The 1,153,433-nt window shown below is 42.0% G+C and overlaps 2 protein-coding genes, 1 long non-coding RNA gene and 3 other non-coding genes across 9 annotated transcripts; 2 read left to right on the plus strand and 4 right to left on the minus strand.

Moving 5' to 3' along the window:
- The first annotated feature begins 89,246 nt into the window (after window positions 1-89,246).
- Window positions 89,247-90,137, plus strand: TAS2R1 (taste 2 receptor member 1). Its single transcript, XM_004017090.5, has one exon. It carries the CDS (start codon window positions 89,247-89,249, stop codon window positions 90,135-90,137), a length of 891 nt encoding a protein of 296 aa, XP_004017139.3.
- Window positions 90,138-186,783: 96,646 nt separating this feature from the next.
- LOC114118756 (uncharacterized) lies at window positions 186,784-191,654 on the minus strand. Its single transcript, XR_003591931.3, has 2 exons — window positions 191,351-191,654; window positions 186,784-188,179 (listed from the first exon to the last, which is right to left on the minus strand). It is a non-coding gene; the product is annotated as an uncharacterized LOC114118756 (long non-coding RNA).
- Window positions 188,279-188,348, minus strand: LOC114118772 (small nucleolar RNA SNORD123). Its single transcript, XR_003591942.1, has one exon. It is a non-coding gene; the product is annotated as a small nucleolar RNA SNORD123 (small nucleolar RNA).
- A 215-nt stretch (window positions 191,655-191,869) lies between the features above and the next one.
- Window positions 191,870-749,017, plus strand: SEMA5A (semaphorin 5A). 4 transcript variants are annotated; one of them, XM_060400273.1, is made up of 24 exons: window positions 191,870-192,385; window positions 313,689-313,825; window positions 318,848-318,940; window positions 384,381-384,575; window positions 437,059-437,158; window positions 456,231-456,276; window positions 537,032-537,094; window positions 547,252-547,350; window positions 549,166-549,379; window positions 571,545-571,830; window positions 577,337-577,472; window positions 586,477-586,681; window positions 622,836-623,043; window positions 644,362-644,479; window positions 654,466-654,647; window positions 661,014-661,157; window positions 671,300-671,447; window positions 720,145-720,370; window positions 723,498-723,716; window positions 727,543-727,713; window positions 729,782-729,937; window positions 732,235-732,282; window positions 739,484-739,695; window positions 742,124-749,017. In XM_060400273.1, the coding sequence occupies exons 4-24, from the start codon at window positions 384,455-384,457 to the stop codon at window positions 742,241-742,243; spliced, it is 3,222 nt and encodes a 1,073-aa protein (XP_060256256.1). In that variant the 5' UTR covers window positions 191,870-192,385; window positions 313,689-313,825; window positions 318,848-318,940; window positions 384,381-384,454; the 3' UTR covers window positions 742,244-749,017. The 4 variants fall into 4 exon arrangements, with proteins under 4 accessions (XP_060256256.1, XP_060256257.1, XP_027835971.1 ...); XM_060400274.1 differs by lacking the exon at window positions 313,689-313,825 and adding an exon at window positions 339,348-347,824; XM_027980170.2 differs by lacking the exon at window positions 313,689-313,825.
- Window positions 214,957-215,029, minus strand: TRNAR-GCG (transfer RNA arginine (anticodon GCG)). Its single transcript has one exon. It is a non-coding gene; the product is annotated as a tRNA-Arg (tRNA).
- A 157,883-nt stretch (window positions 749,018-906,900) lies between the features above and the next one.
- On the minus strand, window positions 906,901-907,005 carry LOC114118808 (U6 spliceosomal RNA). Its single transcript, XR_003591968.1, has one exon. It is a non-coding gene; the product is annotated as a U6 spliceosomal RNA (small nuclear RNA).
- Between the last annotated feature and the right edge of the window lie 246,428 nt (window positions 907,006-1,153,433).

The following is a 1,153,433-nucleotide window of genomic DNA, read 5'->3' on the forward strand; positions in this document are numbered from 1 at the left end:
CTCTTTGTGACCCCATGGGCTGCTCAAATTCATGTCCATTGAGTTGGTGATGCCATCCAACCATCTCATCCTCTGTCATCCCCTTCTCCTCCTGCCCTCAATCTTTCCCAGCATCAGGGTCTTTTCTAATGAGTCAGTTCTTTGCATCAGGTTGCAAAAGTACTGGAGCTTCAGCTTCAGAATCAATCCTTTCAATGGGTATTCAGAACTGATTTCTTTTAGGATGGACTAGTTTGATCTCCTTGCAGTCCAAGGGACTCTCAAGAGTCTTCTCCAACACCACAGTTCAAAAGCATCAATTCTTCGGCGCTCAGCCTTCTTCACAGTCCAACTCTCACTGTACTTAATTACTTTGGTGCTCTATATGAATCTGCCTGCAGTGCAGGAGATGTAGGAGATGCAGGTTCAATCCTGGGTTGGAGAGATTCCCTGGCAACCCACTCTAGTATTCCTGCCTGGAAAATCCCACAGACAGGGGAGTCTAGTGTGTTATAGTCCAAAGGGTCACAAGAGCCAGACAAGACTGATCAGCTAAGCACATACACATAGTCCATATGAGGACAGTTAGCGCTCCTTCAACTGGGCCTTGTGTCCTAGGACAGATGCCAACTTTTTTTAACTTGTGAAACAAAGCAAAATGTTTCAAGTTCATTTTGTACCTACCCTGCCACAGACCCGAAACTAGCCATTTCTGTAAGGTGACCTGGCTGCTTTTAATGGGAAACAGAGACCAAGATCTAGGCATTAGGTGTGCTCCTTGATACTAGGGTGTCTTTACTTCTTGACTCTTTCAGAGGACAAAACTGATAAGTAAATATATGTATCTATTTATGCATATAAATACGCATATACACACACATGCCTTCATATATTTACGTGCACATAAGCATGCATATACACATACATAAACACATTTTTGAAAACACGAGTCCACAGTCACACTGATACTTTCAACTCCAGTCCATTCCCATAAGGTTATTTCTTGCCTTCTCATTTCCCCATATATACATGTCCTTTCTTCCATAGTGAGAACCCTGGCTTCCAAAAATATTAATATATCACTAAATTGCTCAATCCTGTAACACATCTAAAATAGTGTCAGAATTGCTTTGTCCATATCACTATGGTAAATAAACCTAATGTCCTATATTTGACTTATTTCACTTTCCTGTTTATATTTATTCTTGTTGTCACAAATGATAGAATTTCCTTCCTTTTTTAAGGCTGAATAATTAAAAGACGCTTACTCCTTGGAAGAAAAGTTATGACCAACCTAGACAGCATATCCAAAAGCAGAGACATTAGTTTGCCGACTAAGGTCCGCCTAGTCAAGGCTATGGTTTTTCCAGTGGTCATGTATGGATGTGAGAGTTAGACTGTGAAGAAAGCTGAGCACCAAAGAATTGATGCTTTTGAACTGTGGTGCTGGAGAAGACCCTTGAGAGTCCCTTGGACTGCAAGGAGATCCAACCAGTCCATTCTGAAGGAGATCAGCCCTGGGTGTTCTTTGGAAGGAATGATGCTAAAGCTGAAACTCCAGTACTTTGGCCACCTCATGTGGAGTTGACTCACTGGAAAAGACTCTGATGCTGGGAGGAATTGGGGGCAGGAGGAGAAGGGGACGACAGAGGATGAGATGGCTGGATGGCATCACTGACTCGATGGACGTGAGTCTGAGTGAACTCCGGGAGATGGTGATGGACAGGGAGGCCTGGCATGCTGCAATTCATGGGGTCGCAGAGTCGGACATGACTGAGTGATTGAACTGAACTGAACTGAAATATAAATATAGAATATGTTTTCTTTATTCATCTATCTGTGAACATTTCAATTGCTTCCATGTGTTGACTATTGTGGATAATACTGCAATGAATACGGTCGGGAGGCGGGGGAGAGCGGGTGCAGATTTCTCTTAGAGATCCTGATTGCATCGGATATACACCCAGAAATGGGACTGCAGCATCATATTTAAGTTCTAGTTTTAGTATTCTGAGAAAATTCCACATTGTTTTCTATGTGCTCTGCTGTGCTCAGTCGCTCAGTCATGTCCGACTCTTTGCAACCCCATGGACTGTAGCCTGCCAGGCTCCTCTGTCCAAGGGATTCTCCAAGCAAGAATACTGGAGTGGGTTGCCATTTCCTCCTCTAGGGGATCTTCCCAGCCCAGGGACTGAACCCAGGTTTCCCACATTGCAGGCGGATTCTTTGCCAGCTGAGCTACCAGGGAAGCCCGGCTTTCCATAGAACTGCACAAGTTTACATGCACATCAGCAGTATCCAAGGGTTCCCTTTTCTCCACATTCTTGTCAGTAGTTGTTTTCTTTTGTCTTTCTGATACTAACCATTGTAACAGTTGTTACTCAATATCTTACTGTGGTTTTGAATCGCATTTCTCTGATGATTAGTGTTGTTGAGCCCTTTTTCTTATACCTGTTGGCCATTGGTACGTCTTCTTTGGAGAATTATGTTTATTTTCTTTACCTGTTTTAAAATGAGTTATGGGGGGGTTGTGGGTTTTTGTTTGTTTTGTTGCTAGTGAGTCATAGGAGTTTCTTATATATTTTGGATATTAAAACTTTACTATATAAGAATTTGCCTGCCAGTGCAAGAGGTGCAAGAGATGCAGGTTTGATCTCTGAGACTGAAGATTCCCTGGAGTACAAAAGGTCAAGCCACTCCAGTATTCTTGCCTGGAAAATTCCATGGACAGAAGAGCCTGGTCAGCTACAGTCATTGGGGTTGCAAAGAGTCAGACATGACTGAGCACACACACATCAAGCCTTTCCTACACTCAGGTTATAGGAGAATTACCTCTGTTTCCTTCTAGTATGTGTATAGGTTTATTTTTTTTAGCACTTAGGTACCGTATCTACTGTGTATTAATTTTTATGTATGGTTAGAGGAATAGATCTGATTTTATCTTTTTCCAAATGACTAACCAATTCTCTCAACATCATTTGTTAAAGAGATTATTGTTATACCTGTGATCTGAGATACCTGTTTGCATGTTTTTCTTAACCATGTATGCAGTCCAGTATTTTTTCTATTCTTGAGCCTTGCCACTCTATTTTAATTGTGTAGGAATTGTGTTACTTTTCAATATCTGATAAGTTTATTCCTCCCCTAACCTCCTCCACCCACTCAGCTCTTCCTTGTCAGTGTTTTCGTAGCTATTCTTTCGTGGTTTTTTTCCTAACTCATCTGGCTCCATTAAGAAGCTCCTTAGGATTTTATTGGGATTGCATTACACTTATAAACTAACTTAGGAAGAACTGACATCTGGATAACATTGAGACATCTGAACCGAGAACAAGGGACATTGTTCTTTCTGTTTAGCTATTCGCAGGACACATTGCTCCCTGTTATTTCCTTCTTTTCCTTCACAGACTCATCTCTCAGAGGTACCATGCCTTTCTACACAGCAGTGTCTCTGCCACAAATAATGCTTCTTTGAGGCTGTCCTTTCTGGTCCCACCCACTTCCAAACTCCTTTTCCATAGCAGTGATATGACTCTCCAGCTCCTGACTGGTGTTGAGTAATTTTCTACTTATAATTTCACTTCCTCTTTCTGAGGACCATTTCGTCTATACTTCTTATAAGCCCGCTATCCCTCCTGCTCTTTTTCACACCTCTTTCCAGTCTCCCTTCTCCATCCGCAAGCTCTTAGAAATTCAGTGTGAGCAGAGGAGCCCCAGTGGGATTTATTTATTTGGCTGTGCTGGGTGGTAACACAAGTGTTCTGCATTGCGGTGTGCAGGATTCTGTAGTTGTGACACAAGGGATTAGTTGCCCCATAGCATGTGTGGTCTTAGTTCCCCGACCAGAGATGGAACTTGTGTTCCCTACATTGGAAGGTGGATTCTTCACCACTGGACCACTAGGCAAGTCCTCATCACTGGAACTTGTTGCTGTCTTTATCTACCCTCTGGTGATTTATGGGCTTCCCTTGGAAGAAAAGTTATGACCAACCTAGACAGCATATTCAAAAGCAGAGACATTACTTTGCCAATGAAGGTCCGTCTAGTCAAGGCTATGGTTTTTCCAGTGGTGATGTATGGATGTGAGAGTTGGACTGTGAAGAAGGCTGAGTGCCGAAGAATTGATGCTTTTGAACTGTGGTGTTGGAGAAGACTCTTGAGAGTCCCTTGGACTGAAAGGAGATCCAACCAGTCCATTCTAAAGGAGATCAGCCCTGGGATTTCTTTGGAAGGAATGATCCTAAAGCTGAAACTCCAGTACTTTGGCCACCTCATGTGAAGAGTTGACTCACTGGAAAAGACTCTGATGCTGGGAGGGATTTGGGGGCAGGAGGAGAAGGGGGCGACAGAGGATGAGATGGCTAGATGGCATCACTGACTCGATGGGCGAGTCTGAGTGAACTCTGGGAGGGGGTGATGGACAGGGAGACCTGGAGTGCTGCGATTCATGGGGTCGCAAAGAGTCGGACATGACTGAGCGCCTGAACTGAACTGAACTGAACTGGTGGTTCAGATAGTAAAGAGCCCACCTGCAATGGAGGAGACCTGGGTTCGATCCCTGGGCCAGAAATATCCCCTGGAGAAGGGCATGGCAACCCACTCCAGTATTCTTGCCTGGAGAACCCCATGGACAGAGGAGCCTGGCGGGCTACAGTCCATGGGGTTGCAAAGAGTCAGACATGACTGAGTGAGTCATCTCATTCTCAGATAATGTAAGTGTTGCGGCTTTCTCTGGCTTCTGGCAGTGCCGAAAGGGTGAGTTCCTTCTTATCTCCTTTGTTTGCCTTCTGGGTTTCAGGGTTGTTTGGGGAGGGAGGCCAAGGTTCAGAACCCTCCCATCATTGTTCTCCCAACCCTGAACACTATTTTAACAGGCTTGATTATCAAGGCAAAACTAGAGGTAAATTTCAAATCAAAATTTTCTCCCCCACCAATCCCAGAGAAAGACTTGAGGACTTAGGTTCATAGACTATGGAGTTAAGAGAGGGGGCAATTTCAACTGATGAAGTTCTGTGCCTCTACACAAAAGGGGCTTGTTCAGGGAAACTTTTAAAGTCAAAGCTAAGGAATCCAGTTAGCTCATGTTTGGTTGATTATGAGGAGAGAGTTTCAGGAGAAAGTGTAGGTAAAACTATAAATCATAGACTTGAAGTGAACCTGGATTTGACTTAATTTGATTGCCATCCCTGGGGCTTTTCCCCACCATAGTAACAGGCACTCTAAATTAGGTTGTGGGGCTTCCCTGGTGGCTCAGTAGTAAAGAATCCAGTGGTAAAGGAGATGGGGGTTTTATCCCTGGGTTGGGAAGATCCCCTGGAGAAAGAAATGCAACCCAATCCAGTATTCTTGCCTGGGAAATCCCATGGACAGAGGAGCCTGGGGGGCTACAGTCCCTAGGGTCGCAAAAGAGTCAGACGTGACTGAGTGACTGAACAACCAGATGTTAGATTGTGTCTAGAATGATTCACAAATCAGTGGCACCACAAATAGCTCCCCACCCTCCCCCGATCATGTCCTGCTATTTGGCAATGAAAAAGTATATGACCTGTGAAACTGAGTGGGCACCTGTTTGGGGGACACCAATAATAACATGAGAGTATGGTTCACTGTGAGCTCTAAACTCTGAGATATACACACAGGGAACAACTTCATTGTTTTCTCTCTGATGTCTTCAATCTTGCTCTGTTGGAGTGTCCCTCCCCGCTCATTGAAGACACCTTAGGCAGATTCATATAGTTTTCTTGATGCTTTGGCTCATTTTTAGAGAAGATTCACTGTTAGGTGATCACGGATCTAGGTAGATGAAAAGCTTTATTCTTACTTTCACTGCAAAGCTCCTCCCTTCCCCCAGCTCAGGGTCCTGCACTGGGAAAGGGAGTCATGGTCTGCTCCATCCCTCCTCTCCTGCCTTTTCCTTCTCCTCCTCTCTCCAGGACAGCTGAAGGGGAAAACTGAATGGAAGAAAGTGTCTGACGCTGTAATCCACCTGCCTCCTCTCTGTGATTGGCTCCCCAGAGCTGGGACTTCTTTGGGAGGTGGCTCAGCAGCCATCTGAAGCCCCATAGAGGTCTCTGCAAAAATATAAGTGAGTTCTATGGGGAACCTTTTGAAAATTCTGCTTTTGTTCTGATGTTATTCCCACCGCCTCCTGGTGATGACTCAGTAGGCTGCCCTGTTGAGTGGTGCTTCCAAAATGCTTGGCTTGGCCAGCATGGGTAGTATCCTTGTCATTCAGGGTGGTCATGAATGATGGTCGTCACACAGGGCCCTAAGAGGGCCCTCTCTCCCTAGCTCTTATACTGCACCGCTCCAGCCAGTCTCTCATCTTCCAAGTTCTCCGGGAGAGAAACAGGAGATATGTCTGTTGTTGCCTATGACTTCCTACGTGAACCCACCCAATTCCAAGAAACACACGCCCAGCTCTCCCAGGAGCCACCTTTCTTGTTTCACTCAGCATGCAGGGCCTTGGGTCTGATGGGTAGTAAGATGTTGGTCTCTCCCTCCTAAAATATGTATAGTTTCTTCTGATACCTCTTCCTGGAGCTTCCTTTTCCACTCTTTCAAGAGTGCTTCCCTCTCTTCTAGAAGAACAATCCACAGCAATCTCCTCCCTGGTTGGCAAATCTTGTTTGGCTCATCCCATTCAATGAACTCATTTATTCACATATATTTATGTGTGTATGCAGATATTTTTTGAACGTATGTATGGTGTATAGACATATGACATATATATAATTTGCATACTGCACGCAGAGTGCATATATCATGCTAGACATTCAGTTTCATCCCCACACTGGCTCTTCAGTTTTAATAAGTCCAGAAGGAATGTGTTAAGCACTTGACTTTGGAACACAAGGGGCTTTCTCACTCTTTGTTTGAAGCTTCAGCCAGAATCCTGAACCAAAGGGAATGGTGTCAACCATATTCTGTTACAAACACTTTCTACCATTTTGGATCAACTCTTACATGCCAATCTCTATTTCAAAAGCTTGAACTAATTTTCATATTGCTCCTGTAAGGTGATTTTTATGTACCTCCTTTTAGAGTAGGGCGCTGGGATTCAGGGAAGCCAAACATCTTGCCCAGGATCACGCATCTGGTGAGGCCAAACCTGGAGTGCCGTCTGATTACAGAGCCTGGGTTCTGTGCTTCATCACAGCGTCAGATGGCTTGATAGCATCAAATGGGGCTGCTAAACGGAAACAGACTTCATTCTCCTGAAAGTGCTGATTAAAAAGTTCAGTTGGGATATTATGTTTGTTATCATGAACGCTGGTATGGATAACACCAGGTTCCCTGGAAACCATGAAGATATTATCTACGTCCCATTTACAGATGAAATACCAAGTAAAGACTGCAGACGACTACCCCTCGGGGAGGAAAGTCAGCCAACCCATCATTAGGGACCCGTTCAAATTTCTGGCTTCTCAGTGAATGCTGATTTTTGACAGAAAGCTACTTGTGCATATGGCATATTCTGTGTGCAAGGCTCTGTAAGAAAAAGTGAGAAAAAGTGAATGTGTGTGTCATTCAAAGAGCAGAGCCAGTCTCACCATTGCTTCTATATGTTGACATGAAGATCCTACTCTACTGGCCTTAAGTGAAATCATTTTTAAACAAACAGTTATAATTACAGTAGGGGAGCAAAAGGAATTCTGACTCTGAATTTGTTAATTGTTCTACCCTTTTGTGGACATAAGCCAATGTTTGGTCTTTCGCTGAAATAGACATTTAGCTAAAAAGCGTTGGTCAGAAAGATCCATTTCCCCTGTTATTTTAACTCCCTCTCTCCTAACTGTACCTCCCCTCACTGACCTTCCAGCACATTCCCAGCTTTCATGAGCTTTGTACTTCAGTTATTAAATTACAAAAGAAATGGAGCAAAAGGACTGAAATATATTTCTCAGAAATACAGCTGTGCTCACAATGGGCACCGCGTGTGAAGTATGTCTCTGAACCCCCTTCTCCTCATCACATTTCAGCAAATAAATCTGACTCTCTGTGGAACAATTTTGGTGTTAGCACAAAGTAATTCAAAACAGTGGGGGGTAGGGGGGACGCATAATTATGACCAGCAGAAGACGCATTTGCAAAAGCTGTGCGTGAAATGATTTAGTTAGGAAAAAAGGCTCTGCCTGGAGCCCAGAAAATCCTTCTGTTTCCCCCTAAATTATGAAGCTTCATTCTATTCTATACTGATTTACATGTTAATTCCATAAAACTACATTTGTCTAAAATCATTCTGTTTGTCCTCTTTGGTGATCATGTGTTAGGATTCATCCATTTATATCTTCATTCTCTGGACAGAATAAGAGCCTGTTCCTGTTCTGGTGGCCATGTAAAGGAGGTCATTAGAGTCTGATTTGACATGTGGAGGGAGGGGATACTTCAAAGTGAGCGTCATCAGGGAGGACCACGTGTCCCAGGTGGCTTGGCCATGGGAAGCTTCCTGGGCAAGGTTATGGCTGAGCTGAGCCTTAGAAGAGAGGCCAGGGAGAGGGTATCCTGGGTGGGAGCAGTGGTGTGACCAAGAATATGGAAGACAGAATCAAGAAGGATGAGGAAGGCATGTGTCTTCCTCATCTCAGGCTGTCTTAATAAAACACCACATACTAGATGGCTTAAACAACAGCAATGTTTTTGTCCACAGTTGTGGATGCTGGGTATTCATGACCAAGGTGCCATCAGGGTTGGTATCTGATGAGGGCTCTTACCTTGTATTGCTGACAGTTGCCTTCTTACTGCCTCTCACAAGGACTCTCCTCTGTGTTCCTGTGGAGGGACAGAAGGAAGACAGGACAGAGAGACAGAGACAGAAATGACTCTTCCTCCTCTTATAAGGACACTCATCCTTTCATGAGGGGCTCACCCTTATGACCTCATGTCATTCTAATTACATCATGAAAGCTCCATCTCAAAAGCCATCACACTAAGGGTTAGTGCTTCAACAATATGAATTTTGGGAGACACAGTTCAGCCAAAAGTGGTGTGTGTATAAGTTAAGATATTCCCAAGAAGCAGAACTATATATGTATGAAAGGGAAGAAATAGGATTGGCTCACAGTTTGGGGGGGTGGGGTTGGCAAGTCCAAAAATCTGTTGGACAACCCAGCAGGCAGGAAATTCAGATAAGGGTTGATGTTATAGTCTTGAGTCTGAATTCTACACAGAAGGCCAGGTAGGCTGGATACCTGGGCAGGGCTTCTATATTGTTGTCTTGAGGCCAAATTCCTTCTCATTCCAATTTCCTTCTTTTTCTGAAAGCATCAGTCTCTGCCCTTAAGTTCCTCAACTGATTGTATAAAGCCCAAACACATTATGGAGAACGATCTTCATTACTCAAAGTCCACCAATGGAAATGTTAAGAACATCTAAAAAAAACCTCCCTGGCAACATTTAGACTAGTGTTTGACCAAACAGCTGGATCCCACAGCCTAGCCAAATTGACACATAAAGCCTCAAGGTGGGTGATGCGTCAGGAGAAGTGAATATGATGAACCAGTAGTCTTGGGCTGGATTCCGATGAAGCTGGACTGTGCTAATGAACTACCACTGCCCTGCAGACCTGGGCTCATGAACACAGATGTCTAAGGGGGCCAGGCAGGGAAAACGTACAAGAGACTTGAGACCCACTTATATTCTTACACTTCATTTATATATTAAACACATGAACACATTCTTTTTTATGAAGGTGTTCTCCCAGCTGCTTTTTCAACAGAGACCTTTTGATCTATTTTTTCCCCATTTTGGATAGGACATGCATACACAAGAGTATGTCTCCACTATGCTACAAATAATGGTACAAGCAGGGATTGTGTGTGTGTGTATGCCAAGTTGTTTCAGTTGTGTCCGACTCTGTGCAACCCCATGGACCAAAGCCCCCCAGGTTCCCCTGTCCATGGGATTCTCCAGGCAAGAATACTGGAGTGGGTTGCTATGTGCTCCTCCAGAGGATCTTCCCGACGCAGGGACTGAACCCACATCGCTTGTGTTTCTTGCATTGTCAGGCGGGTTCTTTACCACCAGTGCCACCTGGGAGGCCCACAAGCAGGGATTTTTAAAAATGGCCAAGTCCCCGCTATTGTTGAAGTAATAATAGCGGAGGACACTCAATTAATTGGAACTGAATTGAATTTTTGCAGGAAGCAGCTGATCCACTGGCTCGCCTCATGGTGCTCTGTGGACAATGTGGCTCGAGTGTGGCCAGATGCTCTACTGCTTTGACATCTCCCAGTTTGAAATATCAGTTCCACATCTTTAAATCTGCAAATCCAAATTCATCTGCTGGCAAGACTAAGTCATCTGCTCTGAGGCATGGGGACTAGTTACAGGTTTTAGGCAGGACAATTTTCCCTTAAGTCAATTCATTACCTATCACTGCACAACAAACAGTTCCTCAAATTAGTCGCTCAAAACAGCAAGCGTTTATTGTCTCACAGTCTCTGTGGGTCAAGAATAGGGGAACAGCTTACTTGGATGTTCCTGGCACAGGGCTTTTCATGAGTTGTTAGTCAAGATGTCAGCTAAGGGCTCAACTGAGGATGGAATCCACTTCCAAACCCACCATGAGCTGTTGGCAGGAAGCCTCAGTCCTCACTGTATGGATCACTCCATAGAGCTGCTGAGCATCACCAGGACACGGCTGTTGCCCTCCCCAGAGCAACAGATGAGAGAACTGAAGATGAAGTCACAGCACCTTTTGTAATCTTACATCGGAAGTAAAATCCCGTCAAGTCTGCCATCTTCTGTTGGCCACCCAGACCACCCCTGGAGCAGCGTGGGATAGACTGCACAGGGAGTGAGTGACAAGATGTGTGAGTCATTGGTGGCCATCTTTAAGTACAGCTACCACATTAAATACTGGGCTAGCATCTATGTAGAAGATAGATTTGAGGTGGGGACCTTTTAGGAGAATATTGAATCAGTAGAATGCTGATGAGGGGAGGGGATATTGCAATCAGAAAAAAGAAAGAGAAAAATCATTGAAACTCTGTGGCCGAGTCAATAATTCATTTCTAATCAAAAACGAAGTCTGATGAAGGGAACTTCTGGGAAAATTTTTCTGTCCTAATAAAAAAATTGAAGAATGAACATGCTCCCATTTCTCTGGCTTCTCCATGAATTTTTCTGCCTTTGAATATTACCGTGTGGGAATACGATGTATGGAACTGTTGCAGCTGTTTTGTGACAGTGAAGGGAAAATCATTATGTCTGATGTGGTTGAGTGGGAATATGGGCAGATTCTGAGCGATATTGCTGAGTCATCAGTCAGTCATAGCTCTTGTTATGTTAACAATAAATATCTTAAGAATTTAAGTCACCGTGAGTTGGCCATACTGTTATGTGCTGCTAAAAGCCTTCCTGACATACAAGAGGAGAGAAAAAGGCATTTCCAGCCTTTTTGGTTAATTGATTGCTTTAAGGCTAGATGAAATAAAAGCTATGCAAAGTTTTGCTTCATAAATAGTGTAGATGATGGTGATGTTAGATAAAATGAAGACAGAAGAGGGAGCAGGGTCCAGTCTATTGAAGTTGACCTGCTTGTGGGACATGCACATGAGAAAGACCAGCAGGTGATGGTTAAAGGAGAGGCCCGTCTCCATATTCCCATGTCCATCATGATGTCCACATTCTGAGGAAGTCAACAGATGAACGCAGGGAAGGATGCTGAAAGCTTACAACTGAGTAGCAGATATGGGACTAAATAACAAAGATTGCTTTGTGACAAAGCTTCAATGTAAATGGTTTGTGACAGATTCTAGTGAAGCTTTTAATCTATGTGTGTGAAAGTTAGACTGTACAAAAAGAAAGACATCACTGTGTATGAAAACGCATTGTTTTAGGAGGGTCTGCGTTTTCTGTTCTCTATGTGTATTTCTTTGAATGGTAAGTTACCTTTGAAGACAGCAGCGTCTTCATTTTTTTTTTTTTTTGGCAGAAGAAAACTATGTTGGAGAGATGAAAATTAAGTGAGCAAAATTGAATCTGCCATGTGGCACAGCATCACAAGGATTCTTATTTGAGAACCGAAAGGAAGTGACAGTCTGCACCCAGGCAGGGTCTGTCATCCATATTACACGCTTGCTCTCATTTGAGTTGAGTAGTAGCCTGAAAGCCTCAAAGCGCCTGTTGGTCAGTTAATTTCATTTGAAGAATATTCTATGGGATTGTCTTTTTCCCCCCTTTGGACTTTGAAGTTTATTCCCATTTTCTAGGCTACCCTCAAATGATGACATATCCTAGTGGGTGCTTGCACTATAAAGACAGAATATTTACGGCTGAGTCCTTTCTGTTCGCTCACTTTCCGTAGACACTAGAGATAGAGTGTCAGATGGAGCCCATTTGACTGAGCTCAGCCAGCAGCTCTGGGTGGAACCAGCCCCAGGTAGAGTCCCGTGTCTGTAATGAGAAGCAGGGGGTAAATAGTGCGGCTTAGACCAGTGAGTGTCATGGGGAATCTCGGCGAGGTCTTCATAGCTCTGGTACAATAGCTAATCTGAGTTATTTTGCATCATTGCCCCCCAACAATCAGTGCCCTGGTTCTAGAACATTGCACAGTGCCAAAACCCAGGGAGAGCTGGGCTGAGAGTTCCAAGGTGGCTGTTGGAGCATCGCTTAGCCCTTATAAGTGGTCACTTCAGGTGGGCGGGCTCTCTGGTCTTCTAAGCCTGTTTGGGATGTGGAAAGGTTGGTGAGGCTGTCAGGATCCTGAGGGAGGAGGACCAGACATGCCCCACCCTAGCATCCTCTGGGGGTCTGGTAGCTCGACCTGGGATTTGGGGTACAATTAGGAGCTCTTGCTCTTCTTCTCAAACTCTTGCTTCCTCCTCTCCCCAACTCTACCACCAGGTGAGGAGTTCCTTCCTGAGTCTTTTTCTTTTTTTAATTATTTATTTCTTTGGCTCCATCGGGTCTCAGTTGCAGCACGCGGAACTTTTGTTGTGGTGCATGGACTCTCTCTGGTTGTGGCAGGCAGCCTTAGTTGCTCTGTGTCAAGTGGAATCGTAGTTCCCTGACCAGGGAACGAGCCTGAGTCTCCTGAATTAGAAGGTAGATTCTTAACCATCGTGAGGCAGGAGATAGATGGGCCCTCGGCTGAACATTTTCCTGCTGAGGAGAGAAACTTCATAAGCAGGATGATGGCAGAAGCTAAGCCCTGTCAAGATAAGAGATAAAAGATCACATATTCCTCATTCTCAAAGTTAAAGAGACCTCCCTGACTACACATGTGCAGAAAGGCTCCTTGGAGCTCAAAAAGGGAGGAGGCATCACCCCATAGTAAGTGATGTCAACTACCCATAAGCCTCTTTGCTAGAATCCATCTTGGCTAAGAAAGGAGAAATCACATGTGGGAGGATTCTGAAATAAACCAAATATGGACCAGGATCAGGCAAATCAAAATGATTGGTCAAAGGACTCCTGGAAGAAATGCCCCATAAAAGTAATTCAAACTGCCACGTAGGTGCAACTCAACGACTCTGAGTCTGCCTGTGTGTCTATCCCACACACTGGCCTCTTTCCCCACCTAATAAACACTCGACTTGTTTCACTACTTTCCATCTTTGCGTGAATTCTTTTCTGCAAAACCGAGAAGCCAGCGCCTCATCACTGGATCACTAGGATCAGGTATCCTCACCGCTGGGACTCAACCTCAGGCTCTGGCCAGAAACTGAAGCCCTGCTTCAAGTCTCTGCAGGCTAAGGCCACCTGAGATCAACCAGACCACCAAGGAAATGTCCCCTTCCCTAGTCTTGAGAATACCCTTCTCTCAAGGATTTGAATGTTTTGTCTCTCTTGGAGACAGACAAACAGAATTCTTCAGAATGCTCTCTCAGTTTCAGAGCAGCTGTAAAGGTCTTGGCATCCTTCTGTCCTTTACCCTGTCACACCCCACCCTGGAGGCAATAAATCAGCCAAGTAACTCATAAGGATCTTGCATGGGAAGACTTGGGGAAAGAGAGAAATTAAAGTGAAGGAAAACACCCCCATATGAGAAAAACAGCATCATTTATTGTCTCAAAATATCCCTTTAATATCAGGGTCTGCCTTCACCAGTCCTGCTCAAGGAAGGTTCAAATTTTCACTGCCTTATTCATAAACCAGGCCTTGCCAAACCTGAAGCCCCCTCCCCACCAGAAGCCAGCACGTGGGACTAGCCCTGATGCTCCCTGCTGACTTCGTCAGTAGCATGGTGAATTCTGAGCACACAAATATCCTCTGAGCTCTATTTTTCTGCCTGCCCTCCTCAGCTACTCAAATACCCCTGAGTCTGCAGGACTGTACAACCCAACTTCTGTTTTGGTTTCCAGAAGGGGCACTAGTGGTAAAGAACCAATTTGCCAATGCAGGAGACATAAGAGATGTGGGTTCAAGCCCTGGGTTGGGAAGATCCCCTGGAGAAGGACATGGCAACCCAGTTCAATATTCTTGCCTGGAGAATCCCATGGACAGAGGAGCCTGGCAGGCTACAGTCTGCAGGGTCTCAAGGAGTCAGACGTGCTAGGGCAGTTGGTCACCCAAGAGCCCTAGGCTCTCCAGGACTCAGGACTAGGTTGATCAAAATTATGATTATGATTTGGGTTATATATGTTTAGATAAAATCAATAGGAACAGAGTTTCAATTTTAGTTTACTTCTCTGAAGAAGAATGCCTTCTTTTCACTAAATAGTAATTAGAAAAGCAATGTGAGCATACTCAAAGGAAATAATTCAAACTAAGCAAAAGAGCACAGTGTGAAAATCAAAAGTCATTCTCCATTCCCATCCCCCATCCTTTTGCTTTTCTAGCTGTTAGCCCCCAGGGCGCTCTTAAGTTTCTTGATGTTAGTCTATTAACATTCAATGCTCTTTATACACAGGTATATATGCATTACAAACAATTTCCTCCTGTTTTCCTTGGGTAACTCTATTTTGAAGCTCCATCCCAAAGAACACTTCTGCCTGTGCCTGCCTGCTCTGTCACTAAGTCTTGTCTCCTCTTTGTGACCCCAGGGACCGTAACAGTCAGGTCCTCTGTCCGTGGGATTCTTCAGGCAGGAATACAGGAGCAGACTGCCATTTCCTCCTCCAGAGGATCTCCCACCCAGGAATCAAACCCACATCTTCTGTGTCTCCTTCATTGGCAGATGGATTCTTTACAACTAAGCAGCCCAAGAACACATACAGATTTCTTTAAATTAAGGGGAAAAAAAAAAACTATAGTTTTCTTCCCATCAAAAAGCAATGTCAAACTGGCCACCTGTAGATATTTGTCCTGGGCTTTGCCTTCTGCTATTATGAACAATTTGCAATGAATAAATTTGTAAGCGCATTTGTGCCCATGGATCTCTGGGATAAACTGCTGGCAGACAATTGGCAATACCAGCAGATATGTCCATTGTACATTCTGACAGTTTAGAAACATGCACAGATACACTGTGCCAATTTACTTTCCTGTTAACAATGTATGAGAAGGTCTGTTCAAACTCTCTTATCATCTCTGGGTATTATCAAACTTCTTCATCTCTGGCAGTCTGATAGAAGAAAATAATCTATAATTATATTTGCGTTATTTTAGTTATAAATTAGGCTGAATATCAGTTCACATGTTGGCCTGAATAAACAGATCACAAACTAGCCATTTGCTTGATTTGTGTTTGGGGGGCTTTCCAGGTGGCACTGAAGAAGGAATTCATAGGGCCTGGACTCCATCTTAGGCCTGTTCATCCTGATCATGCTCAGCCACCTTTCCGATGGACTCTGAGCTCTATGTTTAGTGCCTATGAAAACAACAGAAGGATTAGACCCCCTCCAGACAGGGGAATCTTGAAGGTCGTATCTAGGTTACTCATCGCCTAAGAGAAGACATACACTAATCACCCCTTCCTCCAGATGCGATAAATTTTTCTGTATCAATCGGAGTGTACCTCGGGTTTATTGATTATTGGCTGTTTGACTGTTTGAGCACATGAGCACATAGCACGTGAATGATGGGGTTATTGGGATTGTATTTTCCTTGGTTTATGTAAGCCTCAAGGAATTTGGAGTGGTGGGTTCAGACACGTACACACGGGGTATAAAAGATTTTCACAAATGCTGGTCGGAGTCCTTGGCTAAGAGGAGACTCTGGCTTGGGCCCGCCGGTGTAATAAACTGCACTCCACTATCTGCCTTGTCCTTCTGAGTTTGTTTCCCGGAACGCATGGCTACACCAGCACTAGTGGTGAATAACCTGCTTGACAATGCAGGAGACATAAGAGACACGGGTTCGACCCCTCAGTTGGGAAGATCCCCTGGAGAAGGTCATGGCAACCCACTCCATTATTCTTGCCTGGAGAATCCCCATGGACAGAGGAGCCTGGAGGGCAACAATCCATAGGGTCACAAAGAATTGGACACGACTGAAGCGACTTAGCATGCACGTATGTGTATGTGTGGATTAATTTTTCATATCCATTCCCCCCCTCATCTGTATGTTTCTGCCTCTTAAAAAGATCTATAGTTTTGGGATGATTTTATTGGATTTCTTCAACGTGAATTGCCTTTTGTTGTTCTTTGAGGGTATTAACTATTTACATTTGAATACTTAAATCTCACTGTAGCTCATGAACAGTCAGCCTGCAGCTCGTGGGATCTATTTCACTTACCAAATTAGATTTATAATATCTGAGTTTTGTTCTCAGTGGAACTGTTGCTGCAGGAAGTAAATAAAGAACATGGGTCAATAAAAAAAAAAAAAGATACTCTAGGGAGGGGTAGCTTTTTGAGGGAAGAAATGGTGATACAGAAAATTGAGATGAACATAAAACGAAAAGCTAAGGAATTCTTAAGCTCATGGGGTCCAACATGAGGTTGTGAATTCAAATTTCATCCTAAGCTTTCTAGTTGTAGGGAGATTGCTACAGTTGTTTTTGTCCCATAATTTTTTCATCTGTCCATTAGAGTGTCAATTAATATTTCCTGCTTAACTGAAATAGAATGTGCATGCTAAGTCACTTCAGTCATGTCTGACTCTTTGCAGCCCCGTGGACTGTACCTCCCAGGCTCTTCTGTCCATGGAATTCTCCAGACAAGAATACTGAAGTGGGTTGCTCTTTTCTTCTCCAGGTGATCTTCCCTGACCCAGGGATCAAACCCATATCTCTTGTGTCTCCTGCATTGGCAGGTGGGTTCTTTACCACTGGCATCACCTGGGAAGCCCTAAATAGAACGTAGTAAACTTAAAAATTTTCTAGACTAGGCATTCAGGGTAAATGACAATTTTTATGATCTTACCACAACCCAGCTTTACAACTTTGACCACTCTGAAATCAGTTTCCATTATTTTCAAGTTGAATCTCTCAGCCCTAAAATCTGGGATCATGTTCTTACAGCATGAATTTGATCTAGTGGCTAAGACACTTCACCTTATAAAAATATGAACACAATTTCTTTCTAATAGTCAGTCATGCTTCTTCACCCGCTCAATTGAGCAACTGTGGGCACAGATGCCATGTCAGCCGGGCTCTGAGTTCTTACCTAGAAAATGATGGAATTGCCGAGTTTCCCAAAATCTTTTGGCTTTCATGTTCTAAGGACAGTTACATGGTTTCTTGGTAGCCACTTGGGCCACAGAGGTGACTTTCTTTGGGGCTTCTCAGGTGGCACTAATGGTAAAGAACCCACCTGCCAGTGCAGGAGAACTAAGTGACTTGGGTTTGATCCTTATCCCCTGGAGGAGGGCATGGCAACTTACTCCAGTATTCTTGCCTGGAAAATCCCATGGAGAGGGGAGCCTGGCGAGCTACAGTCCATGAAGTCACAACGAGTGGGACACAACTGAAGCAACTTAGCATTTAAGCTCACCCAGTGACTGGCCATCCTAGCTCACCAAGGACTGATACACCGCATTCCTCACAGGTGCTTCTACTGAGCGGGATGAACTTTTGTGTATTTATGGCTGGATCCCTTCTGCCTGGGTGTCCGCCCTCTTGTCTCCATGTTATCCTTATTGTTTCCCACAAATGGATGCTCTCATACATGCTCTACAACATGAGGGTTGCAAACATGAGGGCTGCCTGGAGTGACTGCCCTTCTATTGGATGCCCAGGCTGACCAGTCTGATGAGTTCCATGTCACTGCTGTAGACTTATTTATTCATTTTTTCCCCCAGTCATCTCTTTGGAGGATGTTGGTCTGAAAATTGTTAGAGTCTATAACCCTAACTCCAGTACTTTGGCTACCTCATGTGAAGAGTTGACTCATTGGAAAAGACTCTGATGTTGGGAGGGATTGGGGGCAGGGGGAAAAGGGGACGACAGAGGATAAGATGGCTGGATGGCATCACTGACTCGATGGATGTGAGTTTGAGTGAACTCCAGGAGATGGTGATGGACAGGGAGGCCTGGTATGCTGTGATTCATGGGGTCGCAAAGAGTTGGACACGACTGAGCGACTGAACTGAACTGAACTGAACTGAACTGAATGCCTCTACTGAACATTGTCACATGTAAAGCACCCTAGCCACAGAGCAGACATGGCCCCTGATGGGAAGCAGATGTCTCTTCCCTCTCCTTCTCCCCTCCCCCTCTTTTCCCTCCTTCCCTCCCCCCCTTCTCCCTCCTTCCCTCCTCCCTCCCTCCTCCCCCTCCTCCTCCTCTTCTTGACATTTTCTCCACCCAATAAAAACTGTCTTCTAGCTGCTGACAGAGAGGGGATACCTTGAATTCTGGTTTTATGAGTATTCTGGCATTAGAGAATCTCTATTTAACTTTCCTCTAAGGAGACCAATCCAGCCTCCAAGCCTATTGTGTATATAAGGCTAGAGACCATCTAGTGGGGTTTAGCTTTGTTTTCACTTTAAGGCGATGATATTAAAGAAGATATTGCTTAACTAGCCCTTTCCAATGCTTCTCTTACTGTCCCCTCCTTTTCATCTGATTTTATTTTCCCCTCCTTTCTTGAAACTTTCCTTTCCTTTTCCTTTTTTTATGTCACTCTTGGCTCCTTTATCTTTTCTCTCTTGTTGATTTTTCCCCTCTCTGACGCCTCCCTCACTTTTGTTGTCTCTCTTCCTCACTCCACCATCCCTTAAAAATGTGCCTTTCTCCAGTACTTCATCCTTCTCTCATCTCTTCTAGCTTGACAAGATCATTCTGGGTGCTCTCATCTAGGTCAAGTTTTTAAATGACCAGTTTAGGTCAATTCTCTATTTCCATGTAACAAATCACTCCCAAACATGGTGGCTTGAAGCAATAATTATTTATTTCATAGTTCTTCTGATTGGCAATTTAAGCTGGGCTCAGCTGAGTGAGCTTCTGTGTGATTAAGTTTCCACTTTATGAGTTTTTGTTTCCAAGAACCTATCACATGGTTTTTCACCCTAGGCACTATTGGCTTTGGGCCAGACAACTCTTTGTTCTGCATTGTAGGATGTATAGTAGCATCTCTGATCTCTACCTGTTTGATGCTGGTGGCAGACCCCTTCCTCTGTGTGACAACTCCTAATCTCTCCAGATGTTGCAAATGTTCCTTGGGGTTAGGTTGGGGGAATTACCCTTGGTTGAGAAGCACTAACCTATCATAGTACCTGGAAGAGTGAGAACAAGAAATATACACCAAGAAATTGGTGTATATTTAATAAGGAAATGCAGTTTTTTATTCCCACAGACAGAAAGCTGCTAGAAGTATTTGCAAAGACTTTTGATAGGTCCTTACCAGGAGGAGTATGTCAACGTTAAAAGGAAAGAGAAAGGAAATAGTCTTGCAGCTAGCTGGGGGACTTGGAGAAAGTTTTCTTGAGATGGGATACCTAAATTTCATTTTGTTCTACATAAAGTGACCTTTAAGCAAGTTTTGTCCCCTGCAAGTCATATTCATTTCATTCTAACAGAGACTTTAGTTATATTAAATTTTAAATCAGTCTGCTCTTAAAAAGACTCTCTTTAATTTTTAAGAAATGTTTTCTCCTGAATGGTAGCAGTGTGACTGCAAGAAAGAAGAGCTATTTGTGTAAATTTGATTTGGGAAATGTTTAATAATCTTTCAAGACATTTGGAACATGTGAAAGCCTGTTGTAATAAGAATTGGAAAAAATTTTTTTTCAATATATGAAGAAACAACTTTACAAAAGTTTGGAGTTAATCCACATACAGGTATGCTCCAAAATTAGTTGTCAAATTGTTGTTAGTTCTAATTTTCAGCATTTAAATTTCCTTCAGTTTATGTCTACTGATCATTGGTTTCTTGCTTCTCAGAGACACAGGCATCTTTCCCTTTTGTCATTGTACCAGGTTCTAATCATATGCACTATTAATCAGATATTGAGGAGGACTTCCGAAACACCTCAAGTCACCCCATCACATTTATTTTTCTTGTCAGAAAAGTAGTTTGCCCTATGCAATAACTCAGTTATTCAACCTCATCCCAGAAAAGTTGCTGTTCATCTTGCCAGACATACCAAGAGAAGGAATTTCAGTGAAAGAAAAAAATCAGGGAAAAAAGGGATGAATACCGTTACAAGACTATCTGGGTGATGCATATTGCAAGCGAAGGAGTCACCTCTTTCAACAAGAATCGCATGTGCAGAAATATCATTTGTTTCTACCACTTCTACTTCTGAGAAATTTGTTGGCCAGTGTTGTGCTCCTGTATCAGAAATGCTGAATGGTCCCATAATTCCTTTGAGAAATGTGTGGTAATGCTGGTGCTTTCTGTATGTTATAAACTGAATTGTCCCCTCACTCACCCAGCATCCACGTGCTGACATCCTAATCGCCAGTGTTGCAGAATGTGACTATATTTGGAAATGGGGTCTTTAAAGAGATAATTAAGTTAAAATGAGGTTACAAGGGTATGCCCTAATCCAACAGACTGGTGTCCTAACAAGAAGAAGAAATTAGGATACAGACATGCACAGAGGGACAGCCATGTGAAAACTTAAGGAGAAGACAGCTGTCTGCAAGCCAAGGAGGAGGCCCCAGGAGAAACCAACCCAGTTGACATCTTCATCCTAAACTTCTAGCCTCCAGAATTTTGAGAATATAAATTTATGTAGGTGAAGATACGCAGTCTGTTGTACTCTGTGATGGTAGTCTTAGAAAATTGCACACACTATATTCTAAGTCTCTTGTGCAGTTGTGTAATATAGATTCCTTATATTCCTTAGAATGACTCCGCAGCAAACCCAGTCAGTCTTTTTCACTGCTTCCTGATCAACCATTCTTGTTTAAATAAGGGCAAAAATCAAGAAGATCATCTCCATGGAACTGTGTGTGTATATATATATATATATATATGTATATATGTGTGTGTGTGTGTGTGTGTGTGTGTGTGTATCCTTACATCTATGGCTAACCTGTAACTGAATTCTGCATAGCCTAAGATCACAATTTTCATGATCTGTTACACTGGCCCTAGACATAGACACATAAAATGAGTTTCTGGTCCAGAAACCTCATTTTTTCAAAAATTGTGAACTTGATGAATGATTTAATTTCAGTGTTAAGAGACAGTCTGGATTCTGAACCAGAGTCATTTTTTAAAATCCACTTACTAAGAATCTTGATGAGAAGACAGTAATGAAAAAGACGGGGGAAAATATTTCATTGAGTTGAGAATTTTATGAATTAGTTTCACTTTCCTGGTGGCTCAGATGGTAAAGAATCTGCCTGCAATCCAGGAGATCCAGATTCAATCCATGGGTCAGGAAGATCCCTTGGAGAAGGAAATGGCAACCTGCTCCAGTATTCTTGCCTGGAGAATTCCATGGACAGAGGAGCCTGGCAGGCTACAGTCTGAAGTCACAAAGAGTCAGACACAAATGAGAGACTTAACACTGCAACTTTCTTTGTTTAAGCAGAGGAAAGCTCTGCTTTTCACACATTGGATTAGATTAAACTCCAGAATTTCTTTGTGGTTTAAAAGATGCTAAAATAATTTATCAGAGAAATGATAGGCTATCTTTCTTGGAAGAATGATGAAGAAATAGGCTCAATTCTTTTCCATCAAATATGCATAGTTGCAGTTCTCCCTTGGGTTGATGATGGCACAGAGACCCTGCTAACTTTATGCTGATAAAAGAAAAAAGTAAATTATTAGTTCAAAGATATTATAGGTCTTTGACAAAGTCTTTGTAGAGGTCAAAGTAGTCCAGAATCGGAAACAGCATGTCACAATTGAAAGAATAGAGGCTTGTAGAGAGAAGACAGGGGAGGTGGCTAAGAAGCATCAAGGTTCCATCATGTTGCCCACAAGTATGGCCAAACATCAGAGCACTTGGTTTTCCGATGAGTCATATAGGTCCACAGGGGTAGTATGTTTAGCGACAGACTTGTAGATGCTAGAAAAGACAGTCCCAGAATCCCTGAGACGATGTGAGCTTTGGTGATATTTAGAATCTATGGCTTTTGATGTGAATCTCTGTTATAATATTTGGTAGTGGCTCAAGGCATTTGGTACAAGTAACGAAACAGGATTATATCATTTCAACTCATATAAATCTTCCCCAGAGGAACAAACCATTCTTAGAAGTCAGAAAGCTGCATGAGCTACATACTAATAGGAGCATGAAAGCTTTGGAGGGAACCGATTTGTTTCATGGATATTCAGCTTCATCACTTTGACTTTGGTTCATGGAGTTAATTACACCTCTGATTGGATTTACATTGCAGATCATTTAGTATGTTTACATGAACTAGCTGCTCTAATCATTATGTTTATTCTATAGTTAGAGGCTGACTGTGAGAACAAGTTTATTTTTATGTGTCTTGGTCTATTCTCACTGACTTATGGTTTGCCTATATCATTTTCTTTTAAATAGCTTGTTGAGATATAGCTGATACACAAAAGCTGCATATATTTAATGCTTACAATTTGATGAGTTTAGATATACGTGTATAGCTATGACACCATCACCACAATCAAGGTAATAAACATATCCATCACCTCCAAGAGTTTCCTCTCCCCTATTTTTTTATAGCACTTCCCTGGTGATTCAGACAATAAAGAATCTGCCTGCAATGCAGGAGACCCAGGTTTAATCCCTGGGTCAGGAAGATCCCTTGAAGAAGGAAATGGCAACACACTCCAGTTTTCTTGATTCTGGATCATCTTGAATCCCATGGACAGAGGAGCCTGACAGGCTACAGTCCATGGGATCGCTAAGAGATGGACATGACTGAGCAACTAACCCTACAACTGCTACTATATATATATATATATTTTTTTTTTTTGGTGATAAGAATACTTAACATGAAATTACTCTCTTAACCAACTTTTAAAGTCTAAAATACAGCATCGTTAACTGTTGGCACTATGTTATATATTAGGGCTGTAGAAATTACTCATCTTGTATACCTAAAGATTTATACGCAGGAGCAAACACTTCCTCTTTTCCTCTCCCCCCTGTCCCTGGCAGTCACCATTTTACTTGCTGCTGCTCTGAACTGAATTATTTTAGTTGCTACCTATTAGTGACTTCATGCAGTAATCTTCTTTCTGTATCTGAATCATTTCACTTAGCACAACATCCTCCAGGTTTATCCATGTTGTCTATTAAGACGGGATTCCCTTATATTTACATATTGAATAATATGCCATTGTAAGCATATATTCTCCATCCATTCTCTTTATCTATGCATTCCTGATGGACACTTGGGTTGTTTCTATATCTTGGCTATTGTGAATAATGCTGCCTGAGCGCACACTATTCTTTTGTATTATACCACCTGACATTTGTCTTGAAATCCGTCCAGTTGGGTGTTTCACACATGAGGTAAGCTTAGTTTTTAAATGGGAAAGTCTCCCTTGTTATAGAACTTGCTTCTTGTATAAAGAATAACAGGATGTCACTCCATTTTTCACTGTATCTTCTAAAATATGGGCAGCTCCCCAGGGGGCTCAGTGGTAAAGAATCCACTTGCAAATGCAAGAGACGCAGGAGAGCCAGGTCCCATCCTTGGGTCTGGAAGACGACCTGGAATAGGAAATGGCAACCCACTCCAGTATTCTTGCCTGCAAAATTCTATGAACATAGGAGCCTGGCATGCTATAGTCAATGAGGTTTTAAAGAGTCTTACATGACTGAGCACACACACGCAAACACTCACAATAATATATGGAGGAACAGGACAAACAAACTGGAATATAAACACCAAGAAAGGACATACACAAAGTCATTTTCTTTGAAAACTTAAAACTAAAAATTACATTCTTTCAAGAAATCTATGATGTCTGGCTGTATATGGTTTTTCCAGTAGTCATGTATGGATGTGAGAGTTGGACTGTGAAGAAGGCTGAGCGCCGAAGAATTGATGCTTTTGAACTGTGGTGTTGGAGAAGACTCTTGAGAGTCCCTTGGACTGCAAGGAGATCCAGTCAGTCCATTCTGAAGGAAATCAGCCCTGGGATTTCTTTGGAAGGAATGATGCTAAAGCTGAAACTCCAGTACTTTGGCCACTTCATGTGAAGAGTTGACTCATTGGAAAAGACTCTGATGCTGGGAGGGATTGGGTACAGGAAGAGAAGGGAATGACCGAGGATGAGATGGCTGGATGGCATCACTGACTTGATGGACGTGAGTCTGTGTGAACTCCGGGAGTTGGTGATGGACAGGGAGGCTTGGAGTGCTGCGATTCATGGGGTCGAAAGAGTCAGACACGACTGAACGACTGAACTGAATTGAACTAAAGTCACTTAACTCTGGTGTTCACAAGAATTATACTAACTACAGAGGGTGGAGTTTCCAGAATATTCTGTGCCTTAGGTGTAATTACTAAAAATTGGTTGTAGTTAAAATAAAGTCTGCTGATTTTATTCTCAAGTGTGTTTGTATTTGTGAGAATATCCACCTCCTTCCTTTTATGCTTTCCTGCACATTTTTAAACTTTCAAAGTCAATGGAAAAACTTGTCTTAAGTTTACTAAAAACAAATCAAAATACTACAACTTTACAGAAAAGGAAACAATTTTTATACCACCAACTAAATAGATTAATCAGGACTTTAGGATTTCAATTTTGATGTCATGTTGGCAACACTTAAGGGTGGTATGCATCTTATTTTATAATATTTCTGTAGCAATCAAAATAAATATTAATTGCTCATTTTAAAACTATTGGCACAGACTCTCTAAGCTATTTGTATGATTTTAAAAGTCTTTCAAGATATTTTGAATCATATTTTTCAAGTTTCCTAAAAAATTCTACTTGGATTTTGATTAGAATTCCATTGGAACCATTCACTGAGGAAAATGGATATATTAAAATATTCATCATGCTTTTATCTGATAACATGTTGCTCCTTTGGCTTTTTAAAAAATTTTATAAAGTAACATTATCTTTTCTTATGAGGTTATTTCTTGATGCTTTATGTTGGAATGTGCTAAGAACAAGCTGTCAGAATACTAAGACATATATCTGGGGCAAAGGCTAAGACTAATTTTTGCCATCTTTATTGAGTTTTTCCTAATTCTGAGAGGTTTTTAAATTTATTTTTCTTGGACTTTTAAATCTCCTTTTTCGCACTTGATAATTGTTGTTGTTCAGTCACTAAGTCGTGTCTGACTCTTTGCAACCCCATGAACTGCAGCAGGCCAGGCTTCCTTGTCCTTCACTATCACCCTGAGTTTGCTGAAACTCATGTGCATTGAGTCAGTGATGCCATCCAGCACTTATAATATGTGCCATGCCTAGTCGCTCAGTGGTGGCTGACTCTTTGTGACCCACTTGATGATAACTTTGCCTTATTATTCCTTAGTCAGTTCAGTTCAGTTCAATTCAGTCACTCAGTCATATCTGACTCTTTGTGACCCCATGGATTGCAGCACGCCAGGCTTCCCTGTCCATCACCGACTCCTGGAGCTTGCTCAAACTCAGGCCCGTTGAGTTGGTAATGTCATCCAACTATCTCATCCTCTGTCATCCCCTTCTCCTCCTGCCTTCGATCTTTCCCAACATCAGGATCTTTTCCAATGAGATAGTTCTTTGAATCAGGTGGCCAAAGTATTGGAGTTTCAGCTTCAGCATCAGTCCTTCCAATAAATAGTCAGGATTGATTTCCTTTATGAATGACTGGTTTGATCTCCTTGGTCCAAGGGACTCTCAAGAGTCTTCTCCAACACTCAATTCTTCTGCACTCAGCTTTCTTTACAGTCCAACTCTCACATTCATATATGACTACTGGAAAAACCACAGCTTTGACTAGATGGACCTTTGTTGGCAAAGTGATATCTCTGCTTTGCAATATGCTGTCTAGGTTGGTCATACATTTTCTTCCAAGGAGCAAGTGTCTTTTAATTTCATGACTGCAATCACCATCTGCAGTGATTTTGGAGCCCAAGAAAACAAAGTCTGTCACTGTTCCCATAGTTTCACCATCTATTTGTCATGAAGTGATGGGAGCCGATGCCATGATCTTAGTTTTTTGAATGTTGAATTTTAAGCCAAGTTTTTCTCTTTCTTCTTTCATTTTCATCAAGAGGCTCTTTAGTTCTTCTTCACTTTTTGCCATAAGGGTGGTGTCATCTACATATTTGAGGTTATGGATATTTCTCCCAGAAATCTTGATTCCAGCTTGTGCTTCATCCAGTCTGGCATTTTGCATGATAAATTCAAGGGATTAGATCTGATAGACAAAGTGTCTGAAGAACTATGGACAGAGGTTCATGACATTGTACAGGATACAGTGATCAAGACCATCCCCAAGAAAAAGAAATGCAGAAAGTCAAAATGGTCGTCTGAGGAGGCCTTACAAAAAGCTGAGAAAAGAAGAGAAGCCAAAGGAAAAGAAAGGGAAAGATACACCTATCTGAATGCAGTGTTCCAAAGAATAGCATGGCGAGATAAGAAAGCCTTCCTCAGTGATCAATACAAAGTAATAGAGTAAAACAATAGAATGGGAAAGACTAGAGATTTCTTCAAGAAAATTATAAATACCAAGGGAACATTTCATGCAAAGATGGGCTCAATAAAGGACAGAAGTGGTATGGACCTAACAGAAGCAGAAGATATTAAGAAGAGGTGGCAAGATTACACAGAAGAACTGCACAAAAAAGATGTTCATGACCCAGACAACCATGATGGTGTGATCACTCACCCAGAGCCAGACATCCTGGAAGGCAAAGTCAAGTGGGCCTTAGGAAGCATCACTCAAACAAAGCTAGTGCAGGTGATGGAACTCCAGTTGAAATATTTCAAATCCTTATTCTTCCTAATGGTTATATTTTAATGTTTGTTCCATACCTTATTGCATAAATAAGGCTTTCAGAATTATAAAGAATAATAACAGCAATGATTATCTTACTCTTGATTTTAACCAGAATGTGTTGCTGCTGCTAAGTTGCTTCAGTCGTGTCCGACTCTGTGTGACCCCATAGACGGCAGCCCACCAGACTCCGCCGTCCCTGGGATTCTCCAGGCAAGAACACTGGAGTGGGTTAAGTATTTTAATATTAAATGTAGTAGTTGTTCTGGTTTTCCCTGGTGGCTTGAATGGTAAAGAATTTGCCTGCAAACCAGGAGACCTAGGTTTGATTCTTGGGTCAGGAAGGTTCCCTGGAGAAGGAAATGTCTACCCACTCCAGTATTCTTGCCTGGAGAATTCCATGGATGGAGGAGCCTGTTGGGTTTAGTTCATGGGGTTGCAAAGAGCCAGACATGACTGAACGACTAACATGGTGATTAGTTGTTGATTTGAGTCTTGTCATATTTTTATGACAGTATTATTTGTAGTTACCTGAGATTTTCTTTTTAAATACCTGATAGTTTTAAAATTCCATGAACTTTTTTTCTTATTGGCAAAAGCAGGATTCCTTATTTTTCATACTGGTTCTTAATGTATAAAATCATATTAACAGATTTCCTAATATTAAACCAGTTTGTATTAGTGGGATCAACTTTCTTTTCTGTGGTGGATACTATTTTTTTTTTTTACATATAAATGAATTGTATTTAGCATCCATGTTTCCAAATGGAATTAGATTTTAATTTTCATTTATTTTGTGGTATATTTGTTACACATAGTCTAATGTTCTCCTAGCTTAATAAAATGAACTGAACAGCTTTGTCTACTTTTCTATTCTGTAAATAATTTGCATATTACATGGACTACTTCTTTATTTGAAATTTTGAAGCACTCAAGTATAAAATAGATCTAATGATTTTATGGTAGTGTTTTGCTTTATAGAATACATGCACATATATACTGTATTTTCTTGGAAATAATTTATTTATTACAAAGCAATCAAACTCTGTTGAAGGATTTTATATGCGGTATTCTGTGTCCAGCTTTATTGAGATGTAACTGACATATGACATGGTGTAAATCATGTTGGTTTGGTACATTTATATGATTAGCAACATTATCATCAATTGCCAATGTATAATAATCATGTCATAAATATTATTTCATTTTGTGATGATAACATTTAAAACCTATTCTCTTAGCAGCTTTCAAGCACATGATACAGTGTTGTTAACTCTAACCACCACACTGTGTTTTAGATCCCCAGAACTTATTAACCTTTTAATTGGCAGTTTATACTTTTGAGGAAAATCTCCCCATTTACCCCATGCCCATCCTATGGAACCAACCTTCTACATTCTGTTTCTGTGAGTTTGTCTTTTTTAGATTCCACATGTAAGTGATATCATATAGCATGCTGTCCTTCTCTGTCTGATTTAGTTCAGTGCCCTCAAGATCCATCCATGTTATCAGAAATGACAGGATTTGTGTTTTTCTTAGTTTTACTACCTATGGTAGTAGATATAATGATCATCTAAATTAAAATCTCCCATTCCTATCCATTTTAGTTCACTGATTCCTAAGATGCTGATATTCAATCTTGCCATCTCCTGCTTGACCACATCCAACTCACCTTGATTAATAGACTTAACATTCCAGGTTCCTATGCAATATTGTTCCTTACAGCATCAGACTACTTTCACCACCAGACACATCCACAACTGAACATCATTTCTGCATTGGCCCAGCCACTTCATTCTTGCTGGAGCTATTAGTAATTGCCTTTTTCTCTTCCCCATTAGCCTATTGGACACTATCCAACTTGGGGGGCTCATCTTCAGTGTCAATTCTTTTTGCCTTTTCATACTGTTCCTGGATGTTCTTAAAGCAAGCATACTAAAGTGATTTGCCATCTCCTTCTCCAGTGGACCACGTTTTGTCAGAACTCTCCACAATGACTTGTCCGTCTTGGGTGGCCCTACACGGCATGGCTCATAGCTTCATTGAAGTAGGCAAGCCTCTTCACCAAGACAAGGCTGTGATTCATGAAGGGGAAAGCAATATTGAAAGGCTATTTTCAAATTTTGGTGTGTTTCCAAAGTTGTTTAACCTCCTATTTCAAAGGTAAGACTAAATCTCTCCTTTACCTTGACTTTGCCAGGTAATAGAAAAAAATTGCAAAAGTTCTACTCTTCCCTTGCCTTTAGTAATATATCCTGAGGCTTTTAGAATAAATTAATCATTAAATTATTATTTTTGATCTTGCATTTGCTTTCTTCTGCACTGTCAGCAGCCCACTTAAATCCATCCATTATATAATTACTTTCCTTTCTACCCCATTATTATGGCTCATGACTTATCTTTAGTGTATATTTTATTAAGTACACTTAAAAGCTTTTCAGGTAATCTCTTCTTACTTCACCCAGTGTATTTTTCACCCAAGCTTTTCCCTTCATTATTCCCTCCTTGCTGTCTCTCAGAGGAGATGTCTCCTGGCTCTCTACCTGTTTGGTCTCCTAACGCTCTATTTCCTGAAAGTTTTAGTCACTCAGTCATGTCCAACTCTCAGCAACCTTATGGATTGACTGCAGCCGCCAGGCTCCTCTGTCCATGGAATTCTCCAGGGAAGAATACTAGAATGGACTGCCATTCCCTTCTCCAGGAGATCTTCCTAACCCAGGGTTTGAACCTGTGTCTCCTGCATTGCAGGCAGATTCTTTACCATCTGAGCCACTTGGGAAGCCCCCACTTCCTGAATCAGGCTCCAGATGCTATGGTGAATATTTGACTGAGCCAGGGTCCCTGCTGTGTCTTCAAGATGATGTTGCCCCTGCTTATCCTGAGAGGCTTTCTCGCAGGTGCTATTTGGGTATGAGAATCTTTTCTTCCTGTGGTCATTGTCCAGTGCAGCCGTGGAGACCCACAGTTGCTCTACGTTTAGTCTCTGGTTTCCACATGGCCTTATTCTCCATCCCCTTCGGCACCCTCCCAGCTTTTTATGTAGTAGGAGGGTTCTGCCAATCTTTACAGCTTCGCTATCTAGCGTATAGGCTGATCATGCCCCACCCTCCTTAGATCGTTCTGCAGGGAATATGAGAGACCATCCAAACTTTCCCTTGGCCCGGATTTATCTCAAACCAGTTCCATATGCCTTAGGGTTGATGCAAACTTTTTCCAAATGCTGGAAAGCGGCAAGTCACTGTCAGATGGAGGATAGTTGATGCGTTTTCAAGTTCCCCTGTATCTTCAAAGAAAGGAATTGAGGCTTTCTCAGGGCTACCGTGAGATGGCAAACTGACGCAAGAGTGGTGATGTCGTTACTAGTTACAGTAACAGCAGCAGTGAGAGAACTGATTTTCTTAAGAGCTTGCTTAAGCAGCAACATGAATTGCTCTGTCGCTTTGTTTAATACACACCATGTAATAGGGCTTCCCAGGTTGCACTAATGGTAAAGAACCCTCCTGCCAATGCAGGAAATGTAAGAGATGTGGGTTTGATCCCCTGGAGGAGGGCATGGCAACCCACTCCAGTATTCTTGCCTGGAGAATCCCATGGACAGAGGAGCCTGGAGGGCTACAGTCCATAGTGTCCAAAGGAGTTAGGCAGGACAGAAGGGACTCAGCACGCACACAACCTGTGTAATAGATAATACTATTCCCTCTTCTTTACAGATGAGGAAAGGGTCACAGGGAGATGAATCGACCCTCCCCCTCAAGCCACATAGCAGGCAAACAGTGAAGTAAGCAGGTAATCACATCCAGACAAATTAACTCTAAAATCAGCCCTACTGACCATGTATTGGAACTAGAAAATGTCTTAGTACTCAGTCTACCCATAGAGCACAAGATTAAAACTCTACAGTGTCATGAAATTGAGAAAAGTCCTTTAATTGTGAACTAATGAAGTAATGATGGAAAACTGAAAATTCAGTGAATTCTGGAGACAGATACTAAAAGGCAAATTTCTGAAAAGACTCCCATGAGGTATAAATGATCAAAATTAACCCAACTAATCAATATGTGAGAAAGAGTTCAAGAGTAATTGTTTTACTGGTTTTCAAGTTTTTACGCACCAACCTCTCCAGTGCTTATGCTGGAACTAACATAACTTTCCACCAAAACATCATCACTTAAAAACTGGATTTAAAATGAGATAATAGAAAAAGATGTAAAATTAAGATACAGCAATGTAAACCCATTAGGAAGAAACTGGCTCTTTTAACATTTTCCTTTTAGAGATTTACAGGTGGCAAGAAGAGGTGATATACTTCAAACACGAAATGACACATCAAAATGTTGAAAGACAAAATTAATAAAATTTTTATTTTATAAGCAGGTAACACAATCCCCTCTTCTTATTCTTTTAACTTTTATTTTGGAAGAAAATACTAGTTTCAAGGTCTCAGTTTAGTGGCCCTGAAACTAAAGAAGTCACTTTGAGTTCATCTCTTGTTTGATTTGCAACTACTTAGATTTCCTTTGATCTTAACTTAACTTTTTCCATATTTTTGTGAATTAAAACTTATTTAACTTTGTTTGTTCCACTTGTTGCAATTTGTCATCTGCTTTCTTGTTGTCAACAGCTGCAAACATCTTAGATGCTACACTTAAAAGGGTTGATTTTATGATTCATTTGTGTCTTAATTTTGGCAAAGGGGACCTAATTAGTTGTAAATCTTCCCTTGTGAATTATGATGAAGCCATTTCCCTTTGTGGTAAGACTAGGACTGGAATAGCTTTGTTAAAGTGGATACCTCACAGGAGAAAACATTAAAAGCTAGTAATTTCTTTGATGGTAGACTAAGGAATCATGGAGGTGAGGGTTATTGAGTTATCAGAGCTGGTTTAATTCTATCAAAATGTATTACATTTTAAATTGTTCTATAACATAAGAACAGGCTCATTATTTAAACTGCTGTGTGACAGCTAACACTATACACACAGAAAATCCAAATGGACCCAAGTGTTGGTTAACTCCTTTTTGGAAAAAAAAAAAAAAATTTAAAGGCAGCGCAGTAGGCAAACTCAGTTTGGGAACAAAAAGCATTAGAACAGAGATCGTGCTATAACTGAGTAAGGGATACAGGTAAGATAAAATTTAAGAAAAGTATTTGTCTCCTTTGTTGTGTTTCTCTATTGAAAAATATTTGAGGAAGCTTTGTAAAATGCCTAAAGAAGCCGAGTGTTCTAAATAGTCACTGTGCAGTGCATCTATCTGTATTTCTGTGTGTGTGTGTATATATATATATATATATATATTTAATTTTTATTTTGTGGACTGAAGGCAGACAGCCATCTCCAATTTATCACCAACTTATGAGTGTTTTGTTCAAGCCCAGGGGCTTGTCCACTGATGGGGAGCAGTCTTTAAAAGCTTTTCTTCTGGAAATAGTTGGGTGGGGAGAAAAATGACTTCTGAATTCAAGTCCCTATGGACAAGAGAAATGATTTACTCTTCCTTTAACGTAGGTTTCACTCATCCTCAGTGAATATCACCTTTCTTGGTAATTAGTTTTTAAAAACAAGTGAGAAAATTAGAATGAAGGAAAAAAAAAAATAAGATGTGGCCAGAATGAGGCTTGTGGACAAAAAGGAGAGCTGCAAAACCAGCTCTGTGTCACACAGAGCAAAACACACTTTGTCATATAATCCTTGGTGTCCATACAATATAAACGCTTGTTCACAAGGGAGACACACAACTTTTTTCAGTCCTCTCGTAGTTTCATGGAGACAATGCCCTGTGATGTCATAAGCTACAGGGCCACTATAGGTGGGCCACAAATTAGGCAAAAATGCACTTTGGTTCAGTATCCCTTACAGGAAGCAGACGGCAGTGTGAGGGTCTAAATCAGTAACCATATGTGACCAGGTTCTCTGATAGTCTGGGTCAATTCAAGAATAAAAGCTTAATATTTAGACTTATTGAGTTTTACATGGACTATGTAGCCCCCATAATTGAGTGTGTAACCAACAAAAGTCCTTAACTTCAGCAGGTCTGACCTAGTGACCTCCCCCCCCGGCTCCTTTTTAAGAATCACCAATCAGGAGGAAGGGTGGTCTGTGACTCTCATGCAGTCTTATGTTTATTTTTCCTCTGACTTGAGGTGTACTGGTAACCCTTGGCTGGAGGTGGGGTCCAAGTATGCTCTGGCTGGTACCTAGACACAAGTGTCATTGACACCAACCAAAGAAGAAACCCAAGCTCTGAGAATTACTGGAGCTGGGCTCAGTGTGATGTGGAAGAATCAAGACACAAGCCCAGGCTCAAGGCCACTGCTCCTCTTCTTGAGGCTGAGAGAATAGCTGAGGACAGAGCCTAGACTGCTTCTTTTTTTTTTTTTTTTTTTTTGTAATTGAAGTATTAGTTGATTTACAATGCCATGTTAATTACTGCTGTACAGCAAAGTGATTCAGTTGTACACATACACGCATATATATAATCCATTCTTTATTATATTATTTTCTGCTCTAGTTTATCATCAGCAAGGATGGGTGTGCAGTGCTTTCTGGCTACAATTTGGTGGAACACGTGATGTGAAATCTTTAATTAGCACTGAAAAGTGAAAGTGAAGTCACTCAGCCATGCCTGACTCTTTGTGACCTGGTGGACTATAGCCTACCAAGCTCCTCCATCCATGGGATTCTCTAGGCAAGAATACTGGAGTGGGTTGCCATTTCCTTCTCCAGGGGATCTTCCTGACTCAGGGATCAAACCCAACTCTCCCGCACTTTGGGCAGACTCTTTACCCTCTGAGCCATCAGGGAAGCCCTAATTAGCAGTAATGAGTCTCTTTGGAAGGACTGATGCTAAAGCTGAAACTCCAGTACTCTGGCCACCTCATGAGAAGAGTTGACTCATTGGAAAAGACCCTGATGCTGGGAGGGATTGGGGGCAGGAGGAGAAGGGGACGACAGAGGATGAGATGGCTGGATGGCATTACCGACTCGATGGACGTGAGTCTGAGTGAACTCTGGGAATTGGTGATGGACAGGGAGGCCTGGCGTACTGCGATTCATGGGGTCCCAAAGAGTCGGATACGACTGAGCGACTGAACTGAACTGAGTCTCATTCCTTTCAGACAGGGAGCATCCACCAGGTGACTGAGGGCCCTGTCTTCCAGGAGGGCCCTTCAGGAACACCAGTTGCTCCGGTCAGATGTAGGATGAACAGACAATAGACACTGCAGGAACTTTGCTCAGGGTTGGTGGTTGGTGGTTTCAGTCGCTAAGTCATGTCCAACTCGTGTGACCCCACGGACTGTAGCCCGCAGGCTCCTCTGTTCATGGGATTCTTCAGGCAAGAATACTGAAGTGGGTTTCCATTCTCTTCTCCAGGAGATCTTCCCAACCCAGGGATTGAACCCAGGTCCCCCGCATTGCAGGTGGATTCTTTACCAGCTGAACCACAAGGGAAGCCCCAAATAGAGCACTAGAGATGCCATTTTGTTTCACCAAGTAATCATCACCACAGGGCTCCATCTGTCCATCCTGTTCCCTGATTGGGATATTGTCCCACGCCTGCTGACTCTAGAAAGTGCTTTTGCTTACCTCTTCTATAGTCATGCCAGCATTACTTTCCATTCCCTTTCTGTAATGACCTGTAAAACAGACCAAAGGCACCTTGTTCACCCTTCTGGAATTTTCACAGAAGCTTGGAGGCAGCAAGCTCTGCACACTGAGCACAGAAGCATTGACAAACCTCATTCAATTAAAGTGTGTGTGTATTCGTTTCCCGAGGCTGTTGGAACAAATCTACAACAACTGGGGTTCTTACAGCCACGGACATTATTCTCTACAGTTCTAGAAACCTAGAGTGAGAAATCAAGACTCAGCGAGATCCCACTGCCCCTGAAGGCTCTAGGAGAGAACGCTTCGTGCCTGTTCCGGGTCCTGGTGGCTCCAGGTGTTCCTCAGCTTGTGGCTGCGTCAGTCCTGTCTCTGCCTCCACCAACATCATGTGGCATCTCCTCTGCTTCCTGTGTGTCTGTCTCCTTCTGCTTGTCTCTTCAAAGACATGTGAGAATCTAGGGGCCACCAGCATATTCCAGGATGAGCTCATCTTGAGATCTATAACATAATTACAAATTAGGTCCTGTTCCAGGGCTCCAGAGTTTGGGAAGTGGGCATATGTCTTTAGGGGCCACCATTCAACCCACTGCCATGCACAACACCCTCCCCTCCACAGGACTGGATTATCTCCTGGGATACACACATTCCTGGGAAGGATGAAGCCTGGTATTACAGGGAGGGGTTTTGGCCTGGTTTTGAAGGATATGAGTTCAGCTGTATGGTAGGATGGGTAATGATAAGAGTATTGCTTGTTTATATTTTCATGACTTCCCTTTCATTCCTTGAGTATTGGCAGAGAATGGCTTTCTCATGGGGAAAAATCCCAGGATGAGGAGGCAAAGGTGTTGGAACTGAAGGCAGCTGCCTCTTCTTTCATGCACTCAGCAACTTCAGCAGGCAGCTCTGCCTTATTCATCTCTTTCTCCACCTTCACTTTAGAATTCAGAAGTAAGACAGTTGGTCAAGGGAGGCATCAACACTTTTAATTGAAAATGAAGTCAGACTTGTTTTTTCTCTCTGATAGAAATTAAGGTTGACTTGATTGGGTTGACAATGACTCATCTGACTAATAGATAATATGAAGGCTGTTTTCCAGTTATGTCCTTAATTTTAATGAGAATAGATTTAAAGCATCTGATAATATAAAAGCACTTGAGGGCCACTAGTTTGTGTCCATCCAGGTCTGCCCCTTGTGCTAGAGTTTTTGAAAATATCATCCTTTAAGCTGGATGGTGCACAAGCTACATAGTCAGACTCCCAGACCTGGACATTTTCTTTTAAAATTATTATGCAATGATGTAGTTCACAGAATCTTATTTTCCCAAATGTTTATGAATATATCAACTTAAAGTACTTCTTCAGGAAAGTTATTTGATAACTATTGGCCAAATTTTGGGGGAACGTGTATTCTAGAAATTACAAAAACGGTATTAACAGAAGAGCAAAGTCTTTTACCAGTTAGAAGGGCTCTAATTCTTTTATTTCAACATGAAAAAGGGTCCTGTTATTAAAGATAATTTTTGATGACATATTACTATATAGTTCTGACCCCATAATTTAGACAAATTTCAATGAATTTAGTGAAATGTTTTAAGAAAACTTTTCTATTCCCGTCTACTTACAAACATAGTTTTCAATGTTTGACATTAAATAAGAATAGAATTTATGAGGACTCCTGACTCATTTTCTATGTGAGAATTTAAAAAGACCTCACTCACCAATTTAGGAGATGAATTTGTTAAGATACTGTTTCTTGTGAAAAACATCAAAGTTGATATAATGTCATTTTAATCAATTATTTACTGTAATATGAAATGATAATAACAAAAGAAATTTTTAATATTTGGAAACTCTAGACTGAGGAAATTTTAAATGATAATTTATATACATATATAAAATTTTTCTATCTATCTATCTATTTTTGTTCCAGAGAAGTATGATAGAGTAACCTATAAAAGACTCTCTAGCTTAAAAAATGTGTTAAACTACAATATAAATCTATGGGGAAAGAGCCCAAGGAGCAAAAAGAATGAAAGAAACTTTCCAACTGTTAAAAAAGAGCTTATTATTATATAGATATATTTAAATGGATGATGGTAGGTGTTAACTCCCTATGGCAATAATTTTCAAACTTGAAAACGCATCAGAATCATCTGGATGGTTTCTTAAACACTCCTAGAGTTTCAAATTCAGTAGGTCTTGGATGGAACTTACAAAATTGCATTTCTGACATGTTCCTAGGTAATTCTGATACTGCTGGTCCAGGCATACACTTTGAGAAGGATCTCCCCTATCTCGGGGCTTCCCTGGTGGTTCAGACAGTAAAGAATCTGCCTGGAATGTGGGAGACCCAGGTTTCATCCCTGGGTCAGAAAGCTTCCCTGGAGAAAGAAATGGCTACCCACTCCAGTGTTCTTGCCTGGAGAATCCCATGGACAGAGGAGTTTGCTGGGCTACAGTCCATAGGTTTGCAGAGAGTCAGACAGGGACTAAGTGACTAAAACTTTCACTTTAAGTGTCTGGAGTCCATCAGCTAATTGGATATTTTCACAGGAGAGTTTAATTGAGTAAATGGGCAAAAGCATTAAAGGCCACAGGATAGATAGAGAGATGATAGACAGGGCCCTAGCCAGGCCAGAACAGAGCAATAGAGTAGATAAAAGTAAGTAAATGGGTAGAAATCAGTCTTCTGTTGAGAACAGTCTGGGAACAGCTTGCATGCACCTTAGTTTATTCAAGCTTTTACAGACCCTGTATTCACAGATGCTGGTGGTACCCATGTAATGATGGTCAGGGCCATCTTTGCTGAGCACTTTCTCCCAGCACCCAGTTCTAAATGATTGGTGACCAGTACCGAAGCAGCCAGTCCCCAAGCATGAAGCTTCTAACATGAGAGAAGCCCTTAACTTCTCTATTTTTGGCCCCGAGTGGGCCCACAGAGTGGGCTTCTGGAACTGGGGGCGATGATAACCTGCGGAGCATCCGCTGGGCAAGGGTCTTCACATTCTCAGCATCTCATGGCGGTTGACGTGATTCCCATCATAAAGATGCAGATAATGCACCTTCCAGAACCCAGGGGACTCACCCCTGATCCCCGAAGTGTGGGGAGCGGGGCACCTACCTGACACCAAAGTCTGCCTTCCCTTTCCTCTGTCTGCACTGTTCAGCGTTCATCAGAAATAGCTGCATCCACGTGTAAGCAATACTATATGACGTGTGATCTTTAAAAATGGTCCAAATGAACTTATTTGCAAAACAGAGTCACAGATGTAGAAAACAATGAATTTATTACTACCGAGGAGGAAAGGGGGAAAGGAATAAATTGGGAGATTAAGTATACTAACACATATATATGGAATTTAGAAAGATGGCAATGACGACCTTGTATGCAAGACAGGAAAAAAGACACAGCTGTGTATAATGGACTTTTGGACTCAGAGGGAGAGGGAGAGGGTGGGATGATTTGGGAGAATGGCATTCTATCATGTATACTATCATGTAAGAATTGAATCGCCAGTCTATGTCTGACGCAGGATACAGCATGCTTGGGGCTGGTGCATGGGGATGACCCACAGAGATGTTATGGGGAGGGAGGTGGGAGGGGGGTTCATGTTTGGGAACACGTGTAAGAATTAAAGATTTTAAAATTAAAAAAAATAAAAAACTAAAAAAAAAGATTGACACATACACATTTCTATATATAAAACAGATAATCAGTAAGAACCTACTGTTTGGCACAGGGAACTCGACTCAATTCTCTGCAATGATATATGGGAAAAGAAACTGAAAACACGAGGATACATATATGCGTATAGCTGATTCACTTTGCTGTACAGCAGTAACTAGCCCAGCGTTGTGAAACAACTCTACTCCTATAGGAATCAATGTAAAAAGAAATAACTGCATTTGACACACCTACACCCCAGGCTCGTCTCATATTTATTTAGTCAAAATCTCTGAGGGATATTTGAGAATCTTTATTTTTAAACGCAATCCTATTCTTTATTATGTAGACTTCCAGAATTCCTCTGTTTCTGAAAAAGACACATTTTCACGTAACCACATAAGACTTCATTTAACCTGCCCAAGTGATAAATCAACCTTCCGTCCATGGAAGAATACTGAAGCTTTCTAAAGGTCACTCCATTAATGGTTTAAAGGGGTCCCAGATTTCTATTGATAGCTAATTAATATCACTTAGCATAGTTATGTAAGCATAGGTTGAAAAATTACATCTTTGTTCTGAGGTTTCGGTTACTCAGATCTCCCAAGCATGGGGCAATGCTTAATATGCTGCTGTATTCTGAAATAAAGTCTTTGGTTATTTTTTTCTCTGTGCAGGAGTCTGTTCTCCTGCAGCAGTGACTCTGTGAATTTCTTCCAGGGCCTCTTTTGATAGGACCTTGGTATATCCAGCGTCAAGCTACCCACGAAGTTCCCCATCAATTCTCATTGATAGATGGGCTCTCACCTTCTGTTCATCAATGCTTCATTCAATTAGAATAAACAGAGCAAATGCTTACTGAAGAACTGCTGCAGGTAAGCCATGTCTGCAGGCGCTTCAGAGAGCCCTAAGGAACATGAGGCACCATCTCTGCCTCTTGAAGCTTTAGCGAAAGCGCATGGATGGAGCTGGCAGGATGGCAGTTTATTGTCGTTGGACAACAGTTTCTGCCCTGCTCTGTGCCTGGCCCTTGGAGATGCTGAGGAGTATGCTGTGGGCACAGATGACTCTTTGTTGGCTAAAGGGGGTACACAATATAGAGTAGAAAAAGAAGCTCCATGTTGGGGTCCCTAAATCTTTAACTGAGCCCAGAGCATGCTTTGTCGGGCCCTTCTATTCCTCACTACAGCCCGTCAATTTCATCAAGCAATTCTCATGGGATTCTCAATTGCAGGAGGATCATAAGAGAGAACTGTATACAGTCCTGGGCATATACCCAGAGGAAACCATAATTCAAAAAGATACATGCACCTCAGTGTTCATAGCAGCATTATTTATAATAGCCAGGATATAGAAACAATATAAATGTCCATCAATAGATGAATGGATAAAGATGTGTTACATATATATGATACAATAGAATATTACTCAGCCATAAACAGGAACAAAACTGGGTCATTTGTGGAGATGTGGATGGACCTGGAGTCTGTCTTACAGAGTGAAGTGAGTCAGAAAGAGAAAAACAAATATCATATATTAACGCATATACAAGGAAATTAGAAAAATGGTATAGATGATCGAATCTGCAAAGGAGAAATAAAGAAACAGACATAGAAAACAAATGTATGGACACCAAGGGGGAAACAGTGAAAGAAAGAGGAATTGGGATTGACGTGCGTGCACCATTGCTATGATGTATAAACTAATGAAAGCCTACTGTAGAGCACAGAGCAGCCTACTAAATGCACTGCGGTGAACTGAATGGGAAGGGAGTCGAAAAGGGAGAGGGAATATGTATGCGTATTGTATGTGTATGATTGGTTCTGGGAAGGATTCAAGGCTAAGTGAGAAGGGGGCGGCAGAGGATGAAGTGGTTAGAAGAGCATCACCGACTCAATGGTCGTGAATTTGAGCAAATTGTGGGAGACAGTGAAGGACAGGGAAGCCTGGCGTGCTGCAGTCCATGAGGCTACAAAAAGTGGAACACAACTTAGCAACTAAACAGCAACAAGGAGGGTTGATTCATTTTGCTGTTTAGAGGAAGCAAACTCAACCTCATGAAAAAACTATACTTGAATAAAAATTAATTAAAAAAAAAAAGAACTGCATCCATATGCCATTGCCACCTAAAAGTCAAATCTATCCCAAGTAGGTGGAAGCTTTCATGTTTCCCCTTTCACTGGTGGCTCATATTACATCTGGCAACAGTTTAGTATAAGCAACAAAACCATGGATAGAATTCTCTGGGGCCTCTGAATATTTACGCTTTTAAGACTCATTTCCAGTGATGTACTGTTGAGAGTTCCTTGGACTGCAAGGAGACCCAACCAGTCCATTCTGAAGGAGATCAGCCCTGGGATTTCTTTGGAAGGAATGATGCTAAAGCTGAAACCCCAGTACTTTGGCCACCTCATGTGAAGAGTTGACTCATTGGAAAAGATTTTGATGCTGGGAGGGATTGGGGCAGGAGGAGAAGGGGGCAACAGAGGATGAGATGGCTGGATGGCATCACTGACTCGATGGGCGTGAATCTGAGTGATCTCCGGGAGTTGGTGATGGACAGGGAGGCCTGGCGTGCTGCAATTCATGGGGTCGCAAAGAGTTGGACACGACTGAGTGACTGAACTGAACTGTTATGTCATAACACACTGACTTCTAAAAGATCATTAGATATGCTGGACTCTGTAAACAGACACACCAAAGCAAGTTCCCTTTTTTCTGTGCTTTTTATTTAAAAGAGATCTTAAGTTAATGACTCCTAATAGAGTCCATCATATATTAGTACATATATTTGGATTATATATTAATAACTCAAGTTATCTTTCTGTTGTCTATCCAGGAAACATTACAATTTGAAAATTTTGTTGAATATTTTACATGTTTAAAACAGGCAAAAGGTAACTAGATACTTTTAAAAACATACCATGTCTCACTGTATTTTTTTAAAGCATGTTAGTCGAAAGAGTAATACAGAATATTATCAAATACAGAAAAACACATGGAAGAAAATAAAAATAATCCAATAAACCGCTACCAAGATATAATTACTATTAATATGTAGTTTCATTTTCACAGTAATACATATTTTTAATGAAATTGTAATTTTTTGGTATTGTGCTACTTTAAATTCTGCTTTTAAAAATGTAACATTTTGTTAGGAGGATTTCTCGATAAAAAAGAAATTTTCCCAGGCCTACAGTTTCTAGTGCATGGATGCAGTGCTATTTGTCCATTTCACCATACATTGGACCTCTGGGTAATTCCTTCCCTCCTGTTTTCTCCCTGCCTCCCACGTTCCCTCCTCCCTTCCCTTTGTCCCGCCCCCCACTTTCTTTCTTCTTTCCTCCCTCCCCTCCTTCTCTCTTCTTTCCTCCTACTCTTCTAAATAAAGTTACATTGAACATCATCCTGCAGGTCTTCTGTGTGATTAATTACGAAGCAAAGTCCCAAGGCATTTCTCAGGATGAATGGCCCCCAGGAGACGGTTCCCCATCTGGTGATCTAGTCTCTGGGAAATGCCTAGAGACAACAGTCAGGACTGCTGGATCAACATTTTCTTTCCAAGAGTAAGTTGTTTTTTTTTTAAGATTTTTCCCAGTGGCAACAGCTTTGTCTTCCTGATGACACTCTGGCATTCAGGACAGTTATCTGTTTTTGAGGTGCTGATAAATAAAATCTGGGGATTGAAGATTTTAATGAAGAGAGGCATCCCATTACAGTTTAAAATATATAACCAAAATGGCATTATCTGTGTACAGTTTGCCACACTACTTCACAATATTTAATTCTGTCTCTAGTACAACACACTATGCTTTTCTTTAAAAATAATTTGTAGAAATAATTAGTCTTCTTCCTTGGCACCATGTAGTGTGAAGTATACTGGAATTTGTCATTTATTGACAGCCATCGGCTCTGCCTACTGGAATCTGTCATTTATTGAGAGCCATCAGCTCTGGCTGGGTGGTTTGCATGGACACTGCACACAGTCCTGTACAATCTTACACTAATGTATAACATTTCTAAAATGCCCAGACTGCAGCCCAGTTGTTAAATATAGAACTAGTCCCACTGGGCTTGTGTTTCCAGGGTACTTGATTTCCAAGGGACATTTTGTCCAGTTTCATTTTTATAAGTAAATTTATGGTATAACATAATACAATCAACTGAGCTATGAGGGAAGTTTCCCTGGTGGCTCAGATGGTAAAGCGTCTGCCTACAATGCGGGAGATGTGGGTTTGATGCCTGGGTTGGGAAGATCCCCTGAAGAAGGAAATGGCAGCTCACTCCAGTACCCTTGCCTGGAAAATCCCACAAACAGAGGAGCCTGGTGGGCTCCATGGAGTCGCAAAGAGTTGGACACGACTGAGCAACTTCACTCTCACTTTCATAACACAACACTATATAATGTGATGCTGTAGTGGAGATGACTATAAATACATAAAAGTACCGTAAAAATCATATACAATTATTAATTAGTATATATTAGCACTTCAAAAGTGTTTTTTCTTGACTTATTTTAGTCGAGATGAGGCGCTTTCTATGCTTCTATAAGATTGTCTTCTGTGGTCAATTAATCCACTTCAAAGAGCAACAGGCCACTTTTTTCTTATAGTCTCCCCTCTGGTTGCTTAAATGGACAAGTGCCCTCTAGGGCTTTCGTCGGGAGAGAATATTACCAGCTTGTGTTATCAGCCCCACTCCCTGTAGATCTGCCTGTGAATTTGACCTTGAGGTCTCATAACCCGGTGCAGGTCCAGCATGCCTTTGCTCTCGAGACACATGCAGAGGCCTCATGGATGTGCCCTGTGAATTCACCGTCCACTTAGCAAGTATGACCTGAGCATGTCTGAGCTGCAGAGCCAGTTCTGAACCCTCCAAAGTCTCTGTTGTCCGGGGTCTGGATTTTAGCAGAGAAAGGTGACGGGGGATGTCCTACCAAAACCTCAGACTCCCTCAGTTCAAACTGAACTTGTTCGGGGCTTTGCCCAGACCTGCTCTTCTCTCCTAGTCCCTGTTTCAGTTTAGGGCACCACCCATCACCTCTTCTTATAATCTTGTAACAAAAATGTGCCACACACTTGGCTGGAAGCTGCCAACCTGACAATAAAGCATATAGACCTTGAGTTGACATTCTGAAAAGATCACAGCAAAAGTGGAGGCTGCTGAGGCACGTAAATGCAGATCTGTGTTTAGCGGGGAGAAGCGATGAGACAGGAAGGTCCCAGCTCTGCAGAGAGCTTTCATTTTACATGCAATCTCCAATCAATTAATCGTGACTGCCTTGAGCTCTGGGTTGAGAAGGCTCCATCTAGGTTGAAGCAAAAGACTGCTGTGATCAATTAGTAATGTCTACCAGGGGCAGCAGCTGGTGGTGCATGGCCATGAATTCTAAGCATTTGCATCCTATATTCCTAACATCAGTTTCTTTCCGCAAGAACCACGGGAAACCACCCCTGGATGTTTGCCTGAGCATCAGAATGGTTTGTTGAGTTGTGTTCAAAGCCCCTTGTGCCTCAGGAGGACTCGGCTCTCCCAGGGAGATTATATCAGTACTAAACCTTCCAAAAATTGTGACTGTCAAACTGCACTGTGTATTTTTAAATGTACATGACTAGTGAGTATCATTGTTTTAATTTTTTTTAGGATACCATACACATCAGTCTTAAATCATTGTGTAAAAGGCTTTCCGAAAAGGCTTGGAGGCTTACTGACTATGGTATTCTGCCTGATTAAGGATGATCATAATATGATATTATAATGTTGCATTTTTATAATCCATATTATGGGCTTCCCTAGTGGCTCAGATAGTAAAGAATCCACTTGCAATTCAGGAGACATGGGTTCAACCCCTGGGTCAGGAAGATCCCCTGGAGAAGGAAATGGCTACCCATTCCAGTAATCTCACCTGGAGAACTCCATGGACAAAGGAGCCTGGTGGTCTATATAGTCCACAGGGTCACAAAGAGTTGGATATAACCTATATACCATAATACATATTACCCAAAGAGTTTAGGGAAAAGCTCAAATTTTGTGAGTTCAGTGGTGTAAAAGGCAATAAATAAATAATATTTCAAACGACACAGCTATGAGACTCGTGGTTTTGTAGTAGACTACATTCATTGCAGCCATGAAATTAAAAGACGCTTACTCCTTGGAAGGAAAGTTATGACCAACCTAGATAGCATATTAAAGAGCAGAGACATTACTTTGTCAACAAAGGTCCATCTAGTCAAGGCTATGGTTTTTCCTGTGGTCATGTATGGATGTGAGAGTTGGACTGTGAAGAAGGTTGAACGCCAAAGAATTGATGCTTTTGAATTGTGGTGTTGGAGAAGACTCTTGAGAGTCCCTTGGACTGCAAGGAGATGCAACCAGTCCTTCCTAAAGGAGATCAGCCCTGGGATTTCTTTGGAAGGAATGATGCTGAAGCTGAAACTCCAGTACTTTGGCCACCTCGTGTGAAGAGTTGACTCATTGGAAAAGACTTTGAAGCTGGGAGGGATTGGGGGCAGGAGGAGAAGGGGATGACAGAGGATGAGACGGCTGCATGGACGTGAGTCTGAGTGAACTCTGGGAGTTGGTGATGGACAGGGAACCCTGGCGTGCTGCGATTCATGGGATCGCCAAGAGTCGGACACGACTGAGCGACTGAACTGAACTGAACTGAACTGACAGTCATGGATCTTTGAACACTGCTGGTCTTCTCAAAACTCAGTTTATTATTGTTGGTTAGAGCACATCCTTATTTTGAATGGATTAAAGATGCCATTTTATGTCATATTAGGTAATTTTCTGGCCAATAGATGTTGGAAGGTAGCCCCTGGAAGAGTGGAACACAATGGCAGGTCCCAGACCCGTCAGTCTGATGTGGCCAGTGCGGGCTGGACCCTGAACCAGGCCTTTCAGAGCACCCTTGGCTCATCTGGAGACCAGAGGAGACAGCTCAGGTCTAGTCTGGCTCACAGTTGAGACGGCCTGAGGTTTCATCCTAAAGGAGGCAAGATGCAACCAAGTCAAGCCCTTCAGATCTCTGAGTGTCAGCTGGATGATCTTCGCCCTGAGATAGTTTTTCAATAATATTCTTCATCTTTTTTTATAATTTTATTTCTTTTTGGCCATACTGGGTACTCATTACTGCAGGGGGTTTTCTCTAGTTGCAGCGAGCAGGGGCTACTCTCTGGTTGTGGGGCACGAGTTTCTCATTGCGGGGGGTTCTCTTGTTGCAGAGCATGAGCTCTAGGCCTGCAGGCTCCGTAGTTGCAGTTCCTGCGCTCTAGAGCACAGGCTCAGTAGCTGTGACATGTGGGCTCCATTGCTTCGTAGGATACGGGATCTTCCCGGACCAGGAATCAAACCTGTGTCCCCTGCATTCTTTACCACTGAGCGAGCGGGGAAGCCCCGCCCTGAAATAATAGCTCATGCATTATATTTCCATTTCCTCTCCCTTAATCCGTGTTTATTCCTTTTTCCCTCTGAATTGTCCACTGTGGGTAGCAGTGTTCACTTCATCAGAGTAACCTACTAATTATCCACTACAAGAGGGAGGGAGCGGTTTTGCTGAGAATTAAAGAAAAGACCCTGAACAAGCACCTCTGTTTCCGCTCTTTGGACTCTGCCTGGAGAGAGAGCAACACACGTCTGTGCCTCCATGCCTTATGTCTTATAAGAGCAGATCCCCATTCCCCACAGGGAAGCGGGGATAAGCTTTATGTCTGCTTAATTCTGGGTAAGGCATAAAGAAGCTGCCCAGCTGTGGAGTAAAGCCATGGTCTCCCAAATCAGCTTCATCAGCAAAAATAAACTTGATGCTTTGTACATCATCTGCCTGACCCTTTGCCTCTCTGTCAGTTGTTTCTAAATTTTGGCAAGAATAAATGGAGTGTTAGGTATTAACCTATAAAACTTCTATAACTTTCCAATACAGCCTCTCATTTAATGTGTCCTTGAGCCAGTCATTAATTTGGTTCTGTTCCCATGAATGTCCCAGATGCGGTGATAATATGGGAGATAAAGAAAAAAACAAATGAAACATGACCCCTGTCCTCAATGAGTTCATAACTTGGCAAAGATACAGACAATTAAAAAAATTCAGAGAACCACATGCAAAGAGCTTGGGGAGAACTACATTCTGGATGCTCAAAGCATTTCCAACTATAATATGGCTACAAATCATCTGGAGATCTTGTTAAAATGTAGATTCTGATTTTGTAGGCACAGGATGAGGTGAGATTCTGCATTTTCAATGAGCCCTCATGTGATGCCTATGCTGTTGATCTGTGGACCACACTGAGTTCAGTTCAGTTCAGTTCAGTTCAGTTCAATCACTTAGTTGTGTCCAACTCTTTGCCACTCCATGGACTGCAGCACCCCAGGCTTCCCTTTCCGTCACTAACTCCCGGAGCTTGCTCAAACTCATGTCCATCGAGTCAGTGATGCCACCCAACCATCTCATCCTCTGTCATCCCCTTCTCCTCCTGCCTCCAATCTTTCCCAGCATCAGGGTCTTTTCTAATGAGTCAGTTCTACAGGTGACCAAATTTGGATCATGGAGTAGCAAGTAGCAAGCTGATAGAATTTATTGCACTCTTTTGGAGCCAAATGGCACAGTCAAAGTGCATCTAATCAGTCCATTTTGGAAAGGCCAGGGAAGACTTCTCTGAGGAGGGGACGACTAAGCTGAGTCATCAAAGATGAGCCATTTTTTAGGAAAAATCTGGAGTAATGGATGCTTTGTTATTGTTGTTAGGTCAATAAGTCATATCTGACTCTTTCATGGACTATAGCCCTCCAGGCTCCTCTGTCCATGGGATTTTCCAGGCAAAAATACTGGCGTGAGTGGCCATTTTCATCTCCAGGGGATTTTCCCAGCCCAGGGACTGAACCCACGTCTCCTACATTGGCAGATGAATTCTTTACCATTGAGCAACCTGTAAAGGCCAATGGATGCATGATATCTTTCCAAAGACATGGAATTGTGGAAAGGAGTGACAGTTTTTTGTGGCTATTGTTTGAAAATCCATGAGAAGTTCCCACAAGTGTGAACTGGAGTGTGAGCTGGCAAGTGGAGAAAATAAGGCTTGGAATTCACTGTTAAGGCTGGAGTTTGGATTTAATCCTGCAAGTATAATTAGGGATATTAAAGAACCTAAGTGGAATTTTTGTGATCTAATTAAAATTTTAATATACTTTTTTAGAACAATTTTATATTTACAGAAATACTGAGGACATATTGCAGAAGATTGCTATATATCCCATTCTCAACCTTTCCCTATTATTAACCTCTCACATTAGTACATTGTTTGCAATTAATTAACCAACATTATTGGTTGGTATTGTATTGTTATTTATTAAAATTCATACTTTATTCATATTTCCTTCATTTGCACCTAATGTTTTGGTGGTGTTGTTCCAAGATCCTATCCAGGATATCACATTAGATTTAGTTGGCTTGTCTTCTTGGATTTCTCTTGGCTCTGGCTGTTTCTGTGTGTGTGTGTGCCTGCTTGCTCAGTTGTGTTCAGCTCTTTGCCACCCCATGGATGGTAGCCCCAACAAGCCCCTCTGTACATGGAATTTTCAAAGCAAGAATACTGGAATGGGTTGCTGTTTCCAACTCCAAGGGATCTTCCCAACCCAGAGTTCGAACCCACGTCTTCTGCACTGGCAGGCAGATTCTTCACCACTGTGCCACCTTTCCTGATGACTTTGACAGTTTTGAGGAGTACTGGTCAGATATTTTGTAGGATGTCTCTATATTGGGACTTATTTGAAATTTTTATCCTGGTAAAACTGGGATTATGGATTGTGAGAGAAAGACCACACAGGGAAAGTGCCATTTTCATCCCATTATACAAAGGGTAGATACCATGAACATGACTTAGAACTGTTGTTGTTGACCTTGATCCTCTGGCTGAGGTAGTATTTGCCACATTTCTCTGCAGTAATGCCACTTTCCCCCCACCGACCTTTCCATACTGTGCTCTTTGGAAGGTAGTTGCTATGCACTATTCACATGTAAGGAGTATGAGTTATGCTCCTCCTCCTTGGGAACATAATATCCACATAGCTATTTGGAAATACTCTGCATGAAAGATTGGTCTTTTCTTCCCACCTACAAATTTATTCAATCATTTATATCAGTGTGGACTCATGATATTTATTTTATGCTTCAGATTCTGTCTAATGCTAACTTATTACTTTGTTGTTCACATTGTCCAGCTTTGTTTATTGGGAGCTCTTCAAGAGGCACCTGTCATATTGACACAACCCATCACATGGGGTTTTCATTGTGGCACCTTCTTATTATCTGGGACTAAAAGCTCCAGGCTTATCTGTAATTTCCCTGCCCCACTTCTAGAACGAACCGTTTTTCCAAGGATCCTCGATTCCTTCTGTTGGAAGAATGATATCAGATAACCAAGCTGCTAGGGCATTCATTGCTCCTGCGGTGGTGTTTCCTTCTGGGTCTCTCAGCTGATGCAACAAGGGCATAAATGGGCACATTCTAATCCTCATGTATACATACACCTGTAAATACTCCTGTATATAACAAGTGACATCTGTGTTTGGCTAAACATAAGTTCATATTCATGTCTCCATCTCTAACCCAGTACCACATACATCATTCTAGTCTCCTCCTGGGCTTGCCTGTAAATTCTCAGTGGGTTTCCATGCACTCCTCCAGGGGAGAAGCCTGGTGGCTGCAGTCCATATGTTCACAAAGAGTCAGACACAACTGAAGCAACTTAGCATGCGTGCATGCACAGTGAGACGCCTGCCTTCCACCACTTGCAATTCATTTACTTATTTTTTCAATTCCAGTAATATCAACATTGTTAGCCCACATCCCATGGGAAATAACTTTATCCACTAGAGTACAATGTCTGTGGGCAGTTTCTTTGGCCTTTAGTCTTTGAGACTCTGCTCATTTCCAGAGTCACTTGGGTCAGCAGCTTTTCTCCTCACCCCTTTTAATGAGGATATTGGATACATCAACATTCCAGATGATGTTTTTAATACTCATACACTAAAGTTCATCTTTTGTAAAATTCTACAGATTTTGACAAAGGCAGAACATCATATATTCACCATTATACTATCATAAAGAATAGCTTTATTGTCCTAAAAACCTCCTATATTTCATCCACTCATTTACTTCTCTCCCTTTCTCTGAGCTCCTGGCAACCATTGTTTATTTTATAGTCTTTAGAATTATACGTTTGCCAGAATGTCATCGTTGGAATAATATAATAGGATCCCTTTTCAGATTGGCTTCTTTCATTTATCAACATGCATTTTAAATCACTGCTTGTTCTTTCTTAGTTTGATAGTGCCTTTGTTTTTATTGCTGAATAACGTTTCCCTGTGTGGACATACCACAGTTTACTTGTCCATTCACCTATTGAAGGAATCTTGGTTGCTTCCAACCTTTGGTGATTATCAGTAAAGTTGCTCTAAATATTCATATACACATTTTTGTGTGGGCATAAGTTTTCAAGTCAGTTGGGTAAGTGCCTCAGAGCACAGTTGCTGGATCATATGGCAAGATGATGGTTGGCATTTAACTTTGTGAGAAACTGCCAGTCTTGTTTCCAAAGTGACAATATCACTTTGCATTTCCATCAGCGATAAATGAGAGTTCCTATTGTTCTGCACACTTGTCAGAACTCAGTATTGTTAGTTTTTGGATATTGGAGGTTATGATAAATGTGTAGTGATATCTTCTTGGTTTAATTTCCACTCCCCTAATGAGAAATGATAGTGAACATCTTTACAAAAGCTTATTTTCCATCCGTATATCCTCTTTGATGGGGTGTCTGTTCATATCTTTATCCATTTTTTAATTGGGTTGTTCCTTCTGTCATGGTTGAGTTTTAAGAGTTCTTTATATATTTCAGATAACAGTTCTTCATCAAATATGTCTTTTGTAAATATTTCCTTCCAATCTGTGACTTGTCTGTTAATGCTCTTAACCATGTCCTTCATAAACCCCAAATTTTGATTACAATAAAGTCTGATTTATCAATTTTTCTCTCATATATTATACTGTTGACATTCTATCTGAAACTCCCCTGCTAAGCTCAGTATTTTCTCCCATGTTTCCTTCTAGAATGCCCAGTCGTACCAGCATCCTGTGTGGAAAATGCTATTCTTTCCCTGATAAGCTGCCTTTGCTCCTTTGTAAAAAACCAGTTAGTGAAATTTGCATGGTCCAATTTCTAGGTCCTCCTTACTGCTCTGTTGTCTGTGTGTCCATTCTTTCACTGCTCTGTCTTGATTCCTATAGCTTTATAGTAAGTGCTATAGTAAGTATAGCTTTATAGTAAGTGCTATAGTAAGTATAGCTTTATAGTATAGTCAGGTAGGGTCAGCTCTCCAACTTTTTTCTTCTTCAGTATATTGCTCTGGACTTTAGCCTTTTCTATAATCTTTGAAATCAATTGGTTGATATCCACTAAACAGCTTTCTGGGATTTTGACTGGGAATGTGCTGGGCAGAGAGGCTGGAGGCAAGGGCAAGCCATGAGCAGTTCCTGGGAGCACAAGTTTCAAATGATGATTTTATACTACCTGTTGGTGTAGAAAAATTGTAAATTAGATAAAAGCATAAACAAACACATAAGTAAAAAAAGAAATCATAATGCCCACACACTTAAAATTTTCTGTATCTCCTTCCAATCTCTTTTCCCTACATATGTATTTAAATTATTAATACATTAATTTACTTTTATTAAGCTTAAACTTTTAAGGCAGAGACTATACTCACAGCTGTTAAAATGTGTGTTTCCAATTTCTAACATAATGCCAGGCACATTATAGACATGCATTAAATAGACATATAGAAAAAAATTGGTTCTAGAAATCAACATAAATGTTTCATGTCTCACAGATTTTTATTTTGGAACATATCAATTAACTACATACGATGACCAGTTTTAATCACTTTTTAAGAAAATTTTGCCTTGAAATTGATTTTTTAATTATTGATAAGTTATTCCCACTCTGTTTAATTTCATTTGCCTTACATATTTTCCCATCATTTTATTTTTTAAGCCAAATATTTTTTAAGGGTGTCTCTTTTTGAATAGTATTTAATAGAATTTGCTTTGTGATTTTGTGAATCTTTTGTTTCATAACTCACATTTTTATAACAACACATTTATCAACTCACATTTATTATTGTAACTGATATGTTAATTTTTAACTTCTGCTTTCTGTAGTTTTGCTTCCTGTTCATTTTTGTTGTTGTTCTCTCTCATCTGCTGACCTAGATATTGCTTACATTTTTTCACTCTTTAGTGAGTTGCAGACATGCAATACATTTTTATTCTATTATTATTTAGTGTTAAGATTTTACCAGTATACTTATACTGTAAATATGTCAATATGCAAATATAATATATAATTTCACTGGGAAAAATCTGCTTTTTTTCCCTAAGCATCAGTGCCAGGAAAATAATAGTTTTTTTTTTTTCTTCTCTCAATCATCTGAAAAGTAGCAGATGCCATTTCACTGATGAAGAATCTTATCCCTCTCAGATATCATGAGTTTTAACAAGGATATTTTGTTTGACATTAAGAGCAGTTTCCGGAGCTGTGGTCAGCCAGGGGCATGGCGATTTAGGGCAGACGCAAGCTTTGTAGATAGCTTCATATTACACCTCACAGTTGACCGTGGAGGACGTCTGATGCAGCGGCAGCTGAAAAGGTGAAAGTAAGTCACTAGATTGTGTTCAGCTCTTTGCGACCCCATGGACTGTAGCACCCAGGCTTCTTTGTCCATGGAATTTTCCAGGCAAGAATACTGGAGTGGGTCACCATTCCCTTTTCCAGGGGGTCTTCCTGACCCAGGAATCAAATCTGAGTCTCCTGCATTGCACACAGATTTTTTACTGTCTAAACCACCAGGGAAGCTGCAATGTTAGCTATATCACCATAGTTATAACAAGGGTTTTTCAATCACAGAGATTCGTTATGTTGTGATTTTGCTCTCAGTCAGAACAGCTGTTTCAATAAACAAAACTCTCTCCAAATCCTTCTTAAAATGAAACTTTTTTAAGAACAGAAAAATATCTTTTTGCAATTATTTTCCTACTTAATAACCTGTCTGGAAATAAGCAACATCAAAAAAAAAAAAATCATGATGTCCCATTTATATAATTTTCCTGAATCCATTTCAACTCCTCAATTGATTAGTGAGCATCTAATGCATACAAATCATATTCTCTACCCCAAAAGTAGGTTTTGGTACAGATACACCTTACAGTGTTAGCTGGAAACTAGGGCAGGATTAGAGTCGCAAGCACTTCATGGTGTAATAAAATAAGAAAAATCACTTCTCAACTGCTGTCCTCTTTTGCCTCGTTCTCCCTGGTACATTATGATCATTTATTTTTATTTATTTAAAATCACTTCTACCATGATTTCCATATGCCAGGCAATGTTCTCAGCTTTTACCAATATTAAGTCACTTAATTCTCACAACTCTAGAGGTGGATATTGATATTGCACCCATTCTACAGATGAGGGGACTGAGGATTTGACCTCAGACAGGACTGCCTACAGTCTGTGATTTCAGGCATGACACTCTACCATCTCACCAGCATCCTCAGATTTTACTGTTTGTGCTTCCACAGCTCAGGTTTAGGTTACAGTGAGATTAAGGAGGAAGAAGGCTATAAGTCAAAATGAATAAAAATAGATTTGGGTTTACAGCCCTGGTCTGTTCCTTACAACTTGTGAAAAATATGGATAGGCAGAATTATGGACCTATAAACATTCCAGTTCTAATCCCCAGGACAGAAAATGATGAGATACCACAACTTTGGATATGTTACCATACACAGCAAGAGGACTTTGAAATGTAATTAAGATTACTTATCAGTTGATCTTAAAATAGATTTTCCTGGATTATCTAGGAGGGCCCAATGTAATTTCAGGAGGCCTTAAAAGCAGAAGTAGGAGAGGAAACTGAAGTGATTCAAAGTATGAAGTATTCAAAGTGTTCGATGTACTGTTGCTGGCATGAAGATGGAGGAGGCTGGGAGTCAAGGGAAGGGGGCGCTCAGTCCCACAACTACAAGGAACTGAATTCTGCCAACAATGGGCATAAGCTTGGAAGCAGATTCTTTCAAAGAGCCTCCAGAAAGAAACACAGCCAACACCTTGACTTTAACCTTGTAGGATTCTGAACAAAGTAACCAGCTCTGCTGTGCTGGACTTCTGACTGAAGAGCAATGGAAATAAATCAGTGTTTCAAGCTACTAAGTTTGTGGAATTTGTTACACAGCAATAGCATACTGATACAATGAACTCAGACAAGTTCCTGAATCCTGATGGGTTTGTTTCCTCATCTGTAAAGAGGGGCTTTTGGTAGCTGTTTATTTTGAAGAATAAATGTAATCACTTCATGACCATCTGGTATAGCACTTGATATTTAGTAAGATTTCAATAAATATGACTACATTCACAAGTATTAAAACAAAATTGTAAGAGTGAAGGGTGAGACAGAGAAACTGAATGAAGAAAGTGGCACTTTAATTGAACTTTGAGAAATAGGCTGAGTTTTGATAGTCAATTCAGATTGAAATTAAGCCAGTAAAGAATTGAGAGGAGAAAACTCTACAGCTTACCCGAGTCTATCACTTGTTGTGCAGAAGTATGAATTTGCATTTTAATAGAGAGAAGAAAATTAACTGAACTCAGACCGTGGCATCTTTTGAAGGGAACTTTCAATCCTGGAGAGTAAAATAGAAACCAAACAAATGGGAATCGTATAGAATACACACAGTGTATTATAGTCCATATGTTCATACAGCCGACTGTTAGGGGAAGGACCAAAACTGGGCTCATTTTTATTTCAACTCTGTCGCATTTGCTCTGTATGTGCAAACAAAAGCAAAAATGTTTCCATGTCAAGCACAAGATGCATGTTCACATCTGTGATTGACACCTGGTGTATGGGGTGTGACAACAGCCGCTTTTCTACGGAACCTGAAGGAAATCTTGTGAAGTGAAATCACTGAGATTTTTAACAGTGGTAACTCAAAGATTATGGTTCTTCTGCCTTGTCGAAAAATGCCAAAAAAATTTTAAAAAAAAGAAAAAGATGGAGGAGAGGTGGAAATCCTGAGCGACATGGAGGGTCTTACTAGGTGCCCAGGATTGCCCCAACAAATCACCTAAACTGGGTGGCTTACAACCCTGGAAATTTATTCTCCCGTGGTTCTGAAGGTAAGCTGTCTGAAGTCAAAGGGTTGGCAATATTGGTCTCTTGGGGGCTCCAATGGAGAGTATTTCCTCACCCTTCTCCTGGCTTCTGGTGCAGCCGGCCGTCCTTGTAGATACATCACCTCAATCTCTGCCTCCAGCTTTACCTGGCCTCTCCTCTTCCCTTCTCTCTCTTATCAGGATGCTAGTTGTCGGACTTGGGACCCAGCTGAACAATGCAGAAGTTGTCTCATCTCAGAATCCTCAACTTAATTACATTTGCAAAGACTCTTGATCCAAATACTCAGATTCACAAGTCCCAGGGGGTAGGACTTGGACATATGCTTTTTGGGGTTGGACATTCAAATCATTATGGGGACTATTAGCTAGAGAGTCTATGAGGGGCTTCTCTTGTAGCTTAGTCACTGAAAGATCTGCCTGCAACGCAGAAGACCCAGGTTCAATTCCTGGGTTGGGAAGATTCCTGGAGAAGGAAATAGCAACTGACTTGCATGGATAGAGGAGCCTGCCGAGCTACAATCCATGGGGTCGCAAGAGTCAGACAGGACTTAGTGACTAAACCATCATTAGCTAAAACATACTGATAAATAGCATTTGTTGCTTTTGTTCAATTGCTAAGCCATGTTCAACTCTTTTCAACCCCCTGGACTGAAGTACTCCAGGCTTCTCTGTCCTTCACCATCTCCTGAAGTTTGCTCAAACTCATGTCCATTGAGTCAGTGATGACAGCCAACCATCTCATCCTCAGCCACCCTCTTCTCCTCCTGTCTTCAATCTTTCCCAGCATCAGGGTCTTTTCAAATTAGTCAGTTCTTTGCATCAGGTGACCAAAGTATTAGAGATTCAACTTCAGCATCAGTCCTTCCAGTGGATAATTCAGGACTGATTTCTTTTAGGATTGACTAGCTTGATCTCCTTGCTGTCCAAGGGACTCTCTAGAGTCTTCTCATTTGAAAGCATTTCAGCATTCTTCATGCATACATGCATGCTAAGTTGCTTCAATCATGTCAGACTCTTCACAACCCCATGGACTGTAGCCTGCCAGGCTCCTCTGTCCACGGGATTCTCCAGGCAAAAATACTGGAGTGGGTTGCTATGCCCTCCTTCAGGAATCTTCCCAACCCAGGGATCGAACCTCCATCTATGTCTCCTGCATTGGCAGGTAGTTTCCTTATCACTAATGACACCTCTTCATGCAAACACCTTCTTAAATAAATGCGGAATTATATGAGAAAAAAGGAAAGCAAGACCCATGTGGCTAATTTATGTCCAATTTAAGTTAAAAAAATATCTAATTTGGATTTCAGGTAAATATTAGTATAATCTTCTACGTGAAAAGAAAAATCCATTCTTAGAAGAAGAAGAAAAGAGATTAGGTGCCTGAAAAAAGTTTGAGCCAGTATCAGTTCAGTTCAGTTTAGTCGCTCAGTTTTGTCCAACTCTTTGCAACTCCATGAATCACAGCACACCAGGCCTCCCTGTCCATCACCAACTCCTGAAGTTTATCCAAACTCATGTCCATCGAGTTGATGATACCATTCAGCCATCTCATGCTCTGTTGTCCCGTTCTCCTCCTGCCCTCAATCCCTCCCAGCATCAGGGTCTTTTCCAATGAGTCAACTCTTCGCATGAAGTGGCCAAAGTATTGGAGTTTCAGCTTTAGCATCATTCCTTCCAATGAACACCCAGTACTGATCTACTTTAGGGTAGACTGGTTGGATTTCCTTGCAATCCAAGGGACTCTCAATAGTCTTCTCCAACACCACAGTTCAAAAGCATCAATTCTTCAGTGCTCAGCTTTCTTCACAGTCCAACTCTCACATCCATACATGACCACTGGAAAAACCATAGCCTTGACTAGATGGACCTTAGTCGGCAAAGTAATGTCTCGGCTTTTGAATATGCTGTCTAGGTTGGGCATAACTTTCCTTCCAAGGAGTAAGCATCTTTTAATTTCATGGCTGCAGTCACTATCTGCAGTGATTTTGGAGCCCAAAACAATAAAGTCTGACACTGTTTCCAGTACAGGCAACCAAAATTCATAAACCTTTCCTTCTACTTCATTACAGACCTGTAAATATTTTACTTCATTACAGACCTGAAAAATAATTTAAAAATTATTAAGAAAAATAAAATTTAAAAAACATAAACTATTTTCTATCTTCATTTCAATGTTTTAAAATAATAACCATTAGCTGAGTCCAACAATTCCAACTGGTAGCTGTGGTGATTCAATACTATTTGTTTTGCCTTTTGTTAATAGCACATATGTTATTTGAAGAATCATCTTTATTTAGCAAAGTTTGCATGAAAGCACCTAATAGCTTTGTTATGATTTAATATTTGCCATAATGCTTTGAAATGGAGAATTGTATGCCAACATGAATAGCGGAATTTCATTAGCCAAATCAAGTCACATGACAACATTTAAGTTTAAGCGGATGGCAGACTGACCAGCCCTCAGAAAGAGAAAGAGCCTGAACACCTGTGATCACCTGAACTATCGCAGCCTGGAATCCTAACTTTTATGTCCAAAGACATTACAGAATGGCAAAACATCTTTTTAGTCAGACTGGGGAGAAAAATCCTTCCATGTCTGATCAAAGGCAGATGGGTCTTAACAAGTCAATTCCTTTTACATCATTTCTGGAAGAAATGAGAGAATTAGTTTTCTTATCAAAATTTCTTACAAAAATGACAAAAATACTACTGATTGTGTTGTTTTTCTTTCTTAACTGATATATAGTTACAGGGTATAATTTCCAGAACACTGATAGCATTCTGGGTACTTCCAAATATTTGAGATATGTGTGTGGAACTGGCAGATTGATGGGGTGAGTGTGTGTGTGTGTGTGTGTGTGTGAGCGCGTGCGTGCGTGCGTGCATGTTGTGATGCCTACTAGCATATATGTTTGCTCATATTTGACCTCTCCTCTTTATAGGTGCATGATGAAGACACTGCCTCCCACTCCTCTAAGGTCAGGTGTGACCTTATCACTTACTTTGGACGGTGACTGGTTGACTGATTCCTGTCACTCCTGGACAGAAGCATCTCATTTCCTACAAGACTCGTCACTGCTATCTTTCCCTCAGCAAGGAAAACCAACCCAGCATATTCTGGGTGGAGGAAGAAATCCCTCATCCCACATTTCCTCATGAGGAATAATGTGGAGAAGAACCCCACAGCGGACTTGCAGCATTAGTGAAAAATAAACCTTTCAGATTTGAAGGTAATGATAGATTATGAAAATAGCCATAAATTCCTCCATCGTGTTCACAATGGAATTATTGCTCTTCTCACGAGAGTGTACATCTTCTTTCTCGACCCCCCCCCCCCAAAAAAAGACTGGGCTGAGCTTGTGACTTGCTTTGATCAACAGACTGAGAAGTGACTTTGAAAGAATTCCCAGCAAAGGCCTCTTGAGGCCTTGTAACTTCTGCTCGAACTCCCTGCTGCCTTCAGACCACCCTGTGTAGCCAGCATCCATAGGGAGGGACCGTATTCAGAGAGAGACCTGGTAGATGGCCAACATCCGCCTCCAGGCATGAACTACATGGGGGACCCCAGGAAAAACTCACAGAAGAACTGCCAACTGAGCCTCAGTGCAAACCACTGGCCCGTAGGACTGCAAGCGAATACAGTTCTGCTGTCCTGGGCCACTAAGTCTGTGTGATTTGTATGTAGCAATGGATAGCTGGTGCAGCTTGAACTAGCTTATCCTCATTGATATGTGTGTGTGTGCATGTAGCTAGGTATGTGGTGGTGGTGCATGCGTCTTTGACCCTTGCAGTCCCACAGACTGAAGCCCAACAGAGTCTTCTGTCCATGTACTACTCCGGGCAAGAATACTAGAGTAGGTTGCCTTTTTCTCCTTCAGGGGATCTTCCTGACCCAGACATCAAACTCATATCTTCTGTGTCTCCTGCACTGGCAGGCAGATTCTTTACCACTGAGCCATCTGGGGGAGATAGATAGTTATGTGTATGCATATAATATAACTATGTGTATATCATATATACATATAATATCAAAGCATGTACATAGTTGTGTGTGTAGTATAAATCTGTGTATACATTACATATATACACATGTACTGATGTGTATATGTCAAAATAATTTTTAGCAGCAGACTGGGTTAAGAAGGTGATTCAGTTTTTATTTTATTAACTAAGAAATTCATGTTCATTGAAATTTCCCTTATTCCTATCAAGATAATCTCAGCAGATGGCTGGATTAGAGGGGTCTTAAAATTTGGACTTGAAGAAATCATCCTCTAAGAGTGGATTCTTCTGCAGACAAATGATATTAAAACCAGATTGTGAGGTCAGAAGATCAATGTCTTTGCTTTTCCCTTTTCACGCTGATGCATTCCAGAATACACTATGCAGTCACTGCCAGACATGATTGAGACCACCTTCAGGGTCAGGAGGGATAGCATCCATTCTCCTTTTGGAGTTCAGTATTACATCAGTCCTAACTGACACTGCTGTGATTAGTCAAGCCATTTGGGCCAAAATGCAGCATGGAAATCCACTGATGCTAAAGACCTTTCTAAATTATCTCATCTGAGGAAGAGGGTTGCTTTATGAGACTGAACCAGAGTTCATGCTGCTTAGAGTCTTCAGCTGGAAGAAATGTGACTGGTTAAAGTGGGAAGGTTTTAATTAAGAAGGAAACTGACATGAAAACTATGTATTCCTTTTCTATTGCCGCCATAACTATTAATGATAAACAGAAACAACACATATTAAAATTGCACACATCTATGATCTTCCAGTTCCAGAGGTCAGAAGTCCAATGTGGGTCTCTAGGGGCCACAATCCAAGTGTTAGCTGGCTGAGCCCCATTCTGGAGGCTTTAGGGAAGAACCGTTCCCTTGCCCGTTCAGGCGTTGGCATAACTCATTTCCTAGAGGTTGTAGAACGAAAGTCCCGTTTCCTTACTGGCTGTCAGTGGGGAGCCACCCTTACCTGCTAGAGGCTTCTCTCAGATCTTCCCACACTGCCCATACCTCTGGATCCTTCTCAAGCTCCCATCTCTCTGATTCACACCCCTCCTGTCCTCTTCTGCTTTCAGGAACTCATGTAATTAGATGAAACTCAGATAATCAGAGTGATTTTCCCACCTCCGGGTATGCCCAGTAACCAAATCTGTAAAGTCCTTTTTGCCGTGTAAGGAGATATATTCAGGGGTTCCAGGGATCAGGACGTGGGCATTGTTGCCAAGGGTGGGACATCACACTGCCCTCCACAGCCTACAGAGTGTCATAGAGGGCTTAGAGGTGTGGGTTTAAAGGACCTCACCAGCACTGGGTCTCACTTCCCAGGCTGGGCAGTTTGGGGAATGGATTAGGGGATCTGGGGACCTCACTGAACGCCAGGGTGTGCTCTGTGCAAGGAAGAATGAAGTCATATGGAGGCCTTGGTTTTTGACCATTTGTTTAGAGTATTTCTGACTTTTTCGCAGTGCCTTTTATCTATTATTAAAAAGCATGTTTAACTACCTCATGGCTCAGACAGTAAAGAATCTGCCTGCAATGCAAGATACCTGGGTTCGATCCCTGGATCAGGAAGATCTCCTGGGGAAGGGAATGGCAACCCACTCCAGTATTCCTGCCTGGAGAATCCCACGGACAGAGGAGCCTGGCGGGTTATAATCCATGGGGTCGCAAAGAATCCGACACGACTGAGCGACTAACACTTTCACTTTCCTCTTCAGGAACTCCTTCATAGGCGAACACTTAGTGTTTCCAGTCCCCAGTCTTCAGAGACTTGCTGATGCGCTTGGGGGCTCAGGGTGAATCTGAGTCTTCACTGCGGAGTGAAACCAACCAAACAACTTCCCGCAACCTCCTCTCCTGATGCTGCAGGAACTGATTCTGACCCGGTAAGCACAGGTGATTGGAGAGCGTGAACCAGTTCATTTGGAGCCCGTTGTTTGAATTTCGTTCCCAGGCAGGGTGATACAGAAGGGAATCCAGTAGTAAAATGAAAATATTTTATTGGGCCTAATCCCTAATAAACACGGTCATGTCGTGTGTCTTCTCGTCCAGTAGCTTTGGATGGCTGTGCCAAGGAGCCATCCCTAGGTATGTGCCCACCTACCCAGTTCTTAGAGGTCAGATAGGCCTGATGGGGTGGGGGGCAGCAAGCGATGTCCCGTGGTTCTGTCCACTGGCCACCAGCCTGGTAGCTCTCCAGGGAGAAATGGAAGACCTGGGGCAGGAGGAAAGCAGTAGCATGCTGCTGGCTGCTTGTTCTAAACAGCAGAAGGTTAAGCCTGTGATCGTTATTAAAAGCAGTATGGTCCTCCATCGCAGAGGGCAGCTGGTCTAGGTCTTGAGTATTAGACGTAATTGCGGAAGTCCAGCTGGGCCCTCGGCAGCCAATCGCACCCACCGCACTCACCCGTGTCTATAGTGAGAGGGATGCTCTGTTTCCTCCAAGGTGGGTTCGGGGACATCCCTGTGTCCCCCTGAGGTGACCACTGGCCTGGATTCAGCTGTCCAGCTGGACAGTCCAGGGCCTGGTTTGGTCGGTTTTCATGGAGATCATCAAACTTGGGCGGTTTGAGCCATGCAGGAAAATTAATACCAAGCAGATTTATTAAATCCGAATTTGCCACAGGGGACAGACTTTGCAGGCGTGAGGCTGTAGCCAAGGTAACCTGTTCCGGAAAGACAGATGTAGACAGAGGCAGAGGGAGCGTGAGGGCTTGTGGGATGCTCTCTTTAGCCACAGAGGGTCTTCCGTGACTTCTGAAAACGAGGCTCTAGTGACCAGAAGACCGTGTGAGCTGTTCTGCTGGTTTTACCACAAATGATACCCCCTTGGTTTCGCATTGCTGTAGCCCCCCAGCAGGCTTGTCCTGAGGGTTTATCGCCTCATTACTTGCTGCCATGAAGTGGAAAAAGTAAGTTTTTAAATTGGATTATCAACCAACTTTGCTACCAATTCCTGCTATATCAATAGGAAGTCATTTGGGGTAAATTAATTTGATCCACGGGCAACTCATCCATTATTGATTGTTTACTAGATTTAATTCCAGAACGTAGCTGGTGCACTTTGTTGCAACCCTTCGTGTCTGCAGAGCCGCGCAGCGTGTGGGTCTTAGACCATCAGCGTTGGCGCCGCTGGGGAGCTTGAAGGACATGCGCGTTCACCACCTACTAAATCCGGCTCTCTAAGGACGGAGTCCAGGAAATGGTTTTCACGAACATTTCAAATCATTCTTCTGTGCATTAAATGGCTAAGAGGATGGATTCTAGGGCCAGAGTGACCGGGTTTATATTTTGCCATTCTTCTGCAGGCTGGTATCCTTGGCAAATTAACCTCTCTGAGACTCAGGTTTCTTATCTGTGAAACGGGCTCACTCAATGGTTCTTACCTCCCAGGGTTGCTGTGGGGATTAACTGAGTCAGCATAGGTAGAGCGCATTCTGAACAGCACCTGGCAAATAGGAAGCACATATCAAGTGTTTGCTATTACTATTGCTTTCCTTCCCAGCAGGATGGCCTTCCCAGGCGGTGCTAGTGGTAAAGACCCTGCCTGCCAAGGCAAGAGACATCAGAGACTTGGGTTCAATCCCTGGATTGGGAAGATCCCCTGGAGGAGGGCATGGCAACCCACTCCAGTATTCTTGCCTGGAGAATCACCATGGACAGAGAAGCCTGGTGAGCTAAGGTCCACAGGGCTGCAAAGAGTGGGACATGACTGAAGTGACTTAGCATGCAGGCACCGGGCAGATAGAAGGAGCACGTGTCTCACTGGCTCCCATTCGCTGAGAGCTCAGCATCTGATTGGTGGTGAATGAAGGCCAGGTGCCCAGATGCATACCAGGAAGAAGGTTCTGGCATCACCAAGGCCTGGACCACATCATTTAATGTATCTGACCCTGGTTTCCTTACCACCCCAGGCCTGTTGGTTTTTAAGGTCCACTTTTGTCTTTGAAATTTCATTCCTAAACATCTTCCCAGTCTCTTTTCCTTCTGGGGCCATATCAGACACAGTGTAGGCAGGTGTTCAAACTGATCAGAGCAGGGATGTTTGCAGTCGAAGAAATGAAACTTTTAAGAAGAGCGTGGGTCTCAGTCACCTGCTTTTGATTTCAATCCTGAGAGGCTGAACTTCAAGGTGAAGCCCATCTCTGTAAAGATAACAGAGCTTCCAAAACAAATGTTTGATGTTTTTGTTCCTTAAAACTACAGAAATAATGCTAGTTGAAATAAAAATTAGAAACCAAATCAGCAAAAGGAAAAATTTCTGGAGAAAATACCAATTAATTTTTTAGATGCACAGTTCTGCAGGTTTATCTGGATATATATTTTAAATTGAAATTAGATTATAATTCTCTTTTTAACTGGCTTTTAAAACTTAACATACTGTGAATGAGTTTTTAACATCAATAATTGTAGGTTATCATATAAGCCCTATTAATTATTGAATAATATTTTATTATAACTCATAACTTATTTAATTACTCCCTTTAGATGCTTAAATTTTTTCATGTTATTACCAATAAGCAATGAAATCTCATGTCCCAATATTCATGGAAATTATCTGATAATTTCCTTAGAACACATTTTTAAATGCTGAATTCCTAGATTCAGCCTTTAACATGCAAAGCATTTTAAGGGCTTATAGTAAATGTTGCCAAATTACCTTTCTCCCCACAAAATTATACCTGTTTATACTTTCACTGGTAGTGGGTAAAGTGCCATAATTCAAAATTTTGCCAACATTGTATATTTTGCTTCGTTTTAACCCTTCCCAAATTAAAAAGACACAGTTGATGATGCATTCAAGAAATGTTGATTAAAAACTAGTATGTCCCAGACACTCAGACTCTAGTATTTTCCTTAGAGAACTTATTATTGTGATGATTGTCATAAGAAAGGTGGACAGTGAGTACAGTGGGGTGAATACTCTGCAAGGGGGCATGTATGGCCCAGCATTGCAGAGCGGGGCCTTCATTAGAACTGGGAGTCAGGAGCAACTATCAAGGAAGTGACATCTGAACTGCAGCCTTGAGGACTCATAGGAGTCCTACAGGAGCTGCAGGAGATAGGAGTTTGATCCCTGGGTCAGGAAGATCCCCTGGAGAAGGAAATGGCAACCACTCCAGTATTCTAGCCTGGAGAATGCCATAGACAGAGGAGCCTGGTGGGCTACAGTCCAAAGGGTCGCAAAGAGTCAGACACGACTGAGCGACTGAGCATGCAGACATTGAATTGGGAAATGTTGGTCCTGGAGAAATAATGGAAGCCCAGTGGCAGGAAGAAGCCGAGAAAAGTCAGGGCAAGGCATGCATTTTCTTGATATCTAGGCAGGTCAAACATTTTAATACTTATTGGTTGTATATGTGTAGCTTTCTCATATCTTTTGCTTTTTATCATATCTTTTGCTTAAATATTCAAGTGTTGGGTGAATTTTGTTTCTCTAAGAACCTTTATAGAAGTACTTTAACCTTTGGTCAGTTACACACTTAAAGCAGTTACTATACTGTTACTTCTTTAATAAATTATCTAATTTTTATTCATTATTCAGTAAGTTTGTGTGTGTGTGTGTCTAGCTTTAAGATTCCCTTCTAAAATATTGATTCAATCTCACATACATAATGATTTTTTTTTTTCTGATTGTTACATACCCGACCTGCCTCTTGAGTAATCTGTATGCAGGTCAGGAAGCAACAGTTAGAACTGGACATGGAACAACAGACTGGTTCCAAATAGGAAAAGGAGTACGTGAAGTCTGTATATTGTCATCCTGCTTATTTACAGTACATCATGAGAAAGGTTGGGCTGGATAAAGCACAAGTTGGAATCAAGGTTGCTTGGAGAAATATCAATAACCTCAGATATGCAGATGACACCACCCTTATGGCAGAAAGTGAAGAAGAACTAAAGAGCCTCTTGATGAAAGTGAAAGAGGAGAGTGAAACAGTTGGCTTAAAGCTCAACATTCAGAAAACGAAGATCATGGCATCCAGTCCCATCACTTCATGGCAAATGGATGGAGAAACAGTGGAAACAATGGCAGACTTTATTTTGGGGGGCTCCAAAATCACTGCAGATGGTGACTGCAGCCATGAAATTAAAAGACGCTTACTCTTTGGAAGGAAAGTTATGACCAACCTAGATAGCATATTCAAAAGCAGAAACATTACTTGGCCAACAAAGGTCCATCTAGTCAAGGCTATGGTCTTTCCAGTAGTCATGTATGGATGTGAGAGTTGGATTATAAAGAAAGTTGAGTGCAGAAGAACTGATGCTTTTGAACTGTGGTGTTGGAGGAGACTCTTGAGAGTCCCTTGGACTGCAAGGAGATCCAACCAGTCTATCCTAAAGGAAATCAGTCCTGAATATTCGTTGGAAGGACTGGTGTTGAAGCTGAAACTCCAATACTTTGGCCACCTAATGTGAAGAGCTGACTCATTTGAAAAGACCCTGATGCTGGGAAAGATTGAGGGCAGGAGGAGAAGGGGACAACAGAGGATGATATGGTTGGATTGGCACCACCAACTCAACGGATATGAGTCTGAGTAAACTCCGGGAGTTGGTGATGGATAGGGAGGCCTGGCGTGCTGTGGTCCATGGGGTCGCAAAGAGTTGGACACAACTGAGCGACTGAACTGAACTGAGCATTTCTTTTAATACTATGTGTGCTTTTTGATTCTATAGAAGTTTAAACTAAGCAGTTGTATTTGTCAACCTCTCCTTTCGATAGTAAACCCTTCTCTACTTAATAATTGTATTAAGAGATAATTGTCATATGATGAGGTTTGCAGTTGGATGAGTTTTGACAAATCGATGTAGCACATAACCACCACTATGGAATGGATGTGGAATATTTTTCTTATTCCAGAAAGTGCCTTCCTGTTCTGTACCAGTCATTTTTTCCATGCACCATGCCCTGACCTCAGACCACCACAGCTCTGATTTCTAGCACCAGAGACTCATTTTGCTTATTCTAGAACTTCAGGCAAATACAGTCACAGTATGGACTCTTTCCACCCAACATAATGTTTTTGGTACTCATTCATGTGATTGCATGGGCAGGAATTTGTTCATTTTAATTCTAAACAGTAATCTTCGCATGACCGTTTACTTCTATATATCTCACGGTAGTTTTTCACTTATCCAAATCTTTCTTGGTGGATGTTGATTTCTTTCATTTTTCAGCTGTTATAAAAAAGCTGCTATGGACATTCTTCATACAAGTCTTTCTGGGGTATATGCTCTGTTTATTTCGGTACATAAAGAGATAGGAGTGAAATTGCTGGATCACTGACAATGTGCCTGTCCAACTTTATAATAAGCTGACAAACTGTCTTCCAGGGTAGCCATATCATTTTCACTCCCATCAACAAGATGTGTTGTTCCGCGTTTTCACCATTTGTTTCATGTTTAATTAATTTCAATTTCTATGAAAATTCTGAGACAACAGGAATCTACCTTTGTGTCTCCCAGGGACTTAGCCACTTATCTCAGCAACACTCATCAAATAATCCGTAATCTCTCCATTGCTTTAAACACCAAGATGGTTTTATATACATGTTTCTTTTTCTGGACTACCTACTTATTCTCTGGTTTTCTGAAGCCAGTGTTGCCTCATTATCATCACTGTCACTTTGTAACAGGGTTTAATATCTGGTAGTGAAAGACACTCATCTTTAGTCTTCTGTATCCTCATTGTTCCAAAAGGTTTTTTGCTCATATATATACACACATATATATGTATATATGTGTGTATATATATATATATATATATACACACACACACACACACACATATGCATTTAAGCGGAGAAGGCGATGGCACTCCACTCCAGTACTCTTGCCTGGAAAATCTTATGGACGGAGGAGCCTGGTAGGCTGCAGTCCATGGGGTCACAAAGAGTCGGACACGACTGAGTGACGTCACTTTCACTTTTCACTTTCATGCTTTGAAGAAGGAACTGGCAACCCACTCCAGTGTTCTTGCCTGGAGAATCCCAGGGATGGTGGAGCCTGGTGGGCTGCTGTCTATGGGGTTGCACAGAGTCAGACACAACTGAAGCGACTTAGCAGCAGCATACATTTAAGCTTCCTTGAAGTTTCGAACTATTTCCCTAAAAGTTTGAGTTTTGTAAGTCAAGAGTATTGGAGAGAGAGAGAGAGTAAAATTAGGAGATTGTTCCAGTTCTGTAAATTTTTGCCCAAGGGAATAACTCAAAATATTATTATGATTTTAGCACTCATTTTTTTTAAAATGCTCAGTCTCACTAGCAGTCATCTAAATGCAAAATAAAGCCATCATTATCATCTGTCAGACTGAGGTTAAATCAAAAGAAAAAAGACAATATTTGTCCAGTAGAGGTGAGGATGAATGGAAATAAATATTTTTACACATTGGTGTTTGGAATGTAAATGAAGTAAGCATTTTGGGAGAATACTTTGGCAACAACAATAAAATTGTTTCCAGTTCATACACTTTTTGCTGGTAATTCCATTTCTCAAGATTCCTCTGGCGTGCCTCTGACTTCTAGCACTTGGTGTTATTGGTGCCAGTCTAGTTTTCATCAGTCCCTTCACCTAAGAATTCTCTTGGAGTTTCAGTTTATCTGGTTCCAAATTTCATGGTGATGTGTCACACTGCAGGGTCTTTTCCCATTCATCCCAGTTACGATGCAACAGGTCATCTCAATTTTGGCCATTTGTACAATGGGAAACTCTCCGTAATTTCCCTGATAATTGCCTTTGCTTTGGTTTTCCTATTCTTCTTTCTGGAACTCCTATAAGGTAGAGGTTGGCCATCTTTTCTTTTAATTTTCATTTTATGTTGGAGTATAGTTAATTTACAATGTGGTATTAGTTTCAGGTATACAGTGAAGTGGTTTACATATACATATACATGTATCTGGGTTTCCCTGGTGGCTCAGACAGTAAAGAATATGCCTGCAATGCAGGAGACCTGGGTTCGATCCCTGGGTTGGAAAGATCCCCTGGAGGAGGGCATAGCAACCCCTTTAGTATTCCTGCCTGGAGAATTCCATGGACAGAGGAGCCTGGCAGGCTACCGTCTGTGGGGTCACAAAGAGTCAGACACAACTGAGTGGCTTTTACTCCACTAAACATATATCTATTCTTTTTCAGATTCGTTTCCCTTGTAAGCCGTTACAGAGTACTGAGTAGAATTCCCTGTGTTCTACAGTAGGTTCCTGTTGAGTATCTGTTGTATACAGCAGTGTGTATATGGGTATGATAAAATACTATTTTTTAAAGAAGCTTTAGCTGTTGTTTCTACACAGCAAATGTAAGAAGGATTTTTGGTTTTATTTTGAATTTCACACCAATTTGAACTTCAGGAGTCCTTTTAAGTAGAACTTTGGGCACTATGGAAATTCCTATGGAAAGTAATTTTAAAAGTTCTCGATTTCCTGAAATCTATTTTTGGAAGGGAATTTACAGTTCTTGTTGATTTGCTCCAGATAAAGGCAAAGACAGTGAAGCCTGCCGTGCTGCAGTCCATAGGGTTGCACAAAGTCGGACAAGACCTAGTGACTGAACGACAACAAGGTTACAGTACTCTCACACAAACAAAACTGTCTAGCTGAGCTGTCAGATCCATACCTCGCTGAACATCGCCCACTGATGAGGCAAGTCGTTATCTGGAGGTCACTGACTAACCACAAAGCTAACTACAACCTGACTTCATGCTCAGAAGTCACCAAGCGACCTTGAAGTTTGGTTTGGGGTGAAAGAGTGGTTGTGTTTCGCATCAAGGAAAGAACAGTGGACTTTGACTATTTAGGAATAGTTCTAATTTGGGGACTGATTTCCACAGATAGTGAATAAAGTTTCAGACAGTAATTGATGCAGTCACATGTTTCTTTTCTTCATATGTGGTGGATGTTAAGATCCTAGGAAATCCAAATAGAAAAAAAGAATTAGTGAGGATGCAGAGAAATCAAAACCCTTGCGCTGGGGGGGAATTGGGTGCAGCTGCCTTGGAGAACAGTCTGGCAATTCTTCAAACACTGAATAATAGACCAACCACATGATCCAGCAATTCCATTTCTGGGTATATATACCCCCAAAGAATGGAAAGTGAGGACAAGGAAATATATCTGTACACTCAAGTGTACAGCAATATTATTCGCAACGGCTAAATGGTGGAAGCAACAGAGGAAGAGATAAACAAAATGTGGTCTATTCACGCAACAACCTTAAACAGGAAGATAACTCTGACACATGTTACAATAAGCCTGGAAGAAGACATTCCGCTTTGTGAAATATGCTACTTAAACAGGACAAATACTACATGATTCCTCTCAGATGAGGAACATAGAGACAGAAAGTGCTTGCTAGGGCTGAACCAGGGAGGGGAAGGTTAGTGGGTGCAAGCTTCAGTTTTGCAAGATGAAAAGAGTTGTGACGATGGATGGTGGTGATGGTTGCACAAAAATGTGAACATCCTTAGGATTACCCAACTATAAGCTTAAAAAAGTTAAGATCGTAACTTGTATATTACCTATATTTTAGCACAATTTAAATAAATTTTAGGAGTCAATAAAACATAAAAAGATCCTAGGAATTCCAGATTCTAAAAAACCTTTCAGGGTCATTGTATTAGTTATGTTAACTAGGGAAAAAACAGTCCCCACATTTGGATGGCTCAGTGCAACAAAGGCTTATTTCTTACTCGTATTTCCACCCATTGTGGGTCTGAAGGGGGCAGGCAGCAGTGGGAGTAATCACCCCATGCAGTCATTCGAGGAACCCCATCCTGGCTTCATGTTACCCCACCTTCCTTTGGCTTTTTTTTTTTTTTTTCAGTATTTAGCCAGGGAAAGAAGGTGAGGATAGTCTTGGGCAGTTTTTACAGGCCAGACCTCAGAGGGGCCCACATCCATCCTGGTCATATTCCACTGGCCTGAGCTCCCTCACAGGGAGACCCCTCACCTGAGGGACGCTGGGAAATGTAGTCCAGTTGTCTGTCAGCGGAAGTGGGCTAAGGGAAGCAGGAAGGGGTCTCAGACATTCATGGGAACTGCAGGTCTCTGCTACAGACATTAGGCAGGGCATAGCAGTATGATAAGAAGATCAGGAACAATCCTAGCTGTCAGAATTTTGCAGGAAAGATAGTTCTTATAGGAACAGAGAAATACTCTGTCTACATGATCTGCCCCACCTCACTGCTTTAGCATGATGAAGCAGTCATGTGACTCTACAGATAGTTATTTCAATTAAGCCACATTTTGATATGAAGATCAGTTGCTTCTGCAACTGACCTCAAAACTTTCTCCTGACAGTCATGTAGAGTGACTCTATTCTGCTAGTCACTACTAGGATCAGAGTAGGTTCATAGAAAGGATGGTCCAGAAACTTGATCAGCATCACAAGTACAGATGGGAATATGGAAACTAAATAACTAGAGAACTCCACTGCTGTGTTCTAGACAAATTTCCCATCTGAAGTGTAAGCTCGGACTGTGGTCTTTTCCATTTTTGTAATGCAAGTGCCTGACTTAAGCTTTGGTGCTGAGGCAACCCCTTCAAAGAAGGCTGATTGGAATAAACACAATCACAGCCGCAGGACTAGAGGTAAATCAGACCGCCTCCTCATTCTGAGGCTCCTTTGTTTTAGAGAGACTGGCTGATCTAGATAACTGGCTATTGGCGCTACTTCCCCCGCCCCCTTCTGTTCTTTAAATTCCCTGCCTTATCTTTTAAATTACCTAATAAATAATGAGCCCTTGAAACCCTAGACCCCTACCTCAACCCCCAAAAAAGCAGAACCTCAAGCTCATGTGCTTTATCTGTCTCCTTTGACCCTATTATGTGGTTCCAGGTGTATTGTGTGATTTCCAGGTCTTGTAAGTAATTTGTCGTCGTTGTCCAGTCGCCAAATTGTGTCTGACTCTTCGCAACCCCAGGGACTGCAGCACGCCAGGCCTCCCTGACCATCACCATCTCCCAGCGTTTGCCCAAGTTCCTGTCCATTGAGTGGGGGATGTCATCCAACCATTTCATCCTCTGTCACCCTCTTCTCTTTCTGCCTTCAATCTTTCCCAGCATCAGGGTCTTTTCCAGTGAGTGAGCTGTTTGCATCAGGTGGCCAAAGGATTGGAGCTTCAGCTTGTAAGTAACAAAGCCTCTGTTTTTTCAGTGTATCCTGATGGTTGTTGCTGAAGGATATCTTGCAATCATAAGAACCACAAGGGCTGGTCCTACCCAACGTTTGTCATCAATAAGCCGAAGCTAGCTGCATCACCATCCTAGATGCAGCTGAGACGGAGGGGAGTGGATGAGGGGTGAGGGAGGTTGCCGAGCCCCATCCATAGCTTCATTGGAGCCTGAGTTGACTCTTGGCCTCTGGAGTGTTCTTAATTCCCGAACCCTCACCAGGGCTGCTTAAGAAAGACCTGTGTTTGACAATGAGGTACCATCTCACTCCAGTCAGAATGGCTGCTATCAAAAAGTCTACAAACAGTAAGTGCTGGAGAGGGTGAGGAGAAAAGGGAACCCTCTTACCCTGTTGGCGGGAATGCAAACTAGTACAGCCACTATGGAGAACAGTGTGGAGATTCCTTAAAAAACTGGAAATAGAACTGCCATATGACCCAGCAATCCCACTGCTGGGCATACACACTGAAGAAACCAGAATTGAAAGAGACACATATACCCCAATGTTCATCACAGCACTGTTTACAATAGCCAGGACATGGAAGCAACCTAGATGTCCATCAGCAGATGAATGGGTAAGAAAGCTGTGGTACATATACACAGTGGAGTATTACTCAGCCATTAAAAAGAATGCATTTGAATCAGTTCTAATAAGGTGGATGAAACTGGAGCCTATTATACAGAGTGAAGTAAGTCAGAAAGAAAAATACCAATACAGTATATTAACGCTTATATATGGAATTTAGAAAGATGGTAATGAATGTGAGACAGCAGAAGAGACACAGATATAAAGAACAGATTTTTGGACTCTGTGGGAGAAGGCAAGGGTGGGATGGATGATTTGAGAGAATAGCATTGAAACATGTATATTATCATATGTGAGGCGGATTGCCAGTCCAGGTTCGATGCATGAGACAGGGTGCTCAGGGCTGGTGCACTGGGATGACCCTGAGGGATGGGATGGGGAGTGAGGTGGGAGGGGGGTTCTGGATGAGGAACACATGTACACACATGGCGGATTCATGTCAATGTATGGCAAAAACCACTACAATATTGTAAAGTAATTAGCTTCCAATTAAAGTAAATAAATTAATTTCTTAAAAAAGAAAGAAAGACCGGTATTTAAGGCAGGAAGTAGACACCACCCCCTCCTAAGAGTAAAGCGATTGGAGATTCATTCTCTATCAATGGAAACTTCAAGAAGGGAATAGCAGAGCAATTAAGGGAGGAGACTGGGCCCTGCCTAGGCCTCCTATTTCTTGTTCCCAAAGTCAGAAGACTTCCCTAACACACATGTGCAGGAAAGCTCCTTCTAAGTCCAAGGGGGGGATTGTCAAGGAATGCTCTACCCACATGCCTCTTTGGTAGAATCCATCTTGGCTCAGAGATGCCAGTGCACACACGAGGATCCTGCGATATACCTAATGTGGACTGTGAATCAGGCAAATCGAAATGATTGGCCAAAGGATACCCGGGAGAGATGCCCAATAAAAATAATTCAACCTGACTTGCAGGCATAGCTCAGGGCCTGGCCCTCTGAGTCTGCCTTGGAAGCCTATCCACACATACTGTACTCTTTTTCCTCTAAATAAATACCTTACTGGCTTCACTACTTTCCGTCTTCATGGAAAATCTTTTCTGCAAAGCCTAAGGGCCAGGGCCCTTGTCACTGTCCGCTGGTCTAGAGGCTGGGATCCGGGGCTTTCATGGCCTCGACAGGTCTCTGGCTGGGAACCCAAGTCCTGGTCTAAGCGATTGCAGGCTGAAGGCACCCGAGATCATGTCTACACAGAGTAGAGCTATACTCACTCGGAAGGAGCTGTAAATTCACTTGTACCTATATTATACATATATTCACAGAATTTTGGGTTTGTATCATAAACTTTATAAACTGGAAATCTTTAGTACTTGTAACAGATTTCTCCATTAAATATGCCTCCATGAAGATGAAAAGTCTTCACAAATGTGAATCACTTCTCAATTTATCTTGTTTATCTGGTCAGAATTTAGCATGTTGGGGGATTTTGAGCAACATGTTAGGGAATCACTTCACATTTTTTTTTCTGGAAATTTTCACTTCCTGTTTCAGGATTGGCTTTCTTTCTCCAAACCAAGACCTTATTCTCTTTCATACCAGTACCTGTATGAACAATTATTTAAAACAGAAGACTCTGCACAGATTTCTGTTAATTAAATTAAATGGCTACGTTGAGGATCAATTCAGAGATGTATGTATGAAACTCAAGAAAAACCCATGCAAAACCGGAAGCATAAAGTTGCCGTATCCCCAACATGGTTAGTCTGGAGCTTCACAGAGGAACCAGGCAAAGCTGTAGAAATGCCGTCTTGGATCCATCCACTCCGCACAGCCAAGAGTACAGGGGAAGCGCACTGCACACACGCAATTGTTGTTTTGCTTTTTCCCGCATTTCATGTCCGGTGTTTCCAGGAGCACACACTGTTGTTGATTTTTTTTCCTTTAAATCCAATTTCTTTCACTTGAAAAAATGGTTCCTATGATGAAGCAGTCGTAAGTACAGTCAAGCATGTACATAATAAGATGATAATTCTTTAGCTATGTTACGGCAGGTTTTTTTTTTTCTATCAGCTTAGAAAATACAAAATTTCTTACAGATGTAATCTTTATTTGTAGATCTTGGGTAAGAATTACCTCAGTCTAAAACTCCTTCTTAGAAATCACTAAATGTCTTTTATCCGTCTATCACTAATTTTATTTTTCATATGAAAATTTCCAGAGCCAATCTCAGACTGTACAACTCTGTCCAGTTGGGCTGTAAACTGCTTATAATTAAGTTTGTTTTTTAGTTGCATATTTATATGCAGACTCTCATACCTGGTTTAAAACAGGCATATTTGTTAAGTATTCTCAGTTTTAGGTAAAAAAAATGATGCCGATTTTTTTTTTTAAAGCAGACTTTTCTCCACTCCAGTATTCTTGCCTGGAGAAGTCCATGGACAAGCCTGGTGGGCTACAGTCCGTGGGGTCACAAAGAGTTGGATACGACTAAGTGACTAACTTTCACTTTTTTCCAAAATTAGGGATGTTGGCTGTTCTGTTGGTCGTGAATCTAACTTTAATAAAATTTTCTTTTGCTAGAAGAAAACTGTACCCACATGAGTACAGTTTGCATATTTTGACCTCTTCAATCACAAAAACAAAACAAATGTAAATGTGGCTCCACTTTTAACACGCTTTTGCATAATGCAGAATAGCTTGCTTGAAGATGCACGTGTGTGTTTGTGTTTCATTCAGTTCAGTTCAGTTCAGCCTCTCAGTCGTGTCTGACTCTCTGTGACCCCATGAATCGCAGCACACCAGGCCTCCCTGTCCATCACCAACTCCCGGAGTTCACTCAGACTCACGTCCATCGAGTCAGTGATGCCATCCAGCCATCTCATCTTCTGTCATCCCCTTCTCCTCCTGCCCCCAATCCCTCCCAGCATCAGTCTTTTCCAATGAGTCAACCCTTTGCATGAGGTGGCCAAAGTACTGGAGTTTCAGCTTTAGCATCATTCCTTCCAAAGAACACCTGATCTCCTTCAGAATGGACTGGTTGGATCTCCTTGCAGTCCAAGGGACTCTCAAGAGTCTTCTCCAAAACTGTATTTGAGAGAGAACTTTCCTTAGGACATGTGACCACTGACTTTTGATTGAAGTATAGGAAACTGGGGAAATGGGAGTTGAAAAAGTTACATTCCAGAGAGGTATCAGCCAAGAGTATTTTGGAAAGCTACCACGTGGCGTGATTTTCCTTGAGATGCCACAGCCTTGGAGTCAGTGAGCTTGTGCACAGATGTTTTGCAAATATTCCCAACTCTTGTTATCTGTAATACTTCTCTACTTAACATTTGTTGTTGATGATGGCCTCCAAAAGAAAATATTGGCAAGAAACTTATTTCAAATGCATTGTGAACAGTTTTTGTTCGTTTGTTTCGTCTAAATTCATTTTATTGAACTATCGATTTAAAATGTGTTAATTTCTGCTATACAGCAGAGTGATGCAGTTATATGCATATTTATTCTTTTTCATATTCTTTTCCATTATGGGTTATCACAGAATATTGAATGTGATTCCCTGGGCTAATCAGTTGGACTTTGTTGTTTATACATCCTAGAGGTAACAGTGAATATTCATTACAAGGACTGATGCTAAAGCTGAAGCTACAATACTTTGGCCCCCTGATGTGAAGAGCTGACCCATTGGAAAAGACTCTGATGCTGCAAAAGACTGAGAGCAAGAGGCGACAGAAGAGGAGATGGTTGGATGGCATTATCGACTCAATGGACTTGAGTTTGAGCAAACTCTGGGAGATGGTGAAGGACAGGGAATCCTAGTGTGCTGCAGTGCATGGGGTCACAAGGAGTCAGATAGGAATTAGTGACTGAGCAACAATAGGTAACAGTTTATCCATTCTATAGGTAACAGTTTGCATCTGTTAATCCCAGACTCCCAGTCTATCCCTCCCCTACCCGCCCTCCCCTTGACAACTACAAGACTGTTCTCCGTCTATGAGTCTGTATCCATGAACAGTTTTTTGAGTAGATACATTAACTGCTGCTTCTAGACATTGCTAATGATGTACATGAATAAATGCATCACACAGTAGGGGCCCAGGAAGTATTTGTTCAATGGACGAATTAAGAAGTGCTGTGTCAAAGATGAGTGTGCAAGATGCTTGGCGGTTCTTCGTTGTTCAGTTGCTAAATCATTTCCTAGTCTTTTCGACCTTGTGGACTGCAACACGCCACGCTCCTCTGTTCTACACCATCTCCTGGAATTTGCTCCAGTTCATGTTCATTGAGTTGGTGATGCTATCCAACCATCTCATCCTCTGCACCCCCTTCTTCTTTTGCTTTCAATCTTTCCCAGTATCAGGGTCTTTTCAAATGAGTCAGTTCTTGGCATCAGGTGGCCAAAGTATTGGAGCTTCAGCTTCAGCATCATCCTTCCAATGAATATTCAGGGTTGATTTCCTTTAGAACTGACAATTTGATCTTGTAATCCAAGGGACTCTCAAGAGTCTTCTTCAGCATCTCAGTTCAAAAGCATCAATTCTTTGGTGCTCAGCCTTCATCATGGGCCAACTCTCACATCCAAAAATAACTACTGGAAAAAACACAGCTTTGACTATGTGGACCTTTGTTGACAAAGTGATATCTCTGCTTTTCACTATGCTATCTAGCTTTGTCATAGCTTTTCTTCCAAGGACCAAGCATCTTTTAAATTTCACGGCTACAGTCACCATCTGAAGTGATTCTGGAGCCCAAGAGAATAAAATCTGTCACTGTGCTTGGTACACCTGTTAAATGATGTTGTGGACTTAAGTAAGCTTTCAGTTGACACTGCTTTGGTCAAGTCCATTTTTGACGATGACTCTCAGAATTAAAGAGGTGATTCTAGCTCTCTTTTAGCAATGAGAAATTGTGGACCTCACAACAAGCTCAGTATCTGAACCACAAGATAAAAATGTTTTAAGTCAGAGTCTGGAGTGAGCTGTTGGAGAAGGGGTTCCCAAAGGAGAAAGGCTGGAGAGGAGGACCTTCAAGGATGGGTTATTGCTGATGCTGCTCCCTCCCTCTACGTGAGTGGATGGCCTTGCTAGGACTGAACTGGTTTTAAGGTCCAAATGTCCGCATAGATGTCACTGGGCACAGATTGTTAGTATAGATTCCTCTTACACGATGCTGCCAGTCCCTAGCGAAAAAAAACAAAAAGCAGAGGTGTCAAAAGAAATTGAGGTCTTCATTTTAGCAGGACCTTGCTCTGCACAGAAGGTGTCATTCCTCACTTCTGAGTCCTCAGTAGTAGCGATTATGGAGACCTAGTGAAGGTAGGTGGCTTCTGTTTCTGCTTGGGGTGACCCATCATGTCCCCCCAGGCCCAGTGCCCAAGACCTCCATCTAACCTTACAGATTGTGTGGTTCCGGCCTCTTCCCATCACACTTGAACTCCCTTGAAATGGTGAGGAATGAAGCAGGCCGCCTCTAGTAGATCTGATCGATTATTTGGGTTGGGGAGGCTGCAAAATAAGCTTCACAAATCAGTTTTAAAAGTGGTTGGAAGCTAAAATGGGCTCCCCTGGTAGCTCACCTGGTAAAGAATCCACCTACAATGCAGGAGACCCCAGTTCAATTCCTGGGTCAGGAAGATCCCCCTGGAGAAGGGATAGGCCACCTACTCCAGGATTCTTGGGCTTCGCTGGTGGCTCAGACAGTAAAGAATCCACTAGCAATGTGGAAGACCTGGGTTGGATCCCTAATTTGGGAAGATCCCCTGGAGGAGGGCGTGGCAACCCACTCCAGTATTCTTGCCTGGAGAATCTCCATGGACAGAGGAGCCTGGCGGGCTCCATGGGGTCACAGAGTCTGACAAGCCTGAGTGACTAAGCACAACAGAGCACAGAAACTAAAGTGAGGTCTGAATGTCTGTTCCCAGCAAACCGGGTCAACAAATGAGATCTGACCTGCGTAAATTAACCGCTCATATAATTAAGACCATGTTTTTCTCTCACGTGTTGTGTTATTCTCTGCTCCTCCCCTGTGCCTTGACACTGCGTATCTATGATCATATTTATGCTCTTTCTCCATTTAAGAGCAAAGCATGATGCGTTCTGAATATCTATGATGACAATTACTTCTGGAGTATGTTTGATCCTTATCCCATTTTTTACAACCAAAATGGCTTTACTCATTATTGCATAAATTCTTAGGAGGAAGTAAATCTGATAAATCACTGTGTTGTCACAACTAGGAAAAAAAAGAAAAAGGGACATCTAAACCTAACAAAAACCCGACTCCCAATTGCATAATTGTGAGCATTACCCAAATCTCCCCTAACAGTAGAATCTATGATTATCTAAAATGTGTTTCATGTCAGGCAGGAAGAGGAGATTTTAAAAATTGGTATTATCAATTTAACTTTAATAAGACAACATTCAGGTTGGTGGGTAATTGAAGAAAGATAGTATTTCATAAAATGAAAATTCTCTATCCTCATTTATTATGTATGTAGGGAGTCTCAAATGTACAAGGATAAGTATTAATGACTACAGAAAATTATAATGAAATGTTGGCTTTGCGTTTCCATTTCTAATGCATTATCTTTGCAATTTATATTGGACCAACTGTACTCTATGAATGGCTGAGAAGCCCTGAATACCATTGTTAAATGTTCTTTTTTTTTTCACTTTTGAGAAAGGATTGTAAATCCCTGTGTCTATACTTTGCAGTCCACATTAGTGGGCTACAGGTGCATATATGTGGGGTTTCCACATCTCTCCCCGGAAACACGGTCCTTAGGCATGCCTTGGGAGATCATAGGTACCATGTCCTGTCTGCCAGTGTTCCACCCATCAGTGGTGGTGGTGGGTTAGTCACTAAGTCATGCCTGACTCTTGTGACCCCACGGACTGTAGCCCGATAGGCTCTTCTCTCCATGGGATTCTCCAGGCAAGAATACTGGAGTGGGTTGCCACTTCCTTCTCCAAGGGATCTTCCTGACCCGGGAACCGAACCTGGGTCTCCTGCATTGCAGGTGGATTCTTTACTGACTGAGCCTTGAGGGAAGCCCTACCAATGTCCCACCATTGTTCTATCCGTGAAGGCTTCACCAGTCGTAACTAAGAAAAACACATCCGCGGCACCCACTCTTCTAGAATACATCTGACTATTTCCCTGAACAAGTTACAGAGAATTGCATTTCTTTTCTGGGATTCTGCTTTCTCTTTCTTGAAAAAGTTCTTTTCTGGGATTCTGCTTTCTCCTTCTTGATAACATAAGAAGTTGGCGCTAAATTGCACTAACATCCTTTGCAGATCTGATGTGATGTGGTTCTGTATTGTTTATTGTATTGAATCCAGACAGTCAAGTTAATGGTTTTCTCACTCCCTCCGTGTCACAGATCTCATCCTTCATCCCTCATTTGTCCCACAAATATTCACAAAAGATGGATGCTGGTCAATGGTAGGTAGAAGGAATAACACTCTGCCAGAGGAAAAACATTACAAGGATGACGTAATACTAAAGTTTGGCTAGCAACACCTTTCTAAAGCTGAGACGGTTCATTCATTTTTTTTTTCTTCATTGTTGTTCTCTCGGCAGATGTTTCTAGAGCATCACTGCATATATCCACACATATATGTCTCTTTTTGGATGCTGGAGGTTGGATAAGAGTCCCCAAATTCCCACAGGAGGTGGGAGACCATGAAACCTGCTCCCAGTTACCAGTGAAATAAAGCAAGAAACAACCATCTTGGTCTTCTGTAAGTTGACAAAATTATATCTGCAGAAGCCTGTTTGGAGGGGGAGAAGGAGAAACAAGCATTTATGCATGAAAACCCGGAATGTCCTTTCCTATTATCTCATTGTAATTCCTAAGTAAAATCCTTTCTTTGTGGGGCAAGAAAAAGAGTCCCAGGTACGAGGTTAAAAGGGAACCACTCAAGATAGTACCAGGGCAGAAGTGGTGCTATGGGTTTCAAGACCACACATCCACTATCTTCATTCTCGTGTCCAGTCTGATGAATGCAACCAACATATACACCAACGCATGTTATAAAGTCCACTGAACATCCTTTAGACAAACTATAGCCATTCGGCATACTGGCAGTCTATACAGCGTGGAGTGAACAAAACTTCTGATGTCCATATGCGAACCTCAGGCTTTGCAAACTCTTCCTATATGTGGTGTGTGTGTATGCTCAGGAGTGTCTCACTCTTTGTGACCCTGTGGACTGTAGCCCACTAAGCTCCTCTGTCCGTGGGATTTCCCAGGCCAGAATACTGGGGTGGGTTGCCATTTCCTACTTCAGAGGATTTTCCTGACCCAGGGATCAAACCTGTATCTCCTGCATTGGCAGGTAGATTCTTTACCACTGACCCACTAGAAACTCTTCCTATGACACAGTAAACTTCTGAGCTGTTTAAGTGAGTTTGTGATGGGAAAGAAAGCATTAAATGCATAGGGAAACCCCAGAAAAGAATACCATAACTTTTAAAAACAAATTTCCTATGAACATATTTGAAAAAACTGTGAATCTAGTTGAATACAACACTCAACTCTTATTTAGAGATCACAGGTTTGGGCTCTTAGGAGTATCACTGAATGACTAGCTATAGGAAAGTCTGGCTCCAATTCCTAAATGTGAACAATGAAAAGCGCATTTCTGCTTTTCTATATAGCCTGCAGCTATTATATTATAGTATACCCAGTATGCAAAAAAACCTAGCTCGAGCTTGCTTCAGCAAAATCTGGAAATGTAAAGGTTCATTTAAATATCAAAGCCAATGGTATATAAGGGCTGACTCTGGGTGCTGACAAGTTCTGAGCACTGGTCTTCCTCTCTCTTCTCTGAGCACTGATGTTGTTGCATAGAATCCATTCTCAGGCAGGTTCAGGTCCCTCCTCATGGTGGCAAGATGGTTGCCAGCAGCTTCTGAGAAGCATCCCATCTCTGATGGAAAAGCTCATTTTACCCAGCCTGCTATACAAAAAATTCTGGGATTATGTCTGACTTGATGAATTTGGACCTCATACTCATCCTTGAACAGATCTCCACTGTTCAGATGTGTGGTTATGTTAACTGTTATACTTGGTCAAATGTTTCTTCCTGGGCTCAGAAATGAGGACAGCCCCAAACAAGAGAAATTAACAAGGATGGAGTGGGGGGGGGGGCCGGGGGCGGGGAGGAGGGGAGGGAGGGGGGGAGGAGTAATTCTTCCAAAGAAAGTCAGGGTAAAGAGGAGGGAATGAATACCAGAAAGGCCAGAAATGGCAGTTGTTCAACCTTCAAGCCTAAACCCCTCAAAGACATTTTCACTGTGACCAAGCTTTAACATGGGATGTAGTCGTGGTGAATGTTTAAAGACAGACACAGGTAGTAGTTAATATCAGATCTTGGTCCATATCTTGGAAATCCTACTTTTAAACTACGTGTCTTTAGGCAATTTCCAATCCTCTGTGTGCCTCAATTTAATACTCTGTAAAGTGGAGATAATACTGATTTCACACAGTTGTCAAGAAGGCAAATTGATACCATGTCTGTCAATTGTTAAGCATTTTAAGTGCTAAATAACTGGTAAGGATTGTGCCCTTTCCCAAAAGCCTCTGGCCTCAGATTCTTTCATTGTGAATTCTTTCCATTTCCCAAGAAACACATAACTCCCATGCAATTTAAATCGCTCCAGTGCATAGAAAATAAGAGAAGCTTAATGATCTTTTGATAAATCTAGCATAACATGGATAATCAAACAGATCAAATATAGCACTAGAAAAATCTCCAGACTAATCTTCTTTGTGAACAAAAGAGTGATATTTCTAAATTAAACAACACATAGAATCAGCCATATATAATGAGATTAGGCTCTCCCATGACTGGCAGGGTCAGTTTCAAAGATGCAAGTGGTAACTCATGTACTTTGTTCCCATCATACTCATTTCCCCAGAGAGATGGCTTCGGAAAGGACAGTTGGGATGATGTGAGTGCGCAAAGTAGTTTCTTATCTACAGTGCTCAGACACTCCACTTGGCAACCTCTTCACTACATAATCTTGTCCAACCTCATGGACACTCAAGTAAATTCCAAGTGCATATTTCTAGCCCTTGTGGTTCCCCTCAAACCCTAAATTTATCACCAACTGTTTAGTAACAGTTCTTCCTGGAGCAGGCACCTCTGACCAAAAATAGAGCTCTTTTAACTTTCCTCCAATCGTCTCTTCTTGAAAAATGGCACCATCGCTCACCAGCGGGGCATGTCAACCACTCTGAAAGTGTTCTTAATTTCTCTCTTTCCCTCACTCTCCCTGCTAAAGCCATCTGAAATTCCTGCTGAGGTTTCAAATCAACAAAGAAATGTCAACAGACATTTCTTTCCACCTTCTTCCATTAAGCTGATTTGGGGAACAGCATCCCTGGCCTAGGGCTTCCCAGATGGTGATAGTGATGAAGAACCTGTCTGCCGATGCAGGAGATGTAAGAGACAAAGGTTTGATCCCTGGATTGGGAAGATCCCTGGATTGGGAAGATCCCCTGGAGGAGGGCATGGCAACCCACACAGTCATACATGGCAACTCCAGCATTCTTGTCTGGAGAATCCCACAGACAGAGGCAGACACGACTGAAGTGACTTAGCGCTCACACATGCATCCCTTTTCTAATGGACCTCAACAGTCTTCAGACTGGTCTTTCTGCTCCTACTCTCTCCTTCCTGACCCGCAAGGCTGTCTTCCAGAGTAAAATCTTTCATTTTCTTTTTTCTTCAAGCAGTCAGCGTAAATATTTTCGAACGTAGATCTCATTATGAAAAACCCCTTCCCTCCCTGCCACAAACGCATTTTGTGGTGGTTGTTGTTCAGTTGCTCAGTCATGTCTGACTCTTTGTGACCCCGTGGACTGCAGCATGCCAGGCTTCCCTGTCCTTCTCTGTCTTGCAGAGTTTGCTCAAATTTGGTCATGCTATCTAACCATCTAATCTTCTGCCTTCTGCTTCTCCTTTTGCCTTCAGTTTCTGCCTGCATCAGAATCCTTTCCAATGAGCAGGCTCTTCACATCAGGTGGCCAAGGTACTGGAGCTTTAGCATCAATCCTTCCAATGAATAGTCAGGGGTTGATTTCCTTTAGGATCGACTGATTGATCTCCTTGCTGTCCAAGGGACTCAAGAGTCTTCTCCAGAACCAAAATTCAAAAGCATCAATTCTCTTCTGTCCATGGGATTTCCCAGGCAAGAATACTGGAGTGGGTTGCCATTTCCTTCTCCAGGGGATCTTTCCAACGCAGGGATCAAACCTACATCTCCTGCATTGGCAGGCAGATTCTTTCAGCCCCCAGGGAAATGCCCACAAACACATAAACTCACACAAACTTTGAACCAGTTTCCCATCACAGTGAGGATGTAACCTAGTCCTTACCATGACCAGAAGCTCTCTCTGATTGGGCCATGCCTGCTTCTCTATTCTCGTCTCCTTGGGCCCTTCGCTTTGCTCGTGTTGCTAGGCACCGCAAAGTTTAGGTCTTTTGTTTTTCCTGAAACACTTCAGGCTCTTTCTTTGATTCAAGGAGGCACTGCTTTCTCCTGCCCTCTCCCCTGGGATGTTCATCCCCTCAGTGTCCATAGATTCCATATCCATCAGTTCTCTTTGCAGTTATCACCTCCTCCTGGAAGAGTCTACTTTCCTGACCACTCTCTCTAAAAGTGCACCTCTGTTACCAGGAAGTACTTATTTCTTTAATTGCTCAATTCTAATCTTCCCCACTGAGAAGTAATATCCAAGATGGCAGAGACTTTGTCTGTCTTGCTCATTGCAACACACTCCATGCTTAGAATAGTACTTAGTCCATGACCTACAATATGTATGGAGACACATACAGAGAAAGAAGGAGAGAGGAAGGAAGAAGGGGGGTGAGAGGCAAGAAAGGATTTGAAATTTCCCAGCTCGGTTCAGAGCTGAAGACAAAACTGTGAGAACCAACTCAAGTGGTGTAAGTGCCTCCCTTTTCTCATTGTAACTAACAAGGGATTCTTGCTTGTAAAGCACTTTGAATTCTTACATGTAAGACTTAAATCCAATGCATTACATGACTCCATTATTCTATTTGGTACAATGAGAGTAAATTTCACAACACTGAGAGGAGTGAGGAAAAGCACAGAAATATATTACCAGGATAAATAGAACAGAGAAGGGACAAGCACTGGGGAGTGACCTGAATATTAAAGACGAAAATTTTAGTTGAAAAGATCAACTGCAAATTCAAGCGGAAAGAAGCAAATGAATGGAATGAAAGAATTATTAATCTGAAAGGGTCTGGAGGTTTTCAACCAAAATGTGAATTTTAGATGGAATAAATTCCACCTGGGCTTGGAATAAATTCCAAGGGCTGAGTTATTCTACAGGGAAGATTCAGAATGGATACCTGCCTTGGTTTACCCAGAGTCTGTATTTTCTTATTTGAACATTCTTATTAAATATACAATAATGTTACTACAGATGTACCTTCCTTAAAGCAGGGATGGTTCCCCAGGAATTGTTCCCTTGGTAATGAAGTGGGAAGATCCACTTGGGAAAGGTATTAAAACTATGGCTCACTTTCATGATGGCTCTAATCCCGAAATAAATGTCCATGTTCTGCTGAAAAGCAGAAAGATGATCATCACAGACTCCTACCTGGTGAGAAGCTTGCCAATGTCAATCTAACAGCATGTGAAAAAAAAAAAAATCACACTTTCTTTGGAGGGACTGAATGGTTTGAATATAAATAAGCAACCCTTTCCGCCTGTCAGTTACCTCAAGAATATTTAGTATTGTCTCTTTTAATGACTGCTCATTACCGATGAGTGCCAGTGAGCAGATTTAAATCAGGGTAATGTGGGGTAATCACTATGTGAATTTCTCCACATCAGGATTTGTTCTATCTGTTCCGAGCCATTTGTCCATGTAAAACTGTCACCATTCCGAGCTGATGACTGACAGGTGAAGCCAGGCTTGTTCGTTTGCCATCTCAGAGTCAGAAATTCTCCGATGTGTCCTTCTCACTAAAACAAATGGCTTCAAAGATACAAAGCAGTTCTGTATTCAGAACCGTTTTCCTCTATTTGGCTTGCTGCGTGGCTCATTAAAATACTTAGCTCACCCTCACTTAGCACAAGAGCGTGATCAACATCATGGTTTTCTTGATGAATGTGGTGGAATCTAAGGTGGGGGGAGATGCTGGACCAGGCAACCCTGGAGGTCTTCCCATCAGTACTGAGATGCAGTGGCCTGCACGACTGAATGGGTATCAGTTTCTCCACGGCCACAGGAAGGCTGGGTGCCCAGGGCAGACGTCTCTTATTCTGCCATCCTTCGATGGAATCCAGTTCACGTCCCAGGTGAGTTGATGTGCCTTCAACAGCTTTGTGTTTGTTCACTGAAGAGACTGGTGGTGGGAATTATTGAATGAAAAAATAATGTAGCTTAAGCCTCATGAATTTTTATTTTTTACTCCATAGGATTCCAGCACCAGAAGACCTATTCTATATGAAATAAAGTTTCCTATGAAGAATTACCTCTGCTCTCCAAGTTAGTTCTCACAAAAGTCATCATAGAATATTTGAGACCCAAATACCCTCTCCAGATGCATGAATTCAAAAGACAAACTGTGTGTTAATAAGTAGAATAGGGCAAAGTTATTTCCTTAAAGGAGTTGGTGTTCCAGGCATTATCTCTGCTAGTTCGAGTGCCATATAGGAAAAACTATATTGTGATTCTAGACTCAGAACAGAATTTTTTTCTCTCTTTAATGTTACCATGACTTTTTTGTGATACTGAAGTGTGCAGACCATGCTGAAGGGCTCAGGAGGTCAATGTCATGGCTAAACTGGGTCGACAGGGAAGAGGCATGAGCTGGCTGTTCCTCTGACCTGATGCCTTTAGGAACAGAGAGCTGGAAAACAAAAGCTCTCTTTCTGTGATTTTGTAATATTTTTTCCTCTTTCTTTTGCTATGAACACCCTCTGTAATGGAGTTTGGTTCTTGATGCAAGGAGTCGACTTATTGGAGAAAACCCTGATACTGTGAAAGTTTGAGGGCAAGAGCAGAAGGCCACAGCAGAGGATGAGATGGTTGGATAACATCACTGAGTCAATGAACATGAGTTTGAGCAAACTCCGGGAGAGAGTGAAGGACAGGGAAGCCTGGCGTGCTACAGTCTATGGGGTCACAAAGAGTCAGACACAACTTAGTGACTGAACGACAACTATCTAAAAAGATTTTACTTCGCTGTTTGCATGCTCAGTCATGTCTGACTCTTTGCAACACCATGGACTGTAGCCCACCAGACTCTGCTGTCCATGGGATTTCCCAGGCGAAAATACTGGAGTGGGTAGCCATTTCCTCCTCCAGGAAAAAGTACCATCTGTCAAACATGGAAAAGGCAAATGGGTCCTGGGGATGATAGGAAAATCCAGACATGCCCTTCGTAGGGCAGAATCTGCAGGATCCAGGCAAGGACCCAATATTTGCAGGCAGTGGCAGGCACAATGATGGAGGTTGGATAGAGAAACCACGGCAGCAGTAGTCTCTTGTTTCATAGGAGGAGGCCCTCCCGTTTTCACTTTTCCAGCCTGCAGAATGTGAAATCAGGGAGTTTTTAAAAAATATTTCTCTTTCCACATAGGAGAGAAGAAGGCTTATTCTCATCGTCATGCTTGAATCTGGATCAGTTTTGATAGGGCCCACTCGTGAACTTCCTTGGTGGCTCAGATGATAATGAATCTGCCTGACGTGCAGGAGACGCAGGTTTGAGTCCTCAGTGGGGAAGATCCTCTGGAGAAGGGAATGGCTACCCATTCCAATATTCTTGCCTGGCGAATTCCATGGACAGAGGAGGCTGATGGGCGACAGTCCATAAGGTCGTAAAGAATCAGACATGACTCAGTGTCTCACTTTCTTCCACTTCACTCATGAGCTGCCTCCCTCAACACCTCATTGAAGATGCTCCTGGCTGTTTCCTACATTGCACTGAAGTTGTGACACAAAGAACAGAGTAGAGATACCGTGTGTCTACACGACACAGTCCAGTTCAGTCGCTCAGTCTTCCGTGGCTTCCCTGTCCATCACCAACTCCCAGTGTTTACTCAAACTCATGTCCATTGAGTCAGTGATGCCATCCAACCATCCCATCCTCTGTCATCCCCTTCTCCTCTTGCCTTCAATCTTTCCCAGCATTAAGGGTTTTCCAATGAGTTAGTTCTTCACATCAGGTGGCCAAAGTATTGGCGCTTCAGTTTCAGCATCAGTCCTTCCAACGAATATTCAGGAGTGATTTCCTTTAGGATGGACTGGTTGGTTCTCCTTGCAGGCCAAGGGACTCTCAAGAGTCTTCTCCAACACCACAGTTCAAAAGCAGCAATTCTTTTGGCACTCAACTTTCTTTATAGTCCAATTCTCACATCCATACATGACCACTGGAAAAACCATAGCCTTGACTAGATGGACCTTTGTTGACAAAGTAATGTCTCTGCTTTTGAATATGCTATCTAGGTTGGTCATAACTTTCCTTCCAAGGAGTAAGCGTCTTTTAATTTCATGGCTGCGTCACCATCTGCAGTGATTTTGGAGCCCAAGAAAATAATGTCTCTCACGATTTCCATTGTTTCCCCATCTATTTGCCATGAAGTGATGGGACCGGATGCCATGATCTTAGTTTTCTGAATGTTGAGTTTTAAGCCAACTTTTTCCCTCTCCTCTTTCACTTTCATCAAGAGGCTCTTTAGTTCTTCTTCACTTTCTGCCATAAGGGTGGTGTCATCTGCATATCTGAGGTTATTGATATTTCTCCCAGCAATCTTGATTCCAGCCTGTGCTTCATCCAGCCCAGCATTTCTCATAATGTACTCTGCATATAAGTTAAATAAGCAGGGTGACAATATACAGCCTTGATGTATTCCTTTCCTGATTTGGAACCAGTCTCTTGTTCTATGTCCAGTTCTAAGTGTTGCTTCTTGACCTGCATACAGATTTCTCAAGAGGCAGGTCAGATGGTCCAGTATTCCCATCTCTTTCAGAATTTTCCACAGTTTATTGTGATCCACACAGTCAAAGCCTTTGGCATAGTCAATAAAGCAGAAGTAGATGTTTTTCTGGAATGTTCTTGCTTTTTTGATGATTCAGTAGATGTTGGCAATTTGATCTCTGATTCTTCTGCCTTTTCTAAATCCAGCTTGAAGTACATGGTTCACATACTGTTGAAGCCTGATTTGGAGAATTTTGAGCATTACTTTGCCAGTGTATGAGATGGGTGCAATTGTGTGGTAGTTTGAGCATTCTTTGGCATTGCCTTTCTTTGAGATTGGAATGAAAACTGACCTTTTCCAGTCCTGTGGCCACTGCTGAGTTTTCCAAATTTGGAAACAGATACTGCATATTCAGAGAAGAATCATAAGATAACCTAGGTTCCTACTTTCAACATGAAGGATTTCATATGGGTTGCCTTCCACCTTTCTAAAAGTGAGCTTCACCCTAAGAGCCCTTTAGGATACCTTCAGACAAAGTACAACCCATGTCCATAGGGACACATGCTTCAAGGGAGGCTCTGCTGGGTTCATTGTGATTAACCACACAATGCTTCATTCCACAAAGACTTAATAGATCACTCCCCACTTTGTGCTCTGGTGATGAATTGTCCAAATAATGAATTTAGTTTTATGTCACATTCTACAAGGTGGCTTGCTCTGCCTTTAGTTTTCAAGTGCCTTGAGGACAGAAACTATTGTATCCACCTTTGTCCCCACAGTCATAAGACAGTGATGTTCAGTGGAGGCCTGATTTTGCCACTCAGGAAACACTCAGCAAAGGGCAGAATCATTTTTTTGTTGTAGCACCTTGGGCAGGGGGTGCCCTGCTGGCATTCGATGCTTAGAAGCTGGGAGACTTGCTAAACTACCCAGGACGACACTACCACCACCCTTCAACTATCCAGCCCTGAATGTCAACAGTGTCAAGGTTGAGCGCAAACGCTCATGCAGAATAAATTTTAATAATCGCTCATTTACTTTTTCCAAAAATAATCCATTAGAGAGTTAAAACAACAAATCGAAGCATGTGCTCTTTTATCATTACATTTCCCCTGGAACAATCAGCTCATGTCATAAAATTCTCACAGTCTTGGAAAACTAACAGGGAAAAAATTTCGAGACCTGTATTATCTTGAAGATGTTTGGTTATTGATGAGAATAGTGCTGAAGGGTTCTCTACTACCTTCCTTTCAGCTTTTGACCTACTGTGCACACGGACATGTAAGCTTACTTACTTTGCCGTTATAATTTGTCACGCTCTGTGTTTTATCACATATGACATCACATAACTGTTTTAAATTTTAGGTGTATTAAGTTGTTCAATAATTGCATTATGAAGAACTGCTACTTAGGAGTCTCACGTTGCTGATTATACTATGTCATTATAATAGCACAGGTATTTTTTTTAAAGAGTTTTCTGTAAAGAAAGCCTTGCAAATGTTAAATAGAATCACACCTATAGGCATAATTAAACAATTCATGGTAGAGATGAGGATTGAGAAGCTTCCACTGCTTAGGTACTGGAAGAGACCTTCTCCAGCCCCGGAGGTATCTGGTTCCACCATTTGCTTGTGATAAAGCTGAAAGCCAAATAGACCAGGGAAATGCAAATACCATCATTAAGAGGCAAATCATTGCTCAAGCATCTCTTTCTTATTTGACTGCCTTGGGACTAAATAGAGGAAACAGTGATAGAAACAAATGTCCGCCACATTCCTACTTCATTGCTTTTGTTGTAAACAGCTGTATTCTCTAAAGGAATTCTAGTTGAAGAATAAAGAAAACTCGAATAATCCAAAACTATCTGAAAATCCATAGCTACATCATTTTTTAAAGTAAGTGATTCATTTTGTTTTTTTTTTTTTTTCTTCTCAGAATGCTGGAGTGTCACCTTGTCAGCCACCTTGTTTTGACAGTGATACAATCTCTCTTTGGGATTTTAGTAAATGGCATCATTTTGATTGTGAACGGTACTGACTTGATCAAGCAGAGAAAGTTGATTCCACTGGATCTCCTTGTTTCCTGCTTGGCGATTTCCAGGATGGGAATTCAGCTGGCCTTCTTCTACATTAACCTGGCTCTTCTTTCCTTGGTCAAATTCCCTCAGGTTACTGAGAAGCTTGTAGTTTTCACATTTGTAAATGATTTGGGACTTTGGTTTGCCACCTGGCTCAGTGTCTACTACTGCACCAAGATTGCTACCATCGCTCACCCTCTCTTATTCTGGTTGAAGATGAAGATCTCCAAGCTGGTTCCTTGGCTGATTCTTGGGTCCCTGCTGTATGCATGTAGTACTTCTGCTGTGCATGTCAAATATAAGTGGGCATTTTATGGAGAAGGCTTCCTGGACCTTTTCTTCCCAAATGTAACAACTCACATCAAAGTAACCCCTACTTTACAGTCTGCCTTTCTGCTTGCTGAGTTTGCATTGCCGTTTTTCATCTTCCTGATTTCTTCTCTGCTCTTGATATTTTCCTTGGGGAGACACACCTGGCAGGTGAGAAACACATGGACAGGCCCCAGAAACTCTCACACACGTGCATACATCAGGGCCTTTCACTCCATCCTGTCCTTCCTGGCCCTCTATCTCTGCCACTACCTGATCGTTGCTTTGATCTTTTTTCAAATTTTTAACCTTAGAAGCTTCCTATTTCTGTTCTGCACCTTCATGGTTGGTTCATACCACTCCATCCACTCTATTACTTTAATTTTAGGAAACCCAAAAATGAAACAAAATGCAAAGGCATTGCTCCTTCTCAGAAAGTGAGGTCAGTGAGAGAGAACTTTGATCCAGTCAAAAAATCGGCAGTTCAGTGAATTAACGGAAGCTGCTCAGCCTCCCTGAGCCAAACGAAGTCTGTTCACAAATTTACAAAGCATCATCTAAAGACTATTTGTTCAACTTGAGACATTTTTGTGGATGCTCTCCTTTTTCAAAGGGTTACACTGATTTTCAAAGCGTAAAATGTGTTGCTGGATTATGTCAATGTCAGTATCCCTGCCAGGTTCTACCTCACTGGAGAAGCCTGGGTAAGTGGTACAGGGATTTTTCTGTATTATTTGTTACACACATCCATGCTAAGTAACTTCAGTCATGTCCAACTCTTTGTGACCCTATGGACTATAGCCCACCAGGCTCCTACATCCATGGGATTCTCCAGGCAAGAATACTGGAGTGGGTTGCCATGCCCTCCTCCAGGGGATCTTCCCTACCCAGAGATCGAACTCACATCTCTTATGTCTCCTATATTGCTAGGTGGGTTCTTTACTGCTACTGCCATCTGGGAGACCCTTTTAATGTTTCTTATGACTGCTTACAAATCTGCAGTTATCTCAAAATAAAAAACTTAAAGGGAAGCACCTGTTGGAACTCGTGATGGCAGAAGGATGCATGAATGTCCTGGGGACCCTGTGTATCTAACGCTGGTTTTAGATGATTTATCCTGACTGAAAGCATTGATTGGTCATTCCTTATCTACCTGGATATTATTTCTGCACTTTTTTTTAGAGTCGCAGACAACAGAACCATTTTTTCCTCACCAGATCAGAGAGTAAGCCGAGGACAGGCTGGATTTCTCTGGCCCTGTAAGTAGGTCCACCTACTCCATGCTGCCAAGAACCTAAGTGCCATGGTGACATGATAGAAAAGCAGACAGGTGCTAGAGGAAGAGGAAACAAGGGTTGAACTCTCATTTTCCATTTCACCTAACTGGACACACTGAACAGACAATAGCTTGCAAAGACATTTCATTTTGCACTTGTGTGCTCAGCTTTGGGGCCCTCTCACCTGATGGAGGCAGTGTGGACCTCCCACCATGCTGCATGTCTTCTCAATGAGGCAACATCAGTAGGTGGGTGGGCTGGGGGCTTCTCCCTCTGCTTGAAGTCACAGATGCAATTTCAAACTAGCCGATGACGTCAGATGCTAAGAAACGTGTATATTCCTAAAACACCTTCAGAACCCTTTTTTCTCAGTGGAAGCAAAAGATATTCCTTATTTTCGCCAGCTTGCAGCTTATGTGTAATGATAGAAAATGTGTTAGGTTTGGATTTGCCAGTCATCAACAACATGGATTCAAATGCTGGTTTATAAACCTAAGATATACAGATCTCTTTGCATTAAACTGAGGTCTTCGCTTCAGAAGATCCTTGGTGTAGGAAAGCTCTGAGGTTACTTTTGCTCTTCCTCTGGAGGAAGGAACAAAGCAACAAACTTTGTCTTCTTGGAATTTCCTTCCCCCACGCCCTGGTGGGTGGGAAGGTTTATAGCTAACTGTGTACTCAGGGGGCCAGCTCTGGAAAGAGTGGTTGTGCCCTGGTGATAATGATCACAGTTTCCTTTGGAGGGGACAGTGAGGAATCACATTTTCTGGACATGTCAAGTTCAGATGACTTCTCCTTGAAATATGGTGAGAAAAGCAGAAGAGATTTCAAATATTTGGGGGGATGGGAAATCTGTAACTATACAAGTCTCATCTGATTGTTTTACTCAGATGCCAAGTTCTCATTCAATTACATGCAAATCTTGCTTTAATAATGCTGGTTAATGAGATGAATATGAAAGTATGATTGTTTGTATGCTTAAAAGTTACCAAGAGTTATATATATAAAGAGAATTCATGCTAATGCAAACTCTTCCAGAAACACGTTCTCAGTCTACTTTCCTAGAAATGTTGCCCAGCTCTCACGCTGATGGAGATTGTGAAGGACACTAATTGCCCCATCGCTGCTGGAAGCAAAACAGACTCAGTCTTTTGGTTGCTTCAGTTCAGTTCAGTTCAGTCGCTCAGTCGTGTCTGACTCTTTGCGACCCCATGAATCGCAGCACGCCAGGCCTCCCTGTCCATCACCAGCTCCCGGAGTTCATTCAGACTCACGGCCATCGAGTCCGTGATGCCATCCAGCCATCTCATCCTCTGTCGTCCCCTTCTCCTCCTGCCCCCAATCACTCCCAGCATCAGAATCTTTTCCAGTGAGTCAACTCTTCACATGAGGTGGCCAAAGTACTGGAGCTTCAGCTTTAGCATCATTCCTTCCAAGGAAATCCCAGGGTTGATCTCCTTCAGAATGGACTGGTTGGATCTCCTTGCAGTCCAAGGGGCTCTGAAGAGTCTTCTCCAACACCACAGTTCAAAAGCATCAATTTTTCAGCACTCAACTTTCTTCACAGTCCAACTCTTAGATCCATGCATGACTACTGGAAAAACCATAGCCTTGACTAAGCGGACTTTGTTGGCAAAGTAATGTCTCTGCTTTTAAATATGCTATCTAGTTTGGTCATAACTTCCTTCCAAGGAGTAAGCATCTTTTAATTTCATGGCTGCAATCACCATCTGCAGTGATTTTGGAGCCCAGAAAGATAAAGTCAGCCACTGTTTCCACTGTTTCTCCATCTATTTGCCATGAAGTGATGGGACCGGATGCCATGATCTTCATTTTCGAGTTTTAAGGCAACATTTTCACTCTCCTCTTTCACTTTCATCAAGAGGCTCTTAGTTCTTCTTCACTTTCTGCCATAAGGGTGGTGTCATCTGCATATCTGAGGTTATTGCTATTTCTCCCGGCAATCTTGATTCTAGCCTGTGCTTCTTCCAGCCCAGCATTTCTCATGATGTACTCTGCATATAAGTTAAATAAGCAGGGTGACAGTATACAGCCTTGACGTTTGGAGCTGCCTTTATGTGGACAAAGTGTTCTAGTCCTGCTCACTTTGCATGGGATTACCCTGTCGTGGTACAGCATTGTCCTCTACCCAGTCCCTGAGATGGGGCTGGACACGGTCACCCCAGGAGCCTTGCTGTGGGAGCGCTCGCCCATGGGTCAGGCCAGAGGACTGCTGACCACACAGGACAAGGCACTGTCCACTCTTCCTTCGTGTCCTGTGGTTCCCCTGCTCAGTCAGTAGCAGAGGAGATGGGCAGGGAGACAGGCTCTTACAGTGAGGCCGGGGGCAGTAAGAGTATTCCATTCCATCTCAGTAAGAGGTTGGATGAGCACCTCCAAACCAGGACACACACGTCACCACACTGCCACCCATTCTCTATTCAGAGGTTGACCCGTTTGGTGCTCAAGCTTCAGGGATTCTCCATGGTTTCAGTGACCACAAGACAGTGACTCCAACCAAGAAGACTAAACCTGTGTGCTTATATCAACAGTTTTCTCAAAATACAAACGCTGTAACAATTTGGATATGAGGAAAGAAATGCAACAGTTCTAAAGCTCTCCCAAAGTAAGAATGCCTTTTAAATCCTCAGTCACTAATTCAAATGTAGTAACTGCTTGTAGTTAGAATAATCCAGACCCAGAAGTGGAAGGGAGACATTAAATTTAATGTGTACTCATCTTCGTTAGGGCTTCCCAGGTGGCGCTAGTTCTAAAGAATCTGCCTGTTAATAAGGAGATGAAAGAGATGCGGGTTTGATCCCTGGGTTGGGAAGAACCCGTGCAGAAGGAAATAAATGGCAACCCACTCCAACATTCTTACCTGGAAAATTCCGTGAACTGAGGAACCTGGCAGGCTATAGTCCACAGGGTCTGAAAAAGTCAGACCCAAGTGACAGACTGACACACACATCTTCTTCAGGCTAAGGACCACCCATTCCGGACACTTCAGATAGTTTCAACATTATGCCCCATTGCATGCTTAAGTACAGTCATTCATGTCAAACTAGGCTGTGATTTTAGGCTTGGGAAACACGATTTCCATAGCTTTAGGGGATGTAGACCTACATCTTTTGGGGCAAGAGGAGGGATAGGTAGACATATCCGAGAAAGGAAGAAACTAAACAGATCATTCAAACCAGCATTGGCAATCAGTGGGATAACAGATGCTGCAGACAGATGGAGCCCATGTTGGAGAAAAATCCAAATGGCGGGGGCAGGAGACCCACCTGTTTCAAAAGGGTCTTGCTACAGTGTGAATTTGGAATCAAGTTAGTGACTGTATTAGTACAAACAATATCAGCACTGCATAAGCTTAGTTGCTCAGTCACGTCCTACTCTTCGTGACCCTTTGGACTGTAATCTGCCAGGCTCCTCTGTCCATGGGATTTTTCAGGCGAGAATACTGGAACGGGGTGCCCTTTCCTTCTCCAGGGGATCCTCCCAACCCAGAGAGTGAACTCCTGTGTCTCCTGCATTGCAGGTGGATCCTCATCCTCTGAGCCACCGGGGAAGCCCCAGTGCCAGCGGTATGTTCCTTTAAAAAGAATTATTCTCTTGCTGCCTATTGATGGTCAACTGTCATCAGAAACCTTTATGCCGGGAAAAAGGGTAGGGGCTGAGAAAATCGGTCCCAAAGAACTGAGAAGATTAAGCTTTGGGGGAAGAGTCATCATAAATGCAGGCCACACGTGGGCCTTTGCTTCACTGCCCTCTTACAAAAGCGAGCATCTTTCTCTGTCTCCTTGTACATTAGACCCCTTGATGCACCACTCTCTACCTTTGCGAGAAGAAATAGTGATTTCTTTTGACATTTGGATTCACATTTGTGACATGTGGGTCTGCTTAATCATTCTGCCTGGGGGTCAGGTTGGTGATTTTATCCTGTAGCTTAAAACATTCCAATCAACACATCGTGGGTTTCCGTTTTTCTCTCTGGTGCTCTATTTGTTTCTATTTTGACTCTTTGTCCATAAGATCATTGGTGTAACTCAGTTTAGAATAAAATTATCTACTGAAACTTCTGAAAACATGTCGGCTTTAAAAGTGAAGTTAAAAGTGAAGATTTAGGGGTGGAAGAAATCAGGAGATTAGGACTGACACATACTATTGATACTATGTATAAAATTGGTAACTATCAAGACCTTACTGTACACACAGAGAGCTCTGCTTACTGCACTGTGCTGACCTGAATGGGAAGGAAGTCCAAAATGGAGGGCTTCCCTGGTGGCTTAGAGGGTAAGGTGTCTGCCTGCAATGTGAGAGACCCAGGTTCGATCCGAGACCCAGGTTTTGATCCCTGGGTCGGGAAGATCCCCTGGAGAAGGAAATGGCAACCCACTCCAGTACTCTTGCCTGAAAAATCCCATGGATGGAGGAGCCTGGTAGGCTATAGTCCATGGGGTCGCAAAGAGTCGGACACGACTGAGCGATTTCACTTACGGCTGATTCATCCTGTTGTACAGTAGAAACTAATAAAATATTGTAAAGCAACGATAGACCAATAAAAATTGCTGTAAAAAAGAAATAAAAATTATGCCTGAGGATTCATTTTATTTCAATCTCAACATTCCTGAGGAAAACAACACATTTCAACTCTTTCTCAATTGTTGAGGTTGGTGTGAATGTTCTTAAGTGAAATCTTGAGTTTTTGTTAAACAAACTCTCTCCTTCCTACAAATGTGTTTAAGTAATATAATATAAACACAGGCTAATGTGTAACTGGGTAAAATTTGAATTTAGTAGTATATCTAAGTCCCCATAGCTAGACTGGGCTCAACACTTGGAAAGCATCTCTGAATGACCTAGATTCCAGAACCAATCGGAACACTTCAGATTCTTCTGAAGATAAGCAGGTGACAAAGGATGGGATAAAAAGTAAGTTGAGCTAGGATATTGTATTGCTAAACAGATGGAAGGTCCTCTCGCGGAGAGTTCACTCATTTGGACAGCAAATGCTATGCTGGTGATTGAAGATTATGAACTTTACTTCACTTGAGGTGGCGTTAGTGGTAAAGAACCGACTTATCAATGCAGGAGACAAAAGAGACACAGGTTCGATCCCTGGGTCTGGAAGATCCCCTGGAGAAGTAAATGGCAACCCACTCCAGTATTCTAGCCTAGAGAATCCCAAGACTGAGAAGTCTAGAGGGCTACAGTCCATGGTGTCGCAGAGAGTCGGACACAACTGAAGCGACTTAGCATGCGACTTCACTTGAAACCTAGGAAACTGGCTTCTAGAAAGCGCTACCAGATACAGTCAAAAAGCTTTGTTTCATGATAAATATTCTCTAGCATATGCATCATTGCACGTCTGCTGTAATACTTGAAATTCTTGAGACAGGGACTTGTGCCTTTGATCATAGAGGCATGATGTCCTTCATAACTCTGGTTGGAGATGGATGTGGTGAACAAGCTCTGTAGGAGGAGAGAGGAAGTTTTGAGCATAATATTCTAGATGGGGAGGCTCAACAGATTTGTGTCATTCCTTATAGAGATCAGAAGCCAGTCCATACACTGTCCTCCAAAGCCAGTCTCCTGATCTCAGTTGTTGCTAGAACTGTACCTGCTTACCTGGGTCTTTTAAGCCGCATCTGTGCAATTCTATAAGCACAGTAATGAGCTGAGACTCTGTTCCTTGATCTATAAAATGGGGATGATAATGATAGATGCCCTGTGCTTAACAGAGTTCTGGGTACATAATGGCGAGCACTAATGAAAGCAACTCCCAAGTAAAGGAAGTGAAAATTGCTCAGTGGTATCCAACTCTTTGCAGACCCCATGGACTGTACAGTCCAGGCCAGAATACTGGAATGAGTAGCTGTTCCCTTCTGCAGGGGATCTTCCGAACCCAGGGATCGAACTCAGGTCTCCCACATCGCAGGCAGATTCTTTACAAGCTGAGCCACCAGGGAAGCCCAAGAATACTGAAGTGGGTAGCCAATCCCTTCTCCAGTGGATCTTCCCGACCCAGGAATCAAACTAGGGTCTCCTGCATTGCAGGTGGATTCTTTACCAGCTGAGCTACCACAGAACCCTCACCATCCCCCCCCCCCTCGAATAAAGGGGCTGATATAAATATGGTTACTGGGAGTCTCCAACAGCACCATGGGGGCAAGGGCATTGGTAAGGATCATCCTGAATAATAGAGGGTCATAATTACAGGCTGACTTGGAATCTATGAGCTGGGTGACTTGACAAGCCTGAATCTCACATTTCCCCATCTTTGAAATGGACACATGGTTCATTCCAGGTCTAATGAGCTATGTTGATGAGTCAGTGGGATCCACACCAGGTTGCTGCCAGTGTTGTTTTCTGTTGTTGTTAAATCATATGAAACTCCTTAAATGGAATCATTTTTGACCTGCCAAGATGTCAGTTTGGTAAGCTTAGCCCCCAGTACCAAACCAAACAGTCATAGAGTTTATAGGAGGACACATTCCAGATAAAGTAAACATTGTGTGTAGAGGGATCCGGCAGAGAAAAGAAATAAAGACACAGAAAAGTAAAAGAGTGAAAGGAGGAATGAAGGGTGTATCCGACTGCTTTGCTATAGTATCACGGTGGTGGTTTAATTGCTCAGTCGTGTCCAACCCTTTGCTACCCCATGCACTGTAGTCCACCAGGCTCCTCTGTCCATGGAACTTTCCAGGCAAGAATACTAGGGTGAGTTGCCACTTCCTTCTCCAGGGGATCTTCCCGATCCAGAGATCCAAACTGCAACTCCTGTATTTTAGGCTGTCTCCTTCATTGCAGGCAGATTCTTTTACTGCAGAGCGACTAGGGATTCCCACTGCAGCCAACAACTCAATCCTCGAGTCATGAGTTCATTCTCACACACATTGCCTGACGCCTGTGAATTTACAAGAGTCTTCCTGCTACTCCAAGTCCCAAAGGAGCAGCACCTGTTTGGGTTGGTAAATTTTATGTTATGGATGTGTTAACACAATAAACAGATTCTACCAGAAAAGGAAAGAGGCAAGGGCTGGGGCGGGTGGGTGGGTTGGGGGGATGGTTTTTTAATTTAATTTTTATTTCATATTGGAATATAGCTGATTTACAATGTTCCATTACTTTCAAGTGTGAAAGTGAAAGTCATTCAGTCCTGCCTGACTCTTTGTGACCCCATGGACTTTACAGTTCATGGAATTCTCCAGGCTAGAACACTGGAGTGGGTAGCCTTTCCCTTCTCCAGGGGATCTTCCCAACCCAGGGACCAAACCCAGGTCTCCCACATTGCACGTGGATTCTTTACAAGCTGAGCCACAGGGAAGCCCAAGAATACTGGAGTGGGTAGCCTACCCCTTCTCCAGTGGATCCTGCCCACCCAGGAATCGAACCAAGGTCTCCTGCATTGCAGGTGGATTCTTTACCAACTGAGCTCTAAGGGAAGCCTTTCAAGTGTACAGCAAAGTAATTAAATTATATGTATATCCATCTTTTTCAGGTTCTTTTCCCCTATAGGTTGTTACAGAACACTGAGTAGGGCTCCCCGTGCTACACAGTAGGTCCTTGCTGATTATTTTATGTATGCTGCTAAGTGTATATGTGTATATCCTGAACTCCCAATGTGTTGTTGTATATGGTTCATGGGCAAAACAAGTGACAGGTAATATTCCATGGTGAATTAATTCACTTCTTGTTATTCAGTAGCCAAGTCGTGTCCAGCTCTTTGTGACCCCACGGACTGCAGTATGCCAGGCTGCTCTGTCTTCCACTATCTCCCAGAGTTTGCTCAAATTCATGTCCATTGAGTCGGTGATGAGTAGGTGAATTAACTCACTGTTAAATCCTAAATCAGCCTTCCCCATTAGAATCAGTTTGCATTTCAGTGAACAGATACATATTGCAAACCCAGATACTTTTAGAATCTAAATAGATAATTACCATTCAAACACAAGCTTCTGCTCCTCCAAGTACACAGGTTTTTACACGCCATTGACCCTAAGAATGTGCAGTGGCTGTTTAGAATAAAGAGAGAAGAGTCGAGTCTTCTGATATCATCTTTAAAAAGCTCATCTCAGGGATCAAACACAAATAAACCTTCTAAATTTCTTTCTGTTTTTCCTTTCTTTCTTTTAATGGGCAGAAAATGCTTGGGGCCAATTGTCAGGGGATGGAAATTCTTACCCCTCAGGATATTGAGGTTGTATTTGACTGTCTGGAGTGGAGAATTTTAAAGGCTACTTCAGTCACTGGTAGCTAATTCGGAAAGAACAAACTGATTGTTCTCTCTGAACAGACATACAGATGACACGCTTCCCGAACCTTCAAAATAAAAACACTCCCCCAGAGAGAACCAGCGTCGATCAACGTGAGCCCTGAAGGGAGTAGGCTGAGAGTGTGTCTTGGGGATCGTTGACCTTGTCGAGTTATGAGTGTGACCAGAGTTCAGTTCAGCCAGCTCGGCTGGCTGACTCCAGTTTGAAAATGTAGTCCTTGTCTTTCTTTCCCTGCTTTGTGCTCCATGACACTCCAGCTTGCTGCCCCCGCAGATCGCAGCTGCTTCGTCATCCCTTGCCCCCAGATCTGCTGGAATGTGCTTATCAGTTGCAGGCGGAGTGCCATGCCTAGAGCATTCCCCGAGGGATCCCAAGTATGAATAGCTCTCGGTCTCCCTGTTTTTACAGGAAGAGAATGAACGGACCTCTTGTGAAATAACTCTCCAATGTGTTCTCTTTGAGGCTTTAAATCATGCTGCAGAGAACAAAAATAAAATAAAGCAAAGCAGGGAAGACAAGCCGGCCTAGACTAACTGAGAAAGGAGCCTTGGGCCCAGGGGCTGAGGCTTTTGTTGTTGTTCAGATGCCGAGTCGTGTCTGACTCTGCTACCCCATGGACTGCAGCACACCAGCTCCTCTGTCCTCCACCATCTCCCAGAATTTGGGAGATATTCATGTCCATTAAGTCGGTGATGCTATCTAACCATCTCATCCTCTCCCGCCCCCGTCTTCTTTTGCCTTCAACCTTCCCCAGCATCAGGGGCTTTTCCAATAAGTCGGCTCTTCACATCAGATGGTCAAAGTATTGGAGCTTCAGCTTCAGTATCATTCCTTCCAATGAATATTCAGGGTTTATTTCCCTTAGGATGGACTGGTCTGGTCTCCTTGCAGTCCAAGGGACTCTCAAGAGTCCTCCAGCACAACAATTCGAAGGTGTCAATTCTTCGGTGCTCAGCCTTCTCTATGATCCAACTCACACGTCCATACATGATTATTGGAAATAATGTAATAACGAATAACAAATAGTAAAGAAGAAATTCATCCTGAATTTGCATCCTAATAAACCAGCCATTTGGATCTGCCCATGTTCCCATTAAATGCTGGGAATCTTATTATCATCATGGCAAAGATATATTTTTAGAAATTTCATTTCCCTTATTAAGTATTTTCTTGCTGATCACTTTAATGATGACAGAATATTCTCTTGGGCTGGCATATAACACAGTGCCTGGAAATGGAGGTAATCAATATATATTTGTTGAAAAGATGAATAAATGTATTTAACTTATCTACATCAAAGGTCCATCTAGTCAAAGCTATGGTTTTTCCCATATGTATGGATGTGAGAGTTGGACTATAAAGAAAGCTGAGCACAGAAGAATTGATGCTTTTGAACTGTAGTGTGGGAGAAGACTCTTGAAAGTCCCTTGGACTACAAGGAGATCCAACCAGTCCATCCTAAAGGAAATCAGTCCTCAATATTCGTTGGAAGGACTGATGCTGAAGCTGAAACTCCAATATTTTGGCCACCTGATATGAAGAACTGACTCATTGGAAAAGACCCTGATTCTGGGAAAGATTGAAGGCAGGAGGAGAAGGGGACAACAGAGGATGAGATGGTTGGCTGGCATCACCAACTCAATGGACGTGAGTTTGAGTAAACTCCGGGAGTTGGTGTTGGACAGGGAGACCTGGAGTGCTGCAGTCCACGGGGTCACAAAGAGTCGGACATGACTGAGAGACTAATCTGAACATCCTTATTTGGACGCATTGAGTGTGCTTCCATTTTTATGAAAATAAATAATGTCTAATGGCTCTTATTTTTCCTATTTTTTTTTGTGCAATTTTGTCAGGAAAAGTTCTTAGAAATAGGGTTCCTATATCAGTGATTATTAAATGCACCAACAAATTCCTTTTTAAGGAGACTGTGTAGGTTCACTGGATTGTCAACCATCAATGCACAAAATTGCTAGGTTGCTTATCATTTGCTAATTTCCTAGATGCAGAGAGAGACTTCTATTGGCAAATCTCTCTTTTTTAAAATAATTACTGAACAGTTTTGGGGCTTCATCTTCATTTTAGAAGCCTTGTCTTATGGTCTGACACAAAACCTGATCAACTTTGAAGGTTTCTCAAGAAACTTTGTTTCCAGTGAGCTGGAGATGTTCAAAGTGAACGTCCCGCACCAGATCTGTCCAGCAAAGAGGACAGGTTTGAGTCACTGGACGGTCTCTAACCACCCGCAGCACAGAGCCTGTTCCGTGGTGGCTGTCATTGTGCTCTGTGCTGTCACTTAACTCTCCCAAGGCAGAAGCCAAAGGCTCCGGGCGGCTCCCGGGTGGCATAAAACGCTTTCAGGCAGGCTGTGTATGGAAGACTGTGAGGTCCTTACTGACAGTCCCCTCGAAAGCCCTCATGGGGTTGGCAAGCACCTAGGGCTTCCTGTGAGCCAGTCTGTCTCTACGTGGTCACAAAGGTTATGGCACTAGTGGTTAAGAATTCAGCTGCCAAATTCAGGAGACGCTGGAGATGTGAGTTCAGACCCTGGGTTGAAAAGATCCCCTGGAGAAGGAAATGGCAACCCACTCCAGTATTCTTGCCCAGAAAATTCCATGAGCACCGGACCCTGGCGGTCCACAGTCCTTGGAGTCACAAAGAGTCGGACACGACTGAGCGAGTGACACTGCTCCACTACGCCTGGGTGTGGATGGCAGTTTCACTTTCACCCACTTTCCAGATTCAGAAACAGGGCCCTCGGGAACGTTGTTTTCCCAGGATGCTTCGGCCATGAGGACCTAGGCTCAGGTGATCTGACTCGACGGCCCCAGCTCAGAGGCCCTGCCCTGCCTTGGAACACCTTGGGCTGGGTGACAATCCTTCAAAGTCTTACCACGAAAGAAATTTACCCAGAAGGAAGGTCACAAGTGTGTTAAATGATTATAATTTGTCTTTTTTATTGTTTTATAAATTATTATTAAAAAGATAATATTGAATCAATCAATCAAATTAATATTGAGTCAAATCAATAAAATTGAATCCATCAATAATTATAATCAATAATAACAATAATTACTTCCAACATGAAAGTGACAATGATGGTGATAATGATGGGCACTAAGAAAAGGAAAGATATAAGCATCTGAATGCAGAGTTCCAGAGACTAGCAAGAAGAGATAAGAAAGCCTCCTTCAGCGATCAATGCAAAGAAATAGAGGAAAACAACAGAATGGGAAAGACTAGAGATCTCTTCAAGAAAATTAGAGATACCAAGGCAACATTTCATGCAAAGATGGGCTCGATAAAGGACAAAAATGGTATGGACCTAACAGAAGCAAAAGATATTAAGAAGAGGTGGCAAGAATACACGGAAGAACTGTACAAAAAAGATCTTCATGACCAAGATAATCATGATGGTGTGATCTCTAATCTAGAGCCAGACATCCTGGCATGTGAAGTCAAGTGGGCCTTAGAAAGCATCACTACAAACAAAGCTAGTGGAGGTGATGGAACTCCAGTGGAGCTGTTTCAAATCCTGAAAGATGATGCTGTGAAAGTGCTGCACTCAATATGCCAGCAAGTTTGGAAAACTCAGCAGTGGCCACAGGACTGGAAAAGGTCAGTTTTCATTCCAATCCCAAAGAAAGGCAATGCCAAATAATGCTCAAACTACCACACAATTGCACTCATCTCACACGCTAGTAAAGTAATGCTCAAAATTCTCCAAGCCAGGCTTCAGCAATACATGAACCGTGAACTTCCTGATGTTCAAGCTGGTTTTAGAAAAAGCAGAGGAACCAGAGATCAAATTGCCAACATCCGCTGGATCATGGAAAAGCAAGAGAGTTCCAGAAAAACATCTATTTCTGCTTTATTGACTATGCCAAAGCCTTTGACTGTGTGGATCACAATAAACTGTGGAAAATTCTGAAAGAGATGGGAATACCAGACCACCTGACCTGCCTCTTGAGAAATCTGTATGCAGGTCAAGAAGCAACACTTAGAACTGGACATGGAACAACAGACTGGTTCCAAATAGGAAAAGGAGTACGTCAAGGCTACATATTGTCACCCTGCTTATTTAACTTCTATGCAGAGTACATCATGAGAAATGCTTGACTGGAAGAAACACAAGCTGAAATCAAGATTGCTGGGAGAAATATCAATAACCTCAGATATGCAGATGACACCACCCTTATGGCAGAAAGTGAAGAGGAACTAAAGAGCCTCTTGATGAAAGTGAAAGACGAGAGTGAAAATGTTGGCTTAAAACTCAACATTCAGAAAACGAAGATCATGGCATCTGTCCCATCACTTCATGGGAAATAGATGGGAAACAGTGGAAACAGTGTCAGACTTTATTATTTGGGCTCCAAAATCACTGCAGATGGTGATTGCAGCCATGAAATTAAAAGATGCTTACTCCTTGGAAGAAAAGTTATGACCAACCTAGATAGCATATTCAAAAGCAGAGACATTACTTTGCCGACTAAGGTCCGTCTAGTCAAGGCTATGGTTTTTCCTGTGGTCATGTGTGGATGTGAGAGTTGGACTGTGAAAAAGGCTGAGCGCCGACGAATTGCTGCTTTTGAACTGTGGTGTTGGAGAAGACTCTTGAGAGTCCCTTGGACTGCAAGGAGACCCAACCAGTCCATTCTGAAGGAGATCAACCCTGGGATTTCCTTGGAAGGAATGATGCTAAAGCTGAAACTCCAGTCCTTTGGCCACCTCATGCGAAGAGTTGACTCATTGGAAACGACTCTGATGCTGAGGGTGATTGGGGCAGGAGGTGAAGGGGACGACAGAGGATGAGATGGCTGGATGGCATCATGGACTCGATGGCCGTGAGTCTGAGTGAACTCCAGGTCATGGTGATGGACAGGGAGGCCTGGTGTGCTGAGATTCATGGGGTCGCAAAGAGTCAGACACGACTGAGCGACTGAACTGAACTGAACTGAACTTAATGGTCCTGATTTAGTATTTTAAAAACCTGTTATTGACCCCGCTACAAACGAAGGGACTGAGCCTCGGAGATGGAGTGGCTGGTGGAGCCAGGACTCCCATAGTAGTAGTAATAATGTTAGTCACTCAGTCGTGTCCGACTCTTTGCAACTCCACAGACTGTAGCCCATCAGGCTCCTCTGTCCATGGGATTCTCCAAGCAAGAAGACTGGGGTAGATTGCCATTCCCTTCTCCAGGGGATCTTCCCAACCTAAGGATCGAGCCCAGGTCTCCCGCATTACAGGCAGATTCTTTACCGTCTGAGCTACAGGGAAGGACTCCCATGGTGTCTCCTGACTCATCTGCCCAAGAGACAGGACGGTGACGCTGGCCATGAGGGGAAGCTGAGAGCAAGATGCTCGGCAGTGGGTGTGGCGCACACAGCTATGGACACTGGAGAAGACGGATGGAGGTGGTGGCAAGCGGAAGCCATGTGCGCAAGAAGATGGCGGCGGAGGTCAGCAGGGAGGCTGGTACCTAGGCTCAGGGGAAACCCTTGCTTCACAGGAGATGGGGGGCAGGGGAACGGGTGGTGGGCCATATGTCAATGAACATTTTTTATAATTGAAAAGTAATGTGTGACTATGGTGCTACTTATGCAGTTAAATAATAAAGCTCAGTGCTCTGTTAACATCAACTTCCAGAGAAAACTAGGAACTGTGTCCTTTGAACCAGATTCAAATTCTGTGTGTTTCTGTCTTTGTTTCCCCTGGGCAGAGTCTCGTTTCCGGTTTCAAACCACTGTTTATGGCCTCTGAGAAACAGCTGTTGTGGCCCAGAGTGAGGACATTGCCGTGGTGTAGGTAGGGACTTCATCAACTAATGGGTGCAGAATTCAGTGACACTGGGACAGAAGTCTCAGGAGCAAAGTTCTATATGGATTCAGACGTCTGCGTCAATAGCCTCGTCCTTCTGTTTGGAGCTCCTCTTAAGGAGGATGCTGTCCTTAAAGTTCATATAAGAGCGTCTGATGCTCTGTGTGGGCTTTAGGGAGCAGAGTCCAAATGGGGGTGACAAGGCCAGATGCCCCTCTTCCACAGCATCGGCTGTCTGCTTCTGGTCACTGGGGGTGCAGACAAGCCTCTGCAGAGAGTTCAAGGGTGTCTGCACCGTCATTCATTGCTTCTTTAGATGCCTGGAGGGAGAGGTCAAGTTAAGCAGGCAGGCTGTTCAGCCAGCAGTGTTACTGCTCTTCACCTCCTTCCTGAGATGCCACGTGTGGTCACTCTCAGAGCTGGGGACAGCCTTGCTCCCCCAGGAGGGACAGTGCCTTACCAGATGGGAGCTCGTGGAGACCTCCCTGCAAACAGTCACCCAGTGATTGCTCTCTGCAGACTCAGGCGAGAAGGAGGGAACATTCACAAGGAATGTTAGTGTAACAGCATGGAGCCGCGGTGTAACAGAGTGACTTTGTTTCAATTTTTTGTTTTACTCACCAGAATGCTAGTGGGACCAAGACAGACAGCTGGGTTAACATCTGAATATAAATCTTTACCAACAGACAGAGAAACTGCATTCTGATAGAACTGGGGGTGGAAGAAGTCTGACTTAAAGGCAAAAAAATCACAAATCTGATGACAGAAACATTTCAAATAACTGTACAGGAAAAAAAAAAAAGCAACCTCAGAGATACTCATGAGAACACTGGGAAACCATCACAGCTTATACAACAGAATTAATATAAACACAGCAAGAACTCTCAAAAGCAACAAGAAAAGATTAAGTGTGCCCAAAAGAATTGGAATTGGCAAAAGATAAGAAGTGGGTGATTCAACAAAGGTTGGAAAGTACAGGAGAAATTTGTAACCAAAATGCAAACTGGACCAGCAGCTTGGTAGAACCACAATATAGCTGGCAAGTGGACAAAGATGGAAAAGAATGCAGTGGCCAGAGCTGGTGATCCTGAGGGTGGAGGGTGTGGTGTGCAGGCAAGTTTGGAATCAGCATAGAGCTTTATGAGAGTCATTGGTCACTGTACCTTGATACTGGAAACTTTGAATACTGTAACCTGGCAATTCCATATCTAAATACTTACTATCAAGAAACAATAAATACTCCAAACAAAAATTTAGAAAGCTTCATGACATGGTTTTCTATGAAGGCAAAAATGTGGAAAACTTTAAATGACCAGAAGAGAATTTAAATAAACCCCAGTTGAGCTCTACAATGAAATATTCTTGGATCAATTACAAACACCTATGTTGACCTACACTTACAGAGATGAGGTTTATAAAACAGTAAATGCAAAAAATAGATTATAAGACAATGTACATGATTTTATGTGAAATGTTAAGTATGCTTATACAAACATACATAAATATATAGAAATATTAGAATGATATAAATCAAAATATTATACAATATTATTTTCCTTGCACAGTGAGGAGGTCAAACCAATCAATTTCAAAGGAAATTAACCCTGAATACTCATTGGAAGGACTGATGTTTAAGCTGAAGCTCCAATACTTCAGCCACCTGATGCAAAGAGTCGACTCGTTGGAAAAGACTCTGATGCTGGAAAATTTGAGGGCAAGAGGAGAAGGGGGTAATGGAAAATGAGATGGTTGGATGGCATCACCGATTCAATGTACATGAGCAAACTGTGGAAGATAGTGAAGGACAGGGAAGCCTGGCATGTTGCAGTCCATGGGGTCGCAAAGTCAGACAAGACTTAGTGACTGAACAACAATAATTATTCAGTAGCTATCTCTAGATTTGGGCTTCCCTAATAACTCAGTTGGTAAAGAATTCACCTGCAATGCAGGAGACCCTGGTTCGATTCCTGGGTTGGGAAGATCCCTGGAGAAGGGAAAGGCTACCCACTCCAGTATTCTTGGGCTTCCCTTGTGGCTCAGCTGGTAAAGAATCCTCCTGCAATGCGGGAGACCTGGGTTCGATCCCTGGGTTGGGAAGATTCCTGGAGAAGGGAAAGGCTACCCTCTCCAGTATTCTGGCTTGGAGAATTCCATGGACTGTAAAATCCATGGGGTTGCAAAGAGTCGGACACGACTGAGTGACTTACTCACTCATCTCTAGATTTACACATTAGAATGATTTTATTTCTTCTTCTCGTATCTATAGCTCCTAAGATTTTCACAAGTAGCATGTAGTGTTTGTATAACCAATGAATAATAAAAGCAAAATAATAAAAATGAAAAGAGGCCCTCCTCTTGAGCAGCCTTTTTGCTACCTGCTCTGATTCTTGGCACTTGTCCCAGGTGGATATTTCTTTCTGACTTCTCACTCTCTGCCTTGCATCAAAGCTGAGCCTTGGTCTGAATCCTCCAGACTCCCCTGCAACTCTTTGTCATTTTTATCAGACCTGTTTACTCCTGCCCAGCTGTTACCCTTGGGATCCAGCTCCTTCAGGCTTTTGGTATCACACCAGGAACAAGTTCCTAGTAGCAGAATTGAAAGCAAAGGAGGTCTGTGGACACCTGCGGCTGCTTTAAAATATGTAAATCTGGTTTATCACTCTGCTGCTCAAAACCCTCCATCCTCTCTCCTTCATGTTCAAAATTAAAACCATGCTTTCCCTGTCATTTATTTATAAGAGCTCATGAACTCTGAGCCCTAGCATCTCTCTGATTTTTCCCTCTGTCTTTACCTTATCTGCTCTGCGTAGGACCCAATGGCCTCCATGCCATTCTAGTTAATGAGTCAAGTCTGTTTCTACCCCAGGGCCTTTGCACTTCCTTAACTCAGCCCAGAAAAATGCAGTCTGTGCCTCTCTTCCTCACTTATTCAGGTCTCTACTAGAGTGTCACCTTTGTGAAGAAACTTTTCCTGGCCATCTAACTGTGAAATGAAAATATCTCTTGCCATATCAATAAACAAGGAATGTCATAGCCATCAGCGATTTCTGGCCTCCAGATGTGAATGAGACCTCCCAAAACTGCCAGCCCCTGCAGAGACTGCTGAGGAGCTGGGGGAATGCAAGAAGCAGCCATCTGCCACCCCTTAAGGTGAGCAAGGAAACATGATTTGGCCCCAGATAGCTGAGATGCATATGAAAGGAATGAATTCAATAAGCCCAGAGGCTTGCATCCTCCCATTCGTAGAATGCTAAGTTCCTTAACTTGATACCTGAACTTGGATGTTCATACTGCCTCCTCCCTTTGTTACAACATGGCATATAGCCTGACTCCCCCTACTGCCTCCTTGAAGCAATCTCTCAGAACTGAGGTGCCCTCTCTCTGGTTGCAGTCCTCACTTTGCCCCCATTAAAGCCTAACTCACAACTCTCCAGTGGTGCATGTTGTCTAGTCAACATACTCTCACACAGAACCTTCTCCATTGTCTCGTTTCCCTGACTTATCTTTATTTTTCCTCAAAGCACCTCAGACACCCTCTGATGACAAAATATGCCTTAAGTTGTCCCTTGTTTGTTTATTCCTCTTCTGCCGACAACAAAAGCTACAGGATGGGGAGATTTTGGCTTGTTCTTTGCTGTATCCAAAATTTCTAAAAAAAAAAATTGCTAGTTCATATTTATCCGCAGAAAGAAAGAGAGGGAACAATGGCAGAAATTAATGAGCTAGAAGACAAAGAAACAAAATCACAAAAGCAAAAGCTGTTTTTAGAAAATAGAAAATAAACTACTGACAAAGCAGATTAAACTTCGAGAAAGAGGAGGACACAAAGAAATTATATTAGTGATGACAAAGGAAGCAAAATAGATGAAAAGTTTTAAAAATTGTGAGCAACTCCCCTGGTGGACTTCATGACAATACATGGAAAATTGCACTGAAGTGGGGGTCCTGCTCACTTGAAGCCCCCTGAAGGCCACCTGCACACAGTGGGGACAGGACCAGCCCAGGTGCCATGGGGGTTAAAGCTCACATAGAATATGACGATGATGCTTGAGAAAAATCACACAAATTTATATACTAAAAAGCTGACAAATATCACAAGCATCATAACATCCAGAAAAATCGGATGACATCGTTGTTATTAGTCCTTGCAGTAACTGACTTTCTGCCACACGTCTGCAAGGCTCACTTCTCTGGGTTTTCCCTTCACAATTTTATTGCCTCCTCCTAGGATAATAATTTAGAAATACCATTTTCTGTAGAGAGAACAGAAAGCTAATTCCATCTTTCCTCCAGCAAGGCTGACAGAAATTTGTTTTTTATTATTGATAGTTTGGAAAAACTGCTCTCAGCACCACACCTCGTAATTGGCAATGTCACAATGGTGACTGTCTGTGCAGTCTCTTGCTCAGCGGGTCCTCCCAGTGGAAATAGGGAGGGATGCAGAGTCAAAGGAAGCTTTGAGGGGCCTTGGGTCTTTCCTGGAGGTGGGGGTGTTGTAGCCATGCGTTCCGGGAAACAAACTCACTGAGAAGGACAATGCAGATAGTGGAGTGCAGTTTATTACACTGGTGGGCCCAAGGCAGAGTCTCCTCTTAGCCAAGGATCCCGACTAGTTTTTGTGAAAACCTTATATACCCTAAGTGTACGTGCCCAAACCCACCTCCCTGAATTCCCTGAAACTAGTCTGAACAAAGGAAAGGAAAGATACCATCAAAGGTAACCCATGATTCATATGCCTTAAGCCTAGGTAGTTAAGAGTGGACAATTATCAATAGGCCTGTCATCATACCCCAATAAGCATAATAGAATGTATGATTCTATTTGGTTACACAGATAATTAGGGTACTCTTTTAGGCAATAGAGAGTCTAGGTACAAGCCCTGGGGCTCTTCCATCCGGGGGTCCTGCTTTTCCAATTGGTATGTCGTTTCCATAAATACTGGGCATAGAGCTCAAAGTCCACAGTCGGGCCCAAGATGGAGTCCTGCTTTCGGGATGGAGCCTGCTCTGTCTGTTTCCCCCTTTGGGGGTGGATTCGGGGTCAGGTCAGGGCCTCAGAGGTCCACAGCCTTCATCTGCCCGGCTCTCTGGGTCAGAACTCCTGCAGTTCCTGCCTCAGTGGCAGGTCTAGCCTCCCATGCCCTGGTCTGTTTCCCTTCCGAGTCTCCAGGCTATGGCAGGGCTGGTCCACTGCAAGCAGAGGACAGAGCAGCACTTTCAGTTCCCTCTCCTTGAGGTCAAGGGTAGAGTCAGGATGCTCCATGAACCCACCAAGGACTGGGACCACAGGGTAGAACACAGTGGCAATTTTTTGTCCTTTCCTATAGCCTCCATGAGTACAGCACAAAGGTGACCCTAGCCTGGGGCGGTGCTCCATGCATCTGGCCAGCAGCTGCTGAGCCTGCATCTCTGGAGGAGAGCAGAGCTGGAGTAAGCTTCACTCCCTTCATGGCAAGCCCACTGCTGAGCATGAGCCAACCTGGGAGAAGGTGGGGATGTCTCTCAAGCCTGCGGAGGGGCAGAGGGACTGGGGCGGAGGAGGACTTACTGCCATGGTGATGCTTCCCAGCGTTCTCCTACTTTATCTCAAGTTCCTGTCCTGGTCCTTCCTCACTCCTGCCAAGTCCTCATACTGGTCATCAATTCCCTCCCACTCCTTGTATCCTAGACAAGAATTCTCACCTTGCTTTCATAGCTGATGTTTCATTATTTGTTTTCTATATGTTTCATGTCTTTTTTATTCCTCTGTTTCTCTATCACTTCTGTGGTTTTTTTTTTTTTAATGTCAGATACATATATTCCAGTGTGCCATTGCAATTCTCTTTCCATTTCTTTTACTATATATATTTGGAGTTATTTTCATAGTGGTTGCCCTGGGGATGATAATTAATGTCTTATTGTGTAACAATCTACATCAGATTATATCAGGTTAATTTCAATATTCTGCAAAGACTTTGTCCTTATATGACTCCATTTCCTCCCACTCTGGTGCTTTTTTATTGTCACAAATTACATCTTTGTACACTGTATGCCCATCAACACTTTTTATAATTACTTCTTGAAGCTGTTGTCTTTTAAACTAGAAAGGAGGAAAAAAGTTACAAATGAAACAGTTGTTTATACTGTCTTTTATACTGACCTATGTTCTTTTCTTTATTTATGCTTTTGATTTCTTTATGTGGATTCAAGTTACTGTCCAGCGTCCCTTCATTTCAGCCTGAAAGATTCCCTTTGCTACTTCTTGTAGGGTAGTTCTGTTAAGAGACAAATTATCTCAGTTTTTTACAAATATGAGATGATATTTATTTCTCCTTCATTTCTGATGGATAGTTTTGCAGATATAGAATTTATGGTTGATAGTTTTTTCTTTCAGTGCCTTGAATAAGTCATGCCCTAGATATATGGTCTTCATGGTTTCTGACGAGTCAGCCATTGTACAAAATCTGTCCCTTCTCTCTCCCTGCTTTCAAGATTCTCCCTGAGTCTGTGGCTTTTGGCAGTTTGATGCTGATGTGTATATGTGGATCTCTTGAGTTTATTTATTTGGAATTCATTGAGCTAATTGGAGGAACAGATTGTTTTTCATCAAACTTGAGAGGTTTTCAGCCATTATTTCTTCAGATATTCTGTCTCTTCCTTTCTCTGCACTACTTCTGAGATTCCCATCATTCATATGTTGAGACTTTCGCTTGTACTTTACAGGTCTCTGAGGCTCTGCTCATTTTTCTTTCTGTTTCTCAAAATTGATCATCTCAATGAACTGTTTTCAAGTTCACTTAGTGTTTCTTCTGCCTTTTCAAGTCTGTCATTGAGACTGGCCACGAATTTTTCATATTAATTACCGTACTTTTCAACTGCAGGGTTTCTATATGATTTTTAATTACTTCCATTTCTTTATAGGTATCCTCTATTTGATGAGATCTCTTATTTTTCTTTTGTTCTTTAGACATTGTTGTGTTTTATTTTTACCAGTTTTGTTATATTTGAATACCTTATTTAAAGTTTTTGTCCAGTAAATCAAATGTTTGATCTTCCTCAGAGACAGTCTCTATTGATTGCTTACACATTGTCCACTTGCTGTATATAGACCATGCTTTCCTATTTATTTGAATGTCCCATAATTTTCCATAGGAAATCAGAATTTTAAAATAATATAATGTAGTAATTCTGAGGGCTTCCAGGGTAGCTCAGTTGACAAAGAATCTACCTGCAATGCAGGAGACCCTGGTTCAATTTCTGGGTCAGGAAGTTCTCCTGGAGAAGGGATAGGCTACCCACTCCAGTATTCTCAGGCTTCCCTGGTGGGTCAGATGGTAAAAAAAAAAAAAAAAACAAAAAAAAAATCCACCTACAGTGCAGGAGATCTGGGTTCGATCCCTGAGTTGGGACGATCCCCTGGAGGAGGACATGGCTACCCACTCCAGTATTCTTGCCTAGAGGATCCCCATGGACAGAGGAACTTGGAGGGCTACAGTCCATGGGGTCGCAAAGAGTTGGACATGACTCAGTGACTAAGCATGGCACAGCACAGCACAGTAATTCTAAAAATCAGATTTGCCTCTGTCCCCACCTCTGTTCCGACAAGACTGAGCGACTTCACTTTCACTTTTCACTTTCATGCGTTGGAGAAGGAAATGGCAACCCACTCCAGTGTTCCTGCCTGGAGAATCCCAGGGACAGTGGAGCCTGGTGGGCTGCTGTCTAGGGGGTCGCACAGAGTCGGACATGACTGAAGCGACTTAGCAGCAGCAGCAGCCACATCTGTTCCACCCTGGATTATTGTTATTATTGTTGTTCATCTGGTGACTTTCTGAACTAATTCTACAAAGTCTGTATCTTCTTCTTGTGTGACCACTGCAGCTCTACTCAGTTAGCTTGGTGGTCAGCTAGTGATTAGACAGAGGTTTCCTTAAAGGCCTGGGCGTCAATGCCTCCCAGTTTTTGCAAAGAGGCTGCATATGTGTTTTGAGGTGCTCCTTCAACTCAATGTTGCCTTTGCCTTCCTTTCCTGCTTGCACAGAGCTTCAAGGTCAGCTAAAGCTGAGAGCTTAGAACCTTCACAAAGCTTTCCTGAGTAAGCTCACAGCCGAGGATATATGCACAGTATTTCTAGATTCCCAGGAATATGTCAGAGCTTTTCTAATCCCCTTCAGATTTCTCTTTCTCCAGCTTTTCCTTTTAAGCTTGTTGCTTAGCCTGGTGTTTGTCAAAACTGTTATCCATCACTTCGGGCAGCTACAAAGTTAAACATGTGTCTGTAATTGTTTTCAACAAGCACCCCTTGGGGAGAAGTCTTTTTGCACTGCGCAAGCTCTAAGTCAAGTCAAATGCAGATAACCCTGCAAGTGAGATCGTCCAGGGAACCCTGAGATATTCAAACAGTAACAGTTATCTGGGGTTGGGTCTTTGCAAAGGGTTCCAGCTCCATTCTGTTACCTGTGGTGGCTGCCAGGTTGCAACAGGAAAATAAGCTTTGATTTTACATGGTTCTTATAGATCTGGAGACCAGGGAGTGAGACTAGGGCAAGTTGGATGCCAGGACTTCACTGGTGGTCCAGCGGTTAGGACTCCACGTTTTACCTGTGGGGCGGCAGGTTCCATCGCTGGTCAGGGAACTAAGATTCCACATGCCCTGTGGTGTGGCAACCTCCCTCCCCCAACAAATGCAGTGAAGCTCGTTGGTCTTACCGAGAATTGGCTAGTTGTTCTCTAACAAATGCCCCTCCGATTACACCATGCCTTTGGTTAATTTTCCAGAGTTCTGAAAATATCAAGTCTGACAATATTTACCAGTTGTCTCATTGCTCTTATGGAGAATTTTTGGTTTGGAAAAAAGAATTTTCTACCTTTTTCACTGACGTCAACTTTCTTTTGATGAATGAAACATCTTAATCAGGCTGTTTTTGTATAACCCCAGCCTTACCTGATAGATCTGTTCGTGAAGGAATTTGACTGATTCTTGGTACTTGTTTGTCCCTCTAGGCCCACGTTTTCACTGTCCTATAACATGGGTTCAGTTCAGTTCATAACAGGGGTTCCCCCTTAAAATGTGTATTTATTGATAATTCAAACTAGTATGTCTAATAGCACCCTTAATATTTATTTAAGGGAATTTCATAGTGAAATATTACTTCAATATTATTACTTCAAATAAGGTCGCAACCAGTTAAGTGAACATCACCTGTGAGCTGGTTCGATGCAAATTCTCAGGCCCTAATCTGATCTATTAAATCAGAAGCTGGGGTTGGAGGCCAGGTAACTTTTAACAAATAGTGTTTTACTGTTTATTAAAGTTTAAGAACTACTGGAAAAGAGAAAAGCTAGATATTTTACACCAGTTAAATATTCTAATCACCTGAGTAGTCATTTATTCCCCTATCTTCACTGAACTGAGTTATGTTAGATGAGTTACTTATTCCCATCTATAGGCTTTAGATCCAAACCTATAAAATGATGGAGTTAATATATAAACAAAGTGATGAGGAGTTCATTTTGTTTTGGTTTTTAAATGTTATCTGAATCCCCAGTCTTGCTTAGAAGTACCTTCTCTTCTTAATAATTATTTTTTTTTAAACAGCATAACTTCCATATTGTATTATATTATTAAATGGACTGTACCTTTCATTCAGGTCTTTATTCAATCTAGAAATAAATTTTAAATTTTGTATAGATGCATATATAATTTTTTTCTTTTATAAAGTATAGGCTATTTGTCCTCACGTCATTTATCATATATTAGAAACCCAAGTGCTTCCAGTTTGGTTTCTGGACTGTGTTCTGTTTTGCTCATCAATCTGTCTATTCCTGTGCCAGTCTTCCCAAACTATATTGTTTTGATTAGAGTCGTTTTAACATATGTTCAAATATCTGGAAAATAAGTCCCTTATAATTTCTTTTCTGAACTATTCTCAGAAATGATCAAGTTTGTTGTTTATATGAAATGGATAGTCAATTTGTCTAATTTAAGAAGCTGGATTAGAATACAGAAACAACTATTAGGATGCGAATTGGAGCTGTATTAACTGTACACACTGATTGGAAACACGCTTATAATGTTCCCATTTGGAGATATGTCATGTCTTCATTTACTGAAGCTTCCTTTTGTGTCCTCTGTGAAATATTAATACTAAAATATATATTCTAAGTCTCATAACTGCCTTGAAAATTCACTTCAGTCCTTTTGAAGTGTTAGTCGTTGTCGTGAATGGACTCTTTTCCCATTTCAGTTTCTAAATGGTTATTACTAGTACAGAGAAAGACTGTTGGGTTTTTCAAATATTTAAGTCGCATATGGTGATATCTTCATATGTTGGTGTTTTAAAAAATTGGCTCTAAGACGTTTTCTCTCAGTTAAGACTCCTGAATTTTCTGGATATAGATTTGCATTCGCTGCAAAAAGTGATGCTGTTTTCACCTCTTCCCTAGTATTCACATTGCATTAGCGGATGCTGCTGCTGCTTAATCACTTCAATCATGTCCGATTCTGTGCAACCCGATGGACTGCAGCCTGCCAGACTCCTCTGTCTGTGGGATTTTCCAGGTTGGCTTGCCATGCTCTCCTCCAGACGATCATCTCTACCCAGGGATAAAACCCAGGTATTCCACGTTGCTGGCAGATTCTTGACAGCTGAGCCACCAGGGAGGCCCAGTGCGTTAACTAATTCTCTTAAATGAGTCTGAATTTTAGTGGGCGATTCCCTGACTGTTCTGTTTCCAAGTGCAGTAGGAAAGCATGTAGGATTTTACTATTTAATATTAATGCTTGATAATAACTTCTGGTATCATTAAAAAAATCTTTTTAAAAAGTTTTTGTTGTATCTGAGGAACTGTTGTTTTATTTAAAGTCTTTAATCACAAAATTTTCTTCTTGATTATATTTTTCTCAGGATATAAATTTTTACTCAAATTTGTATTAATATAATTAATAATATTTTTAGATTCCTTAAAGTTGAACCATTTCAGTGAGTCTGGAATAAAACTTTTGTATAATGGGTATAGAAGAAGATGCCATAAATAAAATTAAAGATGAGTGGGAGGCTTAGAGAAATCATTTTCAATTCAATGGATACAAATTGCATACTATATAACATAAATGTTCTGTATTTACAATACATAGATAACATATACATTGTATATTTTATATATTTAGAATACATAATCTGATGTTATCTCTATTAATAAAAAATAGAAAACAGACCAAGGGTATAAATAGACAAAACAAAGATTAAAAAATACAAAAGACCCATAAATATATGAAAATATACTTAATCTCACTAATTTTTAAAATTTATATTAAAATGAGATGCAGTTTTGCCTTTCAAAATGACATCATTTAAAAACACTTAAAAAGACTAACAGCATCAAGTGTTAGACCAAAGGTAGGAAATAGATTTCTTCATGCATCTGTAGTGGGAGTACAAATTAGCATAGTCTTTGAAAATATAATTCATGTATTAAATATTTTAATATGTATCTATGATAATCCAGCAATCTTACTGCTAGGAATCTATGCAAAAACTCTACTGGGTGAGTTGATAAACATAACTATTTCTGTTTTCGCTGCTATATTTTATATGACAATTAAAAATAGGAAAATCTCTCCAATGTAAATTGACAGGGAACTCGATAAGCCAATTATGGTGTAGGAGTCAGTACCAGGGCACATGACGGCTGTTGACAAGGAAGGAGGGGTCTAAGCTAACTGGTATTGTACAGTGAGTGTGTACTTAGCTGTTTAGTCAGGTCTGACTCTTTGTGACCGTGTGGACTGCAGCCCACCAGACTTCTCTGTTCACAGGATTTCCCAGGCAAGAATCCTGGAGTGGGATTTCCCAGGCAAGAATCCTGGAGTGGGATTTCCCAGGCAAGAATCCTGGAGTGGGTTGCCACTTCCTGTTCCAGAGAATGAGACTGGGTCACGTCTCCTGCATGTCCACGTTGGCAGGTGCCACCAGAGAAGCCCAGTGTGTACAGTAGACTTCACTTTCCAATGAAAGTATACTGTTGCTTACATGTATGTGGATTCTGGGGAGATGTTTTCACAAGGCAAGGACAGCCAGGATCAGACTAAGTTAGCAGTTACCAGTAACAATAGCTAACTATGGTGGATTCAGCAGAAGAGTGGACCAAGGAGCAGGTGATATTCTCAAGACATCTGAGAAATAAGCTGCCTGCTACCAGGAACTGGGTCCCAAACCATGGACATGACAGTGATTGTGGGACCTCCGCTGTCACTAAGCCTGGGATGCCATGGTATGCACTGCCTCCTGGCTTGACCACCGAGGCTGCTGCCCCAAGTCCCAGGCCCCTTGTGCTCCAGGCACTAGGTATGCAAGTGCACAGCCCTCCAGGAGCCAAATGCCTCCACCAAAAGTGGATTCCACTGAAGCCTCTTTTCTCAGGCTGCTCCTTCCCAGAGCAGGGCTTCTATGTGAGAATCAGCTTGGTGGGGCTTGGAAACATGTGGGGGCCAGTTTCTAAGAGCCGGGACCCCATGTCCTCTGGGTATGTGAGACTCACATGGCTAGAATTTCCCAGACATCCCAAGAGTGTTCAAATCTGCTGTGAAGCCAGAAAATGCAACATGTCCAATAGAGAAAGGATCCAAATTAATCTTGACAGTGGTCATCTCTGGAGGGTAGAATCAGAGGAGCCGCTGAAGCTGGAACTCTGTGACAGAATTCTAGGGATGCCAATCACATTGGGCTGGAACTTACAACATGGAAGCACTTCTTCTGGGTGGAAGGATGTGTGTGCGTGTGAGTGAGTATGTGTGTGAAATATATACACATATGCAATGGAGTTATTTTAAATTATTTGTGCCTTTCATTATTTTTCACATTCAAAGCTAAAAATTAATTAAATAAGCTATTTGAGATCAAACCTGTCAATCCTAAAGGAAACCAACCCTGAATATTCATTGGAAGGACAGATGCTGAGACTGACAATACGTTGGCCACCTGATATGAGGAGCCCACTCATTGGAAAAGACACTGATGCTGGGAAAGATGGAACGCAAAAGAAGAAAGGGTGGTGAGGATAATATGGTTAGGTAGCATTACCAACTCAGTGAACGGGAATTTGGGCAAACTCCCAGAGATAGTGGAGGGCAGGGGAACCTGGTGTGCTGCAATCCATGATATCAAAGAGCTGGACATGACTTAGCAAGTGAACAACAACAACAAAGGGCCCTTTGAATACTACAACTTTTAAAATAAAAATCATATTTAAAGCATCATAAAATTGAGTATTAAAGCTTTTAATATCACTATATATCACTTATACATTATTCGGATCACTGTGAGCAAAATATCACTGGGAGTCTTCAAGTTCAGCAACAGTTTTTGCAAAACACCAGATGGATTTAAACGGCTTGCATTGGCCAATGAGTGGACACGTGACAGAATCCGTTCTGGGATTTCATGCTCTTTTTCTATTTTATATTTCTATTTCTATTTCTATCTACTCCAGTGTACTACGGTGATGGCCTGTGAGAACAATGGTGGGACTGGATCTCTTCCTAATTCTTTCTAACTATGAAAATCCCCAGTGGCTTCTTATCCCATGAAGGATGGAATTCTGATTCCTTAAAGGGCCCCACACACCTGGCCACAGACTGTCTGAGTCTGTCATTTCCCTTGTCATACCTGCCCTAGCCCCACGGACCTCTTGTTTCTGGAGCTTGCCGACCACATTGTCACCAGAGGCTCTTTGCACAGTCTCTTTTCCTGGAATGTTCCCTCCTCCCCTGACCCCAGGATCTCCACAGTGACCCACTTCTTCATTCCATTCCACTACTGTTGAAAGACCTCCTGCTCAGGGAGGCTTATATAAACACAGGATAGAAAACCCTATTCCCTACCCCCATTCACCAGCCCTCACCTGCGTTACAGCAGGGTCATCTAGTCTCTGCTGGGAATGTTAGCTCCGTGCAGGAAGAGATGGCTATGGTCTGAGTTTTGTGTCTCCACCAAGCTCATCATGTTGAAATCCTAACCCTCTGAGATGATGGTAAGAGGTGGGGCCTTTGGAAGGTGCTTAGGTCATGAGGGTAAAGTCCTCAGGAGTGGGGTTAGTGCCCTTATAAAAGAACCTCTGTAGGGATCCCCAGCCCCATTGATTAATACTGTGTGAGGACACCAAGAAGGAGCCAGCTATGAACCAGGAGGAGGGCTCTCATCAGAACTTGTCCATGCTGGCACTTTGATTGTGGACACCTCAACCTCTGGAACTGTGAGAAATAATCTTTTTTTGTTTATAAGGCATCCAGTCTGTGGTGTTTTCTTACAGCAGCCTGGAGACTGCCCAGTTCACTTCCAGTATCGACCAAGTCACTACATGTCACAGAGCATCAGTAAACTGTGATTGGAGGGCTTACCCGTGGCATTGGTTAAGGCAACCAGCAGCTGGTTTGAAGTATTGAATAGACTTTCTTCCTTTGTAGTTCTTTTGCAGGTTTCTTACTCCTGGAAACCCCTTCCTGTTGAGCTACTGTCAACTAAAAACACAGAGGGCTGATTTCTGTACCAGTGAATGACAAACTCTCTTATTCACACCCACCTCTTTCATTGAGCTCCCAGTCCCCATGTCCTCACCCCATTCACGAATCCCCTGAGGACAACCAGCCATGCACCTCATCCTACATGCTCTGAGCATCTTTGCACAGAATTGCTGGTGGCTCCAAATCTTTTTATCTGGCTACTTGGGATCAGCTTGTCCGCTGACATTGTGCCAATAGCCCCTAATAGTTCCCAATGATTCTGCCGTTTGGGCTACACTTTTCATTGCAATCACTTCTGAATGCACCAGTCCTCAGATTAGCAACAAAGAAAGATCCTGACTTCATCTGTTTTATTTTCTCCCATCCTTTCTATGAATGTCCATTCAATTTATATGCATTTCAGTATCTGAAAACTATTAATAAATTCAACAGACAGTGTAGTCATAGTTTTCTTACAGAGAAATTGCTCATGGGCTCACAGACCTCTTCCTGACCACACCAAGACTTCTGGCTAAGAAAACACCCTAAACTTTTCCAGCTTTGATTGCAACAAAAATCCCCAAATATTTGTGTTTCTTTGTCTGTGTCCTATGTAACAGAAAATGTGTAGGCTGCTTAAAAAAAACATATCCTGAGTCACTGTTGGATTATACCACTGTGTAAATATTAGCCCACAGGCTGGCATTCCATCTTGTTTAAAGTGACCTCTTTGATTACAAAATCGAATGTCTTATTGTACCTTCACCTTTTGATGCCATCTGCTACAAGCCTCTGCAGTTCTATCAAGCATGAAGAATAAAGGTGACCTTTGTTTCCATTTTTCATGCTGCACTACTCACAGGGTAGAACCCTGCAAGAGAAATGAGAAACAAGAATCTATGCCACAAAGAATCTGTGGTCGGGGGGATCAAGAGTAGAGGTGGATGCCACGGTTTATACCAGAGCATCAAGGGGAAGCATTTCTGCAGGACAGAACTTTACAAAAGAAAGAGAAGGACAGTGCTCTGTTTTCCCTGCCAGTGACAGGAGCACTGAGGTGGAAAATAGGAAACCAGGGAAAACCCACCCATTTGTTGTGGAGTGAATAATAGGATGAGAAGATGAAGGGACAAAGAAAACGGGATATCTTGTAGGTGGACAGGTTCTACTCTGACAAGCATCCAGGTAGAGGGGAAGGAAAAGACGACCTGCCTCTCCATTCTCCTTTAGGAATTCAACAGCTTTTCTAGGCCATACACTGGGCAAAGGGTGCGTGAAACCGAAGTCAACCCAGAGGGGAGCAGTAGCCCATCAGGACAAAGCAAGGCAGGTTCAGGTGTTGTTCTGCCTTATCATGGGTGCTATTTGTTTTTATTGTTGTTATTGTTCAGTCTCCAAGTCATGTCCAACTCTGTGCAACCCCGTGGACTGCCGCCTGCCAGGTTCCTCTGTCCTTCACTATCTCCCAGAGTTCACTCAAACTCATGTCCATTGAGTCGGTGATACTATCTAACCACTTCCTTCTCTGTTGCCCCCATCTCCTTTTTCCTTCAATCTTTCCCAGCATCAGGGTCTTTTCCAGTGAGTCGGCTCTTCATATCAGGTGGCCAAAGTATTGGAGCTTCAGCTTCAGCATCAGTCATCCAATAAATATTCCGGGTTGATTTCCTTTAGGACTTCCTGGTTTGATCTTGCAGTCCAAGGGACTCTCAGGAGTCTTCTCCAGCACCACAGTTCAAAAGAATCAATTTTTTGATACTCACCCTTCTTTATGGTCCAATTCTAACATCTGTACATGACTACTGAAAAAACCATAGCTTTAACTGTATAGATCTTTGTCGGCAAAGTGATGTCTGCTTTTTAATATGCTTTCTAGGTTTGTCATAACTTTCCTTCCAAGGAACAAGTGTCTTAATTTCACAGCTGAAGTCGTCATTCACAACGATTTTGGAACCCAAGAAAATAAAATCTGTCAACACTTTCCCTTTTCCCCCTTCTATTTGCGTGAAGTGACGGGACTGGATGCCATGATCTTAGGTTTTTGAATGTTGAGTTTTAAGCCAGCTTTTTCACTCTCCTCTTCACCCTCATTAAGAGGCTCTTTGGCTCCTCTTTGCTTTCTGCCATAAAAGTGGTATCATCTGCCTATCTGAGGTTGTTATTTTTCCTGGCAATCTTGATTCCAGCTTGTGATTCATCCAGCCCAGGATTTCACATGATGTACTGTGCATAGAGGTTTAAAAAGCATGATGACAATATACAGCTTTGATGTACTCCTTTCTCAATTTTGAACCAGTTTGTTGTTCCATGCCTGGTTCTAACTGTTGCGTCTTGACCACATAAGTTTCTCACGAGACAGGTAAGGTGGTCTGGTATTCCCATCTCTTAAAGAATTTTTCACAGTTTGTTGTGATTAAGGCAAGCATATTCTGCCTAGAAGGAGACTTCAAACTCCAACTTCTAGTGTGCAACAGTTAGAAGTTCCTGATGGTGATAATTTTGAGTTCAGAGCTCAGAGCAGTGAACAGCTCTTCCTTTGGGACTCCCCAGCATCTGCCTTCTCTTCTTATGCCTAGACCTTGCCTGCTGCGGTGGATGCTGTTTTTGGTGGTCGACCTAGAAGCCCATCCAGGGCCAGCACTCCCAGCTCCTGGGAGCATTTGTTGCTAAAGATTCACTGATTTTCTCACTTTTCAGAGCTTTCATACCTGGACTCTGTATTGGTTCTTGAGAAGCCACAGTAGAGTATTGGAGACTGGGTGACTAAACAATAGAAATTTATTTCTCATGGTTCCTGTTAAGGCTAGAAACCCACGGTAAAGGTGCTGGCAGTGCTGGTTTCTCCTGAGGCCTCTCCCCATGGCTTGCAGATGGCCGCCTACTTCCTGTGTCCTCATGTGGCTTTTCCCTATCCTAATCTCCCCTTCTTATAGGGACACCAGTCATATTGAATTAAGACTGGTGCATGTGAGCTCATTTGACCTTAATTACCTCTTCAAAGGCCCTGTCTCCAAAAGCAGTCATGTTCTAAGGTCCTAAGAATTAGGATTTTAACACATGAATTTGTAGGAAACACAATTCAGCCCATGGAAATCTTTCCTTTCTTTCCATCTTTCCCCCCTTTTTTCTTTCTCATTTCTTCCTTTCTTTCAAGAAAATTTTATTTAAAGCTATTTGGAGTCTTGTCATTAACAGCCTCTGAATATTTGACCTCCCTAGAGAGATTCCTGGCTCCTATATCTGCAGCTGCAAGAACTTTTCTAATAATACTCTGACCACTTTTCCCAGAAAGGAGCATCCTTCCCAAAGTCCACCTAAGATGTGGCCAAGGAGGAATGCGACACAGACAGTGAAGGGCCCCCCACCCCACCCTGAGAGCAGAGCAGAAGTCAGGGAGGAGAGGATGGGGGAGCCCCTTGCAGAACCAGTAAGTCTAAAAGCTCATTCCATCCCCCTGTTCTCATCCTGCAAGGGGTGATGACACACGCCACCAAGAAGGGACCAGCTGTGTTATTACCACTCACTCCTTTCCTGAATGACAGCCATTGATGGTCAGCCTCTACGTTGTGTCCAATTCTTTGCAGCCCCTTAGATTGCAGCACACCAGGCTTCCCTGTCCTTCACTATCTCCCGGGGCTTGCTCAAACTCATGTCCATTGAGTCAGTGATGCCGTCCAACTGTCTCATCCTCTGTCATCCCCTTCTTCTGCCTTCAGTCTTTCCCAGCAGCAAGGCTTTTTCCAATGAGTTGGCTCTTCACATCAGGTGGCCAAAATATTGGAGCTTCAGCATCAGTCCTTGCAGTGAATGAGACCTGCAGATGAATAAAAAGTAGAGATGCTGGATGGGACCAGGACAAACCCATCTCCTGTGGTCTTCCATGGCTGTTCAGCAGTGCCTCACATGTTGAAGATAGCATCACAGACTCGTTAGGCTGAATATGACCCCCAGAGATGCCGTGTCCTAACTTCTCTTACCTGTGATTATGTTACTTCACCTGACAAAAAGGACTTTGCAGATGTGGCTAAGTTAAGGATTTTACTGACGAGATTATCTTGGATTACCTAATGGGCCCAATGTAATCACAGGATTCTTACAAGGGGGAAATTGGGGTGAGGAGCATCAAAGAAGACGTGACAATAGAAGCAGAGATCAGAGAGCAGGGACAATGACGTCCTGCTGGCTTTGTAGACAGAAGAAGGGGCCACAAGCCAAAGACTGCAGGGATCTCTAGAAGGAAAGGGGCCAAGTCTTCTCTCTGAGCCCCTGATGGAACACAGCCCTGCCAAACCCTTGAATTTAGCCCAGTGAGGCTGATTCAGGACTTCTTAACTCACACTGTGAGATAATCCACTTATGTGGTTTTAAGTCACTGTTTGTGGTCATTTGCTACAGCAGCCATGAGAAGCTCATGCAATATATGAAGGACCTGGATGCATGCTACAGTGCTTTACTCCAGGAAACTCATGCGAGTTTCTGTCATCCTAGAAATATAGAATAGCATCTCATATTTAAATCTAGAACTGATCTGGCTAGAACTGGGATGATAGGGAAAGGTATCCATCCATCTCAGGATCTTACCAGTATCCTTGAGGATCTAAGTGATGGAGAAAATTTATAAGGGATCTCCTGATGTCAAGCTCAGACAAGAACAGCTGAGATGGTCATCGTTTAAACCCACATCCCAAGCTAACAGTTCAGGGGTCATACTGTTATTTGGTAAAGAGCCAGATAGTGAATACTCTAGACTTTGTGGTCTCTGACACAACTACTCAGCTCTGCTCTGGTAGTGTGAAAGCTGCCGTACATCGAACGGAAGCAAAAGGGACACGGTCACACACCAGTGAAACCCTGTTTACCAAAACGGGCTGCAGCCTGGATGTAGTCACAGTTTGCAGACTTTTCCTTGGGCTGCTCAAAAGTCGGCAAATTTCCACTCCCTTGTGGTAAATCTGGTGACTTGAATCTTCCATGCAGCCTCAAAGGGCACAGCTCTTAGGGGTCCATCTCCAATCCATCAGGCTTCCCAGGGGGCTCAGTCATAAAGAATCCACCTGCCAATGAGGAGATGTGGGTTCAATCCCTGAGAAGAGTCCCTGGAGGAGGAAATGGCAACCCAGACCAGTATTCTTGTCTGGAAAATCCTATGGCCTGGTGGGTTACAGTCTATGGGATTGCAGAAGAGTCAGACACAACCTAGCTACTAAACAACAGCAACAATTTCAAGCCATCACAAAATACCTGAATAGGAGTCCTTTAGCTGAGATGATCCCTTGAGGCCAAGTGTCCCCAGCAGAACTTCTGATCAATATCCTGAGCCCCAGTGATTCCTGCTGTGAGGGCTGGTCCAGTCTCCTGTCCCTGTGCCTTTCCACGTCTCTTCTGCAAGGATCCAGCTCTTTTCCTTTTTTCATTTCAGACCCCCTTTTTTCATTTGAGAAAAGAAACGGAAAGAAGCTTCTTTTTTTTCACAACCACAGGAAAAATATTAACGTTCTCCATCGAGTTATCCTGCACTTCATGTTGTTTATAGCCCGTTGGATGTATGTGCAGACTTCAGCGGACAGCTCAGTAGACCCTAGGTTGTTTTCCTTCTATGTGAACATCATTATTCGTCCGTCCTTCTGTGCCTTAAAAAGTCACAGATAGCCCTGCAGATAAGCATCTAGACAGCATGCAATGTTATTGAAAACAGTCCAGGTTCTAACGTCCAGCCGTGGGAAGCTGGGTGACCAGCTTTCCTTATATAACAGCCCATTAACCAGGTCTATTCCCATCTGGGTGTCCCACTCAGGCTGCCCCTGACCTTTCTGTAGCTGTCTGCTCTCCTCCACAGGCCCCGTGTCTGGTTTAAGACTCCCCTTCATTCCTGGTCCAGGAATGATTGCATTTGTGGACTTGAACAAAGCTGAGGTGAATAGGCTTATCCTGAGGAGACAAAGCGAGTGTCCTGGGTTTCGGCCACCTGCCTTTCCTTCCGTCAAGTCAAAACAAAACAAGCTCTTCAGGGCTTAGTAAATACACATCTGTTCTTTGGCTTCCCAGCTCTCACTAAGCTGATAGCTAATCTCTCAGCACGTGGACAAATGTTTCCGATTGCTGAGTGTCGAACTTAATTATATGAAAGAAAATGTTTAATGGGTTCATCTTGAACAAAGTGGTGTGCTTAATGGCAATTTTAAGAATATTTTTATTCAACAAAGCTTCTTATGTAAAAGAAGTGAATTTATAGCCTCAAAAGAAAAATTTTAGCAAAGATTATAGAAATGGCAAATTATGATATTTTCTTCCCATTTTGTTCTCTTGCCTTCCTTCACCCACCCACACTTACTGGAGAAGAGTCTTTTGCCTACTGACAGGCTAGCTTACCTCCCCTGGCAAGAGCTTAGGAATCAACAGGAGGGGAACAAAGGCGTCTGGAAATCACAGGTAGGCTAATCATCCAGTCATATTTCTTGACTTTGCCTCCAGAAGCAGGGGGAGCACTGTGCCAAGGCAGGTATAAGCTGAATGAATGGGAAAACTGCAGAGACCCACAGTGGAGGCAAATTAATCCACTGACTAAGAAAACAAGCCAGTAATTGCTTCTTCTACATGTTGCAAGATGAAAGAGTTCAAAGGGACATGATGCGAGCAGGAGAAGATTTTCTTACATAATGTGAGACACTCTGTTTCATTTAACATATCTGGAGAACTTGAAGACTCCGGTGTTTGAAACTGGGAAAGACGAACCATCTTGTTTTCTTTCCCAATCCTCCAATTTTATATCATTTTTGAAAATGAAATCAGAACAGTGTGATGTGTTATGATGACATTGCTGATTAACTTTTGTCAGTTATTCCTTTAACCTAAGAAGACAAATATATGAGAAGTAAGTATTGATTGTCCTACAGAAAATATTAGAAGTAACTCTCATGCTTATTTTCGTTAAGTTAAGGAATAGCCCGTAGGCTTTACTTCTTCCAGGAATTTAGGAATTGCACCCTGCTGAACGCATGGACACTCCTCAATTTAACGTATGTCATACCAGCCTTAACTGGAAGCTGTAAACAGGAAGGGACGCTGTGGATAATGATACTCATTCCTTACAAGGCATCTACCTCGTCCCCTAATAAGGTGACCCATCACCTAAGGCACCCCAATTTAAATAGCACCTTTATTCTTTAACTCCAAGCATTCTTTTTTCCCCGTAAGAATGTGCTCTGTTTCCTTCATAATGTGGGCATAATGGGCAACAGGATAACTTATTTCTATCATATGGGAAGCAGGCAACTTTCTGGAACAATGCTGTACTTGCCTTCATGGAAACAACCTTTTTTTCTTTTTTTGCCAAAGACAAGTGCAAAATAGTTCACTCTTGGTTGCAATGTGTGCGCATGCTCAGTCACTAAGTCTTGTCCAAACTCTTTACAACCCCATGGACTGTGTAGTGTACCCAGGTTCTCTGTCTATGGGATTCTCCAGGCCAGAATACTGGAGTGCTTCTCCAGGAGGGGATCTTCCTGACCTAGGGATCAAACCCAGGTCTCCTGCATTGCAGGTGGATTCTTCACCATCTGAACCACCAGGGAAGCCCCTTGTTGCAATGTAGATGCCTACAAAATGTTCCTGAAAAAAAGTAAAGAATTGTGAGACAAATTAAATAAATCAGAATGCCAATTTAAAGTACAGCTTAGTTCCAAGTATGTACTGAAAAGGGAGAAGATGGACAGGAGAGAGGAATCAAAATGGAAAAATGAGAGAAAGAGAAATCCATGAAATGAAAAGTGGGAATTAAATAGAAGGAGAGAAGCAGGTGTCAGGCTGCTCAAGCTGCAACAAAAATCCTTTAACAACACAGTGCTGGAGGCTAAGAAGTCCATCCTCCAGGCCCTGGCAGATCTGGTGTCTGGTGAGGTTCTGAGGATTCATAGCCAGCCAACTTCTCGCCGCATCCTCACCTGAGAGGGAGCTCTGGGTCCTCTTTCATCAGGGCACTAACTCTTTTCATCAGGGCCCCACTCTTATGACCTAATCATGTCCTAAGGACTCCATACCCAAATAGTATCACACTGAGGATGAACTTTCAATGTACAAACTCTGGAGAGACACAAGCCTTCAGTCTAGGGCAAGATACAAAGGCAGTGGTGGGAAGGAGGCAAGGAAAGTGGAGAAGAAACAGAGAGAAACCAGAGCAGGCAGGGAGGAGGAGAGCCAGGGAACACGGGGAAGGAGTGTAAGGAGAGACAGGGAGAGAAGGCAGTGGGGCTGTCCTGCCAGGGACCCTGCTCGCCCTGCCCTCTCCCCCAGCCCCAGAAGTCATCTTTGGAGTAAGTCATACCAGGTTGTCACAAGGCACCACAACACTGATTTCCACAGAGAGTTATTTATCCAGCCAATATTCACAGTGAATCTTCCTGGGCAGGCTGTGTTCTAGGAGCTGGAATACATCAGTGAGGTTTATACATTTGTGAGATTCAGTTTAGTTCAGTTCAGTCACTCAGTCGTGACTCTTTGTGACCCCGTGGACTGCAGCACACCAGGCCTCCCTGTACATCACCAACTCCCGGAGTTTACCCAAACTCATGTCCATTGAGTCGGTGATGCCATCCAACCATCTCATCCTCTGTCCTTTGTGAGGTTACCCTACTGAAAAGCACGCTTTGTTTTCATTATAAAATTCTAGAGTTTATGTTTTAAAGAAGGATTATTTTACCCCAGATTACTTGAGCCTTTGCATTCATAGCAATGATTAAGGGTTTAAAGCTGTAGTTTAGAACTTTTGAAAAGTCTGCATTTTTGGTATGAATTAAAAGCCTGTTTCATATTTGAAAGCAGCCAGATGTGTTTGAGATTTGATGAGGAGTTTGCATGGGGAGGGGCGGGGAGAGGGAGCGGAGGAATAGGATGAAATTATTTCATGAACCTAAAGGTTACCTTTGATAAGGCGCTCATTTCATTGTCTTGGCTCTCTTTTTTTGCCTCTGAAATCAAATCCATATGCCTCCTTAGTCCAACCGAGTCTCAGAAAACCAAGTTCTTGGCACTGTTATGCAGGAAATTAAGAGAACTTTCAGGTTAAATAAAGGAATGAAGCTCAGTTCTTACTTTTGCAATTGCTCTTATCAAAATGTCAAGCTTCTCGATTCTGAAAGGCATCCGCCTTGGCATACCCCCCTGCTTGTGACGGATGAGCCTGCAAGCGAGTTGTTATGCAAGGAGCCGTTGCACAGTACATCAACACAGACTGTTCCTCTGATTTAACTGTGTCTGTGGCAGGTCACTCTGAGGCCGTCCCTCTGGGGCTGGTGTAGGGCCAGGGTGACGGTTCTATGGGGAGGATGGAGTCATCGCAGAGACACCTAGATGGAGCAGAACTTGGGAGGGTGGGACTTCCAAAAGAAAAGGCCTTATGACTACCTGTTGTCATGTTCAAGAAATTATTTTGGTAAAAAGTACTCCTTGATAAAATCATTTGGCAACAGATATTCATTTTCCATGGGAAGAGAGATTACTTTGAACTATTAGGCATATTTATTTATTTTTGTTTGTTTGTATTTTATTTTTTAAATTTTAAAATCTTTAATTCTTACATGCATTCCCAAACATGAACCCCCTCCCACCTCCCTCCCCAGAACATCTTTCTCATATGCACCAGCCCCAAGCATGCTGCATCCTGCGTCAGGCATAGACTGGCGATTCAATTCACATGATAGTATACATGTTAGAATGTCATTCTCCCAAATCATCCCACCCTCTCCCTCTCCCTCTGAGTCCAAAAGTCCGTTATACACATCTGTGTCTCTTTCCCTATCTTGCATACAGGGTCGTCATTGCCATCTTCCTAAATTCCATATATATGTGTTAGTATACTGTATTGGTGTTTTTCTTTCTGGCTTACTTCACTCTGTATAATCGGCTCCAGTTTCATCCATCTCATCAGAACTGATTCAAATGAATTCTTTTTAACGGCTGAGTAATACTCCATTGTGTATATGTACCACAGCTTTCTTATCCATTCATCTGCTGATGGACATCTAGGTTGTTTCCAAACAAGTGGTGCTGGGAAAACTGGTCAACCACTTGTAAAAGAATGAAACTAGATCACTTTCTAACACCGCACACAAAAATAAACTCAAAATGGATTAAAGATCTAAATGTAAGATCAGAAACTATAAAACTCCTAGAGGAGAACATAGGCAAAACACTCTCAGACATAAATCACAGCAGGATCCTCTATGATCCACCTCCCAGAATGCTGGAAATAAAAGCAAAAATAAACAAATGGGATCTAATTAAAATTAAAAGCTTCTGCACAACAAAGGAAAATATAAGCAAGGTGAAAAGACAGCCTTCTGAATGGGAGAAAATAATAGCAAATGAAGCAACTGCAGCTCAACTCCAGAAAATAAACGACCCAATCAAAAAATGGGCCAAAGAACTAAATAGACATTTCTCCAAAGAAGACATACGGATGGCTAACAAACACATGAAAAGGTGCTCAACATCACTCATTATTAGAGAAATGCAAATCAAAACCACAATGAGGTACCACTTCACACCAGTCAGAATGGCTTCGATCCAAAATCTGCAAGCAATAAATGCTGGAGAGGGTGTAGCAAAGAGACACATGTACCCCAATGTTCATCGCAGCACTGTTTATTAGGCATATTTAATTTTAGTCAGTGAAATTCTGGATCCACCTCTGGATCGAGGTGATGGTTGGTACAACATTGCGGATGAGATCAATACCACTGAATTGTAGGCTTAAAACGGTCAATTCTGTGGGGTTGGCATACACACACTTGTTGTTCAGTCATTAAGGCATGTCCTACTCTTTATGACCCCATGGACTGCAGCACACCAGGCTTCCCTGTCCTTCAGTACCCCCAGAATTTGCTCAAACTCATGTCCATTGAATCGGTGATGCCATCCAACCATCTCATTGTTACACCCTTCTCCTTCTGCCCTCAATCTTTCCCAGCATCAGGGTCTTTTCAATACATATGCCTCTATATATAAAATAGATAATTAATAAGGACCTACTGTATAGCACAGACAACTCTACTCAATACTCTGTAATGGTCTTTCTGGGAAAAGAGCATTAAAAAAGAGAGGATATATGTATCTGAATAACTGATTCACTTTGCTGTACATCTGAAACTGACACAACACTGTAAATCAATTATACGCCAATAAAAAATAAGTAAATAAATAAAATTGTCAGTTCTGTGCTGTTGCTCTTGTTAAGTCGCTAAGTCAAGTCCATCTCTTTCGTGACCCTATGAACTGTATGTAGCCCACCAAGCTCCTCTGTCCATGGGATTTCCCAGACAAGAATACTAGAGTGGGTAGCCATTTCCTTCTCCACAATTCTATGTTACCTATATCTTATCACAGTAAAAAATTAGTTGGTTGAGTTTACTATGAAACAAGTTGCAAGAAATAATTAGGCATCAATATAATAAATCAATGGGAAGCATGAAATGACATTCACTAAATTTGACACAATGTTCTTACAGGCTCATAATTTAGTATGATTTGATAATAAAGAAAGTTCATAGTGGACGTAAATTTCTTCTATTCATAGCTTCCGAGTTTGTCTTCAGATGTGGGAATATTAAAACAAAGAAACAAAAGTGACCAGAAAAATCCAGAGCTAGTCATTTTATCAAGAACTAAGAAGCAAGTAACCAGGCTCCTATGAGATAAATCACACCATTTGGCATATAATCACTTTGTTTAGGAAATACTACATTCAGAGGGAATGATATCTGGTAAGAAAAGCGTCTTTTTAATCTTATCAGAAACAGCTCTGCACCTGGCATTTGGAGCCAGCGTCTTCTCCCTTCATTAGAGGCTGAGCTTCAAAGCCTGAAAGGACTCCGTGTGAGGAGAAGCAAAGCTGTTTACCATCATTTTCCTCCCTTTGCAAGCTGAGCTGTGTGAGTATTGAAAAGTAGCTCTATCAGGTCCCCAGGCAGAAAGAGGGTTTCTAGAAAGTGCAAAAACTTACCCTTATGGCAAAATAATTCATCCGATAAAATTAACAACTTATACCAAGCCCCTATCTTTCTGCAGTATACAATTCATTTTTATTTCGTTTTCTTTTAAACTTTATGGAACTGCAGAGACCATGCATATGCTCAGCCAACTTCTCCGGTAAAGAAGAGGTTGACTTATTATTTAAGGATCAAAGCCTTAGTACATTTCCAAATATGATCTGGGGGAAGGGGTGGATCCAGAATTTAATTCAGTGATACTCACAGGATCTGAACACCTCACAACCTCCTTAGACACTGAAACGCAGAGTCAGCCCCTTCTAATGTTTAATCTAAGGTGACTCTGCTGTTAAAGAAACACTTTCTTTTTGTCTCCTCTCTAGGAAGAATGAGGAAATCTATTTACACATTATCAGTTCATCTACTTAGGGTCTGATGACTGTGTCCCTCTGTTCCTTATCAGTAAACCAATAAATACAGAACCTTTCATATCCTCATAAAGAGATTATCTCAACATTTTGATGACGTGATACCTTTTCTTTAGGCGTTCTTTAGGGTAATCCATTGAACAAACAGAACAAAATGGCACTAAGTTATTGCTGATCACGCAGGAGCCCCGCTGATCATGCAGAGTTAATACGCATGCCATTGTCTGGATGGAATGTTAGTCAATATGACTACAGTTGCCCTTTGAGGACCAGGGTGGATTCCGTCTGATGACCTGGCTGACTCAGGTGGGGCCTCCCCCTCATTACAGAAAGTGCTTCTCTTTCAAAATTACACCTGGAAAGACAAACAGGTAATGATTACCAGCATCTCATGTCCTTGGTTCCTCCAAAGATCCCCGGTGGGAGAATGGGTCAGCACCCACACTTATTCAGTGCCCATCTCCGTGGAGGACAGAGCATCCTTGAAGGGGGTACCATATGACTTGCCTTTGCCAGTGAAATTGAGTGTGTTTGAATGGATGCTTTAAGAGCCATCCCCTGCACCTTTTTTCCTCCCCTGAGATGATAAAAGCATGGAGCCCCTGCAAGCCTGGGTCCCTGAATGATTTAAGATGAGAAGAGCCTAAAACACAGAGTGTGAGCAAGAAATAGACTCTGTTATCTAGCCGCTGAGATTTTTCTACACCATTATCCACTCCATCATATCTGATACTTCACCAATCACAGCTAGAAATTTTTTTAAATTTAATTTTTATTTTATGTTAAAGTTTAGTTGACTTACAATGTTGTGTTAGTTTTCAAGTGTACAGCAAAAGTGATTCAGCTATACATGCACAAATATCCATTCTTTTTCAGAATCTTTTTCTATATAGGTTATTATGGAACATTGAGTAGATTTTGCTGTGCTGTATAGTAGGTCCTTGTTGATTATCTATTTTATAGATAGTAGTGTGTATATGTTAACCCCATACTCCCAGTTTATCTCTCCTCCCTTTGGTAACCACATCCTCAGTGGCTCAGGAGGTAAAGAATCCTCCTGCAGTGCAGGAGACATAGAAGATGCAGGTACAATCCTTGAATCAGGAAGATCCCCTGAAGGAGGAAAATGGCAACTCACTCTAGTATTCTTGCCTGAAAAATCCAACGGACAGAGAAGCTTGGTTGGCTACAGTCCAAAGGTTCAAAAAGAATTGGATGTGACTGAGCGACTACACTTTGGTAACCATTAAGTTTGTTTTCAACATCTATGGGTCTGTTTCTGTTTGATAAATACATTTGTATCATTTTTTTTAAGATTCCTCATATAAGTGATATCATATGATATCTGTCTTTGTCTGAACAACTAGAAATGTTGATGAGTTTGTCTCCTCAAATTTCCAGTGGAACAGTAATGATTATCAGTCATGTTCAAATTCAGTTGGTATCAACAGCCCTTTGATACCTAATGCTGGGGAAAAGACCCTGATGCTGGGAAAGACTGAAGGCAGGAGGAGAAGGGGATGACCAAGGATGAGATGGTTGGATGGCATTGCTGACTCAATGGGCATGAGTTTCAGCAAGGTCTGAGAGTTGGTGAGACAGGAAAGCCTGGCGTGCTGCAGTCCATGGAGTTGCAAAGAATCAGACATGACTGAGCGACTGAACTGAACGGAACTGAGTAGCTCTTTGAGACCTGTTAATTCAATAGAATGAAGAGCTGGACTATCTGGGATCCACTGAGTTGACAATACCTACAGATACAAAGCAGTGGATTTGTGGGAAGCAAATAGGTATAAAGAGGTTTAATAGATGTCTCATTTCAGGAGACAATGAAGAAACTGCAAAGCAGAGTGGGACAGAAGGCATCCAAAATTGTCTTGGGTGGGACACAGCTAGAATGCTGCAAGAAGTCCTAGAGCAGAAGTGCTATTCTGAACTCACCGAAATATAATGTGGAACAGTATTAGCCAAGGTTGTCCAGAGAAGCAAAAAATGGAACCAAGAGGATACAGATAGAGATTTTTTATTGGAGTATAATTGCTTTACAATGTTGGGTTAGTTTCTGCTGTACAAGGAAGTGAATCAGCTGTACGTATACACATATCCCATCTCTCTTGCGTCTCCCTTCCACTGTCTCATTCTGCCCCTCTAGGTCACCACAGAGCCCTGGGCTGAGCCCCCTCTGCTGTACAGCAGGCCCCCGCTAGCTCTTTCGTTGACATGTGGTGGTGCACATACGTCCACCTTGAACCTCAGTTCATGCCACCCTCTCCTTCTCCACCCACCTGCTATGTTCACGTGTCCAGTCTCTACCTGTGTCTCTGCTCCTGCCCTGTAAATGTGTGCACATGTACCATTTTACTAGATTTCACATGTATTTCTTAGTAGACAACATTTGTTTCCCCTTTCTGACTTCTCTCTAGGTCCATCCACATCTCTGCAAAAGACCCAGTTTCATTCCTTTTGATGGCTGAATAGCATTCAATTCTGTTTATGTACCACGTCTCCTTTACCCACTCATCTGTCCGTGGACATATATAAAGAATTAGCTCATGTGATTATGAAGGCTGACAAATCCACGATCTGCTATTTGCATGAAAGCTGGTCCTGTAGCTCCAGGCTGAATCCAAAGGCTGGAGAAGCAAGAGAATTGATGGTGTAAGTCCCAGTGTGAGGGCAGGAGAAGGCCAATGTCACAGCCCAAGCCTTAAGGCAGAGCATTCTCCCCTCCTCTGCCTTTCTGTTCTATTCAGGACCTCAACAGATGAGATGATGCCCATTCTCACCGGCAAGGGCCGTCTCCATGATTCCGTTTACTATCTGAAAGCTAATCTCTTCCAGAAATACAGACAAACTCAGAAAAAATGTTAAACTAGAAACCTGAACATCCCATGACCCAGACAATCTGGCATGTAAAATGAGTCATCACAGGGACCTTAGGTCTGGTGTTAATGAAACTGGGCGTGCACGTGTGCATGTATGTCTTCATCCAAGCTGCAAATTAGAGAGGAAACTGTTTACGGAGGCACAGTATACATCCAGGAATACACACAAATCATAAGGATACAGATCAGTGAGTTTTCACAAAATAAACACACCGTGGATCTAGTACACCACGTAACATGAGAATTCCTCTCATGTCTCCTTCCCCCTATTCAAGAGTAGTTACTTTCCAGATTTCAAAAACAGGTGACTTTTTTATGGTTAAGTAATATTTCATTTTATATATGTACCATGTCTTCTCTATGCATTCACCTATCATTGAACACTTAGGTTGCTTCCATGTCCTGGCTCTCGTAAATAGTGCTTCAGTGAACATTGGGGTACATGTCTCCTTTTTAATTATGCTTTTCTCAGAGTATATGCCTAGATCATATGGTAGCTCTATTTTTAGTTTTTAAAGAACCTCCATACTGTACTCCATAGTGGCTGTACGAATTTACTTTCCCACCAACAGTGCAAGAGGGTTCCTTTTCTCCACACCCTCTCCAGCATTGATTGATTGTAGATTTTTTTAATGATGGAAATTCTGAGCAGTGACATCTCATTGTAGGTTTGATTTTCATTTTTCTAATAATATGGAAAACTCGGCAGTGGCCACAGGGCTGGAAGAGGTCTTCATTCCAATCCCAAAGAAGGGCAATGCCAAAGAATGTTCAAACCTACTGCACAATTATGCTCATTTCACATGCTAGTAAAGTAATGCTCAAAATTCTCCAAGTTAGGTTTCAACAATACATGAACCAAGAACTTCCAGATGTTCAAGCTATATTTAGAAAAGGCAGAGGAACCAGAAGTCAAATTGCCTAGATCATACGAAAAGCAAGAGAATTCCAGAAGAACAGCTACTTCTGCTTCACTGACCACACTAAAGCCTTTGACTATGTCAGTTCAGTTCAGTTCAGTTGCTCAGTCATCTCTGACTCTTTGGGACTCCATGGAGTGCAGCACGCCAGGCTTCTCTGTCCATCACCAACTCCCGGAGCTTGCTCAAACTCACGTCCACCGAGTCAGTGAGGCCATCCAACCATCTCATCCTCTGTTGTCCCCTTCTCCTCCAGCCTTCAATCTTGCCCAGCATCAGGGTCTTTTACAAGGAGCCAGTTCTTCACATCAGGTGGCTAAAGTATTGGAGTTTCAGCTTTAGCATCAGCCCTTACAATGAATATTCAGGACGTCCAATGAATATCCTTCAGGACTGACTGGTTGGATCTCCTTGCAGTCCAAGGGACTCTCAACAGTCTTCTCCAACACCACAGTTCAAAAGCATCAATTTTTCAGTGCTCAATTTTCTTTATGGTCCAACTCTCACATCCATACATGACTACTGGAAAAACCACAGCTCTGACTAGACGGACCTTTGTTGGCAAAGTAATGTTGCTGCTTTTCAATATGCTGTCTAGGTTGGGCATAGCTTTTCTTCCAAGGAGCAAGCGACTTTCAACTTCATGGCTGCGATCAGCTTCTGCAGTGAATTTGGAGCCCTCAAAAAAAAAGTCACTCACTGTTTCCTTTGTTTCCCCATCTATTTGCCACGAACTGATGGGACCGGATGCCATGATCTTAGTTTTCTGAATGTTGAGTTCTAAACCAGCTTTTATTTTTATTTTCCAGGTCTGATTGTTGTTTTTATTTAGATATTTACTTATTTTTCCTTATTCATTTACAATAAGCTTCAACTTTATTTTTTAAGATGTCCTCTTTATTCAGGTTTGCAGGAAACCAGAGTATGTGAATCAGTTTTTTTTTTTTTTTTTGAGTTAGTTTTAGTCATTTGCATTTTTCTAGAAAATTTTCCATCTCATTTACAATTTCAAGTTCAGAGGCACGAAGTTACAACTAGTATTACCTTATAGTGTTTGCTTTTCTCTGAAACTATACCCTCTTTTCATTTTTTTTTATTTATTAATTTTTTTAATTTTTATTTTTACTTTATTTTGCTTTACAATACTGTAATGGTTTTGCCATACATTGACATGAATCTGCCATGGGTGTACATGAATCCCCAATCCTGAATACCCCTCCCACCTCCCACCCCACACCATCCCTCTGGATCATCCCCGTGCACCAGCCCCAAGCATCCTGTATCCTGTATCGAACATAGATTGGCACTTCGTTTCTTACATGATAGTATACATGTTTCAATGCCATTCTCCTAAATCATCCCACCCTGTCCCTCTCCCACAGAGTCCAAAAGTCCATTCTATATATCTGTGTCTCTTTTGCTGTCTCGCATACAGGGTTATCATTACCATCTTTCTAAATTCCATATATATGTGTTAGCATACTGTATTGGTGTTTTTCTTTCTGGCTTACTTCACTCTGTATAATAGGCTCCAGTTTCATCCACCTCATTAGAACTGATTCAAATGTATTCTTTTTAATGGCTGAGTAATACTCCATTGTGTATATGTATCACTGCTTTCTTATCCACTCATCTGCTGATGGACATCTAGGTTGCTTCCATGTCCTGGCTATTATAAACAGTGCTGTGATGAACATTGGGGTACACGTGTCTCTTTCAATTCTGGTTTCCTTGGTGTGTATGCCCAGCAGTGGGATTGCTGGGTCATAATGCAGCTCTATTTGCAATTTTTTAAGGAATCTCCACACTGTTCTCCATAAACCAGCTTTTAAACTCTCCTCTTTCACTTTCATCAAGATGCTCTTTAGTTCTTCACTTTCTGCTATAAGGATGGTGTCATCTGCATATCTGAGGTTATTGATGTTTCTTCTGGCAATCTTGATTCCAGCTTGTGCTTCATCCTGCCCAGCATTTCACATGATGTATGCTTCATATAAGCTAAATAAGCAGGGTGACAATATATAGCCTTGACATATTCCTTTCCTGATTTGGAACCAGTCTGTCATTTCATGTCCAGTTCTAACTGTTGATTCTTGACCTGCATACAGATTCCTTAGGAGGCAGATAAGTTGGTATGGCATTTCCATTTCTTTAAGTACCTCCCATTTTTTGACTGTGTGGATCACAACAAACTAAAAGGTTGCTGGTGCAAGCTGTGTGTTATGCTGGGACTCGTGACCTCCAGAGGAGAGGATTTCGATCCGGGGTCAGATATGAGCCTTGACTACTTGGAGCATTTAGTGTAACAAAATTTTATTAAAGTATATTATAGATAAGGAAAACTTCTGACACAGACATCAGAAGGGGACAGAAAGAGTGCCTCCTTGGTAGTTTTTTAGCCAGGCGTTTTATGTCTGTTAGAAAGCCATTAATCAAATAAGAGAGACACCTCAAGGCTGATGGAGTTTCACCAGGCCCCTCTCCCACAATAGATAGGATGGCAGGAGGTGAGTCATCCAGCCATAAAACAATTGACAGGAATACTGGTTTGTTGAGCAGTTATCAGCCCAAGGTTTGAGAAAAGAAAAAAAGTTAGTCTTAGGTGGAAGTATTTTGAAGAAAGGCAAATTCGAAAGCAAATACATAGTTTCATTAACATAGCCTAAGAAAAATATTTCCATAAGAAAAACACATTGGTTAGCTCAAGTCAGGACCTCTGCCACTTGCAGTTTATTTCTTCCTGCCACTTGGGGACCTCTGGCCTTCCTGCCTGTTACCTTCTCAAAACTGGAAAATTCTTCAAGGGATGGGAATACGAGACTACCTTACCTGCCTCCTGAGAAACCTGCATGCAGGTCAAGAAGCAACAATGAGAACAAGACATGAAACAATGGACTGGTTCCAAATTGGAAAAGGAGGACATCAAGGCCATATATTGTCACCCTGCTTATTTAACTTACATGCAGAGCACATCATGCAAAACGCTGGGCTGGATGAAGCACAAGCTGGAATCAAGATTGCAAGGAGAGATATCAATAACCTCAGATATGCAGGTGACACCATCCTTATGGCAGAAAGCAAAGAGGAACTAAAGAGCTTCTTGATGAAGGTGAAAGAGGAGAGTGAAAAAGGTGGCTTAAAACGCAACATTCAAAAACGAAGATCATGGCCTTGGTCCCATCAGTTCATGGCAAATAGATGGGGAAACAATGGAAACAGTGACAGATTTTGCCTTTTTGGGCTCCAAGATCACTACAATGGTGACTGCAGCCATGAAATTAAAAGATGCTTGCTCCTTGGAAGGAAGGCTATGCCCAACCTAGACAGCACATCAAAAAGCAGAGACATCACTTTATTATTTTACTGTGTGCATTTATATCTGTACTCGGTCTGTAATTGATTTCTGGGTTTGGTGTGATGCAGGGATTAAGAATCATTTTTTCCGTATGGATATCCAGCTGGCACAGCACCATCAGTCAAAAAGGCCCTCTTTCCCCTTGACTAGCAGTGTCACTTTTGGTCAAATTCAGGGTGACTGCCTAAGTGTGCGTCTAGTGTCTAGACTTTCCATTCTGATGCCTTGCTCTGCTCATCTAACCATGCACTGTCTTAACTGCCATAATTTTACAACGACAAAACACACTGTATTTTTTAAAAAAGAATGTTAGTATTACTATTTGGCTGCACTGCAGTCCTGAATATTCATTGGAAGGACTGATGCTGAAGCTGAAACTCCAAGACTTTGGCCACTTGATGGAAAGACCTGACTCATTAGAAAAGACCCTGATGCTGGGAAAGATTGAAGGCAGGAAGAGAAGCAGATGACAGAGCATGAGCTGGAAACTCGATGGACATGAGTTTGAGCAAGCTCCAGAAGTTGATGATGGACAGAGAAAGAGGAGAGTGAAAAAGTTGGCTTAAAGCTCAACATTCAGAAAACTAAGATCATGGCATCTGGTCCCATCACTTCATGGCAAATAGATGGAGAAACAGTGGACACAGTGGCTGACTTTATTTTTCTGGGCTCCAAAATCACTGCAGATGGTGATTGCAGCCATGAAATTAAAAGACGCTTACTCCCTGGAAGGAAAGTTATGACCAACCTAGACAACATATTGAAAAGCAGAGACATTACTTTGTCACCAAAGTCCGTCTAGTCAAGGCTATGGTTTTCCAGTAGTCATGTATGGATGTGAGAGTTAGACTATAAAGAAAGCTGAATGCTGAAGAATTGATGCTTTTGAACTGTGGTGTTGGAGAAGACTGTTGAGAGTCCCTTGGACTGCAAGGAGATCCAACCAGTCCATCCTAAAGGAGATCGGTCCTGGGTGTTCATTGGAAGGACTGATGTTGAAGCTGAAACTCCAATACTTTGGCCACCTGATGGGAAGAACTGATTCATTGGAAAAGCCCCTGATGCTGGGAAAGATTGAGGGCAGGAAGAGAAGGGGACAACAGGGGATGAGATGGTTGGATGGCATCACTGACTCAGTGGACATGAGTTTGGGTGAATTCCAGAAGTTGGTGATGGGCAGGGAGGCCTGGCACGCTGCACTCCATGGGGTTGCAAAGAGTCAGACACGACTGAGCAACTGAGCTGAACTGGGTCCTCACTGCAGTTCATGGGAACGTTTCTCCAGTTGCGGTACACACACTTCTCTTGTTGCAGATCCCAGGCTCCAGAGTGCTCCAGCTCAGCACTTGCAGTTCACAGACTTCGTTGCCGTGCTGCATGTGGTATCTTAGTTCCCTGACTAGTGATTGAACCCACATCACCTGCATTGGAAGGCAGATTTTTAACCACCGGACCACCAGGGAAGCCCTCATATTGCACTTTTAAGGTATTTTCTTAACACAAATTCATAAGAAAAGAAGCAATGGTTCAAATGATATGGATCATATTCTGGAAGCTCTTGGCTTATACAGTAGAATGCCTTCCAAAGGTGTCACATTTTCAAATAATGTACATAATTATTATTTTACTTCTTTGGCCTTAATGTTGCCAACTTTTAGTTCTTGTATTAAAAAAGATTGCACCAAATGCACCCAACACTGGTGATATTGACAACCACCACTTGGGCCATTACACTTCAGGTGTTGTGCTAACATTTGTCTCAAAAGATCTGCAGGATTGGTTATATGCTTCCCATTTCCCATGTTAGGAACCCAAGGCTCTGGAAGGTCACCTGACTCTTGCAAATCAGGGCAGCAAGTGCCAGAGATGCAAGTCCAGTCTCTAACCCCCTCTCTCCAGAGCAGAGTCCTTCCTTCCCTCACCCTGCTGGTACTTTAACTTGCAAATCTTTCATAACAAGGTAGGTGGAATTGCTTTCTCTTTGCGGGCAGAGGTGTCCCAGCCCCCGATCCTGATGTCTTTAATCCTTATACCCTTCTCAGAAGGAATGACAGTTGGCAAGGCTTCTTCCTGGCTGGAGGAACTCTGCATATTTGATCTTTCACCCGAAAGAAAGACTGGAGTGATGTCCTTTTCATGGGTGCCCCTTCCACAGGGCCCAGTGGTCTACGGGAGCTGGTTAAGCAGTTTCAGAAAATGTATTAGTGGTTACATTGCCACTCCTCATGCGTAGGTGAGAGAGAAAGATGTGTGGGGGCCAGATTTTAAGGAGAAACAACACATCAAGAGGATGGGAGCTGCAAAGGCTTCTAGGAGTAACCTTGATGCCTGTGCTGGTTGACCTTGGAGGGAATTCACAACGGACAGCATTTGAAGGAGAAGGCCAGCAGAATGAGCTGGGAGGTGATGTGTGGGTTGCTCACCTTAGAAACAGGCTCCAAACTGACATGCGGACCAGATTCTTCATCTAACACACATGTATCTCTTTCTCTCACACATGTGCACCATTGCTCCCCTACACACTGACAGTTCAGATCTTTGCCAATATGCTAGAAGGAATTTTGGCAAAAGAAGGCTCCCGTTCCTTCCACGGCCCCTGACCATGTGCCTTGTTCTGAGCTGAGCTGGGGGAGGAGGGAGAAGGATGGAATGAGTGGAAGGAGATTTGCAGAGGTGCCGTGCCCTCTCTCACCAGCTGGTTTTTTAAGTTCAGTCCAGTCGCTCAATTGTGTCCGACTCTGCAAACCCATGGACTGTAGCACAACAGGCCTCCTTGTTCATCACCAACTCCTAGAGCTTGCTCAAACTCATGTCCATCAAGTCAGTGATGCCATCCAACCATCTCATCCTCTGTTGTCCCCTTCTCCTCCTACCTTTTATCTTTCTCAGCATCAGGGTCTTTTCCAATAAGTCAGTTCTTCCATCAGGTGGCCAAAGTATTGGAGCTTCAGCTTTAGCATCAGTCCTTCCAATGAATATTCAGGACTGTTTTCCTTTAGGATTGACTGGTGGGATCTCCTTGCAGTCCAAGGGACTCACACCGCAGTTCAAAAACATCTATTCTTCAGCATTCAGCTTTCTTTATGGTCCAACTCTCACATCCATACAAGACTACTGGAAAAACTACAGCCTTGACTAGATGGACCTCTGTTGGCAAAGTAATGTCTCTGCTTTTTAATATGCTGTCTAGGTTGGTCATAGCTTTTCTTCCAAGGAGCAAGCGTCTTTTAATTTCATGGCTGCAGTCACCATCTGCTGTTTTAAGTAATGACCAGGTATTTGTAGGTTTCCCCCAGCAAAATTAATGTCATTTGTAGCAGCAGAGTGTGATGTGTAGCTAGAAATAAGGAAAGCACGGGGCTTAGATCTGGGAAGGACAATATTTGGATAAGCGCAGAATTCAAGGACTCTTCTGCTGTATTTTTGTGTGATGTGTGTATGTGTGCTTAGTCACTCAGTTGTGTCCGACTCTCTGTGGCTCCATGGACTGTAGCTCACCAGGCTCCTCTGTCCATGGGATTTTTCCAGGCAAGAATACTGGAGTGGGTTACCATTTCCTTCTCCAGGGGATCTTCCTGACCAGGGATCTAACTCATGTCTCCTGCTTTGGCAGCCAGATTCTTTACCATGCAGTCACCTGAGACTGAGGATAGTGCTTTCCTCAAAACCAAATCATTAATCCTAGAGTCCCTGAGATCTGCCAGCCTGCCGAGGGACAGCAAAGAAGGCCAAGGCACCCAGGGGCTCCTCCTGCTCCAAGACAGCAGAGCTCCCATGTTCCTGACACCTGATGCTCACATCTGCGGATCAGCAAAGGCAGAAGCTGGGGGCTGCTAGGGAGGGTGGCTGTCCAGGGAGCCTGCTGAGTCCTGCGTGCCAAACTGAAGCTCCATGAATGCAGGGACGGGTGATGCTGATCAAGGGGTCAGAACTAAGCCAAGGGCAGAGCAGAATCTTTGCTTCCCTTGTACAGGGTCCTGTGTCCCCTGCAACAGCCACGGGTGCTTTTACATATCCTGTTTTGTTTTTTTTTTTCCATTTATTTTCTAATAATGATTTTATTTTGTTATTTCTTCTTATTATTAAAATATATTTGATTTACAATGTTGTGTGTGTTTCTGGTATACAGCAAAGTGGTTCAGCTATATATATATATATACATATATATATATATAATCTTCTCAGATTATACTGTATGGTTGATGTTACTAATATAGATATCCTCAAATTATGTAGAATTCATATATAGCTGATATGTCCTGATAAAATGTGGTCAATTATAATTCTAGTTATCATGTTAAAGGGTTACAAGTCATAGCAATGACCAGGCTACATTGTCATTTGCAGTTTAATCAGATTTTAAACATGCCTGGGTTGGGAAGATCACCTGGAGAAGGGCATGCAACCCACTCCAGTATTCTTGCCTAGAGAATTCCATGGAGACAGGAGCCTGGTGGGCTATAGTTCATGGGGTTGCAAAGAGTTGGACATGATTAAGCAACTTGAGTAGAGTCCCCTGTGCTATAGAGTCGGCCCTTGTTGGATATCTACTTTATATAGAGTAGTGTGTGTATGTTACTTCCATCTTTACATTTTCTTTAAATGTCCACAGGATAGATGTTCCTCCAAGCAAGCTGGAAGAGAAAACACAGAGAGACACAGAAGCTCCATCTGGGCTTGATGAGACTTTGAACTAATTATGGGACTGACTCCAGTTTTTATGTTATTACTTATTTGTTTTACAGAAACTGGAAGAAGGGAGTCAACATTGTTTAGGCAAGAACATAAAATCCTGCCTCCTGCCTGGGACATGCCTCCTGCTTCCACTGAGACAACTTCTAAACAAAAAGAAATAACCTTTTGGATATTTGATGACTTTGAAGCCTTGTTGCAGTCTCATGCGTTAAGTTCTTTAAACTTCATAGCCCTGAAAGGCAGATATTGTTTCCATTTTGCAGATGATGAAACTGAGGCTCAGAGGGAGTATTTGCTGATTTTTTTTTTTATTGGTTTTGCCATACATTGACATGAATCCACCACGGGTGTACATGCGTTCCCAAACATGAAAAAAAAAAAAAAAAGTAGATAGTGAAGGTAAAATTTACTCCAGGTCTGTCCAGCTCTAAAGTCAATGATATAAGGTAATATTAATTTTGGTCTCAAATATCATAATTGTCCTCAGGACATAATTTTTGTTAACTCTGTTGTATTTTTATTGAATTGACCCTGTCATGGCTCAGCAGTAAAGAATCCACCTGCCAATGAAGGAGATGCAAGAGATGGGACTTTGAACCATGAGACAGGAAGATTCCCTGGATTAGGAAATGGCAAGTCACTCCATTATTCCTGTCTGGAAGATTCCATGGACAGAGGATCCTGGTGGGCTACAGTCAATGGGGTCGCAAAAGAGCTGGATACAACTAAGGGACTGAGCACATGTATTTTTACTAACATTTTATGATTTCTTTCCCAATTCTGCACGATTCTGTAGAATTCTGCACATGGTACTTATCACACTCCTTCACTTATTTTTCACAAACCTTTTAAAGGGTTGGTTTTCTCATTCTGAACATGTAGTATAAGTTTTTAGTGAACCAAAGCTTCTTAGTGGACTTGTTTATTTTGACATGAGTAGTTTTATCTCTGAATTCCATAGTAAAAGAGCAACTGACCATCTCACTGTATGCTTCAGTGTGGCAGGAAACCATTCAGAAGGAAAAGAAACAACTCTTGGGCGCATTTGTGTGGCAGACGAGAATGCCTGTCTTGTTCCAGAAATAGATAATCCCGGGTGTGCCTCGTTCAGAGCTCCCCCTAGATCTGAGACTTGGCATTGAACTTCCCAGAGGTTTGGTTGAATTCTCTTCGTGCAGAGACACTTGCTTCCTCATGCCTTGGCTGCAAGTGGTTGTAAATGAGTTTCATATAATTTGAGTCTATCAGAATCCACTCGAGTTTTGAAGCTGCTGCACCTGCAGTTCCTCAGATGTCTAGAGTGAGGATGGCATGCCCAGAAAGCATTCCAAATGCATCAGCTGCATGAACTATGCTTGGCTGGGTGAGAGGCGTTACCTACGCAGGGAAATTAGGATGAGCAGTACTCAGAAGGTGAGGAGCTAAGGGTTTTCATGGTAGATTCCACAATGAATAATTCCCATCTTTAAGGGGTAGTTATCACATGGAAGTAGCTAAGCTTTGGAGAAAGTAGCTATAAAACCAAAAACTTTAAGTAACTAGCCTGTGGCCACACAAATCAATGCTAGGAGCTGAGAATAGAAGCCGGCCTTCCGACCCCTTGTCTGAGACTCTATCCATCATCCCTGTCTCCCTGAGACTAAAATACACCCTTCCCTTTAGAAACAAATGAAACCAGTGTGACCCAGTGGAACTGCGTGTTGTTACTGTAACTGTCATAGCAACGAGATTCAGAGTTCAAAATCTAAGCTTTGGGTTTACATTTCGGGAGGACACTGGGGAGACTGTGGTAAGAAAACTCTCTCCAAATAAATAAATAAAGTTTAATTTTTCTATGACTTAAATCCAAATGCAGGTATAGAAAGCTTTTGTGTTTGGAGCTTTAGAACTTCCAGGTGAGGAAATAGAGTTTTTTTCTCATAGTTTTTTTTCTTTTTTTTTTTTTCTTTTTTTTGCTGTTTTTTTTTTTAATAAAATTAGAATCCTATTTTCATTCTATAGTTATCTTTATAGCATTCAAAATTCTTTAGAATACTTGATAAGTCAATATATAATTAGTATATTTTATAGGATTTCAAATAATTTCTGGGGCTTCCCAAATAGCTCAGTGGTAAAGAATCTACCTGCCTATGTAAGAGACACAGGAGACGCAGGTTCAATCCCTGGGTTGGGAAGATCCCCTGAAAGAGGAAATGATAACCACTCCAGTATTCTTGTCTAGAGAATCCCATGGACAGAGGAGCCTGGCAGGGTACAGTCTATAGAATAGAAAAGAGTCGAACATGACTGAGCAACTGAGCAAACATGCATGAAAAGAATTTCCAGTTGGGAAGCAATTCTAAATATCATCATAATGAATAGGCAAATGTTCTTCACTTATTTTGTTTCTAGGGTTACATGCTGGTGCTGCTAAGTCACTTCAGTCGTGTCCAACTCTCTGCGACCCCATAGACGGCAGCCCACCAGGCTCCCTCGTCCCTGGGATTCTCCAGGCAAGAACACTGAAGTGGGTTGCCATTTCCTTCTCTAAGGGTTACATGACTGATTTTTAAAAATCAAATTAGTCTCCAACAGTAGCCCCTAATGAAAATGCTTTATGTGTTAAGAGGTTATAATTATATGTAGCAGAAACTCCAGTTGCTCTTCAGTTCAGCCTCCTCCTTTCTCTAAATTTGTTTTCTAATCTTTTGCAACTAAGCCAAATGACTGCCTACTCACATTAATCAAAGTTAAATATGGCCATTTGTTTTGGTCAAAGAAATGTAAGTCAGAGTGTTTTGTGCAAGTCACAGGAAGTGTCTCTAAAAGGATGAGGACGACTTTCTTCCTCCCTGGACCATGGTGGTGATGGCTGGAGCTCTGGCATCTAGTTGGGACCCTGAGGTCCTGAGACATACACTGGGGATAGCAGAGGTGTTGGCTGGACAAATTCTGTGTCCTGAAGACTTAGGGGAGCAGGTTCATAGATGTTCTCGCTGTTGCTTCTGAAGTGCTTTTACAAGGCAAGAAAAGTAACATATCTAATTGGGTTTTCTGTCCCACATAGCAGAACTTAGTCCCAACTGATATAAGTGATGCAAAATGGTATTATTATTATTTGGATTATTCTATCAAAATTTAACTTTCTAGGATCAACAGAGGGAAACAACCCATTTGGTCTTTTCTTACCTCTAATTCCTTCCACCCAGATCATAGACAGTGACAAATTTCCCCGTATTATGCCTGACATTCACACCAGCCTCTGCCGGGAACATTTCCTCTTGGCATGGGTAAGAGAAATTTGCAGTCCTCTCTGCAGACAGCAAACAGCCTTTGATGACAAGGATGTACTCCTAATAAGCTGGTTGTCCAGGAAGTGTGGGGATGGCCAGCTACTTCATCAAGGAGCAATCTCCAGTCTGTGAAGTGCCCTGAGGAAGGCACCTTGCTGCAATTAATTTATGATCATTACTGACCTGGGGTTTAGAACAACCACAGAACAGCCACTTAATGGGAGTAGGCGATTTGCTGTGAGCACAGGCGTGATGCCCTTGTCTGCTTCATCAGTGATGTGTGCCCAGTGTACACTCCCAGAACGGGGCTGGGCGAAGCCCAGTGCTGGTTAAATAGTCATGTTAAGTCGCTTCAGTCCTGTCCGACTCTGTGCGACACCATAGACAGCAGCCCACCAGGCTCCCCCGTCCCCGGGATTCTCCCAGCAAGAACACTGGAGTGGGTTGCCATTTCCTTCTCCAGTGCATGAAAGTGAAAAGTGAAAGGGAAGCCGCTCAGTCGTGTCCGACTCTTAGTGACCCCATGGACTGCAGCCCACCAGGCTCCTCCATCCATGGGATTTTCCAGGCAAGAGTACTGGAGTGGGGTGCCATTGCCTTCTCCAGTCATGTTAACCAGCCCTTTAATAGCTGACTATTTTGCAGAAATGCAGGCAGCTGTATTGATCAGATGACTAGTTACAAAAGGCCCTGAATTTTTGGAGTAACTTAATACTGCGTCTCTCATACACGTGCTTTATCTTGTAAGTTGAGGCCTGGCTGAGACTTGACCTGGGGCAGAGGAGGCGGTAGCAGCCCAGGTGTGGACAATTGTTATTAACCTCCCAGGTGCTCTTTGAGTCAGGATCTCACGTGAGTGACGTGGACCACTGGGCAGACACGCCACCCTCCCCCATGTTGAAAGTTCAGATCCACAGCAAGGCTGGTTTTTACTGTCAACACAATTTAAGAGGAAGAAATCTAAAAGCAAGTAGCCTTTCAGGTGGTTTTTGGAACAATATGAGTAAGCAGCAAATAGGCAAATATTTGCATTTCTTTCGAAATGTGAAAACTTCTCTTATTTCAGAAAGTCTTTTAGGACAAAAAAATCATTTATCAACAGTTCTACCTAAGTATATGATCTCTGCATGAACCTCAGTATGCATTTATACACAATGCTCTAGATGTCAACAATTTAAATGGCAAAATGTGCATTTATATATGTTACAAATACAAATATTAACCTTGTTTATTTTCATTTTATTAACATTAAGCCATCAACTTAAAAGTACAGTCTCTAACAACTTTGATCTAAATAGTGAGAGACTGCTATTCTAATTCCATGATCAGGTTCTCCAATTCTTGAAATCCTCAAATGATGATTTAATTGAATCTTCTTCTCTTCCACCTTGTTTTACGTGATTTAGCAAGTGAAGTGGCACCCCACTCCAATACTCTTGCCTGGAAAATCCCATGGATGGAGGAGCATGGTAGGCTGCAGTCCATCGGGTCTCGAAGAGTCGGACAGGACTGAGCGACTTCACTTTCACTTTTCACTTTCAGGCATTGGAGAAGGAAATGGCAACCCACTCCAGTGTTCTTGCCTGGAGAATTCCAGCGATGGGGGAGCCTGGTGGGCTGCTGTCTATGGGGTTGCAGAGAGTCGGACACGACTGAAGCGACTTAGCAGCAGCAGCAGCAGCAGCAGCAGCAAGTGAAGTGCTGGTTCTCTCCAAAAGCGCTTGCTCCCAAAATAAGGAGGCCAATTATTTGCTGGTTCCAAATCTGCTAAGTTTGGAAAAGTTGCCAAGTCGCGCATTCTTCCCATGTGCTATGTCATAATCTCAGCACGTTGCAAATCAGATACCCTCGTTCAGCTGCACCTCTAGGGAATCCACTGACACGTCGTTTTCAATGTGTTTGGTTGTTTCTGCTGACTTATAAATGTTCCGAAGAAAAAGAGTCTGGCTTCTGTAGAAGACAGTTATAAAATCGGTAACTAACCAGCAGGGGGAGGTTTCTGAATCAGTTTCAAAGAAGAGGACAAAGGGTCAATTGCCAGTGCAGGCTGAAGAATCTTGGTGCTACAAAATACGAAGAGCAGAAAGAATTAGAAGGGACAGAGAGAAACCTTGGAGTGAAACGGACTTGGCATTGGAAGCAATGGGAGCATCGAGAAGGTCTGTGATGTCTTGGAAAGGAGGACGGGTAAGAGCAAAGTGTAAAGAAAAAATACTTTGGTCTAGCTTACGTCTGGTAAGCATTATTCATTATTTAGGCACACTTTGGTTGTTGGTAAAGCTTTTATTTCTTTTAAATACGTGCTCTTGTTGGACTGTGCTGCTTTTAACAAGAGCGTCGACTTTGACGGATCCGCGATTTATCTTCTTAATGAAGGGGATTGTGAGCTCCTTGACAGATGACCAGGGAAATCAAACTGGTAGCTTCTTCATTCAGTGATTCAACAAAATTAATTGAGCAGTATGCATTTTTATATCCGTATATTTACTTGTGAGTGATTTCCATCAATAGTCAGTCATCTTCTCATCGCTTTGGGTAATTAATACAGTATTTGGTTGCTTTATAAAGATCTGTGAATTGTATCAAGTTTTTGTAGGGAAAAAATTGCAGGTTCATATATAACCCCCTCTCGTTTGAGAAATGCCTACCCTTTGGGTTGGCCGGCTCAGGTGGTGGTTCTCTAGAATGCCGGCTGCATTTGTGGTGTTCCTAATCTCACCTGCCCAAGTTCAAATCTAGACATCATGGTCTATTATTAGCTGTGTGACTTGGGAAGCTCACTTAATTTCTCTGGGCCTCAGTTTCTTCATCTAAAAAATGGGGATAATTCTACACATACATAATAAAGGTGAGACATTGGAATAGTGAAAATGGCAAGTTTCTACCTTTGGGTATAAAACAAAATGCTCGAAATTACAAGAAACATAGGGAACAGAAGGATATTTCCTCACCTCATGGGAGCATACAACCTAGTATGGCAGCAAGAAAAGATACAAAATTATGAGGAATGGGATCTCTGAATGTACCATGACGTCTATCAGGTTATAGGGAACTTGTGATAGGTGTTATTAGTTATAGTGTTTTAGACAAAAACTATAGAGGATTTCAGGGACTTCCCAGGTGGCTCAGATGGTAAAGCGTCTGCCTACAATGTGGGAGACCTGGGTTCAATCCCTGGGTTGGGAAGATCCCCTGGAGAAGGAAATAGCTACCCACTCCAGGATTCTTGCCTGGAAAATCCCATGGACAGAGGCGCCTGCTAGGCTACAGTCCATGGCGTCGCAAAGAGTCGGACGACTGAGCAATTTCACTTCACTCACTGTGCAGGATTTCAGCTGGGTTTTAAACTACATATCCACAATCTCAATCCTGTATCCACAATGCTAAAATTCAAAATTCTTCAGGAACCATGTTATTCATAACTCATGTGGCTACAAGAAATGACCTAGTAAACTTTTTAGTGAAATCTTGACCTGAGTTGATGTGAGGCTATTTATGATGATGACTACCCACATTGTGACTATTCTGGATTTCTCTATACTGATGTATATGTTACCTTAGTGCAGCGCAAGGAGGGACCCCAAAACTTATGGCTTAAAGCAACAGTCGCCATTTATAGTTTTTTCTTTAAAAAAAAAACTTTATTTTTAATTGAAGGATAATTGCTTGACAATGCTGTGTGGGTTTCTGCCATCCATCATCATGAATCAGCCATAGGTATACATATGTCCCCTCCCTCTTAAACCTCCCTCCCATCTCCCACCCTATCCTACCCATCTGGGTTGTCACAGAGCCCCTTGTTCAAGAGTTCCCTGAGTTGTACAGCAAATGCCCACAGCTAACTATTTTACATATGGTAATGTGGTCAGGTATGGATGTGAGAGTTGGACTGTGAAGAAGGCTGAGCGCCGAAGAATTGATGCTTTTGAACTGTGGTGTTGGAGAAGGCTCTTGAGAGTCTCTTGGACTGCAAGGAGATCCAACCAGTCCATTCTGAAGGAGATCAACCCTGGGCTTTCTTTAGAAGGAATGATGCTGAAGCTGAAACTCCAGTACTTTGGCCACCTCATGAGAAGAGTTGACTCATTGGAAAAGACTCTGATGCTGGGTGGGATTGAGGGCAGGAGGAGAAGAGGACAACAGAGGATGAGATGGCTGGATGGCATCACGGACTCGATGGACGTGAGTCTGAGTGAACTCCGGGAGATGGTGATGGACAGGGAGGTCTGGTGTGCTGCGATTCATGGGGTCGCAAGAGTTGGACACGACTGAGCGACTGAACTGAACTGAATGTGCAACTTTCTCCATCCATCCCACCTTCTCCTCCCCCCATTCCCCGTGCCTGTATGTCTGTGCTCTGTGTCCACTGCTGTCCTGTAAAAAGGTTCATCAGAACCCTCTTTCTGGATTCCATATATATGTGTTAAAATACGATATTTGTTTTCTCATTCTGACTTACTTCCCTCTGTATAATAGGCTCTAGGTTTATCTACCTCATTAGCTCTGGATCAAATGCTTCCTTTTACGGCTAACCCTAACCCTAACCCTAACCTGAATATCCCATCATATATATGTACCGCAGTTCTTTATGCACTCATCTGTTGATGGGCATCTAGGTTGCATCCATGTCCCAGCTATCATAAATAGTGCTGCAGTGAGCATCTGGGTACATGCGTCTTTTCCAGTTATGGCTTTCTCGGGGTATATGCCCAGCAGCGGGATTGCTGGGTCATATGGTAGTGTGATCCCTAGCTTTTTAAGGAATCCCCACACTGTCTTCCATAGCGGCTGTATCTGTTTGCGCTCCCACTGACTGTAAGGAGGATTCTCTTTTCTCCCGTCTCTCTCCAGCATGTATCTTCGTAGATTTCTTGATAATGGCGATTCTGACCGGTGTCAGGTGAACAGTCGAGTCAGTGATGCTATCTAACCATCTCTGTTGTCCCCTTCTCTCCCCTTCTCTCCACCCACAAATTTTCCTAGCATCAGAATGTTTTTCAGTGAGTTGGCACTTTACATTATGTGACCAGAGTATTGGAGCTTCAGCTTCAACATCAGTCCTTCCAATGAATATTGAGGGTTGATTCCCTTTAGGATGGACTGGTTGGATGTCCTTGCAGTCTGAGGGACTCTTCAGAGTCTTCTCCAGTGCCACAGTTCAAAAGCATCAATTCTTCGGTGCTCAGCTTTCTTTATGATCAAATTCTCACATCCTTACAGTTTTTCCAGTGGTCATGTATGGATGTGAGAGTTGGACCATATACACACTTATAAAATGGGTAACTAATAACAAGCTACTCTATAGCACAGGGACCTCTACTCTGTAATGATTGCTGTGGGAAAAGAACCTTACAAAAGAGTGGGTGTATGTATAACTAACTCACTTTGCTGTATAGCAGAGACGAACACAACATTGTAAATCAACTATACTCCGATAAACATTGATTTTAAAAAAGAGAATTGGTAACGACCCTTAACCCGCCACGGGATGCTATGTACTCTATGATATAGGTACCCCATACCTTTGTAAAGACACAGCTCCAGCCCCGGGGACTTTGGGTAGAGATGAGAAGATTCGCACATGCTCCAGCTCTGTGCTCTTGGTCCAACCTCGTGCTGATACAGAAGTGTACCGACACCAGGGCTGGCATCTTCAAATATCTTTCTCAACAGAATGCTGAATGTGTGAATGTTTCCCTTCACACATGTTTGAGTTAATATCCAAAATTTCTTATCATAAATTTAAATACTTGCAAGGTTAGAATTTCAAATGTTCTGTCCACACTGGAAACTTAGAGTAAAACCTTAATGTTTTCTCCTTTAAATGTAATCTATGGAATCTCAATCACAAAGTGATTTGACCTCTACCACCAACTATTTTTAATACTACAAGAACAAACTCTTACAGGAGAACTTTTACTTTATTTCTTTTTCTCATTAAATTTGCATTTCCATTTTACTTCTCTACAATATAAATATGGGTCTATATTTAAATTTAATTTTCTAAAATATCATGTGATATTTTAAATACCCTACTCTACATTTTGAATAATTACTTCTGGATTTAGTTATCATTCCAGTAATTACTATTGCATAATGGGAAAAAATGAAAGTGTCTCACAAACTTTGATAATTGTGAGAAAGAACATAAGATTTTATTGAAAAAATGCATCATTAGCAAAATGGGTGATTTTTTTTTCCCCTTCTTTTTCTTTTCTTTTTTGTTCTTTTCCTCTTTTAGTTCATATGTCTCTGGATAAATATTACCTATTGCTGAAATGAAAAATGATTCAGTATCAATTCTATTTCTATTTTGCACTTTCATAAATGTAAGTACTTAGAAAATTCATCCATATAAATAGATGGAAATAGAAGAAAATTGTTTAACAATGTTGCACAATTCTTTGAACTCCTCCAAGCTACACTGTAGAAATCATATTACAATTTATTATCAAAAATTACTTTTAATGTTCTATGGGCTGATAATTCAATTAAACTCTCCTTTAATATGGTTGAAAAAAATTGGAAACCAATCTGACTTATCAACAAGTCATTAGTATGGAAAAATTTCCCCTTTTCTTGAGCTGTGCATCTCTGAGACAGCTACTTTTGGAAGATAAAGAAACAGGCAGGGAGTGCTTTTGTTCAATAAATTGACTGTTTGCCCCTTAGAAAGCTAAGGAACTGCTGGGTCCCCTGAGTGAGCACCAGAAGTGGTTAGAGTTGGGGAAGGGGAGAGTGTGGTCTTTGGGGCTGAGTCAGGGCTCCCCACCAGGAAAGCCAGCTCAGTTTTTCCACTTTCACAGGCAGGACACTGCTTGGAGAATGGCTCCCTTATTGACCAATAAACCAGAGCATTTTGAGAAAATGAACAACAAGGTCAACATGTTAGAGAAGCATGGAGAATCAGTTAACATGATTTATTTCCCTTTGGAAAATCCTTAACAAATTTACACTAACAATTATAGATAAGTAAATATTTTACACTGGCAGAAGAATGATGGATTCCAAATTCCTTCTGAGGGAATAAGTTGCTGGCATCAGCAGATTTAGTAATTTTATAGTATCTGAGAAGAGGAGTGTGGGATTTCCATGGCACTGTTTGTCCTCAAGCCCAAATCGTGAGTATAGACAGAAACTCTCCAAATGGGCCCAGTCATATTATCGGATGAGCCTTAATTGGCGAGTGTTTATACAACAGGTTTTGAGAACTGGGATGCAAACTATTTGTATGGAAAGATGGGGTCAGATCATGAATAATTCAGTGCCATGCGCAGACGTTATTGCTTGAATTTCAAAATAGATTTGAAGTAACACTGACATAGAAGGTCAGTGCTTATAAATGTATGGAAGAAAAATATAAAATATATTACATCACCAGGTGATTGTGGCAGAAAAACTAGCTATAAACCCAAAACTGTGCTCTTTCTTCCACAATATAGATACATATTTGGCAGGTGGTTGCCCAACTCAGGACATTTTTCAGCTCAGCTTTCTATCCAGGTCTGGCCACAACCACTTCTCTCCAATGAGATATGAGCAGAAGTGAGGTATATCACGTTGTCACTGGGGTAATTAGGAAGCAGAGGAGCCCTGCCCAATGTCTTTTTGCGTTTCTACTGGTTGAAAGGGCTTTTCAGGTGGTTCTGCGGTAAAGAATCCACCTGCCAATGTTGGAAACACAGGAGACATGAGTTCAGTCCCTGGGTCAGGAAGATACCCTGGAGGAGGGCATGGCAACCCACTCTAGTATTCGTGCCTGGAGAATTCCATGGACAGAGGAGTATGGTGGGCTACAGTCCCCAGGGCCGCAAAGAGTCAAACACGGCTTAGCATCTAAAACAGCAATAACAGCTGGTTGAAAACAATGTTTGAGGCCCACTACAGCAGCAGGAACAGTGGTGCCACAAGGTGGAAAGTGGCAGGGCCTTTGATTCACAAGTTAAATGGAAACTGCCTACTCGCCAGGAATTACTCATTGGACAGTAACGTGAACAAGAAAAAAAAAATCGTCTTAACCCAATTGCAAGGTTTGTTATAGTACTGCCCTAATAAAAGAGACACAGATTGAAAATATATATAAATAAAAACCACTTAAGTAAATTAATGGATGGTAGAGTGACATTTTATATTTAAGGAAATGTAAAGTGTTTAGAATTAAGGACTTCCCTGGTAGCTCAGATGGTTAAGAATCCACCTGCAATGCAGGAGATCCTGGTTCAATCCCTGGGTCAGGAAGATCCCCTGGAGGGGGGAATGGCTATCTACTCCAGTATTCTTGCCTTGAGAATTTCATGGAAAGAGGAGTCTGGTGAGCTACAGTCCATGGGGTCACAGAATCGGGCATGACTGAACGACTAACACTATATTTAAGAAAACATAAGGTGCAAGTGTGGTTATATTTTCCTCTTGACTGGGAGAGTCTAAAGTGTCTCTTTTATTGCCAGAACTCCACTCAACCATGTGCATTTCCCTGCAATTAGAAATGCTGAAAACTTGCACAAGTGAACTATGAATTTTTTTTAAATCACATTATGGATAATTCTTTGGGAAATATTGTCACTCTCAGATGTGTCAAACAAACGAAAATAGCAGCATGTCACATTATTAAAATGATTCAGAGTTAGCAGCAAAGTCAGAGTGGTGGCAGAGAGTGAGACGAACAGTTGTTCTGGCCGTGGCATCTGTTAATTGCACTTGGGTAGCATTGCCGCTGGCAGTGTGTCGGCATCCACAATTGGCAGAGGAAGAGCCTGCCGGGCCGTAGCCGCCACCCATCCGTCTTCATTCAGCCTCCCTCCTAAAGGCCAAGGTTATTGATGCTCTAACAAGCGCACTGACAGGCTTTATCAAACTTCTGTTTAGAGCCCACTGATCACAGGAGGGCAACAGATTTGCTGGAAATTTATACAAATGACATTGAATATGTGAGTTTGAATACTGATTTTTTTTTTAAAGGAATCTGTTGAGTCTTCATAGTTTTATCTGGGGTAAAAAAGAGAGGAAAAGGACAAAATACCAGAGTGTCAATTCTGCTCTAAAATTAACTTCTACAAAAGAGGAGAAAAATTAAGTCACAGTTGAATCCGTTATGAGTGGACATCCCATTCTAAATTTACAGATATCCAGCTAAAAGAACTTCTGAATTTTGCTTCCTCTTTGAAGAAGTCGGTTTTGATTATTTCTGAGAAAAGCACATACGACACATTACAGTTACACAGAGAGTAAGTTCTAATTGTTAAGTAAGTGAGTAAGTAAGTAAGCAAATGAGTAAAGTCGCTCGTGTCTGACTCTTTGCAACCCCATGGACGGTAGCCTACCAGGTTCCTCTGTCCATGGGGTTTTCCAGGCAAGAATACTGGAGTGGGTTGCCATTTCCTTCTCCATCTAATTGCTAGGATACTCCTAAATTCAAAAGCATTAAGGCTTCTAATAATGTGGTTTAGAAATGGAATATTTCCTGCCATTTTGGTAAACAAAGGATCTCACAGTTGTCATTGATTGCAGCCCTCAGTGTGAACTAGTGAGCCCTGAGGAAACTCAGGAAGGAAAAGAATACTTGCCAGCTAGCAGCCATCAGACTGCAGCCACTCCCTATGGTGAGCACCAAGGAAGCTAGGGATGTGAAAACACAGGATACTGGCTGCAGATAGCCGAGGTGTCTATCAGAGGAAAAGTTTCAGTGAGCCCAGACTCTTGTGTCCTCCCACACATAGAAAAGCCCTAAATTCATTAACTTGAGATATCTGATTTTCTTCCATCAACAATAACCTTTTGATGTTCAGACTACCTACTCTTTGATACAAAATTTTTGCATTAACCTGGCTCCCCTTCCCTTGTCTCCTTGGAGCAGTTGTCTCAGTATTACTTTAGATGCTGTTTCCTAGGCTTGTTGCTGTTGTTGTTTAGTCGCTAAGTCATATCTGTCTCTTCTGCGGCCCCTTTAGGCTACTCTGTCTGTGGGATTTTCCCGGCAAGAATACTGGAGCAGGTGGCCATTTCCTTCTCCAGGAGATCTTTCCAACTCAGGGATCGAACCTGGGTCTCCTGCATTGGCAGGCAGATTCTTTACCACTGAGCTACTTGGGAAGCCCCTCCTGGGCTTGAAGCCCTAAACATTCTTGCCGAATGAAACATAGCCCTCAACTTTTAGGTCATGCGTATGTTTTAAGTCAATATGATGATTGTAGGCAAACAATAGTTGAGCAGGGAACATCTTCACTTCAGTCCATTTGCAGTTTATGGTCCAGATGTGTTGTTTACCTGCTGCCAGCCCTTCATCTTCAGATTCTTTAAACTTTAATTGACAAAAGCTTTTGGCCACTGCCCGTGATGCTTCATAGGCAGAGAGCATTGCTTTCCTCTCCTTATGGGACTCATCAGCTGAACAAAAAGCTCAGTTGTTCCAGAATCCATCCATCAGTTTTCAGAATTTGCTGCAGAAACTGCCCCTGAAACTCTGGTTTATTTTTTACTCACCCTTGATGTCCTTGGCAGGTCAGTTTCAGAGCTGGAGGAATGGCCGCTGGTGGGGACAGGCCATAGGTGTGGCTACAGGAGAAGAACCAGAGAGATGGGGCAGACACCCAGAGGCTCTTGGAGGTCTTGCTCACTTGTAGCCCACATGGTGTCAGCTCACACCTGTCAGCCACAGCAAGCCACATGGAAGCCCTGATAGTAGGTGTGGAGGAAGACATTCCTCTATAGTAAGAAGGGGCCGACGGCTGACAACACAAGCTATCCCAGTGCACTCTCTTGATCACTGACCTTGGCACACAACAGATGTCACCCTGTTGCAGAGGAAAATATCCACTAGACCCCATTCAATCAAAGATTCTCCATCAAGTCTCATCTGGAGACGCGTGAACAAGAGCAGCAACAAAAAAGAACAAATAGCCAAGAAGTTACCTTAGAAGAAAAAGGATACAGTAATCACTCCATTTGCAAAGAAGTGGGGGCACACGTCGGTCACGTCTCCTCCCCCTGGGGTAGGGTCCTGTGATTCTTGAACTCTTTTTGAGAGTTACTAATAGAGTTGCTATGTTGGAATTTTACCATTGTTTCCTCTCAATGCTACTGAAATACACAAGGTTCCTTAGGAAGTGTTCCAACCATCTAAGAAAACCCCTGAGTTTGACTGTGGGATGTTTCCCCAGCTTTGGCTGAGTAGGGTGTGTAGATTTTCTTCTCTTGCTAACCGAAGTGAATTGTTAGTTGCTCAGTTGCATATGACTCTTTGCGACCCCATGGACTGTAGCCTGCCAGGCTCCTCTGTCCATGGAATTCTACAGGCAAGAATACTGGAGTGGGTTGCGTTCCCTTCTCCAGGGGATCTTCCTGACCCAGCGATCGAGCTGCAACCGTCTGCATTGCAGGCGGATTATTTACCATCCGAGCCACCAGGGAGGCCTTCTCTTGCTAAGTTATGACCAATTCAGAAGCCTGAAGATTGATGTATCATGTATGGTACCCTTTTATCTAATCAAGTAACCATATATGTCTGGGCTAAAACTTGTGCTTATTTCCAGATAGTGATTAATGAGTTTTTGCTTTTTGTTTTAACACGTTTATGTCTCAACGGTAGGCATGATAATTTCTCTGTGTGCCTCCTTTTTCATTCTGTATGAAGACTGAGGTACGGCCTTGTCCCTAATCCACAGAGATGGCTGGCAAAATGGAGAAAATGACCCAGGGCAGGGGATGAAAGACTGCAGGCTTTCCTCAGGGCTGGAGCAAATCCAAATTCCAGACTCAGGACCATCCACTGGAGAGATGGACATGTACTCTCTAGGGTACTGGTGAGTGCCGGGTTGGATCAGATGAACTCACTTCATTTCCTCTTCTCCTTTATCCAACTGCATTTTACTGTCTTAGCTTGCTCCAGTAAGCAACTGTGAGAAGGTCCATAAACCAGACTTAATCGTGAATCAGAACCTAAAGACTAAAGAAATGCAGGGGGTTCAGTCCCATGGAAGTGTAAGTTGAGCTTACCCTGGTAGATCATGTGGCAGAGATACAGTAACATGTGGGTGTCCTGGAAGAAGCTTTTGTTTGTTTCTTTATCTTAGACAGTGCTGGGTCTCTGCTGTGGGAGGACTGCTGTCTAGATGCAGTGCTCGGACTTCTTGTTGCGGTGGCTTCTCTTGATTAGGTGGATGGGCCCTAGGGTGCAAAAACTCAGTAAGTTGCTGAATACAGGCTTAGTTGCCCCACTGCATGTGAAATCTTCTCAGACCAGGGGTCAAACCTGTGTCCTCTGTATCAACAGGCAGATTCTAAACCACTGGACCACCAGAGAAGTCCCCTGGAAGGAATACTTCATTTAGCTCTTCCCCCAGTGGCTCAGATGGTAAAGCATCTGGCTGCAATGTGGGATCCCTGGGTTGGGAAGATCTCCTGGAGAAGGAAATGGCAACCCATTCCAGTACTCTTGCCTGGAAAATCCCATGCATGGAGGAGTCTGGTAGGCTACAGTCCGTGGGGTTCCAAGAGTCAGACACGACTGATCGACTTCACTTTCTTTCTATTTCTGGAGCTCAATAAACGTGAACACTAGAAGAAAGATGGATTGACATGAGACATTTCATCCATTCTCCTGAAGTGAGATCCAAAGTCTGTGCTTTCCAATTAGACTCAGGTGATGCATGCTGGTGCTGATGGAACCTGGGAAAAAGATGTTTTCGCTTTAGCAGCCCTCCTCTTTCCCACACCCTCCCCCCATTATTCTACAAGTACCCTGGTCCCTCCATACCATCCAGGAGTCTCAGGTTCCCTGGAGGAATAAATTCTCTTACAGCCAATCATTCTCCCACTTTAACAATCAGAGTGAGAGCTGCTTGAGCATCTTGCGTTAAAATCACACCACGGTGCCTGATGACTGCTTTTGTGAAATCACCTCTCACAGTATTGCCTACTCTCCTGCCCAGTAACACTCCAACTTGTGCTGTTTTCAGTTTTCAACTTTAAAGATGACATTTCCACCCTTCCTGGCTTTGTGAGTCTTTCTACCATCTGGGACCAAAAGCAGTAAAACGCTGACATGACGTCAGTGTTAAATACTGTTCAACCCTTGCAATGTTTACATTTTAAAGTGGACCACAAGGAGGGGCAGGAGCCAGGCCCCACTAGTGTAATTTAAGACTCTCAAGATGCGTACTCAAGAGGAGACTAGCTGTCCTGGGTCAGGGGCTTTTGCGGGGCTTCCCTGGTGGCTCAGACAGTAAAGAATCTGCCTGCAATGCAGGAGACCTGGGTTCGATCCCTGGGTCAGGAAGATCCCCTGGAGAAGGAAATGGCAACGCACTCCAGTAATCTTGCCTGGAGTAGCTCACAGACAGAAGATCCTGGTGGGCCCCAGTCCATGGGGTAGCAAAGAGTCGGACATGACTGACCAACTAACACTCTCGTTAAGACCAATTTATTAGACCCTATATTTATCCATCCATCCACTCATTCAAAAACAAATCCTACGGAGTGCCAAATATTGGCTTGGTGCTGTTTTCAGGACGAAACAGCTGAAAATGTCCTTATGGAGCTTATCTTCTAGTGAAAATATTATTTTACTAATAAAAATGGAAAGTACAGTTTTTTATAAGGCGATACATGCTCTGGGGCTGGGGTGAGGATGGAGGAACTAGGTGCGTGGCTGTGTGCTCAGTTGCTCAGTTGTGTCTGACCCTCTGCGACCCCATGGACTGTAGCCCACCAGGCTCCTCTGTCCAGGGGATTCTCCAGGCAAGAATACTGGAGTGGGTCACCTCTTCCTACTCCAGGGGATCTTCCTGACCCAGGGATCGAACCTGGGTCTCCTGCATTGGCAGGCAGGTTCTTTACCATTGAGCCATCTGGGAAGTGAGTCCACGGTGTATGAGGCGTGTGACATTTTAAATGGATCCATCAGGTGGGCATCACTGAGAAGCTAATGTGGACAAGCGCTTGGAGGAGGTGAGAGCATGGAATAAAAAGTCTGACCATTTTTGAAGTGGGGCTGCTGACAGCTGGCAAGCCCACCACTGCTGTTCCCTCCCCTTCTGCCCCACATGTGGGCAAAGCGTTGGTGCCCTGGGAAGCCCACCCCCACAGCCCCAGTCCTGCCGGAAGGGGCCGTACAAGCAGGCAGCCACGCAGCCACCCTTGGGTTAATGCTCTGCTGGCCACATCGTGAGATTCTTAATCATTCTTGAACCCGAGGCCCTAAATTTTCATTTGCACTTCACCCTGCAAATGATATTGGTAGTCCTTTCTCCCCCACCTGAATCAGAGCTTGAAGGAGTTCTAATATTAGATTCAAACCTGGCCTTTTCTTATCAAAAGGGTCACTTTTTAACTTTTTTGAGATCCTTGTAATGTTAACTTTTGAGATACATTTTGATAAAACTGCAGATTCACATGCAGTTATAAGAAAATCTCCAAAAAGATGCCAGACATGCTTTACTTGGTTTTTTCCTTACTGGTAACATCTTGCATTAAAAGTATCTCTCTCTCTCTTTTTTTTTTTTTTCCCAGTGTGAGGATTGAGTATCTTTTTTGTAACAGCTTGTTGGTTATAATGATATTTTTAAATATTTAGTAAAGTGAGCCTGTTTTTCCTCTTCCTCCTGGCTGGATGGCATCACTGACTCCACGGACCTGAGTCTGAGTGAACTCCGGGAGTTGGTGATGGACATGGAGGCCTGGCGTGCTGCAATTCATGGGGTCGCAGAGTGAGACATGACCGAGTGACTGAACTGAACTGAGCGACTGAACTGAACTGAACTGAACTGTCTATAATATTGAGTTAGTTGCAAGAAAACTTTGAAAAGTGGTCTGCAGTCCTCCACTTCTCTCACCATTTCTCAGATTTCTGTCCCTCTATTCTCAGTAACTGCTTTTATTGATTCACATGGTTAAATCCAGTGGGTGTTTGTTTCTCTGTTTAACTGGCCTCTCAGCAGCATCGATGGAGCACCAAATGGCAACCCCCTCCAGTATTCTTGCCTGGAAAATTCCATGGACAGCGGAGCCTGGTATACTGCAGTCCATGGGGTCCAAAGAGTTGAACACGACTGGACTGCTCACACAGCAGCATATATGGATTTGATTTCTGTCTTTTCCTGGACCTGGCTTCCAGGACACTGAGCCATCTGGGTTTCCTCCTATCTCATCAGGCACTCCAGAGTCCTTTGCTGGCTCCACCTCCCCCACCTCTGAATTCTGAGTTCTGGGGTTCACTTTGTGTGCTTTGATCTTCATTCATCCCTGCAACCCTGTTCTTAGCCTGTGCAGTCACGTCTGAACTGAAGACTCCCTAACCCCTCTTTCTGATTTCAGACTTGACATCCCCACTGCCTGCCCAGGAATACTTTGTATCATCACTTTGCACCAAGACAATCTCATTCTTTAAACCAAGATTAAATGCAATACAATATATTAGAAAGAGGATACAGATTATTTTAAGGACTAATTGCTTGACTCATTTGCTAATTGTTGCCCAAGAATTGGTAATATCTCTCTGCTTTTGTTTCTAGGTTACATTTTATTTTATCCTTCTTTGAAAAAATTCAAGAATAATTTGAGATGCATATTTATTTTACTCCAACATGAACTATGTATTTTAAAATTGGGCTTTCTGCTTTTACATTATTTCCAGTCATCTGTAGCCTTTAACATTTGAATTAAAATTTATTTTGAAATACCTAGCAAATCTAATCAATGTATAAAACATTGTAAATGTTTTTTTTTTTTTTCTTTTAGGCATATTCCTTTAAACTGAAGGCAGGTGGAAACTGTTCTTTTATATACGTATATATATACATATATATGTATATATATATGAAAACCCATTTATTATATATATATATATATATATATGTATATATATATATATGAAAGCTGATTTCAATGTCAATACTCCAACCTGACCCTCTAAGCTGATGGTTTAGATTAGTGGGAAAGCATTATTCTAAAAATACTAATTAAACACCAACCAAACTGTGCTCCTGTGAAAGTGCTGCTCAGACCCCATGTAGCTCTGCCCAGCATCACTGCTTATGTGGGGCAGCCAGCTAACAAGAACGTTTAATCAATCAGGAGAAAGATTTTTCCAGTAAATGAGGAACAGATACAATTGAAGTAGGTTAAGCCAGTTGAAAGAGCTTTCTATAAAAGCAAAAAACTGTTAAATATTGGCACTTTCATCTGGTTGAACTTGTACGGGCACCTCGGTAGGAAGAGAGATGAAACTGCTAACTAGCAGAGCAACTCAGAAAGAGATGATTCAGAACAAATGAAAACGAAAAAGAAGCCACAGTGGAGACACAGACACAGAGAACAGACTTATGGACAAGGGCAAGGGGTGGGGAGGAAGGAGAGGGTGAGGTGAATGGAGAGAGCAGCGTGGACGCCCGATACACTGCCATGTGCAAAATAGGGAGCCAAAGGAAACTCGCTGTGTGACTCAAGGAACTCGCACTGGGGCTCCGTGACAACCGGGAGGGGTGGGGAGGGAAGGGAGGTGGGAGGGACTACAGGAGGGAGGGGGCTTGTGTACACCTGGGACTGATTCACGTTGATATGTGGCAGTGATCACACCAATACTGTAACGCAAGCATCGTTCAATTAAAAATAAATCTAAAAAATAAGAACAAGTGAAAAAGAAAGAAAGAAAAAAAAAGAAATATGAAACAAGTCTTCAATAATGAGGAGCAACTCAGGGAGCCCCAACTGCGAGTGGGGCCTCTCCAAGCCCAGAGCCCACGTGATCCCCAAGGATTGTCCTTGCAGTGGGCAGTGACCAGGAAGGGCCAGCCCTGGTCAGAGGAACACAGAGCCGTCCTCCCTGTGAGGGACTCTCCAGACACATGCAGTGGGGGAATTGGGAGTGAAATCTCTAGAGGCATGGAAACCCCACTGATCGCAACTATATAATCATAATGATAGCTTTTATTGTCCTTTCCACTGACAATGACTATAACCCATGTTCACTGTGAAAAATTGAGAAAATGGAGAAATTCATGATGGGGAAAGTCACAATCACTCATGTGTCTACATACTTCTAGGTGTCACCAATACTTGTATAAATACAAAATTAGGACTATATATTTTACATATTGCTTTACAACCTGTGTATTTCTCGATGTCATTGCATAATTAGGTTGTAAATAATTTTCATAAGAATGTCATAAGCTTTTTTGCATCAGTTGAAATAGGCTTTGAGAAGAGAGTGAGATTCAAATGTATTAGCTATGTAATGGGTGAAAAACATGGATTTGCTTATACTTCTTTTGTGATATATTCCAGTTGTTTCCTTTCATTGTGTATGTTAGTGCTGCAGTGACAATCTCTGTTCCCAACTTTTTTTGCCTTTTGCTTCCTTTATTTTTTTCACTATGTGTTAATTTTTTAATAGAAGGATAATTGCTTTAGAGAATTTTGTTGCTTTCCATCAGACCTCAACATGAATCAGCCAGAGGTATACATATATCCCCTTCCTTTTGTTTTTTTTTTTTTTTAGTTTTTTATTTTTAAATTTTAAAATCTTTAATTCTTACATGCATTCCCAAACATGAACCCCCCTCCCTATCCCCTTCCTTTTGAACCTCCCTTCCATCTGCCTCCCCACCCCACCCCTCTAGATTGATTCAGAGCCCCTGTTTGAGTTTCCTGAGCCACACAGCAAATTCCCACTGGCTATCTACTGTATATATGGTAACATAAGTAACTTTTGTCCCTAACTTTTATAAATCTCTTATTATTTCTTTAAATTAATTTGGAGGAAAATGGAGTGTTCATTTTAAAAGCTCTTGCTAAATATTTCCCTTCATAACATTTATATATATATACATGCTCATCAGTCAGAAAATAAGAGGGTAAAACATACATTATAATCCTTGTTAATTTGGTAGATGAAAATGACACCTCGCTGTCATTTAATTTTTCAGCAAAATTAATATATATGTTTAATATTTATTGGATTGGCCAAAACATTCATTTGGGATTTTCCATAACATCTTATGGAAAAACCCGAATGAATGTTTTCAGTTCGGTTCAGTCATTCAGTCATTCAATCATGTCTGACTCTTTGCAACCCCATGGACTGCAGCACCCCCTGGCTGTCACCAACTCTGGGAGCTTGCTCAAACTCATGTCTGTTGAGTCGGTAATGCCATCCAGCCATCTCATCCTCTGTCATCCCCTTCTCCTCCTGCCTTCATTCTTGCCCTGATGCTGTCAGGGTCTTTTCCAAGGAGTCAGTTCTTCACATCAGGTGGCCAAAGTATTGGAAATTGAGCTTCAGCATCAGTCCTTCCAATGAGTATTCAGGACTGATTTCCTTTAGGATTGACTGGTTTGATCTCCTTGCAGTCCAAGGGACTCTCAAGAGTCTTTTCCAACACCACAGTTCAAAAGCATAAGTTCTTCACTGCTCAGCTTTCTGTATGGTCCAACTCTCACATCCATACATGTCTACTGGAAAAACCACAGCCTTGACTAGATGGAACTTTGTTGGCAAAGTAATGTCTCTGCTTTTTAATATGCTGTCTAGGTTGGTCATAGAATTTTGGCCAACCCATTATTTTCTTGCTCCTTTTAAGAATTATCCTTCACTCATTTTATTTGGGAATTTCTTTTTTAAGGACTCTGTATATTTAGCATCACCTAGATAGATGGTTCAAATCTTGGCAGTATAAAATCCCTTTCACTTTAGGGACCCAATCAATTACAGGAGCTTAGTGTCCCCCATGCTGATTGCCAGGAATCAGCTCATTGCAAAGCTTTCACTGTGTATTACTTCTGGGAGACCCCAGTGTAATTCCACCACATGCTAATAAGCCTGTGATAAGCTAATAGCTAGTGGCTTGCCATCACTTCCTGCTCTCTGACTGCCTCTGTCCATCTTGGTATGGCTCCCATATGTCCATGTGTACCATCAAAACGCCATATCAGGAAGCCTTACAGCTGCCATCAATGATCACGAATACTCTTAGGAGTAAACAGAGAAACTGTGTTCCCTAGGGTTAGAAAACAGTAGTGCCAATCCTGTAACCTCTGCGGATGGCTGTCCTTAGGATGCATGAGCTTGCCAGGCTTCAGTGAGGAGATGAGTAGTCTGCATAGGAGAGCTAGAACCACTGTCCATATCCAGGAGCATCTGGGATCCAGCTCAGAGAGCCAGATGTGCCCTGATACACAAAGACACTAAGCCTTTGTCTGTGACAAATGTTGCAAATATTTTCTTTTGTGTTGTTGTTTTTCAGTCACTAAGCTGTCTCCAACTCTTTGCAACCCCATGGACTGCAGCAAGTCAGGCTTCCCTGTCCTTCAATTCAGATTCATGTCCATTGAGTTGGTGATGCCACACAACCATCTCATCCTGTCATCCCCTTCTTCTGTCCTCAATTTTTCTTCATCAGGGTCTTTTCCAATGAGTCAGCTCTTCACATCATGTGGCCAAAGTATTGGAGCTTCACCTTCAGCCTCAGTCCTTCCAATGAATATTCAGGGTTGATTTCCTTCAGGATTGAGTGGTTCGATCTCCCTGCAGTCCAAGAGACTCTCAAGAGCATTTTCCAGCACCACAATGACAAGGCATCAGTTCTTTGGTGCTCAGCCTTCTTTAAGGCCCAAATCTCATATTCATACCTGACTACTGGAAAAACCATAGCTTTGACTCTATGGAGCTTTGTCAGCAAAGTGATGTCTTTGCATTTTTAACACACTATCTAGGTTTGTCATAGTTTCCTTCCAAGGAGCAAACTCAAATTCATGTCTATCAAGTCGATGATGTTATCTAACCATTTCGTCCTCTGTCGTCCCCTTCTCTACCTGCCCTCAATCTTTCCCAGCATCAGGGTCTTTTCCAATGAGCTGGCTCTTTGCATCAGGTGGCCAAAGTATTGTAGCTTTGGCTTCAGCCACAGTCCTTCTAAGGAGTGCACTAAGGCTTTGTCTGTGACAAATGTTGCAAACATTTTCTCTTAGTTCTGTTGTAACTTATTTTTTTCTTTATTTTAAATTTCTGTTTCAATTTATTGGGTTGAAGCACCTAAATTCTTCTGCCTGAACTGAAATGAGGAGCTGATTTCTTTTTATGGAAGCATGGTCCACTAGGTATTCTGAAACTCCTCCCACTGCAGAACACCAGGAAAGTCTGGATAAAAATAAACCCAACTGCTTGAAAATGCAGAGCTGTGCTCACAACAAAGCAAGAAACTCCCAAGGGTTAAAAATAAAAGAGAGAATAGAAATTCACCTGGTTGCTTTGTGGGGACCAGGGCAGGAAGCAGGTGAGGCACACCTATCCTGATGAGCAATATCCAAGGGGGTTAGAGTTCAAGGTCACAGGAAATAAGGCCTTAGGGCATGCAGGAGGATGTGAAGACACTTTCCCCCCTTCCTCCCTCCCCAAAGGCCTTGATTGGCTATATCAAGGGAAAGGCAAATGTGAAAGGGAAGGTGAAGCGTTCACTCATCAGCAAAGAGATAATCAGTGATTTCTCCTGGGCTCATGGTGAGAAAAACTCTTCTCTTAAAAATAATAACCCTGAGATTTATTTCATGAAGATTTGGAGTTTGATTTTATTATGCATGAGATCCCCAAAGGAGAAAATTAGCAACAACAGAAACAGCCCCAGTCTGATAGCACTCCTGGGATTTCTAAAACTTTCTGCAAGGGACATATTTTAATTCAGGACACTCAGGGTTTTCATAGCTAAAGACCCACTGAGCACAAACTCACAATCTAAATTTTAAAAAAATCACAAAAGAACAATCTATAATACCATGTGCACAAGTCAGCAGAAAATATAGGTTCAGAACCTAGAAAAATAGGATACTGAGGACAGAATTAGCATACTTGGGATGACTAATGCCACAAGAGAAAGCAGAAAGTAAGCGCAGTATTGCTACAAAAAGACTATGTACATTCTAATAATGAAAACCACGCCTGTTGGAAAGAAATGCTTCAGGGGCAAGTTAAAATAAGGAGTTAACCAAAGAAGACATATGGATGGCTAACAAACACATGAAAAGATGCTCAACATCACTCATTATTAGAGAAATGCAAATCAAAACCACAATGAGGTACCACTTCACACCAGTCAGAATGGCTGCGATCCAAAAATCTGCAAGCAATAAATGCTGGAGAGGGTGTGGAGAAAGGGAACCCTCCTACACTGTTGGTGGGAATGCAAACTAGTACAGCCACTATGGAGAACAGTGTGGAGATTCCTTAAAAAATTGCAAATAGAACTACCTTATGACCCAGCAATCCCACTTCTGGGCATACACACCGAGGAAACCAGAATTGAAAGAGACACATGTACCCCAATGTTCATCGCAGCACTGTTTATAATAGCCAGGACATGGAAACAACCTAGATGTCCATCAGCAGATGAATGGATAAGAAAGCTGTGGTACATATACACAATGGAGTATTACTCAGCCGTTAAAAAGAATTCATCTGAATCAGTTCTGATGAGATGGATGACACTGGAGCCGATTATACAGAGTGAAGTAAGCCAGAAAGAAAACACCAATACAGTATACTAACGCATATATATGGAATTTAGGAAGATGGCAATGACGACCCTGTATGCAAGACAGGGAAAGAGACACAGATATGTATAACGGACTTTTGGACACAGAGGGAGAGGGAGAGGGTGGGATGATTTGGGAGAATGACATTCTAACATGTATACTATCATGTGAATTGAATCGCCAGTCTATGTCTGACGCAGGATGCAGCATGCTTGGGGCTGGTGCATGGGGATGACCCAGAAAGATGTTATGGGGAGGGAGGCGGGAGGGGGTTCATGTTTGGGAATGCATGTAAGAATTAAAGATTTTAAAATTTAAAAATAAAAACTAAAAAAAAAAAAAAATAAGGAGTTAAGCAGGATGTATTCAAAATTGAGAACTTTGAGCAGTGACTAAACACAAGTTCACTTGATTTAATATCATTTCCCACAGAAGAAGTGCCTGTCCCAGCATCACCCAAGGAGGATGCCCCCTCTCTGGGCACAGAGTGAAGATCAAATCACAGCGGAGGATGAGATGATCCTAACACTTCACATAAGGGGTTTCCTACAATTCCTTCATTGGCAGTATTGCCAATACTCTAGAGGAGAGAGACTTAGAGGTAAAAAAAAAAAAAAATTATAGGTGTCCTGCAATTATAGCTATAAAGTAATTGCAGGTTGTTTTATAAATATTTATGTTGCACATTAAAAAGATTCCGTAGTGTGGCAGAGGCCACTCAAGTTCCACAGTATCAACTTCCTTTCCTTCTCAAGCAATAAAAATCCTTGAGTTTTGTCTGGGCACTAAGCCATGCTGAAAAATGAGTTTATTCTTGAGATATAATTCTGAATAATAGGATTGCACAGAAATGATGTGTGAAATCTCCAGGGAGGTAGCATCCTCGTTCTGCCTCCTCACGGGTGGTAAGAAATGTTGGGTCATGAAGACCAGAGAATTAACAAGGCGCGATGCAGGGGATCAGGAGAAAGGGGCCTGGGGCTAGTAACCTTGTGGAACAGACACAGCAGGTCAGATTTTATGCGAGAAAGAAGCTGACGTCTAAATCATCCCACGTTTGGATGAATCTATAGAGCAGGATTCTATTCCTGGAAGTGCAAGTTTGCCTTTGTTAGAACCTAAACTTGATGCCATTGTCTTAGGGGAAACATTCTGATGGAGGTGGTAAAGACACAGATCACGGCGGCGGGAAAGCTAGCGAATCCGGTCGTGCACCGACGAGGCATCCGGTGACACGTCTTCCGCAGGATCCCACTCGCAGAATGCATGCCATCACTGCCGTCACCACCATTCAGGGAAACGGTCAGAGAACCCGGGATGCCGGTGTGTTCTGGCAGCCGCCTGAGATGGAAGAGAGGCCAGTGACGACGAGAGCCATCAGGCGTTAAGCAAAACTGGAAGGACCTCAGCTCTGCCACGCCACATTCTGTCTTGAAGAAGACACTCACTTATTTGTAGACAACAGAGTTGATTAAGGGTCCTCCTGGGGCTTTGTAAGGCTGATAAATACAGCCTCTACCCCAAACTGAGACAGTGACCAGAGGCAGCTCAGAGAAGGCTGCAAACACAAGAGGTCATAGGTTGTTCTTACGCTCCTTAAATAAGGCGTTTCCTGTTAGGTACCACTAATGGTAAAGAACCTCCCTACCGATGCAGGAGACCTAACAGATATGAGTTCAATCCCTGGCTCGGGAAGATCCCTGGAGGAGGAAATGCCAACCCACTCCAGTATTCTTTCCTGTAGAATGCTACGGGCAGAGGAGCCTGGAGGGCTACAGCACATAGGATCGCAAAGAGTTGAACATAACTGAAGCAACTCAGCATGCAGCATGCATGTCAGACAATGGGAGACCAGAATAAGGGGATTGCCTTATGTTGTTTAATCACTTGGTTGTGTCTGACTCTTTGAGAGCCTATGGACTGTAGTCCACAAGGCTCCTCTGTCCATGGGATTCTCTAGGCTAGCATACGAAGTGGGTTGCCATTTCCTTCTCCAGGGGATCTTCCTGACCCAGGGATCAAACCTGTGTCTCTTGCATTAGCAGGCAGATTCTTAACCAACTGTGCCACCTTGGAAGCTTCTTTCCTTAAGATACCCTCAAAGTAGTCACCATTTATTTGAAAAGAATTTTGGCAGAGCACAGAGGTAAGGAAATAAAAATGCTGAATTTTAAGGTCAAAAAGGGTGTCGTCAAGGCAGCCACAAGATGATCCTGCATACTTAGGTGATCAGTGACCCACTGTCAACCTGCTGGGGGCTGGGCTTGCCCCACCTGGATGGCACAGGCTAAGAGACCAGCAAGGCTCTCCCAGGAAACAAAGCCGTGGAAGACATGGACCAGGATCTCCTTCCAGAGACCCTCTGCCCAGGGAGACCAGACAAAGGGACAAAGGCGCTGACTCCACTACCTGGCCAGGGACTCTTCAGAGGGATTTGCTTACCAGTAACAAACGGCTTTCCTCCCTTATGCAGAAAGTGAAGAGGAACTAAAGCGTCTTGATGAAGGCGAAAGAGGAAAGTTTTAAAAAAGCTGGCTTAACAGGCAACATTCAAAAATCTAAGGTAATGGCATCCGGTTCCATCATTTCATGGCAAATAGATGGGGAAACAATGGAAACAGTGACAGATTTTATTTTCTTTGGCTCCGAAATCACTGCAGATGGTGACTGCAGCCATGAAATGAAAAGATGCTTGATCCTTGGAAGAAAAGCTATCACAAACCTGGACAGCATATTAAAAAGTAGAGACATTACTTTACTGACAAGGGTGCTTGTAATCAAAGCTATGGTTTTTCCAGTAGTCATGTATGGATGTGACAGTTGGAACATAAAGAAGGCTGAGTTGATGCTTTTGAACTGTGGTGTTGGAGAAGATTCTTGAGAGTCCTTTGGACTACAAAAAGATCAAACCAGTCAGTCCTAAAGGAAATCAATCCTGAATACTCATTGGAAGAACTGATGCTGAAGCTCCAACACTTTGGCCTCCTGATGTGAAGAGCTGACTAAATGGAAAAGATCCTGATGCTGGGAAAGATTGAAGGCAGGAGGAGAAGGGGACGACAGAGGATGAGATGGTTGGATGGCACCACTGACTCAATGGACATGAGTTTGAGCGAGCCCTGGGAGACAGTGAAGAAAAGGGAAGCCTGGCGTGCTGCCGTCCATGGGGTCAAGAAGAGTCAGACATGACCGAGCGAGTGAACAGCAACAAGAAAGAACCAGTAGCTGCTGCTTGCCTTCCATTGAGAGATTCTTTTTCTCACTGAAGTTTTCTGTTTCTACTTTACCATTGCATACTGAATGCAATGGATGGGCAGAAATTTATCTTTTAATTTATACTTGCTAGACTGAGGGGCCCATGCCTGGACCTGGTGGAGGTAGCACATGTTTGGAGGCAAAAGCGAAGTGAAAGTGAAAGTCACTTAGTCGTGTCCGACTCTTTGTGACCCCATGGACTATACAGTCCACGGAATTCTCCAGGCCAGAATACTAGAGTGGGTAGCCTTTCCCTTCTCCAGGGGATCTTCCCAACCCAGGGATCGAACTCAGGTCTCCTGCATTGCAGGAAGATTCTTTACCAGCTGAGCCGCAAGAGAAGCCCAAGAATATTTGGAGGTGAACACAGTGACAATATGGGATCGCCCACCTGGGGTAGGGGTTGGGTGTATCCTCACATGAGATGATTGCGTGTGTGTGCTGAATCGCTTCAGTTGTTTTTGACTCTTCGTGGCCCCATGGACTGTAGCCCACCAGGCTCCTCTGCCCATGGAGATTCTCCAGGCAAGAATACTGGAGTGGGTTGCTCTGCCCTCCTCCAGGGGATCTTCCCAAACCAGGGATCAAACCCACATCTTTTGCATCTCCTGCATTGGTAGGTGGGTTCTTTTTCCCCTAGTACCACCTGGAAATCCTGAGAAGTTGATTAGACATAAATGTTTGGATGGCCATAAAGGCCAAGCAAGGCAAAGCTAAGACAAAAAGCAAGAGTCATTGTTTCATCAACAGTATATAATTCCATACACTATATAGCTCGGCACATGGATCCCCAGAATCAAGATCCGACCTTGTTACGAAGTTCCAGCCAAGGTCATGTGTGTGTGGGCTCCCGGGCGTGTCCCCATGGGAAACAGTCTGCCTTCCCTTTCTCTTCCCCTCCTTTGTTTCATGGCTAGATTTTGGGGTGATGGTTAATCATGCTGGTTCATGAAGACATAGGAAGCCCACCAGGGATGGCCCCAGAGAGAAGCCAGGTCCCAAGAGGAATTTAGGAAGCACTGTATCATCATCGCCTTGACTTTTCCTTTGCCTCCAGTGTTTAAGCCCCTGTTATTTTGGGTCTCTGTCATCTGAAGGTCAATTAAATCCTCATTACCACACATGACTAGGTTAAGTCTTTCTTGACTAATTCTTTCATGGTGTTTGTACAATGTGTTGTTAACAGATCCAAGTAAACTATGAAATATCTGAAAATGGAGGACTGAGTGCAAATGGATAGCCAAACAATTATTATGGACGTGTGTGCGCCTGTGCGCACCTATGCACATACAAGTCCATTGGAAGGCGAAGCAGCGAGGGGTAAACTACAGCCCCTTTCTTGTAAGGAATTAAAGGGAAGAGTGGAGCACAGGAGCAGGGCAGTGGGGACTGGTTTATGGGCCAGGAGGCTGAGCATCAGCTGTTGCTGTGTCCCCAGCTGGCTCTGCAAATCCGAGAGGGACATATAATCACTCCATCCCTCAGTGTCTTCGTCTGTGCGATGAAGTTCAAGATCAACGATCTCGAAAATCCCTTTTGGCTCTCAAATCTTATCTTGACATTAACAAAGTCATATTAATTTTGCAGTTGCCTAATCTGCAATTATACATTCTCGCCTTCGACTCCATCTGTTTGCCGACCTCGGGAATGGCAGCCATTAAACAGGGAACAAAAATGCTTAGAAGTGAAGTTTGCTGCTTTTGTTATGAAATAAAATGAAAGTGCTGAGCATGTTCTGTCAGTTCAAATTAACATTTTGGATGCAGGAAGACCGTGATGCTTGTGTGCCAAAGACTGGGAGCAATCTCTTCGCTCTACTGCATTCAGTTGTTTTTCCCCCCCAAGAATTGCCGAGGGGTGGAGACGGAGAAAGAAAAGTCATGCTTTGAAACCAAAGGAGAAGCTTTTTCCTTTTAATTAAAATATTGGGGTGGCCAAAAAGTTTGTTCCGGTTGGTGCTTAAGCTGTTACCAAAAACTGGAATGAACACACTCCTTTGCGGCCAACACACTACTTCAGAAAACATCTAGATTTCCCACGTGTTTTTCTAAATAAGGGGAACTGGGAGACCCTGATGCCCTTAAGGTTTGGCCAGGGCACTGAGATCTGTAAGTGACTTGCTCCTTGTCATACTTATCTAGCTACTTACCCCGAGGGAGAGTCACCTGGGTAGGTATGCTGTGCTCGAGTTATTTCAAGACAGGTCCAGTCAGCCTCATCCCAGTCTTGGAGCTATAAGATCTGTTGCTGCCTAAATTGCTAATGCCTTTCATGAAATAAGTAACCTACGACTCTTTGGTCTCCAATCTCTAAGGACTACCTTGACAGGCAAGGGCTTCTTATGGAGAATCACAACTCAGAGTAAGCTACATCTTTTGTGACTTGGATAAAACTCAGGACTTGTCTTAAAATGTAGATTTTACTTAAATTTGCAAAGTGGGCAAAATAAGCTCCACTACCATACACATGATTTCCTTACATTAGGTCAAGTCATGCTCTGAGTTTGAGCAGTTGATCCAAATCCTTAGTATTTTTGTCACATTCAAAAATTGTTGGCGATAATCTAACGCAGCACTGGGCTCACTCATTCTGCTTTCATTCTACAAGAAAATAGTTTCAAACTCCTTGTAACATGAGCCACTACACTGGGCACTGTGAATACCAAGAAGATAAAATCTGGTTCAGGTTTGAAGAGCTGATGTTGCTGAAAACAAAATTCCTGAGAATAAAGACTGCAAGGGGAAGGAGTTGATAGGAGTTTAGTCGTAAGAATGGTAAGATTTTACAGCAAATCTGATTTACCCACAGAAGATAACATGTATGCTGTGCGATGCTAAGATTCCTGCAGGCCATCATTCTCAAGGGGTGGTACCTAGACGAACAGCATCAGTATCACCTGGAAACAGATTAAAGATGCCGTCTTGGACCTCGCCCAGGACCTACTGAATAAGACACTTGGAAGGGTGTTGATCACCAGTTAGATTTTTAACAAATTCTCCCAATGATTCTGAGGCATGTTCAAATTTGAGCAACACTAGGATCAACCACATGGGAACCAAAGATGGGTCTACATTTGCTTTTGTAAATGATGTGCTGGAATTCAGTTGCTAATTGTGCCCCACCTTTTGCAACCCAAAGAATTGCGGCACACCAGGATTCCTTGTCCTTCATTACCTCCTGGAGTTTGTTCAAACTCAATGTCCATTGAGTTGATGACGCCATCCAACCATCTCATCTATTTCCTCCCTTCCCCACTTGCTCTCAAATTTCTCAGCATCAGGGTCTTTTCCAACAAGTAGACTCTTTGCATCAGGTGGCTGAAGGAACTGGAGCTTCAGCTTCAGCATCAGTCCTTCCAATGAATATTCAGGGTTGACTTTGTTTAGGACTGCCAGGTTTGATCTCCTTGCTGTTCAAGGGACTCTCAAGAGACATCTCCAGCACCACAGTCCAAAAGCATCAGTTCTTTGGTGCTGCGAGAAGGTCCACTTCTCACATCAGTACATGACTACTGAAAAAACCATAACTTTGACTATATGGACCTTTGTTGGCAAAGCGATGTTTCTGCTTTTTAATAAGTGTTCAGTTCAGTTCAGTCACTCAGTTGTGTCCGACTCTTTGTGACCCTATGAACCGCAGTACTCCAGGCCTCCCTGTCCATCACCAACTCCCGGAGTCCACCCAAACCCATGTCCATCAAGTCGGTGATGCCATTCAACCATCTCATCCTCTGTCGTCCCCTTCTCCTCCTGCCCTCAATCTTTCCCAGCATCAGGGTCTTTTCAAATGAGTCAGTTCTTCACATCAGGTGGCCAAAGTACTGGAGTTTCAGCTTCAACACCAGTCCTTCCAATGAACACCCAGGACTGATCTCCTTTAGCATGGACTGGTTGGATCTCCTTGCTGTCCAAGGGACTCTCAAGAGTCTTCTCCAGCACCACAGTTTGAAAGCATCAATTCTTTGGTGCTCAGCCTTCTTTATGGTCCAACTCTCACATCCATACATGACTACTGGAAAAACCAGGGCCTTGACTAGACGGAACTTTGTTGGCAAAGTAATGTCTCTGCTTTTGAATACGTTGTCTAGGTTAGTAATAACTTTCCTTCCAAGGAGTAAGCATCTTTTAATTTCATGGCTGCAATCACCATCTGCAGTGATTTGGGAGCCCAGAAAAATAAAGTCAGCCACTGTGTCCACTGTTTCCCCATCTATTTACCATGAAGTGATGGGACTGGATGCCATAATTTTTGTTTTCTCAATATTGAGCTTTAAGCCAAATTTTTCACTCTCCTCTTTCACTTTCATCAAGAGGCTCTTTAGTTCTTCCTCACTTTCTGCCATAAGGGTGGTGTCATCTGCATATCTGAGGTTACTGATATTTCTCCCGGCAATCTTGATTCCAGCTTGTGCTTCATCCAGCCCAGCATTTCTCATGATGTACTCTGTATATAAGTTAAATAAGCAGGGTGACAATATACAGCCTTGACGTACTCCTTTTCCTATTTGGAACCAGTCTGTTGTTCTACGTCCAGTTTTAACTGTTGCCTCCTGACCTGCATATAGGTTTCTCAAGAGGCAGGTCAGGTGGTCTGGTATTCCCATCTCTTTCAGAATTTTCCACAGTTTATTGTGATCCACACAGTCAAAGGCTTTGGCATAGTCAATAAAGCAGAAATAGATGCTTTTTTCTGGAACTCTCTTGCTTTTTCCATGATCCAGAAGATGTTGGCAATTTGACCTCTGGTTCCTCTGCCTTTTCTAAAACCAGCTTGAACATCTGGAAGTTCACGGTTCACCTATTGCTGAAGCCTGGCTTGGAGAATTTTGAGCATTACTTTAGTAGCGTGTGAGATGAGTGCAATTGTGTGGTAGTCTGAGCATTATTTGGCATTGCCTTTCTTTGGGATTGGAATGAAAACTGACCTTTTCCAGTCCTGTGGCCACTGCTGAGTTTTCCAAATCTGCTGGCATATTGAGTGCAGCACTTTTAAAGTGTCATCTTTCAGGATTTGAAGTAGCTCAACTGGAATTCCACCGCCTCTACTAACTTTGTTCATAGTGATGCTTCCTAATTCCCAATTGACTTCACATTCCAGAATGTCTGGCTCTAGGTGAGTGATCACACCATGGTGATTATCTGGGTTGTGAAGATCTTTTTGTACAGTTCTTCTGCGTATTCTTGGCACCTCTTCTTGGCTTCTGTTAGGTCCCTACCATTTCTGTCTTTTATTGAGCCCATCTTTGCATGAAATGTTCCCTTGGTATCTCTAATTTTCTTGAAGAGATCTCTAGTCTTTCCCATTCTATTGTTTTCCTCTATTTCTTTGCATTGATCTCTGAGGAAGGCTTTCTTCTCTCTCCTTGCTATTCTTTTGAACTTTGCATTCAAATGGGTATATCTTTCCTTTTCTCCTTTGCTTTTCACTTCCCTTCTTTTCACAGCTATTTGTAACAAGTGTTACTAGAACACAATTCATTTATCTTTTGTCTAGAGTTACAACAGAGACTCCATGGCTCACAAAGCCTAAATATTTACTACTGGGCCTTTACAGGAAAAACTCACCAACTTCTGGTCTGGTACCTAGTAGAGGTGGGGAGAGGAACTGGCCTCTGAGGACAGCCATCTGAACCCCATCTCTGCCTCCTTCTTATCTGATGTCAGGGGAGATTACTTCACCTCTCTGTCGCTCAGTGTTCTCATCCATAAAGTGGTTGTAATAGTTTCTAATAATAAGAGCTTTTGTGAGGGCTCAACAGGTCAGTGTGCTTCTCTTGGGGCTCAGGGATTAAGAACCTGCTTGTCAATGCAGGAGACAAGAGTTCGATCCCTGGGTTGGGAAGATGCCCTGGAGAAGGAAATGGCAGCTCACTCCAGTATTCTTGCCTGGGAAATCCTATGAACAGAGGAGCCTGGCAAACTATAGTCCATGGGGTAGAAAAGAGTCGAACGTGACTTAGCAGCTCAACAGCAAAAACAACAGAGTAATCATTTAAACCTTTTAGACCAGAGCCTGGGAAGTAGGAAATACTCTATATATGCCAGCTATTGATACGTGAGAGACACGTTGCATTAATAATACTCTTGGCTGGGGACTTCTTGAGCCTCTGATGTCCTTGACTTTACCTGTGCAGACATCATGGATGGGTGAATCATGAGCCATGCACGAGGCTCTGGGGAACAGAAGAGAAGGCAATCCTGCCTATGCAAGGGAGCAGCAGGAGCTTGGTGGATGCTGGCAGGGGTGGTATCATTTTCTGGGATTGAGGTACCTGCAGGCCATTTCCTCACCCACCCTAGAGCCTGACGTGTCTCCCTGTGGTGAGCAGGCATGATATCATCTCCTGGGGGGCAGGGAAAGGCGAAATGAATATTATTGCAGCTCCTGCGCTTGTGTGATTAAAGAATCATGTCTGTGCTGGTTGAGCTGAGAAGTTAGGCTAGAGGGAGGGTAAACAAGGGTCAGAGGGATCTTGGTGCTACTCAGCGGGGAATCCTGTCTCATTTCATGTCCCTAAGAAGTTGCTTTCACTCATGCACAAAGCTGCAAAATCTGATCCTCATGGAAGAGAAAAGTACGTATATGTGTGTGTGAGAGAGACAGAGAGAGAGACAGAGACTGGGAGAGATAGGACAGAGGCTCCCATAATATAAGCAATCTCTAAAGTAATAAGCAACAAACATTTTGCAGGATATATTATGGATGAGAAAATATTTTATAGCTGATATTTTAATGAATCTTTTGGGCAAGATGAGCAAATTTAAGAATCCGCTCTGATTATATAAGATTCTAAACAGAAAAACATGTTCTTGATACAGTTTAGTATGGAAGGAGTTGCTATACAGGCTGCTCAGTGCAAGAATTCTAGAAGCTTAGGGATGGACAGAAAAACACTCCCAATAGGTGCACTCCAGCCTTTGTTCCAGATGATCATTTCTTCCTCGGAACAATCACAACCACTCATGCTTTAGAGATACGTGAGCTTTTGTACTGGCAATAACCCAAGTCAGTACAGATTGTGTTTCAGATTCACCCAGGGAGATTTTTCAAAAATCACAGGTCTGGACTCAGCCCCTAGAGACTTATTCACTGGGTTGATGGTCAGCCTGGGCTTGTGCTTGTTTGTAGACTTCCTGGTTATTTCTCATTAGTCACACGGGTTAAGGGTGGTGATGACCAGTTCTTTCTAGAAGAGATACTGGAGATTAACATCAAATTCCATTGTATGTGGTTATTCAGGTTTACTGTGTTGAAACTTGCTTGAGAAGTTTAGTGGAAAAAGGATGGCATTTGGGGGCCAACCATTCTGGGTTCCTCGGCTATTAGTCTGTGAGTGTCTTCTTAGAGGTTCATTCTTGCTGGACCACATTTTCAGACCCTGTAAAATGAAGAAGATGGTGCCCTTTCCTCCTGGCTGCTGTCTGCCGACCCGCCTGCGTCACCCTGCCTCATTCACTGAGGACTCCTCTGGGAGATTCAACATTTACACTGGTCACACATCTAAGATGCTGGCCTTCCATTCTATGACCCATCTGTCTTCCCCCCGCCTTCAACAACCACTAATTTTTCCACCTGGGCTCCCCATTGCCATGGAAACAGCGTGATGCAATGCACGCCCTCATCCTACTCTTCCCCCACAACAACTTCTGCTCCCCTTTCATGGGGGCCCCTTGCCATGATTCCCTGACTGTATCTCATCCTCGAGTCCGTGGATACCACGACTTTTGTCTACACGTCCTCCTTAGTTGGCTTCCATTGCAGGATCATGCTGAAAGCCACTTCTTGTAAACATCTTCAGTGTTCCTGCTTTTCCCTTTTTCTATTGCTTGGAGAAACTGTTTCCTGGTTGGATCCAATCGTTGGCCTTCCTCATGCCAGCGCCTGAGCTGCTGAACTTTGCAGGACAAAATCCCACTGGCCTGGGGATGGGGTTCGCGTTAGGATGATGACCACCAGCTTCGGTTGTCTTTCAAGGCAGCGTGGAGATACTAGCAAGTGTGTCTTCCTGATTTCCAAGATGTCGATTTCACAGCTTCTCTTTTCTAAACTACATGCCTTCTTTCTCCCCTCAACCCGAACCTGCCATTATACTTCGTTAGGAAAAAAAGTTATCAGAAGGGCAGGCCTGCCTCTGTACAACAAAACTTCCACTCCAGCTGTGTCTGCTCTCTCCCTGGACCTCTCTGCTATGACAATGTGGAGACAAACTCCGGCTCTCTCCAAACAAATTCTATTGTCTCTTGTCTTTCCAAGACCTTCATTCCTGGGATTATCTTGTTTCCTCTACTGCATAGGCAATATCTCTCTGGCTATGAAGGTATTTCAAACAATATATAAACATGCTTCGAATGACCCACTTTAAAAAAATAGCCCTCTGTGCTCATCTCTCACCAGCTGCTACCAGTCCTTTTGTTCCTCTCCAGGACAAAACCGCTCTAATGAGCTCTCTTTGCCTACTTTCTGCACTTCCTTACTTCCCGTTAACCTTCTTTACTGAATGATGAAATCTTCTGAGCGTACAGAAAAAGACAGTAATCTAATGAACACCCACCCAACCAGCTTTATACAATCTTAACCTTTCTCAATATTTGCCTTGTATCTTATTTTCTTAACAGAAAACAGATTCACAGGTAAACGCAGTGTCCTGTGTTTATCTTTCCACCATCATGCATTTCATCATAAATGTAGTGTTTAGCATTTCTGTTGCTATTATACGTACTGTGTATGTATCCATACATTTTACAGATATTTGAGGTTTGAATACTTTATATAACCTGGCAGTATGTGGCCTGTTCTCTGCAACTTTGCCAAGTGGGCTGCACAGAATGTACATTTTCAGCTTTATAAGAGTGGCCAGAATGCTTTCCCAAGTGATTGCACCAATTTACACCTCTCAAGTTCCCCTTGTCAATATGTGGTAACAGTTGGTATTGCCAGACTTTTTCATTATTGCCAATCTGATCCGTTTTCCATGGTGCCATGTTGCTTTAAATAAATTTCCATGATTATTAAGGAGGTTATTAGTCTACTCTTAGGTTTATTGGTCAGTGAACTTCCTGTTTCATTTGTACATTTTTCCTTTGCTTCCTCCTTCTCCATTGGCTGGTTAGGAGTTAGAGAATATATATATCCTATCTACCCTCTTTCCTCATTTGTATGAACTGAAAGTCCTCTCAGGCTGTGGCTTGCTTTTAAGTTGTATTTTGTCATTCGGAAGTTCCAAACTTTAACGTTGTTTGCTGTATTGACTTTTTTTTTTTTCTTTAAGACTGATCTTTGTATCTTATTTTGAAAACTGCCTTCCCTACTCAGAGGTCATATAGATAGATAGATATATGTTTTCCTAAACATTTTAATGTTTTGTTTCTCAGTTTGGCTTTAATCTACTTTGAAGTTCTTGGTATGAATGGCTTGAGGGAAGTATCTGATTCAGTGTTTTTTGCATCAAAGTAGTCAATTGTCTTAAACACACTTGAGCTCTACCTCTGCCCAGGGAGCCCCTCGGTCACAGTCATGGATGGTATATGTTGGGTCTGTTTATGGGCCCTCTGTTTCACTGTTCTCTGTCTCTCTGACAATGTATCAATGCTGTAACTGTCACAACTTTATGAACAAGATTGGTAGTTTATAATCTCACCTGTTTCGTCCATTTTTTACAGAAATTTCTTAACCACTCCTAAACGTTTGCTCTTGCCTTGGAAGATCCATTGTAAGGTCTACCCAAGTTCCATACAGCCAGCCTCACTGGACCTCCACTGTATTTAAGGATAAATTTGGGGAGCATGGATATTTTGAAACAAATATATCATGTTCAAGATATTATTACTAAATCAGTATATTATAAATGTGATATAGAAATACTTTATTTAAGACTTCTTTGGGTGCTAAGTCACTTCAGTCGTGTTTGACTCTGTGCGATCCCATGGACTGTAGCCCACCAGGCTCCTCCATCCATGGCATTCTCCAGGCAAGAATACTGGAGTGGATTGCCATTTCCTTCTCCATAGGACTTCTTTAGGACCTTTAAATTTAGTTTTATAAGTTTTCCACAAAAGCCCAACATATCGTTTGCTGACATGATTCTTAGGCAACAAATCAATGTTTTTGATCATTGTTATCTTTTCTAAATTATATTTTCTCATATCTGCTGCTGGCTAATTGGAACACAATGATTTGTGTGTTGAGACTCTATCTAGCAACCTTTCAGAACTTTCTTTTCATTCTAATTATTTATCTGCAGATGTTCTTAAGTGGTTTTACTGGAGACACTTGTATGGTCTGCAATTTAGAGTTTGTTCCTCCCTTTTCAACCATTGTTTCTGCATTGAATACAAGTGTTGATACATGCACACTTGTCTTGATCTTCTCTTTCAAGTAAATAGTTCTAACTTTTCACAATGAAGCGTCAAGTATTTTGTTAACTTATTTTGTGGACAGTCTATTAGGTTAGGTGAATTCCTTTTTCAGTTCAGTTCAGTTCAGTCGCTCAGTTGTGTCCGATTCTTTGCGACCCCATGAATTGCAGCACGCCAGGGCTCCCTGTCCATCACCATCTCCTGGAGTTCACTCAGACTCACGTCCATCCAGTCGGTGATGCCATCCAGCCATCTCATCTTCTGTCGTCCCCTTCTCCTCCTGTCCCCAATCCCTCCCAGCATCAGAGTCTTTCCCAATGAATCAACTCTTCACATGAGGTGGCCAAAGGACTGGAGTTTCAGCTTTAGCATCATTCCTTCCAAAGAACACCCAGGGCTGATCTCCTCTAGAATGGACTGGTTGGGTCTCCTTGCAGTCCAAGGGACTCTCAAGAGTCTTCTCCAACACCACAGTTCAAAAGCATCAGTTCTTCGGTGCTCAGCTTTCTTCACAGTCCAACTCTCACATCCATACATGACTACTGGAAAAACCATACACTTGACCAGATGGAACTTTGTTGTTAAAGTAATGTCTCTGCTTTTGAATATGCTATCTAGGTTGGTCATAACTTTCCTTCCAAGGAGTAAGTGTCTTTTAATTTCCTGGCTGCAGTCACCATCTGCAGTGATTTTGGAGCCCCAAAACACTGTTTCCCCATCTAATAGCTAACAGGTTTTGTGCTTTTTTTAAAATGAAAATACATGTTGGATTTTGTCAAAGCATATTATGTGGTTACTGAAACTGTTACCCCATCCAAGCTTACTCTACTGTCTCCTTTCCTGCCATCCACAGGTGGACAGGATTCTGAAAAAAGGCCCTTTGGCTTAACAGTCAGGCAGAGGGACAGGATTCTCTGAAGCAGGTTATTTAGGTATGATTATAATAACAAAAGCAATGGAAAGCAAGTCAAGGAAATAGTTCGAGCATGGAGTCACAATTGGCTTTTCCCTGCAATAAAATGATCATATGGTTTTTCTTTTTTATTTAGTTGCTGCTGCTGCTGCTGCTGCTAAGTCACTTCAGTCGTGTCCAGCTCTGTGCGACCCCACAGATGGCAGCCCACCAGGCTCCCCTGTCCTTGGGATTCTCCAGGCAAGAGCACTGGAGTGGGTTGCCATTTCCTTCTCCAATGCATGAAAGTGAAAAGTGAAAATGAAGTCCGCTCAGTCGTGTCTGACTCTTCACTACCCCAGGGACTGTAGCCTACCAGGCTCCTCCATCCATGGGATTTTCCAGGCAAGAGTACTGGAGTGGGGTGCCACTGCCTTCTCTATTTAGTTGCTGAGGTGATTTATATTAGTATATTTTCTAATGATAAAACATTCTTGAATTTTGAGGGGGTTGGGCTAAACTTTTCATATTCACCAGGATCACTTTCACAGAATGCGGTAAACTGTGCCTTGAATATTCAGTAGAGTTCTCCTGTTTGCTCTTCTTGTCGAAGAGCTTTCTTTAATGGTCATAAGTCTTATTGGATTTTCATTTCTTCTTTAGTTTTCTAAAGCCAAATTTCCCTAGTGAGTTACATATCTTTTCAGAGGATCGTCTGTTTTGTTAATCTTTTATGATTTTTTTAACAGCTTTGGAATTTCCCATTCTCTCCACTGTATCTTTACAGCATATTTCATTAAAATGTGATATTAATTACATTATTTCACTTGCTTTGTTCTTTTTCTGGGTTTTTGAGTTAGAAATCTAGCTTGTTAGGAACTCTTTCTTAGAGTTCTCATCACAAAGAAGTACTTTTTTCTATTTCTTTAATTTTGTATCTGTATGAAATGATGGCTGTTCACTAAACTTATTGGGAAAATCTTTTTATGATACAAGTCAAATCATTATGTTATGCCCCTTAAACTTATATAGTGCATCTCAATAAAGTTGGAAAAAAGATTTTTACTACTTCCTTCTTAATATAAGTACTTAAGGCTAAATTTCCCTGTAAATATAACTTTAATTAAATCACATTATATATGTTGAATCTTTTATACAACATATAAGTTTCTCTGATTTCCATTATTCTTCGTTACGTTACTAAAAATATGGCTTAAAGCCAACAAATGTGAGGTTTTCTAAATTCTTTTTTAAATTATTCATTTGTACCCCAGTTATGGTACTAATTATTCAGAATTAATTGAGGCTTGCTTTGTGGCCCCAGACTTGATTAATTTTTGTAATTCTTGGATGAGCGTTTGATATATCCATACCATATCAGAATAACCTTGATAATTGCTTTTCTCAGAATATCTAAATTCATACTATTTTTCCTCCTGTGAATTCATCAATTAGTGAGATAAATATGCACTATCAATGACTGGGGATCTGTCAGTTTTCCTTACAATTCTGATTTTTACTTTTTCTATTTTGAAACTGTTTTGTTAGTTATATATGTATTTCTATTTCCTAATGAACTGAACTTTCTTTAGATGGTGAATATTTTTACCAAAAAAGATTTTAATCTAAAAATTTGTTTCTAATATTAGTATTTGTAAACTAGCTTTATTCTGACTGATGTTTGCCTGGTGTGTATTTTCCCCCTTGTTGTTATGTGCTTTATGATATAATTAGATTTTATGTATTTACTCAATTTCTTCCAGTTTTTCTCTTGCACAATTTTTTTCTTTCCATTTGTCTGACTGACCAAGCTGTCTTTATTTCATCTTTTTTCCTCTCTACTGTTTCAGAAGATTCTGTCTGTGGCTATTCTTCTGCAATTACTATCTTTGATATTTTAACAAGTGTTAACTTCTAAAGTTAAATATTTCTGCCTTTTTCCTGGATTCTCTCTTCCCTTATTTTTTTGTTACTTATCCTTCCAAAGTTAGGCCAAAGGCCACCTCCTCAACGATGCCTGTTCTGACTCCCCAGACTAAATCAGACACCCCTACACTTGTCTTTCATAGCACTTACCAGGGCCTATGCCAACATACGTGTGAAATCAGTCATTGACCCCTACCTTCCTTAATTCCTGTAAGGGCTGTAATGCCTGAAAGGGTAGGCATTGGCTGTGCTGCTCTCTATTCTCCTCCTAAGGTGCAGCCCAGTGCCAGAACATGCCAGGCAACAAACTACATTGAAGGCAGGAAGGCAACAGAGGGAGGGAGAGAGAGAAGGTGGCGTGGGTGGTGATGCTGAGATGAACCCACAGGGATGCTGACTCTGGGAGAGTTGCACACTTCTGTCAGTTAGGAATCACATTCTCCTGTGAAAACCAAAACAGAGACAATGATGGACAAAAATGGGAAATATACTTCTTTTTCATTTTATGAAGTCTGGAGGCAGAAGTCCTGGCTTAATAAGGGGGCTCCATAAAGTCAAGAAGGACTCAGGTATTTTTCCCTCCTCCACCTCTATTATCCTTGCCTGCTGCATGCTAAGTTGCTGCAGTCATTTTTGATTCTTTGTGACCCTGTAGACTACATCCTGCCAGGCTCCTCTGTCCATGGGATTCTCCAGGCAAGAATACTGGAGTGGGTTGCCATTCCTGTCTCCAGGGGATCTTCCTGACCCAGGGGTCAAACTCTGGTCTCCTGCATTACTGATGGATTCTTTATCGTCTGAGCCACCAGGGACACCCTTACTACCCTTAGCTCATGGCTCAGATCCTGAGATTATGAGTCCAAGATGGTAGCTGGAATTTCAACCATTACAATCAAGTTCCAGGCAGGAATCTGGAAATGGGAGGGAAGGGCAAGAAAGAGCATGCCCAGTTAGTTGTTGCCTCTCTTAGGAAGCCTTTCTTGGAATTTCACAGACTTATATCTTATTCATCATGGCTAAGTTCCATGGTTAAACCTAGATGCAAGAAAAACAATTTTTTTTCAAAGCCAAGATGATTGTAATTTAAATATAATTGTGGGGGGTGTCCTGTGTTATTAAGGCTGATGGGAGTAGGGGTGGTGTTTGTAGGTGATCATTGCGGTACAGTGATGTAGACTAGGGGTGACAGGGAGACTGGTAAGAGGAGGGAAAGAAACTGACATTCTGAATTAAGGCAACAACACGGGAACAGAAAGGAGGGTCTGAAATGAGATTTGACAGACGGTGCAACAGGGTTCTTAACAGCTCATCTTCTCACTGCGTTGCTCCAGGAGACACTTTGCCTACTGGTATAATTTCACTTAGTAGAGAGGCTTTTCACTGAACTCAAGGTCATTATGAGTTGATCTCCCTGGTAAATGCTGGAATAAACGAAGACTGATTTGTGCACGATGAGTACTCTCTTCGAAAATGTTTTTTGAAATGTACTTAGTTCTTCTGAAAGCTCTATTTCCAAAGACAGATGAATATAGAGGACAATGATTAATAAGTACAAACATAACTTTTTAAAAAATATAGTCATTCTTTGCATATAGATACTCAACATATATATAAGGTTCAATGTCAGAAAATGACACACAGGAGTGCTTTATCTCCACGTTGCAAACAAATTGCATTTCCTCTAGGTAGTCCCAAAATCTTTGAAATTTTGCATTTTTTCCCTTTCTCCATATGATACTTATAAAAAGATGACTTGAGGTATTTTGAGCACACTGATTTTATTTTAAGGAAACTGGGATGCTAGAAAAATACATACATCTAGACATTTAACCATCAACACCAGGAAAAATACTTTCAGATTTCCAGAATACGGTTCTTCTGGATACACAGTTGAAGTAAAGACACATCTTTCATTAATAGGCCCTTATTAAAAGTGAGATTAATTGCTAAGATTATGTGAGATTAATTTTCCTAAGTAAAAAATAAGGGCGCATTTCTTACTGAATATGCGCTCGGGTTGCTGTACCCTTGAGTTCTTGCTAAAAGTTCTTGGTGGGTAGGATTTAGGCAGGCTGCTCCTTCGAAAGTGGCTGTGAGGGGTGGGAAGGTGGTTTTCACCTGTGAAGTGAGTTTAAGAGAGATCACAGGTGAATCAAGCTCACCTGGATGGAGCAAGGCCACGTTGCTCTGTGCTGACCTGCACTGAACAATCGGCAGTGGCGAAGCATACTCCCTTGACCAGACATGGAAAGCTCAGAGCAGTCCCTGGATGCAGCGGGTGGAAACTGAGACACAAGGAAGGGGCCAGGATGGAATGTTCAGGAGACTTACAGAGCCCTGGTGCCTACCTGGTGGGCCAGGTCCTCCCATTTAAGGTCCAGGAACCTGCACTTTGTCCCACGCTCATTCCTCAGATGTGCCATAACTATTCTTTCTATTCTGTCCTAGTTTGGGAGCTGCTTTTTAGAATAAAGTGGGTCTGCTTACCTCTGCCAGGGGAGTGGGCTGCTGTACTAAAAGGGGAGTGAGCGTTTCTTGGAGTTAAAAAAAAAAAGAAAGAAAGAAAGAAAAAAAAAAAGCCAAAGATTTTCTGGTGAAGCTCAAGGGATGTGATTAGGAGCTGATGGCTCCCTGAGCTCTCCTTTCTCGGGAATTCCGTCACCTGCAACTGTAACCATGAGGCTTCCAAATATTTAAAATTGCTGAACAAAAAACAGCACCAGGTAACTTCAGTGATGCATAAAACTCCCTATCTTTCTCTCAATGTTTGGCCATTTTAAGAAAACAAAACAAAACAAAACAAAACAAACTTATGGGTTTGATTAGATGATCTAGTCTTCCAATTTCTCAATGCCATGGATCCAAAGGAAGCAAAATGGGGTGAAAAGAGAACACTTGTGGTTGGTGACTGTAACATGCTCCCTGTTCATCGGTAGGAAAATCCAGTTATGATGGAAACGTCTAGAACCACAATTTCTGTGCTGAGGTTTTTCATGATCTGGATACAATCTCATTGCATTGTTAGGATCACAGACAGCAAGGTTTCCTGTTAAGGTCACTTCTGACCCACAGCAGCATGGCAGTCTCCTCTGGGTGACGTTCTCTGCCACCCTCTCCTGGCTCCTTTTAGGTGAGGTGGCAGTTTAACCATGAGGCTGAAATCCAAACACAAGGGAGGAAGGTAAAGACAAGACAAAATCAGTTATTTGTTTCAGGGATATAAGACAGTCCTCTCATTTCCACCCAGAAACTGAGGTGAATCAGGAAATGGATGGCGTTTTTCAAATCACATGAATCAGCGCCCCAGAATTCATCATTTTCACCAAGTGTTTGGTTGGTCTTTTCATTCCTTTACATTATGGTTCACCTAATACAGCTTAAAATCACTGCAGATGGTGACTGCAGCCATGAAATTAAAAGATGCTGACTCCTTGGAAGGAAAGTTATGACCAACCTAGGTAGCATATTCAAAAGCAGAGACATTACTTTGCCAACAAAGGTCCATCTAGTCAACGCTATGGTTTTTCCAGTGGTCATGTATGGATGTGAGAGTTGGATTGTGAAGAAAGCTGTGGGCCGAAAAATTGATGCTTTTGAACTGCGGTGCTGGAAAAGACTCTTGAGAGTCCCTTGGGCTGCAAGGAGATCCAACCAGTCCATCCTAAAGGAGATCAGCCCTGCCTGGGTGTTCATTGGAAGGACTAATGCTAAAGCTGAAGCTCCAAGACTTTGGCCACCTCATGCGAAGAGTCGACTCATTGGAAAAGACCCTGATGCTGGGAGGGATTGGGGGCAGGAGGAGAAGGGGATGACAGAAGGTGAGATGGCTGGATGGCATCACTGACTCGACGGACATGAGTTTGAGTGAACTCTGGGAGTTGGTGATGGACAGGGAGGCCTGGCGTGCTGCGATTCATGGGGTTGCAAAGAGTCGGACACGACTGAGAGACAGAACTGAACTGATTACAGTTTAGGGAGAGCTCCAATTTTATGTTTAAAAGAAGATAACTAAACACTTTCATTTTGAAATGATTTCCTCTAGTTTTGACTGTGATGAGAAGCAGCTTAATGTCACATGGGCTTCAGCTAAGACTTATCAAAGAAAAAAAAACTCACAAATTGCATTTGGGAAAAGAACACACCTGTGGATTGTTTTAAACGAGTTTTGTTGTAGAGAGCCTATTTCCGTGCAGGGCCTTGGGTGAATATTTCACTTGTACCAGTTTCTTTTTCTGTTAATGTTTACAAAGGATGTATGTGCCTGCAGGTTTGTTTAAGCTCCTGACAAGACTATAGCTCAGAAAAGTTCAAGAACTCTCTCCAGGTTGCAAGGTAAATCATGACTTCAGTTTAGTTCAGACTTAGCTTTAAAGGTGCATCTGAAATTATTATTTGGTTTCTCCCATTCCTCATTTTTATTATTCATTTATTTATAATTCATTATCACTAAAAATACATATTTTAACAACGCTTTGGTGTTGTCTGTAAGTACCTGTCAAATTGACCTCCCCCCCCAGCCCCCCTCCAGGACACCACGCACACATACACATGGGCCTCCCTTGTAGCTCAGCTGGTAAAGAATCTGCCTGCAATGCAGGAGACCTGAGTTCGATCCCTGGGTTGGGAAGATCCCCTGGAGAAGGGAATGGCTACCCACCCCAGTATTCTTGCCTGGAGAATCCCATGGAGAGCCTGGTGGGCTACATACAGTCCCCGGGGTCTCAAAGAGTCGGAAACAACTGAGTGAGTAACACTTTCACTCTTTCCACAGACACATAAAGTTACGTAATTTATCGAGTTAAATGTTATCAGCCCTCTTTGGGTGATACTTCCTTCTCTCTGCTTAGCCCTCTATATGCTGAGATTTATTTATTTATTTATTTTTTAATGCCTTTAACTGTAGTGTTGAGGGGCAAAGGACAGGAGCAGCTAAACACGTTGGATTCTAGTTTCTGTCTCCCTTTGCCCCAGCAGCTGGAGAATCCAAGGTCCACAGAGCCACCCTTGGATGGTGTCAGGTGTGAGGCTGGGTTCTCCTTCCCTCTCCCTCCGGCCAGAAGCAGAGCAGCCTGGCTTGACCTTGGCCAGCCTCTGCCCTCCCCAGGAAGCGCTCTTGGGTCTCCCTGCCACGTTGGCAGGAGAATCAGAATGTCGGGAATGGAGCTGGTGCCCCACGTGCCCAGCACAGAAGGAGACCTGTTAAGCTTTTCCTGAAGGCCCCAGGAGTCCAGCAGCTGTCAGGCACCTGGCTGAGTGGCCCGGGCATAACCCCGGGGAAGAAAGCATCTCAAAAGCCCGCCCAGCTACTGATATTTCCTCCGGACATCTTAAGGAAATCCGAGTGAGGCCCTGAGTTGTATTTCCAACTGCTCCATCACTGGTGGCCCTACAGAGAGACTGGAGATTTCAGCTGGGCTGGGCTTCCACGGAAACCCGCAGGATTGCTTTCATTTAATTCTTTTATTTAAAAAAAAAATAAAGATAAATCAATGTCAGTTTGTTTCTCTGTTGTCTGTCTCCTAGATCTATGTGGCTACTCCGGGAGCTGTGACACTTCCAGCCACCGATGGATTCTTTGTCTTTACAGATGAACGCAGGGGCACAGATCACGGCCCATGCGGCCACCTGGCCATTGTCACTGCAGAACAAGGGCCACGGTGGGGCGTTCAAGAATTTTCTCACCCCAGGGAAGCTTGAAAGCCAGGCTCTGAAGCCCAGCTGGAGAGAAAAGGGCCCAGAGAGACTGTCCTCCACCCCCATCCAGCAAGGTTAGGCGCAGCCCTTCAGCGTTCCCTCCCAAAGTTTTGCAACCAAGTACCAGCACACATTACCCGGCCCCCCCCCCCCCCCCCCGCCAACAAATTCCAGAAGTCTTGAAAGGTATTCTGCTTTTCAACTACGAATCTTTTTCGCCTGAGTACTCGCTCAATAAAGGCGAAAGAACCGGCCGAAGTGCAACAAGTAACATTTGCCCCAAAACTGGACGAGAAGACTGTCCATCTGGGACATTATCCTCTCTTAACACGCAGCCCGGCCACTTGGGGATCCCCTGACCTGCTTCCCTGGTTCGCCGGATATGTCCGCTTCTCTAATTCAACGCTGCAAAAACTGACCCCATCTAGCCGGGAGGCGCACCCCCCCGCCCCCCACATGCTCTTCCAAGAACCCGCAGCAACTTCCCTCGGTCTTTGGCGAAGTTTCCAGCGCTGAGCACACGAGAGGAACAAAATCACACACTCGGAGTCCAGAGGATCCCCGCGGCCGCTGCCCACCCTCAGCCCCCATGCCCCGGCCGGATTAGCCGGAGAGTGGGGGCCGCCACGTACCTGGAACTGAGGTCGCTGGAGTGGACGCGCCACGTCCCGGGGCTCGGCCCGCGCAGCCTGCGGCCCTTTATACCGCCCCCCCCCCCCACCCAACCCCCAGCAGCCACGTCGGAGCGGCGGGACAGGGGACAGGGGGCGGGGGAGCGACCGAAAGTTGCGAGGCGGGGGTGGGGGGCTCCCTGAAAGTCAATGCTCGGGCGCGCTCGCCCTGGGCGGGCAGGAGTAGGGGCCTGCCCGGAGTCCAGGGGGCGCCCGGGGAGCAGAGGAGGGGGTCCAGTCCCGGGAAGGGGCGGTGTCGGGGGAGGGGCCCGGGAGGTCAGGCGCGGGGTGGGGCTCTCGGGTTTCACCCGCGCCGGGAGGGGCAGGAGGCGGGGCGGAGGTGGGCAGGGCTGGGGCGGGGCTAACCGGGCCGGGGCGGGGTTATGGGCAGGGCTAACCGGGCAGGGGCGGGTTCAGAGGCGGGCCGGGGGCGGGGCGAAGCGGCCCCGCGCTCCCCACCCCGGCTCCCCGCGCCGCTCTACTCGCCGGGAAGGCAGCGCCGGCGGCGGCTGCTCTCCTTGCGCTGGCTCCCGCGCGCTTTGCTCCAGCTGCGCGTGGGCTCCGAAGCACCCTGCCGTCCGCGGCCCCGAGCCCAGCGGCGGCCCTCCACCACCCTCCACTTCCTTTCGGCGGGGGGACGCCCCGGTCCTTGTGGCTCATCCCAGGGGCTCCCTTCTCCCCGCTCCACCCGGCGACTTCCCTGCGGAGCTTGCTGGAGCACCCAACTTTGCCTCCTCGCCCGTCGTTCCCGCTGGGCGCGAACCTGCTCACCTCAGGTCCGGCCGTGAGCCCGGGGACGGTGCGCACTGGGCTCGAGCTGGCGCACCCCCGCTCCAGCCTGGAGCTCAGCGAGTTGGGGGTAACTCTAGGGAAGTGGCGGGGGGCGGCGGCGGCTGCTGCCTGGACTTCCTTCGCGGGCGCTGAAGAAGACCCTCGCAGACACTCTTGACCCCCCGGGCGCCGGATGACTGGCACGGGGAACGCGCCTTGCACCTGGTGAGCGACCCCCCCACCCCGCCCCGTCCTCGCGTGGTCGTAGCTGCAGCCGCGAGCCAGCCGCGTTGGGGGGCCAGGACTCGGGGGCGGCAGTTGTCGGCGCGTGGGTCGTGTGGATCTCGGGAAGGTCGCTCTGTAGGCTCGTGGGACACAGTCCGGGGGTTGCACTTGCGGGATCGGACTACCCAATGCGGGGCGGCGGGGGGAGGTAACCACAGTTGAGCAGGTTCGCGGGCTGGAAGTTTGAGTCTCCGCCTTTGCCGAGGTTTGAGCGTGCAGAGGGAAAGATGGGGAGCTACCCGGTGGGCCCCCGGGCGGGGGGGAGAGAGGGCACCCCTCCTAACACCTCCTTAAGGTGCGCAGCGGAGGTAGCTGCACGCACCCAGCGCGTGTCCGGGCTCGCGCCGTAAGGAGCTGAGGGCAGGGTCCCGGTGGCCGTCACTTCGCAGTGCCTGCCTGGCGCAAGGTTTTCTGGTCGAGTTGACTGGGGCTCTACGACGCCCGCGAGAAACCAGGAGGCGGTGGCCTTAACTCCTCTGAGCGCTGTCGATAAGCAGGGAGGGAGACTGAGGCTGGCGGCTGCCCCAATCGTCGCGGCCGGGGAGGTATAGAGGCCCCGGGAGCCGCCGGCCCGATGGGGGCGGCATCTCTCCCGCCGCCCCACCACTTCGCATCCCCTCCTGGCTCGGGATTTCGGGTTTGAGAGGCGGATCCGGCCGCCGAAGGGAGGATGCGCGGGGGAGCAGCGGCCGAAGAGGGGTCTCCCGGGATCGCTCGCCGCCGCGGCGCCGGGTGCCAGGCCTAGCGCGGTCAGATCCCGGCTCCCCGGGCTTTGGCGGGAAGCGCGTTCACCTCGCCCTCCCCTCGCTTTGTACCTGGATGCGGCTGGCTGTTTAGAGTTGGGGTTGAACTTTTCCTGCACTTGCGACGTCCCGGGGACCCCCGGTAGGGGGCGCCGAGAGCGAGCGCTGGAAGAGGGCCTGAGGATGCTGGCTGGTTGGGAAGGCTTCCTCTGTGCCCGGTGAGTGGATGGGGGTCCCGGTGAGCAAAGCACAGGACCAGGCGGATCTTGCTATCATTTCCTAGAGGCGGAGGGTGGCTGGGTAGGTGATCTGTAGACCAGGGAAGGAGCTGTCAGCCTTGTTAGAAGGGATAGGAAAGGTGGTCAACAAACTCAGGTCCTTTAAATAGAAAGACTCCTTCCAGAGACAAATGCATCCCTGTAAACTCTTCCTGTTTGTGCGTCTGCCTTCCTCCCCCCCGACCTTTGTATTTACCCAGAAAGAAATGGGAATCGGGTGAAGAGAATGTGAGTTATGTTTAATATTGACATGAAGTTCTCCTCCAGGAGCAGATTAGTGAAAACGCCAGGAGTTACAAATGATTGTTGCATCTTTTTTTTTTTTTTTTTAAAATTAAGGTTTATGTTGAATCTTGTTTTTAAGAAAAGCAATTGTATATCACAATCAGCTTATCCGGAAGGGCCCTGATGGCCAAGTTTACAATCAACAGATATGTTATTAATTACAGAATTAGTCTTTCCTAAGGAGACCCAGAAAGACAAAATCAGACTTTACCAGGGAAGATTTTAACACCTAATTAGGATTGCTAAATTAATTGCTGGTTAATGCCACTTCCATTACAGAAGAGAGGGCAGAGTTTATCCTGCACTTTTTTGAGTGACCAAGTTCAAGCAGATAATAGCTTAACTTGTGTACCATTTAAATAACTTTTCCTCTATGTCTGTGTTTACCCTAGAGGAAACAGTGATTTTGTACACCCAAAGATTTTTTTCCTTGTTTGTCTTAAATGAAAATAGCAGACTGAAGTGCAACTGCTTGGGCCACTTGAAATAGATTTCTTTTTCCTTAAGTTTCTTTCTTGTGGAAACTTTGCCATGATATAGCAGCTCATCCATAGTGCTATACTGGTCATGCTAATTCTCTGCATACTCATGGAACCCTTGGGGTGATGAGCTGGTACCCACTTTTCCATGCTTTTACATACTTTTCTTAACAGGGAGAAGATAGATGATACTAATCATTTTATGTCTTTTACAAATTACACTAACTTAATTGGTTGTTTTAATGTCAAGCAGCTGTGAGATTCCTGCTGCAAGCAAAGCCTTTGGTCTCCTGGGTGGTAAAGCTTGTTTTTGTCCAAAACTTGATAAAAATAAACCTGTGCTCTTCACTGCTGGTCTCCTTTTAAGATGATTCTTCTCCATTTCTGGATAGGATGAAACATAGAAATGTGTAGTGTAGTGGCTGTTAAAAGACGTTGGCCAGTGCATGATAAATGGGTGCATATTCCCGTAAACTTTTGCTTCTGTTTTAGAGTTTGTAGACCTTCTGAATCCCCAGCCACGGCTTTGCAGCAAGAAATCTTGTTCACATTAGACTCTTGATAGGAAATATTAAAACCCACAGACTCGTCTATGTGTTGTATGCTAATTGCTCAAGAGATGCCAGCTCCTTGGAACTCTGTCCTTTGCTCCTGATACTAGAGAGAACTGTTTAGCTGAACCATTACATAGTTTTTATTAACTTGGTGATTATTTTTGATGATTCCAAATGTCTGTTTTTGTTGTTATAAAGTCACTGAAATGGAGGCGTTCCTTCTGATACACATGCCGGAAAGTGGGGGAGGGCAAATTCCCCTCCTTCATTAAATGTCCAGCAGAGGTCTAAAGGCATCCCATTATATAAACAAGTAATCAACAACTCCAGAGTTAACTAAGAGTAGGACCTAATCCATAAGAAGAGGTTTGGATTACAAATCCTACAGTTTGTGAGACAGAACAAATTAATTAGTTTATACTATGTCAGAGTCAAGGAATCCATTTTTGGAGTACTCTGTGTACAAGTGTTTGAGCAAAGTTCCACATCCTGCAATAAATCCTCCATAATTCTTGATTCTAAAATTATACTATATTTGTGTTTTAAAATGCTTCTGAACTTGTTGCTATAGTTACAGAGACAAGTTGCTTAGGGTATAATTTTAACACCAAGGTGATACATTTTTACGTTTGGAATGAAATAATTTTTAAAAGGTAAGCTACAGTGTCTAACAAATTTCAGTTACACCCACGTGCAAAACATGTGTGTGGAACCTTGTCCATTTCTGCCCACCGGCATCTTTGTACCTTTATACAGAGAAAGTCAACTCTTTTCTTGAGTCTTAAGATGAGAACAAGTAATTACTTTGAAGTTGTTTGTACTTGACTCTGTGTACTGTTGTTAACATAGACATTTTCACATACGCCCCTGGCAGCCTTTTAAAATTGAGATGCCGAAGTTTTGTTGAAAATTACTGGTTTTTATCGCTCTATTTGCTGCCTTGTAGAAATGATCAGTCGTAGATAGGTGGCAACCTGAGGTTTCTAATTCCTGCATATATTGGTAGCATCTTAAAGGTTAAATTCAAAAAGTGAGGAGTGGCCAGCTCATTGGGAAGCTGTTTGAAGAAGCAGCTTTTGGTGTGCTTGATAAAGATGTCACTGACTTCTGTGATGAATTCATCAGGTACTGGTTATCCAGATTACACAGAATCAATTTCTAATGGCAAGAAAAAGAGAAAAATTAAAGCAAACTGGAATATATATAGACAAACTTGTTTTGATTCAGAATTTATACCAAACAGAACAAAGCAAAGGAAAACTTGATCCAAGAGAAGGTCCAGTATAACAATTAAGTTATTGTTATGTACTGGCATTGACACAATCTTTTTCATCTAAAGGTTCTAGATCTAGGGAAACTTGGCTCTGAATTTCACAGAGTATTCTGAAGCAACTTCAAAGCCAAGCTATAGGTCCCTGGGGCATGACATTTAAAATAGGATTAGCCCAATGGTGGGCTCAAGGAAACAGAAAATTTTCTCAGAGGAATTGCTGTTGTCTTTTTCTTTACTTTCTTTTATTGCCCAAGATTAATGGCTGTTTGACAAGAGCAAAGTTGAGCACTTTACTTCTCTTTCCTAAGTTTTAAAATGTATTAGTGTGGTACTGTTGCATTTGGGAAAAATGAAATCATTCCATTCTTTACTCTTCCCCCCCCCCCCCCCCCCGCCACATACACTCGAATTGGTTTCCTGATTAATACTGAAGAACACTAAATTTTTAAAAGAGAATAAATTTTTAGAGGGTAATTTCTTTGCTTTCTGGAAGGCCATGAACTCGCTAATCTTTATCTTCCCATCTGTCATTCTTTACTCACCATCTCTCTGGGAAATCGGCTACCCTAGGGTTCATATAGAATGATGAGGAGGTGCATATTGGAACAATTTTATTTTATGTTGCGTTTTTATGTCCATTTGCGAGTAGATCACATTACTGCAATAGGTAATTCAATTACAGATATGTATGATAAATAACCAGGAGATGGATGCTATCAGAAGGCAATTCTCCTGGAGAAAATAATACTGTATTTGCTGAAATGTGAAATTAAATAAGTTCTAGGCAAGTGACAGTCAGGATTGAGCATGGCCAAATTATTCACAGGAAAAAGAGCCTCTTTCAATCAGTTCAAATTCACCCAACATTTGGCAGTGATACATGATATACTTATGCAAAGAAAAAGCAGAGTCAAAGAAAAGAAAATAAAGCAATAAGAAAAATTCTGCTAAGCTGTGTCCTGTGAATTGTCTGCAGAAACATAGGATGATTAGTGTCTGGCTGTTAACTTCCTAGAACAGATGTGTTCCTCACCAACTGACCCCCAGTACAATTCCTTACAAAGAGCTTCCCTTTCTGTAAAGAAAACTGGAGATGTGACCTGTCTCAGGGAGCTGAACTCAGTCAGCCACCAAGGATGAAGCTGCCCGCTGCCAGGATTTCACCGGGACCCGGTGCCAAGCTAGCGCTCCGGATGGAGGCCAGGGACATTTATGGCTGGACAGGCTGCAGCCAAATGAGCTGTAGCATCAGAACTGGCTGCTGTGATTTCCTTTTGCAGTTACAGGGCCCAGATTTAGATCTGCCGTGAAACTTTACCGATTGTAAAGCTGAGAACATTGTTTGTAACTGGTGCGGCATAAAGCAAAAATAATCCCTTGGGATGCTAACCTCCTTTTGTTCAACGGACGTTTCCATGAAGCCATTGTTCATGCCAGTTGACGTGCAAGTCGGAACGGGAGGAGAAGTTACTTCTGAGACACCCATCAAGTCAGTTCCTCAGTATGTGCTAGCTGTGAACTTGACTTTCAGAGCCTTAGTTCTGGGAAAGCTGGGAGGAATAGTTACCAGGAGTCTGGGCTCTGATAGACTGCTTGCTTAACTGGGCAGGGCACTTAGGATGGCAGCAGAGAGGTCCCCAGGGGACAACCCGCCCGCTGGGCTGGAGTAATGGTGATGGTAGCTGGCTTCCAGGCCATCTGGCGAGGGGTGGTGAGGGCAGACCCCAAGTTTGGGCCTGGAGGACAGGTCGAGGGGACAGTCTCGATGCAATGAGAGAAGCAAGCCAGCCAGACTGGCTGCCCACCAGGTGTGGGTACCATGCTGGCAGGTGGCTGCTGCTAACGTGCAGGAAGAGCCAGGGGGCCTGGGCCCTGCAGTGGGCTGGAACCTGTTCCTGGTTGGGGGCATGAGCGCCTGAGCTCATCCAAGCACCTTGTGTGATCCTGGTCCTGCCGACATGACTCAGTCCCACCACTGTCTCCTCCTCCTGACCCCAGCCCCTTTGGCCTCTGTGTATTCTATTCCTTCTGCTTGGAAAGCTTCCCCCACCGCCCCACCCACCACTTGCCTGGGCAGCTCATGGCTTCCAGATCTGGCCTCTTGGAGAGCTTTCACTCAAGTGTCCCATCTTCAGAAAGGCATCTTCACATCATACTAGTTAGGACACCATCCCCTCCCTCTTTCCTCTCTTCAGCCTCCTCTTTCTCTTTGTAGCTTTTTGCTCCAACCCAACATACTGTATTGGCTTAAAGTCTTTAACCAACTTTGGAGCTTCAGAGCAAGACAATACTGCCCCTAGTGAATCTGTGTTTAGAAGAGCACCTGGCACACAGGCTGCCCTGGGTTCAGGTATGTGGTGAGTGAGTGAATGGGAAAATGCCTTTATGTGGTATGTAAATAGTACCGTCTGCGATAGTGTCCTGGATAAAAGCTATGGGTTAAAACTTTGGGGGCCAACCGTGGAAGCTAAAAACTATTTAGGGGGAGAAAAGTGTTTTGGATACTCCCAAACTGATTTATTGACATCGTCTTGAAATATAGATGTCTTTGTGAGCCAAGGACCGTGAGCTTCGTATTTCCTATACAGGGCTGTTTGCCCAGTTGTAAATGCTTGTTCAATGAATCCGTGACCTTGCTGGACTGGGAGATTAGCATAAAACACTTTGTGTGTATTCTAATAGTTTATGTATATTAAAACATAAAAAAGTGTAATTCAGGGCTGTTTATTTACTGAGAATAGCAGTCCTTCCCACTGCCACCCACAGGCACAAAAATTCCAGGCACTGTATTGTATCCTCATGACATTTTCACACATTGCAGAGACTTTTCGAAATTCCAGAAAAAGTTTAGAACTGTGGAAGCCTTTCTTCTTGTATTGCTGAGATGAGGCCCATGAGCCCTGTCATTTAGTTGGATTTATAGATTTAATAAGCTGAAACAGATGAGTGGATAAACAGAGTGTGGTCCAGCCATACAATGGGCTACTATTTGGCAATCAAATGAATGAACTTTTGATATGGGCCGCACTGAGTGTGAACTTTAAAACATTATGCTTTGTGAAAGAAGTCAGTCCCAAAAGACTGCGTGCTGTGATTCCTTTAAAGTGAAATGTCTAGAGCAGGTAAACGTGTGAAAACAGAAAGCAGATTTGAAGTTATCTGGGATTGGGGCCGGGGATTGGAAGAAACTGCTAATGGGCAGCTGGGGTTTTTCAGGGAGATGGAAATATTCTAAAACTGGATAATGGGGACAGGCACACAACATGTGCATTTACTAAAAATCATCGAATTGTACACAAATGGTATGTAATATATGCCTCAGTGAAGTTGTGTAGTTCCAGCTTGATGCTGCTAAGTCACTTCAGTCTTGTCCGACTCTGTGTGACCCCATAGACGGCAGCCCACCAGGCTCCCCCGCCCCTGGGATTCTCCAGTCAAGAACACTTAGCCCTGAAGAAATCCAAAACCTCAAAATGCAAGAGGTACGTAAGATAGTGACAATAATTTATAATGTTCTGAGTGGTTACAACGTACCAAAACATTTTATCCACTTAAAAGAAAAAAGAGTTCTGGGGCATACTCTCTAAAGAGTTCTTTGAACCACCCATGGCCTAAACAAATCCTGGTGTGTTTCCTGGGAATTGTGTCTGTGTTTCCAGGATTTTCACAAAGCCCAGCGTTGACGCCACCAGATGCTGAGTGAGCAGCATCTCTTTGATCCCCAGGCACTTCCTGGGAAGTGTATCAGAGCTGTGATCTCTGTCCTGAAAACAAGTAAACCCAGGTTGTTTCCAGATGAGATCCGGAACCAAGTCGAATCAATTAAACTCATCTGACCCCTGGGCTACTCAGTGTTTGCTGCACACCAGTTTCCAGTTGTCTGTTGAGGATACTTTTGCCAGTTTTAAAAAATTTTTTGGTGTTATTTATTATTATTATTATTATTGGCTGTACTGGGTTTTCATTGTAGTGCACAGACTTCTTATTGAGGTGGCTTCTCTTGGGGTGCACAGGCTCCAGGCACATGGGCTTCAGTTCAGTTCAGTCACTCAGTCCTGTCCAACTCTTTGCAACCCCATGGACTGCAGCATGCCCGGCCGCCCTGTCCATCACCAACTCCCGGGGTTTACTCAAATTCATGCCCATTGAGTCAGCGATGCCATCCAGCCATCTCATCCTCTGTCGTCCCCTTCTCCTCCTGCCTTCAATCTTTCCCAGGATCAGGGTCTTTTCCAGTGAATCTTTTCTTCACATCAGGTTGCCAAAGTATTGGCCACAGTCACAAGAAACTCATCAAACTGATCAGATGGACCACAGGATTGTCTAACTCAATGAAACCATGAGACATGCCGGCTAGGGCCATCCAAGACGGATGGGTCATGGTGGAGAGTTCTGACAAAATGTGATCCACTGGCGTGGCAAGCCGCTTCAGCGTTCTTGCCTTGAGAGCCCCATGGACATATGAAAAGGGCTTCAGTAGCCGTGACTCGTGGACCCTGGAGCATGGGCTCAGTAGCTGGGCTCACGGGCTTAGCTGCTTCAGAACATGTGGAATCCTCCCGGATTGGACATCCAACCCATGTCCCCTGCGTTGGCAGGTAGATTCCTTCCCACAGCGCCACCAGGGAAATCCTCTTCTGCTAGTTTTATTGGTACATGGGCATCGCTCTGGGTGGCAGTTGGGGGGTGTGGAGAATCTTGGAAAACACACCATCTCCTGGTCTCTTTAGAGCTGCAGGGTCTGGAACTCCAGAGCGTGGCTCTGCTCACCAAAGAGCGCTGCTTTCCCGGGATGGGCAAAGTGCGTGGTACCTGCTCCTGTATCCTTGCTCACCCAGCAGGGCATCTGCTTCCGCTGGTGAGGTTGTTTCTAACAGCCAGAGCTGGTGGCAGGATGCAGGTTTTTCAGTGCCCAGAGCCGAAACAGTTAAACCGGAGAGGGCCCTTTTTCCCCATCAGAAGAAGAGTCATTAGAATCATTTCTGGCTCTTTCCCTTCTGCTTTGACACATTCTGCAGTTAAAGCACAAGCTGAGATTCGGTTATGGGCAGAGGTACACATGAATTGCCTGTAATTTCCTTGCTGTTCGACTATTGTCCCTGGATGGGAGTGTCTTTAGCTCTTTCCTCTTGTTTATGGCAACTTCCATCTGTTTAGTGCCTGAGAATCCTCTCTGCCTCCTGCCTCGGGGCTTGCTTGGCTTTCTCTTGGGCACCTTACCCTCCCCACACCAGTTGGTTTCCACATGGTGACTTTCCGTGGGAGTGTTTACTTTGGCAAAGATGGTCCCGGCTCCAGATACACTGGGCAGGAGATGGCCGGCTTTCAGAGCTAATATGCCTCTTTGCATTAGTGGTGAAGTATTGCTCTCCAGTCCTGGGATGGTTCGGGCAGGTGTTTGTAAAGAACGTCTAATTTCTTCAGCCCTTGTAGTGGTCATATGTAGAAATTGAGATGGACAAGAGTTTTAAATTCTAGGGCAATAGTTTTATTGACGTCTTACCAGTGTAATTTCTGACTCGCTCATTCTGAGTTTGCCTCCTCCCAAACTGGCAGCCTAACTTACACACAAATTAAGAGTAAAATTTATAAAATGACCATGTTTTTCTGTTACCAACCCTAAATTATTACTCACCCTTGGGGAGTAGTGAGGAGTTCTTTATGAGATTGCATTAATATTTCCTACTGCCTATTAGGTGGCAAAGGAGTGGGTGACATTTATATTTTGATGTCACTTTTGGTGGCTTTAATTGGTCAATAAAGTACTGTTTAGGTGGGTACTTTTGGTAGTTATTTTCTTTCATTTGCAATAAGCTAATGTTCTCCATATTTTAAGGGTAACTAGTTAAGCATTCGGAGAAGGCAATGACACCCCACTCCAGTACTTTTGCCTGGAAAATCCCATGGATGGAGGAGCCTGGTAGGCTGCAGTCCATGAGGTTGCTAACAGTTGGACACAACTGAGCACTTTCGCTTTTCACTTTCATGCATTGGAGAAGGGAATGGCAACCCACTCCAGTGTTATTGCTTGGAGAATCCCAGGGACAGAGGAGCCTGGTAGGAGGCCGTCTATGGGGTTGCACAGAGTCGGACACGACTGAAGCAACTTAGCAGCAGCAGCAGCAGTTAAGCATTCAATTAAAGAGATTGACTGGTTACATGATGAGAGAAATTTCCATCTTGCTAGGACAGAGAATTAGTTTGGAAACACAAGGAATAAGAAAATGATGCCATTTTTCTCTTGATTTAAGACCTCCTTTTAGAATCATTGTTGATTTGTATTGGATCTGAGAATTGGAGTTGACCGTAATTAAAGCAAGATGTAGTGTTACATACAGAATTCTGTGAAGACATTGCCCTAAGTGGGAAAAATGTATTAGACCATTAGTTTTGATGATTTTTAAAATTTTTTCCTAACCATTTCTTTTCCTGAAAAGTGTCCAGATGCTAAGATCAAATACTCATTTCGGACAGTCTAGCGTGTACTGGATCCTACGTTTGTTGGGTGGTTGGATCACAGAGAAGAGCCTGGAATGTTCACTTTACAGCCTGGACTGTTACTATTGCAATCCCTTGTGTCTGCTGACACCTCCTCCTGCTGTCCTTGTTCTGAAGTTTAAACTTGAAGGGTTTTTGACAATACATCAGGGAAAGAAAACTTCTTTAATGTTTGAGCTAGAAGTTAAAGTCGGGCACTTTATTTATTAAGTTTAATATTTCTGGGCTATAAGTAGAGAAGAAAGATCATGTTTGATGGAGCTGGGGTCCAGCCTGCAGATGTTGAAACTTTGCCTGAGGTAAGGTGACCAGATGTCCAATGTGGAAAGGAGCTTGCTTTACCATGGTTTCTTGTTCTTTCTGATGAAAGAAAGAACTGTTGCTCCTCCAGTATCCGCTGATGATCTTTTTATTCCCTCACCCCACCCCACCCCGCCCCCGCCCCAGCCAATCAGAGGGATTCTTCTGCGGTCCCTCCTTATCGTGATCTTTCTCTGGTCAATTTCTCTGCTAACCCAGCTGCCTTTTTAGTAATGCATTTCTCCTTCACCACGAAGTTCTGAGCTGAGCTTGAAACTTCTGATCGGCCCTAAGTTTCAAGGAAGGCCCAGCTCACTTTCTGGCCCTCCTGTCCTGTCAGCTCCTGCCCCCGTGGGAAGGGAGCTGCCAGGCTTTGTCCAGACAGTGGCAACTTCAGTGCTTGGCTCTGAGCTCCGGGGGTTCCGAGCCCCAGCTGGATGATATATCAGAGGTGTCATCGATGGGCATCCCTCGTAGCTCAGTCCGTAAGGAATCTGCCTGCAAGACAGGAGACCCAGGTTCGATTCATGGGTCCGCAAGATCCCCTGAAGAAGGAAATGGCAGCCCACTCCAGTACTCTCGCCTGGAGAATCCCATGGACAGAGGAGCCTGGCGGGCTGAAGTACATGGGGTCGCAAGAGTCGGACATGACTTAGTGACTAAACCATCACCGCCACCACCATCGATGGACACACTCTTTTGCTCGGCCTTGTTCCTGGGCTGGTTCATGTTGGCTCATGAGGTCAGTCCTTCTCTAGGTCAATTATAAGTATGACGGGAATATGGTGGTGATTTAGTTCCCTCCCTTCTTTAGTTTCACGTCTGATGGTGCTCTCGAGCTGGGAGAAGCAGGCATGGGCTTATTAGGCAAGAGAAGCCCTTGTGAGAAGGCAGTGGGGGCTTCTCCACCCCTCAGCCTTTCATCTTGATGGTGGCAGTTGGAAGCCTTGGAGCTATGCCTCTCAAGGTCCTCCCTCCTTTCCACATGGAACTCTCACTTCCTTGGCCCCTGGTCACAAAGTTGGTGCCAGGAAAAGTGGGGATACCTGAACATAGGTGTGTGAGGTGACAGTCTTTCCCACTCTGCCTGTCTACCCCTACTTCCTTTACAATGCACATCAGAAACCAGTGCAAATGCCTTCTGTGAATGGAATTTGTGCGGTGGTTGGGGGTGGGCCTGGCGGGGTGGTGACAGGAGGGCCCAGGAGCCCTGCACGTCCAGGCAGTGGCTTATTGGCTGTCAAGGCTTTCCAAGCCGACTCCCAAGTCAGGCCTGGAGCCAAATTTACTTTCCTCTGTCAGCTGTGATGGAATTCCTAGGTCCTATCGCCAGCTTGTGAAAAGAAATCATTCAGGAAACTGCAAGCTGGCAAGTAAGAATTGCAAAGGTTCATTCACTCAAAAGCTGATGCCAGCAAATGTTATTTAACTTGGAACAATTTCTCTGGGCCCACCTGCTGGGGTTCCATCTCCCTGAGGTTTGTGTTGGTGCAGAGGAAAGCCCTTGGGGAAGGGCAATGGTAGGCATCTTAGTAGACACACCCCAGAGATGGTACCGGCTGAAGGACTTTCTGGATGTCTCCACCTCACTCATCCCTGATCCAGGCATTGTTCAGTAAGGTCCATTTCTTTCAAACTCCATGGAGTAAATAACAGTGCCTGGACTTCAGCTGCTAAAACTCTAAAACCCAGTTAGGACTGTAGAGTCAGGTTTCACAGTGGTCAGACGCCCTGTCAATTCAAATACCTTGAAGACACTTTTAAAAAGAGTGTCTGTCAGTGAATTAATTGTTTTTTGAAGGAGGCTCAAGAAAGTCAATGCTTTCAACTTGGACCGTGGCTACAGGGGAGACTGACTTGCTAACCTGGGGAGGAGTAACATACCTTACGTCTTTGATTAGAAAGAAGAGTACTTCCCAGTGTCCACGGAGTATTTAAAAAAGGCTTCTTTTTCTCATATAATGAAAATAATAACAGAAGATCAAGCACTCCAGATATAATTTATTTGTACAGTTGATTTATAATATTCTTTTTTCTCTTTCTGACTTACTTTACTCTGTATGACAGTTTCTGGGTCCACCCATATCTTTACCAATGCCCTGGTTTCATTTGTGTGTTTTTTTTTTTTTTTTTTTTTTTAGTGGTGAGTGTTCCATTGTATATATGTCGCACATCTTCTTTACCCATCTGGTGATGGACATTTAGGTTGCTTCCTTGTCCAGGCTGTTGTGAATAGCGCTGCCGTGAACAATGGGGTACATGTGTCTTTTTGAATTATGATTTTTCTCAGGGTGCATGCCCAGTCATGGGATTGCTGAATCATATGGCAGCTCTATTTTCAGTTTTGTAAGGAACCTCCGTACTGCTGTCCATAGTGGCTATACCAACCTACATTCCCATCAACAGTGTAGGAGGGTTCCCTTTTCTCTACATCTGCTCCAGCGTTTATTGTTTGGAGACGTTTTGACGATGGTCATGCTGACCAGTGCAAGGTGATACCTCATTTGGGCCCTGAAAAGTGAAAGTGAAGTCACTCAGTCACGTCTGACTCTTGGGGACCCCCTGGGCTGCAGGCTACCAGGTTCCTCCTCCCATGGGATTTTCCAGGCAGGAGTACTGGAGTGGGTTGCTGTTTCCTTCTCCAGGGGATCTTCCCAACCTAGGAATTGAACCTGGGTCTCCCACATTGCAGGCAGACGCTCTACCGTCTGAGCCACCGGGGAAGACAATATATGCAATACTATGTGTGAAGTAGATAGCTAGTCGGAAGCTTCTGCATAGCACAGGGAACTCAGCTTGGTGTTTGGCAATGACCTAAAAGGGTAAGATCAAGGGGTGGGAGGGAGGATGAGGAGGGAGGGGATATATGTTTACCTACAGCTGATTCACTTCGTTTGTTGTATGGCAGAAGCTAACACAACATGGTAAAGGAATTATTCTCCTATAGAAAAGAACTACGTTAGATTTCTTTGCTTGGGTTTGTAGATGGGAGTAGTATGAGCTTTGGAGTGACTGTGGGAAGAACAGGCCAGATAAATATGTTTCATTTGATCTCTGGGATCCCGAGTTCTTTGGTGATCTTTCAGAAAAAATTGCGGTTTTTATTCTTACGGTCAATGACTTTGCTGTTTTACATTAAGAGGGAAGAGAGTATCGTGACCTCTCAGCTAGTGAGTGGATTGGAGGGGAGGCTCAGCCAAGTGCACATCTCATGCCATGCTTTTCCAGAGTTTCACCCAGATCTTTGTCCTCTACCAAAACGCTCAGCTCCGCTGGTGCGTTGGTTTGGGGTCCCCAGGATGAAGGGGCATAGAATGGAAAAGGTTGCGCAGTCTGCCCCTTGGAGTGGGTCCATTGAGGTTTTGCCCATGAAACAAGGCTATGAGCTCACCCCCAGTGGTCTGTCCCTTAGAGTCTCTTTAACTATTGGTGATAGTGTGTGAACTTTAATCCAACTTTTGAATCTGCTGCTAAATGCCTTTCAGTGGGCTTTTAATTTTTTGTTTTTTAAATGAAAAGTGTATGTTCCCAGAAGAACTGGCTTTGGGACCCAGATTTTCCGCCTGGAGGTTGTTGGAGACAGGGCTAAGTGGGAAGAATAAAAATCGTGATTGTAGGCTTGGCAAAAACATTGTTGGAGGCTTGGCAAAAATCATCATTAAGAGGCCCAGACAAAGGGCACAATTAGTGCATGGCTGAGGCTGGGCATTGATGTGTGTGGCCCTCAGGGCCAAGTGCCCTTTGTGGTTCTTTAATTGCACTTTTGAGTGAACAACCAGTCTAATTAAGCCTTGAAAACTAGTCAAAAGCAGGCCAGGGAAGAATGCTTGGTTGAAAGAGTATGGGAACTCTCTTGTTTATCTCAGTTACTCTTCAGGGGAGTGTTACCCTTTCTATTTTCTTTTCTTTTTTCTATTGGAGTATAGTTAATTAACAATGTTTTAGTTTCAGGTGTACAGCAAAGTACAGTTAAACATATACATGTATCTCTTCTTTTTCAAATTCTTCTTTTCTCATTTAGGTCATTACAGAATACTGAGCAGGGTTCCCTGCCCCAGGGCTTCCCTGGGGACTAGGATGGGAAAGAATCTGCCTGCAATGTGGGAGACCTGGTTTCACTCCATGGGTTGGGAAGATCCCTTGGAGAAGGGAATGGAATCTACCCGAGTATTCTTGCCTGGAGAATCCCATGGACGGAGGAGCCTGGTGGCTACAGTCCACAGGGTCGCAAAGAGTTGGATGTCACTGAGCACGAGATTTTAAAAAGCCCCCCGTGAAGCACACCATCAGCATCAGTCAGGTTCATTCCTGTATCTTTCCTCTATGTAGGAAGAAAACAATCTGTAGCCATATTTCTGTCAAAGAGTTAGGCATAAACTTTAAAGAATTGGTTGAAAGCAAAAGGAATTCATATAAAGACATAACTAGAGGTACACATGAAACATAAAATATACATGTTTGAAATGCTTGACTTTTCTGAGCAATCGGGAGGTTGTTAGCTGTTTCCTTTTCCCACTTCAACTTTCATATGATTAATGGGGTTTGTTTAATTAAATGTTCCACGTTTACCTGGAGTGGAGGCCCAGGGAGTGTTCTGAAAATAGTATCAATTGTTTTCTATTGATCTACAATATGCAATATGGTTTGCTTATCTTGAGAGAAAAGGCATTCAGTTTTATATTAATAATCTGTTTCAGATTATTTAACTGTTAGTTCTAAGGTGAAAAATCTATTTAAAACATCCTCTGGACCTCCTGAAAAATTCCCTCTCATGAAATACTCCTTTACTGCATTCCAGAGGAAGAAGCTGGTTTTAAAAAGAGAAGCGCACTTCTGTGGCCACCACAGTAGGTTGAAATGTGCCGAGGGGTAGCTGGGCTATTTTTAGCAAGTTCCAACGTATCCTGTGGTGGCTGATGTCCAATGATCCAAAATTAGGCATGGGATCTTGGCCACCACAATGTCTGGGACTCAGCCGATCAGTATGCTCAACATCTTTGAATTGTCAGCCTAAATCTACCACTAGGATTGATTGCTTTGGTCAAACAATACATCATTCTTTGCAGAAAACAAAAAGATTACCTCTCCTTGCGAGCTAAAAGATCAGAAGTCTTGGAATTACAGGCTAGGCAAGGTAGGTACTGAATAAAATTGGGAACATATTCAGGCTTTTGGAAGATGACCGTCTTGGTGATGAAGACAGTGAAATACCTAACAGGGACATTTTAATTTTATTCTGTTGGTAGGGGCATGAAAAAGAACAGCTGAGATTTTTTTTCCTCTTCTGCTTTGTTTACATAAAAAGAAGGTCAAAAGAGAAGGTTGATGGGGACCCTCAAGGCAGAAAAAGCTTGGTCTTTCATCTGTAGAAAAAAGGGGGGATACAGTTACCTTCTGGAAAAGGTCTCTTCTCACACATGGTGCCCCCAATCATTCTAGAGACAGATGACCAGTTCACTTTGAAAGAATTATACTTACGTTTCCCCATGCCTAGAAAAATGCTTCCTTGTTAAATGCACACTCAGCATACAATTATCCTTTGCTGTGTTCATTGATTACTTTTTTTCCCCAAAGGTTTTTCTGTTTGCTTGTAAAGTAATCCATAGTTGACAGAGGATGGTCTAATTTTTAATAGCTTTATTCTGACAAATCCTTTCTGTTGTCTTAATTTAAAGTGACATGGCAAATGGGAGGTGGATTTGATTCAAAGGAAGGGAAATGCACTTGGTTGGAGCACACTGTCTTATGTGTTGACTATCGATTGCCTGCTAATTGATATAACCGTTCCATAGGATTCCAGAATTTAGAGGACACAGTTGAAACTGTCCACTGCGTCTCTCTGTCTGCAAGCAGGGCCCGTTCTGAGCCCTCATGGACAAATCATGATCTGTTATGTTCTTAAAGAGGCAGGTACCTTGGGGCTTCTCTTGTAACTCGGGCCATTGGTTTTCACTGTGGTCCAACTCCAGAGGAGCACTGGGTGAAGGGTGACATTTGGTCATCCAGGAAATGTTTTCCAGAAACTTCCTCTCTGTCTGACACCAGGCCCTGCTCTGGGAATACAGTGAGTGTAGGACAGAGAGGGTTTCTGTTCTCTTGGTCCTGGTTTTCCAGTTGGATATTCCTCGCCCTTGCAAGGCTGCCATTTTTCTCCGGTGTTGTTTAAGAAAACTTGCAGGATGCTTCAAATGCTATTAAACCTTGAGGATTGCCTAGAACCTGTAGCCGGGACGGGCTGATTGTGGATGGAAGACTTGGGCGTGGGAGCATTTGGAACAGCGTGCTCTGGTCTCCACGCCCTGGCAGAGCTTCCTTCCTTGGGCTAGAGGGACCTGAGGGGTTTGGAAGATGCTCTCCTAACACAAACACCTGATGGTACTCATTCCAGGGCCCTGGGGAGGACCCTCCACCTGGGGTGTGGAGATGCACCCATCAGCGCAGATGTAGCCCAAACATGTGCCTTCTGATGCTCTCTGGGAGCAGAGAGGGCCTGACACCCAGAAATGCCTTTGGGATGACTAAGGGGAAGATGGAACTGTCCACGGTCTTACCTTTAGGACCTTAGAGAGGTCTGCAGGCATCTCTGTGGGATGGCTCAGAGATCCTCCTCATCAGGGCTGGAGGTCAGATGATTAGCTCTGTGTATGATTTGGATAAAGGGGTTTATGTCACTGGCTTCAAACGTGGGACAGATTTCTCGGTGGTTTTCTTAGAGACAGAAATCACATAATCCACCTTCGTTCCAGGGCTGTCATTTCCAGTGTGTACTGCGCTCTGCAGGCGGATAAGAAATGAACCTGACCTTTCCTGAAATAGAAGAGCCTTGGGATGTGGAGAGTGCGGTTGGCAATGGAGCAGAGTTAGATAACTGAGCTGCCTAAGACCCACTCCTGCCCAGCCTTCCCAGGGATGCTCGCACCCTCTGCCTGTCTCTCTCTCTGATTTCCTAGCCCCTTAGCATAGCATCCGGGTTTATGCAAACCCCTTCAAAGAGGGATCCCAGCCTGTTGGTCAAGATCCCTAGCTAGACTGTGGTCGCTGGAGAGCATCATTTCTCTCTTCCACGAGCCTTCTTCCCTGTATCCCAGGAGTTCCCTTTCTCTGAGTCGAGCCATCATTGGTGGTCCTCAGAGGTCAGAATGCCAGTGCCTATTTAAATCATTCAGGTTTTGTGCTAGCCTGCTCCATCCACCAGTTCTCATTGCAGAGGTGTTTGTGACCCAGGAGAATGAACTCACTCACTTCTCTTTCCTTCCTTTTGTCTTTTACAGAACCCTGAAAGAATAGCACCTTGTGTGGGGATAAATGTGGGCCAATATGTCAGAAATAAAAAAAAGAGACTATTATAAAGGAGTCCTTTTCTCCTCCCCCAGCCCCCACCCCGGGATGTTGTTTGAGACTTCAAGAGTTTATCAGTGATGTGTGTTGTTTCCTTTTGGATGGTTCGTTTGGATAAAGGTGTTGATGGTATAATTATCCATCAAATTATATGCAGCTGTGAAAGTCTCCAAACGTTAAAAAAATGTGGCTGTTGGTCTTAATCAGAGAAAGCAATGGCACGCTACTCCACTACTCTTGCCTGGAAAATCCCATGGATGGAGGAGCCTGGAAGGCTGCAGTCCATGGGGTCGCTGAGGGTTGGACACGACTGAGCGACTTCCCTTTCACTTTTCACTTTCATGCATTGGAGAAGGAAATGGCAACCCACTCCAGTGTTCTTGCCTGGAGAATCCCAGGGACGGGGGAGCCTGGTGGGCTGCTGCCTATGGGGTCGCATAGAGTTGGACACGACTGAAGTGACTTAGCAGCAGCAGCAGCTGGTCTAAATGGGAGTATCTGAGCTCTCCTTGGGTCACCTATGATACTGTGTGAACATGACTTTTTATTTACACATGTGGTGGGGACTTCCCTGGTGGTCTAGTGGTTAAGAATTCGCCTGCCAGTTCAGGGGACACAGGTTCAATCCCTGGCCTGGGAAGATCTCACAAGCCACAGGGCAACTACTGAACCTGTGCCCTAGAGCCTGTGCTCTGCAACAGAAGCCACTGCAATGAGAAGCTGCACGCCCCAATCGCCAAAGCCAGAGGGCAGCAATAAAGGCCCAGTGCAGCCAAGAAAAAATCACATAGTCTGTCTTTCATGGTGTAGCCCAACACAGCAAAGAACCACCAACTTGCTTTTGATATAATCTCCAGAAACAGTCTCATTTAAGAGAAGCACAAGCTGGAATCAAAATTGCTGGGAGAAATATCAATAATCTCAGACACGTAGCTGACTCCACCCTTATGGCAGAAAGTGAAGAGGAACTAAAGAGCCTCTTGGTGAAAGTGAAAGAGGCGAGTGAAAAAGATGGCTTAAAACTCAACATGCAAGAAACTAAGATCATGGCATCTGGTTCCATCACTTCATGGCAAATAGATGGGGAAACAATGGCAACAGTGACAGACTTAATTTTCTTGGGCTCCAAAATCACTGCAGACGGTTACTGCAGCCATGAAATTAAAAGACACTTGCTCCTTGGAAGAAAAGCTACAACAAACCTAGACAGTATTTTAAAAAGCAGACACTGGGATGACCCAGAGGGATGGTATGGCGAGGGAGGTGGGAGGAGGGTTTAGGATGGGGAACACGTGTACACCCGTGGCGGATTCATGTTGATGTATGGCAAAACCAATACAATATTGTAAACTAATTAGCCTCCAATTAAAATAAATGAATTTATATTAAAAAACAAAAAGCAGAGACATTACTTTGCCAACAAAGGTCCCTCTAGTCAAATCTATGGCTTTTCTGGTAGTCATGTATGGATGTGAGAGTTGGACTATGAAGAAAGCTGAGTGCTGATGAATTGATGCTTTTGAACTGTGGTGTTGGAGAAGACTCTTCAGAATCCCTTGGAAAGCAAGGGGGTCAAACCAGTCAGTGCTCAAAGAAATCAGTCCTGAATATTCATTGGAAGGACTGATTCTGAAGATGAAACTCCAATACTTTGGCCACCTGATGCGATGAGCTGACCCATTTGAAAAGACCCTGATGCTGGGAAAGATTGAGCATAGGAGGAGAAGGGGACGACAGAGGATGAGATGGTTGGATGGCATCACCGACTCAATGGACATGAGTTTGGGTAAGCTCTGGGAGTTGGTGATGGACAGGGAGGCCTGGTGTGCTGTGGTCCATGAGGTCGCAAAGAATCAGAAATGAGTGAGCGACTGAACTGAACTGAAGAGAGCTAAAGAATACGGGGCTCCAGAACAGCAAGTGGGGCTTCTGAGCAAAAGCCCCCAGCACGTCTCTCTGTCTGCCCCACTAATCTTTTGACTTTGTCTTCTCCTCAGAGGTCACACTGGCCACTGAGCCTTTTGGAAACTATGTGGAGTCTGTTTGAACATAACCCCCTTTTGGGTTTTATGGTGGTTTAGTTTCAGATAACTATTCTGAAGGCCACCCTTCCACAGATCCCAGGGAAAGTATAAAAAACTGAGAGTCTGGGTAGTGAAGTAGCAGAAAGAGAAGTTAGCCACACATCAGGTTGCCCCCAGAAGAACTTTTAAACAATTAAAAAAATTTTTTTTTCGACCTCACTGAGTAGCATGTGGAATCTTAGCTCCCCAACCAGAGATTGAACTTGTACCCCTTGCATTGGAAGTGTGGCGTCTTCACCCCTGGACTGCAAAGGAAGACCCCCCCCCCCCCAGAGAAATTTGATTTCACAATCCCCCTGCCCTGCTTGGTGAAGAACTTTCAAGAGAATGAATGAATAACTGAAAGTCATATTCAGAGTTACTTGCAAAGGTATCCATGGAATTTTATATGGATACGAATACCAAGAGGAGGTTGGGGTTTGAATATGAGTTATCAGTTTAATGTGAAAAAACAGTTCTGACTCCAGGTCAGTAGATACTTTAATCACATTGGCAGAGGCCTATACATCAAAGTCTGAAACGTTTTTGGCATAAAGAACTTGCATGTTTTATTTTGTTCTAATTGAAGTTTATTACTGGTAGCTTTGGTTCAGTAGCTTCACCATGAAATGGAGGCCTCAGTCCTGAAGCCCTTGGGAGGAAACTGTGTTGCTGGTTGGGGAGCAGGCCAAGGAAGTGGGCCCTCTCAGCTGCCTCCTGGGGCCAGCCAAGTGGCTTCTTGACCTCTCAGCGAGGTGTTGACAAGCCTGGCCACCAGAGAGGACACGTGGGGATGTTTACCACAGTGATATGGGTGGAGGAGAGGTGAGGGAAGGCTGGCACCCCGACTCAGGCAGTTTCGCACCCAAGGCCTGGCTACCGTCCCTGGATGGATCCTCAGACTGTGATGCAGCTGACAGCTGGTTGTGCTTTCAGAACTGGAAGGCAGACTGACGGTGAGAGCCAGAACCATCTGCATAGAGCTCTACAACAAGCCTCAGAGCTCCAAATAAGCTGCCCTTCTGCCTCTCCCGGGATTTTCTGGAAGCACCAAGACCTGCAAATATAATTGCCATATCTTACAAATTACCTAATGGCAACAACAGCAAAAATAAACCCATGGAATTCCATCGAAGGCTTCTGCACAGCAAAGGAAACCATCAGTGCAATGAAACAGACACCTGTGGCATGGGAGGAAATATATTTACAAATCATATATCTGATGAGGGGATAGTATCCAAAATATATAAAGAACACATGCAACTCAATAGCAAAAAGCCAAGTAATGCAACTTAAAAAATGGATCTGAATAGAGGTCTTTCTAAGGAAGACATACAGATGGCCCACGTGAAAGATGCTTAAGATCACTAAGCATCAGGGAAATACAAATATAAATAAAAATGAGATAATACCTCATATCCATTAAAATAGCTAGTATCAAAATGACAAGAAATAACAAGTGTTGGTGAGGATGTGGAGAAAAGGGAACTCTTGTGTAGGGGATATATGTAGCCATTATGAGAAACAGTATGGAGAGTACTCAAAAATTTAAAAATAGAACTATCATTTGATCTAGGTATCCCATTTCTGGGTAGTTATCTGTGGGAAAGGAAAGCCCTAATTTGAAAAGATACCTGCACCCCCACATTTATAGCAGCACTGTTTACAGTCGCCAAGAGATGGAAACAAGCTAAATGTTCATTGCTGGATGAATGTGTGAGGAAGATGTGTACAGACACACGCGGATGTGTTTCAGCCGCAGAAAAGGAAATCCTGCCATTCATGACAACATGGATGGCCCTGGAGGACATTATGCTAAGGGAAATAATTCAGATAAAGATAGCTACCAAATGATGCACTTATATGTGGATTCTTAAAACAGACAAACGAACATTACAACACCAAAACTCACAGAGATCAGATTGTTGTTTGCCAGAGGTGGGGTATGAGGATGGACAAAACTGGTGAAAAGTTTCATAAGGTACAAACTACTAGTTTTTTAAAGCAAGAAAAACACTGCCTATCATAAAAGCTTTCCAGACCTCTGGAGCTGGGTCTTCCTGAAATTTCCTAGAGGTGCCTGACTCGCAGGTTACATTGTGTTTCTGCCTGGGAATTTAGGCAAACAATGTAGTGGTCTTATTTCTGGCTCTTGGCTCTCTTACCCTTTTACCTTTCTCAAAAGAAAATTCATTACATTAGGATTGACATATACTTACCAAGTATAAAATAGATAGCTAGTGGGAAACTGCTGTATATACTGCAGGGGGCTCAGCTTGGTGTTCTGCGAAGACCTAGGGGGTGGGATGGGGGGAGGACGGAGGTTCAGGAGGAAGGAGATGTGTGTGTATACACATAACTGACTCACTTGGTTGTACAGCAGAAACTAATACAGCATTGTAAAGCAACTATACCCCAGTAAATTAAAAGACAAAATACATTAAATTGATAAACTCATTCGTTTCCATGACCTATTTAGTGAAAATGAAAGTAAAAGTCACTCAGTTGTGTCCGACTCTTTGTGACCCCATGGACTATACAGTCCATGGAATTCTTTCGTCCAGAACACTGGAGTGGGTAACCTTTCCCCTGGGTGATCGAACCCAGGTCTCCCACATTACAGGCGGATTCTTTAGCAGCTGAGCCACAAGGGAAGCCCAAGAATACTGGCGTGGGTAGCCTATCCCTTCTCCAGCAGACCTCCCTGACCCAGGAATCGAACTGGGGTCTCCTGCATCGCAGGCAGATTCTTTACCAACTGAGCTATCAGGGAAGCCCTATGACCTATCTGCTGTGTAGCAAACAGTCTGACCATTTAGTGGTTGAAGACAATACTTGGTTATTCTCTTTCACAGTCCTTTGGGTGGGCTGGGTGTTTCTCCTGGGTCTCTACTGCAGTTGTGGTCATGCGGCCACTGGGGCTAGTGGCCCAGCCTCATCAGAGACTTCACAGAGCGGGATTCTCCAGATGGCTTCACTTGGACACATGGCCTCCCTCATCTTACAGGAAGGCATGGGTTTCAAGAGGCAGAAAACCCAAGTTTTCAGGGCATTTAGAGGCTGTGCCCAAAATCAAGTATTGAATATTCCCACTGTATTCTAACTCTCAGGGCAAGTCCTAGAGCTTGCCCAGATTCAGGGGGTTGGAGAAATAGCATGCTTACTGATGGGCAAGTGCCGAGGTTTTTGCAGAAGATGGTGTGTATGAGGGAGGGTGTGCCAAGACCATCTGTGGAGAAGTACCATCTGCCACTCCACTCCTCATCATGTTCAGTGTATGAGAGCTGACAAAGTACATGCATAATCATTTGCTTAAGTCAATCATCCCCGAGTTCGTTTCTGTAAAGACAGGATTGGGAAGCCAGCACACAGTCCTTCAGCAAATATGATATGCAGTGTCCAAATTGCAAATTACAAAATGGGTGATCCTTTTCACCAAAATGAATTTTTCTTTTTACTCCATGAGGAAGATCAGTTACAGGATTCCTTCAAGAATCAAGGTCCTCTAAAACTTTTCACCGTCAGTTATGAGATGCAGTGATTATGAGAGTGGGTTTTGGATGAAGATGGCTGGGTTTGTAACTCAGTTCTGCTGCTAAGGAGCCAAGAGAACTTGAGGGATATACTTAACCTCTCCATGCCTCAGTTTCCTCGTCATGTTTGGGTGTGAGATTTAGGCCATAAAGAAGGCTGAGTGCCAAAGAATTGATGCTTTTGAATTGTGGTGCTGGAGAAGAGTCTTTAGAGTCCCTTGAATAGCAGGGAGATTAAACCAGTCCATCCTAAAGAAAATCAACTCTGAATATTCATTGGAGGGACTGATGCTAAAGCTGAATCTCTAATACTTTGGCCACCTGATATGAAGAGCCAACTCATTGGAAAAGACCCTGTTGCTGGGGAAGATTGAAGGCAGGAGGAGAAGGGGGCAGCAGAGGATGAGATGGTTGAATGGCATCACTGACTTGATGGACATGAGTTTGGGCAAGCTCCGGGAGATAGTGAAGGACAGAGAAGCCTGGTGTGCTGCAGTCCATGGGGTTGCAAAGAGTTGGACACAACTGAGCAGCTGAACAACAACAAAATGATGAGTTGTTCTTACCTCCTAGGGACCTTTGAGAACGTTCATGACTGTGGATGCAGGTAACTTGCCTGCTCCATTGTGATCACTTTTAATCTTAGCAGGTATTACTCTTGTGATGATTTGTAGAATAGAAATTCTCTCAACAGGCCATGATGTGGGTTAACACCTTCCTCTACTCAACAGCGTGTCGCACTGTGCACTTGGCTCAGACCCTCTGTTAGGTCAGCTGCAGAGGGAGTGCCCACACAGAGCGGAGGAAGGAAGGAAGGAAGGTGGGAGGAAAATGCGGAAATGGCTAGTACAAAAATAAAAATGGTTGTAGTGGAAATTGTTGCTGTACTCTCCATCAAAGCAGGTATCTCTGGACCTGAAGAAAAAAAAATGAAGGAAAGGTTGGTGATATCTTAGCCTTTTGCTCTGGTATCTTCTGCTGGCTGTTGCAGATCCTGTCTGAGCCTTGTTCAGGCTCTGGAAGGTTCATCTGTGTGGACCGCGTCGTGAAGGCTGGCCAGCTCTCTGCTTCTGCCTGGCCTCCCCTGATGGGAGCCCTTGGGAAGTGGGGGGAAGGGGGCTTGTACCCCAAGAGGTCTCCATGAGCCAGCTGCAACCCAAGGCCTCAGCGCCCATCAGGGACCCTCACATAACCCCTCTGTGGGGCAGGGTCTTGGACTGGGAAATGCTCCCTCCTGCCAGGACAGCAGGCTTGGGGACAGTAGCTGAGCCAGCTGTGACTGGCCCTGACTCTGAACTATGCCTTGCGTTTCCGTCCCCAGCTTCTCAGGTGGGTGTCACTGCTACCCCAGTACCCCAGGTGGTTGTTGTTTAGTCGCTGAGTCATGTCCAACTCTTTTGCGACCCCAGAGCCTATAGCTCACCAGTCTCCTCTGTCCATGGGATTCTCCAGGCAAGAATACTGAAGTGGGTTCCCGTTTCATTCTCCAGGGGATCTTCCTGACCCAGAGATCGAACCTGGGTCTCCTGCATTGCAGGCAGATTCTTTACCACTGGGCTGCCAGCGAAGCCTGTATGTGGGCAGTCATCTGTTATCTGTCATCACATGAAGCTCACGTGAAGTCACGTGAAACACTCGGGGGGAAGCAGATCACGTGACTAGAAATATGACTGTGCGCTGATCAGACTCGGCTCCTGGCCGTTTAGTCATCCCACTTCACCGGCCCCTGATGGGGCTGGAACCAGGGGCCTGGACTGGCAGCCTGAAGCCCAGTGTCCTTCAGCCACTGGTGGCTCTTGAGCAAGAAATCATCGCTGTTAAGGGTTTGCAGCAATTCCCTTAGAAATCGGGAGCGGTTGTGTTATACATCCAGCTCTCAAAGCTGAAAGATTCTTATTTTCCATGCCGAAGTCTTTGCTGGGCACTGGACAGCTGGTTTATATAATGAAAGGCACCCCTGTGTGCTGTGAATTAGTTTTGATAAAATCAGTAGACGGTTTTACCCTGGACAGTCCTCATAAATGGGATCTAAGATACATTTAATTTCAGACATATAAACATGCAATAGCGGTTTACTTTCTGGCTCGTACACGCACATCCTACTTGGCTTTCTGGCTGAATCCTCAACTTCAGTGTCTGTTACTACCAGGGTTTAATGCGCTTTTGGGAAAGAGAAGGCTCTTCTGACTCAGACCGATTTCCCTCTTCCTTTCATCATTTTTATATCTTTGGGGAGCTTTTGGTAGCAAGAACTTTGTAATTCTTTGTGCAGGAGAAATACAGGCTTTAGAGCAGGTCATTGTTGTTCAGTTGCTCAGTTGTGCCTGACTCTTTGCAACCCCATGGACTGCAGCACGCCAGGCTCCTCTATCTTTCTCTGTCTCTCAGAGTTTGTTCCAGTTCATATCCATTGAGTCGATGATGCTGTCTAACCATCTCATCTGCTGCTGCCCTGATGCTGGGAACTATTGAAGGCAAAAGGAGAAGAGGGCAGCATAGTGTGAGAGGAAAACAGGTCATATTTCAACAGGTCATAGTTTGGATGAGATGTGTGGCTATTAGTGAGGAAAAAATTGCTCCTTTTCATTACTTTTTGATTTGATAACTCAAGTTCCCAGTTGTTTAAAATGCCCCATAATTCTTGAAAATATAATTATTGCAAATATTGGAATAATTATTCTTCATGATATAACCCTATAAAGGGCCAAAAGGTAGTTACTCCAAATAATATAATTTTTGCTCTGGATTCAATTATTTCTGAGTTGGCAACTGGACGGAGACGGCAATGGCAACCCACTCCAGTACTCTTGCCGGGAAGGTCCCATGGATGGAGGAGCCTGGTAGGTTGCAGTCTACGGGATCGCTAGGAGTTGGACACGACTTCACTTTCACTTTTCACTTTCATGCATAGGAGAAGGAAATGGCAACCCACTCCAGTATTCTTGCTGGAGAATCCCAGGGACGGGAGAGCCAGGTGGGCTACCGTCTATGGGGTTGCACAGAGTTGGACACGACTGAAGTGACTTAGCAGCAATTATTTTGCATCTATAGGACTTATTTCCCTAATGTAACGTATCATACCTTTGTCCTGCCTCTGTGGATTCCTTCTTACAGAAAACAGATACCGTTTCTCTATCTGGTGTTTAGGGAACGTTGACATCTCTGAAAACCTTACCAAACTCGCCTCATTGTGTTTGCACTTCGCCCCAGGGAGGGCTCAGCCGAGACAGTACCTGGAGGCGGGTGGAGGGGCTTTTGTGGTTGTCCCAGTGGCCGTGGGTGCCCCGGGCGTTTGGGTTCCTAGAGTCAGCACAGCCATTGTCATCTAGTGATGGCGTCCCTTTCCCCTTCCGGGTCAGAATCCGGGCCTTTCTCAAGACCTAGCTCAAGGCTGGGCTCTCAGGGAAGACGTTTAGGTTCATCTTACCTGTTTCTAAACTTCTGTCGTCCTTGCTGTCTCTGCCAGTTTTTTCATCTGTTAGGTTAAGCAAACTTGCCAGAGTTTTCTTCCAAAGGGCCAGTTGGCAAATGCTTTAGGTTTTGGGGACCACGTGATCTCTGTCATGACTGCTTGGTTGCGCTGTTGAAGCATAAAAGCAGCCAGTTTGCAGCAAGCGGAAGAGTGGGCCTGGCTGGGTTTCAGTAAAACTTTATTTATACAAACAGGCTGCATTTCGATAAAACCATACAGACAGGCTGTGGTTCAGATCTGATCCATGGGCTGCAATTTTTGATCCCCGGCTTAAACCACTTTTTTATCAGTTTGAGCCACTGGCTTCCCTGGTGGCTCAGATGGTAAAGAATCTGCCCGTAGTGTGGGAGACTTGAGTTTGATCCCTAGGTTGGGAAGATCCCCTGGAGAAGGAAATGCCAACCCACTCCAGTATTCTTGCCTGAGCTCCCATGGACTGAGGAGCCTGGTGGGCTACAATCCATGGGGTTGAAAAGAGTTGGATACGACTTAACGACTAACACTTAAGCCATATGAAATAGCAATTTTTGTAGTTCAGAAAAGGTCAACTATTGGCAATTTCATAGGAGTCCAGCTAATATATTGTATACTTTGTTGTGAATCTCATTATCATTTGAATGTCTCATTTCTACTCCAAATACATCTGATTCTTTCTCAGTCTCCTGGGTATTTTTTTTTTTTTTTTTTTTTAGTCTCTGTGGCATCCAAGTCAAAGCCTGAACTATTTTGGTCATGCAACAAGTACATATTTAGTTCATGACTGATATGCAGAAGCCTAAATTCAAAATGCCTTCACTGGAAGAAAATTGATAACTTATTAGATGTTCTTTTGGTTACCCTCAAATTTTTTATGTTTATCATTGCTTTAGTAGTGGTAGAAATTTGTTAAGCCTTTATGCTATGACCAAAGGGATTTTCATGATTGTTGTTACTATCTCTTTATTTTCTAGTGTGACCACACCATGCCTGATGGCTTACCACATGAGAAATCCATTCTCTCACAGATTTGGGGCTGGAAGTCTGAGATCAGATATCAGCAGGCTTGGTTCCTTCTGAGGCGTCAATGGATAATCTGGCTCGCGCATCCTTCCTAGCTTCCTGGCTGTGGTTGCTTGCAGTCCTTGCTGTGTCGCAGCTGGTAGACCCATTTCCCTAAGCCCTTCCTCAGTCATCACGTGGCATTCGCCCTGTGTGTATTCCTTTGTCTTTTCTTATGAGGACACCAGTTGTTGAATTAGGGCCCACCCTCATCCAGAAAGATCTCATTTTTTAAAATAATTAAATTTTTTTATTGGAGTATAGTTGCTTTACAATGTTGTATTAGTTTTTGCTGTCCAGCAAAGTGAATTGTCTGTATGTTTATATATATCCTATTTCTTTTTAAAATTTTCCTTCTATGTAGGTTGCTGAAGAGCACTGAATAGACTTCCTTGTGCTAGACAGTCAGTTCTCATTATTTATCTATTTTATGTGTTTGTGCGTGCTAAGTTGCTTCAGTTCAGTTCAGTTCAGTTCAGTCACTCAGTTGTGTCTCTTTGCGACCTCATGAATTGCAGCACGCCAGGCCTTCCTGTCCATCACCAACTCCCAGAGTTCACCCAAACTCATGTCCATTGAGTTGGTGATGCCATCCAGCAATCTCATCCTCTATTGTCACCTTCTCCTGCCCCCAATCCCTCTCAGCATCAGGGTCTTTTCTAATGAATCAACTCTTCGCATCAGGTGGCCAAAGTATTGGAGTTTCAGCTTCAGCATCAGTCCTTCCAATGAACACCCAGGACTGATCTCCTTCAGGATGGACTGGTTGGATCTCCTTGCAGTCCACGGGACTCTCAAGAGTGACAATACACACCCTGGTCATATTCCTTTCCCAATTTTGAGCTGTTCAGTTTTTCAAACCAGTCAGTAAGGTTCTAACTGTTGCTTCTTGACCTGAATACAGGTTTCTCAGGAGGCAGATATGGTGGTGTGGTATTCCCATCTCTTCGAGTGCCTTCCAGTTTGTTGTGATCCACACAATCAAAGGCTTTTGTCTCGTCAATGAAGCAGAAGTAGTTTTTTTTTTTTTTTTGGAATTCCCTTGCTTTCTCTATGATCCTCAAAATGTTGGAAGAATGGATTTTCTTTAGATTAGCTTCTAATAGATTTTAAATACTCTTTTATTAGCTGTATAAATCAAATCACCTTGTCATTTACTAATTGCTTTATTTTGTAAAACTGCTTTTATCTTTATTTTGCTTAAACTCAAAATATGCATGTACATAGTAGTTTGAAAAAGAAAAATATTACTTTCAATCCATTGTTTAAATAGTGTTAAAAGCAGCTGCATGGTCCTGACTACATAAAAGACTGTGAATTTAATTTCAGTGGAAAGCCAATTTGATCAACAACTGTGATGAGGTTTCACAACTAAAACGTACAAGAGAGACTAAATTATGTTCAGGCTGGCTGTTGGAGACCAAATTTAAGATATTTCACTGTCTCCTAAATATTAATTTCATAGTTATGATAATCCTCAGAGGCTTAGCTTTTCAGGTTAAAATTGCTCATTTTGGAAGCCCAGAAACAAACCATTCAGGAGAGTGAAGCATCACCCCTTTATTCTGCCTTGGCCCCTGTCCTTTCCTCATTTTCTCTCATACACATCACCTGGCTGCTGCTTAGGCACGAGATCCTTTAGTCCGTTAGCTTGATCTTGCTGTACTCCCTCGAAGTTGTCAGCATCCTTGATTGACTGATCAGCAGATGCAGGCGCTGTGTCTGGCTGTGAAGGTGACAGAGGGGGATGAGATGAGGTCTCTGAGAAGGTGTAATCCAGGCAGATGGGGGCCTCTTATGCATAGGAGCTGCCTTGAGCCCATGCTCTGGACCCTAGAGAAGGCGCAGGAGGGACTTGGGGACAGGTCTGGCAACAGCACTGCTTGAACTTTACCTCTGACCTGTGTGAATATCAAGCAGACATTCCTACTGGTGACCTCCTCCTTCAGAGAGGCCAGACCCCCTCCATGGAGTCGTGACGACCATGGAAACATCAGAGGCACCCTGTGGATACATCAGGGAGGCACTGACATCCATTGTTGGTGCAAAGGACCTCGGAGCCCAGTGAAGGCAAGAAAGTGCTTGAGTTGAAGAGTGTTCTCGAAGGACCTCAAGGACTCTTAAGAGGAAAAGAGGTTTTCCTTGTCATTTGTGCCCCAGAGGAAAGAAGTAGGGCCAATGGAGGAAAAATAAGTTAATAATTTAGAATCATAAAGGAACATTTGGCATTGACTGGCTTGGAGGGCTCAAACAGATTTGATAAACCACTCAGCAAGAACATACAGAGAGGTGTTAAGTCCTGAGCAATCTGCTCCAAAGTTGTTACAGATCTATCATTTTTGTTTCAGTTCATATTCCAGAATCATGATTTCTAGACAGAGAGCCTTTGTTTATTTGTTAACAAAATAAACTTTTAAATAAAATTTTAGGATCATTTTAGATGTACAGAGTAGTGACAAGATAATAAAGAGTTTCCCTGAACTGTCTTATATTACAATGCTGCATTGGTTACCAGGAAAAAACAGCTCTGATGCGTTATTGGATTATTATTACCTAAAGCCCGTACTCTACTCGGACATCCTCAATTTTCCCCTAAATTGCTTTCTCTTGGGGTCGTGTTCCAGAATCCCATCCAGGATCCTGCATTTTCTAGTTATTTGTCATGTCTTCTTAGATTCTTTGTGGCTGTGACAGTTTCCCAGGCTTGCTTGTGTCTGTGATGACCTTGACAGCTTTGAGCAGTACTGGTCAGGTAGTTTGTAGACTGTCTCTCAGTTTGGGTTTGTCTGATTTCTTTTCTTTTTTTTTTTTTTTTTTTCTGGGCTACACTGCAGTTTCGGTTTTGAGGGGAGGACCACAGTGGTGACATGTCATCCTTGGGGGTTTCAAGGGTCCGGCTGTCAGCAGGATTTGTCACTTGTGATGTTGACCTTGAGGACCTCGCTGAGATGGTGTAAAAAGTGGGGTAATATATAAATCCAGATGATCTGGAGGGGCCCAGGGCCCTGAGTGAGCTCTGTCCTCTGGTCCACTTCCTGCCCTCATGTCCTGGACCCTTGTGTCTGTCCTTCCCTTTCTGCTCGTCCTGTCTTCTCGTGTCAGAGGCCATCTCAGCATCCCTTCTCAGCCACCTGCTCCTGTCTCTGCCACCTGCCCCCCACCACGCTCCTGTTACCCTTTGTCCTGCTCTATTTCCTCCTCGAGGCTCATCACCACCAGCATCCAGTGTGGGCTGTATGTCTGCCTGGTGGATGTCTCCTTGCCTGGAGGGCAGGCCCTGGAGGGTGGAGGGTGTGCTTCCTTCACTGTACACTCCGCCCCTGTGACAGCGTCTGGCACATAGTAGGTGCTCAAAAAATATGGAAAGAGTAAACAAGCAAACGAATGAATGATTTGTCAAAAGAATGGTCATAGCCTTTAGCTCACAGTCTTCTACACCTAAGGTTACAGTTTGGGGTGAATAAAGCCTGAAACGTGGCCATGGGGATGGCCCTTCTCAGCTACCACTGGCAGGGATCACTTGGCTTTGTGCTGCCTGCTTTTCTCACAAATGTGAGTTCTGAGCAGTGTGGGCTTCAGGGATACTTTCTCCAGTGCTTTTCTCCATGTAGGTCTGAACTTTGGCTCCTGCGTGTGTTGTGGCAATATTTGCAGAAGCACACAGTCTGGGAGTATTGAAATGGGTTTCAATCAAGGAGATGCATCAGAATCGATCAGGAATATACGCTAATGCGGAAGGAAGAGGGTAATATAATTGATATGGTCGATCCTGGAGTAAACGACGCGTTAGCATGTAATGATCACGTGATAGGAGGCACTGACGTGCAATCCTATTTACACGTGTGTGTGCTCAGTCACGCCCTTCTCTTTGAGACCCCATGCACTGCAGCCCGCCAGGCTCCTCTGTCCATGGGATTCTCCAGGCAAGGATACTGGAGTGGGCTGCCATTTCCTACTCCAGGGGATCTTCCTGACCCAGGGATTGGTCTCCTGCATTGGCAGGCAGATTCTTTACCACTGTGCCACCTGGGAAGCCCACAGCCCCGTTTACAAGCCAGAAGAACCAGCATGCTGGTCTCATCATGGTATTAGCTGTCTTAGGGCTCTGCTGGTTTCAGCACGTATCTGTGTGGATTTTACGATAGTTTTCTGGTTTTGGCTTCAGTACATGCATGGTGATTGGAAACCTATCTAAGGCGTTTTCCCTCCCACTAAGGCATGGAGCGCTCAGTGACCAGCCTCTCAAAGGCTTCTTTCAGTGTTAATTATGTGGTTAGAGAAAATAAATGAGCAAATTAGAGAATTAGCACCAAATTAAAAGGATGCTGGAATGGCCACAGCAGCTAGGTCAGGTTGTTTTCCCGTTTTTTTGGTGGTGGAAAGCTTTTTCTCACTTTGTGAGTTGAACCCTGAGTTGAACAATGGAAAGTTCAGGGTATTGTTCTATTTTAATGCCACGTAAAAAGCAGCTTTAAATTAAAGTTTTTTTGGCACAATCCATCAAAAGCATTCTAGGCACATAGTAGAATCAAATATTTAATTTTCAAATGTTTTAGAGCTCTTTTTAGATTTCAGTTGAAAATGGGGCACATCACAGCCAAGCAGGCTTTGCAAACCATGTTAGTGTTTATTTGCTCACTCTGCCTGTAGGTAATAACACAGTGGTGATTAGCAAAGGCGTGTTTTGCTGAGAAAGGAGGAAAATCAAACACAAACACAAAAGGAGGCACAAATTCACATAAATATCCTCAGGAGGATGGAACTCAATATCATGTTTATGTCTTTATAATATGCCACAGTTCATTCATTGAGCCCAGACAGTGGGAATTCAGAGAGCAGGTGCCCAAAGTCCGCCTTCATTTATCCAGCCCCCAAAATAGTTTCTGCTCTGATGTGGAATGAAAACAGTAAGTGAAGGAGAAGCATGTCATTCTGGTCCATAAATGCATCCTTGAGACCCTTGTTTACAATTTTTAAAATCTCCTTTTGGTTGAGATTCATTCTTTTCTCATTTTCTTAGTGGAGTGGCCATTTTCTCCTGGTGAGGATCCGACAGGCATCAGGGAGTTCCCATGTTGATCTGAAAAGGAAGAAGGTAATATCTGATCTGAAAGTGAGGAACAAAGAGCATCAAACAGATAAATGGGAGGATCTATAGAAATCCACAGGGGACCCGCTTATGGTGGTGGAGTTGGATGGATGGGTATCTCCAGGCAGTAGGTAAATTGACGTTAAAATTGAAATGTTCCTTCTTCATTCTTGCTGTGTAAATAATGTGTCAGTTTAGACTGATCCTCCCATAGGACGTCTATAGAGGACCAACTTAGTAAACATATAATGGGCCAGATCCTTGTGATCATTTATCTTCCTCAGGTGTAAATTAGACACATTAGAAGTTACCGTAATTTCTTAATTTCTGCAAGCAATAAATGCTGGAGAGGATGTGGAGAAAAGGGAACCCTCCTACACTGTTGGTGGGAATGCAAACTAGTACAGCCACTATGGAGAACAGTGTGGAGATTCCTTAAAAAATTGCAAATAGAACTACCTTATGACCCAGCAATCCCACTGCTGGGCATACACACCAAGGAAACCAGAATGGAAAGAGACACATGTACCCCAATGTTCATCGCAGCACTGTTTGTAATAGCCAGGACATGGAAACAACCTAGATGTCCATCAGCAGATGAATGGATAAGAAAGCTGTGGTACATATACACAATGGAGTATTACTCAGCCGTTAAAAAGAATTCATTTGAATCAGTTCTGATGAGATGGATGAAACTGGAGCCGATTATACAGAGTGAAGTAAGCCAGAAAGAAAAACACCAATACAGTATACTAACACATATATATGGAATTTAGGAAGATGGCAATGACGACCCTGTATGCAAGATAGGAAAAAAGACACAGATGTGTATAACGGACTTTTGGACTCAGAGGGAGAGGGAGAGGGTGGGATGATTTGGGAGAATGGCATTCTAACATGTATACTATCATGTGAATTGAATCGCCAGTCTATGTCTGACGCAGGATGCAGCATGCTTGGGGCTGGTGCATGGGGATGACCCACAGAGATGTTATGGGGAGGGAGGTGGGAGGGGGGTTCATGTTTGGGAACGCATGTAAGAATTAAAGATTTTAAAATTTAAAAAATAAAAAACTAATAAAAAATAAATAAAAAAAATAAAAACTCACTCTGTTAATGACAAAAAAAAAAATAAAATTGGTCAGATGTCATGCTATTTATGTTTACCAGTTAATTCACCTTCAAAACAATATACCTTTCACCTAACGAATGAGTGAGCTGAATCAGGTAAGGGCCCATTTTAATCTTTAGAATCCATGGAAACCTAGATTTAAACTGAGTCACAGTGGCTCAGAAAGTAAAGAATCTATCTACCTGTAATGCAGGAGACCCAGGTTCGTTCCCTGGGTTGGGAAGATCCCCTGGAGGAGGGCATGGCAACTCACTCTAGCATTCTTATTGGGAAATTCCATGGACAGAGAAGCCTGGCAGGCTACAGGCCATAGGGTCACACAGAGTCAAACACAACTGGAGCGACTTAGCCCTGCATGCGTGCACACCTAAATAACCCAAGTGTAAAAATATGTAATTTAACAATTCCACAGCAAATCAAACAACCTGTGAAAGTGCTTAAGTAAAACATTTGTGTGACTGTCTTCTATATGTTGGGCTATCTGGGGAAAATATCCATGGATTTGCCCGCAGTTAATTTTTTGTGAAAGAAATAGAGTTGCTCTGCTGTTTGTAAATTGCAAGTCATTTTTGAAGTTTTTGTCTGGTTGCCATAGTTACTGCTGGTGTTTCTCTTTCATGGGATGATGCAAATCATTGCTTGGCTTGACCTTTCTCACCTGTTGTTACCATAAACCCTGACCAGAAAGGGGAAAACTCCTTTGTGTCAGTTTGCTTGCTTTTTGTATGTTCTGAGCCTACAAATGTGAGTTGCCATGCTAACAGGCAATCAGTTGGGAGGGAGTCAGTGAGTCAACTCCTTGGTAAGCTGCAGTCCCTCGATCTATTGGTGATAATATTTTCTTCATAATAAGCTGGGAGATAACCTTTGTAAACTTCAATGATGCACAAAAGCTGACTGTTTCACTGAATAACTATATTAAAACTCATCCTGTTAGCCAAGGAATTCCAAGTCGTTGCTAGGCTAGCTTCATTAACTAGAGAAGTTGATTACAGACAAAAGTTTAAAACAGTAAACTGCAAGTGACATGTTTTGGTCTAGATTGCACTCCTGGTATTTATTCCACTTCTTCACCTTCTCAAAGGTACATGCAGAACGTCTGGGGATTATGTAAAAATGCAGACCCTGGTCCAGGGTTCCAGGATGGGCCTGGGATGATGTGTTTCTCACAAGCTCCAGGATGATACTGATGCCACCGGTATTGAGCCCTCAGTCTCAGGAGCCATAATTATGCTACGTCAGTCTCCAGAGCCCTGAAAAGCCTCCCAGCAAATTCTTTTTCTTTCACCATAGACATTTAGTGAACAGACCAGGCAAAATTGTCACTGAATCTCTCACTGTTCTTTATTTAAGGAAAAAATGTGATTATCCATAGGTATCACACAATTTGTTTTTCCACTGGTGTTTGGTTATTTGAAATGTGACAACACTGATAGACTCTTCTCCCCATCCATCTTGGAGGTTTTTCTTTATTGTACTTGATTTCTTTTTTATTGTGCTATGACCCCAACGCCCAAAGTCGTGGATATTCCTGTTTTAATGTCATTGAGAAGTAAATAATCAGGAACTGGCATGACTGACCTTTTTCTCTATCTCCTTATAAAGAAGCTGACGTGGGAATAATAGCAGGCTTTGCTAAGACTGCGGGCTTCTTCTCAGGTCAGTGGTGCTCATGGTGTTCCCGTGGGGATATCGTGCAGATTTCAGAGTCTAGTGGGGGGTGTGTTCTTTCAGCAAAGGTGTCTGTGGATCCAAGCCCCATGGTGCCTTGCAGGGTGTCCCCTGTAATCCGTGAGGTACCATTCCAGCGTGGCCCCAGACTGCCTGGTCGCTGCTTCTCCCGCTGAGTGGCCAGGGCGGCCAGACCTGCTCCTCAATAGCTGGAGTGTCAAGGGTTTCCCTGCCATGGGCTCCAGGATGCTTTGATGAGGCAGCATCTTCGGAACCAGTCAGTACATGGAAGATGGTACACTACATCCTGCCTTTTCCCACTGGGTTCTTTTTTGGGGGAGGACTCTCTGGTTCACACAAAAGTGGAGGCAGTTTTCTGAATTTTTGAAATGTGCACCATGTGGCCTATAAGCTGTGTGACTGAGTGCCGGGGAGGATTGCTCAGAGCCTTTAGACACTGTGGGCATGGAGGGATCTGTTTCTCTAAAGATTCTAAGCGGGTCCTCCCTCTCTCAAGCGATGGTGCTCCTGAATCCTTACCCATGGAGGCCATTCGGGTCTCCTGCCGTTAACAAGATAACTCCTGCTCTTCATAAGTGACCCGTTAGGCATGCAGTGTGTGTATGAGTGCATGTGAGCATGTGTGTATCTCTGTGTATGGTATGCATTTGTACATATATGTGAATTTGCATGCACATGTGAGTGTATGTGTGCGTTTATGCTGCATGAGTGTGTATCTGTGTATCTCTGTTTACAGATATGAGCATATGTATGTATATCTTTGTGTGTGCATGCCTGTTTATGTGGTATGTACAGTTATTTATGCATGCCTGTGGTATATGTTTTTGTGTGGTGTGTGCATCTGTGTGTATATGGTGTATTTATGAGTATATGTGTGTACATATGTGTGGTATCTCTGTGTGTCTGTGTGTGTGTTTATGTGTGTGTCTGGGTGGTGCAGTGTGTATGTGTGCAGGTGTGTGAGTGGGGTGCATGTATGTCCGTGTGTGTATGTGTGATATGTATGTTGTGTGTAGTGTGTATATGTGTATGTGCTGTGTGTGTGTGTCTGTGTGTGAACTTGTGCCTCCTCACAGGCAGGGCTGGAGTAGAGTCCAGCAGGGCCTCCTCTGCAGTGCCTTGCATGATACTTTATACCCAGTAGGTGTACAGAAGATTTCTTTGGCTACATTGAATTGAATGCATAAGTACTGTCTGATGCAATAAAAAGTGATTGTTTTCAGACTGAATTCACAAATCTCCAACAACTCTGGTTAAGAAAGGAGCAAGTGAATTAATAAGAGAGCAGTTTCCTGTCACTGGTTTGTCTATGAGACACCACTCTGCATCTGATGGAGTGATGTCTGAATATTTAGTTATTTATTTTGGATCTCAACTATCCCATGATCATATTCAGATGATTATATTTTTCTCTTATATCCCATGATGGTAATGTTTTTGGGCAGTGGATTTATCAATTACCTAACAGCACAAGCTAATGGTAAATTAATACACCTTTATTTTTTTAACATGAGGCATAGAAATTACTGAATAGGGTCATTTTCCAAATGGGTTTTCACTGCTATTATAAGCATATGATTTGAATATGGGACCAAAACATGTTGAGGAATCTGATTTGAACTTTCCACATCTGCCAGAATGAAGGAATCATAAATCCTATCCTGTATCTTTCTCCAAGAGTTTCATAATGTACAGGGTTTAAGTTGGAGTAGAAATGAAACTAATCAAGATTCCAAAAAGCTGATTGTTCTGAAGGAACCTTAAGAAGGCATGTATTCATTGGGGAAGATGATTAGGAAATAATTTGAAGGGATGATACTGAGAGGTGAATATATAGTGCTGTGGTAGGCAGGATGGGACCCCAAAGATGTCCCCCTGCTGATCCCTGGGCCTTCGGAATGTTACCTGACCTGGCAAAAGGAACGTGCCTGTGCGCCAGTCATGTCTGATTCTTTGTGACCCCGTGGGCTGTAGCCCATCAGACTGCTCTGTCCATGGGATTCTCCAGGCAGTTATACTGGAGTGGGTTGCTGTTTCCTCCTCCAGGTGATCTTCCTGATCCAGGGATTGAACCTGAGTCTCCTGCATCTCCTGCATTAGTAGGTGGATTCTTTACCACTGCACCTCCTGGAAATCTCAAAAGGAAGGTGAGAGGTGATTAAGTTAAGGGTCTTGAGATGAGTGGTTATCCTGAGTGTTCATTTGTGAGTTCAGAATGTAACCCCCAGAGTTCCAAAGAATAGCAAGGAGAGAGAAGAAAGCCTTCCTTAGTGATCAATGCAAAGAAATAGAGGAAAACAATAGAATGGGAAAGACTAGAGATGTCTTCAAGAGAATTAGAGATACCAAGGGAACAGTTCATGCAAAGATGGGCTCAGGACAGAAATGGTATGGACCTAACAGAAACATGCTAAGAAGAGGTGGCAAGAATACACAGAAGAACTGTACAAAAAAGAGCTTTACAACCCAGATAATCATGATGGTGTGATCACTCACCTAGAGCCAGACATCCTGGAATGTGAAGTCAAGTGGGCCTTAGAAAGCATCGCTATGAACAAAGCTAGTGGAGGTGATGGAATTCCAGTTGAGTTATTTCAAATTCTAAAAGATGATGCTAAAAAAAAAATTAAAAAAAAATAAAAAAATTAAAAGATGATGCTGTGAAAGTGCTGCACTCAATATGCCAGCAAATTTGGAAAACTCAGCAATGGCCACAGGACTGGAAAAGGTCAGTTTTCATTCCAATCCCAAAGAAAGGCAATGCCAAAGAATGCTCAAACTACTGCACAAATGCACTCATCTCACATGCTAATACTCAAAATTCTCCAAGCCAGGCTTCAGCAATATGTGAACTGTAAAATTTCAGGTGTTCAAGCTGGTTTTAGAAAAGTAGATGACCCAGAGATCAAATTGCCAACATCCTCTGGATCATGGAAAAAGCTAGAGAGTTCCAGAAAAACATCAATTTCTGCTTTATTGACTATGCCAAAGCCTTTGACTGTGTGGATCACAATAAACTGTGGAAAATTTTGAAAGAGATGGGAATACCAGGCCACCTGACCTGCCTCTTGAGAAACCTGTATGCAGGTGAGGAAGCAACAGTTAGAACTGGACATGGAACAACAGACTGGTTCCAAATAGAAAAAGGAGTATGTCAAGGCTGTATATTGTCACTCTGCTTATTTAACTTATATGCAGAGTACATTATGAGAAATGCTGGGCTGGATGAAGCACAAGCTGGAATCAAGATTGCCGGGAGAAATATCAATAACCTCAGATATGCAGATGACACCACCCTTATGGCAGAAAGTGAAGAGGAACTAAAAAGCCTCTTGATGAAAGTGAAAAGGGAGAGTGAAAAAGTTGGCCTAAAGCTCAACATTCAGAAAATAAAGATCATGGCATCCAGTCCCATCACTTCATGGCAAATAGATGGGGAAACAGTGGACACAGTGTCAGACTTTATTTTGGGGGGCTCCAAAATCACTGCAGATGGTGACTGCAGCCATGAAATTAAAAGACACTTGCTCCTTGGAAGGAAAGTTATGACCAACCTGGACAGCATATTCAAAAGCAGAGACATTACTTTGCCAACAAAGGTCCATCTAGTCAAGGCTATGGTTTTCCAGTAGTCATGTATGGATGTGAGCGTTGGACTGTGAAGAAGGCTGAGCGCCGAAGAATTGATGCTTTTGAACTGTGGTGTTGGAGAAAACTGTTGAGAGTCCCTTGGACTGCAAGGAGATCCAAGCAGTCCATTCTAAAGGAGATCAGTCCTGGGTGTTCTTTGGAAGTACTGATTCTAAAGCTGAAACTCCAATACTTTGGCCACCTCATGTGAAGAGTTGAGTCATTGGGAAAGACTCTGATGCTGGGAGGGATTGGGAGCAGGAGGAGAAGGGGATGACAGAGGATGAGATGGTTGGATGGCATCACTGACACAATGGACATGAGTTTGGGTGAACTCTGGGAATTGGTGATGGACAGGGAGGCCAGGTGTGCTGCAGTTCATGGGGCTCAAAGAGTCGGACATGACTGAGCGACTGAACTGAACTGAACTGAATGTAACCCCAGGAGTCTTCATAAAGGGGAAGTGGATGGATGTTTGCTACATGGAGAGAGGAGAGGAGGATGTGAAGTTGGAACAGAGAGAGATTTGAAGATGCTTTGCTATTGCTTTAAAGATGGCAGGGATGACCAGAGCCAAGCTAGAGTGCAGCTCTAGAAGCTGGAGAAGACAAGGAAGAACTGCTGTCTAGAGCCTTGATCGTGGCCCTGCCGAGGTCTTGGTTTCACCCCAGGGAAACCCATTTCAGATTTCCAACCACCAGAAATGCTAGGGAATAAATTCGCATTGTTTTAAGCCACCAAGTTTATCGTGATTTTTTCCGTAGGAAACTATTATGTCACTTCGCTATCTAATTAGGAAGCATTTCTGGCTGAGACGGTAAAGTATCTACCTACAACGCGGGAGTCCCAGATTCAATCCCTGCATCACGAAGATCCTCTGAAGAAGGAAATGGCAACCCACTCCAGTACTCTTGCCTGGAAAATCCCATGGATGGAGGAGCATGGTAGGCTACAGTTCATGGGGTTGCAAAGAGTTGGATACGACTGAGCGATTTCACTTTTGTCCACGGGCACTGAGTTTTTGGAAGATAAAATTAATATTCAAATTATAATGATCCTATGTGAAACCATAGTAGGTATAGTGATTGGAATAAGAGGAGAATGAAAGTGCAAAAATTCAGAAGACTCTGGGGTATAGATTGGGAAAGCTTCAGATGCAGACAGAATGGGTGATTCTTCAGTTTCTTGGCATTTGATGGCACAGCTGTGTGCTGGGTCTTGTGCAAGGGGCTGCTCTGCCACAACTCATGCAGTCAGAGACGGAGAATTTTGCTAAGCATGTGATGCCCCTTTCTTCCCATTCTTTCCCCTCTTCTTTTCTCTCTGCTCCCCTCAGAAACATGTGTTGCCAGTGGCCAATATTTCCCTGGAAGACTACTCCCCAGGATGTATGTATTTTTTAGTTGATTAACACATTTTAAGAAGAAAAAAAATTTTAAGTACTTTGATGAAACCCAGAGGATTTGATACCTGGTGGCTCAGATGGTAAAGCATCTGCCTATAATGTGGGAGACCCAGGTTCAATCCCTGGGTCAGGAAGATCCTCTGGAGAAGGATATGGCAACCCACTCCAGTACTCTTACCGAAAATCCCATGGACAGAGGAGCCTGGTAGGCTACAGTCCATGAGGTCACAAAGAGTTGGACATGACTGAGTGACTAAACTTTCAAACTTTGGATGCAGAGAGATGGTTCCCTCTGGATTATCCCCCCCCCCCCCCGCCCCCTATAAGGATAGTCAAGTCCTCCAGCTTAATCACATTATAGGAATGAATCAGTAATGTCCTTAAATTTTACCGAAACACACCTTAACCCCACATACCTGTGATTTTTTTTTAGTTCTTCAGATGTGTAATTTAGTCTCCTAAAATATTCTAGTGGGAGAATTCACATTGACAACCCATAACACACTTTCTTCCTCATTTTGCATTTTTTTTTTTTTTTTGCATCTTGTTTTGATGAAATAAGGCAGACGGTTTTTTCTCCTTGGACTTGGCTTCATTTTGCTTTCCGTTTTCATTAACGATTCTCTTGCTTTGGCACACGGCACTATTGGTTGACGGCGTTCTAGGAAAAATGCTTAATTACTGAAAAACTTTGACTGCAATTCAGGAAGAACATGCAGGGCAGCATATTTGTTCAGGTTAAGTTTATGTGATTTTTCAAAAATAGATAAGAAATAATCTGCTGCTAAGCCAAGTGGGCACTTTCAGTGAAAGCATTTGGTTGTGAGCAGAGCAGAGAGAGATGGGATCTATGGCATTAATTTAAAATACCTTAAAAGGAGAAGCAAGATGCATTGCTGTGCTCCTGCTGGCAGCAGACCAGGTTCCTCATGAGGTCTGTCCCTGGTGCCAGAACACCATCCACAGCAGCAGAATTGAACATGAGGGTCGAGGTCTAAATCTACTCTCTGTGCATGGAGATTGCGCACTTACTATGAACACTTAATTTTGAAAGTGAAAGAAAATAAGTCTTGATTCTGAGTTAGAAGACCACTAGCCTTCATCACTGCCTACCCACATATCTCTAGATGAGTCCCTTTAAGGCATGAGTCGTTGTTTCTTCATTTGCAAAACAGCGGTATGCATGGTCTGGGAGATATTGAAGGGCAGGGAAGCCTGGTGTGCTTCAGCTCATGGGGTCACAGAGTCGTCACAACTTAGTCACTGAACCACAACAATATGCTTCTTGCTTCCTACTCCAGATTCCCGGGAACGTCTACAGACTGCTAAATGTAGACACTTTGTACGGCTTCCCAGGTGGCGCTAGTGGTAAAGACCCTACCTGACAATACAGGAGATGTAAGAGTCATGGGTTCAATCACTGGGTGTGGAAGATCCCCTGGAGAAGGGAATTACAACCCACTCCAGTTATTCTTGCCTGGGAAATCCCATGGACAGAAGAGCCTTGCAGGCTGCAGTCCATGGGTTTGCAAAGATTCAGACAAGACTGAAGCAACAACACAAAGCCTTTGTGAACTGTAATTTTATGTATTAATAAAAAGAAATGTCATGATGACAGTGTTTGGAACATGGCTAAAATAGAAGGCAGGTAAACTCTGTGTGTACACTAGGGGTGAAAGTGTTAACAGTTGAGTCTGGTCCCATGCCGTGAAGCAGCAGAGGTGGGTCTAGGCTATTTCAGCTCTGCTCTCTTCTGGGCCTGGCAGTTGTGACTTCTAACCTTCGATGTCAGGAGCCTAATGCCGGTGAATACTCCCCTGTCTTCATTCATGCCCATACTCATATGAAGGCTGCTTCCCGATTCCCCACTGTTCATCCCTGGCTAAGAGAGAGCGAGATGTCTGTGTAAGAAGAACAGAGAGGTGAGATGTCACAGTGTGAGGATGGTACTATCTGCATTTGTGTTATTATTTATCTTCATTTCCCTTTAAATAATTTCTTCCTGGTCACTACACAGTAATTCAGCTTTGGTTTTCGACTGTATTTGGGGTGTAGGTACCAGACAACTCAGGCTGGAGCATTTGCAGGTTGGAGGGTCTTTTGAGAGAGTTGGTGCCCTTGATTTCTTCCATCAGGGTGATCATCTCCAGTGTATCAGAGGTACTTTTTCTTGTATTCTCAGAATCTGGAACGAAATTCAAAGAGAGTTTTCAATGTGGGAGAGTTGTCATCCTTGTGGTTGCCTCCTGAATTATCTAGATGAAAACATTAGACTGTTGTAAAAAGGATGTATCTCCTTGACTTAGTGTAAAGTGAGAATAGGACAGGGTCTAATTCAGTATCACCACCAATAACGTAGATTAGAGGAACTTCATTCTGTCTCTGCATTCATGGCGTCTCTTTGACGAGATGCCCTCTTGCCTAGCTGTGGAAGGACTGTGTTGCATGGTGGGAAATTCAGCTATAAAGTTCATCACCCCAAGAATTGAGTAATCTATTATAATTACTCATTGTACATGAATTCCATAAGAGTTTGGATGAGCTCATGAATTAAAAAGCTAGTAATGGCTCCTGAGAGAATTCAGAATATTTCTTTTTTTTTTTTCTCATAAACTTTACTTTCAGAATATTTCTAACCCTGAAGATTGATACCAAGAAAGGCAGGGCTTGATACTCATGGCCACAGAATGAGCAATGAAACTAGAATGATTTAACAAGAACTTCTAATTATGTGTTAGTTGGAACTGGCATTCTAGGCTGAATGGATCGGGATTCTGTTCATTGTAGCAGTTTTTGTTTGTTTTTTGTTTGTGTAATGATTGTCACCAAAAATATTTTCCAAACTTGTTTAACTCAGTTCCTTGGATTGCTGAGATTATACTTTAAAATGTTTCTTTCCTGAAGGAACAGAAAGAGAATCTTAAGTTGAAATTCTTGTTGGGAGGTAAATGGAAAGAGTTCTATTATATACCAATACATATAGAATATTGTTAACTTTGCATTAACTTGGGAAAAGGGTCCAAAATATAAGGTTTTTAAAGAACCTACAGTTTTACTTATTTCAGCCGTTAACTGTAAATAGAACAGGGTTAACGAAGGATACCTTAAAAATTATCCTTTCACCCAGAGAAGAGACTTCTTTGCTAACTAAAAATAGTACTATATTATGATGATGTATAAATGAGCTCTTACAAAAAACTTGAAAAACCCAGATTATGAAGCATGTTATTTACCTCCCCATAGTTTGTGCACCACCTTTATGGCAGAAAGTAAAGAGGAACTAAAAAGCCTCTTGATGAAAGTAAAAGAGGAGAGTGAAAAAGTTGGCTTAAAGCTCAACATTCAGAAAATGAAGATCATGGCATCTGGTCCCATCACTTCATGGGAAATAGATAGGGAAACAGTGGAAACAGTGTCAGACTTTATTTTTTTGGGCTCCAAAATCACTGCAGATGGTGACTGCAGCCAGGAAATTAAAAGACACTTACTCCTTGGAAGAAAAGTTATGACCAACCTAGATAGCATATTCAAAAGCAGAGACATTACTTTGCCGACTAATGTCCGTCTAGTCAAGGCTATGGTTTTCCCAGTGGTCACGTATGGATGTGAGAGTTGGACGATGAAGAAAGCTGAGCACCGAAGAATTGATGCTTTTGAACTGTGGTGTTGGAGAAGACTCTTGAGAGTCCCTTGGACTGCAAGGAGATCCAACCAGTCCATTCTGAAGGAGATCAGCCCTGGGATTTCTTTGGAAGGAATGATGCTAAAGCTGAACTCCAGTACTTTGGCCACCTCATGTGAAGAGTTGACTCATTGGAAAAGACTCTGATGCTGGGAGGGATTGAGGGCAGGAGGAGAAGGGGACGACAGAGGATGAGATGGTTGGATGTCATCCCTGACTCAATGAATGTGAATCTGAGTGAACTCCGGGAGTTGGTGATGGACAGGGAGGACTGGCGTGCTGCAATTCATGGAGTCACAAAGAATCGGACACGACTGAGCGACTGAACTGAGCTGAACTGAGTTTGTGCTTACTAATTTAGGAATGAAAGATCACCTTTGAATCATACATAATTACCGTCTTGTGGGTTAAAATTTGTCAAATATCAGAGATTTTATGTGATCAGGCTCACTTTAATTCTCCCAACCAAGTAACAAACATTTATTATGTTATTACCACCCACCGGAGCGCGGGCAGCCTGTAAGTCCTTGGGGAACCCTTTGTCGAAGGAATAAACGAGATAGTAAATGAATGGAAGCCTGAGTGTGTGAGTCTGTATGAGTTTGGGACTCAGCATTGTGCCAGGAGCTGTGGGGCTACAGTGGCATGTCTTCCAGTCTTAGGACTTTTTCTTTCATTTCTGGCTTTTATTTCCAGGTGCCATGAAGTTACTTTTTCCTGTCACCCTGGCCTATCAGAGGGTCCTTCCATGGACATCTTTTCCGAAATACCCCATGGCCATTCCCGTGAGAAATCCACTGCTTCTTCTCTACATTTTTTCGCTTCCTCATTCGTATCACTATTTGAAACCATATACTTTAGCTTATATATTGGTTTTCTCTTGTCTTTCCCAGTAAGGTCCATGATTGAAGGCACCTGGTCTTACTAAGTAATATATCTCCAGTTCCCAGAAGAGTGAGTAGTAAATGATGGATACTCAGTAAATAGATAGCAGTATTAAAAAGCAGAGACATCACTTTGCTGACAAAGGTTCATCTAGTCAAAGCTATGATTTTTCCAGTAGTCAGGTACAGATGTGAGAGTTAGACCATAAAGAAGGCTGATAGTTGAAGAACTGATGCTTTCAAATTGTGATGGAGAAGACTCTTGAGAATCCCTTGGACTGCAAGGAGATCAAACCAGTCAATCCTAGTGGAAATCAACCCTGAATACTCATTGGAAGGACTGATGCTGAAGCTGAAGCTCCAATACTTTGGCCACCTGATGTGAAGGAATGACTCACTGGAAAAGATCCTGATGCTGGGAAAGACTGAAGGCAGGATGAGAAGGGGACAGCAGAGGATGAGACGGTTGGATGGCATCATAATCCAACCATGTCATGTCATGACTCAATGGAATGGATCTGAGCAAACTCTAGGAGATAGTGGAGGACAGAGGAGCCAGGTGTGCTGCAGCCCATGGGGTCACAAAGACTTGGACATGACTTAGTGACTAAACAATGAAAACAACAAATCAGTGTAAATATTTTGTAAGTGAAGGAAGGAATCATTTGAAGAGATACTATCTAGTGAGATGATCTGGTTTGCACATATTTTTTCCCAGAAACAAAGCTTTAAGATGAAACTCTGAGACTTCTGCAGAATTTAGAATATTAGAATGATAATGCACCCATGCGGGTGGGCTGAAACCACAGTGCTGTAGGGTACCTGGGGCTCTGGAGCCAATATCCTTCCATCTAGCATTTTGCTGTTGGTGTTGAGGGCCCACTAAGTGCTAGGCCATGGCTACTTAGTGCATCTTGGATGGAAGGCAAAAGCGGGCTTCCCAAGCCCTGTCCCCTCATTCTCTTCCTCATGTCCTCAGCCCCAATCATCACCTGCCTTCTCCTTTTAGTAACACAGCTCTGGAGAGCGCTGGTGGCTTCTCCTTGTACCTGCTCTGGTGTGCATGTACATGTGCTAAATTGCATCAGCCCTGTCCGACTCTGTGATTCCATGGACTGTAGCCCGCCAGGCTCCTCTGTCCATGGGATTCTCTATGCATGAATATTGGAGTGGGTAGCCGTGCCCTCCTCCAGGGGATCTTCCTGACCCAGGAATCGAACTGGCATCTCTTACATCTCCTGTGTTGGTAAGAGGGTTCTTTACCACTAGCGCCACCTGGGAAGCCCGTCTACTCCGATACCTTGTGCTTGATCAGAACGGGTCAATGTTGCAGCTTCCTGGGCCTCTCTTCTCTTTCTGAGGCATGGATTTCATTGTCAAGTGTTGTTTGCCCTGCTGGACCCACAGGGTTCTGATAAGCATCCTCTAGGGTTGCCAGTGAGACTTTGTCATGAACTTCTATAATGTCCTTCATTATAATTCACTTTACATTTTTCCTTACCTTTAGGCTCTTGCATTGTAAAAGCTACCAAGGGCACAGTAATGGACAAGACAGACAGGGCTCTGGAACCTCACAGAACTGCCATTGTGCCAAAGAGGACGGGAAGTTGCCAAGTAGCTGCATTGAAACGGAAGATGGATTACTGAAGGGAAGATAGAGAAGGTTCTAGAGTTTTTAGCAGTGGAGGGGTAGCAGGGAAGGCCTGAAAAAGGAGGTCATTGTGCGTATACCTGTGGGAGGGAGAGGACCTAGGTGGAGCAGTGGGAGACAGAGGGAGCCACCTGTTAAAGCTTTGGGGTGCGAGAAAGCTTGGAGCAGCTGAAGACCTGGAAGTGGTTGAGTCTGGCCAGCATGTGGCCCACAGTCAGTGGTGTACATCTGTGAGATCCTCTAAGCCATCTGTTCTGCAGTGTGGAGGACGGATTGGAGGAGGAGAAGACTGGAAGCAGGGAGCCTCTTTGCTAGCTCATGTCCAATAAAATGATGGTGTTTATTAGAGAAGTTACAGTGCATCAGAGCGAAGTGGTCCATTTAGCTGGGATACAGGAGGCTCAGTGTGCAGGATTCAGTGACTGGTGGATGTGGTAAGAAGAGGGAACTTCATTATGGGAGATGACGCTGGTTTTCTGCTTGATCCTGAGAAGAAGGGCTACTGTGTTCCAAGGTGAGCGACTAGAAAAGGTGTATCAGCTGTTGCTGTTGGTACGGTGTGTGTGCGGGATGGGGGGAAGAATTCCAATGTTTGACTCTCAAGACTCACCTGCTTGCAGTGACTCATCTCTCTCCAGTTGCTATTAGAGCCTTAGGACCATGTTCTGGATGTAATCCCCCATGCTGTCTTTCTCAAGATTTCCTTTGTGCTGGAAGAACGGCTTTCCATGGTAGGCATGTCTAGAGTGGAAACTGGGTCCTGCCTGGGTCACTGTATGGAAATTATCACAGTCTGTTTCTTTCCCCTCAAGACTGAATGACAATTTAAGTCATGGGCTTTTGAGGCACCATATTGCATCAAATGGGCTTCCCTGGTGGCTCAGATGATAAAGAATCTGCCTGCAATGCAAGAGACACAGGTTCCATCCCTGGGTCAGGAAGATCCCCTGGAAAAAGTAATGGCTAACCACTCCAGTATTCTTGCTTGGAGAATCCCATGGACAGACCAGTATTCTTGCCTAGAGAATCCCATGGACAGAGGAGCCTGGAGGGCTACAGTCCATGGGGTTGCAAAGAGTCGGACACGACTGAGTGACTAACACTGCATCAGATATGGAATTCAGGGAATAACGAAAGACCTCAGGAGTGCATCCTGAACAAAGTAATAAGCCTCTGTAACCATGTGTAACCTTGTGTAGAAGGCAGGGAAAAGCAAGTTTGACAAGAGAGCCGATTTATTCTGAAGAAGGTGATTAAGGCATGTGTGGGAAACACATGGTGATGGCATCCAGATAAACCGTTAGCGAGAAGTCCTACTGCGCCAGATGGCATTTTCTTTCCAAGACTGCTCACACTTCTTCTCTCCAAGGAACTAGTTAACATGTAAATCTGCCCCAGATATTCTGGGATGAATTTAACCTGAAAGTGACTTGCAGATAATGAAGGCAAAGATCTGCAGGTCTGGGGCCAGGGTAAAAACTCAGCCTCTCCAAAGCACGTGCTCCTTTATTATGGCAATCAAACATAATTAGGTCTAATTGTCATGGAGCGCAACCACGTAATTTCGATCAGTATTTCACTTCTGGTAAAGTGACACCTCTGCCACCTCACTAATTTCATCTTGTTTCTAATGAGAGTGGATGTTTTTCTATGAGGAATGGACACCCATTTCATTCTGCTATTGTTTGTAGCCAGCTTTTAACAAATACTCTGTAATTGGTCAATGTTAAAGGTTGTTTTGGCGCAAGCTCATGCTTCAGAGAAGTTGAGGTGGCGGGCTCCCTGTGAGAAACGTGGTGGTCTTGGGATGGCTTGTGGGTGGGAGGCAGGTCTTCAGGGCCATGGTGTGCTCTTGGGAGTTGAAGCTGGTTGTGTTCTGGGCCCTCACCCCTGGGATCTGAGTTTCAGGTGGCTGTTGGCCTTGGCTTTGCAGCACTGTGTTGGATTTCATCACCCTCTCACCATGTCTACTCACCGTCTTTACTCTCAGTTCATAAGGGGCTCAACAAAGCTGCACAGGGATTCCCCACCCCCGTCAGCTTCTTATCCCTTGTTCTGATGCCCCTGAAGATCCGGGGTCTGTCCTTTTGCCCCTGCCCATGAGGCTGCCCTTCATTGTTTATCACTATGGTTTCTTCCTTAAATGCGACCCTCCACAGTCTTGTTTCCAAAAACTGAACCTTATATAAGATTGTCTAATGATAGCTCTAACCCACTCCAGTGTTCTTGCCTGGAGAATCCCAGGGATGGGGGAGCCTGGTGGGCTGCCGTCTATGGGGTCACACAGAGTCAGACATGACTGAAGCGACTTAGCAGCAGCAGCAGCAATGATAGCTCTTTGCAGCCCGAACCAAAAGTTGAAAAAAAAAAAAGGCTTTTTATATTGACTTGAGGTTAAAAAATAATTTGAGAGTTAAGCATCAGTTCTATTGAATGAACTTAGAATCTTCAGTATGTATGAATACATTTTATAGCAGTTAAACGGAGACATGAACAAACCAAGAAGTCAGATAATTTTAGCAGCTCCTAACCAATGGTTTGAAGTTAATACATGTAACCTGCTAAGAGTGTCCCCATTACAGCTAATATAAAATTAAACTTTTACAACTAAATTGGCCCCTGTCTAATGCTGAATCAGTCTTTAAATGATTCCAAAAGGAAGCCTGAATTATCTGGTTCCTTCTCTGCTTTCATCTGTCTGCAGCCGTCATGTAAACTATTCTGGGTGGATGTGTTAATTAACTGTACCTGAAAGATTCCCATGAGGTTGAGACCCACCTCTGTAGCCCAAGGTGCCTTTCGGGGCGTTAATTTCATCTGGCTCTGATCGTGGTGAATGTGGAGAAGAGCTGCTTGCATGACAGTTAATCTACCTGGATACATTTCTCACTGCTCACTTTGAGTCTCTTCTTTTCACTGATCCCTGAAATTATAAACCTGGAAGTCAAAACCAATGGAGAAATAACATGCTCCCCATTAATGAGCCTGCAGTGTGTCTTCTTGCTGCAGTTAGAAGAGGGATCACAGTCTTAGCCTTAGGAATCTGGTCTTCTTGGGGAAAGACGCCAGTGGAGATGTGCTCGGTGCCATGGGACATGGGCCAAGGCTCTGCCTCCCTGGGTCTTCGGACCTCAAGGGCTGGGATCAGTTGGGCGTGGGCACTGACTTTCTGGCAGCTCTAACCTTCTGGAAGAGGGAGATTAAGCAGCTGTCCTCCCAGTGCTTCAGGGGAGTTAAACAGAGTAGAGTAGGCTTAACTGCTTTCATGTGTGTGAAGTTCTGACAACCTGTGGACCTGTCCCCAAGGGAAAGATGAGCCTGTCACCTTTTTTTACAGACCATTTCTTGTTCCCCCAACAGCAAAACTATATCTGAGATCTTCCGCTAGTAATTAGCGAAAATCACTGATGAAGTGAGGCCATAATTTGAAAGTTTGAGTCATAGACATGTGAAATATAATTAGAAAATTCTACTAAATGGATTTCTTCATTGAGTAAACTAAGCCCAAATGGGCTGTCTGTTGAAATCAAGATGCTTGTGCCTTCTGTGAACTATTAAGATGAGAGCTGGATCCAGGAGAGGAGGAGGAAATTGGGCATCGCATCGATGCTGAGTCCCCTCCATGAGAAATTGCTCAGTCATTATTATAGTCATCCTTGATGTTTCCAGAACTCTTTTCCTCCAAGTTATTTCATATTCCTGCCAAGATAGAAGATATATAATGAAGCGAAATTAGACTTTTAATTCTCCAGCATTCTGAATTTTGTTGCGATATTTGATCTGGAGAAATGACAGGGTGGTAAATTTTGATTTCTGTCAAAAATGCAGTTATTGGGATTCTGCAGATGGTTGGGCATCAGGCTGTTTGCTAGACCGAGCACAGGGGCCTTATGAAAACAGAGGGCAATGTCTGAGCCTTTGGAGGAGGCGACAGATTGAGAAGTGAGGATAGGATGAAAAAGAAAGCCAGTCTCAGCCTTCAGTTGGCACCATGGCGTAATCCCCTGATGTCATCGGTAGCAACATAGCATCTCTGCTCAGGACTCATCAATGACAGGACTTCCTATGGCCTGGCCCTTGACCTGTTTTTATCCTCATTGGCTACTTTCTTTCTTGCACCCATGATCATCCACAGGCACAACCTTATCCCTGAGCTGCCGGGTGGTATGCTGGCTCCTGCCTTCCTTCAGGAAGGGTTCTGCCCCAGTATCAGCTGCTCCGGGGCAGCTCCACTGACCGCTCCATCTGTGGTTCTGTCCAGCATCACTGTCTGTCCCTCCTCACACTCTGTCCTCTCTAGCACTTTTCAGCACCCGCCATTGCATTGTGTATCTATGGATGCAAATGTTTATTTTCTGTCCCCTCATGTGCATCCGCCTTCTGTGAGAATGGGGACTTTGTCCCGTTCCCTGTGCCTCTCTGGGGCTGGAAGACATTTCTGGAAAACAGTAGGTGCTCCAACATTTGTAAAATGAGGACTCTATTAGAAAGAATTAATGTTGTTTTTTTAAATAGAAACTATAAAAATAAGCATTTGCGTTTTCTTGAATTAATAACATTAACATAGAGAAGATTTGCAATTCATAATCTGTAACCAGTTAACATCATTTAAGAGTCAGGTGTGTGTGCACACACACTCGCTCAGTCACTCGATCCTGTCCGATGCTTTGTGACCCCATGGACTGTAGCTGCCACGCTTTTCTATGCAGCAGGTGACATAAGAGACATAAGAGACACGGGTTCCATCCTGGGTCGGGAAGATCCCCCTGGAGGAGGGCATGGCAGCCCACTCCAGTCTTCTTGCCTGGAGAATCCCACGGACAGAGGAGCCTGGTGGGCTACAGTCCATGAGGTCGCAAAGAGTTGGAGACGACTGAGCACACACACAGTCCTGCAGGTGGAAGGGATTATAAAAATGTTTTGAATACTCTCTTTCTTCCTCATCTCTTTTTGTTTGTTTCAACACTGGAGAGGCCAGAGGCCCTGTTTCCTGTACTGTCAGCTCTATTCCAGGGATGCATGCATTCTCTGTACTGTCATTATTTGGACACATGCAGTATGCAAAGCACGGTGCAAGATGATCAAGGAGATGTCTTCTCTGGAAGAAAACTACTTTGCGATCCTGGTTGAATCGGGGCTTAGGATTCCAGCGTCCCTTTGGGAAAATATCCAGGAAATCAGAGAATGAAGCAAGCTCTGTCTACTCCCCAGGCTCGCCTCCCTGTCTCCCCTTCTCTCTCCTCCACATTCCCTCTGTATTTCATGACAGAGTTGCCTCTGTTGTCCCAGGCAGCTCCTCCCTGATGGCTGTGAGACTGAGCTATTTCCTCTCCTTGAAGTTGGGGGTCATAGTGCTGGCGGGCCTCCCTCCAGGATCTGGGGCTCTGGTGTCGCTGGGATCGTGCCAGGTGACAAGCTCAGCACGTGTTTCCTGGCACAGGAGGAGACTGGCTGACCCTCGAGGAAGCCCGTGGAAACTCTGTAAGCTTGAGACGCAGGATGTGTCGTGGACCGCAGGGAGGGAGTCCAGGCCAGCTCTCTGCTATTTCTGGCTTGAGGTTTGCTGTCCCTTCTGTCGGCTTGGACGTCATGTGGCTGTCTCAGGTCCTTCAATCATGTGAGCTCAGGAATGTGCAGGCAGAGCGGGCATTCTTACCCTGGGCCAGCTGGTGCCTCTGACATGCACGTGTATGGATGAGAATGAATCCTCAGGTGTAAGCACTGGTTGGTCCCTGTTGCAGAGGGCTGGGTGTGTCTGCTTTTATTTCATGAGTGCTCACTCAGTCGTGTCTGCCTCTTTGCAACTCCATTGATTCTAACCCTCCAGGCTCCTCTGTGCATGGGATTTCCCAGGCAAGAATACTGGAGTGAGCTGCCACTTCCTCCTCCAGGGGATCCTCCTGACCCAGGGATGAAATCCCAGTCTCTTGCATCTCCTGCATTGGCAGGCAGATTCTTTACCACTGGTGTCACTTCTGCTTTTATGGAAATGCCAGTTAGGTATGGAAGTGTTTCCTGGTCTCCACATTAACAGCTACAGAGCAATAAACTCTGCCCTCCAGGAAGAACCATCCGAGCTGCACCCAGAGACTTGCTCTTTCCCACAGTTCTTAACTCAGACCCATCAGATGCCTCTGCAGTATTGCCATTTTTATTTAAAAAATGACATCTTTAAGACATTTTTAAGTGAAGTGTAGTCAATGTCCTATATGTTACATGTGTATGATATATTGATTCATGCTTTTAAAGGCTACATTTCATTTATAGTCATAACACATTGGATCCATTCCCTGCATTGTGCAATATCTTATACACAGTAGTTTGTACCTCTTCTAAGAGTAGAGAGTGAGTTTGCACAAAAGGCTCACAATCAGGTGTTTGTTTTAGCATCAGTGGTAGCTTTGATTGTTTTCAATATTGTCCTTATGCCATGAAAAAATGCACATACCTGAGTTTCATCTTATGTATGGGAATTATGACAATACCATCTAGAAATTGAACAGGTTGCCTTTTCTATACGTAGACTCTAGAGCTTTTTAAGTTTCTCCTTTTGTAACAGTTTGTGAAATATTCAGCTGTGCGTTCCTGCAAACCTGACTTAAGGCAGATGAGCCAGCTAAAGTGAAAATGAAAGTGAAAGTCGCTCGGTCCTATCCAACTTTTTGCAGCCCCATGGACTGTGTAGTCCATGGACTTTTCCAGGCTGGAATACTGGAGTGGGTAGCCTTTCCCTTGTCCAGGGAATCTTTCCAATCCAGGGATCGAACCCAGGTTTCCTGTATTGTAGGTGGATTTTTTACCAGCTGCACCACCTGGAAAGCCCTACCATTGCCTGGACAGCTCTCTTTTTGCCTATAAATGATCACTTATTAATCTTTTTGGAGGCCTGGGGAGCTCTTTATAAATATTTAGGTGCCTAGACCACACCCACACCAATTAAATCCAAATCCCTGGCAGCAGCATTTAAAAAAAATCTCCCCAGGTGATTCCAAAGCACAGCCCAAGTTGAGAACCACTGTGTCAACATATGTAGATTTTCATTTCTGTGGTGTATTGTGATTCCAGCAGGTTAGAGATTAAACTGTGTTAGCAACCCTTTTGACACAGTTATACGAAACTGCTAATGTATTTGTGAGTCAAGTGTATTTTAATTGGAGAAAAGCTGTCATAGAACATCGCTAATTAATTTTTTTCCATGGTCTTTGTATGACAGCATTAAAACATAAAGAAAATCATGGTAAGAGATTTCAGCTTCACAGAGCGGCTATTAAATAAGTGTCTAGGTTTTTTCCGTAAAGACAAGGATAGTTAATTCTTTCACTAGGGGATTAATTTAGCTTGATCTTTAATGAACAGTTTAACTTCTGAAGATATTGATGAAGTAGTCTTATGGAGTAAAGGCCCAGCTTAGAAGGGATGTGTTGGCAAGCTCCAAGAAGTCAGGGAGAGATGAATAAGGGAGAAACTAGATCTGCCAAGATTTCCCTCTTCTGAAATAGATAGCATGGATGGGGCCAGGCACAGACCACAATCTGGAGTTACATAAGCAGGACTGCCTGAGTTAGCAAATATTTTAGTGTTAGTATATCCCAAGTGTTGCATGGGATCTATTGTGTTGACCAAAACGTTTGTTCAGGTTTTTCTGTCAGAACCTAAATTGCTGATCACCTATCTTTTACTCTAAAAACAATTGAAATATGCACATGTGCCTGTGTGAGTATGTGTGTGTATAAAAGACTGTATTAAGTATATATACATTTGTTGTTGTTCAGTCACTCAGTCATGTCTGACTCTTTGCAGCCCCATGGACTGCAGCACACCAGGCTTCCCTGTCCCTCACCATCTCCCGGAGCTTGCTCAAACTCATGTCCATTGAGTCAGTGATGCCATCCAACCATCTCATCCTCTCTCACCCCCTTCTCCTGCCTTCAGTCTTTCCCAGCATCAGGGTCTTTTCCAACGAATTGACTCATCCCATCAGGTGGCCAAAGTATTGGAGCTTCAGCTTCAGCATCAGTCCTTCCAATGAAGACACACAGACACGCATTAATATAGACAATCATTCATTCATTGGAGCGGTTTTGTGTTTGGAAACCTGAACGAACTTTTTGGCCAACCCTATAGTTATACTAACAAGATGTTGTTTGTTATTGATCTGAGATGCAACTTTAATTGGGTGTCCTGGATTTTCTCTGGCATTCCACCCTCATGGCATCTCTGTGTGGCATTTTTCCTCCATCCGCTTGGATGAGTTCAACACAGTCCCGGAGGTGCAGGGATGATATCTGGACCAATCGGGAGAAAATGAGTGTTCTGAGTAGGGTAACAAGGCAAGCTTTGATTAGAATGCACACACACATCAAGTGCCAGCGTGAATAAAACCTTTGGAAGGTTTAGAGTTTTGCCACGTAGCTCTGTACGTGTGTCTTAGGCACAGACGTTTTCTTGTCACTGGGAAAGATGATCACTTCTGAGGCCTCATGGGGATGACAGCTAGCCACTGTCAGGATGGGTTTGTGACGACTTTAAGAAGGATGGAGTCTGAAGCATGTGTTGTGTTTAATAATGCATGATAATAACAAGACGGACTGGAGGATTAATCAAAACTTTGTCAACTGGTGCTGAATTGACTCAGTGATTTGCATCCGGCTCTGTGTGGTCGGCCTGTTGACAATAACTTACTCAAAAACAATGGCTGTGGAATTCCTCCTTAATTGCATATGTTGTGCTGTAGGGCGATACACAAGATATTAAAATATGAGTAGCAGATGGATGCCGGCTAATGGAGCTTCACATCGCATAGATTTTCTCCTGATTGTTTTCTATTGACTTATATTCCTATTCCTGTAAAATGGAGCTTTTCTTTTTCAGGGCAGCACTGATTTCACCCTTTTTTCCCCCTGACTTTCCTACGCTTTCTGATCTCTGTTTCTTCTTGTCACCTTCCTGTGGGATAGAAGAGCCTCTGTACCCTGGATTTCAGACTTTGGTTTTTGTTATTAGTGGGTAGAAGTTGATGATACATAACCAGGTTGAGATACTTGAGTGATTTTTGTATGTTGATGACTGTGGTTTTGTTATTTATCTGCCATGGCTTATCCTTAGTGATAACAGAAGACTAAAATACTGAAGAATGAAAGTGTCATTTCTGGACTGTGGGAAAATACATCAGTCCGTTTTTTAGAGAGCCTAATGTATATAAGGGTTTCCCAGGTGGCTGACTGGTAAAGAATCCACCTGCCAATATAGGAGCCAAAGGAGATGGGGGTTCAATCCCGGGGTCATGAAGATCCCCTGGGGGAAGAAAAGGCAACCCACTCCAGTAATACTTACTTGGAAAATGCCATGGACAGAGGAGCCTGGCAGGCTATAGTCCATGGGGTCGCAAAAGGGTTGGACATAACTTAGTGGCTAAATAACAGCAACAACTGTATGTAAGGCATTAACTAATATTCAGAGACATAGCGGGTGTTTCTCTGACTTCAATAGCTTGCAGTTTAATGGGGGAAGAAGAAAACATATATCCAGATAATTAGATCAATGAGGCATTCTTCCTGTTCCATAGGCAAGCTTTCTTTGTGCCATTACTAATGGTTTAATTCCTGGGAGTTTTGCAGTGCGTTCATTGCCAAATACATCCATTCTTTTCATTCATTCCTTTTGGCATTTGTTGGCTTTTTTTTAAATATGGGAAAATTAACTCAGGTGGGGATAGAAAGAGAATAAAGAAACCACCATAAACTAGTTGAGGTTTTTCCTTAAAATCAGTTTTTCGATTGCTCCATAAAGGTTTGTGAAGTTTTAGGAGTAGTAATGCTTGGTATTCCTGTGAAGTCTCCTGGTGGTGGTGGGCACAGGTAGGGGGCAGCCATCCCTTTTGATGATCAATGTTCCCACCTTCCTGGCTCCACCAGGTGGCACCACAGAAACACCAGCATCCTTGCACCCTTGGGAGCCAGTGGGGCCTTTCTGTGCTTGTGCTTACACCCACTGCTTCGTGTCTACTCACTAGGTTGTGGTATTAGCATAATTGCTACACACGTATCTTGTCATTACATTCCTCTAGCTTGCAGTAACTAATGCATCGGTTTGAAAGTGTGAATTCTGTAACTGTTAATCGTATACACAAAACAAATACAGAACAAAAACATACGCGAACTACACTACACCCAGCCCAGCTCCAACCATGTGAAACCCCGCCTTTTGTGTTATGTTCCAGTCTTGAGTCATAATGACCCCAGGCATGATGTGTTTTTTGGGTCAGAGTTGGTTCTTGTCATACTTGGATGGCATACCCGTGGGAATTGAGCAGCTACAGAGAATGCCTGTTGAAGATTTTGTGATCTGAGGCTTGTCTACTTTACATGCTACTTTGCTCCCTGGTGCCATGTTGTGGGCTGAGAAACAGATACTTTGGACCCCTCATCTCCCTAATGGCCCTGCCTCCATGACAAAATGCCTTTTGTGTTAGAATCCACCCAAGAGTCTGAGTGGGTTGAAGAATAACTGCGACTCTGCCTTTTAAAACAATGTCATAGCTTCCAGAAATTTGTTTTACAGTTTTTAAAATTTGTTTCTGAACTAAAATAAAATATGACAGAGTTCAGTGTAATTTTCTCCAAAGAGCTGGGTGGAGGGTGAACTGAAAGTCATTTCCTTTCTGGTGGCATTGCTGTATTTTAGACCTTGGTGTTTATTTATGATAATGATGCTCTCAGATGGATTGTTGTAATTGTGCTGTGATTCTAGAAACTCTCTTTTGAATATAGGTAACAAACGCATTTTTGAGGGCTTCCCTGGTGGCTCAGATGTTAAAGAACCTGTCTGCAGTGCAGGAGAACCAAATTCAACCCCTGGGTCAGGCAGATCCCCTGGAGAAGGGAATGGCGACCCACTCCAGTATTCTTGCCTGGAAAAATCCCATGGACAGAGGAGCCTGGCAGACTACAGTCCATGGGGCCACAAAGATATGGACACAACGGAGTGACTAACACACGCTCATACACACACATGCATCTTTGAGCGTGGGCTCTGAATTTCTACTCTGTGGGTAGTGATTGAACCCAATTTCAGGAAATGATTTCTCGGTTCTGGATGAATGGATAAGACGTTTCATCAGGGGTAATTTTGCATTAAGTGTTGTAAGATTCCTTGGTTGACATCAGAGAGCCTGAGAACACCTGAAACCTCTTTTTGAGCATTTCCCATCTGACAAGTTTCAAAGCGAAATGAAAGGACAGAAGCCAAAGCCAAGCCCAAGGCCAGGTACACGAGTGCTTCCTGCCCCTGTGCCCAGTCCCAGCTTAGTCGCCATCTTCTGTCCTTCCCCCCTCCGCATGCCCACCCCCACCCCCCCCCCCCCCCACCCCCCGCTTCATTTCCTCTCCTAACAGTGGAAACAGTGTCAGCCTTTATTTTTTGGGCTCCAAAATCACAGCAGATGGTGATTGCAGCTGTGAAATTAAAAGACGCTTACTCCTTGGAAGGAAAGTTATGACCAACCTAGACAGCATATTTAGCTATCAAGCATATTCAACATATTCAAAAGCATTACTTTGCCAACAAAGGTCCATCTAGTCAAAGCTATGGTTTTTCCAGTGGTCATGTATAGATGTGAGAGTTGGACTGTGAAGAAAGCTGAGCGCCGAAAAATTGATGCTTTTGAACCGTGGTGTTGGAGAAGACTCTTGAGAGTCCCTTGGACTGCAAGGAGATCCAACCAGTCCATTCTAAAGGAGATCAGTCCTGGGTGTTCTTTGGAAGGAATGATGCTAAAGCTGAAACTCCAGTCCTTTGGCCACCTCATGCAAAGAGTTGACTCATTTGAAAAGACTCTGATGCTGGGAGGGATTGGGGGCAGGAGGAGAAGGGGATGACAGAGGATGAGAAGGCTGGATGGCATCACTGACTCGATGGACGTGAGTTTGAGTGAACACCAGGAGTTGGTGATGGACAGGGAAGCCTGGCATGCTGCAATTCATGGGGTCACAAAGAGTCGGACATGACTGAGCTACTGAACTGAAATGAACTGAACTCCTCACTTCCATCCAAAGCAGGGGCATATTTGTTGTTAGAATAGGAACTTCATCCTCAAGCAGCCAGAGATTCCTTCTTCACCCTTTTCCCTGAAAACTTCCGCCTCAATCTGGACCCCTTCTCTATTGCGGAAAGGCCAATCTGGGTGAAAAATCATCTAGCCTATATGTATACATATAAACAAACAAACAAATATGGGAGTGCAGAGGCCAACCAACCTGTAGCTCCCCAGTGTCTAGGACTCTCAGGCTTCAGGGCTGATGCCTGGCTTCTCAGGCTGCCATGAGAACAGGGAAGATACTGGTGTTCACCTTAGTTCCTGAGACATGGAGCCAGAGAGATCTGCTGACCTGCCCAGCTCTGGAGAGCCTGTTGCTTTCACTTCCTGCCTCCCTCATCTCCTTACCTCTCTGACCCAGTGGAAAAGAAATCCCTTGCTAGAGCTTAGTGACGTGTCTGCCTCCTGGAACACATCTGTTGAAAACACACTTGAACTTGAGCAGATGAGGAAGGATGACTGGGAGGAGCCAGGAGCATCCTGGGACAGCATCCTTCATCTTTGGCCAGCTTCTTTCTTGTCCTGAGTGAAGAGTTGGCCAAGGGACCCATGATAGCCCATCGCACATGTAAGGTGACCATGACTCTCTGGTGATAGCAGAATGTGATAAATGGTTCTCCCCAATTCTGGATAGTCAAAGCTATGCAGCTTTTCCAGTAGTCACGTATGGATGTGAGAGTTGGACCACAAAGAAGGCTGAGCACCGAAGAATTGATGCTTTCAAACTGTGGTGCTGGAGAAGACTCTTGAGAGTCCCTTGGACAGCAAGGAGATCAAACTGATCAATCCTAAAGGAATAAAATCCTGAATATACACTGGAAGGACTGATGCTGAAGTTGAAGCTCCAATACTTTGACCACCTGATGCAAAGAACTGACTCACTGGAAAAGACCCTGATGCTGGAAAGATTGAAGTCAGGAGGAGAAGAGGGGCAACAGAGGATGAGATGGTTAGATGGCATCATCAACTCAATGGACATGAGTTTGAGCCAACTTTGGGAGATAGTAAAGGACAGGGAAGCCTGGCATGCCGCAGTTCAAGGGGTCACAAAGAGTTGGACATGACTTAGTAACTGAACAACAACAGTAACAAACTATCTTAGCTATAGAAGTTTTTGGTAATTTCAATAGAAAAAATGTTTTTAGGCAATGGAAACATATGAAGGGTGTGGGAATAATTTTCAATTACTTAGTAATTTAAAGATAGCTGTTCAGGTGAGGAGAAGAAAGGGATGGCTCATTGAATATTGAGGAGAAGAAAGGGATGGTTCATTGGCTTACCTAGTGGCTCAGATGGTAAAGAATCTGCCTGCAATGCAGATTGACTCCCAGGTTCGATCCCTGGGTCAGGAAAATGTCCAGGAGAAGGGAATGGCCACTCACTGCACTGTTCTTGGTTGGAGAATTCCATGGACAGAGGGACAGTCCATGGAGCATCCATGGGGTCACAAAGAATTGGATACAACTAGGTGACTAACACTTTGCTCTTTCATTGAATATTACAGGCTACTTTCGTTTGGAGTCTAAATTGTATTAACTTGCAAGTGATTTACAGGGTTAAATGAACTGTGCTGGGCCGGCGAGGGGAGGGTTCCCTTGGCCTGTGTGCAGTTAACTTGGGATGGCGGCTTTGTGTCCATCACTGTACCCAGCTCTGCCTCCATCACATCCCAGTGGTCCACACACAGAATTGAGTGGTGTCTCTGTTTCTGAACACCAGCCAGGAGACAAACAAGAGGCCACCATGTGATGGGAAAGTGGGACTGACATGGGAAGCAGACAGTTTCAGCAAGAAATTAATGAAGGCAAAAGGGCTTTCCTGGTGACTCAGACTCTAGAGTCTGCCTGTAAAACAGGAGTCCCAGGTTCCATCCCTGTGTTGGAAAGATCCCCTGGAGTAGGAAATGGCAACCCACTCCAGTATTCTTGTCTGGGAGAATTCCATGGACAGAGGAGCCTGATGGGCTACAGGCCACGGGCTCGCAAAGAATCAGACATCACTGAATGACTCACACACACAAGGAAGTAAGGCAAGTCAACCCAGTGGTGAGGGGCAGCGGCTTCACAGAGAGCCTCCTGTTGTCAGCTCTTGCTTCCCGTGGGACTCGGATCAAAACCCTGACTTCTCATATTCTTCTTCGATGAAGTGAGGACAAGAATTTATATTTCCTGCGTGAATCTGAACCATGCCCATAGTGCTCAGATGCCTCCTGTCTGGAAGTGCTGGCTGAATATTGGCAGACCCTGTCTTTATTGGTAACCTCCCTTCAGACATTTGCCACCAGAGTAGCTTTTATAGACAAAGGTGCTGCTGGTGATGGTGGGGCAACATACAGAAGTAGCATTGACGTCTCCAACAGTCATCTTCAAATTGGTCATCAGTGGCCTGACCAGTGTCATCTTCATTACAGTTCCTCTTCAGTTCCAGGGTCCATTTGTCCCTGTTTCTTTGTGGCCAGTTCTCAGAATTGTCCTGGGTACTGTCTGGTCATCATGTAGCTAACTTTTCCACCTGGTGTCTTGGCATCTGTAAGACAGCTCCCAGGATAGAGCTCAGAATATTATCTGTAGCCCTGGAGAAAGAGCTGAAGGCCCTTGCCTGTGCTCAATGACTACATGATTCTCATTCGGTCTGCTTTGACAGTTTCCCTCTGTTTCCACATTTCTCACTTCTGTGATTGAGCTTATGCTTTGACTTCAGTTTTCTGCAGACAGAAGGCAGGCAGAGGACAGGAAGGGAGGGGTCAAGGGCCATAGGGTCCCGCTCCGTTTCAATATGAACAATGATGGTGCTTTTCTTGAGAGATGGTTGTTGTTTAGTCACGCAGTCGTGTCTGACTTTATGCAATGCCATGGACTGTACCCCGCCTGGCTTCTCTCTCTGTGGGATTCTCCAGTCAAGAACACCGGAGTAGATGGCTATTTGCTTCTCCAGGGGATCTTCCTGGCTTAGGGATTGAACCTGTGTCTCCTGCATTGGCAACTGGCATTAAATATCCACCAGTCGGTTCCCATTAGGAATTCATCATTTTCCATTAAGTGTGAATGCTGATTGTCTCCGTATCCTGACTGACCAGTTCCAAGTGTTTCAGAGAGAAATACCATGTCCCCGTGAGTCCCTAATACAAGAAGCTAAAAGGAGAAAGAAAAATGGTACCATGCGATGTTCTTTTTAATAAAGCGTTGCATTTGGAAGCCCATACCAGATTAACTAATTTAAAAGACAAATATTGGATTCATGCGCCAGGCTATTTTAGGGCCTTTTTATTCATGCATATTAAAACATAAATGAGCAGTGATTATCTCAGATAGGCTGCTCAGAATATTGTCCTTCCTGGCAACTGGTAGCAGAGTGTGCATGGGCTTTTTTGGCTTTAAAAATATTCTCAGCGACTCATCTGTAAATTAGGAAAATGAATACTTTAAAAAGGGGCTTCTCTGGTGGTGCTTGTGGTAAAGAACCTGCCTGGCAATGCAGGAGACAGGCTGGGGTTGGATCTCGGGGTTGGGAAGATCCCTTGGAGAAGGGAGTGGCAACCCACTCCAGTATTCTTGCCTGGAGAATCCCATGGAAAGAGGAGGCAGGTGGGATCCCTTCTATAGGGTCGCAAAGAGTCAGACACGACTGAAGCAACTTAGCAGGCATGCATGCACGCACACACTTAAAAAAAAAGTGAAGAATCAAAGATGTTCGAAGAATTCAGCCTTCTTCAGGCTGGTTACCAATGGCCTCAGGACAGTGATTTGGGTTGATTACTGGCAAGGAGGAAACTCTGGAAGATAGTGAAGGACAGGACAGGACCATGGGATTGCACAGAGTCGGATAACTGAAAAAAAGCAACTGGTGGGGAGATTGTTGTATTGACTAGAGAGAGCATATGCTTCAAATTTCAATAGCTAGGTTTTGCTTCTTTTAAAAGTGGTCCCATATTGGTGATGTCAGATGCCCCACACATGCACTGAGAGAAGTACTAAGGCTGCTAGTCTTCCGACCCTAGTGGCGATAGGGAAGAGGTGTCTGTCGGGCGTGAAGGAGGTGCCAGCAGGCTCACCCCAACCTGGGAAAGGCACCCCCCTGCCCCCACCCCCACTGGAGCTTCTGCAGATGAGCACACAGCCATGGTCCTGATGGGAGCGGTTATTTTGTTGTTGTTGCGTTGATAAGTTGTGCCCAACTCTCTGCGACCCCACGGACTGGGACTGTAGCCCACCAGGCTCCTCTGTCCATGGGATTCTCCAGGCAAGAATACTGGCATGGGTTGCCATGCCCTCCTCCACTGATGTGATGTAAGCAGAATGATGACAGAATGCTTTCCTTTAACTAATGTGACACTTTTGTTCTGCACTTTACAGTGTACACTCATGTCCTACTTTTACCCTGAGGATTGAGTCTCAGGCAGGTAAAACCGTCAGTAAATCCTCAGAAGAACCTTTGTAGCTTGAATTTATACTGTAGCTTTTGAACTGGCATGTTGGAAATTTTTAAATCAGAAGTAATGATTCCATTTGAGTCTTCAAGTAACAAATCACATATCTTCTGTGCATTAAATTGAAGAGCAGAGATACATACAGAAATATAAAGAAAATTACCTTCAAAGGTTACTTCCTGGTTCTTCTAAGTAGCTTAGGGAAGACAGATAGATTGCCAAACTGGAAGAATGGAGAGTAACGCTCAGAGAGACTGATGTATTTACTATCATTTACTGCCCATTTTTAAATGTCAAAATACTAGTTTGCCAAGAACTGCTAAAAAAAAAAAATAGATGAATATCCTTTGACTATCCTGGCTGAGGATGCCCACTGGGCCTTTCCTCAGCCTTATACAGGCTCCCTGTTTAGGTGTCCCATCCTGGAAGTGACATTGATGGGCTTCCTGCTCAACCGTGTCACCTTCTTCACTGTGAGCTCAGTCTAGTCCCCTCGTTATATCCCAGCATTTGCTCCTGGGCCAGACACTTAGTAGGGAGTCATTAAGTGTGTATGAATGGTGGAACACACAGATTCTATTTCTAGACATGGTCCTTACTGCAGGTGAAGGAAGACTGAGACTTCTTGCTTTGGGAAATCGTGAAGGTCAGGGCAGTAGAGGAGTCTGTATGTGTCAGCTTCTCCCACCGGAATATTTCTAGCTTTGGCTCATTGACTTGCTGTCTTGTGAGACGGTTTCATGGAGAATGCTTGTGTTTGCTCTTGGGTGAAGCTGTTATTGAGAGACCCTCTCCTTGAACATGCCTGCCTGCTCATTCCTAGTGATGGCGGTTTAATCACTGCCACTGGGTAATTAATTATCTCATCGCGACCCCAGTGTACTGGATAGGACCAAAGGTGTTGCAGACCCATGGTTCAGAAGGAACACAGATTTTGGCTTTACCTGAAATAATGACAGTCTCAAAGGAAATGGAAAAGAATTTCAGCACTTTGAAGTATTCTAGAACAGCTTTGATTTTGAAGTAGGTTCATGGAGAAGGAAATGGCAACCCACTCTAGTGTTCTTGCCTGGAGAATCACAGGGATGGTGGAGCCTGGTGGGCTGCTGTCTATGGGGTCGCACAGAGTTGAACACGACTGAAGTGACGCAGCAGCAGCAGCAGCAGCAGCAGCAGCATGCTTCCTTGGTGGCTCAGATGATAAAGAATCTGCCTGCAATACGGGAGACCTGGATTCGATCCCTGGGTTGGGAAGATCCCCTGGAGAAGGGAACAGTTACCCACTCCAGTGTTCTGGTCTGGAGAATTCCATGGGCAGAGGAGCTTGACAGGCTATAGTCCTTGGTGTCACAAAGAGTCAGACACGACTGAAGGGTTTTCATATGCACATGAGTACAAATATTGTTATTTTCCTGAAATTCCTAAATTTCACTTCAGAATGAATATTTTTATTTATATAGTCAGTTTGCAAGAGTTTTTAAGGTAAAAACTGCCTAAAGGAGCATTTATTATTATTTCTTAGAATGGGAATATTTTAAGTAGATACCTTGGGAACCATGAGTTTTTGTATATAAGCTGATGCAACTCATATTTGCCAGTCTCTAGGACAAAATACTTGTTCAGGAAATAGATCTTGCACAGTGCCTAGGGAGGTTTAAGAGAGTTTGCAAACTCTTAAGTGTTATGCAAAGATTGGGTTGGTGGAGGCCAGCAGAGAAGGGGAATTGGCGGAAGCTGACTCATGAGAGACCTAGTAATCAGAGAAAATCAGAGGCCTGAGGCGTGGAGCAGGGTGATGAGAAAGCTTCTCAGGGGAGCGTGATGAGCAGGCCGGTTGGAGAAGCACTGAATCAGTGTGTCTGCCGCATCCATTCTGTTCTGATCAAGGGTCCAGGCTTTGGCAAATTACTTGGGAAGCAGGAAGACTGTACATAAAGGTACAGAGCTTTCGTTATACACCTTGCCAGTTTTAGAGTGAATATTATATATAAGTATGGCCTTGAAGTTCTATTTTTATAGTTGTCTTGAGTCTGAGAGTGAAAAGATTAACTTCTTGATATCCTTTGGTCTCTTTCTCAGCCTCCATGAGTAAGCACTTTGAGGTCAGGGACTATCCTTTACATTTCTTTTATTATTATTCCTATAAGACTTGGGCGATTATGGAAAAGGAAGGAGCTCTGTGTATTGTTGTTGATTTAATTTGGTTTTATTAAAAGAAGGATAGTTAAATTCAATCTTTGTGGAGGACATTTGTAAGTACAGATTCAAACAAGAACATGATCCACTCATTAAAGAAATGTACAGTTTTTCTTTTTTATTGACATACTGTTGTTTTACAGTGGTGTGTTAATTTTGGCTGTACAGCAAACTGAATCAGCTGTATGTATACATATATCCCCTCTTTTTGGGATTTCATTCCTTTTTAGGTCACCACAGAGTATTGAGCAAAATTCCCTCTGCTATACAGTAGGTCCTCATTCAGTTCAGTTCAGTTCAGTCGCTCAGTCGTGTCCCACTCTTTGCAACCCCATGGACTGCAGCACGCCAGGCCTCCCTGTCCATCACCAACTCCCGGAGTTTACTCAAACTCATGTCCGTTGAGTCGGTGTTGCCATCCAACCATCTTACCCTCTGTCTTCCCCTTCTCCTCCCGCCTTCAATCTTTCCCAGCATCAGGGTCTTTTCAAATGAGTCATTTCATCATCTAATTGATATTTCATACATAGTATCAATAGTGTATATATGTTAATCCCAGTCTCCTAGTCTACCCCTCTCTCCTCTTGGTATCTGTACATTTATTCTCTATGTCTATGTCTCTATAAAAATGTATTTTTAAACTTTAACTGAAAATAGGCAGAATATTTAGCACACACCAGAAACAGATGCTAATTCCAAATTTGTGTTGACCCTACATCAGTTACACTGAACCTCAGTGCACTGAGAGATAAGATCGGAGAATTTGTTGGTTCGCTGCTAGAAAATGTTCATTTCTCTAAAGGTCAGTGCTGAGCTGCTGCTGGCGGGCGTGTCACTTCATGAGGAGCTGGCCTTTTGCTGACGTTGCATCCAAGACATCATCGGTTACATTTTTCATCTTTGTTTTCTAGGAGTTACGGACACGGTGGCATGGGAAGAGGGCCTTGCAAGGACTTAGCGCACGTTTCTGAGAAATACAACGATGTGGACTTAACTTGACACATTTGTAGTTGGGAGGAAAGTAACGTTAATCCCACTATCAAGGACTGTCAGGCCTAATGAGGTTTTTCTCTTCTTGCTCCCTTGTTCTGAGGCTTTCAGTTCTGTTTTATAAACAGACTGCATTGATATTTTCCCCACAGAAATAACTATGTTCATAATTAATTATCAGTGTTACCACGGCATCATTCTAGAAGAATCTTGCAATAATCAAATGGGGCATATACATAGGGGTAAGGCAGAGGCAAGCTGTTTTGAAAAATGGTAAATTTTTAAAACAAATGTTAATAGTGGTGATGACAGTATGCCTCTTAACATTTGCTATATGTGTACACGTTTTGTATATAGATATATTTATACACGTGTGTGAGAGCTAAGTCACTTCAGTTGTGTCCGACTCTTTACTATTCCATGGACTGTAGCCCACCAGGTTCCTCTGTACATGGAATTCTCCATCCAGGCAAGAATACTGGAGTGGGTTGCCATGTCCTCTTCTAGAGGATCTGCCTGACGCAGGGATCCAAGCCCGTGTCTCCTGTGGCTCCTACATAGCAGGCAGATTCTTTACTGTTGAGGCACCAGGGAAGCCTGTATTTATGGGCCTCCCCAGGGGTGCTAGTGGTAAAGAACTCCCCTCCCAATGCAGGAGACCCCAGAGATGCAGACTGGATCCTTGGGTTGGGAAGATCCCCTGGAGGAGGGCATGGAAATCCATTCCAGTATTCTTCCCTAAAGAATCCCATGGACAGAGGAGTGGTCCGTAGGGTCACAAAGAGCTGGACGTGACTGAAGTGACTTAGCGCACAAGCATATATATAGATATTATATATAGATATATTTATGTGAAAATTGCTCAGTCATGTCCAACTCTTTGTGACCCCATGGTCTATACAGTCCATGGACATCTCCAGGCCAGAACACTGGAGTGGGTAGCCTTTCTCTTCTCTAGGGGATCTTCCCAACCCAGGGATCGAACCCAGGTCTCCCACATTGCAGGCGGATACTTTACTAGCTGAGGCACAAGGGAAGCCCAGATATATTTATATTCATCACCTTTATATTCAAGCAGTTTTGGGTGAACAGCAGAATTACATGGAAAGCACAGCAATTTGTCGTATACTCCCTCACCCCGCTATACACCTACAACCTCCCCTGCCATCAACATCCCCCACCAGAGGGGACGCTTGTTACACCTGGGAACCTACCTTAATGCATCATGAACACCTGAAGTCCACAGTTTATGTTAGCGTTCACTCTTGGTTTACTTTCTATGGGTTTGGGCAAATGTGTAATGGTGTGTAACCATCATTGACATACCATGTGGAGTAGTTACTCTGCCTTAACAAATCCTCTGTGCTCCATTGTTCATCCTGCCCTCCTGCTTAACACCTGCCATCCATGGATCTTCTCTCTGTCTCCACAGTTTAACCACTTCCACAGTTTCATATAGTGAGGCTCATATGGAATGTAGCCTTTGCAAAGTAGATTCTTTCACTTATGGGAGAGGCATTTAAATATGTATTTAAGGTTCTTCTGAGTCTTTTTGGTTTGTTAACTCATTTCCTTTTAGCCCTGAATAACATTTCACTGTCTGGATGGATGTTGGTTTATTTATCCGGTCGCCTACTAAGGGATGTCTTGGTTTCTCTTGTGTTTTGGTAAGGAGAGATAAGGCAGTCTGCTTTTAAAGGCAGTCTCTTTTATGCTATTTTCTTTTAAGTAAAGCTTTCTGTAAAGATGAAAAGCAAGTAGAATTTGGATGTTGCAGATACCAAGGAGACAGCGAGGAGGAGCCTGGATATTTGGGATATTGAGGACCATTGGGTCATTTGATGTCTGGTTCCCTTGTGTTCATCTCTTATCCAGACTGCAGTAGGCCTGGAACCTGGTTTTCCTGTTCAGATGGTTAGTGAGGTCTCTTTAGGATTTCCCAAGAATTGAACAGTGTAACGATTACACAAATATACTATATTATCGAGATGGGCCTTTCAATCTTGGCTTGTGAATCAACTTCCCATTTGTATGAATTTTAGCAAGTTTCTTCGTTTTCCTGAGCCTAAGTTTTCTCCTCCAGAAAAGATGTCAGTACTGCCTTCTCAGTGATATATATCCAAAGTCAGGTGCACAAGAAGTGGTCAACGCGAGATTGCTGTTCTCCATGGAGAACAGTCTGTGGAGAAAAGTCTTGTCACTTTCCAGCTTAGTGTAACAGTTACTTCTTACGTTGTTTATTGTCTTTTTCGCACACCGTACAAGCAGATCTGTTTATCTGACTTGTACTTATGGAGCTCCAGTGCCTAGGAAAGTATCTGATACATTTCATAAGTAGCTGTTGAATAACTACAAGAACTTTCCAAAAGAACTGATGGGACTTTATCAAAGTTGCACTGTGCCTTTTGTCTATATTCCAGAAAGATTGACCACAGATTCACCAAGAAAGAGTGCAGATGTCCATAAATTGAGGGCCACTATTGGCGAATCAATTAATTGTGTATGTGGTTTCTTCTCTGATAAATGTATTGAATAAAGATCTCAATTCATGATTGTAGGACTAACCAATTTATCTATCTATAAGAAGTTAGGGTACTTTTGTCCTTTTCTGATGGACAACATATCAGTGACAATAAAAAATTTTTTTCTTCCCTTTTATATTTATTTTTGTGCTTCTTTTCATTTTTTCCTTCTAGTTTAACGTTACTTTTTTGGCAGTGGCAATTTAAAGGTGATCAGATTAAAATGAAACATGAAAGTTGTTAGAAATCTGAACCTGGCTTTAGTTAAGAGAAGTTGCCACTGCTTATTTCCTGTTCATAAACTTTTACAGGGCTTCTCTGGTGGATCAGTAGTAAAGAACCTCTCTGCCAATGCAGGAGACTCAGGTTTGATCCCTGGGTTGGGAAGATCCCCCTGGAGTAGGAAATGGCAACCCACTGCAGTATTTCTTGCCTGGAAAAGTCCATGGACAGATAAGCCTGGCAAGCTATAGTCCATGGAGTCTCAGAGTCGGACATGACTGAGCATAAGCATGAAACTTTTACTTCCTTAAGTGTTTTACCTGTATGTCCATCTATCCATATCGTTGAATTGTATAGACAATCTAGGTTGTTGTTATTTAGTCACTAAGTCTTATCTGACTCTTTGAGATTCCATGAACTATAGCCCACCAGGCTCCTCTGTCCTTGGGATTTCCCAGTCAAGAATATTGGAGTGGTTTTCCATTTCTGTCTGCATGGGATCTTCCTGACCAAGGGATTGAACCCAGGTCTCCTGCATTGGCAGGCAGCTTATTTACCACTGAGCCACCTGGGAAGCCCTGTACAACCTAGTTCAGTTCAGTTCAGTTTAGTCGCTCAGTTGTGTCCGACTCTTTGCAATGCCATGAACCACAGCATGCCAGGCCTCCGTGTCTGTCCATCACCAATGCCCAGAGTCCACCCAAACCCATGTCCATCGATCAGTGATGCCATTCAACCAGCTCATCCTCTGTTGTCCCCTTCTCCTCCTGCCCTCAATCTTTCCCAGCATCAGCGTCTTTTCAGATGAGTCAGCTCTTCGCCTCAGGTGGCCAAAGTATTGGAGTTTCAGCTTCAACATCAGTCCTTCCAATGAACACCGAGGACTGATCTCCTTTAGGATGGACTGGTTGGATCTCCTTGCAGTCCAAGGGACTCTCAGGAGTCTTTTGCAATACCACAATTCAAAAGCATCAGTTCTTTAGCAGTCAGCTTTCTTTATGGTCCAACTCTCACATCCATACATGACCACTGGAAAACACATAGCCTTGACTAGATGGACCTTTGTTGGCAAAGTAATGTCTCTGCTTTTGAATATGCTGTCTAGGTTGGTCATAACTTTCCTTCCAAGTAGTAAGCGCCTTTTAATTTCCTGGCTGCAGTCATGATCTGCAGTGATTTTGGAGGCCCCCCCCCCCCGAAAATAAACTCTGACACTGTTGTCACTGTTTCCCCATCTATTTGCCATGAAGTGATGGGACCAGATGCCATGATCTTAGTTTTCTGAATGTTGAGCTTTAAGCCAACGTTTTCACTCTCTTCTTTCAACTTTCATCAAGAGGCTCTTTAGTTTTTCTTCACTTTCTGCCATAAGGGTGGTGTCATCTGCATATCTGAGGTTACTGATATTTCTCCTGGCAATCTTGATTCCAGCCTGTGCTTCCTCCAGCCCAGCATTTCTCATGATGTACTCTGCATATAAGATAAATAAGCGGGGTGACAATATACAGCCTTGATGTTCTCCTTTTCCTATTTGGAACCAGTCTGTTGTTCCATGTCCAGTTCTAACTGTTTTGCTTCCTGACCTGCATACAGATTTCTCAAGAGGCAGGTCAGGTGGTCTGTATTCCCATCTCTTTCAGAATTTTCCACAGTTTATTATGATCCACACAGTCAAATGCTTTGGCATAGTCAATAAAGCAGAAATTGATGTTTTTCTGGAATTCTCTTGCTTTTTCGGTGATCCAGCGGATGTTGGCAATTTGATCTCTGGTTCCTCTGCCTTTTCTAAAACCAGCTTGAACATCTGGAAGTTCACGGTTCACATACTGCTGAAGCCTGGCTTGGAGAATTTTGAGCATTACTTTACAAGCATGTGAGATGAATGCAATTGTGCAGTACATCAGTATAAAAAAAGCCCTAGATGTAGGTAGAGTAGCTACTATGGCCAGAGCCTGGGGATGAGCCTCAAGCAAGGTGAGATAGTCCCATTTCTCAGGTTGGATAAACTGAGGCAAAAGGGTGTGTGAAGAAGGAGCACCTTCTGTCCAAGGCTGAAGTTGAGGACATCATAAGTGATATGCAGGCCAAGGGCAGTGGATGCCTAGGGAGGGCTGCCTGTGGAGGATTTGGGCCAGGGCACTTCTAGCTTCTTTCCTGGGGATCTGGCAGCTCGTCTGCCAGTGCTGGCTTACATGCCACTCCATGAGGCTGAAAGGGAACACACAGGATTTCTACTGTAATCTCTTAGTGGGTCCAGGAGAGGACTTTGTGGAAGGGCAGGCAGTGTGTGGCAGTGGGGGCAGTGTGAGCTTTGGCGTAAGAAGGACTGACACTTGCCAGGTCTGAGAGATAAGTTGAAAAAAAGAAGTTGTGTTCAAGGCTTGTGTGAGATGGGAGGTGATCATCAAGGACGCTGGCGTAGCAGCCACAGCCCCAGCCCTGCTCCTCGTAAGCCTTCCTAGGCGGGCTCTCTCCACGGAGTGGTGGAAGGGTGGCCGCTTTCTCCTGCCAGATGTGGGAATAGACAAGAGCACCTGAGCTTCACGGCTGCTTATTTTCAGACCAGTTCAACTGGCATGCTGGAGAAGGCAATGGCCCCCACTCCAGTGCTCTTGCCTGGAAAATCCCATGGACGGAGGAGCCTGGTGGGCTGCAGTCCATGGGGTCGCTAGGAGTTGGACATGACTGAGGACTTCACTTTCACTTTTCACTTTAAGGCATTGGAGAAGGAAATGGCAACCCACTCCAGTGTTCTTGCCTGGAGAATCCCAGGGACGGCGGAGCCTCGTGGGCTGCCGTTGATGGGGTTGCACAGAGTCGGACACGACTGAAGTGACTTAGCAGCAGCAATTGGCATGCAGTTACCCTCCACATCGGAACCTATGAGTACAATAACTGAAAAGAAAGAAAGAAAAGAAAGTGAAGTCGCTAGGTCATGTCTGACTCTTTGCGATTCCCTGGACTGAAGTCCGCCAGGCTCCTCCGTCCCTGGAATTTTCCAGGCTAGAGCACTGGAGTGCGTTGCCATTTCCTTCTACAGGGGATCTTCCCAACCCAGGGATCAAACCCGGGTCTCCTGCATTGCAGACAGACTCCTTAGTGACTGAGCCACCAGGGGAGTCTCAGTAACTGATTGCCACCCTGAAGGAGGAATACGTTTATTTATTTTATTTATTATATGTTCACTTTAGTAGTGTTTTTGAAGTAAAATGCTGATGGTCAAAGCATAATTTTAGTGTGCAGTTATTTTCACAGTTTTTTTTTTTCCCTAATACAGATAAATTAATGATAGATCACGTGAAAAAAACATGATGGTCTTCTATTTTTCTATCTTACTGACTTCTCAGAATCTTACTTACAGTCTCCAAAATCTGCAATGTCAGGCTGGGGTTGTGCTCAAACAGAAGTTGTGTCAATTTAAATAAGATGTATTACGCTCGCCTTTTGTTCCCTGCTGCATGAGGCCTTTGGTAAATCCAAATTGGGCCTTTTTAATGTTCTCAGATTGCAGACATGGCTCTTTTTTAGCAAATGAGCAGAGGAAAGTTGGCAGTCCTATTTGTTGGGAGCATTTGTTTTGAAGAAATCAGCTCAGACACTTTACATATGTTTGATTATCTCACCTATGTATTCTCACCAAAGAATTCAATTTGTCTGGGGAGCAGATGAGACTTGTTGCTGTCTCTAATGGTGGCTTTCTCATATATTTCATTTCAAATGTGCCGATTGGCTCACTCGTGTATCTTTTCCTTGATCACGTAGCGAGGAGAAAAGTGCCAAGGACAGCGTGGAGCCATTGGTGAGGGGAAAGTGGTGCCAGCTGAAATTCAGCATTACTGAGCTAAAAATTGGGAGTCTTGAGTGGTGCTTGAAGGCAGCGTTTTGAGAGCAAATCCTCACTTGGGTAACCTCTTAGACAGAAGTTTGTGATGAGTCGTAATGGATGATAATGTTAGAAAAACCACATCCGTCCATGTGCAGAGCTGTTATCACTGTTCCCATTTGGAGCTCTTCTCATCATCCTGTTAGCACTACTTCAAGGGCACTTTCATTTCTTAAGTGTTAAATACCTACTTTGCTTCTTTCTTCTCTTTGAATTATTTGGACCACATGATCTGAAGAGTGGTTTTTCTCAGAATTTCTGATAGTCAGAATGAATATGATGCATTCGTAACTTAATCCCACGATATCTAGTGCATTCTCTCTGCTTGTGGCAGAGTACGTTTACCACCATCCCCACCGGGCTCCTGGCTGCTTTCTGAATGGCAGCTTCTTGATCCCTGTACAGCCTTGAGCCCGACAGAGGGCCTGTCTTCTATGATGGCCCATGGGGATGTGTTTTATGGAAAGGCTGATATTTAGTTCTCTTTTGCACAGTTCTAATTAGCATCATCGACCCAACGGGCATGCATCTGAGCAAATTCTGGGAGACAGTGAAAGACAAACAAGCCTGGCTTGCTTCAATCCATGGGGTGGAAAAAGAGCCAGACACGATTTAGCGACTGAACAGCAACACCAAGTTAAGAGTTAGAGAAACCCTTGTATTTTGGACCAAGCCTAGCACCTGCCATTTAGGAAGGACCTTTAAATAGGTTTTATGGAAAAGCTAACATTTTGTTCTCTTTTCGATAATTTTCATTAGAATGAAGGGCTCCCATTGTTGTTAGTTTTATCCTGCATTCAAATCTAGCCTCTTTTCTCTACCTGGGGCAATGCGCTGAAGGACATTCCTTGGATGCAATGTCTGTCTGTGTCACCTCCTGTTTGGACCTGGGGAAAGCCTGTAAGAATATGGTGTGTGAGCCCCACCAAGGATTTTGGGTTGTTCAAAGAATGCTGATGGTTGTAAAACCGTTAAGCAGTTTTTCACTGGAGCTAAATGCAAAACAAGTAACAACCGGAAAGCAGACGGATCAAACCAAACAAGTAGCACACATTTCCGGAAGATGCCCTGGAGGAGGGCATGGCAACCCACTCCAGTGTTCTTGTCTGGAGAGTCCCATGGACAGAGCAGCCTGGTGGGCTACAGTCCATGGGGTCGTAAAGAGTCGGACACAGCTGAAACAACTTAGCAGCAGCAGTGAACATTTCAGAAGGTGTTTTTGTGAACAAAGTTATGTTGAGTTAAAACCCAATAGAACACAGGAAGAGAGTTCTTACTAAAATTTATTCACTTCAGAAGGAACTTCATAGATTTCTAATACTTTCCCCAATTTTTGACCTGATACTGAATTTTGAATAGATTTAAATATCTTTCTGTTTCCAGAAAGATAATGAGCATATTTTATTTGAGGATATAAAAAATATTTGCTGTCAGTGCTTGAGATCTGTGGACACACAAGCAGTGTGTTAGAGAACACGGGCTGGGTCATTTTAGGAGTTAACTCGAGGACAGGACCTTGTGCAGGTGTGTGGCAGGCATATACCACACACAGATGCTAGTATCAACAGACACAGGGTTGAGACTAGTCACTGATTTTCCTGACTTGAGAGCAGTAATGAAAATTACGGTCACAAATAGTAGGAATAGTGGCATTGGAATGTGCATGCTCAGTCGCTCAGTCATGTCTGACACTTTGCGGCCCCATGGACTGTTGTCCACAAGGCTCTTCTGTCCATGGGATTTCCCAGGCAAGAATACTGGAGTGGGTTGCCATTTCCTCCTACAGGAGATCTTCCTGACCCAGGGACTGAACTCCTGTCTCTTGCGCCTCCTGCCTTGGCAGGCAGATTCTTACTGCTGAGCCTCCTGGGAAGCCCTGGTGATAGAGTATGGCAGGTCAAAGTGGACTTTAACAACAAACTTTCCTATAAAAAGTGGTGCATTTAGCATCTGGAGCTGCTTTCTTTATAAGTGGAACTTACATGCTGTTTAATACTCAGTGGGGCCATCTAGAAGTATGGGCATTCCAGCTTCATCTCACTTCACCTGCAGATGGAGATGCCAGCTTCATCTCACTTCACCTGCAGATGGAGATGCCCATCTAGACAGATTGTGTGTTTCCAAAGAGGGAGCAGGGAGAGAGTGATTCAAGCCCAGGTGGGGATGGAGTAGCCTCACAGGTGAACACAGATACAGCATATGTTCCCCATGTGTGCTGCGCTAAGTCACTTCAGTCGTGTCTGATTCTTTGCGATCCCATGGACTATAGCCCCCAGACTCCTCTGTCCATGGGATTCTCCAGGCGAGAATACTGGAATGGGTTTCTGCGCCCTCCTCCAGGGGCTCTTCAGAATCCAGGCATCAAACCAGCATCTCTTATGTCTCCTGCATTGGCAGGTGGGTTCTTTACCCTTAGTGCCAGCTAGGAAGCCCTGAAAGAATGTAACCACGGGAAATGTGGGGGAAGGTAACTCTTCTTTGCTCACTGAAGTGGGAAAAGGATACTAGCTTTCCCAGTGTGATTTGATGCTGTATTTTGATGAAATTTTAAGCAATGCAATTCTAGAGTAGGAAATGGCAACCCACTCCAGTATTCTTGCCTGGAGACTCCCATGGACAGAGGAGCCTGGCGGGCTACAGTCCATGGGATTGCAAAGAGTTGGACACAACTGAGCACTGAGCACAAGCAATGCAATCAGATAGAAAAGGAGATAAGAAAATACGAACGTTGAAGCAGAGAATGTAAAATTATTCCTCATTATGTTGTGTTTTCATTATGGGGCTTCCTTGGTGGTGCAGAGGTTAAAGCGTCTGCCTGCAATGTGGGAGACCTGGGTTTGATCCCTGGGTCGGGAAGATCCCCTGGAGAAGGAAATGGCAACCCACTCCAGTATTCTTGCCTGGAGAATCCCATGGATGGAGGAGATTTGTGGGCTACAGTCCACGGGTGGCAAAGAGTCAGACACGACTGAGTGACTTCACTTCATGTTGTGTTTTGGCCCCCCAAACACAAGATAATCAACTACAAGTTTTTGGAGGAAATGAGTTCAGTCAGGTTACAAATTATGAAATAAATGTGTAAAAGTCAGTGGTTTTCTATTTACCAGCAATAAATGATGAATATAGAACAACATAATGTGACCCCATTCATGATAGCAGTACAACTACCAAATAGATAAGAGCTGAATTGAACGTATAGGACCCACACAGCTCTTTGGTGATTCCTGGTGTTGATGTTGCTTTTCCTGAGGTTCTTGGTCATTAGGTCATCCTGTGAGCCTGGAATCTTCTATCTGTGGTTGCTGTTGGGCTTTCCGTGCCTGCAGTCTACTGACTGAAAATGATGGGTTTGGGTATACAGCAGGGGTATTGTTTTCTTGTGCCTCCTGGGTGTCAACAGTTACTCTGGGCACCTCCCGCTCTGTCTGGTCTAAGTGCTGGTGGACCATCCTGGGAGCAGATGCTTCTGCTGCCTAACCCAAGGTGAGGGTGGTGGGCACCACTGTTTAGAGGTTCTGAAGGGGGTCCCCCAGCTAATCTGCAAGGCCTTCGTTCTCTTGCTCATCACTGCATGCGCCGCTTCTGACCTTGCAGTAGCCCCAGAGGCAGCGTGGTATTTCCTGGAAGTCTTCTTAGGTCCTGTTGGAGATTAGGAGTTCCTCTGTTCATGTGAGTTGACTTCCTTTCTATCTCAAGATTCCGGTTCTGCATGGTGCTTTCTTTTCATCTTTTGGCACTTTGACGATCACTTGTCGTTTAAGCGCACATATCCCTTTCGTCATTTCCAGAGTCCCAGAGTGGGAAGAAGAGGCAGGTAGCTGGGATCAGGACCCTGGACTATGTACAGTTTCCCACAGCTTTCCCTGGGCAGGATTGCCAGATAGAACACAGGGTGCCTATTTGAATTTGAGCTTCAGATAAACAATGCGTAATTGTGTTGGTATAAATCTGCCCTGTACTTACCCTAAAAAAAGTATCCACTGTTGATCTGAAATTTACATTTAACCTAAAAAGAAAAAAATTGTGTGTTGTTTATTTTCTTTTCAATTCCAATTCAGCTGCACATACTGTATTTTTATTTGCTTAATCTGCTGAGCCTACCCACGGGTGTCTGGTGAACAGAAGCTGCACTGACTCCACAGGAACGTGTGTGATGGAGGGTAGGAGGGGGAAGAGGCAGTGGCACATACTTTAGGGAGCTGGAGAAGGGCCCCCCTAGAGCTCTGGCAGTGCAGACCCTTTAAATACATTTACTTTGAGAAACGGACCAAATGAAATCATAGTTGAACCAAGACTGACTTACCTTGCTTTCTCAGTCCCATTCTCGAGGGTTCTACCCTCATGACCTAATCAATTTCACCTCCTAACCCCGTCGCGTTTGAATTCAGGAAAGACACAAACCTTTTATTTTCTTGGGCTCCAAAATCACTGTGGATGGTGACTGCAACCAGGAAATTAAAAGACACTTGCTCCTTGGAAGAAAAGCTATGACCAACCTAGACAGCATATTAAAAGGCAGAGACATTACTTTGCCGACAAAGGTCCATCTAGTCAAAGCTGTGGTTTTTCCAGTGGTCATGTATGGATGTGAGAGCTGCACTATGAAGAAAGCTGAGCACCGAAGAATTGATGCTTTTAAACTGTGGTGTTGGAGAAGACTCTTGAGAGTCCCTTGGACAGCATGTAGATCAAATCAGTCAATCCTAAAGAAAATAGCCCTGAATATTCACTGGAAGGACTGAGGCTGAAGCTGAAGCTCCAGTAGTCTGGCTAGCTAATTTGAAGAACTGACTTATTTTAAAAGACCCTGATGCTGAGAAAGATTGAGGGGAGGAGAAGAAAGGGGTGACAGGGGATGAGATGGTTGGATGGCATCACCAACTCAATGAATGTGAGTTTGAGCAAACTCCAGGAGACAGTGATGGACAGGGAAGCCTGGTGAGCTGCAGTCCATGGGGCTGCAAAGAGTCAGACACGACTTAATGACTGAACAACAGCAGCAGCAGCAGCAGCAACAAATCTTCAGACCCTAGCAGTAATTAAGCATATGAATATTCCAGATGATCTTTAAGTGTGAATAAATGAATTTCTAGCAATGAATATACTGATATAATGATAAATAGCACTTCACATGGGAGACCCTGTAGTCTCCTGAGTTATTCATAGCACTTTGCTTGAAATGTAAAATACTTCTTCTGTTGTTTTATTAAAATGCACTCTTTAATTATAGGTTTTTTAGACTTTCCACTTAGCATCATTAACTTCAAAGATGTTAAATGTTGACTGTGACAGCTAGCTAACTAGCTGTTTGCTTACAGCCTCCTGATAACATGCTAAATAAGAACAAGTGTGTTAAAACAAAGAGATCACATGAGAAATTTTAATATTTTTCTGACTGTGGGAGGCCAATGAAGTAATGGTAGTGGCTAATTATTATTGACGTATTTGTCAAATGATTCTAAGAGCTATAAATGCAGCTTTCATTTTCATTTATCAGAAGAACATGGAGGACATGCTTTGCCTTTATCTTTGGAAAAAAATTCTTTATACAATTTCCTATATTTTGATGGTTTAAGGTTCAAAATCTATTTGTTTTTCCTCTGAAAAAATCTGTGGGTATCAGAAATTCAGTTTTTCCTTTTTCATTATTCTCAGGGGACAGCATTTTGAGTTAATTTTCCCTGGGACCCCTGCATTGCAGAATGATTCTGTGAATAAAGAATTAGCTCCCAAAGAGTTGTCACATTTAGAGTCATATTATTCTCTATCTGTTCAGCGTATGTTGGCTGCACGGTCTCTGTCAGGTGGAAAGGAGTACTTGACCTTAATATTATCTATATCTTTAATAGGTTTTCTATTCTTTTTTCTCATCCCTCACAGCTGCTTTTTTTCCCCTACCCCCTAAATCTTTGAATATTTATTTTTTTAAATGCACTCATTGGGACTTCCCTGGTGGTCTAGCACTTGAGACTTTGCCTTCCAGTGCAGAGGGTACAGGTTCGATCCTTGATCAGGGAGCTAATATTCCACGTGCCTTATAAGCAAAAAACCAAAACAGGAAACATAGGCAATAATGTAACGAATTCAATAAAGATTTTAAAAATGGCCCTTATTGAAAAATTAGAAAACAAACAAACAAAAAAAACTGCCCTCATTTTGTGCCTTATGCTTTTCAGTCTTTGGGTCCAATTTACTTTTCTCCCCTGAATCTTCTGATAGGTAAGAATTTCAGAGCTTGGCTAGTACATACCAGGGCAAGGGGAAACCAGCAAATAAAACAGAAATACCACTAAGAATTCTTATTGCAGCATTTTCAGCTAACTTTATTTAAATGGTTAGTAATCTGCTCTCTTGTGGCTGTACTTTCTTTCTGTTCTGCCACATTTGTTTTTGGTACATCATATTAAGTCCGTATGGGTAATGCACAATTTTTAAATGTGCTCTGAGCTTTGTTCGGAATTTTGTAATAGGTAGTATATTTGTTGTGCTCAGATTCATCAGCTTCTTTCTGCTTCCCTTATAGTTTGGCTTGTCACTCACTCTGGTAAACAGAACTGGAAACCAGAGCCTGGGTTTCCAGGTAGTTTATGAGGATAAATATATAAATCCTTGCCTTACTGAGAAACTGAGAGAAGAGTGAGAAGGGAGAGAGAGAGGAGGAGGAGATGAGGGAAGTAAATGATAAGGGGACCAGAAGAGGTGAACTGGGGAAGAGAGAGTCGGAGAGATTGAGAGGCATGTGGACAGAGACCGAGAAAGAAAAATGGAGAAGAGATGGAGGGAGCCCCTCAAAGAGAGAGAACCAAGAGAGAGAGAAGGAAAGGAGAGGGAAAGAGCTGATGGAGGGAGAACTAATGGCAACCGGCAAGTCTCAGAGTGATGAGGTGATAATCTTTGCTCTGTGGATGCCATCAACAACAAGTCTGGACATAACTAAAGTGCATCTGAATCCAAATCGGTGCCTTGATAATTTCCTGCCATATTTAATGCAGTAAGGTCACAACAGGAAGCAAATGAACAGCCCTTTGAGGTTTGGATTTAATTTAGTCTGTGCTCTTCATGAATTTTTAAATTTCTAAGAATTTCATAAATGCAAGTGGAGAGAAAGAAGCTCCATTCAATGTCCTAAAATACATGATCAATAAAGCCCAGTTCTGTCAATGTTGAAGGCCCTGATAGAGCAAATTCCCACCGGTGGGAAACAGGTTTCAGGGTCCCTACCCGGTTTCCAGTTCCCCTTCAGTTCTTACTTCCTTTGCTGGTGGTGGGCTGGGCTGGTCCATCCTCTCACCCTCTGAGAACCAACTGTGTGCGTCTCTTCCCATCCCCACGTCCAGTGACCTCCTGTGGGTAGCTTGAAGTGGGCCCCAGTGGGAGCATTTACACCATGGAAATTGATAAATGCTAATGATCGTGGTCCCCAGGAAATCAGGAAACACAGACCAACATGCCTCTGGGTGCCCCTTGTTCCTTTCAGTGACCAGTATGTGTATCGCTTGTTACTGGGCACCCACAAGAGGCTGTTTCCCCTCCTACCTCCCTCCCACCCAGAATGCTGACCTCTAATGATGCCCACTCTAGACAGTGAGTATCTTATGGATATCTTGATTTTTCTCTTGTCTTCAATCAAAATTTATTTGCCCCAAGTTCTATTCTTATGGGCTTCCTTGGTGGCTCAGATAGTAAAGAATCTGCCTGCAATGCAGGAGACCCAGATTTGATCCTTGGGTTGGGAAGATTCCTGGAGAAGGGAATGGCTACCCACTCTGGTATTATTGCCTGGAGAATTCCTTGCCTGGAGAATCCCCTGGACAGAGGAGCCTGGTGGGCTACTGCTCTGTATTAGGAGGCCTCTGATTCCCTTGATACAAGGCCCTCCCACTGCATGGAATTAATAGAATATTGCTTCTAGGCGCCACATTAAAAAACATGACAAAGACCTTCTGGGTCTTCTGGAGTCAGACAAACCCATCACCTGAATGCAGGCAATGGGAGATCTCTTCAGCTCTGAGATACACTTCAGTGTCATCCGAATCTACCTGTGTGTACCCCTGACCTTGGACGACACAACCAAAAACACATTAAAGGACAGAAGAAAAGTATATTTGCATGAAAGTGAAAGTGTTCATCACTCAGTCGTGTCTGACTCTTTGCAACCCCATGGACTGTAGCCCACCAGGCTCCTCCGTCCATGGGATTTTCCAGGGAAGAGTACTGGAGTGGGTTGCCATTTCCTTCTCCAGGGGATCTTCCTGATGCAGGGATTGAACCCGGGTCTCCTGCATTGCAGGCAGACTCTTTACCATCTGAGCCACCAGGAAGCCCCATGTTTGTCTGGACCAAGATAAATTGGGGGTCAGTGCAATTTCATGAGAAGCTGAGATCCTATGTTTTGTTTATCAAATCATCAGTTCAGTCTCAGGGAAACAAATGTTTGGAGATATGATTTCTATTTTGTGCTTTCGTGAGGGCCATTCGACTGACCCTGTATGTCCATGAAGGCTAAAATAGATGTCTCTGTGCATTTCAAATCTTTCTCTAGAGAGTTTGTAGGGCTATGCTGTTTGTTTAGTCAGTCAGTTCAGTCACTCAGTTGTGTCTCCCCCATGTGAGGGAGGAGACACATGCAGAGGCTCCCAGGTTCAACCCCATTTCTACTGCAGTTTGATACAAAACGGAAGCAGACTCACAGACTTAGAAACAGACTTATGGTTACCAAAGGGGAAGGCGGTTGTTGTCATTGTTCAGTTGCTCAGTTGTGTCTGACTCTTTGAGCCCCATGGGCTGCAGCACGCCAGGCTTCCCTATCCTTCACCAGCACCTGGAGCTTGCTCAGACTCATGTCCATCAACTCGGTGATGCCATCCAGCCGTCTCATCCTCTGTTGTCCCCTTCTCCTCCTGCCTTCAATCTTTCCCAGCATCGGGGTCTTTTCCAATGAGTCAGTTCTTCTCATCAAGTGGCCAAGGTATTGGAGTCTCAGCTTCAGCATCAATCCCTCCAATGAATATTCAGAACTGATTTCTTTTAGGATTGACTGGTTGGATCTCCTTGCAGTTCAAGGGACTCTCAAGAGTCTTCTCCCACACCACAGTTCAAAAGCATCAGTTCATTGGTGCTCAGCTTTCTTTATAGTCCAACTCTCAAGACAAGAATACTGAAGTAGTTGGACATTTCCTTCTCCAGTGGACCACATTTTGTCAGAACTCTCCACCTGATGGCCCTACACAGCATGGCTCATAGTTTCATTGAGTTATATAGGGCTGTGGTCCATGTGATCAGTTTGGCTAGTTTTCTGTGATTGCATTTGTTTAGAGAGGAGGGCATCTCCTTATTGGAATCTTGTCAATGGCCTTCCAGGGAACAACTCGTCTGTCTTAGCATCTAAATGTCCTTGTGCCTCTGAGCTTATAGGCACCTCTCCTTATAATTAAATCTGGCCTTTGAACAAGTGAGTGGGACCAAAAAAAAAAAAAGGCGGGGGAGGGAAAAGAGTGAAAGGGAAAATAAACTGAAGTATAGACTATAAACAGAGACAAAGCAACTTACAAAAAAAAAAAAAAAAAAACCAGGAAGATGAAATTTCTGACGGTTTAAGCAGAAATCTCTTGAATTTCTAATGGTTTGTCCCAGTCAACAGAACTGTGTTGGTTTAGATGGTCTTTTTAGTGGTGGCATCCCCCCCTCACCCCCACCCCCCACCCTGCAATTTGGCCATCACAGCCTATGGAGCTCAGAGATGACTCCTGATTGATAGGACACGTTGTGACCTGGACCAAAATAACCCCTTCTCCTGCAAAAGAAGTCTACATCCTATGGCTCCCATTCCCTAAATTGAGGGCAAGGAGTAAACAGAATGGCCCTGCCTCTATGACACCAGGCATGCGTTTATACCACGTTTTCCAGTCTCTTGAGTGGTTTAGATGGGATCACTCGTCACGAATGGTCATCAGCTGTGCCTGTCCAGGTGTCAACGCATTTACATTTTACCTGGTGGGGTCCCTGCCCACCTTGCCCGGGGCTGAGGATGGAAAGTGAGAAGGGGCTGGGGCGAGAAGGCTGCGGCCCAGGCTTCTGATTTACACACCTCTCCCACGCCTCTCTGTTCTCTGCGAAGCCGCTAAGTTATGAGTCTGCGGCTCTCCTGTGCTGGTTTTTTCCCTCCTCCGCAGACTGGAGGACCACTTACGCCTCACATCTTCCAGCTTGAAAGGCAATGAGTGCAGATTTGTGACGTACAATTTTCCTGATTAATTGAAGAATACACAGGGCTTATTCCCACTCACAAGAGCAGGGTTGCCACCAAAAACGAATCTAATTGGCTAAATAAATAACCTCGAGGTTTTATAGCCTGCAGCCTTTTGCTTTATTGAATTATTAATGCTGTGTCCCCCTCCAAATCAGCAGTAGCTAATGACTGATTTGCCTGAGGCAGTTAATATTCTCCAATCAGTTGTAAATAGCCCTGATGACTTATTTCGCTAAAGTCGAGCTTATCTTATTAGCTCGGCTCTCAAAACGGCTCTGGATTCAGGAACATAGGAAAAATTAAGCAAATTGTAACATTGCGTTAAAAAAAATAAACAAAAACACATTTGGTTGATTTCCTTCTGTTTAAAGCAGCGGTTCTTAACTGGGGGGCTCATTTTGACTCCCAAGGGACATTTAAATGGCCATGTCTGCAGATGGTTGGAGTTGTCGCAACTTGGGGTATGTGCACCAAGCATGTCCAAGTGGAAGCCAGGGATGCTGAGAAAGGCACAGGACAGTTCCTCACGATGCAGGATTATCCAGCTCCAGGTGCTTCAGTGCTGTGGTTGAGATTCGTTGGTCTAAACAGATTCTTATGGTATTTTGGTAGCAGTAGTTGTATATACTCAGGTTCCAGGCTTGGGGAGGGCAACAGTGTGAGTGGGCATAAACACTGTTGCCCTGCGTGGTCTGTTGGAGCTCCATCTGTGGAGGTGGGCTAGTGGGAGATTGGGCCATGCCTGGCATGACTCTTCACCTAGGCATGGATAGACTGTAGTCAAGATTGTTGCTCTCATTCTGTATTCCTGTGTGAAGTGAGAAATAATGCCCCAAGAGGGATTTTATAGCTTAACAAGAAAATCCTGTCTCATACAGCCAACAGTGGCCACTTTGTTTTCTTACTTTATTCAGTTAAAGGTCAGACACTGTACACGGTATTTCTACACGGTTGATGTCGCTGAGGCCCAGGAACGGTGAGCCTTGTGCCCCGCTCGTGGCTGACAAGTGGCAGGTCCATGCCCATCCCACGTCTCTGCTGTGTCTTCTCTTCCATCCCTTGGGGAGAGAAATGCTGTCAGTTTCAAATGACAGCAGGCGTTTTTGTCTTAGTCAAAGTTGTGGTAAGGAATGATGAGGGATATATCAGCTGAAATGCCATGCATGCAGTTAAAAATGAACCAGGCGTGTTGTCTGGAAGCTTGGGTAAGTTACGGATGAGTTGAGCCAACTCAGCTCAAGGGGCAGAGTGTAGGTGGTTCGGAGGATTGCAGTCCTGACTCACACAGCCTCCTGCCCACGGGGCTGTTAGCCTTCCAACATCCCTTCCAGCGCTTAGTCTCTCGCTTGGCGAGGAGGTGTCGGATCATCTTTATTAGTCAGAAAAGAAATATAAGAGGCAGTGAACAGTATGAAAAGCTGACTAGCCTCAGTCATCATCAAGGATATTTAAACCATCAACTGATTTTCACCTATCAAATTGACAAAATTTTTTTTTTAAACAATAGAAATCCAGGGTGTGCAAAGGCTGATGTCAACCTAACAGCTACTAGGCAGTTTAGAACGTATCTATCAACGTTAATGGAGATAGATATGTTAATAGAGAAGGCAATGGCAACCCACTCCAGTACTCTTGCCTGGAAAATCCCATGGACGGAGGAGCCTGGTAGGTTGCAGTCCATGGGGTTGCACAGAGTCAGACACGACTGAAGCGACTTAGCAGCGTGAATGTTAATGGACCAGATGCTAACACATCTAGGAATTTATCCTGTGTTTGTGCTCAACTAATTGTGCAATGGTGGAGGATATTTACTGATTTCTTCTTTTAATGGGAGGAAAACCCAAGTGTCCACAAGAAGGGACATTTATAAGTGGTTTATAAAGTATGGATTCATACCTAGCCTTTAAGAAGATTGGGGCATATCTGTTTTTGCAAACATAGCAATGTATCTATGATATGTTGAGTGAAAGAAATGTTATAAAATCACATGTGTAAATCTTTTTGTGTGCACATAAATACGTGGCAAATGAAAGACTATACACCAACCTGTTTTCAGTGGCTGCCTCTGTAGGATGAATGGGATTGAGGTGGGGGAGAGGCTTTTTCCACTTTATATAATTTTATACTTTTACAAATGACTACCATATTAGGGCTGGCGGGGTAAAGAACCCACCTGCCAATTCAGGAGACATAAGAGATGCAGGTTTGATCGCTGGCTTAGGAAGATCCCCTGGGAGGAGGGCAGGGCAACCCACTCCAGAATTCTTACCTAGGAAATCCCATGGACAGAGGAGCCCATGGACAGAGGGCTACAGTCCATAGGGTCTCAGAGAGTTGGACGTGACTGAAGTGACTTAGCAGGCACCATATATTAGTGTAAAATAGAAAACCTTTTAAACCAAAAGCACTTATTGAGCACCGCCAGGTACTCTGCGTAACACTGATGGCCACATGAGAATGAATTTTTTTTTTCCTGCTATCAAGTAGCTTCCAGTCAAACTTTACAAAATACTGATTGGCCAAATTAAACCCAACCCACTTTCCATATTTGGGGCCCTTAGTTACTTTGCTGCTCAGGACAGTTAGGTTAAAATAGAAATAGTGTCAGTTGGTACTGTGCAAGCGAGTGACAGTTTGTGTATTTCTGAAATGGGTTTTTGAATCATTATGACATAGGAATTAAATGTTATTTTAAAAGCTGCATTTTCATCAAAACGTATTCTGTGTGTGTCTCAATCAGAAATGCTCACATTGGAAAGCTGATTATGTAGTGGGCAGTGGGAATGAGATTGATGAGCAGGATGCATGTATGTCTTTCTTTTTAAAGTCTGTTGTTGTTGCTGTTTAGTTGCTAAGTCGTCTCTGATGCTTTTCAACCCTGTGGAATGCAGCATGCTAGGCTCCCCTATCCTTCATTACCTCCCAGAGTTTGCTCAAATTTATGTCCACTGAGTTGGTGATGCCATCCAACCATCTCATCCTCTGTCATCCCTTTCTCCTCCTGCCTTCAATCTTTCCCAGCATCAGGGTCTTTTCCACTGAGTCAGATCTTCCCATCAGGTGACCAGACTACTCGAGCTTCACCTGCAGCACCAATGAATATTTAGGGTTGGTTTCTTTTAGGATGGACTGGTTGGATCTCCTTGCAGTCCAAGGGACTCTGGAGTCTTCTCCAGCGCCACAATTCAAAGGTATCAATTCTTTGGCGCTCAGCCTTCTGTATGGTCCAACTCTCACATCCATACATGACTACTAGAAAAACCATAGCTTTGGCTATATAGACCTTTGTTAGCAAAGTGATGTCTTTGCTTTTTAATACGCTGTCTATGTTTGTCATTAACTTCCTTGGTAGCTCAGTGGAAAAGAATCTGCTTGCAGTGTAGGGACACAGGTTTGAACCCTGGATTAGGAAGATCCCCTGGAGAAGGGAATGGCAACCTACTCCAGCATTCTTCCCTGGGAAATCTCATGGATAGAGGAGCCTGGCAAGCTTCAGTCCATGGGGTCGCAAAAGAGTCGGACATGACTGAGCGACTAAGTGACAAATGTTTGTAATAGCTTTTCTTCCAAGGGGCAAGTGTTTTTTAATTTCATGACTGCAGTTACCATCCACAGTGATTTAGGAGCCCAAGAAAATAAAACCTGTCACTGCTTCCACTTTTTCTCAATCTACCTGCCATGAAGTGATGGGACCAGATGCCATGATCTTAGTTTTTTGAGTGCTGAATTTTAAAGTCTAATGTTGGACTTTTAAAGTCTAGTTGAGGAAATAGAAAACATAGAAGGAAACAATACATCATAAATATTGAGATAAGGGATGTGGAGGAAATGGACACGCTGGATTTTGACAGGGCAGTTCACAAGAGCCTCTCCATGGAGAGGACATTTGAAAGTAGACAAAAAGAATGAGAAAGAAATCAATTGCACAAGCAGTGGAGAGATTTCCCTGTGTGAAATCATGGAGATACAGAAAGATCTCTTATGAACCAGCAGTTCCACTCCTGGGCATATATCTGAAAAAATGAAAATGAGTTCAAAAGCATGCATGTGCCCAATGTTCATAACAGCTTTATTTGCAATTGCCAAGGTATGGAAGCAACCTAAGTGTCCATCAACAGATAGATGGATGAAGATGTGCTGTATGGAATGCTACTCAGCCGTAAAAAAGAATGAAATTTGCCATCAGCAGCCACATGGATGGACTTAGAAGGCGTTAGGCGAAGTGAATTAGATCAGAAAAGACAAATTACTGTTATGATATTCTATCATATGTCATATAAATGATATCACTTATAAGTGAAATCTCAAAGCTACAACAAACGATTGAATAAAACAAAAAGGAAGCAGGTTCATGGATACAGAGAACAAACTAGTGGTTACCAGTGGGAAGAAGGAAAGGGGGGGTGCAATATAGGGATAGAGGGAAAAGGGTTATAATGAGATTATATGAAATCAAGTGGTAAAACTTTGAAAATTATAAAGCACAGTAGAATTTAAAGAATCTCTCATTCAATTAAAGCGAAAGCATCCAGTGGCCCATGAGAATTGATGAAGGTGGACTGGTGGCCAGGGTGAAGGAAGGACAGGCAGAGGCCAGATGGTGGGTGACAGGTGGCCTTAATGCAGCACGGCCACTGTGCAGAGTGGAGTGGACCTTTGTACCCTGTGTTGGAAACAATTCTGAGATGACAGGCAAAATCCATTTACCTTTGAGGTAGAAGATTAATTCCAAGGCGCCTTGCACATGGGTGGGTATTCCTCTCCTAATTACTCAGTGAATGCCTAAACCTCTAAAACCTGTAGAGACTCTTCCAGATGAAATTTCAGGATGTCCTTGAAACAAAGTGAATGTGCTTCTCAGACGTGCCTGTTTATTCCTTGGTCTTTTTCAAGTCAGACTCCTGTTTCCTGCTGGGAAGCTCTGTCCTCGCCTTTGACTTACATCTGGCACAGCTGGTGTCCCCTTGTGTCTGGCTGCTCCCCCAGAACCCCACTAACTGGCAGATGCTTTGGTTTAAGCCTGCCCTCGGGCTCAGCTTTCCTCTGCACACCACGTTCAAACGGGTGTGTGACTTGAGAGACTCTGACTCAGTAGCAAGTCATTTCTGCTCATGGAGAAATCTGTCAGGTCAGATCCAGCCCTGAGGGACTGAACTCTTCACCTTTTAGAGGGCCTCTTCCTTCTCAACATCTGCGGCTTCTAGTAGCACCTCTTTATCACATCATCCACCATTTTTCTAGTATGTAAACTCTTTGTCCTAGGTAGATAGATGGATAGATGTAGGTATAGGTTATTGTTTGCAGGCAGCTGACTGTAGTAAATGCCTTGCGTGCTCCTTAACGAGCACTCGCACCAGCATCTTTGGACTCCTTGGTGTCACTGATGGTGTCACTCTGGTGACCGTCTCTCTTGATTCCTGACCCCCAACTCTGCTATTCCAGCTTCCAGCATCTAGACTCCTGCCCTGCTGATCGGAGGCCAGCCCAGGAAAGCACCTGGGGTCTCCCGTCCTTGGCTGTGGCTTCCCCAGGACCCGTGTGCAGACTCTCACGTGCTTCATCTGCACCAGCTGGCCACTTGCCAGGATCCTTGTGCTGACTCACCCCTGGCCATCCCACCCCTGTCTCCTGGCTTGTTTCATTCTCTCTTCCTTTCATCCTTTCCCCAGGCTCCTTATTCCCTCCTATCTTGCCCCTCTTTCCTCTTCGTGTCCTTTTTTCCCCTTTCTTGTCTCCTCTCTCCCCTTAATATACTGCACCCTAGTTTTGGCCAAAATTTCAAGGTCAGTTCCCCTGGCCCTACCTGGCTTTTTCTTTGGATGGTTTCACTTGGTCTTGGCCCCTGAGTCCCCTTATGTCTGGTCTGATCCGTTGGAGAGTCAGAACACAGCACAGCACCTGTACTGGTCTTTACTGGGCTTACTGGTCAGTTAGTGGTCCTCATTTTTACTACTCATTGCCATATTCTGTCAATTCAGTTCAGTTCAGTTCAGTCGCTCAGTCGTGTCCAACTCTTTGCGATAGGTTGTACTAATTGAAACTGTATTATTCAGTATAAACTGCTGCTTGCAAATAGTTTGAGTTCTTTTTTTCATAGTTATTTTAAATCATTCACTTGACTAGGTGATCTGGTAGGTCCTTCTCTGCTGATGTTTATCATTCCTGTTAACCATGGCAACAAACAGGAAGAATACCAGGAAAGAAAATGTAAATTCAAATATGGATCAAATAAATAGCCAGCAGCAAAGAAATAGTTAAATAATGTTGCATAAATAATATGAATATTGTGCAGTTGTTAAAAATTCTGCACTTACAAGGTTTCACTTTATATACCTGGAAATATATTTTATGCATATCTTTTCAGTAACTGTAAATCCTATATAAATGCATGTGTTACATATATATTACAATATATAATAATATAATATTTATTATTGTTCAGATTCTTAGCTAAGTTGTGTCTAACTCTTTGCAACCCCATGGGCTGCAGCATGCCAGGCTTCCCTGTCCTTCACTATCTCCCTGAATTTGCTCAAACTCATGTCCATTGAGTCAGTGATAATAATGTATATAAATACAATATAATATATTAAATACTATATTATAATAAGTATATTATGTTTATTATTATGTAGGTATTATATATACATACATAGATTATATATGTATGTATATATAATACATATATTTCTAAGATAAAAGACTTTAAAAATACAGCAAAATGATGATAGTGATTATTGCTTGGTGGTTAGATTAAGAAGGATTTTTTTCTTTTTTATATTTTTATAAATGTTCTGCAATGAATATAATAATAATTTTTCTTCACACAGTGAAGAAAAAGCCTATGAAAACATTAAGAATGAATCTGGAAGTGAACAAAAATTATTATTATACAGTTTTTCTCCTCTACTTCCCCCGTCATCTCCCAACTCTCCTATCCCCTTTGGGATCTGTTGGTTTAGACTGTTCCTTTGGCAGTTGCCCCAGACCGAGGTAAGGATTATCTCTGTGCCTATAGAAAATACAGGAAAATGTACAGTACAGCCTCAAGAGAGCTGATTCTGTTCTTTGAACACAGAGCAGGAACTTTCCATTTCATATCTTATTCCTGAGGCATAGAGTTGATTCCCACAGTCATGTAATGCTATTAGGAGGTGCCGTAAAAGACCAAAAATCAAAACAAAAAACTTGCAGAGCACTGTATGATGTCTTTTCTATGCTCAAAAATGTCAAGAGCAGATATAAGAAAAACAAAAGCAAAAACAAATCCAAACACTGCCAAGCTTTTAGAGAGAAAGCAGAAAGGAAATTTCCCTAAAGACAGATGCTTTTAGAAAACATGACTGGCTGTTTGTGTTTTTGAGAGACCAAAGGAAGAGTTTTTATAGCTTTTTTAAAAAAGTTAAAAATTGTAGATTCCCATTCCTAATAATTTAAGATTAGATCTTACACTGTAAGGAATATTTTACAGCATTTTACTAAGAGCAACAAGTTGTGACTTTTTCTGCTTTTCTGTATTTTTTCCTTCAAGCAAAATTGGAAATAAAAATGTACCACAGAGCATTTAATTTTGAGTAAATGAGTTTCCTTGTAAGTATCGTTCAGTGAGGTCATTAATGAATCTGGTTAAAATGAATACACACAGACTTACTGGTTGATGAAACTGTTAGTAGCAACCATTATTCAACATATTACATGTGACTTGTATAACTGGGTGATTTGGATACTTTATGAAATCTCTTTTGCTTCTTCTATTCGAACCCCAAACTGGTTGCTTTGACAGCAATCTTTTTGAGTTTTCTAAAGTCAATAGTTAGTTTAGTTAGTTCTAAATCTGGAACTGAAGCTTTTCCTATGTAGCCTGGTGGTTATGAATTGGAGGGCAGAGACCACACTATTCTCTCCCTGATACAGAAACCTCTGGAAAGTGGGCTGTGCATACCTAGTTCTGGCAACTCTGTTGTATATCGCTGTGGAGCATCCCCTGAATAGATCTGTCTCTAGGCTCTTGGCTGGGCATTGCTGCCTGGAGACCCACAGCCCTGCAGGAACCTAAGGAAGCAGCCCCGTTGGTTTTAGACCCCATCACCTATTCATCCTCAAGGGACTTACATCACCCTTTGTGTCGACTTACAGCTGTGATTGCTGGAGGTGAGGGAATTGGGTTTTCCTATCTCCTGACTTCCAGGAGGTTGTACAGAATCCGTTCCCACTGAGTCCTGGGCAAAATTCTCACCTCCAGCTTTTCATTGCTCTGAAACAGCCTTTGACCTCAGCTACCTACTCTAATTGAGAAAGTCCTCAATCAGAATTACTATTATTAATGTTTTGATCAAAAGTTGGGATCATTTTTTCCAACTATTCTGAGCGAGTCTGACAAATTACTCAGAATAGTATCAGCACCAATTTGATGGGTCAAGTTACAGTAACAAAGTACTCTTGAATCTCCATTAGCTAATGTCTGCTTCGTGTTCTGTGTGCATCTGGGGTTGGCAGAGAGTCTGCTCCCCCAGTCCTCACTCTGGGGTGGGGGGCTGGCTGACTGCCAGGGCTGCTGTAACCTAGATTGTTGGTGATCATTGTGATGTGGGAAGGAATATTCACTGGAAGGACTGATGCTGAAGCTGAAGCTCCAGTATTTTGGCCACTTGATGTGAAGAGTTGACTCAGTCGAAAAGACCCCAATGCTAGGAAAGATTGAGGGCAGGAGGAGAAACAGGTGGCAGAGGATGAGATGGTTAGATAGCTTCACCAACTCAGTGGACGTAAATTTGAGCAAACTCCAGGAGATAGTGAAGGACAGGGTAGCCTGGCGTGCTGCAGTCCATAGTGTTGCAAAGAGTCAGACGTGGCTTAGCCACTGATCAACAACAACAACAATGGACCACTGTCTCCTGAAGGCTTCTACCTAGGGGGATTCTGGTGCCTTCCACTTATATCAGCCAGAGAAATTACATGTCTATCACTTACTTCCAAGAGGTGGAGAGCTAGGATTCTCCTGTGTGCTGAGAGGAGAACGTGAGAAGACAGGTGAACAGCTTTCATGATTATGTGATACCTGCAGTCAGTGTTTTTCGTTTCTTATGTGTCGTGCATCTTCACCCTGACCTTTGCATGTGTAGCAATAGACAGGATCAAAAGGGCTGCTTACACCCCCTACTCAGGGTCCCTTAACTTTCTGAATTAGGTGTGGGTGGGATGGACCAGACAGCCAGGCCTGCCGTCTTCGCTCCATCATGCTACGTCCAAGTTAGAGAATCTCTGTGAGCCTCATTATTCTCAAGTGTCAAATGGGGACGCCTTCCTTGCAAGGTCTTTTACATGAATTGTTTTCCATAGTCACGTAATGAATGGTGGTGACTTTTGTGGGGAATGAGATGTTCGTTTCTCCCCGCTTGGCTGGCAGCCCTCATTAGCCATCCCAAACAGGCATTTTGTCTGTAAAACTGATATTTGCTTTAAATATGGCTTTATGCCAAATGTTCTAGCCATGATTGCAACCTGTTACCACTCTTAAGCCCCACCGCTAGAGGAATTTTAGAGAAGTCAGAAAAGTTCACCTCTTAAAGCAAGTCAAAGTGGAAACGGATACAACATGCTGGAGAATAGCGTGGTGGTATATATGAAGAGCTTTGAATGTGTGTGAATCCTTTGATTCCGTGATTCATCATCTACAAATTGCCACTGAGGAAATGATCAGAAATTTTTATGAGACATGTTTATCTAATATCATGATAGCACTAATTGGAAGCCACCAAAGTAGCCAGTATTGAGGATCGGCTAAAAAATGGATAATACCATTTGATGGATTGTTATGTAGCCATTTATTACGTATTTTTGAATAATATTCAAGGATTTGATAAAAGTAAAGTAACCCCGATTTTACCTAACAGAAGTGTATTCACTTGCATAAAAATTGACAGGTAGAACATGCCCCCAAGTGTTACCAAAGATCATTCATAATCCACCAATGAGAGATCCCTCATTACTCTTATTTTCTTTTTACTTCTTTGTATTTTCCAAAAATTCTCACAACATAGATAACTATTCAGAAAAACACTATATTTTATTTAAAGGAAGACTGTTAAAAAAAAAAAAAAACACCACTAAGCATTGTTTAGCACGTGCACGCGAAGTCTCTTCAGTCGCGTCCAACTCTTTGCAGCCCTAGGCCCTAGGAGCCCCCCAGGCTCCTCTGTCCATGGGATTTTCCAGGCAACAATACTGTAGTGGGTTGCCATGCCCTCCTGCAGGGAATCTTCCCGACCCAGGGACTGAACCCGTGTCTCTTATGTCTCCTGCATTAGCAGGCAACCACTCTTGCCACCTGGGAAGCCCAAGCATTATTTAGTACTCATGCCTAAACTTTTCAAGCTGCTGGGGGAAGCAGTAGCACCTAGGGGCCACTGTCAGGGAGGAGGCCCAGCGATGCGAGTCTAGCTCCGGAGGAGATTCGTCAAAGTCATACGTTCTATATCCCGATACTGGGTGAGTCTGCCAGCATCTCAAGTCAGACATTTCTCATTTGGCAAAATTACTGTCATTTACTGTTATTAAAGCTACAGCAAAAAACAATGTCTGCTTCCTTTATTTTAAATAAAATCTAATCACCAGTTCCATTCTGAGTAATGAGAGACTCCTTAGCTGACCCTCCCAGCATGAGTCAGTAGAGCTGGGCTGCGTGTTGTTCCAAAGCTGGACTTGGTGGTCATCCGGACTCCAATGATGCTCACCTTCCTATGACCCTGTGTAGAGCTCCTTACCTCTCTCTACTCTCCCTAAAATGGGAATAATGAATCCTGTTTGCTTCCCCAGCTCAGTTGGGGGTGTTGTAAGGATTAGCATGACTTTGTTAAGAAGAGGACTTTGAAGTTTTAGTGCCCCAAATGGTGCGATTACTAATAAACCCGTCACACTTTCTTCTGCGGTGTTCCCCTATTTGTAGCATTTAGTAATTCTGCCCAAGGAACCAGCCTCCTGCAGGCATGGCGCCGGGCCCACACTGGGCCAGAACGGGCTCAGTCCTGCCTTGGCCGCTCCACCCACCCTAGCCCCCACCTCCAGGCACAGAGCTGTTGGGATCTGCCTCGTCTTGCCCTGCCTTCAAGGCTTCTTGGGCTGATTTTGCAAATTCAGTCCAGGTAGAAAGTCACCTATGCTGACAGTCATCTAGGCTGTGCCAGAAAACAAAGATGCTTTTCCTCCAAGTCTACTTTATGGGCTGCAGAGTTCTGCAGAGTAGCCTGGCCAAGTGCAACCTTGGAATTCTCCAGCGAGTGCCCCAAAGCTACCACCTGTGGAAGTGGAAGATCCTCAAAGTCATAATCCGGAATGAAGTCAGCGTCCATCTGGACTCAGGACAGTTCATGCAGGTCACCTCCCTCTTCCTGGCTCCAGTTTCCTTTTGTTTATATGGCTCATGAGATGAAAAGTGTAGACATGTTGTGTCTGGGGAAGAGAATTGACATGGACATTGCTTTGTGAGGGTGCCTTCGCCTTCTGTCTACTGGTTGTCACTCTGAACAGTGAAACTCCTCTCAGCCTGGGAATTGCCAAGCCTCTTTCTCCTTTTTTGCCACATCTGCCCGCTCCTGTGATAAATCCTAAACACACCGATCTGAAAACCCAGGCTCCCTCATGGCCTTGCCTTTGAAGAATATTTTAGAAATGTCTGTCGGGAGTAGATGCCAAGTATTTAATTCTGCGTGGGAAGAGGAAGAATGAGAAAAATCAGCCAGCTACTCAGGTGAAACCAATCCCAGATCATTAACTCTGAAATATTTATGATACACATTGAAAATAATAACTTTAGAGTAACATGAGGACAGATTGTAATAACTTCACGATTCTTCGGTAATTGGATTTCCTTATCTTTCTATATAAATACGTTTACCTAGTTTTCGAAACCAGAAATCTCTGAATTAAATGTTTTTAAAGCAATCTCAGAATCACTCTAAATTTCTTTTTCACTCCCTTTTTCTGTTGTTGTTCCATTGCCAAGTCATGTCTGACTCTTTGAGACCCCATGGATGGCAGCATGCCAGGCTTCCCTGTCCTTCACCATCTCCTGTACTTTGCCCAAGTAGTTCATGTCCATTGAATCAGTGATGCCATCCAACCGTGTCATCCTCTGTCTCCCTCTTCTCCTGCCTTCAATCTTTCCCAGCACCAGGGTCTTTTCCAGTAAGTGGGCTGTTTGCATCAGGTGGCCAAACTACATCAGCCTCAGCATCAGTCCTTCCAGTGAATATTCAGAGTTGATTTCCTTCAGGATCGACTTTTTTTTTTTTTTTTTTTAATCTTGCAGTCCAAGGGACTCTCAAGAGTCTTCTCCAGCACCACAGCGAAAGCATCAGTTCTTGGGCGCTCTGTCTTCTTGGCCTAGCTCTCACATCCGTACACGACTACTGGAAAGACCATAGCCTTGACTATATGGACCCTTGTCAGAAAAACTAACTCATAGTGAACTCCGCCCCCGAATATTCTAGCCCTTCTTTTATGTTCTCTTCCCCCATTTTGATAGATTGAGGCTTCACTCTTTTACCGGCCTTATGACTCTTCTCATTAAATACTTTTAGTGGCTTAATCATTGTTTCCTGACGATCTCCTAGTGGTAACCAATTACCTCTATATACAGTCACTCAGGTCTGTGCACCCCCAGCTCACTGAACTCTCCCATCCCTCTTGAGATAAGATAATAAACAAACTTCCCATATATAAAAGTCCTTCAGTAATGCCAAAGAAAAATTGTACTGAATAAGTTAGGCTTTAGCTCAGGAAGATTTTATGCAAGGATATGGCAATAGGAGTCAAGACAGCTGTATCAGAGGAGAGAGATAGAACTCAATCTTACTGATGTGAAAAGTGGAAGAATTTATAGGCATCAGGATGAGCTAATGCAAAAGTACTGGAGGGCGCTTGAGGTGGCTGGCTTTCGCCAAGAGGCCACCTGTGTTTGCTAATTGGCACTCAGTAGTTAGGCTCCAGCCCTCCCCCAGAGACTAGGGGCAACCTATCTTCCCTACTGATCACATTTCAAAAGGATGGCTCCTGGGTCCTTGAGATAAACAACCATGGGTTGTAAAACTGGCAAGAACCTGTGAGAAGATTTATATCTCCCAGGGGCAGAGAAAGACTTGACACCTGTAGGTATTCTAAAGTAAATGTCCTAAGAAAAGAGAAGTCAGGGGCCCAGAGTCAGGAAGAAATGTACCTGAAATTTAGCTAAGCAGAGGGGAGCTTGAAGGCCTTCCTGTCCACAGCAGAGCACCGCTTCACCTTGTAACCTCCTCTCCAAACTTCCTGCCTGGAGTTTGGAGGCACTTCCCTGCCTCTTTCCTCCCCTACACGGAAGCCAAGTGGAACTTGTAAGTGAAGTTTTGTCCTTGCCCCTCCACAGTACTGCCCTTCTTCATGCTTCCAGAACCTGTTGGCACACCAGAACCTTGGCACACCAGACAGTGACTAGGACCCAAACTAGGGTAATTAAATATCTTCATGCAGTCAGCCCACTGGACTGAAACTGATTATATTAACTTAGCTCCTTGTGGGTGATGGAAACAATTCTTTCCTGATGAGTGATGAATATATTTCACTCACTTGTTTCAAGATTGATACCTGGAGGCTTTGGGGAAAATCAGATTTCAGCTCTTGGAAAAGTTGAGTATTTGATGTTAGATTCTGATTTTAACCTGAAAATCAAGGAAATTCACAAATAAGAAGAAAGTTTCCTGGGAATCACTGGATAACCTGTTAAGATGGAGACTCTGAGGCCCCAGCTGTAGAGGTTTGATTGAGTGGGTCTGGGGTGGGCCTGGGACCCTACATTTGATTGAGTGGGTCTGGGACGAGCCTGAGACCCTGCATTCTGATGTGTCGTTAGTGATGCTGCTGATAAGCTAGAACCCAGCAGTGACTGTATGCCATCTACCCTTTGAGCATTCTGGATGATGGAATTGGGGCTCTTAAAACTAATGCAATGAGAGATTTGGGGTGATGCTAGGAGTTTTGTGGAACATGGACACCCCCACACACACACATTACTCCATAGAGTCATGGTGCGGCAAATCTCGAGTCTTGGGTGGTTGCAGACCAGGAGTGGGACTTGCTGCCAGCATCCGTTTGAGCGGAGACCTGAGTCCATTAGACGTCATGATCTTGTCTGGGGTTGAGGTTGCCACACAGTGAGCAATCATTCATGGGCACCCGTGTCACATCCCCACCTTTGGTCCCCATTTCCACTCGGAGCAGGCGGTGACGGTCGGCAGGCTTCAGCGCTGGGGCTGAGAGAGGACGGCAGAGGTGGCATCGCGTTCTCGGGGCCGGCTCCCCGAGTGAGGCTCCCAGGTTCAACCCCATCTCTACTGCAGTTTGATACGAAACATCAACAGACTCACAGACTTAGAAAACAAGCTTACGGTTACCAAAGGGGAAAGGTGGTTGTTGTCGTTCAGCGTCCGGCTCTTTGTGCCTCCATGGACTGCAGGCCACCAGGCTCCTGGTGCAACTGACACCTTCACTTCACATGGAGACACGATCTGAAAAGCCATATGTGTATGTATATAAAAACTCAATCACCTGGCTGTACACTTAAAAGCAACACAACACTGTAAATCAACTGTACTGCAATAAATACACTGGAATTTGACTAAAAGAACACACACGAAAACCTCCTAGTTTTGAAAAAACATATCGAATGCTAGAATTTGAAAAATATGAAATGTTGTTAAAGTTATTTTTAGATGATCGAGGAGAAGTACAGGAGTATAGCAAACAATTTAAATGGTAGAAAAAAGTAAAAAAGATCCCCCTCCCCAGAGACCAACATGATTAGGTCTCAGGTTTTTCTCCAGAAGTTTCCTAAGCAGATGGAACTGTATGCAGACACTGAAATGGGAACTGAGGTGTGGTTCTGACTTTGGCTTTTTTTCCTGTAACTCCGTCCCGAAGGTCATTCCAGGGCAGCAGCGAGTAGACTTACCACATCCTCTTCAGTGCCTGCAATTAAAGGGACACCATCCCACGGACCCAGCCCTGCGATTCTCAGCCAGGGACAGTTCGCTCCCTGTGCTTAGTCGCTCAGTTGTGTCCAACTCTTTGTGAGTCCATGTACTGTAGCCTACAAGGCTCCTCTGTCCACAGGATTCTCCAGGCAAGAACACTGGAGTGGGTTGCCCTTCCCTTCTGCAGAAGATCTTCCCGACTCAGGGACTGAACGCCAGTCTCCTGCATTGCAAGCAGGTTCTTTATTGTGTGAGCTACATGGAAGTTCCTATAGGAACATCTTCAGTGTCTAAGGACAGTTTTGTTTTCACAACTCAGGGGGCAGTGCCGAGTGCCACTGGCCTTTAGAGAGTAGAGACCAGGGATGTTTTCAGTCACCCTGCCTGCATGTGTTAGCTACCATGACGGAGAATTAGCTTTAGCTGTCTGCTTCCCAGGTGGCTCAGTGGTAAAGAGTCTGCCAGTGCAGGAGACACAGAAGACTTGGGTTTGATCCCTGGGTCGGGGAGATCGCCTGGAGTAGGAAAATGGCATGAACACAGAACCCCTGTTATGTTAGGGCTTCCCAGATGGCTTAGTGGTAAAGCATCCACCTGCCAATGCACCAGAGGCAGGAGAAATGGGTCCCATCCGTGGGTCGGGAAGATCCCCTGGAGGAAGAAATGGCAACCGCTACAGAATTCTTGCCGGGAAAGTTACATGGACAGAGAAGCCTGGTGGACTACAGTCCATGTGGTTGAAAACACAGCTGAGCACACGCATACACGCACACCCAAATGTGTGTACTTCCAGTGTGGAGGAAACCTACTCGAGCATCACTGACTTTAAGATTCCTCAGGATGTTCCTTCAGAGTGTAGCGTACCAACCAGTAGCAGCAGCTCAGATAGCATTTCCCCAAAGTCACAAAACATAGCCAGCAAAAACACTTCCGGCGGTGAGGTCCATGGCTGTGTGGGGAACGTGTTCCAGTCTGGGTTTGACTGTTGCATCTGTTGGTTTGGAACAACTCTGGTGGTGTCACCGCATACTATGTGAATATTAAATGTAACTTGCCATTTCCTATTGCATGGCTCTGCTGGAGGAGAGCTCCCTGCTTGGGGACAGAGGAAGGCAGCATTGGCAGCAGAGGCCTTGGTGGCTTGCAGCACCTGCCAAACCTATAATTTCTCAGGCAAAATGAGAGTATCCATTTTTAGCCCCAGATCTTTGTATGCTTTAAATTCTGGCTGGTTTATTTTTGTCCCAGCTCCACTGTGTTTACTTCATACTCAGGAGAAAGGATGTGTTCTTTATAGAATTATTGCAACTAAGCTTAAGGAAAAAAAGGAACTAATTTGCTAGGAAAATCATGCTTAATTATTAATAATACTGTCCAAACCTCTTGTCCTTCTCAGAGGCTATTGATGCCTTTGACTGCTTAGGTGACACTTTGTATCTGTGTGTGGCTTTGTTTTCTTCTGGACCTAAAGCAACTCTTTCAAGCACAGTTTTAGCACCAAATCGCCCTTCTCTTTTTAATTGTTTCAGTGAGCTTAGTGATGGTTGTGTCAGAAGTCTGCTTCGCACTTGGAAATCCTTTACCTGTTTTGTTTCAGATCATGTCTTTCCCAAATAAGACTTTTTTGTTTAAAATAAATTGAGTGTTCTCCGTATTATGATTCTTTTTGAGAGCTTAGATATAAGTGAAAAGTGAAAGGGAAACGTCGTGTCCGACTCTTTGCGACCCCATGGACTGTAGCCTAGCAGGCTCCTCCGTCCATGGGGTTTTCCAGGCAAGAGTACTGGAGTGGGTTGCCATTTCCTTCTCCAGGGGATCTTCCCGACCCAGGGATTGAACCCAGGTCACCAGCATCGCAGGCAGATGCCTTACTGTCTGGGCCACCAGGGAATCCCTTTAGATGTAAGGTGCATCCTTATTTTTTGGAAGACTTGCAATACATTTCGTTCACGTTTGGGATACAGATATTCCTAGCACTAGAGTGGGGAGGGGGTCAAGTTTGGTTTTTAAGCCAAGATCATATGCAACAATGCAACCATCATAATGATGGAAATATATAGGGGAATGATAAAGACCTTTGTGTGTGTGTTTTCTTTTCTTTTGTTTTTTAGTTAAAAGTTTTTTATTGAGGTGTCGTTGATTTACAGTGTTGTATTAGTTTCTGGTATACAGCAAAGTGATGCAGTTTATATATATAATGTGTACACAACATTGTATATTTGTCATTGTTCAGTCTCTCAGGTGTATTATATATAGAGAGATGGATATTCTTTTTTGAATTCTTTCCCTTTATAGATTATTATAAGATATTAAATATAGTTTCCTGTGTTATAGAATGGGACCTTGTGGTTTATCTATTTTATATATGGTAATGTGTATCTGTTAATCCCAAACTCCTAAATTGTCCCTCCCTCCTTGCCCTCTTTCCCCTTGGGTAACCATAAATTCTCTATGTCTGTGAATCTATTTCTGTTTTGTGAATCAGTTAGTTCATTTATGTCATTTTTGCAATTCTACAAATAAGTGATATCATATGATATTTGTCTTTGACTTCTTTTACTTGCTATGATAATCTCTATGTCCATCCATGTTGCCATTCACAGCATTATTCCATTCTTTTCTTACAGCTGAGAAACATTCCATTGTAGGTATGTAGCACCTCCTCTTTATCCCTTCATCAGTCAATGGACACTTACGTTGCTTACATGTTTTGGGTGTTGTCAATAGTGCTGCTATGAATGTTGGGTTCAGAGTTTGCTCTGAATTTATGCTTGAGAGTGGGATTGCTGGATCATCAGGTCAGTTCAGTTCAGTTGAGTCGCTCAGTCGTGTCCGACTCATTGTGATCCCATGAATTGCAGCACGCCAGGCTTCCCTGTGCATCACCATCTCCGGAGTTCACCCAAACTCACGTCGATCCAGTCGGTGATGCCATCCAGCCATCTCATCCTTGGTCGTCCCCTTTTCCTCCTGCTCCCAATCCCTCCCAGCATCAAAGTCTTTTCCAATGAGTCAACTCTTCGCATGAGGTGGCCAAAGTACTGGAGTTTCAGCTTCAGCATCATTCACTCCAAAGAAATCCCAGGGCTGGTCTCCTTCAGAATGGACTGGCTGGATCTCCTTGCAGTCCAAGGGACTCTCAAGAGTCTTCTCCAACACCACAGTTCAAAAGCATCAGTTCTTCAGCGCTCAGCCTTCTTCACGGTCCAACTCTCACATCCATACATGACCACAGGAAAAACCAAAGCCTTGACTAGATGGACCTTAGTCTGCAAAGTAATGTCTCTGCTTTTGAATATGCTATCTAGGTTGGTCATAACTTTTCTTCCAAGGAGTAAGCGTCTTTTAATTTCATGGCTGCAATCACCATCTGCAGTGATTTTGGAGCCCAAAGAGATAAAGTCTGACACTGTTTTCACTGTTTCCCCATCTATTTCCCATGAAGTAATGGGACCAGATGCCATGATCTTTATTTTCTGAACGTTGAGCTTTAAGCCAACGTTTTCACTCTCCTCTTTCATCAAGAGGCTTTTTAGTTCCTCTTCACTTAATGCCATAAGGTTGTGTCATCTGCATATCTGAGTTTATTGATATTTCTCCTGGCAATCTTGATTCCAGCTTGTGCTTCTTCCAGCCCAGCGTTTCTCATGATGTACTCTGAATATAAGTTAAATAAGCAGGGTGACAATATACAGCCTTGACGTACTCCTTTTCCTACTAGGAACCAGTCTGTTGTTCCCTGTCCGGTTCTAACTGTTGCTTCCTGACCTGCATACAGATTTCTCAAGAGGCAGGTTAGGTGGTCTGGTATTCCCATCTCTTTCAGAATTTTCCACAGTTTATTGTGATCCACACAGTCAAAGGCTTTGGCATAGTCAATAAAGCAGAAATAGATGTTTCTCTGAATTCTCTTGCTTTTTTTGATGATCCAGCAGATGTTGGCAATTTGATCTCTGGTTCTTCTGCCTTTTCTAAAACCAGCTTGAACATAGGGAAGTTCACAGTTTATGTATTGCTGAAGCCTGGCTTGGAGAATTTTGAGCATTACTTTACTAGCGTGTGAGATGAGTGCAATTGTGAGGTAGTGTGAGCATTCTTTGGCATTGCCTTTCTTTGGGATTGGAATGAAAACTGACCTTTTCCAGTCCTGTGGCCACGGCTGAGTTTTCCAAATTTGCTGGCATATTGAGTGCAGCACTTTCACAGCATCATCTTTCAGGATTTGAAATAGCTCAACTGGAATCCCATCACCTCCACTAGCTTTGTTCATAGTGATGCTTTCTAAGGCCCACTTGACTTCACATTCCAGGATGTCTGGCTCTAGATTAGTGATCACACCATCGTGATTAACTGGGTGGTGAAGATCTTTTTTGTACAGTTCTGTGGATTCTTACCACCTCTTCTTAATATCTTCTGCTTCTGTTAGGTCCATACCATTTCTGTCCTTTATTGAGCCCATCTTTGCATGAAATGTTCCCTTGGTATCTCTAGTTTTCTTGAAGAGATCTCTAGTCTTTCCCATTCTGTTGTTTCCCTCTATTTCTTTGCATTGATTGCTGAGGAAGGCTTTCTTATCTCTCCTTGCTATTCTCTGGAACTCTGCATTCAGATGCTTATATCTTTCCTTTTCTCCTTTGCTTTTTGCTTCTCTTCTTTTCACAGCTATTTGTAAGGCCTCCCCAGACAGCCATTTAGCTTTTTTGCATTTCTTTGCCATGGGGATGGTCTTAATCCTTGTCTCCTGTAGAATGTCAGGAACCTCCATCCATAGTTCATCAGGCACTCTATCTATCAGATCTAGTCCCTTAAATCTATTTCTCACTTCCACTGTATAATCATTAGGGATTTGATTTAGGTCATACCTGAATGGTCTAGTGGTTTTCCCTACTTTCGTCAATTTAAGTCTGAATTTGGCAATAAGGAGCTCATGATATGAGCCACGGTCAGCTCCTGGTCTTGTTTTTGCTGACTGTATAGAGCTTCTCCATCTTTGGCTGCAAAGAATATAATCAATCTGATTTCAGTGTTGACCATCTGGTGATGTCCATGTGTAGAGTCTTCTCTTGCTGCTGGATCATATGGTAGCTCTATTTTTAGTTTCTTAAGGAACCTCCAGACCGTTCTCTGTCGTGGCTTTACCAACGCAAATTCCCACCAACAGTGTAGGAGGGTGCTCTTTTCTTCACACCCTCTCCAACATTTATGTTTGTGGACTTTTTGAGGCTGGCCATTCGGACTAGTGTGAGTTAGTTGTACTTGTAGTTATGATTTTCATTGGAGTTATGATTTTCATTTCTCTAATAATTAGTGATGGGAAGCATCTCTTCATCTATATGTCTTCTTTAGAAACATATCTGTGGAGGTCTTCTTTCCCAGAGCTTTTTGGTTGGTTGGTTGTTTTGCTTTTTGACCATGCCACGTGGCTTGTGGGATCTTGGTTCCCTCACCAGGGATTGAACTCAGGTCCAAGGCAATGAAAGCGCCGAGTCGTAACCACTGGACAACTGAGAATTTCCTGCCCCAGAGCTTTTAAAATCATTTCTGTATTAGGAAATCTCTATGCTAAATGCATGCTAAAGCCTGTTACTAAGAAAATAAGCATTTCCAAAAATGATATAAATTGCATTGAGATTCACTGTTTGGTTTACTTGGCTGTCTTTGGGGTTTGGTCCAAAGAAGCCACATGCTACTTGTTCAGCAAGGGTTAAGGGACACCTAAGACAGCAAACAGAGTTAATAATTGAAGTCTTACTCTCTATAAGAATAGCAGCACAGATAATAGATAACCAAGCAAGTTTAAGTCCTAAGGCCACAAATTATCTAAAATTTTTCAAAGCAGTATGACAAAGACTTATCATTTTATAAGTAGATGAGTACATGGCTTTAATATAGTATTTATTTTCATTTGATTGTAGTATATACTTTCAATGACAGGAGAAGAATGAATTCTATGAAATAAAGAATTCCATAATTTCTGGGAGCTAGAGAATGTAAACGTGGGACTTTTGGTTCTGTTTCAAATTGGTAAACATGTCAAGATGAGGGAAGCATTTCCCACTTTTCATCCCAAAGGAAGATGTGAGTGAAAATATCTAACTTTGAGTAAGCAGCAAAAATTTCCTACTTGAATAGCATGCTGTATTTTATTCTGTTCAGTTCAGTTGCTCCATTGTATCCAAGTCTTTGTGACCCTATGGACTGCAGCATGCCAGGCTTCCCTGTCCATCACCAACTCCTGGAGCTTAGTCAAACTCATGCCCATCTAGTCGATGATGCCATCCAACCACCTCATCCTCAGTCTTCCCCTTCTCCTCCTGCCTTCAATCTTTCCCACATCAGGGTCTTTTCCAGTGAGTCACTTCTTCACATCAGGTGGCCAAAGTATTTGGAGCTTCAGCTTCAGCATCAGTCCTTCCAATGAATATTCAGGACTGAATTCCTTTAGGATTGACTAGTTGGATCTCCTTGCTGTCGAAGGAACTCTCAAGAGTCTCTCCAACAGCACAGCACAAAAGCATCAATTCTTCAGCTGTCAGCTTTCTTTATGGTCCAGCTCTCACCTTTGTTGGCAAAGTAACGTCTCTGCTTTTTAATGGGCTGTCCAAGTTGGTCATAGCTCTTCTTCCAAGGAGCAAGCATCTTTTAAGATGATATTTTATTATATGTACTAAAAGATGATATTTTATTACATACATTTTATACTCTTTTAACAGAATATAGATAGAAATAATGTATTTAAGCAAAGCAATTTTGAGGTTAAATTAACTCATAAACATGCTTAGAAAAATATTTTCTTGCATAAATGCTGTGGACTCAGTTATGTACCCGCCAAGATTGTATATTGATGTCCTTGTTCCCAATGTGATAGTGTTTGCAGATGAAGTCTTTGGGAGGAAATTAGGATTAGATGAAGCTGTAAGGGTGGCCACTCATGAGGGGGTTAGGGCCCTTGTAAGAAGAGACATCATCACGTTGCTTCTCTCTATATACCATCTGAGGCCACAGCACGAAGGTGACTGTCTGTCTTTAAGTTGGAAAGAGGGCCCTAACCAGGGAACTGAATTGGCTGACATGTTGATTTTGGATTTCTATCTCCATAACTATAAGAAACTAATCTTTTTTTATATATTTTATTTATTGACTTCCTATTGAAATTAAAGCTAATTTACAATGTTGTATTAATTACTGCTGTACAGCAAAGTGTCTCTGTTATACATACATATACGTGTGTGTGTGTGTGTGTGTGTGTGTGTGTGTGTAAATTTAAAAAAATTCTTTTTCATTCTGGTTTATCATAGGATATTGAATATAGCTCTCTGTGCTGTACAGTAGGAACTTGTGGTTTATCAGTCTTATATAGAACAGCTTACATCTGCTAACCTCAGCCTCTCACTCCATCTCTCTCTCCCCCTTGGCACCCACCTGTCTGTTTTTCTCTGTGTCTGTGATTCTGTTTCTGTTTAATAGATAGCCTCCTTTGTGTCATATTTTAGATTCCACATATAAGTTATATTATATGGTATTTGTCTTTTTCTTTCTGACTTCAGTTTTGTATGACAATCTCTAGTTGCATCCATATTGCTGCAAATGGCATTATTTCATTGTTTTTTCGGCCAGGTAGCATTCCATCGTATTTATGTACCACATCGTTATTCATTCGTCACTGGACATTTATGTTGTTTCCATGTCTTGGCTATCGTGAATAGAGTTGAACATTGCAGTGGCTGTATCTTTGAATTACAGTTTTGTCTGAATATATGGCCAGGAGTGGGATTGCTGGATCATATGGTAATTCTATTTTTCATTTTCTATTCTATCTATTTCAATACATCCTGCAGACTAAATATCCCCCCCCCTCCCCAAATGTGAAACAGTCTACATGACACAACTTAGCAATACCTTCCTCATGCTGTTCAGACAATCAAATCCTTTACTTATACTACTGTTAACATCAATCACAATGTCTTAGAGTGCATTTCAGGAACGCATTAAATAATCAGAATTTTGAAAATAAACTTTGAAAGTAGTAGATGTGGCATTTTATGGTAATCATGGGTCAGTTTAAAGGTGGACATGGTTACTTTCTCACAGGTCAGTTAAAAGTGAACTTGGTTATCACGGATCCATGGTTGGTAACGAATGGTCAAATGTTGCTGTTGTGATTGTATACAACTTTATTTGTCTTATTAGAGTAAGGCCTTGCTATCTTTAGAATGACTATGGAGTAGTGATTGGAAAATGAGAGTCAGCTATCCACAATGCTTGATTTTGTACTCTGGTTAAAAATAATCTTATTAAAATCAGCTAATTAAAAATACATATTTGTAGTTTATGATAGAGCAGTTCAATTGAATATTGTTCTATGTATGCTTATTTTAAATAAAAGTGTTTGAGTCATTCTAATGGTCGATGTCCTTTATCTATTAGCATATTAAAATAATGTAACAAGTTCTTAGCAGCTTGAAAGAACACATCTGTTATCTTGCTGTTTCTGGAGTTTGCTTGTTGCCTTCCTGGCTTCTCTGCAATGCTACCATCAAGGGCGGTTGGCCAGGGCTGGGGTATCATCTGAAAGCTTGCCTGAGGAAGGGTCTGCTTCTTGATTCATTTCCTAGTAGTTCACTTCACACGAGGGGCTTCCTTTAGCACTAGAGGCTGCCCAGAATTCCCTGCCATATGAGCTTCTCCAGCTCATCTGTTTGCTTTCTCAAAGCCAGCTAGCGAGACAGAAACTCCAGCAAAGCAGGAGTTTCTTACCTTTGTTGTGTTCTGTTGGTAGAAGCAAGTCACATGTCCCAGCTACCTTCAAGCAGGCAGATCTTTCAAGCCAGGTAGCCTGAGAGCTGTGTTAGAGTCTTCCTGAAACACGATCCATCAGTAGCTTTCTGGGAGACATTTCCAACTTTTAATGAAAGCAATATAGTTATGAGAAATTAAAAAAATAGATATTAACCTTATAATATCATATAAAATGCACTATGTATTTAATCATTGCCTCCAGCATTGATTAATATTGGTTGTCCATATAGTCAAGGCTGTGGTTTTTCCAGGAGTCATGTATAGATGTGAGAGTTGGTTCATAAAGAGGGCTGAGTGCCGAAGAATTGATGCTTTCAATTCTTGTGGTGCTTGAGAAAACTCTTGAGAGTCCCTTGGACTGCAGTGAGATCAAACCAGTCAATTCTAAAGGAAATCAACTTGAATATTCATTGGCAGGACTGTTGCTGAAGCTGAAGCTCCAGTCCTTTGGCCACCTGATGCGAAGAGCTGACTCATTGAAAAGGACTGATTCTGGGAAAGATTGAAGGCCAGAGGAGAAGGGGATGACAGAGGATGACATGGTTGGATGACATTACTGACTCAGTGGACGTGAATTTAAACAAACTCTGGGAGATAGTGAAAGATAGAGGAGCCTGGCATGCTGAAATCCATGGGGTCACAAAGAGTCAGTCAGTATAGACTGAACAACAATTGAGTAAAAATCTTTCTGGTCCATATTTTGTTTTTCAAAATGGATGAAATCAAGAGTTTAGTCTTCTAAGACTCCCTGAGTCAGTTTTCATCCAGCTCCTAAATGAAGCTGAAGGTAGCCTGTGACAGATTTAAAGGATGTCAGTACTGATACTAATCTGATTATAAAATGTGTACCCCTTTGAAACTCCCTGGTTGAGCCTCTCCGCTTCTTACACCTGCCTGTTAGTTCTCATGTGAAAGTCACTCAGTCATGTCTGACTCTTTGCAACCCCATAGACTGTATAGCCTACCAGGCTCCTTTGTCTATAGAATTCTCCAGGCAAAAATACTGGAGTGGAGCCATTCCCTTCTCCAGGGAATCTTCCCAACACAGGGGTTGAACCCAGGTCTCCCGTATTGCTGGTGGATTCTTTACCGTCTGAGCCACCAGGGAGCGTCCCCTACGTACTGATGCGCAGACATGGTCCTTAGCTTCTTGTGATATATTTCACAGCAAACATGGACAACCAGCTCTTTGGGGACACTACGGACATCTTGGAGTCTCCTAGTGCACCCTGGAGTGTATCCTGGAGTCACAGCTTATGGACTCATTGTGCAGGCCCGGAGCAGTCTACATCTGCCTTCTAGGGACTGATGGGTGATCTGTTAGCTGCCTGAATCTACATGCTGGACCACACGTGGATGGGTGTCTGCAGTCTATATCTTATTAACTGGCTTGCTTCTGATGGGCCTGCACAGTAAAGCAGCTGAAAGTCTGAGCAAAGTGCATCATAGGCAAATGCTCCTCCTAGTTTCCGGCACTTACCGCAGGTTTATACTTTCTACATTATCCTGAAACATTGTGAAAGATCAAAAGACCGGTCTGATCAATTTTAGAAGGACTTGAAGGTTTAGAACAAAGCTACTATCACTAGGGAAAAAAAACAAGACCTGTATGTCATCAGCTATCTGGACCTTTCCACATGGTAATGCCTGTATGCTCTTCCCCATTCTTATTTGAAAGGAGCACACTGATTTTTAATGTTCCCTTCTTCTTTTGTACTTTATATCAAAAACTAGTCCTATGACCCTTTCAAAACATGTCATCCTTGTATTGGGTTGACCAAAAAGTTCATTTAGGATTTTCTGTAAAATGTTATGGAGAAATCTGAAAGAAGTTTTTGGCCAACCAAGTATATTAGAGGACATCCGATGGCTGTTTCTTATTTATTTATTTTTTTTCTGGAAAAGTTGCCAGGAGAAAAAAATGTCATGGTAGGCATAGAATGAGTCTTCAGAGTTGCACAATGCAGAGGAAGAAACCAAATGCCCAGACAGCTAAAAAGATTTTTTAGACTTGAAACTGGCCTTAAAGAAAATAATGTAAACATATCCACTTCATTTGATAGATGAAACAGTAAAGCCCAGAAAGGTCAAGTGGTAGACACTGCCTCGTAGAACAGATGCACCCTGGCTTTTACAGACAGTCCTGCTATGAACACTGAGGGTACGTGGGTCTTTTTCAATGAACCTATTTGCAGGGAAGGAAAGGAGACACGGAGGTAGAGAGTGGACTTGTGAACACAGCGGGGGAGGGACAGGGTGGGATGAATGGAGAAAGGAATACCAGTCAGCACATGTCCTGATCGGGCATAAGATGGATCAGTGGGGAGAAGTTGCTGTGTAGCGTAGGGAACCCAGTCTGGTGCTCTGTGATGACCTGGAGGGGTGGGATGGGGCAAGAGTGGGGAAGCTGGGGACGGAGTGGCTTTATACATAATCATTGCTGATTTGTGTTGTTGTATGGCAAAAACTAACACAATATTGTAAAAATACAAGAAAAAAATGATAAACCCCAATCCTCTAGACTTTTTCTCTTTTGTAGTCTAAGGAACCATTCCATTTGTCCTAATGATAGAAATAGTGAGCACCAGCTTTGAGCTAGGAAGCTGGCATGCCTAGTTTTGAAAGCTCATGCCCTTCCTTTAACCTGATGCTATTGTATGGGAAACCACTCAGGAAAATTAAAAAGCAAAACCAAAAGCCACGTTCCTGCTAAGCAGGTAGAAAGTAGTGTCAGCCTTTGAACTTGGGGAGGGTGCCATTTCTGGTCCACTGGGGAGCCTTTGCCCAACTTTTCTTAAAGAAGTCAGAGCAGGTTGTAGATTAACCATTATGCATGGGTGATGTCTTTTTATTATTATTGTGTTTTTTAAAAAACAACTTGGAAAGTTCTGGGCCACAGTTTGTACTTTCAGAAATTGAACTTAGAAACAGTAGGTTTTTAGCACAAACAGGAGACCAATTATTTTCCCAAAGCTCTGAAATAGAGGCATAGTTGGGCTAATTTGTTAGGATTGATTCAGAAAATTTAGGGGGTAACAGTATTAAGACTCTGGAAGCTTTCGGCATCCTGGGGGCTTTAAGGCATGTTCAAGACGAAGGATGTTCCCGTGGGGAGATGAAAGGCCAGTTGGGTCTCTTTGTAGAACAGCCTGAACAGGCTTCTTCTGAGGGTTTCTCTGTTTGATCTGTTCTCCTTCGGTGAGGCAGGCCTCTCTGTTGTCATTTGAACACCTCATTGAAAGGCAGTTCTAAATGGTTTTAAAAATGAGGTCTGGTGAGGTCCAGCACTCCTTGAAGTTCCCTCAGCGCTGGGTTTTCCCTGTGGCTTTGAATCACAGTGTTTATTTTTAAAGCCTTTTGTGGTTCGACCCTTCTGGTTTGTTATTGCAGCTGGACCCACTTAGTCCTCGCCCGGCTCCTCCAGCCCGTTTGTGGTTTGGGGTACCATTGGGCCGCTCTAGGACTGGGCTGAGGGCTCAGGAGGCCAAGACCACGGCCACATCTGCTTTCTGTTAGCTCCCAAAGTCACAGGTGCCCCTAATTGGGCTCTGCGCTCTCACCAGAAATGGCTCTCTTTTCTTCTCCCACTCTGTGTTCTCCTTACATTGCCTTGAAAGTGGGGGGGGGGGTTCATTTTCTCGTTTCGTTATGTTTTGGTCTCGACTTCCAATTACTCCCTCTTCTTCCCCAGGCAAATCCCGATTCTCACCTTCACCCAGATCCCAAACGCTTATCTTTACAGAAGGAGTTGTTTGCAGTGGATTTGTAGGAGAGAGATTAAACTTCCCAGGAAGGCCTATTGCGGCCAGGACATGTGTTTCTCTCCCTGGCACAGCCGGGGACAGAGCAGCTCTTTGTTGAGCTGGGTAACAAGGAGCTCAAACCCTGCTGAAAGATGAAGCTGATGAGTGGAAAACTCTTCAGGGAACCCAGAAAGATTTACTTTAATTAGAATTTATGTCCCAGTCTAAGGCCCGCAACTGCTGGCTTCTTGGAAACAAAAAGCTGACTGCTGCTGAAATTGGCAGACCAAGGCTTGGTTCTTTCTACGCACCTTCTCTGGTTGTCCTCAGATTCTTTTGATCACATTCTTCCCTCAGTGCTTTTTGTGTTTGAGATTCTCTAGATAATGTGTACATACCCTTCTGACTTACTCACATTCTGGAAGGGTCTTCTGAAAGTTTTAGTCCAATATTGACCATTCCTCTGCTTTTCAGCTCTGAATTTTGGTGGTGCTCAAGCCTTCCTTTCATGTTGCCGCTGGATCTTTTTAAAACTCTCAGCATCTATACGCATGTCCTTATTTTAGCATCTAGTATTTGAAGAGATCAGGGAATTTTTAGAACCAGCTTTGGCTGGAAAGCCAGATGGAATAGTCATTTAAAAAATTCTCACAATTTCTTATTACAAGATTGCTTGATCCCAATTTGAAACCCGTTTCCTGTCCTGGCCCGTTCATTTTGGCACACTGCCTCCCAGTCTCAAGGACTAAGCCCACGACGCTAACTAACCAGGGAACTCCTTGAGAGGTGTGGTTAGTTTGCAACAACCACAGCCTCAGGTATGGGCGAGATACAGTCCTGTCTGAGGCTGGTGAAATAAAAATTCAGGTGTCTGACTCATGTCCATAATTCTTAGGTTTGAGTTATTTATAGGTCATTCTGATTTTCTCTATGAATGCATTTGTGGAGCGGACCGACATATTTTTGTGATCATTGTTGAAAGTACCCTTTCTGAACTTGGGAAATGGTATATGCATCATTTTATTATGAGCCATTTCTGTTAGTTTTGGGCTCTTTCTATTGACAATTCCCAGTGTAGAGGTGAAGGTGGGGAAAGATGCTCAGTGTTCTTTTTTTTCCCTCATTATAAAAAGAAGTCAATCATTCCAAAAGGTGGTAATTATAATTCTTAATATTGTAATAAAAGGGGAGAAGTGTCTAGAGGAAAAAGCCTGTAAAACCATAAGGAAACCAGCAAGTCATGGCTTTGGGCCTTTTAATTTTATGGCCTTTATGGATTGCCTTGCCTGTTTTGTTTTTTGATGTTAAAGGTCTCAGTGTATTTTGTAGCATCATGACTCAAATTAAGATGGTCACAGACTAGGAGAACACAACAGAAACAGTACTGGCTGTTCTGTACCAGCTTAACTTTTTCTCCTTTACGCGTTGAGCAGCAAGAAAATACTCCCCTGTTTGATGTGGCACGGATGAGAATATGTCAGAGGGCCAGTGTGACACGTTTGGAAGTTCAAGTTAATAGCCTCAGCTGTCAGGAATCTCTTAAGTGTAATGAGACACAATCAACTCTTTAGACTGTAATCATCCTTTAAATCAAGGGAGCAGGGATCATTGTCTGCTGTGGAAGATGGGGATCTGGTTCACGTTATGCGCTGAGAGCTATGAGGGGCCCTGCCGGCCAAAGCCGGAGCCGCCATGCGGCAAGCAAATGACCTTGGCCACTGGCCCGTCATCCCCGGTGCCCTGAATTGTCCAGACGTCTGTTTCTGAGGGGTCTAATTGTCACTCCAGGATGACTTCAGAAAGATTAGTGCCAGACAGCCAGGCACCAGGGGGTCCCATAGTTTGCTGCCAGCGCCGTGAGCTCTGGGATCCTTGGAAGCCAGACGGCTCGTAGTTGGCTTCTTGGGAACAATCAGGTAGTTTGTGTCTCTGGAGTTCCTTTTGTCTGACCCTTCACCTCCCCGCCGAGGTGGCCCCTCCTCTGTGTGACATGCTTATGCAGTCCTGCCGCCCACCTGTGTGTCAGCCAGTGCCTGACATTCCTGCGGAGAGCTGGGACATGGTGGGGGGCGGGGTCAGGCTGTTGCTCCTGACCTTCGATATTTAGTCTGTCCTCCTGGAGGATGGGTTTCCCTGATGGCTCAGTGGTACAGAAGAATCAATACAATGCAGGAGATTCAGTTCGATCTCTGCGTCGAGGAGATCCCCTGGAGGAGGTAATGGGAACCCACTCCAGTATCGTTGCCTAAAAAATCCCATGGGCAGAGGAGCCTGGCGGGCTGCAGTCCATGGGGTTGCAAAGAGTTGGACACGACTGAGCATACAGCGCAGCTTACGGTACTCAGGACATTTAAGTTCACTGGGGAGCCCTGAATGAGTCGGTTCCTAAACCCTTGCTTCTCGGGGACACACAGGGTTAGGTTCCTGTGAGCCTCTGGTCACAAAGTCTTCATCAACTTCTGAATAAAGCACATTTTATGCATATTTCTTTGAAATCACCTTATTTAACATATAATTGATTCCTTACCTTTGAACTTAAAGCCAACGGAACATTTTGGCTACAGAACATTTTAGTTACAAATAAATGTTAGCCAGTAGGCATAGAATTCACAAATGCAGAATCTGTAAGTGGAATTGGTGAAGAAAGAGCAGAGCATTGACTCCATTTTCTTCTTTCATGAATATCAGTTACTATAGGAAAGAAGTAATGCCTACATTTGTCCAACTCCATTTGTACTCTGAATGTTATAGGTGCGAAGGAGATGTTTAAGCTCCTCTCAGGAAGCAGGATTTTTTGTGCATCCCTATGTCCTTGGCAGTGACCACATCACTGGTGGAAAACTTCCCAATCTTTGAAGCAGCTCTCAGACATTCTTGTTTCCTGATGGAATTATACCTTTTGGAAGCTTTCCTGTCTGTCCTGACACCTGCGTTTTTTCTGAACCTGAGTGCTTCTGCTTTGACCTGGAGAAAAACAGTGGTTTTAGAGCTTTAGTGATCAACAGCACCCTGAACTAACAAGCTGGGTGAGGTCACACTGGGCATGTCTCCCTAGCAAGTAACAACAAGGGTTAGTTTGCATCTCTAGTTTCTCTTTGTAAATTTGGCTTCGGGAGAGTTGCCGGGAAGGTAAAGAAGTTTCCTTTGGTCTGGGTTAAGGGATGTGGGCTGATTTCTGGGAGCCTATTGTGATTCTTCGAACAGAACTCTGAAGCTTCCTTCTGAAACACAGTGCTGACCTCTATGCCTTGGTGGGAGCCATCGAGGTCCAGGCTGGAATAATCTGGCAGGAGGGGAATGCTCTTCTGCCTGTGGGATCGTGTATCAGCACGTGGGATGGATCGCTGGCTGAGATACCACAGAGGTTTCCCCTGAGCACTGACATCTGTTGACAAGCCAAGGACGGTTCTGGAATTCCTGCCCAGCATCTTGCTCTGGGAAGTGGGGGGCTCCTCCGTTAGCTATGTGTCTGTCACGGCAAATTGAAACCAAGGAGGAGGGGGCTCCCTCTGGTGATCTCAGCGGGAATGCAGACGTCTTCTGAGCAGTGCCAATTCCCCAAGTGAAAGTCCTTGAGGGAGGGATGCTCGTCATTGTAGCTTCTCTGCCCGTCCTTTCTTTAAAGGTCTGTTGTAGCCATAATGAGAACAGTAGGGCCTGAAGGGCTGACAGGTAGAAAAGATAGTGGTGGGAAAGGTGAAACAGGGAGTCAGGGGAAGAGTCTGTTTCTATTGACAGTTTATCCTTTGATGACAGCTGGACTAGTTGTAGGACTGAAACCGTTCAGTTATTCAGATTTCTGTTGTGATTATTTTCTTCCTTCTATGAGGATTTCCCTGGTGGCTCAGGGGTAAAGAATCCACCTGGAATGCAGGAGATCCAGGCTCAATCCCTGGGTTGGAAAGATCGCCTGGAGAAGGTCATGGCAACCCACCCCAGTATTATTGCCTGGAGAATCCCATGGACAGAGGAGGCTGTAGGGCTACAGTCCATGAGGTCACAAAGAGGAGGACACAATTGAATGATGATCACTTTCACTTTCTTTTCACCATACAGTTCAGATAGAACCAACCTCGTGTTTTGGTGTCCAAGTAACTAACCTCGTTGCTTGGTGTCCACACCTTGTCAGGTGCCTTGTCTGAGAAGCAGAGTTCCCATCTGCCATCCTTGGCCAGGTGAAGACAACAATGATGGGATCGTTGGCCTCTCCCAAGGTCCATAGTGGAGGGAAGTCATGAGACCTGGGCCTTTCTCATCTCAGGATGGTTATGACCAATTTGCATCTGTTTAGCTTCCGTTGAAACACCCTATATCCCCCAGAATATGAAACTAAGAGAGACCTAATGTTTAGAGGGTGAGGAGTTCATTGAGTAAGGTGGATAAAGACCGTGCTGTTACATCAAGTTATGGTTTGACAGTTTACTTAGGAGTATTTGAGACAAGCAGCTATCACCGACATTTCAGGCCACTGTTCTGATTTATAGCTTCTTTTTAACAATGTTTGGAAAGGGAGCTTGCCTTGAGAAATTGTCAGCAATGCACAGCCTGCCCTGTCTTCCCAGTGCTATCTGAGACACATGAGAAAGTAAACGGCCAGCAGAGCAAGGTGTTTTGTTCTAAGAATAATAACGGGTCTTATCACCTCTCCCCACAATGCTATCAGCTTTCCATGTGACTGAGGGGCTCTGTTTATGGTTTAATTTCCCTGATGTTCACAGTGATGCCTGCATTGATAGGACAGTCCTTAATTAGACCGTAGTTCCTCTGATGAAACGTGAGGAGAGAGAGAGAGAGACAAATTTTGCATGAGCACTGTGCTGAGGTGCTGGCTGTCTGCGGGTCCAGGAGAAGGGACCTGATATGACAAGAATGTCTTATTTTAAAACTTGAGCATATAGTTTGGAAAAAAAATCCCAAAGCAAAGACAGGTCTGTGTCCGGTTGTCACTTGATTTTATTTTCTGTATCACTGTTTTGTCATCTTCACTGGAGTTATACAGACTTTTCTTTAAAGCTGGATTCAGTTGCTGGGCTTATTACTCTCATGGAATAGCATCATTTCCATAAGCCTGAAAAGTGATTGATGGGAATTGTAAGTATGAATGGAGTCAAGAAACGTAACATTGAGATTAAAATGCACATTGTAAATTCAAGCGTAAATTGTCCCTAAGAACAGATTGATTTTTCTGGTACTAAATTGTCAAAGATGCTTTTAAGTTTTCAGCTGGGTAAAGCATGTCATAATTTCATGTTCAAGGTGGCCAGAGCATGTCCATGTTTTCTAAAGATCAAATCAGTCAATCCTAAAGGAAATTGGTCCTTAATATTTATTGTAAGGACTGATGCTGAAACTGAAGCTCCAATATTTTGGTCACTTGATGCGAAGAACTGACTCATTAGAATAAGATCCTCATGCTGGGAAAGATTGAAGGCAGGAGGAGAAGGGGACGACAGAGGATGAGATGGTTGAAAGGCATCACTGACTTGATGGACATGAGTTTGAGCAAGCTCCAGGAGTTGGTGATGGACAGGGAAGCCTGGTGTGCTGCAGTCCATGGGGTCTCAAGCAGTTGGACATGACTAAGTGACTGAACTGAACCTGAACCGACATGGAAAACTGGAGGGTGAATGAGAGCCGCTGAAACCTTTCTTAATCTGCAAGGAGATCAAACCAGTCAATCCTAAAGGAAATCAGTCTTGAATATTCATTGGAAGGCCTGATGCTGATGCTGAAGCTCCAATAATTTGGCCACCTGATGCAAAGAGCTGACTCAATGGAAAAGACCCTGATGCTGGGAAGGATTGAGGGTAAGAGGAGAAGGGGGTGACAGAGGATGAGATGATTGAATGGAATCACTGACTCATTGGACACGAGTTCGGGTAGACTCTAAGAGATAGTGGAGGATGGGGAGCCAGCTGTGCTGCAGTCCATGAGGTCTCAAAGAGTTGGGCACCAAACAACAACACTCTGCAATTAACTGGAGAGAAGGGTCAAAGTGTGAGCAGGCCACCAGCTGAGGTTCAGGTACATTCAGGACAGTGCCTAGGTGAAGGGGCCTGAAGCTCTGATGATAGAACTGAAGTCCAAGAAATTTGATCTTGTTTTAATTAATCATTGAAGACTTGCTACGTAGGAAACATTCCAGTTCAAATGAGCATCATTAGTTCAGAACTTGGAGTAATTTTTCCTTGGCAGTTCACCTGATGGCTGTGGAAAATGGGTTAACTAAGGGAATTATCAGTATGAACATTCCATGTACAAAGATAATGTTTATATCATTTAAGGAAGGGCATTTTCCTGACTGTCACTGATGGTTCCTTCTTTGACCTTGTTCTGTTGTCTGGCCTCTGTTCCTGTGAGCAGCTGTCCCTTCGGGGGGATATCTCTGAGCATCTAGAGGGATTTTGGGGGGTGTGGAGGCAACTCCCTCAGGGAGTCTGCAGAAGGACCTTTGTGTATATTTTAGTCGGCTTAATAGACAAGGACAGAGCGATTTTGGCTTCTTTGCCCTGAGAAGTCTGGGATAAAGTCTGGATTTCACAATTGTTTGAACAGGATGTGAAAAAGGGGGACTCAGACCTGTATGAGTAGCATCAGAAAGCTGTCTCCTTCTAAAGAAAGGTGGAAGGAGGACTTTATTTTGAGCAGAGATGGGATCAAGGCATGCCTCAAGCCTCTGGTCCAGGAAGGCGTGACTCCCTTCCCACCGGACTTTCTCTCCTGCATAGTCACCACCCACCAACTCCTACCTGGGTACCTGCTGGGTGCCCAGCAACAGACCTGGAGGAGAGTATCTCAGCCCCCCGAGGTTTGGTTTGCTCTGTTTTTCTGGATGATTTTGACTAATATCAGATTGGATAATGTGATGTCAAGAAGGAAGAGTGTCTCTAGAAGGTGACTTGAGGATTGTGCCCTCTGGGTCCATGGGTATGTTATCATTTACACAAACTTTGAAGTAAAGTGAAGGAAACCTCATGGAATGTTTGCCTGGGCTCTGGGACTCAGAGTTGAATAGGATAGAATGATAGCCCTTGATGGAGGAAGCAGACAAATCCCAGAGGGTGATATGAGCTAACTGGAGGCAAGCACTGGGTGTCCTGGTCACAGAGAACAGGGGACTACATCCCATGGGGATGCATACGGATTTTAGAGAGCCTGGTGGGATGTAGCAACCGCGCTTAGAATGACTGGCTTGAGTGATGAGGTCAAGCCAACAAGATAGAATCAGAAAGGGCAAGAAACACAGAGTTCTGGATTTAGATTCGTAAATACACTTCATAGGTACCGCAAGGAGGGCAGGTACTGTCTCAGCAGCTAGTAAAATCAAAAGGAAAAAACAAACAAACCAACAAAGCCCATGGTCAGTTTCATACTTACCGTCCAATAGAGGAGGGGTTTGTCTTCTTGAGATTTTATGAAAGTGAAAGTAAAGTCACTCAGTTGTGTCAGACTCTTTCTGACCCTGTCCATGGGATTTTCTAGGCGAGAATACTGGTGTGGGCTGTCATTTCCTTCTCCAGGGGATCTTCCCAACCCAGGGATCGAACCCGGGTCTCCTGCATTGCACACAGACGCTTTACCGTCTGAGCCACCAGGAAAAGGAAATCCAAACCCAGCTCATGGCGGGGACAGAGAAAAGGGACAGAAAAGCAGTCACGGGGTGGTTTTTACATGTCAGGCATGGCCTGGACCACGCTCCCTGTGCTGGCAGCACTTGTCAGTGGGAAATAACGGAACACAATTTTGTATACTACCATCTGCCTTTTAAACTGGCCTTGTTTTCTTTATGCTTTGTCCAGTGAAGCAGGGCTTGTATTGAATCCAGTGGGGAGTGATGGGCTGCGTTTTCTTTAATCATCAGTAAGCTCAGAAATTTCCCAATTATTCAGCATCCCTCTGCCAGGTCTGATAGTTTGGTTCATGATGGTCAAGGATGAGGAAAGGGATACAGGTAGAGGGGGGACTCTTAAGTTAAGGTCCTGGGTTGACATTTCGAAGGGTGCCTGTTGCAAAGAGAATGGAGGAAGCGTCTTTGATTCATACAAAAAGGGTGTCTTTTTTACAGCAGGTTTGCATCAGGACACACCCGACCTTCTGGTTATGTTTAGCAAGTCCGATTTGATCAGATCTTGTCCTTGCTGGAGGCTGCAGGATGGGCAGAATGGCTTCATGACTAATCAAAGGCAGCTGACATGGTTGTTTTTAAACGTTAGTGAAACTGCGTTGGTTCTTCCTGGGGAGGAAGTTTCAGTACAGTTTGTGCTGAAATGGGTGACATGACTCATTGCCAAATGCAAAGAAAAGAAAATCTTTTTATTCCCCAACATGTGTACACACTCTAAACACAGCCGGGTTTACAGGAAGGTAAGACACCATCTGGTTCAATGCGTAGTAGCCTATTTCTTATTTTTATCACTGATTTATATTGAGAGGATGAGAAATAGAACAGAAGTAGGTTTTCGGTTATAAAACACACCCAGGGATTCGTGTGGTGTTAAGCCTGCTGTTGTCTCAAAAGCAAGAAACAAATGCACCTCTGAGCAAGTTGACCTGTTGCAAGAACAAAGACGAGTTATCTTCTTTTCTTAGTCTTGGAGCCCACCTTGGACAATGGAAGACCCGATAGGTCATTGGGACTGATTTCAACAGGTTTTAAATGCCCATTTATTCTTCATGCCTTTGGAGAAATGAAATTATTTCACTGCACTTGCTGGGTTTAAGCCAAAAAACAAAAGCATAGTTTCACTTTTAATTCAAAACACAATTTGGTCCAGATCGCTGTTACCTCATGTAAAACAGCAGCATTAAAGTCTGGACACATATTAATAAAATAAATGAAGGCATTGAGAAGCTAGAACTGACACAGCCCAGCATGCATATTGAATTGGCTTGTGTGGGTTTGTCCTAATCTGATTGGGAATTCTTTCCATTTCTCTACTGAATTGGTGAGAGAGCATCCTTTGTAGCTAGAGACTTCTAAAAAGCTTCTATCTGTTCTTTTTTTTCAGAAAATAGTTTTCTGAGTGATTTATCCCATTTGCCATTTCACTAACAATTCATTGTGATTTTCAGTCTGCCCTCTTTCCAGGGACAAATACTGTCATCTCCTTCATGCACATGCTGGAGACCTTTGTCTGCCTTAGTTCAGCTTCATCCTGGGAAGGTTTTGGTGCCAGTTGTGAGTTTAATTTGTGACAGACAGTGCCCTCTTCCTAAGTAATGACCAAAGAGCTAGTTTAAAAACCCAAACTTGTCCTGTTTGCTTTAATGGGAAGTAACAGCAATAGTTAATTTCTTAGCCTTAAATCATGATCTTAGAATTGAATCTCAAAGTTCGATCTCGCGTTGGATCTTGAATCCTTTTTGTGTGCGCAAGCGACTGCTTACAGGGCAAGTCTTGTTGAATGTGTTGTTCTGAATAAATAGGAATTAAGAGACCACGTTTTCCGAAAGCCTCAGACATCCTTCTCTTTCTGGGTCCTGAGATTCTAGTCTACAAAGGACAGATCAATTTAGCTGTCAAAATGAAAGCCGAGAGGCCAATTGCCCATGCAAATTAACCACTTGTGCAAGCACTTCAAAATTGCCTGCCTGAAAAGTGAGGCTGCCCTTTGAAAATTTGGCACATGGCAGCAGAAAGAAGAAAGTAGCCCCTATTCAGGGACATTGGCATCCTTAGAGAGCTGATCTTAGAAATTGCTCATTTTGAGCGGTCGCTTAGATTTGGGCAACATTTTTGCTTGAATAAGGATGTCATTTTTGCCCTCTCTTTCCCTCTCTTCCCATGCCTCCTGGAAGCTCAGAAGACGTCTCATCGTCTGGTGTAGGAACAGAGGCATAGAAAGTGTTTTTTTATCCCGGCTTTGTTTCAGTTACTGAGGCAGTGAATTCATTCCAGGGTCAGCAGTTCCTACCAGCTTTAAATACTCACCAAAGGATGATCTACTGGAAGCCAAAATGAAAAACAGTCAGGTTTCTTTTTTCCCAAATGTTGTTAGGATTAGTCAGCGCTTTGAGAAATGAAATATCCAATTTCTGCCTTCTGTCTTCTGTAAGTCTCAGCTGTGTCTAATATTTGTAAACCATCACATTCCACAGTGACAACTATCTGATGGAGAGAGGAGCCTCGCGGTGGACCCGGGTGTGAAGGCTCCACAGGAAGCTCATGTCTCTTTCTTGTGCATCTTACTCCTTGGATGTCACTTTTAGAAGTGCCTGCTCTTTGGTTCCAGAAGGTAGGGTTTGCCTCTCTGGTCTCAGGGCTAGATGACTGTGTCATGAAACAACCAAGATGTAAGGTCCTGTGTTCCCACCTGAGGACCCACTGTCCTTGAAGCTTCAGCCATTGCTAGGGCTGAAGGTCTCCCGGTGTTCCTACTCTGGCCCAAAGACAGCTAGGGATTTAAAGAAGCAAAATTGTGATGTTCGGTACTTGTCTTTTCTAAATGTAGGTGACATAATTATGAAAGAGATTTTTTTTTACTAAATGGTCTTGATCAAGAAGTGGCATTATTTGTACGAAAACAAACTGGCTGGTTACTAAATTGTTCCTGATTTGGGGGAAGCCAGAGGGTGAATTCTTTGCAGATAGGACCCTTCCACGTGACTAGGGCGCTGCGTGTGTCACTGTTCAGCACATCCTGTCCTCAACTTTGATGCAGCAAAGTGTCTGATTGGCCGTGTAGAGTGATGTGGGAAATAAAGCAGGACTTCCATTTGCCCCTCAGTCTCCAACCAGGCACCCACTCTCTGGTTTCTTTCCTTGTTTTCCTCCACAAACTTGAGCACCAAGCCAGCTTCCCATCTGTGATCCTCGCTGCCCTCTGGTCCTGCTTTCCAGTCTTAGCAGAGCTGCTTTCAGCTTCCAGGCCTTGACTCATTTATTCGATAGTAGTACCTCCCTTTCGTCCCATTTCACAGTATTTGGTGAATTGTGTAGTGGACAAATCTTGTGTGAGCTCTTGAGAACAGAATCAGTTCTTGCTTTATCTACTAACCACCCACCATGCCAGGCCAGAGGGCGACACTGTGCGTGGTGGTTCGGAACTTGGGAAACCCTAGCCCAACCGCTTATGTTTTCTGAGCTTGCGCCTCATGGTGCTTCTTTCCATGACTCTGCTAGACATCCTTACGATACCAGGTGGTCTTGCCCGTTGTCACCTTATTTCCTGTGATGTTACTGTGGTGCTATTTCTAAATGGAGCTCTTTAGTTTGGCCTGAAATTTTAGTTTCTCTCTTGTATCTTTAGGATACAAAACCACTGCTCGGCTGACCTTTTGTTTCTAGGGAAATATTTCAATCCACCTTTTTTCCTCACTCTAAGCCACGTGGGGAAGTTTGCATATTTTAGCAGAAAATTGTGTTCTCAAGGGTGTGTCCTATATGCTCAGTTGCTCAGTCGTGTCCGACTCTTTGCAACCCAATGGACTGTACCCCACCAGACTCCTCTGTCCATGGAATTTTCTAGGCAAGAATACTGGAGTGGGTTGCCATTTCCTCCTCTAGGGGGGTCTTCCAGGTCCAGGAATTGAACCCGCATCTCCTGCATCTCCTGTGTTGGCAAGTGGATTCTTTACCACTGAGCCATCTGGGAGGCTTCTGATGAATACTTAGTGCTAGTTGATATTTAAATTTTGCATATGTATTTTAATTTAGAGATGATTTTATGAACTTGTGAAGGTGGCTACAGGTACCACTTCTAAGATAGGTTTCTTATTTGTGAGTCAGAGTGTGACAGGGGTCACCCTGCACGTGTATTCACAGAGGCAGTTTTTTCCATGGCAAGGCCCTCGTTAAGAATCACGAGGCAGAGCACTTAGGAGCTCTTTCTACTATAGTTGATTTTCAGCTAAAGGAAAATATGGAATTGAGTCAAATGGAGACATTTGTGTTATAATAAAACATAAGCAATTTCTTATTTAATGAGTAGTTATAATAAATAGCCACTTAAAAATACTCCAACTTCAGTCTGAGATGACCCTCTGAGACTTGGTAGCTTCTTTTCCTTTGGAATTTTTTCTCAGTTTTCTAGAAAATATGTCAGCGAGTTAGTTTATACATCAGCTAATTTATGACCTCACTGGGGGAGGATGAGAGAGCCCAGCATCCAGGCTCAAAGGGGCTGATATCTGTGACTTTAGCTTAGCCTATTCAAGGTCACTGCTTTGTTGCTGTGGTTTCCAAGCCTGCGCCTACGCTGCTCGGCACACGTGCATGTCCTATGGGATGGTGTATATTCCTTTAGAGTAGCAGTCCTCAACCTTTTCGTCACCAAGCACTGGTTTCATGGAAGACAGTTTTCCATAGATCAGGGGTGGAGGGGGATGGTTTTGGGATGATTCAAGCACAGTCGAGTTCATGCTCCTACGAGAATCTAATGCCACTGCTGATCTGACATCAGGCAGAACTCAGACAGTAATGCCAGTGATGGAGAGCCGCTGTAAATACAGATGGAACTTCACGTACTCACCTGCCACTCACCTCCTGTTCTGCAGCCTGGTTCTTAACAGGTTATGGACCAATACTGGTCCATGGCACAGGGGTTAAGGACTCCTGCTTTAGAGGGTAGCACACCTATCCAGGCAAGGGTTGACCCTCCAGAGTAGGAGGTCCTGATGGTGTTTGCGTGGCTATCATGGGCTAGGGTGGTAAAATGTCTTTTTCACTGTTGATGTAACTGCAAGCATAGTTGAAATCCTTCAGGGTTTGTGTCTTGAATCCTGCTGTTAGACCTAGTTTCTTGTTTAGATTTCAGATTCTTAAGGGCATTCTATTGTCCCCCAAGGCTCTGGGCATTCTGTCCCTTGAGTGCTGCCTTTTCATAAGGAAGGGCCTCGCTTTTATGTCTGAGGTTGAGCCTGGCACGTCTGGCTGTCCAGGATGCAGGCTGTCCCCACTGGATTCAGCAGGAATGTTCACCTCCTGCATTATTTGTTGTGTGGTTGTGTCAACAATTCTGGATTCTTTCAATGTCCTATTTGGCCTCCATCATTTTTGCCTTTTAAAAGGATAGCTGATCTCTGTAGGTATGACTCTTGGATGTCTTAGCTGAGGGGCTACATCAGCTAATTTATGATCTCACTGAGGGAGAATGGGAGAACTCAGCCTTCAGACCTAATTATCCCCCTCTCATTTTTAACTTAATTCTGACACATGGGAATCTTTAAGAATTGCTGGACGTTCATGGCAGCAACCAGTGGGCCTATCCAACTTTATCAGTTACATTTTGATTAAGAGATAACCAAATAGAAAGAAATTTTAGTACTAATTGTAAAATAGATCAAGAGAGGAAGTTACTGTATTCAAGTTGCTTAGTCAAGAAGTCCCAGCTAACATATTTGTTGCCCCACCCAAAGGAGATATTACTGGTATCGTGAGAAAGGAATTGGCCGCTCCTAGGAATTTTTCCTGGGCCGAGTATGCCTTTTTACCTTGGGGAGAGCTCCCTTCCTCCCTTTTTGGCCTCAAAGATTTACATCTGCACCTCTTCTTTCCAAAGGATGAAGTCACAGACTTTCAAAGACTCAGCTGGGACCTCAAGGGATCAGTGAGGCCGAAGTGCAGGAGTGCACCTGGGCTGTGGGCGCCTTCTGGGGCACCTCTGAATATTTTACTTTGGATTGCCCCCTCACTTCCCATGAAGATGCCTAATAGAGGCAGAGAGCCTCATGGAGAGATGTTGTCACCTAGCCATTGTCCTCTGGCCTCTGAACCTCAGGACTTTCAAATGGCATTTCAATAGATAGAAAATTATATAAATTTCCAGATGCTGTAATCCAGTTGTCCTGCAGGCAGATGGCCTTTAGATAATCACTAAGTAGACAGTGTGGGAATCATTGCATAGGGGGACAGCCAGAATGTTTCAGAATGTTCTGGAAGCTTCTTCTCCCCCTTTTCTTGTCATCATTCTCAGCTGCTGCTGGGATAGGCATGTTCACTCACTCAGTCATGTCTGACTTCTTGCCCCCTGTGGACGGTAGCTCACCAGCCTCTTCTGTTCATGGAATTTTCCAGGCAAGAATACTGGAATGGGTTGCTATTCGCTACTCCAGGGGATTTTTCCAGCCCAGGAATCGAACCTGCGTCTTTTGTGTCTCCTGCATTGGCAGGCGGACTCTTTACCACTTTGCCACCTGGGAAGCCTTGGGCTAGGCAACCTCAGTGTGTTTGAGGTTTATGGCAGCCAGAAGCTATGGACTACAGTGAGCAGAAAGAGGCTACAACAGCTAGGACGGCAGGGCAAGCATGAGCCCCAAAACGTAGCAGTTGAAGTAGGAGACATCCTTAACTAGTAATGGAGAAATTTCTTTCACGCATGGTTCTAGGGAAGCTCATGCTTTGCAGTCATCTTTCATCACATTATGTATTAAGCTTTCAGGATTTTATTTAAATTTGTTATATTGAACGAGCGGATTGGATAAATTTGCTTTAGTAATGTGAATTGGTTTTATGGTTTACAATTTCCTTTAAGAAAAGCTTCATATTTTGCATCAGATAAATTAATATGTAAATAAAAGCACAAGTTCTGAATCTAGTATAGTTTATTGTATACCTGCTGACTTTTCTCCTATTTTTGAAATGCATTGCTTAAGGTACTATGTATTTCCAAAAACAGAATGAAAGACCCATCATAAAATGGGTAAATTTATACAATTGGAATTTGATGCTCAAACTGCTTAAAGTAATTTAAACAGGTGTGCAATGGAGAAGGCAGTGGCGGCACCCCACTCCAGTACTCTTGCCTGGAAAATCCCATGGATGGAGGAGCCTGCTAGTCTGCAGTCCATGCTAAGGATCAGACACTGAGCAACTTCCCTTTCACTTTTCACTTTCATGCATTGGGGAAGGAAATGGCAACCCACTCCAGCGCTGTTGCCTGGAGAATCCCAGGAATGGGGGAGCCTAGTGGGCTGCCGTCTATGGGGTCGCACAGAGTCGGACACGACTGAAACAACTTAGCAGCAGCAGCAGTACAATGGTCCTTTTGGTGGTTTTATGAGATTGGTCTTCCTGTATTAACAATATCTGAATCTTTGTTTCTCCTTTTCTGAGGAAAGGAGCCCATTGGTATGGGATAGAAGGCTGGGGCTGTCATGTTGTGATTTCCAAGTTGCTCTGTGCTAAGCCTTACATTGTCAATGCAGCTGGTTGTGCAGGGAATTCATGGAACTTTCTAGAATCGATCGGCAAAGACCATGGTCTCTTTTCAAATGGGTTAATATAACCTCTGTTTTTTACCCCTTTGTCTTTGTTGAAGCATTGGTGTGTGAGTTGGGCTGAACCACCCGAGAGGCTGTGGATCCTTCGTGTGATACATGGTCGAGGACACGCTCCACCCCTTTCCTCCTTGGTAAGTCGGACACTCAAATGGGAAAAGAAGAAGCCAATGATTTCACAGATTGAGAAAATCATGATGATTGTGAGCATCACGTATCTCAGCTGTGCAGAAAGGCAGTGGAAGAATGAGCAGCCTTCCAGAGAGAAACTGAAAGCACAGAGAAGTAATGGGCTCAAGATCTCACTAGTGATCAGAGGCAGGGCTGGGACGTGAACCCATGTTCTTAACCTTAATCCAGTACGACCTCTTAACACTAAGCATGCCTCCTGAGAATAAGGACAGACATGATTTTATTCTGCTCTGGAAATACTTAGATCCTCTAAGCTTATGTTAAATAATAAGAAATCAATTTTTTGAACAGTAGGCTATATCAGGAGATAGTAAAGTTTTTCTGAAATGGGTGAGATAGGGAACATTTCAGAATTCATTAGCCATGTCATCTCTATCTTGTCATCATCATCATTATCTTGTACCAGCTCAGCTCTGTGTTGTAGCCTAAAGCAGCCACAGATGATATATATACATTTACAGATACAGGCATCAAGCTGAGCTGGACTTGTTCCCCATGACTGTAGTTTATCGAATCTTCATCTACACTCAGTGCTCCAAGATCCCAGTGTCGAGAGTGAGAGTGTTTTAGTGGCCAGTAGGTATGAGTCCCTTAACAAAATTTATCTTGGATGCTCAGAAGTTAGTCATAAGCCACTTTGAACAAAGCCTATTGTAACTGCAAAAACCTACTTCTTGGCTGGATTTGGTTTTCAGTGCTTATTACAGTCAGTATGCCCTGAGTGTATTAGTCTGAGTCCAAACACCTAGACTACAGCTTTGCTCCAGCAGGGCCTGATCAAGATGGTGTTGGTAATCTAGAATGTCTAGCTCATTTACCCAGAGAAGGCAATGGCACCCCACTCCAGGACTCTTGCCTGGAAAATCCCATGGATGGAGGAATCTGGTAGGCTGCAGTCCATGAGGTCGTTAAGAGTTGGACACAACTGAGTGACTTCACTTTCATATTTCACTTTCATGCATTGGGGAAGGAAATGGCAACCCACTCCAGTGTTCTTGCCTAGAGAATCCCAGGGACAGCGGAGCCTGGTGGGCTGCCACCTATGGGGTTGCACAGAGTCGGACACGACTGAAGCGACTTAGCAGCAGCAGCAGTAGCTCATTTGCCAAATAAGTTCAGACAGCATTTCCTATTTTGGTCTACATATAATTTCTAAATGGGACATTTTTATTTGGTAGCTGTATACCTGCTGCTGGGCTTCCCAGGTGGCTCAGTGGTAAGGAATCCTCCTCCCAGTGCAGGAGACACAGGAGACCTGGGTTCAGTTCCTGGTCGGGAAGATCCTCTGGAGTAGAATTGGCACCCCGTTCTGCCTGGAAAGTTCCATGGTCAGAGGAGCCTGGCAGGCCACAGTCCATGGGGTGGGAAAGAGTCGGATACGACTGAGTGACTGAGCATACGTGCTGCTACGTACATACTCCTAATATGTATACCTTAAACATTTAGGGCAATCATGCAGTTATCTTGGGGGCTGTCTTATAATTACATTGTACAGAAGTATTCTGGTATCAAATCTTCATCTTTTATTCTGAACAAAAGCAGATGTTTACAAGACAAGTGTGAACAAGATTGACATACTTAAATCATGGGGTAACATGGCAACCATTTTTGCCGCATATATCAGATGAGGTGAGGTTTGGATTTTTCAAAATTTTTTCTTGTGAAAGGATACGTCTGACACTTCAAGGCCTGCTAGACTCTCTACCTTACTGCTTATCATCTAATAAGAAGGATAAAGGAAAACCAGTTAATTTGTGTTTCCTGAAGGAGTTTAAGCAGGGACCTATTCTAGTTGTTCATTCCCTCATTCACAGAAGTAATTGTAGCAAGCACGTGAGCCTGATGTTGTATAACTTTTGAGGATATACCTTTTTCCAGAGCCACTGGTCTTGGTACTTCTATAAGTAATGGAAAAGTGTTCTTCACTTTAATAGCAATGATATGAAAAGTAAAATTTAGATTATAAAAGTATTGGAAAGCTAGGTATGGTACCTTGTTAACTGGAAAAAGCAGGTTGCAGAATAATATACTTAATATAATTGCATTCATTTTAAAAACACACTCATACTATCTCTGCATCCGAGTGCCTGTGTGTTAACAAGTCTGTTAGATCACACCTTGGTATATACCAGACTCTAAACAGGTCATCTCTGGGGTTGAGGTGTTGGCCCTTTATGAACCAAATGTGTGTGTGTGTGTGTATGTGTGTGTGTGTGCGCATGTGTGCTTATGTGCACACGCTCAGTCCTGTCTGACTCTTTGCAAACCATGGACTCTAGCCCTGCAGGTTCCTCTGTCCATGGAATTTTCTAGGTAAGAATACTGGGGTGGGTTGCCATTTCCTTCTCCAGGGGATCCTCCCCCTACCCAGGGACCAAATCCATGTTTCTTGCAACCCCTGCATTGGCAGGCTGGTTCTTTACCAGCTGAGCTACTGGGGGAGATTATAAACCATATAGTCACTATCTAAAATTTCCTGAAGAATGTTGTATTTTTATAGTTTAAAAATATGAAAAGAAGATTAAAGTAGTGAAAGCTGATTATGGAAATTATGTAAAAGAGGGGAATATTCACCCATAGTGCCTCCATCAAAGACAGTCACTGTTGTCATTTAATACAATCTTTTGTGAGTGTTGTACAGAGTGGGAACACCACCACTATACATAAAATTAACATACTGCTTTTTCACTTCTTATAACGTATTTTTTTTATGCTATAGACTAATGGTAATGACATATCAGAGTCGGACACGACTGAGAGACTGAACTGAACTGAATAGCATATCATGTAATTGAAAATTGTTAATATATTTTATTTGAATGCCTCATAATAGTCTATCATACAAAAGTACTATAATGTAATTTACTGCATATTTTTTTAAAATTGGGGTGTAGTTGCTTTAGAATGTTGTATTAGTTTCCACTGTGCAATGAAGTGAACCAGCCGTATGTACACATATGTCCCCTCCCTCTTGGACCCCGTCCTCTCACCCATCTAGGTCATCACAGAGCGCTGAGCTGAGCTGCTGTGCTGTGCAGAGGCTTCCCACTCGCGATTTTACACGTGGTAGCGTGTATGTCAGTCATAGCTTATCCCACCCACCTTCCCCGACTGTGGCCACATCTTCATTCCCTAAGTCTGTGTTTCTTTTACTGCCCTGCAAATATGTTCATTGGTACCATTTTTCTAGATTCCACATACTTGCATTAATATACGATGTTTGTTTTTCTCTTTCTGACTTCTTTGCTGGAGATATATATTATTTTCAGTTAACAAAAATCACAGACAGTGTGAAAGGGTCATGGCAAGGGGAGGGTAGCAGACTCCTGAACCCCACTGCTGCTTGCTGTTGCTTGCTTTCACAGCCCACACTGTCACTACCTCGTGAAGAGTGGAAATTTGGAGCATAAGGTAGGCACTTCATAAACAATAGCAGCTCTTATTATGAAGGTTTTCTTTTAATTGAAGATGAATTCATTATGCCAGAATAGCTGTAGTTGGTTTACTCTTTCAGAGTCAGTGCATTTTAATAAGATTGTCAGTTGGCTTTGCAGAAGTATTCTAGATATTTTTATTTCACTAAAAATATGTTACAGAATTTGTTTTGCTAAAGCTTTAATATCATCATCATCATTAATTTTTAAAATCAATTCAATAGCTTCACCTCCTTTTATATATTCTATTGTTTACTCATTATGTTATTTGGTAGGTTTTTAAATTTTTTGTGTGATAGCTGTTTTTTGAGAAGAAGAGAAAAGCAGGAGAGAAAGTAGAGGAGAGGAAGGGAACTTACTTGTGAAAGAATCGTTAGTTCTCATTTTATACTCATTTAGCTGTTGAGACGGAGAAGGCAATGGCACCCCACTCCAGTATTCTTGCCTGGAAAATCCCATGGACAGAGGAGCCTGGTAGGCTGCAGTCCATGGGGTCACTAGGAGTTGGACATGACTGAGCGACTTCCCTTTCACTTTTCACTTTCATGCATTGGAGAAGGAAGTGGCAACCCATTCCAGTGTTCTTGCCTAGAGAATCCCAGGGAGTGAGGAGCCTGGTGGGCTGCTGTCTCTGGGGTTGCACAGAGTCGGACAGGACTGATGTGACTTAGCAGCAGCAGCAGTAGCTGTTGAGATTCCATGTTTTTTTTTAACAGATACTTGCATAACTTTTTTTAAGAATATTAACCCTTTGTTGTCTTTCTCCCGAGTATATTAGCTTATTAACTTTATCCTTTTAAAATCAAAGTTTATTTTAGTGTCACCAGATAGTTCCTTTATAATTATTTCAATCAGTGCTTAGAAACTTAATACATTTTTTTCCTTTGCTTTCTTCTGATATTATTAAAAATACTCAACTCTTTCATTCAGGGAAGTGTTCACTTATGTAAGAATAGCTATCTCTTATTTTGTAATTCTTCTCATAGTTTTATTCTGCCTCTCTTTTAACTCCCTGACAAAAATTATCCCACAAATTTAATCGGAGGAGGATGTTCAGACAATCAAAATATTTGTAGGAATGAGAGATCTCAAGGAAATATTGCTTCATCCTACAAATAGATAGCAGGTCTATAGCCAGACAACTGGAATTCTTTCATTCTTTAACTTTCCTCTTTTAGCTTAGGGAAGGTTAACTTTGGCATTTTATCTTTTTTTTTTAAACAATTGTATTTCATATCTTTTTATTCAGTAGAACTTAACTCATTATGTTGAGCATTATTAAGTCATATGTTAGTGTTTTTCCTCTAGTTTCATTTTTGTGCGTAACTTTTGATTTCCACCAAAATAGTCTGTGGTGTGTCTGAAAGACCCAGGCAGGACTGGTGGAATCTTGCATGTACTGGTTGATGTCTTCACTTGTTGAGTTTAGAGTACTCACCTAAATTATTAATTAATGGTTAATTATCGTGTGTTTACGAGGATGGTTTCATAATTGTGTAAGTTCCAAAAGATAGAGAATTCGCTAGATTTCGGGTTTGGAGATGGAGTTGAACCTGGCTTTGGCAATGTTGAACCCCAGTTCAAGCCTCCTTATTTCTAGTTTTCTACTTTTCCTGGCTGGTAAATTCTGAGTTCTGCTGTCGGTGTTGCAGTTGGGGCTGCTAGGCTGATAGGGATTCTATTTTATGATATTTGCAGTGCATCTCTATGTATATTATTGACACAAGGTATATGCCTTGTTTAAACATGCTGAGTGGTTGCCTTTGGGGATCAAGACTTAGCCTGTCAGTCTCAATAATGTCTGGAATACTAAAGCTGTGGCCTCCGCATCTTATTATTCTTGCCCCATTGTCCAGGCAGCAATCTGGAAAGGCCCCATGCTGATCTGATCTGTTTTGTCGTACGTATCTCAGTCCACATGAGCCAGGTTCACTGATAGCAGAGCTGTGTGCTTCCACTGTTCACAGTCAAAGGCATCAGAACGGGGAAACCTTGCTTTCTCTCTGTTCTCTTCCCTGTTGGGATTTTGGCCTTTGAAACTTGTTTGTTTGGGTGAGTTTCTGCAGTTATGTTATTGTCCTGGCTCTGCGACTACTATAAATATTTGTGAGTCACAAATGTGTGATGAAGTTCAGAATCCTTTTCTCCCTGGGAATGGGCCATGTGTGCTGTTCATTCTCAGGCACCCATTAGAGGGGCTGGTATCTGTGTATGGGGTTAATTGCTTGGGTTTGAAGGTTTACATGTGCCTGTAAGTACACTGCCCCTTGATTAAACCGTTTGTGAGATCTTTTCTGGCAGAACTCTCTTAAGGGCATAAAAATGACCCTGTGTTTGGGTTTTTGGATTTCATGGACTTGAGGTTTTCCTGCTTGTGGTCTGCAGATTACAGTACTGGAGAGGCTTCCATAGCTGAAGGGTCGCAAAGCTAATCAGCTCATGTTTTCTCCACTGAAGCCTTTCATGTGGTTTGCATGCGTGTTTGTGTCTCTTTTAGCCTCCTAGGCCACAAACGGAGCAGAGTCATTTTGTTTCGTTTGCTTTTGCCTCAAGCTTGGGCAGTAACCACTCTTGGTTAAACCAAAGCCAAGGTTGGAAAGATGGTCAGTAGATTCTGGGAAGTAAATACCATCATATTTTCATATAATAGTGTCTAAAAATAGTGAACAGATCTTCCATTTTCAGTGCTGAGGAATTAGGTGGGTGCGTCCAAGCTGTTTATCATTGTTGAGAATTATTTTTTTGGTAGGAGGCGGGAGATGATTGCCTTGCTCGCAGCTCAGTGGTCATATACCTTTGAGAATGGTTGTTTCTGTTTCCCCAGAGAGTCACCTCCTTGCTACAGCTATGGTTTGAAGGTGAGGCACCTACCCAATTTGGTCAATCACACGTCCCACCCATTGGCCACTCTGATCGATTCGTCTTGAGACCAAGACTCCAACTTGGGCAAGAATATCCCATTCCTTCTCTCCTGCTCTAAGACAGTGTTTAAACAGTTTTTCCCTTTCTTTCCTGCGTCATCAGTCTTTATTTTCCCCTCTCTGCTGGATCTTTCCAATAGGAAAGCAAACATCTACCATTTAAAAAAAAAGTGGCCTGTTGATCTGAGTTTCCTCTCCAAATATGAGCCCATTCTCTTCTTCTCTTTACAGAAAAACTGCTTGAAAGCATTTGTTTATATTTATTATCCTTAATTCCTGTGTTTCCACTTCCTTTTGAACCCACTTGGACCACTGAGTCCTTCCATCAGTCCTGCCTCTTTAAGGTTACCTGTCGCCACCATGTTAGCAAATCCAGGGGTTGATGTTGTCAGCATCGCCCATGCGGTGAGGGTCAGCCATGTTCCTACCGTGTAGTCCATCCCTCTCAGCTCCTTGAAGCACTTGCTCCATCTGGTTTCAGGACACCGCCGTTCTCTGGAGTGACTCCCACATCTCTGGCCAGTTACCCCAACTGCTTGACTCTCTGCCCTACAGCCATTGAGTCTTGCAGATTCTTGCATTGCCTTGACCCTCTCTTCTCCCCTGACCATCCTCACCATTTGTATCGTTTCTGCTGTCCCCAAAATGTAAGCTCCATGAGGTCAGGGATTTTTGTCTATTTTGATCACTGCTCCATCTTCAGGCATAGAGAATGACCTGAGACATAAAAGCTGCCAATAATTGTTTGTTGGATGGCTGGCTGGATGATTTTGAAAGCTAGCTCAGAAAAACCTAATTTTAGTTTGGACACAGAACTGGAAGTACACGAGATTGTCTGTAAGAGGAAGGAATGGGCTTATTCAACCTCTGTATCCAACTGAAGCTTAGTGTATTTGGTGTAATTTTTCCCACATTGTCCAGCAAGTGGGTACATGTTCATTAAGTCTCAGTTCACATGTCACCTCTTTTGCCGAGCTTTATTGTCCTTATTCATAGCCAGACAAAGGATGCGGCGCCTCCACATCCTAGGCATGTCCCCATAATGGTAGTTTAAAATTGGACTCATTATACTGTTCCCTGTAGACATGTAGTCCAGGAAGCCCTTGACTTGATTGTGTTTTTCTTCCCAATCCTTAACACACAATAAACACTGAATATGTATGTGTTATTTAGGGAAGTGATTCTGATTGAAATTTTTTAAAACATGATTTACTTCATAGTCTTTAAGAGTGTGATAATGATGTGCTCCTCTGGCCTTCTGATCATGCTCTGTTTGATTTAAGATGTTTATTTCATGATTTTACAATAATTAAATAGATTTGCAGTAGCCATTATAGACTGTCCCCGTACTGTCCAGCTGTGGCCATTTACTGTTGCCACAAATAATTTTTGCTGTTTCTGTATGAGGGTACCTCATCCATAGTGCACCCTAGAGAGGGAGAGTGCACGAGCCTCTCTAAGTGTGCTTCTCCCTCAGAGTGGTCCCTGAGTTGTGAGCACACCCGAAAGGGGCGTTGACAGTGGTCCATCAGTACAGAGTCCACGACCACACTGTGAGATCAGAAGGCAGTTCCTTCCTGCCTTTAACATTTTCTAACTCAGAGTATTTGGACCCACTGTTGAGGTCATGGTGGAACCTCATCAGTCTCATCTTCAAGAGGTAGTTAGTTGTAGTTAGTTTAGTAGTTTGTAGCTCAGTCGTGTCCGACTCTTTGCGACCCCATGGACTGTAGCCTACCAGGCTCTTCCCTCTATGGGATTCTCCAGGCAAGAGTACTGGAGTGGGTTGCCATTTCCTTATTAAATGTAAAAATGGCACCGTGCAGCGTGGCTGAGCCAAGCTCAGAACCCTGAAGCTGTGTTTCCTGTGAAGTAGTTACCAAGGATATACAGGCTCAAAAAACAGCCCTGGTATGCCTCAGAGTCCCTGCCATGCCGGGACATTAAGGCTCTGGGTCAGTTGAATAGTCTGTCTACAGATAGATGGATAGAGAGATAGATATATTCATAGATATATGGGGGCTTCCTTGGTGGCTCAATGGTAGAGAATCTGCCTCCCTATGAAGAAGATGTGGGTTCAATCCCCGGGCTGGGAAGATCCCCCAGAGGAGGAAATGGCCACCATCCAGCATTCTTGCCTGGAAAATCCCATGAACAGAGGAGCCTGGCAGGCTGTAGTCCATATGGGATCACAAAGAGTCAAACACAGCTTAGCGGCTAAACATCACCATCACCACCACCACCACCATTCATAGATATATAGGTTTGTAGATAGAGATACAGATGAAATAAACATAAATATACATATAGACAGAGAAAGCACTAGCACTGAGCTCATGAAGGTCACTAAAGCAGGAGTAGTCAGTGAAATAAGTGTCGCTAAAACATTGTACTAAATGGACCTTCCTGGTGGTCTAGTGGCCTTAAGGCTCCATACTCCCAATGGAGGGGGCCTGGATTCGATCCCTGATCAGAGAACAGATACCGTATGCCTCAGCTAAGACCTGGTGAAGCCAAACAAGTAAATAAAAATAAATATTAAAAAATACAACTGTATGGTGGGAATGCAAACTAGTACAGCCACTATGGAGAACAGTGTGGAGATTCCTTAAAAAATTGCAAATAGAACTACCTTATGACCCAGCAATCCCACTTCTGGGCATACACACCGAGGAAACCAGAATTGAAAGAGACACATGTACCCCAATGTTCATCGCAGCACTGTTTATAATAGCCAGGACATGGAAACAACCTAGATGTCCATCAGCAGATGAATGGATAAGAAAGCTGTGGTACATATACACAATGGAGTATTACTCAGCCGTTAAAAAGAATTCATTTGAATCAGTTCTGATGAGATGGATGAAACTGGAGCCGATTATACAGAGTGAAGTAAGCCAGAAAGAAAAACACCAATACAGTATACTAACACATATATATGGAATTTAGGAAGATGGCAATGACGACCCTGTATGCAAGACAGGGAAAGAGACACAGATGTGTATAACGGACTTTTGGACTCAGAGGAGAGGGAGAGGGTGGGATGATGTGGGAGAATGACATTCTAACATGTATACTATCATGTGAATTGAATCGCCAGTCTATATCTGACGCAGGATGCAGCATGCTTGGGGCTGGTGCATGGGGATGACCCAGAAAGATGTTATGGGGAGGGAGGTGGGAGGGGGGTTCATGTTTGGGAATGCATGTAAGAATTAAAGATTTTAAAATTTAAAAAATAAAAAACTAAAAAAAAAAAAAATTCACATTCCAGGAAAAAAAAAAAAATACAACTGTGTACTAAAGCCCAGCTTTGTGACTTAATTATGAGTTTCTGGTAAATTGATTGATAGCTACTGAATGATCCACAACTATGAAGCGCCTTTTAGATAAATAATCCTTCATTGACTTGGGGCTACAAGCATGTGTGTATTCGTTGTTGTTGTTTGATCACTAAGTCGTGTCTGACTCTTTGCCACCCCATTTTCTGTAGCCCGCCAGGCTCTTCTGTCCCTGGGATTTCCCAGGCAAGAATACTGGAGTGGGTTGCCATTTCCTTCTCCAGGGGATCTTCCTGACCCAGGAATCAAACCTGCATCTCCTGAATTGCAGGTGGATTCTTTCCCACTGAGGCACCAGGGAAGCCCTACACATACATATACACAAAAATGTTTTCCACTGGAAGTTGCGGACAGCTGGCCACCATTTTTATCACTCATCCCTGAACACAGATGCAAGTTCTGAGCTATGAGCAGCAGTAGGATGCGTCCACAGGCCAGGCACACAGTAGGACCCAAAGATGAAGGAACATCGGTAAAGTAGTGAGTGACCGCATGTTACCCATATAAGTGCTCATTCTGAAATATCTTCACTGAAGCAAGCATATTTTTAGTAGGCAAACCTAACTAAATCCCAACTAACTATAACTTTTTCCTTTCTTTAATTTCCCCTGCTAAATTTGATAAGCCGTTGTATGCTAGACTGATCATTCCACTGTCATAGTTCTAGGAGCTGATCACATTTCTTGCAACTTTCTATTTCTTGTGCTTTTGCATCACCGACTCGATGGACATGAGTTTGAGCAAGCTCTGAGAGTTGGTGATGGACAGGGAAGCCTGGCATGCTGCAGTCCATGGGATTGCAAAGAGTCGGACACGACTGAACAATTGAACTGACTGATGCTTTTTTCTGCTGCTGTTGCTGCTAAATCGCATCAGTCGTGTCCAACTCTGTGTGATCCCATAGACAGCACCCACCAGGCTCCCCATCCCTGGGATTCTCCAGGCAAGAACACCTGAGTGGGTTGCCATTTCCTTTTCCAATGCATGAAAGTGAAAAGTGAAAGTGAAATCACTCAGTCATGTCCAACTCGTAGCAACCCCATGGACTGCAGCCTACCAGGCTCCTCTGTCCATGGGATTTTCCAGGCAAGAGTACTGGAGTGGGCTGCCATTGCCTTCTCCGGATGCTCTTCTCAGATTAATTAGTCCATAATCCAGAGGTAATAGGGATTTTGTCAAGTTCTTAGAAATTTTTTTTTCTGGGATGTCATAATAATAGCAATAATAAGAAAAATGAATTGTGGTAGTCTAACTTTTGTTCTGTGGTTATAACGTTAAGTGTTATGTATCTTCTAACTTTGACAGTTATTTTCTGGTTCAAGTTATGTCTTTATAGAAGAGGATTTACAGAGTCATTGCAGAGTTGGACGTGACCGAATGACTCACACTTTACTTTTCTGTTTTCTTAAGCGAATTCTGGCTGGTCAGGTGTACCTACAACTAATATTTCTAAGCACAGGTGCATGGTTTGTGAATGCGTTCTTGATTTAGAACAAGTTCTTCTTTTTATCTGAGTGCAGCTCAGATCTCCGCATGTTGAAAGCAAGGAGTGTAAATTTTCTGGGTCACCTCCACCTGCCTGTAGGTTTGGGTCTGAAGGACTTGGATCTGTTCACCAGTGGAAGTCATTAAACAGCCCCTCGTAATGTGGCAATGATAATAGACTTTCGATAGAGGTTGTTCAGCATTTCTTCTTTTGGAACATTTTATAAACCACTGATAATAACAGCTTAGTAATAATTCATATTAGTGGCTCAAGTTACTTGAGCATACCGTATATCCCAGGCACTGGTATAACTGCTTTATTTATCTCATTTCATCTTCTCAGCAACCATACAAAGCAGGTTCTAACATTATCCCCAGTTTAGTGATAAGTAAACCGAAACATGGATAGTTAAGAAATTTGCCAGCATAATTTAGAGGTTACCTGCATGCCAACCTCAGTGGATGATATATAACTTCTGAATTCAGATTCAGGATGTGTTTCACCCCCTTTATCTTTTAAAGGTCACCAAGGCAACTCCAGGACAGAACATTCCCTATCCTAAATGTTATTGCAAAATAAAGCTGCTATAGGTTTCTGCAGTGTCTTGGTTTTATTTCCCTGAGCCAGCAAGTATGTTGAGGGTTGGAACCCACTCTCAGTGTGTTATTTCCTTGCAGAAAACACATGATTGGTGGTTAATCTCAAAGAAAAGTCCCTCATGGATGAACATCTGTATAAACACATGGTGGGTCATCAAGGACTAGCGGGCATCCTGATTCATGTCAGATTAGAAATTGTGAGGAAAGTGACAGGGAAGAGATCACCTATGTCCAGCTGTCCCCTCTTTAACACATATTTACTGAGTGCATACAGGGCAGGAGCCTCTCACGTATTGGAAATATATTGACAAACAAGAAGGCTCCCAGTTCTCATGAAGCAGATGTTTTAGGAGAGAGTTAGATTATAAACAATTATTGCATCACACCTGATGTGAAGAGCCAGCTCATTGGAAGAGATCTTGATGCTGAGAAGGATTGAAGACAATTGGGGAAGAGGGTGGAAGAGGGTGAGATGGTTGGATAGCATCACGACTCAAGGGATGTGAACTTGAGCATACTCGAGGAGATAGTGAAGACAAGGAAGCCTGGCGTGCTGCAGTTCATGGGGTCTCAGTGAGTCGGACACGATTTAGTGACTGAACAACAACAAATAGAAAAGTAACGTATAGTGGTCAGTACTATGCGGAACATCCAGATAGGGTCGTGTGGTAGGCAGTGAAGAGGGGACAACTTTGGGCACTCGTGTGTGTATAGTTTGGAAGGGGAGAGTGGTGTGAATTCAGATCAAGAGGTGGGCAAGAGTTAGAGTGTGTAGGTCTCTGTGATAAGACAGTAAACCTGGTTATTTATAATGGGCATTGGGAAGCCTTTGCTGAAACAGTGGTGGGACAGGATTTGTTTGCATTTTTACACTGCCATTTAAATTTTCATGGTTGCCATTAGGGAAGTGGATGATAGAATAGCAAGAAGGGAAGGAGAAAGACCAACTAGAAGGCCATCACAGGTGACCGGATGAGGCATGATGGTGGTACTGACTAGGGTGTTGGTGGAGGTGGAGGAAACTGGATGGATTTGGCATATTTTTAGAAGCAAGGTGAGTGATACTCTGATGGCTTGGGCACTAGGGGAGAGGGGAAGAAAACCTAAGAGTCCTGTTTAGCTTTGGGCTTGAATGAGTTGGTGGATGGACCATTGGGTGAGGTAGAAATTCTGCATAAGTGCAAGTTTTGGAAAGAAGAGCAAGAAGCCTCCTAGGACCATGTACATTTTGAGCTAAAGCCTTTCATTTCTCACTCAGTTGGAGAGAATAGGCAGTCATGTATGTGAGTCTGGATATTTGGGAATGACTGGGGCTAATTTCAGAGTCACTTCTGTATTTGATAGTAAAGTTCAATGACTCTCCCCCAGGAGAGACCAGAGAGAGGAAAAGAGCACCTTGGACGTGACTGTGGGTGCTGGAATGTTTGAGTAGGGTGTGAGCATCTACTGGAGAGTGCTTCATAACATTCTGCTTGATATAGTAGTGCTTTTATATTTCAGAAGTGATGCAAAAAGTGACAAGATGTTCCAAGGGTAATTTTTGCCTTGAGGAATTTCATTCAACATATGGTTTGTGTATGTGTGCCTGCTCAGCCACGTCCCTCTCTTTGCGACCTCATGGACTTTCGCCGGCCAGGCTCCTCTGTCTGTGAAATTTTCCAGGCAAGTATCCTGGAGTGGGTTTTCATTTCCTTCCCCAAGGGATCTTCTCCACCCAGGAATCGAACCTGCGACTCCTGTCTCTTCTGCATTGGCAAACAGGTTCTTTCCCACTGAGCCACCTGGGAATCCATTCAACATGTTAGCAGCAAAATTCTCCACTGTTGTAATAGAAAATGCCATTCTGGTTATGGGACATGGGGTCATATTCTTACAGTGAAGTATAGTATTCCCTCCATGTCTGTAGGGGATTGGTTCTGGGACCTCCTGGAGACCAAAATCCAAGGACGCTCAGATTCTTTTCAGTAAGTCCCTGACATGCAAACCGTTAAGTTGTGAACTTTCAAATACATTGTGTGTCCAATCATGTAAGTTATATCATATGTCTGGTGTAATTTTCGAGGTACTGTACTGTAAGATTAAAAATGTTCTCTTTATTTTTCTGTGTTTGTTTTTTAATGTATTATTTATGTGAAAAGCATTATAAGCCTATTGTAGTACAGTACTGTATAGCTAGTTGTGTGAGTTGGGTACCTAGGCTAACTTTGTTGGACTTATGAAAAAATTGAAATTACGAACTCAGTCTTGGGATGGAATTCGTTCATATGTAGGGGACTTATTAAGTGGTGGAGTATGATAGTCGGTCCTTGTTTCTGCAGGTTGATCTGTGGTTGGTTGAGTTGCAGATGCAGAAACTGGGGATGTGAGAGATGACTGAATGTGAAGCAATATGATTTATTTTCAGCATTAATTTTGCTTTTTTCTTTCAATTAGCAGTTCTACTGTTTCAGTTAACCCACTGTTTCTCAAAAGCAGTCTCTTCCCAGTTAAGTCTTAGAAGGCACTGGGCAAGGTATGAAGTGCGTTTTTAACAATCCACACAGTTTCCTTTGGGCTTCCCTTGTGGCTCAGCTGGTAAAGAATCCGCTTGCAATGCAGGAGACCTAGGTTCAATCCCTGGGTTGGGAAGATCCCCTGGAGAAGGGAACGGCTACCCACTCCAGGATTTAGGTCTGGAGAATTCCATGGACTATACAGGCCTCCCCTGTAGCTCAGTTGGTAAAGAATCTGCCTGCAATGCAGGAGACCTGGGTTTGATTCCTGGGTTGGGAAGATGCATTGGAGAAGGAAATGGCAACCTACTCCATCATTCTTGCCTGGACAACCCCATGGACAGAGGAGCCTGGCAGGCTACTGTCCATGGGGTCGCAAGAGTCAGACATGACTGAGCAGCTTTTACTTCACTTCGGTTTTCTTTGTTACCGACATGCTACTTTCTGGCATTAAAATTTTGCACTGCTGTTTCCTCTTCCCTCACTGTGTTCATTTAATTACTATAATTATATATATATATTTCCAGGAAACTTGAGCTAGTGAAAGTTCAGTATTTAAAAGGTCTGGGGAATGTTTCTGCCAATACATTTCACATTCTCAATGTCAGTTCTGGCAGCCGTCTGCATCCTTGTTGATTGAATGAATCTCTATGAATGTTTGCAGTGTGCTAGGTAAGAGACTGTGACACGCTGTTAATAATAATGTAGCGGACAATGATGTGGGCCAGAGAGCCCACAGTGTTTGATTCCCTGCAAGGATTCTAGTTAACCCCACTTGCATTGTTATCAGCTTTCGTAAAGGATCAGAGATATAAAGCTCAGGAGGTCACCAGAATTTTATCAGTGGTTTAGAACTTGATTTCTATCAAGGAGAAGTACGTTTGGCCGATTAACGTAAAGTTGAGGACTCTCATTTCTCCTAGTAACTGAAAATAACATTCAGCGCTGGCCATTAAGATTCCCTGAGACAGTTGTATTCTGCTTTAAGCCAGGATACAGAGCTGTAGGTTGGAAAGTAATGGGTTTGAGCATCTAGCATCCGTAGAGAGACTTGTGAAAAGGACACACATAATTTGTAAGGCATAGTGATCAAGCGCTTGTTAAAACTGATGAGCTGAACTAAAGAATGTCATTTTCCCCACAGTGAGTCATTTCATTGGTAACATGCCAACATAGAAAGTAGTTTATAAATCATCCAGAAGATCTTATTTTTTTTTTAAGGAAAAACTGTATTGAGGTAAGATTGATATGTGAGAAGCTATACATACTTAGTGCATGGATCTCAGTGAATTTGGGATAACAGTACACCTGTGAAACCATCATTGCCATCAAGACTATCAGTGCCCAAAGCTTCCTCTTATCTACTTTGTTCTTATTAATTTTTTAAAATTAATTTTTATTGCAGTGTAGTTGAGTTACAAGGTTGTATTAGATTCGGGTGTACAACAAAATGAATCACTTATACATACATGCATGTCTACTGTTTTTTAGATTCCTTTCCCTTATAGGTCATCACAGAGAATGAGTGGAGTTTCATGCTACACAGTGGGTCCTTATCAGTCATCTGGTTTATCTGTAGTAGTGTGTATATGTCCTTCCCAATTATTTTGGCAAAATACTTAAACAAAGATCAACCCTTCTAGCAAATTTAAGCTTGCAGTATGGTCTTGTTATTATCAATAGACTCCATGGTATAAAATATATCTCATTTTAAAAATTCACCTTATTTCTAGAGATTGAGGCGTATCTCTCAAGAATGCCGTTTGAACAAGTCAGTCTAGGGGTTATTAGTCAACCTTCAGCACCCTCAGTTTCAAGTAGTCTGAATTTTAAAGTTATGTGACTTTCCTTCTCTGACATATGGTTGTGTCTCTTCTTCCCTTTCTAAATTTTTTTTTATTTTAAAAAGTTCTACAGTGCTTTACAGTTTTCAAAAGCTTTACACACATAATAGCGTATGATCCCATAATAACCCTTGTTTAAATCCCCTACCCCTGTATTACCCCTTCCCCCTGCCACTCCCCACCAGTAACCGCTAGTTTAATTCTCTACGTCTGTGAGTCTGCGGCTTTTTGTGTTATTCACTAGTTGGTTGTAATTTTTAGATTCCACGTGTAAGTGGTATCAGATAGTATTTGTCTGACTTATAAGTGTCTCTTCTTAAATGAATGATGTGAATGAAGCTTGCTGAGGACAGTAAAATATGAAACTGGGATTTGGCTGGACTGATCAGGGCTGTGAATGATCACTGGAAGACTGAGACCCGGAGATCACATCACTTGGAATTATTTTATCACTTTACAGTGGATCTAGGCTGTCATATTAGGTTACTGAGGTGAGAGGCGATTCCATTATCCTTTTTAAGACTAGTTCTATTGAACCATTTGGGGATGAGAAAAACTCCGTAGCATCTTTAATGTTGATACCAGTGTCAGTCTGGTAAAAATTGGACAAGAGTCAAAACCCCAACAGCACTGAAAGATGCTCACAAGAATCACATAAAATGATAAATGTATTTTCCTCACTCTTTACCACTTAACAGTTTTGATCTTCCTGATCCTAGAGACAGTTTCTCAACTAAGCATATCATGTATATATTCTGGTAAAAAAAAAAAAAAAATCCACTATGCACAGCACAGAGTAGTATTTGTAGCTGAAAAGTCCCAAACAATCTGTCCAGATTCAAGAATTACAGAGAGTGCTGCATTTAGTAACATCTACCCCAGGGGTCAGGAAGGACCAGCCACATTGTCAACTGTGTGGGTCATCATGTTCTTCTCAGCCAGGGAAGGGGAAAAATGACATTTGTGCTAAGGGTGAAGAATGTATTTTTGGACGTGTAGTTTTATTTATACTGGATCCTTTCCAAGTTTATGTTTCAGTGGGATTTTGAGTCTTAATTTTAGCAGTGGCAGGCTGGGAATTTTCTGCTGATTTCCTCCTCGTTTTTTGGCAGCAGAAGGGCTAGAATGTAATTTGATTGTCATTTAAAATATAATCTGTGCCACAGACAATGTATATAATCTAACAAGTTGAGTATCAGATACAGACAATATTTGTAATGCTTATGATGGACCTATGGTTAGTATCTCTATGTACAAGTAGCTATATACTGATAAGAAAAATTCAAGCAGCCCACAAGGAAATGGGCGAAGATATGAGTAGAGAGTTCACATATGAGTAACTTCTGCTGTCCAGTAAGTAGATGACATAATGTTCCATCCACTTCCAGCTCTCAAAGGAACACAAACCACTGCTGGTGGCAAGGACACTAGTCAAAGAGGACTCTTGCCCATTCCTGGTGGACATGTGAATTGCTTGTATTTGGGGGAAAGCAGCCTGACTTCCTATTAAAAATATATGCACTCTTTGACCCAGCATTACCACTTCTGGGAATATATAGTATAAAAATAAAAACACAATATTTCTCCTTCTCTGTCTGATTTCAACCTGGATGGGAGGGGAGTTTGAGGAATAATGGATACATGTGTAATTATGGCTGAGTTGCTTTGCTGTGCACCTGAAACTTTGCTATGCATCTAAACTTTTATCACAGTATTGTTAATTGGCTATTTTGTTGTTCAGTCGCTCAGCCGTGTCTGACTCTTTGTGATCCTATGAGCTGCAGCACGCCAGGCTTCCCTGTCCATCCCCAACTCCTGGAGCTTGCTCAAACTCATGTCCATTTGAGTCAGTGATGCCATCCAACCATCTCATCCTCTGTCGTCCCTTTCTCCTCCTGCCTTCAATCTTTCCCAGCATCAGGGTCTTTTCAAATGAGTCAGTTCTTCTCATCAGGTGGCCAAATTATCGCAGCTTCAGCTTCAGCATCAGTCCTTCTAATGCGTAGTCAGGGTTGATTTCCTTTAGGATTCACTGGTTTGATCTCCTTGCAGCCTAAGGAACTCTCAAGAGTCTTCTCCAACACCACAGTTCAAAAGCATCAATTGTTCAACGTTCAGCCTTCTTTATGGTCCAGCTCTCACATCCGTACATGACTTCCGGAAAACCATAGCTTTGACTACATGGAACTTTGTTGGCCAAGTAATGTCTCTATTTTTTAATACACTGTCTAGGTTTGTTATAGCTTTTCTTCCAAGGAGCAAGCGTCTTTTAATTTCGTGGCTATAGTCACTATCTGCAGTGATTTTGGAGCCCAAGAAAATAAAGTCTGTCACTGTTTCCATTGTTTCCCCATCTATTTGCCATGAAGTGATGGGACCAGATGCCATGATCTTTGTTTTTTGAATGTTGAGTTTTAAGCTGGCTTTTTCACTCTCCTCTTTCACCTTCATCAAGAGGCTCTTTAGTTCCTCTTCGCTTTCTGCCATAAGGGTGGTGTCATCTGCGTATCTGACGTTATTGATATTTCTCCTGGCAATCTTGAGTCCAGCTTGTGCTTCATCCAGCCCAGCATTTCACATGGTGTACTCTGCATATAAGTTAAATAAGCAGTGTGACAATATACAGCCTTGACATATGCCTTTCCTAATTTGGAACCAGTCCATTATTTCATGTTCAATTCTAACTGTTGCTTCTTCAGTTGCATACACGTTTCACAGGGGGCAGATAAGGTCATCTGTTTTTCTGATCTCTTAAGAATTTTCCACAGTTTGTTGTGATCTACATGGTCAAAGGCTTTAGTGTAGTCAATGAAGCCAAAGTAGATTTTTTTCTGGAATTCCCTTGCTCTTTCTATGATCCAGCAGATGTTGTAAACATCAATTGGTTATACTCCAGTATGAAACAGAATGTCTGAAACTGTAAAAGCACAAGCATACATATATAAGGGTATGTGTATTAGGCGTTTATCGTAGCATTGTTTTCAGTGCGCTCCTCCCCATGACAAACTATAAATACTACCCCAAATGTTGAATATATAGCAGTAGATTTTAGATTATGTATCAAATTATACGAATGCCTCAGATATGATGCAGCCATTTATAAAAACTAATTTAAATCACTCTTGGTTAACTTGGAGAGATTTGCATAATCAGTGAGGAAGGTAGATCTCATTTCATAAAGCAGAAAGACCCTCATCCCCCAAGTCTGTGTACCTGTGTTTGTGAGTGATACGTGAGCATGGGCACAGATCCCGAGCCCATCATCACCTGGTCCCTGATGACCCTTGGCCCATAGGTCCAGGTTTATCTCGTGATCCAGATTTGACACCACCTTCCTCTGGTTCTTAAATGAGGCACATAGTCTGGCCAAGACATGTTGTATTTTTCCATTTGTTGTTGTCGTTTGGTTGCTAAGTTGTATCCAGCTTTTTCAACTCCATGAATGTAGCCCTCCAGGCTCCTCTATCCGTGGGATTCTCCAGGTAAGAATACTGGAAGGGTTTGCCATTTCCTTCTCCAGAGGATCTTCTTGACCCAGGGATCGAATCTGTGTCTCCCCATTGTAGTGGAGTCTTTACCACTGAGCCTCTGGGGAACCCATTTTTCCTTTCCTTTGTCGTAACTGGTTGAGATGCTGCTTAGCCACCTGAACTCCTCTCCACAACAGGAAGTGTCAAGCAGAATAAACCCTGTCACTCATCCTTGTCAACATCAGGAGCATAGTTAGAACAAGTTTATTGCTTTCTGTGGATGAAGACTTAGATATCAGAGTTCCCTATCTTGAGGATCTTTCCATTTATTGCGCTCTCAGTATTTCTCATCCAGAGAGGGCAGCTGTCACCTGCAGACAGTAAAGAATGCTCTTATTGGACGCCAGGGATTTCGAGCAAACAACAAGGCTTTGATTGGAGTCACGAGAGGGTGTCTGATCATTGTGGGCTGAAGCCAAATGCTGCTCTTACTGAGGTAAAGTTAAACTGGTTCAGTCGTGTCCTACTCTTTGTGACCCCATGGACTGTAGCCTGGCAGGCCCCTCTGTCTATGGAATCCTCCAGGCAAGAATACTGGGGTGGGTTGCCATTTCCTTCTCCATACTGAGACAAAGAGCCTGGAAGTGGAGTCTGTGCCCTGATTTTGCTCCATCTTTCATGTAAAAGGTGTTATAGACTGAGTGGTATAGACTGAGAGGTGGTGTCCCTCTGACGTTCAAATGTTAAATTTCTGATCCGCAGTGTGATGATGTCAGGAGTGCGGCATTTGAGAAGTGATTGCGTCGTGAGGATGCACGCTCAGGAATGGGGTTAGTGCCCTTGGAGAGGCACAGGAGATTGCTTCCCCCTCCCCGCTTCTTTCCCCATCTGCCGCTCTGACTGTGAGTGCGAGAGTGCTGCCGAAGACTGGCCTCTGAACCAGGAAGAGGGTTCTTGCCAGACACCAAATCTGCTAGCATCCTGAATTCGGATTTCCTAGACTCCAAAACTGTGAAAATAGATCTTTAAAAATAAAGTAAAACAACAAACCCACCCATTCTATGGTAATTTGTTATAGCAGTCCTAGCCCGCTGACATTGGAGGGATTTAATAAATACTAAAATGATTTATCTAACAGAATGACTAATAGGCATAGGATGTGTGGATATGAGGGTCTGTGGACTTCTTCACAGCACAGAAGTGAAGAATATCTCCAGAGACAGGAATGCAGTTATGGAGTCAGATGGGTTGAACCTTTACAATTCTCCTTGTTCCCCTTAACTTTGAAAAGTATTTGTTGGTTCCTACTTAGCAGATTATAGGTAGTGCCAAGGAATAGCTGGGATCAAATGATATGGGTACTTGAGAAGAAAAATGCACAAACAGATCCCATCCAGGACTTAAATAAATGTAGATTTATGTGAGAGGTGAAAAAATGTTTTGGCAAAGCAGATGATGTACAGGAGTAGAAATGATAAGTATACTCTGCATATGCAGTCCAGTGGAATCAAATATTTGATTAGAAGCTGAAGTTTATGACGTTAACAAAGTATTCTTTGAAAAACAGTTGTTCATGAATTGTGTCCAGCTGTTTTTTTATTATTCTAGTGTAACATCTTTGGGGTAAAATCGTAAAAGCAGCAGCGTTTTAATATAGCAGAGAGTTGAAATCTTTTTATAAATTGCTTCTCATTTTTTACATGGCAAAATAAAGAGAGGACCTGTATAGGATATAAAAGATAATTAGAAAGCTGTCCAATGATTGGAAAAGTCTTCTGACTTTAGCAGCTGAAAAAAGTTCCTGTGGTACGGAGTTCCTAGGTCTGTAACTGACCACTTACAAGCTAAGAATAGTGGTTATATACACAGGGGATAAGGAACTTTCCTCTCGGTTCAGGAAGTGTGAGCAAATGGTCATGCTTTCATCGCAATCATTGAAGAGGGAGGGGCTCTGATCTCTATGTCTGGTACTGGTCTTTTCTCGCCACAGGGCATAATGCTCTCTAAATTGCAGTTCCCCCGCCACCGCCCACCCCCCCAACCGCCCCCAGTCTGGGAGCAGTTTCTCAATCTTGGCACTATTTTGAGGTGGATAGTTTCTTTCTTGGGGGCCTTTCTCGTACATTATGGGAAATATATCAGCACCCCCACCTTCAGTTCACTATATGCCAGGAGCACCCCTGACTGTGACAGGCCAAATTGTCTCCAGACATGGCCCACTGTTCCCAGGCAGAGGGACTAAAATCGCCCTTGGTTTGGAGCTATTGGTCTGAATGCACTCTCTCAAATTAAAAACAGGACAGCTTTAAGTCTTGAAAACATTGTGTGTCTTCTTTGTGTAGCCGTACATCTGTGAAGGCCAGGGCTTGGACTCGGTACACTGTGATTTTCATGTTGCCTTTGACAGGCTTCCTGACCTTGTGCCAGCAGCTTCCATCCACTGCATGGGTGAGACAGCCCTGCAGTGGGAGGGAGGCAGGCAGGACCCATAGTTCCAGGGGCTGCTCTCCCATCCCTGGGGACTCAGGGAGGGGGGTGCGGGGTGGGGAGCCTGCCTGGATCTCATTGCTGGGCAGTGTGGGGCCAATGCTTATGATGGATAATGACTTGGGGCTTATCCTGTAATTACCAGTGATCACAAATTGGCTAGAGTGGACCAAGTCGGCCACAAGTTAACCCCTATCTTTCCTGACCAATCACATCTACAAATCTCAACTCTCTCTCCCCTCATTTATGGATTTTAGAGTGAAAGCATAGAACAAATAAAATTCAACCCCCTGGCTGAAGCTTGAAGTATTTCAGAGTGAATTTTTTCTAAGAGTTTTGAGAGTTAATCTATGATCTGGTGACCTCTTACCATCATTTCATTTGCCTCCCTTGTTTTAACTGACAACCACCCAAAAGAATACAATGATCAGAGTAAAATGTAAAACTGGAAAGATCAAGAGAAATTTTTTGATGGTACCCCTAAGACCCATGGACTGATGCTGAAATTGAAGCTCTAGGACTTTGGCTACCTGATGTGAAGAGCCAACTCATTGGAAAAGACCTTGATGCTGAGAAAGATTGAGGGTAGGAGGAGAAGGGTACAACAGAGGATGAGACGGTTGGATGGCAATATTGACTCAATGGGCATGAGTTTGAGCAAACTCTGGGAGACAGTAAAGGACAGGGAAGCCTGGTGTGCTACAGTCCATGGGGTTGCGAAGAGTTGGACACGACTGAGTTACTAAGCAGCAACTAAGACCCATGGATTTTATTGGGTTGGGACAGTGTAAAGCTGTCTTGGAAGGATGCAAATTTTTGTTTTGCTCAGCTTTTTCAACTGTGTTACCAAGAAGAACATTGTCTAGTCATGGAAAATGTCACAGTCTGTGTCTTTGCTCTAAATCACAGACTCCATGCTGACCCCAGTGCTGCAGAGCGTCATGCAAATTTTGGAAACTCTTTGCAATAGAGTGAAGCCATAAAGCAGTGAGTGCCTTATAACAATGCAGGCAGTGGTCATTGTGATTTGATAGGCGTTCAGTATGGCCTCTGTGACATACATTTTCCACTTTATTTAAAGGAAAATTCCACCCAATTTGCTGAGACCCACCATCTGGAAGTACTTTTTCTCTGTATTGCCTTTTGACACCTTGCCAACTGAAAGGAAAAAAAAAAAAAAAAGAGGATGAAAAATTATAAAAATACTGATTTTAAAGGAATGTTAGAAGAAGTGCTAATTTTTCATCTTCTAACACATGCACTAAGTTTAAGTAAGTTCCTCTAAGGTCTCTTCGGTATTCCTCCTCTGATGTGTGAGACAGTGTTTCGATTCCTCTCCTTCCTGATGACATTTTACATCTCCAGGGCCCAGGATATCTTACAGGTGTCTGTGTTCAATGATCGTCTTTATCAGGCGGGAGAGCTCCATCTTAGCACAGAGCAACCCTAGACACTAAGCGATCCAGCTCCTCTCATCCTTGCAGCTGCTTCTCTACTGGCCAAAGACCTGTTTTGTTTTTTTTTTTCTTCTTCTTTAGTGAAATTTTGCTTAAAACAGTTTCCTGAAAACTGCATCTTAAAAGTAAATACTGGTTGTAAGCAGTTATTGGATATTTATATTTTTATGTACTTATTTAACAAATTGTTGAATTTATTTAAGCAGAATCGTTACATGCTTCGAAAATCTGCCAGAAGGCTTCTCAACATGCCGTGTGATTTCTAGTGGTCTAAAATGATGTAACATTCATTAAACAGTTTTATAGGAAATCTCATATTTACAGGAGACCTGCAATGTGTCAGGCATGGTAGTAGAAGTTTTCTGTATGTTTTGTCGGTCATGATAAATGTCAGTCATAAAAGACCGAATGGTAGAGGGTTTTATTCCCATTTAATAGATAAAACTGAGACATGGAGTTTTTAATTTCCTTAGTGTAGAATCATGAAAGTAGACGCATTCTGAGATCTTCTAACTTAAAAACCCTTGATCTGATTTTGGGAAATATTCTCCTCTCACTTGGGACTGATAACCTGTGTTGGGTATTTTCTTCTCATCAATATAGGGAAGGTTTTGCTAAGGTTTCTGCGTGACTCTTTTGTATCATTTGTGTGAAAGTTTCTAGTAAAGAATGTGGCCAATGTTTTTGTGTTATGATTAGTTGACTGTAAAAGCATCATTCACGCAAATGCCATATAAATCTTTGAAAATGGGCATGTTTCCATCTTAATATTTATGCAGAATTCATGATACTTAGAGCACTGAATGTAAATTTACACTATCAAATCTAATCATAGGAACTTTTTTATTTTATGCTTATTTGAAGAGAATATATAGTCTAGGCAGCAGCAAAAACTAGAGAAAACTCCCATTTTAGATGAAAGTAATTTTTTCCTTACTCACAGGGAGCTGTGAGATCTTGAACACAACTGAGTAGAGTTCCCATATCTTATGCTTCATTTACTGTAAATTAAATTAATGTTGTTCAATTGTATTCTTTAAAGTCTCAGATATTATTGCAATAAAACATGCTTATAATAAAGTCTATTTGTGCATATAATATGTGTTTTCTTAAAATAATTATGTAATAAATTTTTATTTCACAGTGACAAGAGAATTGGGTATCCTTTTAGTTAAACAAAAAATACAGTAGATGATAATTTTGAATCAGATGCTACTAGATAGGAAAAAAAAAGTTAGAGATGCTGTCTCTTAATGTCTTAGATGAGTTTTACTTTATGGAGTTGAGTTTTACTTTACCTATTTTGGGACACATCTCGCTTGTGTTCAGTGAAATTCATTTAAAGGAGAAGTTATAAAGTGCAGTGCTTCCCAGGGGGCACAGTGGTAAAGAATCTGCCTGCCAATGCAGGAGACGTGGGTTCTGTCCCAGGATCAGGAAGATCCCCTGAGAAGGAAATGGCCGCCCACTCCAGTATTTTTGCCTGGGAAATCCCATGGACAAAGGAGCCTGGCGGGCTACAGTCCTTAGGGTCAAAAAGAGTTGGACACGACTGAGCGACTTATCACACACACGTAGCTAATCTCCTCTGCAATCTCATCTGTACTTGTACATTTGCTCTCATGGGTGGTGTATGGTTACATGATGCCCTTCTCCTTCCCTGGAGGACTGTATTAGTGATTTAAAAAGAGTTTTTTACCCACTCTCCTGCCATTGGATCATTTTATTTGCCATTCCTCTGGGTGTGTTGCCTGTCATTCTCAAAGTTTTTTTGATTTGGATTCCGAGTGGCCCAACACCTGGCTGCCTGACCTCGTGACTCTTAGCTGGGGATGCAGATTTTGTTTTACCTCCTGCCACAAATAATTCCACTATATTTCACGTGGTGGATTAGATGGGATGGTAGACACTGTGGATGAAACATCAGAGGTTGCTGCTGGTAGGATGGGGGAGTATATGAATACTGTGCTTTGGTCATGAAATGTCCTTATACAGGAAAAATATTAACAATGGGGACTGTTAAGTTTTGAAAATGATAGTAACATGGTAGAGGAATCAATAAAATCAGGTCATAGTTCCTTGCTTTATATGACACTTAATGTGAAAGTTTAAGGAATGTTCTTAGTCAGTCAAGATAGCCATTCCAAAGGTAAGGCATTTCCACATAGGGTAATCTGGGGAGTGGCCGATTGTATTTCATTTTCATAGTTCTCTAGCTTAATTGGAATAGGCAACAGAAATAAAGAAGGACAAAGCAATCCGTGACAAGGTTGAATTTCCACCCCATTTTTACTGGGATAGGACACTTCCTTCTCAAAGGAGATGGTCTTTTAATTTCAGGGACCACCTTGCATGGGTTTAGCTAAGACCCTGTGTCTCATTCTAAATAAAGTTCTAGTCATAGAACTTCCCATGTGTTGCATTGGTAAAGAATCTGCCTACCAATGCAGGAGACTCTGATTTGATCCCTGAGTCAGGAAGATCCCCTGGAGGAGGAAGTGGCAACCCACTCCAGTATTCTTGCCTGGGAAATCCCATGAACAGAGAGGAGCCTGGTGGGCTACAGTCCATGGAGTCTCAAACAATCAGAAATGACTGAGCAACTGAACAGGCACATACAATATTATTTGGGCTTTTCTCCTTTAAGTTATAATATGTAGCATTTTCTAACCATAGTTGCATATTTAGTGTAAGTCTTTCTATTTGTTGGGTGCTAGATTATTTCATTCTTTCTCTGTTCCTTCCTTGTGATAGTTGGAGGGACAATTTAGTTCTCTGAGTTGGGGATGAGCCATCCTTCTGGCAGTGGGTGGAATGTGGTAATGATGTGACTTGCCTATCAGTCTGTGGGTGACTTAAGGAAAATGCCCCGTTTATTGTAGTCAGGGATTACTAAACATGAGACTTTATTTTTTTGAGGGCTCCAAAATCACTGTAGATGGTGACTGTAGCCATGAAATTAAAAGACTCTTGCTCCTTGGAAGAAAAGTTATGACCAACCTAGACAGCATATTAAAAAGCAGAGACATTACTTTGCCAACAAAGTTCTGTCTAGTCAAAGCTGTGGTTTTTCCAGTGGTCATGTATGGATGTGAGAGTTGGACTATAAAGAAAGCTGAGCCCCAAAGAACTGATGCTTTTGAACTGTGGTGTTGGAGAAGACTCTTGAGAGTCCCTTGGACTGCAAGGAGATCCAACAAATCCGTCCTAAAGGAAATCAGTCTTGAACACAGACTGATGCTGAAGCTGAAGCTGCAATAATTTGCCACCTGATGTGAAGAACTGACTGATTTGAAAAGACCCTGATGCTGGGAAAGATTGAAGGCAGGAGGAGAAGGGGACAACAGAGGATGAGATGATTGGATGGCATCACCGACTCAATGCGCTTGGGTTTGGGTAAACTCTGGTGATGGATAGGGGGGCCTGGCGTGCTGTAGTCCATGGGGTCTCAAAGATTTGGATGTGACTGAGTGATTGAACTGAACTGAACTCAAACATGAGAACAGGAACTTTTATCAGGGTGCTGGTAGGGTTGCCCTTTTTGCTTTCACTTGATGTTGGTTGGATATGGGATAGAGATGCTTGGCTCCTGCTGTGGATGAAATCATAGAATACCCATGGGCCTCCCAGGTGGCTCAGATGGTAAAGAACCCACTTGCAATGCCAGAAACCCAGGTTTGATCCCTGGGTGGGGAAGATCCCCTGGAGAAAGGAATGGCTAACCACTCTAGTATTCTTGCCTTGAGAATTCCATAGACAGAGGACCCTGGCAGGCTACAGTCCATGGGATCACTAAGAGTTTGGATACGACTGAGTGACCAACACTTATTAACTATGGTGTAGACAAGGCACAGAGTACAAATGGATGACCAAGATTCGTCTCTTACTTGACTGCTCTAACCCAGGGGCTGAACTAAGTGTCCAATTAAGAAGACTGATTAAACTCCAGAGCCCCACGGGATAGTCAGCAGCGTAGCAGAGAACATGCCAGAGACATGCCACTTTATTTCTTCCTTCCAATGTGCAGCCCTCTGACGCTGTTTCTTTTTGGCTGGGCTGGAACAGCTAGCTTTAGTGTGCATGACGTTTGAGAATAATTTTTGGAGAGGTGCTATGAGCTATTTTCTTTATGGTTACCCAGTGTACACTGTTTTCAAAGTATCACAGGATAAAACAAGAAATGCCTTTTATGAAGGAAAAAAAAAAGTCCAGATGGAGATTGTCATTTGCGATATGCCGAAATAAATATAGTCAGTAGGTACAGAACACTCCTATTGTGGAAATGTAAGCAGCTTGTATGCCTTTTTATCCTTGCTTGCATTGTTTCATTTACTTATTTATAATCTGGGAAAATAGTAGACTGGATCCTTTGCAAGATTAAAGACCGATGAAATAGAAATCCTCATCCTGGGGTGACTGGCAGCTGACTTTCCTAGGAAACCAGACATTAAAACAGCTGCAGGGAAATGAAACAAAATGCTTTGAAAAGGTGAATAAAGAAAGGTCCTCACTCTCTGGAGCCCATGTAATGTCAGAAAAATATTTATTAGTTGCACATAGGATATTTCTAGTAAGAACTTCATATCTCACTGGAGTTCTTTATTATTATTTTTGACTTTCTTAAAAAATAGACTGACACCACCACAAGATTTGTTTTATCCTCTTATAGGTATAGGTAGATGCTTATCTCTTATTTACACACTTTCCTTTCTTTAATAAAAACAAATCAAAGAGGCTGGAAAATAAAACCTCTAGCACCAACTTTTAATGACCAGTTTCTAAAAATGAAAACTTCTTATAGTAAAATGAAAGCTAAAAGGTTTTGTTTGCTATTGAGTTATTGTTTTTATAGGAAGATACACAACATTTTTTTTATTAAGGTTGCATCATGTCTCCTATAGGAAAGAAAACCTCTAAGTAAAGCATGGAGGCTCACACTTCATCTCAGGAAAAACCCACAGAGCAGTGGGGAGGTCTTCCTCATTTGTTAAAACCACAGTGTTTCTGGAAGTCTTTTTTTCCACCTGGAGACTTCGGTTTGAGCAGCTGCATGAATGATGGATGGGTGCCATCCTGGATTCGAGGCCGTCTCGGGCCTCTGTCTGAGGCACTTTTGCTCCGTGGCCAGGTGTGTTGGATCATTTCTCAACACCTCCTCCGGGGCAGGGGGGAGGAGTAGTTTTCTGCAGGGGAGGAACTTAGTCATGAAAAGGTATAAGATATGAAGGTCTCAAGGTCAACCCTTAAATCAATTACAGGCTGTTGCCCAGGAGCCTCTGTCTTCTCCACACTCAGGTAAGGGGCCCTTCCAGGTGTGGAGTGGGCAGGAGAACTTGGGGCTGGGAGTGTGTGTTGGATATCGATGGATGGACAGACAGACAGAGGACCTAGGTTTTAGTTCTTGCTCAGCCATAAACTCATACCCTCCAAGTCTTTGTTACAGTTTCTCCCTGGGTAACTCTGCTGGTGACTTGGTGGCCTAGCTTTGCCTGCAAAGGGCTTTGGACCCGAATAGATGAGAGGGCCAGCCCAGATCCTAGATATTTCACTACGATACTTGACCCTGAAGACTTAGAGAAGAAGACATGTTTGAGTGAGTGGTTATCTTTTGCCTTTTCTGCTGAATTGTTTTCATGTGGCTGTAGTCACGTCTCCAAACTGATTGATGATAAAGTGCACTTTTATGGATCTGTTGATTAGCCAGGGTACCCAGGGATAATTGAAGGGCGACTGGTTGGCACCAGGACATCTCTGTTCTAGTTTCAGCTCTGTTGTCGACTAGCTCTGTGTTTCTCTGGCCAAAGACTTTCCCTCTAGGGGCCTCAGTTTTCATATCTGTGAAAAGAGAAGGTTGAAGTAAAATCAGTGGTTTCTAAACTGTCTAAGTTGACCCCAAATTTTCTCCAGAGTGCTCTGTGGTGTGGGGTTGAGTCTCTTGAAAATAGGGTTCTGTTGTTGGAAAAAAGTTGAAAATCAGCAGGTCAAAGGTTTCTACAGCTCTGTATGGACCTATGACATTTATGCAGGAAGTGTTACTTGCACATTTATGAAAAGTATACATATTACAAAAAGTATGACACAAAATTAGCTTTGGAACTGTCTTCATTTAAAGTGGCTCCAAAATGGAGTGGTTTAGAATCCCTAGAGAGACTGCTTCCTGGGTTTGAATCTCAGTTCTGCCATTTCCTGTGACCTTAGGCATGTTTTCTAGTGTCTCAATTTCCTCACCTATGAAAAGATGACTGTAACTTATGGTTATGACAGTGTCGGTGTGGGTTCACTCTGATGGGGCATGTTGATGATGGGGAAGGCTGGGCACGTGTGATCTCAGGGAGCATAAGGGACATTCTTGGGTCTTTTTCTCAATTTTGCTATGAAACTAAAGCTGTTTTAAGAATATGAGTTAATATATTAATTATAATTAATATATGTAGAATTTATATAAAGTTTATTAATTTAAAAAGAAGATAATGCTGATAGTCATGGTTTCATTGAGTTGTTATAGGGCAAGATCATGATAACTGTAGAATATTAAGAACAGTGCCTGGCATCTAATAAGTACTTTGTAAGAGTTAAACAAGTGAGTGCTCATCCGCTAGAAAACTTGTTTTGTAACATGGAGAGTATTTCTGCAATTCGTTGAACAGTTTTAGCCTTTTCTGTATCCAATATCTTTTCACTTTGGCTTCATAGGTTGGTAAACTAACTGTTTGTATAGAGTGGATGTTGTAGGTCAAGAGAACAACTTGAGCCAGTTTGGGAAATGTAGAAGTTCTAGAAGTGGAAAAGTCTAGTGTAGGTAAGAAGTGTGGGAAGCTGGGAAAATTGAGTGCGCTTCTGTCTAAGAAGAGGGTTGCTTGTGCTGGAGCCCAATGCAGGGTCATAGGATTCCTTGCTGTGGAAATTATACCTTCCAGCTAATGGTAGTGCTGATCAAGGTGGTAGTAGTGATGATGGTGATAGCGCTGGTGCTGATGGTGGTGGTGATGGTGAGGTGGAGGTGTTATTGGTGGTGATGTTAGTGGTGGTGATGGTGGTGGTGGTGGTGGTGGTGCTGGTGATGATGGTGGTGGTGGTGGAGGTGTTGGTGGTGGTGATGGTGGTGGTGGTGACGGTAATGGTGTGGAGGTGTTGTTGGTAGTGGTGCCGGTGGTGGTGGTGCTGGTGGTGGTGATGGTGTGGTGATGGAGGTGTTGTTAGTGATGGTGGTAGTGGTGGTGATGATGTAGTGGAGGTGTTGGTGGTGGTGACGGTAATGGTGTGGAGGTGGTGGTGGTGGTGGTGGTGGTGGTGGTGATAGTAGTGATGATGTTAGTAGTGGTGCTGATGGTGGTGGTGATGGTATTGGTGGTGGTTGTTATGGTGGTGGTGGTGGTAGTGAAGGTGATGATGGTGGAGGTGGTGGTGGTGGTGGTAGTGAAGGTGATGATGGTGGAGGTGGTGGTGGTGGTAATGGTGTGGCGGTATTGGTGGTGATGGTGCTGGTGGTGGCGGTGATGATGGTAGTGGTGGTGCTGATGGTGGTGGTGATGGTGGTGGTGATAGTATTGGTGGTGGTTGTTGTGGTGGTGGTGGTAGTGAAGGTGATGATGGTGGAGGTGGTGGTGGTGGTGGTAATGGTGTGGAGGTATTGGTGGTGATGATGGTAGTGGTGATGGTGGTGGAGATGGTGTTGGTGGCAGTTGCTATGGTAGTGGTGGCGGTGGTGGTGGTGAAGGTGATGATGGTGGAGGTGGTGGTGTTGGTAGTGGGACAGGACAGAAGACTCAGTTCCTCTTTGTCTTAAGTAACCGTGGTGCTGTCCCTATGCAGAGCTTAAAAGCATCTGGAGATTCCATGCCAACTGCTAAGGAAAGGGTCAGTTGACTTGGGATGGAAGGCAAAAGCACTGCTTAACTGCAGAGAGAGAAGAGAAGAAAATGGAAGATAGTCAATAAACTGCCTTTATTCTTTTTCTTCATGGCTGACCCCGTGAAGGGCTTGGAGCCTCTTCCACAGGTGCATACTTGCCTCGTAATTCTATTACCATCTGTGGAGCAAAACCAAAGCTGTCAAGTAGCTAAGGGATCAAAGTACACTTCCTTTGGACATTCAGAGTTTTTGTTCATGTTTTTGCAGTGGATTAGATGTAGACTTTGCTTACAAATTTTGACAGTATTCATTTCATTTACCAAACTGTTCTATCCCTGTTACTGTGGTAACAAGCACATTTATCTGGCTTCCATTATGTAACTATTTTGTGAAACCCATGTTTCATTGTGGTGAAATTGTGTGTTGTAGGGACTCAGGAAATAGTTTTGATTAATATGTGTAGCACATTCTATTTACAGGATCCTATTGGCATAGTAAGTAGACAAGAAAATTGAAGTATGAAGAAAAGATTAAAATGTTCCCTTTTTATGTTTAGTTCTTTTGTTCTATCATAACTCAGAAACTTCTTTGAGATTGTAACTTTGTATATAGCAGTGATTGGGAGGGAGGGTGAATTTCACCCCCACCCACCTCCCCAAACCAGGGATATTTGTCAATATCTAGAGATATTTTGTGCTTCTCTGGTGGTTCAGTGATAAAGAATCTGCTTGCCAATGCAGGAGATGCAGGTTCCCTCTCTGGGTTGGGAAGATCCCCCGAAAAGCAAATGGCAACCCACTCCAGCATTCTTGCCTAGAAAGTTCCAGGGACAGAGGAGCCTGTTAAGCTAGAGTCTATGGGGTCACAAAAGAGTTGGACACAACTGAGCAACTAAACAACAGTAAGAGACATCTTGATTGTCAAGATTATTATCTTATTCTTGTTCAGTTGCTCAGTTGTGTCTGACTCTCTGACCCCATGGACTGCAGCACACCAGGCTTCCTTGTCCTTCACTATCTCCCGGAGCTTGCTCAAACTCATGTCCACTTAATCAGTGATGCCATCCACCCTTCTCGTCCTCTGTCGTTCCATTTTTCTCTTGCCTTCAAATCTCTCCCAGCATCAGGGTCTTTCTTAATGAGTCAGCACTTCCCATCAGGTGGTCAAAGTATTGGAGCTTCAGTTTCAGCATCAGTCCTTCCAATGAATATTCAGGACGGATTTCCTTTAGTATTGACTGGTTTGATCTTCCTGCTGTCCAAGGGACTCTGGAGAGTCTTCTCCAACACCACAATTCAAAAGCATCAATTCTTTGGCGTTCAGCCTTCTTTATGGTCCATCTACACATGACTGCTGGAAAAACCATAGCTTTGACTATTCAGATCTTGTCAGCAAAGTAATGTCTTTTCTTAATCTTACTTTTATTATCTTGAGCTCCTGGCATCTCTGGGTAGAGGCGAGCGATACTGCTAAACACCCTCCAGTGCTCAGATAGCACCTCCAAAACCCCACCCCACATCCAAATACCAATAATACTGAGATTAAAAAACTCTGGTATGCAATGTTTATTCTATGATAACTTTGATAGTACCCATGTTTCTCATTCTAGAATATCTTCTATTCCATTTTCCAAATTTCATGACAATGAACACCTAATCTTTACTTAACGACCTGTTTGGAATCTGTGTACCACAAAAAAGTTTCTTCCATTTGGCTAATTTCTTTATATCTTGTCTGTCTGTCCTTAGATATGAAGACACTCATATCTAACACTTAAACAATTCTGGTTTAAGTGTTAACACTATACATATTTTCTTTATGCTTTTTCAAATGATTTTTTTTAATCAATTCTTAGTAGCCAAGTTATGCATATGTTTATTCTCCCCAAATTTGGTTTTAAGCTCCTTAATACAGTGTAAAGTTCTTTGAATTGTTTGCAAAATGTAGTTACTGCTATATAGTCTCTACATGTCCAACACATATTTAATGTTTAAATTTGGTGCCGTAAGCATCTGTATAAATCAAAATATTATTTTTAAAAATTATATTCATTTATTTTTGGCTGCACTGGCTCTTCATGGCTGCACAGGCTTTCCCCTAGCTGCAGCAAATGGGGGCCACTCTTCACGCGTGGGCTCCCCGTTATGGTGGCTTCTCTTGTGGAGTATGAACTCTAGGGTGCAAGGTCTTCGTAGCTGCAGCCCACAGGTGTCAGAAGTTGTGGCTTGTGGGCTTAGTTGCTCCCTGGCATGTGGGGTCTTCTGGACCAGGGGTTGAACCATACCCCCTACAATGGCAGGCAGACTCTTTACCACTGAGCCACCAGGGAAGCCCAACATATTACTTTTGATATCTATAATTCCTTTCATTGAAAAGAAAAAAAAAATAAGTGTTTCTCCTTTTACCCCCAAAGGAGAAGTACTTTAAAGTCTCACCTGATTTGAACATCAACTGAGTGTAATTTGGTTCTTATCTGAGGATATATTTTTAGCTTCCTACTTTTAGAGGCTTCATTATTATATTTATTTTTTAATAAATCTAGGGTAGAGTCTTTATGAGACTATTCTCACTGGACAACCTTTTTAAAACCTGTGTTATGCTCTCCTTTTGATATTATAAATAGGTATCCATTACTTTGCTAAACTTAACGATGAGGAAGCAATTGCCATCAGGAAGATGTATCTATATGGACAATTCCTGCTGTTGGGCATGTGATGCCCTTTGAGACAGAGATGATTTGATAGTATCATTTTAACTATGTTCTGTTAGTTTGATTTCTAACAAATTCTTTCTCCCATTTCCATTTCTCTGACTAGTTAAACCAGGGGACATGTCTTAGCTCCTTGATGGGGAATTAGAAACTCAGTCTTAATTTTTTCCTGATGAGTGAAGAGAGACCCCAGAAGTTCACCATTTTGGGTCATTTCTGCTGCCCTGTTGGTCCTTGTGGGCTTTCCTGGTGGCTTAGATGGTAAAGAATCTGACTGCAATGCAGGAGGCCCGGGTTCAATCCCTGGGTTGGGAAGATCCCCTGCAGGAGGGCATGGCAACCCACTCCAGTATTCTTTCCTGGAGAATTCCATGGACGGAGGAGCCTGGCGGGCTATGGTCCACGGGGTCACAAAGAGTCAGACACGACTGAGCCTGCATACGTTCCTGTCTCCTGCTGGCCTGTCATGTGAGCATGTAAGTTGCAAGCAGTGTGCGATAACGGGAGCTGCATTGGGGCCCCTCTTACAGACACTGTCTGTCCACATGTCCCCCAGGTGATCTGTTTAACAGTAAGGAGTGATGGGTGATATGGAAGAGAATCTAGAATATTCAGAGCCCCCCATGTAAAAGGCCATGCAAACTAATTCATGATTACTGACCCTTAGCTGGGCAGCAGGCACCCTGGTGACCTTGCACATAGTAACTCATTTGAGTGAGTGAAGTTGCTCAGTCATGTCTGACTCTGCGATCCCATGGACTGTAGCCCACCAGGCTCCTCCGTCCATGGAATTGTCTAGGCAAGAGTACTGGAGTGTGTTTCCATGTCCTTCTCCAGGAGATGTTCCCGACCCAGGGATCGAACCCAGGTCTCCTGCATTGCAGGCAGATGCTTCACCGTCTGAGCCCTTGCAATTGCCCAGGGAGGTGAGCATGGGTATCCTTATTTCACCTTACAGAGTTGGCATAACTGCAGTTCTGTGTTTGGTTCAGGGCTGCCCAGCTCCAGCACTGTGTTCTTCTCACTATGTCTCTCCAGTAGAACCTCACTGGCTTTATACATTATATATCATTCTAGTTAATGAGAATGAAGGGAAGTGACCAGGTTTGGAAGGAATACTTTCCTGGGCCTTCAGACACTCACCTTTAAATATGACTTAAAATGTCCATGGGGTTGCAAGAGTTGGACCCGAGTAAGTGACTATACCACCACCACGATGGCTTAAAATTAAGAAAGGTGCTGTCGTATCAATGGAAGGACTGACCTGCCCTGAGTTAGAAACACCATGGCCCCTGGATAATAGGGAAAGTTTTTGTGAGAGCACACAGGATAGTTCGTAGTATCGGATTCCTGCAGAATCTTGGGTCTCTGGTGAGACCGTTTATCTGTGAAGCCATTTTTAAGTGTTACTTAAATTCTCTGAAGGGACCAAAATGCCATAACAAGCAGGGCACTGAGAACACCTTGGTTTTTTTCCTGACATGTGCAAACAGAGCCTCCAAGGACGTTCCTGAGTTGGCTGCCTGGGCCTGTTGTTTCAGGGTGGGATAAAACAATGAAGATCTTGATTAGCCTTCCGTAACCCTAGAAGTTGCACCAGAACACATGGCTCCTTATTACATCGGGGAGAGAACATGCCCGGGAACTAGCTCCTTTCGTTTCACCCTTTCTCTGGGTGGCCGGATAATCCCTTCTGGAATCTTATACCTGTTGGAAAGAGGGAGATGGTGAAGCAAGCTCATCGCTTGTTGGTGTACAGTTGGGATGTCAGTATCCCCTTTACCTGAGTTAACCATCAGAGGCCTCCTGAGATGGTCCACCTGGAAGGCCTTAGTGTTTGCTCATTCATTTGTGGTTATTTTCATTCTGTGATCTCAAGAACCAGCTATGAAAGGTTAATCTAATCATGAGTTCTTCCTAATAGGGGGAAATTATTTGTCTTGAAATTTTGTGCCAGTGGGACACTGAAATGATCCTTTATCAGAGGAGACTTCTAATCACTCATTATTGCAAATACACATTTCAAGATGATTTGATTAAATATGGAATCTAGTGATATAGTGTTAGAGATTTCGAGCTGTTACTAAATCTTATAAATGGTTTAGCTTTGGGTTAGAGATTTGTCACTCGTATTAGAAAGTTATGGGTGCCTAAGCTACGATTTTAGTCCTGTTTTTCTCATATGTGTGTGTATGTATATCTATACACACCTATGGCCCCTGGATGACAGGGAAGACTTTTGTGAGAGCACGCAGGATGGCCCATAATGTGGGGTTCCTGCAGAATCTTGGATCTTTGGTGAGACTGTTTCTCTGTGAAGCCATTTCTAAGTATTACTCAAATTCTGTGAAGGAGCCAAAATGCGATAAGAAGCAGGGCATAGAAAACCTGCTTTGTTTCCTGATGTGTGCAGAGTCTCACATATATACTTGTGAGACAAGTATATACACGTATATATATAGTTGTGTATATATATACACACACACACACACATATATAAACACTATATACACAAACTATATATACACAAACACTATTTTTGCTTGGAGAATCCCATGGAAAGACGAGCCTGGTGGGCTACAGTCCATGGGAGTCACAAAGAATCAGATACGACTGAGCAACTAACACTTTCACTTTCATATATATATATATATATATATATATATATGTTGTTATTGTTCAGTAATTCAGTCGTGTCTGACTCTTTTTGACCCCATGAACTACAACATGCCAGGATTTCCTGTCCTTCACCATCTCCCAGAGCTGGCTCAAATTCATGTTCATTGAGTCACTGATGCCATCCAACCATCTCATCCTCCTTCGTCCCCTTCTCCTCCTGCCTTCAGTCTTTCCTGGCATCAGGGTCTTTTCCAGTGAGTCAGCTCTTCACATCAGGTGGCCAAAGTATTGGCGTTTCAGCTTCAGCATCAGTCTTTTCAATGAATATTCAGGACTGATTTCCTTTAGGATTAACTGGTTTGATTTCCTTGCAGTCCAAGGGACTCTCAAGAGTCTTGTCCAATACCACAGTTCAACAGCATCAATTCTTTGGCACTCAGCCTTCTTTACGGTCCAACTCTGACATCCATACTTGACTACTGGAAAAACCATAGCTTTGACTGTATGGACCCTTGTTGACAAAGTAATGATTCTGCTTTTTAATAGGCTGTCTAGGTTGGTCATAGCTTTTCTTCCAAGGACAAGCGTCTTTTAATTTCATGGTTGCAGTCACCGTCCTCAGTGATTTTGGAGCCCAAGAAAATAAAGTCTGTCACTGTTTCCATTGTTTCCTCATCTATTTGCCATGAAGTGATGAAATCAGATGCCATGATCTTCGTTTTTTGAATGTTGAGTTTTAAGCCAGCTTTTTCACTCTCCTCTATCAGATATTTTAGACAGACCTGATTTCCTTTAAGATTGACTGTTTTGATCTCCTGCAGTCCAAGGGACTCTCAAGAATCTTCTCCTATATCACAGTTCAAAGGCATCAATTCTTTGGTGCTCAATTTTCTTTATATTTATGACTTTGATTAGAAGAAAAAAAAATCACTGATGTTCCTGCTTAGTTTAACCTCATGACAGGCAGCTGAATGAAAACATGTATCACCATGGTTAAGGGAAATATGACTACCCTGGGTTTCACGGTTGAGGAAATTAACATAAAGGCCATATATATGTCTTCTAAGGAGGATTCACAGTAAGACACAGAACCTGCCTTAGAACTTGGATGTAAATGCCTTGTACCACTTTTACTGTGTTTCCAGTAGCAGAGAGGAGAGCTGTATGTGTAAAGTTTCTGCTACTCTTTTCTCTCATCCTTTTCTTCTGTTTAATTAAGTTGTTTGTTTCAAAGCCTTAAACCTCTGAGCACTGATAGGGAACACTCAGTGAAAAAGATTGACCCATTTTTCAACAAAGTATGATATGGCTTGAAATGAGGTGTTCCCGTTCTCATTACAGTGTGACAGCAGATGTGTGTTAATCATTGCATGCTAGTCAGTGTGAGATGATGCATGTAAAGAATTCAATATTATAATCTTCACAGCAACCCACGGGGAAAGTACAGTTAATATCCACATTTCATAATGAGGCAGTTGAGCTTTAGAAAGGTTGTATAACTTGCCCAGAGTCACTCAGCCAGTATGGGGCAGGAACTCTGGAAGCTGGATCCAGAAGCTGGGCTTATCAGCCATGCCTGCACCTCTTCTTTTATCTCATAAACACTGGCTGGGTCTCCATAGTGTTTAGTATCTAAGTTCTCTATTGTGATAAAAAAAAGAGGTATACTAATAAGACGATCTCTGCCCGTGGCCTGTAGCGGTATCCATGAAGAATTATATCCCTTTGCAAGTGGAAGGATAAAGGGTATATGCGGTGGCTTTGAGTGCAAGGTTGAAGGAAGATCTCATTCTCGTGGGGGAAGAGAGTGGGTGAATCCCCACACTTTTGCAGATACATCTGTGGGCGGTCTTCACAGGATAGATGGAGTTGTAGATGGAAGATTGTGGTTGGAAGAGTGTTCTAAGCATAAAGAGGGAAAGGGGTGTGTAGGTATGAACATGCTAGTGTCTCAGGAATGCTCAGTCACGTGTGGTGCCTGGTGGAAGGTGAGGCAGGAGTTTGGAGTAAGATAGTGTTGTGCCTTGCCAGCCATGTTCAGAGACTGTCCACAGGGTCATGTGAAGAGGGTCGAGACAGGCGTGTTTAAGCCATGTTGAGAATGTTGTTGTTGTTCAGTTGCTAAGTCGTGTCCAACTCTTTGTGACCCCGTGGACTGCAGCATGCCAGGCTTCCCTGTCCTTCACTATTTCCTGGAGTTTGCTCAAATTCATGTCCATTGAGTCAGTGATGCTATCTAACCATCTCATCTGCAGCTGCCTTCTTCTGTTTTTGCCTTCAATATTTCCCAGCATCAGGGTCTTTTTCTAAGGAGTCAGTTCTTCGCATCACGTGGCCAGACTGTTGGAGATTCAGCTTCAGCATCAGTCCTTCCAATGAATATTTAGGGTTGGCTTCCTTTTGGATTGACTGGTTTGATCTCCCTGCAGTCCGGTGGACTCTCAAGACTCTTCTTCAGCACCACAATTCGAAAGCATCAGTTCTTCAGTGCTCAGCCTTCTTTATGGATGGAAGAAAAAGAGAAAACCAGTCATGATTCAATCAGAACAGTGGCTGGGGCAGGGAGAGAAGGACATTCAATGTGGACCCTCAATACATGCCTGATGTTGTTTTGGGAACATTAAAAGCATGAGCTTATCTGTTTCCCACACAAACCATGACAATTCAATGGCCCTAGTATTTTAGATGAGAAAAGAAAGTTGGCCAAGGTTAGGAAACTTCCAGAGTTCTCATGCTAGAAGTTAGAATGGATTCAAACTCACAGCTATCTGATTCCAGAAGTTGTTGGAAAGACCTGTGGAATAAATCAATTTGCATGGTGGAATCGGAGATAAATTTGTAGCATCTCTTCTGAAACTGAGGGTAAGGTTGAAACATGCCACTTCTAAAAATTCCAGAGAAGTGTTGACAGATGAGATAAGATATCAAAGTCCTTTGTTGCTGTGTGATTGTATGTTTGCATGGAACTAATTAGTCCTTGGTTGTGAGCAAAGTCATTTTATTTGTTACCTGTGAGATTGGGGGTGTCTTGTGGCTCCTTCTTCATGAGTCTTGACATTCAGTGAAAAGAATGGACCAAAAGAAATGGATTGAGACATCTGAGTCCCTGTGTGTGTGTGTGTGTGTGTGTGTGTGTGTGTGTGTTAGTTGCTCCGTTATGTTGGACTCTTTGCTACTCCATGGACTGAAGCTCACCAGGCTCCTCTGTCCATGGTGTTCTCTAGGCAAGAATACTGGAGTGGATTGCCATTGCCTTCTCCAGGGGATCTTCCCAACCTAGTGATTGAACCCAAGTCTCTCACGTTGCAGGCAGATTGTTTGCCATGTGAGCCACCAGGGATGCCCACATTTTAAGCATGTGGGTTACCGCAAATAAAAATAACGATCTTTCTCGCTGTAGACGGTGCGGAGGACTGTCTGGCAGGCCATATGTGGGGCCCGCTTGGACTGGAGCAGGCCTGCCTTTAATTTACCAGGGCTGCTGAAGGCAGTGCTGGCCTGCTCAGAGGCAGAGTTCTGGAGGGAATGGTTACTGGAAAAGAAGCAGCTGTGTGTTAGGGCTGAGTTGTGCTTCGCTAACAACCCTGGGCTCCTCGTCCTTGAAATTTCTTCAAAAAACTCTTCTGCAGGGTGGATCCTGTCCTGAAAATCCGCCCATGGGTTAAGAATCTTGCTCAGTGGTCCAGGAATTGATTTGTAAAGATACTTTGGCTAGAGATTTATAGAGGATTGTGATTAGGGGAAAACAAAACTCGTTTATGGTTTGCGATGCTAATGTGGTCATCACAGCACTCACCTCCTGCTGTGGGGACCGTGGAGCAGGCGGTGAGACTGATGTTTAAAGGCTAAGAAGCGGACCAGGGACTGCTGATTCGAGCCATCGTGCAGCTGTTGGGTTACAGAGGCTACGCCGAACTGTGGTCCTTGGGGGAATTCTCAGACCCCAGAGGAGCATGTTTCAGAATCAAGGGTGGATACAGCAGAAAATATTCTTTTTGGCTGACATGGAGCACTAGATTCTTAGTCTTCTAAGCATGATGTGTACACGGTTTAAGTGACATGTCCAAGTGCATGGACACAGTATTTGCAGACGCCACCAGCCACCTTTATGCCCGTTAGGTCTTCCATTTACTCTCCTCTTTGGAGAAAGAGCAGTCCTGGAAAAACCCACCTTAGCTCTCTGACTGAACTGCTTTCACTTTGGAAACACAACGGGAAAGGAATAGGAAGTTCTATTAAAATATGTTTGGGTGAAGGAAGCATGGGCATGGTCTCTGGGGATTGTCCAAGGGTGTGCACAGCACACTGGGGTTGTCAGCTTGGAGCCAGGCCTACACTAATACTGTTAGTAAGTAATAGAATATAAGTAATATAAATGAGGAGGTAATTTCTGATGATGGATAATATGAATTATAAAGTAATTTATTACTATAAATAGTGAAAGATATTTAAGTTTATTGCCGAGTTACTTGTTTTGTGACTACGTAAGTGGCAGCAAGCTATCTGGATAATCAGTGCATTTCAAACTAAAAATGTGCTTTGGGTTCAGACTGTTGAGCAACAATATCAAGTTCAGATTAGGTTTTGTATAGCTCTTTTACTTTTTTTGTTTACCATAACTCATCTACCAAAGCTTCGCATTTATGTCAGCATAAGGGGAACCTAGCGGATGAAAAGCTTCATATATAAAGAACTCTCTTCTTACTTTTGGGGTCCCCACCATCACTGCCGGGGTGTCCCAGGTGACTCTGTGGTAAAGCATCTCCCTGTCAAAGCAATCCACTCCAGTATTCTTGCCTGGAAAATTCCATGCACAGAAGAACCTGGTGGGCTACAGTCCATGGGGTCGCAAAGAGTTCAGCACGACTGAGCTCCCAGCATGTGGGGCATTCCATGATTTCCTTTTCCAGTCAGCTACGTGATAGAGTTTCACATCGTTTCCTTGTTTGAAACTGTTACATATTATTCTGTTATCACCATTCATGTACAAGTTTTGGTGTAGATGATGAGTTAATATATCTTAGGCACATACCTAGCAGTGGAAATGTTGGCTCGTTGGCATTCAGTTTTACAGGCTGCTGTTGTTCATTGTTCAGTCTCTGAGTTGGGTCTGACTCTTTGTGACCCCATGGACTGCAGCACGCCAGGCTTCCCTGTTCTTTACCATCCCCCAGAGTTTGCTCAAACTCATGTCCATTGAGTCAGGGGTGCCGTCCTACCATCTCATCCTCTTCTCGTTTTGCCTTCAACCTTTCCCAGCATCAAGGTGTTTTCTGATGAGTCAGCTCTTTGCATTAGGTGGCCAAAGTATTGGAGCTTCAGCTTCAGCGCCATTCCTTCCAATGAATATTCAGGGTTGATTTCCTTTAGGATGGACTGGTTTGCTCTCCCTGCTGTCCAAGAGACTTCTCAAGAGTCTTCTCCAGCACCGTAATCGAAAAGCATCAATTCTTAGATGCTTAGTCTTCTTTATGTTCCAGCTTTCACCTCCATACATGACTGCTGGAAAAACAGTTTAGTACCATGTCATATTTGAAATGTAACATACACTTTACACATTTTTAAATGTGGGGCTTTCTGTACTGGCGTCTGTTATTACTGTGGCTGCAAAATGATCAGCCTACCTAAAGCAGTAAGTCAGACCATTGGCGACACAGGATTGTATGGTGTATTTTCAATCAAACCCATGTGATTTAGGTTCTGGCACCAGTCCTTTCTAGACTGCTGATAACCTGCAGCCAGAAGACTGAGTTCTTTGAGTCATAGTATCTTGACTGGATAAAACTCAGGTTTATGATCTGGAAGTTCTCATAGTTTTCTCCAACGATTTTCTTGTCATTGCATGCAGGAAGTGGTAACATTTTGTGGGTAGGTTTGGTAGCTTTTCAGTTTCCAAGTTGTGTCTGACTCTTAGAGTGGCGACTTTTCACCTGGAATCGCTGGCAATTCGCTGAAGCTATTGGTCCCTGGCACACCTGGATTGCAGCTCTTTAGTATCTTAAGTCTGGAGAAGGCAATGACACCCAACTCCAGTCCTCTTGCCTGAAAAATCCCATGAATGGAGGAGCCTGGTAGGCTGCTGTCTATGGGGTCGCACAGAGTCGACCCCCCCATGACTGAAGCGACTTAGCAGCAGCAGCAGCAGCATCTTAAGTCAAACTGGGCTGCTTGGCTGTGCCTCTCAGCTGCTAGGAAATTGTTTTCTCAGTGTGTCTGTACTCTTGCCTTTTCTTATAACCTCTTCTGTTCTAATCTCTGAGAATCACCATTAACCAGGAGAGAAAAATATTGGACAATAAGCTTTTGAAGGGTTATGGTCTTGCTGTATTTTATTTTCAGTATGGCATGCGGGAGAGACTCACAAGATGAATGAAGACTCCAGCGATGTGGTCTTACACTCTAGCTCTGAATTCCATTTAGGAAGTTATGGATGAGCACCGCGGACACCCTTCACGTGATCTCTCGTTTGATGCCACACTATTGTCATAGCTTTCCTAGGCTTCGGAACATCATCCTGTTTTTCTTGCTTTGTTTTTTCTATGCTGGCTTCTGCTCAGATGGTAAAGAATCCACCAGCAATGCGGGAGAAAGACCCGGGTTTGATCCCGGAGTTGGGAAGAAACCCTGCAGAAGGGAACAGCTACCCACTCCAGTATTCTTGCCTGGAAAATTCCACGGACAGAGGAACCTGACAAGCTACAATCCGTGGGGTTGCAAAGGGTCGAACAAGACTGAGTGACTAACACACACATACACACAGACACGCACACACACATACACACAGACATGCACACGCACATGCACACATGCAAAGAAATGGGCTTCTCTGGTAGCTTGGATGGTAAAGAATCTGCCTGCAATGCTAGAGACCTGGGTTTGATCCCTGAGTTGGGAAGATACCCTGCAGAAGGGAAAGGCTACCTGCTCCAGTATTCTTGCCTGAAGAGTCCCATGGACAGAGGAGCCTGGCAGGCTGCAGTCCATGGAGTTGCAAAGAGTTGGACATGACGGAGTGACTAACACTTTCACTTTCAAGCTGGCTTCAGCTGATCTTGGGTCAATATGCTGCTTAGGTGGTTTTTGTTCAGTTGCTAAGTTGTGTCTGACTCTTTGTGACCCCATGAACTGCAGCATGCCAGTCTCCTCTGTCCATGGGGTTTCCCAGGCAAGAATACTGGAGTAGGTTGCCACTTCCCATTCCAGCGGATCTTCCCGACCCAAGGATTAAACCCCGTGTCTCCAGCATCTTCCGAATTAGCAGGCGGATTCTTTACTGCTGAGTCACCAGGGACCCGCTGCTTAGGTAATATATCTAAATTAAATTCTACTCTCCTACTGTGAGCAAGATCTTTGGCCATGTGGAATTTCCTCCAGAGAGTGGGTATGCCATCTTATTTTTCTGTGAAGTTAATTGCACTGACCCACTCTTCTCATTGAAGGGGACCACTCAGATGCAGTAGGTGCTTCTGAGTTTAGAAATGCTTTTTAGATGGCAACCTAGCTCTGAAGAGGTACAAGAATCTGGCCTTTTAAAAATAATTAAAGGTTGTCTTCAAAACCATCTCCCATGTTCTTGCTAGCATCTTCAAGCTTGACATGTGTCACAGATATGCAGAAACTGGACTGACGAGTTTGCTTCTGACAGAGTTGCTTCTGTCCTCTGCTGAATGGACTGAGTCAGAGAGGGAATTGACATCTACAGTTCATCTTTTTTTAAAAATATTTTTTAAACTTTTAATTTTTTTTTGGGGGGGGTAGAGCCGATTAACAATGTTGTGGTAGTTTCAGGTGAACAGCGAAGGGACTCAAGCATATATAAATGTGTGTCCATTCTCCCCCAAACTCCCCTCCCATCCAGCCTGCCGCATTAACAGCCCCCATTCATGCTGATTCTTCTCTGCAGTATTTTCTCAAAGAATATGGAAACACTTCTTCTGATGATAATAACCTTATATGCCCATCTGCAGGAAACTTGCAAAAACAACCCCCAAAAGTATTAAAAAATTATGCCAAACTACATATCTCAGACGATTCTGATGACTGGTGTATTTCCCTCCAGATATTGTTTGTAATCATTCAGATCCACGAGGCTGTGTCTAACAATAATTGAGCACTAACAGTGGGGCTAGCATTGTTCTCAGCGTTTCATATTGATTAAAACATTAAGTCGTCAAAGGTTATCCCCACTTGAAGATGGAAATAGACTCCATACAACCAGCAAGAGACGTAACTGGAATTTGCATCCGATTTACTGGCCGACTCAGAGCCCAGGCTCCCGCGTTTGCATGTTTACATGTCAGTATGAGACCGTCTGTGTGTGTGCATGCACGTGGCTTGCATTTGTGGGTGTGCTGTGTGTGGATACTTGTTCATATGCCAGGAACAGAGTTTAGCTTCCTGCCCATACACTTAATATTGTATCTTGAGTATTTCTCGTGTCCTTAAAATTCCTCTTAATAACAATAGCCTCTCTTTCTGATGTTCTGTATTATATTTATGTAGGACCATTTCCGTTTCTCTAAACTGAAGTTTCCATATCATGGTTGTAATTAACGCATTATAATCAGACCAGAAGGAATATACCTCGATGTGAATATGTGGTGACTTACCTGATCAGTTTCTTCAGGGAAGGTCTTTCAGATGAAAGCACCAAGACAAAGTGTATGAATACTTATAAGTCCCTTAACATTTTTCTGGGGGAATTCCTTTGTGTTCCAGTGGTTAGGACTTGACCCTTTCACTGCTGAGGGCTCGGGTTCAATCCCTGGCGGGGGACCTAATAATAAGAACCTATAACCCACACAGCATGGCCAAAAAATAAATCAAATGTGTCTTCTAAAAAATTTTCTCTGTGTGTATTTGTGCTGGTATATCAAAGAAAATAGTTTTTTTTTTTTTTAAAGTGGTCATAGCTACTGCCAAGTGCCTCATTATTTGTTTTTCAAAAAGACAGTTATTAAACAGTACTGGATAGTACAAAGTGGAAACAAACTTTTCTTTCAGGCTTCTTAAATAGGTAACTTTGTTCTGTGTGTGCTTCCTAAGTCACTTCAGTTGTGTCCAACTCTTTGTGAGCCTATGGTTTGTAGCCTACCAGGCTCCTCTGTCCATGGGATTCTCCAGGCAAGAATACTGGAGTGGGTTGCCATGCCCTCCTCCAGGGGATCTTCCTGACCTAGGGATCGAACCCACATCTCTTATGTCTCCCGCATCGGCAGGGGGGTTCTGGACCATTAATGCCACCTGGAAAGCCCAAGCTTTCTTCTATAGCTTGCCTCATCCCCTCCAATGTTATCTCCTTGGGCAGTGAGCTGCTGTTTGCGGTCCTGCAGCTGAAATCAGAGAGAACTGTTTGGGTTTTCCAGAATAGCAAAATTAGCCATAACATTTTGCTGTGCTTACGTATGGTGTTACAGAAAGCACATCACTTTCATGTAGGCACTCAACCAGAAACACAGTCTACTGCTTATCGACAAAACAAATATGTGCGCTCACTTTCCTGAGTGATTTCACAGTGGGTGCTATTTACCAAGCCAAAGGACAAAACACAGGAATGCCATGTCAGGTTTGGAAAACGCTTGTCAAGCCTGTGTGCCTGATCGTTTCTTTTCTGTCTAAGCAGAGGGCTTTGCATATTAGGCTTTATTGTGTAGGCTGATAGGACCAATCCCATCTGCTTAGGTTAGAGTGAAGGTTTCCTTTTTCCCCCGGGTAAAGTGAGTATAGTAAGGAAAGGCCTTGGAGGTCCCAGTTGCAGAAATGTCTATCACTGATTCACAGTTCACACCTGCATATACTGTGTTTTCATCATAAGTGTTCTTCACCTGATTTTAAATGAGAATAGTAGGGGTTTCCTGTTGTGTTTCGAAAATTCTTATGGGAAGTTGGCATCTGCTCTGTCAATATTTTTACCTTCTCATCATCCCCTCTTTAAACTTGCCTTGCTTTCTGTCCTGCCCTCACCTGCTGTTCTCCCATCATTTTGTATCCCTTATACCCAGTGAGTCAGCCTGAACTGACTCTACAGATGGGACTTAGCCCCAGTCTCATCAGCTAATCCAGAAAACTAATCTCACCCTGTTCACTTATCTTAAACCTAAATATTAATATTTTTTGCTTACTCTAAGTTACAAACTAAGTCAATGCTTGTTGAAAATGCAAACAATACAGAAGAATAGTCTCATCTCTTTAGAGGCCGTATATATGCATCAATATACGATATTTGCTTTGCTCTTTTGGACTCACTCTGTATAAATAGGCTCAGGTCCATCCATCTCATTAGAACTGACTTGCAGGACAACAGTAGAGATGCAGACATGGAGAACAGACTTGTGAACACATGGGGGAAACAGAGGGTGGGACGAACTGAGAGAGCTACTTGGAAACATACCCATTACCATATTTAATAGATAACCAGTGGGGATTTGCTGTATGACACAGAGAACTCAAACCTGGTACTCTGTGATAACCTGGAGGGGTGGAATGGGGTAGGAGGAGGGAGGGGATATACATATACCCATGGCTAATTCATGTTGATGCGTGTCAGAAACTAGCACAATCTCGTAAAGCAATTATCCTCCAATTGGAAAGAAATAAATTACAAAATATAGGCAAATATAAATTACCCTCCACTTCCTAGGAGTAATCAAAGTTTTCTTTCACCCACAAACATACAAGCATAAAAATCATCTGGCTTATTTCAGTCAAGAATGGAATCCTACTCCTTTTTCTCTCTGTATAGATAAGTAAATGTCTACACTTTATTTTTTCAGCATCATTATTGGATTTTTGTGTCTGTGTGTAGAGTTTTGCTACATTGGTTTTATAGGCTGTGTACTATTTAATAGTATGGATGTGCCATGATTTATTTGATTTCATTATAAAAATAACTTTGGTCTTTTCACTTCTAGCAGATAAATGTGTTTGCTACCCCCATTCTCAGAAAATTCTACCTTGAGATTTTTCTTCTATTTCTCTGCCAAAATGTGATAATTCTAGCTCGTTTATACAATTCCCAGGCTTCCAAAACTCATCTGTTCCTCAGCCTCCTCCTATATTAGCTGGATATTCTTTCCACTGTTTCTAAGTGATTGGTTGTTCCTTTCCTTCAACAAATATTAGGTCATGTCTAAGTGCAAAAAATAAATGTGGCAGGCTTTCAGGGCTATGTGGCTTCCCTGATAGCTCAGTTGGTAAAGAATCTACCTGCAGTGCAGGAGACCCTGGTTCAATTCCTGGGTCGGGAAGATCCCCTGGAGAAGGGATAGGCTACCCACTTCATTATTCTTGAACTTCCCTGGTGGCTCAGCTGGTTAAGAATCTACCTGCAATGCAGGAGACCTGAGTTCGATGCCTGAGTTGGGGAGATCCCATGGAGAAGGGAAAGGCCACCCGCTCCAGTATTCTGACCTGGAGAATTCCATGGACTTGACCAGCCCATGTGGTCTCTAAAGAGTCAGACATGACTGAGCAACTTTCACTTTCACTTTGAGGGGCTATAGCATTGTGTGTGGCACAAGGTCTCATGGGTGGCCCTGCCACACAGCAGAAGAAGCCAGACTATAAGCTGACCTGAGCTGATGGCTATGCAGGCAAGTTGCTTGCCAAGGAGGCCTGGTGGAGGGCCCTTGCTTCTCGCTGGGGAAATGGTAATGGACATAGGGGAACTCATGAGTGATATGGACCTCAGAGGAGACATGGGGTTCTCACAGAGACATAGAAAAGAGCGTGTGGTCCAGGCAGAGGGTGGAAGGGGAAAAGCAGGGAAGTGGATGGGGCCAGAGAGGATTAGTGGGTCTAATTGATTCAAGTGGCTTGATCATGGGGAGGCGATGAAGTAGTGAAATTCCTCCATTGTTCTTTCAACGTTTCCTAACTTTCACATCAGCCACTGTCAAGTTTCTGTTTCCATTGCCGTCCTTGTTTTTTAAATACATTTTTTATGTCTTATTCACACTTTCAAGCTGTCTGACAACATATTTCTACAATTCTTATTATCTTTTTGTAACTGTATAATTGATTTACAGTATTGTATTTAAATATTATTTTAACAAATTCAAATTATCCTTTAATTTTGTATATTTTCAATAGATATCAATTTGCATGCATGCCTGCTAAGTCGCTTTAGTTGTGTCCCACTTTTTGCAGTCCTACAGATTGTAGCCCTCCAGGCTCCTCTGTCCCTGGGACTCTCCGGACAAGGATATTGGAGTGGGTAGCCATTTTCTTTTCCAGGGGATCTTCCTGACTCAGGGATCGGACCTGCATTGGTAAGATGGTTCTTTACCACAAGTGCCACCTGGGAATCCCAAGTATTGATTTACTGTATTGTATATTATTCTTGACTTTTTCTCTCGCCATGATGTTTCTGATGTTTGTTTACATTGTATGCAGCTGGTGCCCATCCATTTTCCCCGTGACATAACATTCCATAAGCTTTCCCATTCTCTCAGCGGACACCTCTGTACTATTATGAAAAATGCGGCTGTGACTGTTCTTTTACATGCTTCCTGGGGAGATGTGGAATTTTCCTAAGGCCGAGGCCGCCCACCATCACACCTCTTTTTAAACCATGAACTGATTTTATCATTCTTTTGTAGGAAGACACTAATTTGGTAGCTGGAGGTTTTTTTTTTTTTCCCCCTGAAAATTTTAAGAAGCATTTTAAAAATAACCCTTATTTGTTTATTAAAATTTTTGGTGCTTCCTAATTGCTAGGGAGTTATCTATGTTCTTTCAAATTAACTCATGTGATCTTAAGCCTTGGCTTTTTTCTCCATTTGACAGATGGTGGACCCTGAGGCATAAGACTATTGTTAGAGCTAAGTGAACCCAGGCAGTCTAGGCCCAGAGTCTGTGTGCCTAAGCATATCCAAATTGCTACCTCTCCCAAGCCAGCAGTTGTGGGCAGGTGGGTCTCTGGGACTTGTAGGCTGAGGGCGACCATAGGTGCTTCTTTCTTTTCTCATGGCACGAGCAAGCAAGCAGGCATCCTGCAATTCTGCTGCAGCGTCGCAGTTGAAGAGTGTTTGTTGTGTTGTGTGTGTGCGCTTAGTGGTTCAGTTGTGTCTGACTCTTTGTGACCCCATGGACTGTAGATCACCAGGTTTCTCTGTCCATGAGGTTTCCCAGGCAAGAATACTGGAGTGGGTTGCCATTTCCATCTCTGGGCGATCTTCCTGGACCAGGGATTGAACCAATGTCTCCTGAGCCTCATGTGTTGGCAGGCAAAGTCTTTAGTCTTTACCAAAATGCCACCTGGGAATGGCTTGCCAAATTGATGCAATCTGTCACTGCTTTTCCTGGACTCGAATTTGGGAATTCTTCTTATTGTGTTTCCATTAACACATCCACTGTCACCTCTTTTTTAATATTTAGAAAATGTAGAATTTAAAACACTTGGGGATTACTTTAAACCACGGAGACCTTTACTGTAATGTCCTCAATGACCTTTCCATATTTCAGGCTAACGAAGTGCAGAATAAAACACCATATGTTCACAGTGTGTCTGCATGTCCCAGCATTGCATTACGCGCTATTTGTTCCATGGTTTTGCGCCATCTAATTCATGGGCTTTGCTGACTTCTTCTCCTGAAATCTCACCTAATAGACTGATTGCTTGTAAGGAAACTTGTAGTTTTCCATGGAAATGCTTCTGAAACTTATGGTAAGCACTGCTCAGAGGCATTGGCAGAAAGCATTCAAGCCTTTACAGTGATTTTTTTTTTAATCACTTAGCTGAAGGCTGTCTTGGTTTCTTTCCTTTCTAGGACCTTGTCAGTCAGTTGATAATATTTGATATCATACTTTCTTCTGGACCCTGGGAACATCCGCTGAGCGTGACTGAGGCTCAGTCCTCGAGCTCTGATATTCTTGTGGATTAAGCAGGCCATAAGCACATACATCAGTGGAGTGATTTCATGTAATTTTAAGTGGCTTAAGAAGAGAACAGCACAGAATCTGCTAGACAGTGAGTGGCTGTGTCAGCCTGCCAGGTTGGGACTCATTTCTGACAAGGTGACGTTGAGAGAAGCCTGAGGCATGAGAAGGCTTTGAAGCAACCTGGAGAAATGACCTCTGGACCTAAGGAGTGGCAAGTGGCATCTGAAATCTGATGAACTCAGTGGGCAAAAATACCACAGAGATGATTGTGTGCCTGTGTGTACCTGGGTGTGTGTGCATGGGTGTGTGTGGTCCCAGAATGGTGCATAGGAGAGCTGGGGAAAGTGCAGAAGTGGGTGGTGTCCATCCTTTAAAAACATGCAGATATTTTATTATAATTGATTGTTTTGTCCAGCTTTATTGAGGTACAATTGACAAATAAAAATTGCATATATTTACAGCATACAGTGGGGCTTCCCAGGTTGTGCTAGTGGTAAAGAACCCACCTTCCAGGGCAGGAGGCTTAAGAGGTACCGGTTCGATCCTGGAGGAGGGCATGGCAACCCGCTCCAGTATTCTTACTGGAAAAATGCCATGGACAGAAGAACCTGGTGGGCTATAGCCCATGGGGTCAATAAGAGTCGGACGCGACTGAAGCAACTTAGCACAGCACATAACACAGTGCCCAGTGGGATTCTTGGTTTTGTTTTCTTAAAGAGCAAATAGGATGGAAATTTTATTGGATGATTATCGAAACAATTTTATGAAACTTTGTAACTTTGATAACAACACCTAAAAGCCTAAAAAAGGTAATATGCAATTTTACTTATGGAATAGGATCAAAAATCACAAGTGACGTAAAATCTTAATAAAGCAAGTGGATCAGTTGTCTTAAAATGACCTAAGTGGGAAGGAAATCCCCAAAAGAGGGAATATATATATATATATATATATGTACACACAGAGCTGACTCACTTTGCTGTACATTGGAAACTAACAAAACAATGTAAAGCAACTATACTTCAATAAAAATTAAAAAAAATGGCAATCTGCCATGATTTCATTATATTTGGGCTTGTAACGCAAAGGCCCTCCAATATTAGGAATTCGTAAAAACATACCATATCATTAGGCCAGTGCGATGTGATGTTTTGATGTATATATACACACTGAGAAATGATTGTCACGGTCAAGCTACTGAACACATCCGCCCCTTCATCGGTTACCTGTGTGTGCCCGTGTAATGAGGATGTTTAAGATCTAGTCTGTTAGCGCTTGTCAAGCACACGTGTGTATTGTTGACGATGGTCACCGTGCTGTCCATGAAATGTCTAGAACATGTTCATCCCATGTAACTGAACCTTTGCCCTCCTTCCGGTTTCTCCCACTCCCCAACTGCTGGCAGCCAGCTCTACTCTCTGCTTCTGTGAGTTTGACATTTTCAGTCTCTTTATAAAGATTACTCTGGTTGCAGTGTAGATAATAGACTTCTGCGGAGGGAAGTCAAGAGAGAGAAGCCCCAAGACTGATGAGTGCAGGTGGGAAGGAAACAGCTTCACGTGGGATTGCAGCCTTTGAGGGCAGAGGGGGCCAGGCGTGTGACCCATTGTTGTTATTGTTCGGTCACGAAGTCGTGTCCCACTCTTTTGCGACCCCATGGACTCCTTGCAGCATGCAAGGCTCCCCTGTCCTTCATTATCTTCTGGTGTTTGCTCAAATTAATGTCTATTGAGTCAGTGATGCTATCTAACCATCTCATCCTCTGGCCCTCTTCTCCTTTTGCCTTCAGTCTTTCACAGCATCAAGGTCTTTTCCAATGAGTAAGTTGTTTGCACCAGGTGGGCAAAGTCTGGAGCTTCAGCATCAGTGTGAAGTGTGAGCCATAGGGTAGGGTTTGTTGATGGGTCAGAGTATCACATGGGGAAATTAGAGACACAAAAATGACTCTGGTTATGATGGGGAGGACTCAGGGAGGAAGCAGATTTGGGGGAGAATGGCAGCTAGGGGTGTGTTAGGTCCTTGCTGGATTGCAGGTAATTCTTTGCACTCAAGTGGGAGTGAAGAGAAGATGGAAGTTGCAGTTTCAGGGTCAAGGTGGAGCTGAGATGTCCATTGATATTCCCCACCTGATAGTTGCTCTTCCTCGTCTTGGGCTCCCAGGAGGATGTGTAGATGGTGGGAAGAGAATGACAGAAGATGCTAAAGCCATCTCATAGTTGTGCTCAGGCTGGCGCATGTTCATCACTGGCTGGATTAAATTCTGGTCCAGGAGATCTCTGACTTCAGGATCGCTGAATGATGGTGCCAGTTAGTTAGCAAAATTTCTATCTGTAAGGAAACACATATTCAAGCCCAATATGAAGTCAGTTGGTAGAAATAGAGCGCCTGCTTATTTTTTCAGCCAGATGATACATGTGTCTAGCAGGGCTCCAATCTCTAGTCAACAAATGATTATTGTATACACAGAGGCAGTATCTTCAGTGTGGCAAGATGACCATGGATTTGGAACCAGGGATGTACCTGTTAAAACTGTTAGCTCTGTCTCCTCACTGTGGGTGGGGTTGTATCCAGAGAGATGATATGGGGTGGGAGGTGGGAGGGGATTCAGGATTGGGAGCTTGTATACACCCATGGTGGATTCATGTCAATGTATGGCAAAACCAATACAGTATTGTAAAGTAAAATAAAGTAAAAAAAACAAACAAACAAACAAAAAAACCTGTTAGCTCTTCTGTTTATCTGCGGGAGCTCCTTGAGTCTTGTCTCTATATCTGTAGAATACAAAAGAAGGCTAATGCTTATTTTATAGGCTTGTGTCAGGAAAACAAGAAGTGTATTGATGCTGTACGTAACCACATAGCCTTCTTTGCACTTTCTTACATTTTATCACTCTGATGGTGGAATCTTTGATTTTGATGTGTGTCTCAGTATTTTTTTTCTTGTGATGAGAACTTTTACAGTTTGCCCTCTTCTGTGCTCAGTCATGTCCAACTCTTTTCAAACCCATGGACTATAGCCTGCCGGGCTCCTCTGACTGTGGAATATTTCAGGCAAGAATACTGGAGTGGGTTGCCATTTCCTCCTCCAGGGGATCTTCCCAAACTAGGGATCGAACATGAGTCTCCAACATCTCTTGCATTAGTAGGCAGATACTTTTCCACAGTGCCACCTGGAAAGCCTCATTCACTCTTAGCAAATTGCAAAGATGCAATGCAATATTAACTATAGTTATTACTTATTTTAGTAAGGATTTCTTATTCTTGTTTTTGAATAACTGCCCCCCAAATAGTAATTAGTACTCATGAGGTTTGTCTTTTTTGTTCTTAGACCAAAGATTGTGACAAATTTGAACTCTAATGAATACGCTTTGACATGTTGGTCCATTGGACTTAATGTGTGTGCATGCTAAGTCGTGTCTGACTCTTTGTGACCGCATGGACTGTAGTCCGCCAGGCTCCTCTGTCCATGGAATTTTCCAGGCAAGAATACTGTAGTGGGTTGCCTTGCCCTTCTGCAGAGGTTCTTCCTGACCCAGGGATCAAACCCAGGTCTCCTGCATTGCAGGCAGATTCTTTACTATCTAAGCCGCTGGGGAAATCCCATTGGACCTAATAGGTATCATTAGATGTCACACACAGGGCCATTCCCAACTGAAATCTGAAAACACCAATCAGTGGCCTTTTCACTAAACACCTTAGTTTTCCCAAATTGTTAGTAGTCTATTATATGTAAATTTATCTGTTACAATCTCCTGCGTGTGTGCTCAGTTATGTCTGCCTCTTAACGACCCCATGGACTGTAGCCCACCAGGCTTTTCTGTTGATAGAATTTCCCAGGCAAGAATACTGGAGTGGGTTGCCACTCCCTCTTTCAGGCGATCTTCCCAACCCAGGGATTGAACCCTTGTCTCCTGGAAGTCTCCTGCGTTGAAGGCAGATTCTTTACTGCTGAGCCACTGGGGAAGCCCCAGATTTATCTGATGCTATTTCAAGTTATTTGTATTTTCACCCGACAACAATGAATTTGATGAATTTACTTCTGCTGTGAGTTGTAATTTCTTCCTTTTTCATCCTTTGATTTTTTTTTTTCCAAGCAGTTGCAGCGAATTATGGTGTGCTAGAATAACATCCAAACCCCGCAGGGTTCACAAACTTCAGTTATATCTTCCATGTGCGTCCATGTCTCCAGGCCCAGTGAGACTTCCTCTTTTTAGCTGGTCTGCCTATAGTAATCCCTTCATCCCTTTGACCATTAATTGGAAAATTATGACATTTAGAAAGGACATTTCTCAAAACCGTGGGAATCCTTGTATTTGGACCAGATGTTAGGAGAATTTTAATAGAGGAATAAAACATCTGTGACAGTGACTAGCAGAGTTATAGAGGGAAAGGGAACAAGAATTGCATTTTAATGGAAGCATCAATATTGATAAGAAGGTTGAGAGGTATGTGTGAGTTTGCACTGTTTCTCTCCACTGACTCATTTCTCATGAGATAATTTTTTTAATATATATTGTACCTTCTGTATTGTCCAGAGGCTAAGATGGTCACAGCCTTATTTTCAAATGAAGCACGTATGCGGGTACTTGTAATTCAGGGTGACAAATAGAAATGAGTGTTGATGTGTAGGGGCCCCATGGGGGTAGAGGAAAGTGGGAAAGAATCAGAGAAGGTTGTTACTCAGAGATGAAGCTTAAAAATGAACTGGAGGCAAGAAAATCTGTCAAAAAATGGCCAATATTGTAGAGGTGAGAAATAGAGAGGTGTTTAGGGTAGGGAGGGGTTGTTGCTGTTCAGTTGCTCAGTTGTGTCCAACTCTTTGCAACCCCAGGGACTGCAGCAGGCCAGGCTCCTCTGTCCATCACTATCTCCCGGAGTTTGCTCAAACTCATGTCCATTGTGTCGGTGGTGCCATGCAACCATCTCATCCTCTGTCATCCCCTTTTCCTCCCACCTTCAATCTTTCCCAGCATCAGAGTCTTTCCCAGTGGGCTGGGGAGCGTTGTCAGAACACAGTGACAAAATGACAGAGGAGCTTTGGGAAGATGAAGGAGGGGAGGCAAGGTGAGTCCTCGGATTCTGAGTTGGATGTCAGAGCAGATGGGGAGCAGCGATGAGAGAAAGTGGACTTACAGGATGCGGTTGGTGAGGCAGATGAGGACGCCCCCCTCAGATGGGCTCCTCCTGTCTGATTTATGTGAAGAGGGCTATTTTTGGAGGAGGTCTATTTTGGTTTACAGAGCTGGATTGTGCACAGTGGTCTCACAGAGTGTTATACACTTGGAAGTCACCCACTTTTAGGAACTATATCAAGTCATTGAGTTTGAAGAGATGGGCCACTGAGAGTGTGCAGACTGAGAAGAAATGAATGTTCGAGACAGGCCGAGTTGCACCTTCATTTAAAGGGAAGAGTGGGAAATGAGAGTTCTGAATGTTGGCATGGTTAAGGAGGCCAGGGAAGAGAGGGTTTGGGGAGACATTTAAGAGCAGAGGTCATGAGCTCAGTTGCCATGATGATAGATGCCCCTGGCATAAGCTCGTCAGACTTGGCAATCACAGGTGATCAGTGATGCTGGCCAGAGCAGAGATGTTGGAGAGCATTCTTCCCGCCACTGTTGCATGCTTTTGCACGTCACCATCGACATCGCACCCTCTGGCTGACGAGAGACAAAGTGGCACTCCGCCTCCTGCCTATCTTACCTAAAAATGAACAGGAGCTATGAATAGTTATTGTCACACTAGGAGAGTCATTTATAATGTGATTATTTTGTTCTGCCCATGTGAGTTTCCTGCCTTGAGGGAACTTCTCTGGATAAATCCCTTAGTAATTGCAAGTATATTAATAGTTATGTTGTCTTGTGGGACCATTATTTAAGTTTTTTTTTTCTTTTTTAGAAAGAGTTCCTGTTGGTTTAGCTAGCACAGAAGTACATTGAGTGAACTTTCACTTAGTTTTAAAACCTGCTGACAGATAAAATTAATATTGCCTTTGTGTAAATAATAATTTTATCTAATGGACTTCATTTATTTTTATGATCCCTCCAGGCGATCTGGAACTAAACAAGGAGAAAAAGGCGAAAGTCTAATAACAATTCCCTTTGAAGAGAGATATAAAATAAGGTCACTGGAGCCAAACCATGATTAAAATGTATAAAACAGTCTAATGTCTGCTTTTTCCCATTTTATACCATGAGGTCATTTTATATAGCCATAAAATTCCATCTCATCTCAGTTCAGATATGATGAAAATCTGTGAGTAAGAAAGTCAGTTTCTTGTTCAATTACCTGAAGGTGGCATGCAGAAGGGGTTCTGTATTTGAGGGCGGTCAGGGTTTTCATTAAGACATTCCTAAAACTGTTTTACTAATTCATTTGTGTACAACCTCTTTTGGTTGAAATTTGGCAGTCATGGTACAGGGGTTAAAACAATATAAAGAGGATTCAACTTTTATAAAAAGGTACCTAAAAATTGAAGATGCAATGTGCCTGGGTGAACATCCTGATTTCTTTTATAGACTTAGTACCGTAACAAGAAAACTTTAATTTTGCTATATTTCCCAAAGAATACAATGTTTGGTTATTGTTTTTGGAAAAGAAGAGAGGAATCTATTTTCTTGGACACTTTGCATTAACTTAAGTTTATTGTTTTAATGGTTCTTCACTTAATGGCATTTCCTGGTCAGTACCTAGAATGTCTGATGTTACAAGGAAAGAGCCCAGATTCATTCAACAGGTCCCTTCCAGCCCTGAACACACCCCATGGGCTTGGATGGCCCCTGACCTTTATTCCCCCTTCTTGAACTTGAACCCTTTAGAAGTCACAGCTTCTTCCTCCATTCAGAGGGATTCCTCCTTTTCCTGTGGCTTGTAAGATTTGCTCTTACTTCTAGGATAACTGGGTATTTATCAAAAGGTGGATTTTGGCTTGCTTGATTTCACACACCTGGAAGTGCCCAGACTGTGCCTTCTTCACTTTGCACCTGTGTCACAGGGCTCTCCCTTGCCCACAGGTGACATCCTTCAGTGACTGGCTGGATTAGTGACGACCCCTGTTTCCAGACCATGGTTCATCTGTTTTGCTTTAGTCTCGAGAGAGAACTGTGTTTCTGGGTGTGATTTGAGTCATTTGAACTTGTGGCCCTAAGTGTGAGCAGGAAGGGAGGTGTGCCAGGCAAAGGGCCAGCGGGTTTTGCTCCTGTTTCCACGTGGCCTGCCACTGTTCGCTCCTTCTTGCCTTAACCTGTAAGATCCATTCAGTCCATCTGAGCTTTTGCTTTCTCTGCTGCAAAGTGACGAGATGACTTCAAGTGTCCCTTCCATCTCTCAAATTCATGAGTTTTTGAGACACTTCCCATATCCCATGTGCCAAGGGACTGAATAAACCGCCTGACAAGGGTGCTTGCTTTGTGGCGAGGGGTGGGTGAGCTCTCCATGCTACATAAGACATCAGTTATGTGGTTTCTGACTCATTCAGATGGCCAGTTCAGCTTGTTGGAATGTCTAACTTGGGGCTGTCACTATGTGCTCAACCCATAGCTTGTTTATGATAAAAAAAGAGAGAAGTCAAAATTTAGAAACCTGGAAGGTTATGGCTTTCCATAGACCCCTCTATGAGGAAGTAGAGACTGTTCATGATTCATCAGGGTTTACCGCAGGGGATCTGCCACCTTGGCCGGAGTAGGCGGCTGCTGTGTGTACAGAAGGTGGAGGCCAGACTTGACCTTGGCTAGTGGGAAGCCTCAGGACACACGTGGGGCTGAGGCGTCAGCGGATGTGCAGGTGCATGTGCAAGGCTTACCGGAAGGACCACGGGTGGGCTGGAGGGGCTGAAGGGAAGCCTTGGTGCTGGCAGCGGTGATGGTGGAATTGGGAAGAGAGGCGCTGTTGGTGAAAGGGCAAGGGGTTGTCTTGGGAAAGCAGCGGGAAGATCTTGCAAGGGTTTCAGTGGAACCGGGCTGCTTACCTGGCAGCAGCTGATGGTGCACCAGGCTCCAGGAGGCTGTGCCAGGGTGTGCGGGCATCAGGCTCTGTGGTCTGTTCCAAGGGTAGGCTGGTTTCTTCAGTGGTTCTGCTGCTTTTGCTTTGGGCTGGGGCTTTAGTCCCTGGGGGAGCGTCTCACCTGATCCCATGGCGGAGGGCCACGAGATGCTTGGAAAGATAAGGGTAAACACAGACCTTTCAGAAGAGCAGTCTGTCCCCATCTTCCAAACGCTGTCATGTTTCCGCTGGTACCAAAGACCAGATGCACAGGCAGAGCGTCTTCGGGTCGGTGTACTCCTGCGAGGGTGGAGCTCAGCCTCCTGGTCCTCTCCAAGCAGCTCACTGGTCAGCTCTCTCACCTGGCTTCATCCTCTCGGAGATGGTGGTCCTGAAGCCATCAGGTAGGAGCTGGGCTGGCAGGTTTTCCACAGACTCTCAACACCAGCGAACCTGGCTACTTCTAGCCTAAGACTCAGAAGAAAACCAGCCACCACTGAAAAGAAGTCCATGAAGCTTATTTTGGATCTGTTTTTATTAATAACTAGTGAGACTTTTGTTCCCAAAGCAAAACTTCTTGTATAGCTTTCATTCTTTTCATTTTTCTTCTGACAGCAGTAATTTTTTTTTTTTAAACTAAAAGCAACAGTTATTTTCTGTTCCCTAAAGCCTATTCATTTGCAGTGTGGGTGTGAACGGGAAATGTTATTTATTGCACAAACACACATATACAGAGTTTTGCTTCTTTAGATCGAGCTTATAGAGGGCTCCCCCCTCCCACATCAGGAAACTGAAAAGAAGGCTTGAGGCATTTTGAAGACGCTGCAACGAAAATGATTTGATTGCACAGCCCAAAGAGGCTCTCTGTAATAAATTTTCCTATTGACAAAATCACTTGCTTAGTATCAACTCACCAAACATACTTTTAATTTTCCAGAGATAATTGGATGGAATTTGAACAACTTTTCCTGAAATTGATCCTTTGAAAATTCTTTCCTCATGTATTTCCTCAATGGAGCTAAATAGTTATATTTAATGTGACTTTCATTTTTCTTGAAGTTTTCTGGAAATGATTCAATACAAATTCACTTGGATAATTTTACAAGCATATTTTAAAGTAATCTTTCAAGTGATGATAGCTTCTTTTATTTCTAAAGAGGAAGAGGTGTTTTGACACATTCAAAGCAGAGGTTATCAACCAGGACAATTTGATAAAGTCTGGAGGCAATTTTCAATGGCACAGATAGTGGGGCGCTACTGGTTACTGGGTGGGAGTGGGTAGAGAGAGGCCAGGGATGGTGCTAAATGCATAGAACAGCTCCCAGAACAAAGAACTGCCTGGATCTAAATGTCAATATGTCTGAGATGGAGCACTGACCTTCCTGACATAAAGATGCTTCTCCCTACTCCATGGTATTCCACTAAGAAGTGAGAGTCCAGGATGGAAGGACCTGATGTTTATATCTGAGCCCACTTAGAGTAAAAGGCTATTCAAGGAGTTAGTTTTGATGGTAGGATGCTCAAAAAACCCTGATCTAAATGACGACTCTGCATGTCCCTCCCTGGTACCTTACCAGGATGACTATTTATAGTGCCTTTATTTTAGGAAAAAAAAGGTAACATGTTATAGTCTGAAAATTATAAACTTCTAAAAATCACCTGTTCTCATTAAATGTGCGTCCCTTAGCTTAACACGGCAAACCTGTAATTTCATCTCCTCCCCATCAAACCACGGGTCTCTCCCATTTTAGCTGCTCTTTCACTTGACACGGCATTTCCTTCCCTAATCATCACTTCCAAAATCCCAGGCGGGGGACAGATCGGGCGTTTGTGTTATTTTTCTTCACCTTTCCTTCAGGAGGCAGAGATGTCAGGACTGAGATCAGAATGCATGGCTATCGTGAGCGTGAGACAGTCCCAACTGGCAGTTGTCTGTGTGGCTTGTTCCACAAAACAGAGGTGGGTTCTGAGTTGGCTTGGATCTGACACATTGAAGAGCGATCTGCAAGAGGAAGAATTTGCTTTTAGCCTTAAGGTGACGTGAGCTCAGTCTCAGAGGTCGAGGTGGCCGTGTTCCCATCCATCTCCATGATGGACGCCGTTCAGAGGGAGTCGGTGCGTCACAGATACTGGTCTGGGCGCCTGGTGGGTGCTGGGCGTGGGTGTCAGTGCTTGCTGCCCTGCCTGTCACAAAGCCAGCTAGCGCTTGTTGAGCCGTCAGTGTTACTTTCATTAGCTTTCCTGTATATTTTTTTAATCGTCATCATTTTTTTTTGATGTGGGGCAGTGATAATCTAGCTGCAACCTTTCCCGAGAGGGTTGGTGAGGGTGCTCTGCATCTCCTCGCTCTGAACAGAACAGAATTACACCCGAGCACCTCTGACAGGTGTGATTCTTTTTAAAAATTTAATTTCTTATTTTATATTGGAGTAGAGTTGGGCTTCCCTGGTGGCTTGTGGGTAAAGAATCTGCCTGCCAATGCAGGTGACGTGGGTTTGATCCCTGATTGGTAACATGCCCTGGAGAAGGAAATGGCAACCCACTCCAGTATGCTTGCCTGGAGAATTCCACGGACAGAGGAGCCTGGCGGGCTAGTCCATGCGGTCGCAGGAATCTGACACAACTCAGAGACTAAACAGCAACAACAACAACAATGGATCCATTTATAATGTGGTAGTTCATGTGCACAACAAAGTAATTTATTTCTAGATATACATACATTCATTCTTTTCCAGATTCTTTTCCCGTGTAAGTTACTACAGACTATTGAGTAGAGTTTGCTGTGCTGTACAGTAAGTAGGTCCTTTTTGATTATCTGTTTTATATGTAGTACTGTCTTTGTGTTAATCCCAAACTCCTATTAAGATACGTCATTTGGTGAAACGTCATGAGCCTCAGGTCACAGGGACCCCGGTATTCCCTGTGGGTCCTTGTATTCACCTCTAAGCTGGCATTCTAGAGCAGTCTCCAGTTTTGCAGACTGTGACCCCACTTCCAAGGGTGAAATTAATCATACTTTTGATTTTATAATCCACTACAACCATGCTTTTAATTTTATAATCCCTTTGATCCTTTTCATAACCACCCTCTCTACTGGAACTGTAATCCTTGGGCACCTCTGTTCTTCTGGGTCTTATTCTCCCTCTGCTTCTTGAATCTGCATTCTCATCTCTGCGCCCCACTCCTCAGCGACTGGGACTCCATTGTCCATGACAGTGTGCTGTCTCTGGGCAGGGGCCGTGGCCCCACTGGATGGAGGTGCCCCTGGACCCCAATTTTCCTCTGCATTCCTTCCTCCACCTTACTTGCTCACAGTCTCTCCCTCCCACAGACACCATTCCCTTTCCTTGTCACGATTTGCAGCCCCTTCATCTATTTCTCTGTCTAATTTGCACATTTCTAACCCCCAGGAACATTGAGTCAATGGGACTCAGAAGGTGGAGACTGTGAAAGATGATGTACTTTCTCCATCTTTATATCTCATATATTGAGATATCATCTCTGTCTCATCACTATCTTGATATCTTACTGTATATTCATGAACACACCCCCTTTTTAAAGATGAAGCTCCTTTCTTCCTTTCATAACCGCAGTCTCTTTGCTCCCCTGGTGGCTTAGCTGGTAAAGAATCCGCCTGCTATATGGGAGACCTGGGTTCAGTCCCTGGATTTGGAAGATCCCCTGGAGAAGGGACAGGCTACCCACTCCAGTATTCTTGGGCTTCCCCTGTGGCTCAGCTGGTAAAGAATTCACCCGCAATGAGGGAAACCTGGGTTTGATCCTTGGGTTGGGACGATCCGCTGGAGAAGGTAATGGCTACTCAGTCCAGTATTCTGGCCTGGAGAATCCCATGGACTGTACAGTCCCTTACCATATATATATTCATGAACACACCCTGTTTTTAAAGATGAAGCCCTTTCTTCTTTTTCACAACCACCTCCTCTTCTGGAATCTTAATCCTGTGTCACCTGCTTTTCTGGGTCTTATACTACCTCTCCCTCTAAAATCTGCATTTTCGTCTCCACTCCCCACTCCTCAGAAAAGGAGACACATTTAGTGATCAGTTTTTTCTGTATCCTAAAATTTTCGGAACTTTGATCTCTTAGTGCTTATCTGACTTCATCGAATTTTCTGGGGTTACCTAACATTCAAGGTACCACGCACATTCTGTCCCTCTTTTGCTTCATCCATTTTCTTCTTGGTTCCTCGCATCATGGATTCTGTCTGCTGTTTTTCTGAAACTGACTCCAGAATTGACCACGGACTGTTCCTTGACTAAATAAAGCCAGCGGTCTTCACTCTGCCTCATCAGGGTACAGTTGATGTGGTCTCTTTTTAAAGTATGTTACACCCGTCCTCCCTGCAGCTTAGTTTGGCCCTCGTGGCGCTATATTTGTGAGATGCTCTGTGTTTCTTCTCTTATTTTTGTGTGGTTACTTTTCTTTAACAACTTCTAAATAAATACTTCTCTTTAGCCAATTTTTCCCCTCTCGTGTTTCATGAGTCTGAACCACACCCATGATTTTAACCATTCTAAATATTATATGCTGTCTCTGAATTCTTTTTTTTTTTTTTCTTTTCTGAGCATCCGCCATGGATTTTCCACAGTCTGCTGCATTTCCTTAAATGTTCTCTCAGCATGTTAAACCCAGCATGCACCAAACCAAATGATCATATCCTCCTCTAAAACTTCTTCTGTTGTTTTTTCATATTTGGAAATAAAATGGCCTCACTATCCTCAAAGGGACTTACATCCTTTGAGTCTGTCTGTGTTTTTTGCTTTCTGTTCCTCCATATTTAACAGATTGGAACAATAGCCGTTTATGAGGAAGTTGGGCCGGGCTCCACTAACTGATGCCTGTGCTCTTGGGATACTTACTGAAGTCACTCAGTGGGTTTCAGCTTTATTCACGTGTCAGGCGTCTTGGTGGGCCTGGCCGGGAATCCGGACTATATGGGAGATATTGCTAGGAGGACCTGTATGTGGTCTCTCTGGCTTGGCGGTTTCAGGGTCTTTTCTGACCCCGTATCTCAGTGTCCCAGAGGATGTGATCAAAGAGACAGGAAGTAGAAACTGCCGGTCTCTAAGGGTGAGAGCTTGGAAGCTGGGGTGTCATCACTTCTATTATATTCAGCCAAGCAGAGCAGTCAGAGAGCCAACCCAGATTCAGGGTTGCAGGGAAGGGACCCAGATCCAGCTTTCAGTGGGAGGCAGGTTGAAGAATCTATGACGTCTTTCATTTTCTGGACTTCCCCTTACCCATCACATGGCATGTTTACTGGGTTTGCCTTAATTTCTGCTGACACTGAAGCCGCTGAAATCACAGCTCCACTTATCCCTCTTCTGGACAATTGCCATAGCTTCAGTTTAACTGCTCCACCTTTATGCTCTTCTTTACCCAATTTCCTGTGTGCACTCCGGTGAGAGTGATCTTGTTAACATTTCTTCTAATGTTAATATACTGTGGTAGCTTATTTTTATGAAAATAGAGACCTCAGAACTTAGTATCATTCACCTTCCAAATCTTAACCCAACCTGCTCTCTAAGCTGCTTCTCCCTTCTCCCCTTTACATCCTTTGGGGTCCAGGTCAAGTATAGTAAACTGTTCCCAGCCCGTGTAGCCTGATCCTTCCTCTTATCCCATCCAGTGCGTCTTTTCATCCTCTTCTTGATTATGGCTGGAAATCTCTGTCTGTTGAAATCCTGTTTATCCTCTACAATTAAACTCAAATATGAAGTCCTCCTTGGACCCATCCTTGATTCCCCTAAATAGCAGTGTGCTCTCTCCCCTAACTCCCACAGCACTCCAGCTTCTTTTTATGGTTTTCCAACAGCTTGGATTATTGTTATTTTTATAAGCCTATCTTATTTTAAAGCTTATTAATCTTTTAAATTATTCATGCTCTTTAAAGTCTCTAAGCTCCCAGCGCAGTGGTTTCATTTCACCCAGTAGGTGCTCCGCTTAGGTTTTATTTGATTCACTCTTGATCGCTAGCCAGAAAGTTTGCAGCCAGGTCATCTGTAAGTTTCAAAGGATAAACTCACCCATTGTGGATGATTTTTAAGAGCTGGGGGCATGATGTTAATCAGGTTATTAGGAAAGGGCAATGCTTATGGCCTTATTTAATAGGGGCTTTGTATTTAGAAAGGGGAAGGGGAAGAATTCAGAGGGCTTCCACATATAGATCTGTGTCTTCACAGGGAGGGAAGAATGATGTTCCGAGGGAAAAAGCAAACGATGATCACAAGTCTTATAAGTACATTGTTCAGGGGTGACGGTGACAACTTGATAGAGCTTAAGTGTGAATATTCCCCCTTTTATAATGGATGGGCTATCTCATAAAGTCATTGGGAGGAACAGAAGTCTGGATTCAGATAGATAGATAGATATGCTAAGTCGCTTCAGTCGTGTCCAACTCTGTGACTCCATGGACTGTGGCCCACCAGGCCCCTCTGTCCATGGGATTCTCCAGGCAAGAATACTGGAGTGGGTTGCTATTTCCTTCTCCAGGGATCTTCCCGACCCAGGGATGGAAGCCGTGTCTCTTATGTCTCCTGCATTGACAGGTGGGTTCTTTACCACTAGCACCACCTGGGAAGCCTGTATATGTATCTATATCTATATATATATCTATATATATATATATACATATACGTATATACACGCATTTCTGAAATACCCTCCAGAAAAAGGGATGTTTTTTTTAAGTACTCTCTCTCTTTTTTAACTAGCGTGCTGAGGCTTTACCAAAAGACCAACTACTGAAAACCTGAGCCCATGTTCATGAACTTGTTCTCTTCTGTGTGTTTTAGGCACTTTCCACACATGACGGGACCACGAGCTTCTGGTTAGACAAGTGCCCAGAGTTGACGGTCTCCTGCCCATCATGAAGGGACCCTGCGTCATCGCGTGGCTGTTCTCCAGCCTGGGGTGGTGGAGACTCGCCCAGCCAGAGACAGACTCGTCTCTGTGCCAGAGAGCAGAGCACCCGGTCATTTCCTATAAAGGTGAGAGTCAGGCACGCTCGCGTTGCAAAGGCACCGTTTAAGCCCAAGTTTCATGCTCAGGATAGCAGCGGTTATCACTCTGTTATTCTGTGACTTTTGTTTAAAATCAGAGCGAAAATATGAAATCCCCCATTTCATATTTTGAAACTGAGAAGAATTCAAGCTCAGAATGATCACAGATAGAAAATCCCATTGTTGAGGCCACGTTTACTTGACAGGTGCTGTCAGTCCCCTAGGCATGTCAACCAGGGGAGAAAAATGTGACCCTCAGAAATAACAACGCACCAAGCAAAACAAAAAATTCTTCACCTCAGCATTTCTCAACAAAGCCCGAGTCCTACCACACAGTGTATGCCTTTGTCTTTGTCTGGCATTGCATGGCAGACGGAATTTTTTGCTGTCTCAAATATCTCCACAGATCTGTAGGATCAATTGATTAGTATGTGTACATGTTCTTTTATTATTTAATTCATCAAAAGTTTTTAGGGTTCTTTACCCCTCAACACCTATAGGCATTCAAGATGAAAATTAAACTAGCCTTTCTCTCTGTCTTCAAGGAAATCACACTTATATCATGAAGCCAAGTATAATTAGACATTGTATTTTAATAACTCATCCACTGGTATTTTAATTTTACTATTTTGTAACTTTCGTGTCACAAAATTTTTGAAATATATACAAAATTAGAATCTGTTCTAAAGTCTAAGGAACACTCAACCCCTGGATTTATTCATTCTTTTATTTTTTTCTTTTAAATCCCCACCCACGCTCCACCCACATTCACCAAATATTTTGAAGCAAATTCAAGAAATCGTACAATTTTGTCATAACAGTTCAGCTCTTGAATATCAGAGATGAGGAATTCATACTACTGTTATCACATCAAAACAATCGAAAGCCCAAACATAAACCAATGCCATAAAATTAGCAACCATCCCGTGAGTACTGAGTACTGTGAGCCCCCTGATTGTCGCAGGAATGCTTGCCCCTTGTTTGGCTAACAGTTGTGTTGAGTCGGGGGTGGAATGAAGTTCATACATTGCCGTTGGCTGGTGTCTCTCCCGAGTCTCCTCGGCTCTCCCGTGCTGTGTTGTTTTGTTGCTCCACGGGCAAGTTCATTTTTAAAGAAACCTAGGTTCACTGTCCTGTAGCATTTCCACAGTGCTTCCCATTGGTGTCACTGAGATGTCCTTCTGTCCCTAACGTTTCCATAAACTAGGAGTGATAATGTGAGGCCACTCAGATTCAGGTATGCCTCTTTTTATCTCTACTGTGTCATGGATGGTGCCCTGACCTTTACTGGGCTATGAAATAATCAGTCACTGACGATCATTCATTCATTCATCTAAACCTACTGATTCATGCATGGGTGCAAAACTAGGAGTCTTACATTTTCCTACTCTTTCTTCACTTAATGGCCAAATTATTTCTATATATAGTAACTTTCCCTCCTTAACTATTTGAATTTCCTAAGGGTGCATCTGACATAGGAAAGGCAGAGTGGATGCTTATTTTTCTTTCCTGTGCCATTTTTTAAAATAGTCCAGTTAGTTGGTTCTCTAATATTATCCAAAGGGGACAAATAACATGTTATGTTTGGTTTTTTTTAGAGTTATTTTTAATACATGGATTTCAATATTTGATATATTTCAATCAGTTGCAGCTTTTATTCTTGTAGATGGTACAGTGATCACATTTCAAGCTTAGGGGAGGGGTTGCTCTTGAGGTTGCCTCCTGAGTTTTTCTGAGACAACTCAAGTGGCCTTTGATGGCTTCTTTATTCTCTGGGATAACAAGGTGCCCCTCACTCCTCTTATCCATTTCCTTCCATTGACCTGAGAAGCAGCCGTTTTCATCTGATTGGAGCACAGGAGTGGCCAAAGTGAGGTCTTGTCAGTGTACAGAGCTAAGAAAAGTGTTCTCCACAGCATACTATGATTGTTCTGGATGCTTCCAGTTCATCTCGAGGACTCTAGGGATCTCTTCCAGACCTCTTCCATCCTACGTCTCTGTCTTTCTCTGCTGTGCACAGACTCCTCTCTCTGCAGGTCAATGTAATTATTCCTTTGCCTTTGTCTGCAGTACACACTCAGTTGTTTCACAATAATGGTTTTGTGCAACTCTAGTCCTTGTTGACTCGGAGAAGGCAATGGCAACCCACTCCAGTACTCTTGCTTGGAAAATCCCATGGATGGAGGAACCTGGTAGGCTGCAGTTGCTAAGAGTTGGACACTAGTGAGCGACTTCACTTTCACTTTTCACTTTCATGCATTGGAGAATGAAATGGCAACCCACTCCAGTGTTCTTGCCTGGAGAATACCAGGCACCGGGGAGCCTGGTGGGCTGCCGTCTACGGGGTCTCACAGAGTCGGACATGACTGAAGCAACTTAGCAGCAGTAGCAGCAGTCCTTGTTGACTACAGAAAATCCTTTTGTGTGGTTTTTCTTTTAGTCATCAGGGTATGAATTGCACTAGATATTTGAAGCAAAATGACTGCTTTGAAATTGAAGGAATTTAAGTTTGTATGGTTGGGCCATCAACTCAAAACATAGTTAATTTCACTTTTGGTTTTTGAGATTTTTCAAAATTGACATAATTCTGTAATATTTTAAAGCCCAATTAATAAAACAAGGGTGTTCGGAGAAAGTGACTTCACTCTGTTTTCCTTACCTTGTTCCTCCTTTCTCTGTTTAGCTCACCTTTTACTTATAGTTTATGATTTTTGTTTCTTTTTTAATATAAACAAAATTCCACACACACACATATACATGTACAAATATATTCATACCCTCTTTTCTTAAAAAGTAGCATGTATACAAAATTCTCTCTATCGAGCATTTTTTCACATCAGGATCTGAACGGGTGTCCACGCCTCAGTAACATGGATTTATGTCACTTCTTCTCATAGTCACATGGCTCTCATCTATGGAATGAGCTCCGGTCTCTTCAACAACTCCTTACTGGGGAATGTGATCATGTATAGTGTTACAATGTACAGTACCTCCTGGAACAATCTTTGGGTATTTTTTACAAGTGTGCTATTGACAGAGATTCCTGGAATTGGGATTGCTGGGTCAAAGGGTGAATACACCTATGGTTTTGCTAGATCTTGCCTGATTCCCTTTCATGAGGGTTGTGCCATTTTTTATTCTCCTTGCTCTTGGTATGAGTGTTTGACTCCCACCAGCCTTTCCAGCAGAGCACACAGTTAGGCTTTGGGATTTGGGACAATCCTGTAGTTCATCAAAGGCTTCCCAGGTGGCTCAGTGGTAAAGAACCCGCTTACCGACACAAGAGACATGGCTTCAGTCCCTGGGTTGGGAAGATCCCCTGGAGGAGGAAATGGCAATCCACTCCAGTATTCTGCCTGGAAAATTCCATGGACAGAGAAGCCTAGCAGAGACTGCAGTCCATGGGGTCACGAAGTCAGATGTGACTGAGCTACTGAGTACGCATGCATGCATAGTGCGTCAATGGCATCTCAGCATACTTTCAAACTGCATTTTTAAAAGGACGTGTGGACACAGCCGGGGAGAGAGAGGGTAGGAAGAATTGAGGATGTCAGACCCTGTGTGCCCCTATAGGCTATAGCCCCACCCCCTCAGACTCATGTCCATGGGATACCAAGAGCAGGTTGCTATGCCCTCCTCCAGGGCACCTTCCTGACCCAGGGATTGAACCTGCCATCTCCTGCATTGGGAGGCATGTTCTTTACCACTAGTGTCACCTGGGAAGCCCTATATACTCAATCATGTGTAAACTAGGTAAATAGTGGTAAGCTGCAGTATAACAGGGAGCCCAGCCTGGTATCTTGTGATGACCTAGAGGGGTGGGATGGGAGGGGTGAGGGAAGCTCAAAAGAGAGGGATATGTGTGTGTATATGTAGATATCTACATATACACATGTAGATATATACATTTACACATACATATGTATATATAATTATGACTCATTTGCATTATTGTATGGCAGAAACCATCATACTGTAAAGCAATTATCCTCCAATTAATCAATCAATTAAAAACAATTTGGAGTGGATATTCAACTAACATTTAATAGGAGCCTATTATGTACTGGAGTCTGTGCTAAATATTGAGGAGACAGAAGTAAAAAACACAGTTCCCATTAAGGGTTTAGAATGTCTGAAGGAATACAGACTGAAAGGGCCGTTGCATTATGTTCTATTAAGGGTCCTCACAGAGGTGTCTTTGCCGGGTGCATGGGAGCCTAGGGAAAAGGTGTCTGAACCAGCAGCCTGGGCTGCAGAGGAGTGCTTGAGCACAGGAGTGGCTGAGGACGCTTTCTAGGATGCTGCAGGACCAGAGCTGAGTCCCAGATGACTGTGATAAGATGTTTATGAGTCTCGCAGAGGGATCCCAGCAGGTTTTGGCAAGTGACAAGACCAGTGAGCCATGAAATCTCAGTTCAGATCATGGAGAGAAGGTGGAGAGATATGAGACTTAGAGGGAAGATTTAATAATGTAGGGCCTCAGAAGGCATCTCTAGAAGGCTCCCTCTGTCCGCACAGGCTCAACGTGGAAGGTGGAGAACAGGCAGTGGAAAGAGCCACCCCTGGGGCTGCTGCTGTGACCAAAGGGAGCTGTGAAGAGGGCAGGAGGGCCTGAGCTGCAGGATGAGTAGCAGAATGTGAAGAACTGGGTGGATTCTGGAAATCTGCAGAAGAGGTTGTTGATGTTTTCAAGGAGGGACCATGAGGCAGTGAGTGCAAGCCCCAAGTTCTTGGCTGTTGATTCCAGGCGGAGTAAAGAAGGGAAGTCTGAAATGATGAGATGAGGTTGAGAAATCTGAGTTCCTAGCTGCCATCAGATGGAATTAACTAGCTTAGAGCTGGAGTCATGGGTACCAGGGAAGGAGAGCTTTTTCAAGAGGGAAGTGGCCATCAGAGTATCTGGGCCGGAAGGTAGGGTGACAGACTCACCCTGATTTCCCCCAGACTCTTTTGGGGTATAGCCCCGAAAGCTCCTAGAGACATAGATTTGACCCTTGGGTCGAGAAGGTCCTCTGGAGGAGGGCACAGCCACCCACTCTTGACTGGAGAATCCCATGGACAGAGGGGCCTGGTGTTCTGTGGTCCATAGGGTTATAAAGAGTTGAACACGACTGAAATGGCTTAGCATGTGCACTGAAAACTCTACTGTATTTTCAGAAAACTGGAACAGATGGTTACCTTCCTAGAAACTGTCAGCAATGGTGCATTTATTTCCCAGTGTTGCTCTAACCAGATACTATTAACTAGATGATTTAAAACAACAACAACATGATCTCTTATAGTTCTGGAGGCTGGAAGTCCAAAAACAAGGTGTCAGCAGAGCTGTGCTCTCTTTGAAGGCTCCAGGGAAGAATTCTTCTTTTCTGCATTCTAGCTTCTGGTGGTCGTCAGCAATCTCCTGCGTTCCTCGGCTTGTGGACCCATCACTGCAGTCTCTGAGTCTGTAGTCACATGGCATTTTCTCTGTGTGGATGTTCTTGTCTTCTCTTCTTTTTATAAGAATAGGAGCCTTATTGAATTTAGGGCCCACCCTAACCCAGCATGACTAAATCTGAATTAATTACATCAAGATCGTATGACCAAATAAGATCATAATCATCACAGGTTCATGAGGTTACGACTTCAGCATATCTTTTAAGTGCACATATTCAGTTCAATTCAGTTGCTCAGGCATGTCCAACTCTTTCTGACCCCGTGGACTGCAGCACACGAGGCTTCCCTGTCCATCACCAACTCCCAGAGCTTGCTCAAACTCATATCCATCAAGTCAGTGATGCCATCCAACCACCTCATCCTCTGCCATCCCCTTCTCCTGCCTTCAATATTTCCCCCATCAGGGTCTTTACAAGTGAGTCAGTTCTTCATATCAGGTGGCCAAAGTATTGGAATTTCAGCTTCAGCATCAGCATCAGCATCAGTCCTTCCTATGAATATTCAGGACTGATTTCCTTTAGGATTGACTGGTTGGATCTCCTTGCAGTCCAAGGGACTCTCAAGAGTCTTCTCCAACACCGCAGTTCAAAAGCATCAGTTCTTTGGTGCTCAGCTTTCTTTATAGTCCAACTCTCACATCCGTACATGACTACTAGGAAAATCATAGCTTTGACTAGGCAGACGTTTGTTTGCAAAGTAATGTCTCTGCTTTTTAATATGCTGTCTAAGTTGGTCATAGCTTTTCTTCCAAGGAGCAAGCGTCTTTTAATTTCATAGTTGCAGTCACCATCTGCAGTGATTTTGGAGCAAAAATAAATAAAGTCTATCACTAATTCCATTGTTTCCCCATCTGTTTGCCATGAAGTGATGGGACCGGATGCCATGATCTTAGTTTTCTGAATGCTGAGCTTTAAGCCAACTTTTTCATGCTCCTCTTTCACTTTCATCAAGAGGCTCTTCAGTTCCTCTTCACTTTCTGCCATAAGGGTGGTGTTATGCGTGGTGTCACCTACAAGACTTATTCAACCTTTAGTAAATGACATTCATCAGTGCAGCTTCAGAGCAGTGATGGGGATGAAACTAGATGGTAATGAATGGAGGGATGTGTGTGAGTTGAAGGAATAGATGTAAAAATAGAGAATTATTGTTTCAAGCAGGCAGGGACAGGAGGATAGGGAATCGCTTTTAAGAGAGCATTACTTAATCCTCTTTAAATGTTGATGGGGAAGAGAGAAAAGACAGGGGGAAGGAATTGACTAGGCAGAGCCCCCAGGGCTGTAGGAGGGGACAGGATACTGGGCACAGGTGAGGGATTAGCTCCCAGGAAGCAGACCCCACCCCCAGGGAGCCTAGGGGAGGGAGGCTGGGGGACCCAGGATACAGGGCAGTCAGCAGGAGGGGGTTGCCCAGGACTCCATCTTTGCTGAGGAGGAGCAGGCAGGCCGTGGGCCAGGAGGATGGGGCTTTAGGAAGGAAGTGCCGTTCTTAAGAAAGGATAAGACTGTTGACCAAGAACAGACACAGAAGATTCCCCATGACTGTTCAGAGCCCAGTCGGTCTTTGAAATGGCTCCTTTTATAGCTGAGCAGGTGGCCACAGCTATGCCCCCTAAACACTTATCTGTGCTCTCTACAAACAGTCTAAGAGAGTATAACAAAGCATGGATGAGAGAGCAATAAAGGCAGGACTGGGTCACCCTGATGCTTAAGATCTTGGTATTTGGGGTATATTTCAAATTTCATGATTTAGTTTTATACGTTGGGGTCACTCTGCACGAGATTCTACTCAAGAAGAGTCTACAGGAACATTTCATTACAGCTAAGCATGTTTCATCGAAGTCTTGATTAGATTTGCCTAGTTGGGCAGAAGATGCTGGCAGGATATTGGTAGAATATTTGCCACTCCAGGCTCCTCTTCTCTTGTGGAGTTCATTGCTCAGGAAGCCCTAACAGCTTGCTGTGTCTGCACGGTTGCTCCCTTGACTGCATGGGCTAGAATATTTATCCCTGATCATGCAGTGGCTGCTAAAATACCCTGACACACGACAGACGCTTCACACTTACGTCCTTGTTGATTGCTTAAATATCTGTTCCAATAAAGAGGGGGAAAATAGTGACCCTTCAAGACAACATGTTTCTCAGCATGCTTACTGAGTCTCATAACCATCTTCCAAATGAGTTTTAAATGTTTAATGTCCACTTAAGGGGATAGTGCCACATTCTGCTTTTGTTTGTTTATTGATTAAAGTTTACCCAGCAGGCTGGCTGTTTAGAGAGCCTGAGCCAGTTATAGGAATTAGAGCAATTTCACAGGATGCATAGAGAAGGGCCTCCGCTGGAGTGAGCCATGCTGGACTCATGCTTACTTGGACTTGCAACTGTAATGTTATGACTAATGTGGAGGCCTGTCTTCAGTGTCTTAGCTGACAGCACTTAGTATTTTTTTTAAATTTTATTTGAAGTGTAGTTGATTTACAAGAGTGTTAATTTTGGCTATACAGCAGAGTGTTTCAGTTATGCATATATATGCTTTCCTGTTCATATTCTTTTCCATTATGGTTTATTACAGGCTATTGAATATAATTCCCTGTGCTCTACAGTACCTTGTTGTTTGTCTCTTTTATATGTACTAGTTGACATCTGCTAACCCCAAATTCCCAACCCATCCAATCCCTCCCCTCCCCTCCCCCTTGGGAACTGCAATGTCTGTTCTCTGTGTCTGCTTCATCAACAAAGGTTCATTTGTGTTGTATTTTAGATTCTACGTATAAGTGGCATCATATGGCATTTGTCTTTCTCTTTCTGACTTACTTTGCTTAGTTTGATCATCTCTAGGTCCATCCATGTTTTTGCCATGTATGGTGGCTCCATACCTGTCTCAGGACTCCATACCTGTCTCTTGGCCTCATGAACATCCTAGGACCATATACATGTTCCACATGTTCCACATGTTCCATTTTCTCTCTGGGTTTTGGCTGTCCGGTATCTCATGCCCCAGACAGGCATGTAGTTTCACGATCCTGGCTGGATTTTATCTCATCTCTTAGGATCTAGGATGCTCATTACCACACAAGGGGCCGTTGCAGGTAATTTCCAGCATCCCTGTCAGATTTCAGAGTCTAAGCGTGTAAACCTTGATTAAAATGGCTTCCAGTATTTCTCCCTGTTCTAGTCATACACTTGCCATTTGACCTTTATGAGTTGTAATTGTGCATAATTGCATGACAGTGGCCTACTTTCTCCAAGGAAGAATTGGGAAAATTTACTTTAATTAAAATAGATCGCATAAAATTCGTTTTAATATTTTCATGTGAATTTAATTAAAGTGTAGCAAGATACCACTTACCATTGAACATTGTCTTGAACTCAGTGCTTTTGTTTGTGAAAACAAAAATTTACATAAATCAATTGTGATTCTCTTTGGTTTCATAACAGGTTATGAGTTACCCTCCTTTGAGTTTACTTGTGGGGGGGGGGCGGAAATGTTTCCTATAGATCCTCTATTATAAAAAGTCCTTCGACCTACCAATAATTTAACTTCTGTTATCATGCAAATGACTGAATATTTCTCATAGTGTAATCTCAGAGTCACATGGAGAAAATATTTGAACGTATTTGCAAGTGAAGCAACTAAGGTATGCACACACTGCCTGTTTTACACATTACTGCTGTTCAGTCGCTAAGTCCTGTCTAACTCTTTGCAACTCTGTGGACTCAGCACACCCACAGGCACCCCTGTCCATTGTCTCCCGGAGTTTGCTCAAATTCATGTCCACTGAGTCGGTGATGTCATCCAACCATCTCATCTTCTGCTGTTCCCTGCTCCTCCTGTTGTCAATCTTTCCCAGCATCAGGGTCTTTTCTAATATGTTGACTTTTCTCATCAGGTGGCCAAAGTATGGGAGCTTCAGCTTCAGCATCATCCTTCCAATGACTGTTCAGGGTTTTACACATTTAAGAACTGCATTTGCTAATACATTTTTTACTCTAAAGTGTGTTGTTAGTTTGCTCTCTGAAAAAATGGAATATTAAATATGTCAGTTTTCAACTTGATAACTTATGTAATGATCATTCATGAGTGCATAGAGGTGTTAGAAAATGCAGTCATTATAAAACCACTATGCATTATTCTTTGGGTGAAATTATTCCAATACCTACCTGGTCCTTTCATATTGTTATTGATCTTCGATTGATGAAAACTTTCGAGGGTCTCTGTTATATGTTTTTTTTATAAACAGTGATTAAGTTCTGATGAAAATAATTTGAGTTTTGAGAATGATCAATAACTTTTGTATTACTTTTGTGTTCTAGGACCACTAATGAAATAATGTGTAAGACATCTATATTTTATCTTGAGATAACCAATTTTTGATTGATTTTTCTCAGTGGGGAAATAGTTTCTATTACTCTAAGATTGTAAAGGTAAAACTTTATAAGTTAAGTAGTTCAGTGGGATTGCATTAAATTTGGGGATAAGATTTTGTGAAGTTATTGTCAGGAATCTAATTTAAAATAGTCATTTGGTTTAGCCTCAAAGAGAATGTTATTTTATTTTTGTTCAAGCATATTATAGGCTTTCTAAGCCTTTAAGTGGGCAATTTATCCATTTCTCACAGTGAAGGTAGATAAAAATCTTATTCTTATTTTACCTGTGAAAAACAGTTGGAGATTAAATGTAGAGTGGATGAACTTTTAATTAAGCAATATTTTTCTTGGATTTATAACTCCCTGTCATCCTCTAATATCAAGGCAAAGGAAGCATCCATGGTAACATTTGAGGAGACCAAGGTTCTGCCTGTTTCTGCAGACAACAGCGCTGAAATTTTTCTGTTATTCATACAATAAAGACTACACTGAGGTTTCCAAATCTTATTTAGTGTGTTTACTAATCTAATCAGCACCTTAACCTTTTATTTTCCTGAAGCTTTTTAAAGAGGAGTTTGTTTGTTTTTTTTAATTGCGGTATAGTTGCTTTACGATGTCGTATGTATCTCTGTTGTTCAATGAAGTGTGTCAGCTGTATGTACACATACGGCCCCTCCCTCTTGGACCTCCTCTCCACCCCGTCTCGCCTAGGTCACCACGGAGCCCCAGGCTGCGCTCCTCATGCTATAGAGCAGGTTCCCCCTAGCTCGCCATTTCACACACAGCAGCACACAGAGGTCAATCCCAGTCTCCCTTCATCCCAGCCCCGCCCCATGTCCCTACATCTGTCTCTCTATTCCTACCAGTGGAGTTATTTTTTAATTTCTCTCTTGCGTTTCCATTTCCATCCTGTGAGTCAGGGATGGACTTCAGAAAGCCTAAGCACATGCGTCACGTGGTTCATCGTCAAGATCAGGTGACAATGTATGCTTACACGCCCAAAGGGATCGATCCCTCCAGTCTGCAAGATGGCAACGTTGTCATAATACTCTCTGACCATTCCCACGTTGAAAGCCCCCCTGGGCTGTGTGTTAGGCAGACTGCACACCCTATTAAACAAAATCAGTGAAACGAGACCCTGATGCCCTGAATGCCTGGGCTGGCAGAGGGCTCCTGGCAGCTCTCAGAAGGTGATTAATGACTGTCATCCTCATTTGTATTTTTGTGCCCCAGATCCCCTCACCTCATCAAGAGTGCTTTAGCTTCTGCTTGTTTGAAGATAAAAGCAGAGGTTCAGTTTATTAATCATGCAATCAGTCTTTACTGAGTGCATATGATGTGCTAGACATGTGTCTATTACGGGGTTTCCCCGGTAAACAGAATGGTTTACTCAGAGTTTACATACTGTTAGGGGAGACAGACAATAATACGATGATACGATATAGACCTGCTGGTTCATATGGTAAAGAATCTGTAACTTGGGAGACCCAAGTTTGATCCCTGGGTCCCCTGGGAAGATCCCCTGAAGAAGGGAATAGCAACCTACTCCAGTATTCTTGCCTGGAGAATTGCATGGACAGAGAAGCCTGGCAGGCTATGGTCCATGGGGTCACAAAGAGTCAGACACGACTGAAGTGACTTAGCACACACGCAGGCAAGAGGAGCCACTGGAAGGTGTGAGCAGAGGAATGGTGTAGTAAGGACCTAATATGACTTAAAGTGTCGCCCTGGCTGCTCTGCTGAGGACAGACTGCATTGCAAGTGGGTGCGTGGGGCAGGGCAGAGGGAGCATTTTGGGAGCTGGAGGGTGATCTAGGTTGGGGATGGTGGTAGCTTGGATGAAAGTGTAGGCAGAAGTCCACATTCTGGTTATAGTGCATTTGGATGTCATGTCCAAAGTGTTTCCTTTTAAGTTGTATATATGAGAGAAAAGAAAGACAAGCGTGACTCTCGAGTTTTTGGCTTGGGCAGTTGGGCAGGGTGGAAATGGTATTTACTAACATGGGAAAGATTAAAAGAGTCACCCTTGGAAGGAGTTTCAGAGGCTCAATTTTGGACACTTGAAGTGTGAGGTGATTCTTTAGCATCCAAGTGAAAATGTCAAATAGTCAGTTGCATATACAAGTTTGGAGTTCCGAGGAGCAATTTTTGAAGATTCCACAAAGCATAGCAATTTGGAAACTAGCGGTGAGGAAGGGACAACAAATCTGAATATTTAGTCTTTATGAATTTTATTTGGATTTTAATGCTTCTCACTATATAATGCAAAAGTATGTTGAGAAGTCATAATTTGGGAGTTAAAGGGAAAATTTCAAATCTTTGCGTGGATAGTTAAACCAGATTCAAACATCTTCTGAATTAAAATAATAGACTAAAATAAAGCATGATTCATTCAAATTTAGGACTCACCTGAATGCTTTTATTTCTTACTTCCAACGAGTCAGTCCTACTTTAGAAAAGCATATTTACAAAAGAAAATCTTCAGCATGGAAACCATACACTTTCCACTTCATAGTGGGGGAAAACATCTTAGCTGATAAATCCATGGATTAATTAATCAATTAATCCAAGGAATAAATACCTAACTCAACATTTTGGGGACTATAAGTGCAAACCAATGAAAAATATATGAATGTTTGAATTCTTTCATGATAGAGTTTTTAACCATAATATCTGATACTAATTTTGAAAATTGTATATGAATCAGCAGAGAGCTTCTGTCATATGCTTCTTGTTTGATCAAGATTTGGTAAACATGATTTTTAAGTTGAAAAATGATATAGGGGAGTTTACTATCTGGTAATGATGAGAAAAAGGGATTTGATTTACGTTCATGATTTAGACAAGAAAACCAGACAGAATGTCAGCAATTACAGTTTTCAGACAGTGGACAACAGGCAGAGGATGGAGTAGGATTATGAGTTCTGAGGGAAAGTAAATAAACGAGGTGGGTCCTATGATTGCCTCAGCTCGCTGAAAGGAGTTTCCAAGACTTAGCACAGTGATTCAGAAGCCAAACATAGATCAGCATAAAGTAAGTCTCAATATATTAAAAAGGATTAAAATCATGGCTGTGTAATCAATGAGCACATCAGAGTCAAACTAAAAATCAGTAGCTGAATGGTATATACAAAATTATGTTTGAATTTAAGCAATATATTTCTAAATGGCTCATAGATCACATAGAAAATCAAAGGCGAATTCTGAAATATTTTCATCTGAATGACAATAAAAGCCCAACTTATCCAAATTTATGGTATATGATTAAAGCAGAGCTTGGTAGGGGGGGATTTAGATCACTATTTGCTTATATTAGGGATGGATAAAGTCTGAAAAAATAAAATTAAACTTATAGTAAACAGAAGAAAGAAAATGGAGATGAGTATAAATCATTATAAGTGAAAATAAAAAATAATGAAGATCAATGAAATTAAAACTTAGTTCTTTAACAACACCAATAATGTCAATAAGCCTCTAACTAGATTGATAGGAACAAGAGAGAGAGATAGTCATCAATATTAGGAATGAATGAGGAGACATTAATACCGAACCTACAGTTTAAGAAGACAGTGATAGAAAACAATGAATTTGACAGCTTAGATGAAATGGATAAATTCTTTGAAGATAAGCAGTCTATTCAAGTTCACCTAAGAAAAGTCAGATAAACTAAATTCTGTTTCCATTTGTTGGGGTCCTTTAATGGACCAGAACCTGGTGGTCTGGAGTCCATGATAAGAAAATAGAAAGAGAGAGAGAGAAAAAAAGCAGGAAAGAAAGAGAAAAAGAAAGATAAGCTGACCCAAGGTCTGATGGAGCAAGGGTGCTTTATTAGCAGAAATGCAGGCTTATATATCTTTAGAAAGATGATTGCTCAGCTATTACACAGGATGAAATTTTATCAATAGCCACAATATGGATAGTCTGATACATACAAGGTCGCGGACGCTGAAAAGAGTCACTGAAGGGAGTTACAGAAAGGAATCCAAGCAGATACCGTTTCTCATGATCTCAATCCTGAGAGCTGCATGCAGCTCTACTCACTCCTGGAATAGGAACTGATAAGGAACAGAGAATCCTTGAGAAATGGCATACAAAGGAAGAAAAATGCAACATTTTGGATTAAAGTTAAATGTCCCCTGACGTGGAATGGAATGGAGGGCACAGGAATGGATTTACTGCAAATATTTCATGAGAAATATTTTATGTCACAATTGAGGTGGTGGTGATAAAGTTTATCCATTTGTTAAAGGTCATTGAATTTAAAATGCTAAATGTTACTGTGCCTAAATTATATCTTATTGTTGTTCAGTTGTTAAGTCGTGTCTGACTCTTTGCAAGCCCATGACTACACTATACCAGGCTCCCTGTCCTTCACTGTCTCCAAGTGTTTGCTCAAATTCATGTCCATTGAATCAGTGATACTATCTAACCATTCCATTCTCTGCTGCCCACTTCTTCTCTTGCCCCCAACTTCTCCCCAGCATCAGCGTCTTTTCCAGTGAGTTGGCTTTTTGCATCAGGCAGACAAAGTACGGGCACTTCAGCTTCAGCATCAGTCCTTCCAGTAAATATTCAGGGTTGATTTTCTTTAGGATTGACTGGTTTGTCTCTTTGTTTTATTTTACTTTTTAATTGTTTAAATTTTTATTATTTTTAATTAATTTATTTTAATTGGAGGATAATTACTTTATAATATTGTGATGGTTTTGCTGCACCTCAACATGAATCAGCCATGGGTACACATATATCCCCTGAAAACCACACCTCCCTCCCTCCCCACCCCATCCCTCTGGGCTGTCCCAGAGCACCGGCTTTGAGCATTGAACTTGCACTGGTCATCTATTTTGTGTATAGTAATATATATGTTATTCTCTCAAATCATCCCACCCTCCCCTTCTCCCACAGAGTCCAAAAGTCTGTTCTTTACATCTCTGTCTCTTGCTGCCTTGCATATAGGATAGTCGTTACCATCTTTCTAAATTCCATATATATATATGTTAATATACAGTATTGGTGTTTCTCTTTCTGACTTACTTTACTCTCTATAGGCTTTCCTCATAGCTAAATCAGTAAAGAATCTGCCTGCAATGCAGGAGACCTGGGTTTGATCCCTGAGTTGGGAAGATCCTCTGGTGAAGGAAGTGGCAACCCATTCCAGTATTCTTGCCTGGAGAATCCCATGAACAGAGGAGCCTGGCAGGCTACAGTCCATGGGGTTGTAGGAGTCAGACACAACTTAGTCACTAAACCACCAACACTCTATTTAATAGGCTCCAGTTTCATCTACCTCATTAGAACTGACTCCAATGCATTCCTTTTTATAGCTGAGTAATATTCCATTGAGTATGTGTACCACAACTTCCTTATCCATCATCTGCTGATGGACATCTAGGTTGCTTCCATGGAAGCAGTGTTCATTCAGTACTGTGATGAACATTGGGGTACACGTGTCTCTTTCAATCTGGTTTCTTCAGTGTGTATGTCTAGCAGTGGGATTACTGGGATTCCAGTTTTTAAGGAATCTCCACACTGTTCTCCGTAGTGGCTGTACCAGTTTGCAGTCGCACCAACAGTGTAAGAGGATGCCCTTTTATCCACACCTTCTCCAGCATTTGTTTGTAGACTTCTTGATGGTGACCATTCTGACTGGCGTGAGATGATACATTATTGTGGTTTTGATTTGTATTTCTCTGATAGTGAATGATATTGAGCATCTTTTCATGTGTTTATTAGCCATCTGTATGTCTTCTTTGGAGAAATGTCTGTTTAGTTCTTTTGCCCACTTTTTGATTAGGATTGACTGGTTTGATCTCCTTGCTGTCCAGGGACTCTCAAGAGTCTTCTCCCACACCACAATCCAAAAGCATAAATTCTTCTGTGCTCAATCTTCTTTGCTTGTGCAACTGAAAGAATGAATTTTTAAATTTATTTCATTTTAATTCCCTAAAATTAAAGTATAAATAGTCATCTATTCCTGGTGACTACCATGTTGGGAAGCACAGGTATGGACCTTTGGCTTCTAGGACTACATAATAAACACTGGCGTAGGCTGCTATTCCTGTGAGGCTACATAAAGACGCTTGTATCCTGGCATCTTCTCGGAGTCAGTTTTTTGGAAAGCATCCTGATTCATGTTTTAAAAAAAACTGGGCTAGGAAAAGAAGGCAGTGTAATTGTTATAATTCTGCTGTGAACTGAGTCTCTGATGAAAAGGAAATCTCTTGTTGCCTTTCCTTTTGATCTCAATTTCTGTAAACAGAAAATGCGTATATTGACTTATTCTATCAAAGGCCTTACCACAGTGATGATTCGATTGCTCTTCAAACTAGGATAATGAGGTAGCCCAGAGAATGTTGGGACATTCCTTATCTCTCTTTTTATGATATTTATTTATTTATTTACAGCTGTGTTGGGTCTTTGTTGCTGCATGCACATTTCTCTAGTAGCAGAGAACTCGGGCCAGTCTCCAACTGTGGTGTGTGCACTTCCCATAGCGGTGGCTTCTGTTGAGGACCACCGCCTTCAGGACATGTGGGCTCAATAGCCGTGGCTCCTAGGCTCCAGAGCACAGGCTCAGTAGCTGTGGCACGTGTGTTTAGCTGCCCTGTGGCATGTGGGATCTGCCTCGACCAGGAATTGAACCAGTGTCACCCTCACTGGCATGCGAATTCTTTACCACTGAACCACTAGGAAAGCTCCGTTCCTTATCTCTTTCAGAAAACTCCATCCAGTCTTATTCTTCAAATAATAATAATATAAAATTCGATATTATAAGAGAAAACTAGAAATTAAGATTTCCATTGACATTGTTGATACTGACATTTTTATCACAAATGTTTAGTAGGGAAAATGAATGTATTTCATATATATAGAATGGTTTGACCTTTCAGTTTTTCACACATTTCCTCAATTAATTAGCATATTGAAGTGGAATCATATTTCACTTTAGACAAAGTACTTTTTCTATCTAGAAACAAACAACTCAGAGATGCAATAGTGTATTTTTTAAGTCACTAATGCAGTGAAATTTAAAAACTCTTACTCTTAAAACTTACTGGCTGTTAAGTTACAACATCAATTAAAAATATCTTGGCTTCAAGTAACAGACAACTGACCTAAGGATATTTATTGCTCTTTAACTCAACTTAAAGAATTAGGCATCCAAGCTCAAGGACCAAAGTTCTGTCATTTTGTTCAGTCATCATCATGGAATTGGCCTTTGCCTTTTGTTTTTATTTCACGTTTGGATGGTTCTTGGCGGCGTTCAGAGGCAGGCAACAGCAGGAGAATGGGGGATAACCAACTTTTTGACTCATCTGTTTCATGTCTGAAATCAACAACAAATGCAAAATCTTTCATGGGAGCCATGTTCATATACAAGAGGCCAGAGCCATGTCACACAGCAGCCTCAAGTTGTAAAGAGAAAGGAAGTGCCTGGAGAAATGGAATGGGAAAAGTCATGAATTAACCCCTGAGTCTAGTAGGCCTGGGAGTGTGCTGAGATGAGGAAGTCACCTTGTATGCATATTTTAAGAGGCACCAAAAAATTCAGAAATTAAAACAAGCTAATGCAGTATTTAAAACTCAATATATATGAAAAACAAACAAACAAAAAAATCCATAATGAACAAACTGTTCAGATTTTAAATAGTCAAGATCAGTACAGTCTCCTTCCAGACTCTGTGGAGATCCAACATCTTTACTTAACATATTGAAAAAAATATTGAAAGTTTATTCTTCATGAGCTTTGTTGTGTTAATTTACACATTTAAAAGGGTGGTGCTAGTGGTAAAGAACCTGCCTGCCAATGCAGGAGGCATAAGAGATGCAGGTTTGATCTCTGGGTTGGGAAGATCCCCTGGAGGAGAACGTGGCCACCCACACCAGTATTCTTGCCTGGAGAATCCCATGGACAGAGGAGCCTGGTGGACTATAGTCCAGGGGGTCACACAGAGGTGGACATGGCTGAAGGGACTTAGCACGCATGCACATCTTTGAAAATACTGCATTAAAGTATTATCTTGATTGCTGAGTATTTTGGCTCCCTCTGAAGTTTCACCCTCTAGGTGAGGAGTTCACTTGCTCCTCTTGTCCCACCTCTTGCTGCTCTATGATATTGGGTTCCATTAGCAAGGAGGAACACAGGTAGCTCACAGCGTTTGCCTCCAGAGCTTTGTCATCGGTTCCGATGCATCTGTCCCATGAGTAAATCCTTATATAAGCTTCGTGGAATATTTTGTGTTCTAAAACCCTGGTTGATAGACAACGTGTGTACCCTCTCTTGTATTTATTTCTGAACAGGGAGCAGTACTCACTACTCTTTCTTATTGAAGCCTGGTCTAGACATTCTCTTGATAGATGACAGAAAAATTCCCCCAGCAGACTTTTTCCGACCAAATCTGAGATACTTTGAAGAAGAGCATGAATTTCTCTCTCTCTTGTTTTTTTTTTATTTTCTCATACTTTAAGAGAAATATTGTTGAATGACTTGAGACTTCAAGGATGATTCATGAAAAGGTTGAGAGAACAGAAAGCTGTGTTGGTGCTTTATCACGTCTCTTGAAGTAGGTAGTAGGAATCTGACTCTCTTTGAGTGACTAAGCATGTTTTCAAAAAACTCATGTTGTAAAATTTTGGCAATTATTCAGTGTGAAAGCTGGTATAAAAGAATTCACCCTTCCTGCTTCCCAGGTGGCTCAGTGGTAGGGAATATTCCTGACAGTTCAGGAGATGCAGGAGACATGGTTTTGATTCCTGGATCGGGAGGATCTCCTGGAGGAGGAAATGGCAACCCACTGCAGTATTCTTGCCTGGAGAATCCCATGGACAATGGAGACTAGTGGGCTCCAGTCCATGGGATTGCAAAAAAGTCGGACACCACCTAGAGACTGAGTATGCACACGTATAATATTAATCTCACTCTATCTTTGATGTGATTAACTCTTAGGTGATACTGATAAGCTTTATCTGAAACCCCATAAGCTTTTTTTCCCCTCAAGGAGCAAGATAAAAGAAAGGCATCCATCTCTCATTGGGAAAGCTTTAACATTCTATCAGGTTTTTCCTTATGAATATAAGTAACCCTCCTATGATGATAATTTCATAGGAGGATATTTCATCTAGACCTGTGAAGCCTGTCTAATATAGATGTGTAGTAGGAATTTCATGCAAGGCTATAAAAGAAGTTTGTGTTATGGTCAAATGTATTATTCACACCATTTATAAGGCATAAATTCTTCAGTCTCAAAGATGTCTGCACAAAATTGCTCAATGTCTTCTCTGATTTAATTCAGCTTTGAAAGCTCTTGAGGGCAATGTTTGGGATTTAGGGGGAGAAGAGGGAAGAACATATGGAAATAATAAATTTACATAGTTGGTTGTTAAAGATGCCTGCTATGAGAAAATTTAAAGTACACAGCAGTGAAAGAAAAAGTCGGAAGATTATAGTGAGCTTGGCATGTGTTTACCATTACTGTTCTTGTTTAAGACTTCCCCTTCTTCCTGAGCCAAACCTGAACACCCCTGTTTTTTTTAGCAACCAATGAAATACTGTGTTTTCCTCGGCTATGTTCTACTTCACAACCTGCCTATTTCCATGTACTTATCTTTTTCTGGTCACTTGAGATGCCTTTTTATTTTGCTTTACTTTGTTTTTTTTTTTTTGGTTCAGCCATCCCACTGCATGCATTAAAAATTGTTTTCCTTGCGACTGAGGAACCGACTCACTGCAGGTCTGTAGCTCTTGGCGAGGACCGTATAACTGCTGCCTAGCAGGGAGGCGGAGGTAGGAGTATGGTTAGATAATATTCCATCTGTGACATGTTTTGTAATTGTCAAATGCACTGGATTTCTTCTACCTCTCTACCTATGTGAAGCCTCTGTCGATATCGCCAAGAATTTCACACTCCGTGTGAGAGAAAGATGTCTCCCAAAGGATGTGTAATTCTGTTATATAGCAACAGCTCTTGCGACGACTTCAAACCAAGCAAAAACATTTGCCGGAGCTAGAGCCACTTTCCAGCCAATCCCACCGGGTGACCTTCGAGAACTCTCATCCCAGCAATTTGCTTTTGACCTGTTCTGCCCTGCATCATCATAGTGACCTCCCTCTTCTACTGTGGTAGGTGGGGGTAATGGACTAACTCTCCTTAGGTCCAGATCCAGTGCAGGACTGAGTATGGCTACAGCTGTTTATTTTTATCATCTGTAGAGCGATAAGGGACCAGTGAGCTCCTAAAGGACAGCAACTGTCTTCAGATGGAGTAAAACAGAAATGAAGCTATCAGCACTGGACAGTGATTTCCTAGGTGCTATATTTGTTCATGTGTAGATTAGAAGGACTCGTGCCTTTTATAGTCTGAGACCCAATTCCTCTGGCCAGATAACCACACAGACAGTGTGAAGAACCCAACTGGATTATAAGGTCTCATGAAAAATCCTACTCTAATGAGATGTACTATGGAGTTCTGAGGTCTTTAATGAGTGGGTTTCCCAACCATATTAAAAGAAATAAAAATATAAAACAAACAAAAATAAATAAAATTCATTCTCAAATAATGTGCCTACATGACCAGGAAGTCACTAAGGGATCCTTTTGAGTACTCCCATTTGGCTGAGGTGCTGAATGTTTTCTGGGCAGCTCCTGATTTCTTTTCTAAGCATTTACAAATGGTTTTGCACATCAAAATTAATATTTGAGCAACTATACTTCAATAAAAAAATAAAATGGAAAAAACCCTAAAACAGAATTTTGTAAAATAAACAACAAAAAATACTTCAAAGATCATTGACTATTTATAAAAATACTCAGCATTAAGTTTTTAAAAAATGAATGACTTTCTAGCACATATCAGTTTCATACACACATATCATTTTGAGCAGCCTGGTGGCTGAAATAAAAAGGACTTATAAAACTGTTAAAAAAGATTAAGATTTGAGTTCGAGATAAAAATTTTCCTACTTTAACATCACCTCCTAACCACTGAATTCATCTCACATTTGGTGTTTATGGGAGACCAAATAAAGAGTTTAGAATGTGTGTGGGCTGAGCCCCAAAGCATGGGGCCCAGAGATTAATTTTGTGTTCCCTTGGGCTTTTATGTTCTGTTTTGGAGGGGGATATAATTAATGGTTAAATGAGATTTACCTTAGTAATTTAAACTCTATTTTAAAAAGCAGATGTTAAATAAAATGTAGGGACTTAAAATTGTATAGCTCTTCCCTGCAGATTTAAAGTGTGAGTATTTATCAACATGAAAATGTTAGAAATAATTATCTCTGTTCATTTTGGGGTAATAGTCTTAGTTCCTGAGGAATTATGTGAAAACATAAAGAAGACAGGTCTTATTTAAGATTTCCAGCAAAACAGTAAACTGAGTTGACGGGAGAGATCCCTCACCTTAATATAATGGCATTAAAAAATGCAGAGGTGCTCCAAAAGCAAAGAAGGGAAAGTCTTGGGGAACAGGTATCAAACGTAAGAGTCAGGTCTGGAATCCTCAGTAGGAACCCAGATTGGAAGGCCTTAGAGGCTGGGGTTTTAAACCATGCTTAGAGATGCATGTGGTGGGGTTCCTGATGGGCAGGAAGAATAGAAACTCAACCTCCTCTGTAAAGTTAATACAAGCCACAAGTGGAAGTTCAAAAGAAGTAACCTCCTAGGAAGCAGGGGGAGGGACGCTGGCTGTGGCTGTAACAGGCTCTTGAAGGGGAAATTCAAGCACCACACCTGCTTTATGGGAATCCCTGATAAAGAATGGACCTGCGATGCAGGACACGTAAAGAGACGAGGGTTCCATCCCTGCGTGGGGAAGATCCCCTGGAGGAGAGCATGACAACCCACTCCAGTATTCTTGCCTGGAGAATCCCATGCACAGAGGAGCTTGGTGGGCTACAGTCCATAGGGTCACAAAGAGTTGGACATGGTTAAAATGACTTAGCATGTATTGTAGATGCAAACCTATGCTATTCTTGTGAGTGAGGAGCCTCAAACAGAGACATTGGCAGTTAAGAGAACCCCAGATCTTGGGCTCTGAGACCACCCACTAGAGTCCGGCTCTCTAGACATGCCTTCACCTTTCTTGGATCCTGGGTTCCTGCAGGGCTCACTCTTGCTAAGGGTGAAAGTGAGGTGCAAGTGAAAGTCGCTCAGTCGTGTCCGACTCTTTGTGACCCCACGGACTGTATGGTCCATGGAATTCTCCAGGCCAGAATACTGGAATGGGTAACCATTCCCTTCTCCAGGGGATCTTCCCAACCCAGGTCTCCAGCATTGCAGAAGGATTCTTCACCAGCTGAGCCACCAGGGAAGCCCAAGAATACTGGAGTGGGTAGCCTATCCCTTCTCCAGTGGATCTACCTGACCCAGGAGTCGAACCGGGGTCTCCTGCATTGCAGGTGGATTCTTTACCAACTGAGCCATCAGGGAAGCCTACTCTTGCTGAAGATGAGCTTAAACAACACATAACACTGAGACCATAAATAACCCCAAGAGAGTCAGAAGACACAGTCAGTGCAGAAGGAACATCCCCTCGACCCACATAATAAATAACTCCTGACAGATTTTAAGGTATATAAGAGATAAGTAAGAAGAATCAGAATGTCCAGAGCTTGAAGCCAGGGCAGAGATACGACAGAAAGCAGATGTAGCAAAGAAGAATGTCATGAATTGGTAAAAGGATCTCTGAAGAGATCTGTGCAAATGTAGTACATGGAGAAGGATAGATTAATCTATATTTGAATTCAGAGTTGGGGATTCATTCAAGGATTTATCCAGAAATTATAACACGGACTCAGTCAATTCAGTCGCTCAGTTGTGTCCAACTTTTTGTGACCCCATGGACTGCAGCACGCCAGGCTACATTATAGAAAAAAAAAAAAAGAAGTCTCTATAGTCTAATTTTCATCCCTTTCCCTCCTTTCTCTCTAAAAAGAGCCATATATGTATTTTCAATAAGGAAAGTATGTGATTCTGACAGACTTGGGTTTTAGAGAGTGAAATTTCTGTTTTACTCATTATTGTACCCCAAACAAAAACTTCACAGATGATGGAGAGAATGATTTCATGTTTAATTATTTTCTTTCAAAAAGCTTACTTTCTCCAATAGGATGAAGAAGATAAAAAATTGATGTTTAAAACATAAATCTTAGACTGAGAAAATGATAAAGTAAAAAATATTCATCGTTTTGTGTCTTGCTCTTCTTTGCCTTTTAGCTCTTAGAATTCTAGTTTTTGTAGACGAATAATGTGGATAATAATATCTACTTCAGGATTTTTCAAGATTCATGAATGTATATTGCAAAATAATTGTCTTTTTGCTTGGCTTACTGTGCAATCAGTATGTACTGTTATGGGTGTTATTATTTTCATGGCAATTTTATTATATTTATCATCTGAAATAAAGTTTCTCAAGAGTGTGTTCTAAGGCTTCATTTCTTTTGGTAGCTATTGTCTTGTTATAAAGATCAAGTTTATTGTAGTTGTTTAATTGCTAAGTGGTATCCAACTCTTTGCAACCCCATGGACTATAGCTTGTCAGGCTCCTTTGTTCATGGGATTTCCCAAGCAGGAATACTGGAATGTGTTGCCATTTCTTCTCCAGGGATTGAATCCATATCACCTGCATTAGCATGCAGATTCTTTACCACTGAGCCACCAGGGAAGCCCCAACGAGCAAGGTATGGGATTATTAAAAATATATATATATTATATATATATATATATATACACACATTATATATATATATATATATACACATACATACATACGTTATATATATATAGGGAATACTGTTGAGATAGTTCTTTCCTGGGTCTCCATCTCTTAATCTAACCTCTCATTATAGTTTCCTTTATTTTCTTAATATACATATTTTGAAAAACACCTTTATTTAGTTTTAGCCTATTAAAATGTTGTATCTTGGGAATTCCCTGGTGGGCCAGTGGTTGACTCCATGTTTCCACTGCAGTAGGGATCAGTTCCATCCTTGGCTGAGGAATAAGATCCTGCAAGTTGCACAGCCAAGAATGGAAATTTTGTCTCTTTTGAAATATATTCAGTCTGTCAAATTTCTTAAGATCTCACTCACTGTATTCTCTGAGGGTTGCTAACAGAATCAAAACCCCATCCCTGTAGATACCACCTTAGACATTATCTTCAAGTGTTTGTTGCCATGCTTGATGCTAACCTCTGATCAGATGAGATATGATATCCACTACAATGCGGGGGGTGCTTCCCTGGTGATCAAGGTGATCAAGATGATCAAGAGTCCACCTGCAATGTGGGAAACCTGGGTTCGATCCCTCAATCAGGAAGATCCCCCTGGAGAGAAAATGGCAACCCACCCCAGTATTCTTGCCTGGAGAATCCCATCCCATGGACAGAGGAGCCTGGCGGGCTACAGTCCATGGGGTCACAAAGAGTTGGGTACAGCTGGGCAACTTTCACTCCCTCCCTCCCTCACAGAGGCGGGCAATGGCTCATTTGGGGAGCATGTCATTAAACTGCCTAAAGCGTGCAAAGGCCATTGCTGAGAGATGATGTCACAGCTGAAATTCTTGTTTATTTTGAATTTAGAAACTCAACAAGAACAGTCTCTTGTTATTTGCCTATCATATGAAGAGAACAAAAATTCTAAAATCTGTTTTCTGTTATTGTCCTGTTAGAACAAGAATTCTGAAATCTGTTACTGTCCTGTGATAGACCTCAGGAGGATCAATCCCACAAGCTTGTCAGAGGAATAACTTTCTTATCACAGTCTTCCGTTCCAGATCATTCTGCCTCCTCCCCCCTAGTGGTTCATACGGAACTGGGTGGATGTTTTGCCCTCCAAGTGTAACTTTTTCCATGGTTTTCATTTTTTTCCCTCGCCCTCGAGAAAGTGATTGGCTTACGCTAACGTGGGCGTTTCACTGCTCAACAAGCCAGCACGATGTGTTGCCACATGTAGACAGGACAAGCTGGAACTGATGAAGTTTTGAATTTTTTAAAGCAATGGGCAAAATTGGTGTACACGAATCATTATTACAATGATGAAAGTTCTGGCGTGTCCTCTCTGAGAGCAAGGAGTCATTTTGGATTCCATGCATGTCAACTTGTCATCAGTTCAGCTTTGATCTAAATTGATATTTGGAACTTCCCTCTCTGGCCACTTCATTATTTAGGCAGGTTGCTAAGGGAATCTGTTGTAGGGAAGCACTGTTGATAATCATGGCAGGTGATGAAGAGAACGGAGAACAGTAGTCTCGAACTCTAACAATGCCTTGCAACCCCACAGCTAGTATGTATTGAGTCTTCTATGCACAACATGGTTTTTAGTCTTAAAGTTCTATAACATGCCGCTGTCTGTACCCTTTTATCTAGCCCCAGGATGCAGGCTAAGAGAAGTGAAGGAACCTGCCCACAAATCCATGGTGCATATATAACTGAGCAGGGACCCAGGCCAGTGGGGATGCAAAGGTCAGGCTCTAAAATTCTGCAGTCCTTAGCCTTGGTGGGAAGGGACTTGTTCCATGCTGCTACAACCTTGTATGCCTGTCTTGGTTTGTGTGTGTGTCTAGGGAAGGGTCGGTTTGTGGTTCCCCTGAGGACCTGGGGGACCTGGTTGTTTGGGGACCCATGCTCCCTCTTAGTTGACATGTGTATGCTCCCCTTCCTTAGATTAACAGAAGTTTCTCATCACCCTGTTGACAGCCAGATTTACAAGGACTCTCAACCTGTGCTTTGCTGAAAATTTTTTTAGCAAGCCGGGGTGGGGTGGGGGGAGAATGCGGGGAAGAAATAGTTAAGAAGTTAGGATGGCCATGTACACACAGCTATATTTAAAAATAGATCACCAATAAGGACCTGCTGTCTAGCACAGAGAACTCTGCTTGATGTGGCAGACTGGATGAGAGGGGGGTTTGGGGAGAATGGATGCATGTATGTGTGTGGCTTTGTCCCTTTGCTCTGCACCTGAAACTATCACAACATTGTCCGTTGGCTGAACTCCGATACGAAATAAAAAGGGTTTTAAAAAAGTTTAAGGCAAGAATATCTCATTATGTATCTTGTGCCTAAATAAGGGACTCCTTTGATAGATTCCAGGGGTCCTTATTATACTTTGGAGGGACAGCCCATGCACGTGGAGCTGAAAGAACTTGCATACATCCACAGTTTTTTCTTCTGTTCCAGACTGACTGTTTGCATCACAGAGTAGCTTCTTACGGACTCGAGTTCATTTATTCACGTTTGTGTTCATTCACTCACTTATCCATTGGAGCAGCATCCACTCATTCATTACATACACTTTTCTCCAGTGGATGCCTGCTTTGTGCCAGCCTTTGTGTTAGGCTCTGGGAATATAGGAAGCAGGGGGACAGTTGGGAGCTGAACACTGGGTCACGGATTCTGATGGGGCACAGTTTATATCTTGTGTGCATGTGGGAGGCATCTTTCCTCTTGTCTCAGGAGACTCAGGGAGGCTTTCCCGAGGAGCTGCCATCACAGCTGGCACCTGCAAACAGGTAACAGAGCTCCAGGGGAGGAAAAGGAAGTGAGGTCCGGAGAGACCCTGGACCCCAAAAGTCTTGGATACAGCTATATCCAGGGCGCACCTTGGATGACAGAGGGAATGAGTTGGAGAAGACTCAGGTCAATGTTATCTAAGGTTGTTGATGGGGGGTCACAGGCAGAGGAAACTGCAGGAGCAGAGCACTGAAGGAGCAACTCTCAGCACAGCCAAGGCAGCTGTGGCCGGAACCAAGGCCGTGGCAGGGAGAACCAAGGATGCCCATTGAAGAAGTGGGAGCAATAGGGTTTGGTGCAGGGGTGTGGGGTGGAGGGTGCGAGTGATCACTGCAGAGTATTTCAGGGTAATTGACTGCCTTCAGTTTAATTAAAACCTGGCGATTTAGATTTTAAAACCTAAAACCTACATTTTCAGTTGAGTTTCAGCACTGGAAAAGGCATTCTCGTAATTCTTGTCTCCATAACATTAGTTAAATAACTTTGGTCTAAAATGTGGCCTAGAAGTGTTTCTATAAATATTCATTGATATTAATATTATATTATGAGACACAGAGATAAAGAATGTTTGCCTTATAAATTTGTTTTAATTTTTATTGAAGTGTAGTTTGATCTACAAAGTTGTGTTAGCTTCCGCTGTACAGCAAAGTGACTCATATGCATATATATATACATATACCCACTGATTTTTAGATTCTTCCCTGGTGTTTCAGACGGTAAAGAATCTGCCTGCAGTGTGGTAGACCTGGGTTCAGTTCCTGAGTTGGGAAGATCCCCTGGAGAAGGAAATGGCAATCCACTCCAGTATTCTTGCCTGGAGAATCCCATGGACAGAGGAGCCTGGTGGGCTACAGTCCCGGGGGTCGCACAGAGTCAGACAGGACTGCGGGACTTCACTTCCATATAGTTCATTACAGTGTTGAGTAGCGTTCTCTGCGCTATTCAGTAGGTCCTTATTAGTCATCTATTTTATGTATCAGCTGTTGTTATTGTTGTTGTTTTAGTACCTTAAGTTGTGTCTGACCCTTTTGGGACCCCATGGACTGTAGCCCAGCAGGCTCCTCTGTCCATGGGCTTCTCCAGGCAAGAATACTGGAGTGGCGTTGCCATCTCCTTCTCTAGGAGATCTTCCTGACCCAGGGATTGAACCTGGGTCTACCCTCTGAGCTACCAGTAGTGGGTGCATGTCAGTCCCCTCCCCCAATCCGTCCCTCCTTCCCTTTCCCCCTTGATAACCATGAGTGCGTTTTCTGTGTCGGTGACTCTATTGCTGTTTTGTAAATAAGTTCATTTGTATCACTTTTTTTTAGATTCCCCACATAAATGATATCATATGATGTCTGTCTTTCTCTGTCTGACTTCACTTAGGATGGTGCGTGTCCGTCCATGTTGGTGCAAATGGCGTTATTGCGGATTTATGAATCAGATGCGGATGTCCCTCTCATCTTCACACTGGGTTTCAGATGACTTCTCTCTGTGACTCCTTTAGTACAAGGACTGACACAGTCAGAGGAGAGGTTTCACTGGGGCTTTTTGTCTTCATGTCACCAATTCAGTGGTGGCTCCTTGGGTCACAGTACCACTCTCTCCTAATCCTTTTAATAGATTCGACATGTGAGAAGAGACATATTTATTCCTAGCGTTTATAGAGATAATGTCAGAATCCCTTATGCGTGGGCATCTTTAATGCAGTAGTGTTTATGTTTTGGGAAGAATAAAAATAGAAATGTTTATAACTGGTGGGGAAATTGAGAAAAGAAGTAATGAGGCTGGAATTGTCAGCTTGGTTGGTCCTGCTTGTGAAAACAATGCTGGCTAATTATAGCCCTTTCAGAAGGACAGCGTCGTTATACTGACCATATGCAATTAACTTGACTTCTCTTTCTCTCTCCATGAAAGTAGAATGCTCTACAGTTTCCTCCTTACATTTTCCCAAGCAAAGACTACTTTTTTTTTTGTAATGGACACAGTCCAGCATTGGTCTTTTCTTCAGGAGTTCTAAAATCTCTGTATGGCATTAAATTTAATAGGTCCAGTATATCAAAGATAGAATTATAATTATGAAAAGTCAGTTAAAAGGAGGGTGAATAGGAGAATGAAATGAGATTTTTAATGACTTGCCAGCAGTTGTAATTAATGAGATGCAGATTTGACCATGCATGTGACCTTCAGGTAGGAAACGGACAAAGCCTGGTGTGAATGGGCCCAGGAAGGAGGAACATTTTTCAGTAGAGAAAAGATGGTACTTCTTGCCAGTTTCTGATGCCTCTTCTTTCAGGGTATTTTTTTCCTTGAAGTCAGGCTCATTGGTGAGGACAGGAGGCAAGTTAATGATTATTTCAAATGTGTGGTGCACCCTGCAAGAGACAAAGCGGACCGGGTGATGGGGCCCCTGGAAGAGGTTTGGTAGCTGAACAGGGGCTTCTGTAACCGACGGGCCACTTGCCTTCTTGCTCAAAGTGGGAAGCTGCTTTTCTTGACAACATTAATTCCTGAGTCTGATCCACTCCAGTATCTCTTTTACACAGTGAGTTTCTTTGAAAGCTTGTTGCAAACACAGAGAGAATAAAGCTTGCTGGCTTCTATGCCCAGGCTCAACTTCCTCACACACCAAGTGGGTTCCTGAGGCTATAAAAATTGTTTTTGCCTGATTAAACTTAGATCCCTTTGAACTCTGTGGGGGTTCTTTTCCTCTTGCACTTTCTTGTAACTGTGCAAAAACTTTTTTTTTTTTTTTGGTCTGATTTGGAATCCAAAGAGCCTTCAAGTCAGCCCACCCCACCTCCTTCATCCTCTTCTGAAAGCATAAAAATTTGTAGTTGCTATAGCATCTGTTATATTCCATACCCTGAGGCAAAGAGGCAGAACTAAAGTTTCTTCACACACACACACACACACACACACACACGTGCGTGCACACACATGCACACAAGGACACAGGGTGGGTTGACTGGAAGGCAGAAACAGATCAGAACAAATGTCTAGTAACTGGTTGAAAAAGAATGATAGTTACCCATCTCATTACCACCAAAACAGTTTCTGTCTTTCAAGGGGGCCCATGGAGGGCAAATGCGTCTTCAGGGAGGCTGGGAACCTACCTTGGACCTGTAAGCCTTCACTTCTGGAGAAAAGGGAGGAGGCAAGTTGGAATTTATATTAAAGGTGCTAAAGCAGCATTTAATTAAGAGGCGCTTAAAAGCACATGTGTGTGACTTTGTTCTGTATTTTCCAAGTCTCCTGTAAATGTGTTGGCATATTTTCATAATTTAGTAAATAAAAAAGAGAAAAAAATAAAGCATCAGAGAACGAAGAAGCACATATGTAGATAATGGCTTACTGGTTTCAGGGAGGAGGTTTAAGTGGTCAAATGAATTGCGAAATAAACAGAGTCATGGTAGTGAGATTTGAAATTCGACAGTGAACGACAGGAGTTGGAGATGACCGTGGCGGGGGGGGAGGGCGGTGGGTGGCGGGGAGCCCAGCAGGACCCTGTGAATTCCTTCATTCATTCTTGCCTGCATCTGTTTGTGCCTTTGATCGACATTCTACAAGTTGTTTTGCTGACTTTCAGTGTGGAGACCTGCTTGCTTCTTGTTCTGACTTGCTTCCTTGAATGTACCTGTTGAGAATCATATCAAATACCATATCTGTGTTCATTTCTGTCTCTTAAGTTCAGCCACGCCTGATCTTCAGCACAGCTCTGTGCCTGCCCACTTGTATGGACACAGGAATTTTTAGGGGAGATCTCTACTTGATTTCCAGACTCCAAAATGAACTCATTTTATTTCTGGTCTCTCCTATTTCAGAATTGCTCCCCATCGATTGAGTTCCTCTCGGGGAAAACTTGGGTGTCAGCCTTAATTCCTCACATTTCCTTCTTTCTCCAGTCAGCTCGAAGCCCTTCTGCATTCACCCTTTCCCTCTGGCTCCTCCGGACTGCTGAGACGCAGCCTGCTTGTATTCTAAATCCCTTGGCGTCCTCCTTCATACTGTAACTGTAGACACCTTTAAACATGCAGAGTTGGGGCTTCCCTGATGGTCCAGTGGTTAGGTCTTTGCATGTCCAGTGCCTCAACTCAGGGGGTGCAGGTTCGATCCCTGGGGATAGAACTAAGTTGGGGAACTTAGTTCTAACTAACTTAGCTGGGGAACTAAGATCTTACATGCTGTGCCCCACAGGGTGGGTTAGAAGCAAAGTAGCTTCCGCTTCTCCCTCCATCCTCATCCCCTTCCCTCATACCTTGGCTTCCTTGGGCCATAGGGGTTGGCAAGTTACAAGCCACAGCCAGATCTGGTCCACCTCCAGTGATGTGAATGGCCTGTATTGGAACCTAGCTGCACTCACTCACTTGTATTTGTCTTTATTGATAAGAGTTGAGTTGCGTAGCTGTGACAGAGACCACCTGGCCTGCAAAGCCTAAGTACTCTCTGGCCCTTTATAGCAAGTATTTCCCCATCACTCCTGTAGAATTTGATCAAAACTTGTCACCTTCCCCTGCAGGGTCTCTGTGTGAACTGGCCCTGCCTCCCTCAGGTCTCTCCTGGGCTCAGCTCTCAGGACACGCCTTCCTTGGCTTTGGTGCCCACTGACCCCTGGCCCATGCCCACCTCGGAGCCTCTCACAAGACAGCTCCCTCTCCTGGAGTCCTCTTCTGCCAGCTCTCTGTGACTTCTTTGTCACTCAGGTCTCAGCTTGGTTTTTTTTTTAACATTTTATTTTGCTTTGGGCTAAGCTCCAATACTTGGGCCACCTGATGACAATAGCTAACTCATTGGAAAAGATCCTGATGCTGGGAGAGATTGAGGGCAGGAGGAGATGGAGGTGACGGAGAATGAGATGGTTGAGTGGCATCACTGATTCAATAGACGTGAACTTGGGCACAGTTTGGGAGATGGTGAAGGACTGGGGAGCCCCGCATGCTACTGTCCATGGGGTCGCAAAGAATAGATCATGGCTTAGTGACTGTACAACAACATAGCTGACTGACAATGTTGTGACTGTTTCAGGCAGACAGCAGAGGGACTCAGCCACACGTATAGGTGTATCCATTCTCCCCCAAGGCCCCCTCCATCCCGGCTGCCACATAGGATTGAGCCTGTGCCTTAAGTAGGTCCTTGGTCATCATCCATTTTAAATACAGCAGTGTGTACATGTCAGGTCTCAGCTTAGATGTCAGCTCAGCAGAGTGGTCTTCCCTGTGAACTTTGCATAATGTAGCTCCAAGCTGCACCCTAAAAAGTCATCCTTTTAAATTACGTCCTAGCACTTATTATTAATGTTTCTGATTCTGACCTCCACACTAGCATGTATGTCTAATGTATCCTTTGGTGTCTCCAGTTCCTAGAACAGGGCCAGGCGCTGAGGTGCTAAGTGTCTGCCAGATGGAAGCTGCTCTATGCCTGGTGATGAACGGTCCAGGGAGAAAAGTTGAACAGGATGGAGCAAGGGAGCAGGGTTGACCGCAAGGAACACTGTGAAATCAGGCAAAGAGTAGGGAGGAAGGAGTTCTGAAATGATTGGAGATACATCAGAAAATGAGGGTGTGAGCTTATCAAGAAAAAAAAAAAAAATCTGTGTCTCTATCCTGCCCTGGAAATAGGTTCATCTGTATCATTTTTCTAGATTCCACATATATGTGTTAATATATGATCTTTGTCCTTTTTCTCTTTTTGACTTACCGGGAGGTGGGATGAATTGGGTGATTAGGACTGACATGTAGATACTACCATGTGTAAAATAGACAGCTAGTGGGGAGCTGCTTTATAGCACATGGAGCTCAGCTCCATGCCCTTTGATGACCTAGAGGGGTCAGATGAGGGGAGGGGAAGGGAAGCTCAGGAGGGGGAGCACATATGCATACACATAACTGACTTACCTTGTTGTATAGCAGAAACTGATGCAACATTTTAAAGCGACTGTAGTGCAATAAAAAATCAAGACAAGTTTGGAAAGGTGACTGTGACACTGGATTCACAGCTCTCTCTGAGGAACTCAGAGCTCCAGCTCCAGGTTTGCCCACACTGGCTTGGTAACCTGCTGGAAATGAGAGGTGCCCTTAGACAAGCGTATGGTTCCTGTCAGGTTAGTAGCAGAAGTGAAAACAAGAACAGCATCGCCAGAATAAACCGAGTGGATGAAACAAAGGGAAAGAGAGCATTTATCCTTCCTGGTTTCCTCTGACTGTGCAGGGCTTGTGAACCGTTCTGTGGAGGTTGGTGATTTGAGGGTGCAGACTGTTGAGTTCTCTGGGGGACCCTGGGCCAGGCTGAAATCCACCTCTGCTGGAAATAAAAACCATAAATGTCAGCTTTTCTTTTGCATTTAAAACTTTTTTTTCAGTCTAACATCTTGAGTGTTTGACTTGGGGCCGCTGGTCCCAAAGGAAGCCTAAGAGTGAGGCGTGTAAGTTTTCTGGAACTGTAGATAACATCAGCTAATAGGCCATGCTAGGAATTGCAAAAGGTTTATTTATCTTTTTGGAGCAAGTGGAAATATAGTAATTAGCTGAGGTTTTGAAGTGATTTTGTGTGACTGTGCATGGAACACTCAGCTTTTGTCCATGAGGAGAATAATGATTTTCTATGTGACATTTTTGGTTTAGTTGAAACATATTAACAAATAAATGAAACTAATGGAATAAAATATTCTGGAAATGCTATTACTCATGGATGCTACTGTTATAGAGCAAATGGTGTAGGGTAGTTGATTTGAGTAGAGGTATCTAGAGATTCTTTCTTACTTAAAGGTTGTATATGATCTTTGTGTCTGTTGTTAAAGAACTATACTTCATGTGTTTAATTATCTGTAGTACTTATTTATGGAGTTATTAGTTTATGATCTTCCAGGGCAGAGCTTGGAATGTTGATATAAAAGAGTAAGTACTAAACATATTCCCTGGTGGCTCAGTGATATAGAATTCACCAGCTAATGCAGGAGCTGCAGGTTTCATCCCTGAGTCAGGAAAATCCATGGCGGAGGAAATGGTAACCCACTCCAGTATTCTTGCCTGGAAAATCCCACAGACAGAAGGGCCTGGTGGGCTATAGTCTAAGGGGTAGCAAAAAGTCACACATGACTGAGAGTGAGAAGATATTCACACAGTAAATATCTTAGGCCTTCAGTTCAGTTCAGTCCAGTCACTCAGTCGTGTCTTACTCTGTGACCCCATGGACTGCAGCAGGCCAGGCTTCCCTGTCCATCACGAACTCCCAGAGCTTGCTCAAACTCATGTCCATCAAGTCAGTGATACCATCCAACCATCTCATCCTCTGTCGGCCCCTTCTCCTCTTGCCTTCAATATTTCCCAGCATCAGTATCTTTTCCAATGAGTCAGTTCTTCACATCAGGTGGCCAAGATACAGGAGTTTCAGCTTCAGCATCGGTCCTTCCAATGAATAATCAGGACTGATTTCCTTGACGACTGACTGATTTGATTTCCTTGCAATCCAAGGGGCTTGAAGAGTCTTCTCCAACACCACAGTTAAAAAGCATCAATTCTTCAGCGCTCAGCGTTCTTCACAGTCCAACTCTCACATCCATATATGACCACTGGAAAAACCATAGCCTTGACTAGACTGACCTTTGTTGGCAAAGTAATGTCTACTTTTTAATATGCTGTCTAGGTTGGTCATAGCTTTTCTTCCAAGGAGCAAGCGTCTTTTAATTTCATGACTGCAGTCAACGTGTGCAGTGCTTTTGGAGCCTAAGAAAATAGAGTATCTCACTGCTTCCATTGTTTCCCCATCTATTTGCCATGAAGTGATAGGACCAGATGCCATGATCTTCAGTTTTTGAATGCTAAGTTTTAAGCCAGCTTTTTCACTCTCCTCTTTCACTTTCATCAAGAGGCTTTTTAGTTCCTTTTCACTTTCTGCCATAAGGGTGGTATCATCTGCATATCTGAGGTTATTGATATTTTTCCCTGCAGTCTTAATTCCAGCTTGTGCTTCGTCCAGCCTGGTAGTTCACATGATGTACTCTGCATGTAAGTTATAAGTTAAATAGCTTCTATGAATTCTTATAAGTTAAAGATGACAGAGTAGAAGGCTGTGCACCCATCCTCTCTTGTGAGAACTCCAAAATTGCAACTCACTGCCGAACAACCATTGGCAGGAGAAAGTTGGGTCCCACCAAAAAAAGATACCACTCGCTTATCCAAGAGCAAAGCAGAAGCCCTAGCAGGACAGTAGGAGGCACAAAATCACATTTAGAGTCAAATCCCATACCTGCTAGAGACGCTCGGAGGGCTCAAACAAAATCTTGTACACACTGGGACCCAGAGACTCCACAGAGACTGAGCCAGACCTGGGTTTGATTGTCTCCAGCAGAAGTCCTTGTCAGCAGTGGCCTGCCACAGGGGCAGGAGCTCTGGGTGCAGCTCATTACAGAACTTATATAGCACTGGGGAAACAGACTCTTGGAGGGCACAAACAAAACCTTGTACGCACCAGGTCCCAGGAGAAAGGAGCAGTGACCCCACAGGAGACTGGCCCAGACTTGCCTGTGAGTGTCCAGGAGTCTCTGGTGGAGGTGTGGGTTGGCAATGGACTACTGCAGGGTTGGGGGCACTGAGTGTGTCAGTGTGTGCATGGAACATTTTGAAGGAGGTCACCATTATCTTCTTAGACCTTGGCGGTCTGTATTCAGCTTGGCCAGGGTAGCCCAAATGCAGCCCTAGAATATATGTAAATGTATGCTGTGTTTTATAAAACCTTCTTTACAAAAGAATCAATGGGTCCAGGGTGGTGCATGAGTCATCATTTTGCTGATCCCTGTTCTGGAGCCTGTGCCTGCGTGAGTGCTAAGTGACTTCAGTTGTGTTCAACCCTCTGTGACCCCCTGGACCGTCATCCACCAGCCTCCTCTGTCCATGGGATTCTCTAGGCAAGAATACTAGCCATTCCCTTCTCCAGGAAATCTTTCTGACCCAGGGCTCAAACCTGGGTCTCCAGCATTGCAGACGAATTCTTTACATCTGAGCCACCAGGGAAGCCCATTCTAGAGCCTAGTTAACAACAAATTTTACTGTGTAAACAGTAACAGTAGCATGTTAAGATAAATATACAACATTATTTCCATATGAACTTATTCACATATAAAACAAGTAAAAGAATGGTACAATATAATTCATTAGTGCCTCTGAAACATTATCACCAGCCCAGCAGTATTATACAGATGATATCTCATGAGAAGAGGAACAGAGAATGGTTAGTGAGGGTTTTTAAGGAAGGATGCAGGTAGATTCTGGGGTTGTACTTGGTGTTAAAATGCTCAGCCTTATATTCAGTGTGGTTATCATTTTCAAATGCATATTCATTTGAAGCCTGTTGTGCTACTTACTAGAACACAAATATTAGTAAATTTGTACCCTACTCGTAAGTGGCTTCCAGGCTGTTTTATTTGCTAGGCAGCAAGAAATCATTTAGAAAAGATTGAGTCATGTTAGCAAAGTGGGGAAATGAGAGTGAGCTCAGCAAAGAGCTGATTGTGGTACAACTAGATGTGTGTGTGGGGGGGATATTGGGGAAAAACAGAAAAGAAGTGGAGGGCAGGTGTGTTTGAGAGGGGCTGACAGCCAGCAAAGGCAGTTCACTGTGGCCCATGGAAACTTACAGATGGATAATGCCAGTGCATGCAGAGGGCAGGCTTGCCCCTTGACACTGAACGACCTTCCAAAGGCTGTTGGTAGAAGTTCACAGGGACATCATCAACTAAGAATGTGTCCTCCAAACGTGTGTGGGAATTTCACATGAGGACTGGGCCACTCCTAACTCTGAATCTGACTTTCTCTCTTCTTTTCATCCCTTCTGAAAGATCCCTCTTTCAAAATGCAAAACAGTTGCATTTTGGCTTTCTTTATTTTATATTGATGTTAAGTATTGAATAGGACAATGAACACTCTAATGGAATGTCTGCTCATTTTTGTTAATCTATTATCTTGTTGGTTTCTTTGGAAAAATCCAAGATCGAAGTCTCTAAGCACAGAGGTTTTTGTAGTGCGTTGGGAAACAAAAAATAAAGACAAAACAAAACAAAAAACCAGGGCAGGGAGCTGTAAAATATATCAAGAAAATCACAGTGTAATGTACTGATTACACCTGTACCTGTTTTCAGCCATAGTGTGATCACAACTCAGATAAAAAATTTGGTGAGCTTGATCCTAAGAATGAATTGCCCCTCTGGAAACTCTGTAGACCGGCCACCCAAGATTTTTACCTATTAAAAGAAACTGGGATCTCTTTTTAGATGAGCTTGTTAAATAATCCTCTGATAAAGTGAGAGACTGATTTCTGTGTATTTCTGACTCACCTAAACCAACATGTCTGTATTCAAATAATACCTTTCTAGGAATATTTATATGAATTTTATTATTTTATTTATTGTGAATATCATCACAAGGAGGTAACCTCTCAGTTAGGGGTCCCCAAAATGACCCTTGGTTTAATGATTTCACTAGAAAGATTCACAGAATTCAACAAAGTTATTATAGTTAATGGGTATTAGCCAAAAAATTCATTTGGGTTTTTCTGTATCATCTTACAGAAAATCCTGAATGAACTGTTTGGCCAACTCAATATGATTTATTACAATAAAAAAGGATACACTTTAAAATTAGCAAAGGTAGAAGGTACTTAGAACACAGTCCAGGAGAAGCCAGGTGCAAGATTTTTTGTTCTCTCGCAGTAGAATCATCTGGACAGCACTCACTCTCTTTGCAAGATGTGTGACAAAATGCATGAAGCAGTGCCAACCAGAGAATCTCACTTGAGCTTTGGTGTCCTGGGGACTTTTTATGACTCAGTCAGTAGGCATGAAACACCCATGTGGCTGATCTTAGTGATTTAGCCTCCAGTGCCTATGGAGGTCAGACTGATACACCATGGCCAAAGGTCTCCACCATCAATCAAGGCTCTCAGGCATACTGAGTCACCCTGATCAGGAAGGTTATGCCAAGGTCTTAGAGACTATCTCCCAGGAACTGGTCAAGGGTCAGACTAGTCTTTGCAAAATGCAGGCTTCAAATGCCCCAGACCTGTGGAGTCAACCTGTTACTGAAAAAATTCTCAATGGATTAGTAGATTTCTGGCAAAGGGTGTTACTTTTTCAGTTGGTTTTGAACGGTTCTTCAAGTGTTTCTAAATTCGGCAGGGCTTTTACACCCTGAGCAGGTAGAACGTGATTTACGTGAAAGTGAGTATAGTTCTAAGTGGCAGCAAAGCTGGTGTCAGATATGTTGCCTGATCCTCAGGGTGTTGTCAAAAATTTGATAGAGCCGTCCTCATAGTAAAATTGTGAGATTAAAACCCAGCTCAGATGGTAAAGAATCTGCCTGCAATGTGGGACCCCTGGGTTGGATCCTTGGGTCAGGATGATCCCCTGCAGCCCACTCCAGTCGTCCTGCCTGGAGAATTCCATGGACCCAGGAGCCTGGCGGTCTATAGTCCTTGGGGTGGAGAGGAGTCAGACACGACTGAGCAGCTTAACACTTGACTACCTAGTGTGGTGATGGTGGGAACTGATATTCCTTGAGATCCTCTCATGCTTTAGGTACTCTGAGGGCTATGTCCTGGGAATAATTTACATATTCTTCCCAACCCAAACTATTGTTCTGTTACTTCCTTGTTTTATAGTTTGTTTGTGGGGAGTTGCGGGGGAAGCAAATAGTGGTGGCCTCACAGTATTACTGATAAAAACTTTGGCATCTGAGATTCAAACCCAAGTCAACCAAAGTCCAAGAACCATGTCATTGCTTTTGTTAATGATTAGGTGGCTAGAGCCAGCCTCTGATTCAGTTGCAGTGTTAGTGGCATTTGGTTCTGAGAAGATCCAAAACTTCCTTTTTAGTAGTGGAGGTAACAGAAAAATGACTCTACCCCACCACGGAGGCTGTTTTTCTAATACCTTGGATATGTATGGTCCAATAATTAGCCACGTTTGGCTACCAAGTAGTTGAAATGTGGTTAGTCTAAACTGAGACAAGCAGTAGGCAGTGTAAGATACACACTGACTTTCGGAGACTTAGCAGATACGTATGAAATGAAAATATCTCAAACGTTTTTATTTTGATAACATGTTGAGATGATACCGTGGCTATATGATTAAATAAACCATATTGTTGAAACTTAGTTTCATCTGCTTCCTGACATTTTTTACCGTCACTACTGAAATTTGACATGACGTGTGTAGGTTGCTAGCTATTTTCACTGGAGAGCTACCTTGGAGTGTTTATTATCACACTTCCCGTGGGACCAGCAAGAATTTCTCTCTTTCAGTATAACTATCTTGTGTAGACCTCTCACATTTTACACTGAATCATAAATGTCTTGAGGGCAGAGATCTCTCTCCTGTGGAACTTTGCACCTAAGCTGGTATATACCTACAGTATGTTCCTCAGTGTAGATGGTACTCAAGAAGTACTAGTTGACTACATAAATGCAGAATATTCTTTAGAAGATTATTCCATCCAAGAATATTCTTATTGTTGAGAAGAAAATGGCAGCCCACTCCACTGTTCTTGCCTGGGAAATCCCATGGACAGAAGAGCCTAGCAGGTTATAGTCCATGGGGTTGCAAAGAGTCGGACCTGACTTAGTGACTAAACAACAGCAATTCTTATTATTATATGTGTGTACTATGTCCCTTCAGTTGTGTCTGACTGTTTGCAACCCCATGGACTGTAGCCCAGCAGACTCTCTGTCCATGGAATTCTCTAGGCCAGAATACTAGAGTGGGTCGCCTTGCCCTTCTTCAGGGGATCTTCCCAACCCAGGGATCCAACCTATGTCTCTTAGGGCTCCTGCACTGGCAGGCAGGTCCTTTACCACTAATACCACCTGGGAAGCCCACCTTACTATTGTTATACCTATCATCATAATCCTTAACTGTAAAGTTCCTAGAAAAATCTGGGTCTGTCTTGGACATCAACCTAGTTCTAATGTACAGATAGAATCAATACTTGCTCAGAGAGCACCTTGGGACTTTTTCAAATGTCTTCAAGCGAGGAGACTTCCTGGTCCAACCCAGTCTTGTCTCCTGAGTTGTTAGAACTTGGCTTCTTCCCCTGAATCCTGCGGTCTGTGGAGACAGAGGCTTAGATTAGAACACGTGCTTTTTCCAAAGAGCAAGGAGCCTGAGAAGAAACTGAACATGAATTGTCAGCGAGTGATATTAACTTCAGGAAATGATTTGTTTTCTTAAAGCCAAAGTCTGTCAATGCCTGAATATGTGGCAGAACAAAGTGTAAAAGCATTTTAAAACCGAACACCCTAAGGGTCTAAGAAATTCCTGAGGCTGTTTCCTGCGGTCTCGGTAGTTTCCCAGTGGCAAGTGGCTTTATTTGTACCTGTCAGACTTCCGGTCATGACTACTGACACGCAAGCACATGGCTGACTCGCAGAGTGCCTGTTGACTAGAAATTGTTCATTGTTATACTTTTCATCATATTAAGATCATTTGTAATTCTAAAGTTGTAAATCTGAAGGAAATTACTTTTGAATGTCCTCTGGCGCAACATTAAGATTTTGCAATTAGATTTTATAGCCTACAGTCATATGTTGCAGGTCACAAGGCAAAATTAAGACCTTCTGCCCCCAGAAAGCTTCCTGTGGATGAGGCAGGGTTTTATAAGCCAAGCCAAGTTCAGGGCAGGACAGTCTCAGCACAAACCTCGCAGCCAGGAAGACAAAGGCCGCCACAGTCCAAGAATTTGAGGGTCTCGCTTAGTTTACATATGAATTTACATAATCTTATAGCAAAAAAAAAAAAATCTGCCTTGATGGATGGATGAATAGAAATTGCTTCTTGTGTGAGGTACCAACAGTAAAACCTGCCCCTGATTAGCTTGGTTCTTATTCTGAAGTCACCAGCAGTTATTGCTTCAGATGGTTCAGTGAAACAGGAGGTTTCCAGATCTTAAAAGTACTAAAAAGAGAAGGCAATGCCCCCTGCCAGGCGGATTATGAACCTAGCTTACTGACAGCTTTCCGGAAGCTTCTCTTTATACCTTGCCAGACGTGTCTCAGGGGACCTTGAACGACTCAAGAATTTGTGGGCCCAGAGAAGCCTGGCTCTCACCTAACGCTGACATTCGATTCTGAGACTGAATAAGTGTTTTGGCCAGAAAATCATGCAAATGAATGAAAAGTAGGCGAAACAGTGGATATCACAAATCCTACCCTTCATTCAAAAAGGAAGTACATTTTATTTGGTTATGGAATGGTAGTTAATCCCACTGAAATTTTGTTTCCTAAAATTTTTCTTAAAATAGATACCCCGGATAAATATCAAATGCATTTAATTAGTTCCCTGTTACCCTGCAATATCCTGATGCGAAGAGCTGACTCATTAGAAAAGACTGATGCTGGGAAAGATTGAAGGCAGGAGGAGAAGTGGGTAACAGAGGATGAGATGGTTGGATGGCATCACCAACTCGATGGACATGAGTTTGAGCAAGCTCTGGGAGATGGTGAAGGACAGGGAAGCCTGGTGTGCTGCAGTCCACGGGGGTCACAGAGTCGGACATGACTGAGCAAATGAACAAGAACAGCATAGCCTGCAATTATCTAACTCTGAGCAATGCTGTCTCTGTAAGTCATACCAGAAGTCCTTCTAAGAGTGAGGTACGCCCTCAGCAAACCCTGGCCGGCGTTTATCTAACAGCCACCCCCGGATGCTGGTGGTCTACTTCTGCCCTTCCTGGAGCAGTACATTCTTTCCTATAATTTAACTGATTTGTGGTTATTATTTAATGTCTATTTATGTTGTGAATATCTCTTGTACATGGATTCCAGGCTATAAAACATAGCCTAATTTGAGACTTGTGGTTTTCGAATTGTGTTTGAGTTAAGGACACCCAAATCAGAACAGTTAAAGAGAAGTGAACTATCATAGCTTTTTAGTTTCTTAGAAATCTACCAAGCAGGCTGTGCAAGGGGAAGGAGTGGCTTTTAGAAGAAACCAATTCCAGAGCACAGATATTTTGCATAACTTGCACTTTGTAGACTTTTTCTATCGTGAACCAGTGAGAAATGGATTATTACATCATTGCAAACATATGAAGAGACTTGATAGAAAACCAGACTCAAGGTGAGTGGATATGCAGCTGAAAGCAAAAGAATCTAGCAAAACACTATTAAGATTTTAAATGCTGTGTTTTATCAATTTACATTCCTACCAATGGTGCAAGTGGCTTCCCTTTTCTCCACACCCTTTCCAGCATTTATTGTCTGTAGATTTTTTTAAAATGATGGCCATTCTGACTGATCTGAGGTGATACCTCATTGCAGTTGAATTTGCATTTCTGTAATAATTAGTGATGTTGAGCATCTTTTCACGTTTGTTGGCCATCTGTATGTCTTCTTTGGAGAAATGTCTGTTTAGGTCTTCTGCCCACTTTTTGATTGTTTTTTTGATCTTGAGTTACATGAGATAATTGGCATATATACACTATTGATACTACGCATAAAATAGGTGACTAATGAGAGCCTAATGTACAGCACAGGAAACTACTCCATGCTCTGTGGTGACCTAAATGGGAAGGAAATCCGAAAAGAGGGGACATATGTATATTATAGCTAATATGTTGAGTAAAAATAATTGAGGTCTATACATTTGGAGAAACAAAATCAATGAACATGCACAGCTGATTCATTTTGCTGTGCAGGGAAAAAACGCAACACTGTAAAGCAACTATACTCCATTAAAATTAATTTTTAAAAGTTTAATAAATTGCATTGAATGCATACTCAGTTGTGTCCAACTCTTTGCATCCCTATGGACTGTAGCTCTCCAGGCCCCTCTGTCCACAGGATTTTCTAGGCAAGAATACTGGGGTGGGTTGCCAGTTCGTCCTCTAGGGGATCTCCAGACCCAGTGGTCTAACCCATATCTACTGTGACTGTTGGGTTGGCAGGCGGATTCTTTACCACTGAGTCACCTGGGAAACCCCAATAAATAAATACAAATAAAATTTTAAAAAATTGCTGTCTTTTATGTGTTAGGTTTAAAAATAAAAGTGGAAATAAAAGATACTTTATCTTTCTTAAAAAAATTGGATCATTTTTCTTTTACTGATATAAAATATTTTAATTTACCTAATAGGATTTTATTGAATATTTTGGTTTTATGTTTTTAGAAAATTTTGCATCAATGGAACACTTTGGTTGTTTCCTATAGGAAGATCTTGAAACCATTATTTTCTTCTTTACTGTGGTATTCAGTGTGTAATATACATGTGTGTATGTGCATATATTCTTATATCTCTTCATGTATACTTAGGCAAATACACGTGTACACACATATGTGTATATATGAATGAACTTATGGATGCCTATATCTAGATATAAATATGTACAGCTACAGATATATATCTGTATCTAGATATATATGTAAATATATACTGATTATGGGCTATATATATATGCATTATATATCTGTGTATGTATATATGCATGGTAGACATATGGAAATACACACACACATGAATCTGCCAATATGTGTTTGACTATAGAAATATATACCTAAATCTGCTGCTGTTGCTGCTAAGTCGCTTCAGTCGTGTCCAACTTTGTGCGACCCCATAGACGGCAGCCCACCAGGCTCCTCCATCCCTGGGATTCTCCAGGCAAGAACACTGGAGTGGGTTGCCGTTTCCTTCTCCAATGCGTGAAAGTGAAAAGTGAAAATGACGTCGCTCAGTCGTGTCCGACTGTTAGCGACCCCGTGGACTGCAGCCTACCAGGCTCCTCCATCTATGGGATTTCTCAGGCAAGAATACTGGAGTGGGTTGCCATTGCCTTCACCTACCTAAATCTAGACATCGATATTTTGGTCCCTTAAAATGTGACAATTTGGAAAGCTTTATGTGCTCATATAAGTCCATGGTTTTCCAGTGCATGGTTTTCCACTGGATGTCCTTCTGAGACACAGGACTTGGTGTTTCCACTTTACCACTCATTGGCTGTTACTCTGGAATCATGTTACTTCTTTGCCCTGAGTTTTATCAACTATAAAATAAGTGCTGTATGAATTGTAGGACAGTCAATATCATGTCCTACTATAATTACTTTGATTCTGGGTTGTAGTTATTTTTAAAATAATTGAGGTCTATACATTTGGAGAAACAAAATTAACTGGACATTTTCCAGCCTTTCTACAAAGCTAAAGTAAAGCATAGCATGTTTGCCCATGTAAGTTAGCTGCTGTAACGATCATCTGCCTTGGGAAAACCACAATGAAGGAGATACATGTTGCACTGTTGGGATCTTCTTCCCCTGGACGCCTGGTTACTGTGGGGGTGCTGGCTTCTTTCTGCTTTCTTCTGGGACCTTCCATCAAGTTCTGCCCTGCCTGCCAAGCAGCCTGCACTGAATCCTTCACATCACCCATCAGAAGACCACCACCAGTTCCCTCCTTTCCAACTCTTCTCCCTTTTGGTGGGTGGCGACCATGTTTCTACTAAATTAATCCACTCAGATAGATTACTAGGTGCTAAGGATTAATGTACTTTATATACATTCTTTGGAAAATTGATTTTTAATTTGGACCTTATGGAAATATTACCTTAGTCTGTCTTAGGTTTAAACTCCAATTAAACTCCTTCCCAACTGTGTTGCATTTGGCAAGATGTTTTATTTGTCAAAATCTCAGAGATTTTTATTTAAAAAATTATTTCTACCACAATGGTTATAGCCTTATAGGATTATGAACACTAAATGTAATAAAAAGCTTTCAACATGTAAAGGCATCTAGGATAGTTCAAACACGGAAAATATAGTTTTTTAAAAAGTATAAATAAGAGACATCAGTTATTCTGATTCACAAACATTTATGCTTGTGGATTTGCATGTTTCCTCCAGATGACATTTTTATTATTATAATTTTTTTCTTGATCTGCTGCTGAGCAACCACATGAGACTTGGGGGCTGAAATCTATGATAATCACTTGAAGAATTTCAGACAGGAATCAGGACTCAGGTCTCAAAAGCCTGAGTGTATCTTATTCACGGGGGTGAACCAGGGCTTGGAGCTGCCATCAAACCACTCCCTGAAGTGACTGTTCTGCATTGCCTTCTTCTGAATGATTGTTTGGTGAAACAGGCCTGGAAAGGCAGATGAGAAAGGGTTGGAGAAAAATGGAGACAGAGGAGTGAACAGCCCAGGCCTGCCATGCTATTCTTCTTAGGGCTTTTTAAAATTCCACTCCTCTGTTTTCCAATCATATTTTGAGCTCAGATTGCATTTGATAGAATGGTTCATGTAATGCACTGAAGCTGAAAATGAAGTCCATGGCGGGGCGACGCAGGCCAACTTCAGAGAGTAATAGGTGTCTTTGAGGTAGGATGGCTCTTTCACAGCCTGGGAGAAGGTCAGACAGGGAGAGCCTCCACATGCTAAGCTCAGAGTCCTCCCTGCCCTTTCCCCCCGCTGGCCCTGCCCAGGGGTGTGCCCTCTGGGGGAGGTGAGGACCCTGCTCCTGCACATTTGGGACAGTGTCCTATACCCCCAGATCAGAGTCGAGTGGCTTAATCTACTGAGAAATCAAAACCATGGCTTCCGCCCTGCCTTTTCATTCCAGAATGTTCTTCATCCTGTAAAGCAGCAAATAGTTAGTGACATTTTCTCTCCCCCTGCCTTATTTATATCACAACCCTTGAATCATAAAACCTCGAGGTGGCACTAGTAGTAAATGATCTGCCTACCAACACAGCAGACAGAAGGGACAGGGGTTCGACTCCTGGGTGGGAAGATCTCCTGGAGAAGGAAATGGCAACCATCTCCAGTATTCTTGCGTGGCAAAATCCATGGACAGAGCAGCCTGGTGGGCTAGAGTCCATGGGGCTGCAAAGAGTAGGACATGACTGAGCACACAGCACAGGGAAAATGGTGAATGCTTTTTTCCTATAGATCTTAACATACAGATCATCATTATTAGTAATAACAACAGTAAATACAATTAGGGTGAAGTAAAGTGAAAGTCGCTCAGTTGTGTCCAGCTCATTGCTACCCCATGAACTATATAGTCCATGGACTTCTTCAGGCCAGAATACTGGTGTGGGTATCCTTTCCCTTCTCCAGGGGATCTTCTCAACCCAGGGATTGAACCCAGGTCTCCTGCCTTGCAGGCAGATTCTTTACCAGCTGAGTCACAAAGGAAGCCCAAGAATGCTGGAGTGGGTAGCCTATCCTTTCTCCAGGGGATCTTCCTGCCGCAGGTATGGAACCAGGGTCTCCTACATTGCAGGTGGATTCTTTACCAACTGTGCTATCAGGGAAGCCCAACAAGTGTATTATTTACTAAACTCAGTGGGTGGCAGTTTTTGCTTAATAGTATAAAGCAATGGGAGATCTTCCCAACCCAGGCATGGAACCTGGGTATCCTACATTGTAGGCGGATTCTTTACCTTCTGGGCCACCAGGAAGCCCAAAGCAATGGTGATAAACTCATTTTCAAAGTGTAGAAGTCTTTGATTTTTCTTTCTTCCTGTTATTTTCCAAATGTGTCGCATAGGAAGCTACATTTCAGGTGCACTGTAGTTTGAGTTGAGTGTGGGGCTAAAAACCATAGCTGCAATACTAGAAGCTGAATATCACTCCTATTGATCTCAGCAAGACTCGGTTTGCTCACCTGTAATAGGGTGGGTGGAGAAATACAAGACTTAATACATGCGAAGTGCATAGAATAGCACCTGGCAGGTGGCGTATACTATGTAAATGTTAGCCCCTTTTGTTATCGACTTTACCAGTCATCATATTATTAGCATTATTATTATTTCCATGTGCAGTACTAGATATAGTTTAAAACCAACATATAACTTATTAGAATTGAAAACAGTAGGCCTTGATTTGCTGTTTTCATTTCAAGATATGTATGTTGCTACCTGTGCCTTTCAACAATCTTTAGCCACCATCCCCCAGACCCATCCAGTTTAGCCTGTGACTCAGTTTCCAATATGGGTTTCAAGTTTCCCAAAGAAGTTTTACCATCCTGCTTTCCTAGTTGCTTAATTGACTAAGGTTTGAAAGAATGAAGACTGAAACTCAGGCTACCCAGAGCCACTCTCCTCCTCGGAGCTTGCCCACAAATCAGCTTGATCTGCAGACAGTCTGCTCTGAAGCCTTCAGCCCATGGAGGAGCCAGGAGTCTGATATTTGGACTGACTGTCAGGTTTTGGACAAATACTGTTCTTCAACAGCAGAGTCTCCTGTGATTCTTACTTATCAGGCTCTAAAAGGCTTTCTTAACATACAGTCATCACTAACTTGGACAACTTTAGAGTTTTTGCTTTTTTTTTTTTTTTAAAAAGTAACTTTTACTCTTTTTTCTTTTCCTTCTTTTTGGTGGGGATGGGGGTGGTGATGAGAATGCCAACAAAGGTCCGTCTGGTCAAGGATGTGGTTTTTCCTGTGGTCACGTCCGGATGTGAGAGCTGGACCATAAGGAAGGCTGAGCGCTGAAGGATCGATGCTTTTGAACTGTGGTGTTGGAGAAGACTCTTGAGAGTCCCTTGGACTGCAAGGAGATCCAACCAGTCCATCCTAAAGGAAATCAGTCCTGGGTGTTCACTGGAAGGAATGATGCTGAAGCTGAAACTCCAATACTTTTAGCCACCTGATGTGAAGAACCGACTCATTTGAAAACACCCTGATGCTGGAATAGATTGAGGGCAGGAGGAGAAGGGAATGACAGGGGATGAGATGGTTAGATGGCATCACCAACTCAATGGACATGAGTTTGAGTAAGCTCTGGGAGTTGGTGATCGACAGGGAGGCCTGGCGTGTTGCAGTCCATGGGGTCGCAAAGAGTTGGACACGACTGAGTGACTGAACTGAGTGACTCAGGAATGAGGAAAGACAAACTTGAACAGAGTTAAAGTAGGGAATTTATGTCTGCCAGTTGTTTAGACCAAATTTAGTAATACTGGTACATGTTCATGAAAGGAATCATTTTTTGAAGCTGGCTGCTTTAAAAAATTGAATCAGTACACTTCTGCTAGACTGTTTTTTGAGCTATATGTGGGTGCCCTTATAGTATTAAGAGAAGGCAAATATGAATCATCACAGCTAATTCTGTGGCAGAAAGTCACTGCCAGAGGCCATATTTCAACAATCATGTTTGTGTAATGAATAAATTAGCTAAGATGATTAATATCAAATATTTAAAAAATATATAAAATATTCAATATGTGTTTATAGATTTAATGGCACTACTTGACTTTCAAACAGTGGTCATATTGGCTGTGATATTTAAGTTCCATTTCATCCTATGGGTCTCCCAGCAAGATCAGAAGAAAGGGATGGTGTAGGGGAGGGAAGCTCATCATTTGGGGAAAGTGAGATGCGTTAAGAAAGTCAGTGTCCCTGCGGATGATGTCTCTCCCAGACCCCACGTGCTGTGTGCCACCCTCGCTATCTCACTCTCCCTGGCCTTTCTTTTGTATCCAGTGAGCTTGTTCACCACCACCTGCCCTGGTGATCTCTCCTCCCCTACCTGACTTGACTTTGTTCTCTCATAGCTCTTCTTATGCATCCATAACTATTCATTTTCTGTGTCCTTAGAAAGCAGCTTTGAGAATTTTTCGTGTTACTGTGAAAATCCATTACTGTGGTGGTGAACGCTGCTAGTAGATTTTCTGATGTCATATCTCCAGAATAAACCCTATACCATATGAATTTGTGTGTGTTTGTGTCCGTATCTCTGTGTGTCAGATGCTAATCCAAGTATTTCCTTAGGAATGTGTTCAGCCCAGTTCTTAAGTGAGAGTTGCCCACCCTTTTCATTTTTTCATAATGTCCTGTTCAACCTCAGTATCAAATTTATCAAGATCATTATAGCCTCCAAACTGCAGAGAGAAGAGAAGCTTTATCTCTTTGTTTATTCTCTGAAATAATTTATATGAAATTGGTCTTATAGGTTCCTTAAGCAGTTGGCAATACTTGCTTCTAAAACCAAGCCTGCAGCTCTTTTTAACATACTGCACTTTGGAGTTTATTGTTTGGGTGTTTGAAACTGTAATCACAAAAGAGTGTAAAGGAAATGTGTTTTAAAATATTTTTTTAAATGCAAGGAGTATGCATATTCATATAGGGAGAGACGAAGGAACCTGGCAACATTGGAGATAAGAGAGGATAAAAGAGATAAACTAGGGAAAGGACTGAAGAGGAAGCGATGGTGTTGAAATAAAGTTGGAGGGACTGGTCTTTGAAAAGGCGGATGGAACACCATGATTCTGATTTCATAGCGGAATTTGACAGGGTGGGTATTGATGCAGGCATTTTTTCATCTGGAGAGATGGACTGGGGCAGGAACTTCCCATCTAGGCCCTCATGGCCACCAGTAGAGTAGGCGGCCATGCGTTATGCAAATTCGAGATATTCCGACCTTCTGGAAGAACATACAGGGAAATCAGAAAAGAAGGGAACGTATGTATTGCCCGACTTTGATCCAGTGTTAACCATAAATATATATAGTTTTAATGGGTGAGTTCATTAGACATTTAAGTAAGGAGAATTGAATAATATTGAAAGAATGCTATGATGTGAACTCATTTTCCCCTCTTAATATGGTCCTTTTTATTTACTTGAGGTTGCTTTAGGAAGTAATGTAAGCACTTTCCTGTTGTTCAGCATAGGTACCAAAGCCTGGAATATGTCTCTTCATCGGGTTCCTTTGGCGACTGTCTTCCGATTCTTCTCAGTGAGAAGAAAGGTGAATACATGATAGACCAGCTGACTGGTTTTCTTCCCCCATCTCTTCATAGCTTTCTCTCCATTTATGTTGCTCATGTTTCCACTCCTGGGACAGAAGGGTCAGCTCTTGGCCTTCTGCTCTGCCCTCACACCACCTAGTCGCCCTCAGTGCCTTGGATGTGGCATGTATGCCCGGCTTTGGCAGCTGTGAGTTTGGGAGGATGAAGCCTTAGACCTTAGCCTTAGACTGTAGTCCTGCTGGGACTCCCTGGTCCTGGGTTTTCTATCTGTAGGTTGAGCCTCTGGAACTAAAACAACTGATTGGACACTTCTAGGTCTTAGAGATGCTTAGCAATGACTGGCTCTGAAGTCAGTGTCACTGGAAATTTTTCATGAATGACATTTTACATGGTTGTCCCTGAAGCCATTCAGTTCAGTTCAGTTCATTTCAGTCACTCAGTCATGTCTGACTTTTTGCGACCCCATGAATCGCAGCACGCCAGGCCTCCCTGTCCATCACCAACTCCTGGAGTTCACTCAGACTCACGTCCATCGAGTCCATGATGCCATCCAGCCATCTCATCCTCTGTCGTCCCCTTCTCCTCCTGCCCCCAATCCCTCCCAGCATCAGAGTCTTTTCCAATGAGTCAACTCTTTGCATGAGGTGGCCAAAGTACTGGAGTTTCAGCGTCAGCATCATTCCCTCCAAAGAAATCCCAGGGCTGATCTCCTTCAGAATGGACTGGTTGGATCTCCTTGCAGTCCAAGGGACTCTGAAGCCATTAGCTTTCTCTAAAACCAGTCTTATCCCAACATCTATGTCTCACTCATCATATTCTCCTCTTCAGTGAATCTCAGAACTATTTTTCTTTTCAATAACTCATTCCCCTTGGCCTCTTCAATTAGTTATCCAGCCAACCAGACTCTCACATCACATCCTCGTTGCATTTTCACAGCCATTGCCTAAATTGTATCAGTTTTAGTTTGTAAAGCTGATGTTCTTGCCTCCATTCGGTCCTCTTTTCTGCCTGTCAATGCCCCTTTTGTATTCCTAAGATATTTGCTTTGTGTGTGAAGTGCTTGCTTGCAACCTTCTCAGAGCCTTGCTATCACAGGTGAGGTCCATTCTAGACTTTTTAACCTGGAAGTGAATTTTTTACAGTTATATTTCAATGTACCTTTCCCATCATTTCTTCAGTTGCCATTTCATTTCCCTTTCTCTCTTCTCTTTTTTCTCTTTCTTTTCAGTTTTAATTCTCTTGAATTCACTTGCTTATTCTTACTTTTTTGTTCCACACATTCAGTATCACTCATCACATTCAAGTTACTGTACCTTAGTGCTGCAGGCATCACAGTGAGCGATGTGGTCCCAAGAGCCTTAGGAATCATCTCCTGCAGATAGAGAAACTGAACAGGGGTCCATAGAAGTGAAGATGAGCAATACCAATTATGGCCACTGCTAAGTCACTTCAGTCGTGTCCGACTCTGTGCGACCCCACAGATGGCAGCCCACCAGGCTCTGCTGCCCCTGGGATTCTCCAGGCAAGAGCACTGGAGTGGGTTGCCATTTCCTTCTCCAGTGCATGAAAGTGAAAAGTGAAAGTGAAGTCGCTCAGTCGTGTCTGACTCTTCGCGACCCCATGGACTGCAGCCCACCAGGCTCCATGGGATTTTCCAGGCAAGAGTACTGGAGTGGGTTGCCATTGCCTTCTCCATTATGGCCACAGGGGGCATCAGATCTCCCACGTGGCTCACTTGCTTCCTCTAGAACACAGCTGTTCTGTCAGTTTCTGGTCAGATCTTTCCTTTTCTGGTTCCTAAGGCCCCGAACATCTCTCCTTTCTATGTATGAATATTTCCTGTAAACCTGCAAATAACTGTAAAGATCTTTTATCTGTGGAATTCTCCAGGCTAGAATACTGGAGCAGGTTACCATTTCCTCCTCCAGGAGATCTTCCCAACCCAGGGATCGAACCTGGGTCTCCCGCATTACAGACAGGCTCTTTACCATCTGAGCCATCAGGGAAGCCCTGTATCTATAGATACTGTGTTTAAAGAAGATATTAGTGCTGGTTCCCTAACTAAATTAAAAACTCCTAAAATAGACTGTTTATGACAGCTTTTTCATAGCTCTAGGACCTTGTACTTATTTTGCTGCAAATAGGTATTTTTTAAAAATAGACTTGCCTATAAAATGAAAAACTTTATATAAAATACTAAAAAGAATCAAGATACAGTATACATTAAAATTTCAAAAACTAAATACAGATCTCTGTATAACTCAGCCTTGGTTTGCTTTAAGTAGACTAGAACTTTTCAGTTCATTTCATTCCCCCCCTGCCACTCCCTGCCAATAACTGATATTAGAGAATTCTACATTTGTTTCACAAAACAATTGCTTGAAAATAATCTTCCTCCTTCATGTCAACAAAGGCCTTTCTACAGGACATGTCTTAGGACAGGGGCATATTAGATCTGTTTTTAGCATCTGTTTTTGTGGAATGAGATTATTTCTGTGTGGCACAGTTGTTTCCTCAAACCAATAGCTGTGTGGATTTGCCCGTTTTCATGCCCCTGTTTCATCAGAGTGATGCCACTCAGAATATTAAACCCAAGGAAAAAGACAGTCAGATCAAGTGGTTAATTGTCAAGGATAATGATCAGGTTCCGCACAACTGGCAGGCAACTCCCTGAAGACTTTTTTGGTGAAAGAAACCAGCTAATGAAAGTTGCAAAAACGGCTCATAAAGCCGAGTTCTCACCTTTTCCAGTACTGTCATGTTATAATAACTGGACCCTAGGCTGAAGGTTGCCTCATAGGAGTTAACAGAGCTTGTTAAAAAAAAAAAAAAAACAAAAACCAGTCTGAAAAGAGTGGCTGTTTTCTGATTTTCCATAGAAAAAATGTAAATGAGGTCAGGAGTTACTGTGAATTTCTCATCCAGAAAGGACTGAATATGTTTAACTAGTCTAATCACGGGGCTTACATTGAAACTCACAGGCCAGGGAAATGGAATGTCCACGTTGGAAGAAGGCAAATGGTGCTCCTGTGTTTGTCCTTTTTCCAGATGGGGACTGTTGTGATTTCTCTACTTCTGTGGCCCCTACCCACCAGGCTGCACAGGAAATGGTCTTGTTTGCATTCGGTATTCCTCTGATGAGCCCTGTGAATGTTGTGTTATTGTCTGCCCAGCCCAGATCCTATAGGAACACGCACATCTGGCTTGTAAATCACAGCCCAGCCTTGGCGTCTTGCTCCCTTTTTACTGGGTGGCTGTCCTCTGTGTTTTACACGTTCTCAGTGTGGCTTTTGTGACATCCTGACAGAAACCTCCAGTGACCCCCAAGCCATCCGTCGGGGGACCTCCAAATCCTCTCTGAAATGTAATGTTTGCTACCTCGTGTGCATTCTCTGTGGGTCCCCTGAGGGGGTAAAAAAATATTCATTTTTATCTTCTTATTTATTTATTTTTCCTGTTTAGAAATTGGCCCCTGGTTGCGGGAGTTCAGAGCGAAGAATGCTGTGGATTTCTCGCAGTTAACATTTGATCCAGGACAGAAAGAACTTGTTGTAGGAGCAAGGTGAGAGATCTGACGTTTTGCCCTTGCAGATATTTTCGACTTCATTTTACATCTCTGCAGTTACACGCAAGCATCCCTGCCGGAGTTGACGAGTGCTAAGTAATAGTTCATCTCAGAATGAAGTTCCATGTAAGAATGTCATGAACAGGCTACTTCTTTTTTTCTGAACATGCTACTTCTAATAGGAGGACTGCTACTCTTTATACCCAAGTGCTGGGAGCTGTTCTAACATGAATTAATTCAGTATTTTTTTCCTCCTATGACACCTGAGAGGTAGGTATTATCACCATCCCTGTGTTAGAGATGAGGAAACTGAGGCAGAAATTGGATAAATATGTTATTCCAGAGACACATTTATTATGTCTAATAACAAATGGTCCCCGCTTTCAGACCCAGACTGTCTGCTCCAAACAGCATGTTCTTATTTCTCAGTTTAGCACAGTTCTTGAGAACAGGAGGCCTTGATGTCCATTCCGACATCTGTTGCTATCTTTCTTTGTGACCTCTGTTATGCTGATTGCCAGTCAACTGAGAATTCAAGGGAGTTGCTGTTGTTTATTTCTTTTAAAGAGCCCGTGCTTCTGAGTCCAAGTCAATGCCTGACCTTCCAGCTGGGTGGTGTGGCCACTGGAACCCGATCAGAACAGATCTAGTCTTGTATCCCTGACATTCGCCATGACTTCCTCAGAAAACGTGCATCCTCCCTGACTTCAAATCACCTATCTTGTCAGTGTGTTTTGAGACCGGTGGAGATAAAATATTTTCTATTCGTCTCTTAGGAGAAATGATGTAATAACGTTAAGAGGTGATTTGTGGATGTGAACTCTTCTGGCAGCCGAGGAAAGTACTCTGGGCAGAAGAGTGAGTGTACATTATCTTTTTTGGCCAAATTTACTAGATGATGAAATGTACCTTTCATAGCAAGAGTGGTTGTGGAATTTCTACCTGAGTGCAGCTAAATCTGGCTTAGGCTCTGAGCACCCTGGACGGACACAGAACAGTTTCTAGAATCACTGCATTTGCTCTCAGATGTTAAGAAGATCGTGTGCATCCACTTAACACTTGAAGACTTGAGATGTGTGGTTGTCGCTTAAATGAGTAGACAGAGTTGGCTTAGTTCCTGGCACTTAGCGTGCCACTGGCATCTCTTTCAGTGTTTATTGAATGGACAGTAAATTTGGGAGGGCTTATGTGGGGTTTTTATTGCCTTTAGGCCACTGGCACTGCAATGGGGGTTTCTGATGCTGACTTTCATCAAATTCCATCATTGGGAGCCTTGGCCATACATTGCAGGCCTCTGGAATTTCTCTTCCTTTTGCATACCATGGCCAAAGTCATCTTTTACAAATACCCTCCTCAGTCGCTCCTTCTGGAGCACGTACAACTTGTTTGCCTTCACGTATGTTGCAGAAATATTATTCAATCCAGGAATCATCTGTTAGCTCTTTGGTGTGGTCTATGGGAACCTCTGGCTTATGGTCCTGCAGGCCAGAGAGACACACATCATTTTTATTCTCACATAGTCCAGGCGTGTGGAGTTATTTACGTTGCCCACAACTAGAAAATGTTCATTCTCTTGCCTCTGGGACTTGATACCCTCTTGTGCTTTCCTGGATTATTAGCTTGCCTCCAACCGCCGTCCCAGGATACCCATTGGGGGAACCCCTGCTCCTTGCAGGGATCTGGCTCAAGGGCCCGCCTCTGGGCCTGAGCTGCCATGTTCCCTGCCCTGCACAGTCGGCTAGCACACCGGCCACCTGCCTTCCTTACTGCCCTTACTGTATTATTGTTCGTCACGTTTCAACGCTCCCCTTCCCCGTTGTCAGATGGTGAAGTACTGCATGGTGGAGGATGTGTCTGTCTTTTTTCCCCCAAGCTTTAACCTTCTTATACTGGGGTATAGCTGGTTAGAGCTTCCCTGGTGGCTCAGATGGTAAAGCATTTGCCTGCAATATGGGAGACCCAGGTTTAATCTCTGGGTCAGGAAGATCCCCTGGAGAAGGAAATGGCAACCCACTCCAGTACTCTAGCCTGGAAAATTCCATGGACAGAGGAGCCTCGCAGGCTACTGTCCGTGGGGTCGCAAAAAGTCAGACAGGACTGAGCCAACTAATTAATTAATTATTATAGGACTTCCCTGGTGGCTCAGATGGTAAAGCGTCTGTCTACAATGTGGGAGACCCGGGTTCGATCCTTGAGTTGGGAAGATCCCTTGGAGAAGGAAATGGCAATCCACTCCAGTACTATTGCCTGGAAAATCCCATGGACAGAGGAGCCTGGTAGGCTACAGTCCATGGGGTCGCAAAGAGTCGGAGCTGGTTAATAATGTTGAGACAGATTCAGGTGAATAGCAAAGGCACTCAGCCATACATATACAGGTATCCATTCTCCCCCAAACTCCCCTGGCATCCAGACTGGCACGTGATACTGAGCAGAGTTCCCTGTGCTATACAGTAGGTCCTTGTCAGTTTTCCATTTTAAACATTGCAGTGTGCTCGTAACCTGATCTGTCTTTTCTTGTTTCTCTAAGATGTAGCACAGTTTCTCTTTGGCTAGAAGTTCAAAGATTTCTGTTGACTCATTGTCTATATTTCCAGGATTTGACTTGGATATGTCTGTATTTGGTAGGACACTTACGGAAAAGGGAGTGGGGTTGTAGCGCACTTATTCAGATGCCCAGATTTGCACAAGGACACGGTGAGCAGCACTCTCTAAGCCCCGAAGTTTATCCTTAGAGCGAATGGACTCTCACCCTCAGCCAAGGGGAAGAGGTTGCCGGCTGGCATAGCAGGTGCAAATGTGACCCCAACCGGTGTTGCAGAGTCCTGCATCTCTCATTCCACTCCAGCTAACTTTGGAAATAGTGTTCCTGTGAACTTGACTCAAAAGACTCTCCATTGTTTCTGGGCGTCCTTCACGCTATAGGGACACGGCTGCCTCACATACGTGCCGACACTCTGCAAGTGGTAGGCTTTTGGTCAAGGACACAGATTTCTCCTAATGCGGATATGAGAAGCCCCTGAGAAAACTAAGATTTGGAAGAGACATCACCATCGTTCTGTTCTGGCTTCGGACAACACCTGAGAATTGTTCCTGGGGAACTCCTGTTCCTGACAGTCTCCATCCCACTATGGGTGGAGGGATCGATCCCGTTATTCCTTGAGCTCTCCATCAGAGCCTGCCTGAAGGTTTCCTACTCAGTGTCCTTGAAAATCTCCATTCTGACCCCCCTGGAGGTCTCCATCCTAGAGTTTCTCAAGATCTGCATCCATCTCCCCTCAGCACAGTCCCAGCCCAGACGTGGGAGGGATTGGATTACCCACTGAATCACCCTGGCATATACTATGGCATGATGACCAGGAGCAATAGCATTGCCAGACTTAGCACATAGAAGTCCGGCATGCGCAGTTAAACTTGAACTGCAGATGAGCACCCCTAGGAGCATGGGCTGTGTTTTCTGTTCTAAAGCAGGATATAATGCATCGTGGTTACTTGATGGCAAAGAAGGAAGTAGGCAGACTTGCTTAACTGTGTGACCTTGAGCCCATTTGAGAGTCTAATTTTCTTCTCTTTAAAACTGATATATTTATTTCTATCCCTTTCAGCTGTTGTGAGGATTAGGTGAAATAATCCAGGAAAAGTGATTGTCACAGAAACAGGCATCCTGTAAGCCCGCAGTGGTGGGGAAGCTGTGTGGGTCTATGTGGGCTTTGGCATATGTGCACATCTGCCTTTCGGGCAGATATCACCATGTGTGGAGAATAGCAATTTTACCTAAGATACACATGGGGAGATTAGGCTCAGAAAGTTTAAGTGGGAATGTGAGCCAGTTATAAAACTTTAAAAGTAACCCAGCCGTCAGATTCCTGTTTGGGAGGGCTTGACCCAGCAAAAAAGGTTTAGGTGGCAGGTGTATATTTTAGAAATCTTTAGTTGTTTAAATATGTCAGTGGTGAAAAACTACAATGATAGTCTTTTTATTTTTTCATAATTAGTACTAGGCATTGTAAAGCCATTGCTGGTTTATTGGGTGTTTATTATTATTAATTATTATTGTTGGGTGGTTTCACTTTATACCAGTGGTACTTTATGTTCCTGAAACTGAATTCAGGTAAACATTCTTTGTGTTCCTTGCAAAAAGTTCTCTTGTTCCCAAAACAAAAACAAAAAGCAAAACAAGCAAAATCAATTCAAAAACCACGTCTCTTTAGGTGATTTGTGGCTATGTGGTACCAGAGGTAGTTGCATCTGAATTCATGCAGTGTCTGGAAGGATCCTTAAATTTATCAGTTCCAAGATGCACATTATCTTTCATATTATTTTAAAAGCATTGATACTCATATCCTATTTTACCCATGCCTCTTTAAAAATTAAAGATGTTTGTATTTTCAGTGATGAGACTCAGGCACTTTCATTTTAGAGAAAGTAGAAAGTACTGTAAAGCATAAAGAAAAAACACAATTTCAGAAATAATCGCAGTTAACCTTTTCAGTTATTTTCCCACAGTATTTCATTTCTATTTGTTTATATGTTGGGACAATATTTTATGGATGGTTTGTATATGTTTTTTCTAAAAAAGACCTACTAAAAACAGTTTCCATTTTGTGTGTGTATATATATATAAACACATTCATATATTTATGTGTACATATACATGGGCTTCCCAGGTGGCGCTAGTGGTAAAGAACCCTCTACCATTGCAGGAGACTTAAGGGATACAGGTTCAATCCCTGGGTCAGGAAGATCCCCTGGAGAAGGGCATGGCAACCCACTCCAGTATTGCCTGGAGAAGCCCATGAACAGAGAGGAGCCTTGCAGGCTACAGTCTATGGGGTCGCAAGGAGTTGGACATGACTGAAGCGACTTAGCACACATGCACACATGCACGTATACACACATATACGTCTATATAGGTATACGTGTGTGTGAAAATTTAAATGAAAGGCTATGTTGAAGGCTTAGAGGTTTTTGCATGGATAATTATAAAAGTAATGATAATAATTCACAGTAATACTATTTCACAAAGTTGGTTCAACTTCCAGTTTCACTGTGTATAGGACTGTAACAGTAGATCAAAGGGAGAGTAACGACATTTTCTGCTCCCAATGAATCTGTCTTTAGTGTTTCGGCTTAGTGTATGGATAGCTAGTGATTCTGTATTGAATTCAAGTGTTATTCCAAGTGGCAACTAACTTGATCTACACACCAAAAGGTGTTTGACAGCAATTAGAGTGTTTACAAATTAGCCATATTTTTGTAAAGTGTAAAGCCATACAATAAATAGTAAGAAAAAAAGAGTTCTTTCCTCAGAGAGAGCATGAGCTTCTTTCAGCTTTTGTTTGCTTCTTGGTCTCTCATTCATTTTCTTCCTATAATTTGATTTCTGATTATCTTCCTCTTCTCTAACAAGCTTCTATGTAATAGAAACCTATCACTGAAGAGCACGCTCTTGCAATCTATGATATTTTGGTAAGAACACTCATCTCTGAGCTCTTACACAAGCACTTGTGAGTCCAGGAGGCCCACCCATCTGCCAGTGATTGAGAGGACAGAATTGAAGCCCATAGACCCAGTACTGTTGCTGCTGCTGAGTCGCTTCAGTCATGTCCGACCCTGTGCGACCCCATAGACGGCAGCCCACCAGGCTCCCCCATACCTGGGATTCTCCAGACAAGAATACTGGAGTGGGTTGCCATTTCCTTCTCCAATGAGTGAAAGTGAAAGGTCAAAGTGAAGTCGCTCAGTCGTGTCCGACTCCTAGAGACCCTATGGACTGCAGCCTACCAGGTTCCTCCATCCATGGGATTCTCCAGGCAAGAACACTGAAGTGGGTTGCCATTTCCCTCTCCAGACCCAGTACTGGGTCAGGTAAAAAATCATAATTGATGATAAAACATAAGATTTATGTATGTCTTGGGAAATTTTTTATTTCATTTTTAAAAAGTTTTTAAATTTTAAAATTGCATCACACAATGGGAACTGCATAAAAATATTAATTGAAAAGGTAATGGGGTTGCATGGGTTTCCTTGCCCACCTGATTCAACATGGGTACCAGCCAAGAGTTGTGAATGTGCCTGGTATAGAGTCCTCTGACTTACCATTATGGTCAATGGACGAGTTCCATATATTGAAAGATATTTCTGTACATATCTGTGTGAAAAATAGTATAGATTTCAAATCAGCATGTTTTCTATCAAAAACAAAAGCTAAAATATACCTGCTTTCAAGGCAGAGCTTGGTCTCTCTTACGTTCACAGAAAACTGGTCTTGAAACATTTGTATATTATTTTAGCCCATTGTTTTGCCCATGATTTGAATCTACAAAAACAAAGATAAAAAGAAAAAAAAAAGATTAACTTGCTTTTTGTTATGCTGGTACTGAATTTTCTTTAAGTATTCCAAGCATATAGTGTCATAAGATCGCTTTAAATGAATGGGTAGGCATCTACTCAGTGTAAATTTCTCCTTTCAAAACGATGTTGCTGTTGATTCAAAACAAGTGGAGCTAAATTTTGAAGTCATGTGTCACCTTTGAGATTTGACCAATATAATGTTCTCCTTTCTTGATGGCTATAATTCCTATTTTTCTTTCAAAGTTTACCTTGGAGTTAATCTGTTGGAAGCAGTCTATAATTAAAAGAAAAACTGGAGACTTTTATGAGATCAGCAGTTCTCCTTCCATTAGCCACAACTTCTTTCCATTTTCCAGTTTATACAGTTAAAGGTAACTCATGCTGAGTGGAGTAAAATTAGCAATTAGGAGTGAATCCAAAAAGCAGTAAACCCCCATTGTGCAAAGAAATCCCTAGTAATGATGATGTTGACATAGTATTTATATTAATTATGACTTAGGAAGACAGCTGGTGATGAATGGAGGGATGGAGCTTTCATTCCTGCTCTTCGTTTTTATACCACCCCAGCGGGATTTTTTTTTTTTAAACTGTACTTTAAGATTTAAATATTTCCTTTTTCCTGTTGGCTCTTGCTACATAGGTGTGTTTTCCTCTTAAGATTCTCTTTGCTTATCTTCCTTCTTCCCACCTTTCTTCCAATAGACCTGTTTGGTTAATTAACCTAATCTGTGTTTTTTTTTTTTTTTTAATCTGTTCTTTGTATTCTTGCTTTGTTACATTTTGTTCAGTATTTACCAAACATCCGTGTATCTAAATATCACCTGGGACAGTCATTCAAAATGAAGTTCCCTCTGCCCCTTCTCCCAGCTCTTCTGAACCAAGGGCCTGGAGGGTGGCCCCAGAGTGTGAGCTTTTAACAGGCAGGTAGTCTGCAGACACCCCTGTGGGAAGGACCATCCAACCATTGTGCTCCTTTCGCTGTTATATTAAAAAAACAAACAAACAAAAAATCTCTGCATTTTCCTTTCTGCTGGAGGTAGGGCAAAGAAGAATAAACCTAGCAGAATAGTTCCTTATTTAGTTAATGTAGTCTTCCCTTTCCCCATATTCCCTGAATGATAAAAATTAACCAGCCTTTGAGTGCATGTGTGTGTTACAAGTCTTGAGTGTTGAGAGTTTTCTCGTAGTCAGTCCCACATGGGTTCCATCAGAATTTATTAGTTCACATTGCTGCTCTTCATTCATCAAATATTTATAGAACCTACTTTGTGCCAAGAAGTATCTTAGGCAAGGGGAAGCGAAGATGCAGCAGAGTGTCTACCTGGTAAAGACTTCAGATCCTAGGGCATAGGCTGGCAAGCTAAGGTCCCTGGGTTGGCCTCTTACTTTTGTAAATAAAGTTTTATTGGCACATAGCCACACCCATTCATTTGCACATCACTTATGGCTGCTTTCCAGCTTTCACTGCAGAGATGAGTAGTTTCCACAGGGCCACAAAGGTGAAGTGTTTGCTAATTAGCCCATGAAATATTTTCCTGACTCCTGGCCTGATGAGTATGGGGAACAGGAATGGTTACGTTCTCCAGGAAGGCCTGAATAAAGAGCCTTGAAAACACCAAGAGGAAAGAAAGGTGAAATGGGTGTACTGAGAAGTTGCTTTTTCAGTTGGCCTTAGAGGTCTCTAGGAGGATCATAGAACTGGGAACTCAGATGCTGAGGAGGCTGACAGGAGCTCGCCTTGACTGGACCTGTTAGTGACTGAGAGGAGGGATAGGCGTAGGTGAGGCTGGGGCATTAGATTATGGAGGAGTGGGGATTTCATCCTGTAAACCTGTGTTTCCAATTGTGGCAGTCAGTAGGGTGGTGTGAGAAAGCTCTCAAGAATGCTGATAGCCAGGCCTCTCCTCAGAATGTTTGAATTAGACTTTCTAAAAGTATGGGCTTCCTTGGTGGCTCAGAGGTTAAAGTGTCTGCCTGCAATGCGGGAGACCTGGGTAAGGTTGGAATTTTGATCTAATCAAGCTTCTGGTAATCCTCTGGCCTGGCAGACTTGGCAAACCTCTGCTAAAGACAGTAGGAGCTCAGGATATTTCTAAAGCTGCATATTTATAAGTTCATATTGTAGCAGAAAGATTCTCCCACTAGACTGTGTGCAGAACTCACTAGAGTTTGAAGGTACAGATGGCAGTGGGGGATCTGGGTCAAGTGACAGTAGAGAGAATTTAAACTGAGGCAGTGGTAGTGAGAATGGAGATAAGTCAGCTTTGAGACATCTTTGGGTTGATGGTGATTGATGGCCAATCGTGATAGGTGGCTGAGAACAAGGATCAAAGATAAGATTTGGGACTGTGGTTTGAAACTGTGGCTTGTTGTAATGCCATCAGCTGGAATTGAGCATTTGAGAAAGGAATTCGAGTTCTTCTATTATGAGAGAAACATGAAAAAGATCTCAGGTTTTACTAACTCTGAGATAACCCAGAAAAGTAGTATATATGGAGATAATTTGCAGAGTCAATATTCCTAGGAAAACATAGGTTAAAGGAATCATAAAATAATACAGTTGGTAGTTTTTCAAGGAAAAATGATCTCTATTAATTGAAAAATGGAAAGGAACAAATTAAATACCCAATGGACCAGAAAAGCAGAAGTCATGAGTTAAATTTAGAGCAGTAAACCATGATCCGTAATCTTCAAAGCACTTAGAAATTTGCACATAATGTTTAGAACATAATAAAGTTTAAATTGGGCTTACCTGGTGGCTCCATCGGTAAAGAATCCACCAGCAGTGCGGGAGACCTGAGTTCGATTCCTGGATCGGGACGATCCCCTGGAGGAAGGCATGAGAGCCCACTCCAGTATTCTTTCCTGGAGAATCCTCATGGACAGAGGAGCCTGGTGGGCTATGATCCATGGGGTCGCAAAGAGTCAGACATGACTGAGCGACCAGGAACAAAATTCAAACTACTAATATTTTGTTGACAGTAATGATTAATAACTTTGTCCCTAAATATGCTTATGGGAAGAAGATTTTCCTGATCTCATATCTCTGGAATTTACTAACCACTAAAAATCCATCTCTGTTATTTAATTCTACTTGCAAAATAGTAAGAGGTTTCCATCTACTTGTGTGCCATTTAATATTGGTATTTAAATATATAAGAGTACTATTAATGTGGTTTAATTTTGGTTTTGATGTATTCTTTGGAACTTTTTTTATAGTAATCAAGACTTTCAGTGGGTTTGAAATGGATTTTTTTTAGGATAGGTAATGAGATAAACCAGTATAATTTTGGGAGAGTGAGTACTAGACACATATGGTATTATAATAATATAATAATAGTAATAAAATCAGAATTACATATAATATGCTATAGCCAAAAGTACATGTATTTATTATTTTTCAAAGAGTGTTGGAAAAATTCTGACTGAAGAGGTAGCTCATAATATGATGATATTATACATTTGTCACCACACTGCAAAATATATTAGCAAAGTGAAAAAAAGTCAGTATTCAAAAACTGTGATCTAAATGTGATCCCACTATTTATAAATTGGTAATATTAAAGCAGAATTAGACTCCCAACAACTTATGAGAATAGTACATTGAAAAGATATTTTTGGAGTGGTTAAAGTAACAGAAAATAAAAGCTCCTGAAATTTGTTTAGAATCAATCAGCGTAATGAAAATCTTAGGAAGAGCAATTATAGATAGGTTGGTGAACTAAGTGAGTTGGTTACATGCAGAAATTAAATCTTCATATTCTTAAAATTTTGATGCGATTAAAATATTACATATTTAAATGTAGATAATTAAAATAATTTTATGAAAACATTTTGTGCTTTAAGAGATATAGACACTACTTTTCTTTAGCTTCAAAGTCACACATTTATTATATTTTAATCTTTAAGTCTGTCTCTGCAACTATAAATCTGGGTGTCAGGTAAGAAGTCACAGTGTCAGCCTCTGTGCCAGTGGAATATTGACAACAGTTAGGATGGAATTGTGCCCTAATGGGAAATCACAGAACAGATGAAGCCGACTCAGGTACAGGTGAGACTAGCTTCACTCTCAGATTTACCCAGATGGTCCCAGTTTATGTGCAATGGGTATTTTGTTTACAGATTGTTTCATCATAAGTAGTGGTCTAAACTTTAATAAACAACAAATATGGGGGCGCTAGTGGTAAAGAACCAGCCAACCAATGCTGAAGAAATAAGAGATGCCGGCTCGATCCCTGGGTCGAGATCCCCTGGAGGAGGGCATAGCAGCTCACTCCAGTCTTCTTGCCTGGAGAATCCCATGGACAAAGGAGCCTGGTGGGCTTCAGTCCATGGGGTCACACAGAGTAGGACACGACTGAAACGACTTAGCGCACACGCATGTACGTTTCTACCACTGTTGTTTAAACCGTTTTTTCATAGATTTCCTTGCTTTTCTGTAAGGAAATCAAGATTTGCTTGATTTTCTTAGTGCAAAGTAATTTCTTAATTATTCAGTCTTCTGCTCCTCGGTTATAAGCAAGCCTCTAACCTAAATGTTCAAAAAGAACCTGAAATTATTTCCTTTGATTTTATAACTATATTCCTCAGAGACCAATTGAGTTATTCTAAGCGAATGTCATTTTAAAACACCTGTGTCTTTCATAATTAATGGAGGTCAGAGTTAAGTTTTATGGTGTCTCTAGATAAAATGAATCATTTAGTTAATATGCTCATGAAGGCTCAACCTTTTCTTTAATGCTGGCTGAATTTTATTACTTTACATGAAGACACAAATGAACTTCGTCTGTTAAGGCCCTGGCTGCTCCCTCAGAGAATATATTGTTGTGCTTAGTGATTTGTTTCTAATAGGCCACTGGGGTATGTGATGGGAGGTGGGAATGAGTTATTCATTCCTATAATCAGTCAGAAAGAAATACACTCTGGTCAAGAGGGAGACCATACACTCAGACATTTAGTGGGGGAAGGATGGAGGAGCTTAAGAACTGTCGGTTTGTGTCTGTCAAATTCATTGGCTTTGTGATTTGAATTATTCAGTTTACTGGATCTGTGTATTCCTCATCTATCACTCTTAAAAGTAATACAGTTATTACATTTGAATGTGCATGTCAAATTTTATTCCATACGTTTGATAAAGAGTAAGTTCAAACCAAGGGAAGAAAATCTCATTGTTTTATTGGCTATGGCCATAAAATTGAACCTTTACAGCCTTGTTAAACCCTTGCTTTGTACTTCTGTAATGAGAGGTGGGACATGGCAATAGAGACCAGCTCCCCTAAGCTATGTAACTAAAATGCTCTTAGAATTTAATCGCTTAACCTCCTGGAGCACTGCCTTCTCCCTGCAGAATGACGATATTCCTCATTACTACCTATTTACATCGAGGGGTGTTAGGAAGATTAATGAGGCCACTTAAATGCTTTGGGTTGCTCAAAACACTGCCCAAATAGAGAATCTGACCTTATGTGAAACATTTGCTTAGTATTCCCTGCTGGCTGGGAGCCAGAAGCATTATTCCTTCTTGCTGGAAAGGTTGGTAGCCTTTCTCTTGAACCTCACACACATTGTTTTCCCTTCTCTGTGTGCTCTCAGTTGCGAGATAAAGTGATTGCCTCTTCCATAAAGCCCCTGGAGAGCAGCCTCTTGCAGGGAACCATAGATCTTACTTTAGTGCCTGAGTGACCCAACATCTGGGAGTATCCATTTTTATATTCCCTTTAGAAGGTTTTCTTTCTTTTTGTAACCTTTAACTTCATAGGTCATTCACCTGAACTGTGATGGATCAAGCTGTCATAGAAGATTTCTGGTCCCTCATGTTGCTAGCTGTACTGGAATTTTTCCAACAGCAAAAAAACACACTTGGAATTATACTTGGAACCAAATAGTTTGATGAAAGTGTTTTGAGAATGGTAGAAGCCACACTGTGTTTTTGTCAGAGTCAGGTTCCAGGGAGGTGATTAGGGAATTCCACACATTTTTTCATGTATATTTCATCTTTCATTATTTTTTTTAAATTGTTGAAAATCATGATAGATAAAGTGAATACTAAAATGTATAATACTGTGTATTTCTAATATGGAAAGGTCTAGTAAGGCATTAAATTGTCCATGGGTTTGTGTAGACATCATCATGTATTAAACAAATATTTGAAAACATTTGCCAACTCTTTCTCACAAAAATCAAACAAGTTAAAAAAAAAAAAAAGGCAACAAAACTGTAACCAGCCAACCAACACAGAAAGAGACTATAATTAGACTTTGAGGCTATTTCAAATTATAGATAATTCTGATAATGCCAAATTAAAAATGTTCAAATCAACTTAGTCAACTGACTTTATGATTAACAGGTATTACATATAAGTAAACTATTGAATACATTTTCTTACCTCTTTTGTATGCTGAAATTTCATTTAAGATTGTTGAAGTATGGTATTCAGTTGCAGACAATAAAAATACACCTGAAAAGTGTTAGGAATTTATTGAACTATGCCATAATAGCAATTATTTCATTAGATGGTCATATGATGGTCCACCTCTGTTGCTCATGTTTTATCTCTAAAAAGGTCACAATCTTTTAGGAATCTGTGTTAAGCATATTGACAGATTGTATAGTTTTGCTCTCTCATTTCACAAAGGATGGAACTGGGACACTCTTAAGTATGGTTAGGCAGTTTCAGGAATAATTCATGCGAAATTAAGAGGGAGAAGAGGCACCATCTAATGAGTCAGACCTGTGGGATTAACATTTTCTCTTAATGGGGAGATATATGTCCCAGGCAGATCACAGTCCCAGAGGCTAAACTCATTTACTACAACTGAAAGCTTGTCATGAGTAGTGCCAAGACTTGAATTATCTCAGAAACATTTGTAAATGCACCTGTGGATGAACAATGATGACATGAAATGATTGTTCTGTAAGAATGATTCTTCTGTATGTGCGTGTTTGCTGTCAGTTAAATTGGAAAGAGGACACTGCATGACTGATTGGTGAGGCCGTTTGGCACAAAGGCCTTCAGTTCAGTTCAGCTCAGTCACTCAGTCGTGTCCAGCTCTTTGCAACCCCATGAACTGCCACACGCCAGGCCTCCCTGTCTATCACCAGCTCCTGGAGTTTACCCAAACTCATGTCCATCGAGTCGGTGATACCATCCAGCCATCTCATCCTCTGTCGTCCCCTTCTCCTCCTGCCCGCAGTCCCTCCCAGCATCAGAGTCTTTTCCATTGAGTCAACTCTTTGCATCAGGTGGCCAAAGTATTGGAGTTTCAGCTTTAGCATCAGTCCTTCCAAAGAACACCCAGGACTGATCTCCTTTAGGATGGACTGGTTGGATCTCCTTGCAGTCCAAGGGACTCTCAAAAGTCTTCTCCAACACCACAGTTCAAACGCATCAATTCTTTGGCGCTCAGCTTCTTCACAGTCCAACTCTCACATCCGTACATGACCACAGGAAAAACCATAGCCTTGACTAGAAGGCCCTTTATTGGCAAAGTAATGTATCTGCTTTTGAATATGCTATCTAGGTTGGTCATAACTTTTCTTCAAAGGAGTAAGCGTCTTTTAATTTCATGGCTGCAATCACCATCTGCAGTGATTTTGGAGCCCCCAAAAATAAAGTCTGACACTGTTTCCACTGTTTCCCATCTATTTCCCATGCAGTGATGGGACCAGATGCCATGATCTTTGTTTTCTGAATGTTGAGTTTTAAGCCAACTTTTTCACTCTCCTCTTTCACTTTCATCAAGAGGCTTTTTGGCTCCTCTTCACTTTCTGCCGTAGGGGTGGTGTCATCTGTATATCTGAGGTTATTGATATTTCTCCCGGCAATCTTGATTCCAGCTTGTGCTTCTTCCAGTCCAGCGTTTCTCATGATGTACTCTGCATAGAAGTTAAATAAGCAGGGTGAGAATATACAGCCTTGACATACTCCTTTTCCTATTTGGAACCAGTCTGTTGTTGCCTGTCCAGTTCTAACCGTTGCTACCTGACCTGCATATAGGTTCTCAAGAGGCAGGTTAGATGGTCTGGTATTCCCATCTCTTTCAGAATTTTCCACAGTTTATTGTGATCCACACAGTCAAAGGCTTTGGCATAGTCAATAAAGCAGAAATAGATTTTTTCTGGAGGGACAGCAAAGTGAGGAGACCTTTTTCTAATCACAGGTGTTTCTCTGAATCCTAATAACCTTGGATAAACCACACTGCACCCCTTACTTTGCAGAAATGTCCAGAAAAAATTGAGGAGTTATATATTCTCTAATGACAACCTAGTTCCATCATTCTGCATCATTTTTTTTTTTTAGGTCAAAACTTGAGAATGGGTTAAAAAAAAATCGCTACCTTGCATCTTGTAACCCAGAAAATATCAAAGGAAAAGTTCAGATTTTTGGTGCTTTACTTCATTAAGGTTTGAGACATCGTGCTACTAATGATGGTGATGGTATCTCATAATTACTGAGCTGTCTTTCCTAGTAAGCCTGCTCCTCTTCTCTGTCCTGTCTTTTCACCTGTGCCATACTTGATTCCTGATGAGATGCTTGTGAGGGCCACATAGTTCTCAGTTATCTCGGAAAGGAAGAGTAAGTGGTTGAAATCCACTGGTAAGCCCCTTAAACGCTGTTGGGACCTGCAGCAGATGTGGCCAGTGGAGCTGGACTTGACTGCAGAGATGTAGACTGAGGGTGTGCCAGGCTTGTCATTGTCAATCAATGTCTTCCTACCTTGGTCCATTTGAGCTGCTATTATGAAACACCACAGACTGGGTACAATGTCTTCCTACCTTGGTCCATTTGAGCTGCTATTATGAAACACCACAGACTGGGTAGCTTATAAATAACAGAGATTTATGTCTTACAGTTCTGGGGGTTGGCAGTCCAAGATCAGTAAACCAGCCTTGTGGGATCTTGTAAGGGTCCTCTTTTAGTTTACAGACAGCTGACTTTTCACTGTGTCCTCACATGGTGGAAGGGGGAGGGAGCTCTCTGGAGCCTCTTTGGTCAGGGCACTAATCCCATCCATGAAGGCCCCACCCTCATGACCAAATCACCCCACCTCTTAGTACCATCACCTTTGAGGGTTGGATTTCAACGTATGAATTTTGGGGAGACACAGACATTCATACCATAAAATTTCTCTCATGAACAACACCTGAAACGGCACTCGGGATTTTCAGAGAGAGTGCTCACACCTCCTTCAATCCTCACCACAACAAGAACGATGATTTTGAACTTTACTGTCCAGTTTTCCTATTCATAGCTCTACAGAGCATCATGGACACTACCACCCTCTTTCCTCAATGGTATGAAGCCTTCCAGCTCTTCCTTAGTGTATGAGAACTGCCTTTCTAGAAAGTTCTCAGAGATAATACTGTAGTGTGGGTGTTCATCCTTGTATGTGTTTATGTGTGTGGGACAGGGGAGGAAAAAGAAAGAAACAGAGAGAGAAAGAGGTGGCCTTGCAATATTATCAAAGCTCTCAAGTAATTTATTGAGGAAGAATACAAATGGCTTCTTTATTGGGAACATTTGCAGGAAAAAAAAAAATTTTTTTTCTTAAAAGTGCTGGTGAGCTTGGAAGAGTGTGACCACTGGGTCCCAGAACCATGACCAGATAAACAATGTTGTCATCTTTTCCAAAAGCCTAGTAGTGCCACCATCATCCCCCCTGACAACAATCCCATCACCTGAACACAGAGATAATCACACCTGCTTATGCCTGAAACCTGCCTTTGCTGGAAGGCAGAAATGCTCTTTCCTTCTCCATCAGTTCAGTTCAGTTCAGTCGCTCAGTCATGTCCGACTCTTTGCTACCCCATGAATTGCAGCACGCCAGGCCTCCCTGTCCATTACCAACTCCCGGAGTTCAGCCAGACTCATGTCCATCGAGTCAGTGATGCCATCCAGCCATTTCATCCTCTGTCGTCCCCTTCTCCTCCTGCCCCCAATCCCTTCCAGCATCAGAGTCTTTTCCAATGAGTCAACTCTTCGCATGAGGTGGCCAAAGTACTGGAGTTTCAGCTTTAGCATCATTGGAGAAAATGATGAGAATTTCAACATGTCTGGAAATGTTAATAATTTCTGTAAACCACCTAGAAGTAGTTACTGGTAATTAAGTGCTGGTCAGATACCATTCTGTTTCCCTTTGATTTAAACCTCAAAGCAGTATCAGCAAGTAGATGGGACCATTATTTCCATTTTATAGACGAAAAGTTGGAAGCATAGTATGCCCATCTTCCCTCCCCATGTAGTTTGGTGACAGAACTTTGGCCTTTGTGCAAATATCCTCGGCAAAACTGCATCCTGTAGTGGAGGGGCAGTGACTTCTGGCAACTTCCTGCATCCAGAAAGCCCGTGATGAAACCAACCTGCGGGTGGGGAACCATGGTGCTCCTAAGAGGCTGTGAGTGCATCATGGCCAGTAATTGCCTCTGGTGCCTCTTGAAAGCCCCTCATCTGAAAGGTTTATCTCTGGGTAGGTAAGAAAGTGAAAGTAAAGTCAGTAACTCATGTCCGTCTCTTTGGGACCACATAGACTGTAGCCTACCAGGCTTCTCCATCCATGGGATTTTCCAGGCAAGAGTACTGGAGTAGGTTGCCATTTCCTTCTCCAGGGGATCTTCCTGACCCAGGGATCGGACCTGGGTCTCCCAGATTGCAGGCAGATGCTTTACCGTCTGAAACACCAGGGAAGCCCTGGGTAGGTATACATTTCTAATTTCTCCTAGAAGCACTGTTTCACATCAGGTGAGATCTTGGCAGCTCTTTGTATACAAGCCAGACTTCAGCGGTGCTTCCCTTGGCAGCCTGGCTACACGCCTCCGTACCTGCACTGAATTCATCTTCCTTCCCCTGCAGGAAGATGTTTTCTATTGGAGATCTCGCCTGTCCATGGTGCTGGACTACATAGAAGCAGTCCAGCTTCCGCATTCCCTCTTCAAAGGCATCCTCAGTTCTGTGTAGTAATAGCGTTAGTCATTCAGTTGTTTCCAACTCTTTGCGATCGCATGAACTGAAGTCCACCAGGATCCTCTCTCCATGGGATTCTCCAGGCATGAATACTGGAGTGGGTTGCCATTCCCTTCTCCAGAGGATCTTCCTGACCCAGGGGTTAAACCCAGGTCTCCTGCATTGCAGGCAGATTCCTCACCAGCTGAGCCACCAGGGAAGTCCCCTGTAGAGAGCTATGATTTGACTGTAAGAAAAGAGATGGGAGTGTTCCCTCAATGGCTCTGTGGTGGAGGTGCCATGTATCATGCACTTTATTGAGCTGGCCAAAATGGAAAAACCTGAATAAATGTTTTGGCCACCTCCGTATTTCAGGGGCTGAATTGGAGGCACAGAATGGGCATAGTGAGCATGCCATTGTCGTGGTGGGAGAAGCCATTTTCAGCGTGCAGGGTGGCACCTTTCCCGTGGAGGGGGCACACACTGTGAGAAGCCTGAGTGCCCGGGGGGCAAGGGCCGGCCCTCCTGAGACCACCTGGAAAGTGAACTAAATCCCCCTCTTCCTCCAGCAGTGTCCACCTGCATGTTTCCGGAGCTGGAGCCATCCCTGTTGTTTGTGCCTGCCATCTGCATCCCCACCATAGGGATGTTTCCTGGTTCTCTCAGGGCTGTGCCCATGGCCTGTTGTGGCTGCCCCTTGTCACCTCTTTGGGACAGCGTGCTCACATGGGAGATCTGTCCCCCTCCACAAAAGAGTGAAAATTATTTACATTTGTTTCTTGCTAGTGTTGGGAGAATTGGTATTCTCTTAATATTGTCTTACCTTGGGCCATCCCATTATAACAGTATCCTCAGCTTCTTGGAGACCCCCTCCCTGCACGCATGCGTTCTTGAGGTCTGCTCTCCACTCTGTGTCAATTTCTGCCTGCCATCACTGTTCACCCCTGGGCTGACTTTCCCGTCCATCCGTCCCTGGGATGCTGCTTCTGCTGCTCCAGCTTCTCATCTGCATGATGTTAAGAAGTTCTTTCATGACTTAAGTTGGAGACCAATCCATTGTTTCTAAATGCTACAGCAATATGATCCAAAGCTTCATGTGGCCATATCTACATTTTCCTCCCATGCTCTGCTGATCTCTCTTGCATATTTCATTGTTTTTCCTCTTTATTGTTGAAAGCTGATCATTTCCTTTTCTCTGATTCCCTGTTTCATGCTTAGGCAAACAGAGCTGACCCTTTCAAACCCTTGATAGCAGATAGACAAGCTCATGCTTCTGAAATTATCGCACATAGAATCCATCCAGCGAGGTAGAGAACTACAATACTCAGACCATTGGTGCATTCAAAACCTGGATGTATTTTAATCATAAAACATGGTGAACACAGGTAACCTATCAGGATGAAGACTCATGAAGAGTGGTTTTGTATAGTCTTGCTGAACTTAAACTTAGTTTCAGAATTGGATACCCGCGTCCTTTTGTCTACATGGAATTCCATGAATTCAGAGAGCTAGTTAGTAATTTAGACTTACCTTAGTTCCCACCTCCTTATTCCTTAGCTTTCTTGCCAATCTCAAATGTGTGTTTCTGTTGACTTCCTAAAATGTCTCTTTGAAATCTGAGTTCCAAGGAAAACTGTGTTACACACAGTCTTAGCAGGAGATTGCTTTGGAAGCTAAAAATCGCTGTTGTTGGTTTTTTCTTGTTCTCATATTTTTTTATGAGCTATAAGTTTTTTAGATCTATTAAAAATGAAACTGTTCTCTTTTTGTATTTTGTAGAAACTACCTCTTCAGGTTACAGCTGGAGGATTTGTCTCTGATCCAGGTAGGTGCAATTTATTTTTCTTGAGGTTTTGTTTTCCATCCTAATTAGCTCTGTGTTTAAGGGGGTGAAGACAGACGTACGTGAAGGTATAAATCAAGTCAGAGGAGGTGTTTCTTTCCTCAGAAGGTCAGGCCACAGAACTCTTGGCTGACCTATTAGATAGGAGTCCTCTCACCTGCTTTAATTCCCAACCAGCCCTCTTCCTTCTGAGCAGCCTCTTTTCCTTTCATGGAATCATCCTGACTTACTCTATATCAAATGAGAGCTAATTCAATAGATATTTCCTCGAAGTTAGGGAGCGACCTTTCCTCCCTAGTTAATCATTGATTATTCAGTTTGATTCATCCAGCCATCATATTATCAAAATCAGCTCCCTTAGAAAAACATCTCTGTTTCTTCTTTATTATTTGCAATTAAAAAAATATAACTATGGCTTAAAACCACATATGATGAAGAATTAGTGATGACAGATGAAAATGCATTTACCTACTTCTTTTGTGTGTGTGGTTTAGAGGAGGAACCTGAGATGCTTAGGCCTGAACAGTGTATATTTTAGGGGCAGATCTGAATCACAAAGACCCTTTCAGTCTTTAGCAGAGTCTCTTGGAGAAGGACAGGCTCGTGGCATAAATATCTCCTCTACCAAGATTCTGGAACTCCCCATGAAGCACAGAATCCTTGGGCTGTATATAGTTGGGAAAAATTCTTTAACCACCCTCACATACTGGAGTTCTAAGAAGTGATTGGCAAGAAGTTCATGTTATTTTCTTCTCTTTGTGATGCTGGTATTTGTGAACATTCATGAAACTTTAGAGTTAGGATTTAATATGAAATTTAAGTTTTATTTACCAGTGCCTTAACATAAGCCAACCCCCACAAGAAAACTAATACCAGTAAACACTTTGAAGAGCCATAGAGCTGGGTTTGTTATCTAGTTTCATAACTCCCAGCAACTGTGGGCTTTCTCATCTGGAGAATAGCCATAAAACAATACCCACTGTCATTGCTGGAATTAAATAAAGTAGTGTATGCACAAGAGGTAAGGCATAGTCATTTTGTAACAAATGTTAATTGCTATTGTTTTTTGAAAGTGATGACAATAAATAATAACTTCTTAAATCATTTCATCACAGTGGACAATGAATCATCTCTCTACTGCAATTGGATGTATAACTAAAATCTTTGAGTTGATCATTAATGAAATTATGAATGTATTAATATGAAATCAGAATGATCAGCAGCTGAGCCAAATAGCATTTGATTTTAAATCATCTTTTATAAAATATGTACATTATTCAATAGACAGGGTTATTCTAATTTTGATTTTCATGGTATAATATATTATTTGGCATCTTGTATGTGTTGAAACAGTGAAATGTGTAGATCTGTGTGTTTACAGATATATATGTTTCCATATATATATTTGTTGATTTCCTAGGTTCCTAGCACCCTTGGCTAAGAAGGTCTAGAAGTATTGTCATTCCAATAGCAATGAACACACTGAATGGTATCTAGTACTTGGTTTCTAAATGTAATTATCCATTAAGAAGAGACAGGGCTTCTTAGAGAAGTAACTGATTATAGAGTTTTGGCAGAGAAAGTCCCAGATAAGCCTGGAAGACTTTTTTGTTTCAGAAATTAAAGGATTATTCAAAGAATGATGAGAGCAGGTCAAAAGGATCTAAGAGCCAGCTTGATGTAGACTCATTGGAGAAATCTGGGACAGTTTGATTATTAAAATAATGATAGAATCAGGTTATAACACATTGAATTAACTAAGAATCCATGAGTAAATACTAACATAAAAATACACGAATGAGTAAACAAATGAGACAAAGGGAATGCTTTGCCTTGTTCTAAAATACCAACTAAGAAATAGTGAATTAATGATTTAATTAGGAAATTATCATTTGGCAATGGCACATGAAAAACTTGATTCAGGAAAAATGATCAATGGATGCTCAATTTATGAGAGAGAGTTTGATGATGACCACGATATCTGTATAGTCTCAAAGTCTTTACCTATAGAATGCTTATTAACTATAAGAGGAAAACTTGTGACTTGATCCTGAAGAAGCCTGGTCACTACTCTGATAACCAACTAGTGAAGGTGCTTTCCCTAGTAATGGGACAAAGAGTTAGTATAAGCTTCCTGATTAGATGCACTGAAAAGGCCACCACAGCAAGATTTCCATATCACAGTCAAAAATTATAACCAGTTTCATCATGAGGAACCATCACACAAACCAAACATGAAGTCCGTTCCACAGAATACTGATCTCTACTCTTCAAAAATCACCATCACCAAAGGCACAACGACCAAAGGGACAACAAGTAAGAAGAGCTGTGCCATCCTAAAGAGAAAAAACACATACGTCACGCAAATGAAACGCTTGATTAAAATTGCATCTTGGAGCAGGAAATAAGTTTTTTCTTGCTATAAAGGACAGTACTGGGACAACTGGTGAAATTTTAATGTCTGGGTAGAAGATAGTAGGAATGTATTAATATTAATGTCCTGACTTTGATAACTGTAATGTGGTTATGAAGGAGAATGTCTTTGTTCTTTGGACAAACCTTCTGAGATAAGTAAGGGTGAAGTTTCATTTCTGAAACTTATTCTGATTTTTAAAATTACTGTATGTGTATGTATATGACAGTATTGTTGCTCTTCTGAGACCCCATGGACTGAAGTCTGCCAAGTTCCTCTGCCCATGAGATTCTCCAGGCAAGAATACTGGAATGGGTTGCCATTTCCTCCTCCATGGGAATCTTCCTGACCCAGGGATTGAACCCACATCTCCTGCATTGGCAAGCAGATTCTCTACCACTGAGTTGCCACGGAAGCACAGACATAGTGCATATACATGTATGTGTTTATGTCTGTATGTGTTCACACATACATGCATGCATGTAGAGAAAAAGAATCATAAAACAACTGTGATAAAATATCAATGGGTAAGCTCTAGAAATCTCAGCGAAGGATTTATGAGGGTCCATTGGGCATTTCTTACCAAAAATATCCATATAATTTTGAAAGAAATAATGCGAAAAATAAGGAGACGCATTTGTCGTTACCGTGTGTATGATGTTATTTTAGGGACAGGGGAACTAACTGTACTTTCCCCATTGTTGCTTCTCATTGTCATGTCTGACTTTTGGTAGAAATCAGATTGAGGTTATTGATGAAATAAGCGTTCTTATAGAGAGAGGTTTGAAAAACTCATCAGCATCACCACCTGGCAAGAGAGAGCACAGTCTGCTGACACGGGGTCCAGAAGGAAGGCAGGGGCTTCCTTTGTGGAGGCTTTGACAACACAGCCCTCATCACAGATGTCAGACGAGGCACTGTGGTCAGTACACACAGTGGGACCCTCCTCTGCCACGGTTTGTGGGTGTATATGGTGCTCAGCCTCCTGCAGCTTGGAGACTTCTCTCGAAATTCTTCACACAGACTTTTTTTCTTACACGTCTGCAGTTAAGTTGTCCTTTTGATTCCCATGAATATTTTATTTCAACTTAAATGACTTTTTCGAAGGGTAACAGTGGGCTTCCCTGGTTGGCTCAGTGGTAGAGAATCCGCCCGCCAATGCAGGAGACATGGGTTGGATCCCTGGGTTGAAAGACCCTCTGGAGAAGGAAATGACAACTGACTCCAGTTTCTTGCCTGGAGAATCCCATGGACAGAGGAGCCTGGTGGGTTACAGTCCATGGGCTTGCAAAGAGTTGGAGATAACTGAGCGACTAAAAAACAACAAGGGTAACAAAAAAGACTTGGCATGCTGATGAAGAAAGAGCTGTAGTGCCCAGCAGAGACAGAATGTGAACCTCGTGGGAGTTTAAGGAACTGACCTGACCTGACCTGAAGGTTATCTGATGGTCACAGTGAAACAAGTAATATGAAGCATTATTTTTAACTGAGGTATAGTTGCAGAATATATGTCAAGTGAACAACTTATTGAATCACAACTCATAGTTTTTAAAGGTTATATTCCATTTATAGTTATTATACAATGTCGAATATATTACCTGTGTTGTACAATATATCTTTGTAGCTTATTTATTTTAATCATAGTAGTTGGTACCTCTTAATCCCCTCGAGGGGAAATTATTTTTAATAATATATTTTACTTAACTCATTATATCCCAAATATTAACATTTGGACATGCAGTGATTACAAAAAAATAATAAGCTACATTTCTTGATTTTAATTGTATTAAGTCTTCAAAATCTGGTGTGTGTTTCACTCCTAGAGAATATATGGATTTGAAATAGCCACCATTCAAGAGTAGAAAAGCTCTTTCTGCCCAGTTGGACTGTGCCCTTTGAGATCATGAGGAGCAGTAGCATTTATGACTTCCACGCCTTCAGTTTTGTTGTAGAAATAGTATTTCCTCCTGGGACCACCTGGATTAATTGAGTATTTTAGGCTATAAATTTTATCCTTTCCTCTCTCTTCATAGATAGAAAATAATTGCTTAAACATGAGAAAATGATGGAACAGAGCCCAGAAAGGAAAAGCAATTAGCAAAAACAGTGGAGAGAATCAGGGCTGAGAATCAGTGACATTCATTATTTAACACTAGACAAAGCTTCATTTGATCTGGCCCCTCCCTGCCTGACAGGAGGGTCCACTTCCAGTTGGCAGATGTCTTGGGATACTTCCTTGGGTCTTGGAATGACAAGTTGCTCAAAACTTCCCAGACCGGGGGCCGCTTCCCAACTCTCAGCATCTACTCAGGTCCTCTTTCTCACGAACAATTTTAATCCCATTCTCTTCTCGATCTAGAAGATGCCAACTCTTGGGTCTCACTTTAACTGTCACCTCTTTGTAACCCACCTTGAGTCTATTTGGGCTGATGCTCCTGGAATGTGTTTCATAACCTCAGCTTTTATTCTTGATGATTTCCTCTTGTCTCAGATTGAAATTATCTCTGTGTTCTGTGGAGTGTTTGATTTCTTTGTGTCTTCAGGCTTCTATGAAAATCGATCACTGTATGTAGTCATCTGGCAGGTGATAGACTGGAGACCAACGTCTGTGAAAGTCTGCATCCCTTGATACTTAATAATACATTCACTCTGCAACTTGTTAAGACCTTATCATTAGTGGGGCATGGGTGAACTTCATATTTTTGTCCTTAAATTCAAGAGAAGGAAAGTAATGACATCCAGGGACTAGAGAAGTGAAGACTGCCTGCTGAAAGTCATGCTGAAATGCACGTGTGCACGCTGCCACCCTACAGGAAAATTCTAGGACACTATAATTAATTCCTGACTCTGACCCATTCCTTTCCTTTTACGTGCCAGCCACCTGGCTGCTCCATCTTACTCTGCACTCTTCTTCTTCCCCAGATTCTTCTGCTTAAACGCTGTTTTCGGATCAGTAATGAGAAAGCAGACATTGAACAAGGTTCCTTTCTTGAATTTCTATCTTGTGATTTTCACAGAGTTCCAGAGCCTCCCCCTGAATTCCTGATCCCTGAATTCAATGCGCTGATGCGTGTTCTGCAGCCAGCGGTTTCCAGCCCCCCCACCCCCAACCACAGGAGCACTGTGAACACCCTAGTGCATCTCCCAGTCTCCCCTTCCCCACATCAAGGCGGTCCACACACAATGACTTGCTGGTCCCAGCACAGTGACGTGCCGGTCCAAACTTCCATTGTTTAATGAGGGCTGCAGCTCTTGTTCCTGCCCAAGGGGTGAGGGATGGGTTGAAGATGCAATGCTGGTACATTCACAGAAATCAGAGCCTGTTATCCAACCACCATGGTTGGGCTTCATGGTTCAGCTTGTGGAAATGCGTGGAAATCCACAAGTGAGAAAAATGGACTTTTGTGAAGGCTTTAGGATGAGAGAATGAACTGTGAGGTTAGGCTGCCTGATAAGCCTGATCCTGACCGCAGTCTGGAACTGGCATCAGCAGAACCCTGAATCAGAGTTCTTTTCCCCCTTTTCTCCCTAACAAAGTCAGGACAGCACTAGTGGAGTTTCTAAAGCAGCCAAAATTTGAGCAAGGATTGGGTTGGGACTCGATTACTATTACTCCCAGTGAACATTATCTGTCTGAGGTAAATCTCTTAGCATCACTGCAGAAATATTCACCTATAAATATGCCATGAGCTAGAATGGCTCTATCTGGAATATTTGTTGTGATTTTCAAATATGCATACCTTAAAGTATCAAAGTGAAAGACCCAGAGGAAACAAAACCTGTTTTTCATCAATGACCGGAGAATCAGATATTCATGTGACATCATTTATAAGGCATCTTTCTGCCAGCAGCCTGTGATAAATCTCCTTGCAGCTCACCGTGTGCTGAAATGTAGCCTTCACATCTTGGAAACCAGTCATTTTCAGGCACAGGGACAGAGGGCATGGAATTTCCCATCAGGCGTCTCTCCTACTTCTTGTCATAATAACAGATCCAACTCTTCAGCATCAGTTTTTATTTCTTGCCTTGATCACAGCAGTTATTTTCTAAGAACAAAGCTTTCTGGAAAATGTAAAAACACAGCTGGCCTCAAGAGGAATTGACAGCGTTTGCCCATCTGGGGTTGTGCCTGGGATGGCCCGAGGTAGACGTGCATTGAGCAACCTCCTACGAACACTGAGAGACCGCAGCTCGTTTAACCTCGATATCTTCTTAACGTACTTTGGGGAAATAGCTCAAAATCCATTTTTGTATTGCTTTGTTACTGAGGGAAAGGAATTCACAGCCTGTTTCTCACTCACAACTGCTGGAATAAGCAGAAAAAATTGAAATCTGTGCTCCAATTTGCCACCTGCCTCGCTCTGGTTTCTAAATTGAAACCTGTTAAGTTTCTGACGACCTGGTCAATATTGGTAGAGAATTCGCTCCAAAGTTAAGGTAAATGTTAACTTTGTTTCTTGTATATTTAGGTTTGGGGAATTGCATTTCAAGTCTAGTCAATTTCTAAGCCAGTATTTCTCAATTAGGGGCAGTTTTACCTGCTGGGAACATCAGGTTGTCACCACTGGAGGCGAAAGTGACAGTGGCATCTAGTGGGTTAAGACCAGAGATGCTGCTGGACTTTCTGCAGTGCACAGGACAGCCCCTCGCTGCTCAACCAATGATTCTCTGGCTCTGACTGCTAATAGCACCAAGGTTGAGAAACCCTAGGTTAAGTGATCACTGCCTTGGCTTCTGTGTGTTTTGAGGAAGCCGCTTTTCAAGTCTGCATTGTCAACATTATTGGATTAAATCTAGAAGATCAATGCTTGGGAATGTTCCTCTTTAGAGTCTTTCATATATTTAACCAAACACATGCATGAGCCCTTAGTGGCATTTCTAAAGAAGCTGCTGGGGTTCTTGAGTTTAAATTGCTTCCTTTTATTAATAATGAAATTAACTTTAAAAACAAATTGAGTCCATTTATAATATCCAAACCCTCTCTGATGGGTCATAACAATTTGAGACAACTTCCCTCTGTTAGAATTCTTCTGTATGATTTAAAGAATGATGTTTTAATTAATAATTTAGAATAACTATTCAAGTAAGATATTCACATTGATTAATGTTTTCAGTCTTGTCTTTTATTTGTATTGTATAAGGGAAGACTGGTCTCCTGTGTGGTCCTTAAAAATCGTGATTCTAAATTTTCTTCCTTTTCTGCCTTTCTTTGTAAAACATGTCCTTGAAATCATACTGTTGTAGAAGTGACTGGGATTTTAGAGATTAAAGAGCTTAGAGATCTTTATGATAAATTTTGAGGGCTCTGAAAATGAAGGCTTGCCGAGAGTGGTTAGGGTTTTATGGGAACATGGCCATGCCCATTTATTTGCATTTTCCAGCTCATGATTATCCTTAATAAATCTTATTGACACACAAACACACCCACTCCTTTGAATGTTTTCTATGTCTGCTAGATCAAGCGGGTTGACCAGTTGTATCAGGTACTGGCTAGGCTACAAAGTTAAAGTATTCATTGTCTGACCCATTGAAGAGGTTCGTCACCTGTTACGGTACCTAACAGGTGGTACAGATGAAGAGCTCCGTTAAATGCTTCCTGAATGGGTGAGTGAACACAGTACGATGTGCTGTAGTTCTTTGTTTCTGCATTTTTTTTTTTCCGGACGTTGTGTAGTTGATGTGTTTATTTCGACTCCTTGGCCAGTCATTTTCACCGTCCTCCCTAGGCTGTGACCCATAGGTTGGCAACCCACAGTGTCTCCGTTTGGCCCCAGAATCTTGTCCCTTCCTTCCACTCTCTTGGTAAACATTTTGCATCAAGAGCTGTTTTATCTACCCATTTGTCCAAACACTTTACTCTCCTTTTCTCATAAGTTCCTGGAGGATTTAAAGTTTCTGGTGTATATTTTGTATAAAGTGAAATGAAAGTCCCTGAGTTGTATCTGACTGTCTGCGACCCCATGGGATTCTCTAGAATACTGGAGTGGGTAGCCTTTACCTTCTCCAGGAATCTTCCCAACCCAGGGATCAAACCGAGGTCTTTCGCATTGCAGGCGGATTCTTTACCAGTCGATGAGGACTAAGATTTCACTAGTTTCACAGAAAAGAGTCGCACTGAGTTCATGCTATTAACAAACAGCCCTTCATTCCTAGTGTATAAGCACATATCAGAAGTTTCTTACTCACATGATGACTGTCCAGGGCAGCAGCTGTGGGGACTCTGTTCTCTGCTGCCATCCAGGAGCCCAGGGGGTTCTGCTTGGGGTGCCTCCAGGGCAGCATGGAAGAAAGGGTGGAGGATGGAGCAGAGAAGACCTGCATGGCCCATGCCAGGAAGTGGCATGCCCCCTTCTGCCCAGTGGCCACTAGGTCACACAGCCTCAACCAGCTGCAAAGAGGCTGGGATTATAATTTGTCCTTGTACCCAGAAAGAAGCCAAAAACTGCGGCCTTCACACATCGCCAGGCATTAGCATTTTCTCTCAGAAGGTGCTAGGAAAACACGATTAGCACCTAGGGCTGTGCTTCACAGACTGCTGTCTGCCCCTGCCCCCGAGCATTCCAGCCATTCTGATTTTCTACTGTACACACAGATTTATCCACGCCGCCAACATTTCTGTAAGTAACAAAGCAGGGATATGTTGAACCAACCACTTGACCTCTTCAGACCTCAATTTTCCTGACGGTGCATTTGGAGAGGAGAGCTGGGGAGAAGAGCAGGCTGGATCGTCCCTGCAGCCCTTTCAGCATTAAAATCTTAACGCGTGCCATCCTGGTGCTGACTCTTCCTTCTGTCACCGCTTAAATGAGTCCTGGATTCCTCCTTCTTTAAGGAAAACTTGCCCTGTAATGGGAAACCTGGCACTGTTCTTATTTGATGTAACTTTAATGACTTAATGTCATGAGTTAATGAGGATAACCACAGCAGCAGGAATAGCAGACCGTGTTTTCTGTGCCCTTCCTCCGTACTCAGCTCTTCACATGCATCATCAGCTCAGTTTTGTTTTCCCAGTAGCACTAAGGTGTAGTAGCTATTATTTTCAGTATTTTGCAGAGGGGGAGCTGAATCTTGGCGAGTTTATGTGATTTAGCTAGGATGACCCAGCTGGTATATACCAGAACTATCATTTGGATCTGGGTACATTGGGTTCCAGGCTTCTGAGGTAGCTCAGTAGATAAAGAACCCGTCAGCAGTTCAAGAGTTGTAGGGAACGTGGGTTCAGTCCCTGGGTCAGGAAGATCCTCTGGAGGAGGGCATGGCAACCCACTCCAGTATTTTTGCCTGGAGAATTCCATGGACAGAGGAGCCTGGTGGGCTACAGTCCATGGGGTCCCAGAGTCGGACACAAGTGAAGTGACTGAGCATGCATGCGTGCGTGTTGGGTCCCAGATGACAGTCTCTTAATCACTAAAACACTATTGTACTCATTACAATGTGAGTAATGTTGCACCACCTGTGGTTGACCACTGGCCTGCAGTAGACATAATTGTTCATTTATAGTCATAATTTTTACGTGGATTTGAGCTGAGTTCCCTGAAAGTCTGACACAAGGATCCATATGCCTGTGCTTTACTGAGGTTATGTTCTCAGTACGTGGAGGGATGAGGTATATGGCAGATAAAGAGACAAGACAAGCCTTTGCTCTCAGCTGGGGTCCAGCATCAGCCTGATTCCAGGGGAATTCCAAAGTATGGATGGAATCTCAGTAGGTCCCCTTTGAAGCAAGGGTTTGATGATTTATGCAACTGCCACCTTGTCCTTCAGTCTTTAGCAACAGGTTTTTGAGTTGGGTGGGGGGCTGGGGGTGGTTGTGAATCTCCTGGCAGAGTGGCTCTCATCAGCCAAAAGCAGTTCTCCAGAGATGGGGGCAGCCTGAGTCCGAAGCTGTCAACACTGCCAGCAGCCGGAGGAAGGTTCTCTGGCCTGTGAGGAGAGCTGGATGGGGTGCCAGAGCACTCAGTGTAGAATGCATCACTCGGTATCTTATGTATCTCACTTCAGCTTCTGATGTTCTAGACCCTGACTATACTGACACTGGTCTCCATCACCAAGGAAGCAAAATTTTTTTTATATCCCTGAAAAAAATGTAGTACATACTTGATTATTGAATGCATTCTGTTATGTTGTACATGCCGTGATTTTTAATAATTCCCATATCCACTTCCAAATTTATGTTTCACTTGCAGCCTCAAAAACTAAATTGAAGATGCATGAATATTTTTCTTAGTCATGCGGGTTATTTAGTTTCATGAAAGGAGGTCAGGAAGTTTATGTAAGTCAATAGCAAACACTGTCTGACAATCACAGGCTGCAGACAAATGGATGGGCCCATTTTGTTCATCTAAAATGCATTTCTATTTCTATTTCAGAAGTGGCCCCAGTACCTGACATGGCTATTGAATGAGGAGCATGTTCAGAATTCTCTGATCTGCTTTCTTTTTCCTAATTTTGAGTGTCTCTCTCAAAAAGCTGACCCAAACAGATAAACTAATATACCAGGAAAAGCGTTTGTTTCAAATTTAAGTAATGAGTTTTTATTTAGGTGAGAGATTATACATTCTGGAAGCTGAAGTCTCTTAGTTTCCTAGGAGCCAAAAAAAAAAAAATAGCAAGGGAGAATGATAGATAAAAAAATGTGTCACTTTGGCCTACCATTTTCTGGATTGAATGGACTCAAATTCTTGGTGATTCTTTCACATGTGAGCTATCTGTCATCCTGAATTTGTTCAGTCACTGGGATGAAGTTGAGAAAGTAGCTGTGGACTGAGCTGTAATGGGCTCTACCTTGATTCAATATATGCCCATCAAACTCTCCTTTTGCTTCTCTCACAGAGGTAACATTTTAGAGTCTATATAATACTTCTTCATTAGGTTACAATATCTAATCTATTTGCAGCATTTCTTACTAACCTGGAGGCTACTCATTCTCTTTCAAAGTACGGAATATGATATCCGTTAAGATTTTATGTGGGCTGATTGTACAGTTTAATGCTTGAGGTTCAACCCTATTGAACCCTATTCATGTTTTGGGAGCGATCACTCATTGATTACATGTTTTCCAGAAGGGAGAGAGGCAAGTTGCCCTATTATAATTCCTATTAGAAGCAGTCTATTTAATGAGAAAATAAGTATAACTATGTATGGAATGTGTTAATACTCACAGGGCAAAGATCTTGTAAAGTCTTTTGCTGAAAAATTTTAATTATCATTTTAATAAAGGAATATTGAACTCAAAAGTAGTCTCAAAGTATAGCCACCCATTTCTGGTTTAAGAAGGTAGAGAGAACCCATGTAGTGATCTTCTATCCTTTAAAACATAGCACTTAAATGAAGTTAAAAGTACATAAATTCGTAAATTCAAAGAATTCTAGAAATACAAGCTTTTATTGAGAAACAAAATTTTAGAAATTTGGAAAAATCCAAGAACAGAGAAAACTGCAGTACAAAACATGATAAAAACTAATTACTTCAGATGAATCAGTAATAGTCCAAGGTATATGAGATATTAAAGAAATTGCAAATATTATAAAGAGTGAGAATCAAGACAATATTGTAGCTATTCAGTGAGAAATAAGACTGAACACTCAGGATCATTTCAGGCCTTTTCTGACATATGACTTTGAGAATGTAAGATGTATATTTTTAATGTTACAAGCCCGCAAGAACTAGTAAAATGAGAGCCTCTGGTAGATGACTACTGCTTAGAAAGACAAGCCAACAGATATTTTAGCAAAGAGAAGTATAGTCACAAATGAAAGACCTAACAGACCAAATGGACTTTAAAATAAAGACTATTACAAAAGACAAAGAAGGACACTACATGATGATCAAGGGGTCAATTCAAGAAAAAGGTATAACAAATGCAAATATATATGTACCCAGTATAGGAGCACCGTGATATATAAGGCACATGTTAACAAACATAAAAGGAGAAGTCGACAGTTAACACAATTAACACAATAATAGTGGGGGACTTTAACATCCCACTTACATCAGTGGACAGATCATTTAGACAGAAGATCAATAGAAAGCATAGACCTTAAATGGCACATTAGACTGCAGCTGCTAAATCACTTCAGTCGTGTCCGACTCTGTGCGACCCCATAGAAGGCAGCCCACCAGGCTCCCCCATCCCTGGGATTCTCTAGGCAAGAATATTGGAGTGGGTTGCCATTTCCTTCTCCAATGCATGAAAGTGAAAAGTGAAAGTGAAGTCGGTCAGTCGTGTCCGACTCTTAGCGACCCCATGGACTGCAGCCTACCAGGCTCCTCCATCCATGGGATTTTCCAGGCAAGAGTACTGGAGTGGGGTGCCATTACCTTCTCCAGCACATTAGACTAGATAGACTTAATTGATACTTATAGAGCATTCCATCTAAAAGCAGAAGAATACTCATTCTTTTCAAGTGCATATGGAACATTCTCCAGGATGGATCACATGCTTGGCCTCAGTAAATTTAAGAAAATTGAAATCACATCAAACTTCTTTTTTGACCACATTGCTATAGGATACAAATCAACCACACAACACACACACACACACACACACACACACACACACACACACACACAGAGCTGCAGACAATACAAATATGAAGTCTACACAGTATGCTACTTAACAAGCAATGGGTCACTGAAGAACAGGTTATGAGATCAAAGCTCTCGTGAATAGGATTGGTCACCTTATAAATGAGACCCCAGAGAGATCCCTTTCCTCTTCTATCACGTGAGGTTACAACACCATCTATGAACCAGGAATCTTGCCTTCACTGAACACCTAATCTGCCAGCACCTTGATCTTGGACTTCTCAGCTCGTAGAACTGTGAGAAATAAATTTCCGTTCTTTATGAGCACCCAGTCATTGGTATTTTGTTATACTAGTCCAAACTAAGAAAAGAGGTAACCATTGTTACCTCCATGAAGAATATAATAGTTTTGAGAAGTATCTCTTATTCTAGGGCACATCTGTGAATGTGTGTGAGTATACATCTGTGATACTGTCATAGTCATGAATATGTAAACACTGAGTATCAAAGCAGAATTATAATAAATCCATAATGAGAAAGTGGGGATGGAAGGATGTGTGTGTGTAGATGGGGGAGAGGAATAAGTTGAGGTAAAAAGGCACTCAATGATATTTTTAGCTGAAGCAATCAAAACAGCAGTGAAACCATATTATTTTGAGATTTGGAGATAAAAGCCAAAATAGACCAGTGAAGCAGCTGGAAGTTCTTCTGTAGAACAAATAGTTTATCAACCACAAAACAGAGGGCTTTCTTCAGTATTCTGTGCTAAGCCTTGTGGATGTCTTTATAAATTAAGTACTTGTTTAACTTTAGTTTTAAAAAAATAACATAAGCAAAGATACTCTATCCATAAAACATGAAAAGGTTGCCATGGAAAAGTGAAAACCATTATCAAGAAAGAATTCATAGAATTAAAAATATAATGTCTCATATAGACAGTTCATCAAAAATATACAAAAATTTCCATAAAAATGCCTTTAAGAAAGTAGGTATTTTTATCTAAGTCACAAGATTAATAACACTTGGAAAGGAGTTAATTGTATGATGATTGTTTTTATCAAATCACTCATTATTAGAGAAATGCAAATCAAAACCACAATGAGGTACCACTTCACACCAGTCAGAATGGCTGCGATCCAAAAATCTGCAAGCAATAAATGCTGGAGAGGGTGTGGAGAAAAGGGAACCCTCCTACACTGTTGGTGGGAATGCAAACTAGTACAGCCACTATGGAGAACAGTGTGGAGATTCCTTAAAAAATTGCAAATAGAACTACCTTATGACCCAGCAATCCCACTTCTGGGCATACACACCGAGGAAACCAGAATTGAAAGAGACACATGTACCCCAATGTTCATCGCAGCACTGTTTATAATAGCCAGGACATGGAAACAACCTAGATGTCCATCAGCAGATGAATGGATAAGAAAGCTGTGGTACATATACACAATGGAGTATTACTCAGCCGTTAAAAAGAATTCATTTGAATCAGTTCTGGTGAGATGGATGAAACTGGAGCCGATTATACAGAGTGAAGTAAGCCAGAAAGAAAAACACCAATACAGTATACTAACACATATATATGGAATTTAGGAAGATGGCAATGACGACCCTGTATGCAAGACAGGGAAAGAGACACAGACGTGTATAACGGACTTTTGGACTCAGAGGGAGAGGGAGAGGGTGGGATGATTTGGGAGAATGCCATTCTAACATGTATACTATCATGTGAATTGAATCGCCAGTCTATGTCTGACGCAGGATGCAGCATGCTTGGGGCTGGTGCATGGGGATGACCCAGAAAGATGTTATGGGGAGGGAGGTGGGAGGGGGGTTCATGTTTGGGAATGCATGTAAGAATTAAAGATTTTAAAATTAAAAATAAATAAATAAATAAATAAAAATAAAAAAATTTAAAAAAAAAGGAAAAGCAGAAATGCTATTTACAATTTGATAGGAAAACAAAGATATATAATGAATATACAAGAATGTACTCCAAATAGAAAACAAACTTTTTGAAAGTGGGATATAAGCAAAATTTAAAAATGAATATAACATATAACAAATATAAATGTAAAACAAACATAAAACATTTAAAAATATAAAACAAACTTTTCTAAAAACAAGAATATATATATGCCAGATGGAACGCATGTAAGAATTAAAGATTTTAAAATTAAAAAAATAAATAAATTTAAAAAAAATAAGATGATTTTTAGTGTGAAGAACTGAAAGCAACAAATATAAACGTACATAAGACTGCAGTCTTTATTTGTGTGTAATTTCTAGGGTTTATTTTAATGAATGACATGATCAATTTTCAATATTTATCTTTCCCCAAGAAGTGATTTGTCTTTTATGAATGGGATTTTTGCTTGATAAATTCTCATCAATTGTCTTCTGTATTTCTTTGAGAATCAAGCTAAAAACAAGCTTGCATTTTAAAGTTGGATCCATTTCAAAATATTTTTATAGGATTTGTTAAAATTTATAATTGTCAAGAACAACTTTTTAAAAACTTGTTTCTTCTGATTCTTAAATAACTGATCCAAGTTTTACTACTTGGAAAAATAAACATGTTCTGTAAAGGACTATGTGGTTAAAAAAAGATAGCAACCTTGATGACCTCATCATAAACATGTTTACAACATTTTCTTCAAAATATATTCCTTTAAGGAATATTTTAGCAGTTTATATGTATGGTGAAGAAATATGAAATTTAAACATTCCTTCAATTTGATTTCAAATTATTTTCCTTCTTTAATTTATATGTTGTATCTGAAATGAATTAATGTACTCATCTGTATGTGGTGGGTAATTTGGATTCTCCTTTTTGTCTTTTACTGTAATCTTCATAATTGTATGCCATATATATATGTATGGAGAAGACAATGACAACTCACTCCAGTACTCTTGCCTGGAAGATCCCATGGATGGAGGAGCCTGGTGGGTGCAGTCCATGGAGTCGATAGGAGTCTGACATGACTGAGCAACTTCACTTTCACTTTTCACTTTCATGCACTGGAGAAGGAAATGGCAACCCACTCCAGTGTTCTTGCCTGGAGAATGCCAAGGACAGGGGAACCTGGTGGGCTGCCATCTATGGGGTCGCACAGAGTCAGATATGACTGAAGCGACTTAGCAGCAGCAGCAGCATATATATATACACACATTATTTCTGGTATCATCAAAAGCTAATAACTTTAAACAGACTCATGAAGGAAGAGAAATCTGATTTCAACACTTCTTGCCATATTATAGTTAGTTTCCTGTTGTTTGTTGTTGTTGTTTAGTTGCTAGGTTGTATCTGACTCTTTTGTGACCCTGTGGGCTGTAGCCCACCGTGGTCCTTTCTCCATGGGGTTTCCCAGGCAAGAAAACTGGAGGAGGTTTTGCCATTTCCTTCTCCAGGGGATCTTCCCCATCCAGGGATCGAACCCGTGTCTCCTGCATTGGCAGGTGGATTCTTTACTACTGAGCCAGTTAGATTCTTGGTGGAGGGCATGGCTACCCGCTACCGTATTCTTACGTGGAGAATCCCATGGACAGAGGAGCCTCATGGGCTATAGTCCATGGGGTCACAAAGAGTCGGACAGTACACAGCACATCTTTTCCTCTCAGCATAAACTTAGTGGGAGAGTCAGAGAAGAAATGCTGAGAGAATGGGTAAGTGTCTACTTTCCCACCCTCAATAAGCTTCCCTCCAGGGCCGGCACGTGACTTCGGATTTCTCACCTGGGCACCAGCTGCTTCTGCCTCACTTCTAAAGCTTTGTCTTTGTCTAGATGCTAACTGATGTCACTGTCACAGAAGCTGGGCTATCTGTGGTCCAGGATGGTGCCTTGATGACCATTGCAAATCTGCTCTGAGAAACAGCCCAGAACATAAAAATGAGAGTGAAATTAAATGCTGTTTCTACCACTATCTGCTTCTTAGTCTGACCAAACACCAGGTTTGGGATTCCATTTGACTTCTTTGGTGGTTTAAATGCATGCAGTGGACCCTGGAACAACATGGGTTTGAAATGTCCAGATTCACTTACGTCTGGGTTTTATTCTTCAGTAAATATGTGCAGCGGTACTACGTGATTGAATCTGAGGATACAAAAGCGTGAATATAGAGGGTCAACTGTAAAGTTATCTCATGATCTTTGACTACACAGGGGTCTGTGCTTCACCCCTCACATTGTTGAAGGGTTCACGCTAATGACTTCCTAGTATCTTGAGAATTAACATCAGGAGGGTTGACTAAAGAGCTCACATTTTCACCCATATGGGTCATCTGTCACTGTCTTGCTTGTTGATTTTTCTTCTGGGATTATCAGAACCTACTCTCTGTGATTCTGGCAGTGTTGCCAGTGACACGGTGTGGCAGGTTGAAAAACTGCCCCCTCTGAAGATCCCCATGACCTAATCTTTGAAACCTGTGAATGTTAACTGATTGTGACAAAAATGTAGTAAAATTAGAAATCTTGAGATGAGTAGGTTACCTTGAATTATATGGATAAACCATAAATAATAAATCAATTCTGAATATTCATTGGAAGGATGGTTGCTGAAGCTCCAATACTTTGGACACATGATGTGAAGAGCAGACTCATTGGAAAAGACCCTGATGCTGGGAAAGATTAGAGGCAAAAGGAGAAGTGGGCAGCAGAGGATGAGATGTTTAGCTAGCATCACTGAATGAATGGACATGAATTTGAGCACAGTCTGGGAGACAGTGGAGGACAGAGGAGCCTCGTGTGGTGCAGTCCCTGGGGTCACAGAGTCAGACATGATTTAGTGACTGAACCACAGCAGCAACAAAGCCTTAAATGCATTCATAACTGCCCTTTGAAGAGTGAGGCGAAGGGATGTTTGACACACACCTGCAGAGAAGAAATTCATATGTAGGTAGAGCAGAGGGAGACCGGAAGAGGTTGGCCTTGAAGACTGATGCGAGCAATCTTTTGACTTAAACTAGTCGGTGAGATTTTATCACTTGTCACAGTGATAATGACAAATTCTAAGGGCTTGGTTAAAATGATTTTAATTTTATCTGATGTTAATGTTAAAACTTCTCAAGGTAGATTATAATGCCAGTGTATACTTAACTGAGACTCCTGAGGCTTATGAATTTATTGCCTATAATTTGTCTATGATTTGAGAAAAGAGACTCTCTTTAGAGCACTGGGTCTAAAGTCTGATTTGGGTCACAAAGTGTGATTTGGTTTTGTTGGGGCTTCCCTGATGGCTCAGAGGTTAAAGCGTCTGCCTGCAATGTGGGAGACCTGGGTTTGATCCCTGGGTTGGGAAGATCCCCTGGAGAAGGAAATGGCAACCCACTCCAGTATTCTTGCCTGGAGAATCCCATGGACGGAGGAGCTTGGTGGGCTACAGTCCATGGGTCGCAAAGAGTCAACACAACTGAGCGACTTCACTTTCACTTCACTTTCACTTTCACTTTGTAACAAACATTACGATTGGTTGAGGGAGCCAATTAGCTCTGAGAAACACACTTGGCTTATAAATCTAGATCTCAAAGAACTTATTTGAAAGTCACATTTAAACCAGGTGTATGTGTGTGTATGTTAGTTGCTCAGTAATGTCCAACTCTTTGCGATCTCATGAACTATAGCCCACCAGGCTCCGTTGCCCATGGGGATTCTCCAGATAAGAATACTGGAGTGAGTTGCCATTTCCTTCTCCAGGGGATCTTCCCGACCCAGGGATCAAACCCTGGTCTCCTGCTTTGCAGGCAGATTTTTTACCATCTGAGCCACCAGGGAAGCCCTAAAACCAGGTAGTTCTGTCCTTTAGAAAGAATGCAAGTTAAATCTGAATCAACTATAAGGAAAGCTGAGCGCCAAAGAATTGATGCTTTTGAACTGTGGTGTTGGAGAAGACTCTTGAGAGTCCCTTGGACTGCAAGAAGATCCAACCAGTCTATCCTAGGAAATCAGTCCTGAATATTCGTTGGAAGGACTGATGCTGAAGCTGAAACTGTAAAACTTTGGCCACCTAATGTGAAGAACTGACTCATTGGAAAAGGCCCTGTGCTGGGAAAGATTAAAGGCTGGAGGAGAAGGGGCCCAAGAGGACGAGATGGTTGGATGGCATCACCGACAAGATGGACATAAGTTTGAGCAAGTTCTGAAAGTTAGTGATGGACAGGGAGGCCTGGCGTGCTGCAGTCCACGGGGTTGCAAAGAGTCAGACATGACTGAGCGACTGAACTGAACTGACTGATCCTTTGTGTGGCTTATTCATTTCCTAAGGCTGCTGTAACAAATTACCACAGATTTAGTGGATTAAAACATGAGATATTTGTTCCCTCACAGTCCTGGAGGCCCGTAGTCTGAAATCCAGGTGCCAGCAGGACCATACTTTCCCCGGAGCTCTGGGGGCTGATCCTTCCTGCCTCTCCTCGCTTCTGGTGGCTCCAGGTGTTTCTGGGCTTGTTGGCACATCACTCCAGTCTCTCCCTCATCTTCATATGGTCCTCTCCGTGAGTCAGAGTGACAAATCTCCCTCGCCTTTCCTGTATAAGGATACCTGTCATTGGGTTAAGGATCCATCAGATAATCTAGAGTGATCCCTTCACTAGATTCGCAAAATCATTTCTCCAAATAAGGTCACCTTCACAGCTTCTAGGTAGTCAGATCTGTTTTGTGAGACTACCATTCAGCCCACTGTGGATGGTGCTCAAGGGGTCTTCAGAAGACATCTTTCCAAGTTTATGCATCTTTGTTTCAAAGAGATCCCACCCATCCCTGGTTCTCTGAGGCTTTTCCTCGGGCTGTAGCTGCAAGAATTTTTTTTTTTAATGACTCTTCCTTTTTTCCCCTATCTCAGGATTTCTTAACCTCAGCATTCTTGACATTTAGATCAGATAATTCTTTGGGGTGGGGGGTGAGCTGTCCTGTGCTCAGTAGGATGTGGGATGAGTTTTGTGCCATAGATACTAGAGGCACCTTGCCTTCCAGTTGCAACACCAAAACTGTCCCCAGATGTTGTCAAATACCCGCTGGGGTGCAAAGTCATCCCCATTTGAGAAGCATACTCTGTCTCCATATCCTGGATGATGGTGATAAATGTTTTGAACAAAAAGGTGACAAGACAAGAGAACAGGAAATTGGAGGGCTCAGAGGCAAATGTCAGTTCTGGTTTTCCTGTTCTTGAAGTGGAGGGAATGGATCTTGTCGGGCGAAACAAATGGGCTGTGGAAACCTGCCCTCCCGACCCTCTTCTGGCGTGTTCATGCCTTAGAGGTACAAGGAGGTCGATGGGACAGAGAGCTTGTTTGTCCTAATGCCCCTCCCAGTGATATCCTGGAAGACGGCTCTGAAGATGGTCACACCTGGGCTTGCTCTGCGACCCCACCAGATGCTAGATGGTCTCCCCACATCCCCTGGGCAGCTATGGAAGCTCAGCATCCTCAAATGCCTTTGGATACAGTAGCGGGAAATTGAGAGGATGGGATTGCAGCTTTCTTTCTGTTTATCTTCTGTTTCAGTACCATAATATAGCAGGGTTAAAGCCCTGGGAGCTTACAGTTCTTGAGCTGGGGTTCTGAAGGGTTTCAGGAGCACTCCCTCTGTATTTCAGCTGCATTAGGACATCATGGTCCAGCCGCATAAAGGAAAAAGGAAATGTGAAGCATAGCACTTCCCTGCTATTTGGAATAATCACTGTCCAGGGTTTCTTGTAAATATTGTTTGCCTTTTTAAAGTTCAGATAGGAGGGCAGAGAAACATGTTACGCACCGGTGGCAGCCTTCCCAAAACCTGTTCAAGTGACAGGTGTTGAGAAATTATGAAATGCTGCCTAAGGCTGTGCCTAAGGGGATGCTTCAAGTTGGCATCTAATCCCCACTCTGCCAGGGCGGACTTGGGTTGCTGGGGACTCACTTCAGCCCAGTTCCCCCTGCACTGCCCTCCATCTCTGGTCCATCAGTCACTGCCCAGCCTGAGACGGGTAACTGATAAAAATGCAAGGTCCGCTCTGAGAAAGTTCCCAGAACAATTTGTACATCGATGAATCATTCCCAACTCTCCAGCTTCCTGCACGATGACCTGATCTCCAGCTCAACTCAGACCTCCCCGCTGTGTCTCCAGGTGCTGTTCTCCTGTTCAGACCCTGTACTTCTGTCTGTGTGTGCTCTGACGATTTGTGACCCTTTGGACTGTATCCCACCAGGCTCGTCTGTGCGTGGAATTTCCTAGGCAAGAATACTGGAACGGGTTGCCCTTTCCTCCTCCAGGGGATCTTCCCGACCCGGTGATGGAACCAGCGTCTCTTGGATCTCCTGCATTAGCGGGTGGATTCTTTACCACTGCTTCCCCTGGGCAGCTATTATTTTAATTGTCCCTTCCATGCCAGCTGTTTCTTCATAACTCTCCTGTTGCTGTTCTAATTCGCTCTCCTCCAGCCCATCAGAACTAGACTAGATGGACGGGTGATCGCCAAGGGCCCGTTCAGCTCTGAGATTCTGAATGTTCCATGTGTTAGTTGCTTTGGCTCCTCCTTCAGAAGAGTTAAGCTCACCATCAATGTTTAATTAATATTGAGGGTGCAGCAAATACAGCTCAGTCTGTGCCTTTAATGGCCAGTTGACTGTGAGCTTGGCTTATCAAGCCTGTCCAAATGGCTAACTGAAGAGATCCCAAGCTCCTAACAGCTCTATCAGGCAAGTGTTTACTTAGGCTAATGGCCTTCATTCAACAGTGGGCAGAGCCAAAGACTTGGAGAGTTCATTGCTAAAATGTTATAATAATGGTTTGGAAATTGCATAACAATGGGGCCATTTTAAAGTGTTTGAATCTTACTGTGCTTTTTCACTGAAGATGCCACTCTGTATATTCGCCTGCTTGTGCCTGCTGAGTTCTGTCCAGCTCTTTGCAACTCCGTGGGCTGTAGCTCTCCAGGCTTCTCCGTCTATGGAATTTTTCAGTCAAGAATACTGGAGTGGGTAACCATTCCTTTCTCCAAGGCATCTTCCCAACCTGGGGATCAAACTCAATTCTCCAAAACTGGAAGGTGGATTCTTTACCACTGAGCCAACTGGGAAGCCCGTATATATTTAAAGTTGTGAGAGGATCACATACTACCACAATCTTGAAAAAGAAGTTTCATCACAGATATTTTCCTTTAATAACCTGGTTCAAAATTCTATGCCAAACAGAGAACAAAATTCATATTTAATATCCTTTGAAAAGTGAAATCATTACAGCAGTGGAAAATTAAACTATGTAAATATTTGTTATTATTTATATATTTTTGGTTGTTTGAGAGAACTGGTAAAAAATCTTTCAAAAAAAGGGATTGGATCACGATGCTCTTATTCTAACCATCTGTGTTAGTCTTCTAGGAATGCTGTAACAGAGTAACCCAAACTGAGTGGCTTCAAGCAGCAGAAATATATTCCCTCACAGGTCCTGAGGCCAAAACTCTGAAACCAAGGTGTCAGCAGGGCCGTGCTCTGCTGGTGGTGCCAGGGGAGGGTCCTTTTTTGCCTCGTCCAGCTTCGGGTGTTTTCCACCAGTCCTTGGCAACCTAGCTTGTAAATGCAGACCCCAGTCTCGTGGCCACCTTCTCCCTATTTGTCGTCACATCAGCTTCACTCTGTGTTTATCTGTCTCAGGGTCCAAATTTCTCCTTTTCTAAAGGACACCGGTCATATTGGATTAGAGTCCATCCGAATGAAAGTGAAAAGTGAAAGTTGCTCAGTCCTGTCCAATGCTTTGTGGCCCCATGGACTATGGCTCACCAGGCTCCTCTGTCCATGGGATTCTTCAGGCAAGAACACCAGAGTGGGTTGCCATTCCCTTCTCCAGGGGATCTCTATGACCCAGGGACAGAACCTGGGTCTCCCCTCATCTAACTCGGTTACCTCTAGAAAAATGTTATTTCCTATTGACATCACATTCCGAGGTACTAGGAATTAGGATTTCAAAGTATCATTTATGGGAGGGACGCAATTCAAACTTTCTCAACACTGTCAATATAATTTTCGATAATAGAAGAACATTTTGATCACCTAAGTTCATATCTATGTATTTAATTCTGCACACATGTATGAGCAAGTAAATCAATACCCCCCTTCTTCCACCCCCTGTGGAATAGTTTAGTTGATGGAATGAAATTTAGAAAAAAAAAAAAGTATTTTTTGTTAAGTTGAATTTGTCACTTTTTAACATTTGGCTGATAATTAGATTTTGTTTAGGTAACCACCATGCCACCTTTTAAATTTTCTTTAAAGAGAAGGATAGTTGATTTACAGTGTGTGCTAATTTCCACTGCCGCAAAGTGACTCAGTTACTCCACCCTCTTTTCCATTGTTTTCCTCAACCCTTTTGTGCTTCCTCCTAATGAAGCATCCGGTTTCCCTGATGGTGCAGTGGTAAAGAACCCACCCGCCAATTCATGAGAGAGAGGAGAGGTGGGTTTGATCCCGGGTCGGGAAGATCCCCTGGAGGAGGGCATGGCAACCCACTCTCGTATTCTTGCCTGGGAAATCCCATGGACAGAGGACCCTGGTGGGCTACAGTCCGTGGGGCTACGAAAGGATTTGACAAAGAGACCAAACAACAACAAAACGGATCATCCAGGGATGCTGGTTGTCTTCTCTGAAATTTATCTGTTGTTCTCTGCCCATCATGAATCACTTCCTTTGTCTTATCTTCCAGAGGGAGACCCTGAAGCTTCTGCCGTAACTCAGTGAAAGCTCCTGGAGGAGAGGAGAGTGCCTTTACACCTTTTTTTTTAGCCCATACAGTTTAGAGCATGGTGACTGACATAGCAAATGTACTCTGTCTTTCCCTCCCCTTAGCTCTTTTCTCTGCCCAGTATTGGTGCTGTCTGTACTAATCCTGAAGTTTAAAAATTCTATTGCAAAGGTATTATTTCCTAAGTTAGTTCTGAAATTTAAAAGTCATCAAGTATTCCATCTGGACCAGGTTACATTCTGTATGATGTTTTACATTTATATTTGATTGGAGACTTTCTAAAATGCTGATTTCCTTTTCTAACTAGAAAAAACAAGTTACCAAATTAACCTGGAGCACCAAAGCTATAAAATGTAAAAGTAAAAAATTTCAGGCATTATAAAGATTTGACCGAGCACATAATAATATGATGCCTTTTGGCAACTGAGTATAAAATGGAATTACACATAGCCATAAATGTAAGTGTGTTCCCTGAGTCAGAATAGAATGTGTAATATATTTACCTTGGTAAACAGAGATTTTACATTGATGGGCTTTTTATTAGCCTTGAATGTGTGAATAAGAGTATAGTTCTAATAATAGGTGGCTCCCCGCCCCCAATCAGGAAATCATAATAGCCTTTTTCATTTGAAGCATGATTGAAGCAAATATATGTGATCTTAAACTCATTGCTCATGAGTTTGCTTTTCATAAAAAAAGAAAATGAATGATCCAGGAGCAGTAAACTTGAGCAGATAATATATGCTTGAAGTAAATTGAAAATGAGGAGAATAGGGGGATTCAAACAAAACTTTTGAGGATACATGCCATGTTTGCAATAAGTAAATTACTGATGAAATTATTTAATGTCTTACTGTAATATTTTTGTCTCCTTATAAATTTCCAGGTTTTTTTTTTTAATTAGCTCATAAGTCAGATTTCAAGCCCTAATTTTTTTTTCCCCCCACAGCATTGGAAGTGGGAGTGAACTCTGCCAGAAAAGGCAGATTCATTGTTAATAAGTGCATTTGTGGAAAGTTGCCACTTTTCGCATAGAACACCTAGTTCTCTCTTTTCATGGAAAATGTGTATTTCATAGTTACAGAAAATGTTACATCATCTATATGCAACCTGATGCTTGGAGAGCCCTGTATAAATATATTATGTTAAAGCTTTTGTAGAAAGAAAACTGTTTTACCAGTTTCTGACAAATTCCAGTTTATCATAGCAGTTTAAATATAGCCAATATATATGAAGATTCATAGGTCAGCCTCTAAGACATGATAAGCTTATAAATGGAGGTATAGATAGTATATTAATTACACGTTTCATTCACTGATAACCTTTTCCTGACCTTCTAAAATGACTTTTTTTTTAATACCATATTCCTTTCCTCATGTGGGATTCAATTCTGTATTTCCTTGTCCCCATTACACACCCCTTTTAAACTGACATGGCATCATTTAAACTTTTAAGTCCTTAATTATCATTCACAGCATTAAAATACCGTTTAGCTGATAAGTAATACTCTGTTTGCTCCGCTGGTTGATCACAGACTTATTTGACAAATAGGAGCTATATTTTCTACTCATTCTACCTAGGACTGTTGAGTGCTATTTGGATGAGGACAGTTATTTCCAGTCAAATTTTCAGAGATATGTTGTTGTTCAGTCACTGTGTTGTGTCTGATTCTTTGTGACCCCATGAACTGCAGCACACCAGGCCTCCCTGTCCTTTACTCTCTCCCAGAGCTTGCTCAAACTCATGTCCATTGAGTCGGTGATGCCATCCAACCATCTCATTCTCTGTCGCCCCCTTTTCTTCCTGCTCTCAGTCTTTGCCAGCATCAGGATGTTCAATGTCATTTTCTGAAGATATTTAGCAATAGAAGAAATTTAACTTTTCCTGAATCTTGCTTATATAATGGTGATCTTATCCTATATATATATATATATATATATATATGTATATATATGTATATGTATGTATATATATGTATATGTATATATATCTCCATCTGTGTGCTAAGAACTCAGCATGTATTGAATCTGATAGCCACCATGTTTATTGTGACTTTGCATTCAAGGACAATGTGTCCATATCACACCTGTAACCTTAGTGGACTCCAGATTTGATCTCAGACTTGCTGGCTGTAGCATATGCTTGTAACCTTCTAACATACATTCTGAATAGCAGGATGGGGAAGACAGTGACCCCTCCTTCTCCTCTCTCCGCTGTTCATCCCTTTCCCTTTTAACTTCCACATACAACCTTCATGAACCACTGGAAAATTCCATCAAGTCTACCATCCAAGCTCTTACTGGGAAATTATTCAGTCTCATCTCTCTCTTTGTTCACTTAATTCCAGCTCACAAAGGTTCATTTATTTCTGCGCAACGCCTTTTCCACTAGAATGCGTGTTTCAAATGCGAGTTAGGACAAGAGGCTCACTGATTTTTTAACAGTAGTTCTCAAATCTGTTAGATCATCAGATTCCCTTAGCTGGACTTTTAAAGGTGGAAATCCCCAAATCCCTCCAATGTCTAGTGAATAAGCATGGAGAGTCATGGAATTCCTGCCTTGAACAGGAACTTTGCGAAAGGAGAACAGATGTGTCAGCCAAGCTTTGTGGGAGTGGATCCCAGCATGGGCTCTGAAAATAGTCCCTCTAAGCCTGGAAGTGCTGGAGATCTGTCAGGAGAGTGGAATTGCAGAGGCTGGAGGTTGGGTGGGTTGAGTAAATGGAGGGTGGGACGTTCTGCTTTGACATTAGTGAACTTGAGTTCCCTGGCTGTCCAGTGGGTCTTTGAAAAGGCAGTTTAAAGTCTTAGTGGGTATAAAGATGGAGGAGGAAAACAGAGCACGTGAAAGTGAAAGAGTGAGAGGGAAAATGAATGAGTGGATGAATGAATGAGTGATGAACCAGGTAGATCTTGGAGTGGGGCTAGATTGCTGGCTCATGAGGAAGCCAGTTCCGCCTTGCATCCTCAGTGTAGAGGAAGAGGCCGTGGTCTGCCCTGTGGATGAGGCATTAGGACTCCAGTGTCTATGGACTAAGCAGATAACAGGGGCAGGGTCTGGAGCCCTGAGGGGTTAAGCAGGTAGGCTGGTCTGCGGATATGTGAGGAGCGTTTTGCCAAGGTGTCTAGACAGCATCAAGTATTGGGATATGCCAGGCAGGGAGTTTGGCACTACAGGACAAAGGCATGATGTCAGTCCTTGTGTGAGTAGCAGCAGCAGGAATCCAGGAGAGAACGGAGGCACGGGTTTCAGCATCCATCTCATGGTGTCTGGCAGGACTGTGACTTTCTGAGCCCAAGGCAAGGATCACTGCCCAGTTTGGGGGCAACTTGCTGATGTGATGGAGAATGTCTCATGGGTGTGTCTGGTTCCCCAAAGGGATGTGGGTTGCTGAGGCTTATTCCAGGTGTCATGCCTCCAAAGAGTCATCCCTCTCCCAGCTCTCAAAGGTTGAGTAGCGACAGTGGAGCTGAACCAGGTGATGGTTAGGTGGTCCCTGCATCGGAGATGTGTGATGACTTGCCCACGTGCCATCTTTTGAAGACAAGATTTGGGGATAATCCACTGCTCTGTCTGATCTGAGTTTCTACTCCCCATTTCATTTCCTTGTCTCTCTTCTCCCTTCGATTATATGATTAATTAAAAGCCAACATTTTTTTTTTCCTACCACTTATACCTCTTTTGGCAGGTGATAAGTGATATCAGGTGGTAAGTTAGAGGGCGTGAAATATATAGACTGCGATTTTCAGAAAAAGAAACCACTTTTCATTTCATTTTAGAGAAAAGTATAGACATAACACATTAATTGATACAGAGGTAACATAGATACCAATAACATTCATCTTTTTATAGACTTATTTATTGATTTTTACAATAGATACTAACATCCTTTCCACTTGTACCTTACTATCAATGACTAATTTGAGTCAACAGTTTCTTAATTCTGAATCCGGGTATCACATGGCTGAAGTAGGAATATGGCAGATAAAGAGTTGATCTAAATAAATCTAAATTTGGAGGAGAAGGCGAGAGAAAACTGAAAGTAAACAAGTTGGATGAGCAAATGGTGCAGGAGAGGAAGATAGAGAAGAAAAGTTCTGTAGGTGTAAACTGTGACAAACTGAGGTCAAGAACAGTGTAGAATTTAATGATATGTATCAGATTTATTTTTGTTATTGCAGAAAAGCAGCAGTTGCCCATATAGTGAGTATAAAACAGCTGGCTGTCAGCACTGCACCTTCAAAAATTCAAAAATTCAAAAATTCAAGTCTGCGTTTCTCTCTTAATAACTTTCTCTTGCAATTTACAAGTTGAGAAAGTTTGTTTTTCATATGCCTCTGGGTGCAGGGACGGACAGGATGACTTCATAAACCCTTAAGAAGTCAAAGACCTTGAATGAAGACATTTTCTTAGAGAGAAGCAATTATCTGGACTGCTTTGAATCTCTCATTTCAAATCTTCCAAGAACAGAAATTACGAGGTCAATAGGGTTGACAAATAGACACAAGGTGCTGACTATTTGCACTGTGTTCTGTCAGGGAAGAAAGGGACAAGAGAACTCAGCAGAAGCTTCTGTTCTATTTCACAAGATAAGATTTATGCTCCTGAAGAATTAATAGTAATAGTGAGAGTGCTGTCCCCGGTCCTTTATGATTAAACGCTGGCGTGTGACAGCAGATTGGCCAGGGGAACTCAGAGCAGGAAGATAGGATCACTGATCACGGACCAGAAGGTCAGAGAAGGGCAGCTCAGGGCACAGCTCACGTCACCTTCCATACCAGAGTTTCTTGCCTATTGCTGTCTTGGGCTGGATAATCCTTTTTCATGGCAGGGATGTAGGGTGGGAGGCTATCTACGCATGTTAGTGCCCTTCCTCCCAAACTAGGACAACCAAAATGTCCCCAGATAATTCCATGGAGCCAGAGGGGGACAAAATAGCCCCCTGATTGAGAGCCACTGGTCGATACTAACAGCAGTTGCTTAGGTTTTAAACTTTCCCACGTATGAGCAGTTGAATATTACATTACTTAGGATACTGAAATAGATATAGTTTTCATGCTAGTTTTTGCTTAACAAAGTACATAAAAATTATTTAAACTTACAAGCAATTCTAGAGTAGTTCCACTGCTGCTGCTGCTGCTGCTAAGTCGCTGCAGTCGTGTCCAACTCTTAGCGATCCCATAGATGGCAGCCTACCAGGCTCCCCCGTCCCTGGGATTCTCCAGGCAAGAACACTGGAGTGGGTTGCCATTTCCTTCTCCAGTGCATGAAAGTGAAAAGTGAAAGTGAAGTCTCTCAGTCGTGTCCAACTCTTAGCGACCCCGTGGACTGCAGCCTACCAGGCTCCTCCGTCCATGGGATTTTCCAGGCAAGAGTAGTGGAGTGGGGTGCCATTGCCTTCTCCGTCTAGAGTAGTTCATCTTCCCATAAATTCAGCAAAGTTTAATTAGCGGCCTTTTCATCTACAACTTCCATGTTAATAACCAGAAGGCAGTAAATAGGAGTTTTGGAAAATGCTGTCTGAGTTTGCCCTGTCTCTGTGTGTGGACAAGTTGCTTAAACTCAGTGTGTCTCAGCTTCCTCTTGGGACTAATCCTCATGCCTTCCTGCAGACTTTTATGGTGAGTGAGTGCAGCTAACACCGTGGAAGCTGCCTGGCTTGTCAGAAACCCTAAATGCGTGTCATTGTTATTTTCCTGTTTTAATCACGAACTTCACAAATTGAGTGTGTTCTAGTAACAGCTGTATTTTAAGATCAAGACCGTAAGTGGGCTGGAAAACACAGAATTTATTTGTCAATTTTGGGCCATAGGCATTTGCTAAGGGAGAAGGGGTCTTACATATTTGCATATGTTTCAAATCATCTAGCTTTTAATGTTTGACACCTTCTAAGTCTGGGAAAAATTGAAGGCAGGAGGAGAAGGGGATGACAGAGAACGAGATAGTTGGATGGCATCGCTGACTCAATGGACATGATTCTGAGTAAACTCCAGGAGTTGGTGATGGACAGGGAGGCCTGGCGTGCTGCAGTCCGTGGGGTCGCGAAGAGTCGGACATGACTGAGCGCCTGAACTGAACTGAACTGAACTGAAGTGCCAGTACTGTCCCTGCCCCAGTTCTGGTTCTGCTCAGCTGGGCAAGGGGAGCCGGGGTGGATGGTGAGATGGGGATGAGAGTGCTGACCCCAGGAGAGGGTGGGCTTGACATGCCCACCTGTAGGGAGCAGGACAGTGTCCCTTCAAGAGCTGAAGTTGTGGCAGAGCTGTTGCTCCTTGCTTCCACTGGCTACTGATTGCTGCCTGAGCCAAAGCTGCAACTTAGTGTTTCAAAACCACTGTTTCATTTTGCTCACAGTTTTGTGAATAAGGCAATTCCGAAAACCTTAGCTGGGGAGTTGGTGTGTGACCAGCATAGCTTCAAACGGAGGCAGCTGGAGCCAGAAGTTCCTTTTACAAGCAGGTTGCTGCCGCTGCTAAGTCGCTTCAGTCATGTCCGACTCTTAGCGACCCCATGGACTGCAGCCCACCAGGCTCCTCTCTCCATGGGATTCTCCAGGCGAGAGCACTGGAGTGGGGCGCCACTGCCTTCTCCGTCCTTCTCTGCAGGTTGATCAACCACTATTTCTGCACTTCTTTGCTTCTTGGGTCACCCCTCACTGTCTCTCCTCCCCGCCTCCTCTTCCTCTTCTCTTTCTCTCCCTCCCCTTCTTCTCCTCCTCTGCCTTCCTGTTCTTGATTTTCTTCCTTCCCTCCCCTCCCCTCTCTCCCTCCTTAGGCCTCCACCTTCTCACTCTTCCTATGTCACTCCGCCACCGTCGTCTCATCCCTGGGGTCCCTCCCACTGCTCTCAGGACAGTCCTGCATCTTACCTGGTTGCTGGCTTCACGAGACAGGAAGCTGAGTGATGGAGCCGGCTAGGGCTGAGCAGGGAGCTGGCGGGGACAGGGCCCTTCTGTCCTGTTCTTTTGGTCACAGGCCTCGGGATGCCTAGCGGTGAACTAGACTCAGTTCTGGGCGGGGGCTCTGCAGCTCTCGTTGCAGAAGGACCTGTTTGGGGGAGGGTAGCACTCTGGAGCCATCTGAGGGGCTCACACTCTGCCCTTCCTGAGTTCCTTTAAGTCCTGGGTCCTGGGATTCCACTTCCCTTGGGTTCTGACCCCAGGGGCCAAGGATCTTCATTTTTAACAAACACCTGAGTTGAGTCTGATGTAGGGAGTCTAGACTCCAGTGCAGTGATATAAAAAATCATGGGGAAAAGTACTCAAATTTATTTCTACTATTTTTGTATAAAAGTCAGCAGTGTGACCTTTACTAATAATAATATACAAGTCTATGCTGTGCCCTCACTTTCTCAACATGTCAAGTTGCCGACAGAAATCAGAGTCAATTTCTGGGGTCCCTGCAGAAATCATGGGCAAATGGGGAAGGCTTTTGGTTTACAAGTGCCAGTAAAGTGGATTTTTGTATCATGTTATCTATGTGGTAGGATCTTCATAATGTTTTGTAATGAAGTGTGGAGGGACCATTACTTTGTATTCAATAGAGAAGTTCTATTAGTATTTAGTAGCAACAGACTTTTAAAATTGTCATATTAATATGATATGTTAAAAAGTAATTAAACTTAGTATATATATATATGCATATACATATACATAAAGTATGTCTATCATCTACATATCTGTCCACTCATCTATGTATCTACCCATCTATCTATTCATCCTTTCTATGAGAAGAGGTCCAAATTTGTTGAACTTCCTGTGATTTTTTTAATAGTGTGATAAATAGGTGCTTTTGGAAAAAAAATAATTTTCATTTTAAGAATGAGTGAAACAAAGTCTGTTTTTTAAAAAACTAATACAATGGAAAAGTCATTTTTAAATCAAATGCTTTAATGCTATCCTTACATGAATTTGTGGTTGAAAATGAAAATGTCACCACAATAATGGCCTTATCCATACTGGAGATTTGGAAATGTAGAAAATTCTTTTCTAAGCATTCTTATCTGTGCTTTTAATTTTGCTGTAGGCCTTCCCACTGGAGGATTTCAGTGTGCTTTTTGCTCATTTTAAACTTCTTATGAGTTTGGAAATGTTCTAGGAAAGTTTCAGCAAAAAATCAGCTAATCAGAAGATTGGTTTGAAAGAAGTCAAAATTTAGTAAGAATGGTCAAAGGGGCAGTTAGATTTACATGTCTGTTTGAGATATATACTTTGGTTCTAACAATTTTAAACTAAAAGTCAAAATAAACTGAATGTAAAAACAATCTCTAAACAAAATTTTGAATCACTGCATCACTGTATCATAAATCTTTATTCCAAGATTTAATAAAACTTGTTCAATTGAAATATAAAATAACTTTATTCTATATTTCTATATTTATTTCTATATATTTCTAATTTATTTCTCTATTTCTTTTTTGTATATTTATATAATTCTTTTGAAATATAATGAAAATTTACATATATGCATGCATAGTTCTATGTCTATAATATATAAATGTTGAAATATATATTCAGTTCAGTCACTTAGTCATGGCCCACTCTTTGTGTCCCCATGGACTGCAGCACACCAGGCTTCAATGTCCATCACCAACTCCCGGAGTTTGTTCAAACTCATGCCCATCGTATCGGTAATACTATCCAGCCACCTCATCCTCTGTCATCCCCTTCTCCTCCTGCCTCCAATCTTTCCTGGCATCAGGTCTTTTCTAAGAAGTCATTTCTTTGCATCAGGTGGCCAAAGTATTGGAGCTTTAGGTTTAGCATCAGTCCTTCCAATGAATATTCAGGACTCATTTCCTTTAGGATTGACTGGTTGGATCTCCTTGCAGTCGAAGGGACTCTCAAGAATCTTCTCCAACACCACAGTTCAAAAGCATCAGTTCTTCGGTGCTCAGCTCTCTTTATGGTCCAACTCTCACATCTATACATGACTACTGGAAAAAGCATAGCTTTGACTAGACAGACCTTTGTTGGCAAAGTAATGTCTCTGCTTTTTAATATGCTGTCTAGGTTGGTCATTACTTTTCTTCCAAGAAGGTTGGTTACAGCTTTTCTTTCAAGGAGCAAGTATCTTAATTTCATGGCTGCAGTCACCAGCTGCAGTGATGTGGAGCCCAATGAAATATACATTGGTAGAGAGGAAATGCCAAAAGTCTTACTGATAAGAATGAACAAAACATTTTAGGAAATAATGATAGAGTCATATTAAAGGATACTTTGTGAACACCACATACTGGTCTCCAGTAAGCTTAAACAATTGATTATAATCTTAATGCATGTAGTAGTCTCTCTCCGGCAAAAGACTGTTTAATTTAAAATTATTTTTTAGATGACAGAATTTTGTTTGAAATGTCCTCTGCTTTCTTATTTGTTTTGTCATTTCTACATTTTTCAAATATCACATGATATTAAGTAGATGCAGTTTAAAACTTTTAAATTCCCTTGCCAGGTTGGTTGTAATCTTACTTTTTGGTTCCAGCCATTTCACCATGGAAAGAGTTTTTGGTAAAATTGTTTTTAAGTTTAATGTTGGTAAAAAGAATCACCCTTATTCTTACCTTGATTTTAGAAAAGGCCTTTTTTTTTTTTTTTTTTTTTTTTTTTGGTGATACTATATTTGCTAGAAATACAAACACCATTGAGAATGGCTTCACATTTATTTTCTGCTGTTTCATCAACCTTGAAAGGACATGCATCTTCTCTTGTGCCTCCTGGTACACTTTTCCCTTCTCCGTGGGGCCCTGCTTCATGGACCACCTCTGTACTCCCATGCCTTCAAGTTTCTGACCGGCAAAACTTTGGTAGAGAAGTCAGGGAGGCCGGGGTTATCGTCCACATAAGATCACCTCAGGCTGGCTGTAGCTCTAGACCAAAGGCCAGCTCTCTGAGGACACAGATCACAGAGCTCTGTACCACCTGGCTCTCTCTTTATGTACCCAGTCTTCTCTGATTTTGTCTGTCTAACCCCCTGGTAGCCACTGGGGACTCATGTTGCCTTCTACCTGCTCGCATTTTCATTTATAATCCTTTTATTAAGCTTTCCTCAAATTATCTCATGTGATGATGTCACATATTTCTTATAGGACCTTTGATTGATAAAATATCCTATAAAGGTATTTTTTTTTTAAATTTTCCCAGAGTTTGGAAGCATCGTACACAGCATATGTAACACAGTAGATATGCCACTGCTAGTTTTAAATTTGTCTTATATTAGTTGCTAGTTCTCTCTGTCCATCCATGTTTTTGCAGAGAGACAGATTTTAAGAATCTACACTTTTAATTGAGTTTGGTTGAATATGATGTCATTTAAGTTTTTCAGTTAGGAGTGGAGGAGAAAAGAACTTCAAAGTGCTTTGCCATATTTGACTAGAACAAGAGTTTGCTTATATTTTTTTTTCCTGTAAAGGATCAGATAATGAGTTTTGAAGCTTTTGCAGGCCATGTGATCTCTGTTACAATTAATCAGCTTTTCCATTTGTATTGCAAAACCAGGCACGGGGAGTATGTAAATGAATAGAAATGGTTGTATAAATAAAACTTTATTGATAACAGTAGGTGGTGAGCCAGATTTGTCTGCTTGCTATGGTTTGCTCATTTCTGTACTAGGAACATAGTGTTGGGAAATGGATATAATTTATTTCAAAAGCATACAATTTTTGAAGCTATATAAATTATGAATCTTCCCAATGCATGAAATTATACAATCTTTGCCATTTAAATTATCATTTAAATTCTATTTAAGGATAACTTCTAGTTATAGTTGTCTGAAAATAATTATAGTATATAAAGAAATACTTGGCTATAAAAACTACATATTTATGAAGAGAACTTGAATGTCTGGTCTGTTTGAATTAAATAATATTTAGTGCATTGTGTCAAGCCTAAAAATAGCACTTGATACTTTTGTTGACTCTGAGACCACTTAACAGATACTTAATTAACCATAGCAAAGGTGGATACAGATGGTATTTTCAGATCATGCTGATATTTGAGTTAAATATAAAAATGAATGTCCTTATTCATTTTCTGCATGGGTGCATGTGTGTTTGTGTGTGCGTGCACCAATATGTTAGTTCCTGGTCTTCAGCACTGCTGATCACTCTGGAGTGTGTGCTGTCCCCGCCATTGCATAGGGTGCACGCAGAACAAAAGCAGTGGGCTGAAATGGGTTGTGCATGTTTTGACTGCAGCTAAGGAAAGAACATGGAGAAGGAAATGGAAACCCACTCCAGTATTCTTGCCTGAGAAATCCCATGGACAGAGAAGCCTGGTGGGCTACAGTCCATTGGGTCACAAAAGAGTCAGGCATGACTTAGTGATTAAACAACAATAAAAAAGCAGGGGAATGTGTGCAAAGATTGAAGTCAATGAGTTGCCAGGGTCGGGAGGGCCTGGGCCCAGACAGATCACAAGAGACTCGCGTGTATCTCATCACAGATTGTTTCCATCTCTGCTGATTGGCTTTACTTCTGATACTGGCAGACATTAATATTAATTGTGTGTGTGTGTGTGTGTGTGTGTGTGTGTGAGAGAGAGAGAGAGAGAGAGAGAGAGAGAGAGAGGAGGTTGAATATGAACATTTGAATAAATGATTGTTCAATAAAAGGTGATTGAAGGCGGAGGGCTAAGGAATATATTACTTGTAGTGGCATGGGTTAACTGTCCATGCCTGGTCCAGTCAGCTGTGACCAGGAAGCAGATTGCACCTGTCTTTAGGGCTCACTCTTTGAAGGGTTATTTCCCTGGCACTGGACATGGTGAGCTGAGGAGAAGACCGCCAGTATCTGTCTGGTTGCCCTAAGCAGATACGTGAGAATTTCAAATCAGGCTGCAAGGAAGGATTGCTGACCCTTTTTAACATATAGGACTGGGAGATAGAGAGGAGGTTGGGAATGGGCACCAGAGTATATGAAAAATAAAGCTATCAATAGAAATGTAGGAAAAAACTAATCATATATATGTATATATGATTATATATGTATGTATATATATGTATATATATATATATATGCTGCCAAGTTGCTTCAGTCGTGTCCAACTCTGTGCTACCCCATAGACGGCAGCCCACCAGGCTCCTCTGTCCCTGGGATTCTCCAGGCAGGAATACTGGAGTGGGTTGCCAGTTCCTTCTCCAATACATGCATGCATGCTAAGTCGCTTCAGTTGCGTCCAATTCTGTGCGACCCAATGGACAGCAGCCCACCAGGCTCTTCTGTCCACGAAATCCTCCAGGCAAGAATACTGGAGTGGGTTGCCATTTCCTTCTCCATACTTATATATATATATATATAAGTAAGTGTTAGTCGCTCAGTCGTGCCCGACTCTTTGCGACTGCATGGACTGAAGTCCACCAGGCTCCTGTGTCCATGTTTGCATGTATATATATTATAATTATATATATATAATTGTACATTATATGTATATATAATTTAAAAGCTCTTTAATAGTTGTAACTATTTGAAAATTTGACTTCATGCTGATCCAGTCAGGTAAGGGTAAGCCACCTACATGTAACACACAGGTACATTTTCAAATGTAGCTTCGTGGGACACCTCTTTGTAATTTCTTTTTAATATAATGTTACAAATAAATTGAATTGCCTTTGTTTAGCATCTGTATTTGATCAAGAAGCTGGAATAAATCTCTAGTATATTCTTGGGAACTGCATACAAAGAGATGAATACCATTTGGTGCAGTTCTCTGGAAAAGCTTGGCCTCCCAAGTTCGTACCTCCTGCTTCAGTTTTCGTGGGCGCATCCATATGTTTTGATAGTATTTCTTTCACTCTCCATGAGCAGAGCATTGGGGGTCATGATTTATCCTAGGGCACCACCTGCATGGGGGAGAAGGTAGATCCCCGTGGGGGTGTGCTCCTCCCCTGTGCACCCAAGATGAGCCCTTCATGCCTCAGAGGGCACCCCCTGCCCGCTCAGGACCACTGTTTGGCAGAGAAATGGATCTGGCAACCAGAGACAGCTGTTCTGGGAACTTGCGAAACTTCAGGTGGGCCTAGAGAAGAACCAGGCTCGGCTGCTTTTGAGTCTCACGACTCACGGCTTTAACGGGGCGACCACAGTTTGAGTTAAACGATGTGTTTAATTTGGACATTAGTATGTTGAGAGACTTAGGAGTTCCTTGTTAATCCCCTGTTTCTTTGGAGAGGAAGAGCTCGAGGCATTTTTGGCCTTTCACGCCAACTCACAGAGGCCGCTAGCTTGGCTGGCTTTCAGCTTAATGACTGATACTCGGGATCCTGTCCAAGATGTGTTGCAGTCTCCAGCCCCACACGATGGAAGGAGATTAGCTGCATCCTAAATGCAGGCACTTTGTGGGCAGGATCATTGTCTAACAAATTGTTGTTGCTCCGTGGCTCAGTCCTGCTTTGCGACCCTGTGGACTGCAGCACACCAGCACTTCCCTGTCCCTCACCATCTCTCAGAATTTGCTCACACTTATCTATGAGTCACAATTAAGAAAATATTTATCCTCCATGCCCCAGCCCCAAACCAGAATTCTATTTTAATTAGTAAGCTTATCCCTTTAATATCCCTTTAAGTGATCTGGTCCCATCACTTCATGCTAAATAGATGGGGAAACAATGGAAACAGCATTATACTTTATTTTGGGGGGCTCCAAAATCACTGCAGATGGTGATTGCAGCCATGAAATTAAAGGACACTTACTCCTTGGAAGGAAAGTTATGACCAACCTAGATAGCATATTCAAAAGCAGAGGCATTACTTTGCCAACAAAGGTCCATTTAGTCAAGGCTATGGTTTTTCCTGTGGTCATGTATCGATGTGAGTTGGACTGTGAAGAAGGCTGAGCGCCAAAGAATTGATGCTTTTGAACTGTGGTGTTGGAGGAGACTCTTGAGAGTCCCTTGGACTGCAAGGAGATCCAACCAGTCCATTCTGAAGGAGATCAACTCTGGGATTTCTTTGGAGGGAATGATGCTAAAGCTGAAACTCCAGTACTTTGGCCACCTCATGAGAAGAGTTGACTCATTGGAAAAGACTCTGATGCTAGGAGGGATTGAGGGCAGGAGGAGAAGGGGACAACAGAGGATGAGATGGCTGGATGGCATCACTAACTCAATGGACGTGAGTCTGAGTGAACTCCGGGAGTTGGTGATGGACATGGAGGCCTGGTGTGCTGCGATTCATGGGGTCGCAGAGTCGGACATGACTGAGTGACTGAACTGAACTGATCCTTTTAAAATTTACTCAATTATTATTGCTGTAGTTTGAATTGCATCGATTTTTAAAGCTGTAGATCTGTTTTTCCCCCTTGTTACATAAGTACCTGTGTAATATAGGAGATTTTGCCTCTTGGCCCACAAAGCCTAAAATACTTACTGTCGAGCCTTTATAGCAGTTTGGTAACAAGAGATGCTCAAAATTCTTACTGGAGTGGGAGGCTGCTTCGACAGTGGATGGAAGGCTAAGGAGGCTTGTGATGAGGTATAAGTGCTTCTAATTAAAAGGATGGGGTTTGGGAAGTGTTGGGGGCATGAGAAATTTAGTGCAGAACTGGAAATGTTTCTTCCAGCCTTCTTCTCCTTTGGTGTTATTATTAGATTCAAATTATTAGAGAATGCGAGCTGTCCAGCTGGGCTGGCTCCCCAGACTGACAAGACTATCTAGCTGGCCAAGGGGGAGCCCTCTTCCCCTTCCTGAGGCTAGGCTGTGAGGAGTGACCCCTCCCTCTGCCAGCGCTGGAGCAGAACTATAATTGAAGCAATGTGTGGTGCGTTGGCACAAGGAGAGCTATTTATTAAAGCATATCCGTTCTGCAGCGGTAGGCTGCTTCCAGCTGAAAACCGCAAGAACAAGGAAGGAGGCTGTTCTTCCTTTCACATAAAAGCCCCCTAGGTTCACACTAGCCCGTGATGGGGAGTCTGTTCCATTTGTGATTTTCCCAAAATGTGACCCTAAGAAAGAGTTCTTGAGTTAGAAAATAAAGGAAAACCGTCCCATCGCTTGCAATTGTTAGTAATAATTGATAAGTTGTGTCTAATTTGAACGAATCCCATCCGTCATAAAAAAAATAAAAGAATGGAAGTCATTGATTTGAGCGTTCATTGCTAACTCCCATAGGGCCGCTTTCTCTACATAATTCATTCAGTATGTGTCTACACTGATACTTTTCAAGCAGGCAAACCTAGGTCTGAGTCTGCATTATGAAAATGAAGGTCTTCGGCTTTCTTCTTGTCACAATCACTTTCTTTCAGAATTCTCTATTAGCTCCTGGTTTATACTGAGGGAAAGGGATTGCATCGCTAGATGTTCATTAGAGTGTGCTTTCATGTGGAATTGGAGTATTCAATCAGGAAAACGCTTTTGATACAAAAATAATCATATACATATTTTTAATAAAACTATGGATTGTTTACATTAAGATGCATAACAATTAATTCCATGCATCTACGTTCTGTGTTAGATACTTTGACCATGAAAGAGAGTTCAAGTTTGGGCACTCTTTGACATGGTAAGGAGCTGGGGGACCCACTTGGGGGCCGTCACTGGAGAGAGAGGGGGATACCTAAGGTTATACATGTTCTATGTAACAATGAGCATATTCAGGGCAGTCACAACTTATTAATTTGCCTGTGTTGGGGAATTTAGTTAAAGGTAAGTTGACTAGGGTAAACTGGCAATGTATCCAGTTTTCCCAGTGAAGGAGTATGTTAGAGAAAATTTCAGGTGGCTCCCAGCATTCTTCTCTGTCCTTTTATATAATTCATGAGGTTCTCACAGCAAATACACTGGGGTGGTTTGACATTCCCTCCTCCAGTGGATCACATTTTCTCAGAACTCTGCACTAGGACTCATCCATCCTGTGTGGCCCTACACTGCACGGCTCATAGCTTCACTGAGTCGCAGAAGCCCTTCACCATGACAGGGCAGTGATCCTTGGAGCGGATGGCTAGATGACATCACTGACACAATGGACGTGAACTTTGGCAAACTTTGGGAGATGGTGAGGCACAGGGAGGCCTGGCATGATGTAGTTCATGGGGTCGCAAAGAGTTGGATACAACTAGATGAAAAGCAAAGGAGAAAAGGAAAGATATAAGCATCTGAATGCAGAGTTCCAGAGAATAGCAAGAAGAGATAAGAAAGCCGTCTTCAGCGATCAATGCAAAGAAATAGAGGAAAACAACAGAATGGGAAAGACTAGAGATCGCTTCAAGAAAATTAGAGGTACCAAGGGAATATTTCATGCAAAGATAGGCTTGATAAAGGACAGAAATGGTATGGACCTAACAGAAGCAGACGATATTAAGAAGAGGTGGCAAGAATACACAGAAGAATTGTACAAAAAGATCTTCACGACCCAGATAATCATGATGATGTGATCACTCATCTAGAGCCAGACATCCTGGAATGTGAAGTCAAGTGGGCCTTGGAAAACATCGCTATGAGCAAAGCTGATGGAGGTGATGAAATTCCAGTTGAGCTGTTTCAAATCTTAAAAGATGATGCTGTGAAAGTGCTGCACTCAATATGCCAGCAAATTTGGAAAACTCAGCAGTGGCCACAGGACTGGAAAAGGTCAGTTTTCATTCCAATCCCAAAGAAAGGCAATGCCAAAGAATGCTCAGACTACCACACAATTGCACTCATCTCACATGCTAGTAAAGTAATGCTCAAAATTCTCCAAGCCAGGCTTCAGCAATACGTGAACCATGAACTTCCAGATGTTCAAGCTGGTTTTAGAAAAGGCAGAGGAACCAGAGATCAAATTGCCAACATCTGCTGGATCATGGAAAAGCAAGAGAGTTCCAGAAAAAAACATCTACTTCTGCTTTATTGACTATGCCAAAGCCTTTGACTGTGTGGATCACAATAAACTGTGGAAAATTCTGAAAGAGGTGAGAATACCAGACCACCTGACCTGCCTCTTGAGAAATCTGTATGCAGGTCAGGAAGCAACAGTTAGAACTGGACATGGAACAACCGACTGGTTCCAAATAGGAAAAGGAGTACATCAAGGCTGTATATTGTCACCCTGCTTATTTAACTTATATGCAGAGGACATCATGAGAAACGCTGGACTGGAGGAAACACAAGCTGGAATCAAGATTGCTGGGAGAAATATCAATAACCTCAGATATGCAGATGACACCACCCTTATGGCAGAAAGTGAAGAGGAACTAAAAAGCCTCCTGTTGAAAGTGAAAAAGGAGAGTGAAAAAGTTGACTTAAAGCTCTGCATTCAGAAAACGAAGATCATGGCATCCGGTCCCATCACTTCATGGGAAATGGATGGGGAAACAGTGGAAGCAGTGTCAGACTTTATTTTTTTGGACTCCAAAATCACTGCGGATGGTGATTGCAGCCATGAAATTAAAAGATGCTTACTCCTTGGAAGAAAAGTTATGACCAACCTAGACAGTATATTCAAAAGCAGAGTCATTACTTTGCCGACTAGGGTCCATCTAGTCAAGGCTATGGTTTTTCCTGTGGTCATGTATGGATGTGAGAGTTGGACCGTGAAGAAAGCTGAGCGCCGAAGAATTGATGCTTTTGAACTGTGGTGTTGGAGAAGACTCTTGAGAGTCCCTTGGACTGCAAGGAGATCCAACCAGTCCATTCTGAAGGAGATGAACCCTGGGATTTCTTTGGAAGGGATGATGCTAAAACTGAAGCTCCAGTACTTTGGCCACCTCATGGAAAGAATTGACCTATTGGAAAAGACTCTGATGCTGGGAGGGATTGGGGGCAGGAGGAGAAGGGGACAACCGAGAATGAGATGGCTGGATGGCATCACGGACTCGATGGACGTGAGTCTGAGTAAACTCCGGGAGTTTGTGATGGACAGGGTGGCCTGGCTTGCTGCGATTCATGGGGTTGCAAGGAGTCGAACACAACTGAGCCACTGAACTGAACTTGAGGTGATTGAACAACCACAACAACCCATCATTCTGCCCCCTGGTGGACAGTGGAGCATTGTTACTATCTCAGGATTCACTTTCATGTATTCCTTGGTAGCTTAGGTGGTAAAGAATCTGCCTGCAATGTAGGAGACCTAGGTTTGATCCTTGGGTCATCCCCTGGACTAGGATATGGCAACCCACTCCAATATTCTTGCCTTGAAAATTCCATGGACAGAGGAGCCTGGTGGGCTATAGTCCATGAGACTGCAAAGAATCAGATGGGCCTGCAGAGTCAGACATGACTGGGCAACTAACACACTTCCATGATCAGGTTGCCTTGTGTGGTAAAGGGGTTTTGCATATGTAATTAACACTGAGGAGTGGAGTTAAGTTAATCAAAAAGAGATATTATCCTAGTGGACTTGAGCTAACCATATGAGCCCTTAAGAGGGATTCCAAAGTAGTGCCAGATGCTCTGCTGTTGACCTTGAAGAAGCAAACTTCCGTGTCATGGAGACAGCCAGTTGGCGAAGGTTGATAAGCAGCTCCTCGGAGCAGAGTCTCAGTCCCACAACCACAGGAACTGAACTTTGCCATAGTCATTGAATTTGGAAGAGGATCCTGGGCCTCAAACAGGATCTTGGTGCCAGCTGAGCCCAGTTGGGAATTTGTCTGTCTCTCTGGCCAGGTTATGACTGCCAGAAAGCAGGTAATGCCTCAGTATACCCATGGTGCTTGAGATTACACTAGTTCTAGAGATACTAGTCAATTAATTAAGTGGATTTATCTATAGATAAATGTGTAGTATCTCAGAAGGCAACGGCACCCCACTCCAGTACTCTTGCCTGGAAAATCCCATGAACGGAGGAGCCTGGTAGGCTGCTGTCCATGGGGTCGTGAAGAGTCGAACACGACTGAGCGACTCCACTGTCACTTTTCACTTTCATGTATTGGAGGAGGAAATGGCAACCCACTCCAGTGTTCTTGCCTGGAGAATCCCAGGGATGGGGGAGCCTGGTGGGCTGCCATCTCTGGGGTCGCACAGAGTCAGACACGACTGAAGCGACTTAGCAGCAGCAGCAGCAGCAGCAGCAGCAGCAGCAGCAGCAGCAGCAGCAGCAGCAGCAAATGTGTAGGATAGATTTTCTTTAAGTCCATTTCACAAGGAAGGAGAGTGTGTCATTTTGTACATGTGTGTCCCTTTGATTGAAAGTTGTGGGAACTTGCAGTTACTCCATTTCTAGTCACTGCCTTTAGGGTATCTTGGGTCCCCTTCACTTGACTTACTGAAAACTCCAGAGACAAATCCATGATCCAGTGTTCCACAGGCCTCACTGTTTATTCTAGGCTCTTGTTCCAACCTGAATTTTCTCTTTTCTTCATTTTTCTTTCTGGGCTTTCCTCTATTGGTTGGGTCTTCATTATTTTATTTGTATTCATTATGTCTTTAAATGTGTTTGACATTAATCTATTTGCTCCAGAAAATGAACCTTGTTTGAAAATGAACCTTGTTTGAACTGAATTCTGATAATGCTCTTATGGTTAGTGGGGAAAAAAAAAAATGAGACATGAGCCATCACTCACTTTTCTTAAGAGACTCCAGTATTCTGAGAAGTTAGGTGACCTGAAAAATGTCAAACAGCTGTCTTTGCCCTCTCTGGGACAGCAGAATTTCTTGATCTCTTTTGATCGGGTTTCTTGGCTCTACTTACTTTACTGTTGAGAAATAGTTGCAAGAATTCAGTATTTCTCAATATCTCCCCATATCCTTGTCAATCAATGCATCAGTTTTATAAAAAAGCAATAAATAATGTGGGTATGGAGTTTACTTTTCCTGTGAACTAGGGTTCCTCAGCTTTGCTGCAGTAGATATTTTGGGTGGATATCTCTGCATTATGAGACTGTCCTACACATTCATTCGGTGATGCTTAAGAATATCCCTGACTTCCACCCACTGATGCCAGCATCACCCCCCGGCCCCTGCCCAGTTTAATAACCAAAAACAACTCCAGCCATTGCCAAATGTCCCTTGTGGGGGGTGCAAATTCATCCCCAGTTGAGATCATTGGGAAAGCATATTTGACTAGGAGCTGTTGGCTGGATTAAATTAGGTGTTTGAATGAGGTATTTTAATTCCAGTAGAGCAGCATTCTGTGCTAGAGGGGAAATGAAAATTTTATTCTAATAGAAGTAAATAGGCCATTATCAAAGTATCATAATTGTCTGTGGCTTTTTTATTTTGTTAGTTTTACTAGATCTAGGTGATAGATTCAAAGATCATTAAATACTAGAGATTAAATTGTGAGGATAATCCATGTTTATGCAGAAATAGTAATATATTTGATGTTCTCATCTATAAAATGGGGATGAGGGTACCTGCCTCCTAGGGTTATTGTGAGGATGACATAAGGCTTACAAAGTGGCTTTCATTTTGCCTAGAAGCTCTCAATCCATGTTAACTAATATTGTCAGTAAGGAATCAGGTTAACGAAGAGATTCTTTAAATTATGTAAACACAGACAACATCCACATAAAATTATATCTTTATTTTTAAAAACAGCTCTATAATTCCTAGTGTCTTCTTCCTTAGTAGAAATTGAAGATAAAATACAGTTGCATCCCCTTGTCTTGGAGAAATCTCCTCTGTATCAGACTAGAGTGAGTCTTGGTTGATGGTCTCCTGTGGTTCATTGAGGGCCAAGCCAGAAGAACTCAGGCTGACCCAAGGAGGTGTTTGAGAGCGAAAGTTGCCTATCTGACCAGCCAGGCCTTGTCCGTGTCCTCTTACACTTTCTCCTCTGGCCAGAGTTTCACACCATGATCTTTACTTTTCCAGGTTGGCTTATGAAGTCTTACTGCTCATTGTCTGGGAATGTACTTCTGCATACTTCAGTAAAGTTATTGTGTTTGGGTGTAGAGTCCCCCAGCTTCCATGGTTCTGCAGGGGAATTCACAGGACTCCACAGGCCACCACGTTCACAGCTGTGGTTTCTTATGGTGAAAGATACACAGCCAAGTCCAAGAAAGGAAAAGACTCCAGGGGAAAGTCCAGGGCAAACTAGGGATGAGCTACAACAGTCCTCTTCCAGGGGAGCCACACAGGATGGACTTCATTCCAGAAATGTTTAGGACAGCAACACCCGTGAAGCGCTGTCCACCAGGGGAGTTCACTGGACTCAAAGCATTGGAGTCATGAGGGCTGGTCACGTAGGCACCCTCTGCCTGGGACCTACTAAACCTCCAGACTCCTTGAAGGGAAGCGTGTTTCAACATAAACAGTCTCATTATAGAAACAGTTTAGGCCCAGTCAACCATTCTTAGAGAAGGATAGAAACTCTTCTGAAATCCAGCCTCCCAGATATCGGCTGAAGGCCACCATTGCAAGCAGGTCCTTCTAGGGATCATGGTCTCATGCCTGCTAAACAGACTGCTTTCTGTACAGTTATTCAGAGGGGAGTGGGGTTCATTGTCATGAGGAATTTAACTTAATCCCTGAGCCAGAAGAGACCCTTAGAACTACCGCTTACTTTATCCTGGTGTAGATTTATTATTTTTTAATGCTGTGTGTGTAAAAGAAGTAGAAAATACATGTTGAGAAATTCTATACACATTTATAGAAGATCGTGTTTCATCATATGAAATCTTACATTTTATATTTTATGTTTCTTTTGCTGCTATTAGATGAATAATTGTATGTAGTATATTGGCTTTCTTTTTAAGTGGAAATATAAAGGTATTTTCATGGATATTACCTCCTTTGAACTCTGTATCACTGATTTTGGTAACTAAGACATTTTCTTCCCATATTTCTAGGTGAACAAAATAACTTAGGTTAGACAATTTGCTCAAAGTTTTATAGCTAATTAACGAAAACAGTCCTCGTAATGTAGAATTCGGCTCAATGTTATGTGGCAGCCTGAATGGGATGGGAGACTGGCGGATAACGAGCATATGTATATGTATGACTGAGTCCCTTCACTGTTCAACTGAAACTGCCTGAACATTGGTAATCAGCTATACTCAATACAAAACAAAAAGCTTAAATAAAAGGTCCCCGTGTTCCTCTATGAACTCTGCAGCTTTCTCTGGTGTCTTGTTACTGACTCAGTTGAGAGTCCCACCTGCAACAGAGTAGGTTGTCATTAGCATTAATATTTATTTGTATTGCTTTCATGCCTACTGGAGCTAGTATTAAACTTTCCCTTATATGTCATCCAGCTGGCTACCCCCTTTCCTCCAACTGCCAGCAAAGTGTCTCTCCGTGGGGACGGGGATTCTATTCTGGGTAGTTTGTTGCCAGTGAGGACTTTAGGTGGTTCCACGGCATAACAGATTTGAGACATGAGGTTCTCAACTCTTCACCTGATGGTTTTTTTCTCAGTACAATTCCCTCCAGATCTGACTCTTCGTGATGAGTCCAAGGGATGCATTTTGGGTAGTTCCTTTAGTCTAAAGATCTGATCTTACAGTCTAGGGGGAGAAAAAAAATGTGCTTTTGCTTAGCTTCTCAGAAGATAATTATGTGATGCAGTGTATACCTTACTAGCTTATTTATCATGAAATTGTCATTGTTTCCAAAATAAATTGAAGTATACCTACTTCAAAAATAATTTAGTATGTTTAAAACAGAGATAAATATAATTTATCCCCAAATTATTAAGCAATTACAAATCAAACAGTTGATGCTGATTAATTATCTATATACAAGGTAGCATTTTAAAAATTCATGATAAATTGCAGCAATCTGTTGAAGTGTTGAGGGTGATTATTTATAAAGTGTGATGTAAATGAAATTTGCCACAGTGGAAGGAAAATAAATTCCTTATTAACATCCAATTATCTCTTTCCCTCACTTCTAGCATCAATATGCCCTACCTCTACATCAACTCTTATGGGACAATAATATTTACTAAGGTGGCATTTTTAGTTCCATCATCATCACATTTTTTTAACTTACAGGTCAGTGCCATCACCTTACACACAAATATTGAACTTTAATGCAAAAGTGACAAGTAATAAGCTTTATATTTCTTTCCCTGAGAGTTCCATGGCCTCATTTTCTGTGTTTCCCTCAATGAATGGGTGGTCTTATCATTTTTATTGGATCAGCTTTCCAGAAGAAATTGTTGTGTACATCCTCCACACACAGAAAATGTTTTACAAGTTCCTTCTCTAGATTTCCAACTTCTCTGTCTCAGTAATTTTATCAGTGACTCAGATTAGGATTTAAAGGCTGTGCTAAAAATATCTGTGTAGTCTCAAGTGAATAAGGTGATTGACAGTTTTAGGGTCCGTGGGTGTTTAACAGATGAAATCTTCCAAAATAATATTTTCAAGGGCAAATATTAAGCTGTACAATTGAAGCTAAACACACCACCAATTAAAAAAAAAAAAAGAACCAACCATGTTAATCAAGAATGGGAAATACCAGAGATTTTTCAGGAAACACAAATCAACAGAATTTACATGGCTCTTAAAAAGAAAAAGCAGTCATATTTGTCAGTAATCAGTGTACAGTATTATGATACGGAATGTATAACCTTAGCTTTTTCCCAACAAATCCTATCATGTATGAGGAATCATGCATGTTTTTGGATGCTATACCATTTAAAAATCTTTTAAACTTAGACAAAAGTAAAGAGAATAGTATTATGAAACTATGTATTAAGCAGTCAGTTAAACAATTTATCCACATATTTTGCAAATCCTGTTGCATCTATTTCCTTACCCACTTATCCCACATCCACCACTCGTTGTTGTTTAGTCGCTATATCGTGTCTGACTCTTCTGTGACCCCATGGACTGTGGCCAACTAAGCTCCTCTGCCCATGGGGTTTCCCAGGCAAGAATACTGGAGCCAGTTGCCATTTCTTTCTCCCCAGGAATCATCCAGACCCAGGGATCAAACATGGATCTACTACCACTGAACCACCTGGGGATCCCACATCCACCCCGAGCCACAGATTATTCTGAAGCAGACCTCAGACATCATGTCATATCATCGTCCAGCATTTTAGTTGAATTCTAGACTTTAATGTTACAGTCAGAAAGTAGAGAGAGGAGAGAGACCAGAATAATGAGAGAAATCAGATACCATATTATCCGAGAAATTGGAAGAACTTGAGTATAGTTGTCTAGAGAGTAGAAGACTCAGGAGGACGATTTAGGAGTCCATAAACAAGAGAGGGACAATAATGTGGAAGAAGGTGAAGAATTTATCTTTGTGTCTCCAGGGCGTAGAACCAGAACTAATGGGTAAAAGCTATGGGGTGATGGATGTCAGCTCAGTTAAAGAAAGAACTTTCTACAGCCAAGTGGGCTGAAGATTCGATGGCCTGTCACAAGAAATTGATGTTTTGAACCAACAGGATTTATCAAGTGGACAGAGCAACAGCTTAGCAGCATGATATAGAGGGCCAGGTAGGTGGGATTTAGATGAGATTTGAAGTCATCTAGCTCTCTCCAGACCCCAGATCCTATTAAGTATTGTTGGATTCTCAGCTCATCCTCATGAAATCAGAATCTAGTATTTTCCGAATATGGAAGGCAGGGAAGAGCTTTTTCCTACTGTTTATAGTATGGACACATGGGGTGGTGGAAAGACCCTCGTGCCTTGAGCCAGCAAACTAGCGGTTCACCTTGATCCTGCCCCTTGCTCACTGGGCTTAATGAGATATTTACCCTCAACCTGAACCTCAGCCTTCTGGTCTACAAAGTGGGCTTTTAAAGGAGTTTTCTGAGAATTTAACAAGGGGCCATCATTGAAGTCTCTCTCTTTTATTTTGTACTAAATTGGTTGCTTGATATTTAGTGTTTAAACTTACTGTTCAAATGTTCAGAGCCTCCCAAATCTTCATGTTAATATTGCTTTGATATAGTGGGAATTGTGTTAATTTATTCAGCAGTGTGATCTGAGGATACAATGGTCGCTACACAGGGTCCATTCAGAGGGAGGTTAGAAACTGCCTTCTTTGCCCTGATGGTGAAAGAGATTCCCTGCCCATTGAGGTGATGAGGGTGGCTGAACATAGGTGGTGGGCATTTTGCGATGGATAGAATCGTCTTCATCACTCTCAGAGAAAGAAGGTCATTTTCAGTTTAACCATCCCTATGTCCTTCTGTCGAAAGAGAGTAGTTGCAATAATTTCGTTGCTTTAATCTTCCTACTTTTTTTTTTTTCTCACAGGGTGGGAAGAGGTTGCTTTAAAGATAAAATATTGTTTCCTAGTACTCTCTTAAGGGATCTGATGAAAGTTTCCACTGTTGCCTAAAATTACTTTAAATAAAAGGGCTTATTCAACCAAGCATTGCATCATAACATTGACAGAGACTTTGTAAACATGAATAGTCATTCATGGAGCCCTAGCCCTCTAGAGACTGTCACAAATAACAAGGTATCCTCCAAATTATATGTTCCTGTTCATCTTCTTTATTAAAGTATTTACGAGTAGAGGCTTGCCCATAGATTCTATTTATAAGAAACCTAGAAAGTGCAGAAACCCTCTCATGCTTTGGAGTGTGCCTCTGTGAGCTCTGACATTCTGGTATCTGAAACATCGCAACACAAAACTGTGGATAAGGCTGTTCTCTACTTGCACACATCAACCTGTGTCCAGAGACTTGAAGGATCCATCATTTCCTAAGATGTCCTGGGGGCAGAGGGAAAACCAGCAGTATTCGGAGTTTACACAGTGAGGAACAGAGCTCTGATGTCCTTTGCTCACCAGCAGGTTGGGGAATGTAAGATAAGTGACTTTTTTGGTGATGGTGGGAGAAACTGTGGGAGAGGCTTGGAAGGAGGGGGTGCTGCGGGGCCAGGAATGTTAAAACTTAGCAATTCCTCTTTGGTCTTCCTCCACAAAGCACTGCCCTTCTCCTTCACACATTTTTGAGATGCATGAAATCACTGCATGCCAGCAGAGTGCCTCACATTCCCTGCGAGTGCGTGGTGGGGAGCAGACCAGTGCTCCCTGCTCCTGTGTCTGGAGCCCAGACTTTCAGTGTGGATGGAAACCAGTCCTGTGAAGGTCAGAGGAAGCTGAGAGGACCGCTCCCGGGAACTTGGTTTAGCCTCGCCCTGGAGGTGATGCCGCCTTTTGCCCCATGGGGAAGGTGATCCCCTGCCATTGGGGTTAGGAGGATGGCTGAACGCAGGACACCCGACCCTGGACAGAGGAGGTGACCACAGTGTGTGTCACCAGCACTCACAGCCGGGGTGGGAGGACACGGGCCACCAGGCAGGGCTACCAGGGGAACAGAGTGGGCAACCGGGGGCTGTGGGAGGCAGCCTTTGTAGGATCAAAAGGCAGAGTGCCCCTGGCTCCTGCAGGAGGATGTGATGGGAACACGTCCTCATCATGTGGTTGTTTGAATAACCACATGGGATGGCTGTGACCCAGGGATTAGCAGGAGCAGGGCCTCGTCCTGTGACAAAGAGAGTCGTTTGGCTAAGGGACCTTATTCATGTGAGCAGAGCAGGAAGGAAACTTGCAGTCACACCATTCAAGACCCTTTAGGTTTCCCCTAGATTTGGAGGCCGGAGAAGGCAACAGCAACCCACTCCAATACTCTTGCCTGGAAAATCCCATGGATGGAGGAGCCTGGTAGGCTGCAATCCATGGGGTCGCTAAGAGTCAGACACGACTGAGCGACTTCCCTTTCACTTTTCACTTTCATGCATTGGAGAAGGAAATGGCAACCCACTCCAGTGTTCTTGCCTGGAGAATCCCAGGGATGGGGGAGCCTGGTGGGCTGCAGAGTCGGACACGATTGAAGCGACTTAGCAGCAGCAGCAGCAGATCTGGAGGCAGCACATAGCCGTAGACCTTCATGTTAGGACTCTGTTTGCTTGAAACTAAAAAAGGGAGAAAAAGGCACTTCTTGGCAGTCCCGGTGGACCACTCACTCACTGTTTCACTCAATTCATATATTACTACTCTTCCCCTACTTCTCTATTCCTAAATATTAGAGTGTGTATACATTACAGTGAGAGTCCCAAGAGTCAGATCAGAAGGAATTTTAGATCAAAGACATTCTTATTCTCCTTTTGGGGGCTCCAAGTAAGCGATAAATGACTCTGTAGATAAAGACACTTGATTCTCGGCTACAGGCCACCCTCCCTTGCTTCACTTCCTTCCATCCTCAAGGCAGCAAATCTTGGAAACATCACAAGTTAGGCAGCCGTGGAGGTTCTTGGTTAAAGAGCTGTTGTTATTGAAAAGAAAGGTAGCTTTTTTGTCCTCAAGTAGGTTATACGGAAAGAATCTGCCTGCAATGTGGGAGACCTGGGTTCAGTCCCTGGGTCGGGAAGATCTCCTGGAGGAGAGCATGGCCACCCACTCCAGTATTCTTGCCTGGTAAACCTCCTGGACAGAGGAGCCTGGTGGGCTACAGTCCATGGGGTCACAAAGAGTCGCACATGACTGAGTGACTAAGCGCAGCACAGCACAGGTTATACAAAATCAGAAAACTAGAGATGTGCTTCTTTTTTGAGTTTCTGTCTTTGTCTCCAGGGTCCACTGACGAAACACTGAACATTACTCTCAGGTGAAGTCAGGGGAGTGTGTAAATGTGAGGGTGTCCCACTCCTGATCAACCTGGAATCTCAAAACTGAGGACCAAAGGATAGTTTCTACTTATGTCTTTTCATTTGACATCAGTTTTTAACTTGCAGGCAGGCATGCATGCATGCTAAGTCACTTCAGTCGTGTCCGACTCTGTGCGACCCTATAGATGGCAGCCCACCAGGCTCCTCTGTCCCTGGGATTCTCCAGGCAAGAACACTGGAGTGGGTTGCCATTTCCTTCTCCAGCGCATGTGTTTAACTTACTTCCTTATTATACAGTGGCCATATTTTAACGTCAGGTGCTTATTCTAGTACCTTGCTCTTGGATTTGCTTTGAACATTACTTTTTTTTTTAAATGTGTTTTTTCTTGGAGGCTAGGTGGTTTAATGCTTTCTGACTTCCTTTTCCTCTTTATCACTGTCAGTTTCTAATTCACCCTTTGCCCGTCTACTTCCTTCCTGGCTTCCCTTCCCTCCTTCCTTGCCCCTGGTTCTTTCTATCATCTTTATCCTCAGGCGCAAGTCCTGTTCCTCTTAGCTTATGGGAGTGTGTTGGGCAAATGTGAAAGGTTCTCAAAGAGGAAATAATAGACCTAAACTAAAACTTAAGTGATCTATTTTGAGTGTGTTTTATTCTCTTCCAAACTTACAACTAATTCCCCAAAATAGACTTGAGTTGAAGTTTGTTTACATCTTTCATCACTGGCCCATATTTCCTAAAAAGAAACTAGGCACACAGCCACCATTTGAGCGTTTCCAATCCTAAAATTAGTTTAAAGACAGCAGTAGTGGACTTACAAGCGAAATTCACCTCTTTCCAGTCTCTGCAGGGGAGATGGGGAGAGATGAGCTGTGTGCTTGTTTGAGAAAAGAGAAAGGACCCCAGCTTTCGAGGTTGTTTTTACAGTGTTTGTGCACATTAAAAAAAAAAAAAAATCACCCAAGTGAATGGGGGAAAACCCAGGCCAAGAGGGACATCTTTTAGAGCAGCTCATGGTTAAAAACCCATGTGTTACTAATAAGAATAACTTGATTTTTCCCACGTAAGCATGATGAGAATCTAGGACAAGTCATAGGCATTAAAGACCATGTTCTCGTATGTTTCATAAGAAGCTAAACTCTAGTCATACATAAAGGATAAATGGCAGGATACACATGTTCTAGTGGCTTCAGTGACCCTGGAGGACAGAGTGCAAAAGCAGGGACAGTTTTATTCCTTTTATTGTCTGACCTGTGGCTACTCACAACACTTCTGACATCAAATGAGGGGTGTTTTCCTTAGACCAAAAGTTCTGCTACTCTCTTGACACCAACTGGGTATCCTACAATTCAGTTCCTACAGCTAACTTCCTAGAGTTCACCAGACCCCACAGGTGAAGGACTCAGTGCCAATCAACTGATTGTTGTTTCAGAAAGTCCAGATTCTCATCTGTATTCTGACCAATTGCCTATAAATCGGGCTTCCCACCTCCCCCTCCACAAATTCAATAATATGCTACAGCAGCTCACAAAACTCAAGGAATCACTTTATCTTCATTCATTTACCAGTTTATTACAAAGGATGAAACTCAGACAGCCAAATGGAAGAGAGGTGCATATCTAGGTAGTAATGGTGTGGGGGTGGACATGAAGGAGCATCCATGGTCTTTCTCAACTGACATTCCTCCCAGCATCTTAAAGTGTTCACCAACCTCAACCAGGAACCTTTCTGGACCCTATCACTTAGGTATTTGGGGAACGTTTCATTACATCAGCATGGATGGATGAATACATCTTTGGGTGTTGATTTAACTCAGTCTCTAGCCCCTCTCCCCTTCCAGCAGGAAAGACTGTAAGTTCCAGTCCTATGATCTTGGGCATCAGCTGCCATCCTGAAGCCCCCAGTTCAGTTCAGTTGCTCAGTCATATCTGACTCTGCAACCCATGGACTACCATACGTCAGGCTTCCCTGTCCATCACCAACTCCCGGAGCTTGCTCAAACTCATGTCCATCGAGTTGGTGATGCCATCCAACCATCTCATCCTCTGTCATCCCCTTCTCCTCCCACCTTCAATCTTTCCCAGCATCAGGGTCTTTTCCATTGAGTCAGTTCTTTGCATCAGGTGGTCACAGTACTGGAGCTTCAGCTTCAGCATCAGTCCTTCCAATGAATACCCAGGACTGATCTCCTTTAGGATGGACTGATTGGATCTCCTTGCAGTCCAAGGGACTCTCAAGCATCTTCTCCAAGACCACAGTTCAAAAGCATCAATTCTTTAGTGCTCAGCCTTCTTTATGATCCAGCTCTCATATCCATATGTGTGTGTTTGTGTGTGTGTGTTATTTGCTCAGTTGTGTCCAACCCTTAACCCATGGACCCATGAGGCTCCTCTGTCCATGGGACTTCCAGGCAAGGATACTGCAATGGGTTGCCATTTTCTCCTCAGGGTATCCATACATGACTACTGGAAAAACCATAGCTTTGACTAAATGGACCTTTGTTGGCAAAATAATGTATCTGCTTGAAGCCACCATAGGGTTCATTAAGAGTCACCTCATTAGCATAAACTCAGGAGTGACTGAAAGTAGCTTCTTAATGAATAACAAAAGATATTCCTATCACTTCGGGAAATTCCAAGGGTTTTAGAAATGTCTCCGGAACTGAGGGTGAGAAGGACAGGACAAAGGTCGAATATACATTTCTCCTGTATCACACACTGATAACTAATTTTTATAAATGCCTCAAGGCATAGCACTGTTTCCGTTCTCTCCAAATGTTGCAAGAAGCAAGTATTAATATTCTGAATAGATTTTTGGGGGGCAGACAGCTTTATTTTTTTTCTATTGACTGAATAGATTTAGCTTTTCAAATCATTTGAAATTCTTTAAGCATTTACTTGAAATTTTATTTTCAAATCTCCCTCAAAGCAAAGGACAATTTCTTGTCAACACACACATGGAAAGATGTGTGTTGACTATAACCTTTTAAGAAAAGCAAGCTGTTGCCTGGTAGCTGTGTGCATGTATCCCTCCCACAATAGCTGTATTCCAAGTTAAAGAGAGATACCTGAAGGATTAGAGGTGGATTCACATGGATGCTTCTTTAAATGATTACATTCTCCTAGTTTAATTAAGGCTCTGTATTAAATGCCACTCTTAAGTTCTTGTTAGTGCTAACTGAACTTGAGTCTGCTAGCCTGACTCACAGTAACCCAGTCTATTTTGAAAATTTTTATTATTTTTCTTAATTATGAAAGTGTTTTACAGGAGACTTGGAAAATACAGAATTAGGTTATATATAATTTGTTTATTACACTTATTTTTAAGTAGATAAAGTTTTTAGTTGGAGTTTCAATATCAAACTCTTAAAAATGAATAAAGTGAATATTCAGATAAGTGGAAGGATGTGGTAGACTTGAAAAGCACTGTGAACCAATTCAACGAAGTGAAGATTTATACAATTTTGACCCAACAGTACGATACAAATTCTGTTCAAGTTTCCATAGACTATACACCAGGAAATGCTGAAACTTATCAAGGGACATTACACAAGATGCAAAAACTTCATGGTCTAAACGTATTGAAATCATACAGAGTCTGTTCCCTTAATCACTGTGGAATTATGTTGGAAATCAACATCAGAAGGTCAATCTATTGACAGGAGGTGGTGGTGAAGGAAAGTACAGTGTTTATCGCAGGGTGTCAAGGGAGAACAGGCAGCTGATGCTCAAAAGATCTGAACTCCGATGGTTTTCCAGGGAGGGTTTTTAAAGGCAGCGTTTGGGGTGAGGGTTGCGGTTCTTGGACTTTCTTCTCACTGGTTACCAGCGAGATAACAGGGTAATGTTTCTGGAACCTTAGTTATCCATCTTCTGACTGCAACCGGATTGACTCTACGTGTCTGTGGTCAGTGCACAGCCATCCTCCTCTACCTGGATGAAGGTCTTAGTTTCTACAGAAGGAGTCCAAGATATGCATCAAGTGGTTATATACAGCCCGTGCGGAGGAACTAAATGTACAAAAACCAACTCTAAAGATTCTGCACCACCATGAAAGTTTTTGAGGCAAGAATCCTATGGGGAGTGGTCAGAGTCTTTGCTAACTTTGACTGAGTGCAGACTTTCTTCTGATTGGTCAGTGGTGAGGTAATAGGGCGGTGCTCTGGGGGTCTTGTCCTCAGCCTGAAACTACCTTCCTCTATCTGGGTGGGGGTCTTAGTGCCTGCAGAGGAACTCCAAGGTGTTGCAAGGAGAAACTGTAATCAGTTTTTATTTTTTATTTTAGATTCATACAGAGTCTGGGTCCCTAATATAAACCACACATTTTGAGCTGGAATTGTCTCTTGATGAACATTTTTAGATGTCACATAGAAGATTTTACTTCATTTGGTTTGCCTTCAAGTGAAATTGGATTTGGTATGAAGAAAGATTATGCATGTATTATATATAGTCTCCCAGATATGCTGAGCTTCACTTTTCCCCCATGTAATAGTGTAGTAGTAGAACACGGACCAAGAATCCTATTGGAAGCAAAAGGTGAGCTGAATTTTATCCACTGAACATTCTGAATGTCTCATGACAGGCGGCTATGAAAAAATAATAGAGATGACTAATAAAAAATGTTCTCTGTGTTTTGTTTTTTACTTTTGTTTGTTTACCTTGCAAAGGAGTTATGTTCTGGATTGTTGCCAGATGCAAAAGTCTTCAAGGCCAGGTGGTAACAGCCACCACTCCGGGTATGTGACACCATTCATTCTCATCCATAAGGATGAGAATGAGCTTGCCAATGCCTGGTGAAGACTGGAGATCCCAGGCCAGACTACTACTAACGTACTTTGCCCTTGAGTTTGTAGAGAGCTCCCACATTCATCTCTCCATACCTTACAACAATCCCGTGAAACAAGAAAAACAGAGATTACTCTTCCCATTGTACAGTTCAGCATGCTTTGCCCAGACTTGACACTCATTTTAAACCAATGGTCTTAAAACTAAGTTCACCTGATAACAAATGTTAATGAGGTTTCTTTGCCTTAAAGTTTTTACCTTTTGTTCAGAACATTTCTGAAGGCAAAATCGTTGTGCCTTCTTGTAATCCTAGATTTGTTCTTCCAGTATTGTATTTTTGGGATGTCCTATGTGGCAAGCAGACTTCTAAGTGTGGGGAGTAAAGGAGCAAGCCAGAAAGAAGGACTTTTTTCTCTTAGAAGTTGTATAATAATTGGACTCCATACTTAAGAAAAGTATTACATAGTGAAATGCAGTGATACAGTGGGCAGTGTCTCTGGCTCTCCTGTAGACAAGGCGGTTGGAAAAAGCCCATCCTGAGAAAGTCAGGTTTGAGCTTATGTCTGAAAGATGAGGAGTCAGGCAGAGGTAAGGGGAAGAGGTTCTGGAAAGAGACCAACAGATCCAAAGAACCAGAACAGACCTTGGTGGGCCAAAGGAATATAAAGAAGTTACTGGCTCCCGTTAGTCATGGGGCAGAAGGATGGTATCAAGTAATCAGAGAAACAAATGGTGGTAAAAATCTCACAAGGTTTTCTGAACAAGCCTGAGGACTCTGGCTATTATTTGAAGGACAACATCAAGCCACCAGAAGATATTCAATATCTAATTTTCGTATTGAAAAACGTACTTTTTGTTGAAGTGTAGATAAATGGTTGTCGTTTAGTTGCTAAGTCACGTCCAACTCTTTGTGATCCCATGGACAGTAGCATAACAGGTTTCCCTGTCCTTCACTATCTCCCAGAGTTTGCTCAAACTCATGACCATTGTGTCAATGATGCCATCCAACCATCTCATCCTCTGCCATCCCTTTCTCCTTTTGCCTTCAATATTTTGCAGCATCAGGGTCTTTTTCAGTGAGTTGACTCTTCACATCAGGTGGCCAGAATATTGGAGCTTCAGCTTCAGCAACAGTACTTCCAAAGAGTATTCAGGGTCAGGTGGATTGAGATCTTTTCCTGCTTGTCACAGTCGATTGGATTTGTTGGTGGCTTGGAAGTTGGCAATGAGGAAATGAGAGGAATCCAGGATGCTTCATATACTTTTGACCCAAGCGGCTGGCTGGGTGGTGATGGGGAAAACCTGAGGGGAGGGGAAGCAAGTTGAGACACACTGAAGAAGATCAGACATGGTGATTTGGATGCATTCAGCTGGAGACCCCTTTTGATTATCCCAGGGGATATATTCCAAGAGAGAGTTAAAAATATGAATCATTGCTGGCAATGGACAAGAATGGAGGGACTGTGTACTGATGGCTTTTATCATCATGGGACCAGATCATAGTCCCCAGGAAGGAAAGGTTGAGAGGAAAGACAAGAGCCCCAGACAGATGGCAGAGGCAGGCCAGCATTTGGAGGGAACACAGAGGAGGAAGAATTGCTAGAGGAGGCTCAGAAGGAGCAGCTAGCGAGTGGAGAAGAAAACCTGGAGAGTGTGAGCTATAGAACATGGGGAGAAGGCGGCTCCTGCAGGAAGGAGAGGTCGACCTGCTAATGCTTTTGAGAAACCATTAGCAAAATGCTTAGATAACCAGATGCTGCGCTGGGCCCTTCACTCTGTTGTCCGGGACAACAAACTGTGCTTAATTCTCTTGACCTTAATGTCACTGTGCTGAAGGTGTGAGTCTTTGTGTTCCACTGAATCATCTCACACTCTGAACATACAAGGGTTTTGCTTTATCCTTACTTATAACAGTAATATGACCAGCAGCTGAGCATGGACCCTGCATGTTAACCAGCATGTAGAATGTTGATTTATGATTGTGTGAGCTGTTGTGACTTCTTATTCCATTCCCTTCCCAGAAGAGAACAAAAGCCAAATCAAAATGTCTGAGCCACTCTTAAATCACTGTATCCCCTTAGTTTCCAAGCAAAGACAATTTAAATCTTGAAATAAACAATGTTTGTTTTTTTTTTCTTTACCTCCAATCTAGCTTCTTTCTGGAACAATGGAGTATTTTTTCATACCACCAGCACCATTTGATAAAGAACCAGCATACCAGTGCAGGAGACATTAGAGGCACGGGTTTAATCCCTGGGTCTGGAAAATCCCCTGGAGAAGGAAATGGCAACCCACTCTGGTATTCTTGCCTGGGAAATACCATGGACAGAGGAGTCTGGTGAGCTACAGTCCATGGGGTCGCAAAGAGTCAGACATGACTAAAGCAACTTAGCACACATATACCTCAAGCTGACCTCAGGAAACAGCCTTGAGACTTTCTGTCCAAAGTACTTAAGGCTTTTGGAAGTTTCTGTCTCCATTAATAAAGCCTGTACTGATATTGGGTTGGCCAAAAACTTCAGTTAGGTTTTCCCTAAGATGGTAGGAGAAAAGCAAAATGAACTTTTTTGCCAATCCAACACAGTCTACTCATTTCTATCGCTGATTCTGTCTTATTCAGTTCAGTTCAGTCCCTTAGTTGTGTCTGACTATTTGGGACCCTATGGACTGCAGCACGCAAGGCCTCCCTGTCCATCACCAACTCCCAGAGCTTGCTCAAACTCATTTCCATTGAGTCAGTGATGCCATCCAACCATCTTGTCCTCTGTCATCCCCTTCTCTTCATGCCTTCAATCTTTCCCAACATCAGGGTCTTTTCAAATGAGTCAGTTCTCCGCATCAGGTGGCCAAAATATTGGAGTTTGACACTTCTTGAATTTGGCTTCTTTGCTTTATTTTTTATGGTCTTAAAATAGGTAATGTTCTCTTATGAATTATTTTCTATTTGCTCATTTGTTCAGTCCTTTCCCCCGCAGTCCATTTCTGGACTATTTATCCAATCCTACCTGAACCCTAGTTCCTTCCCTGGCTTCCTGACCTTGGGCCGGCATTTGTAATACTCTGTGCCTCAGTTTCCCCTGCCTCATACTGTGATGCATATCTTAATATAGGTAAACTAGTATATGATTTTTCTACTAAATCCCTTCAATATGAGCATTCCTGTTTTCAAACCACATCATATAAGAAGCTTCATGGTCTGACCTTTTCTCTCTTTCCATCATCAAAGCCTGCTGGTTCCCAGCACTGCCCAGGGCCTTCATGCATAGAGCACTTTTGCAGTTTCCTGGACAGGAGATGCCTTTCCTCTTCTCACAGACCTTATACATGCTGTTGCCTCTTTCCAGAGAGCATGCGCTCCTTTCACTTACTGGAAGACCCTCCATGTTTCCTCCAGCCCTGCTCAGACGGAAGCTTGGCTAAGCGTCTTAGTGTGACTCATCATCACCTCTACCCAAGGTGTTCCTTTCTGCATGCTTGCGTGTATATACTTTTACTTCCCACATTGTATTACCATCAAACATTTTCTGTCACCTTTCCTGGGCTCAGAATTTCTAAAGTGCAGGAGGGTTTGGAAAGGAGCCCAATTGTATCCCAGATTCTGTCACAGAGTAGAGGCTCAGAAAATGAAACAAAGTTTGCAAGTTGTAAACTGAGTTGCTTGGAAATATGACTAGTTAGTTAGCATTGCCTGTTTTAGTTTTTTCTTTGGCTCTGAGCCAATTATAAAGGATTAAGGGTAACACAGGGTTTGTATTCATATTTCTGGTTTTGTGAGTTCATCAATATTTAACACGGCCGAGCCTCAGTGACAGTTGTTAGGCATCAGGATAGAAAGTTCACTTAGCCATTTTAGAACTATTATGCAATGATAATTTTGATTCTCACTAATATTATGACAACATAGAAGCTATTTTCCTAAAATTAAAAGTTTCTGTCCCTGAGACTCATCATTGTTTAAAGGAAAAGCAAGAATTGGCAGATATTCCCTAGGGAGGACATTTTCTAGAAATGCCAAGGGTTGGATGTCTAGCAAAGGTGACATTCTGAGGTTTTGTAGGCCACGTTTGGACTCACCACATCCATTTTTTAAATAGATTCAATTAAAATTGGGTAATTAAGCATTATATGTTGGTCAAATCACCCAGATTGTATATTAGCATGAGTACGAATCTAACCAATTACAAATGACATTTGTCAAACCACCATAGAAGGTAAATCAATCAAAATGATTATAAGTAAACGGGGAATGTCTTTGAATATGCAAAGAAAAATGATGAACGCACTTGGCTAGAGATAGTTCTCCAAACCGGAAATCATTTCTAAATTAAAAGGCAATTAAATGTCTCATAATTACTATTTGGATGTATGTGCATGTGGCTTTTCTCAGCTACAATAATCCTAAGAAAATAATTACAAGACCTAATTATCCATCATCATAATCCATTAAGCCTGTTGCCCTTGGGTGAAAGTACATATAGACATGTATGGGAAAAAAGTGATCCTATTTGGAAAAACAAGCAAGGAAAAGGTAAGAAAAAACAGCTTCTCTTAATTGTTCAGCCTAATCAAACCTGTAGGCCTCAGAAAATGAGGAGGATAACTCTAGGAGCATCACTTATTTCAGAGACATTAGAGCTCTTTAAGGGTATGACTGGGCTGGTTGTTGCTCAGTGGCTAAGTCATGTCCAACTCTTTGCAACCCCATGAACTGCAGCATACCAGGCTTCTTTGTCCTTCACTATCTCCCAGAGCTTGCTCAAATTTATGTCCATTGAGTCGGTGATGCTATCCAACTATCTTATCCTCTGCTGCCCCCTTCTCTTGCCTTCAATCACAGAATCAGGGTCTTTTCCACTGAGTCGACTGTTTGCATCAGGTGGCCAAAGTATTGGAGCTTCAGCTTCAGTAACAATCCTTTTAATGAATATTCAGAAAATACTAAATTGAAAGGCAGGTCTTTTTTTACAGCCTATGTGATTGCTTCCCGATCATGGTTGGTTTCTCTCTGTAATGGTGGCACTGTTGACAGCCTGGGGACCATTTAGGAAGACTCAGAAAGGCTCTGTTGGATCATAGAAAAAGCAAGAGAATTCCAGAAAAACATCTGTTTCATTGACTATGCTAAAGCCTTTGACTGCATGGATCATAACAAAATGGAAAATTCTTCGAGAGATAGGAACACCTTACCTGCCTCCTGAAAAACCTGTATGTGAGTCAAGAAGCAACAGATAGAACCAACATGGAACAACAGACTGGTTCCAAATTGGGAAAGGAATATGTCAAGGCTGTGTATTGTCACCCTGCTTATTTAACTTACATGCAGAGTACATCATGCAAAATGCTGGGCTGGATGAAGCACAAGCTAGAATCAAAATTGCTGGGAAAAATAATCAATATCCTCAGATATGCAGATGACACTACCTTTAAGGAAGAAAGTGAAGAGGAATTGAAGAGCCTCTTGATGAAAGTGAAAGAGAAGAGTGAAAAAGCTGGCTTAAAACTCAGCATTCAAAAAGCGAAGATCATGGCATCCAGTCTCATCACTTCATTGCAAACAGATGGGGAAACAATGGAAACAGTGACAGCCTTTATTCTTTTGAGCTCCAAAATCACTGCAGATGGTGACTGCAGTGATGAAATTAAGAGACGCTTGCTCCTTGGAAGAAAAGCTATGACCAACCTAGGCAGCATATTAAAAAGCAGAGACATTACTTTGCCAACAAAGGTCCATCTAGTCAAAGATACGGTTTTTCCAGTAGTCACATACGGATGTGAGAGTTGGACCGTAAAGAAAGCTGAATGCTGAACAATTGATGCTTTGAACTGTGGTGTTGGAGAAGACTCTTGAGAGTCCCTTGGGCTGCAAGGAGATCAAACCAGTCAGTCCTAACGGAAATCAACTCTGAATGTTCTTTGGAAAGACGGATGCTGAAGCTGAAGTTCCAATACTTTGGCTACCTGATGTGAAGAACTGACTCCTTAGAAAAGACCCTGATGCTTGGAAAGATTGAAGGCAGAAGGAGAAGGGGCCGACAGAGGATAAGATGGTTGAATGGCATCACTGACTAAATGGACATGAGTTTGAGTATGGTCTGTGAGTTCGTGATGGACAGGGAAGCCTGGTGTGCTGCAGTCCATGAGGTCGCAAAGAGCTGGACACAACTGAGTGACTGACCTGCACTGAAGGGCTGAGTCCTTTGGTAAGGGGACAGCAAGTGGAATCTTGAGACTCTGGCCCCAAGGAAGAGTCACATTCTAGGAGAGAGCAGTTAGGCTGGCTCCCAGAAAGTTTAAGAAGCCAGGAGTGCCCCAGACCCCACAGTGCCACCCATTTTCTTTCTCAGGCTTGATATGGCTTCTTCAGTGGTCCTTCACATTCCCGAGGGCTTCTCTGCTCTGTGCTGCAGGAGGAAGAGGTTGCCCTCCATATTCCATGTGAGAAGGTGGGGACCCATCTTTTGCTGCACTGACAACTTGGAACCTTACAATCTCAGCCTGGAATTTTGTGTTTTCTTGGCTGTGCCCCTGTAATGGATGGGTCTGTCATACCCTCTTGAGGACATTGAGGGGTCTGTTGACCTGGGTGCTTATCAGCTTCCATGCTATGTCTGTGGGAGAGCTTTTACTTTATTCTCTCAAATTCAACATGTAAATTCACTTTGGGGATATAACCTGGTGGGAGTGACCTGTATGTAGTTTAATCATCTTTCCCCAGCTGTTCCCTGCCAGAAGACGGGATTATATACACACTTATCCACTCACGTATGAGCTGCACCTTGCCTTCCCTATTATTTCAAGTGAGTTTGGTAATTCAGCAGAGTTGCAGAGGAATGGACTGTTCTCAATTAAATTTTCTCCTGTGTTCTCCCCCCTTTTCAGATCCCCAGTGGGAAGGGTTAGGGGGTGCTTGCCAACACGTTCAAATGAATGAGCATGCCCAGTATGGAATCAGCACTGAATCTATTAACAGTTTTATCAAAAGTTCAGTAAAGACAAAGTGAAGGGGCATCACCGCTTCAGGCAAATCGTTTTCTTAATTATTTTTCTCATAAAAGTCACATGATATGAAGCACATTGTTTTAACCACATGTGACTAGACAGTCCAGTGGTGCCGAGTACCACTTGGTTGTGCGACTCTCCGCATCATCTGTCTCCCAGATTTCTCACCTTTCACCTGAACTGAATCTCGGTCCCCATGAAACACCACCTCCCCTTCCCCCTTCCTTCCCCCTCCCCTGCAAGCCCTGGCGTCAACCAGTGTAATTCAACCAAATCATTTTATTTTCCATTTTCCCCCCCAAGCGTCTTTTTGCTTTTTTTTTATTACGAAGAGAACATGACGCATTTTATCTCCTCTGACAAGTTCAAAGCACGTGAACGGCACCTTTGCGTCGGACTCTGGTGAGGCAGGAAGGAACCAGGAATCTGGGAGGTCCCAGAGCCCACCCCCTAGAAGCAGAGGCCATAGCATGCGGGCTGACATCAGAGCGGCTGAAGCCAGGTGGCCTAGGTCAAATCCCAGCTCATCTGCTTAGCAGCTTGGCGACCTTGGGAAAGTTATTCACCTGTCTGGCTGCTGTGTAGGATGGATTTAATATAGTAGCTGCTTCGTGCGGCTGTTGGTGAAGACAGAATTTGTAGCGATGGGGGCAAGGACACCAGACATCATCCCCAGCAGGAATGCGGAGTGTTTTCCCCGCTATGTCTTTCTGACGTCTGTTTTAGGGATGTTTTACTGTCGCGCACCTTCTTGTTTCTGGTTTCGGCTGCTGTATTGCTCCTCTGTGTGTCAGCTATGCTTGGAACAGTGTGTCAACTCCAGATTGACTGACAGCTTTCCACATATATGTTCGTCTGTTGGGTCTGGTTGAACTCACTACGCTGATTCAAAAGGCAGGCAGGAACAAATTCAGAGTCAACACTTGAAAAGTCACAGGCAGACAGACCCAAAGTGTTCCCCAAAAATGGCATTAAATTTCCTCTGTTAATGTTAAGAATGACAGTAATTGAACCTGTGTACCTAAAACTCCAGCCTGAATTCTGAATTTGGCTTATTTAGAAGCGAAGAGATATTCATTTTTAATAGCATGTTCTTTCTCAGAAATTTCCACATAGGTGAAAATCTAAAAGGAATGGGCCTAACCAAGGTGAAGAGCTTCATTCTCTCTACTGTATTTTTGTTATTTTTTCCACTTACAAATTTCAACTTCGTGAGCTTTGTTAGAATATGTTTTTCCTCATTTTTAATTCCCATTTACATCACATTTCTTTTATATCATCCTGTGTGCTTGTCTGAGGACACAGAATTCCAAGTGCACGAGTCATTACTGTGTGACTTTGAAAAAGAAGTTCTTTTACTGAACTGCCTCCAATGTTAGTGATATCTTTCACTTGATGAATATGGCTTGCTTCTTTGGTTATTGTGATGTTTTCTTGAGTTGGTTTCGAAAACTCAGAATTTTATTACCAATGAGCCAAAATACTTTCGTTTCAAGAGTGTGATGAATTTGTTTTTTGGCCAACTCTTCAGCTGTTTTGAGAGTAGATGGATCATCCTATTAGATTTTCCTTCAAACCGCATGACAAAGGTAGCTTAATTTTTCTGAAGTTACCTATGGAGTGAGAGAAGGCAGTCCAGAATTGTGACCAGTGCTTAGTTCAGACCCAGCCAGAGGAGTGGTCACAATCTATTTCATCTTAAAGGTTCGACAGACTTGAGCTGCTGATGGGTGATCAGTTGTCTGGCCAGGTAAGTGGGTGCCTCCGTCCCAGGCGTCTACTTTTTAAGCTGGCGTGCTCGTCAGCTGTGAGGTGGCTGAGCACTCGTCCCTTCTTTATCCACTGACCTTGTGTGTTTCAGGCCCTTCGCATCCACTGGTTGCCTGCAGTGCCCTCTGTGTCTGTCTCCTATTCACCTGCTACACTCCTTTCCAGGCTCCCAGAGAGAGCTTTCTCAGTTATTGACCTCACCATGCCAACATATGGGTTAACATCATATCTGTGGCTTTTTCTAATTCAGGGAAAAAAAATTGAGCTCGTTGGCACAGTTTGTGAGCCCTATCTTGAGCTACATGCCAACCCAGAAAGCCACATTCTTCTCTGTTCCCCACCCCAGTGACCTGGGTCCTTGCACGGACACATTTTCTTCCCTTTCTAGTCCTTCGTAATGGTTGATTCTTTCTCTTTTCATGACTACCCACCCTCCACTGCCAGTTCCCTCACCGTTACGCTCAAGCCTTGCTGCCCTGAGAAATTCCCTTGATTCGTCCCTAAGCCAGGTGCCTTCTGTGCCCCCAAACCACTGCAAGTGTCCCCCCGGCAGCATTTGCAAAGCAGGGTCTGCCTGTTTCCTCTCTGCAGGGACCAACTCAGATGTCCAACACAAGCACAGAGATGAATCTGTTCATCTGATGATGTTAAAATCATGTGTGTGTGTGTGTGTGTGTGTTTGCATGTGACTAATTCATGTGTAATTATGCCTGTATTTATTTTTCCTGTGGTTGCTGTGGCAAATTAACATAAACTTGGTGACTTGTGGCAATAGAAATGTATTTTCTCACAGTTGTAGAGGTCAGGAGTCTGAAATGATTTTTATGGGGCTAAAATGAATTCTCCCGGGCTGTGCTCTCTCCGGAGGATCAGGGGAGAACCACTTCTTTGCCATCTCTAGACGCTGCTGGCGGCGTGCCTCCAACCCTGGCCGCGTGGTCACATCGCCTGTTCCAGGATCTGTGTTACATTTCCCTCTAGCCCTCTCATAAGGAAGCATCTGATTGTGTTTAGGACTCACTTGAATAATACAGGATAATTTCCTCATCTCAAGGTCCTTAATTTAATCACATCTATAAAGTTCTTTTTTGCCCTACAAGGTAGCATTCATTGGTTCCAGAGAATAGTGTGTGAATATCTTTTGTCGGGGGGCATTATTCAAATCCACCAACCATGCTGCACCTCTACAAACACAAAATTGTATTTCTAGATACTACTCAGAGCCATAGAGATGGAAATAAAATTCTTTCACACAAAATTGGGTGAAGTTGAAACATCTGGCAATTAGTTGCCAATTCAGGCTTATCATATAGGTAAAGACCAACTAAGAATGGATGGAAAGGGGTGAGGGGAAGCAGTGATGTTTATTTCAATCTGCTGTAAAACTGTAGCAACAATATCCATTTTCAATCAAAATATCTTCAGTTCAGCTCAGTTCAGTTCAGTCGCTCAGTCGTGTCCGACTCTTTGCAACCCCGTGAGTTGCAGCACGCCAGGCCTCCCTGTCCATCACCAACTCCTGAAGTTCACCCAAACTCATGTCCATTGAGTCAGTGATGCCATCCAGCCATCTCATCCTTTGTCGTCCCCTTCTCCTCCTGTCCCCAATCCCTCCCAGCATCAGAGACTTTTCCAATGAGTCAACTCTTTCCATGAGGTGGCCAAAATATTGCAGTTTCAGCTTTAGTATCAGTCCTTCCAATGTACACCCAGAACTGATCTCCTTCAGAATGGACTGGTTGGATCTCCTTGCAGTCCAAGGGACTCTTAAGAGTCTTCTCCAACACCACAGTTCAAAAGCATCAATTCTTCAGTGCTCAGCTTTCTTCACAGTCCAACTCTCACATCCATACATGACCGTTGGAAAAACCATAGCCTTGACTAGACAGACCTTTGTTGGCAAAGTAATATCTCTACTTTTGAATATGCTATCTAGGTTGGTCATAACTTTCCTTTCAAGGAATAAGCGTCTTTTAATATCATGGCTTCAGTCACCATCTGCAGTGATTTTGGAGCCCAAAAAAATAAAGTCTGACACTGTTTCCACTATTTCTCCATCTATTTCCCATGAAGTGATGGGACCGGATGCCATGATCTTCGTTTTCTGAATGCAGAGCTTTAAGCCAACTTTTTCACTCTCCTTTTCACTTTCATCAAGAGGCTTTTTAGTTCCTCTTCACTTTCTGCCATAAGGGTGGTGGCATCTGCATATCTGAGGTTGTTAATATTTCTCCCGGCAGTTTTGATTCCAGCTTGTGCTTCTTCCAGCCCAGTGTTTCTCATGATGTACTCTGCATAGAAGTTAAATAAGCAGGGTGACAATATACAGCCTTGATATACTCCTTTTCCTATTTGGAACCAGTCTGTTGTTCCATGTCCAGTTCTAATTGTTGCTTCCTGACCTGCATACAGATTTCTCAAGAGGCAGATCAGGTGGTCTGGTATTCCTATCTCTTTCAGAATTTTCCACAGTTTATTGTGATCCACACAGTCAAAGGCTTTGGCATAGTCAATAAAGCAGAAGTAGATGCTTTTCTGGAACTCTCTTGCTTTTTCGATGATCCAGCAGAGGTTGGCAATTTGATCTCTGGTTCCTCTGCCTTTTCTAAAACCAGCTTGAACATCTGGAAGTTCACAGTTCACGTATTGTTGAAGCCTGGCTTGGAGAATTTTGAGCATTACTTTACTAGCATGTGAGATGGGTGCAATTGTGTGGTAGTCTGAGCATTCTTTGGCGTTGCCTTTCTTTGGGATTGGAATGAAAACTGACCTTTTCCAGTCCTGTGGCCACTGCTGAGTTTTCCAAATTTGCTGGCATATTGAGTGCAGCACTTTCACAGCATCATCTTCCAGGATTTGAAACAGCTCAACTGGAATTTCATCACCTCCACTAGCTTTGTTCGTAGTGATGCTTTCTAAGGCCCACTTGACTTCACAATCCAGGATGTCTGGCTCTAGGCGAGTGATCATACCATCATGATTATCTTGGTCATGAAGATCTGTTTTGTACAATTCTTCTGTGTATTCTTTCCACCTCTTCTTATTATCTTCTGCTTCTGTTAGGTCCATACCATTTCTGTCCTTTATCGAGCCCATCTTTGCATGAAATGTTCCTTTGGCATCTTTAATTTTCTTGAAGAGATCTCTAGTCTTTCCCATTCTGTTGTTTTCCTCTATTTCTTTGCACTGATCACTGAGGAAGTTTTTCTTATCTCTCCTTGCTCTTTGTGGGAACTATGCATTCAGATGCTTATATCTTTCCTTTTCTTCTTTACTTTTCACTTCTCTTCTTTTCACAGCTTTTTGTAAGGCCTCTCCAGACAGCCCTTTCGCTTTTTTGCATTTCTTTTCCATGGGGTTGGTCTTGATCCCTGCCTCCTGTACAATGTCATGAACCTCTATCCATAGTTGATCAGACATTCTATCTATCAGATCTAGTCCCTTAAATCTATTTCTCACTTCCACTGTGTAATCATAAGGAATTTGATTTAGGTCTTACCTGAATGGTCTAGTGGTTTTCCCTACTTTCTTCAATTTAAGTCTGAATTTGGCAATAAGGAGTTCATGGTCTGAGCCACAGTCAGCTCCCAGTCTTGTTTTTGCTGACTGTATAGAGCTTCTCCATCTTTGGCTGTAAAGAATATAATCAATCTGATCTTAGACATTGCATATATCAGAAAACTACCAGGTCTCATTCTCATACTTGAAACGCTTTCAGACTTGTTTACAAGGTAGAGTTCTTTCTCATCAAAGACTTGAGTAATAGTTATAATATTCCCCTGGCACATAAATAAACTGATTATACTATAGAAAAGAGACAAATTCTTGATGAAATAAATGGTGAAAACACACATTCCTGTTGAATGCTAAATTATTAATTGGCTTGAATAAGTTCAAGCAGGTATTCATAAAATTCTGAGGCTTCAGTATTAACTGGGAAATGAATATATCAATAATGCTCACTTAGTTCTCTTTTAACATTGTGATAATATTATAAATAATATTTCTTGAACAGAAATTACACATCCTGTTACACATTTTATGTAAAAGAAGAGAGAAATGTAACTGCCCCAATATATATCAGAAAACAAATTTTAATGTTTGTTTCTCTCAGCTGCAAACTAAAATTTATGAAACTAAGCCTGAATAAGACTCCTGAAAAGGATTTTCCATACATTTTGTGATCTGACAAATAGATCAATATGTTTTGCAGTTGAAATAAATTCAGTCTTTGTAGTGGTAAGGTGCATCTCAGGAAGCAAGGGTTTATAACGTGAACGATAAATAAATTCTGAGTGGTTCAGTGAGTATAGTATAATTCCCCAGTAAACATCCATAATCTGGGCTTTATAAGTATTTCAGTGAATTCTAGTGCACACATTCTAACTTAGAACCATGAAGAAAAGGAATCAAGTACAAACTATTTTGTGAAGCTAGTTTCAGAAAAAAAAATAGAAAATATTGATGGAAAAACTAAAAACAAATGTCCATGTATTTATATTTATGCTGAGTGTTATGGTCACAGTTCCTGTGGAATGCATTCATTATGACATAGCCAGAATATACGGTAATAGGACCAAAACTGATGAACCCAATAAAAGTGACTTTATGCTTCAAGCAAGAGAAACGTAACATATAGGATCACAAATGAATCTTGAAAACACACGAAAATATTTTTTTGACCTCAACAGAATAAAACTAAGTCAAACAGAGAATCTGTATCTCATCACACTCATGCTATGGTCGCTAGAGTATTTTTCTATACCTCATGTTGCCTCAAAATTAATGCCTTGGCCCTTCATATCGGTCGTTCACTGTGAGATGCGATCCCTTCTAAACTCCTTCACTGTGAGATGCAGTCTCTTTGAAACTCTAACTGCATTCCTAAATGAAGTCTTGTTCTACGGCTGGGAAACTCATTCCTGTAGTGGGGCCAGAATCGTTTCTGTTCTTTTCCCCATGGATCTAAAACGCGATTGTCAGTAGTCAAGCACTCTGTGTAATCAGGCTTTGGTCAAAGCCCTAGTGCAAATTTAGCCTTGTGGAGACATTTCCAGGACGACATTCATTATGCAAAGTTGCTTGTCCTTTCAGTTGACTGAGGTCCAACAGAGCATTCCATGTCAATTTGCTGCCTTTTTAATTTTTTTATTTTTGCAAGCCCTCTTGTCATTACTCTGTGAAGTCTTCAAGACGTGTTAAAAATCTCACCTTGGTCTGATATTTCTCATGACTACATAATCAATTTATTCCTTTCAGGGTACTTCTTTCCATGAGTAGAATAAATGTTACATCAGCTAGAATGTCCACTTTTAATTTGATTGTGTTATATCTGTTTCATTTCTAATGAACGTCACCATTTTTGTCAAACGTTACAAATATCGTGATGTTTGAATTGCCCCATCTGTGTTATGGAAGTTGTAATCGTATGTTTGAAAATATGGCATTTGAAGCAATACTTTTCAGGCATTTGGGAAATATGCAGTTAAGGAGCTGGTCCTTGAGAAGTCAATCCACTCTGAAGTCAACACTTTTATCCCATGCTTGATTTACTTCGTATTGGATTCTTTATACACAAATACTTCAGCAAGTTTATATATAAAAATAATCATTTCTCCATAATTACAATTTTACCCCTACATTTAGGCTGATGAATTGGACAGTATGCCATTTTTCAAACCAATCTCTTATGGATCCATGAAAATAACTTCTTTGAAACCAAGAGCAGCTGTGCTTGCTAGCTTACCTTCCAGCAACATTTTCACTGATGGCAACATTTTGGAAATATAACAGTTGTTTGATGCCTCAGTGTCTGACAGTCATAATTCTAAATATTCTACCAGATTTTATAATGTCCTTGATATTGACCTCCTTCCTAATCTGCAAAATCATTTAGAGAGGGCCCATTCATGTTCAGGAATAGGATGGGGTTATTAGGACTCATCTTCCATTACATTTTCTCCAAATTCAATCTCATTCCTAGCATTTTGCTTTTTTAAGATTTTTTTGGTTGTGAACTATTTTTAAAGTCTTTATTGAGTTGGTTACAATATTCCTTCTGTTTTGTGTTTTGGTCTTTTGGCTGAGAGGCATGTGGGATCTTAGTTCCCTGACCAGGGATTGAACTCACACCCCCTGCATTGGAAGGCAAAGTCTTAACCACCAGGAAAGGGACCACCAGGAAAGTCCCTCCACACTTTAGATTGCTCATCAAAGATGCTTGGTTCCTTAGAACCAAATATGCTTCCTAGAGTCCCAGAATTCTAGAGGTGCTAAGGGATTTTAGGCATTGCATATATTTTAATTCTATTAATTAAAAATTAGTCACATTGATGTATACCATATATAAAAGTTTAAGGCATTGGCAACCCTCAGTGACAAATTTTATTGCTATGATTACCCAGATAAGCTGGTTTTTTGTAGAGCATGGAATAAATTGTTTGCTGTCATTTGAGATTTTACTCCAAAGTAACTGAGATTCAAAGGTGAACTTATTTAATACTATTTAATTGGTATGAATCAGTATTATTTCAGTAACCAAAACAAAATATTGAACTGATTGGATACTGAGTGTGCTATGACTCAGGGTCACTTAAAGTCACTTTTTTTTTTAATGATTTAATGCTATCATCTTGATTATATTTATAACGTGAATTTAGTAAACACCACTTTTGCATTCTTTTATATGAGATCATTTGAAAATACCCTGATAAGGAAAAAGATTGAGGGCAGGAGGAGAAGGGGATGACAGAGGATGAGATGGTTGGATGGCATCACCAACTCAATGGACATGAGTTTGGGTAAATTCTGGGAGTTGGTGATGGACAGAGAGGTCTGGCATGCTGCAGTCCATGGGGTTGCAAATAGTCAGACACGACTGAGCGATGAACTGAACTGAACTGATAGATTATAGGGCTTCCCTGATGTCTCTGAGATAAAGAATCTGCCTGCCAATGCAGGAGATGTAGGTTCTATCCCTAGTTTGAGAAGATCCCTAGGAGAAGGGAATAAATGACAACCTACTCCAGTATTCTTGCCTGGAGAATCCCATGGACAGAGGAACCTGACAGCAGGCTATAGTCCATGGGGTCACAGAGTTGGATGAGACTTAGTGGCTAAACAACAAGATACGAGATCTTACATAAGACTTTACTTAAGGAAGTGAAAGCACACACACACACATACACACACACACACATACACACACACACACATACACACACACAAAATGCAGAAGAAACATAGACATCTGTACTCTAGCGCAGGGGTCCCCAGCTCTTGGGCTGAGGACCAGTACCTGTCCGTGTTCTGTTAGAAACTGGACCACACAGCAGATGGTAAGAGAGTGGTGGGTGAGCAGGCAAAGCGCCATCTGTATCTGTGGCTGTTCCCCACATCGCTCATGTTACCACCTAAGCTCTGCTTCCTGTCAGATCAGTGGCAGCATAATAAACGGATGTGCTGGAATCAACCCCTAACCGTCCCCCACCCCATTCTGTGGAAAATGATCTACCATGAAGCCAGCCCCTGCTGCCTAAAAGCCTGGGGACCCTGCTCCGGTGGATCCTGCACTCACCTTGATGTGTCTCTCTCCAGTGTCAGGGGAGGGTTCGGAAGAAACACTGTTGCGGGGCATGGGCCATGGGCCACAGATGTGCAGGGCATGGTGCCAAAGCCTCACGTGTCCCTTCCGCTTGGGGGCACCATGAGGGTGCCTGGAGCCGCTTCAGGGTTGCAGGTGTAGAGCTTCCTTGGCCTGTTCATGTATGCAGCAAGTGGGCCGTTGAACAAACTTCTTGTGTGTGAAGCAGTGTTCCAGGTGCTGGGGACATAGAAGTGAACCGAGAGGATGAGACACCTACCCAAGTGGGAGTCACCTTCCAGGGGGGCTGAGAATGCCTGTTGCTGTTTCCATGCATGATCACACAGGCCCCGCAAGGAGGTAGCCCTTGAGCAGAGATGAGCCAGAGGCATAGGCGTTAGCCAGGTGGGTGTCCCAGAAAGTGGGGTGAGCTGGTACGCAAGTCACAGGGAACACATCTGCCTTGTCTGAGGATCAGCACAGGGTATAGGGGGATGGGGGCTAGGAAAGCAGAGAGAAGGCAAGTGGCTCGATCTGGTAGACCCTTCCAGATGGCTTTAGCTTTTACTCCAGGTAAATGAAGGACCCCTGGAAGGCTGTGGCAGAAGAGGGCATGGGATCCCAGCATCCATTTTTAAAGCACAAAATCATTGCTGTCTCAAGAGCAGACTGTTCTGATATTCAAGATGTGTGGTTGTTGTTGTTCAGTCACTCAGTTGTATCTGACTCTTTGTGACCCCATGGACTGCAGCCTGCCAGGCTTCCCTGTCCATCACCATCTCCTGGAGCTTACTCAAACTCATGCCCATCAAGGCAGTGATGCCAACCAACCATCTCATCCTCTGCCACCCCCTTCTCCTCCTGCCCTCAATCTTGCCCAGCATCAGAGTGTTTTTCTAGTGAGTCATTTCTTTGCATTAAGTGGCCAAAGTATTGGAGCTTCAGCATCCATCCTTCCAATGAATATTCAGGGTTGATTTCCTTTAGGATTGACTGGTTTGATCTCCTTGCAGTTCAAGGGACTCTCAAGAGTTTTCTCCAGCACCACAGTTTGAAAGCATCAGTTCTTCAGTTCTCAGCCTTGTTTGTAGTCCAACTCTCACATCCACACATGACTGCTGGAAAAACCATAGCTTTGGCTAGGCAGACCTTTGCTGGCAAAGTGACTGCTCTGTTCTTTAATACCCTGGCTAGGTTAATCATAGCTTTTCTTCCAAGGATCAAGTGTCTTTTAATTTCATGGCTGCAGTCATGATCTGCAGTGATTTTGGAGCCCAAGAAAATAAGATGTGTAATATCACAAAATCAACCTCAGTTTTTATATCATACTCTGGCTATGTAGTTGTAACTGTAGAGTTTCAGTAGATGAATCATGCCTCCTTTAAAATCAATGCTAGGACCATGAGTGGGCCCAGAGGCTTTAAAAATGAATGCATTCCATGACAGGGCAGTTGATGGCTTGTATGATTAATTAATGCTTGCTGAATGGCTACAGCTCCGAATTTAAGTGTACACACATTTCTATGCTTTAAGTGTACAGTTGTTGGCTTTTTTTCTTTTTTTTTCCCTAAATTATGGGCTTTCGTGGTGGCTCAGATGGTAGAGAATCCGCCTGCAATTCAGGAGACCTGGGTTCAATCCCTCAGTCGGGAAGATCCCCTGGAGAAGGGGAAGGTTACCCACTCTACTATGCTTGCCTGGAGAATCCCATGGCCAGAGGAGCCTAGCAGGCTTCAGTCCATGGGGTTGCAAAGAGTCAGACACAACTGAGCAACTTTGACTTTACTTCACTTTCTAAATTAAGGGAAAAAAGAAAACCCTGACAGGCAGTAAGGAAGGTCAGTTGTGCTCAATGACTAAATTGTGTCCAACTCTTTGCAAGTCCATGGACTGTAGCCTGCCCACCAAGCTCCTCTGTTCTTGGGATTTCTCAGGCAAGAACACTAGAGTGGATTACCATTTCCTTCTCCGGTGAAGGTCAGTTACTTTGACAATTTCAAAGTGAAGGGAGAGTGGATTAGAGCCCAGACTTCCTTCAAGCTACCAAATCTGAATCCTGGTGTCCCACTTACCCTCTTTGTGGTTTTGCAAAGTGCCTTAACCACTGTCCTCATCCTGAACATAACCTCAATGGTATTTTCCACTCTATAAAATTATAGAGAAGCGTATATGTGAGATAAATGTATAGAAAGCAAGTACCACTGTGATTAGCCTGTAACCAAAGTTTTTGAACTCTGGTGTTGGAGAAGACTCTTGAGAGCCCCTTGGACTGCAAGGAGATCCAACCAGTCCATCCTAAAGGAGATCAGTCCTGGGTGTTCATTGAAAGGACTGATATTGAAGCTGAAACTCCAATACTTTGGCCACCTGATGTGAAGAACTGACTCTTTTGAAAAGTCCCTGATGCTGGGAAAGATTGAAGGCAGGAGGAGAAGAGGACCACAGAGGATGAGATGGTTGGATGGCATCACTGACTCAATGGACATGAGTTTGAGTCATCTCCGGGAGTTGGTGATGGACAGGGAGGCCTGGTGTGCTGCAGTCCATGCGATCACAGAGTCAGACATGACTGAGCAACTGAACTGAGCTGACTGAAAGTTTTATAAACTGTTATCCGTGCTTCGGTAAGATGTGGCTAATTTCAACAGAGCAGTGTCCCTCATTAATGTGCTGTCAGTTGTCGGCTTCAGGGTTCCTTATGTCGTGATGTCTGGCTTTCTGTGCTGTGTTGAATGGGGTCCCTCCAAAATTCATCCTCAACTGGATTCTCAGAATGTGACCTTTTTAGCAAACAGAGTCTTTGCAGATGTGATTAGTTAAGATAATGGATTGAATGGGCCATAATTCAAATACTAATGCTTTCTTAAGAAGTGCATTTGGACAGAGACACACAGGGGGAGGACTGTATGAGGGCAGGTGCAAGGACCGGAGTGATGCTCCCACGAGCCAACGAAGGTCAAGGGTAGCCAGCAGTCACCAGAGGTGGGGGAGCCCAGAAAGAAGCAATTCTGGCTGATTTCTGACCGAGCCCTTGGGAACTGTGAGAAGACAGATTCATATTGTTTAAAGCCACCCAGTTTGCAGTGCTCCGTTACATCAGCCCTAGGAATCTCATACGTTGTCTGCTCCATTAAAAAGAAAAGCCCTGAATTTAAAAAGCCCAATTATAAAACAAAAGCCCCAATGAGCATTTGACAAATTGGGAGCTCCACTGGCCAGTGATCAAAGGAAGTTTGACTTGGTATTATTTTGTGGAAGAAAATCTTGGGCTTTGATATATAAGGATTTAAACAATCATTATAACACATTTGTATGGGACTCTCTGAGGTTCAGATGTTTCTCTAATGTTGGATGACTTCAGTTTTGTAAGAATGAAAAAAGAAACAGTAGTTAGAAAATATGATGAGCGCCCCTTCCAATTCTCCTCTTTGGAAACCGCCAGTAAGAATAAAACGGGCTTGCCTACATTTGCCATAGATGTAAACGCAGGTGTATGGCGAATTGATATAAAGGTGAATGAATACGCTCGATATTCACTAAGAAGTAGACACAGAGGCAGACTGCACAAATCCTTTCAAAGTGACTCAACTCTTTACCCCTTTATGTCTTGCCGTGCACGCCTTAACATCTCAAGTGTCCCCAGTTTCTTAGTTGAGGGATCAAACCCAGGCCCCCTGCAATGGAACTGTAGTGTCCTAACCACTGAACTGCCAGGGAATTCCCAATTGCCACTTGTTTTGAACCTATCAAGTGTGACCCCTAAAATAATGATCGAAACTGCCTTTGCCCAAGGATAACTAGATTGATGCTTGACTCAGGTCGCATAAAAATCACAACTGTTTCAAATTCCAACTAGTTTGCATTTTGCTTCTCTTTTGAACACATACAATCTCACAGTCCCTGGCAATTTGTTTATAACCATCACGACAATTTAACATTCTCCAACATTTCAGAGAAATCCATGACATAGGAATACGAATGCAAACATATTTTTTTAAAAAGCCCTCAGGTGGTTGTTAATTTTTGGCACTGTGTAATTAAACTAGTTTTTTTTTTTTCATGTTATCTTTTGCCAGTATCTAATTAGCAAAGCCATCTGCCGAAAGAGTGTTGGCCCATCTGCCTAGAATGTTGTTCTCTTCATTTTTATGAAAAGTATCTGCCTTTGCTGGTCCCTGTCTAATTAACTTCTCTGTCTGCGGAATGTGATAATACACAGCTTTGTTTATATATTTCCGCGAACTGTGGATTTATATGTATGTAGCTTGTCCGTAAAAGGAGCCAATCTTTCTTTTTCTTTCTCACATCCTATTTACATCAGAGATCACAGTTCTGTTTATCATCACCTGAACATGTGTGTGTATGTGTGCACGGCAGGGAAAAGTGTACTGTATTGTGAAACCGTAAGTGCTTTGACACGCACAGGATTCCTGCAGGTATAACATGATTTTTGGTAAACCTGCTCTCTTTCTTTCAGAAATTCTGTCACTTCCTGAAAGTTAAAGGTGTTGTAAGTTTCAGTGTATCACCGGATTCTGAGATGAACATGCCTCTGTAACAACGAAAATGACCTTGGATGCATTCTCAGATTTAGCCTGATGCTGTCTAGGCAGACAGAAGTCACTTACATTTTATTGTAAATTAATGTCTGATTTGTGTGAATATTATCTCTCTGTGTTTTCCCTTATTTCGCTCATTATCTATTGGTGTCTTGCTCTTGGTCGGTGTTTAATGGATATTAAATGAGAGAGTGGTAAATGTATGTGCATAAAGCAACACTTCTGTAAGTTGTTGAATAGCACAGATATTATTTCTAACTATTTACAGTTGTGTCACAAACCGGAATCTTTGTGTCTTTTAAGCTGTAGATGTTTCAAACTCATTGCCTTTGGATATCCAGGTAACCACATTATCACTGCAACACGTGTGCTGCTGAAAAATATAACGAAGGCTAAACACAGAATAGAGTCAAACGTTAAGATCCCTTTTCTCTACCAGGTCTTATGCGACAGAAAAATGCAAGAGATGACAGAAATTAAAGATTTAAAGAGACAGAGACAGAGACTAAGGTCACGAGTGTTGCACTGAGGTCTGAAATGCAGAATGTCTTAGCCTTTGTGGCGACTGTCATAAAGACGGGTTTGCATGGGTAGAAAGTGTCCTAAAATGCAAGTCAACCAGAAAGATGGCTTCGTAAATCATAGTGGAATTTGTTCCAAAATTATGAAAGAATTTCATTCTGCACAATAAATCTCCTTTGAGATTAGAGTGAGAAGACTTGATTTAAAAAATTTATAAATCTTTTTTATAAAGAATAAAGAAAAAATTGTGAATAAAGAAAAGTTGTGACCAGGCTAAAACATAATCTAATTCAAGCAGAATAATTGAGAAACTTTGAAAAATCTGATGCTGGAGAGTCCCACTGAAATTCGTATTTCTCTCCAGTGAAAGTATGTCTATCCATTGCTGCCACCTGGTCATATAGGTAAAGTCTAGTTTGCTGAATGAGCAAAAAATAAGGGGCTCATCTGGAACACCCAATTTTAGGCCAATCTGGAAAAGATACATTTCCCTAGTCCATTCTTTTTCAAATTTTGTGATATCCAATCACGTGTTCAACTGTACAAAAGATAGTTCAGTTCTTTTCTTAATATAATTTCCCTTTATCCTTTCTTCTAGTCAGGGTGAAAGTGAATCAAGAGAATAGCTACATAATCATAGTATTTAATTAATTCTGGATTTGAATATTATTGGAAACTTGATATACTGTAATAAAAATGCCACAGGAAAGCAATTTTGCTACTTTTAATAACTGTCTTCAGAAAAATCTGTAAGTTTTTTTCCATTTTCTGTTGGTCTAATAAACTTATGTGAACAATTGCTCTTTATGGGTAAACTGGATAAAACAATGATATATGTTCAAGAACTGTCACAATTTTTTTTTTTCCTATTACTGTCCCTTCCCAATCCTTGGCCAGTGTTTATCTTGAAAATGCAAAGCCTACTTGGATGTTAGGCAGACATGGGAAGCTAACTGTTTGCCATTCCAGCAGAAGGATTTGAATTTTGATGGCATTTGATAAATATTCTTCCTGTAGCTTTGGCACTAACTGCTTCTTTCAGCTCTTAAGTTTACTGAAGAGTGCAGTACTGTTTAACTTTCAACAAATTCACTAGACCAGTGAGAGCCACTAGGAATGCCCCATTATCTAAAGCATTTCACTGAATAATTTGCCCAGTAATTATGCAACACAAATTCCTCTTTGTGATATATAACTAAATCCCCTTGATGATATAAAATCCAAGTTGTACCGGGGTCTACTTTGCTAAAGACTGTATCATAGTGTGGGCTTGCCTGGTGCCTCTAGTGGTGAAGAACCCGCCTGCCAATTCAGGAGACACAAGTTCAACCCTGAGTTGGGAAGATGCCCTGGAGAAGGAAATGGCAACCTGCTTCAGTATTCTTGCCTGTGAAATACCAGGGACAGAAGGAGCCTGGAGGGCTATGGAGTCACAAAAGAGTCAGATATAACTTAGGAACTAAGCAACAACTGTAATATCATAGAGTATCATTTTGTTTTTGAGTTTGAGTAAGGGTGAAGGCGGGGCTTCCCAGGTGGCTCAGACAGTAAAGGATCTCCCCGCAATGCAGGAGTCGCCGGTTTGATTCCTGGGTCAGGAAGATCTCCTGGAGAAGGGAACGGCAACCCACTCCAGTATTCTTGGCTGGAGAATCCCATGGACACAGTCCCTGGGGTGGCGAAGACTCAGACATGACTGAGCAACTAAACACGTAAACATGCCCTCAGGTTAGGAAGTGTGAAGACATGGATATCTCTATTTCAGTGAAAACAACAGGATGAGCTTTTATACAGAGGTCTGCTAAAGGAACACTCCACTCACAGCCGCAGCAATGCACGTGTTTTATCTGTGCTTCCTGGGGATATATAATTATGCAACTGTATGTGAAGCTCTTATCTCTTCTCTGAGGTGTCATCACTTCTCATAAAAGGATCTGTCTCTCTAGTGTGAAATTCAAGTCATTTGTTTGCATTAGATGCTAATTAGCTCTAACCTTCTTGGTGCCATTAAGCATTATGAACAGGAAAACATCACAGGAAGAAAGAACAAATTCTTTCATCAGATGTTGACACGGACAAAAATCTCTAAGTCTGCACAGGGGAAAACAGTTATAGTATTGTTTCTCTTTGAAAGGCCCTGAAGTGGTTCTCTCCAGAACACTTTTCATGCGGATTCATATTTGATCAGCAAGATAAGATTTGGAAAATGTGGTGTTTTATGTTTTAATCTCTTATGTAACATTCTTTGGAGAACAGTAGATGCTAGATAATGGTGTTGATATGACTTTTGTTATTTTCCTCAGTTTAGAAGAGTTAGGGGAAAAAAGAAAACATTCTTTTTAGAAGTAAGAATGAAGCCTTTATTCTCTTGCATAATATCTAACATTAGTATTTTTTCCTTAGTTTATTATGTAGCAGTAATCCAGACTAACAACAAATTGTCCCTCACTTCAATTTTTTTTTTTCTGTTAATGATTCATCTGGTTCTTTAGAACTCTTGAATTCTTCAGAAATCCAGCCATAACAGGAAAATAGGGCAAAGTTGTGATGACAGACGGACAGAATAAAGGAAACATTCTGGCCCTATGAAAGTGCACATTCCATAAAATAGTAGAAAATATAAACACCGCAGACGCTTAAGTCTGTTCAAAATATGATTCCCAATCTCAGCATACCAGCCGTTAAAGTTCGCAGGCATCATTTCTTCCTGCGAAGTAAGTGCTGTACATTATGTTGACTAATCACAGGTCCACTTGTGAGTTAGCATCAGATGTCAAAGGATGCGTGTCAAATTGATCAGCGTGAGTTAGGTCTAGAAAGTGAGGGAAGAAATTTAGAAGCTGTAGCTCTCAGTATTTAGTGGGAGCTAATGAGAGTACGGAAATGAGTGGCTTTGGGAGGAAGTGGTAGCTGGGCTTTGCATGAGCTGCTTATTTTATTGACTATTCATCATCTATATGTGTGTTTGGGGAGTAGGGATACACGCAGTCAACCTCGCTTCATTATCCATGAATATTGATAAATGACAGACTATTCAAATAAGATGTACACGTCTAAATGAGGATTTAGATCAGTTTGTTTCAAGGCTCCTGTTTTCAGCGTCTTCAGAATCTATTCCGTGATGCACTGAAGTGAGTGTTTCTGTCATCAGTGCGTCAGAGTCACCGACTCATAGCATCTGCTTGTCTTATGGTGACGTTTGAAAATATCACATTATTGCTGCATGAATGAAAATACTGAGCCCTTTAAAATGCTTCCCTCCGAAAGCTCAGTATAAGCCCACGTGACAGGATGACATGCACTTTGTGTACACTTTGTTGGTATGGAAATGTTAGGTGCCATGGGCTCTCTGTGTTACCTCTTCTGGGTACCAATGCCTTATTATTTGTTTTCCTTTTATTCAGTCAAAGTCCTAATAGTTGCCCTCACGTTGGTGTTTCCTACAGGCTGTGGAATGGGAGTGTGATGAAGCAACCAAGAAGGCCTGTTACAGCAAAGGCAAGTCCCAGGTAAGGAGGACGTTGTTATGGGCGTATCATCACTAACTTGGAGGCCGGTATGTAGAACACTTCAGTATAAAGGTTATTCCTGATTATGATGCCATGGAAACTGACAAATGAAGCAAGATTGAAAATATACACACAGGAAATTCTCAAGGTTCTACCATTCGAAAGTAAGATGAACAATAATCAGTTGTTAGGATTCAGAACATAGCAGATCTAATTTGCACTCCCAGCAGATCTAATTTGCCCTCCCAATCATTAGAATGAGACATGAAATTAATTGGTTATGATGTTATTTAGAAAAATATGGACCTGAATTTTGAAAATACTGTTTTAATTCCCCCTAATCATTCCTTATGGACTTCCTGGATGGCTCAGTGGTTCAAATAATCTACCTGCAATACAAGAGATACAGGTTTGATCTCTGGGTTGGAAAGGTTCCCTGGAGGAGCAAATGGCAACCCATTCCATTATTCTTGCCTGGAAAATTCCAGGGACAGTGGAGTCTGGGAGGCTACAGTCCTTGGAGTCACAAAGAGTTGGACACAACTGAGCAAATGAGCATAGCACAGCATAGCAATCATACCTTGCAGCTCACTCCAGGAAGTGATTATATAATAAGTCTAATTATTAGATCAAAAGTGATTTGAGATTTTTTAATAATGCATCTTAACATATCTTTAAAATATGTTTAACATATTTTAAAATATAGGGCCTTCCCTAGTAGCTCAGATAGTAAAGCATCTGCCTGCAAAGCAAGAGACATTGGTTTGATCCTTGGGTTGGGAAGATCCCCTGGAGAAGGGAATGGCAACCCACCCCAGTATTCTTGCCTGGAGAATCCTAGGCACAGAGGAGCCTGGCCGGGAACAGTCCACGGGGTTGCAAAGAGTCTGACATGACTGAATGAGTAACACATGCATCTTTAAAATGAGCTCTCTCTCTCTGCCTGTCTCTGTATGAATATCTACATCCTCAAGTTCCCAAGGGAAGATTATCGCTAAGGTTGAGACACAGTTCTTGAATTCCTGTGCACATCACAGGTCTTGCTGTTCAGTCACTCGGTCATGACCCCACGGACACGCCAGCACACCAGGCTTCCCTGTCCTTCACTATCTCCTGGAGTTTGCCTAAACTCATGTCCATTGAGTCGGTGATGCCATCCAACCATCTCATCCTCTGTCATCCCCTTCTCCTCCTGCCTTCAATCTTGCCCAGCATCAGGGTCTTTTCTAAAGAGTTGGCTCTTTTTGCCTCAGGTGGCCAAAGTATTGGAGTTTCAGACCTTCCAATGAATATTCAGGGTTGATTTCCTTGAGGATTGACCAGTTTGATCTCCTTGCTGTCCAAGGGACTCTCCAGAGTCTTCTCCAGCACCACAGTTCAAAAACATTAATTCTTCAACCTACCTTCACATAACTGGTCGGCTCAGTAAGAGGCCTGAGTCCTTTTTTCGAGGAATTTTATATTTCAAGAAAATCACGCTGGATCATCCTGAAGGAATTCTTCTGCAGTTGGTCCATAAGCTCATGATGTTTCATTCTGTCGAAAGAAAGTGAAGTTGCTCAGTCATGTCCAACTCTTTGCAACCCCATGGACTGTAGCTTGCCAGGTTCCTCTGTCCGTGGGATTTCCCAGGCAAGAATACTGGAGTGGGTTGCCATTCCCCTCTCCAGGGGATCTTCCCGACCCAGGGACTGAACCCGGCTCTCCAGCATTGCAGGCAGACTCGTTACCATCTGAACCACCAGGGAGCATTCTGTTAGTGATCGTCTTACCGTATTGGAATGTGGCTCCTTCTGATGTGAATCACACGTAGGGTAACAGAAGAAGCAGACGCAACAGTGGCAGAGAGGGCTTTCTGTGCAAAGTGTGGTCCCAAGGCCAAGAGCTTGGGGGATATACAGCAAATGGAGAAAAGGTGCTGGTGAAGTAGCCTCACGCCACCTGTGTTTGTCCAAGACTGTTCCGTACTTTATTTTATCCAGTTTCATCCCCTGTTTTTTTTTGTCTTTTAAATCAGCACTTCTGAGATACATACACAGAGGCAGGTTTCAGCACACTTAGTCATTCAGTTTCCCAAAACTGACGAAAGAGCTAAAAAGAAGGAAGAGGAGGAATTAAATGCCATCTTAGCTAGAGAAACACTTGGAGACATTAATAAAAAAGCAGAAGCTGCTGAAGGCTATTTACTGAAAGTTATTTAACCTCAAAAATTCCTCCGAGATAAGTCATCAGAGACACAGATGATTTAAAGGTAGCACCAAGTTCCAAAGAATCAGAATAGCGTCTCTTAAAATTCCCCCCAAAATAAATGAATCAGAACATAGTAAATTTATTTAACTCTATAATAAATTCAGTGGAATTTGTGTACATTATGTATAAAGCTTTTGAAAAGGGGCTTCCTATGTTTTTTCTCTCTACCCTCTAACACTTACATGTTTGATGGGTGGATTCCTGGACTTTTGCTCCTTACTCCTTGGCACACAAGAAATTCTTCGAGGAAGATCCTCTGTACTGAGCAGTGGAAAGGGTGGAATCAGATCAGCTTGGGTGTGAGGGCTGGAAACACGACTTTCTTTCTTCTAGCAATGTCCACTGATGGGAAACACTGACCGCTCTGGGCATGGTTCTCAAGCCAATGCTGTCCCTTTGTCTGGTGACACTGGTGACCCCAGGGTCCTTGGACTTTTTATCCCTCTTCAGTTCAGTCACTCAGTCGTGTCCAACTCTTTGCGACCCCATGGACTGCAGCACGCCAGGCCTCCCTGTCCATCACCAACTCCCAGAGCTTACCCATACTCATGTCCATTGAGTCAGTGATGCCATCCAACAATCTCATCCTCTGTCATCCCCTTCTTCTCCCACCTTCAATCCCTCCCAGCATCAGGGTCTTTTCAAATGAGTCAGCTCTTCTCATCAGGTGGCCAAAGTATTGGAGCTTCAGCTTCAACATCAGTCCTTCCAATGAACACTCAGAACTGATTTCCTTTAGGATGGACTGGTTGGATCTCCTTGCAGTCCAAGAGACTCTCAAGAGTCTTCTCCAACACCACAGTTCAAAAGCATCAGTTCTTTGGTGCTCGGCTTTCTTTGTGGTCCAGCTCTCACGTCCATACATGACTACTGGAAAAACCTTTCACTTGTCCTCTTTTCCGTCTTTATTGCCTTGTCTTTGTCTTCCTCTAGGACTTGGGATCTTTCTCCTCCTCTTCCTGCTTTCTGGGGCTATGATACACCCGTGAGCAGCACTAGTCAGCTTTGGGAAACCTAGCCAAAAATCCTGTTGACACCTGCATGTCCTAAGACTTGTCTGAGAACATGTATAGTTGGTAGCCCTGGGTCTGGGGGTGGCTGTGCCCTCCTCTGCCTCTAGGGCTGCATCCTAACCCTTCCCCACCGCCCTTGCTATCATTCCACCCTACCTCCCTCTCCCGTCTCCCTGAACTTGTGTGCCTCCTGTCTGGGTATTCCTGCCTCACCTGGCCCGCCCTACCCTCCATCTCCAGCATACCCCACTGCATTGCCTCCCAGTAGCCATATTTCCTGGTCATGTTAATTACCAGGCTGCATGTTAATTACCCAGCCCCCCACTCCTCAACCGGGCCAGTGGATCCATGTTGATCCCAGCCTGTGGTGGCTGCTCAACTCTACTCCACTCCGGAGTGAACAAACGCAGGGCCCTGCATCTGGGCTCTGCTCTCAGCACTCGTGATGTTGGGGCCGGATCACTCCCCACTGTGGAGTCTTCCGTGTTATTGGTGGATGGATAACATGATCCTGGCCTCTACATGCTGGATGCTGGTGATTCCTCTCACCCATCAGCACAACAAAAAATAACCAAAAATGTCTCCAGACATTGCCAGACTATGACTCAGTTGAAAATTCTGGCTGTAATTCCCCAAGATGGGAAATATATTGACAACTTTTACATGGTCTGTGTTAGATTTTACTCCCCCTAAGAGTCCTTTCGTATTTCATCTCGATCTTGCTTGTGTATTCATTTCATGGACTTTAAAGAAATCACAGTCAATCCTTTTTGTCTCTGTGGACTTCAGTCTCCTGCGTGTTACAGGAGAACGTCCAATTACTTGATCTAGCCGAGATTCCTCTTGCTAACAGTCTATGAGTCTTTCATTTTAAAACAGTCTTGTGGTAACCTTATACTAGTAGATTATTACTCCTCGGGGTGCAGAGTTGCTTCTGCTGAATCAAAATTGGCCCATATTTCGCCCTAAGCTGTGATCATTGGTTGTTTGCTGCTTAGAAATTAAGCAAGTAAAACCCAGAGCACACACCGTAAAGGCCGTCTTTCATGCTCCTCAGGAAGATACTTTCAATTCACAGAAGGAGTGAATCATTATTATACGTAATTGAGGCTTGCTGATACACAGAAAGAAAAGGAGCAAAACAAACGTTTTCAAAGGAAATCATACCTTTGCGTTCCACATGTTTCTGGTTTTAATAGGCTAAGAACAATGGCAAACCTCAGTAATTAGAAACTGATTCAAACTGCGTTTGTGGATGGAGGTTGTTGGTTTTTTTTTCTTTTTTTTAAGATGACTATAAGACAGATGAAGATGAATTTCAAAGTGGCAACACTGTGGGAAAGAGAAACTGCATGTTTTTTTAGGTTGCATGAAGTATGCTGATAAACTCACAGACAAGTTTTGAGCAACCTGAGCTTGCTTGTAATAGAATTCGGTTTTGTAGCAGAGCTGTGTGTGGTGAAGTTCCCTGGCACAAAATGATATGATAGGATTAGGAAGGGAAGAACCTAGACCATGCTGCTGGGCTGGTCCAAGGGTAGTGAGAGCAGAGGGACCTCCCAGGCTCCTCCTTTTTTTCCCCACTAGTTCCTTTCTCTTATTTAGCCTCCCTGTTGCTTTGTTAAAAGACCTGAGCCCCGCTCTGGGAACCCAGAAGGGGAGGAAATAAACCACCCCCCAAGGCTAGTCTCTGAACTCTAAGGTCACACAACCCTAGTTTCCCTGTGCTGACGCTTCTAGAGCCCAGATCAGAAAACGCTTCCATCGAGTTCCTTTGACTAAAATATAACATCTATTAGGGGGAGTGGAATGGAATTTGGATTTTCTTAGTCGCCTGGAGCTTAGAAATAGGAATTCAATTATCTTTTGGTCTGTGCTACAGTAATATGAAAATTTTACACACAGATTGACAGTTTCCCCTCTCCCTGAAAGAAAAAAGAATAAGGCAAAATGTGACATCTCAAAAATGAGAAAAATGCCAGCCATTTTGAGTGAACTCATTTTTTCCTGCCCTAAGGAAAAAAAAAAAAAAAAGAAAGTGGTCTGTGCGTCTCCACATAATGCATTTTACTGTAGCAACAGGAATGTGGAGTATGGGTGAGGGGGCTGTGGCTGTGGGGGTCGTACCATCCATGCCCAGTCTGTTCCCTGGATAGAACATTCCTCCACGTGCTGCAGGGGGTGGGAAGAGAGAGGACGCATTCCCTCAAGTTTCCCAGTGTAGTTGGGACCAGCCTGAGCATCATTTCATGTGCAGCCTTTTAAGGTGATCACTGAGGGACTCGGGGTCAAGAAAACATCGCCAGATCTTTGGTTCGGGCCCATTTAGCAGAGAAGGGTGGGTGGAGACTGCCAGTTCTTCGTGAGCTTTGAATTTGGTTCCACTTAAACTTTTCCAGCTCCCTTGGGAGAAAGGGGGTGACTTGGCCCGAAAGGATCTTAAACATTGCATCTACGAGAAAGGGAGGGTGAACTCTTGTGTTGTTTGCGGGGTCAAAACAGTTTTCTAATAAAATCTGTTGTCATTCGTTATTTTTGAAACACCGTTATAGAATCTGGCTTCTAGAACTATTTAGATGTGTTTGACACAAATATTATTTTAAACGTAAATAGTCAGTTCATTTGTGATCCAACAAGAGCTCTTTGTCTGCTTCGGGTCATTATGTCTAAACCAAAGTCCTTCCCACCATGACCTTTAACAGCTTTACAAAGGAAACACAGCCGATTATTAAGGGAATAAAAGAGCTCCTTTATGCACGTATTATACTTTATAATTTTCGAAAGCTTCTTGTTTGTGATCTCATCTCAGTATTTTAAACACCAAGTTCCTAGAATGATTCTGCTGGTCAGTGGGAGAGTTTGGACTAGAATCCAGTGTTCTGTGCATTGTCCCCCTGCTATATGCTATAGTTCTGCTTCCTGGATGTCAGACTCTGCTCCTAAACAGGTTAACTCCAGAGGAGAAAAACAAACCACCATCTTGCCTGGGAACCTGGTGATGTAGGGGTAAACAACACTTTCATCCAAAGTGCCAATGTTTAGAGACCTGCGAGTTAATCAACGAAGGCGGAACTTTACAGTACTGCCTTTATTCTGTATTCTTTATTCTTAATTGTTCCAAACACGGAAGATTCTTTCAGATTGGATGCTAACAACCTGTGCAGGTCACACACACCAAGTTTTGGTTTATAAATACTTCGAAAATAACTTTTTTTAAAATGAGAAACGGGGGAAAATCCAAGCAAAACAGAATGTAAAAAAAAAAAAAACAACACAAAGAAATGGAGGGGCTGACTGGGGACACACGGGCACACAAAGCCCTTCCCAGACAGCATGGTCTTCTGGGATGAGCGGGTATTCTCAAGGGGCCTGACGACCAGAACATACTTTTTACTAATGGAGATAATTTGGTATCATCTTCCCTCACATATTTTTTCCAAGATTTTTTTTTTGATAACTCGCTGAACTTGTCCCTCCGCTCTGACATGTGTCAGTATCCAAATTATCACATCCCCAACCATCTTTCTGGTTCTCCAGCAAGTCTGTGACGGGCCTTCAAGATGGTTATTGACCTGCAGGCTTCTTTGTGCTTTTTCTTTGGGGGAGATGAAGATAAATACCACATGTGGTATCTTGATTGTTTCTCTTCCCATAATCAGTGAGAGAGCCTCACTTTTCTTCAGTGGGTCTGTAGGACTCAGCCATGAGACCACCCCTTTCAACAGAAACAATTCTCTTCTAATAACTCACCCTTGCCCCCAAGTTCATGGTGACGTGACTGTCTCTAGCGCATCAGTCTCCTGCTTAGGAAAACCAACAAAATGTTCCTCTTACATTGTGACCCAATTCTTGAAAGAGGTCTAAAAGCAGCAGCAGAAACAAACAAACTCTCACCCCCAAAAGTCTGAGCTGTTTGTAATTTTCTCTCGTTCATTATTACAGCATCGCTGCTGAGTCTTCTGTCCACTCCAGCCAGCCAGAGTGCTCTGAGCCCTGTGTTCCCCGAGACATCTCTCTGGAGCCCCTTCATTTATGCGGTTAGGGCTGGTGTTCCCACCATGGCTGTGATCCGGTCTCTGTGCCCCTCTGCTCTCAGCAGCTGTGCACCCTCCTCTATGTCCTTGGAACCAGAGCTCCCAGAGCCTGGGAAAGGAGACCGATGCGCCTTTTTGAAGTCTGGTTTTGTTCTTTCTCTTTAGAACTCTTCTTCCCTTTCCCCAGCTATAAAAACAAAGCAGAGCAGAACAGAACAAGCCTCCCCAGCTGGCGCACCTTTCTTATTCAGTTCAGTCGCTCAGTCGTGTCTGACTTTTTGTGACCCCATGGACCGCAGCATGCCAGGCCTCCCTGTCCATCACCAACTCCCGGAGTCCACCCAAACCCATGTCCACTGAGTCGGTGATGCCATCCAACCATCTCATCCTCTGTTATGCAGTTCATTTTTAATGTATTTATTTGTTTTAACTGGAGGATAATTGCTTTGCCATATTGTGATGATTTCTGCCATGCATCAGTATGAGTCAGCCACAGGCATGCATGTGTCCCCGCCCTCCTGATCCCCCACCCCAAGCCCCTCCCCATCCTACCCCTCCAGGCTGTCACAGAGCACCGGCTTTTGTCTTCTGTTTAATAGTTAATGTCCATCTTTTATTCTCTCCTTTTTTTCCTCAAAGTACTTCAGATTAGCAGCCAGTGCTAATTGGTTACTATTATTGTTAATGGTAATTATTAGGTTGGAGTAGGAAATGGCAACCCACTCCAGTACTGTTGCCTGGAAAAGTCTATGGACAGAGGAGCCTGGCAGGCTACCGTCCATGGGGTCACAATGAGTTGCCACAACTCAGCAGCTGAGCACAAACAAGGGTCCACCTTAATCCAGGTTGATCTCATCTCAAAATCCACAATCAACCTGGAGAAGGAAATGGCAACCCACTCCAGTACTCATGCCTGGAACATCCCTCAGAAGGAGAAGCCTGGTAGGCTACAGGCCATGGGGTCTCAAAAGTGTTGAATATACCTGAGCGACTTCACTTTCACTTTTAGTAATGTTAGGTAAATTATCTACCTTTGATATTTCACTTTATGTTTAGAAAGCAGATTCAAGTGTTTTAGCTCATCTTACATCCACAGCTAGGCCATGCTGCAGGCTGAGTTACGGCAAATCAATGTTTCTTGGAGACTGAGGTTCTGTTTCATTGAAGAGAGCATCTCTGCACCATTTAATCCAGATCCTCCTGACTGAGGAAGCGTGTGAGTCAAACCATTGTGTCAGTACGCAGCATCTTCTAGGTCCAGGCACTCGGTCAGTCCCCATGTCCTGTTCATCTGCTGGAGCCTGGCTTTGCCCTCTCACAGCTCGCACTGTGGTCCAGGCACAGAGTGAGGAGGGGCTGACTCATGGACGTGGTTTCCTTACCTGTCTGCACTCTCCTGCCTTCACTTGCCTCCACATGGCTTCCTGATTGGTCCTTCAGTAACAAACATCAGATCAGGTCAAAACCACACGCAGTGAAAATATAAACTGGCCCCTTCATGTTCCGAACACAAAGTACAGTCACACTCACTGCCCAGACGCACCTGGTCCCTGCCTAGCATCCCAGCTTATGCGGCGCCTCCTCTGTTCCCAGTGAAAGCACCGTGCTTTCTCCAGCACAGTCCATTCTTCATTTTGAAAATGTCTTTTCCCTTCTTCTCTCGCAAAAATCCTGCAAGTGCCAAGTGGCACCAGATCCTACTCTTCCTTTGAAACTGACTTTAGGTGTCATCTCCTCCAGGAAGCCTTCCTTCACCTCCTCCCTTCCCCTCCCCTGCCCTCTAGAATTAGCAATATGCTGTTCTCCTGTGCTTCCTTAATAGAGTGTGTGGACAACTCCATGTATTTTAATTTTGTGCCAAGGGCCTCCATGCAGGCTTCCGTGGTGACTCAGATGGTAAAGAGTCTGCCTGCAATGCAGGAGACCTGGGTTCGATCCCTGGGTATAGAAGATAGCCTGGAGAAGGGAATAGCAACCCACTCCAGTATTCTTGCTCAGGGAATTCCATAGACCGAGGAGCCTGGTGGACTAGAGTGCCTGGGTGCACAAAGAGTTGGACTGAGCAAATTGCACACACAAGGGCCTAGATTGTGACTTCTTCCACAGTCTCTACCACAGAGTATCTAATCAGTAAATTCTTGCTGGTTGAATGAGGAGCTTTATAACTGAATGTTCCTGTACTACGTTGACCATGCCCCAGATATATATGTATGTTTTGCAACCATAAAAAATATCCACTCCCTTAGCATGGGCTTTCATCCCTCATTGTTTACTTGTTATAGTTGTATTTTACTTTTTTACCAAAAAATCAAAAATGTTTATAGATTCTTGCTGTACACAAAGCAGTTTAAGAACGTCATCTGAAACTTGCTTTGGTTGTAATCAGAGCTTCGCTTGTGACCCTCGTATTTGGAGAAGCATTCACCATGGTTTTTTAAGCTCCTGGGCAAGATTCCTAAACTGCTGTTTCACGAGCCGCTCTAATAGTTTCCTTTATTTGTTTTCCTACCATACGTCAAAGGCAATTTAGAGTTTGCACTGTTATCAGATACAACACAAAATGAAACTGCATTCATCAAAAGAAGACATATGCTTTGAGATTTTAACTGAACATGTATTAATCTTCACAGATATCCTCTATTGAGCAAGTGTGCAGACGAAGGTAAACTATTTAGGATTTTTGTTGTTATTTTTTGGTCAGTATCTGAGAGGAGGTTGTGTGTTGGGTTTAGTGGTCAATTAACTTTTAATTTATTGAACAGACAAGACATCTTCGTATTCACCTTCCTCTTGAGCTCAGGCCTCTTAATCCCTTATTTTGTGTTTTCTTTTTTTGTTGTTGTTTGTTTTCGTTTTTCAGGAAGAATGTCAGAACTACATTCGGGTACTGTTGGTGGGTGGTGACCGGTTATTCACGTGTGGGACCAACGCTTTCACGCCTGTCTGCACCAACCGCACGGTATGGCTTCATGTGGAGTTTTGATAGATTTTAATGCCAGGAAAACCCAAACAGCCTATTAAAACACCACTTTTAAAATGTATTGCTATTCTCCAAGGAGTTGCATTTTAATTCAAAGCATGTTTTGTTAAACTGAATAAAGACTTGATGTATTTTTTTATTATACATGTTATATAATAAGCTTGTTTAATTAAATTTAAATATTCTTTGAAGCTATTTCTACCAGCTTTGTTCTCAACAGTGACCCTAAAGATAATCCTAAACGTATTATTTTTTCTTATCCTGCTTCATTGCAGACATAGTGTTAAGTATTAAAATGACCTAAAATCACAATCAAAACAAGAAAATGCAATTTAGAATTTGGATAAGAAGTGTGTTGAAAAATTAAAGCAACCTAACAAAGAAATGGAACCCTAGGAAAAATAAAGTTATTACCCACCCTCTTTCTCTTTCTTTCAACCTGTCATTATGAGCAGGGAACTTTTCTGTATCCAGATCTCATTCCTATAGAATTGCAGGGTTCTCAGAGCACACGTGTAGTCTTCCTAATTTGGGATATTCATTTGCTCTTCCTCAGGGAACAAGAAATGATGAGGAAATCTCATTATATTAATTTCCTGGTTACACAATTTCTCTCAAAGGCTGAATTAATCTTCCCCTTTTACTATTCATTATTTTCAAGTTAACATTCAGTTATTGGAACTAAAGAGAGGAGGATGATGATGATAAGAAGTGATGCTCACAGAGACAGCCCTAGTATTGTGACCTGTCCAGCAGTCCTTACAACAACCCAGTCACTTCACCCTCACATCCACCTGGCCTGGTGGTTATCCTTTGGGTCATCATTTTGTAAAAGAAGAATCTAAGGCTTAAAGACTTTAAGTAGCTTACCTGGGTCTACACGTGTGATAAGGGCTTCCCTCGTAGCTCAAATGGTAAAGAATCTGCCTGCAGTGGGAGACCCGGGTTCAATCCCTGGGTTAGGAAGATCCACTGGAGAAGGAAATGGCAACCCACTCCAGTATTCTTGCTTGGAGGATCCCATGTACAGAGGAGCCTGGCGGGCTACAGTCCATAGGGTCGCAAAGAGTTGGACATGACTGAAGCGACTAAGCACGCACATGTAATAAAGCAGGCAGGGTATCTGAACCGCTGCCTGACCCCTCTGCTTTCTTAGCTCTCAGGTGAGAGTAGAGAAGAATAGAGTGGAGATCCCCTCCTCCAGCCACACAGAGGACTTTTCTCATTCGGTGATGGTTCAGTTTCTCAAATGCAAGAGTCCTGCGGATTGACTGCAGGACACTAAGTTGCCTCTCGGAACACTAAGATCTAACGCCTTGGAAATCTGAGCTCCGCGGTTGCTAAATGTCCAGACATTACCCATGAACATAGTTTGGGCTAGTCACACAACTTTAATCCACTTTTGTTGATAAACCTGTACCTAACTTCTCTTGCAGTTTGTACTTCTATAAACAGTGAAGTTGAGTTTTGTAATATAAGTGGGCAAATTTGTATTGCCTTGTGTTTTATGATTAGAAGGCATAAATGATAGTCTTACTCCGTCTTTGCTGAGTATCCAGCAGCCTGAGGTTCATTCTCAAGGGCTGATGAGAGATTGATTGCCGCATTCTCTGACAGTCCCCACAGCATATTATTCTCATCGAATATGTGGACGTCTGGCCCATGCTATGAGCCCCAGAGAGTTTATAGTATGTGCTTCATTTGCAAGTTGGGCAGATCTGATCCATTAACAGTATTAAAGGGGTTTCATGGTGGGGGGGATCACTGACTTTTCTCTCTTGTCCTGACTCCTAGTTGAGTAACCTGACGGAGATCCATGACCAGATCAACGGCATGGCACGCTGCCCCTACAGCCCCCAGCACAACTCCACAGCCCTGCTCACGGCCGGTGGGGAGCTCTATGCCGCCACGGCCATGGACTTCCCGGGACGCGATCCCGCCATTTACCGAAGCCTGGGCATCTTGCCCCCGCTCCGCACCGCGCAGTACAACTCCAAGTGGCTCAACGGTAAGTCTTACCCTCCCACCCGGCTTCCCATCTCACTGGTCTATGATGCCCTCTTCCGTGGTGCTCAGAAGCAAGCTATCACAGTTTTCAAAATAAAACGATTTCCTCCTTTTCTAAAGGAATCAAAATGTAATTTGTTTTGTTCTTCGATGTAGAAAGGCATCAGAGGGCTCATTTCCAGTTAGGAAGAGAAACGATCCTCTCAACACTGTAGGACATGGTAACATAGGGCTAATGCTGATCTAAGCGTTCATCAAACTTCAGCTGCTTTCTCCTATTATTGTTTGAAGTTCAGGAAATCTGATGTCATGTCACTGACGTCTATAGACTCGTGTGCATTCTTTCTTGACTTCTTTACTGTATCCCTAAAAAGCGAAGTTTCTAGTATTGCATGAAATTTTCAGACGACTGTGTAAAAGAATGTATTTGGCTATAGGAAGCTTGACAATTTTTTTAATTAATTATTTTATTTTATATTGGAGTGTAGTTGATTTACAATGTTGAGTTAGCTTCAGGTATAGAACAAAGTAATTCAGTTACACATATACATATATCGTTTTTTTTTCAGATTCTTTTCCCATATTGTTTATTACAGGGTACTGACTAGAGTTCCCTGTGCTATACGGTAGGTCCTTGAGTATCTAGTTTACAGGTGTGTGTGTGTGTGTGTGTGTGTGTGTGTGTGTGTGCGCTCAGTTGCTCAGTTTTGTATGACTCCTTGCTATCCCATGGACTGTAGCCCTCCAGGCTTCTCTGTCCATAGGATTTCCCAGGCAAGAATCCTGGAGTGGGTAGAGCTATTCCCTTCTCCAGGGGATCTTCCCATCCCAGGGCTTGAACCCTGGTCTCCTGCACTGTAGGCAGATTCTGGAATGAGTGGCCATTTCCTCCTTCAGGGGATTTTATAGATAGTAGTGTCTGTATGTTAATCCCAAACTCTTAATTTATCCCTCCTCCCACCTTTCTCCTTTGGTAACCATAAGTTTGTTTTCGAAGTCTGTGAGTCTGTTTCTGTTTTGTGAAAAAGTTCATTTGTATCTTTAGATTACAGGTACTTTGACCAAAAATTTTTTTAAGGTATCAAGTCTTATAACCAGGAGGTCGGGGTAGGTGTCACTGGAGTTGCTCACTTCAGTGGCTCAGGAATCAATAAGCCCCGAGTCCTTTCACCGCTGTCTCTGCCACCCACAGCCTGACAGGTGGTCCCCAGGCTGGCTCTGCTTTCAGGCGCAAATTCACAACTACCGTCCCAGGTCCTGCACTCAGACAGGACCATATCCGGGGGAGAACCGCATCCCTTGTGTCCTTTTTTAAAGACATCAGGAACTGCCAGAAGATTTCCTTCAGTCCTGGGCTAGAACCTGGTCACTTGCTCACTAAATGAGGGGAAAGTGATTCCAGCCTCCCAGACTGAAGTTAAAGTTGGCCATGTACTGAGACGTGCCAGCTGAAATCCAACCCTCTGAATATGCGTGCACTCGCGTGTGAATATGGTAATACACTCACATGCACACACATTGGCAAACACGATGTTGTGTATAGATACATGCACCATATGTAATCCATTCCCTCAAGCCTTTGTTTGATGGTTTGCATAAAGATGAGCTCTTGTAATTGTCCTTATAATATTTACTGTTCTGAGCTTTCACATTCTACAAAGTTGTGCTGACTTCCACCAATAAAACCTCATGATGTAGATCAAAGTTTCTAGACCTCAGCACTATTGGTGTTCAGGGCCAGATAATTCTTTGCTGGGGGTGGAGGGGGCGCAGAGGTCGTCCTGGTTATTGTAGGATGGTCAGCTACATCCCTGGCTTATACCACTTAGATACATTAGCATGCCCCACCCCCTGCATCATGACAACAAAACATTTGTTCAGAAACTTGCAAATATTCCTCGGGAAAATTATTGCCTGTCATTGAGAAATTTTGGTTTAGAATGATCATGTATGCTATTTAGGAGTACGGGGCTTCCCCAGTGGTCCAGTGGGTACAGAATCTGCCTGCAATGCAGGAGACTGAGGTTCAATCCCTGGGCAGGATGAGCCCCTGGAGAAGGAAATGGCAACCCACTCCAGTATTCTTGCCTGGAGAATCCCATGGACAGAGGAGCCTGGTGGCTTATAGTCCGAAGGGTTGCAAAGAGCTGGACATGACTGAGAGACTAAGATAGCACAGGTACATACATAACAGGAGCATTTTGTAAAATAATACAGTCAAACCAGCCATCACAATTTGCCTTTAAAATACTCCCTTTTAGAGAAAAGCATATCCTCACCCAGTTTCTTCAGCAAGTTGAGTGGCTCCATGTGCTTCCAAAGGGCAACGTGAATTGCTTTCCCAAACTGAAGCAGTAACCAGCTTCCCTGTATTAACACTATTTCTGTTGAGCTGGTTTCAGCTGAACCTTTTGACTCTACAGATGGTCTTCTTTCTGCTCTACACATTCATCTGTGTAGCTTAAAGTTCTTTCTTTTCATTTATTGATTTTTCCTGTCCAAGTAAAATTCCAGTTAAAAATCAAAATGAGTTCTTCCACAACCATAAATATTGCATTTAGACTTTGCTGCAAGCAAAGTAAAAAGTAATTAGGAGCACAGTGTCTTTCTTTTCCCAGAAGTGACACCCTGAAGAATATCTTGGAAAAATCATTCAAATTATAGCATGAGTTATAAGCGCTGTTTCTTTGTATGTATTTCTAGGCAGATCAGGAACTCAGATTCTGCTAACTCTCTGGGTGGAACCTCTTCCATCTGCGAGTCAGGTGGGGGCCTAAGTAAGGACAGTCACTGTGGGCATGTGTGGCCCAAATCAGAGATGACGCTATCCAACCATGGACATTGCAAATCAGCCCAAATAAACACAGTGAAGCCGCCACTTGGCTCACAGGGTCATCATAACCCCCATGGCACTGAATGGCCAGCCTTCCTCAGAGAGCGATGCCCCGCCCCACCAGGAGGCCCCCAGTCCCGGGCAGAGAGCCCTGACGTCCCAGGTTCCTGTGTGTGCAGAATTCATTCCCTCTCTGTGTATTCTTGGGGCACTTTGCTCTGTTGAACTCTGAGATATCATTTCTACCTCTCGTTGGCCCTGGTTTTCTGCTCTGATTGCTCCTCCATCCAGCATGGATTCTGGTCTCTGACCCCAGTTAGCTCTGCTTCCATTGCCCCATGGAGCCTGGACATTTATTCTCACTGACCTAACTGGAGTCCACACTTGGCATCTGTTTGCACTTAGACCCGACGCCCTGTCTCTTTTCTTTCTGCCAAGCGCTGGAGTAATTGTCTTCCTTTACTGGAAGTTATTGCCTTACCTATTGTCCCTTCTTTTTTGCCATATCCTTAAATTTTTCACACTCTGGTGATAACCATCATCTCTTAATATAAATGCTCGGATCTCCTCCCTTGTCAGTGAGACAGAAACAGAGAGACACAGTGAAACTAAAAGCACCCTTAGTTCTGCGTGTCCAGGAACTCCTGCTCCCTGTGTGATACTGCTTGTGTGCCTGCTCAGTCGCTTCAGTTGTGTCCAACTCTTTGCAACTCTACTGTGTGATATTAGTGACTTAGCAGCAGCAGCAGCAGCAGGGACTCATTAAATGATGCTCTTACGTTCTTCTTCTAAGTTTTCAGCTGATGGAAGATCAGGCACAGGAGTTAATCAATGATCGTCAGGGAGTTGGATTTGTTTGTGATAGAGCTGAGCGAATGTACTGGAAACTCTCAGAGGTGGTACCTTAAGAAGATGCAGACCATGAGCTGCTGAATGAAGAGGCGCTGCCTTCCACATGGGGTTGGCAAGCAGCTTCCTCAGCATCAGGCTCCCATCTGGGGAAGTAAAAACCCAGCGTTTTAATTGAAGATGCAGTTTCCATAAACTCACTCAAAGGAAGTACAATCACAAGGTGTATTACTTGCAGATCCCAGAACGCGGGCACCAAGAGCTGGGAGAGGGCAGCCCTCCACCCCAGGTCACCCCAGGAGACAGGAAGCAGGGTACCAAGTGTGTGTGAACTGACAAGGTCCTTTGGGCAGAGGTCATTACCTTTTGTTGGGCTCAGTGACCATTTTAAAAGGTAAGCGATGGAGACTTTAGAGGTGGAAAGACCTGCCGGTCAAGCAGTACTCACCCCTCAGGGAGCTGAATTGTCTCAGTTCTTGATTTCCTCATCTGCGAACTGGAGATAACTAGTCACTGGACCTGGAAGTTCTGATAATAAAATGAGACCATGTAGAGAAGGCAATGACACCCCACTCCAGTACTCTTGCCTGGAACATCCCATGGACAGAGGAGCCTAGTAGGCTGCAGTCCATGGGGTCGCTAAGAGTCGGACACGACTGAGTGACTTCACTTTCACTTTTCACTTTCATGCATTGGAGAAGGAAATGGCAACCCACTCCAGTGTTCTTACCTGGAGAGTCTCAGGGATGGGGGAGCCTGGTGGGCTGCCGTCTATGGGGTCGCACACAGTTGGACACGACTGAAGCAACTTAGCAGCAGCAGCAGAGATAATAAATATTAGTAGCAAATAGCTGATTATAAATAGATGTAATGACTGTGAACTCCCCAGTGCCTGATACAATATCTGACTTTAGAGCCAGAGAGTAAATACTTGTTGGCTGAGTGCACCTGGGGCTGTGGCTCCTGATTACTGACACCTACCGGCCTCCTGTCTCCTGTCTCTCCTGACTGACCGTCTGCCTCTGAGCTTTCCCCACTCCACTCTGTGCTGGCCTCTCCTGGCCATCCTGTCTTGCTGCAGCCATGTCCAAGTCCCCCAGGTACATTCCTGGCATTGCCCAATCCGTGGTACCCCCAGGTGTCAACAAGACCCAAGGACCCTGGGAGACCACCACTCAGCTAACAGCTGCTCACATATTATGATAAGCAGAGCTCCCATCTTTGTTTTGGACATTTCCCCCCCCCCCCCCCCTTTTTTTTTCCTTTGGCTAACATTTCTCTGTTGAGGAAGGGAAATTTTATCAGCAGGGGAGGTGTGGAGGATGGTACCTCTGAACCATGGTCAGCAGAATTTTTGATTTCAGATCCACTGTTGTGATTAAATATTCTGTAGGATAATTTGCCTGTCCACGGAGGGAGTATCTTTCCATGATTGGATTAATTAAGTCATAGAGGGGACATGCATAGCATGACCAGTACAGCAGTCACATACATTTTTCATTTGCCTCTGCCAGTCCTGTGCCAGGCGTCTTCCTTCTCAGCCTCCAGCCAGCCAACAGCCAGATACCAACCGACTCCATCTCCTCAGGCTGCACCTCCAGTGGCAGTTTCGACAGGGGTGGTGTTTGCTTCATTTGTTTCCTAGCATTGCTGGAACAAAGTACCACAAACTGGGTAGCTTAAAACAGAAATGTGTCTTCTCAGAGCTATGAGGGTGAGAAGTCCAAGACCAAGTTGTTGGCAGCCCATGTTCTTTATGAAGACTGCAGGGGAGGACACTTCCTCACCTCTTTAGCTCTCAGCATCCCTTGGCTTGTGGCAGCATCACTCCAGTCTTTGCCTCTGTTCATGCAGCTTCTCCCCATGGCCCTGTGTCCTCATTTGGCCATCTTTCATGTGAGAACACCAATCGTACTGGATGTGAAAGTGAAAGCCGCTCAGTCGTGCCCAACTCTTTGCAACCCCATGGACCATACAGTCCATGGAATTCTCCAGGCTAGAATCCTGGAGTGGGTAGCCTTTCCCTTCTCCAGGGGATCTTCCCCAACCCAGGGATCAAACCCAGGTCTCCAGCATTGCAGGCAGATTCTTTACCAGCTGAGCCACAAGGGAAACCCAAGAATACTAGAGTGGGTAGCCTGTCCCTTCTGCAGCAGATCTTCCCAACCCAGGGATCGAACCAGGGTCTCCTGCATTGCAGGCGGATTCTTTACCAACTGAGCTATCAGGGTAGTCTATTGGATTAGGGGGCTACCTTATGCCAGTATGGCTTCACCTTTACTAATTACATCAGTCATGACCTTGTTTCCAAATAAGGTCACATTTATAGAAACCAGCGTATCTTTGGGGGAGGGGCGGGGGGATACAATGCGACCCGTAACAGTGCCCTAAACAGGAAATACTCAAATGTTGAAATCTTAAACTTTGGTGTTGCATTTTCCAGTGACACTCTATTTCTGTGCGGCCACTAAATCCTCTGGCCACTCAGTGCATTATCCTCCTCACTCTTGGCAAACAATGTTGCCTTCTTGTTCCCAATGGGCATCAGAAGTCATCGAGGAGGGCTCAGGGGACGGTCCTCTTTGCCCAGGGTTGAGTTGGCCTGCACCTCTCTCCACCTTCCGTGCTCCAGAGTGCTGGTGCAGAGAGTCTGTCCATCTAAGCCTCTGCTTTATCTGCTGTGCATCCGTCCTCCAGCCCACGTCTCTGGGGAAGGAGTCCCTCTCTCCTAGGCAGCATTCTGATGTGGATTTCATCTCACATATTCTCTCTCTGAATCACTCCCTCAGTGGGCTGTAGAGAAACCCTGGCAACAATGAGCACTCTGACCCTCCAGGTCAAGAGAAGTGCAAAGGATGCTCTTCAGGACGTGGGAACATGTAGATAGACCATGACAAGTCATGACCCTTCAGCGACCCCAGTCTCTGGGGACCCCCTATACTTCAGGGGCCCTCTTCTAGGCCAAGGGTGGCATCAAGATGACCAGGGTGATGTCCTGCCAGCCTACAGAGAGCCCTGAGGAAGGACCTGCAAAGCCTCTGATCTTCCCCTCACCCTTCCCCTTTGTTCTTGTTCAGTCATTCAGTCATGTCTGACTCTTTGCGACCCATGGACTGCAGCACGCCAGGCTTCCGGGTCCTTCAGTATCTCCCGGAGCTTGCTCAAAGTCGTGACCACTGAGTCGCTGATGCGTCCAACCCTCTCATCCTCTGCTGTCCCCTTCTCCTCCTGCCTTCAGTCTTTCCCAGCATCAGAGTCTCTTCCAGTGAGTCGGCTCTTTGCATCAAAGGACTGGAGATTCAGCATCAGTCCTTCCAGTGAATAGTCAGGGTTGATTTCCTTTAGGATGGACTGGTTGGATCTCCTTGCTGCCCCTCCCAGAGACCCAGCATCCCTTCATGGTATAGTTTCAACAACCTGCGCTGAGCAAGCTAAGTGCCCTGAGTCTAATACCAGAGTTCCAGGCACATGTCTTCTGACACCACCAACACTATGACTGTCCACCAGTGAGCAGCCTCCCGGCTGCACCTTTGCAAGACCTGCGTGGTGGCTGCGCCATCGGCTGTGAGCAGGGCTGATGAGGAGAGGAGAGCAAGGCTGGCTGTGGCGCCTTCCTCGGGCTTCCTCTTTCCTCCCTGTGTTATCTGGCTTTTCCTGCTCTTCCGCCCTGAGTCCTCTCCTCTGCCCACATGCCTTCTAGGTGTCCTTTCAGCAGGAGCGTGCAACTCCCTTCATGTGACTCTGCCCTCCTCAATGGACTCTGTCCCACACACTGTTTATGCTTTTCTGACTTCCCCTGAGTTTTGCCTCTTCCCTAATTCCTATGATTCTGCAGCTCCAGTCACAGTTTTAGCTTCCCTGAGAACTGGTGGGTCCCTTTCATTCCTTCCTCGTGGTCGATGTGCAGGCTTGTGTTCATCGGACGACACTGGAGCTCGTGGTCCTTCTCCTGCTCAAGAACCTCTCAAGTCCCCGTTTCACCTGCAGAGAAGGTGGAGGCACCACTGGCCGGCCTCCACTGCCTGCCTGTCCTCACTCCTGCCCACCCCTTGCTCCTTCTGCTTTAACCTCTTATACGCTGCACTCTGGCCCTGGCCCTTCCTCTTTGCCAGGGATCAGCATTATCTACGAAGGGCCAGAGAGGAAACACTTTATCGTTTGCATCCATATGGCCTTTGTTGCAGCTTTTCAATGCTGTCATTGAAGCATGAAAACAGACACGGCCATTGTGTAATCTATGCTGTGTGACTGCGGCCCCGAAATTACAAGATGCTTGCTCCTTGGAAGGAAAGTTATGACCAACCTAGACAGCATATTCAAAAGCAGAGACATCACTTTGACAACAAAGGTCCGTCTAGTCAAGGCTACGGTTTTTCCAATGGTCATGTATGGATGTGAGAGTTGGACTGTAAAGAAAGCTGAGCGCCGAAGAATTGATGCTTTTGAACCATGGTGTTGGAGAGGACTCTTGAGAGTCCCTTGGACTGCAAGGAGATCCAACCAGTCCAACCGAAAGAAAATCAGTTTTGAATATTCATTGGAAGCACTGACGTTGAAGCTGAAACTCCAATACTTTGGCCACCTGATGCAAAGAGGTGACTCATTTGAAAAGACCCTGATGCTGGGAAAGATTGAGGGCAGGAGGAGAAGGGGTCGACAGAAGATGAGATTGTTGGATGGCATCACCGACTCAGTGGACATGTGTTTGGTTAGACTCCGGCAGTTGGTGATGGATAGGAAGGCCTGGCGTGTTGCGGTTCATGGGGTCACAGAGTCAGACACAATTGAGCGACTGAACTGAACTGAATACTGTGTGCTCACAAAACTTTATCTATAACCAGTGGGTAGGTCTAGCCTGTGGTTTATAGGATGCTCGCCTCTGTACTATCTGGAGAACTCTTTCCCCAAACAGTGCATGTAGCCAATGGCTTTAGTTCTATCTAGTCTTTGATCTGATGTGGCTTCTAAATGGGACCTTGGCCCTGACCATCTTATTTGACATGACCCCCCCTCCCTGCTTCATCTGGGGCTTCTCTGGTGGCTCAGATGGTAAAGAATCAGCCTGCACTGCAAGAGACCTGGGCTTGATCCCTGAGTCAAGAAGATCCCCTGGAGAAGGGAATGGCTGCCCACTCCAGTATTCCTGCCTGAAACCCATGGAGAGAGCCTGGCAGGCTACAATCCAGGGGTCATAAAGTGTCGGACAAGACTGAGTGCTTGACGCTTTCACCTTCCCTCCTCCATTAAGCCCTCTTGATTCGCTTAGCTGTGTTCCACTTCGATCCTCCTTCAGTACTTGTCTCCTGTCCTCCACTGAAATGAAGCTTCTCCGGTGACCATGCTTATTTCCTTTGGCCACTGATGTATCCCAGATGCTTTCAGCATTAATGGGCTCATAGGAAGCACACAATACATCATTTTTTAACAAGTGAGTTAATAGATGAGTAGTTTACATCTTTGTTTTCCCCATCCATGAGTGTATGAATTCCTTGAGGGCAGCGTTTAGATGGGATCAGTTTTTGTGCGCTCAGCATTTCATGTAGTGACTGAAATACAGTTGAGGCTCCATCTGTATTTGTTGAATGAGTTGAAGATAAGCACATTTCATAAGCAACAGAAATATGAATTTTGTTGTTAACAAAGAGAACATGTCATTGTTAGTTGTAAGCCAGAATTTAAAACATAGAGATTTGTATGTTTGAAATGGATGCGGGTCTGGACATTTAAAGAATCTTCCTTTGCCATCTCATTTCAACTCCCACTTTTAGACATTATGTGTTTCGTCAGTTATCAAAGGCAGCATGATCAATTGGATAATGTTCTGGCAGAATTTAAAGCATTGAGTTATATGTTTGGTTGTATAAGTTTCAAAATCAGATTTTTTTTCTCTGTGCCAAAATCACTCTTAAAGCAAATTTATGTGTTTAGAGAAATACCTTAACAGCCTTAGTGCATTAAAATACTAATCGTTAATAACCCTTATTAAATGATTACTGTAAAGCAGGATAATAAATGTTTCATAGTCGATGCTTAAAATAGAGAAGCTGTAAAACTTGCCTTTAAGAAACTGGTAATCAAATTGGGGAAATAGTCAACCCATGAAAAGGGGGAAAATAACATATCCACATTAATGTTGTACTAATTGAGTGTGTGGGTTCTGAGGGAACTGCTTGCTTGCACATGAACTGAAACCTCGGAGAGAACATGAAAAAAGAATCTATCAGTGAGCTTTATGAACTCAGCATGGACATCTCCCAGGGCATAATCTCACTGGGACCCAGCACCCTGCTTCTTTTCTTTCTTGGAGACAGCATCTGTCTCTCTCCTGGGTTCTCCCACTATTTCTGCAGCTCCCTCATTCTCTGAGAGTCCAGCCTTGACCTCACTGTGAAGGAAAACACACTTGAAATCCCTAGTTTCGTTTTTATGACCTATTGTGTTTCTAGTTTAGACAGCTCTTTCTGTAACCATCTCAAGCTCTCCTGGTTTTAAATACTTTATTGATGTTACCCATGTATTAAATAGACTCTTTGAGGTCTTTAAAATACAAGATTAACCTCCTAGTGATTAAAGATAATTTACTTGGAGAGAGAAAAATCCCTTCTGTGCTTAACTCTAAGGAGGAATTGTTTCTGCTTATCATGAAGACAGGTGCTTTGTGGAGCTTGGCACTTCTTCCCGGGAGCAGACACCACTTCTTGGGGATGCAAACATGGCTGGGATAGGGTGACCCTGTTGGTTTCCGTCCTGGGGACCGTGAGATCACTTTTGGCACAATCTATACAGTGCAGTCCCCAAAGGTGTAAATCGGCTGAGTTAGGCTCTCCCTGCACAGACGAGATTTGCTAAAGCAGAAAATTCATGAGTGGAGGCAGAGTTCATAGAACAAGAAAAGCAAAGACAAGTAGGGCCTGAAAATGGAGTCTGTTTGTTTTAGGAGATCTGTGGTGTTTATCAAGGAAAATAAACTCGGTAAAACCCAGAACAAAAGACATGGATGTGTAGTCTGCAGCTGAGTTTTGTGATTTTATCAGATGGCTTACAAGGGGTGTCCTTGTGAACTGTGGACTCTGTTCAGCAGTGCAGCTGAAAGACTAACCCCTGACTACTGACTCATGAAGTTTCAGCTTGTTAGGGTGATGGCATGTGGACTTAGAGCTTGGGAGCAAAGTCATGTGACATGGGACACAGCATGACCAGATGCCATTTGCTAGTTTTCAGGCTTAATCAAGCCAATCAGAAGGCATTGTGGGCAGATGGTCTACCTTGAGGGGGATGGCTGTATCTTGGAAATAGTGTTGTAAATCAATTCTGATTATCTTTATAAAGTCAGAAAAGAGTTTAAATAAATGGCCTCCCTGCATATCATCTGCCTGTCTGTGCACCTGCTGGAGTCTCTGGTACATCCAATTATTTTTCCATGCACAAGGAGTGGTGACAATGACTATTTATAACTTGCCAGGTAGATGGGAGGCTCCATTTCTTCTGGAAATCTCCGTACAACACCCCCCACCACCACCACAAAAGAGATGGCACTGTCTCCATTTAGAAATGAGCAAGCTGGGTCAGAGGAATCAGCCTCCTGAACCAGGGCCACATGGCTGATGCATGTGTGAACTAATAATTGAAGACAGATCCTCCTCCCTCTGTAGGTTCCCAGCCTCCCCTTTGGTTAATTGACTTCTTGGGAAACACCAGCATCATGAGCTGCCCCCATCTCTCCTCATATGTCCAGATTTTTATGCACAAGCTACCGTAGTAGAGCAATATGGAGACTGTGGACATCGTGGCCGGTATTTTCTGGACTGGTGAAAATCTGAGAAAGGAGGTGGAATGAGCTGGGGTTATTAAACCCAAGGCATAGATGTCTGTAGGATTATTTAGCAGAGCTATTTATGTGTGCAGAAGTCTGGTAGGTGACAGGAAGGACCCAATTCTTGTGGTACTCTCTGAAAACAGTGGCGTGTTCTGTCCTGGTCCTTGAGCACTGAGTTCCTGAAAGTTGGGCAGTCACAGAATCCCTTCAGGTGAGTGTTGCAGGGTCTCCACTTGCCAATAAGGCATTTTGTCACCAAACTCAAGTTTGGCCGCTTGCCCCTCAAGAATCCAATCCTGAGAGAGACAGGTGTTGAGTGAAAGGAAAGATAGTTTTATTGAGGAAGTCAGAGGTCCTGGGGAGAAGGTGGACTCATGTTCCAAAGAACCAACTCCCCACTCCCCATGTTTTGCTTGGAGGTTTTATAGGAAAAAGAGGAGGAGAAGATTGCTGTGTATATGGTCAGCTCAAGGACCTTCTGCTGACTGGTGGGTGTTGAGGTAACCTAGAGTCAACATCATTGACCTTCTGATTCCAACCCGTCTAGGGTATCTGTGCTTGTGGGAAGCCTACTTTTCCCACTTTTCCCACTTGGCAGGGGTTTTAGTATCTGCAAGACAGCACAAAGGGTATATCTGAGAATATTATCTCTAACCCTGGAGGAGGAACTAAAGGTCTTTGACTTTGCCTAATGGCTAAACTGTTATTTTGTCTGCTTAACTGTTTTCCTTTGCTTCTGCATCTTCTCATTTCTCTGATTAAGCTTATTTTTTGGCTTTTTTTTTTTTTTTCTCACTGACAAGAGGCAGGCAGAGGACATGTGAGTGGAGGGCCTGTTCTGGAAGGCCCCGTAGGATCCTGCTCAGTTACATTTTGGACTTCAGATTACATGTTTCCAGACAGAATACTTGAATCCCCCCCTTTCTCTCCCCACCAAAATATTATGAGGCCAGAGGCACCAACTGTATACACTAAGACATATAGAGACCTGCATTAAAAAAAAAAAAAATCTGCACAAAGAAGATGCGTCCCATTATAGAGAACACATATACTATTTACAAATTTGTTGGTACTTATGTAACCTCTCAGGACAATGCCTTGATGTTCATTGTCCAGAAATCAGCAGTCTCCTGATGACAGTCCTGGGTCACTCCTCACTCCTGGCATGATTATTAACTTTGCTCCTCTCTCTCTCAAAAGATCTCCAGTTCAGATCATAAATCATGCTGTCATCCTGTTTATCAGATACTCAGTTCTCTGTGTTTCAGTAATTTTGCCTGCATAATACTCTACTAAACTTCTTGTTGTCCCAATTTTCACTAAATAATGTTGGAACCTAGAATCTCTTCCAATCAACTTTTGCATGTTTTCTTTTGTGTTTAAGAAATATTTTACAGGCACTAAATTATTCCTAAGATCTTTGAATTAAAGTTAATACTCCAATTTTAAAACGTTTTAGGTTTTACAATCCTGCAGGTTAAATGATTGATTCCTAAAAGAAGTAATCTGTATATTTAAAATATTAATATAATCAAGAAAAAATGAACATGATCAACAGAAGCTTTGAAAGTGTGAGAAATATGTAATCATGAAATTACTTATGCCTAGTTGAGCCCAGGGCTATATGATTTAGTCAGATCGTACAGGGGACTGGAAAGGCTGTCAGAGGCTTCGAATAGAGTGAGCAAGAAGGATAGAGCAGGATGTCTCTGGCCCTGGGATCTAGAACAGGCAGACAGTAGCCAGTTGGGGGAGCTCCTGTAGACACTGGGAGAGGGAGAGTGCTGGGTGAGAGTCTGGACTCCTAGAGTACCTGCTGGTGAACAGGCAGCTGTTCTCATTCGGGAAGAGACAGCACGTGTCTCTGTGCTCCACGTTGCTCCTGCTCGAATCTGAAATCTATGTAAATAACACATTTTCAACAGATCGCATTCCCCATGAAGAAGAAAGGAATCAAGTTTGCTGGAACCATGATTCTAGTTCTTCTGTGATGTTTTAGCAATGACTTTCTTTCTGCCGGATTTTCAGTGAGTGAAGGACCTGGGGTTCTGAGGCTCATGTTATGATATCAGTGATCTCTAAGGACATATTGAGACTATATCCCACCCCGACCTTCGCCTGACGACCGCCGCACACACAGGAATTTGGGGCATCAGCTTTCTCTGCAACACTTCAGCATCTCCCCAGTGGCGGCTGAACTGCAGATTTCTCTCTGTGGATCTCTGTCTTGGCCTGGCCTTCTGTGCCAACACTAGCTTCCTTCCATTCTTCATCACCCTTAGGATCTTCTCCTGGGCTACTTTCCATCCTGGGTGTGGCCTGGGGCCCAGTCCTAGCCTAAGCATCTGCCTTTTCGCTGCTCCCCTCCCTCTGATTCTTGAATTCACCTCGATGCCCTTGGCCCCCAGTGTCCTCCTCCTCATTGTGCTGACTCGTTGGTCTGTGTCTTGTTGGTTGGTTCACACTGGCCTTGAAGGTGTGGGCTGTGGGATGCCCAGGGCCCAGGAGAGTGGGACAGCCCCATAGCAGGTGGTAAGGAAGTGCCTAAGGATGGAGGCTCTGTAGCTGGAGTCCAAGGCTCCATCTCTAGCACAGACCCTCCACCGTGTTTGGTTCCAGATCTGCTGAAAGGAACACACACCCACATTTGATATACAGAATGCAAATATTATGAAGTATGATAGCTTGTTAAATAAATAAGGGCTTCCCAGGGTGGCGCTAGTGGTAAAGAATCCATCTGCCAGTGCAAGAGACGCAAGAGTCATGGATTCTATCCCTGGGTCAGGAAGATCCTCTAGAGTAGGAAACGGCAGCCCACGCAAGTATTCGTGCTTGGAGAGTCCCACGGGCAGAGAAACCTGGTGCGTTACTGTCCATGGGGCAGCAAAGAGTCAGACAGGAGTGAGTGTGAGCACACGCAAGTAAATACTGATGATATGTTTAACAACATGTCCATTGCTATTAATTTGTCTTTTGTATATATTTATCATTAATTTATACATTTGCATAATATTTATACGCATGTATAAATATGCATATATGTAAATGGTGATCTATAGTTTGATGATTAGCAACCAAATGATAGGCAGGTGGCAGGCATCACCTTTGACTCTTCACAATGATACTTTTGTTGTGTTGTTTAGGCGCTGAATCATGTCCAACACAATGATACTAAGTATTAGGTATTGTTATCACCATTCTAAGGGGCTTCTCAGGTGGTTCAGTGGGTAAAGAATCTTCCTGCAATGCAGGAGATGCAGGCAGGCAAGAGTTTGATCCCCAGGTTGGGAAGATCCCCTGGAGGAGGGCATGGCAACCCACTTCAGTATTCTTGCCTGGAGAATCCCATGGACAGAGGAGCCTGGTGGGCTCCAGTCCAGAGGGTCACAGAATCAGACACGACTAAGCGCACATTCTCAGTGGGGGAAACTGAGAACTTGTGCTGTTACATAATCTGGCCAAGTTCTTACTGCCAGTAGGTGGAAGTATTGAGCCGTATATACATACACCTCAATCCTATACATGTGTATGTCCCACACTCAAAACATACACACAGACATGTATATCAATCCATCTATCTGTGTCTACTGATCTATCGATCGATCTATCTAGTCTTTTCCTAGAAATCTTAAGGCAAGAATTTTAGTATGTCAATGTCTTTTAAACCACTTTTTACTTAAATTTTAGTTTAATTATCCAATCCTGATAAACACATAGATGAAGTTAGTTTTATTTTGGAACCCTCTGCTGCACATTTCCATGTAGCTGTAATAGGGAAACAATCTTCCAAATAAAGAGAGGACCTGAAAATCTAGGAATATGCACAGAAATGATTTAGGTGGTGACTGATATCAAAAAATTATAGAACTGAAACCTCTGTCTCACTGAACGTCATGTCTAAATATTGTTTCCATTAGCTCCTTTATTTTTGTGAAATGGCTGGCTACTTTAGGAACTCAACCTGTCTTTATTTATATTTCTCAAATTCTGATCACCTTTAATATATGCATGTTTGATTACTCATTTGCATTATGTGAAGTTCTACTTGTTGTTCAGTCCCTAAGTCGTGTCCGACTCTTTGTGACCCCGTGGACTTCAGCATGCCTGGCTCCTCTTTCTCCCACTATCTCTGGGAATTTGCTCAGATCCATGTCCACTGAGTCAGCGATGCTATCTCACCATCTCCCTCTGTCATCCCTTTCTCCTCTTTCCCTTAATCTTTCCCAGCATCAGGGTCTTTTCCAATGAGTTGACTCTTTGTATCAGGTGGCCAAAGTATTGGAGCTTCAGCCTCAGCATCAGTCTTTCCAGTGAATATTCAGAGTTGATTTCCTTAGAGTTGAGTGGCTTGATCTCCCTGCATCCAAGGGACTCTCAAGAGTCTTCTCCAGCATCACAGTTCAAAAGCATCAATTCTTCAGAAGGTCTACTAAATACAAATTATTCAAAAGGAAAGCAAAAGGAAATCATGAAACAAAAATTACAGTCTTCATTTATTGGGAGGGTATTTTGTATCAGCCTTTTTCTTCCCTAGGCTGAATAGTTGTTCAGGATGAAGGAACATTCTGGATGTCAGTGGTTCAGCCCAGGGTTTTAAGCCCGCTAGACATTTTCTAGTCTGCCTTTCCCTTTGATTGCAAACAAATTAAAACTTTGATTTTGATTCTTGTAAGATTTTTGTAGAGTCGGAAAATCAGAATTTCTACCTGTCTTTAATGTCCATTCTCCCTGGTTTAGACAAATACTTCTATATCAAGAGCCTCTCAGTGGTCCAGTCAGTCATTAGATTGGACCGCTGAGCCTGGCGCCCCTCTAGACTGGTGCAGTAGGCTATGGAACAGAGAGAAGACCAAGTGGAAGGATCCATCTGGCAGTTTAGAGTTTGGTTGTACACGGTCAGAAACCCCTCAAAAATATTGATGCTTTTGCCCTTCTTACAACTCAAGTTTATATTGCTTGGGTCCCTACTCAGTGTTCCCATCTTCATGGCCACTATTATGTCAGTAAATGTAGAAAGTAAATGTGCTTATATCATGAAACATAATTCCTCTTTTAACATATTTTGTAGAATACTCTGTAATCTGTTATCAATATGTTTCACAAACATGAGGAAAAAAACAGCTTCTCCATGCATATATTTGGTAATAAGCTGACAAATACTTGTGTCTGTTTTCATTCTGAATTAGCAAAACTTCTATTCATTTGTAGCTTGATAATGATGATGAATAAAAGCCTCTCTTTCATGCACCCACATTCACTGTAGACAGGAAGGCCACTGACTGATTTCTGACTTGTTCAGTTCACTCAGCCGTGGAAGATCCTAGCTTATGGTGAATTACATTTTAACAAGAGACAGGACTTGAATAATGGAAGGGGAACAATATGCATCTTATTATGCCGCCTACCTCTAGATTTCTATCTATAAAGGCAAGAGCTCCTTGGCTTTCTATTTAACAGCTATCACTGCTTTTCCACTGTCTTTGGCAAAAGAACAGGATGCTGGCTGAGTTTTAAAAGGCTCTGGAACTTCCTGATATGACAGCAGGTCACCCATCGGAACCCATCATCCCCCTGAAGGGATGTGAGGCTGCAGGATGTGGTTCCAACCGTAGCTTAGCTCCTTGACTGAAATATCTGTAAGACGTGGTGAGTTAGAGAAACACCCATACGCTGTTGTCTTTGTCGTTCAGTCGCTAAGTCATGTCCGACTCTGCGGCCCCACAGACTGTAGCCCACCAGGCTCCTCTGTCCTCCACTATCTCCCCAGCTTTGCTCAAGTTCATGTCCAGTGCTGCATTCCAGGCACAAATTCTTCCCTTGTTTTTGCAGTAGGAAAGAAATATATTTGCACATTTCTATCTAAAAAGCTCGATGTCATCCTATCATAAAATGGGTTAGAGTGGTGTGGAGAGATATTGGAGGTTCTCCAGGGAAAGAGGAACCCATGGGCAAGTCTGCTAGGTATGACTCAGTACTCCTCCTTTATGAGAAATCTGGGTGAGATTGTTCAGTGGGGCAGATGAAGAACATGGATGGATAGAGGCGCTCCCAGTCCCTGGTGCGTGTGCCCGTGCTCCGGTGGACGCCACTGGAAGCATCTTCTCCAGAATTGAGGCAAACGCTTCCCACACTATTCTTGTTTAATGAGCTCTGGGATTGTTGACTCCTTCCTCCCACTCTTCTTTCTGTGGCATCCTTGATGTCTCTGATAGCTACAGAGTAAAGATTTATTGGAGCATCCCTCTTCCCCTATGGTCTGTTCTCAGACCCTCCTCATCTTGGTCCTGAGTAAAACCCAGCCACCACTGTGGTTTCTGACACATTGCCTGGAATTCCAAGACCTCTTCTTCAGTTTGTTGATGTGACTGATGGTTCTATCACAGCCCGTGGTTTTTTCAGTGTAGTGTACTGGCCCGTGTACAGGCTTTGTGGTCAGACCATCTAGACTCAGGACATAAGCCCCACCTGGATGCTGGTTGTGTGAACTTGGTCAGGTTCCTCTGGGCTGTAGTGTCTTCATCTATGAGACTGGAAGAGTAACACAGACATCTCCTTCTATGATTCTTGTGAGTTTCCTGAGCTTCTAAAAGAGAAGCACCTAGCCTGGAGCCTTACACCAGAGTTTAGCACTCAATAGAGATTTTTAATCTCAATAGAGATTGGGCTTCCCCAGTGGCTCAGATGGTAAAGAATCTGTCTTCAATGCAGGAGGCCTGGATTCGAGCCCTGTGTTGGGAATATCCCCTGGAGAAGGGAAAGACTACGCACTCCAGTATTCTGGCCTGGAGAATTCCGTGGACTGTATAGTCCCCGGGGTTGCAAAGAGTCGAACATAACTGAGTGACTTTCACTTCACTTCGGAGATTTCTAAATTACAGACCAACCTTGAGCTGGAAGACACCAAGGCAGATCTTTTCTATGTTCTCAGCTCCTTGATTTCCTGCTCGAGGTTTCCTGGATCCTACAGATATTTCCTATGTGGTTTTCATGCTGTGTGTTCCCGAGTTACTGGCAGAAGTAGGTAGTCGTGAGGGTGCTTGATAAAGCTTGTGGACTGTGTCTCACGCCTCATCCACCAGTGCTGGGAGCTATAGCTAGACACACCCACGTCTTTCTTCCATTTCTTCATTTTCCATGAGGTCTGTTGGCGATGATGGTGGTTTTTTGTTTGTCTTCATTTCACTGAGCAAACTGCAGTTCTGGTTGTATGAGCCTGGGTGCAGAACCTGCTCTGCAGAGATTTAACCTTCTCTTCAGAATTAGGCATACAGTTGAATATTAGCTTTAGAAACTCAATAGAGTCTTATAATTGTTTCATATATTTGCTTTTGGGGGTCTGCTTCAGTGAGTAATTCTCTTTGGGAGACACACAGTGAACACGGATTCAAAACTCCCCCACTATTATGCTTTTGTTTTCAAAAACACAAGTCGGAGGTGCATCCCCGCCTGTTTCTGTGAGCATCTTTTCAGGGTATTAAAGCAGACTGTATAGTTAATATGTCTGACTCCCATCTAATGTACTTTAATGCAAGCCAGGGTGTTTTTTAAAATATCTGTTTCGAGTTAAAGCAAGCGATTAGCCACTATGTTTAACAGTTGATAAATTAAAATCAGTTCTTATTGAAATCTCTATTATTAATACTTTAGTGCAAGTAAAACTATTTGAGAACAGAGAGAAGCACATAACATATAGAGTGTATAGTAGAATATTTTTACATTTTTAGAATGTGAAAAAGTGAGAGTGTTAGCCGTTTAGTCGTTTCCGACTCTGTGACCCATGGACTGTAGCCCAACAGGCTCTTCTGTCTGGGGAATTCTCCAGGCCAGAATACTAGTGTGGGTTGCCATTCTCTTCTCCAGGGGATCTTCCCAACCCAGGGATCCAGCCCCGGTCTCCTGCATTGCAGGCAGATTCTTTACCCTCTGAGTCACCAGGGAAGCTGTGAAGTTGCATGAATTTGAAACGTTTTGTAATGACATCAACTCTTGATTGAAATTCAGTCGAATTTGGTTGAAAGCTGGCAGCAGCTTTTCAGGACAGAATAGTACTCAGTGCCCTCTTCTTGTCGGTCTCAGAACCAGCGTCTGCATTTCAGATCTTAGGTGAGCCCGAAGCAGGCCTAACGCTTAACATTAATGGATCATCTTGTAGCCAAACCTATTTTTAGTTGCCCTGCCAATAACATGTCTGCTGGTACAACATGATTGGATCTGACAAAGTACAAGGCCAATTGAGTTGTCCTCCAAAGTCAATTGTCCCTGAAATATGTCCTGTGGATACAGTTGTGTGTATTTTTCCATTAATTTTGAAGGATATTTTCCTATTATCTTAATTGCATCATAAATTAAGACACTTGCTGATTGAATAGAAAACTCTCAGCAATAGAGAAAAGCGTAAGAATCAGTTTTTAAAAGATAAGTATTAGGGCACAGCTATGTCTGGCAGGGGCTTCCCATGTAGCGCTAGTGGTAAAGAACCCACCTGCCATTGCAGGAGACTTAAGAGACGTTGGTTTGATCCCTGGGTTGGGAAGATCCTCTGCAGAAGAAAATGGCAACCTGCTCCAGTATTCTAGCCTGGGAAATCCTTGGACAGAGGAGCCTGGCATGCTGCAGTCCATGAGGTTGCACAGAGTCGGACATGACTGAGGTGACTTAGCACGCCATGGCATGATGTCTGAAAGGGTATCATCTTTATTATCAATAGACTCAAACAGCAAGTTATGAAGATAATGCTTTCAGTGCTGTATACAAAGTTCTGTTGACAATCTATAATAAATTCCTAAATGCCTAATGAGTGTGGTGATTAAGTAAAGGTTTGCCATAATTTGTCATTTCTAAGTCCATAATTTTGACCTAATCATGAGATCAGAAAGGCAATGACTCTATTTCAATACCCTCCCCTTCTCTAAATGAATTCCCCAAAAATAAGAAAGTAAGAATTGATTATCACATTTCATAGTCACCATAGTAACAGGAATGGCTAAAGCTGATTCAGGACACTAACCTCATAGTTTCAGTTTTCACAAATGGAAAACATTTTTAAAGTCCTTACTGAAAGCACGTAATTTATGCCAAAGTCACATTCCAGTATATAAGTAAAGTCAAAGAATTTTGTTGTCTTATATACAAACGTGATATTAATGCAATACCTCTATATTCTGAGTCACATTTCATGTTTTTAATATTTTTTCTCCCACTTTTTTTCCAAATTCATATAGCTTTTATTATGGTATATTATAGTAATTGCTCTATTTTATTATTATTGCTGAGAATCTCTGTGTCTAATTTTTTTCTTTCTTTTTTCTTTTTTTATCCTTTATATTTTTACAGTAGGTCCTTGTTGGCCACCTATTTTAAATACAGCATCGTGTACATGTCAGTTCCAAACTCCCAATCAATCTCTCCACTAACCCTTCCCTTCTGGTAACCATAAATTCATTCTCTAAGTCTATGAGTCTCTTTCTGTTCTGTAAATAAGCTCATCTCCCACTGTTTCTGAAGGTTATTAAGAATATACAAATAAAGGACTGTCTATAGCTTTAAAGTGTGTTGCAAATTTTTGCTGCTAATTTTTGATGGTATTAATGTTACGTACCTATCGAAAAGTTGTGTGTGTGTTAGTCACTCAGTCACACCCAACTCTTTGTGATCCCATGGACTGTAACCTTCCAGGCTCCTCTGTCCATGGGTTTTCCCAAGCAGGATCACCGGAGTGGGTTTCGATCTGAGCCATCAAAGAAGCCTCATTATGTACCTAAGTGTTATATTGACTCGGGATGCTTATGTGTGGAATCACACTGGCTATTTCCTGTCACTTAGAACTCATGTGGCCTTCCCTGGTGGCTCAGACGGTAAAGAATCCACCTGCCCATGCAAGAGACTTGAGTTTGACCCCTGGGCTGGGAAGATACCTGAAGAAGGAAATGGCAACCCACTCCAGTATTCTTGCCTGGAACATCCCATGGACGGAGGAGCCTGGTGGGCTGCAGTCCGTGGGGTCGCAGAGAGTCAGGCAGGACTCAACAGCTAAACAGCAGAACTCGCGCACCAGGCTCCACCAGCGGTGCAGATCGTTAGGGTGCTCTTAGGGCCTTGGGTTGCTTCTATAAGAACGCAGTGTTAGCTACACAAAATCGAGTCTCCTTGGAATAAATACTGAGCAGGCAAGACACAAAGGAGTAGCTTATGGATGTTTAGGCTTTTCTTCTCTCTTGCTTTTTTTTTTTAATCAACTTTTTATTTTACATTGGAGCATAGTTTTGAGGATTCCCTCATGGCTCGGTAGGTAAAGAAATTACCTGCAATGGACTGCCTGTAATGCAGGGGACTCTGATTCAATCCCTGAGTTCAGATGATCCTCTCGAGAAGTATATGACAACCCACTCTGCTATTCTTCTCTGGGAAATCCCTTGGACAGAGGAGCTTGGTGGGTGATAGTTCATGGGGGTCACAAAGAGTGGGACACAACTGAGCAACCAAACCACCACCGCCATACTTGATTTACAATATTGTGTTAGTTTCAGGCGTACAGCAAAGTGATTCGGTGATACGCGTGTCTCTTTCTTTTACACATTCTCCCCCCGGTTAGGTTGTCACACAGTGTTGAGCAGAGTTTGCTGTGCTGTCCAGTGGGCTGAGCCCTTTCTTCTTTCCTGTTGTTTCTAGAACCAAACTTCGTGTCCTCTTACGACATCGGAAATTTCACCTACTTCTTCTTTCGAGAAAATGCGGTGGAGCACGACTGTGGGAAGACCGTGTTCTCCCGAGCTGCCCGCGTGTGTAAGAACGACATCGGGGGCCGCTTCCTGCTGGAAGACACGTGGACCACGTTCATGAAGGCCCGCCTCAACTGCTCCCGCCCGGGCGAGGTGCCTTTCTACTACCACGAACTCCAGGGCACCTTCTTCCTGCCCGAGCTGGATCTGATCTACGGCATCTTCACCACCAACGTGTACGTCACGGCAAATCGTTCTTGCCCTGCTCTTTTGCTCATTGTGAATGACTCTACTGTTCTCTGCCCTTTGAGCTTTGCAAGTTGCTTTAACAGAAATGTTTCTTCTTTCCCTGGGCTAACAGCCAAAAAAAATTTTGAGTATGAATTCAGTGCTACTGAAAGGGATGAGATTTCTGAGATAGATATTAGGAAAATAAACCTGCTCAGAAAGTTTCGATCTATCCTTCTGTTATGGTGGCTTCTAATTATTCTCTGTAAATTTTCCTTCTGATTTACTAGTGTGTTCTGGACACGTTCTGAAATGCTAGAATGTATTAGATGTCTTTTTTTTTTTTTTTTAACTAGTGGTTAATTGCTTTACGGAGAAGGCAATGGCACCCCACTCCAGTGTTCTTGCCTGGAGAGTTCTAGGGACGAGGGAGCCTGGTAGGCTGCCATCTATGGGGTCGCACACAGTTGGACACGACTGAAGTGACTTAGCAGTAATTGCTTTACATTGTGTTCGTTTCTGATGTACCACAACGTGAATCAGCCAGAGTTATATATGTATCCCCTCCCTCCCCATCTTACCCCTCTAGGTCTTTTTTTTTAACCCTATACATAGTCATGCATCTTTGCATGATGAAACTAGTGTTGTCTGGAGAATCTGATCTTTGTGATAATATAACTTTTAACTGAACTGCGCATGTAGGAAGAGCACATAAGTAGGCTTACCCTATTGTATTAGATGACTAACTTAGATATTTCTAAAAGAATGATTCTACTTTTAAAGTATTTTGGGGAAAAAAATATAGTGTTTTATTTCTTGAGGGGACATACTCTTCCTTCAGAACTGACACTATTTGGACTAAGTACAGGATGTACAGTTTCCTGACTCGCATTCACTCTGGTGGAGTGTGGCAGAACCCAACACTTAATTCCCTTCCTTAGGTGATATGCTCAGACTCCATGAGATGAAACCCACCGCAAGGAATCACAGAGACTCGAGCTCCACTTTCGTCTACCTTCGCAGTGGGCATGATGGTTCCGTAGGGTGATTTCTGCTTTGCATCACCTTTGCAATCTCTCATCCAGTAACCTAATGGTTTGGATAAAAGCCAGATATCTGTGTCCAGGGTAAAGGATCTGAATTAGGATGAGTTGAGAATGCCAATCATGGAGGTCCGATGGCCAAGCGTCCTGGTCTGTCCCGGATCAGAGCTTTTAGCACCGAGGCCTGCTTTGTGCTGGGAAACCTCTTGGTCTAGGGCAAACTGGAACAGTGGGTCACTCTACGATACCTCATTAGCTTCCCGAGTCTTGTTGACTTTGTTTTCGTGTCTTCTGCATCCAAATGGTGCATGCTCAGTCACTCAGTAGTGTCCGACTTTTTGCGACCCCGTGGACTGTAGCCATGAATGCAGGCTCCTCTGTCCCTGGGATTTTCCAGGCAAGAATACTGGAGTGACTTCCCCCTTCTTCCTCCAGGGGATTTTCCTGACCCAGGAATCAAACCCAGGTCTCCTGCATCTCCTGCATTGGCAGTGGGATTCTTTACCACTGAACCACTTGGGACGGCTGCCCATGAATTGCATTTCTGAAGAATCACTTCATCTGCATCTTACTTCCTTGTTACTCTTCCCTCTCTTTCCTACTTCTGAGCTTAAGTGTTAACATTTGCTTTCTAACAAGTTTGTTCCGTGAGGAGTCTTCTGTCTGATGCAAAGTTAGAAAAACAAGACTAAAATGGATGACGCGCTACTCACCCCCACCCCACCAGGACCATCTTTGCTGTAAATCTGGTTTTCAACCCCAGAGGTTATTTTCTCTCCTTGATAAGTTTCTTTGGGGGGAAAAAAAAAATCTATGTATAGCTTCTGAAGTTGATTTGCTTTCCAAAACCTTATTTAAGAAATAGTGTAAGCTGCACGAGATGAATGTTCACTGGCTCTGTTGACATCAATTTTACACACAATGGGAGTTTGGCTTACTGAGCTGTTCATTCCCCTGGCTGCGGGCAAAAGTGAACAATTTAAAAAGTTATGGAATTTCTGTGTCTGGGCCATTCCAAGAGGGTGAGTGGTCTATTTAGATACTTGCAAGGATAAGTTTCAGACTATTCCAGAATATTTGCTTAGTGTTGAAGATGCTCGTCGTGTTGGAAATCTCCTGGTACAGAGACCTTATGCTAACAGGAAGAGAAGCACTAGGCCTTCCATGTCTCTCTCCAGTACTTATTGTCAGTAGGTCTTGGGAACTGCTTTCTGATCTATCCGTTGCAAATCCCGGCATACGTCTCACCTCCGCTCCCTCTCCTGTCTCAGCCTTGCTCTTACTCTCTCAGGAGATGACTGCATTCTTGGCAAGACATGCTCGAAATGGAGAGAAAATGACAGTTTGAGGTACCGGTTCTGTCCTGTCTCTGAACTGATGGCTAAAACTGCCCTAGCTGAGCTTTCCAGTGCTTACGCTCATAGGTTTGGTTGGTCTCCAGCACTGGGGAATAGGGATAAAGTTCAGTGTTCCAGCTCATTCTGTCCCTAGTTGTTCAGTTGCTAAGTCATGTCCGACTCTCTATGACCCCATAGACTGCAACACGCCAGGCTTCCCTGTCCTTCACCATCTCCCGGAATTTGCTCAAACTCATGTCTGTTGAGTTGGCAATGTCATCCAACCATCTCATCCTCTGTCGCCCCCTTCTCATTCTGCTCTTAATCTTTCCCAGCATCAGAGTCTTTTCCAGTGAGTCGACTCTTCGCATCAGGTGGCCAAAGTATTGGAGCTTCAGCTTCAGCACCAGTCCTTCCAATGAATATTCAGGATTGATTTCCTATAGGATGGACTGGTTGGATCTCCTTGCTGTCCAAGGAGCTCTCAAGAGTCTTCTCCAGCTAGAGCTCAGTGGTTTTCTCAACCCTGGGGCATGGATTGGGCTGCAGGAAACAGTACATTTCTGCAACAGTCTCTGAAGGATTTGCCTGTTTTTTTCCTTCCCCTGGAATCTAAAAATGCTGGCTTTCAGATAATGTAGTTGATGGGAGTAGGGGAGGGTTAACATATTGATTTTTCTTCTTTTGTTAAGAGACAAAGAGCTAAGAGAAACTTCTCTACTTTTCTTCCAGTGGCTTCCAGCAGATTCTAAGTTCCTATATTGTTGCACTCACCTAGGAGGAGGGAAGGAGTACCTCCACTCTTACATGCCTAGGCTCTGAACAGGGAAAGAAATAGAACATTAGATAAAGCAGTGTTATCCCCATGACAGAGGCCAGCTTGCAACACGTGGTTGAAGGTCTGTTAGCCAAATGGATTTATCACTGCAGACCCCAGCTTTCAGCAGACTTGTCCACAAGGTCATGGTAGACCAGACCTGGGCTCACCACCACTGCCTGCAGGGACCAACCGGAGAAGGTGAATGTGCAGTTCTGGCTGGCAGACCCATCCCATGAAGAGTGGGTGAAGAGCTGCTAGGGGGTGGTCACTCATGTCCTTCCTCCTCACCCTTTTCAGTTTGCAGCATGTTAAAGGATAGAGGAAAGGAAAAGGCAGGAAAGTGTGTGTGTGTGTGTGTGTGTGTGTGTATGTGTGTGTGTGTTGTGTGCACAGAACACATAACCTGTACCAATGGGGCTCTGCTGTCCAGGAGGCGGGAAGAAGTGTCTACCAACACGTGTCACAGATACTCAGAATGACAGCCCCTGGGGTATCCAGGCTGATATCAGAGACCCCATCTAGTGCCCTTCAGAGTGAGTGAGTGCAGTGAACTGGGAAATGGATGCAGGCAGGGGGGGGATAAGTGTCTTCCCTTCCCAAGAAATAGCCATAGCAATGGGGTCAAAGGCAGGAGCACCAGGGCCCCCTGCAAAGCAGGTGTAAGTCCTGCTTTCTTTCCCCTCAGCCTGTAACGTGGACTTAGGCGTCTCCCTGCACCTTTGTCCGTATGTCTGTGAAGTCAGGCTGGCCTCAGGAGCTAGAGTTTCCTTGTGATCAACCAGAAGGTCCCTGTCGGGCACTTAGGGGGCTCGGAGTGGTGAGCCCCTCACTGTCGCTGTGCCAGGACTGAGGCGTGGTCACCTGGTCCCCAGGTGGCATCCCTCCTGGGGGTCTGGCCAGCCATCCTCATTCTAACAGACTTGTCTTCTGGTTCTTGCTGAAGCCTAGTCACGCGTCCAAAGGCTAATTCTACCTTAGACATTTTTGACTTATCTTCTTGTTTTCCGAGGGTAATGAGCAGAGTAAAATTAGCAATGAGTTCACATTTATCATTTATCATTTTACCTGCCAGCAGTGGGGGTGAGTCTTCCCTCCAGACTTTCTTCTCTGGGGCTTCCAGAGGGAACAGGTTTACCTGCTCTCAAGGCTCCAAACTTCCATGGGGTGTCTTTTGTTACTGTCCACACAGAGCTATCACCAAGAATTCAAAATTTCCATTTTGGTGCCAACCTACCTGGGGGTTCAGTCCAACTCCCCCATTTAGTGGCTGGGTGATTTGGGGCAGGTGTCTCAACCTCATTTGGTCAGTGGATGTCCCCTCCCTTTAGAAGCTTAGATGAGTTGGAGTTTGTAGATATCTACCACCTATTTGTGTTTTTCAGATAAACCAAGGATAACGTAGACATTCACATTTTAGAGTTTCTTGCTTTTTCTTTGCCTCGGGAAATACAGTTGATTAATAGACATACTATTGGCTAATAGCATAAACATGAAATTTTAAAACCATAGCTGAACTTATAATGCAGACTTACTTAACCTATATATATATATATATATATATATATTGCAGTTTCCACTTAGTAAAAGGGCCTTGGACTCTGAGAGCCTCGCATTGACAGCCTTCGGTCCTGCAAAGATTGAATTCTGAATTAAGGCTTCAAGAGGTCCTATGTCAGTGATCTGTCAAATATTTGTCTTTGACCCTTTGAATTTAAAATACTTTTCACGTATACATGTACATATACGTGAAGGATCTCTGACAGGCACTTGTTGCAAAATGCTTTCAGTTGTTTATTTTTAAAAGATGACAAATACTCACAACTATTTGGGACTTTTACAGATAGAAGCAATGGCAGCTTGCCCCACTGCCAACTAAAATTTCCAGATTAGAGTGTGGGGAGAGAACCTTGCCAGGCTGATGGGAGGCCCATGCCCTGGAGGAGGAACTCTGTTTCCTCCAGGAATTTTAAAGGCATGGCATACAGCTCTTCAAAAGCTTCTATCATTTGCACCCCGGCTGGGTGAATCTATCCTGTCCGTGGAATTACAAGCATCATAACTGCTAAATACTGTTTCTAGAATGAAATGTTTCTAGAATGAAATGTTTCTAGAATGAAATGTTGGAGGGGAAAAAAACCCCAGAGGAACTCCATTCACTGCTTTAGTCTGATCCATGGTGTGTTTATTCCTGCTGATCTTGAATGTTCCCCTAGAAGGTGCTTCCTGGGCACCCAGAATCTGTCCTGGGGATCAGAGCTCATCTCCAAGGGTGCTCTCTGACACGCCTTCTTCTCTTTCTTCCTCATCTCCCCAGGAACAGCATTGCCGCCTCCGCCGTGTGCGTCTTCAACCTCAGCGCCATCTCACAGGCTTTTAACGGGCCCTTCAAGTACCAGGAAAACTCTCGGTCCGCCTGGCTGCCGTATCCCAACCCCAACCCCAACTTCCAGGTAATTCTGGGGAGAAATGGGCACTCCTTCGGTCATTTCTGGCCCCCACCCAGATAGCAGGCAGAAAGTTTGTGCAGACAGACAGGCTGGGACCTCTGCACCCCTGGTGCTCTCACAGTGCAGCTGTGAGCTGCCCACCCCCAGCCCCTTGTGGGACAGTCCCTCACTCAGCTTGTCTGGTATAAATAGACCACGGCCTTTTGTGTCCTGAGGTGCCCGGCCTTCAAAGGGTCTTTTGTCAGCTGGGACGCCTGAGCTTGGACTGCAAAAGGCCAGCACAATGCAGCAGGTTGGGAATCTAGCTTCAATTAGTACTAATGATGGTAGGCTCTGGGTCCCCAGGAGCTCTGACTCCTAATGAATGATGGTGTAATGAATGTGGTCCAGGACACAGAGCAGTGGGGATACACAAACAGAATTGAGCTCTAATTGGGTATGCGGTGAGGTTTCCTGTTGGGGGTGAATGGGATGTGATGGGGCGGCTGTGGAGAAAACAGGAGCAGATGGAGGCCATTCATGTATAAGGCACCACATGCAGCGTGTTCAAGCCTTCAGGGGCTCTGACATCATCTGCTGTCATCTACCTATGTTCAGAGGGAGCTGAAACCGAAAGAGACGAAGCCCTCTACTGTTTGGTCGGTCAGCAGGTGTATTAGTCAGCTCCGGCTGTTGTAACAAAATGCCACAGACTGGAAATTTCTTTTCTCACAATTCTGGAGGCTAGAAGTCCAATCAAGGTTCTGGCCAATTCAGTTTCTGGAGAGCGCTCCCTTCCTAGTTGGTAGATGGCCAGCTTCTCACCGTATTCTCATGTGGCTTTTCCTAGGTGAGCATGAAGTGAGACTAACCCTGTGAGATCAGGGCCCCAACCTTATGACCTCATTAACCTCAGTTACTTCCTTAGAGGCTCCAGCTCCTAATACAGCCACTTTGAGGGTTAGGATTTCAACATATGAACTTTAGGGAGACTCAGACATTCATGCATGCCAGCAGAGTTCCCTGGAGCTCCTTTCTTCTGAGAAGAACTGTCTTAGGATCTTCACCATCATCATCGTGGGTGTAATTTTTAGGAATGCCAAGTTCCAGACACTGGGCTCAATGCTTCTATGTATCTTGACGCCTTCTGGCAACTGTGCTGTGATTGGTAACAGCTCCCGCTGACAGAGAAAGGTGTTGAGCCTCAGAGCACATCATCAGGACAAGGATATGGGCTCCTTAGTGGCTGAGCTGGGCTCTCAGGCCCAGTCCTCAGATTCGGAGCCTCAACCTCTTCCAACCAGAGTAACTTTAGTCTTCATAACTAGTCAGTGTTAGACCCGAGTCGTGTGTTCAGTCCTCCAAATTCTGGTTGGTTTGTCAACCCAACACATAAAACCTCTGGCTTTTGAGAAAACTGGGAATATGGAAAAGTTCAATTATTTTACATTTTACTGGTACTTTTACAGGAATCATTCAATTCTAATTGTTTTGAAATTTTTTTGTAAAGATCATGATGCTGAGAATAGAGATGGGCTTATATGTCCACCTTACCATTCATTGCTTTACTTGGGAAAATGATTTAGCATCCCATAACTAGGGGGACTATGTAAGGATTCTTTGTTTGTAGCAATTTTGTCATATTTTCTCATCTCAGCAGCTCTGTAAAGTGAGTGTCATTAGCCCCACTTGTAAGTCAGGAAACTGAGTGATCAAGTTTATAGTTGTTATTCAAGTTTCCCTACTAAGAAAGTTCAGTACTAGACAAAGAAATCCAGGCAAACAAACAGTTTAGCGGGAACCAGACATGAAGTCGTCACGTTTTCTGATGACATAAGTGGTTTATGTAATTAGTAACTGAACACGGACTCCCTGTGCCTCATTGTTGAGTCTCTGCATTTAAATCCCACCCATATCCCAGGATCCTGGGGTGATGTAGCTGTTTAAGAAGGCCCTCTGGAAAACCATGAAGGCAAAATATATCATTTCCTTTCAGAAAGTCCATGGTAAAATCCTGAAGTTTAAAAAAATTATCAAAGATGCTCATGGTATTTTAGGGTTCTTTTAATGTCTTGATGTTTCCATTGCAAACGCGTCATCACAGTGAACAGTGACTTAATAAACTCTGTGATGCCTTACCACCTCTGGGCAGTGGATAACTTTTAGCCCTTTTGTCTGGATACATTTGTAGCACAAAGCAAATCCCCTCATTTCCTGAGGCCACAGGCATCTGGTTTTATAATGCCAGTGTCACACTAAAGGGCTTACTCACGTTTATGAGATGGAAGTCGGGCCATGCGGTGTAATGAATGAAGCCTGCAGGATGTGGTGTGCATTTCAGGCAGGGAGTCTGCTCCCCTGAGTTTGTCTTTGGGTAGTATTTAAGATTTGCATAGAACTAAAGTTTAGATTATGGTGATTCTTTGCATAAGTCCTGATATACATGAGTATCGAATATTTTCTTTTGGTTTACCATGTTTGATAACCATGCAAACTTAAGGCAACCTGACTGACTTTTAAGGAACCACACACACTGGCATGGGGGTGGGATATGTTGTGAATTAAGGGTCCATCCACTAACTGTGTATAAAGGGCCTTATGTTTGCAAAAACTGACAGTTACATGTAGTTAGATATTTTAAATTATTGTCTGCCTACTGAGATTTGGAATTTTATGCAGTGCTTATATACTAGAAGGCTTCCTTGGTGGCTCAGACAGTAAAGAATCCACCTGCATTGCAGGAGACTGGGGTTTGATCCCTGGGTTGGGAAGATCCCCTGGAGAAGGGCATGGCTACCCACTCCAGTATTATTGTCTGCAGAACCCCGTGGACAGAGAAGCTGGACCGGCTACAGTCCATAGGGTCACAGAGAGTGAGATACCACTGAGCAACTAAGCACATATGTACTAAAAATAGCTAATTAATTAGAAGATCAGATACATGACTCAGATTCAACAGGAAGAATGGGTTAGGCTGCACAGTGTGTAATTTTGCAAGATTCGATACAAAATTCTCTATTGAAAATAGTAACAAAATATAACACTATTAATTTTTATCAGTTGCGATCTAGAAACCACTGCAGGTGGTGCCGTGAAAGTCGTCCCTGTTAGAGGAGCAGTCCCCAAAGCCATGTAGACTCTGGGCCTCACTAGGAAACGCTTCAGTCACTTACAGAAAACGTTATCCAGACCCAGTGGTACAGCTGCACTGGGACAGACTCTAGAAATTTCTGTGCAGTTTTGATTACCAGCAACCAAACTGATGGAGCTGAAATGGATAACAGACCCCCAAAAGTGGTTGAGCAGATGAGCAGGCCACTGCTGGAGGACCAGATGACGGGACCTGGCCAAGTCATCAGCATCCTTCAGGACTCCATAGGCGTCTGCAGCCAAACAGGAGGAAGGGTACCATCAAAGTCAAGCACTCTCCGCGTGAGCCTCGGTGATCATGGACGTACCTACCAAGGGCCGGCAGGCTAGGGCGAGGATAGGTCTGTCATTCTTGGAAAAAATAAACAAGAATGCAAATATTATTGTTATAAGAATTAATAGAAGTATTGATCTATTACTCTCAGAGGTGTTAGCAAGACAAAGACTATGGATTTAAGCCACAGAAAGACGATGGCTGTATTTTTACTATTTTTAATGTTTTCCTCTTGCTCAGAGTCCCTGGGGTGTCACGCCAACACTGCAGGAGCCCCATGTGTAAGGCATGGTGAGTGAATTTGCAGCCCGTTAGAGAGCTAGGTGGATTACTTATGAACCAATAAATATATGGTATAAATTTAAATAGCATTCAAAATATTTGAAAAAGAATCCTCAGGTGAGATACTCATTATAAGTTGGCTAAAAAACCAAGACACTGTACAGTTTCAACCAGTGCTAATGATACTGCTGATCAATTCCAACCTCTGCCTTTTTTTCCTCTACACCACAAAGTAGCTTTTTTTTCTCCAACACCAAGCCAGATGTCCAACAATTCAACTCAGTTCTGACACTGTTTACCCAGAGATAGCATCAGATTTCATGGTTGATAGACTCAGGGCTGCAAGGCTCTCCCCTTGACCCTCGCTTCCAAGGCCAATCTCCAGCCCAAGTTGTTACCCATGCTTCCGACCTGTGGGCTATAAGTGGACCCCCTCCTTAGGTTCGTTAATCAGCTAGAGAGGCTCACAGAACTCAAACATTTTACTTATAAGAGCGTCGTTGTTGTTCAGTCACTAAGTCGTGTCCAACTCTTTGTGACCCCATGCACTGCAGCACACCAGGCTCACCTGTCCTTCTCCATCTCCTGGACTTTGCTCAAATTCATGTCCCTTGAGCCAGTGATGCCATCCAACCATTTCATCCTCTGCCACCCTCTTCTCCTACCTTCAATCTATCCCAGCATCAGGGTCTCTTCCAATGAGTTGGCTCTTACCATCAGATGGTCAAAACATTGGAGCTTCGGTGTCAGTCCTTCCAATGAATAGTCAGGATTGATTTCCTTTAGGATTGACTAGTTTGATCTCCTTGCAGTCCAAGGGACTCTCAAGAGTCTTCTTCAACACCACAGTTTGAAAGCATCAATTCTTCAGCACTCAGCCTTCTTTATGGTCCAACTCTCACATCTATACATGACTACTGGAAAAACCATAGCCTTGACTAGACAGACCTTTATCTGTAAGTGATATCTCTGCTTGTTAATGCCCTGTCAAGATTTGTCATAGCTTTCCCTCCGAGAAGCAGGCATCTTTTGATTTCACAGCTTTTGATTTCAGGCAGTCACTGTCTGCAGTGATCTGGGAGTCCAAGAAAATAAGCTTTGTTGTAAAGCACATAGCTCAGAAACAGTCAGATGGAAGAGGTGCACAGAGAGAGTAGGGAAAAGTTTGGGTAAAGAGTGTGGAGCTCTTTCTGAGCTGAGCATGCTTGCTGAATCTTCACGTGGTCACCAGCCTGGAAGGTCTGAACGCTCCATCCTTTGGAGCTTTATGAGTATTTTTCACTTAAGCAGGTTGGTTAAATCATCTGGCCATTGGTGATGGATTCAACCTCCAGCAGCTTTCTCCTTCCTGGAGGTCAGCTTAGTAGGACAAAAGGTTCTAGCCCTCTGACCACAGGGATGGCAGCTCTGGCAATCAGCATTCCCACCCTTCAATGAGGTCCAGAGGTCACCTCAGTAACTTAACAAAAGACGCCTTTATTGCTCTCTTCACTTAAAAGTGTCAGGGGTTTTAGGAGCTCTGTGACAGAACAGGGATGAAAACTAACTATGTATTTCTTATTACAAATCGCAGTATCACAGTGACAATTCAGGTTGCAGCCTAGGATTAGGTTAGCAGTCATGAAAAAACAGGTGGCAGTGGAGGGTTCCATTCTACAGCCCCAGCACCCCCCACCCCACCCCCAGGTCTTGGAGTCTCCCGGGTCCCCAGACTCCTCAAGAGCAGCCAGAGGTCCTCAGTTTCATTTTATGCCTCCCGGGTTTTATAATGTCAGTTTTAAAAGCACTGTGCGGAAAAAACAAAACCTGGATGGAGAACTCCATCCCCCAGGCAGACTGCTCCTTGCCTCCTATGACTTAAGAATTGCTGCTGATTTCAGGAAGAGAAAACAGCCAGACCTGGCCACTCTCGGAACTAGAACTCACCTGGACAGACTTCAGACCGTTTTGTGACACTGTTGTTAACGGGCAGTGTCTCTGCCCTCCACGTGTCATTGTTAAATTCGGTAATTACATAAAATCCCCTGGCTCTGGCCCCCTGCCCCAGCACAACTGCTGTGTGCTCACTTACTGATTCCTCCCTTCCTTCACTTATTCATTCCTTCCCTCTGGCCCCTGCAGCTCAATGGACCATAGAATTGCTGCCCTGCAGCGAGGCGGACCCACGGACCATTTATACCATTGTTTGAATGGCTTCTCTGTGCCAGGCGCATGGCCTGGCTCCTTGGCGTGTACAAGTGCTTTCAGTTAATTTACAAATGCTCTCCACTGATGGTCTCAGTTGGCCTCACAGCAGCCCTCTGAAGGAGCAGAGGAAGTGTTTTTGAACGACTTTATAGATAAAGAGACAACGACTGCAAGGCAGGGTCTCACCTGAGGCCTCGTGGCCCATGGGCCACAGAACTGACCCTTCACCTTCACCCGACCCTTCCGCACCTGCTACCGGGAGCACCCCTGCAAAGATGCTGCATTTAAACAAAGCTTTGGACCGGTCTTGGCATCCATTTTGCTCCAAGATTCTTTAAATATACCATCAGCCTATCCTTTGGGGGCATGGAGGCTATTTTATCAAGTGCTACAAAAATATCCTCTATTTTTCACAAGCCATTTCCATCGTCTACTTTTGCACCTCTAACCTATTATAAAACCATGTATTAGAAACAACATGTTATAAAAGTCATTTTTTCAGATGGAATGGACAGGGAAATTCATTTCCATCAACGCTGCCTCTATGAAGTTCTGCCGGGCATCAGCCTTTATTGGACCTAGGATTTAAAGTTTATGAAAGAAATGAGAAATCGTGGTGATAATTTTCTGATTCTGTGTGCTGCCCTGGGAAAGCTTGGCTTGCTTTCCCGCCCCTCTTTTAACCTCGTCCCTGCCCAAAACCATCCTCCATGACACCTGCCAGCCTTTGCACAGCGCAGCTCTGAATTTAATTCTCAGGGTTTCCAGGCTTGATTTTTTTTTTTTTCCCACTTTAGTCCCAGATTCCTCTGCATGGTATTTCCACCTGAAAAGTCTACTTCTTTCCTTCCTATTTCCTTCTGGCTTCTTCCTTTTCCCTCTCTTCATCTCCTTCCTCTCTCACATTCTTTATCTCCTTATGCGCCCCCGTTCTTAAAAATTCATCATTGTCAGGGAGGAAGAAAGTTTCCTCTGCCCTTCTAGCTTCTTCCGACCAGTCTAAGAACTAAAGTGGCATGAGACAGGTTAACAGGAGAAAATCCAGCACAAGTCTAATAACGCATACACATGAGAGGGACCCAGGAAAACTGAGTTACTCCCCCTAATGGCGGAAACCCTCACCTTAAATACCGTCTTCAGCCAAAGATAAGAGAGCATGTTGCTGGTAGTGGTTTGAGACTTCAAAGGGGACGAAGGCAATTGACCTGCAGATAGAACAGCAAATGTTTGGGAAATGAGAGTTTTCTGGGCCTGCAGAGACTGTTGGACAGAAAGTGACTCTGGTCTCTGGGGCCTGCTGGGTTTTCCCCACTATAGTCTGCCCTTATTCTGTGCAGACATCTCTGGAGATAGCTCTATACCAGGAATAGGCCATCTATCTACATTTTGTAAGCGTTTAGGGGAAGGTCACAGTTTCTTCTTGAGTCTTTTGGGCCTCCGTTGTTTTCCGCTCTAGAAATCATTCACAGCCAGAGAGACGTTTGGGGTGGCCAGTTTGCTGCCCTGCACCAGGTTTTTTATTCGATGCTTGACTCTAACCAGAGTTTTTGTTTCTTTTGGCCTGATTTAGATAATAAGGGCATGATAATAAGGTGAACATAGTGTTTCATTCGTGGAATTCTCCAGGCAGGAATACTGCAGTGTGTAGCCGTTCCCTCCTCCAGGGGATCTTCCTGACCCAGGGATCAAACCTGGGTCTCCCACACTGCAGGCGGATTCTTTACCATCGTAGCCACCATGGAAGCCCATATAATAAGGGCACGATAATAAGGCTAACGTAATGTTGTGTAGCTTATGTGAAAGACAGCAGAACAGTATTGCATGCTGCTGCTGCTGCTGCTAAGGCACTGCAGTCATGTCCGACTCTGTGCGACCCCATAGACAGCAGCCCACCAGGCTCCCCGTCCCTGGGATTCTCCAGGCAAGAACACTGGAGTGGGTTGCCATTTCCTTCTCCAATGCATGAAAGTGAAAAGTAAAAGTGACGTCGCTCAGTTGTGTCCGACTCTTAGCGACCCCACAGACTGCAGCCCACCAGGCTCCTCCATCCATGGGATTTTCCAGGCAAGAGTACTGGAGTGGGGTGCTATCGCCTTCTCCAGTATTGCATAGTTTACAGATTAGAATGACCTAAGTCTATCTCTGTAGAATCCATGTCTTGCTTATAGACCTGCCATCCCAAAGAAAGCTAGTAAATCTGTGTGGTGCATTTGATGGCTGAATTTTCCACCTGGGAATCTGATGCGTTTGGCAGATTGAACAGTGTGCATTTACCCAGACAACTCCCTAGGGGACTCTAGAGGTGATGAGGAGATTTTATGCACATGCCATTCAAATTAGCAGTGACTCCTACTTCATTTTTTTTTTTTAACTTCTGATCATTTATTTTTTTTTTATACTGGAGTATAGTTGATTTATAGTGTTGTGATAGTTTCAGTTATACAGCAAAGTGATTCAGCTATACAACGCAACGCAATGTGTGTGCACTCAGTCATATCCGACTCTTTGTGACCCTGTGGGGCTCCTCTGTCCATGGGATTTCCTAGGCCACAATACTGGAATGGGCTGCCATTTCCTTCTGTAGGTGCTCTTCCTGACCCAGGGATCGAACCTGAGGCAGACCACTGAGATACCAAGGCAGCATTCTTATACATAGATCTATTCTTTCTCAAATTCTTCTCCCATTTAGGTTGCTAGGTAATACTGAGCAGATTTCCCTCTGCTCTACAGTAAGTCCTTGTTGGTTATCCATTCTAAATACAGCAATGTGTACACGTTGATACCAAACTCCCAAGCTACCCACCCCACCCTTCCCTTGGTAACCATAGTTACCCCCTGGTAACCGTAAGTTCCTTCTCTAAGTCTGTGAGTCTGTTTCTGCTTTGTCAATGTCACTTCATTTTGTTCTGATCATTCACTTAGGATGAGAGTTGAGAAGACTCCCCAAATACGATGAGCTCAGATCTAAACTGGGAGAGACACCAAGAATGGGGGCTGTGGAGGGACTGGAGAAGGGGGCACACGGGCACCACCGGCAGGTGTTCAGGTTGCCAGTCGCACCCCCAGCCAGGGTGCCTGGAGCGGCCCTGGGTGTGCAGGTGGCCGGGCCTGGTAACAGCCTCTCTCCCCCTGCAGTGCGGCACCGTGGACCAGGGCGTGTACGTGAACCTCACGGAGAGGAACCTGCAGGACGCACAGAAGTTCATCCTGATGCACGAAGTGGTGCAGCCGGTGAGCCCCGTGCCCGCCTTCATGGAGGACAGCAGCCGCTTCTCCCACGTGGCCGTGGATGTCGTGCAGGCCCGGGATGCCCTCGTCCACATCATCTACCTGGCCACAGGTAGGAGCCCGCCCTCCTCTGCAGAGTGTTCTGCTGGCTTCTGATTTCGTGAGCGACCTCGGTGCCATGCTTTGGGCCTGCCTTCTTTCCTCTGAGCATCAGAGTGCTGTCTTATCTTCATTACCCTTTTTGAAGTAATTTAATCGTCTGTTTTCACTCTATTAGTTATAACTCTTACTGGAAAGGCAGTGCCTAATTTCTTTTTTTTATTATTTTATTGAAGTATAGAGTCGATTTTAGCTGTATAGCAAAGTGATTCACTTATGCGTACGTCTATATGTCATTCTTTTTCATATTCTTTTCCATCATGGCTTATGACAGGACATTGAATGTAGTTCCCGGTGCTCTACAGTAGGACCTTGCTGTTTATCCATCCTATATCTACTAGTTTGCATATGTTAATCCCAAACTCCTAGCCCTTCCTTCCCCCATTCTCCTTGCAACTATGTCTGTTTTCTATGTGAGCCTGTTTCTCTTTTGTAAATTCTGTTTCATTTCATTTGTGTTGTGTTTTAGATTCCACCTAACTGTCTGTCCGTGTCTGTGTTAGTTGCTCAGTCACATCTGACTCTTTGTGACCCTGTGGACTGTAGCTCATCAGGTTCCTCTGTCCATGGGATTCTCCAGCCAAGAATACTGGAGTGGGTTGCCATTTCCTTCTCCAGGGGATCTTCATGACCCAGGGATCAAACCCCGGTCCCCTGCATGGCAGGCAGATTCTTTAACGCCTGAGCTATTAGGGAAGACCTATAAGTGATATCATATGGTATTTGCCTTTCTCTGTCTGACCTACTTTGCTTAGTATGATAATTTCTAGGTCCATCCTGGTTTGGGGTTCTGATTCTGATCATGATAGATGACAAGCTTCAGCAAATATGTCCTACAGAGACTAACTTTTCTCTTCTACAGACCTGATTTTTTTGCTTTTGATATAATCTACTGCTTATTGATAAATTCATTCATAGTATAGCAAGATGTTACTAATGCCAATCATAGGATGGGCTCTGGGTGAAGTTGCCATACATAGAACTCTTCTGTAGCTTCCATGACACACTGGTCAGGTTGTTTGTTAAACTCAAGGGGAAGTGGAGTTTGCCATGGATGAAGGCCCCTTCCAGCAGGGAAATGGCCAGGAATAATGGGGTCCCAGAAAGAGCCCTGCTCCCAACCTTGTGCAGGGCCTCAGGGCAGACATGCAGAGTTCTCCTAGCATCTGGATACATGAATAGTATTTAAGTTTGTCTAGACTAGCTGGGTGATTCTAACTTTAGGGCCTCTTAAATTAGAAATTTCATGTCTCAACCAAGTTCTGGGTCTTTTCATTTGTCTCTTCTAGCACAGCTGAATACATTTTGAAGGTGATATCTTCTTTTGAAAGTTTTAATTCAGAATACAATTTAGCTTTAAAAGGATGTCATTTGAAATGATCCAGCAGATAGCTTTCTTCTTTATTTTCAAGGCATTGAAATGTACAAAGGGAATATTAGAAGGAATATCCAAAAATGCCAACCTGATATAACTAAGTCTGCTGAGAGCTGAACCATTCCTAACAAGTAGGGATGTCAAAGATTGCAGAATTGAACTTTTAAAATTCATAAGGCTGATGTTTATGTGGCCTTTTTTTTTTATAGCTTGGATGGGCCTCCCAGGTGGCACTAGTGGTAAAGAACTCACCTGCCAACGCGGACAAATAAGAAATGCAATGTTAGATCTCTGAGTTGGGAAGATCGTCTAGTAAAGGGCATGGCAGCCCACTCCAGTATTCTTGCCTGGAGAATCCCACGGACGGAAGAGCCTGGCGGGCTACAGCCCATAGTGTTGCTAAGAGTCAGACATGATTGAAGCGACTTAGCATGCACACAGCCAATAGATGACATCAAGGCAAACCTTGTATCCATTTGATGGTAGAGCTGATACTGAGCACGCAGGGCAGGACCTTACTGTCCATATGCTGTACATCACCCAGACATTAAGAAGGACTCAGCTGATAGAGCGCTTCCCTGGTAGCTCAGCTGGTAGCTCACCTGCAATGCAGGAGACCCCGGTTCGATTCCTGGGCTGAGGAGATCTGCTGGAGAAGGGATAGGCTACCCACTCCAGTATTCTTGGGCTTCCCTTGTGGCTCAGCAGGTAAAGAATCCACCTGCAATGCGGGAGACCTGGGTTCAGTCCCTGGGTTGGGAAGATCCCTGGAGGAGGGCATGGCAACCCACTCCAGTGTTCTTGCCTGGAGAATCCCGGATGGCCAGAGGAGCCTGGTGGGCTACAGTCCATGGGGTCACCAAGAGTCGGACATGACTGAGGGGTTAAGCACAACACAGCTGATACAGCATTGGTGTAATTACCACTCACAACCAGTGGATGTGAAGCTGGACTACTTCCTAACTCGCTAGTAGGGTCAGTTGGGTATCTTGGGTTTAGCAATCAGATTTAGTAATAATTGTTCTTCCTTTAACTGGGGTTTACTTGAATAAGCACACATTGGAGAAAGCCTGCCCATGGTCATTTGAAAGTCAGTTAGTTCTATTTCTCAGTACTATCTAAAAATCAAAGTGAAGTAGGCCTTTGTTAATTGTGCAGCTCATGGTGCTTCTTGCAGCTCGAATGATATTGTCCCTGCTGGCCAGCACTGCGCTGAGACCAACAGCCTTTCCTGTACACCTCCTGGGGCTGAATCTTTGCTACTCCCATCTCTGTCTTATTGAAAATCTAGCCAGGGTAAGACACATTCTCTGGCTCGTGACAGTGCGGATATTTTGCAGGTCTTCTCAGAACAGGAGGAAACATGGCCATATTGCCTTTAGAATATTTAAGAGTGGCGTTTTATGAATGACTGAGTCTTACATCCAAACAGCTGCTGAGTCCCTCTCTCCAAGGACAGAGTGAGCATCGTGTTGACCGTCCATGGATCCTGGGCATCTTGATTTGGGGAGCCCCTGTCTTTTTGGGCCTTTGTCCTTCCTCTGTGACATGCCTTTGCCAGCTCTGTGTATTTTCCTGCCCCTCGTGTGAAGCTATTTCTCTTGCCCTTAGTTATCTCTGTTCTCATTCTGTGTTCCAACTCTGCAAATGCATTCCATTTCAGAGCTTCTTCTGTCCTCTCTAGGGAGAAATGTATACTTTTTCTCACTGGGCCTCATTTCCAGTGTCTACAGATTTGCTCCTCCCGTATGTTGTCACTCCTGTTCAAATGTGCGTATGTGCTCAGGCACTCAGGCGTGTCTGACTCTGTGACCCCATGGACTGTATCCCACCAGGCTCCTCTGTAGCCCACCAGGCTCCTCTGTCCATGGGACTTTCCAGATAAGAATACTGGAGTGGGTTGCCATTTCCGTCTCTAGGGGAATCTTCCTGTTTCAGGGATTGAACTTGGGTCTCCTGCATTAGCAGGTGGATTCTTTACCACTGAGCCACCTGGGAAGCCCCTTGTTCAGGTACCACATTCTATAATGTTGAGCCCTCTGTCACCTCTGCTAACCATTTATTTTATTTTTTCCATGACTGTTTATTCCCTTAATTCAAGCCCTTCTTATTTCTGGGGTGCTGTTTTGGAATACTGTTTGTTCAGTGAGGGCGTAGGTAAGACACACCTGGAGGACAGGTAAAATGCAGGTTCCTGAGCCCAAACAAATGAGATGTTGATTCGGCACAGAGATGGGGGTGTTTTTCCTAGGTCCCCAGGTCAACTCAATGCCGGGCATTTCTGGTCCATATCTGAGAAGTGCCCTTCCAGAGGAAGGAGTGATGATTGCTGACTTAGACTCACTTCTCTATAATGAATGCACCTTGCTTATCTCTGTGCTTCGGCTCTCAATTGATTTCTAATTGTTCGTGATGCAGATATAAAATCTGTTACTTGACGTGAACATTACAGACATGTTCACAGCTTATCTCACTTGGTGTTATTTGCTAATCAGGGGAACCACCAGGACTTCCCTTATAGCTCAGTTGGTAAAGAATCCGCCTGCAGTGCAGGAGACCCCAGTTTGACTCCACATCAGGAAGATCTGCTGGAGAAGGGATAGGCTCCCCACTCCAGTATTCTTGGGCTTCCCTTGTGGCTCAGCTGGTAAAGAATCTGCCTGCAATGCAGGAGACCTAGGTTCAATCCCTGGATTGGGAAGATCCCCTGGAGAAGGGAAAGGCTACCCACTCCAGTATTCTGGCCTGGAGAATTCCATGGACTGTATAGTCCATGGGGTCACATCGTGTCCCATGGGGACACGACTGAGCGACTTTCACTTTTAGCAAAACAGATGTGACTTGACTTGAAAGAAAATGTTTTAAAATGAAGCAAGCTAATACAGAATGATTAAAATATACCAGGCTAAGAAATAGTCAGAAATCATATTGATAGGACTTGGTGGTCTGGGCCGGACAGGCAAAGATACCAGGAATGAGTCCCTGAAATAAAGGAAGAATAAGGTCTGTACATTTCAAATCACACCGCTCTTGAGCAATATTAACTCAGAATAAATGGTCACTGAATGTAGTCAGGTTAAGATTTTAAATTACAATAATAAAGAAATATTCAGGTGCTCAGGAGAAAAAAAATATCTACAAGTGGAAAAATAAAGGTGATTCTAGAATACGCTCTGCATAAATCTGTGAAATGTAGCCTGAAATATTCTGAGAAAAAGAAAATATGAATCAAGAGTATTATATTCAAATAGAAATGAAGAAAACAGGCAGACATTCCTCAAAATGTAAATCACAGACAGTAGAATAAACACCAGGAATATCTTCTACAAGAACAAAACAAGACTAATTACGGTTTAGATTCAGCCAAACAAATGATGGAGAAGTTTTGAAAAGAAAAAAAGAAAAATAAAGCAAAATAATGGAGCACTTAAGACCAGATTTCAAGTAAAGCAATATATGTAAAAATGGGAAAAAAGTTGAATGTGACTCAAGAGTTTTCATTCTAGGCTAATCTTTCCTTCAAAGATAAAGGTACATGGAATATTTAGGAATATAGTGTCTATAGTTTCTTACTTTTGAAACAGAAAACCATGTTTTGTAGTCAAAGAAGAAAATTAAAACAGAAATGTCAGGAAAGAAGTCATAGAAAAAGGATGGTTCATGAGCTAAGGATGCATTTTCATTTCAGATAAAAGAAAAGGTATCCTATAGAACATGGGGGCTTCCCCGGTGGCCCAGCAGTAAAGAGTCCAAATCCAACTAATGCAGGAGACACAGGTTCAGTCCCTGGGTCAGGCAGATCCTCTGGAGAAGGAAATAGGAACTCACTTCAGTACTCTTGCCTGGGAAATCCCATGGACAGAGAAGCCTGGTGGGCTGCAGTCCGTAGGGTCACAGAGTCAGACACCATTTAACTACAATAGAACATGAAGGGCTCTGAGAGTTGATGGAAAACCCTGTGTACAGAAAACTTGGAGAAGGTCCATGAGGGTCCATCACTGCAGATGGTAACTGCAGCCATGAAGTTAAAAGATGCTTGCTCATTGGAAGAAAAGCTGTGACCAACCTAGCCAGCATATTAAAAGGCAGAGACATTAGTTTGCTAACAAAGGTTCGTATTGTCTAAGTTTTGGTTTTTCCAGTGGTCATGTATGGATGTGAGAGTTGGACTATAAAGAAAACAGAGCACTGAAGAATTGATGCTTTTGAAGTGCGGTGTTGGAGAAGACTCTTGAGAGTCCTTTGGACTGCAAGGGGACCCAACCAGTTCATCCTAAAGGAAATCAGTCCTGAATATTCATTGGAAGGACTGATGCTAAAGCTGAAACTCCAGTACTTTGGCCACCTGATGTGAGGAACTGACTCACTGGAAAAGACCCTGATGCTGGGAAAGATTGAAGGTGGGAGGAGAAGGGAATGACAGAGGATGAGATGGTTGGATGGCATCACTGACTCGATGGACATGACTTTGAGTAAACTCTGCGAGTTGGTGATGGGCAGGGAAGCCTGGCGTGCTGCAGTCCATGGGGTCACAAAGAGTCGGACATGACTGAGCGACTGACCTGAACTGAACTAAGCCCCTCCTCAGATTTTCTTGGGCTTCCTTTACCTGGACCCTCAGCCATTTCCTCCATCCCAGATGCCATCTGGGCTGATAGATGCCTGGGCAAGACGATGCGTTTTTTCCCACTGATGCTGATCAACTAGTGGCCAGGCCCTCCTGCCACTTCTGGACGTGGATGAGACATCACACCACTTGCCTGGAATGTGGATTCTCAAGCAGATGCTAAACGATCTGGGAGATGCAACCTGGAAGTTCAGGGGGATGAACTTCCAGTAAGGTGAACTATGATAGACAAGAGACACGATATGGAAAGGAACCATCTAATAAATTTCCTTTCTCCTTCTTTCCTCCAATGGCTGTTCGGGAACCCAGTGGGTTCTTCACATAACCCAGCAGATGTCTCAGCATTCAGGGGTGGCCCACAGTGACCCCTCACTTGGCATTACCCCCCCCCACCTTTCCTGCTCAAACTTGTCCCTCACTCACACGTCCTGGGGTTGTACCCCTAATAATGCATCAGCTCTTAATTCTTGCTTCATGTTCAGCTTTCTAGGCAATCACAGTAAGGAAGAATTCACCCAACCATGTAGAGTTGCCTGACTGTAAACAAAGGCAGGGATAGATGATATAGGCTCAATAGACCAGATTAAGACTTTAATCTGAGTACAACAATAATAATACAACAAAATTTTGTAAAAAGAGGAAATTATATGTATCAATAGATGTTTTCAAAATCATTGATTAAGTTGGAAAAAAAAAATAGACTATTTTCCATAGTACCCGAAGAATGGATTGGAGAGTAGTAGCAGGGGCAGAAACAGGATAGAACTTATTTTTTACATCAGTATGATTTTGCTGCATGACCTGCTGGTTATACAAAAACAAACAGGCAGTGTAGTGACATGTCATTCAATGAAACTGTATAATGAAGACTGGCCTGCGGTCAAAGCTGTTTCAGTCATAAACAAGATGGGTGTGGTGGCCTTGGCTGGCAGACAGGCGGTGGTGGTGTAGACTGAAGCACATGTTCTCAGCCGGGCTATACAGCTCCCAAGGAAGCAAAAATCAGTTAAGAGACAAAACACTTATTTTGATGTGTAAGGAACAGATAGGAGGAGAAAGGAACAACAGAGGACAAGATGGTTGGATGGAATTACTGACTCGATGGGCATGAGTTTGAATAAGCTCCAGGAGTTGGTGATGGACAGGGAGGCCTGGCATGCTGCGGTCCATGAGGTCACAAAGAGTCAGACACGACTGAGCAACTGAACTGAACTGATGATGCATGCACTACATAAACAAATATGCTATTTTTTGTATTAAAATTTCATGGGCATGAGGACAATTACAGAAAAAGAAATAAGATAGTCTCCTTGCCAGAGTGATCATTTTAAAAAGTTTGAGAAACTTTGCTGTTGGGTGTTTTCATGGAGAGAACAGAAGTAAATAGATTCAGTGTATGTTATATTCTGAAGGTATGTCTGGGTGAGCTAAGGGGTCATATCAAAGAGTGTCTTAGTTTTCTTGCGAGGGGGCAGTTGAAGCTGACAATCTTTTGACAGCATTTTCTGAGATGGGAAGAAGCTGAAGCTTTGGTGTCAAACTTCCTGGGTAGACAAAAGGGACTTTCTGTCCTCAAGAAGCCTATCCTTCAGAAAGAGATACAAACGGTAAAACAAATAGTTACATTAAATGTTAGATGGGGAAAAATAAAGCAATAAGAAGGAATGGTGGAGGGGAAGTTTCTGTGTCCCTTCTAAGGGTCATGCGTGAGATCCATTGTGTATAAAGACTTCCAAGAGGAAAAAAAAAAAAAAGCTGGAATTCTACTTTCCAGAACTCCAGTTTGGGGAAATAAATGACTTTGACTATTTTCAGTAGAGACTAGACCCCTTGAATCCGGGTTTTATAAAGTTGCTAACCCCTGCTGGGAATCATCTCACTGTGAAGGAAAACTGGGCTACAGAAGGAGCCACTGAGTGGGCGACATTCTGATGCTCACGTGGGGCTGGGGTCAAGCTAACCAGAGGGAAGAGAAAGGAGATTCCTCAGTGCAGATGGGAGCCCAGACTCATGAGTCCACGCGGCTTTTCCACAAGGACCATGGAGAAAATATCACCAATGATTCTATCCTGTTTTCCCTCTTTTCTTTCCCAAATAGATTTTTAATACAGAAGAGGCAATTTTTAAAAAATTGTCACTTGCTATTAAAAATGCTTAAAATCCAGAAATCAGCAATACTTCCAAAATGAGTTCATGGAAAAAAAAAAAAAAAACAAAAAATAAAAAATGTTCCAGAAACTTCTGTAAGAGTAACGATCATCACCTAGCTCAACCCCACTCTTGACTTATTTCCCTGAATATAGTTTCTTCGAGAACCTAATTATCTAGTTTTTCAGCTCCCTTTCTAAAGAGAGGAAGACAAGACTGCTGAGTAAAGGGCCTCAGTATTCCCTGGGACTAAAGTACGCAGGACTTAAGATCCCAGGTAGATCTTTTCAAATCTACCAACATTTAAGTAATACATTTAATGCTGCCATTTCTAACAATTATCTCCCTTAATATTTATAAGGAATTTGCGACTACTAAAGTGTCACAGGCAAGCATCAGTCTGTGAAAATCCTATGTTGAAAAGATTTTTTACAGTCACTCCAAATTCTCTCCCTCTCGGTGGAAGCTGGATCTAATCCAGGTTTGCTCTGTATGTCCCCATTTATGTAAGGGGTTCCCCTAGGCTGAAAGGGAGCATTACATCATTTGAGTGCTTGATAAAATTTAATGACTTTTCAGTTTAATGAAAAAATGCCTGTAGTGAATAGCAACAATGTAGGAAAATGCCAGTTTCCTAGTGTCATGGGTTCAATTGTGTTCCTTGCAAAACTGGCTCAGAATGTGAACTTATCTGGAAAGAGTCTTTGCAGATGTCATTGTGATGTCTTGTGTGCTGCACTCAGTCATGTCCAACTCTTTGCAACCCCACAGTCTGTGGCCCACCAGGCTCCTCTGTCCATGGGATTCTCCAGGCAAGAATGCTGGGGTGGGTTGCTATTCCCTTCTCTGGGGGATCTTCCTGACCCAGAGGCTGAACCTGGATCTCCTGCAATGCAGGCAGATTCTACCACTGAGCCACCTGGGAAGTCTTATACCAGACTCTTAATCCAACGTGACTGGCGTTCTTATAAGAAGAGGAGAAAGACACACACAAGAGAATGACATGTGACAAGTCAGCAGAGATTGGAGTGATGTGACTGAGCCAGGGAACACCAGTGATGGACAGCCAGCACCAGAGGCTGGGGAGATACCAGGAAGGATTTTATTCTGAGTCTCCAGGGAGTGTGGCCCTGCCCATACCTTGATTCCAGACTTCTGGGCTCCAGAACAGTGGGATGAGAAATTTCTGCTGCTTTAAGCCATTTAGAATTCAATATTGTATTGTAGCTGCCCCAGGACACTAATTCACCTGGGTATACTTTTCCACTTTGCACCTGATGTTGTAGCCAAATTTTAAGTGCTAGCCTGCTCCCCTGACATTCCTCAAATGTCCTGAATGCAACGAACAAAATTAGTGTTTTAGTACTATTTTATGTCAGGCCCAATTAAAATGAAAAGTCTACTGTTGAATACAATTTAATGTATGCCAAACCACTTAAAATGGTATAACAACAACTTTACTAATTATCGGAACATTACTGCTTGCTTTTTAATGTGTTTTGTTTTTAAACATGTTTTGTGAATAATTTTTGTACTTTAGGCCTAGTTCCCCAACTGCAAAATAATCTGAATTATATGCTAATTAGTAAATATCACAATTTAGTCCAAATTGATGCATCCACTTCTGTCTTTATGGGAGACCCAATTTCAGTTTTCTTCCCTGCTTTCTCTCTCCTGCCTTCGTTTCTGACCATGGAACTCTTTCATTCTTTCTCTTTCATGTTTCACGAGATCAGTTTTGATTGAAAGTTGCCCCAGGAGGTAAATTATTACAGTCTGTGGACAAGACAAACTGTTTCTCTGTGCCTCATCTTCTCGTGTAGATCCTGTCTGGTGCACATTTTTGATGTAACTCCTTTAGAAATCATGACAGATGCTGGAGGTTAACGATGATCCTTCTTCCATTCCCAGCCTTGCTGTTCTCCTGTTGATACAAAACTCTTGAAGCCTATTACTGTTTCTGTGTGACATGACATCATAACTCCAAAGAGATTTAGTAATAGCCACCAAATATCCCAGGTTTCCTTGTTCTGTGAATCGGAGAGCTCCACTTCTGCAGAGAAACATTTAAACCACTTGCTCTGCAAACTTCATAAGGCAAGTCTAACATCGATCACCAGTTATTGGAATGCATAATTTAAGGTATGTTTTCTGTAGATACCTTTATCCTGGAAATTCCATTATGAGAAGACCCACTTCTCTGCTAATTTGATCATGAACCTGCAAAAGGTTTTCTGTAGTTGATCTTAAACACAAACATTCCCATAGGTAATAGAACTCCCAATTAAATGGCTACACCATCCTCATTCATGTTGTCATCTGGAGCTGAATACATTGTACAGTTATTACCAACACTTGTTAATGGCTCCTCTTTATAGAAACTTTTATAGAAACTTTGTTAAAAGGAATTTGTTCCAGATATATATTGTTACTAGGGATTTTGTCTAAATCCTATATATGGAATCACAAAGAGTCAGACACTACTTAACAACTGAACAACAACAAATGTATATAGGGGCTTCCCTGGTGGCTCAGCGGTGAAGAATCTGCCTGCAATGCAGGGGACGTGGGTTCCATCCCTGGGTCGGGAAGATCCCTTGGAGGAGGGCACCAACTCAGTCCACTATTCTTGCTTGGAGAATCCCACGGACAGAGGAGCCTGGCCAGCTACAGTCCACAGGGTTGCAGAGAGTCCGACATGACTAAAGCGAATGAGCAATCACATACATATATAATATCTTATAGATGCATATCAATGTATTATATATATATAATCTTAGCAGTTTAATACAAAATACATGTATTACCTTCCAGCTCCCGTGGGTCAGGAGACTGGGCTTGGCTGGGTTTTCTGCTCAGGCTCTCACCAGGCTGTGTCAAGATATTAGGTAGGGCTCTAGTCTCCTCTGAAGGCTGGACTAGTGAAGAATCCACATACGGGTTCATTCAGGTTGTTGGCAAAAGTTAGGTCCTTATGGCTGTGTGACTGGCATCCCCAGGGTTTTGATGGCTCTTGGTAGAGGCCATCTCGTGTCCTGCAGGCGGCCTGAGGCTGCTTCCCACCCAGTCTTCTCCATGCACCTGCAAAGAGCCATTCTTCTCAGGAAAGGTCCTGTCCATCTTTTAAGGGTTTTCACCTGATCAGACCAGGCCCACAAATGATCATCCCATTCTAACCCCAAATCATCTTATTTGGGATCTTAGTCACATCTGCAGAATCCCTTCGCTGTTGCCATACAAGGTCAGCTAATCACAGGAGTGATACATCATCATCAACGGTTGGGCCACTCCAGGAGAGGTACATATATATAATACGTGTAATTGTGGGGCCACCTTAGAAATTTGGGGGCTTCCCTGATGGCTCAGCTGGTAAGGAATCTGCCTGCAATGCAGGAGACCCCAGTTCGATTCCTGGGTCAGGAAGATCCCCTGGAGAAGGGATAGGCTACCTCTCCAGTATCCCTGCCTGGAGAATCCCCATGGGCGGAGGAGCCTGGTAGGCTACAGACCATGGGGTCACAAAGAGTCAGACACGACTGAACGACTAAGCACTTAAAAATTTTCTGCTGTAGGAAGTCTCTTGAAGCCTTCACCCACATCTGCTACCCACTCCTACCAAACAGACAAGCCTCTCAATGTAAGTTTTGATTTTGAAGGTTTAAAACCAAGTAAAAAATGTTTCCAGCCGTGCAATTATTAGGGCCGTTCATATTTAAAGGGCAAAACCCTGTGGCTCTAGTCTGGGCTGCCCGGTTGCATCAGTTATTTGTTCTCCACCTGGTTATCGAGCCCGGACTAAAGTGCCCATAGCAGAATGAAGTCATTTTTCATTGGCTCCAATGCTCCATGAGCTAATGTCTGTACTGAGGGAAAAATCAATAATGTAGAAGTGGAAGGCTGGGGGGAAATGCCTTGTATTTATGGCATTTCACAGATAATTCCCTCACAAGCTAAAAACAAATAAACAAAATATCTTACAACATTAAAAATGCAAGGGCCATCCCCATGTCTGCCTTCTCTCTCTCTCCTTCCTTTCTCTGGACTGTGACCTTGAGTAGTGGTGCTTTCCTGACTGTGGGGATGAATACATAGCCTGTCAGGCACATTTTTCTGACATCACCCTACAGGCAGGGAGGGGACTGCACAAATCTCCCAGGGGTTGCTTCCTCTCTGACACCCAGGTATTCCAGGACCACTGAGGAGCTGTCTGGATTCCCACAGTAAGAACTTGTCCAATACTCAGTTGGCATGGACCTCTATGAACACACAGAATCAGAATGAGGCTTTGTCATTCATTAGGAAATGCAAGAATCCGCCTGCCAATGCAGGAGACCCAGGTTCCATACCTGGGTCAGGAAGATGCCCTGAAGAGGGAAATGGCATCTCACTCCAGTATTCTTGCCTGGGATATCCAATGGACAAAGGAGCATGGTGAGCTACAGTCCATGGGGTTGCAGAGTTGGACACGACTTATTGACTAAACAACAACTCCAAGGGAGCGCAAGGGACAGACACAGGACTCCCTCACCCTGCATGTTGCTGATGGGCAATAAAATAATTGTGTTATTGCTGTCAACTGGCCCACCATCATCATTCTCTAACCCATTAAAAAAGAAAGCAAGATTCTTCTTAGTACCATAAAATCTGGAATAATTTGATTCTGTTTATGATGTGTTAACAAATTGAATTTTTGCATTAGAAAAACTCAAGATTTCAGTCTTGCCCTGTGAAAGGAATGTTGTCCCTGGAGCAAATGTTTCTAAAATGATTTCATCTCAACACAGGACTTGGTAACATAGGCTTTGCAAAGTGTCGGGTTGCTTGGGCCACTGTAGACCCGCATCTGATGTCTAGCAGCAAATTACATCTAGGATTGTTTACATCTTGGCTTTAACCATCTGCCGTTTTCATTCCTTGTCTAAGCACTTTCTGCCATCCTTGCTGGCTTGTATATATGATCCTTGCCTAACAATAATGACCAACCATTACTGAGCAGATTTAGGCCATGACCTCCAGGTAATTAAATTCTAAAGCCGACAGCAGTGCACACAGAAGGACCAGGAAGGTATAAGCGCAGTCTTCACTGCATGATGAAATATCATTAGCAATGACATTACATGCAGCCTGTTTTTCCAGGAGTCGTTACACAGCAGAGTGACTGCAGGAAAAAACTCCCTATCATTTCTTTGCAAATAAACCTCTGCAGAGGAGATGGGGGTAGAGAAATCCCTTAGCACAGAAGAAAGAGCTTTGACAGACCTGATAAGGCAGTGCCAAGGTGTAGTGGGTGGCCTGCACCTATTAATACTGTAGTTCCCACCTGGAGCCCATTAGAGGAAGTGGTGAATTAACCCAGGTGGGAGGAATTAATCCTTCCGCCAGGATGCCTGCAGAAAATTGTAATTGGTGTAAACAGCTTGATGGTAGTGTGATTATCGACAGGGCACATCTGTAAACCTGCGTGGGTGTGGGAAACTGTATTTGTCTTTTGCAGAGATGTCAACATCAAAATTTATTTCAACTTATTTATTCCAAAAAAAATAATTGCCTAATCCTACAGTTTTATTAAAAACCCATCCAATTATTTGTTGGTTTATGATATTTTCACCTACCTTTCCTTACTGAAATATCGAAATAGTCAAATCAATGTTTCCTGAACAGAATATTTTATGGTCTTTAAACAGAATTCTCTTTCCGAAAAGATGCTGCAGAGGTTCTTATCAAGGAACCATACAATTCTCATAGTATTAAGAATAAGATAATGTTTTAAGGCAATGCACCTCTGAGCAAATGCTGTTCCTATTTGGTCCTATCTGACTTACATGTTGGGTAAATAAGTATTTCCTTGGAGAAGCTGAAGGCATGACTTTTGCTAATGAGATCTCACAGTATATGAAGAATCAAGGCAGCCCAAACTTAACTCCCAAAGTCAAGAATATCTGAAATTATAATTATATATGTACAAAGTTGCTCCCATAGATGAAAAAGAAATGAACAGTGAAGTCAATCCCAATTATGCATTGGCTGATAGTAAAAGCAAAATCAGTGCTGAATGAATGGAGAGATGAAACCAAGGAGCCATCTGTCTATCTGTCCAGCTGGCTATCCTTGCAGTCATCCAGCTAATTGTCATTATGTTAACTAAACCCAAATGTGAAAGAAAGAAGAAAAAAGCTCTGAGCTTTTTCATCATTTAAGAGCATTCAATGCAAATTAATTAACTTTCTGACCAAGTGAATAATTATCATCACTTTTTGGATTTCTGAAGGCTACAAAAGCTTAACTCTGTATGAAGCTATTAAAGCATTTTGAGATTAAAACAATGTTCAGAGGGCAGTTCTTGTTATCTATTTTTAGTCTAATCTTGCACTCCAACTGAGTACAATGAAACTGATTAAATATGTAATTTTTTATTTGAAGCATTAAACTTGAGTAGAAAGGACAAGAAAATTTGCTCAAGATAGATGGTTTCTTTCTTTAACAAGAAAATATGTGTTAAGCATTGTTATCTTGTGAGGCTAAAATATTGGGAATTATCTAAAATTACTACAAGTTCCTTATTAGGATCTTAAGTCAAGAACAGTAGAAGTTTGTTTTTACACTGAGAGTAATATGAGGTTTTATGACCCTTAATTTCCATGTATTTGTGTTGAGAAATGGAATGTGAAAGTCACTCAGTCATGTCTGACTCTTTGCGACCCCACAGCCTATACAGTCCGTGGAATTCTCCAGGCCAGAATACTGGAGTGGGTAGCTGTTCCTTTCTCCAGGGCATCTTCTCAACCCAAGGATCAAACCCAGGTCTCCCACATTGCAGGTGGATTCTTTACCAGCTGAGCCACAAGGGAAGCCCAAGAATACTGAAATGGGTAGCCTATCCCTTCTCCAGGGTATCTTCCCAACCCAGGAATCGAACCAGGGTCTCCTGCATTGCAGGTGAATTCTTTACCAACTGAGCTACCATATTTCCTGCCGTATCAGTAAACAAGGACGTCACAATCATCAGTGATTTCAGCCTTCCAAATGTGAAGTTCTAAACTGTGAGGGCACCCAGGAAGGAGAGGAATACTTACCCCCCCAGGAGACATCAGGCTGCAGCCACTCCTTACGGTGAGCACTGAGGAACTCAGGATGTGAAAAAACCCAGGATACTGGCCCCAGATAGCTGAGATGCATATGAAAGAAATGATTTCAGTGAGCCCAGACTCTTGCATCTTCGCATACATAGAAAAGCACTAAATTCCTTATCTTGAAATGTCTGGTTTTCTTTAATTCACAAAATACTTTTGATGTTCAGACTGCCTGCCCTTTGTTGCAAATTTCTATATAATCTGACTCCTCCCTGCCATCCCCAGCATTCTTGAAGCAGTTCTCTCAGGGTTATTGAAATGCTATCTCCCGGGCATGCTGCTGCTGCTACTAAGTCGCTTCAGTCATGTCTGACTCTGTGCAACCCTATAGATGGCAGCCCACCAGGCTCCCCCATCCCTGGGATTCTCCATGCAAGAACACTGGAGTGGGTTGCCATTTCCTTCTCCAATGCATGAAAGTGAAAAGTGAAAGTGAAGTTGCTCAGTGGAGTCCGACTCTTAGCAACCCCATGGACTGCAGCCCACCAGGCTCCTCCGTACATGGGATTTTCCAGGCAAGACTACTGGAGTGGGGTGCCATTGCCTTCTCCAGTCTCCCAGGCATGAAGTCCTAACAAGTCCCACCGAGTAAAACATAACTCTCAACTTTTAGGTTGTGACAATTTTTATCGACAGTGTTAATAATAAAAATGTCACTAACTGTCTAACTATTCAAAATGTAAAAAAAAAAGAAAAAGAAAATATCTTCACTTAGAATATTTAGAGTGATGAAGTGAAGTCGTGACGTGAAGTCGCTCAGTCATGTCTGACTCTTTGCAACCCTGTGGACTGTAGTCCACCAGGCTCCTCCATCCATGGGATTCTCCAGGCAAGAATACTGGAGTGGGTTGCCATTTCCTTCTCCAGGGGATCTTCCCGACCCAGGGATCGAACCCAGGTCTCCTGCATTGCAGGCAGACGCTTTAACCTCTCAGCCACCAGGGAAGCCCAATATTAAAGTCTAATTATCAGTGTAGGCATTTCATGTAGATGCCTCATTGATATACTCAATTAATTTTTAATATCTGACCTTGACCATAGCTAAAGAACACTGGTTCAAAGTGAAAGCCCTATCTGCAGAGACGTTGACTTGTCCTTGGTAAATGGTTGTTTCAAAGGCCATCTTCACAACACACCATTGCTCTGAGTTCAAGTATATATATATATATATATATATATATATATATATATAAAATAAATTATATTGCTTACAAAATATTGGCATTTTCTGTTTAAATTGTGGGCAACATTAATTTCTCACCGCACAGACTGGATAACGGTCAGTTGTCTTGGTCTTCATTGAACTGCTGACTTGGGAAGAACCACCTGCAGCTTGTCTTCAGGACCTTCTAACTTTCAGGGTTGGGGTTCCTTAACCTGCACCTCTGGGTTCCTCAGGTTCTGGAGCCTCCCTGCCTTGAGCTCCAGGTATGCCATGAGGCCACTGGCCCAGTGAAGCTCACCTTGCTCTGGCTTGGCTCTGACTTATCACCTAGTTCAGTGACTTGACATCTTGTCTCATGACCTGTGATCCAGTCTTCTCTCCAGTGTCCGGGTTGTGTCCTGTCCTTTCTGGCATATCCCTATCCCAGGAATCAGGGCCATTCCTGTGCCCTGCGGTTGGTGCTCACTCCCTCCTGCCCGTCTCCAGGCACCCTCCTGATTCCTCCTCCATTCAATCTCCTGCTGTATGACCTGAACCCTCACTTTGGCCTTCATGGTTGGAGGATGTACAGCTAGGATTGAGACCCAGCTGCCCCTTAGCCATTTAAATCCTAGTTAGGGAAAACAGTGAATCTTGTTAGGACTCCTTGGCATCCATGACAGGTTCAAGAGACACATGGGAAATGAGCCCTGAGGCCAGCAGGCTGAGCCCTAGCCTCTACATCCTTAGTGTGCGGCCTGTTTAGTGGCTGAACATCCCAGCTCTTCATCTCAGTAACGAGCCACGATGCAGAGCTGTTTCGTGCACACAAACATTTAATAACACACATCACACCTGCACAGTGGAAACCGGTTGGGGCTTTCCTGCCCCTTGAGTCTTTGGTTCTTATTTCAGACTCCCAGTTTCATGGCCTTGGGAGTCCTCAGCTCTCTCCACGATTTCTGCTAATGAATTCTGAGCTTATGTTTTTGAAGTCCTATGTACTCTCAGGCAGACTGTGTTTCTCACACTGTCAGACACACTCAGCTCCCTCACCAGATTGTGTTTAAAAAAGAACAAGGCCCAGCAAGCCCTGTGTGAGTTTATAGACAACTCTGTGAAAGGTTCAGTGGTCCTGGGGAAGTTTCATTGGCGGCTTCTGGCCGTCTCCCAGCCTTCTCTCTCCCACCCTTTGTCTTTCACTATTCCTCCACAAGGTCTACAGAAGTCCAACCCTTATCTCCGGTGGAACCTTTTTCCCTTGACCCACTCTACCCCCCCCCCCACTTCCAGGTCTAGAGGGTGGGTAACAGGAAAGTGTATAAGCTCCCATCTCAAGCTCAGTCCAGGGCACTCCCCAAAGAATAACTGGTTCTGTCCCAGAGGAATGTTAGGGAATAGCAGTGCATATATTAATATGCACCCAGATGCCAATGTGGGAAACATAAGAGACACAAGTTCAATCCCTGGGCAGGGAAGGTCCCCTGGAGGAGGACATGGCAACCCACTTCAGTATTCTTGCCTGGAGAATCCTGTGGACAGAGGAGCCTAGCAGACTACAGTCCATAGGGTCACAAAGAGTCAGACACGACTGAAGCGACTTAGCATGCACACACACATGTGGTATGAGAGATAGGTCTGCCCATCTGCCTAAAGTGGTAAATTTGTCAAGGTCAACAACTGCATTCTGTATAGTAGTTTTCCATTTTTAAGAAGTTTTTTTGGGGGGAAGGGTTAATTGTAGACTACTATTTTTGATAGATATTTTAGGTGTAAAGAATAATAACATGGTCAAATCAGTTTCCCTGATAGCTCAGTTGGTAAAGAATCCGCCTGCAATGCAGGAGACCCCGGTTAGATTCCTGGGTCAGGAAGATCCGCTGGAGAAGGGGTACGCTACCCACTTCAGTATTCTTGGGCTTCCCTTGTGGCTCACCTGGTAAAGAATCTGCCCACAATGTGGGAGATCTGGGTTTGATCCTTGGGTTGGGAAGATCCCTTGGAGAAGGGGAAGGCTATCCACTCCATTATTCTGGCCTTGAGAATTCCACAGACTATATAGTCCATGGGGTCACGAAGAGTTGGACCCAACTGAGCCACTTTCACTTTCTTTGACTTTTACTTTCAAATCAGTTTCCCCACCAGCCAAGTCACACAGCAGACCTGCACTGGTGTTCTGGGGGCCTCCCTCCTTACCCCACCTCAAGCCCATGCACTCTTCCTCAAGTATTCACAGTCCTGAATTTTGTTTTTATTTTATTTGTTTGCATTTTATTCCCGAGGTGGCATTGCTTAGTTTTATATGGTTTGAACTTTCAGTAAGTGTGTTTATGTATATTCTCCTAAGACTGTCTTTTTAAAATTTTGTTCAGCATTTTTTTAAATTAATGATTCATCCATGTTCGTGCACATAACTAAAATCCCTTCGTCTTTGCCACTCTGCAGTTTTCCAGTTTGCCTAAACTGAAGGTAGTATTGAGGATTGATATTTGGGTGGCTTCCAGTCTTCTGCTGTTGTAAGTGATGCTGCTCTTGGGTTGGCCGAAAGGTTTGTTTGGGTTTTTCCAATGTGTCACCCTTGTAAGGAACAGTTAATCCTACACATCTGTGAGCCAGAGTCCCCCATCCCCTCCACTTTGGTCAGAGACCCCTCCCCAGCTTGCCCTCCTTTCCTTCTCTGTCTGGTGAATGCTTGCTTATCTTTCAAGGTCCAGTTGAAGAGTGTAGGCTTCCCTTTCCCCACCCTCTCCTCAAAGACTGATTAAGGATTTCTTCCTGTAGATCCAGGGGCACAGAGACTTGAGAACAATGGTCTGGCTTGGGAGGGTCAGAAAGAGGGTGGAAGCTGGCTCTTGAAAGACAAGGGGATGCTCTCCTAGTGGAGAAGGTTTGGAAAAACCTTCCTGGAAGAAGACCCTGGATATAGAAAACCTGCAGATATAGAAAGGCACGGAGTGTTCTGAAGGTGAAAAAAATTGCATTCGCTGGTATTGCAGGCAGGGAGACAGAAAAGTGAAAGGAAGTGTTGCTCAGTCATGTCTGACTCTTTGAGACCCCGTGAACTGTAGCTTGCCAGGCTCCTCTATCCCTGGGATGCGCCAGGTAAGATTACTAGAGCGGGTTGCCATGCCCTCCTCCAAGGGATCTTTCTGACCCAGGGATCAAACCTGGGTCTCTTGCATTGCAGGCAGATTCTTTATCATCTGAGCCACCAGGGAAGCCCTGAGAGAAAAGACCAAATGAAAATGTAGAATAATTGAAAAATTTATCCTAATGAATGGGAAGGGATTCAGATGCATGAACAAATTTGCACCAAAGGGGAGATAACAGTGCAGTTTGGGGATATGCTGAGTTCCGGTTTCCTGGGGTTAGGTCTGATGGTCGGTTAGAAATCCTTTTTTAAAGAGAAAGGTTTGGGTCAGTAATGGAGGGCTCAGATTGGCTTTGACGCCATAGGAATAGGTGAGATCATGCCTGATAAAAGCATGTGAAAAGTCCAGCTACCCAACAGCTGGGACTACCAGCTGGGACTACCATTAGTGAAATGCAGCGATTCAGAAAAACGACAAAATAATTTTCTTACTCCATTGAATAGAGACCTCTTTTTTTCTCCCTCTAAATTAATGTTGCACAAGTACAAAAGTGCTTTGCATAGATCTTTTCAGCCATCTCAATTCATACCTAATGGGATCAGAGGCAGTACAAATTTTACCACTGGGCATGAGAGGGTCATTTAGGCTCTGTGTTCCTGCCTGGTGACTGTCAATGAAGAGTTGCCAACCTGGCCAACTGGGCCATTGTTTGGTAATTTAGATACAATAAATCTAAGGCAAGTAATTACCTTTTAGAAACTTGAATCTTCACCTTAGCAGAAGGATGGGAGAATGAAGCTGTGGGGTTAGATGGGAGCTTAGAAAAGATACCCAGAGGACTCCATTTATCGCACTTTCATTTCCAATGGAATATGGTTTTTACTCACAGGATGCTCCAGTGGTAAATTTCCTGTAAGCATCAGCTTAGGACATAGAGTACTTAGAGGAGTGTTTTGTTTCCTTTTGGTTTTCAGAAACGCAGTGGAGGTTGTTAAAGCCATCATCTACTCCTCTCTCTTATGTGCTGCCAGTACTGACAGACGTAGGGTGCTTGCTCATTTTAGACACAACTTGAGGAGGGCTTATACTCTATAAGCTAAAAATAGCAATAAAGTAATAACAGTGAATTCTTACATAACACACCCTGCCTGCCAGGCACTGTCCAAGACTTCTGTGTAGATAAGCTCCCTACATGACCCCTGGTAGGTCCCAGGGTGTAGGAGACACAGAGATGAGTGAGCTGGAGACAGGAGTCTAACCCGGGCCCTCAGGCTCCAGGGTCCACACACTGGACCACGTGCTCTGCTTGAGCACCTACTGGGTGTCAGGCATAGACACTGGTGAGTCCCCAGTGAATAAGACAGACTATGTCCACCAACACTGACTGCCTAGAATTTACATGCTGAGGGTGACAATATTTAAATATATTTTTTGGTTGTTTTTTTTGTTTGTTTTTTTTTTGGCCAGACTGTGTGGCTTGCAGGATCTTAGTTCCCTGACCAGGGGTGAAACTCAGACCACAGCAGGGAAAGTGCCAAGTCCTAACCACTGGACGGCCAGGAAACTCCCTCAATACGGTTTAAAATAATACTTTGCGATAAAAGAATGTTATATATAATTTATGACTGGGATGGCTAAGCTGGCTTACATGTCCTTTTTTTTTTTTTTTTGAGAAAAAATAAGCCATTAGTTGAATCTGATAAACTGAGTTAATTAAAATCTCCTTTTCAGGCATACACCAGCCAAGAAAGCCTGTTTTGTTTTGTTTTTTCCTCCTAATTCCCCTTCACTATATAAATGTGATTCTGAGCTCCCAGTGCCAAGACCAATTTAATTCATTTGCTCAATTATGGGTTAAAAGAAAGAACTTTGGAAACATATTAGCTGTCTGCTACTTGGGACTAACAACCAGCTGAATTGATGAACTTTGTATAATGATCTGTTGCTATGGCAACATGCTGCCCAGTGAGTGGAAGAGGGCACTTCGTCATTACCTCACAGATAGCGCTCAGAACAGCAACAGATGCAAGTACAAAGGGCGTCCTTTTAGTCTGCAGTCACTCTGGGTCGATGAGATAAACAGTAAAAATGTCTCTTGGATACAGCAGTGGAGAATCAGAGTCAAATGCACAATTGGAAATAAGGCAATTTAGCTTCCCTGATTAGTGCCCTTGGTGTCTGTGCTGAATCTCCAGCCCCACCGCAGACAACCATCATCAGGATGGCCACCTGTCTGGCTCACAGATTGAATTTCTGTACTGGATTCAGCACATGGCAAGTTGAACGTCCCTTTAAAATACAGCAGAAAAAAAATAAAAATAAAAATAAAATACAGCAGAACTTAGAAAAGTAGTTAAAGGAGAATGGAATCAAGATTTAAAAGATTTAACCGTCCAAGGTTTGCAATAATACTGAATTTTTATAACACATTTCCCTGGAATATTTGTCTCTTTGTTTCATGGTGTGACTTCTTTCCTTTCATAAAACAAAAATTTTATATATGTAGAGTATGCTACAGCTCCACCCTCCTAAGTGTTTTATTGAAACTTAGAGGAGATGTATATTTATTCTGTGGTTTGGAAGTGCTTCTGGCTGCTATACTCAAAGAGAATTTTTAATTTCTCTGAACCTTTCTTTGTTGTTTAGGGTTCTCAAGTTCGTTAGACTTGATGCTATAAACATGAGTCATGATGTTGTTGTTTAGTTATTAAGTCATGTCCAACTCTGTGACCCAGCAGACTGTAGCCCACCAGGCTCTTCTGTCCATGGGATTTTCCAGGCAAGAATACTGGAGTGGGTTGCCATTTCCTTCTCCAGGGGGTCTTCCTGACCTAGGGAACGAACCTATGTTTCCTGTGTCTCCTGCATTGGCAGGCATATTCTTTACCACTGAGCCTCCTGGTAAGCCCAAAACATAAGACATTACTTCCCCTTTAAGTATGGTTTTATTGTTGAAGTTTTAATGAACTGCAGAAGGCTGTTTGATCATATACAACTATGAAAAATAAATTTTTTTTTAATTTATAGCAGTAGTAAGTGTTATACTCAGTTGATCATATTTCTTTTCCTTTCCTATATCTCCCTCCTTTCTTTCTGCTGTCCCTCTTTCAAAAAAAAAAATTCATGAACTTTTGAAATTTCGGTGATAATCCTCCTAAAAGAAATTCATTATAGTCAATGACCTTTTCGTTAAATACTGGAAAAGCTTTTTCCTGAGGATTCATTTAGTTCTAATTGTCCCCCAAAGATCACCAGGGTCATTAGCATAAAGGTTGTGAGCAGGGCTTCAGCTATTTGGATTATTTTATAAGTTTATCAAAGTGCATCAGTTTTCCACAATGCTACATGTTCTGCGTCATTTCCTGCTGCTTTACTAGCCCAAGATCATATGTATAGGGGATTAAATGAAATATATGACAATATTTGATAATACCATACTATTACTAATATGAGTCATGTTGTAAATCATACAAGGTAAAAAGAAAATTGTCTAACATAGTTTATAATGTCTTTGTATTAGAATTTGAGTCATAATAGCTTAGGAAAATGTGGAAAAATAATTTTCAACCTAGTTTTGAAATTGCTTTCAGCAAATTATTTGGGTGACAAAATCTTCCTACTCTAGACATGGGGTCCATCTGCTAGTCTTCTCAAACTGCCTTAACAAAGATAATGGAGTACTGCAGATTGGGAGCTATAACCACAAAAGTCTACTTTTTATGGCTCTGGAGGCTAAAAGTTTGAGATTGAGGTGTTGGCAGGGTTTATTTCTTCAGAGACCTCTCCCCTTGGCTTGTAGTCAAGTATCTTCCAGATGTATCCTCCCATGTGGATGCAGAAGTCTGCATCTTAATTCCTCTTCTTAAAGAACACCAGTCACATGAGACTGGGCTTCCAGCTGTCTCCAGTGGTTAAGAACCCACTTGCCAATTCAGGAGATGTAAGAAAAGTTGGTTCCATCTGGAGGAGGACATGGCCACCCACTCCAGTATTCTTGCCTGGAGAATCCCACGGACAGAGGAGCCTAGCGGGCTACAGTCCATGGGGTCACAAAGACCTGGACTCGAGTGAGTGACGTAGCACGCACGCAGCATGCACGGTAGACTTAGAAATCACCCATATGATTCATTTTACATTAATTACCTCTTTAAGAGCCCTTTCTTAGGACTTCAACTGGTGGTCTGGTGGTTAAGAATCTGCCTTGCCAGGCAGGGGTCACAGTTTGATCCCTCATTGGGGAACTAAGATCTTACATTTTTGGAGTAGCTAAGCCCTCATACCACAACTAGAGAGTTTGTGTGTAGCAATGAAAGATCCCACAAGATACAACAAAGATCCTACATGAGGCAACTAAGACCCAATGCAGTGAAATAAATACTTTTCTTTAAAAAAAAAGTCATTTTTCCAAATATTCTGAGGTATTAGGAATTAAGACTTAAATATAAGAATATTCAAGGGATACAATCCAGCCCAAAATAACCCATATTTTATTGTATGGTATCAGTTCAGTCACTCAGTCATGTCCAACTCTTTGCGACCACATGGACTGCAGCAAGCCAGGTTTCCTTGTCCATTACCAACTCCCGGAGCTTGCCCAAACTCATGTCCTTTGAGTCGATGATGTCATCCAACCATCTCATCCTCTCTTGTCTCCTTCTCCTCCTGCCCTCAATCTTTCCCAGCATCAGGGTCTTTTCCAGTGAGTCAGTTCTTCCCATCAGGTGGCCAAAGTGTTGGAGCTTCAGCTTCAGCATCAGTCCTTCCAGTGAATATTCAGAACTGATTTCCTTTAGGCTGGACTGGTTGGATCTCCTTGCAGTCCAAGGGACTCTCACAAGTCTTCTCCAACACCACAGTTCAAAAGCATCAATTCTTAGGTGCTCAGCTTTCTTTATGGTACAACTCTTAAACGTCTATGCATGACTACTGGAAAAACCATAGCTTTGACTAGATGGACCTTTGTTGGCAAAGTAATGTCTGCTTTTTAGTATTCTGCTTGGGTTGTGGCTCAGCTGGTAAAGAATCCACCTGCAATGTGGGAGACCTGGTTTGGGAAGATCCCCTGGAAAAGGGAAACATTTCTCATTCCAAATTCCATGGACTGTATAGTCCATGGGGTTGCAAAGAGTCAGACACAACTGAGCGACTTTCAGTCAATTACTTACTGGGTTTGTCATAGCTTTTCTTCCAAGGAGCAAGTGTCCTTTAATTTCATAGCTGCAGTGATTTGGGGGCCCAGGAAAATAAAGTCTGTCACTGTTTCTATTGTTTCCTCCTCTATTTGCCATAAAGTGATGGGACAGGATGCCACAATCTTTCTTTTATGAATGTTGAGTTTTAAGCCAGCTTTTTCACTCTCCTCTTTCACTTTCATCAAGAAGCTCTTTAGTTCCTCTTCACTTTCTGCCATTAGGGTGGTGTCATCTGCATATTATACGATATACTTCACAGCAAATGAGAGATTTCTGTATTTGACCATCCCTATCAAGATGTAGAATAGGATATTGTTTAAACTATTGAATTGATGTTAATTAGCAAGCTGAACTTTGGAACTTAGAGAAACACCTGCTATTTTCTCCCAAAGTAAAAAATATAGTTAATTTTCAACCACTTACAATTGAATTATGTGTATTAGCATTTATATTACACAGAGCTTACATTACATAAAGAAATTAGTGGTTTAAAAAGCATATTTTTATTATAAAATTTTTTGTTTAAACCAACCTTTTATCACCTTAAACCTTCTTTAAAAAAAATAACTGAAATAGAATACCCTAGTCATTTTTTTTTTCTTTTTTTTCCCTTTAGCCACACTGCATGCAAGGTCTTAGTTCCCCAACCAGGAATTAAACCCATACCCACTGCTGTGGAAGCGCTGAGTCTTAACCTCTGAACCACCAGGGAAGTCCTTAGGCAATTTTTCCGTCAGTTTATTCTTTTGTTTGCTTCCTAAGGTCATGGAAATGAGAGTCCCTAGCCTGGTAGAGAAGTTAGATCTATCCTGGGCTTGGCACCATTTATACATTGGTTGCTTGTATAGGGAATTCTGTGATAAGCATGTCCACGAATCATAGCTTAATCATTGTCTTGAATAATAACTGCTGCTTAATACCCTTAGTATTATGGGTATTAAGTCAACTGGGTTTGACATAGGTTTGCTTCCAAGGAGCAAGTGTCCTTTAATCTCCAGGTACTCTGAGACTACCTGGAGAAGGCAATGGCACCCTACTCCAGTGCTCTTGCCTGGAAAATCCCATGGACGGAAAAGCCTGGTAGGCTGCAGTCCATGGGGTCACTAAGAGTCGGGCACGACTGAGTGACTTCACTTTCGCTTTTTGCTTTCATGCATTGGAGAAGGAAATGGCAACCCACTCCAGTATTCTTGCCTGGAGAATCCCAGAGACAGTGGCCCCCCGTCTGTTGGATCACACAGAGTCGGACACGACTGAAGTGACTTAGCAGCAGCAGCAGACTACCTAATCTTTTGACAGGGCGGCCTGGCGTTCTGCAGTTCACAGGTTCGCAACGAATTGGACATGACTGAGCAACTGAACTGAACTGAACAAATCTTTTGAGAAACTTATCAGCTATACTATTCTGGATGCACTATTGTAAGGATTGCATACTATAGTTTCCATACTTTAAAAATGAAAAGACCATCAAAAATTTAGAAATAGTGCTTGATTGATACACAGAGGACCTACATTTAGACTCCAGAATCTGATCTCAGGAACTCAGTTTTTTTAGGTTTTGCTTTTCTTACCTACAAAATTCAAAATATTGTTGTAGGTCCTTTCCAACTCTAATATCCTATGACTATCTGAAATTTTAGTTTAGGAAACATAATGATGGTAGATGATTTGCCTTTAGGGTGCCCACACCAATGGAATCTCTTGTATTCTCCCTCAAGGATTTACGTTGGATTTACAAAACTGACTGAATAAGAAAACGGGATTCTATAGTTTTCTGTTTGTCCATCAAGTTTTACATCTGCACTTCTTTCTCTGCTAGCATATATTTTGGTATAAATATATCAGTGGCTTTTTCTTATTTACACTAGCTTTAATATGTTGATTGGGCTTCTCTGGTGGCTCAGATGATAAAGTGTCTGCCTGCAAGGCGGGAGACCCGGGTTCGATTCCTGTGCGGGAAGATCCCCTGGAGATGGAAATGGCAATCCACTCCAGCATTCTTGCCTGGAAAATCCCATGGACGGAGGAGCCTGATAGGTTACAGTCCATGGGGTCGCAAAGAGTCGGACACGACTGAGCGACTTCACTTTCATTTTCACTTAATATGTTGATTATTCAGGCTGTGGGTGATGAAAAGTCATGTTGCCTTCACCATTTCTATTCGGGAGGGCAGTAAGTGTCATTGGTTTTCTCAGAAAGATGATACAAAAGATTCACTCCAGAAGAGTAGAGAAAAGCTTGCATGTTGTGTGCTAAATCACTTCAGTTGTGTCTGACTCTCAGCGACCCTGTGGACTGTAGCCCACCAGGCTCCTCTGTCCATGGGATTCTCCAGGCAAGAATATTGGAGTGGGTTGCCATGCCCTCCTCCAGGGGATCTTCCCGACCCAGGGATCCAACTCGTGTCTCCTGCTGTCCTGCATTGCAGGTAGATTCTTTACCACTGAGCCACTGAGGAAGGCCAGGCATAAGACTAACCTCTAACTACAGGAAAACTCTACAAAACATACAAGCAAAAACAGAAAGAATCTTCTTTCAGTTCAGTTCAGTTCAGTCGCTCAGTCGTGTCTGACTCTTTGCAACCCCATGGACTGCAGCACGCCAGGCCTCCCTGTCCATCACCAACTCCCGGAGCTGACTCAAACTCATATCCATTCACTCTCACTTTTCAGTTTCATGCACTGGAGAAGGAAACGGCAACCCACTCCAATGTTCTTGCCTGGAGAATCCCAGGGACGGGAGCCTGGTAGGCTGCTGTCTATGGGGTCCCACAGAATCGGACATGACTGATGTAAGTTAGCAGCATCAGCAGCATATCCACTGAGTCGGTGATGCCATCCAACCATCTCATCCTCTGTTGTCCCCTTCTCCTCCCACCTTCAATCTTTCCCAGCATCAGGGTCTTTTCAAATGAGTCAGTTCTTCCCATCAGGTGGCCAAAGTATACATTGGGGTAAATCAAAATTAGTAATTAAATTCAACTCACCTCCTAATCTTTTTTTAAATGTGGCTACTAAAAAAAATTAATTACATGGATTGTTCTATATTTCCATTGAATGATGCTGGTCTAGACTTACTCTGTGAGCTTCTGCCTCCAGGCATCCATGTTCGATGGTTTGTTGGGGATTCTAGTCATCATTGCTTCCTCAGGCCCCACATGCCAGTCACTTTGTTCCCATGAAATGTTTTAGGAATGTGTCCTGGCAGCTTTCGTGACTACTGCATTCTGCTCTCACTGAAATCAATTTTTTATTTTTTTCTGCAGAAAAGCACATGGGTGTTTGTTTACTTCGTTTTGTTCTCGATTTTCATATTATTCCTCTAAAGTTATTTGGCAGCTCATCAGCTGTAGGATCTGCACAGATTTTCCTGTGGGTTGGAGGTTGTAGACCAAGCTTCAGTGTCTCATGGATCATTTCTTGTGGTTGGAATTGGGCGAGGGTTGAGGATATGTAAGGATTTCTCATGTCCTTTTCAAGTAGCACTCCAGTCTTCTGATAAGTATTATGTAAATATTTCTTCCCCAGCAGTCACTTTTAAAATGGATTTCTTGCTATGTCACATGTCAATGTTCTAACTTTAACTTAGAAAACCATCTCATTTACGATTTTTGCTTTCCCCTTCGGTCATTTTCCTAATGGCTCAGAATGGCTCAACTTCAATTGAGGTTGAAACAAATATCTTTCTTATTGCGATAATCCAATTTTCCCTGTTTTCCACCTGCCATCAGCTGCGCCTCTGGTCTTCCATGACTTTGTTAGTCACCAGTAAAAATCAATATTAGGAATTACTGGGACCTGCAGTCTGATGCTGTGTGCCCAGCAGAGTTCTCATATCACTGGTGAGCCCTTCAGTGAAGCCCTTCATTTGTTCAAGGTCTGGTCTGGTGAGGATACCTTCCTTGCACGGCTCTTGTTTGCAGGGCGGAGGGCTGGGGGCAGTGGGCCTTTGCTCTTATTCCCAGAAATACTGCCCTTTAAGTGTGCATACAGCTTCTGTTCATCCAGACAGGTGTTTGATCTGGCTCAGTGTGCCTCCCTCTTTACATAGATGGTGTAAGGGCGCACAGCTGTCAGTCACTCTGTTTGCCTGTCTATGCCTGGGTTGTGGTACCCAGGGAAAGGATGGGTAGGAGAGTCTGGTACTTTCTGAAGCCGATGTTGCCCCTGCATGTCGTCCACGTGGGCAGCTTCCAATGGATCAGGAGATTGCCTGCCTTCTTGCTGCCTCCCAGCTGGTTATGTTTCACAACTTGTGGAAGACTTCATGGAATAAAAAGAGTATTGCAAACAATCTCGACAAAACTGCCCTTTCCTAGGTGTCACTCACACTAGCTTTTTATTTAATGCTTCTTTGGGCCCTTTGTTGCATTTATCTTGCTCATTAGCATTGACTTGAACCTCCATTTTATGTCTGACTTCTTTATGGGACTTTGAAAGACCAGTTCATAGGAAATACATATCACATCTTCTATTCTTGGAAACTCAGTTTTCTCATCTGTCAAGTGGGATTACTCATCCACATATTTGTTACATTCTCATCAGCTTGCTGCAATAATCAAATGAGATGTGGATATAATGAGGTTTATTTACATAATAAAATACAGGATGCCTACTTTAATTTGAACTTCAGATAAACCATGAATAATATTGAATTGGACATACTAATCCTAAAAAAAATGTTAATGGTTTAGCTAAAATTCAAATTTAAGTGGGCATCCTCTCTTTAGTCTGCCCACTCCCTAGAACATAAGCATGCTTCCTGTTCTGCTGAAATTAGCAAATATAAGTTCTGCAGTACATTATGTACATTTTCATGTAATTATAGCTATTCATGTCTTTCAAATAACAACCATACTATTAGCTTTCATCAGTCTTAAAAATCTTGCATCAGCTCTATCTCTTTCATAATGAATAGCTGTGGTTTTTCAATTTGAGCGTGAAACTATAAATATATGACTCTGAAATTTGTTTCCATAACATAATTAGTACTTAATATTTTCACAAAAAGGTGAATATTATGAGAATTTCGGCCAAAACAGTGATGCCCTATTGTTCTGCCATCAGCACCGATTCTTCACTTTCTCTGAACTGCTTTCTCCTTGTTGTCTCTCTGGGGAAGTGATCTGTGATTGACAGGAAGTGCCAATTTTCTCTTTTCTTTCTGATCTCAAAATGGTAAAGACTGATGGAGATGCTTTTCTGTATGTCTAGCTGTTTTTTTTTTGTTTGTTTTACCTTCAGCTGACTTTGATTAGAGTATTGAGTTTCAGGAGTATGGAAGGTGTGTATGGTTTTTTTTTTTCTGCGGCAAATTTTTAGAGCTGATATTTTCTCAGCTGAAACCAATTAAAATGATTTTCTTCACTCCTGTTTAGTTTATGATGCTTTTAGAGGAAATATTTTGGAGTTGGTGGAGGATTATTTCTGGTTTCACCTTCACACTGACTGATATCATATTTCTTACTAAAAGTTGTGATTCGAAAGCGTTAATCAGGAGTCTTTTTGGCGAATGTGCACATGACAAGACATTCCTGTAATGTTTGCCTTCTCTCCCTGCCTTTTTGTGTTTCTGCTTTCCTTCCTTCCCTCACTCACTTGTTCAGTCTCTCATCCGGCACGTGTTCAGTAATCTCCACAGGCCACAGTAATGACCACTCTACCGACATCAGAGAACAGCACCGACGGCGTCTGCCCTCTTGGAGCTTCATCGTGTCAAGTGTAGAAGCCATGAAACAAGTAAACCAGTAACCAAACCCTGGAAATATTATAACACAAAATAACGAAAAATGAAAGCACCCTGAGGGTCCTCCCACCCTAGTGCCAAAAGAACAGGGAGCTTCACGAGGCGCCTCACATGACGGATGCTTCAGGGTGAAGATGACCCAGCAGAGGCATAGAGGGTGATGAGTATTAAAAACACTCACTACATAAAAATTGAGAGTTATGTCTTATTCAGTGGGAACTTTTAGGACTTCAAGCCTGGAAGCCTGCATCTCAAATAACCCCAAGAGACCTGCTCAGAGGAAGTAAGGGGAGGAGCCATGTTATACAGAAGTTTTGCAAACAAAGGGCAGATAGTCTGAATGTCAAATGTATTTTTTTTTGTAAATTAAAGAAAACTAGGTATCCCAAGTTAAGGAATTTAGCACTTTTCTATGTATGGGAAGACACAGAGTCTGGGCTCACTGAAATCATCTCTTTGATATGCACCTCAGCATTTTCACTTTCTCAGCTTCCTTTCCTCCAAACTCACCATGGGGAGTGACTACAGCCTAGATGGCAGGTTTTCTTCTCCTTCCGGAGTTCCCTCAGGGCTGCAATCACTGATGACTGTGACATCCTTGTTTACTGATACGGCAGGAAGTATTCCACTTCTCAATAGGCAAGCACCTAAATGGACACGACCGTGCCATTCTCTAAAGTGCTAAGTCCTATAGTTTTGTTAGACCCCTGGATAGAACAAATCCCTGGATTTGTTAGTCAGCTGGAAAGTAGATACAAGGTGTGCAGAAATATACACCGAGAAATTTTGGTCAATGATGGTTAGTTCTTTTAAATCAAATTTTTAAAGATCTTTTAAAATTTGTTTTTCCTGCACAGTTGCTTAAGAATCCAAAGTGTGTATGAGCATATGGGTGTTAGCGTCATTATTGATTTGGTTTCACAGAGTAATCTGTCAGCAAAATAAATAATAATCAGCCAGTTGTCTTTGTTCACCTGTTGAATAGGATTTAGTTCGCTCACCCATGGCTCCTGTGAAAATAGTGTGTTGTTCAGTTGCTAAGTCACGTCTGACTTTTTGAGACCCCATGGACCTCCAGCACACCAGGCTTCCCTGTCCTTTGCTGTCTCCCAGAGTTTCCTCAAACTTATGTCCATTGAGTCAGTGATGTCTTTCAACTATCTCATGCTCTCTCATCCCCTTCTTCTCCTGTCTTTGGTCTTTTTCAGCATCAGGGTTTTTCCAGTGACTTGGCTCCTTGCATCAGGTGGGCAAATTATTAGAGTTTCATCATCAGTTCTTCCCATGAATATGCACGGTTGATTTCCTTTAGGGTTTACTGGCTTGATCTCCTTGCTGTCCAAGGGACTCTGAAGAGTCTTCTCCAGCACCACAGTTTGAAAGCATCAATTTTTCAGTGCTGGTAACAGTCAAAACATGACAGTTATTCAGCTGGACTCCCGCCTATTTTGCCATTCCCCACCTATACTCCTGCATTGTTCTAAAATGTTCTATTTTATCCCAAGAGTCTTTTTTTTTTAATATTTATTGGAGTATAGTTGATTTGCAGTGTTGTATTATATTCAGGTATATATATATATATATATATATATATATATATACACCTGTATATATTCAGGTATATAACAAAGTGAATCAGTTGTACATGTACATGTATCGACTCTTTCTTAGACTCTTTCCCCGTGTGGACCATTACAGAGTATTGAGTAGAGTTCCCTGTGCTATATAGCAGGTTCTTATTAGTTATCTATTTTGTCCATAGTAGTGTGTATATTCCCAGGTGGCACTAGGAATAAGGAACCCATCTGCCAATGCAGGAGATATCAGAGATGCAGGTTTGATCCCTGGGTCGGGCAGATCCCCTGAAGAAGGACACTGACTCTATTATTCTTGCCTGGAGAATCCCATGAACAGAGGAGCCTGGTGGGCTACAGTCCATAGAGTCCCAAAGAGTTGGACGCAACTAAAGCACCCTAGCATGCACACGTGCACGCACACACGGGCACGAGAGTCTGACTTAAGCCTCACCAGAGCCTTGCTGCACACTGGATAGTGGCGGGCCTGGCTCCTAACTTCAGTCTCAGACCTTGTTTGATTGTCAGGGTTTCCCAAAGGGCAGCAGGGGCTCCTGTCGCTGGTCCACAGGCAGCCTGGCAATTCCATCTGCCAGTGGGTGCTGAGGTCACCTTCTGTGAAGCTCCTTCTTTGTTTGCACCACTGCCCTGATGCCCTGCTCAACTTTGTTCCTTTGCATCATACAGGCTGGAATATCTGAACCTCACTGGGTTGAACTTCCCACCAGCTGGGAACTGTGGACTCCAAGTCAAAATTAGATTGACTTATATAATAAATACATACAAATTTTCTTCCACACTGAAGTCTGATTATTTATTAAAATGCTGCCTTGCTGCATCGTCTGCCCCCCGATCCCTGTACTCTGCTGTGTGTTCACAAACACACTCTTCCCGTAAACACAAGTGTGTGTATGCATACTATGTCACTTCAGTCATGTCTGACTCTTTGCAACCCTATGCACTATAGCTCGCCAGGCTCCTTTATTTTTAATCTTCCCAGCATCCATAGCAATTCTGTTTGTGCTTGAGCTTTCTCACAAGTTACATGTTTAACCAACTAACCTAAAATAAAATTGAGCAATGATTTAATGATAGTGAATATATTATTATATGCAAAATTAAGTAGACTATTACATACATAATACCTATAACAGTTCATAATCAATGAATGATCATTGGAAATGTTTCAGATACATATTCCTTAATGAACTCAGGATAACATATATCCACTTCGGTAAACATCCTCCATCTGTAAAGACTCTCCTAGGCATGGAAAACTGGAAAGGTAATTTCTGTCCAAATCTTCTGAGATTAGCAGATCAATCAGAGGCCTTAAAGCCGAAGGTTCTGGATTCCACTTCCTCTTTAAGAAGACTTCCTAGCCTCGTTGTCTGTGTTGATAGAATGAGGCTTGTGATGTTTTGAAACTAAGTTCCTGGCTATTATAAACAGTGCTGCGATGAACATTGGGGTACATGTGTCTCTTTCAATTCTGGTTTCCTCGGTGTGTATGCCCAGAAGTGGGATTGCTGGGTCATAAGGTAGTTCTATTTGCAATTTTTTAAGGAATCTCCACACTGTTCTCCATAGTGGCTGTACTAGTTTGCATTCCCACCAACAGTGTAGGAGGGTTCCCTTTTCTCCACAACCTCTCCAGCATTTATTGCTTGCAGATTTTTGGATCGCAGCCATTCTGACTGGTGTGAAGTGGTACCTCATTGTGGTTTTGATTTGCATTTCTCTAATAATGAGTGATGTTGAGCATCTTTTCATGTGTTTGTTAGCCATCCGTATGTCTTCTTTGGAGAAATGTCTATTTAGTTCTTTGGCCCATTTTTTGATTGGGTCGTTTATTTTTCTGGAATTGAGCTGCAGAAGTTGCTTGTATATTTTTGAGATTAGTTGTTTGTCAGTTGCTTCATTTGCTATTATTTTCTCCCATTCAGAAGGCTGTCTTTTCACCTTGCTTATATTTTCCTTTGTTGTGCAGAAGCTTTTAATTTTAATTAGATCCCATTTGTTTATTTTTGCTTTTATTTCCAGAATTCTGGGAGGTGGATCATAGAGGATCCTGCTGTGATTTATGTCTGAGAGTGTTTTGCCTATGTTCTCCTCTAGGAGTTTTATAGTTTCTGATCTTACATTTAGATCTTTAATCCATTTTGAGTTTATTTTTGTGTGCAGTGTTAGAAAGTGATCTAGTTTCATTCTTTTACAAGTGGTTGACCAGTTTTCCCAGCACCACTTGTTAAAGAGATTGTCTTTACTCCATTGTATATTCTTGCCTCCTTTGTCAAAGATAAGGTGTCCATATGTGTGTGGATTTATCTCTGCAACCTAGATGTCCATCAGCAGATGAATGGATAAGAAAGCTGTGGTACATATACACAATGGAGTATTACTCAGCCGTTAAAAAGAATTCATTTGAATCAGTTCTGATGAGATGGATGAAACTGGAGCCGATTATACAGAGTGAAGTAAGCCAGAAAGAAAAACACCAATACAGTATACTAACACATATATATGGAATTTAGGAAGATGGCAATGACGACCCTGTATGCAAGACAGGGAAAGAGACACAGATGTGTATAACGGACTTTTGGACTCAGAGGGAGAGGGAGAGGGTGGGATGATTTGGGAGAATGACATTCTAACATGTATACTATCATGTGAATTGAATCGCCAGTCTATGTCTGACGCAGGATGCAGCATGCTTGGGGCTGGTGCATGGGGATGACCCAGAAAGATGTTATGGGGAGGGAGGTGGGAGGGGGGTTCATGTTTGGGAATGCATGTAAGAATTAAAGATTTTAAAATTTAAAAAATAAAAAACTAAAATTAAAAAAAATAATAAAAATAAAAAAAAATAAAAAAATTAAAAAAGAAACTAAGTTCCTTTGGGTTTTCTTCAGCCAGGATGATCTGAGGAGCTTGCCAGCTGCTCTCAGAGGTGCTTCTAGAGGGTTGGATCCATGCCCTGGATTGGCAGATTGGCTGGAGGGGGTGGGGTTTCACATCCACGCACCACAGACAACATCCTAGGTTTCGAGTCTGTGTCCCGACCCTGGGGGGTTGACTGTGCTGTGCCCCTTACTGGCTGGGAGGACCCTCCTCTGTGTCCCTTGCAGCCGCTCCAGGGGCATCTGTGTGGTTCAGCTGACCCTGATCCACGTGTCCTGGGGCAGCACTTAAGACCAAAATGAGTGTAAATACCGCGATGAGCAGAAAACATGGAGGAGGGAGGGGGTTGGGTCAAAATGGATGTTCAGTAGGATTGGAAAGAAGAATCCATGGAGCTGAGACCCAGGAGAGCATCCCGGAGAACAAGTCTGAGAGAGAGAGTGTGTGTGTCTAGATGCAGACACAGAGACGGATATACTTTCAGGGCAGGAAGGAAGCAGAAGCCTCCTTTGCCGCCTGCATATCTGCAGCCGTCTGTCAGGTGGGGTCCGCTGTGTTGGGCAGCAGAGTCAGCTCCTCTGTCTGACACCGAGAATCCAGCCCCTCTTACCTGGTGTTCTCCATGGGATGGTGCAAAGCCGGCTGCTTTGGACCACGGTAAGCTCTGATGTGGGCTTCCCTGGTGGCTCAGAAAGTAAAGCGTCAGTTTGCAATGCAGGAGACCCAGGTTCAGTCCCTGGGTTGGGAAGATCCCCTGGAGAAGGGAATGACAACCCACTCCAGTACTCTTGCCTGGAAAATCCCATGGACAGAGGATCCAGGTGGGATACACTCCACGGGTTCACTAAGAGACGTGACTAAGCGACTTCACTTTCTTTTTTTCTTTCAAGCTCTGCCATGCTCTGGGTCTCCGGACCTGCTTGGAGACCAGGCAGCTGGTAGCCGAGTGGTCCTCATCCCAGTTTTATGTTGGCTGTGATGAGAGCTGTCGAAACATTGGTGCCTGGCCCCACGTCCAGTGTGGCTGACTGAACACCTCCAGGGCGGGTCTCCTGGCATTTGTCCAAGCTTCTCAGATGGCTCTGTGGGCAGCCTGCCTGGAGAAGCCTGGTGGCTTAGCTGGTGAGTGACGGTGAGACCGCTGACCTCACTTTTCCACTTTCCCTGTTGCCTCCGCAGATTATGGCACCATTAAGAAGGTGCGGGCACCACTGACCCAGACTTCTGGCGGCTGTGTGCTGGAAGAGATGGAGCTCTTCCCCGAGAGGCGACCCGAGCCCGTCAGGAGCCTGCGGATCCTACACAGCCAGAGCGTCCTGTTCGCGGGCCTGCGAGAGCACGTGGCCAAGATCCCGCTGAAGAGGTGTCAGTTCTACCGCTCGCGCAGGTAGGGCAGCCCGGGGAGGGCGGGTCCATCCCACGTGCTGGCGCCCATTGTAGACGCCCCGCCCAGGGAGAGAGTTCAGGAGCCCCCAGGACATTCAGATTTCCTGTGTCTGAGAGGGATGGGGACCAGAGCATCCTTTTGCGTCCTGCATCCCAGGATGCAGAGACTTCTGATACACACCAACTTGCTATGCTGACCATAATACATCAGCATCCCTGGAAGAAGAACCCCTGTATGACATCTGTAAGCAGATGTCAGGATTGAAATCAATTGTTTAGTGAGTTTGGAGAAGGAAATGGCAACCCACTCCAATATTCTTGTGTGGTGAATCCTGTGGACAGAGGAACCTGGCTGGCTGCAGTCCAAAGGGTCACAGAGTCAGACGTGACTGAAGGGACTGAGCAGGCCCACAGCACTGAGTGATTGTGCTGATATTTGGTCTTCCTGAATTAATCTGGCACAAGTTATATATATATATTGACCTGGTCACTAAAGTATTTTAAACCTCTCTTTCTTACCTATGTGTACTGTGTGTTCAGCTGCTTCATTGTCTCCGACTCTGTGACCCCATGGACTGTAGCCCACCAGTCTCCTCTGTCCCTCGGGAATACTGGAGTGGGTTGCCATTCCCTCCTATAGGGGATCTTCCTGACCCAGGGATCATAACTCACATCTCCCATGGCCCCTACACTGGCAGGTGGATTCTGTACCACTGAGCCACCTAGCAAGCCCCCCTTTCTTATCTAACACATACTAATTGCTGTAGCATCTAACAGAATAATATATATCATGCAAGATTTAAAGCACTCTGCAAAGTAGGTATTCTTACATAGAAAAAGCTTCTTATATTTAATAAAAATCATGACAATATTGCTTTCTAGATGGTTTCAGACACAGTAGATAATAAAATTCCTCTTTTGGTATCAGGGTGTTGAGAAACAAATAACATTAGGGCCCTCCCAACTAATAACAAAGCTCTTGTGATTGCTGATAACAAATAGTGATATTGATTAACGACTATCTTTTAGTAACAGCCTTTCCCTGAATATAACCAATGGCTGCTTGCAATTTGTTCCGCTTTGTGTTTCCCGCAGCGCTAGCCCAGGGCAGAAATTGTTCTGGCCCAGTTCTTGATGGCTCAGTGGTTGACAGGGAAGGCTGGGGTCTTGCCAGTGGGAGTGTCACAATTCACTGAACCTGAAAGGTCACCGGTCTTCCAGCTCCAGGCCAGGACACTCTGGGGATGTGACATAGGACATCACACAAGAAGTCAGACCTGAGACAAACACAGGTGTTTCTGGTGCCAGAATGGATGTTAGTGCCTTGCAGAAAGTTTTAGCGGCTCAGTTGTGTCCGACTCTCTGTGACCAATGGACTGTAGCCCTCTAGGCTCCTCTGTCCATAGACTTCTTCAGGCAAGAATACCGGAGTGAGTTGCCATTTCCTTCTGCAGGGGATCTTCCCAACCGAGGGGTCTCCTGCATTGCAGGCAGAGCAGGAGGCAGTTCCCCTTTTCTCTGGCGCTCTGCTAGCTCAGCAACTTGTAGATGCAACTTAGGCAACTAGATCCGGAATCAGGTCAAGCAAGGCAGGCATCATCTGCACGCCTCTCATCTCCTAGGCAACTGCACTTGCAGCTCAGTCATGAATCCACAGGCACCAGTGGCCTCCAAGCACAGCTGCCCAAGAGGAGTTGACAGTCTCCCCTGTTCCTTTCAGGAGAATAAGCCCCTTGTCTGTCTGTATCAGGCTTCTGGGAGGACAGGATTTTACAGTTCTATCCAGAGCTGAATCTGCCTGCTGTTTTCTTGTCTACTTGCTCAGGGAAAAACAGTGAGAGATGATATTTATTGTAAACTGATAGACTGTGATCCTCTGTGTACTCACACCAGACTGGGTTAGTTTGTATTTGACCCCTAAATGCTCCATTTGAGGAAAGAAAATCTAAAGATTTCAACCCAAGAGTTTCTCTGAATTTCTTCCAAAGTTTTTCTGTCATCTTCCTCTCATAGAAAGACAAGAAATCCTCTCTTAACATTCCCGGGAGAAAAAAAGAATCAATTTTTAAGGAACTGATATCTACATGATCAGATTTTTATAAATTATGGAGGAAGATAGTGTGTTTTTTTCCTAGACAAAAGTAATTTTAATTTTCAAGAAATATGCCTAAAGAAGCACACTGTAGAGGAATAGGATAATAATTGTTAAATACACAATTTTTTCTTTTTAAAATAAATTTATTTACTTTTAATTGAAGGATAATTGCTTTGCAATATTGTGTTGGTTACGGCCAAACATCAACATGAATCAGCCGTTGTAATACCTATGTCCCCTCACTCTTATTTTTTCTTTTTTTTTTAATTTTTATTTTACATTGGACAATAATTTGTTGACAATGTTGTGTTAGTTTTAGGTGTGCAACAAAGCAATTCAGCTATGCATATACATATATTTATTTTTTTCAAGTTTTTCCCTATTTAGGTTATTACAGAATATTGAGCAGAGTTCCCTGCGCTATAAACTTTGTCCTTGTTGGTTATCTATTTTAAAGATCGTAGCGTGTATATGTCAGTCCCAAATCCTCGACTTATCCCCTCAACCACTTTTCCCTTTTGGTAACCACAAGTTTGTTTTCTAAGTCTGTGAGTCTGTTTCTGTTTTGTAAATTAGTTCACTTGTATAATTTTTGATGAATTCCACATATAAGCAATATTATATGACATTTGTCTTTCTCTGTCTGACATTTCACTTAGTATGGTAATCTCTCCATCCATCTCGTTGTAAATGTCACTTCATCTGTGTTAATGTGAATGTGAAAGTAAAAGTCGGGCAGTCGTGTCCAGCTCTTTGCGATCCCATGGACTGTAGCCAGCCAGGCTCCTCTGTCCATGGAATTCTCCAGCAGAAGTATTGGAGTGGGTAGCCATTTCCTTCTCCAGGGGATCTTCCCAGGAGGTCGAACCCAGGTTGCCCACGTTGCAGGCAGATTCTTTACCATCTGAGCCACCGTTTCATTCGTTTTAATGGTTGAGTGATACCCCATGTTATGTATGTTCCACGTGTTCTTTATTTTTCTGTCAATGAACATTTAGATTACTTTTCTGACGTTGCTATTGTAAACAGCACTGCAATGAACATTGGGATGCATGCATATTTTTGAGCCATGATTTTCTCTGGAAATATGCCCAGGAGTGGTATTGTTGGACCATACAGAGCTCTATTTTTAGCTTTAAGGAAGCTCCATGCTGTTTTCCACAGTGGCAGTACCAATTTACATTCCCATGAGCAGTTTAGGAGAATTCCCTTTTCTCCACACCTTTTCCAACATTTATTGTTTATAGACTTTTTATGATGGTCTTTCTGACTGGTGTGAGGTGATATTTTAGTTTTGATTTTTATTTCTCTAATAGTTAGCAGTGTTGAACATTTTTCATGTGCCTTTTGGCCATCTGTATGTCTTCTTTGGGTAAATATATATTTAGGTCTTCTGCCCATTTTTTAATTGGGTTGTTTGTGTTTTCTTTATGTTGAGTTTCATGAGCTATTTGTAAATTTTGGAGATTAATCCTCTGTGGGTTACTTTGTTTGCAAACATTCTCTCCCATTCTGAGGGTTGTCTTTTCATTTTGTTTATGGTTTCCTTGGCTGTGCAAAAGCTTTTGAGTTTCATTAGGTCCCATTTGTTTTAATTTTTTTTAATTTCCATTTTTATAAGAGATGGATCAAAAAAGATATTGCTGCAATTTATGCCAGAGTGTTCTGCCTATGTTTTCCTCTAAGAATTTTATAGTATAATCTTACATTTGGGTCTTTAATCTATTTTGAGTTCATTTTTGTGTATGGTGTTAGAACAGGTGTCCCCAACTCTTTTGGCACCAGAGACCAGTTTGATGGGAGACGATTTTTCCACAGATGAGGATGCACATGGTTTCAGGATAATTCAAGCACATTACACTTATTGTGCACTTATTTCTATTATTACACCTCAGATCATCAGGTATTAGATCCTGGAGGTTGAGTCCTCCTGTGTTAGAGAATGTTCTAATTTCATTCTTTTACATGTAGCTGTCCAGTTTTCCTAGTACCGCTTATTCAAGAGACTGTCTTTTCTCCATTGTACAGTCTTGCCTCCTTTGTTATAGATTAATTGCCCACAGGTGCATGGGCTCATTTCTGGGCTTTCTGACTTGTTCCACTGACCTATATTTACACTGTTTGTGCCAGTGCCATGCTCTTTTGGTGACCATAACTGTGTAGTATATCCTGATGTCAGGGAGCCTGATTCCTGCAGCTCTGATTTTCTTCCTCAATATTGCTTTGATTATTCAGGGTCTTTTGGGTCTCTGTCCAAAATTTTTAATATTTTGTTCTAGTTCTATAACAAATGCCAGTGGTAATTGATAGGGACTGCTTCCCAGGTGGCACCTGGGAGAACCAGGTGGTGGAGACACAGGAGACGTGGGTTCAGTCCCTGGGTCGAGAAGATCCCCTGGAGGAGGACCCGGCAATCTACTCCAGTATCCTGGCCGGGAGAATCCCATGGACAGAGGAGCCTGGGAAGCTACAGTCCATAGGGACAAAGAGGCGAACAAGACTGCAGCGACTTAGCACACGTTGAATCTGTAGACTGCCTTGGGTAGTAGAGTCATTTTGACAATATTGACTCTTCCAATCTAAGAGCATGGTATATCTTTCCATCTGTTTGTGTTATGTTCGATTTCTTTTATCTTGTCTTATGGCTTTTGGAGTACAGGTTTTTGCCTCCTTTGGTAGGTTTATTTCTAGGTTAGGTCTTTTATCCTTTTTGATGTAAAGGTAAATGAGATTGTTTCTTTAATTTTCTGATCTTTCATTGCAGAATGCAAACTTAATGCACAGAAATCTATTGCATTTTTCTATACACTAACAATATTAATTATGCTTTTTATTATAGAATAAGTAATTTTGTTATCAGAAAATCAATTTTATGAATAAATTTTGAAGTGTTTAAGAAGAGAAATTGAGCTTAACTAAATTACTTATCTCCTTCAGAATCATACGCACATTGTTCATTTTGTTAATATCTGTTTTTCAAAGGCAAAGCAGTTTGATATCTGATGCAATGCTTAGAAATGATAATACCTGACACAATTTTCCAAGATTCTTCTATGTCTGCCACTGTGCTGGATCTTATCCCCACTTTCCTTAATCACAGCACCCTGACAGTAAAGTCAAACAGCATCTCCAATTTTCAGATGAAGAAATGGTAGCTGGGACTTCTGGTGTCCTGCCTGAGGTCACATAGCTGTTGCATTTGAAACCCAGGTTCGGAGCTGAACTCTCTTGCCCCCAAGGCCCAGACTTTATTTTTGGTTCCCTCTGCTCCCCCTGGTACAAAGAATATGTCATGCTCACTCATCCGATTTCAGCAGGGATGGACCATTTGATGGCATTTTCCATGGAGTTGCTGAGAGCTAGAATTAGTACCAGGACAGGCTGAACTCAGCCTATTGACAAGTACCCCCAGCTTCCTTGCATTAGTCCTCTCTTTATTGTGACCTCTGTCAGACTGGGTTAAGGAGACCAAAAGGAGGTTTTATACCGCTGGGCTACTGTAAAATGAGTCTTTATCCTCCAGCTGTTGTAGAGGTGACCCTGGACCCAGGGGAGGCCAAAATAATGTGGACACCTGTGCCATCCATGCTGTGCACACATTGTAACTTGCAGCCAACACCGTGGTGTTTTTATCTTCCCATAGCTGTTTTCCTCAAAAAGTTATTTTGAGAGAACAATATCTTAAAAATGTATTTTGGTCAAGTTTGACCTCAAAAAAATGAGCAGAAAGATCTTGTTTTAATTTTAGTCTTTTTTTTTTTTTTTGCACAACTCATTTAAGAAATAGCATGGAAAAATGATGCCAATAATAAAGCAGCTGATCAGAATGGGTGATGACTTCTGAGGATGTAGAGTGGGAGAGAAAGGTTACTTTTCCTCTGTGTCCTTTGTACTCCAAGACTTATTTACCACACACATGTATCAGTTTCATGACATGAATCAGTATTTGCTGAATTCTAAGGAACATGGGTATTTAGGAAGAGCTGGATGTGGGTAAAGCCTGTGAAGGGCTTCCCTGGTGGTGGTGGTGGTGCTGCTGCTGCTACTAAGCTGCTTCAGTTGTGTCCAACTCTGTGTGACCCCATAGACGGCAGCCCACCAGGCTCCCCCATCCCTGGGATTCTCCAGGCAAGAACACTGAAGTGGGTTGCCATTTCCTTCTCCAGTGCATGAAAGTGAAAAGTGAAAGTGAAGTTGCTCAGTCGTGCCCAACTCTTCGAGACCCACCAGGCTCCTCCATCCATGGGACTTCCCAGGCAAGAGTACTGGAGTGGGGTGCCATCACCTTCTCCGTCTGGTGGTACTAGTGGTAAACAACCTGCCTGCCAATGCAGGAAACTTAAGAGATGAGGGTTCAACCTGTGAGTCAGGAAGACCCCCTAGAGGAGGGCAAGGCAACCCACTCCAGTGTTCTTGCCTGGAGAATCCCATGGACAGAGGAGCCTGGTGGGCTATGGCCCACTGGGTCTCAAAGAGTCAGACAGGACAGAAGTAACTTAGCACATATGTACAGCCTGTGAAATGGAGTGTAGGTAAGCTGATGTCATCCTCACATGAGGCTGGTGCACAGTCAGGGGCTCCCAGCATGAAAGTGGTACAAGGTCTTCATAGGGATGCACAGGATGAAGCAGCCAAGAATAGCCATTAACTTAATTCCTGCTGATATAAATACCAAGGTAAAGTCATAACCAGCCACTTGGAAAAGAAGAGACTGGCCAAGGATTGATAGGGTTCTCATCTCCCTGCTTTAGGGAGAAAGGAATGACCACAGGACTCAGACTATAACCATCACATCCAGGAATCAAGCTTTTATCCCCTGCCTCCCACCTCCAAGGAAATGGTGTGACCTTCCAGTTAATTCAGCTGAATGAAACTCCCCAGGTCTAAAGAAAGGAAAGCCTGGGGAAGTGGGGTGGTAGGGCTTCTGACTTAGACTTTAAAGTCATTTTAAGGACTGTGCATTAATTAGATCAGCAGGTTGGCAAGTGTCCTCTATAAAGAACCGGATAGAAGATGCTTCAGGCTTCCCAGGCTGTAGAGTCTCTGTTGCCACTTCTCTACTCCATCCTTGCAGCATGGAAGCAGCCTCAGACCATAATGAGTAGGTGTGGTTGTATGTCAGCAAGGCACACAGATTCACCAGGCAGAAAAACAATTTACTTTTAGAGTCAGATAGTTCAGTATTTACATAGACAATGAAAGTAAGAACAGAAAATGTATCAGCTACCCAAGTTCCCTGGGCTTCCCTGGTGTCTCAGCAGGTAAAAAAGCCGCCTGCCAATGCGGGAGACATAGGAGATGTTGGTTCAATCCCTGAGTCAGGAAGATTCTGTGAAATAAAGGAAATGGCAACCCACTCTAGTATTCTTGCCTGGGAAATCCCATGGACAGAGGAGCCTGGTGGGCTATAGCTCATGGAGTCACAGAGTCGAACACAACTTAGCAACTGAGCTGCCAGGCAACAGCAATCCAGGTCCCTTATCCCACAGATGACACAAAAACAAAGCAACCCAGGTTCCTTATCTCACAGCTGACAACCCACAGAAGAACCTGGGCCCCACGTGGCTGAGGAACTGGGTACGTGCTACAGTTTTAGGCCTCTAACTGTACTCTAGTAGGGGTAAAAGTAGGGGCAGAAACCCTTATGTCTCATTAGAACTCAGGAGGCAATGAGAAACTATCTCATGAAACCCTCCCTGGAAGACAGCGAGGTGGAAGGAAAGCAGCTCTGTAGCAGGTGTTCATAATCCTCCCATGTGCATGATTGGAAGCGTCCCAGGGCCCTCCACCAAAGCTTAGGTCAGCTGTGGTTAAGCTTTGCCTGACATGGAGATGTGACAGTCACCAGGATACTGGGGCCAAGAATCTGCATACCCTATGTTTCAGTGAGACTTCAGGGAGTAGGCTGGATTAGGACCGCAGCCTGTCATTTACTGATTCCTGGATTAGATTATTGTCATATATGCCTTTCGAATGAAGCAACGTGCCTTGCATCATTATATACACTAACATTTAAAATTGGGTGTTAAATTACATCCATTAAGTATTAAATTACATAATTTAACTCTAAACCCACTTAATATTTTCTACTCTTCAGACACTCATCAAGTTTTTATTTTTTATATGACAGCCACCACAATTATGAGCTAAGATAAACCTATTAGGCTGTAGAGTCAACATTTCACAGATGAGGAATTGGGTCAGAATCAGAGAGAGATTGTACAAAGACTCAGCAGTCACAGAACAGAAACTAGAATTCTGAGTGTGGGCTGCCAGGGCAGGCTTCCTTCTGCCCTTGAGAACATGAACTCCAAAGGCTGGCACTGTCTTTCTAGGCTCCCTGTGGCCTTCAGCATGTGCCTGGCCAGAGACAGGCTCAGTAAATACTTATCAAATTAACAATGGATACTCTGCCTCTCTCCTTTCTACTATTTTTCTTCATGACCTAAACACACACACACACACACACACACACACACACACACACACACACACACACACCTCAATTCTTGAGAAACTGTAAAGCTTTCTTTAAAGAAAAGTATGTATACATGAGTGATAAGTTGCTTCAGTCATGTCTGACTCTGAGCCACCCTATGGCCTGTAGTCCACCAGCCTCTGCTGCCCATGGGATTCTCCTGACCCATGCGATCAAATCCACGTCTTACATCTCCTGTGTTGTTAGACAGGTTCTTTACTGCTAACACCACCTGGAAAGTCCACAGAAAAGTGTAGTAGTGATATAAAACATTACCCGAAGGATTGGAAGCCCTTAGTCCTTAGGTATTTGTTTTATTTTTGCCTTGTTATAAAAAACTATTTGGAGAGAGAAGAAAAGCTGAGAACTGGGAGAACCACAGCCTATATATAACATAAGAGACATCGCTTTTAAATTTTGCTTATACAACTGGAGGGAAAGAGGAAACCATTAAGAAAAAACTTTAACTCCCTTGTTGAATGGATGTCTAGTTATTCCCTTCAAATAACCAGAATTCAAATTCTAATTAGCCTGTAATTAAAAAAAAATTAACACCTCATGAAGATGATTAATATCAAAATTAGGTTACTGCAGGATGTATATTATTTCAAAGAAAAGTTTTAAGAGGTGCAGTTAATAATTGGCATCGTTATTAATGAAATATTCTCTAAAAATATCACTTGCCTGATGAGACAAACACAGTGAATAGAGAGAAACTGCAGAATCCCCAAGAAGTCCCCCAGCAAGACACACTTAACCCCTCAGTTATGAATCATATAAACATCAAAAGGATGTTTTGACAAGTACCCATTTTACAAAGTAAATATTCTCCCTTTAAAAGGAACTTGCTGCTGTTCCGTTACTAAGTCACGTCTGACTCTTTGTGACCCCAGGGACTGCAGCACGCCTGGCTTCCCTCTCCTTCACTGTCTCCTGGAGTTTGCTCAAGCTCATCTCCTTCGAGTTGGTGATGCCATCCAACCATCTCTTCCTCTGTCGTCCCCTTCTCCTCATGCCTTCCATCTTTCCCAGCATCAGGGTCTTTTCCAATGAGTCAGCTCTTTGCATCAGGTGGCTAAAGGATTGGAGCTTCAGCTTCAGCATCAGTCCTTCCAATGAATATTCAGGACTGATTTCCTTTAGGATTGACTGGTTTGATCTCCCTCCTGTCCAAGGGACTCTCAAGAGTCTTCTAAATCTCAGTGTCTTGAGCTTTTGTTTGCACTGGCTTTGGTGTAGCCTCTACAGACTGTGGGATTTCCTTAGTTAATTCACTCATAGTATATTTTTTGAACCTCGGGGGTACCAACCACCAAGCCAGGTTCTGAGTGTATGATGACAGATGACACATCCTTACCCTGTCTTCCTGGGCTCAGAATCTAATAAGAAATTCTGACATAAACAAAATCTCCCAAATATCTCTTCTAGACTCAAGCCAGAGGACCTTGGAGTTACTTTAGACTTTATCCCAAAATTGATTTATCATTAAAATCTGATCCTAGACTCTACTAGGACCTAATCTCCAAGCCTGCTTTTCCTTTCCAGTTATTTTTTAAGCTATGTCTGAATCACAACCAGTGGTCTAATCTTAAATTTCCAATAGTAAAGGAATTAATTACCAAGTTATGTATACTGACTTGGTGGAGTCCACGCTCAGTGGATTATTCTTAAATAATTAAATGATGACAATGAAGACATATATATGATACTATCTTAACTGAAAAAAATTAGCTGAGATTATTTGTTTGCCATCATTAACACTGTTTAGAAAATAGAAGGAAAAGTATATATGTCCACATGATATTTACAACTGTAAAATACATGCCAACAGGCTGATTACAACCCTGTAAGAGTGGGCTGAAGGTGGGCTTGAACTGGAACAGTGTCTTCCAGCAGAGTCATCACACACCCAAGTCCTGGGCAGGGTGGATAAGGAACAGACAAAGCATGATGCATAGAACATAGAACATAGACTCCTAAATTAAGAAATATGTCATACTACTCTTCAGTAATATTCAGGGGAAATGGGGGTTATGTGAAGTAGGATGCTTACAATTTGGGAGGAATTCTCTATTCTAAAAGGAATTCTCTGTTCTAAGGAAAAGAATATCAAATACTAACAAAAAAAATTCTTGGGTTAATCACAGAATCTTACAAGGTCTCATGAAGTGAGGAAGTTCAGTCTGCATTAGGATCATGGTACATCCACCTTTGACAATGATGTAGACATAGATTTGATCCAGGTAGAAAATGAAAGCAAAGAAAACATATGAGTTTCATCTTGCAGAGATGCTATGGGCTACCCCCACAACCTTAGAATTATGAGTACACTTTTTTCCTTCTCTTTTTTTTTGCCAAATGTATTAATGTAATCATACTGTCATTACAATGGAGAATAAGTTTCTAAGAACAAGAAACAGTGCAAAGAATTTTCCACAGGTCAAATCCGCTAGTACAGGTTCTTAGCTTTCCTTAGTCACCCAACAGTTTTTGGGTTTCATTCTCTGGTTGGTTTCCTAAATGATCATGGTACTGTCTTCTAAATGGCAGTCCGGGTTCCAAATAGTCATCTTGGATAGAGTGTTAAAATCAGTGTAATTACCAACCTTTTCTACCTCATTTGTGTTGAGAGGCACAACTAAAGGTTTCACACTGCGAGGTTTCATTATTTAACGTCCACTCTACTGGCCTCCTGTTTTTGAGCTTGCAGACTGAAAGCTATGTAATGAACTCTATTCCACCACTCCTTCAAACTGGGGTGCTGAAGAAGACTCCTGAAAGTCCCTTGGAGAGCAGGGAGATCAAACCAATCAATCTTAAGGGAAATCAACCCTGAATATTCGTTGGAAGGACTAATGCTGCAGCTGAAGGTCCGGTATTTTGGTGTGAACAGCTGACTCATTGGAAAAGCCTCTGATGCTAGGAAAGATTGAGGGAAGAAGGAGAAGAGGGCATCAGAGGATGAGAAGGCTGGATGGCATCACTGATGCAATGGGCATGAATTTGGGCAAACGTCGGGAGAGGGTGAGGGAGAGGGAGGCCTGGCGTGCTGCAGTCTATGGGGTTGCAAAGAGTCAGACGTGACTGGGTGACTGAACAACAGTGCTCTATGGGAAAGTTTGGGCTGCAGCAAGCTTATAGGCAGCGCCAGATTTTTGCATCTGAGTTATTCTCAGCAGAAACACCTTAGTTTGTATTCCCTGAATTCCCGTAAGATTGTATTTGCAGCCTGGTCCAATGAATTAGTGATTCTTAAGGAAATCATCATCCCTCTGTCAACACAAAGCAGCTCCCATATGGAAAGATCATGAGCTCTGGATTCAGGTGGATCTGGATAAGCCTTTAGCTTGGTGTGTGATTGTGAGCAAGTGACTCAGTTTGTTAAGTGTTAGTCACTGAGTCATGTCTGACTCTTGCGACCCCATGGACTGTAGCCCACCAGCCTCCTCTGTCCATGGCATTCTTCGGGCAAGAATACAGGAATGGGTTGCTGTTCCCTTCTCCCGGGGATGTCCCCGATCCAGGGATGGAACTCAAGTCTCCTGCGTTGCAGGCAGATTCTTTACCATCTGAGCCACCAGGGAAACAAAAAGACAGAGACCATATAATGGGTCTGACAAATAAAAAGAATTCAGTGTGAGAGGCTCCTCTCCTTTCCTGCCTGAGTATTACATTCAGTTCATGCAGGTCCTGAGGAGCCAGCGCTACTGTTATACATGTGTTTTGCCTTCTTTGTCCAGATATGTTTCACTTGCCTCTGGACCAAACAGAGGGCACACTGAGCTGTCAAGAATTTGTTCTTCCACCTTTAAACAACTTCACATTGTCTGAGATGTAGGGGACCCATCAGGCTAGATTCTGCTTCTCGCATTCAGTTATTTACCTAGCTCTAATCTGTTTGGGCAAAGGGATTTTCTACCAGGACCACACTCTGTGTGTAGGTGAGTGATGTCAGCATGGTCCCATCCAATCGGCAGGTGCATCTGTCAGTGGAAATTCAGTAATCCCCTGTTTCAAGTGAGTGGGTACCTGTCTTTACAAGAGGGGCTGAGGTTCACACACCAATAGAGGCTGACCAGTGCCAGGTGTGAGGAAGGTCAAGCGCTTATCTTTGGTGCTGTCACCAGGCCCTTCCCAGTGGTTGCAGAGGGCAACAGAGAATCCAGAGGCCACGTGGGCAGTACACTTGCCTCCACTATTCTGCTGAGAAGGGTGGGTTTCCTTCCTGGGGTGGACTGTGCTAACACCTTGGCTCAAGCCTCATTCTCTCAGTCATGGGCAATCTGTTGAGTGAATTGTAAGAAGCCAACATAATATTTCCCTCCCCACTCTGGACTTACTTTCCTATAGGGTTTGGTGTTAAAATTAAAATATGTGACTTGACACCTTGTACATTCTTCAGGTGCTACTGTTGACCCTTTGACCTCTCCTGTGTCCTCTGATTCTGCCCACTAAACCCTCATGCGAAGAAGGGTTTCTCTTGATTAAACATGAGGGGGCCACAAAGTAATTGTGTCTTCATTGTTTTCCTTGATTGGCCAGGGAGGAGAGGGGACTGGAACCTGTAGTTACCTCTCTTGTGCAGAGTAGAGAGGATAGGATACCAAAGTGTAGACTTTTCCCTGAAAGAAGACTCCAGTGATGCTCTTCTTTTTCTCCTGGCACAGGTCGCAGCATTTTCCCATCACTTGGAAATTCCTTCAACAGCCCTGAGCTGGGAAGGGCCCATGTTTGCCCTCTGGGCCCCTTTTGTCCCTAAGTACAAAACTGGACAGCCTGCCTTCCCTGGAGAGTTTCACTTTCAAAGGGCAGAATGGCCTTTCCAGAAAATCTTTGTGTTTGGACAAGAGAAAAGTCCCCAATGACTGAGGTCCACCCAGAGGCCAAAATAAACAGCTCAGTAATCTATGTGGGAAAACTGAGTGAAACGGGACTCTCTGTATCACATCAGAAACCAAAATTGATCACAATTGCTCAATTTCCAGGAAGCATTTTTGTTTTGCTTATTTCAGACACCCCCCCACTTTTTTCACTATTTGTTTAAGCTATTAATTTTCCCATAATGCCTCACTGCAAAACTTATATCAATCTAGCTCAGTTTTAAAACAAATTTTTCAGGAAAACCTGAGTGTTCTATCTCCCTACTAAGATTTTAACTAAAAACCATTTGCTTACTATTACAAGCGGTGCAAATCAGTTATTTAAACTTGATGATAAAAGCAAATTGAAATGTGAAATACCCTCATTTTATTTAATCAATGTAATTTAATGATAAGCCAATAATGCATAGTTTTTAATATACTGAATGTTAGTGACTAATTGAAATTCTAGTTCATTAACTTTCTCTACAAATCATAGGCTTTAGAATGCTATGCATCATGAGTGTGGACACATTTTTATTGGTAATTATGTCTTCTATTTACTTGGCATGTGTCCTAACTTTAAAAAAAATGCTGTTTCAAATGTACTTGTATCTCAGTTCTTCTTGGGAGTTATGAATTAATCTTCTAGTAGATGTCATATGCATCCAGTACACCATGGACAAATTCCTCATGCTTAAGCAAAGCACCGTTTTAATTGCATCACTACGCTTCTCTGGAATCTTGAGGAAACTTCGGCCCAGCCAAGCTGCTTGGCTTACCTCCCTGATCTTGCCATGGGCACGTGACTCTGTGTTGTCCTTCCCAGAGCCATAAGGACGAGGGATGTTCTTCTTACTCAGCTAATCCCCAGCTTCATTCAAGGGCCAACTTCCTGGAACTCATTTGGGCCACAGCTCTGTCCCCTGACTCCTGTAGCTCTGGTTGTCTGGACTTCTTACTTAACAATCATCAACTCTGGTGTCAAGCCATGATCATGACCATGGTCTTCCTCCCTCACTGGGCTGCAAGCTCATTCCTGGTTCTTGTGCCTTCAAACCACGGCACTGTGCGAGCATATGCTAGTAGTTAAAAAATCATTATAAACTGACCCAAATGTGTAGCTGAAATACCCAAAGGAACACATCCTGGTATGACACATCCCCTTATTAAATAAAGGCCCCAAGGTATTCACAGAGTTAGTATTTTTGGAATACAGTGTTTTCAGACGCTCTCAAAAATCAACCGCATATATTAATTTGTAATTATATTTAGAGGTTAAGGATGAAGGGCTTCCCAGGTGGCACCAGTGGTAAAGAATCCACGTGCCAGTGCAAGAGAACAAGAGACAAAGTTTCAATCCCTGGGTCAGGAAGACCCCGTGGAGTAGGCGATGGCAACCCACTCCACTATTCTTGCTTGGAAAATTCTATGGACAGAGGAACCTGCCAGGCTATATAGTCCATGGGGTTGCAAAGAGTTGGACACGACTGAGGACACATGGATGCATTAAGTAGAACAGCTATGTACATCCCATCTCAAAATACTTTGCTCTGTTTGGTTGATTTTTTTTCTTAACTACATGATGTAATTTAATCCTCAGAACAGCTAAGTGAGGTGAGCATTATTATTCCAGTTTTATAGAAGAGGAAACGGGGGGGAAAAATATGTTCCAGTTAGATTTCCCAGATGAGGAGTTTGTGGATGTCTTAGAATGCATTTTTCAGAAAGTGAAAGTGTTAGTTGCTCAGTTGTGTCCAGCTCTTTAGGACCTAATAGATTATAAACCACCAGGCTCCTCTGTCCGTGGGATTCTCCAGGCAAGAGTATTGAAGTGGATACCATTTCCTCCTCCAGGGGGTCTTCCAACCCAGGCATCGAACCTGGGTTCTCCTGCATTGCAGGCAGTTTCTTTACAATCTGAGCTAGGAGGGAAGCCCTTCTTCAGGAAGGTTACTGTCTAACTGGAATGTCTTTATCTTATTTTTAGTAGTGTGATGCTTTTAATGCAGCTCAAAGTAAAAGCAGATTCTGAAGTATATGGTGACTTAGTAATTAAGAATAAGGCACCTGAGATTGTCTTGGAAATTAAGGCACTATCATTCATGAACCGATAAATTATTCTCTCTCTCACTATCATCATCATGATAATACAAATAAATAGTGATATTTGACATGTGATTGATTCTTGCACAGAATTTGGGAAACACTTTAAAGATGCATACAGCATTTACAAGGAAACCTAAGTCCTGAGGGAGGGAGGCTGGAGCACTCAGCAGATTCTACACAGCAAGCTTCTTCCAAAACCCCACCTCCATTTATTGGGTGTTTCTTTAGACTCTCAAGCTCTCTCCCAGCTGGTCTTGCTGCCTCATGCTGATCTCCCTGCTAAACTGTTCTGTTTTCCCTGAAAAGTATCATGTCGATCACTCTAGTCATCTTATTGGCCCCCACTTAAATGCCTCTCTCCACATACTTCCTCATCCCCTTTTCCTTTTTTTTTTTTTTGTTTCCTTTGCAACTGGCTGTTGTTGTTGTTTCAAGTTTACTTCCTTCACTGAGAGGTGAGTTCTTCGGTACACTGACTGTGTCTCTTTTGTTGGCCTGGTACACCCATCACTTTCAAGGTCAGTTCACAGCAGGTGCTAAGCATGTGATGAAGAAATGAATGATGGGAACACTTCTGACGTTCCATGTTTCATGAATAAATTTTGTTGATACAGTAAAAATTCTTAATATCAAAAATAAGTTGACATAATGGCAGTTAGTGTGATGGAAACAAGCCAGATGAAGTCATTGATACTTAATCTAATACACAAGAGGATGATATTCAGTATTTAGCACCAGCTTTCCAGAAATACAGTAGAAAGATTTTGATGAATATGCCTTTCTTTTCTATTACTTAACAAATAGGATAACTGTTAACTTTAAAAAGTAAAGGAAGAATTTATGTAAATTTTAATTTAGATAAATTTCCTGTAAAAAGGAAAGTCGTTTATCCTTCCAGAGTCAAGGCCTACCTCTAAATATATATTTGCTCTAAAATATGCTTTTCAATAAATGTGTTTTCAACTTAAATCGTGGATTCTGACCAACATTTTTTTTTCTGAATTCAGATACTTTCAGTCCCCAGAGTAATAAGTTAGCTGAAAATAATCTAAAGTTCTTAACAAAATAAGAAAAAAAAATATTATTGAAAAGATTCATCACAGAAAGAAAAACATTTTCATGGTGGAATAAAGAAAAGTCACTTCCACAATGGCTGCATTAGTAAGGAGTCTGTGATTTTCGACACGACCTCCTTCAGAGACCCACCTTGCAAAAATAGGAAGTCATTACTAGTTTTCCTTAAGGTGTAATTTAGAATATTGGTAGAGATCATTAGAATGTTCCTTGTGGTATGAAATACTTACTGTGAGGAAAACATGTTTATATATAAATGGTATTTTTAATGAATGGGCTCTTATGATTATAGAGAAGTTTTAGTGTTTTAAGTATAAGTTTAAGAAATTGCAGAACCATCAGTAGTATCAGAAGAAAGAGATGTTATTATAAGCTGCTTTTCGTATAAAGCAGCTTAAGTATTCCTTGGAACCCTGTGGCATCGCTTCAGTTCTACAGGCAACTTTGCAAGGGGAAGTTGCAGGCAAAATTAGGGGCTTGGTGAAATTTCCTTCTTTTTGGAAGGTGAAGTTTGCCTCACGGTCATGTTGCTTTAATTTAAAAAAAAAGGGGGGGGGGCATGAAATCGAATCCAGGCTTCTCAAATAATTTTTGAAGCCCTTTTTTCCCACCAACAGGAAAACAGGATCAAACACGTAGCAGATGTATGCTGAGCATCCAGCAGGGACGTTTCAGTAGGAGTAGGTGCTGGCCTTGCCTGACCCAGTCAGCCCACTGGGATCAGAGAAGGTGAAACTTAAGACCAAGATGGCAAGCAGCCAACCAGGCTTTCCCAAGTAAGGTACCTCTTAAGCTGTAGGCAATCAAATAACTTTCTTGCCTTGCTTCTCAACTCAAAGTGTTGTTCAGTTGTGTCCTACTCTTTGCGACCCCATGGACTATAGCCCGCCAGGCTCCTCTGTCCATGGAATTCTCCAGGCAAAAAGACTGGAGTGGGCAGCCACTCCCTTCTCCAGGGGATCTTTCTGACCCAGGGAGCAAACCCACGTCTCCCGCATTGTAGGCAGATCCTTTTCCTCTGAGCCACCAGGGAATCTTCCCTATAAAACCCCTTCTTAGCTCCTTTGCTCAAAGAAACTCTTGAATGGTTTAGTTTTGTTGCTGCTGTTCTTCAGTCACTCATTTGTGTCCTGCTGTTTGTAATGCATGGACTGTAGCCCGCCAGGCTCCTCTGTGCATGGAATTTCCCAGGCAAGAATTTCTTGTTCTAGGGACTCTTCCCAACCCAGAGATTGAACCTGTGTCTCCTCCATGGGCAGGTATCTTGTTTACCACTGAGCCACCAGGGAAGTCCCACCAAACAGTTTAATAGGCCTCAGTTTATCTTTTAACAACTACAGGGTCACTTATCAAAAAGTTCCAGTGAGGTGATGGTGAAGGTAACTGACACTCCTTTCCACCCCAGCCTGGTCCTGCAGTGAGAAGCACCAGTTTTAACCCTTTGAACTTTGGCTGGTTAATAAACAATAATTGCATAGTAACTTAACCAGCCATATTTTTCTCTATTGCTTGATTTATTACCTTTGGATTATCATCCCCAACTGCGGAACTTGGACTTCTCCTTTGTCTCCGTTCTATTCTTTGATTATTTTTTTCCCTTTTAAAATGAGACTAAGTGGAGTAGCTAATGGGTATAGTGTATTTAAAGCTTTTATGAGGTTTAAATGAGGAGATAGAGATCAAGTTCTTAGAACAGCACTCTTTACAAGGTTAGCATATTTGATTTGTTAATAAGGGGTTTTAATATCATTAATATTAATTACATTATTATTTAGACTACCTCTCTGGCCCCATGTTTAATGATTAGGTAAGAACTTGTAGTCCTACTCTCAGTGAGCTGTAACTCTATAGCATCTTCAGTGTCTTATTGTTGTTGTTGTTCAGTTGCTATGTTGTTCCCAACTCCTTGCGACCCCATGGACTGCAGCATGCTGGGCTTCCCTGTCCTTCACCAGCTTCTGGAGCTTGCTCAAACTCATGTCCATTGAGTCAGTGATGGCATCCAGCCATCTCATCCTCTGTTGTCCTCTTTTCCTCCCACCTTCAATCTGTCCCAGCATCAGGGTCTTTTCTAATGAGTTGGCTCTTCGTATCAGGTGGCTGAAGTGTTGGAGGTGGCCATAGTCTCATGTGAGCTCTGTTCTAACTTGGTAGACCTTGTCACTCCCAGGCTGTATTCGCTGCCTTTGCTCAATACCGTGTCCTGCATCCCTGACCTCCTGGTTCTTAAGAGAAAGTGTCCAATGGCCTGCTTGTCTGTAGGAAGATCTTCTGTACCATTCTGGCACTCTCACTGTCTTCTGTCTGCTTCCTCCCTTCCCACATCCCCTGGATTTTTTTGTTTTTATTTTTGGCCACACGCCATGGCTTGTAGGATCTTAGTTCCCTGGCCAGGATCAAATTTGCGCTTCCTGTTCTGGAAGAACAGAACCCTAACCACTGGGCTGCCAGGGAATTCCCAGCCTTCTATTGTATCTGTTGCTGTTGTTGTTGGCCAGAAATCTTCATCTAATCATTCCCATGTTGTATATGAACTCTTTCATTGAGACAGAGCTAGAATAAAGTATCTACTGTCTACAGCATTTATGATATAGTATATTGAATATTGTAGACAGGGCTATACTAAACCACTATTAAATGGAAAATTTTAATACATTTTTAAAGTCTGTTACTCAAAAGGAAGACTTCTTTATTTTATTATATTTGAACCAGTCACGTGACAGGTTTGGGGGTGTATTTGTCCTTGGGCAAATTTTAGAAATTGTTGGTGTCGCTTTCTTCTCATCAGTAAAGTTGAAGTAATAACACCTTCCTCATTAGAGTTGTTTAAATGGTTAAATGATGTAGTAATCTTATAGATCACAGTCTGTTTAATCAATAATATCTATCATTAAGTGGCTGAGGATGATGTAGTAATGATGATGGTGGTGGTAATGATAATGATTATGATGATAAATAAAGCAAAAATAGTAATACCTTCCTATGAAAGCTGTTAGTGTATCAATGATGTAATAATTTTACTTATCACAAGTGATGCCTAGATGCCGGGAGCCAACGTGAGGAATCCCGCACGTGGAAAAGGTCATGAGGAAGGAGGCCTGACATACGCAAAGGCGGGATCAGGCCTCAGGGGTCCCCCTGGACATTCTCGAACATCTACCCCCAAAACCAGAGTCAGCCTACCTTACTGCATTATGTTTTCACCTACGCTTCTGACATTACGGGGGGCTATCCCCCACCACCTCTCTCTGAAAAGGAGCTAACTTAGAGCTCCAGCTAATAAATCTCCTGGGTGTGAGTGTTTCAGTCCAAAAACTCCTCTGATGGCCCTCTAGCCTGCCTGACAGGGTTATCTGGCCACATGTGATTGTTCACAGCTTCCCACCCGTGAGAGGCACGAGATGCCATAAACTTTCTAAATGCAGATTCTTTTGAGAAGTTAGAAAGTTATTAGTATAGTATTAGTGGGTCAGTTAGAAATTATACCAGTGGAGGGTTTCATTGTTGAGCCAATATTTGCTGCTAAGCCTCCATATCCCTTGCCCCTTATACACACTAATTGATATAACTAGCATATAGGAGAAATAAGTATTAACCTTGATATTAATCATGTTAGACCTTAGACTAAATTCTTTTCCTGATTATAGCCCACTGCACCTTTGCCCTGTAGGAATGCAAGTTTATCTGGTACCTTCAGAGGGTGGTGCCTGACTTAAGAAAAATTGCCTTTGGAGAAAACAAGTTTTCTGGTTGACTAATCATCATCAGAAAGGGTCATAAAATGTTAGCAGGCCTCTTGGCCAGAAAATGATGTAAATCACCTGAGAACTTTGTGTATTGGAAGGAATGCAGAAAGAAAGTGTGGTTTCAATAAGGGTCAGGACTGCTGACCCCGTGTGACTTTGTATTTTCCATTTATCTCTATGTATGACTTAAAGTATAAAAGCGGCCTTGGAAAATAAAGAAACGGACCAGTTCCTGGAAAGACTGGTTTCCCTTGTGTCATCTTTTCTCATTCTCTTCTTTTCTGGCTGAATTCCCATCTGGAGCACAGAGGCTCACCAGGCCTACTAATTTTGCCTGGGCTTCTAAGATCTGAACGGGGAGGCACTTTGTGTCTCCGCTCCTCTGGGAGACCGGGAAGATACCTGTGGCCTACGTAGGTGGTGCAAACCCCCTTGTCTTGGGGTTTTATTGGTTGCAAGTTATTCAGCATCTTTTCTCCACTAATTTTCCTACTACACTATTCTTTCCTAATCTCTCTTTATATCTCTAATTGAATAATTCTTTCCTAATCGCCAACTCCATCCCCGCTTCAAATTCCCTGGATCCACCGGGGCTGGACCCCAGCACCTATTATTCATGGGATGATGTTGGTTGTGGTGGCGGTGGAGGTGATAACTAGTATTCTTGAGCAAATGTTTGACTTTAGATCATTCACAACACCAAAAGTCACCATGTTAGCACCGATAGTCATTTTCTATATCTTAGAAAAAAATAGACATTTCAACTAAAATTAATTCATTTAATTTAAATTAGATACCTACTGCTGTATGCAGTTAGCTCTGTTCTCTAATGTGCAGATGGAAGCTTTTGTTTCATATAACTAGTTCCTACATCAAATCCTAAGGCTCAACTCTCAGCTTACCCTTTTTGTTCCAGCTTAACCTGCCTTTCTGATGACCCTTTGGTGTGTGTTTTCAGTGCCTGCATTGGGGCCCAGGACCCGTACTGTGGCTGGGACGTGGTGATGAAGAAGTGCACGAGCCTGGAGGAGAGCCTGAGCATGACGCAGTGGGAACAGAGCATCGCCACCTGTCCTGTGAGTGTCCGGGTCCCCAGCTCTGGAAGCACCATCCCTGGGGCCCCAGTGGTCCTAACCTGCAGTCCCAACCCACCCTTCTGTGGCCTCCATTCCTTTTCGTATGAGAACCTTCCTCAGAAATCTGGTCTGTGCTTTCTTAACGCATCCAGCTCTTCCTGCACCAAGCCACACAGGATGCTGCCATCAATTACTGTCTGTTTTTAAAAGAAATATCTTAAGAGATGGGGCATCGCTGGTGGCTCAAGAATCTGCCTGCCAGCACTATTTACAATAGCTAGCTGTCCATCGACAGATGAAAGGATAAAGAAGCTGTGGTACATATATATCATGGAATATTACTCAGCCATATAAAGGGATGCATTTGAGTCAGTTCTAATGAGGTGAATGAACTTAGAGCCTATTATACAGAGTGAAGTAAGTCAAAAAGAAAAACAAATATCATATATTAACACATACATAAGAAATCTAGAGGACTTCCCTGTAGCTCAAATGATAAAGAATCTGTCTGCAATGCAAGAGACCCAGTTTCAGTCTCTGCATCATGAAGATCCTCTAGAGAAGGGAATGGCAATCCTGTCCAATATTCTTACCTGGTGAATCCCACGGACAGAGGAGCCTGGTGAGCTGCAGTCCTTGGGGTCCAAGGAGTTGGATACGACTGAGTGAATAACACTACGATTATGGATTCTAGAAAGATGGTACTGATGAACCTATCTGCAGGGAAGCAGTGGAAATGCAGTCATAGGGAACAGACTTGTGGACACAGTCAGGGGAAGGAGAGGGTGGGGCAAACTGTTTCCATGACAGGGTAGCATGGAAACATGTACATTTCCATATGGAAAATAGTTAGCCAGTGGGAATTTGCTGTGTAACCCAGGGAGCCCAAACTCCGTGCTCTGTGACAACCTAGAGGGGTGGGGTGGGATTGGCTGGGAGGTGGGAGGGAGGGGACCTCTGTATACCTGTGGCTGATTCATGGGGATGTGTGGCAGAAACCAACACAACATTGTAAATAAATTATCCTCCAATTAAATATACATAAATTTCAGGGAAAAAAAAAAAAAGAGAAAAGAATCCACCTGCTAATGCAGGAGACACAGGAGATGAGAATTTGATCCCTGGGTCGGGAAGAATCCCTGGAGCAGGAAAAGGCAACCCACTCCAGTATTCTTGCCTGGAAAATCCCACAGACAGGGAGACTCACGGGCTACAGTCCATGGGATTGCAAAGAGCTGGACATGACTGAACACACACACACACATATGCTCTTAAGAGAAAATAGTGCTGGTTTCCAAGTGAAATGTAACATCTCTGTTAATTCTTGGACTTTTTGTCTCCAGAGTTTGGTGTGGACTATTTTGCCCTTTCTAGCATTAATATTAATAAAATAGTATCTTCCACACCCATCCATATCTCCTGGGAGCTATAATTCCAGAAGCGGGGAAACAGCTTTTAAACAAACTAAAGGATAGTATGATGGAACCCCATGTGGCACAGTGTCTTCGCTACTGCTCAGGGTCAGGGAATTCCTGGGAGAAACACCCTAAAGTACACTCCCCCGGGAACCCTGTGGAATGTGGAGAAACTCCAGTCAGACTCTGAATCCAAGAACACAGATTCCACTCTTGCCTTTGCCGTTATGTGTATCTGGGTCCTCACCTGCCCAATCCGGCCTTTCTTCTCCTTTGTCTTCAGAGCCGTCAGCTAAGCCATTCCAAGTTCTATTTCTCTGTCCTTGGAGAATATGAGCAACAGCTATTAAGTTCAGCACATTTAGGGCTTAGGTAAGTCCCTTGGCTGTCACCTCACTGCCCGTGTGCATTCTTATCAGCCCTGGCCTCACCCTGCAAGAGAGGTGAGAAAGCAGGGACACTGTCCCTTACGTTAAATCCGTGATAGTCCTTCAGTTCCAAACAGCTGGAGGCATCGGAACAGTCAGTCCATTTCCTATCAAGGAACCTGCTCTTTGCATTATCTAAGCCGCATGTCACAAAGGCTGTCCTTCAGTTTGTAAGTGAGACAAGAAGGCAGAGTGACCGGAGGCAGGCTAAGGCGATTAAACCAGTGTCATTCCCCAATTGTTGGCACAAACTGTAGGCTTTTCCCTCTAAAGGAGGGTACATCACTGCATCCAGGCTCTCAGCAAAGCCTTGAAGGGGGTGGGCTGAGCTGCTAGTCCTTTTTGTTCTTTAGCTTCAGATCTCTGAATTTAGGAGCCAATGCCTCTGCAGTGTCTTATGAAACTGGTTCAAACATGCCACTGTCTGTGTGAAGTCCTTTCTTCTGTCTGAACCACACTGTACAAGCACAGAGGTGTTCCCTTTAAATTCTTTGCAGCTAAAGAAAACACAAAGTGTGCTATATGACATGTAGCTTTAAAAGTTCAGACATGCACTTTAGAAGAATCAGCACATTTTCTTGCAGAAGTTTGACCTTACTGTTTTAATGCTTAAAAAGGGGGCAGAAGATAACAGCGGTTCTTCTTAAGCAATAAAGTCATTGGTCCAGGGCTCAAGGGTGTTTCAGTGGCTATCTGGGACATGCTTAATTACATAATGGGAAATACACACTCACCCACTTAGTTTGTAACAAGTACATCTAGTATGTTTCTATGGTCAGAAAATGAAGGTGACTGGATATTTAAGAAGTGACCGGAGGGTTATCACTAAAGTTGCTTCTTTCTGCTGAGAGGACAGCTTCTGGTACAAACTCAGGAAAGGTCAGGGGATGATGTGGACCTACCCTGGTTTCAGAGCTGCCCCTCCACCAGCTCTTTTTGGAAAATGTGGCTGAGACGTGATCTCTGATTCACTGTCCCTAAAACACACTTAAGAAGGCTTTGGTATTTTTCCCCCCCTGATTTGAGGTGATTTCATTACGCACAACCATCTCTCCCATCTCATCCAATGTAATTGGTTGTTTACCAAGATACACTTTTGATAAGAATATGAAAAGCATCCAACAACAGACAATAATAAATTGTATCACTTGAGCAAAGCTAAGGAAAGCAAAACGTGTATTTTCTGATTTATGTAAGTTGCCAGGCCGAATTTGGGAACTCCTATATTACCCAACTCTTGTTTTAATTATTTATACATATCTTTAAAAAATCTCTTAGAAAGAAATGAGCTAGATGAGATGATTAGCATTGATGTAGATCAGGCTTAGAGAAGTATTTTTAAAAGCAATTAAGATGTAATTTATATTATTATTTTAAATTTTTGACTGAAATAAAAGAAAGGTTTGACTTTATGGACCTGAGTAAAGACAGAGACCTATTTTCCACCCAAAGTTCCCTATTTAAAAATGTTTATGGATTTCTCCTATCCAGGAGACAGGATATTAGTTAATTGACATATTGATTAATGTTCTTTTTGCTTATATTATTGTAATGTAAGCATTTTACTAAGTATAAGAGATTTCAAGTACTAAAGTTAGATCTAAATTTATATACCTAGAGTGATTCAAGTAATGTATATGTCCTAACTTGCAGTGTTGCTTAACAAGGGTGAAAGTGAAAGTGTTAGTCACTCAGTTGTGTCTGAATCTTTACGACTGCGTGGATTGCAGCCTTCCAGGTTCCTCTGTTCCTGGAACTCTCCAGGCAAGAATACTGGAGTGGGTAGCCATTCCCTTCTCCAGGGGATCTTCCTGACCCAGGGATCAAACTCGTGCCTCCTGCATTGGCAGGCAGATTCTTTAATCTGAGCTACCAAGGAAATCTACCTGGGCTTGATTTATGTGTAAATGTCATCCACACTCTGTGTGGTGTGTAGGTGCATGCTAAATCACTTCAGTCATGCTAACTCTTTGCGATCCTATGGACTGTAGCCTGCCAGTCTCTTCCGTCCATGGGGTTCTCCAAGCAAGAATACTATCTGGACACATAGTTAGTAGCACAGTATGTCATACAATGAGTCTCTTTTTCAAAATACATGCTGCAGTGATTAACAAAATAAAGTAGATCAAATAAGCACCTTAATGTATTAAAATAATAGATTCTTCCCTGGCTGCTGTGTAATTAACATCTTTGAGTGAAAGGAGTCTTTAGCAATGATTAACCCTAGAGCTCTTTATTTAGACATCAGTACAGTAGACCACAGACTAAAGGTTTTACACAAGATTCTGAAACTACATTGGGAAATAAATTTGGACTTAAATCCAGTACTTCTGAGATTTTCCCTTGTCTGGTGATCAGTCAGCAACATCTCCCAAAGCAGTGGCTGATTGGTAGACTAAGTGATTGGTGACCCCCTTGTCGTCCACATGTTATGTTCAGATAGCCAGACAGGTATTACCGAAATCTACTGTGAAAGAAAGAAAAGGGAATTAAGGTTACGTAGGATTCTGTTTCTAAGAAACACTGAAGTGTCCTTATGGTTAGAGTTTGTCGTTATTCAGTCTCTAAGTTGTCCGACTCTTTGCAATCCCATTAACTGCAGCACACCAGGCTTCCCTGTCCTTCACTATCTCCTGGAGCTTCCTCAAACTCATGTTCATTGGGTCAGTGATGCCATCCAACTATCTCATCCTCTGCCACCCCCTTCCCCTCCTGCCCTCAGTCTTTCCCAGCATCAGGTGGCCAAAGTATTGGAGCTTCAGCTTCAATATCAGTCCTCAGTCCTTCCAAAGAATATTCAGGGTTGATTTCCTTTAGGATGTACTGGTTCGATCTCCTTGAAGCTCAAGGGAGGCTCAAGAGTCTTCTCCAACACCACAGTTTGAAGCATGGTGAGAGTAGGAGTTGCGTTTGTTTTTTTTTTTTTAATCCTGGTGGGACAGTAGGTTACAGGGACCTTAGAAACAGGGATATTTTCCTCTCAGGAAATATCTGCCTTTGTACCTTCACTCATTTGTGTAGGATCCCGTGAATCACTCAGAATCCAAAGGATCAGGCAGGTTTCCCCTCTCCCTTTTGACCGCATCTTATAGAAAGAGCCAGGTGTGGCAAGTGGGTATAAAGCCTTGGGGTGTGGATAAGCAGGGACACAGACATCACTGTGGCAGCTGGAGACAAGCAAGCAGCCAGGTCAGAGGAAATGGACACAGTTCATGCTGGGCTTCCCTGGTGGCTCAGTCAGTAAAGAGTCTGCCTGCAATGCAGCAGACCTGGGTCAGGAAGATCCCCTGGGGAAGGAAATGACAACCCACTCCAGTATTCTTGCCTAGAGAATTCCATGGACAGAGGAGCCTGGGTGGGCTACAGTCCATGGGGTCGCAAAGAGTCGGACATGACTCAGCAACTAAACCACCAGCAGTGGTTACTCTTGCCTGTTGTATTTGGAGGCATGACTGCAGAAATAAAACTCACTATATATATATATATATATATAATATTTATTTATTTGGCTATGCTGGATCTTAGTTGCAAGTTATGGGATCTCGCTCCCTGACCACGGATCAAACCTAGGGCCCCTGCATTGGGAGCTAGGATTCTTAGCCACCAGACCACCAGGAAAGTCGCCTGCATTTTCACAAAATATGTTTCACCTTTCTTTTGAAACTGTGACACGCAAGTACAGTTTGTTTTACAAGTTACACATGTTAGTCGCTGAGTCATCATGTCACAGTTTGTTTGCTCCAAAGGAATTAATTCTCTCCTCCATGGAGTGCCCCCCCCGCCGCCATGTGGATGATGAATCTTAAATCCCCCGGAATCAACCAGGGCAGGAACTTGTGAGCAAGATGGTGGGAGCAGCAGGCAGCAGAGGGTAAAGTGAAGCATGTAACTTATATGTAACCTCATCTCTTCATCTATCATATTTTCTAAGAAATGCACAGTTTCCCCATGCTAAATTCAAGAGGTTTGGACTCTATGCCTTCTGTCCATCTGCAGAGGGGAGATTCCTTCTGAGGGCTGGGTGATCTGAAGTCTGGGTCCCGTGAGTCTCAAATCTTGGGACTCACTAGCTTCTGGCAAGATCCCCTTGTCAGATTTGAGCTGACATGATGTGGTTCCACCTGCCCTGGACTAGTTTCCATGGGTCGAGGGACCATCGAGGCCCCTCCCTTAAGGCTCTCAGCATCCACGTCACAGAGCATCTACACCACAGGGCGTCCACACACCCCTTCCGCCCTCTGCTCTGACCCTGCTGAAGCTTCTAGCTCAGCTCTCAGCTTTGCTTCCTCTGGGCCGCTTCCTCCTGGCCCAGGGGCAGCAGCCTGGTGCCCACACATGTGGCAGTACCCTGCCCCAGTCATCACTCAGGCTGCCCTCTGCCTCCACAGCCCCAGCAGACCCCTTCCCCAGGAGCCTCCATTGTCACCATCCCTCCAGATCCCGCCAGCTTGCTGGAAGCCCCCCATGCTCGTCCACACCCCCTACTCTGAGATGCATCATTGGATTTATTTACAGTAATAATTATGGGTCCAGCTCCTCCATGCCAGCTCATAAACTCTAGGAGAGTGGACACAATACGGATTTGACTGGGATGTGCTTAACAATTAGGACATATCTGGTTGCTTAATAGGCACTCTTTTAATTTGTAAATGAAATGTCAGTTTGAAATGACTTTTTTAGACCAAGCCAGATCTTAAATCAAACTAGTTGACCAATCTTTCAATCTTTTAAGGAACATAAAAATGCAAGAGTTGTATATGTATGAGTTTTAACTTCAGTTCTTTTTTTTTTTTCATTTTCTTTTTTCTTTTTTCAATTAATTTTTATTGGAGTGTAGTGTTAGCTTCCGGTGTACAATGAAGTGAATCAGAGTTGGATATTCAATCAGTCATTCATTTTTCAGATTCTTTATAGATCATCACAGACTACTGAGCGGAGTTCCCTGTGCTATAAAATAGGTCCTTATAAGTTATCTATTTATTATTAGTGTGTCTGTATCAACCCCCATCTCCCAATTTATCCCTCCTCCATGTCCCCCTCCCCCTCTAACCATAAGTATGTTTTCTGCCTCTGTGACTCTATTTTGTAAATAGGTTCATTTGTGCCATTATTTTTTAAGATTCCACATATAAGTGACGTCACGAGAAAGGGACAGAAGAAAAGAAAGAGGAGGAGGGAAAGGGGAGTATGCTAATGCCTTGTCAGTCAAGGGGTGGCAGGATCTTCTACTCACGTGAGAAACTCAGAGAACAAGAAGAATTGGATATTCAACCAGTCAGTCAGTTCAGTCGCTCAGTCGTGTCTGACTCTTTGCAGCCCCACGGACTGCAGCATGCCAGGCCTCCCTGTCCATCACCAACTCCCGGAGTCTACTCAAACTCATGTCCATTGAGTCAGCAATACCATCCAACCATCTCATCCTCTGCTGTCCCCTTCTCCTCCCACCTTCAATCTTTCCCAGCATCAGGGTCTTTTCCAATGAGTAAGTTCTTCGTATCAGGTGGTCAAAGTATTGGAGTTTCAGCTTTAGCATCAGTCCTTCCAATGAATATTCAGGAGTGATTTCCTTCAGGATTGACTGGTTGGATCTCCTTGCAGTCCAAGGGACTCTCAACAGTCTTCTCCAACACCATAATTCAAAAGGATCAATTCTTTGGTGCTCAGCTTTCTTTATAATCCAACTCTCACGTCCATACATAACTACTAGAAAAACTATAGCTTTGACTAGATGGACCTTTGTTGATAAAGTCCTGTCTCCTTTTTAAAATGTTATCTAGGTTGGTCATAATTTTTCTTCCAAGGAGCAAGCATCTATTAATTTCATGGCTGCAGTGACCATCTGCAGTGACTTTTAGAGCCTCCCAAAATAAAAAAGTCTATCACTCTTCCCATTGTTTCCCCACCTATTTGCCATGAAGTGATGGGACTGGATACCATGATCTTAGTTTTCTGAATGTTGAGTTTTAAGCCAACTTTTTCACTCTCCTCTTTCACTTTCATCAAGAGGCTCTTTAGTTCTTTGCTCTCTGCCATAAGAAAGGGTGGTATCATCTGTATATCTGAGGTTATTGATATTTCTCCTGGCAATCTTGATTCCAGCTTGTGCTTCATCCAGCCCAGCATTTCACATGATATACTCTGCAAATAAGTTAAATAAACAGGGTGACAATATACAGTCTTGATGTACCCCTTTCCCGATTTGGAACCAGTCTGTTTTTCCAGTTCTAACTGTTGCTTCCTGACCTGCATACAGATATCTCAGGAGACAGGTGATATGCTCTGGTATTCCCATCTCTTTAAGAATTTTCCACAGTTTGTTGTGATCCACAGTCAACGGCTTTGGCATAGTCAATAAAGTAGAAGTAGATATTTTTCTGGAATGCTCTTGCTTTTTTGATGATCCAGTGGATGTTGGCAATTTGATCTCTGGTTCCTCTGCCTCTTCTAAATCCAGCTTGAACATCTGAAAGTTTACAGTTCATGTACTGTTGAAACCTGGCTTGGACAATTTTGAGCATTACTTTGCTCGCTTGTGAGATGAGGCCAATTGTGCAGTAGTTTGAGCATTCTTTGGCATTGCCTTTCTTTGGGATTGGAATGAAAACTGACCTTTTCCAGTCCTGAGGCCACTGCTGAGTTTTCCAGATTTGCTGGCATATTGAGTGCAGCACTTTCACAGCATCATCTTTTAGGATTTGAAATAGCTCAACTGGAATTCCATCAGCTTCACTATCTTTGTTTGTAGTGATGCTTTCTAAGACCCACTTGAGTTCACATTCCAGGATGTCTGACTATAGGTGAGTGATCACACCATCATGATCGTTTGGGTCATGAAGATCTTTTTGTACAGTTCTTCTGTGTATTCTTGCATTGTGTATTCTGTGTATTCTTCTTAATATCTTCTGCTTCTGTTAGGTCCATACCATTTCTGTCCTTTATTGTGCTCATCTTTGCATGAAAGTTTCCCTTGGTATCTCTAATTTTCTTGAAGAGATCTCTAGTCTTTCCCATTCTATTGTTTTCCTCTATTTCTTTGCACTGATCACTGAGGAAGGCTTTCTTATCTCTCCTTGCTATTCTTTGGAACTCTGCATTCAGATGCGTATATCTTTCCTTTTCTCCTTTGCCTTTAGCTTCAATAGTTACAGCCTATTCTGCTCCATTCTGTTCTGGCGTGTTTAGAAGAGGAGAGAGGATGTCCTTTATTCTTGGTTCCTAAAAGTGAAAGTGAAGTCACTCAGTCATAACTGACTCTTTGCAACCCCATGGACTGTAGCCTACCCAGGCTCCTCCATCCATGGGATTTTCCAAGCAAGAGTACTGCAGTGAGTTGCCATTTCCTTCTCCAGGGGATCTTCCTGACCCAGCAATCAAACCCAGGTCTCCTACATTGTAGGCAGATGCTTTTCCATCTGAGCCACAGGAAAGTCCTAATTTGATTCCTAAAATTGTACTTACACTTATACTTGCTCATAATAAGTTTTACATGGCTTCCTCACAAATAAAAGATGTTTTGGTATGAAAAACAGCAACAAGAGGAACTAGACTTTTGGATTCTCTGGGAGAAGGCGAGGGTGGGATGATCTGAGAGAATAGCGTTGAAACATGTATATCATCATGTGTGAAACAGATCGCCAGTCCAGGTTCGATGCATGAGACAGGGCGCTCAGGGCTGGTGCACTGGGCTGACCCTGAGGGGAGGGATGGAGAGGGAGGTGGGAGGGGGGTTCAGGATGGGGGACACATGTACACCCATGGCTGACTCATGTCCATGTGTGGCAAAAAGCACTACAATATTGTAAAGTAATTAGCTTCCAATTAAAATAAATAAATAAGAACTAGAGTAGACAACCCTGCCATGGTTTGACAGGTCATTAGCACCTTCCCCTCCCCCTCCTCCTTTCTGTCTGTTCCCTCCTGCCCTCCACCTCCTTCCTCCCCCTCCTCTCCTCCACTCCATCCCTGTCTCCACCCGTGGCCTTTACTGCTTTTCTTAGAAATACTTCCCCTTTCTCTCTTTTTGATTGCAATTTGAGATATTCCAAAGGAGCTCTGATGGTCTCCTGGGAGATCTCATTTTTTTCTCTTACTATGTTTGCAGCCTTAACCCTTTCTGACATCCTTGCCTATATCTGCTTCCTAGGTGAGGAATCTCACCGTGGATGGGCACTTTGGTGCGTGGTCTCCGTGGACGCCCTGCACACACACAGACGGAAGCGCCGTGGGATCCTGCCTCTGTCGCACCCGCTCCTGCGACAGCCCGGCCCCCCAGTGTGGTGGCTGGCAGTGCCAGGGCCCCCGCATGGAGATCGCGAACTGCTCCAGGTGCGTCCCTCCTGACGCTTGGGCTAAAATGCAAGTGTAAACCCAGCTTGTCCAGGCATTTGGGAAATCACTACCGATACATGCCTTCCCTATTGAAGAGAAAGGTCACAAAAAGATAGAGACGTTGACCACTTAAAAATGACAGGATCTGTGGGGGGAGATTTTAAATTAAAAACCTAATTTGCAATACACATATATATATGCCTCCTTTGCATAGATTTGTATAACTGAGTCACTGTGCTATATAACTAAAAGGAACATGATATCGTAAATCAACTAAATTAAAAAAATTGAAAATCAGATTCTAAGCCTCTTTATATGTTTAGGTGAATCTAAACCTATCCATGTGTTCATTGTTAGACTGGGAAAAGTGTTTCGAGTATGCAAAATATTAGAAGAAGGAAAAGCATACAGTTTCTGAATGGTAAATTAGACTCTGCTCATCAATTTTTTAAATGCAAAGGTGACTATCAAATCTCTGTGGTATTTAAATTCCATTCACACATTCAAATAGTGAGGTAACAGAAATGTCTGTAACATTTGAAGCTTTTGGTGAAAAGAGAATTCAATGACAACTTGCAAGTATATGAAGGGTATCTAGTTTATCACCATTCTTTTAGAGGGCAGGTGAGTAGCTTGCTATGGAGACAGAGCATCCCAAAACCACACTGTCCAAGTATAAGCATTGTGATTGGCAGCTGGCCCATTGCAGGTACCTGTGTGGACATGGGAGCTTTAGTTGTTACCCTAGACCGGTCCTTTACAGATTCAGGAATATTGACTCTAGGGGCCATTTCTGAAACTACCAAAGCTATCCTACAGTGCTGCTTACACTCAGAGGACCCTGCTTCTTAAAGTGTATATTTCAATATCTTAATGCTCCACTGTGTTTGAGCACTCTTTGTGACCCCATGGACTGTAGCCCACCAGGCTCTTCCGTCCATGGGATTTTCCAGGCAAGAATACTGGAGTGGGCTGCCATTTCCCTCTCCAGGCGATCTTCCCGACTCAGGGATCAAACCCACACCTCCTGCTCTGGCAGACAGATTCGTTACCACTGTGCCATCTGGGAAGCCCCTCTAAAAGTGTGTATGGCTTTCCAAATCCACATGAGAGTGTCACTTACTGGTATATGAGCTGTTAGTGATAATTTTTGGTTGGCGACTTATGGGGGATCCAAGAATGCATGAGTCGATGATACACTGTACCTGCATCTCAGTCCTTGCCTGCCTTGGGGATCGTGTCTGTCACGGTAACGGGAACGATGCTCACCTGCCAGGAGCATCCCGTCTGCTTGACGGGGACCTCTCATGAGTGCACACTTCAGCGTGCCTGAGGGATAGGAAGCTAGGGCTCCATCATTGGCAAAAACAGGCCATGCTGTCATTTTATGGGTGTCACCAGATTTGATCTTCATCCTTATGAACCACCTCACTGCAGGGTCAGGAGGGAGGAACCATAGCACTCACTGACTTCTATCCACTGGGAGCCCCTGGTACTGTCAAAGGAAAGAGACAGTCGTGAGAAGCCAAGTGAACAAGGCCAGTTCGCAGCAAATATTTGGTTTTCTAGCAGCAAGGGCTTATTAGCTTACATATTCCTTTGAAGTTATCTGTCAAAACTATGGTAATCTGACACCAGAAATTGTTTTTAATGCCCTTTATCAGTTGATAACTTGTTTATGTTGGCCTCAGTTTTGTTGGAAGAAGAAAAGTGGAAACCACCTAACTTGCAAACTGATTTTTTTTTTTTTTTTGGCGCAGCCACTGATGTCAAGTACCTCCTCAATTAGTGCAAAGTACATCAGAAAGCCTCTGCAAAGACTGATCTAATGACTCTAAGTTAAACCCGCTCTTCATTTATCTTTGTTATTGTTTAACTTAATAGACTCAGAAAGTGTTGGGGAATTCAAAATATTGCTAATTCAATACATTTGTCAAATATAATATCTTTGATTAAATGCTCTTATATCACATCATTTAAATTTGTCATTATCTTGGAGCTACAGATTAAGGGCATTCAATTTATGGAAATAAATCCACAGTATAAGGTAATTAGCTAAGTCAGACTCTATTATCAAACTGGGGCCAAGTCACACTTCCTATCAATCAAGAAAATCTGGTTTAATTTTATAATTAAAGTGAACACATGAATGTCTACACCCCTTCTGAATTCTAATTTTTTGGGAAGGAGGAAGGAACAGAGAGAGACAAAACTCGAACTAGCTCAGCAGTAAGGTAGAATGTCAAGGAAGGCTTGGAGCTTTGACAGAGTTTTTGTCATCTAAATAAGTCTGCAGCTTCCAATGACGGCAACGTATACCTTTTTTAATGGGACTTTTTTTTCTAGGAGCAAAACCTGAGTCTGTTCTGGTTGGTCAGGGTGACCACTCTGACAGTGAGATTGTGTGCTGGAAGTATGGAGAGGGTTCTGAGCATCTACAGGGGGGATGAGGGGAAGGCAGGGAGCTGGGTGTGCTGTGCTGTAGGCCCCATGAAGACCGCAGCTGGTCACAAGGGGAGCTCTGTAGCGGCAGGACCCTTGGCCGTGTTAGATTCTCTCACCTGAGAGTTATAACCGCCAATACCCTCAGCATCTGGAGAAAGGCAGACAGACCCCAGAGTCTATGACTATGCTTTCTGACAGAAGCCAAGTCTTTAGAAAGCTCTGCGCTGTGATCCAAGCGGGCTTCCCAGGTGGTGCCAGTGGTAAAGAACCCGCCTGTCAGTACTGGAGGCGTGAGAGACACAGGTTTGATCCCTGGGCCAGGAAGATGCCCTGGAGGAGGGCATGGCAACTCACTCCAGTGTTCTTGCCTGGAGACTCCCCATGGGCAGCGGAGCCTGGCAGGCTACAGTCCATGGGGTCACAAAGAGTCAGAAAGGACTGAAAGAACTTGGCAGGACTGCTCAGAACACCCCGACGCAGCTGATACCCACTGCCGAGTAACCTGGAGGCGGCTCACATGGTGTGAGCATGAGTAGCTTTCCTGTCATCTGTGTATTATTTTGTTGCTGGCTCATTTTTTTTTTAAAACATACTCACTTTTCTCCTCCCTTCCCTGTACCGTGTATAGCACTGTGGCCACAGTAATATGTTCCTTTTTTTTTTTTTTTTTAACCTGGAGTATAGTTGCTTTACAGTGTTATATTAGTTTCTGCTGTACAGAAAAGTGCATCAGTTATACGTATACAGATATCTTCTCTTTTTTAGATTTCCTTCCCATTTCGGTCACCACAGAGCATCAGGTAGAGTCCCCTGTCCTACACAGTAGGTTCTCATTAGTTATCTGCTTTATACAGAGTATCACTGGGTTCGATTCCTGGGTTGAGAATATCCCCTGGAGTAGGAAATGGCACCCCGCTCAAGTATTCTTGCCTGGAAAATCCCCTGGACAGAAGAGCCTTGTGGGTTATAATCAAAGGGTTCGTAAAGAGTCAGACAAGATTGAGCACCACAGATACACACACAAGATCAACAGTTGTGCATGTCAGTCCCAGTCTCCCAATCAATATGTTATATTTAAAACAAACACCAGGATACTTGAAACTAATACACTATTGTGAATCATCCATGCTGCAATAAAAAAGATATATAAAATTTAAAAAGCAAGAAGCATCAGGAAAGCTTCTCAGATCAGGGTCCACACTTACCCTCCTCACTTACTGTAGGATTTTTATCTTCTTTCCAAGAGCCGATTTAGAATGCAGAGACCTCTGGGCAAGTGGTCTGTGACATCACTCACACTGCCAGTTGTGTTGAAGGGCCACACTGTATGGCAACCCAGGGCCTGAGGACACTGCCTGCCCAAGAAGGGAAGGGTGGTCAGATAAGGAAAGGCAGACTGCAAGAGCAGATTTTGCCCTCTGTTCACCATCTCCATAGGCCAGCTCAGATGCTCCACACAATTAAAAAGGAGCCCATTAAGTCTACAGAGATTAGACTATTTGTGTTCTTTCAGAAAACAAGAGCATATCAACACTGCATTATGCGTTGCATTATTTCTATAAAATTAAGGTGGTTTCCACTGATGCCTGGCAGAAACTCCATAAAAGCTATAGAACTGTTATTGTTGGAAGGCTACAGTCAATGAGTAGTACTCTGTTTTATATTGTTTAATGGAAAAAAGGACTATCACAGACATTCTTGTGACTTTATTGATGTCTGCTCAGCTCTGGCTCTAGTTTTGGAAGGCCATTCACTAAAAGGAGCTGTGATCAAATTGGTGGTTATTTTAAGACTAAAAATCAAATAGTAAAGAAACCTGTTTCAGTGATGTTTTAAATGCATTAAGCAGATTGTTTTTGACTGACTTAATCAAAGAAGTAATCCATCTGCTGATATATGCTGACTTAGTGCTACTCTGAGCTTCCTTTGTGGCTCAGTGGGTAAAGAATCTGCCAGCAATGCAGGAGACCCAGGTTCAATCCCTGGGTCAGGAAGATCCCATGGAGGTGGGCATGGCAACCCACTGCAGTACTCTTGCCTGGAGAATCCCATGGACAGAGGAGCCTGGTGGGCTACAGGCCATGGGGTCACAGAGTCAGATGGAACTGAGTGACTAACACTCTCACTTTCAATGCTGCTTCTTTGGTTGCCTGCTGCTACGGCTGCCTCTAAGGAGCACTTTGAAATGTGCAAACCCAGCTCCATAGAATAGTCACATATGTGGATACTGTAGTCATTTCCTAATGTACTATATTCCTATTATTTAAAATACCTACTGCCCTGTATACAACAGTTTCCATAGATTGCGAGTAGATTACATCATAAGGTGTCATGTTTGTTAAAAGGTTTAGGCAATTAAGAATTTCCAAGCAATTTTGGGAGCAGTGTTTCTTGCATTATCTAAACTTTTTTTATATAAAAGAAATTTTAAAAATTTCTTTTTATTTATGTTGAAATTTATTTTATTTATGTTTATTTCTATTTTTATGTTTCTTTTATGTTTTCATTTTTGGATGCTTTTAAAAATGGTATGAGGAAGAATGATATGTCAGATATTAATTACTTGTAGAAACAGCTTCATAAATCTGTCTTATTTTGTGTTATTTTGGTTAAATTATTATGAAGCAGCTTTGTTATATCATACATCGAAGTATCACTTTATTTTGATTTTGATTATGTTTAAGTTTCAGAAAATAAAGTAGTGAAATATGAAATATGCTAAGAATTTTATCAGAGGAACTTTCATTTGGAATTGTGTTAGATATTCCATGTGTAGTTGTTTGTACCTTCAATGGTATAAACAATGGTACAGCTGTGCACCTGCATGCTTTTAAAGGAATATATAAAGTAAAATGATTATTTCAGCGGAAATATAAATACGACAGACAAGAGTAACAGCTATTTAGAAATGCATATGTGAATAGAGAAATAGAGAAAAAAATCTACATGCAGTTAACTATCTATATGGAAGTTTAGACTCTGGTTTGAACATATATTTTATTAATAATACTTAAATTTTAAAAAACATTCCTATAGTTTATTTTTAAATAGCAGGGACAAACTGGTAAGGGAGATATTTAAATTATAAATATTCTACAAGCAGACATTTTAAGGAAAAAATTACAATATTACACAAAAATTTTTCTCTGGCTGTTTGTAGCAGTTTATTGTATAAAAGTATTTTTTATTTTATATTTTAATATACCTGCCTTATTTTATACATGTTAAAGTAACATAAATAAAGATATACACAATTGGCACTTCCTATTTATACTCTATATCTTTGTCAGATTATTGGAGAGTAGCCAAGAATCTGAATTTTAAAATATCCTTTCTTCATTTTTAATAAAGCTTGTTTTATAACTTTTGACATTATGGTACTCTTTATCAGTAAGAATACCATCAAGAGAGTTACTGATTGTCACTGCCATGAATATATTTTAAAGGAAACATTTAGATGATTATTTGATTCAATGTGCCCTTTTCCTAGATTATAACTGATACAGTACAAATCAAATAAAATCATAAAGGCCAAAGGTTCAGGGATGCATCTCTAATTGCTTTTCAAAAAACAAAAGTAGCATTATTTTTCATTAGCTTAACATTTTCACCACTAAGCTTTCTTGTTTCTAATTAGCCCGTTTTTAAGTTATTTGCAAGTACATGCAAAACTTGACTCTCAAGTTTTCTTTTTTGACTCGAAAATCAGGTTAGGGGGCGGGGATGGACTTCAAAGTAACCGGTTCCCGAGACAGTACATTGCATTGCTTCCCAGGGCTCCTTGCTCGCCTGGCCTTCGCAGCCCATACGTCAGTGGTCCCCGTGGGGGGATCCCCCGGGTGAACTTGGGGGCGGGTGCAGATAGAGGTTGGGCCTCGCGCAAGTTGACCCCAGTGACCCTGTTGCTTCTTCCCGCAGGAACGGAGGCTGGACCCCCTGGACCTCGTGGTCTCCCTGCAGCACCACGTGTGGGATCGGCTTCCAGGTGCGGCAGCGGTCCTGCAGCAATCCCACCCCGCGGCACGGGGGCCGGGTGTGCGTGGGGCAGAACCGCGAGGAGAGGTGGGTACCTACCCTCTGCGCCTCCGGGTCGCCACCCTCCCGCTTCCTGTCATCCCAGTGCAGTTGGTTTCCCTGCGGTTTCAGTTTCTGGATCCAGCTCAGCTTGTCTGTGGCATCCTTTTCTGTTGAGCTGAATGACCTCTTTTCTTTCATCCTTTAATTTCAACCAAAGCTTGGGGTGGACAGCTTCACTGGTGAGCCTGCAGGGTTCACTCAGCCCAGCCGCTCTTGAGGGATGGGAGATGCAGGGACAGCGGGCATCTCTGTGCTGGGCTCCCCGGAGAGGAGGCAAGTGAGTCTGCTGCGGAATGACTGCTCTTATTAAAATTCCGCTAGACTGGTCTCACACCGCCAGTTCCAAATAGGGCCTGAGCTGGTCCTGGGTCCAGATGGTGTTGATCAGAAGAGGTAAGTTTTCCATCACGACTGAATTAAGCACTGGCACCGGGTGAGACCACAGTCAGTATTTTGGCTATAATTACAATGACACGCTTGTCTATGAACAGGACCCCTCAGTGAACCTGCAGGACAACCTGGTGGGGGGTTCCTTTTCCATGTGTATTTTAAGCTTTCAGCACGTCCCTCAGACATTTCAGTTCAGTCTCGCACTTAACAACTTGTTGCTTTTTGTAGACTCAAACATTTGGTTTCGGCTTTATAAATCTGCAGTTGTGGTAACTGGCTCTTCCTTCCATATTTAAAGTACACCCTCGTTTATGGTTTGGGGAGAAAATCCAGGTAGGTGAATTTCACATCACCTTTGTGAGTCTTAACTCTCCACACTCACATCAGTTTATGTTCTTGGTCCATGAGAAGCAAATTGGCTTTCAGTACTTTTTAATTAAATTGTAGTAAGACTTGTATCCTGTGAAATGACTTCAGTGGGAGCCTCATAAAAATACCTATGCAGTTATTGGCTTATGTGATTAATATTTATATAGACAAAGCCAGCAGGCTTAGTGGGTAGGTAATTCTCCACCAGATATTTATTACAACCTGAAATTAACTGGAGAGAATCATTTTTTTCTCTCTTCATTGTGTTCCTAAATCACCAATTAAGATCGCATTCTTTTGACTCAGAGAAAAATGAAGGATGATTTTTACAAGGCAAAGTTGGTTGTTTCTGAAGTAGTACCCTGTGACAGTCTAACACAAGCCTGTCATTTCCAATCTGACACCAGTTGATAAGTGGGAAAGTCGATTATGGGAAAGATGTCTTCCAGCGTTAGAAGGTTTTAAATTGGCTAGAAGTTTTAAATGCTGTATGTTGTCACATAATAGAGCCCATTCAGGTAAAGTGACGTCTATCCACCCCTAGAATCACAGCACCTCCGCAAACCTCACAGCTCTTATCACCTTTCCCAAGTTGAGCACACAGGAAGGAAGAAGCTGGTTAATTGTGTGGTTAACATCTATATCTGTTCTGTATCCATTTACAAGTGTTCATAAAGCTTCATTTTCAGAAAAAAAAAAAAACAGGATGGTTAATGTGTTTGGGGAACTTTCATTTAAAGTATTCTTATTTTACAGAAGAAACACTTTTGGACTAAATGAATATTTGCTTGAGAAGGGAACTTGGATTAAGTAGTAGACATGTAGATGAGAAGAACAGGGCCTGTATCCCCAGGGAATCTCCCTTTGAAAAAGCCTCTCTTAGGGGGCGATTGAGAAGTTAATGAAAGCTAGAAAAAACAAATGCATGGCATCTCTTTCTTGGCCTTCACTAGCGAAGAGTTCTTAGTGTCTTTGTCACCTTATGTGGGAAGTCTCTCTACCTAAGTAATATAAAGAAATATCATCCTGATTTTGACAAAACACATATTTGAAAACTAAACTCAAGATTAAAGGAGACCCTGATCTTCATGGGAATGTACGAAAGAACAAGGGCTAGACATATACACTCATTAATAAAGTCATGTCATGCTTATTTAAACACCATCAAACCTAAAAATGAGATACGATGAGATGAGATGGTTGCATGGAATCACCGATGCAATGAACATGAATATGGGCAAGCTCTGGGAGATGGTGAGGGACAGGGAAGCCTGGCATCCTGCAGTCCATGGGGTCACAAAGAGTCAGACACAACTTGGTAACTGAACAACAACAAACCTAAAAAACTCCTGAGTGGCCACAAATGAATAAATTGACTCTCAGCTATAAGGTCCCTAAATTCATGCTAAGATTTTAGTGAGTGACTTTTTACTTGTGACAAAATCTCCAATATGTGAAAAATTCACTGAGAACATGATTGCAACAGAAATCTCAAAAACATTCACATCGATTTTTGTCTAAATAATGGATAAAGAAAATATCCAATTTCTATCCTAGATGTACTTTAAAAGGCATGGACATTTGTTTATCTGTTCCAAAATTTCTGGAAAATTATTTTCTTGAGTAGTAGAAACTGAGTAGAAGTATTGATTCCCAGAGACACTACCCACAAGGATGAAGCAATGGACCCCTGTGCAAATATCATTGAAATGCGAATATCCTTGTCTGTATTCACTTTCTCCTGCTGCGTAACAACAGTTCTACAAACTTACTGACTTAAGAAAACACACAGTTATCACCTCCAGTCTCAGTGGACTAGGAGTTCTGATATGATTCACCTGGGTTCTCTGCTCGGCCAGAGCTGTGGTTTCATCCGAGGCTCACCTGGGGAAGGATTTACTTCCAAGTTCACGTGGTTGTTATTGGCATTCATTTCCATCAAACTAACTTCTGTGGTGGCTAGATGGTAAAGCATCTGCCTACAATGCGGGAGACTTAGGTTTGATCCCTGGGTTGGGAAGATCCTCTGGAGAAGGAAATGGCACCCCACTCCAGTACTCTTGCTTGGAAAATCCCATGGATGGAGGAGCATTGTAGGCTACAGTCCATGAGGTCACAAAGAGTTGGACACGACTGAGCGACTTCACTTTCACTTTTCCATCAAACTGTGGACCTTGGTTGCTTACTCACTGTCAGTCTGAAACTGTCCTCAGTTTTTTGACAAACAAGCTTTCCCAACGTGGTCACTTGCTTCCTCAAATCTAGCAAGGAAGAGAATCTCCTTGCAAAATGAACATTACTGTCTTATGTAATATCATCACAAAGGTGGCATAGCCACACCTTGCCATAATTTATTGGTTAGAAGAAAGTCACAGAGCTAGTGCTCAATCAAGAGGAAAGATATATATATCATACATAAACGTATGCATTGCACAGGATGTACAGATCAAGAGGCAGGAATTGTTGGGCTCAACGTAGAGTTTATCTGCCATCAATGATGAACTGTCCTTATCACTACAACATCCAATTCACCCCATCTCCAGTTTCCTCCCAGTTTTATACCATTCAGTCATTTCCCTAAATCTGGAAACTTATTCAAATCAGACTCAAAGTGAATGAGTCTCCCTGGGTGTAGTTCATTTCAGCCTGTCCATCTTAAAGTGTGAGACAAGTTATCTGGCCACTAACACACTCAGCGGACACATGGTGGGGCAGGCAGAGGATAAGAGCTACAGTTACTTCTGTTCAAAAAGGGGTAAGTGGAAGGTACAAAGAAATTTCCGTAAAAATTGAGGTCTACGCAGACAAGTGGAGGGAGTTGCTTGATGAAGTTGCAAAGTTCGGGCGTAATTCTCCACAGTTCTTAGCCCTGCTCTCATGTCTGTTTCCTGCTTGACCCTTCCTTTTCCATGAAAGGTAGCATGTGCCTGCAGCTGGTTAGTTTAATGAGCCTGCTTCCTGGCAGTGGAAGTTTGGGTTTCCAACAGCCTCATTTCATTTGTACTTTCTCCATATATTCAGTCTCAGCTGGTGATCTTTTTGCTGAAGTCAACTTCAGAAGTCTGCCATGAATTTCCTTGGGCTTTGCTCCACTAAACAGTCTAGACCCACAGATCTTTCTGAGACAGCCCTTCTCTAGCTGGGGCTTTTGCTAAGATGGCTGAGGGACAACACCCTCCAGCTTTCTTGTGATTGAGAGGATCTGCGATTCTTGTTCTTGAACTTCTGAAAGGACTCCTTGTGGGACTGAACTCTACTCTGATCTTTTGACGCCCCTGAGGTTCTAACAAAAGGTTGTACACTCACAACTTCAGGTTTTTACTCTTTGCCAGCCTTCCTGGTGGTGCTCAGAAGCCGCCTCTTCATTTCAGTATCTTTTACCATCAGGAGAGGCCAATGTCCTTTCTGTTTAGTATTATTTCCCTCAATTTCTTTTTCTGCTGCCCCAATGCGTCAGTGGTAAAGAATCCACCTGCAGCGCAGGAGACATAGAAGACACAGATTTGATCCCTGACTTAGAAAGATCTCCTGGAGAGGGAAATGGCAACACGCTCCAGTATTCTTGCCTGGAAATCCCATGAACAGAGAAGCCTGGCAGCTACAGTCCGTGGGGTCACAAAGAGTTGGACACTACTGGAGAGACTGAAGATGCACACACATATATATGTACACACACACACACACACACACACACACACACACACATATTTATAACATAAAGGGAAGGAAAGTTGCTCAGTTGTGTCCGACTCTTTGCAACGCCATGGGCTGTAGCCTACCAGGCTCCTCCGTCCATGGAATTTTCCAGGCAAGAATACTGGAGTGGGTTTCCATTTCCTCCATCTCCAGGGGATCTTCTCAACCCAGGGATCAAACCTGGGTCTCCCACATTGCAGGCAGACACGTTACCATCTGAGCCACCAGGAAGGCCCATAACATAAAATTGTCATTTAACCATTTTTAACAGTTTGACTTAGTAGCATTATTACATTTAAGTATTGTGCAACCATAACACCATTTCCAGAACTTTTGCATCCCCTGAAACAAGAACTCTGGAACCAATAGTTGATAAATCTGCCTAATAGAAGATTTAAGTAAGTATTGAGTAAGTAGAATCATATAATCTTTTCTAGTTTGTACCTCACTTATTTAACTTAGCATATCATTTACAAAGTTCATCTTGTAGCATGTATCAGAACTTCATTGCATTTCAGGCTGAATAATATTCTTCTGTAATATTATACTAACAGTTTATTCAAAGGGATTAATATTCTCTACCAGGATTCTCAAAATTCTACTTGCTTCTACTCAGTTTCTAGTCCTGAAGCTGCTTTGATATTTTTAGATCTTTCTTAAAGTAGCACCATGTGTCTAAGTATCAAGATCTGTTCTAGTTGTCATTCATACAAATATTACCTCAGACTTAGGGGCCTAAAACACCACGTGCTCTATTGGCTCACAGCGTCTCTGGGGTCGTGGCCTGGACGGAGCTTAGCTGGACCCTTTGCTTCAGCATCACTCAAGCGTGCAGCAAGGTATAGACTGTGGCCATGGTCTCATCTGAGGCTCCTTTGGCAAGGGGAGGGGTCTGCTTCCTAGATTTCTCCTGTGTTGTCAGACTGAAGCTGTTTTCCAGAAACTGCTCTCAACTCCTTGCCTCTGGGACTTTCCTATTTGATGGCTTACTTTTTCAGAGCCAGCAAGAAGGAACTTCCTGAAAGAAGGATAATACAGGGTTAGGTAGCATATCACGGAAATGACAATCTGTCGTCTTTGCCATGTTCTGTTGATCAGAAGCAAGTCACAGGTCCCACCCACACAGAGTGGGAAGGAATTACACAAGATGTGAATTCCAGGAAGTGAGGCTCATGGAGACCACGCTAGAGTCTTTCAGTTGTATTATCAAAGTAAAGAGACCCAGCCACCAATCGGGGTTTATGGTATGATTTTTCTGTCTGCACAGGCAAGTTTGCTTAATCCCGTGATGAGCCAAAGTGATGCTCTTTGCAAATCATTATCACTACTCTTTCCTAATGGTTCCCTTAGCTTCTTCTTGGGGAAAAAATAATATTGTGAAGAACTCAATACTTGTACAGTTTCTCTGGTGCCACAGAAAATTCCATTCTCCCAGTGTGGCCCAGAAAAGCATCACTTAAGAGTAAATCAAGGAGAAAACAGTTCTCACAGGGCTCTGATTGGTTCAGGCTAACAGGTTTCATGAGAAATCAACATGGGTGGAACCAGAACAGAACACATTTGTAGCATGAAGAAATAGGACAAGGGAAAATGATACGGTATTGAAAATCTAGTCCATGCAGGATTATGAAAGACAATTCTCTTCACAGAGATTAGGTCTGTGGAAAAAATGGATAATTTATGGAGAAATAGCGCCAGGCTATTAATTCATTCTGAAATGCAAAATGAGAATGAGCAGTCATGGGCAAAATGAAAATCTTAATTTTTAATGCATCGTGAAATGCATCTGTGACCATCAATGCTCTAAGACGCTGGTGGTCCGAGAGAGCCAATAAGATTTCAGAACTGCTCAGCTTGTCCTTTGGTAAAAGCCAGCCGTGTATAAAGGACTCAGTAATGAAGAGCAAATGGCTGATATATTGTGTATCTATTTTATCCATAAATTAATAAAAATCCTTGCACCCCCAGAGTCACCGAGGTAACTAAGTTTGTGTGTGCTCAGTCGCTGTGTCTGACTCTTTGCGACCCTGTGGACTGCAGCCAGCCAGGCTCCCCTGTCCATGGGATTGTCCAGGCAAGAATACTGGAGAGGGTTAGATGCCCAATGTTGTTCATGACCAAGAAAGACATTGGAGGCCCAGTCTGTAATTTAACAAGAGATACATCTCTCTGGCACGTGTTTGTTGGGTGATGGAGTAAGAAAGGCAGAGGGCCAGTGCTCTCCTGACATCGCAGAAAATGCAGAGCTAGGAGCTTGTAAGGGCTTAGCCTCTGAGCAGACTTCCCCCAGGGTGAATTTTTGAGCGAAACCTAGACATAAATGACAGACTAGCCTGGCAATTTCTAGTGCTCTTTGACTTCCCTTGCAGAGGACACCAGTTACATTATCTGGTGTGCCTTTTGTCATAGAACTACTATAGAAGAAGAAAGAGAAGAAAGAAAAGCACATTGTTGACCACCTTAAAATGCAGCCAGGGATATAATTTATAATGTGGATAGAAAGTTCTAGGCTACACAGAGTTATCAGGTTCTCCTGCGGCAGACTTTCAGCTGTAATAATACACTGAGTGTGTTCAGAGGGGAGCACGATGTAGACAGAGATGAGAAAGGATACATACATTATGATTTACTCTCCTTTTGGTAAGTGGTGGCTCCGTTGCTATGCTTTTTATTAAAAAGTCAAGGGTTTTATGAGTACTATGAATAAGATTTTCCTTTGCCCACTCTGCTCTTAATGTGGGTTTGTTTTAGAAAGCTGAAGTTAGTGTTAAGGTGTCAAGGAATTCCAGACCCTTTAAATATGGGCAACATGACTTTGAAGCTGGGGGTGGTATTCTGTCCACATTGAGAAAGGCTCCACATGGATATTTTAATTTACTGCTAAGAATTCTGATGTTTTGAGTATTCTTGACTTACTTCTTCCAAACGCCTTCTTAAAACAAATGGCAGTTTCCTCGTAGAATAATCATCGCACCGACATGGAGGTTAATAGTCACTGAGGAGTCAGGAAGCTTTACTTTACGTCTTGTAACTGCACATTTGCAAAGGTCTGGTGCTTTTCACCTATTATATCCTCAGTTTTGTTTTCAAGGTCATCCTCTGTCAATTAGAAGCCTACTTCGTCTTTCCTCCCACATGTAAGAGTGTCCAGAGTCCCGAGCTGTGAGACTCAGGGCCGTGGAAGACTGTCTTATGAAGAAGAGTGAGAACTCCTTAGTTTCACTGGCTTCTCCTTCATGAGAAGATTTAGAGACGAAACCATTTTCCCAATTAGTCCCTGACTCACCCTCTGCTGTGAAATATCAGCCCTCTCTCCCTAGAAGTAGGCACACCACCCACTTTCATTGGAGAGGCTGACTCTACAGTTCATTTATTTATTTGTCTTATTCCCCTCTACCATGGATGTCCCATGGATGCCGCTTCCTGTCTCTTGGCATCACCATCATATTTGTCCAACTTGGGCTGTCTCTGCCTCGGATTGTTGCAAACACGCCCTCTTGGCTGGCATCTGCCCCATTAGCTCCTCCTAATCCACCTCTGGGAACTCAGCACCACCTCCATGTAAGCATGGAGAACTCTGCTCCTCTCAGGGGCTCCAGTACCAGCAGGATGAGGCACCAACTCCTGCAGCCAACTCTTCACTCCAACTCTGACAGTACTTGTTTTTTCTCTGGAGCTTGAGATTTCCTTGCTTCCTTGAAAATAAAGCTCAAGTTCCTCCACTCTATCTGTATAAAGACAGATCATTCCACTGTCAACTTTTTCTGTTCACCTCTCTTTAGCACTTTAACCACAGTCTTCTTCCTGTTGTTCAGTTGCTTTGTCATGTCCAACTCTTTGCGACCCCATGAAGGGCACCATGCCTGGTTCCCCTGTCCTTCACTGTCTCCCGGAGTTTGCTCAGATTCACATCCATTGAGTCGGTGATGCTATCTAACCATCTCATCCTCTGCTGCCTCCTTCTCCTTTGGCCTTCAGTCTTTCCCAACATCAGGATCTTATCCAGTGAGTCAGTTCCTTGCATCAGGTGGCCAAAGTATTAGAGCTTCAGCTACAGCATCAGTCTTTCCAGTGAATACTCAAGGTCAGTTTCCTTTAGGATTGACTGGTTTGATCTCCTTGCTGTCCAAGGGACTCGTAACAGTCTTCTCCAGCGCCACAGTTCAAGGGCATCAATTATTTGGTTCTCATCCTTCTTTCTGGCCCAGCTCTCACATCCCTACGTGACTACTGGGAAGACCCACTCCTGCTTTCCACTCTTTCCCAGAACGCCCAGTGATGCTCTCTGTGCTTCATCCTGTTGACTCCCTTCAGCTTGGCCTGACTTTCTGCTTTTCATGCTTGTATATATTACTGCATCTACCATATTCATTAAATGTCCTCCATTTGGTGGGAAAACAGTTGAGTCATATCTGTATTTGCTGTCAGGAAACTATGCTGCCCCAGCTACCTTTCTTACCTTCTGGAAATCAGCTCCTTACCTCTGTTTTTGCTCATTAAGATAGTGTTTTTCTTACTATGGAAAACAGTATAGAGGTTCCTTAAGAACAAACGACAAGGACCTATTATACAGCACAGAGAATTAAATTCAATATCTTGTAATAAAGTATAATGAGAAAGAATCTGAAAAGAATACATGTATATATATAGGTATACTGAAGCACTGCTATACACCAGAAACTAACACAACTTTGTAAATTAACTGTATCTCAGTTTAAAAAAAAGTCTATTCTGTCCTGCACACCCTGGGTTTGTGTCTATTTCCCTGAGTGCAACTCAGGTTGGACACGCCTGAGACAGGGAAGCTCCCTTGATGAAGAAGAACAGCATCTTCTTACCTGTGAGCCGTAAACCCATGCACTGCCAGCTCGTTTCCTTTTTACTGTTTCTCTCACTTCATTTTTTTCTCACTTGTAGTATGAAAGACTGAGGAGAAATTTGATTTTTCTAAGGCTAAGGATGGCTTTGTATATTTGGCTAAGAATTGGTAATATGAATATACACATAAGACATATAGTCAGTCACTAAAACAAACAGACTAGTTGTCAACAGTAATTCACCTCTTTTCGGATAACAGGTGCTCACCGAAATTAAGGTTGTGGAACATCATTCTGGGAGAGTCTACAAATAAATTTAAAAATACAATAACCTAGGCAGTGTGTGGCTGGAAGCTTCATACTAAAATTAGGCTAACTTTTCTATAAGGTATGTTACTAGGATTACAGGCCTTCCTTGATTCAAGGATGAGAAATGAATCCCAAATACAATGTGTGGACTTTGTATTCATAACCTACTTTATCTTCCAGTGTTTGTGTTTGAAGATAAATGCCCTACTTAGGTATTTTGTGTGTGTTCTCGTTTTTCCGAGCGTCTATTTGAAGGGCTCTGTTTGTCTGTTTCTCCTCTGATTGGCTGCACAGGAAGCTCCATCCTGCATCGTGAGTCTAGCATCTTGCGTTGTCTCCCGCATATCCCATTGTCTGTGCTCACACAGCATGGCCAGCGCCGCATCCGCCTCCTTCCCTGTGCGACCACTCGGAACACTGCGGCGCCCCTCCACGCGGAGCATGCGCATGGGTTCAGCATCCGGTGCAGGGACGGAGAGTGGACAGGCCCGCAGCCTCGCGCTCCACTAAATGGCTGCTTTCCCCCTCTTGGTTTCCCCGTTACAGATACTGCAATGAGCACCTGCTGTGCCCGCCACACGTGTTCTGGACAGGATGGGGACCCTGGGAACGGTGCACGGCCCAGTGTGGGGGTGGCATTCAAGCTCGCCGCCGAACCTGCGAGAATGGTCCTGACTGTGCAGGCTGTAATGTGGTGAGTAGTCCTCATCCCCAGCCCGCAGTCTAGAGCGGGGAGACCAGAGTCCTCAAACACCGGGTGCTCTGCACACACGGAATGCTACACCCACAAAAGATGTTCTGCAAACACAGATGCTCTGCAGAGACTAGGTGCTCTCACCGACTAGAGATACTGCCAACAGGAGCTTCTCAGCAGACGCTTAATGTTGTGCAAACCGAAAATGCTCTGGAAACTTGATGCTGTGAATCTAGTGCCTGTTCAGGTACTAGATGCTGTGACTCACAAGTCTTTCTGGCTAACGAGAATGTCTGGAGGAAATACTTGGAATTAAGAGTATCCTGAAGGCTGATTGGAGGAAATCTTCCCATATGGGATAAGCTGCCCCAGGGCTTTTCCAGTTCTTGTCTCTGAGCTAGTACAAAAACTTCAGCCTGCTTTACTCTGGGTGCTATATTTGGTTTGGGAAGTGCGATAAGATCATCAAACTGAGCCCACACTAAGTTATTAATGTAACATGTGGACAAACCTTCCACACTGAAGACTCACCGGCTTTATGGGGCCTTTATCAGAGCACATTTGGTGCCAATTTTAAGGGCATCAAAGACATCTTATGGTTTTCTTTCTCTTATGCGTTAGTGGGTCCTATTTCTCCTAACACTTTGGTCTGCCAAAATCCCGCTTGTGCCAAGGCCTGAGGTTGCTCTTCCAGTGCCGTCTGTCAGAATGATTGAGCACTCAAGTCTGCGGGGCTTTGGCTTCATTCGCTTGCCCCCAGTGCAAACACTGCAGAGTGACTGTAGAGACAGTAGGGACGCCTTGGTGGGGAGGTTCAGCATGAGAAGGTCTGGTTGGGCATGCTTCCTTGCTGATCTTCCAGTTGGTCTTTGCAGTAATTTTGTAACCTTGGCTTATGAGACATAGAAGGTGTTTGTGCTGCTGTAAAGTTCGTTTTTGTGAGACCTAAAAACCACACAGTTCAGATAGTCTTGGGAAATTTGGAGAGGGAAAGAGGATTATGAGATGCTTTGTCGGATATTATACCCAACCCAAGGAGATTTTGTTATTGGGATTTGCAATTAGATTTGTTCCCCTTTGCACTGGCAAAGATATTGCAGTAGCTTTAGCAGAATCTATTACTGATTATAGAAGCACTTCTTTCCAGGTCAGCCTGAACTAACTTTCAACCATGGAATATCTTAGTGTTCAGTTTAGGATGATGTAATTATTGATAATTCAGATGCTGAGATTTAAAATTATTTATGAAAATGTGACAGGTAAATCTGTGATCATTTAGAATGTCTAGGAAACTGTTCAAATGTGGTAGGTTTGTCCTTTCTAAAATACATCAGTCCTGATCCAGGTGGTTTGGCATCTAACACTGGGGTCTCCACTCTCAACTCAAAATTTGTTTCCTCTGCTGGTAAACCATAGGGATGGATGACCTGAGTGGAATTGCACTTTAGTTTGTAAACTTTGCACTACAAAGAACTCATAAAACATTTCAAGTCATTAATTTTCTTATTGCAAATTTACTTAAGTTATTACATATAAAAAGTTTAATGAAAGAAAAGTGTAGCCTATCTCCTATGCAGTCGCTGGACTCTGCGTGTGTGTGTGTGTGTGTGTGTGTGTGTGTGTGTGTGAGAGAGAGAGAGAGAGAGAGAGATACATATGATTATAAATGTAAAACTTGAATGTCTTCCTAAAATGTTCATGTATTTGTTTTGTCTCTAAATTTGCAGAATTTGGTTTGTGAAAACTGTAACATCAGTTTTCAAATTCAGAGGACTATCAGGAGCATCTCTAAGGAGTTTAGTGTAAGTTTTTAGGTATTTTAGCTTAGTTTTCTTTTTCTTCCCCTCCATAGTTAAACTACTGGCCATGTAATTCCTGGAAGGTATTATTACAGCACACTGGAGCATTCCATGGAGAAGGAAATGGCAACCCACTCCAGTGTTCTTGCCTGGAGAATCCCAGGGATGGGGAAGCCTGGCGGGCTGCCATCTATGGGGTCCCACAGAGTTGGACACAACTGAAGCGATTTAGCAGCAGCAGCAGAAGCATTCTATTCTTTATAGTAGAAGCACAACTTTTATTTTTTTCCCACATCTTTTTTCCTATTTATTCTACTTTCTGTCTCTTCCAAGGAAGGAATATCAACTGAGGAACATAAGTGGAATGAAGGAGAGGCTTGGTTTCTTTGGCTTGCTTAGAAAACGTATCCTATCAGTTCAATTCCTAATATGCTTATTTAAAAATAATAGCTACTTAGGTAAAGTGACATGTTGATCATATCCTAGCTGCAGTTTAGACATCTTTGGCCACAATGTATGTTTGTTTTTGATGTTTAGTCTTCTATCGATATGGTGGCACACAGCATTGTAAATTGACCATACTCTATTATAAAGTAAAAATTAAATATTAAAACAAGAGAATTTTTAAAAATACAAGGACATTTTAAATTGGTAAAAAGAAAAAAAGATGTGGCTGTAAGTATACGTAATTTGTTGATTTTGGAGTCACACATTTCGTTATCTGCATGCCTGTGTCTGGCTGGATGACATCAGGTGATATTTCTGAATCTCTGGCTCCTCTTCTGGGAAGAGGGTGATCTTTCATCCCTCCCGCAGTGAGTATCAAGTGCAGTGATGCCCGTGACCTCCTGCCAGAAAGTCTCGGCTTCCTTGTGAGTTCTCTTCCCTACTTTCACTTCCTTGTTACTCCTGGTCTTCAGCTGCTCCTTTGAGTTTAAGCTTGTTAAAAATGATTTATACTGATGAAATGTTATTCACACAGTAAAGGACAGACTCGTGAAAAGGATAAGAATTTACATTTCATAAGCACGGGAGCAACCAATAGAAAAAGTGTTGCATTCAAGTTCAAGAATGAATAGGATATAAAAGACTTGAGAATCTTTACTTGCTCTGCCATTTTTAACTTGAAATTTCCCAAAAAATATTTTCCATGTTTCACCTGTGATGTTCATATGTCTTTGTTTTTGAATAAATCTCCAAGCCTTTATTTAAGTCTCAGTAAGAGATGGTCAGTCAAGGATCCTTACTGAGAACCATTAGTTTTTTTCTGTGAATCTCAGCTCTTAAAGTTCTAAATGTTGGTTTCTCTTCACAATCCTGATTTAATATTTTTTGTTGTTGTTAAATATGAAGAAGTGGGCTTGCTGGAATCGGATGGTAGTTTTATTTTTTATTGTTTGAGGAATCTCTGTGGTGTTTTGCATAGCGGCTGCACCATTTTGCATCCCCATCCATAGCATGCAAGGGTTTCAATTTCTCTATATCCAAAAGAAACCAGGATCTTGAAAAGCTCTCTATATTCCTGTGTTCACTGAGGCACTATTCACAGTAGGCAGGATATAGAAGCAACCTAAATCTCCATCTACAGATGAAAGGATAAAGAATAGGATATACTAAAATGGAATACCATTTAGCCTTTAAAAAGGAGGAAATTCCTCCATATGTAACAACATGGACCTTGAGGTCCAGTTCAGTTCAGTTCAGTCGCTCAGTCGTGTCCGACTCTTTGTGACCCTATGAATCACAGCACGCCAGGCCTCCCTGTTCATCACCAACTCCCGGAGTTCACTCAGACTCACGTCCATCGAGTCCGTGATGCATCCAGCCATCTCATCCTCTGCTGTCCCCTTCTCCTCCTGCCCCCAATGCCTCCCAGCATCAGAGTCTTTTCCAATGAGTCAACTCTTTGCATGAGGTGGCCAGAGTACTGGAGTTTTAGCTTTAGCATCATTCCTTCCAAAGAAATCCCAGGGTTGATCTCCTTCAGTATGGATTGGTTGGATCTCCTTGCAGTCCAAGGGACCCTCAAGAGTCTTCTCCAACAAGAGTCTTCCCTAACACCACAGTTCAAAAGCATCAATTCTTCGGCACTCAGCTTTCTTCACAGTCCAACTTCACATCCATACATTATGCTAAGTGAAATTAGCCATTCACCGGAAGACAAATAGCATGTGATTCCACTTACAGGGAGATATCTGAAACAGTCAGATACTTAGGATCAAAGACTGCAGCGGTGTTTGCCAGGGGCTGGCTGGAGAGGGAGATGGGGAGATAAAGTTGTAGTTAAGCAAGATGGACAAGTTCTAGAGGTATGCTACAACACTGTGCCTACAGTCAACAATACAGTACTGAACACTTAAAAACCTATAAGAAGGTTGATTACATGCAATGTTTATCATGTTTGCCATGATAAAATAGAGTAATAAAAAGACAAAGGTAAACAAAAGTAAGTTCCAGATGTCAAAGGTTTGGGGGCCCTGAGCCTTGGGTTGTTTGGGGAGCTCACTGACACATGCAGAGGGAGGGCCTGGATCTTTTGCAGCCAGTTAATTGTGTGACCCCGAGGTCTGCCCACTGTCCTCTCGGCCTCTGTCTCAAAGCTAGCTAGAGGCCATGTTTGCTGGCCCTGAAATCACTGATGCTGTGATCCTGATACCCCTTTCCTGGACCCTGGGGACACATGTGTCCTTCCCTGGTGGCTAAATGAGTTTGGAATGAGATACAACAGGACACTTAATGGACAAACTCCTCCCACTTCTAAGTAAGCTGCTCTAGAACCCATATGAGCCTTGGGTCCCACTTCTGAGTAAGCTGCTCTAGAACCCATATGAGCGCTGGGTCCCACTTCTGAGTAAGCTCCTCTAGAACCCATATGAGCCTTGGGTCCCACTTCTAAGTAAGCTGCTTTACAACCCATATGAGCGCTGGGTTTCTGCTTCTGAGTCAGCTACTCTAGAACCCATATAAGCGGCTCTAGAATCCAAATGATCCCTGCGTCCCACTTCTAAGTAAGCTGCTCTAGAACCCATATGAGCGCTGGGTCCCACTTCTGAGTAAGCTGCTCTAGAACTCATATAAGCTGCTCTAGAACCCATATGAGCCTTGGGCCCTGCTTCTGAGTAAGCTGCTCTGGAACCCGTATGAGTGCTTGGTTTCTCTGGTCCCCGCTGCCCTTCCCCAGCTCCCTGCACACCTGTGGCCTCCCAGAGCATGTGGGGGAAGCACAGGTGGCAGGTGAGAAAGCTGGCGTCACACCCCAGCTCTGCCTCTGAGTATGCAGGACGCTTGGGGCCCTGTTCCACGTCTCCAGTCAGCATCCTTGAATGCAATCCCTGGCTGTCTGTGAGGATGCACAGAATATATGAGACATATGTTTGTATATCATTGCTCAGTAACAAACCCAACAAGGCAAATTGAAATAGAAAATGTCACCATCATTATTGAAGCTTCCCAGGTGGCGCTAGTGGTAAAGAATCTATCTACAGTGCCAGAGACCACGGTTCAATCCCTGGGTCAGTCACTGGAGGGGGAGATGGCAGCCCAGTCCAGTATTCTTGCCTGGAGAATTCCATGGACAGTGGAGCCTGGTGGGCTACAGTTCATGGGGCTGCAAAGAGTCGAACATGACTGCAGATCCACCCACCACCATCATTATTGACATCAAGTCATAGTCTTGGGGGAAAATCTTCTATTCTTGAATAATATACCAGTAGCAATTTTATGTTTTTCTATTTAAAATTACCTTTATATTCATATTTGTATAATTTGTATTTGTATAAATATAGAAATTTATATTAAATGTAAGTTATTTTATGTTACCTGAGGTTGGCACATGTGTTCAGTCGCTCAGTCATGTCTGACTCTTTGTGATCCCAGGGACTGGAGCCCACCAGACTCCTCTGTCCATGGGATTCTCCAGGCAAGATTACTGGAGTGGGTTGCCATTTCCTTCTCCAGGGGATCTTCCCAACCCAGAGATCAAATGCTGGTCTCCTGCATTGCAGGTGGATTGTGTATCAACTGAGCTACCAGGGAAGCCTGAGGTTGACATATGTGTTTCACTTTTAACCTCTTTCAATAATAGCTGATACCATAATGATGCCTGTTAGATCAAGTCTTACAAATCCTAACTTGCTGCATAATGTCACACAACTTATTGAAATGAGGTGATGATTAGACATACTCGAGTTGTTATCTAGTCAGGTTATGATAGCCTGAAATCCCGTGTCATTTAACAAAGTGCTCGTAGTAAACCTGGATAGCAGTAGTAAAAATAAAAGTCACTCAGTCGTGTCCGACTCTTTGTGACCCACAAGTCCATGGAATTCTCCAGGCCAGAATACTGGAGTGACTAGCCTTTCCCTTCTGCAGGGGATCTTCCCGACGCAGGGATCAAACCCAGGTCTCCTGCATTGCAGGCGGATTCTTTACCAGCTGAGCCACCAGGGAGGCCCACAAGGGACAGCAGTAGAAAGCAGGGGAAATGATGCTCTCAGCACCTGCTGAGGGCTGGATGTAGTCTATGGGCCCTTGTTCTATGCAACCACTCTGTAAATGCCACTCAACTACACCAGTGCTTATGGATGAAGCCTAGTGAGGCAGCCCAGGGGTAAACTGCCCAAGGGTACCGTGCCTGTCCCTAGAGGAGGGCAGAAGTGTCTCCGTTCCAGTGTCTCCTCCTCTCCTACTTGTGGGAAGATGGGCTGAGAGAGAATCAGTGTCTGTTCCAGGTCTCCTGCCAGGATTTAAGCCTGCCTAGATCACAGCAGTGATTTGGAACTGTGAGGATATACTTATTTTACTTAAAATAATTAGATCATTTTAGAATAGGCACTTTGGGCTCAATTTTATTTGGCATATTTTTACTTCATTTCTAAACTTGTTTTCCTTGTTGTTCAGTTTCTCAGTTGTGTCCGACTCTTTGCGACCCTATGGACTACAGTAAGCCAGGCTTCCCTGTCCTTCACCATCTCCCAGAGCTTGCTTAAACTCATATCCATTGAGTTGGTGATGCCATCCAACAATCTCATCCTCTCATCCCCTTCTTCTCCTGCCTTCAGTCTTTCCCAGCATCACGGTTTTTAAGTCAGCTCTTCACAACAGGTAGCCAAAATATTGGAGCTTCAGCTTCAGCATCAGTCCTTCCAATGTATATTCAGGCTGATTTTCTTTAGAATTGACTGGTTTGATCTCCTTGCAGTCGAAGGGACTCTCAAGCGTCTTCTCCAACACCACAGTTCAAAAGCATCAATTCTGTAGCACTCAGCCTTCTTTATAATCCAACTCTCACATCCATACATGAATACTGGAAAAACCATAGCTTTGATTATATGGACCTTTGGCAGAGTAATGCATCTGCTTTTTAATATGCTGTCTAGGTTGGTCATAGCTTTTCTTCCAAGGAGCAAGCGTCTTTTAATTTCATGGCTACGATAACCATCTGCACTGATTTTGGAAAATAAAGCCTGTCACTGTTTCCATTGTTTCCCCATCTATTTGCCATGGGCAGGATGCCATAATCATTTTTTGAATGTTGAGTTATAAGCCAGCTTTTTCACTCTCCTCTTTCACTTTCATCAAGAGGCTCTTTAGTTATTCACTTTCTGCCATAAGGGTGGTATTATCTGCATATCTGAAGTTATTGATATTTCTCCCAGCAATCTTGATTCCAGCTTGTGCTTCATCCAGCCCATCATTTTGCATGATGTACTCTGCATAGAAATTATATAAGCAGAGTCAACATATATAGCCTTAACGTACTCCTTTCCCAATTTAGAACCAGTCTGTTGTTCCATGTTCGGTTCTAACTTGCTTACTGACCTGTGTACAGATTTCTCAGGAGGCAGGTCAAGTGGTCTGGTATTCCCATCTCTTTCAGAATTTTCCACTGTTTGTTGTGATCCACAAAGTCAAAGGCTTTAGTGTAGTCAGTGAAGCAGAAGTATATGTTTTTTCTGGAATTTTTTTGCTTTTTCTATGATCCAGCAGATGTTGACAGTTTGATCTCTCTATCCTCTGCCTTTTCTAAATCCAGCTTGAACATCTGGAAGTTCTCAGTTCATGCACTGTTCAACTGTAATGTGGCGAATTTTGAACATTACTGTGCTAGCGTGTGAGATGAGTGCAGTTGTGTGGTAGTTTGAGCATTCTTTGGCATTGCCTTTCTTTGGGATTGGAATGAAACCTGACCTTTTCCAGTCCTGTGGCCACTGGTGTGTTTTCCAGATTTGCTGGCATATTGAGTGCAGCACTTTCACAGCATCATCTTTTAGGATTTGAAATAGCTCAACTGGAATTCCATCAGCTCTGCTAGCTTTGTTTTTCCTGATGCTTCCTAAGGCCCACTTGACTTCCCACTCCAAGATATTTGGTTCTAGGTGAGTGATCACACCAATAACCATCAAGGTAATCATTATATTAAGTTTTACAAATCATAACTTCCTGCGTAATATCAAATGCAATGTTGAAACTATAACCAGGCAACCTGGAGTCATTATTTAGGTGTGTTATGATAGACTGAAATTATGTGTTTCCTAATCAAATAATTCAGTTTTATTGAGCCCCTACTGTGTGTGATGGATTGTTCTATTCTCACTGTGTCCCTTCTAGGCAGTTTTCATTAGTACCTCCATGTGGAGATGGGGAAACTCAGCTTGAGAAAGATTAATGAACTTGGCCAGTATCCCGCTATAGTGGGTAACTGGGCCAGCATTTGAGAACTGGTTCTTTGGGTACAAATAGAATACACTGACACAACTGCATTTGCACCTTTTTTTGCTTAATGATAAATGATAAGACCTTATTTTTCTTTACTCTTATGGAGTACAAATTGTATCTTAAAAGAAATAAGAGGGTTTTTTTGTTTTGTTTTGTTTTTTGTCTTTCCATGACCCTCCCCTAGTTCATTAGCTTCCTTGATGTCCATAATATTGCAGTCATATCCTTTTGCCAGCCCCCACAGTGAGAGTTCCATTTAGAGATTCTCATGAGCATGGAAATGAATGGAAGGTGAACTCATAACCCAAATCTTACTTCTGTGTTTTGGCTGAAAATTGCAACATACAAAAGGAAGAAAGACAGGACTTCCATGGTGGTACAGTGGATAAGAATCGGCCTACCAGTGCAGGAGACGTAGGTTCAATCCCTGGTCCAGGATCATCCCACCTGCTGGGAAACAACTAAGCCTGTGTCCCACAGCTACTGAGCCTGAGCTCTAGATCCCACCAGCTGCAACTACTGAAGCCCGTGCGCCCAGAACCTGCGCTCCGCAGCAAGAGAAGCTCCCGCCATGAGGAGCCCACACATTGCAACGAAGAGCAGCCGCCACGCACTGCAACTAGAGAAAGCCTGAGGGCAGCAGCAAGGACCCAGCAGAGGCAAAATCAATACGTAAGTTTTTTTCAAAAACAGCAAGGAAGGCATAAAATATTACAGTATATACAGAGTTGCTTCTTAAATTCATGTAATTCTGAATTCCCTCAAAGGTTTAGCAGAAGAGTAAAGCTAAAGACAGTGTCACATGCAGCTAAGATAATTCAAAATCAAAAAACAGCCTTTGTCCTGCCAGCACTGTGTTTATTACTGAATCACACCCAGTGTAAAGCAGTTGGCAAAAGCCATGATTTCAGATATCAGCAGGGCGTAGAGGAGGGAGATCTATTTTCTAGATACAAAAGAACTGGACCACAGAGGGCCCTGAAAGGTCAGGAATAAAGACATCGAAATCAATAGAAGCTGCCAAAAGGGCTTCTAGGAAGGTTAACCAGAGTTGATATAACATATTGGAAATTGTTTGACTCAAGTAATGGCACCTGTATAGTTAAAGCTATGGTTTTTCCAGTAGTCATGTAGAATGTGAGTTCGACCACAAAGAAGACTGACTGCTGAAGAATTGATACTTTCGAATAGTAATGGTGGAGAAGACGCTTGAAAGTCTCTTGGACTGCAAGAAGGTCAAACCAGTCAATCCTAAAGAAAGTCAGTCCTGAATGTTCACTGGACAGACTGATGCTGAAAGTGAAGCTTCAATACTTTGGCCATCTGATGCAAAGATCCGACTCATTGGAAAAGAACCTGATGCTGGGAAAGACTGAGGGCAAGAATGGAAGGGGGTGACAGAGAATAAGATGGTTAGACAGTATCACTGGCTCAGCAGATTAGTCTGAACAAAGTTTGGGAGATAATGAAGGACAGAGAAGCCTGGTGTGCTGTAGTATATGGCGTCCCACCGAGTTGGACCCACTTAGTGACTGAACAACAACAAATGTCATCGTGGATACATTTAGAAACAAGTAAGACCTGGCAGTTGGCAGTTTAAATAGATTGCAATGTATGAAAATAATAACAATATTACAAAATAGCTGGGTCTTGTGTAGCACATTGGATTTCCCAAAATACTTTGGGAAAGGTTATCTCATATGTTCCTGATTTTCCAAATAAGAAAATCACTGCTCAGGGAAAATCATTTTACGCAAATGATCGACAGACCAAGACCCTAGGTCCAGGTCTTCTGGCCTTAAGATGCTGGAAAGTCCAGGATGCTGTGGCCTTCTCAGAAGATCTGATCATTCTACAGGACTAGTAACCCCACCCACAGATTAACAACCACAAGTTAATAACCCCCGCCCACAAAGTAACAACCCTGCCCACAAAGCTGGACTAATTTCCTTTCCTTATCTTTAGTCCACCCCCCCACCCGGAACAATTTTTTTAATACTAAAATACCTTTCCTCGTGGCTCAGAAAGTAAAGGATCTACTTGCAGTGTTGGAGACCTGGGTTCGATCCCTGGGTTGGGAAGATCCCCTGGAGAAGGGAAAGGCTACCCACTCCAGTATTCTGGCCTGGAGAATCCCATGGACAGAGGAGCCTGTCAGGCCACAGTCCAGGGGCTCACAGTCAGACACGACTGAGCAACTTTAACTGCTTTCAAAATATCTTTAAGAGGTGGCGCTAGTAATAAAGAATCTGCCTACCATTGTAGGAGATGTAAGATACATGGGTTCAGTTCCTGGGTTGGGAAGATCCTCTGGAGAAGGAAATGGCAACCCACTCCAGTATTCTTGCTTGGAGAATCCCACGGACAGAGGAGCCTGGCTGGCTACTGTCCATGGGATCGAAAAGAGTCAGACACGGCTGAGCAGGCACACATCCTACTATACATACATACCTTCAAGAGAATAACGACCTCCATGCAGGGGCACCTACTTCTCCTCAGATGGGGCAGCTCACACCTCCTTTCTGCAGAAAATAGGAAGGAACCTTAGCTGGGAGAGACTGAAGTTTTTAAACCTGAAAAGTAGTCTGCTTCCTGGTGTGTGCTGGCTAGTTTCCGTTGCACTCCTGATTTTCTAGGGCTCTGTGGTCCTGCTGTGCAGAACAGGCACTTTTCTCTGAGGAGGGGCAAGCACGTTTTCTCTTGGTCCTGTTGTTTTTGTTTGCTTTTGTTAACGTTTGGACGATGTAAGCCCAGCATGTGCTAGACAGAGGCACTTGCATGTTGCCAGTTTACACTAAGCTGTGTTGTTCAAAGGGTTATTATTTCACTTCTACCAAAATCTATTTCTGCACCTTTGTCTGTTTTCCCAGCAATACCTTGAAGGCTCGGTCACAAACACTGGCCCCCCATCTGTGCTGCTTACTTGGGCTTCTCACTCAGATGTAGGAAGCTCCTGTTGAGTCTCTCAGCAATGTCTGATTCGTTTGCAACCCCATGGACTGTAGCCTGCCAGGCTCTTCTGTCCATGGGATTTCCCAGGCAAGAATACTGGAGTAGGTTGCCATTTCCTCCTGCAGGAGATCTTCCCACTCCAGGAATCGAACCCAAGTCTCCTGTGTCTCCTGCACTGTCAGGCAGATTCTTTACCGCTGAGCCACCAGGGAAGCCTGGAAGCTCTGCTTACGTTACTAAGCCAGTCAGTGGCCCTTCTGGGTTAAATACAACTAGCTTTATCCATTGTTTATGAAGATACCATTTCATAATTCTAAAAAGGCTGTTCTCTGAAATACAATTTAATAAATCAATACAAATCAAATAGTTGATTCTTACTGAATAGAAACATTGAAAAATTTTTATAAATAAAAATACTATATGTACATTTCATCACCATCACTCGCCCACTGCACTGTGCTTGTAAAATGCTTTCACTTGTACTTCTGCATATTATTCTGCGAGGGGAATGATGGATCTCTCTAGCTGAAACTAGATATTACACCTTCCTAAACATGGGAATGAAAAATTGGCTTTGTTTTGTTATTTGAGATCTCGATGAAAAGCTTGCATATATGAAAGATTGTCAGCTTAAAAATGCCAGAATTTGTTGAAAGAGGCTTGAATATTTTTAAAAAGTTAATATCAGTACAAGCAGTCAAATGTTACAGCGGATAACTGAAAACATGGAAGCATTCTGAAATTTAGAACTGGAAGTGTGGCCATCAAGTCTAAGAATGATGTATGATGCAGATGGAAAGAAAAGAAAATGATGGATTACAGGACTTAATCCATCAAAAGCCTGCCGCTAGAACATATGAATTATGCTACCATCTCTGGAAACTGTAATTGATATGGAGATCTGGACTAGTTCACAAAAATGTTTTTGTTACAGTGTTGGAAGAGGCTATTGCCCAGATTTCTTTGGCTTTACAGAAAATTGGGGTTGTTTCTGCTTGTAACAATTCAAATAGAGTGATTGCAATATTAATTGAAAAAGAGACACTTTCCTGAAGATTTTCTGCTGTAAAAATGACTTTAGTCTCACACACACACACACACACACACACACACACACTTTCTTTATAGGTTGCTAATACATTCCATGATAAAGATTTTCCAATACCTGGTTTTAAAATACCTGAAATGAACTTATGGAGACAGAAACAGTATTCTCAGCCATAACAGTTGCCACTCAATGACCATAAGTTTAAAAATCTTTTGTAGACCTACACAAATACACAGTACATAAATAAGAAACGGATTTCCTAAAGATGTTAATAAATACTCAACTAGAGCAATCGAACCCATGCCCCCTGCAATGGAAGCGTGGAGTCTAAACCACTGGACCATGAAGTGCGTCCCCCAGGCTTCTGTGTCAAAAGATGCTAGAGTTTGAACTGCTGCAAAATGAAATGTGACTTTCTAAATTTAAAGCCTTAGTAGAAGTTCCTGTAACAAGAGTCAGGGAATATTCTTTTCCAAATGTGTCTCCAGTGTTTGATCATTGGCCTGCTGACACTTTTGGTTAATCGTGGATTATGCGTAGAGGATGCTCCTGAGGTCGTTTATTCGACTTGGTGTCTCTGCCAAACTGGGCGCTTATTTCTAGTCGATTACCATAGCTCACCTTGTATCCTTGTAGTTTCACCAGGCACTTGCCGCTGCAATTAACGAGAATGGTCTCTTGGAGTCTGAACAGGCTTTGCTTGTTCCTAGGTTTTATAAAAGCAATTTAGCTGTCCCATCCAATTGGCCTTTAAATGATGCTGGCATTTGGAGAAGAGGACTTCCTGTTCTCTGTATACGGTTTGTGACGTCAAGGATGCGCTATTGTCTTTGGGTACTTTCTTCCCTCTCCTTGTGCTGCGCACAATGTACTTTAGTACCAGTGTTGATTTAGCACGAGTGGTGTGCTGTAGAAATAGTTCACACGTGTACTAGGGCAGCCAAAGAGTTTTAAGACAAGTTTTGGTCATATTATATTGATACTTGTCATTTGGCTTTATTGGTGGCAGACAGTTTTTCCTTTTAGGGGAAGTAACATAAGTGTTTAATTATATCAACAGTATGTTTTAATTGGTGTTTTGCCTAAGATTTGCATTTCCCATTTTTTTATTATTTCATCTGAATGCCTCCGATGAAATTATTGAACATGTATAATTTCAGTTGTTAGAACAATGCACATACATAATAATTTTCAAAGCAACTTGTAATTAAGTAAAGAAGGAACTAACAGATGTTGGAACATGAGAAAAAATGGTTTTAAAACATTGAATATTTTTCCCAGATGCCATGGTTTCTTTCTTCCCAAGTGTTATCCTTTTATTAATCCTCTAATTTTTGAAGAACAAGAGCCTAGCTCAGAACTCTTCAATGTGAATACAAGAGGCTGCTGCTACATTTTGATTTGTTTGGTTACTATTTCTGAGTAGAAATGCAAGGTTCTATGTAGAAGCCTTTAATGCTGGGCAGACAAATTTTTTTTTAAGCTGAACGGTTTTGCTCTGTGGTCTGAGGATGTGCTGAAATCGCACACGTTCTTAGAACAGTTGTCTGTTCATTTTACTACTTGGCATGTTTTTTTCTTTTCAAGATCTGTTTGACTTGCAGAATCTCACGAGGTTCTGGTTTGAAAGAAGTAGTTGCAGGAAAGGCTGTTGAAGATGGAGTTGGCTCGCACCATGTCACATTCTTGTGTTATTATATAAGCCAAGCTGCGTGAGAAAGCGGCATCCTCCACATTAGTTCTTGGCATCTTGCTTCTATCATGATGAGGAAGGTTTTCCACATCTGTTCCAGTCTATCCTAGTCCCGTGAAATTGCCCAGTTTGCAGCTATTAAAAAGCAGTCTTCCAAGGAACCCGAGTGTCATCGTGCTGGGAGAAAGAAATGACAGTGGCTGAAAAAGAGGAAGCTGTGGAATCTACCTTATGAAATCATTCAGACTCCCTCGAAGCATGTGAGCCGTCGCCTCTCAAAGAGGGAGATGAAAATAGCAGGGGCAAACAGATGGAATCCAGATCTTAGGAGGAGCCCTCTGATGTTAGCCCGGCGATTATGAAGCTGATGTAATTGATTTCCTTCTCTTATCTTTTTGTCACGGCTAATAGCTTTTAGGGATAAGCTCTGACATCTGAAAGGGAAGGGTGGAAGGGAGCTTGGCCTGTTACATGAGTCATCTTTGATAATTAATTTCTCAAACACTTGGTGTGATCTCACATGTAATTGTTAATTTCTAAACAGTTTCACATGTGAAAGAAAAGAAGGCTCTCCATGTCTTCCATTCTATCCTCCATAGACTTTTCAGATCTTTTCATCTGTGTATCTAGTCAACCAAAAATTTCAGACATGTGCTGTGTGTAAAGAACTGTAGGAGGTACTCTGGAAGATGAAGATACACAGTGCATACAAGAAAACTATCCGTGGGAGAAAACGTATAAATCTAACGGAAAGATTATAAGGAAAAAGTCAGGCATGCCAGAAAGCAATGAGGTCAGAGGAGGGGGCGGTTACCTCTGACTGGATGGGTCCATGGCCCCAGAGGTGTGGCCAGGATTTGGCCAAGTTGAAGTGGGAATGAGAGCTTCCCTGTAAAAGTAGCATAAAGGCAGTCTGTGGATCAGAGGGGTGGGGTACACCCTGGGAGCCACTGTTGTTGTTCAGATCACTGAGTTGTACCTGACTCTTTGCAACCCCGTGGACTGCAGCACGCCAGGCTTCCCTGTCCTTCGGAGTCATTGGTGTAGCCTGAGGTTATTGTCAAAGAATATGAGGTGAAGTCACTCAGTCATGTCCAACTCTCTGCGACCCTGTGGGCTGTAGCCTACCAGGCTCCTCCATCCACAGGATTTCCCAGGCAAGAATACTGGAGTGGGTTGCCATTTCCTCCTCCAGGGGCTCTTCCTAACCAGGGATCGAACCTCAGTCTCCCGCATTGTAGGCAGAAGCTTTACCGTCTGGGCCACCAGGCAAGTCGTTAAGGAATATGGACAGATGCAATATGGAAAACAAGGTGTTTCATTCCTGAAAGGTCTTGAATATCAGGCTGAGGTGGGGCATAGCCATTTAACTCTCACTCACTATTGCAGCTATGTAACTGGGGCTATTATAACTTTGTGGGCTTTTCTCAACTTTTTGGCCACACCTCACAGCCCTAGGGTAATTTTCTTGTGTTAATGTTTCCATACTATAACTCCATGAGTGATTTCAAACATATAAGCTACATCCTGGTTTCAGTTATTTTTCTTGATAGACACCACCCCCGTACAACAAAAAGCATCCTGATTTTACTACCTAAAAGAAACTATCTAATTGTCAACACGTACATAACATTGTGAAAGCAGATCTGCATAGGTGCAGAGTCCTTATTCTAAAATTTGCTATTTTCCCACCATCATAATTTCAACTTTCATAGGTGCTTCTAAACCAAAAAAAAAACACAAAAACATAAAGTCAATGTTGCCCTCAAATATGTCATGTAAACTTGGTTTAGTCCTATTTCAAAGGGGAAAGTTCCATCACATTAATAGGAGATAAATTAATTTCTTTTTACACATGGTTTAAATCCCCTTGGGTGATGTTTTTATTTCCATTTATTTATTTGTCTTCATCGGGTCTTAGCTGTGGCATGCAGGGTCTTCATTGCATCATGAAGAATACTTTTTTGTGCCAAATGGATTCTCACTGTGGCCCTTGAGCTCAGTAGTTGCAGTACCTGGGCTTAGTTACTCTGAGACATGTGGGTTCTTAGTTCTTTGACCAAGGTCAAAGCCATGTCCCTTGCATTTCAAGGTGGATTATTAACCACTGGACCACCAGGGAAGTTTCTTTTAAATTTATTAATACCCAAAAAAGATGGTATTTTAAGATTTTTAGGAAATGGCAACCCTCTCCAGTTGCCTGGAGAATCCCATGGACAGAGGAGCCTTGCAGGCTACAGTCCATAGGGTCACAAAGAGTCAGACACCGCTAAAGTAACTTAGCACAAAGTCTAGGACAATATCTGTCTTATTTGGGATTGTATCCTCAGTACCTAGCAGAATGTATAGCAGTGAATAAATGAAACTAGTTATTAATTTTATGTATTAATCTGTTAAAGATGATGGCAATTTGGGGCAATGTTATCAACATCTTAGCAGATGAAGTGATTACAATTGTGCATTATATTGGTTTTGTCTAGTCTTTGGTTCTTTCTTACAGTTTCTTATGAAGGAACATATTTTGTGATCAGTCTTCTTCATCCAGACTCTTCATACCCCGATGGAGCTGGTTTTTGTTCACATTTAATTTTTCTTTCCATGGTATTAGTTTATGAACTTTTCATTTCTTGTTCGTATTCTTAAAGTATTTCAAATTCTTTCTAATTAACTTTACAAGGCTGCTCCAAACGAATCAAATTCTGCACTGAAAACCAGCATGCCTGCAGTAATAGCATGTGAAGTTCATTAAAATTGGTTTTGATATTAGATTAGACTTGGCAGTGACCTTCCAAGACCTTAGCAGACCCCCATAGGCAAGACTTGAGTACATATAACTAATGCAGAGCTCCCAATTAGAAAAGAATATGTGAATTTAATATTTTAAAGCTGCACGGATTCCAGGATTTGAGCTCTCCTTTGTAAATAAGAAATTAAATGTAATGGCCCTGAGCCCTTTGCAGACCATCAGCCTGCCTGTTAGTCAAACATTGTCTTATCTCCCTTGGTGCATTTCATGAGCACAGCCACCGTGGAGTCCAGCTCTGTTCCCTCGACAGTGAGTCTCAAAGAGCCACAAGTATGAACCACAGCCGGGGATGCAGGCTGGGTGAAATGTAAATCTGAGTAGGTGGCTGTCCTTAACCTTGAGGAGCGCTCATCCTAGGAGGAGAGATACTAATACTAATAACCCCATAACATCAGCCTCAGGTAGACAGTGCTGTATTGGAGATAAGCTACGTGTGTCCAAAAGTTGGGAAGAGTCAGGCTGGTAGTTTTAAGCCCCCTGTATATGGGATGGGTTTTTCTGGACAAGCCTCACCTCACTATTTTAGCAGAAGTCAGTTCAGTTCAGTTGCTCAGTCGTGTCTGACCCTTCGTGACCCCATGGACTGCAGCACCCCAGGCCTCCCTGTCCATCACTAACTCCCAGAGTCTACTCGAACTACTCCATTGAGTCTGTGATGCCATCCAACCTTCTCATCCTCTGTCATCCCCTTCTCCTCCTGCCCTCAATCTTTCCCAGCATCAGGGTCTTTTCCAATGAGTCAGTTCTTCGCATCCGGTGGCCATAGTATTGGAGCAGCTTCAGCATCAGTACTTCCAATGAATATTCAGGGCTGATTTCCTTTAGGATGGACTGGTTGGATCTCCTCGCAGTTCAAGGGACTCTCAAGAGTCTTCTCCAACACCACAGTTCAAAAGCATCAATTCTTTGGCGCTCAACTTTCTTTATAGTCCAACTCTTACATCTATACATGACTACTGGAAAAACCTTAGCCTTGATGAGACAGACCTTTCGTAGTAAAGTAATGTCTCTGCTTTTTAATATGATGTCTAGGTTGGTCATAACTTTCCTTCCAAGGAGCAAGTGTCTTTTAATGTCATGGCTGCAGTCACCATCTGCAGTGATTTTGGAGCCCCCAAAAGTAAAGTCAGCCACTGTTTCCACTGTTTCCCCATCTATTTGCCATGAAGTGATGGGACCAGATGCCATGATCTTAGTTTCTGAATGTTGAGCTTTAAACCAACTTTTTCACTCTCCTTTTTCATCAAGAGGCTCTTTAGTTCTTCTTCACTTTCAGCCATAAGGGTGGTGCCATCTGCGTATCTGAGGTTATTGATATTTCTGCTGGCAATCTTGATTCCAGCTTGTGCTTCTTCCAGTCCAGTGTTTCTCATGATGTACTCTGCATATAAGTTAAATAAGCAGGGTGACAATACACAACCTTGACGTCCTCCTTTGGTTTTAGAGACACTGAGAGTTAGATACAAAACAGATGGCTAGTGAGAAGCTGCTGGCCAGCACAGGGGACCCAGCTCAGTGCTCTGTGATGCCCTAGAGGGATGGGATAGCCACAGGGGAGGGAGGTCCAAGAGGGCGGGGACACATGTATACACATAAGGACTCACTGTTGTACAGCAGAAAGGAATGCAACATTGTAAAGCAATTATCCTCCAATAAAAAGATACAAATGCTGTCGCCATTGCTTTGCTCTAGCAAACCAGTTGTCAGAGATTGCCTGAGGTGCTGAGGTTTCCCTGAGGATGTGTGTGGGAGAAGGCTTGCCTCTAGCACCCCCCCCCCCCCCCCAACCCCCCCACCACCCTCCACCAGCCCCGTGCTTTCTGAAGAACTCCCGCTGATTACCCTGCTGAACAGAGATTGGCCTGTGCACCTCCGGTGCATTCATCATATTTTTCCATGCACTGCAAATCTCATTGAAACAAACGAGTTGTTTAGCTTGTAGAGCCATTAAACTGGAAACGCAAATACTTCTGGCCCATTGGAATTGATTTTGTAAAACCCGATTCCTTGAACTGTCGAGGTGTCATTCCACGTGTGTGTTCTTCGTGAGGGTTTGACACCCTTTTGCTTGGGAGCACATGTCTTAAATGATCTCATATTTTTTGAGCTCTTTGCCTTGACTGTCACCCTTGGCCCTCACAGATTATAATGTGCTTAGAGGAGACCCAGGACTCAGAATAAGGAGAGGAACCTGACCAGAGGAAATCCCACTTCATCCTGATACAAACTGTCAATTGTTAGAATTCTGACTATTCTCTTACCTGAATCTTGTCAAAAAATAACTAATGGAAACGGTAACTTTTTTCCCCAGAAGTCTTTGCTCCTTATTCTTTAACAAAAGTTGCACTTTCCCTTTTGTTGCTTTTAGGCAGATATGTGTGTAGGGGAGGCCTCCAAGTAGAAGCAGCTATGAGCTTATTACACATTTGTCAGGTTTTGCCTCATTTGAAAGGGATCTGAATTAACTTTCAGAATCTGTCCTCAAGTTAAAAAAAGATGAGGGACTAGTGTTATCCAAGACAAGTTTACAAGCTGGCACTTTGCAGGGGTTTTATTTACATCTCAGTGGAAGACAGAACTGTGCTTGTCTGAGTTTTAGATTGTCAATCATATCCTTGTAACTGTACCAGGCTGAAATCATGGGTGAGCCTGATTTTCCAGAAAGCTGAGTGATGCTTTTTTTATGGTGCACTCCGCTAGAAAAGGGAGGTGTCCCAGGAGGCTTGGGGACACCTTGCTGTGAACACCATGAGATTCCAAGTACCCAAGTGCAGAAGCCCTGCCTCTGGGGCTCAGCCCTATATCCTCAGCACCTTCTGGATACCTGGAGCAAAGTAGCTGCTCAGTAAACTGTGTGAAAGTTCCTGGCAAAATTCAAATGAAGGAAGAATCATCACAAATTTAAACCAGCAGCAGAGGTCACACATTCTCTCATGATGTCCCCAAACAATCCTTATTTTTCAAGAAGAGCCATGTCCTCATCATTTTAAGTTGCATTTGTATCTTTCTCCCTTACTTAGATGTTTGCGTGCCGTTTCTTGTGGCAGCGTCACTGAGAAGGGGAGTGTATGAGAAGTCAGAGCTAGTGTTGCTATCTCATAAAGATGGCAGCAGGGATTCTGAGCAGTTGACAAATTGGGACCCTTTGTTTCAAAGTGAGAAGCTCTTCCAGCAAGTTCTCCCAAGATGTTATCCAGTGGTTGAACTTCAGGAAGGGGGACCCCTTCCAGGGCCCGAGAGTGGGCTCTTGCCTAACATTGGAAATGAATTGTCCAAGGAGACACACGTCCTGGCAAAGTGAGAGACTTCACTAGGAAGGGGTGCCCGGGTGGAGAGCAGTAGGGTGAGGGAGCCCAGGAGGACTGCTCTGCCACGTGGCTCGCAGTCTCAGGGTTTATGGTGATGGAATTAGTTTTGGGGTTGTCTTTGGCCATGCATTCTGACTCAGGGTCCTTCCTGGGGGCGCACGCATTGCTCAGCCAAGGTGGATGCCAGCGAGGAGGATTCTGGGAGGTGGTCCAACACGTAGCATCTCCTTTAGTCGTTTTTCAGACTTCTGGTTGGTGGTAGCTTATTAATTCCATGTTCCTTACCAGGACCTCCTGTCATAAAATAACACACAAATGGTTACTGTGGTACCTGGGCAGCGTGGGTGGTTTCAGACAGCATGTTACCCCTAACCGTTGAGTTGCTTGGTAAATGCCTTTGGCCTTGAGGGTTAGGAATGGGTGAGCCCCAGAACCACTGCTCACCTGTAAAGTACCTTTTTGTGAAGTAGTACCTGTTTCCCCTCCTGAGGGTCCCAATACCACAAGCTCGGGGCTCAGCAGGCAGCCAGCATGTATTTATGCCCTTTCCTCTGAGGACAGACAGCCCTTCTGCCCATATATATGGTTTAGGAAAACAGGCAGGCTGAATTTCAGCCCTCACAGTTCCCTCTGCCAGGGTCTTCTTCCGTGCAGTGTACATATTGTGTAACCTTATACAATGTTAATTCATCAGACTTTTATGTATAAATGTAAATTATACATAGATAAATAATTGCATTTCACTTACATGTTCATATTTATGACATTTATAATGATCAAGTAGAGAACCTTATAAATAATAAATTTGACATTAGTAAGATTTGAAAAGAAAAACAATGTTAGAGTTATCCCAATGCAGAACAAATGTTTGATAAAATTTAACATTCGTAATAGTTTTTTTAAAAGTCAACAAACAAAGCATAGATGGGAGCTGTTTTAACCTTATGAGGATACCTTCTAAAATGATACAGCAAACACCATCGTACATAGTGGTGAAAGGTTAGATTCTTTTCAATTGAATTCAAAGACAAGCCATGGATTCCTGCCAGGACTGCTAATGTTCAGTATTGTTCTGGACCTCATGGTCAATTCAACACAAGAAGTGAGCTGCCAGCTCACTTACAATGTCTTAACTAGTTAATACGCAGTCAATAGCTGTAGGGTAACATTCATTTATTGCGTCTGGCTAATGGTGCCGTGATGAGCCTTGGCAGGTGGCATTGGGGTCACCAGGTGCCCACTTGAACTACAGCCACTTGATCTCTGTGTATTCTCTATTGATTGAAAGGTTATTCAGTGCTTTTAAAGATTTTGAGGACCATTGAGGAAAAGCTGTTACAGCGCAGGTGCGAAGGCTGGTTTTCTGATGCACGGACCCCATTAGTGACATGTTTGTCAGAGGAAGGGCGGGGAGTCTTCTGCTCTTTGATAGGGAGCAAGTGTCCAGTGAGGGGCTGAAACTTCTGCTTTGTGACAGGAGCAAGTGTCCAGTGCCGAGCTGGAAACGGAGCACGAAAACCAGGTAGCGGGTGTCTTCAAAATCAAAGGGGACGCTTGCCGCAGACAGGTCCTTTGGCAGCACATCCTTTGTCTGTTGTCTTCTGGGTGCTATGGTGGCACGAAGGAGGGGGTGGTATTGCGGGTAAATGTAGGAGAGTCCCATATCACAGAAGGCAGCGGCAACAAAGACAGAGAGGCCTGAAACCACCGCGTGCCTCCACGGATCCCTAAGAGAGCGCCACGTGGTTCAAATACAGGGCGTGGGATGGGAGGGGAGGAGCCAGTGGGGTGGGAGGGGAGGAGCCAGTGGGATGGGAGGGGAGGAGCCAGTGGGATGGGAGGGGAGGAGCCAGTGCAGAGGATCTCGTTTTCTGATTCAAAGTTGAGCGCTTTGGGTTTTGTCCCACTGGTCACCCCAGCTTCCCAGGTGGCTCAGCGGTAAAGAATGCGCCTGCCAATACAGGAGACACGGGCTCGATTCCTGGGCCAGGCAGATCGCCTGGAGGAGGGCATGGCAACCCACTCCAGTATCCCTGCCTGGGAAATCCTGTGGACAGAGGAGCCTGGCAGGCTACAGCCCATGGGGTCACAAAGAGTCAGACACGACTGAAGCGACTTCGCACACAGGCACGCAGGATGACTGCAGACACCCAAGTTTTCTCTTATAACGCAACGGAAGGAAATTTAGTTTTCTCCTTTTATTTATTTATTTATTTAAAATTTTATTTATTTATTTTTTATTGGTCCAATCACCTTATTTTTTAATATAGATTTATTTATTTTAATTGGAGGTTAATTACAATATTGCATTGGTTTTGCCATACATCAACATGAATCTGCCACGGGTGTACACGTGTTCCCCATCCTGAACCCCAGTGCTAGAGGTTGTTTTGGTTTATTATACCACTAAAGGTCCCAACCCATACTCAGACAGAACATAGCAGTCAGGAGAATAAGATGTGAGGTTTTCAAACAAGAGTTTATACAGGCAGGCAGGAATGATACCAGCAGTTAGAAGCCTAATTATGTGTTAATATATGCAATATACAATTACATATAAATATATATATATATATAATTTCACAAAATTATTGTAAAAGTCATATTCAAGGCAGCTCCATGGGAAGAGAGTTTGAATGGTGTGGTGGCAGCCTCAAAAAACCCTGGCTGATTAGTGTTAATTGCATTTCTGTGACCCCATGTTGCTGGGGTTGTTTAGTTGCTATGTGCGAGCGCGCTAAGTCGCTTTATCCTTTATTTTTCTTATTCCATATACTTTTATTTGTAGGAAAATTAAGCAATATAGAGCTACTTCCATCAGATTTTGGTAGGGCAGGCCTTTTTATTCAGCCACCTTATGAATTTTTTTGCTCAAATTAGTAGAAATTGAAGGAAGCAGTTAATAGCTTTGCTTAAATTTTACATTTCCTGGAAAAGAAAACAGAGAAGGCAATGGTACCCCACTCCAGCACTCTTGACGGAAGAGCCTGGTGCTGCAGTCCCTGGGGTCGCTGCGAGTTGGACACGACTGAGCGGCTTCGCTTTCACTTTTCACTTTCATCATTGGAGAAGGAAATGGCAACCCACTGCAGTGTTCTTACCTGGAGAATCCCAGGGATGGGGGAGCCTGGTGGCCTGCCATCTATGGGATCACACAGAGTCAGACATGACTGAAGTGACTTAGCAGAAAAGAAAAAAATGAATTCCAAAATCATTCACAGAGCGACTGTGGATTCTACAGAATTTGGTACAGAATCCTAAATATTCTAATGGGACATTTTCTGTTGTCCTGAAATATAGCTTTCCATAAAAAACCCGAGAAACACTCCTCCTTTATTAAAAGAACATTCTAGTACAAGAGATTTGTAGCCACATTTATTAGTTCAATAATCTTCATATGGGGGTTTCCCAGGTTGCTCAGTGGTAAAGAATCCCTTGCCAGTGCTGTAGTCAAGAAGATTCCCTGGAGAAAGGTAAGGCTACCCACACTGGTATTTCTGCCTGGAGAATTCCATGGACAAAGTAGCCTTGAGGGCAGTCCATGGGTTACAAAGAGTCAGACACAACTAAGCAACTAACACTTTCACTTTTATAAAATCTAGGGAATGTATAGCGCGTTTGCTAAGTCACTTTAGTCGTGTCTGACTCTTGGCCCCCCTATGGACTGTAGCCCGCCAGGCTCCTCTGTCCATGGGATTCTCCAGGCAAGAATACTGGAGTGGGTTGCCATTCCCTTCTCTAGGGGATCTTCCCGACCCAGGGATCAAACCCTCGTCTCTTATGTCTCCTGGGTTGGCAGGCGGGTTCTTTACTACTAATGCAACCTGGGAAGCCATGTATGGCATCAGTTCAGTCGCTCAGTCTTGTCATGATAAATAAATATCTTTGACAAAAATATGGATTTGGTGCAAGTTTATCAACGTAATAATTTAATCACCATATTGTATATTAAAGATGTATAGATTTTCAACTTATATTTAACTAGATGAAAATCTGTAATGTAGATCAGTCTTCAAAAGTTCATTTGGACAATTATTTTTTATCACAAACTTCTATAGCCGTATGTTAAGTATATTAAAGGCCAGAACTGTTTAGCTTACAAGTTTGGGGTTAACCTCTTGAATATCCTAATTCTACCACAGTCCTCACTGATAGGAAAAGAACGAAATCAATGCTGGTGGCCAGGGTCAGGCTGGGTTTAAGGAGCAGGTGTGTTCAAAGGTTTTTCTGTCCAGCCTTGTGGCACAGACTCCAGGTGCTCACCAGGTCTGGCTGTTCTCTTTAATATGTGCTCCAAGCAGCTGAATGATCCATTGTCCAGAATATCCCACTGAGGAGGCGATAAAGAGGACCATGAGAAATGGGTGCACAGGACCTCCCACACAGTGTGTGCGGCACATGCTGTTGCTCAGGCGTGTCTGACTTTTTGCCCCTCCCTAGACTATAACTTACCAGGCTCCTCCATCCGTAGGATTTCCCAGGCAAGAGTGTTGGAGTGGGTTGCCATTTTCTATGCCAGGGCCTCTTCCCCACCCAGGGATCAAACCCAAGTCTCCTGTGTCTCCGGCATTGGCAGGTGGATTCTTTAGTGCTTAGTCACCTGGGAAGCCCCTGTAGTGGCCAAAAACTCAGTTTACTGAAAAAAATATAAGCAGACATGAGAAATATGTTTGGGCTATGAGAAAAGAACAACCACCACAACATTAATAGTATTGTCAGCAATAAGTAAATTTAATTATAACCCCAAGACATCAATAAGCCATTAAACTATTAAGAATGAATTCTTAGGCATAAATCCATCAAGAGCAGTCTTAGACAAATGATTGTGTTATGATGTTGTCGGTTCATTTAGACAGAATGAATATTCACTGTTGTGATCGTTTATTTGAGAAAAATGTTAGGAAAGCCATTGTTTATTTATATTACTGCACAGAGATTGTGATTTTACCAAGAAAGCACAATGCCTTTTTCCTAGAGTTAAAATGCATCTCCTTTGCTATGAGATTGGTGGTCTCTTGTTGCTGTAGCTCCCAGCTTTGAGAGGAAAGTTAGTAGAATAATGATGTTCCGAGGGCACCACCCAGGCTTTGGAATGACCCTTGGCCATCAGTTGTGACCACAGTCCTGGGCAGGCTATCCTCTCACTTTCCTCTTTTCACCAGACCTACTGCTGGGGCCCTGTGCATACACTTATAAAACTGGGCCACAGAGAATTTTATCTTTAAGAAAAACTATGAGCATATACCCAGCACTTTTGACCTGTGGGCTTCCCTGGTGGCTCAGCGGTAGAGTGCCCCTCCAAAGCAGGAGATCCTAGTTTGATCCCTGGGTTGGGAAGATCCCCTGAGAAGGAAATGGCAACCCACTTCAGTATTATTTCCTGGAAAGTCCCATGGACAGAGAAGCCTGGCAGGCTATAGTCCATGGAGTCTCAGAGAGTCAGACATGACTTCATAGCAAAACAGCAGCATTTTAACCTGTTGGCCATTTATTTTCTGTACTCACAACTTTAAACTTTTTTAAGGTGGGTGAGAGTGCACTGGGGTTTTCTTTTGCTTTGTATTAGCAGTGACTTTGGACAACAATATAAACATTGGTACAGAGCTTAAGGAAAAACATATCCTTGAGCAAGATGAGTTATTTTGTTGTGTAATCATTAGCTCTGGGCTTAAAGAAAAACATGTTTTTTGTGACTAAGATGCAGGAATGTAGGGGGAAAAAATGTTTGGCCTTTTCTCCTCCTCAAGGTCCCTGATCTCCTTATCAACCTACCTAAGAATTAACTCTTTCAACATCTTGCATAACAAATAGTCTTCAACACCAATTATTGGGCTAAGTATGAATGGAGGAGCAGATGAATTGATGGTAACATGATACTTCTATTTTCATGACTATGTTTATCATTGAAAATGCTATTTGGACAATATTATTTTGACATTTAATTTCAAAAATACAGTTGTTTAAATTTAGGTATTTAGGACATTGTCCATAATGTCTAATAGGAAATATTCATGAGGTAATAGGGACCTAGTTAATCTGAATTGTAAGAAGAAAGTCATTTAAAGAACTTTATTTGAGGACCATAATTTCCTACAATAAATTGGCCAAAAAAAAAGAGCAAAATAAGTTGGTTACTTGTGCTTTAAATTATAAGCAAAGGTATTGATAAAATATACATGTTTTTCATTTCCCAGACCCATTAAATGATAGAATCTGAGCTTAGAGAACCAAAAAAAATACCCAAAGTTCCAGATATTTCCACATTGGTGAAAGGAAATGACTGAGGAACTTGGATCTTAGTAGTGAAAGTTCCAAATGCATCTTTCATGTTGTAGAAATTTTAGGATAAATAAATGTTCTTACTACTATCTTTTAGGACATGACATCTTAACTAACTGTTTAAGGAATTTGAACTTATTAAAAGCCAGTTTCATATAAACTCAGATAACAAATTTCAGAGATAATTATCTACTGAATGATCACATTATGGAGGGAGTGAAATGATAATATTGTTGCCAGTTAGGTAAATCCGTTCTCCTGTGTGTAACTCTGCTGGGATCTTTATGGGTTGCTGCAGCCATCTGCAATTTCTTGGACAGAGGGTGATTTCTCAAGATTGCTAGTGACCAACTTTGAAGAAGCCCTAATATTTTCGTGTTCCACATCCCATCTTCATTTCCAGGCTTCTGTGCAGACCAGAGATGTTCCATGTACCAGGATCTTTGCTAATCTCTGTGAACACCTTATCTTGTTAACACTTCTCAGTCATTATGATGTATTCCTTTATATGCAGGAAGAGAAGTCTGAGGCGCTAGGTTAAGGTTAAGACCATGTGGGAATACCTGGTTATTATATGGGGCCATGAACTTGGAAGTGAATGAAGTGCCTCCTGCATGGCAAGCAGACTCTTTACCACTGAGTTACTAGGGAAGCCCTATGTATATATATATATATATATATATATATGAATTCCCCTTGCTCTATATCAGAAACGAACAGCACATTGTAAACCAACTATACTTTAAAAAAAAAAAAAAAGACTGTATCTTCAGTCTTTTAAATCCTGGTTAATTTTGGCAGAAGACAGGTGACTTCCACACAACTTCAAAACCCTGGGGATACACCCCTGTCTCCAGTTTTGAATCAGTGAAGTTGGTCATAGAACCAGTCATTCAAGGAGACCTCTGCACTCACCGTTTGAGAACTCCTTTGATTGCAGGTAGTATCCTCTCTGACTGCACGTGCTAAGACGCCCTCTACCCAGTTCTGCTTCCTGAATGCGTCTGAGAAAAAAAGCTTCCAGTTCAGCTTTGATCAATCCTGGCTTAATGAAACCCATTAACTTTGTTGAACCTGGAGCTTTTCGGTACCAACTAACAGCAGATGCCTTTCCCAACAGTGTCATGAGCATCCCACAGAGACGCATTTTAGGAAAAGCTCTTTCATGGAGGGAATGGGGCTTCATCTTAAATTCTGTTCAAGCCCTTAAAGCAAAAGCCTTTACCCAACATGTTTACTCAAACACAATAAACTGAAATCTACAGCTTTAATGGAACTGATGAGGTTGAAATACAATTTGATGATCAACACATGTCTATTCTGTCATTATTCTATGAAATTGAATTCAAAAAAATTAACTCTGGATATCAGGCATTTTTAATAAAACAAATTGTAACAACCAACCTCAGCTTGATAGATAACATGCAGATTCTCAATTAACACCTTGAATTTCCTGTGTAATATTTATGACAGGTAATGGTCATTTTTTTACTTTGAAATTCCTAATTTATTCCTCCCTTAAGCCTTTCCCTTTTGGTGACCATAAATTGGTTTTCTATGTCTGTGCGTCTGTTTTCTGTTTGTAAATGAGTTCATTTATATCTTGCAAGTAATACTTCCACATGCAAGTAATACCGTATGTTAGTTGTCTTTCTCTTTCTGATTTACTTCTCTTATATGATAATCTCTAGGTCCATCCATGTTGCTGCAAATGGCATTATTCTTTTTATTGCTAAATAGTATTCCACTGTACAAATGCATATTGGTGTGTATGAGTATTGATGTATATGTGTGTATATATACATACATACATGCATTCCACACTCTTTATCCGTTCATCTGTATTATTCATGCCATATGATCCAGCAACCCCTTCCTGAGCTTGTGTCTGGAGAAAAATCTATTTGAAGAGTTACATGCACCCATGTGTTAACAGCTCTATTTACAATAACCAAGGCACAGAGACAACCTAAATGTCCATCAGCAGATGAGTGATTTTACTGATTTTTTTTTTTTTTTACTTTTACCTAAAACTTTCTTATGAGAGAATATCGGAGAACTATCATAGCAGGAACATTGACGTTTCCATGAAGGAAAATTCACTACCACTAAGCGACCAGAATGGCACCCCACTCCAGTACTCTTGCCTGGAAAATCGTATGGATGGAGGAGCCTGGAAGGCTGAAGTTCATTGGGTCGCTGAGGGTCAGACACGACTGAGCGACTTCACTTTCACTTTTCACTTTCATGCATTGGAGAAGGAAATGGCAACCCACTCCATTGTTCTTGCCTGGAGAATTCCAGGGATGGGGGAGCCTGGCGGGCTACAGTCCATGGAGTTGCAAAGAGTCAGACATGACTGAGTGACTGAGCACGCACATATTGGTTTTCTATTGCTATGTAATCACTCAGTTCAGTTCAGTTGTTCAGTTTTCTCTTGACTCTTTGCAGCCCCATGGACTGCAGCATGTCAGGCTTCCCTGTTGATTGCCAACTCCCAGAGTTTATTCAAACTCCTATCCATCAAGTCAGTGATGCCATCCAACCATCTCATCCTGTGTCATCCCCTTCTCCTGCCTTTAGTGTTTCCCAGCATCAGAGTCTTTTCCAGTGAGTCAGTTCGCATCAGGTGGCCAAAGTATTGGAGTTTCAGCTTCAGCATCAGTCCTTCCAATGAATATTCAGGGCTGATTTCCTTTAGGACAGACTGGTTTGCTCTCCTCGCAATCCAAGGGACTCTCAAGAGTCTTCTCCAACACCACAGTTCAACAGCAACAATTCTTTGGTGCTTCAGTTCAGTTCAGTCGCTCAGTCATGTCTGACTCTTTGCAACCCCATGAATTGCAGCACGCCAGGCCTCCCTGTCCATCACGATCTCCCGGAGTTCACTCAGACTCACGTCCATTGAGTCGGTGATGCCATCCAGCCATCTCATCCTCAGTCGTCCCCTTCTCCTCCTGCCCTCAATCCCTCCCAGCGTCAGAGTCTTTCCCAGTGAGTCAACACTTTGCATGAGGTGGCCAAAGTACTGGAGCTTCAGCTTTAGCATCATTCCTTCCAAAGTAATCCCAGGGTTGATCTCCTTCAGAATGGACTGGTTGGATCTCCTTGCAATCCAAGGGACTCTCAAGAGTCTTCTCCAACACCACAGTTCAAAAGCAACAATTCTTCGGTGCTCAGCCTTCTTCACAGTCCAACTCTCACATCCATACATAACCACAGGAAAAACCTTAGCCTTGACTAGATGGACCTTTGTTGGCAAAGTAATATCTCTGCTTTTGAATATACTATCTAAGTTGATCATAACTTTTCTTCCAAGGAGTAAGCATCTTTTAATTTCATGGCTTCAGTCACCATCTGCAGTGATTTTGGAGCCCCAAAAAATAAAGTCTGACACTGTTTCCACTGTTTCCCCATGTATTTCGCATAAAGTGATGGGACCAGATGCCATGATCTTCATTTTCTGAATGCAGAGCTTTAAGCCAACTTGTTCACTCTCCTCTTTCACTTTCATCAAGAGGCTTTTAGTTCCTCTTCACTTTCTGCCATAAGGGTGGTGTCATCTGCATATCTGAGGTTATTGCTATTTCTCCCGGCAATCTTGATTCCAGCTTGTGCTTCATCCAGCCCAGCGTTTCTCATGATGTACTCTGCATAGAAGTTAAGTAAGCAGGGTGACAATATACAGCCTTGATGTACGGCTTTTCCTATTTGGAACCAGTCTGTTGTTCCATTTCCTGTTCTAACTGTTGCTTCCTGACCTGCATACAGATTTCTCAAGAGGCAGGTCAGGTGGTCTGGTATTCCCATCTCTTTCAGAATTTTCCACAGTTTATTATGATCCACACAGTCAAAGGCTTTGGCATAGTCAATAAAGCAGAAATATATGTTTTTCTGGAACTTCCTTGCTTTTTTGATGATCCAGCGGAGGTTGGCAATTTGATCTCTGGTTCCTCTGCCTTTTCTAAAACCAGCTTGAACATCAGGGAGTTCATGGTTCATGTATTGCTGAAGTCTGGCTTGGAGAATTTTGAGCATGACTTTACTAGCATGTGAGATGAGTGCAATTGTGTGGTAGTTTGAGCATTCTTTGGCATTGCCTTTCTTTGGGATTGGAATGAAAACTGACCTTTTCCAGTCCTTTGGTCACTGCTGAGTTTTCCAGATTTGCTGGCATATTGAGTGCAGCACTTTCACAGCATCATCTTTCAGGATTTGAAACAGCTCAACTGGAATGCCATCGCCTCCTCTAGCTTTGTTCGTAGTAATGCTTTCTAAGGCCCACTTGACTTCACATTCCAGGATGTCTGGCTCTAGATGAGTGATCATACCATCATGATTATCTGGGTCTTGAAGATCTTTTTTTATAGTTCTTCTGTGTATTCTTGCCACCTTTTCTTAATATCTTCTGCTTCTGTTAGGTCTATACCATTTCTTTCCTTTATCGAGCCCATCTTTGCATGAAATGTTCCCTTGGTATCTCTAATTTTCTTAAAGAGATCTCTAGGCTTTCCCATTCTGTTCTTTTCCTCTATTTCTTTGCATTGATCGCTGAAGAAGGCTTTCTTATCTCTTCTTGCTGTTCTCTGGAACTCTGCATTCAGATGCTTATATCTTTCCTTTTCTCCTTTGTGTTTCACCTCTCTTCTCTTCACAGCTATTTGTAAGGCCTCCTCAGACAGCCCTTTTGCATTTTTGCATTTCTTTTCCATGGGGATGGTCTTGATCCCTGTCTCCTGTACAATGTCACGAACCTCATTCCATAGTTCATCAGGCACTCTATCAGATCTAATCCCTTAAATCTATTTCTCACTTCTACTGTATAATCATAAGGGATTTGATTTAAGTCATACCTGAATGGTCTAGCGGTTTTCCCTATTTTCTTCAATTTGAGTCTGAATTTGGTAAAATGGAGTTCATTATCTGAGCCACAGTCAGCTCCTGGTCTTGTTTTTGTTGACTGTATAGAGCTTCTCCATCTTTGGCTGCAAAGAATATAATCAATCTGATTTTGGTGTTGACCATCTGGTGATGTCCATGTGTACAGTCTTCTCTTGTGTTGTTGGAAGAGGGTGTTTGCTATGACCAGTGCATTTTCTTGGCAAAACTCTATTAGTCTTTGCCCTGCTTCATTCCGCATTCCAAGGCCAAATTTGCCTGTTACTCCAGGTGTTTCTTGACTTCCTACTTTTGCATTCCAGTCCCCTATAATGAAAAGGATATCTTTTTTGGGTGTTAGTTCTAAAAGGTCTTGTAGGTCTTCATAAAACCGTTCAACTTCAGCTTCTTCAGCGTTACTGGTTGGGGCATAGACTTGGATAACTGTGATATTGAATGGTTTGCCTTGGAAATGAACAGAGATCATTCTGTCATTTTTGAGACTGCATCCAAGTACTGCATTTCGGACTCTTTTGTTGACCATGATGGCTACTCCATTTCTTCTGAGGGATTCCTGCCCGCAGTAGTAGATATAATGGTCATCTGAGTTAAATTCACCCATTCCAGTCCATTTTAGTTCGCTGATTCCTAGAACGTCGATGTTCACTCTTGCCGTCTCTTGTTTGACCACTTCCAATTTGCCTTGATTCATGGACCTGACATTCCAGGTTCCTATGCAATATTGCTCTTTACAACATTGGACCTTGCTTCTATCACCAGTCACATCCACAACTGGGTATTGTTTTTGATTTGGCTCCATCCCTTCATTCTTTCTGGAGTTAATTCTCCACTGATCTCCAGTAGCATATTGGGCACCTACTGACCTAGGGAGTTCCTCTTTCAGTATCCTATCATTTTGCCTTTTCATACTGTTCATGGGGTTCTCAAGGCAAGAATACTGAAGTGGTTTGTCATTCCCTTCTCCAGTGGACCACATTCTGTCAGACCTCTCCACCATGACCTGCCTGTCTTGGGTTGCCCCATGGGCATGGCTTGGTTTTATTGAGTTAGACAAGGCTGTGGTCCTAGTGTGATTAGATTGACTAGTTTTCTGTGAGTATGATTTCAGTGTGTCTGCCCTCTGATGCCCTCTTGCAACACCTACCATCTTACTTGGGTTTCTCTTACCTTGGGTGTGGGGTATCTCTTCACAGCTGCTCCAGCAAAGCACAGCCGCTGCTCCTTACCTTGGATGAGGGGTATCTCCTTTGGTGCTTAGCTTTCTTTATAGTCCAACTCTCACATCCATATATGACTACTGGAAAAACCATAATTAGTACAAGCTTAGTGGCTTAAAAAACCGTGTCTTTATTGTTTCCCAGATCCGTGGTTCAGATGCCTGGACCCAGTGGAAGCAGTTCTGCTCAGTGTTTCACAGGCTGGTATTGACCAAGGTGTTGACCGGAGCTGCAGACTTCTCTGAGGCTCATGACACTCTTAGGAGCCCTGTGGTTGTTGGCAGAACTCAGGTCCTTGAAGTCTGGGAACTGAGGGTCTCCGTTCCTTCTGACTGTGGGTAGGAGGATGTCGTCTGTTCCTGTGGGCTGCCCCCAGGTCCTGGCCACGTGGTCCACTCACAGCGGGGCAGCTAACCTTCACAAAACCAACAGGAGGCTCTCTCTTTGGTCCACTGCGGGGAGGTCTCAGATAAGGAAGAGCCTCACTGTGCCGTCAGCTTCAGGAACTCACCCACACTCACAGGGAGGGGACTACACAGGGCGTGATATCCAGGTGGTGGGGCTTTTGAGACTATCTGAGAATTCTGCCCACCACAGTTTGCCAGTGGGTCCTTAATGTCAGAGCTCCCTTAAGATCACAGCTGTGCCATAAGCAGGAATTAGGGGGCAGGTGACTAATGGCAAACAGACCAGCTGCTGCCCAGGACCAAACAGGACCACTCAGCCCTCCCTCCCTGAGGAAAGGCAGAAGAACCTGATATCTTTTTAAGAAGTCTTTCTGAATTTTGCCAATTGAATAAACAAATAGAGGATATTACAACTCTGTTTTACTCTAAGCTCCTTTAGCTGCAAAAGCAGAATAAAGAAAAAAACAAAAGTATCCAAATTATCTAAAAGAAGACAATGGTATTAAATTGTTTTGCAATCAGTGGTCAGGTAGAAAACAGTTGCATACATTTATAAGCAGCATCTGACTCCCATTTATTTTTAGTACATTTCTCAAAAGCTTGGAACCACTTGTTTTAGGGATTTGTGTGTGTGTGTGTGTATATATACATATATATATATATACATACACATATATAATAAATATTTACTTATCCAACAGACTAATAACCACATGTTGGTAAAATACTAACAGTTGCCTAGGCTACTAAGTAACAGCTTTTAATATTAATACAATACAGTTATTTTTTTAAACTAGGGTTTACCCAAACCATGAGTATGGTTTTAACCTGTGTCTTCATGAGTTAATGGGCTTCTCTGATAGCTCAGTTGGTAAAGAATCCACCTGCAATGCAGGAGACCTGGGTTCAATCCCTGGGTTTGGAAAGATCTGGAGAAGGAAAAGGCTACCCACTCCAGTATTCTTGCCTGGAGAATTCCATGGATGGTATAGTCCTTGGGGTCGCAGAGTCAGACACGACTAAGCAACTTTCACTTTGATGACTTATAACCATTCCCTTACTCCTTTTTTTTTTTTTTTTGCATTTTCTTGCCAAGAAGTGGAGCCACTTCAGTGCATACAAGTGTGACTCTATGAATATATCCATAACATCCACATCTTATGTTTATAGGGAAGATTTCTTTCCTTTAATCATGTTTTTCTATTGTATATGTATGGTGATGTTCACACACGCACACGGTCATATTCTAGTAAGAAAGCAGATGATTTGCTTTTCTTACTTAAAAGAATCCATACTTTGACATGAATCCACCACGGGTGTACATGCGTTCCCAAACATGAACCCTCCTCCCACCTCCCTCCCCATAACATCTCTCTGGGTCAGGCAAAACCAATACAGTATTGTAAAAGTAAAATAAAGTAAAAATAAAAATAAATTAAAAATTTAAAAAAAACTAAAAAAAAAAAAGAATCCAGGGCGACTACCATCATGTGTTACTGTAAAAGCAATGCCCCATGAGTTTGCCATAAACTTAAAAAACAGAGCCTCATTTTGGTTTGTGTTATTTACTCTCGTTCTTCCAAAATTCCTCTAAGAACTCTTAAAATATGTACAAATAGTCTGAAGCAAGTATATTACCGTGAAGCATTTTTTCCTTTAAAAATGGGGGAATGGCAGTAATGGGAGGAATTTTTTGCTCAAGGTCACCCATTTCCATCATCCATCTGAGAAGAAAACATTTTTCCTAATGACAGCCTTTCACTCCTAACTAAAAGTAGTTTCTCCTCTCGTTGCAAGGTGTTTGCCAAAAAAAAAAAAAAAAAGTGTCTGAATTCTTGATGTTCACTCTCAGAAACTAAGAATTTAAGGGCTTGATAGTGAAAGAATAAAGCAAATAAATGGATCTTCTCATTTGAGATGTAAGTTTACAGTGGACCACAAATCACAGCCCCTATAATAAAAAAAGACTTCCAGCAACAGCACTGATTTCCTTATTCTCTTGGGCTTTCTACAGTGTTATAAACAGGAATGCCTAAAATTACGTGTGAGGAAGAAAGCCAGCTACCTTTTTATAGATGCACACAGGCATATAATCTAAGAAAGCACGCAGGCGCACACATCTCTCTTTTAGTGCAAAGGCACAGGAATGTTTTGCTGCTTTTCTGCACCTGGAAAAATGCAGGCGGACTCCTTGCTGAAAGTAAACGCACCCATTTGAAAGCCCCTGAAATGTTTATCTCAATCTGTTCCCTCTTTGGAGCCAGCGGTACTGCCAGTGCTTCACTCAAATGGAAGGAAGTTGCTTCAACCCCAGGTTTTACCCTCAAAAGGTTGCAGGCTTGAGGGACCCCTAGGTAAACAAATGATCAGAGACTTATGAGCGTGGCATAAGAGGGGAGTGTGGCCGCTTAGAGAAGATCCGCTAAAATGCAGGCAGTTATTGCAATAGAACAGTATGATTTAAAAAATTTTATTTATTTATTTTAATTGGAAGCCAATTACTTTACAATATTGTTGTGGCTTTCGCCATACATTGATGCAGATCAGCCATGGGTGTACGGTGCCCCCCATCCTCAACCCTCCTCCCACTTCGCTCCCCTGGGGTGGGGATTTTTTTTTTCTTTTTTACATTTTAACAATACTTTTTTTTAATGGAGTATAATTGCTTTGCAATGTCATGCTAGTTTTTGCTGGACGACAGAGTATCAGCTCCAGGATCCCATATATCCCTTCCCTCTCCTGCCTCCCTCCCCTCACCATCCCACCCCTCTCGGTCATCAGTGAGTACCAAGCTGAGCTCCTTGTGCGATAGAGCAGGTTCTCACTAGCGATCTACTGCAAGGAGATCCAACCAGCCCATCCTAAAGGAGATCAGTCCTGGGTGTTCATTGGAAGGACTGATGCTGAAGCTGAAACTCCAGTACTTTGGCCATGTCATGCGAAGAATTGACTCACTGGAAAAGACCCTGATGCTGGGAGGGATTGGGGGCAGGAGGAGAAGGGGACGACAGAGCTGGATGGCATCACCGACTCGATGGACGTGAGTTTGAGTGAACTCCGGGAGTTGGTGATGGACAGGGAGGCCTGGCGTGCTGTGATTCATGGGGTCGCAAAGAGTCGGACGTGACTGAGCGACTGAATTAACTGAACTGAAGGTGTCTGTGTGTCAAATCTGCTCTTCCAGTTCTTCCAACCCTCCCTTTCTCCTCTGTGTCTACAAGTCCATTCTCTGCCTCTTCGTCTCTATTCCTGCCCTGTAAATAGGTTCACGAGCACCATTTTTCTAGACTCCACATCTATGAGTTAATACATTAATACAATATTTGTTTTGTTTTTTTCCCTCTCTGACTTACTTCACTCTGTATGCCAGTCTCTAGGTCCTGTCACAACTACAAAGGACCTAATTTCATCTCTTTTTATGGCTGAGCGGTTTTCCATTATATATATAGACCACATCTTCTTTACCTGTTTCTCTCTCAGTGGACATCTCTGCTGCTTACATGTCCTGGCTATTGTAAATAGTTTTATTATAATAAATTGTAAATAGAAAAGCATGTCCTGGCAGTGAACATTGGGATACTCCTGTTGTCTTTTTTAATTATGATTTTCTGCTTGCTGGGTCATATGGGAGTTCTGCTGCTGCTGCTGCTGTTGCTAAGTCGCTTCAGTCGCGTCCGACTCTGTGCAACACCATAGACGGCAGCCCACCAGGCTCCCCCGTCCCTGGGATTCTCCAGGCAAGAACACTGGAGTGGGTTGCCATTTCCTTCTCCAATGCATTAAAGTGAAAAGTGAAAGTGAAGTCACTCAGTCGTGTCCGACTCTTCGAGATCCCATGGACTACAGCCTACCAGGCTCCTCCATCCATGGGATTTTCCATGCGAGAGTACTGGGGTGGGGTGCCATTGCCTATCTTCAGTTTTCTAAGGGACCTCCATACTCTTTTCCATAGTGGTTCCATCGGTGGATTTTATACTTAAAAATATTCACTCTTTTTGTTCCAATATTGCTTTTACATTTTAAAGAAAATTTCTATGTTATATCAGGGGGCCATTAATGACTAATAATAGTGATGGAAATAAATCGTGAATATTCTTTAAAATCTCTAAATCATCCTCCTCTCTTCAGACTAGCTGTTGGTCACGTTGATGTTGTTCAGTCACTCAGCCGTGTCTGATATCAGATCTTTTCCGTTCTGTGAACCAGATTCAATTGTGTATCGTTGTTTAGTTGGTAAGTCATGTTCCACTCTTTTGCAACACTGTGGACTGTAGCCCTCCCAGCTCCTTTGTCCATGGGATTTCCCAGGCAAGAATCCTGGCATGGTTACCATTTCCTTCTCCAGGGGATCTCCCAACCCAGGGATTGAACCTGGGTCTCCTGCCTCTCCTGCATTGGCAGGTGGATACCATTGAGCCACCTGGGAAGCCCTCAAGTGTATGCCCTGAATATTTATTTTGGGTCAGCAGACTAAATCAAAAGCAAGATGGTGGATTTCCAAAATGTGTTTGTTAAGTGCTTTGACGTCATCTTGCATAACCTCTCACTCAACATTGTTTGGATGTCTTCTGCTATAGGCTGAGTGCTTGTGCCCTGCCTCTGCCCTCCCCGACCCCTAATCCATGTGTTGAAGACCTAATGCTGAAGATGATGGTATTAGGAGATGGAGCCTTCAGGACATGATTAGACTATAAGAGTGGAGCCCCCATGAGTGGGATTCATGTCCTTATGAAAGAGGCCCCGGTGAGTTAGCTGCCCCCTTTCACCACGTGAGTATACACAGGGATATCTGTAACTCAGAAGAGGACCCTCACCTGGCCATGCAGGCAGGCACCCCGGTCTTGGACTTTCAGCTTCCAGAATGGTGGGAAATAAATGGTTTACAAACCACCCAGTCTGTGGTATTTTGTTATAGTACCCTGAATGGACCGAGACATGTTCTAGGATTTGCAGAGAATTGTCTTATCAGAAGATTATTGTAGCATTGTTAGAAGGTGGGCATCCCAGTTGGCACTAGTGGTAAAGAAACTGCTTGCCAATGCAGGAGACTCAGGAGACATGGGTTCAAATCCTAAATCCCTGAATCAGGAAGATCCCCTGGAGAAGGAAGGGGCAGCCCACACCAGTATTCTTAACCTGGAAAATTCCATGGACAGAGGAGCCTGGCAGTCTACAGTCCATGGGGCTGCAAAGAGGCAGACATGACTGAGCGCAAAGACACACGGAAGTTAGAAGGTGGCCTTTGGGCTGAGTTCTCCTTCTACCAAGCCATCTTGCAACACACAAACTTCTCCAGACCCCAAGGAAGATAATAACTCCTTCGTGTTCAAAGATCCCATCAGCATGGAAATGCACTGCAGCTGAGGAAACTGATTGTGAGAGAAACAAGATTATAAAAGAATGCAGTTCATTCATGTGTACATAGTGGCTATGACAAGCAGTTGCTACACTGGCTGATTGTATGATAGAAAATACCGTTTTTCAGGCATAAGTGATGACAGGTAAAATTGGGCTTGATGATGCACATTTTGCATTTATGAAACATTAATCTACAAGTTCTTAGTAGTTTACATCCAGATGCAAATATTCCAACATGAATACCATAAAATCACTCTAGTTTGTGTGCAGCTATGTGTATGTGTAAGCAACTGTCTTGAATATCGTTTCTAAGTCAGCAAACCATCATTTTTTAAAAGATATTTTTCTGTGACCATATGTTTTAATATTTTCATTGGGTATGATTATTATACAGTATACTTCAGATGCTTAACATTTAATAAATTAACAAATATGTACATCCATGCAGCCATCAATACAAGAGGATAAACGTGTTCATCAACTCCAGAGGTTCCTTGTTTCCTTTTGTAACCCTCCCTCATACATATCCCTGCCCTCTCTAATCCCAGATAGCCACTCAGCTTTTTGATTCTACATTAGTTCCATGTTTCATGAGTTTATGTGAACAGCATTACACTTTGTCACTCATATTTTGAGAGCTTCTTTCACTCAACACAGTTCTTTTCAGATTCTTCAGTGTTGAACATAACAGCAGTTCATTTTTTTCATTATCAAGTAGTCTCATTTGAATATAAGATGATTTGCTTAGATATCTACCTGCCAACAGATATATGCATTGTGTCCATTTTTTTTTTTTTTTTGGCTAATGCAAATGAAGCTGTTGTGAACATTCATGTCCAAATCTTTGTGTGGATGTCCTTTCTTTTCTCTTAGGTAAATATCTAGCAGGGAAAAGTCTAGGTCACTGCAGTAAGTATCAGTTCAGTTCAGTTCAGTTGCTCAGTCATGTCCGACTCTTTGCAACCCCATGAATCGCAGCACACCAGGCCTCCCTGTCCATCACCAACTCCCGGAGTTCACTCAGACTCACATCCATCAAGTTGGTGATGCCATCCAGCCCTCTCATCCTCCATCGTCCTCTTCTCCTCCTGCCCCCAATCCCTCCCAGCATCAGAGTCTTTTCCAATGAGTCAACTCTACGTATGAGGTGGCCAAAGTACTGGAGTTTCAGCTTTAACATCAGTCCTTCCAAAGAAATCCCAGGGCTGATCTTCAGAATGGACTGGTTGGATCTCCTTGCAATCCAAGGGACTCTCAAGAGTCTTTTCCAACACCACAGTTCAAAAGCATCAATCCGTCGGCGCTCAGCCTTCTTCACAGTCCAACTCTCACATCCATACATGACCACTGGAAAAACCATATGTTTACATTTTTAGCCAAGTGTCAAAAAGCTCTCAAATCAATTGTCATTTTGCATTCCTACCAGCAGGGTATAAGGGAGAGAGCCTTCCTGTTGCTCTGCAGTCTCACCAGAGTTTGATATCATCAGGTTCAGGGTTCCTCCTGTTTGTCACATGTTAACTCTTCTAAAGGGTGTGTGGTGGTTTCTTGTGGGTTTAATTTGCTTTTTTGTCTCTAAACAGTGATGTTGAGTATCCTTATACATGCTTTTTGCCCTCTGTGATTCAGGTGAACTGCAAAGGGACTAAGGCATGCATATCCATGTGTCCATTCTCCCCCACGTTTTTTCTTGTTGTTGTTGATGTTGAGTTTTAATTTTTTAAATTTACATTGAGTATGAGTCTTCTTATCAGGTATCTGATTTGAAGATACTTTGATACTTTCTCCAGTGTGTAACTAGTCTTTCATTCTCTTAATAGTGAGTGTCTTTCAAGAGCTGAGGTTTCTGATTTGGTTAAGAAAACTTACTTTTACTTCTTTTTGGAGTGATGCTTTTGGCATTGTATCTAGGAAGTCTTTGTTTATCTAAGGTCCTGAAAATATTCTCCTAAGGTTTTCTTCTAGAAGTTTTATGGTTTTAGATATTGGTCTACTATTCATCTGAGTTTATTATCACAGGTAGTGCTAGATATTAATCAAAGTTCATATTTTTGCATATGGATATCACATTGTTCCAGCACCATTTGTTGGAAAGACAACTTTCTCCACTAAATTGTCTTTGTACCTTTTCAAAGAATCAGTAGATCCTATGTATGTGGGTTTATTTCTGAGCTTTTCATTTTGTTCCTTTGCTCAGTCTTTCAATCTTAATGACACAGCATTTTCATTATTGCAGCTTTATAATGAATCCTGAAGTCAGATTGTGTAAGTCCTCCAATGATGTCCTTTTTTTTTCAGAATGTATTTGCTGTCCTAGAAACTCTGTATTTCTATATGAATTTTAGAATTAACTTGTCAAATTTATATTTTTAAAAGACTTCTGAAATAGTGACTAAGACTGCTTTGATTCTATAGATCATTTAGAAGATTTCAGTTTCTTTTAAGTGTATGAGTCACGCACATATTTTGAGACTTATTTTTAAGTATTTCATATCTTTGATAGTACATGAAGTGAAGTGAAGTCGCTCAGTCGTTTCTGACTCTTTGCGACCCCGTGGACTGTAGCCCACCAGGCTCCTCCGTCCATGGGATTCACCAGGCAAGAATACTGGAGTGGGTTGCCATTTCCTTCCCCAGGGGATCCTCCCAACCCAGGGATCGAACCCAGGTCTCCCTCATTGCAGGCAGACGCTTTAACCTCTGAGCCACCAGGGAAGCACATAGGAACAAAATTATTGTTTATATTTATCTTATATTCTTCAGCTTTAAAAAAAGCATGCAGGCTTTAACCTTGGACTAAGCAGTTGCTTGTATGCTTTTAAATAAATTTCCTTTGTTGGATTTAGAAAATTTATTTCTATTCCCAGTTGATTGAGAGTTTCTGTAAGGAATGGAATTTTGGACCTTATAAAATGATATTTCTGTGATGTTCATATATATTTACTTTTTAAAATTAGAGTATAATTGACTTACAATGGTGTGTTAGTTTCTGCTGTACAGCAATGTGAATTAGCTATATGTAGGCATACGTCCCCTCCCACTGGGACCTCCCTCCTGCCTCCTGTCCTACCCTGCTAGGTCAGCACAGAGCACAAAGCTGAGTTCCCTGTGCTAGACAACAGCTTCCCACAGTTAGATTTACTTTTTAGACTGTTGATGTGGTGAATTATATTGATAATGTTCATGCAAACTTACACCCCTAACATTATCCCTACCTATGAAATATTAGCCTTTATGTATAGTTGGGAATTTTGTTTCTTAAAACCCTGTTAAGCACTTTTGTATCTCAGCTAATGGGGGATATTCACATGTAAGTTTCTTTCTTTCTAATGTCTTTTTGTACCAAATTAGAGTTGATGTTGTTTACAGTTGCCTTTATCTCTCTTCTGTATATCTTCCATGTTTCTACTTAATATATTAGTTTCTTCTAGCTCCTTGAACATATGTAATACAGTTATAGTAACAGTTTTAAATATCAGCCACAGATATTAAAAAACAGAATCACAAATTCTGTCACGTATGTCATTTCTGTGCCAATTTCAGTTGATTTGTTTTTTCTCATAATAGGTTCTGTTATTTGTGTTTTTGGTGTTTTTTTTTTTCAGAAGCTTCTTTGCTTATCTGGTAATTTTAGACCAGATGTAAGATAGTGTGGCCTTTTCCTTGTTCATCAGCTAATCCTGAATTCCCCCAGATATGCTAGAGCTCTCCTTTGGGACAAGACCAAGTTATGCGCGATTAGTTTGATCTTCTTGGTTTTTGCTTGTAAGCTTTGTTAGTTGAGATCGGAACAGAGTTCAGTCTGGAGTGATTTTTCTGCATTATGGAGACAAGACCCTCCTTGATACCCTAACTGATCCTAGGAGAGTTACGGAGTTTTTCATTCTGGCTCTTAGGAGCGAGCACTGTTCCCAACCTCATGCCCGCGACAAGTACTGCTCTCACTGATCTTTCCAGATGGGTCTTTCGCCACCTGTGTGTAGTTTCATCATACTTGTTCGTGGGTTTCTGCTATTCTGAATACTGGAGGGAGAAGCTGTGCATAACCAGAGTTTTCTTGCCTTGTAGGTCTCTCCTTTGGAGAGCTCCAGCGCCTTTGGCTTCCTCCAGTTTCCAGCTCTGTCTCCCTGAACACTAGCCTGTGCCTGGCCTGGGTTCTTCCTTCCTCCACCACCTAGAAACCTTCTTAGGGTTGTAGGCTTGGTCAGCTGTAGGACTCACTTCATGTTTCCCAAACTTGGCAATCAGTATCCTTCTTCACTTGATGTCCAGTGTCTTAAGAACTGTTGTTTTATGTATTTTAAGTTATTATTGGTGAAAGAGTTAATCCCATTTCTGTTACATCATCGTGGTTGGACACAGAAGTGATTCTGCAGCATTATAACGTTGAATACACTGTCGCCCTTTCCTTCTCTTCCTTGCTGTGACCTCTAAATTAACTTCCAAGATTCCCTGTCAATCTTGGCTCTGTTTCTACAAGCTCCTGGGGTCACAGATATGCTTCTGTGCGTGTGGTTTGGACCTTTGAAAGCACAAGTGCATTCCTTTCTTGTATCTTTTATGCAGAATGGCTTTCTGTTTCCATGTGTGACTTGCTAAGTTACTGAAAGAAAATTTGATAAATGCATGTAGAAAGCATGAGTGTTCCATGATGAGAAGATATTTATATATTCAGCTATTGATGAAATCACTTTAAGGATAATTTTCTTATTTTGTGCCAAACATGTGGTATCAATTTTTTTTTCTTGGATTGTCACCATCTCTCTATTTTACTTTCAATCTGTGGAATATAAGATATCTTCATTTTCTCAGTGGAAAAGTTAATAACAAAATACAGCACCTCCACTTGACCATCTAATTTTTTTCCCAAATTTATACGCATTCCACCAGAACGGACTTTCTTGTGAATCGATCAGTATGATTTGTCCATTCAACAAAAATAATATTGTTGGCCTTAAGATTGATAGCATAAAATAAATATGACAAAGTTCTTGCTCTTGACAAATTTTCAGTCTATTAATGGAGGCTGAATGATACATATACAATTAAATGTGAGTGAAATACATGCTTTAATTCTATGAAACAGGCCTGAGGTGCCATGGCCTGAATTAGAAAAAAAGATGATGAAGATGAGGAGGAGAGAATGAACCCAGGAGGCTCTCTATATATGTAGGACTCAGCCCAGAGGTGAGGGAGTAGGAAGTGCTGCCCAGGTCTCTGGTCAAACTTTCAATGCCCGCTGGTGCTCCTGTCGACTGGGACAGAGAGGACACAGACTACACACTGGAAGAGCTGCTGAAAATTGCTGTAGTGATCATGCGTCTTTTTCCTTTGTTCTTTTTGTCTTTATTTTTATTTTTTCCAGCTTTATTGAGGTTTAACTGACACATAACATTATGTAAGGTGCATGTGTATATGTTTAAAGTGTACAGTGTGTTGATTTGATGCATTTATAAATTGCAAAATGGTCACCAGCATAGCATTAGTGAGTTTGCACCTCCGTCCTGTCACGTAATCGCTATTTCTTTGCTACAGTGAGAACACTGAAAATCTGCTCTGTTAGCATGATTCAAGTGCGTGATACGGTATTACTAGCTATAATCATCAAGCTGTACACTAGATCCCCAAACGTGTTAGTCTTATAAGTGGACGTGTGTACCATTTGACCAATATTTCCCCGTTTCCCCCAACCAGGAAGTTCCTTGGTAACTTCCACACTACTTTGTGTCTCTCAGCTTGTCATTTTTAGATTCCACATATAAGTGAGATCATACAGAATGTCTTTCTCTACCTCTCTTATTTCACTTCGCATAATGCCCTCAAGGTCCAATCAAGTTATTCAAATGGGAGGATTTCCTTCTTTCTTGCTGCTGAATAATATGTGTGTGTGTGTGTGTGTGTGTGTGTGTGTGTGTGTGTGTGTGTGTGTGTGGACGTCTTTATCCCTTAACTTGTTATTAGACACTTAGGTTTCCGTATCTTGGCCAATGTGAATAAGGCTGCAATGGACATGGGAATGTAGATATCTCTATGAGATCCTGACTTTAATTCCTGTGGATATATAGCAGCAGTGAGATTGATTTACTCCCAATTATTATCTTAGCTTTTCCACGAGAATATTAAGAATCCTATGTGGCAAGTAATAACAATTAGTTCCCTGAAATCACTTTTAAAACCATTCTTTCTTTAACATTTAATGTAATGCTGTTCCAGGTCCATTCAAATTTGGACTTGCTTGGATTATCATGGTCTCTCCATTTTACTTATAGCATCAATTCCTCAGAAAATTGGAGCTCACAGGCACAGTGAAGCCATACAACGGCTCACCATTGAATTGAGTCACTTTATAATGCTGGTTATTAATATAAAACAGGTCAGTCATACCATTTCTCAGGATTTAATGAATTTGATATTTTAAATCAATGCATCAGCATCAAATCTTAAAAAGCAGTTGAAAGGAGAGGTCCTGACACTCCTGTTGGATTTTGAGCAGTGATGAGTTAATGGGACACAAGCAGACAGAGTTTGTTATCAGAGGTTTAGGTCTAATGGCTCTGAACTGATCTTCTTCTCCCTTGAGTTCTGCCCACCTCTGGGATAATTTCATCCCCACTCCCTTCTGAGCCTGTTAGCAGTACACGGAGGCAAACTCAGGTTTTAAAATAAGTTCGCTACTCATCTGTTTCAAAACCAAAGTTTGTCTCCATAGAAGAGGTGAAATTTCTAGTGCAATGAAACTCAGAATTACTGGACTTTCTATGTTTTTTCTTGAGACACGGGATCTTAGGTTTGAGGGTGATGCCAAATGTGTTAGTGCTAAGAGCAGGGGTCCATAAGCAGCATGTGCTTTAAGTCCATTTTGGCAAGGAGCCCGTGGGCACTTGCCCAGCCAGGCTGGCACAGAGTGAGGAAGGGAATGCACATGGAATTTCAGTCTGGGGCTGGCAGTGTCCCACACCGTGGGCCTGGACGGTCGGAGACAAGGTTGAAGGTATTGCTATCCTGTGGTCTCCATTTCAAGTGAAAAAAGCACACACGTGTTCTGTGTAGTACTTCACACGATTAGGTTTATGGCACCCATTAGAGCTTTCTTGTTTTCAGCTAAAAAGCAGCATCCGAAAGATGCCATAATAAAAGATGCTATAACAAAGGAAATGAAGTCACCTCTCTTCCAGTGTGTGTTGCTGTGGAGACGGGGGCCATCCATGTGGGATGGGGAAGAGGTGCAATAGATATTATAGGAAAGCGGTGATTACATATTTTCTGTTAAAAGCCTGTGAAGTCACAAAATGAAGAACCTTTGATTATGATTCCTTTTAAAAAATTTTAAAAGATGGACTCTGAGTAGAGAAAGCTAATTAAATAATTAGAATTGTGACAAAATAAACATTGAAATAGGCTTCCAGTTAAAGCTTCTGGTGTGGACGCACGTGGCTGCTTTCTCTCCTACCAGAATTCATTTATACAGTATTACCAAGACTTTATTTTCAAAGCATATGCCAGGCAACACAGTTCTTACAGTGTCCAAATATCTGATGAGGAGGGGGTACGAATGCATGACAAGTTCATAGAGACTAGAAAACCATCCCCACAAAGCAGGAGAGCCCTTGACTCGGGCCGGGAAGGAACTGGCCACAAGACAGAAATTAATCAGTTTTCCGCAGCAGTCACCTATGGATAGTGTTCATCTAGCAATGAGTGCAAACACTGGATTTTGAGCTAACCAAAAGCGCAGCATGACTGCATTAAGATGACAGGAGGTGAGAAAGCTGCATCAATGTTGAAGACACGGAATGAAAAAGAAAGGAAGTGAAGTCGCTCAGTCATGTCTGACTCTTTGAGACGCCATGGACTATAGCCTACCAGGCTCCTCCATCCAGGCAATTTTCCAGACAAGAGTACTGGAGTGGGTTGCCATTTCCTTCTCCAATGCAGAGTGAGGGTAAGGAATAAAAATTGAAATCCTTTTCCCATGGTACACAGTTAATAGATGATGCTTGTTACTGGAAAATTCTTGTTGTTAGGTCTAAGGAATAAATATCTAGATATTCAACTGAAAGAAATGGGGGAAGGACAGAATTTTTGTAGTTCTTTGTCCGCTAAGTTGTATCCAACTTTTTGTGACCGTATGGACTGCAGTACTCCAGCCTTCCCTGTCCTTTACTATATCCCGGAGTTTGCTCAAACCCATGTCCATTGAGTCAGTGATGCCATCCAACCATTCATCCTCTGCTGTCCCCTTCTCCTCCCGCCTTCAATCTTTCCCAGCATCGGGGTATTTTCCAGTGAGTCAGCTCTTCACAAAGTATTGGAAATTCAGCTTCAGCATCAGTCCTTCCAGTGAATATTCAGGACTGATATCCTTTAGGATGGACTGGTTGTATCTCCTTGCAGTCCAAGGCACTCTCGAGAGTCTTCTCCAACACCGTAGTTCAAAAGCATCAATTCTTTGGCACTCAGCTTTCTTCACAGTTCAACTCTCACATCCATACATGACCACTGGAGAAACCATAGCCTTGACTAGATGGACCTTTGTTGGCAAAGTACTGTCTCTGTTTTTTAACATGCTGTCCAGGTTGGTCATAGCTTTTCTTCCAAGGAGCAAACACTCTTTAATTTCATGGCTGCAGTCACCGTCTGCGATGATTTTGGAGCCTAAAAAAATTAAATCTGTCACTGTTTCTATCATTTCTCCTTCTATTTGCTATGACATGATGGGACTGGATGCCATGTTTATTATGAAAAATTTACTGTTTCTAATAATAAATGTTAGAAAGCTACTTAACTCCCATTTGATATGTATATTTAACATTAACAAAATTGTTTTAAAAGTATGGCCATCATTGGATGTGTTGCAGATTGTAGGTTTTCTCTCTAATGAAACATCCTCTGCTGTCAAAAGGAGGACTTGGGATCTAGTTCTGTGTTCAAACTCTGCACCCCTTAGGTTTGGTCTTGTTTCTGGAGACATAGTGCTTAAAATTCTTGTCAAATAATTAGACCTAGGTGTGTGGTCCTACTGGAGAAGGCAATGGCAACCCGCTCCAGTACTCTTGCCTGGAAAATCCCATGGATGGAGGAGCCTGGTAGGCTGCAGTCCATGGGGTCGCGAAGTCGGACACGACTGAGCGACTTAACTTTCACTTTTCACTTTCCTGCATTGGAGAAGGAAATGGCAACCCACTCCAGTGTTCTTGCCTGGAGAATCCCAGGGACGGGGGAGCCTGATGGGCTGCCATCTCTAGGGTAGCACAGAGTCGGACACGACTGACGCGACTTGGGAGCAGCAGCAGCAGCAGCAGTATAGTCCTAAACTGCACCACCCACAACTGCATGGCCCCCTTGCCTGGGTCCTCCCACTTTTGCTTGTTGGGGAGGCACCTGGCTTGAGGGAAGGGAGCTAAGACTGAGAAAAACCACTAAATTATCTTGTGGAAATTTCTTATAGACTAAAAGTTATCATGCATTGTGTTATCAGCTGGATAGCTACCTTTCTAACACTTTGAATGTGTGATCCAGAGCTTAAGCTAGGCATAAATCTCAAATCAAACACATTATCATCCTAAAAACAAATATTGGTTCCATCATTTTAATTAACTATAATCTTAACAAACAAAAACAGCTAAACCTATCAGAATAAACAGCATTTTCAGCCATTATTAAGTGAAAGGAAGATGATTTGGGGGATCACCATTTTTGTTCCTCTGCTAAGTCGCTTCAGTCGTGTCTGACCCTGTGTGACTCCATGGACTGTAGTCCGCCAGACCTCTCTGTCCATGGCATTCTCTAGGCAAGAATACTGGAGTGGGTTGCTGTTTGCTTCTCCAGGGGATCTTCCCAACCTAGGGACTGAACCCACGCCTCTTATGTCTCCTGCATTGGCAGACAAGTTCTTTATTATGAACACTGCCTGGGAAGCCCTTTCACCATCTTTATTCACTTTCAGTAAATGTAATTATAGGTACCATTTTTATTCACATGCAATCACATTTATTGTCTCATTCTCACTGTTGATGGAGAAACTGTGCAGATTCCTTTGCAGTTAACTCTTGAATGCTGAATTTGACCAAAAAATTGTGCTTTTAACTTTGTAGAGTGGCTGGTGGGTCTCAGGACCTGAAGTTTGAAAGAATCCTGTCTTTCACCTAAGGAAGGAAGCACTAGGCTGTGTTTCTGCAGTATGATAAGCACATGTCATGCGTTTTCTCTCCCAGGAGTACCAGCCTTGTAACACCAACCCATGCCCTGAGCTGAAAAAGACCACGCCCTGGACTCCCTGGACGCCTGTCAACATCTCTGACAATGGGGGTCACTACGAGCAGCGATTTCGGTACACATGCAAAGCCCGTCTGCCTGATCCAAACTTGCTGGAAGTGGGAAGACAGAGAATTGAGATGCGGTACTGCTCTAGTGATGGAACCAGTGGCTGCTCCACGGATGGTGAGTCAGCGACTCCGTAGGGACTGACCTTCTTCCAGGGACAGGCATTCCGTCTCCTCTCCAAGTTCACAGAATAGTTGGTGGGGAGGGTGGATTTTTCCTGTTCATTATGGCTTAGCCATGTTTATCACAATGATCTCTCCACATCAGAACTGAATTTATAGCAAACTGGTGGGAAAGACCCTTACTATAAATATTCAGTTACATGTTGGGGTGGTTCCCTGATTCCATCCCTCAAAATAGCACCATATTTATAATGGATCCAGAAAATTTTATGGGAGATTTTTTTAGTATCAGAATATATACTGAGGAACCTCTGTATTCTTCCATCACCACTTTTATTCACATACAATTATATATATTTATCATTATTGATGTCAGAGACTGTACAGATCCCTTTGCAGTTGGTACTGAAATGTAACCTGCAAATAAAGCTTTTCCTTTTTTACTCCCCACATGGGACAAAGACAAAGGAAGTGCATATCTGTGTTTATGTCTATGAAAGAATCTTTCTTCTAAAAAAGGCAGTATCTGAGAATCCTTTAATACTGTTTGAAACTGCTTTGCCCCTTAAAATTGTACAAATCCCTTCAATGTCGTATGACTTATGTAGGGAGAGCACTAAGGTAGATGGGATGATCCACTGTCTGCCTGGCCTGCCACCTTCTGCCACTAATGCCACTCCTGCCTGCACCCACCAGGCAACTCACTAGCTCCCTCTGAGGCTCAGGTTTCTCAACTACAGAAAAGGGAGGGAGGTTGGCTATCCCAAAGAGATTCATTTCTGCTTCTTTCTTTATCTCTCCTCTAACGCTCATCTGATTTAAGAAAACCAGTGCAATCCTAAAAAGAAAATAAGATGGTTCTTGGAGTAAGATGATGAGAACAGTGGTAGTCATATCTTACACTGGACCAGCTCGGACATTTCTTACACTTTTGCATTTATGATTCTCTGTTATTCTCCCAGTGTGACTGTGGTAGAGAATACACAGCCACCGTCAACATCATTTTTAGGTTCAGAGTTGATTGGCCTTGACAGACCATGGGGCTATGAGTCGCCATGTCGGGCTTGCCGTGGGTGGGATAAGCTTATGGAGGTGCCATGAGTCTGCTCCTGCTTTGTCGCAGGGCTGCGCTCACAAGGACCGGCTCTGAGTGAGGGTCACCAGCTACACGTGGGTCTCAGATCTCCATTCCTCCTCCTGGAGCTGCCAGCCTGGATGCTTTGCGGCTCAACAGTTGCCCTCCAGAGCCACTCCCAGTCGTATTTCCACTGACATTAACTGTCTCCTGACCTCAAACCGTTCTGTTCCCTGTAGTTCAGCAGCTAGACAGGTTGTTCGTTGTTTCTTGGTGGGGAAGGGGGCGAGAAGTCTACTTTAGTGAAGTATTTTATTTGAATAAGTATACACTTTAAGTCAAAGGAATAAACACTAACTACCTACAAAATCAAGCAACATGATATGCATTCTGATTCATTATAAAATCCTACTTTAGTGAGAAGGTAGGTGATAGAATACCAAGAAATAGGTAACTGAAGACCCATTTTAAATATCTATGTACCACAAGAGATGGTCTAATGATCTCAAGTTAGGGTTCTGCAATAAAATATAAAATGTGCAATTTAATATGAATTTCAGATATTTTTCAAAAATTATTTTAGTATAAGTATGTTCCATGTGCTTCCCTGTGGCTCAGTGGTAAAGAGTCTGCCTGCCATGCAGAAGACCTGGGTTTGATCCCTGGGTTGGGAAGATCCCCTAGAGAAAGGAATGGCAACCCACTCCAGTATTCTTGCCTGGAGAAGACCATGGAGAGAGGAGCCTGGTGAGCTACAGTCCAAGGAATTGCAAAGAGTTGGACAGTACTGAGCAACTAACACAGACATGTTCCATGCGTCTGTTTTTAAGATAGGTATATCCCATGCACTTATGTACATATTTATACTAAAATATTATTTGTTATTTATCTGAAACTAAAATTTAACTCGGCGTCCTGTATTTTATTCACTAAATCTGGTAACCCTGTCTTCAATTCAGTCACTGATTCCCTTATTTCAGAGCAGGCTGTGAGCTTAATTCTTATGACATCAAAGGTGAAAAAGAGACAATGAATGACATTGTTTCTTTAACTTTATTCTCTTTTCTGAACATATATTTTTTAATCCTTCCTTTCTCATGTATATATAAAACCAACATTAACATTCATTTTTAATGATAGTAATATAAACTAAGGAAAATTTTGATATACATTTTAAAAAGACATCTTACATTTCCTCTGAAAGTATATTGTGGGCATAGTTTGAAAAATACTTCATCCTTCTTGCTTCTTAGTGGCTTCAAGTTCTAATTACCAGCCACCCATCTTGGTATTGATACCCTGAGAATACAGAATTGGACTTGTTTGGCTCCTATCACACAAAACAAGGCTAAATTGTATGTTCTATATTGATTAACCACAAAGGACTGTCTCATCAGAGAAATAGGTTTCTCATCCATTTTCTCTGAAGAGCACCCCACATAGGTTTCTGAGCCACAAATTTTAAGTAAGCAACCAAGAAGCCTAGAACCATCCATATGTCTGCCTCCTCACACCCAGAACCTCATGCCATACTTTGAGAGTTTTTTGCTAAAACCCATGTCACCCTGCTTTCATTTGAAAAAAATGACTATTTCTTAATATTTTAAGGCAGTGGACATGTTCATCAAAATAATCACAAATTGTACAAGGGCAATTTGTTGCAGAATTTTCAATGGAAGTGAGAAGGGTGTATTTTCTTTGAAAGCAGTTTCTCAGAACAGTAAGTGATCTATTACCAAAGAAAAAACAAAAGAACTCTGTTATTGTACAAGGACTTTGCCGCATTCACAAATCGAGGTCTTAGTTGCACCATTATTTAATAGCAACTGCGGAGATAGAAGACCTGAACTATAGGAGATTATCAGGCAAACTGCAATTTTATTTTTATTTCGTTTTTCACTTCTGTAGTGTAAAAATTGTTCCACGGATACTTGAGAATGTAGTTGCAGAGGCAGAACAGAGAGTGGCTGCAGAATGAGAGTTAGTTTGGACTCTGTTTACTCTAACAGCTCCTAACAAAGTCACACTTGGGCCATTTCCTTGGCAGGCCTGTCCGGAGATTTCCTGCGGGCGGGGAGATACTCCGCCCACACCGTCAACGGGGCGTGGTCAGCCTGGACGTCGTGGTCGCAGTGCAGCCGAGACTGCAGCCGGGGCATCCGGAACAGGAAGCGTGTCTGCAACAACCCGGAGCCCAAGTTCGGGGGCATGCCTTGCCTGGGCCCGTCCCTAGAATACCAGGAATGCAACATCTTGCCCTGCCCAGGTGAGCAGGTCCTGAAATCTGGAAAAAACTGAAACATCAAGGTCTTGGAAGACCTTCTCATCCAGCTTCCCTGCCTTTATGTTTGAGTATAACTTGTGATAGATAGGTGGATAGAGACACAGGTGTGGATGGAGGTGTAGATACATAAATTGTGGACTTCCCAGGTGGCTCTAGTGGTAAAGAACCCACCTGCCAATGCAGGAGACATAAGAGATGCTGATTAATCCCAGGGTCAGCAAGATCCCCTGGAGGAGGTCATGGGAACCCACTCCAGTATTCTTGCCTGGAGAATCCCACGGACAGAGGAGCCTGGCGGGCTACAGTCCATGCTGATGTAATGAGTCAGACATGACTGAAGTGGCTTAGCACAGCACAGCATAGATATAGGTTAGATACATAGACGTTGCTGTGGATGTAGATGTAGGTGTAGAGGTTGGTGTAGACATAGACATAGACACAGATGTAAGTATAGATATGGGTTTAGATATCTGGATATAGAGATAATCTTCCAACTGCCTTGCTATAAAGACAAATATAACCTAGACCAGATTATGTTCACCTGTTTCTGCTGCTGTAAAAGAAACCGGAACTTACCCAGAGCCCCTCTGAGGGATGGTGGGCCCAGGCGCCGCACCTCATGAGAGGTGGGCTGGGCTTCTTTGCCTGGAGAGGCGTGTCCTGTCCTGGACACCGGAGGCTGGCCCCTCCCAGCCTGTGATGGGCCAAGGCCCGCAGAACTGGCCTCCCTTCACACCACAGAGCCTTCACCAGAGTGACAGTCAACAGGGCTGGCCCCTGAGAGCCTGCCAAGCCCGTCCTAGGTGCCCTTAGCTCACAGGCGTCCACCTCCTCCTGAGTTCAGTCCTCTAAACGTGCAGCACCTCTTCGGCAGGCCCACCAGAGGTGCGCAGTCAGAGTCTCCTCCCTGAGTCCATGAATTCCTGCACAAGCGCAGGGTCAGTAAATGAGCTTCAAGGTCCCGCACGCAGGGTGCTGAGTACTGACACTGCTGGGAAGGCTCCTCTGCCGTCTCTGATGCTCTCACCATCTCTGCCTTCTTCCTGCCGCGGCTCTGAGTGCAGCTGTGTCACCAGAGAGCTTCCTCTGGCCTTCCCACGTCAGAGCAGCTTTCATTTAACCCCACGCTGCATGGCCATCCTGCGTGCTGGGCTCTGGTTTTGTATCCTGCCTTTGACTTTTTCAGAGTGACCACCCAAGGAGGGTGACCATCTCACTCCTGACCATGCCCTCAGCTCCCAGTGAGTCTGGCACACGCTCCAAATAGCTCCAGTGATGATTGTTGAAGGATGAGAAAATAAGCCGTTTGTTACTTGATCTTCCTTTTTTTTAATTCATTCAGTTCTTCAGCAGACATTTTGGATAACCCACTGTGCATTATTTACTGAATATAAAAAGACTCGGGCTTCCCTGCTAGCTCAGCTGGTAAAGAATCCCCCTGCAATGCAGGAGACCTGGATTTGACCCATGGGTTGGGAAGATCCCCTGGAGGAAGGATAGGCTACCCACTGCAGTCTTCTTGGGCTTCTCTGGTGGCTCAGACAGTAAAGAATCCACCTGCAATGTGGGAGACCTCAGTGCCATCCCTGGGAAGATCCCCTGGAGGAGAGCGTGGCAACCCACTCCAGTATTCTTGCCTGGAAAATCCCCATGGACAGAAGAACCTGGCAGGCTACATCCCTTGGGGTTGCAAAGAGTTGGGCACGACTGAGGGACTAAGCACAGCACAGCACAGAGAAAGACTCAGTGACCTGGTGCAGGTTGGAAAGGAACTTAAGAATTTAGTAAGGAGGCATCCTGTGAACAATGGCAACTCGTAGGGTCACCAGCTGTTTGGTTGATGACAAAATGCAGTGGCTGTATCAGCCGGGGACCCATTGAACTGCAATTGGGGCAGCTGTACTGAGCAGGCTGCCCCTGGGCTGAGTCCTCAGGGCCAGATGCGAGTTGGCCATATAGACAAGCAGGGGCGGGGAATAAGGGGTTACGGTAAGTACGGTGCACAGGGTTTTTAAAGGCACAGAAGCCTGCATCTGTAGCATCTTTTTCAGTTGGTTAAAAAAACAATTTCCTGAATTCCTTAAGCAAAGAACTGGCTTGCAGCCGTACTTAGAGAGCATCTGTTAGATGGACAGATGGATGGATGATGAGCGAATTGTGGGCGGATGATGATGGATGATGAGAGGATGGTGGGCGGATAGTTGGGTGGGTGGATAAACATGTACATTAAACTTAATATACAGTCCCCAGCTTTGTGGTGGGGACTCCCAGTCGCATTCCTGCTCCTCCCGCTACTCTGCGCTTCCTAGACTCTCTCTGCCTAAATTTTCCCAGCCTCAGGAGACTCTTCCTTCCAAACTACCCAGCTTTCTTGGCTGAGCCATGCTGAGGGGCTGGGAAAGGTCATGTCTTTCCCACAGCCCCAGTGTGGAGAGTTGAAGGGCTCCTCTTTCCCCGGGGGGCCAAGAGGGAACCCATGGGGCAACCTGATTAGATTAGCATCTGTGCTCTAAAGAGAGGCCGGGAAAGTCAGGACCCTTCGCCCACGCCACCTCCCCAGACTCCAGACATGAGCCCTGGCTGCCGTCGGCAGAATGTGCAGACTCCTGCAGATTTTTGGGTGCTGCCCTGGCCCTTGGGTGCTAGGCTGGGGTCCATCTCAGACACATCCCATCAGCGTGACCTAGTGGCTGCTTTTATTTTTGTGGATGTGCTGGTCGAACCAGCACTGTGTATACATAATCTTGTTGTATTGCGATAGCTCTTTCAAAAGCCCAGATTCCCTAGAGGGCTGTGAAAACATTCAGAGTGGCCCTCTTCACTTTCTGCTTGGGAGGGTACAAGTTCAGGGGCTAAGTGGGGCAAATGCTAATTCTCTCTCCCACCTCCTAGAAAATTCCTAACACAACATGGAGGGACTGGAAGAGCTCGGAGCTCTGCACACTGGGCTATTTTTGCCTCATCTAGGTGTGCTCTGCACACTGGGTTAGGGCTATTTTTGCCTCATCTAGGACTCTTCCCTGTCTATGAATTTACTCCTCCTCCGTCCTCTTGGGTCCACAAAGGGGCCCTGTATTTTATTTTAAAATGAGTTTTCTCATTATGGGCTTCCTTGTTGGCTCAGGGGTAATCCACCTGCCAGTGCAGGAGAGGTGGCTTTGATCCCTGGGTTGAGAAGATCCCCAGAGAAAGAAATGGCAACCCACTCCAGTATTCTTGCCTGGGAAATCCCATGGACAAAGGAGCCTGGCGGGCTACAGTCCATGCGGTCAGACATGACTTAGCCACTAAATAACAAGAGTCAGACATGACTTAGCGAGTAAATAACAACAGTGTTCTGTCTATAACATATATTAGGCACCTGTGGTGTGTGAAGAACACTTACTGCTTCTCTGTCTGTGAAATCCTGAAGTCCACACTTTGTTCAGTAAACTGCAAGGAACACAAAGGGAGCCTAAGACTTTGGTTCTGTCCTGTGTTGTTGGCAGCAGTGAGCAGTAGCTGGAGCTTCACCTGAACAGCTACAGAACCAGGTTCTTGGTCAGCCCCATAGACCGGATTTCGTTCTACTGACATACATGTGTTCCTCGATCACCCTTGCACTTGCATGTTACATGCTTAAAAATATTTCCTGGAAGAATTGAGAGGAACTGAGGAAGCATGGGGAGGAATGTGGAAGACCCCATATGCCCTCCTGTGATGGTCCATGGTGCGACAGACGTGTTCCCGTGGTGCAGACCCTGGGTAGCCCCACGAGCTCGGTCAGATATGGGTTTCAGAAGTGCTGTGATTTTGTGCCTCTTCCCAGTGGATGGCATGTGGTCTTGCTGGTCCTCCTGGTCCACTTGCTCAGCGACGTGTGGAGGGGGACACTACATGAGGACCCGCTCGTGCACAAACCCAGCCCCCGCCTACGGAGGTGACATCTGCCTGGGACTGCACACGGAGGAGGCACTCTGCAACACGCAGCCCTGCCCCGGTAAGCAGCCCCTCCCGTCCCCGCACAGAGGACAGGGCGATTTTGGCCTTCCCCTTGGTAAGGACTCTGCCCGCAATGCAGGAGATCCACTGGAGAAGGGATAGGCTGCTGCTGCTGCTGTTGCTGCTGCTGCTGCTGCTGCTGCTGCTGCTGCTGCGTCCCACTCCAGTTTTCTTGGGCTTCCCTTGTGGCTCAGCAAGAATCTGCCTGCAGTGCAGGAGACCTGGGTTAGATCCCTGGGTTGGAAAGATCCCCTGGAGAAGGGAAAGCCTACCCACTCCAGTATTCTAGCCTGGAGAATTCCATGGGGTATACAGTCCATGGGGTCGCAAAGAGTCAGACACGACTAAGCGACTTTCACTTTCACTTTTCACTTTGATGGAGGAATGGTGAAACTGACAAAGCGTGTCTCAGTAAGACTAAAAGAAGGGAGCACAGCAATGCCACAGTGTTGCCGGTGAGGTGACTTCATAACACATTGTTCTATTAATCCAATGGAATTATTCTCACCATGCCATGGTTGCAGAACTAGCAACAGAAACTGGTGGTGACCAAGCATTCTTACAATATTTAAGCTGGTAATGGGTACTGAGGGGCTTCCCCTCTGGCTCTGTGGTAAAGAATCCACCTGCCAGTGCAGGAGATGCGGGATCAATCCCTGGATTGGGAAGATCCCCTGGAGAAGGAAATGGCACCCACTTGAATATTCTTGCCTGGGAAATCCCATGGACAGAGGAGCCTGGCAGGCTACAGTCCATAAGGTCACAAAGAGTCATACATGACTGAGTGAGCAGGCAGGCAGGGAATGGGAACTGACATTTTGTTGCTGAGAATCAGGGTGGGAATCAGAGAGCCTTTATGGAGTGGCTTCATGGGAATCCCCTCAGGATCATAGGCGTGGGTTCTGGGCTCCAAGCCTGGGTGGCCCCAGTGCCCAGTGGATACCCTGTAGCAGCCTTCCCCATCCAAGAATAGTTCAGTTTTCTGACATATAGGGACCACTTGGAGTGAAAATGAGACACTCTCTTCTGAATCTGACTTAAACTTTGAAACACTCTAACACGTGTGTGTGTGTGTGTGTGTGTGTGTGTGTGTGTTTAGCTCCGGAAGATTTTCCTTGCAGGTTTCTTGTATATTGAGAAGTGTTTAGAAACCGTATCCTCAGTCAGTCCAAAAGCAGTCACTTTACACATTTCTCAGGAAATACTGTACCCTTTACAATTGATCAAAATACAAGTTTGGTTTCCAGATTTCCCCTGAACTGCAAAGAGGGTGCTTACATTTAAAAAGGAAGAAAAAAGCAAAAGTGTGTAGAAAAAAAGGAAGAAAAATACAAAATGTGTACTAACAATATTTTTATATTATTAATATTTCAGAAATATTATTGAGAGTTCATGTTTTTAAAACTCTTCCCTTAAAATGTGTATTAATCCTCTCTTTTCACACATCTGTGTACCCGGATGAATTTAACATATCTTAGTGAATCTCCTCCTCTGGGGTAAAGTGACCTTAGCTGGCTCATCTTTTGACCTTGACCCAGACTTGTTCTTGGATCTTTGGTTCTTCAGGCACAGTAAGCATGGGAAAGAATGAATTCTACCTCAAGGACAGCCTGCCAGTGGTGTACTGACTCTGCAGGGCTGTTTTCATAACAGAAAAAAAATATTAATATGTGTAGTAGCTTGAACCCCCTTCAGCAGCCAAGACTTTCTCATTAATGTCATTTCTCTTGCCTGGGTGCTGAGAGCTATAGAAATTTTCCAGGGAAGTATGTGAGTGTGAATGATCCTGTAGGATAGTGTCTAACACTATAACTTTAGAGCATTAAAATAATGTGTGTTTTAGAAAGTGTACTCTAAGCAGATTATCTCTAATCAAAGGTATATGAGTTCTTTGATTCATACTCCTGTGTGTTTAATTTACTGGACTTGGTCATGAGATATGAGTCTATCTTATTTTTAAACTATAAATATCATATGCAAACTCAATGTCGGTAAGCTGCCAGGCTTCCAGGTTGGTGGATTTTAATGGTCTTGTTGCCGCATCTCGTCTCCTCGGGCCCCTGCAGAGAGCTGGTCTGAGTGGTCAGAGTGGTCTGAATGTGACGTGGCTGGAGTCCAGGTCCGTGTCCGCCAGTGCGTCCTTCTGTTCCCCGTGGGCAGCCAGTGTTCGGGAAACACCACGGAGAGCCGGCCCTGCGTTTTTGATTCCAACTTCATTCCAGGTAAGGGGGCAGAGATACTTATTAGTGTGAACAAAATCACTTCTAATGTTTCAAGAGGAAATGATTCATGGGTGGGAGTTTTAGCTGTTCTTTGAAGTTCTGTTTGGTAAAACAAGAGATCATTCAATCAGTTCTTATGGTTTCAAGGTGGTTATGAATTTGTGGGAGTTCCCGGGTGGCGCTAGTGGTAAAGAACCCACCTGCCAATGCAAGAGATAGAAGAGATGCAGGTTCCATCCCTGGGTCGGGAAGATCCCCTGGAGGAGGGCAGGGCAACCACTCCACTATTCTTGCCTGGAGAATCCCATGGACAGAGGAGCCTGGCGGGCTACAGTCCACAGGGTTGCAAAGAGTAGGACACAGCTGAAGTGATGTATCATGCACACACACGTAGATATAGGTGTAGACAGATATGGAGGTAGGTGTAGATGTAGATATGGATACAGGTGTAGGCATAGATATGGATACAGGTCTAGGTGCAGATACATGCATGCATATAGAGAAGACATATAGATGTGAGCGTTGGATGTAAGATACAGAGGTATGTATAGGTATAGGGTGTAGACATAGATGGGACTTCCCAGGCGGTGCTAGTGGTAAAGAACCTGCCTGCCAGTGCAGGAGACATAAAAAGTGGTAAAGAACCCCCCTGCCGATGCAGGAGCCATAAGAGATGCTAATTAATCCCTGGACCCGGAAGGTCCTCTGGAGGGCATGGCATAGATACAGACAGAGATGCAGGTGTTGACATAGATACAGATGTAGACAGATATATAGATATAGACACAGGTTTCCCTGGAGGAGGGCATGGCATCCCACTTCACTATTCTTGCCTGGAGAATCCTGTGGATAGAGGAGCACGGTGGGCTCCTTAGGGTCCTTAGGGTCACAAAGAGACAAAATGGAAGCAACTTAGCAGGCATGCACACATGCATGGATTTGTAAGTAATGCAGTTGGACACTTGAATGTAGGCCCTGAGTTTTAAGATTTTTTAAGCACAGTATCTTCTACAATTTATTGACTATAACACAGTCAGATAGTTTGTTCAAAAAATGAAAATAGATTGTTTTTTAAAAATATTAAATGCTTTGGGAATGCTGTGCAAAGTTGTTTGCACAGAGAAAAGAGGACCGTTCTTTTCATGTAATCTTAGGATATTTGGGAAAATGGAAACCCATCCTTGTTCTCGTCTTAGAGGAGAGGTTGGCTGGCCCTACGGCTACAGTCCTTTCCATGTGAAATCAATGTTTGGTTAAGAGTGATAGCTTATCACCCATCACATGCTCACACAGGCACCACCTGTTGTTCAGTCGCTAAATTGTGTCTGATTCTTTGCGACCCCAGGGACCAGAGTACGCTGGGACCCCCTGTCCTCCACCATCTCCCAGAGTTCACCCAAGTTCATGTCCATTGCATCAGTGATGCCATCTAGACAACCAACCAAAAGGCATGGGCTAGGTACTTACAAAATATTTCACATATTCCTACCGTGTGCCTTAGGACTCTGACATGGACCAAAAGCATAGAGTAACCTCTTAAAAGGTTGCAATCAAGAATACCTTGTTCTCCTCCACTAAAGGAAAAAGTGGTCATGTTTTAGAGAAAGTTAGCGTAGGCCTCCTAAGGCACCTCAATCTTCCACTGTCTAGAACTGCAGGAGTGTTGATTATTGTTTCCTTTTCAACCATAGACATATTTTTAATTCTTGCTATTGAATGAAAAATCAGGAGCATTTCTGGACTCCTGAAATGGTGCGTATCCTTGGGAGTTAAAACATTTAGGTGGAGCTCTCCTTTCATTGGCATCCTACCTGTGGGTTTCACATAAGCATGAAAAACAGCATTGAATGACCTCTGAGTAGGGAAATTATTTGTTGAGGCAGTTTCCTTTGAGCTCTAGTGGAATGGTCTCCTCCCTAGGGAATGTGACAACACTGGTTTTGATGAGACAAAAGATCTGAGGCAGAAACCCGGGAGGCAAACTCTGCAGTGTTCCACAGCGAAAATCTGCACAAACTGCACGCTTGTTTTGAAACAAGTGCCCTGATTTCAGTCTGGGAGACCATCGTATTTTCTCATTGCTATAATTAACCTCACCCCTTTGCAATCAAGATGACCTTGACCAGATGCATCTCAGGTTGGCTAAAACAAACAAATAAATGTGCTTTTAAAAAACAATCGATTAGGCTTTTGGAAGCCTTGACTCACGTAAAACTCAGAATCAGTAGACACTTTGTAAATGAATCATTAATGTGGTCTTCCTTCCCTTCATACATTGCGATTGAATCTTTTTCCAGAAGTGTCTGTGGCCAGATCCAGCAGCATAGAAGAGAAAAGGTGTGGGGGTGAGTTCCGCTTTTTAATTAATTCCTAGCTCATTTCTGATAGTTTCCAGGCCTTTCTAACCTCATGTGTTTCATGTGATATTTCTGCTGTTGACGAAGAAAAATAGATTAGAGGAACTCCTCGATCGAAACACATTTTATTTTGGCAGTAAAAATGCAAAGGAGTCCATATTTGATGTCTGCATCAGTGATTTTTACACTGGGTCCTTAGATCAGCAGCATCAGTATCACAGGGAACTTGATAGAAATGCAGGTTTTCAGGCCCCTCTCAATCTACAGAATCAGAACGTCACTGAGAGGGGTCCGGCTCTGTGTTTTATTAAGCCCCTCAGGTGTTTTTGGTGGATGTAAGCTTTATGATCCAGTGATCTTGGTATTAGCTACAGTTAGATTTCCCATGAGTAAAACAGAATTCAACCATTTTGTTTATATTTATAGTGTAAATCCATGGCAGCCAGCCTCAAATCTCCAAAGGGCTGATGCAATAAAACGATACAGTTTTATTTTGGGTGAAAGGTTAGACTTACATCTCTAGAGTTATTTTTCAAACTTCCAACAACCCTGAATGACAGAAATCACATTCCCTGGGTCAAATCCAGGATGGTTTTGGACTTTCCCATCTAGTTCTATACTGTCTGGACGGGAGGGGCTGGCTGTCCATCGATCAGAGTCCAGCCGTTGTCCAGCTGTTGTGGGGAGCCAGTACCCAAACACAAGACCAGTGTCTTCCCTGTGTGTAGGTGTTGACCATTCCTAGCATAATCTGTTCCAGCTGGGAGTCCCAGACAGCTCAGGTCAAAGGTCTTTGGTCTCTCACACTCAGAAAGAAGCTGGATTTTCAGAGGTGTGTTTTGGGAATGTACTTGTGTTATTAACTACACTGATAAAGAGTTCACTATCTGTTACACTCTGTGTACTTGGCCATCTGTTAATCCATTTGTTCAGTCGTGTTTACTGAGCACCCACTCTGTTCCAGTTTTGTGAGGGGTGTGTACTGTGAGAACTCTAATAGCTCCAACTCATCTGGAAAGAAATGACATATCCCAGGAGAGCCTTGTGCCCGAGAAGGGTGATGTCTGGTGTCTGACGTGGGTCAGTTCTCTGAGTTCACAGACGAGCAACCACTACCTTGGGATCTGGGCTTCCCCAGTGGCTCAGCGGTAAAAAATCCTCTTGTAATGCAGGAGACACAGGAGACTGGGGTTCGATCCCTGGGTTGGGAAGATCCCCTGGAGGGGGCATGGCAACCCACTCCAGTATTCTTGCCTGGAGAATCCCATGGACAGAGGAGCCTGGCGGGCTATGGTCCATAGAGTTGCAAAGAGTCAAACATGACTGAAGTGACTGGCACCCATACACCTTGGGATCCAGCTGCAAGATGAATGTGGGTTGGTTCATGGAAAAATTATTGGCGCTTTAGTATTTTTGGATCAGTTACTATGTGCTCAACACTGTGTCAGATGACAGGAGGTATCCTAGTTCATCCCTGCAAAGTTTGTTCCTGTGGGTGCCTCAGCCCACAGTTCTTTCTGTAAAACCCTTGGCAATAGAGAAGAATTCGGAAGTCAGCGTTTTTCAGGGTATAGACAGCTGATACTGGGCATATACAGTACGGCACCCCTGAGGATCTGGGGACCACACTCCATATTAACCAGTCTCTTTAAAGACCTTGCCACTGAATGTGGGTGAAGAGAAGCAGCTAATGAATGCTCCTCCTGGCATTTATGGTCGCTTCTGCAACAGACGGTCAGGTTGGGTCAGGTCGGGCTTCGCTGCCAGATGAGTGGTGAAAAATCAGTGTTCAGAGACTGTGGTTTTGGGAATTGTAGAGAAGGGATAGCAGCCACAGCTTTTATCTGCATTTTATAAACAGAAGGTCAGAGAGAAGAGGTTCACGGGAAGTCAAAGTGGAGCTGGGTCTAGATCCAGACAGTGGGACCCCATTGTGTTAAGCCCGGAGCACCTTGGGTTTCCAAGATGGCTCAGTGATAAAGAATCTGCCTGCCAGTGCAGAAGGTGTCGGTTCAATCCCTGAGTCAGGAAGATCTCCTAAAGAAGGAATTGGCAACCCACTCCGATATTCTTGCCTGAGAAATTTCATGGGCAGAGGCGCCTGGTGGGCTACAGTCTGTGCGGTCACAAAGAGTCAGACGTGACTTAGCAACTAAACAACAATCACCCCAGGAAAAGAGTCCTGGTGCTGAGTGTCCCAGCAGAGGGTGTCTGGGGTCTGCAGCCACAGCATCTCTGTCCAGGCAACACTCTCAGACAACACCCAGGGTCCCCAGGGTGGCAGAGTCTATAGAGAGTGTCCCCATCTTGAGGGATTTCAAGGCAGAACCTGGGTGCAGCCAGCTGATGCTTCTGCAGCATGACTGACCCTCCAGGTGTAACACAAATTCACAAGCCACTTTCCTCAGCCGGCCTTCTCAGGGTAAGATATGGGAGTCCTGCCGAGACCTTGAACATCCAGGAAGACATGGCACAGAAGGCCCTGTTCTCTTTCTCTCTTGAGTCGCTCAGTCGTGTCTGACTCTTTCGACCCCGTGGACTGTAGCCCGCCAGGCTCCTCTGTCCATGCGATTCTCCAGGCAAGAATACTGGAGTGGGTTGCCATTTCCTTCTCCAGGGGATCTTCCCAACCCAGGAATCGAACATGGGTCTCCTGCATTGCAAGCAGATTCTTTAACAACTGAGCTAGGAGGGACAGAAGGCCCACTTCCATCCTAAGATTCAGCATTTGTGTGTTTGAGCCAGTTCTGCCATATGCTGCACCAAATCAAACCTCGAGGTGCTATTGATTCAGTCATAGAAACTTTAATCACAGTCTTCAAAACTCATTGTCTTGGTCTTAGGCTGCTGACACTGGCGCAGCAGAGCAGGTGGGTAAGTGGTCATGTGTGCGGGTGTGCTCAGTTGGTCAGTCGTGTCTGACTCTTTGTGACTCTGTGGACTATAGCCCTCCAGGCTCCTCTGACCATGGGATTTCCCAGGCAAGAATACTGGGGGAAGATACCATTCCCTTCTCCAAGGGATCTTCCTGACCCAGGGATTGAATCCGAGTCTCCTGCATTATAGGCCAATTCCTTACAGTCTGAGCCCCCAGGGAAGTCCTGGGGGTGAGAGGTCAGATGGGGCTAATTGTAGCAGTGACAAGTGAAAAAGATTACCTAGCAAGGAGTTTTGAGGATGTTGAGGGGACTTCACAGATAACTTTTTTCAGCTTATTGAAAAATCAGTCCAACTTTACACAGAAAATCAGCCAGTTGAGCCCACTGGGTAGTTGGTCTCTATTCTAGATTTACTGAACAAAAATAACAGCAAAAGCATATTCAAAGTGAAGTGCCACACTAAGCAGATTCAAGAGATTTAATAGGAACAATTTTTCACTTACGCAGAAAAAAATGTAGGCCTGTTGAAAGGTTCTGACTTTGAGAGCTATTTTTAGTTGCATGAGACACAGAGACTGTACAATCATCCTAGCGATGTCAGCTGGCCCAGCCTTCCCCAGGCACCTGCAGGAATGATTCACGTGACTAATGACAAAGTATCTGCATATGGAGAGAGTCATACATCTTCCCCATGTTATAATATAATACATTACTACTACAGCAGAAGTACTTTTATAAATTTAAAAGTACTTTATTGCCCAAAAAAGAAAAAGCTAACCATCATCTGAGCCTTTGGCAAGTCATAATTTTTTGCAATAGTAACATCAAAGATCACTGATCACATATTACCATAACAGATTATAACAGTAATGAAAAAAAAGTTTGAACTATTGCAAAAATTGGTAAAATGTGACACAGAGGCACATAGTGAGCAAATGCTGCTGGAAAAATGGTGCCAATGGACTTGCTAGACAGAGTCCCCACCAACCTTCTAAGTGTGAAAAGCACAGTATCTGCAGCTGTGCTCTGTCCGCACCATCAGAACCCAGAGCAGCTGTACCTTGCATGCTCCCCTTTTACCCTCATTGGCTTTTGTTTACAAGTAGCTGCATATTTAAGGTTCACTTCCAGCCCCTTATCTATGTCTTGCCTGTTGCTTTGGTCTCGTTCTCTGAATATTCCCACAGGAAGGGCTCTTGTGAGCAGTGTTCTCCAAGTTGTGGCACTGAGACAACAGATTATTCTCCTTATCCTTGAAAGTCAGTTTTGCTGGATATAAAGAATAAAATACCTAGGAATAAATGTACATAAGAAGGCAAAAGGTTCATACTCAGAAAACTGTAAGACACTGGAGAAAGACAAAAAGATGGCAGAAACAGATGGAGAGATGTACCATGTTCTTAAATTGGAAAAATCAATATTGTGAAAAATGACTATTGTTTCCTAAAGGAAACTACAGATTCAGTGAAATCCCTATCAAATTACTAATGGCATTTTTCACAGAATTATAACCAAATTCTTTGACAGTTTATATGAAAGCCCAAAAGACCCCAAATAGCCAAAGCAAGTTTGAGAAAGAAAAACAGAGCTGAAGGAATCAGGCATCCTGACTTCAGGCTATATTACAAAGCTACAGTAATCAGTACAGTATGGTACTAGCACAAAAACAAAACTATAGATCAATGGATTAGAATAGAAAACCCAGAGAGAAACACATGCTTCTATAGTAACCTAATCTGTGACAGAGGAGACAAAGATATACAATGGAGAAAAGACAGTCTCTTCAGTGAGTGGTGCTGGGAAAACTGGACAGCCACACGTAAAATAATGAAATTAGAACACTCCCTAACACCTACACAAAAATGAACTCAAAATGGATTGAAGACATAAATGTAAGACTGGATGCTCTGAAACTATTAGAGGAAAATATAGGCAGCAGAAGTACTTTTATCCCCACATGGCCTTGACCCTGGAGGGTCTAAATAGCTTAAGCATTGAGAAATGACAACACGTGTGGAATCCACGCTTGCTTACCTTGAGGGCGGCTTTAGGGTTAGAGTAGAAGCTTCTAGTGGTTGCTGGTAGAATGGCCCTTACATACTTTATTCTACTGCCCCAGATTCAGCCCTAAAGGCTTTAGACAAAATCAGGAAAAGCCACAGATTTATTGATCCCTTTCACTTTGTTAAATCGGTGACCAAATGATCAGGACGTGAAAAGCTGAGGTAGATGTCAGGGAATGGGTGGTTCTGTGGAATGTTCTAGTAACATCCTCCTGGATTATCCAGCCCCAGGTGCTGAAGGCACCGGAGGCCTCTGCTAGGAATCATCAGTGTAGAGTTTCAGTGTGAGTGGGAGTACATTGGTTAAGGCTCCCAGAGGGCAGAGCAGGAGGCTGCCCTTCTGCACCATCTTTATCCACCTCAGGGTGCAAATCCGGCTCCCAGGGCCCCAGAGCCCCAGAACGTGGTGTCCAGGAGGAGCAAAGGGGCGCAGCTTAGAGGGAGAGGCTTAGAGGGTTTAGAGATGGGTGAAGGATGCTCCACCTGTGCTCTGGATCCCAGATGAGGCAAAGGCAGCCCTCAGAGTCCTTGGGAAGGAGCCCAGGTGATTAAGGAACAAGTATTACAGGGCCTGCTGGGTACAGGGAACAGACTCGCAGGTCTCCTCTCCCTAGGGACCTCCCCACGTGACTCTGTCTTCCCACCCAGCATCCACAGTGGTACCCAGCAGGCATCTTCAGTGGTCCCATTTGAGTGTAGAGTAGACAGGTGAGAGAGAGCAAGAGTGATACTTGGCATCTGGTGATGCATGGAGGGGACATCTGGGAGAAAAGCCAGATCCTCAGATGTGCCCTGTGCAATGGAGACATAAGGCCAGTAACCCTCAGGCACCTGGTTAGCATACATTGCCAAGAGAGCGGAAAAGCATTGAGGTCATATTTTGCTTTACCTGAATTTCAGTAATTTCAGCTTCACGGGCACAGCTCAGATGTCATCTTTATTTCCTAAAAGGCTTAAAATTTTGATTGTCGGGTGTTTTACCAACACACAGTGAATATCTCATTTTTTCTTTTGTTGTTCTTTCTCAGACATTAAGAGGCCTTGCTATGACACTTTGATACCACTCAAACCAATCCTATATTAGAGACATAAGGCCCTATCAGTTCATTTTTTCAATATTTTGTATTTATAACTCAGAATAACTTGAAAATGCCATTAAGTAGGAAAAAAGCACTGTATAAAAGAGGGTAATTTCATGACCATTAAAAGATCATATTTCTTTGACACAAATCCTTTGTTTCTTTGGAGTAAAGCATTTTACTTGTAAGATCTCCAAAATACAATGTGAGTGAAAAAAAAGGTACCCCAGGTGACATTTACAACATGCGCACACAGCATGTGAGTGTGCCTTGCGTCTCCAAAACATAGTACAGAAGATGGTGACAGTCGTTTCCACTTGGAAATTTAAAAAAAAAAAAAAGACTTATTGTTGCCTAGCCTTATGCCCTTTCTAATGTTATACAATATGTGCATATTCATATTCCAAAAATGTAGTGGAAACATAAGATTGATGCAGTCAGAGCACATTTTTAAACAATATGAAGCGATAAAGGAGAGGGGAAGTAGTCAGGCTCGCAGGTGAGCGGGGATGGGAAGCAGTGAGATGCATCCTTGCTTTGTTCCCGGGACACAGACAGGCTGTGTGCAGGGGCCCTCAGTCCCTTCAGGAACATGGAAAACGTGTTCCTTAGGAACCCCAGAGACCACAGATCATGCTGCACTTGAGACAGAAGGACTTTCTTGTTCAAGCCTTAAAAGAAAAGAAAACGTCTCTCCTGGGGTGTGTGGGGACGTCCAAAAGCCTGGTTATAATCCATAAAAACATTGACATAAACTACACTGCTCAATGCGGAGAAGCGTTTTGGTGGCAGTGACATTTTTCATTTTTAAAGATTTTCTTTAAAAAGAAAGGCTCTATTGAATTTGTTATGGTACTGTTTCTGTTCTATATCTTGTTTCTGTTTTTTGTTTGTTTGTTTGTTTTTTGTTTTGCAACAAAGCACGTAGGATCTTAGCTCCCTGACCAGGGATCAAACCCACACTGCCTCCCTTAGAAGGCAGAGTTTTAAGTGCCAAGCCACCGGGGACATCCCTGGGACACTTTAAAGGAGGGTCCGATGATTTCCTGAGTTTTGGAAGGAATGTGGTGCTTTCCCCTCGTGTCCTTCTCTTTTCCTCTGAGCTCACTGCACTGGGGAGGATCGTGTCCCTTTCCCAGCGGCCTCACTGTGGCTCTTGTCTCCTTAGAGTTCAACTTGTTCCACATGATTGCCGTGGGGCTCAGCAGCTCCATCCTAGGCTGCCTTCTCACGCTGCTCGTCTACACCTACTGCCAGCGGTACCAGCAACAATCCCACGACGCCACCGTCATCCACCCCGTCGCGCCCGCCCCTCTCAACACCAGCATAACCAACCACATTAACAAACTGGACAAGTATGACTCGGTGGAGGCCATCAAGGTAGGGATTGGCAGCCACTGCTGGGGCCAGGTGTGCCAAGGACACAGGTGTTATCCTGGGGGCTGTCAGCAAAGCCCAGTGGTGGTGATGTAGGTCACGGGTTGGGGGTGAATGACGTCTCTTATTTTTTCCGTTAATTTTTATTTGACATATTGAAAGACAGTTGATAAGCAATGTTGTGTTAATTTCAGGTGTACAGCAAAGTGATTCTGTTATATGTATATATGGTTTCTAATTCTTTCCCGTTATAGATTATTACAAGATATTGAATATGTTTCCCCTCTGCTGCTTCCCTGGTGGCTCAGACGGTAAAATCGTCTGCCTGCAGTGCTGGAGACCCGCGTTCAATCCCTGAGTCGGGAAGATCCCCTGGAGAAGGAAACGGCAACCCACTCCAGTACTCTTGCCTGGAAAATTCCATGGACGGAGGAACCTCACAGGCTACAGTCCATGGGGTTTCAGAGTTGAAAATGATTAAGTGACTTTGCTTTCACAAGATATTGAATATATTTCCCTGTGCTGCACAGTAAATCCTTGTTGTTTAGTTTGTGTATGATGGTATATATCTATTAATCCCATACTTCTAATTTTGTAAATAAATTCATTTGTATTATTTTTTAGATTCCACATATAACTGATATCATATGACATTAGTCTTTGTCGGGCTTACTGCACTTAGTATGAGCATGTCTGGGTCCATCCACGTTGCTGCAAATGCCATCATTTCATTATGCTACCTGAATTTTGATATTCCTATGAAGTTCATGGTTCCCCTTAATATTCCTTAGGGAGTATGTTGGTGCCCTCTCTCTGCTATGATGGTTTCATTCAAAATCCAGTTTCCTTCCCGTGTGGAAAACGGAGTTTCTTCAGCCCTTACAGCTTCAGCTAGTTGGAGGCTCTTATGTCCCAGGATCTGCAGGGTCCTCTCTCGTTTCTCTCACCACCATGGGGCCCCCACATGCATAGAGACAGAGCTGGGTCCAGCAGCCATCAGCACACCCCACACACCTTCTCAGAACCAAGCCCCCAGAGAATGAGGAGGAACATGTGTTCCCATGAACAAGAATGTTCAAGGAGAATCCTCCAGTACCCAAGAAGGGAGCCCTTCTCAATGTGACCCCAGCCCATCAGCTCACCTGTGATCAGTTGCTTCAAGCATCTGGAAATCATTTAGCTGGACTCCTGTTCTCACTGAAGATCCAGGAGCCACTTAATCTGAAATCTTGCTGCTCTGAAGGCAAAGTACCACTGTCCAGGCTCTAATGAGTCTTTCTAGAATTTTCTTCTGACTCCTTGGCCAGATAAATCCTACATTTGGGCTCTGCCACCTACCTGACATCTTTTATTTTGAGCCTCTCATAATTTACCCTCTACTTAGGATAGTTCAACAAAAGTACAGGTATGTGAAATGAAGTGAAAATTGCTCAGTTGTGTCTGTTTGCAACTCCATGGACTGCAGCCAACCAGGCCCCTCTGTCCATGGGATTCTTCAGGCAAGAATATTGGAGTGGTAAGCATTTCGCTTCTTCAGGGGATCTTCCTGACCCAGGGATTGAACCTGGGTCTCCTGCATTGCAGGCAGATTCTTTACCATCTGAACCACCAGGGAGGCCCCAAAGTAGGGGTAACTGTTCTCTTAGTGAGAAAGAGCTTTTGTGTCAGAAATGGCTGCTGTAGAAACCGCCACCACCACAGTCACTTTCCCACAAGTGTAGAAAATGAGAAATTAAGAATCTCATGCATTTATGTAAATGTGTTCCTTCAAAATCTTTTATCAATGTACCATGACAATCCAAAAGCTGCTTATACAGCTACTCAGTTATAAGTGGTAATACTCAAAGTGCTCATGGATTTGAAATCACTAGAGTCTTAGGTTTCCTGGAGGTTTCAATTTAGGTGTTCTAACTCTTGGAAATTTTCAGACTAAAGTTCAAAAGTAGACTTTCTGAGTAAAGCTCAAAAATAATCTGGACTGAAAAACCTGCCGACCTCATTCTGGTTATGAGGCAAGTCCTCAACAAGGAAAATGATGTGCAGAAGCGTGTAAGTGAGAAAAGACATTTTAAAATAATGAAGGCTTAGGGGAGAGCTCCAATATACATACAGGAGGTTTTTTAACAACACTGCACTCCTTGGGTCCACTTATTTGCAGATTTTTTCAATATTAAATACTACCGTACTCCCCGATAAGAGGTTGGTTGAATCCAGGACGCAGCACTGTGGGTCCAGGCAGACCTCAGACAGGGAAGAACCACACGTATGGAGGGTTGACTATACCTTATATTCAGATTTTCAGCTTTGAGGAGGGTCGGTGCCCCTAACACCTGTGGTGTTCCAGGGTCAACTATAATCGTCTCCTGTTTTATTCTCTTTCTGAAATACTGCTTACTGAGTACTCGTAAATCTTCTATCTTATATTTTACAGGCATTTAACAAAAACAACTTGATCCTAGAGGAAAGAAACAAATACTTCAACCCACATCTCACCGGGAAGACCTATTCTAACGCCTACTTTACAGATCTCAATAACTATGATGAATACTAAGAGCTCTTCTATTTTTGGCTTCTTGTAATTCCCCCAGTTCCTTAAGGCCTGTGCTCCCTGACTGCCCATGTCTCCAAGCCTTCAGAGATGGAGTGTGGATACATCTCAAGTGCATTTCAAGCCACTAGTGTCCCATTGCTGCCGAAGAGAAACGTTCTCAAAAGCAACAAAAATCGAAACATGACCGTGAAAATCTGGTCTGCAATTCTTGATGATTGTCTTTAATGAGCCATGGTGTGCAGTTTTGTTTGTTTTTATTGTGTTCAGTCCACTTTTTGAATAAGTTGGTTGCTTTTTTTGAGCTTTTTCGTAACTGTACCACCCACATTGGAAGCAGTCCTTAGAAATATGAACAATCTTCTTGACTCTGAGCATAAATCTTAATGGTGATTTAATTCAAGAAAGCAGGCACTTTATATGAGAGCCTCCCCACCTCGACCTGCTTTATAGTATTGATAAAATGGAGAATATCAGTGTGGCCATACAAGGACTCACCATTGTGGTGCTCTCCGTCTTCTCATTCTGGATGGTACTGTGTGTGTTTGGACTTGGAACGCTTCTCGCCTGAGGACGCCTGGGGATTCAGCCTGGCTTGCGTCTGCGGAGGTGCAGGTATGCGATGTGAGGTCTCCACCCTCAGCCTGCTGCCATTGCTGTGTTGTTCCCAGGTGAAGTGAGTGTAAAGAACGGAGGGACAGGCGGGATGAAGGGTGACTGTGTTCTGCAGCTCGCCATGAAGCTCGCCTTATTCTGACTTGTGGATTCCATGGCAGTTCAGGGAGCTCTTTGCCACACAGTCAAGGGAGCCTGCCTGTCTGGGCCATGGTAACATTCTGAAGAACCACTCTGTAAAATAACCACTTGTTTAGCATTTGTATAATAGATTCTGCACCTGCCCTCTCTCTGCAAAGAAAAATTTTGAACATTCATGAGGCCAATGAAGAAAGTATGGAAAGAACTGAAATATAATTGAAAACAACTTTTTTTTTTGAATTTTCCATGCTACAGAAGGCATTGGATGAACTGACATCTAATGAAAAGCAACTTTCTATTTTCCATCTCCCTGATAGAACTAACGTATGGCCATCAGCCCCTACTAAGAGCATTAATGATGTGTAAAGCTGGCTTTCTGCAGCTTGTTGCTGTGCTTATTGAAGTGCTCCCCAAGTTCCAAGCTGTCATTTGCTGCCTCCAGGTCAGGTCAGGAGGTGGTGTTTAGCTTGGGTGCCTTTTGTTTTTTTATCTCAGTGCTGCCTTCCCACCCACCTACTCCCATTTCTCCCTGCATGGGGACAACAACATTTCAGAAGAAGTACCCTGAGAAATCAGGGTATCTGGAAGTTAAGGCTTTCACTGGTCCCAGTGTTTTGAGCTTCAATCATTCATAAGCATTTCAGAGTTATGATACTGTTCAGTGTGGTCCCCAGAAGGAAAAAAAAAAAAAAACAGGTTAAATTACTCACAAAAGAAAAATACATAATATATGGCAGTTGGTTGAATAATTTTTGAAAGTAACAAGAAGATTGAAACTATCTGTTGGATGCCTCTGGGTGTCATGATAAAGGCCTGGATGGACATTAAAAACATGTTCTTATTGATCAATGAGCCTTCAGATCTGTTAAAATCTACAGTATGGGCATCAAGGGACACATGTATGTTTCAGCATACGTGTATTCACCCTGTCCTATCTAAAGAAATTCAGAATTTTTATGCTTAGTAATGAATGTTGTTGAGTTCAAAACATTCTCATGTACCCAAATTTTCTGAAACAGCTCTACTAAAATAAAATAAAATCTAAATTGCAGTTGGGCTCTGGGAGGTCTGATAGATTTCAAATGAGTGATGTTCTGGGTCTTTCCAGTGGGGAGTCCATGCTGTATCTCCCATGTTCCCTTGAATGCTGTGTGAGATTGCTCTGTCTGAAGTCCACACTTGGTTTTCTGATTGTCCTTGGGCTGTCTTTTCCTCGGTCACTTCACCCTGTCTCATCACTGTCCTGGAAGACAGGTGTCCGCATCGGGTAGCACATTTAGTGGTTTTGTGAATTCCAGCTCCCAGTGTTTCCTAAGCTGACAAGATCATTCTCTTTCCCCTAGCACAGACGACACTGACATTTCAAAGAAAAAGCATCACTGGACTTGATGGGAAATTTTCTCTAAATGACTTCAAAGTTGGTCGTTAATCAGTCTCACACACTAAGGACAGCACCCTCCCCCACAACAGACTTTTCATGTTGTTGATTACATAAAGCTTTATGATTATCACCACAAAGAAATTCATTTGTTTTTGTTCTCTGGCATTCTATTCGAAATAAAATTGTTCTGCTCTCTCTCTCTCCTCTCTTTCTCCCCTTCCCTCCCATCCCTTCCTGCCTCCATCCCTCCTTCTTACTTAACAGAATATGAGTTGGTTTTGAAATAGTTTTAGCTATAATCTAAGAATTTTAACCAGCCATGGAATAACTTTTGTTTTCCCGTCACCATAGGGCTACTGCTTATGTGTCTGCCTCCCCTTTGTACCCTTCATTAAGCCCCCACATGGCGGCTTTCATGGCAGAGTCTCCCACTTCTGGAGACTTCCAGCAGCAGCTCCTCTTTATAAGGTGGATGGTAGAGATTCCTGCCAACACTTGTCACATTTTAAATTTCTGTGTAACTTCTTCATTATCCAACCTCCTTCCTTTCTTTTTCTCTCTTTTTCTTTCTTTCATTCTTCCTGCCTTTCCTTTGGTCTTTTTTTTTTTTTCCCTTTCTGGAACAGGCAGCACAAATAGAAATCAATAGTTTTAAATTGTATTTCTCTGAGTCTAACATCAAATGGCATTAATCACGGTTTAATTTCTAGGGTTGCTTCTAGATACAGTTGAAGTTTGGCTGGTTCTCATTAGGAGCCAGGCTTCAGTCTCACACGGAAATTCTTTGGAATCTGATTCCCAATGTTGGGTGGTTTCTCTATACTAGTCACTGCCTAACACCAACCCGCACTGCCCCAGGGTCCCTGCTCATGGCATAGCAGGTGGCTATGTAGCTCTGTAAAATATGGCTCTGATGACACTGAGGGATTTGTCTCCCTGGACGACCTTGACTCTATGGATTCTGGGAACGGAGAATCAGGCTGTGCTATGTGAAGACCCAGGGTCCCCGGACTCGGGTTTTTTTCTTCCCCAGTTGCCTCACTTGCTCTAGGCCTGCTTCTGTGCTGGTGCCTCTGGACCTTACCAGGGGATCTGAACGTCCCTGCTCTTTCAGGGATGTGTCCCTAAGCCTGTCGATTCTGACTAGAATTGGCAGTAATCATGGGGAAAAGATAGCTCCCTGTGTGTGTGGAGGGTGGACAGAGAGCCTAAAGGAACCGAGAGGGGTAAGCGGTGAGCAGATATGAGGGCTTCTACGTGGAGAAGCCTCTGTGCCCAGGGACAGTCAGCCCACGGGGTCAGCGAGAGCCAGGGGTCTGGCCCCTTGACTCACGAGTGATGTCAAAGAGAAAGGAAGTGAATTCGGGAGAAAGTGGCCTTGCAAAGAAGGGACTCTGGTCCCTTGCAGCCCAGGGCTGTGGACGATCCCAGGGGAGACTGTGATCATCTCACACAGTTCTGTGTCTGATCCCTGCATCTTCCGGGATCAACTGCCCAGAGTGCAGGTGACGGTGCCTCTGCTTCCTCATTTATTTGCAAAAGGGTGAATTCATGGGCATCAAAGCCTGTGTGGTCAGAGTCGCGCAGTAGTCCTTCAGAATTAGAGAGTTAAGTGAGTCAGATGCCTTCAGAGTTAGGGACAAATTTTCAGCCCAGGGGATGTGTTAGTGTAACTGCAAATCAAAGGAGTTGTTTTTTTTAATGTACAAAGTGTGTGCTCAGTTAGTCATTTTGTGTAAATACTCCCTTAATGCACATTGGAGGTGCAACGGTGATGCTGTTTGCATTTACAAATATCCTGATGTTCCTTTTTGACATTTTCCTCACTTTCAGAATCAATCATGAATATTTCCCCAACACTGTCAAACCACTTTCAGCATTGACTTTGCCCCAAGGTCATCAATTTTCTTTAGCCATAGGATGTCTTTTATATTTCAGTGGAATTGTCTTGTGTGTGGCATTTCGTGATAACTACACTGAATTCAGTCTTTTTGTTTTCAAAAGGTGACTCTGGGGCATCCATCCAGAGGCAACAAGTATCAGTGGTGAGTGCCGTGCACCAAGTCTGCCTCCAGGCATATGTTTTCCACGGGGCAGGGCTGCACTTAAAGCTCACAACTCCAATAATTATTGTCTGTGAAGGCAGGGGATTAAAAACAAACAAACTTAAATCTACTCATATTCAAACTGATTTTCTGCTCTTGTTTTTAAGCTGATACAAAATGGAGTTCAGAGATCTCATTGGCTACGCCCAGCATATTCATTTCTTCTACTGTCTCTTATTTCGTGGTAATTTATGTTGACATGGTGATTCATGTTGACAAAATTTTACCAAGATTGAATGCCTCTGATTACCTATCTTTTTAAGTACTGTCAGACACTAGAAAGCCGTTTTGAGGCCCCTGCTTCTCTGATCAATGGGTGTGAAGTGGGAGAACACAGAGTAACATTCATTTGGGCCTGAGAAATGTACAAAAGGGAATGCCAAATATTTCACAGTAAATTGCCATGTAAAATAATATATACGGAGACCAGTGTCCATAGTGGAATTTATTTGTTATTCTCTCCTATTGTCATTAATAATTGATTTAAATATATTTTGTAACTCTACAAGTACAGAACCAGTGCATTCTGTTTATCTATTTTGATAACCTGATAAAACACAAAATAATATATTGCTTTCATCCTTGCTTGTTTTTTCTTTTGAAATTGAAAAGTCATGAGCAAGATATAAAGTTGGACTATTGGCAAGAAATTTTTATGAAAATGACTATTCCATTCTCTTTTTTATGGATTTATGTTAAAGATGCATTATGGATATTTTTGGAGCAGATGGATCAAAGTGGGAGTTTTTTAAGGGTCATATATTGCATCATCAAAAATATAGTACATGTTTCAGAACCATTAGGAATGGAGACCTTTTCTGTTTTGAAAATATGTGTTCACATTACAAAACGTCTAACAGCATTATCAAAACCAAAATCAGAGCCTGACATGAATGTACTATTCCCAATGAAAGCTGTCTCATATAGTATTTTTAAAAGATTGTATTAGTCCTGCCATAGAAAAACAACACGTTCAGGCTTATTACCGTGTGTGTGTGTGTGTGTGTGTGTGTGTGTGTGTGTGTGTGTGCACGCGCGCACGTGCATGCGCGCACACTTGGTTGATCAGTTGTGTCTGACTCTTCATGACCCTGTGGACTATATAGCCTGCCAAGCTCCTCTGTCCTTGTAATTTCCTAGGCAAGAATATTGGAGTGGGTTGCCATTTCCTTCTCCAGTGGATCTTCCTGACACAGGGATCAAACCTATATCTCTTGTGTCTCGTCTCCTGCATTACCAGGCAGATTCTTTACCGCTGCACCACCTGGGAAGCCCCTTATTACCCCTTACCCAATACCATTTCTCATTCAACCAAACTTGTTTCACATTGTTGGCATGACAACAGTAGCTAGTCAAAGATATCATAACACCTGAAAGGAGAAAAATTGAAATGGAAAATCACTGTATCACATTTCTTAAACAAACATGCTGGATGGGCAACAAAATTCATTCCACCTCTTGCATATCAGTCAGAAATCTGAGGCCAGCCATTCAAAGATGATGCTGTTCTTTCTCAGCTTTTTGGCGACTTAATGCCAAAAATGGCCCAAATGTTAGATGTTTAAAATGGTCCCCATGTTAGATAAATACAAGCTAGAAAGCAAAATCTGGATTCGAGAAGACCCAAACTATCATCACTAAGAAAGAGCCTTGTTAGTAAGTGCAGGTAGTTTAATTTCCTGTAAAAAGTCACCAGTGCCTTGTTACAGATGATGATTTGTTATTTTATCTGGATGTTTGTTCAAAACAGAGGACTGATTGGCTGTACTTTAAAGAAAATCACTCATATGCCTCTTTGATCTCAGGAAAAGAACAAGAAGCACAGCATCGTCAGGTGTGAATTCTGCCCCCACTGGGGCTGTGGTGCCAGTGGGGTGCCACAGTGTGTTCAGAATTTAGGTGAGCCCAGTCTTCCAGAAACTGACATCACTTAATTTTACATCTTCCAAAAATACTTGAGAGTTTGTTCTGTAGAAGGAATGTCAGTGGGATGCCTGTAGAAGTTAAAGGGTCTTGTTATTGTCCCTCTTCAGGCAAGTTCTTATAGATACAGGAAAATCAGATGGAGGCTGGTGATGCTTGGCAGATATGGTGAGTGGAGTGGACCACATAGAATATTACCTACTGTTTGTCTGAAGTCAATGTCAAAACTGCTTCATGAGTTCACAAAGTTTTCTTCCTTAATTTGAATCAAGAAAACTTACAGTGTTTTCTCTGTTAAATTTGATTCCTTCTCTCCCCTCAACCCATACCGTGACTGTTGGGCAAAATCAAACTTGAATTTCTGCGCTTTGAAAGAAAGCACAGTAGGAACCTTCAACACAAGCCCCTACATACACCACCAAAATTCTATATTGTTTGCAAAGAAAGTGCACAAAATTGGTCCAATGTAAGATTCTTCAAAAGTATGTACTTAAAATTGTGTGTTATGCCACTGGCAGCTTTTGAATATGTTATGAAATGTTAAATGCCTCATTCCTTGTTAATTTGCTGTTGCCGTTTTTGTGATACAAAATAAACTTATTTGGGATTGTTTCTCTTTTTTTTTTTTTAATTGAAATTTCTTGGAAGTCATCTTGAGCCTTTGGTAAAACTTACAGAAAGCTACTGATCTTGAAATTCATGTGTAAGACACAATATATATTGTGGAGCCTTTCTAGAATGAGGTAGCATTGTCTGCTGTTCCCTGGAGTGAGAAGAATGGAACTCCAGTTGTCTTGTTCGAATGCTTGTGGGTTTGTGGGCATTCCCCTCATGGCCATTGGGTGTGCATACTGCACTGCTTTCATTCTTTACACCATACTTTCAAGGTTTCATTGGAAACCTGGTTGCTAGAAATGTGCAATCCAGATTTCCAGTGATCTTCACCTGCATCTTCTCTGTTCATCGGTTCCCTGGTTTTGGAAAGAGTCCACCAGTGACTCAGCACGCACACAATTTTAGGAAAAGGAAATGGTAGCCCATCCCAGTATTCTTACCTGGAGAATCCCATGGACAGAGGAGCCTGGTGGGGTACCGTCCATTGGGTTTCAAAGAGTCGGACAAGACTGAAGCAACTTAACACAAGCGCACGATTCACTGTTCTTAACTGCTTGCTAGAGAGCTGTTCAGGTCTAAATCTAAGAAAGTTGCCCAAGGACACCAGATAGATAATGCCATTTTCAAAATCAGTTTTAAATACCAGCTGTACAGCACAGGTAGGAAGCCCATTGCCCGCTGCCCTGGATTAGTGATGGATGTTCAGGGGCGAGGCAGACAGGGGTCACGCAGCCAGTCAGCAGACACCAACTCCTACCAGCTCCCAGCCTCAACACCGAGGAAAACAAGCATTTCTACAAGGTAAAATGAGCTGGTACCCCAGAAATGCAAGTGTCCTGCTCACTCACTGTTCTTGGCGGATTGCCAAGTTCTAGAACCCAAACCTTTGCATCTTTTATAAACAATTCATGAAAGATGATCTCGGGTCCTGCCAGCAGTCCCCCAGTTTTCCTTCCGCAGCAGCCCCCTCCTCATCTCTATCTGCCAACATTTGGGGGAAAAAAATAAGAGAATCCTGATATGTACAGTAAAAGTTGTATTATATTTTTTGTACTTAGGTTTTTATGTAAACAGTGTCTCATTCCATTGTAAGTTAACATTGAAATAAACCCTACTGTTTAGGAAACAATTTAGTGGCATTTTTCTTTGCGGAGCCTCAGTGACCCCTTTGTCTCCAGATATGCTGAGCTGTGATCACCACTTAAAGGAAAGCGTTTCACTGGAGGGAGACTGCAGACAACCTCCGGGGTAAACGCCACAACACGCTCCTGAGTGTTGCCATGGCCTCTTGTGTGGAGGCCAAGACAGGACTAACCAGTCTCCTGATGATTCTGTGACGTGGTAAACAACTTTTACAGATATCTCAGTGGGCAACAAAAAATGTGTCCCGAGGAAAATCCATCAGGTTTGTAACTTACAAGGAGTTGATATCCTGTATTGACAATGATCAATTTATTTTTCTATGAAGCTCATTTCTGCTGCTGCTGCTGCTGCTGCTAAGTTGCTTCAATTGTGTCCGACTCTGTGCAACCCCATAGACCAGGCTCCCCTGTCCCTGGGATTCTCCAGGCAAGAACACTGGAGTGGGTTGCCATTTCCTTCTCCAGTGCGTGAAAGTGAATTCGCTCAGTCGTGTCCAACTCTTAGTGACCCCATGGACTGCAGCCCACCAGGCTCCTCCGTCTGTGGGATTTTCCAGGCAAGAGTACTGGAATTTTTCTACAACACATCAAATTCCATTCTTTCTTGCATAAGACAAGGTTTTTCTAGAGTGAACGCTAACAATTAGTAAGCCCAAACATAGCTAGACGATGCCTGAAAGTCAAATTTCAGTATTCATGATCCTATTAAATCGCTCTCTCTCTCCATAGGATGAGATGGTTGGATAGGATCACCGATTCAAGGAACATGAAATTGGGCAAAGCCTGGAAGGTTGTGAGGGACGGGGAAGCCTGGTGTGATGCAGTCCATGGGATCACAGAGTCGGACAGGACTTGGCCACTGAATGGCTCTCTCTCTCTCTCTCTCTATATATATATATATATACATACACACACACACACACACACACACACACACACACACACACACATATATGTTGTCGGTTGGTTTAGTTACTAAGTCATGTCAGACTCTTTGCTACTCCATGGACTAGAGCCTTCTAGGCTCCTCTGTCCGTGGGATTTCCCCACCAAACATACTGGAGTGGGTTATCTTTCCCTTTTCCAAGGGATCTTCCTGACCCAGGATGAAATTCAAGTCTCTTGGATCACAGGCAGATTTTGTCCTGACTGAGCTATATATATAATATATATATAGTATGCACACTCATTCTGTCAGCATTCAGAAAACTAAGATCAGAAACTCATTCACAGAAACCTAAGATCACTTATGGTCACCTTATCTTTGACAAAGGAGGCAAGAATATATAATGGAGAAAAGATAATCTCTGTAACAAGTGGTGCTGGGAAAACTGGTCAACCACTTGTAAAAGAATGAAACTAGAACACTTTCTAACACCATCCCTAAAAATAAATTCAAGATGGATCAAAGATCTAAATGTAAGACCAGAAACTATAAAACTCCTAGAGGAAAACATAGTCACAACACTCTGACATAAATCATAGCAGGATCCTCTATGACCCACCTCCCAGAGTAATGGAAATAAAAGCAAAAATAAACAAATGAGACCTAATTAAACTGAAAAGCTTTTGCACAACGAAGGAAACTATAAGCAAGGTGAAAAGACAGCCTTCATAATGGGAGAAAATAATAGCAAATGAGGCAACTGATAAAGAATTAATCTCAAAAATATACAAGCAACTCTTGCAGCTCAATTCCAGAAAAATAAGCGACCCAATCAAAAACTGGGCCAAAGAACTAAACAGATATTTCTCCAAAGAAGACATACATATGGCTAACAAACACGTGAAAAGATGCTTAACGTCACTCAGTATCAGAGAAGTGCAAATCAAAACCACAATGAGGTACCATCTCATGCCGGTCAGAATGGCGGCTATCAAAAAGTCTACAAGCAATAAACACTGGAGAGGGTGTGGAGAGAAGGGAACCCTCTTACACTGTTGGCGGGAATGCAAACTAGTACAGCCACTATGGAGAACAGTGTGGAGATTCCTTAAAAACTGGAAATAGCACTGCCATACAACCCAGCAATCCCACTGCTGGGCATACACACCGAGGAAGTCAGAATTGAAAGAGACACGTGTGCCCCAATGTTCATCGCAGCACTGTTTACAATAGCCAGGACATGGAAGCAACCTAGATGTTCATCCACAGACGAATGGATAAGAGAGCTGTGGTACATATACACAATGGAATATTACTCAGCTATTAAAAAGAATGCATTTGAATCAGTTCTAATGAGGTGGATGAAATTGGAGCCTATTATACAGAGTGAAGTAAGTCAGAAAGAAAAACACCAATACAGTACATTAACACATATATATGGAATTGAGAAAGATGGTACTGATGACCCCATATACGAGACAGCAAAAGAGACACAGATGTAAAGAACAGACTTTTGGACTCAGTGGAAGAAGGTGAGGGTGGGATGATTTGAGAGAATAGTATTGAAACATGTGTATTACCATATGTGAAATAGATTGCCAGTCCAGGCTTGATGGATGAGACAGGGTGCTCAGGGCTGGTGCAATGGGATGACCCTGAGGGATGGGATGAGGAGGGAGGTGGGAGGGGGCTTCAGGATGGGGGACACATGTACACCCGTGGCTGATTCATGCCAATGTATGGCAAAAAACACTACAATATTGTAAAGTAATTAGCCTCCAATTAAAATTTAAAAAAAAAATACACACCACTACATATAAAACAGATAAATAACAAAGATTTAGTGTATAGCACATAGAATTATATTTAATCTTATAACAACCTATAATGGAAAGTAATCAGTAAAAGTGTGTATGTATATAAATATGTATATTTATATATATCTGAATCACTTTGCTCTACACCTAAAATTAACACAGTATTGTAAATCAACTACAGTTCAATTTAAAAAAAAAAAAACCCAGCACAATAAACTTTTCTGGGCCAAAATAAAAAGAAAAATCATAAATCTATTGGGTCTATGTGTAATAGTTACATAAAATCATCCATTTATGGGGTCCATTGTTAGCTTCATTAGTTGCTATCTACTTTATCAGCTTACTGGACTTGTTGGTTCACTCTGCAAACAAAATTCCACTAATGAAGCTGCTGCTGCTGGTAAAGTAAAGCAATTAAAAACAAAAGGCAAGAATATAGAAAGGCATGGCTAATTGAAGACAACACTCATAGTATACTGTTAATAAACTATTTTCCCAAATCATAAGTTTTTCCAGTTATCTCTGTCCGTGTTCTGAAAGTAAGTCTGAAGCCGAATTTCTAGTAGAATACTAATTTCAGTTCTTTGGTAAATCCTACTGCACAATGCTTTAATTTAAAAGTATCCATTTTCTTTTTATTTTTAATTTTTATTTTTACTTTATTTTACTTTACAATACTGTATTGGTTTTGCCATACATTGACATGAATCAACCACGGGTGTACATGCATTCCCCCAAGAAAAATAAAAAAATAAATAAAAATAAAAGTATCCATTTTCATACCATATTTTGTGGACAGCTCAACCATATTTTTGGTATGTAAAAAAATACATAATCATTTACCAATTGTTAAAAAAAACTGACTAATAAATTTTCGATAAAATTTTAAAAAGTAAAACTAAGATCAGAAAACTCATTCAACATTCAGAAAACTAAGATCATGGCATCCGGTCCCATCACTTCATGGCAAATAAATGGGGAACAATGGAAGCAGTGAGAGACTTTATTTCTTTTGGGCTTCAAAATCACTGCAGATGGTGACTCTAGCCATGAAATTAAAAGACGCTTGCTCCTTGAAAGGAAAGTTATGACCAACCTAGACTGAATATTAAAAAGCATAGACATTACTTTACCAACAAATATCTGTCTTGTCACGGCTATGGTTTTTCCAGTAGTCGTGTATGGATGTGAGGGTTGGACTATAAAGAAAGCTGAGCATTAAAGAATGCTTTTGAACTGTGGTGCTGGAGAAGGCTCTTGAGAATCCCTTGGACTGAAAGGGGATCCAACCAGTCAATCCTAAAGGAAATCAGTCCTGAATATTCATTGGAAGGACTTATGCTGAAGCTGAAACTCCAATAGTTTGGCCACCTGATGCGAAGAGCTGCTGCTGCTGCTGCTGCTGCTGCTAAGTCGCTTCAGTCGTGTCCGACTCTGTGCGACCCCATAGACGGCAGCCCACGAGGCTCCCCCGTCCCTGGGATTCTCCAGGCAAGAACACTGGAGTGGGTTGCCATTTCCTTCTCCAAAGCATGAAAGTGAAAAGTGAAAGGGAAGTCGCTCAGTCGAGTCCGACTCTTAGCGACCCCATGGACTGCAGCCCACCAGGCTCCTCCATCCATGGGATTTTCCAGGCAAGAGTGCTGGAGTAGGGAGCCATTGCGAAGAACTGCCTCACTGGAAAAGACCCTGATGCTGGGAAAAGTTGAAGGTGGGAGGAGAAGGGGACGACAGAGGATGAGATGGTTAGATAGTATCACCAACTTGATGGACATGAGTTTGAGCAAGTTCCGGGAGTTGGTGATGGACAGGGAAGCCTGGTGTGCTGCGGTCCGTGGGGTCGCAAAGAGTTGGATATGACTGATTGACTGAATTAAACTGATGCACACTCATATATATCTAAACATATATGTGTATGCTGCTGCCACTGCTAAGTTGCTTCAGTCATGTCCGACTCTGTGCGACCCCATAGACAGCAGCCACTGGGCTCCTCCATCCCTGCGATTCTCCAGGCAAGAACACTGGAGTGGATTGCCATTTCCTTCTCCAATGCATGCACACGTGCTAAGTCACTTCAGTCGTGTCAGACTCTGTGCTACCCTATGGACAGCAGCCCACCAGGCTCCCCCGTCCACTGGATTCTCTTGGCAAGAATCCTGGAGTGGGTTGCCACCTCCTTCTCCATATATGTGTATAATTCCCCATATATAATTTTCAATTGACCGGAAAGCTTATTTAATATGGAAGCAAAAAATAACAAAATATAAAAAATACATAAACTAATGAAGCATGCTATAATGATGAACTAACTTTAACTCCAACTAATGAAATATAAATCTGCCTTTACCCAGATGTTTCAGGCTGACTTGCACAGTTTATAGACTTCTCTGCTATTGGAAGGTTGGGGGTCTTTTAATGCTAAGAGCACAGAAGAATTTCCTGTAGCTTCTTGGGGAGATTTGTCTTTTCATGATTGAGCAGGTTGACAATCCAAGAGATTATCAGCTCTGGCTGCTTATTGATATTATCTGGGGAGCTGTTTTTTAAACATCACCCAGACCCCATCCCAGACCATTTGAGTTTGGGTACTACCTGAGTATCTGTATTATATGAAACAAAATCTTAAAACACCACAAAATAACTACACTTGACTGTTAGAAAGTGAGTGGAATAAATGTGGCACTGGTTTTCTTCCTTGTGATTTTTTTTCCTAATCTTTGTACTTACAGCAATGTATTACAATAGGGGGCTTCTCCGGTGGCTCAGCTTATAATAAAGAACCTGCCTGCCAATGCAGGAGACACAAGAGATGCGGGTTAGATCACTGTGTCAGGAAGATGCCCTGGAGAAGGAAATGGCAAGCCACTCCAATATTCTTGCCTGGGAAATCCCATGGACATAAGAGCCTGGCAGGCTACAGTCCATGGGGTTGCAGAGTCAAACACAACTGAACACACACACGCACACACACACCACACACTTTTCTAGTGTTTAAACATTCTCATCTAATGCTTCCTCTTTTTTGAATCTACTTCATTTATTCTTAAAAAATAAAATTAACATATGATTTAAAATCCCTCTCTGGATGTATTTGAAATACACAATGTAAATTTCAATTTAAAGTGTATCCTTGAGCCCAGCTTATGAAAAATAACAGGAATGGTTGAATGTATTGACTGCACAACTGTAGGAAATTAATGTAAGAAGAAATTGTCCTTAAAATAACACCTGAAACTATATTATTTTCTGGAATTATACTTGCTTATATTTGGCTTACTTCTTTAAAGGAGTTTGCTTATAAAATCAAACAGGAATGTCAGAAATGGCTTTTCTCTCATTAATCGACTTGCATACATTTTTCTTGGGAGTATTCGAAGCTCTCACTTCACCCCTGTGATCACAGTCAGAACCAGAACTGAAAGCAATAAGAACACATTTGGTAAACATCTGAGAGTGTGGGGTAGTGCAGAGCTCCTAAGACCAGCAACTAAAAAATAACAGAGGAAACAAACTCAAAAGGTAACCCTTGGTGAAATGATCCCTCGTACAAACCTGCGAAACTGCAAAAGTTCGTCTTCAGTTTGAAAAACCACTGTTAATGTTACAAAAATGAGTCTCAGCATAGAATACAGAGAAAGTTTTGCTGAACGAAGGTTTTCCAGTCTTCGTGTATGTGAGCTCCGTGATATTTGTCAGGTACTTGCCATGACCTTTGCCAGGTCAATTCTTCATCCCAGCGGTGGTTCTGAAAGCAGCTCGCTCTTCCCTTTCCTGTTTGCACTTTTTTGCTCTCTTCTAATCTTAAAAGAATCTAATTATGGGAATGAGATCACTAAGTAATTGAAACTAACTCCTGATTTATGCTCTCCTGCATGCATGCCATGCCTTATCTAACCTGTTGATTCTTTTCCTATATTAAAAAGAAGACTAGCTCTCTGCCCCTGTAGCCCCTCTAAGCAATCCTGCAGACAGATCACATGGACAGGATATCTGAAGAGAGAGACCATCGGTCTGCACACAATGGAGACAGAACCCACCTTTCTTCCCCAGTGCCTCACTGAGATCTGCCCCTCTTCTCCCATTTTTTTTTTTTTTTTTCCTTTGAAAGCTGTCATGGCCAAGCAGAATCTTTGTAGCCAGTCTCTGGATACGAGTCCACCTTCCCCCCAGATTGCCTGCTTTTCTTTTCTTTTTTTTTTTTTTGTATTTCTTATTTATTGTATTACAGCTACTTGCTACCTATAACTTTTTTTTTTTTGCTGTTGTTTTTTAAAATTTATTTGAATTGGAGGCTAATTACTTTACAATATTGCGGTGGTTTTTGCCATTCACGGACATGAATCAGCCATGGGTATACATGTGTTCCCCATCCTGAATCCCCCTCCCACCTCCCTCCCCACCCCATCCCTTAGGGTCATCCCAGTGCACCAGCCCTGAGCACCCTGTCTTATGCATCGAACCTGGACCGGCGATCTTGATGAAAGCACCTTTCCTTTCTAATGACATCAGCCTCTCAAATGGTTGGCCAGTGACCAGGGAGCAGCTGACCTGGGTTCGGTTACAGGCTCATGGGTCATCTTTCCTGAAGCCAGCCACTCCCACCCTCAAGTGCTGTGCAAAGTCATGTCCATGGGTCTCTTTGTCATCAGGGTCTGCCCCTCTGCAATCTCAGCCCTGCTGTAATTCCTGATTCCTGATGTGAAAGTGCTCAGTCGTGTCCAACTCTGCAACCCCATGAACTGGGGCCCATCAAGCTCCTCCATCCATGGGATTCTCCAGGCAAGAATACTGGAGTGGGTTGCCATTTCCTTCTCCAGGGGATCTTCCCGACCCAGAGATCAAACCCAGGTCTCCTGCATTGCAGGCAGATTCTTCACCATCTGAGACACCAGAGAAGACCTGTTTCCTGATAGTAGATGCCTGTTACAAGAGTTATAGTTGTGCCGCTTCTGAGGCTGGCACCTCCTGGTAGCCAGGCCTAGTGGTCCCTGAGAGAAGCCTGGTGGGGGCAACCACAAGGCACCAGGACATGCCCATCAGAAGGAGAGGCGGGCAGTTGGCCAGTGGGCGCATTCACGTGCACACAATCACAGATCAGCACAGCAGCTGGGAAGTCCCCGGCCTGAACCTAGGAGGCGCTCGCACTTCCTGAAGGGACAAGGGGACACACACACGCACCAGTACGCGTGGCAGCTGCAGTGCTTCCCTTCTGAACCTGCAGAAACGCTTGCTGTGGGCTTCCAGTCATTCTAACCTAACCCTTTGTGACACAGGTATTTTGTAGCACATACTCAGGATAGATCCCCCTTTAAAGCACCTGAAGCTTATCGAATTTGGGTGTCTTTGAGAAGAGAGGAATACGTGATTCACACTGTGAAGTATGAAAATCAATGTTCATTCAGACTTAAATAAATCTCTACAAATGAAAAAAATTTATAATTATGGGAGAAACTACATATATAATAATTCAAAAAAAAAAAACAGATTGTGTGTGTTAACTACCAGACAAAAACTATGCTATTGCAAAAATAGAAGATAATTTTTAAACCAGGCTGATTTATCTTTATCAATAACACCGTGTTGTATGTAGCCATATGTGAAATTTTAGAGTTTCTGTCAAAATTTGGAACACTTATTTCAACGTTTATTCTCATACAAACTAAGAGACGAGGATGGTTGCCTATGTAGAGCAGCTGATGGTCTTGTGTTTCCAAATCTTCTTTCCCCTCCACCGTTCCCAGACTTGTGCAGTGCAGGACAGCCCCTCTGATGCCACAGCTTCGTGTCAACACCTGGGCGATATGACAGACAGGTTAAGTGCTGCCGAATTGATAGCAAGATGCCTGCAGTAATGTCACTTTACAGAGGTGATCACACACAACTTACACGGTCTTCCTGAAGCCCGACTGAATGTATCCCCATCTCAGTTTCCACATAGAACCTCCCGAATTGCCTACAGCCATTCCAACCCCACCCAGTAGAAGGGGAATGTGATGCGTGGGGAGGGGAATCAGAATGGAAATAGAAAAGAGGCTGGGGACTTCCCTGGTGGTCCAGTGGTTAAGACTTCGCCTCCCAATGCAGGGGATTTGGGTTCGATCCCTGATCAAGGAGCTGAGATCCCACATGCCAGGTGGTTATAAAATGAAAACATAAAACAGAAGCAATATTGTGTCAAATTCAATAAAGACTTAAGAAAACATTAAAAAATAAAAAGAAAGGAATCTGACCTGTGGTTGAATTCTCCACCTGATCACATTTTAGAAAATAACTCAGATTTTGAAGAATCACAAGACACACACAAGTAAGGGGACGAAGCACGTGCCCCAGCACCTCCGTGTGCTCCGTCTCTGGGCCACTAGGCACCAGGTCTGGGTTGGAAGGTGGGAAAAGGTGTTGACTAAGACAGCTGTGCCTTTGGCTCCCTGATGACAGGGAGCTGGTGCCGGGCTGGGTTCCAACAAAGGCTCTACCCTTATGGCTGTGACCTTGGGGCTGATCACTGGTCTGTGCCTCAGTTTTTCATCTGTAAATGGAGATAACAAGAGCATCCACCTAAATATACCTCGTCTTACTGCATTCCATAGACACTGCATTTCATTGCAAACTGAATGTGTGCGGCAGCCCTGCACAGAGCAAGTCTATTGGTGTCCTGTTTCCAATAGCATTTGTTCACTTGCTGCCTTTTTGTCACGTCTGGCTTTTCTCAACAATATTTCAAAGGCTTCCCTGGTGGCTCAAATGGTAAAGAGTCTGCTTGTAATATAGGAGACCTGAGTTCAATCCCTGGGTCAGGAAGAGCCCCTGGAGAAGGAAATGGCAACCCACTCCAGTATTCTTGCCTGGAAAATCCCATGGATGGAGGAGCCTACAGTCCATGGGTTACAGTCCATGGGATTGAGAAGAGTCGGACGCAACTGAGCAACTAACACACACCACCAGCAAAAAGATTACATTTCACTGAAAGCATGGGTGATGGCTAACATTTTTTGAAGTATTTTTGGATTCAATATCATGGAAATCCAAATCTATGCCCCAACCACTTATTCTGAAGAAGCTGAAGTTGAATAGTTCTACGATAACCTACAAGACCTTCTAGAACTAACAACAAAAAAAGATGTCCCTTTTATCATAGGGGACTGGAATGAAAAAGCAGGAAGTCAAAAGAGATACCTGGAGTAACAGGCAAGTTTGGCCTTGGAGTGCAAAATGAAGCAGGGCAAAGGCTAACAGAGTTTTGCCAAGAGAATGCACTGGTCATAGCAAACACCTTCTTCCAAGACCACAAGAGACGACTCTACACATGGACATCACCAGATGGTCAACACTTAATCGGATTGATTATATTCTCTGCAGCCAAAGAAGGAGAAGCTCTGCACAGTCAGCAAAAACAAGAGCTGGAGCTGACTGTGGCTCAGATCATGAACTCTGCCAAATTCAGACGTAAATTGAAGAAAGTAGGGAAAACCACTAGGCTATTCAGGTATGACCTAAATCAAATCCTTTGTGATTATACAGTGGAAGAGACAAATAGATTCAAGGGATTATATCTGATAGACAGAGTGCCTGAAGAACTATGGGCAGAGGTTCATGACACTATACAGGGGGCAGTGATCAAAATCATCCCTAAGATAAAGAAATGCAAAAAAGCAAAATGGCTGATGAGGCCTTACAAATAGCTGTGAAAAGAAGAGAAGCAAAAAGCAAAGGAGAAAAGGAAAGATATATCCATCTGAATGCAGAATTCCAAAGAATAGAGAGGAGAAACAAGAAAGCCTTCCTAAGTGATCAGTGCAAAAAAAAAAAAAAAAAATAGAGGAAAACAATAGAATGGGAAAGACTAGAGATCTCTTCAAGAAAATTAGAGATACCAAGGGAATATTTCATGCAAAGATGGGCACAATGAAGGACAGAAATGATATGGACCTAACAGAAGCAGAAGATATTAAGATGAGGTGGCAAGAATACACAGAAGAACTATACAAAAAAGATCTTCATGAACCAGACAACCACTATAGTGTGATCACTCACCTAGAGCCAGACATCTGGAGTTTGAAGTCAAGTGAACCTTAGGAAGAATCACTATGAACAAAGCTAGTGGAGGTGATGGAATTCCAGCTGAGCTATTTCAAATCCTAAAATATGATGTTGTGAAAATGCTGCACTCAATATGCCAGCTAATTCGGAAAACTCGGCAGTGTCTGCAGGACTGGAAAAGGTCAGTTTTCATTCCAATCCCAAAGAAAGGCAATGCCAAAGAGTGCTCAAACTACCACATGATTGTGCTCATCTCACACGAAAGCAAAGTAATGCTCAAAATTCCCCAAGCCAGGCTTCAGCAATATGTGAACCGAGAACTTCCAGATGTTCAAGCTGGATTTAGAAAAGGCAGAGGAATCAGATCAAGTTGCCAACATCCACTGGATCATAAAAAAGCAAAAGATTTCCAGAAAAACATTTACTTCTGCTTTATTGAATACGCCAAAACCTTTGACTGTGTGAATCACAACAAACTGTGGAGAAATCTTAAAGAGAAGGGAATAGCAGACCACCTTTCCTGCCTCCTGAGAAATCTGTATGCAGGTCAAGAAGCAACAATTTAGAACTGGACATGGAAAAATAGACCGATTCCAAATTGGGAAAGGGGTACGTCAAGGCTGTATATTGTCACCCCGTTTATTTAACGTATATACAGAGTACATCATGTGAAATGCTGGGCTGGATGAAGCACAAGACAGAATCAATACTTCAGGAGAAATATCAATAACCTTAGATATGCAGATGACACCACCCTTATGGAAAAAAGCAAAGTGAAACTAAAGTGCCTCTTGATGAAAGTGAAAGAGGAGAGTGAAAAAGCTGGCTTAAAACTGAATATTCAGAAAATGAAGGTCATAGTACCTGGTCCCATCACTTCACAGCAAATAGATGGGAAAACAGTGGAAATAGTAAAAAGCTTTGTTTTATTGGGCTCCCAAATCACTGCAGCCGGTGACTACAGCCATGAAATTAAAAGATGCTTGCTCCTTGGAAGAAAAGCTATGACAAACCTAGACAGCATATTAAAAAGCAGAGATATTACTGTGCTGTCAAAGGTCCATCCAGTCAAAGCTATGGTTTTTCCACTAGTCATGTATGGATGTAAGAGTTGAACCATAAAGAAACCTGAGTGCCAAAGAATTGATGCTTTCAAACTGTGGTGCTGGAGAAGGCCCTTGAGAGTCCCTTGGAATGCAAGGATTTTGAACCAGTCAATCTTAAAAAAATCAGTCCTGAATATTCTTGGAAGGACTGATGCTGAGGCTGAAGCTCCAATACTTTGGCCATCGGATGCAAAGAACTGACTCAGTAGAAAAGGGCCTGATGGTGGGAAAGATTGAAGGCAGGAGAAGGGCACGACAGAGGATGAGAGGTTGGAGGGCATCACTGAAACGATGGACATGAGTTTGAGCAAGCTCCGGGAGTTGGTGAGGGGCAGGGCGGCCTGGCGTGCTGCAGTCCATGGGGTGGCAAACAGTCAGACACCCCTGCGCGACTGAGCTGAACTGTTTTTTTTTTTTTTTTAATTAAGCTAGATAATTTTTTAGACATAATGGTCTCACACAATTAATAGACTGTGGTATTGTAGACACATAACTTTTACATGCACTGAGAAACCAGAAAAAGAAAAAATTGTGTGACTGGCTTAATTTCGATATTCACCTTATTCCAGTGTCTGGAATTGAATCCACAATAGCTCCAAGGTCTGCCTATACTGAAAGGTCCTTCCGATGATTCATCCAGTTAACTCATGGCAAAGGGCCTGGCCACACACAAAGTGCTGAACAAGTATGCCTTTGCTATTATTCCTTTTGTGAATGTCAGAACAATGTGAATAAGATTTAAATGTGACCCTTTATTGAACACTCCTTGTGAAACTGGGATGTTATTCAATTAAAAAGAGGGGGAAAAAAAAAAAACAAAAAAACTCCACAACATTTTAAGAGAAGAAATGTGCTTTCAGGTCAAGTGATTATCAGAACAGATATGCATAAACCAAGTGTTTCCTGGTTCCACACATATGTGTTAATAGACAATATTTGTTTTTTCTGTGTGTGACTCACTTCACTCTGTATGACAGTCTCTAGGTCCATGTACATCTCTAAAAATGACCTAATTTCATTCCTTTTTTATGGCTGCATAATATACATATTTCATCTTCTTTAGAAATACAGACACATAAGCAGTGGACAGACATGAACACCAAGAGGAGAAGGGGAGAGGTGGGAGGAACTGGGAGGCTGGGCCTGGCGTGCATATATATATACATGTATATACACTACTGATGCTATGCATAAAAAGGATAACTCATGAGAACCTGCTGTACAGCTTGGAGAGCTCTCCTCAGGGCTCTGCGTTGAACTAAATGGGAAGGATATCCAGAAAAGAGGGGACCTATGTACACACAGCTGATTCACGTTGCTGTACACTAGGAGCGGACGCAATATTGTGAAGTAACTACAGTCCCATAAAAATTTAAAAGCTAAAAAGAGCAGCTATGTGTCCATTGCAGGGAAACAGGGAATCAAGCTGGTCCGATGCGTATTTGGGGGATTATTCCAGGGCCTGCAAAGCAGAGGCAAGTTATGATTATCCACGATAGAGGTGCTGATGGGGAGGAACACTTAGGTCCTTGATGGCGCTGTTGTGTGGAGCAGCCTGTATCCTCTCCTTACCATATGATGGAAGGACTGGCTCGGACATAATATTCTTACAGCTCTCATGAAGGGTTTCTGTGCATTTATGGCAACAATCTCATAATTAGCATGCATCATGTAAACAGAGAATGTGAGATACTTGGGTTTGTTCAAGAGTTATGGTAAAAGATTGGGCTTCCCTAGGGGCTCTGTGGGGAATAATCCTACTGCCGATGCAGGAAACATGGGTTCGATCCCTGGTCCAGGAAGATCCCTCGTGCCGTGGAGCAGTTAAGCCTGTGCACCACAGCTATGGTGCCTTGTTCTAGCGCCCGAGAGCCGCAACTATGGAGTCCAAGTGCTGCAACTACTGGAGTCTGAGCGCCCTGGAGCCTTTGTTCCACAACCAGAGGCCACACCGCAACTAGAGAGAAGCCCACACCAGCAAAAAACCAGCAGTCAATAAATAAAGAAAATTACTTTAAAAAATTATGGAAGAGACATTTTCAGTGGTCAGTAGTCGAGGTTGCTAGATACCTTGGGCTCCTTGACCTTGAGATAACCAGAGAAAGCAACAACTTTTTAAAAGGCAGGTGCTTTTGCCCGTTTTAGTTGTTTCCAACCTATTTTTCTTTTTGTCAAGAGGGATGATGATGGAAAGCCCTGAGGGGTGAAAACAAGAAAAATCCAACCTCTGAACTTTGCTTCCGAAAGTGGAGACCAGGGTCATCGTGACTCCACAAGGGCCCACTTGAGAACTAGAGAAAAACCTGCTGGCGGAAACATGCTTTATGATCTGGATATTTAACGTTCTCTCTTTTGATCTTCGGGTTTGATTTTTCACTGCTCCATATTTTTCAAAAGTTTTGTGGAACTTGGGATTTGGAGGAGTTGTAAAACATACCAAAATTCAGACAGCATGGGTCCTGGAATTTCCCCGAAGTATTTCCCTGGGTGCAGGGGGCTGCAGGTAAGAAGAAATGTATGAGCAAGGAAAGTCAGCTGGGGTCGGGGGAGGCGGGGGCTTGCCAGGTGGCTCAGTGGTAAAGAATCTGCCTATAAAGTAGGAGAACGTGGATTTGATTCCTAGGTAGGGAAGATCTCCTGGAGAAGGGGGTGGCAACCCACTCCAGTATTCTTGCCTGGGAAACCCCATGGACAGAGGAGCCTGTCGGGGTAGAGTCTATGGAGTCGCAAAGAGTCAGACATGACTTGGTGACTAAACAAGAAAGCTGGCTGGAATGGAACCTTGCAAGTTGCATCCACAGCAGGATTCTGAAGCTATTTGCTGGAGTCTTTCCTGCACATACTCACATCAATATCAAGTAGCCTTGGACAAATTCTGGTGTTTGAGAGCAGGGGAAAAAGAAAAGTTTGTAGAAAGCAAATGTGAACATGTCTTTTTTAGCTCTGGTGATTCAGTCCAACAGGAGAGATTCATTCATCTACGAATGAATCAAAAGTCCAGATATTTAAAAGCACGTGGCTGCTCACTGCCCTGACCACCTTGTCCCTAAGGACAGAGCCAGATACAGACCCGGAGAGATGACCTAGTGCAGCACCAGCTTTGAGTGGCAGAGCTGGAGGGGGACCTTGTCATGTGAGTACTGGGGCCTGAGATTCTTTGAAAGGTGGGAGAAGCCACCATAGCTGGTTGCAGAATATCAGTGTAGGAAAGAGGGTAAAACCCCAATCCTGTGTAAAGGAAAGTCTGAGTGCTTGCTTTGATTGGGACAGAATAGCATTTTTGAAATGACTTAGTTTGCATTTCTTCTCCCAGTCACCCTGTTTGTTTCTTTTCCTTGTCTCCTCTGCCTTTTGAACTCAGGCTGGGCTGTGGTTCCTGTTGTTCCAGCCAGGGTGTGAATGAGCAGCAAGTGACCAGAAGCAGTCAGGTCCTCCTTACGTCCAGTGTGACCAGGTGACACAGAAGTCCCTGCACTCTCTCCTGGTGTAGATGGAGAACTACGGGGCTCATACCTGCCGTGGTGAGAAATGCTGTTGTTCAGTCGCTCAGTCGTGTCCTACTCTTTGCAATCCCGTGGACTGCAGCACGCTAGGCTTCTCTGTCCATCACCAACTTCCCGAGTTTGCTCAAACTCATGTCCATTGACTCGGTGATGCCGTCCAAACATCTCATTCTCTGTCGTCCTCTTCTCCTGCCTTCAATCTTTCCCAGCATCAGGGTCTTTTCCAATGAGTTGGCTCTGAAGGAGTCCGTGGGCCTAGAAAAGAAAACGACGGTCTCAAAGGCCTTTGCTGAATCATCTAACTTTGGGGAAAACAAAACCGAACTGATGCTCCAGCCTGATGCTCCAGGCCACGGCTTATCACCCTCTGCCCAAAACCTCCCACCCTCTGTTCAACTACAAATGCCATCTCAACTAAAGATTACCCAGAACGTCCCACCTGACTAACATTTCCCTTATCACTTTCACAAAGCTCCCTTTAAATATGAAGCCTCCCTGATCCCTCTCACTCTCAGCTTGGTTGTTAGGCTGACTGTTGCCCCTCCTTGCCTGAATAAAGGTAACCTACCTCCGTTGAGGTCGTCTCTCCTTCTTTTCTGCCTCAGCCCAAACTATACCTTACAGGCTCTTCACATCAGATGGCCAAAGTATTGGAGCTTCAGTTTCACCAGCAGTCCTTCCAATGAGTATTCAGGGTTGATTTCCTTCAGGATTGACTGGTTTGATCTCTTTGCCATCCAAGCAAATGTCAACCCACTTATAGCAGCTGAATCTAAATACAAACCTACTCCTTCATAGATGCAGGAACTTACTATGAGAACCCACTTCCTTATAGGAAGATGCCTTCTTGAAAAGGCAAATCTTTGTCTAAAATTGCAGAAAATGGGAGTCTGTGAAGCTGAGATGACTCTGTCAGTTCCTGGTTAGCCAGCCCACTCTGCGGGGTTTTCTTGGGGCAGGACTAGGTAAGGAGCTGTCCGGAGTGGAAAAGATGAGTCTGCTGTGCATGGCCTGGGCACCTGGAAGGGGAAGAGGACTCGGGCTCTGCAGGGAAGTTGTCTGGACCAGGGAGAATGGAGGGAGACTCCTGAGAGCCTGGGCACGCCGCACTTTCCCCCAAAGGCGGGGACGGAGTGGAGGATGGGCAGGCGTGATGACCAGCAGAGCACAGAGTATTGCTCTGAAGGGAGGTGAGGATGCTCAGGGCAGGGTGCAGTGAGGCCTGGAGGAAAGAAAAGTTTGACAGGATGGAGCGTTTCTGTGGAGCAAGGTGAGAGGAGGGGGGACAAGTTAGATCTGGAGGAGCTGCCACAAAGGGCTCTGGAAACCATCAAAGACAAGCAGCTCTTACGCCCCTGGAGGAGTGGCCTTAATTTCTTTTCTATTTAAGTTCTTTCTTTTTAAAATAAAATGTGTGCAAAACACAATTGCATAGAACAGTTAACGGTAGAGCTGGCATGGCTGAGGCATGGAGACACTTGCTAATCCCAGGCTATTCCCCACGCCTGGGGCTGCTTCAGTTCAATTCAGTTCAGTCACTTATTTGTGTCTGACTCTTTGTGACCCCATGGACTGCAGCACGCCAGGCCTCCCTGTCCATCACCAACTCCCGGAGTTTACTCAGACTCACGTCCACTGAGTCGATCATGCCATCCAACCATCTCATCCTCTGTCATTCCCTTCAGCGGCTGGTACCATCCAAACCCCAACCACAAGGCTGCTCTGGAAAGAATAGTGCCCAAAAGTTGTCACTGGGAAGATGGTCCTTCCATAGACCTGGAGGCATTAAATGCAGCACAACCAGGTGAAAAGGGCTTTGGAATCTAGAGTCATCGCTAGAAAGATGGTCCTTCCATAGTGCCTGAGGCAATAAATACAGCACAGCCAGGTGAAAAGAGTTTTGTTACCTAGAGTAAGAGAAAGAAGGAGAGATGATGGGTGTGTTGGCAGCAGGAAAGGCCCGTATGGCAGAGACTGGGCTTTTGTTGAGAATGGGCCCTCTGTCCTTGGCAGTCACCAAAGGTCAGATTCCCAGACCTGAGACCAGGATGCAGGGTGAGCTCTCCATGCTTAGAAAATAGCCAACTGTCCTATTTATCTCAAAACACACAACTGTGAACTTGACAGTGTGGTCAGGCTCTTTTCTAGAAGCTTTTCAGAAAACAAGTTTCAACAGTGTAATAACATTAAACTGGGGCCTCAGTAACAACCGATCCTATTGTTGAACAGTCTACATTTTGATCCTTTGTGAGACAATGAGATTACCCAGCCCAGGAGAAAATGCCCTTTGAATCCGTCTCTAGTACCTGAGGGGTGGAAGCTCCCTCACTTTGCCCAGTTTAATGTGGCTAATGAATGGAAAGAAAAGGATTAGATGCTCGGAGACAAGCGGCAGGAAGGGATTAGGGAAAATACCTGGGCATGTCTCAATCCTACATCTCCACTGCCAACATAGGACATTGTTATTTACAAAATGCTGACAGCCTGAAACAAAAGCGAGTTAACACCTGTAAGTCACAAATGAGAGAATATGTCCAAAGTTTGCCTTGTTTTGAGAAGACAGTCATTGTATTTGCTCCATTACATTGGATCCTACCTTTAATGATTATACATGTTTTGAAGAGGGAAGTGAATTCTCCTGGAAAAGTTGGTCTGGTCTGTATTGCTCTCGTATCACTTGTAAATTACTGTGACCAGTGTTCAACAGGCCCCCTATTTCTAAGCTGCCCACTCTGCACATATTCAAAGAGTGTGTTCTAGGGACATAAAATACATTTACAGAAACAGCAGCGATACTTAAGGGGTTCCCATCCAGAAAAGCTCTATCATAAATACCTAGCATCCCTTAAAGTAAAGATTTTCATAAAACGGAAGATTGTGCAAAGTAGGCTTGAGGTGATAGGCATGCTTGTAAGAGATGTTGGGGCACAATGAAACCAAGTGATGTTAAAGGGCATCCGGTCCCATCACTTCAAGGCAAACAGATGAGAAAAAAGTGGAAACAGTGGCATTTTATTTTTCTGGACTCCAAAATCACTGCAGATGGTAACTGCAGCCGTGGATTAAAAGACGCTTGCTTCTTGGAAAAACAGCTGTGACAAACCTAGACAGTGTATTAAAAAGCAAAGACATCACTTTGCCTACAAATATCCCTATAGTCAACAGTATGGTTTTTCCAGTAGTTATGTACAAATGTGAGAACTGGACCATAAAGAAGGCTGAGCACAAAGAACTGTGCTCAAACCAATCAATCCTAAATAAAATCAACCCTGAATATTCCTTGAAAGGGCTGATGCTGAACTTGAAGCTCCAATACTTTTCTTTTTGCTGTTTCAAATGTTTATTGTTTAAATCAGAAATAAATTCATAATCCTAAAGTTTGAAAAAATTAAAAATTTAAGAAAGACTAGTGAAAAATTTCCTTATACTCATCTCTACAAACTGTTCAGCCCCTAATCCCTCCACCTCCCCATGCAAACCTCAGCAAAGCAAGTAACTACTGTTACTTCTTCTGTCATTTATATACACACACACACCACACACACACACACACACACACACACACACACATGCATGAGTGCTAAGTTGTGAAGCTCCAATACTTTGGCCACCAGATGTTAAGAGCAGACTCACTGGAAAAGACCCTGATACTGGGAAAGATTGTGGACAGAAGGAGAAGGGGATAGCAGAGGTTGAGATGGTTGGGTGGCGTCGTTGACAATGGACACGAGTTTGAGCAAATTCTAGGAGACAGTGAAGGACAGGGAAGCCTGGTGTGCTGCAATCCATGGACTCACAAAGAGTTGTACAAGACTGAGAGACTGAAAAAGAACAATAGGGTCAGAAACTGTCAGTTCCACCCAGGAGGTTAAGGATGAATACCCTGTGCTCACTACTGAGGAATCCCAGGCCTATGTCAAACTGGGATTCTGAGCTATTGTTCGAAAAGAGTAGCCCATGACAATGAAAAAACCATAGCCTGTGTGATGTGCAAAAATCTTCTATAGAAATAAATGTTGTAAGGTAGCCTATAACGATAAATTTCTGCTCATACGCACTCTGACAAATTTATAAGCAAATCTTGAAAAGGTCAAGGCAATCAAAATAATGTAATTGATCATCAGAGCAGGTCCCAACACTATACAGAAATAAAAAAGTTCAACATTAAACCACACAAAATTTCAATTTTCGGCATCCATTAACCAAATACCAAGCATGCAAAGAGGAAAATATGACACAAATATTTGTATGCAAAATCCATAGCAGCTTTGTTCATGGCAGCAAAATGGTAAAAACAGCCCAAATGTCCAGCAACTGGTGAATGATAAATTGTGGTATATTCATAAAATGGAATTCTGCTTAGTAATGAAATGGAATAAACTGCTGATACAAACCAACATAAATGAACCTCAAGAGCATGATATTAAGTGGAACAAGCCATACGCACAAAAACATTATGTGAAGTATGAGTCCATTGATGTGAAATTCTAGTAAAGCCAAAAAATCATAGTAACAGAAAACAGATTTTACTTTTATTGAAGTATAGTTGATTTACAATATTATATTTGTTCCAGGTGTACAGCATAATGATTCAATATTTTTACAGATCATGCTCCATTAAAAGTTATGACAAAATCATGGCTATAATTTCCTGTGAGGTACAATATATCCCTGTTGCTTCAGAAAACAGATTTGGGGTTGTCTGGGGCAGGAGTGGGAAAGGAGTACATTCTCTGCCAGGGAGCTAGAGCGACATTTTAGGGGTGATATAAATGACCATTATGGCTAGAAGAGCTTCACAGGGGAAGCTGTGAAGCTTGTAGATGGTAAAGAATCCACCTGCCAATGCAGGAGATGGGGGGCTTCAATCCCTGGGTCAGGAGGATCCCCTGGAGGGGGAAATGGCAACCCACTCCAGTATTCTTGCCTGGAAAATCCTACGGACAGAGGAGGCTGGCAGGCTACAGTCCATGGAGTCTTAAAGACACAACTTAGCAACTAAACAGCAACAACGTGGCTAGAAGAATGTACATGTTTGTCAACAATAATCAAAGTTTACCCTTATATTTGATTTTGTGCATTTTATATATTTCAGTAATGCTGAAATTATGAAAAAATAAAATTAGTCTAGAAAATGATAAAATTTTGTGAACCTAAACGTAAAGTCTCATTGTGAATTCTCCACATCTGGGAGCAATGTGTTTCCCTAAAATACATCCCACATAAGGTAAGGAAAGAATATGACCACATAAGAGAAGACTCTTGAGAGATATTCAGACACTGGCATTCATTTCTAGTTTGGGGCTACTTTAAATCTTATAAAAAGTTTTGAAAACAAATATGCTTAAGATGTTGGAAAAAATAAGAGAAAGATTAGAATTTGTACAGCAAAAATAAGGCATGATTCACAAAGGAAATGGAAATTTAGAAATCCATCAAAATCCTGAAAAAAAAAAATCTATAATCATTGAAAAATATCTCAGAAGAAGGGTAAATGGTGAATTAGATGTTACAGATGAAAAGACAGTAATTGGAAGATAAAACTCAAGAATTAAGACAAATGATCCACAGATATGAAATACAAAATAGAAGTTAAAAGTCAAGACAAAAGCAATGAGAAGATTTAATTTAAAACAAGGTATAGATTTCACCTAAAGCTGAAACAGAGAAGAGAGAAATATGAGTGTGGTGAGGTGCTTCAGTCGTGTCTGACTCTTTGTGACCCCATGGACTGTAGCCTGCCAGGCTCCTCTGTCCATGGGATTCTCTAGGCAAGAATACTGGAGTGGGTTGCCATGCTCTCCTCCAGGGGATCTTCCTGACCTAGGGATTGAACCCACATCTCTTATGTCTCTGCATTGGCAGGTGGATTCTTTACCACTAGCGCCACCTGGGAAGTCCAGAAAAATACAGTAAGAAGCACTGCTGGGAATCTGGCTTAGACTTAATGCAGTGGATTGAAGCAAAAGTACTAGACACTCAGGCAAAGTGAAGAATCTAAGCTACTCCATTTTGTTAACAGAAAAACTCCATTTTGTAAGGTTCTGGGAAAAGAGCCTTTGGAAATCCCCTGACCTCACCCCACCACCCATGAGCCAATCGGACCCCAGACCAGAATCTCCTGACTTACCATTCAGGAACTTGTGGTCTACCTAGGTAATAGGGACCAATCAAAAACCAACACACAACCCTTTGAAAGAAAGTGACCAATCAGACATCCCCCTACCTAGAAATTCTTTTTTTTTCATGAACACTCCCTATATAAGCAATGCAATCCAAAACCCGGGACTCCTCCCTAGAGCTGCTGCGTCGGTAATGGTGGGAGCCCCAGCTTGAGTTTGGTAATAATAACTCTCCTACTTTTGCATTGGATATTGGCTCCCTGGTGGTCTTTGGGAGATTTTGCGACTTGGGCATAACAAAAGAAAAGAGGAAAAGATTCCAGGAAAAATATCCAAGACACATACATCTCAATGTCCCAGCATTCTATAAATCAACAAAACAAATGACATATTCTGGAACAACAGTTGGTCAGAGGGCTTACTGTCTACAAAAGATCAGTGTTCGCTCATTGTAGGTTAGGGCTGTTCCTTGGAGGGGGCCATGCAGATAGGGGATGTATTTCCCTATCCTAGGGTCTTTAGGTGAATCAGATGAGGATTCTGACCAACGGGCTGTGAGTCCAAGAAAAGGATACCCATCATTCCCCGACTCTGTTCTGACTGGAGGTGCTCCCCAGGCCTTGGAAGCTGTGTGCTGGATAAGGCCTAGCACTGCTGCTGGGGACCCCCAAAAGAGTCAGGCTAATTGAAATTCTTTCATATTGCTGCTCTATCAATAGCTCATTCCTTGTCAACATCTGCCCCCCCGCCCCCACCTCCCTCTCAGCCTCACTGACATGGAGACAATCTGCAAAATGCGTGCATGGTCACAAGACCTGATTTGTGACCATTTGCACAAGAACCAAGCTCTTACAGCATCCGAGCCATTTTCCCATTTGAAATCTTTCCCTTTGATCAGTTAGCTTACACTAAACATCACCAAGACACTGTTGCAGGAACCAGGCACCATGCTCGGGGAGTTGGAGAACTCAGGTTTACTACACCAGCGGCCCCCGAGGAGTTAAGCTCTGAGCCCCAAACAAAGGGGTTACAGAGTTTTTATAGACAGACTATAGTGGGCAACACTAACTGACTGCTATAGGCTGGTTTAAACTAAGGAGTTTTGCATGCATGTGGGAACAGTGGTCAACGTGGGGAGGGGAATGCCTGACCTTTACCTGGACAGGCACAATTAAGCAGTTTTGCAAGAGAGTTCCAGAAAAACATCTATTTCTGCTTTATTGACTATGTCAAAGCCTTTGACTGTGTGTATCACAATAAACTATGCAAAATTCTGAAAGAGATGGGAATACCAGACCACCTGACCTGCTTCTTGAGAAACCTATATGCAGGTCAGGAAGCAACAGTTAGAACTGGACATGGAACAACAGACTGGTTCCAAATAGGAAAAGGAGTATGTCAAGGCTGTATATTGTCACCCTGCTTATTTAACTTCTATGCAGAATACATCATAAGAAACACTGGGCTGGAAGAAGCACAAGCTGGAATCAAGATTGCTGGGAGAAATATCAATAACCTCAGATATGCAGATGACACCACCCTTATGGCAGAAAGTGAAGAGGAACTAAAAAGCCTCTTGATGAAAGTGAAAATGGAGAGTGAAAAAGTTCACGTAAAGCTCAACATTCAGAAAACGAAGATCATGGCATCCGGTCCCATCACTTCATGGGAAATAGATGGGAAACAGTAGAAACAGTGTCAGACTTTATTTTTTTGGGCTCCAGAATCACTGCAGATGGTGACTGCAGCCATGAAATTAAAAGACGCTTACTCCTTGGAAGAAAAGTTATGACCAACCTAGATAGTATATTCAAAAGCAGAGACATTGCTTTGCCAACAAAGGTCTGTCTAGTCAAGGCTATGGTTTTTCCTGTGGTCATGTATGGATGTGAGAGTTGGACTGTGAAGGAGACTGAGCGCTGAAGAATTGATGCTTTTGAACTGTGGTGTTGGAGAAGACTCTTGAGAGTCCCTTGGACTGCAAGGAGATCCAACCAGTCCATTCTGAAGGAGATCAACCCTGGCATTTCTTTGGAAGGAATGATGCTGAAGCTGAAACTCCAGTCCTTTGGCCACCTCATGCGAAGAGTTCACTCATTGGAAAAGACTCTGATGCTGGGAGCGATTGGGGGCAGGAGGAGAAGGGGACGACAGAGGATGAGATGGCTGGATGGCATCACGGACTCGATGGACGTGAATCTGAGTGAACTCCGGGAGATGGTGATGGACAGGGAGGCCTGGTGAGCTGCGATTCATGGGGTCGCAAAGAGTTGGACACTACTGAGCGCCTGAACTGACTGGCGATTGCAAAGCATTGGACAAGAGTGAGTGAGATAAGCTCTACTTCCTACTATTGTAAGTCCCTACTTTCTGAGACTACATGACCTATGTGATCCAGACTTTGCAAGGAGCAAGCTAAGTTACAGAGGCAGAACGGGCAGAAGGTTGTATAAAATTTTAGCTTTTCCTCTTCAGCATCATGTAACATTTTTCTACCGTTCTATACAAATAAGCTTCCTCTTTCAGGCATTTTATCCCTTTGATCTTTTATAAAGATAATTGTAATATTTCTCAAGACTTTTTGTTCAGTCAGTTCCTTCTGCTGTATCATTAGAGATAAATGATGTAAAAATGGCTCTTATTCACAAGAAAATCTTGAACTAATACCATGTACGTTTTTCCTGCATTTTCCCCAAATAACCAAAGAATTCACTAGAAAATATATGTTATTTCTTAATAAGACAGAGATTCTGTGTTATGGCTTTGAAATACTCAAGGTCACAGAGCCTAGAAAGAATTTCAGTACATTTAATGTCAAGCCTCTCTGAAAAGTCACTCTTGGGTTCATGGAAAGTATGCATTGATGAGAAATGGAAAACATAAGGTCCCAGCATTCTCTAAGAAGATAAGATAGATTAAGTACTTTCAAGGAGAAAAATCTTCTGAAGATGGAAGCCATGATTTGAGGTTTCAGAAACTTTAATCACCAACCTTTACAGAGGTGAATACATCTCATCATATTTCCACTTGCCATTGCCTATGAAGGCATCACGGCACCTACTTGTTATGTCTCATTGCACCTCAACCTGGAAAGATACTAATGATTCTAAGCCACAGATTTAAGGGAGGAGAAGGTGCTGATACCTATATGCATAATAGAAGCATACTAAAATGATGACAGTGTTAAGGCAATAATAGCAACATTTATGACATTCTTTCAGCAGTCATACTAAAATGTGCCTGAGTAAATATGAACATATTGAGAAACACATTTGACAGAGGGTTGGACTGCAAGGAAATCAAGCCAGTCAGTCCTAAAGGAAATCAACTCAATATTCTTTGGAAGGACTGATGCTGAAGCTGAAGCTCTAATACTTTGGTCATTTGATGCAAAGAACTGACTCTTTAGAAAAGACCCTCATACTGGGAAAGTTGAAGGCAGGAGGAGAAGAGGGCAACAGAGGATGAGTTAGTTAAAAAGCACCACCAACTCAGTGGCTTTCAATTTGTACAAACTCTAAGAGATGGTGAAGGACAGAGGAAATGGGCATGCTGCAGTCCACGGGGTCGCAGCGTCAGACGTGACTGAGCAGCTGAACAATGACAACAGCAAGTTTTGAAGAAAGATCGTCATACTTGCAAACAGATTCAGCCTCATTCCTTGATCACTTATTGTGATATATGCCTGCCAAACAGTACAGCTTCTCTGGAGAAAAATTGATCATTGTCTCATGAATTTTATATGTGTGTGTGTGTGTGTGTGTGTGTATTACATATATGACCTAGGGATTGCACTCCTCCAGAGGTTAATTGTATATTCACACAAATACTTGTGCGTGAATGTTTGGACTACATGCTTGCTCAGTCATGTCTGATTCTGCGACCCCATGGACTGTAGCCCTCCAGACTCCTCTGTCCATGGGATTTTCGAGGCAAGAATACTGGAGTGGGTTACCATTCCTTTCTCCAGGGGATCTTCCCAATCTAGGGATGAAACCCATGTCTCTCGGATTGGCAGGCAGATTCTTTAGCACTGTGCCACTGGCACAGGAATGTTTATAACACCTTTATTCAAAGTGTTTCTCTTCTTCTTATCAAGGGGTCTTTGCCTTCCAGGAACTCCAAGTGTTATCTGTACTCCAGACAGGAAGAAGTAAGAGAGGGAGGGAAGAGCGGTCCTGCTGCGGAGCAGCACAAAGTTCCTAAGAACTGCGGGAAGATGCCATGCCATCTCATTTGGCTAAGCTATCAGGTACAGGAGAGGTTGGAAAGTGTCCTTCTTTACCTGGCACACTGCAATTCTAAACAAAGGAAAGATCCTCCTGAGAAGAAAGGCAGGATTGTGAACATGTGGATTAAAAAGCAGTATCTGCCATATACACTTGTCATCTGGAGATGACTGCTATCACTTATGTTCCTTTTAATAGAAACAGTGTGAGAAAGACCCCGCCTGTCAATGCAGGAGAAGCAAGAGACATGGGTTCCACTCCAGGAAGATCCTCTGGAGTAGGAAATGGTGACCCACTCCAGCCTTCTTGCCTGGGAAATTCCATGGACAGAGAAGCCTGGTGGGCTACAGGGGTCATAAAGAATAGTACATGATTGAGCGACTGAGCACGCATGCACATGAATATTTTTATAAGTACAGACAAATATTATTCAACCCATTTTTCCTATCTTAACATTGTACAGTAATTTGTTCCAGGAAACAAGCTGCTTGCTTCTCAATCATATTAAATGGCTCCTTCATTCATCCCCCAGTCAGGAATGTACAACCTCTGTTTGAGGGATGTTAGGTGGTTTCCAAGTGTCGTTATGAACAAGGCTGTGATGACTATCTTTGTAAATATATCTTGGGATATTTCTTGTAAATGAAATTACTGAGTCAAAGTTAGGCACAGATTTGAGGCTTTTGATTTTATTATGAAATTGCCCTTTAGAAAAGTGATTCCAATTTATATTTCTACCCTGTTTCCAAGTACCTTTGCTAGGTATAAGGGGGTTATGTTTTAAATTAACCTTTGGTGACATCTTTTTGAAATTGTGAGGGGTGCAAAGAGGACGCAGAACCTTAATTAGGAGAAGCTGAGGTCCATTTGTATGAAAGGCATGATGTTGTTGTTCAGTTGCTCAGACATGTCCGACTTTGTGACACCATGGACTGCAGCATGCCAGGCTTCCCTGTCCTTCACTATCTTCCGGAGCTTGCTCACACTCATGTCTATTGAGTTGGTGCTGCTGTCTAACCATCTCGTCCTCTGTTGTCCCCTTCTCCTCCTGTCTTTAATCTGTCCCAGCATCAGGGGCTTTTCCAATGAGTCAGCTCTTCATATCAGGTTGGCCAAAGGATTGGAGCTTTAAGCCATCTCAACTGGAAGATGACAGAAACTGTACCTGGAACAGTGAAGTATTGCATAAAATAATTATGTAGTTTGCAGTCTTTGGGTTACCAGCTCCCTACCATGTTAGTGGTGGAGCATCACCAGTTTTTGCCCTAAGGACTCCTTCGACCCTAGTGATTTTTGGAAGACCTTAAAGGGTTCACAGGTTCCCTATGCACCCCCACACATAACCCTTTTCCTCCTCTCTTGGCAACCCCTGTCCCCCACTGCCCCACAAACTGTGCCTGAAAAGCCCCTCTGTTGTCTTAATCTTCCAACGACACTAAACAGTCCGGGCAGGTCTTGGAGCTGCTGGGCCTTCAGGCTGCAGGCTGATGGGGTGCAGAGGCTGGGAGGAAGGAGGGTCTCCCCCAACTAGGTGCTTTACTTTGCAACTCTAGACACAAGGACAGCTGCTCAACATTCCAAGTGACCAAGTTCTTCAGGCTGGTCAGTGGTCTGGAGTGTCTGAATTCTCTCTGGTTGGGAGTTTTAAACCTGCTTCAGGGACTTCAGTGAGCAGGTGCCCCTCGCCCTTGAAACTTTTCTTCTTCTCATTTTAGTCTCTCCTCCTCAAAATGTCCCCTCTCTCCTCTCATTTTCGAAATCAAACACTTTGGATGTGAATGAAACAAGACAATCCTACTGAGGGACTGAGAGCGGCCTTGACTGCAGGTGCTTTGGCTTTTAAGCCTCTATGAACTCCTTAGATGCCCTCGGCAAGGACTCAGACCATGAGTTTGCTTGGCAAAGTAGCAAAGTTAAACGTGGTGAACTTGCAACAGACAGAATTGATTTTAAATTAAAGAAGGGAGGTGGCCAGGGTTGCTATTTCACTTTGGAGCTATCTGGAGGTGTAATAAATCCCAGTGAGTAGCAAGCAGCAATGGCGAGATGCAAAGTGCAGCTGAATGGTTAAGAGATGTTCCCTCCCCCTCCCCCAAACCAGTGTTGTAATTTTGACAATTTTACTTAACATCTGTGAGTCTCCGTTTCCCTATCCTAGAAGATGAGGATGAAAGTATAACTTGGGTCATAATGTCATGGAGTTTCTTGTGGCTCAGCAGTAAAGAATCTTCCTGCAATGCAGGTGACTGCGGTTTGATCCCTGGGTTGGAAAGATCCCCTGGAGAAAAAAAAATGGCACCCCACTCCAGTATTCTTGCCTGGAGAATCCCATGGAGAGAGGACCCTGGAGGGTTATAGTCCATGGGGTCACAAAAGAGTTTGATGCAACTTGGTGACTAAATCAGCCAACATAGTGTCATTAGCAGGATTACATGAGGTTTGTATCTGTAAACATCCAAGCACGCTGTTTGACTCCTAGGAATGCTCTGCTGCTTTTAGAAATTATTATGGTTAGCTGTCTTTCTACTACGAAAGGTAATAAACTTCCAGTTTTCTTACTCCTCTTGCTTCCTGGCCTGTTTGTCTCAGGCCTTACACACTCTAACTAAGGATTTTAAAACCATTCCATCATAACCTCCTCGTTTCCTCCAACACCTGCCAGCCAGCCCCAAACTTCTCCTCTCCATTAGAAATATTATAGAATCCTACAAGATGAACTTTGAGAGATGGTATTATTAGTCTGAAGCTATACTTTCACTTTGGCATTTAACAGAGACAGGGACCTCTCGGGTGGTACAGAAGTTAAGACTTCACCTTCCAATACAGAGGATACGGCTTGGGGAGCTACATGGCCAAAAAACAACAACAGCGGCAACAAAACAAAACAGAAGCAATATTGTAACACATTCAATAAAGATTAAAAAATATATATGTGTGTGTGTGTGTGTGTGTGTGTGTGTGCTCAGCCATGTCCTGCTCTTTGCGACCCCGTGTACTGTAAAGACCATCAGGCTTCTCTGTCCATGGAATTTTCCAGGCAAGAATACTGAAGTGTGTTGCCATTGCCTACTCCAGGGGATCTTCCCGACCCAGGGGTTGAACCCAAGTCTCTTGCATCCCCTGCCCTGGCAGGCAGATCCTTTATCACTGAGCTACCTGGGAAGCCCTTGAAAAATGGTTCTCATCAAAAACAGACAGCAAAGAGGCAGTAAGTGTAGACATAAAACCTAACTGGTCTAACGGAGGACCAGCCTGAACACTGTTTCACCACAGGAGCCCACCTAAGCTAATTTCAACCACGCCTCCTGGGATAGGTCCCATCGTTACCCTACCTGTCAGATGAGAAAGTTGAAGCTCCAAGAAGCTAAGCAAGTTTTCTGCAGCCGCATGGCTAGTGAGGGGGGAGTCCAGGACCAGTACCCAGGGAGGCGTGCCCCACAGTCAAGTGCTCCTGGCCGCTGTGCTCTCATACCTGCAAATGAGATGCTCCTGCTTATTTCTCAGCACGAACTGCCCTCCACCAGTGCAGCGTGGATATTCCTGACCAGGCATCTGAAATGGTCTTGATTAGGACAAGCGGCATGTAGTCATCCACCCCTCTTGCTGGTGATTTATTAGGCTGGGCCAAGCCAAAGTGGGCCATTGCAATGGGAGGAATTAACTGATTACGTTCAGTTTCTCATCCCATAAAATGGGGTTAATAATCACAACCATTACAGAAGATTGTTGCTACTGCTGCTGCTGCTAAGTTGCTGTTCAGTCGTGTCCGACTCTGTGCGACCCCATAGATGGCAGCCCACCAGGCTACAGAAGATTGTTAGTGAGGATTAAATGCGTTCATTTAAAAAGAGACCTGGATTTCCTAGATGTTAGCTATTATTTCTTCTGCAAATTAATATTCACTGATGGTTACAATGGACTGAACTTTGTGCTGTATTTGTTTGGATGAAGTGTTTTGGTAAGAAAGCCACTTCAGCTCGTGCGTGAGAAGGACTCCAGAGACACACTCAGAGAGAGGGTTTGGAAATCTCTGGGAGAGATGCAGGAAGGGAAAGGGGAGCCTGAGACCCAGTAGATGAGAGCAGAGAACAGCTGGAAAAATCTTCCGGAGCTGAATGTAAGGGAAAGGGACTTAGATTCTTAAATTGTTTGTTTAAGGAATTTACTAAAAAACCACTACTTCAGTCTTAGTTTGATTCAGAGACACTAGTCAAAATGTATTTGGTGACCAGTGAAGGTGTTTTCTCTGGGCTTGGCACTGAGTCAGCGGAGCACATTGTCAGCCCGGGATCAAAGGGCAAACAGAGTAGAGACAGGATTTAGGGGAAAATAGGAGAAGGCAATGGCACCCCACTCCAGTATCCTTGCCTGGAAAATCCCATGGATGGAGGAGCCTGGTGAACTACAGTCCATGGGGTCGCTACGAGTCGGACATGACTGAGCGACTCCACTTTCACTTTTCACTTTCATGCATTGGAGAAGGAAATGGCAACCCACTCTGGTGTTCTTGCCTGGAGAATCCCAGGGATGGGGGAGCCTGGTGGGCTGCCGTCTGTGGGGTCGCACAGAGTCGGACATGACTGAAGCGACTTAGCAGCAGTAGCGGCGGTGGGAAGCCTGGATTTCTCCATGATAGATTTCATTAGGGTGCTGTCTCTGATTGAGGACACATGAGACTCATGAATGCAGTGTTCTGAGTGAAATCAGCCTTAGGAAAAAAAATAAATAAATAAGACTGTTACCGAAGTTAACAAAGCTAGCAGCATGTCTGAATGAACCGGGTTCCTCTGCAGTTATAGTCCCCCCACTGAACGAAAAACCTTTTCCTAGTATTAAATACCATCAAACAGCTTTATTGTGCCAGTAGATTGTACAGGTATTCAATTACCAAACCTCTCGTACACACACTTTATGCCAGGTATTCTGTCAAGTGCTGGGAGACCCTGATTAATGCGCAGCGCCTCTGTTCACCTTGAGGCCGCACTGAGCGGCTCTGCAGGGGAGCAGGAGTGCAATGCGGTCAGCACACAGGGCTCAGAGAGCAGCTGGCGTCTCGGAGGACAGCCTCTGTGGAAAGCTGGTGTTCCTGTTGCCCTTGGAAGGGGAGACGGATTCTGCCAGAAGCGAAGAGCAGCGCAGCTAGCACGCTGGGTCTTCTCCGCTTACTCCTGCAGACCTGTTCTCCTCCCATCTCCACTGTTCTGAGCCTTTACTTACTGCTTCAGTTGGTTCCTTTGTCCTTTAGCTCCCATCCAAACTTGTGGAATAAGTGGTCCTAGGAGCAGATCACAGCTTGGGAGGAGAAGAAATCTTGGGTATTTACTCCCGGCTCCCCGCCTACTGGACCAGGGGTGGACAGTAACTGTGGTCTTTCACTGAAGGGCGTTGCTTCCTATGGGTGACCCTTTTCGGTAGCTACAGCTCTCTTTGGGTTCTGGAAACAACTCTCTCCCCTCCACATGCACCTAAGGCTGGTCATAGCCTTGTGTGCGTGCCTGTTCAGTCACTCAGTCCTGTCCAACTCTTGCAACCTCGCGGACTGCAGCCCGCCAGGCTCCTCCAAGGGATTTTTAAGGCAAGAATACTGGAGTGGGTTGCCATTTCCTCCTCCAGGGGATCTTCTGGACCCAGGGATAGAACCCGAGTCTCCTGCATTAGCAAGCGGATTCCTTACCGCTGAGCCATCTGGGAAGCCCCTGGTCACAGTCTTACAGTTTCTAAATTTTGGGTGGTAGAAAGTCATTTTGGTTTGCTTTAACCTTGTCCACATCAGTAACAATGTCCTATTTGACTGCCTTTGTTCTTCCTGGGAAACCTACAGATATAGCAAGTATTGGATTGCCCTAAAAGTTCACCCTTTAGTTAGAATTTTTTTCCATGAGATGTTATGAAAAAAACCTGAATCAACATTTTGACCAACCCAATACATTTCATGTCTGAAATGTACAATTTACACATAGTAGAGGCTGTTGGTTTTCTCAGAGAGGCATGGCCTGTGATGACATTAATCATAAAGTCTCAATCATGCTTAGCTTTGCACTTGATATCAAGCATAATTTAGGTCTCAAAAAAAGTAAGCCTGGAATAAACTAGGGATTCTTTAATGTAATGTCTTTTACTTCTATTCAAACTCTGCATTTTCTACTCTGTCTACAGCTTTAAGAATAACTTATCCTCAATTTTTAATCAGCCAAACTGTTGTGATAGAGTTTGAAGGAAGACTATATTTAAGCATATTCTCTAAGGAGTAATGCAATTTAAAAACAGCTCATTAGCTACAAGAATGTTAACTAGGATATTAAAGGAACATTTGAAATTATTAAGTGATTTTACTATCTCTTAAATTATGCCGATACAGAAGAGCCGATGCAGTGGTTCCTATATCACATAATCAGTTATTATGAATCATTTAAAGATCAGGGAAAACTGATCATTATTAAAATTGATATTAACTTTGAGTAACACTTGAGGAAATGTTTTAAATTCACTATCATATTGCTTTTACTGACAAGAAATAGTGCATTAGTCGGTTTTAGGTTGTATACCGTATGAATGATTCTTAATTCTTCCATACTATGGGAAAAATCAAATTTTATGTGCTTTCTATTGTGAGATCATCTCTCTTGAATTCTGCTTGTTTACATTACGGAAGCTGCTATGACTCTGCAAACAACACATGGGTTAAAATCAAGGAGGGCTTAAACCAAATTTTTGGATGATTCTCCCTTGACTTCTTACGCCCTTTCTTTGTAAAATATAGTTTTCTGATCTGAAGAAGTTTGAATAAGTTGTTGTTTAGTCACTAAGTTTTATCTGACTCTTTTGTGACCCCATGGACTGTAGCCCACAAGGCTTCTCTGCCTATGGGATTACCCAGGCAAGAATACTGGAGTGGGTTGCCCTTTCCTTCTCCAGGGGATCTTCCAGACCCAGGGATCAAACCCAGGTCTCCGGTTTGGCAGGTGGATGCTTTACCACTGAGTCACCAGGGAAGTCCTTTGAATAAGTTATCCATTTATAATTTGTGTGTATTGGGAGAATAAGAAGGGGATGTCTGGGTGTTGTGTATTCTCATTAGATTCAAAAAGAGATAGTTATTCTAGGAAAACATCTGGGACCTATTGCACTTTGTGCTGAGTCCTGTCCAACTCTTTTGACATTTCCATGCCACAATCCTGGAGTGGAATGCCATTTCCTTCTTCAGAAGATCTTTCTAACACAGGGATCGAACTTGTGTCTCCTGAATTGGCAGGCGGATTCTTTACCACTAGCATGACCTGGGAAACCCCACATGCAATCATCATCTTGTATGTAAGTTTGATGATTTTATCTTGTTCATATAAATTCAGACAAAGGTGTATACACAAGTGTAGAGGTTAGATAAGTTCTGAACTCACAAAGTAAGATGCAGACTTCAGAGCAAGACAAGATGTCAAAAGGAACTAGTGTTGACAGGCTACTAACTTGAACATTTGCGGAAGGTAGGACTGTTCTGAGAAACATCTGTTTTCTTGTTTCTCTTAAGGGAAACAGGCAAATGCTTCTGAACTTTCTGTAATAAAATCGATGTCTTTTATTTTTTTTTAAATAACCAAAGCTTTCCCTTTGGGGAAGTTTGAAAGATTTGATGGAATGTAATGGCAGTAGTGACAGTCACTCTGTCATATTTGACTCTTTGCCAGCCCCTGGACTGTAGCCCATCAGGCTCTTCTGTCCTTGTAATTCTCCAGGCAAGAATATTACAGTGGGTTGCTGAAGTCTTGCCCACCCAGGAATCGAACCAGGGTCTCCTGTATCATAGGCAGATTCTTTACCAACTGAGCTACCTGGGAAGCCCTTGATGGAATGTATCCACAATCAAATGATGGAATGTACCCACCACTTCATTTGTTCAGGCTTCCCTGGTGGCACAGGTGGTAAATAATCTGCCTGCAATGCAGGAAAGCCTGGGTTTTATCCCTGGATTGGGAAGATCCCCTGGTAAAGGGAATGGCTACTCACTCTAGTAGTCATGCCTTGAGAATTCCATGGACCGAGGACCCTGACAGGTTACAGTCCATTGGGTCACAAAGAGTCAGACATGACTGACTGACTAACACTTCACTTTCATCCACCAGTGTGCAGACACATACTTTATGTTGCTGTTCAATCTCTCAGATGTGTCCGACTGTGACCCCCATGGACTGCACCTCGCCAGGCTTCCCTGTCCTAAACTATCTCCCAGAACTTGCTCAAACTCATGGTTATTGAGTTGATGCCATCCAACCATCTCATTCTCTGTTGTCCCATTCTCCTCCTGCCCTCAATCTTTCCCAGCATCAGAGTCTTTTCCATTGAGTCAGTTCTTTGCATCAGGTGGCCAAAGTATTGGAGTTTCAGCTTCAGCATCAGTCATTCCAATGCATATTCAGGATTGATTTCCTTTAGGACTGACTGGTTTGATCTCGTTACTGTCTAAGGGACTCTCAAGAGTCTTCTCCAACACCACAGTGTGAAAGCATCAATTCTTCAGCGCTCAGCTTTCTTTATGGTCCAACTCTTACATCCATACATGACTACTAGGAAAACCATCGCTTTGAGTAGATGGACCTTTCTTGGCAAAGTGATGTCTCTGATTTTGAATATGCTATCTAGGTTTTTCATAGCTTTTCTTCCAAGGAATAATCTCCTTTTAACTTAATGGCTGAAGTCACTGTCTGTAGTGATTTTGGAGCCCAAGAAAATAAAGTCTGCCACTGTTTCTGTTGCTTCCCCATCTATTTGCCATGAAGTGATGGGACCAGGTGCTATGATCTTCGTTTTCTGAATGTTGAGTTTTAAGCCACCTTTTTCAGTTTCCTCTTTCACCTTATCAATAGGCTCTTTGGTTCCTCTTCACCTTCTGCCATTAAGGTGGTGATATCTGCATATCTGAGGTTATTGATATTTCTCCCAGCAATCTTGATTCCAGCTTGATCTTCAATCAGCCTGGCATTTCACACGATGTACTCTGCATATAAGTTAAATAGGGTGAATATGCCTGGACATATTCGTTTCCCTATTTTGAACTAGTCCATTGTTCCATGTTTGGTTCTAAACTATTGCTTCTTAACCTGCATACAGATTTCTCAGCAGGCAGGTTAGGTGGTCTGGTATTCCCATCTCTTTAAGAATTTTCCCACAGTTTGTTGTGATTCACACAGCAAGGGCTTTAGCTTAGTCAGTGAAACAAAAGTAGATGTTTTTCTGGAATTCTCTTGCTTTTTCTATGATCAAATACATGTTGGCAATTTGATCTCTGGTTCTTCTGCCTTTTCTAAAACCAGCTTGAACATCTGGAGGTTCTCAGCTCACATTTGGTTGAAGCCTGGCTTGGAGAATTTTGAGCATTACTTTGCTAGCGTGTGAAATGGGTGCAATTGTGCAGTAGTTTGCACATCCTTTGGCACTGGCTTTCTTTAGGATTGGAATGAAAACTGACATTTTCCACTCATGTAGCCCTTGCTGAGTTTCCCAAATTTTCTGGCATATTGAGTGCAGCACTTCCACAGCTTTCACATTTTAGGATTTGAAATAGCGCAACTGGAATTCTACCACCTCCACTAGCTTTGTTTATAGTGATGCTTCCTAAAGCCCACTTGACTTCACACTCCAGGATGTCTGGCACTAGGTGAGTGATCTCACCATCATAGTTATCTGGGTCATTAAGACCTTTTTCGTAGAGTTCTTCTGTGTATTCTTGCCACCTCTTCTTAATATCTTCTGCTTCTGTTAGGGAAGAAAGTAGGGAGAACCACTTGGCCTTTCAGGAATAACCTAGATAAAATTCCTTATGTATTTTATAATCCCTTGTATTATTTTTCTACGTATTTGAAAAAATAACTATTTCACTATTAAAAATTACCATTATCAATGTGATTTTTTTTTTCAGATTTTCAAAGAAGGAGACCACCACCCAAAGAACTTGAACTTTTTTACATGCCAAAGTCAAAGAAAGCTATGCTTGTAGGAACAATCTGTCCAAGCAGGTCAGGGAATTGATTTCATATGCGTTTCTGAGAAGTGGGTAATTAAGAGACTGGTGGGCTTTGACAGGTAGAAACGTGTAAGCATTTGTTTTATTGTCTGGGTAATCCATACGTAAATGCTAGCGTAGCATGTATATGCTGGTGACTGGCTTGCTTTCCAAACAGTGGTTGCTAACATGTTTATGCCGCCAAGAGGCGCACTTGCAGGAGTGTGGCTTGTCGCCAGTTTGTTGTTGTGCTCAGTGTCTCCGTCGTGGCAGACTCTTTGCATTTCTGTAGACGGTAGCCCATTGGACGCCTTTGTCCATGGGATATCCCAGACAAGAAAGGGAATTGGTAGCCATTTCCTCCTCCAGGGGATCTTCCTGATCCAAGGATCAAACCCACATTTCCTTCACTGGCAGGTGGATTCTTTACCTCTGAGCCACCTGGGAAGCTCACCTGTCACTGACTGACTGGCTTTAAAAGTGATGCCATGGAGCTTACTTTTTTTTTTAAATCCATCAGACATGATTAATGCTGGTTTTTGTCATTTCTTGTTGTGGTCACATTTTCCTGAAAGTCAGGGAACTCTTCTTCAAAATCTGCTTTTCTGATCATCCTTTATCCAAAATTTCAGCCCAAAGTGGTGACTGTCTTCAATGTTGAATTTTCAGATATAGTTTGATTTATAGTTTGTGTGTCTGATTTAGACTCTGAGATCTGTTTTATAGTTGTGAGTCAATATCTCATTCTGTGTATGTCTTTGAGTCTTCACTGGATAATTTGATGTAACATAGCATTTCTTATTCTCTATTTTTATAATCCTAAATACTTTGATCTTCTGTCATTTTACAGTAATATATATGATTTCAGAAGTTGGAGTCTCTTTGAGGATCTGATTTGTAGTATTATTATAGAAGAAACACAGTGAACAATCATTAAAGAGAAAGTATGTTGAGGATCAGATCAAATCATATGATCGTGGTGAACTGTGGTTTTTATATAAGTAAAATCATAGTCACTCTGTCTTGGATCTTTATCAGTCTACCGCTTGTTAAGGTTAATTAATGATTAGAATATCCTTGATAAAGATGTATTTTCGAAGCATTAATTGTAGTTATGGCCATTTTTGAGTTTTTCTAAGAACTGGCAAGGTATAACATGTCTGACAATTCTTAAATTGTGTTAGCAATAGATTGTGAAATCTGAATTTTAAAGTGTGGGGTGTAGGTTGTCTGTAATACGACAATAGACTTAGGCGAGTTTTTAGTATTATTAAAGTCAGAAATTTAAAATATGAACTGGTAAAAATATTGCCAAAAGAAGGATAACCAAAAATATGCCCAAAAGTATGCAAAAGGAGAAGGAAATGGTAACCCACCCCAGTGTTCCTGCCTGGAGAACTCCATGGACAGAGGAGCCTGGTGGGCTGCAGTCCATGGGCTAGCAAAGACCTGGACACGACTGAGCAGCTAACACCATACAAAGGGAAATGCGACAGTCAGTGGCTCCAGAGACGCCCAGAAACCTTGTCCTTATGGTCTTGTGCAGAAGCTGCTGATTTCATACAGCGTCTGCTTGTTCTGAGAATCATATATCATCAGTCAGCTTCCATGGACCATATGCTTCCAGAATTCCTTGGAGAATGATAGTTTGAGATCTCCAATTGTTGTGATTTTTCCATTTTTTTGTCATTTGAGAAGGGGTGAAGAAGCATTTAAAGATTGCTTTCTTGCAATTTCATCGCTATCACGGTGGTCATGAGACAGGGTACAGTCATTCCCAGTGATATGGGAAGATAGGCTTTCTTTGATATCTGTTTTATAACCTCAAACCATCTAGTTTTTGTCACTTAGGGGCTGATGATTGGTAAAGAAAAATATCCTGTGCAATTTCATGATCAGACTGAGAATACTGAGTTCTTCTTCTGCAGTATTGAACTGTATCAGCTGTAAAGTGTAGGAAGTGAGTACCGGTGATGTATTTTTCTGTAACTTAGGCCTGCAAGTGACCACCCAGAGAAGGAAAATACATACATTCCTGTGAGCTGTTAAAACTGAAGTTAGGATCTTAGGCCCTGGGATTTCAAAGGTGTCTGCTAGTTTAAACCATTTTAGTTTCAATATTCCATTTTACTTCCAGGCCTTCCATGGTGGCTCAGACAGTAAAGAATCTGCTTGCAATGCAGGAGACCTGGGTTCCATCCCTGGGTTGGGAAGATCCCTTGGGGAAAGTGATGGCTACCCAGTATTCCTGCCTGGAGAATTCCATGAGGAGCCTGGTGGGCTACAGTCCATGGGGTCAAAAAGAATTAGACACCATTGAGCATGGAGGCTTGCAGGTTATAAGGGCAGAGGACAGAGAATCTTATGAGGACAGAGAATTTTGCAATTGAGAAAGCCTTAACTAAATCATGAATGTTTCCCAGTAAAATATTTTTTTCATCATTGTAGGATGTTATAACTCTCTAACTAGAAAACACAAAATAATATTCTCTTTAAAATTCACTGCAAGTACTAAGGCTTTAAAATAAAAGGAAGGATTATTTCAACATCTCTAAGAAAATAAATGTATTGTGACTAGTCCATATCCACAGCACATAGAGCAAGACACTCATCTAACATCCACTTGGAAAAGCTCAAAAGATCTTTTTAAATTTTGATTTAATCAGTGTTCTGTCTTCACAGTTTCCCCATGAATTTATCTTTCTGTTTTTTGGAAGTCCTTTAGTGAGAACAGAGAGCCTAGTATGAAGGTCTGCCAAATTTTCCCCTCTAGCTTACTTTTTTTCCTTTTCACTGCGGGCCTCTACCCTTACAAGGGTAGAGAGTATCTTTGGGATATAGAGTATCTTGATGTCAACTCATTCTTATATTTTGAGCCATGTTCACAAGGGTGCCTCGGGAATTTAAGAACACCTGTTTTTCCATAGCATCCTGGAATTAAGAGCTATTCCAAAAGCACATGACTGTGATGGTATATATTTACCATTTTAAAATTTTCATTATACTTTGTTGGAATGCAATGAGGGGTTAGTTTCTGCTGTGCAACATTGTGAATCAGCCATATATATACACACACATATGTCCCCTCCCTATTGAGCCTCCCTCCTTCCCAGCCTCCCATCCCACCGCTCTAGGTCATCACAGAGCACCAAGCTAAGCTCTCTGTGCTATATAGCAGCTTCCCATTAGCTAGTGATTTTGCACATAGTAATGTATATAAAAATTATTTTTACCATTTATCACAATGGGTAGGAAGTCAGAAAGAACAGATGGATGCATGCATGAATAGGTATGTACAGACAGATAACTTGTTCACATTTAATTTAAATGAAATAAAAACCTTGCACCTCTTATAACAAAGTGAAAGTGAAAGTGGTTCAGTCGTGTTCAAATCTGCGACCCCATGGACTGTAGCCCACCAGGCTCCTCTGTCCATGGGATTTTCCAGGCAAGAATACTGGAGTGGGTTGCCATTTCCTTCTCTAGGGGATCTTCCTGACCCAGGGATCAAACCCAGGTCTCTAGCATTGCAGACAGATGCTTTACCCTCTGAGCCACCAGGGAAGCCTATAACAAAAACACTGTCAAAACATGCGTTCACAGGTCTATTCTCTCAGCTTGTGCTGCTTTGGGACACACTCCACTCTTTTGCATGATATAAGAATAAATCTGAGGGCCTTGGCATCGATAAATTATCTGGAGAAAAATAGAAGTCCTGGGGTGTTGTTTGCCTTTGTTTCCTCACAGTCGTGGGATCATTTATGATCATGCACAAGCTTCTCCATCACAGGAAACTGTGGCTGCACACATCTTGTTTTAACACTCTGCCTAGACAGGTACATCCTTTATAGTCACACGACTCCTGGGCATCTGATAGAACTCAAGACGACCTGTGTTTATCTCTAATCTTTCTAAGGAACAAAGTGCCACAGTTTGTATTGGCTTTGGAGATAGTCTGGTCACAGCCCCATCACTCCACCCCCAAAGAAACTGAGGCAGGAGGAAACCGTGACTGTCCCGGTCCCAGGTCTCACTGCGGGCAGAGTCAGGGCTGGGACCAACTCTTCTCACATCCAGTGTCCTCGGATGGTGTCTCCTGCGTGTGCGTCTGTCTGAACACCTATTGTAGCAGCCTGCGTGGGAGGGTCTAAGGCAAGCTGCCTCCCTCCTATCAGTGCCCCTCAGCCTCGCACCCCAGTTCAGCCAGGCAGAGGGCGTGCAGCGCTCTGAGACTCGTGAAACAGCAGACACGCATGTCAGATCCGTGCGTGGCACGGTCCTCACTCTTATCTAGCTGCCTGCAGACAAGACTGATCTTCCAGCTGGATTAAAGAGATGTATCATTACACCTGTCTTCTTAGGTCGTGGGCAAGTTCATGGAGATATGCTGCACTTGGTGTGGGTTTGGGATAATAGACAGAACCAGGAGTGCTGAAGCAGAGATGCCATTAATAAAGGCCAGTAGCCTGAGCCAGGTGTATCTTATCAAAAAAGAGAACAAATCTGCGGAGCACAATTGTGTATTGTGACAAGTAAAACTAACAGCGTTTTTTTCATGTTCTGGAAAAAAAATATGTACACACACATATATATATATATATATCTTAAACACAATGGAGCTGTTCATAGGCTGCTACTGTCCAGTTGACGATGGAGATGAGGATTAAAGCATCTGTGAGGATCCTGAAACTAATTCTTCCACATTCAAGAAGCCCCAGTGTAGAAGCGACTTCAGGGGAAATGGTGACAGGGGGTATTTAGGATCGGCGGTGATCACAGACTCTGCCCTCCAGAGGCTCACACTTTATTCTTTATGTAATAACACCAGGTAGACATCAGTAAGTTCCAAAAGAGTGGTTAAAAAGCGATAACTTAGTTCAGAGGAGGGGTAGCCAGCTTCCCACTGGGATGTGTAGAAGAAAGGAGAGAGATAATTTTTTCATGTCTTTTGACTTCGCCAAAGTATTTAGTATGAGTAGCTTATTTTGGACTCAGAGGGAGAGGGAGAGGGAGAGGGTGGGATGATTTGGGAGAATGACATTCTAACATGTATACTATCATGTAAGAATTGAATCGCCAGTCCATGTCTGACGCAGGATGCAGCATGCTTGGGGCTGGTGCATGGGGATGACCCAGAGAGATGTTATGGGGAGGGAGGTGGGAGGGGGGTTCATGTTTGGGAACGCATGTAAGAATTAAAGATTTTAAAATTTAAAAAATAAAAAAAACTAAAAAAAAAAGAAAAAGCTGACTTGCTAGAAGGGGCTAACCATGTGCTCTCTGCAACTCAAGGAGGAAGTTTCGACTGTGCATTTCAGTTTCCAACATGAGGTCATCTCATGTCTAGAAGTCACTGCTTCGCTCAAATGTAGCCACTCTTCACCAGAAAATGAGGCTCTCAAAAGAAATCTTGTGTGAGACTGTGAATTAGAATACTTTGAAATAAACAAACATTGAATTCTTAAAATTAGGGAGTATGGTTTAATAGATTTAAGAGATTTTAAGATTTTAAAATCTTATGCTGCTAAGTCGCTTCAGTCGTGTCTGACTCTGTGCGATCCCATAGACGGAAGCCCAACAGGCTCTTCTGTCCCTGCGATTCTCCAGACAAGAACACTGGAGTGGGTTGCCATTTCCTTCTCCAATGCATGAAAGTGAAAAGTGAAAGTGAAGTCGCTCAGTCTTGTCAGATTCATAGTGATCCCCTGGACTGTAGCCTACCAGGCTCCTCCGTCCATGGAGCTTCCCAGGCAAGAGTACTGGAGTGGGGTGCCATTGCTTTCTCTGTTAAAATCTTATACTAGATTTTAAAACAGCTTCCTGAATTTGGCTTCTTTCATCATTAACCATAAGCAATCTTTTCCCAAGCTTTGCCCGTCTCCACCCCATTTCCATTATAGATGCCCATCGTGTTAGATGCAAAGACTAACATGGCTACAGAATTTAGAAAATGGGAGAATTAACTGAAGAACAGATACAAGGTTGCTTTAGCCTTCAGATTATTTTCTATTATATCTATTTTTTCTCTTTTATACTCTGTATTTTTTTGAATGCAAGTATTTTCATCTTATCATGTCCTTCTCATCTAATGTGTCTAATGTAAGACACAGCAGGTCTTCTCTAAAAGCTAGATTTAAAATTGATAAAAATCATAAGTATGTGACTCAGTAAGTTAATAGAATATGTTTCCACTTTAGTAACAGACCATTCAATGTGTTGAAATCCTATTACAAGGATTCCTAACTCCACGTATTTGAGCTTTACTGAACTTGTAGGCAAAGAATTGGTTACAACTGCTCTAACTAACTCAGCTCACGGCAGGCACAGGGGACTGAATGGCTCATGATGTGCTGAGTAGCGGACAGTGGCCTGCCTTTTTGTAAATAAGGTGGCAGGTCATCATGATAGTTTAAACATCTAGATTTTTCCTACAGTTGAAAAAAAAGAAAAAGGAGAGCAGGAAACAAATCTAAAAGTATAAAAGGTGGGAGAAAAGTTGAGTGCACCTCTCAGGAGGATAGAACTTCGTAACTGTGAACTGGGTAACTGATGGGAAGAACGCTTGTGTCCGCATGGAAAATCCAATCATTCACAGTAGGAAGGACACTGTTAGGCATTAGAGAAAGCTTATTTGGGGGAATTAAACATCCAGGTTTCATTAACACCAAGGGCATCTTGACTCTCACTCCATCTTCATCACCCTGATTAGACACCCCAGGTGTTCAGCCAGATCTTATTTTATATCACCATTTCTAGTAAATTAAGACACAGTGAAATTCAATTGTCTACAGCAGAACCCATGTGAACTGTAATTTCAGCACAGCACTGGAATTTACCCCCTGAAGTCTGCTCTGAAAGAATCTCTGTCTCATGTTATAGTCTATGGAAATGCATAATTGGTGTGAGTGACAACATCAAATCCTCATGATTTGTGAAGTCAGTAGATTTGAGAGAAATCTAAAGAAAATACTAGAAAGATCCAGCCATGAATAGTGGCTGACAAGTAACCACAGTAATTGCTGTTTGTGTTGCTATTTAGATGACTGCATTGACAATATTGACTTTGGGAAAAATTGCTAAATGACTCCAAAAATAGTCATTTATTCAGAGAAATAAAGCTACACAAAGAACAGCCTATCACATGTCTTTACAGGACTATAGAATTTATGTAAAGTCAACTTTCAAATAGATAAAAAGAAGATTTTGTATTCAGACCTGAGTTCACTTTCCATATACCTTCTAATTTCTGGTTCACATGGAAATGATTTGGACTTAGTCTTAAAACTTTACTTATTTTGAAGACAAAATTGTATGTGTGGATGGCGGTGGAAAGTAAGTGCTGTATCAAGCTCTCATATAGAAAGTGGAGCCTAATTAAACCTTGGGCTTGGGGAGAATACAGGCACAAGTGTGAGAGACATGCTCTTGACCTCACAGATATAATGAATCTTAAGGAAAAAAGTATCCTGAGAAAAATTGGATGTGAAAAGTATGCACAATTTATCTGCATAAATTTAAATAACAAATGAGTATTGACAAAAGTCATCGAAGAAAAAGATCAGCAGAGCCAGCATGGTGTATATCTACTTGCATTTTTCTCTAATGAAAAGAAAATGCTGGGAGAAAATAAATCATAATCTTATTCTGAAGTCTGGGAAAGATTGAGAGCAGGAGGAGAAGAGGATGACAGAGGATGAGATGGTTGGATGGCATCACTGACTCAATGGACATGAGTTTGGGTGGACTCTGGGAGTTGGTGATGAACAGAGAGGCCTGGATTGCTGTGGTTTATGGGGTCACAAAGAGGTGGACCCGACTGAGTGACTGAACTGAACTGAACTGAAATGATATATAAACAGCTAAATTATGAATGGTTACTGAAACTATGTAACAGATACCCTAAAACTCAGCAGGATAAAGCAAACATTCCTTATGATCAGAGATTCTGTGGGTTTGCAACTTGAACAGGTAATCTCAGAGACCAATGTTCTATACCCCACAGCATCCAGGTCCTCATGTGGAAGGCCCAGAAGTTACAGTCATCTGAGGATTCATTCTCTCAATGTTTGCATGATGCTGGCTTTGAGCTGGGGGCCTGGAATTTGACTGGAGGTAAAATTCTCTGTGTGGGACAGCTTGGACTTCCTTACAATATGACAGGTTCACAGGGCATGTTCAACTTCTGCTTATGAGAAAAAAACCCTCAGACTTAGACCTCACTTCATGTAAGGAGTCATTTTATGGTCTACAACAAAGAGGCTGAGCTCAACTGCTGTTTCTCTGAGCAAATCAAATGTGAGCCTCCACTTGTCGCTCAGTCGTGTCCGGGTCTTTACGACCCCCTGGGTTGCAGCACGCCAGGCTTCCCTGTGCATCACTATCTCCCAGACTTCACTCAGATTCATATCGACTGAGTTGGTGATGCTAGCTGACCATTTGACCCTCTGCCACCCTCATCTCTTCTTGCCTTCAATCTTTCCCAGCGTTAGGGTCTTCACATCACATGGCCAAAGTATTGGAGCTTCAGCATCAGTCCTTCCAATGAATAGTCAGGGTTGATTTTCTCTAGGATTGACGGGTTTGATCTCCTTGTTGTCCAAGGGACTCTCAAGAGTCTTCTCCAACATCACAGTTCAAAAGCAGTCAGCCCTCAGTTAGCACTCAGCCTTCTTTATGGTCCAACTCTCACATCTATACATGACTATTGGAAAAACCATAGCTTTGACTATATGGACCTTTGTCAGCAAAGTTAATCTGCTTTTTAATATACTGTCTAGGTTTGTCATAGCTTTCCTTTCAAGGAACAAGTATCTTTTAATTTCATGGCTACAGTCACAGCCCACAGTGATTTTGGAGCCTAAGAAAATAAAATCTGCCACTGCTTCCACTTTTTCCCCATCTATTTACCGTGAAGTGATGGGACTGGATGCCATGATCTTAGTTTTTTGAATATTGAGTTTTAAGCTAGTTTTTTCGCTCTGTTCTTTCATCCTTATACAAAGGTTCTTCAGTTCCTTATCACTTTCTGCCATTAGGGTGGTATCATCTGCATATCTGAGTCTTCACTGATTGCTTCTAATTCTAGAATATTTAGAGGCCTAAATATTTGGCTTCTCTCTGTAGATATATCCAAGGATACATTACCTTAATTAAAAAAATTTAGGAAATGGCAACCCATCCCAGTATTCTTGCCTGAAATATTCCATGGACAGAGGAGCCTGGCGGGCTATGTCCGTGGTAGTCACAAAGAGTGAGACACAACTGAGAGACAGAACACGCACACATCCAATTGATTTTTAGGTTTTGGCTGTTGGATATTTAATAGCACAATGGGTGCAGATTAAAGATTTGGGCTTCTTTGCAGCACATAAATGAGAAGTGATAATTGCCCACTGTACCATAAATATTAATCCACAAGTTCATTCTAAAAACTTATGTTCTTTTCATTTTGATGCATAGGTTAATAAAATAGCCACATATACACATACAAACACAATTACATATTCAGTCTCTTTAGAGCAAATGAAGAACCACGTTATTTTAGTGTCTACAATGCATTTGCAGTTTAGTTGAATTCAATTTTAATAGTTACAGCCAATTAGTGAAGGCTAAATATCATGAGTCGAGTTTCAAGAAAGAGAAGACAAACTGAGAAGTAGCAAGAATCTCATGTTAATAGGCAAAATGTTTATTTTTAATTTGGGGAAAACTAATTTCTACTAGATCACAATGAATTTTACCAAAAGAAGTAAGTAAAAAGTAATGGCCCATTCTGTTCAGTTGTTTTCTTTGTTCTCAGCAGTGAACGAAGCAGCAGGAGGAGAGCAAGTGAAAGACGTCTAAATGACTCTGGAATAGAGCGTATTCCATGGAGTGTAACTTGTATAATTTCAAATGATCTTTAATGGGCTGGTTGTCACATGAATGAATGATTAATAGATACAGCATGAGTGAAGGGGAGTAATGCCCAGAAGCCAGCCTAGTTATTACAAAAGTTAAAAAGGTATCATTTTGTTTTTTTCAATGTTTAGTTTTACTTAACTTCTTATAATGAGGGGTAGAGGAATAACACGTTAGGAAAATCAACCAAAGGAATTCTTTTATCAGAAGTGATAATAATAATAATAATAATGTGTTTATCAGTTGATTAAAACTCCAAGCCAAGTGATAAATAACTTCCAAGACAGAATTGGTAAGTATAGATTGAGGGCAGAGAACTTCTCCATCATGCTCACTAATGTACTTCCATCTCCCAGGATGATTCTTGGTACCTAATTGTCATGTTAAAAAATTATGTTTAATGTGCTAATCAATTGGTTTGTGGAAGGATGCTGAAATGCAGTATGGTAGTCCAGTACTGATACTAACCATACCTTTGAAGTACTATCAGTACCTTGGAAGAAAAGCTATCACAAACCCAGACCACATATTTAAAAGCACAGATGTTACTTTGCTGACAAAGATCCATCTAGTCAAAACTATGGTTTTTCCAGTAGTCATGTATGGATGTGAGAGTTGGACTATAAAGAAAGCTGAGCACAAAATAATTAATCTTTTTGAACTGTGGTGTTGGAGAAGACTCTTGAGAGTCCCTTGGACTCAAGGAGTTCAAACTTCTTTAGGAGTTTATCCTAAAGGAAATCAGTTCTGAATATTCATTGGAAGGACTGATGTTGAAGCTGAAACTTCAATACTTTGGCCACCTGATGTGAAGAGCTGACTCATTTGAAAAAACCTTGATGCTGGGAAAGATTGAAGGCAGGAGGAGAAGGGGACATCAGAGGATGAGATGGTTGGATGGCACCACCGACTCAATGGACATGATTTTGAGCAAGCTCCGGAAGTTGGTGATAGACAGCGAAGCCTGGTGTGCTGCAGTCCATGGGGTTGCAAAGAGTCAGATATGACTGAGTGACTGAACCGAACTGATACTAACAAGCTGTTTAACTTTGTAAACTTATTGAGTTTTCTGGGACTAGTTCCCAACAGATGAGAAGAGATCAGATGACCCCCAGGCACTTTTAAGCTCTTATGGAGTAAAATTAATGAAGAAAATCTGGCCTAGAGCTAAATGGAGCCATGATATAATCTTTGATAGGGATAGGCTACCTCCTCTGCTCACTCCTACACAGCATGGCAAATGAGCAGCAGAATCCCCAAAGCTCGGGAAAATTGTCCATCGGCATCTCCCTAAATGTCATATAACCTCAAAGTTAGAGCAAACTCACCAAACTAGGAAAGCAAAACGGCTTTCCCTCCTCTTTCCTACTGTTTCACTCGCAGGCTATTGTTGTCCATCACTCTAATAACAAAGGATAAAGTTAACTGATGAGGGCTTGAAGTATGGACCAGTGAACTGTGAACTGTGAAAATAAAAAGAGCGTTTTGTGAGTACTTTGTGGCAGAAGGCTCTGTCTAGTTGTATGCACCAGAAAGCCCAGTAGTTATGGCTGTGTGCTTTGTTTCTTTTCATTTTTTTCTTTCAATTTATTAATATTTTAGAAGAGAAGGAGGTCTCCATTTATTGCCTTTTCTCTCTTGAGAATGCATTCACGTTGTCTTTTCCTTTGCATGTCTGGTAATTTGGGGTTGTATCTTGGGTGTGACTGAGACATCATAAAATTCTGATGTTCTGAATGTTCAAAATTCAGAATCTTGACATGTTTCTCTGGAAAGTCCTGATTTAGTTTCTTAGTTTTATAAAACTCAAATTCCCTACCTTGTCTCCATAGACATGGCGGTAGCTAAAGTCTCAGTGCAGCTCCTTTTTCCTTAGATGAACTTAGCTTAGTTTACATGTAGGACTACACACACATAGTAGGACCACACATAGGACTGCAGAGTCAGGCAGAGATACGGGTGGCTTATACACAGCACTGGGGGCTCTGGCACTGTGCTGTGTTAGCTGCTCAGTCATGTCTGATCTTTGCAAGTCCATGGACTGTAGCCACCTTGCTCCTCTGTCCTTAGAACTCTCCAGGCAAGAATACTGGAGTGAGTTGCCATTTCCTTCTCCAAGGGATCTTCCGACCCAAGAATCAAACCCAGGTCTCCTACTTGGCAGGCAGATTGTTTACCGTCTGAGCCACCAGGGAAGCCCCAATATCAGGATTTCCTTTCTCTCTTTCTAGCTTCCATATTTACTTTGAACTCTGTCATTTCATTTCTCAAGCCAGTAAGACCTGGTGTTTCTATCTGGGTCTTAGACATCCAGCATGGCCCTGATTGAAGTCTGGTTCAGCTACAAGCTGGAAGAATGGGAACTCACAGAGTCCGCTTTTACTGCAGAGAAGGCAATGGCACCCCACTCCAGTACTCTTGCCTGGAAAATCCCATGGACGGAGGAGCCTGGTAGGTTGCAGTCCATGGGGTTGCGAAGAATCGGACACGACTGAGTGACTTCACTTTCACTTTTCACTTTTGTACATTGGATAAGGAAATGGAAACCGACTCCAGTGTTCTTGCCTGGAGAATCCCAGGGATGGGGAGCTTGGTGGGCTGCCATCTGTGGGGTCGCACAGAATCGGACACGACTGAAGTGAATTAGCAGCAGCAGCAGCTTCTCTTATTGGAGTTTCTACTAAGTGTCCCTGGGTCTTTTGACCATTCACAAGCTGATTAGCTAAGCTGTGAATTGAAGCAACTAGTTTTCCTATATGTCAGCTAAGTACACATGGCCTACACTTTTTTTATCTCAATGATTATTTTAAAACTAGCACCTCATAGTAAAATGCTGTTCACTTTATCTCTTAGCTCTTTATACCCCTCACTCACATGCTTAACAAGTGGAACACTTGGAATTAAAGGTGAGTTGAAGCTGGCTGGACACAAGGTACTGGAGAAGGCAATGGCACCCCACTCCAGTACTCTTGCCTAGAAAACCCCATGGACGGAGGAGCCTGGTGGGCTGCAGTCCATGGCGTCGCTAAGAGTTGGACATGACTGAACGACTTCCCTTTCACTTTTCACTTTCATGCATTGGAGAAGGAAATGGCAACCCACTCCAGTGTTCTTGCCTGGAGAATCCCAGGGACAGGGGAACCTGGTGGGCTGCCATCTATGAGGTCACACAGAGTCCGGCAAGACTGAAGTGACTTAGCAGTACCAGCATGGAGTCTAGAAAAATGGTACTGATTGACCTATTTGCAGGCCAGGAATAAAGATGCAGACACAGAGAACAGACAGTGTACAGAGCAGGGAACAGAGATGGTGGGATGAACTGAGAGAGCAGCATTGAAACAAACACATTACAGTGTGTCAAACAGCCAGTGGGAAGTTGCTGCGTAACACAGGGAGCTCAACCAGCCCCATGCTCTGTGACAACCTAGAGGTATGGGATGGGACCAGGGGTGGGAGTGAGGTTCGCGTGGTAGGGGCATATGTATACTTATGGCTGATTCATGTGATTGTGTGGGAGAAACCAATACAACATTATCCTCCAAGTAAAGCAATTATCCTCCAATTAAAAACATTAAAAAAAAATCATTAAAAAGACAAAGGGAGCCTAATCAAAGTACACCACTTAGCTAAGCAGAAGACAATAGTTACTGGTCATAATAATGCAGGCTCGGAATCTGATGTCACCAACAGTTATGGCGTAAATGTTATGCGAGGAGAGGAGACAGGAATCATGCATGCTAAAAGTATAAGAACCAAATCCCTATCTCCATAACAGACAATAATAAAGTCTAACACTGGTAAGTCAAAGCAAAAATAATAAAAATGAAAAAAAATACAAGATTACTCCTTTCAAAACACTGATTCTGACAGGTAGCTACTTTATTATCATTAAAGTGCCCCGGTGATCATGATAAATCCCAATTGCCAGTTTACATTTATATTGCACCTTAATAGACTCCAACACTGGTAAATACATTTCCTGGTCATTTTAAATTCATTACCAGGATATCTTACAGTTTAAACAAAGATGGATTACAGAAGCTCCGAACCTTATCTTTCTCAGTAAACATGCTACAGAGTAGATTCAAATGCTCAAGTAGTTTGCTTGAGTGGACCTTTCATTTTGGCGTCCCTAGTTTTTCATTTACTACGACTGCAGTTTGTTCACATCAGGTAGGAACAAAAGGCGTTAATCTCTGAAAAACTGAGACGTCTTTACAAACAACAGCATTCAACAGTGCATCTATTTAGAGTATTAAAGTGGCCCAATTTTGACTCCACTACTGCTCAGTGTAATAGTCCTCAGTATAAAAGTGTAATTTTATTACTTCATTCCCCTAGTTTGCCTTTTCAATCTTGTAAAAGTATATCCATTTACAACCCAATTATTCGGTGTATTCACAATTGTACCTCAAAGTCTGAATCTTCTTCACTATTTGTGCTTTTAGCCAAGTATTAAATAAGCACTTTTCTCACTTGATTTTATTGCTGACCTCAAACATAGGGTCATAAACCCTTGCCCATCGGGGCAATCTCGATTGTGGAGTGCTTTCCTTTGATCAGCCTATAGTGTTGTAGGCTGCTAAGGGAGAAGTGGATTTGCATGCCTGTAGTGTGTGTGTGTAGATACAGTCCTCTTCATCTTATATTTTTATTTATTTATTTGATGTAGCATTGACTTAGGGCTTCCCTGGTGGCTCAATGGTAAAGAAACCACCTGAAATGTAGGAGACACAGGTTCAATCCCTGTGTCAGGAAGATCCTTGGAGAAGGAAATGGCAACCCACCCCAGTATTCTTGCCTGGGAAATCCCATGGACAGAGAAACCTGGTGGGCTATGGTCCATGGGGTCACAAAAGAGTCAGACATGACTTAGCAACTAAACAACAACAAGTATTGATTTATATCACAAATTCCACACATTCACCGTTTTATTTCTAACTTTGCACATCCTACGGGGTGCTCACCACCACCATTTCATTCTCCATCTGTCACCATACACTTGACCAGCTTTGCTCTTATCCCCCTTTTATCCTCCATCTCCCTATTCTTTCTATCTATGTGTTCCTTTTTTGTTTGGTTTGTTCATCTATTTTCTTTTTTCATGTGTTTGTTTATTGGTTTTTTCCTAGTCCACACATGAGTGAAATCTCATGGCCTTTGTCTCTCCCACTGACTTATTTCACTTAGCACAATGCCCTTGGGGTCCACCCGTGTTGTTGAAAATAGCAAAATTTTATGTTTCCTGGCTGAGTAGCATCTCAGTTTATATATATTCTGCATCTTCTTTATCCCAGAAATAAACCCACGCACATATAGACAATTTATGACAAAAGAGCAAAAAGAGAGCAGTCAGTAGAGAAAGACCAGCCTCTTAATCAATAAGTGGTGTTGGGAAAACTGGAAAGCCCCATGTAAAAAAAAAAAAAGAAACGAAACTAGATCATTATCTCAGATGATACATCAAAACTGACTCAAAAGAGATTTGACTTGAGCATAAGAAACCATAAAACTCCTGGAAGACAGCATAAGCAGTACACTCTGACGTGAATCTTAGCAATATCTTTCTAGATCTGTCTCCTCAGGCAAGGAAAAGAAAAACAAAAAATAAACAAATGGTGTACATGTCAATGTATGGCAAAACCAATACAGTATTGTAAAAGTAAAATAAAGTAAAATTAAAAATTAAAAAAAAAAAGAAAATGAAAACAAAACCAAAAACAAATGGGATTACGTCAAACTAAAAAACTTCTGCACAGTGAGGGAAACCATCAACAGAACAAAAAGACAGCCTACCAGATGGGTGAAGATGCGTGCAAGTGTGTCTTCATATATTCAGAGAAATTACACATTCAGGTTACCTGCCTGGCCCTGTGCACACTGAGTTTAAGCGCCTGCTACAACAGTAAGTTGAAACATTTTGGAGGAAAGAGCCCCACTCAGGAGGAGTATTTTCTGCAACTACTCAAGTCACGCCTCCAGCAGAGGTGGAATTAGTGACGTTTGTTTCAAGATCCTTCTTAGTTTAAATCCCAGGAGGGATTTAAGAAATCTGGGAGGCAGGGGTAGACAGAGGTACAGAGCTTGACTCTGGGCTCAACCTGACTCTGATCACTGCCCTCACCACTCGCTCTGTGTATTTTGGACACTTTACATGAACTGTTGAAAGCTCAGATCCTCTCTCTGCAAAATCAGAAATTGTGATGGCATTGTTACTGGGTTCAGTTGCCAGTGAAATTGCATATACATGGTAGTATTCCCTTGATATTACCAATAATAGCAAAAATAACCACATTACTGGTTTATTAGATAAAATATAAGAAGAATTAAGATGACTAAGTAATTAAGGTCCCAGAAAGCAAACTTCCAAATAGAGTTATATTCATACCTTGCAATTTATGTTTTCAATTTTGCTTAGTTTTATTATGATCATACTGAAAGCCTCTTCCAAAATCTTTTTTTTTTCTTTGTCCGGAGATGATTGTCTTGGTCAATTGTTGACAAGACTTAGGTCTGGTTGCCTCTTCAGCTTACTGGCTTGAGGTGCTGGCTAAATTTCCAGTGGATTTGTGTTTCTCTTCTAAGACCTCAGGGTCAGACTTGCTAAGCTGCTGTCTGAGAGGGGGCCACAGGAGGGGAAAATGACTTTGGCTGCAGATGGGCCCTATCTGCTGCCTCCCCTCTGATCTTTCTGGCTTGCGATAATAGCTGGAATAAATTGGTTCCATCTTCTTGAATAAATTCCGTACAAAGCTCTGCAGATTTCTGGACCGAGTCCCTTTTGATTGTGAAAGTGGGTACAAATGGATTCTTTTTCATTCCTTCCAGTACTTGTATGTGTTAAATTTTACTGTCTATGCCTAGGTGTTTGGCCGGTTTTCCTCTTAGCCAATTTTTTAAAATAAAAAAACAAAAAGAGTATCTTTTTATTTTATGCTTTAGCAATCTTTCGGATCCTATGTGCTTTTCCAAAGATAATCCTTGGAGACTCTACAACATATCATAGCCACAGTTGTTTGCAGACTCACAAATAAAAATTCACTAGGGGCTCACTGAGGTTCCTCAAGTGTCATGTGTAAAGGAAACCCCCATTCACACACTTGAGTCAATGCCCACGCATAACTCTGTCCATTCTGAATGTGGCTATTTTCACCTTTATCAAAGCCATCTTCCAACTCGAAAACAATCTGTGTGATCCCTGATTAGCCACGTGACTCCCCACTTTGGGAAAGAAGGTCAAAGACCAAGGTACTTATCATGTAATGTAGTACATAAACCTTTTCTCCTTCTTGGAGCCCAAAGGAAAGCAAGAAAAACAAAAAAAATTATTAAACATGCTTTTAATAATTGGTTCTAATAGCGTCAATTTAAGATTGATCATTTTTTGCCAGTGATTTAAATGGTTCTTAACAGTCTTCTACAGAACTAGGCAGAAGTAGAAACAAAACAGCCTATAAATTAGCTGTTACTTTTGGATTTGGGAGGTGTTAAGTGCTAGCAGAGGCTGGTCAATGGGGGAGAATGTCCTGCTCAGAAAGAGAAGTTATGGGACCTGGTGACACATTTGAGATGATTAAGAGGAATTTAAACTTTCCCTTATTTAGCCAGATTTAAAATCTGGAATGCAAGGACAATCATTTTGGAAAATAGTTGAGGAATAAAGAACTGCACATTTATTTCTAGATGTTCAAATTCACTTGTCCTCAATTTATGCTACTAAATTACTTTCTGAAGAATAAATGTGGCTTTGTGCATATGGAATATGGTCAATATGTATCATATAATCAGATAGTTTTCTTAGAAACATGGCCAATGAGTTCTAGAAATTATGAATATTTAAAAATGAATATTTTAAAGAGAGAATAAATTGGTTGTATTTTAACATGACTGCATGAAGAAAGCATACTGAGAAAGGAGAGTTTACTTTCATAGAGGGATAGAAATGAGGCAGAGGGTTTCGAGGTGGGCTAAGTCAGAAGGAACGTGCTTCCTTCAGGATGCTGTTGTCATAGTAGTGGTTGGAGATGACATAGATGACCTCTGACCCTCTGATGAGGACCACCATAGGGAAGAAGGTAATGGGAATCGTCACAGATCGAAACTTGACTTATTCTCCTAACGAAAACAGTTTAACACCATCTGAGCATACTGACTATTCTACTGAGAACCTTAATTTTCTTTCTTTGGCAAAGAACCCCAAAATGAGGAGCTATGAAGAGAAAGTGAGAAGGTTCATATTCTATATAAAAAGAGTACAAGTCCAGTTTTCTAAATCATGACTTCAAAATTACATGCGCAGACCCTTGCAGGGACAGTCCTCTCAGGGCTAGAAACCGCGTGTCGGTGTATCTGTGCATGCTTTATTTTTTGTGACTTGTTCTCCCCACCACCACCCCCAACAGGGGATGCTGCGTGTATGCTGAACGGGGAAGCCCTCAGAAGGAAATGTGTAGAGTGGTTATTATTTGGCAACTGGGAAAGAAAAGATGCTTATTAAGTGTAGTTGAAAAGATTCTACCTCAACAGAAACCCAACTCACAGTTTTTTACAGCCTAACGTAAACAGAATTTAATGGCGCCCAGAGCAGAGATCCAGTTCAGGCACGGCTGGATCACGAGGTTCTAACCTGATCAGCAGGCAGCTCAGTTTCTTCATTTCTCTTCTCCCCTGCCTTTTGGGTGGGCGTGCACACACACACACACACACACACACACACACACACACACCCCACACAAAGGAATTTTTATGCATCTTACTGGTTCTGTTTCTCTGAAGAACCGTGAATAATACAGAGCTGTAGACAAGAGAGTGTGAATCAGCAGGAGATCTGCCTCATCCATGATACACATGTGTACAGCGGGGTTAGCGACTCCTGCTTTACAGGGTTTCCAGAAGGCTTAGGTAGACCCTACAGATGAAGACCCCAACATAACGCCTGTGGCAGGGTCAGTAAAAAAAAAAAAATCTAACTTAGTTCCCAGCACATTCAGATATATTCTTGCGTTTATATAACCATCACTGGCCTTCCCGGGGTCATCAGTGTCCTGTGGAAGAATTAGACACTTCTGATTTCAGAGCTTCAGGAAAGTACACTCTGTCCTGGTGAACACGGTATCAAGGGGAATAGGGACGTGGTATCTGAAGCCCCGTGCAGGAGTGAGCCTTCACCGTGGTAACATACGTCATTCTCCCTCTCCTGGAGAGAGACCCTGCTCTCCGGGGTCACCCCCTGCCTTTCTCCCACCCGCTGTCCTCCCAGGACACCCAGAGAAGATGCACTAGCAGCCTCAGCAGCTGCACCAGAGCCTTCTCCAGGGGCTCATTTGACCATCCCGTCAGCACCGACACTCACTAGCCAGACAGGGTTTGATGACTCCCTTCTGGATCACAGCTCCCTCTTCTCAGACCACAAGTAGATGAGTCTATGTGTCTCTCAGTCATAACTATATAACTGTATAGATATACCCTAACTATAGGCAGGAACTGTAGAAGACACTGCATTTAGTCCACCCACACTTACTACCTCTCTTCTTCCATTTCTAAGGAAACAGTTTTTTAAAAAATATATTTATTGATTTATTTGGCTGCACTGGGTCTTAGTTGTATCATGTGTCTAGTTTCCTGGATCAAATCCAGGCTCCCTACATTGGGAGTGCAGTCTTAGCCACTGGACCACTAGGAAAGCCCCCTAAGGAAACCCTTTATGTTGGCTGGGCAACCATGTGTCCAGCTGAACAGCTCGATTTTCCAGGCTGCTTTGTAGCTAGTGGTGCCCGTGTGACACAGTTCTGCCCAATAAGAAATTGTGGCTGGCGTTTCCGGAGAAGCTGCTCTTTTCTTAATAAAAAGTATCAGACTCAGCTGGCACATTCTTTTTGCCCTTTTCCCCTTTCTGTTTTGCTACCTGGAATAGAAATGTGATGCCTAGAGGCACAGCAACCATTGTGTAAACATGAGGATGAAAGTCATTCATTAAGGGTCTCAGAACAGGAAGGGAGGAGGAACTTGGTTTGGAGGTTCAGTTTGGAAATGCTCTTTCCATTGAGAATGCTTACCTCTAGCTTTCTGGTGCTTATGGAAAAAAATTGAATTAGTTTACCACTTTATTCAATTTTATATTACTTGCAGTTGAAGAAAACTCTGATATAAGTTACATAGGATGAGGAAAAGTAGAATGTCAGACATCTTAACAATCATCATGGAAAATGACAACTAAATGTGACCATAGGCACTTAGAAGATAAAATAGAAAGAAACACAGAACTTGATAAATACAGTCGTTATCTACTCATTTACCCTCCAACTTACCCCGGTTACATTTGACCTTTCATACTTCAATATTTCACACACACTTTCATACATATATTCATCTTATTTTAAATCTCCAAGATAGTCTCATGTTTTACTGGTCATTTTGGTCACAAGATTGGTAAAAGAGAAAAGAGATGTTGGGAGAAAATGGTACAATTTTCTTCAAAATCTAAGAAGTAACAATGTGCCAAAATTAGGAAGACTGAGCATTCTTACTTATTATCCTTATTGTCACATGGTTAGACTGCATGGCTTTCTATTTTGTCCTCTTAACAGAAAATTGCAAGGATCAGTGAACATTCATAACTGAGGCATGAAATGAAGACCATTTTTACCTGAGTTATCTATTTTGGCAATTATCATCTTTGACAGTCACTGCATGATGACAAAATTTCTTCCTCAATTTGATCTTAGATAATCAGACTTCATGAGAAGAAATATGAATTGATCTGTATGAATATACACTGTTATAAATGTTTAATAGCTTAACTAATCAACCAAATCCTTTATCATTGTTCTGTGTGCTACAGTCCTGTAGGAACTAATCAGAGTGGCTTCTGTATGCGAAAGAGCTAAGCACTTTTTACCATTCCAAAAGCAACATGAATCAGACATGAATGCTCTTTTGCCAGTTTGGCCTTTCCTTTTTAACTCTGAGAATTACGTGTGGGGCTTGAGAGGGTAGAATGCAGAGCTGCATAGTGGCAGAATTTGTTTCTCTCCATTTTACCCTTGGAATTGCAATCACAAACCAATGTTCTGGGGATTTGAAACAAATATTTCATCCCCCTCCCCACAAGTTGCAGGTGGCATTTGCCTCACTAAAACAAGCTCTCTTGGGCAGATCATAATTGCAAACATAAGCTTAGATGTCTCAATTGCCCATACTGGGTTTTCTCTTTCCATCATCTGGTACAGAAAGGAGTTTTTCCGATTATCACTTACGTGATTTCTGATTCTCCAAGACGCTTTCTTCCTCCAAACCCCCAGTGCCCAGTCAGTGTTATCCCTTTCTCTCCAGGAGTCTCTGAAACCCTGTGTATGGGGGCCTGCATCAGGGACAGACCCAGAGGATGGGGGCATTTACTTGTCGTCTGGAGAGCCGTGAGCCCTGGTGTGTGTCAGGCCAGGGCCACGTGCCAGTGAGCAGGGACTGAGCCACGGACTGTGGGAGGGTGGAGCCTTGGCCCTAGATGGGATGTGAGGGAAGCCGGGTACCAGCAGGCGGGTCCAACCCTGCCTTAGCAGAGCTCCAGGTGAGACCTGTCAGCCAGGAGCCTGAGGGACTGGTATTGGGCCTGGAGGGTTTGTGATCACCGCCAACACCTGGAGAGCCTGGGACAAAGGGAAGGCCAGGCTGAGGCCTGCCTCTCACCCGCTAATAAAACGTGCAGTGAGTGCGGTGGGGGGTCATATGTGGAGGGTGGTCACATCAGTGCTTTTAGGCTCTAAGGATCATTGGCTGACTTCTTAGCTATCATTAAAATTCTGACCCTGGAATCAGAGGTGCATGGAGTAGAAGTATCTTTTGAGGCTCAGGGATGCTGTGTTGCTCAGTTCTATATGGGAATATGATGCCTTCTGGGACATTTGGGCTGGAATGTTAGACAAAAGACAGGGTTTTCTCAGCCTGAGTTGAGTGGGGGTGGAGCCAGGACTTCTAGGAAAATCAGAAGGCAAGTCAGAGTGAATTGGGGTCTGTATGTCCTTTAGGGGAGGATGTGGAGGGGAAAAGATCCCGTCTGAAAAAGGATCCATCTGGGGATGGAGAGCTTTCAATCAGGTACTGAGGTGCTTACATTCCATCTTTCCAGGGTAGATTCACTGAATTATTAGTATCTTTATTTTTTTATATAATGAAAGATTCTTTAAATTCTACAGTGCTTTACAATTTACAATTTTCACACATGTAATTTCATATAATCCCACAATAATGCCTTTTTCCTTACCTCTATATTGCTCCTTCCCCTTATTTCTCCCCATTGATAAACACTAAAGACTGCCTGTGTGCTGTCATGTCCGATTCTTTGTGACCCCATGGACTATATAGCCTGCTTCTGTCCATGGAATTCTCCAGGCAAGAATGCTGGAGTGGGTTGCCATTCCCTTGTCTGAAAGGTTCTTCCTGACTCAGAGATCAAACCCAGGTCTCCCACATTGCAGGCAGATTCTTTATTGTCTGAGCCACCTAAATTACTTTCTTAATCTGTGAGTCTAGAGGCAACCTAAGTAAGTGTCCATCAACAGATGAATGGATAACAGTGTGGTATATATACTTATATATTGGAATACTACTCAGCCTTAAAAATGAATGGAGTTTTGCCACTTGAAGCAGCATGGATGGACTTGGAAGGCACTATACTAAGTGAAATAAATCAGGCAAAGACTACTATGTGGTTCCACTTACATATGGGATCTAAAAATCATAACTAGTGAATAACACAAACAAAATGAATTATTATTATCTTTCAAAGTTTGGAAAGGAATGAATACTTTTTATGTGGAATAACTGCCAGATATTAAACTAAGTATCCTAAACCTGCTCTTTTTATTTTGAGTCTTTAGAGTATGATAGTGCCAAAATCAAGGTCTGGGGAGACTTACCAGCTCACTCTGTGTAACTAAGCTTGGGGGGGAATTTTTGCAGGTACCAAGTCTGGAAAGGTCAGATGCATCTTCCAGCAAAGGGTGGAGAGAGCTGGAATGAGGGCAGCCCAGGGAACCATGTGGTATCAATCTGAGAAGAGCTGAAAACCATCTCTTGCTTAATCCAGATTTCTGCATATTATTGTTTTTTAGGACTTAGATTATATACTTGTAAAGAAAGAGTGAAAGTCGCTCAGTCATGTCTGACTCTTTGTGACCTCATGAACTAAAGTCCATGGAATTCTCCAGGCCAGAATACTGGAGTGGGTAGCTTTTCCCTTCTCCAGGGGATCTTCTCAACCCAGGGATTGAACCCAGGTCTCCCACACTGCAAGCAGATTCTTTCCCAGCTGAGTCACAAGTGAAGCCCAAGAATACTGGAGTGGGTAGCCTATCCCTTCTCCAGCAGACCTTCCCAACCCAAGGATCAAACTGGAGTCTCCTGCACTGCAGGTGGATTCTTTACCAACTGAGCTATCAGGGAAGCCCCTTTTTTTGGATGCGAGCAAAAAAAGATACCCCATGTCCAAGGGCAAAGGAGAATCCCTAGAAAAATGGTAGGAGGGGCAAAATCGCAATTAGAATCAAACCCCATACCTGCCAGAGACACTCAGGGCTCAAACAAAACCTTGTGTGCACCAGGACTCAGAGCCCCGATAGAGACACTCAAACTGAAGAACAATTATACCAAGTAAACTCTCGCACTGTTAAGAAAGTTCTAGGACCCACAACAGATTTCCCAACCTGGGGATCTGGCAACGGGACTGAGAACCCTCAAGAGAATTTGACTTTGGAGGCGAGTGGGATTTGATTACAGAACTTACACAGAACTGGGGAAACAGACTCTTGGAGGGCACAAGCAAAAGCTTCTGTGCACCAGGACCCACGAGAAAGGAGCAGTGACCCCGCAAGAGGCTGACCCAGACTTGCCCGTGAGTGTCCAGGAGTCTCTGGAGGAGGTGTGGGTCAGTGGTGGCCTGTTGCAGGGTTGGGGGCCCTGAGTGGGGCAGTGCATCATGAGACCTTTTGAAGGAGTTCACCATTATCTTCACTACCTCCACCATAGTTTGGACTCAGGTCAAACAACAGGAGGGAACACAGCCCAGCCCATCAACAGAAAACTGGATTAAAGATTTACTGAGCATGGCCCTGCCCGTCAGAACATGGCCCAGTTTCCGCCACAGTCAGTCTCTCCCATCAGGAAGCTTCCATCAGCCTCTTACCCTTATCTATCAAAAGGCTGCTGCTGCTGCTGCTGCTAAGTCACTTCAGTCATGTCCGACTCTGTGTGACCCCATAGACGGCAGCCCACCAGGCTCCCCTATCCCTGGGATTCTCCAGGCAAGAACACTGGAGTGGGTGACAGACTGAAATCCACAATCACAGAAAGCTAATCAAACTGATCACCTACTACAGCCTTGTCTAACTCAGTGAACCCATGAGCCATGCCATGTAGGGCCACCCAAAATGGATGGAGAGTTCTGACAACATGCGGTCCTCTGGAGAAGGGAATGGCAGACCACTTCAGTATTCTTGCCCTGAGAACCTTAAGAACAGTACGAAAAGGCAAAAAAATAGGACACTGAAAGATGAACTCCCCAGGTGGGTAGGTTCCCAATCTGCTGCTGGAGAAGAGTGTACCCCACCCCCCTCCCCATCATTTATTATTGCCCATGACTCAGCCCAGGAGGAAGATCCAAGAGACATTCATCAAAGTGACAGATACAGCCAAGGGGCGAGATTAGAAGCACCTCTCAGTTCACTATAAAGTCAGACTACAATCTTCTTGGCTTGAAGACTCACTAAAATCGATAACTCCGAGCTTCATTAAAAAGCAATATAGTGTTTGTTCTAGAATGAACTAGTAATACACTCAAGGTTCTTCTTCAATCTGAGAAAGACATAATTCATTGGCCCTATTACTGTCTATTCAGCCCCAAAGTTGGGTCTACCATGGTGCTAATATTTTATTTATGACAGTTTGTGATTTGTGATTTTCACCAGATCCTGAGCTAACTTAATTTGACTGTATTAAATATATATGTATATATATATATGTATATATACATAATATACAGCAGACAAAGTATAGTTTGGGTATATCCTATAGGTGAAAAACTTATTCAAGAGAATTATATCAAGTTTTAGGGTGTTTGCAAATCAATAAGAAATAGATAGTAAAAGGAAATCAGATAAAATGCAAACCCCTCAAAGGGTCAATATACAAGGGCCCAGAACTACACAAAAAAAGAGCCTAGTCTTTTTGAAACTCAGAAACACGAAATAGCATTTCTCACTCACCACTTTGGCCAAGACAAAAAAATGAAAATATTCCAATGTTGTCAAACCCAGCCTTCTCATGCACTTCCAGTAGAATTATAAATGGATACAACATTCTCAGAGATAATTGCCAAAGTATTTCAAAAGCCTTAGAAATGTGCTTGGCGTTTGTTTCGTCTGTGAAACACAGCAGGATTCCATGGGGAGTAGCTGGTGAACCAGAAAGGCGGTGTGTCTTCCCAGCTCCATGGTGTTCCTTGCTAGACTTCTGGCTCCAACAACTGTGTAGAATGTGGGGGTCACTGGGAAAGGACCAAGTTTGGGGTGGGAGGAGATACAAAGCATTCACTGGTCCTGCCACACAGAGTCACTAGGGCCTTTATATACAGTAGCCCGAACTTCATACTGGGAGAAATGAGAGCCACGATGGGCTTGGAGATTAGTAGTGGTGACGAAGGGGAGAGAACGAATGAGGCAAATTTTCATTAAGTTTTTGGTGGAAAGTTAGGGGTATGGGGGTAACTGGAGGAATATATAGGGCCAAGGGCATTTTTTAAAGATAGGAGATTCTTGATCACATTATTTATTTATATTGAAGGATAGTTGATTTGCAATATTGTGCTAATTTCTGCTGTACAGCAAAGTTAGTCAGTTATGATTCAGTTGTACACGTATGTATACATTCTTTTGAAATACGCTTTTTCATCATGCTGTTTAACATGGGATATTGAATACAGTCTTCTGTGCTAAACAGTAGGATCTTGTTATTTATCCATGCTGTATTTTAATAGTTTCCATCAGCTAATCCCAACCTCCTTCTCTGTGACTGTACTGTATTTAACACACTATGTGTCTCGAGAATATAGCAGATACTAAACGAAACTTAATGGTTATTTATAACTTAATCACCAGTAATGCTGCTGCAGCCAGGGAAAGGTTCAATCCCTGGTTGAGACATCATTCAGTTCAGTTCAGTTCAGTTGCTCAGTTGATTTACAATGTTGTGTTCTTGAGCATTTCCAAATACTGATGAGGAGATAAAAAGGTGAGGTTGAATATAGAGCAGAAAGAAGATACTTGCTAGATCAGAACTGCTGAGAATTGAGGGAGGGGGGCTATGTAGATGTGTCCACAGGGTGTCTGGTGCAAGAGCTGGCTAAATTCAGGAGCACCTTCTCCCAAGGACACAAGGGGAGAAAGAAATGTTGAACACAAGTGAAAGAAATTGTGTGGGATTAGTGCTAAAAATCTGACATAGAGCAGGCAATGGTTTAATTCCCAAAGATGTTAGAAAGAAGGGTTCCTGTATAAGTGAGATTTAGGAGAAGGTCAAAGTTTAGAAATAAGCCATAGAGAATGGGAAACTGAATTAGCTATAAAGACTCAAATGGATCGGATAAGAATAAATTCTTATTCCATTCTGGAATGTTTATTTTAATCTAAAGATACCTTCTTCTACACATTTGCCACCTACACTGTAAAACAAACTATTTATGTAAGTTCACAGAGTTTGAGTAATGACTTTGAAGATAGAAAGCAAATATGCTCAGAATATGATATAGCTTCTGTGTCTATTGATTATGCCTTTTCCCATATACTATTTCTGTAGGGATCTGGTAGAGTCTGATTTCTGTCCTGGCTCATAAAGCCCAGGGATTTCATAAGACAAATAGGTAAGAGATCACAAAATGAACAGAAGGCCGAAATGCACAATCATATTGTTCAGGCCCTAATTTTGATTTGGAGGAAAAGCTTTTCAGTGATTTTTATTCCACATCATTCCACACTAAAAAGTAGCGGAAAAAACAATATTGAAAGGAATAAAGAAAAGTTAGCTTTAGATACTTTTGCCACCTGATGCAAAGTGCTGAATCACTGGAAAACATCCTAATGCTAAGAAAGACTGAGGGCAGGAGGGGAAGGGGGCGACCAAGGATGAGATGGCCTTAATCATATTTTCCCTCAATTTTAGTCTATTCGCTTTTGACTTGTCTTTCAGCTTAATTATCCTTTCTTCAGCTCTCAATATCCTGTGATCAAACAATCTTAATTACACTTAGAGCATACTTAATTTTATATTTTCCATTAGATTTACTTTTATTGCTTCAATTTCCTTATTGATGATTTCCATTCGCCATCTAATTTCGTGATCATATTTGTATGTGTGTCTACAATTTAAAGTTTGTGTCTGGTAACATTAACTAAAATGTCTGAATTCCCCATGGGTCTGTGTCTGTTTTTTTTGTTTGTTTGTTTGTTTGTTTGTTTTTTTAGCTTATTTTCTATCACTTGGTCTTATCTTCTGGTATGTTGAGTGACTTTCAAATTTAAAGTCAAAACGTACATTTCAAAATTTGTAATGATCATTTGTTACGATAAATGATAAAGTTTGTTATCATCCTTAGAGATTTATTTTTACTTCTGACAACCAAATCATTCATCACTAAGCACCAAATGCCCCTTGAGGTTTTGTGGACCAAAAATTTGGAACCAGTAGCTCAGAGCAAATCATAAATTGAAATTGACCATTGATTAAACAATAAGAGGCTGAACTTTGTTATTCTTAAATAACTTTATTATTATTCTTAAAGAGTTGGTGCATTTCACTTTGTTTTTACTTACAGCATGTAGACCTTCAGGATTTCCTGGATTAAACACCAGACATTCTCTTCTTGCTGAGACCCGAACTCCCTTTTCAGTCTCTCGAATGCATTAAGATTTCTGGAAATTCTGCTCAGCTTCTTTACTTCTCAGCTCTGTCTGTCTGATTAGTTTCTGAACCAGTGGCAATTACCCTTCTAATGTGCAAATAGTTCAAGGGAAAAAAAATTGTGTTTCGTGGTGAATATGCGTCTCTGCACTTCTTTTATCTCTGGGATCCTGGCTGCTCCTGTCTAGGTAGCTCTTCAAAGGCTTCAAACAGACAATTCCCTTTCATGGTTTCAGTGTTTCTAGCAGTTCTTGGGGGGAGGGTTGGAGTGCAACGAGCTAAGCTACAAATGTCAGAAGAAGGCACATCCACTGACAACTTCCGAGAAACCTAGCTAGGCCAACACAAAGTAATAGAATGAAAATAGGCACTTATAGTATTACTTAGATACGTTTTTTTTTTTTAATCAGTGTTGTTTTTTTTTATTTTTTTTTATTTTAGTTTTTTATTTTTTAAATTTTAAAATCTTTAATTCTTACATGCATTCCCAAACATGAACCCCCCTCCCACCTCCCTCCCCATAACATCTTTCTGGGTCATCCCCATGCACCAGCCCCAAGCATGCTGCATCCTGCGTCAGACATAGACTGGCGATTCAATTCACATGATAGTATACATGTTAGAATGTGATTCTAAGTTTTTGATTTTCCTGTACCTTTATCCTTAAACCAATAGAATTTACATAAACCCCCTGCCCCAAAGCACTGTGAGCCAGTGGACAGCAAGGAGCAGCAATGAGGATCAGGTTTCTAGACAGACTAGAACATCTTGGCTTGAATCCCTCTTCTTTGTATTCAAGCTTCAAGGTCTTTGGGAAATGGCACAATGTTCAGTTCAGTTCAGTTCAGTCTCTCAGTCATGTCCGACTCTTTCGACCCCATGAATCGCAGCACGCCAGGCCTCCCTGTCCATCACCATCTCCGGGAGTTCACTCAGACTCACGTCCATCGAGTCCGTGATGCCATCCAGCCATCTCATCCTCGGTCGTCCCCTTCTCCTCCTGCCGTCAATCCCTCCCAGCATCAGAGTCTTTTCCAATGACTCAGCTCTTCACATGAGGTGGCCAAAGTACTGGAGTTTCAGCTTTAGCATCATTCCTTCCAAAGAAATCCCAGGGCTGATCTCCTTCAGAATGGACTGGTTGGATCTCCTTGCAGTCCAAGGGACTCTCAAGAGTCTTCTCCAACACCACAGTTCAAAAGCATTCCTGTCTGTTATTCTTCATCTGTGAAATAGAACCCCAAACCAGTCTGCCTTACAGCATTGCTATGTGGATGAAATAAAAGGGAGAGATTGATATGAAGTCTATATCAACTTTCCAGAACTATGCAAAGTGGGTTTATAACTTTCATTTGTATTTTTAACAGATTTTTCTCTTTAGGAGAAGACAAACTACATACACTGTCTCATTATAATAATGTTGCTCAATATTGAGGACAGAACTCTGAAGAGAGACAAACTTTGATTTATTTCCTGGGTAATTTAATATTATCTATGGAACCAAGCCAACTCAACATGCCCTAGTGTTTGAAGTTACATGGAATTTAAGGGCTCAGAGGGAAGATATGGAGAAGGCAATGGCACCCCACTCCAGTACTCTTGCCTGGAAAATCCCATGGATGAAGGAGCCTGGTGGGCTGCAGTCCATGGAGTTGCTAAGAGTTGGACATGACTGAGCGACTTCACTTTCACTTTTCACTTTCATGCATTGGAGAAGGAAATGGCAACCCACTCCAGTGTTCTTGCCTGGAGAATCCCAGGGACGGGGGAGCCTGGCGGGCTGCTGTCTATGCGGTCACACAGAATCAGACACAAGTGAAGTGACTTAGCAGCAGCAGCAGCAGCAGAGGGAAGATAAATGCTTTTGGCATCACTGATCCTAAGCAGGTGGCTTAGAGTTCACTGCTGGTACCGCTTCCCCGGTGGTGCTCGTGGTAAAGGGCCCATTTGCCAATGCAGGAGACTGGTAAGAGATACGGGTTCTGTCTCTGGGCAAAGAAGATTCCATGGAGAATGGCATGGCAACTCACTCCAGTGTTCTCGCCTGGAGAATCCTATGGACAGAGGAACCTGGCAGACTACAGTCCAGGGGATCGCAAAGAGCTGGACATGACTGAAGACCTTTAGGACACACCCATGCATGACCAAACTGAAACATCTAAGAGAAGTAAAGATAATTTATTCTCCAATTCTTTCTTTGCCAAAATTGCCCCTCCTGGAGGGCGAGGTGTCGCAATCAAGCCATGAACTGAAGCTCTTGGGAATTTAGAAATCGTCCTCCCTGTGCCTTCAGGGGGCTTCCTGAGACTCCTGCTGTGTCAGAAACCAGTAATCTCCATGAAGTTGATTGATCCTTGATTATTCACTGCTTTGGGCACAATTCAAAATCTCAAGACTTATGAAGCTGGTATAAAATTTGATCACTGTTGCTGCGACTATCGATGTACTGGCATTTCATGTGGATTGGCAGATAGGCAGCATCTTCAGCGGAAGCAAAGAGCAGCTGTTGTTCTCCTGTTGGTGCCATAGAGCAAACTGTACATTACTTTTATGAGTGCCTGGCTGAATGAAAGGTGCATTCCAGAAAGAATCAATCACTAGATACGGTGAAAAAGGAAGGAGTATGTTCAGAGATTTGCTCTGAGAAAATCGCCAAGAGGGTGAAGAGTTTCAGACAGCTTAAGCACCTCGTGTGAGAGAACTTACTACATCTTCCTGCCCTGCCCTGCTCCCCAGAAGGAAGAGCCAAGAGTGCAGACAAAGCTGGAGGGGGACCGCTGAGTCCTTGTTAATAATGCAGAGGAGATCGTAAGCTTAAATGCGGTGATGACTAAAACCTGAAGATGCTAGCCGGCTGGCCAGTTGACTGTAAAATTGCACGTGATTTATGTGTGTGATTTCTGTATCTATAGTGAAACATCCCTTTTCCTCACTCTGTTTCTTGTCAAACCAGTCATAATGCTGTTATTATTGTATCAAAATTACATAGAAATATATCCCTAAGTACATCTATTTTTAAAATGGTTAGGAAAACCTGCCATATTCTGTAATGTTCTTGCTATAAAAGCAAATTTTTTTAAAAGACAATAGGATAAAAATACAAATAGAAGTGTGAGTAATCTAGTTGCTTAATGCTTAATATATTGAAAAACTTAACCAAAATATGTCTCTATAAAAATATATGTTGGGAAACTTGAGAAAAAAATGGAAGTGGCAAATGAATATGCATGGTAATACTTCTGAAGTATAATCATGGAAACTTATAATGGTAAAAATCATTACTACAGAATTATGATAGTAAACATTCAATTTTGGAATAGATGAAACAAGGATATGAGTAAAATAATTGCCAAGTATCACTCAGCATCACCCAGTACTTTAATTACTTTTTGGGAAGTTACTAGAATATCACCATTTTTTCTTCTATGAGAAAAATAGTGAGTTGTGTAACATTTTAAATTATATTTGCAAATAATTTTCCATAGCCATGAGTCAAACAAAGCTTTCTTTCTGGAAGATTCATGCTACCCCCTCCTACTCATACTGTTGCCTTTTGCCACACAGGGAGATGACAAGGCAGCCTGGCTCTTAAAACGTAAGCAAACCTACCTGACCATCCTGACCACAAGATACAGCCCAGCTCCACCCATCTCCTTCCCTCCCCCGGGGTCCAGGCTTTCCACTTCTCATCCCAGTGCACAGGGGGCTGTCTCCTAAGGTTCACTTATTCAGGGCATTCTTGTCAAGACTCAGCATGTACGTCCATTGCTCTAATACTGGTGTATTCCAACATTAAAAACCAGGGAACTGGCAGTTGGCCCCACATGTTCAAGTCAGAATGGCTTTGGGCAGAGCCAGGACTCAGATGTAGGAACCTGTTACCACAGCATTAGAGTTTTCATCTGCCGTGATGCCTGTGTCTCACTGAGTCCCCGCATGACTTGGTGAGAACTGGTTTTCTTCAGGCAGACTTTACACTGCAAAGCTTCAGCCATATTTGTGTTAAAGGGGCCCCATAATACTGATAAAAGTACCTCCTCACTAAAGTGCTGGATTGAAGTAAGAAAATTGTTTCTATTCTGGTAGGCCTGACCACGATTCATTTCCCACTGATCCTCTTCAGTTTGCCTGAAACAGTTCATTACCCTAGTTTTCCAATTATTTTTCCTTCTTGTTGTTTCAGAACTACTTTATACTCTCAAAGAATTAAGGAGTGTTCCAAATGAGCTTTTGTTTATGAGTTTTCCATCTGTTGATATAGAACACAAGTCAGATTTGTTAATATGAGTACCAAAGTCACAAGAAACGTTTTAAAAGTATCAGGAAGCTGTCTAGTTCACAGTAGCTGACATAAGTTTTCCAAAATTCTAATTTTCACTTGAAAGCTCAAATTTTGTCATTGGAAACAGGTTTTGTCAGCTGTTTTCTTTGAAGAAAATTCCTCGCTTTATTCATTTTTAAGAGAGTATCTGCCAAATATCTATATTTGAAAAGCCACGGTTGGTCTGTCAGTTATTTTTTCAAATTTAAAAGGTGTTCTGTGGAAAAATAGCTAGTGTTGTTTGTAACTGAAATAATCACACAATCAGTTTTTCTTGAGATAACCATTACATCCCACTTTGACACCCAAAATATTTTTTAAAAGGATGTATACTAAAGGGTTGAGATTTAATAATAATAATTTTTACAGCTTCATATAGGACGTTCTTAAGTATAACCCTTTTTGAAATAAACCGCATTGGTTTTGTTTTATGGGAGTGTGTAATAGGGAGGACGACAATGCCTGCTGGCACAGTTTCCTGCCACGACTTTGATTCACGTGCCAGAAGTTTTAACCACTGCTGCTTCTGCATCAATAGCAAAAATAGCAACACTTCTTTTCTGAAATAAAACAAGAGTTTAGAAAAGTTACTCAATAGTTCAAATATTTCAACACCACTTAAGGTTTGTGTTAAATACGCACTGGCTTCTACTGTACAGCAAAATGAGTCACCCATACAAATACATATATCCCCTCCCTTTTGGGTAAAGCAACTATGCCGTCATTGTTCAGTTGCTCAGTCGTGTCTGACTCTTTGTGGTCCTGTGGACTGCAGCACTCCAGGCTTCCCTGTTCTTCACTATTTCCCAGGTTTGCTGAGATTCATGTCCAGTGAATTGGTGATGTCATCCAACCATCTCATCCTCTGTCGTCCCCTTCTCTTCCCGCCTTCAGTCTTTCCCAGCATCAGGATGGGAGTCAGCTCTTCACATCAGGTGGCCAAAGGATTGGACCTTCAGCTTCAGCATCAGCCCTTCTCTATTTATTCATTAAACTCACACTGTATCACTTTACAGGTTGCTTGGAATAACTGAGACTCTTTAACACATATAGTGTCTACCAAGAAACACTCACTTTGCAGAAAATTCTTCCTAGATGGCACGGGATGTCCTGCTAATCATCACTGTGATTTTTGATCCCATTTTTTTAAAGTCAAATCTCAAGCTCCCTGCTCTTCCTTGTTGCTGAGTCTTGCTATTCTTCATTGGTAAATCCTGAAGATTAAATAAAACACTTATGTAAAAGCCTCAGCACGATACCTGGAACATGACAGAAATGCACTTTTAATGCACAATTATGACCTCTTTTTTCTGCTAATGCAAAGTTTACTGCCCTCATATTGCCACAGAGTCAGCACAGTCTCTTCCTGTTTTCTTTCTTTCTTTTTTTTTTTCTCTTCCTGTTTTCTTCACAAGACATTACATTTGTTGTGGGTCATGTTTGCTGCCATGAATTACCTGCATCTGCTCCTTGTTACCTGGTATCAGACACCTTAGATTACTAATACTATTTAAGTATATCAACTTCAATATCATACATCCTACTATACTGCATTCAAAATTTATATTGTTAGAAGTGTTACCTCTCCAAAATCACAGTACTAACTCACTCAAAAGATTTTTAAAATACATTTATGTTATATTATCCAAATTGTCCAGTTCTTTTTTAATACATTTATGAGAAATGTTCCCAAAGAAAGCAACTGAAATGCATTTAAATAAGAATTCAATTGTGAATGTTTAATAATAATATATGGATGAGATCATTACTTACCAATTTTGATCTATAAACCTCTGTGCCTCTCTGCTGAGGCAGAGTATCAACCTCAGTCCAGATTCTGATTGCATCTTACTAAACCAGGACTTCTGAATTGGCTAAGCTACAAATCATTATATTCTTGGTCTAAAAGACTTGCATTGCTGCTAACAAATGCATGCTCTGTAGAAGAAAACTTCAACTTGAAAGCAGTTTTTCCTCTAATAGTATCCTCTTCTGCAACATCCAAAATAAATTTAGTTGTTTTATGATACATGTTGAAATGAATATCATTAAATTGACCAATTTTCTGTTCCATTTTCTGTAGTTTCAGATTCACTAAATGAGTATTTCTTTTGTTCCTTTCCAACAATGCCTAAGAATCTGTGCAGTAAAGATCTACCCTCATACCAGCCAAGAGATGTTTTGGCAAAGGCTAAGGCAGCCATATGGTGGAGGAGGCAGCATTTTACTAGGTGAATGGTTTGACTGAGAGGCATTTCATCAAACCTTCCCCTCCAGTGGGCCACCTGTCAATTCATTCTGAGTCTCAGGGGAGGGGTATTCCCCAGGTGGTTCTGAATCCGTGGTTGGCTCCAAGTTATTGAGGAGAAAAATGATAGATTCCTTGACAGGAAGAAAGGAAGTTTTTTTTTTTTTTTAACTCTACAAAAGAGATATAATCCCCAAGCACAAGCTCTGTGAATCTACAGAGCAATTTCCCTGCCTCCCCTGCCCTTCTGCCTCTCACACCCAGGGGACTGGGTGCCTGGAAGTGGATGGGTCCCCTCCTTTGCCAGGGAGATACAAGGTCTTCCAAAAGATCTAGTTCGTTCCTAGGCAACCAGAAACAGCATGCACTGTCTGTGTGACTAGAAGAAAGTTACTTATCCCTCCCAACTTCTTCTTCTTCTTTTCTAGGCTTAAAAAAAGTATTATTTTTTATTGGACTGTAAATGGTTTACAATGCTACATTAGTTTCTGCTATTCAACAAAGTATATCAGCTATAAGTATATGTGTATCCCCTCCCTCCTGGACCTCCCTCCCATGTGTAGAGATATAGATGGACCTGGAGTCTATCATCGGAGAAGGCAATGGCACCCCACTCCAGTACTCTTGCTTGGAAACTCCCATGGGCAGAGGAGCCTGGTGGGCTGCAGTCCAGGGGGTCGTGAAGAGTTGGACACAACTGAGCGACTTCACTTTCACTTTTCACTTTCTTGCATTGGAGAGGGAAATGGCAACCCACTCCAGTGTTCTTGCCTGGAGAATCCCAGGGACGGGGGAGCCTGGCGGGCTGCCATCTATGGGGTTGTCCAGAGTCGGACACGACTGAAGTGACTTAGCAGCAGCAGCAGCAGCAGCAGCAGCAGAGTCTATTATACAAATTGAAGGGGGTCAGAGAGAGAATAACAAATTTTGTACATTAATGCATATATGTGGGATCTAGGGGGAAAAATGGTACAGGTGACCCTATTTCCAGGGCAGGAACAGAGACGCAGACATACAGACATGCAGGGGGCTGGGGAGGGTGGGCTGAACTGGGAGTGTGGGGTTGACATATATACACTACGGTTTGTGTGGTAGATCGCTGGGAAGCACAGGGAGCTCGGCTTGGTGCTCTGTGTTGACCAACTTCTTCTTGGGAAGAAGGATCAGCTTACTCAATCCTGTTGGGGAGGTTTAATGGGAACGTGGAAATGTCTGGTGATTTCAGCTCTTTCCATTCCCTCCCTTGATGCTCTGCCTCATTTTCTGCTGCCTCCATTGGGAGAGGTGGCAAACGCCTGTCTTTCACCCTCTCAACAAACCTGGGGAAGTGCATCTCCAATGGTGCCCCATGCGCTTTGTCCTACTCAGAAGAAAGTGGCATTCAGGCAAAACGTGGAAATTGGAAGCTTTTTCTTGGTAGATTCAGCCTTGCAGGCCAGTCCACGGGGATGCTAAGAGTCGGACATGACTGAGCGGCTTCACTTTCCTTTTCTTCACCTTTTGACGCCTCCTCTACTAGGTAGAGGATTCTGTGCAGCCCTGCTGCCTGTAGTTCAGGGAATGTGTGTCCAGGGAGGCACAGAGGGAAGAAAACCCAGATCCAGGATCCACAAGACACTGCCTGTGAATTCTCCTCTAATCCTTACTACCATGCTATGACTGCAAGGAGATCAAACCAGTCCATCCTAAAGGAACTCCATCCTGGGTGTTCACGGGAAGGACTGATGCTGAAGTGGAAGCGCCAATACTTTGGCCACCTGATATGAAGAGCTGATTCATTAGAAAAGACCCTGATGCTGGGAAAGAGTGAAGGCAGGAGCAGAACGGGATGACAGAGGATGAGATGGTTGGATGGCATCACCGACTCGATGGACATGGGTTTGAGCAAGGCCTGGGAGTTGGTGATGGACAGGGAGGCCTGGCGTGCGGCAGTCCATGGGGTCACAAAGAGTCGGACACGACTGAGTGACTCAACAACAACCACCATGCTGTGAAGGATGGTACTGTGACCCCCATGCCATCGATGGGGAGTTAAATGGCTCTCAGTCTCTGCAGTAACTTCCCTCTACTTCAGGAAAACAGACGGCATCTGAGCAGCAGAAAATCTCGAGCAGCATGGCTCATCTGTGGTTCTCCCCATGTCCTGCCTCATGGGCACCGTCACAGCAGGTAGATCGACAGAAGCGCATAGTTACGGCGTTCCTGTCATTCTAGCATGGCACACAGGAAGTCCTGCTGAACACAGGGAGCTGGATGCAATAAGAAGAGTTAAAGTCTGGAATCATGTGTGATCTTTTTAGCTGTAAACAACCGCTGAATCACTCTGTCCTAGAAGCCTCTGTCATTCATTTCTTGACAGTTTCCCTGAGAGTCTAGATATTAACGTATACGGCTGTGTGCCTTATTCCTACCCAAAACCACACAGATCACATTTGATTCGCTAATGATTGGTTAAAGGAGATTGGAAAGGAAAAAGACACACTTCTTCCCACTATCCCATTTGATTTAAATGTGAATTCCACAAAGCCGTAACTGGCCTAACGTAACAACGCCTTGCTCTGTGCAACTTTGAGCAGCTGACACCCTGAAAACCTACCCCCCCTCCACCCAGGCAATTTTTAATTTAAAAACATTGTAGGAAGTTCAGCTTCCTTATAGACCTTTGTGCTTCAATAGTAGGTCAAAGCTCTCACGCATTTTTTCATGTAAATTATTCAATCCGAACTCTCAGTAAATACACTAGATTGCAAGGGCAGCTGTTTTATTTGTGTTGCATTAAGTAAAGACAATAAAGCTCTTGAAAGGAAATGTCTTTTTCTAGGGTCATGCGGCCAATGATTTTTCAAGCTGGATTTAAAGTACTGGTTAATATATATATATTTTCTACTAAAGTATGACGTATAGACTAGGTAATGTAATTGAAATTAAGAGTAAGCTATTTGCTTTTTAATTATTATGTTTCTTAGTTCCCTAGAGGAATCATGTCACTAATCCAAATATAAACTAAAAGAAACCAAGTTGTACCGCGTGAACTATAGAAAGGATAATGTAGTGTTTTCAGCTTCCACTGTTTTGGGAAACCTATTCGCTGTCAGCGGGGAACTGTTGGGGGATCTCGCTTGTACCAGAAAGTGCTCTGCGTCTGGCTTCCCCAGAGCCTTGGAACGACTCATCTGATGACGTGCTCCCCTAGTGGACAATCCTTGTCATTGCACGAGGTAGTGAGAGCACGCCACCTGCAGGACTCTGTCCGAAGTGCTTCGGGTGCGCTCATCATTTGCTTCTCACGACAAATTCATGACCCAAGTTTAGCGTCACCTCAGTTTTAGAGACAGGGGTATGACACTTCTCAAGATTATGGAACTTACAAGTCGCAAGAGTAGTGAGGGAAGCGGTTTAAAATCAGGTGTTCTAGACCCCCAGCCACCCGTTTAACTTTAGTGCTACCTGGACTTGCCTTCACAGTTAGATGGGCACTAGGCATGTCCCGGGAGATGGACTGGAGGCAGATCCAGGGCGATGAGACGGTTGCAGTGGGCGGGAGGGGACCTCAGGAGAGCGCAGGCGGAAAACCGAGCTGCTGAGGCCTGGCGAGGACAAGTGAGCAGAGCGCGTGCGACCAACGGAGAGGAGACAGGACAGAAACTAGGCTGGAGGCGGCCACCCCCGGTGATGGGAAGACGATAGAGCTGATTCTGGAAAGAGCACGTGACTGATTAGGAGAAAAGCTGAAGGCAAGGTGGAAATCAAACTGAAGCCAGATAGAGAACGCACTGGAGCCCTAGACCAAGCAGATGTCAGTTTTCGAAGTTTGTGAGTAGAGAAGGAGGTGACACAAACAGCAATTGCGTACCTGCTGTGAGACGGCATGGTACTGGGTATTCTAATATCTCATTTAAATCCCATACATCTTAAGACTGGTTAGTTGATCCGCATTTTACACAACAGAAAACGGAGGCTAGGAATGTAGTGTATTTTGAGCCTCTTTATTGTTTGACTCCCTGCGCTGCTGGAAGTTTAGAGATATCATCTGTGACTTTGTGAAGTTGTGTATTAGTTCAATAACTTCATTAGAAATTTGACCAAATGAGAATCGACAGATCGGGAAGCAGAATTTTAAACACATTTTCCAATGGATTTTGCTGGTATGCAATTTGAAACAGGCCTACATAAATGCCAAGTTATTTCATTTCCTCTTACTTCTGTAGGGGAGTTCTGGCCAGCTTCCAAATGGAATGCCTTTAAATCACAGCTACTGGCTGACTGTTAATAGTGATTCAAGGGAAGGAACTGGAGACCAAAATTTTATTCTAGAATTAATCTGAAGTTGTCTGAAAACTTACCTTCCTGTAATGAATCAGATTAAGATGAGAGCATGATAAATTTAACTCTAATTGACTTTGTGTGGGCATTGCCATTCATTCACATATTCAAGTCCCATGGAATAATTTTTCTTATATACTTGAGTGTTAAGACGGAGGAAGGACTAAGACATGGATAATTACAAGGCAAACTGATCTCTGGGAAAAGGTCTCTAACTTAAACTTCCTAGACTTAATCCACTGGGCCATTCTTTTTATCGTTGTACATATACTTAGATACGACCTGGTTCTCTGGGCCTGGAAGCTCTGAAGGAGAAACTCTGTCCTAATTGCTTAGTAAGGAAGTAGGAAAGCTCTGGAGAATGCCTCCCTGGAAGGCTGGGGTGTCTCTGGCCTTGCTGCTGATGGATGCCCTGACTCAGTAGAGCTTCAGGGCCCCAGGCTTTCTGTCTCTCCAGACTCTGGTACATAGCACAGCTTCTGCGAGGACTCATTTCCTGACAGTGGGATCTCTAGAATCTGGGGCTCCAGGATTTCCTCATTTATATCTGAAGATGGAAAAGGCTTCTTCTGGGCATTCCCCAGAAGACTGACAGTAGCATCTTCCGAAACTGGTGGCAAACCTCTATTTGTACTTCATTGGTCCAGAGGGTGCCATGTTTCCACTCTCAATCCAAATATTGGCAATAAAGATGGATTGATTGACATGGATTATTCAGGATCACATCTGCAAATGAGAGACTGAATTAATATTTTTTAAAGATTTTGAACAAAATCAGAGCAATGGTAGGAGCTGTATTTAGTGAGAGATATTTTCACTCTTTGTTTTATTTCTTTAAGCTTGATTTCCTTAGATTTAAAAAATATGTATAATAGTTGATTTAAAATATTTTTCAATATCTGGGTTTCCCAGAGGATGGCTTCTATTGATTGCTGTTTCTCTGTGTGAATGGGCAATATTCTATAACATTTTTGTTAAAAATAAGACATTTCAAATATTTTGCTACTCTAGAAATCAATTTCTCACCCCACTTAGATACAAGGTTTTTTGTTGCTATATGTATAGCAGTTTGTTTGTTTAGTGACTTTTTAAAATCAATTTCTATAAAGTCTGTATCTTTGATGTATCTACTTGATTAGTTTAGTGATCAGCTAGAGATTGTAAAGAGATTTCTCTAATTGCCTAGGACCTCTGGTTCTTGCAAGGAATACCAATCAAATAAGATAATGATGCCTATTTGGAATGAGGCTGTGAGAGGTTTCCAGTCCTGCGTGACCTCCCTCTGCTCTGGGATGTTGGGCTGTTGTTTTCCGAGGCTGTTGAACTGGGCAGCAGGAGATGTGACTAGATGAGTTGAAATGCTGCAACTCACTGTTCTTACTGAGCTTTAGCTCTTTTTCTTGACTAAATGCACACCAGTTTGCTGCCAGCTATTAGTTGATTTTCAGAGATCTGAAAAAGTTGATTCTGACAACGGTTGCCAATTTTCTCATTGCTTTTATGGAGAGGCAGATGTGAGGAAGTCTTCCACCCTGCTACGCTTGCAGACATAACCCCCCTCTAATTTTATGCCTCTGTTTCTTCACGCATGCCATGCTCTTATATGCATCCAAAAGGAACAGTGAAATTGAACTAACTAGTAAAAGGGGTAAAGAGAATTTTAAGGAACACAAGAATGAGGATGTAACCAGTAACCACTAAATCTAGGACTAAGGGAAGTATCTAAGGGAATCATTTAGTTGGAAGAACCCACCTACCCAACATCCAGAGCTGAGACTCAGACCTTGTTGGAAAGGATGCATCCATCACCCACTCTCTCCTTTTGCCAATAAATTGCCCATAAAATAAAAATGGAAAGAAGGGAAAAACAAAATTTATATCTACAAATAGTATAAATATATATAAAATGTGAGGAAATATTTCCCTGAGGCCGGGAAAGATTGAAGGCAAAAAGAGAAGGGGGCATCAGAGGAAGTGAGGGTTAAATAGCATCACCGACTCAACACACATGAATCTGAGCAAACTGCAGGAGATAGTGGAGGACAGGGAAGCCTGGTGTGCTGCCATCCAGGGGGGTTGCAAAGAGTCAGACACAACTCAGGGACTGAACAAAATGGAAAATATGCAAATATATGATAATCCTCATTTTAAAAATTGGTCACAGGACTGTAGTTGATTATCTCTGGCTTTTTCCTTCCACAAACATTTCACGTTTCTCCTCAGCCATCCGCTGGAGAAGGGAAAGGGTATCCCCAGTATTCTGGCCTGGAGAATCCCATGGACTGTATAGTCCAAGGGGTTGCAAAGAGTAGGACATGACTGAGTGACTCACTTTCACATAAACTGGTCAGGGGTCCTCAGCTGGTAGAGTGATTCAAGCTTTCATTCCTGTATAGTGTTGATACTCAGGAGTTTTTACTCTTGGGCTTGGACAGTTAAGCATTAAACCAAAGCATCCTTATGGGTTCTAGAGACAGTCTTCCCTGTCTGCTCTTGTGCGGGGCTCAAGATGATATCTTGATGATATCAAGATGATTATCCTGATGATAATAAAGATCAATCATTCTCCTCAGGGGAGTAACCCTTTTCTTTCTGTCAGTTCAGTGGCATAAGAAGGCCAATATGTCAGAATTGGGTATCTCATTTTCCATTACAATGAGCTGTTGCTGTATGCCTTCATGCAAACATTACCCTTTCGGAAATAAGACCCCCAAACCAGGAGAGCTCAATGCATCTGGAACAGAAAGCAAAACTTTTGTGAGTTGCTTATTGCTGCTGCTAAGTCACTTTAGTCGTGTCTGACTCTGTGCAACCCCATAGATGGCAGCTCACCAGGCTCCTCCATCCCTGGGATTCTCCAGGCAAGAATACTGGAGCGGGTTGCCATTTTCTGCTCCCAAGTTGCTTGTTAGGGATAATATTAAGAGAAAATGTACCAACTTTTAACCCTTGATCCTCAGGCTCATGCTATCTGGCTATGGGGGAGAAAGCAGCATATAATGATCTCTGATTCAAAGAGTAAAGTGTGCCTATAACACAGAACACCAGTCTGTATCTGGGTATTGTGTTGCTGCTGCTATAACTGAGTTTCCAGTAAGCCCTTCTTCCCTTCATTCTGATCTCTGCTTCCAGGTGGATGAAATGTGATAACAACTGTCCTTTCCTTGGATATAAGCCCCGTGAAGTTCTTGCTGCTGTGAAGGGAGTTCCTGGTCAAAATTATTGCTGTGTGGAAACCATGATAATAGATATTAGGAGTATACAGATGGTGGTGCAAGCAAGACAAATTCATATCCAGAATGTGTCTATTCCAGTGAGGTGTTTGCATAGCTAGGCATTTATACATAATTTTTATAAATATAGAAATAAATACTTTTTAACCTGTTTTCCCCCTTAATATTGTTCATGAATATGTTTCATGGAAAAGTCTTCTAAGTATTCCTCCCCATCATGCTAAGTGACTCCACAGCTTCCATGTCATGAAAGTAAAATCCCAGTTTGTGTGAAGTTAGGTCATTTCCTTGGAGAAGGCAATGGCAACCCATTCCAGTACTCTTGCCTGGAAAATCCTATGGATGGAGGAGCCTGGTAGGCTGCAGTCTATGGGGTTGCTAGGAGTTGGACATGACTGAGCGACTTCACTTTCACTTTTCACTTTCATGCATTGGAGAAGGAAATGGCAACCCACTCCAGTGTTCTTGCCTGGAGAATCCCAGGGATGGGGGAGCCTGCTGAGCTGCTGTCTATGGGGGTCAGACAGAGTCGGACACGACTGAAGTGACTTAGTGCAGCAGGTCATTTCCAAGAGTCATTATTACAAAGAAGACTGAGATGACTATTTTCATAAGTATCCCTTAAGAACATTGGCTAAAAAAAATGCTCAACCTAAAAGTTGAGAGTTATGTTTTATTAGGGGCAACTTTTAGGTCTTCAAATTTTTAGAGAGGCAGTATCTCAAGTAATCCTGAGAAAACTGGTTTGAAAAGCAGGGGTGGAGGAAGCCAGGATATATAGGAGCTTTACAACAAAGAGCAGGTGGTCGGCACATCAAAAGGTCATTGTTAATTAAAGAAAACCAGATATCTCAAGTTAAGGAATTTAGCTCCTTTTCTATGTATGGGAAGATGCAAGAGTCTGGGATTACTGAAACTATTCTTTCCAAATGCACCTCAGCTGTCTGGGGCCAGTATCCTGTACTTTCTCTTCCTGAGTTTTCTCGGGACTCACCATAGGGAGTGGCTGCAGTCTGATGGTTGCTAGATGGCAGGTATTCTTTCCATCCTGAGTTCCCTCAGGGCTCATCAGCCCAGCAACAGAGGTGACTGCAATTCCTGATTACTGCGACAATCTTTGTTTACTGATATGCCAGGAAATAGTTAATTTCTCAAGACATTTCCTCTAAAAGAAGTTACTGGAGTAAAGTCAGGCATTTATTTGAGGCTTTTTATTTGATTGCTAAATTTCTCTCTGTAAAGGTTATCCTGATATATATTTCCACCTTATTTCCAGGTACCTTCACTAGTGCTAGGAGAATCATCTTTCCCCCCACACCTCCAATTTTAGTCAGTTTCCGGAGTGGAATCTTTCTGGAATTAAGAACATGAATGTATTTAATTAAAAGAAAGTGAAGCCTGCTGTATAAGTGGTATAAACCACATCAACCAAGAGATCGTGGGAACTGTTCCTGGGAATGGTGACATGGCTATGAGAAATGATGATGTGATCAGCAGCAACTGCACTGATAAATCCTTTCTGTGTTGGTGATGGAGTACCAATCCTTACCCACCATGAGTCCTCTAGTTATTTCTGGAAATTCTTAGAGGTTCATGTCCCCACATGTCTCCATGAACACACAAGGCTGCCCCTTTGTCCTGGGGAAGTTCTCACGGGCTCACGAGTTCTGACAACAAAGCCCCTGGAGGACCCCCTTGCTGCCTCAGCTTCATGAGAACACTGAATACCCAAGGCAGGTGTCTGAGCATCCAGACATCTAGGCAGGTTGTGCTGGGCAGAGGCTAAGAGGGAGAGGGATTTGCCCTAGCACTCAGAGGAGACCTTGAAGGACAGGGGAAAGAAAGTTCTCCAAGTGGGACAATAAATACTGTAGCTATCAGTTTTTCAACTGTTACTAGTTTTCTGTGCAGACTCATTTGTAAACCAGGCTTGAAACTTTACATTCTCAGTCAACCAATCATAAGGAATTCCCCTAAGAAGCTGTAGGAATGAATGAGGAAAAGGAAGCAATGCAACAGAATGATAAAGATTCTGAGCCACCTGCTCATGGAACAAAACTGTTGTGAACATTTGTTGCAGAAAATCATAGCGACTCATTAATGAAAATGATGTAGAATACTCTGCAGTCTTGAAAAGAAAGAAGCCAAAAATCTCCACATCAATGAAAAAGCGAGTTAAAGTAAATCTTCTTTGAAAACTAATTATCCAAATAAATTCAACTATTAAGATAAAAACAGTATATTTGTGAATGGAAGGAAGGAAATCTATACTCCCTTCAGGATGTGGAACTGGTTCTTTCCTTCTGTGCGGTCACTGGTGCTGACAACTCATGTGACCTCGGAACACTTGCAGGGAGGGTTGATTCTCCCTCAGGGGAGAAGTACTGTTATGGATCAAAGGACTGCAGTGCAATTAAACACGAAATGCTCATCTCTTTGCATAGGTTTCTCAGGCAGAACCTGCCCTTTAGCACCAGGTCACAGAAGGTGGAAAAGCTTCATCTCAATATCCTCCTAATTCAGAGAATCCGCAGCATCACAACACCATCAACAATCATCCTGGTAGACAAACAAACCCAAGCACCAGGCTAGGAAACAAATACAGATTTATAACGATTAAAATTGGAAAAATATACAGGGAGACAAAGAAAAAACATAGAGAAACTCAGCATAGAGAAACTCAACATAGAGAATTTATATCTTTTCTTCTTTCCAAAGGGTTATGATTTTATTGGAGAAGCAAAGTGATGTAGTCAAGCTCTGTCCTTTGTAATGCAGGCTATCAGGAAGAGGAACTAAAAAAATCTCTTAATGAAGGTGAAGGAAGAGAGTGAAAAAGCTAGCTTAAAATTCAACATTCAAAAAACTAAGGTTATGGCATCTGGCCACATCACTTCATGGCAAATAGAAGGGGGAAAAGTAGAAACAGAGACAGATTTTATTTTCTTGGGCTCTAAAATCACTGCAGATGGTGACTGCAGCCATGGAATTAAAAGACACTTACTCCTTGGAAGGAAAGCTGTGAAAAACCTAGATAGAGTATTAAAACACAGAGACATCACTTTACTGACAAAGATCTGTATAGTCAAAGCTGTGATTTTTCCAGTAGTCACGTACAGATGTGAGAGTTGGACCATAAAGAAACCTGAGCACTGAGGAACTGATGCCTTCAAACACTGGTGCTGGAGAAGACTCTTGAGAGTCCCTTGGGCTGCAAGAAGATCAAACCAGTCCATCCTAAAGGAAATCAGTCCTGAATATTCATTGGAGGGACTGATGCTGAAGCTGAAGCTCCAATACAAAGAGCTGACTCATAAGAAAAGACAATGATGATGGGAAAGATTGAAGGCAAAAGGAGAAGGGAGTGGCAGAGAATGAGATAATTAGATAGCATCACAAGCTCAATGGAAATGAATCTGAGAAAACTCTGGGAGGCAGTGGAGGATGCAGGAGCCTGTCGTGATGTAGTCCATGAAGTTGCAAAGAGTTGGACGTGACTTAGAGACTGAACAACAAGAACAGCAAATCCAGAAGCTGAATGTTTGATATCTCCAGTTCAGGAAGTCCTTGGAAGTATCCCAGTTTTCTGTATACATGGTGCAGAATAAGTGCTGAAATCTTCCAGGGAAGGGCCATTCAGATCCTCCCTTGAATAGCTTTCCAAGGATTACATCTTGTGACCCCATTTTAGTGTCCTTGCTCTGCTTGTGGCAGGTATAGTAACTGCATCTGAATTCTCCTATGGTTAAAATTTCTATTTTTTAAAATACAAATTTATTTACTTTAATTGGAGGTTAATTACTTTATAATATTGTATTGGTTTTGCCATACATCAACATGAATCTGCCACAGGTATACATGTGTTCCCCATCCTGAATTGTAGATGGCCTGAGATGCATGTAACTATTGATTACTCTTATATACCTTACATTACCTCCAGATTTTTAAGTCATGGAAATACTATTCAGCTGGTTTTCTCATTAGTCTGATATAGCTAGCCATCTGTGTTTTTGTTCCTTTTTATTGCTATTTAATCTTCCCTACCAATGTATTTGTTATGTGTTCCCCACATCTTGGTAAAGACAATATCTAAGGACTTAAACTACATGGAATTGTATTTAGGATCCCTATTACCAATGTCACTGTTTGTCTATAAGTTAAGGTAACTGGGTATTTAACACAACTGACTTTTCTCAAGTCCTCAACTTCAAGTGTTGTGTGTATGCTATTAATATGTCAATCATGTTGTTCTAGGACAGAAAGCACTTTATGTTCTAAAATATCATTCAGAGTCCATTAGCTCAAAGTTCACAGTACTTAGGCATGCTGTGCTGAACATAACCTTTAAAAGCTTCTGTGAAAAAAAGAAGGTCTTGAAAAAAATAATAATGCAAATAAAGAACATTTTCTCCAAGTTAATAATGACATCATACAAATATTCCTGGCTTTGCTTTAGTAGTATCTCAGACTCCAACATGGAAATGTAACATGGAATAGAATGTAAGTGCCTGATAATGATGTCAAAAACTTGACCTCTGTGCACTGGTGCTGAATCAGATCTTAGAGAAAGAGTTTTGGGTGAAGTAGAAAAGAATAGCTTTGTTGCTTTGCCAGGTTTTATAGCAACAGCTCAAGGTCAAGTTTGCTGATAATATATAGGATGAGTGCAAGGCCTACCCTCTTTTAATCTGATCTCAGGTTTTCTCATGATGAGCTTCTCCAGTTCCTTTAATCTGGCCTCAACTTGTTTTCCCTGGAATGAAGAATTTTAACTCCATTTGTTGGGGGTTTGGTTCTGTAAAGAGCCCAGAGATACTGCTACGTGTTCCCTTCAGATGGAACTATTGCTTCTTGACTCCTCCTCCCTTGTCTCTGTATCCTCTCCCTTCTTTGATTAACAGCTGCTCACATCTACCCTTTGGAACTTCAGGAAGGTCATGGAGGCTACATTCTGTTCCCTACAAGCAAGAATGGGGGACCCAGAAATGCTTCTCTGACCAGCAGCCCCGTAGGGTCCTGCTCGGTTTCAATAGGGACAAAAAATGAATATTTCCAATAATTTATCATATTCTAGGCATTTTGCTAGGTCTTGGAAATGCAATGATGAATATCACGGTTTCCTTCATTTTGAAGAGATCATATTCTAGAACAAAAAATAGATATGTATTTTTAATTCACTTATGAGAAGAAAGGGTTTCCCTGGTGGCTCACTGATAAAGAATCTGCCTGCCAATGCAGGAGACTCGGATTCAATCTTTGGGTCGGGAAGGTCCTTTGGAGAAGGAAATGGCTACCCACTCCAGTATTTTTGCCTGGGAAATCCCATGGCAACAAGAGCCTGGTGGGCTACAGTCCATGGGGTTGCAAAGAAGTTGGACATGACTTAGAAACTAAGCAACATTAAAAGTTTTAAGAAAATCTATAGTAGGAATGTTAATAAAGTGCTACATTTATACAAAGAAATATATGGATAAAATGGATATATGGAGAAATGACGGATAAAAAGACTTCACAAGAGATACTTGGATTGGGTCTCTAAAATAGCTAAAGATTAAAAGGAACATCAGAAGATATTACTTAAAGGTTTCTTAGACAGAAGGGTATATGTAGACGTGCTCAGATGAAGGTAAGATATTGTGAGGGCAAGAAGGAGAGGACACATGGGGAGAACAGAGAAAGAAAGCCTATGAAAGAAAGCCGGGGTTCAGTTACTGGTAATATTGCTTTGTTGGAAGCTCCAAAATAATTTTACAATTCCCCATTTCATACTCTGCATTTAATAAAGAGCCACTTAAGCATTTTAGGCAGAATGGCAATGTCTCCTGTTTCGCTTTGGAGATAAATATCTGGCAGCTGTTTGGAGATGGATGGGAAGCAAACTCAGTGGCCTGGAAGAGGTGATGAGGTTAGAAACTCACCTGGGGAGGAGTGAAGATGGAAAGACACCAGAGAGGCTTCAGAGGTAGAGGGATAGGGGGGCAAGATGGGGAGAAGAAAGACTGAAGACTTCAGTGTTACAGCTTGAAAAGCTGAGTGGTAAGGAAAGAGGGATATTTGCAGGTAAGGAGAGTGGCTGTCTTTGGGAAATTACAAGCTTTAGGTGCTGGAGGAAAATCAGAGTCAGGAGATGAAATGGGGTACCAATTGTCCGTCCTTATCACCAGTTGCTATAAACACCACCTGAAGCTGCATGAGGATATCCAGGAAAGGGTTAAACCAGGAACCCGGAGAGTCAGGGGCAGGGCTTGGGAGAGAGCCTTTGAGTGAGGGGCCAGCCACAGCAGTGAAGCTTCAGCAAGAGTCCCCAACAAATCCAGAGAGGGCTCAAACAATGAAGAGGGAAGGGAGGTCATGATGGAATCAATGGTTTTGATGTCATGACTGAAGGTGATGGGGAATCATGAGGACTGAAATAATATTTTTTTAACTTATGTTAGGACTTCCCAGGTGGCTCAGATGGTAAAGTGTCTGCTTGCAATGCAGGAGACACAGGTTCAATCCCTGGGTCAGGAAGATACCCTGGAGAAGGAAATGGCAGCCCACTCCAGTACTCTTGCCTAGAAAATTCCATGGATGGAGGAGCCTGGCAGACTATGGGGTCACCAATAGTCGGACACAACTGAGTGACTTCACTTTTCTTTTCTTGGAGATCAAAGGAAGTAGCTGAACATGGAGGAGACGTGAAAGCCAGGTGGCTGTGAAATGAGTTGTTCATGAAGGATGATGAAGCCTCACCTTTGAAACAGTGGCTTAAATGGCTTGGGTATTAACGCAAAGGGAGGTGAAACCAGACAGGAGTCCAGGATCAGAAATGCTTAGAAAAGTAGACAGGCCAAGGAAAGTAGTATAGAGAGAGATCAAGAGAAAATTGCTTTTGATAAAGGAAACAGGTGATTTTAATAACCTTGTTTCCTCTCTAAGCAAGGGAGATCATGGTAATAGACAGATCTGAGTAGACAGATTCCCCAGGAATTCATAAAAGAGTGCTGGAGGTGCCAGGCAGAGGACATGGAATAAGGCAAGCCTCCAGGCCACGCCTGTTCTGACATGTCAGAGGAAGTCCTATAGCAATGGTGGTCACGGGATGGGGCCCGTGGTCAGGCATGTGGTGCATTCATAGTGGAGTGGCTGGAGAAAGTGTCTGAGGAGCTTGGAGGGTAATCATAGATCCTAAAATGCCTTTGATATTTGACTTTTAGAAAAAGTAAGGACATTGAGGGACTTTGAAGTTTTTTTATGATTTTTATTGTGAGAAGGATATTCTGACAGTGTTAAGTTGACAGTGCTTAGGGATGCTCAGAGAGCTGGGAGAGAAGAGGAAGAGATGGATTAATAGACTGAATAAAGGAGATCAGCTCTCGTCAATGTGGGTGGGTCTCATCTAATCCCTTGAAAGACTCAAACAGAACAAAAATGTGGAGGAGGGACTTCCTCTGGTGGTCCAGTGGTGACGAATCTGCCTTGCAATGCAGGGGATGTGGGTTAGATCCCTGGTCAAGGAGCTAAGATCCCATGGATCCATACCATGGAGCGACTAAGCCTGCAGACCACTACTGAGCCCAGGCACTGCAGGTGGACAGCCCATGTGCTGCAGCAAAAAGATGCTGCGTGACACAGGGAAGATCCGATGTGCGCAGCTAAGACTAGATGGAGCCAAGCAAACAGATAACAGCATTAAAGTAGATAACCAATAAGGACCTAGCTGAATAGAAAACAAAAATGGTGGAGGAAAGATTAATCTTCCCTCTCTTGAGCTAGGAGGTCAGTTTTGCCCTGCCCTTGGAATCAGCAGAACTCTTGGTTTCACACACACACACACACACACACACACACACACACTCACAAACTCACACCCACACTTCTCAAACCTTTGGCCTCAGACTGAATTACACCCCTGGCTTTCTTTGTTCTTCAGGTTGTCTATGGCATATTTTGGCATGTCTCATCCTCCGCAATCACATAAACCAATTCTCATAAAAAATCTCCTCTTACATATCTATGTTTCCTGTTTGTCCTATTACTCTGGAGACCTCTGATTTATAAAGAAAGTAGTCAGAAAGCAGGAATAACAGGGAGGTTCAGGTGAGGGGTGAAAGAGATTCAAACTAGGCAATGATGCTGATAAATAAGAGGGGGTGGAGTTGAGAGATGCTTAGGAGGAATAAGCCACGACCGTGGTGGGACTGATTACTCTGGGGTTATGGTGGTTCCAGTGCCTAACTGTGGTGAATTATTTAATTTGGAATTATAATAATATTCATATAGTGTTGCAAAGTTACTTAGTGAAAATATTCTTGTTTTGTCTACCTATTACTACATAATAAACCACTCCAAAACTTAAAAATAAAAAATTGGGTAGAACCCGTGTGAAGTGCTGAAGCCACGAGAGCAGTTAACTGTATCTTGTCTTCTAATCCATGTAGGGCAGAAAAGGGTTGGGGGTTGCTGGTCACGTTTATCTCCATCTGGTTGTTGGTTTCCTAGGATGTTCATTCTGTGAAAATTCATTGATGGGAACACTTGAGCAATTTTTGTATATTGCATTCCAACAAAACAGCTATTAAAAAATATTTGTTGCATATATTCTAAAATTTCTGTTCACATACCCTAATAAGAACTCTAAGAACTCTCTCTAATTAGGAAGTGTTAGCCTCTATTCCCTTTTCTCAACATAAATATTCATCACCTATTAAATTTTGGGCTTCCCAGGTGGCACTAGTGGTAAAGAACCTGCCAGCCAATGTAGGAGACGTAATATCCCCTGAGACACAGGGAAGATCCTCTGGAATGAGAAAGGGCACCCTACTGCAGTATTCTTGCCTGGAGAATCCCATGGACAGAGGAGCTTGGCGGGCTACAGTCCACAGGGTCAACACAGAATCGGACACGACTGAGGGACCAAGTGCACTTATTAAATTTTGCTTATAACTTTTCCCTAAAAGTGGAAATTATTTTATGCTAAAGGTAAGTCTTTCTAGCAGATTACTTTTGAATCATTTCCGCTAATCATATTGGATATTTTGAGGTTCAAAGCAAGCATTCTCTGGTAGAGTACCTTATGGCATTAATAGTCTTAAAACTTATTTCAAACAATACTTAATGTCTGTGGTAGAGATAGCTCGCTGGTCACCAAGGACTCATGTATCTCTTCCATAATGTAGCTATTTTTGCTGACTCCTTTTTATCTGAATGGGGTCACTGACTTTTAGTAAATTGGATGTGGGACGATGTAATTTATGTTCTTCCAGCTCTGACCCTTACAAACTTCCAGAAAGCCCATCCAATCCCTCTCTTCCCCCATCAGCTGGGAGGTCATCCAATGCAGGTGGTCTGGGGACCCATGGGTCTCACATGGCTGAGCTTCTGTTGGCATGGACTCTGGAATGCCTGCACAAAGCTGAACACATCCATTGTACTTTACAGGAGCAAGAGATCAATTTTCTTGCTAAGTCCCTGGGATTTCAGGTTCATCTATTCTTCCTCTGAATATTTTGCTTGTCTTACTTGAAATGGTTGTTAATTGCTTGCATGGGATATTTTATCCTGTCTCCTTGCAGAACCTTTGGTTTACACAGCCCACACTCTACACTAGGCCAATTAAGCAATCTGTCCCTAAGTCAGTCATTCCATCTGCAGTAATATTCATATTTGTCTAATTAGTCAGAAATCCTTTATTATCTTGCCTTGTAAGGGGAACAAATAAACCCACCTGTGTGGGTAGAGCCTCAGGGGGTTCAGATTTCAGTCTTCCTTAAATTTGTTGCTACTTTGCGTATTTCTTTTTTAAATTATTTAATTGGAGAAAAAATTGCTTTACAATGCTGTATTGGTTTCTGGCATAGGACAACATGAGTCAGTCATAACTTTATGTACATATCTCTTCTCTCTTGAGCCTCCCTCCCCTCCCTGTCTCGTGTGAACACTGAGCTGTTTGATAAAACAAGCTCTGCCTTTCCCAATCTCAATGTGTTTTAGACTTATCTGAAAGAAGAAACATTCCTACAGGACAGTTCCACATTTAATTTTGTATTTTCTCTCATCAACATACCACAATTGAGTTCAGTTCAGTCACTCAGTCTTGTCCGACTCTTTGCAACCCCATGGACTGCAGTGCGCCAGGCCTCCCAGTCCGTCACCAACTCCCAGATCTTACTCAAATTCATGTCCATTGAGTCAGTGATACCATCCAGCCATCTCATCCTCTGTCATCCCCTCCTCCTCCCACCTTCAATCTTTCCCAGCATCAGGATCTTTTCCAATGAGTCAGCTCTTCACATCAGGTGGCCAAAGTATTGCAGCTTCAGCTTCAGTCCTTCCAATGAATATTCAGGACTGATTTCCTTTAGGATGGACTGGTTTGATCTCCTTGCTGTCCAAGGGACTCTCAAGAATCTTCTCCAACACCACAGTTCAAAAGCATCAATTCTTCAGTGCTCAGTTTTATTTATAGTTCAACTCTCACATCCACACATGACTGCTGGAAGAGCCATAGCTTTGACTAGACAGAACTTTGTTAGCAAAGTAATGTCTCTGCTTTTTAATAAGCTATCTAGGTTTAATTTAATGGCTGTAGTCACCATTTGCAGTGATTTTGGAGCCCCCCGAAACAAAGTCTCTCACTGTTTCCATTGTTTCCCCATCTATTTGTCATGAAGTTATGGGACTGGTTGTCATGATCTTAGTTTTCTAAATGTTGAGTTTTAAGCCAACTTTTTCACTCTCCTCTTTCACTTTCATCAAGAGGCTCTTTAGTTATTCTTTGCTTTCTGCCATGAGGGTAGTGTTATCTGCATATCTGAAGTTATTGATATTTCTCCTGGCAATCTTGATTCCAGCTTGTGCTTCATCCAGCCCGGCATTTCATATGACATACTCTGCATATAAGTTAAATAATCAGCATAACAATATACAGCCTTGATGTACTCCTTTCCTGATTTATAACCAGTCCATTGTTCCATGTCCAGTTCTCACTGTTGTTTCTTGACCTGCGTACAGATTTCTCAGGAGGCAGGTCAGGTGGTCTGATATTCCCATCTGTTTAGGAATTTTCCACAGTTTGTTGTGAAATAAACTTTGATGGAAGTAAAGTCCAGTGCTGTAAAGAGCAATATTGCATGGGAACCTGGAATGTGAGGTCCATAAATCAAGGCAAATTGGAAGTGGTCAAACAGGAGACCACATAGTGAACATTGACATTTTAGGAATCAGCAAACTAAAATAAACTGGAATGGGGAATTTAACTCAGATGACCAGTATATCTACTACTGTGGGCAAGAATCCCTTAGAAGAAATGGAGTAGCCATCACAGTCAACAAAGAGTCCAACATGCAGTACTTGGTTGCAATCTCAAAAACAACAGAATGATCTCTGTTCGTTTCCAAGGCAAAACATTCAATATCACTGTAATCCAAGTCTACAGAGAAGAAAATGGCAACCCACTCCAGTACTCTTGCCTGGAAAATCCCATGGGCAGAGGAGTCTGGTAGGCTGCAGTCCATGGGGTCACTAAGAGTTGGACACAACTGAGTGACTGAACTGAACTGAATATTTGGTTTTGCTTTTCTTTTTTTTTTTCATTTTTAAAAAGAGTTAACATTTTATACATTTTATTGATTTAACTAGATTTTAAAATCTAGCTTTTGGTTCTACCATTTTTGTCTACTGGTTCTGTTTTCTTTTTCATTGTTTCCACTCTATTTTTTTACTTCAGTATTTTGTGCTTCCCTGATATCTCAGCTGGTAAAGAATCTACCTGCACTGCAGGATATACCATTTCGATTCCTGGGTCAGGAAGATCCACTGGAGAAGGGATAGGCTACCATGCCAGTATTCTTGGGCTTCCCTGGCAGCTCAAGTTGTAAAGAATCCTTACCTGCAATTTGGGAGACCTGGGTTTGATCCCCGGGTTGGGAAGATGCCCTGGAGAAAGGAACAGCTACCCACTCCAGTATTCTGGCCTGGAGAATTCCACGGACTGTATAGTCCATGGGGTCACAAAGAGTCGGACATATTGAGCGATTCTCACTTTCACTTTTCTTCATACTTATTTTGATTCAATTTGCTCTTTTTCTGTCTTCTTAAGGTGAAATTTAAATAATTGAAGGTGTCATTGATTGTCAACTTTTTATTTTTAATGCACCTTCTGATATTGCTAGGTTTGTGTATACTAATGTACTTCCTATTTGTATCTGTCAACTAATAATTGGCACTTGCCACCTACCTCTACAAGGATTAAATCATGTGCTGCTGCAGCTGCTGACCTTAAAAAGCCCCTGAAAGCAGTTCAGGGTGGAGAACAGAAATGAGGCACTCTGTGCTCAGCGAATATTTGACAGGCTAGGTTTTCAGATAGTTAGATCTTTTCAGGAGCTGATTTTAGGAGCCCTGATTCTTATATTTTCCCAAATCTAGAAAAGCACTAAAATCCTTTATGGTGACAACTGTTCTTTTTGACTAGCCAAGGTTCATGAGACTAGTAGAAACGTTCTGGAAAAATATATGCTTGCTTGCATATTTTCTCCCTTCACTGAAATCACATATATATTGAACTTTCCCCCTTGCCTCTTTGGAGCAGTTTCTCAGTGTTATCTGAGGCACTATCTCCAAGGCTACAGTCTTCATTTTGCCCCAAATAAAACATAACTTGCAACTCTCATAATTTTTAAACTTGACATATTACATATTAATGTTTCATTTTTTTTGCTTTTCCTGATTGTTTTTGGGAGTGATTTTTAATACTTGACTTTTGTCTTCAATTTTGGAATATTTACTGAATCTGGTTCATTTATTTATTTTTAACAATTGCTCTAAGATTTATAATTCACATATATTGTCATGGACTACTTCTAAATTATGCCATTTCAAGTAGAGTGTGAGAGCTATGCAGTCCTTACGTTCATTTCTTTCATTCCAGTCTAAATGCTAGTGGTTTTACACATTTTACCTCTACATAAGTTATTAACTTCAAAACATATTGTTGTTATTTTTCGTTTAAACAAGTGGTTTTCGAAGAACAGCCTAAGGTCTTCTGTGATCCATAAGATCCTTTCAGATCACCCGTGAGTTTAGAATCATTTTCATGATGATGAAACAGTGTTTGCTTTCTAAATTTTTACTCTGTCATAAAAAAGAATTTTCCATTTGCTGCATTATGTGTTAAATTACAACAAAATGAGTGAAAAATCAGATATTATACTTTAGCTGTCTTTATTTAAGTATAAAAGAGATTTGAAAAATAAAAAATAATGTTTTCCTGTTCATTATTTTCTCTTTTGGAAGATGTAGTTATTATTTTTTTTTTATTCATTGTTGTTCAGTCACTCTTTCCTGTCTGATTCTTTGCGACCCCATGGACAGAGGCACACCCTGTCCTTCACCATCTCCTGGAGCTTGCTCAGACTCGTGTCCATTGAGTTGGTGATGCCATCCAACCATCTCTTCCTCTGTCATCCTCTTTTCCTGCCTTCAATCTTTATTTTTTAAATTAAAAAATTTTTATTTTATAGTGGAACATATTTGATTGCCAATGCTGTGTTAGTCTCAGGTATACAGCAAAGTGTTTCCATTATATATAAACATATATTTTGCACGGTTTATTATTACTACTTTAAAGCAAGTTTATAAGCAAATATTTAAAATATTTATTAATGAAGATATGTTCTTATTTTAGTTTCTTACATGACAAAGTATTGGTAGATATTACAATATTCTCTGTGGTCCTCAATAATTTTTAAGACTGTAAAGTTCTCCTGAAATAAAAATTTTTATCTCAGAATTGCTTCCTTAAAATTTTTCAGAATTGACTATTGAAACTAGAAAGGACCCTACGGGAGCCTTCAAGGTACAAATCCTTTTAATGTTCTCATTTCTTGTTTCTAGGAAGAAAGCTTCGCCTCCTAAAACTTCCCTGACTATCAAAGGGCAGATTCAAACAGTTGCTGATGAGAAAAGTTAGGAAATGCAGAAACAAAGCAGAAGCAATGGTAAACCAATAATGCAGAGTCCTGGTTCCTCCTCAAGGAATATACATAACACTATCTTAGAGGTTTTTTTTTTTTTTTCTGCAACTAAGGGCTTCCCTGGTGGCCCCCACTGTCTCAGATGGTAAAGAATCTTCTTGCAATGCAGGAGACTTGGGTTCGATCCCTGGATTGGAAAGATCCCCTGGAGCAGGGATTGCAACCCACTCCAGTATTCTTGCCTGGAGAATCCCCATGGGCAAAGGAGACTGGTGGGCTACAGTCCATGGGATCGCAAGGAGTGTCAGACATGATAGAGCACCTGCCAGGCTCCTCTGTCTATGGGATTCCCCAGGCAAGAACACTAGAGTGGGTTGCCGTGCCCTCCTCCAGGGGATCTTCTGAATCCACGGATTGAACCTGCATCTCTCATGTCTAACCTGTGTTGGCAGGCAGGTACTTTTTCAGGCTGAGCACAGGAGTCCTGGAGCAACTTCCTATAACTTCACCACCAATCATAAGAAACTCTGCAAACACTGGAAGATAACAAAGACTCTGACACCTCCTGAAATGATGAATTGCAATTAATTTCCCCCTTTGAAAACTCTAATGGTTCAGTAGAATCTTTGGGAGTTGGTTCTTACACACGAGTCAACCTCCCCAGGTTGCCAGCCTCCTGAATAAGGCAATATTTCCATTCCTACCAACACTCTTCTCTCAAGTACTGGCTTTCAAGAGGTGAGCAGCCAAATCTGAGTTCAGGAACACAAACTTTCTTTAAAATAAATATTTAAAAATCTCTTATTTGCTGACGTATTATCATTTCCAGTGCTCTTCATTACTTACGTAGATACATGTTTCCATGGAGTATTACTATTCTTCAACCTGAAGACATTGCTTTAACAGAGTTTATAGACAAGGTCTGTTTGCAAAGAAAAAAGTTGTCACTATTTTTGTTTGATTAAGCAAACCTTCATTTTGCCTTTAGGAGGAAACTTTAGCTGGATATGTTTCTAGACGGTCATCTCCCCTCTAGTAACTCATGGTATTCATTGTGCCATGCTCCCCTAGTTCTCTTCATGCGGCCAGGGAAGGTTACTTGAGAAGGTTAAATTGAACTGCATGTTAAGAAAAAAAGGCAATTGGAATAATAAGACTGACAAAAGTATTAACTCTGCATTTAATTCAGTGTTAAAACTGCCCTTTTTACCCATTTATGTTCCATTGTGAAAAGCTAAAGCATTTCTTATTGAGTTGCATTATGAAGTTTATAATTTTCATCTAACCTCAAATCTTTAAAATCTTTGCTCAATAATTCAAAGATATATTTAAGTTGAATTAAAATTTTTACCTTTGATCAATGGCATCACACGTTTTTGAGAAAAATATAAAGAAGCAGTTGGATGACCTTTCCAGTCACCCCCCTCCACTGTCCTCAACACTTATTCTGCTAAAGTGATATCAGAAAGCCTCCCTAGAAAATGACAGTTCTTTACAGAATGTTCACATTATTATTATATAGTTGGCATTTGAACACGGGTATTTTCTTTAAAACTTTAAAAGAGACTGATCTTTTCTCCTTAGATACTTATAACTTTGGCCCTATTCAATGCAAACTCCAGAACTTTCAGAAGAAAGCATAAATCCACATGTCAAAAGAGGGGGAGTGGCACCAGTCAATTACCATCAAATACCAGCCCCAGATTTTGAGAAACAATGAATAAAAAGCTTTTAAAATAAATGAATATTTAATAAAATTTATACATGTACTATACTAGGAGCTTAAGACTCTACTATTAGAAGAAGCAATGCTTTGAAGGGGAGGTGGATTGCTGAGGCATCCACTTCAAGGCACTCATGTTGAAAAAATACGTTGTCTCAGTTCAGTTCAGTCACTCAGTCGTGTCCGACTCTGTTACCCCATGGGCTACAATGCCAGGCCTCCCTGTCCATCTCCAACTCCCAGAGTTTACTTAAACTCATGTCCATTGAGTCATCGATGCCATCCAACCATCTCATCCTCTGCCGTCCCCTTCTCCTCCTGCCTTCAATCTTTTCCAGCATCAGAATCTTTTCAAATGAGTCAGTTCTTTGCATCAGCTGGCCAATGTTTCAGCTTCAGCATCAGTCCTTCCAATGAATATTCACAACTGATTTCCCTGCTGTTCAACTAAAAAAGGAGTCAGCTATGATGTTCCACCTATGATATTCCCCTTTTAGGAAGCCCTGTGTGACCTGCTTGCTTGCTTTATTTACTTTCTCTGTGCTTTAATTTTTACTCTTAGATTTAAAATCCAGCAATGAAGAGTGAACCTGTAAAATCCTATTCACCCCACCCTTGATTCCAATAAAATTACAGCAGAAGCTGAGGTCTCCCCATCTCCACTTCACTGTGTGACTGCGGGTGTACTGTGTACCCTGCAGCACTTGTGAGTAGTAAGTTTGCTATTTGAAGCTTTCTTGGTGCTTGTTGCTGAGAAGCAACTTACAGTAATAGCAAGATGCACAAGGGCTGGTGCAGCCACGACATCGGCTCTGACGGGGAAATACCTGTGGGGACAGCCGCAGGTAGTATGTGCCCAGGTGAGTGCCCAGTCACTCCTAGTAGAAAGCGTCACTGTCGTAGGCTGAGACTGACCCAGAACCTCACTGCAGACTGCTGTCTGGACAGATGCAATTCACTGAGTGCACAGACATCCCAGTCCTACAGGGCTTCTCACCATTCAGGAATCTTCACCTTGAACTCCTGCCTGCACCCCTAGGTCTTCTCCCTGCGTCTATCCAAGTCCTACTCGGTCTTTAGGGCTCAACCTAAAGTCCTCATCCTCTGTGAAACCTTCCAGTAGACTCAGAGGGAATCAACGCTCTTTTCTCTGCATCACAAGGATGACTTTATATCAGTTTAGCAGCATCGTAGTTGGTGGCTGACTTGTTTGTTCTCCTCCTGAACTGTGCCAAGGGGTTGCTTTCAGATTCTGCTAATGAACCAAGTCTCTTTGCCTGATGTGCAGCAAGACAGAGAACACAGAGGTTCACAGCTAAGAAAGAGTTTATCTACAGTGCAACCACGTGAGGACATGGGAGGGCCAAGTCTCAGATCTGCCTCCCCAGAGGTGAGGGGGCTGGGATGTTAATGGGGTAAGCATGTTGATCTTCAGTTTGGGGAAAGGTTATTGGAGGTGGGGAAAAGGGGAGGTAGCCAGAGTTTTGTACAGGTGCATGTCAGTTACACGCGTGTGCGTGTTCAAAATGGAAATGCATAGCGTGACCTGAGGGTAGAGTTTCAGAGTCCTCTGATGTCAAGAAGCCATTCGTCACACACCTGCATAGGCCTCATTTTAGGGTCAGTGGTCCCAACCAGACCTAGCCGTCTGACACGGGGCAGGAGCTGACTCCAATTCCTGTAAAACAACTGGTCTGCATGAAACTGGGAAGGTATGTTATTAAAGAGAAAAAAAAGAAAAAAGAAGCTTAATCAATGAAGGTAGTATATGAGCAAAGGATTTTTAACAAGCTGTTCCCACTTTTGTTGTTAAGACGGTTTAAGAATTTCTACTAGTTATCAGCTTCTGGTAACTCTATGGGACATGGGTTCAGTCCCACTAGTTCTTGGTGCAGGTAGAAAGTGGGCTTTCCTAGGAAAACTTACGAGCCGAGAAGCAGAAGAGCACATGGACCCCTGAATTCTCACCATTTCATACCTTGCCTGCCCCAGCCAGTGACCAACATGCCAGTGTCGAGTGTCCCTGTCTTCTGCTGATCCACCTCTAGCATCTGGGAGAAAGGAACACCTGTGTGACGGTCACCAATGGACAGTCCCTCGTTGAGAACTTCTTTTCTAGGAAGGGCGAGCAGTGGCTGGTATCAGCCTACTTGTCTGTTAAATTAACCCTGACTTGGTAAGTTTCCTATCTGCTGAACCCCCAAAGATGTGAAAGTGAGACGGGTAGTCGCTCAGTCATGTCCGACTCTTTGCGACTCCAAGGACTGTAGCCTGCCACCTTCTCTGTCCATGGGATTCTCCAGACAAGAATACGGAGTGGGTAGCCATTCCCTTCTCCAAGGGGATCTTCCCAACCCAGGGATGGAACCCAAGTCTCCTACATTACAGGCAGATTCTTTACTCTTTACCCACGCTCCCAAAGAAACAAGAATATAAACCTCAAGGGCCACCCAGATTTGCTACCTTGAAAAGCAGGGTGTCGGCCTTGTTCATTTTTATATCCTCAGTTCTAGCACGGATGCACACAATAAACACCCATGATGAACTGGTGGACATCAGTGTCCAAAAATCATTACATTCTGCTGCTACATTCTCTGGACGGGAGATCTCTGCGTGCAAAACAGCACATAAGCTGTCATTTGAGGTCTGCAAGAAACCTCTAACATAGGCCTTCATCAGAATGTTCCAACACATTCCCGTTTGAATAACCGCTCAGTGGATGGGGTCATCAGGTCATCCACCACAGGGGTGAGACCCCACCATCAGCTGTCCGTGGGGTGAGAGCTAACCTTGGCACTTCAGCCTTCCATGTCTGGCCAGTATCCCCTCGTTGGCTCCAACAGCCCCTCTGTATTGCACACTATCGCCTCAAACTTAATAGCCTCAGTGCTTGCCATCTGTTATTTTATGTTGAATTCATTCCTGAAAGCTTTGGGAATATACAACATGGATGACTTTTTCTTCAGCTATACCATGTATTTCCACAAAGCAAGCACACGCTGCTGAGCGTGTTGAAAAAGAGAGACGCACTTCCAACTATCAGACAAGTTATGGGCCTGCTTTGACTCTGGCCGGTAACAGCATTTCAGCATCTTCAGCACAAGGAGAACAGTTTTGCTGTACAGATTTGTGCTGCTGCTGTTGTTATTCTAAAATTCAAGAGCTGTTTTCTATTTCACTGCCGTATGTTGGAATGCATGGGTGAAGAACAAAGATACAAGGAAATGCGTTTTATAGTGACAGGAACACAGGGCAAAGTACATTGGAGACTTCAAACTCAAATTAGTTCATCACAGTATCAGTCAGGAGGAGAGCCTAAATTCCACCTTCACAACCAGTGATTTATTCATTGCAATATCTGAGATTTGGCAAATAAATCACTGATATTTAATTAGGAATAATTCCTTCTGTCTCCATCTTACTTTACTCATCTCTTTTGTATTTTCACAGCCTCAGGTGGAAGTTCCTTTTAGAAAACAAACTTCTCCATTAGTAATATGTCTTCATTAGCAAACAGCTGTGCTAAACGAACTTTGATATTTCAATTTTTCATGTAATTTTGTGCATATGATCTCAGCTGAATGCCATCTATCCAGTTCATTGCCACAAGTGTAAGGTAATAATATCTCAGATATGAAATGTTAAACACAATCAGATTAAATCTCAAAAAGGGAAATTTACTTCCTCTGAAGCTTCTCTTACAAATTCTGTAGCATTTGATGTCCAAATCATCAAGTATTAAATTGCAAAAAAAAAACAAAAAACAAAAAAACAAACAACCTCCTGCTGCTTTACTGGTGGTTGTCACTTACAGTCAAAATTCTTAACTTTTCAGCTTCAGAATCAGAAATCTCTGGATCACACTAATCTCTCCAAGTTACACTGGCCAAATCCAAGAAATTGACAAATGAAGTAATAAACATGTTTTATAGGGCTTCCCAGGCAGTGCTAGTGGTAAAGAACCCTCCTGCCAGTGCAGGAGACATAAGACACTTGGGTTTGATCCCTGGGTCAGGAAAATCTCCTGGAGGAGGGCACGGCAACCCATTCCAGTATTCTTGCCTGGATAATCCCACAGATAGAAGAGCGTGGCAGGCTACAGTCCATATGGTCACAGAGTCAGACGTGACTGAAGAGACAGCACACACCTAGTTACCATACATTAAAAATGGTCTCTTTTTTGGTAAGTTAGAGAGGTTACTCCATCAGGATCAACATGATCATTGCACATTTGACTAAGTCATTCTCAGTGGGGCAGTGAGAATTTGAAAAGTCCTCATGAAGCTTTCAGAAGTTGAGATATATTGTATCAGTTAGAAAAAAATTAATGTGCTGCAGTAACAAATATCTCTAACATCTCAGTGGTCTAAATAGTTAAGATTTGTCTCTGGTTTTTACAGTGTGGACTGGAAAAGATGTTTTGCCCCAGGATTATTATTCCATAGTCACACTAACAAAGCTTCCTCTCAGCTCAAGTTGCCATCATGAATGCTGCTGCCGCTGCTGCTCCTGCTAAGTCGCTTCAGTTGTGTACAACTCTGTGCGACCCCATAGATGCCAGCCCACCAGGCTTCCTCGTTCCTGGGATTCTTCAGGCAAGAATACTGGAGTGGGTTGCCATTTTCTTCTCCAATGCATGAAAGTGAAAAGTGAAAGTGAAGTCACTCAGTTGTGTCCGACTCTTAGTGACCTCATGGACTGCAGTCTACCAGGCTCTTCTGTCCATGGGATTTTCCAGGCAAGAGTACTGGAGTGGGGTGCCATTGCCTTCTCCAGCCCTCATGAATGGCAGCATGATAAATCATGCCTTAGTTGTTAAAGTTTTTCTCTGCAGTCATATATTTCGCTTCCATTCAGTCTTCAATGGCCAAGACAACTAAAATGCCAGCTCACTTTTGAACAGAGAAGTGAAGTTCAGGCTTGACATGTGCAAAAGAAAGTGGAAAAGACACCTGTTTGTAAACATCTCTAATGCCTGTGACACAGTTAAGCTGTTGGTAGAAATGCAGGTTGAGAGGGGACTTCTTGATAACACAGTTTAACCCCTGCAGTTCACAAGTTGAAAAACCATGATTGGTGGAGGCTGACTTTAGGTGTCAGCCCTTATCTGGCCTCAAGGTTCCTGATGAAGTCACTCATTCTTGGGTCTGTAACATAAAGTTATAGGAACAGAAAGGGTGTTAGGACTCTATATTTAACATCCCATCAAGCCTAGACAACTTTGTGATTATTGATAGCTGATTGGAAGCCTGGATAGTATATGTGAACAGAGTTGCTTTATCATTATTATTTTTTTAAATCAGTCTTCAGACCAAGACTCAGAAGAGAAAAAGAATCTTTTAGAACAATGTTTCCTGAGACCCAATCCCCACCTGGCATGATCATCAGGGATATATAACTCTAGCTGGACATTTTTATCATTCCAATGTCCAGATCTAACCACAGAATAAACAAAACATAATCTCCAGGTGGGACACTGGTATGGGAATAGTTTATCCAGTAGGAATTTTAATTGTGTAGATTCCAAAACTGGCTCTTTGTGGTGTCCACCCATGGGCCCCAAGCGAAAGACAACAGCTGTCCTTGATTGTCACAGGTGCGCCGCAGGTGAGAGGTGGGTGATAGTCCTGGCACCTGAGCCCCACGCTCGCTGGCTTCAGGGGTCGCATGTATCAGTGCTCTTGGCTCGCATGCATTCCTCTCCAGAACAGAACAATAGTGGTCTTCCTTGGTTGACAAACTGAAAAGAAAGCATTGCTTTTCAAAAACATTTTTCCTGTAATGTTATTTACCCTTTTATAAACAAAAAGCTTAAACTACTCAAACAGATAAGGCTGCTCTCATAAAACTCCCTGAGTGTGCTAATGGTTCCCAACGACCACCTTCAAAACAGACCTTCAAAAGCAAAATCAAAATATTGGGCATTTTTTCAAACTGATCAGTTACTGCTGTGACCTCTTCTAGGCTAAAGTCCAAATGAAAAAAATGAAAAAGTGCAGGGCAGAGCCTCTGTCCAGGCATGACAGAGCGAGGCTCGCTGACCTCAATTACTGTCTGACTATGCCATTATCTCTAATGAGTGAGTGGCTTCCCAGATTCAGACAAGCCAGCGGCAGGCAGGCAGCCATTTGTTTCCATGCTGATAACACCATATATCAGACTCCATGAAACTGCTGTCTTTTAAATGCCAGGAAGGGTTGAGCACCTGGACACCAGTGTCACTGGAATGGGGACCAGTGGCAACAGATGGAACAAGGTCCAACGCTGCCAGCTGGACTGAGACCAGTGACCCTTAGGCAGCAGGGGAAGCTGCAGGTGAGCTGGAATCAGAAGTCCGTGTCAGTGCAGAGAGAATCTATACACTCAGGGGTGTGGTTCCCGTGTCAGCTTTGTCACCCAAAAGATGAGGGGCCATGATCTCTGAAGAGGGTAGACAAGGTTGTCGCTGGCTGCCCTGGGCTCTTGGCCTTCAGTTGGAATAGCAAAACCCTTCCTGGGATGTTCCTGGTGTCCGAGATGTTTCTGGTCATTCTTGAATCAGATTTCAATAGGGGCTTTGGGGAGAAGGGATAGATTATAAGACAAACCCATGTCATGAGTTTGAGTTCCATGGTTGGAAAGGCAAATGGAGACTGATCCATCATCACAGGTTTGAGATGGTGCTCTTTCTTCAAAGTCATGGCATATGAAACAAAGAAAATATGATGTTAGGAATTTGAGGGTGCCCTGATCCATCTTGAACCAGACATCTTGGAATGTGAAGTCAAGTGGGCCTTAGAAAGCATCACTACGAACAAAACTAGTGGAGGTGATGGCATTCCAGTAGAGCTGTTTCAAATCCTGAAAGATGATGCTGTGAAAGTGCTGCACTCAATATGCCAGCAAATTTGGAAAACTCAGCAGTGGCCACAGGACTGGAAAGTGTCAGTTTTCATTCCAATTCCAAAGAAAGGCAATGCCAAAGAATGCTCAAACTACTGCACAATTGTACTCATCTCACATGCTAGTAAAGTAATGCTCAAAATTCTCCAAGTTAGCCTTCAGCAATACATATACTGTGAACTTCCTGATGTTCAAGCTGGTTTTAGAAAAGGCAGAGGAACCAAAGATCAAATTGCCAGCATATGCTGGATCATGGAAAAAGCAAGAGAGTTCCAGAAAAACATCTATTTCTGCTTTATTGACTATGCCAAAGCCTTTGACTGTGTGGATCACAATAAACTGTGGAAAATTCTTCAAGAGATGGGAATACAGACCACCTGACCTGCCTCTTGAGAAATCTGTATGCAGGTCAGGAAGCAACAGTTAGAACTGGACATGGAACAACAGACTGGTTCCAAATAGGAAAAGGAGTACATCAAGGCTGTATATTGTCACCCTGCTTATTTAACTTCTATGCAGAGTACATCATGAGAAACGCTGGACTGGAAGAAGCACAAGCTGGAATCAAGATTGCCGGGAGAAAGATCAATAACCTCAGATATGCAGATAACACCACCCTTATGGCAGAAAGTGAAGAGGAACTAAAAAGCCTCTTGATGAAAGTGAAAGAGGAGAGTGAAAAAGTTGGCTTAAAGCTCAACATTCAGAAAACGAAGATCATGGCATCTGGTCCCATCACTTCATGGGAAATGGAGAAACAGTAGAAACACTGTTAGATTTTATTTTGGGGGGGCTCCAAAATCACTTCAGATGGTGACTGCAGCCATGAAATTAAAAGACACTTACTCCTTGGAAGAAAAGTTATGGCCAACCTAGATAGTATATTCAAAAGCAGAGGCATTACTTTGCTGACTAAGGTCCATCTAGTCAAGGCTATGGTTTTTCCTGTGGTCATGTATGGATGTGAGAGTTGAACTGTGAAGAAGGCTGAGCGCTGAAGGATTGATGCTTTTGAACTATGGTGTTGGAGAAGACTCTTGAGAGTCCCTTGGACTGCAAGAAGATCCAACCAGTCCATTCTGAAGGAGATCAGCCCTGGGATTTCTTTGGAAGGAATGATGCTAAAGCTGAAACTCCAGTACTTTGGCCACCTCATGCAAAGAGTTGACTCATTGGAAAAGACTCTGATGCTGGGAGGGATTGGGGGCAGGAGAAGAAGGGGACGACCGAGGATAAGATGGCTGGATGGCATCACGGACTCGATGGATGTGAGTCTGAGTGAACTCTGGGAGTTGGTGATGGACAGGGAGGCCTGGCATGCTGAGATTCATGGGGTTGCAAAGAGTCGGACACGACTGAGCAACTGAACTGAACTGATCCATCTTTAGAGCTTCGGGTGGGGTCAGATGACAGGGAATAAAGAAAGAGAAGTGAAGGAAGGTGAGGTCTTGTCCCTGCTACCCTGACAGATGAGCAACATCCTGTGCAGCATCCATCCCAGTGAGAAGAGGTGAGGAGGAGACAGCAGGGGCTGGGAAGTAAATGAAAGGGAGGGGAAGGTGGGGTGAAGAATGAAAAATGTGGGAAGGGATCAGTAAGGGAACTGAGGGAGGGAATGAACAGAGGGACACTAGGTGGGAGGAGTTGGGATGGGGCAGGTTGGGAGGGACCGCTGGGACCAGGGAGGGGGCACGTGAACATAAAAAGCATGTCCAGAGCCCCAGATTGGAGGATTGTAGGGTAAACTCTGTTCTCTTGCCACTTGGACCTGGAAAGAGTTGACCTTTGGAAAAAATGGAAAGAAGACACTCAGATCATATGTCTGTTAAATGATGTGGTCTGTTTGTTAGAACCAATTACAATTTGAGCTTGGTTCACCTATTTGGCACCGACTACTCCCATTCACATGCCCTGATTTCCAAGCCAAACTAAAAACTGATGTGAAGTGAAGTGAAAAGTGAAGTCGCTCAGTTGTGTCCAACTCTTTCGACCCCATGGACTGTGGCCCACCAGGCTCCTCCATCTATGGAATTTTCCAGGTGAGAATACTGGAGTGGGGTGCCATTTCCTTCTCCAGGGGATCTTCCCGATGATTTCTATTAAAATGATGAAAATCTGAAACACCGACAACACCAAATGCCGTTGGGGATGTGCAGCAGCAGAAATTCTCGTTCATTGCTGGTGGGACAGCAAAATGGTCCAGTCACCTTGGAAGACAGATTGCTGGTTTCTTATAAAACTAAATGTCCTTTCACCTTATGATCCAGCAACATCTTCCTTGGTATTTACTCAAATCAGCTGAAATCTTATATCTATGAAAACACACACACACAGATGTTCATAGCATCTTTATCCATAATTGCCCCAAACTGGAAATAGTCAATATACCTTTAAGTAGGTGAATGAATAAACTGTGGCAATCAGACAAATGAATATTATTTAGCACTTAAAAGAAACAAGATATCAAGAACAGACACGGTGGAACCTTAAATGCATATTACCCCATGAAAGAAATCTATCTGAAAAGGTTATATACTGTTAGACTCCAATCATATGAAATCCCGAAAAAGGCAAAATCATGAAAACAGTAATAAGCAATGGTTGTTAGGTACTGAAGGATGAGTGATGAATACCCAGAGCACAGAGGATTTTTAGGGCAGTGAACTCTTCTCTATGATGCTATAATGATGGACATGTGTTTAAATCCATAGAATGTACAGCACCATGAGTGAATCCGAATGTGAATCATGGTGATAATGACCTGTCAGTGCAGAGTCATCTGTTATAACAAATTGACCTCTCTGGAGGAGGATGTTGATGACGGGAAAGCTGTCATATATGAGCGTAGGAAGTACATGGGGAAATTCTGTACATTTTCTTGGTGTTGCTTTGGACTTAAAAGTGCTCTAAAAACTAAAGTTAGTTTAAAGCATTTGTGATTTTTAAAAATGGGCCATGGGATCTTTTCCAGTACAACTTTGTCTAGCCTTGTTGCTGTTGTTTTTCAGTCCCTAAGTCATGTCCTATTCTTCGCAACCCCATGGACTGCAGCACATCAGGCTTCCCTGTACTTCACTATCTCCTAGAGTTTGCTCAAACTCATGTCCATTGAGTTGGTGATGCCATCCAACCCTCTCATCCTCTGTTGTCCCCTTCTCCTCCTGCCCTCAATCTTTCCCAGCATCAGGGTCTTTTCCAATGAGTTTACTCAGGTGATCAAAGGACAGGAGCTTCAGCTACAGCATCAGTCCTCCCACAGTTTGAAAGCTTCAGTTCTTTGGTGTTAAGCCTTAATTGCATGGCTGCAGTCACCATGCAAAATCCACAGTGATTTTGGAGCCCAACAAAATAAAATCTGCCACTGTTTCTACTTTTTCTCCATCTATTTGCCAAGAAGTGATAGGACTGGATGCCATAATCTTAGTTTTGTGAATGTTAAGTTCTAAGCCAGCCTTTTCACCTCTCCTCTTTAACCTTCATCAAGGGGCTCTTTAGTTCCTCTTGCTTTCTGCCATTAGACTGGTACTGTCTGCATATCTGGGCTTCCCTGTGGCTCAGACAGTAAAGACTCTGCCTGCAAGGCAAGAGACCTGGGTTTGATCCCTGGGTCAGGACAATGCCCTGGAGAAGGAAATGGCAAATCAATCCAATATTCTTGCCTGGAGAATCCCGTGGACAGAGGAGCCTGGTGGGCTACAGTGCATAGCGTCTCAAAGAGTTGAACGTGACTGAACGACTAACACACACATCTGCATATCTGAGGTTGCTGATATTTCTCCCAGCACTATCAATTTACTATGCATATTATTACGTGAGGCTGGGTAGTATGTCTTCACCCTTTAAAGAAGTCTGGGCCCCCGCCATGAAATGAACTTCTCAGTTCAGTTCAGTTCAGTCGCTCAGTCTTGTCCGACTCTTTGCGACCCCATGAATCACAGTACGCCAGGCCTCCCTGTCCATCACCATCTCCCGGAGTTCACTCAGACTCATGCCCATCGAGTCAGTGATGCCATCCAGCCATCTCTTCCTCTGTTGTCCCCTTCTTCTCCTGCCCCCAATCCCTCCCAGCATCACAGTCTTTTCCAATGAGTCAACTCTTCGCATGAGGTGGCCAGAGTACTGGAGCTTCAGCTTTAGCATCATTCTTTCCAAAGAAATCCCAGGGTTGATCTCCTTAATGAACTTCTAGAGCAGCCTATTTGTACCAGCCTTGTGACATGCATTCAGATGATCTTGCATTTGCATCAACCATTCATATCTATTTCTTACTAAATCACATCTTATTTTAATTCAGGAATATGTCCTACTTTTTACTCCTAGCTATTATTAGGAATTTGGTTTGGAGGATTAAAAGTACTGCTATAGAAGTTATTCAGTTTGCCTGTATTCACCTATAAGAGAGCCTGCTTCTGATCCCTGGTGCAAACTCTTGACCTAATAACTGGATGTGTGTTGCTTCCCGGTCACTGGATGACCCTCTATCCAGCTCCTTGCCAAAGCCCTCACTCGGTGCTAGTCAGTCCCCCTCTTAGGTCACCAGCATTCTCATAATTACACTGCCTTTTCTCTTGCAGTAACTCTTTCTCAGGAAAGATCTAGCAAGCTTATTCATACTGAACTGTAATCAGTCAGCTGACTGATAAATCATCCCATGTTCTGGGACTTAAGAGATATTTCCAAATAAGAGAAACTAAGAACCTTAAATCATTCATTTTCAAAATGGGACTCACATATGTCAGGACAGGGAGCTGCAAGATAAAGATGAGAAACTTCAAAGTAAAATTAATTTTCCTTGAAGATGTGTTATACAAAATATTACTTCTCTGAAAAAGATAAATGTAAAAAGTGGTACATGGTAAAAATTCACACGGTATTTATAGGTGAAACATGAGGGTTCAGTCTGAATCTCAGTTTCTCTAAAGGTACACTTCAGAGCTCAGTTGTTTAGATCATAAAGAATCTGACTGACAATGAAGATCCCCTGGAGAAGAGAATGGCAACCCATTCCAGTATTCTTGCCTGGAAAATCCCATGGATGGAGGAATCTGGTGGGCTACCATCCATGGGGTCACAAAGAGTCTGATATGATTGAGTGACTAACACTTTCACTTTCAAAGCTATACTTTCCCCCTGATATCTCAGTGGTCCCATTACTCTCTGCCCTGAGATTTAGGTCAAGAGGAAGATTTTAAGAAGTGCTGCTGTAAGACAGAGAAATTGCTCCCTTGCAGAACCCAATTCTTCAAGAGCATATGTTTTAACAGGTAAGATGAAAATGGAGATTGTGAGTAACATTGGGTCATAAACAGTCAACCTTATCCTCACAGGGAACACTAAGCTATGCAAAACTCACTCTTGACTAATGACTGTGCTGTGACAGCACCTAGGAGGGGAAGATTTAATTTTTTGCAAACTCTGGAAGAAGTCAGGACCACCTTCCAGAAGCTCTATGTTTTAGGGTTCAAGGTGTCTCCTCGTGGCTGTTACGGTCTAATAGTAATTCTGCGTGCAAGGAAACAGGTGTTTGAAGGAGAAATCTTGATTAATGACAGCATCTGGAAAAGTCTGTGGCATCATATCAACTGTGCCTTTGCCTAATGGAGATGAGATGATCTGGTGACACAGCACAGCTTAAAAACTGAGGGAAAAACAGGGGCGCTTGGCAGTTTAGAGCCAGCGAGTGCTTCCTGTAAATAGGCAGGCAGAAAATAAATGAGTCAGAAGAACGCTTCACTTCACTGCTGCAGGTTCCTCCTCTTGTCTTGCCTTCTGGGAAAGGTGCCGAGAGAAGAACAGAAGGTTGGCTGACCTTCTAAACAGGTTTTTACAATACTCCAGCCCGGAGTGCGTTGGTTTCCTATATGCGTATGTTTTAGTTGCTTCAGCCGTGTCCGACTCTTTGTAACCCCATGGACTGTAGCCCACCAGGCTCCTCTGTCCATGGAATTCTCCAGGCAGGAATACAGGAGTAAGATCTCCTCTTCTCCAGGAGATCTTCCCAACCCAGGGATCCAACCTGGGTATCCCAGAATTGCAGGCAGATTCTTTCCAATTAAAGTCACCCTTACTCTAAAGCTTAAATGTGGGATCCTTTAGATATCTGTGCTGCCATTCCAGCTGTGAGAGCATCTTTCTCCTTTGAAACGGTTCAGGCAGCAAGACCCTGAAAGGTGATGGATTTACACTCTCGCTTCTAATTACCTTCAGTCTCTGTGACTTTGAACATATAGTATTCTGCTTGATTTTTCTGACCCATCAAGAAGCTGATTCTCATGAGAGCACAGTTTTCTAAGCAGAAGAGAACTCATGGATTTCTCTCCATTCAGGGCCCAACTGTGGTGTGGAGAAGACTCTTGAGAGCCCCTTAGAGAGTCCCCAAGGAGATCAAACCAGTCAATCCTAAAGGAAATCAACTCTGAATATTTAGTGACAGGATTGATGTTGAAGCTGAAGCTCCAATACTAATAGAAAGAGCCAACTCATTGGAAGAGACCCTGATGGTGGGAAAGATTGAGGGCAGGAGGAGAAGGGGGTGACAGAGGATGAGATGGTTGGATGGCATCACTGACTCAGTGGACATCCAAAAGGCAAAGGCAAGGCACTCGCTCAATCATGTCTGACTTTTTGTGACCCCGTGGACTGTAGCCTACCAGGCTCTTCCATCTGTGGGATTCTCCAGGCAAGAGTACTAGAGTGGGGTGCCATTTCCTTCTCCAGGATGTCTTCCCAACCCAGGGATTGAACCCGTGTCTCCCGCATTGCAGGCAGACACTTTACTGTCTGTCAGAGCAAACTCTGGGAGATAGTGAAGGACAAGGAAGCCTGGTGTGCTGCAGTCATTTCTGTGGCAAAGAGTCAGACATGACTGAGCCGCTGAGCAACAACGGCAGGGCCCAAGACTGCCCTGCTCCATATTCCAACATTTGCTGAAGTGAGTCTAGACTCCATCCTTGAACAGAGCATTTTGCTAATAGTCATGCAATAGTCTCCACTACCCATGGTCATTTCCTGTTGCAGATTCTGGGGCACACAAAATTGAGAGATTCCTTAGCCCCCAGGAGCCTGGTTGGCAGCTCTGTATGGGAAGGAGGAGGAGGCATTCACAGGATATGATCACAGGAGGGGTTCTTCCACTTGCTTGGGTGCAGGGAAAGTTAGAAGATGCAGGAAGAACTGGACTCAGGAGATTCAGAGCTGTCTTACTTGTTCTGCCCCAAAGCATCCCTGTGGTGTAGTTAAAGCCACGGGGAAGCAGGAACAGAATGTGATGTGAGGCTTAGAGCTCAGAGTAACCCATGGAGATGACTCTTCTTCAGAGTTGTTTGAATGAAGGAGCTAAGATCGGGGGTTGCTAGCAACAGGTGATGTTTCTGTATCCAGTAAAGATGGAATCAAGGTTGCTGGGAAAATATCAATAACCTCAGATATGCAGATGACACCACCCTTATGGCAGAAAGTGAAGAGGAACTAAAAACCTCTTGATGAAAGTGAAAGTGGAGAGTGAAAAAGTTGGCTTAAACCTCAACATTAAGAAAACTAAGATCATGGCATCTGGACCCATCGCTTTATGGCAAATAGATGGGGAAACAGTGGAAATAGTGACAGACTTTATTTTTGGGGGGCTCCAAAATCACTGCAGATGGTGACTGCAGCCATGAAATTCAAAGACACTTGCTCCTTGGAAGAAAAGTTACGATCAACCTAGATAACATATTCAAAAGCAGAGACATTACTTTGCCAACAAAGGTGCATCTAGTCAAAGCTACGGCTCTTCCAGTGGTCATGTATGGATGTGAGAGTTAGACTGTGAAGAAAACTGAGCGCTGAAGATTAATGCTTTTGAACTGTGGTGTTGGAGAAGACTCGTGAGAGTCCCTTGGACTGCAAGGAGATCCAACCAGTTCATCCTAAAGGAAATGAGTCCTGAATATTCATTGGAAGGACTGATACTGAAGCTGAAACTCCAATATTTTGGCCACCTGATGTGAAGAACTGACTCATTGGAAAAGACACTGATGCTGGGAAAGATTGAGGGCAGGAGGAGAAGGAGATGACAGAGGATGAGATGGTTGGATGGTATCTCAGTGGACAAGAGTTTGAGTAAACTCCGGTAGTTAGTGATGGACAGGGAGGCCTGGCATGTTGTAGTCCATGGGGTTGCAAAGAGCTGGACATGACTGAGCGACTGAACTGACTGAACTGAAAGAAGGTATTGGCGTTTCCAGGACTCTCAAATAGGTGTGAACTCCATCCTGCATCTGAAAAGGAAAAGGAACTGAAGGGGCAAGGAGGAAGCTAGAAGACTCAGAGTGGATTGAGGAACCTGATCATGTGGCTTGTGCAGCCAGCAGCTTACAAGTAGGATCAGTTTATCTTAAAGCCGTAAGATGTTCACGTCTTCCCTGAAAAGTGCAGGTAAAGGAGCCCAAAGCAACTATTTTTCCAGATTAATAATGGGGTAGGGATGAATTAAAAACATTTGAGTTTGGAGGTTGGATAGAAGATGCAGAATTCCATTTAATAAGTCCTACTGGATGAAGGGAGATACATCAACTAAAATTTTGTTGTCATGAAAAATCACAACACTTAAACTTTTTCTCAAGTTATTTTCTTGGGGATACTTGGCAAATCGTGGAGAGAATGGTCATGTTCTTGGTTCAGGGCAGAGGACTCTGTAAGAGAAAGACACCAGCAGAGAGTGTAGGCTGCGAGGACAGACTTCAGGGGGACCCCATCTTGAGGGAGGCTGCTTTTCTCCATGAGGCATTTGCTGAGTGTTGGGATGGCAAGGAAATTTAAGCAGCAGGACTGCCTCCTCTTGGTGTCCAGGAAATCAAGAGCAAAGGTCTGCAGCTACAGAAGAGCAGAGCCCACAGGCTCCAGAAGATGGAGACCAGAGGAAGACTGGGTGTCACTAAAGCGGCTGCCAGGTGGGACCCTCTCCAGTTACTCACTGAACTGAGATCAGTCTCTCATCATACTGGAGAAGAGGGATACTCGTTTCTGGAAAAACAAACAAAAACAACTGATAAATCCCAGAGTCTCTAGTATCTTCTACAAAACTGACAACAAATAATGAAGTTACCAGACATCATATATTATTATAAATTATTATTAATTCCCCTGGTAGATCAATGGTGAATCCAGTGGGTTTTGTTGATCTTGTTGTCTTTATTTTTTTGTTGAAAATTACAAGTATGTTCTCAATTGTCTATGGAAATGCCAAGGATGGAGAATACAAAACTACCTTGAATAAGATTCACCAGCTTCCGCATCTTATCCAAAAGAAGAAGGTGTGTTTGCTTCATGATCCCACAATTTCATTTTTATGTAGAGACCAAAGATAAAATGAATCACACATTTACAAGGATATATGAACACACATGTTAAAAGTAGTCTTACTTTAAATAACTTTTAATCAAAGATTCCGATGATAAAGGGAACAGAAAAACACAAAAAAGTGTAAAACATCAAATATTTGTGAGCTATTAGGGGAAATTTGAACGAAGTGAATACTATATAGCTAGGTGCTGCATTCTTATCTGTGAAAGATTTTTATTTTTTTACTTTACAATACTGTATTGGTTTTGCCATACATCAACATGAATCTGCCACGGGTGTACATAAGTTCCCACTCCTGAACCCCCCTCCCACCACTCTCCCCATTCCATCCCTCTGGGTTATCCCAGTGCACCAGCCCCAAACATCCTGTGTCCTGCATCGAACCTAGACTGGCGATTCATTTCTTATATGATATTATACATGTTTCAATACCATTCTCCCAGATCATCCCACCCTCTCCCTCTCCCACAGAGTCAAAAAGTCTGTTCTGTACATCTGCATCTCTTTTGCTGTCTTGCATACATGGTTATTGTTACCATCTTTCTAAATTCCATATATATATGTTAGTATACTGTATTGGTGTTTTTCTTTCTGGCTTACTTCACTCTGTATAATAGGCTCCAGTTTCATTCACCTCATTAGAATGGATTCAAATATATTCTTTTTGATGGCTGAGTAATACTCCGTTGTGTATATGTACCGCAGCTTTCTTATCCACTCATCTGCTGATGGACATCTAGGTTGTTTCCATGTCCTGGCTATTATAAACAGTGCTGCAATGAACATTGGGGCACACGTGTCTCTTTCAATTCTGGTTTCCTTGGTGTGTATGCCCAGCAGTGGGATTGCTGGGTCATAAGGCAGTTCTATTTGCAGTTTTTTAAGGAATCTCCACACTGTTCTCCATAGTGGCTGAGCTAGTTTGCATTCCCACCAACAGTGTAAGAGGGTTTCCTTTTTTCCACACCCTCTTCAGCATTTATTGCTTGTAGACTTTTGGATCGCAGCCATTCTGACTGGTGTGAAATGGTACCTCATTGTGGTCTTGATTTGCATTTCTCTGATAATGAGTGATGTTGAGCATCTTTTCATGTAGTTGTTATCCATCTGTATGTCTTCTTTGGAGAAATATTTATTTAGTTCTTTGGCCCATTTTTTGATTGGGTCGTTTATTTTTCTGGAATTGAGCTGCATAAGTTGCTTGTATATTTTTGGGATTAGTTGTTTGTCAGTTGCTTCATTTGCTATTATTTTCTCCCATTCCGAAGGCTGTCTCTTCACCCTGCTTATCGTTTCCTTTGTTGTGCAGAAGCTTTTAATTTTATTTAGGTCCCATTTGTTTATTTTTGCGTTTATTTCCAATATTCTGGTGGTGCTTAATTCTCTCAGCTTTTGCTTGTCCATAAAGCTTTTGATTTCTTCTTCTTCATATTTGAATGAGATCCTTGCTGGGTACAGTAATCTGGGCTGTAGGTTATTTTCTTTCATCACTTTAAGTATGTCTTGCCATTCCCTCCAGGCCTGAAGGGTTTCTATTGAAAGATCAGCTGTTATCTTTATGGGAATCCCCTTGGAGGTCTCTGAGATTGTCCTCATTTCTTTTAATTCATTTTTCTTTTTTCCTCTCTGCTTCATTTATTTCTACCATTCTATCTTCTATTTCACTAATCCTATCTTCTGCCTCCATTATTCTACTATTTGTTGCCTCTAGAGTGTTTCTGACCTCATTTATTGCATTATTCAGTATATATGGACTCTTTTTATTTCTTCTAGGTCCTTGTTAAACCTTTCTTGCATCTTCTCAATCCTTGTCTCCAGGCTATTTATCTGTGATTCCATTTTGATTTCAAGATTTTGGATCATTTTCACTATCATTATTCGGAATTCTTTGTCTGATAGATTCCCTATCTCCTCCTCTTTTGTTTGGTTTGGTGGGCATTTATCCTATTCCTTTACCTGCTGGGTATTCCTCTGTCTTTTCATCTTGCTTATATTGCTGCATTTGGGGTGGTCTTTCTGTATTCTGGCAGTTTGTGGAGTTCTCTTTATTGTGGAGTTTCCTCACTGTGGGTGGGTTTGTACAGGTGGCTTGTCAAGGTATCTTGGTTAGGGAAGCTTGTGCCAGTGTTCTGGTGGGTGGAGCTGGATTTCTTCTCTCTAGAGTGCAATGAGATATCCAGTAATGAGTTATGAGATGTCAGTGGTTTTGGAGTAACTTTGAGTTGCCTGTATATTGAAGCTCAGGGCTGTGTTCCTGAGTTGCTGGAGAATTTGTGTGGTATGTCTTGCTCTGGAACTTGTTAGCCCTTGGGTGATGCTTGGTTTCAGTGTAGGTATGGAGGTGTTTGATGAGCTCCTGTCGATTAATGTTCCCTGGAGTCAGGAATTCTCTGATGTTCTCAGGCTTTTGACTTAAGCCTCCTGCTTCTGGTTTTCAGTTTTATTTTTACAATTGTCTCAAGACTTCCCCTTCTATACCACACCGTTGATAAAACATCTAGATTAAAGATGAAAAGTTTCTCCTCATTGAGGGACACCCAGAGAGGTTCACAGAGTTACATGGAGAAGAGAAGAGGGAGGGGGGAGTTGGAGGTGACCTGAATGAGATGAGGTGGAATCAAGAGAGGAGAGAGCTAGCTAGCCAGTAATCACTTCCTTATGAGTGCTCCACAGTCTGGACCACTCAGATGTTCACGGAATTATACAGAGAGGAGGAGAGGGAGGAAGGAGACAAAGGTGGTCAGGAGTATAAAAGAGGGGAATGAAAAGGAGAGAGACAGATCCAGCCAGTTGTCAGTTCCCTAAGATTTCTCCACCATCTGGAACACACAGAGATTCACAGAGTTGGGTAGAGAAGAAAAGGGGGAGGGAGGAGACAGGGGCGATCTAGTGGAGAAAAAGGAGAGTCCAAAGGAGGAGAGAGCAGTCAGGCCAGTAATGTCACTCTCAAGTATAAATGGGTACTGAAGATTGGGTTTTTGAAGGTACAAATTGCTAACAAATACCAAAAAGCAAAGATTAAAAATCTAGAGTAGAGGTTGGATTTTAAAAAATACAATATTAAAAAATAGAAGAAGAAAAAAGAAAAAAATTAAAAAAAAAAACAAAGTCACAAGAATTATTTTTAAAAAGTAATAAAAAATAAAATAAAAAATATATGAAGTTTGTTTTAAAAATAGGGTCTTTTTTTGGGGGGGAGGAAGTCATAGTAGGTTTAAAAAATGAAAACTAAAGGGGAAATAGAGGACTTAAAAATTAAAAAGTGTTAAAAAAAGGAAGAAGAAAAAGAAAAGAAGAAAAAACAAACATCAAAAAAGAAAAAAACGAATGATCGTGAAAATGGTAAAGATATATCTAGGACTTTCTCTGATGTTGTGGGCAGTATGGGGTCAGTTCATTTTCGGATAGTTCCTTGGTCTGGCTTATATTTCTCAAGATCTATGGGCCCCTTCCTATGTAGTGGGTACTAATGACAGGATTTTAATCTATTGTACCTGTCACTTCCAAGGCAGTTCCCTCTGTTTTAGCTTCTTCTATTTGCTGGTCTCTTCAGTGTCCGATTTCAGCCCTGACACAAGGGGGTGAGGGGTGGTGGTGGACAGTTTTTTTTTAGGCTCATTTGTTCAGTGGCCCTGTGGGGAGGGAGGGATGCTGCAAAGAAATAACGCTGGCGAGTGCTTGCAGTGTCCCAGCCACGCTGGGCCTGCCCCCGCTCATGGCGCACACAGCTCAGGCTCTAGGTTGCTCTGCTGGGAACCATCTGAGGCCGGCCCTGGGCTGCATGCACCTCTGAGGTCTAAGCCGCTTAGGCTCAGACACTCAGGTAGTCCCCCAGAGGTGCAGACTGGTTGGGCCTGCGTTTTGTGTCCTTCCCAGGTCCTAGTAGCTCAGGTGTTTGGCGAGTGCGGTCACTGCGACTTATCACCTCTCTCGTCCCTGCTGCTCAGTTTTCTGGGTATACAGCTGGCATACTTTCTCGGGTGGATGATGACTGTCCAGAACCCCAAGAAGTCTTAGTTAGCAAAGAAGCCTGTTTACAGTTTCATAGGTAATGTCTCTCTGGGGCTGCAATTTCCCTCTTCCAGCCCTTCCGACTCTGACTGCCTGTCACCAGAGGGGGATGGTCTGCAGCCGGCTAATTCTGTTCCATCCTTTTTTCTGTGTGCGGTCCTGGTGGTGTCTTATGTTAGAGCTTTTCACATGGTAGCTATCCCACAGCCTGGTTTGCTAGCCCAAGTTAGCTCGCTCTGGTTACACTCGGGGCATTTGGGCCATTCTGGCCCGATCCTTGTAAAGCAATGCAGCCCGCGCCTCCCTGCCCAGCCCCCGCTTGCTAGTGGCGGATGAAGGTGTCTGCGCTGCTTCTCCGCTGGGGGAGTTACCGATGGGCTCGTAATCTGTGGGGTTTAATTATTTATTTATTTTTCTTCCCTGTTATGTTGCCCTCTGGGCTTCCAAGGCTTGCCACAGACTCGGCACTGAGAGTGTTTCCTGGTGTTTGGAAACTTCTCTCTTTCTAAGACCCCCTTCCCGGGACTAAACCCCCTCCCTACTTCTTTTGTCTCTTTTTTTGTCTTTTATATTTTTCTTACCTGTTTTTGAAGACAATGAGCTGCTTTTCTGGGTGCCTGATGTCCTCTGCCAGCATTCAGAAGTTGTTTGTGGAATTTACTCAGCGTTTAGATGTTCTTTTGATGAATTTGTGGGGGAGAAAGTGGTCTCCCCGCCCTATTCCTCATCTGTCTTAGGACCACCCCCTGTGAAAGATTCTTGATTGAAGAAGTTACAGGTAAAATGACAGGATGTAAGGGATTTGCACTGTACGTTAATGGGAAGTTTGGAGAAGGCAATGGCACCCCACTCCAGTACTCTTGCCTGCAAAATCCCATGGACAGAGGAGCCTGGTGGGCTGCAGTCCATGGGGTTGCTAAGAGTCGGGCATGACTGAGCGACTTTACTTTCACTTTTCACTTTCCTGCATTGGAGAAGGAAATGTTAACCCACTCCAGTGTTCTTGCCTGGAGAATCCCAGGGACGGGGGAGCCTGGTGGGCTGCCTTCTATGGGTTCTCACAGAGTCAGCCATGACTGAAGTGACTTAGCAGTTAGAAGTTAATGGGAAGTTAGAGAGTACAAATTAAATAAGACTGACAACTAATGATCTCTAATGCTAGCAACAGCCAACAATTATGTGTGTATGCAGCCGTATGTATTAATATATGTGAATATGTGAATGAATATATAACTGTTTATTTCACTGTTTAGGTGAAAAATATATATGTGTGCATACCTGCATGCATTTTAAATACTCTCTATTTGTGGGAGTATCTTCATCGACACTCACAAAACACACATATGATCTACCTATTTATCCATCTACCTATCCATATGGATGCTTTACAGAAGAAAAGATAAAACTTAATAATAGTAACATTGTATGTATGAAATTACCAGTATAAATATATTGCTGGTGGGAAAGTAAATTCATACAATTATTCTAAGATATTATTTAACAGCAATCAAGAGTTTAAAAATCATTATCATTTCGAATTTAGTAATCCTACTTTATGCATTTATGAAGGAGAATTAATTAGAAGTCATGTCAAGTTTTATGCAGAATGTTTTTGATTATACTACTATTAATAGATTAAAGATAAAAATAATTACTGTTCATTAGAAAAAGATTGATGTAAATTACGTGATGTGTGTGCTCAGTCGCTCAGTCATGTCTGACTCTTTGTGACCCCTCGAACTCTAGCACCCTGGGTTCCTCTGTCCATGAGATTTTCCAGGCAAGAATACTGAAAAGGGTTGCCATTTCCTTCTCTAAAATTATGCGATAACAGACACTAAAATGTCTCTTTGGTGTCGTAAGAGAAGATTTACATAAATGGAAACACATTATCCTTTTGAAGGAGGTGATTCAATATGTATATTATTTTGAACTGTTCTGTTTGACTAGCAAAATTCCAAAGTGTAAGTAGTGGAATATACTTTAAAATTAAAAGTTATTCTAAAACTATAATACATAAGTACATATATTATCTAAGGTATCAGAAGGATAAATTAACTTCGCTACAGTAACAAGTGACACCCACATCTCATTGATTAGAACAACAGATGTTTATTCTTCACTCAGATCATTACAGATTCTTACTTTGTGTGATTGTAATTTTCATGCCAAAGTCAGCCTGCTGAGACTTCAACTTTCTAGAACAGTCTTAGATAACAAACCAGAGAAAAAAGAATATCAGATGAAGGGCACACTGATGCTTTTTTTCCCCCCTCTTGATTTGATATTAATTTTCATTATTTATTTTTGATTTATCTACTTATTTTGGCTGCACTGGGGGCATGTGGGATCTTAGTTCCCCGACCAGGAATAGAACCTGCACTACTCCCTGCATTGGAAGCACAGAATCTTCTTCTTCTTCTTCTTCTTCTTTTTTCTTACTTTACAATACTGTATTGGTTTTGCCATACATTGGCATGAATCTGCCCCGGGTGTACATGAGTTCCCATTCCTGAACCCCCTCCCACCTCCCACCCCATATCGTCTCTCTGGATCATCCCTGGGAAGCACAGAATCTTAACCCTAATTTTTTATTTTTGTTTGACACACTGACTCTTATACTAATGTCTGTAATTGTCATGTCAGTTTCAATCTCGTTTGATTGATCAAAGCAAGTAATATTGCTGTGTGTCAGCTCAGAATATCCACAAAGAATAATTCTCCTGAGGAAGGGCAATGGTAACTGCTACATAATTTTAATCTGCAGAAAGATGAACAGAGGAGCTAAACCTCCTAGACAGAAAATAAGTAACTTATTTAGAGCAAAAATAGTATCCCAGAAATATATGCATATATAATGTCACCTAACAATATTTCTGTTTATACAAATATGAATGTAAATACCAAATATAAATATTTATACATGAATTATGCATAACATATCAAACATATAACATACAGAAGCATATTTACATATTATTTTATATATAACATACTATGTGACATATATAATTAAAATATAAATTAAATGCCTAAATTTTATAGGTTAAGTATATTTATATAAATATTTAAATTATAATTATTTATAATGATATTGTATATTAATATACTGTATATTACAATATTTATATTATAAACCATAATATATGACATATAATACAAGGTAATACATAATATGTATATTCATTATATTATGTATTGTGTTATTTTTCATATTAAACATTTATTATAATATTTATCATTAAAAATATAAAATAGTAAATATCTGTTATATTAAAATAAATGTATAAATATTGAATTTATCCAACCTGAAGAACAGAGAAAACTAGAATGAAAAAGAATGAGAGAAAAATACCCAGTGAATAGCTTAAGGGAACTGTAGATAATATTGAATTATGCAGTATCCATGTAATTGTTCCCCAGGAAAAAGAAATATGTAAAATTGGAGTAGAAAAAAATATTTGAAGACATAATTGCTAAAACCTTTCAATATCTGCAGAAAGAATGTGTTTACATATGCAAGAATCTCAGTAGGACACAAGAAAAATAAGTATTAAAAGACTCATACTACACATACCACAGTCAAAATGCTATAAACCAAAATCAAAACAGAAAACCAAAGAAACTTGGGAACAGCCAGAGTGGAGAGAAAAGAAGAAGCATTACAAAAAGGCATTTAAAGATAAGAATAACTGCTGATTTTACAGAAATATTATACTTTTAAAGTACTAAATATTAAGAAATAAAAATTTATCAGCCAAAAGTATCCTCCAAAGCTGAGAGGAAATCAGGATAGCTTCGTGTTAACAGAAGCTGAGACAATCTGCACAGCAGGAAATGCTAAGTAGGGCCAGTCCTTCAGGCTGAACGTCCTGAGACCAGTTGGAAAACTTGATCTAGAAGCAGAAATGGTGGGCACAGTAAATGATAAATGGATAATTAACTATAAAAAGCGTGTTCTTTTATCTTTACTTAATTTACTAGAAAATTGACTTTTGAAGGAACAACGCTATAGAGTAGGATTTACGATATATTTAGAGGTAAATGATATGACTGAAATAGCATTCATTCATAAGTGGGTGCTTTATTATCCCTTTTTTACAGAAAGAAGAAAATGAACACTCTGGGTTAAATGGTTTACTTAAAAATCACATAGCAGATAAGTAGGGCAGAGATGAGAATCTGACATACAACCTTGCACTACGTATTACTTTTATTACCACTCTCATTTATTAATGACTTATGGCAACTGTGTGATTAAACCTCACATTATGTTCATATGGTAAACACGAAAGTGTCACAATATTAAATGTTACTTAGGGCATTTAATATAATATTTCAGTTGGTTATATTTCTATAGCATTATCTATGGAAAGGAGTGATATTTATCTTCTGTTTCATTACATGTTTTCAATCCTTCAGACCTCTTCCAAATTCACTAAGATTTCACTGTAATGTCTGTTCCAGTTTGAATTTCATCCTCAGAAACCACTCAAGCAAAGAAAATCTTATAAGCCATGGGAGTCTTTGATGTGAAATATTTATCTACTTTTGCAAATCATAGGCAGTTATTCTTCATGATAATAACTCACTTGGACCAAACAAACTCAAAAAGGAACATTTACTTCTAAGTATATAATTAGCAGCTTTATGGCAGTCAGTGACCAATTGATATTACAAGAAATATAAAAAATGACTCTTTAATTCATAATAGCTACATCCAAAGAAGAGCTTAAAGGTATTACATAAAATCAAGTCCTTAGACAATTTTTAAATACGTATCTTTGAAAGTGGAACCTTTTTAGATTTAAGGAAGACTTAGAGTGTGTACAGAGATTCCATATGCCTCACACCATTTATCCTATTATTTACGTCTCACTTTAGTGTGGTACATTTGTTACACATTAACCAATGTTAATACATTACAAGTCTATACTTTATTCAGATTTCCTGAATTTTAACCTAATGTTCTCTTTTTGATTCTGGGATACACTGAGGCTATCACATTGCAATTGTTAACCAGTCATCTCTTCTTAAGGCTCTGCTTGGCTGTGACACTTACTCAGACTTTCCTTGCTTTTGTTGACCTTGACAGTCCTGAGGAGTATTGATCCCTTACACTGTAGGATTCCCCTCGGTTAGGTTGAGTCTGATATGTTTCCCACCCTGGGGTTTTTAGTTTTGAGACGAAGACCATAGAAATAAAGTGTGGTTTTCCTCACATCATGTCAAAGGTACATACTGCCAACACGACTAATCACTAAGGGTGTTAGCTTTGATCAATTGACTGAAGTACTTTTGTCAGGCTTCTTCACCATGAAGTTACTCTTTTTACCCCTTTCAGGGTTATACTTTTAGAAAGCAGCTGCTGTATGCAGCCCACACATAAGTCATGGGAAGATACACTTCACTTCTTTGATAGGGAAGGGTGAGTCTTTTAAATATTTGGCTCCTCTGGATTTCTGGAGAATGAAAATTTGCTGGGCAAATTTGAACAAGCAAAAACACATGGAAGAAATAATTTATATGTAATAAAATTACACACATATATGGGGCTTCCCTGATAGCTCAGTTGGTAAAGAATCCGCCTGCAATGCAGGAGACTCCAGTTTGATTCCTGGGTCAGGAAGACCTGCTGGAGAAGGGATAGGCTACCCACTCCAGTGTTCTTGGGCTTCCCTTGTGGCTCAGCTGGTAAAGAATCCACCTGCAATGTGGGAGACCTGAGTTTGATCGCTGGGTTGGGAAGATCTCCCGGAGAAGGGAAAGGCTACCCACACCAGTATTCTGGCCTGGAGAATTCCATGGACTATACAGGAAAGAGTAGGACACAACTGAACAACTTTCAGTTTCCCTTTCACATGGGCTTCTCAGGTAGCGCTAGTGATAAAGATGCTGCTTGTTCAATGCAGGAGATGCAAAACACTCAGATTTGATCACTGGATTGAGAAGATCCCCTAGAGGAGGAAGTGGGATCTTACTCCAGGATTCTTGCCTGGAGAATCCTATGGGCAGACGGTTGGTGGGCTACAGTCCATGGTGTCACAAAGAGCTGGACACGACTGAACATCTGAGCCAAGCATGTAAAATACAAATGAATACCTACTACTTCATCCAATTTAGAAACATCTGCTTTTTAGAAGGCAATATTCAATTCAGTTCAGTCACTGAGTCATGTCCAACTCTTTGAGACCCCATGGACTGCAGCACACCAGGCTTCCCTGTTCATCAACAACTCCTGGAGCTTGCTCAAACTCATGTCCATTGAGTCGGTGATGCCATCCAACCATCTCATTCTCTTTCATACCCTTCTCCTCCTGCCTTCAATCTTTCCCAATGTCAGGGTCTTTTCTAATGAGTTAGTTCTTCACATCAGGTGGCCAAAGTATTGGAGCTTCAGTTTCAGAATCAGTCCTTCCAATGAATATTCAAGATTGATTTCCTTTAGGATTAACTGATTTCATCTCCTTGCTGTCCAAGAGACTCTCAAGAGTTTTTCCCAACACCACAGTTCAAAAGCACCAATTCTTTGGTGCTCAGATTTCTTTATGGTCTAACTCTTGTTTCCATACATGACTATTGGAAAAGCCATAGCTTTGACTAGATGGACCTTTGTCAGCAAAGTAATGTTTCTGCTTTTTAGTATGCTGTCTAGGTTGGTCATAGCTTTTCTTCCAAGGAGCAAGCATCTTTTAATTTCATGGTTGCAGTCACCATATGCAGTGATTTTGGAGCCCAAGAAAATAAAACCTGTCATTGTTTCCATCGTTTCCCCATCTATTTGCCATGAAATGATGGGACTGGATGCCATGATCTTCATTTTTTGAACGTTGAGTTTTAAGCCAACTTTTTCACTCTCCTCTTTCACTTTCATCAAGGGACTTTTTATTGCCTCTTTGCTTTCTGCCAGAAGGGTGGTGTCATCTGTTTATCTGAGATTATTGATATTTCTCCCAATATTAAAAGCAGTAAAACAGACACTAAAGAAGATTGGAAGAAAATATATACAAGTCACACATTTCCTTCTCCAGGGGATCTTCCCATCCCAGAGAAGACACGGTTTGAACCCGTGTCTCTTTGATCTCCTGTATTGGCCAGTGGATTCTTAACTGCTGAGCCACCAGGGAAACCCATTAGTGAACAAAGAAAGGCAAGTTAAAACCGTAATGAAATATACTATATACCCATTAGAATGGCTAAAAATTTAGCCCACAAAACAGTGTTGTTTGTGATGCAGAGTAACTGGAGCTCTCATATACTCCTGAGGGACACATAGAATGGAGCAACCATTTGAAAGAGAGTTAGCATTCACCTATCGTATATCTTGGGATTCCCTGTTGCTCAGTAGTAAAGAATCCACCTGCAATGTAGGAGACCTTGGTTCAATTCTGGGTTGGGAAGACCCTGCGGAAGGGATAGGCTTCCCACTCCAGTATTCTTGGGCTTCTCTGATGGCTCAGATGGTAAAGAATCTGTCTCCAATGTGGGAGACCTGGGTTTGATCCCTGGGTTGGGAAGATCTCTTGGAGGAGGGTATGGAGACCCACTCCAGTATGCTTGCCTGGAGAATCCCCATGGACAGAGGAGCCTCGTGGGCTACAGTTCAAGGGGTCACAAAGCACAGGACATGACTGAGTGACTAAGCACAGCACAGCACATTATGTATCCTGGGGCTTCCTGGTGGCTCAATCGCAAAGATCTGCCTCCAATGCAGGAGAGGAGGGTTTGATCCCTGGAGAAGGAAAGGGCAACCCATTCCAGTATTCTCGTCTGGGACATCCCATAGACAAGTGGAGCCTGGCAGGCTATGGTCAGCCAAAAATTTGAAACAAATGATATGTCTATGAACATCTACTTCCAGATGTTCAAGCTGGTTTTAGAAAAGGCAGAGGAACCAGAGATCAGATTGCCAGCATTCGCTGGATCATTGAAAATGCAAGAGAGTTCCAGAAAAACATATATTTCTGCTTTATTGACTATGCCAAAGCCTTTGACTCTGTGGATCACAATAAATTGTGGAAAATTCTGAAAGAGATGGGAATATCAGACCACCTGACCTGCCTCTTGAGAAATCTGTATGCAGGTCAGTAAGCAACAGTTAGAACTGGACATGGAACAACAGACTGGTTCCAAATAGGAAAAGGAGTACATCAAGGCTGTATATTGTCACCCTGCTTATTTAACTTTTATGCAGAGTAGAAATGCTGGGATGGAAGAAGCTCAAGCTGGAATCCGTATTGCTGGGAGAAATATCGACAACTTCAGATATATAGATGACACCACCCTTATGGCAGAAAACTAAAAAGAACTAAAGAGCCTCTTGATTAATGTGAAAGAGGAGAGTGAAAAATTTGGCTTAAAGCTCATTATTCAGAAAACAGATTAAGGCATCCGGTTCCATCACTTCATGGCAAATAGATGGGGATGGAAACAGTGGCAAACTTTATTTTTTTGGGGGGGGTTCCAAAATCACTGCAGATGGTGACTGCAGCCATGAAATTATAAGATGCTTACTCCTTGGCAGGAAAGTTATGACCAGCTTAGACAGCATATTAAAAAACAGAGACATTACTTTGCCAACAAAGATTTGTCTAGTCAAGGCTATGGTTTTCCATTAGTCATGTAGGGATGCGAGAGTTGGACTATAAAGAACGCTGAGTGCTGAAGAATTGATGCTTTTGAACTGTGGTGTTGGAGAAGACTCTTGAGAGTCCCTTGGACTGCAAGGAGATCCAATCAGTTCATCCTAAAGGAGATCAGTCCTGAGTGTTCATTGGAAGGACTGATGTTGAAGCTGAAACTCCAATACTTTGGACACCTGATGTGAAAAGCTGACTCATTTGAAAAGACCCTGATGCTGGGAAAGATTGAGGGCAGGAGGAGAAGGGGATGACAGAGGATGAGATAGTTGGATGGCATCAATAACTCAATGGACATGAGTTTTGGTAAACTCCAGGAATTGGTGATGGACAGGGAGGCCTGGGGTGCTGCAGTCCTTGGGGTCGCAAAGAGTCGGGCATGACTGAGAGACTGAACTGAACTGATCAACAGGTGAATGAATAAACAAAGTTTAGTGTTAAATGCATCTATACCATAAAATGTTGGGAATATTACTCAAAAATTAAAGAGGATGTTGCTGTAGTGATACATACAACATTAATTAATGATAAACAACCCTGATTGAAAGAAGTATGTTCTCTCTGTGTGTAATGGTCTATCATCTACTTATATGTAATTATAGAAAATTCAGAATGTAGATTGCTGTATTTCTGGGGACGGGAGGCAGACACTGAAAGGAGGAAGAAATTTCAGAAGGACACAAGGATTCCTGCAGAGTTGATGAATATGTTCACCATCTTGAATGTGGTTATAGGTATGTTTTCTGCACATATTTTATGGTTTTTATATATGGCTTACTGTATGTCAATTATACCTCAATAAATCCTTTTTAAATCTCCAGCACATATACATACTTCAAATTGCAAAAGCAAGTCATCTTTCTTTAACATTTTTCCTATAGTATAGCTTTCATGCATTAAAATATCTCTACGATGGATTCATAAGGAAATCCAGAGTTGATTGCTTGAATTGCTCACAAATATTTTGTTAGTTTTTTTCCCTTTATCTTTCATGTTTAGCTTTCAATTAGTCTTAATTTACGATGGATCCCTAATTGTTCAGAGTGTCCTGTTCAGTGAATCACAGGGTTTAATCTAGTGAAACCTGCAGATGTTATGTTTTGCTTTGTCATCACTCATGATAATTGACCATTGTTAGTGGCAATCTATTAAACGAATGTGCCATTATCAAAAGTCTTTGGTTATAACAGTTTCTTTAATGTAGTGACTAAATGTTAAAATTCCTCACACTGGAAATCCAAATCCATAAGTGGAATTGCATAAAAGAACCAGCTCATTTAAAAATATTTTATATAGTTTGTAATGAAGATTTCTACTCCCATGCCTTAACAGTAAGCTTGGACACTGGAAAAATGATTAAATAAGACTAGTCTCAGGTGAAACTATGGCAATGACTCATTCTCAAACTTTCCTGAATATATTGACTACTCTGAATCGTTTGTGTAGCATGAACTCTCCTCACTTTATTTGAATTTCCCATCTCACAGATTTAGGTTAAAATTTAATCTAGTATGTCTGATTGAAATGTTATAATTTTGGCAGTGTTCTTACCTGAATAACCCTAATGAAAGAGAAAATTAAAAACCATGTACTCAGTCATTTGCACTTTTAAGAAGCATAATTTTTTTTTATTGACGCTTAACTTTATAATAGTGTTAGATTCCAAAAACAGTTGTAAAAGTAGTTTGGAGAGTTCTGTATACTTTATATTCTTTCCTCTATAGTTTTTTGAAGTATAGTTTTATTGAAGTACAGTTGATTTAGAACATTATATTAGTTTTCAGTATGACATAGTGTCTGGATGTTCTATAGAATACACTCCATTGAAGTTGTTACATAATGTTGGCTATATTCCCTGTGCTATAAAATGTATCCTTCTATCCTTGTAGCTTATTTTATACATACCGGTTTGTAGCTTTTAATCCACTAAGCCTAGTTTGCCCTCCCCCCATCCCTCTCTAGGCTGGTAACCATTCATTGATTCCCTTTATCTGTGAGTATGTTTCTGTTTTGTTACCTATTTATTTATATTTTTAAATATTATATATATATATATATATATATATATATATATATATACATTATTTGTTTTATTTTTTGGATTCTAGATGTAAATGACAGCATGGATTATTTGTCTGCCCCTAAATGACTGCTTTCCCTTAGCATATACCCTTCAGGTTCATCCATATTTCTGCAAAAGGCAAAATTTCATTCTTTTCTTTATGGCTGAGTAATGTGCAATTGCATGTGTGTGTGTATGTGTGTGTGTGTGTGCGCACGTGCGTGAGTGTATCTCACATCTTGCTTGTAAATTCATCTGTTGATGGACACTTTTAAGCCGCTTCCTAATCTTGGCTATCATAAATAATGCAGCCATAAAACTGGGGTGCATGTAGATGTGTTTAGGTTTTTTAATCCAATCAATCACTCAGTGTTTCTTGGTTTGGATTATTTAGCCTGTTAACATTAAAAGGGATTATCGATAGCATGCATTTATTGCATTTTGCTGCCTTTATTGGGAGGGAGTTTTGTTTTATTTCTTAGTTATTTTTAGCACTTTTCTTCTTCTCTTAATGTCTTGTTTTGTGATTTGTTGATTTTCTTTAGTGTTACGCTTGAGTTCAGTTCTGGAAAGTTTTTGTGTTATGTATTGCAGGTTTTTCATTTGTGGTTACCATGGGGTTTGTATGTGTTGACCTGTAACTATGTCTACTTATTTTAAACTTATAATCATTTAAATTCAAATGCTTTCTAAAGTACATGTTTTTGCTCCCTGCCTCTATGTTTTGTGTTTTTGATGTCACATTTTATATCTTCACGTCTCAGCCTTAAGGGTTTATTAATTGTAATTATACATAACTTCATAATTCGTGTCTTTTAATCACGCTGGCTTTGTAGGTGGTTGGTCCACATCCTTTACATGTCCTTCACTAGTGGAATTTTCCCTTTCCTATGAATTCTTCCTTCTTACGTGTTTTCTTTTCCCCTTAAAGAAAGCACGTTAGCATTTTTAGTAAAATCACTTCAGCATGTGTGGGCTCTCTCAGCAGCAGAGTTCGTCTTCCAGACTCCAGGTTGTGTTCAGCGAGAGTTGCTCCGCGAGAGGATGTATCTCCTCATGCCTGTGGGAGTCTGGAGCTCAGGGTCCTCTCAGTTCACCATCTCTCCTCCCACCCTCCCCCATTAGCATCTTATGTTTTGTGGTGTATTTGTCATAGCTAGTGATCCAGGTTTGATCACTAGTGCCAACTGAACTGTATATTTTATTATACTTTATTTGGATTATATTAACTGTACCCCATTCTCCTTTTTCTGTTCCAGGAGTTCATCCAGGATAGAACATTGGATTTGCTTATCATTTCTTCTTTTTTATGCTTTTATTTATTTATTTATTTTAAAAATTTAAAATCAGGAATAAGACAAGGGTGCCCACTTTCACTGCTACTATTCAACATAGTTCTGGAAGTTTTGGCCACAGCAATCAGAGCAGAAAAAGAAATAAAAGGAATTCAAATTGGAAGAGAAGAAGTAAAACTCTCACTGTTTTCAGATGACATGATCCTGTACATAGAAAACCCTAAAGACTCCACCAGAAAATTACTAGAGATAATCAATGAATATAGTAAAGTTGTGGGATATAAAATCAACACACAGAAATCCCTTGCATTCCTATACACTAATAATGAGAAAGCTGAAAAAGAAATTAAGGAGACAATTCCATTCACCATTGCAATGAAAAGAATAAAATACTTGGGAATATATCTACCTAAAGAAACTAAAGACCTATATATAGAAAACTATAAAACACTGATGAAAGAAATCAAAGAGGACACTAATAGATGGAGAAATATACCATATTCATGGATCAGAAGAATCAATATAGTGAAAATGAGTATACTACCCAAAGCAATCTATAGATTCAATGCAAGCCCTATCAAGCTACCAGCGGTATTTTCACAGAGCTAGAACAAATAATTTCACAATTTGTATGGAAATACAAAAAACCTTGAATAGCAAAGCAATGTTGAGAAAGAAAAATGGAACTGGAGGAATCAATCTGCCTGACTTCAGGCTCTACTACAAAGCCACAGTCATCAAGACAGTATGGTACTGCCATCAAGACAGAAATATAGATCAATGGAACAAAATAGAAAGCCCAGAGATAAATCCACACACCTATGGACACCTTATCTTCGACAAAGGAGGCAAGAATATAAAATGGATTAAAGACAATCTCTTTAACAAGTGGTGCTGGGAAAACTGGTCAACCACTTGTAAAAGAATGAAACTAGAACACTTTCTAACACCATTCACAAAAATAAACTCAAAATGGATTAAAGATCTAAATGTAAGACCAGAAACTATAAAACTCCTAGAGGAGAACATAGGCAAAACACTCTCAACATAAATCATTTCTTCTTATAAAACAAGCTCTTGATACTTTTGAGACAAACTTCCTCCCTGATTTCAAAACATTGTCCTGGATTCGTTCAGTGGAAGCACACTAGTCAGGAGATTTGCAATGCAAATACCTGGCTACTTTATTACGCTAGTATGTTACTGTAATAATAGTTTGTACAGAATAATGAAATCTTAGAGACATATAAGAAATCATCCAGTCTAATGCCCATCCCAAATCATACATTTGAAATATGTTGCTCCATCCATGTTCAACATGTTAGTCCATATACTGTATTCTAAAGCATCACAAAACAGCCTGTTCCTTCCAACCACAGATCCCTTGAAACCTGTGATGTTGCCCCCTGAAATTCTTCTTTAATCTCTGCTATGAGTGGACTGTCTCCCACGGTAACTGGCCCACTCTCTTGAGGCTTCCAGACTCATTCTGGTGTCCTGTTGATCCTCTTCTGGGTACTGTAGTTGTTACAAATCCTCTTTCATATGGCAGAGTTGTGCTCCAGGTACATTCTAATTTCACCTCTTTAGCTCACATCTCCAAAAAAACCTACATTTCTGCTTAGAACAAAGGATGTAGATCCCAATAGGGAATTTCTCAGTACTTATACTGAGTTTATTAGACACATTCAGGTTTATAGCCGAGATGCTATGATGAAGAGTTTCATAGTCTTTCTCAGAAATATCTTACTGAAACTCTGACAATTAATCTTGTTTTAAATCCCCGAGTGCATTGTTTAATGCAGCAATGAACTTTATGTATTGTCAACTAAATTCACGTGCAAAGAGAAATCATATGTGAAAATAAAGATCAATCAAATGAGAAAATCAGAAGCTACTTATACAGAGTTTGCCAGAGTAAGGGAGTCAGTTACCATCACTTGCATTTCAGCAGAGACTTGAAGGCAGGCAGATGAGTGGGAAATTCTATTTTGGAAAACCAAGAGACAGTGTTTGGTGTGCTCTGATTGGAAGTTGTGGTGTAGGGAGGTTGCTGCTGCTGCTGCTGCTGCTGCTAAGTCGCTTCAGTCGTGTCCGACTCTGTGCGACCCCATAGACGGCAGCCCACCAGGCTCCCCCATCCCTGAGATTCTCCAGGCAAGAACACTGGAGTGGGTTGCCATTTCCTTCTCCAATGCATGAAAGTGAAAAATGAAAGTGAAGTCGCTCAGTCGTGTCTGACTCCTAGCGACCTCATGGACTGCAGCCCACCAGGCTCATTCATCCATGGGATTTTCCAGGCAAGACTACTGGAGTGGGGTGCCATTGCCTTCTCCGAGGGAGGCTAGAGGTGAGCTAACTAGAATTGAGGCCTCCAGTGTGATTGGTTAGGAGTACATTGGTTAGGGGTTACTCTGGTTAGTCCTAGATTAAAAGTGAGGATAAAAATTAGGGAGGCTGTCAGTTGTCAACCAAGTCCTGGTTCTTTCTGACCAATCATTATAGGGATTATTGATGAGGTTCCAGGATTAGTCATGAAAGATAGTAATCTGACTTCCTACAAGTCTGACATAGAAAGCAAGCTGGCTTCCTGGGCCCTTTATGTGGATAATAGTTTGATTTCCTGGGCTGGTCACTGCAAATTGTGGGTCAGGTTTCTATTTTCATACACGGTCTAACACTGTCCATTTGTATATTCAATCTCTCACACGATTGATACCCAAAAATGTTTTTGTGCCCTTTTAGAATTATGCTCATACAAATAATGGAGATTTGTCTGGCTCCCCAGTGACACCCAGATGCAGAGGTGATCCGCACGACATCACTCACAATCTGTGATTCTTTGAGGTTTGGTCTGTGCTGCAATATTTCATAAAAGATATGGGGAGCAGCTTAGATTGCATTTGGCTTTCAAATCAAATGAAATATTGTGTTTGGTGGTACACAGATAAGTCTATGAAATAACAAATTTAAATGTATTTCTGCTCTGGGAAATAGTGAATTGGGGAAAAAAAAGCAATACATAATTTAGTCAGTTTTAAAATAGGTCTTGTTATATGGCTTCTCTGGTTCTTTCAGCAGAGCACACATTTGTTTCCTGTATGATAAATCAAATTAACACAAAAACATAGACTTCAGTCTCCTCCAGTTGTGAGAAGGCAAGGCTTGATGGACAGAACATCTAAGAAAGTCAAACAGAAGATGCATAAAAGTGAATTGCCCTAAGAGTAAACACACAGGAGATAATAAATATTTATTTAAAAGTCACATTTTTGTCTTTTTAATGAGAAATGACTGTGGGGTCCTTCCTTCCTCAGCTGGCACCATAGAAGCATAACCTTGTTGGAGTCAGTAATTATTTGTTTACACTCTTCTCCTGCGATTGAACCTGAACTCCCCAGAGGCAGAAACCTCTTTTTGTTTTCCTTGTTGATGTTGCTGATTTTGCTGTCATTTATCCCTTTCCACGCACTTCTAATCCCTCTCCTGCAGAAACAAAGGAGAATTTCTGATTCACGAAAGGTGCTGGTAAATGTTTGTTCAGCAAATAGGTGCAGAGAAATGAATGGATGACATTCATTTCTTTCTCAGGTTTGTTCAAAATGCCAGGAAAGCATTTTGCATTCCAGGGCTGTTTTGCCCTTGATATACCCTTGTTTAGAATATTATGTATTTAATACTTTAGATATTTGTGTTTAACACTAAATTCAAGAAATGATAATGGTTGAAATATGATACCCAAATTGAAGCATGAGTGTATATGTCCCATTACTGACATATACTGACATTTGTCCATGAGTAATTTATCAGTGAGGGTTTAAACAGGACAAAGGGAATCATTTTGTCTATTTAAAACCACTATAATATTTTAATTAGCCTCCAATTAAAATAAATTAATTTACAAAAAAAAGGAGATTTAAACAATGATGTTTATATATGTGATGGAGAAACTGAGAATCTGAATGAGTCTGTGAGGTCACCCAGGGATGGGCCACACAGGACAGGAATTTATTCCTCTGCAGATTGGAAGCTCAAAGGCAGGAGGCAGTGTCCAGAGCCCAGGGTTCGGGTCACCCAGTGGCAGGGCTAGTGCAGAATTCTGTCTGGATCCACAGAGAACATTCAGCTGCTGACAAAGTCTCCAGCCATGATAGATTTCTCCCTTCCCTGCTCCCTCTCTTTTCCCTCTAGAGCCTCATATTGGCAGGATCCCACCAGAACAAAGCTCTCATGGGAGAATGAGAGACATAGTCTGCTCAGGCTTCCCCAGTGGTAAAGAATCTGCCCACCAATGCAAGAGATGAGGTTTGATTCCTGGGTTGGGAAGATTCCCTGGAGGAGGAAATGGCAACCAGCTCCAGTGTTCTTGCCTGGCAAATCCCATGGACAGAGGAGCCTGGTGGGCTGCAGTCCCTGAGGTTGCAAAAGAGTCAGACACAACTGAACAACTGAGCGTACATGCACAGATAAATTAGAAAGTAGGGAGGAGAAGGAGGAAGAATGCAACAAAGACCAATAGGTCCAGAAGTAGGACCTGTTGGAGACCGTGGTGGTAATGGTAACTATCTCTGAGTCCATTCCCAGACAGTTGATTGTGATCAAGTTATGAACTCATTTGAAGAAATCCACTGGTGAGTTTCCTGACCTAATAATCAGAAAAGATTGATTCCAATTGTCTTTCAGAAACTGGGGACATCTAAACACGTCCCGCAGATCTCTCCAAATTTCTATCAAGGTCTACATTTCCTTGTCTTTGTTGTCAACGTATTACCTCTGTGAACTTGATTATCTCTTGTCTGTTTTAAGATGGTCCTTACTTAATGCCCTGGTATCCTTCCAGTAGTCATGTATAGATGTGAGAGTTGGACTGTAAAGAAAGCTGAGCACTGAAGAATTGATGCTTTTGAACTGTGGTGTTGGAGAAGACTCTTGAGAGTCCCTTGGACTGCAAGGAGATCCAACCTGTCCACCTTAAAGGAGATCAGTCCAGTGTGTTCACTGGAAGGACTGATGCTGAAGCTGAAACTCCAATATTTTGGCCACTTGATGTGAAAAGCTGACTCATTTGAGAAGACCCTGATGCTGGGAAAGTTTGAGGACAGGAGGAGAAGGGGATGGCAGAGGATGAGAAGGTTGGATGGCACCACTGACTCAATGGATATGAGTTTGGGTGAACTCCAGGAACTGGTGATGGACAGGGAGGCCTGGGGTGCTGCAGTCCATGGGTCACAAAGAGTCGGACATGACTGACCACCTGAACTGAACTGAACTGAATCCTTCCAGACCCAAGAAATAATCCCTTCTGCTTTTTTCTCTCTCCCTAAGGCAATTGCTAAATTTGGCTAGAACTCTCCTGAAACACTGGGAGAGCTCCTCTTGTATCCTGCATGAATTGAAACATACAATGACTGTGTTTCCTTTCAGTTATCTTGACACTGACATCTCTCCCTAACTCTTCTTTACCAGATGAAATCCTGGCTTATTATTTTACCCGCTCTTTTCTCTTCTTCCCTCTCCTGTGCTAATTCCTCACTCTTTCTCCTGGAAAGTAACTGGGCATTCACAGTTCTTGTTTATGTCAAGCATTTAACTCACCCCAGCGTCCATCGATAAACCCAGCTTTACAACCACCTCATAGCATTCTGCAGATCAATAAGAACTCCTCTGTTATAAGCCCTTCCCCATGGAAAGCAGAAGTTATTTTAAACAATTAATAAAATGTTACTAACAAAATCATCTTGGTCCCACAAAGGGTAGAGAAGCAGTAGAGTGTGTTTAGGGATAGATGATGAGATTTGGTTTTAGAATTTTAAATTTCAACTGCCTTAGGACATTTTCATGAAACTGTTCTGTATGTAGCTTGGAGATGTGGATTTAAGCATCAGAAAAATGTCAAAATGCTGAAAGATGTTTAAAAGTTGTAGCGAAAGACATGAGGATGGACAGTGTGATCTATAAATGATGCAGAGATGGAGAAGAAATTTGACCTCATACTGGACTTCTGAGTAACACTGGGAAAGGGGAGAGAGTGGAGGAGGAACAGAAGATGTAAGCGCTTGAGACATGAGCTGTGAAGAAGTGCTGTCTGTAAAGATCTCAGGGAGAAGGCAATGCTTGTGGAAGACCAAAAAGCCCCCAGAAGATATTTTAGCAGCCGATTTAAAAAATGTCCTTTGCATGGAAAAAAAAAATTGAATATGCAAGTTATAGGTCACTGTTGACCTTGGCAAATGCAATTTCCAGAAAATAACAAATAAATTGATTTTAAGGAAATAGCAGAGTTTGGGACTTGGCCAATGAATGAGAGTTAAAGAAGTAAGCACAGTGGTGCTAGATGGTTCTTTATTTAGTTTTTTCTTTTATTACTTTTGTAATCTTTTGGTCATGCCACTTAGCTCCCTGACCAAGGATTGAATGCTCAGCCCCTCCTTTGGCAGCATGAAGTCTTAAGCAATGAGTCACAAGGGAAGTCCCTACATAGTTGTTTCTAGGGTTTTGGAAGAAAAGGGAATGATAGAAATAGGTGAGCTGCATGAGAGGAAGACATGATGAGAAGATTAAGAAATATTTCTTTCAGAGATAATGACTAACGGACACTTGTTGTTGCTCAGTCACTCAGTCCTGTCCAACTCTTTATGACCCCATGGACTGCAGCACACCAGACTTCCTGTCCTTCACCATCTCCTGGAGCTTGCTCAAGCTCATGTCCATTGACTCTGATGCCATCCAACCATCTCATCCTCTGTCGTCCCCTTCTCCTGCCTTCTATCTTTCCCAGCATCAGGGTCTTTTCTAATGAGTCAGCTCTTCACATCAGGTATTGGAGCTTCAATTTCAGCATCAGTCCTTCTCATGAATATTCAAGACTGATTTCCTTTAGGATTGACTGGTTGGATCTCCATGCAGTCCAAGGGACTCTCGAGAATCTTCACCAACACCACAGTTCAACAGCATCAATTCTTTGCCACTCAGCCTTCTTTATGGTCCAACTCTCACATCCCTACATGACTACTGGAAAAACCATAGCTTTGACTAGACGGACCTTGGCATGGACCTTGGCAGTGAAATGTCTCTGCTTTTTATATGCTGTCTAGGTTTGTCATAGCTTTTATTCCAAGGAGTAAATGTCTTTTAATTTCGTGGTTGCAGTTACCATCTGCAGTGATTTTTGGAGACACTACTGTATGCAATGGACACTAATGTATGCTAAAGGAAAGGTGCAACCAGAGGGGAGAAAGACATGATAGAAGTCATGCTTCACTGTGCAAAGTAAAAGTCATAAGTGCTAGGAGAAGTGGAGAAGGTGATGGCACCCCACCCCAGTACTCTTGCCTGGAAAATCCCATGGACAGAGGAGCCTGGTAGCCTGCGGCCCATAAGGTCTCGAAGAGTTGGACACGACTGAGGGACTTCCCTTTCACTTTTCACTTTCATGCATTGGAGAAGAAAATGGCAACCCATTCCAGTGTTCTTGCCTGGAGAATCCCAGGGACGGGGGAGCCTGGAGGGCTGCCATCTATGGGGTCACACAGAGTCAGACACGACTGAAATGACTTAGCAGCAGCAGCAGCAGCAGCTAGGAGAAGAAATGACTCTCATCAAGAGGCAATGTCATTCTCATTGTCTATGAGGATCCCACGGAGAAATAGGTGGGATGGAAGGTCTTTAAAACCTCAAGTAGTTGACTCCTACTTCTGCAAGGATCTGAAGATGAGCAGAGAAAATCAAGCAAATATATAATTTATCACTTTATTCCTTGATCTAGGATCATAGCATGGAAGACTTGTACCTGGTGGACCGGTCTGGACTGGGTGTGAAACTTTTCCTGATGTGATGAAGCCATGGAGTGTAGGCTGTACTTGAGCTCATGGCTTTCATGGGGAGAGGAAATCTCTCACCCATCCTGGCAGATAATAGGAACCACTTGAGGCTTCCATTGAGGAGAGTTTATTGAAAAGAAACAGAGAAGACTTCTGACACAGACATCAAAAGGTGGTGAAAGAGGTATTCTCTTTTGTTAACTTGAGCAGAACATTATATGCCTTTTGATTAGTTACTAGCAATGGATCAGAAGACTATCTCAAGGTTGTAAAAGTTCTCCCAGAAGCTCTCCCACATCATACATCTTGAGATAACATAGGTACAAGATTAGCCAGAAGGAAAGGGTTCCTGTTAAGAAGAAGAAACATGTCCTTAAGCAGGATACTTTGTTGTTATATAATCATTAGCACAGGACCTAAGGAAAAACATGTCCTCAGGGAAGATACATTGTTGCTCTATAGTCATTAACACAGAGCCTAAGGAAAAACATATTCTTGAGCAAGATAGATTGCTATTTAGAGGCAAAGAACGTATACCTTCTTCTTAAGGGGCCTTGGATTCCTTACCAACTCGACTAAAGTTAACTCTATCAGATATTAGTTGCACAAACTTGGTTCTGAACAGTACAGGATAACAAAATGAATAACAAAAACACTTGCCTGTAGCATCTTTCACACATCTATTCATGCCCATCCATTTCATCCTCCACAGATGTGCATGTCAGTAGGGAGGATAATGAGATGCTTACTTCCTCAAGTCTTATGTAGCTGGTCAAAGACTCACATTCTCCACCCTTCCCCCCCCCCCCCGCCCCCACACTTTTGGATTCTTTCCTGTCCATTCTAAAATTTCAGATGTTGGTCTTGTGCAGATGTAGCCTGCTTTAGCTGATAACTGAACATATAAAAACCCAAAGACTGTTCAAGTTGGCCAGCACAAAAGAAAAGGGTTGACTATGACATGAGGAAGGAGGAAGTACAGCATGCAAAAGAAGAAAAATCAAAGAGGAAGAAGCTCCCAAGAAGAAAGATTCTCAAAGGGATGTGCCAAGTGGGTTTCATAGTTTTATCTAATCATTTTTAAATTTACTTTATTATTTATGTTTTCTGGCTATGCCATGTGGCATGTGGGATCTTAGTTTCCTGGCCCAGGGATTGAACAGATGCTCCCTGCATAGGGAGGGCAGAGTCTTAACCACTGGACCACCAGGGAAGTCTCGGGTTCTACAGTTTCAATCTTTATGCTGACAACTCTACTGATTGCAGTTATGTCACAATAGTGACCTTGACTTTGAACCTTATTCTTGTTATTCTAGATGAAAAAGTCAGTGTGGCACTAGGAATAGTAAATGGGAGCTGAGAGAACAGAGTCATGAAGTAAATGTTTATCCTGTTCATTCATCTTAATCAATCGCAGCAATGTTTATTCAAGACACAGTATATGCTTATCCTTGGGCCTGGTACTGAGAATACTCAGGAAATAATTGGCTCTGTGTTCTGGCACAGGGTCCAGTCTGATGACAGAGGCAGTTAAAAATTAATTTATAACATAATGTGAAATATGAGGTAATGGCTTGACTGTATGTATTTACAGAGTTCCCAGGTGGTGCTAGTGGTAAAGAATGTGCCTGCCAGTGTAGGAGACATAAGAGCCACAGCTTCATTCCCTGAATTGTGAAGATCCCCTGGAGGAAGGAAATGGCAACCAACTCCAGTATTCTTGCCTGGAGAATCCCACGGACAGAGGAGCCTGGCGGATTACAGTCCATGGAATCACAAAGAATTGGACATGACTTAGCATGTAGGCATATATATGTGCTTACTCCAGCCTTGGGAGATCAAGGATGGCTTTCCTAGAAAGTCATGTCTAATAAGAGGAATGATAAACCCACAAAAGTGAAAAGCCAGTAAAGTTTAATCAGGCCAGCCGAGGAGGGCAGGGTGCAGATGAGAGAACGTGAAGGTCCAGAGGGTGGGCACTGGGGAACTGGCTCAGTCTAAAGAAAGGAGGGCTGGAGCCCAGACTCTAGAAGTGGCTGTGTTAAGCAGAGCTCGTCTTTGTCTTGGGCAAAGGGATGTCCTTGAATGTCTTCTGCATGTTTAGATGAGTCTCTCTCGGTCAGCTGGGATAGAGATTGAAGGAAACAGATCAGTCACCAGGTACCTATTCAGGAGGACAGGTTAGAGGGCATTCACCAAGGTACTGTCTAAGAAAGGGTAGAAAGATAAACACATTTCAGTCATATTAAGAAGGTAAAATTAACAGAGGGACTTTGGGGAGAGAAAACTTGGTGTCTTAGTCCATTGGATGATAAAAATCCCATGTACTGTAGCCAGAGCAACAGAAATTTATTGCTCACAGTTTGAAGATGAGGAAGTCCAAAGATGAAGACACTGGCAGATTTGGTATGTGATGAGGGCTGCTTCCTGGTTTGCAGATGGCCATCTCTCTGGGTTGTCACATGGCAGAAAGTGTGAGGGAGTTCTCTGGGGTCTCTCTTATGAGGACACCAATCCCATTTAGAGGACTCCACGCTCAGGACCTAATCACTTCCCAAAGGCCCCACCTTCTACTCCATCAGTTTAGTTCTGTTCAGTCACTCAGTCATGTCTGACTCTTTGCGACCCCATGGACTGCAGCAGGCCAGGCCTCCATGTCCATCACCACCCCTGGAGCTTACTCAAACTCTTGTCCATTGAGTCAGTGATTTCATCCAACCATCTCATCCTCTGTCATCCCCTTCTCCTGCCTTCAATCTTTCCCAGCATCAGGGTCTCTTCAAATGAGTCAGTTCTTCACATCAGATAGCCAAAGTTTTGGAGTTTCACCTTCAGCATCAGTCCTTCCAATGAATATTCAGTACTGATTTCCTTTAGGATGGACTGGTTGGATCTTCTTGCAGTCCAAGGGACTCTCAAGAGTCTCTTCGAACACCATAGTTCAAAAGCATCACACAGGGGATTAGACTTCAGCATAGAAATTTTGGAGAGACACAAACATTCAGTCTGTAGCATCTGGCTACAACTTAGTTGCATTTGCAAGCATTTGATTGAAAGTACACCATTATCTGTGTACAGGATATGTTGATTTCTATCAAAATGAATACAGAAAGATTAAGTGGAGTGGCACTGTGGTATAACTGTAACCAGTCAGATGTTAACATATGAATAAACATCAAGAACACCATGATTGACTAAATATACATTTGGCTCAGAGTGGCAATTTTTATATTAACTCACATTTATGAAGCATCTGCTAAGTGTTTTACATAGCTGATCTCCCATTCCTGAATCTACATAATGAACTGAGCCTTCGTTTCCATATGAAGAGATGAAATCCGGTGAGAATCAGGAAGATCGCCCACCTAGGGTGGCTGGTCTGAGTCAAGGTCAGGGGTGTCTCACCCCAGAGAATCAACTCAACCTTGAGTCTTCATCCCAGGAGGGATCCTCATCTGTGTGATTCCCAGCTTCTCCCTGTGGCCCCCAGCAAAGAGCCGAGTCCAGTGGGGACCCCTGGAAGGGTGAGCTGGGCAACACAGGCTGCCCTGCCTTTCCTCTCTGGGGGCACTTGCCTGACCCAGCGAGTCTGCCTGCAGGTGCTGCCCTTGGCCTGAGTGAAGTGGGGAGGCTGGCCTCTTCCCAGTTCACTGAGCCTCTTCCCTCTCCAGAATCCGGTGTCCCCCACTAGCCTTTATCAAGTAGGGTGGTGATGCTTCATGAGACATCTGCTCAGTGACTCCCTGGCAGATGTGGAGCCCCGGTGGGGCCAGGCAGGGGAGCTGGGGGGTGTGGAGGTTGTATTGGACCATTGATCTCCCCAGCACACACTCCCTGTTGTGGGGAGACTGAACAGTCTCTGCCAGGACCATGTCCTCGTGTATTCTCACTCCTGTGAGTGAGGCTGGAGTCACACACCAGCGTGTCCTCTGAGGCCACGCGGACAGCTCAGGTGCCAAAGCCAAGTGCTTTAGCTTTCACTGGTGGATATTCTGCCTCAACTTTGCCTGAATCTATTGAATTCCTTTCAAAACATTAAGGGCAATTTGCAGAACATTTTTACAAATGCTATTGGAAATGCTATGAAATCAAGACATCAATGTACAGTATTTGCTCAGGGCAAGTTTTCTCATATTTAATGTTTCCTCTGTGTCATTTTATTTTCAGTCTTCCTTTTTATGTAACCTTCAATGCTGTAATTTCCTCTTTGCAGAAAGCCTTTGCCTTCACTAAGCAATGCATGAGAAGAAATTGAATTCAATTTATTTTGCTCTGTATTTCTTATGTTAGAAAATTTCCATGGCAAATGAGCTGAAATCAGCCTTTTATTTTGAACAGAAATTGCAAGCTGTTGCTTAAAAAGACTTTACTTCTTAAAAAAGACAGAACATAATGAGTCCTGGTAATATGGTGACCTGAATTTCAGTGTTTTGTTTAGAAGCTTGGATAGAGATGATCAAAAATTTTCTTCTGTGACAAATTATTAGAACAGCAAAAGAAAAAGAAAATCATTCAAGTGTTTAAGGGTTTTTCTTTCTTTTTCTTTTTTTTTTTTTTAATTTTCTCTGTGACATGAGAAAAGCTGAAGGTTGCCCTTGAAATCCAGCTGGACTGGGTGCTTTTTCACTCCTTTAGTTGTTGTTTTGGAATGAATATTTCTGAGGCATCAGGTATTTTTTACCATCTAGCCCTTGCTTTGCAACCATGTATTCACTGTGACACCACAATGGAATATGTTTCTTAGAAATCAACCCATTCTGCAATTTGAAAGTTAAATATTTGATTGCAGTAAATATGTATGCAAAAGGTTTATGCACTTAAAAATAATGTGGATTCCTCTAAAGATAGATAAAATGGAAACTATAATCATTCCAGTTTTCCCCTATTAATTCATATTGTCCTTAGTAACAATCATAGCATTTAGGTTGAGAGAGAAGGCACTACATTGTATAAAAGCCCTAAAATAATTCTCTGTACTGTAGGAGGGAAAGCATAGTAGAAGACAGGAAGATCTGTTTCATGTTTATTGAACAGTTTCATTCCCCAATGAAATTGTCTTTAAAAGTTTTGCTAGGAACTTCCCTGATTGTCCAGTGGTTAAGACTCAGCTCTTCCAAAGCAGGAAGCACAAGCTAGATCTCTGGTTTGGAAATTAAGACCCTCACATCCTGCACAGTGTGGCCAAAGAAAAATAAGTTTTACTTGTAACTTAGAAAATAATTGATAATCATTACAACAAAAAATGACAAGAACAACAAACATCAAAAAGCATCAGAAAGAAGAAAGTAGTGAATCATCAGAAGTTGAAATATTCAATACAGATAAGAAAAATTCAGTGACCTTTATTTCATAGCCTTGATACACATACTTCGTATATACATATCTTATATATAATATTTTACATATAATGTAAATACAAGTTATGTGTGCATGTATGGTAGGAGCCAAGATGAGGCATAAATATGTATGGAGCCAAGATGAGGCATAAATCCTTAGCAAAATACTTGAACAATATATTTAAGTATTAAGTAATTCCAAATAGTTTAAATTCAAAATTCTAATATCTTATATCAAAACAACAGATAGTTCTGTGGGGATAATTGTTAAATTTTCTGTATTATTTGAAAACAGTACCTAAGATAGAAAAATTAATGGCCCCAGAGAGATGGCCGGTTCGCATTCTCTGAAACCTGTTAATTTCTTCCATTATATCTTGTTCAGATGGCTCAGAGTTGTGTTTCTTTTGCTTCTCTCATGCTCTTGGGTTTTATAGTTCAGTTAGTTAAGTCTCTCAGTCATGTCTGACTCTTTGTGACCCCGTGGACTGTAGCCCACCAGGCTCCTCTGTCCATGGGATTCTCCAACAAGAATACTGGAGTGGGTTGCCATTTCCTTCTCCAGGGGATCTTCCCAACCAAGGGATTGAACCCAGGTCTCCCACATTGGAGACAGACGCTTTAACCTCTTAGCCACCAGGGAAGGCCTTATATTATGTAATATAATATATGTATATAATATAATATACATATAATATGTATATAATATGGGTTTTATAATATGTCTATAATTACACAATGAGAATAATGTTTCACTGTTATCTGTCATATAGAGCTATAAATATCGAAAATGTTGATCAGGTTTTAAAGAAAACTAGCCTGTTTGCAAAGGCACAATAAGGGTGCATCTCATAAAATACTTTGGCCACCTGATGCAAAGTGCTGACTCATTAGAAAAGACCTTGATGCTGGGAAAGATTGAAGGCAGGAGGAGAAGCAGACGACAGAGGATGAAATGGTTAGATGGCACCACCGACTCAACGAACAGGATTTTGAGCAAGCTCTGTGAGGTGGTGAAGGACAGGGAAGCCTGGCCTGCTGCAGTCCATGTGGGTCACAAAGAGTTGGACACAACTGAGCAGCTGAACGACAACACCACCACCAAAGCTAAAAATGAAATTTATTTAATACAGACCAGGCTTCCCTGGTGGCTCAGCAGTAAACAATCTGCCTCAGTGCAAGAGCCTCAGAAGACATTGGCTCATTCCCTGAGTTGGGAAGATCCCCTGGAGGAGAGCATGGCAGCCCACTCCAGTATTCTTTTCTGGAGAATCCCATGGACAGAGGAGCCTGGTTGGCCACACTCCATTGGGTCACAAAAAGTCAGACATGACAGGAGCAGCTTAGCAGGCAGGCAGGCAATACAAACCATAGTCACATTCTGTTTTCATTTGATTTTGAAAAAGTCTACTCTCCCCAGTAGTTTTAGGGATTTCAATTTAGCTTTAAAATTTGGATATATTTATTCAATGAATTTTATAATACTGTATTAGTTTTGGAAAACTGTAAGAAATGCCTTGTTCATGAGTACATTCCTATGTAAAACTAATAGCTTCTCCTATGTATGCTTTTAATAATGAAAGAAATGTAATTTTTTTTAAAAAACCAGATCTAATTAAATTTCTGGACCTTATGATGGGGTGGGTCTTCTGGATTATCCAGACAGGCCCTGTCAGATCATGTGAACCCACAGAAGCAGAGAACTTTTTTCAGCTGAGACAGAACAGAATGTCAGAGAGATTGGAAGCCTGAGAGGGATTTGACATTGATCTTGAAGATGGAGGCTATCACAAGTCAAAGAATTCAGGTGTCCTCTAAAAGCTAAGAATGACCTCCAGGCAAAAGCTAGCAAAATGGGGACCTTGATGCCACCACCTGGTACTGAATTCTGCCAACAGCCATCAAGAACCTAGGAGAGGATGCTCCACAGCCTCCAGCAAGGAACACAGCTCTGCTGACACCTTGATTTCAGTCATGAGAGGGCAGGAGCAAGAACATCTTCCAAGCTGCCTGGATTTTCATCCTACAGAATTGTCAGATAATAAATTTGCTGTTTTAAGCCTCTATGTTTGTAGTAATTTGTCATGGCAGCAACTGTAAAATGAATTCAGTACCTGTATTTATTTTATTCTTTATATCTTTCAAAGCAAATGGAATATCCAAGTAGTGTGGTTTACTTTCTACTAAGCAATCTTACATTCTTGATTAAAACATGCAGTTGCAAGAAGGTATGTCTAGGAGCAGCAAATTTGCCTCACCGGCCGTGGTTTCTCTGGTATACTCCCACAAGCTGCAAATTCAGCTACTTATTTCAGGACACAGAGAGCCCATATCAAGTTGTCCAAAATAATATGGAGACCCGTGAATACAAAACTAAATGATTTTGTTATAAATACAATACAAAGTGATTTTGGTACACTTATGACAATATGAGAAATATTCTTATTTTTCAGTTCAGTTCAGTTGCTCAGTCGTGTCTGACTCTGCGACCTCATGGACTGTAGCATGCCAGGCTTCCCTGTCCATCACCAACTCCCAGAGTTTACTCAAACTCATGTCCATTGAGTCTGTGATGCTATCCAACCATCTCATCCTCTGTTGCCCCCCTCTCCTCTCACCTTCAATCTTTCCCAGCATCAGGGACTTTTCAAATGAGTCAACTCTTCGCATCAGGTGGCCAAAGTATTGGAGTTTCAGCTTCAACATCAGTCCTTCCAATGAACCTTCAAGACTGATTTCCTTTAGGATGGACTGATTGGATCTGCTTGCAGTCCAAGGGACTCTCAAGAGTCTTCTCCAACACCACAGTTCAAAAGCATCAGTTTTTCTGCGTTCAGCTTTCTTTATAGTCCAACTCTCACATCCATACATGACTACTGGAAAATCCTTATTTTTAGATGCAGCCTTTGTTATTGCCCAGTTCTGGGAGTTTGATATCAAACTCAAAATAGATTGCTTTGCTTTTCTTCAGTGTGTCTCTGCTCTTAGTGTCTAAATTGATACATGTATATGAGTGCAATCTTTTTTCTTTGCTTCGTGTGTCTAAACCCTGTATTGATAAAGTAACATGATACAGTACTTGCATTTTCCATACACTCCCCCCCCCCACCAAAAAAAAATCTTTTCAACTATGCCAAGATGTACGTTTTAAAATTTGTCCCTGGTATTCACTAAAAGCACTTCACTTCTAAACTCCATGGCTCCCAAATATACCACTTTGGAAGTCTGACTTTCTTTTCTTTTAACCTAAACATCACATTGACCTTTAAGCTTCACTATCTCCTCAGATCCAACAACCTGGCTTCTCATCAATGAGTAATAGATCAAAGGAGCTTAAAGCTGAAGCACTCATATTCAGCTTCACCGAAGGAGATGCGTTTCTCATTAGATGCAAGGCCTGGTCACCATACAGCAATATGTATAGGAGTTTTCATCGTCTGAATAGAGTGACCTGGTAATGAAAAATACTCTAGTGCTAAGTGTGGAAAACTGATTTTATCACCCTTGTTTCTCTCTCAATTCTGTGTAGCACATGCAACGGTGGGGAACACTGGGTTGCCCTCTGAGACTGGAGAACACCAGAGCACGTCCATGGGTACTGGTATAGACAGATTAAGACAGGCCCAGTACAGGCGACCCAAATAATTTTCCAGAATGTTGTTAATGTGTGAAACTGCAGTCTCCCCCCCCCCTTCTCCAATCAAGAGGTTTTAAAAATCCTCTGGGTCTCTGCTTTATGTCAGTAAGGAGAGCTCAGGCAAGAGTCCCTGACACAGGTGTTGTTCTTCTTGGAAATGAAAATATCTTGGTTTCTTAAAATGTTAGAAATGATACAGCAATGTCTTTCTCAGCATTAGCAGGAATTTTCTCTTTGGCTCTGGGTGAACCTTAAAACCATGTAGGTCATAAAAATGAAAACCCATAAGAAACAAATCAGGAGGAATACTCTTTCCGGGGTTTAGTCGCTGAGTTGTGTCCAACTCTTTTGCGACCCCATGGACTGTAGCCCTTGGGGGCTCCTCTGTCAATGGAATTCTCCAGGCAATAATACTGGAGTGGGTTGCCATTTCCTCCTCCAGGGGATCTTCTCCACCTACGGACTGAACCCGAATTTCCTGCATTTACAGACGGATTTTTTTTACCATTGAGCCACCAGGGAAGCCCCTATTTTTCTAGGAGGATCAACTATGTCAATATGTATGACACTTATACCCATCTGTATAGATAAAGGGAGGACATTATTTGCATTTTCAGAAAAGAAAGAGCAGCCAGTACCAAGTGATAACAGAGTGGGGTCACATTCTCTGGGAACACTGACACTCTGATCACCTCTGCTTTTTCTTTATGTAGGTCATCTCCTGACACCATGGCTGCAGTGGCCACCATATGCAGCTGAAGAATGGACCCAAGGTCAAGGTCAGAGGAAGGTGGAAATGTCTCCACTCCTGTTCTCCTGGAGCCAATGTTCAGCATCTCCAACACAGAAACTCCCTCATATGGAGGAGGTACCACTGACAGCTCTTAGTTTGTGCCTCAAAATCTGTAGTAAACACAGACTTTTCTAATGGGATTTTGATAACCATAGAATAGGGCAAGTTTTCTCAAAATAATTATTAAATATATCTATCTCTATTTTTTTTAATTTTTATTTTTACTTTATTTTACTTTACAATACTATATTGGTTTTGCCATACATTGACATGAATCCACCACGGGTGTACATGCGTTCCCAAACATGAACCCCCCCTCCCACATCCCTCCCCATAACATCTCTCTGGGTCATCACCGTGCACTAGCCCCAAGCATGCTGTATCCTGCATTGGACATAGACTGGCAATTCGATTCTTACATGATAGTATACATGTTACAATGCCATTCTCCCAAATCATCCCACCCTCTCCCTCTCCCTCTGAGTCCAAAAGTCTGTTATACACATCTGTGTCTTTTTTTGCTGTCTTGCATACAGGGTTGTCATTGCCATCTTTCTAAATTCCATATATATGTGTTAGTATACTGTATTGGTGTTTTTCTTTCTGGCTTACTTCACTGTATAATCGGCATCCATCTCATCAGAACTGATTCAAATGTATTCTTTTTAATGGCTGAGTAATACTCCATTGTGTATATGTACCACAGCTTTCTTATCCATTCATCTGCTGATGGACATCTAGGTTGCTTCCATGTCCTGGCTATTATAAACAGTGCTGCGATGAACATTGGGGTATATGTGTCTCTTTCAATTCTGGTTTCCTCGGTGTGTATGCCCAGCAGTGGGATTGCTGGGTCATAAGGTAGTTCTATTTGCAATTTTTAAAGGACTCTCCACACTGTTCTCCAAAGTGGCTGTACTAGTTTGCATTCCCACCAACAGTGTAGGAGGGTTCCCTTTTCTCCACACCCTCTCCATCATTTATTGCTTGCAGATTTTTGGATCGCAGCCATTCTGACTGGTGTGAAGTGGTACCTCATTGTGGTTTTGATTTGCATTTCTCTAATAATGAGTGATGTTGAGCATCTTTTCATGTGTTTGTTAGCCATCCATATGTCTTCTTTGGAGAAATGTCTATTTAGTTCTTTGGCCCATTTTTTGATTGGGTCATTTATTTTTCTGGAATTGAGCTGCATAAGTTGCTTGTATATTTTTGAGATTAGTTGTTTGTCAGTTGCTTCATTTGCTATTATTTTCTCCCATTCAGAAGGCTGTCTTTTCACCTTGCTTATATTTTCCCTTGTTGTGCAGAAGCTTTTAATTTTAATTAGATCCCATTTGTTTATTTTTGCTTTTATTTCCAGAATTCTGGGAGGTGGATCATAGAGGATTCTGCTGTGATTTATGTCGGAGAGTGTTTTGCCTAAATCCACACACATATGGACACCTTATCTTTGACAAGGGAGGCAAGAATATACAATGGAGTAAGCACAATCTCTTTAACAAGTGGTGCTGGGGAAACTGGTCATCCACTTGTAAAAGAATGAAACTAGATCACTTTCTAACACCGCACACAAAAATAAACTCAAAATGGATTAAAGATCTAAATGTAAGACCAGAAACTATGAAACTCCTAGAGGAGAATATATCTATCTCTATTTTAATATTTCAGAATCAGAATCACACATCAAGCTGTAGAAACTGAAGACGAAGCCTTGGGTCTTGATTCCTGGCCCCAGGGTCTCATCCAGGGGACACTCCACCTGTCTGTCATTTTTCTTGCGTCTTTGCCTTCTTTCTCAGGGAATGCGTTTCCCTCTTCTGGAGATGTCCTGGATTGAAAAAAGTTGTTTTGGGAGTTGAGAGCTGACAACACTTGTCTTCTCAGAGAGATTTGACAGAAGAGGAGGCTGTGATAGGGGTTTCCCTTTGCTCCCCACAGCCCTTCAACACCTGTGAGAGGAAGACTTTCCCCTGCAGGGGAGGGACGTTTTGTCTGCAAGGGAAGCTAGTGCAGCCGCGTCCCCCAGTTAGGACTTTCCAGTAAGCTCTCAGTGCCCAATTATAGACGTTCCTCCAGGGCAATGCAGAAACGCAAATCCATAAATTCTTCCAACTTCTGCTCATTTTGTCACATAAGTTGCTTCAACAGGCGTATGGAAGCAGAATCTAAAATGAATGGGCCTTTTCAAGATCATTTCTTTTAGAAAATTACTGCCCAGAAGTATCATATGTTCTGAAAGCATGAAGGGAAGACAGGCTGAGAACAGAAGGGAGCAGGAGAACAGGCCTGCCCAAGGGAATGGTGGGCTTTCTCTCCATCGATGCTGCCAACCTATGCCTAGACTGAGAGCTGCCTGAAGCGAAGAGGCCAATGGGCCAGGATAAGAATGTGCCTGGGGGCACTGTGTCTAGAGGGTCCCAGTTTTCATCTTCCAGGGTTTCCACATCACTTTTCCAGGCTCCCTGGGCCTGTGGTTCAGCAAGACGTGTGTGCACGAGTTCGGGGAAATACCAGGGTCCATGCTTTCCTTGGAAAGTGCTTAAGACTCTCTCCGTGTCCCTTCTCACCACGTTTCCCCAATCCTACAGAACACACCAGCACACAGCCCTTTCACACACACCTTCTCTCATTCACTCACAGACACACAAATACATTCGTATACTCTCATACGCCCTCATACTCATTTGCGTAGCCACAACTACAACCTCACATTTTCACGCAGTCCACTCACATCCACAAACACAAAACACCCACACTCACAAACACCTTTACACTCATGCACACTCTTACATTCATCATGCACTCAACAATACCCATGTGCTCACAATCACATTTTTAAGCATTGAGTACAAACACAAGTATTATCACAGGCATTTTCCACCCCACCTCTCTCTTTCTCTCTCACAGCTACTCCCCACCCACCACACACCCCATTCCACAAACACACGTGCTCTGCAGATTCACCAGCCTCAGGTCTCAGCCCAGCCAGTGTGGGACCCACCCTGTCAGATGTGGTTGGACATGGAAGGAGGCTGAGACCCCCTTCTCTTCCTCACCCCCATGGTCCCTGCATGCCCCCTCCTCTGGTTCAGGAGCAGCAAGGGCTGCAGACCACGTACCCCCTCTGCACAGCCCCATACCAGAGCTGAGACAGGCATTTGCTGGGACACCCGGGCATGAGACGCTGGTGTGATTTAGTCAGCCTTAAGCTTTAAGCTTCACAGATCCTGCCCTGGAAAGAAAAATGCTTTGCGATTGGGAACACAGCCTTCCTTTCAAGTCCTCTGAAAAGAGTCCCATTCTTGGAGAAACGCTGTCATTTCAGCCGACAGAGGGAAAAGACAGGCACAGGGCCTGGGAGGCCGGGGTCTTCAGGAATGAGGCGCCCTGCCATCAGGACCCCGTGCTCCCCCCTCGGGGCGGTCAGGGCAGGTCCCCAGCCTCCCCTCAGCCTTGCCTTTCCCTTCACGGGTCCCTGTGTGGCAGGGACTGCAGAGCCAGCCCCCTGCTCCTCCTAGTTCACTGGTCTGTGGTTCTCAGCTCTGACCTGACAGGAGCACTTCTGGTTGTCCTTGACATCCGAGTCCTCTCCCCCGTGGTCTGATAACTGCTTAGTGTTGCCCTTCTCTGTGAAGTGGGGTCTCTCTCTAGACCTTTGCCCAGGGATTCAAGTGACAGTCACCCTGAGCTCACACAGCAGAACTAATGGAAAATAAAGAAAAAAAACAGCAGAGGGCAACTTTAACTCTGGAGGTCAAGCAAAAGCAACACAGGGCAAAAGCCATGAGGGTTAAGAGGTGGATACAAATGTTCAAGTGGCTGCCTCGAGGGAGTTGGCTTCATGAGAAGCTTTTCTGTTGGAATTGTTGATGGGCGTTACGATAACACACCCTGCTGCGGTGTATCCCATGTAAAATCAGCAACTGATCGAAGGCCATGTGGGGTTGGCATCCTTTTTTTCAACAAATAGGACAGCATTTCCAACTAAAAGAAATTTAAGAATGCCATCACCAGCGGGGAAATTTTGAGAAGATTCAACCCTCAGAACCTCACTTGTTCTCATCTGCGTAGCTCAGGCAGTTCTGAGATAATGAAATGTGTTATCGGTCACGACTGTGGCTGGGGGCAAATCGCATCTTGTCCACAGCATTTTTCATGTTTTTATTACAGTCTCAGGTTTGGGGTATCATTTAGACACCTTCTTTTCTGAGTTGAGTCCTATCATTGTCTCAGGGTTTAATGAGCCCTCAGAAGCGTGCCAAAGCAGGTGGTAGGACTTTAATCTGTCCTGCTCATCTGAGGAGCTCTTATTTCACTGACCTCCCACAAGCTGCCGTGAGGGATGCCTGGGGATTCTCCTCCTGAATCACAGGTGCCTTGTGGGTGTGGGCTCTCTGACAGCCGTGGACCCAAATGATGTCTGACTGTGAGCATCAGTCAGAGGTCTTCCTTTTTTCTAATAAACCTTAAGCATTAATTACCTTTAATATATCAATGAATGTAATCAAAGATACTGTGCTTCTGTTCCTTCCTGACTGTGGGGCTGCTTGAGGACCCGGGCTGCACGGTATCACCTCTGTTACCATGACTTTCAGGCATGGATCAGGCTTTGACGACATACGTGGAATAAGTGAATGGTGAAAGAATGGGGTCAACACTAATCTGCTCATGCTTTATGGTCATTCATGGTCTCATGTAAATGCCACGGAAGGTCAGAGATCTGCTGGTCCAAAGCCTGTGCTTTGTCTTAAGGAGGATGAACTCCAAATGGACAGAGTTGGCAACACGGCTGTAAAACTACAAGGTTATAGAAACAAGTCCTAAAGCCCCCAGGGCAGGGCTTTCCTGCCACTGCATTCTTCTGTCAACCCTGGGAATCTGGGGAGACTTACTAAAAGTGAAATAAGGAGAAAAAGCACCTGGATTGTGAACCAACCAGGAACAGTGCTGAATGTGTTCCCTAAGAGCCTCGCACGGCTGCTGTGAACGGTCCTTGTGTTGACTCAGTCAACTCAAAGCCAGGCTTACATTTGTTCCTGAGGCTTCTGTGCCCCAAGAGTTGGGGTTGTGTCTGAATGTGCATTCTCACTACCATTTTACTAACACGTTTGGGGCCCCTGGGTGAGGCATGAGAGTGACTGGACTCCAAAGGCATTAGGACCCCACACACCCTCCCCTGGAGGTGACGCAGAGCCCCCTCACCCAACACAAGAGGACTCTGCGCGTACTGAGCAATGAGCCCCACTGCCACCCTGCCCTGCCTCTGGCCGCTCTCCTGTCCCCCAGGTGGAGATGAGCTGCTCGCCTCGAATATTCACGCCTGTCTGTTAAACTGCTCCAATACGCAGTCAGTTTACAAACATCACTCACTCCAGACTTCTAGAAGTGGGAAAAGAAGAAAAGCTTAAATACAGGGCACATGCTGTAGCCTGACGACTTTGCATCTGCAAATCCACGTTGAGTCCCATCCCCTGAAAACCCATCCATAGACCAGCCGTCCTCACATGATTGTACCTTCTGTGTGTGAGCAGCATCTGTCTTGTCCTGGTGCTTGTTGCTGTGTCTTCCTGGGTCTCCAGTGTTCCAGTGGGTGGCAAAGTTGCTCTCCTCCACAGACACAGACTTCACTGGCGAGGTTGGAGCTGGGTGGGTCTCTCCATGGCTGAGACCACCCCCAATCCCCGAGCATTTAAGTCCTCCTTGTTTGGGGGCACCAGGCTTTGCTGGCTCTTCTCCAGAGTTTGGAATCACTCCTGGTGCTCACAGAGATTCTCCTTCCACAGATTCCAATCACATTGGGTATTTTTCTTTCCTGGCTTAAACTCTCGTGTGGGGTTGCTTTGTATTAGTCAGCAGCGTCCATGCTCCTGTCCTGCTGAAGACAAACTGATTTGTCTCGAGGTCTTTCTTGGGCTCTAAAATCCACAAAATTAAAAGATGCTTGCTCCTTGGAAAAAAAGCTATGACAAACCTAGACAGCATATTAAAAAGCAGAGATGTCACTTTGCTGACAGAAGTCCACCTAGTCAAAGCTATGATTTTTCCAGTGTCTATGTATGGATGGTCAGTTGAATCATAAGAAAGGCTGAACATTGAAGAATTGATGCTTTTGAACTGTGGTGCTGGAGAAGACTCTTGAGATTCCTTTGGACAGCAAGGAGATCAAACCAGTGATTCCCAAAGGAAATCAACCCTGAATAGTCATTGGAAGGACTGATGCTGAAGCTGGAACTCCAATAATTTGGCCACCTGATGTGAAGAGGTGACTCATTGGAAAAGACCCTGATGCTGGGAAAGATTGAAGGCAAGAGGAGAAGGGGACGACAGAGGATGAGATGGTGGGACGGCATCACCAACTCAATGGACATGAGTTTGAGCAACTCCGGGAGAGGGTGAAGGACAGGGAAACCTGGTGTGTTGCAGTCCATGGTGTCGCACAGAGTCGGGCATGACTGAGCAGCTGAACAACAAATTAAACAGGATGGTACTTTTAAAGTATTTTTGGAATTTTTTTTAAAAATTGAGATTCAACTTTTGTAATCATGAGGATTTAGATAGCTACAGAATGTAACACAAAAGCCCTGGGGTTTTGGGGGTTTCTGGAGTGATTCTCGTGTCCATTAACCTCTAAAGGATGAAGAAAATGAGGAGAAACAGATCCATTCATTGCAGATTATTTGTACCAGGCAGCACACATTACAGCATCTTGACACAACACCCTCCTGATCGATGATAGAGGCAAGTGACATTTCTGGTTTACAGATAAATCAGTTACCAGCTTCCTTGATTGCTGGGACTATTCAAGAGTCTGAGGGATTCTAATCACTGGGCTGGTCCCTCATTTCCTGGCAGTAAATAGCCATTCCTGACACTTTTATCAAGTAAACTTAACCTATGGACTCCAAGAGATATTTCCGTTATTTAATCCTTTTGTGAGAGCAAGAAATAGCAATGCTCAGTACCTATCTTACTCTCTGTTTCCTCCCAAAATATTAAGAAATATTAAATGGTAATAAATGAGTTTCCTCTTGAGTGAAACTGGCTTCCTATGTGGAATCTGCTCAATAAGATATTACAGCACTGATCTGCTGTGTAGCATGCATCCTTTTCATTCAAAAGAACTGGGCTGAAAAACTGTACTCCCTTAATCATCACATCTTCTTTGCTCCACTAGCCTCCAGTAGATGAAAGGCAATCAAACCAGTCAATCCTACAGGAAATCAACCCTGAATATTCATTGGAAGGACTGATGCTGAAACGGAAGCACCAATAATTCTGCCACCTGATGTGAAGAGCCAACTCACTGGAAAAGACCCTGATGCTGGGGAAGAGTGAAGACAGGAGGAGATGGGGGCAACAGAGGATGAGATGGTTGGATGGCATCACTAACTCAATGGGCATGAGTTTGAGTAAACTCTGAGAGAGAGTGAAGGACAGGGAAGCCTGGCGTGCTGCAGTTCACGGGTTGCAATGAGTCAAACACAACCTAGTGACGGAACAACAAACTAGTTTACCAGATGGCCTTGATGAACCATGCCTGCTGGTGTTTGTCCCCCTTGGGTAGCCTTCTCTCGCACTAGTTCCAGCTGACCCTGTGTGACCAAGAGAATGCAGTGTTAGTGGTGCTGCTTCCTGAGTCTCAGTTACAGGAAACCTAAATGACACTGTGAAACTTCTGTGTGTTTCCTCACATCACCTGCTCTGGTGTAATTCAGGTGCCATGCATGATGCGCGAACCCTTGAAACTACTGTACATGCAAGGATTCCAAGACTGTTTAACAAATGGAAAGAGATGCTTGGTTTACCCCCAACTTTTCCACCCATTTTGCATCCAAGACCAATGCTAGGCATGTAGTGAAGAAGACTTCAGACATCTCCAGACTCAGCCCTGACCTCCCTTAATGAATGGTCACCCTAAGATGCAGACGCTCAGATGACTCATCAATGTCCAGAACTGTGAGAGATAGCGACCAATTGTTTTAATCCAGTTAGTTGTTACTCTGCAATAGATATCCAGAACTTCATAATTGATTGACAAAGGGAAATATACATCTAAGGATTCACAGAATTGCCTTGAGTTTGGCTCAGTGAAAGAACCAGCTGAGTTCATCCACACAACTCCCATCCTTTTAGTAAATGGCCTATACTAAAATGTAGTAAGTGAATTTTTAGTAAATGGCCTATATTAAGATGACTAGTTTTGGCAACTGATTGATCTATCTATCTATCTATCTATCTATCTAGTACAATTTCTAGAGTGACCTATAACACAGTGTGATCTTTGTAGCTGTCATATAGACTTCTTTGAAATCTCGACATTCTGAAAGGCATTAAAAACAGAACACAGATGCTCTGTTTGGTGCAGAATTTGTTGAATACTCTGTTTGAATTTGTTGTTGGCCTCTTGCAAGTTGTGTTGTCTTCTCTTATAAATTTAGAGCTGTTCTTTGCCTCTTTGGAAAGTGTAATACCATTTCTTGAAGAGTTTCTACGGAATGCTACTTTTGATCAAGTTCATGCAACTCATATACAAGGGAAAAAGGCTGTTTTTGAGACTCTCATATTAGAATCATAGCATTTAATGCCAAAAAGAAACATGGAAATAGTCCAATCCAACAACACAAGCACACTTGATCCTCTAATCCATTTTGTGTACTCTAAGGGGAATGTTCTTTTAGATTCTGAAGTAAATTTAATCATGCCTTGCCCTTAATAAAAACTTCCAGTGGTTTTTCTCAGTGCTTGTAGGATAAAAAGTACAAAGTCCTTAATACATGCGTGATATCTCTGCATGGTCCCATAACATATCTATTATTAAATAAAAACATTGGACTGATTCCATATTCTAACGGAAAAAAAATCTGACAGCCTACAAAAATAATTGTACATGAATTAAAAATGTAAATATAGTGGAATTCTCTCATCTCTCCCATTTTCTCTTTCATGTCTGCTTTCTGATTTTAGCCAGTAATTTCAGAGTAGAAATAAAACCCATTTTACTGATGGGCTCTATTTTCCCAAGAGAGCTGGCTCATTTTCTGCCACATGTAGAACCTTTCCTTATGCTACACCCCACATGTGTTTAACTGGATGCCTTTTATGTGATGTTGATGGTTTTCTCAACAAAGACTAAGACATTGGATGTACAGGTCCACCGAATTCTCATCATTCTTGTCCATGCACCAGTAACTCACATTCATGGAAAGCTGGTATTGGACTTGGATGGGGTCCATGGGGGACATCAGTGTAGAAAAGAAATGTTCTTATGATTCATCTCATCCAGAAAGTAGTGAAAGGGAGGCTTTGATATCTCAGAAAAATTACTGCACTTTGTTGCCTAAGGAAGTTGCCTTCATGCCAAAGTGACTCCTTACACCTTAAAAGGTTGACAGTTGTTGCTCAGGGACTTTAAGGAGACAGTAGCATTGCCCACGTTTAGGCAAACCTGCGCCCTGACTGTCACACCTGACGCTTTTAATCATCCTTCACCCCTGGTCAAGGTCCATTTCTCTCATGCTAGCTTCTGTTTCAAACACCCCTGGGAATCCTGGCAGATATTTCACTTTGGTGGACTCTCTGGGTTGAGGTCCTCACTCTTTCTCATCATCGCTGGACCAAACTCAATGCAGAGATCTGTTCACGCCCAAGTGCGATATGGGGGCATGGTGGGACCCTGGCCATTATGTTCTCCACTCAGCTCCTGATGCAGAATCCACAGCCTCACAGAGTTTAATGCAAATGTTCCACAACAAAACTGAGCATCAAATAGGAGTTTTACAAGACTGAATTACTAAGGACGTGCCATCAGCATTGACCTGCATGGAGAACGTGGATGTTTAAAGATTCTGAACAGTGCAGAGCACTTTGATTTAAAACCCTCATCTCTCGTTGCTTCTGATTTTTGATCTCTTCATCTTCTGTTTGATTCTGAGACCCTGCACTGGCATCTCTGCTCCTTCTTAGAGGGGGTGATGACTCCTGACTTGTGCTCTGTATGTACCCAACTGCCAGGAGACAGGGCACACAGGGTGGCTCCCTCCACATGAGTGTTCATAGGTGTCCTCAGTGGCACCTGAGGAAAAAGGCTGTTTTGAGACTCTCATCTTAGAATTATAGCATTTAATGCCAAAATGAGACATGAAAAGAGTCCGGTCCAACAACACAAGCACATTTGATCCTCTAATCCATTTTGTATACTTTTCACCTTAATAACCATGGAACAAAGGCATAACCCTTCATTTCAGCTCAGAACTCATCTTGTCAAATTTCTCTTGATGTTATTCCCTCAACCAGTTTAACTCAACTCCTACTGTAGCTCTGTGAATCAGGACTGTAATCTGGGTTTATAGTATTAAAATTACTGCAGATGGTGACTGCAGCCATGAAATCTTTACCAACAAAGGTCCGTCCAGTCAAAGCTGTGGTTTTTCCAGTAGTCATGTATGGATGTGAAAGTTGAATTACAAAGAAAGCTGAGTGCCAAAGAATTGATGCTTTTGAACTGTGGTGTTGGAGAAGACTCTTGAGAGTCCCTTGGACTGCAAGGAGATCCAACCAGTCCATCCTAAAGGAAATCAGTCCTGAATATTCATTGGAAGTACTGATGCTAAAGCCACCTGATGTGAAGGACTGATTCACTGGAAAAGACCCTGATGCTGGGAAAGATTGAAGACAGGAGGAGAAGGGGATGATAGAGGATGAGACGGTTGGATGGCATCGATGACTTGATGGACATGAGTTTGAGTAAACTCCGGGAGTTGGTGATGGACAGGGAGGCCTGGCGTGTTGCCGTCCATGGGGTTGCAAAGAGTCAGACATGACTGAGCAACTGAACTGAACTGAACTGACTGAAACAGCTAGGTGTTTTTTTTGTTGTTGTTGTTAATCCCAAGCAGGAAAATAGGGTGGGCTTGGCTAACAAATAAGTCTATGTGGATTTAACAGAAGCAGTAGGTAGTTCCTAAATTTACTATACCTTACCCGTCTGTGTTAGCACACCTTGGAGGGGAGTCTCTATAAATTTGCTATAGGGAGATACTCTTGTATTATTGTAAAGTACCATTTAACTTTGGTTTCTTGAGAGTTGCTTCTCTCACCTCATATCTTTGGGTTTAACATGGGTAATTTGGGGAAGCATCTGCTGTCAATGATACAGATGGAGCTCTCATAATTTCATAATTCACATGAGCCAGGACTTCCCACGGGACACAGTGGTAAAGAATCCACCTGCTAATGAAGGAGACACAAGATATCTAGGTCAGGAAGATCCTCTGGAGGAAGAAATGGTAACCTGCTCCAGTATTCTTGCCTGGGAATTTCCATGGACGGAGGAAACTGGCGGGCTGCAGTCCATGGGATCGCAAAGAGTCAGGCATGATTGAGTGAGTACGCACACCCATGACCAAGGTTATATTTGTGTCTTCGTGTGTTTTGGGGACATGTCTATTACACAGAACTTTCTTTTTCCTGATCCATGGGTGCTGGTTAATCAGATTGGTAAGACATCTATAAATTGTAATCTCACATGAGGTGTTTCACAAGCCATTTATTACTAGTTCAGTTCAGTTCAGTTCAGTCGCTCAGTCGTGTCCGAATCTGCGACCCCGTGAATTGCGGCACGCCAGGCCTCCCTGTCCATCACCATCTCCCGGAGTTCACTCAGACTCACATCCATTGAGTCCCTGATGCCATCCAGTCATCTCATCCTCGGTCATCCCCTTCTTCTCCTGCCCCCAATCCCTCCCAGCATCAGAGTCTTTTCCAACGAGTCAACTCTTCGCATGAGGTGGCCAAAGGACTGGAGTTTCAGCTTTAGCATCATTCCTTCCAAAGAAATCCCAGGGTTGATCTCCTTCAGAATGGACAGGTTGGATCTCCTTGCAGTCCAAGGGACTCTCAAGAGTCTTCTCCAACACCACAGTTCAAAAGCATCAATTCTTCAGTGCTCAGCTTTCTTCACAGTCCAACTCGCACATCCATACATGACCACTGGAAAAACCATAGCCTTGACTAGACAGACCTTAGTTGGCAAAGTAATGTCTCTGCTTTTGAATATGCTATCTAGGTTGGTCATAACTTTTCTTCCAAGGAGTAAGTGTCTTAGAGTGGCTTAATGATGTCCCACTGTTTATTTTGCATCAAAGTAGATGGAGTGTTATCTTTGGAACCTAGCCTCTGTCGCTTGCATTCTAAGACTCCTTCATGAGGGGATAATAAAGGGCTTGTATGGAACCCAGCACAGACTCTGATGGTGTCAGAAATAGAAAGGGCCAGAGTTTCATCGATTAAAGTCTTCTCTGAACATCCACCATGCCTCAGGTTCTCTGCCAGGGAGACAGAGATGGAAAACTCAGACCCTGTGCTCTAGGAGTTCACTGCTCAGCAGTACAGAACGATGGAGACGGAGTGTGATAATCACTAGCAGCCACTACAACAGTGTTTGAGCAGGCTCTCATATAGAACCCCCAGCCTGCGCCAGGGGGGGGGCAGCAAGGTGTCTTGGGGGAAGTGAGATCTGACCTTGGTGTTGGGAAACAATAGGGATAAACAAAGCCAACCAAACAGAAGGGAACGAGCCAAATTGAGCTGCGGAGAAAGGTGCATAGGGCCAGATGGAGTTCCCTGGTTACTCAGATGGTAAAGAATCCACCAGCAACATAGGAGACCTGGGTTCGATCCTTGGATCGGGAAGCTCCCTTGGAGAAGGAAATGTCTACCCGCTCCAGTATTCTTGCCTGGAGAGTCGCATAGACAGAGGAGCCTGGCAGGCTATAGTCCATGGGGTCACAAATGAGTGACTATCACTTTCACTTTCATAGGAACCAAATAGCACCTTAGCAACAGTCAGGGAAGCAAAAATGACCATACCTTGGAAATGGTGAAATGTAAAAGATTTGTCATTTGTGCTTCTGGGGTAAGAGATACATTTTCATTCCACCCCAAGCTTATCTCAATAATCCAACCTCTGGAAGGCCTTACACATATTCACTCTTTTCCTCCAGACTGCTGCTTCCAGGTACCCAAGAAATAGAATTTTATTTCTTTGGGGGCAAAAGGAAATCTTTGGCTTCTAAAGGGAAGTTCTGATACATCTCTCAATCGTCATTATGTAAATATTTGAAGTTAGTCGCTCCGTCGTGTCCGACTCCTTGCAACCCCATGGACTGTATAGTCCACCGGGGCGCTCTGTCCATGGAGTTCTCCAGGCAAGAGTACTGGAGTGGGTTGCCATTTCCTTCTCCAGGGGATCTGAAAGAAGAGTCTACAGAGAGAGGTCTCTGTGGTATAGAAAAGGCATTGATTCAGCACTTGCTTCCATTTCTGATTTCAGCCAGGGCCTGCTGCTAGCTCTTGGAGGGCATTCTGTACAAAACAAGTAATTTCTTCCTTGTTTCCGAAAAGGAGGGATTTTAGATCATATTGTATATCTAGGCATCTTTCTGTCCTCCTTGTGCATCTAAGCCAATGTTTGTTTGTTTTTTTTTTTTTTTAGTTTTTTATTTTTTAAATTTTAAAAACTTTAATTCTTACATGCATTCCCAAACATGAACCCCCCTCCCACCTCCCTCCCCATAAAATGTGGAACACTTCTGGAATTTGCATGTCATCTTCCCTCAGAGGAAACGCTAATTCTTTGTATCTTTTCAGCTTCAGTGTACATGCTTCTGAAGCAAGCACTCTAAGCCAATGTTTTTGACTGCCTATGTTTTCCTCTAAATTTTTCCCTTCCAGGTAAATGTCAGGACCTGTAATTACCATGGGAAAAATCCATTTACTGGTTCTAACTCTATGCCCACTATTATTATTATTGCTATGCCCTCCTCTAGGGGATCTTCCCAACTCAGGGACTGAAACTGCATCCCTTATGTCTCCTGCACTGGCAAGGAAATTTGCTAAACTAATGGAGACTTTGGTAAACCTCAATGAATATAATTTTATCAGTTGAAATTTTAATGTTACCAAATAGGTCAAATCAAGAGGTCATTTGTAGGCATAAATGGCCTTTCGACTAGGCCTTAGATGAGCTGGGTCCCTGAGAAGGTGAATGTGATGGTGGCCTGGCTAGAGGCCGTGCTTTCTCCCTCATCGCTCCAGGTGCTTAAAGCTATTTATCTTGGATGGCCGGCGTGTGCTAGTCCCACAGCAGTGTTTCAGCATTTTCGTCAGCATATTCTAAGCTCCTGCAAGGCTAGTGTTATAAATTCCAGCTCTTATTTCTTCTGTGTGAACTTGTGATTAGGAAGTCAACATCTCCCCTTTTTAAAAAGCAAAGAAAGAGTCTGCAAAGAGGTATAATTAAGAATGGTCAGGTGGTCACATAAAATACATCTGCGAGAAGCAAAACTGTCCAAATTGCAGATCCATGAATGGTCAGAATTCCCACAGGTGACATTCTAGAACATTCAATGCCATGTGTCTCAATAAAATTTGACTCTCTTTGATGGGTCCATTTTTTTCTTGCAAAGAATTAAGGTGTTTGAGCAACACTGTATGACCTTTGGAGGAAGGTAGGATAGGGACACAGGAGTGAAAGAACAGGCGGCTCACCAGATCCAACTGAGTTTTAATCGTGTTTTATCTTAGTATGTTGTGTGTGTTAGTGTGAACTTCCCTAAAGCCTTTACGGAAGCACATCCTGCATGGATCAATCAAACCCATGTCAGTCAGCAAGTGAAGTTGCTACTCTCTGTGTCTTGTTTGAAGCTGATATTTTTGTGATACAAACTATTTAAATTAATCACTGAAGTGTAAATAACTTCAAACTATCCTCAGGAAAAAACATACATAAATAGGAAACATTCCAATTGTGTGAACAATTAGTTCTGTAATTAATCAGTGGGGGAAAATAACTCAGGATGAATTTTCTGGATTGGTAAAGAACCCAGCTGCAAAGCAGGAGACAGAGGAGATGCAGGTTCTGTCCCTGGTTAGGGAAGATCCCCTGGAGGAGAACAGGGCAACCCACTCCAGTATTCTTGCCTGGGAAATCCCATGGACAGAGGAGCCTGGCAGGCTACTGTCCACTGGGTCTCAAAGAGTGGGACAGGACTTAGTGACTAAGCATCCAAACATGCATAAATGATAAATCCTGAAAAAGTACGTATTGGGGATCCAAAGAAACATTTGGTACAATAGTACATGATTTTCCACAGAACCTTTTTAACTACAAAGCGATTTTAGTTTACCAATTGTTAATTCATAGTATATTCTTAAGTTCTATTTTTAGTAAGACATTATATCTTCAATCAAAATGAAAATAAAACTAAATGCAGACTGATCTTAATAAAAGTGTTGATATATGTAAAGAAACTCTTCAATTTTTCTTTTGAATATTAAACTGTATTTATATATTTTGTAGTCATTCATGAAAGAGCTGCAAAAGCAGGATGAGAATTTTATGTTTTGTATGTTTTAGTGAAATAATGTTGTGGAGTATAAAATTTTGCAGTTTTAATAATAAAAGAAATTTTTACCCTGAAATTTTTATATTTTGACTGAGAAGTGATCTAATAACTACTTTTTACTCTTAATTTTATTTATTTACTTTGAACTTTTAATTTTGTATTGGGGTACAGCCAATTAACAATGCCATGATAGTGACTTCCCTGGTGGCTCAGACGGTAAAGCGTCTGCCTACAGTGAGAGAGACCTGGGTTCGATCCCGGGGTCAGGAAGATCCTATGGAGAAGGAAATGGCAACCCACTCCAGTACTCTCGCCTGGAAAATCCTATGGACGGAGGAGCGTAGTAGGCTACAGTCCATGGGGTCGCAAAGAGTCGGACACGACTGAGCAACTTCACTTCATGATAGTTTCAGGTGAACAGCGGAGGGACTCAGCCGTATACATACACGCATCCATTCTCCCCCAAGCCCCGTAACATCCAGGCTGTCCCAGAACAGTGAGCAGAGTTCCATGTGCTATACTGTAGGTCCTTGTTCATTATCCATCTTAAATATAGCAGTGTGTACTTGTCCTTCCCAAACTTTCTAACTATGCCCTCCTCTCACCAACTGTAAATCCATTCTCTGTGAGTTTCTGTTTTGTAAGTTCATTTCAATAATTTCTTTTCAAATTCCACACATAAGGGATGTCATATGACATTTCTCCTTCTCTGTCTGACTTGCTTCCCTCAGTATGACAATCTCTAGTTCCGTCCATGTTGTGGCAAATGGCATTGTGTTATTTGTTTTCATGGCTAAGTAATATTCAGTTGTATAAATGAACAACATCTTTAGCCATTCCTCTTGTCAATGGACATTTAGCCTGCTTCTATGTTAATTTTAGACAAAGTTTTAAGTCAATTCAATTTTAGATTTCTCAGTGTTTTCATATTTTAAAAAGTCTTTATTTTTTTGGATGATGCAAACATAAATACTTTAAAGCATCATTTCATATTTATTCACTACGTGAAGGATCAAACTGAAGAGCTTGAATAGAAATCATTTATCATGTTTAGTTGGTTACACAGTAACACAGTATAATTAAACTAGATAATTAATTTGATATGATATAATCAGAAAATAACTTGAATTTTTCTCCAAATGACTCAGTGATCACCACATAAGCTTTCTTTAACAACTTCTGAGCAGTTACTAGATGATACAAGAAAAGATGAATTTTGATAATTGAATTTAGGATTTTTGTTTGCATATGTATGTGTGTGTTTGTGAGAGACAGAGAGAGAAGTAAACAAGGGAAAGAGCGCAATGAGACCTGGTTGGAGGCTGAGGGCATATATTTTCATCAAGTCTATTGAAGTGCGAAGAGGTTTACAAGTTAGTCAATAATGATGTACTCACATATGACAGAAACTTTAAAAAGACTCTAAGTAAATTGCTAATCTGATTTTTTTACATATTACATTAAAAGTTTTAAAACTTAAAAAAAAAAAAGACATTAGTTCACATAAGGCTGTGGTTAAATGTGACAGGATCTTTCAAAGCGATGGTACAGCTGAGAACTGCCTTTTTGGAGATGTGCTTTGACCTGGATTAACTCCACAGTGAGCAGTGGCCTAGTGTGTGAAGCTCTCCCTTTTTCATGATCACCAAGTTCTACAGCAGCACACTTCACGAAGACAGAATGTTTCTTTAGTATCAGAAATGTATTCCTTTTCTAAACCTTTTCTTAAAGTTAACATTGTGTTGTCTATTAAAATCTTTGACTACTAATTTGATGGCTGATTTGGGGGAAAAATCATCTCTTAAAGAAAATCAAAGTTTCACCAAGGATTCAGATTTTATGCCCTCCTCCTCTTCTGCTAAGAAGTCATAGTAGGTGAGCAAAGACTCCAAAAAGTATTAAATCTCTCTGAAATAGATGATGTTGGCTAAAATCATAATACAGTGTTCAATAACAGGGCTGACGAATACTAAATTGCATACTTTTTCATTCAAACCATCTATGTCACACCAGAAAAGTAAATAAATAAAAACAACCAAGAAGTCTGTGCATCCAACTCATGGCCCTTTAATGACAATATTTAAAACTGAGTTAATATTTAAAATTTTACTCTTTGCTTGTATCAGGTGGTCTCTGAAGTAGCATAAAAGTGAAAGCAAATCAGAATCCTGTTTTCTGATCTGCCATGGTAAAGAGTTCAGGAATCACCACTACTTCTTGACAACAAGTGAAAACCAGAACAATCTGAAAAATCAGCCACTCTTCTTAAATCCTTTAGAGAAGTGTGACCACAGGGCAAGCTGTTGCCTCCAGAGTTGGAGAGATAGAATGGCAGGTGCAGAGAACCACAACTAACCAATGTCGAAACTCCTGAGCAGAAACTTCTCAGGGAACCAAAGCTAGGGTAGGAAAACATGAACAGTAATTGACAATTGGTGGAGACTAAGTGTGGACAAATAGGTGAGTTAAAAACTTCATGGCGACATGGTCATCGAGAAAGCCCCTTGCCTCTGCTTTACTTTCTAGAACTCTCAACAGATTCTGACAGTGGAGATCTGAGAAAAATCTCCTTGCCTTCCAGCAGGGAGACAAGAAGAGTAAGCATCTTGAAATACATCAGAGCATTCTGCCTACTTAACAAAGTCTGCCCTCAAGAGAAATTTATTTTTATCAGAGCTTACCTTACTTGGCATTTATTAGAGACTAATAACCCTGTGAAATCCACTTAGTTGTGTCCGACTCTTTGTGACCCCATGGACTACACAGTCCATGGAGTTCTCCAGGCCAGAGTATCCAAATGGGTAGCCATTCCCTTCTCCAGGGGATCTTCCCAATCCAGAGGTTGAGCCCGGGTCTCCCGCATTGTAGGCAGATTCTTTATCAGCTGAGTCACCAGGGAAGCCCAAGAATAATGGCGTGGGTAAATATCCCTTCTCCAGCAGATCTTCCCAACCCAAGAATGAACTGGAGTCTCCTGCATTGCAGGCATATTCTTTACCAGCTGAGCCCAGGTGACACTAGGGGAAGGGGAATGCTCAACTCTCCAGATCCCTCTAGTCTTGAACATGAAGAAAGGGAAATATCCACATCCAGACTCCTTTAGCCATCCTGTCCCACCTAAGAGCGGTGCAGTAACTGAGAAGCCCTGGGGAAAGTTCACGGTCCAGGGGTACAGGCTCATTGAAAGACTGAGAACTTCCTTTCCCCCACTTTACCACTGCATTACTGTAGACCTATTCACCGCAGTTCCTTTTACACAGTATATGATGCCTACCTTTCAAGAAAAATGATAAGGTGAACAAAAAGATAATAAACAATATAAAGAGTCACAGGAAACATCAGGTCCACACCCATTTATGGCAGGGATGTTGGAATTGTAGATTATGATTTTAAAACAACTATGCTATATGTAATAAGGGTTCTAGTGGGAAAAGTATGTCCATATGCAAGGACATATGAGTAATGTGAGCAGAGAGATGAAAATTTGAAGAAAAACAATCAAAGAAAAATGCTAGAGAACAAAAACAATGTAACAGAGGGGAAGAATGCCTCTGATAGTCTCGTTAATATGCTGTACACGGTTGAGGAAAGAATCTCTGAGCTTGAGAATATGTCACTGGAAAATTCCAAAATGGAAAACAGAAGAGAAAAAAAAAGGCAAAAAAAAAAATTATGGAACAGAATATCTAGGAATGGTGGGACAACACAAAAAGTAAAGAGTAGGTATACAGGAATCCCAGAAGAAGAAGAGAGAGGACAGAAGAAATATTGGAAGCAATAAGCACTGAGAATTTTCCTCCACTACTGTCAGATTGGAAGCCACAGATCCAGGAAGCTCAGATAACACTAAGCAGGATAAATGTCAGAAAACATACATCTAGGCATATGTTATTCAAAATTCAGAAAATCAAAGATAAAATCTTGAAAGAAGTCAGAGGAAAAATATCTTATTTATAGAGGAGGAAAGATAAGAATCATGCATGTCAGCTCTTCAGAATCAATACAAGCAAGAAGAGAATGGAGAGAGATACTTAAAGTGTTGCAAGAAAAAAAAAAATCCAATTTAGAACTCTACGCCCAGAAACTCAGGTGGCACTAATGGTAAAGTACCTGCCTGCCAGTGCAGGAGAAGTTAATAGATGTGGGCTTGATCCCTGGGTTGGTAAGTTTCCCTGGAGGAGGGCATGGTAACCCACTCCAGTACTCTTGCCTGGAGAATCCCAAGGACAGAGGAGCCTGGTGGGCTACGGTCCATAGGGTCTCAAAGAGTCAGACAAGATTGATGTGACTTAGCAGAGCAGAGATACCCAGCAAAAGTATCTTTCAGAAGTGAAAGTGAAATAAAGATTATCTCAGAGAAACACAAATTGGGAAAATTTGTTGCCAGTTGACTTCTCTTGCAAGAAATATTATAGTTTCTTCAAGAAGAAGAAAAATGATACAGGTCAGAAAGCAGGATCTACACAAAGAAAGGAAGACTATGGGAAATATAAAGTAAGGTAAAGTCTAGTCAAGGCTATGGTTTTTCCACTGGCCATGTATGGATGTGAGAATTGGACTGTGAAGAAAGCTGAGCACCAAGGAATTGATGCTTTTGAACTGTGGTGTTGGAGAAGACTCTTGAGAGTCCCTTGGACTGCAAGGAGATCCAACCAGTCCATTCGGAAGGAAATCAGTCCTGGGTATTCTTTGGAAGGAATGATGCTAAGGCTGAAACTCCAGTACTTTGGCCACCTCATGTGAAGAGTTGACTCGTTGGAAAAGACTCTAATGCTAGGAGGGGTTGGGAGCAGGAGGAGAAGGGACGACAGAGGATGAGATGGCTGGATGGCATCAGGGACTCAATGGACGTGAGTCTGAATGAACTCCGGGAGATGGTGATGGCCAGGGAGGCCTGGCGCGCTGCAATTCATGGGGTCGCAAAGAGTCGGACACGACTGAGCGACTGAATTGAACTGAGCTGAACTGAAGGTAAAGTAAAATCTTTTATTTTTCTTATCTTAAATTCAACTAAAAGGTAATATTTTGTTAGAAATAATAATAGCAAAATGCATGGGGTTATGCATGCAAATATGTTTGATACGTAAGTAAAATATATGATACAAAGGATGGAGGGAGGAATAAGGAATATATTACTGTTATAAAGTACTTGCATCATGTATAACGTACTATGGTGCTATTTGAAAGTGGAACTGAATCAGTTGCAAATATGTATTGCCCACTCTACAGCAAGCACTATAAAAATATAAAGAAAATGGCACCCCACTCCAGTACTCTTGCCTGGAAAATTCCATGGATGGAGGAGCCTGGTGGGCTACAGTCCACGGGGTCGCAAAGAGTCGGACACGACTAAGCAATTTCACCTAAATTTCACCTATGCTAACAAAGGAGAGAAAATAGAATCATATGTAAGGCTCAATTAAAACAAACAAACAAAAAACATATAAAGCATGGGAGGCAAAAGTAGGAACAAACAAACAGCGCAACGAATAGAAAACATTAATCTTTGAAGGTGGCCAAAAAGCACGAACTTTCGCTGATCTGATGAATAAGTTCTGGGGACCTAATATACAGCATGGTGTCTATGGCCAACAATTCTGTATTGTTTATATGAAATTTGCTAAGAGGGTAGATCTTAAAAGCTCTCATGACAAGGAAAATAATTAGTAACTATGTGCAGTGGTGGATGTTAACTAAATTTATTGAGGCAATTATTTCACAGTATATACATATATCAAATCATTATGTTGCATATTGAAAACTATGCAATGTTCTACGCCAATAACATTTCAATAGCTATTAATCCAACTACATTAATAACCATTTTAAGTATCAATGTTACATTGTACCAATTAAAACAAATGGTCAGAGTGGATCATAATATCTAACTTGGCTATTTACACGAAGTCAATTTAAAAATATAAAATCATATAGACTAAAAGTAAAAAGAAGGAGAAAGATGCTAGTACTATTCAAAAGAAAGCATAGATGACAATGTTAATTTCAGGCAGAACAAATTTCAAAAAAAGAAAAGTATCAAGGGCAAAGAAGGGCCATTGTTTTGTTGTTGTTATTTGTTGTTTAGTTGTTAAGTTGTATCCAACATTTTTGCAACCTCATGGACTGTACTCTGCCAGCTTCCTCTGTCCATGGGATTTCCCAGGGAATTCTGAAAGTGAAGTGAAAGTCACTCAGTCGTGTCCGACTCTTAGCAACATCATAGATTATAACAGTCCATGGAATTCTCCAGGCCACACTACTGGAGTGTGTTGCCATTTCCTTCTCCAGGAGATCTTCCCAACCCAGGGACTGAACCTGCATCTCCTGCAATGGGAGGCAGATTCTTTAACAGAGAGCTACCAGCTTCAACACAGCTACCATAAAGAGGGACATTGCAAAACAATAAAGGGTCAGTTCTCCAAGAGGATATAGCAGTCTTTAATGTGTATGCATCTGAAACAGAGCAACAAAATATAAGAGGAAAATCTGGTAGAAATACAGGAGAAATAAATGAATCTATGCTGAAGAATTGACGCTTTTGAACTGTGGTGTTGGAGAAGATGCTTGAGAGTCCCTTGGGCTGCAAGGAGATCAAACCAGTCAATCCTAAAGGAAATCAGTCCTGAATATTCACTGGAAGGACTGATCCTGAAGCTGAAGCTGAAGCTCCCTTACTTTGGCCACCTGATGTGAAGAGCTGACTGATTGGAAAAAGACCCTGATGCTGGGAAAGAGTGAAAGCAGGGGGAGAAGGGGACAACAGAGGATGAGATGATTGAATGGCATCATCAACTCAATGGACATGAGTTTGAGCAAGTTCTGGGAGATTAGCAAAGGACAGGGAAGCCTGGTGTGCTGCAGTCCATGGGGTTGCAGAGTCAGACATGACTGAACAACAACTGTTATAGTTGGTAATACCCTCTATCAGAAACAGACATACATGACCTAGCAGGCATAAAATCTGGAAGGACATATTTGAGTTCACTGGCACCATCAATCAACTGGATATAGTTGACATCAATTGACTGCTTCCTCCAATAACCGCAGAAGACCCAGCTGGCTAGAATTTATGGGACTGAGAATCAGAGAGGAAAGAGAACTGTGGAGGGGAGGAAATCTGGAGGTCTTCAAAGGGTCTTCATCTGGAGATGTTCACAGAGTCTGTTTCACAGAATACTCAGGAGTGTGTATGTGTAAGGAAGTCCTCAAAACTGGGGGAGGAAACAACCAAAAGAATCAGAATAGCATGTGCTGCCATGACCAGATTTCACAATCTTCTAATTCACAGGGATTCAATTATGCTCAAAGGGTCCTGCCTTCATAGTGAGGAGTACTTAAGTCTACACTGAGCACTGCCTTGGTGGTGGTGGTGTAGTCACTCAGTTGTGTCTGACTCTTGCAACCCTGTGGATTGTTAGCCCACCAGGCTCCTCTGTCCATGGGAATAATAGGGACCATGAATAGAAATAATAGGGACTGTGAATTCAGGAGTGCTGCTCTTGGGAAAAAATTAAAAAATCTTTTCTCTGGTTTTCTTGAGAGGTAGTGACTGATAGAAAACAATTCAGAAGTTCCTGGGGATCTTCCCTGACCCAGGGGAATAGAACCCATGTCTCCCACATTGCAGGCAGATTCTTTACCATCTTAGCCACAAGAGAAGCCCAGTGATAGAAAACAATTCAGGAGTTATGAGACTGAAAGGGAAGATGTCTTTGAAGCGCATGTTCCAGGAAAGCTAATTTTCACTGGAAATCACTACTGGGTGAGTAGAAAAGTCTAGGTGTTAAGAGTAAAGGCTGGGTTTAAAAAGCCAGGCTGTCTGGATTCATCCTTGGCTCACCCTTGTCCTACAACCTTGGGGAAGTTTCTTTGCTATTTGATACTTTAATTTCCTTACATGTAAAACGGCAATGATTATGTCACTTATTTCATAGTTATTGGAGGAATACAATGAGATTGTATTTATTCTCTTGTATGATGTCTCCAGGCATCCTAGCTTTACTCTGTTGGAAGGAATAAGGATTGCGCTCAATCACATCTGACTCTTTGTGACCTCAGGGACTATAATCCAACAGGCTCCTCTGTCTGTGGAATTTCCCTGGTAAAAAAAAAAAAAAAAAAGAAGAATACTGGCATTTCCTCCTCCAGGGGATCTTCCCCACCCAGGGACTGAACCCATACCTCTTGCATTTCCTGCATTGGCAGGCAGATTCTTTACCACTGCACCTCCTGGGAAGCCCAGTTATTCTATATTAAATATTAAAACATTTATTGTTTTTTTTTTTAAGGAGGAATTAAAAACATTTTATCTGTGTATTCAGAATCACACAAGTTACCTTTACAGTTCAATTTACTATATAGAAATCATTTGGGTTTTATATTTTCAGTTAAATTCTGAACTTACAATATTGATTTTTTTTAAAAAAGACTGTTACATTAATTCAGTACTTTTTTTAGCATACCAAATTGAAATACATTAAGATCAAACTTTAGATTTATGGCAAACAGTCTTCAAATACAACACAAACATTTTTTAAACATGTTCTGTCAAAAAATCAAATATCGAATTTGTCCAGGATTATCTGGCATTAAGTTTCTGATATGCATATATAAATATATTTATTATACATACATATTTATCGGAAAAACAATAACCAAGGCATAATAGACACCTCTACCTCATGAAGTTTGTCAGTGATTATCGATACTGCATCCACGTCATGATTAGGGAAAATTTTTTAGAAAATATTTATGCCTGAGCCCCATTTTCAGAAGTTCTTAGTATATTGGAAACCTGGGAGAAACTGGCAGGTTGAGAAGCACAGATTTATCTGAGTTAAGATTTCACAAGGCCTCAGAAACAACACAGTGAATATTGCATGTCATGAATTCTTTTAAATAAAAATTATTTTATGTAAATAGTTATTAGCTACAATATGCCACACATTATTTCTCTGAGATAAAATGTATTTCCTTTTTTTTTATAATTTGAAAGTCAAAAGAATTTGTCATTTTTGTAAAAAATACAAACCATTTACTTTATACACACACACACACACACACACACACACACACACACGATATTTCCAAGTATTAATTCAGTTCAGTTGCTCAGTCATGTCCGACTCTTTGCGACCCCATGGACTGTAGCATGCCAGGCTTCCCTGTCCATCACCAACTCCCGGAGCTTGCTCAAACTCATGTCCATCCACTCAGTGATGCCATCCAACCGTCTCATCCTCTGTCGTCCCCTTCTTCTGCCTTCAATTTTTCTCAGCATCAGGGTCTTTTTCAATGAGTCAGTTCTTCACATCAGGTGGCCAAAGTATTGGAGTTTCAGCTTCAGCGTTTGTCCTTCCAATGAATATTGAGGACTGATTTCCTTTAGAATGTGGACAAATCAGAGAGCTGTTACATCCAAATTCCATTGACTAAATGTGTCACAGGATATAAGAATGGTTAGTATTATATCAATGCAGAAACACTATGATAATGTACAGACTTATTTCCAAAAACTTCCTGAAGAGGACTGAAAATAGTGTGTGTTATTTCCGGATAGTGCAAAAAATACACTTCTTTTTGTATTCTGCATAGTAATAGTATTTATAACCATGAATTTTAATATCATAAAGCACTTTAGGAATCAGTGAAGAACAAAACAATTAAGAATGTTTCAAACTTTTAGTCATGTATTAAATTAATTTTCTATGTAACTGCTTATGCAAAATGAGAAATTAAAAGGAAATAAATTTATTTCAAGTTGAAATAAATAAAATTATTTCCTTTTAAAAATTATCTTTTCTTCAATTTATACTTACCTTCATTTCTGGTACAACTGCCTTTTTTTTTTTTTTCCAGCAGTAGTCCCTCACTCTATGTGGTCGTAAAGAGTGTAGATCCATTTTCCAAAAAAGAACATACTTGGAAGGACCATTATGTTTTTTTCAGAAGCACATGTAGATAAACAGAAAGTCAATTCTGCTCACAAGGTTATCATTGCACTCGGATGCTACTTTGTTAGTAGGGAATTAATCAATCTGCTCTTCCTTTATGATCTTTCTTGAAGCAAATTCTTTTTAATGCACTTAGTGGTAAATGTTTTGTTTTGTTTTTTTTTTTTTCTAAAAAGTAAACCACCATAAGGATTTCTTCTTCAGATAATAGCAGAGTAGCTCATCCTGGACTAAGTCCTCTTCAGATAATATTAAACAATCGAAAAACAAATAAACAAACAAAACAAGTCCAAAGGAACTAAAAAAACACCCAAAGCAAGTAGGAGGAAAGTGCGTGTGGAAAGAAGACAATGACGCTGCGTAACTTCCCCAGTTTGTGGCTCAGTGACTGGTGGCAGACCCTCATTGCTCCCACAAGGAGTGGCCAAATTTCTAGTAAATATCAACAGTTTTACTGGATTCAGAATCAGAGTGAATCAAGGAGAGACCACAGCAGTTGGAATGTGATGGAGAAAATTCCATGCAAAATAAAGCCAAAGGAAGGGAACAAATTCTATCTAATCTGTCCAGATTATTGGCTGTCCCCTTAAGCATGCTTCTACAGAACAGGCTCCAGGTAACCCAGAAAGTGTTAACTGACTTCACATATGTGAGCTTCCGACAACTTTAGTTCAGTTCAGTTCAGTTCAGTCACTCAGTCGTGTCCAACTCTTTGCGACCCCATGAATCGCAGCACGCCAGGCCTCCCTGTTCGTCACCATCTCCCGGAGTTCACTCAGACTCACGTCCATCGAGTCTGTGATGCCATTCAGCCATCTCATCCTCAGTCGTCCCCTTCTCCTCCTGCCCTCAATCCCTCTCAGCATCAGAGTCTTTTCCAACGAGTGAACTCTTTGCATGAGGTGGCCAAAGTACTGGAGCTTCAGCTTTAGCATCATTCTTTCCAAAGAAATCCCAGGGTTGATCTCCTTCAGAATGGACAGGTTGGATCTCCTTGCAGTCCAAGGGACTCTCAAGAGTCTTCTCCAACACCACAGTTCAAAAGCATCAATTCTTCAGTGCTCAGCCTTCTTCACAGTCCAACTCTCACATCCATACATGACCACTGGAAAAACCATAGCCTTGACTAGATGGACCTCAGTCTGCAAAGTAATGTCTCTGCTTTTGAATATATTATCTAGGTTGGTCATAACTTTTCTTCCAAGGAGTAAGCGTCTTTTAATTTCGTGGCTGCAGTCACCATCCACAGTGATTTTGGAGCCCCCAAAAATAAAGTCTGACACTGTTTCTACTGTTTCCCCATCTACTTCCCATGAAGTGATGGGACCGGATGCCATGATCTTCACCTTCTGAATGTTGAGCTTTAAGCCAACTTTTTCGCTCTACTCTTTCACTTTCATCAAGAGGCTTTTTAGCTCCTCTTCACTTTCTGAAGTAAGGGTGGTGTCATCTGCATATCTGAGGTTATTGATATTTCTCCTGGCAATCTTGATTCCAGCTTGTGTTTCTTCCAGTCCAACGTTTCTTATGATGTACTCTGCATAGAAGTTAAATAAGCAGGGTGACAATATACAGCCTTGACACACTCCTTTTCCTATTTGGAACCAGTCTGTTGTTCCATGTCCAGTTCTAACTGTTGCTTCCTGACCTGCATACAGATTTCTCAAGAGGCAGGTTAGATGGTCTGGTATTTCCATCTATTCCAAAATTTTCCACAGTTTATTGTGATCCACACAGTCAAAGGCTTTGGCATAGTCAATAAAGCAGAAATAGATGTTTTCTGGAACTCTCTTGCTTTTTCCAGAATTTGGAGTCTGAGTTTAGCTGAGATAAAAGTGAAAGGAAAAAAAATCAAATATTATAGCACTGCATCTGAAATTTATGTGATATGAATATATAAATACACATGATACTAAAGTATAAAAATGTGGGCATGGTAAATAGAAGCTTTTTACTATTTCTAGATATTTATATTTTATAAATGGTGCAATATTAATTCTAATTAGACTGAAGAATCAAAGATACATGCTGTGATCCACATACAGTTACTACCAAGTATATTGCAAAGACGTATGGGGGGGAAAAGCAGTGGAAGCCCATAACTGTGGAGCAGGTACCCCAATGTAAAGCCTAAACTATAACATTTCTAGAAGAAAATCTTGATGACCTTGGGGTAAAGGTTTTAATATAAAACACAATATGGAAGACTCATAAAAGAAACAAGGAACTGCAAATTGAAGTCACATTGGAATAGCACTGAATACTTAGAAGAATGACCTCTTTTCCTCCTCCTCCTCAAAAAAGACAAAATTAATGCTGGCATCTTTGCATTATACTTTGTATAATTGTTTGGGGGATTACAGTGTATATCTTTGATTCCTCACAGTCTAGTTAGAATTAATATTGTACTACTTATAAAATATGGATATCTAGAAACAGTAAGTTTCCATTTACCATGCCCAACTTTTTATACTTTAGTAGTCATGTGTATTATATATTCACATCACATAAATCCCATAAAATAGTTCACCTCAACATATGTGAGATGAAAAAATTATTTTTTGAAAAAAGTTTTCAGTTGGATTAATCGTAGATGATAAGCCCACTGATGTCTTAAAGTTCCAACACTTCTCTTCTGGGATATTTCTTCCATTAGTATTAATATCCTGGGAAATAGGAGAAACAAAGCATGCACCACAGAGAATCAGCTAAGAATGAGGTTTCAAAAGATAATTTTTCATTTTGTCTTAAGTAGGTTGAGGTGAAACATATTTTAAATTAAATGATTTCAGTATTAATGGGTTTTTGCTACATAACAAGGCATTCATTTATTCTGAGAAGCTAGAGGCTCATTATATTTCATTTGTATATGAGTAACAAATACACATAACTTAGGATTCACAAAATATAAAAGGATATACAATGAAGTGTGATTTGTTACAGTTACCTTTTATGGATATAATCTCTTTACGGAGAATATTCAGGTAGCCTCCCACACTTTGTATTACAAGCAATGTTTCACTGAGACTCTTTGTAAATATATCATTTTACATGTGTGCAAGAAGACTGACAGAATAAGTTAGGTATAGAATTGATGAATCAAAGGCTGTATGCACTCGCAATTCTGACAGGTACTTTCAACTTACCTTCCATAGAAGTTGTACCAATTTACATTCTCATCAGCAATGTATGAAAGACTGGCTTAATTTGGAAAAAAAAAATCAAGCCAAAACACTTTTTTTGATCTTCCACAGCAAGAGTTTTAGTTATTCTCCACTGCAGGCAGATTGCAGCAACCTCAGTCTGGGTAGTGACAACTTCCACCTCCTGCAGTGTATATAGAGATATCGTGGGGATACTTTGAGCCAGTCCTGAAGTGACAGTTTTGAAATTCTTGAATACATCCTATGATTCAAGGCCCTGTGCCCCCACCAGCATGGTACTGGGGAGTTTTCCCTGGTCTGTTATTATCTCAGCTGTAAGCTGAAATCTGAATCTTTTTGTAGCAGACCCATGCAGACTGAAGTGTGAGTGGAGTATAAATAAAAGAAGGCCAGAGAACATTGACCTAGGACAGTAATCTCCATTGTCAACACCTGGAGAGGGTTTTATTTGACACAGCTTGGGGGAGGAGGTGATGTGGGTTATGCTGGTAGCATCTACTGTAAAGGGGCCAAGATGCTGTTAAACATCCTACAGGGTAGCACCTCAAAACAAAGAATGATCTAGCCCCAAATGTCAACAGTTCCAGGTTGAGAAGTCCTGGTACACACACACACACACACACACACACACACACACACACACGCACGCACACAGTGTTAAAAGTGTGTATACCCATGGTGGATTCATGTCAATGTATGGCAAAACCAATACAGAAATGTAAAGTAAAATAAAGTAAAAATAAAAATTAAAAAAATAAAAATAAAAGTGGTTCTTTACAAATAAGGAACTAGAGTTACTACCAATGGTTGGAGATTAAGTGTAAGGAAAGTGAACATGGGCTTGTCATTTTTTACAGTATATACTTCCATTTGTTTCAAAAGATTAATAAATGGCATAATGTCATCTTACTTGTAAACATAATGCATAACCATACTCCCAAATCCACATGATAATTTTGAATCAAGTGAAAAAAAATTATTAGTACATATTGTAGTCACCAAGTATTTTTTCTGCATAATTAACTGTTAAAGGAATAAACAATTTAATTATTAATACATTTCCTGATCACAGTGAGTTGTACAACTTTTAAAATTTCTTTTGGCTAACAGCTTGGTATTTACTTTTCTTCATAGTTTTGAGGGTTTATTTCCCAATTTCAGTACGTAAAGATACTCTCCTGTCTAGTTTTTAATTATCATCATATCCGAAGACTGAGTTGCTATGGTAGCAAGATAAAAACTCCAACAGGGGAAAGGTGAAAACTGAGTTGATTCTGTTTTGTTGCCAATACAGTGAGAGCTGAATTTACCTTGGAAAAAAAAAGTAGAGCTTCAACAGATCAGTCCTGGGTCTTTTTTACATATTTACACAAAGGGCATAAAGAATGATTGCAAATACCCTTCCCCTATATTGTAAGACACCATCCAGAATGGTGCTTCCCATGCTTCAAAGCAGAGATCATGGTCCCTCAATAACCTCTTCCAGGTCCTGTCTCATGTTTGTTTCCTGAGATTAGCTACACAGACAGCTTTGAATCCACCTGCCATGCAGGAGACCCCAGCTCAATCCCTGGGTTGGGAAGACCTTCTGGAGAAGGAAATGGCAATTCACTCCACTATTCTTGCCTGGGAAATCCCATGGACAGAGGAGCCTGGCGGGCTATAGTCCATGAGGCTGCAAGAGTTGGACATGACTGAGCAACTAAACCATCACCATTTTAAAAAAGTCTGAAAATACTGCACAGTATATGATTTCATGAAATGAAATTCTGGAAAGGTCAAAACTACGGAGACAGTAATGAGATTAATGGTTGCAGAGTTTAAGGGTTGGAGATGAGGTATAGATAAGAAGAGCACAGAGGACTTTTAGGTCAGAGAAAATATTTTATATAATATTATAATGATGGATACATATTATAAATTTGCTCAAACCTACATAATGCAAAACGAGAGAGTAAAACATGAGCACTGGGTAATTATGATGTGTCAACATAGTTTCATTAGAAACCATATTGTTAATCATTTGTTAGTTAACAAACTAATCATTTGTTAGTTGTAACAAATGTTTTATTCTAGAGAGGATGTTGATAATGGGAGGGGGTGGTTATGAGTATGTGAGGATGGGTATATTTGGGGAATCTCTGTACTTTCCCCTAGTTTTACCTTGAATTTTATACTGCTCTAAAAATTGTCCTAATTTTAAAAAGTTATAATAGAACTAGGCCCAAACAAAAGCAAATTATGAATAGAGAAATGGTGAAAATAAATTGATAAGAAAAAAAATAACTGAGGTGATGGATATGTTCATTAGCTTGATTGTGTTGACCATTTCTCACTGTATACATATACCAAAGATCAGGTTGTATGTCTTAGTGAAAGTGAAAGTCGCTCAGTCATGTCTGCCTATACAGTCCATGGAATTCTCCAGGCCAGAATACTGGAGTAGGTAGCCGTTCCTTTCTCCAGGGGATCTTCCCAACCCAGGAATTGAACCCAGGTCTCCCGCATTGCAGGTGGATCCTTTACCAGCTGAGCCACCAGGAAAGCCCAAGAATACTGGCGTGGGTAGCCTATCCCTTCTCCAGGGGATCTTCCTGACCCAGGTATTGAACCAGGTTCTCCTGAATTACAGATGAATTCTTTACCAACTGAGCTACCAGGGAAGTGCTGTATGTCTTAAATATATACAATTCCTATGTGTTGATTATTCCTCAACAAATCTGAAAAATTACCAAAAATATATGTTCTTTAAAGTTCTTCAGTGAAGATTGACTGATGGTGAAAATTTTAAGTTTTTGATGACTTGAAATAAAGTGACCTTCATTAATGAAGTGAGTTTTGCTCCACAGACAGTTTTAGGATGAGATCTGTTTTCCTTAGCACTCTGGGGACATAGTTTTCTGTCTTTTATTTTTGTGCCTGAGTAGCCATTCCTTATATTATTTCATTAAATGACTCTTCTATTCTCTTTTTGTCCTAAGAATGTTCTCCATTTTTCCTTTGTTTGTATTTTTTTACCATAGTATGAAAACATACATTTTATGTTAAAAAATCATTTTTAAGCAATCCGCATTAATTATGTCACGGATTATTGGTAGAGACTGTGATTCCTGGGAGATTCATGTAGTCTATCCTTGTGAAAAATTCTCAGCCATTTTTTGTTTGAAAATTGCTTCTCTGATCTTGTTTTCTTTCTTCCTGGTATCCTGATTATTCACATGTGAGACTTTTCCAATCTCCTCCATGGATTTTCACCTCTTGTGACCCAGAGTGTTTTCTAAAGGTGGTGCAAAATGTTCTCCTATGATGTGACCTTGACATTCAGCTCATCTGGTAGTGGGATGCATGTATGCTCCATCCTTTTGAAGTTGGCTGGATCTTTGTGACTGTCTCATCCAACAGAGGATAGTAGACGTGATGCTGGCTAATTTCCAAGGTGAGGTCATAACAAAGGCACACTCCTTCAGAACACTCGCTTTCAGAGCCCAGCAACCACAACTTGAGGAACCCAAATATGTCCTCTCATATCAGGGGGTGCACAGATAAAACCCCATGTGTAGAAGTCATCAGCCCAATTTGAGTACAAGTTGATAGCTAGTATTACCCACCAACCATGTAAGTCAAGATGTTCCCAGATGATTTCAGCCACCAGCTAAAGTCACGCCAGTTTTGAGTCTTCCTAGGTGGATGAATGTGGTCACAAGGCATGAACTTCCAATTATTAGATAAATATGATTAATGTAATTTACACTGCTATAGGTTATATATGAAATTTGTTGAGTCAATCCTAAATGTCCTCATTGCAAGGAAAACATTTGTTTCTTTTTCTTTTAATTTTATATCTATATGAGATGGTAAATGTTCACTAAACTATCGTAATCATCATTTCAACATGCATGTAAGTCAAATCATTGTGCTGGATACGTTAAATATATACAGTATTGTATACCATTTATATCTTAATAAAACTGGAAGAAAAAAATTAGTGTATTTTTTTCAATTCATTCAAAATCTAATTGTGAGGTATTTAATTTGCCATATTGTTAGGAGTATAAGTCCAAGGAAATCATTACTTATAGATGTAGCTATAGAGATAATCATAGTTATGTATAGGTATATTTCATACAAAACCTTGAACGTGACTGTCATTTCATATGGCTTTCATCTTTACATGAAGAACATGTGGGATTTTCAAATGCACTTGGCAATGACAAATTAGAGTTCAATAGTTTGTCCAGGTAGATTAGAAAAGAATAAGGGTTTTAATCAATACAAAGGGCAGAAGGCTAAAAGTTTGAAAGTCCATAAATTAGAAATTTGATATCTGCATTACTCTTTAATGAGTTCTGATTCCTTTCTCATGAATTTCTAATTGTACTTTTAAGATAACTTTAATTGGATAATAAAAAATGGATTATAAAACTTGCTTCAAATGTTCCCCTAGTTCATGGTTTAGAACAAACACCTTAGAGTTGGGAAGTTATCAATGATTATCTGCCTCACACAGAAGCATTAGATAAATCTCTTAAATTATTCATATATTTTACAAGTAAAGTGTTAACTCTGCATCTTAGTATGTAAAATATTAAATGGTCCTTTAACAGTTCAATGCTATGGGAGATTAGAAGCCTTACTACTGCTGCTTTGGGATATGTTTACTCTGTTATTATTTAAAATACTGTTCTGTCCATTACCTGTAGTTCTGAAGAGTTCAGGATGTTTTCTACCCAAGATAATAAGAAATAAATCCTGGCTTTCATAGTTAGATTTCTTTAGCCCATCTCAGCTTCCCAGAACCACTTACAAAGGAGAATTATACTGCACTTGTATTTAAAGATTGTACACAGCTTCTAGGATAAATTTGAAGATGGAATTCAAGCTGTAAGAACTAAATCTTTTCCTCCCAGAAATCACCAATAAAACTAGTTTCCTTTTTTTCTTTTTTTTTAATATACAAAGCATAGGAGAGTGAAAAAGCTGGCTTAAAACTCAACATTCATTCCCCAAGCTGCCCTCATGATCTGCTATTCAGATTCTCAAGAATTTGACTATGATATGCCTAGGGATATTTTTCTTTGCTTGGGATTCTCTAAGCAATTTGGATTTGTGGTTTGTGCTATTAAACTTGGAAAATTCCTGGACATCATAATAGTCACTTAATATTTATGAAGATTACTAATGGATGAAGTTTGAAGTGACTTTACAAGTTTTTAATCTTTATATTTTTATTATTTGTTTCAATTCCTATAATAAATCTTTATCATTTTTCTAAAAACAATGATTAAAAAATAGTCTAAGAAAAAAAAACACACCTAATATTCAAAAAACAAAGATCGTGACATCCAGTCCCATCACTTTCTGGCAAATAGATGGAGAAGCAAAGGAAACCGTGACAGATTTTATTATCTTGGGCTCCAAAATAACTGCAGATAGTGACTGCAGCCATGAAATTAAATGGCAATTGCTCCTTGGAAGAAAAGCTATGACCAACCTAGACAGCATATTAAAAAGCAGAGATATTACTTTGCCACCAAAGGTCCTTCTAGTCAAAGCTATGGTTTTTCCAGCAGTCATGTAAGGATGTGAGCGTTGGACCATAAAGAAGGCTGAGCACTGAAAAACTGGTGTTTTTGAACTGGTTCTGGAGAAGACTCTTGAGAGTCCCTTGGACTGCAAGGAGATCCAACCAGTCAAACCTAAAGGAGATCAGTCCTGAATATTCATTGGAAGCACTGATGCTGAAGCTCCAATACTTTGGCCACCTGATGTGAAGAACTGACTCACTGGAAAAGACCCTGATGCTGGGAAAGATTGAAGGCAAGAGAAGAGGCTGACAGAGGACTAGATGGTTGGATCACATCACCGACTCAATGGACATGAGTTTGAGCACACACCAGGAGACAGTGAAGGAAAGTGCAGCCTGGCGTGCTGCAGTCCGTGGGGTCACAGAGAGTTTGACACGATTGATCGACTGAACAACAACCACAACAAAACACGGGAGAGGCCGCAATAGCCGTGGGGCTTAGGATCTGGAAGGAGATGCTGACGACTCACCTGGGTCACCTGAGGCTTCCAGATGGTGCTGTGATTTTAAGGAGAGCGTATGTGCTCTAAAATGGTGTAGAGAAAGTCTGGAAACCGCAGTTTACTCAGTTTACGTGGCAGATTCTTCAAATGGCCTAGAAAATGGGGCAGTCGAGTATCTCAGGGCATGGGATCAAACAGGCTAAAACTAGGAAAGTGAAAGGAAATGTTTTGATAAATAGTATTCTGTAAAAACAAATTTCTTCTCAGGTGGCTTATTGGTAAATAATTCGCCTGCCAATGCAGGAGTCACAGGTGATGCATGTTCAAAACCTCTGTCAGGAAGATCTCCTGGAGGAGGAAATAGCAACCCACTCCAGTATTCTTGCCGAGAAATCCCCATGGACAGAGGAGCCTCGCAGGCTACAGTCCCTGGGGTCACAGAAAGTTGGATGGGACTGAGTGTGCGCTCACACACACACACACACACACACACACACACACACACACACACAAACACCCTATAAAATACTCCCATGCCAAGGTTCACCATTTTAAGAGGAAAAAAAAAGAAAGGACTTTTGAAGTCAAAGAACAGATGAGAGAGAGAGAGGATAATGTAAATATATAAGAAATGCCATATTGATTTGCTGCTGTTGTTAAAAACAGACATAAAGAAATGTGTTCATGTAAGAAAAGAATTAAACAATGGTCTGGTGAAAATCTGCTTGCGATGTGGGAGACCCCAGATTGATTCCGGGGTTGGGAAGATTGCCTGGAGGAGGGCATGGCAACCCACTCCAGTATTTGCTGGAGAATCCCCATGGACAGAGGAGCCTGGTGGGGTTGCAAAGAGTCAGACAAGACTGAGCAACTAAGTGCACACACTGGCTCCATGAAGAGACTTAATTATCTGCATGAATCCACATGGAAATTGATCACACAGAGAAGTCACAAAGGAAATAATGATTTCATTGCTGCTACTCACGTTTACTCACCTGGATATAGGTACAAATAGAGAAAACATTTTTAAAAATTCAAGGTGCAATCATGCTAATGTAAGAAAAATTCAATGAAAATATTTTCAGATTTTAATCAATAGAGACAGAAGGCTTTAAGGGTTATTATTTTTCTTTCAGAGCCTAAAAAACCACATTGGTTTAAATATTAATAACTGAAAGGAGTTAAGTTTTTTTCCATAACTTTTCCAAATAACATTTATTGCTAGCTTGAAGGTAGCTAGAGAAATTTTAGACCAACAGCTATTTTCCTGTGATTAAGAACAAAAGTTTAGCATGAAAACGACTCCTCAAACATAGCTGATCGTATTTTATAGATCTTTCATGCATTTTAGCAGCAAAATTCAGACAGAAAATTAAACCAGAAACAGTAAAGGAAGAAAATGGACAATTTTATTGTAAGATGAATGTTTTCTAATTCTAACATAGAAGTTAAGATTTGCTTGTTGGCACATCTAAACCCATTTCTACCTTATGTTCCAGAAGTGACATATACATTTCTCTGATAATAAATAATAAATTCCAATCAACTGAAAAATTAACAGTCTCTTATGTGCAATGTTCCCAGGTGATTAGTTTCCCTGCTTCTTCATATTCTTTAATAATATGATTTTTCTCTGTGATATTACATGTGGAATTAGCAGGGGCCTAGGATCATATTTCATTGCATAAATGTACAAAATGTTTTTATCAGTTTCTTGTCAGAAGGCATATCAGTCAGTTCAATTCTTCAGTCATGCCCAACTCTTTGTGACCCCATCGATTGCAGCACGCCAGGCTTCCCTGTCCTTTGCCAACTCCCAGAGCTTACTCAAACTCATGTCCGTTGAGTTGGTCATACCATCCTCTCACCTTATCCTCTGTTTCCCCTGTTTTTAATTTTTGCTGTGCATCAGAGTAAGTTATTGCAATGAAATAATCTTGGAGCAACTCTGAGTACTTTTTCTAATAGATAACTAGAAGTATAATTTTTGAGTCAAGGGTAAGTGCATTTTTGTATTGTATTAGTATTCATCTTATAATTTTTTGTCTCACTTGCTGCCTCGACCTTACCAAAATCCTCCGGAAGTAAGCATTATAGTGATTTCAGTGGGTGGGTGGGGGGGTCAGATGAAACAAACAAATGAAAAAAGAGAAGCCAGTCAGAAGTCTCAAAACTCTTTCAAAAGAAAGTGTAATGCATTTAGCGAACTGAAGCACTTTCTATATGGGTGAAGCCCAGGAGAACCAAGGGGGACTGTGGTAAAGGGTGAGGCTGGGAAAGATAAAAGGGTTGAGCAGATTACAGATTCCTTCTTGCAACATCATAATAGTGGGCTTTACTTCGAAGTCTAAGGGGAAACTTTGCAGGATTCTGTACTGCAAAGGACATGATCAAATGTGTGCTTCAGGAATATCACCATGACAACAGTGTGAACAGCGTTTGGATGGGATGCAGTGAATGGGAGGAGCCTGCTACCATGAGAATTTATGTGGGGTGTAAATTAACTACAGGAGAAGGGGACTGAGAATCGGACAGACCTAAGGAATTTTATTTCTAAAGAGGAGAAGGGGATGACAGAGGATGAGATGGTTGGATGGCATCATTGACTCAAAGGACATGAGTTTGAGCAAACTCAGGGAGATAGTGATGGACAGAGGTCTGGTGGTGCTACAGTTCTTGGGGGCACAAAGAGTCAGACATGACTTAGCAACTGAACAACAGCAACAACAAGGAATTTCAGAGGGAACACCTACCAACACCAGATTACATCTGTTAGAGAAAAGACCTACCCTATGAATTCATGGGACACATTTGTTGTTGTCCAGTTGCTCAGTCATGACAGATTTTTGGGGGGACCCCATGGACTGCAGCTTGCCAGGCTCCCCTGTCCTTCACTATCTCCTGGAGTTTGCTCAAACTCATGTCCATTGAGTCAATGATGCCATCCAACCACCCCATCCTTTGTTGCCCTCTTATCCTGCTGCCCTCAATCTAGAACACATGATTGAATATAAATGAAGATGATTTCAAGACTCTGAGCTTTGGGGTGATTTACTGCACAGCAGTGAAACCTGAGATATTAGAGTTGTTATAAATGGGCCAGACTGGCTCACTCTTCCTCTCCTGTTGCCACGCAGAGCAGAGCACTTAGGTTGACAGTTTCACCAGCAGCCATGGAGGAGGGAGAAAAGAGTTCCTGTGTGAGGAAGACCACTGAAAACAAGGGTGGAGGAAGAGATGCTAGGTGCATAGAATAAATGTTGTTCATCTAGTGAAGAGTTGGAAACAACGAGGCTTGAGGACCAAGTCTTATACCCCACCAGTACTTAAGAGGTGGATGCAAAACCCTGGAATAAAATAGAGAAGATACAATGAATGGGCTCAGAGAATGAGGTTCTGAGTTTGGTTAGCAAGCAGAGAGGAAAGTGTTAGTCTCTCAGCCATGTCCAGCTCCTTGTGACACCATGAACTGTAGCCCACCAGGATCTTCTGCCCATGGATTTCTCCAGGCAAGAATACATAAGTGGGTTGCCATTTCTTCCTCCAGGGGATCTTCGCAACCCAAGGATTGAACCCAGGTTTCCTGCATTGCAGGCTGATTCTTTACCCTCTGAGCCACTGTGGAAGCCTGGGCTCAGAGAACACAGATCCTGAAAGAGAAAGAGAGAGCACTGGTTCCTTAGATTATGTACAGCAGTATGTCCCCATCAGGACAAGGCTGTGACTCATTTCTTCACTATTGCTCCGTAATAAGAATACATGAAATAGAGAAGTGAGAAGCTGGAGATGGTACTCAAAGACTGCCGGAATTCTGAATGTACCATCAGTAGCTTGGTAGACAAAGTGGAATCAAATGCTGTTCCCTAAGAATTGTGTCCATAAAATCTGAAAAACATCATCTAGGGCATCTTAAGTGTATATATATATATATATATATATATATATATGTATGTATGTATATGTATATACATATATATGTGTATATATATATATAAACAACCTTTATTTTCAGGCTCTGTGCATACCCTAAGATGTAGTAAACAACAAAAATGACTTCAATAAATTGTTTAACTCAAAAGTGAGAGAAACACTGGGGTCCAGGAGTGCTGGAGGACTCAAGCTGAATTCCTAGCAGCTGAAGGGAATATAGGCACTGAAAGAGGGGGGGAGGTATGTAGATCTAAACGTATATCCTATAGAGACAGAGTTTCCATGGGATGGGGGTTTCCTCACCTTGACATGACCCAGGAAGGGGAAATAGAGCTGACTTTGGCACAGAACCAGGGTTCTTTCGATGCTCCTAGTCTAAGTATGTAAGGAAAATGACCCAGAATTGTCAAAAGAGGTTACTTTCTTCCTGTGCCCCCAGAGTAAGAGTTGATACTCTCTGAAAATTTAAGCATCATGAAGACAGGGTATTTGCTTCTTTGGTTCATTACTATAACCATCACTGGGAGCAGTGTCTCGTACATCATTGATGCCTAGTTAATAGTTGTTGAAATATGGAAAATTATATATTAAGTTCTTGAACTGTGAAGTTTGAGTCTGTATTACCTGCATGGGTCGGGAATCTCAACCTGAAACAGTTGAGTTCAGTTCAGTCACTCAGTCATGTCCAATTCTTTGCAACCTCATGAACTGCAGCACGCCAGGCCTCCCTGTCCATCACCAACTTTACTCAAGCTCATGAGTCAGTGATGCCATCCAACCATCTCATCCTCTGTCTTCTCCTTCTCCTCCTGCCTTCAATCATTCCTAGAATCAGGGTCTTTTCCAATGAGTCAGTTCTTCCCATCAGGTGGCCAAAATACTGGAGCTTCAGCTTCAGCATCAGTCCTTCCAGTGAATATTCAGGATTGATTTCCTTTAGGATGGACTGATTTGATCTGCTTCAAGTCCAAGGGACTCTTAAGAGTCTTCTCCAACATCACAGTTCAAAAGCATCAATTCTTTGGTGCTCAGCTTTCTTATAGCCCAACTCTCACATCCATACATGACTACTGGAAAAATCATGACTTTGACTAGATGGACCTTTGTTGGCAAAGTACGTACAAAATGGCCTGGATTGATGAAACCAGAAACTTGAGAAGAATCAAGGGAGAACCTGTTTGACATGCTCACTTCCATGGGCATACCTTAGTAAAATTCACCACCACTAAAACCACATAAAGAATGTGATGTAAGGAAAGAGACGTGGTTTGGAACAGAAGACCTGAACCACAATATGTTTCTTTGGGGAAAATTGCTAGGTTTTGTGTTGTGTAAATTAGTTTAAAAGCCAATAAGTATTAACAAATGGGCAGTGGAAGGCAAAGATACAATAAAGTTGGGACTGGGTGAGGAAATGTAGTCATTGACAGTAAGGGCATGAAATTTATATGAGGAGGGTTATGGACAGTCTGTGACAGAAGAGGAAGGAGAAGAAAGTGAGTGATTACTGAATGGCTACATAGGAAACTGAGGAAGGTCTTGCTTCGTGGCTCCTGAATTTTGTTGTTGTTGTTGTTGTTAGTGAGAAGTAAGAAAAGTCTTCTCTGAGAGTTAGTCAAGAAGGGAAATCTGGTAATTCTACTACCAGTCATTCAAGCATGACTGGCACTTCCTATTTATTGCTTCTAATCCTTATGGCAACCCTGAAGGATAGATGTTATTACCTCTATTTCACAAGTGAAGGATCTCAAGATCTTAGAAGCTCTGGTATTTATGTACCCAGGTCAGATAAAGAGTGAAGGTAGAATTCAAATACTTATTCTTGTCAATGAACTCTTCTGTTTCACTGGCATTCACTTTGGAGAGGAGCAGCGGGTGGAAATAATCATCACGGGAGGAAGAGAAAAGAGCCCGGTGGGATACACAGCATCCATGGTGAAGCTCTGGCAGGCCCATCAATTAAAGAGCTCTTTGCAGTAGCTCCATCTATATGATTCTGAATTCCTCTCCACCCACCCAGAACCTGCCTTGGGTTGCTCAGCTCGCAGGGAAAGGTGGCAGATGAGACTCGGCTGAGAAATCACGGTCAGGTTTTGGATAAAGGTTGAAGTGGAAAGGCGAGGGAAAAGGACGCACCAGCTTTGGTAAGGGCATTGAGTGTGCTGTGTCGTGAAGGTCAGCATGGCTCTGTCACTGCTACTGCAGAACCCACGGGGCACACACCATGTCACAGATAAGACATAAACCAAGGTAACGATCTGCTCATGTTTTGTTCTATCATCCTAAATTTCCAGATATATTGTTAAAATGACAATACTGGGAAAAAAAGGTACATTTTTTGCATAACTCAAAGTCAACAAAACAGTAAAACAGTGGAAATCAATTACCATTGTCTACATCTAAGCGTTCCATTAGTAGACTGTTTGGACAATGTTTGGATAAGTGATAACATGAACCCAAAATTACTATGTTTTTATAGTCAAGATTTTCACACCAATTTTGTGTGACACAAATTCACTTTTTATTGTATTGATATTCATAATCTAAAAGACTAAAAGTAAAATTAATCATATTTGAAGTATGCAAAGTTGAATTTATTTTCCTCAAACATCTAAATTAAAGGAAATGTGAAAAAGTTAAGCATTAAGAATTACATATCAAGATTAGAAGGGTATATGAGCCAAGTTATTGAACATCTTTTATGTCAAATTATTTAATGATGCCAAATTTTTATTTAAATTTAAAGATAATTTAATTAAATGGTAGGAGATATTTTAAATAATCAAACTATTTCCTATTCTAGCATTCTATATCCATTTAATTACATAATACAAACAGTTTGCAATTAGAGTCTACACATTGTTTTAGACTCTATGCATTCAAGATTATTTTAGACTGAATGAACTTAAGATTTAAAACTAGTTTTCAAAATGTCCTTCAACCATCATATGGAAAGCGTAATAACATGCCAATTTATGAGTGCCCTCTGTGAAAACTCAAGGCTCCTTATTGCATCTATTCTGAGTCCAAATCCCTTGTCTTGACCTACTGGGCTCTGTGGGTCTTATTTTACTTACCTCTCCAGAATCATCTCACATCGCTATACACCCTCTCTTCCACCCTCTTTATGTTTCTTCTTATGCTTCATATGACTCTCTTGTCCACTCTCTGCCATCAAGTCCAGCACAATTATCCATCAAGGAAAGTAAGTATATGAATCCTTCAGGTATGTGATGAGCCCTGATGGTACCAGGGGTCAGGGATGCAGAGATGGAGCTTGGACACGAGAATAGTGGAGTTTGCCTCCTGGTGGAGGAGCAGATAGTGAAGGCTAGTAGAGTGGACGAGCCTCAGAGACTTGTGGAATGTGAGGTGGGCACCTTAAGTGGGTTCCTTCTGGCAAAACCTCCTTGAGGGAATGCCCACAGGCAGCAGGTCATGGAGGAGTCAGTTGGGGTTTGCCAACAAAGGGAGGAAAGCACAGTTGGGAGGTTGATGGGTCATCTGTTGAGGGTTGGGGCAAAGATAGTAGAAAGGTGATCTTACTCATCACTGGGCATCTAGAATCTTTCTGATGATATCTCTGTAACAGGGGGAGCTGAATGGCGGTGTGGACTCCCCCAAGGCCCTGATTATATAACCTAAACAGCCCTTAAGGCTAATGGGCCTCCCTTTACAGTTTCATTTCATATCTCATAAATTTTTGTGAACATGCATTTTGCTTTTTTAGCATTCCTAAGAACATGGTATTTCAATTAAAAATGATGATCTTAACTTGTAAGTTTAAGTGTTTAACATTTTCCCCCAAATTTTGAGATAAATCAGTGCTCCAGCATAGTAAACCATGTTTATCCTGAGACTGCTGACCACCTGATTGTTCTCTTGGGCTGGGATCCCAGTTGGGTGCCAATGTTTTCAGTACCCATCTTTTTCTTTCTCCTCCATCACCCCCCAGACTCTGGCAATATGCTAATTGTATGTACCAACTGGGGCGTGAGTGCAGCAGAATCAATTTGATAAATGCTTCATTATTCCAACTGAACTAATTCTTCACTTTCCATGGCCAAGTAAAGGAATATCTACTTAAATTACTTCTTAATTCTACAATAAAACTGATATTGCCGCCTATCTGCAAATATGCTCCTGTTTTTCCAATCAGATCCCCGCCTTTGAGAAGGAAATCCCCACAGGTGAAGAAGAGAGAAGTCTAATCTTTTGATGAAGCAGATGCAGTAATCTCCATGCAAAGCCCAACAGGAAAAACAGCCGTGATTCATGGAGGGTGATGGACTTAGTGACAATTTTTAACAATACATGACAAATCAGGTTGCAAATCCTGAGATAATGCTTCTACATCCAAAGCAGAAGGAAAATATTAGGCATCTCAGAGTACTTAGCTGCCAGTGGTCACAGAGGTATTTTGATTCAAAGATTATGATAATTAGTCATTACTGCCTACTCAAGTGATACAGTGAAGAGAAATGAGACACTTGGATGATTCTTGAGTATCTTTTGGGCTCTTTCTTCCAGCATTCATTTATTTAAAAAAATCAAAACTTTCAAAACCTTTGCTGAATATCTGCTTTATGCCAAGTGTGATGTACTAGGGAATTAATCTGTTCAAATAATATTTGAGTTTCTAGGTGTTGGGCACTGTCTGACTTGATCAAAGTGAACAGAACCATTTTCCATGGACCTTACTCACATTTGGGAGAGGCGCCCTACATACAACAAATAAATTAACAAGAGCAATGCCTGTAATTCCAGTAACAGTAAGAGTAGCAATAGAGTTATGTGATCTAGAGGGGACAGACAAAATTTCTCTGAAGACTGACATTTAAACTGCAATTTGATTGACAGGAAGGACTCAGTTACATAGAGATCAAGGAGGGATAAAGGTTATTCCCAAAGTTCTACACATGGGCTCTTTGGGGAGGCTGAAGACCAAAAAGAATACTTTCATGCCAGATTGCAGCGGGTGAAGTGGGGAGAGGTGTGGCTGGAGGGTGAAGAAACGGTGGAACCAGGCCTGCAGATCCTCAGTGAGCCAGGGTCTAATATTTACTCTGAACTGATAAGTATTCATTAGGAGATTTGTAAACAGCAAGTGATAGGATCAGATTTGCATTTTTAAAAGCTCAAGACTGGTGCATGGAAAAAGGAATATGGGATGTAGGAGGGAAAAAATGGATGCTCAGGCGAAGATGATGATCACATGAAAAGTGGCCGCAAAAGTGGGGTGACATGGAAGGACTCAGGGTGTATACATATTGGAGACAGTGTCAACCGGAACTTGTCCTGGATAAATTGAGGGAATGAGGAGGGAGGGAAAGTGAAATCAACAAGAACTCCCCACTTTTGCTTGACTTCAGCCCTACCCTTGGCCCTGCACACACAGACACCTTCTTCTATTAGCTGCTAATACCAAAAATTCAGTTGCCCTGGCCGACACTTCAGTCATCCTTATTTCTTCTCTTTCCTGCACATCTCATATCTAGCAGCTCTGCATGAAAAATGTTCAGTCATCCATCCACTTCTTCTGACATTTCAAGTGCTAATTGTGTGGTCCAGACCAATATCATGTGACCCCTGGCTCTCCTTTACAGCATCCTAGAATCTTTCTGCTCCTCTCTGCTTGCCTTCCTCCAATGCATTGTCAACCCAAGAAGAAGGATTACCTTCTTAAAATGTAAATGAAGAATGACAGGCCGCTATAATTTTATATTACATGTTGAACCAAAACCAACTTCCTTGCAATGTCTGAAAAGGTTCACCATATCAGACCTCCATCAACCTTCATGAAAATTTGAATGTCATCCTCCTGATTGTCATTACCTGCCAGAAGGGTTTGTTCCTTTTCTGTCTTAAATCCTGCCAAGGTTTTCCTGCCTTAAGGCTTTTGCACTTGTATTCCTTCCAACGGAACTTCCCTGGTGGCTCAGATGGTAAAGTGTCTACCTACAATGCAGGAGACCTGGGTTCGATCCCTGGGTCAGGAAGATACCCTGGAGAAGGAAATGGCAACCCACTCCAGTATTCTTGCCTGGAAAGATCCCATGGATGTAGGAGCTACAGTCCATGGGATCACAAAGAGTTGGACACCACTGGCCGGCTTCAGGTCACTTCATTCCAATGAGATGCTCTTCCACCAAATATCCACAGTATGTCTTCTTTCAGGATTCATATTATAACTCAAATTCTCCACTCTCTCATTCAGTTCAGTTCAGTTGCTCAGTCGTGTCTGACTCTCTGCAACCCCAAGGACTGCAGTACGCCAGGCTTCCCTGTCCATCATCAACTCCTGGAGCTTGCTCAAACTCATGTCCATCGAGTCAATGATGCCATCCAACCATCTCATCCTCTGTCATCCCCTTCTCCTCCCACCTTCAATCTCTTCTAGCATCAGGGTCTTTTCCTATAAGTCAGTTCTTCTCAACAGGTGGCCAAAGCATTGGAGTTTCAGCTTCAACATCAGTCCCTCCAATGAATATTCAGGACTGATCTCCTTTAGGATGGGTTGGTTGAATCTCCTTGCATTCCAAGGGACTCTCAAGAGTCCTCTAAAACAGCACAGTTCAGAAGCATCAATTCTTTGGCACTCAGATTTCTTTATAGTTCAATTCTCACATCCATACTTGACAATTGGATTCCATCACTTTCATTAGCTTTTTTCATAGTGATCTTAAAGCCCATTTGACTTTGCATTCCACTCAAGGTGAGTGAGGATACCATCGTGGTTATCTAGGTCATGAACTCTTTTCTATATACTTCTTCTGTGTATTCTTGCCACCTCTTCTTACTATCTTCTGCATCTGTTGCTGCTAAGTCACTTCAGTCGTGTCCGACTCTGTGACCCCATAGACGGCAGCCCATCAGGCTCCACCGTCCCTGGGATTCTCCAGACAAGAATACTGGAGTGGGTTGCCATTGCCTTCTCCTTCTGCTTCTGTTAGGTCTTTACAATTTCTGTTCTATATTGTGCCCATCTTTGCATGAAATGTTCTCTTGGTATATCTAATTTTCTTGAAGAGATCTCTAGTCTTTCTCATTCTATTTTTTCCCTCTATTTCTTTACATTGATCATTGAGGAAGGCTTTCTTATTTCTCCTTGCTATTTTTTTTTTGGAATTCTGCATTTAAATGGGTAGATTTTTCCCTTTCTCCTTTGCTTTTTGCTTTTCTTCTTTTCTCAGCTATTTCTAAGGCCTCCTCAGGCAACCATTTTGCCTTTTTGCATTTCTTTTCCTTGGGGATGGTCTTGATCACTGCCTCCTGTACAGTGTTACAAACTTCTGTCCAGAGTTCTTCAGGTACTCTATCAGATCTAATCCCTTGAATCTATTCATCACTTCCACTATATAAGCATAAAGGATTTGATTTAGATCATACCTGAATGGTCTAGTGATTTTTCCCTGTTTTCTTTAAGTCTAAATTTGGCAATAAGCAGTTCAAGATCTGAGCCACAGTAAGCTCCTGATCTTGTTTTTGCTAACTGTCTAGAGATTCTCTATCTTTGGCTTCAAAGAATATAATCAATTTTATTTCAGTAGTGACCATCTGGTGATGCCCATGTGTAGAGTCTTCTCTTGTGTTGTTGGAAGCGGGTGTTTGCTACAACCAGTGTGTTCTCTTGGCAAAACTCTGTTAGCCTTTGCCCTGCTTCATTTTGTATTCCACGGCCAAATTTGCCTGTTATTCCAGGTATCTCTTGACTTCCCACTTTTGCATCCCAGTGCTCTATAATGAAAAGGACATCTTTTCTGGGTGTTAGTTCTAGAAAGTCTTGTAGGTCTTCATAGAACCATTCAACTTCAGCTTCCTCAGCATTACAGGCTGGGGCATTGACTTGGATTACTGTGATATTGAATGGTTTGCCTTGGAAATAAACAGAGACCGTTTTGTTCTTTCTGAGATTTCACCCAAGTACTGCATTTTGGACTCTTGTTGACTGTGTGGCCTACTTAATTTCTTTTAAGGGATTCTTGCCCTACGTAGTAGACATAATGGGTCATCTGAATTAAATTCACCTATTCCAGTCCATTTTAGTTCACTGATTCCTAAAATGTTGATGTTCACACTTGCCATCTCCTATTTGACCACTTCTAATTTACCTTGATTCATGGACCTAACATTTCAGGTTCTTATGCAATATTGTTCTTTGTGGCATTGGACTTTACTTCCATCAACAGTCACATCTACAACAGGGCATTGCTTTTGCTTTGGCTCTGTCTCTTCATTCTTTCTGGAGTTATTCCTCCAGTCTTCTCCAGTAGTACTGTGGGCACCTGCCGGCCTGGGGAGTTCATCTTTCAATGTCACATCTTTATGCTTTTCATACTGTTGATGGAGTTCTCACAGCAAGAATACTGAAGTGGTTTGCCATTCATTTCTCCAATCGACCACATTTTGTCAGAACTCTCCAGCATGACCTGTCCATCTTGGGTGGCCTTACATGGCATGGCTCATAGTTTCACTGAGTTAAACAAGGCTGTGGTCCATGTGATCAGTTTGATTAGCTTTCTGTGGATGTGGTTTTCAGTCTGTCTGCCCTCTGTTGGATAAGGATAAGAGGCTTATGGAACCTTCCTGATGGAAGAGACAGACAGACTGTGGGGGAACTGGGTCTTGTTGTGATGGTTGGAGCCATGCTCAGCAAATCTTTAACCCAATTTTATGTTGATGGGAGGGGCTGTGTCCCCTCCCTGTTGTTTGACCTGAGACCAAACTATGGTGAAGGCAAGATGGTGGAATAGAAGGATGTGCACCCATCTCCTCCTGCAAGAACTCCAAAGTTACAACTTGCTGCTGAACAACCATCAACAGGAGAAAGTTGGATTCAGCCAAAAAAAGATACCCCAGGTCCAAGGGCAAAGGAGAAGCCCCTGCAAGATTGTAGGAAGGACAAAATCATGTTTAGAATCAAACCCCATACCTGCCAGAGATGCTCAGAGGGCTCAAACAAAACCTTGGCTGTACCAGGACCCAGAGACCCCACAGAGACTGAGCCAGACCTATCTTTGAGTGTTTGAGTGTTGTCTCCTGCAGAGGTACGGGTCAGCAGTGGCCTGCCACAGGGACAGGGGCTCTGCATGCAGCAGACCTGGGTCACATACTTGTGGCATAAGCCCTCTTGGAGGAGGTCACCATTAATCCCACCATAGAGCCACTGAGCAGATGACCTACAGGCTGCAGAAAAATTATGCCAAATAAATTCTCACATTGTTAAGAAAATTCTAGGCCCACAACAGATTTCCCAACCTGGAAATCTGGCAAAGGGACTGAGAACCCCCAGGGAGTTTGAGTTTGGAGGCCAGTGGGATTTGATTATAGAACTTGCGCAGGGCTGGGGAAACAGACTCTTGGAGGGCACAAACAAAACCTTCTGCACACCAGGACCCAGGAGAAAGGAGTAGTGACCCCACAAGAGACTGACCCAGACTTGCCTGTGAGTGTCCAGGAGTCTTTGGCAGAGGCGTGGATTGGCAATGGACTGCTGCAGGCTTGGGGGCACTAAGTGCAGCAGTGCATGCATGGGACATTTTGAAGGAGATTGCCACTCTCTCAAGGAGCTTCCCAAATAACCCAGTGGAAATATTTTCCTCTGTCTTTACATATTATGATTGCTGATGGGAGGTGACTCTTGGGGCTCCTATTCTTTGCTCCAAGAAGGAGCTGGTCTCTGTTAACTTTTCCATGAATAACTCTATGCATAGCGTTGCAATACATGGAGAGTATCTCAAATGATCAGAGGGATTTTAATCACTTTTATCTGGGATGGTGACTTCCCTGGGCTGTGGCTTTGATCCCTGGCCAGGAATCTAATATCCCACATGATTTTTGACCAAAGAATCAAAACATAAAGCAGAAGCAATATTGTAACAGATTCAATAAAGTTTTTTAAAAGGGACTACATTAAAAAGAAATCTAAAAAAAAAAAAGGGGGGGGGAATGATGAGGGCCTAAAAGAGGTAACAAAATATATCTGGAAAGAAGTGGTGAGTAACAGCCATCTGTAATCTGGTGATAGGAATGACTTATGGAGGAAGAGGAGGGAAAAAAGTGAAAATTAATACCAGTTTCTAAACTAAGAAACTTGAAAATATCATTTGGAGAAAGGAGTTGGAGAAATAAAAATTTTTTTTAAATTGTGCAGTTTGCCTCTAATGCACAGCCTGTCTCTTCTTCTTGAGTAATAATTTAGGAAAAGATAGTTGAGAAGATCAAGAGTTCCTAGCAGTTGAATTAAAGCTCTGGTGCCTAACTTGTGAAATATAGTTTCCTGATCTTATCTAATCTTGAGCTGATAAACTAAGTCCTTGAATGTAGATTTTATTGCTCCATAGATATTGCAGGGTGATGGCTGTTCTTTTTTTATTTTATTTTTTTGCTTGGTAGCTTGACTATCATGTGTTGGACATGAATGAAATGACCAAGGTTGTATTTCAGAAGTAATGGGACACCTTCATCAGGGTTTTCCAGATGGGTGGTAGAGGGGCTTAGACTTTGAGGTCAGAGGCATTGTGATTTGGGTTCTGCCCTGTCCACTCTTAGCTGAGTGATAGAAGTGTTGCTTAGCCTCAAAAACCTTAGTTTTTCAGAGGCAGATGATAAAGCTCCTTCTCAGGACTGGGGTGAGAGTTTGATGAGGGATCATACTCAAAGAGCCTTTCACCTCTGGTACATTGTTGTTGTTCAGTCGCTCAGTTGTGTCCAACTCTTTGTGATCCCATGGACTACAGCATGCCAGGCTTCCCTGTCCTTCACCATCTGCTGGAATTTACTCAAACTCATGTCCATTAAGTCGGTGATATGAACTAATTTAATGCCAGATTCCCTTTCCTTTTAGGGCAACCCTGCTTCCTAGTTACTCCAGGCCATGGTTTGTCAGAAGATTGCTGACATTTTCTCACCTCCCTACTACATTCTTCACAACCACAGTGCAAATGGGTGGCTCCCTCTCTTTGGAACACATGGCACCTGACATTTATCAGGAGCTTGGAGGTGCTGGGTGCCAACATCATGAGCAGGTGAGCTCTGACATTGCATCCTGGTCCTTCTGTGAGCCTCAGGTGGATCCTGGCAGGGCAGCCTCATCTTTTGTCCTGTGGGACTGGACTTCATGCCTGGTTATTTCACACTGGCCTCTTTACCAACCTTTGCTCAGTGTGAATGGCAAAGAGTGTAGTAATGACTCTCTTCCATTGTGTGTCAGGAACTCTCTGCTGGGAGTTAGTGCCCTTGCAAAGTCGGTGTTGTTGTCTGCAGTTGACAGATGTAGGGGCATTAACTGCCTCTCACAGCTCCTCTAAAAGGATTGGGCATGTGCCTGGTAGAGGCTTCCTTTGGGAGAAGCCCCAACTGGAGCCTGCAGCATCTGCATCCTTGCTCCCTTGGGGGACAGAGCCGACCTCATGACGGCCTTCACTCTCCCCACTCCCCAACAGTCTGATGAGATTTAAGCAGTTTGCCTTCATGGTATCTCTACCTAGGCTGAGTTTCCAAGAATTCCGATTCTAATCAAGATGTGCAAATTGCCCTTTTTATTTTTTAAAGGTGGAATTTTAGCAGAAGCTCTCAATGGATTCCTTTGTTTGGTGGTTCTCTTTTGATGACTTCCAATGATTGGGAGTGGCAGTTTGCAGACTGATCATTTGGATGTTTTTAATAGGTTTTCATCACATGTGATTTACTTTTCATGTTGGTGTGAAACCCCTGGTTATTAAACTTCTGCAAATTAGCCTAGATAACACATCAGTTACCTAAAAAGAAAAATCATGGGCTTCAGAATCAGTCACAACAATGGCTAATTAACTCTGTGTTCATGTTCTGAATAGAAGTTGTGAAGTTACGAGTCTCAGGAGACTCAGCCAGCAGTTACAGTTCGTGGCATCATCACTTTGGATTTTTTCTCTCTTTCTCTAAGTCATCAGGCTAATGGTAGCTCAGACAGCACCTGCTAATAGAAGGAGGTGCACTGGGCTTCCCTTGGGCTGGTCTAGAGGCTGCCTGCTGTGCTCCTGCTGCGGATGCTCTGGGGAGATGTGTTGGGCCCAATAAGCTCCCGAGCAGATGCTCAGTGTCAGACAATGATCGAGGTGCAAATCAATGATAAATTAGCGAGAGGAGCTCACGCTTCACAGCCCTCTGATTTTGATGTTCTGCTTGGGACCACTGCAGCAGGCAGCACTTCCAAATTAAGCAAAAGGAAAACCTCCCTCACGCACACAGTGCAACATGCTTTCTGTTCTCCAGGCAGTTTCTGAACAAGGTCCAGAGACGTTCAGTGTAGCTTGGTGGGAGAAGAGAGACATCTTAAAGACACTGTCATGCTTCCTTGCTCTTCTGCCAAGACCTTGATGCTAACAAACTCAGTGGATTGGGGTGACTTTATTATTCTCTTTGCTTCAATGAGCATGCATGTGTGCATACTAAGTCACTTCAGTTGTGTCTGACTCTTTGTGAACCCATGGACTGTAGCCCTCCAGGCTCCTCTGTCCATGAGATTCTCCAGGCAAGAATACTGGAGTGGGTTGCCATTCCCTTCTCCAGGGGATCTTCCCAACCCAGGGATCAAAGCCATGTCTCTTATATCTCCTTCTTTGTCAGGTGGATTCTTTACCATTAACACAGCCTGGGAAACCCTCAGTGAACATATGTCCTATCTATTACTTTATTACTTTATAACACCCTATTATAACAGAAAGCAAAGTTGAAGTAATGGGAAATATGGAACCTTTACTTGTATTTAACATTTCCCAAGTTCTAGTGCATTTATAGGGAAGGAATGGGAAGTACATTTATAGGAAGGAATCTATAGAAAACACATGAAATGGACTTCGGCAACTCCCTAAATCAATAGCGTGAAAGTGATTAAACAGACGCATAGACTCACTTGCCAAGGTCAGAAACATCGTTTCCCACCACTCTGCAGGATGACCACCTGGAGGGTTCACAGGCAAAGAAAAATCCCCTCCACTCCCCCTACCCAACTGAATCACTAACAGAACTGCTTTGCTTATAGATCAGGAAAAAAGCATGAAGTTCACAACCTACTCAACTTTTCCAGAAATAACTTACTCAAATCTGCCAAAGACAATAAGATAGACACAGAGAGTGACTTCTGGTTCAGGTTAATGGCTAGAAGCAAAACTCTGGCTGAGTACCTTAATATGTCACCCCCTGCTGACCCCCAGCCCATATATTGTCCCTCCAAGAAAACCAAGGGGAAATCCCCAGATGATGTCATCAGGACCATGTGAACTTCAGGGGAAAAGAGAATGCGTAGGATACTCTTCACTGCCTTCCTCCTGGTAACTCTTCTCCCAGCCCTGGAGGCTGCAGACATGGACAGATCTCCCTTTAAGAGACTCATGGAGAGATTAAACCTCATACAGGAGGCATGTTGGCTGAGATTGTTCACGATCCCAATCCACGCTTTGTTTTTTTCATTTCAAATGAGGGGCTACGATGGTGGATTTAAATGTTGATTGAGTGCTCAAGTCTGGGACTTCCCTGGTGGTTCAGTGGTTAAGGCTCTGCACTTCCACTACAGGGGTCATAGGTTCCATCCCTGGTTGGGGAACTAAGAACAAAGATCCTGCATACTGCTCAGTGAAGTAAAAAAAAAAAAAAAATAAAATAAAAAAGATTAAAAAATTAAGTCATATAAAGTGACTAAGGCATAGAAAGTAGTATTTCTTCATCCCATCTGTAAGATTTTAATGCTTAACAGAAGGGTGAGTTCCTACCATTTTCTAAGAAGATTATTAGGTTTATCTAGTCTCTGACTGAGTTCCAAAATAAATTTAAATAGTGTTCAGAGAAACAGGGATTTCTCAGGTGGCACTAGTGGTAGAGAACCCAGCTACCAATGCAGGGGATGTAAGAGTCTCAGGTTCAACCCCTGGGTCAGGAAGATCCTGTGGAGAAGGGCGTGGCAACCCACTCCAGTATTCTTGCCTGGTAAATCCCATGGACAGGGGAGACTGGTGGGCTCATGGGGTTTCAAAGAACTGGGCACAACTGAAGTGACTTAGCACCATGCACACAGAGAAACAAGTGTCTGTGACCCACTGCGCATCACTGAGAAAGCAAGCTTTTCAGACACACAGATCTGAGTTATAATCTTAGCCTTGTCTGTTACATTCGAATGACTAAGCACAGAATTAATAATTTTATTCCTCTGTAAAAAATGAAAATATACAGTATTGAGACTGCAAGTTTGTGGTGAGAATTAAATGTAACAATCCAAGTGAAGCATTTTGCATAGTGGCTGGTAAATAGCAAGATTGCTAATGTCAGTATCTTTAGAGAATTTTTTCAGTCATTTCATGGAAGTAAAAACAACACCAGGTGTTACTTTGCATCGAATAAACACGCTGCATTTCTTCAAACACCAAGGGCAGCTATTTTGTCTCAGTAAGGGACTCCATGCCTTTGAAAGCCAGCTTCACGACTACTAGTAATTTTGTTACCAAATCCAAGCTTGTTCTGCTCCTTGTTCCACAGGCCAATAAATCCAAGAGATCCAAGGTATGGAGACCAGGTGTTGAGGGAAGGAATACAACTTTATTTGGAAAGCCAGCTGACAGAGAAGGTGGCAGAATAATGTCCCCAAATAGCCATTTTATGGGGTCTGCACATCAGGTTCTTTTATAGAACAGGGATGTGGGGTTGGTGAGGAAGCAAGCAAAGTGATTTTAATCTTGCAAATATCTCCTAGAATCTCAAGCCTCGGGTGTGTGTGTGCTAAGTCACTTCAATGTCTGACTGCTTGCGACCCTGTGTACTGTAGCTAGCCAGGCTCCTTTGTCCATAGGATTTCCCAGGCAAGAATACTAGAGTTGCCGTTTCCTTCTCCAGGGGCTCTTACTGATCCAGGGATCAAACTTGTGTCTCTTATGTCTCCTGCATTGGCAGGCATGTTCTTTACTACTTAGTACCATCTGGGAAGCCTCGGGGAGGGGATATGTCAATTTCTTCCTTCCTGTAGTGGTCCACAGGTGGATAGGGTCCTGAACAAAGGCAGTGTGGTTTAACATCCAGGCAGAGAGGCAGAGTTACCTGAGGCAGGCCATTATGTATAAACAGTATCCTTTGAGTGAACAAAAGCAACTGAGAAGCAAAGGTTAAAGTGTGGCTGGCCAAAATTTTGGCATTCTTTGCCCACCCAAGCTGAATGAAAAGTACGAAGACAGAATTTGGAGGAAATAGAAAGGTGGCTTTAATTCTCAACCAGCAGAGAGGGGGACCAGTAGGCTCAAACCTCAAGAACTGTGCCCCAGACGAGGGGTTGTAGTCGATGGTTAGTGATGAGAAACAAAGGTGTTAGGATCTTATTTTCTCCTGAAGAGGAAAAGCCAAATTTTTACATAACCTCCTGCTCACCCTGCCTCTGTAACTCAGCTTGCTCGTTGCAAAGTCTGGATCATGTAGGTCACATAGTCTCAGAAAGTGGGGTCTTACAATACTAGGAACTGGAGCTTATCTCACTCACCATTGTCCTGCTCTTTGCCCGGCCCCTGCAAACCTGCTTAATCACGCCTGTGCATATAAAGGTCAGGCACCCCCTGCTCTCTGTCTTGACCGCTGTTCCTGCGAGTGAAACCCCTTAGTTTAAACCAGCCTATTAACAGCTAGTGTTGCCCACTATTGTCGGTCTATAAAAGCTCTGTAACCCCTTTGTTTGGGGCTCTGAGCTTGGAGTGTTAACTCCTCTGGGCCCACTAGAGTAATAAACCTGAGTTCTCCAACTCTCCTTGTTTGGTGCTTGGTTTCTCGATTACTGGCTTCTGCAACACTTCTTCTTGCATTGTTTCAAAAACAGTCATAGGCTGGTGTCTATAATCCAGAAATTGAGTCTGGCAGTTGGGTGTCTCTTTGACCTTCTTACCGATATGCAAAAAGAGAAGAACTACAGGACAAGATGGTTGGATGGCATTGCCAACTCAATGAACATGAGTTTATGGGAGATGGGGAAGGACAGGGAAGCCTGGCCTATTGCAGTCCATGGGGTCACAAAGAGTCAGACACGACTGAGCGACTGGACAACAGCAAGGGGAAGAGTGTTGTAAAGATTAGCACTAAATACAGGATGCATTTGGCATAGAGTCAAAGGATAATTCATTGGAAAGACTGATGCTGAAACTCCAATACTTTGGCCAGTTGATGCAAAGACTTTATTCATAATGGTGAGAAAGATTGAAGGCATGAGGAAAAGTGGGTGACAGAGGATGAGATGGTTGGATGGCATCAACAACTCATTGGACAAGAGTCTGAGCAAACTCTTGGAGATAGTGAAGGACAAGGAAGCCTGGTATGCTGCAATCCACGGGGCCACAAAGAGTCAGACTGAACAAAAGCAAAAACAATATCAAAGGATAATATGTGCATAATATAGCACATGCAAAGTTAGGGGGCAGAAAAGCAAACTTGTTACAGATTATAGGTTAGAAATAGTTGAAGGTAAAGCTAGGAATACTCTGGCCTGCTCACTGTTCTGTTTATCTTCTTCTCAAGAAAGGGAAAGAAAACCTCATTCCTCTTGCTTTCTTTTCACTGCAAAAGGAGTAACAGATCCAACATGGAGTCAGAATTGGCTCTTTCTTGAAAGAGTCTGAAGCTCTTTTCAGCTCTTTCAGTTTTCAAGAAACACATGGTGTAGACTTCGTTCAATAGTAATTAGATCTCCTATACAGAAGTCAGGTTCCTACTAAGGCAAACCTTTAAATACGTGCAGGCTAAATCACTTCAGTCATGTCTGACTCTTTGGGACCTTACGGACTGTAGCCCACCAGGCTCCCTGTCCATGTGATTGTCCGGGCAAGAATACTGGAGTGGGTTGCCATGCCCTCCTCCACAAATATATTTTCTACTAAAATGTTGGAAAACATTTCTGGGAAGTGAAAATCTTCCTTTAAACAAAAGCTATTACTACTCAGTTCACAGAGTCACAAAGAGTAGGACAGCGCTGAGCATGTAATGAATTGTAACAATCAATTAGGGCTTCCGAATGGCTCGAGCCATAGAGAATCTGCCTACAATGCAGGAGATGCAAGAGACACAGGATCAGCTCTTGGGTCAGGAAGACCCCTGGAAGGAGGAAATGATAACCAACTCCAGTACCTTGCCTGGAGAATTCCGTGGACAGAGGGGCTGGATGGGCTACAGTCCATGGGGTCTCAAAGTGTCAGACGTGACCGAACACATGATACATTATTATCAGAACTGAAATAAGTTTTAGAAGTCAGCTTTTAAAGACTTAGGTTTTAATTAGTATACAGTAGGTGGGAGGGGGGTTCATGTTTGGGAACGCATGTAAGAATTAAAGATTTTAAAATTTAAAAAATAAAAAAAAAAGAGTAGGAGAAGCTTTTTTATTTAAAAAAAAATTAGCATACAGTAAAATGTACTCTTTTGGGAATACGTTTCTGTGTTTTGACAAATGCATAGTGTAATTGCCATGAAAGTTTGTAGTGGGATAATCCCCAACGGCAAATCCTTGATCAATAGCATATGACACATTTTACTGATGAATGATCTTCCTCTCAATATTAATGTTTCCTATTATTTATCCAGAAGAAAAAAAAACAAGATGATTTATGATGATTTTGTGAAAGAGAAGAGGATAAGAATGCAGACACATTAGTAGCATCATTAAAACTACAAATCCTTGCAGTGTTTCCAGTGGTTTCAAATGCTTGAATATGGAATATGCAGAGCACATTGTTCCCAGTGCTGCACCTTTGGTCCCCAAATTCCCAACAGGCAGGTTCTCCAGCCACAGAATAAATGAACATAATGAGGCCACTTGGAGCTCATGTAGCCAATGCCACCTGAGGCACAGATTCCATCTCTTCACACACTGTGCAGACTTTGATTGAAGAGCCTTGGATACACTTCCTCAAAAAGTAGCCAATTCAATTCTGATCAGCTCAAAATTTCCGAAAGCTGACCTTCCTGCAAATCAGTCCAGTAGTTTTCAGGTCTGTCTTTGGAATCAGAGTAGTCTGCCCTAACCTTTCACAAAGTGAAGATTTCTAGTTTCATTTGTTGTTGTTGTTGCTCAGCCATACAGCTGTGTTCAGCTCCTTGTGACCCCATGGACTGCAGCACGCTGGGCCTTCCTGTCTCTCAACAACTCCCAAATGTTGCCCAAGTTCATGTCTATTGCATCAGGGTGCCATCAAGCCATCTCATCCTCTGACACCCTCTTCTCCTTCTGCCCCCAATCTTTCCCAGCATCGAGGACTTTTCCAACGAGTCAGCTCTTCACATCAGGTGACCAAAATACTGGAGCTTCAGCATTGGTCCGTCCAATGAGAATTCAGAGTTGATTTTCCTTAAGACTGACTGGTTTGACCTTCTTGCTGTCCAAGGGACTCTCAAGAGGCTTCTATAGCACCACAGTTTGAAGTCTCTTTTATTTCATATTATATGAGATCAGCCATACATTTTTCAGCTGCAAGAAGAAGATATGAGGAGGGCTAACTGATACTTGTATTCACACATAGATTGCATTTAAAAAGAGGAACCCTGTGTATCGGGAACCTAAATCTTTTAAAACAGGCAGCAAACATGCTATTCTTGGCTTGGAAGGAGACTGTTTTTATTTTACTAAGTAGTAAGTGTGCTGTCTGTCACTATCTCCCAAAAATCTTTGCTATACAGTGCCAGGGCCAGCGTGAGGAACTCCGCCCATGGCAAAGGTCATGAGGAAGGAGGCTTGGCATACACAAAGGCGTGATCAAGCCTCAGACACCCCCTGTTCCTGAGCATCTACCCCAAAACCAGAGTCTGTTTTATGCTCTCACCTACACCTCTGACTTTACGGGGGGCTCTCCCCCATAACCGTTTCTCTCGGAGAAGGAGTAAACAGGCAGCTCCAAGGCAATAAAAATTCTTGGGCGTGACAAGAATGTTTCAGCTTACAGACTCCTCTGAAGGTTATCTAGCCCACCTGTATAGGTTCGTCCGGCCACATGTGATTGTTTTCAGCCTCCTAACCTGAGAGGCACAAGATGTTTTAGACTTACTAAAGGCAAATTCTTTTGGGAAATTGTCAGTATAGTGAATTGGTTAGGAATTATATTGGTGAAGGGTTTTTCATTTGTTGTGCCAATAATTGCTGCTAATTCCCTACCCTGGGTGTGACAAGGGTGTTTCAGGTCAAACCTCTCTGCTGACAGACTAGCTTGTGTGACAGGATTATCCATCATGATTGTTTACTACCTCTCAACCATAAACAGCACAGAGAATTTTGGAGTATTTTGAGAGTCTTAATTAGCATAGGGCTTTTCTCATTGTTTAGTCAATGATTGCCGCCAGGCCTCCATATCCTTAGGCACCTGGGAATATATTAATCAATGTATTTGGAATATAGAAAAGGAAATATAGTAGTTTTTAAGGTTAGCAATACTAGACTTTTTGAGTTAATGAATTTTCTCTTTTGTAATAGATCACTGTACTTTGTTATAAATTACTGTGTCCTTGCTATGTAAAAATGTAACTTTATCACTATCTTAAGACTAAATAGATCTTAAGGGGAGCATTGGTGAAAGGATTTTCATTTGTTGGGCTGATGTTTGCTGCTAAATCTCCATGTTCCCTGCCCTTAAAATGAATATAACTAGCATTTAGGAGAAATAAGTATTAACCTTTAAGCATATAGGAGAAATAACTATTAACCTTTAAGATTAATCATGTTAACCTTGGGTTAAATAAATTCCTTTCTTGATTGTAACTCACTACACCCTCATCCTATAGGAATGCAACTTTATTTGGAGGGTGGTGCCTAGTTTAAGAAAAAACACCCTTGGAAAAAATAAGTTTTTGGTTATCAGAAAGAAAGGATCATAAAATGTCAGCAAGTCTTATGGCCAGAAGATGATGTAAAATCCCTAAGACCTTTTTATGTGAAGCACCTGATTTTGATAAAGGTCAGAACTGCTGACCCCCGCGTGACTCTGTATTCATCCCCATGTGTAACAAAAGGTATATAAGCAAACTCAAAAATAAAGAAATTGGATCAGTTTCCAGAAAGACTGATTCTCCCATGTCATTTCTTTCTTGCTCCCCGTTTTTCTGGCTGAATTCCCATCTGGAGCATGGATGCTATTCCACGTAAACCAAGTTATTCAGCCTCTTTTTCTCCACTAATTTTCCTACTACACTATCCGTTTCTAATCTCTCTATATATCTGTGATTAAATATGTATTTTTCCAATGATGCCGACTCTGTCCCCACCTTTGAATCACCCTGGATCCACCAGGGCTGGACCCCGGCAATACAAGCTTCCAAAGAAAGAATAAAGTCATTTATCACATGTGTTCACATGACTCTCAGAAACTGGAAAATGCATGGAGGATTGTCTCCCAACACTTTGGTTTAGTTCTCATGCCAAAATGGATTTAAACTGATCAACTGACATGTATTTATTTACTCAGCCTCCAAGTAGCATTATTTTTGCTTTAGTATTCCGTTTTCTCTGTTCACATCTCAGAGAATTGAGAGTAAAAATATGAAATATTTTATTTGCATTAAAAGCATAAAGATTGATGCTTTCTCAATACTGGTTAGATTTTATTATTCAATTTTAGTAAAATATTTTATTTTTCAATGTTGGTATTAACAGATTTTGATTTTAGGATTCAGAAGAGTGGGTAAAGCAAGGCATTTATTCTGGACTCCAAGAAGAGGTAAATTGCTTAGTATTTCTGGATTATATGTCAAAGTTCTGGAAACAAGGGTAACATAGATGTGTATAGAACAGATATCCCAAACTTGATTAATGTTTTTCTTTAAAGTTGAAATAAGACAGCAACAACATGCAGTCCCACTTTGCAAAATACTAACTGAAGTACCAAGGGCTTATTCTATGAAACTATCCTTCAACACAGATTATAAATTTAAAACAATACACACACACACACACACACACACACAAACCCTAGGACACTCAATGAGATAAATATACAACATGATAAAGATTTTATAGAATTCTTGAATCTAGAAGATGCCTTGGGTCCAGGAACATATAAGTCACTATGATACTGATTTATAGTAAATATGTTTTTAAACTTTGTCCCTATTCCTGGCACAGAGCTCCTAAAATCCTTGGAATTTGTATTTATAAGAAATACCTTTCAACCACAGCTGGGTTTATGTCAATGAGATGACTTTTGGAAAACACCTACAGATGGTTACTGGGGGAACCAACCACGTGATTGGAGGATTAGAATTTTCAGCCCCTCTCCCTTGATCTCCAGGGACAGGAAATGGTCTAGAGATTTATTTGGTCATACTTACATAATGAAGCCTCCATAAAGACACAAAAGGATGGGATTCAGAGAGCTTCCAGGTTGGAGAACACGTGGATGTTCCTGTAGAATGGGGCACTTGGAGGAGGCTTGGGGGCTCCACAGGCTTCTCCCATATCCTGCCCTGTGTGTTTCTTGCATCTGGCTGTTCCTGAGTTAGGCCCTTTATAATAAATTGATAACCTCAGAAGTAAAATATTTCTCTGAATATTCCCAGTTCTGTGAGTTTCTCTAGCACATTAACTGAACCATGAATGAGACTGTGGGGACCTCCAAATAGTTGGTCAGAAGTCCAGATAACAACCTGGCCTTCCGATCAGGCATTGATGTGGAGATCAGTCTTATAGGACTGAACCCTTGACTCATGGAATCTGATACTGTCTTCAGGTAGATCTTGTCAGAATTGAGTCGTAGGATATCCAGCTGGTGAGAAGAGTTGCTTCATGTGGAGGGAAAAACTGCCACATCATAACTCAATGCAGAATTATAGTCAGAATGTGAGAAGGTCTAGAGAGTGTTATTCATTTTTTGCCTGACTCTTTGAAATCCCATAGACTGTAGCCCTCCAGGCTCCTCTGTCCATGGGATTCTCCAGGCAAGACTACTGGAGTGAGTTGCCATTCCTTTCTCCAGGGGATCTTCCCAACCCAGGGATTGAACCTGGGTATTCTGCATTGCAGGCAGATTGTTTACCACTGAGCCACCAGGGAAGCCCAGTGGTAAAGAACTTTAGCAATAACTTGAGAAGGTCTAGAAAAAAGGAGTTCAAAAGTATTTTTTAAATAAACTGTGGAGTAATCTTGACTGTACCAAAAACTAATGTGTATACCCTTTAACAGATAGATTGCCTCTTTAATGTAGAGAAAAGTGAGATAGAAGGAAGGTTGCAGAGCACATTAAACTTTAAATCAGTATGTCTCACACTGTACATTCTGATTCTGGCCTACTCATTTGCATGAGCCCAAATCTGAGCTTATTGTTTTATTGTTTTAAAAGAAATGCCACTCAAAAATAGAAATCAAAGAACAGACTCAAGGGAATCACTCAGCATCCTGCCATTCAGATCCTTTTGTTACTGAGATCGCAGGATGAATGGGTGATGAAAGTTTTTAGAATTTCAAAATTATCATTCTGCAATAGCAAATAACTCACATTCTAGGCAAAATATGGGTTATCTGAAGTTGTTTTATTTCAAAATATCTCCAGCTCATTCTATTAACGTTCGCTTCCCAGTGGTAGTTGGCAAAGATTCTGATCAGTGCTTCTCTGTGCAGGGTGAAAATGAGGTGTTGCTAAGTTTCACACAGCAAGGGAGGGATGAGATGATGATTGAATTAGTTCTCCATCACCCACCCATGGCCCAGGGCCTGCCTGAGAGTCTTCAGAAGTCTGAACTTGCTCAGAATGTCATGTATGAAGTTAGAGAAATCAATTATCCATTTATACCTCTCAGCCTCTGTAGTCTAAGCTCGGAGAGGAAACCTGTTGTGATGCATTTACCTTGGGAATGACTGCTACTCCCCATCCTGTCCTGGTTGTCATGGTGTCCAGAGCTCACGGCAGCATCCGGATAGGCAGTATTCTGCTCTGTTTTCCCCAAATGCTGCACTTGGGACAAAGTAATAGCTTATTTCCTGACTGACACCTGGAAACCTATTTATGATTTATTCTCCCACAACTCATCTTCTGCAAGAGCCTGTCATTGATTGACAGGGTGGTATTTGCCTTAGATACCTCATGTGACTCACTGCAGCTACATCCTCCTAGGGACCCCCTAGGGCCCAGGTTATTACATGCCATTTTTCTTTGAGGGCCTTTTAACCCACACTATATTGGAAATGTAAATAATCCTCCAAAGGACACTGACATCTCTTTTGAGAGTTTCTTCACAGCTCAGAAATTGGGGGAATAATCCAGAGGAAAAAAAATTCCTATGGAATTTGATTTCCAGCCCAGGTTTCAGTCTATAGGTTCTGTCAACTATTCAGCATCTAATGAGCCTCTACCATGTGAATAAAACTAATAGGAAGGTCCGTGATCATTCCTTATCATCCATGCATCATTAAGTTCTGGATGAGCTTCCATGGAAGCTCAATGTTAGTAAAGAATCCACCTGCAAAGCATGAGACCCGGATTCCATCACTGGGTCAGTAAGATCCCCTAGAGAAAACAGTGGCAGCCCATTCTCGTCTTCTTGTCTGGAGAATTCCAGGGACAGAGGGGCCCTGCGGGCTACAGTCCACGCATGCGTGCTGCATGCTAAGTGCCTTCAGCTGTGCCCAACTTTTTGCAACGCTATGGACTATAGCCTGTCCAGCTCCTCTGTTCCTGGGATTTTCCAGGCAAGAATACTGGACTGGGTTGCCATCTCCTCCTCCTGGGGGTCTTCCCGACCAGGGAGTGAACCTGCATCTCCTACAATGCAGGCAGATTCTTTGCTGCTGAGCCATCAGGGAAGCCTTTGTTGTGGTGTAAGTGATTCATAAGTAACTATACCTATTTAAAGCACACAAGTCAGTTAACCTGACGCACATGTACACTTGCGAAAGCAACCACAACCAAAGCGGTAACATAGCCATTACTTCCAAAAGGTGTCTCCTTCTCCTTCTTGTGTTTAGCTTTTGTTTTATTTTTATTGTGGTAACATTTAATGTGAGATCTACTTTCTTCATAAAATTTTCAATGCACAGTACAGTATTGTTGAACAGGCACAATATTGTGTATCAGGTCTCCAGACTTTATTCATATTATGTAAGATAGCATTAATTGAATCACTATGATAGTTTGTTTAAAATGTTCACCAATCTGTGAAAAAAGCAGAACCAATACCACTAACTCACCTACTAACCTGAACTGTTGTCTTTTGTTATGACCCAGGAAACCCTGAGTCACCAACTAAGGATGGAGAGGGGCTGAAACTGAAAGGAGGCTGATAGACAAAATCATTCAGATACTGGCTGATAATTACACTTCCCAGGTGGCTTAGCAGTAAAGAATCATCTGCCAATGCAGGAGACTTGGGTTTGATTTCTGGGTCAGGAAGATTCCCTAGAGAAGGAAATGGCCACTCCAGTATTCCTACCTGGGGAAATCCCATGGACAGATGAGCCTGGCAGGCTACAGTCCATGGGGTGGACTGTAGGTTACCCAGGAAACCCTGAGTCACCAACTAAGGAAGGAGTGGGGCTGAAACTGAAAGGAGGCTGATAGATAGACAAAATCATTTAGATATTGGCTGATAATTAGACTCAATCTCTCTCTCTCTCTCTGTCTCTTTCTCACACACACGCACACACACACACACACACACACACACACACACACACACACACACAAGTCTTCATCATCTGAGGTTGGGAAGACATCCCCAGTGTTGGCCAGTCAGTGAACACAGGCTGAGCCACCCTGGAGTAGCCCACCTGAGGACTTGCATGTCCTTATGGCACCAGCCCTCCAAGTGGGGAGCCCAGTTACACTCCGTCTATCTGCCTGAGCACCAAGATTAGCAGGGGGAAGTTATCTTATTGTCTTTATGCTGGTAATGAATAAACAATCACAACTCTGTAGATATATGGATGTCAATATCTGTCGTACAATTCAACAACTTCCTGGTTGAGATCACACATTGATACATAGAACTGAGTGAACCAAAAACGTGTGGTTTGCAGCTAACAGGACACAATAACAGAAAGCAAAAAAACAGGAAATTACTCTTCTGAAAACATCTCCACAAAAGTAAATTACTTAACTTTATGAAGTTCCATTTTCCTTTCTTTCATCCCGTCTCTCTCCCTAACCCCCTGATTTGCTGTTTTGTTTTGTTTTGTTTTGTTTTTTTTCAGTCACTTAGAGACTAATTTCAGCTAGCAACTTTGGAGAGTTTAATATCCACCCCAGGATTTTGCTTTCTCTTCTGTTGTCTTTCCAGCAGCTTGAGACAGAATCTCCCTCTGAAGTCATTTAGGCAGCTGGCCCCATCAGTTTCCTTCTCACCATCTGCAGTCAAGACCCTCATCTCATTCGAATACAGCAGCACAAGTAATACCCATTGATGAAATAGTTCCTCCCTTCAGCATATGGTGAGCTTTTCTTCATTATCAAGGGATGCTTCCAAACTCTTCTTAGAACAAATTTCTGTTCATGTTTCCTGAACTAAATAGTACTATAGTTCTCTCCCTAAGTAAACCATGTACCACTACAGCGATATTTCCAGACAGTATGAGGCATTTTTCCTGATGTTTCTCATTTGCAATTAGTGTCTACATATTCTGCAGGATCATTAAATATCCTCATTCCATTTCATGGTCTTTTCTGCAACAACATTTCCCAATCACTTCTCAGAATTCGATACTGGGACCTGAAACAGACATCTTCATGTATACCTGCTCCTAAAACGCTATGGTTTCTTCAGTAGCCATGTACAGATGTGAGAGCTGAACCATAAAGAAGGCTGACAACCAAAGAATTGATGCTTTCACTGTGGTCCTGGAGAAGACTCTTGAGAGTCCCTTGAACTGCAAGGAGGTCAAAGCAGTCAATCCTAAAGAAATCACCCTGAGTATTCATTGGAAGGACTCTTGCTGAAGCTGAATCGCTAAACCTTGGCCACCAGATTTGAAGAGCCAACTCATTGGAAAAGACTCTGACACTGGGAAAGACTGAAGGTAAAAGGAGAAAAGGGATGATAGAGGATGAGATGGTTAGACAGCATCACCTTTTCAATGGACATGAATTTGAGCAAACTCTGGCAGATAGTGGAGGACAGAGGAGTCTGGCATGCTGCAGTCCATGCGGTTTCAAAGAGTTGGGCATGACATAGCAACTGAACAACAACAATGACCACATACTGATCCCTACTGGTTCAGCACCCCACAAAGAGACCCCTCGTGGGGTTGTCAGCCCTTCTGATGCAATTCCCTGAGACATGGGCACTTCTGTACAGGTGCGCTAGAAGAAACCCCTGGGAAAAGAGAAGGAGCAACAAGAATTAGATATGTCATGAATGCTCACTGTTGCACACGGTGAATTCTTTGAGTGAGTGTGTCGTGTGCTTAGTTGTGTCCAACTCTTTGCAACCCCATGGACTGTAGCCTGCTATACTCTTCTGTCCATGGAATTTTCCAGTCAAGAACCCTGGAGGGGGGTGCCATCTCTTTCTTCAGGGATCTTCCCGACCCAGTGGTCGAACATGCATCCCCTGCTTCCCCTGCATTGGCAGGTGGATTGTTCACCACTGAATCTTCTGGGAAGCCCAGTGAATTCTTTATGGTTATATTAAACACAACAGTATTTCAGAGAGGAAATACTTAGCTTTAAGGAAACGCCAATGAAAGGTCAACACAAGAGCACATTCCATCAATCCATGCAGTTATTCTAATATTAAATGATTTAATGGGTGTATTGATTTCACAAGAGCACATCTCCATAGAAGCCCTGACTTGGGCACAAGAATTGCTTTGGGTTTGCCTGACTTCATTGCATTGATGATACAAACCTTTCAGGTACATCATCAACTCCTTGTATCCTCTTCCTAGTATGGGTAGCAGGCAACCCCACCTCCATATCTCTGCATTTCTTCCCTCCTCTGTGTTTGCTAGACACTCCAAGGCAAGTAATTAATCATCACCCAGTCTTTTCCTCATTTGTAAACTAGGAAAAACAATAAATGCAGTCTTATGAGAATTTAATTAGATAGTTTATTTAAAATACATATGGAAGATTGATAATCATAGACTCAATAGCTTTTAATTTGTGTTTTCTTTTCTTTGGCTTCTTCCTCATCCTCTTATTTTCTTCTCAGTCTTTATAATTTATTTTCCCTTGCTTATGGCTCCCCTTGGGTTCCCCTCCACTTCCCTCCACCTCTACATCATTTTCTTCCCCCAGGCTTCTTTCTTTCCTTTGGAATCTATCAGCCATTTGAAATTCACATACTGATAAGAGCATTTTAGCATTGCTAAATTTGAATTTCTTGACAGCAAATATTGAGATCATCATTCTAATTTTGGAGTAGAAACTGGGAAGCTACACATGGAAAGTTAAACCCTAGAGCTACTGATGGAGCTATTTGCATTCTAAGGGGAAGGGGGAACACAGCTCTCTTCTGCAATATAAAGCAGTAAAGAAAAAGCTTCCCAATGTTAGCTGTACATAAAAATTGTTAGACAGTGTTTGAAAAACCTTTTGTCCAATACACACCAGAGTAAAATGAGTCACTCGGTGAAAGGTCCAAGAAGAGGTAGATTTACCGGGAAAGTCAACATATAGCTATTACCATCATATAGCTATTATCACCAGATGGTCAATACTGAAATCAGAGTGATTATTTTCTTTGCAGCCAAAGATGCAGAAGCTCTATACAGTCAGCAAAAACAAGATGGGGAGCTGACTATGGCTTAGATCATGAAATCCTTACTGCAAAATTCAGACTTGAAGGAAGTAGGGAAAATCACCATTCAGGGATGACCTAAGTCAAATCCTGTATGATTATACAGTGGAAGTGACAAATAGATTCAAGGGATCAGATCTCATAGACAGAGTGTTGGATGAACTATGGGCGGAGGTTAGTGACATTCTACAGGAGGCAGGGACCAAGAACATTCCCAAGGAAAAGAAATGCAAAAAAGCAAAATGGTTGTCTGACAAGGCCTTAGCAATAGCAGAGAAAAGAAGAGAAGCTAAAGGCAAAGGAGAAAAGGAAAAATATACTCATTTGAATGCAGAGTGACAAAGAATAGCAATGAGAGATAAGAAAGCCTTTCTCGGTGATCAATAAAAGAAATAGAGGAAAACGATAGAATAGGAAAGTCTAGAGATCTCTTCAAGAAAATTAGAGATACCAAGGAACATTTCATGCAAAAATAGGCACAATAAAGGACAGAAATGGTATGGACCTAAGAGAAGCAGAAGATATTAAGAAGAAGTGGCAAGCATACACAGAAGAGCTATACAAAATAATATCTTCATGAACCAGATAACCCCAATGGTGTGATCACTCACCTAGAGCCAGACATCCTGGACTGTAAAGTCAAGTGGGCCTTAGGAAACATCACTATGAACAAAGCTAGTGAAGGTGATGGGATTCCAGCTGAGCTATTTCAAATCCTAAAAGATGATGCTGTGAAAGTGCTGCACTCAATATGCCAGCAAATTTGGGAAACTCAGCAGTGGCCACAGGACTGGAAAAGGTCAGTTTTCATTTTAATCACAAAGGAAGGCAATGCCAAGGAATGTTCAAACTACTGCACAATTGCACTCATCTCACACGCTGGCAAAGTAGTGCTTAAAATTCTCCAAGCTAGGCTTCAACAATTTGTGAACCATGAACTTCAAAATGTTCAAGCTGGATTTTGAAAAGGCAGAGGAACCAGAGATCAGATTGCCAACGACTGTTTGATCATTAAGAAGGCAAGAGAATTCCAGTAAAACATCTACTTCTGTTTTCTTGACTATGCCAAAGCCTTTGACTGCGTGGATCACAATAAACTGTGGAAAATTCTGGAAGAGATGAGAATACCAGACCACCTGGCCTGTCTTGAGAAATCTGTATGCAAGTCAAGAAGCTACTATTAGAACTGGACATGGAACAAGATTGGTTCCAAATTGGGAAAGGAGTACCTAAAGGCTGTATACTGTCACACTGCTTATTTAACCTCTATGCAGAATACATGATGTGAAATGCCAGGTTGGATGAAGCACAAGCTGGAATCAAGCTTGCTGGGAGAAGTATCAATAACCTCAGATATGCAGATGACACCACCCTTATGGCATAAAGCAAAGAGCTAAAGAGGCTCTTGATGAAAGTTAAAGAGGAAAGTGAAAAATGCCTTAAAAATCAACATTCAAAAAAATAAGATCATGGCTGTAAGATCTTGTCCCATCAGTTCAGTTCATTTCAGTTCATTTCAGTCCAGTCTCCCAGTTGTGTCCAACTCTGCAATCCCATGAATTGGAGCACTCTAAGCCTCCCTGTCCATCACCAACTCCCGGAGTTTACTCAAACTCATGTCCATAGAATCAGTGATGCCATCTAGGCATCTCGTCCTCTGTTGTCCCCTTCTCCTCCTGCTCCCAATACCTCCCAGCATCAGGGTCTTACCCAATGAGTCAACTCTTGGCATGAGGTGGCCAAACTATTGGAGTTTCAGCTTTAGCATCAGTTCTTCCAAAGAACACCCAGGACTGATCTCCTTTAGAATGGACTGGTTGGATCTCCTTGCAATCCAAGGGACTCTCAAGAGTCTTCTCCAACACCACAGTTCAAAAGCATCAATTCTTCAGTGCTCAGCTTTCTGCACAGTCCAACTCTCACATCCATACATGACTACTGGAAAAATCATAGCTTTGACTAGATGGACATTTGTTGGCAAAGTAATGTCTCTGCTTTTCAATATGCTCTCTAGGTTGGTCATAACTTTTCTTCCAAGGAGTAAGCATCTTTTAATTTCATGGCTGCAGTCACCATCTGCAGTGATTTTGGAGCCCCCCAAAATAAAATCTGACACTGTTTCTACTGTTTCCCCATCTATTTCCCATGAAGTGGTGGGACCGGATACCATGATCTTAGTTTTCTGAATGTTGAGCTTTAAGCCAACTTTTTCACTCTCCTCTTTCACTTTCATCAAGAGGCTTTTAGTTCCTCTTCACTTTCTGCCATAAGGGTGGTGTCATTTGCATATCTGAGGTTATTGATATTTCTCCCAGCAATCTTGATTCCAGCTTGTGCTTCTTCCAGCCCAGCGTTTCTCATGAGGTACTCTGCATAGAAGTTAAATAAGCAGGGTGACAATATACATCCTTGATGCACTCCTTTTCCTATTTGGAACCAGACTGTTGTTCCATGTCCAGTTCTAACTGTTGCTTCCTGACTTGCATATAGGTTTCTCAAGAGGCAGGTCAGATGCTCTGGTATTCCCATTTCTTTCAGAATTTTCCACAGTTGATTGTGATCCCCACAGTCAAAGGCTTTGGTATAGTCAATAAAGCAGAAATAGATGTTTTTCTGGATCTTGCATTTTCGATGATCCAGTGGATGTTTGCAATTTGATCTCTGCTTCCTCTGCTTTTTCTAAAACTAGCTGGAACATCTGGAAGTTCATGGTTAACATATTACTGAAGCCTGGCTTGGAGAATTTTGACCATTACTTTACTAGTGTGTGAGATGAGTACAATTGTGTGGTAGTTTGAGCATTCTTTGGAATTGCCTTTCTTTGGGGTTGGAATGAAAACTGACCTTTTCCAGTCCTGGTCCCATCACTTCATGGCAAATAGATGGAGAAACAGTGGAAACAGTGCAAGACTTTGTTTTTTGTGGGCTCTAAAATCACTGCAGATAGTGACTACTGCCATGAAATTAAAAGACAATTGTTCCTTGGAATAAAAGCTATGACCAACTTAGATAGCATATTAAAAAGCAGAGACATAACTTTACCAACAAATGTCTGTCTAGTCAAAGATAATGTTTTTCCAGGAGTCATGTATGGATGTGAGATTTGGACTATAAAGAAAGCTGAGCACCAAAGTACTGACACTTTTGAACTGTGGTGTTAGAGAAGACTCTTGAGAGTCCTTTGGACTGCAAGGAGATCAAACCAGTCCATCCTAAAGGGAATCAGTCCTGAATATTCATTTGAAGGATTGATTATGAAGCTGAAGCTCCAATACCTTGGCCACCTGATTGGAAGAACTGACTAGTTGGAAAAGACCCTGATGCTGGGACAGATTGAAGGCAGGAGGAGAAAGGGATGACAGAGGATGAGATAGTTGGATGGCATCACTGACTGGATGGACATGAGTTTGAGCAAGCTTCAGGAATCAGTGATGCACAGGTAAGCCTGACATGCTGCAGTCCACGGGGTCGCAAAGAGTTGGATATGACTGAGCTGAACAACATAAACCAGCTTCAAAATATTTATAAAATTAAAAAAAAATATTTATAAAATTGTAAGAAAGACTTCCATGATTCTTATGCAGATTAGAGTTTGGAAAACACTGATTTAAAGTGACAGTTTGTAGGACACCTTCTATAAATGATCATGTGATTTAACACACTTATGTATTATGAAATAAGCTGTTACTATTTTTAAATGATAAACTGATGCTTGGAAAGGTTGAGGGCAGGAGGAGTAGGGGGCAGAAGAGGATGAAATCGTTGGATGGCAACACTGACTTAATGAACATGAGTTTGAGCAAACCCCAGGAGATAATGAAGGTAAGGAAAATCAAGAGTGCTATAGTTCATGGGGTTACAAAGAGTTGGACAAGACTTAGTGACTCAACAAAACAGAAAAGTTTCAAAGACTGTAAAGAGATTTCCTGTATACTGCAACTCTATTTTGCATATTCCTAACATTGCATTCAGTTCAGTTCAGTTGCTCAGTCTTGTCTGACTTTTTGTGACCCCATGGATTGCAACACGCTGGGCTTCCCTGTCCAGCTCCTGAAGCTTGCTCAAACTCATGTCCATCCAGTCAGTGATGCCATCCAACTATCTCATTCTCTGTCATCCCCTTCTCCTCCTGCCTTCAATCTTTCCTAGCATCAGGGTCTTTTCCAATGAGTCACTTCTTCACATCAGGTGGGCAAGGTATTGGAGCTTTAACTTCAGCATCAGCCCTTCCAAGGAATATTCAGGACTGATTCCTTTTAGATTTACTGGTTGGAACTCCTTGCAATCCAAGGGACTCTCATGAGTCTTCTCCAATACCACAGTTAAAGCATCAATTCTTCGGCACTCAGCTTTCTTTATAGTCCAACTCTCACATCCATACATGACTACTGGAAAAACTGTAGCTTTGACTAGACAGACCTTCATTGGTAAAGTAATGTCTCTGCTTTTTAATATGCTGTCTAGATTGGTCATAACTTTTCTTCCAAGGAGCAAGCATCTTTTGATTTCATGGCTACAATCACCATCTGCAGTGATTTTGGAGCCCAGGAAAATAAGATCTGTCACTGTTTCCATTGTTTCTCCATCTATTTGCCATGGAGTGATGGGACTGGATGCCATGATTTTAGTTTTTTGAATATTGCATATATTAGTACAATACATTCATCGTAACTAATACAACAACACTAATAGGTTATTCTTCATTCAGTTTGCTCTTGAAATTTTTTCCATTTATTTTGGATTTTTCTTAGTTTTTATCCAATTTCTTCTTCTGTCCCAGGTTCCCATCAAGCATACCGCATTACAGTTAGCCATCATATTTCATATCCTTTCTTGGCTGTGACAGTTTCTCAGAATTTCTGGGTTTTTTGATGACCTTGACAATACTGAATAGTATTGGTTCAGTAGTTTAAAGAGTATCCCACAGTTTGGGTGTGTCAGACATTTTTGCGTGTGTATGTGTGATTAGACAGAGTTTATGGATCATTGAAACAAAGATTCACAGAGGAAAAAAGCCATTCTCATCCTTTATCAAGGTTATATAGTATCAATATGATTTGTGGCTGTTGGTGACCTTATTCAACTGGCTAAGCTAGAGTTTGTCAGATTTCTTTTCTGTAAAGTACTCTTTTATCTCCTCTTGCCCTCCTCTAGTCTTTGAAGGTCACTATATGAAGCTCACATCTAAGGAGCGGGGAGTAAACTCCACTTGAAGGAAGGCAGAGAATCAGAATAATTGATTTGTATTTTACTTGCATATGAAACTTTTCTCTTTCCCCTATTCATTTACTTTTTCAGTCATTTATTTCCTTTTATCCATACTCAAGGATATTTATTTGGATTATAATCTATTACTTCTTTATTATTGCCCAAATTGTTGAAGCTTTGTTTATTGGTTATTTCAGTTGGCTCTTGTGTCCAGTTGACTGTGTGTTTTCTTTTCTATTCTATTCTTTTGCCTCCTTTGAGTACTTGGCTTCTGGCACCACAAGATGTATCTCTTCTCAGAGATGTCATTTATTTACTTTCTTCCTGTATTTTCAGTTTGGGCCTGTAGTTTCCAAGAACACAGCAGATATCATACATCATTGAAAAGATTCCTCAATGAATGAATGTGCATGGCATCTGCAAATGTCAGTGGAGAGCAGCAGCAGAAGAAAAAATATCCAAAAAACCCATAAGGAACAAATGTAATAACTCAACGAGTACCACAGAATGGAATGCCTCAGCCTGGCACCCAAAGGTCCTTAAATTGCTTTTGCATCATGAATTATTCAGCATGTATTGTCTGTCTGAACATTTCTGAGGCTCCCAAGTATAAGATGTCTGATAGGTTCTACTAAAAACCCATGCATACATGCACACATTCACTTAATGAAAAAGAAAAATGAAGAAAATTTTTTGAAAAGTAACCATTAGAAATTTGTAACAGAAAAATGTATTTTTTTGGAGAGAATAATATATCTATATTGAACAACCTATTCACTATGAAAGCCAGAGTTACAAACTCTTATCAGATAATATGACAATGCCTGAAATCTGGCAAGAATACTAGAGTGGTAACCATTCCCTTCTCTAGGGGATCTTCCCCCACCAGGGATCAAACCCAGGTTTCCTGCTTTGCAGGTCAATTTTTTAGAGTCTAAGCCACCAGGAAAGCCCTGAAATCTCTACAGATAAGATTTGGTGTTCGATGGAAGGGGAGCATGTACCCCAGCGTCTACTTACTTTGTATCTTAAAATGCATTTTTCTAAGTTAGCCTTTAGCTGAAGGTGAAGTCTGATAAGAAAACACAATCTGTTGAAGCCAAGCTCAAAGTCCATGAAGTCTAATGCAGTACACCGTCCTCATGATCTCTCTGGATGAACTAAACAGAACTTATAAAGCAAAATTCCTAGGACCCTAGAGAAAAATGCCATTTAGGAAATATATGTCACCCATTTTAAATCACAAATCATGGCCCATCTTATGTATTCTGTAATTTACAAAAGTGTATATACTTATGCAAATTTTGCACATATCATTTAATATTTAAGCTTTCTTCTTTCAAAAAATTTAAATATTATTCAAACTTAGCTCACTACATTCACTTTGTGCATATTATACAAGAGTTTCATACTATGACTATCAAGGTTATTAGATTAATCATGTGACTTGTATATAATTGTCAAGTGGTATGGCAAGTAATTAAACATTTTATTTTAATAAAGAAAACATTGCTTTTGATGATTCTTGTCCCTAAATAAACCGAGCTCATTATCTTACCTTTACAATTTAACCTCAGGGGAAATTAAAAAGTTGACGATGTGAGGTGACTGCTTTTGCTTTTAACCTTGGTAGAGCTGTGTGTCCACCAGTCAGCACATTGATGAGCTGACAACGTCTCTGTAGGCTGAGAGGCAGGACTTTCTTTTCTTTGATAAATTACTTAACTGGCTCTTTTCTCTGTCCTGTCACAGAACCTTGTTTCTTTTGTCCTTTGGGAAAAAAAAATATTTAAACTTTGTTCTTTTTCTCTTATCTCTACCTCAGGAATATTTAATGTGCAAGAGTACAGTGTTACAATTAGCTGGGTGGAGAGGGCATTGGGAAAGTCAGAATAAAGAGAGGGAAAAAGAAGACAGAGAGCAGAGGGTAGGAGAGAGAGAGACAGACAGAAGAATTTCTATTTACTCTAAACAGATTGTTAATAATGATGTTAGAGATCAGTGCACTAATAAATAACAAAGCATAGACTTCCTAATGAAAAACACCAAGCGTTTTAAATAACGCTTAAGCTTTCAAGACATAAGATACAGCCTCTGCCTTTAATAGCAATCTCTATAGCTAGAAACCAATGACAACATGCATTTTAATAATAAGACAAATTGTTTCTATTAGTATTATAAGCATATTCTCCTTGGCAAATCTAACAGCAAAGATAGAATTTATAAGATTTTTAATGTTTCCATTCATGTGGGTCTTTTTCTTTGATCACACTCTTCTAGAAACCAAAGAGTAAAGAATCTACACTTTAGAATATGATTTGAGTCTTGTTTCCAAAGGAAGGGAGATGAAAAGAAATACCATGTTCTTAGAAAGCAGTGTTCAAGGCTCTAGGGTAAAACAAAATATTCTGCAATTTGTGGGATGGTGAGGCTGCGGAGTGGAAATGACAGTAGAATTTGTAACACGCTCACCTTCATGTCGATTCTCCAACCTGGCAGGAGGAAGCTGATGAAGAGTCTGAGAAGAATTGTAGGGATTGGATTTACCACTTACCTGAGAATAAGCAGCTATTAGAACATGAAAACTAGCAGAAATATCTGATAGAAAAACAGAACTGAGAATATGCAAAATGATGGCCTAAACCCATATGTATGTAGGAACATCCTCTTGTGTTTGTGTAAATTTGCACATGTATGTACAAGTAGACACCTTTAATCACACTGTTAGTAGTAGTTTAGTCGCTATGTCACATCTGACTCTTGTGACCCCAGGGACTGTAGCCCACCAGGTTCCTCCATCCATGGGATTCTCTAGGCAAGAATCCTGGAGTGGGTTCCCATTTCCTTCTCAAGGGGATCTTCCCAACCCAGGGATCAAACCCAGATCTCCTGCATTGCAGGCAGATTCTTTACCAACTGAACTATGAGAGAAGCCCAATTACACAGCTATAGGCAGAAAATATCACAATTGTAAAAGTGGTAAACAGGGGTTTTTCTCAGGAGAGGGCACTGAATGTGATGCTTTTTCCCCCCTCTGTGTTCTATATTTTTAAATTTTATATCATATAACAATATTGTTTCTATAAAGGACAAAGTAGAATTGTATTGTTTTCTTTGTTTTTTCATTGATTCATTTACTTATAATTTCAGGCTCATGAATAACACCACCATTCAAATATAAACTAGGAAATGTGACATTATTTAAAGTTAAAATTGAACTAAGAAATGGGACATCCTTTTAAATTGACCTGTCAGCAGGTTATCAAGGATGATTCTCTTTGATTATCAGCTGTGAGGATGAAAATGATCTGGGATATTTAATTTTAAAGTATTAACAGTGATAGCCACTCAAAGCTTCAATTAAACTGGTTTGGAATCATAATACATTCAATGAAAAATTAAAGCATATTATGGCATTAGCTCTGTATTTGAGAAGGTACAGTAGCAATGTGTTATGGATAACAAAACGCTTCTAGAAAAGACATATTGAACCAAGTCCTCCATCAAATAGAAGCAGTAATTGGCATCTTTGGGTGATAATGTTTATTTTTCGGTCAGTTGATTGTTAGTGTAAAAACATCCCACAAACCTGGAAAGCCAAACTGCTTCTTCAATTTGTGTAAACTGTTTTGAATTTAATCTTTTGCAATGAAATTACAGTGAACTTTTAAATGAAGATAACACATTTTTTAAAACTCAGATTTAAAAAGCCCACTATCATAAAATTAACTTAACCTCTTACTTAATGTCATGCTAAAAATAACCTGAATGGAATCTAGCTGTGAAATTGCAGAAACGTAACAGCAGAACTTAATTATTTAGGTTGTTGAACTAGTATTAAACAAAAAAATTTCAGTATCTCTAAACTAATGAAAGCCAACAAAAAAATCACTTCTAGGCACTGATCTGTGATCACTGAGTGTCTCTTCTGCAAGTTTATGTGAATAACTAACTTCTAATAGGGTCTAATGGGGTTTCTCTCAATTTTTGAAAATATTGTAAAGGTCTAAATTACAGATATTGTGTCTAAAACACTCAAAGTGCACATTATTAGAGTGAGCATATAGCAAGTGAAGCAACAGTTTTAACTAATCTGACAGAATCTTAATGTTTTCTGGAATCTCTCACTAGTGAACAGAACAGAAAGTTCAGATGAACTTCCCTTCCCTCTTCGTTCCAAACTGTTTATCTAACTATGAACCACTTTTCCGTCCTCTATGACCTGGAATTTTCCATTTGCAAAATAAATTGAGAAAGAAAATGAACTATTTAGAGTTGAAATGTATAGGAGCTTAAAGATTATAGAGAAGAAGAGACAAAGGTGAAATTATCTTTTCATTATTATTTAGCAAGCATTTAGGAGATTATGAGTAAGGTTAGTATATAAGATGCTTTTGAACTGTGGTGTCAGAGAAGATCCTTGAGAATCCCCTGGACAGGAAAGAGATCAAACCAGTGATTCCTAAAGGAGATCAGTCCTGGGTGTTCATTGGAAGGACTGATGCTAAAGCTGAAGCGCCAATGCTTTGGACACCTGATGCCAGGAGCCGACCCATTGGAAAAGACCCTGATGCTGGGAAAGACTGAGGGCAAGAGGAGCAGGGGACACTAGAGGATGGATGGTCTGAGCAAGCTCCAGGAGATGGTGAAGGACAGGGAAGCTTGGCATGCTGTGGTCTATGGGGTCATAGAGTCAGACACTCAAAGAGTTGGACACGACTGAGCAACTGAACAACAATAACCACAGAAATGTATTTTACTGACTGACCTAAAAATATATTAAAGGTTAGTTGCTTTTCAGATAAAGTGGAAATATATATGTCAGGGTTAGGTATGTTTATTCAGTGCCCTTCTAGAATTTTTACAGAAATATCTAATTTAGTCCACATACAAACTTCATGCAATGGATATAGTTTTCATCATATTGCAGGCAAGAAAACAGGATGGGAGAAGCCAAGATGCTTGGCCAGCATCACACAACTCATGAGAGATTCATCAGAATCAGAACTGTGTCTCTGTGACTGACATCAAATGGTGCTTTTCTATTGCACCTCAGGGAATGAAATCCAAACCCTTGAGAGGATGAATGGTTGCCTTCCAGTCTCAGTTACTCTGTTAAAACTGTTGTATCATTTGCTTTTATCTCAATGATCAGTTGAAGGTTTTGCTTTTGCTTCATATTGGCTGGCTATGCATCAACACCTCTCCCACTAAGCCAGTTGGCACAGGAGCAGGTTCCATGGCAATACATGTTTTCTCAGCTTGGCTTTGAGCCTCTGAAATATATTACAAAGGCTTTAAACTAACATTTTCTAAAATACATTTGAGGAACAGATTTCTAATTATACACATTAATGAGAGACAGAAAGAGTGTCCTACGTTTATGATGCAATTGTTAAGTATTTTCATTGTGTGAATGGACAGTTGATCATTTGAAGCACTGATGCCTTACCAGAGAATCAGTTTACCTTTTTGCCTAAAACCCTCTTCTTCATAAGCTGTTCAAACTTTGACATCTCCTTTCTTCTTGAAACACTATACGTTTAGGCTTCTCTGAGACCTAATATCTTGCTTTTTCCTTGTTCTCACTGTTCAGTCCTTAAGAGGTTCCTCTGCTGGTTCCAAGCCCATGGTGAAATCTTTATGTGTTTGGGTCACCCCGAGTTCAGATCTTGGTGTTTTTCCCTCTTAGGAAATAACAGGCTATCTCCTGTGCATTGACTGTGTACCTCTGAAATCCATATGTTGAAATCCTAAATTCCAGTGTCATAATTTTAGCAGGTGGGGCCTTTGGGAAGTAATTAGATCATGGAGTTGGTGTCCTTGTGATGGTATTACAAACATATAGTATAAGTCACTCAGTCGCGTACAACTTGCAACCCCAGGGACTGTAGCCTGCCAGGCTCCTCTATTCATGGGATTCTCCAGGCAAGAATACTGGAGTGGGTAGCCATTCCCTTCTCCAGGGGATCTTCCCTACCCAGGGATTGAACTGGGTCTTCCGCACTGTAGGCAAATTCTTTACTGTCTGATTCACTATAGTTAAGTGATGGGATTAGTGCCTTTTTAAGAGAAGACATGGGAGCTTGCTTTCTCTCTGTTCTCCTATCCAGGTAAAACAAAATGAGAAGACAGGTGTTGTAACAAGGTAAAGAGCTCCCACAGAACCCACCCATGCTGCTGCCCTCATTGTGGAACCCCATCCTCAGAACTGTAAGAAACAAATGCTTGCTGTTTAAGCCGCACAGTCTGATATTTTGTTATAGTAGCCCGAACTAAGATGATACCCAATGACATTAGCTGTGTGATATTATCCATTAACTGTGTGGGCATCAAATCCTGTCTCCATATTGGTGACTTTTACATGTCAGTCTCCAGCCTTGACTCCTTCTGTGAGCCCCAGACTACATAGTGGCTGCTCCCAACATCTGCACTGCAACGTCTTGTTGACAAACAGGTCAGGCTATAAATGGCTATGGGAGGCAGTCACATGAGATCAGAATAAAACAAATATGAAAGCTTGATTGTAAACTTTCATTTAATAAACACATGACTTGTAGGAAGACTGGGGAGCAAAACGCAGCTAGAGGATTAATTTGGAGGGTAAGATTGGGGATCTAGGCCGAGATAGCTCAAGTTGCTGTTGTTGTTCGGTCACCAAATTGTGTCCCGCTCTTTGTATCCCCATACTTGAGGAACTAACACTTTTACTTTATACTTATAATCCCATCATAGGGATGCCTACTTTATGACCTAATTAATTCCCAAAGGCCTCAGCTCCTGAAATTATGGAAGTCTGCAGCATGTCAGGCCTCTGTGTCCTTCATTACTTCCCGGAGCTTGCTCAGACTCATGTCTATTGAGTCAGTGATGCCATCCAACCATCTCATCCTCTGTTGCCCCCTTCTCCTCCTGCCTTCAATCTTTCCCAGCATCAGGGTCCTTTCCAGTGAGTTGGCTCTTCTCATCAGGTGGCCAAAGTATTGAAGCTTCAGCTTCAGCATCAATCCTCCTAATGAGTATTCAGGTTGATCTCCTTTAGGATTGACTGGTTTGATCCCCTTGAAGTCCAAGGGATTCTCAAGAGTCTTCTCCAACACTTCAGTTTGAAAGCTTCAGTTCTTTGGTGCTCAGCCTTCTTTATGGTCCAACTCTCACACCTGTACATGACTACTGGAAAGACCATAGCCTTCACTATAAGGACCTTTGCTGTCAAAATGATGTCTTTGCTTTTCAATGCACTGCCTACATTTATCATAGATTTCCTTCCAAGAGGCACTGGGCTTCCACGTTCATGGCTGCTGTCGCCATCCGCAGTGACTGTAGAGCCCAAGAGAGGACGTCTGTTGCTGTTTCCATGTTTTCCTCTTCTATTTGCCAGGAAGTGATGGGACTGGATGCCGTTATCTTAGTTTTTTGAATATTGAGTTTTAAGCCCGCTTCTTCCCTCTCCTCTTTCACCTTCACCAAAAGGCTCTTTAGTTCCTCTTGTAAAAAGGCAAAAAGATAGCTGAAGAGGAAAGGTAAATACTGGCTAAAGAGAATGATGCCGCATCTGAAGGCCTCTGACTCTTGGGACATTACAAACTTCATGTTCCTAGGAATAGCTTAAAGTCAGCAAGGCTATGTTTGCTGTATTTAATGCAAGCAATTAACCTGATAGTTCATTTGAAATTTTAGTTTCAGCAAAGTTTTCACTATAGTTAAAATCATCTAGTGCACCTTGGTACATAAAAATATTTTTTAAAAAATTATGTGCAGAAAAGAAAAAATTCTTGTTTTTAACCAACTTTTTCTTAACAGCACATTTATTAACTATGTGAACTTTATTGGAAATTGAGCCATTATAATACTTTCTCCATCTGCTAGGAGAAACAGGCATTTTTCTAAAGTTATTGCTAGCTAAATATTCTTTTGTAAGGTTTCCCTGGTCGTCCAGTGGTTAAGACTGTGCCTTCTGTGAAATGAAAATATCTCCTGACATATTAATAAGCAAGGAATGTCACAGCCTGTAGCAATTTCTAGCCTCCAAATGTGAATGAGCGCTCCCAAAACAGATCCAGTAGATGCTGCTGCCCCCCATAGTTTGTGGAGGAGCTAGGGGAACACAAGAAGCTGGGTGAACAAGGGAGCAAGATTGGCCCCAGATAGCTGAGGTGCATATGAAGGAGTGAGTTCAGTGAGCCCATAGGCTTGCATCTTCCCATGCAGAGAATGCTAAATTCCTTGATAGCTGAGCTTTGGTGTTCAGACTGCCTGCTCCCCTTGTTGTAAACTTGCATAGAGATCAGCTTCTCCCCTCCCCTTCCCCTGCCTCCTTGGAGTCTTTTTCTCAGAGCTACTGTCTCCCAGGCTCAGGGGTCCTAAACATTCTCACCAAATCAAAGAACACTTTACTTTCAGGTTGTGAATAAATTTTTTATTAGATGCTTCCAAAGCAGGGGATATGGGTTTGATCCCTGGTCAGGGAGGTAAAATCCCACATGCCTCATGGCCTAAAAACCAGACCATAAAACAGAAGCAATATTGCAACAAATTCAATAAAGGCTTCTAAAATGGTCCACATCTGAAAATCTTGGAAAAAAAAAACAAAAGCAAGAACAGTTTTGGATGACTGGTTTCTTCACCATTCCTCCCCAGTTCCTTTCATTTTTCTGTGACAAATATAATGATATAAAAGTGATAAATTGATGCAATTTTTGCTAGTCCTCAAAAAAAAAGCAAAGTAATTATTTAGGAACAAAGTTTATAACAGGATATTTGAGTGTAAATTTTGACATGATCAGTTAATGCGTATTTCTTTGAGAAATGTGTGGAGAGTGTAAAAACATCAAAATTGAGCCTTCAAATATTATATCAGCTCTTAGGTGTAGCAGAAGTCTAAAGGAACACAAAGCAGTCACTCTCCACTTTTGACTACATGTACTAGCCACCACTGAATCTACAAAATACTATAGAATGTATATGCATAAACACCTGCCGTCTATTCCTGATTCCACACAAATCAGAAACACAACAGATGGCCTAGGGTGTCTGATTTCGGAGCACCAGACATCAGCTGTGTCAAAGAAAAGGGATTCAGGCTTGGTTGGCGGGATGCTGACCCTCAAGAATTCAAATGATCAGCAATACACAAGGGAACATGCTGGGAAATGACTATCTAATTACAAACTGTCTTGCAGTCTGCAAGTGAACTGATCCAGTTCATAATTGGAGCTCCTGGGTGGACCAGGGTCAGTGCTGTCATGTGAAAGCATGCAGCATTATTGCCTGTTACTGTCAGAGAAAGACAAATTCTCTTTTCCTTCTCTCTCCTCAGTATATTCAAATTCTATCCTTCCATACAGATATGTTAGCACAGCAAGGACTATCAATTCTTTGATTAAAATATCTGAGACACATTACTTTTGGAAGGCATTAAACTGCCTTAAAATTCACATAAACCTGGGAATTTGCAGCACTAATATAATTTTATAAATCAGATGGCAAAAATAAGATTATATGGAAACTTCCATTTACTGTATTTGACTAAAAATATAAGATTTTTATTGGAAGTACAATATAAACGGAGTAGATTAGGACTGATTCATATATTGATATTTTAGTATCTATAATTGATAATTTCATGCAACTGACAGTAAAACCATATATGCTAAGTCTCTTCAGTCATGTCCAACTCTGTGCAACCCCATAGATGGCAGCCCACCAGGCTCCCCCGTCCCTGGGATTCTCCAGGCAAGAGCACTGGAGTGGGTTGCCATTTCCTTCTCCAATGCATGAAAGTGAAATCGCTCAGTCATGTCTGAGTCTTCACGACCCCATGAACTGCAGCCCACCAGGCTCCTCTGTCCATGGGATTTTCTAGGCAAGAGTACTGGAGTGGGGTGCCATTGCCTTCTCCGAAAACCATATATAATGATGCTCCAAATATCCATAGAAAAAAGATATGATTAATATTCTATTTTAAAAATAGTTAACATGGCCTAAAATATGTTGGATAATTTTTATGAAATACAAATAATGTTAGGAAATTAGCATTTGTCAGGAAAGTGTTTTCTCTGACTTCAGGGACTCACCACTGAGACAGTAGTTAAATTCATCTCAGCAGGGATGTCTAAAAATACTAAACAGTGTATTACTAAACAGAGCATTAAAACAGCAATTTTACAGTCTTTAATAATGAAAGAGCATCATCTTTAATCTTCAGAACTTCAATATAAATTACCTATCTTCAAAATATGTTTATAATATCATTGCCACATTTGGTTTAACACCATAAGAGACTGCCTTAAAATGTTACACTAAAAATCTAGGGAGAAAATTCAGAAACTCAATCTTGACATCTAATTCTTTGTTGCTGCTGCTGCTGCTAAGTCACTTCAGTCGTGTCCGACTCTGTGTGACCCCAGAGACAGCAGCCCACCAGGATCTCCCGTCCCTGGGATTCTCCAGGCAAGAACACTGGAGTGGGATGCCATTTCCTTCTCCAAGGCATGAAAATGAGAAGCCAAAGTGAAGTCGCTTAGTCGTATCTGACTCCTAGCGACCCCATGGACTGCGGCCCACCAGGCTCCTCTGTCCATGGGATTTGCCAGGCAAGAGTACTGCAGTGGGGTGCCATTGCCTTCTCCTTTGCTGTAAATGTCATTACCTCTAAATACGAAACATTTCCATGAAAATAAGGTTTTAAAAGTACTCTGTGTTGTCAATTTTCTGAACAAGTTTATCAACAGGAAGATGGGTTAGAAGCAGTATATTGAATAGATATTCTTGATACGTACTGTTCAGCTGGTGACTTACAAAGATTCATAAAAGGAAGTGAGGGGGAGTGCTCCTGTGTGCTCAGTTATGTCTGACTCTTCGTGACCCTATGGGCTGTAGCTTACCAGGGTCCTCTGCCCATGGAATTTTCCAGGCAAGAATACTGGAGTGATGTTTTCTGCCATACATCAACATGAATATTGTAAAGTAATTACCCTCCAGTTAAAAGTAATTAATTAATTTTTTAAAAGGAAACTAAAAAGATTAAGAAAAAAATACTGGAGTGGGTTGCCATTTCCTCCTCCAGGGGATCTTCCCCACCCAAGGATGGAACCTGCAGCTCCTGCATTGCAGGCAGATACTTTACCCGCTGAGCCATCGGCAAAGTATCTGTGTTAAAAAACAATGGACATGGCTGCAATATTGCAGCCATGAAATTAAGATGTTTATTTCTTGGAAGGAAAGTTGTGACTAACTTAGATAACATGTTAAAAAGCAAAGACATTACTTTGCCAACAAAGGTCCGTGTAGTCAAGGCTATGGTTTTTCCAGTGGTCATGTTTGGATGTGAGAGGACTGTGAACAAAGCTGAGTGCCAAAGAATTGATGCTTTTGAACTGTGGTGTTGGAGAAGACTCTTGAGAGTCCCTTGGACCGCAAAGAGATCCAACCAGTCCATTCTGAAGATCAGCCCTGGGATTTCTTTGGAAGGAATGATGCTAAAGCTGAAACTCCAATACTTTGGCAACCTCATGTGAAGAGTTAACTCATTGGAAAAGACTCTGATGCTGGGAGGGATTGGGGGCAGGAGGAGAAGGGGATGACAGAGGATGAGATGGCTGGATGGCATCACTGACTCAATGAATGTGAGTCTGATTGAACTCTGGGAGTTGGTGATAGACAGGGAGGCTTGGCCTGCTGCAATTCATGGGGTCACAAAAAGTCAGACACGACTGAGCGACTCAACTGACCTGAACTTAACAGGGAGTAGACAGTGGGAAGGGATGAGATAGGAGTTTGGGACTGAGACATAAACTGCAATGTACAAAGTAAACAAGATAATATGTGTCTATTTTATAACACAAGTAAAGATAGTCATTATTTTATAACTTTAAAATATTATATAAAATAATATATTCTATAAAATATTATATCACTATGAAGTACACCTGAAACTAATATAATACTCTAAAGCAACTATATATCAATTTAAAAAAAAAATAGGGCTTTTGTTTCTGTGCATTCGAAAAGAGAAAATAGAAAAATCTAATAGCACTTTTTGAGTTTTGTTTTTTCCTTTGTATTGATTTGACATATTACATTAGGTCACATCATGTACCTTTTCCTTATAGGATGATTATGATAATGATGATGATGATAAATACTGAACTTTATTATTACAGCTTCTGAGCTAGGTAATTTGCATTCAGTAGCTGATTTAAAACTGATATATCATGAAGTTTTTTTTTTTTAATAGTGTTGGTTTATTTTATTAGATCAATACCACTTACTTCTATTTTATATTCTAATAATAATAATAAAAACATTTATTTCTCAAAAAAAAATGGACAGATCATACATATGCACTGTTGCTGCTAAGTTGCTTCAGTCGTGTCCGACTCTGTGTGACCCCATCAACGGCAGCCCACCAGGCTCCCCTGTCCCTGGATTCTCCAGGCAAGAACACTGGAGTGGGTTGCCATTTCCTTCTCCAATGCATGAAAGTGAAAAGTGAAAGGGAAGTTGCTCAGTCGTGTCCGACTCTTTGCGACCCCATGGACTGCAGCCTTCCAGGCTCCTCTGTCCACGGAATTTTCCAGGTGAGGGCACTGGAGTGGGGGCCACTGCCTTCTCCGACATATGCTCTGGCAGTGTCATATCACTGATTACTTCGTCTTGTTCGTGTATGTCATGGCATTTAATAAGTTCTAAGCTGGAGTAATTAAATGATCGCTCTACATAAAGAAAGTATTTTTTGTGTAGATGAATTTAGGAGTATCTCGTATATCAATGGAGAAAATATGGAATAAGACCAGGAATCCCTTGACGTTCCAATGAACATACAATGGAAACTTCAGGTTTCAAAAGTGTTCCCAATGGTTCCTCACAATATTAAAGATAGAACTGCCATATGATCCAACAATCTCATTTCTGTGTTTATACATCCAAAGGAAATGAAATCATGATCTTGAAGAGGTTATTTCATGACCATATTCATCGCAGCATTAGTTACAACATCCAAGACGTGGAAACACCCTGCATGTCTATTGCCAGATGGATGAACAAAGAAAATGTGGCATAGGGATAAAACAGAATATTACTTAGCCACAGAAAGAAGGGAATCCTGACATTTGTGACAACCTGGATGAACTTCAGGGCACTGCAATATGTGAAGTGAATCAGAGAGAGAAAGACAGATACTGTACCATCTCACTTATGTGCAGAATCTAGAAAGGATGAATTCATAGAAGCAGTAGATGGTGGTGGCTAGGGTTTGGGGCTGGAGAGAAATGAATTGTTGGTCAAAAGGGTACAGACTTCTGGTTATGAGACAAATACGTTCTGAGGATCTGATGTATAGCAAGGTGATTATAGTGAATGATATTGTATTATATACTTGAACGTTGCTAAGAGAGATATTTTAATTGTTTCTCACCACACACTCACATACAAATAATTATGTGAGGTGTTGGAAGCATTTACTAACTTTGGTGTGATAACTGTTTCATAATACATAAGTGTATCAACCAACACATTGTACATTTTAAATTCACACAATGTTACATGTCAGTTATATCTCAATGAAGCTAGAAAAAAATGAGTGTTCCACCATTTAAAAACTACTGAATCAAATATTTGAAATTGGCATTCGAAATCTCCTGCACCCTCTCAGGGTCTGACATTGCTTATCTTACCTATTGGCTGCTTTAGATAAGGCAGGGGCAGTGAAGCGAAGGGAAAGTTGCTCAGTTGTGTCCGACTCTGTGACCCCATGGACTATACAGTCCATGGAATTCTCGAGGCCAGAATACTGGAATGGGTAGCTTTTCCCTTCTCCTGAGGATCTTCCCAAGCCAGGGATCAAATCCAGGTCTCCCGCATTGCAGACGGATTCTTTACCAGCTGAGCCAAAAGGGAAGCCCAAAGGCAAGGGTAGTAGGGGTACATGCTATTACCTGTAGGTGACTCTAACGGGATAGAGGTGATTTCCCCTGCTCCAAACACATTGGATAGGCAGTATCATGAGATTTTTCCCACTTGTAAGAGTTTGTGTCTCCCCAGTTTTAAAACAGCACAGGGATATTATATAGAGTCTGTGTCATTTTATTAGAATTTCAACCTTCACATACACAGAGATAATTTTAAGCCAAATAAGAACATTGTGGTGCTATTATTTAGACTGAGAATTATCCAGGATATGCTACTATTTTTTGTTCTTCCTACTGACTCCTACCTTCCTTGGTTGGGAAGATTCCCTGCAGAAAGGTTAAGCTACACATTCCAGTATTCTTGGGCTTCCCTGGTAGCTCAGATGGTAAAGAATCCTCCTGCAATACAGGGGGCCAGGGTTAGATCCCTGGATTGGGAAGATGCCCTGGAGAAGGGATTCCAGTATTCTTGCCTGGAGAATCCCATGGACAGAGGAACCTGGTGGGCTACAGTTCATGGGGTCAGAAAGAGTTGTACATGACTGAGTGACTATTTCGAGTATACAATATGGCAGATAGAGAGAGAGAGAGAGTCAACTATTTCTTCTTACTCTAAGTATCGTGTTGGTGTCATTTATTAAAATGTGTTTTCTTGATTGTCTTTAGGTTTCTTTCTCTCTTCAAGTAAACAGTATACAAAACGCACCTTGATCAAAATGGGGTCAGAGTGTTGACTATCTAAGCAGGTGAACGTTCACATATTGTTTTTGACTCCTCCCAAACTACCAGAATGTTGTTGACTGGAAGGCTTATCAATAGCATAAAGTCAGTTAATGTATATTTTGTATTAATATGTTTGTGTATTATATACTGTATTCTTATAATAAAGTAAGCTAGAGAAAACAAAATGTTGCTAAGAAAATCATAAGGAAGAGAAAATATATTTGTGATACTGTACTGATTTATGCATAACATATGTTTATGTCATCTGTTTACAAGATTAATTATCTATTAGTGCCTACATCAGTGTTGTCTTCTATGATACAAAACAATGTAAGTGTTCTAACATTAGATGCCACAATGAAAGGATCATGTGAAAAAGAGATGATTCACGCACTGATCATGAAGAAGCAGTAATAAGACTTCTTTAGGGTAGTCTCCTGTAACTGATACAACTGTTTCATGGTAGCTTAGCCTATACTCTAATAAATAAGTCATTATAAAATTTTTGTGGTATACAGTATCACAGACAGTGAAGGACAGGGAAGCCTGGCATGCTGCAGTCCATGGGGTCACAGAAGTCAGGCACGACTGAGTGACTGAACAGCAACAATTACAGCCATACTTATAATACAGTATTGGAAAATAATTACATAAAAAAACCCACTTTCATGATATGACAGGCTGATGCTCATTTTATTCAATTAAGAGAGAAGCACACACTTTGCAGTAATGTAATTTTTTGAAAGCAAGGTTATAAAACAGTAAGAAAACCAGCATATTATTAATTTCATATTGAACATCAATCACTTAATGTTATGTAAGGATAGCCTATCCACTGCAGGCCTTGCATGCGGTGTTCTATGCAAGGAATAACTAGGTGTTGATGATGACGGTGCCAAAAACCTCATATAGTTCTTGCCATCCACTTATTAGATCTTCACATGAAGACGTTCACGCATACACAGCGGATGGGTTTATTAACTGTCCAGCAGGATATTATTTGCTATTCACTCATGGAAGTGGGTCATCATAAAGGTGCTCCTTCTCGCTGCTTTCTGCTGGGCAGGCAGATGAGGAGGAGGGGGGTACGTCCTGCTATCTTGGGGATGGCTGAGGCAGAAGAAGCAGTGGAGGTGGAAGGGGAGGCAGGCACACTTGGTGTAAGCAGTGCAATTTCTGTTTTCATTTCTCTAAAACTGTTTCCATATGGTGCCAACCCTTCTTCCGCTGCTTTAGTCTCAGGGCCTGTTATCACAGAAGAGTGCATGTTGTTAAAGAAGTGAGAGGCAGTCTTGGTTTCTCAGGACTCTTCTGCCCGTTTGTCTGACGTCCTCTTTTTTAGCTGGCACTGCTTCTTCTGCATCTTCCTCCTTGTTGTCTGGCACCAGTTCAGAAGCTTGCATCTCTATTAGATTGTCTTCTGTTAATTCCTCTGGGGCAGCGTCTATTAGCTCTTGAAATTTCTCCAAGATCCATTTCTTAACACCCTTCCCCTACCTTTTTTCCCCTATATCTCTTTCATGATGTCCTTAATCGATTCTCTTTTAAATCTATGAAATCATGGCCAATATCTGGACACAGTTTTCTCCGATAGGAATTTATTGTCTCTGGTTTGATGATTTTTCTCGGCTTTTTCTATAGTGATGGCATCTTCAATGATATAATGCTTCCCGGCTTTCATGACGTTTTCTCTGATAAAGTTGTCTTCCATAGCACTGACAATATTTCCATAGAGTTCCATGTGTAATGAGCCTTTGAGTTCTTTATGATCTCCTGTTCTAGAGGTTGAATTAAAAGCCTTGTGTTTGAGGGCAAAGAGGTCACTTTGATCCTTTCATTGTTGAACTCATGGGGTCTGGGCCACCAGGGTCACTGCCCAATATCAATAGAACTTTAAAATTCAGTCCCTTAGTAATAAGGCAATCCCTTACTTCAAGGACAAAGCATCAGTGGGACCAACCAAGAGAAAAAAGATCCTCTTATCCAGACTTTATTGTTGTACAATCAAAAGACTGGTGTTTTGAAAGCTAGTATTTATCTTTTCTCTTCAAAGTTTGAAAGTTAGCAGCTTTAGAGACAAGGACAGCCCCGATCTTAAGCCCAACTCTCATTAGATGTGCACCAGGTTGCCTTTTAATCTTATGTGGTGAACTACTCTCCAATTAGAACTATATTTGTACCTGGCTGAGCTAAGGAGTAAATGGTGACCCAATCATAGACAGACAGAACCATTCGCCGACATTGGTGAGGTGGTTATTTGGAAGAGATTTTCTCTAAGGCCTGACATTGCTTTAATTCTACAAAATGCCTATATTTTTTAAGAGACTTTGTCTCTTCAGATGTTACAGTTCTGAGAATTTGGGGGAGTTTTTAATCAAATAAAGACAGTGGCATCAAGGTTCTTTAAAATCTTGACCGTCTCTGGAATATTAAAGACTGCAATTTAAAACTTGTAAGGAATGACACTTTGATGGATAGTTTCATCAATACTTTGGACTCCGTTACCCTGTAAAATGTGTGCCTGGAGAGAACTTTTGTGAGGACGTGCCTGAAGCTCTGAAGACACGTTTAATCCACTAGAGTGAACAGGGCCATGAGGCCCTTATTGTGGAACAAGCAGAACCTTGACTAAGAGATGTGAGTGAAGCAGTTGAGGATAACTCTTCAGACTTTCCCCTTACACCATGCGTGTGCATGATCGAAACCTTTCCTCTAGTTCGCGTGAGTCACAGTTTTCTCTTAAGCTCATGCACGTGCACCCTTTATAGACCGTGGGAGTCTGAGGGCCGTGAATCATGGAAGATTACCAGAACTTCTTAGTGTTAACATTGTGAAAACAGCAATTTCTTCTTGTTTGGGTACTAGCTGTGTTAGCAAGAAAAGATTCTGAAATTTAAAAATGTGACTAGTATATTGAACATGATGATTAAGACAATGAATTGCATGCATCTCTTTAATCTTGAGGGACCTATATTGGCTGGTCTAGGCTTCACTGTGTCTTGGATGCTCCCATAATTCTTTTTCACCAATAGAGGAGAATCTATTAGCCAGCTCATGAAATATTTCTTAGAAAAAGGAAATTGCAGTGATATGTTTTAGGTTAAAGATTTTGCTGATGTTGCTAAGTTTATGTCCTTTAAGAAATATTCAATCAACATGCTTTCATTAAGTACCCAAAATGCACCAGGAGCAGCTACACGTAACTGGAAGATAAATGACAGAATGCCAAACCGCAAATCATTTTTGGTGTATTAAAACATATAAGCTTTATTTATTCCTCGATAAAAGATATACACAAAGTGGTAGAAGGCAAAAGCAAAGACTTATCTTCCCTCAAAGCTAAGTAATATAAGCTAAATGATAAGTTCTCTGTAATATTAGCCTTTGATATGCTGTCTAATGCTAAATTTATGATGATTTCTATATGATGCTTGTAATTCATCAAGGAAGTGCCATTAGTTTATCTTGTCTTATTAAGCTAAAAGGAATTCTCTGCCACCACACTTCCCCTCTTACTTATGGAAGCATTTTCTTATAGATAAAACCACTCCTTCAATTTTGTTCATCTTTATTGATTGTCTATATTGATGCAAAAGACTACAGAAAATAATCACTTAACAAGGAAATAAACTTCATGCCATATACTTTGAGAAGAGAGTGAATTAAATCAATCTTTGCGAAAGGCAGCTTAGCAACAAAATTTTGTTAATGTGAATACATTTGATCCAGTCTTGCTCTTCTGATTTTATTCCGAAGGCGTAACTGGAACCAAAATGGTAGACAATTCATATTCAAGAGGCCAACATCTTGGAGAAAAGGGAAGGGTTGAGGAATATTAATAAGTTTTCATGTTGTGGTATGCAAAACTCCTAAACTGCGCAAGTGAAGTGAATGAGAAAATAAGCCAACAAAACCTGAACATCAGAGTGTAGTGGTCAGTTTATTTCCAATGCAGAGGAGATAGAAACTGGAGCTGAGCACATAAGATGTTCTTGGAACACTGGCGATGCAGTAGGCTGTATGTCTGACAATTGGAGAGCTATGCAGTAGTAGCAACGGTGAATCAGTGGTAGCAATTTGAAAATTTTAACACAGAGTAGGGTCAGACCTGTACTGAAATGAAATGATTTGCTCCACTCTAGCTAGATACCTTAGGATAGGGTGAACCTTATCTGGAATAAGAAAATATTCAAGTTTCAAATGTGGAGGAGGCTTGGTCAAAAGCTCTGACTTCCGTATAATTAGAATTCTAGAAGAAAAGGAGAGACTGAGAGGCTGGGATAGGGATCTGATAATTTTCCCAAATCAATAAAGGAATCCCTGTCTTCAGGTTCAAGAAGCTTAGTACGTGCAAGCCGTTGAAATATAAAATGACCACATCTAGACAAATCCTGGTTAAAAATGCTGAAAATATAAAAAGCAGACAGAAATAAAAATGCACATCACCATCAAGGAGCAAGATTAAGACTGACAGCTGCTTTTGTCAGCAAACACAACGGAAGTAAGAAGAAATAAAATGATATTATTAAAGGCTGAAAGAAAACAATTTCTAATCTAGAGATCCCCATACCAAGTGAAAATATCATACAAATATGCAGTTAAAATAAACAAGGAAAGAGCAAATAAAAACAGAATTATCACCTGTTGTATAATTAGATATATATATATAATTATATATAGATAATATACTAGGTATAACATATATATGTTATATTACTAGATATATAATATCACTAGAAACAAATATTCAGTAAAAGAAATATTAAAGGTAGCTTTCTCACCAGAGTAAAATAATTCAAGATAAAAAAGAGAAATTAGGATAGAATCAAGGACAACAGGAAGAATAAATCTATTGGAAATGTAAATGAATATTAACATTCAGTTCAGTTCAGTCTCTCAGTCGTGTCTGACTCTTTGCAACCCCATGAATCGCAGCACGCCATTAGAAACCAATAATAATAATGCTCTGTAATATATAAAACAGATATATATATATATATATATATAATGGACAAGCACAATGACAATAAAATATTAAAAAGTCATTGATGTAAGTGAAGTTATAGTATCCTCCAGCACTAGTGTTGTATGAGAAGACAGAGATAAAATAATTTACGTTAGGAGAAAATAATTCATTGAAGTATGCTGTAATCTCCAAAGCAACTCTTGAATGTAAAACTAAAGAGCAGATAACAATAATTCATTAGTTAATTCAAAAGAAATTAAAGCAGAGAGAGAGAAGATATATCAAATTTGTGGGATCAAAAGAAAACAAATGATAAAATAATAGATACAGATGCATTATTTTCAAGAAATGGTTTTTAAGCAGAAGGACATTTGTATATGTGGTGGGGGATGGGAGGAGGGACCCCATCTCATCAGACAATTAAGTGTAAACTAAAATCTAAAATAATAAGACTTCTTTCTCTATTTTGCAGTGAGAATTAGCTGGAAATGGGTATGAGGAAAATTTATAGAGTGATAGAAATATTTTGCTTTTTTTTTAGTGATTATTACACAGGTGTATGATAGGTTTGCTAAGCTCATAAAACTGCACAGCTAAAATGCATGCATTTTATTAAATGTTAATATATTGTAATAAAAATGGGAAGAAAATATCTATAGAAGGTAATGCAAAACATTCCTGAAAAAGGCTATAAATTAAAGAAATGAAATTCAAGATTTCTAGAAGAAAACATAGGAAAAAAATCTTTATCATCTTGAGATATGAGGAAGATCCTTAGAATGCAAAAACCAAATATGGTAAAGGAAATGTAAATAAAAATGTGTACACTTCTAAGGATGTCATGAAGAAAATGAAAATGCAACTCCCATCCGGTCCCATCAGTTCATGGCAAAGAGATGGGGAAACAGGGACAGATTTTATTTTCTTGGGCTCCAAAATCACTGTAGATGGTAACTGTTGCCATGAAATTAAAAGACACTTGAAACCTAGACAGCATATTAAAAAGCAGAGACATTACTGACAAAGGTCTGATAGTCAAAGCTACGGTTTTTCCAGTAGTCATGTATGGATGTGAGAGTTGGACCATAATGAAAGCTGAGCACCGAAGAATTGATGCTTTTGAGCTGTGGTGTTGGAGAAGACTCTTAGAGTCCCTTGGATTGCAAGGAGATCAAAACAGTCAATAATCAAGGAAATCATTCCTGAATGTTCATTAGAAAGACTGATGCTAAAGCTGAAGCTCCAGTACTTTGGTCACCTGATGCAAAGAGCTGACTCATCAAAAAAGAATCTGATGCTGGGAAAGACTGCAGGCAGGAGGAGAAGGGGATGACAGAGGATGAGATGGTTGGATGGCATCACTGACTCGATGGACAAGAGTTTGAGCAAGTTGGTGATGGACAGGGAAGCCTGGCGTGCTGAAATCCATGGGGTCGCAAAGAGTCAGACTCTACTGAGCGACTGAACTGAACTGAAAGTACCTAGATAATAGCAATAGAGTTTGATGCGAATTTCCAGAGTTGTTCTGCAGATGTGCACCTCCCTCGTCCCACCCCATGGAGGAATTAATGGAGGACTATGAGCACACAGTTCCAGGCCTCCAGGAGCCTAATGACTATGTTCACCTCTGAGACACCAGGCTACTGCCTCACTATCAGCCAATCAGAGAATTATGCAAGGGCTGATCAGGTACCCTGCAATGCCCCCTCACCTGTCTTTTAAAAGTGCTTTGCAGAAACCCTTCAGGAAGCTGGGGGCTTTTCAGTCCATGAGCCACCTCGTCTCCTTGCATGGCCCTGCAGTAAACCTTTCTCTTCTTCATACTCCAACATCTCAAGTTTGTTTGGCCTCACTGTGTGTCAGGTTAACAATATCTCATTTTACTTCACAAATACAAAAAGCTTTTCACAAATTCAAGACTGGGGGCAACCCTGTCTTGAGCAAGTCTGTTGGAGCCATTTTTCAGACGTCATTTGCTCACTTTGTATCTCTGTATCCCATTTGGTAATAGTTGCAATATTTCAAATTTTGGTAGTAGTAGCAAAGTCGCTAAGTTGGGTCCGACTCTTGCGACGCCATGCACTGTCTGACTCTTGTGACCCCATGGACTGTAGCCTGCCAGGCTCCTCTGTCCATGGGATTCTCCAGGCCAGAACACGGGAGTGAATCATCATTTCCTTCTGCAGGGGATCTTCCCGACCTAGGAATTGAACCCAGGTCTCCTGCATTGCAGGCAGATTCTTTACTGATTGAGCTATAAGGGAAGCAATTATGATTAAATTTGTTGTGGTGATCTGTGATCAGTGACTTTTGATGTTAACTACTATGACTCAATGAAAGCTCAGATGATGGTCGGGATTTTTTAGCAATAAAGTATTTTCAAATTAAGGAATGTACATTGTCTTTTTAAACACAATGCTATTGCACATTTAATAGGCTATGGCGTAGTGTAAACAGAATTTTAACATGCACTGGGAAACCAAAAGTTCAGTTTGACTGGCTTTACTGAGATGTTCTCTTTAAACATCTGGAAATCAAACCCATGGTCTGGAATCAAACCCGTAGTTGCTCCAAGGTCTGCCTATAGTTCAAATATTGCTGCTCCCCTGATACGACTGCTGTTGCTGCTGATACTAGTACTAGTATTACTAGTACTACCACTCGTGTTATAACTACAACCACTGCAAGTAACTACCACTACAACCACAGCTCTGACTACTGCTATTCCTGCTCCTGCCATCCCCGCTGTCATTATTACTGCTACTGCTGCTGATACTAATGACATTATTCCTCCGCTTCCTGCTATTACTAGTAATGCTGCTGCTAGTATTACTACAACACCACTGCTTCTGTGGTCGCTGCAGCTGCTGCTCCTGCTCCTACCATACCCACTGTCACTGCTACTGTTTATCCTCTGCTACAACTTTTGCCAACATTATTCCTTCTGCTACTAATGCACATGTGATTATGGATACTATCTTGACCACTACGCCACCACCATTATTACTCCTAATTAGCATAATAATTATTCCAATAGTCAGATTTCAATAGTTACTATGTATCTAGCTCTATATGTTTTATCCCTATTGATACACAGAAATCCTAGGAAGTAGCCGCTATAAATTACTGCGGTTTTCCAGAGCTTAACAAAGATAGACATATGTCAACTATTACTGCGGCTTACCAATATGCACTTCTGCATCTTGGAGCAAGAAAGACTACACAAGCCAGGCTTTTGTCCACTCCCACGACCACTTCAAGTCAGTGGCTGTAAGATCGAACATTTGGCTAGCATCGCCTCAGCTGATGTAAGATCTCCACATTTCTCTCTGCCTGAGAGACAGTCAAGGTCTCATGCCCCTGATGTTAAGGCCAGAAAAAGATGAACGTGACTTTTTGGATAAAGTCTGTGAGTGAATTTATGGAGCAGAGCTCCCAGTGAAACAGCTTTGCATCTATCAGTTCAGTTCAGTTCAGTTGCTCAGTTATGTCCGACTCTTTGCGGCCCCATGAATCGCAGCACGCCAGGCCTCCCTGTCCATCACCAACTCCCGGAGTTTACTCAAACTCATGTCCATCGAGTTGGTGATGCCATCCAGCCATCTCATCCTCTGTCGTCCCTTTCTCCTCCTGCCCCCAATTCCTTCCAGCATCAGGGTCTTTTCCAATGAGTTAGCTCTTCGCATGAGGTGGCCAAAGTATTGGAGTTTCAGCTTTAGCATCAGTCCTTCCAATGAACACCTAAGACTGATCTCTTTTAGGATGGACTGGTTGGATCTCCGTGCAGTCCAAGGGACTCTCAAGGGTCTTCTCCAACACACTGTGCATCTATACCATTAATTAAAAATTGATCTTACTTTTTTAAGCTTCTGAGACTGGGTGTTTGTTCATTACTTCATGGGCTTCTGTGGTAGTTCACACGGTAAAGAATCTGCCTAAAATGCAATGTGTTTGATTCCTGGGTTGGAAAAATCCTTGGAGAAGGGAATGGTAGCCCACTCCAATGTTCTTGCCTGGAAAATCCCATGGACAGAGGAGGCTGGTGGGCCATAGTCATGCTGTCGCAGAGTCAGACACGACTTAGCGACTGACAAGTTCACGTTCAATAAAGTTTATCTTATTCAGATTAATATGCATTAGCATTAAAACATATGTATTAGTACAAAAGTCCCTAGAAGACTTTAAAATGGAATCTAGTAAAATATTAGAAGGACACCACATAAGACCAAGTACTGTTAATTACAGTAGCTCAGAATTAATAAAGAAGCTAATACGTGAAGCAATATTTAGATTACATGAAAAAGCATTTCTTAGACTTCCATATTCATTCTTGCATTTAACAAACAGTGAAAGACAAACAATGTGTCTCACTGAGCTAAGACTATCAAGGAAATAAGAATGCGCCACTTAAATACATCTAGCCTGTTTCTCCTCTTTGAAGATTTTCAGCCATAGAATGAAAATTTGAGTGCATAGAATGAAAATACTGCTGAGCTGCAGTATTGCATATAAACACAAAAAGGAAAAACATATATTTTCAGCTGCATAAGTATCAATAGCATAAGTTTGCAGCAAGCTTAAATTAATAAGAAATAATAACAATCTAAATTATAAATAACATCTAAAAAATCACTTAAAACCAGAGATATATTATGTGTTAATAGCTATGATATTTCTCTATTCATGACGAATGTTGATTGCTTTTGATATACTAAGTGAAGTGAAAGTCGCTCAGTCGTGTCCGACTACTTGCGACCCCATATACTACACAGTCCATGGAATTTTCCAGGCCAGAATCCTGGAGCCTGGAGCCTTTCCCTTCTCCAGGGGATCTTCCCAACCTAAGGATCAAACCCAGACTCTTTACCAGCTGAGCCACAACGGAAGCCCTTTGATATACTAAATATTATGCTAAATACTGGAGACTTTTATATTTTTTTCATGGTCCCTCAAAAAATTTCAGCCATAATTGGGAATTTGTGTGTGTTTGCTTGCTCAGTTGTGTTTGACTCTTTGTGGCCCCAGGGACTGTAGCCTGCCAGACTCCTCAGAATTTTCCAGGCAAGAGTATTGGAATGGGGTGCTATTTCCTACTTCAGAGCATCTTCCTGACCCGGGAATTGAACCTGCGTCTCTTGTATCTCCTGCATTGGCAGGAACTTCCTGGCAGATTCTTTACCACTAGCACCACCTGGGAAGCCCTACTTGGGAGATAGAAGCCAAATCAAAACACCACAGCAATTCACACCCCTGAGGGGGCTGTTGAAGGTGCCATGAAGCCAGAGAGGTACAAGTAAGTTCAGTTTACACAAAATAATTACTTTCATTTTTCCATTTCCTGTGAAATGAGAGATTTATCTCAGCACCCTCGTATTAAGATGACACTGATATTTCAACAATTTACCAAAGGAACTAGGACTTGAATTGATAGTCCTAGAGAGAAGAGCTGATCTCATGGATTTTTCTCAGAACAATTTTATTCTCTCAAATGCTTGGCTTTTCCAAGATGAGTAGTCAGGGGTCACAAAAGTGTATTTAGTCAAATGCCTTCATTCAAAATGACAAGTGTCAAAGACAAAGTGAATAAGAAGTCAGGGAAGATGACAAGTTATTGTCCAGCACTTAAAATCTGTTATTTTTTTCTCCACAAGAATATATAGCTCTAGTCTGAAGCTTGTTGGCTTTTGGTTAGTAGAAATCTATGAAGCTTAGAGAAGACAATAATTGGTTTCCATCTACTGTGATAAGAAAACCATGAGAACACCATGAATTAAGTAGTATAATCTATTTGATAAATTATTATAATATACTCTCAGAATTTCATTAGGTTCTAAATTATGAATCCCACAGTAAAATTCCATTCTATGTTCTTTTTAAAAATTAATTTTTAATTGAAGGATAATTTCTTTACAGAATTTTGTTGTTTTCTGTCAAACCTCAACATGAATCGGTCATAGATATACATATATCCCGTCTCTCTTGAACTTCCATCCCACCCCTCTATGTTGCCATTCTCTGTTCTTATTGATGATTTTTATGTGCAGTTGATTTAAACTTTATGTATTAATTTCCCCCCACTAGCAAATGAAATATATTGTTTAGATAAACTTGTTCAGAAATAATTTAAGAAACACCAGGGGTATGCTGGAACTTCCTAGACATGGTGCAGAATGGAGGTGTTCAGAAGAAGGAGAACCACCAACCTGATCCTAGAGGCATGTGAAAAGCCATCAGGAGGTAAAGTTTTAGATCAGCCTAGATATAGAGCTTATAACAATAACTCAGACGGACACAGGAGCAAAGAGATGGTCAGAGGTCAGCTGAAGACAGTTCAGATGTAGATGGCATGCCTCAGATACAGATATCAATACTTCTTTTCCTTTTTTTATTATTGGTTTCAAAATTACTATATCTTTAAATTGGAGTCTAGTTGCTTTATAACGTTGTGTCAGTTTCCGCTGTGTGGCACCGGAATCGGCTCTATGTATATGTCCCCTCCTTCTTGAATCTCCCTTCCACCCCCCATCCCGCCCCTCTAGGTCATCACAGAGCACCAAGCTGCGCTCCCGGTCTTGTACAGCAGCTTCCCACTAGCTAGCTATCTTACACATGGCAGTGTATATATGTCAAGGCTACTGTCTCAATTTGTACCCTCCTCTCTTTCCTGCCCTGTGTCCACAAGTCCGCTCTCTGTCTGTAATCCTAGATGAATATAGAGCCTGTCAGACAAAGTGAAGTCAGAAAGAGAAAAACAAGTGGCATATGTTAATGCGTATATGTTTCATATATATAAGGAATCTGGAAAACTACTTGCTAATTGACTGACTCTGATTCATTGAGACAAAAACCACTTGACATGCATTTAGTGAAACATTACATGCTTGCAGACAAGGCAGTCCAAGACTAGAATTCTTTAGATTATGATTGGTCTAACAATAGATACATTATTAAAGTAGAGTGACAAAATCTCTAACTAGACTGAGAAGACAGGCCTCAGATCTCTGTGCTCATTTCAGGGCATGTATGCTAAAATTCTCAGGTTTTTCTCAGCTATTAAAATTTTAAGAAGAAAATATTTAGAAGAGCTGTGAATTTCAAATGAAGCCACAGGCATCTCAAAATCTTCGGAGAATTCTAAGACACATAATAAACACGACACAACTTAATAGCGTGCTATTTTCCGTATAATCCATGACAAAACATCTTGGGCATGGATTTCATGAGTTTCAGAGTTTTAATTTAACTTCCCCCTTGGCACAAAGTATTGGGATGAATAACTTAAGTAGACAGTACCATTTTCAGTGATTTAAGTCACTTAATTTTTAATGGCAGATTTAATGCATTAATAAAGTGTTTGTGGCAGGAGCATGTGCAGAAAAACATGCTAGCAAATCACAAGGAATTTACCACAGTGCTACTGAGAATGACATTATCTCCACTCAAAAATATTAACTTTAAGGGCTTCATATTTCATGAAGATATTGTAGTGCATAATAAGCTGCTTATTGGGAAATCAACAGCCATTAAATAAAATTCATTTCTATGAGCTTTTGACAATTTATAACTTTTTAATAGTCCAATCACTATAAACTTTATGCTATGCATAGAGATAGGTATAAATATTTTAATAAATCTTATAAATAAATATGCAAGTTTAGGAGCAAATCAGTTTGGCAGAGTGGTTGATATGTTAAACTATTAATGGTCCAAATACACAATCAGTCACTGGTGATGTACCTTCTTATTGCTGGATGTGATGAATAGATTGCTAACACAGAGTGTCCAAGCAGACTCACTGATATGGACCAGCTTCAGTTCATTACCATTTTTGGTAGCACTGATATTTGAGGTCTGACTTTCCTGCAAAAGTAAAAAAAAAAAAAAAAAAAAAAAAAGAGTTTCAATTTGACCAAAAGAATGATCTGTTAAACCACAATTTTATATGACCAGGTTTATAAACCCAGATCTGGAAAACTCTCTGCCTATAATAAAATGAATTTTTCAATAACCTTAAGATTCTCCAGGAGTTGCTTGTATATTTTTGAGATTAGTTGTTTGTCAGTTGCTTCATTTGCTATTATTTTCTCCCACCGGAAGGCTGTATTTTCACCTTGCTTATATTTTCCTTTGTTGTGCAGAAGCTTTTAATTTTAATTAGATCCCATTTGTTTACTTTTGCTTTTTTTCCCAGAATTCTGGGAGATTGATCATAGAGGATCCTGCTGTGATTTATGTCTGAGAGTGTTTTGCCTATGTTCTCCTCTAGGAGTTTTATAGTTTCTGGTCTTACGTTTAGATCTTTAATCCATTTTGAGTTTATTTTTGTGTGCTGTGTTAGAAAGTGATCGAGTTTCATTCTTTTACAAGTGGTTGACCAGTTTTCCCATCACCACTTGTTAAAGAGATTGTCTTTACTCCATTGTATATTCTTGCCTCACATGGAAACAACCTAGATGTCCATCAGCAGATGAATGGATAAGAAAGCTGTGGTACATATACACAATGGAGTATTACTCAGTCATTAAAAAGAATACATTTGAATCAGTTCTGATGAGATGGATGAAACTGGAGCCGATCATACAGAGTGAAGTAAGCCAGAAAGAAAAACACCAATACAGTATACTAACACATATATATGGAATTTAGAAAGATGGCAATGATGACCCTGTATGCAAGACAGCAAAAAAGACACAGATGTGTATAGTGGAATTTTGGACTCAGAGGGAGAGGGAGAAGGTGGGATGATTTGGGAGAATGGCATTGAAACATGTATACTATCATGTAAGAATCGAATCGCTAGTCTACGTCCGATGCACGATACAGCATGCTAGGGGCTGGTGCACGGGGATGACCCAGAGAGATGCTATGGGGAGGGATGTGGGAGGGGGTTCATGTTTGGGAACACATGTACAACCGTGGTGGATTCATGTCAATGTATGACAAAACCAATACAGTATTGTAAAGTAAAATAAAGTAAAAAAAAAAAATTAAAAAAAAAGATTCTCCAAATGTACCTTTTATTTAATTACTCATTTAAGAAATTTTGTGATTAAAAAATTATGTTTTCAACATTGTATTCACTTCCACTCTATAATCTTGGCTCCATCTCATTAATGTTGGCGTCTAACATAGGTGAATACACTGAGTAGGCTTCTTTTTATCAGCTTTCAAGAATGCTGACTTGATGCGCATGGGGGCTGCTGTTCTCTTGGTGTTCTTATGGCTGGAAGCTTTATACTAAAAGTGGCAAAATAGATTCAAGTACATTCTGACAACTTAGTAGATCTGCATTGTGAGCCCTGTACAGCCAACTTGCACTGCTCTTTTATGGAAGGGAATAAACCCTTATGAATACTGATGTCTAAAGTCAGGATGTTTGTTCCTAGGAGCTGAAAATGAATCTGAATTGATGCAGAAAGGTCAGAACACTGTATGTAGAAATTCATATAGAACAGAATCATGAAGGAGGCAAGTTAAAGACATTTTCAGTTAGGAAAGAGAAGAGAAAGAAAAACTGGAAGCTAATCAACTATATCTTTGTAAATCACTAGCATGATGTGACCATAAGTTGCTGAAATCATCAAACTAAAATATGACCTCTTTGAACATAAAATATCATGACTGAAAAACCTTGGATAAGTATCCCTAGAAATCATCTTTACCCTATATTTATAGAGTACAATGATTGCATAATGAATTTAACAGTTAGCTGCTTTCCCTACATTATTGTGGAAAACTGTAAAATATATGTTGAAAGAAGTATCACTCACTCATTAGCAATAACTTAGAATGTTACATTATGAGAAAAAAATACAGAAAGAGACTTCTGTATTAATAATACCATGAAAACATTGACTGCATTAGAGGACAGCGTTATGGACATTTATTTTCTTGTGTAAATATATGATATAATTACCACTCCTGTAAAGAGATCATACCACTCTGCTTGATGTTCAGGAGTGTGGAAGGACAGTTGCTTTAGCAAATTTCCAGCAAAAAAACAAATGAGAAGATATTTCTCCAAATTTTAGAAGCATGTAAGCTAAAGATTTTAAGACCTAAATTATTCTTGTTCATTCCATAGACTTTCTCGTTTTGCCACTAAGGGAGTTTAAAGAGAGAGCACACTTTTATGACAGCACATAGGAAGTGAAATGTCACAGGTGAGTGTCAGGTAACGACCTACAGCCTCATTTGAATATGGAAAGGTACATTACAAACATACAAAATATCATTAATGATACACTAGAAAAATTCATAAGGTAACAGTTTACTCAGGTTTCAGTCATTTTAATGTATACTTCTCAAATAACTTGAAGGAGTTTAGAATAAACTGCCCCCAAACAAACAATAATATTCATAAGGAATTTTAAAGTATTGAATGATATTATTTAATTATTGAAAATTAATTTTTGTTTGTTGAATAATCAGGGAAGGCAAAAAATAAAAAATGTTATGAAAGAAAATATCAGCATCTAAACACAAAGCTGGGTCTGTCATCTGAGAAGTTGGAAATTTAATTAATTTTTAATTCTCCTTGACTGATTCTTTCAAATAAACTAATTTTAGTATTCATTTTTAAATAATTGCTAAATAATAAAGTTTTTTTAAGAAGAAAATGATGAAAAATATATAGCGCCCCCCCCCAAATATATGACACATATTGAATGTTTCAGTATGTTTAAAGATGAGGAAAACAAATAGAAAATGATGGACTAATTAACCAATATGTTTCAGTTTCAATTTAAACACCTTTATGGTGGCTTAGTAAATACATTTATTTTACTGTTATGATGGAAAATATTTGAAATGTTATTTTGAAATAACTAAATTTTAGTTATCTTGGCAATATATAATATAGAACAGGAATCCCTTTTTATAAGAGACATTTGGGAGAAATTGTTTCAAATGTCTGTTTCAAATGTCTGTTTCAAATTGCTCCTTGGAAGAAAAGCTATGACAAACCTAGACAGCATATTAAAAAGCAGAGACATTACTTTGCCGAAAAAAGTCTATATTGTCAAAGCTATGGTTTTTCCAGTAGTCAAGTATGGATGTGAGAGTTGGACCATAAAGAAAGCTGAGTGCTGAAAAACTGATGCTTTTGAACTGTGGTGTTGGAGAAGACTCTTGAGAGGTTATCAGTTTAATCCATGGAAAAAATATAAGGAGTTTTATATTCATTTTAATCCAGAGAAAAGTTGTTCCTATATACATTAAGGAACTGACAAAAATATGCATATGAAAATAACATGCACACACGAGGAGGTATTAAACACTGAATAGCTCCATCGTGTGCATATCATTTTTTTTTTCAGTTTAGTGATTTCATGCAGACCAGAGTTTACGTGGCTATTGGTTCTGATGGAGTATTTGCAATTTGAGCCACACTTTCTGTCAAGATCTTTTTGTAGACTTCAATCCTTCATACTGGTTGCTTTAAGCAAGCTTCACTAGTTTGTTTTATTATTACAGGAAATGCAAAACTATATTAAATACTAAGCTAGTATTTCATAAGTCTAAAAATCTGCCAAAGAACCAAAAGTTGGCATACTATTCTTTAGCATAATTGCAGAGTTAATTTAAATTCTAACAGAGTGAATAACTTCATTGATGTTTTAAAAATCATCAAATTTAGGTAAACTATAGACCAAAAATTTGATGCATAAAAACATCAATTTTCATTTATTCATCAAGACAATATAATTGTTCTCTACATGATGCTTTGTGATTACATATGTTTCCTGGTGGACGAATATCAATTTTCTCTGCTTAATGAACAAGTGAAATAACCTGTTATAATATTCCTTATTATGTCTGTATTTTTTATTAATATATAATTGTCTTCAAAATGTTTAGTCATCTATGAGATAAAATTATAAGACTTAGTAATTACTGTGCTTCCTCTATCATAATTGATTACTCCATAGTCAATTACAAAAAAGTCATAGATATCTCAAATAACAGATTTACTGTCTCTATTGTCATGAAGGCCTAGTTACAAATTGAAATAGGTCCCAGTGACAGAACATATAATCAAGCTTTACATTAAAATAACAACATTAATCCCACTCATTTATATTTTTATTTATTTAATATGTCATAATAATTTTAAAGTGCAGTCCTTTTTATATGACCAAACAAAGACAAATAAAACAGCTAATAGGGACCAGTAACACAGTTATGCCAAGGATGCTACATTCTATCCTGAAAAACTCTCTGTGTTACTGTAAGTCACAGTGGCGAGTATACTAGGAAGTCGGTTCTATGTAGCTTCACAGTTCTGACTGAGACAGCATGCACCCACTCTCGAGGTCTGTACACACACACACACACACACACACACACACACAGCTCCTCATATTCCCTTTTTGAGGAAGTCTACTGAATTTCTATTTCTATTTATTTTAAGTTTCCTTCACAAACATGTAAAGTGGCAGGGACCCAGTGTTTCTCAAAGTTCTATAAACTTACATCGTTTCCAAGTGGCCCAGATGATAAAGAATCTGCCTGCACTGTGGGAAACCCAGGTTCATTTCCTGGGTGAGGAATATCCTGGAGCAGGGCATGGCAGCCCACCACTCCAGTATTCTTGCCTGGAGAATCACATGGACAGAGGAGCCTGGAAGCTACAGTCCATAGGGTCCCAAAGAGTCAGACGCAACTGAGCAACTGGCATGTGAAAGTCCCTCAGTTGTGTCTGATTCTTTGCAACTCCATGAGCTATGCAGTCCATGGAATTCTCCAGGCCAGAATACTGGAGTGGGCAGCCCTTCCCTTCTCCAGGGGATCTTCCCAGCCCAGGGACTGAGCCCAGGTCTCCCACACTTCAGGCAGACTCTTTACTAGCTGAGCTACATGGGAAGCGCAATAGGGACAAAGCTATTCATAGAGTCTCCATGCGCCACTCTCATTCAGCATTGTGAACTGCATTTTGCAATTTTGTGCTTGAGAATCTCATGCATGAAAAGTAGAATATAAGTATAATATTACTCTAAACCTTACATTACATGGATATGTGTTATTTATCTTGTGTTTATTCATTTTTAAATCACTTTGCATAAATATTTTAGATAATGCATCTACAAGATAATATCTTTTGAGTGAAGCTAATTTTAGGCCAAAAAAAATTGTCTGGAAGTATATGATCTATAAAAACTCTTTGTCAGAGCTGTAACATGTGCCTAGCATAGTGCAATGCTTCTGTTAATTGTTCTCAAATTTTAAACAAATTGCAGATAATCCCCAAAGAAGCTTTAATTCAGGCAGCTGCTAATGGTTAAGTCTACTTAGGTCTTAACTCAGATGACCTGGAGTTACACAATAAAACTTTACGTATGTACTTAAATATTAACGTCTCTTTGGGGAAACACAGTGTATCTACCTTTGTAGTATTTTTTGTAGTAAAAATGTATGTGACATTGCAAAGTAAATATAGAGTTGGTGGCTGAATAATATTAATGATGTGGATTTTATCTGAACTTCAGTAGCATAAGGGGACAGTAGCATAAGAGAAGTAAATTGGTGTGATGTGAATGCATAATTAAAACCCTTTTGCACAGAGAAATATCAGGGTTTGCTGTTGGGAAGAAAACTGTTCAGCCACATCTGACTGTAATTTCCACTTTTATTCATTCACAAAAATTAATGTGGCAGATTTTGTTAGGTGAAGGGAATAAAATTTCTGATTTTGAGAGCCTTGCTATAGAGACAGAGAAGTAAATATATTACACAAATGATTCACTTCATTCCTTCATTCAGAAACAATTCAATAAGATGTATTTAGGTGAATGAAAGGTATAGCATGTTCCTAAGAAGTAATTTTTCAAATCTCCTTTCAGACTTAATAGAAGGTGTTTCAGAAAGCATAAATATGTTCATTCTCTCATTGCTTACTTAAAGTTTCCAGTAGAAATTCAGGTAACCTCTTTTTTTTTTTTCTCACAATAATGAGTGCAACCCAAGACTGTTTTCTAGCCAAAACAAGGTTATAAAAGGCATATATTTGAAAACTGCACATAATCATACTACATGCAATTGAGTGAAACTAAAAAAGGGTCTCGTTTCTGTTCTTATAAAAATTGCATTTCATCGGCACACTTCAGATTCTTCTTCATTACTTTATAATGCAGGTAACTTTTCTGCAAGTTCTCCTTCCCTTTAGGACAAGGATCTGTATGGCAGTCAGCAGAGAAATATTAGTATATTAATTTAATACTTTTACGCAATAAAAGTTGGGATTACTTCAGCATTAATATTTGCTTCTTTTTATTTTACTTATTTCTAAAATGCAAACTCATGTGACAGTGCCGAGGGTTGAGGTAATAACTTCATGTCCACCCCAGTTCACCCTCCCCCCATCACCTCACTCACTTTCCATTGACAGGAACAGGCCATATGGTCCCACTCAGCCACAAGAGGGGCTTCCTCTTAGTGACTATTGATAGGACAGAAGGAGGAAGAGTAATATGAGAGAAACATAACACGAAATAACAGTTCATCAACATATATTATACTATTGACACCTTAGATATTCTTATTCATTGAATGATTGCTTTTAATATCTTTGAAACAGTCTAGTTTATTCCTGGGATACAAATCTTAGTGCTGAAAATTATAACTACAATGAGGAACCACCTTATACTGCTAGGAAGAGCCATAATTAAGAAGTCTACAAACAACAAATGTTGGTGAGGGTGTGGAGAAAAAGGAACCCTCTTATACTGTTGGCAGAAATGCAAATTGCATCCTTATGTCTATAAAAGCACTGCTTACGACAGCCAAGACATGGAAACAACCTAAATGTCCATCAATAGATGAATGGATAAGGATCCTTTGTGTGTGTGTCAGTGTGTATATATATATATATATATATATATATATATATATATATATATAATTTTTCATGACTGAGGAGTATTCCAAGTGACTCTCAAGTGTCTTCTCCGACACCACAGTTCAAAAGCATCACTTCTTCAACGTTCAACCTTCTTTATAGTCCAACTCTCACATACTCACATGACTACTGGAAAAGCCATAGCTTTGACTAGATGGACCTCTGTTGGCAAACTAATGTCTCTGCTTTTTAATAAGGTGTCTAGGCTGGTCATAACTTTTCTTGAAAGGAGCAAGAGTCTACACATTTGAAACAATTTCTCCCAAATGGCTCTAATAAAAAGTGATTTTTCACTCTCCTCTTTCACTTTCACCAAGAGGCCCTTTAGTTCTTCTTTGCTTTCTGCCATAAGGGTTGTGTCATCTGCATATCCGAGGTTATTGATACTTCTCCTGGAAATCTTGATTCCAGCTTGTGCTTCATCCAGTCCAGCATTTCTCATGATGTACTTTGCAGAGAAGTGAAATAAGCAGGGTAACAATATGCAGCCTTGATGTACTCCTTTCCTGATTTGGAACCAGTCTGTTGTTCTATGTCCAGTTCTAACTGTTGCTTCTTGTCTGCATAGAGATTTCTCAGGTGGCAGGTAAGGTGGTCTGGTATTCCCATCTCTTTAAGAATTTTCCACAGTTTGTTGTGATCCACACAGTCAAAGGCTTTAGCATAGACAAGAAAGCAGAAGTAGATGTTTTTCTGGAACTCTCTTGTTTTTTCAACGATCCAACGGATGTTGGAAATTTGATCTCGGGTTCGTTTGCGTTTTCTAAATCCAGCTTGAACATCTGGAAGTTCACGGTTCACGTACTGTTGAAGCCTGGCTTAGAGAATTATGAGCATTACTTTACTAGCATGTGAGATGAGTGCAATTGTGCGGTAGTTTGAGCATTCTTTGGCATTGCCTTTCTTTAGGATTGGAATGAAAACTGACTTTTTCCAGTCCTGTGGCCACTGCTGAGTTGTCAAAATTTGCTGGCATATTGAGTGCAGTACTTTCACAGCATCATCTTTTAGGATTTGAAAGAGCTCAACTGGAATTCCATCACCTCCACTAGCTTTGTTCATAGTCATGCTTCCTAAGGCCCACTTGACTTCATACTCCAGGGTGTCTGACTCTAGGTGAATGATCACACCATCGTAATTATCTGGGTCATGAAGATCATATTTGTATAGTTCTTCTGTGTATTCATGCCACTTCTTCTTAATATCATCTGCTTCTGTTAGGTCCATACCATTTCTGCCCTTTATTGAGCCCATCTTTGCATGAAATGTTCCCTTGCTATATCTAATTTTCTTGAAGAGGTCTCTAGTCTTTCCTATTCTATTGTTTTCTTCTATTTCTTTGCATTGATCACTGGGGAAGGCTTTCTTTTTTTTTTGGCATAAAGAAATTTATTTTCTCGCAGTTCTGGAGGCTACAAGTTCAAGATCAACGTGTCAGCAGTGTTAGTTTCTTCTGAGGGCTCCCTCCTTTGCTTATTAATGACTATTCTCTCCCTGTGTCTTCATGTGGTCTTTTCTCAATACCTGTCCATTCTTTATCTCTTCTGATAGGGATATCAGTTGTACTAGATTTGGGCCCACTCTAATGACCATTTTTTTAACTTAATTACCTGTTTAATGACTTTATTATTTTTTTAATGAAAATAAATTTGCAGGAGACTTGGAAAACACAGAACAAAGTTACATAGAGTTCCACTGTATATTACAATTATTTTTTAAAAAATATTAATTTATTCAATTGGAGGTTAATTACTTTACAATATTGTATTGGTTTTGCCATACATCAACATGAATCTGCCACGGTTATTCACGAGTTCCCCATCCTGAACCCCCCTCCCACCTGCCTCCCCATACTATCCCTCTGGGTCATCTCAGTGTACCAGCTCCAAGCATCCTGTATCCTGTATTGAACCTGGACTGGTGATTCATTTCATATATGATATTATCCATGTTTCAATGCTATTCTCCCAAATCATCCCACCCTCTCCCTCTCCCACAGAGTCCAAAAGACTGTTCTATACATCTGTGTCTCTTTTGCTGTCTCACATACAGGGTTATTGTTACCATCTTTCTAAATTCCATATATATGCGTTAGTATACTGTATTGGTGTTTTTCTTTCTGGCTTACTTCACTCTGTATAATTGGCTCCAGTTTCATCCACCTCATTAGAACAGATTCAAATATATTCTTTTTAATGGCTGGGTAATACTTCATTGTGTATATGTACCACAGCTTTCTTATCCATTCATCTGCTGATGGACATCTAGGTTGTTTCCATGTCCTGGCTATTGTAAACAGTGCTGTGATGAACATTGGGGTACACGTGTCTCTTTCAATTCTGGTTTCCTCAGTGTGTATGCCCAGAAGTGGGATTGCTGGGTCTTAAGGCAGTTCTTATCTCTCCTTGCTATTCTTTGGAACTCCTCATTCAAATAGGTAGGTCTTTCCTTTTCTCCTTTGCCTTTAGCTTCTCTTCTTTTCTTAGCTATTTGTAAGGCCTCCTTAGACAGCCATTTTTCGTTTTTGCATTTCTTTTCATTGGGGTGGTCTTGATCACTGCCTCCTGTACAATGTCATGAACATTTGTCCATAGTTCTTCAGGCACTCTGTCTCTCAGATCTAATCCCTTGAATCTATTTCTCACTTCCACTGTATAGTCATAAGGGATATTATTTAGGTCATACCTGAATGGTCTAGTGGTTTTCCCTTTCTTCAATTTAAGTCTGAATTTGGAAATAAGGAGTTCATGATCTCAGCCATGGTAGCTTCTGGTCTCATTTTTGCTGACTGTATAGAGCTCCTCCATCTTTGGCTTCAAATAATATAATCAATCTGATTTTGGCATTGACTGTCTGGTGATGTCCATGTGTAGAGTCTTCTCATGTGTTGTTGGAAGAGGGTGTTTGCATTCTCGTGGCAAAACTCTGTTAGTTTTTGCCCCACTTCGTTCTATACTCCAAGGCTAAATTTGCCTGTTGCTCCATGTCTTTTCACTCTGACCAAACGTGGTCTACTGGGGAAGGGAAGGCAAACCACTTCAGTATTCTTGCCTTGAGATCCCCTTGAATAGTATATATATATATATATATATATATAAAATAGTTCTCCCCTGAAGAACCCCATGAACAATATGAACCCTGTGAACAGTAAGAACCTCCTGAACAGGAAGAACTCCATAAACAGTATAAAAAGGCAAAAAAGAGAGGACACTGAAAGATGAACTCCCCAGGTTGGTAGGTGCCCAATATGCTACTGGAGATCAGTGGAGAAACAAATCCAGAAAAAAATGAATCGATGGAGCCAAAGCAAAAACATCACCCAGTTGTGGATGTGACTGGTCATGGAAGTAAAATCCAATGCTGTAAAGATCAATATTGCACAGGAAGCTGGAATGTTAGGTCCATGAATCAAGGCAAATTGGAAGTGGTCATACAGGATATAGTAACAGTGAACATTGACATTTTAGGAATCAGCAAACTAAAATGGACTGGAATGGGTGAATAAACTCAGATGACTATTATATCTACTACTGTGGGCAAGAATCCCTTAGAAGAAATGGAGTAGCTATCATAGTCAACAAAAGAGTCTGAAATGCAGTACTTCAATGCAATCTCAAAAATTACAGAATGATCTTTGTTTACTTCCAAGGCAAACCATTCAGTATCACAGTAATCCAAGGCTATGCCCCAACCAGCAATGCTGAAAAAGCTGAAGTTGAATGGTTCTATGAAGACCTACAAGAGCTTCTAGAACTATCACCCCAAAAAGATGTCTTTTTCATTATAGGAGGCTGGAATGCAAAAGTAGGAAGTCAAAAAATACCTGGAGTAACAGGCAGACTTGGCCTTGGAATACAGAAAGAAGCAGGGTAAAGACTCACAGAGTTTTCCGAAGAAGAATACACTGGTCATAGCAAACACCCTCTTCCAACAATACAGTTTCCAAGTGAGTCTAAAAAGCACACACTTGAGTATATCAGGTGGACTGAGACCATTACGGCAGCTTTCCTCATCCTCAGAAGTTGTATAAGATGCTATTTCCTGTGTTAAGCCTTTGATACCCAAAATGCTTAATGTAGCCTCAGTTATTCCAATTGATTCCCAAAGTGCATGAACACATTCCTATGGAAAGCTGCTGAAATTTAGATATCATTATCCCCAAATGTAACACTGATCCAATTAACAGATACCACAACATTTTTAGATTTTTAAAAAATTAAATACAAGGAAATTATTCACCTTTGTAATACTCGGCACATCTGTTTCTTTTAATTGCGTCCTTTCTCGAAGTTCAACATTAGATGATGCATATTTGCATATGAATTTCTTTGAGTCATGTGCTTAAACTTCTTCTCCTAATGTAAATTATTTATGTTAAGACTGAATCTTTAATTCATACACACATAGTTTAAATTCTTAACACAATCAAGCCCACTTACCATTTTTATGCTACTATCTCTTTAGTTTTGAATATTTATAAGATAAAGTGCTATGCTAACTCTTAATATTTAAGTAAAATCTCTCTCTTGAACAGTCTTAATTATTTTTAAGCAAATTATTTATAAATTCACTTGACACTCCCTTGAAGTCCGAAAGAATAGGTAAGAGTAGAAAGGAATTATCAATGAGACTTTCTCAAACCAGTTTTCTATTAATAATTGACATGGAGAAAAGTAAGAGGTAGAACTAGAATGTAGTAAACTTATAAAAGTAAAGTTTGTCAAAAAGCAAAGGGACCTATGCTGCATGCATATTTAAAAACACAAATCAGTCATAAATTATTTCAGAATAGGTATCTGTGAGAGAATAGTATGAAAAGATAACAAAATATGCAAATAAAAACATTTGAATAAACAACAGAATTCAGTAATGTTCCTGCATACAAGACAAATATGAAAAAGTCAGTAACTTTTCCAAATAGGAATAACAGTTAATACTAAGGAAATAATACTGTCAGTTTTGCAAATCAACAAAAGTGGTTACAATAGGTAGGAATAAACCAAGATACATACACAATCCATAGGACTACAACTTTAAAATGCACCTGAGGAATGTGTACAGGCTTGGAATAATAAGCACATCCTATTCTTGAAATATAAAAAGGTTTTATTGTATATTTTTTTCTGGCAGTCAACCTATGCATTTCATGGATTATTTCATAGATAAATTGATTCTAAAGAACTCATGAAAAATAAGCATGTATGAACTGATAAAGTGTTTCCAAAACTTCAGTGGAATAAACTTGACCTAGACCCACTGACGTCAACCACATAACAGAAGGAACAGTTAAAACAGTGTGCCGTTGCATTTTGCTTTCGGCCAATGTAGAGAGAGCAAAAGGGAGTAGACTTACGCTCCTGTCTGAAACAAGGGAAACAAATAGACAAATAGGGCAAAGCCAAATATACGGAACAGACACTGAGAAGTCACGGGTTTGGTTCCTGAGAGACAGGATCCAAATGATATGAACAATGAGATTTCCCCAGCTTTCTTCCTGGGGTGACTTTCCTGGCCACGGGGCAAGGACTGGTGTCTCCTTTATTGAGGAAATGGAGTCTGAATTCTGGGGACACCAAAGTGATTGGAGTTTCTAGGACAGAATACCAAAGAGGAGAAATCCTGCCTTTGAGCAGAACTCTGGAACTCCGTGGAGGATCCTGACTAGGCAGCGAGCTATCAGCACATCCAGGTGAGTGAAGACCCTCCTGAAATCATTGGAGGATCACCACTTGGCATCACACAGGGGTGGGAACAGCGTGTACTTCCGATCACCAGACTTAAAGGTGTCTTAATTCCTGGGTCCTTGGGTGGAATTCTCAGAAGGGTCTTACCTCAGTGGTGTGAAATAATCAGCCCTGGACTAAATGTAGCTCTTCTCCTGGTTTTATTTTTTATTTTTTTTTAATTCTTATTTTACATTGGAGTATGGTTGATTAAGGAAACCTGGATTTGATCTCTAGATTGGAAAGATCCCCTGGAGAAGGGAATGGCTACCCATTTCAGGATTCTTGCATGGAGAATTTCCAGTATTCTTGCTTGGACAGAGGAGCCTGGTGGGCTACAGTCCACGGGGTTGCAGCGTCAGACATGACTGAGAGAGTAACATAGTTGATTAACAATGGCATGTTAGTTTTCAGTGGACAGCATAATTATTAAGCTATACATATACATATTCTTTGTCAAATTCTTTTCCTGTTTAGGTTTTTACCTAACATTGAGCAGTTTCCTGTACTACATGGTGAGTTCTTGTTGGTTATCTATTTTATTTCTTTTTTCTTGCCCTCAAACATCAGCTAACTTCTAAGTAACTTTCTAACTGTGCCCCAGAATAGAGCTCAAAAATATTTATAGGGATCCAAATGGGAAAATGTTTCCAATGATAGGTCAAATTCTTTAAAAAACTGATGAACTGAAGCACATTAGAAAGGGTGTATGTCACAGGCAAAGTGGTAGCTTCCCTGGGGGCTCAGTGGTAGAGAATCCACCTGCCAATGCAGGAAACACAGGTTCGATCCTTGGTTTGGGAGGAACTCATGTGCTGCGGAGCAACTAAGTCCATGCTCCACAACTGTTGGGCCTGTGCTCCAGAGCCCGGGAACCACAACTACTGAAGGGAAGCCATTGCAATAAGAAGCCCAAGCACTGTAACTAGGAAGGAGCCCCCATGCCCTGCAACTGCAGAAAAGGCCACTCAGCAACAAGGCCCCACATAGCCAAAAGCAAATAAGTAAATGAGCAAGATTATTTCAGAAATGGGAGGGCAAGAGAGGCGCTGCCTGATAGCAAAAAAAAAAAAAGAAAGAAAGAAAGAAAGAAAGAAAGCAAATAATAATAGATAAAAAGCACACAGTTAAAAACAAACAACCTAATGGATGTGAAAAATTCTTCAAGAGATGGGAATACCAGACCACCTTACAAGCTTTCTGAGAAATCTGTATGCAGGCAAGGAGCAGCAGTTAGAATCAGACATGGAACAACAGACTGGTTCAAAATTGGGAAAGGAGTACGTCAAGGCTGTATATTGTCACCCTGCTTACTTCACTTCTATGCAGAGGACATCATGTGAAATGCCAGGCTGCATGAAACACAAACTGGAATCAAGATTGCTGGGAAAAAATATCAATAACTCTATATATGCAAATGATACCACCCTTATGGCAAAAACCAGAGAGGAAGCAAAGAGCTTTTTGATGAAAGTGAAAGATGAGAGTGAAAAACTTGGCTTAAAACTCAACATTCAAAAACTAAGATCATGGCATCGGTCCCATCGCTTCATGGCAAATAGATGGGGAAACAGTGACAGACTTTATTTTCTTGGGCTCCAAAATCTCTGTAGATGGTGAGTGCAGCCAAGAAATTAAAAGACACTTGCTCTGTGGAAGAAAAGCTATGACAAAACTAGACAGTATATTAAAAAGCAGAGACATTACTTTGACGACAAATGTCCATCTAATCAAACCATGGTTTTTCCAGTAGTAATGTATGGATGTGAGAGTTGGACTGTAAAAAAAAGCTGAGCACTAAAGGACTGATGCTTTTGAACTGTGGTGTTGGAAAAGACTCTTGAGAGTCCCTTGGACAACAAGGAGATCCAACCAATCCATCCTAAAGGAAATCAGTCCTGAATATTCATTGGAAGGACTGATGCTGAAACTGAAGCTCCATTATTTTGGCCACCAGATGTGAATGGCTGACTCATAGGAAAAGAGCCTGATGCTGGGAAAGATTGAAGGCAGGAGAAGGGGATGACAGAAGATGAGATGGTTGGATGACATCATCGACCTGATGGACATGAGTTTGAGCAAACTCTGGGAGATGGTGATGGACAGGGAAGCCTGGCGTGCTGAAGTCCATGGAGTCACAAAGAGTTGGACATGACTGAGTGGCTGAACTGACCTGAATGGATGTTTGCAATCTATATGACAAACACAAGGACTAGGAAAAGGCAATCTCTCTTTTACTTATAGTATTCATTCACGAAGAATTCAGAGGCATGAATGTGCTGTTTTAGATCTGAGCTTTGCACTGTCAGAATCCAAAGGGGCCACGGCTGTGAGAAGAGAGACTTCAGTTGACACAGGTTAAGACCAAAGGGAGGTGGGGGTACCCTAAGCAGTGTATGGAACCAAGTAGAGTTGGGGTTTCCCAGCAACGGACAGTGTTGAAGAATCTTGCCAAGTGGAGGCATCTGCCCTCTAAGGAAGACCACAGAGAGCTGGAGCTTGTTTGTTTCACAGTGAAAATGGAAGGACAGCTGAAGCTCTCTGCCTAAAGCCCCCTAGGCTGGAGGCCCTGGAGGGGGCTTTATTCCTGGGTGTGGAGAACCTGCCAAGCTTGTGAGCTGATGGAAGCTTCCCAATGCTGTCCCAGGCCTTTGTCTGTGTCACTCACAGACCCAGACTTTAGGTCTATCTTGCCTCAGAATGCTGTCCTGTAGTTTCCAGCCTGCTATTCTTCGCTTTTGTCTTAACATTTTTCTTTTTTAGATTTCACTACCTATTAACATTGTGTCTAAACAAATAACAAATAAAGTGAGAGGTTGGTTTGTTCAGTTATTCATCTGGAAGGAATGTTGTGACTTCTCCAAATAATGTCTGGGAGAGCACTTTAAACTATGCCAGTTGTTCATTCTATGAGATATGAAAAAGCAGAGATACCAATAAATCCAGACAAATGGTGGAATTCCAGAAAAGCATGAACTTCTCCTCCTCTAGGGGATGGTGCGAGCATTCTTAGGGTGCGAGCATTCTTAGTATAATTCTTAGGGTGTTGTGAGTGGTGAACAAGATTTGCTGACAGCCCTCTGCAGAGTGACAGAACAATTATCAGAGAACATTTGGACAGTCAGTTATTTGGCTTCTTTAGAAGTTGCTTACATTTGGATACTCTGTATTTCTGAGAATTTTTAAATGTAGTTAATATCTTTCTGGATCAATTTGGCAACTAATAGCATGGACATGAGTTTGAATAGGCTCCAGGAGTTGGTGATGGATAGGGAGGCCTGGAGTACTGCAGTCCATGGGGTCACAATGAGTCGGACACTGACTGAACTGAAAAGCAACTGAACCGAACTGAACAGCATTCTTGGCATCCTTATACAGCGAATGATAGAAGGTGTTTTTAAAACTTGGAAACATCTTTATATTTTTATTTCATTCCTAAAAGTAGACTTCTAAATTAGTAGGAATAAAACATGACAGTGATACAATTCTAATTGAAAGACAAATATTTTAAGAAGCAACATAATACATAGGCTACCCATAATCAAATGTGATGATTTGGCATATCTAATATATTTAAAAGAATACAAGTTTGATCAGATGTCAATCACACAAGTGGATACATTAAGGTTTATTTTATTGCTCTTCCCTAAAATCTCATGTTACTGATGCCTAAGCATGAATTACTTACTAGATCAAATTTTATCTTCATCTGCAACTCAATTTGTGTTTTGCAAATAAGTCCCTTTGGGGCGTTTTTAAGATACCACATACAAGCAGTATCATGTGAAATTTGTCTTTCTTTCTAGAGCAGAAACTAACACAGCATTGTAAGTCAACTACACTACAATAAAAATTTAAAAGAAGAAATTAAATAAAATCCTGTTACAATAAAAAATTTAAAAAAAGAAAAGAAATTTATCTTGTCTGCTAAGTTGTAGTCACCTATGAAACCAAGAGGGTTTATGGTGACCACTGTAGATAGACTTTTAATAAGCAAGGAATGTTAAAACATGTATTCTTGTGCAAGGTTTGGAAACTGTATAAAGGGCAATGGAGGGCAGGAGGGGAGACAGAAGCTTGCCCAGCATCTGGTCAGTCAGGTGCAAGCAGCATCATATGGTCAGGCTTTGCTTAGAGACAATCTGGATGAAGACAACGCAGATCCAGCCTCAAGGACATAGCAAACCTGGGAAGAATAAAATCAGGCATGAACTCAAGAGCTATCATCCTTGTCAAAGTTCAAGGAAATGAGATCAGGGGGCTGGAGTTTCAAAGAAAGGTTGTAAGAAAGATGTTAGGAATGCCCGGGAAAGAAGGAACAAAATTCTGTGGTGGTGAGGGTGAAGTGGAGAACGTTAGTGATAGCCAGCAATGTAGAAATATAGGTAAGTTTTTCACATCCACTGACTCATTCCACTGCAGCCGCCTTATGAAGCCAGAGCTGCCATCCCCACTAGACACTGAGAGTTTGGTTAACTACTTGTCCAGGACCACACAGATGCTGACAGGGGCCACGTCCTACATCTCAAAAAAAAAAAAAAAAAAAAGACATGGGCCCCATGATCATCAAATCAATACAGATTTCAGGGTTGAGCAAAGGTGGGGCTTGGAGATGAGGAGAATGTGAGGACATGACTGGAGGAGACGGGAGCAACTGAAACAGGCTTCACATCAACCCTGATAGGGCCAGAGGGAAGAAAGTTGAAAGAAGGATACCTAACTTGGATGATAAATGGTAATATCTCATTACAGTTTAAGAAGTCACCTCTTTTACTGCCATCCTAAGTGATTACATATGGCATTCGTCTATAATTCAAAACAATGCCTGTCCAGGAAAATACTGAGAAGATAAAGCAAAAGAATGGGTTGAACTAACTGCAGGACCTGGGACAGGCAATTGAATATTAGTGATGCAGTAAAATCAGGGTAATATGCCTGGTTAACTACCTTCCTCTCAGCTCATTTAAGAGAATTAATAGTATCAAGATGAGCTAAATAGCCCATTAACTCTGTTTTTTCCTAGAAAATTTCTCTCAGTTGTGAAACAGAATCACTGGTGAGAAGTGTTTCTAACCACTTTTCTGCTTACATGGTTTATTTATTCACCCCAGTTGACTCTACTCTGAGATCAAGCTCCAAATTAATAGGGCATTCTAAACAAAATCTTTCTAGCAAAGTCAAAAGTGTAAAAGTGATTTCATGCATTTAACCTTATCCCAAGTTTGATTAGGGATTAATGCTGTCCATTTCTCATAGACAATTGCTCCCTAGAACAAGTATAACATAAGGGCAAATTACACAATTTGATTTCACCCAGTGGGTTCTTGGATAGTTTCCTTATCAAGATGGTGGTTTAGAAGGAGGTGTGCTCATCTTCTCCAGCAAGAACATTAAAATTGCAACTGGCTGCTGAACAACTACTGACAGGAAAACGTCTATGTAAGGAGAATGTAAGATCCCACCAAAAAATAAAAAATAAAAAAGATAATCCACATCCAAGGGCAAAAGAGAAGCTGCAGCAAGATTGTAGGAGGGGTGCAATCACATTGTAAATCAAAGCTCATAGGTGCCAGAGATACTCGGAGGGCACAAACAAAACTTGTGTTCACCAAGACCCAGGGAAAAGAGCAGTGACCTCCACAAGAGACTGAGACATACCTGCCTTTGAGTGTCTGAGTGTCTCTTGTGGAGGCACGTGTCAGCAGTGGCCTGTTGCAGGCCAAGGGGCTCTGGCAGCAGCAGTCCTGAGAGGTGTAGTGTGTGATTCCTCCTCTTGGAGGAGGTTGACATTAGCCCCACTATAGAGTCGCCGAGCAGGTGGCCCACAAACTAGAGAACAATTACACCAGAGAAGCTCTTGCTGTGTTACAGAAGTTCTGGGGCCCACAAGAAGATTTCACAACCTGAGGATCTTGAAAAGGGACGGAGAACCCACAGGGAAATTGGACTCCAAAGGCCAATGGGATTTGATTATAGAACTTCCACAGGATTGGGGAAACAGACTCTCGGAGGGCACAAACAAAACCTTGTGCGTACCAGGATCCAGGAGAAAGAGACAGACCCAGACTTGCCTGTGAGTGCTGGGAGTCTCTGGCGGAGGCCTGAGTCCACAGTGGCCTGACCTGGGTCAGGGATACTGACTTCAAAAGTCCTGGGAGGTTATGGCATACTGGTATAAGTGTTTTTGGAAGAGGTTCCACTGCTGATACGTGCCTCCACAGGAGACACTCAGACGCTCAAAGGCAGGTCTGTCTCAGTCTCTTGTGGAGGCCAGGCTTCCCTGTCCTTCACTACTCCTGTCCACTGAGTCAGTGATGCCATCCAACAATCTCATCCTCTGTTATCCCCTTCTCCTCCTGCCCTCAATCTTTCCCAGCATCAGAGTCTTTCCCAGTGAGTCAGCTCTTCGCATCAGGTTGTCAAAGTATTGGAGCTTCAGCTTCAGCATTGGCCCTTCCAATGAGTATTCAGTGTTGATTTCCTTTAGAATTGAGTGGTTTGATCTCCTTGCTATCTAAGGGACTCTCAAGAATTGTCTCCATTGTACCAGGACGAAGATGAATCCAGGTATTCCCCAAACAGGGCACCATCTCTAGAATCAAGAAGCTTAGAAGTCCTAGAGTATAATCAGAGGGTCCAAACAAATCCTTATGACTATTATCCACATTCATAGAATCTGAGTCCTTTAATTTCAGGGGGCCCAGGGAGCCCAGGATATCATGTGGTTCTGTTTTCTCTGTAGGCAAACCTTTAATTCACCTTGCCGGAATGAAGAAGATCAAACCTGACACTGTGTTGAATCTATTCCTTCTGTTCAAAGCTTTGTGCTCTGTTGCCTGTGCTTAATCATGCTGGCTTTGCATCTTTTTTAAAAGAGTGTTGCCTATAGCCTGGAATACACAGGATAACCCATTCTCAAGGATCTAATCTTTACGAGTGTAACTTTTTCCCTGTTGTATAGGTTGCAATACAGTTGTGATACAGATAATTGCAACAAAAAGTTGCAATACAGATAATAAAATTGGTCGTGCTGTGGTTTTATAGGACAAGACTGACATGGACAGCTGCCAAGAATAAAGGATTCCAGCACCACACTCCCTCCCTTTTTAGTATATAAAAAGCCTGAATTCTAAATGGAGAGAAATGGTTCTCAGGGTTCTTAGACACTAGTCCACCATCCTCTCAGTCTGTTGGCTTCCTCAAAGTCACCATTCTTTTCCCCAATAGCTCTTCTCGGGAATTATTGGACTGCTATGTGGTTATTTGGCAAGCAGTAGAAGATTGGACCTGGTAACATTATCAGATCTGAAGAAAGGAGAGTGAACAAGTAAAATGGCCAAATAAAGTTCCTAAAGATTATCCAGAGCAACACTGAAACTGTACATTCTGGTAGCTTTGTTTGAAAATAGACTTCAATGATTTACTCTTTTTCATAGAAAAGTGGGGAAATTGGAATGCTGAGAGCTCACCAGAACTTTACCTTGCTCTCTTGATTCCATGTTACCTCATATATGATGTTCATAAATTTCTGATATTTTTGAGTTGCTTATAGTACAATAGAAGCAACTATTGTATGGTAGAAGACTATCTGACTAGGAAAGTTTAAAGTTAGAATATGACACCAGAAAGGCTGAGCATCCATGAGCAAGTCTATCATGAACCCGACTTGACCTCACCTGGCCGTCAGTCATCAGTCAGTATCCCTTTTGTTATCCATTATTCAAAGGTTTAAAATTACTCTTGTTGAATTACTTCTTAATTATGTGTTACAACAGCTTTAATAGAGTTAGCTATGAGGAATGGTGGTGCACAGCACCATTTTTAATATTTGTAGGGGACCTGTCTAAAAGGTATACATATTTAAATGTAATTAATTACATGAATAATTTAAATGTGAAAATAATTTTCTTGATATATTAAGCACAGAAAAAACAGCAAAAGAAATGAAATAACGTTGGCTCTACATTCCTATTTTTTTAAAGTTGATTAAAATGGACTATCTTTTATTCAATTGCGGAGATGCAGCTCACATTCTCTGCATTCTGTAACAATTCTGTGTGTGAGGGGAGATGAATGTTTTTGTAATGATTATACAGGTGATGCAATTTACTTTTAGTTAATGTAATAATGAGTAAAATATACATTAAGTTTTAATGTATTTTCACACATTAATCTTTAGTAGTCTCTCACTTCTACAGATAATTTTACCTATAAATAGTTTCATAAAGTAGGTGCAAGTGAAAGATTGATTTGAATCAACTTGGATCTGTCTTTAATCTCAGAAGAAGTTACCATAGGTAGGGTGTACAAATTCTCATTCAAAAGGATACAAGTTTATTTGTATGTAAAAGAGTTCAGTCCATGCTATTGGCATATACTGTTTTTTTTTTTTCCTTTTGTAGGAGAGTAAAGAGAAATATCAAGGATGTCATTCTATGAATTTATTATTAAGATAATTCCAAGATATTCATATTGGAGTGTGAACTCAAGTGGGCCCTAGGAAGCATCACTACAAACAAAACTAGTGAAGGCGATGGAATTCCAGCTGAGCTACTTCAAATCCTAAAAGAAAATGCTGTTAAAGTGCTGTACTCAATACACCAGCAAATTTGGAGAACTCAGCAGTGGCCACAGAACTGGAAAAGGTCAGTCCAATCCCAAAGAAGGGTGATGCCAAACAATGTTCAAACTACCACACATTTGCACTCATTTCACATGCTAGTGTGAAATGCTCAAAATTCTCCAAGCAAAGCTTCAGCAGTATGTGAACCGTGAACTTCCAGATGTTCAAGTTGGATTTAGAAAAGGCAGAGGAACCAGAGGTCAAATTGCTAACATACATTGGGTCACAGAAAAAGCAAGAGAGTTCCAGAAAAACTTCTGTTTCACTGACTACGCCAAAGCCTTTGACTGTGTGGATCACAACAATCTGTGGAAAATTCTTAAAGAGATGGGAATACCAAATCACCTTACCTGCCTCATGGGAAACCTGTAAGCAGATCAAGAAGCAATAGTTAGAACTGGACATGGAACAATGAGCTGGTTCCAATTTGAAAAAGGAGTACGTCAAGGCTCTATATTACCACCCTGCTTATTTAACTTATATGCAGAGTACATCATGTGAAATGCCAGGCTAGATAAAGCTCAAGCTGGAATCAAGATTGCAGGAAGAAATATCAATAATCTAAGATATGCAGATGACATCACCCTTATGGCAGAAAGCAAAGAGGAACTAAACAGCCTCTTGATGAAGGTGAAAGAGAAGAGTGAAAAAGTTGGCTTAAAACTCAAAATTCAAAAAAACAAGATCATGGCATCTGTCCCACCACTTTTGCAAATAGATGGGGAAACAACAGAAACAGTGAGAGACTTTATTTACTTAGGCTTCAAAATCACTGCCGATGGTGACTGCAGCCGTGAAATTAAAAGATGCTTGCTTTGTTGAAGGAAAAATATGATAAATTAGACAGCATATTAAAAAGCAGAGACATTAGTTTGCTGACAAAGGTCTGTCTAGTCAAAACTATGGTTTTTCCAGCAGTCATGTATGGATATGAGGGTTGGACTATAAAGAAGGTTGAACATCAAAGAACTGATGCTTTTGAACTGCGGTGTTGGAGAAGACCTTTGAGAGTCACTTGGACTGCAAGGAGATCAAACCAGTCAATGCTAAAGAAAATCAATCCTGAATATTCATTAGAAGGACTGACGCTGAAGCTGAAGCTCCAATACTTTGGCCACCTGATCCAAAGAGCTGACACATTAGAAAAGACCATGATGCTGGGAAAGATCGAGGGCAGAAGGATAGGGGGACAACAGAGGATGAGATGGTTGGATGACATCACCGACTAGATGGATATGAATTTGAGAAAGCTCAGGGAAATAGTGATGGACAGGGAAGCCTGTTGTGTTACAGTCCATGGGGTTGCAAAGAGTAGGACACTACTGAGCAACTGAACAACAACAAGATGTTCATGAATCAATTCAAATGACTTGAATAGAGAGAAAAAATGTTTAAACTTTTAAATGCTTCTGTCTTTTTACTGAATAGATCATGGTTGTATTGACCTCTTGGTCTTTCAGGAATGAGAATCTAAGCAAAGGACCATTAGCTTTTTTTAAGAACTGGAAAGCAGGACTCAGAAATGACTATTACTGGTGACAAGAAAGAAAGGATTTAGGTTACAGAAAAGCCTATAGCTTTTTAAAATGCAGAGAGTTTTTTGTAGACATAAAAAATAATAAATACAAAAACAGGTAAGCATTGTTAGTATTCACAATGTACTTCTACATATACTCATGACATGTGTTTAGATGTAAACATCACATAGAGCTTTGGTATATAATTGAGCTGTTATGTAAACACGTCAGCTCTTACATAAAGTAGAAAGGATATTATGAAAGTTTGAACTCACAGGGCCATCAATCTCAAATAAAAGTTTCATAGTACTTGCAGAAATAAGTGAATAATGGCTTTTGATTTTATTCTTGATATATTAACTTGTTAGTCTTTCCAGTCTCAGCTCCAACAGTGCTTCAACCAAACTGGCCCGCCTATTGATCGAGAGATCTTAGCAGACCGTCCTCCTTCTTTGCATCTGTTATCCACCCAGGAGCATGGAGAGATGTTATTCTTGTTTACTACCCACTGACTAACCCTGTCAGGATCAGAAAATATTCAGTAAACAGTGAGGTTTCTTATATGGAATAACTGTATTTTTTCCAGTTCCTATTAGAGCCTAGAAGTTCTTCCAGGGTAGTAATTATGATTTTTATTTTTTTGAATATGCCTTCAGAAATCATCTTGACAGATTTTATCAGCTTTTATTTCATCATATTTTAGCTACAGTTTGCATTAAATTATCTGTGTGTCATCAAATTTTGTGCTTTTGCCTTAGACCAGGAGTAGGCAAAACTGACCCATGGGTCAAATCTAGCCACACCCATTGTTTTATACATTGTTTATAACTGCTTTTCCGCTGCTGTGACAGAGCTGAGTAGTTGCAGCAGGCATTTTATTTAGCTCTGAGAGTCAAAAATCTTTACTATCTAACCCTTTTCAGAAAGGAAAAAAAAAAAAATCTGGCAATCCTTGCCTTAGACTAAAATTGAATTACACATAACATTGTTATCCATTACGGCCACAATCACCAAAGTACATGAGGGCAAAGGAGACCTTTTATTCTTCCTTGGATCTTTCATAACAGTTTGCACATATTGGAAAGTATTTCTTATTTATTAACACACACACTTAAAAGCTAAGTTCTTTACTAAGTCATAGAAATGAACTTGGGGGCACTGGTTTCATGGTCTTTGGGTAGGAAACCATGAATGATAATCAGCAGTGAATTGATACAAAAAGCAGAATATGTAATTATTTAAAACCTTTGGTTCTTCTATGCTGAACAACTTTCAAGGTTTCTAAAATTTTGCTTAGTTTTTTTTAAAAAAAATCTGATTTTTTCTTATGCATTTAACAATAATCTACAAGTCAATGTCAGAAAATCATTTGGGATTTTAACTAATGATTACTTTTAAAATAATAGTTTGTCCTTTTGCAATTACACTTACTACCCAACATTTATAGATTTACCATATATTTGAAACCTGTACTTTCAGTTTATTTTTAAAATAATCTTAATTCGGTTTCCACTGGATACAATTAAAAGTGATTTAACAGTGCAGGATCACAACAATTGTATGCTGGGGTGGGGAGGAATATACTTAATTTAAAAACTTTAAGGATAGTAGAGAAATAAAGTATGAATTCAAGGAATGTCACTTTGCCATAGAAGTAAAAAGTAATTGCCTGGGATAAAATGATAAAGGATAAGATTTTTTTAAGTATATAATTTATTTATAGTAAGGGTGCTATTTTTAGAGCATATAATGAAGTATACTTGGCATGATATATTGGAATTGAAATCCATCTCCCTTCCACTTATATGTATCTTCAGTTTCACCAAGAAGATTTGTTGCTTTGGGTTCTCCTCAAGTTGCATCTACAGACAGTCTTACCATCACTCACTCATTCATCATGTCTTAATGTTAAATTTTCTGCCTCTCATGGGTTCTGACCAATTCATCATTTTACTAAATGACCATTGCAATTTGTTTCACTATAATTACTATACCTAAGGTTGTAATACTCTGGGAAAAGTAATTTATTATATATATACTAGAAGACATGCAAAAAAGTATGAAAGATATTCAGGTTTGAAGATAGATGTGCTAATCGTGAAAGGTCTTATGTGGACTCTGTCTCAATTCTCCTGTGGAAGCAAGACTAATGAATGTAAGGACCCAAATAAATCATATATTCATGTATTGCCATATATATGTTAATTTCCTCCACAGTCTATGAAAATTTAAAATTTACTTTGAAAAGATTGAAATAAATACATTTATAAAATGATACATGTTCCCATTGCTTTGAACATTTATTTGAGTGGTACCTATTTTATTCCTTGTCACTGAGATTTTTCTCTACCTGAATAAAAATTATATGTCATTTTTAAAAATTTAACAAAGCAGAATTTTAATTAGCAAATGCATATGGAGGTAAAATTTAAAATTTTTCCTCTTCATTCTGTATTAAAAACACCTAATCTTTTTGAATTGTTTATGTAGACATATGTTTAATCATATCCTATTTTCTGGTTTTAATTTTAACTTTACAGTGTTGATATAAACCCAAGCTTATTTTGGTGACTCAGATGGTAAAGACTGCCTGCAATGCAGAAGACTCGGGTTCCATCCCTGGGTTGGGAAGATCCGCCGGAGAAGGGAATGGCTGCCCACTCCAGTGTTCTTGCCTGGAGAATTCCACGAACAGAGGAGTCTGGCGGGCCACAGTCCATGGGGATGCAGAGTTGGACATGACTGAGTGACTAACATTTTTGCTTTCAAGCTTATTTTTATGAACTTCTTAATTCCTATTAAAGTAATTTGACAAAATCTTGTGTTATTCATAAACAAGGGCAATGGTAGTTTTTCTTCCAAGATCTTGAGGTGATGAAACATTACATTCTGCTTTAAAAAATAAAAACAACAACAAAAAAACAAGCCAGTAGCTTGTAAGACATGTTAGGTTCATGCTGGAATTCAGTGGGGAAGAATGGTTGAACCACCTAAATTGATTGTATCTCTGTATATGGCACTGCTATACTCACCTCAAATTGAGAGCTGTACCATCCTTAATTTGGCCATTTCCTAATAATAGTAGAATCCATCTGACTCCATGTCTCTACTATCTGAGACCCTCAGATAAAAGCCGCAGTTGCTCAACCGGTTATTGGTGAGCCCAGGAAGCTTTTCTCTTCACTCTCTTTCTTTATCTGAAGCCCTGGGGAGAAGTCCTCTTCCGGCCTCTCTGCTGAGACCTCCTTATGAAGGAGAGAAGCAAGAAATCTTTAAATGCTTCCCTCGGTCTGAGTCAGCACCTTGTACTCTTCAACTCTGTGCCCTTGCTTGGATTTCAGAGCCCATAAAACCGCCAGAGGCTCTGTTCAGGGATTCCTCAAAGTTAATGACCCCCTTGTGTGCACTGACTCCCTGACCCGGGATTGGTGTGCTTCTGCGTGGGGCACATGGAACGTGGCAAGTCAGCACTTTCTCCAGTTTTGCACGCTTGCTTTAATTGCAGTAAAGGCGTGCCTGTTTCATTTTGGGCTTCCTGCTGGAACCAGCTACTCCCACACCTTACCATCCCATTCTCTCTCTCCCAACTCGCTCAATTCCTGACACCATATTTGCGTTCTACTCTCTTCCGCCTTGCTTCTCTTTTCTTCTCGATTCTTGCTGTATGTTTTAAATTCATTATATATGCATGATATGTGTATCTGCTCATCCATCAGTGAACACTTGTTTCCATATCTGAACCTGAGGATATGATGCTAAGTGAAATAAGCCGGAAACTGAAAGACAAACCATGCATGATTATACTTACATGTGGAATCTTAAAAAATCTAAAGCAAGAAAAGGAAAATAGAATAATGGTTGCTGGGGCAGCAAGGTGGGGAACATTGATTTTGTGAGATGAGTAAGTTCTGGAGACCAAACATAGAGCATGACAAGTATAGGTAATACAGTACACTGTATTGTATACTTGAATTTTGCCAAGAGAGATCTTCAGTGTTATCACCATCCACACAAAAAATTAAAATATGTGAGATGATGGATATATTGACTAGCTTGATTGTGGTGTAATCATTTCACAATGTACAGGAACATCAACATATCATGTTGTACACCTTAAATCTATATAATTTTTACTTGTCAAATATGCCTCAATAAAACTGGAAAAAATTAAAAAATATACACCACACGTGTTTCATGTAGCTCAACTGACTGGTGTCCCTTTTTTTTCCATGGTCCCTGGGGAAGCCTGGCTCTGATACATGGAGGCTATCATTGCGCTGAGGAAATTTCTTACCGTAGCAAACAGATAAAACAGGAAAACAGAAACGGAAGATAGTTCGCTCACTATACTTGTAGACATGCCCATTATTTCTGGGCTGCAAAAACCCGACAAAATTTTTTCGGGGGTGGGAGGGGGGTGCGGAAAGTGGTAGATGAGAGAAAAGAGAAAAGGTGAATGGAAACTGAGAGCTAACAAGAACATAACTGATTAAAATTCTCCGACTTCTAAAAGAGGGTAAAACTGATGTTATCTCAAGACAGGCAGGCATCTCTACATGTGGTACTATGAGCACGAGCCATAAAATAACATTGATAATTGGATTTCTATTGATCTTTACAGCAGCATAGATGAGCCTTGAGAAGCTTATGCCAAGTCCAGGAAGCAAGAGGCAAAAACCACTTTTGTATGACTCCATTCATATGAAATTTCTAGGAAAGGCACAACAAACCAGATTCATGGTGGCCTGGGGTGGAGGCTGGGAGTGGGCATTAAGCGCAAAACAGGCACAAGGATTTTTTGTGGTTGAAGGAAGTGTTCTAAAACTGAACTGAGATGGTGATTGCTTGGTTATTCAAATGTCCTAAAAAACATTGGGTCCATTTTCAGTGGGTTGAATATCAGTATGCAAATGAGCATTCAATAAAGTCGTGAAAAATCTTAGCTCAGACAGAGGAATCGGGAGAATTACTTCCTTCTGTCTTAATTACCTTTGGATCCTGAAAGCACTGTCATATGGGGCTATGCTGAGCACTGGGGTCATCATTGTGGGTGCACGCTAAGTTGCTTCAGTCATGTCAACTCTTTGCAACCCTGTGGTCTGTAGCCTGCCAGGCTCCTTTGTCCATGTGATTCTCCAGGCAAGAATCCTGGAGTGGTTGCCCTGCCCTCCTCCAGGGGATCTTCCCGACCCAGGGATAGAACCTGTATCTCTTATGTCTCCTGCGTTGGCAGGTGTGTTCTTTACCATGCACTCCACCAGCCTGTGCTCAAATCACTTGTTTATTTATCCAGTGATTTATTTTAACAAATATTATTTTTTGAGCTCGTTCTTTGTGCCAGGTGCTCTTTTGGGTTCTGGAATGTGACAGTGGACCAAGGAGACAGTCACTGGCCTTAAACAAATAACATCTGGTGGGAAAGATGGAAAAGTGAAATTCTTATTCTTCCCTGGTGGCTCAGATGGTAAAGAATCTGCCTGAAATGCAGGAGACCCAGGTTCAATCCCTGGGTCGGGAAGATCCCCTGGAGAAGGGAATGACAGCCCACTCCAGTGTTTGCCTGGAGAATCCTGTGGACAGGAGTCTGGCTGACTACAGTCCATGGGGTTACAAAGAATTGGACATGACTGAGCACATATACACTACTCCTGCCCTCTGGATATTGGCTAGTGCTCTGCCCTCCTGGAGCACCTGCCTCAGCACTGTGCAGATAAATAAGAAAGTGGGAATCTGACTGTTCATGCTGAATTGTCTTTGGCTGATAAGATGTCCCAAAGTCCAGTCCAGGCTACGCCCTGGGCCACTGAACCCCATAGAATAAAACATGGACCTGGGCTTGCAGAAGGGGAGAATTACCACCAGATGTCAACCCCAGGGTCATTCTAGGGAAGAATTCTGCTCTATAAAGACCATGCTCACCCTCCCAGGAGGTCTGAGGATTAGCGACTTCTGGGGTTCCTCCTTCCCAAGGGCTTGCAGGCTTGGGAGCATGACTATCAACCCAGAGCTGAGTTACATGAATTTTTGATTATACTGACAACTCAACATCATATGAAAATAGTAGTTTACTATGTAACTGAGTCAGAGGAAAGCAAGCTTCATCCTAACAGAGAGGTCCACATCTCACTGGGAGCTGGTACAAGGTCCCCACTGGAGGTGGGCTGGCAAAAAGAGATGCATTAAACAGACAGCAAATTCCAGTGCTAGAAAACACCAACAGCCTCTGTCCTCCTGTTGGCCTCAGTTGTCAAGTGTGGTTGGGTTTAAGCTCTTGATTTCAGGGACTTGATAAGAAAGTGACTGGTGTCTGATATTTAGGATTTTCTCATTTCAGAGAAAGTTTAGGGCTGCTATATGTTTCACCCACCTTTGCTTTGGCGCTTTTTGCAATACTATATACTAACAGAAAGTATCTTCTTTTTCTTAATTTCACAAAAACACGATCTTCCTTTGTACAGATTCAATTTGTGGGACCTCACTTATTGCCTGATGGCACAATTTTGCTGTATTTCAAAGTCAGGTGCCTTTACTTGATCTCTGTGGTAGGAATACAGTCTCCTAAATCAGATGTTCTTAACTAGTTCATTAAGATTACAAAGTAAAGTAAATCATCCATTCATTTTAGTATCAATTAGTGAGAAGGAGGAAACTGCATGTACCTGAATCTCCATCCTGTAATTACTTCATAACAAAAAGTTTCTGCACTCACATGATAATGGAGGTAGACACCTTAAGGTAATGGTCATCTTCTGCCCGAAACATTAAACCGAGTCCTGATTATGCCTTTTGCCCATATTTACTAAGGACATATTTACTTCCCTTGTAGCTGGTAAAGAATCTGCCTGTAATGTGGGAGACCTGGGTTTGATCCCTGGGTTGGGAAGATCCCCTGGAGAAGGGAAAGGCTACCCACTCCAATATTCTGGCCTGGAGAATTTCATGGACTGTATAGTCCATGGGGTTGCAAAGAATTGGACACGACTGAGCAACTCACTTCACTTCACTGACACAGAGCCATTTTCCCAACGCTTAAATTTTTTGAGTGCTTTCAGAAAGTGAAGGTATGAATGAAAGCCTTTACTTACATATTTATGAAAGCCATTAAAACACACATCCCCAAGGACTAGTGTGCCGCACAGCCAGTATGAAAGCTGCCAAATGTGCTGCCTTTGATAAGAGAATGTGCTCACAATGAGTTTGGGCATCCATCAAACACAGACAGTGAGCAGTGACTGGTTCTGAGCTCTTTCCGCGTGTGCCATTTGCTTAGCTCTTAAAGGAACCTTATCAGGAGAGGCCGTTATCATCTCTGTCTTCTGGATGGAGAACCAGTCATGCTCGGAGAAGTGAAATAATGGCCCTGCAGGCACATGCTGAGGTCACATTGTGCAAAGGTGACCATTCTTATAAACCGAATTCCAGTAGACGTGTAGACTTCTGTCTGCTCTGTCTCTAAACTTCTTTGTAAGTTTCAAATATAGTACAGTTCTGTTGTGCAGAACCAGCCCGCAAGTCCACAGGTTGAATAGGGGCTGGATTTAGAATTTTGAACTGAACTGAAGATGCCTCTAACTTAATTTATTAGAAACTATTACTCACTTTTCATTATCTATTCTGAGAACATTCCATCTAAGGGGTCATTTCGCTGCTGGCAGTGCGCCCACTCTTGTTTACTTGTGGCACCATCTCCGTATTTGGACTGAATGACTCAAAGACCCTGCAGATTAGTAAATGCTATTGACTTTTTTTTTTTATATAAAGTGCCCATCTGTTTCTCAAAAAATTCCCACTTAAAGCAGATAGCCTAATTTAATTCATACTCAGTATGTTCCAAACTGCTGGTTTTCATTTTAATTATCTTCAGATATTTCTGACTATGTATTCTCTATGCTGAAACAAACTTGGATGATTGTAAATGATTTTTTTTTTTAATCTGTGTGACAGATTGTTAAAGTCTGGGCATATGGAAAACTGTAAACAAAACTCAAACCATGTAAGTAAAGGCTCTAAGGCTTTCCTTAGCTGAAAGTAAATTTCCTTCAAATGACCCCATGACTCATTATAAGCATATGTGTGGAACCTCTGATGTTAATAAATGTGTAAGCATATATACTGTGGCTCTCAAACCCTAACCAGAAAACATCTGATCATAGACAAATGGCAAATCATTCAAAGGTATAATGATATGCCTCACCATTGGGATTTCCTTAGTAAATATAGGAAATAGTAAAATTTTTAGGATTTTTAAATTTAGGACTTCCCTTGTAATCACTTAGGGCTTCCCTGGTGGCCCAGAGGGTGAAGCATCTGCCTGCAATGCAGGAGACCTGGGTTCAATCCCTGGGTCAGGAAGATACCCTGGAGAAGGAAATGGCAACTCACTCCAGTACTCTTGCCTGGAAAATCCCATTGACAGAGAATCCTGGTAGGCTACAGCCCATGGGGTTGCAAAGAGTCAGATATGACCGAGTGACTTCACTTTGTAATCATTTATGAAAAGGGTGAATCTAGTGTATTTAATGATTAAAAAGCCCTTCTTTTGTTGTAATTTTGTTCTCCAGCTAGAGCATATAAGAATACCTTCAGCTCCAAATTCCATGGTTTGAAAACAACCAAAGCTTCCTAAATTCCCGCAGACTCTCAGGCACCTCCCATTCCAATGGCCGCACTGACCCAGACTTCTTGAATTTGGCCATCTTTGGACTTCCACATGTTGACTCAGACTTAAAACTCAGGACTGTTCTGAACTGAGCAAAAAGCTGTTCAAATAGAGAGTGTTAATATAAAAACACACTTTAATGAAGATTTCGCTTATAGGAAAGATGTATTCCAGACATCCCACGGAAAACCCCAGTCCCATCTTAGACATTTTCACCCTGCAAGGTACCATTTCGGTCACCTCCCACCGAGTACCCTCTTGATCTCCTTTCTTACCAAAGCCCTGCCCAATAGATGACTCTTGCATATGCCCTCTCAGCTTCGCTGCCAGAATGTTAAATTGTTTCTCCATCTTTTATCCTTCAGTTTACCAATTTCCCTACATAAACTCATCAGTGTCTTAAATAGAAAAACAACTTCCTTTTAAATATGCCCAACTTGATTCAAGGGCAATTGAAATAATAGGCTTTTGTTCACTTTGTCTGATTGCTCTCAGATGTCTAATCAACGAGATGACGCAATAACTTATACCATGCATCCAATTGCTGAGCTTTAGAAAGAAGAGAGACACAGGTCCACAATTTCAGTTGAAGACGTCAATATCCAGCTCCCAATAATTGATAGAAAAGTTAGACAGAAAATCAGTGAGGACTGAGAAGACTTAAACAAAGCAAAGCTATCAACAAAGTTGATCTGATTGACATTTCTAGAACACTCCACACAAAGTCAGAATACATAATCTAAGTGAACAGAGAACACTTTCCAGTACAGTCTTCCCTTGGTATCAATGAATGCTCAGTTCCCTTATATAAAATACTGTAGTGTTTGCATAAAATCTACACATCTCCTATATATTTTAAATAATTTCTAGATTATTTGTAATAATGATGCAACTATTTGTAAATATAGATGCAGTATGAATAGTTGTAAATACAGTGTAAATGCATGTAAATAGTTATAAATGTATGGCAAATACTGGACAATTCAAAATTTCTGGAAAATTTTTTTCTGAATAATTTCTATCTGAAGTTGGTTCAGTCAGCAGATGCAGAACCTGCAGATATGGAAGCAAACCTACTGTATAGATCATGTTGTCAGCCATTTCATCAAGCATCAATATATTTCTAAGAATTCAATGATTTGAAACATGTTTTATGACCTCGTTAAAATTAATTTGTATGGTACTAAAAGAAAGATATCTGGAAAACATCTCCAAACACTTTGAAACTAAATAACACATTTCTGAATAGTACATCAGGTAAAATGGAATCAAAAGGAAAATTATAGTTTTTTAACTTAAAATGAAAATACAACATATGGAACTTCCGAGATATAGCTAAAGCAGAATATATAGAGAATGTTATAGTAATAAACTCTGTATTAAAAAAAGAAATACAAAATCTGTTACTCAGATTTTACCTTAAGAAACTAGAGAAATAGTTTCAAATTAAAGTAAGCAGAAAACATAATAAATCTAAAACAATAGAAATAATAAAATAGGTAATAGAAAAACAAATCATCAACAAAATAAAAATCTTGTCCTTCAAAAAGATCAATAAAAATTGAAAATTTCTATTTAGAGAGATTAGGAGAATAAGAGAAGATGAAGGTTATCACTATAAAATTTTTAACATTAAAAGAATAAAAAGATAATATTAAGATTAATTTTGTGACAGTATGCTTGATAATTTAGATAAAATTGAACAATTACACGAAAAAAATAAATTACTGAACTTACTCAAGGAGAAATACAAAATTGAGTGGAACTCTATTTATCAAAGGAATTGAATTTATAATTAAAATCCTTCCCTTAAAGTAAGCATCAAGGACGGATGGCTTCTGTGAGAATTCTAAGAAACACTGAGTGAAGAAATAATGCCAAATCTGTACAGAATTTTCTAGAAAATTTAAAAGGAGGGGGTAACTCTCCACTCATATATAGTGCCTAATACACTGATAGCAAAACCAAAACCAAAAACAAAAAAATCTCATGAAAAGAAAACCACTGACCAGAATCCTTTATGAATGTTAAGACACATATTGTAAATAAAATTTTAGTAAATCAATGTATGTGCGTATGTGTTCATAAAATTATATATAAATAGACCCATAGATAGATAAATAAATGATACCACATCCAAGCAATGTTGAAGAGGAAGCAAGCAAAGCAGAATTTCTGCTTCTAATGCCTACTCTTTGAACTTCTCTATCCTGTACTATTGCAATTGAATTTTATATTTTCTAGGAACTCTTAAAATATTTCACCAGAGCATTCTACAGATGAAAAAGCTGAACCTCAAAGACTGAGTGGTTTGCTGATTTTAACAACCAGTTAGTTGAAAAGCCAAAGGCTCCTTCAACAATACCAACTTCTAATAGCAAATGAACCTTGTCTGTCTTGTCCCCTGGAGACGAACTGGCTACCTTTGCACTCACAGGTATTGGTTCTTACCTCTCAAATAACCTCTGCTACTCTAGTTTCCATTGGAGAAGAAAATGGCAACCTACTCCAGTATTCTTGCTTGAAAAATTCCATGAACAGAGGAGCCTGGCAGGCTACAGTCCGTGGAGGTGCAAAAGAGTCAGATACAACCTAGAGACTAAACACCAACTCTAGTTCCTGTACGATTCTCTTTCCTTTACGAGACCCTGTGTGTCCAGAGACCACTGAACTTCTGGCACTGTTTCACCTTCTCACCTGAGTTCCCTTCTTGACAGTTTTCTACTTCTTGCCTTTGTTTTATTCTTTGTATATTGTATGTGTGAGGAGCAAGAATAAGCAGATAATTGCTAATAACTATGGTTATACTTCCACAGGTACTTATAGTTAGAGAGTTTAGTGTGGACCATAGATAGGCTAGAGGCTCAACAGACTCCTGTCATGCAAACTCAGAATGAGGTCAAGAAATAAAATGTAATAACAATAAAGTGTAACAGAAAAAAAATGTTACAGTTATTTGCTTTATGCTGGAAAAATATTAAGACTGCCTAGATTAGTTTTTTCTTTTTTTTCTTTAAGACACTGATGTCCAAATGATATTTGGCGGAAGTAGGGTTTTTTTGCATAACACAAGGCAAATTGATGAAAGTGAAGAATATTTCCAACTTAGAGGCTCATAAATGTTTGTAACTGTCTAGAATTTCATAAATTCTTATTTATAAGTTGGTTCCTATATTACAGCTGGGGGTTTTAACCAAATAATACAATAATTTTACAAATATCAAAGACAGATGTTTTAGAATCTTTTTCTCCATAGTGATTTTGAGAGGAGACAAGTCTGGTTGGGAAATAAATTTTACCTAGGCCCCTATGTGCAATAGAAATGGCTCCAGAATGCCATCATCTTATAGAACTTCTTCACTCTCCACAAACTTTTTCTGCAGATGAATTTTAAGCTAACTCATAGCTTTACTTGTCAAAGCAGTTGACAAGGTAAGTGCAAATGCTGTATGTATGTTTTATCTTTCTTCATAGATTCACGGGTACATATACAGAATATATGTTTTGTATATATAAAAGTGGATAATCTAAAGTATACAGTTTAGCACAGGTTTCTTTATTATATGTCCCGACAAAAAGGTAGTGGCAAATGTTATCATGTTTAGAAGATTTATTCAATTGCTCTGTGTCAAAGAAATATTGTCACCACAGTAGTATATTGCATCCCTGGAATTGAGGGTTTTGATTTACCAAAACAAAAAAAACTATGAAAATATCCTTTTTACTTCTTTTAGGAGGAAAAAAAGAAGAAGGACACGTGATGGACATCTCTGCTAGAAGAAATCCTGGTTGGCTGTGAAGGGTGTCCTCCATAAGTGCTTGCAGCTCTTTTGACTTCCTTTGGAAGGGCTGGAGATGGAAGAGATCTACCAACTTTTATCTTACTTAAAGTTATATTCCTTAACATCCTAGTGCTAGTTCTTTAATACAGAAATACGTGTCTAGATTATTCTCCATCTCCTTTTGTCCTAACAAGACTTTAGGATTTATATTTTTGCAAATTAAGTTTAATCTTCTATTTAGCACTTAATATTATTTTATCTTACATAAAGGGATGTCTTTTATTTGCCTCTAAACAAATCCTTCCTCGTAAGCTCAGTAGGAGATGAAGAAGCTTTTTCCCTTTAGCTGGGGGCCTTGATGCTGCTCCCAGGGGGTGCAGTGGTAAAGCATCCTCTTGCCAATGCAGGAGAGGCAGAGACCCTTTCCAGGCTGTGCTCAGGAAAGAAGGGACTTCCCTAATGGCTCAGCCGTAAAGAATTCACCTGCAATGCAGGAGACTAGGGTTCAATCCCTGGGTTTGGAACGTCCCCTGGAGTAGTAAATGGCAACCCACTCTAGTATTCTTGCCTGGAAAATTCCATGGACAGAGGAGCCCAGCAGGCTACCGTTCATGGGGTCTCAAAGAATCAGACATGACTGAACATCTGAGCACAGGAACCTTGATCTCTTTTCTGTTTGTGAAAATCTGTATTGTCAATTTTGCTCTCCATTGAGTCCTTCAATAGAGAACTGCCATCTTAAAAAGAAGAAAAAAGAAAATCGACCCATTTCTTTGCTTTCATGTTTGCTAGGAATTACAGTTTTATGCCTCTTCTGAACTTCATAGCTAACATCTTGAATTGGCTGTATTCATTATCTTATTAATGCTTCAGACTCTTGGTTATCACGAAATTCCGTTCAAGTGTCTCTCACCAAACCTGCCATTAGCCTTACTCTCTCTCATTCCCATCTTTGTAAATATTCCACAGCACCTGATACTCACTGTTGAAGAATTTCACCTCTCTGAACAATGAATGGCAAGCTTAGAAAAAAGGAAACTCAGTGATTTGCTTAGAAAATGTGTCTCTTAGAAGATATTTATGGGTTTTGCAAATGTGCTAAGTCACTTTAGTCATGTCCAACTCTGTGTGACTTCATGGACTCTAGCCCACCAGGCTCCTCTCCAGGCAAGAATACTGGAGTGGGTTGCCATGCCCTCCTCCGGGGGATCTTCCTGACCCCAAAATTGAATCTGAGTCTCTTAAGCTCCTGCATTGACAGGTGGATTCTTTATCACTAGCACCACCTGTGGAGCCCCATTTATGGGATTTATCCCAACTTAAATAATCATTGTCTAAAAAGGGAAGAGGTAATATTTAAAAATAAATGTGAAGATTATATTTTATTGAAATCATGTTCCAAGTGTAGAAAAGGTAGTTTTATACTTAGTTTCTAAAATAAAATAATTTACTGTTTTGTTCAAGAGTGCCCTATATACTCCATTATTGATTAGCAACTTGATTTAAATTAAGAGATGGGAGAGAGAAAGAGTAGCTGAAGGGACCTGTGATATCAATGGATTAATAAGATGTCTTAATGAAGATATTTTAGAGGGATTTCATTTGCTATGACTGCAAAGCAAATGAAGACTAAATTGGCACATTGTCATAATCTTTTATACTTACAGATTCTACGGTTTGGGAAGTTGGACAGAGCTGAAAGGGATAGGATCTTGTCTGAATTTTCAGCAAGAAGAGCAGCCTTAAACTGGGCTGGAGTAATGTGAAGATTTGCCCACTCATGTCAAAGAGTTGAGCTAAGACTCAGACAGGTGGGCACTGACAAGCCTGGGCATTTCTCTTTCTGTGTGTCCTCTCCATGAGGGCTCTCCAGCATGGCAGCTTCATGGTAGGCGGATGTCTTAGTAGTTGGCTTAGGTTTCCATGGCACATGTCTAAAGAGTTGACATGTTTTAGACATGTCAAGGCACATGTCTGAAGAGGGAGAGAGTGCCAGGCAATAGCAGCATCACTTTTTCTAACCTTGTCTCAGTGGTGATGTAATTCTAATTTTGTTTCTTTTTTTCCCATTACAAATGTTCACATTCAAGGGGAGAGAAATTAGACTCTGCCGTTTGCAGAAGGAATCTCAAAAACTTTAGAGGGAAGTTTAAAACAGACAGTTAAAGAGCACTGCAATTCTGAGACAGCAGCCTTCCTGGGATGAAGAACAATGAGCAGGGTGTCCAACAAGTAAGCACCAATTTTATGTATTCAAACCAGTATTTTACACAAGGACCAAGCTGAATATTAAAGGCTACTCCAAGAAGAATAACATAATGGGGACAATAAGAGTGGGGCAATGACATAATATTTCCATATTCTAGCTATTTTTGTAGTTGAATACCAGTAGTCAATTCATAAGACAACATTCTGGGATGTAATTGATAATTGCCATAAAAATATCCTACATTATTTTCTCAATAGTCATTGAACATATTGGTATGTACCAAAGTATTTAAATCTAACAGAAAGCAGAAAGTTCTCTCCCACGCTTTTGTTAAATGTCAAAAATGCATTTTAACTTCACTTATGAACAACAATAGAGACTGAAGTCCTAATTAATAAAAGAAAGTTAGCTATAGCAGTGATTTTAATATACCTCCCTTTGAGTTGTTATAACGGAAAGGTCATTTTAGCTAACAATAACAAAAAAAAATACCCAGATTCCAAGGAAAGTAAAATTTTAAATGAAGATTAACAACTCATGTAATTAAAATAGAATTTTCAAGCCATATGTTCTGGAATGTTTTTAGTGAGTTTCAGTAGTATTCACTGGATTTTCTTGTCTGTTCAGATAATTTCTGGTGAATTTTGTCAACAATTCCTTTTAAATATAGGTCAGTTCCATTCAGTTCAGTCACTTAGTTGAATCTGACTCTTTGCAGACTCATGGACTGCAGCATGCCAGGCCTCCCTGTCCATCACCAACACCCAGAGTTTACCCAAGCTTATGCCCATTGAGTCAGTGATGCCATCCAACCACCTCATCCTCTGTCATCCCCTTCTCCTCCTACCTTCAATTTTTCCCATCATCAGGGTCTTTTCAAATGAGTCAGTTCTTCGCATCAAAGGTGGCCAAAGGATTGGAGTTTCAGCTTCAGCATCAGTCCTTCCAATGAATATTCAGGACTGATTTCCTTTAGGACGAACTGGTTGGATCTCCTTGAAGTTCAAGGCACTCTCAAGAGTCTTCTCCAACACCACAGTTTAAAAGCATCAATTCTTTGGCTCTCAGCTTTCTTTATAGTCCAACTTTCACATCCATACATGACTACTGGAAAAATCATAGCTTTTACTAGATAGACCTTTGTTGGCAAAGTAATATCTCTGCTTTTTAATATGCTGTCTAGGTTGGTCATAACTTTTCTTAAATATAGGTCAGTAAGTTCCAAAACCTACCACTTTTTTAAATTCTTCAATGTAAAAATCCTTCAAATAAAGACTGTGTCTTTAACAGAAAGAAAAATGTATAATTTTCATAGCTTATCTGCTAATTGTTCACAGGTCATAATGGCACAATGACTTGACTTGTAAAAACTGTGATGAAAATCATAGTCACATCCATGAAACAATAATGACAGACTGGCACTACCAAAAAGAAGTCAATAGGTCAGAAACATCTATAAGCAATTTTTTTCTTAACTATGAATTAAGAAAAACCACTATCCAGACAAAGCTAACACAAAAGTAAAGCAAGCCAATTAATATCTGCTGATAATGTCAACATTGACTTAGTACACCTACTATAGAAAATAATTCAAAGTTCAAATAATGCGTGAAAGTGACAGTTGCTCAGTTGTGTCTGACTCTTTGTGACCCCATGGACTATGGAATTCTCCTGGCCAGAATACTGGAGTGGGTAGCCTTTCCCTTCTCCAGGGGATCTTCCCAACCTAGGAATTGAACCAAGGTCTCATGCATTGCAGGCGGATTCTTTGGCAACTGAATTGTCAGGGAAGCCCATGCATAAAATCTTACTGTTTCAAATAATGTCGCTGAAAGAGTGAGAAACAACATGTCGTGCTGTGCTTAGCTGCTCGGTGGTATCCGGCTCTTTGTAACTCCGTGGACTGTAGCCCGCCAGGCTTCTTTGTTCATGGGGTTCTCCAGGTAAGAATACTGAAGTGGAGTGGGTACCCATTACCTTCTCCAGAGGATCTTTCCAACCCAGGGATCACACGTGGGTCTCCTGCATTGCAGGCAGATTCTTTACCCTCTGAGCTATCAGGAAAGCATAGGCGACCTAACAAATACCTCCTGTTTGAGAATAAATATGATGGTAAAATCAGCTCCTTACCTCACACCTAAGTTAACCCCCATGTCATAAAGATGTGTGCTGTGCTCCTCTCTCAGTTGTGTCCAAGTCTTTGTGACCCCCATGGACTGTAGCCTACCAGGCTCCTCTGTCCATGGAATTCTCCAGATAAAAATACTGGAGTGGGTTGCATCGCCTCCTCCAGAGGATCTTCCCGACTCAGGAATCAAACCAGGGTCTCCTGCACTGCAGGCAGATTCTTAACTGCCTGAGCCAAAGAAGTTCATGTCCAACAGGCTTGGGTTTTATATATGTTTATTGAGAAAAAAAAAAAAAGCCTAATAACTGCAGATGGCCAGAATAAAATCAGTTATAGAAAGTAAAGTTATGTTAAATATTTTTTATTAAAATTTTAAAAACACAGAGGCCTGATTGAAATAAAGAGGTGTCTATTTGGGGTTGGTTAGGACTGTAGCCTGGGCTTCCCAGATGGTGCTAGTAGTAAAGAACCCCCCTGCCAATGTAGGAGACACAGGAGACACAGGTTGGATCCCTGAGTTAGGAAGATCCCCTGGAGAAGGAAACAGCATCCCACTCCTGTATTCTTGCCTGGAGAATTTTATGGGCAGAGGAGCCTGGTGGGATATAGTCCAAGGGATCACAAACAGCTGGACATGACTGAAGTGACTTAGCATGCAGGACAGTAGCCCATGACACACAGATTCAAGAAGCATTTGAATTATTCTGCCAGCCTAAAAAATAAGGCGGGCTTATAAAGGCAAAACTTGTAAGGTTACAGTTAGTTGTGTGAGTTGTTTATTGACGCTAATAATTAAAGCTGTTAAGAGTAAAGGGTGTTTGTTTAGTAGGGATTGGGTGAGACCTGAAGTGATTGATTACTTAGTTACAAGGGAAACTACCTTGAAAAACAAGGTTGCAGGTAGCAGATATTGGGTTAAAAGACACTGGTGTCCTTGGGTTAGTTATGTGGGTGCTCAGCTGCTCAGTAATGTCTGATTCTTTGTGACCCTGCCAGGCTCCTCTGTCCAGGGAATTTTTCAAGGCACGAATACTAGAGTGGATTGCCTTTTCTACTCCATAGGTTAGGTATAGTTCACAGAAATTTCAACTTCTCAGGGCTATGGGGATGTGTCTGAGAACGCAACCTCAAGACTGACACCTCCAGTTTTGTATGCTTTAACTCTTATTACCCCATTATAATTTCAGTTTCTCATCAGTATCTAAATATCCAATAAAGTGAAAAGTGCTATATATATCACACATCTTTATCCATTTGTCTGTTGATGGACCCATAGGCTGCTTCCACATCTTGGCAATTGCTATGAGCCTTGGAGTGCACATATCTTTCTGAATTAGTGTTTTTGGCTTTTTTCAGGTATATGCCTAGGAGTGGAATGGCTATGTGATATAGTAATCTGTTTCTATTTTTTGTGAAACCTCCATACTGTTTTTCCACAGTGGCTACACCAATTTACACTGGGATAAGTCAGGATAATTCCCTGGAGTAGGGCATGGCAACCCATTCCAGTATTCTTGCCTGGAGAATCCCCATGAACCCAGGCTATGGTCCACAGGGTCACAAACAGTTAAATATGACTGAAGTGACTTAGCACAAAGGCACGCACACAACGGATTAATATCCAATGTGTATAAACAGCTTATACAACTCAACACCAAAAGATCAAATAATCTAATTTAAAAATGGGCAGAAGAACTTTACTAGGCATTTTGCCAATGAGGAAATGCAGATGGCCAATAGGCAAGTGAAAAGATGCTCAACACTACTAATCCTCAGCGAAATGTAAATCAAAACCACAATGAGATATCACCTCACACCTATTATTGAAAAAGACCATAAATAACAAATGTCAGCAAAGGTATGGAGAAAAGAAAATCCTCATACACTGTTGATAGAAATGTAAATTGGTGAGACCACGTTGATGATATCGAATATAATTTTTAGCTATTTATGAGCATTAGAATAAAAAGTACAATAATCTATATGGTAAATTACACAGATACACAGGCACACACACGTACATAAATATAAATAATATATACACATGTATTTATATGTAGGGCAAAGTGCTTGATATTAAAAAGTAAATAAAGGCAATTGTAGCAGATTTAAAAATAAATTAACATTAATCCTCTCATTCATTCAATCAAATAGATGACTAGTTGTTCCTGTTTTGCATAGGAAACTGTTATTCGTGGTGCTTAATCCTGGGGATGGGAAAGTGTTCAAAAAATGAATCCTGTCTTTAATGGGTAATCAAACACAGTAACACATGTGAGCTGTAATAAAACAGAATGGAATATACAATAACAAATACAGAGGCAGAGAGAAGGAACTTTTGACCCTATACAGCAGAAGTACAAGGTCAGAGCTTTATTTGGACAATTTGCAAATTAGTTCTGAGAAGACTGATGTTCTTTAAATAGTGTAGATATTTGTGTGCATTTTGATCTCTAATTCAAAGAATGTCATGATCAAAAATAATAAACTGTTCCTGCATAAAATTGTTTTATTACATGTCACCAATGTATGATACCTATTTAAATAGTTTTATTTTTATTTTGCTTATATTTTGCCTCACATTTAATGTCAAATGCAGTTACTATACTACTGCTTTATGCAATAACCTAAAGAACAGTCATTTAGTCTCGATGCACATTCTTATCCATTTTATCAAATAAATTCTATTTTGGTATTCCAAGTAATTAAATGCATATAATCACTTGATATACAGAAATTTTCCTAAAAGGTGAGGGATTTTCACTTAATAAAAAACAGTATAGAGCATGGTAGAATTCTGTACGTTTTCACATATTTCATGTATGCAACATATTTTATTTTAAATATTCTATGTAGTAAAGTAACACATGCAGGCTAAGCAAAGCAAATTGCTCTTAGCAAAAACTCCTCTGTCCTCAGAGAAATCCTTCACACTCATGCAGATGGGAATTGACAAAAATACATGTAGGCTGTTGTTGAATATTTTTTCTTGGATTATTTTTGATATAACATAAATTACAGTGCATATAGAAGATATTATAAATCATTTTGTATTTGCCCCAATTCCCTCCTAACACTGAAAAAATATCATAACATTATAGTATATGTCCTTTGATTTCACTCCAATTCACTTTAACATGTCTCCAGACCCCTTTAAAATGTATCTCACCATTTTTGTCTGTGACTAAGACCGTTGGCATTGGTTTTTTCCTTCATTACTGAACTGTGGTGTACACTTGCTGTTAACATGCTCAAGAAAATTGCTGTCAGAGTATAACTAATATGGACTCCCTTATAAATAATTCACATAAGGTATTTCAAGAATAAGTCAAGATACAAGTGGCAGCATCAGAGGGCTCAAGGGAAATTTCAGGATATTTGTCCTGTTTGCATAGCTGTGGATTCATAGGTGGTGTTAGTATTTTCTGCGTACATGTGACTATCTGGGAGACAGAAGCAAGTGATAATAACATTCACGGGTGCAGACTGTATTTTCCAAGTGGTTGCAGCGTTACTGCTTTTCCACATTCTCTTGTACCACGTGACCTTACCATGCTTCCCAGGAAGCAGTGGAAGCATGGCCCCTCCCCTTGAGTTGACTGGGCTTTTGTCTTTGGCAACCAGCAGAGTACAATGAACGGAATCGATGCTGTGACTTCTAAGAGGCGGTCAGAAAGTCACATAACCTTGTTGGACTTGGTTTACCTAACTTTCAGACTGTAGCAAAACGAACTATATTTGATATTCTGTGATAAACCACAATAGAAAACAATATGAAAAAGGATGTGTATGTATGTATATATATATATATATATATATATATATATGTATGTATGATATATATATATATGTATGTATGTATGTATAACTGAGTTGCTTTGCTATGCAGCAGTAACACAGCATTGTAATTCATCCATACTTCAGTAAATATTAAATTAAATTTTAAAAAAGACAGTCGCATCAGCTGGGCTCGGGTCATCGAGAAACTCATTCCTGAAGCCCCACCTGCAGATGCTCTGTTGCTGGAGCTCAGTTACCCTGCTGAAGTCATGTGGGCTGCATCTGGATCCTTGGAGAAAGATGTTCAAAGCTGATAGCCTTAAGATCGTGCTAGTGCAGACATGAGGATGGTGAGGGTAGAAGCCACTTTGAAAGTGGGTTTCTATATATAGGTCTTTAGTTTCTTTAGGAAGATATATTCCTAAGTATTTTATTCTTTTCGTTGCAATGGTAAATGGAATTGTTTCCTTAATTTCTTTTTCTACTTTCTCATTATTAGTGTATAGGAATGCAAGGGATTTCTGTGTGTTGATTTTATATCCTGCAACTTTACTATATTCATTGATGAGCTCTAGTAATTTTCTGGTGGAGTCTTCAGGGTTTTCAAAGAGGACACTAATAGATGGAGAAATATACCATGTTCATGGATTGGAAGAATCAATATAGTGAAAATGAGTATACTACCCAAAGCAATTTACAAATTCAATGCAATCCCTATCAAGCTACCAGCCACATTTTTCACAGAACTAGAACAAATCATTTCAAGATTTGTATGGAAATACAAAAAACCTCGAATAGCCAAAGCAATCCTGAGAAAGAAGAATGGAACTGGAGGAATCAACTTGCCTGACTTCAGGCTCTACTACAAAGCCACAGTCATCAAGACAGTATGGTACTGGCACAAAGACAGACATATAGATCAATGGAACAAAATAGAAAGCCCAGAGATAAATCCACACACATATGGACACCTTATCTTTGACAAAGGAGGCAAGAATATACAATGGAGTAAAGACAATCTCTTTAACAAGTGGTGCTGGGAAAACTGGTCAACCACTTGTAAAAGAATGAAACTAGATCACTTTCTAACACCCCACACAAAAATAAACTCAAAATGGATTAAAGATCTAAATGTAAGATCAGAAACTATAAAACTCCTAGAGGAGAACATAGGCAAAACACTCTCAGACATAAATCACAGCAGGATCCTCTATGATCCACCTCCCAGAATTCTGGAAATAAAAGCAAAAATAAACAAATGGGATCTAATTAAAATTAAAAGCTTCTGCACAACAAAGGAAACTATAAGCAAGGTGAAAAGACAGCCTTCTGAATGGGAGAAAATAATAGCAAATGAAGCAACTGACAAACAACTAATCTCAAAAATATACAAGCAACTTATGCAGCTCAACTCCAGAAAAATAAACGACCCAATCAAAAAATGGGCCAAAGAACTAAATAGACATTTCTCCAAAGAAGACATACGGATGGCTAACAAACACATGAAAAGATGCTCAACATCACTCATTATTAGAGAAATGCAAATCAAAACCACAATGAGGTACCACTTCACACCAGTCAGAATGGCTGCGATCCAAAAATCTGCAAGCAATAAATGCTGGAGAGGGTGTGGAGAAAAGGGAACCCTCCTACACTGTTGGTGGGAATGCAAACTAGTACAGCCACTATGGAGAACAGTGTGGAGATTCCTTAAAAAATTGCAAATAGAACTACCTTATGACCCAGCAATCCCACTTCTGGGCATACACACCGAGGAAACCAGAATTGAAAGAGACACATGTACCCCAATGTTCATCGCAGCACTGTTTATAATAGCCAGGACATGGAAACAACCTAGATGTCCATCAGCAGATGAATGGATAAGAAAGCTGTGGTACATATACACAATGGAGTATTACTCAGCAGTTAAAAAGAATTCATTCGAATCAGTTCTGTTGAGATGGATGAAACTGGAGCCGATTATACAGAGTGAAGTAAGCCAGAAAGAAAAACACCAATACAGTATACTAACACATATATATGGAATTTAGGAAGATGGCAATGACGACCCTGTATGCAAGACAGGGAAAGAGACACAGATGTGTATAACGGACTTTTGGACTCAGAGGGAGAGGGAGAGGGTGGGATGATTTGGGAGAATGCCATTCTAACATGTATACTATCATGTGAATTGAATCGCCAGTCTATGTCTGACGCAGGATGCAGCATGCTTGGGGCTGGTGCATGGGATGACCCAGAAAGATGTTATGGGGAGGGAGGTGGGAGGGGGGTTCATGTTTGGGAATGCATGTAAGAATTAAAGATTTTAAAATTTAAAAAAATAAAATAAAATAAAAAATAAAAAAAAATAAAAAAAAAAAAGAAAGTGGGTTTCTAGCCAATGTCTGTCTCCCAGTCGTGAAGGTCTTCTCAGCTGTGCTCCCAGTCTCCAGACATCCAGACAGAGAGGCGTCATCACCATCAGGGACTTCCCAAAGTTCTGAGCATGGAATCCCGGAGAATAATAAAACAGTTTGCTACACTGGAAAGATATTCAGAAGAGTAAGTAAACCTAAACAGGGCCTAATTTTCATTACTGTAAATCACTGAGGAGAGCTCATCTAGAAATACCTTATCAGATCATCATAATATAGACACATGTTTGTTTGTTGACTTACTTTTGATAGCTATGAGGGGTTACATGGAACTATATAATTTTAACCTGAACAGTACACATCATTTTGTTCCACTTTAATTTGTGTGGTATTAATTTGAATTTATAAAGGTTAAACTTTTGACCATCACGATAGAGTATCAAGGTCATAGGGCATTCTTAGTTTCACTTCAAATACTTGTGCTGTGGGAACTCAGAGCCCCTGAGATAAAGGTTACGAATCCAGGAACTGAGAATAACAAAGTAGTCAGGGTGAGAAACCACTCAAAGCAGAAACAAGGAGCAAACCGACAGCAACAACAAAACAAACATCTGTGAAACTTCTTTTTTTTAAAGTTAAATCCATCATGATCTTGAGGCCTCCTTGTGATTTGGAAAGTCTATATTCTTCCAGTGAAAATAAAATAATTTAAAATTTTATACAAGAGAACATTGAAATAGTTGTGCAGACTGTCTTCCTATTTTAATCCTTATGAGATTAAAAAAACACATCTATTCATTTCAGGTTTCAACTGCAGTTTTTTTTTTTTAAATATTCCTTGTATCTGAATATAGTGTGCCAATTCAGCATTTATCAGTCTCAAAATTAAAATATGTTGGACAGAAACTTGAACCAAGAGTCACCTATACAAATCTCAAAATCCCATTGGCTTTTCCATAATGGTTTTGCCAAAAACATTCTTGATTTACTGCAAAATTATGCTATGCAAACAAAAACCATGAACAGAATAGCCATATGTTCAAATGTCCAAAAGACTTGGGTAGAAATAATTGCTATCATTATATAATAAAACTTGTTAATTTGGCATCAGCAACACAAAAATGTGTATAATAAATATTCTTATTCAAGGCAATAAGTTTGAAAAGAATGATTTACAGTTTGAAAAATAAAGAAGGATTTAACATAATGGAAAACATTATTCAGTATTTGAGAAAAAATGATAAATGAGCATATGTTTACTCATAGAAAGCTAGAATAAAAGAAAATTTAAAATTACTGTAACCAAGTAAACAAATGTAGGAAGTTTTGTCAAGTGCATTGTCTCTGGCCAAGAGCAGAAAGTTTGGTCCATGAAGAAGCAATCTGTGGTCAGCACTGTTATTCAGTCACTAAGTAGTGTCTGACTCTTTGTGACCCCATGAAACATCAGCACACCAGACTTCTCTGTCTTTCATTATCTTCCAGAGTTTGCCCAAACTCATGTCCATTGAGTCAGTGATGCCATCCAGCTGTTTCTCCTCTGATGCCCCCTTCTTCTCTTGCCCTCAATCTTTCCCAGCATCGGGGTCTTTTCCAACAAGTCGACTCTTTGCATCCAAAGTGTTGGAGCTTCAGCATAGATCACAGTGAATTTACAAACAATGATCTTTCCTTTAAGACAGACTGTTTTGTTATTCTCAGGGATTCCATGGCTCAGAAATTTGGGAAGTCTATGGTAGGGATGATAAACTCACTTACAGCTTTGGAACTGTAGGTATAACTATAGGCAACCATTATGACTGATGGTTGTAAAATGATTCAGTAATTAACAGAATAAAAAGAAAGTTTAAATTCCACATCTGTAACACAGGTGCTTTGTAGGCAAATATATGTAGCATCACAACTCTAAGCTATAGTTTTCTTATCCCCTGAAAATGGGAAAAATAATTTTTTAACAATTTAAAAAATACCCAGTTGCCATCAGATACAGTAATTACTACCATTAATGTATGTGGGAAAAATGGTACCAAGAATGGGACTTGTGAGCATCCTCTGTCTCTCTATTGTGGACTGAAGAAGACAAACTAACTGTCAACCGCACATTAGTGATCAGTCCAAGGTGCCTTCTGATGACCACAGTTGGACCACGGCTTGTCAAAGCCATCAGGTCTTGTTTTCAGTTCATTTCAGTTCAGTCACTCAGTCGAGTCTGACTCTTTATGACCCCATGGACTGCAGCATGCCAGGCCTCCCTGTCCATCACCAACTCCCAGAGTTGACTCAAACTCCTGTCCATTGAGTCGGTGATGCCATCCAACCATCTCATTCCCTGTTGTCCCCTTCTCCTCCTGCCTTCGATCTTTCCCAGCATCAGTGTCTTTTCAGAAGAGTCAGTTCTTCACATCAGGTGGTCGAAGGATTGGAGTTTCAGCTTCAACATCAGTCCTCCAATGAACACCCAGGACTGATTTTCTTTAGGTTGGACTGGTTGGATCTCCTTGAAGTTCAAGGCACTCTCAAGAGTCTTCTCCAACACCACACTTCAAAAGCATCAATTCTTTGGCTTTCAGCTTGCTTTATAGTCCAACTCTCACATCCGTATATGACTACTGGAAAAACCATACCCTTGACTAGACGGACATTTGTTAGCAAAGTGTTGTCTCTGATTTTTTAATATGCTGTCTAGGTTGGTCATAACTTTTCTTCCAAGGAGTAAGTGTCTTTTAATGTCAAGGCTCCAGTCATCATCTGCAGTGATTTTGGAGCGATGGCTGAAAAAAAAAAAAAATGAGGAAAAGCAGCTTGCTGAGAAAGTACTGAAGACCAACAACAAGATAATGTGTTTGAAAATAAACTGTTAGAGAGGAAAGACATTTCTAAGAACTGCTTGCTATTTTTAAAAGAACATAGGGAATTTTGAAAAGACCAAACTATGTGAAGTAGAGAAGTAAAACAAATAAGAGATGAGGTTAAAAATAAAATCATAAGCTAAAACAGTATAATTATATTCTTACTGCAAAATAATCTTGGAAATTCTTGTGCCTCTCTTGCTGTGCTCTAGTTGGTAGTCAGCTTTTTGCCAGCTCTGCACTGCACCCATGCAGTTTATCAGTTCAGTTCAGTTCAATCATTCAGTCCTGTCTGACTCTTTGCAACCCCATGGACTGCAGCACACCAGACTTCCCTGTCCATCACCAGCTCACAGAGGTTGCCCAAACTCATGTCCCTCAAGTCGGTGATGCCATCCAACCATCTCATCCTTTGTTGTCCCCTTCTCCTCCTGCCTTCAATCTTTCCCAGCATCAGTGCCTTTTCAAATGAGCAGTTCTTCGAATCAGTTGATCAGGGATGAATACAAATGTAACCACACTTTGGCTGGTATTGGGTCTAACTCGTGATCACCAACGTTAGCTGGGCTCCCAATGCTATCTAGAATTTGTATTAAATATTCTTTTTCATTGACTTTGCCAGTCTCCTGTGTTAACATTATATAAACTACATCCTCTCCTCAAATACTCCACTTCTTTTCCCACACTGACCCTCAGCAGATGACCATGACTCTTCACTGATAAAGACAGAACTTTCACAGACACCCACTAGCAATCACACCCATCAATCACCATCTGCATCCACCTGCCTCAGCTTCCTATTGCAGGCATGAACAATCCAGCTCCTTTCTAGCATACACGTCTCCCCTGGCACATTTGTTCTCATCTCCTCTACCTACTCCAGAGCAAAAACTGATACATCTCCCCTCTGCTCCTTCTCACTTCATCCAAGTTTCTCTTTCTACAGGATCATTCACATGATTACACAAACATGGTGTTTCATCTTCTACCTTAAAAAGTAATACTCTCTTCACTACACTTTCCCACCAACAATTTTCCCCTTTCCTTGCTCCCCAATATAACATTTCTCCAAAGAGTTTTCTGTATATGCTGTCTTGCAGTCCTCTGCTCCAGTTACCTGTTAAACCTCCTTCAAGCAGGCTTTTCCCCACCATTCCACCAGATCTGTTCTACAGTGCCAGTGATCATCTCCATGTTGTGAATTCCAAAGATTTAATTCTCACTCCTTACATTATTTGGCAGTGTTTGACATAGTTGATCACTCATTCATCTTTAATAAACTGACTTTGAGGACACTGCGCTCTTAGTTTACTCCTTGTCTCTTTTAATATTTCCTTCTTTTCTCCTTGATGTTTAATGTTGGAGAAATGGCAAGGTTCCAAGCCCTTGGTTCTCTTAGCTTTTTTATCAGGAGTCTCTCCCTAGATTTCCTCTGCTCTTCTTACTTTAAATGCCATCTAGGTACTAGATCATGTCTGTCCCTCAAGCTTCCAGGATCACATCACTGACTCCGTCCTCAATACCTGCACTAGAACATCAAATACACATCTTAACCTTCATGTGTCCAAAACAGAACTCAATAATTCTGTATAGTTGTCCCACTTCCCCCAATTCTGGAAGCTCCATCTTTCCACTTGCTCAAGCATAAGTTATGGTGTTCATCTTTGGCCCTCCCCTCTCTTCTCCAGGACTCCACATCTGATTTGTCAAGAAATATACTTTGACAGATCTATCTCAAAATAAACCCATGATATGACCACTTCTCAACACCTTTACTGATCATTCAGAGTTAAGCCACCATCACTTCATACATGAATTACTGAAATCGTTCATGTAACAGTAATAATGGTCCTCATTTCCAATGATAACTTTCCAGACTCTGCTGTCAACTCAGCAGTCAGAGTGAGCTCCTAAAACATAAATGACATCACACAAATCCTCCACTCAAAACCCTCCAAATACCTATGAGTTTTACTCAGATTGAATTCCTGTCAACAAGATACTATTTGATCTGCTTGTACTCAGTGTTTTCTAAGCAATTTTTTTTTTCTACTCTTTAAAATCTGTACATGTGTACTCATTTCCCTGGAGGTCCAGCAGTTGGGATTTGATACTTTCACCGTGTGACTTTAGATCAACTCTTGGTCAGGGAAGTAAGATGCTGCAAGCCATGCCATGCAGCCAAAAACAAACAAACAAACAAACAAACAAACAAAAACAACTTGCTGGCTCCAATTCGAGGATATTCACATTAAAAAGAAAGTGATCCTGAGTATTAAAAAATCTATATGATGACTTCACTTCAAATTTATTTAAGATTACTCTTGTAAGTCAGAATATTGAATAATAAAGTTAAACCAAATTTATTCACTTTTTATGGGTTTATTATAGAATGACTTGATTATTTTTGTGCTCTTTGAAATGCATGGAAATCTAAAACACTGAGATTAAAATACTCAGGTTGTTCTGGTCAAGATCTTTTTCGGAGAATTGTGAACTGGTTATGATTCTTTTTAAGAAGTTCCAGGTTTTTTAAACTGTTATCAGAGTTCCCATTTACAGCTGAAAATATTCCTCTTGTTATAAAGTTATTATGTATTTTATTTACTATTTTTTTTTACTATTCTACAAGTGTTTGCTATTCAAGTACTTATTCATACACTGTGCTAGATATTATGTAATCTCATACACATTTCTTAAGGTAAAATAATATTTTTCATTTAAAAGGAAGGCATACTTTTGGACCAATAAATAAAACATATCAGAAAAGACCTAGATATCAGACCTGGAGCACAGATGGTAAATACACCCCACTCCAGTACTCTTGCCTGGAAAATCCTATGGACAGAGAAGCCTGGTAGGCTGCAGTCCATGGGGTCACTAAGAGTCGGACATGACTGAGCGACTTCACTTTCACCTTTCACTTTCATGCACTGGAGAAGGAAATGGCAACCCACTCCAGTGTTCTTGCCTGGAGAATCCCAGGGACGGGGGAGCCTGGTGGGCTGCCGTCTATGGGGTTCAGTCGGACACGACTGAAGCGACTTAGCAGGTAGTTCCCACTTGCTTCACACCTCAATTTCTTAGTGACAGCCAAATCTCACTCTGATCCTGAACAGAACCTCAGAAACCTGCTCAACCACAGTCAAGACCCTCAGGGCCCACTGCTCTGGAGAAACTTGTTGGTGAGCTACAGTCCAGTGCTATCGCTGAGAGGCCAGTGGAGCTAGGTGTCTAGCTAGGTGTCTAGCTAGTTGTAATCAGACGGAAATCTAAGTCACTAATCATAAAGCGTGGGGTATGGCAGTTGGGGGATGCACATGTATGGATGCCTGAGCCCCCTTGCTGCTCACCTGGAACTACCGCAACATTGTTACCCAGCCATCAGTTCAGTTCATTCTCTCAGTTGTCTGACTCTTTGCGACCCCATGAATCGCAGCACACCAGGCCTCCCTGTCCATCACCAACTCCCAGAGTTCACTCAGACTCATGTCCATCGAGTCAGTGATGCTATACCCCATTACAAAATAAAAAGTTTAAAGTTGAAAAACAAAAAAATAATCACAATTTTAAAATATATAAAATAATCACAGTACATCTATCTTGTATATATTTGAAAAGACTAGGTTGGTCCTATTGTAATGATAGCATATCTGAAATTCAACAACTATTAGATCCTACTCTATTTGCACAAAGTGAAACTTTTTCAGATGCCTATTTTATGAACTTGATAGCTTTTCAAACACTTCTATTGACCTGGATTCACCTACATTTAACTCAGTGAAGAAAGCTTACATACTACCTAAAAATATACATTAAATTCAAAATTCACAACCAATTCAACCACTTTTCTTCTGCCAGGAGGCTGTTGAATGAAAGTTTATCTTTTACTATGTTTACTTTAACAATTCAGAATTTTTGTTATTTCATTGTTATAATTCAGCTTTTCATATTCATATGACTAAAAATGTTTCTTGTATCTTTTTATTTACTGGTCCAAGTTGTACCTTCTTGTTCTTTTTAAAGGAAAAAATGTGTTAGTTTACCTTATGAAATGTGTATATCATACACATTAAAACATCAGGATATGTCCTTAATTTTTGTATTACTCTCAATATGATATACTGTAGATTTACTCCAGTTCAACCACAGAAATAAATCATTGTATATATTTTGGCAATTTGCTTTAAACAGTGAAAGATACTATGAAAGCATTATCATAAACAGCTTCATCTGAAACAATATGAAACATGTATCTTATTTATCTGACTATTGAAAATAGCTTCACACTATTTGCCTGGATATGTCTATATCAAAAAGAGGTGGAAACAACATCCTGTCTACATAATGCGTATTTTACTTCACAGGTTTAATTCTATTTTTAATTTATACTGAAGTTGTTGACATGTTTTTTCTTCCTGAATCTTAATGAATTTTCATGATGAAGAAGGTGAGCATAATCATTTAGTCCTCAGTAACGCTTATATGCTTGATCCAGAACAGGAACTGAGCTGGCATGAGTGGTGTGGGATGAACTTTATGTGGAGCATCTGGCCTTCATGTGAGAAAAGACATACGTGTACCTGTGAATGTGAGCACACACAGGTACACGTACAAGGGTCTTAGAGCAGAAGGAAGCAAAGCCAGGAGTGGATGCATAGCACCCAGAAAATGGTCAGATCTTCCTGAGGATAACGGGATACCAGAAAGTCCTCATAGAGGAGAATGTCATATTTTTATTATTTATTATTAATTGGAGGGTAATTGTTTACAATGCTGTGTTTGTTTCTGCTGTACAAAATGTGAAACAGCTATATGTATACATGCATCTTCCTCTCCAAGCCTCCCTCCCACTCTGCCTCCATCCCATCCCTCTATGTCATCTAGCTGAGCTCCCGGTGTTATATTCTTGATGTGCATCCTGGGAAGTCAGTTATTGCTGCAGGGGAAAAATACCCCTGTTAGAAGGGGCATTGTTCAGGCACTTGAACAATTACCTGGTGTATCCAGGACACAAGGAGCAGTTTGATGTGACTGGCACCTATGGGTGGGTTATGGGGACAAGTTCAGATTCAGTAAGTGATAAGTGGGTGACATGGGGCCTCCTGAGACATGTCAGGGGACTGTCATTCAGGGAGCTTTTGTTATGTTTTAAATGGGGAATACCACAACGGTACCTGTGTCTTTCAAAGGTGATTTTAGAAAAAGCACTAAAGACTGACCTGGTAAGATGAGAGTCAGGTAGTGGCAGGTGGGGATTTCATCAACCCCAGTGAGAAAGTGACCACACTGAGGGAAAAAGAATGGAGTAGTACAGACAGAAGTGAGACTCATTTGGGGCAAAGAACTAAATAGACATTTCTCCAAAGAAGACATGCTGCTAAGTCACTTCAGTCGCGTCCGACTCTGTGTGACCCCATAGACAGCAGCCCACCAGGCTACCCCGTCTCTGGGATTCTCCAGGCAAGAACACTGGAGTGGGTTGCCATTTCCTTCTTCAATACATGAAAGTGAAAAGTGAAAGTGAAGTCGCTCAGTTGTGTCCGACTCTTCGCGACCCCATGGACTGTGGCCTACCAGGCTCCTCTGTCCATGGGATTTTCCAGGCGAGAGTACTGGAGTGGAGTGGAGTGCCATCGCCTTCTCCAAAGAAGACATACAGAATGGCTAACAAACACATGAAAAGATGCTCAACGTCACTCATTATCAGAAAAATGCAAGTCAAAACCACAATGGGGTACCATTTTACACCAGTCAGAATGGCTGCTATCCAAAAATCTGCAAGCAATAAATGCCGGAGAGGGTGTGGAGAAAAGGGAACCCTCTTACACTGTTGGTGGGAATGCAAACTAGTCCAGCCACTATGGAGAACAGTGTGGAGATTCCTTTAAAAAAACTGCAAATAGAACTGCCTTATGACCCAGCAATCCCACTGCTGGGCATACACACCGAGGAAACCAGAATTGAAAGAGACACGTGTATCCCAATGTTCATCGCAGAACTGTTTATAATAGCCAGGGCATGGAAACAACCTAGATATCCATCAGCAGATGAATGGATAAGAAAGCTGTGGTACATATACACAATGAAGTATTACTCAGCCATTAACAAGAACACATTTGAATCAGTTCTAATGAGATGGATGAAACTGAGCTGATTATACAGAGTGAAGTAAGCCAGAAAGAAAAACACCAATACAGTATACTAACACATATATATGCAATTTAGAAAGATGGTAACAATAACCCTGTATGTGAGACAGCAAAAGAGACACAGATGTATAGAACAGTCTTTTGAACTCTGTGGGAGAGGGCAAGGGTGGGATGATTTGGGAGAACGGCATTGAAACATGTATACTATCATATTAGAAACAAATCGCCAGTCTAGGTTCGATGCAGGATACAGGATGCTTGGGGCTGGTGCACTGGGATAACCCAGAGAGATGGTACAGGAGGGAGGTGGGAGAGGGGTTCAGGTTTGGGAACACGTGTACACCCGTGGCGGATTCATGTTGATGTATGGCAAAACCAATACAGTATAGTAAAGTAAAATAAAGTAAAAAAAAAAAAAAAGAATTAGAAGAATCTAGAGTTCTTTTGAAAACACAAGAGCCAGAGAGGCAAGCTAGGATTTTGATTCAAAAAATAGAAACAGAGGACGTACTATAAAGGTCTAAAGAGGAGTGAAAACAGGAGAACCAAACGGCTAGGATGTTAGTGGTCACTAAGACCACTCTCAGCTTCAGGGAGTCACTAGGAAGAGGCTCAAGATTCGGAGTTCAACTCACACCTAAGATGTAAGACAACAAAAGGAAACAGCAAGACAAGGACGGGGAAAACGTGTAGCGATTGATGCAGCTAGACTGATCCTCGAAGAAACCAGGCTCAAGCTTCCACCATCCTCTCCAGTGAAGTCACACGGGATGTGCGTCATTCCTCCAGCAAGAAGCTGGGACAGTCTACTAAGGAAGCTCACTAGATACTCAAGGCCCAGGGTTTTCATGAGGGGCTGGTCATGTCAGCATCATCTGCCTACCACATATAATCCCTGACTCCCAGAAGGAAAGAACCAGTGTTTGGTACAAAGAGCACAGGCACAATAAGCCATTGTTATCATTTAACAGAAACTTTAATATTTCTTTTTATTAAGCTTTTAAATTTTATATTGGAGTTTAGCTGATTAACAATGTTGTGATAGATTCAGGTGGATGGCAAAGGGACTCAGCCATACATTCTCAGGTCTAATATGCTAATTTTGGCAAAGTGGGAGGAAGGGAAAAGGTTTGGTGGCTTAATGGCCCAAGGGGATGAGAGAAATTGCTAATAAAAAATAAGGATCATGATTTAAAAAAAGATGATGAGGCTTCAACCAAGAGAAATGGACTGGAAGTTGTATCATTAAGAAAAGGGAAGAGTCAGAAGGAGTTAAATGCTGAATCTGTTTTTGCATTTGCTGAACTCTAGATTGTTCAGTTGTTCAAGTCGTGTCCGATTCTTTGCGACCCCATGGACTGCTGCACGCCAGGCTTCCCTGTCCATCGCTATTGCCCGGAGATTTCTCAAACTCATGCCTATTGAGTCAGTGATACCATCTCATCCTCTGTTGCCCCCGTCTCCTCTTGCTCAGTAGGTGAGGATGTCAAATCTGAGTGTGAATATCCAGCCCTGGAGATGCAGCTTTGCTTGGAAAACTGGTGAACTTGGAATATATTACAAGAATAACCGGAACATGGGTGAGAGCTTCAGAGTTAGTGTTGACTTAAAGGAGAGCAATGTTCTTATCTGTTTTCATTCTGTCTTTAATGCAATTTAAATATGTGAATCATCAACTTTTTATGGTCTTATTTCAATTATATAACTGGTGACAATCATCCTGGAAACAGATTTATTTTTCACATATCCAGAAAGAGTCTTTTGAGATTTAAGGCGCAGGTACAGACTACAAGAACTAAAATTAGGTGCATGCTAATGAAATATATTTGTTTAGTTCCCTTTTATGTATAAAGAGATAAATTAGGTAGCTTCCTAACCAATAAAATGAAAGAAAGACATTTTTGTTTTGTATTTCCTTTACCAGTGAATTAAAATTATAAACCATATGTAAAAATAAGTATATGTATAAAGATAGTCAATATCTTATGTTCCTTTGAGGTCATCAAAGTTGTTAGAGGAAATCAAAGCCAGAAGAGTTCATTCTGTTTTAAGATTTCTAGTTCAGAAAATTATTCAGAAAGTAGCTTGTTTGAGAGCTGAGTTCATGAAACTTTTCCTTGAATAAAGTTTGCAGGATATGCTGGAGAATGGGCCAAATTCAGGCACTATTCAGGAAAGAGACTTTGCTTTTTATTCATCAGTAGACACAGGGAAAGAGTTAGGAGGTCCTTTAAAGCTCAGGAGAGAAATTAAAGGACACCAGGTCATGGGTTCATTGCTTTTTATTAAATAGTGAACTTTTTCTTTCAGTTCTGTTTGTGGTTGTCTAAATGCACAGTGAGCTTGGCAAGGGTACCACTACCTTGCGTATTTTTTTCCCCTGCCATATTCCTTGTACATTTAAAAATTAGTTGTTTTATTGTTGAGTTTTAAGAGTTCATTCTATATTTTAAATAAGAGGCTTATGTCAGATATGTGGCTTGCAAGTATTTTATCCCAGACTGTAGCTTGTCTTCTCACTCTTTTAACATTATCTTTAGCACACCACAATTTTCACGAAGTACAGCTTATCAGTTATTTCTTTCATGGCAGAGAAGCTTTTAATGTTGCATCTAAAAAGTCATTGCCATACCCAAGGTCATCTAAATTTTCTCCTATCTTATCTTCTGGGAGTTTCATAGTTTTTCATCTTTCATTATCTGTGACCATTCTGAGTTATCCTCAGGCAAATTGTATGGTCTATGTGCATATAGTCTTCTTAATATTCAGTGAGCACAGAATTTCTATTGACTCATGATGCTGGTGGTTCAACTAGAGTCAACATAAACACAAGATGAGCATGTTAGGTATAGAGTTGAGTGACTGGAGGTGCTGGAAGCCCTGAGAAGCCAATCTTTCCATTCAAACTAGACCTGCCTTTGAACTAATTTGCCCAAATAGAAAGAAGGCAATATTATGGTAAGAAAAACAATCGATGAGGAAACCTTATGATATCTCTTTTTTGCCTGTGTTATTTTCCTGTATGAGTTAACCACTTATGCTAATAATGATGACAAGGAAAGAGAAAAATAGAATTACACGGTTCTATTTTTCTTTCAGGCCTTTCTCACTCATCAATAAGCCAAAGGGAGAGAATGCTGATAAAAAGTATCCACATCAAGAAGTGAAAACAGAAACTAAAAGGCAAGTGGTGATTTAATGTCATGCAGAGGTTCCATTGTTCTGATAAGAGAAAAGAATGCAGGCATGTGTGAGCTATAAAATATAAATTGCATAATGTAGGTGATTATGCAAAGGAACTAAACACTTTTATATTTGAATTTAACACTGTTATTGTATAGAATAAAAAAGGAATCGTAAATGACCTGCTAATTATTTATAATTTTGACTGTCATTGCTTAGAATGACATTATAGCAAATATAAAAAGCATTATAGCCAGAAAGATACTATAGAACAAAGGGAAAAACCATATTTTGGTATTTCATAAATATTTCCTGCTTTTTCAACAAGAAGCCTACCTTTTTATTCTCTATTTTGTCCTACAAATTATGTAGCTAGCGCTGGCCAAATGTTGTTTTTGGATCTTTTCTCTGAAGTGTAAGAATTCAGATAATTGATAGGTTTTGCATATATATGTCTCGTGAATCAAAATGAGACATACTTTCACAATTACATACCCTTTATTCTAGCACATTTCATATTTAAAAGTTAGAATGGTACCTTATAATTATTTGTAGTATATTTCTTCCCCCAAGAAGAGGCTGATTAAATTGAGAGACCTTAAAACTAGTCTTAGACTTAAGAAGACTCACAATTTGCCTGTTTTCTCCTTAAATTAGACAGAGCAGTTGAGTCAGTGATACACATATAATTTCTCCCTGCATCAAGTGTAAGTGTGTTAGTGAAAGTTCATGACTAGCGGATTTCCCTACCCTCTCACAGCACTGATATAGCAAGTAGAACTAGAGAAGGATCAGAGAGAGTAATCAAGTCCTGTTCCAATGAACGGAAGCCCTGGGAAAGTTTGAGATGAAGGAAGACAAGAAAAGGGTGAGTCCCAAGAGGAGCGGCCACTGATACTCTTCGGGAGTGCTCCCTGTTTACTTGGGTAATGTGTTTCGGATAAATTTCCCTTCAACACTGTTTTCCTTAATGAGCAACACAAGCAACTAAAAACTGGCATACAAGGTAGCCAAGTCTTATTTCTAAAGAAATCATCTAATATCACATCTGTCATTGGTCATATCCATCATTGTTTGAAAATACTCAGAAGGTCAAAGAATATTTGTCCTTATGCCTGTCCAGGTGCTCAGTCATGCATACTTATTGTTAAACAGGTATTAACATTTTGAAAGTTGAGAGTGGGCTGCTGAAATTAGTAGAGTATCTAGCTAAATATCTGAAAATAGCCCAAAAGAAATCCTATAGCTGGAACCAAAACTGGAAAGTCACAAGAGAGAAAATCACACAACATCAACAGATGATTTGAAAGTCTCAATGCAGAAAGCGTGTGTTACGCTAGTGTTATGTGTTATGCAGTTATAAACTGTAAACCAAAAAAAGAGATGGTAGTATATAAAAAGAACATAGAAAAAATCAGTTTCGTTAACAGACTGGCCAATTCAACCAAAATAAAGATACATATAAATACATTAGGAAAACTAGAAGATAGTGAAAACAACTATAAATGACTGAAATATTTGCATATAAATATGTAAAATATGAGAAAGAAGCATAAATATTTCTGTTTCTATATTAACACATGTGAAGCTAAATATTAATTGAGACTACAGGTTGTGGACATTTATCCACAAGCATCATTGTGATGTGGTGAAATAGATCCAAGAGTGAAACAGGTCAATGAAAGGGTCCATCCTTGTAAAGAAACAAGAATCTATAAAGCAACAAAGTAGACATAAATTGAACAAAGTAGGGTTCATGTGTGATCTAAATCAAATTCGTTATGATTATACAGTGAAAGTGATAAATACATTCAAGGTATTATATCTAATAGATAAGATAATACCTGAAGAACTATGGATGCAGGCTCATAATATTGAACAGGAAGTGGTGATCTAAACCACCCAAAGAAAAATAAACGCAAAAAAAGCAAAATGGTTGTCTGAGGAGACCTTACAAATAGCTGCAAAAAGAAGAGAAGCTAAAGGCAAAGGAAGAAAGGAAAGATATATCCATCTGAATGCAGAGTTCCAAAGAATAGCAAGAAGAGATAAGAAAGCCTTCCTCAGGGGTCAAAGCAAGGAATTAGAGAAAAACAATAGAATGGGAAAGACTAGAGGTCTCTTCAAGAAAATTAGAGATACAAAGGGAACATTTCATCCAAAGATGGACACAATAAAGGATAGAAATGGTATGGACCTAACAAAGCAGAAGATATTAAGAAGAGGTGGCAAAAATACACAGAAGAACTGTACAAAAAAGAACTTAATGACCCAGTTAACCATGATGGTATTATCACTCACCTACAGCCAAACATCATGGAGTGCAAAGTGAAGTGGGTCTTAGGAAGCATCACTATGGACAAAGCTAGTAGAAGTGATAGAATTCCAGTTGAACTATTTCAAATCCTAAAAGATGATGCTGTGAAAGTTCTGCAGGCAACATGCCAACAAATTTGAAAACCTCAGCAGTGGCCACAGGACTGGAAAAGGTCAGCTTTCATTCCAATCTCAAAAAAATTCAGTTAAGTTCAGTCAGTCAGTCTTGTCCAACTCATTGCATCCCCATGGACTACAGCATGCCAGATTTTCCTATCTGTCACCAACTCTTGGAGTTGCTCAAATTCGTGTCCATCTAGTCAGTGATGCCATCCAACCATCTCATCCTCTGTCATCCCCTTCTCTTCCTGCCTTCATAGCTTTGACTATATGGACCTTTGTCAGCAAAGTACTGTCTTGCTTTTTAAAATGCTGTCTAGCTTGGGCATACCTTTTCTTCCAAGGAGCAAACAATCCCAAAGAAAGGCAATGCTAAAGAATGTTCAAATTATTGCACAACTGCACTCATCTCACACTCTATCAAAGTAATGCTCAAAATTCTCCAAGCTAGGCTTGAACGGCATATGTACTGAGAACTTCCACATGTTCAATCTGGATTTAGAAAAGACAGAGGAACCAGAGATCAAAGTGCCAATATCTATTGGATATGGAGAATGCAAGAGAATTCCGCAAAAACATCTACTTCTGCTTCATTGACTACACTAAAATTTTTGAATGTGTGGATCACAAGAAACTGTGGGAAATTCCCTAAAGAGATGGGAATACCAGACCACCTCACCTGCCTCCTGAGAAATCTGTATGCAGGTCAAGAAACAAATTAAAACTGGACTTTGAAAAATGGACTGCTTCCAAATTGAGAAAGCAATACATCAAGTCTGCATATTGTCACCTTGCTTATTTAACTTATATGCAGAATATATCATGCAAAATGCTGGGCTGGATGAAGCACAAGCTGGAATCAAGATTGCCAGTAGAAATATAAAAAACCTCAGATACGCAGATGACACCACCCTTATGGTAGAAAGCGAAGAGGAACTGAAGAACCTCTTGGTGAAAGTGAAAGAGGAGAGAATCTTAAAACTCAAGATTCAAAAAACTAATATCATGGCACCTGGTCCCATCACTTCATGGCAAATAGATGGGGAAACAATGGTAACAGTGACACACTTCATTTTCTTGGGCTCCAAAATCACTGCAGATGGTGACTGCAGCCATGAAATTAAAAGATGTTTGCTCCTTGGAAGAAAAGATATGACAAACCCAGACAACATATTAAAAGACAGAGATATTGCCGTACTGACAAAGGTCAAAGATATGGTTTTTTTCAGTAGTCATGTATGAATGTGGGAGTTGGACTATAAAGGAAGCTGAGCACCAAAGAATTGATGCTTTTGAACTGTGGTGTTGGAGAAGACTCTTGAGAGTCCCTTAGACAGCAAGGAGATCAAACCAGTCAATCCTGAAGGAAACAAGTCCTGAATATTCTTTGGAAGGATTGATACTGAAGCTGAAACTCCAATATTTTGGCTACCTGATGCAAAGAACTGACTCAGAAAAGACAGCGATGCTGGGAAAGATTGAAGGCAGGAGGAGAAGGGGATGACAGAGGATGAGATGGTTAGATGGCAACACTGACTCGATGGACATGAGTTTGAGCAAGCTCCAGGAGTTGGTGATGGACAGGGAGGCCTGGTGTGCTGCCTTTGTGATCATGGGATCACAAAGAGCCAGACACGACTGAGGGACCAAACATTTCAGAAAGTGTAAGGAGGATACTGTGTCCAAGAGAAACCCGTATCATAGAAAGCCTTGAAAATGTAAAGATTTTAAGAAAACAGAAATGTAATAGATAGTTCAAATATAAAATAGAAAGTCAGTGAGCTGGAAAATGAAAGGGAGCGATTTTCTTAGAATTCAAAGTAGGGGTGTTAAACTAATAGAATGAAAAAAAAGTTAAGGCATAAGAAGAGAATGTTTTTCCAACGTTTTTCTAACAAGAGGGCCAGAAGGAAATAAAACAATGAAGAGAAGACGGCAATCAAGCAATACATGTGTGTTTCCCAGAATTGAAAACATATGTACGCTGAACTGAACTGAAGAGATGAGGGTTCAATCCCTAAGTTGGGAAGATGCCCTGGAATAGTAAATGGCAACCCACTCCAGTATTTTTGCCTGGGAAATTCCATGGACAGAGGAGCCTGGCGGGCTATGGTCCATGGGGTCACAAAAAATCAGACACAACTGATGATCGAGCACATATTCATCAGATACATTAGAGATGTTTCCTGGTTTTTGGGTAGCCACAGCTTCATCCACACACACATTTCTAATCTTCTCGCTTTCAGGTAGGGTCATGTGACTAATTCTAGCCAACGTGGTACAAGTAACATGGTCCTTGTCTCTTCTGAGCTCAAGCATTTAAGATGTACTGAGTGGCGCTCTCTCTCTCTCTCTTTCCACAACTGACAGCCTCCTGGGAAGATTCCAAGTCCTATGTTGAGATGGCAGCTTGACAAGGTGGAGGGCACCTGGATCACAAGGTCAACAAACACCTTGGAGTGTTGTCTGACCAGTGGGACACTGTACACTGTGATGACTTGAGGTTCTGTATTAGCCTTTTCAGGTAGGTTCTGGGCCCTCCTCTCAGTGTCTTCCTGCTACTTCCTGCCATCCTTTCTGATCTACTGGGTCATGTGAGTTTCTGCTTTTATTTCTGAGGGAACAGTGTCTGTCTGGTTCCTTCATTTCTTCCCACAAGTCTCAGATAGTGTCAAATCAGAAATGTGAATGTTATTTTCAATTCAACAAATATATGAGCTCTTCCTATGTATGAGACTTCACCAAATATTAAATCTAATGCAAGAGAATGTAACAAGTGTGTGTCCTCGGTCATGTCTGACTCTGGGACACCATGGACTATAGCCTACCAGGCTCCTCTGTCCATGGGATTCTCCAGGCAAGAATACTGGAGTGGGTTGCCATGCCCTCCTCCAGGGGATCTTCCCAACCCAGGGACAGGACCTGTGTCTCCTGAGTCTCCTGCATTGACAGGTGGATTCTTTACCATGGAGTCACCTTGAAAGCTCCAAGAGAATACAACTGCTGCTGCTGCTAAGTTGCTTCAGTTGTGTCTGACTCTGTGCAACCCCATAGACAGCAGCCCACCAGTCTCCACTGTCCTTGGGATTCTCCAGGCAAGAACAATGGAGTGGGTTGCCATTTCCTTCTCCAATAGAGAATGCAAAGGAGATGCTAATAAGAGCCTCCTTTTAGTAAAAGAGGGGAATGGGGCCAAATTATCATCCCTTCCAGTCTCAAAACCAGCTTTGTCATTCATTGACTGGAAGTATCCTATATTTTGTGGACTAACAAGTGCAGAAATTTGTTTTGCTTAAGTCATCATGATGTTGAGAATGAATATGTCCTTCTCAGTTAAGAGATACTCTGGAGGAATAATGTGCTGACCAAGGTTAATATGCTTTAGGAGCCTTTCACATTTTGCATCACTGCTTACTTAATTTAAGAAAATAAAATAAAATTCTGAATCTTTAGAGAGATTTTGTATATGGAATTATATTGCCTTTATGGTTTTGCTACTCAAAAATGAGTAGATTTTAGTTCAGAATATAAAAAATGTCTAGCATAAGAAATCACACAAACTTTAAATGTTAATTTTATAGGGAGATAAAATCCTATGTTTTCTTGTCAGTCATGCTTAGTCACTCAGTTGTGTCCAACTCTTTGTGACCCCATCGCCTGTAGCCCGCCAGGCTCCTCTGTCCATTGAATTCTCCAGGCAAGAATACTGGAGTGGCTTGCCATGCCCTCCTCCAGGGGATCTTCCTGACGCAGGGATCACATCCAGGTCTCCCACATAGTAGGCAGATTCTTTACCATCTGAGCCACCAGGGAAGCCCTTTCTTGTCATTAGAAGCAATTATTATGAAGTGTAGAGCCAGGAACTGACTTTCAGGTCTTGAGGATTGAGAGAGAAGGGCTTCTTATTCATATGAAAAATTTCCTGTAATGATTCTTACATTTTACTATGCTTGGGAGTGGAAGGACAAAAAATTGTGTTAAAAAGTTAGAATGCAAAAGGAATCAAAACAAGCAATGTCTCTAGTAATTAAGCAATAACAAAAGTATCACCTTATCTATTAATTATTTATAATTTGCCTTTCCATGTATTGCTATTAAATACACTGTCATTTCTCTCCAGTTTGATCAACTGATGTAGCAAAACAGAAAATTTTGTAGACACTGCAGGAGAAAAGAGAACAGAACAGTATCTACAAAATAAAAATGACTTACTGAACAATGCAGTGTCTCTGGAGCCATGCTTGGGTTAAGTTATTTTATCCATTACACACTAACATCAGCTCAAGAGGAAAACAGTGAACTCACTGATTTTTGAGAATAGGACTTTGTAACCTGATGATAATGAGAGAAGGCCAGCATTTTAGCATGACAGGTGGTGCTCCAGTGACTAAGATGCCAAACGCAGACAGGCTAGATGCTTCCTAGCTAATGGGCTGTCCAGTTGGAAGTGCCAACACAGACATTGAAAATGAACCACACAGAAGACCTTCAAATTCCCTGGGCTGATTTAATACAGCAACTTTTTTATATATGTAAAATCAGACATTTGAAAAAGAAAGAATTATTGCCAAATCTGCAAGAGGTAGAAAATGGCTTGGAAAACAAAATATATAATCTAGTAGTGTTTAATTATGTGGAATTCCTGATTTAGGATCTGCAGTGAATAACGAGTTTCTCCAATTCTAACATGAAAATTCCTTCAACAGGAATTAAACTATTTCAAAAGAAGCAACCCCAGTAATTTAAGCTTTTTATTTTCAAAAGTATCATATATGATGCTTTCATAAACTAATCCTTAAAACTTCTTCAAATACTTTTTTTTTTTAAATCATCTTTCCTTGCATAATTTCTTGAGAGGATAAACACAATATCTATAGTCTCTCATATTCTTAATGTATATTGAAAGTACTTAAAGTATTGAAATCTACTTTCTGAACAAAACTTGTTGGATTTCTATTTATAACTTATTTTTACTCTTTCCTTGAATATCAGAAAAAAATTGTAGATTTCTGGTTGCCCTATTGCAAATGTATAGCAGAGGACCCATCTTTCAACAATACAGCTACTGCTTTGAAATTCAGCTTCAAGATTTCTATAACCAACTTGCTATAAAACAGATATTCTTTTCCTGCTGTATTTGCATAACCATTTGAGTTTCCTCTACCACTAACATTAAAATTTTATAAGCCACCGAACAGGTAAATTGAAAAGGGAAAAGGAACTTCTCCAAAAAGTGATAAAATAGTAATTGCATTAGGGAACATATGATTTTTCAGGCTGTTTCCTGAAATTTTTCTTTCTGAATGTCTTTCTGTATCAGTTTATATCCTTTTGATTTGTGTTAACTCAAGTGAAACAGAAGTAAGAAGTGTGTGGGGTAACATTCTTCTGTGTGACAAAGGACAATATATATCTGCTTCAACAGGAAGCTAATTGCTTCACCTTTGCTTGCTTAACCTCCTAAAAAAGATTACCCCAGTTTTGTATTTTTAAAACCTCTTTTTACTCTAATTTTCCCTCTGCTACTGTGCTACTCCCCCTAATTTCCAAAATTAAACAGCATGAAAGAGTTGTCTACACCTCCTGCTTCTATTTCTGCATTTTCTACTCTGTCCTCAAGCCATTTGAGTCTGGATTCTGCTCTTTTTTCTAATGGAATTATTCTATTCAAGGCCACCTTGTGTCATTATACCTGCTGGACACTGTCCCTCATTTTTTATTGGATTGTGATTGCCTTATATTTTGTGATAGTTTCTGCTGTACAATGAAGTGAATCAGCTATGTGTATACATATATCTCCTTTCTTCTGAGTGTCCCTCCCTCTCACCCCCATCCCACTCATCTAGGTCACCACAGAGCACTGGATTAAGCTTGTCCCTTCTTCCCTCTCTTCCATGGACCCTATGTCACCAGCCTTCTCTGGTCTTCCAGTTACCTCCCCTACCTCTTTATCCTTTGCCTTCTCCTTACCAATGAATGCTGAATGCCAAAAGCTTTGAAATTCCAAAGTTTTTCAGTCCTTATACTCTCTTTGTCTCATCTCAGAAAACTTTCTTGTTTCCATTATCCTCTGAATGCTGAGATTTCTCAAACATATATCATCATGGTAATATCCTGAATAGCAAGCACGCATCCGCTTGGCCAGCATCCAGCTTCATTCAAACTGCTTAGCCGTCATCTTTTTATTTCCCTTAGTCACTGCCACCACTACCCACCTACCCATCACCTACCTTGCAATAAATGGCACCATTACTTGCATTTGGCCAGGAGAGAGAACAAGACATAGGTTTTTTTTTTTCATCATTAGGCTTTCAAGTTCATATTCAAGAGACTTTAATATAGATATGATGACAAAAGCCCTCACTGGTTGCTCAGTGCACAACCTGCACAGCAGTACAGGACGTGCTGATATTCTACTTCTTCCTCATCACCAAAGTTCTCACAATTCCACCATATGTGTTTACCTCTACTTCTGGACTACGTCTTGCATCTCTCCATTTCCCTACCCAGTTCAGTCAGGACCTATCATTATCTTTTTCCTGGACTGTAGATCTAGCTCTCTGACTAGTCCTGTGCCTTCTGTTCTGCCTCTATAGCCAGAGGGATGGTTATTAACATAATTGCAGTACTTAAGCTCTTTAATGTTCTCCTATTACTGTGCAGAAAATGTTCAAACTATCAGGCTCTCTCAAATCCTGCAGATCTGGCCTTTCCACCCTCAATGTCAACAAAATTCCTCTCCAGGGTTCAAGACTGCTGACACCTTGCATTTGTCCCAAAGAAGTCATATTTTCTCCCACCTTTGCCGTGCCCTCCACCTGGAACAATCTTCCCCAACTTGCATCCTTCACTTCTGGTTCAAGTCCCAATTAAAAATATCTTTTTAATAGGGCCCTATTCTCTGATCTTTAGACTCAACTCAGTTGGTCCTGGGTCACATTCCTTAGTTCCCTGCTCTTCCTTTTTATCACATGATTGAGCATTATAGGTTTCATTGCCTGTCTTCCAGGAAGATGGGATGTCTTGTTCAAAAGCCCATCCCCAGCATCCATCTCAACGCCTGGCACCTTGTAGGTACTTAAAAATTGCTTCTATTGATTATGTTCTATCATTTCTTTAGAATCTTAATACGTATGAATAGTTAAGAAAAAGCTCTAAAGATTTTCAGTTCAGTTCAGTTCAGTCACTCAGTCATGTCCGACTCTTTGCGACCCCATGAATTGCAGCATGCTAGGCCTCCCTATCCATCACCAACTCCTGGAGTTCACTCAAACTCACTTTTAGAATGCTGTAATCTCTAAGATATCATTCAGATGGCTTAAAGTGACTTTTTGACAATTTTTTAAAATGTGGACCATTTAAAAAGTCTCTAATGAATTTGTTACAATATTGCTTCTGTTCTACATTTTGGTTTTTTGACTGCAAGGCATGTGTATAGGATTTTAGCTTCCTGACCAGGAATTGGATCAGAACTCCCTGCATTGGGAGATGAACTCTTAACCGACTAGACGACCAGGGAAGTCCTTAAGTGTCTTTTCTTAATAATACATTCTAGAAGAGTAACTTTAAAAAATTAAAAATAGCTTAATTTTTGAAAGTGAACATTTACAACCAGCAAACAAGTCTGCACTAACATAAATGCTTTTCTCAGGCAGAAAATCGGGTGACAGCTCTGCTGAGGAAGATAAAGTAGCATCCTTTTTTTATTTCAGAAATGTGTTTCCCACTTAAATCTGTGAGATTAAATTTCCCCGAGGGAGGAAAATCTAGATTAATAAGTGGACAGACTCATCATTTACAAACTTTGTGAATCTTAGCATATTTTTTCTTTAGACTGCAGACACCTGACATTATGGTGACAATATGTGGCATGTTACCCCAAGGTTGCCTCTTCTCTTTGCTTTTCCTGTCCAGGGAGGGGATCCTTCATATTTTCTGACACCTTCTTTCTCTTATTTCATTCATTAACCAGGTTTAGAATCTATAAAGAGACAAATATGAAATTGTACCCTTGCTGAATACTGGACTTTAAAAGAGGACATAATGGACCTGACTTAAAATGCAATACTACATTTCTCAAATGAGAGAATACTTTCTTGATCTAAAACTATTGGGTAATTAGTTTGAGATGCAGATTTGTGAACAAAGTCTGGCAAATCACATGCTATGTTAAACAAGGTGTATATTTGGATGCTTTATTTGGGTTCTGACATTATTTTATCTCATAAATATTGAGGAGAGCCTTGTTGGAGATGCAAGCAAGGAAGGTTTTAGCTCAGAATCCTGCTGCCTGTGACATTGTGAAGTAAAGATAGTCTAGTACACAGACCGTCTCGTGTTCAGAGCCACAGATATCCAAGGGGCAAGGGCCCTGGTCCTCTTCTAGATACCGTCTTGCCCCTCAGAGACAAGACGTGGATGGCCCTACAAACAGTAGAAAGTGAAACAGAACACCTGACCTGGAACTAGGTTTCAGTGTAACTGTAAATGCTTTATAAACTCACAAAAGGGGGAGGCAATTGCAGTCGGATGAAAAAGAAAAGGTTTTGGAAGGAAGAGACTCTTGAGACTTTCTTTGTCTTAACTTGCCAAGAACAGTGGAAATACATTTTCAGGTGACTGGTTTGGTGTGAGCCACTGGTTGGAGCTAAGTTCAAGAAGAGACCCCAAACTTGGCACAGACTGGATACAGGATCACTGGAGGAAACTGGAAATGAGATAGGAATACCAGAAAACAAAGCTGCTTGAGATTTTTGCCTGCTAAAGTTACTCATAAAAACATGTTTGTTTCCACTGAATACTTCTAACAATATTTTAGGGTAAGCAACTTTGTGTGAAAGTTCTTTTAAATTGGTAGAAAGTAAAATTTTTCATCTCTATCTGCAAATTTATTTTCTGAAATAGATTTCAGAAGAGAAAACCTGAAACTTGTGTTTTGTTAATAACAGCAAATTGAGAAGGTTTTTGCAAAATATTTTAAAATAAATAGATCTAATAAAATTTGAGCTAATCCATTTAAAATTATAGGATAGAGCAGCAGCATTGAGGTTAATTCTAGAAACAGCAACAGCCTTCCAACTATAAACCTGGATGCTGATGTCTTTAGAGCAAGATATTAGCTCTTAATTGAGGCCAGCTCTACTATTGGTCCCTTGATTCAGCATTGAGCTAATCCTGAAGTGAAGTGTTAGTCCTTCAGTCATGTCCAGCTCTTTGTGACCACATGGACTGTAGCCCACCAGGCTCCTCTGTCCGTGGAATTTTCCAGGCAAGAATACTAGAGTGGGTTGCCATTTCCTCCTCCAGGGAATATTCCCAACCCAGAGATTGAACCCATGTCTCCTGCATTGCAAGCAGATTCTTTACCACTGAGTCACCAGGGAACACCTGAACTAAACCTATTAAGGTAATAAAGCCTTAAAATCAAGTTCAGTATTTAAACAGAATCATGATGGTTCCCTATTAGTGAAATAATGAATTTAGGCAAATATTTGAGTGATAGCAGTCATGTCCAACTCTTTGTGACCCCATGGACAATAGCTTGCCAGTTTTCTCTTTCCATGGGATTCTCCAGACAAGAATGTTGGACTAGATTGTCATTGCCTTCTCCAGTTAATTTCCTATGGGATTTTGGAAATCTTTTTTCTTTTTTTTTACCCCTAGTCCTCCCTGGGCCAGGCCCTAGGCCACACCATGCTGTGCAAGACTGCGCTGCTCACGACTGCAGCACTCTAAAGATTTTAGCACAGATCTTGTTGAAATTAGGCAGTTAACAAAATGGAAGTTAAACAGTGTGCTGGTTTGGTACTTTTGACTCAACTCAAATAGTTTTATTTTGTTTTCAAACAAAAGGTAAAGTGTAGTCACACTTAAATAGAAGGTGGGGGATAATTTCTGGGAGGGAAATAGTTTGGTTGGCTATGTCGTATTTCCAGCTGGCATTCTACACATTCTTTTTTCCTTTTAATGGAGATTTTTTAAAATATAAATTTATTTATTTTAATTGGAGGCTAATTGCTTTACCATATTGTATTGGCCTTGCCATACATCAACATGAATCCGCCACGGATGTACACATGTTCCCGATCCTGAACCCCCCTCCCACCTCCCTCCCCATACCATCCCTCTGGGTCATCCCAGTGCACCAGCCCCAAGCATCCTGCATCATGCATCAAACCTGGACTGGTGATTCATTTCACATATGATATTACACCCTCTCCCTCTCCCACAGAGTCCACAAGACTGTCCTATACATCTGTGTCTCTTTTGCTGTCTCACATACAGGGTTATCGTTATTATCTTTCTAAATTCCATATATATGCATTAGTATACTGTATTGGTGTTTTTATTTCTGGCTTACTTCACTCTGTATAATAGGCTGCAGTTTCATCCATCTCATTAGAACTGATTCAAATGTATTCTTTTTAATGGCTGAGTAATATTCCATTGTGTATATGTACCACAGCTTTCTTATCCATTCATCTGCTGATGGACATCTAGGTTGCTTCCATGTCCTGGCTATTGTAAACAGTGCTGCAATGAACATTGGGGTGCATGTGTCTCTTTCAATTCTGGTTTCCTTGGTGTGTATGCCCAGCAGTGGGATTGCTGGGTCATAAGGCAGTTCTATTTGCAATTTTTTAAGGAATCTCCACACTGTTCTCCAGAGTGGCTGTACTAGTTTCATTCCCACCAACAGTATAAGAGGGTTCCCTTTTCTCCACACCCTCTCCAGCATTTATTGCTTGTAGACTTTTGGATAGCATCCATTCTGACTGGTGTGAAATGGTACCTCATTGTGGTTTTGATTTGCATTTCTCTGATGAGTGATGTTGAGCATCTTTTCATGTGTTTGTTAGCCATCTGTATGTCTTCTTTGGAGAAATGTCTGTTTAGTTCTCTGGCCCATTTTTCGATTGGGTCATTTTATTTTTCTGGAATTGAGCTGCAGGAGTTGCTTGTATATTTTTGAGATTAGTTGTTTGTCAGTTGCTTCATTTGCTATTATTTTCTCCCATTCTGAAGGCTGTCTTTTCACCTTGCTTGTAGTTTCCTTTGTTGTGCAGAAGATTTTAATTTTAATTAGGTCCCATTTGTTTATTTTTTATTTTATTTCCAATATTCTGGGAGGTGGGTCATAGAGGATCCTGCTGTGATGTGTGTTGGAGAGTTTTTTGCCTATGTTCTCCCCTAGGAGTTTTATAGTTTCTGGTCTTACATTTAGATCTTTAATCCATTTTGAGTTTGTTTTTGTGTATGGTGTTAGAAAGTGTTCTAGTTTCATTCTTTTACAAGTGGTTGACCAATTATCCTAGCACCACTTGTTAAAGAGATTGTCTTTTCTCCATTGTATATTCTTGCCTCCTTTGTCGAAGATACGGTATCCATAGGTGTGTGGATTTATCTCTGGGCTTTCTATTTTGTTCCACTGATCTATATTTTGTCTTTGTGCCAGTACCATATTGTCTTAGTGACTGTGGCTTCATAGTAGAGCCTGCAGTCAGGCAGGTTGATTCCTCCAGTTCCATTCTTTTTCCTCAAGATTGCTTTGGCTATTCGAAGTTTTTTGTTTCCATACGAATTGTGAAATTATTTGTTCTAGCTCTGTGAAAAATACCATTGGTAGCTTGATAGGGATTGCATTGAATCTATAGATTGCTTTGGGTAGTATACTCATTTTCACTATATTGATTTTTCTGGTCCATGAACATGGTATATTTCTCCATCTATTAGTGTCCTCTTTGATTTCTTTCATGAGTGTTTTATAGTTTTCTATAGATAGGTCTTTTGTTTCTTCAGGTAGATATATTCCTAAGTATTTTATTCTTTTCATTGCAATGGTGAATGGAATTGTCTCCTTAATTTCTCTTTCTATTTTCTCATTATTAGTGCATAGGAATGCAAGGGATTTCTGTGTGTTGATTTTATATCCTGCAACTTTACTATATTCATTGATTAGCTCTAGTAATTTTCTGGTGGAGTCTTTAGGGTTTTCTATGTAGAGGATCATGTCATCTGCAAACAGTGAGAGTTTTACTTCTTCTCTTCCAATTTGGATTCCTTTTATTTCTTTTTCTGCTCTGATTGCTGTGGCCAAAACTTCCAAAACTATGTTTAATAGTAGTGGTGAAAGTGGGTATCCTTGTCTTGCTCCTGACTTTAGGGCAAATGCCTTCAGTTTTTCACCATTGAGGATAATGTTTGCTGTGGGTTTGTCACATATAGCTTTTATTATGCTGAGGTATGTTCCTTCTATTCCTGCTTTCTGGAGAATTTTTATCATAAATTGATGTTGAATTTTGTCAAAGATTTTCTCTGCATCTATTGAGATAATCATATGGCTTTTATTTTCCAATTTGTTAATGTGGTGTATTACATTGATTTGCGAAGATTGAAGAATCCTTGCATCCCTGGGATAAAGCACACTTGGTCATGGTGTATGATCTTTTTAATGTGTTGTTGGATTCTGATTGCTAGAATTTTGTTAAGGATTTTTGCATCAATGTTCATCAGTGATATTGGCTTGTTGTTTTCTTTTTTTCATGGCATATTTGTCAGGTTTTGGAATTAGGGTGATGGTGGCCTCATAGAATGAGTTTGGAATTTTACCTTCCTCTGCAAATTTCTGGAAGAGTTTGAGTAGGATACGTGTTAGCTCTTCTCTAAATTCTTGGTAGAATTCAGCTGTGACACCATCTGGTCCTGGGCTTTTGTTTGCTGGAAGATTTCTGATTACAGTTTCAATTTCTGTGCTTGTGATGGGTCTGTTAAGATTTTCTATTTCTTCCTGTTCAGTTTTGGAAAGTTGTACTTTTCTAAGAATTTGTCCATTTCTTCCAAGTTGTCCATTTTATTGGCATATAATTGCTGATTGTAGTCTCTTATGATGCTTTTGAACTGTAGTGTTGTAGAAGACTCTTGAGAGTCCCTTGGACTGCAAGGACATCCAACCAGTCCATTCTGAAGGAGATCAGCCCTGGGATTCTTTGGAAGGAATGATGCTGAAGCTGAAACTCCAGTGCTTTGGCCACCTCATGCGAAGAGTTGACTCATTGGAAAAGACTTTGATGCTGGGAGGGGTTGGGGGCAGGAGGAGAAGGGAACGACAGAGGATGAGATGGCTGGATGGCATCACTGACTCGATGGACGCGAGTCTGAGTGAACTCCGGGAGTTGGTGATGGACAGGGAGGCCTGGCATGCTGCGATTCATGGGGTCGCAAAGAGTCGGACACGACTGAGGGACTGAGCTGAACAGATAATCCTTTGTATTTCTGTGTTGTCTGTTGTGATCTCTCTATTTTCATTTCTAATCTTATTGATTTTATTTTCTCCCTTTGTTTCTTGATGAGTCTAGCTAATGGTTTGTCAATTTTATTCATCCTCTCAAAGAACCAGCTTTTGGCTTTGTTGATTTTTGCTATGGTCTCTTTTGTTTCTTTTACATTTATTTCTGCCCTAATTTTTAAGATTTCTGTCTGTCTATTAACCCTGGGGTTCTTAATTTCTTCCTTTTCTAGTTGCTTTAGGTGTAGAGTTAGGTTATTTATTTGACTTTTTTGTTTGTTTGTTTCTTGAGGTATGCCTGTATTGTTATGAACCTTCCCCTTAGCACTGCTTTTACAGTCTCCCATAGGTTTTGGGTTGTTGTGTTTTCATTTTCATTCGTTTTTATGCATATTTTTATTTCTTCTGTGATTTGTTGGTTATTCAGCAGCGTGTTGTTCAGTCTCCATATGTTGGAATTTTTCGTAGTTTTTCTCCTGTAATTGAGATCTAATCCTACTGCATTGTGATCAGAAAAGATGCTTGGAATGATTTCAAATTTTTTAAATTTACCAAGGCTCTATTTATGGCCCAGGATGTGATCTATCCTGCAGAAAGTTCCATGTGAGCTTGAGAAAAAGGTGAAATTCACTGTTTTGATGTGAAATGTCCTACAGATATCAATTAGATCTAACTGGTCTATTTTATCATTTAAAGTTTGTGTTTCTGTGTTAATTTTCTGTTTAGTTGATCTATCCATAGGTGTCATGGGGTATTAAAGTCTCCCATTATTATTGTGTTATTGTTAATTTCCCCTTTCATACTTGTTAGCATTTGTCTTAAATATTGTGGTGCTCCTATGTTGGGTGCATATATATTTATAATTGTTATATCTTCTTCTTGGATTGATCCTTTGATCATTATGTAGTGTCTGTCTTTGTCTCTTTTCACAGCCTTTGTTTTAAAGTCTATTTTATCTGATATGAGTATTGCTACTCCTGCTTTCTTTTGGTCTCTATTTGCATGGAATATCTTTTGCCAGCTCTTCACTTTCAGTCTGTATGTGTCTCTTGTTTTGTAATGGGTCTCTTGTAGACAACATATATAGGGGTCTTGTTTTTGTATCCATTCAGCCTGTCTTTGTCTTTTTGTTGGGGCACTCCACCCATTTACATGTAAGGTAATTATTGATAAGTATGATACTGTTGCCTTTTGCTTTATTGTTTTGGGTTAGAGTTTATACACCCTTTTTGTGTTTCCTGTCTAGAGAGTATCATTTAGCATTTGTTGGAGAGCTGGTTTGATGGTGCTGAATTCTCTCAGCTTTTGTTTGTCTGTAATTTGATTTCTCCTACATATTTAAATGAGATCCTTGCTAGGTACAGTAATCTGGGCTGTAGGTTATTTTTTTTTCATCACTTTACGTATGTCCTGCCATTCCCTTCTGGCCTGAAGAGTTTCTATTGAAAGATCAGCTGTTATCCTTATGTGAATCGCATTGTGTGTTATTTGTTGTTTTTCCCTTGCTGCTTTTAATATTTGTTCTTTGTGTTTGATCCTTGTTAATTTGATTAATATGTGTCTTGGGGCATTTTGCCTTGTGTTTATCCTGTTTGGGACTCACTGGGCTCCTTGGACTTGGGTGGTAATTTCCTTCCCTATTTTAGGGAAGTTTTCAACTATTATCTCCTCAAGTATTTTCTCATGGTCTTTCTTTTTGTCTTCTTCTTCTAGGACTCCTATGATTCAAATGTTGGGGCATTTAACGTTGTCCCAGAGGTCTCTGAGATTGTCCTCATTTCTTTTAATTTGTTTCCCTTTTTTCCTCTCTGATTCATTTATTTCTACCACTCTATCTTCTACCTCACTAATCCTATCTTCTGCCTCCGTTATTCTACTTTTTGTTCCCTCCAGAGTGTTTTTGATATCATTTATTGCATTATTCATTATATATTGACTCCTTTATATTTCTTCTGCTGCTAAGTTACTTCAGTCGTGTCTGACTCTGTGCAACCCCATAGATGGCAGCCCACCAGGCTCCCCCGTCCCTGGGATTCTCCAGGCAAGAACACTGGAGTGGGTTGCCATTTCCTTCTCCAATGCATGAAAGTGAAAAGTGAAAGGGAAGTCACTCAGTCGTGTCTGATTCTTCATGACCCCATGGACCACAGCCTACCAGGCTCCTCTGTCCATGGGATTTTTCAAGCAAGAGTACTGGAGTGGGGTGCCATCGCCTTCTCTGTTATATTTCTTCTAGGTCCTTTTTAAACCTTTCTTGCATCTTCTCAATCCTGTCTCCAGGCTATTTATCTGTGATTTCATTTTGTTTTCAAGATTTTGTATCATTTTCAGTATCATTATTCAGAATTCTCTATCAGGTAGATTCCCTATCTCTTCCTCTTTTGTTTGGTTTGGTGGGTATTTATCCTGTTCCTTTACCTGCTGGGTTTTCCTCTGTCTCTTCATCTTGTTTATATTGCTGTGTTTGGGGTGGCCATTCTGTATTCTGGCAGTTTGTGGAGTTCTCTTTATTGTGGAGTTTCCTTGCTGTGTGTGGAGTGGTATGGGTGCCTTATCAAGGGTTCCTAGTTAGGGAAGCTTGTGTCCATGTTCTGGTGGGTGGAGCTGGACTTCTTCTCTCTGGAATGCAATGAAGTGTCCAGTAATGTGTTATGACATGTCAGTGGGTTTGGAGTGACTTTGGACAGCCTGTATATTGAAGCTCAGGGCTATATTCCTGTGTTGCTGGAGAATTTGTGTGGTATGTCTTGCTCTGGAACTTGTTGGCTCTTAGGTGGCGCTTGGTTTCAGTGTAGGTATGAAGGTGTTTGATGAGCTCCTGTCAACTAATGTTCCCTGGAGTCAGGAGTTCTCTGGTATTCTCAGGATTTGGACTTAAGCCTCTGGTTTCAGTCTTATTTTTACAGTAGCCTCAAGACTTCTCCATCTATACAGCACCAGGGATAATACATCTAGGTTAAAGATTTAAAGTTTCTCCACAGTGAGGGATACCCAGAGATGTTCACGGAGTTATACAGAGAAGAGAAGACGGAGGAAGGAGACAGAGGTGGCCAGGAGATATAGGGGGAAATCAAAAGGAGAGAGACATATCCAGCCAGTAATCATTTCCCTAAGTGTTCTTCACCATCTGGAATACACAAAGAGATTCACAGAGTTGAGTAGAGAAGAGAAGAGGGAGGGAGGAGATAGAGGCGACCTGGTGGAGAAAAGGGGAGAGAGCAGTAAAGCCAGTAATCTCGCTCCCAAGTAAAAATGGGTACTGAAGTTTGGGTTCTTAAAAGTACAAAATTGATACTAAATACCAAAAAGCAAAGACTAAAAATCAGAGTAGAGGTTGGATTTTCAAAAATACAATATTAAAGAAAAAGAGAGAGAGAAAAAAACAAATTCACCAAAATTATTATATATATATATATATATATATATATATATATATATATGAAGTTTGCTTTAAAAAATAGGGTCTCTCCCTCTCTTTTTTTTTGCAAAGTAATAGTAGGTTATAAAAATGAAAATTAAAGGACTTAAATATAACAATAGAGGACTTAAAAATAAAAAAAAATTAAAGAATGAAAGTAAAAATATATATAGGTCTTTCTCTGGTGTTGTTGTGGGCAGTGTGGGGTTGGTTCATTTTCAGATAGTTCCTTGATCCAGCTTATATTTCTCAAGGTCTATAGGCCCCTTCCTATGTAGTTGGTACTATCTACAGGGTTTTAATCTATTGCACCCGTCACTTCCAAGGAGGGTCCCTCTGTTTTAGCTTCTTCTGTTTGCTGGTCTCTTCCGTGTCTATTTTCTGCCCTGGCGCAAGGGGGTGGTGGTGGATACTTATTTAGGCTCACTTGTTCAGTCGTGCTGTGGGGAGGGAGGGACGCTGCAAACAAATAACACTGGCGTGTGCTTCAGTGTCTCGGCCACACTGGGTTTGCCCCTGCTTTCCCTGTCAACACTGCTTAGGCTCTAGGTTGCTCTGCTGGGAAGTGTCTGAGGCCAGCCCTGAGTTGTATGCACTTCCCAGGTCTAAGCCACTCAGGTTCAGGCACTCAGGTAGTCCTCAGAGGGGCAGACTCGGTTGGGCCTGCGTTTTGTGCCCTTCCCAGAACTGAGCAGCTCAAGTGACCAGGTGTTTGGTGAGTGTGGTTGCTGTGACTCATCGCCTCTCCCAACCCTGCTGCTCAGTTTTCTGGGTGTATAACCAGCACACCTTCTCAGGCAGATGTTGACCGTCCAGAATCCCAAGAAGTCTTGGTTAGCAATGAAGCCTGCTTGCAGTTTGGTAGATCATGCCTCTCTGGGGCTGTGACTGCCCCCTTCCAGCTCTGGCTGCTCTTGCCTGCCTGTCACCGGAGGGGGATGGGCGGTCTGCAGCCAGCTAACTCTGCTCAGTCCTTTGTTCTGTGAGCGGGCCTGGTGGTGTCTTAAGTTAGGGCTTTTCGCGTGGTAGTTATCCCACAGTCTGGTTTGCTAGCCCAAGTTAGTTCCCTTAGGTTGCCCTTTGGGGCATTCAGGCCCAGTTCTTAGTCTAAGCAATGCAGCCGGCACCTCCCTGACCAGCCCCCGCTTGTTAGTGGCGAATGCAGGCATCTGTGCGGCTTTTCCACTGGGGGAGTTACCGTTGGGCACGTAATCTATGGATTTAAATTATTTATTTATTTTTTCTCCCTGTTATGTTGCCCTCTGTTGTGCCAAGGCTCACCACAGACTTGGCAGTGAGAGTGTTTCCTGGTGTTTGGAAACCTCTCTTTTTAAAAATTCCCTTCCAGGATGGAGCTGCGTCCCTACCTCTTTTGTCTCTCTTTTATCTTTTATATTTTCTCCTATCTCCTTTCAAAGACAATGGGCTGCTTTTCTGGGTGCCTGATGTCCTCTGCTGGCATTCAGAAGTTGTTTTGTGAAATTTTCTCCACGTTCAAATGTTCTTTTGATGAATATGTGGGGGAGAAAATGGTCTCCCATCCTATTCCTTTGATTTTGGAAATCTTATCCTTTCTCTCACTCACCAGGCTGTCAGTTCAGTTCAGTCACTCAGTCATGTCCAGTTTTTTGCAACCCTATGGACTACAGCACTCCAGGCTTCCCTGTCCATCACCAACTCCCAGAGCTCGCTCAAACTCATGTCCATCAAGTCAATGATGCCATCCAACCATCTCATCCTCTGTCATCCCCTTCTCCTCCTGCCTTCAATCTTTCCCATCATCAGGGTCTTTTCTAAGGAGTCAGTTCTTTGCATCAGGTGGCCAAAGAATTGGAATTACAGCTTCAGTAAAAGTCCTTCCAATGAATATTTTGGACTGGTTTCCTTTAGGATGGACTGGTTTGATCTTGCAGTCCAAGGGATTCTCAAGAGTCTTCTCCAACACCAGGCTACATCCCCAGGTCACCAGGAGACCCTAATTATGGCAACAGTTGGCTATAGGATAGAGTCATTTTGGAAACATCAGGGACTTGTGTGCTACTTCCATATCCCCCAAAACACTGAAGCCACCCTGACAAGGAATGTAAAAGAAATCAGCAGAAATCACATAATGACGCAGGATTCCAGGCTCACCTGCAACCCAACCAGGCAAACTGAATTCTCTCTTTGCAAGCTAATGAAAGTTAGCCTTCACCTCCATTTTCTGTATAGAGTGATATCACTAATATTTGCATGGGAAAGAGAAGAGAGTATATTTAAGGCCAATCATTATCATAATTTAGATAATTGATATTTCCAGTTTCTTTTTTAAAAAATTATTATTCACTTAATTTTTGCCTGCACTGGGTCTTCATTGCTGAACACAGGCTTTCTCTAGTTTCAGAGCATGGGCTCTAGATCTCATGCTCAGAAGTTGTAGTACACAGATTGAGTTGCTCTGTGACAGGTGGGGTTTTCCCAAACCAAGGATTGAACTGGTGTCCCTTGCATTGCAAGCCAGATTCTTAAGCCCTGGACCACTAGGGAAGCTTCCTGTTTCTAATATATCATCATTAGCCAGTCCATCCACTCAACTTTTTTCTGCTGTAAGAAATTCTATATATTAGCCTAATTTTCTTAAAACAGATAACGTTATCTACTTATCTTGAAAATAATTCTACATTTCTATTTTTAGAGATTAAAAAATGAGTATAAACATTTATTCATATTTCCCAAACCTAGAAAATATATTTTTATTATGTTAGCTTCCCTTTTTTATTTGTTTAGTGTAATTAATTATTAAAGTGATCCATGATCAATACCAGAGAAGGCAATGGCACCCCACTCCAGTCCTCTTGCTTGGAAAATCCCATGGAAGGAGGAGCCTGGAAGGCTTCAGTCCGTGGGGTCGCTGAGGGTCAGACACGACTGAGCAACTTCACTTTCACTTTTCACTTTCATGCATTAGAGAAGGAAATGGCAACCCACTCCAGTGTTCTTGCCTGGAGAATCCCAGGGATGGGGGAGCCTGGTGGGCTGCCATCTATGGGGTTGCACAGAGTCAGACACGCCTGAAGTGACTTAGCAGCATGATCAATACATAACAGTCACATTCCATTGTTATACTTTCTCCAGCACCATGTTAATCAAATTTAGTATTTATTTCTATAGCCTTTAAAAAGTTATATGAATGTATGTTAGTTTTTTTAATGAAATCTATAATTTAGAAATAACAGTTGCTGTGTCTTCCATCTTGTTCACATTTTCCTAATTTGTTTTTATATATGTTCCATCTTTATCTCAAAATTTTCCTCTATGTTACTGACTTCATGTTTATTAGACTCTTCTGTTCCTTGATCTAACTCACTATTTTGACCTTTGATCATGCTGTTTTATTTCTAACTTTACTTCCCTCACTGGAACTCTCCTTTGGCATTTCATTTTCCTAATATCTTATATATGCTGCTGCTGCTGCTGTGTCGCTTGAGTCGTGTCCGACTCTGTGCGGCCCCATAGACGGCAGCCCACCAGGCTCCCCCGTCCCTGGGATTCTCTAGGCAAGAACAATGGAGTGGGCTGCCATTTCCTTCTCCAGTGCATGAAAGTGAAAAGTGAAAGTGAAGTCGCTCAGTTGCGTCCAACTCTTTGCAACCCCATGGACTGCAGCCCACTAGGCTCCTCTGTCCATGGGATTTTCCAGGCAAGAGTACTGGAGTGGGGTGCCACTGCCTTCTCCGACCTTATGTATAAACTCCTTCTAATATGAATATTTTTATTGTTTCCTATTAGGAAACATTATGAGAATTTTTCTCCATCCTAAGTTTTCTCTTAATTGGTCTATTTTCTCCTGTCCCCTATGATGTCTATTTCTCTTTCTTCTATGTTTGAACATTCTATCTTGTTCATGATGGTCAGATCTGGGTAGGCATCCTATTCATCTTGGGGTTATATGCTAACTATATGACTCTCTTCCCGTCCTAATGAGTAGCAGTTTATCCCTCAAAAGAACTGCAGTGCCGTAGTACATAGCCTGTAGGAACGACTTGGGTGCTGGAGAGGAGAGAACCCCACTGCGGTGATCTCCTCATTACTTAGGTCACTTGGCTGTGGTCTTCTCTGAGGATGTTGGATGTTCTAGATCAGGGTTGTTACCATCTATTGTGTTGTGTGTTTGTATGTGTGTCTGTTCCCAGTGGGTGAAAGCGTTAGTGTCTCAGTCATGCTTGACTCTTTGAGACCCTATGGATTGTAGCTCACCAGGCCCCTCTATCCGTGGAATTCTTCAGGCAAGACTGCTGGAGTGGGTTGCCATTCCCGTCTCCAGGGAGTCTTCCCTACCCTTCAGTCTCTTGGGACTGAACCTGGGTTTCCTGCATTTCAGGCAAATTCTTTACCATCTGAGCCACCAGAGAAGACTGATGGCTAATTCCCTAATTTAAAACTCTTCTCAATTCTCCACGGAGCTGCAGAGTCTCATCTCAGAAAGAGGAGAGCAGACTCCTCATTTCCTTCCCTAATTTCACTCATTTTCCCCCAGTCAGAATAGGAAGAAGTTAACATGAACTTTCATTTTGATTATTTCCAAGTTCTTAGTATCAGTGAGCACTGCTGGGATTTTATCACTTTGAAGTCCAGCTATGTGACAAGATAGGGCTGAGGTTTGTTGTATTATTTGTTCCACCACAGAATGTCTTTATTTTCTTTGGCCATACTTAAAAAAAGAATGACATGAGGCTATGTCCCTTCCCTGGTTCAGCTGTTGTAGGTGATATTTTTTTCTCATTAACCTTATCTCAATTTAGAGACATCCTTCTTAAAAAGCTCAACATAGAGAAGGAAGCATAAAGCCTGTCTTTAGGATTAATAATATATCCTGAAATAGGTCAGGCTCAGTAAAAGCAAACGAGTCTGTAGAGATAGATTTATACCTATTAGAATCCCTTTTTTACACAATCATATGAAAGCTCTATTCAATAGCTTTCATACTTCAATATTCTTTAAGATGAAAATTGCCTTTTCAGTAGCTAAAGGTGAAGTCTTATGCCTCAGTCTCATCTAGGCTCTATAAACCTTGAGTGTATTGCCATGATGATATATGTTATTAACTGGCGACTGAAAAGAACAGAAGACTTGGGCCAAAATGAGCAGCTCTATAGGAACTTTGCTGAAATTCAGTTGTTAGCAGGAATCATTTTGTGCCTTCCTTGCAATCATGCACAGATGAAAACAGAGTTGCAAAGTGAAGTAGAAACTGCACAGAGGATCCACACCATATATGTTGTAATACGCAAGGCATAAATTATGAACCAAAAGGCACAGACTTATACTCATGGATCTACCTAGTAGTGTTATTTATGAATTATTATTAGCAGCAATGGCAGGTGGTGTATTTGGAGCAATGATAAGAATAAACACACCTCACACTTTGGGTGTTAGGTTGATTTCCTGAAGAGGATGGGACTGAACTGTACCTTGGCCATACCCCAGGCACAGTCATCCACCGAAATGGAAGGAAGACACTGAAGTCTATGCCACAAGGGACAGAATCATTACATATAAGGAAAATCTATGCTCAGGATAATGTTACTAAAATGTTAGACATTTTAGGATTCATTGAGGGATCTCTGGCTTCTTGGCTGTTAAGTTCAGGGGTGGTGGGTATAAACCATTGCTCTCAACATTTCCAGTTACTCATGAGAAAATAAATATACATAGTACTTTATCAATGGATTTCATGGTTTTGGTTCTTTCATTTATATCATATTTATTATTTCCAAATCCAGTGGTTGGGGCATTTCCAACATCTAACATTGAGGATAATAAATCTTCAGAACAGTCCTTCCCCTACCCCAGTTCCACTAATCTAGGTCATCACAGAGCTCCCTGTGCCATATAGCAACTTCTCAGTAGCTGTCTATTTTACACATGGTGTGCATATATCTGTCAACCCTGATCTCCCAATTCATCTCACCCTCCCCTTCCCCACCTGTGTATACATGTCCATTCTCTACTTCTGTGTCTCTATTCCTGCCCTAGAAATAGTTTCATTAGAACTGTTTTTCTAGATTCCCCATGTATACATTAATGTATGATATCTGCTTTTCCCTTCTGACTTACTTCACTCTGTATGACCACTCTAGGAGGTCCAAGTGGGAGGGGATATATGTATACATATAGCTGATTCATTTCATTGTAAAGCAGAAACTAACACAATATTGTAAAGTGATTTTACTCCAATTAAAAAAAAGAACATAGGGCATCACAACATGAATGAAAGTTTTTTATTTGTTCATTCATTCAACTTAGTTCATTACTCTTAATACAGTAACAATGGTCCATGTAGAATACGGGCTCTGGACATGGACAGACTAGGTTCAAATCTTAACTCTGCTTAATAGCAGCATATCCCCCATCATCTTTGTCTGCTACAGCTCCTCTGGAATACAGACTACTAATCACATCTACTGTTGGAGCAGTACGTGATTTGGGGTAACACTCTTTGAATCATATCTGGTTCATAACAAGCCTTAAAATATATCAGTTCTGTTTTCCCCTGTGTCAGGGTCCATTATAGAAAATACTGATATGTTAATATATATTAACGAACAGAAGATTCAGTCCTTGTCTTCATGAAATTTAGTTCTAGTGGATAAAGGAGATGCCAAATAACTTCAAAAGGTAAACAAGATAGATATGTGGCTCAGTTTCTAAGTAGTGTTCGCCTCTTTGCAATCCTATGGACTATAGCCATGGCTGCAGACTCCTCTGTCCATGGAATTTCCAGCCCAAGAATACTGGAGTGAGTAGCCATTCCCTTCTCCAGGGATCTTTCTGACCTAGGGACTGGACCCAGGTCTCCTGCATAGCAGGCAGATTTTTACCTACTGAGCCACTAGGGAAGCCTAATTACAATAAAAAAAGGATAATGTGATACAAAAAAAGTACATCCAGGCAATGTGATAGCAACCTAGACTTGGGAAAGAGGCTGTGAAGGTTCTGCTAAGATTGAGTTATTTGGGAAGACGTCTCTTTTTAAAAAACATTTTTTCTTATTGTATTTTATTTATTCTTATTACATTTTATTAAAAAAATTGTTTATTCATCTTTGGCTGTTGCTGCACAGGCTTTTCCTAGTTGCGGGGAGTAGGGGCTACTCTTCTTTGCAGTGTGCGGGCTTCTCCTGGCTGTGGATTCTCTTGCTGCAAAGCACGGGCTCTAGGGGATGCAGGCTTCAGTAGCTGCAGTTCCTGGGCTCCAGAGCACAGGCTCAGTAGTTGCAGTGCTTGGATTTTGTTGCTCCATGCCATGTAGGATCTTCCCACACCAGGGATCAAACCTGTGGCTTCTGCATTGGCAGACAGATTCTTTACCACTGAGCCACCAGAGAAGCCCTGGGGAGATTTCTCTTAAAGGAAGCATTTGGCCTGAGAACCGAATGGCATGCCAGCATCAGCCCATAGCTCTCAGGGAAGAGAATTCCAGGCAGAAGGAACCAGAGCTGGAAATGTCACATGTGGTGCATGACAGTGTGAACCTGGGACATGACATCAGAACTCAGTGAATGAAAATCATAATGTCAGACAGTATTCAGTTGATATGGGTCCATCATTGCCTGGGGAAGGAGTTTGTAGTTCATCTTAAGTAAGATCAGGAACCCTGGGAGGCTTTTAAACTGGAGAATTATATGATTTGATTAACAATTTTGCAACACCATTTTGGCTACAACAAGACGGCAGGGGAGGCAAGATGGGAACTAAGGACCATTCTCTGTCAGGGGTCTGGGTTTAAGATAACAGACTAGAGGGAGAGCAGTGAGAATGCAGAAAGCTGGGTAATTCAGGACCTACTCAACAGTGCATGTGGAGGGATTGGATGTGGATGGGTTAGGAAAGATGAATAAAGCTTGGGACTGCAGTAACTCTGAATTCTATTGCTTCTTAAGATGGGGAGGGGATAGAACTAAGTTGGCAGACTGTGTCAAGAGTTACATATGGGATGTGTTAGATGTGATACACGAATCTGACATCCTAGGAGAGATATTAGGTGTGCAGCGGTTTGTAAATGACATGTCGCCAGACAGAGGCAGGACCATAGATACAGATTTGCGAGTCAGCAACTCATGATGGATTTAAACCACTTGCTGAGAAAGCATAGAGACAAAGGGAAGAGAGAGGTGTAGCCTCAGGCAGGCTTGAAGATGAAAAATCAAAAAACAAAACAGCAAGTGAGATTGGAGAGAATAGATAAGGAAGTAGGGAAAAAGTTATTTCGAGAAATATCTTCTATGACAAAAGTGAATAAGATGGGAACAGGAAAGTAGCAATGAGGCATGACGACATGGATGTTATATGAGATGCTGGCAAGAATTGTCCTGGATTGAAGAAAGCAAGTGCATCTGGTAATCCTTTAAGTCAAAATGTTATTTTATCATAAATGAATCACACTAAATATATCATGTCTAACGTTCTGCATTTTATTTAAATTTTATCTTCAAACTATTAGTTGCAACACATGTCACAGATATTAATGGGTTTGCCCTCATCTAAATGGGACAAAATCTTGAATGTGTGCTAGCCTTCAAGTAGGATTATTTCTACCATTTCACATCCAAAAACGTGACCTTATTTTTTATTTAGAGTACAACTGTAAATTCTCATAACTTCAACTTTCCTGGTTTAGAAGAGCTTCATTTTCCCCTCACCTTCATTATGAATCCTTTCCACACATTCATGCACTTGATTAATTTCACACTGTTGGATTTTAGCAAGATTACTGGAGTGGGTAGCCATTCTATCCTCCAGGGGATCTTTCCAACCTAGGGATTGAACCCAGGTCTCCTGCTTTGCAGGCAAATTCTTTACCATCTGAGCTACCAGGGAAGCCCTAAATTAGGTCATAATGGTACAGTCCTAATCTATTAGGATTTGTGATCTTATAAGAAAGGAAGAGAGAGCAAGAGATCTCACGCACATGGAGGCAAAGCCATGAGAGCAGATGGCATGGCAGCGCAATCTACAAGCCAGGAAGAGAGCGATCTGCTGCTGCTGCTGCTAAGTCGCTTCAGCCGTGTCCGACTGTGTGTGACCCAATAGACGGCAGCAGCCCACCAGGCTGGGATTCTCCAGGCAAGAACACTGGAGTGGGTTGCCATGGCCTTCTCCGGAACAGAGTGTTCAGCATTCATTATCTGACCATGTTAGCAACCCAGACTTCCAGCCTCCAGAACTGTGAGAAAGCTTCTGTTGTTTAAGCCACTCAGTCTATGGTGTTTTGTTATGGAAACCAAACAGACTAAGATGCTGTGTATGCCCTGGTGGCTGATATGGTAAAGAGCCTGCCTGCAGTGCCGAAGACCCCAGCTCAGTCCATGGGTTGGGAAGATCCCCTGGAGAAGGGAATGGCAAACCACTCCAGTATTCATGCCTGGAAAATTCCATGGACAGAGGAGCCTGGAGAGCTACAGTCCACGGGGTCTCAGAGTCAGACACAACTGAGTGACTGACACACACATGCACAAACACACAGTGTTTTTGATGTACATGTTTTATACAAATACATAATTCCATATGGGCTTCCCAAGTGGCTCAGGGGTAAAGAAACTGCTTGCCGTTGCAAGAGATGCAGGAGATACAGCTTTGATTCCTGGGTCAGGGAGATCCCTCAGAGGAGGAAATGGCAACACACTCCAGTATTCCTGCTACGAAATCCATGGACAGAGGAGCCTGGCAGACTACAGTCCACAGGGTCACAGTCAGTCAGTCATGACTGAGTGATTGTTTAAGCAGGTAATTCTGTAGTTACATGTGTAGGCAGGTAATTCTGTAATTCAATACATAAAAACTACATTTCTTCATTCCCAATATACTTTTCAGGTAAATTTATAATGATATGTAGACACGTACTATAGTATATCAAGGAATTTACATACTGGTTTTTTTTTGTTGTTTTTTATTGATAGATTACACTTTTTCATTTTTTAATATTACAATGATGAAATTAGCATTCTTTAGATGTCTTTGAAATTTCACGTGTGTTCCATAGGAAGTATGACCAGATGTCTAGGTTTGACTGGGACAATCATGGTTTATGACTGCTTTAGATCAGATATTTTTATCATCTCCTTTCATTCCACTTTTCATGATAAATTATTCATTCAGAGCTTCCTTTGATTATATACCTTGGTAGTGGAACCACTGTATTTTAAGTTAAATATATACCCTGGCTTATTAAATGCTGAAGCCTTCTTCAAATTTGCTTCATTAGTTCAGGTTCTCACTAAAATTTTGTTTACATATTGCAAAGTAACCAGTGAGTTTGTTGACGATGAATTTTGTATCTAACTTTCTAAACTTTAGCAATAGGGAGACATAACATGGTCTTTCAATTTTAAACACACTCTCCTCTTACTTATTAATGAACATATGGAGAAATGCTCAAACATGTTGGATATCCAAATTTTTTAAACTACGAATTGCCTTTTCAGATTCATTGAGTATAGGCTTATGTTTCTTTACTCCTGTTGATTTTAGGACTTTCTATGATATTTTAGATAATAGTCATTGATCAATTTATATGGGAAACAAATATAAGTTTCTGGTTAATCACTTGCCTCTTTTTTCAATTTTTTTCAATTATATTTAGATGAATCTATAAAGATTTCCACTTGAGATATTTAACTCAATATTATTAAAAAGAAAAATATGCAGAATAAGAATTAGGAAAAAGTCAAATATTATTCTCTGTGGGGTATATTTAAATGTGGTATATACAAAAATCAGAAGAATCAACAGAAAGACTGACAAAATGTGGCTATAAAGTAGCTATACAGATCAAAACATAAACCCAAGGCAATGCAGTAAACGTAATTAGAAAATTCAGTAAGATACTGCTTGCATAAGCATTTGACTATCACATAGGTAGGGATTACCCTAGCTATATTGGGTCTCTAGAGAGTAATTTATTTAGTGAAATAAAGTATTAGATAAAAGGTTTATGGACAGATGTTGTTAAGATATCCATCCTTCCCAAGTAATGCAAAACAAAACAATTAATGTGACTGATAGACACCTAAACGATTTTAGGGAAATTGGAAAGTTTCCAAATGTATGACAGCATAAGTCTTTCCAAATTTCTGAGCTAATTCTGAAAGAGAAAAAAGACAGGGCTTATTCTACTAGATAGAAGATAATATTGTAAAATCAAAGACTGGCATTTAGAAAGATACAGATAAATGGGCTGATAAGGAAGAATAGAGGAAGTGTAGACTGCAAACCATAGCAGTTTAGAGCATTAGACACCAAAGATCATGATAACCGGGCTGAAAAACTTGCTCACCATATGAAGAAAATAAAATTGGATTAAAGCCTCAGTCTAAAATTGTTGAAATATATTGTAAGAACATAAGAGGCAAAACTCTTTGTGAAGAAATTTAAGATAATATTTAGGAAAATCTTCTCCATCTTAAAGTCATAAACAAGTTTTAAGTTACAGAACAGAAATTGGCTGATAATGATATACATCTTATTACTCCACAGAGAATAAGACTTCAGAGATATCTCCATTGCCACCAAATTAAGTTAAAATTTTTAGCCTGGTTCTCCTGAATGAACTGTCATCAAAACGAGTCATTAAAGGGATCTGTCTTGTGGTCCAGTGGTTAAGAATCTGCCTTCCAATGAAGGACACTTGGGTTTGATCCCTGATCTGTGACTGGGGGACTAAGATCCCACATGCTGCAGAGCAAATAAACCCAAGGAAAGAAGCCTATGTGTCACAACTAGAAAAAGCTGCTGCACCACAATAAAGACCCAGAACAGCCAAAAATAAACCTGAATTACAAACAAGCAAGCCATCAAGGACACTCTTCCTTTCTTAGCCATGTCGTGGGTCAGTTCACAGCTTTTTTAGGAACGCTATGTTCTTCCAACACTTATCATGTATCCTTGACTTTATCAAACTCCGTGTCCAACTAGGACAGTGCTTCTCACCCATGACTGTGTCTCTGAGGTGACATTTGACGATCTGAAGACCTGTTTATGGCAGAAAGTGAAGAGGAACTAAAGAGCCTCTTAATGAAAGTGAAAGAGGAAAATGAAAAAGCTGGCTTAAAGCTCAACATTCAGAAAACGAAGATCATGGCATCTGGTCCCATCACTTCAGGGCAAATAGATGGGGAAATGCTGGAAACAGTGACCAACTTTATTTTCTTGGGTTCCCAAATCACTGCAGATGGTGACAGTAGCCATGAAATTAAAAGACACTTGTTCCTTGGAAGAAAAGCTATGACCAATCTAGACAGCATATTAAAAAGCAGAGACATTACTTTACTGACAAAATCTGTCTAGTCAAAAATATGTTTCTTCCAATAGTCATGTATATATGTTAAAGTTAGACCATAAAGAAAGCTGAGTGCTGAAGAACTGATGCTTTTGAACTGTGATATTGAAGACTCTTGAAAGTCCCTTGGACTACAAGGAGACCCAACTAGTCCATCCTAAAGGAGATCAGTCCTGAATATTCATTGGAAGAACTGATGCTGAAGCTCCAATACTTTGGCCACCTGATGCAAAGAACTGATTCGTTGGAAAAGACCCTGATGCTGGGAAAGACTGAAGGTAGGAGGAGAAGGGGACAGCAGAGGATGAGATGATTGGATGTCATCACTGACTCGATGGTCATGAGTTTGAGCAAGCTCTGGGAGTTGGTGATCGACAGGGAAGTCTGGCATGCTGCAGTCCATGGGGTTGCAAAGAGTTGGACAAGACTGAGTGACTGAACTGAATTGAACTGAAGACCTGTTTGGTTGTCACAACTGGGGGAGGGAATTCTACTGCCATCTAGTGGGTGGAGGTCAGTAATGCTGCTAAATATTCTGCAGTGCACACAGCACTCTCCACTGCAACAGAGAGTCATCCAGATCAAAATCTCAACAGTGTTCAGTTTGGGAAACTCTCTATTGGACTAAAGGGGCTTCCCAAGTAGCTCAGTGGTAAAGAATCCATCTGCCGATGCAGGAGACGCAGGTTTGACCCTGGGTCAGGAAGATCCCCTGGAGAAGGAAATGGCAACCCACTCCACTATTCTTGCCTGGGATATCTCAAGAACAGAGGAGCCTGTTGCAAAGAGGCTTTGCAATCAGGTTGCAAAGAGTCGGACATGACAAAGTAAATGAGCACCCAGGCACGTACTAAACTAAGAGCTTTAGAGGGTCACAGACTGTGACCTCCAAATTTTTAGATCCAGCAGTGAACACAAGAACAAAAAGCATCATTGAAATCCAAACTATTTATTAAATATATTACTAACTTAACTGATTTACTACTGCCAATGAAGGTACTAATTTCTCCCTGATCTTTTAACTTCCCTCACAAGGCCTATTGTTATAATCACTTATACAAATTTTAACCTCAGATAGATTGCACTGAAGTATATTTTCCCTTCTCAACTACCAAGTTCTATTAAGACCGTCATGCTATGGACTATCTATTAATACTGTTATTCTAAATTATGACAAAGGAAACTCTGCATTAAGGGTAGTTTAAGGATGAAACTCTGAGGTAATAATCCTACAACCAAATAAAAATAATATATCATGCATCCTTAAAAGAACGCCATACAAAATCACTGAAATCAAGACCCATCGCTAAAGGAAGCTAGTCCCTGAATTCGCATACCCTAAATGTGTCAGTCATTCAGTCATGTCGGACTCTTTGTAACCCCATGAACTGTAGCCCACCAGGCTCTTCTGTCCATGGAATTCTCCTGGCAAGAATACTGGAGTGGGTAGCCAGGACCCACAAAGCCTCCACAATAATTTTTCAAATCAAAATTTCAGAACTTTACCCACTTCCAATAAAGAAATATAGAAGTAGATATTAAAAGTCCATTTTATCATTCAGATAAGTTATGGAGTAAGTTTTATATATATATATATATATATATTTATATATCTCCTTGTATAAGGATAACGTATATGCGTTTTAAATACAAAATGTGAAGTGGAAATTCATTTTTGCTTCCAGAATCACCAGGGATTTTTAAAAACAAAAGTATTTTCCTAGAGGCTTTGTTCTTGCTGTGTAGCAAGAGGTGATATTTAAAAGATGGCTTGATTATACAATCATTAGTTTTACTGGAATAATAAGTGCTCCAAGGATGCTGGTAATCATCAGCTCTTGTCAGTTTCAAGTGCATTGCATCTTTCCAGCAGTAACTGATTTAGAGACCGGCATACTTTTACACTCTCGTGAGCCTCTGAGCACTTCATTTTACCATTATGAGCACCAGTCTCCTGTCTATGAAAGAAAGGTAACAGGTCATGAGTCATTTTTATCTGTGGGGATGGGCTTCAAACAATCCACCCGTCTGATGGATGTATGCTCAGTCGCTCAGTCGTGTGCAACTCTTTACGATTCTATGGACTGTAGCCCACCAAATTCCTCTGTCCATGGGATTCTCCAGGCAAGAACACTGGCGCAAGGGGGAGGGGGCACTTCCTACTCCAGGGGATCTTCCTGACCTGGGGATGGACCCCTCACCTCTTACATCTCTTTATGGATTCTTTACCACTAGCGCCACCTGGGAAGCCCATCTATGCACCTGAGCTCAGTTATCCCCGACTCTTGGTGACACCTATGCACTAAATTCCCTCTAAATGCCGATTTCCTGTAGAAGTTCTAACTTGCTTCATTTTCAAGGAACATACTTTGAAGATACCATTAGAGTTTCCAAGAAACTTTTTTTCCAGACATTTAACTGTGATGATCTGTAGGGCCAGGTTGATGGATGGGAAGGTCATTCTAGCAAATTTGGTTTATGGGGATTTTGCTCAGCATATTATGATAAATAATTCAGCTGTCCCACACATAGGAGATTTATAGCACTAGTGGGAAGATGGTTCTGGGCACAGATGAGAAAAAATGTACACGATGTGTGTATGATCTAGGCGGTGGGCTTTTCAGGGAAATGTCCTCAAGAGCACAGCCTGGGGGCGGGGTGGTGGGGGGTAGTCCATCCAAGAACATAAGCTACTCTGATTCTACTTGTGGATGAGATAAAATCCCTTGGTCACTACACACCAGGAGTCAGACTTTATGCAAGGAAATGTGTTTATGGAATGCTTCTGGATCAAATTCCACACCTTATATGGAAGGGTTAGCTATGGTATGGGTTGAGATGATGACTGACACTTCCTACTGTGGTATTTTTTACTTGAAGGCATGAGGGGAAGTGAGTCCTCTCTAACGTCCTTGCAGGGGATGAAGGGAGAGAACCAGAAATAAGATCTTCCCTCCAAGGAAGTGCAAGGCTAGTGCTGTTTACTAGTGACGTCTCCACCCTTGTCTGAGCCATGAGGGGAATCCATCATGCCTGACATCAGAGCCAGTGCACATCAGACTCCCCACAGGAGCTGGCCTCTACACACCTGCACAAACCAACCTCAGCTCCTGGTGAGCAGGTGTGCTGTGTACTGTCGGGAATTAAGCCTGTTTGCAAAGTCTGATAGTAGACCACTATTCACTTTAAGGACTGAAAAAATAATAGAAAACTAAGTATCTTTTGGACGGCAATTTCTCTATAGAGGAACTCTCTGCTCAAAAAAAAAAAAAAAAGTGGAAGCAGTGACAGATTTTATTTTTGGGAACTCCCAAATCACTGCAGGTGGTGACTGCAGCCATGAAATTAAAAGATGTTTGCTTCTTAGAAGAAAAGCTATGACAAACCTAGACAATGTATTAAAACATAGAGATATCACTTTGCCACCAAAGGTAGCTAGCTATTGTCAAAGCTATGGTTTTTCTGGTAGTCATGTATGGATGTGAGAGTTGGACCATAAAGAAGGCTGAGCAACGAAGAACTGATACTTTGAATTGTGGTGCTGGAGAAGACTCTTGAGAGTCCCTTGGACTTCAAGGAGATCAAACAAGTCAGTCCTAAAGGAAACCAGCCCTTAATATTCCTTGGAAGGATTGATGCTGAAGTTGAAGCTCCAATACTTTGGCCACCTGTTGTGAAGAGCTGACTCACTGGAAAAGATCCTGATGATGGGAAAGACTGAAGGCAAAAGGAGAAGGGGATGGCAGAGGATGAGATGGTTAGCATTACCAACTGAATAGACATGAACTTGAGCAAACTCTGGGAGATAGTGAAGGAAGGGGAAGCCTGGCATGCTGCAGTCCATGGGGTTTGCAGAATCAGACACAACTTAGTGATTGAACAACAACAACAGCAGCTTCTCAAAAGGTTATTATGAAATAAGTAAGCTAGTACACAATTGGAATGAGCCTCACAATTATCCTCAGCCACACTAACGTGCTTTCTTTATCACAAGTGACCTACTTATGTTGTGCCTGTGGGCAGATGCGGACCCAGAACTTGGTGAATGCCATCAACTCTTTGGTCTTGTCTTTCTTCTGACCTTCTTCTCATCCTGTATCTAGAACCATTTCCTTAAAACCCAAAATGTACCGATCTCTTTGAAGTGGGGGTCTACATAACGGAGTTGGCAGATTCATCTTGTATATGGCGGGACCTCTTGTGTCAGCTGCTTTAGTCTTCACTTGAAAGAGAAATTTTGAGAAAATAAAAATGTTTGTTTCTTCTCTTTTATGACCGCATGTTTGTTTCTTCTCTTTTATGACCCCTCTATCTATGCAAGTGAAAGGCAGAGATGGCCACTCATCTCCAGTTCAGGAGTGAAAGCCCTTAAAGCTAGTATATAAAGTAAATCCCCTACGTAAGAATCTTCAAGATGTGAACTTTCAAAGATGTCAGTGGACAGGTATGAGTGAAGTTGCAGCTTGCCTTCGGGTCTCCTATTGCTGACGATTCTTCAGCTCTACCATCTCCCACCTCCTCACCCTCCGCAGTCAGTACTTCTTCTTGTCTGTTCACTTGATGCCAGTCCCTTTATGCCAGTTGTTATACTGTACTGCTGAACTTTTCAAAGTTAACATAAAAAAATATTTATTTTGTGTTTGGTTTTTACATATTATCTGCGTGAAAAGTGTGATAAATCTATCACAGTCCAGAACTATATAGCTGATTGTGTTAGGAGGGTACCTAGGCTAATTTTGTTGGACTTATGACAAACTGGACCTACACAATATGCTCTTGGAACAGAGCTTGTTCATATGTAGGGGGCTTGCTGTACCCAGGAGAGGATGGGAAGGGTCTTAGAAGGGATCCAGGCAGACAGAATGGGGCTTCTGCCTGATGGAGCTGAAGGTTTAGAGACAAATGGTTTTGGAGAAGATAGGAGTTAGGTCAAAATGATTTTGGAGAATCTGTCCTCTACCCCTAGGCCCCGGGAGAAGATACTAGAGAGCCTGCTTTAAGAACCAGGTCCTGGGAACAGAGAACCTGAGCTGAGATTCTAGTAAGTGGTCCAGGGAAGAAGACAAGCCTCAGACAAAGGTCCTCTTGCAACTAAAGAGGAAGCGAACGTGAGCGCGCTCAGCTGTGTCTAACTCTTTGCGACCCCAGGGAATGGAGCCTGCCAGGTTCCTGTGTCCATGGGATTTCCTAGGCAAAAATACTTGAGAGGGTGACCATCTCCTCCTCCAGGGCATCTTTCCAATCCAGGGATTGAACCCGGGTCTCCTGCATTGGTAGCTGTTTTCTTTTCTTTTTTCTTTTTCATTTTTACCACTGAACTTCCAGGGCAGCCCATACCTAGAGTCAAGAATTAAGGAAATAACAGATGGGCCAAAAATAAAATAAGTTGCCCATGGTCTGACTGGAATAAAGTAATTCTAGCTGGAAGAGAAGCCTAGCATCTTGGTTCCCAGGCTCCTCCTCCACTCTGAGTCTGTATTTCCTTTCAGAGGGCAGTTGACACCCCCTCCCATCAGACTTCACACTTGCCTGAAGGAAATCAAGGTCCCTGATCACATCCAGATGTGGCAACTCTGAACAGGCCTGATAACCTCCTTGTGAAACTCGCCCCGCCTTAAGTATAATGTAAAGTAGTGACAGCGCCCTTGTCATCCCCACTGTACTCACCTGCCTGGATCAAGAGCATCTTTCTCCTGATGAGAAAATTCACATAAAATATTGAAGACCCAACCTCAGGAAAAAATGAGACTATAGCAGTCATGCAACTTGGAGCTGGGATTCCCTGGAGGTCCAGTGGTTAAGACTCAGTGCTTCCACTTCCACTGTGGGGGGTGCAGCTTCATCCCTGGTCAGGGAACTAAGATCCTGCTTGCTGCAAGGTGCTAACACACACACACACACACACACACACACACACACACACACACACACACACACACACGGAGAGGGAGGGAGAGAAACAGCAGTCAGGAGACTCTGAGCCTAGGAGTTCCACTTCCGCACCAAGCCAGCTGGTTTCTTTATTCCTTGAACCATATGCTCATCTCTTAGCTGAGATAGATTGCAAGTGGTTTGTCAAGAACTAAGATTTGCTAAAGTTGTGTATTTTTGCTATTATCCTAGCTCAAATTAGAAACATATGTTCATCACCTCAGCCTGTGAGTAGTTCAAGTTGAACTGTTTTCCTTATTTTATTTAGAGCAGACCAAAGAGTTATCATTTCAAAGTTGACCTGCAAAAAAATAACACTCGCACAATTTCTTTTCTAATTGTGTGTTTTTGTTTTTCTTTTGCAAACTAGTCAATGAACTCAATTAACTTAAGTAGAGTTGTGCCTCTCAGTACCATAATTAGAACCGCCTTTATTCAGGTAGGAGATACTGATGGCATCATTAAGCTGCAGAAGCCACATGAAGAGCCTTCAAATTTCAGAGTTCATATCTGAAGTAGGGACGGATAATGGGACTCAGGACATTTCATCTCTAAGTGAAAGTGAAAGTAGCTCAGTTGTGTCGGATTCTTTGTGACCCCATGGACTATACAGTTCATGGAATCCTCCAGGCCAGAATACTGGAGTGGGTAGCCTTTCCCTTCTCCAGGGGATCTTTCCAACCCAGGGATCAAACCCAGATCTCCCACATTGCAGTCAGATTCTTTACCAGGTGAATCACAAGGGAAGCCCAAGGATACTGGAGTGGGTAGCCTATCTCTTCTCCAGTGGATCTTCCTGACCCAGGAATCGAACCAGGGTCTCCTGCATTACAGGTGGATTCTTTACCAACTGAGCTATCAGAGAAGCCCTAAAGTTCTGCCTTTAATGGGGTGATGGCTTTAATGGTGATGAGAAAAATTACCATCTGAAGGCAGCTTCCAGCTTGAGCTGATGAAAAATCATTCCCAGGTCAGCCCAGTGATCACTGTTCATTAAATATAGTGTAGATAATGTACTTCTCTGCAGAAGTGGGGGATTGTAAGCAGTGAAGTTTATCAGAAGCTCTGACATCATTTAAGGGCATTTAGGAATGTAGATGGCCACATCCTGGTCCAAAAGTGATGCTATGGGTAGAGGAGGGTTTATATTAATAAGAGCTGGGAATCAGATGACAAAAGAGTTAGATGGTAGTTATCACTGTTCAGGAATTGAGAAGAAAATAAAGAAGATAAGTGAAATTTATTTATGATGAAACAAGTGCTACTGGTCTCTCTCAATCTCCCCCATCCTCTATCTCAATCTGCCATATGAGGTCACAATGAGAAAATGGCCATCCATGAACCAGGAAGAGTCCTAACCAGACACTGAATCTACCAGCATGTTGATATTAGACTTCTCAGACTCCAGAAATATGAGAAATGAGAGCTTATTGTTTAAGCCACTCATGATGCTTTGTTATAGCAGGCCTCTCACCTGAATCTACAATGATCTCAGTAGCTGAAAGGAAACAGAGATACCATTTTCCTGGTTTACACTCAGTGCACTGCCCTCCTTTCTAAATACACATCCACCCACAGGAGTCCACGGGCTCAGCTGTGTATCCTCAGATTCATGCCCAGAATAAGATCCAGTAGCACGCCCTTTGTGAGAAGTGATTAGCGTCATCACACTAGAGTATCAGTTGCAGTACCTGGAGGTGGGAATTTAGAAAATATTTCATGTAATCTAATTAAAATTAATACTATCATAATGAGCAAAGATTTCCAAGAAAAGATCCTGTTTACTAAAAATCTGATAAGTGGGACTGATAATGTTTATTTTACAGTTGAAGAAATGATACTAACAAAGTCACATTCTTTCTAAAAGGACACAGTTGAAAAAGTGAGTCTCTGTGATTGTGAGTCTCTCGCTGTCTGGTTCAGCATCATAGTCGCCCATCACACACCCATACGACGGTTCATGGACTACCTTGTTGCATGTTGCTGAGCCACTTATATATGTGTACACATTCTTAATAAAGAGGTCTATATACAACAAAGGGCTCTGGTGAAGTTTCCAGTTGAGGAACTGAGGTGAAAAGAGACCTTGAGAAGTCTTTGATTTCACAGAGCCCCTTTCAATGACATATTAGAATAAATTTCTTTACCTCTTCACTTTGATATTGTCTTGAGATGCGATTTTATCAGAGAGGTGTTTCTTGGAAAAATCTACAAACCCAATAGCAAGTCTCTTTGTAATGCTTATATGCTACTCACATTTTCTCCTCTTTGGAACTAGTAAAGTACTCCCTATATTTCTCCTGATCACGCAGGAGAAATGTACATAGGAACTTGCATCTGCTTCATGGCTCTAACTGAAAATATCATAAAATACTGGTTAAAAATAAGTATAGCTGAAAATTCACATAAGAAGCATCTTGACAAACCGTGTCGAAAGTGACTGCATGGAACAATATTTATTTAGAAGTATTTCACTTCCATTTTATTTCATATTTTATGCCTTTACTGTTAGTGTTTATCATTTGGCTAAGAAAAGGGTGAATGTATTAAAATGATTAAATGATAATGTTTCTTTTTCTGATTTCAGGTTTATAGTGTATCTTCATAAAAGTAAGTAGACTTCTTTACTGGGGAAAAGCAAAATTTCCAACAAAAACCTTAACAATTAAAAAATATATGCATGCAAGTTTCAGCATCTTGAGTCAATTTTCCACTGCTTTCAGATTAACTGGGGGGTAAATTAAGTACTGCAGTCATGAAATTAAAAGAAACTTGCTTCTTGGAAGGAAAGCTATAACAAACCTAGACAGCACATAAAAAGCAGATATGTTACTTTGCCAACAAAGATACATCTCGTCATAGCTATGGTTTTTCTAGTAGTCATGTACAGAAGTGAGAGCTGGACCATAATAAGCTCAGTTCAGTTCAGTTGCTCAGTTGTGTCTGAATCTTTGCGGCCCCATGGACTGCAGCACAGCGGGCCTCCCTGTCCATTACCAGCTCCTGGAGCTTACTCAAACTCAAGTCTATTGAGTCGGTGATGCCATCCAACCATCTCATCTTCTGCCCGCCCTTTCTCCTCCTGTCTTCAATCTTTCCTAGCATCAGGGTCTTTTCCAGTGAGCCAGTTCTCTGCATCAAGTGGCCAAAGTATTGGAGTTTCAGCTTCAGCATCAGTCCTTCCAATGTATATTCAGGACTTATTTCCTTTAGCATTGACTGCTTGGATCTTCTTACAGTCTAAGGGACCCTCAAGAGTCTTCTCCAACACCACAGTTCTTCGGCGCTCAGCTTTCTTTATACTCCAACTCTCATATCCATATATGACTACCAGAAAAACCATAGCTTGGAATAGACAGACATTTGTCAGTAAAGTAATGTCTCTGCTTTTTAATAAGCTGTATAGGTTTGTCATAGCTTTTCTTCCAAGGAGCAAGCGTCTTTTTATTTTATGGCTGCAGTCACCATCTGCAGTGATTTTTGAGCCCAAGAAAATAAAGCCTGTCACTGCTTCCATTATTTCCCCATCTATTTGCCATGAAGTGATGGGGCCAGGTGCCATGGTCTTAGTTTTTTGAGTGTTGAGTTTTAAGCTAACTTTTTCACTCTATCCTTTCACTTTCATCAGGAGGCCCTTTAGTTCCTCGTCACTTTGTGCCATAAGGGTGGTATCATAGGTGTATCTGAGATTATTGATATTTCTCCTTGAAATCTTGTTTCTAGCTCGTGCTTCATCCAGCCTGGCATTTTACATGATACACTCTGCATAGAAGTTAAATAAGCAGGGTGAAAGTATACATCCTTGACGTACTCCTTTCCCAATTTGGAACTAGTCTGTTGTTCTGTGTCCGGGTCTAATGGTTGCTTCTCTACCTGGATACAGATTTCTCAGGAGTCAGGTCAGGTTGTCTGGTATTCCAGTCTCTTGAAGAATTTCCCACAGTTTGTTGTGATCTACAGTCAAAGGCTTTGGCATAATCAATAAAGCAGAAATAGATATCTTTCTGGAATTCTCTTGCTTTTTCTGTGGTCCAACAGATGTTCCAGCTTGAACATCTGAAAGTTCATGGTTCACATACTCTTGAAGCCTGGGTTGGAGAATTTTGAGCATTACTGTGCTAATGTGTGAGATGAGTGCAACTGTGTGGTAGTTTGAACATTCTTTGGCATTGCCTTCACGGCATCTGATCCCATCATTTCATGGGAAATAGATGGGGAAAGAGTGGAAACAGTGTCAGACTTCATTTTTTTGGGATCCAAAAATTACTGCAGATGGTGATTACAGCCATGAAATTAAAAGACACTTACTCCTTGGAAGAAAAGTTATGACCAACCTAGATAGCATATTCAAAAGCAGAGACATTACTTTGCCAACAAAGGTCCGTCTAGTCAAGGCTATGATTTTTCCAGTGGTCATGTATAGATGTGAGAGTTGGACTGTGAAGAAAGCTGAGCGCTGAAGAATTGATGCTTTTGAACTGTGGTGTTAGAGAAGACTCTTGAGAGTCCCTTGGACTGCAAGGAGATCCAACCAGTCCATTCTGAAGGAGATCAGCCCTGGGATTTCTTTGGAAGGAATGATGCTGAAGCTGAAACTCCAGTACTTTGGCCACCTCATGTGAAGAGTTGACTCATTGGAAAAGACTCTGATGCTGGGGGGGATTGGGGGACAGAGAAGAAGGGGATGACAGAGGATGAGATGGCTGGATGGCATCACTGACTCGATGGATGTGGATCTGAGTGAACTCTGGGAGTTGGTGATGGACAGGGAGGCCTGGCGTGCTGCGATTCATGGGATCGCAAAGAGTCGGACACGACTGAGCGACTGAACTGAACTGAACTGCTTTACGATTGGAATGAAAACTGACCTTTTCAGTCCTGTGACCACTGGTGAGTTTTATAAATTTGCTGGCATGCTGAGAGCAGCACTTTCACAGCATCATCTTCCAGGATTTGAAATAGCTCAACTGGAATTCCATCACTTCCACTAGATTTGTTCATAGTGATGCTTCCTAAGAGCCCCTTGACTTCACATTCCAGGATGTCTGGTTCTAGGTGAGTGATCACACCACAGTGGTTATCTGGCTCATGAAGATCTTTTTTTGCACAGTTCTTCTGTGTATTCTCGCCACCTCTTAATAGCTTCTGCTTCTGTCCATACTGTTTCTGTCCTTAATTGTGCCCATCTTTTCATGAAATATTCACTTGGTATCTCTAATTTTCTTGAAGAGATGGCTAGTGTTTCCCATTCTACTGTTTTCTTCTATTTCTTTGCACTGATCACTAAGGAAGGCTCTCTTATCTCTCCTTGCTATTCTTTGGAATTCTGCATTCAAATGGGTAGATCTCTCCTTTTCTCCTTTGCCTTTAGTTTCTCTTTTATCAGCTATTTCTAGGGACTCCTCAGACAACCATTTCACCTTTTTGCATTTCTTTTCTTGGGAATGGTCTTGATCACTGCCTTCTGTATAACATCATGAACCTCCATCCATACTGTCTATTAGATCTAATCCTTTGCATATACTTGTCACTTCCACTGTATAATCATAAAGGATTTTATTTAAGTCATACCTGAATGGTCTAGTGTTTTCCCTACTTTCTTTAATTTAAGTCTGAATTTGGCAATAAGGAGCCCATGATCTGAGTCATAATCAGCTTCTAGTCTTGTTTCTGCTGATTGTATAGAGCTTCTCCATCTTTGCCTGCAAAGAATATAATCAATCTGATTTCAGTATTGACTATCTGGTGATGTCCATGTGTAGAGTTCTCTCTTGTGTTGTTGGAAGAAGGTGTTTTCTATGACCAGTGCATTCTCTTGGCAAAATTCTGTTAGCCTTTGCCCTGATTCATTTTGTATTCCAAGGCCAAATTTGCCTGTTACTCCAGATATCTCTTGACTTCCTACTTTCGCATTCCAGTTCCCTATAATGAAAAGGACATCTTTTTTGAGTGTTAGTTCTAGAAGGTCTTGTAAGTTTTCACAGAACCATAAAGAAGGCTGAGTGCTAAAAAATTGGTTCTTTTGAACTGTGGTGTTGGAGGAGACTCTTGAGTGTGCCTGGAATGCAAGGAGATCAAACCAGTCAGTCCTAAAGGAACTCAACCCTGAATATTCATTAGAAGGACTGATGCTGAAGCTGAAGCTCCAATACTTTGGCCACTTGATGCAAAGAATTGACTTATTGGAAAAGACCCTGACTTGTTGGAAAAGACCCTGATGCTGAGAAAGATTGAGGGCAGAGGGAGAAGGGGACAGCAGAGGATGAGATGGTTAGCTATAGCACCACTATCTCAATGGACACGAATTTGAGAAAACTCTGAGAGATAGCAGAGGACAGAGGAGTCTGGCATGCTCTTGTTCATGAGGTCGCCAAGAGTCAGACACAACTTGCCAACTGAACAGCAACAACAAATTAATTTTACCTGTGTCCTGCTGGGAAAAGTTCTTTCCTCATTATTCTGTTTTGCCCTCTCCTCTTCCTATTGTCACTGAAAGACCTTGAGGCCTAAAATAGTTACTAATTATTTTCCACCTTTGCCCCTCACTGTTCAAAGCAGTGTGTGATGTTTTGACCATGAGGCTCATTAACACAGAGCTTTTAAAAGCCACATAGAATAAAATAAAATAAAGATTTTGTGCTCAGGGTTAAAGTTGAATAAATAACAATATTTCCATACAAGAAGAATTTCTGGGCCAATATTTTTATCATTATTAAAGTATAATGAAAAGTTTAATGATTGTGTTATGAAGCAAATAAGCAGTATGAGTCAATAACCATATTAAATAATAAATAAGCATGCCTCTGTTAGATCATGCAGAAAACACAATTTTATCAAAATTTGCTATTTAATTTTGTGTTATAATTATGATAGGTTGTTCTTCATTCACTCTTCAGTCTGCCCAAATGGGAAGACTGCATATCTCTCAAGTATTCAGGGTGCAGATAGGTTTTATATAGTTTAATATTTGTTAACAAAAGGCTTTCAACATTCCTTGCTAGAGTTTTGTTGTTGTTCAGTGTCTAAGTTGTGTCTAACTCTTTGCAACCCAATGGACTGCAGCTTGCCGGGCTCCTCTGTCCTCCACGATCTCCCAGAGTTTGCTCAAACTCGTGTCCATTGAATTGATGATGCCATAACCCATCCAGTCCTCTATCATTCCCTTCTCCTCCTGCCTTCAGTCTTTCCCAGCATCAGTCTTTCCCAATGAGTTGGCTTTTTGCATCAAGTGGCCAAAGTATTGGAGCTTCAGCTTCATCATCAGCCCTCCCAATGACTATCCAGGGTTGATCTCCTTTAGGGTTGACTGATTTCATCTCCTTACTGTCCAAGGGACTTGCAAGAATTCCTCAGTGCTCAGCTTTCTTTTAGTTTAGATATTTTGTAAACTGTTTTTGGTATCAGTTCTTTTTAGAGCTGTTTTTTTAAAATTATTATTTCTATAATATATAAATGGTTACCACACTAGAAAACTACATGCTAAGTCGCTTCAGTTGTGTCTGACTCTTTTAGACCCTATGTACTGTAGCCCTCTAGACTCCTCTGTCCATGGGATTCTCCAGGCAAGAATACTGGAGTGTATTGCTATGCCTTACTCCAGAAGATCTTCTGGACCCAGGGTTTGAACTTGTGTCTCTTATGTCTTCTGCACTGGCAGGCAGATTCTTTACCATTAGCACCTTCCCTTTCCATTCCTAACCCATGCCAATCTCCTAAAATGGGCAATCTTAAAGGGTGGATTTTCAAGGTCACTGTTGTAGGTCACAGGGACTTGATTACACAAGGAATGACTAAGAAGCACGCAGAAACTCTGTTTTTGTTCCCTAAGTGCCAGGGGGCTGAGTTCAGACAGATATGGTTACAACCAAAGTTGTACTGATTAATTAGGGGATACAATATGAACATCATAAACATGTCACCTCTTCCAAGAGCAAACTTTAAAACCTGTGTATTATTAATATCTGACCACATATATGTATATGCTTAAAAATATCATTGTATTTTGGTACCACTTAGTTTAATTTTAATCTGAGGCAAATTTACTAAAACTAGTCTTTATTATGGCTCAGCAACAAAGAATTTGGCTGCCAATGTCTGCCAATGAAGGAGACATGAGTTCGATCCCTAGGACAGGGAAATTCCCTAGAGAAGGAAATGGCAACCCACTCTAGTATTCATGCCTTGGAAATCTTATGGACAGAGGAGCCTGGTGGGCTGTAATTTGTGGAGTTTCAGAGTTGGACACAACTTAACAACAATAGCAGAAAGTCTCCTGTCCAGTTTTTTTCTTTTCTTGCTCTTACAAAATTTAATTCAAGTCACTGCTTGTAACTGTGGTAAATTCCTTTTTAAGGGTGTTTAATATTTTATGGTGTGAATCTATTTTCTTATTGCCATCTGGATGGTTTTGCCCTTATGAACAGTCTCTTGATATTCCTAATTTCTGATAAAATGAGCTAAAGTTTATCTGCTAATGAATCACTTGCCCGCAGAATATACAAATTGTCAATCTTTCAAAAAATTATCAGTATGTTTCTAAAATAGGTTTTAATCATATTTGTAATAAATTATGTGTATAAGAACTATGATGTAATTACATTAAAATAAATTATTGTCAACATTAGAGAGTTTTAGACTCTCTAATTTAACAAAATTAATTATTTAAATATTACATGCCCAATGCTTGATATTTTGAATGAGCAGTCCAAGTTTCAAAATATTTTATTTTTTAATGTTTTGATTCTTAAGTGGAAATTTCATGTTTCAATTTCATCACTATTTAATCTCATGTTTAAACATGGTAACAGAGATCTTGAATTTGCCCCACTGGCCATATTCACTTTTTCAAAATAACAACAAGAATTCCATGAAATATTGTACTTGATAGGAAACTGTGTACCAGATTTATTTGAGAAAAATTAGAATATTTGCAGTCATAATTAGTCTCAAAATAGCCAGTGGAATAGATATAAACTAAATTTCATGACATATTGCTAAATTATTACTAATATCACTGAAGCATCTTCAAATAAGGAGACAGAAGATATTCGAATTCGATTCCTGGGTCAGAAAGATGCCCGGGAGAATGGAATGGCAAACCACTCTGGTATTCTTGCCTGGAGAACCCCATGGATAGTAGAGGTTGGCAGGCTACAGTCCATGGGGTCACAAAGAGTCAGACATGACTGAAGTGACTTAGCACAGCACACATTTTCAAATAAAAGTCATTCTTTAATAAAGTGGTTAGCTTGTATGGTAATGCACATCACTTTTAAAAGATACTATTTTACTGCATTTTAATTTTCACAGCTTTAATGTGAATTAACATTCCTGCAGTAATTACTGCTATTATTTTCATACCCCTGGAAAATATTCTATTTGCCAAAATAGATATTAAAACAATGAAACATGTGAGTTTGTTCTGCTAATGTACTTGTTTAGTGTTTTTATAAAATTAATACATACTACTTACATTTTACTGCCTTGGACTATTGTATGACAGTTGAATTGTGAAATTTCTACCTTATCTCATCCTTTAATCCAGTTTATCATAGCTTTGATAAATTGTCTATGTTCTTTTCTGAGCGATCAAAACAATAATGTCAACTGTTCACTTAACATTGTTGCTATAATGGCAAAAGCAAAACAGTTAATATGACCTTTTTTCTTGTATATTTCCCCCATTTGTGTAGTGAGAGTTTATTGTCAGTAGAACTTACAGTGTATTTTAGTTGAAAAATTTTGTCTGTACTTGGCAAAATTTTTCTTGATTTGATCAGTATCTTACTATTACCACTTGGTTTCTAATTCTGCTGATTCTTTCCATTTGGGGGCCTTTTAAGGTTTCAAATTCATTTCTCCTCTCCTCTCAGTCTGCATCTTCTCTTCTCACCTACATGCTGAAGTCCCCATTTTTATATTTCTGTCTCGATCTCTCCACTGACTCTCAAACCCATGTATGAAATTTCTGAAATCCATTCACCAAGTAGATCATTTCTGTTCCCAACAAATGTGCAAGCTTGGATCATGGCATTAATATTACAGCTATTGTTCCATAATTAATCACTGAGGTAGTTCAAGGCAGATATTTTCATCACCATTTAACATTGCAAGAACTGAGGATTACCATATATAAGTAATTTTCTAAAGATTATACAAATTGTAATTGGTGAAACTAAAACAAACTAAGATCGGCCTGATGCCCAAGTTTTGTTCCTTCCAACACAACAAATAACTTGGACAAAAAAAAAAAAAGTCTGGATATAAGTGTTATCCAAGCAAATCCTCCCAGCTCTGGTGAATCTAATAAAAGACCCTTTCCCTACCCCAACTCCACCTGAGGCTTGGGAAGGTGTTGACTCCTAGAAGGGTGCACCTAGATCCTCTGGTAAAGGTTTCTTAGAAGTCATGCAATGTAAGCTTCCACCCCTGAAAAATTTGAACTTACCATAGAAGATGGGCAAACCTTTATTTATTAAAAAAAAAAAATCATTTCACTTGGGAAATCAGTTCTTATGACTGAGGGCCATTGGATAATTATCATTGAAACAATATATGTCTTTCATTAGGATGAATCTCAAGAGGGTAGAAGGAAATATCAGCTTGGAAGTGCAGAATGACTGAGTCTGGAGAAATTACAAATGGTGAATTCTCGATGCAACAGCAAAGCCACCAAAGTCTGAGACTATAAGTGAAGAAGGCTGTCTTAGAGAGTTCTGCTGATTCGCTAAAACTTCAGTTTTCAGTGAGTCTAGGAAACAAAATCAGATCTCAGCTTCTGTATTATCAAAGCTGTGTTCAGGGTCTAGTAAGCAGGTAGAGCAGAGGAGGTGGGGCACTCAGTAAAGTTTTGTGTGTGGTTTAAAGAGAGAGTAACAGGCAAATTTGGCCTTGGAATGCAGAATGAAGCAGGGCAAAGACTAATAGAGTTTTGCCAAGATAATGCACTGGTCATACCAAACACTCTCTTCCAGCAACACAAGAGAAGACTCTACACATGGACATCACCAGATGGTCAACATCGAAATAAGATCGATTATATTCTTTGCAGCCAAAGATGGAGAAGCTCTATATAGTCAAAAAAAAAACCAAAAAAAAAAAAACAAAAAAAAAACAAAAAAAACAAGACCAGGAGCTGACTGTGGCTCAGATCATGAATTCCTTATTACCAAATTCAGACCCAAATTGAAGAAAGTAGTGAAAACCGCTAGACCATTCAGGTATGACCTAAATCAAATCCCTTATGATTATACAGTGGAAGTGAGAAATAGGTTTAAGGGCCTAGATCTTATAGATAGAGTGCCTGATGAACTATGGAATGAGGTTCGTGACATTGTACAGGAGACAGGGATCAAGACCATCCCCATGGGAAAGAAATGCAAAAAAGCAAAATGACTGTCTGGGGAGGCCTTACAAATAGCTGTGAAAAGAAGAGAGGTGAAAAGCCAAGGAGAAAAGGAAAGATATAAGCATCTGAATGCAGAGTTCCAAAGAATAGCAAGAAGAGGTAAGAAAGCCTTCTACAGCGATCAATGCAAAGAAATAGAGGAAAACAACAGAGTGGGAAAGACAGAGATCTCTTTAAGAAAATTAGAGATACCAAGGGAACATTTCATGCAAAGATGGGCTCGATAAAGGACAGAAATGGTCTGGACCTAACAGAAGCAGAAGATATTAAGAAGAGGTGGCAAGAATACACAGAAGAACTATAAGAAAAGATATTCATGACCAAGATAATCACGATGGTGTGATTACTTATCTAGAGTCAGACATCCTGGAATGTGAAGTCAAGTGGGCTTTAGAAAGCATCACTACAAAAAAAGCTAGTGCAGGTGATGGAATTCCAGTGGAGCTATTTCAAATCCTGAAAGATGATGCTGTGAAAGTGCTGCACTCAATATGCCAGCAAATTTGGAAAACTCAGCGGTGGCCACAGGACTGGAAAAGGCCAGTTTTCATTCCAATTCCAAACAAAGGCAATGGCAAAGAATGCTCAAACTACCGCACAATTGCACTCATCTCATATACTAATAAAGTAATGCTCAAAATTCTCCAAGCTAGGCTTCAGCAATATGTGAACCGTGAACTTCCTGATGTTCAAGCTGGTTTTAGAAAAGGCAGAGGAAGCAGAGATCAAATTGCCAACATCCGCTGGATCATGGAAAAAAGCAAGAGAGTTCCAGAAAAACATCTATTTCTGCTTTATTGACTATGCCAAAGCTTTTGACTGTGTGGATCACAATCAACTGTGGAAAATTCTGAAAGAGATGGGAATACCAGACCACCTGACCTGCCTCTTGAGAAATCTGTTTGCAGGTCAGGAAGCAACAGTTAGAACTGGACATGAAACAACACAGTGGTTCCAAATAGGAAAAGGAGTACATCAAGGCTGTATATTGTCACCCTGCTTATTTAACTTCTATGCAGAGTACATCATGAGAAATGCTGGGCTGGAAGAAGCACAAGCTGAAATCAAGACTGCCAGGAGAAATATCAATAACCTCAGATATGCAGATGACACCACCCTTATGGCAGAAAGTGAAAAGGAACTAAAAAGCCTCTTGATGAAAGTGAAAGAGGAGAGTGAAAAAGTTGGCTTAAAGCTCAACATTCAGAAAATGAAGATCATGGCATCCGGTTCCATCACTTCATGGGAAATAGAGAGAGAAAGAGTGGAAACAGAGTCAGACTTTATTTTTTGGGGCTCCAAAATCACTGCAAATGGTGACTGCAGCTATGAAATTAAAAGACGCTTACTCCTTGGAAGAAAAGTTATGACCAACCTAGATAGCATATTCAAAAGCAGAGGCATTACTTTGCCGACTAAGGTGCATCTAGTCAAGGCTATGGTTTTTCCTGTGGTCATGTATGGATGTGAGAGTTGGACTGTGAAGAAGGCAGAGTGCTGAAGAATTGATGCTTTTGAACTGTGGTGTTGGAGAAGACTCTTGAGAGTCCCTTGGACTGCCAAGAGATCCAATCAGTCCACTCTGAAGGAGATCAGCCCTGGGATTTCTTTGGAAGGAATGATGCTAAAGCTGAAACTCCAATACTTTGGCCACCTCATGCAAAGAGTTGACTCATTGGAAAAGACTCTGATGCTGGGAGGGATTGGGGGCAGGAGGAGAAGGGGACGACAGAGGATGAGATGGCTGGATGGCATCACTGACTCGATGGACTTGAGTCTGAGTGAACTCCCGGTGTCAGTGATGGATAGGGAGGCCTGGCATGCTGCGATTCATGGGATCGCAAAGAGTCGGACACGACTGAGCGACTGAACTGAACTGAACTAAAGAGAGAGTAAGATAAGGCAGCAATGACAAAGACTCTGAACAAACATTATTGTAACTTCTTTATATGATCTTCATGTTGTTCAAGGAAACAGTCAATGTTTTACATTTCCATATAAGTTCAATCAATAAACCTTAGACTCTCAGGACAAGGTTGGGCTTGTCCTGCCTTGGGGACTAAAATTTACGATTCGGTCTCACCTTGAACCACAGCATAAACATTCCTATGGAATATGATGAACTTGCAAAATTCATGGACATTTGGTGCCTAGTCCCTCATACTCTGCCCTTGTAAAACTCACCTGCATGTGATTCTTTGTACCTTTCTCTTCAAAGACATTTGCGCCAATGATTTCTGTGTCCATAAGCTCAAGTATCAAGCCCAATTTATCTGCAGAATGTGGGAGAGGAATGGGAGATAAGACTTCAACCATAATAGCCTTAATTATAATCTACAAATCATGTCTATTTCAAGGTTCCACACAGTGTGATGTTTACTCCTGTTGAATTGGATCCTGAATTTCTACAACCCTACTCTAGTTCCAAGAATGCTTTTTTCATGCATAAACAAGGAAAAAAAATTTAATGAGGGCAACATATCACTACATTGCTTCTATGGGATAATGTCTGGGTTTTAGGTGAGAGGACTAAAAGAGAGGAGGAGAGTTATAAGAGGTTGGCTCACGCAACTGTGAAAGTGAAGTGTTAGTCACTCAGCTGTGTCCAACTCATTGGAACCCCATGGACTGTAGCCTGTCAGGCTCCTCTGTCCATGGAATTCCAGGTAGGAATACTGGAGTGGGTGGTCATTCTCTTAAACATCGATAGGGCAGGCTAGCAGGCTGGGAATTCAGGGAAGGCTTGACATTGCTGTCTTGAGTCCAAATTCTGCAGGACAGAAGGGGGAAGCTCAAGTAGGATTTCTCCATTCATTCTTGAGGTAGAATTTCCTCTTCTTTGAGAAACCTCAATCCATGCTCTTAGGAGCTTCAGTTGATAGGATAATGATGAGGGTGGCCTGGATTACTCAAAGTCTAGGGATCTAAATGTCAATCACATCTAAAAATCACTTTCACAACAACATCTAGACTGACGTTTCACCTAACGACTTGGCACTGAAGCCTAGCCAAGTTGATGCATAGCATTAGCTGTCAGCCACAGAAAGGTTAGGTAACTTTCCCAATGCTGCACAGCTAAGGAGTGCCAGAGTCATATCTTGAGCCTGTCAGTACACAGCGTCCACCCACTCAGCCACTACATCAAACTAGTCTGATGTTGTAAGTTGTATGTGTAGTACATGCCCCTCTTTTCTGTCTTCATAAATCAAATTTCAAAGACCAAAGAAAAAATGAAAAAAAACAAACAAACAAAACACTCAATGACGGAAAAAAAAAAACACAACAAAACAAAAAACAAAACATAAAAACTGAGCTAATCTTGGACATACACAAGTTCAAAGAAACTCAAGGCATTTCAAGGCCTTTTTAGGTGGCTCAGCAGTAAAGAATTCACCTGCCAACGCAGGAGTTTTAGCAGACAAGGGTTCAGTCCCTGGGTCAGGAAGATCCCCTGGAGGAGGAAATAGCAACTGGCTCCAGTATTCTTGCCTGGAGAATCCCATGGACCAAAGGAGCCTGGCAGGCTATAGTCCATGAGGCTGCAAAGAGTCAGGCAAAACTTACTATTAAACCACAGATCACCAACCACCACCAAACCATTTCAAAGCGGTGACTGACAGTTCCCAGCTTCCTATGAACAATTGTCATTCAGAGCACAGATTTTCTTCAATTAAAGATACGGTGGCAAAGAAGTGCTGTGTCATGGAGGAGTGACAGATGTGTTGGTAGCAGCAGGCAGCTGGGATGCAGATAGGCTGTGGATAGCATTACTGCCTCCATTCATAGGATTCATGGGGGATTTAATTACTGAAGCCTTTTCTCCTTCTTTTTACATTCTCATGAATTAGACATGAAATTCCAGCTATCATTTTCAAGCTCCTTACAATTCTCTGTCTGGGAAAAATAGACAAGAACATTCTTAGCTACTTTTTTTTTTTCCAGCCAGAGAATAGACATAAATAAAGCTATCTTAAGAATAAATTTAGAAGGCACTAGAGTCAGGTAATGGCTTATTTATGATAAACATTTAGGTATATTTTAACAGCATCATATATTTTAAATAAAGGTGATGTGATTATGTTCTATCTTCTTGGAGAGCTGTGCATGCATGTAATGAAGCCTGGAGAGAGATGAGGGATCAGGTATATTAGGAGCTAAACCTCCACCTAATAACCAAATACAATAAGCATCAGGAGGCACTGTCAGTTAATTCATATTGTGGAGAATGAAAGCACTATTATTATCAGGAAAAAAAATAAAGTAATTTTCACAGCTACAATGAGCAATACATACACAAACAAAGCAGATTCTGAGATAATCATCTTGGATCTAAATTGTACCTTCCTCTCATTCAATAAAAGACTGTCATTTTACATGTTATGGTGGGTAACCAGGAGTGAGAGAGTTGAAATCCGTGAAACGGGAGATGAGAAGGTGAGAGAGAGGGTAGGGGGAGAGATGGGTGAATTGGAGGGAGACAGAGAAAGAGCTTTTATTTGATTTTTGTTTTTCAGAATTTAATCACTTTTCAAAAGCTTCACAGGCTTTATAGGAACAAAATATCTCAGGGACTCTGGGAACTAGAAAAGATAGTCCCTGTAACTGGGTAAGGCATCACCATCTGGGAAGTCATGCCATATCTTGAAAGCCCAGAACGTTGGTCTGTTGGGCAAAACTTCCCCTTCTTCTGGGCTCCACCTTCACCCCCAAAATGCAACCCACAGACCTACTGCAGCATCTCAGGTCTCCCCTACTTCCCCTAAAACACAGGCCACCTGCAGGAACCTACTCTCACTGGAGCTGCTGTGCCCAGGAGTCAGGTCATGATCAGGGACTTAGAGAGACAGCTCAAGGCCCTGAACAATTCAGTTTAGTGGTATTTGTCGGACATTACCTCTAGTGACTAATTCTCCTCTTTTTGGCTTGTTTGCAGATGTTTGGTTATGAGGAAGCAGGTTTTGGTTTGTTTCATATAGAACTGGCTGACAATCTTTCAGCACATTAAATAAGTCATTCTTGTGTTTTCTGATCGCTACGGTTTCCAGCGAGATGTGAGTTGTCTTCACATTTGTGAAATTTGAGGTCATTAGTATTTTCAATTTTTCCTCTGCTACTTGTGTGTATGTGCCCAGGTGGTGCTAGTGGTAAAGAATCTGTCTGCCAAGGCAGGAGACATTAAGAGACCCAGGTTCAATCCCTCGGTTTGGAAGATCCCCTGGAGAAGGAAATGACAACCACTCCAGTATTCTTGCCTGGAAAATCCCATGGACAGAGGAGCCTGATGGGCTGCAGTCCACAGGGTCGCAGAGTTGGACATGACTGAAGCCACTTAGAATACATCACTATGCCTTTCTCTACCTCTTCTCCTGGGACTTCCATTAATGCATATATGTATGTTCTTGTTGATGTTTTGCCAGCATCTGAGGTGCTTTTAATTTTTCTTTATTCTTTTCTTTCTGTTTCTCAGACTAAATCATCTAAATTGATTTAATTGTCCTATCTTAAATTTACTGGTTCTTTATCTCTCCCCTCAAATATGTTTATTAGTTTTAGTTGGTGTACTTTCAACTATAGAATTCTACCTGGTTTTTCCACTACCCCTCTTCCCCTGATTTCTGTTAATTCATTTATATTTTCTAGTTGACGAGACATTGTTTGCATTTGCCTTCAGTTCTTTAGGTACCACTCCCTCTAGTTCTTTGAATGCGAGATAGTTTATTAAAGATTTTGCATAGTAAGTCCACCACCTGGGCTGGCTCAGGGGCAGTGTTCTTTTACTGTTTCTGCCCATCTCCAGGAGTCTTCCTGTTCAGTTTCTTTGCATATATCATCTTTATTTTGAAAACTGGATATTTAGAATAACATAATGTGGTGATTAAGCAAATCAGATTCTTCCCCTTCTCAGGGATTTTTGTTGTTATGTCACTTTGCTTATTTACTGACTTTCCTGCATGAATTCACCAACGTCCATATTCTTTATTGTGCGTAACAACCAGTCTCTGCTTAGTAAGCTTGGCGGTCACCTAACTATTTGATAGACATTTTCCAAAATGACTTAAACCAGTAAGTTCCCAACATTTGCCAAGAGGTTCTGTGTGCATATTGGTTTAATTTCTAAATTGATCTTACCCTTTAACTCCTGTTTATGTAGAGCCTTAAGGCCAGCCATGGGTAGATTAGAGATTTTCCTTTGAAATTCTTTTTTTTTTTTTTTTTTTTACTTTATTTTACTTTTACAATACTGTATTGGTTTTGCCATACATTGACATGAATCCACCACGGGTGTACATGCGTTCCCAAACATGAACCCCCCTCCCACCTCCTTCCCCATAATATCTCTCTGGGTCATCCCCGTGCACCAGCCCCTATGTCCTGCATCAGGCATAGACTGGCGATTCTATTCTTACATGATAGTATACATGTTTCAATGCCATTCTCCCAAGTCATCCCACCCTCTCCCTCTCCCTCTGAGTCCAAAAGTCTGCTATACTCATCTGTGTCTCTTTCCCTGTCTTGCATACAGGGTCATCATTGCCATCTTCCTAAATTCCATATATATGTGTTAGTATACTGTATTGGTGTTTTTCTTTCTGGCTGACTTCACTCTGTATAATAGGCTCCATTCTTTAGTCACCTTCTTGTTTGTTCCACCCAGTTGGCCTTAGGCAGCTGCAACGCTAAACAACAGTTGCTAACTGTGTTTTTTGTTTTTTGTTTTTTTTTTTTTTTAGTTTTTATTTTTTAAATTTTAAAATCTTTAATTCTTACATGCGTTCCCAAACATGAATCCCCCTCCCACTTCCCTCCCCACAACATCTCTCTGGGTCATCCCCATGCACCAGCCCCAAGCATGCTGCATCCTGCGTCAGACATAGACTGGCGATTCAATTCTTACATGATAGTATACATGTTAGAATTCCCATTCTCCCAAATCATCCCACCCTCTCCCTCTCCCTCTGAGTCCAAAAGTCCATTATACACAGCTGTGTCTTTTTTCCTGTCTTGCATACAGGGTCGTCATTGCCATCTTCCTAAATTCCATATATATGTGTTAGTATACTGTATTGGTGTTTTTCTTTCTGGCTTACTTCACTCTGTATAATTGGCTCCAGTTTCATCCATCTCATCAGAACTGATTCAAATGAATTCTTTTTAACGGCTGAGTAATACTCCATTGTGTATATGTACTACAGCTTTCTTATCCATTCATCTGCTGGTGGACATCTAGGTTGCTTCCATGTCCTGGCTATTATAAACAGTGCTGCGATGAACATTGGGGTACATGTTTCTCTTTCAGTTCTGGTTTCCTCGGTGTGTATGCCCAGAAGTGGGATTGCTGGGTCATAAGGTAGTTTATTTGCAATTTTTTAAGGAATCTCCACACTGTTCTCCAAAGTGGCTGTACTAGTTTGCATTCCCACCAACAGTGTAGAAACAATCCTGAGGAAAAGACTCTTCACACTAACTGAACTCTGGGTTATAAGGAGGCCTATGAGATGGGCTATCTAGGATAGCCCATCTAGGTTCTCTAGGATGGCATTTTGGGGACTTCCAACCTGTTCTGCTCCTTTCAGTGACTTCTAGAATGCTATTTTTCATTGCCAAAATGATTGCTGGTTTTTAAGGCTATTATGAAGAGTGATAGGAATGGGTCACGTTACTGCTGCTGCTAAGTCGCTTCAGTCGTGTCCAACTCTGTGTGACCCCATAAGACGGCAGCCTACCAGGCTCCCCAATCCCTGGGATTCTACAGGCAAGAACACTGGAGTGAGTTGCCATTTCCTTCTCCAATTACATTACACTAAAACATCACTGTTTTTACTAAAGCGTGTCTCTACTCAGTCTGTGTCCTACTCTTTGTGGCCCTGGGCACTGTAGCCCACCAGGCTCCTTTGTCCATGGGATTTCCCAGGTGAGAATACTGGGGTGGGTTGCTATTTCCCTCCTCCTCCAGGGGATCTTCCCAAACCAAGGATTGAACCCATGTCTCCTGCACCTCCTGCATTGCAGGCAGATTGTTTACCACTGAGCCACCAAGGAAGCCCTTTTACCAATATTCAGCTATTATCTAGACTAAACACTCCTTAAATTTTTAAAAAGCTTGGTTAATTTCCAGAAGTTTGAAAATGTTGGTGTTGGCAATTTTTGCCAGTGTCTTATTGCTCATATGGAGGATTAGGTTTTAGAGGGTTGTTGATTGCCTTTATAGAAGTGGCATTTACTAGCTGATTTGTTAATGTGGAAGTGCATTAAATTTTTTAATATCAGTTTCCTTTGGATCTCTGGCCCATAAGATGAATCATGTGCCAGATGAACACTAAGAAGAAGAATTATTTGCTGTATGATTGTACATAATGTTCATGTTCTGAACAATGGCAAGTGAAACTCTATCAGCTTCATTTGCAGAGGTGCTGTCATCTTTGGAAAACATTGAAAATTTGAAAAAGAGTACAGCTCAATATTCTTCCTGAGTTCTCTGCATCAGAATAGAAGTTTTCCAATGATTCCTGCAATGAGTATTTCTTTTTCATTATCTGTGAAAGGATTTTGTCAAAAATATTGCAAGATATCAGAATTCTTGAGAAAGGAAGGTGACTGCTAAGTTTTTATAAGCTATACAGAGAGTGGAAGTAGCCTTTATGTATACAGAGAGAAACAGTTGAATTCTCATAGGGGAAAATTTAAAATAATGTGAGCCATTATCCTTTCTAAGTTCAACAGTTAGAATGATGTTGAATAGATATTATGAATTTTTGTAACCACAAAATATATACTTGACTTAGAAAGGTTTATAAAATCTATTTTTTGATCAAAATTATAACTTATGAAAATTTTGGTGAATAAAACTCTTCCTGAAACTAATTATTATTGGGCTGTCAAATTCAAAATTAAAAAATTAACATCAGAAAAAATTTACCTAATTTCAACTTGAATCGAAAATTAAAGCTTGGTTTTATTTCACTCCATTCAGTGCATCAGCTGAAAGAATATCAGTCTGTGTGTGTCTGTGTTTTTGTATGGGTGTTTGACCTTCATCTAGATAAATGCCCACTATTTCAGCTTTCTTTGTTGTAGTTGTTGTTGTTCAGTCACTAAGTCATGTCCGACTCTTTTTGACTTCATGGACTATAGCACACCAGGCTTCCCTGTCCTTCACTATCTCCCAAAGTTTACACAAACTCATGTCCATTGAGTCAGTGATGCCATCCAACCATCTCATCTTCTGTCAACCCCTTCTCCTCCTTCCCTCAATCTTTCCCTGCATCAGGGTCTTTTTGAATGAGTTGGCTCTTTGCATCAGGTGGCATCAAAGTATTGGAGCTTCAGCTCCATCATCAGTCCTTCCAATGAATATTCAGGGTTGATTTCCTTTAGGATTGACTAGTTTGATATCCTTGGAGTCCAAGGGACTCTCAGGAGTCTTCTCCAGCATATTTCTGTGTCTCTGTGTATGAATGTTTGACGCTCTCACCTAAATAAGCACCCATTAGTTCAATTTTCTTACTCAAATGTATAGGAAAGGGTGCATCTTCTTCTAAGTCAGGTGTAGCTTATGCATCTTCCTGGAAACATTGTGTTTTGTCTTTGCCAGGAACTGCAAAAGACTTTCATCCAAGGTTTTGAAACACAAAAATGTTAAATTTGTCAGTCTTTGTTATTTCAACTTAAATATTCAGTTCAGGCTAGAACTTCTGAGATTTTTTTGCTTGTTGGTTTACATATGTGTCTTAAGGGCTGATGTGGAGAAGTCTGAAAAACACACCTTTGGGTGGGGCAACCTTTCAAGCTGAGGTTAACTTCACAGTCAGATTACAAAAGTGAGTGAGAACGAGGCATTTTGTTGTCTTCTTCTTGCTTTTACTTGTTTGATTTAAACAAAACAAAACCTTCTTTTGAGACAAAAGATGAACTGATGGGGAAGAAATGCCCAGATGCTACTGAACACGTCACACCAGCATGTGTGAGAAAAGAAAGTTTTTGGCCACTGAGAAAATGTTGTTGGAAGTGAATCTGATTCCATGCAGTCCAACTTTAACTGGTTGTCCAGTCATACACGACTGATCCATCCTGCCTTGTATGTAATCAGTATAAAATTGGGTAAGAGGCGGGACATACCCTTTTCTATTCTGCACATGCAGTCTTCAAAGCAAAAGAGCTTTGAAGGTAGGAGGTCATTTGTTTCTAATGCAAAACCTGTATTTAGTTGGCAGATTATTGCAGGATTGGCACATTTTCCAGCAGAGAGATAAACGCTGGTAACAACTTCCATGCTGAAAACTTGTCAAGTCACAGCATATCAATTGGTGTTTGCCATGCTGCTTGTCATGTAAGATGTCCCAAACTGCTATGTTTTGACACTTAATGTGTAACAAAATGCTAGTGTTGGGTCTTTGCTGTTCCCAAGGAAAGGAATAGATTCTAAGCCACACAGAACTTTGTGCTATACTTGCCACTGTCTTTTTAACTAGGAACTGCTCTCTACTTTGCCTGATTTATGAGAGAAGATCATTCAATTCTGAACATGATAATTAGAGTCCCCTCTTTCATTACACTCAATCATCTCAGAGAGCAAATATTTGAGAAGGAAGTTTACATTGTCAGGAGAGGGACAGGGAGATCTGGTAAGATACATAGCCTGATGAGGAGAAACAGAGTGCGTTCAGTATCATTATGTTGGTTTTTGCAACAGATGAGGGATCTCCTGCTTTCTTCTTGGGTCCAGTTCTCATCATAGAACTTTACCTATATGAAAAATAAAAGTAAATACTAAGACACATCTTCTCCTTTGCCTGAGGCAACTTTATGCTCCTCCTAAACAGTCTCCCCCACCACTGGCTCTTGGGACCTCTCTGGCCACCCATCTTGCCCCTGACCAGCCCTGGTCTTGGTGCTCATGGTCGTCTCTGATCTTGCATGCCCCACCATGACCATTTCCCATGGAAGTGACAAATAGACAATGTTCCAATCAAATGTTACTTTCCAGTTTTGGGGAAATTTTGCAGTTTAATTCTCCAAGAAAAAACTTCCAGAGAAATAAACTTGAACACAAAGAAAACAATTGATACTTATGACAGAAGTTTTTTTATAAGCCTATAGTGGTATAAGCCATGCCTTGTGGGGCCACCCAAGACGGAAGGGTCATGGTGGAGAGGTCTGACAGGGTGTGGTACACTGGAGAAGGGAATGGAAAACCACTTCAGTATTCTTGCCTTGAGAACCCCATGAACAGTATGACAAGGCAAAATGATAGGATAATGAAAGGAGAACTCTCTGGGTCGGTAGGTGCCCAATATGCTACTGGAGATCAGTGGAGAAATAATTCCAGAAAGAATGAAGGCATAGAGTGAGAGCAAAAACAATACCCAGTTGTGGATGTGACTGGTGATAGAAGCAAGGTCCAATGCTGTAAAAAGCAATATTGTATATGAACCTGGAACGTTAGGTCCACGAATCAAGGCAAATTGGAAGTGGTCAAACAGGAGATGGCAAGAGTGAACGTCAACATCCTAGGAATCAGCGAACTAAAATGGACTGGAATGGGTGAATTTAACTCAGATGACCATTATATCTACTACTGTGGGCAGGAATCCCTCAGAAGAAATGGAGTAGCCATCATGGTCAATAAAAGAGTCTAAAATGCAGTACTTGAATGTAATCTCAAAAATGACAAAATGATCCCTGTTAATGTCCAAGGCAAACCATTCAATATCACAGTAATCCAAGCCTATGCCCCAACCAGTAAAACTGAAGAAGCTGAAGTTGAACAGGTCTATGAAGACCTACAAGACCTTTCAGAACTAACACCCCCAAAAGATGTCTTTTTTCATTATAGGGGACTGGAATGCAAAAGTAGGAAGTCAAGAAACACCTGGAGTAACAGGCAAATTTGGCCTTGGAATGTGGAATGAAGCAGGAGAGTTTTCCCAAGAGAACACACTGGTCATAGCAAACATCCTCTTCCAACAACACAAGAGAGAACTCTACACATGGACATAACCAGATGGTCAACACAGAAATCAGATTGATTATATTCTTTGCAGCCAAAGATGGAGAGGCTCTATACAGTCAACAAAAACAAGACCACGAGCTGACTGTGGCTCAGATCATGAATTCCTTATTGCCAAATTCAGACTTAAATTGAAGAAAGTAGGGAACACCACTAGACCATTCAGGTATGACCTAACTCAAATCCCTTATGATTATACAATGGAAGTGAGAAATAGATTTAAGGGACTAGATCTGATAGACAGAGTGCCTGATGAACTATGGATGAAGGTTTGTGACATTGTACAGGAGCAAGACCACTCCCATGGAAAAGAAATGTAGAAAAGCAAAATGGCTGTCTGGGGAGGCCTTACAAATAGCTGTGAAAAGAAGAGAAGTGAAAAGCAAAGGAGAAAAGGAAAGATATAAGCATCTGAATGCAAAGTTCCAAAGAATAGCAATGAGAGATAGGAAAGCCTTCTCCAGTGATCAATACAAAGAAATAGAGGGAAACAACAGAATGGAAAAGACTAGAGATCTCTTCAAGAAAATTAGAGATACCAAGGGAACATTTCATGCAAAGATGGGCTCAATAAAGGACAGAAATGATATGGACCTGACAGAAATGGTATGGACCTATCAGAAGCAGAAGATATTAAGAAGAGATGGCAAGAATACACAGAAGAACTGTACAAAAAGATCTTCACAACCCAGATAACCACGATGGTGTGATCACTCACCTAGAGCCAGACATCCTGGAATGTGAAGTCAAGTGGGCCTTAGAAAGCATCACTACAAACAAAGCTAGTGAAGGTGATGGAATTCCAGTTGAGCTGTTTCAAACCCTGAAAGATGATGCTGTGAAAGTGCTGCACTCAATATGCCAGCAAATTTGGAAAACTCAGCAGTGGCCACAGGACTGGAAAATGTCAGTTTTTATTCCAATCTCAAAGAAAGGCAATGCCAAAGAACGTTCAAACTACCACACAATTGCACTCATCTCACACATTAGTAAAGTAATGCTCAAAACTCTCCAAGACAGGCTTCAGCAATACGTGAACTGTGAACTTCCAGATGTTCAAGCTGGTTTTAGAAAAGGCAGAGGAACCAGAGATCAAATTGCCAACATCTGCTGGATAATTGAAAAAGCAAAAGAGTTCCAGTAAAACATCTATTTCTACCTTATTGATGCCAAAGCCTTTGACTGTGTTGATCACAATAAACTGTGGAAAATCCTAACAGTGATGGGAATACCAGACCACCTGACCGGACTTTTGAGAAACCTATATGCAGGTCAGGAAGCAGCAGTTAGAACTAGACATGGAAAAACCAACTGGTTCCAAATAAGAAAAGGAGTACATCAAGGCTGTATATTGTCACTCTGCTTTTTTAACTTATATGCAGAGTACATCATGGAAAAATCTGGGCTGGAAGCACAAGCTGGAATTAAGATTGCTGGGAGAAATATCAATAACCTCAGATATGCAGATGACACAACCTTTATGGCAGAAAGTGAAAAGGAACTAAAAAGCCTCTTGATGAAATTGAAAGAGGAGAGTGAATAAGTTGGCTTAAAGTTCAACATTCAGAAAACTAAGATCATGGCATCTGGTCCCATCACTTCATGGGAAATAGAAGGGGAAACAGTGGAAACAGTGTCAGACTTTATTGTTTTGGGCTCCAAAATCACTGCAGGTGGTGATTGCAGCCGTGAAATTAAAAGATGCTTACTCCTTGGAAGGAAAGTTATGACCAACCTAGATAGCATATTGGAAAGCAGAGACATTACTTTGCCAACAAAGGTCCATCTAGTCAAGGCTATGGTTTTTCCTGTGGTCATGTATGGATGTGAGAGTTGGACTGTGAAGAAAGCTGAGCACCAAACAATTGACTCTTTCAAACTGTGGTGTTGGAAGACTCTTGAGAGTCCTTTGGACTGCAAGGAGATCCAACCAGTCCATTCTAAAGGAGATCAGTCCTGGGTGTTCATTGGAAGTACTGATGCTAAAGCTGAAACTCCAATACTTTGGCCACCTCATGTGAAGTGTTAACTCATTGGAAATGACCCTGATGCTGGGAGGGATTGGGGGCAGGAGGAGAAGGGGACGACAGAGGATGAGATGGCTGGATGGAAGAGTCAGACATGACTTAGTTACTGAACAGCAAAACTTCTTAAAAGCTATCAGTGTCCCCTGCCATGTATAATGTTAGGAAAGACTAACAAAAGGCAGCCTTTTGTACCCAGTAATCTATCACACCAGAGAGAGTTCTCCATGAAGGTAAAATACCCCAGAGACATGCATTCTAACTCACTGATCTTCCTTCTAGGGGAAACAACTGAGGACTTCCTGTCCCCTCTTAGTGACCAGACTGCTGCAGCAGGGTTTACAAATGTCAGCATGTTCCCATGCCTCTGCTTCACATGTCCCCAAAGGGAGGAAAATAGGGGTGACCTTCATGGGTCTCAAGTTTCCAACATGAACTCAAGCTCTGGTTTAGTAAATGTTTCATTTATGATAATTATCTACTTAATAAAAATCTCTTGTTTTTCTCTGTCTCTTTTTTCAATACAGAAAACTACACATTCAAAAGATGTTTAATTTTCATACAAAACAAGTTCTCAAATATTTCCCCTACTTAGATCCCAAATAGTATAAAAGGATGCCTTGAAACTCAGCCAAGGGGTGTTCAGAATGCATCTCCCTGCCACAGTGTCAGCTACTTACAACCAAAGATCTACAGAGCAAATGTTCAGTTTAAAAACTCTTACATGTGTTACTAAAACCTGCAGGAGGCATGATTGATGTCTGGGTAACTATGTACAGAAATGTCTTCTGTAGCATAAACACCTGCAATATTGTTTGGCCTATTTTGATTCTGTGTCTATTTAACAAAGAATGAGGCAGGTGGCTCTTTCCTGAGAGAAACATTCTGGTTAAAATGAAAACTTGGCCAAGGTAATAGAAATATTCACAACAGAGAGCAATTGAAAAATGGAGCCTGTCCCTAAGTCATTGAATGGTACTATTTCCTTGAAGACAATATGAACTCTATTGTACTGAGTTTATATTTATGGTGTTGTTAAAATATCTACTGGCCTTTAAACATTGCACTTAGGCCCAATTTATGACACAAACAAGAAAACATTTTGTGTGGTGTGGCTAATACTTGCATTTTTTTAAAAAACTTATAAGTCAGTACAAGCCAGCTACACAGGATTTTGGATGCAATAGATTACAGGAGTTAACGAGTCATAATCCATAGGTTTGATCTGCAAAAAGAATGATTATGCTTTTGTAATTACAGAATCTAATTGGTATCTGGTACCTAATTAGTACCTGACTGGCGTGTTGCAGTCCATGGGTCGCAAAGTGTCAGACGCGACTGAGCGACTGAACTGAACTGAACTGAACTGGCATCTAAAAAGGCAAGTGTATTTCCAACCAGCAGGCCTTGAGCAGCAGTAGCAGTGTGGATGTACCCCCACCAGAGGCAGACCTTCTCCCCAGAGGGTTCCCTGGCTTTGTCCTTCTCAGGGGCTCCTCTCCACAGACCACCTCCCATCACTGAGCCCCTGACTGAGCAACACTATCCTGGGCAAGGAGCTGGGTCTTTAGCATCTCTCCTTCCAAATATGCCATGTGAAGATGCTGCAACTCTGGACCTTCTGGGACTCTCACCAGGAACAAACAGGATAACTTGGACGCAGGATCTTTGTAACCCTCAAATCTCCTCCTGAACCCTTGGCCTTCTGTTTGCCCCTCTAATGCAAAACCTGCCCCCTCATCCTCCCTGCCTCCAACCCCCCTTCCTCCCTGCCTCCACCCCGCCTACTCCCACCCCTCCACAGCCTGGGACCAGTTCTAGGTGTGAGCAGTGGAGCTGTTTGCATTTTTGGAAGCACTGTAACCTCTTCTCAACCCACATGCTTCCTTCTTCTACCATAAATGTATGTGCCACTGAGGAACTGCAGTATTTCAGACAGAAATAGTAAGACATTTGGTTAAAGCCGGATTATTTTCATCTTTCCAATATCTCTAAATTTCAATTCTTTCAAAATAGCACAATAGAAAAAACAAAGAGAAACTGAAGCTTGGGAGAAAATTCTGAACTTAAGGTGACAGTTTTTCTCCTTCTTTGAGTTCAGTTCAGTCATGTCCTACTCTTTGCAACTCCATGGACTGCAGCACACCAGGCAGGCTTCTCTGTTCATCGCCAATTCCTGGAGCTTGCTCAAACTCATGCTTTTTCCTTCTTTAATATCTTCCTAAAAGAATTGGCTTTGACCTCTGTTCTAGAATATATGGCTGGAAGAATGGTCAAAGAAATCCACCCTTTCCCTTCTAACACTGTGGAGTCATAACATTCCATATAAATGAGTTAAATGTCTGCAGTTCACTCAAATTATCATTTCCAATGAAAGTTAGAATGCACACCGTGGGCTCTGGGGTCTGCATTTGTGTGCAGCTCTGTGCTTCCTTGTCTGAAGACAGGGGTGAAAAGGGCAAGTCCACTGGCCTCGTGCTCAGTGAACATGCCGTCGCAAGTGGAGCCCTGGGTACCTGGGAGCCTACAAAATGCACAGGGCACTTACTCCCCCAGTCAAGGATAACTTGGGAACTGATATATTTTTAGTAAAATGTTAGAGGTTCAAAGATAGCCTGCTATATGGCTGATGTTCCATACAAATTAATACATGAATACAAATTAAAATAAAATAACAACTCAGAATTTAAAAGACCATTTTAAGGTAAATGTAAAATTTTAAAAAATACCCTGTCACTTTTAAAAGTTACATGCAAAGAGTTTCCTTTAAGTCATTGGAAAATTAAAAAAAAATAATGATTTATTTAATTTCAGATATTACACATACATTTATAATTTTTGTCACAATAGGTCTAGTTTTTCAATGTAGTCTGTATTAACAGAAAATTTTAATAATATTGAGAGAAACTGATTAATTATTGTTGTTCAAAAATATTACCATTGGAAACAGAGTTAGTGGCAGCCATCATGTTTTGGAAGCTCATAGAAAAGCTTTAAAGGGAAAACAGCTCATTCTCACAAGCCTCAAAGAACAAACTAGAATAGCATTGCTTTTTTCAAGCAATTAATTTATCCTTGGGTCATGGTATAATGGTTAATTGACTCTGAACACTGAAGTTATTGTACACTAAATATCCACCTTTTTTTTTACTTCTAAATAGGCATTGATTATAAATTACTCAAAGGCAAGAAAAAGATTATAACTCAGAAGTGATCTAATTTAAAAACCTTCTTGTAGAAAGTGATCAATAACACACGTGCCACTTTACTTACCCTGTGGACAAAAAGAAGCAAATATATAATCAATACATTAAAGTCAACAACAGTGAGCCATGTTTTTAATGTTTGTAGTACTTGTTTAAAAACCAGTCTTGCCTCTGTGTGTCTTTTTTTACCTAGATACACTTTCATGATTTAAAACCTCATAGTTTTTGAGACAATAAACAACTTTTAGAGAATCTTCACCAATATGATAAATATATACATGACCAGAATGTTATAGAAATTTGCAAAAGGGTGGAGAAAGAAAAAAAATTCCTGGTCTCTTATTCCTCCCAACTGCAATAAGGAAGTAACTTTGAAAATTATTGTACAAAATTGCCTTTGCTTTGAAGAGCCAAAGTATTTTACCTCATCTGACTTTCACATATTTTTTCCATTTATTTTCCCTCATTCAGTTTTCAGTGATTTCCTGCTTCCAGTACTAATCTTAGAGTTCTATATTTAGAAAAGGTAGCACACGTAGTTGAATGTGGGAACTCTAACCATCTCTGTACTCTAAATGTAAACCGTGTTTATAAAAGAGTATGTAATTTCTGCTTTATTGACTATGCCGAAGCCTTTGACTGTGTGGATCACAACAAACTGTGGAAAATCCTGAAAGAGATGGGAATACCAGACCATCTGACCTGCCTCTGGAGAAACCTATATGCAGGGCAGGAAGCAACAGTTAGAACTGGACATGGAACAACGACTGGTTCCAAATAGGAAAAGGAGTGCATCAAGGCTGTATATTGTCACCCTGCTTATTTAACTTCTATGCAGAGTACATCATGAGAAACGCTGAGCTGGAAGAAGCACAAGCTGGAATCAAGATTGCCAGGAGAAATATCAATAACCTCAGATATGCAGATGACACCACCCTTATGGCAGAAAGTGAAGAGGAACTAAAAAGCCTCTTGATGAAAGTGAAAGAGGAGAGTGAAAAAGTTGGCTTAAAGCTCAACATTCAGAAAACGAAGATCATGGCATCTGGTCCCATCACTTCATGGGAAATAGATGGGGAAAGAGTGGAAACAGAGTCAGACTTTATTTTGGGGGGCTCCAAAATCACAGCAAATGGTGACTGCAGCCATAAAATTAAAAGACGCTAGAGGTGAAAGCGTCTGCCTGCAATGCGGGAGACCTGGGTTCGATCCTTGGGTCGGGAAGATCCCCTGGAGAAGGAAGTGACAACCCACTCCGGTATTCTTGCCTGGAGAATCCCTTGGGCAGAGGAGCCTGGTGGGCTACAGTTCACTGGGTCGCAAAGAGTCGGACATGACTGAGCCACTTCACTTTCACTTTCACTCCTTGGAAGGAAAATTACGACCAACCTAGATAGCATATTCAAAAGCAGAGACATTATTTTGCCAACAAATGTCCATCTAGTCATGGCTATGGTTTTTCCAGTCGTCATATATGGATATGAGAGTTGGACTGTGAAGAAAGCTGAGTGCCAAAGAATTGATGCTTTTGAACTGTGGTGTTGGAGAAGACTCTTGAGAGTCCCTTGGACTGCAAGGAGATCCAATCAGTCCATCCTAAAGGAGATCAGTCCTGGGTGTGTCTTGGAAGGAATGATGCTAAAGCTGAAACTCCAGTACTTTGGCCACCTCATGCAAAGAGTTGGCTCATTGGAAAAGACTCGGATGCTGGGAGGGATTGGCGTCAGTAAGAAAAGGGAACAAGAGGATGAGATGGCTGGATGGCATCACCAGCTCGATGGACATGAGTCTGAGTGAACTCTGGGAGTTGGTGATGGACGGGGAGGTGTGGCGTGCTGCAGTTCACGGGGTCACAAAGAGTCGGACACGACTGAACGACTGAACGACTGAACTGAACTGAACTGAACTGAACTGAATGATGTGAGGGCTTCCTTAGTGGCTTATATGGTAAATAATCTGCCTGCAATGCACAGACCTGGCTTTGATCCCCCCAAGAAGGGAATGGCAACCCACTCCAGTATTCTTGCCTGAAAAATTCCATGGACAGGGGAGCCTGGCAGGTTAGAGTCCATGGGGTCTGAAAGAGTGGGACATGACTGAACAGTGAACACTTTCACTTCTTTGTAATGACTGCAAATGCTATAAATAGTTGAGACTCTAGTTTCTCCAGTTTATTCTTGGGGATTTTTGAAATCCCAAGATTGGACAAAAATGTAAACCTGAGATCTAGAAAAGACCTAACAGACTGGGAAATTTTAATATGATTATCATGTGAATTGAATCGCCAGTCTATGTCTGACGCAGGATGCAGCATGCTTGGGGCTGGTGCATGGGGATGACCCAGAGAGATGTTATGGGGAGGGGAGGTGGGAGGGGGGTTCATGTTTGGGAACGCATGTAAGAATTAAAGATTTTAAAATTAAAAAAATAAAAAAACTGAAAAAAAAACTGAAGACAATAGTAAAATAAAAGTTCTATTTAATTTTGAATTTGTTTCAAGGACATATTAATCAAAATGTAAACAAATCAGTTAAAAATTCTAAAAATTGTAAAAATCATCGTCAAGATTACTGATTTCTTATCCAGGAAGAAATGGTAGCTATTGAGACTCCGTATTCTATCCTCTCCTTCATTTGGAGTTGCTGTTTTTCAAGATCCAGATCTAGCCTATTGGTTTGTTGGGGCTGCCATCAAAAAAAAAAAAAAAAAAAACACACCTAACTGGTAAACAGCAAAAATGTATTTTCTCAGATTAAGTAAGTAAGTAAGTGAAAGTCACTCAGTCATGTCTGACTCTTTGCGACACCCTGGACTATACAGTCCATGGAAGTCTCCAGGCCAGAATACTGTAGTGGGTAGCCTGTTGCTTCTCCAGGGGATCTTCCCAACCCAGGGATCAAACTCAGGTCTCCCACATTGCAGGCAGATTCTTTACCAGCTGACCCACATGGAGTCTGAAAAGTCTGAGATCAATGTGTCCACCCACAGGGGGTTTCTCCCAAGGCCTGTCTCCTTGGCCGGTATATGGCCATCTTCTCCCTGTGTCTTCATAGCTTCTCCACTCCATACGTGCCTGTGTCCTAATCTCTTCTTACAATGACACTGGTCATATTGGACCAGGAACCACTCTAGTGACCTCAGCTAACCTAATCATCTCTTTATAGGCCATCCTCCTGGAGAAGGAAATGGCAACCCACTCTAGTATTCTTGCCTGGAGAATCCCATGGATGGAGGAGCCCGATAAGCTAAAGTCCATGGGGTCACAAACAGTGGGACACAACTGAGTGACTTCAATTTTACCTCCAAGGACAGTCAGTTTCTGAAGTACTTGAGGGCTAGGACTTAAATATATGAACATGGGGCAGGACCAGGGACACAATTCAGCTCATAGTATCTAAGAATATGATAATTTATAAAGTTCTTGGTATATTTTCTTTTTATCACTGGTTATACTGCCATCTGGAAAGACTGTCACTCATTTGAATATAATAAACATAGAACTCAAGGTCTCAGTAAGTTGCTATTAAAAAAAAAAAATTTCCACACAGAGAACTATAATCTACCATGATAGGAGAATGCATGGTTCTCACTGATTTTCATAGGGATCATAACAAGTGTTTCAGGATGGAATTTGTTTCTGAAATTTGCATAAAACTGATAAAAGCAATCATATTGCCTTTTCATTAATATTTATAAATGCAGTCTCCTATTATGTATTTATACCTTTTAGTTCAATGAAGGATACAGGACAGACAGTAGTGTCACGCTGTGCTAGCTGTATTCACTAAAAACACCACAGATAAAAGGCAGGTGGGTTTCTAGGACAAAATGTATATGGCATAATTCAAGAAAGAATTATTTTAACAAAACACGACAAAAAGTTACATAGCTGTGGAAATATAAACAGACTACACTATGGCAGGAAAATATTTCCCACTGGTTTAATTCTACATCAAAATTTAAAAGCCAAGAACCACTCTATGTAATTGCATGCCTTCATTGCTTAAAGAGGCAGTTGATTTATCATTTGGATTTTATGTTGCATAGATGCTTACATTTATTTTGTTTATTTCTTCAGGCTTTATATGTTTAAAATATAATATTATATATATATATATATGTATATATGAAAACATAGGAAAGGAGCCTGCAGTTTTATCTGTAATTCTGTGTATAGTTAGAAAGGGGAAAACAGTTCCTCAAAGATAGGAGAGAATATGTTGCATTTCATGGTCTTAATTGCCTGAGGGATCAACAGCAAAATCAGTGCAATAAAACACTCAGAGATTGATAGGGGTTCTCTCTAAAGACGGAGATGCTCAGAAATGCTCAGTGGGACATCACAGAGCTTTCCCCATACCCAGTGCTTAGGCCGCTGGTATATTAAAAAGATATGGATGTCACAACATTGTGAGGCACCTATACTCCAATAAAAACTAATTTAAAAAATGTATGAATGTCAAAACAAAATTTTAGAACACACGCTTGTACACATACACACACATACAATCATTATATATCATTTGAAGAAAAGACTGTGTTAAAGTGAAGGCTTTTGCACAAATGTTCTGATGACAGCCAGCCCCCCCCCCCCCACCCCCACTCCCCAGCCCCACATCCATGCAGGCTCAGTCTCCCCAGCAGGGACTCAAAGGCAACAGAGAAGCTCAATTTTAGAGAGCTATGTTTTGATCATGATTGCCAGCATTCCAGTGCACGTCTAGCTTCCTCATTGGATTGGTTCCCTGGGACTGCTCTAACAAACTACCCCTTGTGGGCTTAAAACACTACACCTTAGTTTCCTTACTATGTGTGTGTGTTAGTCGCTCAGTTGTGTCCGACTCCGTGACCCCGTGGACCGTAGCCCGCCAGGCTCCTCTGTCCATGGGATTCGCTAGGCGAGAATACTGGAGAGGGTTGCCATTTCCTTCTCCAGGGGATCTTCCCAACCCAGGGATCGAACCTGGGTCTCCTGCATTGCAGGCAGACGCTTTATCCTCTGAGCCACCGGGGAAGCCCAAAATATTTATTTAAGCCCCTTTTTGGGGGGAGGGGCAAGAATATTGGAGTGGGTTGCCATTCCCTTCTCCAGCTACCCAGGGACTGAACCCGGGTCTCCTGCTTTGTAGGCAGACACTTTACCCTCTGAGCCACCAGGGAAGTCTCCTATTTTGCTGGAGGCCCAACGTCTGAAATGGGTGTTTGCATCAAAATCAAGGCATTAACTGGGCCTAATTCTTCCTGCAGCTTATAAGGGAAAATCCGTTTCTTTTGTTGTTCCTCTGGTTTGTAAAGGCTGTTTTCATAGTCTTTGTCTCCTGGCTCCTTCCATTTCCAAGTCCAGCAAGAATGCCTCATGTTCCTTTCACACCTCAAATCTCTCTGACCTCTTCTTCCTTTGTCCTATCCATCTCACACACACCCTGATTCCTTCTTCTTCAACTTTTAAGGGCCTATGTGATTACATTGGGGCCACTAGGATAACACGGGATAATTGCCTTGTTTCAAGTTCAGCTAATTTCAACTTCATTTCCTTTGCAACCTTAATTCCATGTAACATATCATATTCACCAACAATCGGCATTTTGGCATGGAGGTCTTTGGGAGTCTGTAGCGTTACCTATCTCACTTATTTTTTTCATTAAAAAATATGTATGTTGGCCAATGAGTATCCAAAGATGAATTAATGTATTCAAGAAACAAGTAAAGAAAACAAGGAAAGAAATAGATCATGGCAAACTGGGCGGGGTAGATAAAACCCAGACAAAAGAAAATGAAATAGGCGATAGCTGGAGAAATGGCGACATGGACCCACTGGTGTAAGAGCTCTTCCAACTCTCTCTCTCTGTCTCATATCTGAGGTCACCCTTCAAGCACAGGAAGAAGTGTGTAGTATTCTGCAGGAAAAATATATATTTAGAAGATGGATAAATGCAGTCTAGAAACAGATAAGGCAGAAACATTTCCCAGAGACAAACATAGAAAGTCAAAATTAGTTCCTTCTAATTTTTCAAATTTCTTTTGACATAACTAGAAAACTGGGGCTTAAAAACAAAAACAAAACAAGGCTCGTATGTTGTTTTTAATTAGAAAATAAATTTAGAGGCAATGTTACTTCAAGAAACTATAGGAAAGTTGGAAGTAGCTGTCTTGTTTCCCCTAGCATCCCTTTCATTTTAATCATCTAGCAATACTTTTACACAAGTTCACAGTGACAAGCTCAAGAAAACTTCGCTATGAACTACAAGGGTGTGAATTCACTGGGAGGGAATGAAATGTTTTACTGAAAACTAGAGTCTTCTTCCCAGGTCTGAAAAGGGCTGATGGGGGTCCCTTGCCTGCAGATAACCCTTACGGCCTCACCAGGTTCTCCTGAGGGAGTTAAACAATGGCTTATTACAGTCTGGGCTTGTTCTTCCATCGGGAGAACAAAGCTTTCCCAAGGCTGGTGATGGGTGTTGTGAGTGAAAGTCAGAGGTTCTGAGTTCCCTCACTTCCCTGATCTGTCTCCCCCTCTGAACACTGGGATGATAATAAGCTCTACCTGTGTTCTTGGAGTCAAGTGAGACAGATTCGTAGGAGAAAGTGTGAGATGCTGAAATGAGGTTACAGATGCTGAAATTAAGATGCTGGATTAAGAGAAACAGAACAAATAGGATGAATAGAGAAATATACAAGAAGAGATTACTGTGGATGGTGACTGCACCCATGAAATTAAAAAGACGCTTGCTCCTTGGAAGAAAACCTACGACAAACCTAGACAGTGTATTCAAAAGCAGACATCACTTTGTGGACAAAGCTATGTATAGTCAAAGCTACGGCTTTTCCAGGAGTCATGTTTGGATGTGAAAGTTGGGCCATGTAGAAAGTTGAGTACCAAAGAATTCATGCTTTAGCTTGGTGCTAAAGACTCTTGAGACTCCTTTGGACAGAAAGGAGATCAAACCATTCAATCCTAAAGGGAAACAACCCTGAATTTTCATTGGAAGCACTGTTATTGAAACTTCAATACTTTGGCCACCTGATGCGAAGAGACAACTCATTGGAAAAGACCCTGATGCTGGGAAAGATTGAAGGCAAAAGTAGAAGGGGGCAGCAGATGAGATGGTTAGATAGCATCACTGACTCAGGGGACGTGAATCTGAGTAAACTCCATGAGACCGTGGAGGACAGAGGAGCCAGACCTGCTGCAAGCCACTGGGGTAGCAAGGAGTTGCACAGGACTTAGTGACTGACCAACAACAACAACGTAAGATGAGATTTATCACAGGAATTGGCTCATGGGGTTATGGAGGTGAAAAGTCCCATGATCTTCTGCCTGCAAGCAGGAGAAACAGGAAAGCAGGTGGAGTTGTTCCATGGACATTCAAAGGCATGAGAACCAGGGGAACTGATGGTGTGAGTCTGAACTGGAACCAGTTGGCCTGGGAACCAGGGATAGAAGGTGTAAGTCCTGCTGAGAGTTCAAAGGCTGGAGAACCAGGAGCGTAGAGGATGGAGAAAGTGGATGTCCCATCTGAAGCAGAGGGAGTTAGTTCATGTTTCCTCCACCTTTTTGTTCTATTCAGCCCCTCAGCCTAGTGAGTGATGCCTACACGCATTAGGGAAGGTGGTCTTCTTTATTTTGTCTGCTGATTCAAATGCTAATCTCTTCCTGAAATGCCCTCATAGGTGTTGTTGTTCAGTCGCTCATTCATGTCCAACTCTTTGTGACCTGTGGACAGCAGCACGCCAGGCTTCCCTGTCCTCCACTATCTCCTACAGTTTGCTCAAACTCATGTCCATTGAGTTGAGGATGCCATCCAATCATCTCATCCTCTGTCATCCCCTTCTCCTCCTGCCTTCAATCTTTCCCAGCATCAGGATTCTTTCCAATGAGTCAACTCTTCACATCAGGTGGACAAAGTATCAGAACTTCAGCTTCAGCAATGGTCCTTCCAGTGAACCTTCAGGATGAATTTCCTTTAGAATTGACTGTTTTGATCTTGCAGTTTAACTCACTGAGCAGTATTTACTCAGGATAAACGAAAACAAATAGCTATAATTAAACTTGCATGTGTATATTCATATTATCTTATTATAGTCAAAACCCAGAAAAAATTCTAGTGTCCATCAACTGGTAGTGGATTTAAAAAACTGTAGTATATCAATACAATTCATACTACTCAGCAGTAAAACAGAACAACTAAACATAAAAACATGGAAGAACTTCACAATCATTATATTAACACTTGGAGAATATTTCACAAAGTGACTGTATTTACTTAAAATACCCCAAAGTAAAAATAGGCCTAAAATCCATCAACAGGAGAAGTGATGACCCACTGGGTATATTAATTTAATGAATTATTAATGAGTTGTTAAAAACGAAGACTTCCCTGGTGGCTCAGTTGATAAACAATCTGCCTGCAGTGCAGGAGACCCGGGTTCAATCCTTGGTTTGGGAAGATCACCTGGACAAGGGATCTACCAAGCCCAGTATTCTTACCTGGAGCAGTCCATAGACAGAAGAGCCAGGCAGGCTGCTGTCCACGGGGTTACAAAGAGTTGGACATGACTGAGCGCCTGACCAAGGAAACATTTCATGCAAAGATGGGCTCGATAAAGGACAAAAATGGTATGGACCTAACAGAAGCAGAAGATATTAAGAAGAGGTGGCAAGAATACACGGAAGAACTGTACAAAAAAGATTTTCAAGACCAAGATAATCACGATGGTGTGATCACTCACCTAGAGCCAGACATCCTGGAATGTGAAGTCAAGTGGGCCTTAGAAAGCATCACTACAAACAAAGCTAGTGGAGGTGATGGAATTCCAATTGAGCTGTTTCAAATCCTGAAAGATGATGCTGTGAAAGTGCTGCACTCAATATGCCAGCAAATTTGGAAAACTCAGCAGTGGCCACAGGAATGGAAAAGGTCAGTTTTCATTCCAATCCCAAAGAAAGGCAATGCCAAAGAATGTTCAAACTACTGCACAATTGCACTCATCTCATATACTCATGCTCAAATACTAAATGCTCAAAATTCTCCAAGCCAGGCTTCAGCAATACGTGAACCATGAACTTCCTGATGTTCAAGCTGGTTTTAGAAAAGGCAGAGGAACCAGAGATCAAATTGCCAACGTCCGCTGGATCATGGAAAAAGCAAGAGAGTTCCAGAAAAACATCTATTTCTGCTTTATTGACTATGCCAAAGCCTTTGACTATGTGGATCACAATCAACTGTAGAAAATTCTGAAAGAGATGGGAATACCAGACCACCTGACTTGCCTCTTGAGAAACCTATATGCAGGTCAGGAGCCGCAGTTAGAACTGGACATGGAACAACAGACTGGTTCCAAATAGGAAAAGGAGTGCATCAAGGCTGTATATTGTCACCCTGATTATTTAATTTCTATGCAGAGTACATCATGAGAAATGCTGGGCTGGAAGAAGCACAAGCTGAAATCAAGACTGCCAGGAGAAATATCAATAACCTCAGATATGCAGATGACACCACCCTTATGGCAGAAAGTGAAGAGGAACTAAAGAACCTCTTGACGAAAGTGAAAGAAGAGAGTGAAAAAGTTGGCTTAAAGCTCAACATTCAGAAAACTAAGATCATGTCATCTGGTCCCATCACTTCATGGGAAATAGATGGGGAAAGAGTGGAAACAGTGTCAGACTTTATTTTTGTGGGCTCCAAAATCACTGCAGGTGGTGACTTCAGCCATGAAATTAAAAGACACTTACTCCTTGGAAGGAAAGTTATGACCAGCCTAGATAGCATATTCAAAAGCAGAGATATTACTTTGCCAACAAAGGTCCATCTAGTCAAGGCTATGGTTTTTCCAGTGGTCATATATGGATGTGAGAGTTGGACTGTGAAGAAAGCTGAGTGCCAAAGAACTGATGCTTTTGAACTGTGGTGTTGAAAAAGACTCTTGAGAGTCCCTTGGACTGCAAGGAGACCCAATCAGTCCATTCTGAAGGAGACCAGCCCTGGGGTTTCTTTGGAAGGACTGATGCTAAAGCTGAAACCCCAGTACTTTGGCCACCTCATGTGAAGAGTTGACTTGTTGGAAAAGACTCTGATGTTGGGAATGATTGGGGGCAGGAGGAGAAGGGGACGACAGAGGATGAGATGGCTGGATGGCATCACTGACTCGATGGACATGAGTCTGAGTGAACTCGGGGAGTTGGTGATGGACAGGGTGGCCTGGTGTGTTGCGATTCATGAGATTGCAGAGTCAGACACAACTGAGCAACTGAAATGAACTGAACTGAACTGAGCGCCTAACACACACAGTTAAAACCAAACTTTTCATATGCTTAATAGAATGGATTAATCTCATAGAAAAATGCCAAATGAAACATGCTCGACACTAAAACATCCACATAGCACATTTTAGCATCACAGAACTAACCTAGTGGGAGAAATAAGAATGGCTTTTCCTCTGGATGGGCTGAGAATTGACAGGGAAAGAACAGGAGGGGCATTCCAGGAAAGATGGAAACATTCTGTATGAAGGCAGGTGTGTGCATTCCATGGCTCCACGCACCTAACAAGCTAGGATGTTAAGATGTGTGTGCAGCTTTTATTTCAATGCAAGTCACATAAAAAATAAGAGTCAAATTGTGAGGATTAGTAGAAAAAAAAAAGAGCATTGCTTTTGCTTAAATATGAAAGCTCACTGGAATCTATAATAGCTTGTGTGGAATGTCCTAACATTGAGGCCATAAACCAACTAGACTATTTAACAGATGAGGATCTTTTCATATATTCACTTTATTACCCACAACTTAATTACTCAACAAATCTCCATTTTTCTGTCTCTGCTCTTGTCTTTATTTTTCTCTGGAATATCAGCTGCTCCCTTCCCCTTCTTCTCCAATTAAAATCCATCTCATCTTCAAATGATGCTTGATTTCTCAGTTGTGTTTAACTCTTTTCAACCCCGGGACTGCAGCCTTCCAAGCTCCTCTGTTCATGGAATTCTCCAGGCAAGAATAATGGAGTGAGTAGTCATTTCCTCCTCCAGAGGATCTTCCTGACCCATGGACTGAACAAGCATCTTCTGTGTTGCCTGCATTGGCAAGTTGATTCTTTACCACTGAGTTACCTGGGAAGCCCCATCTCATCTTCAGAGTGAAAGTTTCTCAGTCATGTCCAACTCTTCCTGACCCCATGGACTATACATGGGGTATAGTATTCTATACTATGTGTGTGTGTGTGTGTGTGTGTGTGTGTGTGTGTGTGTGTGTGTGTATACATATATATATTTAATGGTATAGTATTCTGTACCATGGAATTCTCCAGGCCAGAATACTGGAGTGAGTAGCCTTTCCCTTCTCCAGGGGATCATCCAAACCCAGGGATCAAACCCAGGTTTCCTGCATTGCAGGCAGATTCTTTACCAGCTGAGCCACCAGGGACACCCTCTCATCTTCAAGGACCGCCTCAAATATCACCCTCCTGACCCCAAGGAGACTTATCAGATTCTTTTCCTTGTGAATTCTACAGCAATCACTGTTACCTGTTCTCTAGGAGTTTTCACTTTGTCTTCAGAAAAAGTTTTCAGACTCAAGTTTCTCCTCCCTTAGTAAAAAGTTCGCATGGTCTCTGCCATGACTGTGTGTGTTTTCTCTGTATCCTTTATGGTACCCAACACATGATTGATAAGTGACGTACATATTTTCTGAATGATCTTGAAAAACACAACTTTCCAAAACTGACAAGATAAACAGAAAATCTAAATAGGTGTATGTCTATTAAAAATTGGATTTCCTAGCAAACATTTCCTATAAACTCTAGGCTCAGATAAATTTCGCCTGTGAGTTCTAACAAACATGTAAAGACGAAACAGTACCAATCATATACAAACATCACCAGAACGTGGAAGAGAAACGAATACCTACAAATCATTTTTTGAGGTCAGCATTATCTCAATGCCAAAACCTAACAAGGACACTAAAAGAAAATTGCAGAACAATATCCTTCATGATCTTCAGTGGAAAAAATCTTTACAAAATATAAAGAAGTGCTTATTTTGCTAATATTAATGACTGAATTATAATTATTTGAAACATAAAAAATAACTTTCTGAATGAATCAAATAAGTGGGATACTCATTTGCCTTGATTATTTATTCATCATAAAATAGATGTGCCATCTTATTGATCTTGCAGAGTAACCTTTCACTCAATTCGCATATTTTATTTGTACCTTCTGGTCCCTAAGTCTGTAGACTGATTCCAGCTTCGACTCCAACTCTCCTGCACAATGTGTCTCATCTTGTTGCTTCCCTTCTCCCTGGCACCTCTCAGGGGTTCTTTCTGTTTTGAAGTTATTTGATAGATTAATATTCTGATCAGGGAAAAGGCCCAGAAAAGAGACTGTAGATTGGGTCTACAGATCACAGGTAGTGAACTTCCAGCAGCACCTTTAAGAGCAAAATATGGTCACCCAAAGTAAAGTGCCAATACATCTCACTTAGCCAGCTCACAGACACAATGATTATTCCATTGGATCTCAGAAAGCGCAATTTGCACATTTCACCATGCAAATGTTACAGCTACAAACGCTGCCTCCTAGAAGAGACAGCAGCATAGATTCTGAGTCATCACGCAGTTGAGTCAGGAGTGTGAAAATTATTCATGAAATTACATCTGGTGTTTAATAGGCATCTGGGATGTGGGCTGCTGACACGGTCTGTATGATCACATTCCTGAGGGCAGGAGCCTAGCCCAGGGAGGTCAATGTCAGGTCACGGCCAGATTTCACTGCAAGGCTCAGAACAGCTTCAGCTATTCACATAATCGTCTCTCAAGGTACAGCTCACAAAAACCTAGACAAAACAAGCCGGTAATGAGCACCATTAAGACTTGGGGTCAAAGATTCTGTCAAAATGCCAAACCTGAGGGCTTCAGTGTATCCATAGTGTAGACAGAGCCTAGTGGTATGACAGCCAGCGAAATGAGCAAGGACCTGCTGTTTCTGCAATGGGGGGAAAATCACATAATTACATGCCCAATGGGATTAAGAATTTCAGGTGATGTGGGGCATGCACACTAACAATCACAAACCAACTGTCTTTTATTTTGCTAGAAGTGATGTAAGTCTGCTCTTCACTGATAAAACTGAGCTTTTGCTGTTGTTTCGAATGAAAACATTATTAGTAAAATTCATCAAAGTCTCAAGGGAAGAGGAAATTTTTGTTTTTTTCATATCTCGATAAGTACAGCGTTCATAGTTTTCCTTTGCCATAAACAGGACCAGGATGAATAACAGTTTCCATCACAGAAACACCTCTCCAGGACAAGGTTTTGAAACTGGGGATAGAGAAGTTCTGAGATCTTAGATTATCATTTTGCTAAGCCCCTTGTCAGGGCTTCTGTGGTGGCTCAGACTGTGAAAGAATCTGCCTGCAATGCAGAAGACATGGGAGTATATATACTCATATACTCTTATTTGTATAATCATGAAAAAGTCATTACTCTTGGCCTGAAATTTTCTCCTAAGGAAAGGAAAGGAGGGGCAGAAGGTTTCTAAATCTAAGTCCTTATTTGAGTTTTTCCAGATATGTTTCTGTGAAAGAGAGTGATAGAGAAAGAAGGAGTTCAACACCCAGGAGTTAGATGATAACTCTAATTATTACATTTTAATTTGCTCACTGAAAGATATGGTATTTGCTTCCATATCCTTCTTAGTTTTTCTAGAGCTCATAATTTATTGCATCTGCATCAAATGAGGTGAGAAATCCTGGGTAACTTCTCTTGTAATATTCCTTAAGAAAAGTCTATGGTTAGTTTACAAGACCCGAGGGCAGATGTTCATATTGAATAGTGAGAGCATATGGTAAAAAGATTGATTCACTGTAATTTACTTGTCAAACACCATTGTTAAGGTTTCAAAAAGAGAGGAATCCAAACAATAATTTTAAAGTGATACCCCTAATAGTGCCTGGATCTCTCAGGATTCTTCCCACTGTTGATTTATCCTCAAAATTCTCTTCCATATTAAAAATGCTGAGAGTTGGAATGAAATAAAAGCCTTAGAGAATAAGAGGCACTTTTGCCTTTAATGCAATTGCCAATGTAGATATCCCAAATTTACCAGTGACCACTAATGCTTTCCTAAAATCAAACATCACACTTATTTGACAGAAAGAGATGTAATTTCACAAAGATGCTTGCAAAACTGAAGAACAATTACTGAGAAGAAATATAAACTCAGGACCAGATCACGGTAAAGTACACAGATTTCTCTCTGCTGGAGCCATACAGGAGATTTCAAAGTAACATGTAGAGAAGCAATGATTTACAATTCCCACATTTAATCTTCTAGCCTACAGAAATGGTTCCTTAATAAATACAGGAGCCGAAAACTACAGTTTGCATAAGAGTCTGTGGTTAGGCTTTATCATTATAAATCTACATCTTTGCAAAGTATCCTATAGCCCTGGAGAGAGGGTCACAATACAGCTATTGTTTGAAAGTATATGCTGCAAGAAATCAAAACTTCCTTTTTAGGGCTTCCATATGCTATCGTGCCCAGCTATGCCAAAGCGTCCAAACTGTGCAAAATATGCAATCTTCTTCAAGAGACCAGCCACAATTTATTCACCTTTGCATCCCCTGAAATAACCCACTGTTTAGTACAAAGCTGGCTTCCCTGGCGGCTCAAACAGTAAAGAATCTTTCTGCAAAGCAGGAGAACTGGGTTCAGGTCCTGGGTAGGGAAGATCCCCTGGAGGAGGAAATGGCAACCCACTCCAGCATTCTTGCCTGGAGAATCCCATGGACAGAGGAGCCTGGAGGGCTACAGTCCATGGGGTTGCCAAGAGTAAGACAGGACTGAGAGACTAACACTTTCACTTTCCAGTATAAAGCTGGTGATCAACAAAGGTCTGTGTAATGGTGGGTTTTGAAGAGGAGGTGTATTAGTTCCTAGGGCTCCTGTAACAAAACACCATAATCTGGCTGCCTTGATGCAACAGATATTTATTATTTCACAGTTTGGGAAGCTAGAAGGCCAAAATCAAGGTGTCAGTAGTTGCCTTTTCCTTCTGAAAGCTTCAGGGGAGAACTCTTCCTTTATTCTTTCTTTGCTTCTGGTGGCTGTTGACAATCTTTGGCCTTCCCTGGCTTGCAGCTTCCTCATCCTAATCTCTGATTCTGTCATCACCTGTGCCTCTATGGCTAAATCTGAATTTCCATCTTTTCACCAAGATAGCAACCATATTGATTAGGGCTCACCCTAATGGTCCCATCTTAGTTGTATAGTATCTGCAAAGACCCAGTTTCCAAATAAAGTCATATTCATAGGTGCTGGGGTTTAGGACATTAACTTTTCTGTGGGGAGGACACAATTCAACCCATAACACGTAGCACTATGTACCCTGCTTTTGTTATATCTCCTTTACACCAAATAATATGCTGAACATGTACCTGCCTCACAGGAAACGTGCTGACTAATTGCAGGATTTGTTACATCCAATATAGTATGAATCCTCATTGACTAGACTGCAAACAAACAGTGTATATTATCCCTACTCCAGTGATCACCAAACTTGCTCTAATCATTTACTACTTAGCCGAAGCTCCTGCCTTGGTTTCTTTGGGCAACATCTGTAGAGTCTCATCTTCCTTCTCCAAACAAAAAATGGAACCATAGTACAACAAATCAACTTTGTGCCATTTTTATTGCAAGAGGTTGTCCTTTTGGACTGTGAACTTTGATGTACTTTGAACACTGAATTGGAATTAACACTGACTAACTTTGCTGATGCAGAAAATAGAATAGAATCAATTGGTACATGCCTTGCAAATTTGGGATGTGCATGCCTTTAGGCTTAAAGAATGTAATGAATATAATAAAATATAAAGATCTGTTTTTAAACTAATTAAGAAACATCTAGACTAGGCTAATTCACACATATGGAAAAAAAAGGCAAAACTTGGTAAAATGAGTAAATCCTCTGATTTCTAAGGATTATCTAAAGAATATCTAAGGATTAATATTTCAGTCAATTTTCCAGGTGGCTCAGAGGTAAAGAATCTGCCTGTCAATATAGAAGACATGGGTTCAATCCTTGATCTGGGAAAATGCCCTGAAGTGGGAAATGGCAACCCACTCCAGTATTCTTGCCTGGGATATTCCATGGACTGAGGAGCCTGGGGGGCTACTGTCCACGGGATCACAACAAGTCAGAAACGGCTGAGTGATTAAACAACAACAACAAGGGTTTTTGTTTTTTGGTTTTTTTTTGGCTTTATTAAAGTACTATTTAGCAATTGCTAGGTAGACATCACAACTGACTTTGGCAATTGTGATTTCCTAGGGGTCCCTGATGTGGCTTTCTTAGTTGTACATATTAAAGTATAATTTTTCTAATGAGACAGGATATATAAGTCATGCAGACTTCTGAAGAAACATCAAGTTAATGTATCATTAAATATCAGTCACCTGTCAATTTTAATCATGAGGCAGAAATTGCATTTAATTATGCAATGTATGTACCGAGCACTCTGTAATCACAGACTCTACTAAAGAGAACAAGAGGTCCACTGCGTTCACAGGAGAGGCAGAATATTTTCAAGGGCTTGTAGATACTTATTTCCCTGAACTCCTGGAGACTCACTGGAGGGAGGTTGTAGGAGATGGAAGACACAGGCTGTGGCCATGAAACAGCAAAGCTAACCAATTCTAAGGGAAACCGACTCTGTGACCACGACTGGGTCCTCTCCACTCTGTGATCCTCAGATCTGCGGCCTAGACCTTGGTCATGTTTGAAACTCCAGGCCAAGCTTTTGTGCCTGTTATTGAGCAGATGCACAGTTAGAGCTGGAATAACTTGAATTTGTTGGCAGCACAATGTGGTCAACGATTGAGACTGGTACACACTGTCCTTCGAACCCATGCTTGGTAAGAAAATTGGTTTTAGACTTGGAAAAAAAATTACAAAGAAAGAGGCGATGACAGTTCTTTGATGTTCTTGGGTAATTAGTGAATTCTTCCTCCTTTAAAAGTAGGTTCCTACTACACCACAGAGCCTGGGAGGTAAGGGCACTATCCTTCTTTATGCAGACAGATGACTTGCAGGTCCTTGAAAAGGGCTTCGTGGGTTGCAAAACTGGCAAGACACTTTTAAAAAATTTACACCTAAGAAAGAAAGGGAAATTATTTGCAAATTTTCCAAAGTAAATTCTCCAAGAATAGGGAGGTCAGGCCTGGAGTCAAAAAGAAGCCTGCCCAATTTTAATCAAGCTTAAGGGAATATTAAGACTCTTGGTCACCAGCTCTATATGTACACACACACACACACACACACACACACACACACACACACACACACACACTTATAAGATTTTTTTTTCCAGTAAGAGACTGTAATTTTTCTTCAGTCTCCTTAAGCTTCCAGAGAGATTCTTCATGCGTCTTCAGTGATATGACTCAGACAGAAGATCAATTAGAGAACAATGCAAATCAATTATAAAATAATACATGTAACCCACTACTAAATTATGTGCATCATAGCAAAAGCCAAATGATTTTAGAAAAATCAAGAGCTAATATGCATGAGAACATTTGCAAGGCCACACAAAGCGGGCAGAGTCATGAATTTCATTAGTATAAAGAGTCTAAGAGATTTGTAAATGCATTTTGAATGCATTCATTGCTGACACATCCTGGATTGAGTGAAAATGGGAAGCATGCATAGCTCAGATGGTAAAGAATCCACCTGCAATGCAGGAGACCCCAGTTGGATTCCTGGGTTGGGAAGATCCCCTGGAGAAGCCATAGGCTACCCACTCTAGTATTCTTGGGCTTCTGCTGTGGCTCAGCTAGTAAAAAATCCTCTGGCAATGTGGGAGACCTGGGTTTGACCCCTGGGTTGGGAAGGTCCCCTGGAGAAGGGAAAGGCTACCCACTCCAGTGTTCTGGCCTGGAGAATTCCATGGACTGTATACTCCATGGGGTCACAATGAGTCAGACACAACTGAGGGACTTTCACTAGTCTTTCATACTGTAGGAAAGCTTCAGCTGGCAGGTCTTGGATTTTCAGTGGCCGCTGTTTTCTTTTGGTGCAAAAATCATCCTGCTTTGAGTGTAGGTGGAATGGGAAAAAACTCCATCCAAGTGTCTCCATGACTGTGTCTCTGGGGCATTCTCTCTGAGAAGCATTCGTCCTTCACTTTTTGCACCTTGCTCTTTAAGATAACTCATCCACATCTGATGCCATCTTTTTATAAAATATGAATATGGATAATATCCTAAGGACTGTTCACTACTACATTGTACACATGGAATTTCTTGTAGGAAAATTAGCGTTGATTCCCAATTTGATTTACCTAGGAGACGGCAGTGATGGTGCCCTATAAAACTCGCAGGTTAGGAGAAGGGGACCCGGATTCAGCCCCACTCTGCCCCTTCTCTCAGAGCCTCAAGTCCTCACCTACAAAATAGGGTTTTCAGGGACTAACCCTGGTGGTCCAGTGGTTATCACTTCACCTTCCAATGCAGGGGGTGTGGATTCCATCCCACATGCCTCATGGCCAGAAAACCAAAACATAAAACGAGGCAATATTGTAACAACTTCAGTAAAGATTTTAAAATGGTCTACATCAAAAAAGTCTCTTGAAAAACAGGATTTTCAGTACCTGCTGAATATAGTTTTGTTTCTGTCAAATAGCTGTATTATCATCAAAAAGTTGTGTTGTTATGCACCTGTAGAAACTGAAGCTCAGGGGAATTGAAAGATGTTCCAGGGGGACCTGGAACAAGAAGAGAAGGTCTGGGGCCCAGGTCCAGCTGAATCAGCACTAAGGTGTGATTTTAAACAAAATTAGAGCTGAAAGCCCTGAGCAAATGTGTCTCCTGCAACTGAATATTTCAGTCAGTGGGGACAGCCCAGTGTTAAGGAGGATATTCAGTTTATAAAACAGCATCTAAAGATGAAATAAACTCTGTGGATATGGGCTGCAAGCTTTCCTGTGTTAGGTGAGGGAATACAGTCAGAAGGTTTTGTGGTTATGAGCAGGCTTTAACCCCATTCACACTTCAGTGACTGATTTCTCTTTACTCCTGAAGGTTTGATCTATGTTTAAAAGTCTTATTCACTTTCAAATGGCTGAAGTAGATTTAGTGAAAAGTTGGAGCTTGAACTTTTCTTTGAAGACCACTTAGGTTTAGAAAAAGAGATTTAGTAGCACACTATGTAGCTCCAGTAAGCTAATGCAAGAATCTTAAAGGTCAGAATTCTCCAAATCCAGCAGAACAGAAAGTATTCCCTTGAGCTGACCTCCTGCAAAGCTCCTAGGATACCACTTACTGCTCTGTCCCGCCTGGGCATGGTTCAGGAGTGGCTGGTGCTGGGCAGCCACTATTTATTATTATGTCACTAAACTTCATTTCCCAGACAAAATACTGGAGTGGGCTGCCATTTCCTCTTCCAGAGGATCTTCTGGATCCAGGGATCAAATCTGCGTCTCTTGCATCTCCTGCATTGGCAGCCAGATTCTTTACCACTGCACCACCGGACAAGGGCAAAATGTGAAATATCTCCATTTTCAAATGTAGTAAGAACTGAAAATATTAGTTGGAGACAACTATTTTGCTTCCATTTAGCATTACTATTTTGTTGACAGATAATTTAGCAAACCCCTCTGAACCTTTTTTATTGTTACTTTATTTTTTAATAGTGGTTTACATTTTAGAGAAAAATTGGTGGGAAGTTACAGGAATTTCTTATAAACCCTGGCCTAATACATGCACAGGCTTACACACACACAGGCCTCCTCATTAAAAACCTTCCCCAGCAAATTGGAGCATTTATTACATGTGATAAACCTACATCAACCTATAATAAATTAAAGTCCATAGTTTACATCATGGTTCACTCATGGTAGTATACATATTCCACAATTTTGTACAGATGTGTAATGACTTATCTGGAGAAGAAAATGGAAACCCACTCCAGTAGTCCATGGATGGAGAAGCCTGGCAAGTTACAGTCCAAGGGGTCACACAGAATCGGAAATGACCGAGCAACACTTTCACTTTCATAGTAACTTATACCTCTCATAATTGCATAATTTCACTACCCTAAAAATTTCTTATGCCCTGTTATTTCATCTCTATCCTCTCCCCAACTCTGGAAAACTATTATTTTTCCTGTCTTCATAGTTGTACCTTCCCCAGAATGTCACATAGGTGGAATCATATGGTTAGGTAGATTTTTTTTAGATTGACTTTTTCACTTAAAGGCCTTCCCTGGTGACTCACATGATAAAGAATCTGCCTGCAATTCAGAAGACCCAGGTTCAATCCCTAAGTCTGGAAGATCCCCTGGAGAAGGAAATGGCAACCCACTCCAGTATTCTTGCCTGGAGAAACCCACCAGTCAGAGGAGCTTGATAGGTTACAGTTGGTGGGGTCATAAAGAGTGGGACATGACTAAGCGACTTCACTTTTCAGTTAAAAAAAATGAATTTAAGGCTTCTCCATGTCTTTCAAGTGCTTGATAGCTCATTTATTTTTAGTGCTGAATAATATTTCACTGTCTGTAGTGCTATGGTTTATTTATCTGCTCACCTACTGAAGAATGTCTTAGTGGCTTACAAGTTTAGGCTGATATAAATAAAGCTACTAAAAATATTATGATGCACATTTTTGTAGGAACTCAAATATTCAGCTCCTTTGGTTAAATATAAAGACGTATGATTGACAGATCTTACAATAGCGTATGCTTAGTTTTGTAAGAATTGCCAAACTACCATCCAAAGTGACTACATTTTATGGCAAAACCAATACAGTATTGTAAAGTAAAATAAAGTGAAAATAAAAATAAAAAAATAAAAAATAAATAAATGAGAGTTCCTGTTGCTCCATATCCTTGTCAGCATTTGGTGTTCTGGATTTTGGCTTTTCTGAGAGGTATGTAGTGGTGTCTTATTGTTTTAATTTGCATTTCATACATGATGTGCAGAATCTTTTCATAGGCTTATTTGACATCTTTATCTTCTTTGGTGACTTGTCTGTTAAAATATTTGGCCCACTTTTTAACTGAGTTGTTTATTTTTTTAGTGTTGAGTATTAGGAGTTCTTTGTATGTTTTAGATAACAGTCCTTTATCAGATCTGTTTTTTTGTAAATATTTCTTCTCAGTCTATAGTTTGACTTCCCATTCTCTAAACACTGTCTTTCTCAGATCAGAAGTTTTTAGTTTTAATGAAGTCCAACTGATCAATTATTACTTTCATGGGTTGTACCTTTGGTGCTATATTCAAAATGTCCTAGTTCTACCCAAGGTTATCTAGGTTGCCTCCTATGTTACATTTGGGGAGTTTTCTAGTTTTAAATTTTACATATTTAGTTCTTGGATCAATTTTGAGTTAGTTTTTGTGAGGCATGTAAGACTTGTGTCTTTTTTTCTGTTTTGCATGTAGATGTCAGCTCTTCTAGCACCACTTGTTCAAATACTATTTTTTTCCATTGTACTGTTTCTGGTTTTTTGCCACTTCATATAGACTTTAGAATATATTTTGATAGCCACAAAATAACTTGCTTGGATTTTGGATGAGATTACATCAAGTCAAGCTCCATAATGACTGCAGGTGGTTAAGGCATCTATGAAATTAAAAGACGCTTGCTTCTTGGAAGGAACGCTATGACAAACCTGGACAGCATATTAAAGAGCAGAGACATCACTTTGTTGACAAAGGTCTGTATATAGTCAAAGCTATGGTTTTTCCAGTAGTTGTGTATGGATGTGAGTGTTGGACCATGAAGAAGGCTGAGCATAGAAGAAATGATGCTTTTGAACTGTGGAGTGGGAGAAGACTCTTGAGAGTACCTGGGACAGCAAGAAGATCAAAGCAGTCAATCCTAAAGGAAATCAACCCTGAATATTCATTGGAAGGACTGATGCTGCAGCAGAAGCTCCAGTACTTTGGCCACCTGATGTGAAGAACCGACTCATTGGAAAAGACCCTAATGCTGGGAAAGATTGAAGGCAAAAGGAGAAGGGGGTGGCAGAGGACGAGACGATTGGATAGCATCACCGACTCAATGGACATGAGTTTGAGCACACTCCAGGAAACAGTAAAGGACAAGGAAGCCTGGTGTGTTGCAGTCCATGGGATTGCAAAAAGTAAATCATAACTTAGTAAATGATCAACAACAATATATCAAGTTGGGAAGAACTGACATCTTGACCATATTGAGTCATTCTATACATAAATGTAGAATATCTCTTTAATTCTTCTGTGATTTCTTTCATCAGAGTTTTGTCATTTTTCTTATAAAGATTCCCTACACATAATTTGTTAGATTTATAACAAAGTCTTTCATTTGGTGGATTAGAACAACATAATCCAGGAACTTTGAAATGCCAGTTCAAAACTGCTAGCCTCCAAACTAGATGTGGTCACTGAAAAAATGGTTGCAGTGAGCTCTGTGGGCTTTCTATGAACTTGGTAAATAGTCCAATATGCATTAATAGCCCCTTTAAACCACAACTTTGAATATGTCTGACATTTTATAAAGCAAAATTATTTCTCCAACAGATATGGTTAGTATGGTACTTTGCAAGGGCTGTTACAAGAGCATCACAAAGTAGGTGCCTTAAACAATCCAGATTCACCATCTCACAGGTCTGAAGACTAGAAGTTTGCGATTAAGGTGTGGGCAGCTTTTTGTTGAGTTTTCTGAGCGTTGTGAGTGGGGATCTGTTCCAGGCCTCTGTCTGCAGCTTTCAGATGGTTATTTTGTGTTCACATGGAGTTCTCCCTGCATCAAATTTTCCTTTCTTATAAGGACACCAGTCATAATAGATTAGTTCAGTTCAGTTCAGTCGCTCAGTCGTGTCTGACTCTTTGCGACCCCATGAACTGCAGCATGCCAGGCCTCCCTGTCCATCACCAACTCCCAGAATCTACCCAAACCCATGTCCATCGAGTCGGTGATGCCATCCAACTGTCTCATCCTCTGTCATCCCATTCTCCTCCTGCCTTCAATCTTTCCCAGCATCAGGGTCTTTTCAAATGAGTAAGCTCTTCGCATTAGGTGGCCAAAGTATTGGAGTTTCAGCTTCAACATCAGTCGTTCCAATGAAAACCTAGGACTGATCTCCTTTAGGATGGACTGGTTGGATCTCCTTGCAGTCCAAGGGACTCTCAAGAGTCTTCTTCAACACCATAGTTCAAAAGCATCAATTCTTCGGAGCTCAGCTTTCTTTATAGTCCAACTCTCACATCCATACACGACTGCTGGAAAAACCATAGCCTTAACTAGACGGACCTTTGTTGGGTCATAACTTGCCTTCCAAAGGGTAAGCGTCTTTTAATTTCATGGCTGCAATCACCATCTGCAGTGATTTTGGAGCCCAAAAAAATAAAGTCAGTCATCCTCATCTATCCATGAAGTGATGGGACCAGATGCCATGATCTTCGTTTTCTGAATGTTGAGCTTTAAGCCAACTTTTTCATTTCCTCTTTCACTTTCATCAAGAGGCTCTTTAGTTCCTCTTCACTTTCTGCCATAAGGGTGGTGTCATCTGCATATCTGAGGTTATTGATATTTCTCCCGGCAATCTTGATTCCAGCTTGTGCTTCTCCCAGCCCAGTGTTTCTCATGATGTACTCTGTATAGAGGTTAAATAAGCAGGGTGACAATATACAGCCTTGACATACTCCTTTTCCTATTTGGAACCAGTCTGTTGTTCCATGTCCAGTTCTAACTTGCTTACTGACCTGCATATATGTTTCTCAAGAGGCAGTGTGTATAATGGATTAGGGCCTGACCTAATGACCTAATCTCAATTCTGATAAGAACCTGTACCAAGTGAGGTTACATTCTGAGGTACTGAGGACTTATAGGAATTTATGGGAGAAAGAATTCAATCCATAACAATTAGTATATTTAATTCAGCTGTTTACTATCAATTGAGTCAAATTCTATGAAGATTCCAATAAAAATTTACAATTTAAAATTTGTTATATTATCAAGAAGAATCATGTTCATTGTCAGTGCTACAAAAAATTTTGAACTTAGCCATTTCTGAGACTATTTCCATGAAATTCACTGTATGTGATGGGGGTCTTTGCACCTCTACCTGGAGAGGTGTCCAAAGCTCTCACAGTCTTCTCATCTTGCCACTCCATCACCCCCATAAACTTACTATGGAGAAAGATGATGATACTGCTTACTATTTTTTCTTTAACTTACTCTTTAGAATTGTTAAAAGTGTGTATGACTGGCCATATCTATCATGTTAGCATCCCACATGGGAGTCGTTGTATTTTAACTGTGCAGTAATTTTTTTTTTAAAAATTGAATACATAATGGAATGTTTTTCAACAAGGATACAGTGCAGGAGTCAAATAACACCATGAATTCCTTGGGGTTGTATGTGGAAATTTATTCAACCTTCAACACACAGTCCCTGGCATGTGGTTGACTTCCTATAAACAGCTGATTATAAAGAAGAAATGAATAGATTATCCAATGGTTATGTACAATAAAGTTACTGGAAATATCCCATGAAAATGAAAATTAACTAAAAAATTACCTATTGCTTTTATCAGTTAATCAGTCTCATTTCCATTTAATTATCATCCCATATTTAGCTTATTTAAAAATAAAAATATCAAATATTTAAGTCTTTGCTGTTGATTTAGTTATTAAGTCATGTTGACCCCTTTGTGACCCTATGGACTGTAGCCTGTGGGGCTTCTCTGTCAATGGGATTTCTGAGGTAAGCATACTGGATTGGGTTACCATTTCCTTCTTCAGGGGATCTCTTAACCCAGGGATTGAACCTGGTTCTCCTGCATTGGCGGGCAGATTCTCTACCATCTGAACCACCAGGGAAAACGTCAAATCTTTAAGTCTAGACTTTTACATTATCTGATCATCTTCATGTCAAACAATGATGTCTACTTTACATAACCTAAGCTTTCTCAGATTGAGAGAACCTTAGCAAATTCTTTTTTCAAAAGAATTTGCTGAGGTTTCACTTAGTATTTTTAAAAATGTTTATGAGTGATAATGGCTTATGTGATTTTTTTCTTTTACTTTTCACAACTGTATTTGAATTCTGCATTATGTAAGATAATGGAATCTTTCCATTTACTATAGTCTATTGTACATTTCAAAGTAGTGGAATTATTTTGCCAAAAATCTATTTTTACAGCTTAATAAAAACTACAAAAAACCTGCACATACTTAATGTATACAAGTTAAAGAATTTTGGCAAATGCACACGCCCATGATATGTGTATTATCTTGGTTGCTGCTACTGCTGCTAAGTTGCTTCAGTCGTGTTCAACTCTGTGCGACCCCATGGACTGCAGCCCACCAGGCTCCTCTGTCCATGGGAGTTTCCAGGCAAGAGTACTGGAGTGGGGTGCCATTGCCTTCTCTGTATAAGGTTGATAGTATTATGGGTTATGCATGCATCTAAACTCATCCAACTCTATACATTATCCAGTTTTGTAACTCATTGTCTATCCAGCATCTGCTTTCTCATCCTGAACCTTCTAAACCTGCCATTTTAACACCTCATCTGTTTTTGTATTGATGGTTTCCATCTTCATCTTGTTCATTTACTTGTCCAATGACTTCGGAGCCCCAGGGCCGCTGCCTTGCTCAGTCATGGAGACTCCTGCCTTTTTGTCTGGCAAAAGAATTTTAAAATGTCTACGTTGATTTATTTTAACGTCCTCTGTGGTAGTCCTTTGTGGTTTCTGTTACCCCTGGTAACTGCTGCCTCCTTCAGTCAAAGCTCTCATGGGCCATCAGTCTGAACAGGACTGGGGGGCAGGGAGGTGCGTGTGGAATGAACAGGTAGACCTTTCATGCCTGTGTGTGACTCAAAAGCTAGTTCTGTCTTCTCTGAATCTAGCAGAAGAGAACTGGATGATAATCACTAGGGAAAGGGAGAAGAGAATGGCAACCCACTCCAGTATTCTTGCCTGGGAAATCCCATGGACAGAGGAGCCTGACGGGCTACAGTCCATGAGGTCACAAAGAGTCGGACGTGACTGAGTGGGGATTAGTTTCACTTCACTTAAGGAAACACCAGTAGAAATATGCCGAAAAATATTGACAAAATAATATATGAGGATCCATGACTGAAATTCTATACAGTCACTGCAACAATTCTATAAAAATTCTTCATATTTGGCATCAAAGAAAATGGCCATTGACTATTTAGAAAGTTAATGGAAAAATTATGACTTTTCAAATTAACAACATCAGAAACATAATCTTTTATTTATAGGGGGAAGGTTGAGAAGAACCAGAGAATTCATTAAAATTTAGAATTGATAAAAATTTTGAAAAATCTCTCCATGTGTAGCAAGCTCAGACCTGGGCTTTACTTGACTCTCCTATGATATAAGCATATTGCCTATAAAATTTCTGATGAGGCTTTATTTTATCTATTCAGCTAATATTTATCAAAGTTCACTAGGGGCTAGATACTATTCTAAGACCTGCATTACAGGGGAAACCTCCTTACATGAGGTCTAAATTCTTTGAGGCTGTGGAGAAAGGAAAATAACCAAATAGATTAAACGGGAAAATACCATATCAGAGCTCTAGAAGATTGAGTTAACATTGCACTTTGCATTTAATCTAATATAGCTAATAATTTATTTTTGAAAACTAACTTGTTGAAAGCTGGCTAAATTCATTTTAACCAGGGTAGACAAGACATCCAGGCTTCCCAGTTGGTGTTAGTGGTAAAGAACCTCCCTGTTAATGCAGGAGATGTAAAGAGATGTGGGTTTGATCACTGGGTCAGGCAGATCCCCTGGAGTAGGGCATGGTGATCCACTCCAGTGAGAATCCCATGGACAAAGGAGCCTGGCAAGCTACAGGTCCATGTGGTCACAAAGAGTTGGACACTACTCAAATGACTTAGCATGCTCACACCCAGATAAGTCATTCTCTTTTCTTAATTAGCAGAAGATCGGTGATCAGAATGAACTCCAACACAAGCAGTTCATAAATTTAAGAGAAATTTAGGTGACAAAAGTTTTGGCCCATTTACTCAACATATATATATATATATATATGGATGTATGGATGTATACATATATATTTTTTGAGGGGACAAAATGGGTGAAGGGGGTCAAAAGGTACAAATTTCCAAGTTATATAACAAATAGGTCATGGGGATGCAATGAACAGCATGGCAATTATAGTGAATAAGAATGTATTATGTATTTGAAAGTTATTAAGATAGTAGATCTTAAACACTCTTATTACAAGAGAAAAATAGTAACTATATCTGGGGAAGAGTTAACTAGACTTACTGTGGTGATCATTTTACAATATACACAAATACCAAATCATTACATTCTACGCTTAAAACTAATATCTTGTTATATGTCAATTATATCCTAATTTTTTTTAAGTATTTCTTTTAAGTTAAAATTTGGGCTAAAAGCACACTAACTTACTTCATTCGTGTCCAACTCTGTGCAACCCTATGGACTGTAGCCCTCCAGGCTCCTCTGTCCATAGGCTTCTCCAGGCAAGAATACTGGAGTGGGTTGCCATGCCCTCCTCCAAGGGATTTTCCTTGCCCAGGGATCAAAGAACCAGAGAATTCATTTCAATTTAGAATTGATACAAATTTTGAAAAATCTCTCCATGTGTAGCAAGCTCAGACCTGGGCTTTACTTGACTCTCCTATGATATAAACATATTGCCTATAAAATTATGTCCCCTGCTTTGGCAGGCCAGATTCTTTACCACTAGCACCACGGGGGAGCCTGGTGGGCTGCCGTCTATGGGGTCGCACAGCGTCGGACACGACTGAAGTGACTTAGCAGCAGCAGCAGCAGCAGCACCTAGGGAAGCAGAAAACAGGGTGGAGGGAGGGGTTGAAAAATAAAAGTTTCAAAAATTAGTTAATTACTTGACAACAACAAAGATACAGAGAATGCAGAGATTTAATTTTTTCAGGGGCACCGATACAGGCTTAGTCTCTGTATTTCCTCGAAGGCGAAAGTCGCTCAGCTGAGTCTGACTCTTGGCAGCCACATGGACTGTAGCCCACCAGGCTCCTCTGTCCATGAGATTCTCCAGGTCACACTACTGGAGTGGGGAGCCATTCCTATCTCCAGGGGATCTTCCCAACCCAGGAATCGAACCCAAGTCTTCCATGTGTCTATATAAATTTATTGGTTAACTCAGTATTCTGTATTCTAAAAGGTCTTACATTGGTTTCCCAAGTTCTAGCCCCCATTTTCACTATGAAATATTTCATAAATGAGTCTATATGAATTATATACACGACTAATCGAACAATACAAATACGCTCACAGACCATCCACTCAGCCTGATGTGTGGTAACTCCCCACATGTGGAAGCCCTCTGCCATCCTTTCCAATCTCATTCTCCTTCCTGCCTCTAGGGGGAGGCACGACCCTGAAATTTATATTTCTCATGCCACTTTTTCTAGTAGTCAGTGAAAGTGAAAGTGAAGTCTCTCAGTTGTGTCCGACTCTTTGCGACCCCATGGACTGTAGTCCACCAGGCTCCTCCGTCCATGGGATTCTCCAGGCAGGAATACTGGAGTAGGTTGCCATTTCCTTCTCCAATAATAGTCAGTAGATAGTAGCAAAGAAATAGATGAGAACAATAGAGTGGGAAAGACTAGAGATCTCTTCAAGAAAATGAGAGATACCAAAGGAACGTTTCATGCAAAGATAGGACCAATAAAGGAGAGAAATGGTGCAGACCTAACAAAATCAGAAGATATTAAGAAGTGGCAAGAATACACAGAAGAACTGTACAAAAGAGATATTCATGGCCCGGATAACCACAATGGTATGATCACTCATCTAGAGCCAGACATCCTGGAATGAGAAGTCAAAGGGGCCTTAGGAATCATCACTACGAAGAAAGCTAGCAAAGGTGATGGAATTCCAGTTGAGCTATTTCAGCTCCTAAAAGATGATGCTGTGAAAGTGCTGCACTCAATATGCCAGCAAATTTGGAAAACTCAGCAGTGGCCACAGGACTGGAAAAGGTCAGTTTTCATTCCAATCCCAAAGAAAGGCAATGCCAAAAAATGCTCAAAGTACTGCACAATTGCACTCATCTCACACGCTAGCAAAGTTATGCTCAAAATGCTCCAAGCCAGGCTTCAACAGTACATGAACTCTGAACTTCCAGATATTCAAGCTGGATTTAGAAAAGGCAGAGGAACAAGGGATCAAATTGCCAACATCTACTGGATCATCAAAAAAGCAACAGAGTTCCAGGAAAACATCTACTTCTGCTTTATTGACTACACTAAAACCTTTGACTGTGTGGATCACAACAAACTATGGAAAATTCTTCAAGAGATAGGAATACCAGACCACCTTACCTGCCTCCTGAGTAATCTGTGTGCAGGCAAAGAAGCAACCGTTAGACTTGCACATGGAAAAACAGACTGGCTCCAAATTGGGAAAAGAGTACATCAAGGCAGTATATTGTCATCCTGCTTGTTTAACTTACATGCAGAGTACATCATGAGAAAAGCTGGGCTGGAAGAAGCACAAGCTGGCATCAAGATTGCCAGGAGAAATATCAATAACCTCAGATACACAGATAACACCACCCTTATGGCAGAAAGCAAAAAAGAATTAAAGAGCCTCTTGATGAAAATGAAAGAGGAGAGTGAAAAAGTTGACTTAAAACTCAACAGTAAAAAGTTAAGATCATGGCATCTGGTCCCATCACTTTATGGCAAATAGATGGGGAAATAGTGGAAACAGTGAGAGACTTTATTTTGGGGGGCTCCAATATCACTGCAGATGGTGACTGCAGCCATGAAATTAAAGGACGGTTGCTCCTTAGAAGAAAAACTATGACCAACCTAAGCAGCATATTAAAAAGCAGAGGCATTAGTTTATCAACAAATGTTCATCTAGTCAAAGCTATAGCTTTTCCAGTAGTCATGTATGGCTATGAGAGTTGGACTATAAAGAAAGCTGAGTACCAAAGAATTGATGCTTTTGAACTGTAGTGTTGGAGAAAACTCTTGAGAGTCCCTTGGACTGCAAGGAGATCCAACCAGTCCATCCTAAAGGAAACCAGTCCTGAATATTCATTGGAAGGACTGATGCTGAAGCTGAAACTCCGATACTTTGGCCACCTGATGAAAAAGACCCTGATGCTGGGAAAGATTGAAGGCAGGAGAGGGGGCCGACAGAGGATGAGATCATTGGATGGCATCACTGACTCAATGGACATGAGTTTGAGCAATCTCCAGGAGTTGGTGATGTACAGGGAAGCCTGGCATGCTGCAGTCCATGGGGTTGCAAAGAATTGGACATGACTAAGCAGTTGAAGTGAACTGAAGATAGTAGTCCTTTAACATATTTATTTGTGTAGATTTGGAGCTGGTGGCTCAGACAGTCAAGAATCTGCCGGAAATGTGGAAGACCTGGGTACAATGTCTGGGTAGGGAAGATCCCCTAACCCTAACCCTAACCCTAACCCGAGTATGTTATACTTGGACTTTTATCAGCTATATGATAGGAAATGGGCTGCCCTATTAGCTCAGTTGGCAAAGAATTGGCATGCCATGCAGGAAATCCAGGTTTGATCCATGGGTTGTTGGGGAGATGCCCTAGAGAAGGAAATGGCAACCCACTCCAGTAATTTTGCCTGGAGAAGCCCCATGGACAAAGGAGAAGGGTGGGCTGCAGCCCATGGGGTCACAAAGAGTGAAACATGACTGAGTTACTAGGCACATTTGTGTAGGTTTATAGCTAAATAAAATGGGTTGGAGGTTTTTAAAAAAGTAGCTGTGGTCTTCAGTGACCAGTAGGAGGTTCAATAAGACCCTCCTGTGAATGTCCCATTGGAGTGTCACTGAGGTTAGTGATGAGTCAGTGAGGGGTGAGGTATGGGAAGTGTCCCTGTGGGGAGAACACAGAATGAGCCGAATTGGGGGCCATGGAGAAGGTAGGCCCCAAGCTCAGCTGTTGTTGAGACTCTGTTGCTCAGCCCTGAGACCACTGGGCACCATCCTCTGAGGTCCCAGAGGTCTCCCCTGGGTAGGTAGCCTTCATGGGAAGACCTCAGCACTGCTTTATTTGGCAAGCACAATGAAGATGGACTGGTAAGATATGCCAGTCAGTTAAGCCCAAACAGGTGGCCTTTAGGAGAAGAAATGTACACGAAACCTTCAAACTTGCTGTGCTTCTGCACAAGAGCAAGTCAGTCTCTGATTCTTGGCCTCACTCTTTTTATCTGGTAAATGGGCCAGTAGACAGATTTTGTAAGTTGCTTTCCTCTTGAATATTCCAGAATCGAAGGAGGTTTCTTGAATGGAACTCTGGCTTGCTAAAAAGTCAGCATAGCTGTATTCAGTAACTAATAAAGTATTAGAGTTTAAACAGCTTAAAGGATATTAAGACTCGTATGAAATTCAGCAGTAGAAGGGGGACCAGTGGCTGGACCATGTGGTATCAAGAGGCAATCACATGGTCTTTTTATTGGTTTAATACTGAAAAGTTGTAGACAAATGTAGGACACATTTTAGAATCTGCCAAGTATAAGTGGTGAATCAAATAAAAATAGCACTTCTCTTCTGGTTTTCAAGATAAAGTGTTACTTGGTAGAGATATGAAATTTTTTGTTAATGGAAATTCAGCTGCTCCTGGCCAAGATGATTATTTTCAATATACTTAATGTGATCTTACATTCTCAGATAATGAACTTAAATTATATCTTATACTCTGCTGAGAGGGGAAATCTGTTTGCCTGTCAGTGATATACATTCTTGGTATTTGCCAGACAGCTTCTTATGGACAAATGATAATCGATTCAGATGGGGGAAATCACATTAAATAATTCTACCACTTAAATTGCAAGAAATTTATAGTAGTTTAGAATCAAGAAATACATTAGCACAAACATTAAATTATGATACAAGCTCCATTTTGCTTAATACTCATTAAAAACGTTCAGCTGTAGAGTCCCAAAACAACATCAACTTGGGAAAAATAGAAATAATGAATGCCTGTTCTTATTCTTTCCACTTAAATGTACATTAGATTAAATTTCCATTCGACCACTCTATCAATAAATGCATAAATCCAGAGATCTCTCCCAGGGAAAGCCATTTAGTTGGATTATTTTTCTAATGGGACATGTATATTTGGGTAAAGAGGACAAGAAACACAAAGGCATATCTGTGTTTGCTCCTCAAAGAGGCTGATACATGAACATCAGTGTGTCCCAGCTGAAGTCAGACTGGTCAAGTTCGTGTCCACTAGCATTACATGATGGCACCCCACTCCAGTACTCTTGCCTGGAAAGTCCCATGGGCAGAGGAGCCTGGTAGGCTGCAGGCCATGGGGTCGTGAAGAGTCGGACAGGACTAAGCAACTTCCCTTTCACTTTTCACTTTCATGCATTGGAGAAGGAAATGGCAACCCACTCCAGTGTTCTTGCCTGGAGAATCCCAGGGACAGGGGAGCCTGGTGGGCTGCCGTCTATGAGGTCACACAGTCGGACACGACTGAAGTGACTTAGCAGCAGCAGCAGCAGCAGCAGCAGCAGCAGCAGCAGCAGCAGCAGCATTACAGCCAGGGCAGAGAGGTCACACTGGACTTATTTTAGGCTGTTGCATTATTTGTTGCTGTTGTGATATCTGTGGTTTCATTGTCGATATGCTTTTTAGTTTCTCATAATAACTTTCATTTAAAATCCTTTCAAGGTAAGAGCAGGGGGTTTATTCATATGTATGTACTCAGCTGAGTGATTCTGTGGGTGGGGTGCTCTGTGCATGGAATTGTGTATATGAGACTGTATACATACCATTGCATGTTTATATTTTATTTGGAAGATTTAGATTTTTTTTATCATAACAGCTAAACATCAGTGCAGATTTTTATTTTTAGCTGTAAAATGCACTTCCATACTACTTGGTCTTTTCAGAAAATATGCAACATCAGAAGTGCAGACGAGGCTCAGCCACTAAGGCCTCTTAGGTTGGACCTAGCTGAAGCCACTCACATGTAAATTTTCTTGATGGATTATAAAGTGATTTTTGTCCACCTGCATTTATTAAAAATCATAATCATTCTAATTCATTCTTCAGACAATAATTTAGTTCCAAATATTTAATCCATTTAATGTTAAAGATATACCTATAGTAGCTAGGGAGAGGCCACAATGGCAATCCATTGTGAACTGGAAAACACATACTGATACATCTGACTTTTAAAAATAATTTCCCAAAATCTTATTTAGCAGTTATTCGATAATTCTATTACAGAAATACAGTCTTTGGACCCCATGAACTGTGGCTCACCAGGCTCCTCTGTCCATGGAATTCTTCAGGCAATAATACTAGAGTGGGTAGCCATTCACTTCTCCAGGGGATCTTCCCAACCCAGGAATCAAACCAGGCTCTCCTGCACTGCAGGTGGATTCTTTATGGTCTGAGTCACCAAGGAAGCTCAGAAGTACACAGACAATTATAATTACCTTAGTTATTTAAAAGGCTACTTTTGAGTAATACAGGTCTATGATTTGCTCCACTGATTTGGAAGAAATAGTGATTCTTTTAGCATCCATTCAGTATCGAGAAAGGATATACATCCTGGGAAGTTAGAAGTCAGTAGACGGGATGGAGAGACCCTTGGTGTGCAGGATGAAAGCAACATCTCCAGTCCTGTCACTGGCTGGCTGTGAGTGTAAAGGGAAGTCATCTCAGTCTTCTCATCCATTAAATGCTGCTAATTATGCCAGCTTCTCTAGAACTTGCATTGAGCAGTGAATGTCAGGGAAAAATTGAAGGCAGGAGGAGAAGGGGATGACAGAGGAGGAGATGGTTGGATGGCATCACCAACATGATGGGCATGAGTTTGAGCAACCTCTGGGAGTTGGTGATGGACAGGGAAGCCTGGCGTGCTGCAGTCCATGTGGTCACAAAGAGTTGGACACGACTGAGAGACTGAAATGAACTGAACTGATAAGCTCTAAGTGTGTGTGTGTGTGTGTGTGTGTGTGTGTGTGGTTGGAGGGAGTAGACTGTGCAAGTTAAAAGCCTCCTCTGAAAGACAAGAGTACCAGGAAGAAAAGCAGAGAAGATAACAAGTGCAGCAGAGGAAGCAGAGAGGTCAGCGGCTTCTGCCCTTTCTCCCCTTCCTCTTCAAAGTCTGGAGGACAGGGGTGGGGAGGTGGGGGGCAATGGGGGGCAGTGGAGAGCAGGAGGAGCAACCTCCCAGAGAAGATGTGTGTTGAGGAGTCTGCAGACAAGTATGAAGCCAGCTTCCAAGAAACTGTATGCAGGGAAGACCAGATGATCATTTTGATTCATTAAGTCCTAAGAACATAATTTACTGTAGGTCGTATTCAAGGGAACAAGGTATCTGAACTGAGATTTGCATCTGCAAAGAAACTGATATTAAGTGGGAGGTTTCTAAAATAATTAAGTTTCAGAGGCAACTGTGGTAATTCCATATCTGAGCCTCAAATCCTCACTTCCTCAGTGCTGAAACAGTCACTGCAGAAAAGGTTTAGACAGGGAGAATGAGGAGGTCCAGGATAACAATGGGCTTTGTACTGAGATGTGTCAGTTCAAATCAGTTGCTCAGTCGTGTCTGACTCTGTGACCCCATGGACTGCAGCACGCCAGGCTTCCCTGTCCACCACCAACACCCGGAGTTTACTCAAACTCATGTCCATTGAGTTGGTGATGCCAACCAACCAGCTTATCCTCTGTTGTCCCCTTCTCTTCCAGCCTTCAATCTTTCCCAACATCAGGGTCTTTTCAAATGAGTCAGCTCTTTGCATTAGATGGCCAAAGGATTGGAGTTTTAGCTTCAGCATCAGTCCTTCCAATGAATATTCAGTACTGGTCTCCTTTAGGATGAACTGGTTGGATCTCCTTGCAGTCCAAGGGACTATCAAGAGTCTTCTCCAACACCACAGTTCAAAAACATCACTGAGATGTGTAAATGGTAGTGATCTATACACACCTCTCTATCTGAGAAATTGACTCTCTTTATTTTGGAGACCCCAAAATATGGTTGGCGAAGCCTCAGCATAGAGCTACCATTCAAATTCAAAGGCTATCTGGAGACAGAATTCCTTCTTATTTTGTTGATCTTTTCATAGAGCTAATTTTGCTTTCTTCCATTTTCCATGTGGTTTTTCTATTTTGTTTATTTCCACTCTAATCTTAATTATATCCTTCCTTCTGCTTTATGTATGTTTAATTTAACATTGATTTGAGATTTTAAAAAATTTTTATATAGACATTTAAAACTCTGCATTGCATTCTCACTGTTACTTCAGCTACAACTTTTTTATTTTGTCTTTGTTTTCATTTATCACAAAGTATTTTTGATTCCCTTTGTCATTTCTTTCTTTCTTTTTTTGAATCATTGGTTACTTAGAAGTATGCTGCTTAATTCCCACTTATCTGTGAATTTCCTAAATTCCCTTTTTGAACAATTTCACATTTATTTATTTATTTCTGGCTGTGCTGGGTCTTTGGTGCTGCACACAGACTTCCTCCTGTTGTGGCGAGAGGGATCCACTCTCTAGTTGAGGTGCCGGGGTTTCTCATTGCAATGACTTCTCTCGTTGCAGAGTCTGGGCTCTAGGGCACACGAGCTTCAGTAGTTGCAACACGTGGGCTCAGTAGTTTCAGTTCATGAACTTAGTTGCCCCGGGGCATATGGAATCTTCTTGGACCAGCATGGTCCAGCATGTTCCAAACCCATGTTCCCGGCGTTGGCAGGCAGATTCTTTACCACTGGATCACCAGGGAAGTCCCCTAGATTCCTTTTTGCTATTTATATTCAAATTCATGCTGTTGTGTCCAGGGGCATAATTTGTAGGATTTTATGTCTACTGAAGCTTGTTTCAGGTTCTAATCGATGGCCAGTTCTGGAGAATGTCCCACATGCCCTTGTAAAGGTGTATGTATTCTGGTGCTGCTGACTGAACTGCTCTATGCATGCTTGTTACGCCTAATTGTTTTATTCCATGGTGTAAGTCTGTCTTTATCTTCTGCCTAGTAGTTCTATCCATTTCTGAAAGTGAAGCATCACATTTTCCCGCTATTACTGTTTTCAACCCAGAGGTACTTTGTTATGATTATTACTTTTAAATTTTTCCCAAATTTTAAAGAAGCTGAGAGAATAAAGAACATGTATATATGTGTAGTGTTTGTACATGAATCTTCTTATTTATTATTTCTGTTTTTCTTTTCAGTTATTCCTGTGTATTCAAGTTACTGAACGATGACATTTCTTACTGCAATACAGCTTTGTTCTATGCACTGCCTTGGTGTTTTTATTGTCAAATATATTAGTTTATATTTATATTTTATAAAAAAGAGTTTATTTTACTTTGGCCACTTGATGAGACGAACTGATTCCTTAGAAAAGACCCTGATGCTAAAAAAGTTGGAAGGCAGGAGGAGAAGGGGATGACAGAAGATGAAATGGTTGGATGGCATCACTGACTTGATAGACATGAGTTTGAGCAAGCTCTGGGAGTTGGTGATGGACAGGGAGGCCTGGTTTGCTGCAGTCCATGGGGTCGCAAAGAGTTGGACACGACTGAGTGACTGAACAGAACTGAACTGATAACAGTTTACAGGACCAACAGTACAATTTTGTTTTATACAAATTTTTCCTTAAAGCAATTATATAGGTATTACTTTTGTAATTAAAAAATGAGACTCTCCTATTTAAAAAGGATAGATGGCTATGGTTAATCCAGACAATGGAATATTAATCAGTGAAGGAAACCTAAATGCATGTTACTGAGTAAAAGAGCCAATCTGAAAAGGCCACATACTGTGTGATATGAAGTCTATGACATCATGGAAAAGGCCAACTGTGGAGGCAGTAGTTTCTAGGGACTGGGGTAGCGGGGGTAAGTAGGTGGAGCTAACTACTCCTTATGATACTACAATGGTGGATACTTATTATACAAATGTCCAGACCCATAAAATGTTCAAAACCAAGAGTGAACCCTAATGTAAACTATGGGTTTGGGTGATGATGAGATAGCAGTGTTGGTTTGTCAGTTGTGATGCATGTATCAACTGGAGGTGATTTAGTCGCTAAGTTATATCCAACTCTTTGTGACCCCATGAACTGTAGCCTTCCAGGTTCCTCTTTCCATGGGATTCCCAGGCAAGAATACTGGAGTGGGTTGCTGTTTCCTTCTCCAACCAAGTGGTAGAG

This window comes from Ovis aries, chromosome 16 (assembly GCF_016772045.2).
Source record: "Ovis aries strain OAR_USU_Benz2616 breed Rambouillet chromosome 16, ARS-UI_Ramb_v3.0, whole genome shotgun sequence".
Lineage (NCBI taxonomy): Eukaryota > Metazoa > Chordata > Mammalia > Artiodactyla > Bovidae > Ovis > Ovis aries.

Bases quoted from the DNA above. Each gene is read 5' to 3' on its own strand.
- TAS2R1 (XM_004017090.5), top strand. From the start codon at position 89,247: ATGCTGGAGTGTCACCTTGTCAGCCACCTTGTTTTGACAGTGATACAA.
- SEMA5A (XM_060400273.1), top strand. From the start codon at position 384,455: ATGAAGGGACCCTGCGTCATCGCGTGGCTGTTCTCCAGCCTGGGGTGG. The intron at 437,159-456,230 runs GTGAGAGATCTG...TGTATTTTGTAG, and splicing joins GAACTTGTTGTAGGAGCAAG to AAACTACCTCTTCAGGTTAC. The intron at 547,351-549,165 runs GTATGGCTTCAT...CCTGACTCCTAG, and splicing joins CTGTCTGCACCAACCGCACG to TTGAGTAACCTGACGGAGAT.